This window comes from Leucopleurus acutus, assembly GCF_964270905.1.
Source record: "Leucopleurus acutus genome assembly, chromosome: 9".
NCBI lineage: Eukaryota > Metazoa > Chordata > Mammalia > Artiodactyla > Delphinidae > Leucopleurus > Leucopleurus acutus.
The window spans coordinates 67,888,354-68,731,771 of NC_139144.1; the positions used below are offsets into that span (position 1 = coordinate 67,888,354).

Genomic DNA, 843,418 nt, shown 5'->3' on the forward strand with positions numbered 1-843,418 from the left:
TTCTTTGAATTGTTAAAGTTATTGATGGCCTCATTTATAAACACTAAATTCTGTCACCTCCTGTCATTTTATTTTTTATTCATTTAAATGTTTTTTCTTACATGTATTATAAAAATATATTTTATGATCTCCTACCTAAATAAATACTTGCAAATGGCTTAAGGAGTCAGCTATTTAATAAATATTATTAAAATGTGCCGTGCAGCTGTCCTGCATCGTAGGCTGCAGGCTTCTTGAGGGGATTGTACTGACTTGGTGAGGGTATTTCATTCATCTTTTTACCTCTAGCCCAGTGCTCAGCCCATTGTGTGTTCTTAGAGTCACTGTTGAATCAGGAGGTGGATGAAGGGTCCATTTCTGAGGCATTTCAATAGAATATGGTACTCGGACACACATTCGAGGAGATGGAGGATGATTCCCAAGTGCTTAGCAGAGACTGAGTAGATAAGTAACATCACCAGCCAAAACAGGGTATAGGTTTGGTAGGATTGATGACGGGGCCCCTTTTATTTGTAGATTTGTTTTTATTTTTTTAATTTCTTTTTTAATAAATAAATTTATTTGTGGCTGCGTTGCTGTGCGTAGGTTTTCTCTAGTTGCGGTGAGTGGGGGCTACTCTTTGTTGCGGTGCATGGGCTTCTCGTTGTGGTGGCTTCTCTTGTTGCGGAGCACGGGCTCTAGGCGCATGGGCTTCAGTAGTTGTGGCACGTGGGCTTCAGTAGTTGTAGCTCACGGGCTCTAGAGTGCAGGCTCAGTAGTTGTGGCGCACGGGCTTAGTTGCCCCGCGGCTTGTGGGATCTTCCTGGACCAGGGCTCGAACCCGTGTGCCCTGAATTGGCAGGCGGATTCTTAACCACTGCATCACCAGGGAAGCCCTTGTGTTTATTTTTGAATAGGCATTATATGTCATTATACAAAATTCAAAAGACACAAAGAAGTTAAGGTGAAAAGTATGTCTTTTCCTCTTGTCACAGCCACTTTTGCCAATTTTGCCGTGTCCTGCTAGAGAGATTCTGTGCATATTACAGCAACATATTTCTATTCTTTTGTTCATTAAATATATTTCACACATACTCGTTGTTGTAAGTGAAAGAAAAAGGCATAACAGTATTCCTTAGCAAACATTATATCTTAGTATATGTATAGAGGGTATATAAAGTTCAGTTTTAGAAGAAATTTAAGGTGATTGTGGAACATACGTTAGAAATACCTCATAAAAGGGAGCCCTCTTGCACTGTTGGTGGGAATGTAAATTGATACAGCCACTATGGAGAACAGTATGGAGGTTCCTTAAAAAGTAAAACTAGAACTACCATATGACCCAGCAATCCCACTACTGGGCATATACCCTGAGAAAACCGTAATTCAAAAAGACACATGCGCCCCAATGTTCATTGCAGCACTAGTTACAATAGCCAGGTCACAGAAGCAACCTAAATGTCCATTAACAGGAATGGATAAAGAAGATGTGGTACATATATACAATGGAATATTAGCCATCAAAAGGAATGAAATTATGCCATTTGCAGAGACATGGATGGACCTAGAGATTGTCATACAGAGTGAAGTAAGTCAGAGAAAAACAAATATCATATAATGTTGCTTATATGTGGAATCTAGAAAAATGATACAGATGCACTTATTTGCAAAGCAGAAATAGAGACACAGGTGTAGAGAACAAACGTATGGATACCAAGGGGGGAAGGGGCAGTGGGATGAGTTGGGAGATTGGGATTCACATATATACACTACTATGTATAATATAGATAGCTAATGAGAATCTACTGTATATCAGGGGGAACTCTACTCAGTGCTCTGTGGTGACCTAAATGGGAAGGAAATCCAAAAAAGAGGGGATATATGTATACGTATAGCTGATTCATTTTGCTGTACAGCAGAAACTAATGCAACATTGTAAAGTAACTATACTCCAATAAAAATTAATTTAAAAAAAAAGAAAGAAATACCTCATAAACCGTGGGAAATACTGCTCTGAAAATTTCAGTGTTATGTGCCTAGGGGGATTATTGAAACCATTAGAGTCGATAAGATCATCCAGGGAGTATGATGGTGGAAAGAGAAGCAAGAGCAAAAAGAACATGATCTTTAGGGGAAAAGTGAAAAAGGAGTAGCTGATGATTATCTTCCATGAAAGAAATACAAGAGTGCTGTCTGCCGAGACCAAAAAAGGCTCTTAAGATTTGACCACAAAATCAAAAAGTGGGTTAAAGAAAACAACTGAAATTTGAAATGGTCAATTCGATAAAATGGTTCAGATGAAAAATCAGGTTACACAGAGGAAAAGAATGACAGATTTGACTGCATAAAAAATTTCCTGGGCTTACCTGGTGGTGCAGTGGTTGAGAGTCCGCCTGCCGATGCAGGGGACACGGGTTCGTGCCCCGGTCCGGGAAGATCCCACATGCCGCGGAGCGGCTGGGCCCGTGAGCCATGGCCGCTGAGCCTGCGCGTCCGGAGCCTGTGCTTCGCAACGGGAGAGGCCACGGCAGTGAGAGGCCCGCGTACCGCAAAAAAAAAAAAAAAAAAAATTTCCTTCCTGACAAATTTAAACAAAGTTTAAGCAAAGTTAAAACATAAGCCCCAGACTAGGAGAAAATATTCACAACACGTTTAATAATCAAAGAATTAATACACAAAATATATAAAGAGCTCCTTTGGCTGGCTATCATCGTTTAAGCATTTACTATGTACCAGATTATATTCTTGGTGTTTTGCATGCGTTATCTCATAATCTTCACATGACCTTATGGTATGGGCATTCAATGAGGAAACTAGAACTTAGGTTACTTTTCTAAGGCAACATGCCTGTTAGCAAGTGGCAAATCAGCATTTGAACCTAGAATCTACATACTTTATCGTTATAGTATGATGTTTCTCAAATTACTAAGAGTAAGAAAATTTAACCTAAGAAAGAGGGGCAAATAATACTAGGAGAAAATGCACACACACACACACACACACACACACACACGCAGATCTGAAGAACCAACAAATGAAAAAATGATATTAATAAACAAAAATACGAATTTAAATGGCAGTGGGTTGGAACTAGTCAGTGTTGCTGAGAAACCCATACTCTTGGTGAGAATAGAAACAGCCTTCTTGGATGGTAACTTGGTAACCTCCAGTAATCTCTGAGCTAATACACAGTATCAGACTGTCGCATCAGACTTGCATGCATCAGAGATTTTATCCATATAGAGCTTTACTCCTAATTTCAAGAACACAAGTGATCAAGGCACTGGCTAAGCAGGAAGTCTACAAAATCCTGCATACCTCCTGGGTCTTTCATTCCTACTTTGGACAAGTAACAGATAAGATCTCACATGATGTTTGTGGGACATCTCACACAGCAGGGAGCCTGGAGGTAAGGCAACGTTACCATTTTGTACCCTATATAGTTATACAGCTTGTGTGACTTTCTCAGGAGCCTTGCCTCACGAATCCATAAATTCTAACTTTATTTACCATAAACAATTCTTCACCAGCCATATCCTACTAAGAGCATTCCATAGATAAGAGATCTCCTAGCAAATATCATTAATCTATTAGCCAGGAGGTCAAGTTTTCAGCACATTTACAAGGAGTTTATGTGTCACCTGCCTTCCTTCCTCAGAACAAAAGGCCAGGTACTTTAACTCCTTCTTCCCCACTCTCCTCAGATGAACTTTGAGGTGAGCAAAGTTACATAGAAGGCTGATCATTATGATACTGTTTTTAAGGGGAAAAATAGAGATAACCTGAAAGTCCATCAACAGGAAAGAAAATTGGAAGTAATCTCAAGCCCATTAATAGGAAATCATGGCGCACCCTTTCTACAACACACCATGCAATGTTAAAGAAGAAAAGGGATCCATATATATATAACTTTTCAGAACAACTCATGGGAAAGAGGGATATGCCGTGCAACATGAAACTATATACGTAACAGACCTGTGTATAAATACCTAGATGAAAGTGTGGAAGGAGCCACACCAAATTTTATATGGGAAAGTGTAATGGAAAGGTTGGGAGTAGTACTGGGTGGAGAAATGCTTTGACTTTTGACTCTATTTCTAGAATATTTGATATGTTTACAATGAAAATATTTTCATTTTGCTTGTGTTCGTGCACTTATGAACACTTTAATGTTTAAAATCGGAATGAAACTTTGAGTGAGTGGTAGACTGAATAGAGACTACAGGTTGTTGGATTGAGACGGGAAAGGCGCAATGGGACAATAGTTTGGTGGGGAAATATTGAGGCAGGATATTTGTTACTGCTCTGATGGGGAAGAGCCAAAGGTGAGGAAGGCCCCGAGGATAGTGGTAAAAAGGAATATAAGAGATGGGGGAGGAGGAATTTGTGGAGCAGGGTGAAGGGTGAGAGGACCCAGATGATAGGTGCAGTTTAGACCCCATCCCAGCAGTCAGCACGTTCGTGGGAATTTTGTGAACAAGTATGGTAGAATTGGGGCACCCAAACTATGCAATCATGGAGGACTGGACAGCGATCTGTAGGTTTTACTCCTTATTCATGAAATATGCTGGCTACTGGGAGCCTTGTAGAGGCTGGGGCAACAGCAATGTGGAAATGCACAACGGTTTCAAATACGAAGTCAGAGCGTGACCAGCTACAGCAGAGAAGGAGACTCTGCACAGGCCTCTATGGTAGTAATCCCTAAACCCTAACAGTTTATACCCTAAAAAGAGTCTGAACCCTAAAAGACTGTATGACCCCCTCCCATTTGCAGGGACCACCAGCAGGCCCTGCCACTACTTCTAACTCCTTTGTTTTTGTTGAAAGCAGAGATATGAGAGCCACCTGACTTGCAAAAGGATTTGTTATTCTGCCTTGAGAGTCCAGGAAAACTGCTATTTGAATTGTCCGTTTTCTGTTAGTTTGGGAGGTTTTTACGTACCAGGAAAATGACATGGACCCTACTGACACAGTGTGTCTTGTTACAGCTGCTCAAGGGTTGAAGTCCGGGTCCCCAGTTGACCTTTGCATGGATGGTGGTGGGGCCATGTTTTTTTCTGTGGTGTTTGGCTGGGATAGGGTGGTTATTGTCTAAAAGTTTTCTGTCTCACTAGCCTGCCTCTTTTCTAGTACTTCAGCCAGAAGGAGCTTTTCTTGTTGCCATTGGCCTCTCTGGGTTGCCAGCTTCTCTAGCATCCAGTCCAGAATATATCACACAAAAACCAGAGAACTCACCATCGTGTTGTTCCTTGGGTCTCAAGTTCTCTAGATGGGCTACCTTTTTCTTTCCACCCTTCAGGTCTTCTGGTGTTTGTTTTATATATAATGCCCAGGGCTTTGGCTGTACTTAGAGGGAGGAATAGGGAGAAATGCATCTATTCCATCTTGGTCCCACTGATGCAGTTTCTTGTTTTTTTTTTTTTTTTTTGCAGTATGCGGGCCTCTCACTGTTGTGGCCTCTCCCGTTGCGGAGCACAGGCTCCGGACACGCAGGCCATGGCTCACGGGCCCAGCCGCTCCGCGGCATGTGGGATCGTCCCAGACTGGGGCACGAACCCATGTCCCCTGCATCAGCAGGCGGACTGTCAACCACTGCGCCACCAGGGAAGCCCCCACTGATGCAGTTTTAACAGTCTGTAATTTCCAGAGTTCTCAAGCACATCTTGTGAAATTTAATTATGTTAATTTAAACGATCCTCTCTACTATGGAATAAATTTTTTCTTTAATTATTTCTATCAAGAAGTGTCCCCAAAACTGATGAGTTTTTTAAATTGCTTAGGCAATTTTGATAGATTCAACTGACTTTGAATATCTTTCCATGTGTTTATTGGTCCCATGTATTGCTTTATTTGTGAATTCCATATTTTTGTCATTTGTCCACATTTCAATTGTCCTTATTATTTGATTTGTAAGCTTATATGTTAGGGAGATTAACGTTCATTTGTACGTGGCTGCATCTACACTCAGTTCCTTTACTAGCTGAGTATTCTTCAGCTGCAGGTTGAATATGGTACCTTCAGCCACACGGTACCTACCACATAATCTATTGGGAACATTAAATAAGACAATAAATATTAAGGCCTCAGACCAGTAAAAAGGCAAAGAGTAAATTCCTGAGAAGTGGTAGTGATTGTTTACTGTGGAATTAGATGCCCAAGAAAGTCTGGACAGAGGCAGATATAAATCTGATTGGGCCAGCTGTCTTCCCAACACCAAGATTTCTATTCTTGCCATCTGAAGTTAGAGGTTGCTGGGAATTTAAAAGTGTCTAGAAATCCCCTTGGCAATGAATAGCACTTTACGGCATTTATTGAAGTTTTGTCACAGAGAAAATAACAGTAATGATATGATTTTAGAATTGCCTCTACTCAATATAACATCTTTTTCTTGTTTTCAAGACTTCCTTGAGAAGTTAAAACAACTTTCACTTCTATAAAAGTGGAAAGTGGACTTAATCTGCTTTCTTCCAAAAGTTAGATTTTTACATGAGTGAAGTCATTTAAAAAAATATGTACTTCCCAAAATTCAGAGGTTTGGGTGTAGTATACGATGTTTAACGAAATGGGAGACTCCAGGCCAGAAAGATGAAGACTTAGAGGGTATAGAAAATTTATTCTTATGAGAATACTTCGTAGATGCTTCGTATTACCTATTATTTTGCTCAGTTCTTAGAAATGTTATGTGCCCCTTGGGACTGATAAACAAGGTCCAGTTTGTTTGACTCCACTTCCCGCAGTGCATTTGAAATAAGCATTGTAGGGAGAGCATCTTCCCATCTTTTGGTTACAGATTGTTGTGGACATTTTTTTTTTTTTTTTTTTTTTTGCGGTACGCGGGCCTCTCCCGTTGCGGAGCACAGGCTCCAGACGCACAGGCTCAGTGGCCATGGCACACGGACCCCATGCGGGATTCTTCCCGGACCGGGGCACGAACCCGTGTCCCCTGCATTGGCAGGCGGACTCTCAACCACTGCGCCACCGGGGAAGCCCTGTTGTGGAAATTTTTAATGTAATCTTAAAATAATATGAAGCCCCAAACAATGTATTCTAAATCAAAGCCAATATTAAAGTTGATGAGAAAGAATTACCATAGCTTTAATCGTCCCAGTCAAACGAAAACATTTAGAAATTCAGGAAATCTTATATAAGAAATCTCCTGAGAATAAAAACCAAAGAAAAAACACAAACTGATCAAATCATTTATCCGCTTTTCGGCTAGTATGTTGAGAAGGGAATAGCATAATGGAAGAACACACCTTGGCACAGAACTCCAGGCTAGGGAAGAAAAGAAAGACGTGGGATATACGTTCCTTTTCTACAACCTAATTCTATGCTTAATTTTTTTCAAACTACTTCATTACTCTGAGCCTCTGGCTTCCTGCTTAGTAAAATGAAAACAAAACTCTGAACGTATTGTGATATAAAAATTCTTTATGAAGCTTGGCCTGGGGTGGGTGTACAGCTGTGAGTCCCAGTGGAAAGTTATTGCTCCTTAAGTGAGATGATCACACTGAACATGGTGTGTGGTACACAGTTGGTGCTCAATAAATGTTTGCCAAATGAATGTGCATTAAACCAATTAAAATCTGTTGCTGATTTGCATATAATCTGGCATAAATAACACTCATGTATCTTGCCTATAATATTAGCAGGTAGCACTAGGAGATCTCTAAGGGTCTTTACATAGAATTCTAGTGTGCCAAGTTTAAAAAATGTATTTTAGCAGTGGCCTAGAGTTCCTCTGGGGTAGCAAAGGAACTCTTGCTACCCCAAAGGAACTCCTTGTTTTGGAAAATGCCTTGAAAGGTGTGGCGGAGACTGTAGTGACCCCCTCTTTCTGTAGTGATAGAGCTCAAAGCATGGCATGTAGCTGCTCAGAATTAAGACTACATTTCACAGCCTCCCCTGCAGGTCATAGTGACCATGTGACTGAGTTCTGGCAAATGGGATATAAGCACAAAGTTTGTAGTAGCTTTTGGGAAACTTCCTTTGGAGACACTTGGCCTGTGCCCTTTGCACTTCTCTGTTCCATCCTTCCTCCAGTTGCCAGCTGGAGGAAGAGAGCCAGGCCCTAGGGTGTAGAGCCACTTGGGAGCAGAAAGGTGCTCCATTTGTTTGTACCAGTGGCAACTATTGTTACGATCTGAACTTCGTATCTTGTTGAGGCTTGGGATACATCTTTTCTTGGGACTCCACAGCCTTCTCTTGAGGCTTCCTCTTGAAATCTGCCTTCTGTCATTCCTCCTACCCACTCACTCTTGGCAGGCAGTTTTCCATGGTTCTGTTGTGTTTCTGCACAACTTGCACTTATCTTGCAAATTTGTTCTAGACTATCTTTTCACGGATGTTGTAGAAAGGTTTTGGAAGATGAAGTCTCAGCCTCTGGAGCAAAGAACAGGTTTGCTTACAACCTTGGAAGCTAGAGATAGTGTCTTTCTAGAGAGCAAAAGGCAGACATACTGCTCATTATAAAAGATGCAGTTTTCCTAAACACAGAGTATTTCAACCCAGAGTATGTGCAGGTGTCATCTGGCCTTCGTTGCATTGTCCTATGGGAATTGAGGTTTGGCGAACCAGCACAAATGCTGATACTCTGATTACTGTTGTTGCTGTAATACAGTCCTTTGTCCCTAACCCAGGATTGTCTTCTGTCAGCACACATGAAACTGTGGCCGGCTAAATGGTTAGCCTGCAAGTAAGATAAAAATCTCAGACCCTTTGCCTACCTGAGTTTGTCTGATCTGCCTCATGTTTCTAAATCCCAACCTGGGGTAAATATGGAGATGCAAGAAAAAAAAAAATCCCAGGTTGTAAGAAGCAATGCTCGTCGAGGACTGATTGAAAGACAAGCATTTTTAATGTTACCCTTGGAACATGCACTTTCAGCTCAGGCACTTATTCTAAATTGTGTTTCCATTTTTTTGCCATCCGCCTATTTTGATGGACATGATAAGAAAGAGCAATGGGAAAATTTACTGTTGTATACATCTTTGGGATAGTTTCAGGTACACCGACTACAACATTATGCAGTGTCCTTTTTATGAGGACCTACGGGAAAAATTTGTCTCAGGTATTAGGAAAAGCTGCGTTTCTGTTGAATAGCTGTGGTGTGTTTGTCCTATGGACACTATAAATCTTGTAACTGACTGTGTATCTCAGCACCTTGGAAGAATGAAGCCAAATCTGTGGTCTAGTTCTTGGAATTAATTGAGGCCAGACAGTATGCATTTGAGATATTAAGTTTACCCCAGGTTGTTTTCTTCAATCCGTTTCCTCATTTATTTATTCTTCTGTTTTTACAATATGCCTATTTTTCCATTTTTATTTTAATCAAACTTTAAGGGTCTGATATTTCTACAAAGTTTATTATAAGACCAGCACTTCCTGCCTCCCCCGTCCCCGGCCCCGTGGCTCCTGAATCCTGTGTCTTCCTCTCCCACGGTTAAAGTCCTGGTTTTGTTGAAGCATCTGAGAATGATGCTGGGAGGTACATTCATGAGAGCTAGCTGGTCTAATGTCATTAGTCTACCAACATACTTCACTGATAATTTGGCCAGTTCTAGAATTCTAGTCTAGAAATAGTTTTTCCTTAGATTGTGAGGACTTTGGTCCATTGGTTTCTAGGTTCCAGCATTTCAGCTGTGAAGTCCAAAGCCATTCTGATTTTAATCCTTTGATGTGACTTGTTTTTTCTCTCTGGAAGCTTTGTTGGGTTTTCTTTCTGTTCTGAGTGTTCTGAAATTTCAGGAAAATAATGGGCATTTCTGGGGTCTTTTTCCATCCACTGTGTTGGGCTTTTGTAATGTGAGAACTCACGTCCTTCAAATGAAGGTCATTTTTCTTTTCCTGTCTTTTTATTTTTATTTTATATTGGAGTATGGTTGATTAACAATGTTGTGTTAGTTTCAGGTGTACAGAAAAGTGATTCAGTTCTACATATACATGCATGTATTCTTTTTCAAATTCTTTTCCCATTTATGTTATTACAGAGCATTGATCAGAGTTCCCTGTGCTATACAGTAGGTCCTTTTTGGTTACCTGTTTTAAATATAGCAGTGTGTACATGTCAATCACGGACTCCCAATCTATCCCTCCCCCCCACCCCCCCACCCCCCCACCCCCCCCACCCCCCCACTGAAGGGCATTTTTCTCTGTTTCTTCAATATCTCCTCTCTTGCATCCGCTGAGTTCTCTTTTTTTTTTTTTTTTTTTTTTTTTGCAGTACACGGGCCTCTCACTGTTGTGGCCTCTCCTGTTGCGGAGCACAGGCTCCGGACGCGCAGGCTCAGCGGCCATGGCTCACGGGCCCAGCCGCTCCGCGGCATGTTGGATCTTCCCGGACCAGGGCACAAACCCACGTCCCCTGCATCGGCAGGCAGACTCTCAACCACTGCGCCACCAGGGAAGCCCCCTTTTTAATGATTTTATTTGGGTTTTGGACCTTCTGGGTCAGTCTTCTCATAGAATCTCATGACTCTGGTTTTCCTTCTCTCTATTATTAATTTCTGTTTCTTGTAGGGTCTCAGTGTATTAGCTTCCTTGCCATAATAAATTACTATAAATTTACTATAAATTACTATAAACTTAGCAGTTTGAAACAACACCCATTCATGATCTTAGTTTCTAGGAGTCAGAAGTCTGGGCACAGCATGGCTCATTTGGGTCTTTGCTTAGTGTCTCACAAGGTGGAAATCAAGTTGTTGGCTGGTTGAGCTCTTAGCTGAAGGTTTGGGAAGAATCTGCTTCCAAGCTCATTCAGGTTGGTGGCAGAATTCCATTTCTTGTGGTTGTAGGACTGGAGTCAGTCCCCTTTTCCTTACTGGCTGTCAGCCAGGGGCTGATCTTTGCTCCTAGAGTCTGTCCACATTCCTTCTCATGCTTCCCATGAGCACCTAGAGGCCTTTCTCAGGTAGTGTCCTTACTTGAGGCCCCTACACTGCACAGCCCTTTCACATCTCAAATCTCACTTAATCATTGGGATTCATCTTCTGTAGTTAAGGGCCGTGTGATTACTTTGGGACTTACTTGGTAATCCAGGATCATTTCCCTTCTTTAAGATGGGCTGATTAGTAACCTTAATTGCACATGTAAGTCCCTTCACCGTAGTACCAAGATTAGTGTTTGCATAACTGGAGGATGGGGATCTTGTGGGGACATTTTTGGAAGTCTGTTTATGACACTCCTCAACTGTATATTGCAGCTCTCTTGTTTCCTGAATTTTTTTTTTTTTTTAAATAACATTCTGTTCTTGGGACCTGTGGAAAATATCTTCTCTTCCTTTGAAGATCTCAGTGAAATTATTTTCTTTTAAGTCTCCCCCTGCCCCTCCCCCCATATTTTCTGTTTCCTCTAAGTTTCTTTCTTCTGTTTATTAGTTTGGGGCTTTCTTTTTTCACGTTAGAAGCTTTCCCCAAGTGTTCAATTTCAGTCCGTGGCTCTCTGTCCATGTTTACGAATGAGGGACTAAATGCTGACTGCAGACTCTGTATGTGGCAGACGCCACTTAAGTATCGTGGGGTGGCACATTTCACTGTGGGTCTACAGTGTCAGTATATGTGGGATTATTTTCTATGACCAGAGAAGAATGTCCCAGTCCTTGGTGGAGGACCCGGCTGCCAGTGAGGGAGGAGCCTGGGAGCAGCTCCAGATTCAATGGACAACCTTCCCAAAGCCTCCTGTTTCCAGCCTTCCCAAAGCCTTCCCAAAACCTCACTCTGGGGCAGAGTCTCTCCGGCTCACCATTTTCACAAAATAAACGTACACCATTTTGCTGAGGTTGGGGAAGGGATCTACTGCTTCTTAACAGATTTTTCAAGCCACCGTCCTGTTTTTGACTCTGATTTTACCCTCGATTTCAGAGGGTACCCGATGCTGCTTGTTTCTGAGATTTTGTGAAATTCTGCAAGGCAGTGCTGGTGGTTTCTGGGCTTTCCCTCCTCTGGTTTGGCTCTTGGTTCTCTTGAGTTGACCAAGCCAGATGCTTTTTACCACTTTCCACATGCTGTTGCTGCTGTTTCCTCTCCACTGACTTTGTGTAAATTATGAGTCTCTTTAACAGAACTCCATTGCTGGCTTTTTGTGGGCCTCCATGAGAGAGCCAAGGTAAACACATCTGTCCAATGCACCATCATTACTCAGAAACTCCATACATTAGATGTAGGATTTTATTTTTAATGGAAAAGACTTAAATCCTTTTTGGAATGTGTTGAGGGAAAAAAATCAATTCACTAAATTAATATTGCGTCTGGGAGTCTGGGAAGTTAGCTTCTGAAATGAATTTTCTCATTTGTAAACAACCTGAAAGGTTTGCTGTAAAGATAAAATGTGATAATATTCGAGAGTACCTAGGACAGTACTTGACATGCAGTCGACATACAATATATGCTTGTTGAATAAAGGAATCAAATGCATTCACGCGAAACCAAAAGAAAATATATACCTATATTGGGGCGGGGGGGTAGATATGGTGAGCCAGGGCTGGTTATAGACATTTGGTGCCCAAAGTAGGGTAGCAATATGGAACTCCCCCAAACCAATGGACTTCCCATGTTTGTTCAACATTTATTTAGTTGGTGGTTGAAGGGAAGAAATGAATTTTCTCTTTAAAAAATTGTATATCTCTTTCGAATTAAGGGCTTGTTATTTAGAATAAATGTAACATTATATTTTAACTTTCTTAGAAATGTCTTTTTTGGGGCTTCCCTGGTGGTGCAGTGATTAAGAATCCGCCTGCCAATTCAGAGGACACAGGTTCGAGCCCCGGTCCGGGAAGATCCCACATGCCGTGGAGCAACTAAGCCCGTGTGCCAAACTACTGAAGCCCGAGCGCCTAGAGCCCATGCTCCGCAACAAAAGAAGCCACCAGGATGAAAAGCCTGTGCACCGCAACAAAGAGTAGCCCCCTCTCTCTGCAGCTAGAGAAAGCCCACGTGCAGCAATGGAGACCCAACGCAGACAAAAATAAATAAATAAAAATTAAAAAAAAAAGAGGAAATGTCTTTCTTTTCCCCACGCCACGTGGCATGTGGGATCTTAGTACCCCAATCAGGGATTGAACCTGTGCTCCCTGCAGTAGAAGCATGGAGTCTTAACCACTGGACCCCCAGGGAAGTCCCAGAAATGTCTTTTATTTCACAATTCTTCCACAGCATTATTCATGTTCACTAATGATAAGGGAGAACGAATGAATGTAGTTGTAAAGTTTTATTAAAATATGTTTAAAACCTTTTTATGACTTTCACAATGGCAAACGTTTTTCATTTTTTTGGTAGATGTTGTATTCCTTCCATTTTATTTTTTCCTGAACCGGACAATGTTTTGGGAGGCCTCTTAGAGGGCTAAGGCACATACAGTAAAGCAGAACCCTCATTCTTTGTTGACTGCACCAGGTCAAAACTCACCAGGTGCCAGAGCTTAGGTTGACTTTGTCCTCATTGTAGGACGGTCAGCCTATCCACGTTCCATCACTGATGGAGAGGCTGAAACAGCACCAAGCAGTTGGCCTATGGGAGGATGGCTTTTCAAATGCCCACTTGTACTTTGGGGAATTGGTGAAAGCAGGACCCATTAGCTTCCCAATAAAGCAAGAAATTACATGTGGAAATCTGAGCTAACTGGCACATTTCCTCCTATTCCAGTGATGTCTTGGTGCCCATTATGGGGTGGCACCATGGGTAGCCGCCAGCCTGGCTTGCCCCTTGATCTATTTCTGCCCTCAGCCTCTGCGTTTTTTACTTTTCCCCACTGGTGCCCAGCGTCCTGATAATCTCTCTCCTGCACTCCACGAAATAGCTGTCAGTGACTTCATTCACATTCAGGTATAAGCATTTCCTAACACCATAAAGACCTTTATTTCTCGTGACATTTGGAACTTTAGTAAAGTACCATACTTACAGCTATACAGTTGGCATTTGTAGGGTGGATTTTTAGTTATCAGCCCAAAGAAGAGCATTGGTCAGAGTGACTATTTCCCATTGTCATTGAAATGCACACTGTAGACCCTCTCTCCCCACTCTCTGGCCCTGCATCACTTCTCTAAGTGATGCCATTTGCTCAGGAAACACCTTGGACCACGTGAAGGTAAACTCCAGGGTATATTTTCCATTTAACACTGTGAATCACCTTTGATCACTTTCTAACTCCTTATTCTGCCCTGCAGCCAACCTTCCAAACACTGTTTTTGCTACTTTTTTTTTTTTTTTTTTTTTTTGCGGTACGCGGCCCTCTCACTGTTGCGGCCACTCCTGTTGCGGAGCAGAGACTCCGGACGCGCAGGCTCAGCGGCCATGGCTCATGGGCCAGCCGCTCCGTGGCATGTGGGATCTTCCCGGACTGGGGCACGAACCCGTGTCCCCTGCATCGGCAGGCGGACTCTCAACCACTGCGCCACCAGGGAAGCCCATGAGGAGCCACTTGGAGCAGCGGGGAGCGCTCACAGATTGTGTGGTAAGAAGGGATCCAAACAGCAGGCGCTCCAGAGGCTTCGGGTTTGTCACGTATGCCACTGTGGGGAGGTGGGTGCAGCCGTGAAGGCAAGGCCATGCGAGGTGGATGGAAGAGTTGGGGAACCAAAGAGGGCCATCTCAAGAGAAGATTCTCAAAGACTTGGTGCCCACTTAACTATGAAAAAGATTTTTGTTGGTGGCATTAAAGAAGACACTGAAGAACATCACCGAAGAGATTATTTTGAACAGTATGGGAAAAATTGAAGTGATTGAAATCATGACTGGCTGAGGCACTGGCAAAAAGAGAGGCTTTGCTTTTGTAACCTTTGATGACCATGACTCCGTAGACAAGATTGTCATTCAGAAACGCCACACTGTAAATGGCCACAACTGTGAAGTAAGGAAAGCCCTGTCTAAGCGAGAGATGGCTGGTGCTTCATCCAGCCAAAGGGGTCGAAGTGGTTCTGGAAACTTTGATGGTGGTCGTGGCGGTGGTTTTGGTGGGAATGGCAGCTTTGTTCGTGGAGGAAACGTCAGTGGTCGAGATGCCTTTGGTGGCATCCGTGGTGGCGGTGGCTATGGTGGCAGTGGGGATGGCTATAATGGATTCGGTAATGATGGAAGCACTTTTGGAGAGGGTGGAAGCTACAATGCTTTTGGCAGTTACAACAACCAATCTGCAAATTTTGGACCCGTGAAAGGAGGAAACTTTGGAGACAGAAGTTCTGGCCCCTGTGGTGGTGGAGGCCAATACTTTGCCAAACCCGAAACCAAGGTGGCTATGGTGGTTCCAGCAGCAGCAGGACCTCTGGCAGTGGCAGAAGGTTGTAATTACTGCCAGGAAACAAAGCTTAGCAGGAGAGGAGAGCCAGAGAAGTGACGGGGAAGCTATGGGCGACAACAGATTTGTGAACTCAGCCAAGCACAGTGGTGGCAGGTCCTAGCTGCTACAAAGAAGACATGTTTTAGACAATACTTGTGTGTATGGGCAAAAAATCTCAAGGACTGTATTTGTGACTAATTGTATAATAGGTTATTTTAGTTTTTGTTCCGTGGAAAGTGTAAAGCATTTCAACAAAGTGTTTTAATGTAGATTTTTGGTTTTGCACCCATGCTGTTTATTGCTAAATATAATAGTCTGATCATGATGCCGAATAAATGTGTCTTTTTAAAAAACAAAAACGAAAACAAAAACCTCTGAGGAATCCTATCACCAGCTCCCCTTCATGGAAACCAGCAGCCTTTGTTACAAAAGCTTACGTGCTGTTAGTAAACAGCTTGGGGACAAAGATATTCACTCACTGAGCCTGTTCCATGCCCTTGTTTGACTCTCACAACTATTATTATTCCCTGCAGACAAGGCACTGCTATTACTCCCATTTAACAGATGAGGAAGCTGAGCCTCAAGGAGCTTATGTGATTGGCTGAAGATCATGCAGCACGTGAATGATAGAATCTAGGTGTTTTATTTCCCAAATCAGTGGTCATTCCATCAAGTTTCTCCTATTTTACAATGGAGACATGATGACAGGTAAAGTATGGTTTTCAAGAAGGAAAAAATCATGACTCATATAAATATAAAATGAACATATGTCAAAGGTGTTCTGTAACTCACTAATTAATGAGGAACTGGTAAGACACTAAAACCAGTTTAAAGAGCACTGAAGAAGTAAGATATTTTGAGGCAGTGTTTGGTAAGATTGCTGGGTTAGATGTAAAACTGGTCAATGTCCAACAGGACAACAAACTATTGCCTTTGAGGTTATCTATTCTAGTGAACATAAATTATTTACATCTCCACTGAACGAAATTCTACAAATTAACCTCTGTCCCAAAAGATTTGTGAAATAGTTCAATGAATAGGAGGTCAAGCGCAGCACCACAGTCTAAGAACACCTTGTAATCTTTTCTGCCTATTTACAAGTTCCAGATAATTTCAGACGGTCTTTCAAACATGACTTTTGATTGAATTTGACAGATACATAAGAAAAAACTTTTTCTCCCTTTTAAGGAAGAAGGTACTTGGGCCATTCTCCTTACACACTGTAGAGTTTCCTTTCTTATGCCATTATGATTGTTGATATCTGATGCAATACTATTGTTGACAAGTAATACACACGCCAGTTCAAAACCTGCAAGAAATCTGTCATCAGCTTTCTTATGTAAAGATAAAGCTGTGAAAAGCCTTCACATTTGGTAAGAAAACTGACTTTTGAAACATTATGTGATTACTACCCGAAAAGTCTTATGTTCTTGTAGTGACTCACTGAATTTCTAATTAATTGAAATTCTAAGGACAAAAAGTAGATCTTTTCCTATATTAGACAACTAGTATTTACCTGGTTAGATTTCTCTGTTATAGTGGAAAGACAGACCAGAGTTGGACTCTCTGATTTTTGCCAGTTATGTTAACTTATTTGAACCTTAGTTTCGTTATCTCTAAACTGGTAATAATGCTACACCGCATGCATTCCTCAGTTTCAAAGTATTACTAAGTGTTCTTTATCTCTGTATCATAAGTAGCAAAATATTTAACCAAATATAACTGGACCATTTTGATTTTTAAATATCATGCTATTTTCTGGTAAGATCTTCTTGGGGGGATATAACTGCTTTGACCAACTAGCCACAGCTGATGAGGGTCCATCCATTTAACTTCCCCATAAAGTTAGAGGTTAACTTATAAAAGCTGATAGGGTGTGTGTGTGTGTTTGACCTGACAGAAGATAACCCCAAATGTTATGGTATTATTGCTCTAAAGGAAGTTAATCAGCTTTATATCTAATCTGACATTCTCATTTTTGCATTCATTTTCTTACTATTATAGCCTTATTTCTCAAATGCTCTTCTTGCCAGCTCTTTTGTCTTTCTGCTGATCCCCTCATTAAGTAGTTAAGTAAAGCTTTATGTTTTCTAATTGTATGAAAAGTTGGGTTTTTTTAGAAGTAAGTTGTTTTCTTTTATCAGTTTGAGAATTAAGCTTTTAACAAACTAAACAGAAACAAACAAAAAGCCCAACAACCCAAATTTGATTCCAGAATCTTGGAAGAACAACACAGATTTTCACCGAATAGTCCCAGAGGCAGAGTGGAGGCCATTATCATGCCCAACTGCTAAAATGTGCCCTGTAGGTTTCTCTGTCTCCCCAAAGTCCCAGACACGTAAGTAGCTGCCTACATTCTGTTTGTCCCTCTCCCAGCTCAGTCTTCCAGTCCCCACAGTCCCCAGGCTCTGCTGTTCTCACCTCTCTCCCCTCCTCTGGCAGACATACCCTAAGGTGACCCCCACTGAATGACATTGAATTTTATAATCTCCTTGGGTGAGTGTGGGAGGAACCTGTGACTTGTTTCTAAGCAATAAAATATGGCTGATGTGATGAGATGTATTCCCGTGATTTCATTTCATTATCTAAGACTGTTTTAGCAGATTGGAATGAGACTCGCCTACTGGCCTCAAAGAAGCCAGCTGCTATTATGTGAACTGGCTATGGAGAGAGCCACATGGCAGAAAATGGCAGAGTCCTCGAGGAGCTAAGGGCCTCCATCCCATCACCACAAGGAACTCAATGCTCCCGACACCCACTTGAGCTCGAAAAAGGCCCCCAAGTACCAGGAAGGAATGGAAGCTGACCGGCTCTCAATGCAGCTGGTGAGACCCTAAGCCAGCTAAGCCAGCCTGGACTTGATCCTTTGTGAGTAGATCAAGTGAGATAAATCCACAGTGAGATACTAAATGGGTGAGGTTTCAAGCTGCTTAGTTTGGGTTAATTTGTTACAGAGCAAAACCCTCTCGTTCTCTTGGCTTCTTTCATTTGCATCCCCGTAAACTTCCCCTTCTCAGGAAAACTAAAGGATCTTCCTTAGCACCACACTCCTGAGAAACCAGAGAGTTTGTGTGTGTGTGTGTGTGTGTGTGTGTGTGTGTATGCATGCATCAGAAACAGACCATAAGTTTCACTTCACCATCTCACTATATTAAGTTGCTCATTCGCCTGGTAGAATCTATTGACTAATAACCATCCAGATGCCAGTAGGCTGCTCTCCAATATGTGTGTGCATTTCTGCTTCCACAAGCAAATGGCAGAAGAGTCAATGTTGTTTGTTCCCAAATCTGATCACACCAGTTGTAAATGTTATTGTAAATGACATAGTTAAATATTACATAAACTGAAAGTGGGAAAAGGGAATTTTTTTTTCCTATGAGAACTAGGAGAGGTTCTATAAGGAAAGTGCTGTCATATTAAGTAGAAAAGAAGAAAATAATAGAAACCTAGAAGGATATTGTTCTGAGATTACTTCACAATGTCTTTAAATTCTGGTTCTTTTTAGGGACCTGAACATTGCACATTGGTTGTTTATGTAAGGAAGAAGCTGTGTAGCTCATTCTGCACTTCAGTTAAAACGAAAGGCCTTGTCCTTACAATACGTTTGATGAATAAAAATGAATATTTGAGATGTGTGTGTAATCTTTTATAATGCTTTCCCACTTTAATTGTCTTTTTCAATTATTTGATTGTGCTAGATAAAGGCTCCTTCTGAATTTTAATTTTAATACTTTTTCTGCTGTCACGATAAGATTGCATACAAGAAATTCTGTTTTTAAGAAAAGGAATGTTTTGAGCTTACTGGCTGAAAGTATTTTAGGAAAAATCTAAGGCCTCGTCATAAAGCTAACTCTTGAATTCTACTGTTTATCTTAGAGCAGCAGCAAAAAGAGCTGAAAAGTTAAATGAGAGGTTTGACAGCAAAACAGGAAAGTTATCTCCATGTGGTGGCTCTTGACATGTTTTCACATGCATAACGTAACAGGGTCGGAAGATACTGTTATCGCTGACCTTGGCAAAGAATAACTGGCTATTGCGAATTAATTTATAAGAGGTAAATAACAAAGGACTCCCAGAGAGGACTTCCTCCCTCCGTCCCTCCTCCCTCCTGCCCCCCTCCCTTCCTTCTTTCCTTCCTTCCTTCCTTCTTCTTAGATCTATGGTTTATAACCCATATTTATCTTAAGGCATAATGAGATCCCAAACTTATTCCTGATGGCCAGTACAGGCACATACAACGATCATATCCCTGGAACTAAAAATTCAGACAATTGGTTTACCAGTGGGGACAGACTAATTGAAACTGGGACATTAGCTTCGCTTCTGCTTTGGATTTATATAAAGAAGGGCTTGTGACTATTGCTAAGAGCATTAAGAATCTGAATTCAGGACACTGCCTGAAGAGTTGCCTGTAATATTTCTATTTTGTCCTTGGACAGGCCTTTGGAGAAGACAAATACCTCTCTTAGCCAAGGGAGTATTCAAAATCCCACTCCAGAATCTGTAGAAAGGAGGCTGTTAGGAAGTGGGAAAAGAGCATAGTAGATTTGCTTCTGAGATTACTTTGCTTCCTGAGATTACAAAGACTCATGAAAGTGGCTTTCCAGACTATAGACTCCTTCTTGGGCTCCAAGCTCTAGACACCTGTCCCTTCTTGCCCTGGTCCACCTCCAGCCATGCACCTCCTCTGTGAGGCCAAGGGGACATGCCCACCCACAGCCTGCACCTCCCCTTCTAGACCATGCTCCTGGCCTCCAGGTCCTCAAAATCTCCACCCAAAAGGCCAGGGTCTGCTTCTGGGGGCTGTGTGGGACTTTCTCCTGGGTCATCCTCTCAAGGATTGACCATGATGCCTGTGCTTCCTTGACCCTGAGGGGTGGCTGTTCATAGGGTGACATGAATAGAGTTTAGAGGTGTGGGTGTCTGCGTGTGTGAGTGCAAGGCCCCCTGAGTGTGGGACTGAAATAGGGATTGAGAGAGAAAGGAGCAGCTGCAGGCTGGAGGCTGCTCCCCATCTTCTGATGCAGAACGCTGAGGAACCCATGATTTCTAAATTCAGCCTGGAAGTCCAGGTCCTTGTGAAGGTATAGTTATCAGGGCAGTAGAATAGAATGTACACACTTTATTTAGCAGCTTGTTACCTTAATTGATAAGTTTTACATATACTTTTCTATATATAGCATGCAGGTCTTCACTGCACTTTGTCCCACACTCTGCATATAGTTGTACTGCTGATAACAATACAAATTAATACAACCCCTATGGAGCAAGCTGGCAACATCTATCAAAATTAGGAGATGCTCCTTTGGGAAATGTTCCCGATGTTCTCCTTACTTGCTGCAAGTAATAAATCCTTCCTTCTCCCTGCCAAAAAGTCTATCAAAATTATAAATGTGTACTCTATGGCTCAGAAATTCCACTTCTGGGAATTGCACAGATGAATTTGTACAATTGCAAAACAAACTGTATACAATGCAATTTTGAAATGACAATTGAAAACAACACATGTTCATCAATAAGAGGTAGTTAAATAAGTTAGGGTACATCCATACGATGGAATAGCATGCAGCTGTAAAAGAAGATGTGGAAGTTTTCTATGAACTGATGTGGAAAGATTTTCGACATTTATTGTTAAACATAAGAGCAAGCTACAGAGAGGGAGGGAGAAAAGACAATGGATTCATATTTGCTTGTACTTGAAAAAAAGGATTGGAAAAAATGAATAGAAATTATTACTTTTGTTTATTTGGGGATGTGAGCAAGATTATATACTTTTGTATGTTATTTTTATTTTTCAACTCCATGAATGTATTATCTATTAAAAATATAGGTATATGTTTTTCATTTTTATTTTAAAAATAAATGTTATTTTTTCTAAAAGTTAACATCATATTTTCCATTTTTATTTCTCAAAGGAAGCAATATATATATTATAAAAGAAAACTGATTTCCAAAATGTGGTTTGAGCCCGGGAGCTCTCAATAAAATGAGCACCTCTGTGAGCCAGGGCAGGCGGTTCTACCACTGGGGAGCAATCTCTGACCTCACCCAGGTTCCAGGCAGTGCGGGGCTCCTGGGCACACCACGACTGCACTGTACCCTCACTCGGCCCCTCAGTCTTGGGACCCTCCCCCCCGTGTCCTGTCTCGTTTCTCCCCTCCTCAAAGCTCCCCGCACCCTCTCTCCACCCAGGGGCTCATGCACAATCTCCTAAAGAGGCCAGAAGAGGGGGCCTCTGAGCAGCTTCTAAACCCAGGGCCTGGTTTCCTCTCCGCATGGGGTGGGGCTGGGAGCCAGGAAAAAGCTCCGAGAACACAAATAGTCTCCTTCATTCTGATTCTTCTGCAGCAGCAAACACCGAGCATGACTGAATATCGGAATAAAATTGTGTCCTTTACGTAGACGAGGAGCTGCTCTAGGGGATTCTAAAAGCCTCTTCACAGCCTTTTTGGCTGAGAACATGGACTTAAAGAACTCCCCTGTTTCCAAGAAAACCACTGTTGCAGGGGAGTCGGCTACTTCTGTTTGGCACCCAGGGCCCCAGAAGGGGCCTCTGGAGGCCTGAGGGAAGTGGGTGGAGTAGGACTGTATCCAGGAAGCCTGGGTCTCCGGCCACTGCCTTGGCGGCAGCTCCCAGCCCAGGCCTCTGGGGCGTCCACGCCCCCATCCTGGGCGGAGGCTGCTGGCAGCAGCACATAGGGAGCCACTGAGACCCAGAAACTCAGGACAATGCCCAGTTTCTCCAAGGGATGCTGCTTCCTGCTTCCCTAGGACTCAAAGCAGCATGGAGAGGAGGGGCGGCCAGTAGGAGCACGTCTGGTGTGATGAATTCCTTCCTACACAAGGACCCTGAGTCTCCCTGCTCTGAGAGGGAAGGGGGCTAGAGCCTCCTTGGTTAAGCTCCTCAGAGGAGAAGCTAGAATTTTAACAGGGCTGGTGGTGTAGAGGGTTGTTACCATTGCTCTAGGTGAGAGTAACACTGCTGGGGGGGTGGGGCTTTTTATGCTATTTTGCACATTTAAATATTGTATGTTTCATTCTACATCCTATTTGTTGTGTCTTCCTTAGTTCATCACATCCTTCTTCACTGTCTCAAAGAAGGATCCAGAGCAGGCTTTTAACAGACTCCAGTCTTGTCTGCTCAAGGGGAACCTAGTGCAGGGATGTAAACCCAGGACTGGGCATTGCTCTTCACTCATGACAGGGCCCCTGCTTCTCAAGGTCCCCCTTCCTGGCTGTTGCCTTCGGTGTGAGAGCCTGAATATACAAAACAGACAATGATCAGACTACACATAAGAATAGAGCCCTGACCCACAATCTGCAGCAACCAGCGGAGAAAACCAGCTCATTATCTACAATAAGCAGCCCAGGAAGCCAGTTTGCTATCTATGGGTCAGACTTGTAGAAAGTCAGGCCGTATCTCTAGTAATTGCTCCAGGAAACCAAACAGTAAGCCCTGTAACAATTGACCCCAGATGGCCGGGACTTGATTAATAACTGACAGCTTCCCTAATTTTTGTCCCCCCTTCCAATTTAGGACCAACCTGAGAAAGTGAAATACGTACTTCTAACCAATCGTAAGAGGCTGTGCTTCTAGGTAGCCTGCCATAGCTTCCCCATGCCAGCCGCCTCCAATCAGGGCACACTGGAAGACTTCCCCTTTTTCCAAAGCTCTCCCACTCCTCTGCCTGCTTTTGAGTCTCAGCCAACACAAGTGAGAGATGGTGGCTGACTCCCTTGCTGTAGCAATCCCTGAGTAAATTGCCTTTGCCTGTTTCACATTTGGGCAGCCTTTGTTTATTTCCATGATTGCCACAGTTTTCCAAATCTCCCTAATTCTCACATCTAACCCAAAGGCAACACTTGAAGGCTAACAATGATTACTCAAAATATTTATGTCTTTATTATTTACTTAATACATGTAAATATTTTTTTAAGTTTTCTGAGGCCGGGGAAAAGGATTAAAAGTATTTGAGTGATGGGAACCTGGAAGTATATACATGTGTGTCTGTATTTTGATTCTTATAAAATAGTTCCTCATAAAACTTTTTTCATGTATGTTTTCTTTTAACGTAAACATGACAATACCTCAGTCTACTGGTGTGAGTTTACAGAGCTGATTATAGACGTTTTGGAAAGAGGGCAGCACTGGAGGAAATAACACTGGCTTGTTGATCAGTAACCTCTTTCAGTTTAAGGATTGAGTTTGTAGCAGCTGAAAGTGGTACATGCACAGTTGCAGTTTTCAGTTTCACCAGAGGATGGCGCCCATACTTCTCTGATAGGTTTTGCCAGGATGCTTCGGCATCCTCTCAAGCGGCATCTGAGAGACATTTTAAAGACTGGTTACCTAAACTGTTAACCAAATTAAGGTTTTTATTATTAATTCAGCTTTATATACAGTTAAAAATGAGTATAAGTCTATAACATCTTCAGAACAATTTATGCCAAAGAATAAAGCAGCCTGAAATGAATGGAAAGCTACTTATTTGCTGTAACTGTACTCTCACTTTATATTTAATTTATACAACTTTCAAAAACCAGTTTTTACAAGTCAGATCTTTCAGAATTTCCATTTTCTTGCCATCTGCTGCTTTGTAGATCAGCCATTTAATATTAAAACTTGCTCAGAAACTGTGCTCTTTAACGCACGCACTAGCTCATCAGGTGATTCCTTAGTTGAGCTGTTTGCTCCTAAGCTGAGAGGGAGAGTGCAAGTCGCCGGTCTGTCTTCTCGGCTTCCCTGGCTTGAACCAAAGGTATGGTCATTTTCTGGTCTCCTCTTCCTTGACTCCCCTCATTTGTTCAATGGTGTCTTCTGAACAGGAGTGACCATAATTTTTCCTCCTTAAACTTTGTATCCTGGAGACTCAAGAGCTGTCTGGAGGTAGTAGAAGTCTTTGCTCAGAAACTGTGCTTTTCTTTGGGAAGATGACCCCAACCTCACTTATATTATATAATCGACTCAAAAGCAACCACAATCAACTCACATAAACTCTTTTAACATAAATTGAATCCATACATGGGAGGTTTTGATGTGCCATGAAGTGGGAACAGTGAATTTATAAAGTGCTAATAAAATGAGGATGTCATAGAGGTTCACAATCCTTTATCTGAAATTCTTGGGGTCAGATGTGCTTTGGAATTCAGAATGTTTTGAATTCATAAGTTTAATCCAGTGTATATACCACATATTATGTAATACTCCAGAAGGGTCTAGGGCAACCCCCCATAAACAAAACATTACTACTTCTAAAGAGAAACATGAATATTCACATTAAGTGGGATGAAGACTAAATGGCCTCATGTCATGTCATGTCAGGTTTTGCCTCCAAATGAGCTAGGAAAAACCTTCGGTTATAGGAGGTTTTTGGATTTGGGGGATGCAGATAAGGTATTATGGAGCTATATTAGGTGATTTTCACGTGCTATGTCATTGAATCCTCACAGGTGTCCTATGTTAACCATAAGGATGTAAGACTATGGGGAACCTGAGGATCAGAGTGGTTAAGTAACTTTCCCCATGTCACACAGCAGAGCCAACATTCAAACCTTGGCCTGATTCCAAAAGGCAAAATGTTGCATTATCTCCCACATTTACTAAAAATACTAAATATTCTAAAATACTCAAAAAACTTTAACTTCTTTGCCAATTTTGTTTTTTTCACCCGTATTTTGCACTCTTCTTTATTTTCTTTGGGGTCCATGACAGAGAATATGAAGGCATAGTGAATTATTCCACCATGATGGATGGAGGTAAAGCCCCTCCCTGGCATCTTCACAGAGCAGCCTTGCCTGGCTGCAATGCTGAAAAGCAAACAGTCAACACTGCAAATGGCAGATTTTCCAGTGGTTAGAGATTCCTGTTGTGCCCTTGGTCCGCACAGCTAATCAGCCTTGACGTTGTCTGCAATATAATCCAGCATCTAATTAACGTCCCCCGCCTTCTTTTGCAAATTTTGCATCACCCTGGCCTCCCATAAAGGTATTCTGTTTCTTTGAACGGAGACTTCAGAAGTCACTTGGCTAATAAAGTTGTCAGTAGGCCAGGGAGAACTGTTGGCTTTATTCTGTACATTTTCTCAGGATGGGAATGAATTAAGAGAATTGTATTTTAAAACTGCTTTCAAGGTAATTCATGAGCCATGTTCTTTTTTTGCATCCTAATTATCCTTTTTTCTCTTTTCCCTTATGTCTTTCCTTGTTCCAAGTTAGGAGCCCATTTATACTCTAAAGTTTAGGAGCTTACAGTCTTTTTTTCTCTGCTGTTTCTTTCTTGTAACTGAACCAATAGCTTAGCAATTGCATGAACACAAAACTCTTTTTATATGCCTGTAAAAATATTACAGTTCACAATAAACTGTGAAACATTTTAACGGATTCTTCCAGTGACATTTTATAGACTTTCAAGATTTGTTCGAAAAATAATTCATCTATAGGTGTACATATACCTATATGTCATCCTTAAGATATTAAAAAAATCACACTTGACTTATTTTTATAAAGGTTAATAGCAGATACAGGTATTTATGCCTTCACACCTAGCTTCCTACCTGTCCATAAAATTTACCTACAGTGAAGTGCACAAATCACATTGTACTTTAAATATATTACAATTTTATTTGTCAGTTATTCCTCAACCAAACTGAAAACCCCACACACAATAAGATACAACTTCATACACATTTGGATGGCTGTTACTTAAAACGAAGAAAAAATGGAAGTTAACAAGTGTTGGTTGAAGATGTGGAGAAATTGGAAGCTTTGTGCATTGCTGGTAGAAATGTAAAATATTGCAGCCACTGTGAAAAATAGTTTGGTGGCTCCTCAAAAAGTTAAACATAGAATTTTCATATGATCCAGAAATTCCCCACTCCAAAGTATATACTCAAAAGAATTGAAGACAGGGACTCAAACAGATACTATTAGGCCAATGTTCACAGCACCATCATTCACAATAACCAAAAGGTAGAAGCAACCCAGATGTCCGTCAACAGATGAATGAATTAGGAAAATGTGGTTACCTGCATACAAGCTGAATATTGTTCAGCTCTAAAAAGGGATAAAATTCTGATACATGTTACAACATAGATGAACCTTGAAAACGTGGTGCTAAGTGAAATAAGCCAGACAAAGCAGGACAAATATTGCATGATTCCACTGATATGAGGCACCTAGAATAGGCAAATTCATAGAGACAGAAAGCCAAGTACAGTAGAGGTCACCAGGGACTGGGGACAGGAGGAAATGGGGAGCTATTGTTCAATCAGTACAGAGTTTCAGTTTGGGATGATGAAAAAGTCCTGGAAATGGACAGTGGTGATGGTTGCACAACATTGTGAATGTACTACTTAATGCCACTGAATTGTAAATTTTAAAATGGTTAAAATGGAAATTATTATAAATATTTAAACAGAATAAAAAGTGAAAAAAGTGCAAAAGAAGGAAGTTTCCTTTTATTTCAGTTAAAAAATATACTTAGGGCTTTATTATATGTATATTTTTATTGAGATATAATTTACATATAGCATTATATTAGCTTCATGTGTACAACATAATGACTATATATATATACATATATTGTGAAATGATCACCACGATAAGTCTAGTCAACATCCATCACCACGTATAGTTGCAACTTTTTTTTTCTTGTAATGAGGACTTTTAAGATCTACTTTCTCAACAACTTTCAAATATACAATACAGTATTATTAACTATAGTCACCATGCTGCACTTAGAGCACCAGGACTTACTTATTTTATAACTGAATGTTTGCACCTTTTAACCACCATCACCCATTTTGCCCATTCCCCACCCTTTGCCTCTGGTAACCAACAATCTGTTTTCTGTATCTATAAGTTCAATTTTTTTTTTTTTTAGATTCCACATATGAGATCATATGATATTTGTTTTTCTCTGTCTGACTTATTTCACTTAGCACAATGCCCTCAAGGTCCATCCATGTGTTGCAGATGGCAGGATTTTCTTTTTCTACAGCTGAATAATGTTTCACTGTGTGTATATATAACACATTTTCTTTATTCATTCATCCGTGGATGGACACTTAGTATTTTCCCCACATCTTGGCTATTGTACATAATGCTGCAGTGAACATGGGGGTCTAGATATCTTTTCAAGTTAGTGTTTACATTTCCTTCAGATAATTACCCAGAATTCGAATTTCTGGATCATATGGTAGCTCTAGTTTTCATTTTTTTGAGGAGCCTCCATACCATTTTCCATAGTGGCTGCACTAATTTACATTCTCACCAACAGTGCACAAGGGTTCCCTTGTTTCTACATTCTCGCCAATATTTGTTATTTCTTGTCTTTTTGATGATGGCCATTCTAACAGGTGTGAGGCGATATCTCATTGTAGTTTTGATTTGCATTTCCCTGATGATTAGTGATGTTGAGCAGCTTTTCATGTACCTGTTGACCATCTGCATGCCTTGTTTGGGACGTGTTACAGAGTATTTTCATGCCCTAAATACATTGCATGGGCTCCACTTATTCATCCCGCCCTACTCCGCCACAACCCCTGGCAACTGTTGATATCCATGGTTTTGCCTGTTCCAAAATGTCATGTAGTTGGAATGATATAATATGTACCGTCTTCAGGGACTTCCCTGGTGGCGCAGTGGTTAAGAATCCACCTGCCAGTGCAGGGGACACGGGTTCAAGCCCTGGTTTGGGAAGATCCCACATGTCTCGGAGAACTAAGCCCGTGAGTCAAAACTACTGAGCCTGCGCTCTAGAGCCTACGAGCCACAACTACTGAACCCACGTGCCACAACTACTAAAGCCCATGTGCCTAGAGCCCATGCTCCACAACAAGAGAAGCCACTGCAATGAGAAGCCCGTGCACCACAATGAAGAGTATAGCCCCCGCTCGCCACAACTAGATAAAGCCCGCGTGCAGCAAAGACCCAACGCAGCCAAAAATAAATAATAAATTAATTTTTTAAAAGTACCCTTTTCAGATTGGCTTCTTCCACTTAGTAAAATGCATTTAAGTTTCCTCCATGGCTTTTTATGGCTCAATAGCTCATTTCTTTCTAGCACTGAATAATATTCCATTGTCTGGATGTACCACAGCTTATTTATCCATTCACCTACTGAAGAACATCTTGTTTGCTTCCAAGTTCTGGCAATTATGAATAAAGTTGCTATAAAAATCCATGTGCAGATTTTTGTGTGGACGTAAGTTTTCAACGCTTTTGGGCAAATACCAAGGAGTGGGATTGCTGAATTGTGTGTGGTTTTGTAAGAAACTGCCGAATTGTCTTCGAAAATAGCTGCACCATTTTATATTCCCAGCAACGGCGATGAACGAGAGCTCCTGTTATCCCACATCCTCACCAGCAGTGGGCGTTGTCAGTGTTTTGGACTTTTGTCATTCTAATAGGTTTTCAGTGGTATCACATTGTTGTGTTTTGTTGTGTTTTGTTTTGTTTTGTTTTGTTTTTTGCAGTACGTGGGCCTCTCACTGTTGAGGCCTCTCCCGCCGCGGAGCACAGGCTCCGGACACACAGGCTCAGTGGCCATGGCTCACGGGCCCAGCCGCTCCACGGCATGTGGGATCTTCCTGGACCGGGGCACGAACCCGTGTTCCCTGCATCGGCAGGCGGACTCCCAACCACTGCGCCACCAGGGAAGCCCTATCACATTGTTTTAATTTGCAATTCCCTAATGACATATGTTGTTGAGACTCTCTTCATATGCTATTTGCCATGTGTGTATCTTCTTTGCAGAGGTGTCTGTTCAGATTTTTGGGTTTTTCTTTTTCTTACTGTCAAGTTTTAAGAGTTCTTTTGGATAACAGTCCTGTATCAGATATGTATTTTGTAAATAGTTTCTGTAGCTTGTATTCTCATTCTCTTCATGGAGTCCTTCACAGAGCAGACATTTTAAATTTTAATGAAGCCCAGCTTACCAACAGTTTTTTTCATGGATTGTGCCTTTGGTGTTGCATCTAAAATGTCTTTGTCAAACCCAAAGTCATCCAGATTTTCTCCTATGTTATGTATTACAGTTTTGTGTTTTACACTTAGGTCTATGACCCATTTCAAGTTAATTTTTGTGAAGAATGTAAGGTCTGTGTCTAGATTCATTTTTTTGCATGTGGGTATCCAGTTATTCCAGCACCATGTGCTGTTGTTTCCCACTGGCTTCTTTCGGAATCTTTCTTTATCTTTTACTTTTTGCAATTTTAAAATGATATGCCTCTGTGTAGCTTTTTTTGGTGTGTGGGGGGGTGGCATTTATCCTATTTGGTGTTCAATGAGTCTCCTAGATCTGTGCTTTGATGTCCAACACTAATTTGGGAGAAATTCTTAGTCATTGTTGTTTCAAATACTTCTTCTGTTCTCTCCTTCTCTTTCTTCTCCTGGTATTCCTATTATGTGTATATTATACCTTTTGTAGTTGTCTTACAGTTCTTGGATATTCTGTTCTTTTTTTTTTTCTTTTTTCTTTAGCCTTTCCTTTAAAATTATAGTTATTTTAAATTCCCAGTTTGATAATTTCAACATCCTTGCCATATCTGAGGTTTGTCTGATGCTCACTCTGTCTCTTCAAACTGTGCAGGTTTTTTTGCCTTTTAGTATGTCTTCTAATTTTTGCTTGAAATCCAGACATGATGCACTCAGTACTAGTTTCCGTGGAGGTTTCTGCTCCGGTAAGTTGTGATTCTCTGTATCTGCCTGTCTATCTCTCCACCTCTGGGGGCAGTGGTTTGCTCTGTGACCTCAAATTTTCTGACACATATAAGAGGAGTTGTTGGTTTTCAATTTGTTCAGCTTTGTTACTTGTTATTGGATGGAGTGACAACTCACAAACTCATTATATGCCAGACCAGAAACCAGAAGTCTCTCAGTGCAGTTTTATTTTGTATTTATCTAATTATGATTGAAGTGGAGCATATTTTCCTATCTTCCTGTGTGTAAGGGGCATTTGATCCTTCTGTGAACTTTGCCCATTCATATTCTCTGCCAGTTTCAACCTTGAATTATCGGTTTTTCCTTCTTTATTTCAAGAACTCTTTATACGTTGGAGAGATGATTAGCTCTTTGTGAAATGAGTTGTATTCCCCCTCCTCCATTTTTCCATTTGCCTTTTGACTCTACTTACGGTATATTTTTGCCTTACAAAGCTTTTTATTTCAAGAAGTAAATTTATAAATATGTCAGTGGTTTCTAGAATCTGAGACAGATATGGAATCGAAAAGATTTTGAAATGCATGAAGGTAAAGAGGAATTATTTACGATTATTATTCAAAACATCGTCTTCCATAGCCACTTCTGTCTCCCAAGGGAGTGGCGTCCTTTCTCTTCAGAGAAGATTTTTTGGCAATCTCCCTAATGAATCCTGTAACGTGAAAAGACAGACCTCAGCGGAGTAAGGTAAAGAGAGGAGAAATAATTTGCACTGCATAATGAAGTAAGAATAGGTACATTTCCAGGAGTACCTCAGACAGGGGCTCAGGGGAGGAGCTGAGGAAGAGCAGAACTGACCATCACACTAGGTGGCAGTGAGCCTGGAGAAGGGCACCCAGTGGAGGATTTCCAGGTGGGGTAGCGGGGGAGTGTTGAAAGGCAGGGATGTGGGCTGCACAGTTTTATGTCGTCTTCTATACTGCACTACAGTGCAACCTCCTGCATTACTCCCAAACCATTATTAAGTAGGCACAGACACAGCCAAAATAGAGTGGGGTGAGGTATGATCAAGAGAGCAGAAGCCCCAAACAAATTTCCAGAGATGCAGATGAGGCGCTGCAGCCTGGGTGACTCAGGAGTTACTTTGAGACAAATTCTTTCCCCAAAAAAGCCTAGAGCCACAGTTTGCCAAACCTGGTTATACATTAGAATCGCCAGAGGGAGGTTTTTAGAATCACAAACGCCTGGATTTCACCAAGGCCAATTAAATTAGGTGCTCTGTAGGTAGGACCCAGGCACCAGGAGGCTTTAGAAAGTTTCCCAGGTGACGCTGATGTACAACCAGGGTTGAAAACCGTTGTTTTAGATCAGTTCCTCCCAAACTGAAGTGCTTCCCAAACGATTTGAAGTGTGCAAATAAATCACCCGAGGCTATCGTTATAATACAAATTACAAATCATTAATTAGCAGGCAGCCCAAGATTTTGCTTTTTTTTTTTGCGCTACGCAGGCCTCTCACTGTTGTGGCCTCTCCCGTTGCGGAGCACAGGCTCCGGACGTGCAGACTCAGCGGCCATGGCTCACGGGCCCAGCCGCTCCACGGCATGTGGGATCTTCCCGGACCGGGGCACGAACCCGTGTCCCCTGCATCGGCAGGCAGACTCTCAACCAGTGCGCCACCAGGGAAGCCCAGATTTTGCATTTTTAACAAGCTTCTGGGTGATGCTGATGACGCTGTCTGAGAACCACATTTTGAGTAGCAAGGGGTGGAGATGGCTGACGTGTGGATTACTGCTACTGCTCAATTGCCTTCCGGGAGGCTTCTAATTTACGCTGAGTTGAGACTGCTACTTGTCCTACTATATCCATCCTCCCTTCTCTCCTGGTAGTAGAACTTCCTATTTTCAGCTGCACACTTGTCTAGACAGAATTTTTAGCCTCCTTTACAGCTGGGTGGTCCTGTGCCTATGCTTGGCCTACTGAGGTGTGAGTAGAAGTCATTGTCTGGGAGGGGCTGTGGCCACTCCTCTCCCCGCCCTTCTTCCCCAGGCCCAGGTGCAGTCAAGGCAGTGGTTGCCCAGGAAGCCTTCTTGAGCCACAAAGTGGAAGCTACATGCTGAAAGTGGTGGCAACGAGATAGAAGGGGCCTGGGTCCCCGGCAACACGGAGTCTCCTTCTAACCCTGCACCACCTGCCACTGGAAGTCTTTTCTGTGAAAAATAACCTTCTCTCTTTTTAGAGCCTTGCTCTTTTGGATTTCACTCATAAGCAGCTGAACCTAATCCTAGAGACACTTACGCCCTCTGACAGACTGTGTGTGTCTGTGTCTTCCCATGCCTGACAACAACGGGGTGAGATGGATCTTTTTTATTTTATTTTATTTATTTTTTTAACATCTTTATTGGAGTATAATTGCTTTACAATGGTGTGTTAGTTTCTGCTTTATAACAAAGTGAATCAGCTATACATATACATATATCCCGATATCTCCTCCGTCTTGCGTCTCCCTCCCACCATCCCACCCTCCCTATCCCACCCCTCAGGTCACAAAGCACCGAGCTGATCTCCCTGTGCCATGCAGCTGCTTCCCCCTAGCTATCTATTTTACATTTGGTAGTGTATATATGTCACTGCCACTCTCTCACTTTGTTCCAGCTTACCCTTCCCCCTCCCTGTGTCCTCAAGTCCATTCTCTATGTCTGTGTCTTTATTCCTGTCCTGCCCCTAGGTTCTTCAGAACCGTTTCTTTCTTTTCTTTTAGATTCCATATATATGTGTTAGCATACAGTATTTGTTTTTCTCTTTCTGACTTACTCCACCCTGTATGACAGACTCTAGATCCATCCACCTCTCTACAAATAACTCAATTTCATTTCTTTTTATGGCTGAGTAATGTTCCATTGTATATATGTGCCACATCTTCTTTATACATTCATCTGTCAGTGGACACTTAGGTTGCTTCCATGTCCTGGCTATTGTAAATAGAGCTGCAATGAACATTGTGGTATGTGACTCTTTTTGAATTAAGGTTTTCTCAGGGTATATGCCCAGTAGTGGGATTGCCGGGTCATATGGTAGTTCTATTTGTAGTTTTTTAAGGAACCTCCATACTGTTCTCCATAGTGGCTGTATCAATTTACATTCCCACCAACAGTGCAAGAGGGTTCCCTTTTCTCCACACCCTCTCCAGCATTTATTGTTTGTACATTTTTTGATGATGGCCATGGTGAGCTGGATCTTGAAGAATGAGTAGGAGTGTTCCAGTCAGAGAAGGAAGGGAAGGCTGAGGAGACAGCAGATGGAAAGACATGGAGCTGTGAGAGGGCTTGGCCTCTGTTCAGGTCACCATTTGTGCAGAACAACAACCTGGAAAACTCAGGCTTGAAATGAGAAGAGTGTACAATATCCCATGATTCTGTGGGCTGACTGGGCTCCTTGTGGTCTTGGCGGGGAATGCCTATCCGGCTGCATCCAGCTGGTAGAGAGCTGGTCTGGAAGTTCCAGGAAAGCCTCTTTCGCACGCCTGAGGCCTTGGTGTGGGCTGGGGTGCCTCGGTTCTTCTCCGTGTGGCCTCTCTCTTCCACATGGTGTCTCACCCGCAAGGTCTCTCTCACAGCAGCATTGCCTCAACTTCCCTCCAGGATGAAAGTGGCAGCTCAGCTTCCTTGTATTAGGCCTGGATGTGGCCATCTCACCTGCACCTCCTTCTCTGGGCCAGGCTGGCTTGGAGGGCTGGGCACAGATGCTGTCTCTCCCTGGAAGACAGGGCACACGCGGCCAGGGAGGGCAGCCATTGGCGACTTACCCACTGCGTGTGCTTGTAATGACAAGTTTCCTGTGGCCAGGATGTAGGCTAAAAGAAATGGGCAGGGAAAGAGTGAGCCTGCAGAGGCGCAGGCTGTGGGTGTTGATGAGTCCCGGTTTTACTCTATAGACAAAGCAGACTCCAGCCTGAGTGGTGGCTACACTATACCCTGGGTGTAGAGACAATGAGAGCAAGCGTTGATCCCTCACTCATCATGTTGTACTAGCATCATCTTACATAATAAAGGCGGCGTCACCTCGTGGCTAACAGCACGGAGCCTGGAGCCAGACGGCCTGGCTGCAAACTCCTGATTCATCATTTATTAGCTGTGCAATCTCCAGCAAGTTACTTAACTGCTCTCTGTTTCTATTTCCCTATCTGTAAAAGCAGACGATCATGGCAGACCTGCCTAATGTAGTTGTTGTAAGTGAGATAAACCACGTCCCAAAGCCCTCTGTAAACATCAGCTCTTGTCGTTAGTGCTCCCAGTAGCGCTAGGAAACAGGTATTATTGCTCTCATTCGAGAGAGAAAGTAACTGAGGCACCAGGAGCTTAAACAAGATTCAAACCCAGACAAGTGACTCCAAAACCTGTTGCTTCCTGAATTTCCCACTGGTTGTGCTTTGATGTGTCCCCCAGCCAGGAGGCAGCAGGACAGAGTTTTGTCCTCTCCCACCTCTTATTTCTCAAAAGCTCTCTGCTCCCCTAGGAGCCTTGTACAACGTCCAGGCTCTCGCTGATATTTGCAGAGGTACAATGGGGGGAATCACTGTTAGAATACTAACACCTGGTGTTTTTCTGAGCCTGTGCAAAGTGTGCCTCTCAGAGGGGAGAGTCCTCAGGGGAGACTGGAAGTCTCTGGGGTCTGAAGCTGCCTTGAGCGTGGGCTGCCATGGAAGCCCTTGGTGTGTCCTCTTGCCCATCTTTCTGCTGCAGTTTATTGACTGCAGCTTTGTGAACCCGTGAGTTACATTTGCAGCATTCTGAGGCCCAAAGGGTTCCTGTAAATACTCCATGTAATTAATTATAAACAAAGCAGCCAGCCGGGAGCACAATGCCCAGATAAATCTTTAGCAAGCCTCATTGTGTGCTCTTTACCTCTCCTCTGCATTTCTATCCATCCAAGAGCTTCAAAAGTGTAATCCCCAGAGGAATTAGCCTCTAACACACTCACCATTTCCCAGGTATATTCAGACTAGAATCCGCACCCCTCATCTTTTGTATAAAACAGGATGTCTTTGGAATTCTTCTCACTGCAACAAGAGCTTTTCTGGTAGAACTAAAAATGACAAAGGCAGCATCTCCCAAGGTGTTTCTGTAGAGCATGAAGACCACAGAGTATTAATACCTCTCATAGGAGGAGAAGGGCCTCTAGGTCAAAAATGTTGGGTAAATAATGAGCTGAACACACTTCTCTACTGCAGAACTTTCACCCTGTGGCTTTCCAGGAAGCAGAGAAGTTATGCTGTGCTTCCAGACTATTTAGACTGTGGAGTTCTTTTTAGACTGTGGAGTTCTTTTTAGACTCTGGAGTTCTTCCTTCTCAAAGCAACACATCCCAGAACATACAACTTTGTGTGTGTCATGCACCCCCTTGGCAGGCCGGGGAAGCTGGGGATCCCTTCTCAGAATAACGTTTTTAAGTGCAAAAAATAAAACACATAGGATTACAAAGGAAACCATTTGTATCAAAACCAAATATCACACTCCTAAAAATATTTTGAAATATTTAAAAATGGGCATGCATTAACATATGTATTTCTTTTTTAATGGATCTAATAATTACAGGTGTTTCAAGTACTCATGGCCATAAATGATATTTCAAGATAAGATCATTCCTCGTTATTCACAAATTCTATATCTGTGAATTCGTGTACTTGCTAAAATTTATCTGTAACCCCCAAATCAATACTCATGGCACTTTTGTGGTCATTTGAGCAGTGAGAAATTTCAATCACCTGACCTGCACGTTCCCAGCTGAGGTTGAAAAAGGCAGCGCCCTGTAAAAAAAGGTGTCTTTTTCACGGTGTATTTACTGCCACATTTTGGGCATTTTTATGCTTTTCGTTGGGGACTTCACTGTTTAAAACGTTCTCTGAGTGCAGTGCTGAAGTGCCACCTTGTGTGCTTAAGTGCAGGAGACTGTGACGCGCCTTATGAAGAAAATAGATGGGTAGTTAAGCTTCATTTAGATGTGAGTTGTCGTGCTGTTGGCTGTGACTTCAACATTAATTAATCAACTATAAATTAAATAAGGTGTCTTTAAACAAAAACCACACATTAAAAGAAGATTGTGTATTGATTGGTTGATGATAACGTTGTGACCAGAGGCTCACAGGAATGTAAGCCCGTTTTTCCGCTAGGCGCAGTGGTTCAGCGTTTGCTAACTCAGTATTCAAGGTGACTATAGCACATAACTGCCCTGAGTAATGAGAACTGACTGTATCTGCAACAAATGTAATGTGATGTGAAAATATCTGTGACAGACAGCTATGAATACAGTTGCAAACATACAGTGTTTTGTAAAAAAAATACAGTGTTTTGTTGCCTATGTTCATAATTAAAGGCAATGGTGAATTTTACTTAGAGGGTAGTAAAGACAATTTTTCCTATTCAAGTTCATAGGCACTCTTAATTCTGGGAGAGGGTGGTTCCCACAGATTACAGTTCAGAATCCCTTCTTTAGTGGGACTAACTCAGGAGAGGGTAAAGTGGGGTAGCTGGTGAAAATTCCTGGGGGCTCCAGTCCCTGCTATGTTGTGGGTCAATACAAGTCTCAGATAAGATTTTTTAGCTGATTTGCTCTTGCTGGGGGGTCTGAAATATTTTTCCACCAGGTCCTGAACCCAAAAGGCTCTATGATAGAAGTTCTTGACAATTATTCATGTGGAAAATGAGGAGTCCCATTCCAATAGCAAAGGGTAAGAGAGGTCTTTAATCTGAAAATAGGAGAAACAAATGACAATATAGTATTGGGGCGTTTAGATGAAAATCATGTCTTCTGACCAAGGGTGCCCAGAAAGGAAAGCATCCCCTGTGTTGATTGCTTTTCTTTCTTAACCTTCACACCACAAGGAGTATGATTCAACGGAGCTAATTCAAATGTGTCAAAAAGACGCTTCTTTTTTTCCCCTAAATAGCAAGATATAAGGAAGTGTGCCCTGGAGAGCAACTCTAATAGTCATTCATTCATTCAATCAGTACTACTTACTGAGCACCTCTCATGGGCCAGGCATTGTTGTAGGGCTGTTGATACAGGAGTGAACCTGACTGGCCTGGTTCTCATCTCCTGGAGTTTCTCTTCAGGTTCTGGCTCTTCTCTCCAGGACACCAGTCCAGGAACTGGGGAAGGGGATGGAGAGGGGTGCAAGCCACCCCAAGAAAGCCCTTCAGGTGCCTGTCAAAGGACAGCACTCATACACTATGATTCTGAAAAACCAGAGGCTGAAGACAGTAGCTCAAGGGGCACCAGTGCAGAAATATGGGATAGAAACTGTCCCCCATGGCTCTACCATAAATTCTGGACACTCAGATGCTATCAGAAGTATATACAACACCTTACAGAGACAGAATATCCCCAAGCCAGAGAGAAAGACATGGTTGAATCTCAAAGAAAGAACATGTCTGGATGGGAGTATAGAAAATGGAGGCAGAAGTGGACAGGCCTCACCCATGCGCTCCCAATCCAGGGAAGTGGGCCTGGCCTGGGACTCCAGTTCTTGTGGAGACAATGGTGATACCTAGTATTTCATGCAGCATTAGTGTTTTATACAAAAATTGAGATGGGAGCACCATCTTCTCCCACCCTTTGATTTCTTGGTGCTTTGCCCCAGGAATGAGGTCAGGGCTCAGAACCCAGGCACATCCATCTTCCCATCTGAACCTGTTCAGGTGGAGAATGAGGAAGATGGAACTGGTTAAATTATCCCCAAGGTGGGGGGTTCAGTCTTAAGAGAAATTAAACAGGAAAAAGTGGCAGGGACAGAGATGACATCTAGGGTGGGAAACGGGAGGTGGTCGGGCTCGGGAGGAACCAACCTGGGAACCCCCTCCCTGTACCTTCCAAATCTCCCTAGACACTCCCTCTAGTTTCCCCCAACTTCTAAAATAACTCTATTCCTTCAGGGCCTTCTGGAAATAGATCAGGGCCTAAAATGAATTCTCCGTCCCCCCAACAACATCAAAAGCAATACAAGATTATTGACTTCACTAGTACTCGGAAATAAAAATTAGAATAGCAATAACTTGGAAGCATTTTAAACGGGGGGATTGAATAGAATTTTCTAAAGGAATACAAAAGTTTAGTGCACTGTTCTCTGGGTATATTTTGAGACTGAATGATTAAGATTTCAGATTAAAAAAACAATAACAAAACAACACTACAACAAGTATTGGTATTTTAGTCCTTAGAAATACGATGGGATGTTGGAACACCAAAACCAGCAGGAGGTGGATATACCAGGTGTCCACAGCCCCACACCTCCACACCTCACACCTTCAGTCTATACTCTGAGTTTGTATTTCCTGGTTGAAACAAGCAGCCTCCTGGGGGCTTGTTGGCCCTCTGTTGATCTGCCTCCTGGGGACATGCGCTGGTCATGCTGAGCCAAGGATTCTGCCCAGGTGACAGAAATGAATGGGTTCACCACATTTTAAGTGTGTTGGCCCCCAAACTGAAGCTCACACAAATCTGGCCAGTTCGTCTTGTGAGTAGAGGTGGATTTACCATAAGTCCAAGAAAGATTAAATTTTAGGGTTCCTTCCAAAGCCCTGGAAGGGGCCCCAACAATGAGTTCACAGGGTCCTATGCTTTGTAAAATTTGCAAAAGTAAGATATTTTAAACACTATTGCTTCCTCTCCGTCACAGTTTCCCTTATATCCAGTGGCTCTGGAAAAGCCATGGGAATTTTGGGGAAGTTGAAATGGAGATCTGTTTAGGCTGGATTTAGGTTGGACTATTTATGTGGTTAGCTGTCATTTCTGTGCACAGTTAAGGTACTGCTAGCCATCCTGGTGCAGGAAAGGGCTTCCAGGTACGCCCCTGTTGTCCACCAGCACCCTGGCAAAGGTTCAGGGCTAGTGGTCAGATCACAGTATGAGAGAGTGTCCTACAGCTCCCAGCACAGGAAGTGTGTGGATCGTGGAGGAGAAACAAGGTGTGAAATGCGCAAAGCCAGAAGCTAGTCTGTGGTAAGGTCTTCCAATCATTGATACGATGAGTGGGAGATTTGGTTCATGCTGGTGCCTAGCCAAAATATAAGTATTAATATCTCCCTATCAGGAATAAATAAATAAATTTAAAAGTAATAAAATAATAAAGCATACACAATTATACACACACTTATTATAATTTTGTCTTTACTGAGACAAAGATTTGGGTGCCAGTGGTTTATTTGGGAAGCCATCCCCAAAAGTGGGAAAGGGGAAGTGAAGAGAGTGACACTAGGCTTTTAAGGGGGAGAAAAGCACTTTGCAAAGATGCTGCTGAAGAGGGGCCTGTGAGCTTGTGACACAGCCGCTCCCATAACCGTTTCTTGAATGAGTTTACCCAAGTTTCTGCCTTCCTGAGCTCCCCAGGAGCAGGTGTCCCTGAGGACTTAGTGCCCCCCTTGGTCTCCAAACACCTGCTCAATCTGGAGGTTGAATGGATTCTCCTTTCCCAGGACCTGGGGCCACTGGAGCTGCACCTTCTTCCAGAAGCGATCTGCCAACAGCTGTAAAGCCACCTGCAAGAGAGAACCCAAAGGAGGAGTAAAAGGGAAATTAAAACAAAGTAAAGAAGTTACCAGCAAGATTTACTCTATTCCTTGTGCAGTGGACAGACTCTAGGATGGTTCCCCAGGATTCCTACCTTTGGGTCTTTGTATGATCCCCTTCCCTTGATGTGGATGGAAACTATCACTTGGTTCTAAGCAATAGAACACGGTAAAGGTGAAAGAATGTCCCTTCGGCGATTATGTTACATTATCTAAGGCTCTGCTTTGCTGGCAGACTTGCTCTGGAGACTCGCTGATGGGCTGATGATGTAAGAAGCCATGTTGGAAAGCCCACATGGCAGGGAACAGAGGGTGGCCTCCAGCTGACATCTAGTAAGGAGTTGGGTCTTCAGTCCTACAACCACAAGGAGATAAATTCTGCTAACAGCTCAAGTGAGTCTGAAATCAAATCGTCCCCAGTTGAGTCTCCTGGTGAGAATGCAGATTTTAGCCTCTGAGACTCTAAGTAGAGAACCCAACTAAACTATGCCAGCACTCCTGACCCACAGGAACTGTGAGACAACAAGTGTGTATTGTATTAAGCTGCTACATTTGTGGTAATTTGTTATTTAGTAACAGACAGCAAATATGCTTTCTCAGAAAGGCATTTATTCACTTACCTGTGGATAGCTAACACTTACTGCAGGCTTAAGGCTTGGGTTTTGGAGGTGAACAGGATGAATCCTTCCTTGAAGGAACTCCCAGTCTAGTGAGGGACCCAGACATGCAGAATGACACCACCAAACCCACAGGGAGGACTGTGAGGGATGCACACGGCTGGAAGGGGAAGAGGTGGCAACTCTGCTGGGTGTGAAGAAAGGATAGGTCCTCTCTGAAGAGTGTGGTGGCTGAGCTGAATTTTCAAGGAGGAATTCACCAGATGGATCATGAGGAAGGCAGGGTATGTGGTAGAGGACACAGCACATGCAGAAGCTTAGAGATGTGGAAGAGAAAGTCATGGAGGGGGACTATGGGTGCCTAGGAGATGAAGCTGAACCGGTCCCCTTGCAGGGCTGGGCTCCTGAAGGAGGCTGTGGGCACGGAGAGAGTGGTTGGAGTGCCAGGCTGTGGAATGTACAGGCGTAATGCACAATAGGCTTGTCCCTCTCTCTCTTGGCCTGATGCCCACTCTCCGGTTGCATTGTTGTATGTCCCCTTATTCACAATGGCAGCAGGATCCATTCTTGGTTGTTCGGTCCTCTGGCTTGTCATTAACATGCCTCTGATGAGGAGTCTTTCTCTGCAGATAATGCCCTCGTTTAGCAAATGGGCCCTGGACAGGCCTTCAGACCCCAGATGGCTACATCTCCATGGGAGGGGGGTGTGGGGGGGTTAATGCTGACTGATAGAGAAACGTGACTGCTGAAGGCCTCAGAGGGGAACACATTGTTCAGGGCAGATGCTCAGGGATGTCCCTGACTTTATACAGAAGCACATGGACATTGTCTTCAAAGGGCACATGCTGTTCATCATTCCAGCAAGCAGTGCAGCCAGCTCCCTGTGTGATGCTGGCCAGCCCTCTTCAGCCTTCTTCTCTGGGCTGAAATCCTCTCATTTGCAAAATGAATAAATGATCTAAAGACTCTTCTGGGTCTAAATTGTGTGTAAGATTTTAGCAGTTGTTAGAAAAAAATAGAACTGGTTGAGTCGATACATTAAATATCCCCAGTATTTTAATATGTTCCTGAGCCTTCTGAGGTGGACCCCAAATTCCATCCATCCAACAATGTAATCTTGATCATATCCATGTGGTGTCTAACACACATACACACCCCACTTGCCACCAACACACACAACACGTACCACATACCACACACCACACACACACACACACCTCTCAGACCTAAAGAGGCTGATTGTCAAGCCAGCACGTTTCCAGGAAGGGTCTGATCATCTCTCACACTATAAGCAGTCACGTCTTCAAAAACAGAGCACTGATTTTGGGCTGTTTTCCCTGCTACTTCTCAACAAAGTAGGCTGCTTCCAAGTCTGTGGAAAATTACTGGTTCTTCTTTTTTGTTTTTTGCCTTTCACTTCAATATACCTAAGCAGTCTTCCTAACAATTATGTGGTATCAATTCATTTGTGGTCATTTATTTCCCAATGTGAATTAATAAAGGAGGAGATGGGGGTGAGGATAAGCAGAGGAAAGTTAAAATAAAAGAGCTGAGATTTGAGCATGTGGTAACTATTTGGTTTGAAAGCAATTAGTTGGCTATCACTCTAATGGAGACTAAAATATTCATGTGTGCATTGCCAATATTTTGGATCTAAAATGAGAATGATATTGTTACTACTAAACTAGATACTTGTGATAAAATGACCTACTATAATTATTCATTCATCTAAGAAACACTTACTGAGCACCTATTGTGAGCTTCTTATAACCAACCTCCTCTTGTAACTCCCATGATGCTCTGCACAGGGCAAGGCCCAGTCATCCTCATTACTCCAAGCGAGGTGTTCCTTGAACACAAATATCTTTTGTGCTTCCCTTTTCACAATTAAAAATGTTAAAGCAATATCTATTCATTTGGGAAAAAATTAAAGGACAATTAAGCAAAAAGAAAAACAGAATAAAATTTATCTTAATTATAATAGAGATAGTCACTGTTAACATTGAGCCTTTCTGAGGCACACACACATGCACACACACATACATTTGATCCCTCTGTAAATGTTTTATAATCTGCTCTTTTGGAGGTATAATTTACACACAGTAAAATGAACTCTTTTTGGTAAACAGTTCCATGAGTGTTGACAAATGCATTCAGTTGAGTAATCATCGCAACAATCTCTAATCTGCTTTTTATTTACTTTGCTCTATATTACAAACATATTTCTTTGCCACTAAAAGTAGATCTGTATCGTTTTTATTTGCGGCATGATATTCCATCAGATACGTGCAAGCTAATTTATTTCACCAATGCATTTTTTTCGCACACATCTCCCTAACATTTGTCCTCAGGACAGGGGTGGAGACAGTTTCCTGTTGCCAGTGTGCCCAACATCTGCAGCCCAGGAGGGGTTCACAGGCTGCCTCATTTACTAACCCTACTAGACATGCGCACGGAAAGAAATCTGGTCCAGCAGGACGCTAGGGAATGTGGAGTTCTGGTTAAGTGGAATATTCTGGTTAACAGGGTTAGGCCCTTCCTTGTCTCTTCCTTTGCAGTTGATTCAGCTGCCTGAGCTCTTGCAGGGCCCCAGCTGCAGAGCCCAGATGGTTGCCACATTGGCGGTGCTGCTTTTGTCTAGGTGTCACTCAGTTCTAGCAGGTGTGGCCCATCCTCTGGGTAAGTCCACATCCGATGGGCACTGGTGCTGTTCTGCAGGCATCCCTGCAGCTCCAGTGCTTCTGTGGGGCGTTGCCACCCACTCATCTGTCTACTGCTGCTACTCAGAAGCCCTCATGGTGGCAAAACCATGTGATGGTCATTGGTCCACTGTGAAGTTTTCTCTTTGAAACTCTCATAGAAGGGGTGACAACGTAGGGCAACTTAACACCCCATTGTCTTATATAAGTTTTTGGTGAAGCAGCTTTTTCAGTTTTTACTTGCAGCCCCTGATCTCCCTAGGATTCAGGCATGAGTCCACAGAGAGGGGAGTTGGAGGGTAGGGACCTGGTGCCATTTCTTCATTCAGCCCTTGGTGACAGCCACCATATGGCTTCTAGAATTTCTCTCCCTTCTAATGACAATTTAAAATTGCGCCACGCTTCTTTGTCTAACCACATTTGTATTTATGATGAGTTCTTCACCAGGAGAGTACCGGGTCCTCCAAGAAAATATACCATGTCAGATCCAGCCCACATGCTCATGATCTGCTCGCATATCCAGACATGATAGAAGCCCAGCAGTGGTCATAGCTGGACATCATCTGTGATTCCTCCACATTCCCGCTTTGTAAGCTAACTGTATGTATTTTGCTACAAAAATGGAACTCTTTAGTAAGACAATCATAAAAACAAACCCTGAACAGTAACTACATTTTTGTAATATTTTTAAAGAATAAATGCAATTCAGAGCAAGAGTATATAGATTTCACCAACAACTTAGCATGACTGATACCTTTTAAGTTGAACTCTTGCTAAATTTAACTCTGGGCTTCTACCAGACCAAAGTAAAAAATCTACTGTGAACTTATTTTTCTTGAAGGGAGAACAATTCCAGGCTGTTTTGTAAGATTGCTTTTAAACACCTGCAGGGAAGCCCTCACCACAGGGAAGGCACAGTTTTACTTCTCTGGCCTCTTAATCTGTCCAGAAACACAGTCTATTGGACCTGGTTACTTTTGGTCCCAATTAATTTTACATTTGTAAACTTACAACATGACAGTGGTGTAAGACGTATTTAAAAACATTTAAGGAAAAATGTTACATTTCCAGCTCGAGCCTGTCTGTGCTGGTTCAGGCTGCCACCACCAAAACCACTGCTGCCAGTTGGTGTATAAAGCAAACTAAACAAACATGGTCCCTGATGCCTGGGAGGGCCAGCCTAAGTGACTGTTATTTGAGGGTTCCCTGGCCCAGGAGGCCCTCCCTCCTCTCTCTCCCCACTGCCAGCTTAACTGCCTTTTTTGAGGGGCTCCACCAGTCTGTCAACGACCTTGTGTCCCAGGGGCTTACATGTTGAGACAAATAAAGACCTAGAGACTGTTAACTTATTTAAAGCCAATCCACTGATTATATATCTGATGTCTGCCACCAGCAGTGTATAAGGGTCAGGTCTCAAGAAAGAAGAGGGGATTGATGTCATGGAAAATTCACTGCCTGTAGGAAGAGTTTTAAGAGGATTGGTTTGAGTTGCTACTTCCATGAGGAGAGGAGAGGAGGCTGTTTTGCAGAGAGCTTCGTTGCGCGAAGCTTCTAAGGCAGGAGGTGTTAGGAATGTTTAGCCAGGTGGTCTCAGCATAGCCAAGGAAAGCAGACTTGGTGTATGTTCGTGGCTCTTTCAACGTTTTCTGTTTACTATTGTCTGATTTTAGGCCCAGAGATCTTTTACGTACCTTTTCAGATACTTAACTTTGCAAAGATGTTAAAAAGTGGGTGTTTGAACAGATAGAATTGCTACAGCTTCAACAGGTCACAAATCTGGGTCTCGGGTCTTTACAATGACATTTCTTTTCTAAGAAAAACTTTCTTTGCATTTTGTCAGCAGTTTGACTGCTATTCCCAACTCTCGGATGCACCTGCTCTCTCTGGAGGCATCTAGCGATCTCCTAGGACTTCTTTCCAGCGGGTCCTGCTGAGATGGGCAATGGCTCCCACTTTGTGGTAGTCACACCTGCGTCATCCCTCTCCTTTGAGTGTGGTAGGACTTGTAACTTGCTTTTAACTTCTAAAATATGGCACAGGTGATGGAATGTTACTCTGTGATTAGGTTACGTACAGTAGTGGCTGACATAACTGGCAGACTCTCTCTGTTGCCATTTTGCACCCATTGATGAAGCAGGTTGCTCAGGTGGCCTCTGAGCAACAACCGATTAGGAACTGAGACTCTCAGTTCAACAGGTCTCAAGGAACTACGTTCTGCTAACAAATGTGAGCTTCCAAGTCAAGCCTTCCGATGAGACCCAGCCCTGGCAGACACCTTGATGGCGACTTGGGAGAGTCAGTGGAGCAGGATACCCAGCTAATCGGTGTCTGGATTCCTGGCCACAGAAACTGTGAGATAAGAAATGTGTCTCCGGGGCTTCTCTGGTGGTGCAGTGCTTGGGAGTCCACCTGCCGATGCAGGGGACACGGGTTCTTGCCCGGGTCCGGGAAGATCCCACATGCCGTGGAGTGGCTGGGCCCGTGAGTCATGGCCACTGAGCCTGCACGTCTGGAGCCTGTGCTCCGCAATGGGAGAGGCCACAACAGTGAGAGGCCCGTGTACTGCAAGGAAAAAAAAAAAAAAAAACCACAAGAAATGTGTCTCCTACACTGTTGGTCGGAATGTAAATTGGTACAGCCATTATGGAGAACAGTATGGAGGTTCCATAACAAACTAAAAATAGAGCTACCGTATGAACCTGCAATGCCACTCCTGGGCATATATCTGGAGAGAAACATGGTCTGAAGGATACATGCACCCCAATGTTCACTGCAGCACTGTTTACAATAGCCAAAACATGGAAGCAGCCTAAAAGTCCATCGACAGAGGAATGGATAAAGAAGATGTGGCACATATACAATGGAATACTACTCAGCCATTAAAAAGAATGAAATAATGCCATTTGCAGCAACATGGGTGGACCTAGAGATTGTCATACTGAGCAAAGTAAGTCAGACAAGAAAGAGAAATATCACATGATATCGCTTATATGTGGAATCTAAAAAGAAATGATACAAATGAACATATTTACAAAACAGAAACAGACTCACAGACTTAGAGAACAAAGCTATGGTTACCGGGGTGGGGGTGGTGGGAAGGGTGGGGGGAAGGGATAGCTAGGGAGTTAGGGATCGACATGTACACACTACTATATTTAAAAAGGATAACCAACAAGGACCTGCTGTATAGCACAGGGAACTCTGCTCAATGTTATGCGGCAGCCTGGATGGGAGGGGAGTCTGAGGGAGAATGGATACATGTATACGTATGGCTGAGTCCCTTTGCTGTGCATCTGAAACTATCACAACATTGTTAATTGGCTATACTCCAATATAAAATAAAAAGAAAAAGGAATGTTGTGGTTTTTAAGTCATTTGCTATGCAACAATAGATAACTAAAATACCTTCTCAGTCTTAATTCTCTTTGATCTTTATTTTTCTTCATAACTTGATCCCTTGGGCCAATCTCATCCCTGCCAGTGTCTCCTGCTCTCAGCTAGAAGCTGGTGATTCCCAAACCTGTGTCTCCTGAGATCAGAACCCATAAATACGATCTAATGGCTGGATACTGTGCAGGCACCCCAAGTTCAGAATGTTCAAATCTGCTCCTTCTTCTGAGTTCCTTGACTTTTTATTTTCACCTTCCTTCATCCAGTTGTCGAATCCTGTGAGTCGTCTCACTCCCACCCACCAAATCCAATCGATCAGCAAGTCTAGCATTATATATATTTCTTAAAATTCTGGTTCTACATTTTGGAAATGAGATGAAAAAGTAAAGTGGTTGTCAGTCTATTGATATACAGGGATTTTTATATGCTTATTTATTTTCCATTAAAATATAAGTAAAGAATTTAGATGGTAAATATAATCTGGATCAAAAATTAATATCTATCAATCATAAATTTGAACGGTTCAACATAGCCCATATTTTTCAATGGGCTGTTCAACATAGCCCATTCAACTGGAGCAGTTGAATCAATAGTGGTTACGTACTCCCCCCTGCTTCTCTAGCAGGTTTTAGGAAGGAACAGGCCAATAAAATACAGCCTGCTCACCCCTTGGTGGTGAGGGGCCAGTATCAACTATTTTTGCTCAGATGTACAGGATTGGTGAGGGGGCACTTGAAAAAGGTCCGAGTCTACTCTTTTGGTTGGTATTATGTCTGTGCCATAAGGATGAGGCCCTGAGACTCAGCCTTGCCCATCTGACTCTTTCAAGATGGAAAAGATGTGGACCCCCATAGCTGCCCCATGGTCTAGAAGGATCCTTTCACACTGCTTCTGCTGTAGGGCACACCATCGGGAGGCGAGTACACAGGGACAGCCAGCGGCCCCTCTTCAAGGCTTCAAGTCACAACCCCGTCCTGATGGTGCTCACATCTGTATCTCCAGCTCAGATCCCTTCCTGAGCTCTAAGCTCATATATTATCTGCTGCAGGGACATCCCCATTTGGACATCCTAGAGGCTCTTTAAATCCAACATGTACCAAACTCGTCCTCAAACCACCCTATCCCCCTAAAGGTGTTCTTGACCTCAGCAGGCAATGAAATCATCTATCCGGTTTCCCAAGTCACAAAAGAAGTGTAATGCTCAGCATCTCTTTCTCTTTCACCTCGACATTCAATAAATGACCATGTTCTGTTGATTCAACTATCCGAATCTCTCCAATACAGGCCTTTCTTTCTCCTCACTACCTCTGTTCAGGCCATCACCCTCTTGTGCACAGGAGTGTCCACACCCCTGCTAGACCAAACCATTCTTCATGCTGCTACCACAGGTATCCTTTTAGAGAACAAGTCTAGGTATTTTTCCCTCTTGCTGAAAAATCTTCAACGGCTCTCTGTTCTCCACAGTTGAAAAGGTCAAACCCTCTTCAGACCTTATGTGACCTGTCCCTGAATACCTCTCTTGCTCCTTCTCTCTCCACTCCACTCTCATGTTCTATGTCCCAGCCACACTGAAGCACTTTTATTACCTCCAGTGTGCCATGCTTCCTTTCGTATTCAGGTCCTTGCCCTTGCACTTTCCTCAGCTCAACACTTTCTGCAGTCCCTCCCCTCTTCCTTTCACTTGACTAGTTCATGGTCTTAGTTCTGAGTTCCCTCCTCTGAAACTCTTTTCTTGCACCCCTCTCTCCCATTCCGTCCCCCATAATGCTCCCACAGCATCTGTGCTTGCACAGTTGACTACTTTTTACATTTAATTATCTGTTTATTTATCATTCTCCCACTCTACCCTATAATCTCCTTAACCGGCAGGGGTGGTTTCCTGTTCACCCTTCTCACTGTGTTTGATACCGCGTAGGCCTCAATAGACATTCTAGGATGGGAATTTGCCATCTAGACTGCTCAGCTCAACATACATGATAACTAGGCAAGCTTTAGGCATATCTATCCATTGTCAGCCACTTTAGATGTGGCTCCACCACTGTTGCCCACTCTATCACCCACTCTCAGCATGTGAACAAATATCTCAGGAATAACATAAGATTATGACACATCGATTTTCAGCTTTTTTTTTTCCGGTACGCGGGCCTCTCACTGTTGTGGCCTCTCCTGTTGCGGAGCACAGGCTCCGGACGCGCAGGCTCAGCGGCCATGGCTCACGGGCCCAGCCGCTCCGCGGCATGTGGGATCTTCTCAGACTGGGGCACAAACCCGTGTCCCCTGCATCGGCAGGCGGACTCTCAACCACTGCGCCACCAGGGAAGCCCCTCAGCTTTTGACTCTGTTCTCAACAATCAGTTAACGGCGAAGCTGTTTGAGTGCAAGGAAGAGTCCCAATTTGACAGACCTTGAACCCTAATACTATTTTAAGAGTTAGGGACAGAACTGTCTTTTGATAGATCAGACAAATATGTCCTGAGGGATACAACAAAGCTGTCTTTGACCCTCTTCTTTTTAGTTTGTTCCTCATTGCTCCCTCTCTGACCGTCTCCTCTTGTCTCCATTCTCTGTAGAATCAGAAGGGTAAAATTCTGTAATGTCCAAAGAATGACAAGAACTACTACCTAATTATTGCCAGAAAGCGGGTCTCCACATTAACTATTCTAAAACCAAAGACATCATTTTTTTTTTGGTGGGGGGGCAAACTCTAATATTTAACCAGCTTCTAGCCAATAGTTCTCTTGGATCAACCCATCCAAGTGATACACAGGAAACAGATATTCTGAGGCCCATTACTTAGATTGCTTGGGTTGTTGTTACTTAACACAGTAAGATGCGCATTTAATACTCACTTTAAAATTTACTCAGCATCTCTGAGACTCTACTGTCCATCCATCTGATCGTGGAATGGCACTCTTCCTTTTCTTTTTAGTTAATTAATTAATTAATTTTTATTTTTGGCTGCATTGGGTCTTCGTTGCTGCATGCGGGCTTTCTCTAGTTGTGGCGAGCGGGGGCTACTCTTCATTGCGGTGGCTTCTCTTGTTGCGGAGCATGGGCTCTAGGTGCTCGGGCTTCAGTAGTTGTGGCACGTGGGCTCAGTAGTTGTGGCTCGCAGGCTCTAGAGCGCAGGCTCAGTAGTTGTGGCTCACAGGCTTAGTTGCTCTGCGACATGTGGGATCTTCCTGGACCAGGGCTCGAACCTGTGTCCCCTGCATTGGCAGGAGGATTCTTAACCTCTGCACCACCAGGGAAGTCCCTCTTCCTTTTCTTTTGAGACAGTTCTTAGCCCTGCCCATGGGTACTCATGGCACCTAGAGCTCAGGGGGAGGGAGGACTATGATTCCTTTCATGCTTCTTAGGGGATGATCAGCCCTCCCTGTGGCCTGGCTGGCCATGGAGATCAAGGCTACAAGGAGTGCTTCTCACATTTGGACCCTTGTCAATGCCACAAAGGCCGCATCAGAAAGACGAGAGCCACAGAGGATTGCCTGTGGGTAAATGGCCCATCCCTCTTGCAGGGGACTGGCTTTCAAAATGTTAGAAGCAGCAGAGCTACTCCCCCACTTCTTTTTCTATTTTTTATACAAAGAAATATCGTGAGCAAGTCCAGAATGTAGAACAGATAAAAGCGGAACGTCCCTGGCTGCAGCCAGGACAATGGACGGGGGAGGGAGGGGGACAGAATCCCACCGTCTAGCTCCCCTTGCTCTGTGAAGAGGCCAGAGTAGAACTACTTTCCAGATTTTTCCTCGGAATTCTAAATGAGAAACAGCTCTTACTGCAGGATATTGCTAGGGACACTGTTCTCCTCTCGTATGGTTCTCCTTTTTTTCTAGAAGGATCCATAGAAGAAATTTCTCACAGGGCTCACTTCCAGGAGTCTTTCTGATTTTTTTTTTTGAGTACTTAATTTATTTTTTATCTTCTTAAGGCTATGACTTATGCCCTTCTTTGCATCAGCCGTGTAGGAAGCGTGGAGCTGATTTCGTGGGCCCTTGCAGGCTGTTTCTTAGGACTTCCTGGGACACGTTGTGAATTGTAGACATTAAGTCAGGAATTCAGGTGTCATTTCTACCTTATTTTCTTTTTACTCTGATTTTCACTTTATTATTTTATTTATATTTTATCAATTTAATTTATATTTATTTATCTTCTATCTTACACATGTGTGCACATCACCTCAAATTCTTTCTGGAATAAAATAGGATAAAAACGAATGCATGTGTGCATAATTATATTACAAAGATAACGTAACAGACTGCCCTCAGTAACCATCGTGTGACCGCACTTACCTCACTAGGGTGGAATCCATCCACGGGTTCAATGAGCTGCCAGGGCTGCCCTCCGCTCTTCTGCCACTCCTCCGTGACTGCGGGGCGTGCACACACACACACACATACACACACAGAGGGTTAGAGACATGCTTTCCCGAGCAACAGTTAACACCCAAGAGCAAGGACTGTGAAGTAGGCTCCTCCTGGGCCCATGCTTACCCAGCCACGTCTGCCTCTGCCGGGGGCTTGCTGAACAGAAATAATCTTTCCATTGTGTCATTATTTTTTCTCTAACTCAGGAAGACAAATGTGTGAGAGTGTTGGATGAATGCGGTTTGTAGAGTGAGGAGGGTGGTGGGAAGGGTGGGCTCGAAAATATTCAACATCGATTTAAGTCCATCTCATTTCTCAGTGGCCAGGAGGACAGAATTTCAGGAGTAGGAGGAAAATATTAAGCATTTTGTTAACATCTCCTTTCATTGGCTGCCATTTCCAGACACTGCCTGCATATGTCAAGCAATCATCATTGAAACTCACAGTTTGTCAGAAATATAATTACCTAAGATGATCTGGACATCACATTTAGAGTGAGTATGGCTACAGAGAAAACGTTATGAGCCCCAAAATGATGAACAGCAATAAAACTGTCCTTCAACAGGGGTGAGACCAGGAATGTCAGTTGCTCCAAGGCAAAGGCATAATGAACTCTACATTATAATATCATACAGTCAGTAAGAACTCCTCAAGGAAACTTCAAGTCCCTAGACAGCCTCCAGAGAGAAAAATGTGAAACCTACCACTCCCAGTGTAGCCCATGTCCTCATTTCCCTGGTGTCCAGAGAGGGGAGCCGGCACAGCTGAGATTCCTCTAGTTCTTTCCTCTTCACTTCACAAAAACCCAAGGGCAGGGAGATGTTCCCTCTTGCCCTCTTTGTTTATCTCTCTTTTGCCCCAAGGGAAGGAAGGCTTTAACTGGATGAGAGAAGCTGGACTTTCCCAGAGCTGAATCAATACTATGCTGCTTTTGTAATTAGTCCTAATATCACGCCAGGCCGTCCACACTCGCTACCCAATTCTTGTCCCCAGAGGGGCTTTAAATACTGCTGTCCTTCTCAGAGCACAGGAAACAATTCCTGCTGGTGCTTTGGAGTCCTATACTGGATCAACAATTCCTGTTGGCTTTGTCCCTGCCAGAACGGCCACCACTGAGCCACTCTCTTATACTTTATGCCTGGGTTTTACTGGAGGTTGTTAGAAGAAGCAGCTAATGGAAAGTGGCCTCTGCATTTCTTGTGAATCTCAAATCAAGGATATTGTCCACTGTGTCCTCCACATGTGGTCACAAGGGAGAGATTGCTTCATGCTGGTAAACGGTGTATCTCTCTGAAGGAATGGTGTGTATCTGCTCTTCTGATAGGAAGCTCAGAATTACAATGCTACTGAAACCACACTAACCCTTATGAAGGCTTATTCATTCTGCTGAGCCAGCTTGCAGACCTCACAGTTTCCTGCCATTGGCCCTAGGTACCCCGTGAAAGACAGAGCCTTGGGGAAGCTTGCCTGGCTCTAGCTTCAGTTTACCTGGCTGTCCTGTTTTTTAGGCATGACCTCGGAACCGGATTTTCTGCTTCAGGTTCAATTCTGGGTGCTTCCCCTTCCCCTCTGGGTCTGACACTTTGAAGCACCTGTGGGTCCCTCCTGTCTTTCCGGGTGTACCATACTGCCCCAGCCCAGCCCTGCCCATCCTGGCTCACCTGTCATGCGTTCCCCATGCTTGGTTCAGACTCTTCTTTCTCCCCCTTGGTCGGGAGACAATGGGTCACTTTCCTACTTGTTTTTTGGGTCATGCCGTTCTACTTTCTAACTTTATGCTGATTCTCTCTCTGAGCCATTTCCAATCTGAACATGCAACCAATTACCCTTAATGGAGCACCAGGCATTGGAAGGGTTTCTTCAAATACAAAGTCAATGTCACCCCCACTGAGCCCCCTCAGCGCTTTTTGTTCTTTTGTACTATTTGTCTCATCTCTACTTTGCAGCCCCACAGGGTTTCTAATACAGAAATCAACACTGATGCAGAAAGGTCCAGCCCAGGCAAGATGTCAGCCTCCTAAGCTCCTCTGTGACTTCAGAGGTGACCTCGCTTCCTTCACGTAAATCCTCAATGAACTTTTCAATTCTTTCTCCTGCTTCTCCCTTATTTTCAGTTTGGTTTCACCTTATGCTATACAAATGTTAAAAGGAGAAAGACAAGAAAGAATGAAAGAAAATCTCAATCAGATGTTAAGTAATTCCCAGGCCTGTTGGACAATGGGAACCAAGCCCAGTCAAGACCTGAGGAAGGGTTGTATTAAAGAGAGAGACAGCAAGCCGTGGGCCTGACCTGGACCACTCACACATCCTCTGACCCAGCAGGGGTAGGAAGTTCCTCATAACACCTTTAGACTCTTCACATTTGCCGGGAAGGTTGAGTAACAAATTGAATCTAAACTTGTGCGTTCCCTGGCCAAGAGAATGTTCAGAAAGGAATTACAGTGATCCGGAGATCTGGAAAATCGACAGTGGAAAGCAAATTTGAGCTTATAAATGAAACACAGTTTAAGCCAAGCTCGTGTTCCTGGAGAGCAATGTTTGTTAAGAGCTCCATATTAAAAACACCAGACTTTCTCATACCCGTGTTTCCTCTGGTGTGATTCAATGTTAGTCTTAACGAGGCTTAAAGTTAGTCTAGACTGTTTCCATTTTGATTGGAATTTTATGTGCATTACTAACTACCAAACTAAAAATTATGGCCCTTAGAGAAAGGGAGAGGTGGTGATAGACATTATACTTCATGGAACAGATGGACATAATTTAGTCATCAGAATTAATGACTATTTTTCAAAGTGAGAAGGAATGGTGATTCCTTCTACTCCCCTTGGAGGCTTGATCCCATAACGTAGGATATTTTCTCATATGATTATTGTGTCTCTGAGGCTTACCAGTCACTGAATATCTGTAGACATAAGAATTATAACACTTACAGGAAGAGTCAGTAACTCACAGGCAAGAGTTTAAGGTCTTACCTGTAATATGACGAGTGCTAGACAGAGTGACCCTTTTTAGTTTGATTATCTCAGGGTGAAATTTTGCTTTCTTAGAATAAATGCAATACCAGACAGTGGTCTCTACTTCTTCCCTGATTTAGACTGGGTGGTCCAAGCAGGCTATTATGGTAGATTGGTCAGTTCCCTTGCTGCCTGGGGCCATAATTAAAAATAGGCAAATAAATTGCCCTTTGTTCTTTGGAACACTTGAATTAAAGCTTTTGAAAGATCATGAGTGATCTCTTTGGATTTGGTACTAATGTATTTCCTTTATTTGTAAAGTCAAAGAAGCTCAGAGATGCAATAGAAATCACAGGAGTTTCATAGAACATTTGGTAGCTCCTTGATGATTAGCAGATATTTAAAAAGAGAAATCTGAATTCTGGTCAGCACTATGAAGTCACTGGTCATTTTGACAAACGTACACTTGAGGGGAGGGGAGCTAAGAACCAAAACTCTAACTGAGTTGTCTTAGAAGCTGAGGGGAGCTGGTGGTATATGTAAAGTGTCAGTGAAAAAATGGCCTTGTCAGCCAAGTGGCATGCTCCTTCCTCTGTATGGGAGGTGTGGTGGAGATGAAGAAAAAGGATATCACCTGCTCAAGCTGGCATTTCCTGAAGGGAAAAAAAATTGCTGCCTCTGTTTAGCTCATAACCAGTTGGAGGATGAGTCAGCAAGAGAAAAAAGTCTCTGAGGTGAGCAGTCATCTCTTGGTGCTGGACTGAGGCTGTCAGAGTAGAGAACAGATAGGTCTCGCGTCTACTCTCAAGGGACAGGGACCCTCAACTGTCATTTGCTCTGTCACAGGGTATAAAATTGTAAATCTCATATGAAAAGTGATATTTGTGATGCAATAGCTCAAATACAGTACAGAAATGAGAGCAGAGATTTTCATGTGACTAGTGAGACTGCAGATTTAATCAGTGACTCTATAGGGTTTTTAATTTCTGATAAAAGGAAACTGTGATAAGGAGATGCATTTCTAGCATAGCTTCCTGTGAGGAACTCAAAGTGATGCACAGGCTCAGTTGGTGATGGGGAGGGTTAGACATTGAAAAAGAATAAACATTTATTATCCATCTATCATAAGCCCTGGAAGAATGTAGTAGGTGCTTTACATACAGTGATGGTGGTGGTGATGGGAGGGTGTCAGCTAACAGGTATCGGAGTCCTTACCACATGACAAGCACTCTCTCTACCCTTACATAGAGCCCACGGTTTAGTTACTGCTACCATGAACAAAAGGAAACTAATCTTGAAGGGTTATTTCATTTGCTCGAGGTTACACAGCTATTCTATGTCTGAGTTGAGATAGGAATACAGGTCTATCTGGTTGTAAATTCTGGGCTCTTTGTATAATAACATTTTCACCTACATGAGTTAGGCCAGATTTCCAGGGTGATGAGCTGCCCAGGTGGGGGAGCTTATCCACAGAGATGGATCTGGGAGTGGATGCACCCTCTGCCTACTCTGGAAAATGCTAAAATCTCAAGGTAGGCATGCCCTTTGCAGTAGTCTAACATTGGGTGTAAGTTAAGACCTTACCACAGTTCTTGAAAACCAGATAAAAACGCCAGCTCTCTCAGAAGCGCACGTGATAGCACGTAGCCATTAAATGCATAATGCTGTATCGGATGTTTCTGGAGGCAGATCCCAGAGTACCATTTCCTCTGCCTCCACTCTCCCTCCCACTGTATCTTCTCTAGTGGAGACTAACTTCATATGGAGAAGGCGAAGAAGGCCCTGGACCTTCGTTTTTAAGAAACGTCAGGGAATTACAAAGTGTCAGCAAATTCCTTGAACTGCTGGCGAGAAGTACCAAACAAGAAGCGATACCTAGGAGGTTTCTCAGTAAGGCGACCGACTGTCATGCTGATGTAGAGTGTTCAGGTTACCTGAACTTCTTGTTTTTTTTATTGCATTCATTGTTGCTCTGAGGATAAGAACATGCTGAGGAACCTCTGTTTCCAAGCATGTGGAATGCTGGCCAGTATGGGGGTCCAGGAGAAAGCTTTTTTCCCTGTATCTTTCATGAAGAGAGGACTGTTCTGTTTTGCACCTACACAGCACTCAGCACCTACACAGCACACAGGAGGGCTTAGTAAAACTCTGATGACTAAATGGCTAAGTTCTTAATCTTGGAGCATTACAGGAGCCCCATTTATTAAATTTTAATGTGTGTTTTAATTTTAATAGATCATCTCTGGATTATGTACAGATGCAGACTCTGATTAGGTACGTCCTAATTAGGAGTGGGGCCTGGGGCTCTGCATTTATAACCAGTCCCCAGGTGTATAGATGTTGCTCATTTTGAGCTATGTATTGAGTGGCAAGGGTGTGAGGGAACGGTGCTCTTTCCTGGGTGCTGGCTATGTACCAGGCATGGCATTTGGGAGGATTACACATTATTTTACATAATCATCACAAAGACTTCTTATGTAGATATAGTGTCTCCATTTCCAGGTCTGGAAAGGAGGGTTTAGAAATGTTCACGGAATCGCCAACAGTCCCAAAGATAATAAATGACAGAGCTAGAGATTACTGTGGAAAATGAAAAAGTCTCTAGTGAATACTAGGCAATATTATATTTTTAAAAACTTTATCTATATTCAGGGTGGGTGATGATCAAAGATCACTTGGTGGTGCATTTGTTTACACCAGGAATTCATGAATGAGGCTTTAACTCTGCATTTTAATGACAGGTTATTTATCAAAATGTCTCTCCCCATGAGAGAAATATATATCACCGAGGCAGGAAATCTAGTTAACGGACATCAGTCTTGTTGAAAAGATGTTCAGAATTGAAGTACTAGAGTCTACAATGCAAAACGTGTCAGCTAATGTAATATTTGATAATTCATGACGGCCATCTGTCTCATCCCAGATGCTTGGGCTGGGGGAGTTGGTGGTGGGGAGACAGAGATGATAAACTCCGTATGAGAAATCGTCCACTCTTTGCATACACTGCAAAGCTTTTCATTAGCATCATCTCAGCTGGCAGACGATCAACAGAGACTTTTCTCTTGCATAACAGTTGCTTAGCAATGAAAAGGGGACTGGAAGGATTAAAGTCAATAGATAATAATTTTTCAGAGTCAAGATGTAAAGGATAAATCTAGTAATCATGCCTGTTTTCTTGTGGCCACTCATCAGTGACCCCAATGTTTGGATAGAATGCTAGAAAAGCAGCAGTAATGTTCTTTCCAGAAAGCTGGGATATGGTATGTCCACTTTGTCATAGGCATCTGAAGTCCTCCCTTTGAGACTCATTAGTTTCATCATGTGTGAGGTCTGGGAATCTGCCTTGTTTTGAGTCCTTAGGTAGTCCAGTGGCTCCAAGGAGAGGCACTGCCTTACCCCTCATTCCTGTCACACTCATCTTTAGCCCAGCCGTAAGCGGGGCATTGCTAAACTGTCAAGAATAAGTTAGATGATTCCACTGACCTGTTGGCTCCCAGCCCAAAGCTGTTTCCTGCTGGTCACTGGCTCTACTGCTTCAGGGATTCTAAAATAATGGTGAAGTAAGGAGGTGATGCTAAGCTTCCCCCTTTCCAGAAAGAGTCTCACACTTTATCTTTTTTCAATACTCAGAGCTATTAATGCGTCAGAATGGGGAGAAGCGACCCTGCCCAATATACTGCCTGTTGGCTTGTAAACAAACGCCTTGCCCAGATAGGCTCTAAATGGTAGCTGCTGCTTCTGTTTTGTGTCAATACCTAAACCAAGCAAAACTTACTTTCTTGGAAGTCAAAATCCATGTAGAAAAGATTGAAGTTCGTAAATTTCTGGCTGGTTGCAATTTTTTTCAGCATATTGGAGAGTTGTTCTGCTCTCTGAATACAAAGGAAACAAGGAGAATTTCATGAAACCTAGACTTGGGCTTTAGGGAGACAATTCAGGCAGAACAAAGAAATCAATAGTCCCCACCCCACCCCGACTGCAAGTCACCAGCAGAGAGCAGCTCTGCATATTAAATTCCATCCATGCACAAATGACCAACGAGCATACAAAACTGTTAAAATTCATTAGGAACAAAATCAGTGCAAATTAAAGTATTAAGATACCACTTTCTCCCCATGGGTTTGGCAAAGAAAAGATGAACAATCATGATAATAAAGAGTATTGCCATGGGATATGTGATTGAGAATGTCAATTTGTTTAACCTTTCTAGAGAGCAATTTGGTGATAGGGATCAAATCGTTAAACATGACGTACTCTTTGACCCAATAACTTCCTAGGAATTTGTCTTAAGGAAATAGACATGGTACACAAAGACATACATCTTCATATATACAAAGGTTCATCACAACGCTATTTATCATAGTGGAAAATTAGAAACAATCCATATGTCCAACACCAAGGGATGAAATAAATCATGGTATATTCATATGCTCTATTTTCTAAAATGATTACAAAATTCTAATGTGGAGGGCTTCCCTGGTGGCGCAGTGGTTGAGAGTCCGCCTGCCGATGCAAGGGACACGGGTTTGTGCCCCAGTCAGGGAAGATCCCACATGCCGCGGAGCGGCTGGGCCCATGAGCCATGGCCGCTGAGCCTGCGCGTCCAGAGCCTGTGCTCCGCAACGGGAGAGGCCACAGCAGTGAGAGGCCCGCGTACCGCAAAAAAAAAAAAAAAATTATGATGTGGAGGAATGATTATGAACATCAGAAGGCACAAAACAATATGTGTGTTCTGATACTATGTAGGCAAAACCCCCAAAATAATTATCTATGAAAATAATATTGGAAAGACATACATATATATTAATTTTGGGTGGTGGGATTTTGAGTGATTTTTGTTATTTTTTTTGTATTTTTTACATTTTCTAAGGTTTTTTAAAAATTGAAATATATTTCCCTTGTAAAAAATGTTTACTAAATTCCTTACAAAGAAATTATTTACCATCTGTGAAAGAAATGTGGAAAACTTTCTCAGAGAAGAAAGGAAGGCTCTGGGGCAGCTGGTCCTCCCCTACCTTGGGAGAATTCCAGCCCTGTGTACACCTAACCTTCATCACTTCTCTGACTCTACAAATATGCCTAGGACCAGCTTTCAAAGGCATGTGTGTGTTTGTGCGTGTACACGCATGTGTGTGTACAAGAGAGACAGGCACACATAGAGACAGTGATCGAGAAACCCAGCAAGAACTACAGACTCAACGAGGCAGAAGGAGGGAGACAGGGCACCCCGCATTCTCCTGACTCCTCAAGCATCCGGGAGTTTGTTTCTTTTATTCACCAGTTTGGAGGCCATCACCCTGCCAAAATCCCATCCCCAGTGAAAACCCTGCAGCAAACACAGGGAGAGAATGATCAAAGACAGTATCAAAGGGCGTGCGACAGCCCTACCTCTGAAGTGAGAGTCCGGAGCGTTTTATTGGAAGACATCCAGCCGTGGCAGGGGCTGACCTGAGAGCAGGAAAACACTGATTACAGAAGAACAGTGCTGGTTGTGGGAACACAGCTTTGGAGTAAGTCAGCGTGAGCTCACCTGGAGACAGCTCAGGAAGGAGTAGAGATGTGCGTAGGTCACGTCCTTGTTCAGCTGGCCTGGAAAACAGAGAGGTCTGGCATGTTGCATTCACTCAGATAGAGCGGCCGCCTAGGGACCCTGGTGGGTGAGCCTGCCTCTCTTGCAGAAGGCTGGCGCCTCCAGGGACCTGCCCTGCCTATGCATTTAGCGTTGCTCTTGAAGATGCCTGTGCTTCCCTTCTTTCTGAGCCCCCTAGAAATTCAGACCTGGGGTTGGGGAGCGGCCCCAAGGAGTTTACTCCTCTCTCGAGCTCTTCACACGGGCTAGGGCAGGGTGTGAGGGGCCTGACCTTATCTGGACCCCAGGTAGAGGGATTCAGGGCACCGTATGGACCAGAACACCACTAACAAAGGACCTGGCAGAGCAGTGGCTTCCTCCTGGCAATGGTATGAAACGTCAAGTCCCTGTGGGGTCCAGGGAGCATGGAAGGTGGGAGTTGACCAAATCCTCCTCCTTTTGTGTTTATGAAACACTCAGGTCTGACCCGATCATCGCATGCTGAGGACCTGGCGGGACTCTGGAGGGTCTGAAGGTCTGACCACGCACTGTCCTGCAGTTTGGTGAACTGAAGTTTTCCACAAGCACTTGTGTGGCTATCGGACTGGGGAGGCTGGCACGTTCGTTCTATCCCTTCATGGCCCAGCGGTTATCTTATTTGAGCCGTCATTAATAGATAGGCTCTATTTTTTGGTGCAGGTTAAAGAAGTACACACGCATGAAGTGGTAAATGCCAAATGTGAGTTCATGCAGAGCCTTTCCAAATACCAGCTGTGGACCCAGAATCTGGGGGCGTTATTTATTCTCTCTTCTCGCCTCCCACCATCGCCCCTTCTACCACTGTGCGCCCCACCCCCGAACCCAGGCAATTCAAGTTTCATACTGTGGCTGAGACCCCAAACCCAGGTTCTCCCAAATCTCAGGGGTGAATGACCGATGTCTTATCCATTAACACTTCCCTCACGCTTGAAAAAATAAAGGAAAATAATAGGGCCTATCTCGGAGCGAAGAGAAAGATTGAAGGTGATAGAACACAGTCTTATTTTTCACTTATACCTCAGATCAGTTAGACTGAAAGATAGATTCAATTTTCTTGTCGTAGAGGAAAAATATATTATCTCTCTGTGTGGGTGAGTGAATCCCAGGACTGGAAAACCACAGGCTCATTATCGCCATTAAAGTCACAGTGACATGCTGGGTCTTCTCTGTGCTGCAAAGGTGTCTGCATTTTCACATTTTAGATGAATCCCAAGCCACTGGCTTCTGTCTTCACTTTCATTTTATGGGTTCCACATGGAGCTCTGAGCTCCATGATCCATCTTTCTCCAAGATCCTGCTTTCCATCACAGAGGCTGCTTTCCCTCTATTTTTTTTTTTTTTTTTGGTGTGTGCTTTTGTAATTTACCTCCTTTCTGTATGTGTCCCTGCCTGTCTCAGTCCAGCCCAGCTGCAGTGACTGACACCTTCAACCTGCGTACCCCACCCTCAATCCTCCACTTGCCCAGAGGACTTGGCCCTCGCCCCCTGCTGAGCGGCAGCCTTCCCTCTGCCATCTTGTTTCTTTGTTGGGACGGGGGGCCTTGTAATAAACCTTAGGGAGCTTGGCTGGGGCCCTGACACCCTGCTTGGCCCTGACTCTCACCTGGTGGCCTCTCTCTTTTCCCTGCCCAGTGGATGAAGTGTCTTCAACCTGCTGGAGGTGGTACCTCATGCCTGACTGTAAATACCACTCCTGCACCCTCTCCCTCCCCACCTGCAAGACTGGACTGCTCTGATATCCAGGGGGACTGGAGTTTATCCTGCCCCTGGATACTGGAAGCTCATCTGCTGGCTCCCCTTTGGGGGCTGAGCTGAGCCGTAGCCTCGTTGCCTCCCAGCTTACTCCCCTCTTCCTACTGTCTTACTGCTGAGGTCCCGGAACACGTTAGGATGAGACCACAAGGCATATCCTCCTTCTGGACCAATCCCTGTCCCCTCCCCTTCATGTCCTTGCTATTCTGGCACTGGCTCTAATTGGACCAGGTTGATGGAGGGGAAATTCTTAGGTGAGTAGGTGGGTCTGTGGACAGGATAAGCACACATTAGCTGTAGTTAGAAGAAAACTGGGAAAGGTATAATGGGTTGCTTTCCCTTCTCTCTGGTATTCCTGCCTATTAAAGGTCAGCGTGTCCCTGGGGCTGGTCATGTGGAAGGCTGGCTGGGAGTGCCTGTGATGGGTTTATGACGAAGAGGGAAAACGGTTCTTATGCTTTTCTCCACTGATTGGAACTGTCAGTTATTCGCTCTTTCTTTTTATGTATGACTTTTTATCCTTGTTACTTTAATGGTATTCTTCCATATCGAGAAGCCCTGGTATAAAGACTCATCCTACCTACATGTTGTACCTACGTGCAAAGAGGTGGTGTCTGTGAATCCCTGGTTAGAAAGTGAGTCCGGTGAAGAAAGGTGGTCATGAATGCCCAGGACAGGGGCAGAGGGCTGTCCCACAGTGGCCAGGAACCATCAGTGTGTGTGTGTGTAAGGGGAGGGAGCCTGTGTGTTGGCCCAGTTGATACCATATGCTCCCTCTGAAGATCAAAGGGATCTACCCCAGCTCCTGTAGTAGCAGCTCGAGCTCAGTCATGTGTATGTTCTTTAGGGCAGAGTCTTTGGCATTTATTTAACGCTGGGACCACAGTTGAAATTTTAGCTACCGTAAGAGCTTAGTGCTAACAAAGATCAGCCACACCTTCATGAAATACCATCTGAGTGTGTTAAACCTTGGTAAAACCACATTAATTTAGACAGGGAGGAAGCCAGTAATAAAACTGAAGGTACACTACAAGGTATTTTAAAATACATTAGGTTTCAAGTTTAAGAGTAATTGGGACAAAACGGAGTTTTTGCGGCTATTTTGTGGCAGAGGCCCTTCTTTGAAGAAGGCTGACTCGCAGACTTATTTGTAGCCAGCACTCCCAGATTTCCTGATCATAGTCTAACCCTTTGGATAGCTCCCTGAATGCATATGGTTTAGAGAAGTGTCGTTGGCCCTCGTTAATTTCACTGTCAGGATCTATATACTATTTGTCCTTTCCTTAGAGGACAAGGACTTCATCTTTGCATCATTTTTACCCCCAGAGCACATAATCGTTATCTCAGACATATTAATGGAAAGATTGCCTTCCTTATAGACTGTGCCTGAGAGGACTCATCCCTGATCAAACATAAACTTACTTGAAAGATCTATGAATGTATAATCCTAATGTGTGAGACTTACTTTCTGGTAAGTCCTCAAAAAGACAAGACATTCTCACCAGGAATTTTAACTGCTGGTAGAGCCTGTGGGGCTGTCACAGCCCTTGGCGGTCAGGCAGTGACTGGGTCGTGACTCACAGACAAGGCTAAGAGGAATGATGTTAGCCCCTTCCTCCCCAGCAGGAGTCAGCAAGACACCCATTCTTGTTCTGGGCCTCCACTACCTGCACACCTGATGCTGTGGCATTTAACCTTCTCTTTCCTGAATAGTCAGGCTGAATTCCCACCTGTTTACTGAGGCAGCAGAGAATGTCATCACTGACTCAGGGCTTCTCCCCTGACCCCTTTTGCTCCCTGGCCTCTTTCTTAATCCTTAAGGGGTGGCTAAAGTCAAGTCGACAGATTATCATCATCGTGTTTCTTGGCTCAAAGGCAGAATAAATGGAAACCCCCTTTTATTTGCTTGCCCCACCCTTAGCACAGCGCCCCAGGAACCAGACTCAGGTGTGTGGCTATGGATTAAGATGAGATCCACCTTAACCTGGGCAAAGCAACCAAGCCTTGAGGCTGAGCTAGCATTAACCTGCTTCACTGCCGGTTCCTGTCTGTGGGAACGAAGATTCAAAGATCGGATGTGGAGCAGGGCAGAACGGAGGCAATGAGAGGGCAGCAGCCCCCTGTTCAAGCTTCCCACCTTATGTGAGTTAGCAGCCTGCCAGAGGACGAATGAGGACGCTGGGTAAATCCCACCTACTTCCCCAGTCTGTTTAGGACGGACCCTGATGCTTCGTTGAGGAATTTATGATTTATTTCTCATGGCAACCAGGCAGCAGGGATAATTTAGGATGTGAATAATAACTGAAAAACATTCAACAAATTTTAGGTGGTTATAACTTTCTCCCTCATTGGATTCCCCTACCCCCAAACCAGAGTTGTTTATATAGCACACACTTGTCCTACCTATTGCCCTCGCGCTGTGAAGTGCTAGCCTAGATCAGCGGCTGGAGGGAGGCCATCTGAGGATAACGCAAAGCCTAGAGCAGGGTTTCTCAACCTTGGTGCTGTCGACATTCTCAGTCGTAGGGGGCTGTCCTGTGCATTGTAGGATGTTTAGGAACATTCCTGGATTCTACCCCTTGGATGCTAGTAGCACTCCATCTCCAGGGGTGATATGATAATGGGTGGGTGGGTTGCCCCTTGATGAGAACCACCGGCCAAGAGAATCCACCAAGTGATTGATGAGTCCCCTGATCGATCACCCTTTTCCTTCCCTTGCTCTCTTCCAAATTACGTGGAGTCATTTTTACATACTATGGTTGAGTCAAGGGAACGGCCTGGCATATCTGAGAAAATTTATGGAGGCAGTCTAACTGCAGTTCATGGGAAGGGAATGGGATTTAAAGTCAGAAAACCCAAAGTCAAGTCCCTATTGGTGTGACAGAGTAAATTGGGAGCACATCTCCCCTACTCCCAACTCCCCTTCCCCAAGCATTTCTTAGCATGGGAGAAATCTAGGAGTCTGAGAACATCTGTTGGGGGAACTGAACTTTTCATCCCCAAATGGCTCAAAGAGACATGATCAGCCCAAGTGGTTGTCCTTCACATGTACAAGGCAGCCCAGAATGGAGTCAAGTTCACTGTGTGATCATGTTATCATTTCTAAAGGGCGTGGTCAAGGCCGTGTGAATAGGAGGAACATGCTTTCCTCATGAGAGGCTGGACAGTGTTTCCTTGGAATAATAACATTTGTGGCACATTTCATAATTGAAGAGGAAAATGACTTCAGTCGCATCGGTGGGGAGCCTGGAATGTGGACATGTTCCATTGTTGTCCAGTGAAGGGACCGCAGTGAAGGGGTCAGAGCCCTTTGAGAGCTGGTTAAAGGGTCCCTGCTCTTATGTGGGGCGGTGTAGAACTTCCTGCGGGAGCTGGTAGGGAGGTTGGCTTAAACAGGAACTACAGGAGGAGGACAAGAGGGGATTGAAAAGACACAAGGATGTTATGTATGCAAGGGAAAGCTCTCCACCTCTACCCACTAAGGAGGGCGCAAAGGAAGGAGTTTCAGGTCTTCCCCCTCTGAACTGCTCACCTGGCTCATAAGGAACTGCTTGGACCTCCAGGACACTGTAGCACCTGGGCACTGTCGCTTGGGTTGGTCTAAGGAGGTGGCTATGGCAATACCAGGGAAAGGGCAGCCCCTTTCCATGAGAGACTGGCACAGGTGCTGTCGATATGGGGCTGAGGGGATGGTCCCCAGGCCCCTCCTTGTAGATGCCTGTCAGAGAGGCCTGAGGCCAGCACTGCCCATCCTCCCTCCCTGCTTAATTTTCTGTAGTAACACTTATCATCCTCTGACTTTTGGAGTCTTTCTCCCACTGTAACATAAGCCTATGTTGGCAGAGATTTTTGACTATTATGTTCACTGATGGTTACACAGTGCCTAGAACAGCGCCTGGCATATAATAAGTATTTTTGGAAGGACATTCTTCCCTGAAACACAGAAAGAGAGCCCTGCTACACCCAGCTTGCATATACAATAAGCTGTGCAACATTTGGCAAGCTACACCACTTCTCTGAGCCTTAGTTTTTTCATCTGTCAAATGGAATTAATAGAAACATTTATCTCACAGAATTGTTTTAAGGATCAGCATGGCAGCCCTTCCCAAGGTGAATTACTCCTACTTTCACAATGTTTGTGAAGCATCTGGCATGCTAGAGATTCTATTAGAAATTTCTTGGAACTTTAAAGCATTTCAGAGCCAAGGACTCCAAGAGAGTGTAGAAGCAGGGAGCAAGCCCTCTAGAGGACCCCGTTCTACAGAGCTCTAACTGGCTACCAGGGTGCACAGACGTCATTAGAATTCTGGCCACTAGGGGGCACTCACCACTGAGGTTTGGAGAAATCCTTCCCTTTGTCTCCTTCCTATCTCTTGTTTGGGCTTCACTGGCTCCTTCTAGATTTCACCTTCAGTGAAGGAGTTTTAAACTCTTACCTTTCAGTTTGTCCTAATTCTTTGCCAAATACATCTGCCCTTTCTGACTTTGGATCTGGTTCTGGCCACCTTTGGATACTGACCTTTTAGATCCTGCACCTGGGTGCTCTTCCCTTCATCGTTCTGGTGGCATTTTAGGTGTATTCCTATATGGTTTGAACTACATATATTTGAACTACGAATACATTGACATTGTTAAAGAGTAAAAACATCTTCAAACTGATACCGAGAGGATGATATCTGCTGTGCAAATTATCCCAGAGAAAGGTTCCATCTGGTAAGCCGTATAAAATAACATTGCTGCCATTTGGCAGGTGAGAATCTAGATACTGCAGAGTCTGCATGACCTTTGAGTACAATTTTTCAGGAGTGGTCATTCCTGGGACGGGATCACTCTTCCTGTTCACAAAAGAAACAGAAAATATCTTAGTATATTATAGGATAAATGCACGCAAATATAAGACCCCCCCCAACACACACACACACACACACACACACACACACACACACACACATACACAGTAGTTATTGGTGTTATTTGAAAAATATTTCTGGTTTCTGGACTCCCTTGTTGTTGGGTGGGCCAGGTCTGGCCTATGAGTTGTGAGCAGAAGTGACATGTGTCATGTTTGGTTGTATGAGAGCCTCCAGGATGCCATTTCTCTTTGCCATGAGTCTGAGCAATGTTCTAGAAAGCAGCTGCTTCACCAGTCTGAGTCCTGGAACAGAGCTCCATGGTGATCCCTGATGGACAATGTAGTGCAAGTGAATAAATATTTATTGCTTTATGCTACTAAGATTTTAGGGGTTGTTTGTTCCTGCAGCATAACTTCACCTATCCTGACTGTTACATACAGTTAATAGAATCAAAGGGGTGTGGTATTGCTTATTATTTGTTTGACACTTTGAGCTCTGCAACTTGGTCTTTAAAACTTTTCACATATATAACTGTCAGGGAGATGAAATTTCACTGAGAAATGAAGTGACATTATGTGTCCACATTACATCTTTCCGTTCTACAATGAATTTGAACTTGCATGAATTTCCTGATAGACTGCTATTCCAGGCTATACCCCTGCAACAATATCTGTCAACAGATAATTCCAATTTGCATCACTGCCTTTCTCTATATAGAAGTGCGTGTGCTCTATAGAGGATATATGAAATTTTTAATTATATTTTTATCTTCTTGTTCCACAAAATTAGTGAAAACAGAAAAAGGAAGTGCTGAAAGTAGTTATAAGAGCACAGTCCTAAAATCAAAGAATTTAAGACAAAGATGTAAATCATAAGTGAAAGTAGCAAATCTTTAGCTTCAATTAGACATTTACTGAATTTAAGCTGGTTGTCTTATTTTCATTTGGTTTGGAAAAGAACAAAAGTGAGGACTGTACAAAATACTAGAAATACATCATTGAAAGTTCCATTTAAATCTCCCTTCCTTCCTTCCTTCCTTCCTTTCTTCCTTCTTTCCTTCCTTCCTTCCTTCCATCCTTCCTTCCTCCTTTCCTTTCCCCTTCCTTCCTTCCTTCCCTCTTCCTTCCTTCCTTCCTTCCTCCTTTCTTTCTTGTTATCTTTAAAAGGCAAGGTATACACCTGGAGACTGTCATACAGAGTGAAGTAAGCCAGAAAGAGAAAAACAAATATCGTATATTAACACATATATGTGGAATCTAGAAAAATGGGATAGATGAACCAGTTTGCAAGGCAGAAATAGAGACACAGATGTAGAGAACAAACGTATGGACACCAAGGGGGGAAAGCGGGGGTGGTGATGGTGGTGGTGGGATGAATTGGGAGATTGGGGTTGACATATATACACTAACATGTATAAAATAGATAACTAATAAGAACCTGCTGTATAAAAAATAAATAAATAAAATAAAATTCAAAAAACAAAAAAACATGGCTTCCCTGGTGGCGCAGTAGTTGAGAGTCCGCCTGCCGATGTAGAGGACACGGGTTCGTGCCCCGGTCCGGGAAGATCCCACATGCCGTGGAGCGGCTGGGCCCGTGAGCCATGGCCGCTGAGCCTGCGCGTCCAGAGCCTGTGCTCCGCAACGGGAGAGGCCACAACAGTGAGAGGCCCGCGTACCGAAAAACAAAACAAAACAAAACAAACAAACAAAAAATGATTTAAGGGAATAAAGAAAACTAAGGAGTGGTTAATTAATTTACATAATAGCATTTCAGAGGGCAATGATAAAGACTATCACACTGAAGCCCAGAACCTAAGTGACTGACAAGTTTAACATAATACTAACATACTTTCTATTGAACTGTTTAATACAACCTTTCCTCCTTCCCTGCCATTAAAACACACTTTGATGACTCTTATCTACTACAGAATGAAATTCAAACTCTGTGGCTTAGCACTGAGACCCTCTACTGTCTGCTCTTCCCTATGTCTCATTTCTTTTGCTTCTCCCAGGACAGGATGAACTGTTAATGCCAGTGTTTGTAGGTGACCACACCTCATGTTACCCATTTTCTTTATTTTTGAAACTGCTACCTGGCCAAATGCTCAGTACTGTGAACTATACTAGTAGTTGTAGTAGGTAAACTACACTCCATGTAGGCAGGGATTTTCTTTTGCTCATTGCTGTATTTCTAGTGCTTGGAGCAGAACATTGCATGTAGTAACTATGTGTTGAATAAATGATTAAAGGATTGAATCAATAAACTTACGTTTATTGGGGAAAAAAGGCAAGGTATAAATAGGGATTCTAGAATATTTTTTGGCTTTAATATGTAAGTCTATTATTGTTCATTTTTTGCACCATTGACTTTTGTACAAGCCTTCAGGAACATATCAAATTTGAATTAAGATACTAACCTGCATTAACCTGGGAGTTGAAAATAAAATTCTCTTTAGGCTTTAAACTGCCTGTTGTTAACCTAAATGGAATCATGCTATAAGTTATTTTCTATTTTAAGTCCTTAAAATTCCAGATTTACCTAATGATCCTGGAGTGGATTGAATAGCCTCCCTCAGAATGTGACCTTATTTGGAAACAGGGTCTCTGCAGATGTAATCAGTTAAGATGCGGTCATATTGGATTAGGTTGGGCCTTAAATACAATGACTAGTGTCCCTTTAAGAAGAGGAGAGACCCACACACACAGGGAAGAAGGCCATGTGAAGCTGGAAGTGGAAATTGAAGTTATGCTGCCACAAGCAAGGAATGCCGAGGATTGCAGGGAGCCACGAGAAGGATGAAGACAGGAAGGATTTCCCCGAGACACTTCAGAGGGAGATGGCCCTGCTGACACCTTGATTTTGGACTTCTAGCCTCCAACACTGTGAAAGAATAAATTTTTGCTTTTTGAACGCACCCAGTTTGTGATATTTTGTCACTGCAGCCCTAGGGACTTTGATACAGCTTCCAAACCGGAAAAAGTAAGTTCATTACTCACGAGCTGGACCCGAGAAACAAGAGACATGGGAAGAGGAGACAGAAAGAAGCCCCTAGGGGTGTCCACTCTTGTCACTTTTAAGGGAGCGGTTCCTAAATGGAAATTGGTGTTGTCATTTTGGAAGGAATTTTTCAGAATGTGTCAAAACTTGAAGTTGGTTTAACTTTTGACCTTGACATTTCTCTTTTGGGAAGTGGTCCTATCATAACATTTCCACAAACGTGCAGAAATGTACATACAAGTATGACAACATTTCTTGGAATAGAATAAAATTGGGAAAAGCTAAAAAGCCTGGCTATATAAATTATAGTAGATCCATGCAGTAAACCTCTATACAGCCATTAAAAAGAACGAAGTTACTAGATATAGGTGATGGTTGCACGACAGTTTGAATGTACTCAATGCTACTGAATCGTTCACTTTAAAATGCTTAATTTTACATTATGTGAATTTCACCTCAATAAAACAAAATTTTTTTAAAGAATAATCTGTATGTCTTAGCATGGAAAAGACTGCTAAAAAGTATTGTTGAGCGAAGAGAACAAATTACAGAGCAGTGAGCATAATATTATTTTATTTCAATGCATATTAATCAGTCTGTACATTAGAACTTACATAGAAAAAATCTGGCTGCAAATACAGGAAACATCTCTAGTGGTTAGCTCTAAGCAGTGGTGGTGGGGCGGTAGGGAGTGATTCTGGAGAAACTTTCGCTTCCTAGACCTGTATTATTTGAACTTCTCACAACACATGTTATTTTGTAATCAGAGAAACAGTCAAAATGAAAGGGGTTCTCATATCATTTTTATTCTTTCTAAAATGAGGAAGAAAGCTAAATATTAATGGGAGGGGCAGAAAACATTGTAATTTTATGTCATTTCCCCTCCACCTATGTCACTTAGTGAAATAAAATGACTTTTCACGTTGTTGCTGTCCAGAGGGTGACAGGCTGACCATGGGTGTGAAGGTCACACGGGCCAGGTTGTGAGGGGCAATATGTCGCTGCACAGAGGAAAAGGTGGAGCAAATCTGACGTTCGGGGCGTTCGGTGTGGTTGGTGTATGCGTTTCTGCACTGGGTCATGAGTTCCTTGGACTTTCTGAGAGAGAGAAAGAGAGATCGGAGGAAAGAGAAAGAGCTGTCCCATTGTACAAAACCCCAGCATGTAGAATAAAATGCTATATTCATGTTTTTCATTACTTTGGGGAAAAGTATACGACTTTATGAATAAGAAGCTCTCCAGCCTGCATAAAAAGCACTCAGAAGGATTTGAGAACAGGTTGCCTACCTACTAGGGGCCAAAGGTTGGTTAAGGATTTGGCTTGATTTGCAGATGCACAGAAGCCCTAGAAGGACCCCAGTTTGTGAAGGGGATTCAGGCTGCCTTGTGCGTTTGTTCAGACCGGGAGAACGAGGTTCAGAGTAACCAGGTTTTGTCTTCACTGTGTTTGGAGTGTGACAGCAGGGGTGAAACAAAACAAGTTGGGTGTCTATATCCTGTCTTCTGTCATTGGTAAAGCTAGAATGCACGGCTATTAACTTTTGCCTTGGCATCTCAGGGTTTTTTTTTTTGTTTTCTTCTGCTGATACAACAATGCTTTGGCACAAAGCAATGATGCTGAGCTAAGACTCTCCAACCACCTAAAGGCAAGATGAGTTAAGATGGAGCAAACTCTCCCATACTCCCTATTTAATGATTATTTTTTAGTTAGAGACACAACCCTGATGATAAACAAAGAATCTCAGCTCATTTGCATTTATGAAAGGGCACCTCACAAATAAAGCAAGCATCACTAAAATGGCTAATTGCTAAGCGAAATCAGAATGTAAGCCTTGGTATATATCCAGAGAAAAGCATGGTCTGATAGGATACATGCACCCCAGTGTTCATTGCAGCACCGTTTACAATAGCCAAGACATGGAAGCAACATAAATGTCCATCGACAGAGGGATGGATAAAGAAGATGTGGTACATATATACAATGGAATATTACTCAACCATCAAAAAGAATGAAATAATGCCATTTGTAGCAACATGGATGGACCTAGAGATTGTCATACTGAGTAAAGTAAGTCAGACAGAGAAAGAGAAATATCCTATGATATCGCTTATATGTGGAATCTAAAAGGAAATGATACGAATGAGCATATGTACAAAACAGAAACGGACACACAGGCTTAAAGAAAGAACTTATGGTTCCCGGGTGGAGGGAAGGGATAGTTAGGGAATTTGGGGTTGACATGTACGCACTGCTATATTTAAAAAGGATAACCAACAAGGACCTACTGTGTAGGTCCTGCTGGACCTACGTATAGCACAGGGAACTCTGCTCAATGTTATGCAGCAGCCTGGATGGGAGGGGAGTTTGGGGGAGAATGGATACATGTATATGTATGGCTGAGTCCCTTTGCTGTGCACCTGAAACTATCACAACATTGTTAATCAGCTATACTCCAATATAAAATAAAAAGTTAAAAAAAAAAGAAGAATGGAAGCCTTGGTGTTTCTGCTGGAACATTCTCCAGTCATCTTGGCTCCATCACGTACAGCTAGATAATTTACATACGTGCATCGCCAGGTAAACCCTGTAGTGTGTATAGCAAAATTAACCAATTCTTAGTTCAGGCAAGGGCAAAAGGGTCTGAGTGACAGGTGGTGGGTCACCTCCTCTGGATGCCATAGATGGTCCCTCTGACCCTGTCCCTGAAAAATTCTCAACACCCTTTGACCTGTGTACTCTTTCTCCTCCGGTAATATTTGAGGGGACTTAGCACTACTATTTTGGGACCAAAGAGTCCCAGTGGTTTGGGAAACACCTCCTAGGCCTGCCCTGCTGTCAAAGGCTGCATGGGCTGAGCTGAAAGTGTCTAAACCTCTTCACGCAGGTGCTCTAGAGCCCACGTCAGGTTCACGTTGCCATCCCGTGTTTGCCTGCCGCGGCAGTGCCCTGCACCCTTCCTCACACACCGGTGAGCTCACGCTGGTCAGTCCTGGAGAGGTGAGGGGTTGAGGGTTCAGGGCTTACAGGGGAGAACTATGAAAGCCAGGTTGAGAGACGTGATGCTCATTCCAGGAAAATAATGGGAGAGAAGATGGTGCCCAGCACCACGCTCTCACACGTCAGGAACACGTGGTGGGCTTGGAACAGATAAAGAGCCTCGTGTTTCGGGTGGCTCAGAGTCTGTCCCTGTCCTAATGAATTGTGCCTGATCACGCAAGGTAAGCCTCATGACTTGGGTGCAGGGCCATTACCCTGGCGGGTGTTCCAGCCAGATTTCACTGATGGCTGATGGCAGGGGTGCCCCCCTCTCAAGGAGGAAGGTAAACAGCCTCTGCAGAAAACGTTGCCCAGAACCAGAGTGAAAGCCCAGAGACCTGCTGTGGTTTAGCGCTCAGATTTCACTCACAGCTCGCTTTCGTATTTTTGAAGCATCCAGGTAATAGAGGTAGCCCTTGGTTTCAGGCCCCCCAGTTGTAATCACATTATTGACCTCCCACCCAACCTCCATGAGGAGGCATCTTGACATGGACTGGGAATGGGGTGGGGTCTCAATGGGCCCACATTACCCGATGCATAGAGATCCTGGGTCCCCTAAAAGAGGATATGGCCTGGAACATGCTGGCTGGTAGAGAAGCTCATTATTCCCTTGGCTACCCACACCTTCACTGAGGAGGCTGGGAGAGAAGACTCCTCTGAGCAGCAGAGTTCTATCCATTCCCTTCTCTGCTGGTTTTCTACCCTTAACTGGATAGAATGGATTGTTTCCTGGCAGTTCAGCTCCTTGGAGTCTGTGATCTATCAGCATCTTGACTGCTTCCTCTTAATGCAGTGCTGACCAGCTGCCCTAGGTGACAACTGAAACATCGGCATTGCTGAAAAACACTTGGGAGCTGGCGACACAGACAACCTCTGTAGGGCGGCTCTGGCTCTCTCCATTAGGTGAAAAATGTTCAATTTATAATGTCTAGGTCCACTATAAAAAATGGAACCATGTCCATTTCTGTGGCTAGTGTTAGATGCTTCTATTTTTTTTTATACATTTCCAGTAATTACAATGTTTTTTTCAGGGATGTTGTAATCGGATATTGGGGAAGGTTTGTCATCGCCCTTTATGACTTGAGGCCATTCCCATTTCTCATTGCTGCCCTTGCTACCCCAGCCTCCGCTGCTGTAGCTCACTCATACTTGCCCTATTTCCAGGAATTTTTCTCCTTCTGTATCACTCACACTCTATAGCTTTTGAAGGCAATGATAGGAAACGCGCAAAGAAGTTGGGTTAGCTTAGGCCAAATGGAGTAGAGGTACAACAAGAAAGCTAGGTTTGTCTATTTCACCTTTCTTCTTGAATTCCTGACGCTAAAAGCTATCTTGCAATCATGACCTTCATTCATTTAACAAGTATTTATTATCTACGTTTGTTTAGAGAATTGAGAAAGAAGCACATCGCTGCATTATTTTAGTAAAAGCTAGCACCGTTGTAATAAAAAGAGAGAAAAGTCAAGCAAATACCCTAAAAGTTTTTTCAGGATGGACTTATGCAATTCGTTGCTGGCCTGGGCTTTTATGAAGTCACTTTGCTCATTTGGGGTAATCTCCTCCACCTCGACATTCTGGCAGATGGGGAGGTATACTTGCCATCTGTCTTTATTTTTCTAACCCCTCCACAGGACGTTGCAAAGTGGGCACTGCGGGGACATCCCACACTGCCAACTCCATCCTTTCACCCAAATGCTTGCTGCTTCTCTGCCCAGATCCCCGGAGGGCAGAGAGGCTGGCATGGGTCTCTGACTGATGTCTGCCTGCCCTTCGGCTCCTTGGGAAACGAAGAGCAGGACTGGGCTGGAGGGGCCTCTGCATGTACAGCTTCTGCTGAAAAAGTGCAGTTTCAGGGATTTTGGGCTCTTGGACTAAAAGACTCTTTCTGCAGGTGTTTTTTATGCAGTATAACCAGCTTGTTCTCTGTCCCCTCCAGCGGGACAGGATCCAGAGGTTGGAGGGGCACTGGCTGACCTGACCATAGGTTTGTTCTGTTTTGTGATGGGACTGGGGGTTGAAGCTCATTGCTTCTCCTTCCATAAGCTCCTTGAGGTTAGGGACGGTGGCCTCTTTGCCATCGTATCCCAGGGCCAGGCACACAGCTTGGCATTTCATAGGTGATCAATACGTACGTTTAAAAGTGAATTCATAAAAGAAAGCAAATAAGGCAAGTGTGGACTGTAGAAAGAGTACAGAATTTAGTCAGAGAACCCGGATGGGCTCTCAGCTTTACTGCTCAATAACAGCAGAAGCAAGTTCCTCACCTAACCTTGCTGAACCCCAATTTCCTCATTTGTAAAATGGGACAATCACATTTGCTTCTTAGGGTTGCTCTGGGGATGACCTGACATAGAGACTGGTGTGGCTCTTGGCTTATGGAAGGTTTTGGGGGTGTTTGCTATTTACTGCAGAGTTCCAGGTGGGTCATTACAGAGATACCTTGGGTCCTCAGCATGTAGTCTTGGCAGACTTGGGGTTCTGCGGACAGTGGTAAACCAGTCTAGGGGCTGCCAAGGCAGGGCATATCAGTATGTCTGGATTGCAGTGTGGTGTCTCCTGGCCTGAACTCGCTTCACCGTTTAGGCCTACACCTCCTTCACCGTAAGAGCTCTGGAGCTCTCATGGAGGTATCCATAAGGGCAAACACACGTTCATAATACGGAACCACGTTTTTAGCACAGGCTCAGAAACTTGGTGAGTGAAGTACGAGAAAGCAAAAGGTGGGCAGTGAACAGGGTGGCCCGCTTCTAACACCTCTTGGGTTGGAGTCCAGCTCTGATATCCGTCGATTAATTGGGCAAGTCGTGTCACCTCTCTTGGCTTTGCTTTTCTATTTTACTAACATGATGGGTGGGTGGCGACTGGGGAGTTGTTTTAGAGCTGATCTCACCTATCTTTTTTTTTTTTCTTTTTGGCCATGATCACAGGACAGATGGCATTCACATGTGCGGCATATTCTCAGGGGTATGCACAGACTTCGAGAAACCTTCCAAAATGTTGTGGGGGACTGAAGGCACTCAACATTTTGAAATCACTACTGATATTAGCAGTTTAGCAAAACTACTTTCTTACGATGGGCCATGGGCATAAATAGGATTGGTTGTGAATTATGTGCCGTTTCTCTGCAAAGTTCCAGGTCTATGCTATCTCGACCACGTGGGTAAGTGAATCAGAATATGAGTGAGGAAGCTGTTCTTATGAGATAGCTGTGACTTTGCCTTATTTTATTTAAAAAGCCATGATTCTCAATCTTGGATTTTTGATTAGCACTAACATATTTCCTGTGGTATAACTCAGAGTTGATCATGACACACTCCTTTGTTATGAATCAGAGCAAAGAATTAATGGGTCAGATATTCTTAAAGTCTTTCTGCTTTGCAGCTTGGTTTTGTTGATTTCACATGTGTCTAGGACTTGCTAAGATAGGGAAATTCAGTTCCACAGCAGGCTACTGTAATGGAGTAGATTGAGTTGAGAGGACAGGGAAACTCGGAGTCAAAGAATTTTCCAAACCTTTCTCAGTAACTCACCCGTTGCAGACATCATTTCCAATCATGGCGTATATGACAATGGCTGGTTGGTCCAACAGCTGGTTCCTAGACAAACTGAGAAACCATAGATGGAATCTGAATGTCAAACACTTGGAAGCCTAGCTGTGAATCTTTGTATGACCATCTTCTTGGTAACATTTTGCTATTTTTCTTTCATTCCCATTTCCCTCTTCTTCTCTATAAATGTTAACCCACTTATCCATTAGGAAAAGACCACATAAATGCATAGAACTAAAAGAGCAGATTGAAGTCTCCCATAGGAGGACACACTACTATCTTTACAGCATGTTTCACAGAAGTTGTCACGAATAAACACAGGTGAGTTATCTGAGTTACTTGTGTCCAGACGTGTAGGACATTATTACAGCTGTGGACCTGTGGTCAACTTTGAAAAATCAAGGGTTTATCAAGGTTTCTATTCTGGACGCCCAAGGCCTTGCTTCTGAATTTTAAGTCCAATACAAGCACAAAATTGTTTTCTTGTTCATAAAGCAGGATTAAGAAGCAATACTTTGGCCAGACCTAAGTTTTACCCACTTTGTATGCATTTTTATGGACACATGTAAATTAGTCACTTCCTATGGTCACTGGCCCAAGAAGTGACAACTTCCCAGTGTATGGAAAGTGACTAACAAGGTATGGATGCTCAGTATAAGTGGTTACTGGGTAACAACAGAGTTTTTATTCATTTTTCAAAATAGAAACCTAACTTAAAAACAACTTCTTGTATCCCTCCCTCTTCCACTTACCTTTCTATAAATCTCTCCAGGCTTTGGGAAGATGCACCTTAAAATTAAGAAAATAATTAAAGTTAGTAACTTCAATTCAGCACAATCAGTATGAGAGTTTTTTTTTTTTTTTTCTTTTTCTTTTTTTTCGCAGTACGCGGGCCTCTCACTGTTGTGGCCTCTCCCATTGCGGAGCACAGGCTCCGGACGCGCAGGCTCAGCGGCCATGGTTCACGGGCCCAGCCGCTCCGCGGCATGTGGGATCTTCCCAGACCGGGGCACAAACCCGTGTCTCCTGCATCGGCAGGCAGACTCTCAACCACTGCGCCACCAGGGAAGCCCCCAGTATGAGAGTTTGATTGATTGACTGAAATCATGGAAGAAGCATCATTGTACACTTAAAGTTCATCCAAACCATCATGCTGATGGGAATGACTTCATCCTGCAACTCTCCTTAATGGGTCTTCTGTTTGCTTGGCATTATAATTAACATAATCCTAAAATTTTTAGTTTCACAGGTTTCAAGATATTTCCTAAGCATGAATGGGTACACTTTCTAGTAGATGTGAGAAAAAGGTATAAATCTATCAGCAAAGACAGAAACTACCCAAAGATTAAGGAATGAGTTGAGGGATGAGAGGTACCATAAAAAGGATTATTTGAGAACCGCCCATCTCCCTAGAAATCCCCATTTTATTGCCTGCCAGTATTCCTGCTCACTCCTGAGTCTCCTCCTGACTGGCTGGCCTGTGCAAGGTTTAGATTGTAGGCTTGAAATATTTCAGCTCCTGTAGTGACATGCATAACCATCCTTCCCCCACCCTTGTTACCACCTGTCATGCATCTCCTATATGAAAATTATATTTATTGAATACTCATTTTATTATAGACACTCTGTTAAGCACTTATATTATTAGTTCATTTAGACCTTAACAACCACTGTACGAGGTAGGCATAGTAGTATTCCCATTTTATAGATGAGGAAACTGAAGCTCACTTAAAGTGACTTGCCCACAGCCACACAACTAATCATTCGGAGAGCTGCAATTCAAACTCAGTCCTTTCTGTGAGGCTGAGCTCTGGTTCCTTGTGTGACAGTGCTTATCTAGACTGGGTGTCTAGAAAGGGTGAACACAAATAGGTTTAGTGTTTCTTTGTCCCTTGGAAGATAGTCTGCAGCAATTAGTGAGTAATCCTCAGATGGGTGGTACAATTCAAGGGGCAATGAAGATTTTCCTGTAACTTCCAGCTTTGGAAGCTTGTGGGGAAGACCAGTGGGTGTTCCTGCAGATCCACATGGGAAAAAGGGCAGTGCACACCCATGAGGAGCGTGCTGGCCCATGGCCCCTCAAAACCGTGTGACCACGCAGGGACTGCCTCCTTTTCCACATACAGCTAGATGCAAGCTGTATGGGCAGCACTGATGTTCTCTCGGCTGATTCAGGAATGTTAGTACGATAAATGAATATCGCTTTATTTCCTCTCTTATTGTGGTAAAATATACAACACATAAACGTAACCATTTTAACCCATTTTGAGTGTGCGATTCAGTGGCGTTAAGTATCAATACATTCATATTGTTGTGCAAACATCACCACTACCCATCTCCAGAATTTTTCTGTCATCCCAAACTGAAGTCCTGTATCCATTAGAGAATACCCCTCCCACAGCCTCTGATAGCACCATTCTACTTTCTGTTGGTATAAATGTAACTATGCTGGGTACCTCATATAGGTGGAATCATACCATATTCGCCTTTTTGTGTCTGGCTTCTTTCATTTAGCATAATTTTTTTTGTTTGTTTGTTTGTTTGCGGTACGCGGGCCTCTCACTGTTGTGGCCTCTCCCGTTGCGCAGCACAGGCTCCGGATGCGCAGACTCAGCGGCCATGGCTCACGGGCCCAGCTGCTCCGCGGCATGTGGGATCCTCCCGGACCGGGGCACGAACCTGCATCGCCTGCACTGGCAGGCGGACTCTCAACCCCTGCGTCACCAGGGAAGCCCTAGCATAATGTTTTTAAAGTGCATCCATTTCCAGCATGTGTCAGAATTTCCTTCCTTTTAAAGACTGAATAATATTCCATTGTATGTACATACCACATTTTGTTTATCCATTCATCTGCTGATGGGCATTTGGGTTGTTTCTACATTTTTCTATCGTGAATATGCTGCTATGAACATTGGTGTGCAAGTATCTGTTTGAGTCCCTACTTTTTAGGTAACTGAAATTGTTGGACCCTATGGTAATGCTATGGTTAATTTTTGTTTAGGAATCATCATACTGTCTTTGTTTCCTTTTTGTAGTGAGGCGGGGTAGTATTAAACATGCATACAGACATACAAGTTAAGGGCAGTCATTTCATCTCAGCATGCATGCATTCATTCACCCTCTCCATTCATTTGTTGAGCACTTGCCATGTGCCTTGCACATAGTAGGGAATTAGCAGATGAGTTGGACACAGCCTCTATACCTGAGGATTAGCATCTGTGGGGTTAGACCTATAACCGAGCGCTGGTGAAAGGTTTAAGGCAACCAAACCCAGAAAACTCAATGTGATTTGAGCCTATTATCTCGGCTCAGAGACGGTGCCAGATTTCACAACACCGAGTCATAAACATAGAGACTCAAAGGATTTCTGGGTGTGAGATGGCTCCCTCTTGCTCCCAAGAGGGAAGAGAAGGAGGACAGCCATCGGGATCCTACGGTGGCTCACTCGTCTCATCGTCCGGGCCCTTCACCCGGTGCCGGTCCCAGGACTCTCATCTTCCCATTTTCAGTAAACTAATAAATCAGAGGGTGTTTAATTCTCACTCTTTGATTTTTCTCTTAATGAGAACTGAAAACTAATGAAAGCTCAAGCCATGAGTGGGGAAAAAAATTAAAGGACCAGGTCAGGCCAATCATTTTCCTCATTACCCAGAGTACAACTGGGAATGTGAGGTGTGGAGCACCCACAGAGCTTGAGGAAAATGGAAATGAAAACCTGTCATGGCATGCCACATGGGCAGCCCCTCTCTGGACCCACATCCCTACATCCCTCTGATGCTCAGGGCAAAGATGGCAGGCCAATGGCAACGGCTTGCAGTGGACTTGAAAGTAGCAATCACAAATGTCCACCCAAGGAGAGAGGAAGTGCCCGCTCTTCCTAACCCAAATGTCTATTTTTTTCTGGTGGGTGTTTATAACAGGAGCCCAGAATTTTCATTGCTCCAGAGTTGTGGCACCTTCCACGATTTCCATCTCCTTTTGGAAATGTCAGTTTTATGAGATTATGTAATGAGTTTATGTAATTCCCATGGCACTTTCTCTTCTTAGTCCCCCTTTCCTGTTGTTCTGCTATCCCGTTGCCAGCCCCATCATTTGCTGTCTCTCTCCCTCCCAAGCGCTCTTTTCTCTCTCCTCCTGTGCATAGACTTCCTCTCGGCTGCCGATTTTGTTGCGGCTGCTGCTACTATTACAGCAAATACTTAATAAAGTAGTTGGAACAGGAAGATGTAAGCAGGAGAGAAAGACAGCTTCTAGCCTGTGGGATGAGGCAAAACAAGGTGAGCATTTGAAGAGCTGGTGCTACCCTGAAGAGGTCCATACCTGGTCTCTACAATAATAGTTCAGAGAAATGGAAAAATTTTGACTCTGAAATAGGGACACTTAATTTATTTGTCAAGGTGGTACAATGGAGAATCTACCTGTCCCCAATTAAGAAAAGAATAGGGTCCTTATTGGCCACAAAAGTCTGAACTCTGGCTCATTCAGTCCCTTTTAAATAAGGCATAGTGCATTGCAAGTAAAGAAGCGTTTCCCATAATCTCAACACTGGTTGTCTTTCATGAGTAAATTTCAGCTTACATTCCCACTGCTGGATCAGTGTTGACCACAGCAGCAAGTGCTTCATATTCTGGACATTTGAATCAACTGGTAAGACACTCTTAACGGTCTTCTAAATAAGCCTGGAATTTTTTGGTTTTGTGCCTGGCCCAGAGTAAGAGCTCAGTCTCAACTTCTTCATGGGGTATATTTAAGTATAAGTATAATAGGTCTTCTTAACTTAATTCATTCATTCAGCAACATTTATGGAGTACTTACTATGTGTCAGGCATTGTAATAGATGCTGGGGACACATCAGTCAATAGAAAAGATATGGTCCCTGTTTTTGTGAGGCTTAGAGTTATTCATAAGTAATGAACATCAAGTGTTAGGGATTCTGAGAAGCCCTAAAGGAGTGGTATTAAGCTGAGCACTGAAAGAAAAGCAGGTGCTTCTTCTCTTAAGTCCTAAGAGAAGAACTTGGCAACTAATTCCCAATAAAATATTGGATGCTTTCTAGACACGACTCAGAAACAAATCTCTAGTTTAATGCCATCTTTGTTATAACTCTCTGAATAGGACAGGGGCAGATCCAGGTTTTGCGTTCTGAAGATTATATAATTTGGAGGACCCTCTTTTAGGAAAAGAACACAAAACACAAAAATGAGACCTGACACAAAGAGAAGCCAGAGTGCAAAGAGACACGAGTCTTAATCAATTGTGGTTAAATATCTCAAGTTGGTAAATTTTACAAATCCATATGGTTACCAGGCAAGTGAGGGGCCCTCAGGCTTCAGCATTACTGGCCTTACAACTCTGCCTCTTGGCACTCCGTAGACGTCGAGTGCAAAGCCTTGCAGCATCAGTGCTAGGTGGGACCTTTGAGAGTATGTGATCAGGTAGCCCACCTTACAGATGAGGCCCAGAGAGGGAAAGAGGCTTGCTCAAGGTCTAACAGCTAGCAATCAGCATCTCAGCTAGTAACCCATTTCAGGTACCAATTACTACACATTAGTAATGACGGAAACAGATTATTTCAGTTCTTAAATGAGAATATGTGAATTACAAGATCTAGTTCTTATATGAGAACCTGTAAAAAGGACTTCGAGGTGCATTTTGCAACCACTGCTATAAAACTTTTTGTCAGATAGTTCCAACATCTGACATCTGTTAGTTTTCTCTTCCCATGTGAGTTGAGATTTTTCTGGTTCCTTATATGCTGAGTAATTTTGGATTCTATCCTGGGCATCTTGGATATTATAAGACTCTGAGCCTTATACTTTTGTCTTATTAGGCAATCCACCCAGTTAGGTTCAGGTGGCAAGTTCTAACTAGCCTTCTGAGAGGTTATGGTTTCAATGTCAGTTCCACTCTCAAACCCTCTGTAGTGTTATTCTGATTTGTCTCATGTCTGTGCCACTGAGTGGCCATTCTGGGACCTGGGCAGTGCTCTATGTCCAAGTTGAGGTCTCAGAGTCTTTGGTATGCAATTAAGGATCAGATCTGTGCATGTGCAGCTCAAGAGGAAGCCCAGGAGTTCACACACAACTTTCTGGGGTTGCTTTCCCAAGCTCCTCCCTCTCTAGGAGCTCCTTGGTCCTTTCTAGTTCCTTGGGCTCCCCTCTTTGGTCCTTAAGCCCCAACTTTCTTTCCCCCACTCTCCTGTGCACGTCTCACAAATTAACTAGAGATGAGAGGACAGAGTGAGAAAATAAGCAATAGGGTATCTGCTCCACCCTCCTGGGAGCACAGCTCTTCTAACTGGAGGGACTGTCCCCCCACCCAGAATTCTAGACACCTCCTCACTGCTGCCCTGTCACTGCAAAGAGACCCCTTTCCCACTTCTAGAGTGAGAACTAGAGGGTTTCTTCTGATGCCATCTCTCCATGCCACTGTCCACTTCCGGGTTTGGGGCAGCATTGAGTCTAGGTTGGGAGATATCAGAGGACAACAAAATGTCAACTGCTGGTTTGGCTGTACTCCTCATTCTGGTTTGCTTCTTCAGTTGGCTACTATTTTCTTTCCAGCGTCCTCCAATACCTTTTCCATATCTTCTGTCCAGGTTTTATAGCTGCATTCAGTGGGACAGACAGGGTGGAGTCTGCTTACTCCATTATACCCGGAACCAGGAACCAAATGCGTTATAGAGAGTATAAATAGTTCATGAAAAATGTGGCGTCATACATTGACCTAAAATCAATCTAATAATGCCTCTAATAATGCCATTTAACTCTAATTAGATTTTAAATAATGCAGATTTTGCTTATAAATTTAGGAAGCATTTTGAAGAGTGCGATTTGTATAATCCAGTTAAAAAATCAGCCATGAGAAATTTAAATTCCTTGTTTTCTCTAAAAATCTTTGCTTGCAATAAGCAGAAATATTCAGACTAATACACTGACCTTCAGCTCAAAATAGTAGGTACTTAATAACTGTTTGTGGTGACAATTTCTGATGGTGTTTCTACTACCAAAAATGCTTTCAAATTCACACGCGTGGTTCTGAATTTCTGTGACAAACTAGATAAATGATTCCCCCAAACATATATTTTTAAAAGAATGTAACAGCCTTCCCAAAGCGGCTCTAATCTACCTCCTGGTCTCAAAACTTGACATAATTTCACAAGTAGCCTTCAGCCATGCTGAACTCCTCTCTCGCTCTTCCCTAAAGATATTTTGCCCTTGGAACATCAATGCACTGAGTCACCATCCCCCCATGGTTTTTGGATTGCTATTTTTTTCTGCAAGGCTCTCTGCTCAAATGTATCTTCTCTGAAGTTTTCCACTCCTTCTCCAGGCAGAGTTGTGTCTCTCATCTCCAGAGACCTCAACCTACCTCTATTTATTTTACAAGAACCATAATTTTTTCCTTCTTTGTCTCTCTTTTCTGTTTACTTATGATCTCCTTGAAGGCAGGGACTTTGTCTTGTTCACCTTTCTGTTTCTAGGAGCTATTGCAATATTGGAGAGGAAAGAGAGGGAGTGGTGGGACAAAATCAAATGGAAAATGAGAGGAAGGGAAGTAAAAGAGAAGACCAGAGGTAAAAGGCACCTCCCAAGATGCTTTGAAACTGACAAAACCCCGGCAAGTTCCTTTAAACTATCCACACAAGTAGCAGTGAGCTTTCCCTATGATGTCCTTTATCTCAAGTCCTAAACAAAAGGGATCGATTGAAAGGAGACCCCTTAGGACTTCAGGAGCCCTTGCCATTGACAATTACATACAAAAGTGTAAGATATTTGCTTCTGAATTTGCCCTCTGCAGGTGTGCTGATTCAAGAGGTACAGGATGAAAATCTTGATCTAACAGAAGAATAGAAAGCACGCACTCTTCATATTATAATCATTGTCAGATGCCTTGCTCCTACTTGGATGAGTTGCATGGAACAAGCAGAAGCCAGGAAGGGCTGCATAAATAAGTCCTAAGAAATAGTCCCATTGAATCAGAATGTCTCCATGCTTTAATGATTCTTTGGAATTCCAGAAAGTATTAAAAATTGGAATGATGTCCTCTAATAAAAGGAGGAAAATGTGTCCCTCTGTATAAAATGTGTCACACTGAAATGTTTCTCTTTCAAAAGTTTCTATTATAATTAAACATTGTACCTTGGAGATACTTCTGGTCTTTGAGAGAGATAACAAGTTTTGATGCCTGTAGCCCTGTAAGCATTTTCCTTTTAGATCAAGCATCTCAAATATCGGTATTAAAGTCTTTCCTTGTTGTTGTAACCACACTGGATCATGGCTCCCAAACAGAAATGTTCTAGTTGTTTTGTTATAAGTAATTTCTGTTATCTCTTGTCAACATCTTGGGTTGAGACCAAATATTCTACCCAGTGGTTGGGTTCATTAAATAATTACTGAGGGCATATTTCTGTTTGGCAAAGGTGACTTCTTTGCTTCTTCTAATGCTCCGTGCCTTTAGAAAATATTGTCTTAACATTTTCATTTTGAAATGATTTCCAAAAAGTTGAAATAATTTCCAAAACTCAAAATAATTTACAAAAGTTGCAAAAATAGAACAAAGGATTTGCACATACCCTTTCATCCAGATTCCTTAAATGTGAACATCTTTCATAATCATAGTGCAATGATCAAAATCAGGAAATTCACATTGGTACGATACGTTGTCTACACTAAAGACCTCATTCATATTTCACTATTGCCCCATTAATGACCAGGGCCAGGATCCAATTCAGGATCACATGTGTGTAGTTTCGTGTCTGTTTAGCCTCGTTTAATCTGGGCTGATTCCTTAGTCCTTCTTTGTCTCTTCTTTGTCTCAAAAGTGTCAACACTTTTGAAGGGTACTGGCCAATTATTATTATTATTTTTTTTGTGATACACGGGCCTCTCACTGTTGTGACCTCTCCCATTGCAGAGCACAGGCTCCGGACGTGCAGGCTCAGCAGCCATGGCTCACGGGCTCAGCCGCTCCGCGGCATGTGGGATCTTCCCGGACCGGGGCACGAACCCGTGTCCCCTGCATCGGCAGGCAGACTCTCAACCACTGCGCCACCAGGGAAGCCCATGGCCAATTATTTTATAGAATGTCTTCAATTTGGGTTTGTCTTATGTTTCTTCATGATTTAATTCAGGTTATGACTGAATAGAGGCAAGAATACAGTAGCAGTTGCTCAGTTAGTTTAAGGTACAACACATTTTTTCTTCCAATACAGAGATCTTATGGGGTGGGAGGGTGTATAAAAATAATAAGCCCTTGTATGTATAATTGAATTCAGCTAAGCCTGGATTAATACTCATTTGCAGTTTTTCTCTTCATCCTTCTTTTACTTTTTCCTTGCCTCTATCCCTTTCTGAGAGGACCACTTTTGATAAAGAAGGCTGACACAGAATGCTGGATCAAGGTATCTAATTCTGACATTCACCTGCCTCCAGGGCAGGTACTGGCTGTCCTAGACAGCAAGATAGTGGTTTTAGCAGCTAGAACCCAAAAGGGGGACAGTATGGCATGGTGGGGAGCAGGGACAGACATGCTCTGGTGTATCTGGTAGGAGACGGACACGAGTTTAAACTCTACCAAGCTAATGGACCTTGGGCAAGCTACTTAACTTTGCTGTGGGGTTTAAATGGGGATCGAGTATGTAAAGTACTTAGCATAATGTCTGGCTTAGAGAACGTACTTTCTATGGACTGAATATTTGTTTCTCTCCAAAATTCATACATTGAAACCTAATCCCCATTGTGATGGTATTTGGAGATGGGGCTTTTGAGAGGTGATTAGATCATGAATATGTGCTGTTATAAGAAAAAATGCCGTTCTAAGAAGAAGCCAGAGAGCTGGCTCACTCTCCTTCTGCCATGCCGCCAGGGGATGCAACGAGAAGTCAGCAGTTTGCAACCTGGAAGAAGGCTCTCATCAGAACCTGCCCATGCAGGTACCCTGAGCCTCCAGACCTGTGGGAAATAAATTTCCATTTATAAATTACCCACTGTGGTACTTGGTTAAAGCAATCTGAACTAATTAAGCAGTACTTAGTATTAGCTAAAGTCTATAAAAGTAATAATAACAGTAGCCACTTCAAACAACTCTCCAGCTGAATCTGCCCATCCTGCTAACAGATGCCGTAGAGGGCTGTGCCCTGACCAACGGTCCTTGGCAGCATTTCTGAGAGAAACACGATTAGCTGCCTGGAGACTGGAAGGACATCAACCTGTTCCTTCTGGCTTGGAGTAAGGCCTGAAGAGTGGTGTCTCTGTGCCCAGGACAAGCTCCTGCGACAGTTCTTGTGCTTGTTGAGGAATCAAAATCCTCTCAGTCAGGCTTAAGAGCAGGATGGATTTCTCCCCCGTGTCTACTCTTGTTAGAACACTTCCCAGCGGCAGCTTCTGTCCCTCTGCTGGACGCCCAGGGCCCGGTCAACTCTCAAGAGCTATTCCTCACTTTCGCACCCTCTGACCTGTTGTGCATCAAAGTCCTAGTTCACTTTCCCTTGAATAGCTGACCATTAGACTTGGGACGGGGTTGAACTCTCAAATGGCCACAGGGGCCAGGTAGCTAAGTCCACGTGTGAATGGAACAGAGTGGGAACCTCGGCCAAACACACAGCCCATGATCCACCTGAAGGGGAGGCCACTACTCAGTGCCAACCCATTGTTGCCAGGTAGGAGCATGGCTGTGTACCAGAACTGCTGATTTTCTAAGAGAAATAGGAAGTTGGATTTTTATGTAAAATCTCTTGATTATTAAACATCGGCAATAAACCACATTAAAAAAACCAAAAACTTAAACATGGAGTGAGTCTGAGGATTGCTAGTCTAAGACACTCTGATTTAGAATTTCAGAATCATAGAGCTTGGATGGACGTTGATTATCCTGTTTAAGCCCTTTATTTCAGGGAAACGGAGGCTCAGAATGGGGAAGGGACTCACTGAGGTTATAGAACCAGCCATTGAGGGGTCAGGACCTGAACATGGTCTAGGCTTGCATTAACGTTTGGTCTTTTTATCCTCTGTGTCTATTACAGCGACTGGTGCTCAAAAATAACTGTAGAATTAATGAAGGCATGAAGGATCATTCTCATGAATCTGGGGCTCGCCTCTCCTGACTTTTCACTGCAGAGCAACAAGAGAGAGTTGCATTATCGTGTGGGATATGAATAAGGTTGTTTCCTTTGCTCATGCGATTCACATGTGAATCTCATATGATTCATCCCAGAGCAGCGATGTGTAGGAGAAACAGTCCAAGAGTCATGAGAAGGAGCCCTGAGCTGGACTCATAGTTGTCATGGACACGATGTGATGTCCCGCATCATGTAGAAACCCCCTCTCCTCTGCCATCCCCTCCCCTCACTCTGATTCTGCTCCAAGGCCTCCTCCTCCATTTGCCTTAGAAACTCTTCCCTCACCCCTTCGCTGCCCAACTTTCCCTTCTCTTCACCCCGCCCACTTAGACTTCCTGAGACTTTATCCTGTAGATGGTCTGAGTATGAATTCCACAGGCTGCCCTGAATTTTGCCCCTTTTTTTCTAGTTTCTCCTGGTCTGTCAGATTCTCTCCCATTCTTCAGATGGCTTAACCAAAGGCTAAACAAGGGAACCAGCAAGATGAAGTTGTTTTTTTGGGGGTGTGGGGGATGGAGGGTGGGTAGAGAAGTTAAGAAGTTCAAGACTGAATTTGGTTTGTGGCAAAGGGATTGGGGTGAGGCTGGGTAGGTGAGGCTGCAAACACATGCACTTTGGCAAGTGTTAAAATTCTCCCTTTTTCATATCTATATACTTGCAGTTAGTCCCTTACTCCCCACTCTCCCACTAAGTGGGTGAGCACATGGGTGCACAGAGAGGGGCGACCTCTCACTGTATGGATGGGCCCCTCCAAGAAGACATGCTCTTCGGCACTTTTGACTTTCTGAAAACAAAACAACCCCAAACAGGCGTTGACACCAAGGTTTTGCTAAGCTTGCAAAAATAAAATGAGGAAGGCTGCAAGTGAAAAAGACATTCTGTTTCAAGCCAGTAAAGTCCTGCTTGCAAACTGTAAAGAGATCCGTGGTGCAGCCTCTAAGACCATCAGGGTGCCCTCCTCTGCAGGCTGTGTGGCCGTGGAGGCTCAGGGCTGGGATTTGCTTGTTTCATAAGCAGATGAGTTTTGTTTATTTTAGAAGTAGATGCCTTACGAATTTTTCTTTACTTTAAAATACATATTGATATTGAATATCATGTTAACATTTGCTTTTCTTCTACCCTTTATTTTAGATGAAGCATAGTCTTGTCACTCATGGTTTTTGCCCACCATGGAGGTATTCAGGTTGGCAAAAGATTACTGTGTGTGCTTTTCTTCTCTTCAAAGGTTAAATGTAACTCCTGAGAGTTATTTAGTTTAAAAAAAAGCGTGTCAGTTTGACAAGTCCCTACTACGTGCAGCAGAAGCTCAGCTCAGGGCTGGGAGTACAAATTTGTTTCCCATGCAGCTTGTCCTCACCGTCAGACTGGGAAGCCAGACTTAAAGCAAATGACTCAGCTACAGGCGAAGAAATGCAACAACAGAGGCAGGGAAAAAGGGCTTATGTGAGGGCTGAATAAAAGCTAATACTGGGTTTCCCTGGTGGCGCAGTGGTTGAGAGTCCGCCTGCCGATGCAGGGGACACGGGTTCGTGCCCCGGTCCGGGAAGATCCCACATGCCATGGAGCGGCTGGGCCCGTGCGCCATGGCCGCTGAGCCTGCGCGTCCGGAGCCTGTGCTCCGCAACGGGAGAGGCCACAACAGTGAGAGGCCCGCGTACTGCAGAAAAAAAAAAAAAAAGCTAATACTTATTGAGTCCTCTCTTAGCACGAGGCCTAAGGCCCAAGAACTTTGATGAGGTCCCAAAGATTGGAATGTGCAGCACGGGTATAGGAGGTGCTTTTGGGATCCACGTTTGCTCTGTTGGCCTCCCCAGCTGAATATTGACTGGCGTCCACGCCTGAAGCACTAGTCTCTGAGGGGTGATCATTGCTGGGGAGAAGATGACACCCCTCATCTGCTTCTGCCCCTTCCAACATGTTCTAGAGCTTCCAGCTCAAGCAGCCAAGGCTTGTTCTCCAGCCCCTTCCACCCACAGCTTCCACCTCTTGCCTCACCCATCAGCAGGAGTCTTTCACTGCCCCACCCTCAGTTCTCACACCGTCGCCTTAACCCTGCCCTTGCCCATTGTCTCCTCCAGCCTCTCTAGGGGAGACCCAAGCCTGCTCCCCAGGCTGCACTTGCCTCCCATTCCCCAGGGCTCCCTCTGCAGTCCCCTCATTTCTCCTCTAGCCTTCGCCCCAGATCCCCTCTGTCAATCTTAGATCTGCCAGCTACCAGTTTCCATCACTGCCCACTCCTATCCCTAGCCCAGCTTCTTCCTCCCAGAGGAAGCCCCTTTCTTTCTGCCAGATTCTCCCGATGGGGCTGGCAGCCCCTCCCCTATCCCCATTACCTTCCTGCTAGCTACTGTTCCCAGGGGCCAGGAAACTCACTGCTAGATGTCCCTCTTTCTGCCCTTGAACTCTGGGAGCCACAGGCCTTCCCAACATGGACATGTGTTTTTTAAATTTATTTTTGATTTTTCAAATCTACTTGCTTCTTTAAACAAAAATTTATATTGAAAAAGTGGCTGATTTTTTTTTTAAATGCTGAGTAAATAACAGGACAGGTGGTGGGTGAAGTTAGCAACAAAGATGGAAGATCAGGAAGCACTGTATTTCCCCATTCAACCTTACCACGGCCCAGTGAAGTTCAAGTATGGACTGCTATCACCGCCACTTTGCAAAGGGAGACCCATCTGGGTTCTGTGATGAATTCCTTCATGTCATGTGACATAGTTTAAGGAATTGGCTTTATTGCAGAAAGGACAAACTTACAAGGCTGGGCTTGTCCCCTGAACCCCATCATCCCGCTGAGTTTGGGTGCAGCCTTTCCCCCAGGAGGGTGGGGTGAAGAATCCCATTGGAGCTGGCTTGTTGCAATGGCAACAAAGAATGAGATCCTGGCGTCGCCTTGGGCAATTGTGCTCATCCAACCATGATCCCCATTTTATAGATGAAGAAACGGACCAGAGAAATTTAACAATTTGTCCAAGTCACAGAACAATTCCAGGGCCTAAATTCAAAACCAGTCTGCTATTTTATACACAAAGAAAAAAGACTTTATGAAGTAACGAGGGGAAGACCTCTGCTCTCTGTTCTCTGGGCTTCACCTTGTATCTCTGAGAAGTGAGGTGATATTCTGTGAGGACCCAGCCAACCCCCTGGTGTTTTGACCCTTTCCCCCTTCACCGCACTCCTTTCTGCTCCCCACCCGAGCCGTGTTGGCACGTTGGGAGCTGTAAGGGCTGCTGCAACCCATCTCCTTTGCTGATTGTAAAGAAGGCTTAGCAAGAAACTTCCTACGCTTAACCCTCTATGCCAGAGAATTAGTACCCAAATTAAAATGACTTCAACAGTTTACATTTTAAAGTACCTTATAATCACTGCCAATGGTTCATGGGAGAGCTATCTATAGAAATTTTTGAGATCTTGTACATAAACCTCAAGAGGAAAATAGGAGCTGTTTCTTTAATTCTTATTACACAATTTTTAAGAAACACTTTCATATTCCATTCAACTCTTTCTTCCCTTTTTCCTTTCTCTCTCACTGGTTCTGAAAAATAAGTGTAGACATAAAAATGCAGGCTATAGAAAGCCGACTTTTTCTATATCTAATAAAAACCTTGGGGAGTAATTGAAATAATTTGGCACTGGCAGTCAGTTTACACGCTGCATAATAATCAAAGGAAAAATCCATAGTGAGGAAAGCAGCAGAAAACAGGAAGATGTGCTGGAGAATAAAGCCAGGACATTAAATAATGAGTAACTATGAGAAACTTAAAAAAATTTTTTTTATAATTACATCCTTAGAAAAATAGTCAAGAAGCATCTTCAAAGAAGTTATACTAGACAAAGTGTACACTCTCTGTATTTCTAAGGATTTTGAATTTAAAGAAAAGAACAGAAACACTCCTCACCCCCAACTCCACCCCAGCATCTATTCATTAGATAAAAGTCTGACAGAAGCCATGGATGTCAATCAAATTTTGACATACATGTTTTTTCGTGATTAGGCTATCCTCCCATCTCCTTTCTCCTTTTTTATCTCCACGATCTGAATTTTAAAGAAATGCTGTCAAGACGGTGTACCACAAAAGGAGAGATGTCTACTATAAATTGTACTGAGTACTTTTCAGAGAATTTTACTTTGGTCTTTTAGATTTTACAGAAGATGGCTGCATTCATTGTGGGAGCAAAGTGATATTGAGATGACACGTCTGGGTCTTGTGAGAGAGAAATGCTGGTGTCACAGGCACACGGGGAGAGCGCAGCTTCCAGCCTGCATTTCTAGCCGAAGCCTATTCCTTATTCTGCACCCTAACATGGACTCTTGGCTGTGGACCTTGGGCAAGGTCTTTACTGTTCCTTCAGTTTCCATCTAGATTTTTTTGGGTTGTTATTTCTATATAAAACCAAAATCTGTGGGAAACAGAAATATTAAAAAAAATGAAAGCTATCACCCATAATTTATCAAACATAATGATTTTGGTGTATTTTCTACCAATTTTCTTATGTACAGCTAGTTTTTTCTTTTCTTTTCAAAATACAGTAGAAATTAAATTATACTATCCAATTTTATATGCTAATTTTTCTTTTGGCGGTGTTTTGTCTTTCTAAATAAAAATATATGGACATTTAGTCCTCATTTTCTAGAGCTGCATAATATTCCACATGGTGTTTTTGTGTTCTTTGTTTTTACAGTCTACACCGACAGAGAGCTTTTGCCAGCACTGGGACTGTTTGAATATCTCATTAAAGGAGAAGAGAGACAGCAACAAGGGGTCAGTATTCACTTTGTGTCTATGATGATTCTTAGCCAGGTTGCATGACAACTTTCCAATAGACTGTTGGTCATGTTCATACGCAGAGAGACAAGGTTGATTTCTTTCTGTGGGTCAATCTCGGATCATAGACCAGTGACTGTATTATCGTTGTTGGTGTCTGAGTGGAGTGAGATAAGCTGGGTACAAATTCCAGCTCTGCAACTTTCTATTCTGTGATCTGGACAGGACTCTTTGTTCTCTCTATGCCTCTGTTTTCTCAGCTGTAACAGTGTAGATATCATTAAAAATTCCCAATTCTGAGAAACGTATTTTAATACATTTGATACTGGGTTGAGCGCTGCAATCAATGTGTACATTGCCATTTTTCTTTCCTTTTTCCACCGTTAACACTCTCCAGAGCTAATACAATCAATGATATCTTAGAATTGAAGTAATATAATATGTAATATAATAAATACTTGCTTTATAGTTTGTTGAAAGGATTAGGTGAAATATTATACATAAATTGTTCTTAGCGTTTGGTAAGAGATCAACAATCAGCTATTATTTTATTAGTAAGAAAAAAACTATGTTGTCCTTAGAATAGAACATTTGTTCTGCATAGAATATATATGATAAACAATACATTATTTGTAGGTCATATATTTAGATAAAACTTGTACTGCTTGGAAAATTCCTTAATGCTCTGTTGATTAGAGATGGCATAGGGATGGCAAATAGGTTTAACTTTATGTGCCAAGTCTAATCTGTTGATGATGATTGGCAGGTGTGCTGTGTTGTGAGAATGGCTGAAGCAGAAGAGCAGACAAGAGTGCTGAGGTGGGTTAGTTAATATCTTCCCTAGACTTGGGAAGATGGAGTGGCAACACACAGACCAAGTGCCATCTCTGCATTATGTGTCACAAAACCTTACTCGGCAGCTCACTAGGTACTAGCCACGCCATGGTTAATCAATCAGGAGTTACATCAAAATCTTGTGGACTGAATCTGGGTCCAAGGTGGGAGGTGAGAACCACACAGGTAAGAAACAAGCCCAGAAGACACAGATGTCTGGGAAACATGGGAAGCTGATGGAGACAATACCCTGAAAACACGTTCCTTTTTAAAATGGCTTTGGGGGGTTTCAGCCACAAACTTTTAGCTATTTTTCATAAAACTCCAACCCCAGTAGAAATGTGGGAGACTTTGCACCATAAGGGAGGGCAGAGTCTTTGCAATGACCTTGATTTCGCTCAGCCCTTGTTCTGCAAATGCTCACTTAGGTCTTGCTTCCTGAGCCTTGATGCCCTGCACCTTGGCCTTTCTAGAGCTTTGCTCTTGGATGACTGAGGTGCCCCCATGGTCTCTACTTTAACGGCATCTTGTCTTGTTCTCTTTTGCTATGGGTAAAAGGCCCTAAAAGGGCCCCTCTCTCAGAAAAGGAAATGGTATTGAAAAGGGGGACTGTTCATTTTATTCTATGTTCATTATTATCTAATCCTCTGCTTTTGTGGTACTTATGAAATAAAACCAATCATTAAAGGCACATTGGTGAAAGTTTCAATGGAACACTACATACCATTTCTTGAAATGTTCTGGTAGTCCCTGTGATTGCAGTGGTTTCTTTTCCGTAAACGAAGGTAAATAGAGTTTTCTTTAACTCTGAAAGAAATATATATGCGTATATTTAATGACAGGACATTCACATGATGGAGTTAAAAGAAACATGGTTTTATTATGATTTTTTAAATGTGAAAATGAACTCAGAAAATCAAATCTCTGCAGGCACATTTTCTCTAAACTGTCAATACATTATTAGGAGTTGTTATAAGAAACAGTTCTACAAAATGGGTTGCACTGATGTGATAAGATCAAACTTTTTCTTCTTTTTATGAAGACTTCCAGTCATCCCTTTCTAACCTTTTAACCAAGAGCTGCTGTAAGTCTCTTGAGCAACTGGTCATTTTTACCAACTCGGTTATTTTGAATCTGATCATGTTCCCTTTCTTCTTTTGGTTGCTGTGAAGCTGCGGCAGACACTCCTGTTGTATTTCAGATCCATTTCTCCCCCTTCATCCATTTTAATAGAAGTTTCAGTAGGACATGTGTCTGCCCCGAATTATGACTGCTTTACTCAGCTTCCCTTGCAGCTAGGAGTAGCCACTTCACTAAATTCTGGACAATAAGATGGAAGAAGTATCCAGTGACAGTTTCTGGGAATGTTTCTCAGGAAACAATTGGCAGGTGACCCTTGCTTAGTCCTTTTTCTCCATTCTGCTGCCCACAATAGGAATGCTGTCATCTTGGACTATGGGGATAAGTTCTACACTGAGAAAACAGAGGCATGAGCTGGAAGGGCCCTGAGGACCAGTGGAGCTGACCTCCCATATCAGACCTGGACTGCATATATGAGAGAAATAAACTCATCTGTCATCTTATTTAAACCACCCGTACGTTGAGTTTCTCCATTACTTATAGCTGAATCTAATACTAATGGGCACAGATTTTAGAGACAAATTTTCAACCAGCATCAGGCTGTAACTGCACATATTTTAAGTCACTTTATTGGCTTCTCTTTGTCCCATCTTTGATTTTCTATCTTCTTTTGCCATACTTTAATTTAATTTAAATGGAATTTAATGTTATGTTCTCTATACTTTTATAGGCTTCCTAAAATCCATTTTGAAACAAGACCAGGTATAAACTAATGAATAATAATTAAACTCAGATATATTTGATTATTCCTCAAATGTATTTTATCTTCTCTTCATTATAATAAACTTCATATCTCACAACCTTACATAAATCATCACTTATTTTTAAGTGTTATGTAAGTCTCACTCATTGTATTATAGTGCTTGCCTACCATCTCAGTGCTTCAGGTTTGGGCGCTTAGAATGCACTGTAAGTATTGTTCTTTCTGAAGTCTGAGGAAACTAATAATAATAGAAAAAAAAACTTGTGGTTATCAAAGGGGAAAGGGGGAGGGAGGGATAAATTAGGAGTTTGCGATTAACATGTACACACTACTATATATAAAATAGATAACCAACAAGGACCTACTGTATAGCACATTCTTTTCTCTTATAAGTTATTTCATAATAACTTATAAGGGAAAAGAAGGTAATAAAGAAACTAATACAACACTGTAATCAACTATACTTCAATTAAACCCCCCCAAAAAAGAAACTACTAGTAACATTTCTTAATAGAAGACCAAGATCTCTGAACAGTATTTTAATTATGGAATTTTTGCTTTGTGGTAGAGTTTTGAGGTGAGTGATTTATTTTACTTTTTAAAATCAAAGCTACCCATGTGCATAGTTTTAAAAATCAAATTCATTTTACTTGAATAATGTTTAAGGGGCCTTACTATGTTCCAGGCACTATTTGAGGCACCTGGGTTCTACTGGTAAATGAAAAAGACGAAGATCCCTGCCCCTGTGTCATTGACATTCTGGCAGGGAAAAAACCCCACTAAACATCACGAATAGGCAAATTATGGAGCATGCTAGAAGACATAAATGCTATGGAAAAAAGGGAGGCAGGGGAGCTAGGATTAGAGTGGTCAGAACAAGGCTTATTGAAAAGGTGGATGTGAGCAAAGACTTGAAGTGGTGAGCCTTACAGAACAAAATAGCTGAACTATTTTCGTCTATAAGGCTTGTAGTGATAAACAGCAAGCTCACACTCCCCGTTCCTCCCCATTTCTCCACTCCCAGAGGCAATTAATTTCAACCTTATTTGACTGAGTCTTTTCGTATTTTCTTTCTTATCTCTAAATAACAGACTTTCAAGGCTACTTCTTGATTTTTAGTCTTTGGCATTATCTATTCACTTTTCACTATCAAGAGGAGGATTTAGCTATTCACAGCAGATCTATGATTGCTTTTTCTTCTCTTCACAACACTTTCAATTCCCTGGAGTTAATAGCTGCCTTTGTTTCTTTGTTTAATTTTCTTAACTGTTTATCATCAATTCACCCTTAAATCTTTTTACAGTTGTAATCTCTTTTCAGTATGCTCTGATGTATCAGATAGTTTTTTAATTTCATCTCCTTGTGGAAATCTCTCCTGGGTCCTCTTGCCCTGCTTAATCAGGGCTTGCTGCCCTCTCACCCTGCTGCAGAGCAGATATCCTGGGAGCCTCCTTCTTCATACCCTGGGGATCCTTTTCACCTCTTCCTGACTTGTTAGATATCCTATTTCCTGGAAGACCACATTTTTCTTATTTTTGATGGAGAGTACTTTTACGTAACGTTTGAAGGATGTGTGTGAAGTAACATTACTTTTTTTAGCATCTGAAAATGTTTTTATTTTTGACTTAGTGAGGTGTAGGGTGGTGAGGTATTGCTGGTGAGGCGTAGGGCGGGCCCAGAAACACAGCTTGCACCATAAATACAAACACAAATAAGGGTTAATAGGACTTGTTGGGGACGAACTTCAAGTAGAGAAGTAGCAGTGTTCACCTGGTCCCTGAACTCTCATTATCTCATAGAAAAGTGTCTTAGACAGGACATAGCTAGACTGGACACATATGGGACACCCTATATATTTTTAGGGAAAGCAGGTTCTGGTGTTTATAAGTTGCTATATAATAATAATAATAATAAATTTCAGGGATAGGTAACTGTTTTGTTAAAAAGGAGGCGTTCCAAACAGGATGAATCAGCTTCTTGTTAAATACCGATAGGAAAGAGGAAATGGGTCTCCAGAATTATCAGTTTGTCTCTTGTTGACTGGTGTGGTAGATTTAAGAATAGCCTCATTATCTTTGACACCCCTACCCTTAAATCTTGGCTGTGACCAAAAGGATATGGTGGAAGCGACACTATGCCAGTTTTGGCCTCTGGCTTTTAAGAATCTTGGCAACTTTGGTCTCTTGGAGCCCTGGTCCACCACCTAAGAAGTCTGACTATCTTTCTGGAGACACCATGTTAAAAAGGCCCTATAGTGGAAGCAACAAAGATGTCCTTCAATAGGTGAATAGATAAACCGTGGTACACCCATACAACAGCAATAAAAGGAAGAGAGCTATTACACCATGAAGAGACATAGAGGAAGCTTAAGTGCATATTGTTAAGTAAAAGAAGCCAATCTGAAAAGCCTGCATACTGTGTGATTCCAACTACGTGACATTCTGGAAAAGGCAAAACATGGAGACAATAAAAAAATCAGTGGTTTCCAGGGGTTAAGAGGGGGGAGGCGGGTATTAACAGGTGGAGTACAGGGGCTTTTTAGGGCAGTGAAACTAATCTGTACAATACTGTAATGGTGGATATATGTCATTATGCATTTGTCAAAACGCATAGAATGCACAACACAAAGAGTAAACCCGAATGTAAACTATAGACTTCAGTTAAGAATAACGTATCAACGTTGGCTCTTCATTTATAACAAATCTACCACACTCATGTGAGATGTTAATAATAGGGGGAATTGAGGAGATGAGGGATTATATGGGAACTCTCAGTACTTTCTGCTTATTTTTTCTGTAAAGTTAAAACTGCTCAAAAATTAAAGTTTATTAAAAAAAACAAACCCTACCTGGAAAGGAAAAGAGGTCCAGCTAAACCCAACCTTCTGGTCACCACTTGTCAGGCACCCACTTCGTGTGAGTGAAGCCATCTTGGACCCTCCAGCCCAGCGCTAGGTGAATACTGTCGTGTCCATGGTCAATATTACATGGAGAGGAAGAATTGGCCAGCCAAGCTCTGCCTGAATTCCTGACCTCCCAAACTGTGAGGTATAAAAATGCCTTGTTTTAAGCCACTAAACTTTGGAGTACTTTTTACACAACAATCGATGTGCAGAACAGATGCTTATAGAATTCTGGGTTAATATCGTTTTCCCTCAGAAGTTTGAAGGAATCAATTCATTGGATCCTGACCTACCTATGTTGTTGTCTGAAGCCATTCTGTGCCTCAATCCTTTGAGAACCTGAGTAGCATCTGTTCCAAGTGTTCTGAAGTGTCATGATGACAGGCTTGGTGTGGTTCTATTTCCATTCAGTGTTAGACACACTTTCAACCTGGAAATTCATGTCACTCAGTTCTGAGAGGTGTTCTTGAATTATTCCATTGATGATTTCTTCCTTTCTTAGAACTCCTATTATTTGGATACTGGGTCACCTAGACTGGTCCTCTAATTTTCCTAGTTTTTCTATCTTAGTTTCCATCTCTTTGTCTTTTGCTCTATTTTCTGGATGATATCCTCAACATGAGTTTTCAATACATCCATGAAATTCATCTTACGTCATTAGTATAATCTCCCAATGATCATTTTTGGTCTCTGAATATTTCTTTAATTTTAGTATAATGTTTTAATTCCATGAATGTAATATCTCCTCTTATTTTTTGAAGATACCGTTTTAATTATTTTTATAAGTAGGATATTAATTAAAGTTAAACAAGATTTCCCCTTGGAGCACTGTCTCTGTTACCTTGAAGTTGTTTTTCTCTTTGTTTTTTGTGTTGTTTCTCACATTCGAGGTTGGTCTCAGATATCTGATGATCTTGGGTTGTTGGCTTATGTGTAAAAGTGGAAACTAGCTGAAAACTCATAAGCTGATTGGAAAGTGGGCCTGCTGGGTGTGGCTTGTTGTCTGCGGCCCTTACTAGAGGGTGGACTGGCTGGGCCTTTCTCAGGGAACCCCTGCTGTCCGAGTCTTTGGGGCTTTCCTCTTAGGATGTGCAGATTCCCCAGAGAAGGGTCTTCTAGTGTCCAGCTGGGTTGCCAGCCCTCTGGGCCCAGGGGTGGGTGGACTTCAGGTTCAGCATGCTTGTGTTTTAGCACAGTGCTCCTACCTCCCCTTGTCTGCTGTCTTCCAGTCCAGAAGCTCTGGATTTTAGCATCTCCAGAGAAGAAACCCTAGTCTTATATCAGAATAAGGGAGGGGAAGAGATCCGAGGATCTAACTACTTCGACAATCTTTCAACCAAGACTTGTTTTTAGCCTCACTTTCATTTCTAGAGCTACCATATGGAGCCAGTTCCCAAGGCCTCTGGGGTTCTGTGGTGTAGACTGGGTTGCTTCTCAGCTGTCCCTCCTCCTAGTTTAGGACGCAACTTTCTTGAATCGACCAAGTCAGTTACCACTTCTCCTTCTGCTTTCTGGCTTCCAACATTTTGTGGCTGTTGGCTCTTCCTGTTCTCTTTGTCCTTGTGGACAAATTCGTTTACTGTCATTTTAGTGGGGTTTCTCAAGGAAGAGAAGTAAATGCTTTGTTCAATCTGCTGTCTTACCCAGAAGCCTGAAATGAATACTTTATACACTGCATCATCTACGCCCTCTGCCATGACTATTTTATTATATTTTGAAAAAACAGATGGGAAATGGACATTAGATCTGAGTTCAATACTAAAATAATTTCACAGTCAATAAAGAGGGGTTATTTTCCTTTGGGAAAGTAATGATTACCAATATTTAGCCAGAAAGGTATTTTTGATCATTCTAAAAATGGAATTTATGTACTGAAATATTGTTTTGTTCTTGATTTGCTCATGGAGAGTAAACAGTGTGGATATTAATATTATAGATACAGTTAGTCACACATTACAGAAAGAACATAGAAATCTTTATCAATAGGCAAATAGCTCCATTACTATTTCTGACCAGAAATAGCATCTAGAATTTTGGGATTAAGGTTTTGTAATGCTAAGTACTAGAAACTATTTCACCTAAAAAGTTACTATTTTCTTTCATCTCCATTCTCAATACATAACCTCTCTTATAAATCTTAGGAACTGAATTTCTCATGCAGTGCTCAGGAATTCTGAGAAGATAGAGGGATCAGTACAATATGTTGAGCAGCTTGTAATACAATATTTGAGATGCCTATAAATGGAGGAGATTGCTTAATAGAAAGTTATTTACATACAGGGTCAGTGAAACTTGAATTAATAGGCTAAACTGAGGATACCGTGCATAGTAAGGTTAACGGTGATCACCATTCTGGTTTCAAATTCCCCTCTTCTCACTCCCCTCTCCCTACTTGGACTCCAGTTTTCTGTATGATCTTTTTTTTTTTTTTTTTTTTTTTGCGGTACACGGGGCTCTCACTGCTGTGGCCTCTCCTGTTGCAGAGCACAGGCTCCGGATGCGCAGGCTCAGCGGCCATGGCTCATGGGCCCAGCCGCTCCGCGGCATGTGGGATGTTCCCGGACCCGGGCACGTACCCGCGTCCCCTGCATCGGCAGGCGGACTCTCAACCACTACGCCACCAGGGAAGCCCTCCTGTATGATCTTTATTTCTCTTTTTCCTCTGTTGTGCATCAAAACCCAGTCCAACGGGTTAGTAGAAGAGGTAATAGCTTCAGTCCTGTAGTTTGAGGGGTGCAGAGAAGGAGTGTTTGAAAGTTCTCTTCCTCACACATTCCCCAGTGTCTAAGGTAGGGGTGCCCTTAGCATTGAGAGTAGGCTTGGAGGTTCACCATGTTAAATTCCCAGTTTTATCAGCTCCATCTATTGTAGGGCCTGGGAAGTATAGCCCTTTCACTGAGGACACACTAGTCATATTTTGATTTCTAATACCAAAATTCAAAACAGATAAATCTCAGAATGTCTACTAGTTGCTTTCCCCAACATGGGCTCAGGTAACACAAAAATCACTTTCTCTGAGAGCCTTCTAATGACCCCCCCCCCACCTCATTTCGCTATGGCTGAAAGAAAAACAAAACAAAAGAAAGAGTAAAATTAAGAACAAGACTCAAGAATAATGCAGACAAATTAAAAGGGTTGTTTTAAAATTGAAAAAATTATCACTTCCTATGTTGATTCCAAGCAGAACCCACTTGGAGAGAGGCAACAAAACAGTTTCCCAAAGGGCTTAGCATATCAGAGGGGTTTTGGGATAAACCGAGTGAAATATTATTCAAGCAGCAGTGATGTATCAGGTCCTGTTTCTGAGTCTATTTTTGACTCTCTTTAGCAGCACAGCTAGTTTGGGTATAAATTCTGAGACTCTGTGAAGCTGAATGGGAATAAGTCACACAAAAAAGACTGGGGCTTGGAAGGTGAGTGAGAGAGAAATGGTAACATTTGATGTGAACGGTTCGGACAGGGGAGTGGATTGGGATAAAGTTGGATAATTTAGAGACTAAACAGGCTTTATTCAGGGACCTCTACTGCTAGGAAGTTTTAAGACAAGGGTGGATAATTTGCTTTCCGATGTGGATGGAGATCAGGGCAGCATGGGGCCAGGGAGATGGATTAAAGAACTTTTAAAATTCCTTCTAGCTCTTTGATACTAGCCACATCCCAGAGCCCTGTGTAACCCCTAATTCACTGCATCATAGGAGAACCAAGATTTCAGCCTCAGAGAGAGATAAACATGCAGAATATGACTCGTTGTGTATTCAAAGAGCCTGGCAATGGGCTAATTATGCAGGGGGGCTTGCAGGGTGAGGATGACTGCAGAGGAGGTCCCAGGAGTTCAGACATGAAAAGATTAGCAAGACAGCATGATAGATTTTTGAATTTGGAGCAGCAAAATAGTAGAGGGAAATAGACTTCAGGGGCATCGTGTTCAATAATTCATAAGCTGCTATACTCACACAAGGCTTCTTACCTGTTAACTTTCCACTAAGATTCCTTCCTCTGCCCTTCTCTGAGCTTGTGGCATTATAACTCTCTCCATCCTGGCTTTGGCCAGCCTCAGATTTGATTCTAGGCCACTGTATCAGGGTAAACTTTAAACTGTGATAAAACGGAGGGATTTAAGCCTGTGGATGCTTATAAATCTGAAAAGATCATTTGTGGCATAGAAGAAGATTGTTTTAGTAATCTCAGCAGTATTTCTCAAAGGATGCTCTGTGCAACACTAGTTTCTTGAGACATATTTTTCTCATAAACCACACACACATTCTACATGGTTCTGTGGTCAGATTAGTTTAAGAAATGTTTCATATTATACCTTGGAGCTATATACAAAACTTTTGGGGCTTATTGAAGGCTCTGATAAGCCTTACACTGAATAAACCTGTTTCCCTTTATTTAAACCAGCATTTCCAAAACTTATTTGACCTAGGAATCTTTTTAAAAAGTGTGCAAAATACCTTTTAACATCTTGTGGAACTAGCGTTTCACAGAAACAGTTTTTGAAGAATACTGATGAACTATCTCTGTGATCTATATTTGAGCTTTATGAGATGGCCTAAAATCTCAAGTTCAGTTGGTTACAAGAATTCTACTAGAAAAATTTGGAGGTTGTACTTTGATCAATCTAGACTGCTGTAAAATTATATGATTCTGGACAAAAAAAATCACATCAATGCTTAATTTATCTATTACTGACCAAATAGCAGATCTCTCCTTTGTTTTACTCTTTCTACCTGACTACTGAGTTGATAATTTTACTTTAAACTTATTTTCTCCAATTTGTTGACTGTGTATTTACTTTAATATTATGATGAATTTTGCTAATTTCTTGTAGAACATTTATTATCGAACCCACTTAGAAGTCCAAGGGCTTAAGTTACACTGATTTATTTTTATATGCGTCCCGTTATGCAGCTGGTGATCAAATTCATGCTGTTTATACTCCTCCTCCCATGTTCCTGGTGTTTTCCCTGAAATGTTAATTCCTGCAAATCTGATTTGATTTAGGCAATCTGAGTAAATGCAAGGGAAGGATGTTTGTAGATCATACCACACTCTGCAAATATAAAGTGATGTCATTATAAACTTAGTGATTCTTTTATTGAGCACCTACTATGGTGCCACACTCTGTGCCAGGGGCTAGGGCCCCAGAGCGAAGTCAAGCTGAATTCTGGCACTCAAGATGCTCAGAGTCTGGTATGTGGTGGGTGGAGTGGGGAGACAGTGAGTAAACAGTTATGACAAGTGAGATGACATTGGTATTGAAGGGGCAAAATAGGAGCTCAGGAGAGAATCGTATAGTCAGATGGGGGTTAGTGTGGAGAGGCCGTCAAAAGGAACTGACCCCTGACTGGTGGTTGTTGAAGCATGAACGGGGGTAACTAGATAAGACAAAGCTGAGGTTCAATACCTATGAAAAATGCTCAAACTCACTAGTAATCAAGAGGTTACATATTAGAAGAGCAATAAAATATTTTTTGTTAGATCGGAAAAAAATTAAGAAGATATTTGTCAATATCCGGTATTGACAAAGGTGTGGGGAAACAAGTATTCTTTTTTTTTTTTTTTTTTTTTTTTGCGGTACGCGGGCCTCTCACTGTTGTGGCCTCTCCCATTGCGGAGCACAGGCTCCGGACGCGCAGTCTCAGTGGCCATGGCCCACGGGCCCAGCCGCTCCGCGGCATGTGGGATCCTCCCGGACCGGGGCACCAACCCGTGTCCCCTGCACCAGCAGGCGGACTCCCAACCACTGTGCCACCAGGGAAGCCCGAAACAAGTATTCTTATACAATATTTGTGGGACTGTAAATTGGTGTAGCCATTTTGGAAGAATTATAAAAAATTAAAAATGTATACATTCTGATCCAGTAATTTTTTTCTAAAGACATCCTTACATGTAGTCATAAAGAGAACCATAGAATGTTCATTACAGCATTATTGGAATTAATGAGAACTTGGAATTAAGTTGACTGTCCATCAGTAGGAGAATAAAACAACCATACTATGAAATACCATTCTGCACAAGAATGGAAAGTGTTTCAAGAAGTATTGTTAAAGCATTAATTTATAGTATGTTATGCATAGTATGATGTCATTTACAGGAAAACCCCAACAAAGCATTTATTTCTTTATGTACAAATACATAGAAAGGGTCTGTAAGAAACCACACTAAATTGATAACAGGACTTTCTTCTGAGAAAGGGAATGAAATTGGGAGAGGGCTTTGGCTTTTTACATTATATAGCTCAGTATTTTTTGTAAAATAAAAATGTATTCATGATTTGAATAAATTAAAAAATAAAATTAAAAACTAAGTAGGGTCAAAAAAAAGAACCCCAAAAAACTAAGTAGGGTCAAAGGGGACATCACCGCAGTGGAGAGGTTATTAAGCCTATTAGTGCTTCATACTTACATGTCTTTTTTTTTTTTTTAAACAGGAAATTAGGTTGGCAAATGTTAGCTGCAAATCCCTTCTCTCCAATTTTATGTTTTTAATGCCCCAAGTGACTTGGTTTGGAGTTATACACTGCTTTTCAAAACTGTTCTCTCATATAATGTCTATTGGGTTGGAGAGAATAGATAACCTTTAACACTCAGATTCTAGGACACCTCTCATCAAAGATGTGTGTTTAAATGTCCTTGAATAGCATTACTGTGCCACTTATAACAATGGCTTTGTCTATTTCTTTCTAAGCATTTGCTCTGTTTCTGGCCCCAAATAGCAAATTTAAGTCAGAAGCAGAGGGAGCAAGTTACCCTAGAAAATTCCATCCAGTTTGCACCCACTTATGTTGACCCACTGGTCTCACTCTTAACTCTCTAGCTTGATATGGTAACTTTGGTCATTGTTTTTGGTTCTTTTGGCTTTTGTAACTTTTTAAGGCTAACTGCAGGCTTACTTTATTTTTTTTTAAGTTGTGTCTGTTGCCCTGCTCTTACTCCCAGCTTTGAAGAACTTCTCTATCATTTAGCCCCGGCAGGCAGAACTCCACTGTCTGGACCGACTCCTGGCCTCACTTTCAGAAGGGGATTTGGATAGCCATAAATTCTCAGGTTAGAGGCGTTGGGTTCAGGTGGTTATTTCTGTTAAGGATTTGGAGTCACCTGTTTCCCTCTCTGGGGGTCGCTTGGAAGAAATAGTATGCATAAAGGATTATAATGGAGAACCGCTTTAACTAATAAGCTGGTCAAACACCTAATGCAGGGCTTACTATGTAGGAACTTGACTTCTATTGCACAGTATCCCTGACCCTAGAGAAACATGGTTCCTAGAACATTTCAGGCTCTGACCCATAAACTTAGTCATATCTTTTCTCAAGGCACGGCTAGTTAAGGGTTGGAGAAAGCATATTTGTGGAGAGAAGCAGGAGCATCTCTCTCCAGCAGTTTTCCCTAATGCTTCTAAATCAAGCAGCAGCATAAAGTAGGATGTGGACCTGAACATCATGTTGCCCTACAACAACCAAACCTGAATGTCAGAGAGAACGTCAGAGATTGGCAGGTGCAACTCCACTTCATCATATAAATGAAGTCCAGGGATGCTAAATGTTCCACCTAACAGCCACACAGAACCAGAACCCTTTCACCTGTAGACACAGACTTCTTCCTACTCTACCACACGGACTCACAGTGCTCTGGAATTTTAGATGTTGCATTTTGTTCTTCCAGTTTCATTGAGATATGACTGACACACATCACCATATAAGTTTGAGGGGTACAGCATATTGATCTGACTTACATCCATCATGAAATGATTACCATAATAAGTTCAATGAACAGCCATCATCTCTTACAGATACAGCATAAAAAATTATTTTTCTTGTGATGAGAATTCTTAGGGTTTATTCTCTTAACAATTGTCATATATAATGTGTGGTAGTGTTAATTATTTTATCATTTCGTACATTACATCCCTAGTACTCATTTATCTTATAACTGTAAGTTTGTACCTTTGTACCTTTTGATTGTCTTCATCCAATTCCCCCTCCCCCTCCCCTCTGGTAACCACAAATCTGATCTTTTTCTGAGTTTGTTTGTTTGTTTTTGAAGTATAATTGACCTATAACACTCTGTTGGTTCCTGATACACAACATAGTGATTCGATATTTTTATGCATTTCAAAATGATCACCATGATAAGTCTAGTTACCATCTATCGCCATACAAAGATATTACATAGTTATTGACTATATTTCCCACACTGTACACTTCATTCCTGAGACTCATTTATTTTGCAGCTGGAAGTCTGTACCTCTTAATCTCCCTTATCTATTTATGTATTGCTTTTAAGCAAGAAGTTCTTCCTTCCTGAAATTTTGGTATTGTTTTTTATCCTTCTACATGGGTTACTGGGCCTTGGCTTCTTTAACCTAAATAGGATTTTCCTGTTACATTAATTGCTTTTGAAAGTGATCTGAACACAAATAACTATTTTGAATCTTTAAAAAATACTTTTTTCTTCTCACTTATTGTTAGAGTTCTCCCTATTGTGGTCCCAGCCCCCAAGCTGCCAACCTCACAGAGGGCTTTTTGCTTTTGCCTTTGAACTACTCAATTTCTTTCAGAAAACACATGGTTTTAAGGGATATAACTTTTTGAATTTTCTGAAGCCTGAGAGTCAAGAGAACAGATTTCATTAATGTTGACTCAACTGAAGGATGTAAAGATTTGTAAAACTAAGCGGTTATGTTTGTCTTTTAATACATGCATGTAATTTCAATTAGAGTTATATTCATCTCATACAGGAGATACTAAATTTTGAGGGGGTGGAGGGCATAATGGAAGAAGAAAGGAAAGCAACCATCTTCTCTTCCAAACTTTTGCTTTCAAAGGTACATTTCCAAAGAACATTGTTAATACACAAAGCATGAGGCTGATCACAGATAATAGGAGGCACTTTCTAGAGATCCAGTTGAATAGAGAAATCCATAAATTCTATCCCATGTTGATAAGCATTTGGACTCAAAGGGACATTTGCTCAAAATGCCTATGGCAGCTGCCACCTCTCTCACAAACACTGCCTCTAGGTCAGTGTTCTATTTATTCTCCTGATTCCACCAGAAGAGGACCCCCATCCTATGCCGATCTCTCTTTAGTAATTGTTACACACTTGATAACTCTTCGTTCTTTTAAGAAGACTGGACTAGCACAGGTTATCTGCAGGTATAATTTACATGAGAGTATATGAGAGTTTAATAGGAGCTACTGCTACAAGGGACATACCGGATGGTGACACACAGGGACTGTCATGCTGCTGTGTTTTTGCTTAATGGGGGATCCGTTGCAACTCTGATTCCAGACAGAGAATTTCCTTTTTTATCAAAAGGAGTTAAATATATTCTTCTCCATTCCAGGTAAACGGCAGAGAACACAGGCACAGTACACAGAAACAGGTGGCAAAAGAGCACTAAGAGAGAGATAACTAGAAAACTTGGGCCACAAAAGCATAGAGAAAAAAACCCTGCAGGGCAGGTGGCCAACCAGCTGAGGGGCGCATCTCCTTAGAAATACAGCTGGTAAGGATAATGCTTAGAGTCAACACTGAGCAAGTTGCATGAGCAGACTGTTTTGTAAATAGCAGTACAGGGCCCAATACAAGAAGGTGCCATGTCAGCATAGACTAGCTCACGATAGAGACGATTTTCACATAAGCTGCACCTAGACGGTTCCCTCCTTCGTGCCGTGTGGTCAGAATCTCTCTGCATAGCCCTCATAAGAATTACAAACCATTTGTGTCTGATGGCTTACAAATTTTCCTCTGCATAGCCCTCATAAGAATTATAAACCATTTGTGTCTGATGACTTACAACTTTTCCTCTGCATAGCCCTCATAAGAATTATAAACCATTTGTGTCTGATGACTTACAACTTTTCCTCTCCCTTTTCCCCCGCTGCCTCTCTCCTAAGGAAGATCTATCTGCCTGCTGGGCTCTCATAGGATGATGGCTGGAAACTGCAATAGGATTGGCGAGCTAGCAGGATTTCACATTGATAACGGAGGAACCCCCTGGTCTGAGGACAGAATAGAGGCAGAAAAGAAAGAGGGACACTGGCTCCCGCTCCCACCGCCCAACAAAAACTGAAAACAACTGAACAGAGTCTGCTTGGGAGCAGGCGCTAAGTTTGGGTAGAGATTTTAGGAAAATTAGATTTAGGACATGTGGGGCAACTATTGGTGGGTATGAGCTGTAAGTGGAAAAAGATGAGGAAACAAGTTTTCATCATTTTAGCTGCACACGGGAATGGATTCCCCTTTCATTCTTTGAGTGTCTCCAGTGAAGGTTTAAACTATTTAACAATTAATTTTAAACATCAGACTAGTATTTCTTCAATGGCAACTGCCTGAGGCTTTAGGTCAAAAGGTGGGGTTCATATGTAAATTTAAGCTTCCATTAAAAGTATGGTAAACTGTGTCCATTTCTCAGTCATAACTAATTATTTTTGTTTGTCATAAAAGCCTGGATTTAGAGAAATTTCCAAGTACTTTTATACATAGATAGCTGGATTGTGTGGAGGGTACTTAAATAATATTTTCTCAATTTTGATGTTGACAGTGGGGAGACAAACAAGACTGTTGTCCTCAATGCTGCTTTAGGCAGGCTATCTCTGGATGTGTTCCAGGTGACAAAGACCACCTTTGGTCTTTGTCAGGGGCCTCAGACCACTGGGAGTATGGGGGCCCTAGGAAGGGACAATGGGCACATGATCAACGTCTGAAACAATGCATGCCACCTCTTCACGTGGGGAGGGCATCTTTGGTTCTTGGTCATTTCCTCATCCTAGAGCTACACTCTCAAACGCAGGGACAATGGCTAAAGGGGGTCGTGTTCCCACAGGTAGAATAAAAACAGTACATAAAAGTTGGAAGTTGTGAGCTAGGAGTGCCTTGGTTCACCAAATTATTCTCTGGTTCCATTATTCACAAGGTTCCATGACGGCGGATCCTACCACTTCTTATTCATCTGTGGCCTTGGTCAAGTTTCTTAGCCTATCAACTTAGCCCTTAGATTCCTCAACTTTGAAATGCAGAAAATAATACCACCCACCTCACAAAGAGATGAAATGAGAAAACCTCTAAATAACACTCAGTACTGTGCTTGGTATATAGGGAATGCCTATGAAGGTTACTTCCTACTACTTCTATTAATCATACTGTAAGTATTGTTACACTTAATGGCAAGGACTGACCTAATTTTCTTTACATGATTAAATGTGAAAATCTACACCTAAACTTGAAGACACATTTCTTTTACTTTCCCTTATACTCACGAATATAAGGGAAATTATGATTTCTATATAAATATGAGTGCCATTTCCTGAAGTTTGGTTATCTTTTCTAGCTTTTCTCTACCTTTTTCATTGTCCCCATCTCCTAAATCCTTTCAGGTTTGAGCCCCTTGCCAAACACCTCAAAAGGAGGTGGCTGTTGACCATTTCCATGAATTCTTCTTTCATTATTGACCCCTGTTGACAGTTGTCTTTTGGCACATTTAACCCATATTAACAATGTTTGCACATTTCTCTCATCTGCCCTCCTTGATTATAGTTGACTGCAGAGGCAGGATGAGCCTTATTTATCTTTGAAATAGCTACGGCATCTGTGCCTTATTAGGTAGTAAGTATTTAATAAGTATTTTTAAAATGAGTGAGTAAAGATAAGAATAAATTATTCAGGATATGCGAGGTCATCTATTAAATTAAAAAATGGGGTGCTCAAACTCTAAATGGCTGTCCCCAGGCCCCAAGACAACACCCAATCCCACACAGCACGCTGGGTTTGTGTTCACTCAGACTCGCCATGCATCTTCTCTACTTTCGACTCCAGAGCATTAAAACCAGGATGATTCTAAGACCTTGAGACTTGCCTGTTGCCTTTTTTTTTTTTAAACAGCTCATGCAGCTCAATATCAAAAAAACAGACAACCCAATCCAAAAATGGGCAGAAGACCTAAATAGACATTTCTCCATAGAAGATTGCCAACAAACACATGAAAGAATGCTCAACATCATTAATCATTAGAGAAATGCAAATCAACACTACAATGCGATATCATCTCACACCAGAATGGCCATCATCAAAAAATCTACAAACAATAAATGGAGAGGGTGTGGAGAAAAGGGAACCCTCATGCACTGTTGGTGGGAATGTAAATTGATACAGCCACTATGGAGAACAGTATGGAGATTCCTTAAAAAACTAAAAATAGAACTGCCTGCTGCCTTTTAAAATGTTAATATATGAGAGTAAATAAGCAAGTAAACTTCTTTGTCTCTTGAGGCAGAAAAATTCAGTGTTGTGCTTGAGTATTTTTCATCGGAGGTCAACTCTAGAGCCCCTGAGCAGGAATACCCCCTCCTTGCCAGCAGGGGTAAAGTCTAATTTGCATAATGCCCCACCACATGGTAGACTCTATGTCAGTGGTGGGTTTGTTGTTTGTCACTCATGTTCCAGAAGCAATTTCTAATAATTCTCATTTCAACATCTTGGGGACAAATCTCATCTCCTGTTGTTTCCTTACATAGACATATTGAAATGTTTGAAGGTGTGCAAACATACATACCCGCTAGTGGAGTCCAGAAATCCAGTAGTGCCAGAGAGTTGGGGCCAGTCGAGCTCATTGGTAAGAGCTGTTGGTAAATTGAAGAAGGATTTCTAAAGGAAAAATAAAGTAGAAATTATCAAAATGATCACTTGTTTTCTATAAGGAGTAAGATTATCTATTGCTCAGGCATTGTGGTCTGTCTGCCTCTCTCTCACTCTCTTTCTTAATCTCTTTCTTTAAGGGCCTTTGCATTTAAAGCATATACCTCTTAAGGTTAACCATCATCAGAAAATTCACAAAGATCAGCATCATTCATGAACTGGCTTCCATTCAGCTCCTGGGAAAAATGTAGAACGCATGGCAGCTCATATTCATCCCTCTTCTGAGAGACAGGTAAACTTTCCACTCTTTAATTTCTGAGATTTTCTCCATTTCTAAGGCTAGATAATCAGAAAATTGACTGTCTGGAAAGTAATAGTACCCAAGCCTCCAGCAAATATGCCTTCCTTGAGTTCAAAGCTATGCCTTCAGTCATTAGGATGGTGCCTCCTGACCTCCTTGGGTGGGTGGAGGGTCCTCAGACACCTTTGAAAAATCTAATTATGGTTCCTTTCTTCATGAAGATGCACATATACTCAACATGGCCTGTGATTTCAAGGGGTTCACAGAACTCCTGCAACTCTTGCATAGACTCCTGTTCAAGAACTCCTGACATAGAGTGTTGACAAAATTAGAATTCCTTTGAACCACATTCTATGACTTGTGCAAAATCACAGAAGAAAAATGTTGCCAGCTGTGTCTCCTGATTGTTCCTCCTCCCCTCTGGTCTAATTCCTAGAAAAAGCTTATCTAGATTGATGTGTTCAGAATAGGGTTGCCAGATTTAGCAAGTAAAAATACAGATGCTCAGTTAAATTTGAGTTCCTATGAACAAGATGTGGTACATACTTTCAGCAGAATACTACTCAGTCTTAAAAAAGATGGAAATTCTGACACATGCTACAACATGGATGAACCTTGAGGAAATTATGCTAAGTGAAAGAAGCCAGTCACAAAAAGACAAATACTGCATGATTCTATTTGTATGAGCTATCAAGAGTAGTCAAATTCACAGAGACATTAAGTAGAATGGTAGTTGACAGGGACTAGGGGGAGACAAAACGGGGAGTTGCTATTTAATGGGTATAGAGTTTCAGATTTGCAAGATGAAAAGTTCTGATGTTGTTGTATAACAGTATGAATATACTTAACACTACTGAACAGTACGTTTAAAAATGGTAAGATGGGGCTTCCCTGGTGGCGCAGTGGTTGAGAGTCCACCTGCGGATGCAGGGGACGCGGGTTCGTGCCCCGGTCCGGGAAGATCCCACGTGCCGCAGAGCGGCTGGGCCCGTGAGCCATGGCCGCTGAGCCTGCGCGTCCGGAGCCTGTGCTCTGCAACGGGAGAGGCCACAACAGTGAGAGGCCCGCGTACCGCAAAAAAAAAAAAGGTAAGATGGCAAATTTCATGTTATGTGTATTTTACCACAATTTTAAAAAAGGAATATGCAAAAAGTTGAATTGAAATTAAACAGGGGATAATTTTTAGTATTAGTATGTCCTGGACAATATCTGGAACATACTTATACTTAAAAAATTATTTGTTGTGTATCTAAATTCAAATTTAAGTGGGTGTCCTGAATTTTACCTGGGAATCCCAGTTTGGATAAAATCTCAGAAAGCCAATGATCCCTTTTTGCCTTGGCTGACAGGAAAACTCAGTGCCTGGTTGCAGGAAGCAGTTTATTTCAGGAAATAATGTCATCTCCTCCATGTTCTCTGTGTTTCCCAACCTTGAAAACACATGCCCCCTTTGGATGAACATGAAAGCCTTGAGTCCACCTTCAGTCTTATTTTAAAATGAAAAAGAAATGACAGATAATGCCTAAGACAAATTACATCAAAGCAATTGTAGCACTGAATAGGACTTTTCAAATGGCCTATGGTCCTGCCCCCTGCTCACTTTCTCACCCATGATCATCCTTACCTTGTCTCCTAGAGAGACTCTGAATATGGAGGCTGTGAGGGAAGGAAAAGCCACATTTCTCTCTCCTTAACCATTCAAAAATGTATCTTTTTTTTGTTTTTTCTGATTGCAAAGTAGTACATGCTTCTTATAAAAATTCAAACATCATAGTAATATACAATGTGGAAATGAAAGTCCCCCATCACCTCTCCTTAAGAGATAACTATTATAGGGCTTCCCTGGTGGTGCAGTGGTTGAGAGTCCGCCTGCCGATGCAGGGGACACGGGTTCGTGCCCCGGTCCGGGAGGATCCCACATGCCGCGGAGCAGCTGGCCCCGTGAGCCATGGCCGCTGAGCCTGCGCGTCCGGAGCCTGTGCTCCGCAACGGGAGAGGCCACAGCAGTGAGAGACCCGCGTACCGCAAAAAAAAAAAAAAAAAAAAAGAGATAACTATTATGAGATAACCACTGTTAACACTTTGTATTATTTATATGTATATAATATATAATGGAATCTACTCATTCTTCCTACTTCAGAGTGTGTGATAGTTCCTACTATCATATAGAGAATGAGTACTCAAAAGAAATAAAATAAAATTTGTATTTCTCAGTTTTGGACTGCTACTAGTTGGATGTGTTCCCACAAAAGTTGGGTTAAAGGCCTAACCATCAACATCTCAGAATGTGACTTTATTTGTAATTGGGTCATTGCAGATGTAATTAGTTAAGTGAAGATGAAGTTGGAGTAGGAAGGGTTCCTAGTCCAATATGATTAAGGGTTCTTATAAGAAGAGGAGGAAGAGAAGCTAGGAAAGAGGCATGGAACAGATTCTCTCTCAGATCCCTCAGGAGGAACCATCCTGCTGACATCTTGATCTCCAACTTCCAACTTCCAAAACTATGAGAGTAAATTTCCTTGGTTTTAAGTCACCCAGTTTGTGGTACTTTGCTGTGGTAGCCCTAGAAAATAAGGACATGGCCTGAATTGGACAATTTGCTTATAGTTCTTATGATTCAGGGGTTCAAGATATAAACCCTTCTATTATGCTGACTTCTCAAAGTAGGTCATACAATAAATACATTCCACATGCACTGGTTATCCCATGGTGCCTTGCACTCTTTTCCATGGCTCTGTGAGCTTCCTTCACTCCCCTTTCCTCAATCACCTCCCCCTTGCACGTGTCAATCCCAAGGTCCCCAGCCTTATTCTTATCCCAAGTGTGATTTCCAGCACAGTAGGGGCTGGAAGTGGATGGGAGGTGGTTGGGAAGGACGGCTTCTTGGGATACATCTGTATTCGTTATGATTTATCCCCGTCAAAGGAGCAGAAACAAACTCATGGAAAGGTGGCTCCCAATAAGTCTCGGAGCACCGTGCAATTCCAGTGACTGACACTTTGTTCCCCCTTAGCAAGAAGCACCCACCACATCACCGTGGTGGAGTTTTTTTTTTTTTTTTTTGCGGCACGCGGGCCCCTCACTGTTGTGGCCTCTCCTACTGCGGAGCACAGGCTCCGGAAGCGCAGGCCCAGCGGCCATGGCTCATGGGCCCAGCCGCTCCGCGGCATGTGGGATCCTCCCAGACCGGGGCACGAACCCGTGTCCTCTGCATCGGCAGGCGGACTCCCAACCACTGCGCCACCAGGGAAGCCCACCGTGGTGGAGTTTTGAGCAGGAACTCTCTTTTAGTTTTTGTTCCTCCTGGCACTATAACTCAAATGTTTTCTCTGTTTATCTTATTTTTTTCCGTAGGCCTTTCTGCTTATAATGTGTGCTTATATATTCAATTCTGCTAGAGAAGACAAGAAAAACACATAGAATAGATGAAAATCATAAGCTGTGGTAAGTCGAGATAGTGAGCAGGCAAGTGGTTTGTGAGATGCAGGCAGAATTTATGAGCTGTGTTAAGTAAGTTAGCAACCTGTAAAAACATGTTAAAACTTAAAAGAACGATACAACACTCCCCCACACCACCCTCTCACATTTTTCTCAGTCATCCGCACAATGACAAGCCCAGATTTGGGAAACTGGGTTTGGAACTGGGCTTCTGATTCTGGGTGGGTCTGCTCTCTCTTTCAGAAGAAGTTGTTAGGCAAGAACTCTGCTCACATAGGGAGGTGTGCAGCCTGGAATAATAAGGGCGGGGATGGTAGTTCTGAAGTGTGCCAGCAGAGTGGGGAAAGGGCTCTGCTCTAGGAATTAGGAGATCTGACTTCTATGTCTGGCTCTACAAATAAAGCAAAACTTCATGGTTTGGATATGACACTCTGGAAACAGGTTCCATACTTCACACAGCCCCCATTCTCAATCAGGGGTGGGTAAACAAATTTTATCGCCCTGGTGGGGGATGAAAAGATGTTGAGAAACGGGTAGGACCAGTGAGGAAATGGCCAGCCACCCTGTCTTGAGAAGTGGGGTCTCCATGTCCCCAGCATTCTCCCAGCTCAATCTTTCTGGATCAACCTGAAGAAATGGTCTCAACTACCTGGGAGAATCCTGGACCCTTTGCTCTTCAAGAAGCCCCCACCATCTGTGGAATCATCCCGACCAGGTGCTGAATTATAGCTGGGATCAGGGTGGGTTTGCATTCCATAGTTTGAGCCCTAGAAGGCCCAGGAAGGTAAACTGCATAGGTGTATCCTGGTTATTTGATTAACCTTGAAATAAGGCAAATTTGTGTTTTCCTGGTTAAATATTTTCGACTTCACTTATGGTGTTACGGCAAGGTTTTACTACTACTAACTGTGCAAAATCAAAGGAAAATGTAGCTTTACCAGCGTTCCAGCTCTGACGTCTCTCATTATGTCCTATCCACTTCAATAAGACTGTTGGGAGGATCAAAAGACAGTGAGAGAAGCAGGTTGACAAGCAGAAGGCCTACACTATGTAAAGCATCATGTTTAGGATGGATCACCTAGTCTCTCCCTTTCCAAGTGGATCGTCCCAGGTTTTAAGAAGAATAAAGTTTATTGCCAGATAATAGAAAAGATCTGAGCAGACAAATGGAAGCCTCTACCTATTTGTTCTTCCTTAGGAAATTTGGTAGCTAAAAACGAGAGGTAACAGCCAAAGGTTTTATAGACCTTAGCAAAAAGAGAATGTTCAAGTCCTATCACATTAAACACTAAGAGCCTTATTTAAGCAACATTATACTCAAGATACTTCAGGCATTTAAGGCAGGAAATATGCAAATTAAGATCTCCCTCATGAACTCCTGCTTATTCCTCTTAAGCATTTATGTTCTCAGGAAACTCATCTTAAATGTACCTTAAATGTGCATATGTGGAAAGACTTTATATTTACCAAGAAAAATTTTCCAGACTTGTAAAGAGCATCAGAAACTCAATGAGTATTAAATCAACTACTGCATTGCTTCAAGTTTTCTTCTGATTTTATCAATGACATAAAAATGTTTTATGTCGTAATTGGCAAGTGTATACCATTTTTTGTGTAATCACTTTTTGAGCAACCACTGTGTAACAGAAGCTGGATATTACCTCTTAAAAAAGAACAAGTACACAGGTCCACGGCTTCCCTGGTGGCACAGTGGTTAAGAATCCACCTGTCCATGCAGGGGACACGGGTTCGAGCCCTGGTCTGGGAAGATCCCACATGCCACAGAGCAACTAAGCCCGTGTGCAGCAACTATTGAGCCTGTGCTCTAGAGCCCACGAGCCACAACTACTGAGCCCACGTGCCACAACTACTGAGCCCGCGTGTCTAGAGCCAGTGCTCCGCAACACGAGAAACCACCACAATGAGAAGGCCGTGCACTGCAACGAAGAGTAGACCCCACTTGCCGCAACTAGAGAAAGCCTGTGTGCAGCAACGAAGACCCAACGCAGCCAAAAATAAATGAATTAAAATAAATTAAAAAGAACAAGTATCCAGGTCTCATACAAACAGCAGTAAATTAAATGACCCTGCCTCAACCCAACTGAGATACTGAAAAAGGCCCTTTTAAGACGGCGCCTCCCATCACTCATTCTGGTCCATGGAGGATTTCTGTATTTTCTGTTGGTGGAAGAATCCCTTACATTGGGCAGCAGGGCCCAGAAAAACTACTGAGAAGGGAACTTAGAGGGAATTTGGATAACTTGCCAAAGTCACAGAGCTGGTAAACAGTGGTGCTGGGATTTGAACCCAGGTTCTGGTGGAACTAAGAAAGGAGAGGCTTGGAACAGGCAGGGGTCCTCATAAGCTCAGCTTTTGATAGCCCTGTTGTGCCTGGTCCTTGCTTTTCCCTTAAGCTGCCAGATCTCCTGGAATCACAACATTGGCTAAGCTGGGTTTGCTAGTTTTTGAAAATGAGGCTTCCTGATTGCCTGCTGAGGGGACGGTGTCTCAGACACTGCTTCGGGTAAGGAGTTCAGAAGCCTATAGATATCTCTAGAGTTGTCTCCAACGTTTCCTCCTCTGTGTTTCTCTTTTATGGAAGCCATGCATAATTTATAAAGAATGCAGAATGAGTGTTCTGGGGATAAGTACTGAAATGATACGTGGACCCTACACAGACACCTACTTACACACCCCACTCACGTTCCCAGGGCCTGTTCTGGCCTGACACGTGCTGGGGAAAGGCAGCCACAGAGAACAGTGCACTCTGCTGCTCTGGAGGTTTAGCTTCCAGCGGGGCCTGGCAGATGAAGTTCTGGGAGCACAAGGAGAGAACAAATCATTGGGTTTCTGCCTCTGTAATCTCAGGCTTAACTAGAGCAGGCAGCACTGTTCACTCAGCTAATGCTTTGATATAGACAACTTTAAGAACATAATGTAACTCTGAGTTAGATTTGTAAACTTTAGCAACTCATGTGCAGCGAGACGAGTCTGCTGTTGAGGTCCCTGTGGCCCTATGATTCATTACATTCAGAGAGAGAGAGAGAGAAGGAGATTAAGAAACACAGCAAGTGTCAGACTGGCATTCTGTTGACCACTGTGCCTTATTCGTGGAGCTCACAGTCTAGAGGGGCACAGAAAATAAACACTTCCCAGCTGAGTAACCTGGAAGACTTTATTTAACTCCTCTGTGTCTCACTCAGTTTCTTATCTATAGAATGGACAAATAACAGCACCTATATGATTGGGTGGTTGAGAGGATTAGAAAAGCTAATCTGTGCCTAAAGTTTAGAATTGTAAGTGCTCAATAAAAGTTAGCTATTAGTGGTATTCATAAGAAGTCCAGGGTAATAGAAAAGATCCCTATTCCACATGTGGAGATTTGGGGAAGGAATCTTGAAAGAAATGTTATCCAGTGTAAGTCCTGTAAGGTTAGTAAGAGGGACCCAGCAGAAGAGGGGTAGGGAAAAAGAGTTTAAGCATTGGCTATGCCATAGGTGAAACCACAAGGCTAAATCCATCATATTATATACAAGGAAGACAAACGAACTCCCCCACTCCGACCAACCCCAAACACAACATTGGCCAGTTATCTATTGCTGTGTAACAAATTACCTCTGAATTCAGCAGCCTACAACATACTACCTATAAGCAGATCAGTAACAGTAACTGCTCAGCCCCAGGGATGAGGTCTATTCAATGCACATTTAAACTTCGACTTGAGCTAAAGAAGTGATTTTCAGGGAAAAGGTATAGCATTTCATCTTTGACCCTATGCCAGTCCAAAAACTTATGGAGCAGTGAAGATAATGTCAAATAAAGAATTCTAGCAAATATGACCAGTAAATATAAAGAGGACAGAATGGCAGGCCACAGTCTTTCATCATTTTGCCTGAAAATGGGTCTTTTTATTTTTTTTATTTTTACCTTGTCAGCTCCTCTTAGTCTTTTCCTTTTTCTATTATTTACTATTTAACTTCTAACCCCATGATTTATTTATTCAATGAATGAGTGGAGGGATGCTTTTATCTAACTGCCCCATGTCCAGTGAAAATGCATCGTGTAGTTGGACTTTTTCTACAAATTCAATTCCTTCCATCATCATTTCCAGAGGGATTGGAGAACTGTATCCAAATTCATAAAAGTGAGAAAACAAGAGTTTAAAATGTGAGCCCGCCTGCCGCAACTAAGACCCGGTACAACCAAATCAATCAATCAATCAGTCAATATTTAAAAAAAATGTCATGTTCACAAATCAGTCTTTCATGGGGTCAATGAAAAAATTCTTTCACAAACAGAAAAAATAACTCCTCTAAGGGCCAGAAACAGCAACAAAGGGTGCTTATCATAAAAGTCTACTCAAGATACCATCATCGGATTTTGCTAAGGTTTAGTCATTCCTGAAGCAGTAGGCCGCTATTTGTCTGAAGCGGGGGTAGTTTTCCTTTGAGAGCTAAAATCCAGGCTTAGATTCTAGAAGAAGCCCAAAGTCCACATTCAAGCTACAGAGGTAAGGACATGGGAAGCCGTTACTGGGCCACCTCATGACCAGGCCTGAGCTGGGCTCTCCAACCCACTATCTCACTCATAAAAATGATCTCATTTTCTTTCTCTCCTCTGTTTCACCTTCTACCAAGAAGCTGTCACAAAACCTCGCTCTTTCTATCCTTCCAACTTGAGTTAGTGCCGCAGTCTTCAGCGGCGTATCCCAGAATCTCGTGGGGAGGTTCTTTAAAATATGGACCTGTTTGGGTAGGTTTGTGGTGGGGCCCTAGACTTCTTATTTTTAAGAAGTGCCCTAAATGGCTGCAGTGACTGGCCAAGTTTGGGAAAGGCTGCTCTACAGACTACAGCCGCTATTCAACATCATCCTCCAAGTGCCCCAGCCTCTTCTCCCGGCCCTGTCTCTCCCACCACTCAACCACCTGCAGCCCCTCAGACCTCCAGGCTTGTCACAAGCTCTTCCTCTTCCTTCGTTGTCTTTATTGATCACTTGCTGCTCATCCGTCAAGCATTAGCTAAATGCTGACCTTCTTTTCTGCCCTGCCCTTCCTCTGTGAGGTACCCTCCTCCGACTCTCATCACACCTTATTATATGAGAGGAAAGCACATTTCCATCTTAAGTCACTAATTTGGAGATTCTTTCTTTCACAGCAGCTGAGCCTATACCCTCCTTGATGAATAATTAGTCCTTTAAGAAGTGCTGACCTACCCTCCCTTCTTGCTGGCTAATATGTTATCAATGTGAGAGCATGACCTCTTTGGTGCTTCTGTTTTAAAAAATTGAATTATAGTTAATTTACAATGCTGTGCTAGTTTCAGGTGTGCAGCAAAGTGATTCTGTTATACATACATACATACATACATATACATATATACACATATATATTCTTTTTCAGATTCTTTTCCATTATAGGTTATTACAAGATATTGAATAAAGCTCTCTGTGCTATACAGTAGGTCCTGTTGTTTATCTATTTTACATATAGTAGTTCATATATGTTAATCCCAAACTCCTAATTTATGCCCCCCCATCTCCTTTGGTAACCATAAATTTGTTTTCTATATCTGTGAGTCTATTTCTTTTTTGTAAATAAGTTCATTTATATCATTTTTTAGATTACACATATAAGTGATATCATGTGATATTTGTGTTTCTCTGACTTACTCCACTCAGTATGATAATCTCTAGGTCCATCTATGTTGCTGCAAATGGCATGATTTCATTCTTTTTTATGGTTGAGTAATATTCCATTGTGTATATATACCCTTTGGTTCTTCTTGATCTACTTCCCTTTGGGTTCTTTATCAATCAGGTTTAAATTCTTGGTGACACTGTCCTCAATTTCTGCTTCTGGAATCTTTGGACCTTGTATTTCATAATTTCCCTCTAGGAATGATGGTTGAGCTCCTACCTCTGACCAATCCTCCAGTCATTGCTTTAAGCAGGAAATCCCCAAGATCACACAGAAGCCAGTCTTGACCCCCAGACCTTGGCAAGGGCTGGGCTGGGTAATTGCTGTCCTCATCATTCCCCCAGGAGTGGCATGGAGGGAACTAGTTGAAGGAACCAATGAGTGAGCGGTATGTAGCAATCAATTCCAACTTTCCAAAATTATTTTTAAATGCTAGGGTTGTCCTCTTCCCACATGCCAACTGATTTGAGATTCTAAATGTCCCCCTATGAAGAGTCACTTCCATGAAACCTATTTTATGGCTGAGGAACTTGAGGGAGAGTGTAGCAAAATGGTAGATATAATTAACTAGAGGGCAAGGGATTGTTCTCTGGTCTTAGCAACACACTGGATTGCACAGGTGTTTACTGACACACTATCTATGCGGAGATGTCTATCTAATGTGCTGGGGGAACAGGCATGTGGGCTGAGTAATTATAAATGCCTTTCAGAAGTATGGAGCTTAAAATAATTTCCTCTTGTAGTTTTTCATAACAACCAGTGTTTATGTCTTTTTAATTCTTGCAGAAGGCAGCGAGGGCTAAGATCACTGATGTTTTCAGAAGAATGAGCCTGCAAGAGCCCCTGACTTTGTTGGCAGGTAAGAGACCCAGATGCTCACCTTGAACAAGAAGAAAAGGGCATTGAATTGATCAGGACTCAAGACAACAGCCCGTCTGGCCTGTGCCCGTGAACAGGGAAAGGCAACACAAGAACATTCTGTCTCCTGTGGCCTGATTGCTATTGGAGAAAAGGATTCACCATGGGGCATACAACTCTCTTTTTCTGACAGAATAAATGAGAAATAACTAGGATTGGGGCTTCTCTCCTCATTGCTTAGCATCTTTAATCTGCCAGCCTGCAAGATGTCTGAGGAGCAGAAAATGTAATTTTGTCCAGTTTTACTAAACAACAGCTTTTCCTCATCAGAAAAAATAATAAAAAAGTACTCTGACTCTTAATATTTCTGGAGTTGACATGACGTTAGCAGAGATAGAATTTCCATATTTTATTATGCACCATGAAAGTCAGCCTTTATGCTTAATGGAAGCTTATGCTCACTGCTAAATCCAGAGAGCGGAGGCAGGGCGGGTTAGTGAGAGGCAGGGTGAGAGCTCAGATACTGCCTGTGTCACCTGTGGGCTAATAAAGAGTAGCCTAGGCTGATTTACAAAATCATCTCAAAGAGAGGAAAAAAATGCATAGGGGCTTGAAAGGTCGGAGCCGCTTTGCTCTCAGGTGAATATGCATTTTCTGCAGCCAGATTAAGGGTACATTTTGTCCTTGACACAGCACGAAATTCAATCTGTGCCTACTTACCCTACAGACAACAGCTTGCCAGGGGTCGTGCTAAGATTTTATAATAGTACAGGCAACAGCCTTTGCTAGCAAAATAAACATTTGGGAAATTGTATTTCAGAATCACTTCTCCTTCCTTCCTGTCCGCCTCCCCGCAACTCGACATGCAATTCTGGTTCAGTGAAATGCAGCATTTAATATCTTGGAAATAATTTTCAAGCAGATGGGGAAGAGGCAGGAGGGCAGCATCTACTGCTGGCCTTGATGATCTCTCTACCTCCCCTTCTTCTGCAACAAAACAACTCAAGCAGTGATTGTTTTTTCCTTTGAAAGAAAAAAAAATAAGACAGCATGAAAGTGTTTTCAGATTTGCTCTTTGTTTTTTTGTTGAAACCTTTCTAAGTTGAGGTCTTCTGTGTGATATGGGAAGCTCATGTTGAACCTGACTGCTAAGGACATCTTGGAGAGACACTAAGGTGTTTTTAAGGAGGAAGAGGGCAGAGTGAGGCTCAGAACCCTTAGTTTCTGTGGAACCATGAGGGTGATTCTTCACACTCTCTTTATTGAACTACAGATATCTTTCCAGATGAACACACTCCTAATCTAATTAGCTGTAAACAGGCCTCTTGGGTGCCGCAGTGCTTTAATTAGAGGATGGCATGAGCAGGAGGGGAGGGGGGCTGGTGCAGGAAAGATACCCAAGACTGTGAATTCCTTTTCGATGGGCACAGTTGGAATGGGGTGATGTATCGGCAGGAGTGTTTTCTGCCTTATAGGGAGACAAGAGCAAAGACATGTTGACTAGTCTCATAAAGGGCAGAATGGCCTATTATGAACAATGAATACTTGTTTTTCTACAGCACTTACTGCTCTTCCCAGAATATGATTTGCTACTTGGTGCAGCAAAGGAATGGCACCAAACACGCTGGGGCTTCCTGAAGGGTCTTGGTTGATAATATGCCTTCCCACGGTCAGACCCCAGCCAAATGTTCACTTTGGAAGAGGTGGTCCCATTACTATTCCTCATGGAACATGAGATCGTGGAGGGATTATAGGGTGGGGTTAGGAGTCAGCGGGTATTTTCAAGTTTCACAGTCAGTGGTACTGAATCCAAATTCAGAACCTCTTTCTGCTGAACAGGTTGGAAAAAGGTCACACAGCTTCATTTTAAAAGACAACTTCTGGCTGTTGCCCTCTTCTGTCATTTTGGGAAGGATTCCTAAAGGCAGTTGAGGAGGGGACAATCTGGCATTAACTGATTAACAACCAGTGTGCGTGCTCCCTGGGTGAGGCGGGTCCCAGGTTAATAAGGACGTAAAGAAATGAGGCTTTACTGGGTTGAGGCCATGCTGACCACCAACCAGGCCTCTGAACCCACAGGGCCCTTGGGGTTGAGTAATCAGCACTGGCCTCTGACAGCTGTTTCCCTTCAGTCACCCAGCCTCGAGCCAACACATAAGATTTCTGCTGCACTTCAATGCCCTTGGACATCTTTGCTTTCTGGTGCCCACTGCTGGCTGGAACTGATTCCAGACTTGATCTGAAAGGGTTTGAGCGGCATGTGCTGGGTAAACACCAATGGCCTCTGGGCTCCAAGCCCACCCCTCTAATCTTTGCTCTGTGCTATGGAGCTAGACTCTGAAAACTACACTTCCCAGATTCCTCTGAGTCTCCCTGCCAATGAGAGGTGCAGGTGGGGGTGGGAGATGGGCAAGTGGGGGTGAGAGAAGGAGAGGAGGAACTATTTTCTGGCGTCTAGTTGAGGTCGGCATCCCCCAGCAGCTTCCAGCCTCCAGCCTTCTGTGCTACTTCCAGCTCCTCTCCACACTCCTCAGTGGTTCAGTAGCAGCTGGTTTGTGTGCCCTTGGCAGTCAGAGTACAGGCTGTGCAGTAGTCCAAACACCAGCTGCACCCCTCCCTCTAGCTTCTGGTAACACCTCTTCCTCCTTGTTGTTCCTTAGCCCTGCAGTCAGCAGCTGCTTTTTGCAATGATTAATCTCTGATAACTTCAGCATCCCCCTTTTTGTTCTAATACCTGTGTAATCAGTTCCCTGTATTAAATCTACCAGGGTAGCCAATCCCCTATATTAAATCCCCTCTGTTGGAATGCTTTCATTTTCCTGACTGACCCCTCATAAATGGTGACTCTGACAGTGACAAGAAACCCAGTTTAAAAGAGTTCCACATGCTGAATTAGCCAAAATATTGGAGGCTTTCTCTCTTTGCGGTGACATCACTAAAAGGCTCTCAAATAGGGGAACCTGTGGGCGGAGTGAGGACTGAGGATAGTCTGATGGGCGGAGATGCTCTCTTGGGGAACCTCGCACATTCCAATGTGCTCCAGAAATACTTTGGTTGAGGGACTAGCCCACACCATGCTGATGGCTTCCCCATTTTGCCCTGCAGTGGTCTGTCTTAGAGTGCAAGCTCTTCCCTGACATGTGAAGAATTTTGAAAACTACACTGCAGTATCCCACAACCACATCTTTCTTTGGTAAATCCTCAAAGTTTGGACATTGGAGGCAGTGGGAAAACGCTATGACAGTGGTTCTCCCCAAAGTCTGGGGACCCCTGGGGATCTTTGAGACCCTCAGAGAGGGTTCATGAGATCACTATTATCATCATAATACTAAAACTTGATTTATCTTTATTTTAATTCATTCATAAGCGTACAATGGAGTTTTCAAGAGGCCACATACATGGATACAGAAATAGATTGAAGGCAGAAGCGGATAGGGGAATTTAGCTGTCTTCTATCCAGATATCAAGGAGGTTCACAAAAGTAGAAAAGAATGCTATTATTTTAGCCTTTTTGTTTGTTTGTTTCAGAAAATAAAGTTGTTATAAAAATATGTTATTTATGTTAATGTGTTTCTTATTGTTATTTTCTAATGAGTTAATAAATCCCATTGTGGAGCTGGTACATTCCCTTCACCCTCACTAGTCACTTAAGTTTCATGCTCCAGCCCCTGGTCATCTGGAGTTTAATCCCCACACTGAGGTCAAGTCCAGGCAATCCTCTCCAGGATTTCCAATGGCCCAGGCTGGCTCTCCCTTCCTGGGGTCCATATCCTTGCCCCAGGACACACACTCTTTCTGTCCTGATAACTCAGTCACCACCCTTACATTACTCACAAGAGTGTCAGACTCCAGCTTTTTTGACCCCAGTCTCCGAAGACACCTGTCCAAGTCTCTTAGTGGCCTCCTACAGTGAGGGGAAGCACCCTGCCCTTCCCCCACGGGGACAGCGGAACCCCGCTGCCATACTGACACTAGCGATTCTCAGCCTCAAGCTACAGGTTGCAGAAATGGTTTTCACTCCCTTCTTCTGCAGGTCCTGCTGAAGTCCTTCTAATATTTGACTGTGGAAGGTGGGACTAGTTGGCCCACATTGTCTAAGGCTCTCACTTGAAAGTTAGGTAGAAATAAATAGTCCAGTTTTTAACATCTGTTATAAAATCATCCTGAATTTCTAATGAAATATCTATCATTATTTATATTTTATACAGAAGGAAAGTAAAGCTCAGAGAAAATAAGTAAAGGTAAGTGGCTAAGCCAGGATTTGAACACAGGTATGTCTGATTCAAAGTCCAAGATTATTTTATACAGAGATAATTTAGGGGCTTGAAATTCCCCTCTGGGCTCATGGTGTCAGTTTCACAAATGGCTTCCGTGCCATCAGTAGGGTGGCTATATATCCCAATATGTCTGGGCTGGTCTGGGGTAATGCCTGTTGTCCTCACATAATTAACAGTAATGATCCCTCTTCTCTCAAGTTTGGGCAATAAATTATAAGACCACCACAACCTCTAGGGATAGGGGAGTTTGGTGCAGAGGAACCAGAAGCACCAGAAGTTTTGTAGGAGGGCAGACTCTTCCAGTGGAGTCTCCAAAGCCTGGCTTAGACCCTGCAGGGAAGATATGCACTGGGGAGATGAAGTCCAGGCAGCCTCCCCAGATGCAAGGATGCTGGGAACAGCCCTGGGTTAACCGCAGCCTGAGATATCTGGCTGGAGGAGGGTGGTCTATTCAGAAACTGGATGTAAAGTCCACAGAGCAGGCAGGGTGTGAGAAAACTACATATCCATTGTTGATTCTAGATAACTTCTGAGTTTGTCCATTTCTTTTCTTCCCAAGGTACTCTTCTAGCTTAGGACACTTTTACTAGAATAATAACAAACTCCTAGCTGAGTTTCTGGCCTGCTCCCCCTTCCTCCCCCACGCCCCCCACCAATGTAATCCATCCTGCGCATTGAAACCAGAGTGATTTTTCTGAAATTCAAGTCAGACTGATGCTATTTCTTAGTTTAAACCCCTTTGACGGCTTCCTATTGCCTTCAGGATAAACTCTGAGTTCCTTAATGTGGCTTTGAGGTCCTTTGAGATCAGCTCCTATGCACCTTCCTAGGCTCTTCTCTTACATTCAGACCTTGTCCTGGATCAATGTCAGTTCAGCCCCACCAAACTTCTCATAACTCTGCACCCTCTTACTTGTGAGCCTTTGCACGTGCTCTTTCAGCCCCTAAGACACTCCTTCCTAGGTCTGCTGGGACGGATGCCTCCGATGCCTCCTTCCTCCCAGTTTAGGAAGCACGCGTGCATCACAGCAGCTCACACTCTGGAATTGCCTATTTGCTTACTTGCATTTCCCCACAAGGCCTGAAACTCTCTGAGGACCTGGGGTCTTCCCATCCTCTTCACCTCTGTGTCATTAGCTCCTATCACAGTGTTTGGCACGTGGTAGGTCCTGGGTTAGGATTTAGTGATATTTTGCTTACAAACATTAAAACCCAAATAACCAAAACAGGAGACATCTGAGCTCAACACACATCATGGGTGTCCGCTAGGCATGGTACTTATACCTAACCTGATTCTCTGTGCAAATGAAGAGTCTCTACAGATAATGTTTTAAAAGCTGGAAGTCTTTTTTAAAAAGGAGCATTTAAAAAATATTCCATATATGAGTGAAATCACATGGTATTTGTTTTTTTCCATCTGACTTATTTCACTTAGCCTAATACCCTCAAGGTCCATCCATGTTGTGGCTAATGGCAAGATTTCATCTTTTTATTTTTATGGCTGGGTAGTATTCCATTGTATATATATACCTCATCTTCTTTTTTTTCCTAATCATGGTTTTGATCTTTATTATCTGATCGATCTTGGGCAGGATCCTTAAGTTCTCTATGCTTCCATTTCTTTTCTTTTTTTTAAAACATCTTTATTGGAGTATAATTGCTTTACAATGTTGTGTTAGTTTCTGTTGTATAACAAAGTGAATCAGCTATACGTATACATATATCCCTATATGCCCTCCCTCTTGCATCTCCCTCCCACCCTCCCTATCCCACCCCTCTAGGTGGTCACAAAGCACCGAGCTGATCTCCCTGTGCTATGTGGCTGCTTCCCACTAGCTATCTATTTTACATTTGGTAGTGTATATATATCAATGCTACTCTCTCACTTCATCCCAGCTTACCCTTCCCCCTCCCCATGTCCTCAAGTCCATTCTCTACGCCAGCACCTTTATTCCTGTCCTGCCCTTAGGTTCATCAGAACCTTTTTTTTTTTTTTTTTAGATTCCATATATATGTGTTAGCATATGGTATTTGTTTTTCTCTTTCTGACTTACTTCACTCTGTATGACAGACTCTAGGTCCAACCACCTCACTACAAATAACTCAATTTCGTTTCTTTTTGTGGCTGAGTAATATTTCACTGTATATATGTGCCACATCTTCTTTATCCATGCACCTGCCGATGGGCACTGGGTAAAGGGGTTCGACTGTATGATGATGGATAGAAACTAAATTTTTGGTGGTGAACATGCTGTAGTGTATACAGAAGTTGTAATATAATGTTGTACATATGAAGCATATATAATGTTACAAACTGATGTTACTTCAATAAAAAATAATAAGTAAAAAAAAAAAGGAGTATGATCTATACTGGCCAGAAAATGAAACCATGAATCAGCTTAATATCCAGTCGTGGATTATGGCTTGTACACTGAAAAGGATAGTATGAAACACTGACAGATATAATGAGTAAAAAGACTAAGTAGCAATGTGGAAAAATGATTAGGATTAGTACTAATTTTAAAAAAAAAGGAGCATTGCCAATTGCTTACTTGCTACTCTTGTGACTACATAGTGTGTATGCGTGTGTGTGTGTGCATGCGTAGTGAGGGTAGAGTACTGGGGAAGAGAAAAGTTTAAGATAGTGGGGATAATTTTTTTTTAATATTCTCATATTTGGTTCTAATGTTGACTTTATATCTTCTTTTTTCCCCAATAAGAAGAATATTAGAAGAATATTTCAAAACAAATCTGATGGGCTTCCCTGGTGGTGCAGTGGTTGAGAGTCCACCTGCTGATGCAGGGGACACGGGTTCGTGCCCCGGTCCGGGAGGATCCCACATGCTGCGGAGTGGCTAGGCCCGTGAGCCATGGCCACTGAGCCTGCGCGTCCGGAGCCTGTGCTCCGCAACGGGAGAGGCCACAACAGTGAGAGGCCCGCGTACCACAAAAAACAAAAACAAAAAAATAAATCTGATACTCCAAAATGTTAAAATGATTCTCTCTGGGTGGTAGCACAAGGGAAATTTTAATAATTTCTTCATAATTTCTGTATTTGCTTATTTTTCTCCACTGAATATTTAACATATCTGATTAGATAAAAGCAACAGAGCAAACATTCCCTCTCTTCCCTCTTTCACTTTGGGCAGATTACTTTCTTCCCTATTGGTCTTGGCCATGTGATTTGCTTTACCTATGGGTTGATGGTGCACATGATGTAGCAAATATGTTTGTGTGAGGGCCTTCCCCTCTTGCACTTCTGACATTATCATGAAAAGTGTATGCTCTGCATAGACTGCCCAACCAAGGAAAAATGAGAGACACGTGGAGCAGACCTGGACCCAAGCTTCAGCTTGGAGCGAAGACCAACAGGGCCCAGCCTAGAACAGCTGTGTGAGTGAGAAGACATGACAATTGTTTTAAGTCATTGAGACTTGGGTGATGTATACAGCATTATTTTGACAACAACTCAGTGATAAATCTTCATTTTCAACATCAACTTTCTGAGCAAAATCTCTGTCTTTTATTCTTCTTGTCCCATCTTTCATTCTTATCAAATGGTATCCCACAGAAGTGGCCCAGGCTGGGAGTGCCCAGGCTAACTTTTAGCTTGGAGAGGAATATTAACCTGAAGAGATATATATATTTTTTTTTGCGGTACGCGGGCCTCTCACTGTTGTGGCCTCTCCCGTTGCAGAGCACAGGCTCCGGACTCACAGGCTCAGCGGCCATGGCTCACGGGCCCAGCCGCTCCGCGGCATGTGGGATCCTCCCGGACCGGGGCACGAACCCGTGTCCCCTGCATCAGCAGGCGGACCCTCAACCACTGTGCCACATGGGAAGCCCCTGGAGAGATATTTTAAGAATCCTAGAACATCAAAGGCTTGAAACAGATGACAAACTAACACTAAAACTGTAGTGTTGTCTCTACCATCAATAGCATTATTGACATATTGATGATACTAATGAATCCCAATTACCATTATGACCAATATGGGTTCCTCATTGCCATTCTCATAGTCACTTTGCAGAACTACTACTTTACTGCCAAAAAGGGTGTGGGGTGGGAAATAACCCAAACCCAAACCAACAACTGCTGATCTGCAGTTATTTCAATTCATTTGTTGTTGCAAATAGCAAATAAAAAATTGCTACAATCCAAATTCCAATTGTCTGGATTCCAGGACGGGGCTGGCTACTGGGCTTGTGGGAATGATTTCTTTAAAGCATCTTCTCAATGGGTCTTTCTCTTCCCCAGAGACTTAGCACACTGTGGAGAAAGCTGCCAGCTCCAGTGAGAGGCTGCCCTCCCCAAGGGAACCCTAAAGCGAGAGGCACCCCTCACCTCAGTCTCCAGAGGCCAGGTGTGGGATAGGAAGGTCAAGCATGAGGACATTGACCAGCCTGGTTAGCTACCACCACTGCACCACATGAGCTGTGTGTCAATCTACTTTTGTCTGGTTTGAATCCAACATACAGTTTCTAAAGCTTTTTCACAGACCTTAGCTCACTGAAGCTCATGGCCTTCCTTCATCACACAGAGTTTCTGGTTAGGTGGTTTGTTCTAGATGATACTGACAGGAAGTGGTTCTGCACCTCTTAGCTGTGTGACCTTAGGCTATCTACTCAACATTTCTGAGTACTTGTCTGAAAAGTGAGGCTATGTTGTAATAACACCTACGTTAGAGGGCTTTTATGAAGATTAAAAAAGTAATGCTTTAGTATTCTTTAGCTGGTTTCCTTAGCTATTTGCTTAAAAACCAAACAAAACAATCCCTCAAGTGTTTGGTACATACATAACAAAAATTCATTGAAGAAAAATTAGAATAAAAGTTATCCAGAATTCTAGAGTCCAAAGTTAACATACTGATCTATAACCTTCAAATTATTTTGTCTGTACACATGAACACACATATATTCATATAAACTGGCCCATATATTACTATCTTGTAACCTGGTTTTGCCGCCTAACAAATTACCATAAACATATTCTCTTGCTAAGAAATGTGTCTATAATATGTGTATTAACAGTTGCATAACATTTCATTTTATGGATGCAATATATTTTAAAATATCTAATCCCCTATTTTTTTAAACATCTTTATTGGAGTATAACTGCTTTACAGTATTGTGTTAGTTTCGGCTGTATAACAAAGTGAATCAGCTATATGCATACGTATATCCCCATATTCCCTCCCTCTTGAGTCTCCCTCCCACCCTCCTTATCCCACCCCTGTAGGTGGTCGCAAAACACCGAGCTGATCTCCCTGTGCCATACAGCTGCTTCCCACTAGCTATCTATTTTACATTTGGTAGTGTATATATGTCAATGCTACTCTCTCACTTTGTCCCAGCTAACCCTTCCCCCTCCGCATGTCCTCAAGTCCATTCTCTACATCTGCATCTTTATTCCTGTCCTGCCCCTAGGTTCATCAGAACCACTTTTTATTTTTTTAGATTCCCTATATATGTGTTAGCATATGGTATTTGTTTTTCTCTTTCTGTCTTAACTTCACTCTCTATGACAGACTCTAGGTCCAACCACCTCACTAAAAATAACTCAATTTCATTTCTTTTTATGGCTAACATTCCTTTGTATATACGTGCCACATCTTCTTTATCCTTTCATCTGTCGGTGGACGCTTAGGTTGTTTCCATGTCCTGGCTATTGTAAATAGTGCTTCAGTGAACATTGTGGTACATGACTGTTTGAATTATGGTTTTCTCAGGGTATACGCCCAGTAGTGGGATTGCTGGGTCATATGGTAGTTCTATTTTTGGCTTTTAAAGGAACCTCTATACTGTTCTCCATAGTGGATGGATCAATTTACATTCCCACCAACAGTGCAAGAGGGTTCCCTTTTCTCCACACCCTCTCTAGCATTTTTTGTTTGTAGATTTTTTGATGATGGCCGTTCTGACCGGTGTGAGTTGATACCTCATTGTAGTTTCGATTTGTATTTCTCTAATGATTAGAGGTGTTGAGCATCTTTTCATGTGTTCATTGGCAATTTGTATATCTTTTTTGGAGAAATGTCTATTTAGGGTTTCTGCCCGTTTTTGGGTTGGGTTGTTTGTTTTTTTGATATTGAGCTGCATGAGCTGCTTGTATATTTTGGAGATTAATTCTTTGTCAGTTGCTTCGTTTGCATATATTTTCTCCCACTCTGAAGGTTGTCTTTTGGTCTTGTTTATGGTTTCCATTGCTGTGCAAAAACTTTTAAGTTTCATTAGGTCCCATTTGTTTATTTTTATTTCCAGTACTCTAGGAGGTGGGTCAAAAAGGATCTTGCTGTGATTTATGTCAAAGAGTGTTCTTCCTATGTTTTCCTCTAAGAGTTTTAGAGTGTCTGGCCTTACATTTAGGTCTTTAATCCACTTTGAGTTTATTTTTTTGTATGGTGTTAGGAAGTGTTCTAATTTCATTCTTTTACATGTAGCTGTCCAGTTTTCCCAGCACCACTTATTGAAGAGGCTGTCTTTTCACCATTGTATAGTCTTGCCTCCTTTATCAAAGATACGGTGACCATATGTGTGTGGGTTTATCTCTGGGCTGTCTATCCTGTTCCATTCATCTATATTTCTGTTTTTGTGACAGTACCATACTGTCTTGATTACTGTAGCTTTGTAGTATAGTCTAAAGTCCAGGAACCTGAGTCCTCCAGCTCAATTTTTCTTTCTCAAGATTGTTTTGGCTATTCGGGGTCTTTTGTGTTTCCACACAAATTGTGAAATTTTTTGTTCTAGTTCTGTGAAAAATGCCATTGTTAGTTTGATAAGGCTTGCACTGAACCTGTAGATTGCTTTGGGTAGTAGAGTCATTTTCACAATGTTGATTCTTCCAATCCAAGAACATAGTATATCTCTGCACCTGTTTGTATCATCTTTAGTTGCTTTCATCAGTATCTTATAGTTTTCTGCATACAGGTCTTTTGTCTCCTTAGGTAGGTTTATTCCCAGGTATTTTATTCTTTTTGTTGCAGTGGTAAGTGGGAGTGTTTCCTTAATTTCTCTTTCAGATTTTTCATCATTAGTGTATAGGAATGCAAGAGATTTCTGTGCAGTTTTCTGGTAGCATCTTTAGGATTCTCTATGTATAATATCATGTCATCTGCAAACAGTGACAGTTTTACTCCTTCTTTTTGGATTTAGATTCCTTTTATTTCTTTTTCTTCTCTGATCGCTGTGGCTAAAACTTCCAAAACTATGTTGAATAATAGTGGTGAGAGTGGGAAACCTTGTCTTTTTCCTGTTCTTAGAGGAAATGCTTTCAGTTTTTCACCATTGAGAATGATGTTTGCTGTGGGTTTGTCATCTATGGCCTTTATTATGTTGAGGTAGTTCCCTCTATGCCTACTTTCTGGAGAGTTTTTATCATAAATGGGTGCTGAATTTTGTCAAAAGCTTTTTGTGCATCTATTGAGATGATCATATGGTTTTTACCCTTCAATTTGTTAATATGGGTTATCACATTGATTGATTTGCATATATTGAAGAATCCATGCTCCAAGAAGCATTCCTGGGGTAAACCCCACTTGATCATAGTGTATTATCCTTTTAATGTGCTGTTGATATCTAGTCTCATAGTATTGTGGTCGGAAAAGATACTTGGTATGATTTCAATTTTCTTAAATTTACCAAGGCTTGATTTGTGATCCAGGATATGATCTATCCTGGAGAATGTTCCATGAACACTTGAGAACTGTATTCTGTTGTTTTTGGATGGAATATCCTATAAATATCAATTAAGTCCATCTTGTTTAATGTATCATTTAAAGCTTGTGTTCCTTATTTATTTTCATTTTTGATGATCTGTCCATTGGTGAAAGTGGGGTGTTAAAGTCCCCTACTATGATTGCGTTACTGTCGATTTCCCCTTTTATGGCTGTTAGCATTTGCCTTATGTATTGAGGTGCCCCTGTGTTGAGTGCATAAATATTTACAATTGTTATAACTTCTTCTTGGATTGATCCCTTGATCATTATGTAGTGTCTTCTGTCTCTTGTAATAGCCTTTATTTTAAAGTCTATTATGTCTGATATGAGAATTGCCATTCCAGCTTTCTTTTGATTTCCCTTTGCATAGAAAATGTTTTTCCATCCCTTCACTTTCAGTCTGTATGGGTCCCTAGGTCTGAAGTGGGTCTCTTGTAGACAGCATATATACGGGTCTTGTTTTGTATCCATTCAGCCAGTCTATGTCTTTTGGTTGGAGCATTTAATTCTTTTACATTTAAGGTAATTATCAATATGTATGTTCCTATTACCATTTTCTTAATTGTTTTGGGTTTGTTATTGTAGGTCTTTTCCTTCTCTTGTGTTCGCTGCCTAAAGATGTTCCTTTAGCATTTTGTCATAAAGCTGGTTTGGTGGTACTGAATTCTATTAGCTTTTGCTTGTCTGTAAAGGTTTTAATTTCTCTGCTGAATCTGAATGAGATCCTTGCTGGGTAGAATAATCTTGGCTGTAGGTTTTTCCCTTTCATCACTTTAAATATGTCCTGCCACTCCTTTCTGGCTTGCAGAGTTTCTGCTGAAAAATCAGCTGTTAGCTTTATGGGGATTCCCTTATATGTTATCTGTTGCTTTTCCCTTGCTGCTTTTAATATTTTTTCTTTGTATTTAATTTTTGATAGTTTGATTAATATGTGTCTCGGCGTGTTTCTCTGTGGGTTCATCATGTATGGTACTCTCTGTGCTTCCTGGACTTGATTGACTATTTCCTTTCCCATGTTAGGGGAGTTTTCAACTATAATCTCTTCAAATATTTTCTCAGTCCCTTTATTTTTGTCTTCTTCTTCTGGGACCCCTATAATTCAAATGTTGGTGCGCTTAATGTTGGACCAGAGGTCTCGAGACTGTCCTCAATTATTTTCATTCTTTTTTCTTTATTCGCCTCCCTGGCAGTTATTTCCACCATTTTACCTTCCAGCTCACTTATCCTTTTTTCTGCCTCAGTTATTCTGTTATTGATTCCTTCTAGAGTATTTTTATTTTCAGTAATTGTGTTGTTCATCTTTGTTTGTTTGCTCTTTAGTTCTTCTATATCCTTGTTAAATGTTTCTTGTATCTTCTCCATTATGTTTCTGAGATTTTGGATCATCTTTACTATCATTACTCTGAATTCTTTTTCAGGTAGCTTGCCTATTTCGTCTTCATTTATTTGGTTTTGTAGGTTTTTACCTTGCTCTTTCATCTGTAACTTTTTTTGTCGTTTCTTTCTTTCTTTTTTTTTTTTTTTTTGATGGGTGGTGCTGTATTCCTGTCTTACTGGTTGTTTGGCCTGAGACGTCCAGCATTGGAGTTTGCAGGCAGTTAGATAGAACAGGGTCTTGGTGCTGAGATGAGGACCTCTGGGAGGCCTCACTCCGATTGATATTTCCTGGGGTCTGAGGTTCTCTGTTAGTCCAGCGGTTTGGACTTGGAGCTCCCAACACGGGAGCTCCGGTCCAGCCTCTGGTCTCGGAACCAAGATCCTGCAAGCTTCATGGCATGGTAAAAAAAAAAAAAAAAAAGGAAGAAAGGAGCAGTACAATATCAAAGAATAAAAAAACAAAATAAAATTAGAAAGATAAAAAATATATTAGGAGAGTTTCCCTGGTGATGCAGTGGTTGAGAGTCTGCCTGCCAATGCAGGGACACAGGTTCATGTCCCGGTCCGGGAGGATCCCACATGCCGCGGAGCGGCTGGGCCCGTGAGCCATGGCTGCTGAGCCTGCGCATCTGGAGCCTGTGCTCCGCAGCAGGAGAGGCCATGACAGTGAGAGGCCTGCGTACCACAAAAAAAAAAAAAAAAAATTAGGAAAAACAAAACTATAATTGAAACAACTGCAACAAGGTAAAATAAAACCAAAGCAGAAAAAAGAAAAAAAAAAGGGGGGCGGGCAACAAGCCAAAAGGAGAGATCACCGGTTGCTGGGGGCTCCTCCCATCTCCTTAGGTGTCTGTGGTCCCCCACTGGTGCCTGATAGTTGTGAGGTGCCTAGTTGTGAGGAGACGCAAATTCCGCATCCTCCTAGTATGCCATCTTGACTCCACCCCTAATCCCCTATTTTGTTTTTTGAATTTCTTTTTTCATTTTTGCTCTTATAAATAACTCTTTGATGAATACTCATGTACATAGATTCTCGAACAAATGACTGCTTAGTTTTAAAGAGAAATTTTCAGAAGCAGAATTACTTGTTAAAATCACAAACATTATAATGTCACTTTATACATATTGTCAAGTTGCCTGTCAGAGAAGTTCTAGCAACTTAAACTCTCATTAGTGGTGAAGGAACATGTCCCTTTCACCATATTCTTGCTAAAAGTAGGTCTTTATCACTTTTTAACCTTTGCTTATTTGACAGATGATAGATGATACCTCATTGTTGTTTTAATTTGTTTTTCTTTGATTACTACTGAAGATGAAACTGTTTTTATATTTATTGGTCACGTTCTTGATCATTAAAAAATTAAATTGTTTTTTCCTTATTGATATGCAGGAACACTTTGTTATTAGAGAATTTAAATCTTGTCTTATATGTTATAAATATTGCTCTAGTTTTTCATTTGTCTTTTAATTTTATGAATTTTTGGACATCATATACATTTGAAGATTTCATGTAATTAAATCCAGTAATACTTTTTTTTGGCTTTGCTTTTATAATACCAGGCTCAGAGAGATTGGAATACTTCTTAATCTTTTTCAGGAAAGCATAAGTCTGTTATATTTTCTGAATCTTTGAATGACTGAGAATACATTTCTGTGGCCTTTATGTAGGAACCATATCTTGGCAGCTGGAGCAGTTTTGACACACTATCGTCAAAATGTTGTAGAGGCCGTTCCACTATTTTCTGAAATTTATCATTGAAAGATAAGTCTGATGTCAAAAGGATTTTTCCTCCTAGTATGTCCCCTGGTTGTTTGTTGGGCTGAATGATTGCAAGATTTTTCTTTATATTTGGAATATAATGGAAAAGCAAGACATGACAAGGAGAGTCTCTTTTATATTCTCTGGAGTTCAGTGAGGTTTTGGATTAAAGTCAAGGATTTCTTCAACTCAAGAAAATTATCTTTTGTTGTTTATTTGGTCACCACTTCCTCTCTGTCTGATGTGTTCTCCTCCCCTGGGTTTCCTATTCAATCTCCTGAACCTATCCTATATGCATCTTATGTGAGTTCCAGAATTTGGCTGACCGGTTTTCTCACTCTGTTTTTTACATTGTCCAACTTGCTAGTCGGTATGGCCATCGCAGTTTTACATCAGGCCATTATTGTTTCGCCTAAAAGTAGTCTTCCTTAACCTCAGATTGTTCCTTTTTCATGAGTATAATCTCCTCACTTTATTGTTGAGAATCTGGATTTAATATCTTATAAAATTCACTTTCCTGTAGCAAGCTTTTTTCAAGAGTTCTTTTCTTTGGAGACCATGAACATTTTTTCTATGTTCAAATGTTTCTCTGTTTGCTCATTTTACAAGGGAGGTCTGTGTTTGCCCAGTTTTAGAACTTGGGAGAGGTTCCATCAGAGAGTATTCAGGTTCATGTCTGATTTCTTCAGTGTGAGTAAAGGGATCGAAGAAGAATGTATAATTCTTGTAGTTTAACTTCCCTGGATCAGCGTTTTCATGTTACAGGAGGTTGAAGAGAGAACTACATCCCGAGGTGGCTGTACAACAAGGGCTTCCCCACTATGCCCAGGTTTCCTTTCCACCCGGCAGGGGCACCATCCTCCTTCTCTAATGAACGAGACAGCTCTTGTTATGAGCCTGTTGTTCTTATCACAGTGCTTGAACTGAACTGAACTGAAATGGCTATGCATGCGCCTTTGATGGCAGATTGTGCTGAGACGGGAAATTTGCACCTGTTTGGATCTGGCATCACATTTATAGAGAGCAAGGGGGAAACAAACACAGAGGCCAGCACATCCCACATGATTACTGCCCAAATTACTTACCAAAGACATCTGTGAAGCTGTGATCCAATCGGGAGGGATGTGAAAATGAGCCCCAGCTGAGTCTCCCAGCAAAATGATTCCCCTGGGCTGTGAACCTAGGTGGCACAATTTATTTGCATTATTTATGCACTCAAGTAGTTTGGAGCCTCCAGCTTGGGTAGTTAGGTGAGCACATACCCTGGTGTGTATTCTGTGCATAGAGCATCGTAACAGTGATGCGTTGCCACTTTTCGAGTGTTGGAGAGTGAGCGGCATAGCATTTAGGAGCTGAATGAGATTTCCAGGCCATTGAAACTTGCCAGCTAAGCTGTGCAGATGCAGGTGTGCTTCCTAGCTCAGCATAAAACAAACTCCTGTGCAACATCTTGAGTGAATGATAGATGAATAAAAGCATCAAAACTTTATCTGAACTCAGAAATATGCCCTAAGTTTTGGTTCTGAAAATTGCTTCCTTGGAAAACACACTCATTTCTGTTAATATCCCCTTTAGGAATTAGTAATCTCATGGAGCAATTTTGATTTTTTTCAAAGATGTTATGGTCTTTTAATGTCCTTAATCTATATATACAAAAGCACTGGATGGACAATTATGGCTGATTAGTGGGGAGATGGAGAGATAAAATCTCTATGCAGCCCTATATGTTCGGAGGTTAAGAATCACTTAATCTGATTCTAAGGCCCATCTACACGAACCATTCATCCACGGGTGATGCATGAACTCTTCCAAATCCCTTAAGATCCTGAAAGAATCAATCAGTGCCTCTCAGAGTCAGAGAGGAGAGCCTGCTTCCTCCACCTCCAAAGGCCCCAAATCAAGCCGAGGATGGCCCAGCCTCACTCCAGCGGCTCCCTATCTCGGGACCTGGTGACAGCTAGCACTTGGCCACACAAATGGGGACTGAGAAGGCCCAGGACATCGAGGAGGGGTTGGGATTTGGGGAATCCAAGAGGCTTCCCACAGTGAACCCAGAGCCTCACACCAGGATTTCACTTAGATCTGAGTTTACTTATTCATCTGTCTATTTGTTAATGCATTCCTTTATTCATCCAACAAGCATTTCTAAACTGCATTACTATGTGTCGGGTCCTTACATTTTCTACCTCCATCCTGTCCTTCTAATAGCTTACAGACAACGAGACTTTAAGCTGATTGAGGGCAAGGACTGTATCACGTCTGCTCATAAAAACTCAGAGCCAAGTATAGCTCTTGGTGCATAATAGGAATAGGTGTCCAGGAAATATCTGTTGAACGAATGAATGAATGAAATGCTTCTAAATGTTAGGGGAAAGCATTGTCTAAACATAAAACAGTGATGCTACCATAGGGTCTTGTTTGAGACTCTTTGGGCATCACCAGGACCATGTTTTCAGTACTATGTGGGTGGTAATAGGTTCCTCCTAAGAACACTGGTAGCCCAGGTGTATGTGGCATTGGGCATTTAGAATACAGAGCTTTTGCTCAGGTATTTTTGGGAACTCTCAATGGCTATTGCTTGGAGGTCTCCGTCAAGTCACCCAGAGTCTTATGAGTCTTTAGCCCAGTCGACACAAGGACTCTGTCAGTACAAGTCTAGACGTCTGACCTTGCAGTGTATTGAGGAGGACACAGAGAAGACTGAAAATTATCACCTCCACTTATTTTCTTATTTGGAGAAGTGCTGGATTTCAGTTACCCTGTTATCTATCTTACAGCCTTTTCTAATATTATCATTAACGTTTCCAATTCCCTAAAAAAGGAATCTATTAAACAAATTCAGTTTTGCTTTGTCTTGATTCTGCCTCATTTGTCTATAATATTTTTCATGTCATTTTCTAATTTGTCACGAAAATAAATGTAAATTGGTCAACATTATGTTGTAGCATCAGGCACTTCCTCACTTGGATGGTCTGTTTGCTTCAATCTGACTCAGACTAGAAAAGAATATTCTATTGGAATAAGTACACTGACGTTTACAATTCATACCTTCACAGAATTTCTTCTCGTATGGAATTCCATCTTTTGGATCAACACCCTTTAAGAGAAATGATGAAATTAGCAGCTTGCTTTTAAATTTATGAGACACAAACACGAAATCCTTCCCAAATGGCTTTAAAAGCACAAAAATAAATCAGTAGATAAAATCCTTTAAAGTCTCTTGAGCCCTTAATCCAACATAGCAACATCCTAGGTAAGTGAATTGGGCTTTAAGGAACTGGGGGCAGGAATAAGGAGAGATCCAGAAACTGGACCATCTTGTTCAGAAGGATGCCGGGCAGGGCTCTGGGTGCTGGTAGTATCACCCGGAGGGAGCATTGAGGGTCCATTCAGTGACTGGGACACAGGGGCAGACTGGGTTCAGCAGTCTCTGAGCTGGAGCTCTAAGTGTCCTGACACCTCTGGTGCCTAAGGGTTGATGCTTCTAGAGCAGAGATTCTCAACAGGGCTGCTTTTGAGGCACCCCTCCCCCACCTCTGCCCCACAGCCATCCAAAGGGACATTTGGCAATGCCTGGAGACATCTTTGGTTGTTACAATGGGGGGAGGGGGAGCTACCGGCATTTAGTGGGGAGAGGCAGGGATGCAACTGACCATCATACAATTTACAAGGTGGCCCAAACCGTAAAGAATGATTCCAAATGTTGATGTGATGAGACTGAGAAACCCAGAAGTGAGGTTGAGCCTGTGAGTGGGACAGAGTTACCACAGCTGAGGGCACTTCCTAACACTTAAAGCTAAGTCTGTGCATTAGTGGAGCAGCTGGTCCTTGGAAGGTTTGAGCAGAGTCTGGATAACTTTAAAAAAGTTAAAATATATATATATAATTTTTTTCTTTTGTTTGCCAAACTCTGGTCTGGAGAGCACTGGCATTCCACTAGATATTAATGGTATTACCAGTATTTTAGGAAGAAAGAAGCTGATGGTCAGAGATGTACTGGAAACAAGTGTGTTCACTGTCTTGGTCTTGGGGACTCCCAACATGCATTAAAACATTAAAGGTGCTGAGAAATTCGGAAGTAAAGAAAACTGTTCAGGCTTATTTGACCCAGTACTTTCCAAACTTTGCTATAGCGCCCCTCCTCCCTTACCTCTTAACCTCCCACTCAACACTGGAGTTCTTGGACACAGTTTGGGAAATGTTGGACTTAGTGATTGTAAAGTCCTCTCTGAGTTTATGATTTTGTGATTCTGTGAGTCGTTTTTTCTCCATGGAAAGGGATAGGTATGAAGGTCATGTGTCTTTCTCCTATTACTGATGATAAACGCTGAGTCTTGGCTCCCTGGGCTCCTGGTGGATTTCCACCGATCTAGCACTGTCTCTTATTGGCTTTCCTTATGTAGGTGGGCTCCCATGTCAGAGGCAGGGATGGGGTCATGGAACCAAGACAGCAGCTTCACACACTAATAACCCCCCATGTCCTCCAACATGACAACTAAGCTTGACTTTATCGAACAAGAGCTGCCTTGGGGGTCTTGACACCTTAACACCTTAAGATCTATGGGACATGTCTTCCCCTCCTCATGAAAAGGCAGTGTGACTGATGATAGGGTGGGTGGGTAGGGCTATACCAGGATACAATCTGTCTTGCTCTCCATATCTCAGAAGAAATGGACTGTCAGTGTCCTGGAGAGAGGAAACTATTTACAGGAACTTTCTCCTCTTCATCCAAGCAGACAAATTAGGTAACCATTCAGAGGCAATTTATCTTGAAGCTGGAGAATCTTAAACTTCAAGGCTCCTTGTTTGTACGATCCCTGCCTGTGTGAGTGCTGGGAGCAGCTGGGAGCTATAGAGTGTTTTAGGTGGCGAGGAGCCAGGCTACACGCAGAACAATATTTCTACATAAGCACTCCTGGTAAATTGGAAAAGAGATCTCAGAAGAAAGGGACCTAAATTTCCAAGACTCCAGGAATTTGTTAAGATTTCTTTTATTGTTCTAATTAATTATACTTTTATTCTTGATTTTGTATTTGGTATTCTCTTTCTTCATGAGGACTCCTCAAATCCTATAAGCTCAAGACCTCACAAAATTGGGTCTGCTGCCATTGCCGTGCTAAGATTAAGTGTTTGGCTTTTCTCTTTCCTTTCCTTTTCTCTACCTGGAAGCTGCTATTTTATTATTCATAGAGAACTGGGGCACCAGCATTAGGTGCCTCAGGATGTGGGTAGTGGGGTAACTACAGATAACTTCTGCTCTGCCTGACTAGCCTTATGAAATAGAAAAAAATAGCTGCAATGAAATGGTGACAGCATGCGGTTTGCTCCAATAGCTCTTTGGGTTGCTGTAAAACTTTGCTAACACCACTCTCCATTTAATTTCACACTGTTCCAAACAGAATAAAGGGATTAGATGTGAATTACGTTAAGCAAGACTTATAGTGGCTGTGACAGAGACAGCCTCAACTCTCATTACGTCATGGACACTCTTCACATGTGATTGGATTCTATGCCCCTCTTCCAAACAGCAGAAAAAGAGTTGCTGTAATCTACCATCTTCTTCCTTAGGTCTGACTGAAGCAAACAGGCAATGGGCTTTTGAGGAGGGCGGAAAGCAAGAGAACAGGGTTAAATTTGAATTTAGTCTCTTACCCAAATGCCATTACAGTTTGAATCCTGATGTGTATCCCAGTTGTCTGGCCTACGAAGAAAACATCAACATTGGTCTTTGGCATGTATTTATCACTCTGAACGTCAGCTTCACAAATGAAGGAATGAATGAATGAGTGCTACACCAAGTGTCTTCGATAGATGACAGTTTCTTCAGGGAAAAGTGCCGCACACCATTGTGTGTTGTGGCAACAGAAGCCTCACGTGGCCTCTTTGCCATTCTCTTGGCTTTGGATGTTTGCTGGGAACTGTGGACCAAATGCAGTCTTTTCACAATTGACTATATTCATGGGAGGTATTGTTGTGGAATGATGTCGATAGGAATAATGAACACATCTGCAGTCCATTTCATTTAGACAGGTGACACCATTAAAGTTATGCCTCGAAAGTCCCAAACATCTGGTTAACGTTTCCGCACTGTAGTCACAGCTAAGATGAAGGCTGGCATACCCAGTCTGAAGTCTGAGATGTGATCAGCCTGGGACTAAAATGTCACCTGTGCTCTGCTTTCTGCCCCTGTCGCCCTCCTCCTGGTGGAAGAGGCTACTCTTTGTGGGCCCAGGGCTGCCTGTAGAACTCGTGCAGGAGGCTGGATAAACGTCCACAATAACCTGTCTGCTCACGTGTTTCTCCCACTGGACTGTGAACTCCTCGAGAGGAGGCCTGTTTCTATTGGTTTACCACCCAGCATGATGCAGAGTGCTTGGCAACGCTCGATGAGCATTTTTTGGGCAAATGAATGAACAAACACTGTTTTTTCATTGCGCTTTACTTCAATTAGGACATGGAGGTCCCTTCTCTCTGTAAGCACGAATCCCCTAGGCTGAGGGAGATAATTATGCCTTCTGCCTCCCTTTCAGAAGGTAATTTTCAACATCAGTGACCAGCAGAGACCGTTACCTTCTGCCTGGGTATGCCATCTTGTTGCTGTCGTTACAGTCTCTCCCTCGCCAGTGAGAGCCCCGCAGCGTCTGAAATTGAAGAGCACACACAGGAAGGGTCAGTTCTGCTTTGACGTTATCCACGGTGAAGGCCAATCAGAGCTGTCTGAGGGGTGCTGACATCTGCCATTTTAAATCCAAATATAGTCTAGGAACACTAGAGATCACTAAGAAAATTAAGATGATATGCTGAGACCTCCTGTGTGAGGTGAAATGTAATATGGTACCAGGGCCAATCACAGATAAAGTGTGTGTGTATGTGAGAGTGTGTGTACGCGTGTGTATATGTATTGTTGGGTGCGTGCTGATATGTGAGTGTATGGGGGTGCATGTGCATGAATGTGCATGCATGTGGGCACGTGTGCATTCACATGGGTTGTTATGTGAATGCATGTTTTATACACGTGTCTGTGTACATGTGTGTTCATGTGTATGCGTCTATGTGCACTTCCACAAAGAGCAGGACCGTCCAACTCCCTGAACTTTCTCTATCAAAGGCTCCAAAACAATTGGTTTATTTGGTCCAGTGATTAATCATTTTGCTGGATAATTTAAAAGGCCTCTAGCCAAACTGGTTAGTTGTGTGGATTTATTTTATTTTCGACATGTCCGATTTGAAAGAATCAAGAGTCATGATAATGTCAAACAATGTTTTTATTTCTCACATTCCCAGGTAGAGTATTTGAGATCCCACCTACTTTGGAGAGTTTGTGACATCTGTTGCTTGCTTGAATTTCTGACATCCTAACTGTTCTAAATCTAACATGTGTACACAGACATAAACACACACACACACACACACACACACACACACTTTAAGTTAAAATACGTTTAAGAATTTTGAAAATAATTCCCAACACATTTCAAGATAACTTATCCCCGTGGAGAATTCCAGCTGGGAATGGCTTTAGGAAACGAAAACAGTCTAGGACTAAGATCCACTTTGATGGTCCATGTATTAGTAAGATACCAAAAAGTCTGTAAACATCATAAAATGGTGTATTATCACATTAATAATACATTCAAATGGCATTCAATCTTGTCTTATTAAAGGAAAGAAATTTATAGGAAGCGACGCAATATTTAGCAAACATCTGGTTAGTCTTAATGATACTTACTGGGAAAACACTGTATTTGTCTGAATCTGCATCTTTGAATGGTAAAGAATTTTGTATAGCCCTAAAAGAAAAGAAACACCTGGTGAGCTAAGAAAAAACAAATGGTGTTTGTGAAAACAAATAGAGACATTTTTAGATATGGCTGTGTTGAGTTTATGTGACAGAACCCCATTCTAAAAATAAAATTAAGGACCTAAATAAAAATTTAAAAAATAAAATAAAAATAAAATGAAGAGTACCAGTCAAACTTTGCTCATCCCTGCTCTCCACTCAACAGAACTATTTTCTCTCTGACTTTTTTCTTGACCTATACAGGGAGTTAAAATATAATGAACTCAAGTTTTAGAGGGCACGGGATATGGCTGTTGAGGTCCTCAGGAAAGAACCTACATTTTTGGTCCAGTCAACGAGCTCAGTACTACAGATTTTACACAGTTTACACATTCTGTGATGGAAATCTTTTCTTAAGATTCTCCTCTTTTAAACCACTTATTCTGAGAATCTGAAAATTTAGTTGTCACTCCCATTCAAGAGCCTGGGGAACCAAGGGCTCTGTTGTGATTGATGACCAAGCAATTCATGCCAAAACCATGGACACACCCCCGAGTGAGGATTTCCCCTGAGATCTCACTACCAGACTTTTCCCAGCTTCCAAAGGCAAATGCTCTTTCCCTCTAGGAAAATCACTTACGGAGTAGCAGGGAAGTGCCATCGTATGGCAGGGTGAGGTTATTCCTGGAGCCTAGAATATAGACGGAGTCACGTGACCCTTTATAGGATTTAGTAAATGGTCTTTTGAATCAAGAGCTTCTCAGCAGTTCTGAGAGTCTCAAGTCAAGTGAATTCAGCCAAAGCCAGCATGGAGCCTAACTGGTGGTATGGAGCCTGTCTTATGAGCTCTGAGATGGTGGACCCACCGCAAGTCCACATTAATAGACCTCTTGAGAGATGACATCTCCTGTAAGACTAGGTAGTTTTCTCCCATGTACATATTTGACCTCTTGGATAGCTATTTTATGTTTCTAGATGAGAAAAGGAGGGAAGACACAGAGGGAGAGGGAGATGGAGAGAGAGAAAGAGAGGACGAACAGACCCAAAGAGCTATATTTTCAGTCTGAGAAAAGGTTCTGGGTGAAAGGTCTCACTGAGGATGACAAAGCTACCCCTTTCCACCTTTGCCATCTCGGGGATGAGAGTTTGTCCTTGAAGGAAGGAACAATGAGTTGTCTCTAGAATTAGAAGGTTAGTTCATTAAATTAACCTTTACCTGCTTATTTTAAAGGCTCAGAGTGACGAACCAAAACCATACATTCTAGACACGAGAGGGTAGATTGGTCATCATAAGTCACATAAATTGCAATTTACATAAACTCCACAATCCCTTATTCATAGCCCCCAGATCCAAACAGGTCTGAACACCAAGAGTTGTTTCTTATTTTCAACTTTGCAGCTAACACATTTGGTGGCGAAACTTGACCCAAACTGGTCTAAGGCAATTCATAAGCTGTACCTTATTTAGTGTGACTATCCATATATTTCATTGCTGATATATAAATTTGTTTGATTAGGAGGTGCTGGGAGTGTTAGGTGAGTTATGGTATATAGTATGTTACTTTCTTAAAATCTGAATTCGAAATCACATCTGGCTCTGTTTTGGATAAAGCATTGTTGACTTTCACTACTATTACTTCTGCAAAATTGGATCTAAACTTGATACCTTGTGTATCCTTACAGGTATCTGGTTGTATGCTGAAATATTCATTCATTCATTCATTCATTCATTCCACAGCCATTTTTGAAGTCCTTGCATGTGCCAGGCATCATATTAGATATTAGGGCTGAATATAAGATGCATTTCCTATGCTAGAAGAGCTTAATGATGGGTGGCGGGAAACAAGGCATCAACAGATAACCACAGTGCTATGGAGAAAATTCTATAAGAGGGTTGTGCACCCAGAGGGAAAACATTCCTAACTCTACACAGGGAAGGAGGTGATCTTAAGGTGGAAGCTAAAGGATGAGAAAGCATTTTCAAAGCAAGTAATTGGGTGATGGGTGCTCTAGTAGGAAGGAAAAGTATGGGAAGCCCCCTAAACCCCTAGGTTCTGAAATTAGACTCCTTGGATTTGAATCCCAGGTCTGCCGTCTACTTGGTATGTAACTTTGGGCAACTTATTTAATCTGTTTGTACATCTGTTACCTCATTTGTAAATAGGGCCAGTGTCAGTACCTGCTTCCTAGGGCTGTTGCAAAGACTAATAGCATTGTTACGTGTGAAGCAAGAAAGACCTGTCCCAAGCATGTGATAAGTACTCACAAAATATTAGCTCTTTTCATTATTATGTGCAATGCTAACAGTTATTCCAAGGATGGTTTCTAGGGTTGGGCAAACAGGAATCAGGTGTCTGCTCTTATGACATTTTAGTTTCTGGAGACATCTCGAATCCAATCCATGGACTCTCTTCAGATTTTCAGGTTCCCAGCCACACAATGTTCCGTCCAGTTATGCGTGTCCACTATTTTTAGGTATTTTTACCGTAAGCACCTTTGCAGCAAGCATTTTTGCTGTAAACATTTTCACTGCATAACTAATTGGTCATAAGACAATTTTGCCATAAAAGGTAAAATGACTGGTTGATAGTTCGTTTTGATATATATCATACAAAAGTCATGACAGATGACGATGATTTGCCCCAGGAGCTGGTTTCTGATTTTGAAGCACACTACAATGGAGGAGAAAGAGGTTGAGGGCCTGAAAGTTGCAGATTTGAACTCGCATTTCCCATAGAACTTTGGAATGTGTATCAACAGACATGTTACAAGATGCCAAGAACATAGAGGCTTTCACAACACAATACAAAGCTTAGGTATAAACATGCATCCTAGTATCTGGAAACTGACACCTCTCCTAACGAAGGAAGAAATCTTAGCAAAAAAGAAAAAGTGTGATGCCAAATGAGGAGAAGAATCAACAGGAAAAAACAGTGTGTAAAATACTAAGAATGAAAAACCTGGAAGACAAGTGCTTATGTACAAGTCACGAAATAAGATCAGTCATTTGCGCAGTATCGCCATGAAATATACACACACTTTAAATATATTCAGATGTTCTGTATTTAGCAACAAAGTCTCTTTAATTTTGTAATTCAGTTTTCATGTTTCATGATGTCCTTCTTAATGTCTCTTTTATTTTTCATTGTTTTATCCTTTACAGCAAAATCATGGGTAATTAGTTACGTGGCAAAAATGTTTTTGGCAGCAAGGCTGTCTAAGGCAGAGAAACTTACAGTGAAAATACCTACAACCCCAGTTACCACGTTGGCTGGTACAGCTAATCACCTGCTTGCTGCTCCTGCCCTATGACTATCTGGGGTTGGGCTAGCAGCCTTGACCCAGGGAGCAATTGTGATTGCAGCTGAATGGCATTTGTTACATAATGGTGAGCTATTCAAGTTCAAAGTGCCTAAAATTATGTCATGAAACTGGGGCATTACAACAAAAGAAAACTAGGGAGAATAAAATTTCCATGTGTATCTGCCTCATATTTGAGTCCCAGGCAGTACTCCAGGGCCAGCATGACTCTGTTTCATATGCGTGTGGATGCCTTACGTGCATCCCTGTAAGATAAAATGAGAGCAGAGAAAACCATGGAAGGACACATCCTGACCTATTTACACGGCTCACCTTGTGGTGGGGACAAGGACGATGTGGGAGGAAAGAGCAGGGCAGGGGCAAGAAGGAACAAATGAAAAAAGGCAAAGAATGACAAATTAAAAGCATGGTTAGGGCTTCCCTGGTGGCGCAGTGGTTGAGAGTCCGCCTGCCGATGCAGGGGACACGGGTTCGTGCCCCGGTCCGGGAGGATCCCACATGTCGCGGAGCGGCTGGGCCCGTGAGCCATGGCCGCTGAGCCTGCGCGTCTGGAGCCTGTGCTCCGCAACGGGAGAGGCCACAACAGTGAGAGGCCCGCGTACCGCAAAAAAAACGAAAACAAACCACAGTTAAGGTAAGATAAGATAGTCCGTGTGAATTTATGTGAAATAATACATATGTGGGTTCATGCATTTGGAAATTCAATAAAAAGACTAAATTATTAAGAGGGGACCCTCCTGTCCTACCACTGCTACAATAGAAAATAGGCAGTATATAGGCACAGTGAATTCTGATCAAAAGAAAACAACCAAAAACTTGGTTGCCCCATGGTAGTAGCCTGGTATCCTAAACATTTGTTTTTCTAATAAAGTAGTGCTTTTTCTTTATTTATTCCCTTGTTTCTACAGAGTCCCTACTAAAACTAAGGACTGTGGTAGGAACCAGGGATAAAAGTTTACCAAGAAATGGTATCCCTGCTCTCCAAGAGCTGTCGGTGGGGGTGGGAGACTGATGGGGAAGCAGCCAGAGAAGAACAGGGTGCAGGAGCAGGTACCAGCGAGCATGGAGTATGGAGGAGGCTAGCCAAACGATCGGAGCTAGGCTGGGAGCTGGAAAGCTGCCCATGGGTGGAGACACCTCCATTGGCTATTTTTTTTTGCAATTGACAAGGAAATTTAGTTATTTCTGAGATATACATTTTAAAGTAATAACTAGAATTATAACTTATAACATTATACCAGAACATATAAGACTTTTAGAAATTTCATGTAATGTCTGAAACATTTATATTAACATATTTCCATATAAATAACCCAAAGAAAGTTTAGTATTAGTTGTCTTTTTGTTTGTTTGTTTGTTTATACTGCAGGTTCTTATTAGTCATCAATTTTATACACATCAGTGTATACATGTCAATCCCAATCGTCCAATTCAGCACACCATCATCCCCACCCACCGCGGTTTTCCCCCCTTGGAGTCCATATGTTTGTTCTCTACATCTGTGTCTCAACTCCTACCCTGCAAACCAGTTCATCTGTACCATTCTTCTAGGTTCCACACACATGCGTTAATATACGATATTTGTTTTCTCTTTCTGACTTACTTCACTCTGTATGACAGTCTCTAGATCCATCCATGTCTCAACAAATGACTCAATTTCGTTCCTTTTTATGGCTGAGTAATATTCCATTGTGTATATGTACCACATCTTCTTTATCCATTCGTCTGTCGATGGGCATGTAGGTTGCTTCCATGTCCTGGCTAGTGTAAATAGTGCTGCAAGGAACATTGGGGTGCATGTGTTTTTTTGAATTATGGTTTTCTCTGGGTATGTGCCCAGTAGTGGGATTGCTGGGTCATATGGTAATTCTATTTTTAGTTTTTTAAGGAGCCTCCATACTGTTCTCCATAGTGACTGTATCAATTTACATTCCCACCAACAGTGCAAGAGGGTTCCCTTTTCTCCACACCCTCTCTAGCATTTGTTGTTTGTAGATTTTCTGATGATGCCCATTCTAACTGGTGTGAGGTGATACCTCATTGTAGTTTTGATTTGCATTTCTCTAATGATTAGTGATGTTGGGCATCCTTTCATGTGCTTCTTGGCCATCTGTATGTCTTCTTTGGAGAAATGCCTATTTAGGTCTTCTGCCCATTTTTGGATTGGGTTGTTTCTTTAATATTGAGCTGCATGAGCTATTTATATATTTAGGAGATTAATCCTTTGTCCATTGATTCATTTGCAAATATTTTCTCCCATTCTGAGAGCTGTCTTTTCGTCTTGTTTATGAAGGCATTAGACCAAACAGGATGGGGACAAGAGAGGCACAGAGCCAGAAAGGCATTCTTACTGGAGGGGATTTTAGGGAAGGATTATGTAACAGAAGACACATAGGTCTTTGTCTCTACCTCCTGCTGACTGTGCTAGTGGGTCAAGCATTAAATAAACTAGAACCGACTTGCTCATCTGAAAGTGAGGCTCCGAGTCAAGGGACAGGCAATGTTGTGGCTCTGAGCCTGACCTTTATAACCAGGCTGCTGGGTTCAAACATCATATTTATCCATGACTAGTTCTGTGACCTTGGACAAACGGCTTTACATCTTTAAAAAGGGGACCAAAAAAATGTTGTCTAACAGGGTTGCATTTATAAGAGTTCCTGGTGCAGAGACAGTATCAGATAACTTTTACTTGTCATTATTATTACTGAGCCACAGGTTGTTTTAAAGAATAAACGAGGCTGCATTTAAATGTGCTTTATAACCCATGCAGCACTGAATAATTCATGACCCGGTACGAATTATACTAGAAGCACAATGATTTTTAGAAAGAAGAAAAACATACTGCTTTTGCTTTTTCATGAAAAAATTTCCCTTTGAAATTGGGCCAGGAAAATCCCTGGCCACAGATGCTCTTGAATTCAGGTTTTCAAAGGTGGTTCAATTGAAGAGTTGTCGTTTTAGGTCCTGAGGGCCCACGTTTGGTTTGACACAGAAAATGCAATGAGGCTTTCAGCAAGGAGGGGACAGGGGTCTCGATTCAACAAGAGCTAAGCATGATGAAATGGTCGGGGGCTTGGGACCTGGCTGCATCTTAGCCTCCCTCACTTTCTTTCATGTCCGATATTTCCCCTCTACTCCTCATGTCCTGATGGTCTCTGCCTCCACTTCTATTCATGAAAAGCGAGATTGATAAATGTTCCAGGATCCAAGTCCGCACTTTGCACAGTTGGCTTGCAGGAGCTTATGTGGGCAGATGAACCAGGAAAAGTTTTTAAACTCTTGGATCCCTAAGAGGCTCTGAATGTGGGTCAGATGCACAGCCGCCTCCTCTCCTGAGATACTTTCAAAGCAGACGGGGGATGTTCAATGAGTTTAGCATCCGTGAAGCTCATGAGATGAAGGATGGAGGAACATAGGAAAAGTGCCTCTATTGTGGGTTGAACTGTGTTCACCAGAAAGAAATGTTGAAGTTCTAACCCCTGCTCCCTGTGAATGCGAACTTACTTGGAAAAAGGGTCTTTTCAGATGTTACTGAATTAAGATGAGGCCATAAGTGTGGACCCTAATCCAATATGACTGGTTGCAAAAGGAAAACCAGACACACAGGGAAGACGGCTATATAAGAAGAGGGAAGCAGAGATTGGAATGACACAGCTGCAAGCCCAGGGTTGCCAAGGATGGACGGGCACCACCAGAAGCTAAGAGGCAAGGAAGGATTCGACCCAGAGTCCCTGAGGGAATCTCAGAGGGAGCAGAGTCTCAGAGGGATCTGGCCAACACCTTGTTTTCAGACTTCCAGCCTCCAGAACGGGGAGAGAATACATTTATGTTGTTTCAAGCCCCCTAGCTTGTGGTATTTTATTACAGCAGCCTTCGGAAACCAATACAGCCTCTCAGTCCAGATGTTCAGCCTGACTGTCACCTCTGGGGAGTTCTTCCCTCTAACTCCCCACCATGAGAGCCAGGCTGGACCGGAATGCACTCAAGTGATAGGAATTGCCTATGGGAGAGTGAGAATAAAAGCAGCAGGGGCCAGGGCAGACCGAGCGGTCTCTGTGAATGTCTCACAGTGAAGGAACATTATTTTGAGTCATTAAAGCGTCATCTGTACAGGTAGCATCTGCGGTCTGCCTCCTGAAATAGAATGTGAGAGCGCTAGGGAGGACACAGTCAACCAGGAACCTAGGAACATGCCACGCTGCCCCACCAGGTCTCAGGCCAAGGAGTCTGCATTTTTAAAACTTTCCAAATGGGTCTAGAGCTTGAGTTTCAACATGGGGAAACTGAAGCTCAGAGACATTAAGTGGCTCAAGTCTTCAAAGTTGGCTCAAGAGGCAGCATTGCACAAGAGTCAAGAAAGTGGATGTTTCCAAAGAACAAGTGGGGTCCAATATACCTGGGGGTGTATCTTGGGTCCTCATGGCTGGGAGGAGTTACTTCTGTAAGACTCAGTTTCCTTCTCTGCGAAATGGAAATAATGATAATCCCTACTTCATGGAATTGTGAGAACTCAGTGCAGAAGTGCATTGAAAGTTCAGCATCTGGACCCCAGAACAGTGCCATACACTGCCTGGCGGCAGCCTCTGCCACAGTGGCATGGGAAGCAGCCGAGTGGAAGGTGGACCTACGCTATTTTGCCGCTTAGTCCAACATGCCTCGCAGGACTGTTCCACCTTTTAATGTTTTGGATGGTGATTACTATAACACCCAGCATAACCTCAGACTCAGAGTGCAGCTGGAGGGAGCACGGGATTTTAAACGGAGACAGGAGGGCTTGGGAACTTTGGACCGTGTCTCTGTATTAGGAATCCTGTTCATACATAGCAGAGCTAGATTTTCTAGGTAATAGGTTGGGCTCTGTGAAAAAATGGTCCTTTTCCAGCCTTGTGAGTGCCTGGTTCTAAAGATGCTCAAAGCGTCCCTGGCCAACCTTGTCTGCATCTTACACAGCAAGGAGGAGCTGTCCTGTCCCCAGGTGCGGTGCGAGCATGCACTGAGCCACTCACAAGTCTCACTGGCAGGCAGGCTGCATTCCAGTCCGGGGCAGTAAGTCAGGCTGGAGGTTCAAAGATGCTGGTATTCAGTATATTTCCAAAATGATTTGTTCTGAGCTAATTTGTCTTCTAGTTGCTGTACAAGTCGTGAGCAAGAAACACTTTCACTTTCAGAAAGATGCCTTTTAACTTGAAGATCATTTTCGTCATTAGAAAACAGGGACGACCAAAGATGCTATCCCCTGCCAGTGCTTAGGAAGGGGAACTTGTATACGTACAATTTAATCTTCTGACAGATCTTGGCCAAAAATGGGAGTGAACAAATATCAGAACCACTTCTGGAATATGTCTGGAGAGAAAAACAAAAACAAAAAGAGTTGTTTAGTTCAAGGGATGATTTTCCAACTTCTCAAGGCCCTTCCTCTCCTCTTGGCTCCACAGTTTGGATTTCTGGACTCTTCTTTCTCCAGAATCTGGGTCATTTTAGTTAACTAAATTTACCTCTTGTTCCTGTTTCCACGCTCCATATTCATTCCACCTGTGTGCCTTTGTTCATGCCGGCTCCTCAGCCTGGAGGCTTCCCCTTCTCCCCCAGCCAGCTAGTCCCACCTTCATCTCTTTTCCACCTCTTCCCAAAAGGGTCTGGCCCACCTTGGTCCATTCTATTCAGACAACGTTCCTCTCCTCACTGCCCTCAGTGGCTTTAAAAAAGGATTTGAAAATAAAGACTGTTTTCAAATAAAATAATTCCTTCCTGTTATGAGATAAAATAAAGACTAACGGGAGAGACACTGGCTTAGGAAGAAGGAAGAAGGAAGGTCCCTTCCCTGGGGGAGGCGGGGTAGAGGAAGGAGGGGTGTGTAGATGAAGTCCCTCAAAGCTTCCTGAACAAAGGGATTTCAAACAGCAGTTTCCATAAGACTCTAGCTTGTGGGATAAATTAAAAGCCCTGGCTTTTTACCAAGTAATGATTTTAGAAAGATTGCAGTTCCCTTGATGCTTTTTCAGACAAAAGAAAAAATCAACAGGGTAGAAAATGTAAGGAACCAGCATTTATCAACAAAGGGAGAGAGAGTGCGCTTTTCAAAAGTTCGCTTCACACCACTTTGTTTCTGTGAAAGACCTAGGTTACTACCTCCTCACGAACTGAAAGAAATCCAAAGAAGTTCTTTTGCTCTCACAAAAAAAAAAAAAATGCCAAAAGCAAAAATAGGGCTCCCTGGGTGGCGCTGTGGTTGAGGGTCTGCCTGCCGATGCAGGGGACACGGGTTCGTGCCCCGGTCCAGGAGGATCCCACATGCTGCGGAGCGGCTGGGCCCGTGAGCCATGGCCGCTGAGCCTGCGCGTCCGGAGCCTGTGCTCCGCAACGGGAGAGGCCACAGCAGTGAGAGGCCCGTGTACTGCAAAAAAAAAACAAAGCAAAAATAACGTTCATCGTTTGTTTTTCAGGAGCCAGTGGAGAGGCAGCGAGCACCCTGAACAGTGAGAGGGGCACTGCCCAGCTCCTTCCCCAGAAACCACACTGAGCATCTCAGCATCAGGCCACCATAGCTTTGAACTGTGTCTGTGAGCCTCTGTGCTTGATCTCAGTTTATTTTGTGCATCTGTTAGCAAGATGTGTCCTAAGGTAATTGCTTCTTTGCCTTAGGAAAGACTTCATAGGAATGCTTTACTTTTGGATAGCGGGGAAACCTGTAGTGATTCCCTCTAGCCCAAAAAGTTCTTCAGGTGGCTGTGAGTGGTATTAACAGCATTGGTAATATTTTGACACTAGCAAAGGTGAACAGGTAACCTTTTCTGGTTATAAATGAGGTTTTTAAGGATCTTCAGGATGCCTGCCCAACTTTCTAGGATGAGGAAGAACGCTGATTAGCATGCAAGATTTGGAGACAGAAAAGACTGTCCTTGTTGTCATGCAGCTTACTGTCTAGTGGAGCGTCGGGGTGAATAGCCCAGCTCTTAGCATGCTCTGTGATGTCCGTGGTGGTCCAGGCATTAATATGGCTTTCTGGGAACTGGAGGAGGAGGCAGGCAAGGACCCAGAAATCAGATAGGAGGCAGGTGGGAAGGAAGAGACAGATGCTCTATGCTTTCCAACTCCGAGTACAGCTTGCAGACTTGTTACAAATGTAATTCATGGGCTCGCCTCAATCTAGTAAATCAGAAAGTCTGGGGTAGGTCCCAGGAATCTGTGTTTTCACAGCCTCCCCGTCATTCTGATGCTCACTAAGGTTTGAGAACCACTGCTCTAGGTTCTAGCTGATGAAAGTGTGATCACAAACCAGGAGCATTGAGGCCATCTGGGAACTTTCAGGACTAAAGTCTCTGGCCCCAGATTCAGTTGACCTGCTGAATCAGAATCTGCATTTTAACAAGGTCCCAGGTGGCTGGAGTACACACCAAAGCTGGAAAAGCACGGCCGCTGGTAGAGGGAGCTCCCTTGCAGTGCTGTGGGCACATGAGCTGGGCTGGAGTCCTGGGGGACTGCCAAACATTTCAACCTGGCTGGAGTATAAGGAACTGGGAGAACACGGTGAACCATGGAAGGAAGGAGACATTAGGACAAGCCTAGGACACTGCACTACGTGCTATCTTGAGGACAGTGGGGAACCCTGGAAGGTCTTAAGCAGAGGGATCACATTTGTATTTTGGAAAGGTATCTCTGCAGGTGACATGAAGACGTCGAGGAAGCAATACGGGACAGAGAGACCTGTTGGCAAATAAGGATCCGAGACGGGATCCCAGGGTTTCTAACCTCAGCACTACTGCCATTGGGTCCTGAATAATTCTTTGTTGTGGGCTGTCCTGTGCATTGTAGGATGTTTAGCAGAATATCTGGCATCTAGCCACTATATGCCAGAAGCCCCCAAATGTCTCCAGATGTTGCCAACGTTTCCAGGAGAGGAGGAGAGAGGACAACATTGCCCCTGGTTGGGAACCACAGATGTGAGGTGGGAGGGGGAGGATGGTGGTGCAAAGGAGGGGTGTTTAGAGACCTGGTAACTGATTGAGATGAGCAGTGTAGATACACTGTAAAATAAACACCAGCGTGCAATTATACCCAACATTGGTGGCAATTTGGAAAGAGACACATTCTAAGACCCAGAGTCAGACTGCATTTGAATGTGTGAGCTACTTCTTTTAATATTTACTTTAGTCTGAAGGCCTTGGTCTAATGAACGTAATGGCAATGTAGATTTTAACACTGATGATAACCAATACATTAAAAAATTTATACAACAGTCTGATAATTACTATACAAGGGATACAATGGAATAAAATGTTATAATTGCACAGCTGTTCACTGTCAAAATTCAGCCTGAAGGCTGCAGCTGTCTTTGACATTCACTGTGCAGAAATTAGATCTAGGATGTGGGCAATAGATGATGCAACTTGTCCAGGGACCCCCAGAATTCCCTCTGTTTGATCATGCAGCCTTTTCATCACACAGTACGGGAAGGACTAACCTCTTCTTATAAACTTGCAAAGGGAACTTAGATGGACACAGAGCAACAGCGCAGAGGTCCTCACTTGCACGTTTGACAGCCCCTTCCTTTCAATTCAAACCTTACTAGATAGAGGCAGAATGTGGGCTGTTATTAACTCAGCAATGGATTTAAAACATCACATCTGACTGCATGTAATCCCATCTAAAATGAAAGTCTCAAATCCGGGCTGTCCCAGGGCACAGGAGTCAGGCAGCATCTTTATTTTGCCATCTATTTAACCAGCTTCTGCTTGCATCTGGAGCTTTCCCACCCCAGGATGTTAAATGAATACAGAACAACAAACAGGGGTTGAATAAATGGAATGAGGTGAATGGGGTAAGTAGAGGGTCAAAGCAGGAGCATAACATCTCTTCTGTACACAGCAACTTAAGATTGAATTTCTGTGTGATGAAGTGCTTTTAAACCATTGCTGTGTATTATTTTACTTGAATTTAACTTGGATTATTTTACTTGGGGCAAGTTTGAACAGCAGCAATTTTTAAAGGCTTTCCAGATGGTTCTGTTGAGTAGGTAGGTTGGAGATCAGGGCCATCACGTACAGCAGTACAGGTTGTGCACTACAAGATTCTAATATTCACATAGCCTGTGATGTGAATGGTGCTTCCTGAAATTCAGTACTGAGGAGGTCTGGTTGAGAGCTATTGGAATAGTGGAAGGGGTAGAAACTTGGAAGAAGCTAAATCCGGATGTAAATGATGGGTTTCTCACTTATTAGCTATGTGGAGTGAGGGAATTACTTAACCTCTCATCCTTAGTCCTCTCATCTGTAAAATGGGGTTGATAACAGAAATATGCTATCTACTTTGTAGGAGTTTTTGTGATAATTAAATAAATTGATGCCATGACTCAGGTGTTCTAAACCCTCAGATGCTTAGTGTTCTGCCAAATCCACGAAGACCCCCCCGAGGAGCCTCTCGGGACCTCCTTGAGAGGCAGATCTTCTCTGGAACATTCCATTCCCTTCAGTAACACTAAACTCTTCCCCAGTCTGGATTCTCCATCTGACAGGCTGTGCTGAAATGACACGCAACCTATTCTGTTTCTCTCCACATTCTGGCTAGGTCGGCAGTTACATCAACCATCACAATGGAGTTAATTGCAGCCAATATCTTCTGAGCAGTTTTTCAAGATGCTTATTTGCATTTCCTGATTATTTTTTCCCTGATAGCTTTTATCTAGAGAGTAAATAAGTTGGAGGAGGTTTTTGAGGAGTTTTTTTTTTTTTAATTGGTGAATTGTTCAGTTGATTTTTTTTTTTTTTTTTTGGCTTCTTGCAAGTCATGATTGGAATCCTGCCCCATGAATTATGCTCGCAATTCTGGTGACAGAAATGAAAAATTATAAAATCCTAATTAGTCTTTGAGTTAATGCCAAGGCAGTTTGTACTAGTGAAGTAAACGATGTCCTGAGAATAAGTTTTTAGATGCATGTTGAGAAGAATAAGAGAAAAACGGTATTATTCTCCAGTCTGTTTAGAGTTCTGAAGGTGGTGGTCAAGGGTTTCATGTGATGTTTCAGTTTCTTATTCAATAAGTTAAGCAGATTAGCTGAACCAGCTATGGTTGGCCTTTAATTACTCACTGAATTAAATAATAATTGGAGATGCATGCATTGTGATTGATTAATCAATTGTGCAGAAATGCCCGCATACTGTCATGCAACATGTATCAGCCTTGTACATCAAAACCCATGTGCCTGCCACAAGTAGGGTTGCCAAATAAAATATTGTACTGGACATACTTACACTAAATAATTATTCATTATTTATTTGAAATTCAAATTTAATTGGGCATCCTCTGTTTTTATTTGCTAAGTCTGACAAACCAAGCCATGAGGAATTTTCCTCCCCTTTATTTCCATGTTCCTAAATCAATACTACTTTGAATGTATTGAATCAGGACCAGTAGGGAGAAGCCAAGGATGAAGGTCATGCCCTCTCATCTCTGATGAATGCTTCCTTCCTGCCAGGACTGTTAGCCTTAGGGAGACACTGTTCTTTAAAGGTTTACCTTTCTGCTTCCTCTTCAACTGGGGCTGATTGGCCACCAGGGCCCAAGTCAAATACTTGACTTAATGATAACTGATTTGAACTAGGCATTCTGTTGAATAAAACTATGATTGCAAAGAGGAAAAATTAGAGGAAAAGAATAATAATGGTGATGATTTTAGTTGGCATATATAGAGTGCTTGATAAGTCCCAGACGATACCAGACACCCCCCACACATCAACTCTCTTAGTCCTGACATCCATGCTTTGAGAAAGGAACACTGTTATTGTCCCTACCTCACTGATAGGGAAACTGAGGTTCAGCCTAGATCACATATATAGAAAGTGGAGAAGCAGGAGCATACAGCCTCCTCCAATACGGTCTACCGGAGGGCAGCAGTTCTCAACAGTGAGTACCAGAGGATATTTGGCAATGCCAGGAGACATTTTTGGCTGTCACGACTATTGTGGGGGTGGGTGCTGGCACCTAGTGGGTAGAGGACAGGGATGCTGCTAACATCCTACAATGCCCAGGACAGTGCCCACAACCAGAGTTGAGAAACGCTGCTCTAGAGAGAAGAGAGGAGCTCAAATTCCTATTCCAACCCAATTCATCTGTGGCGTGTTGTGTTGTGGGTTTGCGTCCGGGGTAGCCCCTGGCCTTTGGAGGTGAACGTGCCAAGGAAAATGCTGGCATTCTCCCCGTTGGTTGCTTACCAGAGTTGGGGATTTCTTGACAATCTGTCTTGCCTTCTCTAGTGTCAATTTCCACGTCTCCTATAAAAATTAAGTTAGACAATATTACAACTTGTGACTCATCTTTCCTTTCTCCGTGTTTTCCAAAGTTAGGTTTTTTTAAGTTCGTAACCTAGTAATAAAGGAATTATTCCATAAATTTCTGATAAAATAATTCACAAGAAAGCAATTTCATGTTAATAACTCTCTTTATTAAGGGATTTGCACTGTGCCAGATGCCACGCTAAGCACTTCACAAATATTATCTTATTTAATCTTCACAGCAACTCTGAGATATATGACCTTTTTACAGATGAGGAAATTAAGATGCAGAAAAGCTAAGAAACTGTCTGAAGATCTCAGAGCCAGTGTCCGACAGAGATGCCATCTGAACCTCCATCTTCCTGCCCACTATGCTAAACTCAGTAACTTGCTTTTGGATCTGAAAGCCTCAGGGCAGGAGGCGGTCGACAGACAATCTGAGTGCCTTGTGCTGCAGGACAGAAGCACGGATGACAGCTGCCGCTCGAGCTGACTCCACCTCTTGTTCACCTCTTCTTCTGCTTTGACATCCCCATTTCTAGGGCATCCAAGGGCATCTTCTGAGTTTATGTTGCAAGTATAAAGGGTTAGCTAATTATTACCAATAACTTTTGTTGTGGAGCTCCATATCTGTGTATTTTTGGGAGGGTTGGGAGAAAAGTAACCTGGGGCAGGGGGTGGGGGAGGGGAAGTATTCGCTCCCAGCACTGCTTCCCAGAGCTTTGGTCCCCCCTCCTCAAATGTCCTGACCCCGCCATACTCCTCCTCAGGCTGTCTCCTGTGTGGCCCTAATAGAACTTGGGTGATGGTTTACATGCCTGTGTTCAAACTCCAGCTCTGCTGCTGACTAGCTGTGAATCCTTAAGCAAGTTATATTCTGAGCCCCTCAGTATCCCCAGAATTCCTTGACATATACGAAAGCCCTATTTTCATTATCTGCAACGTGGGAATTATAGCTACTGACCTCATAGGGTGCTGTGAGGATTACAAGACATCATGTCAGGCCTCTAGTCCAAGGCCTACCCTGATAGCCCCTGCTCAGTCATTGATAGTTTGATTGGAAAACTGTCTTTCAGCCCCAGCTATCCCCTCACCCAAATCAGTAGGGAAGCTGAGGTTCAGGGAGAGTGCCATAGTTCTCAGTCCAGGTAACTGGGAACGTTGTCCCTTCACCTAAGCAGAAAATACAGGTACTGGGATAGGACTTGGAGCTGGCTGGTCAGCAGGAGAGGCCTCTTGGGAGATGCTGGCCTTTGTTCAGGAGTTGAGTCCCTACAGGACCATTTTGCGTGTTCTTCACCCTGGGAGATGCCTTCCTCCACCATGGAGCCCCGTGTGTTCTGAAGACCTCAGCCACGTTGTGTGTACGTGAGTGGAGGTGTGACTGCTCAGTGGGAGCCTGGGTTAGAGTGAATTTTCCAGGAGGTTCTTTAGGAAGGAGGGGGGCAGAGCCAGCTGCATGGACTGGCTCTGAACCCCTCTCCCTAGTGTCTGCCCCAAATCATATTCCACCTGCTCAAGTTCAAAGGACGGCAAACCACGGCTCTTGTGTCACAGGCAGCAGGCCCGCTGACAGCTAAGAGCACACGTTAGCAACTTGAGAAAAGAAGTTGCTCTCCAGGTAGGTCTTGTGGCCAGGATGCGCTTGTACAGTGTATGCTTCTTAAACCACTGAAGCACTACTGTTCCAGTTGGTGAGCAGTTGTGTCCCTGAGTGCCCCCCCCCATCACTGCCTTGGCCATCCAGCCTCTCCTTAGGACTCCCCAGACCTCCCTGTGATCAGTCAACGTAGGGGCCAATGTCACGGTACAGTCTGGTGGGCATCTTCAGACCTTGATCCAACATGGCACCCAGTGTCCATTCTGATTGGCTGACAGCAGGGCCAAGACAGTTCATCACAATCCTCATTTTTAAGACATCGACGTCTTTAACAGAAAGACTGCTTAGGAAATGGCCCCATTCAAAAACTGACCTTACTGACTGCAATTTTGTCCTTTTCTGGGATTTTGATAAATCCTGGAAAATTTCCTATTGTATCAAGTAAGTATTTCTGGTAGGGTCATTATAAGACACTAGATCTAGCTGCAGATTTCTATCATGGTGTCCTTTTTGGCTGCCCTTGTTAGCTTAAAGTTCATTGTCCACAATATTGAAGGTGGAGTCCCTCTGCCTTAATTATGGGTCCCCTGCTTCTCTGCTTTGGAAATACCCCTTTGCATTTTAAGGTCCATCTCAAGCATCTACAGGGCCTAGCACAGTTCCTGCTACACAGTAGGTGCTCAATACATACAGAAATAAAAGTAAAAGAAAACATTTATGATATTGTGCTAAGCAAGAAAAAAACAGGCTATCAGATTTTACACATACAAAAAAATTCTGCAAAGAAATATGCCATAATAACTATTGTTGATAACTTTTCCTTTTGGTTCTTTTCTGTGTTTTCTAAATATTCAGTAATGAACACACATTCAGCAGTACATGCTTTTTTAAAAAAAGAACTCAATACATGTTGCCCTGTTTCTTACTGAAGAAGAAAATGATTTGTTCCCAGCACAGGGATGTGGTGAGGACCCTGGAGATCTGGGGGTGAACAGACACGCCTGCCCTCCCATAGCTTCTGGGCTGGCAAGGAGACACCAGGAACTAGTACAGTAAATACAGTAAATAGAAGTGAGATGAAGCAGAGAGAGGGCATTGGCAATGTCTTTTTAGGAGAGGCCACCTGGATCCCCTCGAGATAACTGATTTGAATTTAATCCAGCTCAGTTCTCAGGGGAGATCAATGTTTAGTGAGGGATAAAGACAACCAAAAAAAAAAGAAGAAGAAGAAGTGACAAGGGCTTCACCAAATGCCTTCTGATCCCTTTAGTGCTGGGCACAGTTGCTGCTTTTGGGGTCCTCCCTGGAATGCTGAGGGCAGATTTATCTGGTCTTGGCTTGACCAGAGCACCACTGTCTCCCACAGCTTAAGTGCACTAATACCAACATTAAAAAAAAAAAATCGTAAGTGCTTTTAAAAAATGCTTTGGTAAAGCTAAATCCTATGTATTGAAAAATAGCCACTGTAGGATACAGTGGGAAGCAGATATAATAATAGACCAGCAAATTCCAGCCAAAGGCCCGACACTCCACCATCTGATAAAAAATTAGAAGCAGCGGAGCTTCCTACATTTGTCTTTGTACCTAACAGAAATGGCCTCAAAGCGCTTTTGTCCTTCTCTCTTAACTCTTCTGGTCTGCCTTCTGCTGGAGTTATTTATGTACTTACTGCCTTCAGGGGGCAGTCAAGTCCATGGGGATGGCTTCGTTCAAACCGTGCTCCATTTGTAAATCAACTTACACCATGAAATCTGGGGGAGAGGAACAGCCTGTCCTAATAAACTTCTAGAAAAGATCTGGAGTAGATCAGAGATCTTCTCCCCACCCTCAAACCCCCTCATAAATGCCTGCTCTTTGACAATAAGAAACTCACATCTAAAATCATTTCACGTCCCAGGGGCTTTCTCCTTTGTGGAGCCTGTCACTGCTGTCAAAGTACCATGTGAACAAAAGGCACTTTCTGTAATTTTCAAATCTACTGCTGCTATAATTGATAGCAGATAACCCCATCACTAAAAATTATTCCCTGTAGAAACTCATGCCTAAAAATACGATTTTTCTTTATTTCCTTCACTCCTGAGCGTACCAGAATTCAATTCTTTAACATCACAGAACCTGAGAAGGCCCACTTTGTGAATGTGCCCTGTCCAATTCACCAATACTCCTGAAAAGTCGAGGGACGTTGTGTTGAGTTCCGGAGCATCCCCTGCACACTACATTCTCTGCCTGTTTTCCCATCATTGTCAATACAGTGCAGTGTGCTTTGGCTGAAACAGTTGAATGTTTGGGAAATGCCTTTGTAAATAGTATTCCTTACCACAAAGTGGCTCAAATCCTTGAATATGCTAATATGTGCTGTGGCTCTCCCAGCAGGACATTTAGTTTACAGATTTCCCAAACTTTTAAAACAACAACAATTTTCTTCTCTAGCACACCTATTAGCATCTCCCAGAGTGGGAGTAAAAGCAAGGATTTTTGAGTCACACAGGTCTGAATTGAATCTGGACTGTGCCACTTATTGGCTCTGTGACTTTGGGCAAGTTATGCATCCACTCTAAGACCCAGTTACCTCATCTATAAAATAGGGATAATAGTAATTATCACTTAACACTTTCTACATTGTAGTCTTATCACAGTTTGCTGTCAATCTTCTCTCCCAAGTTATAAAACCCTTGATGAGAAGGATTATGTGTCATTCACTATTACATCCCTAATATATAATTCATGGCATGACATAGATACTTAATAAGTACTTGTGAAATGAATGAATAGAATGAATGATTACACAGAGAAATGACTGGCTGAATGAATATTTCTTTCTCCTTTCATTATCAATCATATGCTTACAACTGCACTTGTCCCTAGGTTACATGAATTTCTACACATTTGCGCAAGTGCTTGGCATACAGAGCCAGAGCTCTCCCCCAACCGTGTGATTCTCTGCATTAAGTCATCCACACTCCATAAGAGCTACACTTGCCATTCCCCTGAGCCTAAATGACCTCATGAGTCATATTATCTGGCTTGTATTAAAATTTCAGGCATACTTCCTTCTTGGAAAATAGTGTGGCAATGGTGGGAAAGGTGCTGGAGTCCAGAGACCTGAACCACCAGCTCTGCTTGCAGATGGCCATGGTTAAATTATGTAACCTCCGAGCATCTGCTTTCTATCTGTAAAATTGGATGGAAGGACTCAAAGACATTTGTTAAAGCTAATTTTGTTTGCTTGTCTCAATGACAGGCAAAGGGGGCAAATTGTAAGCAATGTGAAAATGAAGATAATCGCTCTCTCTCCTTGGTAACTTTTCACTGTCCACAATCTAGCGTTTAAGCCATTGTTTCTAAAGTATGAAGACCACGCTTCCATCTTCTGAAAATTACAACTTCAGAATGGAGGGTGCAACTGTAATCAGTAGTTGGAGAGAGAGTTGGGGAATAGATTGTGAGCTGGATAGAAAACTCTCCTAGTTCGAATCTGTAATGATGTTTCTGACTCACTGAGAGCAATCATCTGAGGCATAAGCTGATTCTCCATCAACAATGAGGGGCTTGGTTCTGGAAGTACTCATTTGATCCTGCAATCTGTTATGGTCAAATCTTTTCAGCTTCTCATTACTTTCTCCCTTTGATTGTAATGTTTCCTTATTCCAGTTTCAAATCCCCTTCAGAGTCTATTCAACACTCTCATGAGTGAATTGCAGAGGAAGCCATCACACAGGCTTACAGAGATATAAGCCCTCAGCCTAGGGTCTTACAGCCCAAAGAACCATGGATATGTATATTGCACTTCTTTATTCAAGGACTTGGAAAATTCCAAGGACAACATGGCATGGCTCCCTAGCAGTCTACAAAAGGGGAGAGGTCGACACTTTGCGTGATCATCAGAGCACACAGCAGCATATACCCATGATGGTTTTGCTCATATAAGTTTTTATCAAATAGTGGCATGTCTGGCTGGAATTTGCTGGTTTATTATTTTTTCTGCATTCCACCATAACCTACAGTGGCTATTTTCCAATGCATAGGATTTAGCTCTACCAAAGTCCAATTTGATTTTCATGTTCCCACATTTCCCAGCTTTATGACTTTAAGAAACGTGGAAAAAAATGAAATCTGTTCATGTCATTTTCTTCTTCCAGAGACCAAAAAAGGAGAGAGAAAAAGAAAGAACTGTAAAAGTAACAGAAAACACCACCACTTTTGAATGCATTCCCTTATATCACTAAATGTCTTTTCTTCATACATATTTTACCATTAGCTAAATTTCCTCCTTTTCTTCTCCTGGACCAATTCTGCACTGTGGAGCTATTAGTATCATGAGTACATGATACATGATACATGCTTTTATCCTTTTCTATAGGAAATACCTATTAAAAAAAAAAGTCTTATTTTAAATAACACTATTCCCACCCCACAACTTTTCCTGATATAATTCACTGATTTTACTCTAACCACCGCCACTGCCATCATCACTACATACTTACAGAGGTTCTTCTATGTATCAAGTTCTCTATCAGGCACTGTATATACCATATACCTACTCAGCAAGGTAGGAATGAACAGTTCTTAACCTTACTTTATAGTTGAGCAGTCCACAGCCCAGTACTATTTAAGTGAATTGTCCAAGGCCTCACGATGAATTTTGTTTCATTTTGACAGTTTCTTCCCTAGTACCTGGGCATGTGCACAAGTTCTCCATGGCTGGACTCCATGGGTTTTTCTTATTATTTGATATTGTCCTACTCTTGAAACACATGATTTCTGGCAAATAATTGAGTTCGTCAGATAGTGGGTGTGGTTCAGTCATTGGGTTGTCTTGGGTCAAGTACTTTGTAACACACTATTCTAATTTTTTACTGTTATTCTATTTGCGTTCAGGTTCCTAGATCAGTCTTGCCTTATGTTACACAATTAATCAGTTTCTTCATCTTAGTTTCCTACTGTTGCCATAACAAATTACCACAAATTTGGTAGCTTAAAAACAACACAAATTTATTCTTTTTTTTTTTTGGCCATGCCACTCAGCCTGTGGGATCTTTAGTTCTCTGAGCAGAGATCGAACCCGTGCCCTCTGCAGTGGAAGCACGGAGTCTTAACCACTGGACCACCCGGGAAGTCCCCACAAATTTATTCTTTTATAGCTCTGGAGGCCAGAAATCCTAAATGAGTCTTAGGAGGCTAAAATCATGTGTCAGCAGGGCTGGTTCCTTCTGTACTTTCCAGGGGGAGAATCTGTTTCTTGCCTCTTCGGTTTCTAGCAGCTGCACCCATTCCTTGGCTGATGGCCTCATCACTCTGACCAATAAGTCTGTTGTCACATTTTCTTCTCCCATGCTCAACCTCCTGCCTTTCTCTTATAAGGACCCTTGTGATTACACTGGGCTCGTCCAGATGATTCAGGATAATCTCTCCATCTATAGAACCTTAACTTAATCATGCTTGCAAAGTCTTTTTTGCCATGTAAGGCAAAATTCACAGATTCTGAGGACTAGAATGTGGACCTCTTTGGGGAGGCCATTATTCTGTATACAATACTGCTCACTGAACAAATATTTATTGAGCAATTAATATATGCAGTGAAATGTGCTGGGCTCTGGGGAAGTCACAGGGAACTTGAGAAATAAATCAGCCAGATTATCTGCTTTCATGGAACTTACATGTTAACAGACGGGGCAGACATTAAATAATAATTTTACAGTTATTCATCTTATTGTACAACCATTTAATTACAACTGGGATAAGTTCTGGAAGCATGGAATGCCATGACAGAAGAGGAATCCTAGAGGACCTAACTTAACTTGGGGCATCAAGGAAAACTTCTTAGAAGAAATGACTTCTGATCTGAGCTCAGATGTGGGTGATTAATTAGGTAAGATATCTTTTAGATACCTTAGGTAAGTATCTTTTAGAACTTTTCAAATTCAATAGGGTCATTAGCTTTTCTTGAGCTAAGGGAAGATAGCATATTCTCAAGAGATATATAGTTGTCATTATTTTTTAACTTCTCAAAAGCAGGCAAGAAACATTTCCAAATTTGAATACCATCTAAGTAGGTACCTTCCTTGGAGTTATCTGATTTCTTCTACTTATCAGAAGTCAAGGATAACTTAACATTTGCCTTGTTAGTACTATCCACTGAAGATTCTTGGGATTGCTAAGAGCTTAATGACCCCCAAATAAGACTTTAAATAAGTCTGAGTAGATACATTCTCCAAGATTCCAAATATAGACTTAAACCAATATACAGCTTGGAATGTCTGTCAAATCCTTTGAAATGCTGGGGCAAATTATTGAATAGCAGACTATACATCCAAGTATGGTGTTAAATGTTGTTCTAAGTTCTGTTAGAGTTTTAAACCTTCAAGTCTTCAGAGAGCAATTTAATTTAGTGGTCTCTGATATTTACAGCCTTTCTCTTTCTGTGATAATTTCTTGTCTAATGAACTTCAGAGAGTTTTGCAGAATACATAAGAGGTAGATGGAATCTCATTTAGTTTTCACTTTTTTAATTATGAGAAAAGGATCATCATATCCCCCCGTCACTTTTGGCCCCTTGATCTTCTTCTATAGACCAATTTTTTTTGCAGCCTTTGCTCTGGTTTTTCTTTTTGATTTTGTAAGAGCTCTTTGAACCACGGAGAAAATAATTTATAGTATGGCATATTACAAAAACATTTCCCAGTTTGCCATTTGTCTTTTGACTTTGTGTATGCCAGGCTTTTATAAGTTAGATGTATTCATATTTCCCTTTGTGACTCTGGGCAAATTATGAATAAAATTGCTCAGGTTTTTCTTGTTTTATGGTTCCATTCTTTATGATTCAACCTTTAATTTATTTGGGATGTATTTTGCCATAAGGAATAGATAAACACCTAGCTTAAATTTTATTCCCCAGATGGCTAGTCTTTAATCCCACCCATGTACTGAATAAACCAGTATTTTGCCACTGATCTGAAAGGCTATCTTTTTTTATCAAAAACAAGAATCTCAAATGCATTGGGGTTTATTTTTAGATACTATATTCTGTTCCAGTTTAAGCTTTTAAGCTGACTTTTTCGCATCTAGATGGCTATATTCCCCTGTAATTTATCTCACTGCTCATAATTTCCTGAGATGCTTAAAGAGGAACCTTAGAAATATTGTCAAGTAAACAACTCCACAACCAACAATTTACTTGAATTTTGATTTCTCATGTATAAAATTGGGATAATGGAATAACTTTGCAATTGTGTGGGAGGATTTTAGATGATGTATGATAAGTACTCAGTCCAGCTTCGGGTATGTTATAGCCACTCAGATTGTGGTTGTCAATTGCCTTTTGTTTTTCAGCCCCTAATGTGTACCTATCATACAATAGGGGCTTAGTAAATGCATATTATGAGACTAAGAGAATGACTGTCCGTGCCTTGAAAGCCTATCAGGTTTAGCCAAGGCTCTTCTCACCTTAGTACCATTTCTGGCCTCAGTTATCAGAGATATGGTTGTCTTCCAGACACAGCTATGAGTTTATTAAGTGAGGTAATTTGGAAAACTTTATTAAGTCTTCCAGAATATCAAGGTACACAAAAAATGTTCCAAAGCTGTAGGTTATTCTTCTTCTTTTTTTTTTTTTTTTTTGCGGTACGCAGGCCTCTCACTGCTGTGGCCTCTCCCCTTGCAGAGCACAGGCTCCGGACGCGCAGGCTCAGCGGCCATGGCTCACGGGCCCAGCCGCTCCACGGCATGTGGGATCCTCCGGGACCGGGGCACGAACCTGTGTCCCCTGCATCGGCAGGCGGACTCTCAACCACTGCGCCACCAGGGAGGCCCTGTAGGTTATTCTTTCTCAGATGTTTGTTCCCTTCAAAAATAACATTTGATTTTCTAATGATTTGCCAAGTCACAGTTGAAGAATAGCTATCACTCAAGAAGGAAATTTCCTTAACCTAAAACTCTGACGATCACACAAATGCCTTCTTTCTTATTTAATAATTTGTTTTCTCGTAGGCCTGGATTTGTGAGAAAACACTCACGTACTATACAGAATTAGGGTGGAGAACAGGAGAAGAGCAAATACAAGCTGGGTAGGTTGACCAGACAACTGAAGGAGAAGAGAAGCTTAATTTTTTCTATTTAGTTCAGGATTTGAGCTACTATTTTGCTAGAGTTGTCCATGGTAGTAACCTTGGAGGCTCCAATGTAACCATGATGACAGAGGAAGAAATTTCCTTTCCTTGTTTGTCACAGAGATTCTGTTAAACTGAGAACACTTAACCATTTTTATTTTCTATGTACCTGCCACAAAAAAAGCCAAGTCATAACACAGACAGGTTAAAGAAATTTACCCAAACACACACACACACACACACACACACACACACACACCCCATGTTAAACAAAATGGAGCTCGGGGTCAGAGATTACTTTTCTTGAACAAGAACAAAGGAATAATTGATGGTTACTAGAGAACAGTTTGGTTTTAAACAGGAGATGCTAAACTCCAATCCTCTTGCCAATTCGACCTCACTGCTCATTCATTAATTCATTTTATTTAAAAAAAATCACCATTTATTGAACATATACTTGAGTCCAAGAACTGTGGTAGCCTCTGAGAATATGCCTCCCAAACTATTCAAGTTTGAGGCTCCTATTATAATGAACTCTAGGCTGTCTCAATAGGGGAATAATGCAGAGATGCATTTCTGGGAGATAACTATGGCCTTGGTCAGAGTGGAGAACTGGAAAGGAGAGAGTGGATGTCCATGATGAGTCATCTGGAAGATTAGTGGCAGGAAAGGCCCAAGTCTAGATAGATGGATCAAGACATCTTTTTTTTTTAATTAAAAAATACTTTATTGTTAAAAAAAATGGGATCAAGACATCTTAAGGCTTAGGCTGGGTCTGTAAAAAAGATAAAGAAGAAGATGCTCTGGGAGTACAGACTCCAGCGAGTGATGGGAAGGAATGTAGAGAGAAGGGGTATTACGAAGGCATTACTGTCCTATTTTGTAGAAAGAACTGGGTTCAAATGTAAGCCCATTCATTCAATACACATTTATTGTGCACAGGTAGTGTGCCAGCCTCCTATATGCATACCAGGCAGTGGGGAGAGAGAGCTGGCTCAGGTATAGTCCCAGCTTTACAACTCGTAGTCCAGCAGTCAGTCTCATAGAGCCAGACACTTAAACTAATGACTAAAATGCAACACCGAAAGTGCAATGATAGCTGTTAGGACACGGTATCTTGGAGACAATGAGGAAGGGAGTCTAATCCTCACTGGAGTGGGAGCATAAGTGTCAGATGGTTTCTAGCAGAAGGTGACAACTGATCTGGGTCTTAAAGGATGACTCAGGGAAAGGGTATATTATAAGTACAGGGGGAAATATAGCAAGGCTGGGAGGTGAGACCCAGAAGGATGTGATGGAAATGATAAGAAGTGTTGAGCTGCTGGAGAGAAGTAGATAAGTCAGTTTCTCCAAGAACAAGGCTGGGTAGGTAGGGACAGGCTAACTAATGGAACTCAGACTTCGTCCTGACCTTGATGGATGGCTCTGAGGAATTTAAGCAGGAAAGGGAACACGATCTGATTTGCGTTTGGAAACATCACTTTGGTGCCTGGATTTGAGGATTCCAAGGCTGGAGGTAGAGATATCAGTTACAACGTTGTTGCAGTACTCCATCCTAGAAATGATAAGCCCCTGAATTAGGCAGGTGGAATTGAGGATGGAGAAGGGGAATAGACTAGAAAGAACCATTTTAGGTGGGTGAAAGGTGGTTTCAAAACTGAGATATGGAATATGGGAGGGATAGCTGATGTGTGGAAAAGACGATAGTCCGGTTTCTGACATGTTATGTTCGAGGCGTCTTTGGGACCTACAAATGAGGATATTTATCTGGAAGCTGTGTGCACTGGCAGAAGCTCTGAGGAAAGTCTTGGGCTTCATTTGTGAGGCTTACAAGAGCAAACATTCTGTATGTTTATAATGATCAGTCACTATTCTAAGAATTTCCACACATATTAATTTATGTAATCCTCACACTAGCCCTTGGAGGTAGGCTCTACTATATTCCCCATTTAACATATGAAGAAACACAAGGAAGTTAGGTGATATATCTTAAATCACTCAGCAAGTGCACAGTGGAGCCAGGGTCACTGACGCCCTCAGGCTGGCATCTGAACCTCTGTGCTTAGCCACCAGGCTGTCCTGCCTCTAATCACTCAGGGAGAAAGCCCAGAGTGAGCAGAGTCTTGGCTGGGTGGGTCCTGGTTCTTAGGAAGGGAAGGGTAACCCTCAAAGGGACAGAGTAGTGCAAAGAGAACCAGAAAAGGGCAGAGGAGTTTCTCGGGAAGGGAGTGGCAAGCAGTGTCAAATGCAGCAGATGATGGGTAAGGAAGGTTTTTGGATTTGATGTTTAGGAGGTCATTGGTGGCCTTAAGGAGAGGTGTTTCATTAGAGTGATGGGGCTAGAGGCCAGCCTGCAGTAGCTTGAGAAGCAAATGGGAGGTGAAGAAAAGCTCTCCTCCTTTAAAACGTTGCTGGATTCTGCTGCTGCTGCGGCTAACACTTATTAGTACTTATTATAAGCAAAGCACTGTCCTAAAACCCAATCCCCTCCCCCCTCAGACAATACACATACACACTTATATGTACGTATGCGTATAAATACACATAGAGATATATATTAAATTGTTAAATATTCATAACAACCGTATGAAGTCTGAGTATTATCACCATTTTATAGATGAAGAAACTGAGGCCCAGAGTGACGGAGCAACTTGCTTCAGGAGAGACAGAGTAAGAAATGCAGCCAGGCTTTGAGCCCAGGTGGTCTGGCTCTAAGACCTGTGCTCATAACCACCCTATTGAACTGCCCCTCAATTAGAGGCAGCAGAGAAATTTGATCGTAGCTGGAGAGGAATGGGGGTTCTGGGAGGTTTATTTTTTAATTTAATTTTTGGAATGGGAGAGACCTGAGCAGGTTAATAGGTATCCTCATTTTCTTCCTTGGGTGTAGATAATTTCAGTGCAACCTTGCCCAATTAGCATACTGTTATGAGAAAATCCATAAAAAAGGAGTGAACTCTAAATAGATTATTTCTAAAACCTCCAGTTCCCTCAGCCCTTCTATGAGGCCTTATTCCCAGGGGACTGGAGACTAGAAACCCACAAACAGAGTTTGTTAATGAATCCATGAGAAAAGGGGCAGAAATCAAGGAACCAAGGATAATGCTAGGGGATAAGTGGAGACACGTTACTTTGGGTGTCTGGGAAGCTACCAGATGACAAAGAAAAGGCCAGTAGCAGGAGGAGAGGCAATACTTTCAGGCTTGTTGATGGCAGCTTTCAGGCTTGAGCCAACACTTCTTACCCTTTAATGCTCATCAGAAGCTTTGTAGAAGTACATAGGCTCACCCCAGAAATACTGTACCAGATGCACTGAGGTGGGACTCCACACATATTTCTGAAAACTGCTTCACATTCTAAAATAAGCTAAACATTTTACACTCTGGTATATTCCATTGAGACCAGATAAATCCTCACAAGAGAGGAAGTAAAGCACATACATGTTCAGAACTGCCCTTCCCGTCTTAGCTTTCATTTAACAAGTCTTATGAAGCACCTACACTGTGCCAGGCATTGCACAGTCCTGGGAACATGATGGTGAGCAAGAAAGACACGGTCCCTGCCCTCAAGTGCTATGAAAGAAACAAAGTGTTATGTGAGAGCAAAGGAGACCTTCTTCAGATGGGCGGTTTGGGGAAGGCACCTGTGAGGAGGGGACATTTCAACAGAAAGCTGAAGGAGGAGAAGGTGCTGACCGTGCAGAGAACTGGAAGGGTTCTGGGCAAAGGGCCCAAGAACAAGGTGCTGAGACAGGCGAGGCCTGGAGTGCCGCGTCAACACTTACTCCACCTTGAAGGCAGTCACCTCCACTCCTTCCCAGGGCGGGCCCAGCCCTTCTCTGCTGAGCTTCCTGTTCCTCTTTGCACCTACTGTTGGGACACTTGTCTCTTCATCATAGTTTGTTTAAAAGTTGGTCTCCCTGTCTAGAATCACTCTTTGCATCGTGATTGCCCGCCTCATTTGCTGGAATACTGTCCTACATAATTCATTCTCTATAAATATTTGCTGCCGGAAAAAAGAAAACAGAATCATTCTGTAGAAGCTACAGGACTTTAGGTAAGTCTTTTAATCCTCTAGGTCTCAGTAGACTTATTTATAAATAAAATGGGGGAATCATATCTGTCCTGCAGATGTGTGAGGGTTAAAAGAGATAGCTTACTCAGGGTGCCTCGCAGCAGGGCGGGCACACAGTAAGTGCTCGAGAAATGTTTGTTGAGGCGTGACTGACTATGTGAGTGACTGACTATATGACTTAACTGGTAATGAGAAAGTTGGGATACTTGTGCAAGGTTCTTGGAAATTAAGCTCTTCATAATATTTCATTAAAGCTAAAACCAGAGCCGTGTTTACTTTCTGACACTGAGGACTGGCTACTCTGAATATGCTTCATAATTTATGCCAAACACAGGTGTGCTGATGTGAAGAGCTGCAGGTTGAGTTCAGGTTCTACTCACTAGGTATGAGACCTGGGTCAAGACCTTAAGCCTCAGATGTAAAATATGTTTGATAACTATACATACATACAAATATACTTTACTAAACTCTCCTCTAGGAGGATCTAGAAGCAATGCCATCCTAGTAACAACAGGCACACCCAGCAACCAGATCTCAGTTTCTAAACACCATTCTCCAATAAAAGGAACCAGGTCACCTTTGAAAGTGGTGGATTGTAGGGTTGGGGCAGGAAAAATACAAGATGACCCTGGATCATCTGGCATTTCCAGAAAGTAAGGAAATTCTAAAGAAAGAAAGGAAGAAAAGAAGGAATGAAGAAAGGAAGAAAGAAAGAAAGACAACAAGCAAGGAAAAAAAAAAAGGAATGGAATGGAGCTGTGTCAAAAGGACCCAGGGCAACCCGAAAGAGCTCCCAGTGGCCAAAGCTGAAAAAATCTGAGCAAGAAAATAAGTAACGTAGTACTGAATTATAACTCAGAGTATGAAATACATATACACAAGTCTATATTGACATAAATGAATAACTGGATACATAAATAGGGAAGGGGAGATATATCTTTGCAGAAGAATTCCAAATAATATACTCCCTTCTCCAGGAGGTGGGCTTAGAGCCCCCATCCTACTGAGTGTGGTTTGGACTTAGTGACCCAGTTCTAAAGAACAGAGAAAAGGAAAAGGGAAAAATAGTGACTTTCCCATGAGGAAGCCTGGCAAACACCACCTTAACAAAGTGATCAAGGTTAACGTCCCCCTGGATGTCATGTGGGTATCAGGTACCCCTGATAAAATGTGATGAGAAGGGCACTTAACCTCTGTGGTGTTCCTTCCAAAAAAAAAAAAAAAAGACTCTGTCTAATCAATATAAAAACATCAAACAAATCCCAATTTGAGGGACATTTAATGAACATACTTAACCAGTACTCCTGAAAACTGTCAAGGTCATGAAAAGCAAGGAAAGAATGAAAACCCATCATAGACTAGAGGAGACTAGGGAGACCCTAAATGCAATGTGTGTCCTGGATTAGATCCTGGAACAGAGGAAGGACATTAGAGGAAAAACTGGTGAAATCCAAATCAACTTTGAAGTTTGGTTACTAGTCACGTACAAGGGTAATGTTGGCTTCTTTAGTTTTGACCAAGTAATGTTAAAATGTTAACATTAGGGGAAACTTGGGTGAGGGTGTGCTCTCTATGGAATCTTCACAACTTTTTTGTAAACCTGAAATTATTCCAAAATAAAAATCTTATTAAAAAAAAAACGGAGTTTGGGGGCGATTAAACGGTAAAGCATGTTGCAGGCTCACAGAGCGAAGCACATCATTATGAACGGAAAGGCACTGTCCATTGTACAGAAGGAAATTCAGTGATTAGTAAATCTTAGAAAATGTTAAATTTCCTATCCCTCTATAATTTTTTCCTAAACCCTATTACCTCCCATTAAAAGAGACACCAGATATTTTATCTGACACTTAATGTTTAAAAAATATAAATTCCTGAGGTCAGATTGTTTATTCCTCAGTTGAACGAGAATTTGTCCTGTGTCACTTTCTCATAAAAAGTGCTAACTTTCTCCTTATGTTGGCTTCCTGGTAGTTTGATTCCAGGGAAACACGAATTCCGTGTACATGCACACACGCCCACACACTCAGCACTGGAGAGCTTCTGGTTCCTGCAGAAATCGGATTTACTGTGGGAAAAGCTGTCGCAAAGTCTGGATTGCTTTCCTAAGGCAGCAGGTCTCTTTTGCAGTCGTTTAAATGGGTTGGAGGCCCCAGGGAAATAGAAGAATCTATCTCCACTAGCGCACACATTCTGAACATAATTCTCTTGTAATGTAGATCAAAGTGGTGTGAAGTAAGTCTTGACTATGCCTTAGAGATGTTGCTAAATACGGCCCGTCCCTCCAGCTCAGGGCTGGTGAGGAAGGAGGTCGGTTCAAAGCCACAGAGTCTGCTTGGGGATCTCAGAGTTAAGGGACCCAGAAGGGAGCAGCATAAAACTGCGGAGGCTCCAGGCTGCACTAGGCCCAATCAGGGCTCCTACGTGGTAACCCTCTGATCTAAAAATGAGAGGTTTAAAGCAACAGGGCACACGTGAAGAAACCACATACAGTTTTCAGCTGGAGAGCTGTGGTGTCGGGATCGTGCTCATGCACATGCACACTGGCAGCAGGCAGGGCCTTGCTTTGTGTGCAAATGAGAGGAGGAATGCTATAAATAATCCCCCCAAAGTAGCACAAAACCATCTGGGTGGTCTTTACAACACAGTCTGCACTTTTCCTTCTCCTCTCCTCTTCTCTCTCCTCCCCTCCTCTCTCCTTTCTCCCTGTCTTGTCCTCTTCTTCCCTCCACTCCGCCTATTCCCACTCCATCCTCCTCGTGCCCAGTGAACACTGTAGACTGTTTCTTGCTTCAATTAATGATGGAAGGAGTTTGTCATTTTTGAACGCATGATAGAGAAGGATATGGAGATGCGACTAAAGGACTGGCGAGAAGCGGGCTAGAATTTCAGCTTTGCTGTAGATAATGAACATGGGTTCGTTGCAGTCCCTACATGCTGTCCCACCTTTTGCTTTTGGCCCCACTAAAGTCAGGCAGCTGTTGCTCTGCACTGCGGGGCTTCGCCCCTGCAGGCCCCTGGAGCAGAGAGACCCCTTTGTCCCTCTACTCCATAGCATGCATTTCGCAGGGACGATGGCTTGCATCATACTACATTTTACTGAAATCTGAAACACATGAAAAGCAGGACATTGAGGGTGCAGAGTCCTGCTTGTGAGGAACTAGCTGGCCCAGGAGCAGTGGTTTGACTCAGAATACCAATACCTCAGGGGTATCAGTGAGGCACAGAGCACAGTGGTAAGAACTTGGCTTTAAGGACAAACAGACCCAGGGCTGAATCCTCTCCTTGCCCCTTACTAGCTGTGTCACCTAGGCAAACTCCTTATCTTTTAGTCTCAGTTTCCTCATCCGCAAAATAAATACACCCCCAAGAGCACTGCTAAATGAGATCACGTATGTAAATTGCAGTGCCTGGTACATTACTCACATACCACATATGTGCCTGGCAAGATGGAGGCGACAGAGATGGGCAAGATGCAGAGCTGCTGCCTGATATATTTACATTCTAATAAGGAAATCTATGTAAACTTAATATCTCTGTGACTCCCTTTCCCCATCTATAACATGTGGGTGACAATGCTTATTTCATAAGAGTGAATGATTAATATACATGAAACGTTTAGAGAAGTACTGGCACATTGTAGTACTCGAAAAGGTATTTCATGCTGTTGGTTGAGAGAAGAGTTAACATTTTGTGGAGAGGATTAAGAGTTATTTTACAGAGAAGGTGACAATGAGATGAGCTAGAAGGATTGCTTGGTGTTGACGGGGCATTCTGGGTAGAAGGAATGATTAAGAGGTGCAAAGGTGCAGGGTTGGGAAGGTTGAGATGGGTTCAAGGGGGAACCAATCACTCCTTTTGGTCTACAGCATGAGCTACACAAGGATAATAGTAGAGGTCCAGGAAGGCTTTTTGAGAATCCTAAAATGCTAAGTGAAAATGTGTACTTAATTGTGCAGGCAATGTGGAGGTCATAGGCTGGGGGAAATAATATGATTAGAGGTATGCAACAGGAAAATTAGTGTGGCCATGAAGTAAGGACAATTAGAATTTCCATCAGCAATGCAAATGAGAAACTAGCGGCACATCATTTATTCATTCAACAAATATTTCTTTGTTATGTATAAGGCACCATCCTAGACATTGAGTATACATAGATGAACAAGGTAGAATCTGGCCTCCTGGAGGTTATAGCCTAGTGGGAGAGACTCACAGATGATCATGCAGGTATATCATTCAAGACAAGGCAAGTTCAAAGAAAGAACCTACAGGAGCTTTGACAAGAAGAGTGTGTAAAAGGAGTCAGGGATGGCTTCCTCATCCTTCAGGCAAAGATTTTGGGGTGGACAAGATCATACCTATTTTATAGAAAGACATTTCTGGCACCCGTATGGAAAATTTATTGGAAAGAGGTCAGGAGGGCATCCCTGGTGGCACAGTGGTTGAGAGTCCGCCTGCCGATGCAGGGGACACAGGTTCGTGCCCCGGTCCAGGAAGATCCCACATGCCGCGGAGCGGCTGGGCCCGTGAGCCATGGCCGCTGAGCCTGTGCCTCTGGAGCCTGTGCTCCGCAATGGGAGAGGCCACAACAGTGAGAGGGCTGCGTACCGCAAAAAAGAAAGAAAGAAATAGAAAGAGGTCAAGAGCAGATTTGGTTGAACTAGTTGGGAAGCTATAGCAGGAGTAACATCAAAAGATGATTGTGTGAAAACTTCATGCAATGATACTGTTACTTGTAATAACACAGATGACTCTCACAGACAAAAGAAACCAGACACAAAGAAGAATATACTGTATTCTTCCATTTACATGAAATTCAAGAGTAGAACTTTATATGAATGAAGTAATCTGTGGTGGTAGATTTCAGAATAGTGGCTGTATTGGTGGGGGGGTTATTGACTGGAAGGGTCATGAGGAAGGCTCTGGCAGGCTGGAAATTATATCTGTATCTTTACTTCTAATTCACACCTGCTTTGTAGGTGTAATTTGTGTGCCATGGGAATGAAAAGTAGGTCTGATATGTACCATTTAAAAAAATGCATACTCAAAATGTAATGTTAAGGGGGAAGAGTAGGATAAAAATTTGTACATATAACATTATCATAACTCTCAAAGAAATTAATATAATTTATTTAAAAATTAAAAGGAAAATATGCTATATATATATATATTTTTTTTTTTTTTTTTTTTTTTGCGGTATGCGGGTCTCTCACTGCTGTGGCCTCTCCCATTGTGGAGCACAGGCTCTGGACGCACAGGCTCAGCGGCCATGGCTCACGGGCCCAGCCGCTGCACGGCCTGTGGGATCTTCCCGGACCGGGGCACGAACCCGTGTCCCCTGCATCGGCAGGCAGACTCTCAACCACTGCGCCACCAGGGAAGCCCTCCAATATTTTAATATTGGTTATTTCTGGTGGTGGGATTTCAGTTGACTACTGTGAAGAGATATCCCGAGGGTATTTTCAAGAAACACTGACACAAAGGTTGAGAAACCAACCAACCTCTCTGAGCAAAGGACAGGGATGTGAATCCCATTTCTGGTCTTTCTCAGGGGAGTGACTTTCAGCAAGTTCTGTAACATTTTTAACCCTCAGTTTCCTCAGTCTTAGAAAAGGGGTCATATTGGTGCTTCCACGCTGGGGCTATTTGGGGGACTAGACAGGATGAAGCGTAAGTACAGTGAATGCTCAGTAAATATCAGTTATTGCTATTAAAGGAAATTGTGGAGGCAGAAGAGGATGAAGCTGTCCACATTTGCACCAACTGCCCCTCTTTTCTGTGTCCTCCGTAGAGATGGAGGCTGGCGATGGGATTTGAGGAGGAGGGTGGAGGGACCAGGGAGCACGCCCAGCTGGGGTGGAAGCTGAACATTTCTGAGATGAAATCCTCCGACTTCCTCCCAGCCAGAAATGATGGTCGAAATGTTCCCAAGTTGGGAATTGAAAAGGGGGTGGTGATGGGAGGACAAGGAAATGCTATTTCGAGTATAAATTCTACAGAGTATAAAAATAAAGAATGTCATTTTAAATGGGATAGTTTAAAGTTGAACATTTTGTGACTATGTATAGCTGTGAGTGTGAAAATATATAAAATGATGCTATTTAAGGAAATCACAAAAACCCATATCACTTGCCTTTGTACATAGAGACACGTTACTTCTGTACATTATCAAACAGTGAATATTATTATATTCGCATGCTATTTGAATACATGGAAAAAATATTTTAATTAAAATTAACTCTTCTAGAAATCAGTGGAGACCACATCTTCTTAGGTAGAATTAAGGGAAATTTAACTGGCACTTAGTCAATAATCGAGGTAGCATGAAATGCACATGTACCCTAGGTATTTGCATCTCTTTCTTCCTGCTCAAGGAGACAGCCTTATGATATTTACTATTACCAGTAACCCAAATCGTGTTCATTGGTTAGGCCAAAAAGTGTTAAAATGACTTTATTTCAATAAGAATAAAAAGGAAATTACAAATAAAACAGAAGCCTGTTGTGTTATATATAGAAAGACTATAATTCTGGGAAAGGGGGCATAGAATTTTATTTTATTTTTTTATTTTACTTATTTTGTTTTATTTTATTTTATAGGAAGTTTCTGAAAATCATTATTTTGAGGCCTAACCAGATCTAATATCATACTCTCATTCATAGCATGAGCAGGAAATTGTGTCCACGTTTGTCTGTTTCCATCTGCATTCCAATTCAGAATTGTCAGGACTTCCCTGGTGGTCCAGTGGTTAAGAATCTGTCTTGTAATGCAGGGGATGCCGGTTCAATCCCTGGTCAAGGAACTAAGGTCCCACAAGCCGCAGGGCAACTAAGCCCACACACCGCAACTACGGAGCCCACATGCCACAACTAGAGAGCCCTCGCACTGCAACTAATGAGCCTGTGTGCCACAACTAGAGAGAAGTCCATGTACTGCAACGAAGAGCCCACACGCTGCAGTGAAAATTCCCATGTGCCGCAACTATGACCCGATGCAGCCAAAAAATAAATACATAAATAAATATTTAAAAAAATAAATAAAATTAAAAATTGTCCAACATGATATAATGCACACATGGTATTCTGAAAAGCTACCTCTGAATAATAATGATATTGGTAATAATTATATTAGCTACCATTTTTATTAATATTTATTTATGCAGCAGATATTGTGCTAAGCATTTTATATATATTAGTTCACCTACTTCCCCCAACAAATCTATGAGGGAGGTTTTTTAGGTATTTTGTTAGACCAGTTTTATGGGTGAGAACAATAAAGCTTAGAGGAGGGGGAACAACTGCCCAAGTTTTCCCAGGATGTGGGACTTCCAACTGCTTATACCAGGAAAGTCCTGGGCAAACTGCATAAGTTGGTCACTCTGTAAAAGTAACTTGCTTGATTTTTAAAGGGTAGAGAGGGATTTAACCTCTTCTCACCTTGGCTGGTCAGATTTCCTATGTACTGCCGGCCCAGCTCTAGATTACAGTCTAAAATAAACAGCAAAGACGTTCTTTGATGGCATGGGAGAGGGAGCTAAGTTGAAGTTTGGGAATATTATTCCAGGCGATGTAATGGAAAATGTCATTTTTCCAGTCCCTGTCCCCAGACCACTGAGCCAGTGAAGCTGAACCTCCCTTTACCAGATTTCCAAAGGGCTTGCATATCACCATAATCTGGCATTCAGAATGAAAAAGCACTCACCTTGGGAAGGGGATAGAGGTGACACAAGGGTTGGCCAGGGTCCTGTTTACAAAACTCCAGGGTGTGACACACCACATCAGCATTTACATCCGCTCTGAGCCTGGAGGGAAATAGGGCAAAACAAAGGATATTTAAAAGCTCTCAGGCATTAGGAAACAAAAGCTATTTCAAAAGAAGGTCAACTCCCAGAATGAATTCTAGTATGGCCTTTGAGTCCAGTTCCATGCAGCTGCTGGATCATAACGATTTCCTGCCACTTGCTTTCTCCTACTTTTAGAATAAGGTCCTGGGGGTGGGGAGAGACGACTCACAGCACTGAGCTGTGAGCCAGCCTCTCACACGGGCACTGTGACACTTTTCAGGAGAAGCCGCAAATAAAATTGAGAAAGGAAAAATGGACAAAGGTGTAATTTCATGGGAACAACATTATTTTTTTTAAATTTATTTATTTAATTAATTTATTTTTGGCTGTGTTGGCTCTTTGTTGCTGCGCGCGGGCTTTCTCTAGTTGAGACGATTGGGGGCTACTCTTCATTGTGGTGCGTGGGCTTCTCATTGCTGTGGCTTCTCTTGTTGCGGAGCACGAGCTCTAGGTGCATGGGCTTCAGGAGTTGTGGCACGTGGGCTCAGCAGTTGTGGCTCATGGGCTCTAGAGCTCAGGCTCAGTAGTTGTGGCACACGGGCTCAGTTGCCCAGAGGCATGTGGGACTCTCCCAGACCAGAGCTCGAACCCGTGTCCCCCGCATTGGCAGGCAGACTCTCAACCACTGCACCACCAGGGAAGTCCCAGAACAACATTTTAATGTTTACTGAGCCTTAGAGCAAAAAACTTTGATATAGCCTTAAACACCTAAAATTATTTTCTTAGATGTAATCCAAATCACCTCTTTTCCTTTTAAAGCAAATATATTTATCTTTGACTTTTTCCCCTGAGTATGGTGTAAGGATAGTGCTCTTCAAACATTTGGTTTACGTCTGGGTTTGAAGGGGTTAAAACAAACCTTCCATATTCATTTTCTACATGCCACCCCCAACACTCTTAAACCAAGAAGAATGAGTATAATGTGCTGCCTCAAAGGAAGCAACAAGTCATGTGTGGACTTTTAGTAACTTTTCCAAGTAAACTACTGACTCAAACTCAAATCAAAACAACAAAAACAAAGACTCCAGAAACATACGTTGGTAATATCTAGAGACTAATCTTGGAAGGACAGTTATAGATTCTAGAAGCTATTTTGAGGGGTTTCTTCTCAACTCACAAGATCACTTAACTGTCCCCCTTCACTTGTAGGGGTGGGTTCCTGGCAACTGTGTATATACTTCATATCTCCTGCCAGTTGATTGGTCCTCATTAGACTGCAATTCAAGTCGGACCAATCAGATTCTCTCTCAGGGAAATTTGGAATTGGTATTAAAAAGTCTGACTTCATTCTGGGCTGTTCCAAGAATAGCAGGAGCTATAGTGACTGGGGACTGTAATGTCATTTCCTGCCATGAGGACAGAGCATTTGGAAAGCTAGTCTGTAGGATGGGGTTCAGGCGGCAGAACCCAACGTGTGCAGTGAGGAAGAGACTCTGTTCCTGGTGACTTCCCAGTCCTGTTTCCAGCTCTGTCTGAAGCCTGGATATTTTCCTGTCTTTAAGTTCCATGACATGCTTTAGGTGCCCTTGTAATAAATCTACTCTAACGCTTTAGGTGCCCTTGTAATAAATCTACTCTAATGCTTTAGGTGCCCTTGTAATAAATCTACTCTAACACGCTCCCCCTCCAACTATTACAGTGACTATCTCTACAGCTACTACAATCACTACCACCATTCTTCTCTCCCTGACCCTTCTCCTCTTCCTCTTCCTTCTACTTCACAAGCAAAGCTAAGTTGTTTCTGTCTTTTTGTTTTTTTTGACTGAATGCAGTCACAGCCCACGCATGGGCCAGCCCTTGAGAAGCATTGGTGAGCCTGGCAATGCTTGGCCCTGTGACCAGGGCCTGGATGTAAGTCATTGGATCTGCTCCCTGGCTTCACTCCTATTTCTGCTTTATTCCTCCAATAACCATTCCAGCGACCCTCCATTGGGTTGTCCACTCCTCCAAGGGAGTTTTCTACCTGGACATGCAGAATAAAAAACGAGATTTAGAGACGTAAAACAAAAGCAAGGTGCGAACAAAACAAAATAAAACAGAAACGCATCCTGGTTTCACTTAGTGTGCATAAGTAGCACTTTTAATAGTTGCTGAACATCGAAACATCTTTAAAAGCTCTACTAATCTTAACTTTGGACTGCCAAGCAAAAAGTGCGAGGAGGGGCCTTGAGTCTTAATTTATATCATGAACCTTCTTGCAGAAAGAACTGCCCCAATATTAATGAAAAGCCTATCGGAGAAAGAGAGTCCATCTCAGAGATCTTTAAATATTTTGATGTGATCCAGGAATCCCATTCCTGGGCATCTATCAGGAAAAGATGAAAACTCTAATTTGAAAAGACACATGCACTCCAATGTTCATAGCTGTACTATTTAGAATAGCCAAGACATGGAAGCAACCTAAGTGTCTATCAACAGGTGAATGGATGAAGAAGATGTGATATGTGTGTGTGTGTGTGTGTATACACACACACACACACAATGGAATAAAAAAGAATTAAACAATGCCATAAAAAAGAATGAAATAATGCCATTTGCTGCAACGTGGATGGACCCAGAGATTATCATACTAAGTGAAGTAAGTCAGAGAGAGAAAGACAAATGTTATATGATACCACTTATATGTGGAATCTAAAAAATAGTACAAATGGACTTATATACAAAACAGAAATAGACTCACAGACCTAGAAAAGAAACTTATGGTTACCAAAGGGGAAGGGGGAGGGATAAATTAGGAATATGGGATTAACAGATACACACTACCATATATAAAACAGATAAACAACAAGGTTTTACTGTGTAGCATAGGGAACTATGTTCAATATCTTGTAATAAACTATAATGGAAAATAATAAAAAAGAATATATGTATAACCAAATCACTTTGCTGTACCCCTGAAACTAAGACAATATTGTAAGTCAACTATACTTCAATTAAAAAAAGGGAAAATATTTTGATGGTCACTAGTATGTGCAAACATAGGCTGGGATCATGGCTTTCAAATTTCATTCCAGCTGAATGAGACTAACCATGTGACTGGCTAGATGGCTTTTCAGCTTCTTGTGAGCATCTGAGTTAAGACAGGAAAACGAGCTCATCATGAGAGTCATCTGCTTGGCCCCAGGGTTCCTTCATAGGAGGTGGAGGGGAAGGTAACATAAGGCGACTAAGCTGGGGAACAAGCAGTTTGTGACACACAAGGTCCATTACCAAAGTAATGCCTACCAAGGGTCAGTAAATCAGGAGAGGGTGGCTGGTTTCACACATCTGTTCTCAACTTAATGGTTCATTTATTTAATTGATGACTGCTGTCTTTGGGGAGATCTGGTATTTTGTGGACTCAGGAGGGTAATAAATAGGGCTCTGCTTAATCTTTTTTTTTTTTTCAACCTAAGACCAATATCCCATCTGTGGCAATTCAGAACCACCAGAGCTAACTCATCATATGGTGTCCAAGATCTATTCTCTTTCCCCTGCAAACAGAGCAAAATTTCAAGTAAGTGAACTTGAATATGGGAGTGGGGATGGTGGCCCTCATTCAGCGAGTGAGACTTGTGTTCTCTGAACTGAAAAATAGAAGAGGGGAAGTGGGTATGTGGTTTCCCTCCCCAGTCCTCTAAGATCAGAGCTTTATCATCAAAAGATTGGAATTGAGAAGCACCCCTTTGCACAAGAATAGAAAGTGCTGAGCCTCAGACATCCAGACAAGTGTAAGACCATGAAATGTGCAAGATGCAAAGAAGTGGCAAAGTAGCATGTGCCTCTTAACCAACCTTGGGACAGAAGGCTTAGGCTATACGTAATTTGTGAAATCCTTAGGAAATCTCCAAACCCTTAATAACTATTCCCATCCAACATTGCCTTCTTTTTCCCGGAGCTGCAAATAAGACCAAAATGGTCACATTTCAATTGACATCCTTTACTACCTTTACAGGTAACAGAGTTGTACAGGAGTGAGTCACGTGGGGAGGAAGCTTCAACACATTCGGCAGAGCTAACTAACAAGTTTAATTAGGATCATGGTAGAAGGAAGTCAATGCTGATGACTGTCATCATCATAAATCAAAAGAAGGGAGCACGGTCAGGGTTAAGTTTGAACAGACAGGTAGAGTGATAGCTTATGGCAGGGAGCAAGGACAGAGCCTTTCACACAAGGAAGCTCTCAGATTTAGACCTTTGACATCACTTTCAAAGGAGAATTTATACATTAATATATAACCACAGAGATACACTCACAGCATTGAAAGAAGATCTTCCTCATACAACTTAACACTTTTATCTCACTTCTGGACCACACACTTTGGAGTGTACTAGGAATTTAATCATTTCTATAAATCTTGTCATTACCTTGTCAATGGCTCAGTTGTATTATTGTACTTTATATTTTTGCTATTTAAATATACGTTAGTTACCTTTAAGTTGTACCAAAATTGTTTTAAACCCTGTTTTGCAGTTTTCTTCTAAACATGTTAGTAGTTTAGGCCTCTCCTGATTTCTGAAATCTTATATTCCCTAAGTTTGGAATATAAGATTTTATGATTGAGAGCATAAATAGATACCATGAAGCAAGGTGAGATGAACAGAAGACCAGCATCAGCTTTGCTATGGCAACCTCTGGCACAACAGAAGTCAAGACAAGGAAGACCAAGCACGTGGTCACTGCCTAGGTTTGGTTGCTCCCGGAAGTAGCCCCGCCCTGCCTGACCCAGGTTCTTGGGCTAATGAATGCCCGAGTACTCAGGTGTCCCACTTCCTAACAACATCCTGTGGTTCGCCTGTGGGTAGGAAATGTAACTGCTGAATAATTAGTCCATGAATCATTGAGAATTGACCTATGAAATAATGAGGAGGGATGCCCTCTGGGTTAGTATTTAGTATTGGAAGCCTGAAATTCAGGTAAAACTAAATCATAAGGTTGTCATGTTCAGGGTCTACATCAGCCCAGAACTGCATGTGATTGATTAAAATAAGCTGTAAGAAGAGGCCACCATAGGAAGAGAAATTGCTATCAGCAAACAACTAATATGGGTCCTGGAAAATTACACACAAACAAAACTAATAGTGGACGGAAACACAAAGGGGGATCATTTATTATATCTATCTTTCTTCAAAGTGGCCTCCCCCATACTAAGGAGAATTAGTCACTTATGACCCTCAAAGGAAAAACTTTCTTCCCCTCCCCACCACCTATTCAGCCTCTTTCAGTGGCTTGCCAGAACCATTTTTTTCTGTGACTGTTTTCCACTTACTTCTCTGGTTCCCTGATCTAGGCCCAGGAAAACCTCTCTGGCCAAGCTGATGTTTCCCCCAGAGCACCTGGCTCAGACTAGGTGTGTAAACAGATTCATTGAATAGGCTAAATTGTTTTCTTTTCTTTAGTTCATCTGTAGTGATAATTTTATTTTTATAAAGAATTAATCAATTTGACAAATGTTTACTAAAGGCTTTCTATGCTCAAGTATTGCACCAAGCCCTGGAGATACAAAGCCCCCTGCTTCCCCTTCCTCCCTCCCTCCCTCCCTCCCTCCCTTCCTCCCTCCCTTCCTTCCTTCCTTCCTTCCTTCCACATATTCAGTATTTTGCTTAAGATGAATAAGTGTAGTCTTAGTTCTCAGAAGTCTTTCAATCTAGTTATCAACTCAAAAAAGTAAATGGAGAATTAAAGTACAAACAGACATGATAAGTGCTGTTTGCAAGTGCTAGGGGTTTGCACAGGATAGGAAGAGTGTGTGTGTCTGTGTGTGTGTGTTGGGGGTATCTATCTTAGCCTAGGGAGGGTCAGGAAAGCTTCCAGAGGAAATGACCCTGGAGCTGAGGTCCAAAGAAGTAAGATATTTTTGGGGTACAGGTTTTGGATGTGCCAAGCTGAGTGAACAGCTCATGCAAAGGTCCTGAGGCAAAAACCTTCTGATGTGTGGGGAGAATTACAAGTGGTTTGGAGCATGGTGTGCTGTGGAGCAGCCAGGGATGAGTCTGAAAATGTCCTCAGGGGTCAGTTCATAAAGAGCTTTGTGTAGGGGGCTAAGGAATCCTGCAAAGGGTGTGAAAATTTTATGTTGGAGATTGCCATAATTAGTTTTGCATTAAAAAGCAATCTAGCCAGCTAGGATGTGGATTATGGACTTGCAAGGCAATGGGCAATCCTGCAGGCCTGGGGTCCTATTAGGAGGCAGTGGCAGTAATAGAGATATGAGCTAAGGAGAAGGGGTCCCTGCCTTCCAAAAACTCCCAGTGCAGGGCCCAGGAAAAATCACTGACCACAGTAAAGGGAGGGCAATATAAATAGAGGCAGGTGCACAGCACAATGGAACACTGATCATCCCTCGGGTCTGTATCATTTTAAGTTCCTTTTGTCTTTAGAATTCTGTAACTGCAGGCTACCCTTCTGTGGGGTTATCTTCTCTGAGCCACTCTGCTCTGAGGCTAATATGAGGCATATAAAATAGGATCCATGTAAGAATGTTCACAGTAGCACTGTTCACAAGTGCCACATGTGGACAGTGCAAAACCAGAAAACAACCCAAACACCCGTCAATGGGAGAGTGAAGAAATAGACTCTTGTAGAGACACAATGGAACATTGTGTGCAGTCAGAGGTGCATGAACTACAGCAGTGACACAAATCTATGGATGAATCTTAGACATACAAATTTAAGTGGTAAGTCCCCAAAGATTATGAACAATGTGATACCTTCTTCATAAAGTAAAGAAATAACCAGAATTTTAAAATATGCTTTAAAGGAATATATAAAATAAATATATTAAAATTATTTATTGTATTAGCATATATTATTTTTATGATTATAATTTATCATATTAATAAAAATATACATATATATAAAGACCATAGAAAAAGGAAACAAGAGAAAGATAAACATGGGATTTATTACTCAGGTGGAGAAAAGCTTGAGAATGAAGAGAAGGACAGTGTGGTCAGGGTAAGCTATTGTCAAGGACCTAGAATTTGCCTTGGGTGGTAATTTGGAAGCTAATTACAGTATTCAAAGTAACTAGGTAAATAACTAAAGAAGAAATACAAGAAAGCCATGTATGAATCCTTGATGAGAAAGCGCCATGAACAGGAATATGATTTATCTGATCCAGTGCTCTGAGCTCAAAATAGAGAAAAGAAAGAAAGGAAGCAGACAGGTAATGATAATGGCGCACATACAGGACCTTGAGGGGTGGGGCTGGAGAGAAGGCCGGGAAACCAGCAGGTGGGAGGAGAGAAGGAAAGAACCTGAGAAGCATGTGGCCCAAGAACCTAGGAGGGAGTGTAGGGCAAGCTCGGGAGAAAGGGTCGAATTCCCATGTCCCGCCACTAGGATCTTGTCACTTGTTGGCATTATTGGTGAAATTCCTTCTGAAATCCTCTTGGAGAGAAACTGAGCCAGGTTGCCACACTGTAATTCAAAGGGAGCCTTTGCCTAGGATCACAAAGGATCTGAGTCAGGTTTGAATTTTCCACTATTAACAAGAACTGGAGAGATATTACGCCCTTTTACAAAAAGTACATCCAACTGGAAATGGAGCCAGCTACCTCCCAGTTTTCCTGCTTCCCCCCCATCATGTCCCAGCAACCAAATCAGATTAATGTGCTGGCATACTCACAGTTTTATGATGTCTGGTCCAAATATGCCTACCACTAAATAGCAGGTGGTCTTCAAGAACAGTTTTTCTAAGAAAAATCAGGGGAAATAAATTACTTTTCATTATGATGAATTTAACACACGAGTTAATAATGATCTTTACTAGGAACTGAAGCTAAGTGCTTAATTTATTATTAATTCAAGTGATTAATTGTAAAGGTTTGGGAGGAATGTTACAGTTAATATACGCATGAAAATATCATTTCCATCTCAGGTTTACGTAAACGGCACTTTGTTTACTGTAGATGTTAGAGACCACTAATTTTTGATAAAAATACAGTTAAATTCTGGAGTCTCATTTTCTTTTGTACAGCAGGGAATGTCTGAATGTTGGAAAGGATCTCATTTGTTGATGATGACAGAAACAGGACTTGCTTTAAAGTAAATAATCTGAAATATTGCTTTGTTAAAAATATTCTTCTCTGATGTTCATTTGGGGAAAAAAGACTTTACTTTGGCTATTTAATTGTTGCTGTTGGTATTCCAGACATAAAAGGATACTAACTGTCACAGGTGTCTGCACTGCCATCTACACCAGAGAACACACACACACACGCACACACACACACACACACACACGCACACACACACACGCAAATCCATGGCCTACACAACCTCCTTCTCCTGCTTCCCCTGTTATGAAAATACAGGAAGGCTTTATGGATTGGTCTGTTTGGACAAGGAAACCTGTTAAATCTCTGGTCCTGTTTCTCCAGTTTGTCAGCCGACTATTGAACCCTGGTAATTCTATGGAGGGCTTTTGCATGGTTAGGACGGATGGACTGTCCTGGGGACAGATGGGAAACCCTCCCTGAGAAGAATTTTTCTTGTCATATTTACCTCAAACTGGGCTACCAGTTGCTTGGAGAATAGGCACTATTCAGGATAAATATGGGAAAACTCTCTGGTACTTCAATTTTACTCAATGGTAAATAATGTAAATATTACTTTTATATTAAAATAGATAGTTCATGGGACTTTTTTTTGCAATAAAGCATGAGACTTCAAACACATTATGCTTTTGAAGTAGGAACTTAAAACTAATCTTACATTACTATTGACCTTACAGAAATAAAAAGAACGATAAGGAAATACTATGACATCTGCATGGCAGCAAATGAAAGGCAAACTACAAAAACTGACTCAAGAATAAATATACAATCTTAATAGACATACAACAAGAGATTAAATTAGTAATCAAAAATGTCCCATAAAGAAAAGCCCAGGACCAGATAGCTTCGCTGGTGAATTGTACCAAACGTTTTCAAAAATCATCTGAATAGATATTCTCCAAAGAAGTTATACAAATAGCCAATAAGCACATGAAACACATCAGCTGTTAAAGGAAACGTAAATAAAAACCACAGTGAGATACCACTTGATACCCACGATGATATGTGAGAATACAAATGACAGATAAGGGTTTCCCTGGGGGCGCAATGGTTGAGAATCCACCTGCCAATGCAGGGGACACGGGTTCAAGCTCTGGTCTGGGAAGATCCCACATGCCGTGGAGCAACTGAGCCCGTGAGCTACAACTACTGAGCCCGTGTGCCACAACTACTGAAGCCTGCGTGCCTAGAGCCCATGCTCTGCAACAAGAGAAGCCACTGCAATGAGAAGCCCGCGCACAACAACGAAGAGTAGCCCCTGCTCACCACAACTAGAGAAAACTCGTGTGCAGCAATGAAGACCCAACGCAGCCAAAAATAAATAAATAAAATAAATAAATTTATATTAAAAAAAGAGGTGGTTACTTTCATTTTTACAAAATGAAGGATAATAACAAGTATTGTTGAGGATGTGGAGAAATCAGAATCCTCATATTCTGCTGGTGTGTGTATAAAATGGTACAGCAACTTTGGTAAACAGTCTGACAGTTCCTCACATGGTTAAATATTGAGTTGCTATGTGAGCCAATAAGCCGACTCCTAGGCCCAAAAGAATTCAAATATTTATATACCCACACAAAAACTTATACATGAATGTTCATAGAGGAATTATATAAAATAGCAAAGAAGTGGAAATACCTCAACCCAAATGGCCATTAACTATGGAGTGGATGAACAGAATGGGCTATCTACACACAACAAAATATTATTCAACTATAAAGAGTAATGACTTTCTGATACATGCTACAACATGGATGAACTTAAATACATTATGCTAAGTGAAAGAAACGCATTTCTACGATTCCATTTACATGAAATGCCTAGAACAGGCAAATTCACAGAGGCATAAAGTCGATTAGTGGTTGCTTAGCGCTGGGGAGAATGGATGTTTGGGAGGTGACGGCTAAGGGGCATGGAGGTCCTTTTTGGTTTAATGAAAATGTTCTAAAATTAATGGTGTCGATGGATGCACAACTCTGTGAATATACTAAAAGCCACTGAATTATACACCTTAAATGAGTGAATTGCATGGCATGTGAATTAAATATCAACGCAACTGTTATAAAATAAAAACAGCACCCCTTGGGTGTTCCTCCTTAGGGGTGTCAAAAAAGCTCTGATGTCCCAAGTCTCAGACACCAGGGTTTCAGCACCAGCTAACTGGCTTCTGACCTTGGTCAGGTTGCTTCCCCTTCTGGGTTTCAGTTTCCTCATCTGAAAAATGTAGGAGTAGGATTCAGTTCAGTTCCCTTCACTGTCTTGGAAGCTTGGAGGATTATGTAACTGACATTCAAAATTACGTGAACTTGCAAAGCACTTTGGAAATGAGTTTCCAGTATCGTTAATGTAAAACTAGTTTAGCCGAGAGCAGAGCAATTTAAAAATCGACACCAGGGTGTTCTTTGATATACTTGCAGTGCTGCCTGAAAGGCAGAGAACATTTTTCTTTTTTCTGGTAAAATAAGAGGTATTTGCATGTGTGTGTGTGTATTTTTTATAGAACATTATTTTGCTCAAGTTGAAGTGAGTGGCAGCAATGTTCTCCTCACCCTCTGTGCAGGGCCATCTGAACAACCAGTTTTCTCAAACAGATTCTGTGATGGTTAAGAATGAGAGGCTCCTGCAGAGATGGCTAATGTGGGACAAGAGATGGGCCTCTGAGAGCTAAACTTTAGATCAACACAGAGGGGTGCAGAGCAGAGAGAGGCAAAGTCTCTAGAAAAAGCCAGACAGGGCCCAGTCAGCCATGATCAGATGGTAACCTGTTACTGCTACAACTGAAGACAAGACTGGCACTAACATAGTGCTAGTAACCTATCTGATATAAAATGTATACAGTTAAACCTTGCCCGTGACCAAGAAGGTACAAGAGCATTTAATTTCTACAGAATCAAAAGGACTTGGAACAGCATAGGGGAAAAAAAAGTATGGCCATTCCCAAGGGCAAAGGAAGGTTAAAAAAGGAACGATAGGTGTATCCACATATGTGGGTGTAAATAAAATCTAGAACATCCCAAGTTGTAAGTCACTTTTATGTTTATCATCACTTTGTTTCTCATAAGAAACTTTTGAGGGGGTGGTTATTTTTACCCTCATTCTATGGGAAGGAACTTTGAGGTTTAGAGAGGTAAGGCTGCCCAAGAGCACAGTGGTTCAGTAAGAGATTAAAGTCTTCTACCCAAAAGCCCAAACTATTTGTAGTATGCATTTCAACGTACTTAGGACATGTTATTTGATGCCTCATCTACCTCAGGTATGGCAGGTATACACTAACTACTCATTAGAAGTTTGCAGCACAGTGAGGTGAACTGACCACTGAGAGAGTTTTGTAGCTATGTGTTCTGGGCTGCGTGTAGATTTTCAGAACCTACAGAATGTGAGGAGAGTTGCCTTCCTCATTTTAAGATGACATGAGTTTTTAGCTATCATACTCCACGGAGATAAGATTTCTGCACAGGTGACCCAGGAAACTGAAATTCTAGCAAGAATCTGAGGGCATATGAGTCTACTGACCCCTGGTGAGAATGATTCCATTAATCATTTTTCCATTAACAATTCTGAGATTCTTCCAAGGTGTTTACTAGTGAGAGCCAGAGGCAAATGCAGTGGGTGAAACTGAAGGTCAGAAATACTTTGCACAATTCGAAAAAATTGTCTTCCCAGGCATCAGAAAGGCCCGCGTGATTTACTGAGTGATTACTCTCAAGAATGTTGCTTGCATGGTTTCTCTGCTAAGGTTATGTTTTATATACTTGTTTAGCTTTGGAGATAAAAGCAGTACTACTTAAAAATAATTTTTAAAATAATAACTGTTTGTTGCTGTGCACATTTTGACTTCCCCTCTCTCCCATTCTCACCAGACAGAAGGCAATACTGGGTGCAGGCAGCCACTGTGGACCAGGCCTATTATGTTTTCTAGAAGGAGAAATATTTAGCTAAGGGTCAGACTATCTTTGTCACCCTATACAATTCACGTGACCATTCTGTGCACTCTTTCCTATCCACAAAATGGAAACAGTAACGCCAACCCTGCCCTTATGTCTGTCAGGTGAAAGAGGCTTTAATCCGAACTGAGTACTTTATTTCTATCTAGAGGTGAATATTAATTAATAAAATGAAAATAACTCCAAATAGCCTTATTAATCCTTTGAAATGCCTCCAATTAAAAGGTAACTCTCCACTGAAATACCAACTTTCCTTCCCTTGGCAAAGTGCTAGCCTCTATTTTGTCAGCATCTGACTTTTCAACCTCTCACTTTACCTCAGCAGACTAAAATTTTCTGTTATGAGTCAAAAGGAGCCAAGGCGGAACCTTGAACACCAGCAATCTTGGTTCATGTTGTTTTGTATTTTGCTGGTACTTTGGGACAGGATCATCTGAGAAATAAGATTTTTACTCAGCCTTTCATCTTTGAACAACACAACTTTGCTTAAAAAGAGAAAATCAAACTCAAGGTAAAAATGGTGATATCTGTCAGTGTGGTCTATTACACAGAAATGACAACAATCAAAACAAGTCTTAATGACGATTATGACTTTTTAATTTTTCTTCCTTTTTGTAAAATGGTAATAACATTCTTCTTTCTCTAATTCAGAGATGTGAAAATATAAAGCAAGGTTTATAATAGATTTTGAATGTCCAATAAAAATGGGGATGGATAAATAAAATATGGGACGTTTATATGGTGAAGGACTATAGAGTAATTAAGAGGCTTGACCTAAGTCTATATATGTCTTGACACATATAGATCTCAAAAACATAATGGTGAGTGAAAAGCAGAAGTTGCAGAGTCGTATATACAGTAATCATTGATATAAAACTACAGTCCCCACAAGGGTGGATTCTGGAAAGATGATGGTGGAGGCAGCAGAGTTTGGGAATTTCACTGAATCTCTACAAAAAAAAAAAAAAAAAAAAATAGAGCTTCTAGATAGGAAAACCAAAACCCCATGGACGATACTTACAACAAAACTAGATATCTTCACGAACCCCAGAATACAATTAAGGCAACGATAAAACACTCACAATCATGAGACTTAAGGGTTATCAACATCAGTGTGGGAGAAAGTAAAGGGAAGCAAAGGGATGAATAGCAGAATCTCCAAAATAGCCCACAGGTATTGACGACAAAGTATGGTGGGCCAATGAAGAACATCCCCAGATTTATATTAAAATCAGCTGCAACTGGGAGGGGGTTTGCCCACTGCAGTAGCAGATGAGTGCAAAGGACTCAAGGTTATAAAGACTAAGGGGTTTGAGTGGTCAGGCATTTACAAATTCTAGAAAATGAGCTACCAGACCTCCCTTCCAGGACAGGGTCCACACTGAGGGGAAACTAGTGGGTTTGGAATCAAAACTGAGTTGGATAGAAGCAAAGTAAAGAGAAAATCCAGGTAAAAGTGTGCAGAGGGACAGAACCAGAAAATTTCAAAATGCAAGCAGCCATGTGTTTATTTACTTACTTTTTAACACTACACAAAAACAATGGAAGAAGGAGTTCTGTGCATTTGGAGAAGCTACCCTGAGCCACTTCTCTTTCTAAGAGTTTTTGAAAACTAATTTCACATAAAAATGAGCAACAGATATGTATCTAGGTCAACTCCCATACAAAGTTATTATAAGAAAAAAAAAAAGAATAAGGAACAGAATCACATCCTTACAGATAGCAAAAGCATGCCAGAAAATCATGCCAAAAAAAGGATTAAAACATAACAGTATTTTAAAATGAGTGAGAAGCATTAATAAAATGGTATAAGACATGAAAGAACAACAGAAATCAGAATTGGCAAAACTCAGGTATGGAAATAAAAGAACTCAGGGAAGAAAACAAGATTATAAAAGTAATGAAATCTAAATTAGAATGAACACAAGAGGAAGGGAATACAATAGCTGACGTTTTAAGAGAAATAGAATATGAAAAAGGGGAAAACTTTCAAGATAAAAAATAAATGAAGTGATAAAAAGTATTCATTCAAGAGATAGGCAAAATCATGAATACAGGCAAAGAAGATTTAAAATATGGTTATTAGAAACCCAGACAAAGAAAACCAAATCAAGGAAACTGACCAAATACTAAAAACTTTCCTGAAATTATAAAAAATGTATTTGAAACCACATATTAGTTTCAAAATGAGAGAATAAGAGCACACTGCATGCCTGAGAATGTCAATATGCAACAGCCGACGCCAAGACATAGTCTAGTTAGATGACTAAATTTTATAGAAGAAAAAAAAATTCCTTTAAACTAGGCAAAGTGACTTATAAGAAAAAGAAAATTAGATTATCATTACGCTTTTAAATAACATATTTAAGACACTTAGGGAAAGAAACTGTGCCAAGGTTTTTTTGGGTTTTTTTTTTTGGCCACACTCTGTGGCATGTGGGATCCTAGTTCCCTGACCAGGGATTGAACCCAAACCTCCTGCAATGGAAGTGTGGAGCCTTAACGACTGGACTGCCAGGGAAGTCCCTGCCAAGGATTTTTATATCCGGAAAAACACTGACTTTCTAATGTAAAGGACAAGCCAGCTTGTTATCAACGTGCAAGAATTCAGGGAATATTATTCTCATGAGTCCTTCCTGAGGAATGAACTTTAGACAGCACCTCGACTAGAGAGGCATCTGCATAAGGGCTGGTGGTGAACATCAATCTTACAGTTGCTGATGGAACTAAAACTAAATGAAGATGAAAAGGAATGTATATATTGTACGTAATGGCCATATACTCAAATAATGGAGAAATGAGGCTATCATATGTGTAAAGAAGGATAGGTAAATGAGTAATTATGAGATATTTTAATTCTATCAATCCCCCGGTCCTTGAGAGTTAGGACTTTGAGTGTGGAAAGAAGATACAGATATGATACAGAAGAAACTAAGAAAAAAAAAAATCCTGCAGTCCTCAATTTGAATTTGAAGTGTCAGAATGAACTCATATATTTTATATTAAAATAATATATGTAAATGTATATATGTATATTTTCTATCATTGTCAACAGAAGAAGTCTAGAAAGAATGACCAACTGAGTAGCAATGACATTCCTATGCACCCAGATCATGGTCTTAATACTATTTCCCACTAAAAGAAACCAGAGCTTCCAAGAAATGACTGATTTCAAGCCTGGGGTTGGAAATGTACAAGACAGGCTGGGACAACTTGTCACACTAGTTAGTGACTAAGTCACTTAGACTACTTAGACTTATGTCGAAAGGACCCAGGAGCCAACTTGAAGTTCCTACTGTCAAAGATGAGAGAATTTGAGCTTTAAAGGGATAATAGTTGAAGTAGTCTGAAACTCATCAAATGTGTATAAATTCATGAGTTCATAATGATACTTTAAAGAAAACCAAGTGACTACTTTGGGATGATACTATAAAGGCAATGAGTTATTTGAAAACTGGCAAGTAAAACAAAAGAATCAAGCATTTATCCTGCCTTTCTTAGAATGAATAATAGTACCATTAGGAACTGTGGGGAAAAACATCCCTAAGCTATGATGATGATGAGGGAAACTGTCTCTAATATATTTCAACTACTAAAGGAAATATAATTGATAGATTAGAATAGCACCATTTTGCAACCTCCAATGAAATGATAGACCTAGTCATAGAGCATCAACAGCTGCTAATATCACAAAAATAGAAAAGAGAAAACCACTTATGATGGCCTCCTGTTGAAAGAAAACACCATCACTTATAGCCTTGCCAAAGAAATCAAACTGGAGTCTCATCAAGCCTCTGGATCTAGCTGCCAATTTTCAGGAAATACAGAGCACAGAGAAACACATTCGATCATACCACAGGGACGCCATCAGCAAAATGCAGAAACTCTACACGACAGATTCCACAGCTAAATTACAAGGAAAAGGAAGGGATGGAAAGGAAACTGGTAGATTAAAATCGACTTAAAAGACACATCAAAAATTTAAAAACTGGGCAAGACTATGGTGTCTGGAGATACGCAGTTGGGTGATAAAGCTATAAAGCAATACAAGGAAATGATTATAGTAATCTTCAGGATGTTGTTTTTTTAGGGGGGAGGAGGAATTTATGATGGGTTGGGGCATGTGGATGGGACTTTTGGAGCAGCTACCTATCTGTTCTTTCCTGACCTGTGTTATGTTTACAAGGGTGTTCACCTTTCAATAACTGATAAAGCTCTACATTTATTTTGTGTTTTTTTAATTTGTTTCCTTTTATCAAGAAAAGGTTAAAAAATTATCCACAGACAATACTACACATAGTCTATGGATTCATACAAGTGAATGTAAAAGTATAAAATTTGCCAAACCCAATGCCCATCAAGTTCCTATGAGTGGTTCCATCTAGGGAGGAGGTAGGAAAATGTAACTGGGAGTGGGGGAGGCCAAAGGGCATTTCAAGTTTATTCGTTACCTTCTAATTCTGTGGAAATATGTCAAAATCTTAGCAATGGTCAAACTGGGACATTGCAAACACATGTATTTGTGTATTATCCTCTCCCAGTCTTTATTTTTGAATTTTAAAAAAATGAGCTTATGAGTATACATTGAGACTGCATGCAATAAATTTTCTGAAAATGTTTTGATGCCATTGACACAACATCTGTTAAATCAAATATAAAATCGTCATGAGTCCAACTACCTTACTTAAAAATAATAATGTAGGCATCTTTGAAGAATTAGTTCCTTAACATTAAGTGAATGAAAATTTGACTCTCAAAGAAGTTTATTCATTGTGATTGTACACCTAACAGTATTCTATAAGAGAAAGAGCGTCAATATTTTCTTTCTGCTGAGAGTGTAAAAAACTATACAATTTGTTTAAACCACCAATCATTTCCTTCTTTTGCAGGATGTGTAAAGAATTTTATAGAAATTAGAAATTAAAGGATTAGAAATTAAAGGATTTTATAGAAATAGAAATTAAAGGATTTTATAGAAATCCAGTTCAAATCAATGGAATGTCCCCAGATTATTTTCCCATTTGGAGTTTTAAGATCCATTGTCTCCTCAAGTCTAAATAAAGCTCTGTGTTAGAAAGGAGGTGCTTGCATCTGAGAATGTGTGTGTGGTTAAATTAACATAAATCATTGAAAATTATTCATTATTCATAATTTTGACCTTCTCGGTACTTAAGGCCATGATCACCAGGTGGGCAAATCATTATAAATGTGACACATAAAACAACAATCGGCCATTCTACATTTTATTCCCTGAATGTCCACAACAATCTCATTCTGCCATGAGAGAAAATGAATGTCAGGGGAAAAAAATTGCCTCAAGTATTTTTTTGTGTCTTCCTTTTAATTTCTATGAGTTCCATAAGAATATCAACTCACAGAAATAACACAATCAGATTCTCCTCTGTGAGCACATGTAGGGTATCAACTCACTCGTGATGGCTCATGAATGAAAAAGAAACGCAGACCCACAGCCAAGTGAGGCTTTCTGTATTTACCAGGCAAGTAGCTGCACAGTCTCTCCATTGAGGTCTGGACCGTTGAGTTGTGAGCTTGAGCAAGCTGTTCAATCACAGACACCACCAGCACACACCCTGCAAGGGAGCAGAAATCAGCCACGTCACATGGAAAGCTGTGCCGGAGGGCTGGGGGAAGGAAAGGGGATATACGTGTGTCCTTAAAAACACAAACCTTTCTAAAACAGAGAACTTTTCTTTGCCATGCTTTTTATAATCAACCATGTATGTGAATGCACTGAGTTGTAGTGAAATATGAAGTGTGGTAAGAAGATTGTGTATTTGGGGGTCAGAAAGACTGGTTACCAGCTTACCTTTGTCACTTGTAAGCTATGTGACTTCGGGGAAGTAATTGAATCTTGCTTTATTTCCATTCCTTTCTGATCACTATCTCCTGTAAATGGGGAGATAGTGCACGGAAGACATTTACAGGAGATGGTGCATGGAAGACAGCCACCACTGAGGAGAAGCTCAGTGGACAGTGGCTCCTTTCCTGTCCCCTCTCCTTCCCTTCTGCAGGACAGCTTCACTGTGAGTAAGATCATTCTCACCCTACACATTCTCAGCCCGTGACCTACGGTCAGATTTTAAATTGTAGAAAAGCAGCGGAAATTGCCCAACATTTGGAGTCAGAAGACCTGGGATTGAGTCTTGCCCTTGAATCCTGGATTTACCACCCATCCTTTCTAAGCCTTGTTTTCCTCACTGCAAAGTAAATAAGTTTCCCAAAGGGCTGCTGTGATGATTAAATGAAATAGAAGTGCAGGTGAAGGTGCCTTTGAATCATACACTATTGTAAAATATCATTTTACCTCCCAGCTATAAAGCACTCTGCTTGAAAGCATGTACCAATATGATAAGTGTCTAGAAGGAACCTTGGATTAAATTAGGAATATATTCCTTAAGCTACCTTGATGTATGATAAGTGTGAAGGCTCAGAACTGCTAGGCTAATACCCCTAGAAGTTTCTATCACCAACCTTGATCTCCTAAACTGCTAGGGAAGCCCAAACCTCCTTTGTCCAAAGGGAGGGAACTCTTCTATACGCAAGAGGTTGGTTGGTCAAAGATAAGTAAGCCTGAGAAGAAATTGTAAGGCTTCATTTGGATAGGAGGAGTAGCACTTATTGGCAGCGGTTGGTTTCCAAGGAGGCAAAAGAAGGATTACATCCAAAGTAAAGAAGTTCCAGGGTGCCTGGCCCAGAAGTAAGCTCACTGCTATCCACCTGCTCAAGGAGCTGGGGACCCAAGTTCACATGCAGTGTCATTAAAGCCAAATTCCCACTAGGAATCCTTGAGGGAAAGTGGCTGATAACAGATGTGAATATTACAATTGGGCATTTCTTTAAACCTCCCATAAAATGAGAGATTGGCAACAAAAAGGGAGAGATTTCCACCTTTCTAGACACTGCAACACCTGAGCAGGCTCTGGCCTCATTTGTTCTGTACTCTCTGGTAAAGCTGGGCAAAGCTGGGCTCACCAAATCTGTGATAATCATAGTCTTACTGCTCTGGGAGCACCTACTTCTGGGACATTTATCAACGTCAGTTATCAAGGTTGATTGGATGTGCTTTTAGCCTAATCCATGCATTGAGGGTTTTATTACATTGCAATGAATTCAGTAGCTGATACTTATTAGCACTTTACAGCCTAAAAAGCATTTTCATATGTATTTTGTTTTATTTTAAAAATAACTTTTCAAAAAAGATAGATGCAATGCAATCTCATTGCAGAAAAATTTTAAGATACACAACAATGTAAAAAAGATAAACATCACTTAAATCACCCAGAGATAAACCAATTTCACTTTTATTTTAAATATATAAAATATGTTTAATATATGGGAATATTTTCAACATTTATAATGCACTATTACACCTTGATTTATGTCCCTGCTAATCACCTGCTAAGTTAGGTGGAGCGAAATACATTTTAATAACTGCAATTGAAAATAATTATAAGTAATTATACTGCAATGTGACAAGAGGATGCAATGTGGTATAGTTGAAAAGGGAGAAGCTTTGGAATAAAAAATAAACTTTTTTTTTTAAACAAGGTTCAAATACTGGATCAGGTACTTAAAATGGTGTAACTCTGAACAAGTTATCTACCCTTCTGGAGCCTCTTTTTAAGAATTTAGAGTTAGAGCATAAGTTCCTTGAGGGCAGGAATGGGGTCTTAGTATCTCTAACTTTGAGTGCCTGACATAAGAGCCTGGTTTGGAGGAAGGAGATAAGAGATGTTGGCTGACTTGAAGCCAACTGACTGGAGAACCAACCGAGGGACACTTCAGTTGTCACTTGCTGGGGACCTCCATAGGAAACGGTTAATGGATGCAACTGAATTTGTGTTCCGGCTCAGTCATCCCACTGACGACATTGCTTACTGTTTGTTCCATCTCATTACAGGAAAAGGCTCCACTTTTCATCCTGGTGTGAAACAACCAGCGCCCTCTCTTAAGTCAACCAGCAGATTCTATAGCAAATGGTCACGGTGTGTAGCTCAGGATCAAAGAAGAACGCGGTGGAGATTGGGTTGAGACCTTGAATCGCAATCACTTCATACGGAGTCTTATCAATGACCTGCAGCATCTGGCACCCAGAATGGACTTGAAACACAGGTATGTATTCATCTTCATCCTTGGAGTGGAAGGATGAATGCAAAGAGAATTGTGCTGCTTGAGACCAACCTGTTCCTTTGTACTTACAGACGTGGGCTTTTCTTTCACTCAGAGCAATCCCAACAAGGAGTCATGACTTTTGTGACTCCTTAGCACTGCTGGCTAAAATTGGAGATCATTAGATAAATAAAAAGGAACCAAGAAAAAGTCAGCTGTCTCTGAAGATTGGGTGGATCTTGCCACCATCGCCACTCTGCCTAGTGAGAGTTATTATGATCAAAAGGACCCTGCAGAAAAGCAGGCAATGGGGCTTGAAATATGTAAACGTCCATGTTGGGCTCAGCTTTGATTTGAGTCCTGCTCACTTGGACATCCCTGCCCATTTCCAGCGAGCTCAACTCCTATTGGATTGTTAATTTAGGGTCTGCAGTGAGGTGCGTCCTGAATCCTTTAGCAGCAAGAATGGAGACATTGACTTTGCTATAGTTTCTAATAAGAGCTTTTACTCTCTTGACAGGCTAAAAAACTGTTTTTCCTTGGAGAAATGCATGTGCAGAGTAATTCCTCCCCTTATAGACTATTCTCTGGCTGCTAATAAAAGGCCTGGGTCTGCTAAAGCAAGTTTGTCCAAGCAACTGTTCATTTAGGAAGTGATGAGAGTGGGTGAGAACTACGTATTTTGCTCAGTGGTCACTATCTGAAATTTCCCATATGGAAAATCTCTTCTCACCTGGCAAATGAAAATAATGAGTATAATAGAAACAGACACCCCTGATATTGTAGGAAAAGAAGCAAATAGGCCAGAATAAAAACACCTGCCACAGCAATCAGCTTCTAGACACACATCTCAGGTAGACTGCAGACTGTACCACGGAATCCTTTTGAAATGAAACAGAACTCTTGAAACTCTAATTATAATCATATCTGTGCTGGCTGGAAATTCAGCCAACTGCAGAGAGCAGTCTAGTAGATTTCTCATTTGTCTGAAGCCTACACTTCATTGAGAAGCCTTGAAAGCACCTGGCAGTTGTCAGAACCAGGGTCGGCGTGACTACACTCCATTTTTGACCCTGAGTCAGGGCATAAATAATTCATCACATGGCTAGAATGTTCTCTGCAGATTTCAAAGGGTTTTGCATACATTATCATCTCATTCAAACTTCTGAACAACTCACAGATGCAGGAATTACTGTTCTTATTATTGTACAGACCAGCAATCGGAGGCTCAGAGAGCTTAGATGCCTTGCCAATTATGGAGCTAGTGAGCAGGGGAGCTGGGACTGGAACACAGTGTGTGTTGAGTCCAGGCACCATGCTGAGCTATGAGTACACGCAGAGAACAAACAGATATGATTCCTGCCCTCTCAGAGATCATACTCTATTAGGGAAAAGTGATTGTAAACATGTAAGCACGCGTGCAATTATAAATAATTTTAGGTACTATGAAGAAAAGGAACAAGGTGAAGTAACAGAGGGCAACAAGGACGAGGTGGTATGAACGTTAACTAGAGCTGATAGAGAGAGAAGCCTTCTCTGAAGAACACACACAAAAACGGCTCATATAATGGAAAGGAGCAAGCAGGGTGAGCAGCCAGGCAGGCTTTGTAGGTAGGAGGAACTGGCGCCTACCTTACGGCAATGAGACTGGGAAAACCTGACATTAGGAGATGCGATGCAGGCACAGGTGGAGGTCAAGTCTGTGGGTTTTGTAGATGGCAAAAGAGGTAGGGATTCAACCTGAGAGGAATGGGAAACGATGAATGGGCTTTGTGGAGAGGGCTGCTACTATGTGATCTGTGTCTTTAAAATATCATCTGGCTGTCATGAGGAGGAAGGATCTTGGGGGCGGAGAGATAAAGAAGGAGGCTATTTTGGTCCTGGAGAGAGGTGATCGCTGATTGGATAGAGTAATGAGTGGCAGTGGGGATGGAGGAAAATGGGCAAATCTGGAATCTGTTATGGAGGCTGGCCCGATTGGATTTATTAATAAATTGAGGAGAAATGTGAGAATCAAGGATGACTCTTGTTTCTGGTTTGGGCCCTAGAGAAGCGTAGAGCACAGGTTTTAGAGTCACACCACACCTGGATTTGGGCCCCTGCACCCCTGTTGGACCAGCATGACATTATCAAGTGCATTCCTCACCTGATCCCTCTCTCCCCACCCAATGCCCCTCCACAAACACCTAAATTCTGTTCTCAGATTTCGCTAATCGGGTGGGAGCAGAGGATATAGTTTTATATGTTGTAATTCTAATCAACAACTTTTATCCCAGATCTTTCTCATGTTGGTGAAGAGAAAAGGAAATAAGAAAGAAAGGTAGGAAAACAATCACCCAAAATGATCCTACAGCCAGCTTTGTTTCCCTAAGATATTAGTTATCAAGCCAGAGATGGCAGCACACAGCCCAGGTATGAACACCGAAACTTCACTTTTTCTTCTGCATCCTACTCTCAGTCTGGACATGGATAGGGAGAGTGGGTAGGAGAAGAAAAGAGAGTGGAAGGGAGGAAAGAGAAGGGAGAAGTTATGGTACAGCAGAGACTGAAGAATTTGTGGTTCAGACAGACCTGGATTCAAATCTTGCTTCTATTACTTATGAGCTGTTGTATTTGGCAGGATGGTTAAACTCTCAGAACCCAGATTTTGGCACCCACAGAATAGAAAAATAAAGCCCTCTTGTGTGGTACATTAAAAATGGCCACAGACTTTTTATACTTCCTCCCAGGAAGAGGTGATATCTATTTTCCAGGCTTTGAATCTGGCCTTGTGACCTTGCTTTGATCAGTAGAATATAGAAGTGAGAGCATGTCAGGTCCAAACCTAGACCTCAAGAGGCCTTGCATCTTCCCTTTTGCCCTTTTAGACCTTCTCACTAAGCTGAGGGCAAGTGGAGACGGAGCAGCCTCAGGCAAAAAGGTCAGAGTCTGACTGCTCTTCCTGAAGTTCAAGCAGTTTTTCAAGAATAAACATTCCTCAATTCATTGTGTGCCATTGGTTGATTTTTAGTGTCCTGAAATGGTTGCTTGTGACGGTCTTTCCAGTTTTATGCTTGGTCTTAGATGGACTTTGTCCGGGGAAAGATTCAGGTGGCGACTCTGTCCTCTACACTAACATTGAAAAACGACTACTATATGAGAGAAAGGGTATGGTAGTGGAGTAATTTGTTTTCCTTTCCAAATTCTGAGTGTGAAGGCCAGGAGAAAAATCTTGAATATCAAGCCCCTCTCCCTCAAAAACAAAACAAAACAAAAAACGTTTCAACCCACAGCTTACTCTTCATCTATGAACTTCTACTATATAGTCGTGCCTATTTGGTGAATCACTTTGGGACCAAGTCACATCAATGCTCTTTTGCAATACTATCTGGTGTTTAGTTTGAAGACTTTTTCTTTTTGAAGCATTTCTATGAGTGGTAGGCAGAATGATAAGATTACTGTCTCCCGCTGTAGAGGCCTTACTTAATCCCCTCCACTGAGTGAGGGCAGAACCTGTGAATGTGATTGGATATCACTTCTGTGATTGTGTTATGTTCTACGATAAGAGAGATTTTGCGTATGTAATTAAGGACCCTAGTTAGTTTACTTTGAGTTACTCAAGGTTATCCTGGGTGGACCCAACATAATCAGGTGAGCCCTTTAAATGTAGAGAGCTTGCTCCAGCAGTTCTTAAACAAGAAAGAAATAGCTACGTTATTAACTTCCTTTGCAAAGGGGCAGCCTCTCAGAGCTGAGAGTGATCCTGGCTGACAGCTCGCAAGCACATGGGACCTCAGCCCTGCAAATCCAAGAACCTGAATTCTGCCAACCACTGCTGAACTTGCGAGAGAACCTGAGTCTCACATCACATGCAGCCCCATGTGACATCTCGATTACAGCCTTGTAAAACTCTGAGCAGAGAACCGGGTTATATTATGTCCAGACTTCTCATGTGCAGAAACCGTGAGATGATAAATTTATGTTGTTTTAAACTGATGAATGTGTGGCAAGTTATTACACAGCAATAGAAAGCTAATACACTATGAAATCTTTTTTCATAAGTGAATCTTCCCTTAAGATATCCAAGATTTGAGAATTTGTATTTGCATAAGATGTAGATTCCCATGTAATTATTCAGTTTACTCAGGCCTCTTTGCCTTATGATAGGTTTAAATGCAGGACTTCCATAGCTCATTTTCAATATTTTTTTCCTGATTTCCAAAAGAATACATTATCACAACCCCTTTGGGTACTTAGTATGTCCCAAGCACAGTTCTAAGTCCTTCATGTGTGTTTACTCATTAGCCCTCCACACCACCCAAGGATGCAGGCCCCATGTAATCTCATCTCACAGATAGGGGACACAAGGTACAGAGGGTGAAACTGTGCCCTTAATGTCACATATGTACAGAGTGGCAGAGCCAGGATTCCAATCCAGGCAGTCTGACCCCAGAGCTTAAGCTCTTTTGCTCTTAACCACCATGTCTTACTATTGTTTTTGCAAGCTCATCTAGAAAATGTGGCAAATTCAGAAGTGCACTGAAAAGAGATTACAAATCATTTGTAACCTCGTCACTCATAGATAACCATACACCAACTATTGGCATTTTGCTGTTCATCCTATCTGGGAAGACAGCTATATAAGTAGAGAGATAGGCACATTATATATAATTTTATGGGGATTTTACTCTGCTTAATGCTTTGTAACATTCTTTTTTTCCCCTCTTTCTCATAGTACATTTAAACTATGATCTAGTTTACTGCCCACCCCTTCCCTCCAAAAAAGAAAATTTTCACTTTCTCCTTAAGGAAAAGCATACTGCCCACTTGGATTCTTCTGGTTTTGCTCACTTTGGGACCTTTCACAGAGTTGTGGACCTCTCTCTAGAGTGCCTTTGTGGTCCTTCTCTTCAGGGTTATGCCCCAGAACAATCCAGGAAAAAAAGAAAAAAAGGCAAAGGTGAGTTTAGTGAAAATTGAGATGATCAGAAACCTACCATCTGTGCCAAGGTTGGGATTAAATTCTGTGATAATCTAAAAACAAAAGTAGGGGATTAAGGAGAGGGCAAGTGTGAAGAGTGGGGGACAAAGTGCAGAGGGCTGCAGCTGCAGCTGGGAACCAGCAGGCATCTGGCTACACCTGAAGGGTCTGCAGGGCCCACGAGGGTGGAGGTGAGCAGCTTGTCAGCAGGGAGTGACCGTGGATTCTGTTAAGAACAGCCCATGAGCTGCACCAGCCGTGACACTTCACTGTGGGAGTTCTGAGGGCCGAGAACCGTGTCAGGGTGACACAAAAGACCTCCCCAAGGACTGAGAGCAACCCTCAGACAGGGGAAAAAGAAGAGAGCCCTGAATTATCCAGAGGAGACTAAATTTAAACACATGAGTGGAAAGATGAAATGTTGTCTGCCCTCAGCAGCAATGGTGGTGGCTTATGAACAAGTGTTCAGACAGAGAGAAACAGAGAAAATGAAACTTCTGTACATGTAAATTGTGATCATAAATTTTCAATCTCTGCTGGCTCTGTCTAAATCTTTCCTATTTTTGTCAGCGACATTGTCATTTTACCATTCATGCTGGTTGAAAGCTTAGGATCACGTCTTCCCCTTTATCTTTCAAACTATAAAGTCATCTCTGACCATTGTGTGTGTGATGTGGTTCGGAGGGGAGGAGGTTTTATCAGACTCTGAAGGCATTTTATATATTTAACCAAACATGAATGAGGGAAAAAAAAATTTTTTTAAGCGCTTTAAAAAGATTCCTTGAAAGAAAAAAAAAACAAAATTCAGTGAATTAATTTAAATGTCAATGACTTAGAAACATAAGGATTACTTTGCCCCTAAATCAGCCATGTAAAGAAAATAATGTTTTGCAAAAATGAACATGGCTTATTATTGATTTCATAACATTTGAAAAGTGGCAGAAAGAGGCCCTGGCTGTTCCAGCACAGTAGAATCAGAGTTTACTTAGTGATAAAATGAACGTACAGTTCAGTGCAAAGGAATTATGATAAATTGGGAAAGAGGCCACTGGGGCTTTGCATAGCTTAGTTCTGATTTTGGAATATGTTCAAGGCCATGCCCTCCAGATCTGCTGGTTGGTTCCCCACTGCAAAGGTTCCTCTTGGTACAGGAGCTGGGGTTGTTTGTTTATGATGGGGATGTTGGCTCAATCACTCAATAACTTCTACAGTGGCTCCTTGTGGAGTATCTCTCCAGTCACAAGAGTTCCCACTTCTGTGAGAGCTGTCCCCTCCCTCCGTGACCCTGGCAGCCACATCTGCACTGGGAGCTCTCCTCACTCTCCCCTGCCTCTTGTTCAGTGAGCTAAAGACTTAGCCCAGATTCTCTGTGCCAGGATGTTAGATGACAGAAGGATGTTAGATGACAAATGACAGAAGAAGAGTCCATCTCTGTGTAGGTTGACCTCTTACGTGCAAACTCTGGACTATGGGAGCCAATGAGTTGGAAGTCATGTAGTCCTGCTTTTCGTTTGAAAGTTGTTGGGATTAACAGAAGTCCAAATGACAATTCCTCTTCTTCTCCCACCCCCTCTATGAGGCTCTTCCTTTTACCACCAGCTGCGAGTAAGCTTATTCGCTGCTTCCTAAGACACTTCCACATTTGGCCAGTGCCTAAGAGCACCCCCAGGTCCCCTTTCAGGAGACACCTCCAATCGCCACAGCTGCTGGGCGTGCTGGTGCTAAAAGTGCACACTCGACCCACAAGATCATGGTATGACAAAATGGTTATTTTAAATTTTGTTATGCAATAATAGATAGCCAGAACAACCGCATCCTAGAATCCCCTCAACACCTCCTTCTAATTCTCTATGCCTCTGTGGGAATGGGGCAGGGAAGGGAATGAGTATCTCATGTCTACTTTATAGGGGTGGCGGGCCAAGTATCTCAGATGATGCAACCATCCTAGAAATAGAACTGATTCCACTTAAGCCTTTCTCAAGTGCATTTCCACTTGACAAGCTTTAGGTGTTTGTTTTGAGAAAATAGAAGGTGGTAAATAATTATCTGGTGGAACCAAACAGTGGTGGGGATAACCTCCCAGGCATGGCTCCAACGGGGCCACAGACCTCTGCTTCCAGGCCTGTGGAGAATAGATTCGCAGGGAATCCAGGTCTTAAGGTTTTGATTTAAAAGAAGACCTTGAAACCAGAGATGTGCTCCTTAACATGTATAAAGACTGGAAATCATGGTTTTTCAGGAAATAGGACTAATTCAGATATTCTTCTGTACTCTCTCCAGAAATAATTCATATGTATCATAATCTGTATCCAAACTTTTCATTTGTAAGAGATGGCCACCATATTTACCCCTCGAGTTCTTCTTCTGGCTTCTTAAACCAGGATTTTATTTTGAGATCTGCTCATTGAATAATTACTACTCAGACTTCTGAGTATCCTTGGCTCCAAGGACTGACCCATTGAAAGCCCTTGGCCCCGTTCAGGAATCTCCAGGTATAACATGAATATCAAAGGTCTTACCCTACTTTTACTCCTCTCCAAAAAAACAAACAAAAAAACAACACCCTCCCCCCAAAAAAACGAAAAACAAAACCCCAAACACCAAACAACAACAACTACTTTGAAGTAAAATACTTCAATAAAAGATAAGTGAAAGCCATAGCTCAGTCAAAGTTCAATGTTTCCAGGTGACTGTCCTTTTATTGCCATCTCTGGACTCACTGAGAGAAGGAAGAAAACTAAGATTGTTGAATCCTTACTGTGTGCAAATACCATAAATTTACATGCATGATCTCAATTCTCACATCGCCATGAAGTGCGTATAATAAGCCTCGTTTCATCCATAACAACACAGAGGTATGGAAGTGTTAAGTTGCTCAAAGTTTCAGACTGTAAGGGACAGAACAGAGGGGGAGGAGGTGGCAGCAATTCAAAGGTCAAAGTCCATCTTCCTTCTACTGTGTAATGCTGCCTACTGTCCCGAAAGCAGGTAAGAATTTCAGGCTTTTATAGTTGCCCATCCAGGGGGAAAAAATTCCAATCACCAATGAGGTGGAAGACTTTTAATTCAAACTAGCAACTATATAGCATACTTCTATACACATATGTGCGTGTAGTGTGAACACTTACTCTAAGAAGCAAAATTTTTCTACGCTGGTAAGGTTATTGGTGTCTTACTTGGAATCTTATAGTTATGGATGCCATTAAATAGGTGATTTACTATGCAAGCCAAGGATTTGACCCCATGATATCCACATTAAAAATAGAATATTTACGTACCTATACAGACTTTGGAGCGTCTGGTGCTGGGCTGGTGGTCATAGGCTGGAGAGGCCAAGGTGTGAAGGGTCAGGAGAAAGAACAGAGGAGTGGCCATAAGGATTTTCCAGGGTGGCTTCATCTCGGAGCTACTGCACCAGAAGACACCAGCCTGGGGACAGAAGCGGACAACTAAGGCATGCTGAAGTTGAGGCCGAAGAATCGATCAGTCTCTCTCCCCTTCTCTTTCATTTTCTGACACACACACACACCACACTCACATACACACTTTTCACTATGACAGAGCCCTGAGAGAGAGCCACACTGGCCTGGGTGTGGGAAGAGCTGGAGTCGCTTGCACACCGTTCTTCTAAGCTACAAACTGCAAGACAAGGAAAAACCCAGGTGCAGCTGAAGCAGCAACAAGCGCTTCTGCACTTGCTGGCTGAAGTCCGCGGCTGTGAACCCCAGGAAACTCGAGGCTTGCTGGAATCGTCCCGCAGCCTGGTTAGGCGGCCCTTCCTCTTTTGTTCTTGCAAAACAAAACTACATTAAAAGTAAAACCAAAGAAGAAAGCCTCAACCACAAAAACAGCAGCCTTTAGCAATTTGATCAGCAGTTGTTCACAGGCTATAGAAATTATAATCCGTTGTATTCAGAAGTTTAGTTTTGCTCTAAACAGTTTTATATGGTGAGCTTGGGCTCCTTATTTTGTTCTTAAAGAATATTCTGGTCAAGTAGTTATTTTCCTCTGGAGAAGTTGGATTATTCCTTGAAGGGTCAAGTTTTCCCAAGGCCATTCATTGGTGTTCGGAAAATGAACAGTGAGACAGTAAAGGGGCAGTCAAAATGGCTGGATTTTCAACCTAATAAGAAAAAAGATGAGCTGAAATTAACCAATTCATATTTACTTGACTGCACAATGCATCTCTTTCCTCCAGAATTTCAAAGTCTGTTTACATCCCCCACCTGTGAAAGATTTGTTCATTTTTAAGACTGATTTTCTATTTTGAAGATGAGAATTGAATGCTATTTTTCCAAGAAGAAAACAAACAAACAAACAAACTGAAAACTAAACCAGATCATAGATAGAGAAAAGACATATAATCTAAATGCGTTGTCCTAAAATAGGATACAGCAAAGTCACAAGCCATTCTCCGATGAGATAAGGGGAGTGGGGCAAAGGGCCGCAATCTAGATAAGCCTGCAGGATCATGCAATTAATATTCTCCCTTTTTAGGCTCTGAGGAAAGCTTATGATAAACTTTATAGAATATTATAAAAGCTATCAAAATTGGTAGACATTTTTTCTCCTCCTGCTTTTACTTAAGGAACAGCATTTCAAGCAGCAGGTAGAATTTTAGAGTTGTATTCTTTCCAGGATGTAGGAAATACCAATTTTTATGGTTTGAAGACTTCTTGGGTGAGCATTAGTTTAACAAATGCCAATTTGTCAAATCTCTGAACCTGCAGCAGAGATATCACACACCAGAGTATTTCCCTACTTAAGGGTCCAGCACCGGTTAGGCCAGCGAATGCCATGGATGTCCTTGGTCACCATGGACCCGTGGCTTCCTTTGAGGCTGAGCTGCTGTTTCACAAGGTCTCTGACCCTGTGGCCAAGGGAAGTTCTGGAGGTCACCACGACCAACAGAGGGTTCAGGGCCTAGAGAAATTCCAGGGAATTCCTCGGCAGGCAGGATAATAGAGTTATTAATAGCACTGACTGGAAAGACAAAAAGACACATGTTCAACTATCCTATCCATTGTTCACTTCTGAGTCATGTATTAGACCAGTGATAGAACCTTTCTATACTTTCTTCTACTTCTTCATTTATACTGGAATTATAATAATATTTGTCAGGGTTGCTGGAAGGACTAAAATAGACGATGTATTCATACTATAAAGCAGTGTGTCCAGCAAGAAGATTTGGTAAATCAAAGCTTTGGTTATTATCCCAGCAGGAGTATGATGAAATCTGCACCCCAGGCCAGATTTCGAGAGAATTCTAAGACGCCCATGGTAGTTGCAGGCCAAGGTATAGGAAAATGACACTGGCTGCATTTACTGAAGGCTGCATTTATCGAACACCGTCTGTGTGCAGGGTAGCCCTCCAGGAGCAGAGTCTAGTTTGTTAACCCATAGGTGGGTGAGGAATCTTCACACAGCTTCAGCAAAAGCATTTGGCCCGGCTCTGGGCCTCCTGAGGGTCTCCTGGTCTACATCTATAGCTGCAAGCAGGACTGGGACACCTCAGGGTGAGAGGCATTTCTCACTGTTAGGCTGTGTGCAACTTTTAGGCCCTTGGTCATGTGTGTGTGACCCAGGCAGTTCCACCCACAAGCACCACATGGACGGCGGTCCTGAGGCAGCCTGAGATGCTGGGGCTTCGGGCAGGGCTGGCTGCCCTGGGAACCCCGGGCTTAGCTGTATAGCACTGAGTCAGTCCTTTACCATTTCCAGGGCTGAGATTCTTCAGCTGTGGGGGAATGTCATGGTAGTGTTTGACATATAGTAGGCTTTCCCTAAACGGAAGTGATTTTCATGCTTGAAAGGTGAGTTCTTACTTGGCAGGGTCAAAAGAGGAACACAGGGCTTCCCTGGTGGTGCAGTGGTTGAGAGTCCGCCTGCCGATGCAGGGGGACGCGGGTTCGTGCCCCGGTCCGGGAGGATCCCACATGCTGCGGAGCGGCTGGGCCCGGGAGCCGTGGCTGCTGAGCCTGTGCATCTGGAGCCTGTGCTCTGCAACGGGAGAGGCCACAACAGTGAGAGACCCGCGTACCGCAAAAAAAAAAAAAAAAGAGGAACACAGAAGTCAGGAAGTGATTTCACTAACTGATGCTGAAGGGAGTGCGTGAGCCCATGTACCACTAACAAACCCTCCCTCCGGTTGCCGAGGCGAAGGTGCAGGGCTCCTACTGTTTGCACAGGCATCGCTCAGACTGCCTGGTCTCATCTCCCCGACAGGGCTACTTGTGCTCCTGGAGCATTGAGTGCACATGACCTATTAGAATCTCTGTACAACTTGCTGAAAGGCCCTGGACCTGCCAATGGTTTCTAACGACTTATTGGACCCTGTACGATGTCCCTTGAGGACACCTGTGTCAGATGCTCCAATTCTGAGTTTCTCAAAATCTGCTTTTGGGAAATGAGATTTCTTCCTTGGAGCACTTTGTTGCTTACTTCACTCGGAGAGTTTCGATTCAAATCACAGTCTGTCCTGCTGCTACAGAAGGCTGAGGGTTTATAATTCTCAAATGTTACACCGGTGGTTCTGGCTTGTTCTGTTTGAATATGCTTCCTGACTATATTTTGAACTGCATTGGCCTCAACCATCTCATTCACAGCAAGTTCCTTAATCAGAAAAAAAACACAAAAAACAAAAAAAACTGACCTGGGTGACAGGAGATACTATAAGATCTGGTGCTCCCTCAAAAGCGCCTCTTCTCTTTGACTTCCTCCTCTTTCGGACACCAAGGATCCCTCCCCTTGCTTCTGGCTTCCCAGGATTCTCTGCGGTGACCCTTGGTTCACACCAAGCCCAGATCCTTTGCTGACGCCTCCTCCCCAATCAGGGTTTATTTATTCTACCTCACGTCTCTGCTCTCTGCTAGGGAAACGGTAAATTAATCCGTGACAAGGGTGCGTGTCGGCTAATTAAAAGGGTTCTGGGCTTAGGATCAGTGGCACTTTCATCTTCATCATGGTTTCATCACTTACTAATTGTGTGTCCTTGGGCAAGCGGATCCACCTCTCTGGGTGTCAGTTTATTTAACTACAAAATGGGGTATATGATGCCAATATTACAGGGGAATTATGAGGATTAAAGAAACAACATGAATGAAAAAAAACCTAAGAGTAAATGTCAGGTAAATTTAAAGCTAACAATGAATTAATACTATCCTTCTCAAGTATTGGAATTTTAACATGTTTTATGTATTTTCTCGGAATCTTTAAAGGAATGTCCATTTTAGTAATGCACTTTAGTAGATACAAAGTAGAAATTCAGAACACCCCAGAGGAGTGGCCACGCAAGCGTATTATCACTGGTAGGAGAGAAACTTGCAGATGTAATGTAGAAAATAACCACATGGTGAGAGAGAATGTGGAAACCCACCTCCCAAGAGGTACACTGGTAGTTTCCAGCAAGAAGAGACACGCACCAGGAAATAAACCAGTGATCCTCAATGTGTTAACAATGTAGCAATGGCAAGGGTGCAGAGTGATCCAGACACACAGGCAGATCTTTGCTCCAACACTCCTTTCCTGCTCCCCATACACCCCACCCACTCCTTCGTGCACTCTGAGGTTCTTAAGAGTTTAGAGCTACGTTCACACTCACTGGCAGAGCTATGCCATTTACAACTACAACTGCCTTCTTAGGAGAGTGAATTCTATTAAATAGAACTTCTTTTGTCTGCCTGGCACCTAAGAGTAAATTTGGGTAAAGGAGCTGTGGCACATGGGCTGCTTTTTACAAGTGAGGCAGTAGAATTTGGATGTAAAAGGAAGGAAGTAGGGGCAGAGAAGGAAGAAGCAGGATCAAATGAGACACTGGGGTCTTCCTGGCTGAAGCGCCAAAAGAGAAGTGCTGGGAAGTGGGGTGGCGAAAAGACCTGAGCTAATAGGAAGTTCAACATAGATCAGTAAGTTGTTTGCTGTGCCATGTGAGAGATGATACTTTGCCAAGATCCTGAATGGATTCTTGTGGAAATCAATGAGGAAATGAGTTTCATGTTTGGATCAGAGCAGGGCAGAGCAAAGGAGGCACAGGTAATAACAACTCCAGAAGCTGAAGGACTAGGAGCTTACATGCTCAGGGATTCACGGGTATCTTGGGGAGGGCTTTGGACTCTCATATATCAATCATAGATTGATTCTCATATGCTTTAGACTCCCATATGCTATAGACTGGGAGGAAGGTAGACTTAAACTACTTTTACTTAGATCTCCAACATGTAAACTTGAGTTTGAATGCACATATGGAACAAAATAAAATAAACATAGCTGAAATAAGCTTGAAGCTCATTCATTCATTCTTTTATTCGTTTTTAGATAAAAGAAGTCCAGGGGTAGGCAGTTCAAGGCTGTTATGGTTGTCCCATGGTGTCTTCAAGTGCCAAAGCTTTTTATTTTCTGTCCTACTATCCTATAACTAGTAGGACAGAAAATTTTAGACCTTAGATGGCTAAAATAGCTGCTAGAGCTCCAGCCATCATGTCTATGTTCCAAGCCAGCAGTAGAAGAAAGCAGAAGATGGCTAGTGAAATTCACACCTTTCCTTATAAAGAGCTTCTTCCCCCAAATCTCCCAACACTTCTGCGTACATCTCAGTGGCCACACCTGGCTACAAGGGGTGCTGGGAAATAGAGTCATATGACCACTCCTAACTAAGGGAAGCTGCCATCACTTACTCTGATGTCAACATGCTCTGCTAAAAATCAGGGTTCTAAACAGAAGGAGAAATAGAATATTGGGAGGCAACTGCCTACCATGTATATTATACATAAATACATGTGAATATTTTTCTTTCTGAATTGAATATGTAAGATTACCTTGCATTATGAGTTTTTGGAAGGTGGAATGAGGCACACTGGCCTGTCCTATTCTTCCCAGTGGGGTTTTCTTGGAATCATGGGCAGCAGATGCTCCCTAAAGGCACTTTCCTCTCCAACTCTTGTCCTGGACAGCTCATGGAAACACAAATTGGCAAAAACCAATATCACAGCTGAGACTGAAATGAGACAGGCTAACCTGTGATCAGGGGACTATCGTGAATAAGACAAGGTCCTGACTTACTGGGGAGTTTGCCACTATATTAAAAAATATGGATTAGTTAAATCTCTTCTGGGGATATTTTCATGGAGGAAGCCTAAGTAAAATGAACTAAGCTTCATGCTAACTGTGAACAAAAGGCTAAAACGCAGCTTCAAGGTGCGTGTGGAAGGTATGGGACGTTGCAGTTGCAGAGGACTAGAGCAGTCATGGTCATATGGTCTGAGAGGTGAAGTGCCTAAATATAAGATCACCTTAAGAACTTGCCTTGAGCTGAGTGTACACTATTTTACTGCACGAGCCCCAGATGCACAGGGTGAGCTCAGAGCAGTATATTACAGGCTTCTTTGGAGCTCTTCATTCGGTTCAAAGCTCTCTCCCCAATATTCCCAGTCATTGTGTTAAGAGGTAGTGGACAGACAGGAAGGGGAGAGGAGAGAAGATCATGAAATTGCTTTACACGGTGCCTGGCACAGAGCAAGTGCTTAAAATGTTGTATGCAAATCCACATCCAAACTCCTGCCAAGTGCTTCCAATGGGAGGGTGATGGAAGGGAAGACAGGGTAGGGATGAACATAATTTTATAGGTTTTGGAAAATAGATAACCAGAATAAGTATTACGGGTTTTAAAGAAAAAGAAAGATACAGGGATTACAATTAAAGGTAAAATTAGAGTTGAAGAAAATTAGCAATCTTAGTCAAGAACACAGTAGATCATATTACCCTGATGCCTACAACCCATCAAAGCTCCCTATCGCCCCCCAAATAAAGAGTGAATTCCTTGGAACGGCCCACAGGTCTTCTCATCGTCTGGAGACTCCATCCCTCCAGCCACATTTCTAATCACTTTCCCATGTGCCCTATGTTCTGGTGGCACCAAATTACCAGTGATGTCCCCAGACATGCCCAGCTGTTCATGCCTCAGTGCCTTTGCATGAGCTGTCATTCTGCCTGAAATATCCTTCTCCTGATAAGAGTATTTGTCTCCAGGACAACTTCTTTTTGTTCAAGTTCTCCTCTTCTCAAAAGCCTTCTGTGTCCCTTGCCAAGCACAAGTGTTTGCTCCATCCTCAGTGCTCCCAGGACACTTCAGGCAAGCCTCCACTGGCCCTTGCCTCTGTGGCATGGCCATTAGTGTGGGCACCTGATTCCCCCCACCCCCCATTGGATGCTAACGACATCAGCATCCAAGTTATTTAGCTCCATCACCATAGAACATGCACCTGACTCATGGCAGGTATTCAGTAAATGATCATGGGGGAAAGAAAGGAGCAAGCAAAAGGCAAAAAAATTTAAGATATTACAAAAATTTTATGAAAAATTTAAAGATATATTATGGCAGTACAGTGAAACAGAAGAAGCTATTTTAAAAAATGCTCTCAGGACTATTATGCAAAAGGAAAAGCATTGAAGGCAGTAAATTCGGGGTTTAGTACTAAATCCTAGTGCAAATGCTGTGGAATCAGATCAGCAAAGGATGCAATAAGGGCCAAGCATCCAAGTTAGAATTTGAGATGCAGTCCCATAACTGCAGAGAGAAAACAAGAAGTGAGAGTCTTATGTTGTCAGGGGGTAAAGTCTAGAGTCGTGCAATTTCCTCCAGTTTGTCATGGTTTTTGTAATAAGATGGCAAAGTTGATTTCTCTGCAGACTGCAGACCTGCCCAGTTTGCTCTGACCAAGAGTGACCCTTCTTCAGACCCTCATCCCTCTATCTTCTCCTGGGACTAGACTCTTGAAGGCCATTAATTAGACCATCTGCTACCCTGGTGTTCCCTGCTTTGCTGGAATACAATTTAGGAGTGGTTTAGCCTCTCTGGAGACACCACCTCCTCACTGCTCTGTAGCAGCAATGCATCTACCTTCCCAGCATACAAGCCAAAAAGAATGAGACCATCTAACTGGGTGTTTCCTGTAACATGGCTCCTTTGAAGGCATCTCCCTGCAAACTGACCAATGAAAGTAAAGCACCCAGCCGATGCCTCTCTTTAAAAGCTCTGGTGAGACATCTCTCCCAGGAAGTTAGCACACCCTATGGCTGCAGGCCATGAGATAAGAAATCCACTTAGTTTTTGATTCAGAAACTTCCCTTCTGCTCTTTGATGTGAGAAAGTGCTCAGACTTTAAAACAGACCTGTGGGTTTAGAAGGCCAGCCTGACTCAAGATACCCATGTGGAAATGATCTGTACCATGCTTAAACCAGCTATACCAAAGACAATCCAATTAACACACAGCACGATGAAGGACATCCCTGAATTCCTCCATGCAGGGAAATAATTCATTCTCAACCAGCAACAGCAGAAGCCTTTCATCCCGTCATTGTTAGCTCTGAAACTTAGATCTTTTATTTCCATGGAGTCAGAGGTCCTAAATTACATGATTATGAATGCAAAGAATCAGGTAGTGGCCCTTTCTCCCCATTTTATTTCATATGTAAATATTAATAAAAAATAAGGAAATACTGCATTGATGAAAGATGAAATTTTTCAATGAATAGCTTTCAGACATTCAGAATGAAAACAATTATAATAAAATATGAAAAATTTTGATTTAATGACAATATGTGGCTTTTAATAAAACCAAATAAATTTATTAGTGGTAAAAGAAATTAAAAAGTCAGCCTAGGAGACCTTCAAGATGGCGGAGGAGTAAGACTTGGAGATCGCCTTCCTTCCCACAAATACATCAGAAATACATCTACATGTGGAACAACTCCTACAGAATACCTACTGAACGCTGGCAGAAGACCTCAGACTTCCCAAAAGGCAAGAAACTCCCCACGTACCTGGGTAGGGCAAAAGAAAAAAGGAAAAACAGAGACAAAAGAATAGGGATGGGATTTGCACCTCTGGGAGGGAGCCGTGAAGGAGGAAAGGTTTCCACACACTAGGAAGCCCCTTCGCGGGCAGAGACGGGGGGTGGTGGAGGGGGAAGCCTCGGAGCCACGGAGGAGAGCACAGCAACAGGGGTGCGGAGGGCAAAGCGGAGAGATTGCCGCACAGAGGATCAGTGCCAACTGGTACTCACCACCCAGAGAGGCTTGTCTGCTCACCCGCTGGGATGGGCGGAGGCTGGGAGCTGAGGCTTAGGCTTCAGAGGTCGGATCCCAGGGAGAGGGCTGGGGTTGGCTGCGTGAACACAGAGTGAAGGGGGCTAGTGCACCACAGCTAGCCAGGAGGGAGTCCAGAAAATGTCTGGACCTGCCTAGGAGGCAAGAGACCATTGTTTCAGGGTGCGTGAGGAGAGGGGATTCAGAGCACCACCTAAACGAGCTCCAGAGACGGGTGCGAGCCTCGGCTACCAGCGCAGACCCCAGAGATGGGCATGAGACGCTAAGGCTGCTGCTGCCGCCACCAAGAAGTCTGTGTGCGAGCACAGGTCACTATCCACACCCCCCTTCCGGGGAGCCTGTGCACCCCGCCACTGCCAGGGTCCCGTGATCCAGGGACAACTTCCTCGAGAGAACGCACGGCACGCCTCAGGATGGTGCAACGTCACGCCAGCCTCTGCCGCCGCAGGCTCACCCCACATCCATACCCCTCCCTCCCCCTGGCCTGAGTGAGCCAGAGCCCCCTAATCAGGTGCTCCTTTAACCCCATCCTGTCTGAGCAAACAACAGACGCCCTCAGGTGACCTACTCGCAGAGGAGGGGCCAAATCCAAAGCTGAACCCCAGGAGCTGTGCGAACAAAGAAGGGAAAGGGAAATCTCTTCCAGCAGCCTCAGGTGCAGCGGATTAAAGCTCCACAATCAACTTGATGTACCCTGCATCTGTGGAATACCTGAATAGACAACGAATCATCTCAATATTCAGGCACTGGACTTTGGGAGCAACTGTACACTTGGGGTTTGCTTTCTGCATCTAATTTGTTTCTGGTTTTATGTTTATCTTAGTTTAGTATTTAGAGCTTATTATCATTGGTAGATTTGTTTATTGATTTGGTTGCTCTCTTCCTTTTCTTTATATATATAGATATATTTTTTTTCCTTTTTCTCTTTTTGTGAGTGTGTATGCTTCTTTGCATGATTTTGTCTGTACAGCTTTGCTTTTGCATTTGTCCTAGTTTTGTCTGTCCATTTTTTTTTTTTTAGTATACTTTTTAGAACTTGTTATCATAGGTGGATTTGTTTATTGGTTTGGTTGCTTTCTTCTTCCTTTCTTTCTTATTTTCATGACTTTAAAATATTTTATTTTTAATAATTTTTTTTAATTTTAATAACTTTATTTTATTATTATTTTTCTTCTTTTTTCCCCTCCCTTTTCTTCTGAGCCGTGTGGCTGACAGGGTCTTGGTGCTCTGGCTGGGCATCAGGTCTGTGCCTCTGAGGTGGGAGAGCCGAGATCAGGACATTGGTCCATCAGAACCTCCCAGCTCCACGTAATATGAAATGGTGAAAGCTCTCCCAGAGATCTCCATCTCAACGCTAAGATGCAGCTCCACTCAAAGACCAGCAAGCTACAGTGCTGGACACCCTATGCCAAACAACTAGCAAGACAGGAACACAACCCCACCTGTTAGCAGAGAGGCTGCCTAAAATCATAATAAATTCACAGACACCCCAAAACGCGCCACCTCCAGTGGTCCTGCCCAGCAGAAAGACAAGATCCAGCCTCATCCACCAGAACACAGGCACTAGTCCCCTCCACCAGGAAGACTACACAACCCGATGAATCAACCTTAGCCACTGGGGGCAGACACCAAAAACAACAGGAACAACGATCCTGCAGCCTGCAAAAAGAGAGACCCCAAACAGAGTAAGTTAAGCAAAATGAGAAGACAGAGAAACACATAGCAGATGAAGGAGCAAGGTAAAAACCCACCAGACCAAACAAATGAAAAGGAAATAGACAGTCTACTTGAAAAAGAATTCAGAGTAATGATAGTAAAGATGATCCAAATCTTGGAAATAGAATGGAGAAAATACAAGGAACGTTTAACAAGGACCTAGAAGACCTAAAGAGTAAACAAACAATGATGAACAACACAATAAATGAAATTAAAAATTCTGTAGAAGGATTCAATAGCAGAATAACTGAGGAAGAAGAACAGATAAGTGACCTGGAAGGTAAAAGAGTGGAAATAACTACCGCAGAGCAGAATAAAGAAAAAAGAAGGCAAAGAATTGAGGACAGTCTCAGAGACCTCTGGGACAACATCAAACACACCAACATTCAAATTATAGGCGTTCCAGAAGAAGAAGAGAAAAAGAAAGGGACTGAGAAAATATTTGAAGAGATTATAGTTGAAAGGTTCCCTAATATGGGAAGGGAAATAGTCCATCAAGTCCAGGAAGTGCAGAGAGTCTCATACAGGATAAATCCAAGGAGAAATACACCAAGACACATATTAATCAAACTATCAAAAATTAAATACAAACAAAAATATTAAAAGCAGCAAGGAGAAAGCAACAAATAACATACAAGTGAATTGCCAAAATGTTAACAGCTGATCTTTCAGCAGAAACTCTGAAAGACAGAAGGGAGTGACAGGAAGTATTTACAGTGATGAAAGGGAAAAACCTCCAACCAAGATTACTCTACCCAGCCAGGATCTCATTCAGATTTGATGGAGAAATTAAAGCCTTTATAGATAAGAAAAAGCTAAGAGAATTCAGCACCACCAAACCAGTTTTACAACAAATGCTAAAGGGACTTCTCTAGGCAGGAAACACAAGAGAAGGAAACACCTACAATAACAAACCCAAAACAATTAAGAAAATGGTGATAGGAACATATATATTGATAACTACTTTAAATTTAAATGGAATAAATGCTCCAAGCCAAAGATATAGACTGGCTGAGTGGATACCAAAAAAAAGACCCATATATATGCTGTCTAAAAGAGACCCACTTCAGACCTAGGGACACATACAGACTGAAAGTGAGGGGTTGGAAAAAGATATTCCATGCAAATGGAAAGCAAAACAAAGCTGGAGTATCAGTCTCATATCAGAGAAAATAGACCTTAAAATAAAGATGATTACAAGAGACAAAGAAGGACACTACATAATGATCAAGGTATCAATCCAAGAAGAAGATATAACAATTGTAAATATTTATGCAGCCAACATAGCAGCACCTCAATACATAAAGCAAATGCTGACAGCCATAAAAGGGAAAATCAACAGGAACACAATCATAGTAGGGGATTTTAACACCCTCCTTTCACCAATGGACAGATCATCCAAAGTGAAAATAAACAAGGAAACACAAGCTTTAAATGGTACATTAAACAAGATGGACTTAATTGATATTTATAGGACATTCCATCCAAAAACAACAGAATACACTTTCTTCTCAAGTGCTCATGGAACATTCTCCAGGACAGATCATATCTTGGGTCACAAATCAAGCCTCAGTAAATTTAAGAAAATTGAAATCATATCAAGTATATCTTCTGACCACAATGCTATGAGACTAGATATCAATTACAGGAAAAAATCTGTAATAAATACAAACACATGGAGGCTAAACAATACACTACTAAATAACCACGAGATCACTGAAGAAATCAAAGAAGAAATCAAAAAATACCTAGAAACAAATGACAAGGAAAACACGATGACCCAAACCTTTGGGATGAAGCAAAAGCAGTTCTAAGAGAGAAGTTTATAGCAATAAAATCCTACCTCAAGAAACAAGAAACATCTCAAAAATAACCTAACTTTACACCTAAAGCAATTAGAGAAAGAAGAACAAAAAAACCCAAAGTTAGCAGAAGGAAAGAAATCATTAAGATCAGATCAGAAATAAAGGAAAAAGAAATGGAGGAAACAATAACAAAGATCAATAAAACTAAAACTGGTTCTTTGAGAAGGTAAACAAAATTGATAAACCATTAGCCAGACTCATCAAGGAAAAAAGGGAGAAGACTCAAATCAATAGAATTAGAAAGGAAAAAGGAGAAGTAAAAACTGACACTGAAGAAATACAAAGAGTCATGAGAGATTACTGCAAGCAATTATATGCCAAAAAAATGGGCAACGTGGAAGAAATAGACATATTCTTAGAAAGGCACAGTCTTCTAAGACTGAATCAGGAAGAAATTGAAAATATAAACAGACCAATCACAAGCACTGATATTGAAATTGTGCTTAAAAATCTTCCAGCAAACAAAAGCCCAGGACCAGATGGCTTCACAGGTGAATCTTACCAAATATTTACAGAAGAGCTAACACCTATCCTTCTCAAACTCTTCCAAAGTATAGCAGAGGGAGGAACATTCCCCAACTCATTCTATGAGACCACCATCACCCTGATACCAAAACCAGACAAAGATGTCACAAAGAAAGAAAACTACAGGCCAATATCACTGATGAACATAGATGCAAAAATCCTCAATACTAGCAAACAGAATCCACCAGCACATTAAAAGGATCATACACCACGATCAAGTGGGGTTTATCCCAGGAATGCAAGGATTCTTCAATATATGCAACTCAATCAATGTGATAACCCATATTAACAAACTGAAGGATAAAAACCATATGATCATCTCAATAGATGCAGAGAAAGCTTTTGACAAAATTCAACACCGATTTATGATAAAAACCCTCCAGAAAGTAGGCATAGAGGAAATTTACCTCAACATAATAAAGGCCATATATGACAAACTCACATCCAACATCATTCTCAATGGTGAAAAACTGAAACCTATTCCTCTAAGATCAGGAACAAGAGAAGGGTGCCCACTCTCACCACTCTCACAGGTCTGCCTGCCGATGCATGGAACACAGGTTCGTGCCCCGGTCCGGGAAGATCCCACATGCCGCGGAGCGGCGGGACCCGTGAGCCATGGCCGCTGAGCCTGCGCGTCTGGAGCCTGTGCTCCGCAACGGGAGAGACCACAACAGTGAGAGGCCTGCGTACCGCAAAAAAAAAAAAAAAAAAATTAGCCTAATATAATTAGACTCACAATATTCATAGAGTTCTAGAAAACTCTTTATTGATTCTTTAGTTCAATGCATATTTCTTGATCACCTATTATTGACCTTCTTATGGCCGGGCAAGGTTGTAGCCACCAAGTTAAGAAAACTCACAAAGATTCCCACCCTCTCTGAGTTTACATTCTGTGGACTCCAAGAGCCACCTGGCATATCAGTTTATTTAAATATAGTTAAATCACTTTTGCTTTTTGTCATTATTCAATCACATGATAGAACAGGCAGCTGTATGGAAAGCCCCTCCTTGGGAAACTCACAAACCTACCAGTTCCCTGGGGCAGGAAGCTGGCATTCTTTGTATTACTCTGCCCTTGAGCGGGTGCTGAGGCAGAGCTCTAGAGTTTGCATAGATCGGTTCCTATGTTGACTTTTAAGTACATTTCATAGATAAAATGAAACTACTTCTTGTATGAGTAATTAATGACATGAGGCCTTTTCTCTATTCCTTATTGATCACCTGATATAAAATATCTTCTATTTTATAGACTCACAGACCCGTTGGGGAATCTGATGAAAGCTATGGATCCGCTTCCTGGGAAAAAAGCACATATACAAGCACACTAATTTGTACATGTGAATTTTAAAACATCATGGATTCTTGAAACCCATTTATTTATTTTCTGGGGGTTCATGGGTCCTAGGTGAAGAGCTCATGGTTTGTAAGCTCTTACTTTTCTCAACTTCTTATTCCGTATTCCACAGATGTGAAATACCCATGAACTGACATTTTCCTCTTTAAACTTATCCCCTTGGATTGAGAAATTGTGTAAAGTTTGGGGCGCCCCTATTTCCTTATTGGCATCATGATATAAGCTCTCACTGTTGAGCAAGAGCACCGGAGCCAACGTCAGCCCTGCGTCTGGCTGCTGCCACGAGGCAACGTGTGGGAAACCCCAGCCCAAGGGCTGATCATTCCCCACTCCAGATGCCTTATACTGGCTTTCATTTCTTCTTTCCGGTTTGTAACAGTAAAGCCAAAGTTCTTTTGTATATTTACTTTACATATTTGAGCGAGCTCTTTTATTTCAGTTTGTATTCCTCTTTTTGCCTTTCGTAAAATCTGTTGAACACCTTATCTTGGCCATTTGGAGAACAGGTACTGGGCTACCTCCCTTTTCCCTGCCATGAGGAAATACATTCAGAGGATGAAATGGTGACATTAATTTAGAATTGGTTATGAAATTCATGTTTCAGTGTGGCCCTCCAAAGATGTTCATGTCCTAATCTGGGAATATGTTACCTTACATGGCAAAAGAGATTTTGCAGATGTGATTAAGTTAGAGATCTTGAACTAGGGAGATTACTCTGGACTACCTGAATAGGGCCAACATATTACGAGAGTCCTTGTAAGAGAGAGGCCGAAGGGCAAAGTAAGAGTAGGAGATGTGACAATGGAAGCAAAGGTGGAGTGATGTGAAGAAGGGGTCACAAGCCAAGAAATACAAGCAGCCTCTGAAAGCTGGAAAGGCAAGGAAACAGATTCTCCCCAAGAACCTTCACAAGAAATGCGGCTCTGCCAACACTTTCAGTTTAAACTGCAAAACTCAGTTTGGATTTGAGCTCCAGAACTGTAAGACAATAAATTTGTGTTATTTTAAGCTACCGTTTGTTGTAATCTGTTACAGCAGCAGTAGGGAACTAATACAATCATTGACTATGTCATTCAAAAAGAACAAAGAGGTAAAGTAGAAGCAAGATCAGCCTTCCTGAGGAACCCACTTGGGCTCTGTCCCCTAGAACGTCTGGACTACAAGGTGCCTGGGGTTCGCCCAGGTGAATGCGGCTGTTTCTCCTCACTGGCTGACTCTAGATGGCTATGCCTTCATAGTTCTTGTGTGCGCGTCTCATAGTCTTTTTGTCTCCTCCCTCACTTCTTACAGACAGTGTACATGCTTCCTTGCTCTCATTTGATACCTTCATTCTTTTGTGGGCTAAAAACCAAACAAATTACGGTTCTCTTTAAAAAAAGAGAAAATAGGCTTTGAATGAGAACTCAAGGAAATCTATCAAAGGACCACATGATCTTTTTTTTTCTAATTTTATTTTATTTTTATTTTTTGCCTGGGTTGAGTCTTTGTTGCTGTGCACGGGCTTTCTCTAGTTGTGGCGAGTGGGGACTACTCTTTGCTGCAATGCATGGGCTTCTCATTGTGGTGGCTTCTCTTGTTGCAGAGCACAGGCTCTAGGCACGTGGGCTTCAGGAGCTGTGTCACGCGGGCTCAGTAGTTATGGCTCGTGGGCTCTAGAGTGCAGGCTTAGTAGTTGTGGTGCACAGGCTTAGCTGCTCCGCGACATGTGGGATCTTCCCGGACCAGGGCTCGAACCTGTGTCCCCTGCATTGACAGGCGGATTCTTAACCACTGCGCCACCAGGGAAGTCCCAGGGACCATATGATCTTTAAAGGTTTTACTGTGGCCTCTATTTTGACCCTAAAGGCTCTGTAGTTTGTCATCTATGTTCAGAATAGTTTGATATTCTGGATAAGCATTCCCCAAATAAACAAGAGTTAGCTCTGTATTATTAGATATACATCTCAGAAGTAATTTTACATCAATCAATAATTACTATGGTGCCATGTCATACGCAGGTGAAGAGAAAGTTAACTGGAAGTCTGCTTACCTTGTGTTGCTTGTGCATCTTGATGCAATCTTGAACCTCAGTTTCTCCCTCTGTAAAATGAGCTTCACGGCACTTTCTCTCTCTTCTTCTTTACTTGATTCTTACAACTACCAGATGAGATATTATACGAAAGTGCTATTATTTTTAGCTACAAAGTGTGACAGAATAATGCTTGCTATCAAAAGTCACAGTGAAAGTTTTATTTATCTCTACTAGTGTTTGGATATATCAAGATTTTCTTTAGGTTGTTTGGTAGAAATTCATTCATCCATTCTTTCATCATTCATTTATTCAGTTAGTACTAGCTGGGCATGTTTTTATTTTTATTTTTGATAATCTCTAACTCTTAATTGTCCTGCAGCTTTCATATTGATTGAAACCTAGAGAATTTAGCATGTAACTCCTTCCAGGGACCCTTTGTCTAGGGCAGCCAGGCCTCGAGATTTACTGGCCTAGGTAAGAAAATGACATAAGAGGGTTTCAGATCAGACAAAAAGGAGAAGGGGAAGCCTGTCCCTCCTGGGCCAGCAAAGTAGAGAAGGACAGCAGAGACAGATGAACAAGCAGTCAGACATATATAATACAACTTCTCTCCCTCCAGCCAAACTGAGGGTCCTAGGTGTTAGAAAGCTTGCGGGGGCAGCCGGAAGCAGAGAGGTTTTCACTCTGCTTGCTGTTGGGGACTGTGAGAGGACCCCATCACAGGAATGTCTCAGCTGCATGAGGTGACTCTGGCAGACTAAACTGTGGGATGCAGCAGGTCTGCAAGGGAGGAGGTCCGAATTAGAATTCCCCAGTTTCTTTCCCACCACCCTGAAATCTCCTCGTTTCCTCACACCCAGATGCCATCTTGAAAAGGAGAAGGTAGGGGGATCTGGAAGGTTGAGTGTTTATCCAACAGATCTGATCACCCCAGAAAGATAACTGAAACTCACAGAGACTGAGATTTACTCATTGGCACGCTTAAAGTGTGACCTCAATGCACATTATCCACAGGATGAAAGGAAGATTCCATCATTTGTAGAAAATAAGGAAGCTGTATCTTATTCACAAAAGCTGGCAGTGTGTGCAATTTTTTTTTTTTTTTTTGGTGGTAACGCGGGCCTCTCACTGTTGTGGCCTCTCCCGCCGTGGAGCACAGGCTCCGGACGCGCAGGCTCAGCGGCCATGGCTCACGGGCCCAGCCGCCCCGCGGCATGTGGGATCTTCCCGGACCGGGGCACGAACCCATGTCCCCTGCATCGGCAGGCGGACTCTTAACCACTGCGCCACCAGGGAAGCCCAGTGTGTGCAATTTTTGACCCCAGTTAACACGGCAATGATAACAAGAATGAAGGGGTTTGTAATGGGGGGACCCAGTTCTTGCCCTGGAATAAGATCAATTAGTTCAGGCTTGTGAGTGACCACAGGCTGAAGGACTAAAGGCCATGGAGGAATTATGCCAGGAGAGCCGGGGGGCACAGAGCCAAAAGGTGGCTAACTCAGCTCAGGCAGCAGGGGGGCTTTTCTGAGGGGGGCGGTGCAGTTACTGGGGGCAGGGAATGTGCTCACCTCTTACAGGGAGTGAGGCTCTCCGAGGCCACGAAACTGAGCTGCAGAAGCCTGGCACCTTCCTTAGGCTCTTCTGGTTATAAGTTACCGGAATTCGTGGGAACCAGCTTGAGCAAAACTTAAATTTCAGTGGAAGAGTATTACAGTAGCTCATGGATGCCAAGGGCAGAGAAGCCACAGGGCCTTAGGAAGACATAGGACCGGGAACTATAAAGAAATCCAGAACGGTATCCTCGCTGTTTTTCTCTGAGCCTCCCCCTCATTCTTCCCTTTGACTTTGGACTATCTTCCCTTCCCAGGTTCAGCCCTGAGAGCCACCAAGAGCGTCTGAGTTTACATGTTGCAGAGCCAAGTTTCTCTCCAACTCAGTTACAATTCTCCACAAAAGGACTCATCTGCCTTCTCTAGACCCATCAACTCTGGCTGGGAGAGAGGGCGATCAAGTGCAAAACCGCTCCCAAAGCAATGTTGTGGATGGGAGGGGAGGGGAGGGGAGGGGAGGGGCCGGGTATGAATAAGGGGGCTAGGCTCCTTTTTCCTTCCTGGTACTCTCGCCACTGAATTCAGCAGATTCTAGAGCGCAGATTGAATGGCCGGGAGGAGGGGAGTGGCAGTGGGCAGAAGAGAGCCCGGTACCCACGGACTTGGGAAAGCAAGAGTCAGCACTCTCATGGTAAGTCAGGAAACAGAGCAGTAGGGGGCGGCTAAAGGACCACGGGCACATTTTATCTCACTTGTTTATTATACCACCTTGAAGACATTAAGTGAAACTGTCAGTGAGGAAAATGAAACTAATGGTGGGGAAATAATCCAAAGACAGAAAATTGGTTAAACATTATACTGGGATTTCACAACAGGTTGGGGTACTGGTTTTCTCATGGCTCCTTAATGAGTCTTATGGAAAAACTCGTGGTATAATTTTAATGTGATTTTGATTGCTTTGTTCTCAGGTCAGCCTGAGAAGTTTCTCATGATGCAAAATGCTTCATTTTTCTAAGAAGCTTGCATAAATAAAAATATAAGTACTGAGGTGTCTGAGAATTTGGGGGAAGGGGGTGGAGAAGATAAGTGTGGGGAGAAAGTGAGAGGTGGCCAGAAAGAGGGGCTTTCTCTCTACTCCATCAGAGCCAGAAGTGGAAGTACTCCTGTGTTTGGTTTTTAATTGATTCAATATCAGAGATCCATTCAAAATTCAAGATGAAAAATGTAAAATATTTTGTGTCACTTTATGGATGTTTTCATTTTTCTTCCTTCACATTTCGAGGTATGATTGCACACAGCAAAATGTGCAGATCTTAAATGTGCAGTTCAGTGAGTTTTGACACATGTATATTTGTGTAACTGTATCATTTCATTTTTAAATGTTTTTTCTTTATATGACCTAACTTAATGAACACTAAAATAGCTTTGGCACAGTAGTCAAGATTCATAAATCAAATGAATTTTCCTGATTTGGAATTTCATGAGGTTTATTGAAGCAACTATGTGAATTACCATTTTAATGTCATGTTCCCTACACCAAGCACAAAACCATGCCTGGCTCATAGAACATGAATAAATGTCTTCTAGATTGAAGTAAATTGTTGGCTTTATTTTTAAAATTAAGTTGCCCGAGTCTTTGCCTTCAGTAATAAATAACATTAAGTTTGGCAATTTTGTTTGAGTTATTTTTTAACCGCTTTTTATTATAAAAGTAAATCATTTTTATTGTTCAAAGATGAAAAAAATGTAGAAAGGCTTCCCCACCAATTTTCTCACCAGTTCTATTCTAGATATAACCAATATTTATAGTTTGGTACATACTCTCCCTGGTATTTTATGCCTATAAATTTTTTAAATAAAAAAATACTGTCATACATTTTTATAAACTGTTTTCTCTTTACATTTACCAATAAACATTTGTCTCATATCCACAATTATGTGTCCACTCTTCCATTTTAAATAATGCATACAGCGTATTGCATGGAATTTACTTAAAAAATACCGTATTGTTGAAACTTTGGATTATTTCCATATATTTTTTATTAAAACCCACACTATGTTATACATCCCCAAAGTGAAAACATTTTCCAATCTACTAATTATTTCCTTAGGATAAAATCATACCAGAGTAATTGCTTAGTCAGTGTTATATACATTGTTTTAAAGACTTTTTCAGGTAGCAAGTTTTCCCATGAGAAATTCTTTGACAGTTGGGCTTCATCAGATGCATAGGATAGGTCTTTATTCTCTCCTCATTACACCAACAAAGGCAGAAAATATGTCATTGTTTTAATTTGTATTTTTTTTGTTTCTGTTGAGGTTGGGACTTTTCCCTTTATGTTTATTCTCTCTACATATATTTTTCTTTTGAAAAATGCTTGTTTATGTATTCTTTATCTTTTTGGACTGCTCATGTATTTTCTTACTGATCTGTAATAGCAGTTTATATATTTATATATACATATACATATATATATATATATATATACACACACATATATATTATATATATGGAAACCATTGCACTTTTATATATGTTACAGACACTGTTCCCTGTTTGTCTTTTGCCTTCGGATTGTGTTTGCTGTTGCAGTTCTCATGAAGCACCACAGGTCAGCACTGCAGAGCCCCAAGCATGGGGTGCAAAGCAGGAAGGAGGGTCTGAGAGAGCTGAGGCTGGAGAGTCAGGCACAGGCCAGCTCGCTTAAGGGCTGGCTGCTCATGCAAAGGATCTCAGAGGTTCTACTGAAGAGGGAAGGATTTAAAAATATCTCGGGAGTGAAGTCTTCGGGTTTTGCTGACTAGATGAGGGATGTGAGAGTGAGGGACGTCTGGCCCAGGCAGTGAGGTGGAGAGCGATGCCTTGAACTAGGTGAAGGCCACCAGGTGGAAGCATGCCTGGGAGGAAGATGATGAGCACTATGTAGTGTGTCATCTTTGCATTGTCTGCAACACCCAAGTATAATGGGCCTTCAGAGCCCTCAGCTGAATTCAGTCCCTGGCACATGGTGAGTTTCCCAGGGGGTTGGGTTTACTTGAAATGAACTCATCATCAGCCTGCATCTAGTAGGGTGTTCTCCTCTTTGGTGACTTTTGACCTCTGTGCTTGGTGCCAGCCCCTCACAACTAATTTTAATAATCTCAGTTCTGCTCCTTTGGAACCCACAGATCGCAAAGAGAATAAAGGTCACAAGTGACATTCCCTTTACATCTGGCTGAGGGCCAGGACCTTCCTAGGGCCTTTGTTTCTTTTCTTTTTCTACTCTGGGGTTTGTGTGGCTTTCCTGACTAAGGTCAGTGTTTCTATGGCTCTGCGTGGATTTCCTGGTAGAATCCAAAACGTGGCTTTCGCCCCTTTTTAATCTTCAGCCACTTCTTTGGCTCAGGTGGAGCAACTCATTGTGAACTCTCTTTAAGCCTCAGGGAAATTAGACGGTCCCCAGAGAAGGTATTGCTCTGATCAGCAGTGACGTGAAACGCCCCTGCCACACAGCAACTGCGGGGAGCTGCAGGTCATCCTGTGGCTGCTGATGGGTGAGAGAGACAGTGTTCTAACTCTGGGGGAAAACAAAGGCAAGGGGGTTGTTCGGTGAGCGGATGGAGCAGCGGGTGTTAGAGGGATGGCTCTGAACAGAAAAGCTTGCAGGAAATTCAGAACAAAAGCTACTTAATTCTGCAGTTTCCAATATTCACAGCTATTATAAAGCTCACATTTGGGCTAATTCTACAAGTTACTAATCACCCCCTACTAGCTGTATTGGCTCTGTGATCACACAGAACTTCACGAGCAATTAAAACTTCCCCCTTGCATGTAGAATGGCCTGACTATAAATCCCAGGAGGATTGGTCCATGTAGAAGAGGCAACTGCAATAGTTCTCCACCTGAGATCCCTGGAAAGACTGCACCCATCTGCTCTCCATTCCTCCATCCACAAACAGCTCTAAAGGTTATGCAACCTGTGGGCAAGCAAGCTTTTTCTCAGGTGCTAGAGAGGGCTTGGTCATGAGAGGAAGCAATATGGTCTACCCCATAAGTAAACTTTGCATCCCTTTGATATTTCATACTATCTCTTCTTTTTCATTCACACTGAAAATATTATTGGGTACCTACTTTGTGCTATGCCATGCCAGTCATGGACAACTGAGAGATGAATTAAAATACACCCCATGTCCTGGAGAAGCCAATGGGCAGGAGGAGGCCATAGGCACATCAGAACTTAAAATCCAGTGCCATTGTTGCTGTACAGATGCATGAACAAGTCCTGTGGGATCACAAAAAAGGATGCAAGTAACTCCATGTGTTGGGGCTTCACAGAGGTCTATGCAATGCAGACTTGTACAGGTAAGAAGGATTTCAGTAAGAGGAAAGCGTGGAGGGAGAAGCTTTGCATGCAGATGCATGGAGGATTCCTGAAGACAGTGGCTGGAACGTAGGGTGCCCAGGAAGAGAGGGCAGAGCTGAGAGTGGAATGTAGGAAGACGGCAGCATGGGAATAATCTAGAGCCGTGTGTGTGCATTTTCTGCAGAAGAAAGGAGAAACATTGCCCCTTCGGTCACCTTAGGTTGTGTGTAGGGAGCTCTGGAAGACCATGCAGAAGTGGACAAGGCATAGAGGGTTACTTTCCATCCTTTAAACAGACAGTGGCTGTAGAAACCGAAGAGTTTTCCCTATTAGTTTTTACTTCCATTTCATTATCAACAACAAATATTTATGCAGCCTCTGTAGGGAAGTGAGTCCCACAGACAGTGACGGGTAGGAGATACAGAGGCTATTCAAAAGACGCAGTCCTTGGGGCCTTATGTTTACAATTTAAAATGGAAACACATAAGAAGAATTAATAGTAGGACAGATGTACAACATTTCTGTTAATCAAATGTTAGCTATAGGGCTTTGCTGTGTTCTTTTATTTTGTTTGCACCTTAGCATAGTGGCTTTCAAACATTTTTAACGATGACCCAAAGGAAGAAATACATTTTATGCTGTGACCCAGAACAGGTATGAAAATGTCATCAAGTATTGTTGAGATGCACTCTGATATTTTATATCCTCTTTTATTTTATTATTTTTTAAAAATGCTGGTCACTGACCCTCTAAATCGATTTTATGACCCACTGCTCGGTTATAACTTGCAGCTTGAAAATTCCTGTCTTCCCATGTCTTTGAGGGGGTGATGTGTGTGTAGGGGAGGGGAATGAGATCACAGATCGGGGAGAGAAAGAGTGAGCACATCCGTGGTGAGGAAAGGGGCAGCATAAGCAATCACCACAGTGCCTTTCTGTGCCTGAAGAGGGGAGTGAATGACCAAGGGGATTCGCTAAGAAGGGGGATTTATTTGCTCCAACTTAGAAGACAATTTTTTGATATTTGGTAAAGGTATAGAGTAGCATGGATAAAATTATGTTATGTGGAACATAACATAGTTTTAAAGAATAATGGATATTCTTTAAAAAATTGTTGAGTGATGAAATAAACTTGAGTAATGTTAAGCTTGAGCAATCATCCCCAAATTGGATGGCCACAAAACATATTTCAAGAGCTGAAAACATTTGCAGTAACAAAATAATTTTATCCTTTTTAAAAAGCCCAGGATTATAAACAGAAATATAGATCAATGGAATAGGATAGAAAGCCCAGAGATAAACCCACGCACATATGGTCACCTTATCTTTGATAAAGGAGGCAGGAATATCCAATGGGGAAAAGATAGCCTCTTCAATAAGTGGTGCTGGGAAAACTGGACAACTACATGTAAAAGAATGAAATTAGAATGTTCCCTAACAACATACACAAAAATAAACTCAAAATGGATTAAAGACCTAATTGTAAGGCCAGACACTATAAAACTCTTAGAGGAAAACATAAGCAGAACACTCTGTGACATAAATCACAGCAAGATCCTTTTTGACCCACCTCCTAGAGTACTGGAAATAAAAATAAACAAATGGGACCTAATGGAACTTAAAAGCTTTTGCACAGCAAAGGAAACCATAAACAAGACGAAAAGACAACCCTCAGAATGGGAGAAAGTATTTGCAAACGAAGCAACTGACAAAGGATTAATCTCCAAAATATACAAGCAGCTCATGCAGCTCAATATCAAAAAAACAAACAACCCAATCCAAAAATGGGCAGAAGACCTAAGTAGACATTTCTCCAAAGAAGATATACAGATTGCCAACAAACACATGATAGGATGCTCAACATCACTAATCATTAGAGAAATGCAAATCAAAACTACAATGAGGTATCACCTCACACCAGTCAGAATGGCCATCATCAAAAAATCTACAAACAATGAATGCTGGAGAGGGTGTGGAGAAAAGGGAACCCTCCTGCACTGCTGGTGGGAATGTAAATTGGTACAGCCACTATGGAGAACAGTATGGAGGTTCTTTAAAAAACTAAAAATAGAATTACCATATGACCCAGCAATCCCACTACTGGACATATACCCTGAGAAAACCATAATTCAAAGAGTCATGTACCTCAATGTTCATTGCAGCATTATTTACAATAGCCAGGACACGGAAGCAACCTAAATGTCCATTAACAGATGACTAGGTAAAGAAAATGTGGCACATATATACAATGGAATACTACTCAGCCATAAAAAGAAACGAAATTGAATTATTTGTAGTGAGGTGGATGGACCTAGAGTCTGTCATATAGAGTGAAGTAAGTCAGAAAGAGAAAAAAAATACCATATGCTAACACATATATATGGAATCTAAAAAAAAAAAAAAAAAGGTTCTGAAGACCCTAGGGGTAGGACAGGAATAAAGACACAGATGTAGAGAATGGACATGAAGACACAGGAAGGGGGAAGGGTAAGGTGGGAAGAGGTTAGAGAGTAGCATGGACATATATACGCTACCAAATGTAAGATAGATAGCTAGTGGGAAGCAGCCGCATAGCACAGGGAGATCAGCTTGGTGCTTTGTGACCACCTAGAGGGGTGGGATAGGGAGGGTAGGAGGGAGATGCAAGTGGGAGGAAATATGGGGATATATGTATAGCTGATTCACTTTGTTATACAGCAGAAACTAGCACAACAATGTAAAGCAATTATACTCCAATAAAGATGTTAAAAAATTAAATAAAAAAGAGCCCAGGATTTTATTCATTAGATTAAAGAACCATTTGTGTTCTGTCCTATTACCATCTTGCAGAAGAGTTTGGGAAACGCAGGTATAGACAGGTATCATTGCAGAAGACAAAGCTGAGAGTGCAGAGTCATATGAGAGAGGGTTTGTGTCCATGGGGACCTTCCTACTTGTGATAGGTCTAAGCCAGGCAAATGTCTTCTGTAAAGAGCCAGGTAGTCAAGATTGCAGGCTTTGGGAATTCTCTGGAGGTCCAGTGGTTAAGACTTGGAAATTTCACTGCCATGGGCCCGAGTTGGATCCCTGGTTGGAGAACTAAGATCCTGCAAATAAATAAATAAATAAAAGCTCGTAGGCTTTGTTCTCCATTGCAACTACTCAACTCTGCCACTATACTGTGAAAGCAGCCATAGGCAATACACAAGGGGGTGAGTAGGCTGTGTTTCTGTTCAATTTTATTTATAGACATTGAAATTTGAATGTCACATGATTTTCCTGTGTCAAGAAATCTTATTCTTCTTTGTATGTTTTCCCAACCATTAAAACATGTAAACACCATTCTTAGCTTGTGTGTTATACAAAAACAGGCAGCAGGCTGGATCTCGTCTGTGGGTCATAGTTTGCCAGCCACTGATCTAATCTTTAGGTTTTGCCTCTTTGCAACTCGAGGGAGAGTCCAAGAGTCCAAGTGAGGACCCAGGAAGGCCAGGAGGCTGGGATTTCAGGGAGCCCATGCTAAGAAAAGCTGGCTGGAGGACATCTGAGCAGCTAATATCTGGGTTACAATTGTGTTATAACCCTCAGGAGGTGGGAGACTATTATTAGAAGTCAGTTGTATTAGTTATGGTAACACTGGCTGCTGAAACAACCCCTGAACATAATAAAAGTCTATTTCTCACTTTCCAAAATAGGTGTTTCTGATGATCAGCGGGTGTTTCTCCTCCAAGTGGAGATTAAAGGACCTAGGTTGCTTCCTTCCTGTGTCCCCATCACCTTTATCATTCAGTTCTCCAGGTACTGTGGTCCCTGGCAATAGTCTGCAGAAGGGAAAGAGCTTGGAGGATCTTGTCTGGGAGGTTCTTATAGATCAGGCCTGGAAGTGGCACACCTCACTTCTGCTCACATTCTATTGGCCAGAACCCAGTTGCATGGCTACAGCTGACCTCAAGGGTGGCTGGGAATTATAGTCTTACCTGTGTGGCCAGGAAGAAGAGGAAATGGATTTGATGAACACCAGTCAATGAAGAAGTAGAGAAGGTGTTCCAGTAGAGGGGACAGCATAAATAAAGGTATGGAGGGGGAAAACAGGTGAAACAGGGAACTACAAGCCATTTGTGGTTGTCAGAAATGTTCGCGGAAAGCAGAGGTTAGAGATGGGAAGCTTGTGGTACAGTGCTCAGCCCTAACCGCCCTCTCCCCCGAGCTCCGCCTTGCATAGGATAGAGATGGTTGGGGCATTTAATGGGAAGAGTGAAATGAGTATTTGTACAGGATGGGTGGGAGGTGTTCTCTGCTCTTCTCTTCCCTGCCTTCAAAGCAGTAAGATCAGTGACGTCAGAGTGAGTGCGGGGAAGAAGAGGCAAGAAGCAGGGTGATCAGGCTCCCGTTCACTTAGGTTCCAAACTGCTAGGCTCTGCATCTTCACGCACTTCCTGACAATCCAGTGTCTCAATGGAATGGCCAGAGACGGGGAGCCCACGCTCCAGGTGTAAAGAATCAGCATTTGGTTGGCATATTCTTTGCCTTCTTTCCCTGCAAAAGCTTCAGATGCACCAGTGGATGACTGGACGCACTAAAGGGAGACAGGCACACTCACCTTGTGCTAAAAGCTTTCTCGACTCCTGCTGTGTTGTTTTGCCTCCTCTTTCTTTCAAATGCCTAGAGAAAAAGTGCAGACCCTTCCAGGGAGACTGTGACATCCTCCCGGGAACACGTCCAAGCCCAGGATGAGGTGTATTAAAGGGTGAAGGAAACTACCATCTGCATTAACTAAGTCTAGTCAAGGAAACGGTTTCTGTCTGCCCGGGCTTGACAAATCAATCGATCTAGCTCACTGTTCCCTGGGTTTCCTGAGAGCAAGCTCTCAGCTTTTCTGTACAAATATATCCCAGTATTGGGCTCGAGTGATAGGAGGTTATCAGCGATCATATGAGAAAAGAACCTTTCTCCAACAACACTTCTTGGCCCTGAATTGCTCTTATCCACACAGCTTAAAAGGAGGAACGTACCTTTTAACATTAAGCACCCCTCCTTAAGTGATACTGTCCCTGTTGTTCCTCCCAGGCTGAGTGATTACACCACTAAAGGACACTGGTTGATGCCGTCATCTCCCTTCCAGACCCTTTTCTCTCTCCCTGCATCCCTTTCAATGACGTTCATGCACCTTCTTCTCAGCCTCCACTCCTGCCTCCATCAGGTCACAACCAAAACATCCCAAAGCCACTTGAGATGGCCCAGGCAATCATGGACAGGATAGCTGCAAATTACAGCTATGTAATTTGCAGGCTCCTGTGCAAAAAGAAAATGTGGGCCCCTTGTTCAAAAAGCAGGAAAAAAGAACCATATGTTGATTTTGTCATGCCATGAGTGATGGGAGAGTTTAGTCCTCCCGTTTTAGTTTGCTAGGGCTGCTATAACAAGATGCCACAAACTGGGTGGCTTAAACATCAGAAATGTATTTTCTCACAGTTCTGGAGGCTGGAAGTCTAATATCAAGGTGCTGAAAGGTTTGGTTTCTCCTGAGGCCTCTCTGCTTAACTTATAGATGGCTACCTTCTTGCTGTGCTCTCACATGGCCTCTTCTCTGAGTATGGGCCTCTCTGGTGTCTGTTCCTCTTCTTATAAGAACACCGGTCCTGTTGGATTAGAGCTCCACCCTATGATCCCATTTAACCTTAATTACACTTCTTTAAAGGCCCTATCTCCAAATACAATCGCATTCTGATGCACCGGAGAGTTAGGGCTTCACCATATGAATTTTGGGAGAACACCATTCAGTCCATAACACTCTCCAAAGTAAAATGTGGTGCTGGCACCAAATGAAGGGGAAAAAGCTGCCAGGTAGGCAAGAGCAACAGATGGCTCCAAACTTGCTCCTCTGGACCCTCATCATAACACAAATGATGTTTGCCCAACCCCCGCTGTTTTAAAAACTTTTTTTGATACAATTCTGTTTTTTAATGGTATAAATGTATTAGGGTTGAGGGAAGAGATTTGAGAGCCTAAAGGAGTTATAGTTCTTCTCAGTTAATCTCAAACGCATTCACCCCCTCCTCTGCTGTAATACTATAGGCTGAGAGTAGAAAAATAGATTCTGAGCAAGGTTGGGGAGACCCAGGTTTATCACCTGGACCATGTGAGCCCATTTCAAGTGTTGGTCACATTTCCTCATTAATCCTTAGGGTAAATACTACATTGATACTTCTGTGAGATTTACTAGGATAACAACCAAATTCTTCACTGGCTCTCTCTCTTTTCTTGACATAAATTAAATCTTCCTCCCTCTTTCTCTCCTCTTTCTATACCTCAGATTTGTCCCAAATCCTCTCTTTAAGACCTATGGAGGATTAGAGATTTATCACTATATATCAGCTCTTAGGTTTGCCTTCTTCTCTGTCTAGCTCTTCCCCATTATCCACAGCTCATTATTTGTATTCAGCAACATATATTTATTGAACACCTACTTTGTACCAGGCATTGTTCTGGGTAATTTGGAGGCATCAGGGAACAAACCAGATGAAGATATCTATGTTAGGAGAACTTACTTTCTACCAGAGAGATAGTGAGAGAATTTACCACAAATATCATAAATAAGTAAATCACATATGGTAGATGCTGATGATGCCATGGGAAAAGAAAAGTAGAAGAGCAAGATACAGAGGAGGGGGAATTCCAGGGCTTGGGGACATATTGATATATTAGAGTTCTCAGGGTGGGTCTCTTGCTGAAGATGATGTGCTGGATAGTCTCCGTTAGCCCTTCCAGATCTATTATTTGCCTTTCATCCTGCTCTGTGTCCTGGGAGGATGACTTATATGGGCTGCACCAATGGGCCCTCTCACTCTCTGACTTCCCATTGAGTTGGGCCAAAGGATGACACTGGCAGGGCATTGGAAGGCGGTAGTTCATTGAAGTCAAGGTATTTAGTCCTCTGGTTACCTCCTCGCTAGGTTACAGGTTGGCAGTGGCTACAGTCCTTGCTGAAGTTTACAGCTCTTTCCAGGTTCCCTCCCTTGAGTTCCAAGGGGTGCTCCCACTGTTGCTAATCCTGTTGTTCTTCTCTATCCCTTGTTGGTTTCTATTAAATCTGCCCACATCTTTGTAAAATGTCCCTTTATTACACTCTCCAATTACCCCAATTTGAATGTACTACTTGTTTCCTGCCAGAATCTTGAATTACATAGTAATTAGCACTGACAGAAGTGCCGCTGGGACACAGCCTCTTAAAATGAGGTTCTGTGATTGGGTTGCCTGTATTTGAGGAGGGTATAGATAACTTCCATGATGGGAGGAGAGGGAAAGGGATAAGACACAGATAATCCTTGGCATGCAGAAGTGTCTCCTCTTACCCAGTTCTCACTCCCTAGTTATTTTCCCACTCCTAAAAGTATAGTGAGAACTGATGTACTCAACTGGCAGAATACTCACATTAGTTCCCTATGGTGTGGAATGAAGATTATATTGATAGGAAGAGCCAAGTAGAAGCCCCAAAATAATCAGCTTAAAGTAATGTGGCATCCCTGGAGGAACTGCAAAGTTTAATGCCATCATCAGAGACTTAGGAGGTGCAGGGGTGATTATACCTACTGCATTTCCATTTAACTAGTCTGTTTGGCAGGTGCAAAAACCAGATGGTCTTAGATAATAATTGTAGATTGTCCCAGACTTAAGGAGGTGGTTATGGAAATCACAGTTGAGATTTTGGATGTGGTATCGTTACTGAAGCAAATTAATAATTACTCCTGGTGCCTGGTTTTTAGCTACTGACATGGAAATGCTCTCGATAGACAGTGGGAAAGGTGGCTGTCGGTCACTGTCCTTCCTCGGCAACACTGGTGCTTGTTCAATGAGCTAATGTAGAGAGTGGCAATAGAGACAAAAACGGAGGCTTAACATGGACTTTCATTCCCAAGGTTGATTTGACGAGAGCCGCTACCGATTGCCCAACTTTCCAACATCAGAGGCCAATTTCGAGTCCTAATAAAACACCATTCCCCAAAGTAGGCAATGATTTGTCCTCAGAGGAATAGATATATATCCCAGATACACATTTGCCCTCATTTCTCAAAGTGCTTCTGCTGGCATTCCCACTCATGGGCCTACAAATGCCCTATCCATTGACATGGTATCTCACAAAATGTTGCAGCCATCTAAGGCACTTATTTGGTGGTGAAGGAGGGGTGGCAAAGGGCTCTTGACTTTGGCATTCACTACTCTCTCCTGTCACCCAGAAACAGATGGCTTGATAGACTACTGGAATGGTCTGATGAAGGTAATTCCTTACAAGCAGTTACCTTAAACCAGTGGACAATATCTGGTACCATGTTCCCTGGAGCCTGAGTGCATGGACCTAAGAACCAAGAGAAATGAGAGTGGCTGGAGTAGTGTTTGGTATTATCCTTATCTGGAGATCTGTATTCTAGGAAGGAATGTTCTGCCTGAAATCAGAGTCATAGTTCAATTAAATTTGGAGCTAAGCCTACTCCCAGGCCATTTTAGGGCTCCTCTTAATCACTGAACTAACAAACAAAGAAGGTGTGGAGTGGTCACTGTTCTGGCCGGGGGAATTGATACAGGGATCTTGTAAAACTTATTTCTGAAAAGACTAGAATAAAGTCACAATCAGCTGAAATAAATGTTTAAGCAAACTGAAGCCATCAAAGTATCACAAAAGGAAGTGGTTAATGTAAAATATACCATTAAGGACTTCTCCTTCTTTAGAGAATTAGAAGGTAAAGTCCCTAGAATCAGTAGGTAATTATACTATTCTCTCTCTTCCAAGAGAAGGATCGGCCAGGATGTTTTCCCATCCAGGCACGTATTCCTTTGGAATCTGCAAGGCTTCCACAGCCACCTTCGTAATTTGTTCTTCATATTCAACATAATCTTTATTCGTAGCCACATTAGGGTTTGATGACTGGACCATAAAGTAAACATCACGCCAAAAACATAAAGGCTTTAGTCAAGAGAAGAAATTGCCAAAAATTCTTGTTTGGGGAAGAAGGCTTTTTTTTTTCTATTGGCATCAATGTTCCGCTGCTCTTTGCTGCAGGAGGCTTTAAGCACCATGATTCTCCAAAAACACTGCACTGACTTGACATCAGCAGGAATGATCACTAAATCCCTTGGCCTGCTGGGTATTGGTCTGCCGGACATGGTGTGACTGAGACTCAATGGTGTCAAGGTCATGGCTCAGGAGGGGTAAAGCAGTATCAGTGAGACAATAGCATTGTCTGGAAGCTGGGTTATTGTCTATCATTGGAGACAGATAGCTTGGCAAGGGAATATTTGGCTGTCCTTTGGCTCAGTGTATACAATCACATCCAGGGAATCTGCAAAGCTGCATGAGGAACCAAGGGCAAAGGAAAGCTGTGATTATACCAACTAGACCAGACCCATGGCTCTCTTGCTTTCAATAGTCACTTGAGTGCTACTGCCAGCTTTTGAGATGGAGCTACCTGCCCAGCACAGCTATGCTTGGACAGATCCTACAAATTTAAATGATCTTTGATGATTATGCCCTCACTGTCCATATCTTCTGACAAAGGCAATATTGCCAGTTGCTTGGGGCTTGAGTTAAGGGTAAAAATCCTAACTCTGACATCTACCAGTTGTGGGTCCCAAGGTGAGTTACATGATATTTCCCCAATTCTCAGATTCTCACAAGAAAAAAAATGGGAATCATTGTATCTACTTCATAAGGATGTTCGTAAGAATTAAATGGGATCATGTTTGTAAAACACCTTCAATAGCATCCAGTACATAACAAGGCTCAATAAATGGTAGTGGTGTAGGTCAGCATTGTCATCACCATGAAGGCAGTTTATCCAGAGTCCAGAGGGGCAGAAGATTCAAATAGACTTGGGACTGGACTTCTTTTTAATGCATTTTTTACAAACGAGACTGGGCAATACAAATTCCAAGATGGTGAAAATGAGAGATAACATATTTGAGTCATTGGCACTGAGTATAGTCAAGATTATGAGGACTGAAGACCACCTGCATGAGAAAAGGAAGAGATATAATAAGTGGCATGAATACTCTTAGGAAAATGCCCAAAGTTAGAGGAACCAGAGGAACCAGAAGAAGAGAGAGAGAGACTGGGAAAAGAGCCTGAATGGTATTTCCAAAACTAAAGGAGAAGTGATTTAAAGAGGTGATGGTTATATACGCTACCAAATGTAAAATAGATAACTAGTGGGAAGCAGCCACATAGCACAGGGAGATCCGCTCCGTGCTTTGTGTCCAACTAGAGGGGTGGGATAGGGAAGGTGGGAGGGAGACGCAAGAGGGAGGGGCTATTGGGATATATGTATACGTATAGCTGATTCACTTTGTTATACAGCGGCAACTAACACAACAATGTAAAGCAATTATACTCCAATAAAGATGTTAAAAAAAATTTTTTTTTAAATGAAAAAGAGGTGATGGTTAGTGGAAGGATCATGCAAAACGAGCACTGAGAAAGTTGTTGAATTTGGCAGGAAGGAGGTCTCAGTCTCATCAGATGAGCAGTTGCCAAGAAGTGACACATGTATCAGTCAGGGTTCAGTTAGAGAGGCAAACCCGGTAGGACACATATGTTGATTATAAGTATTATAAACTATGTATTATAAATTATATAATAATTATTAATTTTAATATGAATGTGTTGTTTATTGATTATATCAATAATATATTATCAAGGATAAATATTAATGTTTATATTATGATTATACTATAGTATTACAGTATTATGTTAATTCTTATTAATATATTACAGTATTTATTATAAGGAATTGGGTTACACAATTGTGAGGACTGGCTCAGCTAGCCCAAGGTCCATAGGGCAGGCAATCGGGAAGGAAAGACCTCCAGCAAGCTGGAACCCCATGGGGTCAAGCTGAAACTTGTTCACAAGCAGGCAGAAAATAGATCCAATGGGAAAAGAGAGCAATTGCAGAGCCAGCTGCTGTTTGCAGACTCCAGCTCAGGAAAGGCCTAAACCCTCTTTTAGAGGGCTTCCAATGGATTGTCAGGCCCATCCACGATAATCTCCCTTTTAATGAACTTAAAGTCAACTGATGAGGCAGTTTACATCTGTAGAATCCCTTCACACAGATTATCACACTAGATAATCTGGTAGTATCTAGATTCATGTTTGTTTGTGGAAGTAAGTGGGAGAACATGGGAAAACAGCTGCTTCCTCCCTCAGTCCTCCAGTTTACACGAAGGAATATCCCTTGCAGCCTGCCCTGATTGGAAATACTAGAAGAAGTATTCTCTGATGGTTCAGCTTAGCCTAGTTGACACATCAACGAGCGTTTCTAAGAACTTTGGGGAGAAAGTGGGAGATGTCTGCAACAAGAAAGAGAAAGAACCTGAAGAAATAATATGTGCAAGGGATGATTCTAATGAAGAGCAAAAGTATGAAATTGCGGTTGGAGAGGATACGTAAAAGCAAGACCTCAGTGTTGTCAAGGGAAGGACTTGGTGCTGGGAGGGGCAGTCCACCATGGACCCTGAGCCTCCCTAAATACTCCTGCTGGGTATGCCTAAAATGGAAGGCCCTGGCCACTCTTTACCTAGGCCAGTTCTCAGAGTTGTGTTTGTAGTGGGCAGTCTTGAGGGATGAGGTAACATCTCCCCCAGACAAAGAATAGGCTTGTTTCCACTTTCTATGAAAGCAGCAAATCCCCCAATTTTAGTGTCTCTCTCCCATAATGCAACTCATGGCATGTGTGGGTACCCACCATGGCCTCTCTTCGTCACACTTGTGGGACTTGGTGAGAGCATTGGGGTTGAGAACCAACTAACACAAACCAGTGTAAACCTCTGGCTACTGCTCCTGCCATGAGTAATAAAGTCCTTGGTCTCTGACCGGGAGTCTTGTGTCTTCTGCCAACATCCATAGAATAGCAACAGTCTAGATTATTCACTTTTAAGTAGGGTAAAGTCCCAGACCCTTCACAATTCTCGACATGCAGATGAGGAGACACAAATTCCTATTAACTACTGGAAGCACTAGACTTTAAATCTGGCAGAAAACCACTCGGAACTAACTTTTTAAAACGTAAATAAATTCTGAGAGTCATTAAAATATTGATTGATTTGTTCTTATAATTTGAAAAGAAAACTAAGCATATCTTCATCACACCCCCAAAGTCTACCTTCAAATGTATTATCAGTGTGTAGTCTAGCGATTCAGTTGTAGAATCATAAGACCTGGGCTTGAATGTAAGTTTTGAGCCTTATTTTCCTCAAATGTGAAACTCGGACAATAATACCTGACCATTGCAGTATTGCTTCATGGATCAAATGAGAGCTTGTGTGGGGCACAGGTGAGATATTGTGGACACCAAACATTGGTTCTCTCTTCTGTCTCTTCCTGCTCTTAACTCACACACAGACTTAGAATTGTTTTCTAGTTTTCATAGAGTTTGCACATGTTTCTACTTAAACCAGAGACATTCAGTATTGTCAGCTCTTTAGATACTTCATAGAAGAGTCAACTATTAACTGAGTTCAATATTCCTCTCTCAAGAGTTCAGCTACTTATGGCTTAACGTTACCCTTCTAGTCTCTATTTCAATCCACAGTCTTTTAAATGTGCTGCTTTCTGTGTAATAAATGCCATTTGCAAGCACTTAACATTTACAAGGAGTGCTCACATTTATCATCTCAGGTGAGCGTCCCGCAGCGCGTCTTGTTATATATTGCAGCGGGATCAGCCGTCCACTCCGCAGATCATTAAACAGAAATGTTAACGCTGTCACGCAAGATCACACCTTACCAGGGTCATTGGTAAATGGTAGAGCTGGAACATAAACCCTGGTGCTCTCTGAGTCTGGTTCTCTTCTCACTTTGTCTTGCTGCTTGCTGTATCCACCCTTCTCTCTTCCTTTTCCTGTTTTGCCCACCTCTGGGATGGATTTTCTGAGGTCTCTTTCTGCCAACAATGTTTTTGCAATGACCCGGTGTATTAGCCAGGGCTCTTTCAATTTCAAGTGACAGAAAACCCACTCGAAAAAGATTTATTGGTTCATGCACAGAGAAGGATGGGGAGTAAGTGGTGTCAGGCAGTGCAGGGTCTGAGGGCTCACAGATAACATTAGAGGTTTTCTCCTCTCCATTTCTCAGCCCTGCCTCTTTCTGGTTTTTGGCCTCATCCACTTTCTGCAGATGTTTCCTTTTTGTGGTAGCAAGTATGGCAGGCCATAGCTTCTAGGTATGTCTCCACTGCGTGTTATGCAAGAGGAAAGAGAGAGCTGTGTTCTTCATCTGTCTGTATGAAATTAGCTCCATCTGAGTCATGTCCCTATTCATGGGACCAGTCATTGGTCAGGGAGTGGGATACTGTGATTGGCCAGGTCGGTGTCACATGTCTATTCGATCAACCAGAAGTTGGGGTTCTATGTCTGGCTGCTCACCAGAGTCACCTGATTAGAACGGGAGAAGCATGGCTCAGAGGAAAAGAGTAGGGGGATGCCTGAGAACAGAGCAAAGCAAAACAAAACAAAAACCCACAGAGGTCAACAAACCTTACATTCTAGATTGTCATAGACAATGCAAATTTCAAATACTATAAAAACTGATATATATTTTCTTTGAATTTTCACTTGAGGTTTTATTCTTTGCAATAAAGATTATCCACTGAATTTCATGTGATTTAATTTAATACCCATGAAAACCTTTTCATAAAAATAAATTAAAACTCAGGAGAAAACACATTTGTCAGACCACACATCCCAATTTGGAGCTCAGTAAACGTGGTCTTGGTAAGTAAGGACAGCAGGGTCTATGGCAGGGGGTGTCTGTCATCCTTCCACCTGCCCACCTACAGGACTCCATTTCTTGGCAGGGAAGCTAGCTGCCTGAGCACTCATTGAATATACATTTAATGGTGTGACATTTACACGATGCCAAGGAGACTCTGAAATGACTAAATTTAAAATAGATCTTAATACCTAAAGTAAGAGAGAGAAAGCAGAAGGAAATGAAGTACATTTTGTGAGTTTAAAAGACACGTGACAACAGGGCTAAAATCAAATGTGCCTGCAGATTTCCAGAAGAGACATTTATTGTTTTACTTTGTCTTCTTTCCAGTCCAGACATACTGGGCAAATTAGTGAACAATAATAACAATGACGATATTATTAACAGTAATGAACTACTCTTTATGGAGTGCTCACTCTGTGTCAAGCGCTCTACCAAGGTCTTTAGATATAATATCTAATTCAATCCTCAGAATCGCAGAATGAGTATTATCCCTTTTTTTACAAGAGGAAACTGAAGTTTAGGGAAATTAAATATTTTGCCCAAGTTTATTCACTTGATAATACTACTTCTATTCGTTTCTGATTTCTTCTGCAGCAAAGTACCACAAATTTAGTGGCTTAAAAAAACACACATACTGTTCTGGAATTCAGAAGTCTGTAGTGGGTCTCGCTGGGTTAAAATCAAGGTGTGGGCAGGGCTACACTCACTTCTCGAGGCTTTAGGAGAGAATCCATTTTCCTGCCTTTTCCAACTACAAAATGTTGCCCACATTCCTTGGCCTCTTCCCATCATCCAAGCCAGCAACCTTGGATTCAGTTTTTCTCACATGGCCATCTCACTGTTTCTCTATTTTCTGCCTCAATCTTCCACTTATAAGGACCCTTATGATTACACTGGCCCAACTGGGATAATCCCGGATAATATCCTTATTTTAAGGTCAGCTAATTAGTAGCAACCTTAATTCCATCTGCACTATTAATTTCCCTTTGCCATGTAGCTGAACATACTCACAGTTTTAGGGGTTTAGGACATGGACGTCTGTTGGGGCTATTACCTGCCTTCCGCAGTACTGTCCTGGTTACCCTACTCCTGACCATTCTAGTTCCTCCCTTACTCCTGATCCGTGAACTTGGCATTTGAACGCCTACCTCCAGCTCCCTCCCTCAACACGCTCTGAAGATGCTGGCTACACTTCCAGCGTTTCGTTAAGATGGTTCAATCTCAGACTCACGTACGAGTATTCGCAGATACATACAATCTTTCTCTAGGGCCACTTGGAACATCATGAGATTCCCTGACTCCTCACTTAGTACACATTTGTCGAAGCCCAGCTATATGCCAGAGATAAAAGATAGACACTGCCATCAAAATGCTCAGAGTCAGGGGGAAGACACATAGGACAGCCACATAGGATGCCCATTTATATCAGATTATTTGTTATTTTATTAAATTGTAAGAGCTTTCAAAAATGTATACTGGATATAGTCACTTAATCACAGATACAGTTTACAAATATTTTCTCCCAGTCTAAGGTTTTCTTTTTAATCTTCCTAACTGTATCTTTTAAAGAGCACAAGTTTTTAATTTGGATGAGGTCATTATCAATTTTTAAATGGTTCACGCTTTTTGTGTCTTGTTCAAGAAATCTTTGCTAAACCAATATCACAAAGATTTTCTTCTATATTTTCATATAGAAGTTTTATAGCTTTAGTGCTTACATTTAGGTATTTGATACATTTTCAGTTAATTGTTGTATATCATGTGAGGTAAAGTTTGGGATTCTTTTTTTTCCGGTTGTTCCAGCACCACTTTTTAAAAAATCTATCTTTTCCCTCTTGGTAGCTTTGTCAAAAATCAATTAACTATATATGTATATATATGGATCTCTTTCTGGATTCACTACTTTGATTTATGTGTCTAAGCTTATGCTAATATCACAATATCTTAAATGCAGCACATTTATAGTAAGTCATCTTAAATCTGATAACGTAAGTTCTTTAAAGTCACTTTTTTTTTTCAAAATTATTTTGTTCATTCTAGCTCCTTTGCATTTACCTGTAACTTTTATGATCCACTGGTCGATTTTTTCAAAAATAAATTCTGCTGGGATATTTATTGGGATGCTTTTATTCTATAGTTTGAGTAGAATTATTTTCTTAACAATATTGATTCTTTCAATTTATTAACATAATATATCTCTCCATTTATTTAGGTCTTTAAAAATTTTCCTTGGTTATCTTTTGTATTTTACAGTGTACAGGTCTTGAAAATCATCTTTCGTCAGACTTACTCCTGAATACTTTTCTATGCTATTGTTAATGGATTTTTTAAAAAATCTCATTTTCCAGTTGTTTGTTGCTAGTATATCAAAATACAATTTATTTGTGTGTCTCAATCATGTATCCTGTGATCTTGCTGAATTCTTGTATCAGTCCTATTACCTTTTTCTGTCATTCCTTAGGATTATCCATGCACATGATCTTATGATCTGCAAATAAATACAGTTTTATTCCTTCATCTACAATCTGTCTGCTTTTATTTATCTTTCTTAATTTATTGCACTGAGTAGGCTCCCCAGTATGATGTGGAATAGAAATGATAAGAGTAGAATTGCCTTCATCCTGATCTTAGATAGAAAACGAGTCTTTCAGTATTGAGTACTGTGATGGTTAATTTTATGTGTCAACTGAGTTATGCTAAGTGACCTAGACATTTGATTAAAATTAAGTCCTGATATCACTGTGAAGGTTTTTTTTTAGATGTGATTAACATTTAACTCAGTAGACCTTGAATAAAGAAGATTACCCTCTGTACCATGGGTGGGCCTAACCCAATCAGTTGAAGGCTTTAGCTAACAAAGACAGGTCCTCTGAGAAAGAAAGAATTTGGCCTCCAGACTACTTGCAGACTCCAGCTGCAACAAAAACTCTTCCCTGGGTCTTCAGCCTGCTGGCCTGCCCTGTAGATTTTGGACTTGTCAGATCCCATAGTCATGTGAACCAATTGCTTTAAATAAATAAATGTATGTGTATATGGTATATGTATATGTACACATACACACATACACCCTATTCTGTTTCTCTGGAAAACCTTAGTACAAGTATGTTATTAGCTGTGGTCTTTTCACAGACGTCCTTAAGTAGAGGAAGTTTGCTTCTATTCTTAGTTTGCTGAGATTTTTTTTTTAATCATGAATGGATTTGCATTCTGCCAAATGCTTTTTCCGAATTTATTAAAATGAAGTATTTGTTCTTTAACTTAATATGATAAATTACCTTAATTGATTTTCAAATGCCAAATCAGGCTTGCATTCTCAGTAAAAACTCATTTGATCATGACTTATTATCTTTTAAATATACTGTTGGAATCATTTATCACAATTTTGTTCAGGGATTTTTATCTTTATGGTCATGAGGAATATTTTTCTGTAATATCTTTAGGGTATCTTTGTCTGTCGATATTGAGGTGATATCACATAATTAATTGGAAAGTATTCCTCCTTTATTTTTTTTAACATCTTAAAGAGATTGTGTATAATTAGCATTATTTCTTACTTATATTTTTGATAGAATTCATCAGAGTAGACATTGGGGCTTGAAGTTTTCTTTGTGGAAGGATTTTTTTAAATTACAAATTGAATTTCTGTAATTGATAGAAAGTATTCAAATTTTGTATTTGTCCTTGGGTCAGTTTTGGTAATTTGAGCCTTTCTAATACTTTTCCATTTCATCTAAATTGTCATATTTATTGACATAAGTTGTTTGTAATATTCCTTCACTATCCTTTTACATCTGTAGGTTTTGTCCCCATTTTCACTCTCAACGCTAGTAGTTTTTGTCTTTTCTCTTTTCTCTTGAAAAGAGAAAAGTCTAGTTAGAGATTTATCAATTTTATTTGTCTTTTCCAAGAACCAACTTCTGGTTTCAATGAACTTTTTTCCTCTATTTTTTGTCTATTTTCTATTTCATTGATTCCTACACTTACCTTCTTTATTTACTTCCTCATATTTAGGTTTAATTTGCCTTTTTTGTTTAATTTCTTAAGGTAGGAACTTAGGTCATTGATTCTATACCTTTCTTCTTTTCCGGGGCTCTGTGAATGTTTTCCATAAAGGTTCACATAGTAAATATGGGAGGTTTTGCAGATCACATATGATCTCTGCTACATTTTTTCCCTATTCTCCTCCTCCTCCTTCATTTTTTACAACCATTGAAAAATGCAGAAACATTCTTAGCTCACAGGCCATAAAAGACAGGCTACACACCAAATTTGTCCCAAGGGAAATGGTTTACCAAATCCTCTTCTAATATAAACATTAAAAGCCGTACCTTTTTCTCTAAACACTTCTTTAACTGCATCAAACAAATTTTGATATGTTGTATTTTTATTATCATTCAAAATATTTTTAATTTCCCTTGTGACTTCTTTGATTCGTAGAATATTTAGAAGTAGGTTTTTATTATTTTTGAAACTTAGAGGGGTTACCTAGATACTGTTTGTGGTTTCTAATTTAATTATGTTGTGGTCAGAGAATATACTTATAAATCTTTTCAAACTTACTGAGGCTTGTTTTATGCCCAGCTTTTGTTCCATCTTGGCAAATAAATCATGGCAGTTGAAAAAAATGTGTATTCTATAGTTGTTGGGTATATGTTTTTTTTTCTTTAATTAGTTAATTAATTAATTTTTTATATTTATTTTTGGCTGTGTTGGGTCTTCATTTCTGTGAGAGGGCTTTCTCTAGTTGTGGCAAGTGGGAGCCACTCTTCATCGCGGTGTGCGGGCCTCTCACTATCGCGGCCTCTCTTGTTGCGGAGCACAGGCTCCAGACGCGCAGGCTCAGTAGTTGTGGCTCACGGGCTTAGTTGCTCCACGGCACGTGGGATCTTCCCAGACCAGGGCTCGAACTTGTGTCCCCTGCATTAGCAGGCAGATTCTCAATCACTGCGCCACCAGGGAAGCCCTGGGTATATGTTTTATAAACATTGATTTCTGCACAATGGTAATAGTATTGTTCAGTTCTGTGATTTTACAATTTTTTTACTTAGTTTTTCTATCAAAGACAGAAAAGTAGTGTGTTAAAATCTACAATTTTGATTGTGGAATTGTCTGTTTTTCCCTTTGAATCTATAACTTTTTGTTTCATGTATCTTGAAGCTCTGTCATTAGACATATACATAATTATGATTGCTATGTCTTCCTAATGGATTGCACTTTGACACTTTGAAGTGTTCCTTTTTAGTTCCAGTAATCATTTTTGTTTTGCAATTTCTTTTCCCTGATATTAATATTGTTACTTTGGCTTTCTTATGTTTATTGCTGCTTGTTATATCTATCTTTATGGCTCAACTTCTACCACTTTTTACTTCTCTGTCTACTTTTCTGCTGCTTCCATCTACTTCTCTGCAGATCTGTCTGCCTCATAGTATCTTCAGCTTTATAGCTTTTGCTCACTGCCAACTCTCTGGGTTTCCTGCCTTCCTTCACTCATTTATTCCACAAATAATATTACTATTGCTGTTGCTACTACTACTACTTGCTAGCACTCTTAATACCACTTATAAAGCACCTACTATGTGCCAAACACTGTCCTAAGTGCTTGCCATGAGTTAACTCATTTAATTTGTTGAGTTTCTACTACAGCAGACAGTGTGCCTTTGGGTGTGAGTCTGTGAGGACAGGGACTTTTCACTCTTGTTTACTACTTTAACCTGAACATTCACCACAGTATTAGGCATACAAAGGGTGTTAATAAATATTTTTTTGAAATGCATGAACCTCTAAGTATTTTGCATTGAAATCTCCAAAAGAAAAGTTCTAGCTAATTTGATAATCACTCTACGAAAGACAGGCTCCCTGCCAGCAGAGATGTTAATCAAGCAGCTCTCTGAGCCTTCAGCCAGCTGTAGATGGGGACTTTGTACCAACTATAGTGAATCTATGACTCGCTAGGTTGTAACCAGGATAGTGGGGTAAGTAGTACAAAACACATGGTGGCCTATGAATTCTTTGGATAGGAACAGTAAAGACAGGATAAGCCACCCAACAGAGACATTCAGCCATATACATACGCACTCTCGTGCATATTTGTGAAATGTATTACACATAGTACATAGATGAAGGTATGGGATGCATGTCTCCTTTCATTTTACCACTTTGTATTTATTCGAAAAAAGAAATACTGAATAAAATAATAACTAGTGTCTCAAGATTACCCTGTCAATATTGCAATGTGTGGGGACAAGGCTTTGGGTAGCAGGCAGAACCTAGGTTTCAGCAATGGCACTGGATTGAACATATAGATCCTATCCCTTCAAAACTGAGCTTAATCTATGATTATCGTATTTTTCTGTAATCACAGCCATAGCTCAGAGGTAAGAAGGGTAAGCAATTGCCCTTGCACTAAAAATTTCAGATAATAACAATAACCCTGCTATTGAAGTAGCAAGCAATTATAGAGATTATCTTCTACAGCATTGTTTAAAAAGGGGAATATTGGAAAGAATCTAAAAGTCCAACAGTTGAGAACTGGGTAAGCAAACAATGGCAAATTCATACAACACAATATTTTTCAGCTATAAAAATGATGCTGTGGAAAGGTAGGCAATAACTTGGAAAGACATTAAAACATATTATTAAGTGAAAACAGCAAGTTATGAAACATCTGCATTTGATTAGATTTTTGCGAGGAAATACCTACCTATTCTTTTAACTAGCCATCAATCACCAGTAGTGAAGGATATTGTCCTTCAGTGTATAAACTGGTTATCTCAGTATGGAAAGATTATGGGTCATTTTATGTTTTATTTTCCTTTCGTTTACCTTTATTTCTATGGTGTTTTTTCTTTGCTGACTATTTGTTACTTCTTAAAATAAGAAAAATAAATGGAATGTATTATAATAAGAGAGAGTAAGAGTGAAACAGAGTGAGTGCCAGCGTGCTAGAGAGAGTGTGTCTCGGAGAGAAGAGTGCTTTAATTCAGAGATGGACTGGTGTCTCCAGGCTGCCACCTACCCTAACTCTGAACATGACACTGGCTTCACCCTGCCTCCTACACCAAAGCAATTCAAGCCATGTTCCCGATGGGTGACTAGTCCTTTTGTTCATGAAGTGTCTCCCTATTTCTCGTACCTGCAACCCAAAATCAACTCATGCCTATGTCTAGCTCCACTTGAACCCCTCCTCCTTCAATCCATGTAGTTATGATCTAAGAAGATTTTGTTCTAAGTCAGAAGTTGGACCATAAATGACGTACCAGGCTGCATCAATTTTATGATTGGTTAGGATTGCTTACAATACACATACATACACATAAACATGTAGCAAACTTCCAGTCTATAGTGGAGGTACAAGTTAATTGCCAGTTGTCATTTATTAATGTTCTTAACTTTTATTTTCTTGACACCTGGATCCATTTTCTCAATTACATTATCTGCCTTGACATATAGTATATAAACATGAATGTTAATTTTTGTATATTGAAACTTATATTTAAGTAAGATTGCAATGATTAAGATTTTCATATTTGGGGAAGGGATTTTTATATTTATAGCATTATTCCTTAATGTTAAAAAGTATACATTCAAAATAACTTTAAATCTGGTTTTCCAATTTTTTTCACTTTTTTAACTGTTTCATTTGTTAGGATAATGAAAAACAAAATTTAACTTGCCTGGTTCAACTGAAGATTTTAATGAAGAGATGGTGCTATGGGCTGAATGTTTGTGTCACCCTAAAATTTTTATGTTGAAATCTTAAACCTCATGGTATTAGGAGGAGGAGGCCTTTAGAAACGATTAGATCATGAATGGGATTAGTGTTCTTACCACTAAGAGAGATTCCCTCATCCCTTCCACCGTATAAGGTGACAGCAAAAACAAAACAAAACAAAACCGCTATCTAGGGAGTGGACTCTCACCACAGAATTGCTGATGCTCTGATCTTCAACTTCCTAGCCTCCAGAACGGTGAGAAATAAATTTCTGTGATTTAAGTCACCCAGTTTATGGTGTGTTGTTATAGCAGCCCAAATTGACTAACACAAATGGTTTACTAAGATGTGGGCAGAGTTGAAGAAACCAAAAACGATGTGGAGACAGCCGGGAACCAACAATGTGAGAAACTGTTATTAGCCTTACACCTAAAGGGGCAAGAGGAGGCAATAATGTTTCTGGAAGCCAGTGAGACCTGGTGCCATGGAAGAGGGGCCGCTCTGTGGGAGCTGTGGTTGTGGACAGTACAGCCACCCTAGAAGCAAAGTGCAGAAGGAAAGGGGAGTGGAAAGAGGTACGCAATGTCTCTTTCCATCTTCCGACCTCCCGTTGCCGGTAGCCAGCAGGCAGCCATGCAGCACAAATGCCTGGGTGAAGCAGTCTACAGGGGTCAGGACAGAGAATGGCAGAAGAGGAGGAAAAGCAGAGAATGAACGGCAAGGGGGGAAATGAAAATAGTGTATTCACTCAACAAATATTTTTTTAACTGATTGTTATATTCCAGACATTAGGCTAAGTGTACTTGACACGCTAAGTTTTGTTTGGGATTTGTAAGTAGATCTATTGGGCGCAGATCCAGAGGCAATTTCTGTTTGTTTGAGTATTATTTCTATTTATAGCATTTCAATAGGGAGGGCTCTGTGTGGATTAGACTTCCAATTGCTCCCTTTTGCTTCTTCTTGCTGCTCTACGTAATAGCACACTTTGAAAAGCCGTAGGTATAGAATAGGCACAACTTCTTATAATTAAGCCGAGGAATAAAATACACAATTGAATTTTGGAATTTTTACATAAGGGAGTTTTCCAGGCTCTTTGTTGGCTTTAAAGAAAAAGCACAAATAAGGATGCAGAACACAGGAGACAGGAGGCAGGAACAAAAGCAAATAAATTAATGAGCTATTCAAAGGGGAATTCACAAACTCTGCTTCCTGAAGCCTTAATGAGAAAGATGGAGGCATTTGGGTGAGGAGTTTATATTATTACTGGTAATGTGTTGTATGGAGAAAGGCAGTTGATTCTCAAAGGAGAAGCGTTCTGATAAAAATTCTAAATCAGAAATTAAAGAACGTGCTTCTTCATCCACAGCTACACAATCCAGTCTGTGGAATATTGCATGGACTTGCATTTCTCTCTTCTACCCTCTGGCAATTTTAGAGGCCATTCCTTTGCCTTTTAAGCACTACCCTCTCCCTTTCTTTCATAGACGCCAAGCAAAAGAATTTAGATAGTATTAGTCTATCTTATATGATACAGTCGATTAGGTCCTTTGTTACTTTATATAAATTGGTATTTCTTAATAAATGTATGAAGCTTGGGAATTAGAATGTCCATCTTCTGATTCAGGTTCTGCCACTGTGTCAACGTGGGCGGATCACTTAATTCCTCAGAATCTCAGAGTCCTCTTCTGTGCAATGGGCATTTTGGGTGGGGACCAAGTGGAAAACAGAGGGTTTCCCTGGGCTTTGGGAAGTCATTGATTGCACGAATTGTATAGAAAATTGTATCTGTACATATCTGTGTGTTCACATTCCCACTTGTGAAGAGATAATCAGTGTGTTTCACTAGATTCTCCAAGAACTTTGTGGTCCCTAAAAACTATTATGCAAATTTAAACCAAAAAACATTAGATAAGTCTGATTTTAAGCTAAAAAATTCTACAGCTTCATAAACATCTTTGGTTTCGATTGTAATTTCAGAGCTGCCTTGAGTTCTTCCCTTGAGCTTCAATTGGTAGTGGCTTTGCCAATTCTAGGTTTAAGTTTCCACTTTTTTCCCCATTTTAATGATCTATAAACACATAAATCAGATTCTTAACAAGGACATAAGCCATCAAATATATTAGAAACATTCACATTTAAAAGATTATTTTTATGATGTGAATATATATGCCCTATTTTATCTGTTATAAGAAGCACCATTTTAATATTTGGTTTCCCATAATGCGCAAGGACCTACAGCTTGAGATATTGAATAGGATTTCAGAGTAAAAGAAGATCTTGCAACAGTATTGTCCAAAAGAACTTTCTGAGATGATGGAAATGTTCTATAAATTTGTACTGTCTAATATGATGACCACTAGTCATAACTTTGAGCACTTGAAAGGTGGCTAGTGCAACTGAGGAATCAAAATTTTAATTTAATTTAAGTTTAGTTTAGTTTAGTCACACGTGGCAAGTGACTACCATATTAGACAACACAGTAGTAGAGAACGTCCCATGTAACCCATATCAGGAGTGGAAAATCTCATAACCCCTCCTAAAGCAGGGGTTCCCAGCAGCAACACTGTTGAGCGGGGCCAGTGGAGCCCCGCTCTTTGTGGAGCGTGGGGAGGAGTGCTGTCCTGTGCACTGCAGGGTGTTTAGCATCATCCCTGGCCTCTACCCACTAGATACCATTAGTACCCAATCTCTAGTTGTGACAATGACTTCAGACATTGGCAAATGTCCCCTGGAGGGTATAGTCGCACCAGGTTGAGAACCACTGCCTTTGAGTCAGTTGTCCTTGAGGTTTTTCTTGAAAACATCCAGTGACCAGGCATCTCACCAGATAGACTAATTCCATCTTGAGTTCTTGAAATTATTAGGTGGTTATTCCATATGTATGGCTGCCCACAAATTATTTTCTCTCACTTGTTGGCAACTTTGTTGAGGAGGAAAGTGGAAATGAACAGTTGAAATGCTTATTAACAGGAAACACAACACATACTTGTTAAAAAGAGTGTGAGCTCTAGAACTAGAAAGACTGGGTTCAATTTCTGGTTCGGTCAGGAATTAACTGGGTGATCATTTGCAAGTTAATTCAGTTCTCTGTTTTTTAGTTTTCCCACTTGTTAAATAAGAATAATACTAGTAACCAGAGTAGTTTTAGGATTAAATAAAATTGTGTTTATAATATGCTTGGTTATTATTACTACCAGTAATAACAATGATACCATTTTACTTTCCTGTTGTGCTAATAGTTGTTAAATATTTTATCACATGCGATCCTCCCAGTGATTTTGTTATTCCCACTTGATAAATAAAAAATATTGATGCTCACATAGTTTAACTAATGTGCCCAAGGTCATGCCTGGTAAGAAAGCTGGGATTTAAATCCAGTTCATCCACTCATATGTGGAATATCAAAAATGTTAAAACAAACGAACAAAAACAAAATAAATGAACAAACCAAACCAAACAAAAACAAACACACAGATACAGAGAACAGAGTAGTGGTTACCAAAGGGGAAGGGGTCGGTGGGGGAGTGTGAAATGGGTAAAGTGGATCAACTATATGGTGATGGATGGAAAATAAATTTTGGGTGGTGAGCAGGTTATAGGATATATAAAAGTAGAAATAGAATGTTATACACATGAAAAATATATAATGTTATAAATTAACGTTACCTCAATAAAAAGAAAAAATAAATCCAGTTCATCCAGTACCAATTTTAGTGTTCTTTCTGCCACACAGAAAGAACTCTGCCTGATTTCATATTTTTTGTCTGTGAGAGATCAGTCTATGTGCTCCAGGTATGGAGAGTTTTACATAGTAATCAGGGATTTATGTAACCCTTGGAAGAGCCAGGGTGCAAAGGTGAGAGAAGCCACCAGCCAAAGATCTCAGCCTGAAACACTAAAGCCAGAAGTTTTCAGGAGCCGGTGGGAAGCTGCTGTGAAGCTCCATCTGCCTAGGTGTCTAGATACAACCACCTCTGCAGGATAAAAGCCTCTGCCTCTCTCCTTCCCTCCAAATGTCTCTCACGGATGCTCTAACCTGGACCCTGCAGGGAATGGCATCCTGGGAACGGTAGTTCCTGCTTAGCTTCTGCAATGCAGAGGAGACCTAGATGGGGATGGTAGCGATGCTTAATTGACACCCCCAAATCCAGCACGCAGCCAAGGGGTTCATTCAGTCACCAGTAGATTATAGGAGTCAGGATGCTCTGTGGGAAAATTCCTGAGTCCAAATAACCCCTTTGGCACCATAGTTATGAGTGGGCAAGTTACTTCACTTCAGGCCCTTTGCCTATCAGGATTATGGAAAATAACACTAACTAAATGATTCTCACACAGTCTGGAACAGAGTGAATGCTCAGTATTGGTTCTTGGTCCTGCCAGCTATAAACAGACTAGTGTATTCTGAGGGCTATTTGCCCTTAGTACTCTTAAATAGTTCAAGGCAAATAACTCTTTGGGCAGAGGTGACTGGTTGCCCCGATATCCACCTCTCCTTCTTCCATAGTGATAGAGGCCCTGTGACGGTCCAGAGGAAGCTCACATTTCCGGCCTCTTTTGAAGTCAAGGCTGGCCGCACTTTCACGTATGGCTGTGGAGGTGGGGTGGGGGAGTGCTACATGCAAATTCCAGGTCTGGTCTGGAAAGGAACTGGACCTGCACCTCCCGCCTCTCTCTCTTTTTGCTACTTGGGATGAGGCCACATCGATGAGAGACAGGACAGTGTTTTAGACCGTGCGTGGGCTGGCAGCCTTGGACTGAAGGTAGCAGAGCACCAAGCAGAAGGAACAGGGCTCCTTGTCGCTCTGGGACTGCTGTGTCCAGCAAAACAGCTTGGGCTCAGACTACTAGGTGAGTGAGAAATAAACTTCTGTCTTGTTGCCACCACTGAGGTGTTTTTGCTGTAGCCTGTCTTCTAGCTGAACGCCATTGGATTCAGACGCTCCTACATAATTCCTCAATTATGATATTAAGGCAGCTTTCTATAGGGGTGTGAGTGCTCACTTGAGACAGATTCCAAGCCTGCATGGCCAATATCTCACTTAGCCAGCTAATTGTATTTGGAAAGATAGATCCTGAAAATTGTGGGTGAGCCAAAGAAGTGGAAACCCACTTCTTTTGAGCGTCAGGAACCCAGCTCCGAGGGAGCTTAGATGCCCTGCAGGGGAAGCTGCGGCCCCTTAAAGCAGCAATGTGCGCCGCCCGGGATGACAGGAGGCCTGATAAGAAATGCTTTAAATGCACAAGTCAGTGATATTTCCTGGCTCTCATGAATACTGCTGCTGTTAAAAAAAAACCCAACAAACTGATGCCTGGGTGATCATCTGTGCTTAGCAGAGCAGCACGCATGCTTCCACCAATAATCATAATTTAAAGATTGCAAATGATAAAAGCATCACACTGAAATATCTGTTGCCTTTACAGATACGAAGAACTGGAAGGTATCACCACAGTCGTTGGGATCTTGGCTGGCACGTTTATCGTGGCATTAACTATATCGTAACCTCATCAGTTGTATAGATGTCCTTTCTCTAGACTGTGAGCCCTCTGTGAATTACTTGCCTTTGTACCTTCTGCTCCTAGGATGGTCGATAAATATTTAAATGGTTGAATCTGTTCAACCTCTTCACTTTGTGGTGACTTGTTCAAAGTCAAAATTAATCATAGAAAAAAACCTGCTTGCTTTTTTTCTTCTAAGTAGAGAGTTCTATTTCTATTTTCCCCATGGCCTGGATGGTTGTATAGCAACCTTATCACTTGTATAGCACTCTTATAACTTGTATAGCACTCTTATTAGGAGTGCTATAACTCCGATCCACATGTACACACAAGCACAAAAACCACATACCCACATACACACCAACACACAGGTACAAACCCCGAACAGCTATAAACGCAGAGGCCCACATAAAACATACACAAACGCACACTTGGGCTTCACACTTGAATTTCAGGTAAACAATGAGTACTTATGTTAGTATAAATAAGTCCTAAATATTGCATACACAAATACATGTGGAACATACTTACGCTAAAAGTATTCTTTGCTGTTTATCTGAAATTCAAATTTAGCTGTGGGACCTGGATTTTCATCTGCTAAATCTGGCAACTGTAACACAAACACACACATAGATACAACTTAAAAATACATACAGACACACATAAGCAAGCACACACACATGTACACACCCAAGATTTAGCTGTTCCTAACACAGCCTGTCACTACCGAACTGGTCATTAGAACACCAGTTCTAGCTTTCCCTCGGAGAGCTGGGGAGGTGTCAAGGAGGCTTGGGAAGGAAGCAGAGGTCTTCCTGCAGGGAGGAGGTAAAGCGGGTCCTGTTCTCCAGTGATAGAAGCAGCTGCCTTAGAAAGGGCACACCTCCCCCAAAGATACACACACACACATCTCAGCGTCTGTAACAACTATCAACAATTCCTTCTACGTGATTTTGTGAAGAGATTCAAGCTCCGGAGAGGAGCTTTTTTTTCGCTAGAAATCTATGATGCTGAGTTTGGAAATATGCTTGACAATGAATGATTGGGTGGGTCTGCATGAAATTCGACCTCTGTTTAGGGTGTTACCATGTGCCCCTAACTTAGCCTATGGGTAATTTCTGGCTCTACTTTATTGCCCCCCACCCATAACCGTTTTCCATTATACACCCACTAATGTATATCGAGTTCACCTCAGAAATGTCTTGGGTAGGCTTTTGGCCCTCCATTCCCATGGCACTGGCCATCCTTAGCCCCTTACCATCTCTCACCTGAGGACAACCTCAGTCCCTACCGCCTAACCCCCCAACCTACCAACAGATTCATCATGGGAGAAATTACCAGAATGAGGCAACAATGTGCAAATGATAATGCCCCTCCCTTCCTGAACTCCTTTGATGGCACTCCATTTTCTCCATCATAAACCCAGATACCTTAGCATGGCCTCCAAGGCCCTTCTCTATCAGAAGCCATTCCGACTTCTGTTTCCACTTTTCACTTCAGACATTCAGTCTGGTCCCCACCCAAATGAATTATTTTCCCCACAAACTCTCAGTCACTTTCATTACTCAGCCTTTCTCCCATTATTCCTAACCTCCTTTCCTGCCTAGTGAATCAATTACCCTTTGGACCAGTATATGTATCCTCTCCAACCTCATCCCATGCTGCCTTCCACTCCTGTGGAATTAATCACTCCCTCTCCTGAGAAACCCCAGAATTTTGCATATATGTACTTCTTTCTCACTTACCATTATTATAGTTATTAAGTAAGATTTACTAGCCACTCTCCTCCATACACTTGTGAGCCCTTCTGGGGCAGAGGTTAACTCACCCCAGTTCCAGCATCTTCAAGAAAGGTTCCTGAGTTCCTGATGCTGAGTTCTGACTTTATTTTCTTCTTTTGATTCTGTGACCTATTCCAGTAGAAAAATAGGAGTCTCCCAACGGACGGCCCCTGGAGGACTGGGGAATCCTTTGAATGTATTCCAGAAACAGCTTTTTAGTTTTTTTGCAACTCTTAAGTTTTTTTTTTTTTCCTTAAACCTAACAGAAACACTTCATTTATTTATTGTAAATCTTTCTCCCTTAATAACAAAAGTATCAAATGCTATGAATTTCCCCTGAGTACAGTTTTCACAAGAATGTGATATAGTTATCATTAGTATGTCCTAAGTAGTTTATAATTGCATTTTGATTTATTCTTTGATCCCAGAGCTATTTAGGAGAAATATTTTTTGAGTTCCCCCAAACTCAAAAGCTTGATGATTTTTGTCTGGTTTTTTTTTTTTTTTTTAAATTTCTAAATTTTCTGGCTCCATCACCAGCACCTAGCATACTCCTTGGCAAATGGTAATGCCCATTAAATATTGGATGGATGAATGAATGAACAAATGAACACATGAGAAAATGGGGCCTGTAGAATTTCTGTTCTTGAATTTGTTGATGTATTTTTAGCCAATATTGGTAAACTTTTGTAAATGCTTTAGGGATAAAGAATCCATTCTTTTGGTAGGGTAAAAAGCTCTGTTTATTTATTAAACAACTTAAGTGTATATTTCAGAGCTTCTAAATCCTCATGTATTTTTGTCTATTCGATTTCTCAGTTTATGAGAAAAAATGTTTAAAGCAGTCCATTATGTTTTAGTACGTGTCAAAAGTACTGTAGAGATTATTATATTTCTGGGCAAGACTTAATGTGAAAATCTTTTAAAGGCAAAGGTATAGAGGTTTGATGGTCCAATCAAAGCAAGATGAGGCTAAGCATATAGTACCCAAATTGCTTCAGTCTCTCTGCTAAGAAAGAAAAAGAACTGTTTTTCCCTACTCGCATGCAATCCCAAGCTCCCATGTTAGTCTAGTTCCCTTAAATAAAAGGGGGGCACAAGGAGTTTGCCTTGACCCAGGAATTGCCACTGATGGGCTCTACCAGGTGACTAGTTCAAAGAGTTGTAATTCTGTCCCCTTTTATTATTTCTCCTGGGGTGGAATTAGAGGGCCTAAGGATGACATCGAATCATAATGCTATCAGATTTGAAATGCTAAGGGACCATCTTTGTTTGTTTTTCTTTTTCTCTAATAGGAACATTAAACAGCAAGCAAGCATCATTTCCAGACAGAGGTGAGTGCTCGGAGGAATTTTGCAAACATTACATGGTCTTTCTGGGAAAGAAAATGGAGCTTGGAAAAACTGCCACACTTTATTAATTCCATTTGTTTTCAAAGAGAAGGACAGTTTTTCACATGGCAATGCTAAAGAACCTCAGCCCATAAAAAGACTTTCCAAGAGAATGGACTTGAGGACCTGGGGAGGGGGAAGGGTAAGCTGTGACAAAGCCAGAGAGAGGCATGGACATATATACACTGCCATACGTAAGGTAGATAGCTAGTGGGAAGCAGCCGCATAGCACAGGGAGATCAGCTTGGTGCTTTGTGACCACCTAGAGGGGTGGGATGGAGGGAGATGCAAGAGGGAAGAGATATGGGAACATATGTATATGTATAACTGATTCACTTTGTTATAAAGCAGAAACTAACACACCATTGTAAAGCAATTATACTCCAATCAAGATGTAAAAAAAAAAAAAAGAAAGAAAAAAAATAATAATAAAAAAAGAGTTTTCCTATAGCACATCCCAATTGTGGCCTTTTGTTTTTCCTGTCTTTTTGTCTTTCTGTTTGTCTATTTCTGGGTTATGTTATTTGACATGGACAGGTGCACACCTGCTGTATTTCCATTGTGAATTGTAGGCTTATCCATTAAAAATAGGTTCTTTGTTTTATTTAATCCTTTTGCCTTAGATTCTACAATGTCAGATAATATCACCACTCCTACTTTTTTGTGTGTTTGTGTTCACTTGGTAGATCTCTGCCTCCCTCTTTCATTTAAAACATTCTGGTTATTTGCTATTAGATGTATCTCTTAAAAAAAAATCTGGTAATAATGTGAGGACCCTTGTCTTGTAATAGGGAAAGTAATCTTTATTGTTTATCTCATTCTTGTCATCTCTAAGAATTTAATTTTTTTCTCTTTCTACAGTAATATATGCTTTTTCACTTTTAATGCTGTATATTTCTGTTCTTTGTTTCCTTAGTCTGCTCAGAACTAAATCTCTTTCTTTATCAATTGTTCTGTTTCAAATTTATACATTTCTTAGGTTGATATTGATAAAAGCAAAGGTCATGTATTCTTAATCTTCTTGAAATGTCTTTGATCTAGCTTTGGCTATACCCGATTAAAATTTGAGATGCATTCTAGTTATTATAATCACTTTCTAAGTCATCCTTAACTGCACTTTTAATTTCTTGTTTCACTTCAGTGTTATTTAGCTGTGTTTTTTCAGTTTACAAGTAGAATTTTAAAAAGCCATTTGCTGTTAATTTGCAGTTTTATTGCACTGTCATGAAAAACTGGCTAGTATGTAGTCTCTTTTGGAATTATTGAGATTTGCTTTGTGGCCCTAGATATGAATTTTCATAAATATACTATGGATAGTAATAAGTGCAATTAATGACAGATAGAATGATAGATGGTTAGATAGATAGATAGTAGAGATCCAAGCTTATAAATTATATTAATTTTTCATATCCTTAGTAATTGTCTCTACTACTCTAGATTCTAGCACAGGCATGCTAAAATTTCCTATTAGATATATTTTTTGCCAATTTCTCCTCCTAATATAGTTTTATTATTTTAATGCTATGTGAGTCAATGAATAGGTTCAATCATTATTCATGAGTATTATATCTTTATTGTAAATATATTTCAAAAATATGAAACAAACCCCTTTTGTCCCTTTTAGCAATTGTTTCTCTTTATTTCAACTTAATTTGTTATTATTATTGCCATCCCTACATTCTTTTTTGGCCCAGTGTGTCTTTACCTAAGTCATTATTTTTAACCTTTCTTAATTAATTTTAGTTAATTTTAGTTGAGTCTCTGGAAAATCCCATATAATTGAATATTTTATTTAGCTAAATCTGAATTTTTTTGTTTTTAAGATTTCTAGTTAATATGTTTATATTCATTTTAATAATTTGTATCACCTTGATTTTGTCATCTTATTTTGTACTTTTAGGCATTTTTCCTCATCTTTCACTTTTTTCTTTTCCTACTTTTTTTCACATTGGCCAAATTTCCCTAATTTTTTTTTTCTATTTCTTTAGAAACCAAAATTTGTAATTTTGGTCTACCAGTGATAGCCTTTAAACTGAAAAAGATATATTTCCCAATTAATATCAAGGATAAGATAATATGTCTTTTGGAGACCTGTATAAACTGTGGGAGATTAGCACCCTCATACTTTCTCCTGCCTTCCCCACTTCTTGACTTCCATCTTTCTTTGGTTTTGCCAATAGACAGTGGACTTTCCACCCAGATTAATGATAATAATAATTTTTTAAATGTTATGAACATTAAATGTAAAGAACTATTCTTTTTAAAAATAGAAGTATAGTTGATTTACAATACTGTGTGAGTTTTAGATATGCAACAAAGTGATTCAGTTATATATATTTTTTCAAATTATTTTCCATTATAGGTTGTTACAAGATATTGAATATTGTTTCCTGTGTTATACAGTAAATCCTTGTTGCTTATTTATTTTATGTCTAGTAGTTTGTATCTGTTAATCCCCTAATCCTAATCTATCCCTCTCCCCTTTCCCCTTTGGTAAGTATGTTTGTTTTCTATGCCTGTGTGTCTGTTTCTGTTTTGTATATTGTTTCATTTGTATTCTTTTTTAGATTCCATATAAGTGATATCATATAATATTTGTCTTTTTCTGTCTGACTTCCTTCACTAAGTATAATATTCTCTAGGTCCATCCATGTTTTAAAGAATTACTCTTGGTGCTTGCATTAAGTTTCACTCCAAGCTAATATTAATTATTTAGACTAATTCAAAATTTTACTTATTTTAGTGCTCATCACCATTAATTTCTTATCCAACCTCCAGACTCAAATTCTTGGCTTGGAGAATTTGTGAATCAGTACTTCTTCACATAATTTTTCTTAAGGAAAATATGTGGATTCTAAGCTTCTCAGTTCTTGCATGTATGAGACTCTCTTCTGATTCTCTTGCACATGTTAAATATCATTTCATTGGATGCAAAACCCTTAGGTCACAATATTTCCCTCTCAAATGCTCTGGTTATTGTTTGTTAACTTCTGGTATTTGAGATTTTTTAAAGAAGTCTGGTGCCCACTGAACTATTTTTATATTTGAACAACCACCTGTTTTTAATTGCTGCATGCCTGTAAGACATTTTCTGTGGTCATTTAAGTTTAAAAATTCTACCATATAAATGTGCATTTCTTTTGCTTGGTATTAAAAACCCTTTTGCTCTGAGCTTCTAGTCTTTTCGCACCAAGGAATTTTTCTTCATTTATTTGTTGTTGACTTACTTTTAATAACACAAATAGCAGATTAATTCATCTCATTGATAAAAGTTAAAGCGAGTCAAATAAAATGAAAACTGCCCTTAACATTTCCCCAACTTACTTCCCTTCCCCAAATTAAAAAGACGTATATAAGTTTCTCTTTTTCTGTGAATTTACACCCATACAGAAATGTATGCTTTTTTTCCCACTATTATGTGTATGGAAAATTTCTATTCATACTGTTTCGCATTTTGCTTTTTTCACTCAACAACAGGTAGTGGAGGTCTCTCCACGCTGGCTTAGGTTAGGTTTCCTGGGAAACAGAAGCTGAGATGGAGATCTGTGTGTAGGAGGATAATTAGCTACTGCTCTTAAGAATAACACCTGTGGGATAGTAAAGGGAGCAGGAATGATGAGAAGAAGGTCAACTGCAACGCAGCCACAACAAAGCTCACAGCCATCTCGTAGGAGGCCGTGGAGTCCCAAACTGAGGTCGGGGGCCTTTATCCACACATGGACCAGAAATTGGATGCGAACTGCTCCCGAAGGGGCCATCAACTGGTACAAGTCAGCTCCCCTTTGGCCAAGAACAGCTCCTGGGGAGGGATTCAGCTTTGAGACATTAGCAGGGAACTCTCTGGGCAGATGAGGAAGTAGTCCCTCCGTCCTGAAGGAGGACACAGACAAAGCATTACAGCACCCAGCACACACGCCAGTACTTACAGATCTAACATCAGTAAATTCGTGTGGAATAACTTTGGGAGTAAGTAGATCATCCAAAAAAGAATACTCTGTTCCGGTGGCTGCTCGTTGTGATAGGAAATCAGATGGTGAACACTCTGTCCATTTTGACTGAGATGTTACTGATACAATAAAAATGTTTAACATAAACATTTTCAAACACCGAAAGATAGAGAGAAAAGAACAATAACCCTTATTTGCCAGCACTTGGATTCAACAATTTTCAAGATGTTGCAGCATTTTATCTATTCAATATTTGTTATTGTTGAAGACAAAAATAATCCCATCTAATATCCAGCACGGTGACTGTCATTAACAATACTGTGTTATATACTTGAAAGTTGTTAAGAAGAGTAGATCTTCAAAGCTATCATCACAAAAAATTGGTAACTATGTAAGGGGATGGAGATGTTAGCTAACCTTATTGTGGCAATCATTTCATAATTTGTGGTATCAAATCATCACATTGTACACCTCAGGCTTACATATACTATATTCCAATAAAATCTCAATAAAGCTGGAAAAAATAAATAAAAATGATCCCAGACAGCATCATTTTACCCCTGAATATTAAGCATGCAAGTCTAAAATAAGATGGACCTATCTTTACATATAACCACCATGCCACAATTACATCTAATAAAATTGACAAAAATTCCTTAGTATCATGCAATATCCAGTTTCCTAATCAAGATTCTCTGAATGTTTCTAAAAATGTCTTTTTGCCATTTGTTTGTTTGAATAAGGATGCCAACAGGGTCCATGTACACCATTTGTTTGTCTTTTCTCCTAAGTCTCTCCTAGCCTAGGCAGCCCTTTCTCTCCTGGCTTGTTTTATGCTGGGAAGTTGGCTTCTAAAATGTCCTGCAGCCTTATGGTGTCAACTGACTTGTCCTTTCTCCTCACACCCATGTTTTCTATAAGTGGCTAACTTTTAAAAGATTCTATAAGATTCTCTTTCACTTCTCTTTGGCCAGACTCCATTAGAGGTGGGGCTGTGTACTTCCCATGGCATCACATCTGGAGGTGCAGAATGCCCGGATGAACTGCCTTAAGTGATGCTAAGGTGATCACTAGCACCGTTAGTCCTCACTTCAGCCCCTTCTTTACAAAGTTCCAGGCAACCTTTGCTCTCATGAAGCCATATTGTCTGAGTCAGGTCATGCATTTAAAACCCACTCACCAAGTTTCTCATATCCAAGTAATATTTTCTCTCATCATCTTGATCCTCTTTCAATGGAACAACATTCTCTTGCATCCTGTCAAGATGCTGAAAATACATTTTTCAAAAATGTATTTGTATGTGGCTATTTTCAGTTTGTCATGTATTTTCCTTAATTTCTTATATAAAGCTCCTTTCATTTGAACCACTGAAACTTGTCAAACATCTGGTGATTTTTCTTTACAGAGAGATACCGTTCTTGCTGAAGTATAGATAGTTGTGATTTCAGTCCCTGCAAAAAGAGACAGGCGTTTCAAAGGTGGTGGAAGAGAGGGCTACGGTCAGGAGGTGAATGAACCGCACTCTTGGTACTTCCACGTGATTATGGGCTGAAATCTTGTGCTGCCTGTGTGCCCCAGGGAGTCCCCTTGCACGGGGTGGAGGGGGCTCCTCTCTGCTGAGATTACGGGTGCAGGGGGGCTCTGGGCTCCTCGCCCCCTTCCAGACTGTTTCTTATTTTTTATATCTTTGTCATTGAAGTTAGGGAGGAAAGGGAGTTAAATATGGGGTCTTCCATAGACCTCATCAAATTTACCAGTTTAAACAAGATACCATTATTTATTTATATAAAGGCAAGTGGATCAGTGAACTATAAATTTTGCTTGAAAGCTATACAATGCTCCAGGTAGAATATGTGTCAAAAGAGTATAAATAACTCCTGTATATTGTAAGTTTCATTGCTAACTTAGCTGTTGAAGCTTTTCTTTTAACAATTTTTTTCATCTTTCTCCCATATATGGGCTTCCCAGGGCTATTTCACAGCTCTTTGTCTTTTACAGCAAGATGAACTTTTACTGTGCAATAGAGGTATTCATTATCTCTTTTACACATTTTATTTTATTTTTTTCCTTTTTTTTAACATCTTTATTGGAGTATAATTGCTTTACAATGGTGTGTTAGTTTCTGCTTTATAACAAAGTGAATCAGTTATACATATACATATGTTCCCATATCTCTTCCCTCTTGCATCTCCCTCCATCCCACCCCTCTAGGTGGTCACAAAGCACCAAGCTGATCTCCCTGTGCTATGCGGCTGCTTCCCACTAGCTATCTATTTTACATTTGGTAGTGTATATATGTCAATGCCAATCTCTCACCTTGTCCCAGCTTACCTTTCCCCCTCCCTATATCCTCAAGTCCCTTCTCTAGTAGGTCTGTGTCTTTATTCCCATCTTGCCCCTAGATTCTTCATGACCTTTTTTTTTTTTCCCTTAGATTCCATATATATGTGTTAGCATACAATATTTGTTTTTCTCTTTCTGACTTACTTCACTCTGTTTGACAGACTCTAGGTCCATCCACCTCACTACAAATTACTCAATTTCGTTTCTTTTTATGGCTGAGTAATATTCCATTGTATATATGTGCCACATCTTCTTTATCCGTTCATCTGTTGATGGACACTTAGGTTGCTTCCATGTCCTGGCTATTGTAAACCATTACACATTTTAACTCCTCACTGAGCTCCAAAGTCATGTAACGGTTTTTCCTTTTTTTCTCTGTAAGAGTGGAGCACTACCTGAAGCTCATCTCTCTGGAGACTTTCTTGTCTTTTCCTCTGTTTCCTTTAAATAGCCTTTAATATGGTAATATACAATGTCTATCACCCACTGCTCCTAATTTGGGTTCTCACTTCATCTAAGTAATTGATATAATCTGTCAATAAGAAAGCCAGGCCTATCTCTCTATCAATCTATTTATCTATCTATCAATTTATTTATCTAAGGTCCTGGTGCCATCCATCTATTTTATTATTTTGAAAATAGAACACAGATGTCACCAGTTAAGTAGGTTTCCTAACTCACATCCATCCATTACTGTGCCATGAGCTGAGAAATACTTTGCTCTGGGTCTTGCTTTCTAGGAGATTAACCCTAAACCATTTAATTTCAACCCAGTGACATCTTTAACTACTTTTTCAGAAAAGTCCCGCCATAATATTTCTGCATGATATAAATATGGTTGGTGGACTCAAATCAGGGAATCATGTGACCTACCCACTCTGTTCTCATACAAAGGTCAGGATTACACAAACCCCTTAAGAGGTAGACATCTCCAAGGGAAACCTTTTAAAAAAATCTTCATAGAAAATGAGCATGAGAAGTAGAAATAAGTTGGATTTTGGAGTCCAATGTCTTCCTCAAATTTCAGCCTTGCTGAGTCTCAGTTTTCTATTCTATAGAGCAGGGAAAATGATATTGCTTGGGACAGGTCAGAGAAGAGCCTCAGATAAATATCTGCCCAAATCCCCATCCTTCTGTAGTTCTTAAATTTTTTTCCTATGCAAATAATTTACTTAAATCTGCCTTACCACTTTTCATTGTGAAATTAATTTAAAAAAACCCCTATCTTTGTGAGCACTTAACGTGTGTTAGGTTCTGCTTTAAGCACTTTACCTGCATTGCTTACATTTATCCTCCTGACAATCCTATGAACTTGGTGCCATTATTATCCCTGTGGAAATAAATGAAGACCAACCAAATGAAAACAGTCTGTTCAGGGCTTGCTACAGGAAGGGAGTCGGCCACCATCCCTCGCGTCTGGCAGGGACTCCAGCGCAGTCAGGGGAGTGGGAAAGCTATCAAAAGGGGCAGCCTTCATGTCTCCTCGGATTAGAGGCTGTTGGCACAGAGATGCAGGAGGTGGGCTAACTAGAAGTGGGGCATCTTATGTGATTTGTTTGGGGAGCATATTTAGCTTTCCCTGGTTGGTTGTGAGTTGAAAGGAAGGGCAAAAATCTAGGGAAGCTGGCAGTCTCGGCTACATCCTGACAGTTCTGGGTCAGTTACTGCACAGGTGATGGTTTGGCTTCCTGGGCTGGTTGCTATAGAGGTAGAGGGCCAGAGTTCTACTGTCATACATGGTTTGACCATCATTGGTTTATTGTCCCTTATTCCTACATTACGGTTGAGGAAACTGAGGCACAGAGAACTTAAATGAGTTGGCCAAGGCATTGTAGCCAGTGAGGGTAGAGCTGGGATTTGGACCAGGTGAGTCTGCTGCAGAGCCAGAGCCCAGGTCACCAGGCTCCACTCCAGCTCTGCCTGTCACCTGGGGCCTCTCCGGCTCCTCCCCTTGCCAGCATGTGATCCAGAGCAAGTTGTTTCCTTCTCTTTGCCTTCCTTTCCTCATCCAACTAGAAAAAAAAAAAGCCGTCTCCCTTGCAGGGTTTTTATGAGAATTCAAGGAGATAACAGCTGTAAAGTACCTGGCACATGATAGACACTGTGAATATGTGTCTTACTTCTGAGAGAACAAGAGCGAACTTTGTAAAAATAGGTTGGTTTGCAAGGAAGATAGATAATTATTTACATCCCCCAATCTTTTTGTTTGTTTGTTTGTTTTTGAAAAGGACATTTGGAAAGTTTATTTGAAACATATTTTGGGCAGCTTTTCTCAGAAAAGAATAAGGTTTTTGCCTATACACACCCACTACTACTTTTAATAAAATGTCTAAAAACTTACCCATCATTTCTTCAAATCCTTTTCATTGAAACTGTCACAGCTTGAAGCCATTTCTGCTATTTTCCTTACTCATGCAGCTCCCATGGAAATCTGCTTTCTATTTACAAAGCCAAACCCGCCGATCATGAGCTGGTGTGATTAGTTAGAAATTACTATAGCAGGATGCCTTCCCTAAACACAGCAGCGAATCTCTTTTATCCTCTCAATAACTAGCTTGTAGCCCTCAAGTTAAAGCATTTGGCCTTCATAGTTGGCTTATTTCAGGTCCAGTCAGAGACCAGTAATTTGCCTGGCCACATTCCTGGTTACTGGAGGGGCTGCCTGTGCTACTTTGGGCAATGAATGGCCCAAACTGAACCTCTGAGAACCTTGGAGAATCAAAATGCAGGAACCTTGATATTTACAAGGAAATAAAGCTGAGCTCATAGGGACAGAAAGTGCAGGGGAATAAAGATTGGATGAGACTTAATGAGTTATTTAGAGCAGACAACTACTTGTGGCTCTGCACACTCTCTGTGTAACCTGAGTGGATCACAACTTTCTAGAAAACAGCACTCACCTTCCCAGGTTGCTATGAGGTTTAAATGGAATAACAGATACAAAGTGCTGTAATAAACTCCACCCACACTGAGAGTGGCATGCTATTTCTCCCACAACCATCTTACTGAATAGTACAAAGATTCCACAGGGTAATTCACCAGTGTAGACAACAGCCAGAGGCATAGATTTGGCTAAAGTTATTGTCAGAAGACCCTTTGATTTTCTAGAAAAGTGAGAATCTGGTAAAAAAAGAACTAAATCCCTACTTCCATAGTAGGAAGTCAATTTATGCTGGCTAATACTGAAAAATCACAAGTAGTGCTAAAAAAGTGTGTAGTTTATTGAAATACAGGTAAAAAACAAGAGCAACAGTTTATAACGTTGCAAAATGTGGTCTCCTGGGAATAAAAACTTGAGATTGTGGGTGATGAATAGGGGTTTGTTTGGGTTTGGTTTGATTTTGGTAATAATTCTGGTAGCACTATTTGACTCCATATGTATACATGTCTAACTTTGATAAAAATAAAAACTGAATTATAAAAATTATGGTATTTGGGGCTTCTCTGGTGGCGCAGTGGTTGAGAGTCCGCCTGCCGATGCAGGGGACATGGGTTCGTGCCCTGGTCCGGGAAGATCCCACATGCCGCGGAGTGGCTGGGCCTGTGAGCCATGGCCGCTGAGCCTGCGCATCCGGAGCCTATGCTCCGCAACGGGAGAGGCCACAACAGTGAGAGGCCCGCGTACTGCAAAAAAAAAAAAAAAAAATTAACAAGACTCTTATAAAGATTTGTGCAGTAGCATGGGATTGAAGACTTCTGCATAATCCCAGAAAGAAACAACCTTTGTCAAGATAGAATTCTGGAAGGGAAAGTGTGCACATGATTTGAACCCTGGAATTTTAACTCTGTCTGCTGGGAACCATGCAGCCCTAGAACTTTATAGCTCAGGCAGGATGGAGAACACCAAAGATGAACCCAACCCATTAATGAAAACCGCATGGCTGACATACATGTACACGCATATATAAAAAAAACAACCAAAACATGGACAATGAACTGTAATGTTAATCCCTGGCTACTTCTCCCTGAGAAAGTAACACAGCCATTCTTTGCTGAATCCTTCCTGGGTTACACATTGCGCTTGAGTCATAAAAGAGATGACCAATTGCTCTCCTTTGTTTTAGGACTTTATTAGGAAGTCTTAGTATTTGGTTATGTTTCCTACAACTACCATGTTTACATTCTGAATCTTCATCACTGATTTCTAGCATGGGCATTCTTGCCTCCAATTCACTTGGCTGACGCTAGCCATGGGTGTAGATTCTTTTTTTTAACATCTTTATTGGAGTATAATTGCTTTACAATGGTGTGTTAGTTTCTCCTTTATAACAAAGTGAATCAGCTATTTATACATATATCCTCAGATCTCCTCCCTCTTGTGTCTCCCTCCCAACCTCCCTATCCCACCCCTCTAGGTGGTCACAAACCACCGAGCTGATCTCCCTGTGCTGTGCAGCTGCTTCCCACTAGCTATCTATTTTACATTTGGTAGTGTTTATATGTATATGCCAATCTCTCACTTCTTCCCAGCTTACCCTTCCCACTCCCTGTGTCCTCAAGTCCATTCTCTATGTCTGCGTCTTTATTCCTGTCCTGCCGCTAGGTTCTTCAGAACCTTTTTTTTTTTTTAGATTCCATATATTTATGTGCTAGCAAACGGTACTTGTTTTTCTCTTTCTGACATACTTCACTCTGTATGACAGTCTCTAGGTTCACCCACCTCACTACAAATAACTCAATTTCATTTCTTTTTATGGCTGAGTAATATTCCATTGTATATATGTGCCACATCTTCTTTCTCCATTCACCTCTCGATGGACACTTAGGTTGCTTCCATGTCCTGGCTATTGTAAATAGAGCTACAATGAATATTGTGGTACATGACTCTTTTTGAATTATGGTTTCCTCATGCTATATGCCCAGTAGTAGGATTGCTAGGTTGTATGGTAGTTCTATTTTTAGTTTTTTAAGGAACCTCCATACTGTTCTCCATAGTGGCTATATCAATTTACACTCCCACCAATAGTGCAAGAGGGTTCCCTTTTCTCCACACCCCTCTCCATCATTTATTGTTTGTAGATTTTTTATTATGGCCATTCTGACTGGTGTGAGGTGATACCTCATTGTAGTTTTGATTTGCATTTCTCTAATGATTAATGATGTTGAGCATCTTTGCATGTGTTTATTGGCAATCTGTTTATCTTCTTTGGAGAAATGTCTGTTTAGGTCTTCTGCCCATTTTTGGATTGGATTGTTTGTTTTTCTTGATATTGAGCTGCATGAGCTGCTTGTAAATTTTGGAGATTAATCCTTTGTCAGTTGCTTCATTGGAAAATATTTTCTCCCATTCTGAGGGTAATCTTTTCATCTTGTTTATGTTTTTGCTGTGCAAAAGCTTTTAAGTTTCATTAGGTCCCGTTTGTTTATTTTTGTTTTTATTTCCATTTCTCTAGGAGGTGGGTCAAAACGGATCTTGCTGTGATTTATGTCATAGAGTGTTCTGCGTATGTTTTCCTCTAAGAGTTTTATGGTATCTGGCCTTACATTTAGGTCTTTAATCCACTTTAAGTTCATTTTTGTGTATGGTGTTTGGGAGTGTTTAATTTCATTCTTTTACATGTAGCTGTGCAGTTTTCCCAGCACCACTTATTGAAGAGGCTGTCTTTTCTCCATTGTGTATTCTTGCCTCCTTTATCAAAAATAAGGCGACCATATGTGCATGGGTTTATCTCTGGGCTTTCTATCCTGTTCCATTGATCTATATTTCTGTTTTTGTGCCAGTACCATACTGTCTTGATTACTGTAGCTTTATATTAAAGACTGAAGTCAGTGAGCCTGATTCTTCCAGCTCCGTTTTTCTTTCCCAAGATTACTTTGGCTGTTCAGGGTCTTTTGTGTTACCATACAAATTGTGAAATTTTTTGTTCTAGTTCTGTGAAAAATGTTATTGGCAGTTTGATAGGGATTGCATTAAATCTGTAGATTGTTTTGGGTAGTATAGTCATTTTCACAGTGTTGATTCTTCCAATCCAAGTACATGGTATGTCTCTCCATCTGTTTGTATCAACTTTAATTTCTTTCATTACTGTCTTATAGTTTTCTGCATACAGGTCTTTTATCTCCTTAGGAAGGTTTATTCCTAGGTATTTTATTCTTTTTGTTGCAGTGGTAAATGGGAGTGTTTCCTTAATTTCTCTTTCAGAGTTTTCATCATAGTGTATAGGAATGCAAGAGATTTCTGTGCATTAATTCTGTATCCTGCTACTTTACCAAATTCATTGATTAGCTCTAGTAGTTCTCTGGTAGCATCTTTAGGATTCTCTATGTATAGTATCATGTCATCTGCAAACAGTGACAACTTTACTTCTTCTTTTCTGCTTTGGATTCCTTTTATTTCTTTTTCTTCTCTGATTGCTGTGGCTAGAACTTCCAAAATGATGTTGAATAATAGTGGTGAGAGTGGGCAACCTTGTCCTGTTCTTGATCTTAGAGGAAATGGTTTAAGTTTTTCACCATTGAGAGCGATGTTGGCTGTAGATTTGTCATATATGGCCTTTATTATGTTAAGGTAAGTTCCCTCTATGCTTACTTTCTGGAGGGTTTTTATCATAGATGGATGTTGAACTTTGTCAAAAGCTCGTTTTGCATCTATTGAGATGATCACATGGTTTTTCTCCTTCAATTTGTTAATATGGTGTATCACGTTGATTGATTTGCTTATATTGAAGAATCCTTGCATTCCTGGGATAAACCCGACTTGATCATGGTGTATGATCCTTTTAATGTGCTGTTGGATTCTGTTTGCTAGTATTTTGTTGAGGAGTTTTGCATCTGTGTTCATCAGTGATATTGGCCTGTAGTTTTCTTTCTTTGTGGCATCTTTGTCTCTTTTTGGTATCAGGGTGTTGATGGCCTTGTAGAATGAGTTGGGGAGTGTTCCTGCCTCTGCTATATTTTGGAAGAGTCTGAGAAGGATAGGTGTTAGCTCTTTTCTAAATGTTTGAGAGAATTCTCCTGTGAAACCACCGGGCCCTGGACTTTTGTTTGTTAGAAGATTTTTTTTTTTTTTTTTGCTGTACGCGGGCCTCTCACTGTTGTGGCCTCTCCTGTTGCAGAGCACAAGGTCCGGACGCGCAGGCTCAGCAGCCATGGCTCACAGGCCTAGCCGCTCCATGGCATGTGGGATCTTCTCGGACCGGGGCACGAACCCTTGTTCCCTGCATCAGCAGGCGGACTCTCAACCACTGCGCCACCAGAGAAGCCCATGTTGGAAGATTTTTAATCACAGTCTCAATTTCAGGGCTTGTGATTGGTCTGTTTATATTTTCTATTTCTTCCTGGTTCAGTCTCGGAAGGTTGTGCTTGTCTAAGAATTTGTCCATTTCTCCCAGGTTGTCCATTTTATTGGCATATAGTGGCTTGTAGTAGTCTCTCATGATACTTTGTATTTCTGCAGTGTCAGTTGTTACTTCTTTTTCATTTCTAATTCTATTGATTTGAGTCTTCTCACTTTCTTTCTTGATGAGTCTGGCTAATGGTTTATCAATTTTGTGTATCTTCTCAAAGCACCAGCTGTTAGTTTTATTGAACTTTGCTATTATTTTCTTCATTTGTTTTTCATTTATTTCTGATTTGATCTTTATGATTTCTTTCCTTCTGCTAACTTTGTGGGGTTTTTTGTTCTTTCTCTACTTGCTTTAGGTGTAAGGTTAGTTTGTTTATTTGAGATCTTTCTTTTTTCTTGAGGTAGGATTGTATTGTTATACACTTCCCTCTTAGAACTGCTTTTGCAGCATCCCATAGGTTTTCAGTCGTCGTGTTTTCCTTGTCATTTGTGTCTAGGTATTTTTTAATTTCCTCTTTGATTTCTTCAGTGATCTCTTGGTTATTTAGTAGCGTATTGTTTAACCTCTGTGTATCTGTAATTTTTACAAATTTTTTCCTGTAATTTGTGTCTAGTCTCACAGTGTTGTTGTCAGAAAAGATACTTGATATGATTTCAATTTTCTTAAATTTACCAAGGCTTGATTTGTGACCCAAGATACGATCTATCCTGGAGAATGTTCCATGAGCACTTGAGAAGAAAGTGTATTCTGTTGTTTTGGGATGCATTGCCCTATAAATATCAATTAAGTCCATCTTGTTTAATGTATCATTTAAAGCTTGTGTTTCCTTATTTATTTTCATTTTGGATGTTCTGTCCATTGGTGAGAGTGGGGTGTTAAAGTCCCCTACTATGATTGTGTTACTGTTGATTTCCCCTTTTATGGCTGTTAGCACTTGACTCATGTATTGAGGTGTTCCTATGTTGTGTACATATATATTGACAATTGCTATATCTTCTTCTTGGATTGATCCCTTGATCATTATGCAGTGTCCTTCTTTGTGTCTTCTAATAGTCTTTATTTTAAAGTCTATTTTGTCTGATATGAGAATTGCTACTCCAGCTTTCTTTTGATTTCCATTTGCATGGAATATCTTTTTCCCTCCTCTCACTTTCAGTCTGTATGTGTCCCTAGGTCTGAGGTGGGTCTCTTGTAGACAGCATACATACAGGTCTTGTTTTTGTATCCATTCAGCCAGTCTATGTCTTTTGGTTGGAGCATTTACATTTAAGGTAGTTATCAATATATATGTTCCTATTACCATTTTCTAAATTGCTTTGGGTTTGTTATTGTCAGTCTTTTCCTTCTCTTGTACTTCCTGCCTAGAGAAGTTCATTTAGCATTTGTTGTAAAGCTGGTTTGATTGTGCTGAATCCTCTGAGCTTTTACTTGTGTGTAAAGGTTTTGATTTCTGTGTCGAATCTGAATAAGCTCCTTGCTGGTTAGAGTAATCTTGATTGTAGGTTTTTCCTTTTCATCACTTTAAATATGTCCTGCCACTCTCTTCTGGCTTACAGAGTTTCTGCTGAAAGATCAGCTGATCTTTATGGGGACTCCCTTGTATGTTATTTGTTGCTTTTCCCTTGCTGCTTTTAATATTTTTTCTTTGTATTTAATTTTTGATAGTTTGATTAATGTGTGTCTTGGTTTGTTTCTCCTTGGATTTATCCTGTATGGGGCTCTCTGTGCTTCCTAGACTTGATTGACTATTTCCTTTCCCATATTAGGGAAGCTTTCAACTATAATCTCTTCAAATATTTTCTCAATCCCTTTGTTTTTCTCTTCTTCTTCTGGGACCCATATAATTCAAACGTTGGTGCATTTCATGTTGTCCCAGAGGTCTCTGAGACTGTCCTCGATTCTTCTCATTCTTTTTTCTTTATTCTGCTCTGTGGTAGTTATTTCCACTCTTTTGTCTTCCAGGTCACTTATCCATTCTTCTCTCTCAGCTATTCTGCTATTGATTCCTTCTAGAGAATTTTTAATTTCATTTATTTTGTTGTTCATCATTTTTTGTTTGCTCTTTAGTTCTTCTAGTTTCTTGTTAAACGTTTCTTTTATTGTCTCCATTCTGTTTCCAAGATTTTGGATCATCTCTACTATCATTATTCTGAATTCTTTTTCAGGTAGACTGCCTATTTCCATGGGTGTAGATTCTGTGATTATCTGTTCTGGCTGTTACACCCCATGCTCTCAGCTCTGATGACCATGTGCTTGGCATACTGTAACAAGTTGAAGGATGCCTTAAATTCCTTTAGGTGGGAAAAACCATTTCTGGCTTGGAGCTGGAGATGAAATCCTCCTTTGTTGTAAAGAAACACAGGCAACAAGATATTTTCTATGCAGCACAATTACATCCTCCCAGGAGCAGAGATTTCTCATGACACTGCTCAAACATTCCAAACTTGGTATCATCCAACTTACAGTAGACTAAGCTTTTCTCTTTTCCTCTTTCCATCCTGGACAGATGATTGTATAATGTTAGCAGTTGGCAATTTCTCCAAGGTGCACAATGGTTTATCCATTCTCCTTCCCCCATATTCTGGTAACAAAACTCCCTTTACAGTTGAGAACCCATTCCATGAGATTTAGAAGTCTGTTTTCCCAAACTCCCTGCCCCCACAGGGAAAGGAAAAAGATGCACTTTAGGCATTTAGTGAGTAGAAAGAGGGGGAAAGCCAGTGTGGTAGGAAATTCCATCCTCAGGACTTTAACAAGTAAGAAGTTACAGGAACAGGCAGCATCTCATTTGCTTCCAGGACCTTGGCCTTAGCACACATAAATTCTGATATGACTGTTTCAATGGCTCTTCGTTACTTCCTACTTTTATTTTAGCCTACCGCAACTGTTTCCAAACTTTTTTGATGATCAGGCTCACCTGAAGAACTTCAAAATCAAGAAGATTAACAAAATGAATCCAAATATTTTGGAATGAGATATAGGAAATGGGTATTTTTCAGAAGCTGCCCAGATGGTTCTTAACAGGAGCCAACTTTGGAATTCACTGGCCTACATAAACAATGGCATCCATTAATTAAAGCATGAATTAAGTGATCAAATTTCTGATCACTGCAGAAAGGTGGACCTCAGACAGAGTCACATGATGTTTTATGGCATCCATGTGCATGCCAACTGTAGGGCCTGCCTTCAGCTCATGTCAAAGAGAGCAGAATAAACTCCACTTCCCACTCTACAGATAAGGCTGAACCTAGGACAAACACTGACATTACAGAATAGAGATGCTCCAAGCACAGAGCAGAGAGGCTATATCTTGCAATAGAACCTAGTTTAGGATAAAAGGAATTAGTGGCTAATGTTTTTCAGGCTGTATTGGAGAGATAGTATTACTCATTTCACTAGACAATGGAACTCCCTGACTCTTCATACATGGTAGCTTTTAATAAGCATTTTTAATATTCTTAGCTCGTTATCTATCTGTTTCTCCCAAACTTTGAGAGAATTGAGAGTCTTGGAGACAAGATCAAGCCATTCTCTTACCCAGTCTCTGGGGAAGCAATCCTATGGCCCTCAGTCTCAGCCCTCCACACCTGCTGTGTGAATTAAGGAGTGCCACTGGGGCAAACACATGTCATTCTGACCTGTGCCTCTCATTCCCTTGCTGTTGCTGATTCTCCCCTTGGTCCCACTTTGTGAGTCTTTCCATGCTTCATAATGAAGTGTGCTCAGAAAGCTTCGCGTCCTCAGGAGATGCAGCTGCTGTGCTTTGTGAGGGTGTGAGACTCTCTGATGTGCTGGCTAGCTATTCCAAGCACCCAGTGAATCATTCCTTTCTTGACAATCTGGTTGTGCAACTCTGCCTGATCATATTATTTAGCAGCAGATAATTTGGAGGGAGAGTACGTTTTCCATTTGCAGTGTGACACAGTATCAGAATCAATCATCACTATTAGTTTGATGCGAATACTGTGTATATCAGGATGAGCCAGGAAGGCACCATGACCCTTGGAGAGGAGCTGGCTTTTGTACAATCTTTCTGTTTCATGTGACAGTGCAATGCCATTGAAAATCTAGCTAATTTGTCTTTCTTGCTCCCTAGGCTCCCTCTGACATAAATTATAGTGATGCTCAAAGTGTCACCAGATTGGTAATTGGAAGGACACTTGGCATGTTCGAGAAGGGTTCAGATGGAGAGATAAATCTATTGGAACGTTGTTGAGCTGCTCTTCCCAGAAATTTCCTTACTCCTGCTTGGATGGTTACAAATTGACTAATAGAGTCATAAAATATGGTTTATATTTAGACAAAAACACAGAGATTAAGAAGTCAAAACAAATTGTTTCTACAACTGAGGATGATGTATAAGCTGGAAAAGAATTAGAGATACAGCCAGAAACAATAAGTTGAGAGACAACCATGGACCAGGTTCTTTTAAAAGCTAACAGAGAGAGTTATGTGATCTCTGCTAGGTGTCGGCAGACTGTATGCTATGATTTGTTCCTTTGTTCTTATTTCCATTCAGATATCTCTAATATATTGTGTGCCTTTCCTGATGGGGCCATAACAGAGATATATTCACCATTTTTGTATAAAGTTGATAATTAATAAACATTTCAATATCAAACACATCAATATTAAGCATATTAAAACACAATCTCATGACCTTGGGGTAGGAAAAGCTTTCTCAAACATGACGTATAAAAAATTACTAATCATAAAGGAAAACATTTGTAATCTGGACTACATTAAAATTAAACATTGAACAGTCACTTCAGAAAAGAAGGCTTTAAATGGCCAATAACTATATGAAAAGGTGCTGAACTTAATTAGTGAAATAATTTAAAAATACAATGTGATACCAGTATACCTCCACCAGAATGGCTGAAATGAAAAAGATAATACTCTCTGTTGACAAGGATGTGAAGCCACCATAACACTCATACACGGAGGGTGATATTGTAACTTGATATAATCATTTTGGAAAACTATTCCATAGTATGTATTAAAAGTGAGCATATAGGCACCTATGAGCCAGCAATTCCACTCCTAGATGTATAACCAACAAAAATGTGCACATATATTCACCTAGAGACTGTGAGCAGCAGCATAAGATTGAAACCCAAATATCCATCAACAGTAGTATTTACACAATGGAAAACTATACAGCATTGAGAAAGAATCAGCTGTAGCTATATGCCACAACATGGATGAATCTCACAAATGTAGAGTTGAGTGAAAGAAACCAGACGCAAGAGACAGCATAGAGTGTAGGATTTCACTTGTGTAAATTTCAAAAACAGGCAAAACTAATCTGCAGAGTTAGGAATTAAGATAATGGTTATATTTGGAGGGTAATTAGGGACTGGAAAAGGGCCCAGTGGGGCTTTTGGGGTTCTGGTAATGTTCTGTTTCACAATCTGAGTGCTGGTTACTCACTTGGTAAGAATTCATCAAAGTGTATAATTATCATTAGTATAATCTTTTCTGGGTGTATTCCATAATAAATTAAAAGCTAACATTAAAAACCCTCCACAGATGAATGGATGACCAAAATGTGGTATATCCATGAGATGCAATATGATTCAGCCATAGAAAGAAACGAAGTACTGACACATGCTACAACATGGATGAACCTTGAAACTGTTCAGCTAAGGGAAAGAAGCCAGTCACAAAAGACCACATGCTGTATACTTCCATTTACATGAAATGCCCAGAATAAGCAAATCGATACGGACAGGAAGCAGATTAGTGGTTGCTATGGGCTGGAGGGAGGACAAACATAGAGGGACTGCTGATGGGTATGGAGTCTCTTTGTGGAGTGCTAAAAATATTCTGGGCTTAGACAGTGGCATTGCACAACCCTGTGAACATACTAAATATCACTGAATTGCATACCTAAAAAAAGACTCTTACCGTGTGTGAATTATTTCTCAATTTTGATAGATCCTCTGGAGTGCTGGCATATCATATGCATGAGCCTGCATTTCCACAGCCATCAAGACACATGGGTCCTTCAGGTTATTGATTAGCTGACACAGCCTGTCTGGATCATTCAAACTATAGATTCCACATTAATTTGACTAACCTGAGTCAGAAATCTTAAACTTTTCTTTTATAGAGAGCATGGCATTATCACTGAAGGCTTTGTGGACCACCAATCAGTAGATTGGGGTTAGTCAAGTGTTATGTGCATTGAAGAGCATTAAAGCTCTGCTATTTCTAATAATTTGTTATTCATATGCCCACAAACACATATCTGTTACAGAATGTTTGTCTATAATTGGTCATCCAGTGGGAAAAACCTAACACTTGCCTAATGAATAGACATAAATTAAGGTTCTCAAAGTAGGATTACTCTTTGACCTAGTAATCTGACTTCTTGGAATCTATCCTAAAGAGATAATTAGAGATGCTTCCTCAAATTAAATGCCCAAGCTATAAGGGAAGAGCAAAGAGGGGTGGAGGCAGGGCCTTTCAACACACAGGAGTGATTCTGGGCACAGGGTCTGAGGGAGTCAACCTGCTCACCCCATCTCCAACCCCACACACATACCCTGGAGCTTAGAGAAATGCTGATAATGGGATTTCATAAATATTGAGCCAGACATGCCACAGGCACTAATCCAGGTAGTCCACCAAGTATGTGATAGCAGATTTCCTGCCTCCTCCCTCTTTTCCTGTCCTCTCCAGTCTTCTTGCCATCCTTATCCCAGTTGCTCAGGGCCTGACCCTGGCTAAAATCCCTAAAGACTACACTGACAAGCTCTTGGCCTTGACCAATTAAAGTTAGCTGGGGAGACTTGATCCGGAAATCTGTCTAGAAGTGGCATGGGGCTGTGTAAATAAATGTTTGGAAACAGGACAATGAAAGTAGTTGGAGTGTTAAAACAAGGACAGCCTCACTCATTCGCACCAGTGAATTCTCTGCCAAATGTTTGCTCTCCATCCTGTAGACACGTGGAAGCTAAGTGAAAGGAGTGGAAGGAAGAGAAACTGGGAGACCTCATCCCTCCTTGTTTAGTTTCCAGCTCTTTGAAGAGGAGCATGGCAGGGCCAGAGCAGGTGAATTTCCTATGCTGGCACTCCACGGAATTCCAACTCCTGTCTTAATGTAGTGAGAGGCAGTGTCAGTATTTTAGAGGCTATGTACTTGTAACTTGTTCTACTTTCTATCTTAAAGTCAAAAGAGATTCCAACAGCATAAGAAAATATCCAAAGGAGTGTGTAATAACTTTAAAAATTATTTAATTAAAACTATTTCTATAAATGTAGCAAATGTTTATTATTTAAAAAGTTATATTTGCCCCACCATTCTGTCTTACTCCCCAGAAGTAACAATTATTCATAATAGCTTCAATGGTTTTGTATATACCTATATGTAGATATAGATAGATTTCAGTGCAATAAAGCAGTTGTTCTCAAACTTTAATGTAAGCGATCATCTGGGAAGCTTGTTAAAAATGGAAATGGGACCCAGGTTGTTCTACAAACAACCTGGAAGATTTTGATGCAAGTGGTCTGCAGAGCAGACCATTGAAATCCCTCTCTTCTATTGTTCTTTGAATTCTTTGGAGTCAAAGATTATAAATCTCATGGCTTCTTATAATGTGGTGAAGTGATACATCATTCCAAATCTTCAGATGTACATCTGCAGAGGCAGCTTTCTTGACTGGGAAGGGATTTCATTTTATAAGGTAAGAGGTGTGTGTGTGTGTGTGTGTGTGTGTGTGTGTGTGTGTGTGTGTGTGTGTTTGCATGTCTAATTTATTTTAGAATTGTTTTAGAATTCACTTCTAAAAACCTATGTGGAAAAATTTATCAGGGCCAGACAGAAAGGAAGGAGGTATACTGTTAGAAGGGAAAAGACATCTAATCTCTGTTTTGCATGGGAAATAGGGGAATTATTTCCAGAACCTTAATGCAACAACAAAAACAACAATAAACAGTGGGAGCAATGACAGACTTAATGTTAAGAATAAATAAAAAAGGAAATTAAAAAGAGAAAACCTAGTAAGAAAATGATTGTGAGAGATGGACTAAAAATTTAAGGGTAGAAATTTTGAAAATGAATAAAAGAAAAAATATTTTAAAAATGAATCAATAAAAGGATGAAAGTAAAAATTCAAACAGATGCAAAGGGAAGGATTTTTAGAGATAAAAATTTAAACCCTTCAGCTCAAATGCTAAAATGAAAATCAAAATGAATCCAAATTTATGTAATGTAATGTAAGGTAGAATGGTAAAAATAAAAACAAGGAAAAATAATAAAAAGGGAAACTCTGGCTCTGAGCTCAGAAGGTCAAATATTGAATGGGAAAGCAGCTAGATGAGACTAGACACTTCAAAAGGAGGAAAAACACACCAAAATGACATAACAAAAAGCCATTTTAAAGTTGAGATATTAAAAACAACAATAATATCAACAATGAAAAGCATAAGCAAACAAGTAAATTGCTGCTGGGGGAGACTGTGGACTCTTCCTGGCCCCAAGCAGGTGTCTTTTAGCTGCGAGACTGAGGTCTTCGCCACTGAGCTTGGAGATCAGAGCTGCAGCCCAGACGCTACTGCAGAATGTAAAGGCTGAGTCCCTTTCGTCAATGTCAATTTTTGGTGGGTCTGCAAAGGCAAGGAAGAAGCCAGTAGCCTCCTTCTTCTCCTATTTCCCCCACTGCCAAAAATCTTACTTTAACACCCTGGCTTGCCATTTCCTTTTAGGTCACCTTCCGTAATCCGTGTAGACAATGGAGCAGGGATCCAGCTTGTCGGAGCAATTGGGGTTGTGGCAGAGAGAGCTCGTCTTCTCTCCCAGCACAGGTCCTGGAGTGGCCCTGAGTACTCAAACCTCCATGACCTAAACTGAGTCACCCATCTTCCCCCCAGATGTGTTCCTCCCACCCCAAGTTCATTCTGCTGCTTAATGTGTAACCATTGCCCTAATCAAGCAAGTGAAGCAAGTCACCTCACAGTCACTCTGGACTGCTCCCTCGTGTTCACTCCCACACTCAGTTGGCCACCAGATGCTGCCTCTTCTACCTCCCAAATCTCTCTTCTATCTTCATCAACCCCGCACTTTTCAAGCCCTCACTGTAAGTGAGATGGGTCTGAAGCGATAAGCAAGGATTTTATGTTCCTTGTTTGGGTGCTGGGAATTAATGAAAACAATAGTTTGCAGAGATGGGTACCATCTCAAAGGGCAGGGAAAATTGAGAGTCAGAAAGAAGATTGGTTAGCACTGGACCCAGGCAGATGTGCAGACGCCAGAATGGATTCCACAGCACTGGCTCTGCCCGGTGCTGTCCCCTTTGGCACACTTCTCTGAGTGTGGTGTCATCATAAGCAGCAGAGGTGGACGGTCAGCTTCTCCACTGATTGAAGAGAGTCTGAAGAGACAGTCTTCAGAGTTCCTGTTTTGCTTAACATATGTTTTATTCAAAGGAGGACCAGAAGGACCAGAGACAATGGAAAGCTTGGGGCCAAGAGGCTTTTTAATAATCCGTGTCAATCCCCCTCGCCTTTATCCCTCCACAACGGAGCAGACATGGCATAAATCACATATTACTACTATTAATACAGAAGCTTCAAGTCAAGGGACGGCACGACATGACCCAGAGCCTTTTCTCATACTAATCTGATTAGATACTCAATCTTCCTCTGTTCTCTGATTCAGGCCAATGCTTAGACACCGCGGCATTTCTGGGCTCCTGAGAGAAGCGCTGCAGCTTACCTCGCATCAAGGCACTTTGAGTTTAAGATGCTGCGAACTGACGGTGTCTGGAGGGGGTTACAGGGGTGGGAGAGGAACATGTGGCTGCAGAGACTTCTGGCCACAAATTCCGACACTGACATCCCCGGGAAAACACTGCTGCTTGTTTGAAAAGCAGCTCCAAGTGGATGTCATGCTGACGGTAATCAGATTTAAAATTAGCCTTAAGATGCTTTCATCAAGGGAGGCTTAATTGTAGGGCCCAATCAGTAGACAAAATATTGCGACGACAATTTTGCTGAAAACGTAATTCTAAACAAACCATTTCAAAGTGGGTAAAATCTTCTCTTTGGAGTCACTCAGGTTTTGAAGTCACTCAAGCCTTCCTCCCTTCAGACCCATCTCCTCATTCTCCCGGTTTTCTGATTTTAAATGTATACATTTAGAATTTGTAAGACTTCCTTTCTCCAAACTCTAGGAACTCTTATTTTTTGGCCGCATACAGCACTGTGGAGTGGGGAGTACCCTGCTTACCTGCTCTGTGGTCCTGGGCCAGTTACTTATCCTCTCTGAGTCTTGGTTTTCTCACCTGTAAAGTGAGCGAATAAAGCTTACCTTGAAAGATTGTTCAGAGGTTTAAAATAAATGAGGTACGTGAATCCATTTTTATTTCCTTTCTCTTTCCCAAACCCAAATGGCTCTGGGTGCTCTCTGCCCTGATGTCCCTAAGGTCATTGCTGCTGGAATTTTTTCCCAATGATTTGCAAATAGGATTATTTTGCTTGATGTCAGCAAGCAGAAGGATATCCCCCCATCCCCATCCCCCATATCTAGTTCAGTGATTCTCAGTTGGGGAGGATCTCAGTTTTGCCCCCCAAGGGATATTTGGCAATATCTGGAGACATTTTGGGTTGTCACAACTTGCTGGTCGGGATGGGGTGAAGTGGAGAGAGATACTACTAGAATCTAGTGGGTAGAATCCAGGGGTGCTGCTAAATATCCTATAAAGCCCAGGAGAGCCCCGCATAACACAGGATTAACTGGCCCTAAATGTCAGTAGTGCCATGGCTGAGAAACCTGGCCCTAGAGGATGGTATATATTCTTATTCATGAGTTCCTTGAAGGTAAGGAATGTGCCTGATATATCTTCCTTTCTCATAAAGAAGGTTTGAAAGAGAGTTGGGAAAAATACCCAAATGGGATTGCTCTTACTACTGAGTGTAGGGGGAAGAGTTCTATTCAGCCTGACGTGGCCTGCATTTCTTTCCTCTTTGGTCTTCAAGTTGGGCTCTGTATTTCTCTAACATCCTGCATTATCTCATTTCCTTTTGACTTGAAGTATTTCCTTCAACTTTTCCCCATTTGATATATGGGATTTACTTAAGTTTGTTATCCTTCTCATCTGTTCATACTGGATACTGAGAAACACAGAAGCACGTATACAGGAAACAGAGAGAGATATCCTGGTATATGAAGTTGAGGGTGCCCAGACTGACCATGGGACATTTCCAGAAGTCCTGGGAATGGCCATGTGAAATAAGATGCCAAACATTAGAAAAAGCTAAGGAGGATCACTGGATGAGACCCCAAGGAACCCTGGCTACAATGAGGGCAGAGTTGTATGGATAGACTCATTTTCCCTGGTTGATTCCATTCAGTTGATGATACAAATACATATAAATATGTGATATATTCTCAATTACACAGTGTCTATCTATCATCTATCTATCTATCTATCTATCTATCTATCTATCTATCTATCTATCTATCTATCTAACAGATGGAGAAATGCCTGGAAGGGGCGTGTATTAAAATATTGATGTGGTTATCTTGATTAGAAGTCATTTTTTCCCCTGTATACTTGCTTCTGAATATTCCAAATTTTCTGTGAGTATTTTATGAGTTGAATAACAGTAGACAAAATTTCAAAAGAATTTGAAGAGCCATTTTCAACACATCTGCCTGAACCTTATACTCTGAGGATTTCTCCTCCTCTATAAATCACAAGTGAGATGTTGGCAAGCTGCTGCTAAGAGATAAATTGCTCTCCCACTGCCCCAGCTGAGAGTCATGTCTGGGTAACAGCTGCTTCGATAATTACTTTATTTGGTGATGGATGAATTCTTGGTTGCTTTACAGATGTTGAAATGACTTTGGCCAAACGAAATTGCATGTATGCCTGTTCATTCCTCCTCACCCCTCTCACAGTGGGTGTGGGAAACAGATAGCCCACTACAGGACAGAGGGATGGCGTGACCTGACCTTCCTGTCCAGAGGCAGCATCAGCCTTGGGTACTTGGTCTTTGGAGACCCGCACAAAGCTGTCAAATGCGCCAATGCAGCAATACCGCCCCACAGCAGGCTCTGCTGGGGTACGAAGATCCACTCCCAAAGTGGCTCTTACTCCCTCTTCTGCTCTGCACTCTGCAGTGATAGCAGATCGCTCTTTTCCAAATGTAAACAGGAAAATGCAAAACCCAGTCTTGTGAAGGAATGGTCTCACTTCTCAAAGGGCCACTAGTCTGTAATGGGGAAAGTGCTGGAAAGCTATTTTATAGGAAAAACCACAGATGCTCCTTGTCATAGGGAGTGATCCGATGGCATTCACTGAAAAAGCAAACAGGCAGCTCTCTTTTGTATTTGGAGGGATTCCTCATAAATTCTGGGCATGTACTTTGGAATCTAACCTTAAAGAGCTACCCTGGCAGCTTTCAAGGACCACAATGATCCCAAAGAAAATGGGGAGGTAGCTGATAAAAAAAAACTTAACTGAGAGCAACTATAAGAGAGAGAGATGGGCCAGGAAGAGAAGAGTTGGAGAGTCCAAGATAAATCAGTCAAGGCGTGTAGGGAAGTTTAAGCACAGTGTGAAAGTTCTCTTACAGCTTATGACCAGAATAAGGTATTACACACCCCTGGTGAAAAGTCTAGGAGAACTGATGCAGCTGGAGAGAACCTGCTCACATGTGAGGCTGAGCAGGTGATACACAGGCTGAGGGACCATGACAGCAACAGCAGGACCTTCAGCAAGCTGGTGTATGGCGTGCAGCTCCTAAGAGAAGCTTCTAGAGAAGCTTCATGTTTCAAAGGTAAGGGATTCCACCAGCAAAATGCAATGACCTGCTTCTCCTCATCCAGGAGAGAAACGTGAAGTCCCACATTTAGGTTCAAAAAACTGTATAGCATAAGCATCAGAAGGTGAAGGGGTCCACCACACATTGTCCTTTTGAGTCAGTAGAGGGCATTGTGTCAGAGAAAGCCCCAGATTCAACTCTTTCCTTACTATGTGACCTTGGGGAGTGATCTAAACTCTCTGAGCTTTGGATTTCTCATCTGTGAAATAGGTAACAATACCAGCCCCCTGGAGAGGAAAATGATGTACTGCAAGGAAAACGTGTCGCCCAATGCCTGCCAACCAGATGGTCAGTACATGGCAGCCAGAAGCGCACAGGCACCACGCTTCTCATGTCCAATAAAGGTAGAGACAGAGAGTTCCGCTTTATTCCTGGTGCCACATGGAACACCCCTTGGCTTCCGACCTTGCCGTTGCTAGTTCTGCCTGGCTCCTTCATGTTGACTTAGTTTCCACTTTAGCTCTATTCCTGCAGATTGGGCCACCGATCCTGGTTGTGCAGGTAACACCCAGGGTCTGGACCGCTTGTTCAACATCCACTACTACCATACAGGAGAGTGGGGGTAAGATCTGCATGGTGGAAATAAGACAGTAGCAATTCATGAGGGCAAAGTGTGAAGGGTACAACGAGATCCACATGGTCAGCAACTAGCCTGGGAAGAGGGTTGGAGTGTGGCCCAATTCTCAGACTCAAAGGGATTCAGGTGGACGTGTTTGACTTTTTGGCATCAGAAAAGTCTAGCTGTGAGTATTTACTATTTACTATTTTTTGAGTATTTACTATACTCAAGACACTGTCCCATGAAACTTATAAACATGATTTAATATAATCTTTCAATAGTTGTTATAAAAGAATTGTATAGACAAAATTTTACAAACCAGGAAATAACTAGGTCACACAGCTAGCAAGCACTGGAACTGGAATTTGGCACAGGACTTCACAGCTTATATTTTCTTAACAACTGTGCAACCATGATATTGCTCCAAAGTTAGGCTTTTCCTCAACATACATGTACATTCTCATTTTCTCTCTCTCTCTCTCTCGTATGTGTTTTTTTGCTATCATATTTTGTGCTTTTGTTTTTAAAAATTATATTTAGTAGCATGAGACCTTGCTAAATCTCTTAGAATTTTTGGTCGATAGTACTACCTGGTTCCAAAAATGAAATGAAGTGAAATGAAACGAAGTAAAATAAAATAAAAATCGATTGTGTTCTTAAGTTTTAATTATGCAAAAATTCTCTACAAATTCAGTAAGGTCTTGTTTGCTGGACTGTCACAGTTTTAGAAAACTGTGATTCGTTTCAAGTGACATTTTAAGTGGAACACCATCAAACCAGAGTTTATTTAATGAAGGTGAGCTAAAAACCATGTGTCTTAGTCTGTTCAGGTTTCTATAACAAAATACCACTGACTGGGTGGCTTATAAGAACAGAAATTTCTCATAGTTCTAGAGCCTGGAAGTCCAGGATCAGGGTGTCAGCTAGGTCAGGTACCGGTGAAAGCCCTTTACCGGTTAGCAGTGACATTAGATATTCTCATCAGTCATATCAACATGGTAAATTATATCAATGTTAAAGAGTATTACAAAGTTACTTTCTTTTCCCATAGATTTTTATCTTCATTTTACTTCCCTGATATTTATTTTCTCCCCTCCCACCATCTCTTCTCCTCATGTGAAACTGTGACTTTGTATTTGCCGGTATATCATGCTTTCCTCTGTATTTTCAATTATTCTGTGTCATTTTATTTTAGGCAGATATCTTATAACCAGCATTTGTCCAGATTTTGTTTGTTCAGGCAATCTGGGAAAGAGCTGGTCTTGTTTCTATTTTTGTATTTATACATTAGGCTTCAATTATACATCCTTTTGCCTTTAATTTTTCTGTCTTTGCAGTGATGATCGTTTCACCTCTTTTACAGCATACACATATATTCTTTTCTGAACTCAGTTTGATCCTAGTAATTTGATTGATTGATAAGCTCAACCTTCTTAAAAGCGAGGCACCTTTACTTGCTGCTGTAAAATAAATAAGTCACGGGATGTAATATACAGCATAGGGAACAGAGTCAATAATATTGTAGGGCTTCCCTGGTGGCACAGTGGTTGAGAGTCCGCCTGCCGATGCAGGGGACACAGGTTCGTGCCCCGGTCCGGGAGGATCCCACACGCCGCAGCGGCTGGGCCCGTGAGCCATGGCCGCTGAGCCTGCGCATCCGGAGCCTGTGCTCCGCAACGGGAGAGGCCACAACAGTGAGAGGCCCAATTACCGCAAAAATAAATAAATAAATAATAATAATAATAATATTGTAATAACTCTGTATGTGACAGATGGCAACTAGACTTATTGTGGTGATCATTTCTTAATGTAGAAAAAATATCAAATCACTATGTTGTACACTGAAAACATATAATATTGTATGCCAATGGCAATTCAATAATAAACAAACAAACAAATAAATAAATAAAATGGCTTGCAAAAGGAATTAAGAAGGAGAAGCTGGAACCAGAGAACCTGGATTCAAATCCTAGTTTTACCACTTATGTTTTGGCCAAGTCACTTCTTCTAGTAAGGTGTTAACTGCTGCATTTGCCGAATGTGATAGTGATATTGCACTTACATAAATAGAAGAAAAGAAATTAAAAAAAAAAAGAGTGAGGCACCTTGGAAACATGTTTAGCCTGGTCTCCCTGCCTCTGGACGCACTCTTCCTCAACTTGCCTTTTGTGCTGCTGTCAGTATGAAAGTGGTGATCTTAAAATGCAAATCAGGTTACTCCATTCACCTAAGTATCTATGGCAGTGGCCCCGGCCACATAAAAAATACAGTTCCAACTTCTTGGTCTGCCATTCAAGGTCCTCACTCTCTTTTCCAAGATTATCTCCTACTTTTCTCACTCCCACACTCATGTCTGTTCCAGCCATAACCCATTTCCTCTTTCTATTGCCTCATGCTGTTACCCCTTCCAGAAAAGCCCTTGATCAATTCTCTTAGAAAGAGTTGATGGAGTGCAGTTAGGTGCCTGGCACTGGGCTCAGGGTAGGGCATGAAAGTGGTGAGAACAGCTGGCCAGGTGCCCTCTCTCATAGGGTTCCCGGCAAGTGAGGAAGACAGTGAAAGCTCAATGACCATAAGTAAAAGTGGTTCTGGGAACACAGAGCCGGAGCCCCCAACCTTGACTTTGATGTCCAGGGAAAAAAATGATCATACTGGGACCTGAAGGGTGAGTAGAGAGTGAGCCTGGCCTTCTTTCCCTTGTCCCCTGGTGGCTTCCTGCTCACCCTTCCAACCCTCTCTCAGGCCTCACTTCCCTCCAGGCAGAAGAAGTCACTTCCTGCTCCGTGTGCTAGCTCAGTGTTCTCTACACTAAGATCCTTTTAGCTCTGGATTGCGTTTATTTGTCTGCCTTTCCTGTCCTAGGCTATGAGACTCTAGGAGGCCGAGTCACTTGTTTACTCTTGTATCCCTGTGCCCTGTGCACGGTGCATAGCGAGTGCCCGATGCAAGTGCAAGGGGATTCAGTTCCTGCATCCTGCCTGTCTGTGCCCAGCACCTCTCCTAGCCCTGGACCCACCCGGTGCGTTCCTGAACCTCTTTCTCTGGCCAAGCTTTCCTTGGTTGCTCGACTTCCAGACTCCTCTTCTGATTCTTCTATACTTTGTCCCTAAACTGACTCTAGCATTCAGAATGCCCCTTCTCTGGTACCTGTTTGCTTCCATCCCTCAAGGGGCTTCAGGGAGGGTAACTCTTTTCATTAGCAAAACAGAGTGGCAGACAAATAGCACCTACTAAGAAGTGTTTATTGAAGGTGTTATGTGCTTTTAATAGCATGTCCTCTCCGAGATTTGGTGCCTGGGAAAGGATATTTGCTTATGAGGTGATAGAAATTTAATTTAAAAAATGAGAGCTACATATCCCAACTTGCTTCCTTATCTACATTGGCTTCCGGGAAGCCCAGATTTAGATTTAATGTTCAAGTATATCAACTACACGTCATGTTTCTGGTAGAATTATTTCCTTCCTTCATTTGGGTGTGTTCTGATTAAAAACATTTAACATTCATTTTACTGTCAGAAAAAAATGTAATTCCATTAAAAGAAAAATATAGGGTATAACTATATTTTCATATAGAATTATACCATATATCCTCCACCCACCCACCCATCCCCCAAGTTTATTTTAAATTGTGGTTTTATTGCAAGTTACCTCAAATATTTATTTCAAGAGTATGTTCAAATTTAAATTTTTCTCCTTTCTTCCTTTCCTTTGCTTATTATTTTCCTTTTTCATAAAACAGGCTGAATTGGTTGAAACATGCCGTATAGTTGAACTATACTAAAGATCATTCAACCACTGTGTTACCATCAAGGAAAGGAGAGGACGTGAGGGAAGGAGAGGGCATGGATGGGGGACCAAAGGGATGGGAGGGGATTTACTTACTGAGCGATGACAATTTCCAGGCCCCTCATCCACAGGTTTCTCAAGTCATGAGATTTCCATTTTAGAATGAGGTTTGGCTTCCAGTTCTTTGATTGGAGAAGTCCAACAAGCTGTCTCATGATCTCCCCTCACTTTTATTTCTAAAACCTCCCATTTCTCCTCTCTTCCTGGTTTTAGGTAACAGCCTTGTTATCTGCTTACTCACCCATTCCAGAAACTCAGGAGTCATTGGCATTCTTCTCTCTCCTTCACTAAAAAGGCAGCTAACTCTGCTGTTTAATGGCTTTACTCTCCTCCCCTTTCCCATCGTTTATACCAAAGTCTGGCTCAAATGGTTCTTGCTTGGGACTATGTCGATCACCTTCTTGCTAATATCTCTTCTTTCCATTTCTCCCACACTGATCTTTCCCCCACATGGGTATTTTGTCTTTGTGATATTTCTGAATGGCAAATCTGGCAACATCACTCCTCTGACTACACTCTTTTGCCCTCAAGTAAAATCCCTGGCCAACCATCTCAGGATTTTCATGATTTGTGCCTCTTACATCCTCTGCAGTCTTCTCTCCCTTCCCCTCTCATATCCATCCTACATACTGGCCACACTAAATGTTTTACAGATTCTGGAATAGTCACCAGTTCTCCTGCCTCCAGGCTCTGTTTGTATGTTTTGCTCTACTTGGAATGTTTATCTCTTGCGTGGCAAACAGCTTCTCACTTTCAAGACCTAATTCAAGTTTCTACTCCTCTCTTGGTTTCCCTTACCCCACTTTCAAGCGTGTTGAGCATGACCTCCTTTCTACTACTCTATGTTGTACACAGTTATATAGTATCATTTCCACACTGTGCTGCAATTATTTGGTTTTATATTCGACTAAATTACTTGATTATAACCTTCCCGATTTTACAAATTTTATTCTTGTTGCATTCCAGTGTCTAGCTCTAAGCATGTTTTTGATTATCATAGGAATATTTTATTTCCTTTAAGCTAAAGGTTTATAGTAAGTTAAAGGTTTAAGTTAAAGATTTCATAACTAAGACAAAATTGATAAAAGGCATGTATGTCAATGGTACAACTGCTCAGTTCATTATAAAAGCAGGTAGGTAGGAAATGCTCGAGTTGCTAGTTGGAAGGTGGTTTAGAATGGATTTGCAAATAGACTCAAGAAGCATTCAGCCTTGCACTTTTTCTTCTGCAATAATCATCAGATTTTCCTGCCCTTGGTCACTTTTGTGTTTGAGAGTGCCAGTTAATTACCCTTTCCCCTATAGGTTCTGAATAAGAATAAGAGAGGGATTAAAATATCAGTGGATTAAAATTCAATGATCAGTTTTATTTCAGGTAAAGCTGAATTGGAGGATGCAGCTTAGGTTTCACGACAAAACTGGGCTCCTCCTTCAGTGCTCCCTTGGCTTTGGCTGATTTGTCCAAGCTTAGAAACCTGTGGCGACGGGAGCTGAGCTGGCTGGAAGCCCACTGGCTGGGAAAGTTGCCTTCGGCAGCCTAGGCTGAGAAGATGAGGCGGGCAAATGTGGACAGCAACCCTGCACCATATTGCCACAAAATGAAGGAATGATGTCACACTCTCAGGACCTCACCAGTCCTCAAGAGGAGGGTCTACAGGGGTGAAGCAGAATGCTTTAATAGCCCTGAAAGGGTTAGTTTCTATTTAATACACCAAAGCAGGAGCAACAGAACAGAGAAGGGTTTGCTCTTCCTAGCAAGGGTCATAGGACGATCAATCACTTAAACTCAGTGTCCCAGGACCTCAGATATCTTGGTCCAAAGAATTCCCCTGTTCATGGATGGAGTCAGGTAATTCCTAAGTAAAAAACGGTATGACTGTCTGCTTTCTTTTACCTAACATTTATCATTTTATCAGGATGACAGGTAGACGAATAAGCGCTCCTGACATGAAGGACATACATGTTAATATCACCAAAGCTTAATGTAACGGAAGTATCAACTTGACGCTCAGGTGTGAGTGCGCTGATGTAAAGCGTAATCGCTTGGGAATTACTGTGGGTTATAAAGGAGGTCTTGTTTTTTCTTTTTTTCCTGTAATGTTATCTCAACCCAGGACAATTTGTAATTGCACATCTGGGTAGCAATAAACAGCAGTGACCTGGAGGCATCTAACACTTCTATTGAGAGTCGAGAGTGGCTTGTGCTGTAGATTCTGCATCACTGGCACCTTTCTGATACCCCTTCCAGCCCTTGGAGTTCAGATCCAGAGATGCCTCCAATGGAACTAACCTCAGAAAAATCCTTTGCTGGGCTCTTACCCATATTTCATTAATTCATAGTTAGATTCATCTAGTTCTGGCTTGACTGATTTCTGGTCTCTGGGTCTGCATTCTTTTCCTTTGCTCACTGTACTCCTTCAAAGTGTGATGTGTTTCATTTGGTCAGTTCCATAAACTATATAATGGTAAGGAAGAAAAAATAAAAGAGAAAGTCACCGTCAGGAGGCAACAGTGTAAAATGAATAGATCGTATTATTACATAGTGGGTCTGATTTTTGTAGGTGACTTGAGGTGGTCTTCTTAGAAGGATCATTCTTTACTGGTATGCAGAGCCTGTGGTGACACAGCAATGGTCAGGAGTCCCCTAGGCCAGTGCTTTTCAAACTTTAATATGCACGTGCATCACCTGATTCTGCAGGGCTGGGGTGAGGTTTAAGATTCTGCATTTCTGACAAGCTCACAGATGATGCTGACGCCTGAGAAGCAAGAAACTAAATTACCAAATCAAAACACCAGCCCCACAACTCGTCACAATTAATTTTATTCCACAGCATGTTTAGGGGAATGTTATTCTCAGGAAGAGGTTTAGGATTCAAATAATTAAAAAAAAAAAAAAACCTTGGAAAGTACACACCTTTATGTATCTTTTCTTTTCATTAAATATATATCTGTTTGGCAAAAAATGTTAGACTCTTTTGTACAAAAACAAAGCAAAGAAAAAAAATAACCAAAAAAACATAACCCACTCCCCCCCCCCAAACCAACAACCCTGAACCCTTGCAAACTGTCAATACCTGTAATAATTACAATGATGTAAACTTGGATACTTGACCATCCTGTGGAAACCTGTGCTCAGCAGAACCACCAGGAGAAGGACCACCAAACCCTTCGATAAGCAACTGCCTCTCATCGGGGCTTTTAGGTTTAGTACATTAGAGATGGAGCAAGGGGACTGGTTTCACCATTTGTGCTTTCAGCTAAGGCGCTGGAAGGGTGTGTGGCAATGAAGAGGGCAGGTCTGGGCTGGGGCGGGGAGAGGAAAGCCAAGACTAGCTGGGAGGCAGGAAGGGTGGTCACAGTCACAGGGCAGACGTGAAGTGGCCATGGGACCCACGGACTGTGTCTGGAGACCCAGCCCTGGGAAGAACTAGGAAGAAGCTTCTGCTGTTGCTCTTGGGACCAGAGAGGGACAGGGCAGGCAAAGGCCGGGACACGGGAGGGAGGGGGCTTGGAAGCAGATTTCAGTTCACGTGGAACTGGTGGTGTGAGCGCACTCTAGAGAGCGGGAGAACGAGGAGGTGTTTGGTCTTCTCAAGTAGCTAGACTGTTTCTTCCAGACACAGGCCTCGGGCACACCCCTGGGTCTGGCTGTAGGTTTGGGGGCGGTCTGGTGCTGCTGGCTTTCAGCCTCCAGGAGGGGAGGGCTTGCCTGCTGGGATGAAGATGGAAGGGCCCTCTGGCTCTCTTACTGGCGGTGGGTTTTGCTTTTCTCCCACCTTAGGCTGCAGCAACGGGAGGTGACCTAAAGCATCGGAGTCTAGAAACGGAATCAGGGCGGTGAGCAGGATGCCAGGGAGGGGCAGGAAGACGCCGGGGCTAGAGGCGTTGGGGCCAAAGGAAATGTGGACCACAGCTTTCCTCTACCACAGCGGATTCCAAGGCATGGGAGCGTTTTCATTCTTCTCTCCTGTTAGCTAGCTCTTCCAGTTTTGGAGGGGGAGCTTCTGGGGCCCGGGCGCTTCAGTTACAGTCATAGACAAAGTCATAGTTGCTGGGCTCCTTGGGGATGGGTGGAGGTGCGTCGGGGATCTGAATGTTTTCCAGGTCCAGGAGGCGGAGCTTGATTTCCATGCTGAGCAGCGTGTCCAAGTCATTCCTCGTCAGGTCACTCATCATATCTTTCCCCAGCAGCGCATTCAGCCCATCTGTCCAGATACAGTACTGGTGGGAAGGGAGGTGACAATGAGAACTACTGATGACCATAACAATAGCTAACACTTACTGATCACTCAGGATGGTCTAGGCTCTGTGCTAAGTGCTTTGCCTACATTATCATTTAACATGCACAGCATCTCTATAAAGCTGACACGTCTGGTAGCATCTCTGTTTTACAGATGAGGGAACTGAGGTGGTGAGAAATTAAGTCGTTTGGTAGTACGTGGAGTGGGTGGGATTTGAACTTACACAATCTGCTTCCAGCGCCTGCACTCTTCTGTGCCCATGATGCCTCCCTGTGGCGCAGCAGGAGAGTTTGGGTTTTCGTGCCTGTGCAACATAATATCTCTAACATCCCACCAGTGAGTCAATGAGTTTAAGGTATTGGTAGAATATATCCCAACACTCCTGGACTCAACATCAGGTAAAGCTTGCTTCTTTCCTCACTCCAAGTATGGTTCCCAGTCTAATAGCTAATCTCTGCCTATCCTGTCTGATTCCCAGCACTCACGATGACAGCCCAATGGTAGTCCCACCTTTGCATTTCTTAGCAAAAGGTCTAGGAAATATCTGAGTGCTGCCCAATGTCTGGTGGGCAAAGTGGCTAAAATTATTGGGTGATCTTAACGGAAGGTGGCTTGGCTGCCGGTCTAGGGACCCCTTCTGCCTGGGTCTCCAGGTTCCAAGGTTTTTCTCCTCCAGGTCTCTGGAGCCTGGTCCCTGGGCACATCCCCTGTTTTGGAAAGCACTCCATAGTACCCAACTAAGAGTTTGGTTCTTCCCCTCTCATTAAAATTAATCGTGTCCTTTGCCTCTCCAGTAGACTAGGAACTGTGCTCCGTTTATCTGAGGACCTGCCTTGCTTTTGTCAGTTTCCCTCCAGAGGCTGAAACCCTGCCCTGCCCTGGTATTAGAGCCATGATACCTGGTGGAAGAACTAGCCCCTGCTGCCCGCATCTCAGAAACATGCCTGCATTCTGGATGCTCTGTTTGCTCACCTTTTAGGATGTCCTAGTCCTATGTAGGACCTCTTTGAGAGCAATTTCTCTGCTTTTCCTGTGGGACTGGTCTTCCTTCTAGAACATGCTCTAGATTCCCCCCCTCTCTTGCCCTCACTGGGTCAAGCTGCAATTCCAGACCCTGCTTAGCTTGTCCTTTGCACTGTGGTTACCTGGGCTATGTTCCAAAATACGATAGCAGATCTCAACGTAAAAGTACTACGAGATGGCAAGCACTACACAAATCTTAAGTCATAGTGAGATGATAGACATCTACCACGACGCACATTCGAGGCACCGCTTTTTAAGCCAAGGAGGTGGACCACGGGTGTATTACGAGGCCTGTGTCTGAGTAGCGCGGCCCTGAACTGTAGAGCTTTGGTTCTGCCTTGGCTACGGGATCTCAGCCAAAGCATTTAACCTATCTAAACATCAGTTGAGTGCTAAAGGATTTCTGGAAGTATTAGTGTCCTCATGAGATAGATTCCGAACACATCGAAACATTCGTTTCCTCATAAATAACATTAATAAAAATAGATACCCAGGTCCTACCCTGCAGATCCTGATCTTATGGATCTTGGGTCAGGAAATTTTATTTGGAAAAGCTTCTAGCTAATTCTGATGTACCTCCAGATATGGGTACCACTGAACCCCATGCTGTTTAAGGCCCCTTTCAGCTCCGGCACTGTTTCACTGTAAATCCCTACGTGGGGGGATTACTGCTTTCTGTACACAGCTTTCCCAGTCCTGGCTAGCTTCCTAGTACAGATTAATTTAACCCACAGGAACATTTCTGTGGTGCTTTTCTTTCGAGAAGCAGCAAGTACAGAAAATTTTATTAAAAAATACATCAACCAATAAATAAGAACTCTGTAGTACTGAATCTGAGTTGGAAGTATCAATACGAACTTACAGTGTATTTTATCTTTAAAAAAACACAACTCCAAGCTCTGTCTACAAAAAACCTGAAAATAAGGACCAACGCAGTAGTGACAGGCACACCTCATGTCCAGATTCTGGTCGCTAAATACCAAAAGGAGCCAAAGCTCCACAGAGAAAAGGTAGGACATGTACAAGATGAACCTGGAATATCTTGTCATGCCAGAACGCCTGAAAGCTGCCAAAGACATCTGTCCACAGAACTCAGAAGCTAACCAGAAGGTGCTCCTTCTTTCTCTAGATAATTTGGACACTGATAATGACAATAACTGCAACCTATTGATATACAAATACGTTAAATCCATAACTTCATAATGATACCCAAACACCAAAAATCCTTCACTGGCCTCCTTTGAAGATGCTCATGATTTTGAAAACTGGTCAAGAGAATCAAGCATTATCCTGCCTATCATATGTACACTGTTTAACCTCAGGGTAACCAAAGAGTTGATGAGGCCAGTTTGTCTTTATGTAACTACAATAGAATTGGAATATCAACCTTTTCCAAAGTCTAATAGATCCAAGGATCTAGGCGATAATCATCAACGGCTGCAAACATTTCCAAAAGAGAGACAACCAGACATCATGGAAGAATACAACACTACTGCTGCTTAAGGTAGAGCCTGAGTTTGATGAATCCTCTAACTATCGCTTAATAGGAAATACAGGATGCAGATAAACACGTGAAATGATAGAGCAGGTTATGGTAGGCAGAATAGTACCCTCCTTTGAAATAAGACCATGTCCTAATCCCTGGAACCCGTGAGTATGTTAGGTTACATGGTGAAGGGAATTAAGACTGCTAACCATCTGATCTTAAAACAGGGATTTTTATCTGGGATTATCTAGGTGGGCCGAATGTAATCACAAACGTCCTTAAAAGTGGAAGAGGGAAACAGAACAGGAGTGAGAGAGAGGGAGATTTGAGTATGGAAGAGGCGGTCAGAATGATGCGGTGTGAGGACTTAACCCGCCGTTACTGAGACGGATGGAGGTGAGGAAGGGGTGAGGAAATGGATTATCCCCTAGTCCAGAAAGGAGTTCAGCTCTGTCGATACCTTGAGTTTAGCCCAGAAAGACCTGCATCCGACTTCTGATCTCCAGAATTGTAAGATAATACATTTATGTTGCTTTAAGCCACTAAATTTGTGGTAATTTGTTACAGCAGCCAAGGAAACTAATACACAGAATTAAAATCAGCAAAATCTAGACTATTGACTATGCTACCAAACAGATGAGCTGGTTTTTTCAATGAATAAATTGCAAGGAAAAAAAACACATGCACATGTTCATGAGAGAAGGAGAGAGGAACCTATAGATTCAAGGAAACTGAAGAAACACGTGAACCAATTGTTACGTATGGATCTTATTTGGATTCTGATCTGAACAAAGTATAAAAGAAGAAGAGAAAACCAGAAATGAGACAGTTGGAGAAATCTGAAAACTGACTGCAAATCGTGGTATTAAAACATTATAAAATTGGGTGTGATCATGGCATGATAGTTATGTTTCCAAGTGGACTCTTTATTACTTAGAGATGCACATGGGAATATTTACAAATAAAATGATATGATATCTGGATGAGCTTCGAAAATAATCTGGGGTGTTGTGGCAGCTGGGTGTGAGTGAGGGTATAGGTGCAACCTAATTGGCCATGAGCTGATAATTGCTGAAGCTGGGGATGGGCACTGACAGGAAGTCATGGGTCCAGGTCCTGCTTTCCTCCTTCCAAGCTACACAGTGCAGGGACCAAAGAGAAAGTGTTTCTGGAACAAGACCCCCATGGTTTAAATCCAAGCTCTATCACTTACTGCTTGTTTCGTCTTGGACAAGTTTCTTAACCTCTCTGTGCCTCATTTCCCTTTTTTATAAAATGGGAATAACGTTAGTTTGTTCCTTAAGAGTTACAGAATGAGGATTAAGAGAGGTGAAGCACATAAAGCATTGAATGGTCCCTGGTGCAGAGTATTCCGGTTATAATTACTATTATCAGTACTATTGTCGAGTTATTCAATTTTGGGAGGCCTCTCTCTCCCCCTCTGATAAACAAGGATATCTGTGACAGAACTTTCCATTTTATGGAGCGATTATGCAAATAAAATGAGGTAATAGATACGGAAGTGGTCTGAAGAATACTTTTAATTTACACAAGTGTATGGCATTTTTCTCCTCACTACATCGGTAAAAAATGGCAGATATGAATAAAAATGTGGCAGTCCCAGAACATTTATCCTTATCTGGAATTAATGTATACTGGGAAAAACAGCGTTGTATAGATTTAAATAGCATCTGCAGCTCTACCATTTGAAGTAGTTTCCTATACATCCGTATATATCTTGAATACGGTGGCCTGTGTACAACCACAATTTTATTTAAAAAGAGAAATGGTAGGACACAGTGTGTATTTTCAGGAAGATGAAGACAAAGTCATCCCCTTCTGTGAACGAAATGTCAAGTAACACAGAATTATATTTAAGTGCCGCTCTAAATGCAGGATTTGCATATAATCTTTCTTCTCTCGTTGGGATGTACAATTTTATTCAAAAGCTTCAAACCAGTGAAAACCAAATACAGAATAACTTCTAAATGAGCTAAGTCTCCCAGGGGAAATGGGGAACAAAATTCAAATTCTATTAAAATGTTCCTTCCTTTCTAAAAGCTTTCTATGTAACCACATGCACAACAAAAATTTGAATGGTATCATCTAAAAATAAGAGTTTCAAGCATGATGTTGGGTTCTAGTTTACAAGAGAAAAAGTTAAATCAACCAGAGCTGCTACTTCATCTTACAAATGCATTTTCCTGGATTTATGCTAAATATTTTAAATATAGCTGACAGCATGATTCAAGAAGAGAAACAAATTATACATATAACAAGATGTCAAAAGGAATAAAAGCATCTCAAAAATAAAATTCCAACAGCAGAGACAGCCCTAAACCTCTTAAAATAACTTACAGAAACATGGTAAAAAACCTACTTCATCAAATGTTTTAAAGAATAGAAATAAGTTTATCATGGGAAAATTCTGGCCCAAAGCTAAATATTCAAGGAAAACCAAAGCTATAAGCCAGGGCTGATACTTCCTCTGGGTTAACAATTATGCCCTTACTGAGTATGAAGCATGTGTACATTCTTCTTCTTTACCATAAACTCTTTATTTTTATTTTTTAAGTTTTTGTTTATTTTTTGGCCACGCCACGTGGCATGTGGGATCTTAGTTCCCCAACCAGGGATCGAACCCACGCCCACTGCAGTGGAAGCGCGGAGTCTTCACCACTGGACTGCCAGGGAAGTCCTTACCATAAACTCCTGATCAAGCTAAGAAGAAGTTGAATCTGTTACAACTTGCAGTTTTTCGAGAGGTTTCCGTTCTATTCCAAGTCAACAAGATGTACCTTTGTTCGTGATTTTTCTCAGGTAGACATTTTTAAAAAATGAAATTTCTTTCTTCCCAATATTTTTTACCTGCTTGTTTTTCTTGAGAAAATATGACGTTCTCTCATAAATTAACCCCACTGAGACCCTTACCTCATGCTTGTCAGGAGCTATGAAGTTCAGCTGGCAGTTTGAGTCATACAAGATCGAGAAAGCAAGTTCAAGCACCTCCTAAGAGAGATCAGAGAAAACACCACATTGAGGAAAGTTGACACATTTGTTCTGTAGTCACAAATGGCTGCAGATTGAACATGGAATAGTGCCTACAGTGTGTCCAGGCAAGAGGAGCAGCTGTGAGGCTGACGGGAGGAAGGAGCATGTTTTTCAAGGTTCACAGCACATTTCCTTCTCTCTGTTCAGGGGGAGTCTGCGTGAACCATCTCATTTAATTCTCAAGACAGCGCATGGAGCAAATGTTATCATTCCCCTTTTATGCAAAGGAGCTCAGAGAGGTTAAGTGAGTTGTCCAAGGCCACATATCCCGAAAGCTGTGCTACTCTCCTATCTTCAGCATCTCCCTCCCAGGGAGACCATGAAAAACAGTAAACTCCTTCCCAGTCAGCAGCATTATGGGCTGCTCTATCTTCTATCATTTCCAAACAGACAGGTGTCCATAGGCGTATAAACTTGCTAAAACATGAAAGCTACGTAGGAGGTAATGAGGCTTCTGGATGAACCCATTATCTGTAGGTAACACGTCTGCCCTTTGACCCCTGAACTACTGTAGAGCAAAGGCTACACAAAATCTAGTTTTATCCTATAGTGGCTGCAGGGTATAAAGGAGAACATGGGCCCAAGTGGCAGAATAGCTGGGGTTCATTCATTGGTGAGTTGTTCGTTCGAATGTCTGGGTTCATTCGTAATACAGACTATGAGACAGACCCCCAGGACCAAGGACTAAGTGACATTGTCATTTCATTGTAGCTGAATGACCTTGGCTGAGACACTCAGCGTCATGCCTAATATGTATGTTAATATATGCTTCTCAAATTGTATGTACTGTGCAATATTGGATACTATGATTTTTCTATTGGACTGACAGCAGGGTACAACCTATGGAAGATGAGAGTCATTGCACATCTCAACACCCTAACAACTCCTAATTTGGAGGGAAGGGCCAAATGAGTCCACATCGGTGCTCTGCATCACTGTAACACACGTGCTAACCTTCCTTCTCTGTGTCTATTAGGCACCACTGATGACTGCCCCTTTCCCTTGTGCTATGATCTGGGAACTGCACTCTCAGTAACTACCCACAGGTGTTCTTTCTTGGGGAGGTAGATCTCTCCACATCATTCTCTACCTCAACATTTGTCAGAGGATTTGCCTTTGGCCAGTAAGTCACAGCAAGAATGCCCCCACAAAGAAGGCAGCAGGCAGAAAGATGAGGTCAATGCCTTCAGATTTCAGATGAGAAAGAATTCTTCCAAGTGAACTCCAAAGGCCCAGCATTAGCTGGATGCCTCTCCTGACACAGCAAACCATCAGGCTATTTGTGGCTGTCATGGATTTTATCTGTGTCTGGCTCACCTCTAGCTGTCCCATCATTAAGGGAAAACAGCTCTTGTTCTGAGCCCAGACCTACCAGTATCTCATACTCTTAGGGCATCCTCGCCCTACCAGAAATAGAAACAAGTGAAGGAAAGAATGCTGAGTCATAGAATGGGATCTGTTCTGCAAAACTACCCCCCTCTGCAATTTTCATTTTTTTAAAAATTTATTTTTGGTTGTGTTGGGTCTTCGTTGCTGCGCGTGGGCTTTCTCTAGTTGCGGCGAGCCGGGGCTACTCTTCGTTGCGTTGTGCGGCTTCTCATTGCAGTGGCTTCTCTTGTTGCGGAGCACAGGCTCTAGGCACGTGGGCTTCAGTAGTTGTGGCACACAGGCTCAGTAGGTGCGGCTTGTGGGCTCTAGAGCGTAGGCTCAGGAGTGTGGCGCAGGGGCTTAGTTGCTCCGCGGCATGTGGGATCTTCCCAGACCAGGGATCGAACCCGTGTCCCCTGCTTTGGCAGGCGGATTCTTAACCCCTGCACTACCAGGGAAGTTCCTGTATTTTTCATTTTTTTCTTCCTTAGGATTCCGTTCAAGCCTGCCCAGTTAAGATCAATAATATTAAAAAAGAGTTCGCCAAAACAAACAAACAAAAACAATTCTCACATAAGTTTGGCATCTCTTTTGGGTCTTTTAGTTTATAATGAAAATGGTCATGGGCCCTAGTAGTGGTACCATAATTGGTGTCATCCTTTTAAAAAAGTCAGTAAGGCAATCCATATCAAGAACGAGGGGTCCCACTCCCGGGGTTATTCCTAAAGAAAATTCAAAAGGAAGCAAAAGCTGTATATATCATTACCTGTAAGAACATAATATGAGAAACTAAATAAATGTCCTCCCTTCCTTGGGTAAACCATCAAAAAAATCACAAATTAGCAACCCAGAGAAATACATGCAGTCAGGCGTTCAGTATAATTATGAAAATCTGATCTTAAGTGAAAAAAAGCAAGCGAAATGAACACTATATACATACAAATCACAATTATGAACAACGTCTTCCTGTGGTTGGAAACTGGAAGCAAATTGTGAAATGAAAATAATTATGTTAAGGTGCTAGGATCACAGGTGATTATTTTCTTTTAAAAAACTGAAAACATTTTTTCAACAAAATGTTAAGCTCTAATCTCATAAATTCATAAAGATTGTTCTTAGATGAGAAACACTGATATAGATGATGATTTCTTTACTAATCTTAGTGTCATTCATTAGGAAAAGTCTTTGACTCATACTTGAGAGACTGGAGAGAAAGGAGAGGACAGGCTTTGCTTTTGGACACGCAGTCAGTACATTACACAGCACCACGTGACCTTCGGAGGTCAACAGGAAAACGTGAATCTGACAATGGATTTCCGGCTGACGTTGGACCATGACTGCCACTTTGCTTAGGGCAGGCGCATGGCTAACCCATCCCCTTGCTTACGACAGCAGGTGTGAGCATCACCAGAGCCCAGACGTGGCCTCTTGACTAGGTGCTGAAGTCACTTGAGACAAGAGTGTCAGTGTGGTTGTCCTTTGTGACACTTTCTCTTCTGCAGGGCAGGGAGGGAGCAGGAAGAAAAAGGAGGGGGCCTCAAACTTTGGGTTTTGCCCTTCTAAGGCATTTACCAGTGAAGATGTGAATGAGCGGAGCTGTCATGACCTAGATTTCTGATAAACACAGGGAGGAAATAGGAAATTCGTGAGAATATCATTCCCCACTTTAATTTCACTAAAGCTGCCTGGGAGGGGTTGGAGGAATTACTTCTATGACCCGCATGCCTGCGTTAAAGGCTGCTATCACTTATAGTGAGTTTTACTGACGTCCCTGGCCGGCTGTCACTGAGGCATCAGCGGAGGTCAGCTCTCCAGCACTTTGAGCAAGCAGACTGAGGAGCTGGGAGCGGTGGCCTCTCAGGCTAACACCCCGGAAGCTGCCACCTGTCCAAACTGTCTGTGAGGGAGAGAGGTGCCAGGAGATGGTGGAGTAAGCAGTCATGGATCTGGGGCAGTGTCCCCCTCAGGGGCTCCTTGTCACACACCACAACACTTTCTTAGACATCTGATGCTCTGGGGCTTTGCTACTCACTACTTAAGGTCTTTTATTCCCTCTGGATTTAAGTCAGTGGAAAATCATGTCCAGGAGCAGCTTATTTCCATCCTCTGTTCCACTAATGCACATCTCCCACCTCACCATGTGGAGGATGGCCTGGGATAAGTGAGTTCTGGGGTTAGAGGATACGGGAGGAACAGATCCTATGGTCTCTGACCCCATATTCAACCCGCTAGCCCTGGGACTAGAGACAAGGCATGTGGGGTCAGGGGATGCTCAGAGAAATTCAGGGCATGATGGTGCCTTGGTTTGGGGATTGCCATCTTCCAGGGGTCAGATGATGGGTTGACTGAATACGAGAGTAGAGTTTTAGACAACATATTTTCGGTGTATAGCGTTGGCCGCCATTCCTTACGTTGCTTTGGGTGACTTGCCTCATTTGGCCATCTCGCCTGGCATTCACTTTAATTATGTTGGCTCTCCACCATCTATCTACGTTATCTTGAGGTCAAAGAATTTTGATTAAAGGTGTAGGATATAACTTGGCATGTGTGTGTGCTAAATATAGCCAGAGAACTAGATATCATAGCTATGAAGCATTGTTGCTCACCTGTATATCTATGAGTTTGAGTTTACATTTTAGAAGGCAAACTCAGTCATTCATATAGTGAATAATAAGATAGGATCTTGCCTTCTATAAGCAGCTATAATGTTCTGGTCCCCAGCTATCTTAGCATGATCAGCCAGTAGTTCTCTAACCCATTTTCTTCTCTCTGTCCCCACCAATCCTGTACTCTGAATTGACTGTTTCTCAATCAGAGGATGCACTTTTACATGTCAAAAGGCCCCACGTGCCTTTTCACATATTGTTTCCTCCTCCTAGAAAGTCTTCCCCTCACTTCTCCTTTTCAAAAGCCAGCTCAGACATCATTTCCTCCACAAGCTTTCTCAAGTCTCCCAGGCTCTCCTGGTATTTAAATTTACTGGGGCATAGGCAACATTGGATTGTAATTTCACGTTGATACTTAAGCCTTATATCTGTTAGACACCCAAGGACAGGCGCCAGGTCGTTATTTATCTTTGGATTCCCAGCACCCAGCACAGGCCTGGTATAAAGAGGATGCTCTATACATTATGAGTATGAATGGTGAACGAAGTAAATCTGAATAAAAGGCTTTTTGGTTATGACCAGGCTTTTCAAGCTGAGGCTAGAACATCAGCTTCTAGTATAATCTGCTTCTTATTTCAGGTACATGAAATCATACTGGAAAAATAAAAGCTGGGCTCTGGACATGGTGAGATTCAAGCTTCTTTCATGTCAAATATATTCCTATCCCTTTCACTGAGATCTGGTCATATCTTCCCTCTGGGGATTACATGTTAACTGTTTAACTCTTAAGGCCCAAATCAGTGGGATAAGTACCAGGAATGCCCACTTTCAAAGATACGGCGACAAATCAACTTTATTTTACGAACCACAGAGTTTAAATTTAGAATCCTTAATCCTCGAAAGTCAAATTCTTCCAGTTGAATTTGCATTCACCCATGATAATTCTTTTCAAGTGTTAGACATTTCCTAAGTGTTAGACATTTCCTAATCTCTCTGTGAAGAAGCCAACACTTCTTGTGTCCACAGAAATTTGTCTGTTGCACCAACCTCTTTTAAATACATTGGACTCTAAGCTCCAGGAGGACAGGGCCATGTCTGCCTGTTCATCACTCTGTGCCCAGAGTCTATCCTCTCTCAGGTGCTCTAATGCGCACTGAGTGAATGACTCTACGAGCAAGCCTTAGACCATGACTGGCATGCCAGATGTTGAATGAGTGAGAAGTACTATCAGTTACCAACATCTTGCTATTAACAAGTGTCTGCCTTAAAGATGCTAATGTCCCAGTTTGCCCTGTTCAGTAATTAAGCTAATGGAAAGTCCTGTGGCACAAAATGTCAGAACCTACTCTCTAGCTGGAAAAGCTGAAGAGCCAGCAACACGCCTTGGGTGCTGCCCACTGCCGAGCGCTGACAGACCTCCTGTGGACAGGTTTTGGCCAACTCTCCTTTTAAGCTGCAGGTCTCCCCTCTCCTATCCAGAAGTCCGAGACGTAGGGAGGAGCAGGCCTCTGGAGCACTGGCGAAGAGGTGTGCGTGTGGGTGGATTGAGGAAATAAATTATTAGGACTGTGGGTTTCCTTTCTGCCTTTTGACGTTTTACCTGATGAACCAGATGTATGAATGCTATTAACATTACAAGACAAACAATTTTCATATGCATACAAATGAAAGAGCCAGGCTGGTAGAGATACCGCTGTTTCTCTCAGCCCTCAAGGCAGCCTAGAAAAGCTGGGAGTGGCCGGAATATCTCTGTCAGTGAATCCCAGGAAGTAGCCTCCATTTGAAGTCTTATTTATGTGTTTATAGCAGTGTGCCCCATTATCCATCCATCCATCCATCTGTCCACCCACCTGTCCAATTTTCTACGTGTCATTTACAAGTTTTTTTTTAAAGTTTGGAGATGTCATTTACTCAGTTTGTTTTGTTGATCTCCTCTAAGGGGAGAGGAATCTCCTACAAGAAGGCCAAAACTACCCACACATATCCTAGGCTCAAATGAGAACACCATCTCTACACCTGTTTTGATATTGGTAACTTGTATCTTCTTTCATTTTCTCTTGGTTAGTCAGGCTAGAAATTTATCAATTTTATTTATCTTTTCCAAGGACCAAGTTTTTTTTTTTTTTTTTGCGGTACGCGGGCCTCTCCCTGTTGTGGCCTCTCTCGTTGCGGAGCACAGGCTCCGGACGCGCAGGCTCAGCGGCCATGGCTCACGGGCCCAGCCGCTCCGCGGCACGTGGGATCTTCCCGGACCGGGGCACGAACCCGCGTCCCCTGCATCGGCAGGCGGGCTCTCACCCACTGCGCCACCAGGGACGCCCCAGGACCAAGTTTTGATTTTGTTGCTTTTCTCATTTTCAATTCCTTCATCTCTAACATCGACTATTTCTTTTCTTCTGCTTGCTTTAGGCTTCAATTGTTCTTTTTTCTCTAGTTTCCTAAGGTGGAAACTTTATTGATTTTAGATCCTTCCTCTTTTCTAATACATGCATTTAATGGTATAAATTTCCCTCTACGCACGGCTTTCACTAAAACCCATACATTTTGATAAGTTATATTTTCATTCCACTTAGTTTAAAACATTTTGTAATTTCCCTTTAGACTTCTTTAAACTATGGGTTATTTGATAGTGTGTTTTCAATTTCCAAACATTTGGGGGATTTTCTATCTATCGTTCTGTTCTTTATTACTAGTCTAATTCCATTGTGAAGTAAAACATACTTTGTATGATTGCTCTTCTTTTAAATTTGTTAAGATGTATTTTATGGCCCAGAATGTGGTCTATCCTGGTGAATGCTTCTTGTAAGGTTGAGAAAAATGTGTATTCTGTTGTTGGGTGGATTTGTTAATTGGACGTAGTTGACTGATGGTGCTGTTCAAGTAATCAATATCCTTATTGATTTTCTTTCCACTTGATGTATCAATTACTGACAGAAGGGTACCAAAATCTCCAGGATAATAATGGGTTTGTGAATGTCTCCTTTCAGTTCTCTCAGTTTGTCTCATGTATTTTGATATCTTTGTCCATCCCCTTACTTTCACCTATCTTAGTCTTTATATTTAAGTGGGTTTCTTGTAGAAAACCATATAGTTGGTCTTGCTTTTTATCCACTCGGACAATGTCTGTCTTTTAATCAGTGTATTTAGACCATTGACATTTAAAATGACTACTGATATAGTTAGATTATATCTGCCATGTTTGTAACTCTTTTCATGTGTTGTATTTGTTCTTTATTTTTAATTTTCTCCCTTTTTTTTTGTCTTCTGTTTTGAGTATCCCAACTTCTCCCTCCTATCCCTTATGACTTTGCTGTCATTCATTTCACTGATCCATATGCTATAATCATCTAACACATTTTACTATTATTATTTTAAGCAAAGAATTATCTTTTTGATGAATTAATAAGAAAAAATATATTTTTATTTTACCTTCATTTATTCCTTCTCTGACACTCTTCCATTCTTTATGTAGATTCAAGTTTCTAACCTATATAATTTTCCTTCTGGCTGAAGAATTTCTTGCAGAGTAGGTCTGCTGGCAATGAATTTCCTTGGTTTCGGTTATCTTAGAAAGTGTTTCTCCTTCACTTTGGAAAGATAATTTCACTGGATATGGAATTTTAAGTTGTTGTTTTTTTTTTAACACTAAATATTTCACTCTACTTTCTTCTTGCTTGCATGGTTTCTGATGAGAAATCTACTTTAATTTTAATATTTGTTCTTCTACCAGTAAGGTGTTTTTCCTCCTCTGGTTTAAGATTTTCTCTTTGTCTTTGGTTTTCTTCAGTTGGAATATGATATGCCTAGGGGTGTGTGTGTGTGTGTGTGTGTGTGCGCGCGCGCGTGTGTGTTGGTATTTATCCTGCTTGGTATCTTATAAGCTTCCTGGATCTGTGGTTGGATATCTATCTTTAATTTTGGAAAGTTCTTGGCCATTATTGATTCAATATTTCTTCAGTTCTATTCTCTTTCTTTTGGTATTTTAATTATACATATATTATACTTTTTGCAATTGTCTGTCAGTTCTCTGATGTTCTAATTTTTTTCCTTTTGGCATTTCAGTTTAGGAAGTTTCTACTGACTCATTTTCAAGCTCACTAATCCTTTCCTCAGCCATGTCAAGTCTACTGAAGAGCCCATTAAAAGCATATTTTATTTCACTTCTGTTACAGTACTTTTTATTTATACCCTTTCCTTTTGATTCAGTTCTAGAGTTTCTGCATCTCTGCTTATATTATCCATCTATTCTTTCATGTTGTTTACTTTTTCCATTAGAGCCTCTAATCCTTTTAATCACAGTTATTTTAAATTCTCTGTCTGATAATCCCAGCATTTGTGTCGTACTGCAGTCTGGTTCTGATGATTGCTTTGTTTTTCCAGGCCGTTTTTTAATTGCTTTTTGGCATGCTTGTAACTTTTTGTTGAAATCCAGACATGCTGTATCAGGTAATAGGAAGGGAGATACACAGACCTTTAGAGTGATGATTTATGTTAATCTAGCAAGGAATTGGGATATGTTAAATGTTTGCTATACTGTAAGTGCCAGAGGCTTCAAATTCCTCTAGTGTCCCTGTTTTTGTCTACCCTACTGACTTTGAGATTCCCTAAATACTCCTCCTCAGAGAGAGGTTGTATCTTGCAGAACTTTCAGGTATAATCCAGTGTTACTATTTTGGAATCTAGTGGTATAGTGGTAGGATATAGGTGAGGGATAGCACTCCATAACTTTCCAATTAAATCTCCATCTTTTGGGGGTCCTATGTCTTGTGGCTGTCACCTTCTCAAGTGTATCTCCAGTAGTATAGCTTTCCCAGTAGCATAGCTACAGAGTTTCCTACTGATTTCCTTGAGGTTCTGACTGCTGTTGATTATATCTCCCCCAACCCCAACCCTGTGGTTGAGATAAGAAGTCTAAAAAGGAATGCAATGGGAGAAATTTCTTTCCCCTAGCTGGGATAAAGGTTTGGAGAACAGGGCTTCGTTATGGAGAAGGCTCTGTCATATTCCATGATTACTCACCTCTTTCCCCTCCCAGAGCCATGATGGAGGTGGGCAGTGGGGGATGGGGGACTCTCCATAAGATCTTCACTGAGAGAATCTGCTAGGTTTACTGGAAATAAAGCCCATGAAAGTATGCCCCCACAAGACTGCAACCCCCAAGAGTTTCTCACTCTCATATTAGCAGTCATCAGAATTGCCAGCTAAATGATCTTACAGCTTACGGCTCCAGTAGATTCTGCTTCAGGTGAGCAGATCTGGCTGTGACTCTCTGGATGTACCTGACTCTCCAGATTCCATGGCTGTGGTCTCCCCTGCAACATCAGTTCTCTTGGTAGTTCCAAGAAAATTGTTGATTTTTCACTTTATTCAGTTTCTTCTTACTGTAAGGATAGGAGTGACAACTCCTAGGCTCTTTACAGGTTGGGGTGAAACCAGAAGTTCCTTCACACCTGTTTTACATAATTCGCTGTCCCAATCAGAATGCTTGAGTCCTTGCAAGCTGCTTGGCTGCCAACTATACCCCTCCTAACCTTCTTTAGGTTACAGACTCTTGTTGCTGCCAATTTCCTCACACCTTGTCCTGCTCGGCTCCAAGTGTTATATAACCATGGGGACCACGGCTGGAGCTGAGCAGAGCCGGTGCTCCATCTGTTGTCAGGTGGTCTTGAAGGAAGGCGGCCCCACAGGAGGCAAACCATGAAGGCTGGGGACTTGCGTCTCTAGTTAAGGATGCTCTTCTGGTATATGATGAGCTGTTGAACCCTACTTCCCCATATCTTGGAGAAGAAAGAAATTCTGTGTAACAGATGACCTACAGACCCCAAGGCATGCCCTTATGTCACTCAGTGTTTTATATGATAGCACTGTGACAGGCTCGACACAGAAGGATTCATATGGACTTGAGGTGAGTTATACTTATGTAACTTAAGAAACAAAGATCTTGTTATCTGTCTCCTTGGCTGTATCCTCTCCCTGTTTTCTTCCTAAACAGCACTTTTTTAGTGCTTTTGATTTTCCTTAACCATAGATAGGGTCATCTTATGCAGACCTGGGTTCACCTTCATCTTATAATGACTGAAATTACAGGGCAGGCATTATTCACTTCAACACTGATTGATAAATAGGATGTGTATAATGTTTACATTTCTCTTAGATAATGACACGGGACAATAAAGAAGCAACCTATTGATCTATGTGACATTTTTGGCTCCGAGGTGCCTGAAGCTTCCAGATGAAGCTGATTAATTTTGTTCATGGACAGATACTATGTAACACAAGATGCCAAGAAGTAAAAAATTGGCTCCCTGATGGCCCCTCCAAGGGCAAATACCTCCAAACTGGGGGCAAGGGAAATTCCTCCATCTTTTCAGAAAATGCCACCTCCCATACCCTCTGTTATGGAATGTAGGCTGTCATGGGGAACAACATGATGGGGAGGGTGAAGAATATTGCAGTGTGAAGAGTATTTAAGCAATATTCACCTCTGGGGAGATTTTCTCCCTTAAGCTGTGTTTGAACTGTTTCACAATATTTCCCATGATGCTGAAGAATATCAGGCCTTTAAACGTTTTCTAAGATTTGTTTTGCGCCGTCTAGTCTCTCCTCCCTTTCCCAGACTTCACTGAGACACCAGGCGGGTAACAAGAAGGAGGAAACGAAAGGGATTGGGGTGGAAGTGCGGAAGGGAGAATATGAACATAAATAGAAGGTTAGGAGAGGCCCAGAGGATGGACGGAGATGAGTGGAAAAGGCTTGAGAGAAGACTGGTGACAACAGAGAGAGGGCAATTCCTAGGGCTGTACGTAGAAAGGAAGTGAGAGAATGCAAGGCATGGTGGAGATTTGACAAGTGATCAGTGAGAGAAAGAATAAGACTAGGTAAGAGATGTAAAAGGAATGAGGAAAGGAAAAGGAGCTGAGTTTAAGAGATGTGCAACTGTGTGTGCGTGTGTGCACTCACACACACACACACACACACCAACCACACAAGCATAGCTACCAAAGAAGGGCTCGGCCCACTGCAGTCAGTAACTGCATTGAGCAGATAGAACAATTTGCAACTTGGAAAACATACCTTGTTTTGTTTAAGGGCACCTTTCTCTTTCATATGAGGGCAGTCCTTTCCCGTCACCACAGCTTTGATATCTGCCACCGGCACTGCAATTCATAAGAGAAAATGAAAGTAACTACATCATGTGACAGCTTAAGTGTCCAGAAAGTAGCAAGACTAAGCATCGAGTCTGCTGCTATGGCTGCCATTCCCAGACACTACCGCTAGAAGAGAAAAGAGGTGAAAAGAAAAGAGAAGTCAAGCGGTGTCCAGGGCTAGGAACTAAAATATATCCTTATATCCTGGTAAAAAGCATCCCCGGGGAGAAAAATCTATGTTCATAGTAGAATTTGGTTCAATAAAGCAAATACCTAAAAAAAAAGACCAGAAACAACAACAACAAACCCATCATAGTTGCATTAAAAGTGATGGTACTAGAAGCAGCGGTAATAATCATACTAATGGTGGTACTGATACTGATTTTATGGAAGACATCTATGTGCCAGGAGCAATGCCAAATGCTTCCTACTGATGGATATCTCCTGCTACAGTTGCTACATCTCTTTAGTTTCTGAGTTTTGGATAATGAGGGGAAGTAACCTTATCACAAAATAATTTATCTGAATCTAAACCATCCTGAACTCTCATTCTCCAAATTCTCCCTCTTACCATCTCATTACTTCTCACAAGCATTCTGTGAGGCAGGTTTTATTATTCCTATTTTATGGACAATGAAATTAAACTCAATTAAATAAAGGGAACATTCCTTTCTGATAGGGAAGTGGTAGCTGGTGTTTATCTTGGAAATCCTGAGTGTAATGCAGTTTGATAAAATGATGTTATCTCTCATCCTACTCAGAACCTGGGGGAAGATAAAAGATGTGGAAAGGTTTGGGCCTTTAAAGCTTTTGTTACGATCATCTGATGGAGAGAAGGCAGTAGGATGGTTTGGAAGCTTAATTTAAAAAACTGCAAAGTCATCTGTCCCTTTCCGATTCCTAATCTTTCACTCCTGTAAGGGACTGTGAATTTAGGAGCTCATTTAGGATCTGCAGAAGCTTTGCGTCATCAATTCCTTAGACTCCTCTAATGATGAAGATAATGAGAGATTTCATGACTAAAGTTCACCTATTTTTACTGGGGCATTGGGTTTGGGGGTGACATTTAGATGAAGAGAGAATTATAAAATATATAGAATGTCAAAACGACGTTAACAGGAAGGCTCTTTAAAAACTAACATTGTCCGGGTACCCTAAAGTTGCTAAGAACTTTGTCCAAATCTGTGACACCTCTAGAGCTCTCTCAAACCCTAGAAAAGAGTGAGGCTGTGAGGAACTCTTCCAGGATTCTCTGCAGGCACCCGCGGCTAGCTCAGTCCTGATTCTAGATCTCCTCGGTGGACCTGACTTGTACTCACTAATGACTGCCTCTCCTCTCCTTCCGGCCATATGGAAGACTACTCTTCCCAACAACTTCTGCAGTTAGGTGGGGCCATATGATTAGCTCTGGTCAGTGAAATGTGAGAGGAAATGGCCTGTCTCTCTCTTAGCTGAGGCAGTGAAAAGTCCATGCCTACCAGTCTCTCTTCTCCAGCCACAGGGACTGATCCGGTTCCATGGTCCATCCAGATGGCACAGCTCTGGGATGGCGGAGCAGCCATTGGCCTGAGTCCCTGTGATCGTGTGGACCAGTCCTTTGAAAGCCCATGTCAGTTATGTAATGTGAGGAGTGAGAAATAAACTCTTGCTGTCCTGAGCCACTGAGATTGTGGAGGCTATTTATTCTTGCAGCAAAATGTAGCGATGCAGCCTCTCCTGAATGGCATGACCCTTGACCTTGGACTGCTTTGCTTCTCTGCCTGGCTGCTCGAGATTGGCATCTTCTTTTAGATGGTCCTTGTGATTCCTGAACCTACCTTTGACCACAGCCTCTGACTTCAGTTCTCCTCAAAACCATTTTCAGAACCAACAATCAGCCCTGTTCTCAGTGGCTGACCTGGCTCCCTAATCACTACCCCAGGAGGAGATATTTGGGCACTTTGGGAAGCTGGGTTTACTTAAGATTTACTTTTCAATGAAAATCCACCACTGAAGTGAATTTGTGATATAATTAACATACCAACTCCAAAACCCTCCTCAAGCTTCAGATGGAGTTTGAGTCACAGGGTAGTCTTCTGTTGTATAATAATGTAACATGGTCAATGAAGATCTATAAATAGTAAGTTACCCCTTGTCTTTGAAGATCTATAAATAGTAATTTACCCCTTGGCTTTGAAAACTGGGCAAGATTAACTCGGAACAGGACAAGAGTAACACTAAAGTCTGTCGTGGGAGCAGTCTTTAGAATCTCTAATGAGAAGGAATCAGCGGAGAAAAAGCACTCTTCCACCGTGCTTGTGGCATTACATATTTTATGTATTTTACATGCATTGTCCCCTGTCAAGGAGACGAGCTGCTATATTACTCACAGGATTATGGCTAAAAGGAAAACACAAAATTCTAAAAATACAGCATGGCTTTTAAAGGTTGCTCTTTACATAGTTGGTCTCTAGATGCACTGGAAAATTAGGCATCAGAAGGGCTAAAATGCTGTCCTCTCTAAACCCATGAGCAGAATCAGACTCATATCCTTTGAATCTACACTCTTAAGAGGCAACAGAGGGCCCTTGATTACTTCAAAGCAGGGCTGGTGTTTCTATCAGGCCCTTTTTTGTAGGAGCAACATAACTAAGTGGGGTTCAGAGATATGAGAACCAGAAGGGTCACCACTGGTTCCCTAACGCCAACTCTAACTCCTTGCAGCCTGGCCTCATTTCTTTCAATGCTTTTTTCAGTTTGAGCTGGATTGAGACAGTCTAATTCAACGCTCCCATTTTATAGATGGGAAGACTGAGGACTAAAGAGAAGAAATAAATCACGCAACATCACACAGCTAGTGAGGGACAGAGCTGGGACTGCTGCTCTTTCTTCTATTCTATGGTCCCTTGCTAGGCCATGATTTTTCCCTACGTTTGGAAGATGTCAGCCCCCCAAATCATGCTGAACACAGCCCTGGAAGTGGTTATCACTTCAGATATGTTCAGGAAACTCTTTGATTGCTACTATCTGGGGAAGGAACTTTAATTGTGATTAAAAAAAAATGCCTTTGAAAAAGTAAATGTGGCCACCATGATAAAAATTGTTCTAGCTTTCACCCCTGGGAGCCAAGCTGAGACAGAAATCACCCCGGGAAGTAACCAGTAAGCCATGAGCACTTGCTGTATACACAGCTCCATCGTGGAAGCTCCTATGGGCAGAAATATAGAGGAGGGGCAGGCTGATCCCAGTACAGTTTAGTAAAGAATCTGGACTCTAACTTGGAAGCCTGGAGTGGTTGGAAGGGCTGTGCCTTTAGAATCACAGAGCCTGGATCTGAATTCTAGGTGCACCTACTGGCTATACCACTTTGGGCTTAAGTTCTTAGAGCATAAGGTTTCTTGTCTACAATGTAGAACTATAATATCATCCATCGCATAGGGCTGTTCTGAGAATTAACTCAATGCTGGAGCCAAGATCATTGCTGGCTTTGAATCTAGGTGGTCTGGAGAAGTGGGTAAAAATCTTGGCCGTGGAGTTGGATGGCTGCATTCAGATCTTTGCTCTATTATTTATTGGACATGCGACCTTCAACAGGTTACTTAACTTTTCTGTACCTCATTTTCCTAATCCTAATTTTCCAATGATACCTACCTCTTCAGGTTGTGGGGGGGATAATTTATTATGTAACGTAGAGCTCTTAGCACACTGCCTGGTGTTGAGTAAACACTCAAAAGATGTTATTTGCGGTTGTTCTAATTATCAACAGTCAAAGTTAATTCTCTCTGTAGATTGAGGGGCCTGAATTATTCCCCATGCTTCAATGACCCAAATTGCCCACTTTGCTTTGCTGTGGCCATTCCTCCTCTCCTCTGCTGTAACAGGCTTCATGGCCTTGTGTGAGGGAGCAAAACCCTTTGATGTGGGAGTGAAGAGCGCTGGCCTAGACTCTTTCAAAGGGAGTCTCTGAGGGGCCCAGGCACTGCTGGAAAGCAGAGGAGTCTGGTGTTCAGTGGGGGTGATGAGAGTCTCTAAACCTGGTGGGAGGAATGTGGGGCGAAGGGAGGTTAGGAGATGTGGATTTTCAAGGGCCATGTTTCTTGCCTAACAAAAGGAATACGAGAAGAGAGATTTGGTAAATCTTTAGACATGAAGACAGCTAAGGAGAGGCCCTCAATCTCCACTTGCACTCTCTGGATTAAGAGGATTCAATTATGCTATTTGATTCACCAATATCTCAGTATTCAGCACTGATTAACTCAAGGGGTGGAAGACAATTTTCCCCTTGGTCGCAAGAGAGGGCAATTGTACACAGCAAGAGCAAGGGTACTTGAAATGAATTAAAGGAATGTCTCATTTTTCTAGTGGAATGAGGTTTTTGACTAAGGGCTCCAAGAGGATGGACTATTTTGCTCCAGGCAGGATGCGATCTGTAATTAAATGCAAACCAGATGGCAGGCCTGAAGCAGCAAACTTTAGTTTCCTAGGCTGGGACCTTCTCATCTCAGGCACACAATAGTTTCATTTGACTTCATTACATGAAATATACCCCCTCCCTGGCACACATGTGCATACAGATATAATCTCCTCAACACACACACACACACACACACACACACACACACCACATCCTCTCATATGCACACACCTGCACAGGTACTCATTCTTGGTTTGCCTTGCAATGGATAACTGTTTACGGAGCAGCTCTTCTGGAACTCTGAATTACTAGACTTCAAAGGCCGCAGAGGAAAGGAGTGGATGAGTTTCACAGCCACTGTCAGAGGCCTATGCAACCCTTTCCGAGAAGCAGCCTCACTCTGTGGCCACGACCAAAAACTGTTTGGAGATCTGCAGCTCTGTCCTGGCTCTTCTGCAACCACCCTGGCAAGCTGGCTCTCCCTGGCATCGGCCCTCGGGTTTCTAGCCCAGAGACCATCCCTACTCAAGGCTCAGGTACTGTCCACGACTTGACCTTCTCTAGGGGCAGGGCTACCGACTTCCTAAGCAGCACAACCAGCGAGAATGAGCACGCTGCATTTAAACCTACAATCCACGCCAATCTAGTGCCTATCTGTGGGTGGAGGAGAGGATTAGATCCCTAGAACTATGGAGATAAATAACACAGCCAGTGAGTGGGAGAGCCGATTCTCTGGGCCATGTGGGTTAGGAATGAATCCAGCTGTGGTTTTTCTGTTTTCCTGCCCAGACCACTTTCCCTATTTCCTGGTCAGGTTAAGAACGAGACGGTGAAAGACTTCATATAGAGCTTGTGGTTGCTTTGACCTCTAACTCTTCATTTTACTGCATTAGAGCAGAGATTCCAAATAGCTGGCCTCTGGACAGTTCTGGGTTCATGAGGGACGTTTCATCAGTGAGTTTTTCACCAGTTCATAGCAAACAGAGGAAAATGAAGACACTGCTGTGAGTTTTTCACACAGCTAATTTAAGTTAGTACAAGGGACTGTCCTTTACTCCAAGATTAGGCCTTTCTGGTCTTTCGTTTTGTTTGATCAAGAGCCCTTTTTAAAATGAAAGCAATGTGATATTAAATTTTAGTTAGATTTTCTTTTATAATAGCCTTTATTTCTGCCAAAACTGAAAGTTGGCAACCCACTGTCGATTCACTTTTCTTGTTCTTTTAAAATATTTACGTATTGGTGAAAGCCCAATTTAGGGACTCACTATGAAGCGTGTCAGGCAACATCTGGCTCCACACTTCTCAATTTGAGCACTCATCAGAAACGCCTGGAGGGTCTGTTAAGACAGAGGTTGTTGGCCCCATCCCCAGAGTTTGTGATTCATCACGTCTGGGAGTGAGGATCTGAGAAGCTGCATGTCTAGTAATTTCCCAGGTGATGCTGCTGCTGGTGGTCCAAAGACCACACTCTGAGAACCACTGGTCCAGCTCTGTCCATGGTGGGATGCGGAAGGCTTTCTGAGACCTGAAGGGAGGGTCCTTATTACAGGCAGAGGCCTGGGGAGACCCCATAGCAAGAATGCATAGACACTGCCCCAGACTCTGCGGTAGTGGGTTTCAAATAACGTGGGCTGAAGAGGCAGTGCTCCCATGAGAGGAAATAAGATTGCCTTCTGAACTAAATGACACTATGAAGACCAGACTGTCCCATTTTTAAGCTGGAGGAAGCGAGAATGTTCCAGGCTGTCTGTCTGATATGTCAGCCCAGAGTCTGAGTGTGTCAGGAATTTGCCACTTGTGGTTTATTTTCCCCTGTGATGGCCATGAGCTGCAAGGAAGACAGTACAGATTTGACTTCCATAGGCCCTGGGGTGACAAGGGGGAAGGTGCTAGGACCTGGAGGTAAGGATTCTGTTTGCGACTTGTTCATATGACGCATGGCAGGCTCAAGGTGGCGTGTAAAAGTTATTTTAAAGTGTCTATACTTTTTTCTCACTCTTTGATTTCTCTACCTGAGATATCCTCTGAGGCCATGTCTAACTTTATCTCATTTCTCTTCCAAATTAATCCATCACCTTTGTGTATTTTAATATTTCTGTAATACTTGGTTTAATTAGTACACTTAATGCTGACTTAAAAAACCTGGAACCTGCTTTGGTGTTGGGCTCAAATAATCTAGCATATGACTGGCTCTTTAAGAGACATGGCACAGAAATAGCAAATCGGTATAAATAATACGTATTTGGGGGAATATTTAGGAAACCACAGAATGCTATTGAGTGTCTGAGTTACTGCTTGGAAGTAAACGAGCCATACGTGGATCTGGCATTAGCTCTGCATTATACGTGTGGGACACAGTAACCTATAGTGCATAAACGTGGTGGGATCAAGTACATGATTCATGTGAATTATTCTGGGTCATCAGAAAAAGACAACTGACCATCAGGTTTATATTGTTTCTGCTCCTTAGAATAACACTTGGACAAGTAACGTAAAAGTGGGTGTTTGAACCCCAGGTTTACGTCTTTCAGGAAAGATAGGTGAGCATTCCCTTTACCCCCTCCCCTCTTCAGTCCCAGACCACAAATCCATCAAGGTCTTATGCGTGATGAGACGGCTCGGCCAGGACTCACAGCTAGATGAGGCATGCCTAATGGGTTTACTGAGGTTGATAGTCTTTCTGCATGATATTCTGTGACCAGGAAACGAACAAGCAACCAAAACTCAGGCCTCCAACACAGGAGAGGCACTTACGTTTGTCCTGCAAGGAATCGTGGGGCACTTCTCCCTGAGGACTTTCTTCCAAGTCTCCATAATGCAGGACCTTGTGGTTTGGTGAAAGCCGACAATACCAAAACTTGTCTGGGGGAAAAAAAACACAAATTTACCAGGTAAGCGATTCCGGTTTCCAAAAAATATTGACATCCTTATTTCGTCATAGTCTTGCCTAGGAGAACACGCAGTTCCTTTGATTTTAATTCTTCAAGAAGGAATGATTCTAGAGCCCTGGAAGTTAGTCCCTTCTCGATTTTGATATTTAGTTAGCTCCTGTCCTTCTTGGTAGACATTTGGTACCACTGGGAAAGTTATCAAATCCTTTTATTTGATACAGCAACAGAGTTTCTGAGGTGGTGGCTTCCAGAGGCTTACTAGAATGACTAGGGGATTATTCTTTATTCAGTTGGGCCTGACAAAAGTGGGGAGGGAGATGAAGAGAAAACAGCTTTCTCAGAATTTTTCTGCTTCCACTTTCCTCTGTGAGATTGTAAGACTGATGAGATGGTTGTGCCATATCTCAGTTGGCATATCAAACCCCTCACTCCTGAGGCCTATGTACACAAACTAATCAATGAATAAACTGTTAGGAAGCTAGTGATACACACAAGGGATGGAATTCATGAGGAAACACACTAATAATTCAGAAATTTATCCAAGAATGAGGATATTGCAATCATCTCCTCTCTCTTTCCTAGAGTTTAGTTCTCTCAAATAAGTGTGACCAGTACCTTAGGATCATTCTCATAAATAACTCCTTTAAGTTGACTTCCCCAAATGTAATAAAAATTTTTGAATAAGCTGGTGAGGCAGCAAGAAGGAGGCAGCGAGTGCTTTTTCTAGATAAGAAACTTAGATTGTGACAGCAATCTTCGTGCAGCTCTCAGGGCTGTGCTAGATGCTGCCTCCTCCAGGAAGCCCTCTCTGATTACTGCAGCCAAAGGGACCCTTCCCATCCTCTTAGCTGCTCCAGCATCTCCTTGGATCCTTGGTGCTCCCATGTTAAGCCCCTTAGTATTCCCCATTATCTGCCATAGACCCTAGGTAAGCAACTTGTCCCAGTGGGTTCAGTGTGAAAGGTTACTGACAGAAGAGGACTCCAGGACACACATCAGCCCTGACAGTGTGGAGAAGCCAGGGCGCTCTGATGACAACCACTGTCTTCACAATTGCACTGCACTGGTCCCTTGGCACAGTGCCTGGCACGTGGAAGTTACACAGTTGCTGTTGGCTAAATTGATAAATGAAGACCCACTGGTCAAGATGCTTAAGGCACGGAGCATCCCTGACCTGTAAACCCCTTTGTGACATTATGCAATTGGCAAACACAGTGGCCTTGGTCAAGTCACCCCATTACTGTGTCTACAAACACAAATTATTTTGAAGCCACTCTGACCAAAAAGGTCTCTGTAATGTTTAAGAAAAATGTTCTTCTACCTAAAATTGCTTTCACTGCAAAACCACATTTTAACTACAATTCTTTTTGTAGGAAAGAAAGTTTTAAAACTGGAAGTAAAAGCCACACAATGAACAAAGAAAACACCCAAACTGGATCCACAAAAGCAAAATGCCTCTGTGATTCCTTTCTCATCTATAAACAGGGTTTGAGAATTCCTGAACGTAGCCAGAATATGGCAATCCATATACTTAAAAAAATCTAAACGCTGGTGGGAAAATTTGAGAGGAAAGAAACAGTGATTTGAGTGCTAGGAAAACATCTGGAATTGTTAAATTTCAGAATTCTGTTATATATATATATACCTATACACACACACACACTCAACAGCACAGGTCATTCTTCTGGGAGAGCATTTCAAAGGGAGAAAATAAAGTTATTCCCTGAATAATTCATAACCATTTCAATTAGGCAGTTTTCCATGAGGAGAACACATTTGGGAATTTGACTTGTAATCCACAATAGGAATTGCAATTCCAAAGGAGAGGGCCAAGTTTTGGCCACGAGCACCAACAGTGCCCTTGGGAACCTGGCATGAGTAACTGTAGAGATTTCTTCCCCCCGAAGGACCTTTCACCTTGTCTAAATGAACTGTGATGGCAAATCTAGCTGGAAAAATTTCCTAGAGAGCTCTCCTTCCCCTGCTACCTCTGAGATGGGACTTTGGCTAAGTGAGCAACTGAAAAACGGTGACAGAAAGCTGGGAAGGAAGTTGGTGAGCTGTAGTGCTTGGACACACTGGTCTTATTTTGAGTGAGGTCTTAGCCTGTTCTTCCTAGAAATCCCTCACTTTTCAAACCGGGGTAAACTCTAGGGACTGGCAGTGGTAACCTGAAGCCCAAGGGTCAATATGGCACAAATGGATCAATCATCCTCAATATAATTGGGGGAGCATTGAGAACTTTAAGTGGTACAAACATATACTGTGGAGTAAAATGCACAACTTACATTCATTCGCAACACTTCAAAAATTTGCTGCACATACTTTCGTAAGTTGTCTATTTAATACGTTACGTCTATTTCTCCAGTGAATATTTGCAGAGTGCCTACAGTACTCTACTGGGTGTAGCAAAAATTATTAGGATGAAAGGCAGACATGAGGGACAGAGCCAAGCAGCTCAAGGAGAAGGAGCTCCCTAGCTCTTAGTGGCAACTTAAAGAAATATGGTGGAAACACTTGTTTCCCAGGTCTGGGAAGTAGGGACTATGACTCAGCAGCTCTGCCTATACTACAGGGAAAAACAGGAATAGGGAAAATCTCTTGTGCAACACACTCCTACATTCAGAAACTATTGAAAACAGTGGCTATTTATCAGGGTTCCGGGAGGTAAAACAACCGTCTTCCCTGAAAAGCTGTAGTCACTGTTTGCTTAAAGAAACAGAAGGCTACTTGGAACCTTGCCATAACAATACAGGGTGTAGCCGACAGATTTTCCTCCTTCCAGAGGCTTAAATTCTCTTGACTCTTATGACACCACCAGCTTCTGGTTTTCCTCCTACCTCTGGCTACCTCTTCTCTTATCCTATAGAAGTTCCTCTTTCTCTGTCTACTACTAAGATGGTGGAGAACAAAAGATCTGTGCATCATTGATGTGAGTGATGTGTTCTGCTCCTCCCATCAAACAGGAAGTCTTGCATGGATGACAAAATATTGGAAAAGGGGCTGAACGGCTTGGGAAGGTTGTTGTGACTCATAAACAAATGGGTGGATACTCAGCCAGTATCTCTCTCAGGATAAAGGCTGGAGCCGTTAGCTCTGGGAAGGTTTAGAGGCATCCTAACTTGTGTGTGGCTGTCTTGAAGGCAGAGCCCCTATAAAGGAGAGCAGAGATGCCACCTCCGACCAGCAGAGCGCACCGACTTGTTGGGTGAGACAGTTTCAGTGTCAGCCATCAGTGGCAGCTTGATTCGCAGTTTCTTTTATGGTAAGAAAAATGTGTATTTTCTATTCAAAACCCAGCATGATGTTACTAGTTCCCCAATCCCTCTGGGCAATGAATGAGTGGATTGTGTCACTAAAAGCAATTAGCAGAAAGCAGTGAGAACATTAGCAAAGATTGTTTAGTAGCATTTAAAGAGAAAACAGGAGTTAGTATAGAGGTCTTTCAGTCAATTAGAAATGTTAGTACGTTAATAGCCATCTTTTCATTCCCCCAACTCAAAAACTGAAAATATGGAGATCATTTTGTGCTTCACTCTTTGTGTGTGTGTGTGTGTGTGTGTGAAGGTCAGAGGAAAAAGCTGGTTTCAAAGCTCACAGCCTGGTAAGAAGGTCTCCAGGGCTGATTAAAGTTATATGTCACATAGATCATTATGCAGCTAATCACCCTTGACAACTGTAATTCTTGCAGCAATGTTCGAAAGAACTTTCTGCAATGATGCAAATACTCTGTACCTGCTTATTCAATAGGAATAGAAGAAATTTTGAATTTTATTTAATTTTAATTAACTTAAATAGCCATAGGTAGCTATATGGAACAGTGCAGCTCATTGTCTCTCTTCATACCCAGGCTGGAGACAAGTGTTGGGTCGGCCAGCAGGTGTTTATGGGAGACGGGCAAGCTGAATAGCTACCATTGTTGAGTGTGAAATGTGGACTGTAAAGTGAGGCACAGGGCACAGCAAGAACCGAGTCCTGATCGACTCTGCCATGGACTCAGGGGGACATCTTTGTCTTGTGCGCAAAGCCCACAGTTGGCAGCTGGCTGCTGGCCCAGGGGGCCCTGAAAGTCCTGTGCTTGGGAGACAGGCGGCCTTTACTAAAGTGAAATCTTAGGGCACTTCCACTAGGACTTTGGGTCTTTCTTAGGTTAACCTAAAATGTGCGAAATCTTCAGCGTGCTCAGGGGAAGGTCTGCTTCCTGCCTAGGGTCAAACGTTTCCAAGTCACAAAACATGAGGAACCCCAGCAATGCTTTTAAAGGGAAATGTCATCTTCCAGGTGATGAGATAGAAGATATCTCTGTTGGTTCAGTAAAGGAAGACAACAACTACGGATACAGAATGAAGGTCATTCCGCCTTTCAAATCTTCCTCACTTCACTGAACATTCTTCAGAACGAGATACTCTTGTTTTGATTCAGAATTCTGTCTCCCTGGAGACTCTCCTTTCATAGCAAAAGATTAACTCCAGAGCCCCTGAGTCATTTTAAAGATGGTTTGGCCTAACTGATACTTTGGAGTCACACAGACCTGAGTTACACACCTGGTCTTGACACATCAGCTATGGAGTCTTGGCCAAATTATAAAAACCTTGGGGACCCCTATGGTTCCTTTGTTAAATAACACTAATAATTATATGAGTAAAACATATATAGAGTACCCATCATGCACCTTCCACAGAGCTGGCTCTCAAATATTACTGCCTTCCTAATCTTCTAGTCAATGGTAACCCCTCTCATTCACATTACTGGTCCCTCCACCTTTTTTTTTAATGTTTGGTTTTTTTTTTTTTTTTTTTTTTTTTTGCAGTACGCAGGCCTCTCACTATTGTGGCCTCTCCCGTGGCAGAGCACAGGCTCCGGACGCGCAGGCTCAGCGGCCATGGCTCACGGGCCTAGCCGCTCCGCGGCATGTGGGATCTTCCCCGACCGGGGCACGAACCCGTGTCCCCTGCATCGGCAGGCGGACTCTCAACCACTGCGCCACCAGGGAAGCTCTGGTCCCTCCACCTTTTGAGAACAATGATTATCTGTTATTTTGATCTATTGCAAAGTGATTTTTTTCTGAAAATAATCTGACTTCTCTTCTTTTGAAAAAACGCATTTACTTATACCTGCCTTTTTGTAAAAATGAGTTATGATAAGGTTTAATTAAATATTAAAAGAAAATTTCAATCAAAGAGGAAGAAACAACCTGCTCCCCAAAAGGGTTCACATGGTTACTGAAATGGCCTGAACGTACCATTCGGCTCTAGGTCTTCTGAGCGAGCTGAAAGAACACGGCAGGTACACCGCCCTTGGCCCCGGCGCAGGAACATGCCAACTCCTCTGGGGACACGTTTCACTCACCAGTGGGTTTCAGATTAAGTTTGTCATGTTAATGCTTAGAGAAGGGATACTGGTCAACGAAACGGACACTGTCTTCAACAAGAAGCAAAAGTTTCATACTATCATTTCTTGAAAATGATACTCCAGTGTGTAGCCCTGGGCTCTTATCAAGACTATTCAATGCAAGTGATTCTGAAAGACCCTGATCTCTGAAAAGAAAGGAAAATAGGAGGCAGTTCCTGAGCCTGTAGATTCTCATGAAGCATATAACAGCTCGAACATAGACAACTTCTGGGATTTCATCTTAACTCTCTTGAGGAGTTCAGGAAACACGGAAGCAAGGCAATCTCATTATGAAGGATTGTGAACAAGAGCCTTTCACATTCCATAGAGAATGCGGGACAGAGTGAAGCAAGTATGCGACAGCCGTTGCCACTCTATGGCCTGTGTTTAAAAACCTATATTCTAAGTAACTGTAAGCTAAACTTAATACTAAATACCATTAATGAATGTTTGACCATGTGCTGAGCACCAGGTGCTATAGATGCATGATTTTATGTAACCCTTGCAATGATTCATTGTAGGAACTGACATCATCCCCACTTGACAGATCAGGAAACAGAAGCACAGAGAGATTTATCAGGTTGTCCAAGGCTACCCAGCTAGGGGGTGGGGAGGCAGGGACTTGAATGCAGCTTGGTGTATCTCCCATGATTTACTGCCTCTCAGTTCCACTGTGGTCAGAATTCCCAGAAATCCAGATTTGTATATATCTCTATTGGACTAACCAAGTAGCAGACTTGCAAATGAGGCAGGTGGAATGATGGGCAAGTAGCAGCTCAGGGGCCTTCTGGCCAAACGTGGCACACTAAGGGCTCTACATCTGCTCCTCTTCTTTCCAGTTCTGTGAGACAGGAAGCTCTTTCCTATTTTCCCCTGGAAAGTTAATACTTAAATCCACTCATCTGTGTTTGACTCACCGTTGGACAAGTTTAGAGGGAGTGTGGTCACGCACGGGCCCTTTGCGTATGTGTTTGCTCTTTAACCAGGGATGGCTCGTAGCTGTTCCTGTCTGAGATCTCACCTTTCTCCAAGGGATTAAAATGATTTTCCATCATGTCCTCACTAATGTGGGTAAATCTAAATGGAATGTTTTGATGGGGTGATAGAAAACCAATTTCAGCACAGTCTGCTTTGAATCCCTATTTTTAAGCACACAGAGCTAGTCACCAGGTTTTAGATCAATTTACCAAACACCAAAAAGCCTTCCTTCACTTGGAAGGATGATGTTATACTAAACACAGAAGGTCGTGCTCCCTAGGGAGTTTAACTAATAAATGTATAATCTAGATGCTAATATTTTTTGTTCAGTAGGTAATTCATTTTTAGAAAACTGGAAAAAGTGGCATATTTGGGACTAACACTTCTTTAGCCAAAAAACTGTAATTATGACATCTAGAATCAGGATTATTCAGGTAGAATCTACCCATTTCAGCCTAGAAAGGGAAGTCTCGTGGTGGAGTAGACTGGAAGGTCAAATTGGGTTCCCTGAATTAGGTTCCGAAGGATTCTAGCTAGGCATGAGCGGAGGCATTTGGTGGCATGTGTCTGTTTGCCACCTCTCTCCTCCCCCCACTTCTGTGCCTTTTGCCCAATATCAGGTAAATAAAAACTTTATAAATCACCTTACGTGGGCAATATATCCTGGATATTGATTTTGCCAAAGGCAATGAGGAGATCAGAGCATACAGTAGGCAATCTGGCTGACTGAACTAATAGATCATCTAGTCCTATTCTCCCACTTAACAGATGAGAAACTGTGGCCCTGAGAGGTCACGTGTTCTGCATATAAACACCCAGGTGGTTAACTCTGTAAGTACAGAGTTGAGAAGCTTAGAACCAAGTCTACTCACCCCCAGCTCATTGTTCTTTTCTACAGGATCATCCAGAACAAAACAGTAGCTACCGCCCCCTTTGTTTAAGGCTGCTTTCTAAGAGCTGCATTCATGAGCACTTTTCTTCCTCACAATAACTTTAGGAGACGGGCATTGTTAACCCCATTTTTGATGGGGAAACTGCTCAAGGTCAGAGCTGGACAGGGACAGAGGTAGGAAGGTACCCACTTCATCTGGTTCCAGGGTTCTTGTCTTCCTCACTGTGCCACACTATCTCCTTAGAACAGCATTCACTCTGATGACGGTGCCCAAATGCAAGGAATGCAGTGAGGAAAGAGGGGGTGAACCAGTCCTCCAACGGCTGAATGGGAGAGGTGAGTTCCTTCTTCCTAACGTGAGCCTTTGTCAGTCCCAGCTGTAACTCAGCCCTTTCTTACTCTGCCCATTTGTCCTCCCCCGAGGCCCAGCCTGAAGCTCATTGTCATGGTTTATTTTCTTTTTTTTTTTTTACATCTTTATTGGGGTATGATTGCTTTACAATGGTATGTTAGTTTCTGCTTTATAACAAAGTGAATCAGTTATACATATACATAATGTTCCCATATCTCTTCCCTCTTGCGTCTCCCTCCCACCCACCCTCCCTATCCTACCCCTCCAGGCGGTCACAAAGCACAGAGCTGATCTCCCTGTGCTATGCGGCTGCTTCCCACTAGCTATCTACCTTACCTTTGGTAGTGTATATATGTTCATGCCTCTCTCTCGCTTTGTCACAGCTCACCCTTCCCCCTCCCCATATCCTCAAGTCCAATCTCTAGTAGGTCTGTGTCTTTATTCCTTCTTACCCCTAGGTTCTTCATGACATTTTTTTTTCTTAAATTCCATATATATGTGTTAGCATACGGTATTTGTCTTTCTCTTTCTGACTTACGTCACTCTGTATGACAGACTCTAGGTCCATCCACCTCACTACAAATAACTCAATTTCGTTTCTTTTTATGGCTGAGTAATATTCCATTGTATATATGTGCCACATCTTCTTTATCCATTCATCCGATGATGGGCACTTAGGTTGTTTCCATCTCCGGGCTATTGCAAATAGAGCTGCAATGAACATTTTGGTACATGACTCTTTTTGAATTATGGTTTTCTTGCACTGCTGGTGGGAATGTGAATTGGTACAGCCACTATGGAGAACAGTATGGAGGTTCCTTAAAAAACTACAAATAGAACTGCCATACGACCCAGCAATCCCACTACTGGGCATATACCCATTGTCATGGCTTCTTATCCTCTGGGAATAACCTGCATTTTCATTTGTCAAGGAAGTTCTGCCTTTGGACATTCCTTAATATGATTTTTAATGCTTACATTCGAAATATGTTGAATTTACTCAATATTCAGCGCAAAGCCATTAAAAGTAAATGGCCGGGAGGATGGGCTCAGCATAAACACGAAGTGATGTTTGTCATTAGTGGGCGAGGTCTGTGTCTGAGCAGGGCATCCATCGGGTTTCAAAAATATCTGCCAGGGTTTCTCTGGGGCCATAACTGATGCTTGTTCTTGGTACAGTTGCTAATCCTTATGCTTGTTCCTGACTGTTCCCCAATCTCGTCACCTCTCCCCAAATCTTATCTTTCAATTTTATTTTCTATTTGTTTCCAGGACAGTATGATATGAGGACTTCGCAATGAGCAGTATGTCAAGAAAGCAATCAAGGGACTTTACTTCCCTGGCTAAGAAACAGCTGGAAATTCTTTCCACCTATTGGAGCTAGTCTAATGGCATCCATTTTAACTGGATGTTTTGGGATTAAAGTTTATAGAGACAGTTCAGAAATTTGTCTTACAAGATTATGAAAACTGATTCCATCTCACCTTGGTTCACTGTTACTTATATCTACAAATAAAATAATTCTGACTTGGAAGAGAATCAGTATGGGGATTTGAAAATAAGGGCCATCCATGCTGAAAATTTCAAGATCAAATCCAACAGTGGGTGCCAGCTCTCCTGATAGCATAGTGAATCATTAAAAGTTAGCGCCATAGAGCTGCTGGAGTATAAATCCCTGCTCTTCTGTGACTCTGAGCAAGTTACTTTGCACCTCACTGCCTTACTTTCCCTATCTGTAAAGTGGGCGTAATCACAGTAGCTACTTCATAGGGTTACTGGGAAGATGAGCTTCATTAACATAGGTAAAGTGAGAGCCTGGCAAATGGTAAGCTCTCAATAACGTCAGCTGTTGTTGAACCACTACTGGCAGACTTGAGGCACGAAATGGCCCAGGTGGCTCTTCAGTTCCACAGGTCTCCTGGTGATTCTAGATTTTGATTCTCCCTGGGTATACATGGGAAATCAGAACTTACCTGGACTGCTAGTCCTGTCCTGAGTACAAGGCTGCATAGCCTACCCTTAAACCAACACCCATGCCCATGTGATTCCGCAGGGGGCAGGCCACTGTTCTTCCTTGCTGCGTCTCGAGTGGCCCCAAACAATACCTTGCCTCCGCCGGCAGTTGAGTTTCCTAAAGCAGGTCCCTTCCACGAGGCGGTTCAGGCGTTGTTGTTTGATCAACTCCAAGATTTCTGGCTGAATCTTCTCCTTTAGTTCCCTGTGAAAGGATAAACACATATTCCACAGCGCGCCTTGAGAACAGCACTTGGCTGAAAGGGCACCGTGGGCAGATGGGGCAAGCGAGTGCAAGCTGCAACTTTTCATGGACAACCCGATACTCCCAAGTGGGCGCTTTAGAGAATCATTTATTAAGCATCAGTGGAAAGAGGTTCTCTGACATTTACAGATACCCACAAGAGCACCAATCACTTCAGTGACGTTTTTCTAGACCAAGGTCTCCTGAGAAATTTCTTCTCTTGTTTTACAAAGCCACAGATATAAATTTATGTGACAATTCACTCAGCTCTGCTGAGACAATGAATCTCTGGTCATGTTCTGCCCCCTTACAGCAGATAAACTCCTAGACTGCATCTGCCACCACACGATGACTATTCCACAGCAAACACAGTATTGGGTAAAGTACAGGACCACATTTTGCTTTGGACTCTGTCACTTACAACTGGGAACAACACATTGACCCAGATTGTAGCCCACAGAGATTGGGATAATGAGAGGATAAATTAAGGCTTATTTGCATCTTGTCTCAGGGTAATACAATGTAATTTAGGTTTAGATGCACTATGCTGTAAAGATATGATAATAGAGTGCAATGGGTTTTAAATCTTTTATTTCAAGAGCAGAGATTTTTTTATCGTGTGAAATTTTATGTAGTGCCCTAGCATTTGAGTCTAGTAAAGTTAGAGTTGTTCTACTTGAGGATGTATAGAGAGACCCAGAGTCCAGCCCTCAGAGCAGTGTTGAAAGCACAGACCCAAACTCAGAAGGATAGGACTTCAGTCTAGGCTCTGCCCATGATTGGCATTTCAGGTAGCTCCTGTAAGTCTCAGTTTCCTCATCTGTAAAATGGGCATAAGAATCTTTCCTGTCCCAAAGGAGACAGTGTGAGTGTAAGTTAGCTGTAAGCATTGGGCAGGAATGCAAGGTGTTACTGAATTTGCTTTGATAATATTCTCTTCTTTCCTCAAGCCAACTATTCCTGGTGCCCATATTACACTGTAGTCAAGGCTCACATTTTTGTCAGCTTCAGCCTTGACTCTGGGCTTGCTCTGGATTGCAGGCAATCTGTCTTAACCTGGTGTTCTGTTTCCAGGTGCGGAAGGCACAGACACTCGGTACGTGTGTGCTATGAGCCAGATAGTATGTACCATGCAATTTTAGTTCATGTAACACCCCTTCCCTCCTCCCCACTACAAAAACGCCAACTTTTGGGAACAGGTATTAATATCATCATTCCCATCTCACAGACGGGAAAGAGTTTACAGAGGTGAAGCCCTGAATAGGGGTACAAACTCAAGTGTTTCTTGTGCAAACTGCGTCTATTTACCCATGAGAAAAAAAAAAAAGAATAAAAAGTGATATAAAAGGATCTGGCCATCTAACAAGGTATTCTAGAAAGCTGTTAATACATATTTTGGACTTAAATGGCCTCAAATTCCCTGTCATTTGATACTGTTCCAACTGACTATTTATAAAGCCTAATGCGAAGATTCAGCCCCAGAGGTACAGCCTGGTGCCTTTGCTTTACTTGCGTTTGCTTTTCCAGTGTGGGTCTCACAGGGTCTCATCTCAGGCTTTCAGATCACTAAAACTATCTATTATCAGTGTTCAGCTTTTATAGAATGGACTCAGCAAATTGCAGCTTTGATGAACCCTGCTCCGAACGGAGAAGAAGGTGGGGAATTGCCAGGGCAGTCGCACACAACAATACATCACCACTCCTGGCTTCCGAGTTGGGGCGACGGGGAAATCATGGGAGAGAGAATCTGAATTTCATCAAGTCTGAGGTTAGAGACGTATCTTTAAATAATAGTTTTACTAGGCTAGAGTTTAGTTATTAAAATGGAGATGAAGATGCAGAGACAAGGGCCAAAAGGAGGAAATAACTGAAAGAACTTGACGATTTATGATTTTTAGTGTAAGACCCTGATGTGCTCATCAGGACACACTCCATTATGAACCATCTTCGGAGACAGACTATCAGAATAAGTGGATCTGATGCTACAAGAGTTACCTTTTCTTGTTATGAACCCAAAGGACTCCAAAACATGATTAGGCAATGTGGGAAATGGAACAGGTTTTTTTTTTTTTTTCCCCTAAGTTACATCCTCTTCTTTCCCTGCAAATGGATTCAGTAGTTACCAAATTCACTCATATTAGGAAAACATATGTAATCCCTATATGGTGTCTCTGTGAATGAGATATGACCTCTAGGGTAATCCAGGTAGTAACCATGGGCTGGAATTGGGTGTTGAAATCCTCAGCTTGGGGCTAATGAGGTCAAGGTCATGGGTTCACTGGCTTTGCTTTGATAAATATTCCCCTAATTCTATCTAAAAGCCCTGTAAAGAAATAAAAGGAGGAAGATTAAAGGAGGGAGAATAAATGAGTGTGTGAAGAGCAACTCAAATTCTAACACTTTTTCCTGAAGAGAATCCCAAGTCCAGGCCCAATGAGGCCAGTGCCACGTGCAGAGGACAGACAGCACCACTAGACTAGTGAGACTCCTTCCCGGACCTGGGGTCTGCCCTGCCGAGCTGCCATCTGGTGTTCATCTAGAACAGAGGTTGGCAAACTTTTTCTGTAAAAGGCCAGATGGTAAATGTTCCAGACTTTGTGGGTCATACACTCCGTTGCAACTACTCAGCTCTGCCATGGTAGAGTGAAAGCAGATGACAGCATGCGGACAAAGGAGCGTGGCTGTGTTCCAATAAAGCTCTATTTACAAAAACGGATAGTGGGTCAGTTTTGGCCTAAGAGCTATAGTTTGCCAATCCCTGATCTACAAGGGCTCTGGGGAGACTCTGGGCTGAGTCACAGTGTCTATTTCATAGAAATTGATCTGTTTCTGTCTTACTACAGGGTCCCCAAGGTCATTCCTTGCACCTCTTCTGGTCTTTATATTTCAGACTCATGACTTTAAACACCGACTTTCTGCTGACTACATCCAAATTTATTATTCTGACCTAGACCTCTTGGCCAAACTCCAAACTCATCAATCCAGCTGTCTATTTGGATATCTCGCATATGCCTCAAACTTGACAGGTCCAAAACGAAACTCTTGATCCCCTTGTCCAAGCCTGCTCCACTCACTCTGTCCTTTAGTTGTTCAGGCCCCAAATCTGAGTTCATCCTTCTCTTATACCCTTCATCTAACTGATCAGTAAATACCTTTGCTTCTTATCTTCAAAATCTATATAATCTACGGTAGAGACTCTAATCACTTCTCATCACCTCTTGCTTGGATTATTGAAATAACTTCCTCCCTGACCTCTCTGCTTCCAAACTTGCCTCCTTGGAGTCTATTCCCCATACAACAGCAAGAGAGATCATTAAAAACCCAAGTCAGAGCACACCAGTCCCCTGCGCCACTGGTTCCCCAACAAGGTCCCACAAATTCAGGCTCCTGGCTACCTTTCTGGCCTCGCCTCCTATTGCTTGCTCTGCTCCAACCACACTTGCCTCCTTGTTACTAACTGAGTGCCCAGACCTACTCTGACCTCAGGGCCTTTGCACTGGTGATCCTCTCTGCTGGAAATCGTTTCTCCCACATACACACATAGCCTGCTCCCTTAGTCCTTTACACATCTTTACTCAAATGTCACCATGCCAACTAAAGAGATCTACTCTTGCCACTTTATTTAAAATCACAAACTCTCCATTTCCCTTATTCTGCTTTTTATTTCCTGTATCCTCTTCTGAAAAAAAAATTATTTTATTGATGTACAGTTGATTTACAATGTTGTGTTAATTTCTGCTGTTCATTAAAGTGATTCCATTGTATATATTCTTTTTCATATTCTTTTCCATTATGGTTTATTATGGGATATTGAATATAGTTCCCTGTGCTATACAATAGGACCTTGTTGTTCAGCCATTCTATATGTCATGGTTTGCACCTACTGAAAATATGGAACACTTCACGCATCCTTGCACAGGGGCCATTCTAATCTTCTCTGTATTATTCCTTTTTTAGTATATGTGCTGCTGAAACGAGCACGCCTGTATCCTCTTTCAACATGCTACAATCTTATTTACCATGTTTATCATCTATTTCTCCCCATTTAAATATAATCACCACAAGGGTGATAATTGTATCTGTTCTCTTCACTGCTGAATTATCAACACACAGAACAGTACCTGGCAAGTGGCAGGCACTTGATAAGTGTTTGTCAAGTGCACTGAACACTGGCTTTAGCTACGAGAGCCGTGAGCAAAGCTTGTGGCCAATCTTTAGCAAGGATGCAGGTTTGCAGGATAGGCACTAGCCTTATTTCTGGCTCTATTTGCTTCTACTGTTTCTTTCTCATCTACTTTTACTGTACATTCTGAGATAAGATGAGGTATAAACAAATATATTCACAGTGTCAGTTTTACCATTTACATATTGACACTGCGACACTTGTTAAATTCTGGTTATCAGCTCGTAATAAGGGTGACCATTTCTCTGAGTGGATGTTATGTGCGGGGCATGTGCTAAGGGCTTTTCATGCACTATTTCATTGAGTCCTCCTAACAATCCAACGATGTGGACACTTTTATCATCTTCACTTTTAGACGTTAAGAAAAACAGGTTTAGAATGGGTGACAGAACTTGACTAAGGAGCCACATTTGCAAATAATGGCCTTGGAATCTGGTCCTAGGTCTGTTGGCTCCTGGGTCTGGATTTTCCACATTTTGCTTCTCTGCTTCCCTGGTGTTTGTCCCTGCAGCTCCCCTTCCCCCAACATCATCGTAAATGACCTATTTTGGGACTGTTCAAACTTTTTATATCCATGAACTCGGATTAATTGTGTGGATGGACTTATCCTTCCCATAAAGTCACACTAAGTAGAAAATAACAAATACCTCCTTCTGAAATAATTAGTCAAGAGCTAAGAAATAAGAGTTTCTTCAACCCACGGAATACACGGTCTCCCGAAATATTTGGTCACTTGGAGTTTGCATTTTCCTTCTCAGGAAATATAAACATTTTATAAAAACAAGACACATGCCCAAGGGATCTTCATGGCGCTGAGATTTGCCTCCGTGCTGCGTGCAGCAGCCAGGTGACGGGGAAAGGGCAGCCAGCGGGGCTCCGCGCCAGCAGGCAAGCCCCAGCCGAGCCACTGCCCCGTCTGCAGAATGAAAAGCTTGAACGGGATGACCTTAAAGATGCTCTTCAGTTCTAAAATTTGAATATCCTCACCCCCAAGCTTGGGTTAGATGTGTTTCCTGTGTGCTCTAGTGACGACCCACCCGCCTGTGCTTCCTCCCACCTGGCCCTGAGCACAGTCCCTGATAATCCCTCCAGACCCCAGCTTTAAAGTCTGGCACAGGGACGGCCAAGGGTCTGGTTCTCTGCCTGTCCCAGCACCTCAGGCTGGGCCTGGCAGGTAGGAGTCACTCAATACACATTTGTTAAATGAATGACTGAAGACTATGGTACATGGTCTATGCCTTTTCTTTCTTGACTCGGGCTTATCCTATAAGCCACTGTGACAGCATTTGGACTTCATCTAACCCCACGGTGAGCTCCTGTCTAGCAGATCATTCTAACAGACAGAGCATCGCTGGAGAAGAAGCTGTAGGCTGGTACCCTCCTGCCTGTTTTAAGGTCTCTGGGATAATGACCAGGCTGGTTCATGGCCTCCCCCGTGAAATGCTGTAGCTCTGACAAGTCTTTGTGACTTTACTGCAACTATACCCAGAGCTCCGGTGGACCGTGGTGCTTTTCAGTCCCGTGGCCGAGTGATGATGCCAAAGTTACGTATAACAGGAGATTTCCTTAATATTTCCATTGCTTCTCTCTAAATAATAAGCGTAAAGTAAGAGTTTCTTATAATAAAGGGAAAAGAGACTTCAGAATGTCACAGGCAGGGCCTTGGGAAGTAAAGTTATGAAGCCAAAGCAGGAGCAAAGTTTTCATACTTGACAAGCAGTTAACAGTCTTACTTGGAACAAAGTCACGGTCAAAGATTAATTTAGAATCACTTGGCCTTAACTGAAGTGGTCCCTCAAGTCTCCCTTTAGGTTTTAAGAATTGTTGTCAAAAGCACAATAAAATCTCCTTGTGTTCACACATCTGCTGAAACAGACATTATTATATCCAACATTTTAGTACTGTAGGCCCTGGGATGGGGCAAGGCGCCACTATCCCTCCTTGCAAGACAGAAACTGCATCAGGTATCACCTCACATTGGTCAGAATGGCCATCATCAAAAAATCTACAAATAATAAGTGCTGGAAAGGGTGTGGAGAAAAGGGAACCCTCCTACACCGTGAGTGGGAATGTAAATTGGTGCAGCCACTACGGAGAACAGCATGGAGGTTCCCTAAAAAATTAAAAAATAGAGCTACCATGTAATCCTGCAATCCCACTCCTGGGCATATATCTGGAGAAAACCATAATTTGAAAAGATGCATGCACCCCAGTGTTCACTGCAGCACTGTTTACAACAGCCAGGACATGGCTAAATGCCATCAACGGAGGAGTGGATAAAGAAGATGTGGTATATACATACCATGGAATACTACTCAGCCGTAAACAAAATGAAATAATACCATTTGCAGCAACATGGATGGACCTAGAGGTTATCATGCTAAGTGAAGCTAGCCAAACAGAGAAAGACAAATATCTTATGAAATCACTTATATGTGGAATCTAAAAAAAAAAAGAATGATATAAATGAACTTATGTACAAAATAGAAATAGACCCACAGACATAGAAAACAAACTTGTGGTTACCAAGGGGGAAGGGGAGGGATAAATTAGGAGTTTGGGATTAACATATAAACACTGCTATGTATGAAACAGATAACCAGCAAGGACCTACTGTATAGCACAGGGCACTATTCTCAATATTCTGTAGTAACCTATAAGGGAAAAGAATCTGAAAAATTATCTATCTACCTATCTGAAACTGAATCACTTTGCTGTACACGTGAAACTAACACAACATTGTAAATCAACTATACTTCAGTAAAAAGATTTAAAAAAAGAAAGAAACACTATCTCGGAGGAGTCATTTATTCGAAGTTCTTTCTGCTTGGTATATGGGGCTGTTAACTTCTAGTTGAGGACCAAAGCAAAACCCCAGCTCTGCCTCTCATGAGAGCTGCCTGCTGCCCAGTGTGGGTATAGTTTAATGCAGATGCGAGTCGAAGACCCTGAGGAAGCATTCCCCCTCCCCTGCTGCCTAACTTCATCCCCACTAAAGCCTGCAGTTCTGCTCCGCAGCTTCTAATGGTGCTTTTTAAGGCTTGAAAACAAACACAAAGTAGACACTATAGCTTGGCTATGGTTTTTTCTGTGTACTTTTTAAAACTTCATCTTAGTCTTGCACTTGGCAAAGGAGCTCTGGTAGGGTAGATGAAGAATTAGCTAAGGGATCAGTGGGCTGGAGTTCAAGTCCTGGTTCGTCCACTTGTCAACAAGGTCCTCCCTTCTCTAGACTATATCCTGGTCCTCGAATGGGAATAAGGTTGGCCTACCTCACACAGGTGTGAGGAAATGAAATAGCATGAGGAGGTGCTTTGCAAATTGCCAATCATTAAACACATCAAATATATGAAAGCAAGAAACAGAAAGGGGGAAGAAAGAAAAAGAATTACAGAGAAAGGTTTAAGATGAACTTCATGACACCTATGACGTAAGACGGCTTCATCGAAAGCTCGGAAGAAGCTGTGTCCAGCCTTCCGAGGGAACAATAAGAATAAATGTCAAACACTTTCCTTACCCCCAAGCCTGTTTCCTATTCCCTTCCTTATAAACGATAAAGGTAACAGCGCTGACCTAGCTCTTAGAAAAGAACAAGGGAAGATGAAAAGGCCAATACTAAGAAAGATAAAGCAAACAAAATAGTCTAAAACAGTGTTCATGTTCAAGGTTCAGAACATCTTAAAGATGGAGATTCATGAAATTACACAACCGTTGCAAGTGCATCTGATACAAAGTCCTATAAAAAGGGGTCCCCCCCCAGGGGGCTTCCCTGGTGGCACAGTGGTTGAGAGTCCGCCTGCCGGTGCAGGGGACACGGGTTCGTGCCCCAGTCCGGGAAGATCCCACATGCCACGGAGCGGCCGGGCCCGTGAGCCATGGCCACTAAGCCTGCGTGTCCGGAGCCTGTGCTCCGCAACGGGAGAGGCCACAGCAGTGAGAGGCCCGTGTATCATAAAAAAAAAAAAAAAAGGGGTCCCCTGATTCTCCACCTTAGGCCTGTGGGTTGATAGTCACAATAGCCATATGAGACGTTCTGACTCAAAGCAGAGCCAACGGGGCAGGGAGAAAGTGGGTCTCTCTCTTCCTCTCAAGCTGGCTCTCCCTCCCTCCTACTCATGATACTTCAATGTTCATATTACTTTAATTATTGGTAGGTCTCACTCTGGCTGGGGCAGAACATCTTGCCACTCAAGGGTACCTACATAGAATATAGCTTCATGGGCAAAACAAAGTTGTCCCAAGTATTACAGAAGGTTTCAAACTTTTCAGCTGCAAATTCTTGGTGGACTCGTCAGTAACTGGGTCACTTCTTGGTTTAGATCCTTCTGCCAGCACCTGTCCCCATCTCCTCCTAGCCCACCACTGCCCAGCTTTTCTCAAGGAGTTGCTGAGACTTCAGGAACTGAGTAGAGCTCTTTTGCTGGCCTTCCATAAAGAGCTCACAATACAGCCCAGCTGCGTGATAAGCTTTCACTCTAGAAATGGTGCGTCAGAGCCTTTGAGAGGTAGGGGTCAGGGGTAACTTACAAAATCGGGCGAGACTGGAAGTCTTCCTGGTTCATCCTCTCAGACTGGCGGATTTTCAGGATCTCGGTGTAGCTCAGGTTCTGCAGTTTGCTCTTGAACTGGTCCAGGGAGCTAGGCTTGGTTGTAAGAGCTCTCATAACCTGCTCCTTCACCACCTGCATTACCTGTGAGATTAAAGGAAGACCATAATTTTCCTGGGGATTGAACTTATCCACTCAGAAAAGTCTTCCGCAGATAACGGTTCCCTACCCACTGATCCCTTTAGTTTGCACTCTCAGCCCTAACTTCAAGAGTGCTTTTCCAAAGAGTCAACTACCATGATGTGCAGCTTCTATCTTCTCCTGTACCACTGGAACCGCAAGGAAGGAGGTGGATTGACTAACTATGAAATGGGCGGGGGGGGACTGCGGGAGACTTGGGGTGGGAGGATATATGCATATTCATTTGCTTGATATATTATGTGACTGTAAACGACGCAAATTCAAGAGCGAAAGAAGTCCAAGCAACAGCTAGAAGTCTGCATAATCATTATTTTTTTCCAGGAGAAAATCGCTGAGACACAATTAACTGTGGAAGTTTGGTTGGCACCGGTTCAAGTGAATGTGAAATAATACCCACACCCACCCCCTCCTGGATTGCTTTCCCCATGTAGTTAAGGCCTGAGTGTTCATACAAACGATGTATTTGGAAATGTGCATGTGGTATTGCCTCTTTGAGCCAGGCACTAAAAAAAGAGGTCTACTGAATTAGAATAGATACATCCCATTGGAAACCTCAAGAAAGAAGAATATGGTAATTTTCTGCTTTAGAACAGGTCCAGCCCACAAGGAGGCAATTAACCATTGCCTCTATTAATGTGGATTTATCTTCATCAGAATATCTAGAGCAGGAAAAGACCAGAAAACACACAGAGGCATCCAAGAGACTGTAATCTTGCTGCTTCTTCTTTTAATCTTACATCACAGATGAGAACAACAATTGTTACCCTTGATAACGTACCTACTATGTGCCAGATACTAAGGAAGGTGCTTTATATATATTCCTCCTCTTAATCTACTCAAATCCACGAGGTAGATATTATCACCTTTTACATTTCCATATGAAGAAACTGAAGCTTCGAAACCTTAAGTTAACTAGTTCAAAATCATACAGCTGATTGGTAGGTGAGTGAGCTGAGATTGGAACTTAGGACTGTAAACACTGTATTATACTGCACCCCGTACCACCATTTTTGGGTTTTTTGCAACTTACAAATAAGAAAAAATCACAAATGCACCTCAATTATGTGCTAGGTTCTGTGCCAGGCACTTTGCTGTTCATCACCTCATTTAATCCTCTTTCCGATACAGTAGCGTAGGTGTTTTTTTTTTTTGTTTTGTTTTGTTTTGTTTTTTTTTTTTTTTTTGTGGTACGCGGGCCCCTCACTGTTGTGGCCTCTCCCGTCGCGGAGCACAGGCTCCGGATGCGCAGGCTCAGCAGCCATGGCTCACGGGCCCAGCCGCTCCGCGGCATGTGGGATCTTCCCGGACCGGGGCACGAACCCATGTCCCCTGCATCGGCAGGCGGACTCCCAACCATTGCGCCACCAGGGAAGCCCAGCGTAGGTGTTTTTAAACACTATTTTAAAGATAAGAAAAATGGACTCAGTACTCTGTGGGAAAAGGATCTGAAAAAGAATAGGTATATGACTATGCATAACTATATCACTTTGCTGTATGCCTGAAACCAACACAACACTGTAAATCAACTATACTCCAATATAAGATACAAATTTTTTTAAAAAGGTTAAGAAAATGGAGACTGAGAAGGACTGAGAACTTGTCCAAGGTCACAGATACCTAGTTGAATTCTAAGATACCCGTATGGTGTTCAGAGCATACACTGGGTGTTGAACAGCCCTGGGGTACCTCTCCTGTCACTATAAATGTGATCTCAGTATGCTCCTACGGCTTCTAATCAGTTGTTCATTCAACAATTCACGCATGGTGGATACTTCAGTAATTGTTCACTGACTAGTCCCACCAAAATGCCACTTTCATGAAATGTTATTGTAATAGCAGTAACAGTTTTACAGCACGGAAAAGACTGAGGCAATCCAGAACTTTCAAACCTGCCTGATGGCCAGGTGATGGGAAAAATCTCACTACCTTGGGACATATTAGACAGCTGAAATATCCTCCAAACATGGGACAGCTCCTTGCACTTGCTGAGCTCTGTTTAATGGTGCTGCCCCCTCTCTGATGGTGTAGGTTGCTTTCTCCAAGTGTATGTCTCTCCTATAGCTGTCCTATCGTGTGAGGACCTGTCCAGTGATCTGCTGGGGTCTAGAGACATCGGGAGGCTGAACAAGAAAGTCAGTCCTCCTTGGTAGCAAAACCCAATATGCCTTCAGAAAAACCTGAGCATCAGGGGAACCCACAAGCCCATGAGTCCCCCTCAGCTCAGGGATGCCCGATATCCTCACTCTTCAGTCATCTGTGTACACATTGCTTGCAGTGTCCTCGTGTAACCAGGAATCCCATGTCAACCGCATTTTCCTTTAGTCAACTGAACATGGCTGAACCAAGGGTAAGATAAGCCATTGGTGGCTGCGAGACAAACAGGTCTATCTATTTTCAAGTGGTATCAACCCTCATTTTTCCTTATATGCTTCTGACCTTTAGGAATCCATGTCCACAGTAAGAATACCCTCTACTAGGTAACCTATTTGCCTTTTCATAGGGGCTATCTGGGAAGCAATACTTTATCACAAGAAATAAATCTAATGGCAGGAATCTCGGGAAACTTCAGACGAAACAGTGAAGGATAACAGATCTGTATCATCCACTTATGGATCTGTTTTATCCAGTAGGCACCATTATTCTCAGAGGACCTGCGTGCCATGCTTGCCCTGCGAAGAAGAGGTTGCTGGTGATAACAGTGATATAAAAGGCATGAAGGCAGCTGTCTTCCAGACCACTGACTCATGGGAGTTTCTAGGGCCATGGCTGGGCTGCTCTCTTCAGTATAACTCAACTGGTTATTAGCTTACTATAAATCAGACTGTATTGATAGAAGCTATTAACAAAAATTTGCTCGAGAAGCATTATTTGTGACGTCAGTACGGCAAATGTTGCTGAGTGCTTACCATGTGTCTATGCTGGGTGGACAGTATAAGGGACATTAAGGCCCTTGCCTTAATGTGAACGAAGGGTCTAATAAGAGAGCCAGGATGGACAAAGATATGACAGCAGGAGTGTGAACGAGACAGAGCAGGTGGACTGATGAACACTGCTGGCAGGGGGGGGAAGGTATTTCAGAGAAGAAGACATCACATGGATTTTGCAGAAAGAATGGCTGTTCAGTGGTGTGGAAATAGGTAAAAAATATGGAAATGACCACATCTTAGCCACTTGGAACCTGGGCTGTATCTGAATTGGAACCAGTTACATAAACATTGTTTCATGCCCCCAGCATAACGGCAGAGAGGAAAATTTCCAGTTGACCTTCCACCTGATCTGCTTCTTTAGTTACTCAGGCAAAATGCTAAATTTGGAATGCTTCACAGATTTCGAGATTGTTACCATCTCATATCATGCAGTATAAATGGTGGCTAAATTTGGTCCAGGCTGAATTATAACACTTTGCAGTTTCATGTGAGGGGCACCACAGGAGCTGCCCCTTTCCTCATTTAGAGAAACTCTGAGTTGAGCCGAGGAGGCAACTGTCATCTCCTAATGTTATTTGACCTTCTGGTGGGAGGTAAGACACGTAAGAGAGACGAAGATATAGCCATTTGAATGCCAAAAATGAAGAAGCGATTTTAAAATAGAATCAGGTTAATGCTGAGAGAGTTTTAGAGCTATCTCCACTTCCCTTGTTTTATAGATAAGAAGACCCAGAGGGCCCGGTGATTCCCCTTCTTCATGTGTTTCTTAAGGGGTGTCAGAGATGACAGTCACCAGACTACATGTGACTAGACACAATGATCATGCTAGTAAGTGGGCATGTGACATGAACTGACCAATCAGCATCCTTCCTCAGACTTTCCTGACTTGACTTGAGGCATAGCTGAAGCATGTTCTTTTCCCCTCAAACTGAGACCTGTAAGACTGTCCCTTAATATTCGGGAAAGTGGAAGATAATGAGACCAATGCCAGTAGAATCAGATGGAAGAAAGTGTGTGTGTGTGTGTGTGTGTGTGTGTGTGTGTGTGTGTGTGTGTGTGAAAGAATGTGTTAACGGTGACGCCATATTCAACCACAAAGTCAGTTCGACCCTGACATTTGCTGGTTTGGTTACATAAGCCTTTTTCTTTTCTTAAAATGGTTTGAATGGGATTCTTGTCACTTTCAACCAAAGATCTCAACAAATACATGCAATGAAGTATGCAGGAGTACCAGCTTATGGGGCTGAGGTTGCCCAGATTGGAGAAAAAATAGGAGAAGGAAGCTGGATAGAAACAACAAAGCTGCTTTGATAAGAAATAACTTAAAAAATCATGTTCATTTATATGCTCATGGTTGTACCTTTGCATGGAAATGATGATAATCCCCTATGTAAGTATGGGAAACTTTGTAGCTCCTACTTATATCTTATGCTTAAAATCCAGTTGGAGTTCCATTTCTCTAGCTTAAGACTTCGATCTCTGCTAGATGTAGGCATCCACAGGTGGAACAATCCTTTAAATCCCCAGCAATCATTTACACTTCAATTTGAAGAAAATACAGCCCATTTCCTAAGAGTAGGTTGATAGGGGAGACGAGGTCTAGAGGGCCCTGGCCCTAGGGAAAGGGATGCAAGTGGTAGGTATACAGCATAATACAGAAGCCAAAGACTGGTTTTACCTACTTCACAGTTTTATTTGGCACTGGCCATTGACCATTGTTCTATGGTCACTCCATATGCCAAGCACAGTGACCCCCACGGTAGATGTCATTGTTTTTTTAAGAAGGGACAAAATAGACAGACAGGTCAACTAGTCTTCTATTCCTTTGCAAAGTAGCTTCCACCAGGATTAGAATTGATGGCGTAAAGTCTCTGTTAATGCTCTATGCGTGCGATTTAAATCAAGACTCTCACAACCACCATCCTTAAACTCTGTCCTCTTTGGAAATTATCTGACCTTTAATCACTGTTTGAAAAACCCACAGAGGGCGCTGCAGAGGTATCAGCAAATCAATGAACTTAAAACTTCTTCATTACAACATATGCTTTGCTTAATTACAACATGTGCTTTGCTACAGTGTGTTTTCAAAGAAAACATACTCTTAGAATCTGAATTTGGTATTGACATTACTTAATCAAGGCCCGAACCTTGCCTGCGGTCTGAGCCATGTGTTTCTGGCGTTTTCCCAGCACATGTTTGCTGTAATAATGTCACACGTTAAATACAAAAGAAGTGGGGGGGGGGGAGCGGTCTCACAAGACACTTGTACTTCAAATGGAGAAAACCTTTTGGCTCCTCAGAGCAGATTAAAGGGTATAAGTGCTGGGGATCCCTGAATAGAAGCGAGCATGCTGTTGGTCTAACTGTACGCCCTGGTTTCATCGTTGTTAATTGAAATGTGCTCCGGATCCTCTGAGCCCCCACATGCTTGTGGTCTCATCACCTTTGACCCTGCCTTTAGAGCCACACCTTTATCCAGCATCGTTCATCCATTTATTCAACAACTGTTTTTGAGCACCTACAATGTACAAGGCCCTGTGAGTGAGCGCTTGTGCTGAATGAACTCCCGGTCTGGGAGAGTGAAAGACATGCACATACTTGCCTCCCCCAAGAGAGTAAGTAACGTCACAGTGGAGCAGGGGCAAGGTGTTTATCCCCCAAATACTTACGGAGCCCCTCTCGAGGGCCAGCGGGCTGAGGGTACGGCACGGGGACTTTGGCTGGGGCTTAAGGAGAAGCAAGATGTGGACACAAAGAGGTGCAGGGAAGGAGCCAGTCTTGGTGGGGGAAACAGCATGAACCTTGGTTCGGAAGGAGGAGACTACAGCTCTGGGTGGGGAAGAGTGGCTGGTAGTTTCGTTTAGTTGGACGAATGAGGTGGGGCTGCAAGGTAAGGCTGGGCAGATGGTGGATGGCTTTGCTGGTTAAGATGAAAACCGTGGATTGTTTCTTCTGTTACTAATAATAAATCACCAGAGGATTTGGGGAGGTATGATGGGATTCAATAATAGAAAGTAGGCTGGGACACATGCGAAGGAATCTTTATTCCTGGTCCAGCTGGGGAAAGGAGGGATGTCAGCAAAGTCTACATGGTTGAGACAAAATTGTTGCTGGGACTTGAAGGATGAACGGGAGTTATGAGGTGAAGGAAGAGGAAAGGGGAATCCAGGCAGAGGGACCGGCAAGAACAAAGGCAGAAGGTAGGCAGCGCATGACTCAGGTATTAAAGAAAATATGCTTTTGGAGCCCACGTTGGTAGTTTTCAGCAAACAGTTGGGTACTGGGTTCAGGATAGTTTCACAGCCTTTAGAGCTCAGCGCACACAATTTTGAAGCCAGGCTGCAGACTTCCTCAAGACACTCAATCCCTCCCAGATTCATTTGCATCATCTCTAAACTGGGAGAACAAATCATTTGGGATTCATCAGGTTATTGTTAAAGAGATGAAGCCTAACACCCTTTAAGGTACATTGTAGATATTTAGCAAACGTGAGTTCCCCTTCTCAAGCCTTAGTTTGCTCATGTAAAGTGGAAGCACTGACACAGTAGCACGCATACTCCTGTGCATGCTACTATGTAAGCACAGTACAGAGTTCAGAGGGCTGTTGAAAAATCTCTTCAAGGTATTACATGCAAAGTACCTGATACATTAAATGGAACATACTAGAATCACAACAAATGTGAGTTCTCTTACCTTCTGATAATGAAATTATGTCAGAGGTTTCTCCTATAAAAATATTCCCAGACCACATCTGTATCACCTGGGAAATTGCTAGAAATTCAACTCCTCGGCCCACCCCAGACCCGCTGAATGAGAAACTCTAGGAGTGGGCCTAGGAATCAGTGTTTCAACAGCTGCTCCGGGTGATTCGGATACACCCTCAAGTGTGAGAACCTCTGATCTCAGCAGACATCCAGCACCACTTCTGAGCCTTCAGTACGGCCTCTGTAGCAATTCTTGCCATATCACTGTAGAGCAGTTAAGTTAGTGATTGGGGTACCTTTCACCCCATCTAGACTGTAAATCCCTGGAGAGGAGGCACTGTTTCTTATTTGTATTGTGGTCCACGGGACTTAGTCAGTATCTTCCAGACTGTAATGATGCATATGTTCAATATCAAAGATTCTCAGGCTCCTACCCTTCATCTGCAGATTTAAACAAATGCATCCTTAACAGAACTGTAAGACTGTTAACAGGGTTTTCAAAGAATACTTCTATACAGCCTAAAGAATAACATCTGTGGCTTTGAGATGGTGTTGTAGGGTTCCAGAGGGCATTCTGGGCTTCCTTCCAGAGCTGAGCTGGAAGGGGCTGATCTGAAGCTGAGCGGAGGGTCTCTGAAGAAGCCACAGTACACCACTGAAGGAGGGTCAGCGCTTACAAAAAAGTGCAATTTCCCCAATCCATGGTGCCCATTAAATGGATTTATCTTCATAATGGCGAGAAAAGGCTGTCTTGGAGAAGACAGATGCCAACGCAGTCCAGCTTTAAAGTGACTCATGGGGGACAGTTCTCATCGCTGGGCTTTAGGACTGGATCAGTTTTATTCCCAAGAATGTCCTTTTTTTTTTTTTTGCGGTACGCGGGCCTCTCACTGTTGTGGCCTCTCCCGCTGTGGAGCACAGGCTCCGGATGCGCAGGCTCAGCGGCCATGGCTCACGGGCCCAGCCGTTCCGCGGCATGCGGGATCTTCCCGGACCGGGGCATGAACCCGTGTCCCCTGCATCGGCAGGCGGACTCTCAACCACTGCGCCACCAGGGAAGCCCAAGAGTTGGTTTTTTAAACAGTGTTCTCAACTCTCCCCCTGAATGGTTTCAGGGACTGGAAGATGCTTTGGCCCACCTTTGCACCCTCCTGCCATACCTCCCACTGGGGTTTGACCAGTGCAGTCCCCTGCTGACGGGTCTGGCTCTCCGGGGCCCCTTGGGGTCGGCTTAATGTAACTGAACAGAAAGTGTTCTGAAATCACAGAGGGTCAGCTCAGCTGGTGTGCAACCTCCAGCCCATCCTCGATCTCATCATATGTCCTCAATTATACCAGATGAATCTGAAATAGTTTGTTCATTAATAAAGGCAAAAAAGTGCCTCTGCACTTCACAGAGGATGTGATCTAATCCTGGCATGCAGTAATCATAAGAATCAGCAAGCTATTTAACTTCTCCTTGTCTCTGTTGCTCCAGTGGGTCTTAACAGCCCTCTGAGGTCTGAGCTCCTGTGGGCATCCCTCTGAGGGGTTGATGATGACCTAATTCTGGGCCAAAGGCCAGCACTGTGTGTGACGCGGACAGTGAGGTCACCGTGACTGTTCCTCCCTAAGATGGTATTTCCGAACCCAGCAAATACTAGGCTTGTTATGCATCACGTTAAAAGCCAAGATTTGTACCCAAGAGCTGAGAACAAGAACAGTTCGCTGTAGACTGGGACTGTCCATTGGTTTCACTTCTCCCAAGTTAGAGTCTGGAATGCAAACTGCTTATAGCCAAGGCCTGTTCTCGGGACGCTTCGTATCTGTACTGTGCCCGTAATGCAACTCTAGGTTACATTATGTCTTTGGTGAGTGATGAAAAACTAGGTAGCAATGATCAAACTAATGGAACTACCTGGGCTTAGGAACCTGAATGTTCATGAAAGTTGGGAACTTTGCTCTGAGGATTATAGTTTTCAGGAGTGGTGTGATGTTCACTCACCTCTTGAATATCTGTCCCTTCCTCTACTTCACGTCATTCTCACTGACTCGTCCCTGGACCCCTGACCCATTACCTGTCCAGGTTTACCCAACAACCTCTGACTTCAACTTTACCCCTTCCAGTCCCTCCTCACAGAGGCCAGATTATTTCCCAAATGCAAATCTGATCACATCATTTGCTTGGTTCAGCACTGCCTGCAGGTGAAGACCAGCTCCTCTAGTGTGACCACACGGGCCCTCGTGGTTACCTTCCACTCCCCCCCAACCGATGCTTCCTACTTGGAACCACCCTTCAGACCCCATGACCTATAGCCGCACTGAGGTCCTCTCAGTGCCTCGAGCGTCACCCCGTGCCTTCATTTGTGCTCTCCGTTCCACCTGTGACTAATGCCCTCCTAACACTTGCTCATTCTTCAGTTCTAGAAATCCATTTCTGACCTGCAGCCCTCCCCCTAAAGGCAACGTAGGACCACATATTCTCCCATCACAGGACTGTTCCATAATGTCATGGGCTGTGTCCTTGGTTACTCTTGCATATCTAGAGTCTGCATGATCCAATCACATAGTAATTGACAAAATGTCTGTTTAATTCATGACTGATGGACTCGACAAATGATTAAAAGAAAGAAATAGCCTCAAAACCAGTAATTCCCAACCCTCAGTCTACAACAAAATGTAAAACGTACCTCTGCCTGGCCTCACCTCCAGAGATTCTGATTCATCTGGTCTGGAATGGGTTCCAGACACTATGCCACCCAGCGGGTACTAATGTGCAGCTGGGGTTGAGGGCTACTGGTCTAAATGAGGAGGCATAAGAAGGTAGGAAGGAGCTATGATGGTTGCCATTCCTAGGAAAAGAGAAAGGGACATGCGACCTTCCCTCAGAAATGTCAATGTAACTTACAGATGAGAAGCCCAGGCCTCAGCTTGTTACTGCCCTCAGCTCCCCCAAGGGGTGGCCTTCGGGTACCAGCTACAGTGGGGACAAGATGAGTGCTCTCACCTGGGAAGTCACAGAGATGGTCAGGAGAGAGTGTCTGCTCTGAGCATGCTTGGGTAGGGCTCTTAGAAGCCACCTCCACTCGGTGGGCTGCTTCTCACCGAGGCAGCCACAGCCACTGTGGTGAGAGCATCTGCCTACCTGGCTCAGGTGCCTCTTAAGGGCTTTTTTTAGCAAGGGCAGCCACCGTCTCCCCAGTAAACCCACAATCTGCTGGGCAGCAATCAGCATCAGTGTTTCCGGATACAGGGCAGTAGCCCGAGTGCCGCCCCTGAGCGGGCAAGCCTGTGGTTAGCAGCGTCCAGACGGGCCTGGGGAACCTGACGGAGGATCGTTATTAGAGAGAGTATAGAAGATGACTTTTCAGACTCACCCGGAGAGCAAAACAGATGGCACCGGAGCAGTTAGAAAGGGAGCTAGCTGCTTGGTACTGCTCTTTGCTTGCTGAGAACGTGCCCTGGTTTTAGCTACAAATAAAGTAGGAATCAGATGGCGGGGGTAGTGATGCTTAGGCAGCTCCAAGCATCCTGAGAATCTGATCATAATCCAAACTGAGCGCTCCGAGGGCTTTGCCATTAGCCCCCAAATAACTCATCATACAGTACCTGACCTGCGATTCCCCGCAGATGCTATCTGGGTGATTTCACATTCCAAAGTCTAAGACACTAAGAGCTGCCCTCCTCCTCACAAGAAGGCATTTTAATTTAAGGTTTCAGGCATGTTTATAGCCAGTAAAAGAACTAAACCTTTCAACCAGCAATTAGTCTTAAAATCAATTAGTGCTGGGTTTGTTGAAGAACAAAGGATATGGAAGAAACATCCTTCTCACTTTCTTCAGCAACCACAGGAAGCCAGCTCAAAAGAGGAAACAGAAAAGGTGAGGTTTGGGATCACTGCCTTCCCTCTGTATCCTGCCCTTGAGGGGAGAGAGATCAAGTGGCAAACAGTCGTGTGACCAAGCTTCCTTTCCCCACTGAAATGGGGAGTCAAATTAATACAGCAATCAGGCTAGATTTGCAGGTTAGCTAACTAAGGCTCTGTCGGACAGCAAGAAGCTATTTTCACCAGTGTCTGAGGATGCTGGCCTCAGGCAAGCAAAGTCCACACCAATCATATTAGTGGGTGGCATTTAATCCACAGCTTTGAATAAACAACGTGTCAAGTTAGTCAGTCAAAATATGGGACCATGAATGGTGAGAAGGGCAGAAACCAATGGGGCTGGTTTTCTGGCAAAGAAGGTTGAACTACTCTCTTCCAATAGGTTTGGGGGGAAATGGCTACAAATTTTTAATAATTCTGCTACTGTTGGTTTTCTAACGCTCGTTTACCAAACTTAGCCATACTTTGTCAAGCTCAAGTGTTGAAAGCAAAGACTTAGGCAAATCTTCTGAAAGTTACAAAGAATGACCTTCCCAACGGGCCAGTCTCCCAAACTAGAGTTGCTACCGAGGTGCTGTGCTCTACGGTACCCTGGCTGACCATGGTGGGGGGTAGGGGCTGGACTGCCTCTCCTAGGAGCTCCCCAAAAGCAGGGGAGGAATTTTATTGAAGAAGTAACTGAGCCTGCAAGGAGTTTTCTTTTTAAGTTCCACAATGATGATGCCCAAATACACGGTACTAAATGATAAGCAATTTCCTAGGTCTGTTCATGGGTAAATGGCATCCACAGATACCCCTTTAAACATTATGGGCTGTTTACCAACAAATCTGAGATCCATTCACTGCCTTCTTCACTCATTCATGGGTAAGGTGTGAAGAAAAGCAGTGAACGGTGACCGTCCGCTCATGTGTTGAGCTTCCCCATGTGTCTCAACCTCTGTGGACAGTGGGATTTTACCCAATTCACCTCTGTGTGTCCAGCATCCAGTATGAGTTTCAAAAATATTCACAGAGTGAATGAATGAGCTAAACGGAAAATGGACAGAAAAAAATACCAGATAAATCAGCCCCAAACTATTCTAAAATTAATCAACCTTAGGAAATAAATGCATTGTCTACTGTCTCACATGGAGGTAAATCCTAAAGTCTCGCACATTTGGCTCTCCCAGCATACTTTGCATAAACTGTTAGATAGCGACAAACGAAAGGGGACAATGGGCCCCTCTGGAAGGGAGAGTTAATAAACTTTTCGTAAGCAGACTGCTCAGGCAAGACCACAGGGGATATGGGGTGGGAAAGGCAAGGTCTGGCTTCCATAAGCCAGCTCTGCCACCAGGCAAGGCTCCCGAACTCGGAGGACATGGGAATCGCTGCCTTGGCAAGTCACTCTAGAAGGACAGTGCCACCAGAAGGAAAGTGTTGGTGGAAGCTCCTCAGCACACACACCAGGCAGGGGGGATGGCCACGCAGTGGGACTTAAATCAGAGCCCACTGGTCTAAACTCTGACATACAGGGAAGGAATGTTCTTGCCACACTTGTCCAAATACTTTTCCCTTTCGGTATGCGTCAAATTAAGAGTGCAATATTTTGTTCCCACCCAGTAGTCTTACTTCATAAAAAAAGTAATTATAAACTTTAAAATTATGAAATATTTCAAACAGAAAATAATATAGCAGATAATCATCCACCATGGCAATTTTATTTACGTCAACATTTTGCCGTATTTGTTTTAGATGTCTTTTTTAAAGATACAAAATGCCATAGGTGTCATCCTTTCCTCATTCTACTCTTGCCTGAGATATATTCTTTCTGTAGATATTTTTATAATTCTACATATGCCTTATCCATAAATAACGTGTAGTATTTTCTTGTGTTTTACAGTTTTAAAATGGTATATCGAATGTTTGTTTCTATAGTTTACAGTGTGATATTATAAGTGGACCATTCTTTGTTGAGAAATTTAGAACACTATGGTATGCTTTTTAATTTCCAAATAGATTCAGCTGAATCATCAACGAACACCTTAAGAGTAAATATGTTTTATTTTCTAAATTTTCTCTAATAAGTTGTCGATTCTGGGTATTGCATTAGAAGCTTTAGAAGTACAGTTGACCGTTGAACAACATGGATTTGAACCCTGCGGATCCACTTATTCGTGGATTCTTTGCAATAGTAAATACTGCAGCACTACATGATTCGGAGTTGGTCGAATCCTTAGATGTAGAACCACGGATACGAAGGAACTGCCCAAACTATATGTCATATGTGGATTTTTGACTGTGCAGAGGGTTGGCGTCCTAACCCCCATGTAGTTCAAGGGTCAGCTGTATACGTTCAGTCCTGTATTAGCTCAGCTAACATTTGTCAGGCATCTAATACATGCTAATCACTGGCTGAAGTGCTGGCAACACAAAAACCAGATCCAATGCTCACTCTTGCAGAACTCAAAGGCAGTTAGTGGGAAGTAGGTGTGTCAACAAATAATAACAGTGGCCCTCAATAAGTGCTATGATGGGTGTGAGTTACCAATATAATTTGGGGGCAGGGAAAGCAAAGCGATGATTTAGCACACTACTGGTTTTTGCGCATACAAACATGTTTCTATTCTTGCCCGATGGCTTCAAGGACTGCACTTCTCAGAGTGTACTGAAATTATGTATTCACTACCGGTTTCCCGTAGGACCCTGAGTCCCTTGAAGGAAGAGACTATACCTCATTTTTCTTTTTATCACTAGTGGATTTTAAAATTTCTCATACCTGGGAAATTTCCCCCTCAGTCTAGTAAACCGAAGGTCAATTTGACTGTATTTCTGAGTTACATGTTTAAAAAAGATGATTTCTGGCCCGTCTTTGTGAAGACTGGGGTCAAATCTGTGCGATGGTTTTAAGCCGAGGGAAAGAGGGCGTTTATAACAGTAGCAATGATAGATTACCTCTGGTTAACACACTACTGTACCAACATCCTGCCGTATTTCTCCCAGATGGTTGTAAACTGTGACATCTCATAAATCCCCAGGCCTTTTCTTTTCCATGGCTGGTTATTACACAGTCCCAGGGCAGAAGAGCACTTCCGAAACTAAAGTAATTGTGAGCCATCTTTAAAGGAGAACCTGTCAACCACCATGGCCACGAAGCTCAGACAATTAAAACAGCCCCAAATGCCCTGATTCTGCAAAATCCTTAGTCATTTGGTGGTTTGGAGCTAATGCACCCAAGGCAGATCTGAAATGGTTCTTGTGTTTTTTCCACTCAATACCTCTTCCTTTCTGCTCATTCACTATATCTCTCTCAGCTGGATGAAAGCAGCTATTGCCACAGTTTCCAGAAATCCAGTGGGTCTGCCATGCTTTCACCTGAATGTGATTCCCCCCCTTACTGATGGGTCCTTTGGAGGAAACAGCATAGATGGCAATTATATGGCATATATACCATCATTCTTCTCTCCCATGACAATGGCAGATATGACTAATCTATCATGGCACTTTTATTTCCTGCTGAACCAGGACTCTGTCTGCAGGCAGTCCCTACCAATCAATTGAATTTGGTATTCACAAGAGCACCCACCCATCATCTCTGAAGCAACTGATGTTGGTCAGCAATAGTTAACCTTATCTAACACATCTGACTGTTCAGTAACTTTGGATTAGACTTTCTTAAAAGTCCCAATGACCCAGACCAAATTTTTTCAGGGCCTGAAATTATGTTCAGTTTTATGTCCTTGTGAAAGTTGTTCAGCTCAATAGCTAAACAGTATTTCTATCTCACTTACCATCTTGGCAATTGAAGCCAATACTAACACCTTTGGAAATGGTGTACTGTCCAGGGAAAGGACTTAGTCATGGGCCTAAGAACAGTGCCAAACACTCAGGAGGGCCTGACACATTTGTTGAATGGATAAAATAGTGGGAAGACATGGGTCTCCTTGTTCAAACTGTAGGCCTTCTGATGTTGAACATAATCGCCTTTTCCCTTCTTTTCAAATTTCAATTAGCATGAACATCTGACAGGTGAAAGCTAGAGTCCAGGAATTTTCTGGGGATTAGGAGGGAGGAAGATGAGATCTGTTTTGCCCAGTGGTGTCTGCTGATGGGATAAGCAGAATCACTGTCTCCTAAAGGAATGCTTGAGGACCTGCAGGAGCTAAAGATTTTAGGATCAAAAGGGGACAAGTGTCACTGAAGATGGTAGAGAAGATGATAGTCCTTTGGAACCAAACTTGAAACCTGGTGACTTCAATTAATTGGTAGCCATCCATTTTTCTGTGCAGGTTGGAAACCATGGGCTGGTATGCACAGGTGTGCAAGGATTGATGAGATGCTGAAAGAGCCGTGACACGGAAAATGTTAAAAAGTATTTATCGGTCCAAACTTCTTTTTCTGAGATCTCATATTGTCAAAGTGACTTCTCCTTCTGTTTTATCTGCTTTGAGTATAAAAAATGAAAAGTCCTTGCCTTCAAGGCATTAAGTATTGCCCAATAACTTTTCCCAAACCAATAACTATACTGTCTAAAAGTGGAGGTGAGGCTTCTAGGACATCTCAGGAAGGATCATGGAAGTTACAGAAAAATTCAGCCCTAGCAATAAATAAATGAATGGATGACTAAGTGAATAAAAGAGACAAACAAATAAATGGGAGTGAGTTGGAATTGAAGAGTAGATGCGTCTCTCCACAATACTATCTGCTGTGCCCCTCCTTCTGCATAAGGTACTGTACTAGCCAGTGGGAAATGGGGATGAGGTAGGCAGAGAGATACAGGACTCAGCACATACAAGAAATTATATATAACTTCAGAATTCTACAACTTTTGATTGGGTAGAACTATGGAGGTCAGGTTGCAGCATATGCCAAGGTAGAATTAAGTGACTTACTCAAAATCACACACTAGACAGTGGTACAGTAGCGATTTGAGCCCAAAGCTACCGACTCCTACCTGGCAGGGGAGACCACTTCCAGCTGGGGTGGTTAGGAAGCATTGTATGAACAAGGCAGGTTCTAGGTGGGGTCCTGCAGGATGGGTATGATTTAGATCTAAAAAGAGAAGTGAGGGGATGGGCTTTCGAAGCCAATAGAAAGGCAGTTGCTCAAGATCACTTTGGCTTTAGTGAAAGGAAAACAGCAAGCCCTGGAGTCAGGCAGAACTGGGTTTGATTCTTGGCTCTCTCACTTTTACCATCTATGTGTCCTGGAGCAAATTTCTGAACCTCCCTAAGCCTCAGATCCCCAGTAAACTGGAGATTACAGTGTAGACCTTGCAGTGTGGTGTAAGGATTAAAGGAATGTTTGTTGAGCGGCTTCTATGAGACTAGACATACATGATGATTATTGTTTATTCTTATTCACTTAGGGAGAGGGGTAGGAAGTAAGCTGTGAGGGACAGGTCAGGATCAAACTATGGATGCCTGTAGCTGCCGAGCAGAAGAATCTGAACTGTATCTTGCAGGAAGTGATGAAAAATTAAGATCTTTGAGCAGAGGAACAAAGTAATAAAGTCGAACACTAATGACTAAACCAGGATACCTAGTGCCTACCTGGCTTTGCATTTTTCTTCTTATCCTGCCTCCTGTGTAACTTTGGGCTCATCCTCTCATCTCTGTATTTTCTCCCACAAAGTGGATTTGGGCATCCTTGTAACTTTTGAGTTGAGCATTTTGGATGGGCTAGTGAAAAAATGCCCTCTAAAAAGGGGTTTATTTATCTTTTGGAAATAAATATTCCTAAAGTCTCGGGCCAGGAGTTGCCAATGGAACTTCAGAGATGCTTTCTGTCAGTAATAGGGAGAGAAGGTCGTTCTGGAAAGGATAAAATAAGGTGCTGTGCCCATTTTGGGAATACCACTAAAAGGCCAGCACTCTAATTAGCACTGAGACATTTTCTCTAAAACTTCAAGATCAATGTAACTCTTCCTTATTGTCCCACCTAAAGGACAGAAAGAGGCAAAGAGGAGAAATCTTGAGTAAAGAAATGGATGTCAAACCAACATGGTACAACAGGTGAATGAAATGAGAAGGAAAAATAAGGTACAAAGGCAAGAAAAACACTACGCTTAAAACTTTGTGTGTGTGTGTAAAGTTCATTTGGTAAAGAAAATGTAAAGCTATAGATGCTTGTTCTTTGGCATAAGATCTTCAAAAGGAACATCTCAAGATACTCACTGATACAAGTGCCTTTTGTCTGAAGGTGTGGCTGGGAAGCAGGTAGGCTCCATAAGCAAGTTTATAAATGGTGAGACCCAAAGCACAGAAAAATAATGCAGTTGTACAAGTATTGTACATCAGTAACATGTCTTACACTGAATCGGGGTGCCTACCAAGAAACCACACCCCAAGGCTTTTTTTTTTTTTTTTAACCGCAGAACCTGCCTCTTCCCTAGTTAAGACAACCAAAAGTCATACGGATGTTTCTAAATGACTCCCCCTCTCTCAAGAGCACACCTCCTGTGCTCCCATAGGCCAAGTTCCAGCTATTTGTCTTTGGCTAACTGGGTTTCTAAGATGGCTCTGAGAATGGCTCACTCTGGGCACATCATTAATCAGTGCCAAACTAAACAGGCTCTAGCCCCAGCTGACAGTACGGCGGTTGGCTCATCACCCCAACACATAATGAACAAACATGAGTGATGACTACTGGGTAAACACCATGCAGAGAACGCGAGTCACCTCAATGAGTCTTGCTTTAGACGTTACACCTAGGAAGGCTGTCTGACAGATATTGATATCCCAATTGTTTCAGACATATAGTAATTTTCCAATGAGGTGAAGCTTGTTGGCTTTTATTTAAAGTGTTAAATTGTAAGAAGGTTAAAATTTGGGTCGTTTATCAAATATATCCAGCTACTCGTGTGACACTGGATAAATGGATCTGAGCTGTAATAATTCCCATCCAGTAAAGGAAACTTAAGAGTGGCTTTGTCAGTAGTTTTGTTTAAAAGGACATTAGAAGGCCTTGAATTATAAGAAAAGGTGTCTGCCACATCTACGTCTTATTAAGAAATGTTCACACTTTAGAAAAGAGATGGCATGCCCATGGAAAGTCATCCTGTAAAGGTAGCAAATTTAATTATCTCTAATGTTAATGCTACCTGGGATTGAGGAAATCACAGGAGAAAGATAGGAGCCAGTCGCTGAGCCACATCCAAAGGGATTTATTTTTGAAATTGCCATAATATTAATGATAGTTAAAGCTGGTAAGGGACAAGCCCTAAGTATGTTCTAGGGTATGTACTGACCCATAAGGGGCAGGGCAAAATACATAAATGAAGTTGGGAGAAAACTGGAACACTGAGCAGTAACTAAATGAGTATATTCTGTCTCACTTTATTATTTTGATATATTTCCTAAGGTCCTTTTAGCAATATAGAGTGGAAATATCGTGAGTTTTACAAACAAGGAGATCTTCGATAATTTGCTTGTCATCTCTGAGTCTTAATTTGTAAATTAAGTTAGAAAAGCCTAATTAAGCCTAAACACAGGTAGGAGCATTCAGTTAGAAAGTGTAAATGGAAGTATCTAAAATAATCCCTGACACATAGTATGTACTCAATAAATGCTAGTTTCCCCTTTGTTTTTCTTCATACTTACGGCATGTATCACTTCTACCTTCCATTAAAGCTTATTTTGTACATCTTTGTTAAGTTAAGCCGTCAAAGTTTCTCAAATTCAAGATTTGTCCAAGTATATATCCCCACAGCACCGTGAAGCCCAGTCAGGAGGGGTGTGACAAATGCTCACAGAAAAATGACTGAAAAGACTCAACCCCTCAGATAAGGGGTACTGTAGCATGCATATCATGAGCTCCTAGGTTCGATACCTCTATTAATGCAATGATCACACTGTATGTAATTTATAAATCTACATTTGCCTCTTTCGTTAGACTGGAAAACCTTAAGGGAGACCTAGTCCATAAGAAGTACTCAATAAATATTAGGTGACAGAATCCTTTAATGCACCGTTGTATCTGTTTGGGGGACTCTGTTGATCCGAAGGACTATTTAGTGCATTAGAGGAGAGGAATGCCAACATTCCTCAGCATGAGAACAAAATGTGTGAAAAAGTTTATTGCACATGAACATGCATGGAGCTTGTAGAAAAAGAGTTAAAATATGGAGATGAAAGCTGTGGGATGTTTACGTTCTTGTGAAACCAAAAGTGAGTTGAGCGGAAGATGAAGCGAGGTTGTCCTCACAACGGGATCCTCACCTTATGATGATAATGAATTGGGACAAGAAAGACCACATTTGCATCAATAAGTAGTAAGAGTCTGAACAACTCGTGTCCTATTAGCTCCGCCTTGGGGGAAAGTCTGGGGAGGAGTTTATGACACAGGCAAAGAATGGGGTCATGAGAAAAGATCTAAGTAGTACACAGAAGAGTTAAAATGAGCCTGTGTGCTCCAGTTTCTAGGTATTGTAATTGCTTTCTGATCTCCCACTGACTTGTGTTGATAATAAACCATGTGGTTGCAACTGGACTCCTCCAGTCATATAGCAATAGTAGAAGATCCTTCACAGTCAATCAATATGTGACTTGGCTGCTCTGAGATTTAGATGGAGTCTTAAAGCTCCAAGTCCCATTGAAAGCAAGTAGCATTAACTTGGAGCTCTTCAAACTACCTGAAATTTTATGTCATGTTTTATGAACGTGTGCATGTGTGTTTTTCCACCCCCAGGGAATCCGTTGCTGTCATCGGATTTATAAAGTTGGTCATGATGAAGCCCAAAAGAATCACTGATTTAAAGAGAGTAGCATGAGGAAAAAAAAAAAATGCAAACCAGAGCAAAAGCTGTATGTCTAGCTTTGAGATACAAACTGATTTCTTTGTCTGTAAAACACTGTCTTAGAAGTGTCCCATAAACACCTCTCACACATTTCTAAAACTCAACTTATTATCTTCCTCTTAAAACTGTCCTGCCTGGAGCCTGCCTTATACGGATTTATGGAGTCCTCCTTCAGACCAAAACTAATGAAGTCATCTTAGACACCTTTCTCTTCCTTAACCTCCGTGTCCAGTCCTCAAGTTGTGACTCCACCTTCTCCATGTTTCTCAGCTCTGCCCTTTTCCTTTCACTCCTACTTTCTCTGCCTGTGGAGGCTCCACATCCCTCATCTGGACTACTTCAGAAGCTTCCTAACTTATCTCCCTCACTCCATGCTCAACTCCTCCTATCCCATCTCTACAGTGTTATGAACTGGGTCAGAAAAGATGTCCTCCATCACAGGGCCTCTGCCTATGTCTGCCTATAACTTGCCTATTTCTCAAGTCCAGACACTGCCTTTTAGAAACACTGAGTTACTGGGTGATTTCCTCGTTCTTCTATGTTGATGTCTCTTTTTGAAATCCTCCCTCTTTAACAGGCTAACTGCTCATCCTTCACGCAAGCAGGCTTGTCACCCATCACATCCCGGATCTCATTGTACCCCTCTACTTCCCACCGTATTGTTATATTCTCTGGGCAAGGGCACTTCCTATTAACTGTGTTAGGCTCAACACCTAGAATATTGCCTAGCCCCCTGAGAATCCACGGTGTGCTCGTTTTCTTCTGGCTGGGGGATCCTGAAAGCATGACGGCTGCTCTGAAGGCTTGGCCAACAGAACCAGCTGTAGGAAACCATCACGAAGGGAAAACAGTTCACAAATAAAGGCTCTACTTCTGACGTGGAGAATACCTGCTTAATTCCATGAGTCCTGCCCCTCTGATACGGTCCTGAGTGTCAGCCAGCTAAAGGACAATTCAGTCTTACCTCAATTTTTTATATGCACCAGCTTCTCCCAAAGTATAATATTATATTATTTCTTCATCAACACAGCATTGTTTGTGGCAAAAGAAGCTGATGACTCGCACGTGCTAGGTCTGGGTGACTGCTCAATCTCCTTATGCGTACGTTTGTTTTTCAAAACGAAGGCTCTTTTATAAAGTTTAAGGCTCCTTGCATCTGAATTTACTTACATGAAATAGGGATGATAAAACCTACCCCACAGAGTAATTAAGGTAAAACAGACGATACATCTGAAAGCACTTCATAAAGTGTAAGGTGTTATGCAAACATACATTCTTGCTCTCCATCATTTTAGAATGATCAGAAACATATGAGTAAACTGCCTCCTGGTATAAAATGCAAGAACCCAGAAGCGCAAGCTGTGAATACCAGACAGCTTCCATTTAACAGAGCACAGTTTCATTGAAAGATTGGCCCTAGTGATAAAAGATTAAATAAACCTAGTTTTGGTAATTGTACTGTCTTGCTCAGAACACTAGTCATAATATATGCATATTTGAAACAAAACTACTCAACATCGTTATTCAATATATTTATTCTTTTATTTAAGAAATAGGTGGGGAAAAGGGTGATTGTGTGCTTTGAGGGATTCTGGTCAGAAGAGTGAAAACAAAGATAACCAAAGCTGATACCACATTTGGCCCCTGTTTGTGTCGCAGATGTACACCCTCTGAGAAGAGAGAAGAACGTTTCAATCATGCAAACCTCCTCAGCTTGCAGCCCAGAAAGAATTCATGAATGAAGAGAGAAAGCCAAGTCGAATCAACAACTTGGAGAACCAGAAGGCTGGACTGCTGTTTTCCAATCTTCCTATCTGAGGCAAGACCAAAAATAGCATGGGCTTGTGTTGGAAACCCAGGAAATCAAAGCAGAAAAGATGCTAACAGCTGAGTCATGGCAAGTGACCTCATCAACAAGGAGGCTGAAAGTAGCTATAAATGACAGATGATGCGGCTTGATCCAAAAGCGGGAGGTAAAGACCAGAGGGAGGGAGAGGACCAAGGCATTGATGTGATGCCCAGCATGAGACAGAATGACTCATGAAAAACTTCCTTCCAAATATAACTGCTTAAATGAAGTTCAAGGAGGCTGATTTTTAAAAGATGCAATGTTTATGTGGAGGTATCCTTATGCAGTGGGAAGAGCCCTGGTTTTGGAGCTGGAAAGCTCTGGGCTTCAGGCTTTTCCACTTAACCTGACATGGTTCACTTTCAACACCTTTAAAATGGATATAATAATACCTCCCTCCCAGAGTGGCTGTAAGATTAAATGAAATGAGGCACCTAGCACGGTGACTAGACCAGAGCGGGAGGTGTTCAAGAAATGTGTGGAGTCCTTCTTTTCCCAGCAGACAAGAAGCTTAGTGTAGCCAATTCTTGCGATGTTACTTTCTTCTCTAAGCATTCCCAGTTATAACATCTTTGCACAAACAGAGAGATTAGATATCATCTAGTTCTACCTTCGACCCAAGCCGTTGATAATCTCTACTATCTCTTGGCATATGGCCCTTCAGCCCGCCTGCTAGAACAGGTGCTGCAAGATGGTGCTTTTAATTGTGAGAAAATTGTGCTGCAGCTGTTGAAATATGCCTACCTCACACAGAAATGTCAGTGTTTTTCAGAATGTAAAGCACTATATAAATGTAACATGAGCAGAGAGATGAAAATATATCAGTTTATATTAAGTAGTCTAGTTCTCTAAGGCAGTGCTTCTCCCCCACCCTCCCTTTATCAGTAGAATCCCTTTTCAAATAGATCTGACATATCATCCAATACACACAACAAATAAAGGTAAAGCTTGACTGGGTTAAATTGGAGGAAAGGGCCCGTGTTCAGGGTCCTTCCAGACTGCAACTCTCTCCCCCATTTCTCTTACATTATGAGACACCTGAGCTGTACCCCAGGGGTCCTTGGAAAAAGGCGGCTTGAAATCCCCAGCTTTAAGGAGAGACAGAGCTCTGATATCAGCCTTGTACTTTCCTAGAAAAGGCAGAGACATCACAGAGAAAGGACTGGTTTACAGTGTTATTTGAGCGAAATGGTTCAATTTGAGTCCAAGTAGTAATTAGCTTAATGAAGGCCAAAGCTGTAATTATGACCAGCCTGGCTGTAATGCAATTTGAGACACTTTGGAAGAATTTCGGGGCAGGAAGGAAAATTTAGTGAAATCTGAGGGATACAAGCTGCGGACTGGCATTTTTGAGAGATCTCTGAGTGAAACTCACAGGATGTTTTTAGTGCAAATTAATACTTGATTGGTTTAAAAGTATTGTGAACACCATGATCTCATTTATTAACAGCTAATTATTAATAGTTTCAAATCACACTAACTGATAGTGTGAGCTTGGGTATCAAGACTGTGATCCCATTTCCTTACCTACAAAAATAGGAATCAAATCCTTATTCTGAGTGGGAAAGTACTTCATAAGATCCTAAAATCATTAACCATAAGATGAAAAATTGTTGGATTTACCTACATTAAATAGTAAGGATTTTTGAAAAAACATTGGTAAGTTATCAGACAAATAACTAACTGGGAGTTAATTATTGCAGCAGCCAGAGCTGACAAAGGATTAATACCTAGAATATAAAAAGAAATAGAAAAGTAGATAAAGGACATAAAAATGCAATTCTTAGAAGGAAAAATCCAAACAGGTAAGAAGCACATGAAAAGAAGCTCAAACTCACCAGTGACCCAAGGTATGAAAATTAACACAACAATGACATGTGCTCTCAGCCATCGGAATGACCAAATGTCCACACCAAATGTTGGAAGGGATGTAGGGAGGTGAGAACACTCATGTGCTCTTTCCATTTAGGAAACCAGTCTGAAACTAATATGCATAGATCGTATGACTGCAGGACCCAACTCGTGGGTACGCATCCCAGAAATAATTCTCACACAGGTCCCCAAGGGTTACAAATGAGGATGTTCGTTGCAGAATTTTTTGTGACAGTGGGGATCGGGAGGTAGCATGGGTGTATATCAACTGGAAGGATAGAAATAAAATGGAGTGAAATGCAGACAATGAAATACTATGAAAATGTTGGTAGTCTACACGGTAACAGGGATCTACCTGAAAATGTAATGTTAAGTAAAAGCTAAGAAACATTCTTACTTTTTATAGCCTATTTGTATTACAGATTTATCATTTATCAAAATAACAATATACACATACACAAATAATAAGATCTATTTTAAAAGGACACATGTATATTTGAGTTCCATCATATTTAGGTAGTTCTCTGTTGGGGAGGGGAATGGGTTTGGGAGCAAGGGTGAAGAGGAACAATAACAAAATAAAAGGAAAGTCTTGCATGGACTTATGGTGATAAGGTATGGACTGAGGAGTATGTATAACTCAAATCTGAGGGCCGATTCTTAAAATGCTGGTGAGTTCTTGTGAAGATTAAGTGAAATCTATAAAAGAAATTTCCTGGCAATATCGGAGGTGCTCAACGCCTCCTTTGCTTCCCCCATGACTCTTAGTAAGTATAAAGGGAATGGAGTTTTCTTTCCTTCGTTTGTCTAATAATTTAATCGATGAAAATAAATGAGTCTCAAGAAAACAAGGTACCAAGAGTAGGACTCAGACATGGGTATAGAAGATTGGTTCTCAAACCTGGGTGCATATCAGAATCACCCAGAGGATTTACAAAAAATACAGATAACCAGGCTCCGCCGCCGCATCCCCCAGAACAAAATGGACCATCATCTCTACACAGGGGAGGCAATGGGGACCAGGGCTGGGGTCTGAAGAGTAGAATTTGAAAAGCACTGCCGTCGTGCCTGTCTGTCCACTATGATCTCAGCCACTCATGTTCTTTGGATCATTGCTTTTAAAATCTTCAACAGCTTCTGCTAAATAAAGCAGCACTGAATTGCTCAAAAAGAAATATATTTCAAAATATATGACTAGTGTGTACAGTATGGTACTCCATCTGCTCTTCCAAAATACTTGAGTTTTAGAAAATAATGTGTAGATAGGTCTATAAATTGCTTCCTCCCACAAAACAAAGTAGACTCGCTTCAGGGGGTATGGGAAAATATTTTTTCTTTTGGTTTATCCATAGATAAAACCTTATCTGTAAGAGCAAGCAAACATGCCTTCATTCATTCAGTCAGTCAACACCTGAGGATGGTTCAACTAACTCAAAGTAATTAGGCATCTATAATAAAAATAACTTGCACAAATTTAGCGACTTCCCTTCTCTTAGCTCAATATTCAAGCAAGTAAATGTGCATCTTGGGCTGGAAGATCCTAGAAGGCAGAGAATGCAGCTCTCTCTGTTGGGTGTCACTGTATGTTCATGGACTCCAGCATTTGGTTAATACTGACTAGGACAGTCATTCTTTTGTATGATTCTTTTCTTTCCCACAGCATTTAGTACCATGCAGTCTCTGCCTTTTCCAGTGCTGTTCAGATGCTGGCTGGAGACCTTAAGACTATACCTGATAAATTCCTGAACCAATCTCTCTTGTCAGTGAGGCAGGCTTGGACTGGCTCAACAGAAGCAGCATTGAGTAAAATAGGAAAAATATGGGCTTTGGAGTCAGGTAACTCTGGGTTTGTTAAACTAGGCTCTGTCATCTACTGACTGAGTCTCAGTCTCTTCATCTGTGAAATGGGATAATGACATCAACTTTGTTGGGTTGCTGTGAGCATCACATAGTAAATGAACAGTGCCTGAAATAGAGTGGACCTGGAAAATATGGAAGCGAGGCTGCTGCAAGCGTACTGCTACAAACCCAGGATCCAGTCCTCTTGTGTGAGCTATGGCCGCCAGTGCTAACAGAGCTCTAGTTCACATCTCTGTGCTCTGTGATTCGTGCTGGGCTCATGTGGAAGAGTTTCTTCAATCCAAAGAAACTCATGAAATGGAGCCCTTCCTGAACCCCAATACCATCTTAGCTGCAACTGGAACAACCCATCTGGCCATTTCCAGCCCTCTTTCCCTAGAGGCCTAGCCCCTGTCATCCCCAAATCGCTAGCCAGTGGAACTGAGATCTTAGATTCTGTGGACCATTCAGAGCTATACTGTGTCACTACCGGGAACTCTCCATGGGGAGCCAAAAGCCCCCCACCCTCTTTGGACACCAGCAGTAATCTGATCAGGAGGCTTGGTTCTTCCCTCTGGGCATTCTAGCCTGGGCTAATAAATGTCTAATAGCTTTCTCCTCCACAGGCCAGCCTTAGACTTCATCCTGTTGCCTGGCCTCTAAGACCCAGATCTCGCCCCTTCTACTCTGTGTAATATGCCCATTGGCCGAGCCATTCAAGAGCCAACACAGGGCTCCAGACCTACTCAGAAAAATATCTGTTGAACGTAAGAGTCAGTGATTTCATGAAAATGAATGATGGAGCAAATGAAGTGCCTCATTCCTCATTGCCAGATGAGATTTGGATTGACTGGGTGGCTGGTCTGTTGCCCAGTGCAGGCAACCGTCACGTGGCACTGAGACGCTGACCTCATGGAGCTCCTAAGGGCTCACGTTTTCCCAGTCTGCTGATTTGTGGATATTTAAAACAACTGCCACAACGTCCAAAACTAACAACAATGTTCCTTAAAACTGAATCATAATATAGTGTTCACTTTAAATCCTAAAACATAATCTCTCACCCAATATATTAATTTATATATCTACATAATGAAATTTATGCATATATACGTGCACATATTTTAATGACTATCAATAAATCATTATGATTTTATGCATAAAAGTTTTTTTAAAATTTGGCGTAAAACATATGCATATTAGGGCTTCCCTGGTGGCACAGTGGTTAAGAATCCGCCTGCCAATGCAGGGGACACGGGTTCGATCCCTGGTCCAGGAAGATCCCACATGCCATGAGGCAACTAAGCCCCTGTGCCACAACTACTGAGCCTGTGCTCTACAGCCCATGACCCACAACTACTGAGCCCACATGCCACAACTACTGAAGCCCGCGCGCCTAGACCCTGTGCTCCACAACAAGAGAAGCCACCGCAATGAGAAGCCCACGCACCGCAATGAAGAGTAGCCCCCGCTCGCTGCAACTAGAGAAAGCCCGTGCGCAGCAACGAAGACCAAACTCAACCAAAAAACAACTAACTAACTAAACAACTAAATAAAGTTAAAAAAAATATGCATATTAAATCACTCTCCACAACGGTAATTTATGAACAGAATTTCAGGCTGTTTTCTGCCACTTAACTTTTTTGTTGTTAGATTGACTATCTTGTCTCTCTTGAACTGTCACCTCTTTTGAGAAGTCCTTTCTGACTCCGCTACAAGTCACTCTATTCTCTGTTCACCTAAAGCTCTTTTTATAGGCCTCTATGAGCACATTTAGGTGATCAATTTCCATGTCTCTGAGAAGCAGTGCTGCCTTGTGGTTAGGGGCTGGACTACTGGACCAGACCTGCCTTTAGAACTTGGCTCTGCCACTTAGTAGCTAGGTGGCTTTATCAAGTTACTTAACCTCTCTTGGTCTCAGTTACTTCAACTGTAAAGTGGGGATAATAACGGTACTCTACCTTCAAATAATAATAATAGTTGTTGTTGTTGCTGTTATTGCTATTACTATTATTATTACTACTCCCTTCCCACCTAGTCTGTGACCTCCCTGACAGCTAATGAGGGTCTGTTTCTCGCACTTGGCTCAAGTCAAGTATAATAATTGGTATACCATAAGCATTCAATAACTATCAAATGAGTTCTCTAAAATCCCTTATTTTCAACACAGAAAAGTTCCCAAAATATTCTTCAATGGAGCAAGGGTCCAGATAAGATTCTGTTTTAGTCTGTTTGAGCGATTATAACAGACTACCATGAACTGGGTAGCATATAGCCAACAATAGAAATTTATTTCTCACAGTTCTGGAGGCTAAGAGTTTAAGATCAGGGTGTCAGCATGCTGGGTGGGGACGCTTTTCCTGGTCCATAGCTGGCATCTTTTCATTGTGTCCTCATATGGTAGAAGGGGCTAGAGACCTCTGTGGGGCCTCTTTTATAAGAACGCTAATCCCATTCATGAGGGCTCTGCCCCCATGACCTGAGCACCACCTTCCAAAGGCCCCTTTCCTAATACTATCATCTATGGGAGTTTGGGTTTCAACATACTCATTTTGGGGAGATACAAGTATTTGGACCATAGCGGATTCACTGTAAAAATCCCCATATTTACGGTAGTCATTTATCTTTCAAGGTTGTATGTCTCTTGAAAAAGTCCTCTGAAGAAGGATCACATTGACTCTAGGGCATTTGCTGGGCTTTAGCTATGAGAAAGTGCACAGGTAAGGTCTCTTTAAAGAGTGGTAGGACTTCTCTGCATGGGCCAGATCTCCTTCCCTTTCTTATGGAACTTTCCTCACTCTCCATCAAACACTTGCAATTCTCTATATTTGCTCCTTGCTAATTGCTTTTTTCCTGTTTTCTTATGAGAATGAGGGAAATTTCAGGGAAACAAAGTAGGGTATCTATTTAGAGTAAAGCGCTTAAAAGTTCCAACAATAATAAGTAGGTGGTAGGTGTCCAATTGTCCAGCTGAAGCAGTTTAACATAAGACAGGAGGCTAAGTTGAATGATCTATTCTTGAAAGCAAAGCTACTGACTCATTAGTTATTTTACTATGAATACATTTTCTCTCAACCTCCAAACTCACAGACGCTCATGAACTTCTATTTATTATTTTACTTCATATCCTTAAATTTTTTTTTTTTTTACCATTTTTTCCCTTTTAAAGTCAGATATCACAGACTGAAGAAGAAACAACAGATAATTGAGTTTCTTTTATCAGCCTCCTCCACCAGGCACTTTAAGAGACATTTTATTTATTCCTGGCTTTTGGGAAAATTTCAGCCTACAGATTATTTGTCATTTTTCTCATTTTGGTCATTTTGTCATTATACTTCGTTTTATTCTTGGATTCTGGGATCTTTTCCTTCTGAAAATTAAGAAACCTTCCCAAACATGACAGAGAAGGAAAAGAAAAGGAAAACAAGGAAGACAAAGAAAAACATGAAAACCTCCATCTTACAAACGACTCTGGCTTAACGATTAACTTGCTTCTGCTGGGAAGGTATCAAGGGGCGATGGGTGTCTGAGTTCCGGGCGACAGCGCACGTTTCCGTTGTGGATGCTGCCCTTGGCTCTCAGCAGGAATCAAGGTCTAAAAGCCTCCATTGCACATTTGTCTTTCATGATAGCTTTTTTAAATGGCTGGAGGTTAGCTTAAAACTTCATCTTAACGACGTGTTGCCTATGGAAAGTGTTCACGGAGCTTCTCAATGTACCTTCCATCTTTCTTAAGGGTGATAATAAGTAAGAAGAACCCCAGTGAAAGCGGTCAGGGAAGATGAATGAGAAGAGGATGTAATCAAGAAGGGCACCCCACAGGCATCCAAGGATTTCACTTTCACAACCCCCTGTGCAGTCTGTCTGGGCTTCCCTCCACGCTCTCCCTCCTTCCATCAGGCTTTCCCTATTTCCAGCACATGATTTATGAGAGCATGTTTTTTGGGCAGTGGAAACATTAGATAATGATCTCACTAGACTGTGAATCCCTTGGTGGTGGAACTATACCTTTTTCTTTTCTACATCCCCTAGATGCCAATTAATTAATTAATGAAAATAGAGAGAGATTATTCAAACTCCCAGAATAGAACGCAACTTTGAGAACTCATGGGTTCGTTAACCTAACAATGGGTGAACTATCTTCTGAATTTGGACTCCTATCTTGCAGGAAAGTCTTCTATGTCAGTATTACATCTTCAGGTAAAATAGCAAAGGTAAAGACGAAACTTAGTTTCAGTTTAGAGAAGAGAATCCCAATGATGCCACGGCAACTGAAAATCACAGAAGAAGGGAAACCATGACAAAAACCCGGTGATGGTTGGATTTGCAGCAGCAGGGGACCTGGTCTATGGGCTTAGGCTTTCCAAAGAGGAAGAGGTTGGGTGGGGACCTTGGAATTTTCAAGGCACCTTCTGGAATTTAGAACTTTAGTGAATGCATTTTTTTTTTTTTTAAACTCTTCTCAAGAACAGCAAATTCTAAATAACTTTTTTTGGGACTGGGATCATGCATTAGTTCATTCAATTACATTCAGGCGGTGTCTACTTTGTTGTCAGTATTGGAAACTGAGAAAGGAACATAAATAATTGTAATATATCAGGAGAAGAACCATAATATACCATAGGTTATTAGGCAGAGAGGTAGCACCAAAGATAAGATCTTTTGAGTTAGGTCAAGAATGATGCGTAGGAATTTCCCAGGTAGAAGAGAAAAGAGGAGGGACATTCCTGGTAAAGGTGTGAAAAAGCCTGGCATGTTTGGAAAACTGAAAATAGTTCTGTATAGCTGGAACACAGACAATGAGGGAACTGGCCAGAGGAAAGATTGGCGATGAAGTTTCTGTAGGCAAATCACAGAAGCCTTCTGTTCCAGGCCAAGGAGGATGGATTCCTTCTGCAGGAGCCAAAGCCTCTAAACAAAGAGTGAGATGGCCTTCTGAGCTGTGTATTAGAACAATTGTTAATCTAACTTCTACCTGTTCCAGTTAGGCTTTACTTCCAATACTAAATTTACATCTTACTAAACATGTAGATCTCAGACAGTGGTCCAACAGCCCTGGTCTTGACTTCATGGTTTAGCTCATCTTTCCTAGAAGAAATGTTCTTCTTTCTTCTTTGGAGGTATGTTGGATCTGGGAACGAGAAGCTTGCGAGTCCATGGGCTAGAACCTGTGGCCACTCAGTACGAATCACCACCACCTTATATGTAGGTGCTCTGGGGTGAGAGTAAAAGAAATCTAAGCTGTACACAACAAACAAACAAACAAAAACAAAACAAACAAAACCCCAAAACCAAAACCCAGAACCACAGAGAGCTCAGGACAAATATATCCTCTTGGGGCTGCCTTAAAAAAAACACACGTAAACAAAACCAAATGGAAACACTGAGTGGAGATGTGTTTTCTCCTGCTGAAGCAGCACATTTGGCAAACTTTTCCTTAAAGAACATATATTTGGTAAATACAATGCAAATATTTCATGACAAGAACAGTGTGCATTAAACTTACTGCATATTATGGGAGATAAGAGGATGGTGGAAAGCATTTCATCTTGGAGGCGATCAGACGATGGAGGGGGAATGGTGCCCCCGCAGGGTGGAGAAGTGGATACAAAGTGGGCACAGGGGAGACCAGTGGTCTGGGGGATAGTTGATCAGTGAAGAAAAACTGAATGCAGGGGCCATTGGAAAGGTTGTGTTTTCCGGGCAGTGGTCTCAACTTGGGATAATTTCGCCCCCCATGGAACATTTGGTAACGTCTGGCCACCCCAGCTGGAGGTGGGGAGGTGCTACTGGCATCTATGGTGTCGAGCCCAGGGATGCTGCTACACATCTTACAATACCCAGGACAGCCCCCCAACAAAGACTTGTCTGGCCCCAAATGTCAATAGCACTGAGGCTGAGGGACCCCTGACACCCTACAAAGTTTCCTGCCTGCACCCATCCTTGGCTACACCTTCCATGGCTTCATTTGAAGACAACTGCCAGTAGATTTCTTTAAAAAACACTGTAATGTCTAAAAATAAAATCATTTTTATATTTCAAGGAACAAACAGAGCGATCATTTTTTTCATGACGGCTCTCTCAGTAAGAGCAACCCTGCCTTCTATACATAGCTCCCAGCCCAGCCTCTAGGATCCTCCCTGTGCAGGGGGTTGCCGGGCCTCTCTGGGCTAGCTGCTGCGGCAGCAAAAGATAAGATCTTAAATTATAAAAGGATGCTATTCCTGGCAGGTAATGGCCAGAAATGTCCGGGAAAAGCATCCTCCCTTATGCCCAGCATCCCTCCCACCCCATCATTCAATCCCTAGCATTTGGTCCCTGTATTGCCCCCTACTCATTTCAATTTTCTTGGCCCCAATTCCAGGCCTGAAAGCCCAGCAAGCTTTTTTGCCTTTTTTTTTTTCACATTTCCCCAACCCCTCTGACTCTGATTGCAAAGACAGGCCAGAAAATGAATTTTCTAACAAGCAGTATTTTAAAAGGCAAAAGGTCCACTTGCCATTAAGAATTTGGAGCCCCGCCTAGCTATTACCTCCGACAAATCACCTCCTTGTAATTTTCTTCCAACAAATGTCTGCGAGGGCTGCCAGGCTGCAGCAGAAATTGATTTAATGACAGTCTCTGGAAAATTAAACACTCTGAGCCATGGTGATGGATGCATCTCCCTCCCAGCGCTCCCCCCTCCCGCCGCGGCATCTTTTCCAGCCCAGACCCAGCAGCCACATGGAGGACCAAATACGGATGAACGCCCCGGGCCAGAGGACTCAATCTCGATTTTACGTGCGTTCTGTTCCTTCCCATTTCCCTCTGAGTCGCCTTCATCTTCGTTCCTCCATCGCCAGAACCCAGCTCAGTACTGGGTTGGCTACAACTGTGGGGTAATATTTTTACCTTCCTGCCCTCTTTTTCCTGACCAAGTTACATAAGGAAGATCGTGGCCGCCCAAGGCAAGGAGGCGGAGGGAGGGAAAAACTCTGAATTCGTGACCGACAGAGACTCTGTCCTCATTTCTACCTTGCTGTGTACGCCTCAGCACAATTCACTGCTGTCAGGACAATGGAAGACTGTCCCACGGGAGGGCAGGGCTAAGACTCACGCGTGTCCCCTTGTTTTACGAAAGAACTAGGCTTGGGCCGGGAATGACTGGCTCAAGGTCATGCATTCTGTTAGTGGCAAGATTAGGGCCCAGGTCCCACTGGACTCCTGCCTCTGAAGAGTATGGTGGGCAATTTTTCCTTTTATCTCATATGTGGCAGGGTTAGGGTGAGTTTTCTCATGAGTGCCCAGAGTCCCATGGGGGAAACAACCCATTCAAACCAGCATTGTTAACTTCAGGTCTTTGCCTTTTTAGCTTTGGGCTTCACTCAGAATTGTACTTAAATCTCACATGATTAAACCTTCCCCTCTCCTCCTTCTCGCCTTACTGTGAAGAAGGAGAGGATGGAGAGAAACCCAGTAGTCAGTGCCTTGCTCTTACTCTACCGAAGGCTGCATTCATGTGTGCTTTCAATATGGAGGGGCAAGTGGGAACCACATGACCTGCCATTGGTAATTGGTACTTTTATTTCACACACTAAGTTCTGAAGCCAGAGGCTGTCCTTCAATGTTTCTACACTATTATGTTCAAATTCCTATTTGACTCTCAGGATTTGTAGTTTTCTATATATCTAATGCAATGGAATCCCATAATTCATTGTGTTTCCTACTTTTTAAATTAATTTTGTCCTAATTCCACACATGCTGGAGAAGAAGAAATCCCTGTAACTTATTTTGAAGCAAACAACAAACAATTAGCCCTGCAGAGATTGGTCCCTATGAAGTTGTCTGTAGGTGCTTAGATGCCCAGTCTTTTAGTTTCAAAAATTATAATAACAGTAATACTGCCACTTAGAGAGCACTTACCATGTACTAGGCATAGTTCTAAATGTCTTTTATGGTTTAATTCATTTAATTGTGTCAACAACCCGAGGAGGTAGACACTCTTATGATCCCCATTTTACAGATGAGGAAACTGAGGCAACCTGCTGAGGGCCACACAGATAATAAGTGGCAGAGTAGGGATTTGAACCCAGACTATCTGGCTCCAGACTCCTTAATCATGAGGCTATCCTGCCTCAAGAGATGCTCCTTGGCAACAAGTTTAATGGCCAAGGAGAAACACAAAGGATATATTGGAAATCTATAAACAACTAGCAAATTCAAGATTCTTTGCTTAACTTAGTGTTTCCTCAAACTTGTTGGATCTCAGAACACTGCTACCTATTATACCTGCTTACAAAATCTCGAACATGTATTCCGTGGGATGTAATTTAGAATCTGCTGCTCAGCAACAATCCCACGTACAGGAAACCTTGTTTAAATTAGTGCTAGTAAAGTTCCAGAGTCTTCCTAGGCTGATTCTTACACTAACACCAAGGGGGGAGCTTAATAACCTTCCCTTGAGAGAAGTCATTATTAACTGTCCACAGTATGGCTTCATTATGCTTCTTGCCGTTGAAGAGCCATGCAGATATCCTAATTAACCTACTGATTTCCCTGGATTCACTCCACCATTTTTGGCAGAGTATCTAGAAAAGTGTAACAGGTACACTCTGTTTTCTATCAAACCAAAAAATGGGGGGACCAGGACTTGGGAAAGACCAAGGAGTGATTGAGACATTTCATGTGTCTATGTTCCCCATTTCTTCCTCAACTCCCCTTGACACAATGGAAAGTGCTGTTCTCATTTTCCCTTTGAGTGGATTTTCGCTTCCAGTTTAAAGAAGTTGAGTGATTCCTGCCAGATGAGGCTGGTGAGTAGCACGTTCAGGCCCTCACCACCTTTGGCAACCAAAACCCACGTCCCAGACAATGGGAGAGAAGAGAACTATGGGCCATGCTGATGGACATGGCATCCTTGGAATATGGCTCCAAGTTCACGTCTGGGGCAGCTGCTTCTGTTGCTTTTCTGAAAAATCAATTTCCAGTTTTCACCTGTGAGAGGGACCCACAGCTAATAAGATTCACTCAAACAGTTCAAATCACCAGTTGTAAACCTCAGCAGACAGCTGTAACTTGGGAGTTTCCAGGTGGTTTCTGAGCTCTAAGAGGGATGCAGCGTGATGTATGGGCACGTGCATGGTCACATGTCAGGCAGAGCTCGAGGCAAATTCTAAATCCACCACTCTTTAGTTGTGCAACTTTGTGTAAGCTGAGCACAGACTTTCTCATGTTTATCTTCGAAATGTAATTTTGCAAATTCCTTTTTGGTATGGTTTGAGTAAAGGCTAGAGCTGCCCTTCCTTGCTCCCAGGACCAAAACCCCTAGCACAGTACCAGACACAGAGCAGTAAATATTCAGTGAATGAATGAAGTCTACGTTTATGAGCACCCAGTCATCCCCTCAGTGTAGCTGGGTGTTCTGCTTCTCTCTTTCATCTGCAGTCTACTACATCTCATTGTTGACCGGGATTACATAAAGCTCGAAGCTGGAGTAGCAGATTTGGAAGCTTACAGTACACAGGTAGCCTAGAACTACCCACTGTGGTATCACATTCAGTCCTACTTTTGGGAGACAGTACCAGACTGCTTTATTTTTTTTTGCAAAACACATGCCCCTTCCTCCCATCCAATGAGTATAACTCTAGAAATCAAACTTGAAGGAACTAGTTCATACCAGAGTATGAATGATTGATAGAGGCCCACAGGCTATGTACATATTTAAAGGAATTGGTTACTTCTTCAGACTGTCATTTCAATTACTGTAATAGGTTCAAGGGGGAGAGATTTTGGGATTCAAATGCAGAAAATAGGTGACTGGCTCTCAACTCTTCTGGGAAGCCAGACTTAAATTCAATATGAGTAAATCATAACAATCAACTTCTGATTATTCAGAAATCCAAACTTAACCTCTTAGTGCTTTATCATTTTCCTTGGGTGTTGGTAAATCTCTGAAATCTCAAAAGGCAAATGAGGGAAAAGACGGTTCAGAAGTTTTATTTCTTGCCACTTGTTAAGCTCCTTTGGTTCAAGTGAGGCTTCAAGATTAACTCCAGGATTCATAAATGTGTCTTTCCTCTGCCCCAGAAAACAAAAGGCTGGCTGTCTCTTGCCACCTGCACTTCTTTCCAAGAACAGGGTTATTTTAAGACATTCTGACTCTCCCCCTACCTTCTATCCTGCAGACTCCAGGGCTTTGAAAGTAATGCTTACCCTTCTCCATCCAATCAATAGGACTTTAAGCAAATCATTCAGTGTAAACAGTGGAAAAGAACCATCTGTATACATCAGGTGCTGAAGGCAATTCCAACAGCATCAGTGACACATAAACAGCATTCTATATTTGAAAAGTTGAGTCTCTGATAAGAACGGTGAATTCTGCCTTTTTTTAAAACCCCGATCCAGGAAGCACTGACAACAAAAGCAGCAGGGCAGTGACACCTTGCAACCAAAAGTAATGTCGACATCTATTTCAGGCCCTGCTTGGTTCCCACTGCCTGGTTAATAACACTTGCCTCTAGAGTCGGCCAACCATCCCCCACCCCTATTCCCAGTCCTGGCTGTAAATACTAACTGTGGTCTAAAAATGCTGCAGCCAATCATCCCACCCATCGTGCTGCTTGGAGAGGCCCCAGGGAATCAGACAACCCCTGCTGAGGAACCTCTTCCTACTAGAGTGAATGTGAAAGACAGCTTTTCTGAAAGGCAAGAATGTACATTCTATACATCTGACACACACAGAGCTGTCCGGTGTGTGTGTGCACTTGTGCACGTGTGCAAATGTAGACCATGCACTAGGAGAACAGGAGTGACAGACAGCAGTGGCAGCATAGCCACTCCAGCCACTGGCGACCAGCACTCATGGGACGTTTTCTCTGGCCAGCCATTGAGCTAAGTGCTGTACCTGCTCTAGTGGTGGAGATGTTATCGTCCTCACATTACCAAGAAAGGGCAATTGAGAGAGTTAAGAGCTTTACTCAAGGTTGCACTGCTAGTAAGTAGCAGACTGGGAACCAAACAGAAGATGCACAAGACACTAAAGCCCATACTCTTTACAGCTATCTTGGAGGACTGACCTCAGTGTGGGTAGCTGCAGACTGGGGTGTGGACTCACTTCCCAGTCCAAGGCCAGCCATATTGCTGAGCTTTGCCCTCCCCTCCTGTGTGGGTGGAAGAGTAGATGCTGCCATCTCCATTTTTTTTTTTTTAATAGAAGAGGAAGACAAGAAAATTTTAATTATTGATTTAAATTCAGGATATTAGACATTACATCATATGTTGAGGAACTAAATGTTCCAATTACAGCACAAAGGTGGTCAGGCTAAGTTTTTTTTAAGTATATGCTGTTAATAAGAGATAATGTAAAACACTCAATATAATTAACCAGATAAACATAATAAAGGAGAAGATCATAAGGTTAGTTGATAAATGCAGAAAACTGCCTTCTCCTTTTAATTTGCTAGGATCACTTCTCCTGTGCAGCCTCCTGCCTCCCATATCTGAGTTTTCTGAAAGAAGGTGAACACATTTTAAGACACTAGTGAAAATTTCTCACTCCAGGTTGTAATTAAAATTGTCAGGACTTTCCTGGTGGCACAGCGGTTAAGAATCTGCCTGCCAATGCAGGGTACATGGGTTCGAGCTCTGGTCCAGGAAGATCCCACATGCTGCAGAGCAACTAAGCCCGTGCGCCACAACTACTGAGCCCGTGAGCCACAACTATTGATCCTGTGTGCCTCAACTACCGAAGCCCGTGTGCCTAGAGCCCATGCTCCGCAACAAGAGAAGCCACCACAGTGAGAAGCCCACACACCCCAACGAAGAGTAGGCCCTGCTCGCCGCAACTAGAGATAGCCTGCACGTAGCAGTGAAGACCCAACACAGTCCAAAATAAATAAATAAAATTGTTGTATAACTATTTCTTAATGGGCAAATATACCACGACCTCAGTAGCACCTTCTAAACCTTTATTAAGCACCTTAAAGTCCTCAAGCTCCAGGTTCAGTGTGGTCCAGCTCTGAATGGTGGGGACCCAGTCAATACTTGCTGAATGAATGAACAATGAATGGTTCAATCAGCTGATGAATTTATAAGAGGATATGTCTTAAAGTCACTGTAGCAGAACAATATAAAAGTAGCTGGCAAAGGCATACTGTCATATTAAGTGTTAAAGTTATGGTAGCCAAATCCATCATATTGGTTTCCAAATGCACTTGAAAAACACCACTGCCCCATCAGTCCTCTAAATACGGGCCAATGCTTATCTGGTCAATGATTGACTCCCAAAGTGCAAGGAGGTTCATCAGCTTTGCACACCCCTTTGGGAAGAATTGAGAAAATGAAGAGTCTTCTGCTCCATGAGATCCAAGCAGACTAATAAATAATGCATTTCCACAAGGGCCTAAATTATGTTTGGGGATTATGTTGCTCATTAGGTAGCATCCCTGCTGTGAGGAGAACTGGTCAACCCAAAGGAAAAAGAGGTGGGAAACACATTTAGTCACTGAGCAGCCGTGAGCTCGTTCCCTCTCTCTCTGTTTCTCTTGCAACTGAGCTGAATACCGTGGTGTGCTGGATTCCCCCACCTACAGGCCAGCTGCCATTGACCAGGGAGTATCCATGGCTCCGGATGTGTCTAGAAATTCTAGGTGGGCTATTTGGGGCCCAAGGCAGTTTTGTTAATAATATCAATAGCAGGTCAACGTTAGGAAATTCAAAAGCTATATTTTGCTTCCGAAGTACAGATTCAGTGAATTTTATTCCACATGCGTATGTTGTAATATTTTAGGATGTGCCTTTTTAAGATGAAAAGAGTTGAAAGCCTACCTCCCTGCAATTCCCTCAAGTTAAAGCTATTTTAAGTTTCCTAACCTTTGAAGGTTCGTTTCTCTGTGCTGTCATTAAAATTACTTATGCTTTTAATTTGATGAGGTGCATTTAGTGGGAAGCCTCCCAAGCCACATGCCGTGCTGCGTTACTCACTCCGTGTTCCAGGGCACCGTTCCCCGTAAGAGTAAGCCATAATTGAAATACCCACTAAAACAGGATAAAATCATCTTCTACGGAGCTTGCCCAGGTATATCACTTTTTAATGTTCTGCTTTTAGAAACATCTCACTGATTTTTAAAAATAAATTTAACTGTGTTTTCCCCTCTCACTGAGAAAGTCCAACATTCCAATCATGTCATATTTAGAATTTCAGCTGTTTTCCAACCAGGCAAGGGGAAGAAAAAACGGTCAGAGCATGTTCTCCAGGGTGGGAAGGGCATGCTCCCTCCCCTTCTGCACAAGGAGGGCACGCAGACAAATTCAGTGGGCATTTTCAGACAGGCTCACGTGTGAGATGAGAATGTGGGCACTTTTAGTTTCTTTCTCTCTTCCGGCATCTCCATCATATTATTACTCATTGGAAGGGGTCAGAATGAAAATGAGTTTCTGGCTTTCCTACTGCACTTGATCCATTAATGTCAATTTAATAGTTGATGCATTTATTCTTTATGCAGAATTTGAATAACGTGGAAACTTGGGCCACTATCACGCTATTGAGCACCATCTTACAGTGAGAAAGATAGATGCAAACTTGGAAAGAAAAATGCTTCCTTTAGAACATGTAAGGCAGCTTTTGGGGATTCATCCCAAGGGTCCACCTCCTAGGACTAGTACTAGTTGCTTGAGCTGTAAGAAGCACTACTGGAAAGGGGGCCTGTCAGTATGAACTCATGGCCTTAAATAAAACTCATTTATCTTCTTAAGGCCTCAGTTAATCACACGGTTAATACAGACTCTGAAGAGTTGTTGTAGGATTAAATTACAAACACACAGACAACACCTAATGGCACATCCAACACATAGCAGGTCCTCAACACATGTAACCTGAACACAAATCCAAAACGTGAGCTGTGACCTTGGGCACACATACAATAACCTCCATGAAAAGGAGAATGGTATTACCCATTTTACAGAATTCATTTAATGATCATCTGTATGTATCAATTAGTTACTGAACAAATTTTATGTGCCAGGAACTTTTGTGTATATGTGTCTCTCTTTAAGGATGTGAATAAAAATCAGAAAAGTCCTGTATGATATAAGGTATTGTTTCAGGTAACCAGATACTATACACAAGAAGTTATACGGGTCCGGGTGGTACACGTGTGCTGAGACGTAAAATGGCCTGCTCTTTAGAGGGTAAACCTTATTCATTCATAAAACATTTATTGTGGGTATTAAGAGGCAGGCAAGGCACTAGTAGACCAGTTTAATAAAACACAGCCCCTGTCGACACAGGGTTCCCACACAGTTCCTGGCTCAGTATCCTTCATAATCAGTGTTAGTTTCCTTCTTTTCCTTCCTCAAGGAGATCTCTGATTAACTGGGAGACAAATGAAAATCAGTTCAAGGATTGGGTGATAAGTGCTAAAAGAAAGGAATGTGCTAATACCCTTCTGTCACTTTCAGATTCATGGATGGAGGGGAAAAAATATATTAAGATTGAGGAGTCTATCTACTTCTAACTGGGTACCTTGAGATGCATGGATAAAAAATGTCATTAGTTCAGAACCTGCTAATTGAAAGTCTTTGTAATTTAGAAAAAGATTAACTGTGTTTACTCTTGTAGAGGTAAGGCGGGGGGAGAAAGAGAATGCTAAGGAAATACTAAGTGAAACAAAACTGGAAGGTTTTGCAGGGTATATGTTTCTGCTGATTGAAGAAAGTGTGCTGAGAGGATGCAGAGAGCAGAGGCGGGGAGCAAAGACAAGAGCTGATTTCATTCTTTCCTTTATGTCTTGTGCTCGCTATGCCTTAACATCCAATAGTCTCTTGGATGTTCCTAAGATGAAATGTCCCCATAATTCTTCAGTCTGCTGAGTCAACTTGACAACACTGTCCCATGAAATCCATTCATCCTTCAGTACCCAGCCCCAAGCTCAGTGGCTGCCACAAAAAAGACTGTAAATGTATGTTGACTGGACAGATGAATGGGAAATGCTTGTTTCCCACCTCAGGGTTCCTCCTGGGGCTGCAGAGACGTGGATGGAGAAAAGCCTTCTCAAGGCTGGTGCTCCAGACAAGGCTCAAGGATTTTGCTTGGATTTGCCCCCAAAAGGCAAGAACAATGAGTTCTGCCTTTTTTTTTTTTTTAACATCTTTATTGGAGTATAATTGCTTTACAATGTTGAGTTAGTTTCTGCTGTGTAACAAAGTGAATCAGCTATACATATACATATATCCCCATATCCACTCCCTCTTGTGTCTCCCTCCCACCCTCCCCATCCCACCCCTCTAGGTGGTCACAAAGCACCAAGCTGATCTCCCTGTGCTATGCGGCTGCTTCCCACTAGCTACCTATTTTACATTTGTTAGTGTATATATGTCAATGCTACTCTCTCACTTCATCCCAGCTTACCCTTCCTCTCTCTGTGTTCTCAAGTCCATTCTCTACGTCTGCATCTTTATTCCAGTCCGGCTCCTAGGTTCATCAGAACCATTTATTTGTTTTAGATTCCATGTACATGTCTTCGCATATGGTATTTGTTTTTCTCTTTCTGACTTACTTCACTCTGTATGACAGACTCTAGGTCCATCCATCTCACTACAAATAACTCAATTTTGTTTCTTTCTATGGCTGAGTAATATTCCATTGTATATGTGTGCCACATCTTCTTTCTCCATTCATCTGTGGATGGACACTTAGGTTGCTTCCATGTCTGGCTATTGTAAATAGAGCTGCAATGAACATTGTGGTACATGACTCTTTTTGAATTACAGTTTTCTCAGGGTATATGCCCAGTAGTGGGATTGCTGGGTCATATGGTAGTTCTACTTTTAGATTTTTAAGGAACCTCCATACTGTTCTTCATAGCGGCTGTATCAATTTACATTCCTACCAACAGTGCAGGAGGGTTCCCTTTTCTCCACACCCTCTCCAGCATTTAGTGTTTGTAGATTTTTTGATAATGGCCATTCTGACCGGTGTGAGGTGATACCTCATTGTAGTTTTGATTTGCATTTCTCTAATGATTAGTGATGTTGAGCATCCTTTCATGTGTTTGTTGGCAATCTGTATATCTTCTTTGGAGAAATGTCTATTTAGGTCTTCTGCCCATTTTTGGATTGGGTTGTTTGTTTATTTGATATTGAGCTGCATGAGCTGCTTGTACATTTTGGCAATTAATCCTTTGTCAGTTGCTTCATTTGGAAATATTTTCTCCCATTGTGAGGGTTGTCTTTTCATCTTGTTTATGGTTTCCATTGCTGTGCAAAAGTTTTTAAGTTTCATTAGGTACCACTTGTTTATTTTTATTTTTATTTCCATTCCTCTGGGAGGTGGGTCAAAAAGGATCTTACTATGATTTATGTCATAGAGTTTCCTGCCTATGTTTTCCTCTAAGAGTTTTATGGTGTCTGGCCTTACATTTAGGTCTTTAATCCATTTTGAGTTTATTTTTATGTATGGTGTTAGGGAGTGTCCTAATTTCATTTTTTTACTTGTAGCTGCCCAGTTTTCCCAGCAGCACTTATTGAAGAGGCTGTCTTTTCTCCACTGTATATGCTTGCCTCCTTTATCAAAGCTAAGGTGACCATATGTGCATGGGTTTATCTCTGAGCTTTCTATCCTGTTCCATTGATCTATATTTCTGTTTTTGTGCCAGTACCATACTGTCTTGATTACTGTAGCTTCACAGTAGAGTCTGAAGTCAGGGAGCCTGATTCCTCCAGCTCCATTTTTCTTTCTCAAGATTGCTTTGGCTATTAGGGGTTTCTTGTGTTTCCATACAAATTGTGAAATTTTTTGTTCTAGTTCTGTGAAAAATGCCATTGGTAGTTTGATAGGGATTGCATTGAATCTGTAGGTTGCTTTGGGTAGTAGAGTCATTTTTATAATGTTGATTCTTCCAATCCAAGTACATGGTATATCTCTCCATCTGTTTGTATCATCTTTAATTTCATCAGTGTCTTATAGTTTTCTGTATACAGGTCTTTTGTCTCCTTAGGTAGGTTTATTCCTATTCTTTTTTGTTGCAATGGCAAATGGGAGTGTTTCCTTAATTTCTCTTTCAGAGTTTTCATCATTAGTGTATAGGAATGCAAGAGATTTCTGTGCATTAATTTTATATCCTGCTACTTTACCAAATTCATTGATTAGCTCTAGTAGTTTTCTGGTAGCATCTTTAGGATACTCCATGTATAGTATCATGTCATCTGCAAACAGTGACAGCTTTACTCTTTTCTGATTTGGATTCCTTTTCTTTTCTTTTCTTCTCTGATTGCTGTGGCTAGAACTTCCAAAACTATGTTGAATAATAGTGGTGAGAGTGGTCAGCCTGGTCTTTTTCCTGATCTTAGAGGAAATGGTTTAAGTTTTTCACCATTGAGAACAATGTTGGCTGTGGGTTTGTCATATATGGCCTTTATTATGTTGAGGAAAGTTCCCTCTGTGCCTACTTTCTGGACAGTTTTTATCATAAATGGGTGTTGAATTTTGTTGACAGCTTTCTCTGCATCTATTGAAATGACCATATGGTTTTTATCCTTCAGTTTGTTAATATGGTGTATCACATTGATTAATTTGCATATATTGAAGAATCCTTGCATTCCTGGGATAAACCCCACTTGATCATGGTGTATGATCCTTTTAATGTGCTGTTGGATTCTGTTTGCTAGTATTTTGTTGAGGATTTTTACATTTATGTTCATCAGTGATATTGACCTGTAGTTTTCTTTCTTTGTGACATCTTTGTCTGGTTTTGGTATCAGGGTGATGGTGGCCTTGTAGAATGAGTTGGGGAGTGTTCTTCCCTCTGCTATATTTTGGAAGAATTTGAGAAGGATTGGTGTTAGCTCTTGTCTAAATGTTTGATAGAACTTGCCTGTGAAGCCATCTGGTTCAGGGCTTTTGTTTGTTGGAAGATTTTTAATCACAGTTTCAATTTCAGTGATTGCGATTGGTCTGTTTATATTTTCTATTTCTTCCTGGTTCAGTCTTGGAAAGTTGTGCTTTTCTAAGAATTTGTCCATTTCTTCCAGGTTGTCATTTTATTGGCATATAGTTGCTTGTAGTAGTCTCTCATGATGCTTTGTATTTCTGCAGTGTCAGTTGTTACTTCTCCTTTTTATTTTCTACTTCTGTTGACTTGAGTCTTCTCCCTTTTTTGCTTGATGAGTCTGGCTAATGGTTTATGAATTTTATTTACCTTCTCAAAGAACCAGCTTTTAGTTTTACTGATATTTGCTATTGTTTCCTTCATTTCTTTTTCATTTATTTCTGCTCTGATCTTTATGATTTCTTTCCTTCCGCTACCTTTGGGTTTTTTTTTTGGTCATTCTTTCTCTAATTGCATTAAGTGTAAGGTTAGGTTGTCTATATGAGATTTTTCTTGTTTCTTGAGGTAGGATTCCATTGCTGTAAACTTCGTTCTTAGAAGTGCTTTTGCTGCCTCCCATAGGTTTTGGGTTGTCGTGTTTTCATTGTCATTTGTTTCTAGGTATTTTTAAATTTCCTCTTTGATTTCCTCGGTGATCTCTTGGTTATTTAGCAGAGTATTGTTAGCCTCCATGTACTGTATTTTTTACAGTTTTTTTTCCTATAATTGATATCTACTTTCATAGCGTTGTGGTTGGAAAACATACTTGATGTGATTTCAATTTTCTTAAATTTACCAAGGCTTGATTTGTGACCCAAAATGTGATTTCTCCTGGAGAGTGTTCCATAAGCACGTGAGCAGAAAGTGTATTCTGTTGTTTTTGGATGCAATGTCCTATTAATATCTACTAAGTCCATCTTGTTTAATGTGTCATTTAAAGCTTTTGTTTCCTTATTTATTTTCATTTTGGATGATCTGTCCATTGGTGACAGGGGAGTGTTAATGTCCCCTACTATGATTGTGTTACTGTTGATTTCCCCTTTTATGGTTGTTAGCATTTGCCTTATGTATTGAGGTGCTCCTATGTTGGGTGCATAAATATTTACAATTGTTATATCTTCTTCTTGGATTGATCCCTTGATCATTATGTAGTGTCCTTCTTTGTCTCTTGTAATAGTCTTTATTTTAAAGTCTATTTTGTCTGATATGAGAATTGATACTCCAGCTTTCTTTTGATTTCCATTTGCATGGAATATCTTTTTCCATCCCCTCACTTTCAGTGTGTATGTGTTGCTAGGTCTGAAGTGGGTCTCTTGTAGATAGCATATATACAGGTCTTGTTCTTGGATCCATTCAGCCAGTCTATGTCTTTTGGTTGCAGCATTTAATCCATTTACATTTAAGGTAATTATAGATATGTATGTTCCTATTCCCATTTTCTTAGTTGTTTTGGGTTTGTTATTGTAGGTCTTTTCCTTCTCTGTGTTTCCTGCCTAGAGACATTACTTTAGCATTTTGTTGTAAGGCTGGTTTGGTGGTGCTGAATTCTCTTAGCTTTTGCTTGTCTGTAAAGGTTTTAATTTCTCCGTCAAAACTGAATGAGATCCTTGCTGGATAGAGTAATCTTGGTTGTAGGTTTTTCCCTTTCATCACTTTAAATATGTCCTGCCACTCCTTTCTGGCTTGCAGAGTTTCTGCTGAAAGATCAGCTGTTAACCTTATGGGGATTCCCTTGTATGTTATTTGTTGCTTTTCCCTTGCTGCTTTTAATATTTTTTCTTTGTATTTAATTTTTGATAGTTTGATTAATATGTGTCTTGGCGTGTTTCTCCTTGGATTTATCCTGTATGGGTCTCTCTGTGCTTCCTGGACTTGATTGACTATTTGTTTTCCCATGTTAGGGAAGTTTCCAACTATAATCTCTTCAAATGTTTTCTCAGTCCCTTTGTTCTTCTCTTCTTCTTCTGGGACCCCTATAATTTGAATGCTGGCGCATCTCATGTTGTCTCAGAGGTCTCTGGGACTGTCCTCAATTCTTTTCATTCTTTTTTCTTTATTCTGTTCTGTGGTAATTATTTCCACTCTTTTATCTTCCAGGTCACTTATCAGTTCTTCTCCCTCAGTTATTCTGCTATTTATTCCTTCTAGAGAATTTTTAATTTCATTTATTATGTTGTTCATCATTGTTTGCTTACTCTTTAGTTCTTCCAGGTCCTTGTTAAACGTTTCTTGTATTTTCTCCATTCTATTTCCGAGATTTTGGATCATCTTTACTATCTTTACTCTGAATTCTTTTTCAGGTAGACTGCCTATTTCCTCTTCAGTTGTTTGGTCTGTTGGGTTTTTACCTTGCTCCTTCATCAGCTGCGTATTTCTCTGTATTCTCATTGTGTTTAACTTACTGTGTTTGGGTCTCCTTTTCGCAGCCTCCAGGTTCATAGTTCCTGTTGTTTTTGGTGTCTGCCCTCAGTGGGTGAGGTTGGTTCAGTTCTTGTGTGGGTTTCCTGGTAGAGGGGACTGGGGCCTGTATTTGATGGGTGGGGCTGGATCTTGTCTTTCTGGTGGGCAGGGCTGTATCTGGTGGTGTGTTTTGGGGTGTCTGTAAAGTTCGCATGATTTTAAGCAGCCTCTCTGGTAATGGGTGGAGTTGTGTTCCTGTCTTGCTAGTTGTTTGGTGTGGGGCGTCCAGCACAGGATTTTGCTGGCCTTTGGGTGGAGCTGGGTCTTAGCGTTGAGATAGAGGTCTCTGGGAGAGCTCTCGCTGATTGATATTATGGGGGGCCGGGAGATCTCTGGTGGTCCAATGTCCTGAACTTGGCTCTCCCACCTCAGAGGCTCAGGTCTGAAAGCCGGCTGGAGCACCAATACCCTGTCAGCCACATGGCTGATTATGGAGACTGAGAAGTCCAACAATCTGTGGTCTGGGAGCTGGAGATTCAGAAAGCCAGTGGCGTAGTTTCAGTGTGAGTCCAAAGGCCTCAGGAGTGCCAATGGTATAAGTCCCAGTCTCTAATGTTTTCTACTGATTCAAGTGGGAATGCCAAGGTATTCTTGCTTCCAGTTTGATTCAACCTGCAGATACGGATCAAGTTTGGGGCAAGCTACTTAACAAGGCTATGATGAATCATTCTTGATACATGCCATGTTGGATATTGTGCATAAGTAATTTGAAGCCAAGTCATATAGAGAGTGGTTGAGGGCTCTAGGGAGTCTGGTTTGGAGAGGCATAAACGCAGAAAGGGCAAGCACCTCTGGGCCCTTTGGGGAGCTCGTCTTTGGGAAATGGCCATGCTCGATGCCTTCTATGATGCAGGTCTTAAATTCTTAAGATATATTTATTGGATTACTTTTCCTCAACTTGGTATGAGGAATGCTTGCCAGTGAATTAAGGTGCGAAAAAGACACCAGGCATAAATACTATGTTCAAAGCACTTTGCTCTGCTTTGATTTCCTTGTCCTCGAGGAGCACACAGTCCACGCTGAAATACTGTAGAAATGGTAGGCATCAGAGGCAGAGGAATGTTGGCACCTGAAGCAAGCATCCAAGAGACCCAGAAGTGGAGGTTATTCATGGACTCAAGACCTCTAGGGTCTCCATTATGATGGCAGACGTCCTGTGCAAAGGTGTTGCGTGCAGTGCCAACTCTCTGGTTCCACATAGCTGCCTTGTTTTTTACAGCAACCCAGAGAAACACTACCGTGATAGAGGCACATCAAGGTGTCCATTTGGCTTAGTTAACCCTGGCCTCAAAGAGCGTATGGGACTGGAAATTACCTTTTATGCCACTCACCATACTTGGAGAAGACTTTACAAGTCCAGGCTGCAGGCTGGGAATGACTGTATTCCAAGCTCACTTAGATATGACTATTCACAATGTCACAGGCTTTGTATAGCTAGAATTTTGTAGGAACAGAGTGCAACTATGACATTTTCAAGGACACTAATCCATTTGGTTCAAGACACCCCAGATAGGAATGACTAGTCACTTTCTTCCAGGAAGATCAGGTCATTTTCTCCTTGAAGAACAGGAAGGACCCTAAGTCTATGTGCTTCTTTTGGAACTTGGGTGTGGGAAGATGCACTGTAGCTCCCACCAACCCTCCAAGGTGAGAAGTTAGTGATGAAACCACAGTTGTATGAACAACAGTGATCCAAACTTGTCTATACACACACCTTAAAAGCTTTCTGGGAAATACTTTCTGTGCTCTGGTGAGCTACAGTGACAGGTGTATGACCAACACAAGCCCTTGGGAGGAGAGAGCTCCAGAATCAGGGCAATAGAATGGGGGTAACACTCTCATGCATGCAAGGGCTCCATCTTTGTGAGAAGAAGGGTAATTCCATGGGAATCTTCCAGACACATGAAAAACTCAGGGAGTCCTGGGGTCTCCAACTACTAGGCAGAGAAGCAAGGGGCAGGAGAGCAGAATGCAGGGCGAAGTGACAGTCCCAGCCACACCAGAGATCTCTTGGTTTCAGGTCTGTGATTTTTACACTGTGTTCAAAAGAGATGGAGGGATTCACCTCAGAGGACCAAGGGGCAGGACATCAAGTTGTCCCCTCCTATTTAAGTGAGAATAGCTCTGCTTTTAAGTTTCCCCTTAGCCTTTTCCCCCTTTCTTCCTTCCTTCCTTCCTTCCTCCCTCCCTCCCTTCCTTCCTTTCTTCCTTTGAGAAGTTTTGACTGTGGACATGTTTGGAATATGTGAATCTAGCTTTCCTGGTAGGATCCCAGGAGATGTGGGTGGGTACAGGGGCTAGAGAGAGCCCTGTTAGAGTGAGGCCAAGGGTTGAGGGCAGGTCTCACTCTTGGAAGAAATGTGTATCAACAGGGAGAGAGAGTGAGGTCTTGTAGAGATTGGGATACCAAGACAAGGAGCAGGAATGTGGAGAACTGGGGACAACTCAGATGGCAAGTCACATTCCTGGCATCCTGCAAATCAGGCTTATTATGTGCACGTTTAATTCAGTCCTTCCCCTAATGGAGACAGCGGGATCGAGGCTGCTGAAATCCTCTCCCAGTTGGCTCAGGAGCCAGAGTGGTCTGAGGAGTGGACAACATCTGCCTTTTCTTTAGAGACTCTGCAGGTAGGGAAGGGCATCAGCTTTACAGCATTCACAGTATTTTCCTCTCCCTGAACACGCATGTGAAACCAAACCTGGTGGGAGTGCCTTCCAAGGGAAAAGAGAACCTTCAGGCATGGGTAGGTAAGGTCAAGAGCTGTTTACTTTAGGGCATTATAAAAGTTAATAACATTGGGATTATTTCTGCTTTGGATGCAAGTAATTGAAATGATTGAAATGGAAATGAAAACATGTGCTTTCGATGATTAGGAGATGAAAAAAGAAACAATTAGCATGAAGGTTAATAATGGGCAAAACAATTTTTTTTCCTTGACAATACAGATGCTCACAGAGGAAACGTCCTTGAAAAACTTTTGGATTTTGCAATGCTCCACTGGTGTTGCTAGAAAAAACTTGAAATAGCCAAGGGCCAGAGAAATGCTAAAGGAAACTCGGTAGAAGTAGTTCAACTAAGGGTTAGAGACAAAGACCCAAGGTCTGAGTGTGAGAAAACTCATTCCTCATTTCTCATCACTTGAGTGAGATGCTGGGCAGGCAGGAAAGTTTCAGTTCTTCCATCTTGGACGTTAATTGTTCCTGCTCAACCATAATAGACACCACCACAGTTTCTATCACTGCAAGTTCCTCCTGAGAGGCTATAAAGGTATTATCTTGTCTCTCCCAAAAAAGAACCCAATACCCAACTGGTCTAACTGCAAAGTTGGAGGGAGTACCTTTCTCTTCTCTCTCTCTCTCTCTCTCTCTCTCAGATATTCTTACTTGGTGAGCCAGCCTCCCTGTTATCTTGCCCAGAGTGCATTAAAGCACAAAAGGGAAGCTAACAATCCAGTACTTCTATTGAGGCTGTCTATTCAGGTGCGGGATCCATCCTCCCAGCACAAGCCCTCCTAGAATTCTCTCTTGCCACTCAACGCCTCAGCAGCCTTATTCATTCACAGAAGCACATCACATGGGGCTCTTGGCAGTCTTATAAGAAGGTGCACGATCAAGGGTGTGGAGACCAGGTTTCTAAGAAGCTGAGACTAAATAACTACTCCAGAAAGCACACAAAGAGCTCAGCCACTCCAGTAAGGGAACTGGTGGTAGCCTGCTACATGAGAAAGTCAGAGACCTTCGGTGTTGAATGTTAGTCTAACACTCACAAGCTATGCGATTTTGGAAAGGAGTGATTAACTTCCCTAAATCTTAGTTATTCATCTGTGCACTGGTCCTGCTGAGGTGGGCATTACTGGTGACTTACACGGAGGTTGCCCTCCTCCTCCTTCTTCGTAAGAGAACCCTAATTTTATTTAGATATCTACCTATCCTCCAGGCAGTCGCTGAACCCGGGTTAATGCTTCCCCTGCCACCCTGACTGCAGATGCAGATCTGATTGGTCTGAGCCCACATCCCCCGCTCCCCCCGACCTTTTTTTTTTTTTTTTTTTTTTTACAGTATTTTGCTCAGAACAGGGTGTGTGTTCAAATTCAGGCCAAGGGGACAAGCAGAGGGTTGCGTGGGTGCTTCTATAAACGCTCTTGCTCCTTCTGGAATCATATCCTAAAGTGACTCCCTCTCTCTTTCATGGGATGTTGTGGTGTGCAACGTTCAGCACTAAAGCTGCCACACAGATGAGGGCAGAGTCCAGAGAATCACAAAGCTGTGGAGGCCAGGGACTCCAGAGGTACAGCCCCTGGTTTAAATTAGCCCTGAGGTCTACAATTCTAGCTTCTAGTTATATGAGCCAATACATTTTATTCTTGTTAAAGATAATTAACAATTGCAAATTTTCTGTTACTTGAAAATTAAAGTATACAAATTAAAGTATATAAATTAAAAATTAAAGTATATAAAATAATAGACATCTATAAGAATTTTGGGGAAGATAAATAAAGTATAAAAAAATGGATGTGCTGTGCTTAACATAAGACTAAATACAGGGTATGCATTCAAAACCTGATAGTTCCTTTCACCGTAGTGTCTTTTCTGGCTATACTGCCTCACCTTGATTAAGGGATTATCCCAGAGACCTATTTTGGTTTTATTCAAGCACAGGGACATCACGGGCATTATAAAGGGTGAAAGGCTTTGTTTTGTTCATTGGCAATGTCTAGGAATTGTGCGGAGGGCAGGGAGAAGAACTATATCCAGAAAATCCTTAGTGTCTCTTATGGATTGAATTGTGTGAATACATCAAAGTCCTGATGCCAGTACCTCAGAATGTGACCCTACTTGGAAATAGGGTCATTACAGATGTAATTAGATAAGATGAGGTTACACTGCAGTAGGGTGGGCCCCTGGTCCAAGGTAATTGGTTTTCTTATGAGTAGATGGCAATGTGAAGACACAGGCACACAAGGAGAATGTCATGTGATAACAAAGGCAGAGATTGGAAACATGCAGCTGCAGGCCAAGGAACTCCAAGGATTGCCAGCAAAACACCAGAGGCTAGAAAGAGGAAAAGAAGGCTTCCCTACAGGTTGCAGAAGGAGCATGGGCCTGTTGACACCTTGATTTTGGACTTCCAGGCTCCAGCACTGTGAATTACAAATTTCCACTGTTTTAAGCCACCTGGTTTGTGGTGCTTTGTTATGGCAGTTCTAGGAAATGAATACACTGCCTATTCAGAAACACTTAATGGAAAGAAATCAGGTGGAAACCAGGCATTTTAAATCATCTCTCTTTTTAAAAACTTTAAAATGTTATCAGGTGTCCTCTATCTATGGTGGTTTATGCCAAGCTGCTAAAAGTCTAAAATTTCCTCTCCAAAAGTTTCCCAATAGCCGTTACTTAAAGATACAATCATTCTCTAGATCTTTTCTTTAAAAATGAAATCAAATGCAGCAGTCAGATGTATAAAACAGATGAAAGTGCAGCTCCTACAGTTGAAGGAAGTTAGGGAGATTCAGACACGCTGCCAACTCTTTCTAATGACCCCTGAGCCCCCAGTAAAATCATCAGGGTTCCAAATGAGAAATACTGTTCTAGGGGATGCTAATAATGGGTGCTTATGGCCACATTCAGGAGTACAGTAGGAGTTCTCTTAACTGATTACTGCATAACTGACTTGCCATATTAAGAAATGCTTGCCATCCTTCCTGTTAATATACTGACTGACACCCAAGCTGATACAAGCTAATCGTCTAATTGCTGGTATGCCCCTGTGCTTCTGCTTCTACCAGGTGTGATGTGAGATTTTGGGATGTGCCAGTTATACTTGTTAGTGTAATTATGCAATTTGGTCGCATATTATATACACTGATGAAATGTGGGTGTGAAAAAGAAAATGCTCTAAGTTGCATGCTTTAGAAGACTGAGGGAAAAAGTTGCTAAAATAAAATCAAACCTGCTGTCGAGCCAGGTGTGAGTGGGTCAACCACAAAAGACTGGAATATTCTGTACTTGGATTGCTTCCTGAGGGCCTTCAAGATCTCATTCCACTTTAAGAAAACTGAAACTGGGAATTGCAGATGATGCCTTTTAGGCAGGGTTTGTCTAAGAACGGTCATTAAAAACTCCAATCAGCGAATCTAAAAAATGCTTTAGTCTCACGTTAAAAAAATGGTGAATTAATATGCATTTATATGTTTTAAGTTAAAGTAAAATATTTCAGGTACACTTATATCATGTTATGATTAGCCATAAGCATGTTCATGGTCTTTTTTGTTAACTAATTAGCTACCAGCTCCAGCGGCATGGGGTAAGAGGGTCTTTATTGCAGTTGCTTCATTTTGGATGCTATGTTCTTGGATGGGCAAATGCTGGTTTTTTACCTTAGCTGTCATCAGTGGCCACCTAGATGGAAGCTCCATGAGGGAGGGAATGCTTGCCTGCTTTGTTCAGTGATGCTCATTTAAAAAAAATTCTATTGATTCAGAACATCATAGGCATTGTTAATTTAAAAAAAGGAACATGTGTTTGCTTGCATAATTTTTAAAGCTATTAAAAATGGAAGATGACCCATAAACCACCTCCTTTTGGATATAATTATACCTTAGGCATGAGTCTCAGGAAAGACTTTGTTGATTTCCTGATCACATCATATCTGGGTCAAAGACTTTGTCACTTACCAGAGACAGAAGTCTGAGACCTCTCCCACCCCTAACCCCGTCAGGTGAGGGCCAGCACCCTTAGAACAGCTCTATATATAGGCTCTGCCTGTTTCACCTCCTGCAAGTAAAAGTCTACAGAGTGTAAATCCCACTCCAACTTGCATTTCTGTTTTTATTCCATTCACTTACCACGAACTGTGTTTTCTGAACGTTCTCAGAGATGATGGGGTAAGTAAAACATGCCAGCAGTATTGCAATGGTTCTGGATTGTTCCATATGCTACAAAAGTCCCCATCCCCGTTCAGACTGCAGATAAACTCTTTCCCTGGGGAGCTGCATCCACTATGAGAAAGTCAGATCAAGCAGGAGAGAGCAGCACGTGCCACAGCCCACCCTCCTGCTTCCAGCTGAGGAGACTGGGGGTCAGAGGGGCCAAGTGGCTGGCCTACGGCACGCATGGAGTGGTATGTGATCGAAAGTGAGAACTCAAGTCTCCTGTTCTAATCTTCACCATACTCTATGCCCCTGGCAAAAGAAAACCAGGAAAAAGAAGAATCAAAATGAGTGTGAATGAGTTCTTAGGGCCACCCTGTCCTTACATGTGGCTTGTGCCCAATAGATACTGGCTGGTTTGACTTCCTGACTCCACAGGTGGCAAAAGGCTGAAAATCATCCGGTGTGTAAATCATCAAGACTTTGTAAATGAGAAAAATCTGGAGTGGCCTATGTTGTTGGCATCCTCCTAACCCCATTAGCAGCTGGGTAAGTGGAGAGCAAAGAGACAACCATTTCCCAGTTCTGAGCTGTTCTTTCTGGAGGGACTTTCTAAAGGAGAACACTGCCTAAACTGGCAATTAACCCAAACTTAACAAGGGCTTACAGTCACAGCAGGGCGTAGCTGGTGAAAGCAACCTCAGACAGAACAGGCCAGAGAGGGTCTTCCACACTCAATCTGTAGGAGAAAAAGCAATTGGCTGGTGGCCTATAAGTCTTTCATTTATGAGGGTGATTTTCTCTACAGTGGGACTCAGGATGGAGAACTACAAAGGTACCACTGAGGCTACTCCTCCGGTTTGCGAGTATTTGTCTATTCATTAGCCCCTGAGAGGATGACACTTAGTGATCTGAAGCACAGGCTTGGGCAAGAGACACCCATAGTTTGGAATACTGGTTCTCATGCTGGGCAAGTTATTTAGCATTTCTTAAAGCCTCAGTTCCTTTATTTGTAAACTGAGGGGAAAAGGTATCTACCTCAGAGTTTTGTTGTGAATATTAAATGAAATACTCAATGCCAAGTGCTTAACACATAGTAGATGTTTAACAAATATTGGCTAATGAATAAAAGCTAAGTAATAATAACAACAATAACAGTAACTGAATAATCTCAAGGAGATATGAGAAACTCTACCAAGGCAATCATCTTAGTGTCTAGCACATGCACGCTCTCTTCCAGGCACTGTGGGGCTCTACGAAGCAGTCCGCAAAAGGAGCTTCTTGGTCAGCAGGGGAGATAAGCCATGTACACAATTAGCTCTTGAGTGAGGCGGAAAATTATAAATGCACAAGAGAGGCACAGTTAAAGTGTGATAAGAGGTTGGGAGAAGGAAAAGACAACTCCTAGCTGGGGAAGTCAGAGCAGATTTATGAACAAGGTGGCACTGGCCCTCAGTTATGTGGTTTATGAGATATCCCTAAGCAATGTAAACTAAATTCTAAATTAGTTTCCAATTATATAGTATATGTTCTTGGAATAAATTCCATTACTCTTATCTGTATTGGTTCTAGAAAAAATAAATTGAGTTCTCAATTTATTTTAAATAAATAAATTGATTTCTCAAATATTAGCTAAACAGATTTCTCAAATATCAGCTAAACAGAGACCATATAGGAAAAAAACCCTACTGCTTCAATCACCTTCATTTACTACTTTATGGTATATTCAGAAGTCATGTATCAACACTTTACACAGTATTTGGTATTTGACATTATCTATGACACCATGCCTTTCTACTAGCAAAGGTATAAAAAGCTAAGGGTAGTTTCCTTAGAATTCTTTGCATCAGCATTTTTTAGAATATGCTTTGGGTTACACTAGTTCCATGATATGCCGGGTGGGGTAGGGGAAAGGAAGTTGGATGTATAGTTGGATCACATTCTGTGATGTATAGTTTTGAGAAATTTCAGTTTTTATATCTCCCTTCTGGAGCCTCGCTATATATATTAGCGTATACGAGTTAAATCTATTCAATTTACTAAACCTAGGATATCACAAACATATTTGGTCATTAAGACTTTTTATCTCCTAGCATAATACCTACTAATTTTCTAGTTCATCTTGGAAATTGTTGCCTTGAGCAATTGGCATGCAATGCCAATGGGTCATTAGAATAGCATGTCAAACCTAAACCCATTCAGGCAGTCTGGAAAGAAAGTCTGTGGCTTCTGGCCTTGTGACCTTGTGGCCACGCCCAGGGAAGATGATCAAACATGCACTTCCAAAGGATTTAACTCATCTTCTGCATCTTCTCTACAAAACACCCTTACACGGCCTTTCACAATGCCTTGTGAGGTGGGCCTTATTTCTCTCCTTTTCACAGGTGAGCAAACTAAAGCTCAGAGAAGGTAAACCAACATGCCTAAGACTGCACAGCTGGGAGGTAGCAGGACTTGAATTCTGTTTCCTAAGCCTTCCTGGTCACTCTACCCCAGCTGTCTTGGATTCACAATAGTGCTGGAAAGCTAGTATCACCTTAGTTTAGTGCTGGGTGATTCTAGGGAATAAGGGTTTTAGGGACAGAGGTAAATAGCAATCTGTAATTTACATAAATCCAACGGACAATACAGTCATCATCTCATCAATGGATATTCAGAGACAGATGTTTTTAAGGTACAACAGTCCAAAGCACTCCCCTGTTAGGCCAGATCTCCACACACTGGTTCACAACCTGGTGGACACTGACCAAAGAAGTCACCGAGCCACACCCATCCCTGACTCACTAAGTAGTCACCTCCTCTGCCACATCTAGGGAATCTTTCCTGTTCCACCAGGAAGCACAGCTGCACGTTACTTCTAAGACCCCTTAGCTATAGCTGGAAGAAACAAAGTGATTTTTCCAAAGCATCAGCCAACAGCCCTTGAAACAGAAACATGAAGTAATTACAAGTGACAGTCCTCAAATTGTGCTAAGGCTCAAAAGCGGAGCTTTCTTGGTCTCAGGAGACAGACAATGTGGGATGGGAATTTCAGGAGAGTTATGGAGAGGACACTTTCTTTGCTGTAGACAATGAATTGTCTTAGTTACATGAAAACCATAGATTTATACCATGAACGAGAAAATCTGCATAAATGGCATGACCTCTTAAAGGAAGCGCTTCCTTCAATGGCGGGTTCACTGTGTTTTAGCTTGAAGGAGTCATAACATGAGATCATACATGGCCTTGCATGTTAATTAGTAGATTTACTGCCCCAGCCAGGATATCTTTAGGCTCTGTGAAAAAACCTACAGGTATGATGAACACACAGTACAGGAAGCCCAAGAGTTGTTATACTAACTGGTAAGATGTTCCCAGAAGGATGGAGGAAGATGCCCGAAGAGCTGGAATAAAAAAGGCGGTTGTTACAACATGCCACTGAGAGCTTCTAGAGTTCGCTTGCAGGGATAAATCACCATGACAAACCACCTTCAGATCACAGCAGCAGCAGGCTGGCCTAGCAGGACAGTGCACTGTGACAGGGATCTCAGCCACCTGGGGAACCTGGATTCCCATCTCACAGGTGCTCCCTATGAGTGGCTAATCCCTTATTCTCTTTGAGCTCCAGGTTCATCATTTGTACATCAGGGACCCCCTTGATCACATGGTTAGAGGACGATGAACATGCAAGTGAGAATGAAACAAATTCACCAAAGTCCTTCCAATGTACACATTCACGATCACTTACTTAGATTGGTTATATAGTTCTGGGATTGTCAACAATATTTTTTCTTTAACTATTAAGAAAAATTCAAAGTAGCACTGGTGTTTATATAAATTCAATCTTCCTTGCCCCATGTCTGCTGTTAAGCTCTGCCTTAGCTAAGGTACTACACCAGTCCTAACACGAGGTTAATCACCTTCCCCTAGTCTAGAGTTCCCTCTTGGTATTCTGGATCATCATTCATGAACAGACCTTCATTCAATTGCTTGTGTCATCAAATCTCATTAATTGGCATTGCCTATTTGATTGGAGTTTTGGGGGCAAAGACAGTCTTGCTCCTACTTCTATCCCCAGCACCTGGCATACGACCCAGTGTACAATCACTGCATAAGAGAGTCTGAATGAATGAATGAATGATTGGAGTATATATCATCATCTTGAATAAGTGAAGTACATTATATGCCTCTAAAAAATACACTCACCTCTTACTAGGTAAACAAGCATATTATTTTGGATTTTTGGGAATACTTTGCAATTTTTTTTTCAATTAAAGAACGTATGTTCATAACAGAAGAGAAACAAAACCTTAGCTCCAGCTCTGCATAACAACACTCACTCCCTCTCCCTCCTGGGGCCTCAAAGGCTTCCTTTTTGGCTTTGTGTGGAAATGACACAGGTGCCGTCTTGGTGAGGCCATATGTATTAGACAAGAGCTGTGCAATCCTTTATGAAGATGCCAATAGTGTGGCTGGTTCCACAATTAATAAAATGATCAGGAAATTGTTCAGAAAGGCACAGGGAGAGTAAGAGAGTGGGATGCAGGGAGCAAGCACCCCAGGCAGGGCATCTTGCCTCAGTGCCGTCTGATACTGTCATAAGCACATGTTGAACACTTGTATATCATGAACACTTGTATATATATTTACATATATTAATTACTTATTCATCATAGCAACGCTCCCCATTTTAAACATAAGGACATTTAGGCACAAAAAGTTAAGGAATTTGCTACAGATCGCTCAGCTAGTAAATGGCAGAGCAGGGAGGTGAACCTGGTAATGTGGCTCCAGAGTTTCTGCTTGCAACGGTGACATTATACTGCCTTTTGGATGTCACAATCTTGAGAATTTGATGATGACTTTCATCTATATTTTGAAAATGAAGAAGCTGAGATTCAAAGAGGATCAAAAACTTGCCCAGAGTCAGCCAATTCACATAAGGAATGCACAATTTAAAATAAAGCCTGTCTGATTACAAAGCTCCACTTTGTAATTGCACTTTCCACTGTCCTACTGGGGCCTCCTGTAAAATATATGTTCTCTCCTTCTCACAGCTTGAGTGGAAGATAACTCATTATTTTCTATGCTGAACACCTTGCTCAGCTATACTATTGAATATCAAGTTATAATTTTACCCGGGAAGAATTTTTCTGGTCTCTTCCCCAATATGGAAATGAGATTCCCTGATAACCAGAGCTCACTGAGTTGGCTTCACTCCCCAAACATTGTTGCCTGTTGCCTGCTGGCCGCCGGGCACTGTATAGACTGCTCGGGAAGCAGAAAGCACTGGACAAGCCCAGCCTAGGAGGCGTTCAAAGCCCTTCTTGGAAACATAGGCCTTTATGCATGGAGACCAGACTTGGGAGAAAAGGCCCAAAGCCCTAAATCCTAGCAAACTAGTAGTCCTTCTGAATGTGTAAGTTTAACTAGAAGGTAACCCCAGAAAAAGAAAAAGCCAAGGAAAACTCTGCTAACGGTCATAAGTTGCCTAAGAGAGGAATGAAAAGTCCTGAATTCACTCTGTGAACGCAGAGCACAGCAAATATACGTGCTATACTTTATACCGATGGCTGATTCCCGTCAGCGTTGCTCTCCTCCCTTGGGATAAGGCCAAAGGGAAAAACCACAGACAACTCTCCTTTGGATGGGACGCCAACATTGCTTCATTATTCACGTGTTATTTACTATTGCAGTTCTCCACAAAGTTTTCCTCCTCATTTTCTGTTTCGAATTGTTTAATTGCATGATATCTATTACTACCATTTGTTTTCTCCAAACTTTTGTGCAAGGGGAAAAATAATGATTTTTTGATCACTATTGCTATCTTAGGCACCTTCTAGAAACATTTGACTCACTTTATATGATTTATACCTTGTCTACTTCCAAAAGAGACTGAAGAGGCTTACAATAGAATGCACTAGATCAATGAGCCCAGAGAAATAAGAAGCAGCAGGAAAAAAACAGTAGGGAGGGAGGGAAGTACAGGCATACCCCAAACCGGAGCCCAGCCACAGTGACGGAGCGTTTAATTTAGCACAAAGCTTTCTGGGCATCCTTAGAATGGTCATTTAGAATGCCTTCACTTCAATCAGCATTATTTCAGCTACAGGCTCTTAGCCCACTGTTTAAGAAATAAGAATGCCCCCGTATTTTTCCAACAGTGGCTCATTACATTCCCGTTGGTTCTTGGATGCGGTGAGATGGCCACTGGGCAAATTTTCCCAGGAAGATGACTTGCTGATGTGAGTGATTCTCCACCCCGCCCATTCTCTTTCAGGTCAGCATCCATGGCGTGCCCACACGCAACAGCCCAACGTCTGCCCAGAACCCTTGAAAGCATTATTTTTAGCAATGCAGCCACATAGCACACAATCCAGGGTGACTATGTGTCTCACTTCACCGGATTTTCTTTTCTTTTTTTTTTTTTTTGCGGTACGCGGGCCTCTCACTGTTGTGGCCTCTCCCGATGCGGAGCACAGGCTCCGGACACGCAGGCTCAGCGGCCATGGCTCACGGGCCCAGCCGCTCCGCGGCATGTGGGATCTTCCCAGACCGGGGCACGAACCCATGTCCCCTGCATCGGCAGGCAGACTCTCAACCACTGCGCCACCAGGGAAGCCCCAGGATTTTCTTTTCAATAGGACCAACTGAAATTAGAACGGGCCAACAAATCCCTATATCAGACAAATTCTCACTCTGACTGCTAAACCTAAAAAAGTGGCATTTTAAAGAAACCCCTTTGGAATCCTGGAAGGAAAGGCACTGAAGGCAGGTTATTAAAATGATTGATTTCCACCTGTCCCCGCCTCTGCCTGCCGAAGGAGGATGGGATGGGGACAGGCTGCCGGCACAGCAGAGGCGTCCTGAGCTCACAAGGAGCACAGCAAAGCTGACAGCTGTGCTTTTCTGCACCGAACACCCTGGGAAAATCAGCGCTTGGGCAGCCGTGCTGCCATCTGTGGAGTTTCTACAGCAGACAGGTTATTTATAGAAACCTGTTTGTGCAAAGCCAATATTTACCTGTCGGGGCTGTCAAAATTTACAATTCATCTGTGCCATTAGCCTGCCGTTTTCCCACCAATGATGGAAATTTCCATCACCAGGAAGAGAGGCTTGGGGTAGCTACAAGGGCTACACTCCCTCCCAGTAGGTACGGGAATGCGTAGTGTTACTGGTTACAGGGAAAGTGCACCTGCTGTCCAAGTGGCCACTGGGCACTCCTGCTATGCTGTGAAGATAAAAGGCTGTCTGGACAGAAAAGTGGAATTGTCCCAGTCACTTCTTTGTGGTTGAAGCTTCAAAGACACCCCTGGCTAAAACCAAAACGGCATTTGCTGCCAGCAACCTCTATGTGTGTGTGTGTTGCCTATGTGTGTATGTCGTGTGTGTGCCTGTATGGGTGTGCACAGGAGTGCGCATGTCTGTGCCTTCCAAAGGAAGACTGATACCTATAGTCAGAATGGGGGTGGGGTGGCTTTCCAGAGGAACCTACAATTTCCTTCTGAAACCATCAGGACCCCCTATTTTTCACTGAAAGCAGCCTTCTCTTCTACTTCTCTAATCATCCTCTTCAGTGTCTTTTGTGAGTTTGCCTTCATCTGCACATCCCTTAGATGCAGTTACAGAGGTAGAAAATAAACTTATGGTTACCAGGGGATGAGGGGGGGAGGGATAAATTGGGAGATTGGGATTGACACATACACACTACTATATCTAAAATAGATAACTAATAAGGACCTACTGTATAGCACAGGGAACTCTACTCAATACTCTGTAATGGCCTATATGGGAAAAGAATCTAAAAAAGAGTAGAGATATATATATATATATATATATATATAACTGATTCAACTTTGCTGTACACCCGAAACTAACACAACGTTGTCAATCAACTATTCGCCAATAAAAATTAAAACAATTAAAAAATAAATGCAGGTGTGTAGTCCTGGGCCCTCTTTCTTTTCTCACTCTCCACCTTCTCCCTCGGTGGTCTCCTTTATTCAAATGACTTACAGCTCTATCTCGTGCTTGTGACACCAATTTTCTACCTCCAGCGCATCCCACTCACCTTTGCTCATTAGACTGTCTAGATTTGCATAGGACATTATTCCCATGTGGATGTACCCAAAGCACTTCCCACCTAGCTCAGAAACTGAACGCATCTCTCCCCCAAATCCTGGTTTGTTCTTACTCCCATATTCTCTATCTTGGTTGGAGGCTCCAATATCCACCAGGAAATCATGCTCAATGTCTCATTCTCCAACTCACTTTCAATTACATCCAAAGAATCACCCAAATCTGTCGATTCTACAGCCTAAACATCTATGGACTCCGTTCCCATGTTCACCACTACCTGGATTCAGGCCCGTTTCATGTCCTTGTTAGATTAGGCAACCACCTCCTACACTGGTCTCTCCTCTGGTCATCTGGGATTTTTCAATCCAGAGAGTTCTCTTTCTAAAGCACAAATCTGACCATGTCTCTCCTTGGCTTAAAATATTTCTGCAGTCTTTAATAACCCTGGGACGAAGCCCAAGCTCCCCACAGCAGGTTGTACAAAGCAGGTTGTAGAGCAGGTTGTACAAAGCCCTTCTCAAGCTGAGCTGGCTCACCCCTGCGGCTGTACTTCTTGCCTTTCACCTGCTCACACGCTGACCAGTGACCTGGAAGCATCCACAGGGGAGCATCCACATTCCTCTGCCTGGAATATCCCACAAGCACCCCAGCCCCCAGGATTCCTATCCTCCTTCAGGATGTAGCCTGAGTATATCGATTAAATAATATGACAAGATTCATGAAGGTGGGGCTCAAGTGACAGAAGATGAGCGAACACTTGTCTGTGACAGTCAAGTGGAGGATTATGTGTTCTTTGACTTAATTTTCCTAGCTTCTATGATAGTTCCCAGCATGAAGTAGATGCTCAAGAAATGCAGACTGAATAGATAAGTGGTAAAAAGTGGTGAAAAACATAACTAGAATGAATAGGATCTTGATTTTATATGAAACTTATCTTAGAGCAGCTTATAAGCACTTTAGAGGACATTTTGTCCTTACAATTGTTTGGTGAGATAGATGGGGGAGAGGGAGAGGTGCTTCCGTGCACTGATGGGGAAGGTAAGGGAAACTGAGGCAACATGTGGGATCCAAATGCACATAACTGTGCGCAGAAGAAGCTGAACTCCTTCAGTTAAACTCTGGAGCAAGGAGAAGATCTGGCATCTGGTTAGTAAGTCAGCCAGGTATAGGCACTTTGCATACATTATCATTTTATCCTTACAAAGGTTCTACAATGTAGATGAGAAATACAGAATTTTCATTATAACCAACTGGGTGCTCCATAAATGGGCTGGGCTTACTTACCTCTGACCTCTCTGTCTGCCACAGCCCCCAGCTCTCCCACACCACCTCACCTGGTGCCTTACACATAGATGGTGGGTAGGGAATATTTGCTGATTTCCCAAGAGACTCAGACAAAAGCTGGAATTACAGGTGTGATTTCTCGGAATTTTCTCATCTTGTTCCTTTGACAAGAGACCCACAGACAAGCACCGTTTCCCAGTGTGGATGTCATACCCTCTTCTGGTGGCAGGCATCGGACCACGCTTTCTTATTCTGTCCTCCTCCCGTGGTACAGCCCAGGGTTTTTCAACCTCAGCACTACTGACATTTTGGTGCAGATAATTCTATGTCATGGAGGCCGTCCTGTGAATTGCAGGATGTTTAGTAGCATGCTTTGCCTCTACCTGCTGGATGCCAATAGCAAATTCCACCCTCACCCACCCCTACCCAAATGTGACAAAAGTGTCTCCAGACATTGCCAGATGCTCCCTGGGGTAAATCTCTCCCCCTATTTGAGAACCAATGGTCTCAAATGTTTATCATGTAGAATGTAAACATCTTTCCAAAGCAAATTCCCAGAGCTCTCCTGGCTAAGCTGATGCTACTGGATCAACTTCTCACCTTCTCAGGTCATGGCTCCTTTGGTCAGAGTTCCCAAGCTCTCTTTTCCCCCCATGCTTCTTTACATTCTTTTATATACCCCCTGTCTAACTCACCAATTTTTTCAGAGTTTAATTCTAGAAGATGAAACCACCTGCATATCCCAAACAGACACAGTAAATGAGGAACAAAATACTATGCACAGCGTACAAACACTAAGGCATGTGGACAATTGGAGGTGACTGACTCCTGATTGGCTGACATGCCCATTACTCACAGATGTGACAGAGGAGGTGACATTTCCTTTAGCCTCATGAGCAAGACACAGGAATTGAGCAGCCCACAAGCAGCTTTTTATGTAACCAGCCCACCATCTCTGCAGGAGATGCGAAGAGTTTAAACATCTGTCTTCCTTGCTATTCCCTCCTGCAGTTCACTCTTCCTGGTGGGTAACTGGGCAAAGGGTCACTCACCACAGAGCCCCAGATTTCCCCAATTTCCTTCCTCGCCTCCGGCCACTCCCGTCTTCTGCTTCTTTTGGTTCAAGCCCCACTGGACTCCAGGGCCAGCCGTGCTTCCTGACCCCAGGCAATTTACCTCTCTTTTCTCTACTTCTTTTCTCCTTCCTAAGGTGAAGATAGCAAGTATGCACCTCTTAGCAAGGCTGGGGACTGACTCAATCCTTTTCCAACTGGAACACTGCTCTACATGCCGACATAGCCATTTAGGTATTCCTCAAATCTTCATGCACACAAGACACTGTGCCTTAGGGACAGAGCCCTTATGGGGACCAGTCCAGGGGCTCCTCTGTCAGGCATCTGGGTCGGACTGAGGATGTAGCCCGCGAGTCAAGCTGAGGATAGACTCTAGGAAGCTGTTACAGTGGGATGCCTGCCCAAACAGGTTAGGGGGCGGGCGTCTGAGATAAAGGCCAGAAAGGCATACTTACCCTATTACCCCTCCAGAGCAGTAGATGACACCTCCATCCACCCAGTTACTCAAGGCAGAAACGGAGGAGTCGATTGTGACCCTTCCCCACTCCATAACAACTCCCCACCCATAGCCGGACCGTCAACTTCTCTCTAAAATACATCTTGGAATTACTTTCTTACCTCTATCTCCTACTGCCTTAATCCAGGCCACCATCCCTACTGCTTAGACCAGTGCATCAGCCTCCTAACTGGTCTTCCTACCTCCACTCTTAAGCTGCTTCAATCTAGTTTGGGCTCAGTAATGGAGATCACCTCAAAAATAATTCAGATCAGTGCATGGTACTGCTTAAAATGCTTCAATCGTTTCTCACATTAGCTAAAGTCCTTACCTGGTCTACAAGAACCTGCATGATTTGATCCCTGCCCACCTCACACACATCATCTTCTGCCACTTTCCCCCTCACTCTGCTCTGGCCATAGCAGTCTTGATTTCACTTCTCTGAGCAAGTCAAGCTCTTTCCCTTCTTGGGTCTTCTGCACCCCCTGCCTGCAATGTACTTTCCTCTACACACTTTCACATAGCGCTACCTAGTTAAACACAGACTGCTGGGCCCACCCCAGAGTCTCTGAATCAGAGGTCTGGGCTACAGTCCAAGAATCTGCATTTCTAACAGGTTGTGGGTGATGCTGGTGCTACTGGTCCAGGGACCGCAGCTTTCTCTGACTACACTATTTGAAAGAAGGTTTCCCCACCCCTGGTAGATTCCGTCTCTGCCCCTTTTTTGTTTACGTCTTAGCACTTCTTACATTTGAGACCATTTTGCTTTGTTTACTCTTGTTTTGCTTTTGCTTGTCTTCCCTGCTAGACTGTAAACTCCATGAGGGCAGAACCATGTCTCTTTGGCTCAGCACTGAGTCCCCAGTGACTGGTGCAGGGCCTGGCACATGGCAGATGCTCCATAAATACTTCTTCAAAGAGTAACAACACAAAGGGGGATTTAAAGGCCAGAGCAAGAGACTCTGAACTCAAAGACGTCTACATGAAATTAGCAAGTAGATTGGAGCAGGAGCTGGCTGGGCACCAAGGAGGAGGGTCTGGGCACCAGCAGGATGTCCCCTGTGAGGCACAGTGACTGCTGAATAGGTGTGTCACTCTGGCAAAGCCCACACCATATAAATGCTCAGTGTCGGGCGAAGGCCCATCTCCACCCCGGGGGCTGCCATCTGGCTCAGTGTAGAACATGGATCCCGAGAAGAAGCTCCCAGAGGATCCAGGCAGATTTGAAAGGAAATCAGTCAAAGAGGCCATCAGAGGCTCTTTAATTAAATATTCTGCTTGGTAACCCCTTAGTGATCGTTCCCTGCCCCTGGGGGGTCACACACTGCACCTGGCCACGGGAGGTGAGAGAGAGAGATGGAGCCAGCTACGGAAGCATCGCTGGCATTTTAACGAATGCTGCAGAGAGTGAGCGGGGTAGTCAGACAAGAGCAGTGACAGTGAAAGATGACACTAATGAATCTTATCCAGCTGGGTGGGTTTGTATGATGAATGCCCAGTGCAGAGCAAACATTTGATTAATAAGACAGACCCTCCATATCGTCGCTCTCACCTTCAAGGCTCCAGGTAAAGGGACGTTTGTAAAGGGACTGGGATGCTTTTAAGCAAGGTTCAAAGAAAAAGCAATCACTCTAGACTCAGTTAGGAAACTGAATGGAGGGAAAGTGAGAATTGTAATGGTGCTTTAAAAAAAAGGAGAGGAAAAAACTTAACACATTCTTTCCCATCACACAGAGTCTCAAGAGAGGTCCCCTTACATAAAAGAAATTCTACTGGCATGTGAACAGATGGGGAGGAAAACAATACAGACATCGTGGAAGACTGGAGTTCTTTCCACTCTTGGAGGAGACAAATCTCTTTGTTACCTCCAAAGCATTGCTTAGGGGACCCACAGGAAGATGACAGGACTCTCACGCCATTTCAGCATCACGAGGTCAGGTGTCAAATGACGGAAGATAGGTACTGCCCTCTTCACATAAATATGAACATCACCTAAAAGCCCCAAATTAGCTGCACAAATATTTTTTAGGTTTGCAGTTAATGTCTGAAAGCCCTGACTGTTCCAATCTGTTAGATATATTTGTTTATCACACAAGTATGTTAAATTCAATGTAATTAAGTTAGAAAGAATAGAGAGCAATATTTAAAGAAATGATCCTTAATCCTACCATCTACAAAAAAAAAACACTTAAAATTTTTGGTGCATATCTTTCTAAAAGTTTTCATGAGAATAGTTTTAGGAAAATATTGTACATACTGTTTTTAAAAGGTTTTGTTATATAATAACATAAACACCTTTTCTATATAAATATCTATGCTAATGCATCATTATCTTTAAGGAAAACACAGTTTTCTATTTATTTAACTTTTTTCCTACCGCTGAACATGTAGGTGATTTTCAATTTTAGCCTGTTTGAAATGGACCCAGGGAGAGCCTGGCACCTCATGGGTGTTGAGTGCTACCATGTTGCTGAGTGAACGACTAGATTTAACCCTTCCTTGCTCCAGACCTTGGACAGCATGTAGTGTGTGTGTGTGTGTGTGTGTGTGTGTGTGTGTGTGTGTCACCTGTAGGGAAATTTTGCAAAAAGGGGAATTAATGTTTCAATCCAAAGTTACCATCTTTATTCAGAAGCTAACAGACCTGTACTGAAAATTTTCATGCTCTTGACTCCATGCCTAAAACTTGGACCCTTCCTCTGACTCCTAGGCAGTCTTCCCAAAGATACTGCCGTTGCTCCTAAGAGCGTAAACACACAAGTTTCTGGGAGGCAGGAGCTCATTCCCGTCTGGATGGAGAAGCCCACACAGCAGGCTTACATAGAGCATTTAGCCATCTCGCCTCATCTTCATAGCAGTGTTGCAAGCTAGGTGTGTCATCCTCATGTACAGTTGAAAAATGGAAACTAGGAAAGTAAAGGAATTGCTGGAGGTCACAGAGTCACTAAGTATCAGGATCAGAGTTCAGACTAAATGCTTAGGGTACCTCCTACTGATGGCAGATGCCGTGGGGCAGGGCTGGTGGAGAAGTAGGGGAAGGATGGACATCTCTGGAAGGCAGTTAGGCTGATTCTCACCAGGGGACGCTGCTGCCGAATAAAGGCTCCACGCGATAGGAAGGGGAGGCCTGTGCTCGGTAGCAGGTAGGGTCATTGGGTCTCCTATCCTCCTCCCCAACACAATCACGGGACTTCAAAAAGGTGGTGTCTTCTTGATTTGGCTCAAGGTAGTGAGGCAAACTTCAGCTGTGGCACCCAGTCAAAGAGCACCTCAGAGCTCAACAACGGGTATGTGCACTTTCTCTTGGAAGGTAAGAATCCAGGGTTTCATTAGCAGGCTGGAAACTTTCTGGCCTGGTTGCTAGGCACATATATCTTTTCAGATCTTTTGGAACGGTTTCTCTAAACATGGTCTCCTTGGATCACCTTCTCTGGAATCACATAGGGTATTTGTTTAAAAAGCAGATTCCTAAACCTTATCTCTATTAAATCCTACTGAATCAGAAGTTCTGAAGGTGATTCCACATATTTGGCATTTTTACAAGTATACCAGGTAAGAAATGTTTCTGGACCCGAAAATCTGAGAGTCATTCTCTAAGTTCATTGTACAATTTACGACCTTGGGGTCTTAACAAAGCTAAGTTCACAACTGAGAGATTAGTGTCACTATCAACTCTCGTATCTATACTTGCTGTCTGATATCTCAAAACAACTCATCGCTTCCCCCTACACAGAGCAAGGAACAGATGCCAGGAGGGCACGTGACTTTAGTCTCCATCACATAGCTCCTAACTGCCCACACTAGGAAGTAAACCCTCCTCTCTTGTCTCAAATCCTCTGCTGCTTTCTCTACACCATCTCATCTCTCTTAATTCTCACCTCACCACTACATCCCTTGGTCTCATTCCCAAAAGATGGAGAATCCAGTTTTAAGAACAAATTCCTGAGTAACTGTACTTGGAAAAACAAGACGCTGAGCAGGTAAAGCCTTCCTTTATGAAAACACTCACCAAATGAATTATTTGGACTCATTATAGAAAAATGGTCGAATTCCATATTATTTCAGTAAAATAATTTGATTTCTGAAAGTCTCCGAATAACAAATAAAAATGAGCATTCTTCATAATGTCTTCGAAACACGTATACATCTTTTTATTCTCCCTATGTTTGTCAAAGGTACAAAGAATCTCAGTCAGAGTTGTGACATCTTTCTGCCCTTGTTGCCTCCCCAGGGTCCCACAGGCTACCCTACTCGTGCCTCCCGTCCTCTGCTTGGGCTGTGGCTTCCTCTTTGAATTCTCTCTCAGATGACCTCTACCCGACTCCTATGGATGTGGCAAATTCTCTATCATCTTCCGAAGTCCCAGCTCCCCCCTGCCCCATCCACTACCCACTTTCTTTCTTCCTCCATGAGGATAAACTGATCTCACGGCCTCTACTTAAGTCTAATGGAATTCAACAGGGTAATTGGTTTATGTCTGTCCCCTTTGCTAGACCATCTGATGCTTGAGACAAGATCCTTTTTTCATTTTTATGTCTCTCTCTCTCTTAGTCAGTGCCTGATGCATAAATAGATGCCTGATTCAAATTTATCTCTCAATATCTGTTCGCTTTTTCAAAACCTTCTTTTGTCTAGGGTGTCCTTAAGCCTATAAACATTTTGATTCAGAAACAGGCCAGGACAAAAATCAATAATTCTCTCCAAATTCTGAATCTGCCTTCTTCTCTTTTTTCGAAAGAAAACAATTAAGCCAGAAACTTTCCAAACAAGGCCTTGGTTTCTTCTATATCCAAGAAGTAATTTTAGGCCCAAATGCCATCAGATCAATCAAGGTATTAAATGCTTGTAAAGGACAATTCTGAAATCAGCTAGATTGCATATAAGAAAAAAGGTCACTTTATCCAAGAAGTTTTATTTTACAGCTTAAAAATGCACCAAGAGGTACAAGAAAACTAATTAGACGTTAAGACTAAGAAGTGAGGCCATCTTGCGACAGCCTGTAGAGACAAAGCTTTTTAGCAGTTGTTGGAAAGACTATCATAAAAATGTGTGGTGCCTACACACAGATCATCAGTCTGCATAAAAGTCATCAGCTGGGCCATTCTTCAATGACGACTTTGAAATGGGAAAAGCAGGAAAGCTAAACTTACAGTAGGTAAATAACGAGTGGTCTGTAGGTTTGATTATAATGCAGGGAAAAAAAATTACAAGGAATGACTCGCTGAAGCGAGTCTCTACTGCCCTTACGTATTAGCTACTTCTCTGGTAGTCTGAGTTTCCCAAGTCCAAAATGTCTAGTGGTGAGCAAAGAAAAATATCATTTCCAAGTTATGTTCCAAGTAATGTTGTCAATTTCCCACCAACTGCGATCTCCCCAAGAGACAGCCAAAGCTATTTCAATGCTGTCAGCCTTGTTTTTGTGGAGAGGATGGTACCAGCTCTTTTCCAATGTAAATTTGAAGTTCTCTCCATAAAAACAGTACTTATTGAAGGATTCAACCAACCTAGTAATTCTGAAATACATTCAGGCAAAGAGCCTGAAAATCACTGGATGGTGATTTTCTAATCTAGAGAAGATAATGGACAACTAAGGAGTATGGTTTCCGGAAACCTTGAGGTTGCTCTTGACAGGATGGAGGCAAGATCCCTAGAGCTCTGCAGCCCCTGTCAGACCACTCTCCTTGGCATCCAAGGAGTCCTCCAAGCGCTTCTGGCTTCTGGTGCAATTTCTGCTCTGCCTCCTCCAGTCCTTCCCACCTCCTCATAAGAACCACCAAAGAGACCAGTCCCAACAAATAACTGCTTTCAGTGCTGAGTATCCCACTCCCTCTGAGATTCCACCAGGATCAGCCTGTCACATCTCTCATTCCTTTGTACCTCAGTCATGACTCCAGCTCATTCCTCATCTCCCAGACTCTCCCAGATCTGCATTCCCAAAGGTTCTGCTTATTCCCTAATCTGCTTGAAGCTCTGGCCACCCCTCCTGTCATCTTCAAACCTTTCCAGTGTGCCCTCTGAAACCCAAGGTCTGTCACTGGTAAATCCTCCTGTATCTTCTCTAAGCATTTGTTTCTCTTTCTTGCCCTGATGGAAATCTGGCTGACTTTCTAGGCGATTGTTTCTCTTGTAGATTTCTCAAGTTCTTCCTCCTACCTCTTGGTACTACTGAACTTACAGGTTGGACAGGTTGTCCTTCTTGCTCCTCCCTGCTCCTTCCAGACCACTGTCCTTTCTACTCCCTAACCCCCGCCCAGTTCCTTTGACATGCCTGCCATCAGACTATGATACTCACTATCCCTCATGTTATTTACTCTCCTCCTGGTCATGCCCACAATTTATTGAAGATTTTCTTACCTTTTTTCCCTTTGTCATCATTCTGTTACTCTTCTCAGTAATTTCAATACGCTCACAAACGATCCATCCAACATCTAGCTTCTTAGTTCCATGGCCTCCTCAACCAATGACTTGTCCATTATATACTCCAAAGCCACTCTGCTTTGGATACTCTTTGACTGTATCCTAAATGTTGCCATTGCTGGTACAGAACATTCGCCAAAGTCTCAAGATTACAGCTATTATCTCATCTTTCCAACTCACTCTTTCTAATGTCTCCATTCCAAACATTCTTTGAACCTACTGTGACTTTTGACATCGCCATCATTTCCTTCGCCATTCACGTCTTCGCTTTTTTACCTAATCTCTAATCCATTATAATTTTAATCACTCCCTGACATTTACTCCCAAATACCCAGCACCTTTTCCCTCCATCATATTTGCCCAGTAAAACACCGATCTTCCTTAAATTCTATCCTCTGCCTCTGCCTATCTACATAGTTGGGTGGCTGGAGGAAAGCATACAGTGGTGCTGTCTGGTGTCATTTTAAATCTATAACCTCAACTAACAAGTGAGTTCTTAGCTCTGTTGGCAATCCTACTGTACTTACCCGGTTGATTCACTCTTCATAGCTTCTCCTCTATTCGAAAACCTCCAAGGCCCCTTCCTTCCTTCTTAGTTTTCATCATATAACTGATTCTCATTTCACTAAGAAACTAAAACCAATCACAAGAGAACTCCTCTAATTAGGCAGTGAATTAGAACTGAAACTGCTTTAATCATGAGCACCAATGACCTCCACAAGGCCTGTTCTGATAGATAATTTACAATCTTCACTCCACAAAGTGTTTGAAACAGATGATCACTGCCACTTCCTAAAAAAGTCTTTCTTCTCCTGACACTCATAATGCCACATTTTGTTGTGGTCTGTGTGCTTCCTATCTCCTTCTTAGTATCCTTTGTTGAGTTTTTCTCATCTCTCTGATCTCTAACTGTTGGGAGTGCCCTGAGTTTGGTCCTTAGACTTCTGTTTTCACTCACTCCCTAGATGAGCTAGCAACTCCCAAATTATATTTCTGGTCCCAAACTCTTCCTAGGAGTCAGATGCATCTATTGCACTGCTCTCTCCACATCTGCACTTGGATGTCTTTCAGCCATCTCACATCCAACAGGTCCAAGCTCAACTCTTTCTTCCTCTTCCCTCACCCCAAATCTGTCCTTTTCCAGTGTTCCTCATGTCCATAAACAACGCCATCAAAACCCAGAGCTATCCTTGGTTTCACTCATTCTCTCCTACCCCACGCCCAACCTATCGTACCCAGCCAGCATATCCTATCCATATCCATCGCCAGTCCTTCCACTTTAGTCTAAGCCACCACCCATCCCTTGCCTGATCTGCAGCCACAGCCTCCTCATCAGCCTCACTTCACCTTTACTCCTTTGCAGTCATAGCGATCCTTTAAAACCTATCAGATCATGGCACTCACGTGCTCACAACTCTCCAAGGGTTCCATGTCTCACTCAAAACAAAAGCCAAGGTCCTTTCCATGGCCTACAAGGCCCTGCAAAATCTGGTCCCTGGCTCTCTGACCCAGTTCCCTACCACCCTCCTCCTTAGTCACTGCCTTCCAGGCACACTGACTGCCTTGCTATTTTTTATACACCAAGCTTGCTCTCATCTCAAGCCTCTTGAGCCTAATCTTCTCTCTTCCCAGAATGCTCTTTTCCCAGATATAATTACATAGCTTTCTCTCTACAGCTCCAGTGTCACCTCCTCACAGAAACCACCCAAGAGAACTCTGACCAAAAAAGCAGCCCCTACTTTTCTCTAACCCTTTAGCCTTATTTTTTTCTATGACGTTGCTACTACTTGACATGACATTATATATCCATCTATCTATATAAATATAATTAATTATATTATTTGTATTAATTATTATCACATAAGTAATTAGTGGAGAAATAACCATATAACAAACTGAAAACGATACTTTTAAAAGGAAGTTTGGAGATTCCTTGAAGTAGATAAGACATTGATGAAGATCAGTGCTGTTCAAGGTGTGGTTGTAGAGCCGTGCTAGTCTATGAACTGCTTGAGATCCAATCACAACAAGATAGAGAGCTTGCATGAGAATGCAAGTCAATGTGCTGCTTCCCGCATGAAGGAAGTCTTACCAGGGGAAAGGTATAATCTGAACTAAACTGTGTGCTTAACGACATAGTTGCTTTACATTCTGTTGCAGATCAGTTACAAAGAGCTCACTGACCGGCATTTTGAGTAACACCGATGTAGATCATCTAGCCCAGTATCTCCTGCAACTTCTTATCTATGGTTTTGAAAACTACTTTTTAACCTCTGAACATACCTGGAGATAATTGTGTTATGAGGAAGATGCCCCTTCCACATACATATGACATATACATTAGTGACAATTTTGGAATATATGTATTGATTATGTGTATCAAAAGGAGGAGAGAGGATAGATATGAAAGAAGACAAAATAGATTTTCTATTGAGAATCATGTTGCAATGTACATAGCATGATCATAATTGGATAAATCAGGTGGGCTAGAAAAAGAGGTAACTGCTACTATTATAAGCTTCCTTCAGGTAAAGGATCAAATTTCCCTCTCCTTTTATATCTCCACAGAGGAGTATATTACACAAAATCTTCACTCTTTGGCAGGCAAACATTAACTTAGCAGATATTTACTGGTGCCTACCATGAACCAGGGGCTGGGGATGCAGTGTGAACAAAACAGAGACTCTGTCTTCATGAAAATTATATTTTAGTGGAGACAGAAAGAAATGGTGGTGCAGTGGTTGAGAGTCCACCTGCTGATGCAGGGGATGCGGGTTCGTGCCCCAGTCCGGGAAGATCCCACATGCCGCGGAGCGGCTGGGCCCGTGAGCCATGGCCTCTGAGCCTGCGCGTCCGGAGCCTGTGCTCCGCAACGGGAGAGACCACAACAGTGAGAGGCCTGCATACCGCAAAAAAAAAAAAAAAAAAAAAAAAAATCCCAACTCTGTATCTTCCACGTGTAATATTAATGATATTAATGACTATGTAGGGTGTTCACGTTACCTGGCATGACAATTAGGGAGTTTTAGTCCACCAAACTCCTTGAGGATTAGCAAGAGATGAGATGAAATAAACCTCTATTATAGCAATATCTTTTTCAGTCTCACAAGTGTACTGTTTCTTTAAAAACTTCACCATTAATCCCAAGAAAACATACAACTGTTACAAAATCTTTTTCTCTTCTTTTTTTTAAGTTTGAGGATGTTTATGAATATCATTTTCTATAAGGAACGCAAATAATTCAGTGGCTTTTCAGTATTTCTCTAAGAAAGCTAGATTTTAAATGTCTTAATTAAATAAAAATGTTTCACATGGTGCTTTAACAAGAGTTAAACAAAATGCCCTCTCGCCCCTCTACCCCACAAAACAATACTTTATACTCTGGATGTTGATGCAGCCAAGCATGTAGTAGTCTCTGGAGCCAGTCTCTAATTTCTACTACCTATTTTCTATTAGCCAAGAAGCAAAAAATCCTGACTCAGCAGGGAAAAGCTTTTACAGCTTAAAAATTGTGTCACTTAATTAAATTAGGCTTCCTAAATGGAAATGATTTTCTAATCTATACTCTTTGGCGGAATGCTTTTGAAATTTTTCCTAAAATAATCACATCGTGCTGAATAATTTTAAGCCGTGGCTGAGGGAAGTTTCCAGCTGTAGCTGGCCTCCTGCTCTAGAGTGGGTTCCAAGCAGACCAGTGCTTACTATGTGCCCATCCTGTGACTCATGAAGGGCCAAACTCCTTGCACTGCAATCACAGAGAAGGTGTGACACATACAGATTCTCAGGACTCAGCTTGGGTGACTTGGTCCAGAAACAGAGGCCTGTATACCAAGCTGCAGGCTCAGAATTTTATCTAGAAAGTAATATGGCGTCATAAGAAACTTGGAGGCAGCGTGTGGTATCATCAGATTTACATTAAAATGAAATATGAAAGATGGATTAGAGGGTGAGCCAAACCCAAGAAGAGGAGAGCATTTAGGAAACTCTGCAGGAATCAGGGCCAGATAAATTAAGTGGGAGGAAGGCAGCGTACAGATTCAGGGCATTTTTTAGGAGGCAGAACTTAAATAACTTGGTGACTAATTGGATGTGGTAGGCATTGAGAGAATAGAAGGAGTTGACAGTGCTATCCATCCTCTGGCCTGGATTATTGATTTAAGGTAATTAATGGGATTGGGGTGGGAAGAAAGGAAAAGCAAATGAGAATCTAAAATTCAGGGACTCACTTGGTGCTTTGAAGCCCCCTTCCCTCTGTCTAAAAGATAGCTTAGCATTGCCTGCAGTTACAGTCAATCAGCAAAGGTCTGAAGGAAAGGCTTTGGGTATGTATGCGACTCAGTTAGAACTAGGATACTTACTGCAAATCACCGCTCTCTCTGCTTCTAGAAAAGTATTACAGAAAACTGAAAAAGCAGAAAAAGAGATATTCTAAAGATTGTTCATCCCAGCATTAATTCTAACATTGGAGCAACCTATGTGTCAACTCTAGAGTATTGGTTAAATAAATAATGATACATTTGTACACTAGAGTGCCAGGTAGCAGTTACTAATGACATCATTGAACTGTATGTCTCCATGTTTAAAGAGATGAGGAAAGGGGACCACAGAACAGTATAGATGGTATGATCCTCTCCCCATACACACACGTAGAAAAATGAGAGAACACAGATTAAAATCAACAGTGTTTTTATTTTTTGCAGTATGCAGGCCTCTCACTGTTGTGGCCTCTCCCGTTGCAGAGCACAGGCTCCAGACGCGCAGGCTCAGCGGCCATGGCTCACGGGCCCAGCTGCTCCGCGGCATGTGGGATCTTCCCGGACCGGGACACGAACCCGTGTCCCCTACATCAGCAGGCACACTCTCAACCACTGCGCCACCAGGGAAGCCCTAACAGTGTTTTTATTTAGATAGATGAATTATAGGTGTTTTTCCATTAGTGATGCCTACATTTTCTATTTTTACCTATAAACATGAATTAATTCTATATAAAAATACATTATTAAAATATATTCTTTTTCCTATTAAAGAAAAAGCACTATTCAATTTTCATAAGAATGTCAGTTTTCCACCTGCACATCTGATATCCAAAGTTCATGTGTCTCTTCAGTTAGCAATATAGAATACCTGCATCCCATGCCCTGACAAAGAGTCACCTTTGAACTGAATGAGGACCAGCTCCTCCTTGTGAGATGAATGAGGGCACAGAAAGCCAGCCTACAGAGCCTGCCCTGCTGGCCTGACCCTGGGTACTGTGATAAGTCCTTGGATTATGGAAAATCTATAAACCTGGCTGGTTATTTTAAGTCTTACCTCTAACCATGAAATTTTGCAGAGTCATGCTTTAATGCCATACCTGGGATTGACACAAAGTTCCATGAAAGTGCATTTCAAGAGACTCTGAAAACAAACTTAAATTTATTGTTACATATCTTACTTTGTAGTATAGTTATTTGTGTATGTTTGTTATGCACCTTATTAAATTGCAAGCTCATGGAAGACAGAATTTATGTCTGATTACAGTTTGTATTCCCTGGAGGGTCAATAGTTTGCATATAGTAGGTATTCAATATTCATAAAGAGAATTATTGATGTTTCTTGTATAAGACCCAATGAAATGTTATGTTTTGAATTTATTTTAGAAGTTTCTTCCAGAACAGATAGTCTTCCCTTTTAATTAATCAGAATTACATAAACCATCATTCTCTTCCTTTTTCTTTTCCCCTGGCCCTGATGAAACACAGAACTAAATTTTATTTACAAAATAGTTATTATTATAATTATTATTTTTTTTTTGCGGTACATGGGCCTCTCCCGTTGCGGAGCACAGGCTCCAGACGCGCATGCTCAGCGGCCATGGCTCACGGGCCTAGCCGCTCTGCGGCATGTGGGATCTTCCCGGACCAGGGCACGAACCCACATCCCCTGTATCGATAGGCGGACTCTCAACCACTGCGCCACCAGGGAAGCCCCCCAAAAATTATTTTAAACATATTTATTGGAGTATAATTGCTTAACAATGTTGTGTTAGTTGCTGCTGTATAACAAAGTGAATCAGTTATATGTATACATATATTCCCATATGCCTCCCTCTTGCGTCTTCCTCCCAACCTCCCTATACCCCCCTCCAGGTGGTCACAAAGCACCGAGCTGATCTCCCTGTGCTATGTGGCTGCTTCCCACCAGCTATCTGTTTTACATTTGGTAGTGTAGTCCAAGCCACTTGTAGTCCAAGCCACTCTCTCACTTCATCCCAGCTTACCCTTCCCCCTCCCCGTGTCCTCAAGTCCATTCTCTACATCTCTAAGAGTTTTATAGTGTCTGGCCTTACAATTAGGTCTTTAATCCATTTTGAGTTTATTTTTGTGTATGGTGTTAGGGAGTGTTCTAATTTCATTTTTTTACATGTAGCTTTCCAGTTTTCCCAGCACCAGTTATTGAAGAGGCTGCCTTTTCTCCATTGTATGTTCTTGCCTCCTTTATCAAAGATAAGGTGACCACAGGTGCGTGGGTTTATCTCTGGGCTTTCTATCCTGTTCCATTGATCTATATTTCTATTTTTTCTGCCAGTACCACACTGTCTGGATTACTGCAGCTTTGTAGTATAGTCTGAAGTCAGGGAGCCTGATTCTTCCATCTCCATTTTTCTTTCTCAAGATTGCTTTGGCTATTAGGGGTCTTCTGTGTTTCCATACAAATTGTGAAATTTTTTGTTCTAGTTCTGTGAGAAATGCCATTGGTAGTTTGATAGGGATTGCACTGAATCTGTAGATTGCTTTGGGTAGCAGAGTCATTTTCACAGTGTTGTTTCTTCCAGTCCAAGTACATGGTATATCTCTCCATCTGTTTGTATCATCTTTCATTTCTTTCATCAGTGTCTTATGGTTTTCTGCATACAGGTCTTTTGTCTCCTTAGGTAGGTTTATTCCTAGGTATTTTATTCTTTTTGCTGCAATGGTAAATGGGTGTGTTTCCTTAATTTCTCTTTCAGATTTTTCATCATTAGTGTATAGGAATGCAAGAGATTTCTGTGCATTAATTTTGTATCCTGCTACTTTACCAAATTCCTTGATTAGCTCTAGTAGTTTTCTGGTAGCATCTTTAGGAAGTATAGTATCAAGTCATCTGCAAACAGTGACAGCTTTACTTCTTCTTTTCCAATTTGGATTCCTTTTATTTCTTTTTCTTCTCTGATTGCTGTGGCTAAAACTTCCAAAACTATGGTGAATAATAGTAGTGAGAGTGGGCAACCTTGTCTTCTTCCTGATCTTAGAGGAAATGCTTTCAGTTTTTCACCATTGATGCTTGTTGTGGGTTTGTCATATATGGCCTTTATTATGTTGAGGTAATTCCCTCTATGCCTACTTTTTGGAGAGCTTTGATCATAAATGGGTGTTGAATTTTGTCAAAAGTTTTCCTGCATCTATTGAGATTATCATATGGTTTTTATCCTTCAATTTGCTAATATGGGTTATCACATTCATTGATTTGCAAATATTGAAGAATCCTTGCATTCCTGGGATAAACCCCACTTGATCATGGTGTATGATCATTTTAATGTGCTGTTGGATTCTGTTTGCTAGTATTTTGTTGGGGATTTTTGCATCTATGTTCATCAGTGATATTGGCCTGTTGCTTTTTGTGTGTGTGTGTGTGTGTGTGTGTGTGACATCTTGCCTGGTTTTGGTATCAGGGTGATGGTGGCTTTGTAGAATGAATTTGGGAGTGTTTCTCTCTCTGCAATTTTTGGGAAGATTTTGAGAAGGATCACTGTTAGCTCTTCTCTGAATGTTTGATACAATTCACCTGTGAAGCTATCTGGTCCTGGACTTTTGTTTCTTGGAAGATTTTTAATTACAGTTTCAATTTCAGTGCTTGTGATTGGTCTGTTTATATTTTCTATTTCCTCCTGGTTCAGTCTTGGAAGGTTGTGCTTTTCTAAGAATTTGTCCATTCCTTCCAGGTTGTCATTTTATTGGCATATAGTTGCTTGTAGTAATCTCTCATGATCCTTTGTATTTCCCCTGTGTCAGTTGTTACTTCTCCTTTTTCATTTCTAATTTTACTGATTTGAGTCTTTTCCCTTTTTTTCTTGATGAGTCTGGCTAATGGTTTATCAATTTTGTTTATCTTCTCAAAGAACCAGCTTTTAGTTTTATTGATCTTTGCTATTTTTCCCTTCATTTCTTTTTCATTTATTTCTGATCTGATCTATATGACTTCTTTCCTTCTGCTAAATTTGGGGATATTTTGTTCTTCTTTCTCTAATTGCTTAAGGTATAAGGTTAGATTGTTTATTTGAGATGTTTCTTGTTTCTTGAGGTAGATTGTATTGCTATAAATTTCCTTCTTAGAACTGCTTTTGCTGCATCCCATAGGTTTTGGGTCATCATGTTTTCCTTGTCATTTGTTTCTAGGTATTTTTTGATATCCTCTTTGATTTTTTCAGTGATCTCTTGGTTATTAAGTAGTGTGTTGTTTAGCTTCCATTTGTTTGTTTCTTACAGATTTTTTCCTGTAACTGATATCTAGTCTCATAGTGTTGTGGTTGGAAAAGGTATTTGATACGATTTCAATTTTCTTAAATTTACCAAGGCTTGATCTGTGACCCCACATATGATCTATCCTGGAGAATGTTCCATGAGCACTTGAGAAGAAAGTACATTCTGTTTTCGGATGGAATGTCCTATAACTATCTATTAAGTCCATTTTGTTTAATGTGTCACTTAAAGCTTGTGTTTCCTTATTTATTTTCATTTTGGATATCCTGTCCATTGGTGAAAGTGGGGTGTTAAAGTCCTGTACTATGATTGTGTTACTGTCCATTTCCCCTTTTATGGCTGTTAGCATTTGCCTTATGTATTGAGGTGCTCCTATGTTGGGTGCATAAATATTTACAATTGTTATATCTTCTTCTTGGATTGATCCCTTGATCATTATGTAGTGTTCCTCTTTGTCTCTTGTAATAGTCTTTATTTTAAAGTCTATTTTGTCTGATATGAGAATTGCTACTCCAGCTTTCTTTTGATTTCCATTTGCATGGAATATCTTTTTCCATCCCCTCACTTTCAGTCTGTGTCCCTAGGTCTGAAGTGGGTCTCTTGTAGACAGCATATATACAGGTCTTGTTTTTGTATCCATTCAGCCATCTATGTGTTTTGGTTGTAGCATTTAATCCATTAACATTTAAGGTAATTTTCAATATGTATGTTCCTATTATCATTTTCTAAATTGTTTTGGGTTTGTTATTTTAGGTCTTTTCCTTCTCTTGTGTTTCCTGCCTAGAGATGTTCCTTTAGCATTTGTTGTAGAGCTGGTTTGGTGGTGCTGAATTCTCTTAGCTTTTGCTTGTCTGTAAAGGTTTTAATTTCTCCGTCGAATCTGAATGAAACCCTTGCAGGGTAGATCTTGGTAATCTTGGTTGTAGGTTTTTTTTCTTTCATCACTTTAAATATGTCCTGCCACACCCTTCTGGCTTTCAGAGTTTCTGCTGAAAGATCAGCTGTTAACCTTATGGGGATTCCCTTTTACGTTATTTGTTGCTTTTCCCTTGCTGCTTTTAATATTTTTTCTTTGTATGTAATTTTTGATAGTTTGATTAATATGTGTCTTGGCGTGTTTCTCCTTGGATTTATCCTGTATGGGACTCTCTGCGCTTCCCGGACTTGATGGACTATATGCTTTCCATGTTAGGGAAGTTTTGAAGTATAATCTCTTCAAATACTTTCTCAGTCCCTTTCTTTTTCTCTTCTTCTTCCAGGACCCCTATAATTTGAATGCTGGTGCGTTTCGTGTTGTCTCAGATGTCTCTGAGACTGTCCTCAATTCTTTTCATTCTTTTTTCTTTATTCTGCTCTGCAGTAGTTATTTCCACTATTTTATCTTCCAGGTCACTTATGTGTTCTTCTGCCTCAGTTATTCTGCTATTAATTCCTTCTAGAGAATTTTTAATTTCATTTATTGTGATGTTCATCATTGTTTGTTTGCTCTTTAGTTTTTCTAGGTACTTGTTAAACGTTTCTTGTATTTTCTCCCTTCTATTTCTGAGACTTTGGATCATCTTTACTATCATTACTCTGAATTCTTTTTCAGGTAGACTGACTATTTCCTCTTCATTTGTTTGGCCTGGTGGTTTTTACCTTGCTCCTTCATCTGCTGTGTATTTCTCTGTCTTCTCATTTTGCTTAACTTACTGTGTTTGGGGCCTCCTTTTCACAAGCTGCAGGTTCATAGTTCCCATTGTTTTTGGTGTCTGCCCCAGTGGTTCAGTGGGTTGTGTAGGCTTTCTGGTGGAGGGGACTCGTGCCTGTGTTCTGCGGGATGAGGCTGGATCTTGTCTTTCTGGTGGGCAGGAACATGTCTGGTGGTGTGTTTTGGGGTGTCTGTGAACTTAGTATGATTTTAGGCAGTCTCTCTGCTAATGGGTGGGGTTGTGTTCCTGTCTTGCTAGTTGTTTGGCATGGGGTGTCCAGCACTGGAGCTTGCTGGTCGTTGAGTGGAGCTGGGTCTTAGCGTTGAGACGGAGATCTCTGGGAGAGCTCTCGCCGATTGCTATTACGAGGGGCCAGGAGGTCTCTGGTGGACCAGTGTCCTGAACTTGGCTCTCCCACCTCAGAGGCTCAGGCCTGACACCTGGCCGGAGCACCAAGACCCTGGCAGCCACACGGCTGTTGTGTAGGAGACATGGGGCAGGTCCTCCAGGCTGGCCGAATGATGTCACTGCTGGCTGGTGGGCAGGTAGCTGTCCTGTTCAGGGATGGTCTTGGTCAGGCCCACAGATACACGATAATGCTAAGCTGCAGCTCTTCCTGCTAGTGTTGGAGGGTCTCCTGCAGAGGCTGGAGGCAGCTGTGGCTCACCGCAGGGACAAGGACACCGGCAGCAGAAGTTCTGGGAAATACTCTTTGGGAAGCGCCCTCCCAGCATCCACCATTAGCCCCCGCAAAGGCCAGAACTATATTTTAAATTCTCAGTCCCACTACCTATTACTTCATTCTCCCTCTAAATGGTCTTGAGCTTTTATTTGAAAGCACCTGTATTTAGGCAGAATATATATGTTACCTCAAAGCCATTTAGGAAGTTAAGGGGATAAAAATGTAAAGAGTTTAATCATAAGTGGGTAATAATAAATAATTAAACCAAGATTAAAAGTAAATTTAAAATAAAATGAGAAATACAGAATTTCCATCATGGTATAGTAGATGCTCCATCAACAAGCTTCCTTAACTTTGACCTCTCTGTCTGCCACAGCCCCCAGCTCCCCCATAATCCTGTTGGGCTCCAGGTGCCTGCCTGTCAGACATGCCTTGAATACCCTTGCTTCAGGGCTTTCAGGAGCTTTCTTTGCCTGAAACACTTTCAAGCTCTGGATGTGGCCACTCTTTCCCAGTATTCTAGTTCCTTACCTGACTCTTCTTCCTATGTTAGCCCTCATCATAGGACCCCTCCCTTCATCCATCATTCTTTACTTTCTTCATATCACCAACCACCTCCTGGTTACCTGGCCATCTCCCTCACTATCTCCCTGAGAGCAGACACTTGGTCCTTCCTGTTCACTGTTGCATCCCCAATGCCTAGAAGAGGGCCTGGCTTATAACATCACTGAAAAAAGAATTTATCCCAGTAAAGAATGAATGAATAATTAAAGGCATTTCCCCCTCTAGGTTATAAAAAAGAAACCTTGTCTTTCTCCCAGAAGACTGCTTTCAAACTTGGCTATGGGGAGATGTGAGGGATGTGCTGGAAAAAAGGCTCAGTTGGGGAGGGGATCTCTGAGATGTCCAACCTCGTTTCCATCACAGAGCTGTACTTCCATGTGCTTTATAACTAGGGGTCCACTCTGTTTAGAATAAATGTTCTGTGGCTAACATAAAATGTGAAAAGGAATAATCAACATAAATAATAAGCCTGCAAAAGAATCCTGTCTCTAGTTAGTACCGAAAATTGGAATCGAGTTGCTATAAAAAACATAATCCTTATCACTATATGGTGCAGTGTAAAGATGGCAGTGGAAAGGTTCAAACGCTACTGAAACCCATTCAAAACATCATTTCCTCTGCATTACCTAGCAGATCATTAACATCTCTTTAAAGCATCGCATTTGCCTGTATGATATGACCTTAGTTGGAACCAAGCATATTTCCCCACATGAGGAGTGCTGGGCTATTAAATATGTACTGCTAGATAGAATGCTTACATCTTCATGTCTTGATTCTCCCATACTGCCTGTGTTAGTATTTCATTTTTTTTTTCTTACAGAATGCCTTCAAAGAAGAGCTCTGAAGAAAAATGAATACAGTTCATTTATTTTTCAACTCTGCCAAATCATCTCAGTCAGGCAATAAAAAGGACAATAGGAAAGTGCTTGGTGTAATAGAGCCATATTTTTTCTGCAGCTCCTCCATTAATTCTCAGGACCTCTGGCTGCCTTCCTTTCAGAATGTAACCCCATTCAAATCTTACATTATCTTGCCTATTTGCAGCCGTTATTTATTACAGAAGTCATGCCACAATGGCATTCTGCCAACATGAGTTTTAATATCACTTTTATATGACCTAACTGTATACCTTAGAAACCACTTGTGAAATGGGAATGAGACCTGAATCGATGGGTCAGCTCAAATGTTATTTATATTTGGAATCCTTTGTTTAGCAGTGAGTACTAGGACCACAGGTTTTTCAGGTGGGACTCCTGAAAACTCGATCCACATACGCCACTCCTCAAATAATGCCATTTCACATGATGAGAATACTCCTTCCCGAAGCAGAGGCAGCAATGGACACTGCCTGTCTGTGGTTCCTCAGCAAGAAGGCTCTTTCCTCTCTTAATCAATAATGATGACAAACCTATTCTCTAAAACTTTACATGCAGATGATAAACGATTTGGGTAATGTGTTGATATTAATATGAACAGCCTCCTCTTCCCTGCAACTACTATTAACATCAATGAATCGAATTAAAGTGCCATTTGACAATTCTGAACAAGGAAGTGGTGAAAAGGGATCACCAAAGGCTACAGAGAAATAATGAAAAGAAACTCCGACCATGAAACAGATGATTTTATGAAAGGGACCAGAGTAGAAACACCAGTTAGAATAAGGGCCAGTTTTATTTAAGAGACCCATTAAAAAATCTGGAAAACATGATAAGCAGCATGTTGATGAAATCAGCAGGCTGTTCTGAATGGGCTGGCAATCTAGAAAATGGAGAGAGAAATCTAAGGTATGGAGGATGTTTAGAAATATGAATGGAGAATAATGAAGCAACAATGCCCAAGTACAACTGGCTTGTCTGTAATTTATATTCCCATATATGCGCAGGTAGCATAAGGAAGAAAAGTAGCAGCAAGGGTTCTAGCAAGTGCTCATTGTAGAAAATTAATACAAACACCTCTGGCTCCTACGCTTTTTGGAAATTAATACTAAGTTAGTTTATAAGAATTTCTTCTCACATTGCCCATCTTTTCTAAATCATACAGAGATATATAACCTAGGTCAATAGACGCAAACTTTAATTATTTGGGCTGCTTGTTAGAAGAGTGATATATATTCTGAGCCACCTTTCTGATGTGGAGCCCAGCAATGTGTTTTCATTAACAACTGCCTCCATTAACACAGGCTGGCATGGCTTTCAGCCCTGGCTCTTGGGTAAGCCATTTTAGGAGATTTGTTAAATTGCCACTAGGGGGAGTGTTTGCCAAATTTTGTGCTTCTGGTAAAGGGAGGGTGCTGATTGCTTCCAAAAGCTCAGACTTACAGAAAGAAAGGATAAAGGGGCAAAACAAGGAAAAGGAGTCAGTGTTCCTGGGTGAGTAAGAGGTATTTTTAGTAGAGATTTAAATATCTGGCAAGGAACAGATGACTTCCTAGGGATTAATGATAAAAGGCCCATGATGGAAGCACTGGGACACCAAAGACATTTGGAGAGAGAGCATGTACTAGCTAGAACCTTCTCCCTCCATCTTTCATTTATTCCCCCTTCAAGGAAATGGAAAGTACACACACTACCCAGTGAACATTAGAGTCCGTGGCATCCTCAGTCTTTTTTTTTTTTTTTTTTGCGGTACACGGGCCTCTCACTGTTGGGGCCTCTCCCGCTGCGGAGCACAGGCTCCAGACGCGCAGGCTCAGCGGCCATGGCTCACGGGCCCAGCCGCTCCGCGGCATGTGGGATCTTCCCGGACCGGGGCACGAACCCGTGTCCCCTGCATCAGCAGGCGGACTCTCAACCACTGCGCCACCAGGGAGGCCCCATCCTCAGTCTTGATATGCCATGCATACATGCTTTTTGTGTCACCTGTGCACTAACTGAGCATTATCCAGTATAGTAGCATTTTACCACCCATCAAATTCATTAATAATGTTTTAGTCACCTAAGCCTGTTTTCACCTTATTTTCAATGATAAGTTTTTAAATTCATGTTTCCTCTATATTTTCTTTGATAAAATTGTCAATGGTTGTTTGTTACTTAATAGAAGTAGTTCTTGGATTTACTTATTGTTTCTATTATTTCTCTATTTTCTAGTTTATTATTGTTTATTATATCTTTCCTCTTGCCCCTTCTTTGCTCTTTTGTTGTTGTTTTCTAACGTAGGTCCTTAGTTCATTTATTTTCATTCTTTCTATAAAAATAATTATTTTTAGGGCTATAAATATACCATTTGAGGACAGCTTTGGCTGTATCTTGTAAGTTTTGGCATGCCATGTTCTCACTGTCACCACTTTCTAAATAGCTTTTAATAGTAGCTTTTATTTCCTCTTTGACTCAATAGTTATTTAGAAGCCTGTTACTTTCAGAATTTATTAAGAACATTTGGCCATGTGACATATTTTTTAAAAGTTGCATGGATACTTGAAAAGAAGGCATACATTCAGTGTAAGGTGCCAATTCAATATGTACCTATTGGTTGACAATTATGTTTTAAAAATCTATATATTTTAAAATCTATATATTTTATTTGAAACAATATAGTAATAATGCAATGATGTTTTATAACAGCTATATTTTTGTCCATTCTTTTTTCCTTAACTTTTCCTTTTTCTTTTGATGATACTGATACATTGTGAATAAAGATTCAGGACTTTTTATTATTTTAGTTTGAACATTTTATCTATGAAATGATTCTTTGTCCCATTTGATGATTTTAGGCTTAATTTCTTCTTTGATGTCCATATTGCTATTCCGATTTTCTTTCTCTCCAACTTGTGTGCTATATTTTTCCTTCAAAATTTTTGTCTGTCATTTATTTAGGTGATTATTTTGTGAGTAGAACATGGTTATATATTGTTTTTTAATCCAATTTAAGATTTTTATCTTTTCTCAGGAAGTTTAACTTAGTATGTATATGGCCAAGATGGATGGCATTTGTCATCCTTTCATTTCCTCTCTAGCTCTATGCTTTAACTTGGTGCACATCAGAATCACCTGAGTAAGTTGTTGTTGTTGGTGGTGGGGTGTGTGTGTTGTTTTTAAACACACTTAATTAAGCCCCACTTGCAATTCTGGTTTATAAAGTTAAGGTGATCCAGGGGCTGGGTCTCTCAATTTTTAAAAGAATCAATAGGTGATTATAATGTGCACCAAGGAATGAGAACCACTGCTTTAAATATTTCCAAAACAAACTCAAAATTACATTCCTCCCATAATTAAATTCAAGAGTAAACACACTTTCCTATATTGATAATATTGTAAAATGTTTTGATTTTTACTAATATTTTAATAAGATTTATATTTTTTAAGAATTCACTTTGATGATTAAATTAAAATAAATATAAAAGTCAGTGTATACTTACAGCAAAAATAAGTACAGAAGAACATCATATTAAAAATAAAAGTCCTCTTCTGGGTTCCCCTATCTCATCCTCCAGCATTAACCATTCTTGACATTGTCTTATTCATTGTCCAGACTTTCCTTACATATATGCACACACACACATACATTCATACACCTAACATACACACATAGACACACATACCAGGGATCATATGCTGTGTATTGTCCTCCTACCTTCTTTGTTCACTGAGAAATGTTTCTTGGTCATTTTTCCTGTCAAATATAGGTCATTCTGTGTAATTAACTCATATTATCATAATTTATTTAGACAGATGCCACTTGGGTATCACACACAATAACTTGGTTTAGGGAAGCCCACGCAAGTGTAGAGTGCAGTGCTCTTCACCATGGGACATTTTTCCAAACATACTAGTGACAGAATGGTGGCCTAGGACTGTCCTCTTGAAGCTCTCAGTTTTGTTATTAACTAGATAATACTGTTCAATATGTTTACTATCTTGTAAGCTTTTCACTCTTTACTAAGATCCCTGAGAGCAAAGTCTAGACTATGTTCTCTTTGGATTCCTCCCATTTACCAAACACAGCGCTAGGCACTTAGTATTCACTTGATAAATGTTTTGTTGAATCAATGAATATTGATGACAATGCAAAACCATCACACTACTCTTCTGAAATAAGAGCTAAACCATTTCTTATTTTCTGTTTTCTCAAATGCAAGAACAAAAACCAAAACCCAGTGACTTAGGTATGTGGTTATTCAATGTCAGAGCTGGTCACTCCGTCTAGAATCCCTTCACCAGAACTCTGCCTTGTGGAATCAGGATGAAGCAGTGGTCACTCAGAAGAGTACAGATGCACAGTGTAAGGCTGTCCATGTGATGAGTCGTTGAGGGAGAAGCCAACAGAGCTGAACACCAGGATGGCCACACCATTCCAGCTGTCACTACCAAGGGGATGGTCCCACCCCACGGAGAAGCTCCCTGCAACTACTGAGGACTTGCTGGTGAGGCTGTCTATGATTTTATAGTGTGAGAATAATTTCAACTGAAGGGAGCTTGAAAAGAATTAGCTGCAGAGGTCTTCTTTAGCAAGAATGAAAGGGCTAAAGATTTTGAGTTTCACCAAACACTATCTAAGAGGATATGATTATTATCTACAAGTACTTAGCAAGCCTTCGCACCAAGATGAGGTATGAACTGTGTAAGGTGCCTTCTAGAGGTATGAGAAAGCCTTGGCAGATAGTAGTAATTAAAATACATTGAGAAAAATTGCATTTCATCTGGGGATCTAGGAAAGTCTCTCTTATCTGTTACGCAGGAGTCCCAAAGGATATGCTTAAATCATTTAAAGTCAAACTGGGCCAGTTATTTGAGGACATAAGAGAAGAAATCATTTTAAATGGGAGGGTGTTAAGAAGGGAGGAGATAGCTAGTTTAATTAGTCACATTTTTCCTATTGCTTTGAGGGGTTATAAACACCTCACTTTCAAATCTAGCTGGGAAAGACATCATCGAGATTCTAGTGACTCAGAAAAGCAATAACATCGAGAGATCTAAGTAAGCTTGGCAGGACTTACCCACCGAATTTACTTTAAAATGTGTTTGGTCAGCTGTGCTTCGCTTTTGTGACTAGCTGTGTTTGTCCAAAGGCTAATTAGCTGGAAGGGTAAAAAGATCAGTGAGCTAATCCATAATCTTGAGTGACTCATGAAATCTACCTGCCAACTGGTACCAGAGCAGATACTTTTTCTTTAAAGGATTAATAAGGCATGCTGGCTATTCTCAAATATTAGCCTTTCCAAGAATAAGACAGGATAAAACAAGAAAAGATGATCAGAGATTTTTTTCAAAAACCCCCTTCAAACACGTATATGGTAATTTCACAAATAAAACTTCTAGAATTCCAGAGGAACATGCGGGTAGTACTTGCTAGGTGATTCATGGGTCTGGGGTGGTCTTAGGCAAAAGTTGTTCTTCTGGTTCCCAGTAATGAACACTTCACTGTTGAGTACTTACTATGTGCCAAGCACTAAGAGTTTTACCTGTTATTAACTCAGTTGGTTCTTAAAATAACCTATCAAGGCAGGTACTATTATTCTTCTATTTAACAAGTGAGGCTATTTGGGCCCCAGGTCACATGGCTGGTAGGATTTAAAACCCAAAATCGCTGGCTCCAGAGTTTTTGATCTTAAATGCTCTGCTGAACTGTTCTAAGGGAAAGGAAGGAGACTAGGGGCCAGGGATAAAGTCTTCCTGGTTCCAGTCCTCCATCCTTAGATGTATTCTGATAAGAACTTGTATCTTCTCCCTGTGTCTTTTCACATTGTCTTCCCTCAATGCATGTCTTACCTCTGTACCCACATTTCCCCTTTTTTTAGGGACACCAGTCTTCTTGAATTAGGGACCATTCTAATGACCTCATTTTAACTTGATTAGCTCTGTAAAGACCCTGTCTCCACATAAGGTCACATTCTGAGGTGCTGATGGTTAAGACCAGCATATCTTTTTTGGAGGAGGACACAATTCAACCCCTAACATGTATCAAGGTTGCTAGGCAGGTTTAAACATCCACTTGTCTGGTACACCCCACAGTCAGTGCAGCTGGAGCACAGCACAGGCTCCCATCAAGTCTACAGGTACATCCTGAAAAGCCCAGCCATCTACATTCTCAAAGGGCACTGCTGGTTGATAGAAGGGCCAATATAGGGACGCTTGAAGGATTTTCTGATCTGTAGGACTGAGCCCAGATGTTTAAGAAATCACTCTTTGGCACTGTCCTATTAGAGTCCCACATTTCCATCAGCTAGCCCTCGAGGATGTGGGAGAACAGCTTGATTGAGGGGTGAGGTACACACTTGGGGCTCAATTTGCCCCATGAGAAGGAAACAAGCTCCCATTTATCACAGGATGGCCTTGAACTATGGAAAGTCACATCCCTGATCCTGTACTCTAGGGCAGTGGTCTCCTAACTCTCTATTTTTAAAAATCTACATACCCTCTTACACATTTTTAAATTGACTTTGAAATTTTTTTATTGAAGTTAAAATAGTTGCAAAGAACATAATTTTCAGTGTATTACAATATTGATATTTAAAAAATAAAATGATTGCATCACTTTTTTTGTGTGTGTGTGGTACGCAGGCCTCTCACTGTTGTGGCCTCTCCCATTTCGGAGCACAGTCTCCGGACGCACAGGCTCAGCGGCCATGGCTCACGGGCCCAGCCGCTCCGCGGCATGTGGGATCTTCCCAGACCAGGGCACGAACCCGCATCCCCTGCATCGGCAGGCTGACTCTCAACCATTGCACCACCAGTGAAACCCCTGCATCACTTTTAAAAATGCATCCTTGGATATACATACAAGAGTGATTTGATACCCACAATTGCTCATTTAAACATACATGAACAAACTCTTCTTAATAGTTGGAAATTTTACATCCTTATTTTTCTCCTTTAATACAGGTCAGCAAACTTTTAATATAAAAGGCCAAATATTATTTTAGGCCTTCCAAGCAGTATCTGTCATCCCTAATCAACACTGCTGTTGTAGCATGAGAGCAGTCACAGACAATATATAGACAAACAGGCATTGCTGTATTCCGATCAAATTTCATTTACAAGAACAGGCCATGGGTTGGTTTGGAGTCACTTTTGCCAACCTCTGTCCTAGAACTCAAATTCCCATTCTGCTTCCCATTTCCCCCATTCTATCTTGATTCTACTCATATGGAATTTTATCATAATAGAATTTTATGCTAAAATGTCAGCTCTTAATCATGCTACCATACTTCTATGAAACATAAACATATATATATATATCACTTGGAAGTCATACGCACACGCACACACACACACACACACACACACACACACACACACACACACACACAGACACACGCCTGGGAGTCAGACAGACCTGGATTTGAACTGCACTCTGCCACTTACTAGATGGGTCATAAGCTAACTCTTCTACATCTCTGTTTCCTTATGTGTAAAAGGAGATATAAGGTCTTTTAACATTGCTCTTACCACTGTACTGAAACTATGTTAGGAAAAAGGATAGATACTGAGAATCAGCACTAAAAGTTCCCTGATTCCCTACTTCCATTCATCCTTTGAGTATATGGGGATGCACTTTTTGGTAAAAACTTGTATCCTGATAGACCATGGCATGTGGCAATTTAGAAATAATAGTTACACTAGAAATATTTTTTAAAGGTTTGGGAAATTCCATCATAAGGACCTATGCATATGCAAAGTGCCTAGCACAGAGAGGGCACAATTCATATACCCACCAGACAGTGTTTCTGACATTGCTCTGGCCTTGACGCAAGTGACTGGGAGTGAGCTTATGAAGGACAATCAACCAGGGATGGGAGAGAGAGACAGATCACCACACACAGTTAGTGTGATTATTGTATAGTTACCTACAGTGCTCAGAGTTTTGGCTAAGAGATTTTCCTGTCCACTGCTATTTATACCTCTACCCAGGTGACATGGAATTGCCACAGTTCTCAATCACCATAGTTGCATTCTTTGTCCTTTGATAATTCTGACAGTTCAGAAACCTTTGGTAAAGTGAAAAACAGTTGGTTCATCCAAATTTCACCTTGTAAGTTGCTTTGCAAAACTAAGATAGTGTACAGTTCTTGAGTTTGCTCTTATAGTTCAGATTTTCTTCTGTGTTCATTTCCAACTCTGTGCCAGCAAGGCCGAAAAGGAGGCTGGGAGGAGGCATGGCAGAAGGTAAGGGCAGTAATTGGTCAATTTGTTTTTATCAATTTCTTTCAAATTGTTTTCAAACAGCTCTTACAAAGCCCCAATTTTTGAAAGTGGATATTTATTCTTTATGGAACTGGGCATGGAAATAAATGCATAAGTGAATGCATGAATGAATTAATGAATATATAAATAAGTAGTCTGTTGGAAATGTTTCTTATCATAGCCTCTGTATTCTGGGCAGTTCAACACCAAAGACTGCCTGAAAAATAAAGCTCTGTGCAGGTTAATTCATAGATCTTCATAGATTATCTATGTTCATTGATAATACCAAGGCCTAGAACTTACACGCAGTAGGCATTCAACAAGTATTAGTTGTTGAATAAACTGAGAGAGCAAGGAAATGTGGTTGTTGGCCCTTGTTAACAGAAATATATTAGCAAGTCAATGAATTTCCCTGAACCTCCCTTTCTTTACCTGTAATAAGGTAACTGCATGCTGCTGCCCTCCTCTCCTTGCCCACAGGACCACTGAGCCCAGATGTGGAGCCCTGGGCAGCCACCACCAGTGCACCCAAGCTGTCACTAGATGAAATTTATTTGCCGCCCCAGGACTCAGGTTTCCTCAAGATCTAGGATGTTATGGGATTTCAGTAAACAGAGCACCACTGTTACAAAGGAAGACATCACTTCTCCTCTCTTGACAGAATATGCAATTCAGGGGGTGTGAAGCGCCTGGCTGGCGACAGTGGCAGTGGGGAGGGGAGGGGAAGAAAGCGATCAAGAAGTGGCTGAGAACGTGCATATAGAAGAACCCCAAATATGAATGCTTTTCAAAGCTTTTATTGTGTTTTCAAGAAGGACAGAGCTGGTGCTATATGGTTAAGGTTTGGCTATCCAGAAAGATTTACAGGCCATCTGCAGAGACCAAGAACATCTTGACTTACAAATGTAAAAGCCACCAATTATTTATGGCAGTTCACAGCCTCCCTGAATGCCACAGGCATCTGCCTAGAAGCATAATATCATTTGATCTTGACTGGCTTCCAAAGTCAGGAAAGTATACATCACCATCCTGGAGCTTCTGGTACTCTGCCTCCAGAAACATCTTCCCAATTATCCCTCCTCAAAAAACAAGGCTGAGTTGTTAGGAGATACTAGATTGAAATAATAATAGTAATACCTTATGTTACAATCCACAAAGCACATGGAATATGTTAATTCATTTGTCCTCTAGACATTTCTATATGTCAATTTAGTGTAGATAATATCTATATTTTATCCATGAAGAAAAGAAATACTAAAGACTGGAGAGGTAACATGGAAAGACCTAAACCTTGCTAGTGGCTAAGCTGGAACTTTTATCTCAGGCTTCTGGTTCTAAGTGAAGTGCTCTCTTCTCTCTGGGTGGCCTCCAGTGCTAGCAGGAGTTGGGTAGTCTCTGAGGATTTAGGAGCATGATTTGAGAGCAGACAGCATGCACCCTGGTTGTCCAATTAGAGAATCTTCCATAGCCAAAGAGCTGAGCTAGACATTCTATGAGATATGAAAAATAAATGGCTTCTACCCAAGGAACGTAATCATACTATTTTCTCATTACATAGTGCATTATGGCATACTAGTCATTCACATAGACATCACTCTAATTTTCATTCAACAGCCCTGTGAGATATGTACCTTTACCTCCATTTTTACAGATAAGGAAAACTAGGGTTCAGAGAGGTTCAGTAGTCATCTACACAGTGCTTGGGAAATTTAGGGTGGACAGGGATTGCCCATAAGGTGATCTTTGCAAATCTTGTTGGGTCTAATTTGCAAAGGCATTTGAACCTGACTCACGGAATCTAGAATGGGGGCTTTGCCCCTTGACCTCCACCCCTCTCCAAAGCTGGAAGGGGATGGCCCTGCTATCACTATTGTGGGTACCAGAACGAGTGTCAATGGACAATACTAACATAACACCTCCAGAACCCGAGTCTCAGATTAAAGCCTTAAATGTTGAGGAGTCTAGGTCTAGGTGCAGTACCAGTGTTGGTGGCTTTCAGACATTTCCTGCTTTGATATCACTCTTTGTAAATAATAAAGCTTCTGAAATGCAGATTTCACATTGCTGGCCCATTAGACATGAGTGGGTTCTACCTTACCTGCTGGGACCTATGGACTGGCTGGCTCTAGTTAGAAATGATTTGCCCCAAGAGGCCCTGACTGCATGAAAGCCATTAGCTGATGGGTGCTTCATTCCAACTAGGCAACTGGATGTTAGAATTGCCCCAGATGCTATCTCGAACGTTCAGCTAGAAGAATTCCAACCAAGTCAGAATGAAATTTTATTTCATTATGTTCCAGGTCTGGGAATGATGCCAGTGAACTGCTCTCCTTGACAGGTCTCTCATCACTTATAGCTCAAAGGAAGAGAAAAGTGAGCTCCCCAAGTGCAGGCTGCAGCTCTCCTTGTCAGATGGCAACACCTCCATGGAACAGCTGAGCAAGGGGATGAGTAAAGAACTGTCATTCCCTTATCGCTGGAACCCTGCATACTGATGATAATTCCCTGTATGTTCCTTTCCAAAGTCTTGCACAAGGCACAGAGCTGAGGAAAGGACCTAAGAGAGGGATGAAAAAATCATTTCCAGCTGTAAGCCAATTCTGATCACTTATCAGTGGCTGGCTTAGAGCAGTGTTAAGAAGGATCCCAAGGCTCTATCTGGGTATAGTGGGAAAGACTGCTATGATCAATGGAGCATGGGCCATGGAGGACAGATTGTTTCGAAGCTTGACATATACAAGACTTTGGAAGTCACCAAGTCTAAACTACTCTTTACCCATGTAAAGATGCTGAGGAGCATAAAGGGTTAAGTGACTTGTAAATTTCATTCTTAAACTAGAGACAACAATCCAAGACTACTGTTCTGTCATCTATGCAAATAATCTTCTAGTTCTGTATTTCTAGAAATATCACAGATTGCTTGAAATAAGCCAGAAAATTAGGGAACTTCAAAATCCTGTGATAATGCAAAGACAATTATTGTAATGATAATTTTACTTATGTAACATACAGCTAGTTCCCAGTGTCTCTGCAATCACTGAAATCCCACAGCACTTCTTTCTGCTCCTGATTGATTGAGTGTATTAGCCGTTGGCTTGGCCAAATATCAGCAGATTCACAGAGCAAGTCATCTGGCTCTTAAGATTCAACCCTGCCTATGGTTTAATCTACTTGGTTTGCCACTGTTGCCTCAGAAACAAAGATGAAGTCATGCCACGAAAAGAAAGAAGTTGCAAAGGATCCACACAATTTAATCCAACAGACATTTGTTGAGTGCTAAAGTGCATGAGGCATTCTCCTTGGCAACTCTGTCCAACATGCTAGAAATGGATAGAGTTGGACTAGAAGGCATCCCTGATACTAGGGATGGTATTGAACGCTATGGATATTTTTCCTTTCTCAGTGTTGTGTGTTATTTCTAAAACAGCTCTTTAGGAATGGAAAGTTCAAGAGCACCAAACTTGGAGTGAGCTTTATCCTTCCACTTGCAGATTGGGCTGAAATTGCAGGTCATCTTTAGGAGGCTGGGACTGGATGCCTCTAAGAAGGCTTTGCAGCGTGTTACTGCAGAGGTTGATTCTGTGTTCATGGTTGCTTTTATACTAAAAAAAGAAAACTTTAGATAAGGATGGTACCTGATGTTGAAGGTAAAGACTTTAAGACCAAATTAATTGGAAGAACTACTCAGTCAATAATTTCTAGTTAAACAAAATTTGTAGAATTGAATAAGATGACATCAATTAAATCGTCCCTTAGCCTCAATTTATACTTGCCTTCATAAAGAATTAACTGTTTGAAGCAGATTTACCTTCTTATTCTGGTTTGCTTAGCTTATTATTAAAATGAAACCCACGTTCCCTGAACATACTGAGTTGAAGGAGGTAGTTCCAAAGCACAGAGAGTGGCCAGGCCAAGATATCTGAGGACTGAGAAATGCCACAGATGGTGTGTTGACTTTCTGTAATGGGAAATGGCACACCTTTTAATTCCCCCATGCGAAACAGTGCAATGGAGAAACCAAGATTTAGCCACATGCTGGGTTTGACACATGCAATGGTTAAAGGCAAAGGTAAACACATCTGTGAATACTACTGTTCTATTTCTCTCTTTGTTACCAGGGCAAGTCTGCCAGGTATCTACTGGAGATAAAAGAGAGGAAGGTGCCACGGAGTGATGAGGAAGTGAGGAAAGTAACTGGCTTAGTTTAAGAGGAGAGGGTCCAGACCTGCACTGTCTGGTAGAGTAGCCACTAACCATACATGGCCATGGGAACCTTGAAACATGTGGTTAGTGTGACTGTGCAATTAAGCTTTTTTGTTTGTTCTGCTTTACTGTTTGTTTTTGAAGTTTTAAATTTTATTTAATTTTAGCTAATTTAAGTTTTAAAATGGATACTTCAGTTACTGGAAAACTTTTAAAGAACAATTTCCATTCCTGAATCTACTTTTGTAACTGTAAATCTTGTGAAATCTAAATATAGATTTCCTGTGAAAATTCAGTATCCAAATCGTGTTGTGCTGTAAGTGTAAAATATATATCAGATTTCAAAGACTTAACATGAAAAACTGAATATAAATATTTTGTTAATAATTTCATAGTTGCATGCTGAAAGGATAATATTTTGGACATACTGGGTTAAATAATATATATTATTAGAATGAATAGACCTGGGGATTTTGTTTTTGTTTTACTTTTTTAATGTGACTACTAAAAAAATTGAAATTACATACATAATTTGCATTGTATTCCCACTGGACAGTGCTGGTCTAGAAAGAGATCTACCATATTGTCCCTGTAGGACATTATTTATTGAACAGTTATTTAAATTGTCTTCTACACATATGCATAATTGGTGTAATAATAGAAACTACATAACATTAGGCATGCATAACAAATAACCCATGTTTTTAAAAGCTGTTACTAAGACCCCTACTGATTCCTTTTCCATATAGCAGTGTGGGCTGGCTTATATGCTCTGGTCTTTCATTTCTTTATATGTCAATTCGGAAATTTTGAGATCAATAGTTTTTATTTTTCCTTCTAATAGCCTAACCTTCCCTTTCATTTTTCATTAGTAAGTCTTCAGTGGGGATTGCCAGTTTATAAAACAGACAGAAATGGAGATGCTCTGGTTAAAGTGGGAGTTGAAGACCTACCACCCCCAACCACATAACCCCTGTCCCCTCAATGACCCCAACTCTGGGGTGCATATTTTGAAATCTATGTCACTTGATTTCCAGGCCTAATCTGAGTCTTCAGTTGCTCCATCTTTTTATGTCCACTATTACTATTTGGACTCTCTTTCTTAGCTGGGATCATCACTCTGTTTACAAGGTCTTCAGAAAGCACAGTAGCCCTGGTAATTCCCACAGCCATTGCGAGACATGAAACCCCCTAACTGGCTGCCCTGTTGTTCTGGTCTGTCATGACCCTCACCATTGCTATGGCAACTGCAAACCATTCCCGGCAAATGCAAGCAAAGGGCAGCCATGAAACTGGCGACCTTCCACCTCTCACAGATGGCCCAGGAGGAGCTGGTCTCATATAGAAACTGACCCAGTTCACACCAGTCAAATAAACACTCTGCAGAATAAGGTGGCACGTCACACAGGAACACAAGGGGGCGAACAAATGCAACACTTTGGTGACAGGTTTTTACTTAGTTCAAAATTTTTTTCTTAAATGGCATTATTAATAATTCAACCAACCACCCCAAAGTGCCTTTCTAATTTGACTTTAATTATTGCAATGACTGTTTCGCTCAACGCCCTGTGCCTTGACTCCACTAGTCAGACTGATAGCCTAGGAGACCTCCTTCCCTACCCACTCAGACTCCACCCATCCATGAATGCAGCAAACAAGTAGATCAACTGTGTGAGCACACCAAGCACCTGCCAGCTTCTAGCTGGATAAACGTAAACAAGTTCTTTAAAATTTTGGTGACTCCATTTCCTCATCTAGGAAATAAGGAGTACAAGTAGTGCTGTTGGGCTGTTATAAAGATTCAATGAGTTATTACACCTACATAAAATGTATTGAACAGTGCCTGGCACACAGCTAATGCTCGAGGCAGGTTAGCTATTCCTGTTGAGACTGATTTTATTTCAACTGCTGGGAGAACTGAGGAATCCTATGATTCCAGCTCTCAGTGCTGAATTTCAGGGATTAGATTCAATGTATTTATATTCACTTTGACTTATACTGGGAAACTCTGATGGTCACTTGAAAATCTAAGGGAATTCGCTTTTCTTTGTCTTTACATTTATCTTTCTAATATGTCCCACATCTTGCAAATGCCAGGAAGAGGCAGTGGGAAGAAGCCTTCTCTCCCAGGAACAAATAGAACAGTCTCAAGCATATGCAGTTAATTCTGGTCCCTGAAAGAGCATTTTCATTTCAAGTCCCATAACTCCAGCTTCACCAACCCTCCAAGCTCAGGAGTGAGAAAACCACCGTGATCTAGAATCATTTCCAAAACTTCTTAACTCAGACTTTAAGTGACAATGTCCAGGACCTCATTCAGGTACCGAAGCCACTGCTTAAGCCAGCAGCTAAATGAGATAGAGCTGTGGCCGTATTCGGTGGACCCATTTGCAAAAAGGAGATAATGAACTTGAGAGTACAATAAATTCTTGGCTAGTCACGCAGGGCAGAGATCTTACTTGACCCTGAAATGGGCTGTCACTAAAGTATTATGTGATTAGGCATAACTGTATTTTCTTAAGGCCAGGGGAGAGTTTCATAGCTTTCAAATTCTTAGACTTCCATGATCCAAAAATAGGCTAATTAACTACTCTTAATTTTTTTTTTTTTTTTTTTTACATTTTGACTACTTCCATAAAAGGCTGTTTCTTCTCTCATTCTTGCCAACAGGTGCCAGCACTTCACTCATGTCAAGTGACACTAGTGGGGGAGAGAAGAGACCAAGAGGATGGAGGGTCATTCTAATGAGATGACTGTCACTTAATGCACAGCCACTAGAAAACAGACTTCCTCCAAATTGTGCCTGTGTTGAGGTGTACTGAGGAGTGAGATGCAGCAGGGAGAGATGCTCACGCTTGCCTCCCATCAAGTGGAATTCTCAATCCAGCACACCATCTTGAGCTTCTTGGGATCACAGGACAGCCTACATTTCTAGAGACGTTTCAGCTAACAAACAGGATACTGACTTAGTCTGGCCAGGTTTCCCCTGTGTTGTGTGCAGTCACCCAGAGTTGGGAAACTCTTCCTCTCCTCCGGAGAGTCAACCCCATCTCTTTACTGGTCACAGAAGTAGAAGGTCTCTCCTAAACACCCAATCACCCTCACCCTGCTTTCGAGTCTTCCACAGGCAAAACATTCCTAGCTCTTTTGTTTCTTTACCCGTTCATCACAGAGCTCATTTAGGACACAGCAATTTCCATTGTAGAGCCATGTGAAGACCCACAACACTATTCTGTCAATAGGACATTGTTTCACAGGATGAGCCAGTAAGATTTCCCACATATGACTCTTTCACGTGCATATATTTATGAACCAGATGATAATGGTTTTTTTTCTCTATTCTCTCTGTTATTTGAACCCAAGTGGACTGTAAATAGAAGACATCAAATGTGCTGTCAGCCTCCCTGGCACATAACATAGGAAATCACAAAATCAGCAGACAGAGACGCTGGGGAGAGAGAGGTTCTTAAGCAGAGCTGGAAGCCCCAAGTTCAGCTGCCACTCTCTGCACCCAAACCAAAAGCAATGCCTCTCCTCTTCTCGTTTGGAAGGGTTATAGTTCCTCTAAAATCCTACATTTGAGTGTAGTCCTTGAGTTCTGTCTTGCCACATATATTTTTAAGTTTTCAGCTAGGAGGGTCCCTGAAGGAAAAGAGTTTCTCCTTTCACACGCTGCCCCCCCCCATTGCCTGTTTATAGCACTGCTTTCTTATTCTTCCTTCTTCTACCCAACAAAATTGAAAATTTCATCATCAGTGTCAGAAAGTTAAACCCTAGGGAGCAGAGCAATAGCCCAGAGCATCCCTTCCCTGGCAAAGAGCCAATCCTTGAATACAACTTTGCAAACATCTCTGGTTTAAAAGGATGCAAAACAGAGTCATTTAGAAGCATGGTTTTTTGACAGCTAGAATCTCTCTGACTGTACTCTAACTCTTTCTGCAAATAATTTTTTAAAAAGAGAGAGGACATATTTCAATTTGGAGACTGGTTTCACAAAAGAAGAAAGGGACACGACCTAGTTCAGTTGCACAGTTCCCGAGCAGAGCACGGCAGCACACCCAGAAGAGATGCTTCTTTCTGTGGCTGAGGGTCTGAAGAAGTGTTTGACAGACCATTGTAATAACATCTCCCTTCACAATGCAAACACCAGCAACACAGTCAAGCAGCTCACAGCTCAGCTCCGTTCCTGCACCTTTCTCCCTCTTCCCAGCAATGCACAGGGTTGACTCTTATAAATTTAGTTTTAAAAGCATCTTCTTTTGAAATGGATCAGTGCCCAGGGAGATAATGCAAAACTCCTCTCCTCACACTGATCCTAACTAGACAAACCGATGTCCCAGTATAATACACAGTCAACTACAAATCCGGTCATAACCAAGCAGTGCATGCAGCCTTTGGAAGACAGACGCTCACACATCACGGGAACCCCAGAATGCTTGTTCTTCCATGTGCTTGCTCCAATTCACAGTTTTCTCGGCAGACAATAGGACAAAGCTACATTTTAGCTCAGGCTGCTAATACCAGCAGACAGATGTGTACGACTGAGGTTTACTCACCGAGCTCCCGTAAGTCCATCTTTCCCAACCACAAATACTGCTTCTAAGCTGCTGTTGCCACCAAATGACTTAAAGTCGACCCCCAGAAGAACAATGTGCTGGAATATCAGATGGTTCCTGAGTAAGCTTATTCACGAAACAGGTTTCCAGTTGAGCCATGTGAATGGAGACCCGCCGCACACCTTTGAATGGTATACACTTCAAGTCCAGAAGAATAAGCATGTAGCTTTGCTTATGTTTATGGAGCTGGAGCCCAGGGGTGCTCTGATTGGCAGGAATCGCAGAAAGATCAGCCAATCAAAGGGAGCCTCCATTTCAGGGAAACTCCTGCTCATTTATTTAGCATCTTCAGAGATCATTGGCTTTTCTAGGAAGAGCTTTTCTCTTATAGTATCACAAGAGAAAACAATAACTTCATTTAATTTTAGTGCCCTATGCTCTTTCATCAATAAAGAGACAGCTCCTTTTCTTGGTACTACTCAATACTCTCCCCTTATAAGGAACTAAAAACAAAAGAAAAAGAGGAGGAAGAAGAAGAAGAAAGAGCTGGTGGTGGGCTGGAGATGGTTCATATTCATCAGCCTCCACCTTGTTGGGAGAAAGGAGGGGGGAGCTCCCGGGCTCAATAATTACTGATTCTGTTGCCATGGAAACAGACTGGCTGCAGCGAGTTGGATTCATGTAGAACATCTGCTGCCAGACCCATAATCAACTGCAATCTCATCTCTCCTCCCTACTTTTATTTGATTGTGAGTTTGCTTTCTCCCTCCTCTTCTTCACATACAGTTTTTGTCCAGAAATGTCATGTAACAGCTTCACTCTGTACACATAGCACACGCATGCCAGGGGTGCTCACATACCCATAAATGTCTTCATGCAAGAGTGAATCCCAGCAGGGTTCCCACGGGAGGATCCATTCTCTGATTCCTACTCAGGACGTAAACAAACACACACAGCTCCTCCTGTGCCTCCACCTCTAATTAAAATTTACTGTAAGTCACCTAAAGAATTAGTGGAGTAGCTTTTAAAATATCTGTCATCTAACAGCCCTAAAAGCCCTCAAATAGAAGTTTGCAATGGCATTTCTCGGAGGGCACTGCGGCGATTCCTAGCAGACCTTTGGAATAAAGCGACGAAACCGGGTGCTTGAGGAAGAAAGCTTGCACAAAGCATTTAGGCTCAGCTTCTTCTCTGTATTAGCACCTCACCAAAGCACCCTGAACGCTGGAGAATCCCCCTGGGGATTTCCTCAGCCCGTTTACATCCCCTCTGACTCCTCCCCTGCTTGCTCCAAATTCTTCTGGTTGCATGACCAGAGTTATGTCACACTTTGGATATGCTGCTACATTTCTCTTTAACAACAGGGGCCGCCACTGAGCAACGAATGGCTGCTTGGCCTGGTCAAACCCAGGACGGGGATCAGATGGTGGTAATCTGCCACGTGGGTCTGTGGGAAGCCCTCAATTCTACAGAAACTGACTGAAAATGGCAAGTGTCTAAGAAGGCTATGATTCTGGCTTAACTTTGAGAGAAAGGAATTATTCTCTGTCCCATCATAATGAATCTCAAGGAGAACCTTTTCTTTCTTAATGGTCTCTGCAAGTCTGGTGCCCTCAAACTATCAGTGACACAGACCAGGGCTTCCCTGGTGGTGCAGCGGTTAAGAATCCGCCTGCCAATGCAGGGGACACGGGTTCGAGCCCTGGTCCGGGGGGATCCCACATGCCGTGGAGCAACTAAACCCGTGTGCCACAACTACTGAGCCTGCACTCTAGAGCCAGTGAGCCACAACTACTGAGCTCGTGTGCCACAACTACTGAAGCCCACGCGCCTAGAGCCCGTGCTCCACAACAAGAGAAGCCACCGCAATGAGAAGCCCACGCACCGCTGAAAAGTGGCCCCCACTCGCCGCAACTAGAAAAAGCCCGCGTGTAGCAACGAAGACCCAACACAGCCAAAAAAACCCCAAAAAACCAGACACAGACCAGGCTTCTGAGTGAGCTGAGGCCAGCTCTTTGCATGTCTCTGGCCCTTGGAGGCAAGGTGAGCTCTTCATTACCACACACCCAGTGTCTAATAACCCAGTGTCTAATAAGCCCTGGACCTCCTTTATTCCTAACTGACTCTTGCTCCAAACCATGTCTCCAAGTGCTCAGTTCTGGCCCAGTGGTCTTGATGTTGTATTTGCCCTCTCCAAAATCTGAGTCCTAGCTTTCCATTTTGTCTCTTTGTGCCACTGTGAGCTTGGGAAGGAATTCTCACCCCAGCTCTGCCTCCAGGGACCCAGCAGTCTTTCTCAGCTCTGTCCAGACTACCTCCATGCTCCAGGGGCGTGGATATCTCAGGTCTCCTCTACCACCTTTCTGGAAACTTTCTAACCTCGCCTGCCTACCTTCCTCTGCCATGGGGACACCTACCCTTTGCCCCCTCACCCTCCTGAGACTGTCCAAATTGCCACTGCTTTTATGCAGAAACATCATTCCAACCAGGTCTTCCCTGGTTGGAAATTTAATCAAAATTTAATCATTTGTTTAACAAATATTTAGTGAGTGTTTATGTGCCAAAAACAAAAAACAAAAACTGTGCTAGTGACAAAACAAACTGGCATGCTTTTTGCCTTACAGCACAATGACCCTAGCAGAGGACACAAAAAGTATTAAAATGTAACTTTCATATGGGGGATGAAGGAGAGCTATGTGCTATGCGCACAAATAATAAAAGAGACTGAACTTAGTGAGGTAAAGAAGAATATCTTGGAGGAAGTGATATTTGAGCTAAGATCCAAAGAAGAGTAAAAGTTAATGAATTGAAAGTGAGGGGAACAGTGTCTCAGACATAAGGAATAATACACGCAAAGGGCCTGCCTAGACGTGCACTGCCTACAAGGGAGGGTGACATCTTTGAAAACCTGAAAGAAGCCAAGCGTGGCTCATCAGAGTGAGAATGATTCAAAGGATGGTGTGAGATAAGCTTGGACAGCAAGCAGAGGCCAGACCTGCAGGGTCCCAGAAATCATGTTCAGGAGTTTGGTTTTTATCCTGTAAGCAATGACAAGCCACTGAAGTACTTCACTAAATGACTCCCTGCCCTCACGCCCCAAACACACTTACATAACTCAATATATTCCCCAGATACTCTCGCAACAAGTTAACAGCATATCAACCTGATTGAAACGGTCAGTTTCAAGGCACCCATAACATGTCGGACTGATGTAGCTAAACATCTATGAAGCAGTTAATAGTCCAGGTAGCACGTGATCTGGATTAACCAATTTAAGCCTCACAACAGCTCTATGAGGTATTATTATTATCCCTATAATAACCATGAGGAAGTGGAAGCATAAGGAAGTTAAGTAACTTGACCACGGTCACGAAGATAAAAAGCGGCAGAGCTGGGATGTGAACAAAAAGATTCTAGCTCCAGTTTCTTTAAGTGTGATGTACAGGGACCACCCGGATCAGAATCACTTGGACTTCTCAACAAAATGCAAGTTGCCGGGATCCCATTGCATCCCTCCTAACCCACAATGTCAGGAGTGGAGCTGAGGAACATTTTCCCAAACTCTCCAGGGGATTCTTATATACACCACAGCTTGAGAATCACTGCTAAGACAGGTTTAAATAAAGGAAGAAAAGACTAACCCTAAATTAATTTTTAATGTATAAAATGGAGAAGGGCATTTTTTTTTTTTTTGAGAATGGGGGCATCTCACTACTCCAGGCCACCCCAAAGGACCCATTTACATCAGAACAAGGTAACGTTCCTTTGACTGACTACCAATTTTAGAGTTGAGGGTGGGTACGGTAGCACAGTTTGGGCTCAGTAGCTATACTGGTGAGCAGGTATGTGAAGAAAGAACACGTGAGCTCCTGAAGACCAGATTCACCAGGTAGTGAGAGATGCTATCAGACCTGCCAGCAAGAAGACAGGTAGATCACATATTAGCGTGAACAATCACATATTATCTTTGGGTAATTTTTTTCTAGAAAGTTCATTTTTAAGACAAAATTGCAAGGAAGACAGAGAATACTTTTTGGCCTTCAGTCTGATCCACTCCCCTCCTCTATTCAAAAGCTAGCGAGCAGGAACTTTGGTTCACCTAGCTAGTCATGGTTTTAGTTCTGGAAAATAAGCAGCTGCATCCACATTTCCAAAGGAGTCACTTTATACAGAATAGCTACAGAGTCTTTGGAAAATCTTCCCAAAATTTTTCCCGTGGAAACTTGTCTCGTAGTTTTGTTACTGAGATCACAGACTGAGTGAGTTAACTTGGCCATTATTGGGTATTCTTCCCTTTCTAGGCTATGTAATGAAATGAGCATATACAAGCTTAGAGGCTGTTGATGGATGCAAACTGTTATATAGAGAATGGATAAACAACAAGGTCCTACTGTATAGCACAGGGAACTATATTCAATATCCTGTTCTAAACCATAATGGAAAAGAATACATATGTATAACTGAATCACTTTGCTGCACAGCAGAAGTTAACACAACATTGTAAATCAACTCTACTTCAATTAAAAAAAAGAGAGCTGCTGCTGGACCTCAAAAAACAGGGAAACCTGGGTTTTATTAGCTTGATATTTGAATTTCTGCTTGTCAAGTCCTCAAGAACTGGTATGAAGCATACATTTAATGGACTTGCACACTGGAGGCTCAAAATGTATTGTTGGTAGTGTGTCACCAAGCTTCCGAACACATTCAGATTTATTATGTGGTGTCTACGGACAGGAGAAGGGAATCACAGCATCAAATACCTGGAAAATTCAGGGAGAAGTAATCATGCTGGGGCATCTGAAAAAAATCAGAAGAAATCTCTTTCCATTTCACCTACACATTACAGCCTGTACTCTCTGCTCCGTTCCAGGTAGGCACAGCCGGTACCATTTATCCAGTCTTTTCTTAGGGAAAGATTCAAGCTAATTAAATTCTATTCTTTTCCATAAACATGGTTTATTAAATGTAATTATTACCAAATTTGATGTAAGTCATATAACTTTGTAATGCTTTAAAAATAAATATACAACTCAAGAAAGAATTACATTAGGGGACAATACATTTTGGGATCAGAAAATAGTGACTATTGTGGGGTGATTTCTAAATTTGCTGTCTGCATTTTTCCTTAGTCTACCTACAGGTTTTAACTAAAATGAGCACCATTTATATTGGGCATTTGAAAGAGAGCTGAAGAAGATTCTACTCACTGAGTTATAAAGAGGTGGCACTAATAGCCAGTCCTCCTATTTGCCAACTCTTGGTCCCAAAGAGATTACTTCCACAAGCTGGGCATCCGTTTCATCAGGATTCGTGTTCATTGCTGGCAATGAATGTGATGGTAATGACCTCCTTAATTCATGACATGGCCACACTGAGTCCCATTTTTGTTTGGTTGATTCATTCTTAAGAGGGAGGGAGGTCGTTAGGGTCAAGTTGAGCTACAAGTAAACTTTGAACAAGTAGGGTGCCTAATGCACAAGGCTCACCTCCAACTACATCTTAGCCTTCTTAAGGCACCCCCTCTCCCTACTGTGAGAACACCCACACGCTGACTTCAATTCTACCCTGTCTAACAGAAACAGTCCCAGGACAGACTGGACCAGACCATATTCCCCAAGTGTGTGAGGTCAGAAGTAAGGACTCTGTCCTAATAGGTCAGAGGTGTAATTACTGTTGGTCCATTCTGTAGCTTTATTTCATTCAAGAGATATTGAGAGATGTTTCTCTAGTTGGTTGGGCTGGCCAGTATACAGTTAGCTCTGATTTTTTTACAGGGTGTATTTTAAAATGAAAACATATGTAAAACCTCAACTGAACATGGTCTGGATAACTTTTACATATCTTTTTATCCCCAAGGGGAGAGAATCACAACAACATCCCATAGACAAACCCCCACACACAGACAGCCACTTCTCTTTTTCTCATCTTCATGATGAGGTGATCATAAGCAGAACTGACAAAGTCTGTTATAATGTCTGTATCTTTAGGTCCCAGGACGCTAAGCTCTATGTGACGTAGCCTCAACATCCATGGAAAAATGAGAGAAATAATAGCAAATGCATATGCAGAACCTACAATTGGCCAATATCATAATAATGCCTGTTTTCCAAAAAGGGTATTAAGATCCGTGATATTTAAGTAGAATGTCTACAGTCGCCATCCAGTAAATGGTAGACTCAGGATTCAAAGTCAGGTGTCTGTCTGTGAAGCACCATTAGCAGTATACTGCACCATGCCTCAGGACTCCCATAAGTAAGGAGTCTAGAGCAGGCGAGATAGTCGCACTAGCATCCTAAGACTGCGTTATATTTTGTAACTCACATTATGAGGCATTAGTATGAAGAAGTTTATGTCCCTGAACTTTGCTATTTTTGTATTTCCCTTAAAAATGCCTAAAATATCAGCAAAACCTACAGACACTGAAATAAAACCAGATCCACGAAATGCAAACCCATCTAGAAACAAGTCTCCAACCCATGCATTTCTTCTTTCCTCTTCCAGAGTACAGACCTCTGATAGGTGGTGGCCATGATTTGCACTCATAAGGTTGGAGAGTCAAGGTCTAGAAGTCCTTGGGGTGTGAAGGACTTGACCAAATGGAATGAGCTGACCTGAGAAGACCGTGGGGGCCAGAAGTGCTAGCAAGGCCTAATATGATGCATCTCTTATAATTCTGGCTGCCTTTAAAGGAATAGTTGGTGAATTCTGAAAGCTTATGGTCTTGCCAGCTCAAATTTTTCAAGTACACTATGGAAGCGCATTCCAGAACTGCAGGGTGATGAAAACTCATGCCAAAAGGAAAAATGAAAATGCCAAAATCCTCAGCTCAGCCTTGCCAAGCATGTCCACTGGCAATATGGTGGCAAAAAGCTACTGGGCCAATGGTAGATTATTCTTTAGACGATGCAAAATGGGAAACAGCGTCTTCACCACTAGGAAAAGGGATGATTCTGGGCTGTCATCACATTCTTGATTTTCAGATCTAATGCATAAGTAAACCTTTCTCAATTCTGAAAAACATAGAATTTCACATGCAAATAATTCTACCTTTTGAGAAATAATTTAGTTTCTGATATTCTCAATAAAAGGACCAATTGCATTGCAGTTGGTAGAGATTAAATCTATTGTTTCATCAAATGGTTGACATTTGATGCCCTCACTTTCTCTGCTCTTTCTGCTTACAGATTCACAGACAAACTATGTATCCTGGTCTCCTGTTATAACAGGGGTTACACTGCAACGGAACAGGGTAAGCCAGGGATGAAGGGGAAGGACAGAGGGTTTGCTGGGCAAGAGGGAAGCCAAGAAGATCAAGAAGATAAGTAGATGTGGTTTATTCAGGCAAGGAGGGAGGAAGAGGAAGGCACTAGAGATTTAGTCTGTCAGATTTCAGGAGGTCATGATCTGATGTGGAAGGGGATGGGCAAAGCAAAAGAGTCTGAGGGCTTGGAATAAGGTCCAAGAGGTCTGTACAGAGCCAGGTATGAAACCACAAGGTGAGGACACCCACAGGACCAAGGGGGTCACCGTATGAAATTCTAGGCTGAGTTCTGTTTGAACTCAGTTATTTTACTTTGTCCCTTGATAAAGGAGCTGGCTTTGTCAGAAGCCAGTCACGTTACAACCATGTGTCCAGTGCTTCAATATCAGCAATAACCCAGAGCTTCTCTAGAAAAACCAACTCAGAGTGTGAACACTCATGGCAAACCGGCATTGCCACCACAAGGACAGGCTTATTTTTAATCTCAGTCCTTCAATATCATCAGCTTGTCAGAGCCAGATTGCTTGCAAACTGTTCTTATCCTACTTCCAATTAAAGAAAGCTTTTTAATGTGAACCATGACCCCTAGGCAAATGATATTAACAGGTTATTCCCAACTCTCACAAAGAATGAGCTCTGCAACCTAATTTGTGCAGTAATTAAATTCAGACCAAAGTATAATTTTATTTTATTGATCAGTACTGCCTGCATTTTTAAAGCCAGTAATTGCAGGAAAGAGTTAATTTGATAATATAAATAAAAATTGGACCCAGAGGGCAATAATCAATCCATTTTAAATGCAAAAATGCTCTCCCTCTAAGTCATCCCACAGCAAATATGAAACATGATTTCCAAAATGCATTGCCCATAATTCTCTTAATGCAGTGACAGCATGAGAATTGTGAAGCAAATATTTCAAAAAATGACATATGTTCAACCATGAATAAGTGCTCTTGTTTATATTTGGGGGCAATCTATTGTGTGTCAGACATCTCAGTTGTTCTGTACATACACTGAAAAAATATCTTTCACCAAAAAAGTCCAGTTTTTAAGTAAGGAATTTGGGCCTCCAGCTCATTCAACTAATGTTTAGGAAGTACTGACAATATGCTTTCACATGTTTCTTCATGTTTTTTCTTTCAAGTCTTGGGAACCCAAGAATACAACCTTAAAATCTTGAAAGCAAGAGAGCTCCATTTATTAAGTTTTCTCTTGATGTATTCATTCTATTTCATGTCTTTTCCCAGTCAGTTCTCTTCTGCTCACCTGGTAAGCTTCTATTCATACATTAAAACCCTCCTAAGTAGACTCCTTCTCCTATATAATCCCTCCTTTGAATTACTTTCATACAACGTATGGGCTTTTGCTGTTGCATGCCACATTCTTTTGTAATTATCTCTTTCCAGGGCTATGCCCAATGCTGTGAACTCCTTAGAGTCAGATTTATTCACACAACACTAGGAATACCATCTCTACATGTCTCTGATACCTTAGCCAAAAATACAAAATCCTTTTGCAAACCTTTACACTTAGGGAAGTGATAAAATCCTTCTGAGTACTTCTCTGTCACTCTACCCAACATCATGGATAAAGTTATGAGATGAGTATATCTTTGAAAACATCTCAGTGACTCATCTCATGTTTTCTCCCATTCCTCCCTCCTCCCACTTCTGCATCCCCAACGTCAGAAGGAAGAGGGTGCACTGGAAAGCAGCTGGAAACCTCCCTTTCGCAAACCCATTTTATAAGCAGCCCAGGTGCTGGGACCCGCTCTGTCTGCGATCTGGCTCACTTTTTCAAGGATGTAACATCTGCTCAGAACTTTTTTCCAGTTAATGAGTCTTCCTCAAATGGAGCCTCAGAGGGTTTTGATCTTAGTACCAATCAACTTCAGGTTGAAGATGCAGGGCACTGGCTCAGCTGGCACAGCTGGCTCAACCCCATGCTTTATTTTAAGGAAGACTAAACAAACTTAGCCTGAGTGTATAATGTGGGGTGTAGAGGTCAAAGAATTCCCTCTAGACCTGTACCACTTAACAGACTACAACTGGAGCTTAGTGACAGTTCTGTACCCCCATACTTTAAACTTGTCTTTTAAAATATGACTGTAAGAACATACATGCTCAGTAGAGAACATGCTTAACATTAAAACTTAATAAGAGAGAAAAAAATTACAATTAATCACACCGTGAAGAAGAAACCATTGTTAAAATCATTCAAATTTAATGTTAAAAGCTTTTTTGTTCATAGTTTTACTTGGTTGAGATATAATGTTGCATCCTGCTCCCTCACTACATTTGATATAATATTAAAAAATGTTTTCTTATATTTAAATACTATTCACAAATGTCATTTTAAATGACTGAAAAATCTGACATATAAATAAATGTGGCCATAAATTAATTTATCATCTTCTCATTATTAAATTGTTGGTTTAATTTTCATTTTCTTCCTTCTGTAAATAACAATGACATGAACATCTATACACAGACCTTTCGTTTTCTCACTGGAACGTCGATGATTCTAAATAGCTGGATTGTATTGCATGGCTTTATAAGTGAGGGTCATCAATTGTTGGTGAATTTCCCAACAGGAAATTTGTCCCAATTTGTTTCTTAAAATTCTCTGAAATGTCAAGGTTTCTGCCAACAAAATGGTAGCAAGGGACCCTTTAATGTCACTGGGGATGCCAATTCCTCCTTTCTTTTTTGCAGAGGGAGCTCCAGCTCTTCCACCCGATATAAAAAAGCGAGGGAAGGATGGGAGGTAATCAACCTCACAAACAACTGGAGGCTAGGTCTCCCAGGCTCAGCCACAGCCTGGTTTGGGTTGTGAATGTGTTTGTAGCATCTCAGGCCCTGGTCTCTGTGCAGGAGTGCACGCCAGCACAAACAATCAATTGGCTTTTGTCAGGCACTAAATATCACCAAAACAAAATCTAAAGGTGTTTTTAAGGCACACACACACAGTATTTCTTTTCTTTCTCTCCTGGAAGTTTTTAAATTTTTTTCCCGGTCCAGAAAGAAATTGTCACTCTGAAGCATCTGTCACTCCTTCTCCTGTCTCATTGTAGCCACACAATAATACTTTTCACTTAAGAATGAATTTGTTCTACAGTTTGCAAAGTTTGTTCTGGGATGTGCTTTTTTTCATTTTAAAACATGATTATCTTATTAAAAAAATAAACATGATCAGCTTTTTTCTTTTTTTCCATTAGTGGAAGGATAAAGATTCAATCCATGGAATGTCTGTTGAGCAACTGTATAATTTTTGGTAGGCACCTTGGGATAGAAGGACGAGGCAGAATCTGTCCTTATTCTCAGGAGCAGAGTCAAGAAGGAGAGAGTGCAGGTCGCTAACTATAATCCAAGACCATGGTTTTCAATGGGTCCTTCCAGGATTCCACAGTGTTGCCTCAAAGTAGCCATGAGGTGGAATAAGGGGTGGTAAGGGACCTGTTTGAAGCAAGCTAACTGGCTAAAAGAAGTTCTCAAACTCAAGGTACGGCCAAGCATGTTAAGTGATACAAGAAAGGGAAAAAGAAAGTGCATCTAAAAAAAAAAATTAATTATGCCTCCTTGGAAGGGCTCTGCAGAACCCATGGGCTGGGCCTTGAAAGGATGGGCAGAATTTCAACAGAAAAAGTGAAGGGTCTTCCTTGTTGAGGGAACATAGGTAAAGATAGAGACTTGGATGTGCAAGGCATGCTTGGGGAGCCAACAATATGATTAATTACAGGTTAGTAGGGGGTGTTTTGCAGGGTGCAATCAGCATTTCATTTAGAAAAGTGGTTCACAACAGAATAGTGGAGCTTTTGCTATCATGCTGTAAGAAGGGGAAGCCGAAGGTTTTTGAGTATGGATGTGTTGTTAGAAGACTTGTGTTCTAGAAAGGTGTTTCTGGCAGCTAGGGGAAAGAGAACTTATAGGTGGGCTGAGTCCAGATTCAGGGAGAACATTAAAAGACAAACACAGTCTCCACCAGAGGTAATGGTGGCAGGAGGCAGGGTAAGAGCAGTTAAAGCCAGATGACCCTTTATCATACGCTGCTGGACCCACAGGATCTGGGGACCCGTCAGGAGAAGAGGTGAGGAGAGCCAGGGATCATTCCAAGGTTCCAAGTCTAAGAGACAAGGTGCCACTCGTGGAGTCGATGGATGATTGAAGATGAGAGGCTGTGGGTAGGGAGGAGGAAGCGATAGGAGAGAAACCAGAAGAAGGCCTGGGGGAATGCCTATGCTTATGGGGTCACTGAGAGGTGGTCTCAGTGTTTTGGGAGTCAAGGAATGGAGAGGATCCCAGGAAGCACAGGTGGGGACACGAGCCAGGGCTTTAGGGCCATGGAACAGGATGAACATGGGGAACAGGCTGTCAGATTGAAACTCAGGCGGTGACTGCTGACCTAGATGCAGCAGTCTCAGTAGGTGGACTTGGGTGAATGTCAGACCACAGCGAGTGGAGGAGGTGCGCAAGGAGATTGCAATCTCTCTTGGAAAATTTGGCCGTTCAGGGAACAAAAGAGAGTGTAAAGAACTTGAAAGAGGAACAGGGGTGAAAAAAACAGGACCGGAGAGATTATTAGGTGAAGAGAAGAAAATGAAGAGGGAGGAGGGAGGGTGCCAATAAGTATAAAGGAGTAAAGGATAAAAGATTTATTTTTATAAATTTTTTGATGTCTTTTTCATCAGAACACAGATTCGTAACAATGTAACTTCTTTCCAGTCTTAAATTAGAACAACTCAATGATTCCTCTCAATCTCCACTTGCCTCTTAGAAATTATGCCTTTAAAGAGGTTTTCGAGTATTCAAAATGTGGATTAGTGCATTTTAGAGTCGTATTTCTCTTCTTGAGCAGTTATATTTTTAGTTACCTTTAAAAATTTTTTGTCTAAAAATATCTCTAGTAACTGGAACAACGATAGTTATTTTATTTCTTCCTTTAATATGTATAGCGTATCATGTATGTATCTTGTGTATGTGTTCATTTCCAAAGCCACAGTAAGATAGTTTTTAAGAATAGAGTGGCTAACAGGGTAAAGTGCTCCAAAGAAGGCAAATAAGACAGAGATTTTAAAATGTCCATCAGAGGTCATTCTTGACTTTGTCACAACTGGTGGCTTTTGTGGCTAAAGAGGTCTTCAAGTATTGACAGTATAATTTAGCGCTTTTTAGAGTCCTATGTCTCTCCTTCTACTGAGTTATATTTTTAGTGAGGGCAGAAGACAGGTTGCAGTGGATTAATAAGTTAATGGCAAGGGAAAAAAAGACATGGTACATAGAGGCAACTATTTGAGGAAACCTGGCTTGAGGTGGAGAGAGGATTGAGAAGGAGTTATTTATTTGTTTTTTTAAAATGCAAGAGATTTGAGTACATTTTTATGCTGGTGAGAAGACAGCACCCAAGAGGACGAGATTGATGATGTGAGGATTAGAAAGGAGACTAGTGCGTAGAGTCCTGGAGCAGATATGACAAGCGAGAGAATTCAAAGCACAGAGGGAGGAATCGTCTCAGGTGCCACCTCTGTCTACAAAGGAAAGAGGTGTTGAGTGCAGGTGTAGGAGAACCGCCCAGGGTCATGTACTAAACTAAAGCCAGAACTAACTAAAGCCAGAACTAACACCTCCTATGCCTCATCTGGAGCACTGTGTAATCCTCGTGGGAATGGCCCAAGTGCTTTATTAGGATAAACCATAAAGAATTTTCAATTTTGCAATTCAGAAATGGTCAAATATTTGCCCATTTCATATGATCAGGTTCATAGTGGCTCAGTTAATCCTTAAGGACAACTATATTAAGTTCCAACTATATTATTTCACAGATGAAGAGACTGAGAAACAGAGCGAGGTAATTAATCTGCCAAAGATCACTCAGCACTAGGGTTTGAATCCCACTCTGGGTTCAGGATCAATGCTCTTGACTTAAGGAACTTATTGACTGAACTTCTTGCTTCTTTGTGAATTTCCAACCCCTCCTCTTGATTCCTCAGCCATGGGAGGGGATTGGGAGTGAGGTGGTGAGGGCAGTGAGGAGGGTGAAGTGGGAAGCCAAGGCCGAGGCTAGGCCTGTGGCAGCTTCTGGGCTCTTTCCTCAGCCAAGTCTGTCCTAAAGAGCTCTATAACTTGAAAGTGTAATGAATACAAAATTTTGGTAAACTGCATCAAAAAACCATCAATATCTTTTATTCACAGTCGTATGTTTTCTGGTACGTGCACCACTGAATTTTCTCGGTCTGAAAAAATTCAAAACCAACTCTACGGTCCTGACTGATATCTGCCTAGTTGAGGCTTGGAACAGATATCCAGGGTTGCCCAGTGCCCAATAAAACAAGCCAAGCAGCTTCTTCTAACACACTTGAGGGCAACAGCATCTCCATTTTACATATACTTCTTATTGCAATAGACACATTTTAATAGGAAGAGCATCTCTGAGATGTGGTTCTTATCCTTTTCTGCTTCTGCTTTAAGAACACACAGCGGCCTGGGAGCTTTCAGACAGAATCCCATGCTCTGTGATTCAAAAAATGGAAATCTGGCATTATATGCCAGTGACATTTACTTCTGTGGCAGCTCAAGCGGCAAAAAGCCATATGCCATACACCTCGAATCAAGCCAAGCCACGCAAACGGATATGTGAAAGAGAAATAAGGAAATCGGGACCAGAAGAGTTCCAGGCACTTGACTTCCTCCAGCACTTAAAACACACAATCACTGCGGCACGAATCAAATCTTCCTGCTCTTAAGAGACTCTTGAGGAATGCAACTTTGTTTTTTCTAATTTAAGAGAAATTTGGGAGGTAAAGGTGAAATACAAAAGATAATTTTTGTGAACTGCATGGTGCGCTCACGTTTACTATCTGACATGCTATACAGGCACATGTTTCTTGGGTGTGCTCAGGGAGAGAGGAGTCACCTAAATGGGATGGACTGCTGGCAGGCACGTCTGTCCTCTGCACTGGGAAGTCTCTCGGTGGCCATCTTGTGAAAGGATACGTGCCATTATCGGCACTATTTTCCCCAGTGGCCCGGAAACAGGACTAGGGAGAAACAGAGTACTCCCCAAATGGCCAGGGCGTGTGAATTAAGCAGATCTAAGAGGGATATAAGAAATGAGTGAAGGTGAAAAAATAAAATGGAGGGATTTCTTTTTAACTAGGGGGTCCAACCACTCTCCTTGGAAAAAAGAAATTCAGTTTATTTTGCAACTGTTCAATGTGTTTGAGGCTTTCCATCCATCTTATATAAAGCTACAGATGTGGGAAAATAATTTTCATTTTTCTTAAGAAATGAATGGCCAAATCCATTTGTAACTCCCTCAAAGTTTTGACATCTGAAGAAGAGGTTCAGAAAAAAGGGTCTAGAAGTGTTTCTCAATAAGGTCTGTTGGAATTTGGGGCAAGAAAATCCTTTATTCCGCAGAACTGCAGAATACTTAGTACCTATAGTCTCTAGGAATAGAACAACAGTGACCATCTTAAGATTTAAAGCTATAGTTCTTGCTTCCGATGACATGTTTACTTAATTTAGAAAGATAGCTTTGTAAATAAACTACTAGTCTATAGTTCAAAGATATTTTCCAAAAGAAATTTTGAATTCCATGCTGTGAAGGCAGAGGGGCAGAATTTCATTCTGAATGAAAGGGAGATGGTAACCATCTTACTGGGGTGGCACTTGTGCAAAATCCTAAAGTAGAATTTCAACAGGCAGATGGAGGAAGACATTTCTGGCAGAGGGAAGGAGGATGAGCAAACACCTCAGCTAGGAAAGCATGATGGCATATGCAAGGAATGATGGGAAGTTCAGGATATGCAGAGCTTAGGACAGGTGCAGGGTGAAGATATGGGGATGAAGCAGGAAAAGTATGTTAGGCCAATTGAAGAGAAATCTGAACATCTTGCTAAGGTTACGAAACTTTATAAGGCAGGCAATGGACGGCCACAGATGTGGATTAAATCAAGTATGATATGATCAGATCTGTGTTGAGGACATTTGGAAAGTGGGACGGTTTTGAAGCTGGGAGATAAGTTACTGCAATAGTTGATTTCTTAGTCAGCTATTACCAGTGCTGTGTAACAAATAATCCCAACAGCTAAGAAGCTCTTCTTATACTCACAGGTCTATAGGTCAGCTAAGGTAGCTGTTTTAAGCTGTAATTCTATGGGCTAGGTATGGAAACTATAGTCCATATGCCTCATTCTGGGACCTACAATGAAGGGGTAGTGGCTGCTCAGGTTATATACTTCATCTCATGATGAAGGTAGAATGCAAGAACCCAACCCAACCACACGGGCCATAGTCAGGCCTCTGCTCACTTCACATCCATGAATATCTCACTGGCCCAAACAAATCACTTGACCAAGTCAAAAGTTGAAGGGCAGGAGAAATACACTTCACTCACCATGATGTCATGGCAAGGATGTGGAGATATACCACTCCCATGGAGCAGTGAAGAACTGCAACCAGCCATTCAGTCTACCAGATTTGCAGAGAAGAGGAATATCTGAATCAAGGCAATGATGAGAAGGCAGAGGACCTAACAGTGATTGTAGTGACTTTGGTCACTGACTAGTTTCACAAAGAGGGTCTAGTCCATAAACTTCCAAATAGAAACTCACCAGACTGCCAGCCCCATAAGTGCAGGAACCATCTGTCTAGTTTACCTCTGTATTCCTGGTGCTTGGGGCAGTGCCCACTGTGTTGTGAAAACACAATAATGTTTGTTGAAAGGATGGACGGCATTTAAAGTTTAGGTTGGATAGTAACACTATGAACCAAAAGTGGACCACTGATGTGGCCATGCTGTGTATATGATGGCTGTGGGACAGTAACGCTGAATACCTTCTATATCCCAGATACTGAGTAGATTCCGAGAATACAGAAAAAGCAAGGCTCTGCTCACTAGAAACCTGACAGACAATTGAAGTTCACTGTGGTAAATTCTAGGTATGGGTCACAAGGACAGAGCAAAGGGAGCACCTGAAGGGGATCTGAATGAGTTGTCGCCAAAAGAGATAGCTGTGGGCTTCAGAACTTTCCTAGGGAAGGTGTTGGTCAGGTGTGGGAATAATATCTGAACTGACTACATGCCTAAATGACTTCCTCCCACATAGCTACACTGAGCACTCACTATTTTTTTTGTGGTACGCGGGCCTCTCACTGTTGTGGCCTCTCCCGTTGCGGAGCACAGGCTCCGGACACGCAGGCTCGGCGGCCATGGCTCACGGGCCCAGCCGCTCCGTGGCATGCGGGATCCTCCCAGACCCTCCCGGACCGGGGCACGAACCCGTGTCCCCTGCATTGGCAGGCGGACTCTCAACCACTGCGCCACCAGGGAAGCCCCTCACTATTATTTTTAATTTTACCAGAACTGCATGGAAAATACACAGCAACCATGCAAGAATGGAGAGAGGAAGGACAGGAAAAGAAGAAACTAGCACTTTGGCATTCTCATCTCTCAAATTCAAGCTTCCATGTTGATTTTTCTCTCTATAACAATCAGCTGTGGAAACTGCTGTAAACTCGAGTGTGACTTTGGTACCCTCTTTTTGTCTCTCAACCTTCGCTCCTGCTTTTGACCTGTTAGACTCAGTGGCTTATATCTACGCCTGGAGACGGCGTGGGCAGACCAGCATCTGGTGTTGAACCATGCAGGTGAGTGCTTTAGCTCCTGTTTGGGAAAATGAAGGTGGATACTCTTGACCCATCATTTACCACTGTTCAGATTAAACGCATGACTTTGAAAAACCTGCACAGGCATACAATTAGTGTAAATGAGAAGTTTAATTTCTACGTTTAAATAATTAAGTATATATTTTAACTCCCGACCCCCAAGATCTGGTATTTTTGCAGGGGATATTTGGAAATTTCACTTGGGATCCTCTTACTTATCCCACCTCTTCTATTGGAGTCCTAGCAAATGGCTTCTGACGCTACCATCTCATTCTGAGTCCTCAGTTTATCTAGGGCCCCTCTTTGCCCTCCATCCCCCACCTCACCTCAACATTTGGTACCCTCGGTTGGCAAGAGGGGGACCTGTATGACACTACCTTATGTACTTCTTTTCTACCTTTGGAAACACATCCCTCTGTAGGAGTGTGTTCTCGACTCCCTTTTAACATAATTTACACTTTGCAATTACAAGATAAATATTTTCTTTTAAATCAAAAAGGACTTGGAAGTTTTTGAGAGATTCCCATCTAATGGTACTCTTCTTAGCTTTCCAACTCTGTTTCCCATCTGCCCTTTAATTTAAAATGCCTAAATCTCATTATGCCTAACTTAAAATGTAGGTAATTTCCTTCTAATTGGACATATGCTAATAAAATGGTTTCTGTGTCACTATCAAATCCCTCACATAATCCACCATGGAATATGGAATTCAGGTCATAGGAACCAGTTAGCAGTGCATACAGTGCCCCAAAGTATAGTTAATGAAAGGGAAAAAAATTTCAAAAGTCATTGAATAGAGTTATAGAGAGCAGTTAACTTAAAGAGTTGTCATTATTTTCATGTTCAGGGATGGCCTGCAGTTGAACCAAGGGACTGAAGTACCTGGGGGTGTAATGTACAGCATAGAAAATATTGTCAATAACATTGTTATAACTGTGTATGGTGACAGATGGTAACTAGACTTGTCGCGGTGGTCATTTCAGAATGTATAAAAATATCGAATCACTATGTTGTATACCTGAAACTAACATGACATTGTATGTCAATTATAATTCAATAAAATATATGTATATTAAAAGAAAGGAACTGATGTGTCTTACCGCTGTCCAGCAGAAGAACCTATCGATTCTTTGCTTCTCATAATTGAGAAGTTTCGCACATGTTACACATTCAGAGAAAGATGCATTGACTCTGGGAAGACTTTGGTAATAAGAAGAGCCCTAAGCCAGACCCTGCACACAAAGGAACCCCCAAGATGTATATTTACTATTGTCAAGCTTGTCCCAAAATTATTCATAAGACTCAATCTCGGTAAATATCATGTTTTATAAATGCTCCAGTTATAGAGAACGTCGAGAAAGCAAAACATGTTAGCAGTGTTCTCAATCAACTAAATCTACCAGTCAACTTTTAAACAGATTTTAAACAGTTTAACTGTTTCTTATGGAAATTACAAGAACAGAGTCAACAAAATCTAATTCTTTCTGGATGACTCAGGATCCCCGTATAAAACCACTTCATAAGGAGGCACACCCAGGCCCTTAGTGGCAGTCCCTGGAAATGAACCCCTTAACGGCCATCCCTGTTTTCTCATACAAGTTGCACAGATGCTATGCAGCTGGGACCACTAAGATGGCACTCTGAGATGGACATTCTGTTAAGTTAATCACTAAATCCGAGGGAAAAGCCTGAAAATGTTTTGCCGTCAGCTTTGTCATGAGCATCCTTTTCTTTTTCAGAGGGATTTAGAGTCCTGTGTCACCTGGTGCTTGCTCCAGGCCAGACGGTCCAGGGCTCACAGCCCGCCTAGCCACGGTAATGTTCCTGCCCTACCTCACAGATGAGGAATCTGAAGCTGACAGGGCTGAGTCCCTTGCACGAGGTTATCCAGCCGGCAGTGGGGGACCTGGGCTCTTGAACGATCAGCGTGCCCCGCCTCTGAGATTCAGCTAAGCTCCCGTATCACCTGCAGTACATCTTTGGACAGGCTGGGGAGAGCGTCCCTCACCACTACGAACCTGCACAAGAGGACTTCCTCCTCACATAGGAATTTGTCCCCACTGTGGTCAAAATCCCCTTTTGCAGCTAAAGTTCAATGGCTCCCCTTACAGAGGTATGGGGAAATCTATATTTATAGATATTTGGACTAACTACCTTGGGAAATCAAAGCAGCTCAATTATACTGCACAACCAAGTGCAAATTACTGTTTGTCTGTTGAGATCAGCACCTCCCATTTGTATGTGGCAATTTACAAAGCCCACCTTTGAGGGCCTAATTCTCACTGCGATTCAGGGAAATACCGTTGCTATTATTATCATTATTGTTATTATTGCTATTCAGCTTACAGATGGAAAGGGACTTGACAGCTAAAGGACATGCTCAAGGTCACACTGCTGGCGAGGGACCATGCTGGGACTGCCAGCAGACTCTCCTGCTTCTCTCAGCCTGGGTTCTTTTCTCTCCACCTTGCATTCTCAATGGGGCATGGGACAGTGCCCCCAGGGGTGAAAACTGGTTCTTGGAGGAGCAAAATTCTTAGTCTTTTAACGTATAAAGCGCAGATGTACATACATTATATAAACAGATAACGACATATCTGCATAATTAAAATTTCAGGAGGAGGGTGATTAGTGGAAAGATGTCTACAAAACCTCCTTAACGCAAGAGTTGGAGAAATACTGCTTCACACCACAGCAGCCTCCCTGTCTTGGCTGGGATTGTTACTTATAATTAATACATTTCTTCTTAGAAAGTGTAGACACTGGGGTCTGTTTAAAAAGATAACTCTTGAAAACAATAGATTAGCGAAGTCTGTCTCTTTCTTGGTCTTTCCACTGTCTCTAGACTGCATAATCGATATTGATGACGACGTGCCGTGATTTATGCCCAACAGAAACTGGCAAGTTACATGAAAAAGGGTAACACTACCTTCAGTGGATACCTTAAACACACTCAAACGTACATACACACACACACATACACACACACACACACACACACACACAAACCATTCGCTACCTCTCCCACGGGAAACATCAAAGGAAAAAAATAAATCAATTCATGTTAACACATTTGCTTCTAGAGGAGATTCCATTTCCTGCGTTCCAACCCTAAAGATCTTTGTGAAACATGAGAAGCTTTTTGAATAAATACTTGTAAATGGCCTAGACAGCTGAAAAATGGATAACCTCATACGACATGAGGGCCCTTTAAAAGACTTCTCCTCTACTTAAATATTCATGTTTCAATTAAAACGTACACCTACTTTATTAACCACACCAGGCCCGGGTTCAGATCAATAACAGCAGCACTAGATGGAATTCTAATGAAGATAAACAACGCCGAGTCCTCCCCAGCTTCCCCTGGGCACAGAGGCACAAAGCCTCCTTTCACAACTTGCTCCAAGATATTTTACAGTCACCTGCCTCATGCAAATGAAGAGCTTCATGTTTATTCATGGTGAGAGTTACAGACCACCTTTCATTCCCTAGGCCAGCTCAGCTAACAGAGCGCCCTCTGCACCACTACGCAGTTGAGCTGGCCTAGGAAGGGGACTTCTGAATATCTAATTGTCCCCTGAAAAGCACGCATAGAAAGTCAGTAAGCTGGAAGCAGTTTGGGGAGCAAACATATTTCCCTTTTTCATTCATGCGATCCCTGCCTTTGAGCTTTCAAACAATCCCTTTTCTATACCACACCATAATCCATTAGATGTGACGAGTTAGAGGTTATTTTCCATGGATAACCTTCCAGGGGACTTCTCAGGATGTTTCCTCCGTCCTGTGTCCTGCTCTCCGATTCTTGCTACTGAATTGATATTTTCACACCCATTGACTCGGAAGAAGCTGGTAAGCTTAGCCAGAGGCAGCTGCAGCTTTGTTTGATGGGCCTGGGTTCTCCCCGTGCACAGCCTCTCCTCTTTGAAGGGATGGGTTCTCATCTGCGAGCCTGAGTATAAACTCTATCACGTGTGCTTTGCTTCTTATGCTGCCGGGTAACGTTTCAAAATAGCGCTTTCACTCTAGAGTGACTACATTTTTCAAATCATTAGTTTCTTCCGTTTTGGTAATTTGAAAGCATGGCAAAGTCATTTGATCTTGGTTTTTAATGCCCATTCTGATAGTATCTGAGGTAACACTAATGCTATGAGCAAATATTTTGATGGTATCTAGAAGGCTCAGCCATCCCTGGAGAGGTCTGGGCAACTAGGTAATTGCTGGAGACGCCTTAACTCTTGCCAGCCATTAAGTACATGAAAACTGTGGGACCTGCTGATTTTTAGGCTGCTACTCATGGCTTGTCACGTGGAAAACCAGGGTACTTAATAAAGCTGTTTGGAGAAAGACACCACCAAATTTTCAGCTGAAACCTTATTTCCGCCAAAGTTAAATGAGTTGTTTAATTCAGTTCAGAACTTAACTGGGGGTACATAGACAGCTTCACTTTTCTTTCTTCCCTTTTTTTTAACATAATGGCCAAAAAATGTCTTCTTGTGAAAAGGGCAATTTACTCATATTGTATAGACAGGATCTATCTTATTACATACAAAAAGAACACTTTACAACTGCATACAATATTTTACTTCCTCAGAGTCTTTTTACATTTATTACTTCAATTTAAGATCACACCACCATAAGAGACAGCGATGGAATACTGATATCCACTTTTTTTTTTTTTAACTTTCAGGCATACAGCTCCTGAGTAGAAGAATCAGGATTAGAGCCTGGGCCTTGCAGACCAACAGACACACTACTTTACCAATGCATGCCACGAGTTGGTGACGCGTTACATGTGTCAACTGAGGGTAATTCTACAGACACAATTCACTTTTACTGATCAAATGTACCTTAGTGAAAATCTTCATCGACAGCATTGGCTCCACCCCAAGGATTTAATTGGCATGTGGTGCAGTTGGGCGCTGGGATAACAGGGCTTTCAAAAGCCCCCAAGGTGATTCTAATGTATAGGCAGGTTGAGAAACGCTGCTACACACAGGTACAGATTTTGGCGTGTATACCTTATTTGAATTTTTAAAGTGGAGCAGTCAGCCACAAAATCATTAAACGAGACTCCCATACCTGAAATAGCCAAATCACTTGCGCCCGCTTTCTTAAACCCTGTCCGCGCTCAGAAATAAAGGCTTCAAGAGACCTTCAAGATGGTGGAGGAGTAAGATGTGTAGATCACCTTCCTCCAGACAAATACATCAGAAATACATGTACATGTGGAACAACTCCTACAGAACACCCACTGAATTCTGGCAGAAGAACTCAGACTTCCCAAAAGGCAAGAAACTCCCCACGTACCTGGCTGTGTGGCTGACAGGGTCTTGGTGCTCCGGCTGGGTGTCAGGCCTGTGCCTCTGAGGTGGGAGAGCTGAGTTCAGGACACAGGTCCACCAGAGACCTCCCGGCTCTATGTAATATCAAACGGCGAGAGTTCTCCCAGAGATTTCCATCTCAACGCTAAGACCCAGCTCCACTCAACAACCAGCAAGCTACAGTGCTGGACACCATGTGCCAAACAACTAGCAAGCCAGGAACACAACCCCACCCATTAGCAGAGAGGCTGCCTAAAAACATAATAAGGTCACAGATATCCCAAAACACACCACTAGATGCGGTCCTGCCCACCAGAAAGACAAGATCCAGCCTCAACCATCAGAACACAGGCACCAAAGACACTACACAGTGATCAAGGGATCAATCCAAGAAGAAGATATAACAATTGTAAATATTTATGCACCCAACATAGGAGCACCTCAATACATAAGGCAACTGCTAACAGCTGTAAAAGAGGAAATCGACAGTAACATAATAATAGTGGGGGACTTTAACACCTCACTTACACCAATGGACAGATTATCCAAAATGAAAATAAATAAGGAAACACAAGCTTTGATTGACACAATTGACCAGATAGATTTAATTGATATTTATAGGACATTCCATCCAAAAACAGCAGATTACACTTTCTTCTCAAGAGCTCATGGAACTTTCTCCAGGATAGATCATATCTTGGGTCACAAATCAAGTCTTGGTAAATTTAAGAAAACTGAAAGCATATCAAGTATGTTTTCTGACCACAACACTATGAGACTAGATATCAATTACAGGAAAAAATCTGTAAAGAATAAAAACACATGGAGGCTAAACAATACACTACTTGATAACCAAGAGATAACTGAAGAAAACAAAGAGGAAATTAAAAACTACCTAGAAACAAATGACAATGAAAACATGACAACCCCAAACCTATGAGATGTAGCAAAAGCAGTTCTAAGATGGAAGTTTATAGCAATACAATCCTACCTCAAGAAACAAGAAACATCTCAATAAACAACTTAACTTTACACCTAAAGCAAGAAGAACAAAAAAACCCCAAAGTTATCAGAAGGAAAGAAATCATAAAGATCAGATCAGAAACAAATGAAAAACAAATGAAGGAAACAAGAGCAAAGATCAGTAAAACTAAAAGCTGGTTCCCTGAGAAGATAAACAAAATTGGTAAACCACTAGCTAGAAAAAAAAGGAGAAGATTCAAATCAATAGAATTAGAAATGAAAAAGAGGAAGTAACAACTGACACTGCAGAAATACAAAGGATCATGAGAAATTACTAGAAGAAACCATATGCCAATAAAACGGACAACCTGGAAGAAATGGACAAATTGTTAGAAAAGCACAACCTTCCGAGTTGTGAACCAGGAAGAAATAGAAAATATAAACATACCAATCGCAAGCACTGACATTGAGACTGTGATTAAAAATCTTCCAACAAACAAAAGCCCAGGACCAGATGGCTTCACAGGCAAATTCTCTCAAATATTTAGAGAAGAGCTAACACCTATCCTTCTCAAACTATTCCAAAATATAGCAGAGGGAGGAACACTCCCCCACTCATTCTACGAGGCCACCATCACCCTGACACCAAAACCAGACAAAGATGTCACAAAGAAAGAAAACTACAGGCCAATATCACTGATGAACATAGATGCAAAAATCCTCAACAAATACTAGCAAACAGAATCCAACAGCACATTAAAAGGATCATACACCCTCCACAAAGTAGGCATAGAGGGAACTTACCTCAACAATATAAAGGCCATATATGACAAACCCACAGCCAACATTGTTCTCAATGGTGAAAAACTGAAACCATTTCCTTTAAGACCAGGAATGAACAAGGCTGTCCACTCTCACCACTATTATTCAACATAGTTTTGGAAGTTTTAGCCACAGCAATCAGAGAAGAAAAAGAAATAAAAGGAATACAAATCAGAAAAGAAGTAAAGCTGTCACTGTTTGCAGGTGATGTGATATTATACATAGAGAATCCTAAAGAGGCTACCAGAAAACTACTAGAGCTAATCAATGAATTTGGTAAAGTTGCAGGATACAAAATTAATGCACAGAAATCTCTTGCATTCCTATACACTAATGATGAAAACTCTGAAAGAGAAATTAAGGAAACACTCCCATTTACCACTGCAACAAAAAGAATAAAATACCTACGAATAAACCCACCTAAGGAGACAAAAGACCTGTATGCAGAAAACTATAGGACACTGATGAAAGATATTAAAGATGATACCAACAGATGGAGAAATATACCATGTTCTTGGATTGGAAGAATCAACATTGTGAAAATGACTCTACTACCCAAAGCAATCTACAGATTCAATGCAACCCCTATCAAACTACCACTGGCATTTTTCACAGAACTAGAACAAAAAGTTTCACAATTTGTATGGAAACACAAAAGACCCCGAATAGCCAAAGCAATCTTGAGAAAGAAAAATATAGCTGGAGGAATCAGGCTCCCTGACTTCAGACTATTCTACAAAGCTACAGTAATCAAGACAGTATGGTACTGGCACAAAAACAGAAATATAGATCAGTGGAACAGGATAGAAAGTCCAGAGATAAACCCACACACATATGGTCACCTTATCTTTGATAAAGGAGGCAAGCATATACAGTGGAGAAAAGACAGCCTCTTTAATAAGTGGTGCTGGGAAAACTGGACAGCTACTTGTAAAAAAAATGAAATTAGAACACTCCCTAACACCATACACAAAAATAGGCTGAAAATGGATTAAAGACCTAAATGTAAGGCCAGAAACTATCAAACTCTTGGAGGAAAACATAGGCAGAACACTCTGTGACATAAATCACAGCAAGATCCCTTTTGACCCACCTCCTAGAGAAAAGGAAATAAAAACAAAAATAAAAAATGGGACCTAATGAAACTTAAAAGCTTTTGCACAGCAAAGGAAACCATAAATAAGGCAAAAAGACAACCCTCAGAATGGGAGAAAATATTTGCAAATGAAGCAACTGACAAAGGACTAATCTCAAAAATTTATAAGCAGCTCATGCAGCTCAATATCAAATAAACAAACAACCCAATCCAAAAATGGGCAGAAGACCTAAATAGACATTTCTCCAAAGAAGATATACAGACTGCCAACAAACACATGAAAGGATGCTCAACATCATTAATCATTAGAGAAATGCAAATCAAAACTACAATGAGGTATCACCGTGAGATCAAAAAATCTACAAACATCAAATGCTGGAGAGGGTGTGGAGAAAAGGGAACCCTCTTGCACTGAAGGTGGGAATGTAAATTGATTAGCCACTGTGGAGAACAGTATGGAGGTTCCTTAAAAATCTAAATATAGAACTACATAAGACCCAGCAAACCCACTACTGAGCATACACCCTGAGAAAACCATAATTCAAAGAGTCATGTACCACAATGTTCATTGCAGGTCTATTTACAATAGCCAGGACATGGAAGCAACCTAAGTGTCCATCAACAGATGAACGGATAAAGAAAATGGGACACATATATACAATGGAATATTATTCAGCCATAAAAAGAAACGAAATTGAGTTATTTGTAGTGGTTGCATGCACCTAGAGTCTGTTATGCAGAGTGAAGTAAGTCAGAAAGAGTAAAACAAATACCATATGCTAACACATATATATGGGATCTAAAAAAAAAAAGCGGTTCTCATGAACCTAGGGGCAGGACAGGAATAAAGACACAGACGTAGAGAATGGACTTGAGGACATGGGGAGGGGGAAGGGTAAGCTGGGATGAAGTGAGAGAGTGGCATGGACATATATACACTACCAAATGTAAAACAGATAGCTAGTGGGAAGCAGCCGCATAGCACAGGGAGATCAGCTCCGTGCTTTGTGACCACCTAGAGAGGTGGGATAGGGAGGGTGGGAGGGAGATGCAAGAGGGAGGAGATCTGGGGATATGTGTGTATGTATAGCTGATTCTTTATGTTATAAAGCCGAAACTAACACACCACTGTAAAGCAATTATACTCCAATAAAGCTGTTAAAAATAAATAAATAAAGGCTTCAATGAAATAATTATGGGGCCACTTGCGTGCCAAGGTATCCAGCTCTGGTTTAGCTCTTCCCATGTCAATGAATAAGGCGTGCTCTGAAATATTGGTAATAAAAGGCAAAAACACACAATACAAACTCAATGGTCTGAACCAATGGATTACTCTGTGGAGATACTATATTGAGAAGCTGTCAGAAAGTACGTTTCAAAGAATAAATATTTTAACCACTCTCTAATTCTACTTCTCTTATATAAATAAAAAAACATCGCATCTGCTGCTTCCCAGGCCTGGAGGAGCAGGAAGACAGCCGCTTTTCCAAACACTCACTTCCAGCAGCAGCATTAACTACCAAGCACTAGGTATCTACCAACGAGTGTCCCCACCAAGGCGGGTTGTAGAAGAGATTCCTGTGTCTGCTGGAATCTGATATTGTTTGTTGGAAAAAAATCACAATTTTAGAGTGAGGGATACTGCTTCTCCAGTAATGAGCTAAAGAAGGCAGATAGCTAAGCCCTTCTTACAGAACCCTGGGTCTCAGGTCAACAATTAAATCCACCATCTATGCTTCTATTCAAAGTGGTGAAAGCCTGGAAAGATGTCCAAGAAAGTTCAAAGAAACTGTGTCTCATGCTGGGCTCTTTTAAGATACTTCTGAATTCCCATTTGGACAATCTTAGCAAACAAGAAAAACATTAAATCTACCAGTAACACCAAACCCACATTTGTTCCTAAATTCAATCTCTTCTGCTACCAAGTTAATAACAAGAAGAAAAGTGAACTGATTAAAATTTCAGCTTCTCTCTTTTCCAATTTATTATCTGGTAAAGCAAAAGGTGGCTGATAGGCAGCAGGAAAAAATCAGAAAAGACATTCTTCACATTGAACTAGAGGCCCTCACACAGGGTCCTTTTTTTCGTTAAGGCCGAAGAGACAAAAAAGAGAAATAAAAGAAAAAGGACATAATTATATCTGAATTTGAGCAACCACTAGCAGAACTCTGCAACAGGTATTATGCTAGTCTACCAGCCAAAAGAACAACAAAAAACCTCATCTGTCCATGTTTCATTAATTTAAACTGATACCCACAGCTACAAATCTAATGTACTTAACAACTTAAATACACATTATGGTAAGCAGAATAATGGCTCCCCGTTGATGTCCGTATTTTAATCCCCATAATCTGTGAATATATTTCCTTTTATGGCAAAAGGGAATTTAGGTTGCAGGTGAAATTGAGGTTGCTAATCAACTGACCTTAAAATAGGAACGATTACCCTGGATTATCCAGGTGGTCCAATGTAATCACAGGGGTCCTTACAAGTGAAAGATGGAAGCAGAAGAGGGATCAGAGTGATAAGTAATGTGGAAACGACTGAACCTGCAGTTGCTGGTTTTGAAGATGGACAAAGAGGGCCATTGAGACAAGGAATGCAGGCAGTTTCCAGAACCTGGAACAGGCAATGAAATGAATTCTCCCCAAGAGCCTCCAGAAAGGAACATAGCTCTGCTGACACCTTGATTTTAGCCCTGGGAGACCCATTTTTGGCTTCTGAATTATGGAACTGTAAGATAATAAAGTTGTATTGTTCATGCCACTAAGTTTGTGGCAATATGTTCCAGCAGTATTAGGAAAGTAATAATACACGAGATAAAAAGTATATCACTGATAAACTCTTCTGCTTACAAAAGGAAGGCATGCATATTATTAGAAAGAGGAAAGCAGACATAGTTAATGTAGAAAATTGAAATGCCTTGTCATACCCATCCCTGATCCTCCTCTGATATCCATTCTTAACCAATGAATGGACATGTGGAGTGGGATTCTCTGCCTCTCAGGCCTCCAGATGCCTGCCCACGGCCATAAGCTACCACCCCTACTTGGCAGCAGATGTGTAACATCACAGCTAGTTTACAATTGTCCATGGCAAAAAGATGGCACTAGGGCCACAGTGAGAAACTGTACTGGAACCTGGCTCTGAGATCTTGCTGCAGGAAGTTTTTGCAGCCATATAAGTTAATTACAAAAAGGTTTCAGCATGACCCTTTGGGGGGCTTGCCATCACCTAGCAGGACCTCACCCTGAGCAATGAGAATATCACCTCCACCAACCCGAGCACACAGCCATCATGAATAACACGGACCTGAGAGCCATGCTCGTCTCCTCCCTGAAGCCCCTCTCAGCAACTCCAGACTGAGGCCTCTGGTTTCCTTTGCTAACAGTGTATGTATTCTTGGGGCTTCATGTCCTAAACTTGTAAGTTCTACAGAAATTAAGTGTCTAAGTACTCATTCCCTTGAGCCATTCCTTTGCAGGAATTTGGTAATGTTTTCTATATACCTTATCTGTGCATAGATCAACAGCAATAATATTTGATTTTATTATTTACAGAAATGCAGATTTCTGTAATTCTGGAGAAGCGGGATGAATGAAATGCCCTCAGCAGATGGATAGCTCAGTGCCAGAACACATGAGAGTCAGTGAAGTCTCCTTCTCTTGGAGGAATAAGTGTCCCAGGACACAAGAGCTGAGGACTGGATGGCTTTCAGAAACAGTGCAGTACAGGAAGAGTTGAACTGATCCAAATTGCTACGTGGCCATAGCAATTTCAGAGACTACTGATTTAACTTTCCCCTTTTTTTGTGGCCTGATTGAACAAAGGTCTCTATGCTCCTTCTTCCCTCTCTCCCAAGGATAATTGCACCTGAACTGCAAAGTCCCTCATAATCAAGTGAAGTACACTCAGGAGGCTACAGTTAACAATCATAAGGGAATTAATGGGCTTCTTTCTTCCACCTCCCCTCCTGAATCACGTCTGACCTTGGCTCTAGTTGCTCAGACACTTGCAGCTCTAGCATGCAATTTACAGATCAGTGTTTTCCACAGAGGGGAGTCCCTGGGGCCTATTTCAATGAGTTAAATAGATGGCCCAGACAAATATATAAAAGGACTGATGATCACTTAGGCCAGTATACAGAGTAAAAACACAATAAAAAAATTTTGTAAAAGTGATTATAACCACAATGAACAGCAACAGGATAAACACGAAGATGTAAAATAGGGCATCAAAATCACAAATTGTAGGGGAGGGGAGTAAAAAATGTAGATCTTTTAGAATGTGTTTGAACTTACACGACTGAACGTATCAGCCTAAAGCAAGTCAATACAGTTACAACACTCGAAAACCATGGTAACCACACATCAAAAACATGCAACAGATTCCCAAAAACGGAAAAGAAAGGAACTGAATGGGTGGCTCAGAATGACTGGGATGGAATGGCGTTCTCTGCTACAACTGCAGGTAAGATCATTATATTGATGGAGACTGTCAGGTTCTAACCTTGGGGAAGGCTTGGGGAAGAGTGTCTTCTTCCCAATTTTCTTTCTTTATAACCAATATTGGTTCAAGATGCCATGGACCAGAAATATGGTGGGAAAGAAGGACCAGATATAAGTTCAGAAAAAAGAGGACTGGGGGGCAAAGACCAACAAGGACATCAAGTGACGCTGGAATTCAGGTATTATGTTATGCCCCAAGCACAAACCCATGAAGGCCCCACGGGATGACTGTGAGACCAGACATTTAGACTCCTAGAAACAGTTATGCCCCCCGTTACCAGGTCAGCAGGCATGGGTGATGGGGCCAACCAAACCCAGAGTCACATACAGTAGCAAACCAGAATGATTAAAGACCTAAGCATACCTGTCCCAACCATCAGTTATTACTAGCCACGTCATGATTGCTAACAAGGCTTTGATCCAAGGATAAAGACTTTGTTTATCTTGAAAAGTGTCCACGATGCTTCTGCTTCCTTTAAGTTGGTCAGCACTCTTCTCTCCACCCAACATTCACTCACAAACAGAACTGTGAAATTCACACTCTTCAAAAAAACCAAATGCTTTCTGTAAACCAAGACATGTTCCATATAAACTTACTCAGCTCCCTGAAAGAGGTCTTGCATTTTAATACTCGTTGTGACAGAGCAAAGGGCAGTTATCTCAACGCAGCCATAACCCACAAAGAAACCAAGTGACCACAGCAGCCTTCCTCATCTTATTCACTCCCTGGCAGCCACCTGCACAGGTGGGGTGGAGGCATTTTCCCCACTAGGTCTGTAATAACAAGGCATCCCGGACCAAGGCTTTTAAAGGAAAAAGTTCATCTTATCAATATTTCTCAAGAAAGGGTCTCTGCTGGTGGCCCCTGCTTACTAAGCCAAAAGGAACAAAGTTGCTCCAAGCTTATCCCTAGAGAGATAAGAGCATCGCTGGCACACAGCTTCCTGTCTGTATAGGTATGCCTTTCCTTCTCCATCCTTAACGTCACCTAAAATCACAGTCGTCCTCATTCTCCTTCCACACCCAGCGAAGGGACCATGCAAAGGTGGGTGGGCCTCCACCAGGCACACAGGAAGCTTCTGTCTCTGCTTCAGATTCTCCTTACCTTGTTGAAGTCTTCAGAGGTTGCTCTCATTTCCTTCCATGTCTTGTTCAGGAGCTGGATACAGATGCAGAAAAACTCCTCGAAGGATCTGTCGTGGGTGAAGAACATCGGGTGGAAATCGTTGCAGGTCTCACTAGCTGGAGGAAAGAGGAGGGAAAGAAGGGAGGAAGTGTGAGAAGGGAGATGAAAGGATACAGACACATGCTCCAAAGGGAGATGACGAGAGGCATATTTGGCTCAAGCCACAGTGGAAAAAAAGGCATTTTGAAAAGGCAACCAAAGGGTAGTCACCGTGAAACTTCACAGTTTAAGGTCAGATGGTCAGACCTACCCTTAGGCGCATAGTTTGACTGAAGGAAGTGAGCTCCTAACTCACTCCATGATATGATCCTTATGGCTTTGGTCCAGGATCCGTGGTGTTGAGTATGGGCTCTGCATCTGCCTTCTTGACCTTATAAAGGTTATTCAAACTGCCCTGTCAGTCACAGCTCTTCCATCACCCTTAATTTCCTATTTCTCAACAGAATAACTGGCAGAAGATGAGTTTTCCCGAATACACAATTAATTGCAACTTTGAAAATAGCATCCTTTATTTCTCCAGGGGGCTCTTTTTCCTCTTATGGCATTGATTAGGGGATATTTGAGATCATTAACCTCAGACACCATTAACCATTTGTTTTACATTCTCAGACACAGATGGCTGGAGGTCAAAGCAACCCAAGTGGCTTTGAAGGCTGCAACTGGTTCGGTCCTGGACCAAACCCTGAAGTCAGTCAGACTGCCTTCAATCCACCCCATTACAAAGCTTCCTTAGTAATGGTCAGACCCAGTGCTTTGAGTTCTAGGTATGGCCACCTCTCTCCTCCTTCCCAGACCAGTACACCAGCCCCTTCATTCTCAGCTCTCTGTCAAGCTGACCTTTTTATAGCCCTTTTACGTACATTCATTTGATCTTTAGAACGCATCTTACTGTTTATGTCTTAAGGGATGAGGATACTGGAGCCCAAGTAAGTGGGCTTTGTGACCCCCCCCAAAACAAGATTCTAAATTTTATTTCTTTAAATATAAGCTGTTACTTACAGTGAAAGAATTCTGATTTTAATTGGAATTTATTTAAAGACCAATTCGTCTTCAAGACCCCAAATGATAGAATTTTAAGCTCTGGAAGCCCAGGAGAGGAGGATGGAGTGGGGCGGGAGTAGGGTTTACAGCAGAGAACTTCTGTACTTGGGGAAGACCCTGGTGCCCACCGTGTAGTTGAACATGAATTCTACTTAGAGAGGATCCTCGGGTGAAGGCCCCTGGTGAGTGAACCCTGATCAAACCTAAGAGGACATGCTCTGCTTTGGGGGACACACTTATACACAAACCTCTTCTATCTTCACACTTTATTATAGTAAATTCTGTTTTCTTCCAGAGAAGGTAAGGGCATAGGCTAGCAACAGCTTGCAGTCATGCAGAAAAGGTTTGGGTCTGAGGGCAGAAGGTTTGAGTTCAAGTCCAGCCCATGACAATGAGAAGCTAGTCACTTCACCTTTCTAAGCCTTGATTTTCTAAACTAAAAAATGGAAATGAAACCTCCTTGCTTTCTCCATAGGCTATGGAGAGGCTCAAATAACACGATTCACAGGAAAGTGCTTTGAAAGGATAAAAGTTGGAGCAAGGCGGTGGTGATAACAATGAATGTCGTGCCAGCATATTGTTTCCAGGAACATAGGCTGTTTTTTGATTCCTCCAATTCTTAAGTCAAGCCTGTTACATCTCAGAAATTAGAGGCAAGAACATATAAGTTATCCCACTCCAGCTCATTACCAGTAGAGATGGCGAAAGTGACATTCTGACCTGATAGGCAAAGCTATTTAAGGAACTTGAAAAGTAAACACAGGATTATGTGTTTGCTGCCCTGGGCAATGAGCTGTCACTTTCATAAGCACTGAAGCCTTTAAAATTTAGCAGTCTACAGGAGCACTTTAAACCACTATCGCCATACAAAACCTCATTATTAATCACATTATGAGGGTATCTTTTTGGGGGCTAGTGTGATTATATGTGTATTTTATGCCCTAGTTAAAGTTTTATGGGACTACTGGAGCTGAGCTAGCCAAACAAAACTGCGACCAACAAGCCCGACTCTTGTTTGGGTGAAGAGGGAGGGAAACAACATCGTTAATAATAGGGATCGGGGCGGGGGGGCGGGGGGACAGAAGATTGTGTATAACTCCCCAAGGGCTCTACAGGCGTTATCTTCACAGCAACCCAGGAGGTAGGCACGATGCTTATCCTCACTGTATATATAAGACAGGTGAAACCTGGAGAAATTAAGCCTTCCATCATGAGCCTTTTATAGGTGGCTCCAAACGAGCATTGGAAACCCACAGTTTAGTTGACACAGCAGCCGCTTCCTGCCTTAGTTGATATCAAGAGCTCAGGGCATTTCCTTGTGATTGCTACTTTGAAAATTAATTTCTCCACCCACACCCCTAGATCTCCTTGGATTCCTCCTTCAACAGAAACCAGCATCCTGACCTGCAGTCCAGTGGGGCTCACAGTAAGTGCCCAGCCAGCACCTGTTGATGGACAACACCTGGCCATGTGACAGTACCAACAATGGCCATGCCACTGTCACCAGCCACGTGCCAGGCACCATTACTGTTACTTATTACATCAAGCCCCTAGGAAGATAACATCAATTTCTTTTTATAAAATTAGAAATAGGAGAGTTAGAAAATTGTCCAAGGTCACGTGGCTTTCAAGTGGCAGAGCTGGGTTTCAAACTCAGGTCGACTTGGCTCCAAAGCCCATCATTGTTGCAGTGACAGGACCAGGAATCACACCCAACATTCTACACCAGAGCCAGTGTTTTCAACCTCCACACGAGGATGGCTTTGCCGTCATCCTAAGATTCTTTGAGACTCATCCCTTGGGATGAGGAATGGGCAAACAGCAAATCAAAACAATTTGTTCCTTGACATGTTACAAAAGAAACAATGAAAAGACTGATCTATTTTGGGATTTTACATCCTTAAAAGGATGTTCCTGTATTAGAGGCAAGGAAAAAGTAATAAGTATTAATACTTTTTTCCTCAAAAACATTCAAATTGCAGATATTCAGGATTGAGGATGATCGAGCAGGAAGGACTGGACCAGATTATCTGATTTGTTTCCCTCTTTTATTTTGCAGGCAAGAGTAGTGAGAAAGGCAAAATGGCTTGCCCAAGAGTTCATGATGGTGGAAAAGGGGCAAAGATGCTGGGAGCCAGGCTGCTGGGGTTCAAATACGGGTTCTTTTGCCTACTGCTGAGTCACCTGGGCAAGTCATTTCATCTGTCAGTGTCTCAGTGTTCTCATCTGTAAACTGGGGGCAACAGTAGTATAAACTTCATCAGGTGGCTGTGGGGATTAAAAGGGAACAGTGACTACATGGAGAAGCTCAGTGCAAGTGTGAGCCAACAGGATTATGATGCTCGTCATCATATAGCAAGTGGACCCCGGCCCAGGCCATCCCAGTGATAAAGGTGAGCTTGTATCAGCTCACAGGGATGCCCTGACTCTCATGAACAGGGTCCTTAACTCAGAGGTTTAAACAAACAGATAAAAAGAGAGGGGGAGGTTTACTACTGCTACTACTACTCCTACTACTACTATTTTATAGGAAAATAAAAACACTTTTTGAGGAAAAAAGTGAATTTGTAGGCAATGATTTTATACATGAAATTTAAAGAGGAGTTTTCAATGGGACAAAAATAGCAAGACTTTTCAAAAACCAATTTTTTTTTTTTTTTTTTTTGCGGTACATGGGCCTCTCACTGTTGTGGCCTCTCCCGTTGCGGAGCACAGGCTCTGGACGCGCAGGCTCAGCGGCCATGGCTCACGGGCCCAGCCGCTCCGCGGCATGTGGGATCCTCCCGGACCGGGGCACGAACCCGTGTCCCCTGCATCGGCAGGCGGACCCTCAACCACTGCGCCACCAGGGAAGCCCCCAAAACCAAATTCTTTTAAGCACACTATTTTTAACACAATGAGATTCTCTTTTATAAAAAAAGAATCAACTTACTGGTCTTTTAAGTCTGGAATATTAAGGTGTTTTCAGGGCTGAGGGTGAAGTGGGTTCTTATTAATTTACTGACATATAATTCATTTATAAATAGGCCAACTTTGAAAGCTTCTATAATCCACACACCTTTGTTTTAAAAATAAAAAATAAGAATGCTATACACTTATGTAGCATTTTGCCTTTCAAAGTAGATTTGTTCCCATTTTTCATTGGATAATGTCAAGTGAGGCAGGTATCATCACTGGAGGCTCAAAGAACAAGGGCTACTGCAGTGCAGCAAGTAAACAATGAAAGGTGCATACAAAGAAAGGGTTCTAGTGCTGCCTTGTGACCTTAGAAGGTCACCTCAGCTCCAGGGCTCCAAGTTTCTTACCTGTAAATGGGCTGGTAAGGTTCCTGCCAAGTCTCAGATTCTAAGACATTACACACACGCACATACAAACACACACACCACGTAATGTATTTTTAAGTCCCTAATATCCATCAATAATTATAGAACTTGGACGTTACACCTGCATTTAACCTATGTCCTAAAGTATTATTTCCTTGAATGACAGGATGGCTACACATTTCAGTTAGGGTGTTAGGGCATCAAAGTGGCATTTGATAGGCTTAGAAAATGTTTGATGAGATAGTATTTACTCTTCTTTTCATAAGAAACTTGTTATTTGTTTTCAGCTCCTTTCAATCTATTAATATCACCTAATGCAGACCATTACATAAGAAAATTACATGACTAAAGATAGAATGACAAGATGACACAGGCAAATGCACATAATTTCTGCACTTTCACGGGAATTTTCTTAGACAAACATAATTTTTGACATGCTGAAAAGCTCTGTCCCATGCTTTCCATGACCCTTGTTATACTGAGACTGTGAACCCATTTGCAAGTGAATACAGGGACACATGTTTTGGAGGCACTAGGCAAACTTTGAGTATTTTTACCATGAAATAATGAGCTATTTCAACTGCAACAGTGTTTGGAAATGGTGCACTTTGAAAGAGAGATAAGCACTGGCCTAACACAAAGGGCATTGTGTCTTAAAATTCTGAGCTACAGGAAGAAGGGGATAAATCATAAACACAGAAGCATTTCATACATGAAAACTGCCAGAGCGGTTGTAAAATCTTACTAGGTATCCAAAGCGTGGAAACTCAGACTAGAACTCTTTGTGGCTCTAGGGTCGGTCTGGGTAATACACCCATGAATTCTCAGATGCAATGTCTCTTTATACCTTTGCAGAAGATCTTACCCTTGTGACCTTTGAGTTTCTATTTTTAGAACGGCTATTCTTTAATAGCTTGGTTTTGGAGTTTTGGTGCTGTGTAGGAAGATGCTAAAAGTTCAAAACCTTTTGTAGGTGGGAGAGGTGAAAAGGCGAAGAGAGTGAGGACAAAGAATGTGAAGTTCCCCCACTGCTGAGCTCTGCTAGTGTAGAAGCTTCCACCCCTGCTATTTCAGGACAGGGGATCAGAGGCTTGAAAGCTGCTCAGCTCTACGCAGCCCCTGAAACCTGGTTTAATAGAACTCTGGATATTCTGTTCTATCCTCTCTCATGCCTAAAAATAGTATGAAATCGACACTAAAAAGACACACCATCTAATCCAATGCTTCATTGTTCACTTTCCTTCTGGGCCTTTTTTTATGGACATGGAGAGAGAAAAAAATACCTACTAGTGTTAGGACTGAAAATCAGACACTAGCATCAAAAGATAGCCGACTCACAAAGAATGACCTGAGGCCACATCCCAGGCACACAGTTATGTGTTAATAAAAGAGCAGGTTCTAGAGCAAGGTCGGCCTGGGTGCAAATCTTGGTGTCACTACTCAATAGCAATGTGACCTTTATCAACTTACCCTTCCTCTGGGCCTCAATTTTTTCATTATAAAAAAAGGAAATGCATCTTATCAGATTACTGCTAAGATTAAATCTAAAGTGATACATGATTCACATATTAACAGATAAAACAAGCAACAGTAAGTGCTAGTTGTTACCAGTTTTAATAGCAAAATTATTATTGTACTTAGGTAAAATGACAAATTTGGAGGAATTATATATGCGGATAGAAAGACATTATAAAATTATAATAATTAAAATAGCTTGATATTGGTCCATGAATGGAAAAACAGAATAGAATAGGATAGGGGGTTCAGATATAGTCTTTTTTTTTTCAACATCTTTATTGGAGTATAATTGCTTTGCAATGGTGTGTTAGTTTCTACTTTATAACATAGTGAATCAGCTATATATATACCTATATCCCCATATCTCCTCCCTCTTGTGTCTCCCTCCCACCCTCCCTATCCCACCTCTCTAGGTGGACACAAAGCACCGAGCTGATCTCCCTGTGCTATGCGGCTGCTTCCCACTAGCTATCTATTTCACATTTGGTAGTGTATATAAGTCCATGCCACTCTCTCACTTCATCCCAGCTTACCCTTCCCCCTCCCCATGTCCTCAAGTCCATTCTCTACATCTGTGTCTTTATTCCTGTCCTGCCCCTAGGTTCATCAGCACCATTTTTTTTTTTTTAGATTCCATATATATGTGTTAGCATAGGGTATTTGTTTTTCTCTTTCTGACTTACTTCACTCTGTATGACAGACTCTAGGTCCATACACCTCACTACAAATAACTCAATTTCGTTTCTTTTTATGGTTGAGTAATATTCCATTGTATATATGTGCCACATCTTCTTTATCCATTCATCTGTTGATGGACACTTAGGTTGCTTCCATGTCCTGGCTATTGTAAATAGACCTGCAATGAACATTGTGGTACATGACTCTTTTTGAATTATGGTTTTCTCAGGGTATATGCCCAGTAGTGGGATTGCTGGGTTGTATGGTAGTTCTATTTTTAGTTTTTTAAGGAACCTCCATACTGTTCTCCATAGTGGCTGTATCAATTTACATTCCTACCAACAGTGCAGGAGGGTTCCCTTTTCTCCACACCCTCTCCAGCACTTATTGTTTGTAGATTTTTTGATGATGGCCATTCTGACTGGTGTGAGGTGATACCTCATTGTACTTTTGATTTGCTTTTCTCTAATGATTAGTGATGTTGAGCATCCTTTCACGTGTTTGTTGGCAGTCTGTATATCTTCTTTGGAGAAATGTCTATTTAGGTCTTCTGCCCATTTTTGGATTGGGTTGTTTGCTTTTTTGATATTGAGCTGCATGAGCTGCTTGTAAATTTTGGAGATTAATCCTCTGTCAGTTGCTTCATTTGCAAACATTTTTTCCCATTCTGAGGGTTGTCTTTTCACCTTGTTTATGGTTTCCTTTGCTGTGCAAAAGCTTTTAAGTTTCTCAGATATAGTCTTGTATATACAATCACTAGATTTATGAAAAAGGTGACACCACAGTGAAAAGAATTTTCAGTAATTTGTGCTGAGCCAATTATATATGCATCTAAAAAATGAATTATGACTCCCTACCTCACACCATCTACAAAACTCAACTCTAAGTCGATTATAGGTCTCAATGTGAAAGAAAAAACAATGAAGCTTCTATAAAATACAGCAGAATACATTCATAACCTAGAGGTGAGCAAAGATTTCTTAAACAGGACCAAAAAGATTATTAACCCTAAGGAAAATGTTCATTGGCTTATATTAAGATCAAGAACCTCTGTTCATCAAAAGATACAAAAAAGATGGCAACTTCAGGGTAGGAGAAAAACGTGCAACATTACCTGGCAAAAAAACCTGGTATCCATAATATATAAATAACCCTATAAATCAATAATAAAAAGTGAGACAATCTAGTAGAAAAATAGGCAAAGTGTAAATAGGTACTTCACAAAATAAGATATCTAAGTGTCCAATAAACATGAAAAGATGCTTGGCTTTTTTAATCACCAGGGAAATGCAAATTTAAACTACAATGAGATATTTTCAAACATCACCAGAATGGCTACAATGAAGAGATTAAAAAAAAAAAAAACTAAGTGTGGATAAGAATGTGGAAAAAATGGAATTCTCATAAACTGTTGTTAGGAGTTTAAATTGGTTCAACTACTTTGAAAAGCAGTTTGACAGTATTTAGTCAAGCTAAAATATTCATAGCCAATGACACAGCAATTCTACCCAAAGATATAAACCCAAAAGAAATGCATACACAGGTGCTACATAAGAAAGGTACCTGAATGTTAATAATCGCACTACTTGTTACAGCCAGAATCTTGAAGTAACCAAAATGTCCATCCAATACATTGGATAAATTATAGCTTACTCATATAGCAACATAATTACTACAAAGAAATAATTTTTAAAAACCATGCTGCACACAGTAACATGAATGAATAGAAAACACAATGTTGAACAAACAGAGCCCTCTACAAAGGACGACATACTATGTGGTCCTATTTATGTAAAGCTCAAAATGGAAAATTTATTGATGGTGGTGGAAACGGTATTGTTCTCTTGGAGACAAGAAGAAATTGGGGAGAGGGCAGCTCACAATTGTCTCTGGTGGTTGCATAATACCCTCTATCTTGAGCTAAGGAGTAGCAAAATGGATAGCTGGTGACTGGAAAATTCACTGAGCTGTGCTGTGCTTTCAGGATTTGAACACTTCTATTTATTTAAGTTACACTGGCATAAAAATGTTAAGTTAAAAAGGTAGAATATGAGCTTTCTAAGCAAATAAAAAGGAACAACAACATTTCAGACAGTGTAAAACTACAAACTACTGCAGATGATTTTGATGGGCTTTCAGAAGTAGTGCTATATTTGCCCTGCCTATCATCTCTGGAGCCAGGGATTGGCATTTCATGCAGCCAGGTTTACTGGCTGGATCGAAAACATATAGCCTGTCTATGCAGGCATCCTAGTCCAATCACCTAAGTGGTATCAGCCTCTAATGTTGTTCAGGGGTACCTCTCCACACCTGGACTTTAGTTCAATTTCATTTGTTAGATGGATAAAAGAGTATATGTGTGCATTTACTTTTGTGAATGGGGATCCTGATCTCACTGAAGAGTGTTGCAGATGCTGATGGAAAAGCTATAATAGATTTGAATAGTTGTATATAAACTCTGAGTCACAAGTCTGTTTGAAATTAGTTTCCTCCCTGCCTCATTTACTTCCTTCATTCATTTATAGATCCTTCCTTCCTTCCTTCCATCCACGCATGTACATGTCCACCTAACTGTCCATCCATCAGTCCATCGATGCATTGATCCACTCATCCATCCATCCACCCACCCATTCCTTCATCTACCCATTCATCCATCCATACATCGAACTAGCAAGGTAGTTAAGAGCATGGCCCTGGAGCCATTCTGCCTGAGTTTGGATCCTAGCTCTGCCACTCATTATCTATATGACCTTGAGTTCAAGGACAAAGAGAGATGAGTAAAAGATGAGGTGGAAGACGTAGGCAGGCGTCAGATCATCTAATTCTTTGTAGAACATATTAGGGAGTGTGGGCTTTATGCTACCTACAATGGGAAGCCATTAACAGGGTTTAAATAGGAGTGGAATAAAGTAACAACTTCCTATCGCCTTTCTTCCCCTACCCTTTCTCTCTTTTTAATAGAATTAAAATTCAGGTAATTTGAGGATTCCTGTTATTCTGGACTCCACTTACTAGATACTTCAGTGTATTAAGGACGAGTGATGAATCACATGAAAACTTGAGTACTAAGTGGTTAGGAGTCAGGACTGCGGCTAGAATTCTTCCTCTATACCTTCTCAACTAAGTCCTTTAATGTCACCAAGTCTCTGTTATTATGATGATAATAACAGTAATTTATATCTGTAGAAGTGAGTAAAGATATAGTGAGAGGATTCCCATAAAACACTTAGCATAGTGCCTGGCATATAATAAGCACTCAATAAATGGTAGCTATAAAATGTTGTGCAGAATACAAATAAGATGTGTAACTTTCCCCCAAATCTTGAATTTAGTACAAGGTTTAGCTTGTGTGAAATCTTATTCACTTTAACCGCTTTCATGAAGGTATCAGTTCACCTGGAAGATTACAGAGCAGCATCTCATCATCTTACGTTTAACCAAATGACAAAATGTGCAGAAATTCCAGGAAATTAAGATTTATGATAAGAGTGAGCTAGGTAGGGCTTCCCTGGTGGCGCAGTGGTTGAGAGTCCGCCTGCCAATGCAGGGGACACGGGTTCGTGCCCCGGTCCGGGAAGATCCCACATGCCGCAGAGCGGCTGGGCCCGTGAGCCATGGCTGCTGAGCCTGCGCATCCGGAGCCTGTGCTCCGCAACGGGAGAGGCCACAACAGTGAGAGGCCCGCGTATCACAAAAAAAAAAAAGAGTGAGCTAAGTGACTCCTAGAAGTTAGCTTATAATTGAAAAATGGTCTTACTGACATGCTCTGTATTTGTGCTTTTTCTTGGTCCTCTGGCCGAAACAACTAAGAGTTGCAGGAAAACAGAACCTGGATCCTTGACACCTTACCTCTTGGCAAAATAATTGTTTCTGCATCCACTTACAGGTCTATGAAAGGTCTCTTTCTTAGCCCAAAGAGAAGAAAAGAATAGGAAAAAAAATGAATTCTTTGGAAAGAAGTATACAGTTTGTGGTATATATTAGTAATGTAAAACCAAATGTGAAATATTTTTAGCTACCTTTTGGGGGTGGTGTGGCTGCAGCATTGGGAGGTACAGTGGAAGATAAAGAAAGAGGAAAATTCTAGTTGGGTGGTAAATAGTCCAAGGCAGGGCAAAGGACAGCACATCCAAGAAGCAATTTCTGCATGCCCTTATTGAAATTTCCTTTATAAGGAAAATTATTCTAAGAAGCGACACATTAAGAGACTGTCATACAGCAAATTTAGCATGGATATAAATAATTGCCCATGTGAGATGGGCACTGGAGGGTTATGCTGGGATAGAGGCTGATTAATGAGCAGCTGGGATGTGCCTCACTGAAGACCCAGTAAGTACTGCGTGCCATCACATGACCCTGGATGACATCTTGACCTGAGGCTCAGAGCCTTAACCAGAGCTGGGGAGCTGGCAAAAGGGGCTAAAAATAAGTAACCCTAAGTCCGATAAATACGAAATTAAGGAACGAGGACAGGCCAAGACGTTCTTTCTTGTCTTTCGTACTCAGTATATGACTCCCCTTAAAAACTCAGTGATTACCTGTCGGTGTTAGGATAAAATGCAAATACTTTAGCAAAACATTCAACACGTCCCAGTCTGCCCCTACTCCATTCTCCTAACTTTCCTCTGACCTATGACTGAATGCTAAAGGCAGCCACAGTTTCTACCTCTTCATCAAATAAAACACCCCTGCTTGTATCTGCACATGTTAAGCTCTTGGGTTTCCCTCTTCGCGGAGTCCATTGAGTCATCCTCCAAAGCCCATCCCTTTGTTAAAGGCATTTCCCTCTAGCCCTGCCCAACGTCCACTTCCTTTGTGTTTCCATAGACCTTTTATTTCCTCTACCTGCTCGGAATCCCCACACTTGATTATGAACCTACAAAAAACAGGAATCCTGATTTAGTAATTTCTGCATTCTTCATGGTTCTCACATGGCCCGTCTTCCACGGACACATGCCCACATTCCCTTCCTTGGTTTCCTTCCCCCTCGTGCCTCCCTTAACATGCTTTTCTTCTACATGGTTTCTATTATGCCCCACTTCATGCACTTTTAATAAAACGGGATGAGGGATGTCCGCCAGCTTTTGCACAGCACATGTCTCAGCACTCTTGCTGTGACAGGGGCACTTTGGAAGGCTCCACACATGCTTCACCCACTGCTTTAAAATAAATATTGCAACCTGAAAAATAACCCAGTCCTCTGCCTTGTCTCTCCCAGTTTTCTGAAATCCAAATATAGGTGTTCTCTTAATAAAAAAATGAGGAACTTTATAAAGGAAGTAGATTACACAAATGCACAGAAAAGAAAACCCAAATCTGATATGTACCCAAAATACAGTAGGTAATCCTCCTCTGTAGATCAACTGCCAACCAACAACTAGTCCTGCCGGGGGGGTGGGGGTCACTTACCCACCCCTGACATGCCTCGTTTACCACACATGGCCTTCAGCAGGAGCACTAGGACTTAGTGCCCATCTCAGGTCCGTGTCACACTCTGTCACACGGCACATACGGCCTCAAGGATTGCAGAACAGTATTAACAATGTGTACCCCCCCCGGATGGTGGAATTAAGGGAGATACAGGGGGATATCGAAGGAATAATCTATTGACAATCATGCTTTTGCCAACATGGGCTTTGAGAGGATGAAGATTTATATTAGTGAACAAAATAGAGTTAAATTCCTAATATTTTTGTCTATATATAGCTCCATTCAATCCTCTTACAGAGGAGTGCATGATAAGGAGCATGGCTCTCTCCCACCCAGGATCACGTGGGCAGGTTTGTGCAGAGGGCCCTCTCAGCGCACAAACAGAACACCAGGCCCCAAGAAGCATATCCTCAAGCATCGTGTAAATAATTTAGGAAAAGGTCAAGCTTCACACAGGTACTGGACTGAGATTTACCAAACAGACAGGAAACTAAAGGATAAGGCATTACATATCAGACGAGTAACAGCTGGCTGGAAAACTTGAAAAGGACATAACCTGAATTATAAGACACTTGGGGAGTTTATTTCAGCAAAGTAGAAGGTGAGCAGCCTAGAAAGGTAAGCTATTTACTTCAGAATATTGCAGTGACCATGTACAAGAACTGTTCTAAGCTTCTTACAAGTACCTCCTCATTTAATCTTCATAACAATTCCACAAGGTAGGTAGAGTTATTATCATCCCCACTGTACAGATGAGAAAACTGAGGCACAGAGGAGTGATGCAGCTTGGTTCACAGAGCTAAGGAGAGGCAGAGCCAGGGTTTAACAACAGTTTGGGTCCAGAGTCCCTGTTATCAAGCCACTCAACAGACATCAATTTCCCTCTATGGAAGATTTTTAAAGCATAAAGTTAATACTTTCTAGAACGCCTGTTTACTGTGATTTAAAAATAAATTTAATTCCATTTCTTTCTTCTCTGATCCATTATTTTAATGAAGACTTGATCTTGGTAACTAAGGTAATTTTTGGATATGCAGTTCTTAGAGTTGGTAAGAACACTGCTTTTTCCAATTTATCTATGGTAGACATGTATTCACATGAAAATGTTACTGTTTTCATGCCAGAGGAAAAAATCAACAATTCATAGACTCTTAGGGACATGTTATTTGTTCACTGGCTTAACAGATCCTTGTTTTAATAAAGAAGATACAAGATTTGTCTCTTTTAATGCAAGACTAATATCCTGGAAGATTAAGAAAATCAAGCTAATCAGACCAATCTATTTTTTGTCAAGCAATTATATAACGCTTAATATATACCAGCCAATGTTCTCCGTGCTTTACAATTATTAAATCATTTAATTCTCATATGAGACAGGTTCGATTCTCATCTCTATTTCACAGGCGAGGAAAGTCAAGGCACAGAGAGGCTAAGTGATTTGTCTGCAGTCACACAGCCAGAGAGAGGCAGAGGCAGAATGTAAGCGTAGGAGGCATTCAGCCTGCAGAGGCTATTCTCTGAAGAAAATATGTGTGTAATCAGTGTACTTGGAGGTCTCCTTGCCCCAGTGGCTTTTTAACTGCACAGTTGCTGCTGCTGCTGTCCTAACCATTACGCAGCTAGAACTTTCCCAGTGTTCACATAATAAAGCCATTGAGCCCCTCTGACCCTGACGGATCACACACATACCCATGACTATCCCAGATGTCTCAGATTTAGAATAAGTAGCCAAATTATACTACTTCTGTTCATTAAAAATAGCCCTTATGCACTCTGATTTCTTTAAAATATTATGTTAGGACTGGATTTCTATTTCACAGAAATAGCCTCAAAAACAAACAAACAACCAACCAGGTATTTGGTGGTATTTTGGGAAATATATTTGAGTAAAATGTGGCACATTGACCAGGGTGTGTTCCCAGAGTGCATCTCACTGTCTTGAACACACAGACATCCTAGAAGTGAATCTGGTTTTGCAGTTGATAAAAGTATTTTCACTATTAAAGAGCACTAATAAAATTAGGTTTAAGCTCTTGTTACTGCTTTAATGAGACTAGTTTTTCATCTTATAGATTGCGGGCTAATTAGTATTCCAAGGAATGAAACATTGGTTTCTTGTTCCTGGGCCTCTGGGATGGCCACACATATAGATTCTGCCTCAGAAATGTGTGTCTGTGAAGAAGTCAGACAAATTGATGGGTAAAGATATATTTTAACCCTTCGTTATCCACACTCTTCTTATACTGAATGTCTACTACTTTCCGCCCCTGGTCTTGCTGACATACAATGATAATTAACTCCTGAAGTGTCTATAATATCCTTGTATTTTCAGGTGGTTGTTATCCAATCACAGACTGCCTCCAGTTGAATTTGTCCTAAACCAAATTCAACAAAGGTTATTTTGGCCTTCAGCTTCTTGACCATCATCGTTCTCTTTCTTTTTTTTCTCTTTTTTTTTTTTTTTGCGTTACGCGGGCCTTTCACTGTTGTGGCCTGTCCCGTTGCGGAGCACAGGCTCCGGATGCGCAGGCTCAGTGGCCATGGCACACAGGCCCAGCCACTCTGCGGCATGTGGGATCTTCCCGGACCAGGGCACGAACCCGTGTCCCCTGCATCGGCAGGTGGACCCTCAACCACTGCGCCACCAGGGAAGCCCTCTCTTTCTTTTTAAACCCTCACCAAGAAGAGGTCATTTTAGATAAGAACACATCTTAATGAAGAAACGAACTAAGGATGAGACTAAAAATAAGATGTCCATAACTTCAGGAGAAAGATTCTGATGAAAATTCTCAACACTTCCTTCCATATGAAATAAAAGTTAATGCTCTCAGACACTTTCATTCCCCTTCTTCGCAGACAGGTATTTTATTTTACTTTTTGGTCTTTTGATCTTATTCTTGATATTTTGAAACAGTTTTCTCCCTCTCTCATGACAAATGCATTCAGGAACTTTCATTTTATAAAAATTCCCCAATTCTCTAAAAACAGAGAGTGTTTCTGATATCACTACCATTCACTTACACATACACGTGATCAGGACATCTCATACGGTCACTGGAATGTACCTGAGATACCCAACATGGCACTATGTTTCCTGGTAAAAAAGACATTATATCTAGCATGTATATATGCATATGGATTCCTTGCGAATGCTTTCAAGATTATTTGACAGCCATTAAGGCCTCAGAGGGGAAAAAAATAATGACAACAGCCCACTAGCACTGGATAATTGTTTTTCTTCTCAATCTCACTGCTCTTTCTTGTCTCCTTCATAGACTTGTTTCCTTTTGTTTTTGTTTGTTGGGGCGGGGAGGGGGGACTTTTTTCTGCCCAAGGCTCTGTTCCCATCTTTCTTTTCTTCTCTCTCTTCGCTCTTACCCTAAAAGAACTCATCTAGTCCTAAGGCTTCCATGCTCACAGTTGCCAAAACTCTCTTTTTGAGCCCAGAACTTTTCCCTGAGCTTCAGACAACCAGCTCCTTACTGGACATGTCCGCCTGGATTTCCCTTAGTCACCTCACACTCAAAATAACCCAAACTGAATTCACTCTCTCTGTCTGGGCTGGGTTCCCCGTCTCAGCTGTCTCCTTCGCTCAGTCGTCCAGGGTAGCCTGGACTCCTCTCTCAGTCACCTTAATATCCTGAATATATTCCCGCCTTTCCCTTCCCACTGCCACTGGGCTGGGTTCAAGTGTTCATCACTGCTGTGCCAGATGGTGATAAAAGGCCTGAAAATGGTCCCCCACCCTTAAGACAGATTCATTTTCCTCACTGCCACGCATGAGGAGTTCATGAATATCTAACTATAGCCACGGCAAGATACAGATAGAGCAGTAACAAGCATTTAAACCTAGTTTTATTAGTGCTTTATCATGGTGAAAATAATTGAGCCACTCTGCTTAAAATCCCTCAAAGTCCCAACTCCTCCCAAAGTCTTTACCATGTGTACCCTGCCTAGCCCTGAAGACACCAATTCCACATTTTTAAAAATAAAATTTCCAGAATGTATTTATCAAGTGAGAGGGAGAAAACAGTTTCAAATTTTGAGAACAAAATAGAATGACCAAAGTCAAATAAACTGTTTGCAAGACTTCTAGACTTGAACACACACTTTTCCTCTACTTGAAACACCCAGCCTCATCTCATTCCCCTACTTGGTGGTAACTCCAAAGGTCTTTCAAGACCCAGCGCAGTTGTTACCACCTCTATGGGATGTCTTGCCCCCATTATCTTTAGGCCGACACGTCTAAGTGTCTCCATCTCACCCTCTGTCAATTCCCCAATCCTATGTCTGCTTTTGTGTCTCTCCATAGAAATTCAAAGACCCTGGAGACCCAGGACTACTTCTCTGTCTCTGTACTTAGAGTTTCCAAACATATTTGTTGAATGCATGGTTAGATGTGAAGTGGTACCTGTCCCATGAGGCAACATTACTGAAGTTGCAATATTCAAAAAGTCTTCATCTCCTTACACTGAAATATTGCCCTGAAATCTTGTATTCTCACCAGTGCCAGTTAATCACTAAACATTTCTCCCCACTGACAAAACAAAACATGATCACAGGAGAAGGCTCCACAAAGACCACGCCCACATATTTCAATGCCTGGGCTAAAATAAGCATGTAAGTGTGTAGGACTCATCATCATACTGTCCCAGGAAACCTGCCCTCCCGTATTTAAAAATACTCTTGTTTGGCTTGATTCAGGCTGCTCCTCATTCCAGGCCTACGTGAGTCACTGGAGAAACATCCTATTAGAGTGCCCCCCACAGACTGGCTTCCTTTGCATGTTTGCAATGAGTCAGGAGGTATGAGTCACAGTTCACTCTTACGACAAAAAGAACCTGCTCTCCCTTCCTATCCATTACCAATATTTCTTGGGCTTCACTGGCATGTTTTAGAAACATCTAAGGGAGCCAGGGGCAGCTTGAGAATGAGTATTATTTATTTTTTACAAGCTACGCTACTTAAAGCACCTTTCATCAGAGCAGCAGGACACTTTGGAGGTCTGACACATCCAAAGCTCACCTAGGAGGCCGGTATCTGGCCATGTTGCCCTGCCCTGTCATCAATGGGGTGGAGGAAGGCACGAAGGAGGTAGAGGCACTGCACGAGGTCCCTCTGCACGGCTGACACTTCAAACTGGTCTCCCAGAGCCACTGTTGATAAATGGCTGGCTGGCTACTCTTTCTTCGTTATGATATGCAAATGCTTGGCTAAGGAGAGACACATTCTCCAGAATAATCAATGGCCAAGTAGTGAACATGAAGCAAAGTGGAAGGACAGCCAAAGGACTGCAATCTTCTAGATGTCATCCAGGGCACTCAGACCCTGCCAAGGGAAGAAGTTTTAAGCTCCATGATAGTTATAAACAATAGAGGTTAATTCCTTTCATTCCATTCCAGGAAACATTTTAAGTGGCTAGCCACAGAGGGCAATCAATCATGGAATCAGCTGCAGAATAGGGTGCAGTGAGTTACATACCACAAAGGAAGAACATGTAAAGGGCAGGAGAGTCCCGGGAAGTGCAGGTTTATTTTCTTAGAGGAACTGGCATTTGAATTGGACCAAAGGATGGGTAGAATCTAATTCATAGTTCTGACTGTGTTTTTCATTCAGAACAATTTCCCAGCCAGGCGCATTTCAAATTCACTTACATTCAGACGCCAAATTCCATAATCAACGTCTCTTGGAAGCCATTGAAATGCATGAATGTAAGTCTGCCTGCAAGGGAGATGCTTCTATGCAGTTCTATCACGAATAGTTTTACCGTGGCCCAAGAATTAAAGAGAGCAGAGACTCACTAAGTCCAGATTGCTCTGCTTTCCAGGGGATCATGGTGCAGTGAATTCTGCCTCTGCTTTAATAGAAGGTGATAAAAATACTTGCCACCCACTTACCTCAGAGGAACACTGCCAGGATGGATAATGTTCAGAGCACTTTGAATTTTTAGGCAAAAAGTGCTCTTTGAAAACAAAGCTGTGTTATCATGAATGTTGGGTAAAAAGGAAGCAAAAACAATGTCTAGATCATGTGTTTAGGGGGGAAAAACCAGACACTAGATTATAACTTTCAAGAAAGTCAGCATTACACAGTCAAGGCCTGAAAGTCCTTTCCCAGGAGGTAGGACCATAACTATTCAGGGTACACTGAATATATGAAGAAATGAGGCAAATTTGGTATCTTTGATAATAGAGGTTTCTAAGAATAAAGAATCAGGAAAAGGAATTGTAAGGCAGTTTGTCCCACAATGAGGTATTGGGGACATAAATTTTGGAGGCCAAGAGAATCAGAATTGATTCTTAAAAAGTCAAGAAAAGAACACACAGAGGACACCGAGAGAAAAACCTTTCAATGCCCAAGGCCAAAAGGGGTGAGTGGTATTCAGTGACGCAGAATAAAGACAACAGAGGATAAAGGAAAGGTGTAAACAGTTAGTGAGTAACGCTCTGAATTAGATTACAGCGCTATGTAGAAGGAAGAAATTAGACTCTTAGAAGCCTTAGGTAATAGTCCACTCTCTGGTACCAAATAGACATATGTTTTCTGGGGGAATTACTTAATTTCTCACAACTTCACACAGCTGAGAGAGTCAAAGGAGAAAATATATAAAAAGTATCCTCAAAGATGTTCTGGTATCATACAAATGTCAGGGATGGTGATAACTGAGCTGAGTTGGTGGGAATGAGGAAAAATCAGGAGAAAGTCCACAAAGGAGAGCCATACTTTCTGGTGGTGGAATTTTTTCTTCTTTTTAAAATACATGCATGATACTGAAGTTGGAGGGAAGCTTCTGGAAAAGATCTAGTAACCCAGAAGTGATATAACCAGGGTTTGGACTTCCATAATAGGGAACTATTCATGACAGGTTTTCAACAAATTGAATATAGAAGATAAAAGAAACAAAGATCACGTTGAGAACCTGAGTTGGCAGAAATCACAGGAGAATAAAGTGGCCAATGAAAATGGAAAGGTGGGGAAAGAAGGTGGTAAAACGGTGAGGAGTAAGTACTTTGCTGGTGAGAAATACCAGTGGGGTTATTATGGAATAAAAGGTAAGCGTCTAATAAAATTATAAAATGAAGGGTTAAAATTTATTTGTGGAATTCTCTGCATCCACTAGTCTCACAGCAAAGAAAATGGAAACTCTCCTATGGAGAAAGAGTAGCATATGCCCTTTAATGTTTTAACAAAAGAAAATCTGCAACAAAGAAGTGTCTCCTGGGATTAGGTTTGACACCAGCAGTTCCTGTGCCTGATGTGGGAGAGTCACACATGTTTTTCTGTTGTTTTCAGTAATTTCAAAAACTTTTTGTTTTTACTCCAGGGTGATATATATGTTTGAATTTCCTTCTCCAATTTAGCTAAAATCATCCTCAGAGTGCAAAACTAAAGTCAAGTAGAAATAATTTGAGATCATTTTACTCATCAGAGGCCCCTGTGGCACAGGTTGAACAGGTGACATTGTTAAAAGTAGCTGTGATACTGTACAAAGAGTTCTTGCATAAGTCTTCCAATCCACGACCAACAGAAGTGAATCCACATGGAAAGGAGTTAGCATCATTATGACAAAAACATTAACTGTGGGCTTCCCTGGTGGCACAGTGGTTGAGAGTCCGCCTGCTGATGCAGGGGACACAGGTTCGTGCCCCAGTCCGGGAAGATCCCACATGCCGTGGAGTGGCTGGGCCCGTGAGCCATGGCCGCTAAGCCTGCGCATCCGGAGCCTGTGCTCCACAACGGGAGAGGCCACAACGGTTAGAGGCCCGCGTACCGCAAAACAAAACAAAACAAAAAACAAACAAAAAAAAAACAAAAACATTAACTGCTACAGAAATAACAAAAATATAAACACTAGAGCACCTGGCTGTGATGAGTATTTGCCTGATGTGACAGGCAACACTGTAAGAGTGGCAAATCCACCCCCCCCCCCACCAAGATATGACTTCATTGATAATGGGCCCTAGAACAAAAACAACCAGTCCCAACCTTGAAGGAGTGTATGTTTCTCACACCATGTTGCCACCACTTGGTGTATTTCTCTGCCAGAGAAGGAGGAATAGGACATTCTGCTGCCCACCTCATCAGTCAAAAACGGTGGGTATAAGAAATAAATGCTGTGTCTTCCTTCTACTTGTACATTATGATTCTATATAAGTCTAAAAGCTATTTGGGAAGAGGAAGTTGGGGAGATCAGAGAAGAGAGTAGCATATATAATAGGTAATGTCAACCTTCTGTATAGGAGAGGAAATAAGGAGAAACAATACTAAGGTTACATGGTTGCATGACCTTGGCTGTCCCTCTAATGTCCTTAGGGGAAAGGAACAATGTGAAGATTAATGTTGCCATTTGTCATTTTACAGCCATAAGCCTGAATACATGAAGGCCTTATTCATCATGCACAGACAGCAGGCCCCTGAAATATATAAGGTATATTTCAAACAGCAAGGTCTTTGCCTACTTTGCTTAACTACTGTGGGCTCCTGAGTTATCTTCGGAACAGTACAGGTCTGTGTTTGGCAAAGGAAAGCAGAGGGGGGCCAAAAGAAGGCTGCTCTTTCAGGCCTAGAGAGGACACACACATTTATAATGTTTGAGTGTGTGTGTGTATAAATATATATACATATATTTCCCCCTCTGTCCAATTTCTCCTAGAAATGATCAGCTATAGTAAGGGAGTGGGGAGTAGAATATAGGCATTGTTTGAAAAGCACTACCAAAGAGACACAAAAGATTGAGTTTTTGACAGAAGTTTTAAAAATGCAGCTAACAAGATGAAGTCACAACCGCTGAAATACTGGCCAAGGAAAGGAGAGTAAAAATATGAGTATCGAGCCATGCGCAGTGGTGACCTTGCCCACAAGAACACAGTGAGACAGAGCAGCCGCCCACCCAGTTGCACGTCCTGAGAACTGCTGTCTGTCGAGTTACCCCAGAGTGGTCTTAGATGTCCCTGATTTTCTTTTCTATCCTGATGAAACGCTTGTAGCTAATTACACTTTCCAAAATAAAGAGGTTTGTGATTTACGCTTCACAACATACATAACAGCTTTCATGTATTCTTGACAGTTCTATTTTGTTCAAGAGTTACATGCTCTCTGGGACTTTTTAGTTTTCTATTTTATCTTACATTTCATTGTAAAGGCATATTCCGAGGCAGCTGTTTTTGTAAAACCGAGTTTATTTGGGGCAGTTTTGTAGTAATTAATCAGAAGTTTCCATATTAACCCTACTCCTGCTGCTAGGCACTGATTTCTCTTAGTTGCAGCCTGATTTCTTTCTTCCCTGGGTTAATCTGCAGCCCAAGCAGAGCTGCTCAGTTGCCATGTTGGGGATATCGGGGTTATGGCTTAATGTTTTGGGGCCCAGAAACTTGTAATTCCAGGCAGTGATTGGTGATATAAACAAAAAAAGATGCAGGTTATATGGGGAGAGGCAAGGAGAAATCTATCACAAGTGATCAGAAATTCAATTCCAAAATCTGAGACCGCCTTGCTCTTTCTCTCAAATCCCACACCAAATCCACTGCCAGTGCAGAGAAGCCCCCTCTCAAAGGCCTGTCTTTAAAAGTCGATCTGAATCGGTCCACTGCTCTCCAGCCCCAGTGTTAGGAGCCACTGTCCTCTCACCTCACCAGCTTCTTAGCCAGTCCTCCTCACTCCATCTGTACCCACTCCACCTGCTACAGCCCATTCTCCACACAGCACCCCAAGTGGTATTTTAAAATACATTAGAGCATGCTCTTTCCTGCATCAAACCACATGCCTATCACACTTGGAATGAAATCTATTTGGATGTCATTCTGCAAAGCCCCAGGAGCTCTGACCCCTGCCCACCTCCCCAACTTCATCTCTACCACTCTCCCCTTGCCCCTCCCACCAGATGCACTAGTCTTCCTTCTGTCCCAACACCCACAAATCTCAGTTCCAACTGTAAGGCCTTTGCACTGGCTGTTTCCTCGGCCCGCGATTTTCTCTAATTTTGCTTGGCTACTTTTCTCCAGACATTCAGGTCTCAGCTTAAATGTGACCTCTTCAGAGAGGCCCTCCTGGACCACCCAATCTAAAGTAGCCTCCATGCTGCTCTACCCTATCACCCTGATTCTGTTCTGTGCATGGTGTTTTCTACTACGTGATATTTTCTTCTTGTATAGGTTTTAATTTGTTCATTGCTATCTCCACCCACTTGAAGTAAGCCCCAGTTGAGCAGGGGCATTGTATATTTAGTTTACCATTGTGTTCATGACGCTAAGAACAGTGTGGACACCTAGAAAAGGCTGCATACATATTCGGTGACCTCACACTGCCTACCACGGGAGGTACGGGAGGTCTGCTCTCCCAAGGCAATGCCTCTGAGCCTCTCAAACACTCCATTCCCTTCTTCTGCTACTAAAACAAAGAAACAACCACAGCAAATAGTAAGCAATAGACTGGTCTTCTCTCAGCTAGTAAAGAGAGCATAAGTATGAGATAAACTGATGGATTTCCTGCATATATTAACAGAACGCCTCAGATTTCCTCTCCTGTGTCCCTGAATTTTATTAAAGACTGGTAGACAGTCTACTGACCATGGCTCTCAACCCTGGCTGCACACTAGAATCATCTACCTTTAAAGAATGTCAGTGCTACAGAAAACAAATGAGTAGCCTCCAGGGTCGGGGGTTCGGGGGAGAGGTTTTCTGAAAGCGGCACAGTGAGGTTTGGGGGTGATACAAATACTCAGTGCTTTGACCGTGGTGTTGGCTGCATGACTGTATGTGTGTATGTCAAAACTCAGAGAACTGTACACAGAAAAGTAAACTCTACCATATGTAAATTACATCTCAATAAACCTAGTTGCAAAAAACTACTGATGTCTGGGCCTAACCTAGATGAATTAAATCAGACTATCAGAGTGCGAGCCAGGACATTACTGAAAAGCTCCCTAGTGATTCTAACATGCAGCCAGGACTGAGACCGATGCGAGTCTAGAACTTGTGGCTATAGGACAGTCACATGAAGAAGGGGAGGCTGGCTAGAAGCGGCAGGGCCGAAGGCCAGCTGTGCTGCCAGCTCTAGAGAAAGAATTCAGGGTTCTCCGTTCTGAGGTCTGTGAACCATGTTCTTCTGTCTCTTCGTTACAGGGCTGCCGTCCCCATCACACAGTGAGGGACTAGAAACAACGAGTCTTTTTTATACGAATTAGACAGGCTCAGTGGGTGTGTTGTGAAGCATGGGATGTTTGTAAGAGAAGAGTGCTACAATCCACTCAGTTTGGTTTCTTTTTTTTCAAACAAAGACTTAAAATAAACAGGTGCTTATTTGTTTGTTTGGTTTTGTTTTTTTGGGTTTTTTTTGGTAATACAGCAAATAGGCTATTTTGGGGCTAATGTGAAAATCCTCCGTGAGGTGCAGATTGTGAAGAGCTCTGTCCCAGAAACGTTACTACTGATACTTCCCTCTAATCTCTCTGAGGGCAAGTGTCCTTACTATTAAACAAGGACAAAGGTTGTAATGGCCATTCCTTTCCCTCAGATCACTCGGGAGGCTCAGAACAGCCAACCTACATGAAAGTGATCTGTCAACTGTACCCTATTAAACTAGCTAACGTGAATTGCACATTTACTGTGCTAAGCACGTTCACATCATATATTAATCCTGACAACATTACAGGTAAGACTATTACTGTCTTCAGTTAAGAACAAGGACATTATGGCTTTGTCTCCATCTCCACGCTACCAAATCCAATGGCATATGCCAAGTTATCCTTCCTGAACGTCACTCAAGTTTGACGTGGTGCTCACTTTTCCCCTTGCGGGCGAGACCTCACTTCCTCTTGGCTCTTCGGACAATTGATCTCCTGCTTCACTGGTCCTTCCTCCTATTCTTAACCTCCAAACCTGGGGCTCAGTCCCGCACGTCTTGGCTTCTCTACCTGTACTCACTCCCTGGGTGATGACGTCTCATCTAGTCTCCCGGCTCTGAGTCCTCTCCCTGCAGCCAATGCGTATTTTCCACTGTCATCACCATTCAGATGTCTCACAGACACCTCAGACAAACAGCGAAGACTGGATTCTTGATTTCCCTCCTCAAGCCCTCCCCTCCCCGAGCCTTCCCTTCTGTAGTAAATGGCCAAAGGCCTTGAGGCATCTTTGACCCCTTTTTCTCTCAAACCCATATCCAATACAACAGCAAATCTGGCTGGCTCTCGAAAATAAATTCAGAACCTGACACCTGGTCACCAACTCCACCACTACCTGGTTTAGTCACATCACCTCCTGCTTCAAGTGGTCTCCTAACTAGACATCCTGTTCCACCCTTGCTATAGTCTCTTTTCCACGAAGAATCCAGAAGGATCCTTTTATAATGTAAATAAGATTATCGGTACAGGAGAGAACAGAATGTAAGCTCCCCAAGATGGGCCTCTGTCTCATCTGTTGATTTTGTACCCTAAGTGTCATCACAGGCTGGCTGGCGCTTAGTTGAATATTAGTCGAGAGGATGGATGAGTTCATGACGGCCACACGTCCTGCACCAGGTCACAGTCCTGACCCAGGATCTGCCAGACTCTGTGCCTTTCTTCCCCAGGTGGTACGGCCCCTCAGGTGGAAGAGTAAGTCACAACTATTGAGTTGTTTGAGTACTTCTAGCTTTAAAAAGATGATTTACCACTCATCTACATACTCCAAAGAAATGTTCTAGAAAAGTTCCTGTGAGATAAGCAGAGCCTAGAGTTAGACACTGAGCTTTACTACTATGCCCTTGAACACGTGTACATTGTTATTATCCTCATCATAGGCCTCTTTACTCATATCATTATACTGAATTCAAAAGCTACTAAAACCATTAAAAGAATAATACTTTTATCCTCACTATCTTCTGGGTCTTCGGTCTGAGATTTATTCTAGAGTTTCAAGTAGCCCTCAGCTATTTATAGGTATAGACTCATTCTGAGTCTGAGTTTGAAGCTGAGCGTTCAAAATATTCGATGGTGCCACAGTGGTTAAAAATGTGGGTAAAAAAAAAAAAGTGGGTAAAATCAAAATAAATAAGTATGAATTAGAGAAGTAATGCTAGAAGTGATGTGCATGAATACGGTTGGCACTCTGTCATTTACTGCAACTGTTCCAGGCTATTTTTTAAATTTCCATGCTAAGTTTTTGCCTGTGCTTTGCTCAGATAAAGTGGCTACACAGTTGAGCTCTGGGATGGAGGTAACATTAGTCTCCCAGTATGAGGCTATGAATGCTGTACTAGGATGATCAACAGAGACCCTTAGAAAGAGTAACTAGTTTAACACAGAGACACACATATAGACACACTACAAGCTAGGAACTGGACTCTGGGCCACCTAGAGTATACATCAATGACTAAATATAAAGTGTGTTCTGGGTAGGCTCGTGGAACAGAAAAAGAACATTTGGTAAAAACCAAGGAAATCTGAATACAGTATGGACTTTAGTTAATATTACTATTAATAATGGAAACAAATGTAACATCCTAATGTGAGATGCTAATGATGGTAAAAACTGGGTACTGGGCATATGGGAACTTTTTGTACTATCTTTGTATTTTTCTGTAAATCTAAACTATACTAAAAAATCAAGTTCATTAAAAAAATTTAGTGGCACAAGAAGCTAAGATTTTGCATTGTCTACTTACTGCCCCAAACTTATAACATATCATTATTATAAAAAACTTATTTATTTTGATAAGACAGTACAGATATGTTTTTCAAATGACAATAGTTCAAAAGCTTTTTTAAAAAGGTTTCCCCCAGTTGCTGACTGCTTTTGCTCTGCAGCAAGTTCTTGTCCTTTATTCTCTATTTAATCTTAAAAATACCACTTATTTGGGAGGAGAAAGAATTATTTATATATTTATGAAGTGCCTCATTCTACAAAGGAATTAAGAGAAAGGGAAAATGGTTAAATAAAGTCTTCCTTTTCCTAGTTTCCCTAAAATAGCCCAGGATGACAAAACAGCCTATATTTCCATGATAAAAAGTATACTTTATGCGATATTTCAGAGTTAACAAAGCATTTCCCAACACATTGCCATACATTACGTAACTACTGTGAGGTTTAGAATTACATCTATTTTAGGGACAAGAAAACTGAGGCTCTCAGCGGCAAAGTAAAACCTTCCAAGCCATCCAGGACTGTCTGCTTCCTGCAGACCTTATGGCTTCTCTTGCACACTGCTGGTCCTGGAGCCACTGCTGCCATACCAGACGCAGCCTTCAATGGATTAAACCCACAGAAGCACCTTGCCAAATTCTAAATCAATCCTCGGTATATAATCACGATGTCCACCTTTGCATATACACCACTTCCCTGCTTCCTGAATATAAATAAGCCAAGAGCCAGCTGATCTCTCCTTATCACCTAAAACATATATTTTACCTGTCTCCTTTTAAAATTATACAGTATGTATAACTGTCCAGCAGTTATACACAATTTCAACAGACTACCTCAAGGTCAGCTTTGGAAAGAGAAAAAAATGTTTTCTATCCATGTATAGTCATATTTGTTAGAAATCAGAACCATCTCAGATGACTCTGCCAGAAACTTCAAGCATTCTTCATATTTTTCCCACAAGAAATCCCAAGACATTAGTACTTACTAAGGTGAGAAAAACGGGGCCCAGGCCTCTGCCCAGCCACCTTCTTGCTGGCGAATGCAGCGCTGTGAGCATCCCACTTGGAGCTGCCTTCTGGGCTTCAGCCAGCTGAGAAAAGAACCCTGGCGTGTCTGCTCTCATTAGAGCAGCAGTTTAGGTTTGATGTTTTTGATATTTTATAATCATCGAGGAATCAGATGGGGGAATGAGAATGATGAAAACAAGACAAAACAAAAAAATCAAAGCCTGAGACAAATCAAAGACCGAGGCAAACGTCTGCAGTTAACCCTGATGCTCTGAAACTCATGAAGAGATCAAGGGGAAGGCAACAATACATACCTTGCATGAGATTTTGACAGACCGGGAAGGGAGATCTTTGAGAGATCAAGGGAGTTTCTGGAGCAAAATAACAGCTAATGTAAATTCACTTTCTGATTTTTTAAAGGGAATCCCGGAACTCTCTAAGCAATTCCAGCACAAAGGGGTTTTCAAGATCCTTTAAGCTTGTAGAAGGGGCTGTGAAATGCTGGGAACAACTCACTATGTGCTCACTAATGAAACAAATTCTCCTTCCATGTTTACAAGTCACAGATTGCCATATTAAAAAATTATCACTTAGGATCAATCAAATGTTACACTTAAAAAAAATAGTCTGCACAGTTTGTCATTGGTAGTTGTTGTTGCTGCTTCTTTAACTTGCAAAGGAGAAAGAGGAAGCACTGAGCCATAGAAATGAATGTCTAGAGGAGCAGGGCTCCGCTGGCTCACCTTCCTGTCCCCAGCCTCTAACACTTTGTCTGCAGAACATGTTTGTTGAATACAAATGACCTGGCCTTCCATTTTAGAGGCCAATTGAACAAAATAGCTTGTTAAATACAGAAATAGCTTATTAATCAATGTACCTGCCTGTCAGATTTCCTCTCTACATTTTTCTGATTTTTGTTGTCTTGTATAAGCTTTGAAACACACAGCTGAGAGAGCTGGACTGACCACAAAAGCAGGTTCGGTTTCAATAATGAACAAGAATGCCAGCTTGGCCCCAGTTTTAGCTTATGAGAACTTGAGGTATTTAAGGTGTACAGAGGAGAACAAATACCCAGTGAGTGGATGCAGCTACCCACTCTCACTTGCTCCCCATGGGATTAATACATCACCACTCAAGGATCTTCCCCAATAAGAAAATTCTGGCTGCATCACAGCGGCAAACTCTTCCTAGCTGGGTCATGTGGCCTATTCCAGTTAAGTACCATAAGCATAACCATGCCTGCCACCACAAACAAGTTCTGAATTGTATTTAAATTAAAAATAAACATACCCTGTGCATGAGTCTGAGAGACTTTTCTAAATAAAGTATATGAACTTTAATGCTTAAACTTGATGTTATCTATTTATCACCAAGAGATCTTTTTTTTTTTTTGTGGTACGCGGGCCTCTCACTGTTGTGGCCTCTCCCGTTGCGGAGCACAGGCTCCAGACGCACAGCCTCAGCGGCCATGGCTCACCGGCCCAGCCACTCCGCGGCATGCGGGATCTTCCCGGACCGGGGCACGAACCCGTGTCCCCTGCATCGGCAGGTGGACTGTCAACCACTGCGCCACCAGGGAAGCCCTCACCAAGAGATCTTTATGCACTCAGTTGAGGCTATCAGATAAGTGTTCCCTGGTATGGAATTCCTATCACAGTTTTCTCTTTCCCTATCCTCTTACTAAGAGAAATAGCGATTTCTTTTTTTAAAGGTATCTTAAAAAAAAAGAACCTTGCTCTCTTTGATCAGAATATATCACTACCTTAAATATCTACTCTGGCAGTTTAGCTGAAAAATCATCCTACTTTATCATAAATCATAGGTTTTGCCTTTATTGTGCTAAAATTTCACATCTTGACAAAAAATTGTACTGATTTAGGCTGGGGTTTTTCAACCTCAGTACTACTGACATTTGGGGCTGCGTAATTCTTGTTGAGAAGGGGCTATCCTGTGTATTGAAGGATGTTTAGCACATCCCTAGCCTCTACTCACTGGATACCAAGTAGCAGCCCTCTCACCAGTTGTGACAACCAAAAATGTCTCCAGACATTACCCTGGGTGTAAAACCGACCCTGGTTGAGAGCCATTGATTTGGCTATGAAAACCTAGTGGAAAACCTACTTTATTAAATGTATTATACACTTACAAAAATAGCTTTTCTTAAATTATAAAAGTGAAATGATTTCTCTGCACTGTAGCAACTGATTTTAATTCTTTTATCAGAAAGCAAAAACTTCTCCTGCGCATTTGCACAATAATTAGATTATTCTGTTATATGAAATATTGAAAAGACCTTTGGCATGAAAGAGTGGAAGCTTTTGTCTTGGGATCATCTACCCACCCAGCTCACAAAATAAATAAGTACCTATATTTCAAAGCTGCTATGCAAAGACTTAGTCTGAACACATGTTTAAAAATATTTCATCAGGGCATCATCACAGCGATTCCTATATAGGTCCTTTAACATTTTCCAGGTGCTTCCCATGCACTGTCTCTCTTTAGACTCATGTAGCCACTGTCTTCTGCAAGATTTTTTTAAACAGAACCTAGGTAGTAACCTATTTGGAAAACTAACAGTTCAGTTGACCTGGAACATCCTGCATTCACTGAAAGTGCTTGGATTATGTGGGCAGCTTTCTTTTTCTTTCACAGATGTGAAGATGGGGTGGAAAGGGTTATTCTCAATGAGCCTAATGGAGACAGGCCCACCAGGAAAGCAATCACTTGCTTGTTATTCTAAGTTTTTAGTCCTCTGATCTATTTGTAACTTTGCTTTATTCATAGCAATTTGCAATTATTTAACTTCTCTTTAACTCGTTTTCTCTGTCTTCCAGTTGGCATGTCAGCCTTGACAGAGACCACCACATTTACCTTGTTAATGGATAAATACAAAAGCACATACTGTACCACCTCCGACACAGCTGGCGCTTAACACATATTACTGAATGAACTGGTTAAATCAATGCAGGATCTGAGCTGGGGGAGAGGCACTTCCTGCAGCCTGACCACTGCCAATGTCGCGCTGGGACTCCCAGGATCCTCTCCCCAAAAGGTCCTCAGTTCAGCTTTCTGGCAAGGATTCTCCTCTGACTGTATCTCCTCTCCATAGAAAGAGCATTCTGCCACAGAAAGGATTCAGCTGGTGGTCTTTTTATACTAATTAAGATATGGGGCATTTTCAACATCCTTCTTCTTTGTGCAATTCAGCTTTCCTATTCTAAAGGAAACCAGGTGGTGAAGGCGGGGGGGGGGGGGGGGGGGGCGGGGGGGTGGGGGTCGGGGGGTGGGGGGGTGCGGGGGGTGGGAGAGTTAAAGGTGTAGAACTCTCCTACTTTCCTTGAAGAGCTTACAGACTTTGTCTGATTTCCAACCACACACTTGTGTAAATGAATTAGCTGATTTTGGTCTCCAGATCAGCCCAGGGAAAGAGTGAAGAAAGGCAGGCTTATTGAGAGAAAACAATGAAATAAACTTCCTTTAATACAGTTTTGGAGGAAGAGATATATCCTGAAATGGAATGGTCAAGTTTTCTCTCACAAGGGTTTCTTACAGGCTCTGAACTTTCATACTGAAGACTTACTTCTACTAATACTGTCAGCACCATCAAATCCCCCATTTCCAATGACTAGCATTGCTGAGGGCTTTCTCTAAGTTAAGCATTCTGGTAGATATTTTACATACATTATTCCAATTATCCTCACAAAACTAGGAGAAGGTATTTTTTATCTCCATTTTAGAGATGAGAAAACTGATGTGTAGAGGTATTAGTTAGATAGCTTGCCCAGGGCCACCCAACTATTAACTGTAGAGTTATGGGGATCTGACAAGTCTTTTCATCCTCAATACCTATGCTGTCGGAAAATACCACCTTTTCATCTGTTAAAAAATTAATAGCTTTATAGAGATACAGTTTACATAACATAAAATTCACCCACCTAAGTGTGAAATTCAATGTTTTTTAGTGTACTTAGAGAACTGTGCAGCTATCATCATTATATAATGTTAGAAGATTTTCAGCACAACCAAATGAAACTTCACACCTATTTGCAGTCACTCTCCATTCTCTTTTTGTTTTTAAATCTTATTTTTCCATCTTCTATCATTCTGGCCACTGAAAAGCATTTTGTTTCCTTTAATAAATTTTAAATTTAGAACCATAGCATCAATAGACACTTGCCTCTCCAAGTGTGGCTTTCTCTTGGGAATATTTTATCTTATCATTTTCTTTAGAACAACTGGAGAAACCAAGAGCTTAGGTCAGCAGCCCTATTTGCCACATCCAATCACGGGATTCAAAGAAAGCTGCCCTCTGGACTTCCCCTCAGGAGGAGATGGATCCATCATAGACTTTACTTAGATATGAGGCCTTCAGGGACAGATGATACCTCGGTGTTTGGCAAGAATAATACTTACTTCCCAATTCTCTCTTTTAGTAGTGTTTAACATAGCCTTGAAAGAGAAGGTGGAAAGAGAACCAACAGTTATTTTGTCCCTACAATGACCCAAATGCCTTAGAGCTACTCTACAAGGTAGTTAACGCAACCTATATTTGATAGATGTAGAAGCCAAGTTCAGAGGCTGACTAGCTTGAAGTGTTTTTATGAGTCTCATCTGTGCTTCAGTGGAAGAAAGTCAAACAGTGGTTGCTGATATTTAGCCTGTTTTAACTGAGGTTAACTACCATCCAGGGAGACAATTTAACCACAGAAGATAGCACAAATGGAGGGCCTGGTTTACTCTAAGGGCTTTGGGCAGGATGCCCTGCCATAAATGTGGAATTTCACATAAGAATTCTTCCTTTTGACATGATCAGCTTCTTTCCTCCTCTGGCTATTACAGACTGCTTGATCAAATATTGTTTTCTTTCAGAAGAACTGCAATGCTAAAAAAAGCGGGGGGAGATGAGAAACAGGCCTTGTGTACTTGGCCTCTTAATCACATTGGGTAAGATGTGATATTAAGAGCTTTGCAAATGGACACTGGGACACCTTTGCTCTGGAGAATATTTTACTCAGAAAAAAAAAAAACTTTCAAAGAGAATTATTAAATAAATAGACCAGCTCTTTAGTAATCTGTATAATTTTTCTAAGTCTAATAAATCTGACCTTGAATTTGACCAGATGTTAAAAAACTGGTCTAAATTTTGAATGAGCATAATTTCTTTCACCTCAAAGTTCTTTATGTGAATTGTTATTTAATCACAAAACCTTACAGGATGAATCTTGAGAATAAACTATATCATTTGTTATATTTCCTGAAACCATGTTTCTATTTTTCCCCTTAATTTTAAGGGGATTTTTCTCTTTCTACCAAACCTACATGTATCATAGAAAGCATTTACTAAGTGCATAACTGGGTACAGCGATGTTCTATAAGTTGTAACTAGTGAACTTTCAATGAATCCTTTTCTCAATGAATTCTACATTTAAAATCTAGCTATATAATGTATGAATCTTAAATGGTTTGGTTTCTATGCAGGTTTTTATATAAGTTATTTATCATTAAATATCTGAGATTTTCAGACTTTTCTCTCCATTATGCTTTATAGTCCTTTTCTCCATTAGTAGTTCCTTTACTTCCTTTTAATTTTAGGTTTCCAAAATTTTCTCATTTGAGCTCAATCCTAGATCTCTGGGTCTACAGAGAACAATACTCCCATCAGTCAATTTCTCTGTGTCTGGTGAGACCCCACAGGAGGACAGAAGTACCTTTCCCTGGTTGGTCCAGTTGTATCATCCTCTCATCTGCAGAACGTGACTGTCTACTCTGCACAGACTGAGTTTATCAGATCTCTGTTTCTTTTGTCAAGATGTTCTGTCATTGTGGTTCCTCAAGTTGTCATGTAATGACCTTTACTCAAGGCATTTCATTCGATGCAAGACCACGTTAGTGTAAAGAATTGATATTTCCAGCAACCAAGAACAGGGCTTTGTATATATGAGAGAAACAAAAAGTGTAAAGAAAAAATTCCAGTCTTAAAATCTAGTTTATCAGGAATGTAATCAAACCCTTAAGACCCTCTTTCTCAGCCAGATACCCATCTTATCCAATATTTGCCTTCATGTCTAAGTCTACCAAGAATCAATGAATATATGCCATGAGATGATTTTGCATGTTATTAGAAATGTAATTGTTTAATAGGTCAAGAGAGATATATGAATGTCATGTTTCACCTACTGCAGCTCTCTCAAAATCTCAAATCTCTTCCATAACTCACCTCTCTTGAGAGGTCAGTGGATTGAGATCAAGGCAGGCTGGGTGCCAGTCAGATTTAAGAAAGGCAGGCAAAATTATCAGAAAGCTTGATGTAAGGGTGTGATCTATATGGTACGGAGCCATAATACTGAGGGATAACAACAGGCAATAGATGCAGCCTGAAAGGCCCTGCCTTGATTCAGCACCACGGAGAGCACCAACCACATGCCGGGCTTCTGGAAGTTCCCTAATGATGACAATCTAGTCTCCTCCACAGAGAAAGCCTGGAACCAGCATCTGTGGTTTATGGGATGTTCAACAAATGTCTTGGGGTGGGTTGGGTATCAGGTAAAAATAATCCAGCTATCAGTTTTTCTATCCTTGGAAGTAGTTTTGTTAGAATATCCCTCTAAGAATCTACATTTCCAGACATGGGGAAAACCCATTTTAAAAAATTTCATAATTAGCAACATCCATGAAAGACCATCATGTAATTTTTGGTTAAAAGCAGTGCCTCACAACTTCGAAATACACTTTCATTTGTTTAAACAAAATCAAACAAAAAGGGCTTCCCTGGTGGCGCAGTGGTTGAGAGTCCGCCTGCTGATCCAGGGGACACGGGTTCGTGCCCCGGTCCAGGAAAATCCCACATGCCGCGGAGCAGCTGGGCCCGTGAGCCATGGCTGCTGAGCCTGCGCGTCCGGAGCCTGTTGCTCCGCAACAGGAGAGGCCACAACAGTGAGAGGCCCGCATACCGCAAAAACAAACAAACAAACAAAAATCAAACAAAAACAAAATTCATTGCCTAATTTCCTAAAACTCCACACACATTGGTCCTAGTTTACCTCTAGAGTTATATGCAGTAGATCAGATAATTTTTCACTTGACAGTCCTTGAAATATTTGAAGAAAGTTCTTATTTCTCCTCTTAGCCTTCTCTACAAAAGGCTAATCATACCTCATTTCTTCAACTGTTACTTACAGATATTATTTTCTTCTATATATGCTCTTATTTGCCAAGGACCTTCTTAAAATAGGTGCCCCAGAATAATCCCTAGTATTGCAGGAACTGTCTAAGGCAAGTATATTTACCATGAGACTATTAACTCTCCTTGTATTTGGGAACTCTATTTTGGTGAGTGCAGCCTGAGATGGCACTGGTTTTACTTAACAACAATTTACCTTGGGCTTAACTGGCAATGTCATCAACTAAAATGCTCATGTTCTTTACCCAGAAAGATTGATCGAAGTCATCTCCTTGGTTTTAAACTTGTGCAATGGATTTTTAAAAACTGAAGTGCAGAATTTTGTCAAAGTTAAATTAATCTTGATATTTGTGCCACTGTTTCAGTCTACTAGGACACTTAAAAATCTTTAATTATGAAATGCTCCTCTTGATTTGGGTATTCTGAAAAGTCTGATAAGTATAGTTTGCATGCCTTTATTCAGATTATGGATTCAAATCCTTAAAAAGATACAGCGCCCTCCAAGAAAATGATTCTAAGAAATTCCTAAAATGTGCCCTCTCTTAGAAACTAGATACACTATATTTAGGGCACCTATCTAATTTATCATGTTAATATTTATGACAGAAAAGAAAGTAATTTTGGGTAAAAATTAAATTTAGGAACCCAAATGACTCCAAGTATCTGTTACTTTCTCTTGTAAAAACCAAAAACTAGTCTTTTTCAACAATCCATTTAAAATGTTTTCAGTGATAATAGTTTTCAGAATCCACTTTTAAAGATAATGAAAATAATAACATTCACCCCCAGTCCCTTAGCATACACTGATTAACTGCCTGCATAATATGCATAAAGATGCATAATAAATGGATTCTATTTTCAAAGATGTGGAAAGAATGGGGAATTGGTTACGGGCACAATTACATTGGGGTTAGTAACAAAAGGCAAAATATGTTAATATTTTATTAAATACTTTAGGAAATCACAAAGGATGTGAAAAGAAATTTTTTAGCATTTTGCATAATCTCAATTCAAGTTAAATTTAAGAATCTGTGTTTATTCAAATTATGCTTAACATATCTGGGGGATTTGTATAAGATATATTACGTAATATTTTACAGAATCATCGGATTTCAAGATTGGCAATAATGTTACTCTCCCCTTGCAAATAGTACGCAAGCCTATAGTAATTTGGAAGAAGGCACCACTACGTAGCAATCCCCAGTTTCTGGCACCTCTCCCATCTTCATTGAAAATCTGCTAAAAAACTTCAACTTTCATTGCCTCTAAATGTGAAACAGACAAGCTTCTTTGGTTCAACCATCTTTCCAATTATTCATGCACATATTACTAATCGTATTGCATTTCTTGTCCTAGCAATAATGCTACTGCTTATAAACAATAGAGCGAGGCATATTCCATCACCCAGGGAACAGATTTCTAAGGAGCTTACCATTTAGCTTCCCCAAGATACCCATGTCTCCCTGTTATATATGTCAAAAGCAGTTGTGACTTATCCTGAAATGTAAACACTGAACATTAAAATGAATAGGAGAAAATGGCTTCTGCAGCCAGTGGACAAATACATAGAGACAATAACAAGAAACCAAGAGCTGGAATGTCTATAGAAAAAACTTACCCAAACTAGAAGCAGCAGAGTAACTGCAAAAAACACAAGCTTTAAAGATTTGGGGGAACTCTATCTCAACCACTTACTAGATACGGGAATTTGGGCAAGCTGAGTCTCTCTCTGAGCCTCACTTTCTTCATGTTTTGACAATTGATACTATAGCAGAAGCCAAAGACCCCTGGGTCCATTCAGGTATGTGTGTAAGCCTAGAATCAAAGCATTAGCAGTCAAGATACCAACCCACCCCCTATAGACTCATAGCCCAGCTCTTCTCCCCAGAACCAACAAAGCATGGTCTCCACCACCCATTCACAGGATCTGCTCCAAACAGCCTGTGAGTCAATGTTCAACAGGGTGTTAGCTCCAGCCCTCCAGCAGGTGGAATCTCTCATTAGTTCTGTCTCCTGAGATTTTGAGGGCGAGAAACTGTCTGGGGAATGCATCTGCTCACCGCATCTGTATTAAGTCCTATTAGTCACAGGTCCTGCTGTGCCCATAGCTGCATTACTGTGTATGGTTGAGCTAAGCCCAATTCTAGAGGGCCCCATAATCATCACAGGCCATGTGAATGGTGCACCCTTGCAGCTGGGCAGTACCCAAGCATGCACAGTGGGCTGCCACCATCTTCCTAAGCGGGATGCTTGCTCACATTCTGGGCTGAAAGAGCAGCCCTAGATTTTCATGGTTCCTTCTGTACAATCCATTAAGTCTTAGCGTTGATCTTAACATTCATCAGCAACCAATTAATCACAAAATATTCAGTAAACATTAGTGCTTTTGGGGGGGGGACAAAAGAAATGTAAAAGCCCAATCCTACCCTGAAAGAAGTTACAATTTACGATAGTCTTGTCTCTCTCAATAATATTTCAAGACGATCTTAGTTTGAGTAAAATTTGTGGAGTAGTTTTTATACTTTGGAGGAAAGGTGATTTATAAACACAAGCTATTTTTATTGACTATAGATCCCGAGCCAGTTCCTTATGAGGTCAGTGTACCCACGAGGAAAGAAATGCAGTGATTAAAAAGCAACAACAGTTGCAGTTTCTTCTAAGTGACTTTCTTGACAGGAGCACCAGGCAGGGTCTGCTTTTCACTCATCAGTTCACAACGAGATAACTAATTCTGGGAGCACCATCCTTCAGAATTCCTACTGTGCCCACTGTAATCAGACCACGCACAGCTCCCATGGAAAAGCTGAAATCGAACTGTGGTCCATTAGATGGAGGGTCATTGCCTGTTAGAAAACAAAATAGGATACCCCTACCACGACTTAGGTCTACTTAATCTGTCAATTTTTTTTTAAATACAAAAAGGATGGTATGGTAAAAGAAAGAAATATGCCCTCACCTCTGGTTCCTTCTAAGCAAGCAGATTTGACTATGTGGTTTACTCTGAGTTGTAAGGCACCAGAATGGGACCCCTTTGGACACAGAGGAAAGTTGTTCTTGGACTAGCGGATGGAATTGCTCACCAACAAAACAGCTTCTTCTGACCTTGTGTGGGTGTGTATGTGGTGGTGGGAAGGTAGGAGGAGAAATGCAATGATACACTCGGGACCAGAACAGTGGAGCCCAGTGTGAAGGATGGAGGCTTGGAGACAGAGACCTGAGTTCCACTTGTTATCTGGACCCCTTTTTGTGCTGTGCAATCTTGTGCCAGTCACTGGACCTCTGAATAACTTCTCTCATCTGTAAAATGGAGTTTAAGATTGTACCTGTTTTTTAGGACAGTTTAAGTATTAAATGAGATAATAGATGAAAAAATTCTTAGCAAAGTGTCTAGTACATACCAAGTAATAAAAAATATTGGTATTGTATCTTTAGTATGTGAGGTATAATAAGAAAAGAGGAGGAAAAGGGTGAATAAACGGTTGTTAAATAGATTGAAACAAATGTAACAAGACAGATGTGAATTATGATCATTTTGAGGGAAATTATATTACCAATGGCACATTATACATTTTTTTATTCCTTTTATACATTCTTTGGTGGGGTCTGTATCCTGGCTCTGATTTAAAGTTAAAAATCGATGATAGCATGGGGCAAATTTGTCAAGTTTTTGAGGAAAAAATAAGTTTAACAATGATTTATGCAAATACCTAACTTTACAGGAGTAAAGAAAATGAAGTGTTAGAGACTCTGACTCTTTTAGTGACCTCTGTCAGGCACAGCTTGCTTTTCACAGGCTAGGTGTCCTGCTGCGTTACTCCAGGTAGAAAATGGTAAAACCATTTGGGAGTAGAAATCAAATTCTCCCAAAGTTGTGAGGCTCTCATGATATAGTCTACAAGAGATTCTTTCCTGACCTTTATTCTTACAAGACTTTCATCATTCCTCCTTTCAGATGTCTCTAATATACAGAGGCGCTTATCCAGCTTTGTAACACACCCCGAGCCTATCAAATTTAGAGCATCAGAGGAGGAGGAGAGGCTAGTCTAAGCTTCTGATGTACAGGTGTGTACACACATGCACGTGTGCACCATGAGTTGACCTCTGTGTCTATTAGTGAGGACACTTCTCACATTTCTGAGCTTCTTCTGAAAACCTGGGTTTGGTGGGGAGTGGTTGCTGGCAGTTCTGCTAGATAATGTTCTCTATTTTGAGCTTTCTCAGACTAGCAAACATTTTCTTTTAAATTTGGGAACTGACATAATGTTGTCAACTCCCCTTTGTGTCAAGTAGAACCATTTACAGAGTCCTCTACCATTACCACCAACATTTAATAAATAACAAGTCATTTTTAACCCTAAAAAAGTTGGCAGGACACAGATGGGGAAAAAAGTTAGTCCCTCTGTGCTACAAAAGACAGATGGCAACTTTATACTAACATACACAAACACATATAATACATTACATTACATACCACTGGTTGCTGAACAGTGACAATTCTATCCCAGGCTAGTAAGGTCCTCAGTCCAGAGTCCCTTAGACTCCCTTATGCTAAAATTCCTACTGATTCTCTTTCTTTGATTCTGTGGGGCTGGTTTCACATACATGTTAAATTCTCCAAGGTATATCACTCAACTCAAATGAGCAGAGTTGCAAAATTTTTAAATAATCTCCTGCTGCTCTTGTGGGGGACTTTTTAGCTGGTTCATCACATTTTCTTTGCAGATTTACAAATCCACTTTAAAACCTGAGAGGCAAGCAGCCATGTGGCATCTGTTCTCTCTCCTACCCTTGAGGGTACCTCTGTACTGCTCCTTCACTTTCCTGCCAATTGGGGAGGGTGGGCAGGCCAACCAGAGGGGAGCAGGAAAGAAAGTGAGGAAAAGGAATCCTGCCAACCTTTCATCAGACTATCTAGAGGCACTGATGGGAAATGACTTCATATAGCCATGAGGGTAAATAAATAACTTCTGCAGATTCAGCAAGGGTCAAACACCTTTTACCAGAGCATGATGTGACCTCGCCTTCAGAGAATCTCAATACAGGAAACCCTGGGGTGGTTCCCCAGGACCAGGACCGCCTCTGGGTATTGAGTGCGGTATAGAGATAACCCCTAGAAACCAAGAGGCCCTGATTCCACATGGGCAATATCCCTATCCAAGAATACTTGGTGGAGGGATTCCTCAAAGACTGTGAACCATTGGAAAGTCTAGAGCTGGTAGTCTAATTTCATCCTTACCCTAAAAGGATTTTTCAGAGACTTCTGAAACCCATGGTAGGTTCCTTCCTTTCTAGGGGGACTTCCAAGAAAGGACAAAGGGGAACTGTGGGGAGGGACCTATGTCATCAGGCATTGTGCTGATATCCACCAGGCATCCTATCAGCTTGAGATTTCCTACCAGGGCCCCTAGGGCACCTCGGGTCTCCCTGTGATGAGAGTCTCTAATAAGAGCTGGATGCTGGAATCTTGTCCACTGCTCAGTGAGCCACACTGAGACAGCTCCCTTACCTTTGCTCTTTTGTATTTTCTGTATTGATGAATTATCTTAATGAACCGAAGTTGTGTGTTGGGGGGCGGGTGGAATTCTGATCTGCTCAGGGAAACTACCACATCAGTTAGAGGGCTTTTACAGGCAGATGTTCTGTAAGACAGGGAGCCTGACGGGCCACAATCTTCTGTAGTGCCTGTTGTCGTGAGTACCTTAAAATGATCTCAGGGCAGGAATGTGAGCCTAGAGCCAATGTATCAGCTCTTTGCATACGGAACAACATGAAAATTGGATAACTTACCTTTATTCAAAACTAACAGTGTGCGTGTCAAACTTTTAGTACACAGTAGTAGAAAGTATTTTATGGCCTGTTAATTAGCTGCTATATTTTTCTGTTTCATTGTATGGTAGAAGCCATTTCTGTGTTTCATTGCTTTTCAGTACTGCCATCAATAGTATCTCACAGAGCCAAAAAATGATTCATTATTATGTTAATAATTAAGAATTATTCTAACTGGCAAGGAGATTAAACCTTTAACTCCCACTTAAGGAAATGTGGCTTTGAAGTCACGTGAAGGAGACCCTAGATAGCACAGCTTAATTCTAGGCAGGTTTCTTTTTTTCCTTTTCCTCCCTCAAATTTTCCCACATGAAACCTCATGACATCAGAGCAATAATGATAGCAATGCCTTCCATTTTCCATTGGTTTCCAATGGCTCCAAATTACCCATCTGAGCTGGAAATGGAAAAAAGGCAAATTAATGAATAAATGACTTGCCCAAGGGCAGGCGTAGACTTCTACCTTGGCTACCTGTTGGCATGTAAGTTTTGACAACTGTCCCTTTTAGAGGTTTCTGTGATACCACTGCAGGAAGAGAATGGCAACGAGGAGAGTTACGGACAAGAGAAGACATGTACTGAGCACCTTCTATGGATTAAGCCCTCTGTTAGGGGCTCTCATATGTTTCATAGTTTCACATATGAAACTGTGAGATAAGAATCTCAGAAGGGCTTATGAAAGTACTCATCCGAGGTCACAGAATCGGCAAGAGGCAAAGCAGGGATTTAACCATCTAACTCGAACCCTGGTGCTAAGAAAGCAATAGGAATGTCTTTAATGAGGCATAGTTCCTTTCTCTTTGTCTGGTTAGAAAGGGGCCTGCAAAATTCTACAACAATCAACCAAAACAAAAAACTTCAGTCAACAATTCTTTTGTGCTTTATAGCCCATATAATGTTAGGTCACTGGCTTTATTTTATTTACAGTATAAGTAAACCAAGTAAATTTATTTGTCAAAAATGTGGGTTAGGGGCTTCCCTGGTGGCGCAGTGGTTGGGAGTCCGCCTGCCGATGCAGGGGACACGGGTTCGTGCCCCGGTCCGGGAGGATCCCACATGCCGCGGAGCGGCTGGGCCCGTGAGCCATGGCCGCTGAGCCTGCGCATCCGGAGCCTGTGCTCCGCAACGGGAGAGGCCACAACAGTGACAGGCCCGCGTACAGCAAAAAGAAAAAAAAAATGTGGGTTAACATCCCAAGTCACCAGTTCCAGCCCAATCTGGTGATGGGCTGAGGTTGGAGGCACAGAAGAGGAGGAGCAGAGAAATCAGACACAGAAGGTTTCTGGCCTCAGAGGCTCCTCGGGCTGAGATTCAGATTTCCTAGTACACATCTGAATGATCATTCTGAAGAATGACTGGTTTTGACCTCCAAAATTTGCTTATTGTTTATATGTTGGTTTTGGAAAGTGGATACCTGCCATAATATCAGGTTTGTTTTAGGATAAAATGTTTCACCCTTAATTTTCACTGGCTAACATAATAGAGAACTCAGAGAACCAGAAATCGTTAGAATAATGGTGGTAGGAGGATCATTTTGCATGGAAATCCAGTAGGACAGGGGTTTTGAGGAAGAAGGGGTTAGAAAGGAATAGATGTAAATGGTGATAAAGACCTTGGTTTTTATTACCACCTAGTTTTTATTACCAGGAGATATTTACAGAAATAGCCTCCCTTCAAAGCACTAGATACAGTCAATATTTATAGATGGAAAAATAGATGTTCTAAAGAGAAGCTTTATTTCTTTCCTCACGCAGCAAGCCTAACAAATGGTCAAAGAAAGTGACTAGGGCTGCCCACAATTCAGCCTCATGGTGGTAGCACTTACTGACCCATCCCCTTCCTCCCTGCGTCCCTCCCTCTCGCCTTTCCTCCCTGCCTCCCTCTCAACTCCTGTCCTCCCTCCCTATCTGCCTTCCTTCCTTCCTTCCACATTGCTTTCTTGCCACCGTATATAGGACAGACACTGAGTTGGACTCGTGGAGAACAGAGTGATAAAGCAGAGAGTGGTCTTCAAGGATGCACGTCAGTAAATGAATGAAGTCTTTTGGCAGCGGAGTGACTGAAGAAGGCTGTACTGTCTGCTGCATTTTAGTAGGAGCATGGATTATTATTATTATTTTTTTTTCAGTACACGGGCCTCTCACTGCTGTGGCCTCTCCCGTTGTGGAGCACAGGCTCCGGACGCGCAGGCTCAGCGGCCATGGCTCACGGGCCCAGCCGCTCCGCGGCACGTGGGATCCTCCCGGACTGGGGCATGAACCCGCGTCCCCTGCATCGGCAGGCGGACTCTCAACCACTGTGCCACCAGGGAAGCCCCAAGCATGGATTATTTTAAAATTAAAAAAAAGAAAAAGAAAGTATGTTTGAATAAGTACAATGAGAGAGAGAAATACTCATGGGACTTTGTGACTCAAACATTTAGATTAATTACCAACATTAAGAGTTTCCTCATTCTAATATTTTTTAAATCAGGGTTTTATTCTTTTAATCCCTAATATTCTGCAACTAATATCATCCCAAGTGTTAGATTCTTCATCTAATAAAATGAAAATCACACTGAAAGACGACACGTGACTTTGGACGGAAATAAACCCTGGCTGTGTTATATTTCATTCTATGGAAAGTGTTCAGCATTCAACCCACAGCGTCCTAGTTGACATAGCAGCATCCTGTAATTACCCCTAAAGGCCATTTGATTTGATAACATATTCACCACCATGTATAATTTACATAATGTTTTACAATTATCCATTAATATGCAAATGTTAGGCTAAAGATTATGTGGCCTAGAAATGCAATGCAAGTACTTCTCTGATAGTCACACTCTGTGTGCATATAGATATCTAACCCAAGAGGCCTTTCAATTTTAGCAAAGACATGATTCATGGTGGTGAAGACGAAAGGTGAGTGAGCACAACTTATCATCGTACACAAAGCCATGTGATGTTCAATCATCAATTATTCAGTTTGGGGCACCAAGTTGGACACCCAGAGTATGATGGTGAACAATATTTTTCTCTCTTTCTGCAAGGGCCTCCATGACGCTAGAAAGCCTGTCAAAAGTAGCACCAACCAAAGGCGGGAGGTAAAGTTTAGACACAGGCATCCTTTGGATGTGTAGCTACCATGAAAATAACCTGCCGGGTGAACATTGTGACACACTAATCAGATAAACCAGTTTATGAAATTCAATCCTCCTCTCCTTTCCCCAACAGTAATCCATCTAAAAAGGGAAAAGGAAATGAAAGTGGGAAAAGGAAGACATACCTATGTCACTATAGCATCACTGTTGATGTGTTAAATGTACTAATGCCAGGAAATTCAGTTACTGTTCCTATAGCAACTGCAGCTTGCCTCCTGGACCTGGTAAATTAAGTTATGAAAATTAATCCTACTTAGAGCATGAGGAAACACTGTCCCTAAGCAAGTGAAACCACAGTTAGGTTGATCTTCACATTAAGGGAGTAACCAACTCACCTCAAGAGGAGGACCAGGGGGAAAAACACTCACATTAGTAAACTCACTATGGGCTGCTGCTCAGGGGAAACAGCACTTGTATTAGTAACTCACTAGAGGCTATTGTTCAGGAAGAGAAATGTTTCCTTCTACCGACACCACTTGACCAGGTGAGGGTACGGTGCACATGGGCCCAGGAATTCCAGAGAGATGAAAGAATAAACAGACATCTTTGCCCTGCACACTAAGGCATGGGATGCAATTTTATGTCATCCAGCCAGTAAGAAAAGGATCCACAAAATATGCACTGTAACATACCATTACTTGCGAATGCCAATTCCCTTTAGGTTTGATGAGAGTCCAAGAGAGAAAAGGAGGCATGGATCTGAAACTTAGGTGAAGGGCAAAGTTTTAGTCTTATGTGATTGTCAATGCAATTGATGATGCTCACAGCTGAACAGAGTCTGATTGTATGACCTGAGAGGAGCTGAAGATTGCATTTTAAATCAATAAGTAGCTTCTAGGGAATAACTAAACCTTGACTAATACTAATCCAATTAGGATTTCTTTATTATGCCAGCACTCATTTTCAGGTTCAATAAGGAAGCTAAATCTTTAAAAATGATACTAATAAAAGGTCCCAAACTTAGCACTGAACAAAGTTTAAAAATTTATGACATGCTTATGCTTTCCCTCTCTGATGAATACAACAGACCTGTACAGTTAGTGAACTGTAAAATTGTCAACTAATGTCAGCCATATCCAAAGGTCACTTATACAAAGATGTTAAATGATATGTTATTTAATAATAAATACTCTGGTAATAATACCAGGACCACAGTCTTCCTCTTCACCACCACTTCCGCCTTCATCCTTCATCCTTAGATCCACATGTATGACCCGTGACCTCTGTGTCTTCTGGTTCTGCCCCTCCCCCTCCTGCCTCTCCTTTGTGTATCCTCCTCTTCCTCTATGTGGTCCACACAGAGGAAGGTTTCCCATGGGTCTGCCTCCGGACCTCCATGCGTCTCACTCCAAATTCCCTGCAGACAACATTACCAATGCCATGATTTTACCGCCAATTCACATGGCAATGACTCCCAGTGGATTATCTCGAGCACAGCCTTTCCTCCTGTGTTCTCTGATCTGAATGTGTACCTATTTTGACAGTAAAAACACGACAATCCTAGCAGACCTGGAGGAACAAACAAGAATAGGAACGCTGCCTGCCTTGAACAGCAGTCAGGCTATCTGGGAAGAAGGGAGAGTCAACTACGCAAGTCCCTGAAGGAAGATCTGGAGCCAAAGCTGCAGGGCACTGAGTTTTGCAGTTACCATTCAGAGGGGCATGTCCGTTAATGGAAATATATAGGCATTTATGCCTGATGCTTTTGAATCTAGTATTTAGCACTTTGAGGGCAATGGCAAGAACTAGGCAAAATGCAATCTCTCTTGGCACAAAGTGACTCTCGAGGAACAGGGACCCTGGACGCAGACACAGGGGTGTCTGTCAGCACCCAGCACCCAGGCCTTCCGGAGTCGTCCTCTGAGAAGGCATTGTGACTGCAGATCAGTGGGCCTTAGTGCCTCAAAGAGCTACTGACACTGAGAAAACTGGACTCAAGGGCTCATATCAATTTTAGGGTAGAGCAAAACTAATTATAAAAATAAGAAACTGGAGGGCAATGTATTCGTGATTTGCTCCTGATACTTGAAAATCCACTTGCATTACCCAGTTAGGAAAATCTAGTAGGGTACAATCACCTGCAAGAAGATTTATGACTGATTGGACAGAGATGCCGATACAAAGGACTTGGGAATAAATTTTCCATTTGAGCAATGCTAGGGGCAGAAAAACTCTGCACAAGCTGTATTTATGAGGCAAACTTTGTCAGAATTTAAAGAGGATCCCATAAAAATTGCGATCCATGTATTCTACAGAAACTCATCCATTCACTTTTAGATGAAGCTCTTAAATTTGCAGATGTCACCCATTAGTTGCCAGTATATCTGCAATGCCCTCTCCACTAAGGCATACAAATTTTAACATTTGTTTGAGTAAAACATAAATAAGAAAATTAACTTTACAAAAGAACAAAACAGTTACAACACAGCTAGCTCAGAAATCAACATGATACACGATATTTAAACTTGCAGAACTGACGGAGTAGGGCACTGACAGAGTGAAACTCCGGAACGTTCAGGCTGGTTTACAAAGGAGGAGATGGAGCTGCTGACAAAAGAATGGATATCTGGAGGGGTCCTAGAGAAATCCCCTTTACAAGGTCTGGGCCCCTCAAGTAAATATTGCTCAGTAATGATTCTGCCCCCTAGGTCATCATATGGTCCCCCAAATTATTTGAAGGCTGAAGATCTTAAATATAAAGGTGGCTGATAGAAATTAATTATAAAATACCGGTTTGAATTTAAGTAACAATTCTGCCTCTGAAATATGAAAGTGTTAAGGACCTCACGTTAAAATGATTGATGGGTCACTTGTTTCCAAATGCCTGATCCCTCCAATTGAAAGTCAGAACTGTACCGTGACAGTCCGGCAGTGACCTCTCTCCCAGGACACGCCACCCATCACATGTCTACTGTTGCAGCTGCTGCTGCCTGGGGAGCCTCCAAGTGTGGAAATGACTCCACTCCAGTTATGCACTGCTTGAAGTGATGAGAATTACTACGTTTACTTTTTACTCCACCATTTGGACAGCATCTCTACCTTTCTTCCCCACTGGGTCTAGCTAGGGAAGACGGGGATTCATATGAAAGCTTGCTTTATCCATACCTTGCAATTTTGTTCCTAAGACTGATCTATTTAGAAGGAAAAGTATCTGTTTCTAGATCCAAATCACTGGAATCAGAAAGTTAATCTTCAATCAGACTGACAAAGAAAAACCAAATTCTACTCCATCACTTCCCAACCCCTTCACCTATGAGACAGGATAAAAATCCAGAACCAGAGTAACTAAAAGCAGAAAGGTTTGTGGGCTGCAAGTATGAAATGAAGAAATCCCAATTCTCAAATTGTGCCTTAGTGCAGCAAAGAAATGTGAACTACTAATAGGTGCTGAAATTGCTAATGTCTCACATCTCAACATTTCCCAAATTTTTAATTTATTTCATAACAAGCATTTTTAGGTCAATCTTCGGGAAAATTATTCCAAATGGAATTTATCTCCAATTTCATACCAAAAGTTAATGAGAAAATTGATCTCAGACTTCGTAATCAACTTTGCTAGAATGTTCCTACTCACTCTGTCAAAAAGTATGACTTGGAAGAATTTTGGAATCTGATTATGGGTTATATTCTATTTTGCTCCATCTCACCAGCATTGTCGAAATTTTTCTTATGTGAAATTGGTCTGATTTCACCCTTTTTAACTTTTAGAACATGAGTTAATTTGCGTGCTCACTCTGCATATTTATATCTAAATCCTAGATTTGCTTGGAAATGTGAATTTTATCAGTTGTCAGAGGCAACTCAACATGGGATGGTGAGATGGGGAAAAAAATCAAATTATATTCACACGAAACTTAAGCTGGCTCCCATCTGGCTAAACTTTAAGCTTAAAATAAATGCAATTTTCTCTTCTTCACCTCGTCCGATTAGACATGGAAGACATTCCTCTGTGGTGGGGTGAGAAGATAGTAATCAAGGGGGGTAAAAGAGAGGATGCCTAAACTGCATCATTTTAAATCCTCATTACCCTAACTTCGTGGCACCATTTGACGGCAGAAGAGGCTGTACTGCTTAACTCCCTTCACTCTGTAGTGCTTCCAGAGCCTTCCACATCTTGCGGGAGTGTGATAAACAGACTTAAAGAGGATATGGTACGCTGAGAAAAACTCATAGGAAGATACAATCTTCTTTTATTCTTTATTTCTTTATCATCGGTAGGAGAGGGCTTAGACCTATAAAAGGGCTTATTTATCAACTTGGTCAGTTCACTAAAAATCACACCCTTTCTTGACTTCCATGGACATCTGTGAACTTTGTGGGCCTGTGTGTGTTTGTGTGTTTTATACATAATCTGTGTTTAAGCATCAAATTTGGATAATATCTGTAAATTAGGAACAGTGGTTAGCGAATGAGGTGGGTTTACCCCCACGTTGTCATCTATAAACCCTTGTTTTCTTGAGCAAGGCTTTCCTATTTGGTTCTGGACATTATTGACTTCTAGTTAAAGATGATGTGATGAATCTCAGAATGATGGGCATGAGTTTTGCTTTGTTGTCAGGGAAAGGTTCTGGTCCATCCCAAGGAACTACCATACTAAGATTAAGCAAAGTGTGGTAACCCAGTGGAGAGGAACACATGCCATCTCTCGACTTTACTGTGACGTTCCTTTCTATATGATTCACAAAGGGTGGGGGGGGGGGACACTCTCATCAAGGAGTAGTCATGTGATTCTGAAAGTTGAGTAGGTAAGATTACTGAAGGGCTATCAGGTTAGATATAACTTCAGGTTAGATATAACTTCAGGTTATAGGTTAGATATAATCAGGTTAGATATAACTTCACCAGCTCCCCTGGTGACCCCTCCACTGTCTATTAGTTAAGGACTATTGGTCAAAGGCAAAATAAATTGTCAAGAGAACACTTTTGGGGGAGATGAAAACAGTCTCTATCCTGATTGTGGTGGGACATGATTGTACACATTTATCAAAACTAAAGAACTGAATACCTAAAAAGGGTGAATTTTACTGTGCTAATTATACCTCAATATGCCTGACTTAAAAGGAGAAGGGAAACAAAACAAAACAAAGCTCACACTTAGCATTAAAACAGTAAGTGGCAACCTGGATGACTCTCAAGAACATTATATTGAGTGAAAGAAGCCAGACACAAAAGGCTACGTACTGTACGATTCCATTTGTACGGATTGTAGGTAGGAGAGGGTGAATCATTCATCCCTTCCACCCACATACACACACGTACGCACCTCACACTCTTCACCACACTCTCAATCCTAGAAAAAAAATTCTAATTTTCCCAAAGCTGGCTTCATGCTTTCAAGAAGAAAGTAACAAGGATTTCATAACTGTATTTCAGAGTCTTGAGTGGGACTATTGTTCAAGAATAGAATCAATTTTGGACATTCTGATTAACTCTCCTAGACAGAATTCTAGAGAGAGCTCCTTGATGATGTACTTTCTGTTTAGTACTCTCCTCCCCAAATTTAACTGGGCTCCAAAAAAAGAGGAAAATTTAAGTTTGGTATCATGTTCCTTTACTTGGCATAACTTTAATAAAATACTCATGCTATACCTTCTCTACTAACATTAGTCAAGAAAGGTCATCTCCTGGGCCCCTCAATTTCTCCAACCAATTAAAATAAACAAAATTCCCTGCAGGTAAACTTAACACTGTTTGTGTTCATATTTCAAGCATTATATTATGTCAGATGTTACTCTGGAATATTACCCAGCCATTTAAAATAATCAGTTCTAGGGGCTTCCCTGGTAGCGCAGTGGTTGAGAGTCTGCCTGCTAATGCAGGGGACACGAGTTCGAGCCCTGGTCTGGGAGGATCCTACATGCTGCGGAGCAACTAGGCCCGTGAGCCACAACTACTGAGCCTGCGTGTCTGGAGCCTGTGCTCCGCAACAAGAGAGGCCGCCACAGTGAGAGGCCCACGCACCGCAATGAAGAGTGGCCCCCTCTCGCCACAGCTAGAGAAAGCCCTCGCACAGAAATGAAGACCCAACACAGCCAAAAATAAATAAATTAATTAATAAACTCCTACCCCCAACATCTTCTTAAAAAATTAAATAAATAAAATAAAATAATGAGTTCTATAATATCACACACACACACACACACACACACACACACACACACACACACACACACACACACACACACACATACCCCACACACGATACATTAGTATATGCAATCAGAAAGGACTAGAAGAGCCCATCAAACCAAGGTTACTGCTGGGAGCTGGGACCCAAGGAGAAACAAGATGAGGATGGAGAGGGACATTATTTCTCTCTATTTTAAATCTCCTATATAATTTAACGTACTTTATAGTATCATGTGCTACTCTTTTAACAAAAGTATTAAATGAAAAAGAATCGAAAACCTTAACAAATTAAATACTACCCTATAGGCTTTTGGCAACTCAATAAAGAGAAGACTGTCCCCCAAAGTGGTTGAAGCGCCTACAAAAGGGACTTTTTTTAAAGGTCCCTCTGACAATAAGAGTTTGGGTCTCCACAACTTAACTTATCATTTCAGAAGGCAAGTTGATGCATAGCTCCTCTGAATATTTTAAAAACAGTCTGAAATATCTAAAGTAAAATGATCAACCTATATATGTTCCAAACTAGAATCGCCCATTCTCATTTATTTCAAAGAATCGATCTTCCTAGTCCCTAAACTCAAAAACGTGTCATCTCATAATGTCATTGGTTTCTCTGATTCATATAACATAAGGCATGCATGGTTCTCATGCAATTAAGATAGAACCAATTTAGATAGAACCACTCATTTTGATACACAAAATGTATATGGCCAATACATACATCAAAAAATGCTTAACATTTCTCATAAAATAGCCAAGACTGAGACAACATTTTGAACTCTCAAGTGAATGATGAGATTGCTTGGTTTTGTTGTTCTTTTTACGACAGTAATCAGTGTGGTGAGCAGACACTCTCTCACATTCTGTTGAGGGGGATGCAAACATTGAGATAACCTTTTCAGAGGGGAGTCTGGCAACAAGTAACCAGAACTTAAGGGTGTACATGACTAGCAATTTCACTTCTAGGAATTTATTCTGAGTAAAAGACTAAAGATGAATGTAAGATTTATCTGCAAGCATGATCATCTCAGCAGTGTTTATGATAGTAAAAATTAGGAAAAACCTCAACATATAAAAATAGAGATCTGTTATATAAATTATGATGTAGCTACACAGTGGAATGGTATCTAGTCATTAAAGAACATATCCCTGAAGGATATTTCAAGATAAAGAAAGTTGTTATAGATATTATAATTCTGAGTGAAGAGAAAAACAGGATTCTGAGGCAGTATACTCTCACATTTTTAATATATGCATGTATATGCAAATATATGTATATTTACAGATAATATACAAATATTATACAGTGAGGATACAGACACAGTACAGGGTAGGCACACACCACTTTGCTTGTAGCTGTTATCAGGGGGGGCAGAATAGTGAGTGTCTTTAATTTTCTTCTTTAAAAATCTTTCCCATTTTCTGGCCATAGTACCTAAAGCAATCTATAGATTTAATGCGATCCCTATCAAATTACCCATGATATTTTTCACAGAACTAGAACAAATAATCCTAAAATTTATATGGAACCATAAAAGTCCCAGAATTGCCAAAGCAACCCCGAGGAAAAAGAACAAAGCAGGAGACATAACCCTCCCAGACTTCAGACAATACTACAAAGCTACAGTAATCAAAACAGCATGGTACTGGCACAGAAGCAGACATATAGATCAGTGGAATAGAATAGAGAGCCCAGAAATAAACCCACACACCTACGTTCAATTAATCTTTGACAAAGGAGGTAAGAATATACAATGGAGAAAAGACAGTCTCTTCAGCAAGTGGTGCTGGGAAAGCTGGACAGTCACATGTAAATCAATGAAGTTAGAAAACACCCTCACAACATATACAAAAATAAACTCAAAATGGCTTAATGACTTACATATAAGACATGACCCCATAAAACTCTTAGAAGAGAACGCAGGCAAAACATTCTCTGACATAAATCATACCAATGTTTTCTTGGGTCAGTCTCCCAAGGCAATAGAAATAAATACAAAAAGAAACAAATGGGACCTAATCAAACTACATGCATCTGTACAGCAAAGAAAACAATAAACAAAACAAAAAGACAACCTATGGACCAGGAGAAAATATCTGCAAATGATGCAACCGACAAGGGCTTAATTTCCAAAATATACAAACAGCTCGTACAGCTCAATAACAGAAAAACAAACAACCCATTCGAAAAATGAGTAGAAGACCTAAATAGATATTTCTCCAGAGAAGACAGGCAGATGGCCAACAGGCACATGAAAAGATGCTCAACATCACTAATTATTAGAGAAATGCAAATCAAAACTACAGTGAGGTTCCACCTCACACCAGTCAGAATGGCCATCATTAAAACGTCTACAAATAACAAACACTGGAGAGAGTGTGGAGAAAAGGGAACTCTCCTACACTGTCGGTGGGAATGTAAATTGGAGCAGCCAATATGGAAAACAGTATGGAGCTTCCTCAAAAAACTAAAAATAGAGTTGCCATATGATCCTGCAATCCCACTCCTGGGCATATATCCAGACAAAATTATAATTAAAAAAACTACAGGGCTTCCCTGGTGGTGCAGTGGTTGAGAGTCCACCTGCCGATGCAGGGGACGCGGGTTCATGCCCCAGTCCAGGAAGATCCCACATGCCACAGAGCGGCTGGGCCCGTGAGCCATGGCCGCTGAGCCTGCGTGTCCGGAGCCTGTGCTCCGCAACGGGAGAGGCCACAACAGTGAGAGGCCCGCGTACCGCAAAAAAAAAAAACATGCACCCCAATGTTCATTGCAACACTACTTACAATAGCCAAGACAAGGAAACAACCTAAATGTCCACAGATGAATGGATAAAGATGTATTATGTATACACAATGGAATATTACCCAGCCTTAAAAAAGAATGAAATAATGCCATGTGCAGCAACGTAGATGGACCTAGAGATTATCATACTAAGTGAAGTAAGTCAGAAACAGAAAGACAAATACCATATGATATCACTTACATGTGGAATCTAAAATGTGACACAAATGGACTTATCTCCAAAACAGAAACAGACTCATAGACGTAAAGAACAGACTTGTGGTTGCCAAGGGGTGTGGCGTGGGGGAGGGAGGGATTGAGAATTTGGGATTAGCAGATGCAAATCATTATATAGAGAATGGATAAACAACAAGGTCCTACTATATAGCACAGGGAATTATATTCAATATCCTGTGATAAACCATAATGGAAAGAATATGAAAAAGAATCTATATGTATGTATCACTGAATCACTTTGCTGTACAGTAGAAATTAACACAACATTGTAAATCAACTATACTTCAATAAAATAAATTTTAAAAAACTTTCCCATTTTCTAAAATTTCAACAGTGGACACGCACTGTTTTTAAAAATTTATTTTTAACGTGTTGATTTTATAATCTTTATATACATACATATAAATGTGATATGATGCTGGTTTATTTAATTTTCTGATAGAGAAATGGCAGAGAAAAATCAAGGGCAATTACTATGTAACCATTTATTTAAAAAAATAAAAATCTGATCCTCTATAAAATGTATAATATCATAAAGGATATTTAGAAATAAAGTACATGCTATAAAATACATGCTACAAAATATTGCTTGTCTAAACAATGATAGAAACGAAAGGATACCTTTGGGGGAAATAACCTTACTAGTCTTTTATTTTGTTTCTATAGAACACTTTGCTGAACATCTTAAAACGATGCATGGAGATTTTGTTATAGCTCTAATAAATAGTTTTATTCACATGGCTGCACTGATGTTAGGATATAAGTTAATGAAGAGCACAAAGATAATTCCACAACTGACTTTTAGATTATCTTCGCAACAGATCAGCAAAGTTCCAATGCCTAGAACGAGGTGTGGGGCATAGTAGCTGCTCAAGACATATTTGTCTAATGATTCTGAACATTGGCTTCTCTGGAGGGAGAGATGATGAAGAAGCATGTATTTTTTGAGCACAGTTCTCGAATTGTGGTAAGTGCTCTACAGAAGCACACTGAATTCAAATTAATCAGGAGGATCCCTAAAGGTTTTGTGCCAATAACCTGGACCACACAGGCTGTGTTGATACTAGACCAAAAGCAGCTGTGACGGAAAATGCCAAAGAGCCAAGGCACAAATGAGGTAGTTTGACTTGTTTAAGGAACTGCAAATGGGCTCTATCAAAATAAAATGCAAGCTGGTTGTGGCAGTTTATGGTTTAGGGGTTTTTTTTTCTTTATTTTTAATTTAAATTTTATGTTTTGAATTGTACAGTCAGGTTAGAAAAGCAGACAGAGGCCAGATTATGAAGTCTGTAAAGGCCCAAAGCAATAGTGGATTGTCCACAGTCCTAGGCTTGAGTGGGAGTGAATGACTGTTCAATGATTTTATTAGTCAGAACCTCCAAATTGCTTTCTCATGCCCCACTTATTCTTATTCATGTTCCTTCGATGGCATGAAGGGAGCTCGGGAGGAAAGAAGGGCATTTATCATTTAGCAAGACATTTCTGCTCGAGTTTTAGATACAGGTTTTTACATAATGGTGGTTGAGGGCTTTCCATTTAGAATTGTTTAAAACAGATACAACAAGAATTGTCTTTCAGATACAACACTGGCAAAACACTGAAATAAATCAGAAACACAAAAGCTGTTTGAAGGCTCTAGTCATTTTTGGCACAAAAGACCGGACACTGCCCTTTCATTTAAAGACGTGTCTTGTAGCACCCTCTCATGTACACGTAGGAAATATCACGTATACAATTCTCATTTTCTAATCTGTAGAGAAGCCCTTCTAAGAGGCAAGAACCTAGAAATCTGGGGACATCACTGAGCGCCAGAAGCGGTACCAAGAGAAAAGACGTGAGCAGGAATCATGCAGGAGATGCTTATGGGAGATGATCAGCCTCACTTGTATCATTGTGAGGTAGGCACCTCATCCATTAAGATAAACTCTGATAGAATAACACATTGGAATAAAAAAAACTCTGTAATGCATATACTAGTGTGAAAGCACACAAGGCTCTAGAGTAATTTCAAGGTGAACTGCCTTATGACGGGGCAGGGGAGGGGGGCTTTTAAACTTTTTCAACCATGACCTACAGCCCAAAACACATCTTGCATTGCATCCCAGTATACGTGCAAGTCAAACTGATATAACGGAACACTTGTCTTTGCTACCTGTGAAGCGCTCTAAAAATTATTTTATCCCGTTTTTTAAAAACACTATTCAAAACACACTAAAGTGATTTCGTTACCATGATGAGTCACTCTTCGCAATTACTTCAAGATTGTAATCCATTTGACTGCCTCCTTCCAGATATTTTCTTCCTATTTCTTCAGATAAAATGCTTATAACCACATCTCATGAACAATTAAAGTTAGAAATCAAATGACTCATGACCCAGAGGAATTTTCAAAACAACAGAAATTATGGTATTATCTTAAGCATAAATGCAGGCAGCCACTTGGTATAAGAAGTGGTAAAAAAAAGGTCCAAGCGTCCCCTTCTTACCATCTTACCAGCTGCAGTGACCGATGTTCTGAGAGAGAAGCAAAATGGGTCAACAGCTAGAGGGTTAGATTTATTTTGGTTTTGTTTGGTTTTTGTTTTACTTTATTTCCTCATCACCTGAAAACCCAACCCTCTAGGCAGACAAAATAGCCGTAAGTGTCACTGCCTATACTTCTGACTTCTCAAGGCCAAGAGCAGCAAAGAAACTTGGGCTCCACTCTCACATAAAGAGAACACAGATCTTGCTTCTACTGGTGATGATCTAGACACAACAGGACTCACCTGCTGGTTTCTGACCTCCATCTGACTGACAGTGTCCTATCAATCTGGGGCTGCTCCACCATCCAGCAGGCAGGACCCAGCAGAGCAGAGGGCAAACCCTGGGGGGCAGATTCCCAACTGGGATGAAGGTGACGGGCAGTATCTGCTGAGCTCTTCCTGCCTGTCATACACTATGGCTAAGACCCAACCCACTGTCTTCTTCATCCCACATGACATTGCTTGTCCTGGTTGGGGGGCTTTATTGACTATTATCTGTCCAAATTATGGTCCCAGAGCTAAAGGATTCAGCTTTATAACAAAATTTGTCTTCCTTCCAGTTCTCTATGACACCCACCAGCTGCCCCCCATGTAGCTTCTCCACACTTCTCATCTGTGCTGGATTAATGGACAACCTTATACAAGAATCTGGATGGAACTGTACTAATTATGAAGCAGATGAAGCTGAAGGGAGAAAATGTGCAAAGACAGACAAGTAAATGTCATTTCCATGTAGTGTGAGATGTGCCTCAATGGGGAAAGATCAGGGGTCAAACCCAGCCCTGTGGAAGGTCGCTGTCAGGGAGTGGGGGCTGAAGAGTGAGTCTGAGGTAGGGAGGCAGAGGAACAAAGGATGGATGTTCTAGGAAGGAGCCAGCGTGTGCCAAGGTCCAGAGTGAAGAGGAAGAACGTCATGCTGGGATTTCTGGAGGGTGAGGGTGGTAAACAGAAGTTTGGATTTTACTCTGAGAGGAAACAGGAGCCAACAGGAGCTTCTCATTTTAATAAACTGGATTAAACAGATCGGATTTATGCCCTAGATAAAGCCCAGGTTGCAGGATGGGGCAGGGGTGGATTAGAGAGGGCAAGTGTCGAGGCAGTACCATGGTGATCTGAATCAGGATGATGGCAGTGGAAACACAGAGAAATAGGGAGACGGAAGAAATGTTTAGTGGTCAAAAGGTGCAAACGTCTGGTTATAAGACAACCAAGTTTAGGGAATATAACATACAGCATGGTAACTATAGTTAACAATATTAGAGTTAACAGTATTGTATATTTGAAGAATGCTAAGAGAATAGCCCTTAGAAGTTCTCATCACAGACACAAATTTGTAATTACGTGAGGTGCTGGATGTTAACTAATTCTGATCATCATTTTGCAACATACACGTACATCCGCTTCCCTTCCCAAATCATTATGTTGTACACCTAAAATTAATACGTGTTACAGTCACTTATATCTCAATTTCTTTAAAAAGAAAGAAACCTTTAAGTGCTGACTTGACAAGACTTGGTCATTGATTGGCCGTGGACATGAGGCTGTGACTAAGGATGACCTCAAGTTTTAGGGCGGACAACCAGGTGAATGCTGGCACCAGAGATCAGGAGTAGTGGCAGGTTTGGGAGGAAAGCTAGTGAGTTTTTACTTTTACTTTTCTTTACAGCAGGAACCAAGTCTTCCGTTACAGCCCACTGATAAGGAGGAAATGGGATGGAACATAAGAGAGGAGAGGAATGTATCTCCTCCTTTTGTGGGTAAAGTGAAGCAAAACTACTTAGGGACCATGAATATTTATAAATTTAGTCTGACATTTTTCTCTTGTATGTTTTGGTCATATCTATTCATTATTAAAAATATTAAAAGGACAGAGACGCATCATCAGGGCCAATCTATCCATGGGGCTTGGCAGGCACAGTTCTGAGGGCGCATGGTACTTTCGAGCCCATGAAACTGTTTTCATCTTAATTGCTTTTAAAGTCAGAAGAAAAACATAAATAGGATAATAATGAACATATAATAATGAATCCAGCCTGGATTACAGTCGTCTTTATAACAATGCAGGCTTAAAATATAAAATTTAATATGTTCTACAGCGGAAGCTGCCCACAAAGGTTAAAGCACCTGGGGCTCATGAAAGTCATAACATGGCTGTGGTAGAGATAACTATATGTCATGTCTTGACCTACAAGCCTCTATCATCTACAATACATTTATGAGATATATGTCCATCTATCTGAACATCTCCCTACATATCATCACCCCAGATCCCACCACCTCAGTTAGGTTTCTTCCACCACCCCCAATTCTTTCAGTAGTTTAAAAAACTGTGTTAAACCTTGTATCTAAATCTACATGACTGCTCAGTGGAGTGCAAACGCTTCATCCTTTCTATGGGTAAATTGTAAAGGAATAAAAAGTTATAAATTTTCAGATCATTTGACATGGAGCTTCTACTAAGAATGAATTCTCAGGAAATAATCAGATGGAATTACAAGGATGCTCATCACAGCGCTATTTCCACTAAAAAAAATGGAAACATCCCTAAATATTCTGTAATAAGAGTCTGGTCAAATTAATTATAGTTGATCCACACAATGAAATATTAAGCAGCCATAAATAATGATACATGTAATTATATATTTGTTGTTGTAGGAAGATAGTCACAATATAGGAAATGGAAAGGATAGGAGATGTTAAATATTATGGTTTAAGCTCATTGTAATGGAAAAGATATATACCAGTCTATCTTGGTGGTAGGATAATGGATAATTATCAATTTTGCTTCTCTGCATTAAAATTTTTTTCAACAATGAGCATATATTACATTGAATTAAAAAATGCTAAAAGTATGTACCCTTTGATTCAGGATCTTTTGGTAGACATTTAACTAAGAAAATTACTAAAGATGTGTACAAAGATGAAGCAACCAAGATACAGTTTCCTATCATCAAGTCCCGCACGCTGAGTGGGACTTGTCTGTATTCACTGTCCCAATCCCTCTGCCCTCTCTTGCTGTTAACCCATCCAATCAGGCTCTCTTCCCCACCCCTGCACTGAAACCACCCTTGCTCAGGTCACCTCGGACGTCCACGTTGCTAGAATCAATGTTCAATTCTCAATCCTTGTTTAACTCCACGGTCTGCAGCATTTCATACAGGCAATCTCTCCTTTACCTTTAATTGAACTTTCTCTTGGTTCTCTTCCTACATCCCCATGATTCTGCTTAGTTCTTCCTCTTCTCCTCAACCTTCAACTTTGGGGTGCTCAGGGCTCAGTCCTGGAGCCTCTTCACTGTCCTCATCCAATCTCATAACTTTAAATAGTATCTATATGCTGATGATGCCCAAAGTTAAATCTCCAGCTCAGAACCGTTCCCTGAACTCTAGACACACATTCAACTACAAAGTCAACATCCAAAGTCAACACTTGGATGTCTAAAAGGCATCTCAACCTTAACATGACCAAAACAGAACTGCTGATCTTCTATGCCCTACATCAATCTCAATGACAATTTCCATATTCTAGTTGTCCATCCTTGACTCCTCTTTCTATTTCCTGGAACCCAACTGCTTTTCAGTATCTCCACGGCTAACTCTCTGGTTCAAGACACCATTATCTCTCAGTTTGCTCATTGTAGTAGGGTGCATTAACTTGCCCTCCCCTATAGTCTAACCTCAATAAATAAACCAAACCATTCTTTCAAATTATAAGTCCTATAATGTCACATGCATACTCAGTCCATCCCATGGCTTCTCTCTTCACTCAGAGTAAAAGCCAAATTTGTTACAGTGGCCTACAAGGGCCTGCAGAATCTCTCCTTCCTCCAACCCCTTTTATCTCCTGCTACTTTCCCCCAGATTCTCTCTGCTCCTGCTACACTGGTCTCCTTACACTTCTTTTTCAATGCTGTATACTCCTGCCTCAGGGCCTTTGCACTGCTGTTCCCTCTTTCAAGAAAGCTCTTGACCAGATACTATGTTGGTCCACTCCCTCACTTCCTTCATATTTTTGATCAATGTCATCATCTCATTGAGGCAATGTCATGCATCCTCCCTTTTCTGTTTGATCTGTCTCTGTTGCACTTTTTACCATGTGACATACTTCTCCATTTGCTTATTGTTTGTTTTTCTCCAAGTAAAATATATGCTACTTAAGAGAAGGGATAGTATTCTGTTTTATTTTACTGCCACAGCCCCAGTGCTAAGACTCTAAGTGTATTTACTGAGCAAATGTTCATCCTGATGCCCTTTATAAAAACAAAAATTTGTAAACAATGTAAATATCTGCCAATAAGAGACCCACACTTTCAGAAAATAGGATACTATTTATATCTATGTCTACAAGATGCCCATACATACGAAATGGAATACTATTCAACTGTTAAAAGTCTGCATAAACTGCAAATGAATACATTTACTAAAAGGAAAGAGGTCTGTCGCCGCCTTAAGAGAAAAGTATCAGATTACAAAGTAATATGCATAACATTAGCTCATTTTTATAAGGAAAATTTGTTAAAGTATATGCATTAAGGTAAACTCCTAATCCAAAACAAAAATTTTTTAAATGATCAAAACAGTCAACTCCACGAGGCCTTAACTTTGAGGTTTCCTCTGATGACATTAATGACACAGAAGAACAGCAGGATGAGCAGGCCATCCTAACCAGGCCACGTTGGGATGGTGTGTGCACTTTGGTAGGATTCTACGGGCTCCAGTGCTAAGCAATTCCTCAAAGCACTAAACAGCTAATAAAAGCCATAGAACCATTAGAGCTGTGCTTCTCGGAGTGGGGATAGATATGACTTGCAGAAATGTTAGGTAGCATTTGGATTTAGGCTTGTGTCTTCTTCCAAGTTTCAAGATTATTTAAACACTCCTGTTTCCAAATAAAGACGGGTGAGGCAGCTGCTCCAGCCCCATGACAGCCCCACCGCACCATGGCGTGAGGCAAAAGCCATCAAACCCAGCTGAGAGGATGACAAGGTGGGAAGAGACACGGTGAAATCAGCTAGGCAGGGAAGAATGAAGTGAGAGGAATGTTTTCTTGCCATTTCCTTTATCTTTTCTGGCAAAATTAAGGCTTAGTTCTTCTCAAAGGACACTGCTGGCAATAAAGTTGATACTTCAAAGGAGGAAAACATTCAGAGAGGGAAAATCATATTTAAACAAAAGTTTCTGTTCAAAAGCAGAGAGCAGTCGTATCTGCAAGTCTTCCGGTCCATGCTGGGAGGTTGCCTTATCACTAGCAGCCCCTCCTCACAAGGTCTTTGGGCATCTCTTTAATTCTCTGGCACAGAATCCACTAACCAATCTAGGTTATATACGTGGCACTCGAGAACTGATGATGGCAAAGTTCTAATTAACTAATGCAGTGATTAGGGTCACCTTATTGGGTTGATAAAAAGGGCTCTGCTTATTAACACAGCAGTTTTGGACCTGGCAGCCACCTGGGCAATAGCAGTGTTTTCACCAGAGGAAACTGAGGACATAGGAGACGAGATTTATCTAGAGCTGGTCAGTAGTGGATCTAGAACTAGATTCCAGGTCTTTTAGTGCCCAATCTAGAGCTCTTACCACACCATAAAGATAACCGTTTAACCATGACCCAACTTAGCATGGGGGAGGGAGAGGGGGTTCAAAAGAGATTCCCAAACCTAGGAGAGGCCAGTCTGGCTGCCTCGGAATGCACTGGAGAGTTTATAAAACATGCTGATTTCAGGATTCCATTGCAGGAATTTACATTTCACAGAAGTTCCCCCAAGTGAATCTGATGCATGGCCAGGTTCAGGAATCACTGGCCTGGATTATGCAAGACAGAAGAGCAAAGAAACCAGCAGATTTCTATTAAAAAATGCAAGTCACTCTCCTTACTCACTCTGTGAAAAAACAACATGGAAATATGCAATTATAAAGCTCAAAATAGCTTCTTTAGGAGAAAAAAAAAATGATTCACGTTTCTAAAGACGCTCAGGCCACAGCTGCAATCTGTTCTTGTGGCCAAAACCCTTGGAAAGCCCAATTAAGGGAAGCCACATTGGGCTTGATTGCTGGGACCCAAAGCTCTGTCCCGCTCTCAGGAGACAGGGAACGGCCACACTCCAGACAGACACACAGGCAGCTGGCACTGACCTTCAAGGAGCTAGCAGCCTGGCTCCCTAACCTACAGCTGCCATTCCATGCAGCCTGGCTCCCTTAGGGTCCTAATGGCTGGACGCACCTGCTTGGGCAGGAGGCGTCTTGGGAGGAGCCGTTTACTGGCCTCTCACTAGAGTCCAAGCTCTGGACTGGTTAAAGTCTGCCCCGTTTCCCATAGCAAGGGGGTGGGTAGAAAAGAAGAAGCAAGCTGAGAACTGGAGGCAGATGGGGAATATAATAAATTAGGAAGTCACACAGCTGTGTGTTCTGAAACATAGGATTGAAAATAGATAATTTTTTCCTCTCTGGGGAACATACTGTAGTGTTGATATTCTCTAATTCAAATTTGGACCCAGGAGGCCCTCTCATCAAATTAGCCCAGAAGGAGGAGGGGGAGGAGGGATGAAGAGGACCCCTTTTGCATAATTCGTTCTCACTTACTTTAGAAGAAAAAGGGATGATGGTTTGAGAGGTTTTGGGGGTAAAACACATACTGTTTGTTCATAAAAAAATTTAGTGATGTCTGCAAAATATTTTTGGAACGGACCCTGAAGCAAATAGAAAGCTACTCTTTTCATGTAGTAAATACTTATTAAATGCAGATTTGCCTAAAGCACCAGACCAGACGCTAGGATGGAACATGAATTCACTCTGAGTCTAGTCCTCGAAGTGCTTACAGCCTGTAAGGAAGAGAGGATATTCTTTTAAAAATGAAAGCAGTGGTTGATAGTTTTGCACGGTAGTTATAAGTAAACAGCACAGCAGTATCCCATAATAGTTAACTGCATCTAATGTTTTGTGACCTCAGTCTACTTAACCTCTCCCGGAGTCCCAGGTCCTTCATTTGTAAATGGAGATGCTTAAGGGTTAACAGAGTATTGACCTTATAGAATTGCCTGCCAAAGAGAAAGCATCTAATACATGGTAGTGGTCTTGTTTTTTTAAATAAATTCTTTCCATTTATCTTTAAATCAACAGCGGTTTTTGATTGAAGTTCAGGTGCCCAGGGTTGGGAGATTCCACTGGCATCTATCTCCTAATCTACTGCAGCAACCAGGAAAATCTCTCCATTCAAAGGCCTCAGGTTAAGGATGAGATGTTTTAAAAGGCATCCTAGAGCTTTCTGTCCTTTGCTGCTCTCCCAACCAATGTGGACTCCCTGGGGGGTCAATCCAACACTGTAGGAATAATGTTAAAGACTGAAGATGTGTGTATGCTCCTGGGTTTTTGTTTGTTTGCTTTCGTTTTGCTCATGTACATTTTGGTTTTAAAAACCTTATTATTTAGCATTTCATCACCATTTCAGTGCAGTATGGCATCCTGATTCCGTTGTTTTAATCCCTTTCTTCTTCTGATCTATTTTGTTCCGCTTACCATCTATTCGAATCTTCCAGAATTCTGCTTATACTTTTCCTCTAATTTCATGCCTCTAATTTCACCCCTCCCAAATTAATATTCTACTTTTACAACATCCTAGGGCCTTTTAGCTCAAAACCTGCTCCGACACAATCCTACAATACGTGCTAGGAAGTGTGATTAATGCTCAGGAGAAAAATAGCCTGTGGGTCCAAGCCCGGGGTATGGAAGAGAAAGACATCTGCAGAACTAGGGGAAGATGGTTTTCACCCTTCACATTTTTGGAATGAGACTAGTAACTTTAATACTAGACTGACTTCTCAGATGAGGAGTGAAGACAGCCTGCTTCATCTACTGGTATCACTTTACTTTTATGGGCTTTTTTTTTTTTTTAATGATGTTTCTGCTTATATAAGAAGCTGCATGTCCTGAAATCCATGGTTTTTCATATCTATAACCACTGGATTTTAGGTAAGCCACATCCCCAGTGTTGTAGAAGAACAGAGGGGAGGTGATGAAACTTTCACCATATATACCCCTGACCTGCACCGAGGAGGTGACGAGTAGCAGTGAGCCTCTCTCAGACCTCCAGCGGCGAGGTGAGCAAATGTTCTGAGCTAGGCTCCCACCACTGCTTCCACAATGATGGCTTGTCCAGTGACACCCTAACCTTCCTCCCACAGCTATCCTAGGAACCCTCTTGCTAGGCAGGGCTCCTAGCACATTTTGCTCTCTCCAAGAGTCAACATGCCAGAGCTGGATCCAAATTAAAATCATTTTTTATTTAGTTATTTTGAGTTTTTTCTTCAAATTATATTAAAATCTTTTTCTGCCATAAAACATATTTTCTTCATATTTTTCACATACCCCCTATTGTGAATGTGTGTATGTGTGTATGTGTAGAGAGAGAGAATGGTAAAGCAATTATGGCAAAATGTTAACACAACAGTAGGTGAACCAGAGTGAGAGATATATGAATGAATTCTTTGGACTTTTTCACAAAAAAATGCCTTTAAAAAAGAAATATATTTTTATTTCCAGTCATTTTTCATTGCTCTTCTTTATCAGTTCTCCTTCCCAATTTTCACGTCCTTATTCTTCCAAATGAACTCTACCATCATTCTGTGAAGTTTCCATCCTAGATCCCATTGGTATTTTGGAACGAGATATGAGCCTGCACATTGATTGGGGAATTTAGATCTTGATCAAAATATTAATGTTTTCCTCCCAGGAATAAAACATTTGCTTATTTATTTATTTGAAACTTGTGCTGCATGTCTCAGTAAAGTCTTACAGTTTTCTTCACATTAGTCCAGGATGTTTTCCATTAGGATTATTCCAAAAGCAGTTTACATTTTTCTTGCCACTGCTAGAAGAACTCTTTTTATCCATTTTATAATTAATTACTGCTGACATATGGAAATGCTACTAAGTTTTGTTTACCCACTATATAGCTACTCTTCTAAATTACATTCATCCTAACAGCTTTTCCTTTGTTTCTTCAGGGATTTCTAGAAAGTTTTATTGTCTCTAATTTAAAATACTTTGTTTCTATCAACGTGCTGCCTAGTGAATATCAGCGTCCTTTGCATCCTACTCTAGTTCCAGTTTTTAATGGCAAAACTGTTTTGTTTTTACCATTTTAAGTATCATATTGGCTTGTTGCTTTATAGTAGTTTAAAAAATGATGTTAAGAATATATCCTATTCCATCTTTAAAAAACGGTAATAAATGTTATCAAATACTATTTTGGATTAATTGAAATTAGCATTTCAGTTTTCATGTAGAGTTTATTCAAGTGAGATGGGCAGTGATCTGTTTCCTGTTACTGAACTTCTTTTGCTTCCTTGGCACAAACAAACCTTTGGGCCAAATTCAAGGTCCATTGCTAGTTAATACAAAGGTCTTTACAACATACTTGCAAACCTTCATAATCCATTTTTTCAGTTTTATTTTTTTAATTGCCTTTGTTTTCACCATTTATTTATTTTTAAATTATCTTTATGCTTTGCTATAAACCACCTCAACTTGTAGGGGAAACAGGGCCACAAATTAAAGGAAAAAAAAAAAAAAACCTCTTTATGCAGTAGAAAGTACAACAGAAGAGACACAGATAAAGTGCTACAGGGGTTTAGAGGAGGATGCTGTCGGGGTCAGGGGAGGAATCAGACCTGTCACCCAAATGGGATGTTTAAGATGAAACTGGAGGAAAAGTATTTCTACAAAAGGTAGAAGAAGACAACAGGCAACTGTGTTCTTTCAACATGTCTGCATCTCTCTTCATCATGACACTGGGGCAAATGTACCAGTCTCCCCGCTCAATCTACAACCTAAGAAATAACAGGAATGGATACTGATTGTTTCCAGCTATATATCTTTCCAGAAATAATGTAAAAAGGAGCAAGTCCTAAAAAAGGCTATGGTAAATATACATTATTTGCATCCATTAATAACTGAGATATGCTTGATACATCCTTTCAAACTGCCAAGTTTGTGTAATTTCTCTCAGCGGTCATTTCCGATGGAGACAAGCGTCACACTGATTCAGAAGGCTCTACAAGGACTGCTTCGGAATCACCAACAAACCACCCTAGAACCTGAGATTCACAACGGCCCCTAAATGCACAGAAAGCGTTGGCTCTGCTATATTGGTTGGGATACATGTCAGGGTCCCTGAATCTGTGCATATTTGAGATAATACTGCTTCCTTCAAGTAGAGAGCGTTTGACAGTTAACAAAACAACTTAACAACAAAACAATTCTCAGCTGAGGAGGAGGAGGATAATGATAATTTTCCCATGTTATAAAGGGGAGACTAGGGAGCCAGACAGCTAGCCATCTGGACAAAAGACAAAACAGTTATGCCTATTACCCAGGGCTTCTGATTCTGAATCCAAGAATCAGTCCCTCTGTTTTATGGTACTACTATTATAAATCCTGATAACAGTTGTATAACTATTCTAAGCAACCACTCTGGAGTGACTTTTAAACTCTCTCCTATGACATTTTAAACTGGGGCCAAAAGTGCCCAGATTAAGTGGCACCTTCTAAATCCGGGCTCAGGCCTTGAATATTCTTTGCTTGCTTCTTGCTCTTACATTAAACTTAAGGTTGAAGTAGAGTAAGAAAGCAGAAGTGGAATATAAACATTTATGAAACAGAAGTGAAGAAAATGACAGCAAAGATCAACAAAACTAAAAGCTGCTTCTCTGAGAAGACAAACAAAATTCATAAACCCTTAGCCAGACTCATCAAGAAAAAAAGGGGGAGGACGCAAATCAATAGAATTAGAAATGAAAAAGGAGAAGGCACAACTGACACCACAGAAATACAAAGGATTATAAGAGACGACTACAAACAGCTATATGCCAATAAAGTGGACAACCACGAAGAAATGGACAAATTCTTGGAAAGGTACAATTTTCCAAGACTGAAGGAGGAAGAATTAGAAAATATAAACAGACCTATCACAAGTAATGAAATTGAAACTGTAATTAAAAATCTTCCAACAAAGTCCAGGACCAGATGGCTTCACAGGTGAATTCTATCAAACATTTAGAGAAGAGCTAACACTAATCCTTCTCGACCTCTTCCAAAAAATTGCAGAGGGAGGAACACTCCCAAATTCATTCCATGAAGCCACCATCACCCTGATACCAAAACCAGACAAAGATATCACACACACAAATTATAGACCAATATCACTGATGAACATAGATGCAAATATCCTGAACAAAATACTAGCAAACAGAATTCAACAACATACTAAAAGGATCATACACCATGATCAAGTGGAATTTATCCCAGTGATGCAAGAATTCTTCAGTATACTCAAACCAATCAATGTGATACACCATATTAACAAATTAAGGAATAAAACCCATATGATCATCTCAATGGATGCAGAAAAAGCTTTTGACAAAATTCAACACCATTTAGGATAAAAACTCTCCAGAAAATGGGCATAGAAGGAAATGACTGCAACAGAATAAAGGCCATATATGACAAACCCACAGCAAACAACATACTCAATGGTGAAAAACTGAAAGGATTTCCACTAAGATCAGGAGCAAGACAAGGATGTCCACTCTCACTACTCTTATCCAACATAGTTTTGGAAGTCCTAGCGATAGCAATCAGAGAATAAAAAGAAATAAAAGGAATACAAATTGGAAAAGAAGAAGTAAAACTGTCACTGTTTGCAGATGACATGATACTATACATAGAAAATCCTAAAGATGCCAGCAGAAAACTACTAGAACTAATCAGTGAATTTGGTAAGGTTGCAAGATACAAAATTAATGCAGAAAAATCTCTTGCATTCCTATACACTAACAATGAAAAATCAGAAAGAGAAATTAAGGAAACAATCCCATTTACCATCGCAAGAAAAATAATAAAATACCTAGGAATAAACCTACCTAAGGAGGCAAAATAATTGTACTCAGAAAACTATAAAACACTGATGAAAGAAATCAAAGATGACACAAACAGATGGAGAGATATACCATGTTCTTGGATTGGAAGAATCAATATAGTGAAAATGACTATACTACCCAAAGCAATCTACAGATTCAATGCAATTCCTATCAAACTACCAATGGCATTCTTCACTTAATTAGAACAAAAAATTTTACTATTTGTATGGAAACACAAAAGACCCCAAATAGCCAAAGCAGTCTTGAGAAAGAAAAATGGAGCTGGAGGAATCAGGCTCCCTGACTTCAAACTATACTACAAAGCTACAGTAATCAAGACAGTATGGTACTGGCACGAAAACAGAAATATAGATCAATGGTACAGGATAGAAAGGCCAGAGATAAACCCACACACATATGGTCACCTAATTTATGACAAAGGAGGCAAGAACATACAATGGAGAAAAGACAGTCTCTTCAATAAGTGGTGCTGGGAAAACTGGACAGCTACATGTAAAAGAATGAAATTAGAACACTCCCTAACACCATACACAAAATTAAACTCAAAATGGATTAAAGACCTAAATGTAAGGCCAGACACTATAAAACTCTTATAGGAAAACATAGGCAGAACACTCTATGACATAAATCACAGCAAGATCCTTTTTGACCCACCTCCTAGGGAAATGGTAATAAAAACAAAAGTAAAGAAATGGGACCTAATGAAACTTAAAGCTTTTGCACAGCAAAGGAAACCATAAACAAGACGAAATGACAACTCTCAGAATGGGTGGAAATATTTGCAAATGAATCAATGGACAAAGGATTAACCTCCAAAATATACAAACAGCTCATGGAGCTCAATATCAAAAAAACAAACAATTCAGTTAAAAAATGGGTGGAAGACCTAAATAGACATTTCACAAGAGAAGACATACAGATGGCCAAGAGGCACATGAAAAGATGCTCAACATCACTAATTATTAGAGAAATGCAAATCAAAACTACAATGAGGTATCACTTCACACCGGTCAGAATGGCCATTATCAAAAAATCTGGGGGGCTTCCCTGGTGGCGCAGTGGTTGAAGGTCTGCCTGCCGATGCAGGGGACACGGGTTCGTGCCCCTGTCTGGGAGGATCCCACATGCCATGGAGTGGCTGGGCCCGTGAGCCATGGCCACTGGGCCTGCGCATCTGGAGTCTGTGCTCCACAGTGGGAGAGGCCACAGCAGTGAGAGGCCCGAGTACCACAAAAAAAAAAAAAAAAAAAAAAAAAAATCTGGAAACAATAAATGTTGGTAAGGGTGTGGTGAAAAAGGAACCCTCCTGCACTGTTGGTGGGAATGTAAACTGATGCAACCACTATGGAGAACAGTGTGGAGGTTCCTTAAAAAACTAAAAATAGAACTACCATATGACCCAGCAATCCCACTACTGGACATATACTGTGAGAAAGCCATAATTCAAAAAGAGACATGTACCACAGTGTTCACTGCAGCACTATTTACAATAGCCAGGACATGGATATCTAAATGTGTGTGTGTGGGGGGGGTATATGGCCTAAATGTCCTAGCCTAAATGTCCATCAACAGATAAATGGATAAAGCAGATGTGGCACATATATAAAATGGAATATTATTCAGAAAGAAACAAAATTGAGTTATTTGTAGTGAGGTGGATGGACCTAGAGTCTGTCATACAGAGTGACGTAAGTCAGAAAAGAAAAACAAATACTGTATGGTAGCACATATATATGGATTCTAAAAAAAAAAGGTACTGATGAACCTAGTGGCAGGGCAGGAATAAAGATGTAGACATAGAGAATGGACTTGAGGACACGGGGGGTTGTGGGGGAGGAGTGGGAAGCCGGGGCGAAGTGAGAGTAGCATGGACATATATACACTACTGAATGTAAAATAGTTAGCTAGTGGGAAGCAGCAGCATAGCACAGGGATATTTGCTTTGCTATGACCTAGAGAGGCGGGATAGGGAGGGTGGGAGGGAGACGCAAGAGGGAGGGGATATGGGGATATATGTATGCATATGGCTGATTCACTTTGTTGTACAACAGAAGCTGACACAGTATTGTGAAGCAATTATACTCCAATAAAGATCTATTAAAAAAAAAAAGTCAAGATCTGAGAGGCTTCAACTTTCCATGGAGCATAGGTACAAGCTAGTATTATAAGGAAAAAATGTCCTTAAGAGGTTTAATTGTTAAAAGCTAATTTTCTTGAGTTTTCTTTAGCCAGGATGTTCTAAGAATGAAAGTGATGGATGGTACTTCTCAAAGTATGAAAACATCAATGTCCCAGAGTTAAGTGTCTATTCTAATTGCTGTGCACTCCAAAGAGTCCTTCAGATTGATCATCTGTGTTATTTTTACTTGCTAAAGCAGAGATGTCTGGGTGATGAATTATACAAGGTGCTTTCACTCAGCACCACTGGTGTGTTATAATAAATATTTCCACTGAAAGACAAAATAAGGAAATGCCGAACATTTTCATAGTGTGTGATATAGATTTCATTCTTGTTTTTTTAAAGACAAGTAGTTATTAAATTTTAATCTAATTATGTATGGTCATACAGGTGAAGTTGGCAAAACTGTTTCAGAGAAATAAGAAGGCTTCAATCACAAATGTATGTCCATTCTGCCCTTCAGAACACACCTGAGAATAACCCACACACAAAAGCATAATTGAGGACGTGGAAGTATCCATTTGCTAAAAGGAAAGTAAGGTAGTGGAGCCCTAGTAGCGTAGTGATGAAAAATGAAATACGTTAAAATCAAACTTCACTTTCCATTTTTCTGCAACCTTTGATACTGCTGCTTAAAAAAATACAGTGCATTTCCCCAACTCCCAATAAAAGCAAAATGACAGAGGGCTATAATCTGGCTTCAATTTCTTATGGTTTTTTGCAGCAGTAAGGAAACTGCAGAAAATACTCTTCTGGGTAAAGGGACAGAATTAAGGGTTTCAAGTAGTTTTTCCTTATCTTAACAGAACCCCAATTTTCTTCAGCTACCTACCATCCTATGGCCACTCAAGGAAGGCTGGTTTCAATCTTGGGAGAAGCTAATGAGTGGTCTGACCCTCAGAAGGTTCCAGTCCCCTCTCAATGACTGAGTTAGGCACAGGCACAGGCCATAGTGTTAGTCAGTGATAACGAGAGAAAGTTTGCTGAAGGGCTTTTGGGTCTATGGCCATACCACCCTAATGCGTCCTACTTCGTCTGAGGGCTTTTGGAAACATTTTCACACACCTAAAAGAGACTCACTGGAAGAGAAAGCCTCTTGTTCACCTGGACCTTGTGATGGTAGCCACCATTTTGTTACCAGCAATGAGGACAAATTTGGTACACTAAGAATGGCAGAACCAAAAGATGGAAAGAACTTGGGTCCTTGGTGACACCACTGAACAGATAACCCCAGGACCTACTCAACTGTGAAACTGTGACACTCAATAAATGTTCTTCTTACATTGGCCATTTTGAGTTGGGATTTTGATTACTTGAAGCCGAAAGCCTCCTAACGGACTCCCAGCTGATTATTATTAGGTCAGGGCTAGAGTAAGGTAAGCTTGTCCCTGGTCCTGGTACTGCATATTATCATACTTGCAAGTTCTTGTCACACCCAGAAAATGTAATCCAATTTTAGAATTTTATGCCCAGGACTGGAACATTCCTTCTTGTCATTAAAATTCTTCTATTGGTTCCCACCGCCTGGTGAAATCCAAACTCCTCTGCACCGAAAATCCTTCTATCTTGACTCTTGCCTCTTCTTCCAGCATCTCCTCCATTTTCCTGTTCCCTCAAGCCTTCTGCTTTAGCCACACTAAAGTACCATCCCTCAGTATCTGCAGGGGATTGGTTCCAGGACTGGCTGAATCCGAAGACGCAGAACACGGAGATACGAAGGGTGGACTGTAGAATTCTCTGAACCTCTGGGTTACTTTCACCTACAGTTCTCCCTGCCCAGAATTTTCAACAGCTGCTGCCCACCATACACACACAAGGGCCTGCCTGGTCACACACGAGGGCCTGCCTGGTTATTCTTCTCTTCATCTTTGTGACTCCACACACTCAAATATCTCTTCTTGGAACATGTCACATTGCTTGCTTCCTCAGCCCGCCTGGCTCCCCATGAACAAAAAAACCTGAACACTGCCTCCTAGTGACATTAATATAATTTAAATGTAACTTACAAATAGTAAGATGTTTTATAATTATTTGTTTATGTGAAAGACTCTCCAGTCAGCATGTGAACTGCCTGAGGATGGAGTGTGTACTAAGTCCTTGTCATCAGGGATTAGATCCTGACTCATAGAGGAGGAGTCCTAGTTATTGAATGAATGAGTGAGAGACAAAAAGAAATATCCTAGTTCTGACTATAACTGGAATGTAACTGAATGAGGTGTTACTTACTCAAAAGATAAGTAATTAACTTATTTATATCAGAAATCAAGTCTTCATTACCTCCCTCAATGATTTGTTATTGCTTTGGAGACAGTACTACAATAACAAAAACAGTAACATTTTTAGCTCCTATTAGGAGCAGGGTTTCTTCATGAGGACTTCATAGCTGTAACGAGTCTTATCGATTTATCTGTATTACGCCTCCCTTCTTCGGTAAGGAAACCGCTTCCTGCTTCCCCCGACCCTCACCCACCCCACACTCACAAGCATACCTCTTCTTTTGAAAACTTACTTGCTCCTCTACTGAATCTTGGTCTCCTAAGTGGGGCTGACAATTCTACAACCCAGGCCATGGGGATATGCGACTACATCCAGGTCAACAGAATTCTTCTTTGTGATTTTTAAAATTGAAACTAAGAACACAAGTGCCTTGCTCTCAAACGAGCCTCATGAAGAAAGCAGGTTAAAAGAAAAAATTTGGTCATAATATAGAGAGTGAAGAAACAAGGGACGCTGTTCCAGGTCCTGGTTCCAGCTGTCACTTAAACCAGGGCACTCTCCCTCCCTCGCTTAACCTGCAGTTTCTTTCTAGAAAGTAAGATCCTACCACTTGCCAAAAACTATCCCTCTTCCAACTAAAGCAACATCCATTATCTCATTTAACCTTCTCAGCAAATATGTGCGGCAGATATTATCTTTATTTTATGGATAAGGAACTAGAAGCTCAGAACAGAGAAGAAGCATGCCCAAGGCGTCTGATTAACAGCTGAGCTGTGATTCAAATGGGTCATTCAGATGCCAAAATGCAAGCACTCGACTTTCCTATCTCTTTCTGCACCCTTCTTTGGGCAACCTGAACGCCGATTTGAGCTCAATGACCCTAGACAATATGCAGTAAGTACATGTCTTCTCTTCATTAATAAACATAGATGCTATTGATCTTGATTAACTCCTGGGGTTGTTATAGACTTCAATTAAATAACCTTGATAAAGTGCTCTGAGTACATAAGTAGGCATTGTTTTTCAGACCACACTATTAAACATCTGCACCTTACAATGCCAATAATTGCGATGCAGAAACATCGCAATCTAAAAAGATTGCGATGTTTTTTAAAGTAAAAAGTAATCTAAAAAGAAAAAATCTGTGCATAAATATTTGGTGTTAGTAATTTAACTGAACATTATATGTTTGCTTTAGACACCAAAATATAATAGGTATTTCAGAAGTGGGTTTCCTCAAAAGACCTTAAGTTAAATCAAAAGACAAAACATTTTTGGAAAATTGAATCTTTCCACTTTTGTAGAAAAATCAGTTCGAATTTTAGTTGGGTACTTCTTTGGTCTCAGTACTTCCTTACAGATGTAATGTGACCATGATGTTCCAGGTCAATTATTAACATGAACCTGAGAAAACCCATGAATTTAGGAATTGAGAAAAGCAAACACACACAAACCAAAGGAAGATGGATCTGTGTGTGAATCTAATTTTCCTCAGAAGAAAAACAGATATCTCCTCCAACATAAGGGTTCGTTCAGATTTACTTTTCCTATTAGTAACTTATTTAATATGGCAATGAACAAAAGGCAATCCATTAAAAAGCCATTTTCCTCTTACTACAGGGTGTTTTGTAATTTGATGTCTAGCACTCAATCAGAATGTAGCAATCCTGGGCTTCCCTGGTGGCACAGTGGTTCAGAGTCTGCCTGCCGATGCAGGGGACACGGGTTCGCGCCCCAGTCCGGGAAGATCCCGCATGCCGCGGAGCAGTTGGGCCCGTGAGCCATGGCCGCTGTGCCTGCACGTCCGGAGCCTGTGCTCCGCAACGGGAGAGGCCACAACAGTGAGAGGCCCGTGTACCGAAAGAAAAAAAAAGAATGTAGCAATCCTTTAATATTTTATAAGCAGAAAGCAACTAATTTGGGCATTTCTGAATCTGTAGATTTCAGAAATGTGGGAGTCTTTGGTAGGCCTTGCAAAATGTCAAGAATGGCCTTTGCAGTCAGTAGAGGGCGAACACAGGTCAACCTGAAATCTCAAACTATCAAAATATTGGAAAAAATATGCTTTACAACAGATAATGGGTAGATAGATAATATATAAATATATATATAATATTTATACACACATTTATAACCAATAGGAAAAAATATCAGTCCCACCTCATTCTTACACTTTCCCAAATGCAAAACTGACTCTTGGGGCCAGAGACTGTATCTGGTTCACCTTTGCACTTGCAGTGTCCAGTATAGTCCCTGGTACATTGTAAGTAATCTGTAAATTTTTATTAAACAAATGAATAAATGCATTTGTCATCTTAGATGAAGGAAGCCTGCCATGAGTATGTCAGGTCCCAGCTGTCCAAGCCCAACCTCACTGCAGAGACCAGACCTGACCAGATGCTAAGCAAACTGTGGCAGAATGTTGAAATCCTTCTCTGCAACAGAAGGTTCTCACCTTTTGGAATAATATATAGTGCAAGAACAGCATCTGGGGCACCTCCAGAGATCCCAAAGGTATTTGCTTTCATCCCCACTCTGTTACCTCAGCCCATGCGAATGGGATTCTATCCTGGCTCCTGGCTTGACTACCAGGTCTTGAAAAGTCTGGGAAGGCTGCTCTACACCAGCTAGAGGTCAGCCCCTACTCTGTACCAGTTCCCTCCCCCAAAGCACAGAGTGACGTCCACCTGAGCAGCACTGTCTGCTCAGACTCCTGCCACCAAGGTTCCCATCTGCCCACCAGATGGGGCCCCACTGACAAGGAGGAGAGTCCAGATCAGATCCACATTTACCTTGCCCACACACAGCCTGAAATTTGGCTATCTTGTCCAAGTTAGTTTCCCTAGGTTGAATACTATCTGTTCCCAGGATACTCCTCTCACGCCTCCCACTGCAATTTCAGCCACCAACGTTACTTGTGATACAGACAAAATGAATGCAACTACTCAAATCATCACCTCAAATCCTACCAATCTATTTCTGGGGAAATGTAGGAATATAAGTGCACGGTGAGATTTATGAGTACATTACCCAAGGACACAAAAGTCATAAGTGGCAGAGATGGAACCAAGCTGCCCCTTGTCCCCAGTATTCTCCTTCTAGTTCACCATATCTCTGTTCTGTGCTAACTTTTAACATGTCCATTAGGCAAAGGAGAAGAGGAGAAAGCTGGGTATGGCAGTCAAAGCACAGAAGAGTATACCTTCTACTGCCATCAGGATGAGAGCTAATAGCCAAAGCAGGCCATTGGGGAAGATGAAAATGAAAGCAGGGTAAGAAAAGGACATTGCAGGGCAATAACCTGGACACAAGAAGTACCAGCCAAGCAGAGCATGATTCTGCTTCTTCTCCAGTTTCTCAAAATCTTGGATGGTCTTGCAGTGCTTTTAAGCAAGTGACTTTCTACAGTTTCCCCCATCAAATTGAAATGAATGCAAAATACGCATGGTTATCTGACTGAGGAATTCAGGAGAATTTGTTTGATTCAGGACTTGAATCCTTCAGCGGAATACACAGTAAGCTACAGAGCGGACATAAATCTCCACAAGTTAGTCGAATGAGGAGTAGGAAGAATAACTCACTTCAAGCACCCAGATAAACTGAAATGTTAACATTGGTGATGAGTGAACCCGAGAACAGAAATCTCTCAGGTCAGGCTGCTACTCTTAATGCAAAAATGCCCTAATTTGGGCTCACTAGTAACAAACTTCCATGGCAGTTCAACGTCCACTTCAACTTCTTTCCCCCACACCCCTACATGGGAGGATGATAACATCTTGGTCAAACACCTCAAACTCTTAGCTTCGTCCTTATTAAGTTTTAAATTTTTAAATTTACCTCAGCAGTGTGTGTAGTCAGTTCTACACTGTAAATAAAACATAACCCCCTTCTCAATTTAATCTTTAGATTCTTTCCCATTAATCATTTCAGACCACTATTTTAAGCTCTCAAGCAGGTGACTAAATATTTACGCTTTCACAATAATAGCAAACACTTGACATTTCTCTGGTATAAACAGCCTTCTCTGGTGCCCATGTTATTAAGCCTACAAGGAAAGATTTATCTGTGTGTCAGCTCTATAGCTGGTGGAGGGAATGGAATTTACCTACTATAGGAAGACTCAGTGCTGACAATGATTGCAGACCAGGTTAAATCATATTTGCCTTAACAAGTGAAAGCCAAATTATGCCAGTGAGCAAAAGGCAAGAAAATTATCATGCTCTCTATTTCTAGGTGTCCTCTCCTAAATTTTATAATATAAGGAAGAAAAAGAGCAATGAGCATATTTCTGACCACATTTTTCATTATCATCTACCCATTTCCTTCAATAATTCCTTCCTTCACAGAGAAAGCATTCTAAACAAGTAAAATACTGGAAGCAAGAGGATTTCATTAAGGTATGCAGTTGTTCTTTACATAAAAAAGATGTTTCAAAAAAAAGAAAAAGGATTCAGCTTTATCGGAACCAAGATGGTGGAGTAGAAAGATGTGCTCTCACTCCCTCTTGCGAGAACACCAGAATCACAACTAGCCGCTGGACAATCATCGAAAGGAAGACACTGGAACACCAAAAAAGATACCCACATCCAAAGACAAAGGAGAAGCCACAATGAAATGGTAGGAGGGGTGCAATCACAATAAAATCAAATCCCATAACCACTGGGTGGGTGACTCACAGACTGGAGAACACTTATACCACAGAAGGCCACCCACTGGAGTGAAGGTTCTGAGCCCCATGTCAGGCATCCCAACCTGGGGGTCTGGCAATGGGAGGAGGAATTCCTAGAGAATCAGACTTTGAAGGCTAGTGGGAATTGATGGCAGGACTTCGACAGGACTGAGGGAAACAGAGACTCCACTCTTGGAGGGCACACACAAAGTAGTGTGTGCATTGGGACCCAGGGGAAGGAGCAGTGACCCCAGGGGAGACTGAACCAGACCTACCTGCTAGTGTTTGAAGGCCTCCGGCAGAGGTGGGGGGTGGCTGTGGCTCACCGTGAGGACAAGGATACGGGCAGCAGAAGTTCTGGGAAGTACTCCTTGGCGTGAGGCTTCCAGATTGGCCATTAGACCCACCAAAGAGCCCAAGTAGGCTCCAGTGTTGGGTTGCCTCAGGCCAAACAACCAACAGGGAGGGAACCCAGCCCCAACTATCAGCAGACAAGCGGATTAAAGTTTTACTGAGCTCTGCCCAAAAGAGCAACAGTCAGCTGTACCCACCACCAGTCCCTCCCATCAGGAAACTTGCTCAAGCCTCTTAGAGAGCCTCATCCACCAGAGGGCAGACAGCAGAAGCAAGAAGAACTACAGTCCTGCAGCCTGTGGAACAAAAACCACATTCACAGAAAGACAGACAAGATGAAAAGGCAGAGGGCTATGTACCAGATGAAGGAACAAGATAAAACCCCAGAAAAACAACTAAATGAAGTGGAGATAGGCAACCTTCCAGAAAAAGAATTCGGAATAATGATAGTGAAGATGATCCAGGACCTCGGAAAAAGAATGGAGGCAGAGATCGAGAAGATGCAAGAAATGTTTACCAAAGACTTAGAAGATTTAAAGAACAAACAAACAGAGATGAACAATACAAATGACAATGAAAGCATGACGATCCAAAACCTATGGAATGCAGCAAAAGCAGTTCTAAGAGGGAAGTTTATAGCTATACAAGCCTACATCAAGAAACAAGAAAAATCTCAAATAAACAATCTAACTTTACACCTAAAGGAACTAGAGAAAGAAGAACAAACAAAACCCAAAGTTAGCAGAAGGAAAGAAATCATAAAGATCAGAGCAGAAATAAATGAAATAGAAACAAAGAAAACAATAGCAAAGATCAATAAAACTAAAATCTGGTTCTTTGAGAAGATAAACAAAATTGATAAACCATTAGCCAGACTCATCAAGAAAAAGAGGGAGAGGACTGAAATCAATAAAATTAGAAATGAAAAAGGAGAAGTTACAACAGACACCGCAGAAATACAAAGCATCCTAAGACACTACTACAAGCAACTCTGTGCCAATAAAATGGACAACCTGGAAGAAATGGAAAAATTCTTAGAAAGGTATAACTTTCCAAGACTGAACCAGGAAGAAACAAAAAATGAACAGACCAATCACAAGTAATGAAATTGAAACTGTGATTAAAAATCTTCCAACAAACAAAAGTCCAGGACCAGATGGCTTCACAGGTGAATTCTATCAAACATTTAGAGAAGAGCTAACACCCATCCTTCTCAAACTCTTCCAAAAAACTGTGGAGGAAGGAATACTCCCAAACTCATTCTATGAGGCAACCATCACCCTGATACCAAAACCAGACAAAGATACTACAAAAAAAGAAAATTACAGACCAATATCACTGATGAATATAGATGTGAAAATCCTCAACAAAATACTAGTAAACAGAATCCAACAACACATTAAAAGGATTATACACAATGAACAAGTGGAATTTATCCCAGGGATGAAAGGATTCTTCAATATACGCAAGTGAATCAATGTGATACACCATATTAACGAATTGAAGAATAAAAACTATATGATCATCTCAATAGCTGCAAAAAAAGCTTTTGACAAAATTCAACACCGTTTATGACATAAACTCTCCAGAAAGTGGGCATACAGGGAACCTACCTCAACATAATAAAGGCCATATATGACAAACCCACAGCAAACATCATTCTCAATGGTGAAAAACTGAAAGCATTTCCTCTAAGATCAGGAAAGGGACAAGGATACCCACTCTCACCACTATTGTTCAACATAGTTTTGGAAGTCCTAGCCACGGCAATCAGAAAAGAAAAAGAAATAAAAGGAATACAAATTGAAAAAGAACAGTAAAATTGTCACTGTTTGCAGATGACATGATACTATACATAGAGAATCCTAAAGATGCCACCAGAAAACTACTAGAGCTAATCAATGAATTTGGTAAACTTGCAGGATACAAAATTAAGGCACAGAAATCTCCTGTATTCCTATACACTAATGATGAAAAATCTGAAAGAGGAATTAAGGAAACACTCTCATTTACCATTGCAACAAAAAGAATAAAATACCTAGGAATCAACCTACCTAGGGAGACAAAAGACCTGTTTCCGAAAACTATAAGACACTGATGAAAGAAATTAAAGATGATACCAACAGATGGAGAGATATACCATGTTCTTGGATTGGAAGAATCAATATTGTGAAAATGACTATACTACCCAAAGCAATCTACAGATTCAATGCAATCCCTATCAAATTACCAATGACATTTTTTACGGAACTAGAACAAAAAATCTTAAAATTTGTATAGAGACACAAAAGACCCTGAAGAGCCAAAGAAATCTTGAGGGAATAAACGAGGCTGGAGGAATCAGGCTCCCTGACTTCAGACTACACTACAAAGCTACAGTAATCAAGACAATACGGTACTGGCACAAAAACAGAAACACAGATCAATGGAACAAGATAGAAAGCCCAGAGATAAACCCATGCACCTACGGTCAACTAATCTATGACAAAGGAGGCAAGGATATACAATGGAGAAAAGACAGTCTCTTCAATAAGTGGTGCTGGGAAAACTGGACAGCTACATGTAAAAGAATGAAATTAGAACACTCCCTAACAGCAAACACAAAAATAAACTCAAAATGGATTCAAGACCTAAATGGAAGACCGGACACTATAAAACTCTTAGAGGAAAATATAGGAAGAACACTCTTTGACATAAATCACAGCAAGATCTTTTTTGATCCACCTCCTAGAGTAATGGAAATAAAAACAAAAATAAACAAATGGGACCTAATGAAACTGCAAAGCTTTTGCACAGCAAAGGAATCCATAAACAAGATGAAAAGACAAGCTTCAGAAAGGGAGAAAATATTTGCAAATGAATCAACGGACAAAGGATTAATCTCCAAAATATATAAACAGCTCATGCAGCTCCATATAAAAAAAACAAACCCAATCCAAAAATGGGCAGAAGATCTAAATAGACATTTCTCCAAAGAAGACACACAGATGGCCAAGAAGCACATGAAAAGATGCTCAACATCACTAATTATTAGAGAAATGCAAATCAAAATTACAACGAGGCATCACCTCACACCAGTTAGAATGGGCATCATCAGAAAATCTACAAACAAAAAATGCTGGAGAGGGTGTGGAGAAAAGGGAACCCTCCTGCACTGTTGGTGGGAATGTAAATTGATTCAGCCACTATGGAGAACAATTTGGAGGTTCCTTAAACAACTAAAAATAGAATTACCATATGATCCGCCACTGGGCATATACCCAGAGAAAACCATAATTCAAGAAGTCACATGCACCCCAATGTTCATTGCAGCACTGTTTACAATTGCCAGGTCATGGAAGCAACCTAAATGCCCATCGACAGACAAATGGATAAAGAAGATGTGGTACATATATATAATGGAATATTACTCAGCCATAAAAAGGAAAGATATTGGGTCATTTGTTGAGACGTGGATGGATCCAGAGACTGTCATACAGAGTGAAGTAAGTCAGAAAGAGAAAAAATATATCGTATATTAACGCATATATGTGGAACCTAGAAAAATGGTACAGATTAACCGGTTTGCAGCGCAGAAATTGAGACACAGATGTAGAGAACAGACGTATGGACACCAAGGGGGGAAAGTGGTGGGGCAGTGGGGGTAGTGGTGTGAAGAATTGTGAGATTGGGATTGATACGTATACACTGATGTGTATAAAACTGATGACTGCGGCTTCTCTGGTGGCACAGTGGTTGAGAGTCCGCTTGCCGATGCAGGGGACATGGGTTCACGCCCCGGTCTGGGAAGATCCCACATGCCGTGGAGAGGCTAGGCCTGTGAGCCATGGCTGCTGAGCCTGCGTGTCTGGAGCCTGTGCTCCGCAACGGGAGAGGCCACAACAGCGAGAGGCCCACATATCGCAAAAAAAAAAAAAAAAAAAAAAAAAAAATTGATGACTAATAAGAATCTGCTGTATAAAAAAAAAATAAAATAAAATTCAATAAAAAAAGAAAGAAAAGAAAGTGATCTACTGGTAGCATAAAAACTGGAATTTTTAAAAAGGAATCCATAGATCTATTTCCTAAACAGAGAAATATACACTCATTTCTTAATATACATTCTTTTTTATAATATTTGAAATTCAGTCACAATACCTGCACATTTTTCCATCCCTGTAGATTTTAATAAGATTTATTCCCAGGGCAGACATGAAGAAATACATACACTGGAAACCTGAGCCAAAGAATGTTCGGTCCACGGGGATGCTCCTGCTTAGCTGTCAGCACCTTGGGAACCCTGCATGTAGGTCAGGGCACTACCCTGGAAGCTGGGTCTCTGCCAAGCCTCACACCCGGTGGGAAATATGTGTACTTACGCAGCTCGCCCACTTTCAAGATCTCACACAGCATCTTGGTCAGCTCTATACTACTGCGGCCAAAGGGACATTCATGCTTATCTTCTCGGCTACTGTTCTCAAGCACAATCTGCAAGCAGGAAAGGGAACAGGTCAGAAAGGAAAGTCAGTTTGTAGAATACATCAAAAATGTTGGCTCTACTATAAAGAGAAACAGATCCACTCCAGACCACCAAACTAGGGCTCTTGGGGGCAGAACAAAGCTGTACTTTAAGTATATTCTCTGTAAAAGGACTGAAAACTCTCATGTTTTCCAAATCTCCTAAAACCATTTTCAACTCTGTAAGAGGATATTTTGCTCATTGGTTTCCACTTACACAGAGGTGCCCATGGAGAGTTTTTTAAAATAGCACAGTAAAGACTTTTTACTTAAGTGACAAAACCACTCTCTTTTTCTCCCGGTCGTATCTTCTCTTTCCTAGGAATAGCAACTCTCTTTCTATGACTTCAGCTCCTACATTTTTTTCCTTTTCTTAAATATTTTTTTCTATTTATGATAGGATATTGAATATAGTTCTCTGTGCTGTACAGTAGGACCTTGTTGTTTATCCATTCTATATATAGAAGCTTACATCTGCTAACCCCAACCTCCCACTCCATCCCTCCCCCAAACCCCTCCCACTTGGCAAACACCAGTCTGTTCTCTATGTCTGTGATTCTGTTTCTGTTCCATAGATAAGTTCATTTGTGTCATATTTTAGATTCCACGTGTAAGTGATATAATATGGTATTTGCCTTTGTCTTTCTGGCTTACTTCACTTAGTTTGATAATCTCTAGTTGCATCCATGTTGCTGCAAATGGCATTATTTTGTCCTTTTTTAATGGTTCAGCTCCTACGTTTAATCACATATTTCCCACAGGAGTTTCCATGTTCTTACAAGATCTCTCCCTTGGCACTAGTTGACCGGACCACACCTAAGGGACACGTGACACAAACTGGACCAATCAGAGTCCTTCCCTGAGACTTATCACACAAAAAGGGAAAAACTGGCCCAACTACGCTGACAGTACCCACAAGGTATGAGTGTAGGAACTACCTGAAAGTGAATCTGCAAGAAAAAAAACAAAAAAAGGAAAAAGGAAAGCAAGCCAAAATGCAAGGGAAAACAGAGAGGAGAGGCACTGGTAGCCCTGACAGCGTTTGAGCGGCTGGTCCCACGTGTTCCTGGAGCAAAGCTACTTCCCTAACCTTACGGTTTATTTGCTAAACCCTTCCACTGAAAATCCTTTGGGCCATCCAATAAATTCTCCTCTTTCCTTAAGCTAGTTTGAGATATTCCTACCATAACTAAGGGAGTCATTCTGCACATGTATTAAACAAAAGGAAAACAAAAGAGGAAAACTCTATTTTAAAGTCACTAAACTTCAAAAATAAAGGGGAATTAGCCAATTGTTCTAAAATGCACAAAATTAAAAAAAAAAGTTGCCAATCTTCAAATTCATACATTGACAAAAGGAATAATCAGCATATCCATCTCTGACACCACCTCCAACTTCCTCAATGGAGTTGTCTGGAATGTCCTCAAAAGCTACACCGCCTTGAGTAGGTGCATCCCAGTAGCGTTTACAACAATGTTGTACATCAACTTATGTTGTTTTTCCCCCAGACTATGACCTCTTCGGTGGCAGAAATGATGTTTTATTCATTCAATCTACAGTAGTAAATGAGTACCTGTTGTCTACCAGGAAGATGTCTAGGCCTATAAAGTGGAGAACAAGACCAGGGCTCTGACTTATCAAAGCACCCACTCTAATTGAGGGAAACAGATAAAACAAAAGAGGTAATGACAGTTTATAACAAGTGCCATGAAAAAAAGTAGTTGAGGTGGCAAAGAATAACAGGGAAGACTTGGGGAGGAGAGTGTAGACAACTAGGTGACTATTGGGAATCAAAGGGTGAGAAAGAGCTTGCCATGTCAAGGTCTGGGAGAAAGACTATTTCAGGCAGAGATCAAGGACAGAGCCCCTGAGTTGAGTAAGATGTGTTTTGGACACAACCTCTGTACACTGCCTGGTCTACCATGTGGAGAGGTTTGGAATTGTACAGGGCAGTGTTCAGGTTCCAGGAGCTCAACAACAAAAAAACAAACAACCCAATCCAAAAATGGGCAGAAGACCTAAATAGACATTTCTCCACAGAAGACATACTGATGGAAAAGAGACACATAAAAGCCTGCTCAACATCACTAATTATTAGAGAAATGCAAATCAAAAGTACAGTGAGGTATCACCTCACACCAGTTAGAATGGGCAGCATCAGAAAATCTACAAACAACAAATGCTGGGAAGGTTTGGTGAAAAGGAAACCCTTTGCACTGTTGGTGGGAATGTAAATTGATACAAGCACTATGGAGAACAGTATGGAGTTTCCTTAAAAAACTAAAGATGGAATTACCATATGACCCAGCAATTGCACTAATGCGCATACACCCAGAGAAAACCATAATTCAAAAAGACACACGCGCCTCAATGTTCATTGCAGCACTGTTTACAATAGCCAGGTCATGGAAGCAACCTAAATGCCCATCAACAGACGAATGGATAAAGATGTGGTACATATATACAATGGAGTATTACTCAGCCATAAAAAGGAACGAAATTGGGTCATCTGTAGAGACGTGGATGGACCTAGATAGAGACTGTCATACAGAGTGAAGTAAGTCAGATAGAGAAAAACAAATATCGTATATTAACGCATATATGTGGAATCTAGAAAAATGGTACAGATGAACTGGTTTGCAAGGCAGAAATAGAGATACTGCTGTAGAGAACAAACGTATGGACAGCAAGGGGGGAAGTGGGGGTGGGGTGGTGGTGGTGGGATGAATTAGGAGATTGGGATTGACATACATACACTAATATGTATAAAAAAGTTATCTAATAAGAACCTGCTGTATTAAATAAATAAATTAATTAATTAATAATAATAACTAACCTCCCCATACCCTGGGGCCTCTTGCCTTCTGAGATGGCCCACACTCTGTCTGTGGAGTGTGTTTCTCTCTAAATAAATCCACTCCTTACCTATCAATCAATCAATCAATCAATAAATCAATAAAATAAAATAAAGCCAAAGGAGTAGGTTTTCAGTACAAATGTGCTCCCATTGTTATCTGCACAAACACTGTAACAATAACACACACATACACACACACATAATTATTGTATGCACTGACAGTACCACACTAACAAATCAACCATTTCCATTTGGGGATGTTCCTCCAGCATTGCACGTATACCTAACCCTAATCACAACCTAAACAGTTCCACTTGCTGAATCACGGCAATTTTCGAAGTTCATCATTGTTGCTTTATCACCCTTATGATTGTCCAAGAAGTCGATGAACCATCCCATTTTGTGGGACCTGTCAACTGTCAAGTGTTTGCAGCACATGCTCACATAAATAATTATGCATTGCATATCAGCATGAACCTAGCCTTTGCTGTCCTTGGGATTTATGATAAAATTCTTCCTTACAGTCTCTTTAGCCAACACGTGTTCTGAGTTGGTTGTTTTTCCTCTGAGAAAGCTGGTCATAAAATCCAACTAAATCCTTTCTCCTGCCAAGCAGGAAGGACCAGCGCTGGAGTCCTTGAAAGCCTCTGCCCCTCTTCATGGTCTCTTTTGGAAATTTGCCTGAACGTGAACAGTCTCATTCGACTGAGCCTGAATCACCCTCTTCCTTTTAAGAGAATCCTTTCTGGCTCTAATCAGGAATTCCAGTTCAGGAAAGCAGGAGGGAAGAACAACTAAGTTCCCATCAATCAGTGAATCTTTCTCTTTGAAAATGTCTGTATCTGAGATTGCCCCATCAAGGAGCAAATCTGAATCTCTTGATGATGGGAAATGAGTGGGGAAAACAGAGCAAGGAGAACATAAAGAAAAGACAGGAGACAGGTAGTCTTCAGCCAGCCCCGAGCTCCCAGCGAGGACATTCCCTGGCATTTCACATTAACAATTCACATTTCAAGAGAGCATCAATATTTAATGAGGATGTGATCTGAATACACTGTAGGTGGAATTACTGCAGCCAATAAATGTTCCGAAAACATTTCCAAGGCACTGTTTATTAGCAGGTACTAAATTAAGGAGTAATTTAAGTAACCAATACGCAAATCAGCTTGGAAAAGCCCTTCTCTTTACTCTTTAATGTACCATCCATCTCTAGGGACTACCCTGGTGGCACAGTGGTTAAGAATCCGCCTGCCAATGCAGGGAACACGGGTTCAGGCTCTGGTCCAGGAAGATCCACATGCTGCGGAGCAACTAAGCCCGTGTGCCTCAACTACTGAGCCTGCACTCTAGAGCCCTCAAGCCACAACTACTGAGCTCGTGTGCCACAACTACTGAAGCCCGTGTGCCTAGAGCCCGTGCTCTGCACCAAGAGAAGCCACCGCAATGGGAATCCCTCGCACCACAACGAACAGTAGCCCCCACTCACCGCAACTAGAGAAAGCCTGTGCGTAGCAACAAAGACCCCACGCAGCCAAAAATAAGTAAATAAATAAATAAATAATTTAAAAAAGAGTCCTATGAACAAAGATCTGTTTAAAAAAAAAGTGCCATCCATCTTATTATATTTACCCACCTAAAGAAAAACAGACTCTCCTTCTTGATTGGTTTCTTTAGACAAAGCCGACACAAACCTTTCAAGCTGCCTGTGTGGGCTTTAAGGTCAACACTGTCACAGAAATATTCAGAAAAGACTATGGTTATGAATGTTACTAGTAAGATATTACTATAGTGGGAGATCATTCTTAGACTAGACAGTAGTTTTTTTTTTACTTAATACATACACTAATATATCTATTTTCAATTTCAACATTCTGGTATTAATCATGTTTACGTGAGATATTTTGAGCTCTATCTGGAAATATCAAAGCATATTTTTCATCTGTATTTTTTTCCCTCACTCTTTGGTTTTAAAAGCAAACATGCTGGAACAGAAACCTCGATGGATGGAGTACATATTAAAAACTGCTATTATCACTCATTTTAGAATACTTCATATACCGAAAGTAGTTGAAACTGTCTGCATATTTTATAGAACACTTGATATTTATGCAATATTAACTATAAAAAACATTTTATTAAATACTTCAACTTTACGGAGTATATTTACGTATTTTCTATCCACTGATTCCCCAACAAGTCCATAAAATGGATAAGGCAGGTATTATTATTATTCTCTTAAGAAAGTTAAAACAAGAGGAAGAGGTGATCTGCTTAGATCATAGCCTAAGTCACTCCTGGAATTCAATTTTTAAGGTCTTCAATTTCCAAATCTCCTCCTTCCCCATTATATTTCACACACTGCGTTCACATATACATTGCCGTGAAACTCAAAGGATTTCATGTCTCAAGAGGCTAAGGGAACTTTGATCAATTTCCTCTATCTCACTGAAGTGGGTTTATAAATCCCAGACCCTTCTAGACAAAGGTATAAGGTTCTCTCTTATCTCATTTATCCCCTAAGGGTCAGTAACTGTTGCTCAGGGTTAATGACTCTGTGTGGAGGGTTCCCACAGGCTTTACTTCCATGCATTTTGAGTTCTTCCTCTCCATTGGTGACAAACTTATCTGGCTTGGGAGTTACCTTTAAGTGCCAAGTACATGGCCAACCACACTCTAGTACTTGCCTCTTAGCTTCAGCATCATGTTGCTGACTTATGTTCAGCTGATTGTCCCTGTCACACTTTCCTCCTCTTTCTCTTAAGCTCTCCCCATCTGGGGTGAGTGCAGTCCATTCTGCTTTCCCTGTAGCCAGCCCTGGACCAAGCCTCAAGGGCTTCTTCCATCTCCTCTCATCTGTGGAGGTTTTTGTTCAGGCTGCTTTGACTCTGACGGTCACATGAAGCTTAATGGTCTCCTCACAGGCCAGCAAGGACAGTATGTGAACCTGGACCGTGTTCTCTCCAAGAGAAGGGATTGTCCGTCTCGCCCCAATTCTGACCCAAAGCTGCTGCGGGAAGCATGTATAACATAGAGAGCCTGGGCCAAACTAGTGTAAGCTTGCATGAGGCATTGCGTCTTTTTGTGAATTGTACACAAATTCCAGAAAGCCCACTTCACAGGACTGTTGTGCATCCTAAATCACAAAACAAAGGCAAAATGCCTAAAGCAGACTTGACAGAGTTGGTGTTTATAATCGCTTTATTGCCCTCCCTCTTCGTATTTCCTTGAGGCCCTTGGCCAACATTTACCAGCAACTAAACAAAAATTATGACTGCAGTGAGACTGGCTCTTTGATGACTGGCCTCTGGGGACAGATGAAAGCAATGCAGAGGCTCTCCCATCATTCTAGCATGAGAAGCATAAAAATGGTGTCACCACCTACTTACACCAGAAATGCAAGATAGGAAGTCCCATGTGCTCATATTCAAGCAGGAATCTTCCACAGGAATACGGGGTTGTGCAAGAGCAGAGGATGAGCAAGGACACCAAAGAATAAGTTACAGCCTGATAGTTTTGGCAATAAAGTCCCAATACTAAACAGTTACAGCCACCATAGGACACCCGTCCTCGGAGTCTTGTCAACCCCACAAGCTCTATTAAAACTTGTCTGTTGGGCTTCCCTGGTGGCATAGTGGTTGAGAATCTGCCTGCCAATGCAGGGGACAGGGGTTCGAACCCTCGTCTGGGAAGATCCCACATGCCGCGGAGCAACCAGGCCCGTGAGCCACAACTACTGAGCCTGCGCGTCTGGAGCCTGTGCTCCACAACAAGAGAGGCCGCGATAGTGAGAGGCCTGCGCACCGCGATGAAGAGTGGCCCCCATTTGCCGCAACTAGAGAAAGCCCTCGCACAGAAACGAAGACCCAACACAGCCATAAATAAATAAATAAATAATTTTAAAAAAACAAAAAAAAAACTTGTCTGTTGACCCACCAGAGGAGATGCCAGTCATCTCCCAGGTTAAACCAATAAATAAGAAATAAAAACCTTTGGGCTTCCCTGGTGGCGCAGTGGTTGAGAGTCCTCCTGCCGATGCAGGAGACACAGGTTCATGCCCCGGTTCGGGAAGATCCCACATGCCGCGGAGCGGCTGGGCCCGTGAGCCATGGCCGCTGAGCCTGCGCATCCGGAGCCTGTGCTCCGCGACGGGAGAGGCCACAACAGTGAGAGGCCCGCGTACCGCCAAAAAAAAAAAAAAGAAAGAAAGAAAAACCTTTTATCCATGAGCCCCCTCCCTACCCCCAACACAGGGGTACTTTAACATTAGTAACAGAATCAGGGAACACCCCAGAGTGAAGTGTTAGCCCTTAGATCTCATCATCAAGACACAGACATCTTCTAAAGTCAACGGGTAAGGCCACAGTGGGGTCCTCTCACAGAGACTTGCAGGCCAAGAGGGAGCCACCTTCTATGTTCCCTTTGGTATTAATGCTAATGGTGATTGGTCTCAGAAAGCCAGAGGGAAGCTTTAGAAAGAGCACTGAACTGCCTCAAGGGGGTTGCACAAGCGCTTAACCGTGATCATGAATTTTGAGCAAGTCCCTAAAATCAAATAAACACGCCAAAGCCTTAATATGATTTTACGTGGGCAGAGAGCAAAGAACATTAAAATTATAGAAACTATGCCAAGCAGGAAGACAAACCAGAAAAAAATCAGAATTCCAGGCTGTTAGTCCACCTGATCCACCACTCCTTCTTCACAGACCAGGATAGTGAGCCCCAAAGTAGAGCTTTAACGGCACAGACAAGAGGGCAGAGAAAGAGGAATCACAGCTAATATTCATCAAGAGCATTTATTTCCCAGGTCTCATTCGAAGTGTTTTCACTCATTATCTCATGTAAGGTACATGCACTACCACATGACAGAAATACTGCACTATCCCACTTTACAGATGGAGAACCTGAAGCAAAAAGATGTTGTATAATTTGCCCAAGGTTCACATAGCTCAAAAATAAACAGAGCCAGCTCAGGAACTTAGGTGGCCTAACCCTAGAGCACACATTGCTGGTTACTGATTCCTCCTGAAACACAGGATACCTACACTTACTGAAAAAGGAGAGGATGAAATAATAATGATAAAGCTTTGATCAGGAAAGTCCTTAACATGGTAGCAGATGACTGGATAATGTGGCTCTGGACAGAGACGATTTTCCTAGATCTACATCTAACAGACTTGGTGACTTAACACATATTCCTTGACGTGAGTTTCCACCTATAAAAATGGGAACAGGAATACCAACCTACAAAGGGCTGTAAAGATTAAATGAAAATAAAAAATGGAGGTAAAGATCTCTTAGTGCCTGAGACATCTCAAATACTCATGGGGGAGACGATTGATCTCCTATTGCTATAATAATTACATGAGCTCTTGATTTACAGAAATATTCTTATAACTCTAGGGCAAAGATGTTGATAAAAACCACACACAACAAAAACCCACACACAACTGCTATCGAAATTATTAATCTTGCTCTTTGGCAAAGTAAGGACTCAGGTGGAATAAATACTGTTTCTGACTTAGGTGGGTTTCCTGAACTTCTTTCAGCATCTTTTGAGAACAGTGGCTCTCAAACTTGAGTGGGCATCAGAATCATCTGGGGGCTTATAAAACCCAGACTGCTGGCTTGCTCCCCAGAGTTTGATTCAGCAGGTCTGGGATGGAACGTAAGAAAATATAAAAGCAAGCAAACCAAACTCTAAATTCTTCTGAGGCACTGGGGGGACTGAGACAGGGAGTGTTAGTAAGGCATTTTAGAGGTCTTTTAAAAATTATTTTTAGCAGCATAGTCTTTAAAAAATAAAAAAGCTTCTTCCCTGATCCTCAATTGGCCCTTTAGAGAGAAACCACTGTCCATGGTATGTCCAGGGCTGAAGAGCTGGGCCTCCAGGCCTTTGGAAGGGCCAATGACACCAAGCAATCCAGACGGAAAAACCAGTTCAGAGTGAGTGTAACAGATCACCAGGGAGAAGACCACCCAGAGAAGAGTGTGCAAAAACTTGAAGAGCTGCTTCCAAGGGCAAAAGAACAATGCATCCCAGGAAAAGGAGAAGAAGTATGTACAAAGGGTCAGATTGGTGAAAAAATAAGGTGGAAAGCACACACAAGGAACCGAGATAAATAACAATATGGACAAATGAGAAGAATGGTACAAAACCCAGCTAATGAGGTGAAATTCTTCCAGAATAAAGAAAAAGGCAATTGCACATGCAGAGGCATAATAAAGGCCATAAATATAAAATGGCAAGGAATTGACTGGGTAATGGTGTAGTAATTAAAGCCTGGAGGTTCATAACAGACCTCGAATTGAACATTAATCAACCAAAAAGAAATGCTGCCTGCACTTTGATATTGTGCAACAAAAGCAGGATGTGTGAAATACAGCAAGCAATCACATCCTCACGCTGCTGAGAAGTCCTCCCTTTGAGTATGAAGTAGCACCGAGAGGGGAAACGATTAAATAACAGCGTATTTGTGCCTGTGCCTGCACAGTAACCCTGATGTCACTGGAGGAAGCCTAGGCAACAGCTCTGTTGACTGTTCCAAAGGCCAGAGGATAGCAGGAAAGATTCCCTAGCTGATGCCTGCATCAAAGAAATACGGCTGGAAGACCTTCTCTCCTGTGCCAGTACATGTCTTCCTGGGCCCAAGGATGGTACAGGTGTGCGTGAAGGCACCTGTAGGCATCCCTAGAGGCTTGGAGAGGTAATATCTGGTTTATTTAAAGCAATGGTTCCCTAATGGAAGCATGCATTAGAATCATCTGGAAGCTTATTAAAACACAGATTGCTGAGCCCCACCCCCAGAGTTATGATTCAGCTGTTCTGGGGCAAACCCAAGAATCTGCATTTCTAACAAGTTCCCCTGTAATGTGGATGCTGCTAATTTGGGGCCACACTTTATGGACCACTGCTTTAAAGTTATATCACATCTCTACTTCCAGTTTCCATCATTAGCAAACCTCCTGTTTTTCAGGACGTGGAAAGCAATGAAAGTAGAAAGAAGAAGAAATAAATCTGAGTTTTTTGGGTTTGTTTGTTTTTTCTGTGACTAATAAAAATATCGTTAGTAAGAGTTAAAATCCATAGAAAGAGAATGCAGATTGGTAGTGGCCAGGGGTTGGGGGGATGGAGAATGGGAAACAACTGCTTAATGGGTACATGGTTTCCTTTCAGAGTGATGATAATTTGTCTGGAACTAGGTAGAGGTGACGTTTGCACAACATATCATGAATGTACCAAATGTCACTGAACAGTTCACTTTGAAATGGTTAACTTTATGTTGTGTGAATTTTGCCTCAATTAAGAAAAGAGTGAATACCTATGGACTGATTACCCTGTGCAAACTCTCAAGTGTTTACCTCCTTTAGTCCTCATAAGTCATCAAAGCAGGACATGTTGCAGATGAGCAAACCATACCTTGGGCATTGAATAACATGCCTGCTGTCCAGCAGTTTAAATGTGATGTACCAGCATCCTGAGTCAACAAGCAAGGCTTCTATGTGATTTCTCTACTGTGGTTTGAACTGTTTCTTGGGTGAAGTGAAATGTGTCCATTTCAAACTGGGGTTTAGGACTGACCAGATGTGGGCCCTAGAGGTGATGGTCTGGAAACGGCCCAGGATGACAGTCCTACAGGACACCCAAGGACAGCCACACCCAAGGACAGCTTCACACCCAGGGAGTGAAGCATGAAGGCCTTACAAATTCCTTCGGTATACACTGATGGATAAGGCCTCCACTGCATACTGCTTAAATGCAAATCACATGCCTTTCCTTGCATTTATTTGTGAAAGCTCACTTTTTTTTTTTAACATCTTTATTGGGGTATAATTGTTTTACAATGGTGTGTTAGTTTCTGCTTTATAACAAAGTGAATCCGTTATACATATACATATGTTCCCATATCTCTTCCCTCTTGCATCTCCCTCCCTCCCACCCTCCCTATCCCACACTTCCAGGCGGTCACAAAGCACTGAGCTGATCTCCCTGTGCCATGCGGCTGCTTCCCACTAGCTATCTACCTTACGTTTGGTAGTGTATATATGTCCATGCCTCTCTCTCGCTTTGTCACAGCTCACCCTTCCCCCTCCCCATATCCTCAAGTCCGTTCTCTAGTAGGTCTGTGTCTTTATTCCTGTCTTACCCCTAGGTTATGATATTGCAGATATACAAAGGACAACCGTAAGTTGGCTCAAGCTTTAAAGCACTCACTGATCACCTGAAGATCTTGTTAAAATGCAGATTCTGATCCAGTAGCCTGGGGTAAGCCTGAGGTCCTGCATTTCTAACCAGATCCCAGAAGATGCTGATGCTGCTGGTCCGAGCACCACATTTTGAAAATCAAAATACTATCCTCCCCCAAATCTACCACGGAAGTTCTAGCCCCACTCTCCTCCACACCCTTTGATTGATTCATTTATCCAACAAAGCTTTTCTTTAAGCCTTGATTATTGCTAAGTAACTTGCTGGATGCTAAAAATACACATATGAGTAAAATACCATCTTCAGGGGCTTGCAATCTACTTGGAAGACATATGGGGATGGGATTTGTAGGGCGGACAGACTTTCATTTGCTATGTAACTCTTCTGTGTCCTTCTAAATTGTTTGCATTTTTTTTACAAGGAAGTACGACTCTCTGGGATGAAGGTTCATGTGAAATGCAGTGGGCAGGCAGGCTAAGCTTCATCAAGAGGATAAAACTTGAAGGAGCAGAAACTAATTCCAGACTCTCTTCCGAGGCATCTTGTTAACATTCCAAACCAGAGGTGAGCTATGGACTGTAATAAAGATTAATTGCAACTGGGAAATGGATACCGAATGAAGGCAGAGAAGCCCCTCTGTATCTTGGGCAATATTAGCAATAAATCACACGATCACAAGTCAGAATTTTGACTCACTCAACGTTGCATTATTGAATACAAATGCCTCCTGTCTCCTTCAGTGGAATACAAAGACACCAAGATGTTTGGCATTGTCTGACAGTCACCATTGGATGAAAAATTAGCCTTGACATTTCTCAAGCCTGATTTCTTACTGAGAAATTGTCACCACTTGTCTTAACAGTTATTGCAGCCTTAAAGCTATGTTACACTCACATATATTTGTCTGAAACATATTTGGATGTAACTCACTTTACTAAACAAACACATTCTCGGAGAGCTAGTGATAAAATGGATTCCTGTAAGTCAGATCACACCTGACTTTTTTTTTCCGTTTTCTCACTTGGCTCACAGATTTATAAATTCACTCTGGTTTGGGAGAATGGACATGAGGGGATGAAAAGGTGAGGAAGACAGAAATATTTTCCATCACCCTCTTCTGGACAATAATAATCTGCCTTTGCAGAAATATTTTCAAACAAAAAAATGTCAATTTTCCAATTATACACATATTAAATTAGCTACAATGGAAAAATTATTTATTGGAACCTAATTAAGAAATTAAGCCATACATTGTTTTACTTCAAGTTAAAGGCATGTGAAAAGGAAATCTTTCTTCTATTAAATCTCGCTTTTTAAAAGGAATTTATCTCATTATATCTAATTCTATATAAGCATCCCAAATTTTGGCTAATTCTGCCAAACGAGAGATCTCTGCTGTGAGACAGCCCTCCTACAGGGGTAGGTCCATATGTGATTCCTTCTGTGGGAATTGCTTCCCCTGACACCCGTCCACCCCTACCTCCCCTCCCGTGCCTGTCTAAATTGTCCTTCTCCTTTGGCCCCAAGCCAGTGTCACTTTCTTCATAAAACCTAATGTAATTCCTTTGTCTAAAAACCCATAGTCCTTTATCTATATCTTTCTCACAGCAATTCTCACTTTCTGCTCCAAATTGTGGTGAAATACATGTCTTACTTCCCCTGGTGGGGTTGAGCCCTTGAGGTCAGGAACCATATCTCAGTCACCTGTGAATTCCCCACACCACAGCATACAATAGGCACTTATTAATGAACAATGAACACCAGCTTGCCTGGTTTTTTTTTTGGCTGCATTGGGTCTTCGCTGCTGCGCGTGGGGTCTCTCTAGTTGCGGCGAGCGGGGGCTACTCTTCGTTGCGGTGTGAGGGCTTCTCATTGCTGTGGCTTCTCTTGTTGTGGAGCACGGGCTCTAGGCACATGGGTTCAGTAGTTGTGGCTCTAGAGCGCAGGCTCAGTAGTTGTGGCACACGGGCTTAGTTGCTCTGTGGTATATGGGATCTTCCCAGACCAGGGCTCGAACCCGTGCCCCCTGCATTGGCAGGTGGATTCTTAACCACTGTGCCACCAGGGAAGTCCCTTGCCTGGTTTTAATATGAGAATTTTCATAATCTATTATTTAACATTCACGTGCATCCTGAGTTCCAATTACCTCCTTATCCCCCGTCATCCACATTCCCCATTGTATTTCCCTGTGGATTTTATCAGAAGCAATGACTTCTGTGATGCTCCCAGCAACCTCTGACCTCACCCTGTCCTTTGCTGAGGGCGTGCTCAGGACCCAGAAGTTACCTGGAGTCTAGCCGTGTGGCTAGGAATCCAAGCTGTGGAGGAAAACTCATTTAGAAAGTCTCTGAGTCTACTGCTTGTGCAGGGACAACATGGCCAGATGAAGGACAAACTCAGAAGGGAATTCTCTCTGGGCCAAAGCCCACATACCAAAGGCCTGCTTAAGGAAACTGCATACTCACCTTCTTTGGGCATGGGGAAAACAAACATTTACAGAGAGTTGGAATGTGGGAAAAATGTCCTTAGTTGTATGTTTATGGAAAACACTTGGCAATTATTTGCTATAAACACTTCCTGTGATGCTGAGAATGAAAACCAGCAGGAAAAATTGTCTGAGATGATAGGAGGCCAACTTCCATAGCAAAGGAACATGCCCCCCACATACCCCTCACGCTCCACTCCTCAGCCTCCTGTTGCCATGAAGGGGGACCCAGAATCTGGATTTGCGTGAATGGGGGCAGGTTCTCTTAGTCATTTTCTTATACAGAACCCATGTCTACTCATGTAACATACACTTATTCTCACGGCTTTCATAACTAAGATTTTAGGTGAGGCTTGATACCATGTAGCTCATCAGTTCTAACAAACTGTGGCCATTTCAATGACCCCACCCACTGAAAGGCAGATTTCTTCCAAGTCTGATTTCAGTTTTGATTCTCTGACAAATATCACATATGGCCATGAAGGACTTCCGAGGGGAAAAGAGAGATGTAACACTGGTCAGGGATTCGACATATCAACTCTTTAATCTTTTGTTTAGTGAATAATTTAAATGTCCCGGTGCTAGACAGTGAGGACAAAAGACCAAAAAAAAAAAAAAAAAAGAGGAAAAACGTCTCTGCTCAAAAATGTCATGCTTGAGAGAAATAATGATCAAATAATAAAACACGTAATTATATAATTCCAAGTTAAGTCAGTGCTATAAAGGAAATAACAAGGAAAGAAAAGCAATAAAAGAGGAGCCTTCAGGATGAAGTCCTAAAGAATGAATGAGAGTTACGTGGGCAAGTAAGTATGGGCAGAGAAAAGGGGGGCTGAGATAACAGGAACAGCATGTGCAAGAGCCCTGTGGCACAAAAGCATCACCATTCAAGAAATGAAACTGACTTCCCTGATCTTGGTAATCACAAGTTTGTAGACAGGTATGAATGACATATATCAGGGTCTTCTAAAAGCCACCAAGTTCAAGGACGCTTGTACTTATGTACAGAATAGCATTTGATAAACCAGCCAGAGAGAAATTAGTTGTTAGGGCTGCTATATCTGTTACTAACAGTGTTTCAGTTGCTCTATCAAATGTAAGAAAAATATTGTCTATGATTTATGATTTATACTAAATTTTGGAATCTTGGGTTTTACCAAGGCAGAGGAAAAGTCGATAAAATTAAGGTCAATGTAAAAATAAAGTTACCTGACAGTGTCAAACACTCCTGGGTGTACCAGGTGTATTGCCTAGTTCTGAAGGGGAAAGCTATTTTTACAGAATACAATGAAACATTCAGGAACACTACCACCTAAATTCTATTATACCAATACAAATTGCCTTCTGATTTGGTAAGCAGATTGCTAATACTGGCTGGACTCTGGTCACATGAATACAATTTTAAAATGAAAGTCAGCAGTGATTCACCCAAGTATTAGCATCAGCGTATCTGGGGCAAGCCCATTTTGGGCCACACCAATATAACTGCTAATTTGGTTTCCATTCCAGAATGCACAAAGGCCAGAAGGACAGCTGCAGTCAGGGAGATGACAGCATAGTCCAGATAAAAACCTGTTCTGTGGTATCTTACCTTGGGGTGACTGGCGATCCGGCCAGACGGCAGAACACCAGAACGCACTCAATTCAGGTACCGATTTAACAGATATGTGCTGAGTGCCTTCTGTGTGTCTGCCACTGCGCTGGCACTGGGGCACAGGGGAGACGCAGTACACAGTCCCTGCCCTCATGGAGCTTACACACTTGTACAGGTAAACAGGAAATAGACACAAAGGTAAATTTAGAGTATGTAAACAAGCATTACATTTGGAGCAAAACAAAAGAGGTAAGATGGACAGGGAGGTAAGGGATGAAATTATGGCTTTATATTTGCTGGTGAAGAAAGGCCACCCTGAGCCTAGAGCAAGCCAGGGAAGAAGGTCCCTGGCTAACTGGGGAGCAGCTTCCCTGGAAACGAAGAGGCAAGTACAGACATACCTTGGAGATATTATAGGTTTGGTTCCAAACCACTGCACTAAAGTGAATATCAAAATAAAGTGAGTCACAAATTTTTTGGTTTCTCAGTGCATATAAAAGTTATGTTTACACTATACTGCGTCTATTAAGTGTGCAAAACAATGTCATCTTTAATTAAAAAACACTCTACTGCTAAAAAATGCTCACCAGCATCTGAGGCTTCACCAGCATCTAGGCCTCATCTTTTTGTTGGTGGAGGGTCTTGCCTCGATGTTGATGGCTTCTGACTGATCAGGGTAGTGCTGCTGAAGGTTGGGGTGACTGTGATAATTTCTTAAAATGAGACAACAATGAAATTGGCCCCATTGATTGATTCTTCCTTTCATGAATGATTTCTCTGTACCATGCAATGCTGTCTGATAGCATTTCACTCACAGCAGAACTTCTTTCAAAATTGGAGTCAGTTCTATCAAACCCTGCCACTGCTTTATCAATTAAGTTTATGTAATATTCTAAATCCTATATTGCCTTTTCAATAATCTTCACAGCATTTTCATCAGGGAATAGATTCCACCTCAAGAAACTACTTTCTTTGCTCATCCATAAGAAGTAACTCCTCATCTGCTAAAGTTTTATCATGAGATTGTAGCAATTCAGTCACATCTTCAGGCTCCATGTCTAATTCTAGTTCTCCTGTTGATTCCACCACATCTGCAGTTACTTCCTCCACTGAAGTCTTGAACCCCTCAAAGTCATGCATGAAGGCTGGAATCAGCTTCTTCCAAACTCCTGTTAATGTTGACATTTTGACCTCTTCCCATGAATCACAATGTTCTTAATGGTATCTAGCATGGCAAATCCTTTCCAGAAACTTTGCCGTTTACTTTGCCCAGATCCATCAGAGGAATCACTATCTATGGCAGCTATAGCCTCACAAAAATGTATTTCTTGAAGAACAGGACCTGAAAATGGAAATTACTCCTTAATCCATGGGCTGCAGAATGGATGTTGTGTTAGCACGCATGAAAAAAACATTAATCTCCATCAGAATTCTTGGGTGACCAGGTGCAGTGTCGATAAGCAGAACTATTTCGAAATGAACTTTTTTTCTGAGCAGTAGGTGCCAACAGTGAGCTTAAAATATTCAGGAGACCATGTTGTAAACAGATATGCTGCCATCCAGGTTTTTTTGTTCCATTTATAGAACACAGGCAGAGTCAACTTAGCATAATTCTGAAGGGCCCTAGGATTTTCATAATGGTAAATAAGCATTGGCTTCAACTTAAAATCACCAGCTGCATTAGCCCCTAACAAGAGAGTCAGCCTGTCCTTTGAAGTTTGAAGCCAGGCATTGACTTCTCCTCTCTAACTATGAAAGTCCTAGATGACATCTTCCAATAGAAGGCTATTTTGTCTACGCTGAAAATCTGTTGTTTGGTAGAGTCACCTTCATTCATGATCTGAGCTAGATCTTCTGGATAACCTGCTGCAGCTTCTACATCAGCACTTGCTGCTTCACCTTGCACGCTGATGTTACAGAGACGGCTTCTTGCCTTAAACCTCATGAAGCAAACTCTGCTAGCTTCAAACTTTTCTTCTGCAGCTTCCTCACCCTTGCAGCCTTCACAGAACTGAAGAAAGTTAGGGCCTTACTATGGATTAGGCTTTGGCTTAATAGAATGTTGTCGCTGGTTTAATCTTCTATCCAGACCACTAAAACTTTATTCATATCAGCAGTAAGGCTGTTTCACTTTCTTATCATATGTGTGTCCACTGGAGTTGTAGTTTTATTTCCTTCAAGAAGTTTTCCTTTGCATTTACAACTTGCTGTTTGGTGCAAGAGGCCTAGCTTTCAGCCTATCTTGACTTTCCACATGGCTTTCTCACCAAGCTTAGTCAACTCTAGCTTTTGATTTAACGTGAGAGACATGAGACTCTTCCTTTCACTTAAACACTTAGAGGGCATTGTAGGGTTATTAACTGGCCTAATTTCAATATTGTTGTGTCTCAGGGAATAGGGAGGCCCAAGGAGAGGAAAAGAGATGGGGGAATGGTCAGTCGGTGGAGCAGTCAGAACACACGTGTTTATCAAGTTCACCATCTTATACCGGTGCAGTTCGTGGTGCCCCCGAACAATTATAATAGTAACATCAAAGATCACTGGTCAGGGCTTCCCTGGTGGCACAGTGGTTGAGAATCTGCCTGCCAACGCAGGGGACGCGGGTTCAAGCCCTGGTCTGGGAGGATCCCACATGCCACGGAGCAACTGGGCCCGTGAGCCACAATTACTGAGCCTGTGCATCTGGAGCCTGTGCTCTGCAACAAGAGAGGCCGCAATAGTGAGAAGCCTGCGCACCGCGATGAAGAGTGGCCCCCGCTTGCCGCAACTGGAGAAGGCCCTCGCACAGAAACGAAGACCCAACACAGCCAAAAATAAATAAATAAATTTTAAAAAGATCACTGATCACAGATGATCATGACAAATGTAATAATAATTAAAAAGCTTGAAATATTGCAAGAATTACCAAAATGTGACAAAGAAACACAGAGCGAACGGATGCTGTTCAATAGACTTGCTCAAATACAGGTTGCCACAAACCTTCAACTGGTAATAAAACACAATATCTGTGAAGAGCAATAAAATGAGGTATGCCTGTACCAGGACCAGAGGTTGGAATCACCTGGGATGTTCAAGGTAGATAGAATGTTATGAACTGATCCGTGTCCCCCAAAAATCTGTATGTTGAAGGTCTGACCCTCAGTCTCCCACAATGTGACTGTATTGGGAGACAGAGCTTTTAAAGAGGCAAGTAATTTAAAATGAGGCCATCAGCATGAATCCCTAATTCAATATGACTGATGCCCCTATAAGAAGAGAAAGAGACACCAGGGATGTGAGTGCACAGCAAGATGATTACGTGAGGACACAGCAAGTAGGCAGCTGTCTGCAAACCAAGGAGAGAGGCCTCAGGAGGAGCCAACCCTGCAGGCACCTTATCTCAAACTTCTAGTCTCCAGAACTGTTAAAGGATATATTTCTATTCTCTGAGCCACCCAGTCTATAGTGCTTTGTTATGGTAGTCCTAGCAAACTAATACTGAGGTTCATCAACTTGATAAAGAACACCTATAAAAATTCTACAGCTAACATCATACTTAATGGTGAAAAACTTGACTCTTTCCCCCTAATATCTGGATATTCCTTCTTACTATTACTATTCAACTGCTTATTGGAAGTCCTAGCTAATGCAATAAGATAAGAAAAGGATATAAAAAGTATAGAGATTGGGAAGGAAGAAATAAAATTATTGGTGCACAGATGACATGATTGTTTATCTAGAAAATTTCAAAAGAACAACAACAAAAAAACCTCCTGTAACTAACAGGCAATTATAGCAAGAGTGTAAGTTATTGGTTTCATTAAATCAAACAAAGTACTACATTAATGCAAGATGTTAATAATGTGGGAAACTGTGTGTGGGAGAGGGACAAAAGGGGATATGTGGGAACCCTCTGTACTTTCTGCTGAATTTTTCTGTAAACCTAAAACTGCTCTAAAAAATGATGTCCATTATTTAGAAATAATTTAAAAACCAGTGAGGTCTATAACACCTTCCAGTTCGAGACACACAGAAGAGAGGGGATTCCCAGAAATCTTTCCCGTCTTAAAGGGACAGGCAGATGTGAAGGACAGCTCTCTCGGAACTTCTGCTCTACAACATGGCACTGCAGTTACAGCAGAAAGGGGAGAAGCCACAGCAAACCTGCAGCACAGCAGCTACTGAGCCCTCCACAATGAAGGTAGAAAATGCACAATTAAAGGGGGAAGCTTGGTCAATGACAGCAGAAAGGAGGCAGCTTGTCACAGAGAAGGTACTCAATAAATATTTGTTTAACTAATTTAGTGAGACCAAAAAATTGGACAATGTGGACTGAGAAAGAATCAGTTTGGAGAAACAATGGGAAGATATTACTGGGTCTAAGATAGAGACCCCAGGATAGCCGCTGTTGACTAAGGGTTTTGCTGGTGCCCTAACGAGGGACAGTGTCATCCACACATAAGGCTGTCTGTAGTTTCTAACCTTGTAATTCACACTGGGCCTAGGTTTGCACTGTGTCAACTGCATATAGTTCATTCTATTGGTTGGTTACATTTTTTTCTCAAGCAATCCATCAATGTGTTTTAAAGTCCCACTGTGCTTTAAAGCCCCACTGTGTTTTAAAGTTTAAAAAAACAGAAACAAAAAACCCTTCAGATAGCTAAGTAAAAAATTCTAAACCTAATACCCAGCTTGGGCTGCTGGCAAAGGAGAATGCAATAAGTAACTACCATGTTTTAGACCTGCTTCAGACTCCAGGTACTGAAGCCAGTACCAAACGAACTCAGATGGCGAGAACTCAGAGTACAAGCACTGTCATATCCAGCAATCATTAATGGATGTGGAACCTGCCTTCCCTCCCTCCGATGATGGATCTTCTGAGATAAAACCAAGCCCATGCTGAAAAATGATCTCATCCTGAGGCCTGAAGCGTTCCATTCAAATCACTGGTTTTCGAAGTCAGAAATTCTGCTTGCCAGCGCAATTAGTAAAAATCTAATCACATACATTCAGACTCTCAGGGGGTCCTGATTGTTTGGCAATAACACTTGGTTATTCACAATCAACAAAATTAATGCCACTATTTTTAAAACATGAAAGAAAACTACATAAAAACAAGCCTCCAGGGGCTTCCCTGGTGGCGCAGTGGTTGAGAGTCCGCCTGCCGATGCAGGGGACACGGGTTCGTGCCCCGGTCCGGGAAGATCCCACATGCCGCGGAACAGCTGGGCCCGTGAGCCGTGGCCACTGGGCCTGCGTGTCCGGAGCCTGTGCTCCGCAACGGGAGAGGCCACAACAGTGAGAGGCCCGCGTACCGCAGAAAAAAAAAAAAAACAAGCCTCCAAGCCGTGGACCTTGGTCAAAGAAAGAAAAAAAAATTAGAAGTAAAGAATAAAGTATTTAAATGAATTATTAGACAAAGATTCATTTTAAAGTCCCAGCAAGGCTTTGCCTTGAGGTCCTTGTTATTCTATGGATTCTGTGCTCCAGATCACCTAGAAGGAAAATGTCACTCAAACAAAAAAAACAAGGTTCCTTTACATGAAACTGTGTGTTTAACTGGCAACATATAATTTCATTTAAAAAAAATTAGGAGCAATTGCTGCTGAAGCCATTTCAGGGACAAGGGGAGGGAAGGATCTGTCAGCACTATGGGAACAAAAAAAATGATGTGCCACCAAGCTTTATTCCAATCATTTGCTTCATAGTTGAGTTTAATTACACATTACACACTGTCTCGTAATTATGTCGCTTGGGAAACTGCCAATTTCCCCCTTGAAATGTTAAAAGTTCCTTAATTTATTTTAAAGGCTCAGCATTGCCTTCACCAGCACTCCCCTTGGTACATGAGGGATACTTGGTTTCTGTCCCCCTTAAAGGGCAGCAAGAACTCCATTGTGTGGTCTGACACACAGCGCAGAGGGCTGGCTGTGCTGAGAGCGCCAAGCACACTAGGCCTCTGTATTTATAATAATATCTGATGACTTTTTTTCTTTAATATTTACAACCAGAGATTTTGAGAAGCATGCCTAATCTTTTCCTCTACATTTGGGAGGTTGAAATTAAAGTCCTTTCGTCTCAGCAAGGGAACAAATACACAACACAAGATGAAGAACCTGCTCTCCGGGAGTTGACAACAAGGATGGAAGGACAGCAAACATTAAGTGCAGAAATATGAAACCCCCAGGAGAAGGGACAGTAATCAAGTCCAACTTTATGTGGAAAAGGAAAAGGCAAGTAAAAGAAGTTAAGCACCTACTGTGTGTTGACAATGCATTCAGAACTTCACAAAGGTCATCAATATCATGGCCACCAAGTCAAGCCCCTCAAGTACCAGGCAGACAACTAGAATACATAAAGCAGCCAGACAGAATATAATAGGGAGTCCTGGGGTTCATGGTTATTTGGAAAGGGAGTTCAGGTAATTCAAATTCTCTTCCCTTTAAAAATACTGTGCCAGTTGAGCAAAATACATCCTTAGAACTTACTTGAACTGTGGCTGCAACCCCTATATGAATCTATGAACTCCTAAAATGCAGAGTGTGGACACTGGAAGCAGACTTTTGTCTTAAATTCAGCTCTAGCACTTCCTTCGCTGTGGGTAATCCCTCCTGTGTGTCAGTTTCCTCATCCACAAAATGGAAATAATAACAGTGTCAACCTCACAGTGGTGCTGTGAGATATTAATGAAAGTGTTTAGCATACTTGTTATCTCACAGCAAGCTCTACGTTTGCTATTATAACTATGTTTATGCCCTCTGACACAGGAAAAGTTGAAGAGTTTCCCTAGAATAACTTTGAACTTGAGGTGGGTCTCAGTGGACAGAGAGATCTACATACCGGAAGAAGGGGGATACCAAAGCTACCTTATCTTCCCACCTCTGGGAGCACTGAAGAGAAGATTACAAATAATGTATGTGAAATATTCAAAATACAGTAAAGACTTAAAATATGGAAGCTTTTCTCATGCTAAATCATCTCATAGCATTTTCTTGTCAGTGCTACCTCAAGAACAAGGCCTCTCATGTCCAGCAGTGAGTTAGGGTCTAAACCATTATTTCTCCCAACTATTTGTAAAAAGTATTGTTTATTATGTACGCATCACGAGGAGGAAGAAAGGTTTTAAAATAGTGTAAACATACTTAAATTTTTTCATCTGTTTAAAAATGGCTACCATAAAAGAACCTTGAGAAAACAACTCTTAGGTACAAATAGCCGTCTTTTCCCATAATCTTATTTAGTTGACATATTATCAATATTTCTGTTCTGATTTAGTATGATACTAAAAACACATGTGCCCTGGCTCACAACTGCATAAAACCATTGAAATAAATCCTGCTTTTGAAGGCATTTCTATTTTCCCTTCTCAGGAAATTCATTCTCTTCTATCACAGTCACCCAGTCTGCAAATATATTCCAACTGGATGAGATGTTGACCGTAAATTTTGAGGGATGTTGAGGCAAAGAACTTCAGGGCACATAAAGAACAAGCCGTTTCCAGAATTTACTTTTAATTTTGTTACTAGAAGACTTGAGATCTTATAAATTGTGTAATTAGTTCGGAGACAACCTCATTAAGGAAACACTGGGAGTTCCCTGGTCCCTAGTGGTTAGGATGCCAGGCTTTCACTGCCGTGGTCTGGGTTCAATCCCTGGTTGGGGAACTGATGTAGCAAAAAACAAACAAACAAACAAAAAAAAGTTTTACTTATAACATAGCACCACACCAAATAAAATATACAAAAAGGGTCAAGTTTGTTCTTTTCCATATTGACTCAACATCAGAATATTTCTCTAAGAAGTAGTGCCACTGTTTAAAATTAGGTCCCTGGGGAAGGAAGCAAGTCCTAAGTGATTGTGATATGGTTAAACAGTATGATAATTTATAAAACAGTGAAATGTTTATCTGCTCAATATAGTGTAGAAAACTGCAAATAAATATCAAGTAAAACAGTTTTATGACTTGATAGATGTGCCAAGGACAGGTCACATTTAAAAATTCAGAAGGAAATTTTTAAAAACCCAAGGGGGAAAAAAGAAAACAGGATAAAACAAAACAACAACAAAAATTATACTCTCTTCCTTTGCTTGCTGTTCTATATTCTGTTACCTAAGAACTAGACCCTGCCGTTCTTATTGACCACCACTGCCCATATCTCACTGCCTACTAGAAACACCCACCTGGACAGTTGTCCCATATGCATATAGTATCTGGATGTCTCCAAATGACCAACCCCTCAGACCCACAGATCTAGTTCATCAATGACACCACCATCCATCCACTCAAGCCAGTATCTCCCTTTTCCTTGGAGAGAGTCTAGTTTACCTTAGCTCCAAAATAATTCATTCAAACTGCTTCTCCCCAATGTCACAGCCACTAGCCTTATCAAGTTACCATCATTTCTCTATAATTTCCCCAATTTTATTTTTGCTGCTAGTCTTGATTTCTCACATTTGTTTTCTGGCAGGAGAGTGATTTTTCTAAAATTAACTCTCATCATCTTTACTTAAAATAGTTCAGAAATTCTTCACTGCCTTTGGGCTAAGGCACAAGCGAGCACCTTAATACGGTGTGGAGGGTCCCTAATGAACTAGCCCACATTTGCCTCCCAAGCCATGATCATATTTGCCACTCCCTATCTTAACCATGCTGTACTATTATTTGTGGTCCCTTGAACAAAGCACACACCTTTATGCCTGTGTTCACATGTTTCCCTCTGCTTGGAGTACTCTCTCACATCCCCCTTCCCCTCACCTGCTAACTAGTACTATCCAACAGGCCTTAGTGTAGATGCCACTTTTTTTTTTTTTTTTTAAGGTATGCGGGCCTCTCACTGTTGTGGCCTCTCCCGCTGCGGAGCACAGGCTCCAGACACGCAGGCTCAGCGGCCATGGCTCACGGGCCCAGCCGCTCTGCGGCATGTGGGATCCTCCCAGACCAGGGCACGAACCCGTGTCCCCTGCATTGGCAGGCGGACTCTCAACCACTGCACCACCAGGGAAGCCCTAGATGCCACTTCTTGAAAGAAGTTTTACTGACCTGACTCCCACATCTGTGTTTATGACTCTCCTCTGTGCCCCCAGTATCACTCCTGCCCAATCAAAATCCATTCTAAGTGGCTTGGAAAGTGCTGGCATTTAACTCTTCCTCCAACTACCCCTCCTTCCATCGCTAGACAGTAAAATCCTCAGTGACAGGACAATGAGTGACTTGCTCCTTGGGGAATCTCTATCCCCTCCCTCACTGCAGGCCATTTGATAGTTACTCAGTCAGTGAACATGTGCAGCTTGAGTGCCTGAAAAAGAAAAAAGATCCACAGACAGAGTCGTGAGGATTATGTGCACTTGATGGGCAGGCAGAGGGAGAGAAACCCGTCAGAGAGACTAAGAGAAGCAGCCAAGGAGAGAACCAAGACAGACGGCAAGGGCTGCAGGCAAAAAGGGAGAACCAGCCAATGGGAAGTGTCCAGTGTCAATGGGAGGACAAAGAAGACGACGGAAGAGGAGAGGGCTCCCCATGTAGCAGAACAGCTTCTAGAAAGTGATGGGTGCAAAGTGTTGAAAAGTGAGCAGCAGGTGAGTTAGAACACGGGGTAAGAAGACAACTTGGAAAAATATACATTGTCTGAGGCAACAGGATAGCTGGAGGGCATGGGTGTGTCAAGGGCAAAGAGGGAATGTGTGTGTGTGTGTGTGTGTGTGTGTGTGTGTGTTACAATTCCTTTTGAAAATCTCAACCATAAATCTGACTGGCAAAGTGAAAAGTGAGACTATAGATTTAGGTACAGAATACGTGTTTATTGAATGAAAGATATAAATAATAAATGAATAACTGCATTCAGACAGGAAATTTACCCCATCAAAAAAAGGAAATTTTATCAAAATGTAAGCTTATTAAAAAACCAAGAGCCCATCTTTATGTTTCAGAAAAGACAACTCAGCTCATAGATCAAAATTTAATTAGCTGTCTGGGATGACCACTTTCATTGTCTCCATCACTATGTCACTACCACTGGGACATCTGTTTTCATAGTCACCACAAAGCTTCCTTGCAGAATGCCTCAGCTTTATATATGATCCCCTAACCCCATTCATTCCTGTAAATAGCTTTAGCTTTCCATGCAGCATTTAATGGTCCCAAAGTCAGATGGGACACAGAACACATTAGAAAAGGAACACTTTCGAGAAAACATTCCTTTCTCAGTCTAACCAGAAAGAAAGTGCATGTGGACAAAAAAGTCCACACCTTTCTTTTCAAATAGGAGTTTCTTTTTAAGTTCCCATCAGATATAAAGTTCTGTCAGGTTGCCATGGTATTAATTTCACTTACGACAGTTTAGAGAACACAGTGAAGAAAATGGGATTAAAATATTAAATTACTCTTCTTGAGACGTATGCTTCTTATGCAATTAACAATACATTCAGAATCAATACTCTCTAAGTTTAGAAACATTCATCCACAAACATTAATCAGGTAATGCTAAATTCAATTTCTGCTAGGCTTCTTCTTTTCACACTCAACTCTCTGAGGCTATACCACAAGGTACCTCAAAAATATTAATTTACTTACTGTGAGAGCAGATTACATTCCTAGCAAAAAAATCTTTGCAATAAATATATACACATATAAACCAAATTAAACTTTTATGAAAAAACAATTTTCTTATGGAAAATTGCATTTCTAATCAAATACCTGAGAAGCACATAACACCATTCAGAGAAACGCATAAAATCCTTCATATAATTAAAGTACAAATAATGTTTCAATATAAGTCAAAGCTTGTCAAATTGCATATATAGAAAAACAGATAAAGTTAAAATATAGTGCTTACAGGGAATTCAGACCTGGCATGACTTTTTTTTCAAAGGGGTCATTACTGGGTAGGACAATTTTTCATGGTGCAGACTGTCCCATGTTTTAGAGGGCTGTGGCCAGTAGCACCCCAATGGGTATGATGACTACCGAAAAAACATGCCCACACATTTCCAAATGCTCCTTCAGGGACTAATGCTCCCTAGTTTGGAGAAGAAACTATAGCCCAGTCAAAAGGAATGGCCCCATTTGCATTACCAGGTAACAACAGTGCCAGGTTTTGAACCCTGGTCTCCAGAAAGCCAGTGTCAAGAGGGAGCCAACAGAGAATATCAGAGGCACAGGCTCATACCTCACTCTGATTTCAGCTTTACTCTTCCTACATTAGGATATTCATTCATCGAATATTTCCTAAGCTTATAACTAGTCATCATTTTAACCACTTGCCAATGCCCTTGTCCCATTTATTCATATCCTCCTTCATCTCAATCGTGGATCTGTATCCCTCGCCCGACTGAACCTGGGCTCCTCTCCCTGGGGACAGGGGACAGGGGTCAGCACAAATCCAGGGCCTCCAGTGGAGCAGCCTTGACTCGCAGGCCTTCTCTGTCACTGTCCCTATGCTCCAATTCATTCACACTTTGTCCTTCCCGCCCCTGCTCTGCATAGGCAGGTGGCTCCTTCTGCTTTCCTCAGCCCCACCCACAAAGGCATTGCCTTAGTAGCTGGAGTTTCACTAATCTGTTACGAAATGAGAGAAGGCATTTCTCGTCCCTCCCCGTCCCTCCCACACTTCTCTTTCTGTTTATCTGATTGTATCTCCAGTATTAGATTGAACAGAGTAGTACTAGACAGAATCCTGGGCCTCTTTTCAAGAAGCCAAATAAGCCTAAGTGGTTTTCAGTAACGTTGGGATCATGCAGGTTTTGGTAGATAGTTTGTCTCTCTTCTTTGTTATTTAAGGCTAAGAGTTTTTGTCATAATCAAATAAACTATATAAAATATTTTTCCAATATCTAATATATTTTTAAATGTCATATGAAAAAATTAAAAGTTAAAAATCCCTATTTTGGCACTCTTTAATTTCATTTAATTTTCACTTTTACTTTACTAAGTGACAAAAGCCAATCTCTGGGGCCACTCATCTAAAAGTAATCCCTCCATATCCTTAAGTGTGAAATTCGAATTCAGTAGGAACCCTACAATAGCTGAAAGGGGCTGTGCGCTTACCCGAATGTAGGCATCCTGGTGGTGCTTGGCAAAGTAGAGCATATTGTCCAGAGCTAACATCCCAGGAGGTGTCTGGGTAAAGTCCATGGCAGGGTTGACATGATTCTGTGATTAAAACAAAATGTTTGATCAGGTTAATTCTTCAGCAGATTTCACCAACCGCCAGAGGTCTGATTTCCCCCCAGAAGACCAAAGTACCACAAGGCAAGCTCCGAATAATCAAGTAGGATGACATTTGCTATCTCCATGTGAACCGATCAGGGTGGCAAAGAGGGCTTCCTTCTACAAGTAGAGCAAAACCAGCTTCTAGACCCAGGGTTGGGAAACTCAGCTGAAGATCGAAATATGGGATTATTCTTAGACATGTGACACTGCAGGAAAAGAAAATAATGTAAAAACTGTATTTTTACATTATTGGCTGTGCTTTAGCAGAACCAACAGCATTTGGGGAGAAAAACCTGGGATGAAGCCACATCTCTGCCATTTACCTTTTTTCACCTTAACTTCCTCATCCTCGTGTGTGAGGGTTAGGTATGGACACACCTGTCCATGGTGTTTGTGAACTTGCCAGACTTACACAGTCTGTAGGTCTCTGAGCACAGGCACTCTATAAAATTCAGAGGTCCACAGGGTCCTAACATCTGCCTACTTGCAGGGAGTGTTCTGGCCTTGTGGTCACCCACACTGTTCCAAGAACCACAAAGACAAACAATAGTTATAAATATGCCCAACAAATTCTCCATATGCTGGAGATTACTAAGTGAACACCAAGAGACCCCTATTCAGGGCAGTAAACCACTCTCCACTGCTAATTGTCTAAAATGATGACCAAGATCTGTCCTGAAAATTCAGATCTAAATGGCTAATGATTTAAGGGAAGTCATTCTTATGTTCAAGAAATGGAAAAGTTAAAGAGATATTAAAGAAAACTGCTCTTATCTCATAATCTAGGTAATTTTTATGAAAGGACATATTTTTGTTTTCTTCCTGAATATTTCTTTTTTTTTTTTTTTTTTTTTTTACCAGTACGCGGGCCTCTCACTGTTGTGGCCTCTCCCGTTGTGGCGCACAGGCTCCGGACGCACAGGCTCAGCGGCCATGGCTCATGGGCCCAGCCGCTCCGCGGCACGTGGGATCTTCCCAGACCGGGGCACGAACCCGTGTCCCCTGCATCGGCAGGCGGACTCTCAACCACTGCACCACCAGGGAAGCCCCTGAATATTTCTTAATAAACAGCTTGGCTCTCTGATTTGCCAGGGAAATTTTGGTCAGCTGTAATTTTTTCTAATTTAAGTACAGGAAGGACATTTTGTTCACTTGTTCAAGGTTCAAACAACCCACACTTTTCTACATTATTCAAGAGTACACAGAACCTGTCTTTTGCATGCTGATTTGAAATTTTTTTATGAGCTAATAAACAACACCTAAAATCATAGGACAGTGGTGCTGCCTACTGACCACAGTTCCACAATTTTCAGAGCCCTCCTGTCCATATCTGTAGAGCAAGTTGGGTCAGTGTAGTGACTCTGATACTTTATTTTAGCATTTTACCCTGATCTGCTTGTTAAGATGTTGGAACATTTTTAAAATACAAAAGTATACTACTTATGATAAGAAAGATATATTTCATAAAATAAATATAATTGTAACAAAAGTGAAAATCACCGGGCACATCAAATGCAGTGGGTTTCAGCTTTAATCTGATACTCATGGGTGTAAGAGGCTCAGGCCCATATTCAATAGTGAGGGGAAAATCAAAATGCTGGAAATAAACGATCAGAGACTTAGTCTCAGAAGTAACTTGCAATGAAAGATTTTATGATATTTTCTGTTCTTAAGAAAAGAATAGTGGAACTTCCCTCATTATGCATACATTTATTATTTTGACTTCGATACGTTCGATTTCCATGAACACAAGAAACATAAAAATGTTAGAATTTGCTGAGTACTTTCTTGGGGTTAGCACTAGTTTGGGTTTCACATGTGTTACCTCATCCAATAGGTGGTGGGCACTATTGTTACCGCCATTTTATTATTTATTATTTTTTTTTAATAATATGACCCTGTTTTATTTTTTTTTTGTAATTCTGGAGTACAGTATTCCAACATGTTAAATTGTTATCTCTAGGTAGTGGAACTATGGGAGATTTTTATCTCATATTTTTTTCTTACCTGTAATTTTTATTGAAGTATATAGTTGATTTACAATATTACATTAATTTCAGGTATACAACATAGTGATTCAATATTTTTATAGCTTATATTCCATTTAAAGTTTTTATAAAATATTGGCTATATTGCCTGTGCTGTACAATATATCCTTGTAGCTCATTTATTTTATACATAGTAGTTTGCACCCCTATGCTGCCCCTCCCTGCTTCCCTCTCCCCACTGGTAACTACCAGTGTGTTCTCTATATATCTGTGAGTCTGCATCTGTTTTGTTATACTCATTCATTTGTTTTATTTTTCAGATTACACACATAAGTGATAGCATACAGTATTTGTCTTTCTCCATCTGACTTATTTCACTGAGCATAATACCTTCCAGGTCCATCCATGTTGTTGAAAATGGCAACATTTTATTCTTTTTAATGGCTGCGTAGTATTCCACTGTGTGTGTGTGTGTGTGTGTGTGTGTGTGTGTGTATACACACACACACACACACCACATCTTCATCCATTTATCTGTTGACGGCACTTTGGTCATTTCCATATCTTGGCTATGCTGCTATGAACACTGGGGTGCATGTATCTTTTTGATTAGTGTTTTTGTTTTCTTCGGATATATACCCAGGAATGGAACTGCTGGATCATACAGTAGTTCTATTTTTAGTTTTTGAAGGAAGCACCATACTGTTTTCCACAGCGGCTGCATCCATTTTATTGGTGAGGAAACTGCAGTGCAGATGAGATAAGAAGCTTGCCCAGGACCTGGCAACTTGAATTTGGCAGAGCAGGCAATGTCTTGCTTGGACGATATGTTTCAGCGTGCTTTTGTCCATACCTTTTTCCTTACCACCAGTTTATAAGTTGAATGCATCTGTTTTAGTACTGCCAGCATTTGGACTTTATATAGCCTGAGAAAAATTGATTTGAGAAAAACGTAGGCTAATCAGTATTAGCTGCTACACAGCATGGTCCAGCCAACAAAGGAGAGTGTGCCAAATACAAGAGAGAAAAACATGACATTTATTTCAGAGCTATTTCTAGTGTTGGTCTATGAATCTATTCCAAAAATAAATACACAAAAAGGAAATCAAATGAGAAAAATTAGTTTCTCTGAATCTTGTTTGAACAACCCCCCAAAGCTATGTGCTAGTGAAGTTGACCAGGGAGAAGCCCCCCATGGGTTAAGAATCATCAGGCTTGTTTGAATTGTGCTCCCAGGATGCCCTGGAGGCCTCTTTGCATCAATCACACACCTCCTTAGGCACACAGTGGGGGTATCAAATAGGGCACTGCTGCTTTCTCAGGTCTTACAGTTATGAAACGGTATAACACATTTTTAGAGTTCTTTTAAAGATCCATATGGCTATTTAGCAAATAGTCCTAATAAAGTAATGCCTGCTATGTGGCAGGTGTTATATAAAGCACCTTGCATATGCTAACTTTTAATCCTCATAAAATTCCCACAAGACAGGTCCTATTATTTTCCTCTTTTGACAGAAGGAAACTGAGGCACTGAACATCTGGGTAGCTTGCCCAGAGTTTCAGAGCCAGTATGTGGCAGAGCCAGAATTTGAACTCAGAGGACAGGCTCTTAACCAGGGTTTTAGGGTCAAGTTTTTGCTCAACCAGACGCCACTGGGAATTTCACAAAGATGTCCAGTGCAGGTTCCCCATCGTTGTGGTTCTCCTCAATCAACATGCTTTGCTCAGGCAAAGTGGGTCTGCGATCCATCCTTTTCAATAAAAGCTATAATCTCTCCATCCCTCCCAGACATAACAAAGTCTCTCTTAAGTCCAACAAACCAGGTCCTATTGTCTCCAACAAATAGGCTTTTAATTAAACAAAAGCCAATTCGAAAATTGCCTTCGATTTTCTATGACTCGCTCTAAATTATGAAGTGTCATTGCGTTTTAGATGAAACATAATTTTTGCAGTTGTGGGTGAACTATATTCTTTTTTTCTGTCTCTCTCTTTTTTAACTCTGAGTATCATCTTCCCAGCCTCTCTCTCCTTGAAATGATTGTTTCCTTTTTCTCTTTTGGTTTTAACAGCCAGCGAAATAATTTTACAAGCATAGATTTTGATAACGGAAACAGTATAAGAATTACTTGCCAAAACATTTGAGAGCTTTCTGTACTGTTACAAAAATATTCTGAGAACCCAGCAAGGCCAACAGACCCCCGCTCCTTCCTTATTTATGAGATGCTCTGGATACAGATTTATTTTCTTTTCTTGTTCCATGTGATTTTTTTCCACCTGTCTTGAAATGGAAGCTGCAAGAGCTTTCATAAATGACTTGAAAATATCCCTTGTTTTACTGCAAAGCCTGTGTACCTCTGTACATCCTTCTGAAATGCCATTTGTTAGAGCCTGTAGAAGTGCTGCTCTGTGAATCACATCAGACAGCTCTCAGCCCCTGGAGAAAGGAGGAGCGGCCACCTCCCTTTCCAAAGCACCAAGGTTTTTTCACTTTCAGAAAATGGTACCAACCAACTGAAGATAGCACTATTTATTTAAAGTGAGCATCCCATGGTGCTTTGTGAACACCTAGAGGGGTGGGATAGGGAGGGTGGGAGGGAGGGAGACGCAAGAGGGAAGAGATACGGGAATACATGTATATGTATAACGGATTCACCTGGTTATAAAGCAGAAACTAACACACCCTTGTAAAGCCATTATACTCCAATAAAGGTGTAAATAAATAAATAAATAAATAAAATAAAGTGAGCATCCTATATGGGGTTTGTGTATAGAGTTCCTAGAGATCTGTTTCTCTTCTGTTACACACATGCCAGTTTTTTACTTGAATTATTTCAATCGCACATTCAAGGTCTACGACAGAGACTCTTTCAACCTTCCAGAACCATACACTAAGGCCACTGGAGAGCTGAAGTGGACCTCAAATATAAACTAGGCTTGTCACCTTATTGTGAAGTTGAGAAAACTGAGTGCCTGCAGAACAGCGGTGCTCAAACTTGAGCAGGCATCCGGACTGAATCTCTGGGAGGGTTTGTTGAAGCACCAATTGCCAGCCCCACCCTCAGAGTCTCTAATTCAGGTGGGCTGGGGAGAGGCCTGAGAACCTGCATCTCTAGCAAGTTCCCAAGTGATGCAGATGCCGCTGTCTGAGGACCACACTTTGAGACCCGCTGACGGCTGGAATGGCACATCTCACACAGCACGGGTAATATCAAAAGTAAGATCTAGAATCCAGATCCACTGATCTCTTGAATCCCGTGAGCTGCTACTCTAACATGCTTTGAACTGACTGGTTCCAAAGGTCAATGCATTTTAAATACACTTGCTGTTCATCTGCTTTGTGCTTTGGCCTCTTATTGAGAAAACTGAAACGTCCTCATTCAGAAAAAGGAATTATAATTTAGAAGCCTCTCACTTCTCCTACTGCTCAAATTTCTGACTAAAATAATATTACTAGTACCTCCACAGAGAAGGTAGGAAACTGTAATCAGTCAATATTTTCTACTCTTGAATGACTCCTGGTTGGGGAAGCAGTGCTGGCACTAGCCTGAATGATTTGTAAATGATCTGTGTTTCTCAATTACCAATGCCACGCTAGTCCTTCATTAGTGTGGATAATAAAGAGATGATTACAATAATGCCTGCCAGATGGCATATCACAGGGAAAGCCTTGGAGGATTTAGGAGTTAATATTTGTGCTATACAAGTGCCTACATTTGCTGAACAAATACAGCATTAAAAGCAACCTTTAAAATAAATCACATTAAGTGAATATTCATTCAGTCTAGGAAAGGCCCTATCAAAGCTCTTTCTTTTTTTTTGCGATACGCGGGCCTCTCACTGCCATGGCCTCTCCCGTTGCAGAGCACAGGCTCTGGACGCGCAGGCTCAGTGGCCATGGCTCACGGGCCCAGCCACTCCGCGGCAAGTGGGATCTTCCCGGACCGGGGCACGAACCTGTGTCCCCTGAATCGGCAGGCGGACTCTCAACCACTGCGCCACCAGGGAAGCCCTCAAAGCTCTTTCTTGAGGCTGGTAGTTTAAGGTCATGTTCTCCAAGGGGAAGCAGGGTTTGATGGTTGCAGCAGATCCCTTGGGAGCTGTGCCACATTACACGTGCCTCCCACTCTTCCCCTCCCCACTCAGGAGCAAGGGTATGTGGGTGTTTCAACAGGCTCCTAGAAGAGCTCTTATCCACCTTGGATGCCCCTGAAAATCCCCTTGGGAGCTCTGAAAAATTCTGATGTCCAGGCTGATACCCAAAATCAGCTTTACTTTTAAAGCTCCCCAGGTGATTCCAAAGTCCAGCCAGGATTGAGAACACTTTCCCCAATCAGTGGGTCTCAAATTTGAACGTGATCAGAATCTCTTAGAGGGTCTGTTCAAACAGATTGCTGGCGCTGCGCTCCCCCCCCCCATCCAGTTTCTGGTTGAGTAGGTCTGGGTAAGCCCTGAGAATCTGCATTCATACACATTCCCAGGTGCTACTGATGGTCTCTGGATCATACTTTGAGAACCTCTGTTCTAAAGCCACAGTAACCCAATGCAAGAGCATTCTAGGGACCTATACCCAACAACTGATGGAGTTAGAACCTTGATTCCCTGTATCGAAGTGTTTGGTTTGCAGCGGCTTTTATTGGGATGCCTGCTTTAGGGAGGTCTCCGAGCTGACACAGGCCCAGCACTCTCTCACCTGGCTGATTCACACATTTATATAAGGAGGTTCTTGACAGCATCCGACTTTGTGACCCCCAACATGGATCAATGTTCCAAAGAGTCCTAGATGTAGCCTTTAGACATCTTCAGGTTCTGTTCTTGGTCCCTCTCCAGTAAATTCAATAAAAATGAATAGTTTGCATGAATACAGAGAAGGCAGCCTACTAAATCTGACCTAAGAGTGGGCAAGGTGGTATGCTGAGGGGCAGAAAAATAACTGTGACCAGGGACAGGTAGGCGTCATGCCAGGCACTCCAAAGGCGTGATTTCATTTAATCTTCCCAGTGAGGCGAGTTATGAATGAGGTAAATGTTATTATTCTCTTCCTACAGATGGGGGTGAGAACTTGTGACTTGTGCAAGAGCATGGTTAGAAGTGGCAGAGTCACCACTTCAGCTCTGCAGCTTTTGTTTTTCCTATTTAGGTTCAAACGGCCTTTGGAGAATAGGAAGATAGGCCCCATTATCAAGAAGAAGTTTAATCAGAGAAATGTAACGTCCCATAAAAAATTTTTTTAAAAAATTCAAAAACACATCTACTACAGAACAAGGGAAATCTGGCTTACAAATAATTCATGAGATCCCAGTTCCACATCATTAAAATTTGATTCTTTTAGGTAAAGTACAAAGGATCTGCATGAAAGAAACACCCAGGAAGATGTTAAGGGTTCAGGCCAACAGATTCTAAACTACCTGGCTTCCGTGCCGTACCTCCCTCTCAGCTGTACATTCTCTTCTCCTTGCCTGGCCTCTGGAACACCTCTGCTAATCTCTCTAATGTCATTCATCCACCTGCTACCCTTTCGTTCTCCTGACCTTCAACCTGGCTCCATCTTCCCTCCTTTGGCAGGTCCACAACTAATCTTTTGGGGAATACCTCTGGTTCTAGAGCTCTGGGACCATCCACAACTACCCACTATCACCAGGACCCCCTCCCTGGGCTTGCTCTGCAACCTAGGAGCGTCCATGACCAATCCTATTATTAAGAACTAAGAGTTAGAGTTGGCAGTGTAAGTCCAAGATGAGTCAATTCTGAGTGGCAGTCAGGAGGCTCTGACAGGCTGGGATTTATTAACAGGAGAACAGCAAGAAGAACAGAGGAGAGTTCCACCGACGGGGCCCAGCTGAGGCCACATTTGGACACAACACACAGTTCTGGGGGCTACCCTGGGAGCCAGCTCCTGACACACAGGAAATCATGTACCAAAGCGTGGCCAGGAAGAAGCAGAAATATCTAAACAGTAGGGTATATCAGAAAAGTTCGAAAAAAACCTTTAGATATTTAGCCCGGGGGAAAAAAGTATATGTGGTGGAGGTAGGATGGGGGTTGTGAGTTGGACCACTACTGTCCTTAGGCATCTGAAGGACTGATATTATTGTGTGGGCAGCTACAGGAAACAGGATTAGCAGAGAAGTGAGTTTTTAGAAATATTGAAGCAGGATGTCCAGCAGGAATAATGTCCAGAGAACTAAAGGGTAGAGAATTGGAGCAAATGACCTTGAGATACTTTGCAGCCCCTGATTCATTCCTTCTCTCATCAAATCATTTTGGATTTCTACTACTGTGCAAGGCACCATGGGAGACAGACATGATAAATTTCATCCAGAGATTAATTCAAAACAAAATAGTACTTGTCTTCACAGAACTTCTGTCTCAGAAGTGAATTATTAAAAGCCTTAACAAGGACTTCCCTGGTGGCGCAGTGGTTTAAGAATCCGCCTGCCAATGCAGGGGACACAGGTTCGAGCCCTGGTCCGGGAAGATCCCACATGCCACAGAGTAACTATGCCCGTGCGCCACAACTACTGAGCCTGTGCTCTAGAGCCCGCGAGCCACAACTACTGAAGCCTGCAGGCCTAGAGCCTGTGCTCCTCAACAAGAGAAGCCACCACAATAAGAAGCCCGTGCACCGCAACGAAGAGCAGCCCCCGCTCGCCACAACTAGAGAAAGCCCGCGCGCAGCAACAAGACCCAACGCAGCCAAAAATAAATAAATAAATTCATAAAATTTTAAAAAAAATCCTTAATAATATAGCTTTGAAATATGCATGCTTGCACACACACACACACACACCCCCCCCCACAGGCATAAGTAACTTCACACATGCACACTGTGGAAGCTCTCACATAGAAAATTCTGGATTTAAGGCAAATTTCCTTAGTTAAAAAACAATGTCCTTTTTAAAATTACTCTCAAAAGGTCAGGAAAGGCCGTGCAGTGCCGTGTATTCAATTCAGGAAAATCTGGACTCACTCTCACTTCATTATCTTGAAGAAGCAGAGTTGAGACTTACCGAAGAAAAGAGTAAACTCCAATATTGTTTATTTGGTATGTTGATTTAACAGTCAATACAAAGAATTACCATGAAGACGCAATTAAAATGCCTTGGGAATAAATCTTTAAAATGAAGCTGGTTATGGTTAAAAAAACAAAAGTCTTCATGAATAATGAAATAATGCTGTCAAGGTTTATAAAGATGTCTGCAATTTTTCTACTGAGCTGAGTTCATGCCAGATTATGAACGACCCGAGCACTGTGGCTTGCGCTAGCAACACCCTACTCTTTCTTCCCTTAACTCCCAGCTCCTTTTTCACCGATCTTTTTAGAACTCCCTTTTCGCTCACCTTTTGTAGTTTTAAAACAGGAAGTGGACTAGCACCAGTTATGCACAGTGGGTTTCTCTGTCTCCCTTTTCCACTCATCCCCAGGAAGAGCACAGGTTAAAAGTTCCATCAAAGGACACAGAATGGGGCTTCCCTGGTGGCGCAGTTGGTTGAGAGTCCGCCTGCCGATGCAGGGGACGCGGGTACGTGCCCCGGTCCAGGAAGATCCCACATGCCGCGGAGCGGCTGGGCCCGTGAGCCGTGGCCGCTGAGCCTGCGCGTCCGGAGCCTGTGCGCCGCAACGGGAGAGGCCACAACAGTGAGAGGCCCGCGTACGGCAAAAAAAAAAAAAAAAAGGACACAGAATGTGTGCTACCATCACTCCAGGGCTGGTCTAGCTAGTCAAGCTGGAAACCTGTTCCCTCCAGCCCAGCAAAGCTCTCCAGGCAGCCTCTGGTAAGGGAACCACCATGTACATGGGAGATGAAACCTCTCTGCCACAATGGAGCCAGGAGCTGATCAAGCTACTGCTGCTACTAATGGACTCTCAGGAGGTCAAAGGGATGCGCGGGCTTGTGTACTGCAGCCCTGCCCTCCTCCAGGGCCTAGCACTGCATGGCGCTAGGGTAGAGACAGTGATGATGGTGATGACAACTTTAATCATGGAAATAGCAGCTAACACACACACAGCACTTAATGAGTGCCAAGGACTGTTCTAAGGCATGGGTTACTTTGGCCCACGGGCTAAATTGGGTTTACCACTCAACTTTGTAGAGTTTTGAGTTTAAAAGTTTCCTGTCTTTTTCTTACCTTTTTAAAATCTTTTTTTTTAATCAAAAGGAAAATACTTATCTCTGACACGTGAAAATTACATGAAATTAAAATGAAATTAAAATTTCAATGTCCATAAAGAAAGCTTTGTTGGAACACAGCCATGCTCATTTATTTACATATTGTCTATGCCTGGTTTGGCATTTGGCCTACAAAGCCTAAAATATTTACTTCCTGACCCTTTACAAGAAAAGTTTGCCAAACCTTTTTCTAAGTGTTTGTTCTCAAGGCAATTCAATGAGTTAAGAAAATCAGTCCCTCTTTAACCAAAGTTAAAAATCTCAATTAACAAAGAAATGCTAATGTTTTGCTTCCTGGACAACATAAGCCCTTTGTAAATGTTCATTGTTTTGCTCCCCTGGATAATATCGTAATGATTTTAAAGATGCCCAAGTTTTAGCTGGACAAAATTCTGTGTCTTGCAATGTTATGTTGAGATGAACCTTTTCAGTAGCCTTAACTTGTGACTCAAGGCCTCATCTTGGTGTCTTTGGGCCCCTTCCCCTTGCTGACCAAAGGCAAACCTCGGAGGGGTTCTGTTATACACTTTTATATAAGACCTTTATACTTTTATATACATTTTTATTATTTTATATACCTTTATATAAGACTACCTGTAAGTTTGATGAGTTAGGGACCTGGATTGTGTCTGGTAAGCACTCTCCTGCTTCCCCCCTTCAGTGCAGCTCTTGTAAATGGCAAAGTCTTGGCTTTTAAATTTGGACACTGTGGTCCCTTCTTCCATACCAGAATAAGTAGAATTCTTATGCTTATTTTAAAAATGAAGAAACTGAGGTGTAGAGAGGTTAAGGATATCGCCCACATTCACACAACCCATTATGCTTAAATTTGAACCCAGATGTACTAGAGTCCATTTCTTAACTACTATTCTAAAAGGAGAATTGGCCACCTATGCAGTGGGGGGAAAAAAAAAATCACTTGATGGAATACTACACAGCCTTTAAAAATTCTCTTCATAGAGTACTTAGTTATCATAAATGAAAAAAATAGGAATAGAAAATATAGGTTGTAGTTTATATAGAATTTCAATAGTAGTATATATTCCTTGGCATTGTGTATTTTATAGAGTACTCTCTATATAATACATTCTTATTATATTATATATATATATTACATATATATGTATGCAATATCAAGATATATATTTAGCATGTAATTGTGAGTTTTCTAAAAAATGCTTTTAAAAACTGGAAGGAAATTTACCAAAGTGTTAATAGTAATTATTTGTGGTGGTGGGAAGATGGAAAATTTTTTTCCCTACCTGTCCATATTTTTCTAATTTTCTCTAATGAGGATGCATTGATTTTTACTTATATTTGATCAGAGCTGTGCCCACTGTTCTCTGAAAGGAAACAGAGACCATCCTGCAGGAGAACATGAGATACAGTTTGGATTCTTACCCTGGAGCCTCCCAAGCCTTTGCTGAAGCCCTCCCTGCAGCTCACGTCCAGCTGTGCCCAAGGGATGTGCTCGAGCAGAAAGGCTCATCTCCACCTGCCCAAGTAAGTCCTATGCAGGCAGATGGACAGCTTGGATTAACAGCATTTCAGAAAGTATGTAAATTCAGACATTTCCTTCAGATGAAGGAGGCCAGGAAGAGGTACTTGTCTGATCTGATCTGAGCTGCAGGGTGTTTGCTCAATTTGCCTGCCCTACCAGGGTACAGCCCTCTAGGCTTAAAGCCCCCCCCCCCCCCCGCTCCTTTAACACAACCCCTTTAAGCCAGCATCTTCTGAAGCCTGACAGTTCACAGCACACTTCACTTCATTTGTCAGGAAACTGTATGATCACAGCTTCGGCCTGGATGAGTCACTTGACCACTGAATGGGCAATCCTGGGCCAGCCCAAGGGCGATCACCTGTAAATGCTGAGAGCTGGACAATCTTGATGGGACCTTCCAGCTCCAAAGCTGAATTGTAAATGTTCAGAGTTCCCCAAATATGTAGGGTAGAACCACTGAAACTGCCAATATCTGACCATTTATGACCTACTAAAATGGAATTTCACGTGGTTCAACCAAAAAATGGTCAAGCTAAACAGATGCAATCACCTCCGGTCGTCTCAAAAATTCTTGAAAGGAGACGGCCTTCTGGAGGATGCAATGGAAGCAGTTCCAAAGGGACTCAGCGGGGGGCTGAGGATAAAAAGACCTGAGGGAGTGCCATAGTTTTAGTCTGAAAATAAATATTAAAATTGATTTTTTAAATGAACTTTTTAAAGTGCATCTTGTAACACACCTCCCGCCTCTGTGAAATCAGCAAAAACCAACGGGAAATATCTCCCCTCCTGGCTGTGACTCCTAGGAGGCCAACAAAAAGCGGGCAACCTCTCTTTGGTTTGGTTTTGCTCATGTAAATCTACCCATCTGCAGACACAGTGACTGTGACTTTCTCAGTCCTAAGAATAAGGATCTGAAAAATAAGAATCTGAGACCATTACTCATCAGAGAGCAATAAATCCTGAAAGAGGATGAGAATTCTTGGAAATGTTAGATAAATAGCATGTGAATGCCAAGTTGCCCATAACCTTAGCAAACAGATTAAACAGAATTAAAAACTTTCATGGCAAAAAAAAAAACAAAACTTCTCAGTTGTCTTGCAAACCTCAGGTGCTCTGGGAACTTTGTCCCAAAGGCCCCACACACGTGGAAGGATCCGTCAGGTTACTCAGGGGCTGAGGGCAGTAAGATGGGCAGGAGAAACCAGAACTAACCTCTTAAAATCTAATTTAGCTTTTGGTAGTTACTTTACTAACTTCAACCTCCTCTAACAAGTGGGTCTTTGATAATTATACACCACAGAAAAAATAACTTTAAAAATATACATTATGGCTTTAAAGTGATGCTATCGCAAAATATATTTGTGAAGAAAATTTGACTCGAAATTTCCACAACCATTTTTTCAAAGTACAAAAACATGCAAGGAAGTAATATGTATCTGCATCACGATAAGACAGAGGAGGGATGAAAAGGGGACAGGCAGGGAGAGAGACTGAATATGTAATGTCCTGTTTCATGCCCCCTCCCCAAATAAAGATGTTTGAAGAAAATACAGCAAAATGTTACCATCTATTAAATCTGAGTGGTGGGTACATACATGAATGCCTTTTATATGCTGTTATGTTTCTCCGATCGAAATAGTTCAAAATGACGATTTAAATTTAGAGAGTCTACATTTTATTAATTTTATTTGACCACAGCAAACTAATGTAGGTTTAATAGCTTTAGGACTTTGCACCTTAAAAAGTACAGAATAATAAAGCGTAAGATGAAAAGAGGTTGCTGCCAGGATCACAAATGGGCACTAACATTTATTACTTTCATACTGATTATGCTTTTGCCTCTGCTGTACGCCGGCATGTAAAGGAGAACTGAAACGTACTTTCAACAACAAAAGAGGAAGCCAAATATTAAAGAAGATCCTTGGAGATCAGTTTTCATATTACCTTTTGTGAAATTCAGTAGATGCCTCTGTTTCTCTTAGATAAGGAATATTAATAGGAATATTTCAATCCTCCGCAAATGAATCTTTCTTGAACAGACTCAGTGCATACATGGGCAGTCTGTAAAACCATTCGGAGCATATTTATATAAATTCCTCCCTCGTCTACAGAAGAGCATGATTTCCTCTCCCAGTCCGCATTTTCCAGTCAAGGATCGATTTTTTAATTCAGCGCCCTGATGGGAAGGAGCTTTGTCGAGTTCTCACGCATCAGACAACAGGCAGAGGCGGCAGGATGAGTCTACTCGTTCACAAAGTACTCTCTTCACCAGTAAAGCTGGCGTAGGCGGTACCTCCCTCAGTGGTCCCAGGTGCAGGGGGTGGGATGGGAAAAATCAAGGAACAGCTCAAAGGGAGCACAGCTGGCCCCCCAAAAGACCCTAGAGAGGCCCCCTCCTGGGAGTACAGTGTCCTGCAGGAAGAAAGCCTTCCTGGGTCTTGTGCCCACCATGTTCACGGGGCTTATCCTCCAAATGTTCCACCCCAAGTGTCTTTGTACAGACAGGGACGTCTCTGGTCCTTCAAGCCTGACAAGAACTTCATCAGTAAAGAGCCTGGCTAACCTCAAAGGGCCAAACAAGCACAGGCAGGGGGCAGCATGGCGTGGTGGTAAGCGGCCCAGATCTGGAGAGACACCAACGCAGGTTCCAATGCAATCTTCAAAATTAGTTGATGCTCTTAGAAAAGAAACTTCACTTTCTAAAACCCACTTCTCACCCATAACACTGTGTAGACATTGCCTCTCTCATTGGCCTGGTTAAGATCAAACAGGATGACGTAAAGAAAACACCCTGAACAGAGAGCCAGGTAAGCCCCAGGTAAATGGTAGCTGTGGGTTACTCACTTTCCATCTAGAGCTGCATCAGTGTCCTCCCCTACCTTCTGCCAAAGATCCTTAGTTCGGAAACCCTGGTCATTTTTCTAGGTCTGGTTCCCCTCAAGATATCAAGGGACCTTGAACTCATAGGCTTCCGATGCCATTAATTCGAAGTTCGGCTTTCTCACTGGCCCCACGGATCCGATTCCCTAGACTACGCTCAGCCCACACTTACTCAAGGATCTCACCAATACCATGCTAAGGGGGCCTCCTTCCCGACACTGTTGAACAGATCCCTACCCCAGGAATCTGCCCACAGGATCAGACAACAACTAATTAAAGAATCAAAAGCTCCCCAAAGATCCTGGGGGATATTGTACCTTCCCCAACTCCCTGCAGTCAAGAGTGGAAAATTTCAGTCTCCCGCAGGCATAGTAACTTGTTCTATTTATAGGGACTTCTGGCAAAGAAGATTCAATAGCATTTCTCCTCTTCCACTCATTTATACATTCAGCAACATTTTACCTGACTTCCAGGTGCCGAGTTACATAAGGTCATGCAGCATTGTACTTTGAGTATTCTGTCACTTCAAAACTAGTGTCCCTAAACCACTTCAAATATGAGACAGTTTAATTATCATCTTAGGAAAATGGCTTAGGCACACCGGAGAAGGTGATCAATGCAGTGTTCAAATACATAGGAAATTTCACTCTACTGATTTGTGTGTTTCATTGATTGGTAGTTACTGTGAAAGCTGCTTCTAAGACATTATAGAAAGCCTTGAAGTAAGCAAATAAATGTATATCTCAGTTAAACATAATGCCATCTGCCATACCTTTCCAAGTCAGGGAGCATACCTTAATGGATAGAGAGGCAGAGAGAAGAAAGGAAGAAGGAGAAAAATAGGACTGATTGCAGGAGAGGTATAATGAGAGAATAATCAGGGTGTGAGAGGGTGACTTGAACTGAATAAATTTAATGTATGATAGTCCCTGAAGGACAAGGGTGATAACTCCAGGGAACCACTACGTACATGGTTGAGGGCTTAGAAAACTCCACTCCTGGCGCTAAAGGAGTAAACACAAAACAGGGCACCCCTGCACCCTAGGGCTGTTTCCTGAGATGGCTCTCAGACTTCTGTATACAATTCCAGCTCTGGCTAGAATCCCACAGGTCCTTAAACAAGCCCAGCTCCATCTCCTGAAACTTTCCCGTCCGCACAAGTAGAATCATCTTCTAATCACATTGGCATCACTGGATAAATGTCTAACTCATACAGCCTCAGCAATCTACTTTTGGTAGATTGCTGGTAAACAATCTGGTAAACATGCATTACCATGCTTTCAGGTTACTATGAACTACTACCACACACACTTGTCAATCTACAAATATATATCATAGCGCCTGGTAATAACTCTGTTTCACGAGACAGATTAAAATCTTGACAAAGGAAAATGGTCAAAAATTTAATAACAGGACTCTTATAAAAATACAGAATAAACACGTATCAAGATTTACTCAGCTCAATAATGAAGAAACCAGCAGGATGATAAAGCTGGTTCAAACAGCATGTGAGGGGGAAGGTGTTTGTAGCATTTGCAAAAAGAATTTGAGTAAAAGACTAGTAGGTTACTTACAAAGCTGGTTAATGTCCTACAGAGCATTACAACACTTGGGGTAAGCTTTCCTACTGGGCGGCTCTACCAGCTAAAAACTACACATTAACGTATCATTTCCCAGTATCTAGGCCCTAGTAACAGTAAACAACCAAGTCAAACACAAGGATGCTCTCCTGGAGAATTAAATTATCCTTGGACAGACTTTTTTTTTAATGCTCCAGCACAACATTGAAAGGATATGCCACTCTACTTTTTACCTACTTTCCAAGTTTTGAATTTTTTTCGTAGTAACTTATTGACAATAATACTACACATTTCAAAGAAGGAAAAAAAATAGCTACGACTTGAGCCAAGTTGGGTTGCAAATGTAGACTGTTTTCTCATTGTCTTTCCCTTTTTCAATTAGAAGATCTTCCTTATATCTGATATCTGAATTTCTTAGAGTAAAACAAACAGCTAACTCAGTAGAGGAGAAAAGAGTTTTTAACCTGCCACGTAAGTATTCAAACTGACACACTTCAGATGTTCTGAAAAAGAAATGTATCGTCAATATTTGTGAACATACAAAGGAAGGGAAGGTTCACACTTACGAAACTAAGATATTTCAAAATCTCAAAGCTTAATCTTTTCCGACCATGACACTATGAGACTGGATATCAATTACAAGAAAAAAACTGTAAAAAATACAAACACATGGAGGCTAAAATATACACTACTAAATAACCAAGAGATCACTGAAGAAATCAAAGAGGAAATAAAACAATACCTAGAAACAAATGACAAGGAAAACACAACAACCCAAAACATATGGGATGCAGCAAAAGCAGTTCTAAGAGGGAGGTTTATAGCAATACAATCCTATCTCAAGAAACGCCTCAAATAAACAACCTAACCTTACACCTAAAGCAATTAGAGAAAGAAGAACAAAAAATCCACAAAGTTAGCAGAAGGAAAGAAATCATAATTTTCAGATCAGAAATAAATGAAAAAGAAATGAAGGAAACAATAGCAAAGATCAATAAAACTAAAGCTGGTTCTTTGAGAAGGTAAACTAAATTGATAAACCATTAGCCACACTCATCAAGAAAACAAGGGAGAAGACTCAAATCAATAGAATTAGAAATGAAAAAGGAGAAGTAACAACAGACACTGCAGAAATACAAAGGATCATGAGAGATTACTACAAGCAACTCTATGCCAATAAAATGGACAACCTGGAAGAAATGGACAAATTCTTAGAAATGCACAACCTGCCAAGATGAGTCAGTAAGAAATAGAAAATATGAACAGACTAATCACAAGCACTGAAATTGAAACTGTGATTAAAAATCTTCCAACAAACAAAAGCCCAGGACCAGATGGCTTCACAGGCGAATTCTATCAAACATTTAGAGAAGAGCTAACACCTATCCTTCTCAAACTCTTCCAAAATATAGCAGAGGAAGGAACACTCCCAAACTCATTCTACGAGGTCACCATCACCCTGATCCAAAACCAGACAAAGATGTTACAAAGAAAGAAAACTACAGGCCAATATCACTGATGAACATAGATGCAAAAATCCTCAACAAAATACTAGCAAACAGAATCCAACAGCACATTAAAAGGATCATACGACAAGATCAAGTGGGGTTTATTTCAGGAATGCAAGGATTCTTCAATATACGCAAATCAATCAACGTGATACGCCATATTAACAAATTGAAGGAGAAAAACCATATGATCATCTCAATAGATGCAGAGAAAGCTTTCGAAAAAACTCAACACACATTTATGATAAAAACCCTGCAGAAAGTAGGCATACAGACACTTTCCTCAACATAATAAAGGCCATAGAGGACAAACCCACAGCTAACATCGTCCTCAACGGTGAAAAACTGAAACCATCTCCACTAAGATCAGGAACAAGACAAGGTTGCCCGCTCTCACCACTATTATTTAACATAGTTTTGGAAGTTTTAGCCACAGCAATCAGAGAAGAAAAAGAAATCCAAATCAGAAAAGAAGAAGTAAAGCTGTCACTGTTTGCAGATGACATGATACTACACATAGAGAATCCTAAAGATGCTACCAGAAAACTACTAGAGCTAATCAATTAATTTGGTAAAGTAGCAGGATACAAAATTAATGCACAGAAATCTCTGGCATTCCTATACACTAACAAAGAAAAATCTGAAAGAGAAATTAAGGAAACACTCCCCTTTACCATTGCAACAAAAAGAATAAAATACCTAGGAATAAACCTACCTAAGGAGACGAAAGACCTGTACTCAGAAAATTATAAGACAGTGATGAAAGAAATTAAAAATGATACCAACAGATGGAGAGATATACAATGTTCTTGGATTGGAAGAATCAACATTGTGAAAATTACTATACTACCCAAAGGAATCTACAGATTCAATGTAATCCCTATCAAACTACCACTGGCATTTTTCACAGAACTAGAACAAAAAATTTCACAATTTGTATGGAAACACAAAAGACCCTGAATAGCCAAAGCAATCTTGAGAAAGAAAAACGGAGCTTCAGGAATCAGTCTCCCTGACTTCAGACGATACTACAAAGCTACAGTAATCAAGACAGTATGGTACTGGCACAAAAACAGAAAGCTACTTCAATGGAACAGGATAGAAAGCCCAGAGATAAACCCACGCACATATGGTCACTTTATCTTTGATAAAGGAGGCAGGAATGTACAGTGAAGAAAGGACAGCCTCTTCAATAAGTGGTGCTGGGAAAACTGGACAGGTACATGTAAAAGTATGAGATTAGATCACTCCCTAACACCATACACAAAAATAGGCTCAAAATGGATTAAAGACCTAAATATAACGCCAGAAACTATCGAACTCTTGGAGGAAAACAGAGGCAGAACACTCTGTGACATAAATCACAGCAAGATCCTTTTTGACCCACCTCCTAGAGAAATGGAAATAAAAACAAAAATAAACAAATGGGACCTAATGAAACTTCAGAGCTTTTGCACAGAAAAGGAAACCATAAATAAGACGAAAAGACAACCCTCAGAATGGGAGAAAATATTTGCAAATGAAGCAACTGACAAGGGATTAATCTCCAAAATTTATAAGCAGCTCATGCAGCTCAATAACAAGAAAAACAAACAACCCAATCCAAAATGGGAAGAAGACCTAAATAGACATTTCTCCAAAGAAGATATACAGACTGCCAACAAACACATGAAAGAATGCTCAACATCACTAATCATTAGAGAAATGCAAATCAAAACTACAATGAGATATCATCTCACACCAGTCAGAATGGCCATCATCAAAAATCTAGAAACAATAAATACTGGAGAGGGTGTGGAGAAAAGGGAACACTCTTGCACTGCTGGTGGGAATGTGAATTGGTACAGCCACTATGGAGAACAGTATGGAGGTTCCTTAAAAAACTAAAAATAGAACTACCATATGACCCAGCAATCCCACTACTGGGCATATACCCTGAGAAAACCATAATTCAAAAAGAGTCATGTACCAAAATGTTCATTGCAGCTCTATTTACAATAGCCAGGACATGGAAGCAACCTAAGTGTCCATCGACAGATGAATGGATAAAGAAAATGTGGCACATATATACAATGGAATATTACTCAGCCATAAAAAGAAATGAAATTGAGCTATTTTTAATGAGGTGGATAGACCTAGAGTCTGTCATACAGAGTGAAGTAAGTCAGAAAGAGAAAGACAAATACCGTATGCTAACACATATATATGGAGTTTAAGAAAAAAAAAATTCATGAAGAACCTAGGGGTAAGACAGGAATAAAGACACAGACCTACTAGAGAATGGACTTGAGGATATGGTGGGGGGAAGGGTAAGCTGTGACAAAGCGATAGAGTGGCATGGACATATATACAGTACCAATCGTAAAATAGATAGCTAGTGGGAAGTAGCCGCATGGCACAGGGAGATCGGCTCCGTGCTTTGTGACCACCTGGAGGGGTGGGATAGGGAGGGTGGGAGGGAGGGAGGCGCAAGAGGGAGGAAATATGGGAACATATGTATATGTATAACTGATTCACTTTGTTATAAAGCAGAACTAACACACCATTATAAAGCAATTATACTCCAATAAAGATGTAAAAAAAAAAAAAAAAAGACAATATGGTGCTGGCACAAAAACAGACATATAGATCAATGGAACAGGATAGAAAGCCCAGAAATAAACCCATGCACATAAGGTCACCTTATCTTTGATAAAGGAGGCAAGAATATACAATGGAGAAAAGACAGCCTCTTCAATAAGTGGTGCTGGAAAATCTGGACAGCTACATGTAAAAGAATGAAATTAGAACACTCCCTAACACCATACACACAAAAAAACTCAAAATTGATTAAATACCTAAATGTAAGACCAGACACTATAAAACTCTTACAGGACAACATAGGCAGAACACTCTATGACATAAATCACAGCAAGATCCTTTTTGACCCATCTCCTAGAGAAAGGGAAATAAAAACAAAATAAACAAATGGGACCTAATGAAACTTCAAAGCTTTTGCACAGCAAAGGAAACCATAAACAAGATGAAAAGACAACCCTCAGAAAGGGAGAAAATATTTGCATACGAAGCAACTGACAAAGGATTAATCTCCAAAATATACAAGCAGCTCATGCAGCTCAGTATCAAAAAAACAAACAATCCAATCTGAAAATGGGCAGAAAACCTAAATAGACATTTCTCCAAAGAAATATACAGAGTGGCAACAAACACACGAAAGAATGCTCAACATCACCAGTCAGTAGAGAAATGCAAATCAAAACTACAGTGAGGTATCACCTCACACCGGTCAGAATGGCCATCATCAAAAAATCTAGAAACAATAAATGCTGGGGAGGGTATGGAGAAAAGGGAACCCTCTTGCACTGTTGGTGGGAATGTAAACTGATACAGTCACTATGGAGAACAGTACGGAGGTTCCTTAAGAAATTAAAAATAGTACTACCATAGAACCCAGCAATCCCACTACTGGGCATATACCCTGAGAAAACCATAATTCAAAAAGAGTCATGTAGCACAATGTTCATTGCAGCTCTATTTACAATAGCCAGGACATGGAAGCAACCTAAGTGTCCATCGACAGATGAATGGATAAAGAAGATGTGGCACATATAAACAATGGAATATTACTCAGCCATAAAAAGAAATGAAACTGAGTTATTTGTAGTGAGGTGGATGGACCTAGAGTCTGTCATACAGAGTGAAGTACGTCAGAAGGAGAAAAACAAATTACCATACGCTAACACATATATATGGAATCTAAAAAAAAATGGTTCTGAAGAACCTAGGGACAGGACACAATAAAGATGCAGACATAGAGAATGGACTTGAGGACATGGGGAGGGGGAAGGGTAAGCTGGGACGAAGTGAGAGAGTGGCATGGACATATGTACACTACCAAATGTAAAACAGAAAGCTAGTTGGAAGCAGCCACATAGCACAGGGAGATCAGCTCCGTGCTTTGTGACCATCTAGAGGGGTGGGATAGAGAGGGTGGGAGGGAGATGCAAGAGGGAGGGGATATAAGGATATATGTATACACATAGCTGATTCACTTTGTTATACAGCAGAAACTAACACACCATTGTAAAGCAATTATACTCCAATAAAGATGTTAAAAAAAAAATCTCAAAGCCTAGTGTTTTTGACTTATGGCTTTGAGTTATGAGCACTGCCAAAGTCTACAATCTAGAGATAATTCTCATCTGAAAGATTAAATATTTTAGAAATTCTATTTTTTATTACTACGATTCATAATTAAGGTTATCAATTCTAAGATGCACTTGCTTTTCATATTTTAACAGTTCTAAATTTGGGGAGAATTTCATAATCAATGGCATGTTTCAAGTGCTCTCTACCAGACATCAGTTACAAAGTAATTTTCTTTGCATGAGCATGTGTGAATATTAAAAACATCAGCATCATGATAACAGAATGGGTATCAGGGTCTGCAGTAAAAACGTTGAGAAAATACTGGAGCTTTTTTAACTCTAAGCACCCAATGGTTGTGGGAAGCGGTAGGAGTTGAGGGAAACCAAGCATGCTTTGATACATTTCCAGCCCAGTGATAGCCAAAAATGTGTTAATTCTGCAAAACTGCAGAAGTAAGATAGCTTAAGAGCTCAGCACCAATGACTTTTAATTCGTTTTCAGATACTTTGTAAAACTGTATCACCAGTGCTCTTGACGGCACACAGGGCAAACTGTGTGAAAAATACAGTTAATAAAAGTTGAGGTGAATGATTCATAAGAGTTGGGTCCATGGGTAGTACTTTCAGGAATGAAACTTATCTAATTTATTTTCCTGCTATTTCTTTCCATGTGTTTAAAAGAGTGTTGAATGATAAGCATCTAGGTATCAGCAAGTCTAAAAGAGCTCTTTAAATAAATATAATATTTTAAAAAATATTAAGTAGTATTATAAATATTTACAATTAATACTATAACTTAATTAAATAATTAAATAACAGGAAGTACTGGTTAATAGTTCACTGGCTAGGTTTTATTTTCATTCGTAGTTGTACATAAAATGTATAGCTACCACTCAATGGCATCTTGGACAACGAAATATGGGCATATAAGTGTAGAAACAGTAGCAAGAAGATTTACCCAGGAGATTTCTAGGTAAACTTATGTGATTAGCTAAATATTACTCCATTAGTTTATTACTATAGCCAGGCCTTGCTTTCTCATCTAACACATTTTAAACTGATGGGAACCAATAAAGCACATCTAGCATAAAGAGCTACTTACACTCCATCAGCTCCTAAACCCAATCAGATTCAAACTAAAAGATAAAAATAAACTAAGAAATGGGCAGCAGTGTTTGCCTCTGAAGAAAGGAAAAGGGAGGCTGGAGAAAACAGGTGGAAGGAACAATTTTCACCATTTTTTACCTTCTGTACCTTTTGAATTTTGTACTATTATCTACTCAATATATAAGAAGGTTAGTAAGGATTTCTTTCAATAAAAACATCATTTGGAAGAACACATTTTCACCATTTAGAAGATATAAATCATTGAACAACGATAGAAGTTAGGAGTTAAAAGAGCCTCCAATGACCATTCTGTAAGAAAATTCTCAAAGATGGAGCTGAGTTTCTAGGACTTAAAGTACAATATCTAGAGCAAAAGAAAAAGGAATTCCATATGGAGAGTTTTAATTTTAGATGGCTTCTCTTGTCAGCTTCATTTCTATTTCTCCTCTCCTTTGAAAATCTGTAAAGGGTTGAGGGTAGAAAGAGAATTGTCTGTGCTTTCATTTTTTAAAAAGTCATTTCATACTGAAATCCTCTTCTGAGCCACTTAAGATATTTCAGAAAAGAAATTTACTCTCAATATCTAGAACATAAGAAAGGCTAAGTGAGACATTCCAATGCATCCCTCATTTTGTTTCCTCCTCACACCCCTATCCAAAATATCACTCACCAAAACCAGCTTATTATTCTCCCTATCTTCCAATAGATTCCATCAGCTAAGCTAAGAAAAGGTAAGATTTGATGTGACATTTATGTAAATTTAGGATCTAGTCTGCTATCAAGAGGTACTAATGGACTTAACGATATTACGATTATAATATTAGAGTCTACAGCAATTAGCCACACCTTATCTTATGTGGAGGGCACATGACCAACAATACCAGAAACAGAGCTCAAGTTAACTACTCAATTACTGTCAAGTTAGTGCACACATATGCTATGCCTAGAAGGAAAATGGCCATCTTAGTTACAACACTGGAGCTAAATAAATAGGTCCCATGTATGCATGTAAGTACCACATACTTGATACAGCAAACAGGGGTTTCCATGGACTACTTTCATTGAGCCCAAATTTCCCACAACTGGAATAAGGCCCTTAGTCATCTCAACAAGCTCCTAGCAGACTAGATTTTCTACTGTGCAAGGAGTAGAGGGCAGCAGAGAACACAGATCCTGAAACAATGAGAAAATTAAGTCAAAACAGACACACAACAACCTTCTGTTAGAGTAAACAACTTTCACAAGACTTGACTTTCCTCTCTGATGAAATGTGAAATAGCGTTTCTTGTATCTTAATTTAATCTGCCTAATAAAATGTCTCGAAGGATTACATCATCTGCAGCTGTTCAGAATTTAAGGCAAACTCATTTAACTCTAGAGATACACTCTTTGAAATTAGATCTACTGGCCTCAGTAATATCCCCCTATTCTCAGACCTGGCCAGCATGGGCATAGGAAGGCATACACGTCTTCTTATATCCCACCTGGAAGCCCCATGTCACCATCCGAGGGTCCAAGGAAAGGGACCACCGAGGTGGTAGGAGCCAAGTCACAACGTTCCCCATTGATGGAAAAAAGCAACGAAAAGGATGACTGAAAATCCTTCTGATTTACCTCTGAATGTGTTATTTCAAATCTGTTGATTTTTACATGGAGCCAATTATCAGAGAATCCATTTCAAAGTAAATAGTGAAACTAAACTGCAAAAGCTTGAAGAGCTCCTAGCCCATGCTGACCTCCTTTCATCCCCGCGGTGGCATCTTTCCACAGGCAGCCTCAACGCATAAACGCAAGGTGAACTCCTTCTGTGATGCCATCTCATGTTAAGCTCAAAACTCATTCAGAGAAGAGATAAGAAAATGTTTTCCTTTTAAAGAACCTCTCTCTCTCCTTCGGGCTCCTCTCAGGACCACCCCCACCCCCAAACTCAAATGCACAGCACAGCACCTGCTCTGTTGGCTTTCGTGAGGCTGGACAAAGAAAAACCACAATAGTGGTGCCCCACCCCAGACTCCTGGAATTCCAAGAGTTACTAATTGACTACGCGGACATCTCTGCCCATCTTGTTGTGAAACCAAAGTCATCTGGTTTGTGTCCTGAATAACATCTTAGTGATTATTGGAAGACTGCTTACACTCAGCCCCTGAATCTGTCTGAACAACCTTGCTGAACCCCTTAATTAGTAAATGAAACCATGATTGGGGGTTGTAAATCTTCTGTCTTGTACCCCTCCCCATTCTACCTCAACTTATTTTATGCATCTCAAGCAAATGAGCGTTATCCATTCCATGCTTAATACCCTCCCCACGTCTTATTTTCTGTGCACGTGCCGGGCAGTCAACTCATTCTCTGTTAATCAATACACAACACAAAAGCCATGAAAAGGGCTGAATTCAATGCAATACTCGTCAAGGGAGGCAAAGCTACTTCACTATATGAATCTCTATGCAAGGTGTTTGGGGTTTGGGGAAATCTATTCAGAAGTCTAGTTTAATCACCAAAAATTAAGCCTCCCAAGCTTCATCTGGAAAATAAATTAAAATGTATTCTGATTATCTCTAACAGCCAACACAGACGCTGAGCCTGAAGAGAAAAGGGTCAGTTTGCCTCTGGGCTCCTGGACACGTCAGCCTGAAGCTTCAGAGCTCATCCGCCATCTGGACTGAGCAGCTGTCCGGGGATACATGTCAGAGCTCTCATAACCCAGCATCAGGCAATTGAGTTTAAATGTCACTCTTGGCTAGACATCCAGGCATACCCCATGCCCACTAGGTCCTACGGATAAGACAAACTTCAGGCATCAGTATGTAATACTATTCCTTGAACCGCATTCACTTTATGATCTGTGGCTGGCACACTGTTAATTACATGGCAAAGAGAGGCCAAAACAGAATCCAGAGACGAAAATGGAACCCAGCTGTCCCACACATAATCAGGTCCATCTGAGACACGGAGCCATCACCCTTCAATCACTGCCATAAGCACGAGCTCCTGCAGCCTCTCTTTATCAATAAGCCACAAAATGCAGTCCCTGAATCCTGCAGTTTTTCATTGTGAAATGACACTCCCTTAGCACACTCAAAACGTAAAGCCCATTTTCCCAAAGGAAAAAGAAAGGAAATGACATTCCCTTAGCACACTCAAAATGTAAAGCCCATTTTCCCAAGGGAAAAAGAAAGGAAATGACATTCCCTTGGCACACTCAAAATGTAAAGCCCATTTTCCCAAAGGAAAAAGAAAGGAAATGACATTCCCTTAGCACACTCAAAATTTAAAGCCTATTTTCCCAAAGGAAAAAGAAAGGAAATGACATTCCCTTAGCACACTCAAAATGTAAAGCCCATTTTCCCAAAGGAAAAAGAAAGGAAATGACATTCCCTTAGCACACTCAAAATTTAAAGGCTATTTTCTCAAGGGAAAAAGAAAGGAATTAAGAATGGCAGAGACTAAGATGGAAGGAGGTTCTCAAAACGAAGTGAGGGAAGGGGGGAGAGAGGAATGATATAGAAAACGAAGAGCAGGGAAGAGGAGTCGGGGGGAGAAGGGAGGAAGGAGGAGAAAAACAGCACTGGAAACATCAGAAAAGAGACAACAATAGAGCGCGGAATAGGGATAAAAGGACAGAGAGAGTAAAAGAAAACAAAATTTGGGGTAGTTTTTGAGAAGAGCATATAAATAAAATGTTTATCACTTCCAAATGTTGAATATGGGCTTCAAATCAAGTTGTCATGTACTATCATCACCTCACCCATTACAAATTAGTAAGTACCCACAGCTTTTTTTTTCTTCTTTTTTTTTTTCGGTATGTGGGCCTCTCACTGTTGTGGCCTCTCCCATCGTGGAGCACAGGCTCCGGACGCGCAGGCTCAGCAGCCATGGCTCACGGGCCTAGCCGCTCCGCAGCATGTGGGATCTTCCCGGACTGGGGCACGAACCCGCGTCCCAACCTGCGTCCCCTGCATCGGCAGGCGGACTCTCAACCACTGCGCCACCAGGGAAGCCCCCCACAGCTCTTTAAATTCGTTCAGCAAATTTTCAGTGTCTGATTGGAAGGGGATCACAATGGTAACCCATCACAGAAGGCACTATTGGGCTAGAGTGAATCTTCCCCTTAGGACAGCTGAAACCAAACAGATTTTAAGAAAGAGGACCCTATCCTGGAGTTATATCAAGGCTCATCTTCAATCACCTCTCAACCCTACAGGGACACTGCTTTCCCTCTGCTCCATGCCCATCTCAAAACCCCAAAAATGCCCATGGTCATAGTAGAAGACAGTGTCTCTACCCTCTATGAAGAAGAATGTAGCTATGCTTAATTGCAAGTTGGACTGTAATACCTGAAAATGATTTTCCACAGCAGATTGAAATTCCGGTTAGACATAAAACTTTCAAATGATATTTGGAATGATATATAGGACACCAAGCCAGCTTTTAAAATAGTCTTTGATATTGTTGAGAATATATTGTTACTAGAAATAATTTCAGTATAGATTACAGTGGGCTGGCAAATGAATTTCCAATTGGCCTTTTAAATCACAACAATTTGATAAGCTCCCCGAAGACTCAATGGCTGCTTCGCTTTCACTATCGTTTCCTAAAAGCACATCTTCAGAACCCCAACAATAATCTCACATAAAAAGACTGCTTCCGAAATGGACTTCCTTATCATCATCTGATCCCAAGACACTGGCAAAGTGCCTTCGTTTTTAATTATTTTATTTTTTTTTGGCAGCGCTGCGAGGCATGTAGGATCTTAGTTCCCCCACCAGGGATAGAACCCATGCCCTGTGCATTGGTAGAGCAGAGTCTTAACCACTGGACCACCAGGGAAGTCCCAAAAGTGCCTTCTTATAAATGACATTGTGCTAAAAACAAGCACAAAAGAAACACAATGTAGAGCCTGAGAACAATGAAAATCTTCAAGCACTTTGGTTAGTGACCTATCCCAGTGAAATAATTCAAAAGAAAAGAGAAAGTCATGAGAACAAAGGTGCACAATAGAATATTATTTATAAATAGAAAAATACTGCAATATTAAATGTCCAGCAATTAAAAATATCTAAATACATGACAGTGTATCAAACTCAACGACATAAAGTCATTAGGATGATGGTGATACAGCAATATGAAAAAAATCCTTATGATACAATGCTTCAAGTAAAATATGAAATAATCTGTCCTTTAGTGTTACAGTTATGTAAATATTTACATGTATGATCAAAAACCGGAAACAGAACAAAAATTGCTGGTCCATTGTAATGTGAACATAGAACTGATGTTTCTTCTGTTTCCTTATTACTGTTATGCTGATGTTTGTGCAATAAACAAAAATTGAAAAAAAATTAAAGAAGGAAGAAGGGGAAAACAGATCACAGCTTTTAGAAGCATATACTATCGATATCAGACAATACAGACATAAACCAAGATGGTATACAGCTCAGTGAGAAAGCATGGAGATGGCATAGCAATTAAAAATGCTGAAGGAAAAAAATGCAGATGTACATTCCAGTGGAGAAAGAGACCAACTCAGAAAGAGATATCTCATGTTAAAAAAACATGCGATAGAAAGGGAAGGAAGAGTTCTCAGTGGAATTGAAAATTAAGAGCTTCAAGGAATTAGAAAAGATCCTTTCCAATGAGAAAGCTCACTCATCAGTACTCTAGACATAGCGTGTTCAAGTAGAAGATTGTGAGTGCAGCAGACCTGAGATTTTCTTCTCTCTGCCCTGTCAGAAAACCTTCTGAGCATATGTGGCTTAGGAACGCTCATGATACTCAACTCGATGGCGATGGCTGCCAAACACATTCACACATCAAGCAAGAGATACTAGCAATTAAATACATCATCTGCACGAGAAAGCACAGAGAAGTGGCATGGAAATAGTGCTTGTTTCAATAGTCCTCGAACTTCAGAGCTAATTAAATTTCTTTTTTTTTCCCTCCCAATTGGAAGCGTAGGTAATTAGCAATATTCAAGCTACAACACAATAATTTAGAATGTGTTCTGGGAGCCATAATTAGAATTAAATCATAAGACGTAAACAAGGGTGATCTTCCTTCTGACGATTAGCTTTATAAAAAGAAAATTACGTATTTGTTATGTGTTTTATTTTGTTTGTCACTCTATGTTCAGGAGGCCATTACTATAAAGATTTTATGCATGATATACAAGACATTATGTTGTACACCTGAAACTAATATAATGTTTTACGTCACTTATACCTCAATAAAAAAGGGGGGTTTCTAATTAGAGGAGGCTCAAGAGCAACAATTTCAGCTACTGGTGGTCACACATTAATTATGGTTTGTGGATCACTTAGGCCCTTCCTCATTTTGACTCTGGTGTTTTTTTTGGAATTTTATTTTATTTCATTTTTTTATAAAGCAGGTTCTTATTAGCTATTTTATACGTATTAGTGTATATATGTCAATCCCAATCTCCCAATTCATCCCACCACCACCACCACCCCGCTTCCCCCCTTGGTGTCCATACATTTGTTCTTTACATCTGTGTCTCTATTTCAGACGTGGATGGACCTAGAGACTGTCATACAGAGTGAAGTCAGTCAGAAAGAAAAAAACAAATATCGTATATTAACGCATATATGTGGATTCTAGAAAAATGGTACAGATGAACTGATTTGCAATGCATGACTCACTGTTTAAATTGAATATTTCTAGGACCCAGAAAGTTCATGAATGAAGGGGAAATGAGAGAAAATCCACACCCATGTTATTCCCTGTATTGGAAGGGGAAGTTTTATATTAAGATTAAAATCAGCTTTCTGAAATATCCACAGATGCTTTGGGCCAAACAAAGCCCCCCTCTCTGAAACTCAGAGAGTCAAATTTTGGCTTCGGTAGGGAGTCCGGCACGGCGGAACGCACTCAAGAACGCACTACGTCTCTGGCATGATTTGTTCCAGTGCACAAGTCTGGTTCACTAAGAATAACCTTAAAAGAAATCTCAAGATGTGCCATGTTTTGTCCAAGATTCTCTAAACACTTTATAAAGGGGCAATACCCATGCTCTTCAGGTGGAGTTGAAAAGGCTGAAAGTATCTGAGAAAGAGGAAGCAATGCTCTCATTTGATTTTTTTTTTCATGGAGATATCCTATGTTTACAGAAAACTTAAGGAGTTCTGAGGATTTTTTGTGAACAACCAAGTAACTGACCACAGTATTCAATTTTTTAAAAACAGCTGTAGTAGCATAAAGAGGTATTATAAACTACAAAACAGAGGAAGAATATAAGAAAATTATAGACATCAACACAGATATCACATATCCCAGATATGAGGTGATGAGATTCTGTGATGAGAATGGGACTTCATCTCCATCATATTCTTTCCTAAAAACCATAACCCCAGTCTAATCATGGGAAAATATCAGACAAACCCAAACTGAGGAACTTTCTACAAAACACCTGACTAGATCTCCTTTAAAAGTGTCAAGGTTGTTATAAACAAGGAAAGACTGAGAAGCTATCACAGGTTGGAGGAGACTAAGAAGACATGACAACTAAACGCAACCCAGGATCCTGGAAAAGAAAGAGGATATTAGTGGAAAAACTGGGAAATCCTAATAAACTCTGTAGTTTAGTCAACAGTATCATACCAATGTTAATTTTTAGTTTTAAAAATATATACTATGATTGTGTAAATGTTAACATTACCGGCAGCTACATGAAGGGTTACAGTAACTCCCTGTGCTATACTTGCAACACTTCTGTTAATCTAAAATTATTTCAAAATAAAAAATTTAAAAAAGAAAGAGAAAAACAGAGGAATGTTTCTTAGTGGGAACAGACTGGTAAGGGGAATTTTGTCCATGTGGCTTAAAATAATCCAAATTTAATCTGCATATATTTGCATATAGCTTTTTCATTTCAACTTTTACAACAAAAGCGAAAATTCTTTTCGGAAAAGCTGAGTTATCAAATACAGCAGGATGGGGAAAGGAAAAGCAAAGATTTGGGGGAGGCTGGATAAAGGGAGGAGAAATGAGTAGAAAGGCAGAGTCACTTCCCTGGGTCTGCTTCTAATAGTTGCTATACCACTGCTAATAAAATAGTCTTAAGAAATTAGCCATATATCAAAACTGACATTGTTGATTTTCTTTTTACTTTCAGGGTAGTAACGTGTTTTTTCTTGGAGAGGGAAATGCCACTGCCAAGGAAATGAAGCACTCCATCCTCTCTGGGAAGGGGTACAAGAGTCAAACAGGCAGCCTTCGCCATGCCCTAGAAGACTCGCTTAGTGACTCCAACAATTTACATTGCAAATTGTCATTTTCTCACTCAACATTTGACATCTGATGTTGAGTGTCATTTTCTCACTCAACATCTAACTGTTCAACATACAGTTAAACTCTGTTTGGCTCCATGATAACAAAGAACAATGATTTTAACACAGAGGGATACACAACATGATTCTCAGTCACTGCCTTCCAGTCTTGAAGCCATAAACCTCCCGTTAAACAATTCCTGAATCCCCACGCTGCAGATGTCTGGTGGTCTTAGGGAAATTAAATCCCATATCACTGGAGCCCGCAGGGTTAGGGTATCTTTACAATGCAGAGCTAAAAAATGCCGTCTACACATAATTTCTGGCTTTTGAAGAGACAGTATGAGATAAACAATGTTCCTACGTCTAGCGTTTGGAAATCAGGACTCATTTTTCCATAGTATGGTATGAAATATAATGAGAACTTCAATCTAATCATGAAAAATATTAGCCAAACTCAAATGGAGAGACAATGTACAAAATAACTGGCCCGAAATGGTATTGGGAAAGCTGGATATCCACATGCAGAAAAATGAAGGTGAACACTTACCTTACACCACACACAAAAGTTAACTAAAAAAGAAAATAAAAATAAAAAAATAACTGGCCCATATTCTTCAAAAACCATCAAGGAACGGAGAGAAAAGCAAAAGAGCTGCTCCAGATTAAGAGAAAGCAAAGAGGACAAGTAAGTGCAACACATAACTGTGGATCTGGACAGAATAAAATGGTTTAAAGGACATTTCATGAAATTCAAGTAAGGACTGGATTACAAAATAGTATTTATCAATGTTAAATTCTGAGATTTTGGTAATTGTGCTAGGTACCCTTTTAGGAAATATATACACACTAAAGTTTTAGGGGGAAATAAAGTTTAACTTGCAGTTGAGACATTTGTTCAGCACTGCAGTCCTGGCAAAGGGAATGGGTGCTCTCAGTAGAGGAAAGAACTCTATAATACACAGAACACGTCCGTTCATATAAAGAACCAAACATTTTAATGTGTATGCTAACATACAAGGGGTATTTCCTCCCTCTCACTGACCTCCCCTGAAAATTGATTTGCACTCACTTTGCCCTATTAAGATTGGATCATCTGGCTTGGAAAATAAAGGGTGAAGAGTGACCAGGTTTGGGGTGAACTTGATCACAGCATGCCATGGCCCACTCCCCCAAACGCCCACTAAATTGGAAACTATGTGAAGATGCTGCCGCCTGGTGGCAGCACGAGGCAATTAGCAGAGCACAGTAAAGACAGGAGTTTCTCATCTTCTAGGCAGTTTTATAACGTTGGCCGTGCATCTTACACACCACTGAGTTTTACACACTTGCAAATACTGGAGGGTAGATTCATATAACAAGCCCATAGCTATTCACTTGCACTTCAATGTGCTCTTGAGAGTGAGGCAGCATAACAGCTCTCAGGAGAAGGAAGAGAGGTGTGTGCGTGTGCGTGTGTATGTGCGTGTGTGTGTGTGTGAATTCCATCATGGGCTTTCCTAGCGGGAAAAGCTTAAAAATTATTACACAAAACCAACACAAAACTCATGCTCTACAACCACCTTCCATTTGCATTCCTGAGTTCTCTTAACCTTTTATTTCAGAGAGATGCAGTACGGTTCGGTGCCAAACAACAGTGGCCTGGGGATGAGACAAAATTATCGCTGAATTTCTGGTGTCATTTCTTACTACCTGTGAGACCCTGGGCAGGTTATTTAACCTCAGTATTTTCAAATATAAAATAAGAGCAAAACCTCTGTTTCACAAACTGGTTGTGAAGATTAAATGAGGAACGCGTGTCAAACACCCAGGAGAGGCCCTGGCACAGGAATAATAAGTAGACAAAAGATGTCTAGTTCTTCTTTCCCCACTGGGGTTGGTGATCCATAAAGAGAATTCGTATCTCTGCTACTTGCTCTTGTTTTTTTCTTCAAAGCCCTACCCAAAAAGTGTCAAAAAACAGCTCACACACTGAAGCTAGACTCAAAATGCAACGACTAAGACACATTTGGTAAAAGTGATTGGTGTGTAGACATACTGTCACGGCACCATTTTAAAGGGGACTATTTTAGAGATGGACATCATAACACCTGCCCGGAAGGACTAACAAAGGAATAGAAGGACTAACAAAGGAATAGAAGATGGAACACAGGTGTGGAGGGGTAGGAGGAGGAAGGACAGGTCTATTTATAGTGAGTGACACTTTCATTTTTACCGTGATTAAATACACTGTGCAAAAAATAAAACCTGATGATAAAGAAAAATGGCAAACATTCTGCCAGTGTACTCAGTAAGTAATATTGCTTCAGTAATTATGTAATTTCTTGTAAATCACCCAAAAGCATTTGCAATAAAGACACGACAATTCCAAGAAAAAGGCAAGGAGATGACAGCAGAAACTGAGGGACCCAAAAGCTTTATTCATTCACTCAGTGCCCATTCATTCCACTCCTATCAGGGAAAGAGAGAAGAAAGACCTAGAAGCTGACCTCCTATTATTCAGGGCCCATCAGGGGAGAGAGATAAATCAGGAGATGAAGTGGAATTTGCTCTATGAAAATCGACAAATCTGTGCCCAAAGTATAGAAAGTAGCGCAGAAGAGATAGGAGTCAAGGGTCTACACGATATACTCCCCAACTCCCTCAACTTTCTCACTTCACTACTCACATTCCAGAACTTTCTCTTTTCCTCAAGGTTAAAGAGAATAAGGTTTAGAAGAGGAAAAGACGGCTAGAATTGCTCTATCTGCTTCTATTTCATTAGTAAAAATGTAATAAAATAAAAGCAAAATGCTTTACCTTTGTTCTTACAAATAATATTAGCTTACATTTGCAGAAGATTTATTATGTACTGGGAATTTCAGAGATTGTGTTTTTTATTCTAGAATGTCCATTTCATTCTTTCCTATTGGTTTTATTTCTCTACTGAGATTTCTAATCTTTCTGCTAAGATTTTTATTCACTGAAAACATGGTTTGCTTTTTTTCACTGTGGACCAAGTTTTCATTTAAAACTCATTGTCTGTTAGTGTCAACATTTGGTTCATCTTAGAGTTGGATTTGATAGATTTTTGTCTTCGTTCTTCATACATCAGGGAATTTGGGATTGTATTCCAGGCATTATGAACGTTATGTTGTGCAGACTCTGGATTCTGTCATTTTTCTCTAATGAGTGTTGTTTCCTTTGTTTTAGCAGCTGATTTTCTTGTTTGTGCTTGAACTGCAGATTGTCTGGGGGGCTGCCGCTCTGGCCTCAGTTCAGACTCTTTGTCTGTAGCTAGGCTGCTTTGAGTCTGCTCCATGCACATGTCGTTCTGAGGTCAAAGATGAGGGCAGACAGAGCTTAGGATACATTCTCTGGCTGCCGAGGTGGTCTGACTTCAAGCACTAGAGCTACAACTGCAGACACCTGTTGATATGGGTCCCTCTAAATTGTTTTATATAGTGAGGGCAAAAAACCTAAAATGTAGCCTGGGAAACCATACTCCCTACAGGATAAAAATATAGCAAACCTAGACCAAAACATTCACCCAAACCAACCTGCATTTGTTGGAACTTCTACGTACGCTTAAGTCCATCACAAATCACTAAATCACCCTTTTTCTCCTGATCTACATATTTGACCAATCTTCATGTCTATTACATTAAAATCCTCTCACCTTTAGAAGTCACAACATATGAAGATCGAAACTTATAATTTCTCCATTATAAGTAGGTGGATAAGAGAGAATGGGCTACTGTGAGGCATTTCCCATTTCCTCTCCCATCACATCATTAAAGACTTTCTAAGGAACTGAGTTATTCTGAATGGACTCTAATAGCCTAAAGGCAAACAAACTGCATCTTATGTTGAGTTTCTTGTCCATCTCTATTTTTAGCACAGCAGCAGTCAAATAGAGTTTTAAAATAGAAATCATTTCTATACTTTCTAAAGAGATTACAATGGAATTTGATACACGACCAGCATATTTAATAGGGAGGTCTAACTAGTATCATTTATACAACAGAAGTCTTTGATAATACTTAATTGTTTCCATTTACTGCTTGTTAAAGTAACACTGTGTTTTAATAATTACAAAGTAAATGAATATTCCTGAAAAAATAATAAGTATTTGTTTTTCTCTTTCTGACTTACTTCACTCTGTATGATAGACTCTAGGCCCATCCACCTCACTACAAATAGCTGATTCACTTTGTTACACAGCAGAAACTAACACAACATTGTAAAGCAATTATACTCCAATAAACATGATAAAAATAATAATAATAAGTATTTATGTGACCTCCAAGTTCCAAACAAAGGTCCACTTGCTGGGCAGGGAGCTACAGTGGACACTCTAATCATCTACACCCTATATACATCCTCTTGTTGGAGAAACAGTTCTGGATATAATCTGGAGGGACCCACTACCTTGGGCAGGTCTGATTGGGCGAAGGTGGTCATTTGACTCAAATTGGACAAGACTTCCATCCAGAAAATTAGAAGTACTTCTCTTAGAAGCCATGAATCATCAATGGGCACAGGATTGGGTACGTTATATAAAGCTAGAGATGGGACAGCCATTGTCTTCCCTATTCATGCTGAAAAAAGAAAAAGCGGTCTACGGAGACTTCCCTGGTGGTCCAGTGGTTAAGACTCCGCGCTTCCAGTGCAGGGGGCGTGGGTTTGATCCTGGTCAGGGAACTAGGATTCCACATGCCGTACAGCGTGGCCAAAAAGTAAAATAAAATGAGCCTTTAAAAAAAAAAAGAAAGAAAGAAAAAGCAGTCTGCAGAAGTGACCAAAGAAGCAGATAAGCAGAGAGATGCAAAACTGCTGGCCGGCAGTCAGAGGAAGATGGAGCAAGGTGGTACCCTGAGGGCTAATTGGATGGCAAGAACTGGATTACTGCACTATCCTAAGTTAAATGAGTTATAATGCTTTATTCAAAGGGGGAAAAGTGCTTAGTTCTGGACTGTGCTTCTTGTTAGAAAGACAAAATCACAGGCCAGTGGAAGAAGATTAAAAAAAAAATAATGATAAATAAGAGCAAAAGAAGACTCTAATAGGCAGATAGGAAATGTGGCTGTGGGGATATAGAGAAAAGGCATCTTAGGAGAGTTTTTAAAGCTTGTGAAATTAGTAAAGACAAAAGTCTTCAGAGTTATTGAGGATTCAGTCAAATGGGCACTTTCTAAGGCTCATGGTGGAAATGTAAATTGTTACAGTGTTTCTTCTAACAAATTTTGCAATATGCATCAAAATCCCTAAAAACACTGCATGGCTAAACCTTGTTGGGGACAAAGGCACGGAATTCTTGGCTGTGGGCACAGGAGCCACCCATGACTGGTCCTTCTGCGAGAAGCTTCTATGAGTATGTACAGAAAAGGCAGGCTTTGTCAATAGTGTAGCTTAGCTCCTGTATTTTTAAGATTTTCACTAATAAGTTTCTGTCAGATAAAGCTAAGCATATACTAAAATGACATAATAAATTCTACTACCTTTTCACTAGAAACCTTAAAATAAAAATTCACTTTGAAAATTTAAAAAGCCATAGGATCCCATTTTAGAGAAAGCATACTTATTTACGTAAGCATAGAAAATATCTGGAAAAGATGTGCACCAAAATTGTAACTATTTTATTTATATATGAAGGAATGTGGCTTTTTTTTCTAAATCATTTTGATTATCTATATTTCTGAATTCTCTGCAGTTTGTCTTGCTTTCAGAATTAGAATAGTTAAAAAGAGTATTCAAATAATGTAGTTAGAAACAATGTGAATAAAAACCATTTCAAGGAAAGCAAGAAGAATTTAAAAATAGGAAGTACAAATAAACAAAATTATAAATGAGAGCTTTTATTCTTAAAGTTTGACCCAAGTGTCTAAAAATGTCTCCTAAGGAAATAATTCTAAATGTGGACAAATAGTTATGCACCATATGTTTGTTGAATCATTTTTGTGATTTATTTTAAAATATCCTTAATTATATGGGAGAACACCTAAGTAAATTACGGTTCAATCACTTATTGCAGTGCTATCCAGCCACTACACATGATTTTTATCAAGGTTTACTTGTGACAAACGGAAATGATAGGAAATTGAACATAAAATTTAATCTCAACTATGTAAAGATCAGAATCCAGAGAAAAAGCAATAAAGGAAATATACTAAACAGTAGCAGTGTTTGCTAGTGGAGGGTGGGGTCACAGGTATATTTTTTTGCTAGTGGAGGGTGGGGTCACAGGTATTTTTTTTGTGGTTTCCTGTATGTTTTCTTTGCTTCTTCACAATTTCCTCTCCTCTCCAAAGTTTCCACAACAGGGAAGTATTAAGTTGACTAGCAGAAAGAAAGACTGTTAAAAAGTGTAAATAGAAAGTCCACGAGGTAAAAGTACAAAAACCAAAACCAAACATTGCAGATACGTGTTTAGATCTGGAGAGAGAATTGTTGTTTTTTTTTTTTTTTTTTTTTGTGGTACACAGGCCTCTCACTGCTGTGGCCTTTCCCGTTGCAGAGCACAGGCTCCGGACGCGCAGGCTCAGCGGCTCAGCGGCCCAGCTGCTCCGTGGCATGTGGGATCCTCCCGGACCGGGGCACGAACCTGCGTCCCCTGCATCTGCAGGCGGACTCTCAACCACTGCGCCACCAGGGAAGACCAGGAGAATTTTTTTGAGGGCTTTGAAGGATTCAACGTGACAAGTAATTATCCGTTTACCATGTTTCTTCTTGTAGAAACTGCCAAGGACTCCATGAGTTCTTTGACCACCTTCCCCTTGGTTTCTCCAGGAGGAAGGAGAAGAACACACGTGAGAACTAAGGCTGGGGGCAGTGAAGCAAACGCGAAGCCCCCATACCCGACAGGGATTACAGTGCAAAACCCACAAAAAGATGCTCATCCAACCAGGGCCCCTGGCTCCCCGTACTTCTGCCAGGCTGATGTTTTCACAGAAATCTCTTTTAAGACGGAGGTAATTTTTTCTGACATGTAAACTGAATGAACATGACAAGCTGTTACATAAGGAGCAGTGGAGGACAGAAAGGACGGACCCTTTGCCCACTGGGGTAGGGACATGCTCTGCCGGGCTCAGGGTGTAACAGAGAAGGACACAGAGACACGAGCCACTACTCTGGGAGGGTCCCTAGGCGGGGCACCCTTGCTAATCAGCAGCCTTAGGCAGTAGACTCACACCCAGCACTAAAAGCAGGGCAGTACTATATATACAGTGTTGAGTCACTAGGAAACACTAAAAATAGGACAATGCAAAAGGCTTTTTATAGGAAGAGTATCAATTTTGTTTCCTAGCTATAATGGCCTATAACACAGAGAGTTCCTGTGTTATAGGCCATCCAATTTCCAATTTTCTCTTCTCATCACTTTCTCTCCTGCTGGCAGATGGGCACGCACATCTGTGCACACACAGATATACGCATACACATGCACACACATCAACTTGTAAATCTATCACGCATCCTCTGCTCAGAAGAAACCACCCTGGGTATTCGAATCCTGCTGTAGCAGTACTCCTGCCACTGGAAAGCCTACAACATCCCCGTGTGTATGCAGAGAAAAGAGGCTGAAAGAATCTACTCCAAAACGGCATCTTCTCTATACTGCCACCAAGGTGAAATCCTCATGTTTAACCACATCATCTCCTAATTTAAAATGATCAAATATCATCCAAATACCCAGGCACAAATCTTTCACGGCCTGTCGTCAAAGGAGCATTTTCTTCACAATCTCCAGTTGTCCACCCCCCTCTCCTCCTCCAGGGCTAATCCGTGCCTGTCCCTTTGTTTGCCCTCCAATTCCCGCACATCCAAACACTTCCCATTCTATAAGGCCCATCTCAAATGTCCCCACCACATGACTTCATCTCTAAAATAGGAAAAATAATGGCTGTGCCTTGTGCCTTGTAGAGATGAAATGAGACCCTGCACGGGAACCATTTGGCCCAGGTCCCAAGAAGGACTCAAAATGCTGCTGCTGGTGGGGTGCCACTGTGGCTGTTTTGTTACTGATATAAAACCAACGGAAACCCCAGTGGGCCAACCTGAAAATGATAATAGACTCAGCAGGCCAATCAGTTTGATGAACTTTCCAAGAGAAAGGGCAGGAATACTAAGAAAGCAAAGGGGTCACAAATACCCATTACCCTTTTTTAACTACGTTGTCTCCTATCTCAGGAGCTTGTGTCATTTCTCACTGGGAGGTCTGTGGGTTTGCAAGAGTTCACGGAGGGTTCCTCCCGTTTCCCTTTCTCTCCTCTTCGGAATGAACAAGTACAGAAAGTGTGCCGAGATGCCTGTGCCGGGACGGTTCTTATATAACCACGTTATTCTCAAATTGGTTCTGGTCCCTTCCATTGGAAAGGTTTTGACAGCCTTCCTACACTTACAAAATGCCATGCCCAGATTTAGAATCCCACGCCATGGAGCCAGCTCCTGGTGTATAAATTACTTCCTCCCAGACATAAAACAGGTCTGCATGGCGTGTTCACACCTCCTCTCCCGAGGTCACATCCCACCGAATTCAGAGCTATGAGACACATCAACAAATGGTGACCATTTGCAAAAAAGGAAAAAAAAAAAAGTCTCAGGAAAAAGTATGAGAGTAGAAGGCTCGCTAACTTGATGTGGAGCTGTTCAGTGACTGTCCAAGGCAGGGTGGACAGCAAGCAGGCGACGGCATCAGGGGTCTCTGAACTGGCATTTCTTCACCCTCTGGCCTGCACCCCAGTAGAGCCAGCACTGCTCTCAGAGGTGCTTTGATACGATCCTACCAGGGGCAGAAACCATGAGGCCAGGCCAGGACAGCAGAGCACAACAGGAGGAGGTGCTGGATGTTTACAACAATCCATCATAGGTACCAGAATCCCATAACTGCTTGTCCTATTTTAGACTCTGATCTGGTTCTGGCTCTAGCACTGTCTAGCCTAAGTCCAAGGTACTCTAAAGGGTTATCCTGGATAGAGTCAGCCAACTGAAAGGTGCTTCCTGCTGTGAACAGCAAAATTAATTTGATTTATATAGTGATTTTGAGCCCTCCCCTCTTTTGAAAATTCACACAGGAGCAGGTGCCTATGAGAACCAGATCCCTAAGGACATGCTTAGGGATGGGCCTGCATGCTAGCTCCTGAGCTGCTAGGCAGAGGAAAAGGAACCACCTCTTCATTAAAGAGGCTTTTTGAGGATTATAAAATTCCTGCCCTGCCAAGCACTTTTATAAAAATTCTCTGGAATTCATGGACTTTGGGAGGTATCACCCTTCAGAGTAATCTAGCTCCACTTTGAAGCTACATATTTCTAATCTGTGATCCAGGTGGCTATGGTCAAATGAAGAACTATCCCAGTCAAAATGCAGACCCCATACTCACTGCGGCCACCAGACCCAAATGGTAACATCAATAATTAGAATTTATTAAAATTCTCTCAGTGCCAGGCAGGTTTCTAAGAACTCGACTTCTATTAACTTATTAATCCCCACAACAAAGCTTAGGTAGGAACTATTACTAAACCATTCTTACTAATGCAGATACTGGGATATAGAAAGGTTAGGTAAATTGTCCAAGGTCACACAGCTGAGGAGCAATGGAGCTGGGATGGAAAATCAGGCAGTCTGGTCCCAGAGGCTGTGTTCATAAAAGCTGTGCTATATTAGTCTCAGATGAACTGACCTGTTTATATGTCATAAGCCCACATTCCCTCTGTAACACCCTTGCACCTGCCGGATGGTGCTCCTTTGCTCCAAAGTTCTATGTACAAAGAAAGGATGCCAGGAAAGGGGTACTCTAAGGGGTTAATGACTAACACTGTTTAATAAGTTACCACCCTCTGCCACAGTCTTGTTTTAAAGGGGACAACATTCTTGTGGGTTTTAAGCAGAAGGTTTCGTCTGGGGAATGGTTCTTCTGAACCTTTTAAAAATTACCCCTTTAGGGCTTCCCTGGTGGCGCAGTGGTTAAGAGTCCGCCTGCCGATGCAGGGGACGCGGGTTTGTGACCCAGTCTGGGAAGATCCCACATGCCATGCCGCGGAGTGGCTGGGCCCGTGAGCCATGGCCGCTGAGCCTGCGCGTCCGGAGCCTGTGCTCCGCAACGGGAGAGGCCACAGCAGTGAGAGGCCCGCGTATCGCAAAAAAATAAAAAATAAAAATTACCCCTTTAAGTACTCCACCTTCTCAGAGCTGCTCTTTACGAAAACATCTTCAGCCTGGAGAGTAATGAATACACATGCCTTTGTTAGGAACGCCCCCTAGTGACTAGAGAACAGATTCAGCACTAACAGGAGATAAACGGACATCAGGCTGGACAACGGGTGCTGAACAGGAAAGGAGGGGGAAAACACAGAGCAGGAGAAACCCATCTCCTCACTAAGTTTTCAATAGTCACCTCTGAGAAATTCTGCCTAGAATTAAAATTAATTACATTAAAATACAAGAAGAGAATGAAGCTCAAATATCATCATAGCAATGAATCACAGTTCATTTGTTTTTCCAAGTTTTCCTTTAGAATATTTCCTTTAAAAATATCAAAGCATTTCAAGAGCACAATTATTCATGTGTCCCCTGTAGGACTGATGTACTTTTCACCATCTTCACATGGCATCTACAGCAGGTAACTGCTGGCTCTTTGGAGGCTGATTCTGAGATGAGATTATCCCCAGTTCTCACTGCTCCTCCAAGCTCCCTCCCCTGCCAGGGAAGGGAGAAGGGAAGTAACCTGTCACATATGTAAAGCCACCTACTTGATGGAAATGGCAGCGACATCACAAGCCCTGACGTAATAGGCAGGCAGTGGAAACGGGCCTACTTGTCACTTCTGTCAGCGACGGAGCACACGTGAGGGCTGCCCCCTGCAAGCAAGCCGGACACACTGTGCCCGTTTGGACGGTCCTTTCCCACTCCAGCCGAACAGCAAAGGAGGGACAGGGAAGAAAAGTCCTGCAAGTGATCTACATGGGACTTCTTGGTATCTCTCTGCATCACTAGCAAGTGAGATGACGCTACCCTGAGATGGAGGCGGCCCTACGAGGCTGCGGATACCAACATGAAGAGCCCACCGTGCAGGTGCTCTGTCTGGTGACCTGCTCCCCTCGGTTCAATGATGGGGAGATAAAGCCCGATATCCAATCTTCCTGGGTTCTGCCAGGGACTTTCCAAAGCTATCTTTTCCTTTTCTTTATGTGCAGCTACAACTTCAACAAAGCTACGGTCCCTGCGCTTAAAACCAAATGTGAAGACAGCACGTGCTATGCTACGTATCATTTACCGAAAACATCCAAGAAAGACACCGCAGAGCCCTCCCTGGCCATGGTGGTCTTCTCTTCACCTGTAATGAGGAGTCACTGGAAAGACAGGACTCTCACCTGCCAATCAAGGAAGTGACCAACAGAACTGCCTGCAAGTTTTGGCTTAAACTATGGGAATCCTCAAAGAATGCTCTCCTTGGGTTGCTTTTCCTTTCAGCACCCCCCTTGCTCTTTGCTGACGTGAGGAAGGAAAGGCAGAGATAAAAGGAAAAAAATGTCTAAGAGGCTCAAGTACCCCCTACCATCAAGACGGAAGTTTCAGTGATATCTCTGAACACTGAACTCCGGAAGTGGCTACTTAAAAGAAAAAGTTGAAAAGTGAATCTCTAAGTTTCTACTCACCCGAGAAATACATATGAAGAATCAGCTCAAACTTCCCCAGACAGCTTTGTACCACATCCCAGTGATGCTGGTTCATTTTGACTCAATTTACCACTCCTACCCACTCCAAGTTACTGCTGTCACACATTTTAATTATGTATATTTTTAAATCCCCAAATACATTATTGTTTCTACAGTGAATATTTATTTGGATATTCTATTTCCGGTGCATTCTTTCCTGCATTTCCATGTTAAGAGATAAGAAAGTATTAGACTGTATAGATTGTTATGCCCCATATAAAAGACTTTCACTACAGCATAAGGAAAAATAATTGGGAATGAGAGTCAGGAGATGTGGGTACTACATAAATGCTCACGTGCCATGAACCGCAGGCCAATCTCGCTTAACAAGGAGGCCAGCTGGGCATCTTAGAATGGTCCTAGCTTCTGCAGGGCCTTGAGGCTAAACAGATCTCTCGAGGAGATCCTAAGGCCCCTGTCTTGGTCCCACAACTTCACACTCTGCAGGTTGATAAGCAGAGCTGTAATGCAATTGGGTGTCCCAGTGGCTGGTCCTCCGAGTCTGGGGGGAGGGGGGCGGTCTGGCTGGGAGTCGTCAATGGCTATGGTTTTGCACCGTCTAGTGGCTGATTCTGCTCAGGCCTCACTAATAACTGGAATCTCCTGGCTAGTTTACAGCCAGATGGAGCAAGACTAGAAATGATTAGGACTGGGGTTTTGCTGCATTTTAAGTAGGGAAAGGGGGTTTCTGATCAGAATGGGCCAGAGCACACTGTCAATGAGGCAGAAAACAGATCTAGTTCTGCGGAATAGGTGCATGCAGTATGTGCCTGCAAGTCCATCCAGACCGAACCTAAACATTCAGGGGTCTCAGTAATCCCTCCACCAACGTCCGCAGAAGGTCCCTCGTGGAAGGGATAGCCTAGACCTGGGCGGACTGGCTACTACTTGCCAGAGCTTCCTCACAGAGGGCTCCAGCCCCCCTGGGGACCTCCTGAATCCCGTGTGGCTGAAACTCACAGAATTTCAATAAATGAAGAAAATATAAGTTTTTGTCCTTTTGCTTGTATGCCTAAGGTTTATGGGTCACATCTTAAACTATTTGAAAGCAGGGTGCTTGGTTAGGAATACTATCCCAATTATTAAATCATTCCTATGGGAAAATGTGATTTTCTTTATTAAAATCTGCTTTAACTTGTGGTTTCCAGGTATGCCTTGTTGCAAAAGGGGGTTGAGGACCACAAAAACTAGGTAAATGTTCAAATTTACTTTCCGTATGTTCTAGATTCTTCCTAATGCTGTCCTTGTACTCCAAGGAACTGAATCACATTCTCAGTGACAAAACCTTTAAGAAAGTCCTGTTAGGAGTGATGCTGAGATATAAGCCAGGTCCACCATAGGCTGAGTTCTCATCTATGTAGAATGAGTTTAGAATGAAAACTGATGGGAGAACGAAAATTCACCTGATTTCAGGGACGTGGTATTTTGGTACAGCAGCAGTTTCAAGGCAGCTTCTTGAAATAAATGACTCAAGTCACAGTAGGTTATAGTACTCTGCCCCTCCCAGCCCCACTGTCCTGAGCACTGCCCTGCTCTGCAAATGTCTGTTAACCTCTCACACGCCTGTGAGCTAGCGAAGGACAGGCTTTCTCTTCCCCACTTAACACGTACGGGACACGTGGCTAGGAGAGAACTGAGCCTAGGACCGCCTGGGATTCTCTTCTCCATGGCTCACCCCTGCCTGAAAGCTCCTCAGGGACTTAAAGTACATTGATTCTCCTTATTTCCTGTAGTTATGTTCTATGAAGTCACCACAAACCCTGAATTAACGAACACTGAGCCATCGGTCTTGGGGCAACACAGGGTTAGATTCCTTCGAGGCCCTGGTCACAAGATTTTTGTCAACCGATCAATATATAACTTTGTTTTACATGCGCTTCTATTTAAGGACACACTATTTAACACATACTGCTGATTCATTAACACTGAACTCACAGCAACAGCACTATCACTCATGCGTGAACGAAATTTATCTAATGCATATATTTTCTCTTTAAGGCCCACTGCAGTCTCCTACATGTACTTAGGAACCCTGGACAGCACTTGAGCACAATGCTTGGGGGCCGTTTTAAACAGCAAAATCACCAACAGAAAGCACAAGGTTTCAGAAAACGCGGCCCCAGCTAGACCGCAAAAAGGACGCTCGTTTACACTATGAGCTGAAACAAGAAGGCAGAGAGCCACCTTGTCTGACCTCATGGGCCTGCCCAGCAACTCAAATTTTTTGCCACTCTGTGCTTGTCTGCAAACGCCTATGAAAGCACCACAATGGCTGATGTGGGGGCTGCAAATAAATGTTAGTGAATAGGTGAGTTTGCGGATATGGAATCCGTGAAGACTGACTGCATATTTCAACCCCTCTGAATTTAAAATTCTCTGTGATCTGTCTCTCGCTTGCAATTAAACTCTACTTCTCTGTCCCCAGGCAACATAAACACTGGCCACAACAAATTACTTGCAGTTTCCCAAGCACACATTATTCCTTCATCTTTCACTGCTACTTTGAACCATGCAGTTTCTCCCTATCTTCCTGGGACAACTTACAACTCTCACATTCTCCCATCACTGTGTGTCACAGTGTCATGGGACACTGGGCAACATTCCAATAATAATATTAATAGTGGTTGTAACATCATCATAACAGCCTCCAAATTCGTAGTCTTCTTGCTATGACCAGGCACCGTTCTGTATGATTTATAAATATCTACTCACTTAATCCACACAACAAACCTATTGATAGAATCAACTAACACGCCCCATTTTAAAGACAAGAAAACTGATTCATGACCATGTCAAGTACCTTGTCGGAATCACTCAGCCTGTGAGTGACAGAGTCAGGAGCAGCCCTGGACAAGCTTAATCCCAATGTCACACTCTCCCAGTAGCTGTTGAATTCTAGTAGCATTTAGACTAAGATGCTTTCCTCTGTGATATGGGAACAGGGATGGAGATGGAGATGGAGGAAGAGATATATAAATATGCATCTCATTTCACTCCCTGCCATCTGTATTTAAAAAATATATTAAAATGACACCAAGCACTGCATATGTAATTATGTAGAATTATACTTGTGCAACTATGCATAATTGTCTTCTATCACCTAAGAAGGTAAAAAATCCTTTAAAAATTTGAACATAAATCTGTATTAATCATGTTTTTTTTTCATTTTTTGTACTTTCTGATGCTTTGGTATCTTGGGTCCTTGCTGACATTAGAGGGACTGCCCCTTCGCAGGGTGACCTACTTCCTAGAGATAAGAAGCCTGCCTTTCATATGCAAACCAACCAACCCAGGTCCTATTCCCCAACAACCTCCTTTAGCTGGCTTTTGTACTCTGGGCCACCATCCCCCTGCCCTAATGACCACAGGGCCAGGTACCAGACAACTAGGGGTAGCAGGGAGGTTCCAGAACCCAAGGAGATTATTCAAAGTAGCCAATTCTGAGCCTACTCACCTTCTGTGCCTCGGTTTTCCCGTGGAAATCACAACAAAGGCTGTTGCCTGTGTTTTCCCCTGGCTCCCTCTGCCTCCTGACCAACCCTGGTGCTTCCCTTGTGTCCCTGTGTGATGTGACATGCTCCCTCCTCTTGGGAACTATGAATAACAAACTGTCTTTTCAACAGCAACCATCTCCAGGGACACTGCTGGCCTTACCACACCTGAATACAATAAAACCTACATTTTAAAAGAGTCTTAATTCTGAAACAAAATTTTTCCCGTTACTTTTTTCCACCTTTACATTTTAGCCATCTTTTTCTTTTAAGACAATCTGAAAATGTTAAGGGAAATGTTTATCAAAACGTTTCATATTAAAGTACATTATATTGTTCAGAAGCAGTTTCTTTTTTAAACTGAGCTTATTTTAGCCCCAGTCAAGCTAAAGAAAAAGAAAAGAAAGGAACTCGGAAAAAACCCAGCTTTGTCCAATTTTAACGTCAGCCTTGGTCCAAGAGGGCTCAGAAAAATGAACTACAGACATCTCTTTTTTAATGTTTGTCCAATAGACTGGACAAAGGTAAAATCCACAAATAGAGAAGCTGTCAATTCGACATCAAGACAGCTACATTCTGAAGGGTCTCTGGCCAGGAATTCAACTCCTCAGAGTATGAAAACCGTGTTGCACAGCTTCTGGTCATTATAATCAACAGGGCATATAGTTTGTATACAGGCATTTCCCCCATTTTCAAAATAAAATCATTCTAAAAATAAGAATCTGCCTTCTGTCACCTTGAGAAGTACACATGCCCCTCCTTAGATGTTCCCATGAGACTAGTATTAACTCAGACAACGCTGACCCCGTCTTCCTACCGGGAAACCTACAAAGGCATGTCCATTTTGCAACTAAGAAACCATTAACTAAGAGATCTCAGAAGAATAAGCAGCTTTGCTTTAAAAGCAAATACTTTTCTGTGTTAGGACTAAACATAGAAGCCATATAGCCACTTCAGACTGAGATTTTAGAATGATTTCACCAGAAAAATCTGCTCCGTTGGGATGCTGTGCTGAGAAGAAATGTGAGGCCCATGTGCCTTCTCAAAGGTGTTGTGCTTTATTATCCTGTAACAAACTGTTCTTCTTGCCTTGTTGGAGCAATGGCCCCTCTACTTTGGAAAACTTGAAAAGCTGACTATGATTTCCTTGCTCTCCAAAAAGCAAGGAAGGGAAATGCCGTCTGCTGGGTGCATCCGCCGTGCCCGGCACAGTGCCAGCTGCTCACAGATGGTCTCACAGGGCCCTGAAACAGCCGCAAAGTAGAAGAGCGCCTGCCCAGTTTCACACTGAGGAAGCTGACACCCAAATAGGTTAAATAACTGCCCCACTGGCCAGTTATTAATAAATGGCTTATTTTTAGTAAATGGCTTGGAAGTAGGCTGGAGGGCATTAAAATCTAGGCCCACTCAACTCCAAAAAGTTGTCACTTAACACTTCCTGGGCACTGCCTACTCTGGAGACATGAAATGAGAAACAGCAATCTCATATGAATTGAACTTTCCTTCAAGGAGATCCAGAAGGTTATCCAAATCTCAAACTGCTTCTGAAGGAGGTAACAGGACGGAGGTCAGTAAGGAGTTAACGGGCAAGATTATTCCTCCTTTGGAAGCACAGAGAGAATCTTGCACCAGGGCAGCTTCCAGCATCCGGAGCTTTCGTGGCCAGACACTTGAGGGTCCTCAAGCAGCTTTCAGCGCTTTGCACAATGGCCTCTAGGTGGCACAATGAACATGTGTTTCCATCACTGCAGCTTGTCTCTTTCTGGTGACTGAGGGTTAGTCAAAAGTGAAAATCACTGCTTGCGAAAGCAGCTGCATCATTTCTAGCATTAGAAATCATTACTGACTAGTCTTTCCAATTTCTCCATCCTCTGATACAAGATCGTGGCCTGGAAGAAGTTTCAGAGAAAGGACTAAATTGAAAACTCAAAAAAGAACTGGGGAAAAATTAAGGACATCGACACTCTCCTTTGGTTATTTTCTGTTGAAGGCCTTTGCTTTTTCTAAAACGACTTTTCAAGTCCTTGGAGTGGAGGCCACATAAGTACTAAAGGCCTTAAAACCACATCAAATTAACTTTCAGCTTAAAAATGCATTGTTTTTAATGAAGTACTCATGAAGCAGAACACTCATCTGACACTGAAAACTAAGACAGTAGGATATTCCCGAATAGCAAACTGTGGAAGGAATTAACAATCATGTTAAGACAGATGGAGCTCCATTGAGAGAAATCACTCAATTTGGCTCATGGGATATCCCAGCGATTTCACACAGGAGCAGAGCATGAAAATAAAAGGAGGTAATTCATAGCTCCCACCCCCATTGTGTATATCCTTCCTAGGGACCTGTAATAACCCGAGAACCTGGGATAATCCGAGTCCCACCAAGTGGTCTTTCCCCAACTTCCCTCTCTCCTCCATCCCTCATACACATGCCCAGGAAAAGAAGTAATACTGTCCATTCTGAGATCCAACTGCCCCCAACAAAAACCACTAGGACCTGGGGTAAAGACACTTCAAGTCCAGGGATCAGTACTCATAAAGAGATCATTTTGCATTTTCTACATAGTTCAAATGCACTAGAACTCCAAGTAAAATGGATCCAAGTAAAATCCAAGTAAAACTGAAGTGGCAGTAACTCAGGTACCCTACAACCAGGCTCTCCACCAGGACAGAATATCAGGATCAAGGGGAAGCATTTTGAAATGTACACACCTTGGTCTCTTCCCTGGCCATTTTGATATGACTTGAGGGTAAGAGAGATTTTTGCTAAAAACTTTTTGCTAAAATTTAGAAAAATAGGTTCAGCTAAAAGGTCAAATGGAATGTCCAAGTCAAAATTTGGGATATGACAGTACAAAAATGATGTCATAATACCTCTGTCAAGCAAGTTGCAAAGCTAAATACAATGCTTCACGAGTATTCTTATTAGAAAAGACATGTTAAGACTACCAGTATAAAAGGAATAACATCAAATTACTAGGTTGTTTTTTTTTTAGTTTAAGAAACATAGGAGAGGTTTATAAAACAGTTACTCTGATCCGCCACTGGTTAAAGTGGAAATTACTCAATGTTTGTAGAAAGCAAATTGATGATGTTAAAAGCTTTAAAAATATATACCATAGAAATGCCAGTTCCACAGATTTACCCTAATAACATGATCATGGATGTACATAAATACTGGGTGGCAAAGATGTTAATTATGGACTTCTTGGTAATTTCAAAACACTGAAACACTCAGTAAAAGAGCTTGGTTAAATAAACTGTAGTACATCCAAATAATAAAAACTCTTCAGTAATGAAAAACAACCCACGTACCTGATGTGGAAACATTTTCAAAGACAATTCCCATGAAAGACAAGGTTTCCCAAATAACAATAAGGCATGGATACCAATGTATATAAATAAATATTAATATGTGTGTGTGTGTGTGTGTGAATTCAAGAAAAGAGTATTTGCAGTTATAAAATAATGCCTGGGTTGGAGGAACCAAGATGGCAGAGTAGAAGGAACTGCTCTCACTCCCTCTTACGAGAACACCAGACTCACAACTAGCTGCTGGACAATCATTGACAGGAAGACACTGGAGCTCACCAAAAAAGATACCCCACATCCAAAGACAAAAAAAAGCCACAATGAGATGGTAGGAGGGGTGCAATCACAGTAAAATCAAATCCCATAACTGCTGGGTGGGTGACGCACAGACTGGAGAACACTTATACCACAGAAGTCCACCCACTGGAGTGAAGGTTCTGAGCCCCATGTCAGGCTTCCCAACCAGGGGGTCTGGCAACGGGAGGAGGAATTCCTAGAGAATCAGACTTTGAAGGCTAGTGGGAATTGATTGCAGGACTTCGACAGGACTGGGGGAAACAGAGACTCCACTCTTGGAGGGCACACACAAAGCAGTGTGTGCATCGGGACCCAGGGGAAGGAGCAGTGACCCCAGGGGAGACTGAACCAGACCTACCTGCTAGTGTTGGAGGGTCTCCTGCAGAGGCAGGGGGTGGCTGTGGCTCACCCTGGGGACAAGGACATGGGCAGCAGAAGTTCTGGGAAGTACTCCTTGGAATGAGCCCTCCCAGAGTCTGCCATTAGCCCCACCAAAGAGCCCAGGTAGGCTCCAGTGTTGGGTTGCCTCAGGCCAAACAACCAACAGGGAGGGAACCCAGCCCCAACCATCAACAGTCAAGTGGATTAAAGTTTTACTGAGCTCTGCCCACCAGAGCAACAGTCAGCTCCACCAGTCCCTCCCATCAAGTCTCTTAGATAGCATCATCCACCAGAGGGCAAACAGAAGCAAGAAGAACTACAATCCTGCAGCCTGTGGAAGAAAAACCACAGTCACAGAAAGATGGACAAGATGAAAAGGCAGAGGGCTATGTACCAGATGAAGAAACAAGATAAAACCCCAGAAAAACAACTAAATGAAGTGGAGATAGGGAACCTTCCAGAAAAAGAATTCAGAATAATGATAGTGAAGATGATCCTCGGAAAAAAAATGGAGGCAAAGATCAAGAAGATGCAAGAAATGTTTAACAAAGACCTAGAAGAATTAAAGAACAAACAGAGATGAACAATACAATAACTGAAATGAAAACTACACTAGAAGGAATCAATAGCAAAATAACTGAGGCAGAAGAACGGATAAGTGACCTGGAAGACCGAATGGTGGAATTCACTGCTGTGGAACAGACTAAAGAAAAAAGAATGAAAAGAAATGAAGACAGCCTAAGAGACCTCTGAGACAACATTAAACACAACAATATTCGCATTATAGGGGTACCAGAAGGAGAAGAGAGAAAGGACCCGAGAAAATATTTGAAGAGATTATAGTTAAAAACTTCCGTAACATGGGAAAGGAAACAGCCACCCAAGTCCAGGAAGCGCAGAGAGTCCCATACAGGATAAACCCAAGGAGAAACATGCCGAGACACATAGTAATCAAATTGGCAAAAATTAAAAACAAAGAAAAATTATTGAAAGTAGCAAGGGAACCGTATGCTAACACATATATATGGAATTTAAGAAAAAAAAATGTCATGAAGAACCTAGGGGTAAGACAGGAATAAAAGCACAGACCTACTAGAGAATGGACTTGAGGATATGGGGAGGGGGAAGGGTAAGCTGTGACAAAGCAAGAGAGAGGCATGGACATATATACATATATACACTATCTACTACTAAGGTAGATAGCTAGTGGGAAGCAGCCACATAGCACAGGGAGATCAGCTCCGTGCTTTGTGACCACCTAGAGGGGTGGGATAGGGAGGGTGGGAGGGAGGGAGATGCAAGAGGAAAGAGATATGGGAACATATGTATATGTATAACTGATTCATTTTGTTGTAAAGCAGAAACTAACACACCATTGTAAAGCAATTATACTCCAATAAAGAAGTTAAAAAAAAAAAAAAGTAGCCAGGGAAAAACGACAAATAACATACAAGGGAACTCCCATAAGGTTAACAGCTGATTTCTCAGCAGAAACTCTACAAGCCAGAAGGGAGTGGCATGATATACTTAAAGTGATGAAAGGGAAGAACGTACAACCAAGATTACTCTACCTGGCAAGGATCTCATTCAGATTCGATGGAGAAATCAAAAGCCTTACAGGCAAGCAAAAGCTAAGAGAATTCAGCACCACCAAATCAGCTCTACAACAAATGCTAAAGGAACTTCTCTAAGTGGGAAACACAAGAGAAGAACAGGACCTACAGAAACAAACCCACAACAATTAAGAAAATGGTCATAGGAACATACATATCAATAATTACCTTAAACATAAATGGACTAAATGCTCCAACCAAAAGACACAGGCTTGCTGAATGGATACAAAAACAAGACTCATATATATGCTGTCTACAAGAGACCCACTTCAGACCTAGGGACACATACAGACTGAAAGTGAGGGGATGGAAAAAGATTCTATGCAAATGGAAATCAAAAGAAAGCTGGTGTAGCTATACTCATATCAGATAAAATAGACTTTAAAATAAAGAATGTTACAAGAGACAAGGAAGGACACTACACAATGATCAAGGAATCAATCCAAGAAGAAGATATAACGATTATAAATATATATGCACCCAACATAGGAGTACCTCAATACATAGGCAACTGCTAACAGCTATAAAAGAGGAAATCGACAGTAACACAGTAATAGTGGGGGACTTTACACCACTTTACATCACTTACACCAATGGACAGATCATCCAAAATGAAAATAAATAAGGAAACACAAGCTTTAAATGACACAATAGACCAGATAGATTTAATTGATATTTATGGGGCATTCCATCCAAAAGCAGCAGATTACACTTTCTTCTCAAGTGCACAGGGAACATTCTCCAGGATAGATCATATCTTGGATCACAAATCAAGCCTCAGTAAATTTAAGAAAATTGAAATCAAATCCAGCGTCTCTTCTGACCACAATGCTCTGAGATTAGAAATGAATTACAGGGGAAAAAATGTAAAAAACACAAACATACGGAGGCTAAACAATATGTTACTAAATAACCAAGAGATCACTGAAGAAATCAAAGAGGAAATCAAAAAATACCTAGAGAGAAATGACAATGAAAACACGACAATCCAAAACCTACGGGACGCAGCAAAAGCAGTTCTAAGAGGGAAGTTTATAGCTATAAAAGCCTACCTCAGGAAACAAAAAAAATCTCAAGTAAACAATCTAACCTTACACCTAAAGGAACTAGAGAACGAAGAACAAACAAAACCCAAAGTTAGCAGAAGGAAAGAAATCATAAAGATCAGAGCAGAAATAAATGAAATAGAAACAAAGAAAACAACAGCAAAGATCAATAAAACTAAAAGCAGGTTCTTTGAGAAGATAAACAAAATTGATAAACCTTTAGCCAGACTCATCAAGAAAAAGAGGGAGAGGACTCAAATCAATAAAATGAGAAATGAAAAAGGAGAAGTTACAACAGACACCACAGAGATACAAAGCATCCTAAGAGACTACTACAAGCAACTCTATGCCAATAAAATGGCCAACCTGGAAGAAATGGACAAATTCTTAGAAAGATATAACCTTCCAAGACTGAACCAGGAAGAAACAGAAAAAATGAACAGACCAATCACAAGTAATGAAACTGAAACTGCGATTTAAAATCTTCCAACAAACAAAAGCCCAGGACCAGATGGCTTCTCAGGCAAATTCTATCAAATATTTAGAGAAGAGCTAACACCCATCCTTCTCAAACTCTTCCAAAAAATAACAGAGGAAGGAACACTCCCAAACTCATTCTATGAGGCCACCATCACCCTGATACCAAAACCAGACAAAGATACTACGAAAAAAGAAAATTACAGACCAATATCACTGATGAATATAGATGTAAAAGTCCTCAACAAAATACTAGCAAACAGAATCCAACAACACATTAAAAGGATCATACACCATGATCAAGTGGGATTTATCCCAGGGATGCAAGGATTCTTCAATATATGCAAATCAATCAATGTGATACACCATATTAACAAACAGAAGAATAAAAACCATATGATCATCTCAGCAGATGCAGAAAAAGCTTTTGACAAAATTCAACACCCGTTTATGATAAAAACTCTCCAGAAAGTGGGCATACAGGGAACCTACCTCAACATAATAAAGGCCATATACGACAAACCCACAGCAAACAGCATTCTCAATGGTGAAAAACTGAAAGCATTTCCTCTAAGATCAGGAACAAGACAAGGATGTCCACTCTCACCACTATTATTCAACATAGTTTTGGAAGTCCTAGCCACGGGAATCAGAGAAGAGAAAGAAAAAAAGGAATACAAATTGGAAAAGAAAAAGTAAAATTGTCACTGTTTGCAGATGACAGGATACTATACATAGAGAATCCTAAAAATGCCACCAGAAAACTGCTAGTGCTAATCAATGAATTTGGTAAAGTTGCAGGATACAAAATTAATGCACAGAAATCTCTTGCATTCCTGTACACTAATGATGAAAAATCTGAAAGAGAAATTATTGAAACACTCCCATTTACCATTGCAACAAAAAGAATAAAATACCGAGGAATAAACGTACCTAGGGAGACAGAAGACCTGTATGCAGAAAACTATTAAGACACTGATGAAAGATATTAAAGATGATACCAACAGATGGAGAAATATACCATGTTCTTGGACTGGAAGAATCAATATTGTGAAAATGACTATACTACCCAAAGCAATGTACAGATTCAATGCAATTCCTATCAAATTACCAATGGCATTTTTTACGGAACTAGATCAAATCATCTTCAAATTTGTATGGAGACACAAAAGACCCCGAATAGCCAAAGCAGTCTTGAGGGAAAAAAACGGAGCTGGACGAATCAGACTCCCTGACTTCAGACTATACTACAAAGTTACAGTAATCAAGACAATATGGTACTGGCACAAAAACAGAAATATAGATCAATGGAACATGATAGAAAGCCCAGAGATAAACCCACGCACCTATGGTCAACTAATCTATGACAAAGGAGGCAAGGATATACAATGGAGAAAAGACAGTCTCTTCAATAAATGGTGCTAGGAAAACTGGACAGCTACATGTAAAAGAATGAAATTAGAACACTCCCTAACACCATACACAAAAATAAACTCAAAATGGATTTGAGACCTAAATGTAAGACCAGACACTATAAAACCCTTAGAGGAAAACATAGGAAGAACACTCTTTGACATAAATCACAGCAAGATCTTTTTTGATCCATCTCCTAGAGTAATGGAAATAAAAACAAAAATAAACAAATGGGACCTAATGAAACTTCAAAGCTTTTGCACAGCAAAGGAAACCATAAACAAGATGAAAAAACAACCCTCAGAATGGGAGAAAATATTTGCCAACAAATCAACGGACAAAGGATTAATCTCTAAAATATATAAACAGCTCATGCAGCTCAATATTAAAGAAAGAAACAACCCAATCCAAAAATAGGCAGAAGACCTAAATAGACATTTCTCTAAAGAAAACATACAGATGGCCAAAAAGCACATGAAAAGCTGCTCAACGTCACTAATTATTAGAGAAACTGAAATCAAAACTACAATGATGTATCACCTCACACCAGTTACAATGGGCATCATCAGAAAATCTACAAACAACAAATGCTGGAGAGGGTGTTGAGAAACCGGAACTGTCTTGCACTGTTGGTGGGAATGTAAATTGGTACAGCCACTATGGAGAACAGTATGGAGGTTCCTTAAAAAATTAAAAATGGAATTACCATATGTCCCAGCAACCCCACTACTGGGCATATACCCAGAGAAAACCATAATTCAAAAAGACACATGCACCCCAATGTTTACTACAGCACTATTTACAATAGCCAGGTCATGGAAGCAACCTAAATGCCCATCGACAGACGAATGGATAAAGAAGATGTGGCACATATATACAATGGAATATTACTCAGCCATAAAAAGGAATGAAATTGGGTCATTTGTAGAGACGTGGATGGATCTAGAGATTGTCATACAGAGTGAAGTAAGTCAGAAAAAGAAAAACAAATATCATATATTAACGCATGCATGTGGAACCTAGAAAAATGGTACAGATGAACCGGTTTGCAGGGTAGAAGTTGAGACACAGATGTAGAGAACAGATGTATGGACACCGAGGGGGGAAAACAGCAGTGGGATGGGGATGGTGGTGTGCTGAATTGGGCGATTGGGATTGACATGTGTACACTGATATGTATAAAATTGATGACTAGTAAGAACCTGCAGTATAAAAAGACAAACAAAGAAACAAACAAAAACAACTAATACTAAACTTTCTTTGGGTTATTTGTATGGAAATATGTTAATATAAATGTTTCAGACATTACATGAAATTTCTAAAAATCTTATATGTTCTGGTATAATGTTATAAGTCATAATTCTAGTCATTACTTTAAAATGTATATCTCAGAAATAACTAAATTTCCTTGTCAATTGCATTATTATGAACCTTCATGAAATCTTTAACCGTGGTCATTTTTAAGTCTTCTGTCATTTACAGACAGTTCTGGGTGTGCTCTGATCCTTTTGCAAAAATGTTGCTATAAAAGGTTTTCATCTTCAAGGAATTCATGGAAAAGACTCTGACAAGTACAGGTTTCTGGTCACGGACTGTGCTGTTGAGCTGAATGAACAAGCATTTTCAGAACTCTAATGGAAAACTGATGAATTCATAAAAGTGCTAACAAAAGATCAAGATAAAAAAATTAATCACATGGGACTGAGTGAACTGATGAGAATGATTATAATTTTTGTGACTTTCTGTTTGAATAAAAAAAAATCCCACAAGGACTCAGAGGCAAAAAATATACAAATCAATTTTCACTGCAAAGGAGCTGTTACAGTGGAGGATTAGTGGACTTAATGTCAATATTATGACAATAGTATGAGTGTGTTTCGTGTTTGGTAATTGCAATCATTCTTGCTTTTGTTGTGGTCATCCACTTACAATGCTTGGTGTCAGTTTATTTATCTCTTGTAAAAATAAAATACAATGTGTGTGTGTGAAAAACTAAAAAAATAATGCCTGGTGATTTCTAATCACTGAAACCAGAAATCTCATTTATGATGCTTATGAAGGAGGTAAACAAGAAACCCAAATTTACACCTTCAGAATTTGAGATTAATTAGCCAAAGGTCATATAGAAATATGATGGTGATAAAAGCAAGAATAGACCAGAAGTAGAAACAAAAACAACAGTTTATATTCAGGACAAGCTGTGTTCTGATTTGCAAACTGAAAGAAAGAAAATCTAGGAGATATCATCATCCGTAGCAAGACAAAACTTTTAGGAAAATATAAATTGCATAAATCAGATCGTGATTAAATTTCAGGAGACTCAATTTGATTTTGATACGAAATCGATGTATGTGAAAAATCCAATCACTAGCCCAGTAATAAGATATATCCCACAGCTGCCATCACCCATTTAATTCAAATAGAACCTTAAGCCTCTTGTGAAGTAGATTTAATGAAGTCTAGATGCTTTCCGAGCTAACTACTCTTGGTTACACTTAATCAGAACTGAATAAACAAACTCAGTATTAGTCACACTTGTGCAAGTTATTCCATTTCACTGCAGCCAGAAGAGATTTTCATGTGATCTTGTTTACCAGCTAAACATCTGGAAAATGTGGAAACTATTCTGTAAGGCACAAGAGGACCACACGCTTGGAGGAGACATCAGTTATGTGGCTGAGGTCAGGCCCCGGGATGCTGGAAGGAGAGCTTACTGGAGATGTCTTACTTACAATGAAGCCAAGTTTTTTATAATCCCGGGTGTACATGGACTTGCGCTTCTCCATGCTGCCGCTGCTGTTGTTTGGTTCAGACTCTGCATCAAAAGCAATTCTTCGAAGTTCAAATATGATGTCCCGCTGAGCCTGAAGGGGTTAGGGAGAAAAAATGGGAGGGGGAGAGAGAGCTGCCTTCACTGTGTGACGTTACATCTACTCCCTCGTTCCCCAGGGTCTAAATGAATCACTGCATACAGGCAAAAGAAAAACAGATAAAAGGCAACCAATGTCCTAAGTTACAGCTCTGTATACTTCTTTTCCTCCTGCCACTCTCCCTGCTGGTCAGCCCTGGCTTTACTCCACAATTACCCTCACAGCCAAAGCACTTGGAGCACTGATATCAATTGCCTCGTGAAGTTCTAAATGAGAGCCCCAAATATGATGGAAGGCTTGTGATTGGAAAAAAAAATAATAAATTAGAGGACCTGGGAGTCCTGTACTGTCAGAAATAAAGCAAGAGTCCCGTAAGGTTTATGAACAATATGTAAGTGACAAGGGATCCCTAACTCCACTGAGAAGTGACTTCATAGAAACAAACCTTAAAAATGGTTAAAATGGTAAATTTTCTGTGAGGCGTATTTAACCACAATAAGAAAAAATGTATCTTTTAGATAAAAGGAGGCAATTTCCAAGCAGGGAGGGCTGTTTCACCCTAAGACACATTGCCTTTCGTACTAGAAGTAGTAAGACAGTCGCATCTCTCTGGGGTGATCGCACTTGGTCTTGCCAAAAGCGTGGGGCATGTTAGACAGCTGCTCGAAGCCTCTCCATCATTCCTAATCTCATGGCCTCACGCCATGAATGAAGTGCTGCGGTGGTTACACAGTTTGCATGTGCATCCACATCTGCTAGAGATCAGACCCTCACGTGCCAGTAATGAGTGTTTTCCTTTCCAAAGCTGCAGCGCTATTTAAGTTGAAAATGTGCTACAGCAGGGCTCCCAGCTGTTTCCTCTCACTCCGTCCTCACACAGTAAAGTTCCCCCAAAGCGTTTTGGATCGAGACTTAACTTTTCATGCACAACAACCAGAGACCTAGAGAGAATTATAGCAAAGAGACAACTGACAAAGATGTAAGCCCAGAAATCAGATGTAACCTGGGACCTCCACCCGTGGCACTGATCACTGGAGAATGGAAATTACTCCTTCAGCCTGCAGAATCAATCTCACACAGAGCTACCAAGTGGCTAGGTGTTCTGGGAACCTGACTCCAAAGCTATCACCGTTGAAGGTATTGGGGCCAAGGGCCAATGTTTGCAGCCATGTGACGTCAAGCTTTCTTATCCAATAAAGAAAGAATATGCATGTGTTTGATGCATAATGAAATAATTCATTTATTTTATTCTCTGATCCTAGATTCACCTAAATTTTAAATCCATTCCCCTAAGCCCTGAGATGATAATAAAATAATATTATTATCATCTAAAACCTCCTGGTTTCCAAGTAGCCCAAGGAAAGATTTTTAATGACGCTCTTTCCCTCATGTGCTTTTACCATTGTCTAACGAGCACTCACCTGGTCCTGGGGATCCATCTTAGTCATCATCCTGTCTTCCAAGAGGTTAAAGGTTAGCACCTGCAGCACGTACAGCTGGTGTGCCATTTCATTGTTGATGGCCCGCTGAGCTCGGATGACATGCTAGGGAGATGGTTTACAAGTGAAATTTTTTTAAACAAAGGAAGAAAGAAAAAGCAAATAACCTAAGTTACCCCCCTGGTCATGATGCCAAGCAGAACCTCAGAAGTCCTTATCTGGAAGCATGGGGGATGTAAATGGGTGGAACCACCCTTCAGGAGAAAGATGAGCACACAGGTGACCCTGGAGCATTCCTTTACATCTCAGGGCCCAGTAAGGTTCCTGCTCTTTAGGCCAGAAGTGGAGAAAAGACCTACTGTGTGCAGTGAAGAGTGGAGGTGGGGAAGGAAGTGGAAATTCGGTGGTGATTACATCCATATAAACCAAGAGAAGGTGTGCCTGAAATGAAAGCACCTTGAGAAGGACCAAGAGAAGGTGTGCCTGAAATGAAAGCACCTTGAGAAGGACTGTGGATTTCTACAACAGAAGCATCCCTTGCCTGCAGTAGAGAAATGAACAGTGCATATGTATTGTAAGCAATTTTGCCATCATCTTAACCCTGCCACTGTCTCTGACAAGTGATCCCACTTCTCAACGGGGAAAAGTTTTAGAAGCATCACACAAAAGCCAAGTAACTATCAGGTTTGTAGTTAATTCACCGTGGAAACTGTACAGTAACTACTGTCACCACAATGCAGTGAGTCAATTCATATATATTACTTTTTACTCACCTGTTAACAATGAATTCTTTTTTTTTTTTTTTTGCGGTACGCGGGCCCCTCACTGTTGTGGCCTCTCCCGTTGCGGAGCACAGGCTCCGGACGCGCAGGCTCAGCGGCCATGGCTCACGGGCCCAGACGCTCCGCAGCATGTGGGATTTTCCCAGACCGGGGCACGAACCCGTGTCCCCTGCATCGGGAGGCGGACTCCCAACCACTGTGCCACCAGGGAAGCCCAACAATGAATTCTTTTTAAAAAAATGACCCTTCCCCTTTGAAACAGAACCAACATGGAACAAATATAAAAGGAGTGGCAGGAGACAGATATGGGGGCCTTCGCCCACATCAGGGTTGGGTTTGAAACGGGAGGCAGCATTTGGGTCTAATATACATCCAATTTGTCAGAGACCACTGTTGTGCCTTAAAACTGCCAACCAACCAGTCAAAGTGGTGAAACACCCGTTCAAATGAGTTATTTTGAACGTGCCAGACCCAACCACATCTTGCTGTCTCAAAGAACTTTCTCTGGGTGCCCCCCAACCTGACGTGCACCTGGACTCCTCAGCCAGCTCTGAGCACCATAGCGAAATAAGCAATTGAAGAAGGAGGGGTGGGGTGAAGAATGAGGAATAGAAGGAAGTGGCTGAACCAAAATTATGGAGCTTGGGGGGTGGGACGCCAGGCAATGGGATGGGGGGAGAATCAAACCTCATATCTTCCAATCTTCCCAATAGAATGTTAATTCATAGTATATGTTGAGTATCCAAAGTGTATGGGTACTAGAGCATATGGGTATCTATTTTATTAGCAACTCAAAAGTATCTGCACTCCAAGTTACTGCCAGAGAATACCAACCTTGAACTTCTAAGCCATCAAAATCTCATATAAAAAGTCCCATTGAAACAAACTGATCTTTGAGACATGATGGCCACAGTCATTCCACCCACCCCATCTCTGGGTAATCTAACTCCAACTGCCTTACCAAGGTGATACCAACAACAGGCTAAGACCTTAATTCCAAGTTTCTACTCCTTTATTTCCCCATTCTCCTCCCCTGCACAAATACCTTCACTGAACTATGCTTTAAAATCACTGCTTCAGGGGGCTTCCCTGGTGGTGTAGTGGTTAAGAATCTGCCTACCAATGCAGGGGACATGGGTTCGAGCCCTCGTCTGGGAAGATCCCACATGCCGCCGAACAGCTAAGCCCATGCACCACAACTACTGAGCCTGCGCTCTAGAGCCCGCGAGCCACAACTACTGAGCCCACGTGCTGCAACTACTGAAGCCCACATGCCTAGAGCCTGTGCTCCACAACAAGAGAAGCCACGGCAATGAGAAGCCCACGCACCGCAACAAAGACCCAATGCAGCCAAAAATAAATAAATAAAATCACTGCTTCCACCTTTATTGAGAGCCAGTATAAAAAATAACCGTATTATGAATCCCTCTGTGATTTCTAAAAAGCCACTCTTGGACCAAGAATCTACTAGAATGTTCTAACAATACCCATTTCAGATTCCAGTTCCAGGGGGCAAAATATGTCATCCCCCGAAGAACTGGGGTACCTCTTTTGTCAAACAGTGAAAATTACACTCATATGGTTTCTCTTTATCCTTAACAGCCAGGAAGTTTAACATGAAACTTGATGACAAATTGTGGTCATTATTATTGGCTTTGGGTTCTAGAATATTTATTTTCTTTGCCCTCATAAGGTTTTTAATTTTTAAAGGCCTCATTGTATTGGAATGTGTGTATGTGTGTGTGTGTTTGTGTGTGTGTGTGTGTGTGTGTAACTATAAGCTTGCAGAACTTCTTTCCAGAATTACAAGAGCACTTTTTTTTTTTTTTTTTTTTTTGGTAAGCAGAAGAATCAATCACACATGCTTCTTTCAGCCTTTGGTTAGAAGTCAAGTAGCAGATAAGGCCTCAGGAGATCTTGCTATTTGATTTATTTCTAAACATTCACAACATAACATGTAGAGCTTCTCTTCCACTGAGGTTTCAGGGCTTTTTCGCATCACAGTTAATGAGTGGGTTTCATGTCTGTCTTTCTTGCCTTTCTCTAGGAAAGGGGCCCAGGAAAATGATGGTCGAAATTTTAGGACTTCTCTCAGAGTCTGATATGTTTCCAGCTAGTTTCCTCACTAAAAACAGTATAAGCTCATACTGGTGGAATTTTTAAAGTCAGGGAGCCCCTGATTTCCTTAAACGCAAAGCTAAAGCTTCAGTGAGTATAATAAACCTGCCCCACCGAGAAAGATTTCCAACCCTTCCTGCCGGAATGCGTTTCTCTCTAGAGCAGTTCCAGAGACGCTCTCCCTCCAATCATGAGGCCATTCCTGTGGGACAGCTTTGTTTATTCCATTTCCAAAAGCACACTTTTTCCTCCTTTCTAGTGACTACTGCTTCACCACAGAAGCAAGTCACAGAACAAATCACAAAACCAAGCCAAAAGAGGAGATGAATAAATACACCAGACCATTCCTTCCCAACAAGGTGGTCACAGCACATAGGTACTCACTGTTAAGATGATGGAACGCAGTTGCTTCTGAGCCAAAATATTCGCCATCTCCTGTGGAAGAAAAACACACGGCCAGGAAAGCTTTGGTTAGAAAGATACATTTCCACATAGCCCCAGATGACTCTATCCTGGGGCGTGCTTCAAAACTGGATATCAGCAGTATTTCTTAACAAACAAAGGACTCAAGTGGATAGTAGTATTCGAATTACTTTTTGAATGTTGTTTAGATAACAAAGCAGTAGCCAACAGCAAAGGAAGGAAATCTGGCACCTGCAAATTTCTTTTCTTTGTTTTCTTGGGAATTTCCTCCTTCCAGGAAAAGGTAAGTGCTGAATAAAAATCAAACACTCCAAATGAAAGCAATGGCTCCCCACTGGAATGGCTCATCAGATTTTATTAGACTGTATATGTGCAGAGTTTTTACTACAAGGCAACATAACACCTGCACAGAGGAGATTTCAATACTAGAGAGCCATCACTTTAAAGGTCTAAGACTTCTAAAAGCCATTTCATCTTAATCTGTGCAAAACCAAAGAGTGAGTAGTACATACCCCAGGCCTTAATAGTCTATGCAAATGAACTGAGTGAAGTTTTAGCAAAGGACAAACATCTGGGCAGATGCAAAGCCCTAGGGGCCGCACTCAGCATTCCTGGGTCTCAACTCTGCAGGCTGTGCTTTGTGCTTTGGCCTGCCTGACTGGCATAGAGGATTTGCAGGTGATTTTATTAAATGAAATGATTCACAGATGCCCTTTCTGAATATTGTCAAACAGGTACTAAGGGGAAATGAAACAGTGGAACACAATCTTGGTACAAACATCCCAAAGGAAAAATACTGCTCATATTCAGGAAGTCACTTGAATGTTGTTTTCTGGTGGGGGGGGTGGTATTTTTAGTATCACTACTCTTAATGAGTAGAGAAGAAACTAAGCTGTGATTTAAAAACACAACCATGAATTCGATCAAGGTCAAAATAAACTTGGAGATAGCAAGGAGAACTCAGAACCCAGGGAGGAAGTACGAGGGGGCGCACAGGCAGGGCTGGACGGAGGCAGAATGGGAGTGCAAGGCCCACTTTGTGCTGACAAAGGGAACGTGGGGACTTACAGTCAGAGGACAATCAAGGATGTCAACACTGCTCTCTACACCAACCTAACGGCCATCGCCACCACAGAAAGGAAAGCCAGCAGGAGAGAAGAAGGAATGGAAATTCAGAGCACTCTGTTAGACGTTACAGCTTAATTTTAACGCCCCTGCTGACCCGCTGCGTTGAAGAGAAAAGCACACAAAAACGCTAAGGTGATCTAAAAGGGCTAGATGGCATCAAAGTCAATCCAATACTACACTACTATATATAAAATAGATAACTGATAAGGACCTACTGTATAGCACAGGAAACTCTACGCAATACTCTGGAATGACCTATATGGGAACGGAATCTATAAAAAGAGTGGATACAGGTATACGTATAATTGATTCACTTTGCTGTGTAGCAGAAAGTAACACAACATTGTAAATTAACTATACTCCAATAAAAATTTTTAAAAAACAACAACAACAAAAACAAAACCCAATACTAAGTCCTCTTCCAGCCTCTTGAAAACAAGAAGGCAAGGATGAGGACACCATCGGAAACAAGTTAAATGGCAATCCAGAAGGAACTGCCCTTCCATGGGTCGCAGAAAGCCATGCTTTCTTCCTGATCAAAACAGGAAGGTCCATCTTTTTTCCTCTTGGATCAGATGAAAACAAAAGGCCCAACGTTCTTTTATAATTCCTTTTCTTTAATAAAAATGAAATTATTGCTTTATTGACACACAAACAAAAAAAAAGAAAAAAATTCTCTGTGCCTATGTCAGCCTATCGACTTAACAATTTTTAAAATAAGTTAGAAGGAACAGTATATTTCCAACATCTACTACAGCAATTATTACAATGATCTGCTTAAAATATTTATCTTCTGCATAAGAGTGTGGTCTTCTCAAGGGCACAAAGACTGTCCTTTTCATCTTTGCATTCTCAGCCACAGCACAATTGTTGGCACAGAGTAGGCAATGAATGTTTCATAAAACATCCCGCTACCCTCCTAAAGGAACAGGAACTTGATCAGAGAGAAAACAGAAAAATCCTTGTCCACACAATGGACTTTTTTTTTTTTTTTGCCCAATATTAAGGAATGGTTTGAGTGAACGTGAGAATCTATGGAGAATATTTTATACCATTAGGATGATATAAAAGTATATAGATAGATATGAATATGGATACAGGCATACCTCAGAGATAGTGCAAGTTTGGTTACAGACCACCAAAATACAGCAAATGCCACAATCAAGTGAGTCACACTAATATTTTGGTTTCCCAGCGCACATAAAAGTTATGTTTACACTATGCTATAGTCTATTATGTATGCAATATATTTTGTCTAAGAAAACAATGTACATACCTTAATGTTAAAATACTTTATTGCTAAAAAATGATAACATCATCTAAACCTTCACAGACTCATAATCTTTTCGCTGATGGAGGGCTTGAAATTTTGCAAGAATTACCAGAGACACCATGTGAGCAAATGCTGTCGGAAAATGGTGCCAGTAGACTTGGTCGATGCAGGGTTGCCACAAACTTTCAACATGTAAAATAACACAGTATTTGCAAAGCACAATAAAGCGAAATGCAGTAAAACGAGGTCTGCCTGTATGACATGGAAAGATGCCCACAAAATCTTCTTTAGTTCTAAAAGCAGTTAAAGAGAAACAAAAAAACAGTGCATGCCGTATGATCACATCTAGTGAAAAAATGAGGTCTGCAGGAGAGTCTTTGCACAAAAAGCAAGAAGTAGGACCATGACAGTCCCACAGATGTGTGTAGTTGCAGTGGTTCCCTCTCTGGGAATGCAGTTATAGGTTTCTTTAAAATTTCTTCCTTTGCAATCTGTATTTTCGGATTTTTCTATCAAATATTTTAACTATAAAGGGGTTTTTAAAAATAATCCTTATCAAAGCCATAAATATTTGTAGAGAAATTTGGAAGGGATCTGACCAACTTCTTTGCCATGAAAATAATAAAATAAATAATGGCAACTAGTTGTAAGAAAAAGGATCCACTTGCCCACCTAATAGCTATCCCCTCTCCCACAAAACAAGCACCCCTTCCCTTTATTTGGGCAGGAAAAGGGAGAGTCTACAATACCTGGGAGGCAGGGGAAAGCATGAACCAACCCCCCCACCTCCCAGGGAGGCTGACAGGGGACCATCCACAGAGGATGCAGTTATACCCCAGGCCCAAGTTCACTGCTCTCTCAGGCAGGCCAACTCAATGAATGCAAAACAAAAATATCGCCCAGGTCTGCCTGCCAAGTAAAAAGATCTGACTTCAGTCGTATTTTTCTTCAGTAAAAGCAGAAATAAGGTATAGGTATTTAAAATCCTTCTAAATTCATTAACATTTTCAAAAATAAAGAAAATCCAGATAATAGAGTCCTACCAATGTGTTTGAGCCCAAGTTGGAAAGAAATGTTGAAATAAATAAAATGTTTTGACTGAAGTGGAATTTTATCCAATGTCCAAAAGCTTTAAAAAGACAAACAAACAAGAAAAGGGACATTCCTGTAAATCCAGTAAATAAGTGTTTAGAATTATGTTTTAATCTGATTGGAGTAAGAAAATGGGCTTGATGTCTTTCAGGTGTCAGTAAGTTCTTTACCAGGCAAATACAAGGCCATTCTGCAGGTGATGTCTCCTTGACCGGCGTTCAGTGGGCTGCTTTGCAGATAAGAGCAAGCATGAAGTTGGGATTCTTGCTTTGACTCTTATCAGCTCAGCAATCGGTCAAGTTCTCTACTTCCTTTGACTCTCAATTTCCTCATTTATAAAATGGAAATAATAAGACTTTCTATAGATACGAAAATTAAATGAAATGACATAAGACACTGAACATGGCACGGTGCATGGCAAACCCTCAAATATTATCACTGGTGACAGGCTTTGGGAAATTTTCCTGTTTGCCAAAAAAATTCAGATCTTTCAATCTTTCAAAACACAAGCCAATAACAATATACAATATACAGCAAGATGTCACCAACTAGCTTGATCTTCTGCTTTAAAGGCCTCCACTGATGTTCAGAAAATAACAACAAATAAACTTTTCTTCATTATGAACTCAAAATAATTTTGAGCCAACGCTCTCTGAACTCGCTAAAATGTACTTTAAAAATTAAAAATCGAAATATTCATTTTCTTGACCAACAATAATCACTGATTCATCTTAAATTCAACATAGTTTATAAAGTCCAAGTTAATTTTCTATCGACAAGTATCGTCATTTTTATTTCAAAGACTAAATTAGTCATATAATACTTTGGCTTTTCTGCTGGTTGATATACACCCTATCTTTCTTAGTTGAATTGTTTTCTTAAATGGTTTAATGTTATTAGACTACCCTTTGTGATTTATTATTAATATAGCAATATACAGCCAAACTGTACCATGTCGGTCTCATGGAGCCTAATTTTTCAAAAATAAAAAATGATTTGATTAGCGGAATCCAAACCTAATGTTAATGGTATTCCTAACATAATGGTATCCCCCATTATGTTTTCATTGTTATCATTGTCCTGGAGTCAGCATAGACTGGCATCTAATTCCCTATTTTTCCATGGTCGTTCAATTCCAATTCAACAGATTAACAGTAGTTTCAGTGTAACAGAAAGATGCAAGGTGTACGCATCTTACTCGTGTCTAGATGCAGAGATCCAAGTGAAATCGTAGCACTTGGGGTGAGCATGAGCTTTCATTTCCTCTAATCCAGCCACAGGAAAAAAGACAGTCTCAAGAGGTCCGATCAGCATTCTGACCTGGCTCTTGACCCCACTCTACAAGCAGCCATCAGTGGCCTGGCCAGGAGAAAGATCAAGCTTCTCAATGCTCATGTCAGGTTTATGTATGTGCTGCCCATGTCAGGCTTGTGAACATGCCCAGGCAATTTGCTGGGATGATGGGAATTATCATGAGCCCAGTATTTAGATATAAATATAAAAGGAGCGGCCCTACCCATGATCCCACTTAAGATCTGCAAAGCCACCCTTAAAAATCCAGCCTGGAGCATAGGCTTGGGGAGGACAGGCACCTTCTGGCTCCAGCCAACACCAAACCAAAAGCACAGGAAACTATAAAGCCACTCTACTTACTGTGCAAACATAGCCCCTAGGAATGAGCGAACAATCCTAAATGGAAAACACACCAGAAACCTTCACATTTAGCCACTGAGATTTAAAATCCTTGGCAACGAAAAAATAAAGTAAAGAAATAAAATTCTTGACACAGTGTTCAGTAGCATGCTAGCTTTCTAAATTCTCCTAAAACAATTTATTGGTAACTGTCATCAAGCTCTAAAGGTTGAAAAATCTCATATTTCCATCCAGTTTGTAAATGAAGTAAATTGTGACCAAGGTAACAAGTATGTTATGTTGATGGAAAAAAAAACAAGAATGGATTCTGAGGTGTGAACCAAATTCTAAGACATGCAAAAACCCACTTCTTCTACAACCACTTGATAATAGTCCTTTCCCTAGTTGAAGAAGAACCTATCTTCTCACCTTCCCATCTCACACCTCCCTGGGGAAAGCATGACAACTCTCAGGGTCTACGTTTTTTCATCAGGCAAATGGGGACAATCCCTCTCTGGACCCAGTGAGTATCCAATGAAATGACAGAAGATCACAGGGGCTTCTAACTCTGCATCCATCACAGAGGCAGAGTTTCATCTTTATTTCATCTCTTTGTTCTGGGCTTCTATGTTGGGTTTCATGTGATGAAAGGGCTCTACCACTGGAACACTCCTAACTTTCCTCATCAGACAGGGGCTTGCCCATCTCCACCTAGTTCCCACTGGATCTGTGAATGATCCCAGGCTGTCCAGGCAAACCACTGGGCAGCAAGGAGCCCCACAGGAGTTCCTGGGATGGGAAGGGGAAGGCTCTCTCTGTACCAAAAGTTGCCAGCACAACTGGGCATAGTCTTTAAGACAAAAGAAGTGCAACTTACCTGCCTCTTCTCATCAGGAGCCTTCAGGAAAAGTGCATTAATCACCGCAATGGTATAGGTTTGGATTTCTTGATCTGTCCTGTAAAGACACACAGTAATACAGAAAGTCAGAAGAGGCTACCCCTGAGTTAGACCATGAAAAAGCTCATGATTATGTCCCCCCAAAATAATGAGAGAGAAAGCCAGGACCTAGAAAACGCATTCAGCACTGAAAAAATATTTCGACCATCACGAGGTTCGAAACACAGTGAGGGGACAATTACTATTGCTAGCCAGGCAAAGCACGCTCAGTGGAGATCACCCAGACATACAGGTGGCCAGCTGGCTCTCTCCACTTCTCCTCTATTAGAGTCAAAAACATGGACCAGGGGATGTATGTGTGTATGTGTGTGTGTGTATGTGATTTTCTGTCTGATGCATGAAGTATACCTGGGAGTAGTCCTGGGTATTCCCTACATTCCTGGGCTTATGATAAAGGAAACTGTTTTGTCACCATGGCAATAATATTACATATTCTAAAAATCTATTTCTCAAATAGAAACTTTTTTTTTAATTTAAAATCTTTATTGGAGGGCTTCCCTGGTGGCGCAGTGGTTGAGAGTCCGCCTGCCGATGCAGGGGACACGGGTTCGTGCCCTGGTCTGGGAGGATCCTGCATGCCGCGGAGCGGCTGGGCCCGTGAGCCATGGCCGCTGAGCCTGCACGTCCGGAGCCTGTGCTCCGCAACGGGAGAGGCCACAGCAGTGAGAGGTCCGCATACCGTAAAAAAAAAAAAAAAAAAAATCTTTATTGGAGTATAATTGCTTTACAATGTTGTGCTAGTTTCTGCTGTACAACAAAATGAATCAGCTCTATGTACAATATATCCCCATATCCCCTCCCTCTTGTGTCTCCCTCCCACCCTCCCTATCCCACCCCTAGGTAGTCACAAAGCACGGAGCTGATCTCCCTGTGCTATGCAGCTGCTTCCCACTAGCTATCTACCAAATAGAAACTTTTAAATAACAAAAGAATAGGTTTTTATGTTTACAAATTTGCTTTTCATAGGAATGAAATCGGAAATTTCAAATAAAGCCAAGATCTAATGTTAGCTGCATGGTAAATAGTAAATAGGAAGGACCCGAGGCTAAGGACCAGAGGCCTATAGGCTATATTTAGAGATAATTTAGGAAGAGTCAGAGCTTAGAACACAGCCTTTGGCAGGATGAAATTCTAAGCCCAGTGCCCCACAGCCCGGCTGTGTGGCCTTGGACAAGTTCACAGGGTGTCCCTACACAGTTTCCTCATCTGTAACACTGGGTAAAAACACTCCTATTTCAAGGAGCTGCCTTTAGGATAAAATGAGGTAATGCATATAAAATCTTTAGTACAGCACTTGGCAAATGAGAAACTCTCCACTTGGCAAAGCACTCTATAAACGCACAGTGATGCCCTCGAGATTCAGAGAAAAGATACAGACTTTTAAGTTGATACAGTTCACATTCAGGGACATGTGAAACTGGTATTATTTCCAGAGAGATTTCACACAAAATCATCATTTTAGAGCATATGTTAATTTCCCCTGAGGCCACAATCCATAAACTGTGTTACTTAACATTTTACATTCTAGTCACCATACCCCCTCCATATGAAGGAAACGTCTAATGCACTTTGGTAGTTTATGTTATAAACACAGTCAACATTTTTGGTAGATTGAGAACTACTGAATACTCCCTCGCATCCCCATCCTACACCCCCAACCCAAACAGGCCAATCAGGTTTCTTCTTGAAAATTTGCCAATGTGACCTGAGAGACCAGGGGCAGCAGTTACTGGGAGCCAAGTCACATGACTGCCAGCCAGTACGCTAGAGAAAAGGCCTGTTGTGAGGACTCCAAGGAGGCCATAGTTTCTGTCCTTCCCAAGGCTTAGCTACTTAAGTCATTCCTCGGTTCTATAAAGTGCGCCAGTATCCTTTCAATAAACTCCCTGTCCTAGCTCAGGATGCTTCTTGCCACCTGCAATCCAAATACTTTAATTGATAAAGTGGCATCGTACAAGGGATTCCTTCTCAGGCTTGTATCATCAGAGGCAACCTTACTAGTTACCTAAGCATAGAGAGAAGGAGAGATCCCCAAAGACCGAAGTCTGCTAGGGCAGCTGTCTCATAGCTCAAGCCTCTTAAAAAATTCGTATATTATAGAATACAGCAATCAAAGGTCATTGTAATCACCTGGAGCCTAAGAAAGAAGCCTGGCTTTAAAAATTCCTAATTGAGTATGAAAATTCTCATTATATCACAGAAAGCACTATTTTATATGATTAAGGATAAAGACTGTCGAGAACTTAAGAGAACAAATTGTCCTATTGTGTCTTATTAAAAGTAAAACTCTACCGATATCTACCAACATTGATCAGAAGTGAGTGCCTACCAAGGCACTGGGGGCAGACCAGTGACAAAAGCAAACAAGGGGAGCACCCAGGGGCAAGTAACTGTGCCATGTCAGTGTGATGGGGGACAAGCATGGGACATGGTTTGATTATATACCAAATCAAGATTCTTTTTCTGTGTATTAGTCAAACCAATATGAAACCTTTCCCAGGGGGTTATGGTGGCTGTCCACCTGAAGCATTTTCCCTTCCCACTGTGGTGGAGTCAATCTTGCTTACCCTTGAAGATGGGGAATGAGTTGGCCGATAGTGATCTCTTGCGCCACCTTCTGGTAGAGGTCATGGCTGTTGAGCACCATGGACTCCAGAATGGCCAAGGACCGCTGCAGGATGGAGACATCTATGGCCGACTTGTTGACAAAACTTGCTATCTGAAAACCCAAGCGGGACACAACTCATGCTAAGCAGAGCAAAGAAGTAGAGAAGGGAGCAAATCAAGTAAATCGGGAGCTCATTTAAGAAACACCAGACACCGAGGACGAAAAGTACTTGGAATAGTACTATTACAGAAGAATAGTCAGAAACGCATGGAGTCAACAATGATTGTTCACCAGATTATTACAGACCACTATTTATATCCTATTTCTCTAGCTCAGTAATAAGCAATCTTAAAAAGGAAACAGCTTCAAAGAATTATTCTGTCTGGTGTTTCTGGAATGATTCTTCTGAGTTTCAGCTTTCAGGGGCAGACAATTTCAACACATATATTGTAAGAACTCTTGTGTTTCTTTGAGACAGTAATTTCAACATATACTAATAGCCATTCCCTTCCATTTCCAGGCTACTCCTTCACCCACACGATCTGTGGCTTTTATGTTCTTATTATCCTCCTGTTACATTCTTGAGGGACTCACACAAATCACACTTGTCAACACAATGCAACTGGCAACTTTTCACTCACTGGCTATTCTCCTTTTTATTCAACGGAACACTCAGTGAAACACTCTTTCCCCCATTCTTCCAATTCCTTATGGTTAAAATAAATTCTTCTCATCTCTCTCAAATTTAGCAAACAGGAAAACATTTAAATTAGAAGTGTTAAAAGTTAAAATAGTCGTTGAAGCTCTAAAATACATTCCCTAAGGAATTAATCACTAAAGCCTCAAGCATAATAAATCACAATGTAAGAGGGAAGTAAAATAAGCATTAGAATAATGGATCACAGTAACCCAAACACATGGGTACCATGAAGGTTTTATTTTAGAGGCCTCATTAAAAGTTCTTACTGTCTGTTGACACTCACACTAAAACGCTGTTATTATATCATCATAATGACTGCTTTCTTAAAAGCTAAATAATTTGGTTCCATGACAAATTGACACTTACTGCTCCCCCCCTTCAAAACTAATTTCTCCCTTTCTGCTGTCTCACTGTCCCCTTCTCATCCTCTCTCCATCATTGTACAAGATAAAATGCAAAAGGACCATGACAACTGACAGTTACCAGCTCAACTGTTTTTAGCCCAATGACTCCCCAGTGAAAGTAGGGGTGAGGGGTACAGATATCAACACCCTCTGTGCCTCCAGATACACCTGGATCTCATGGGGTGAAAAATAAATGACATGAAGAAATAAAGTAACATTATGATTTATATTCCAAAAAGCTATTATTTTATAATACAGACTACAGGAAGAGTATGAGAACTTTAAGATTCTCAAAAGACTGCTTTAGCTCCTTTCACAGCTAGTAAACTTCTCTAATGTGTTTACTGTCCCTGCCAAGCCCTCGCCTTAATCCTCATAGATGGGTCAGCTCCCCTATGATATCTATCATGCCACCTTTCCTTCTCTAAGGCCAACTTTCTCTCCCCCAAATCCAATGGCCCTCATACCGTGCTCATGGTTTAACACCTAACTTAGATCTCTTCTAAATAGAATATAAATTCTTTGACTTCCCCACCAGCACCACCCCAACCATTTTTCATTGTCCCAGTATAATTCTTGGCACTTAGTAGAAAACTGAAGAACTCACAAAGAAGTGCATTGACAGTAACTCTTATTTCTCTGCACTAATTCTATTCTCCTTCCATGCTCCTTTTCTTGTCTCCATTTAGTAAATTTGGATGTACCTTTAAGACTCCATGGAGAATCCTCCAGCTGAAAGCTGATGGTCAACCTCCCTCCCCCACCCTCTAGCCTTCATCCCTTCTTTGCATTCATTCAAGTAATATGTATTGACCATATGCTATGAAACAGGCTTGCACTGACCTAGGATCTGGAAATCAAGAGATGAGCAAACACACATGATTTTTAAATTCAAGGACTTTATAATCTAGCACAGACAGATTAAAAAGTCATTTACGGGCTTCCCTGGTGGCGCAGTGGTTGAGAGTCCGCCTGCCGATGCAGGGGACGTGGGATCGTGCCCCGGTCCGGGAGGATCCCGCATGCCGCGGAGCGGCTGGGCCCGTGGGCCATGGCCGCTGGGCCTGCGCGTCCGGAGCCTGTGCTCCGCAGCGGGAGAGGCCACAGCGGTGAGAGGCCCGTATACCACAAAAAAAAAAAAAAAAAAAAAAAAAAAAAGTCATTTACTATGAAGTATGTTACGTGCTTATTCTTGGCATCCAAAAGTATACCTCCACTTAGACATTCCAACAAAGCCTAAAATTAAATGGGCTAAAAATCAATCTCATTGACTTCTTATTCCTGCCTTCTCAAGTATCACCTTTCTTGAAGTCTGCCATAATCATTAGTGATTAATAGTCTTAGTTCCCTACTTTCTATTTCCGTGGACACATTTGCAATGTCTCCCCTATGATACATGTTCAGCTGTATATACATAACACTGGCCCACGGTCCAACTCGTTCCTGGGTTACTAAGACAGCATCTTCTTCAGTTTCCTCTATATTCAAGATTTCCCTCTAATACAAATTTACCCTTTACTTCCATAAATATCCTGTGACAGTATTTCCTTTCTTGAAATACTCAATCAAAACTCTCAATGTTTTCCTGGTATGAAGCACACACTTTCTTATAATGGGTTTTAAAGTTCTCTGCAAATTATTAACTCTCACCTGCTCCCAACAGGCTTATACAATGATGGTAAAGCAGGCTATGGTCTTTGCTTTCATTCAGACATTGTACCCCACATATATATTCCATTTCCATTTGCCATTTTTATATATTTCTCTCTCATGAAACTAATCTATTACCTTCCTCAAGGTATTGTTTAAAGTTAATCTTTTCCGTCACTTCAGCTCTTCCTTGACACATAGATCCCATCTCTTCAGCAAGCCTGAAGCAGGATACAAAATTTTGTGTAACACACTAAGCTGGCAGAGAGCAGGCACACAACTCACTAGAGTCCTATGCACAATTCTGTAGGAGATACTAGTCATTTTTTGAAACTAACTTCTATCTTTTGCCTTATTTTGTCAATAGTTTTAACTAGACATCTAAATGACCCAATACTGTCAACTAATGAGTACTAATAACCAAGGCATCAGGGCTGATTGAGCAAACATGATGACTGTAGACAGGCTCCTTATTGGTGCATGGACGAATCTGTGACTGTATAAATGTTATTTTCTATGTCTAGTTTAAAAACTATAGATCGTAGTATAGCTTATAGAAGGTTAAAGATAGTCTGGTTAAATTTTAATTTCCCTTGTCTTCCCAAAAGTCAATAATGACTTCCTTCGCCTTTAAATTTTTCCCAGCTCCATTTCTGTACTTTTGGTCAATACAGGTGAGCCGGCCTAAATCAATCAAAGGACAGCTTCTTCAAAGTAGGTCTGTATCAAAGGGAAAAAGAGGTAGGAGGAACTACAAGTAATTATATATATTACCTCCACGTGCTTCCACTCATTTAAAAGTGCTACCGAAATAAAACATAGGAATATTTGGGTGACATTTTAGAAGCTAAGGGTCATCACATGAATCAATGATACAAATTATTAAAATTACATAAACACTTCTTTGAATCACTTAGATTGAGATCTTAAAATTATCCTAAATTATCAAAACTGAAAAGATCCATGGAGAACATGGAGCTCCACTCCCATATTTTAAATTATCTGGGCAGAGGCCCATAAATCTCTCAAGTTTTTAAGAGGCAAAAATTATTGGGTCTCTAAGCTGAAACTGGCTGGATGTTTATCCAGGCGCTGAAAATACTGCAGGGTGAACCAGGCCCTCCTGCAGAGCTAAGGTTTCAAGAGCATTTGTATAAAACTTTCCTTCCAAGAAAAATCACTGATATTATACTTGGCTAGGGGAAAACCAACTGGTAGCACAGAAAGTTCTAGGTTTTTTTTTTTTTTCATTTCTTTCCTCTCCATGCCTTCTGACCCTCTCCCTAAGAAGCCAAGTCTTTAAAAAGCAACAACGTTATATATTGGCATCAAGAGATTCCAAGTTTCAAAGTGTTTATGAAATGATGTTATTTATTACAGAAAAAGTTTGTAAACTAGAATCTAGATTCACACATAACGAAATAGATAGTGGAGAAGGAGACCAAGGCTGGCAGGGGAAAAATATTGCTCCGAAGTCGTATGAATTTGGCATTAATAGGAAGCCAAGTCTGGACCACAGAGATAAGCATCTTTTGTCGGCGCATTTCCTAGTTGATTTTTGTCTAGATAAAGCTCCATTTAAAAGACAGTTGCCTGTATACAATTCCTGGGTTGTCAAAGTGCTGAATTTGATCCAGCTAATGAATAAAAAAGTTAACCTTACAAAAACTATCAATTATAAAGTCATTTTCTGATGACCACTTTTTTTTAATTCACATAAGGAGTTGAGATTTAAGTAGCAATGCAAAGGAAACAGAATGACTAGGAATGAGGATAGCATATATTAAACGTGCTGCCTTTTGAAAAATATTTAAGTTTTAACTTAAACTGCCAAGACTGCTAGTCTGCTTCCTTAGATCTAATATGATTTTTATTTAATTTCAGTGAATGAAAACTGTTTTCATAAGCAGTTAGGAAATTAGATTATTGTCATTCTCTCTAACCACAACTCACATCATTTAAAGAAAGACAGCTTTGTAATTCCTTTATATTCATAACTGAAGTTTTAATTGAAATATATTTAAATACAGTGGCACAGTATTTTTTTTTTTCTTCAAGTTTCAGGGTTTAAAAAAATGCTTCCAAAGCAAATTTCACTCATTCATTTCACAGAAACGTATTAAGGTCTTACTCTATGCCGGGTTCTAAGGATAGAGAGAGGAAGAAAGCCACGGTTCCACCCTCCAAGGACTCATGGTCTCTTGGGAGAGCCAGTCAAAAGAACAAGAAGTCCTCAGAAATGTGGTTAAGTGCTGGGATAGTGGCATATACAAGATCCAAGGAGAATGGAGAGCAGAAGAAATCAGTTAACTCTGCACCAGTGAGGTCAGGGAGGGCTGAACAACAGGTAACGCTGCTTCAACAGGACTATTCTTCAGGAGCTGTTCTTTCCATCGCTTAAAACACAGGTGCATGATGATGGGGGAGGGAGCCCTGACCCGGGGGACCAATGACACCCCGCTCTCTATAACCTCACTCAATCTCCCCAAGCCATTGTGTCCTCATCTCCTGACCAGGAATAGCAAGACTAACTGCTCTGTTCCGCAAAGGATTTGCTGTGGGCATCAAAAGAGATAATGTGGGTGAAAGCATAACATAACTTCAAGGAATTCACGTTCAGAACGGCACTGTTTTTATAGCAAAAGAGGCTCTAATATCAGAAAAGCTAAGCAATTTGGATGTAGGAAAGAAAGGCCTGCCATAAACTCAGAATGAATTGAAAAATTCTGTTAAGTATAAAAAATGTGCAAAACCCAGCATTTTTAGATTTGAACTTACTTCCCCTAGAACTTTTATTTTAAATTGAAGTCCAGTTGATTTACAATATTCTGTTAGTGTCAGTACAGCAAGTGATTCAGTTTTATATATGTATGTGTACATATATACATGTGTGTGTGTATATATATATATATATATATATATATACACACACATATATATATTCTTTTTCAGCTTCTTTTCCATTATAGGTTATTACAAGATATTGAATATAGTTCCCTGTGCTCTACAGTAGGTCCTTGTTGTTTATCTATTTTATATATAGTAGTGTGTATCTGTTAATTCCATACTCCTAATTTATCCCTCTCCCTTTTGCCCTTTGGTAACCATAAGTTTGTTTTCCATGTCTGTAAGTCTGTTTTGTAAATAAGTGCATTTGTACTATTTTTAGATCCCACATATAAGTGATATCATATAATATTTGTCTTTGTCTGATTTACTTCACTTAGTATGATAATCTCTAGGTCCATCCATGTTGCTACAAATGGCAATATTTCATTCTTTTTACGGCTGAATAATATTCCATTTCTCTAGAACTTTTATCTTGGAAAGAAAAATTACAGCAATTTTTTCTCTGCATTCATAATCTAATGCTTGCATTTCCTGTCACCACCAAAGGAAAGTACTTCCTAACACATCAGGATTTCCTTGGCTTTCTCTTCTACAGTCATTTCTCCTTTTTTTAGCAATTCATACCACTGACAAATATAGGCAAAAAGAGGCTTCATCCTTCTTTGTATGTTTTCTAGGTGGTTCCCATTACTTGTTTCCCTCGTAGGAAAAAGGGATTCAGAGGTGCGTCAAGAAGGCCCTGGGTTCCCAATCGGCCCTCCTCTGAAAAAAATAGGTAACATCATGAAGGCGTTCAATCTGTGGGGCTTCTGCTCCCAACACCCTCAATGAACAGACTAGGGGCTCTTCTATGCTCTTCAATTCAAGGCATACCCTCCAGGTACTGACTAACTTCAAAAAGAAAAGAGATAACTTCACAGTGGGGAGACCCAGAAGATACCACCTTATCCACATAATCAAGGTCAACATCACCATTAATAAGCATATTAACATCTCAAACCCCAATGTGATGCTCTGAAAAGGGCACAACATTACTTCTCTAATATTCTTGCCGAAAATGCATAACCTTAATTTAATCATGAGGGAAATATCAAAAAACCCAGACTGAGGGACATTCTACAAAATAACTGACCAGTATTCTTCAAAATTGTCAAAGTCATGAAAGACAGGGAAAAACTGAGGAAATGTCACATTGGGAGACACGCCAACTAAATGCAGTCTTGGATCCTGGATCTGGTCCTTAACCAGAGAAAGGAAATTGGTAGAAATACTGCTGAAATTAAATAATGTATTACACCACTGTTAATTTCCTAGTTTTTATAATGATACTATTATTATGCAAAATGTTTAGGGAAACTGGTTGAAGCTTATATGGAACATTCTGTACTGTTTTTTTTGCAAATTTTCTCTAACTCTACCATGATTTCAAAATAAAAGTCTTTAAAGACTCAAGTGACTCATACTGGATTTTGCTTTGATTTTCCAGCTTTTGCACAGACTCTCTGAAATTCTTTATTTTAGACAACCCTTCCCAGGAATCTAGATAAGATAAATGTATGAATTCCAAACAACTCTTCATTCCCAAAAACAGCAGGAAGAAAGATGCCTATACATTTATAAACCATTTCACAAATACAAAGAGAGGAAAAATAAGTTAACAAATTAATAAATAATAATGATTCTTGATTTAATACTACACTTAATAGTTATAAAGTCAGGGCTATTCATTTTTAGTTAGAACACTGGAAACAGAATTGTAAATTTGCAGACACGTCTTTATTACTATTCAACGCTGGGAATGGTAGGGCCTCTTCTGCCCTCTCTCCCCAAACCAGGTCCATCTTTGCCTGTACCTTCATTAGTTTCCTCCTAAGGAAAGTAGGAACCAATCGAATTAGTTGATCTCAGAGACATTTATTGCACCAAGATTACCAGTAAGCAGGCTTACTCGGCCTAAGAGGCATGGATCCAAGCACACCTTCTTCTCTTACATTCCTGCTTCAGACCCAGTCATATAAGAATCCGTATATTTTGCCTCTTTCCCGTTTCCTGAACACCTGGTTAAGGGGAGAAGGATTGGGAAGGACAGCAGGAACTCTGCTTAGATCTTGAGAACAGCAGAGTCCAGAACAGGGGCTCAGCAGATGCTTCTCTGATTTTAACATGTCACCTTGATTTTCCTTGACTATGGGTTCTCATGTATTATACAATCCCTTATGATCCCAGTGGGAAGAAAACGTCATTTTTCATACAGAATTTAGGTGCCCTGACCCCCACATACATAATACTATCAAAAACCACACTCACACTTTAACACAAAGAACTAAAAGAAACCATTCTAAAATATGCTCAAACCAGAGAAAAACATCTGGAAAAGAAGGAAGTGATTTGACCTTGGGAAGCACAATCTGAATTACCTTCTTAATGAATGCCACCGAAAACGTATCCCAGGACACTATTCCGTGGTCCATCAGCTCCACAAAGGCCGTCAGGGTGAAGGACAGCATGTCTCCAAAGCTGGAAAACACAAGCTGGTATAAGGGTGATGGGCCCAAGAGCTACACACAAGGGAAGACAGAAGTGAGAAAGCTTTAGAAAGCTGAATACAAGCAGAACTGTAAGAGATCGCTGGGATAAGCAGCTGGGCCACAGGCAATGTCCTTGCAAACATGAGTCAATAGGCAGGAGGCAGGTGGCTTCACAGAGGGGAGCCAGGGCCTCCGTGGGACACACCTGGGCTCACACTCTCACTCAGGTGAGCTGTGTTGTACTGGGCAGGTCCCTAATCTCCCTGAGCCTCGGTCTTCTCTGCTGAAAAACTGTATAGTGAAATCTATTTCATCACAGGGCTGCTTGTAGAGCACTTAATAAAGTGTGTAACATACAAGAATTCAGTAAATGATAGCTTAAAAAACCTTCCCAGCAAACAAAAATTAGGAAGAGGGCAATATGCTTCTTTTATTATCTCTGGGTATCCAACAGGGAAGATTATAAATAATTCTATTAACAGTATTAGCATTTTGCAAAGGATTCTTGTGGTCTATATTTGTGTGTGTGTGTGTGTGTGTGTGTGTGTGTGTGTGTGTTTGGGTGAGTGCATTTACACACACACACATAGATACCAATATATATGTAAGTAAACATATTCATTTCTATATTACACTGGCCAGCATTTTATCTTTAGTTAATAGGCTTTATATAATATCTTTCTAGAATATTATAGATAATAACTGTTTGCTGGCTATAGACTTGCTGTGATTCAAAAGGCTGTAGGAAGGGTCTCATGAGTGGGTTAGAAGTCTAAGCAGAGATCAGGCAAGCTCAAGTAAAAGAACGGCCTTCTAAACAAGCTCCACCTGTGACCCTTATCAGACAATACCCTGATTTCTAGGGCTTTCAAAACAACACTGAGAATCTTTTACAGAAACTCACCTCTACTGTAAATTATCACCATAATAAATAGTAACTCAAAACTCTCAAGAGAAGTACTTTCTCTTCAAGTACATTGAATTACGCCCACCAGGATCTCCACACTATATACAACCACACTGATTCACATGCTTGATTTTTTAAAAATAAAATTAGTTGTTCAGATTTTTAATCTGTAGACTCTTATATATCACAGTTGCTACACTACAAAGTCTCATAAAGTGTCTAGATTGAATCTTCCCATCCATTTTCAATTAATAGAATAGGAAACAAGCTCATATTTCTTTTTTTTTTTTTTTTTTTTTGCGGTACGCGGGCCTCTCACTGCTGTGGCCTCTCCCGTTGCGGAGCACAGGCTCCGAACGCGCAGGCTCAGCGGCCATGGCTCACAGGCCCAGCCGCTCCGCGGCATGCGGGATCCTCCCAGACCGGGGCACGAACCCGTGTCCCCTGCATCGCTAGGCGGACTCTCAACCACTGCGCCACCAGGGAAGCCCTCATATTTCTTTTAAAACAGCTTCACAATTTCCCTTCTTCCTAGTGTTCTCAGCCCAGCCTCAATAACAGACCTGGAAAATTCTGCATCATCTCCGAAGCTGTGGTGCTGAAAAGAGACCTACCAAAGAGGAAGTGGCTCTCAGGAAAGGACCGTGATCCCAAGCTGCCGGAGATCAGAGGGGATGAGGTGCGCCTGATAGAAATGGCTAAGCGGTTGGTTTCTGGAGTCAGACAGCAGAGGCTACCCTCCAGCTCTCAGTGGACAAGGACACATTGTATGCCTCGGTTTCCTCATTTTATAAAAATGAGGACGACAGTGATGCTGGTGGTGGTGGTGATACCTAACTCAGAGGATTGCTGGGGAAATGAAAGGAGCTACCATACTTAGAGCCCTCTAAGCATTGTATAGCACATGGAAGGCAGTATGCGAATGTCAGTTATTATCATTATGCAAAGTGGTATTTTAAAAAGGTACATAAAGCTCATGATTTTCAAATGTCTGTCTTCATTGTGTCAAGAATTCTCTGTCCTTGGAGAGAGAAAAAGAAAATTGCAAGAAAAGCCAAACGTTTCAAGCCAGAGAGAAAAGCAGCAAATATTTTTTTAAGGCTTTTCTGAGTCACAGGCGGGCAATCCCAATCATACAGGGTGGCATCAGAGAATCATGCCCCAAAAAGGAAATTCCAAACCAGAAAACTCAAGCTTATTTTAAGAAAACAAAAAAAAGCAGAAAGATAGGCGGAAAATGGTATTAAAAATACTAGCAAGAAAGGTTATATAAAAATTCCAGAATGGCTCTTTCTACAGACAATGAGTCCTAAGAAAATCCAAACATTAGCTTGCAAAAAAAAAAAAAAAAAGCAGGAAATTGCCTCAGGAAAATAAGAGAGCCAGGAAATAAAAGCAATTAGTAAGATTTATTAACAGATTATGTAGGCATTAGAATTACTGTGAAAATATTATTACATAATAATGTATAGAATTATTAGTAACCAATATTAGCTAATTTATTATTTTATTATATTATTAGTGATAAACCATATTAGCAATTTTTTTACTTATAAAAAGGAAAAAACAACCACCAAGTGATAACGAATGGCTGACATCTGTTTACACCTGGCACGCTAAAAGACCTCAACTGCTATAAGATGCCCATCTATAAGACATTGGAGGATGGCATTTGTGACCTCCACACAGTGCAAAAATACTACCTCAGTATTGTCACTAAAAGAACAAGCAATGGAACGGGCAGTGAAAAAGGAGTAACATGCTGCTGAAATCAAACTCTTCTTTGTATTCCCTGTAGCTGGGACTAGAGATGATATTAGTCTTCATTAACTGCTTTAAAAGCAAAAGATAAATTGTATTTATGCTGTCTAATTATCTGAAGGCAAAATGACTCTGCTCCTTGCTCAATGGACTCATAATCCAAATGGCCTTAGTAACATCTGGGGATTGTCCCTCAAGTGTTCCAGAGCTCTGCCTACAGGCTCCTCAGACAGGCTGCAAGGACCTGGGAAAAAGATGGAGAAAAAGGGAAAGAGTATTGTTTGGTTTCCAAACCTCCAAGCTGCTCTTGGGACCAGGATTTAACTCCCCAAGGTTGTTAAGGAGTTGGAGCACCATTTCTGAGAGCGCAGTTAGGGCTTTCTGGGCTTTGTGATAACCCATTAATGTGAACGACTGACAAATGAGAGAAGCTTCTTCACATCACACCAAGGTGCCCAAGAGAAGGAGAGCTCTCTTGGTCCATCTAATGTTTTATATAAATGTTATATAATTTATATTTATATAAATATTATCTAATTACATTTAATATATTTAAATATATAACTATATACTCTATGGATATAATGTTATTAGACATCTATTATATATAATCATATATATGTATCTTATAAATATATAGATATAAATGTTATTAGATATACTATGTTTATATGTTATATATTATAAAATATATAATATGCATATATACTATATTATACATATAGTATATATATGACATATATAATTCATTATAACTGGTTGCTGGATGGCATACTAGGTTTACATGAGGGAGAATTTTTTCAAAATTCAACTTCAAATCCTTAGTTGCAAGAAAAGGAGAGCCATGCTAAAACTGTATCACCTTCCAAATCAACGGACTCAATCATCTCATTTCAAATGAGGCAGCTATAAAAGCTCTTCTTGAACCCTGACACAGATGCTTATTTCACTGCTAGAGGAGTGACTCAGGCTCCAAGAGGGAAGGCAGGAGCCAGGGTCCTGTCTCTGAAGTCAGTGCTGGGTGCAGAAGATCAAGGCTAAAAGGACTACAAATATAAAGCAACCACATGGCACCTGCGGGGAGCATTTTTATTTGTTTGGTTTATTTTTTTTTAGAAAGTGCCAAGCTAAAGATTTTGCAGCACTGACTGACACAAATTAAGCCGACTGCAAACTTTACATGCTGGTTGACAGCCATGTCACAGCCAACACACCATGTGTGCTGGAATGATTCAAATAAATATTTCTCATCAATTCAGTAGAGACCCTCTTCTTTCCAACAAAATTCAGCCAATCTCAAAGCATTTAAATTTTATGCTGCTAATTTTATAAAAGAATAGTGCTTCCAAATGTCTCCACTGGGTGTCATGCCCAAAAGAGAAGCAGAGAAAAGATGAAAATAAAGACCAGTTTCAAAGATATTAATAAATCATACTGAATATATCCCTAATTGCCAGAATTAATGAATATAGTTCTACCCTGCCCTTTGAGTTTTCCCTAGTATTTTATTTTGTTTCTGGTAAAACTTATATACACTGAAATGTATGGATTTCTGTTGCCCTTCAGACATTCCCTTACCCTTTAGAATCATAGCATTTCTTACGTCAGCATATATTCTCTTGGCTCCTTTATTGAAAATTTAACTGTGGATCAATTTTGGACTCTATTCTATTCCATGGATCTGTCTATCCTCTTACACCAATATCATATTGTGTTAATAACTAACTTTACAGGAAGCCTTGAAGTCAGTTAATGAAATCTTCCAACTTTACTGATTTTTATGAGTTTTTCAAGACTGTTTTGGCTCTTCTAGGTCCAGTACATTTCCTTTAAGTTTTTAGGATTGGCTCGTAATTACTTTTTAAAAGATTGTATTTCACTGAACCTAATTTGGAGAGAATTGCTATCTTAAGTATATTGTGTCTTCCAATCCAAGAAATAGTATATTCTCCACTTATTTAGGTCTTCTTTAATTTCTTTCAGCAATATATTTTTTTTTCAGTGAACAGATACTGATGTCTCTTGTTAAATTTATTCCTAAGAATTTTATGATTTTTGACACTTTGTAAATGGAAATTATAAAATTTCATTTTCCAGTTGTTTGCTATTAAGGTATAAAAATATGTCCCTTTTATATACTCATGTTATATCCTGAAACTTTGCTAAATTCAGCTATGAGATCTAGCAGTTTCTTTATAGATGCCCTAGGATTTTCTACATAGTCAATCATGTCCTCTGCGAATAGAGTTGGTTTTACTTCTTCCTCTCTGATCACTATGTCTTTTAACTCTCTCTTGACTTATTGCTATGGCTAAAAACTACAGTACAAGGTTGAATAGAAGTGCTACATATTTGCCTTATTCCCAATCTTTATTGGGAGGGGTGGGGATTCAGTCTTCCAACATTAAGTATAACGCTTTTTTTTTTTGCAGATAGTCTTTATCAGGTTGAGGAAGTTCCCTCTATTCCTCGATTGCTGAGAATTTTTATGAATGACTGTTGGACGCTATGAAATGCTTTTTCTGTATCTATTATCTACTTTCTGTATCTGTAAAGATGCTTTTTCTCTTTAAGTTTTCTCCTTTATTTTGCTAAATACTAAGTCACAGTGACTGATTTTTCAGATGTTAAACTATTTTTGAGATAAATCTTTACAGGCCACAAATCTTTTTTTTTTTTTTTGCAGTACGCGGGCCTCTCACTGTTGTGGCCTCTCTCGTTGCGGAGCACAGGCTCCGGACGCGCAGGCTCAGCGGCCATGGCTCACGGGCCCAGCTGCTCCGCGGCATGTGGGATCCTCCCGGACCAGGGCACGAACCCGTGTCCCCTGCATCGGCAGGCGGACTCTCAACCACTGCGCCACCAGGGAAGCCCCACAAATATTTTTTATACATCGCTTGATTATATTTGTTCATACGTTTCTGGGGAGTTTTGCACCTCTGTTGATTAATTTTTATTTCCTGCATTGGCTTTGTCAGGTTTTGGTATCAGAGTGATACTGGCCTCATAGGCCTCATAACATGACTGAGGACTTTTCCCCTCTACCTCTATTTTCTGAAACCATATGTGCAGATTTGGTATTTCTTCTGCATATGTATAATTAAATTCACCATTGTAACCTATTTTCATTGTGTAAAGGCTTTTGAAAATGAATTCAACTTCTTTAACAGATGTGGGTATTCAGATTTTCTATGTCCTCACAGGTCAGTTTTGTGTCAGTTTAGTCCTCAGTTAACGCTGAGATGGAGTAAGGAGAGCAAGAGGTTTATTGGAAGATAGGTGGTGCTTGTGAAAGATAAAGAGGCACAAAGCAAGACTGGGTAAGAATACCCTTCAGACCGCGAGGTAGATATGATGCCTGTGAAAGGGAAGAGGACGCAGATGTAGCTCTGACAGTCCCAGCCAACCCAAGAGGAAGCTCAGTATAAATACGGATTGTTAGAGGGGTCCCGCAATGGGCAGAAATGGCCAGGCCCTGGTATGTGCACCGTGCTCATCAGGCTCACTGACTAGGGGCTGCCTAGAAAGAGCGTGTATGGTCTTGGTTAGAAAGCTGTTATGGATCTTGAACGTGCTATAGCCGGAAGCTATCAGCTGACTGTACTCCTCAGGGTTGATTAGCAAATTCTTTCTTGAAGGGAGATTAGAAATTAAAAAAGAAATTAGAAAAGAGTGTTAAAATCTCCAACCATGATTACAGATTTGTCTATACTTCTCTTTAGTTGTCAGATTTTGCTTCATGTACTTTGAAGCCTTATATATTAGGTACAGACACATTTAACACTTTATGTCTTCCTAATGAGCCAACCATTTTTTATTGTGAGTTATCTCTCTTAATCTTTGATAATATGTTGCCTTGAAGTCTTATTGTACCTGATATTAATAAAACAAATGTTTTATTATCATTTCCAGTTACATGGTATATGTTTTTCCACTTTCAAACTACATGTTCTTTTGTATTTATAGTATATCTCTTGTAAACAGCATATAGCTGGGTCCTGCTTTTTCAAATCTGATCTGAAGCCTCTTAATTGAAGAATTCCTTCATATTTCCTGTAGTGTGTATCCGCTGACAATGAACCATCTTAGTTTTCCTTTATTTGAAAGTACTTTTATTTCACCTTCATTTCCAAGATAGTGTTATTAGAAAAGGATTCTGGGTTGACAAGTTTTTTTTTTTTTCTTTCAGCACTTTTAAGAGGTTGCCTTCTGGCCTCCATATTTCTAATGAGAAGTCAGCTCTCATTCTTATTTTCATTTTCTTAATGTAATAAGTTGATTTTCTCTGGCTGCCTTCAAGGTATCCTTTTTATCCTTCAATTTCAGAAGTTTGACTATGATGTTTCTAGGCATAGTTTTCTATCTATCCCACTTGGGTTCAACAAGCTTCTTAGATCTAAAAATTTATGTTTTTCAACAAATTTCAGAAATTTTCTATCATTATTTCCTCAAACATTTTTCTGCCCCATTATCTTTTTCCTCTCTCTCTGGTACCCCAATTAAATGTATTTAAAATCAACTGTTACTATCTCACAGGTCAATTATTCACTATTCACCTCATCTAGTCTTCAGATTGGGTAACCTATACTGATATATCTTCAAGGTTACTGTCTCTTCTGCCATCTTCAACTCCTACAGTGAATTTTTCATTTTAAATATTACACTTTTCAGTTTCATAATTTCCAATTGGTTATTTCTTATTTCCATTTCTCTGCTGAGACTCCCCATCTGCGAATTTAATATGCTAATGCTTTTCTTTAGTCTTTTAATATATTTATAAACATTGCTTTAAAATTTTCAGCTGCTATTTCCAACATCTGGGTCATCTCAAGGCAGGCTTCTACTACTTGCTTTATTTCTTTTCTTAAGTATAGGTCATCTTTTCCTATTCCTTATATACCTAGTAATTTTTTACTGTATTCTGAACATTGGGAATGAAACATTGCCAAGGCCATAGTTCAGCTTTGTTCTTCTGAAGAATTGGTTTTTGTTCTAGTAGGAAGTTAACTTGGCTAGAATCAGACTCCAAACTCCTCAGTGAGTGACAGTTTAAATCTCTTCCCAATTCTTCCCATTTCCAGTTGCTAATTTTACCAGGTCCCTTTGGGGTTCCCATACACACGTATATTCACACTTCAGTGATCAGTGATAGATTTGGCAGAGTTTATATAGAGATATGGGGTCGTCTCATACCCTCTGAGCCTCCTTCCTTTCATGGATTCCCCTTAATAATCTAGCCACTCTGCCAGCCCCAAACTATATCCTCTTAGTAACTTACTAAGACTGAGGGTTCTTGTCACCCCGTGATACCTGGATAAGCAGGACTCCTCAGGCAAAAAGCTGCAAACACACAAATCTCATCTAGGGCTTATTTGTTCTCTCAAAGATTGACTTACTTCTTTCTGTCTGTTTTCAGTTGCTATACAGTTTCTTCAGACACTTGTTTTTCGATGTTTCTGTTTGCAATATTTTGTCTAGAGTTTATAATTATTATCTATGGTACTTAGTCTGATTAAGCTACTTTGCAATTACCAGGGCCCTGAGCATTGATTTTGTCTGCGATTGATAAATGGAAATCATGATTCACGCTTAGTCACACTTCCAACACCTCTATATACCAAAAGATTAAAACTACTGGCAGATAAATTTTAAGAAATTATTTTGGCTTCAGAGCCCAAAATTCTTCTGCATTAGCAAATTGTATGAGGTTGTTAGAGAAAAAATCAGTTCGAATCCCAACACCACCTCATTTTAACTTCTTCATAAAGGAAACAATTCTAATTTTACTCATCTTGAATGGTGGATAAAAGTGTGAATTAGAAGTAACGAGTGTAAACATTGAGACAATGCCCAGGACAGAGTAAATTCCCATAAAAGATGGCTTCTACCGCTATTACCATTAAGTGCTTCTACTATATTAAAAATATATATCAAAGTTAGGTTTAAGAAGCTTTACCCTAAAAACTCAATATTTCTACTTTATTAGAATTTAATAACTGAAGAGTTCCTGCAATTAATACTTCTTCTAGTGGGAGGGGTAGGGGAAGATGAATGATTTGAGACCACTATCATACACTGATCAGAATTTTCTCTGAAGGCTTAAAAAATAAGGTGCACATTTTCAGATACTGTTCAGTCTTCCTTCTCAAACCGAAACTGTACACTTAACAACTTAGCAAAATGGGACTTTGTTCAACCTATTATAGAGAGTTTGTTAGATCCTCTTTGGACTCACCTTGTTTAGTGGATAATAAAGGCACTGAGGAGGGAATACTCTAAGAAAGAAGTTTTGAGATTTCCAGACATAATTATCAGGCAATTCACAAATATATAGGTGGTTGAACACATTCTCAGACTGAAAGTAAATAATTTTCATTCCATACTTCAGCCCTAAATATTTTTTTTAATGCGGATCTTTTTCTTACCAAACCACTGAAGAAAATCAAAGACTTTTGACTTTGAACATCACATAGGCCACAAAAAAGAAAGTTTTTTTTTTAAGTAATACATAAAATTATGCCTAGCCTTGCTCCAGGAGAAGGGTAGCAATCCTGATGTGATCATTTTATGGTTACAAACATAAAATACTCTTTCTACCACAAAGCAAAGAGAAAAGGAAAATAAAATTTTAAAGAACCTGTTCATAAGAACATCAAAAAGGGGCTTCCCTGGTGGCACAGTGGTTGAGAATCTGCCTGCCAATGCAGGGGACACAGGTTCAAGCCCTGGTCTGGGAAGATCCCACATGCCGCGGAGCAACTAGGCCTGTGAGCCACAACTACTGAGCCTGCGCGTCTGGAGGCTATGCTCCGCAACAAGAGAGGCCGCGACAGTGAGAGGCCCGCGCACCGCGATGAACAGTGGCCCCCGCTTGCCACAACTAGAGAAAGCCCTCGCACAGAAACGAAGACCCAACACAGCCAAAAAAAAAAAAAAATTTTTTTTAAATTAATTTAAAAAAAAAAAACAAAAATAAATCACTTACTCAAAACATCGATACACATAGTTACACAATCAGTCAGAAGACAGGGTTTCATTAGGCAGAGAAGAAGGAAGTGTTATATCATCTGAATCAACCCATCAGAAATTCTTACCAAGGCTTCATGATCTTCTGCAATTTCTGGTATCGTCTGCAAAATTCAAAAACAGTCACGTAAGGAGCATGTGTGAAAGCAATGAGTTTTACACAAATTACAGATCACGAAGAAAGCCCAGGATGAGATATAGGGCAGATTTAACAGTCATTAAGAGAACTTAATTCATTTCAAAACATTTCTCCAAGCAATAAACTGGTGTTTTTTTAATGATACAAAACAATCAAAAGATGGGGATTAAACCACTGTAACCAACCTATTGCATTTACTTAAGAGTAAAGGCAACAAGAACACTCCATTTGGCTCAGAATGGGTATATATTCAACAGGGGGAAATCCCTAGAAATAAGAGGGGCATATTTTCAATGAAAAAGCAGAGCCAAAAAACACTAGTCCAGTTGTTCTTAAGTACATGCTCAACAATGGAGAAATAGTTGATTATCTTTCTTTGGTAAAATGCCCACTAATTCTACTTTCTCTTTTCTTAAGAGAAAAAAAAAAAAGCTTCTTCTGAAGGAAGACACCGTGAGACATTGCAATAATTCCAGGACCACAGATGGAACCCTGGGATAGTAGTCTGCAAAATAAGTGCACAATCAACAAAATATGTCTGTAAAAAAGGACAATTATGTTTCTTTAAAAACTAAAGATTAGGTCAAAAAGATTCGGAAACAAGTGTTTCTAACCTTATCAAACCACTTCCCATTCCTAAAGTTTGCCACATTTCTCTGGCATTAAGTGTGTTCTTCCCTCTGCTGGGGGAATACCCTTCCCCTCCCTGTCGGACTAGCTAAGTCTTACCCCAAATTCATCTGATTCAAGGCTCCTCTGTGTAGCCTCCCTGACTTCTGATTTCCCTTCCTTGACCAGACTGAGGGTGGCGCCCATGTCCACAGTGCTGAGAATACATCAGCTGCATGACTTAGGACATCTCACTGTCCTTCTAGCTACCTGAAGGCAAAGGCTCGCTCTGTAACTCAACTACTATAATGTCAGGCACATGCAGAGTAGGTACTCAATTCGGAAGAAGTTAAGTTTCACATTTTCAACCACATAAAATGTAACCACTTCAGAAACCTAACTGACCACGAGAAGATCAGATCTAGTATTTGATAAAACTGGCGAGTTAGGGCTTCCCTTGGCGAGTTAGGGCTTCCCTGGTGGCGCAGTGGTTGAGAGTCCGCCTGCCGATGCAGGGGACACGGGTTCGTGCCCCGGTCCGGGAGGATCCCACATGCCGCGGAGCGGCTGGGGCCGTGAGCCATGTCCGCTGAGCCTGCGCGTCCGGAGCTCGTGCTCCGCAACGGGAGAGGCCACGGCGGTAAGAGGCCCGCGTACCACAAAAAAAAAAAAAAAAAAAAAAAAACTGGGGAGTTAAAAATGTATATAAGGTGATCTTCCTCTTCCTGCGCCCTTCCCCCTCCTTAACCTGCCTTTATTTAAAAAAATACATATATATATTTGATATATATAGAAAAAATGCACTACCTAAAAGTTGAGAATTATATTTTATTCGGTGGACTTTCTGAGGACTCAGTCCCAGAGGCAGCCTATCAGACAGTGCTGAGGGATGGCTCCAAAGAGGAAAGGGAGGAGCCGGGACACACAGGAGTTTTGCAATAAACCAGGGAGTCAGAACATCAAAAGATTATGGTTAACTAAAGAAAAACCAGACATCTTAAGTTAATGGATTTAGTGCTTTTCCATATATGAGAAGATGCAACAGTCTGGGCTCATTGAAATCATTCCTTTGACATGCACCTTAGCGATTTAGGGCCAGTATCCTGCTTTTCTCCATCCTGAACCCCCTCAGGGTAGTGGGAGGCAGCTGCAGTGGCTGATGACGTGATGGCCACAATGTCCTTTGTTTACTGATATGGCAGGCAGACATTTTTCATCCACATATATGTTAGCTTCCTTTCCTTCTCCTTCAAATAGCCACTGGGCAGAGTGGAAGAAGTAGGTGGCCATGGGGAAGGAGGCCTGAGCAGAGTTTGGGCCCTTTTGCAAGAGCCAAACACTACCCTCCACTAAAAGGAACTGGGGTTCCTTGGAGAAATGACTTGGTCCAGGGCTGGAAAGATCCAGATAAGCCTGGAAAATTTCGCTGAGCCAAAAAGTACAGAAATGCTCAAAGAATAATGGGAGACAAGGCAGGACACAGAATACAGCTTGATGAAGTTTCCAAAGCCATATCTGGGACAAACTGGACATCAAAATAAATAATAATAGTGATAAATTATAGCCCAATGAATAAAACAGGGAACAAATGGCCTACATTGCTTTAAAGAGTGGTGTGTTAGTATTGTTGAAGAACCAAATCTCTGGGAGAAAATATACAAACCTGATTTGTACCACTTTCCATTTCCCATGGTGTAACTACTCCAAAATTATTTCTTAATTATTTACAAAGGGGCGAAATTGCATTACAGGGAGATACCAGGAAGGCGCTATCTTAACAAGTGGTCAAAGTGAACATCAGTAATAAGACAAAGAGACATCATGTGCCATTAAGAGGATGCAATGAAATAAACACAAGCATCTGTGATATTCTAGCCAAAGACATGTGTTTTCTAAAAGAAGAAAACACTGGAGAAACCTGTAGAAAAAGGACTTCGTGTTTCAGTAGGAAACTATGCAGTGTCTCTGGCTTACTCTTCTGGGTTATCCAGCCCTGATTCCAGCCCTGCTGTCTTTAAGCTGTAGGTAACTGATGCATATGTATATTTTGTCCTGCCTAGTGGTGATTTAATTAACTTCCTCCCTGCAGGTGAAAAACCAGTTTTGTCTCCATTTGCAATTCACTTCGACATTGCTCTGTTTCATATAAATTTGTGCCCTTTTGACTCTCCCTTTGAACCAGTGAAAACATCTCCCTGGTTCCCTCATATCAGATGAGTAAAATACATTCTTTTAACACATATTCAATTTTATAATCTCTATGAAAGCCATGCTTTTATCTTTCCCTGATAATTACCTTTTAATTAATTACCTTTTAATAAACCCCAACTGGGGAATATTCTAAAAATGGCTCACCTCTAATCTCAAAAAATGTCAAAGCCATGAGAGAAAAGGAAAGACTAAGGAATAGCTCCAGATTGCAAGAGATTATGTTAGGGAACCGTCGACTGAAACCACACGCCTTGGCCAGGCACTTGGATGAGCTGTCTGGCAACAAGAGGTCCTGATAAGGTGCTGCCACCAAAAACTAACCGGGAGAATTCGGGAGGGGCCGAAAGGAGGGAGGAGAGGCCAGTCCATATGCCCTAGCAACCTCCCAGAATCTTTCTCACTGGAATCCATCTTGGCTGAGAGATGCACGTGCCACCAGGAAGGACCCCGAGTCAGTCCAAATATGAGCACAAGCAAGATGACTGGCCAGAGACCACTTGGAAACTAACCCCATTGCCATAAAACCTGAGATTGTGAGCCACGTGGAGGAACAGCTCTCCCAGCTTCCCTGACGCTGCTGCTCTCTGCCCGGACTCCCCTTTCCAATAAAGTCTTTTGCTTTGTCAGTACATGTGTCTCCTAGGACAATTTATTTCTGAGTGTTAGATAAGAGCCCACTCTCGGGCCCTGGAAGGAGTCCCCCCTTCCTGCAACAATTAGGAGAAGACTGGACAACTGGGTGCAAGGGGCTCTCTGGAGTTAGGTCTTTGTAAAGGACACAAACAGGACAACTGGTGAAACTTGATCTTGCAACTTCTCCATTAAGTCTGGAACTGTTAAATTAATTGAACAAGGAGGCCTTTAGACCGAAGGGGCTCTAGTGCTCTGGAGGCCTGTAAAAGCAATCTAAAACCCTAAACCTGCAAATGCCTCCAGGTTAGGAAATGGAAACCTAAGGACAAGCAATCACAAACAGCCAACTAGACTTTAAACTACAGCTAATCCAAAAACTCCCTTGCTTTGCTTCCACTTCTTCTCTACAAGAGTCTCCCCTCTCCCCCACCAGCCCCGGTGGGTAGAGTGTTCCTAACCACTTCCAGTTTGGCACTGACCAATTCTAACTGATTTTTGCTCAAATACACTCTAAAAATTTTTAATATGCCTCAGTTAATCTTTTAACAGAACTGCTACAAAATTAATGCTTGTGGGGTGTGTGTGTGACATATAAAGCAGTCACTGCAATTTTCCAAAATAACTTTCTCGCTTAGGGCCTGAGCATCCTTAGGTTTATATATGTGTTCTACCCCCTGTAGCAGACCCTGGCCTTAGAAAGTTCTCCCTGACCAGAGTGCAGAGAGAAATTCATTGCCTAAACAGTGTTTCTTACTTCTCCACTTCCTCACTTTGGCTTCAGAGTAAACGTAAGCAGAAGACGAACTTTTTGTTGCGATGTCTGTTTTCCTGAGTTTCTCTCTCTCTCTCTCTCAATATATACCCACTTTAAAAGAAACATATCTGGAGAACAAATGATTCTCGAAAGACTGATATTTCACAGTGATCAGAAGCCCCTCACCTCAGCCCAAGCTATGGCATCTCTTCCCTAGCAGAAGATAATCTCTTCTTTAAACAGGCTGTGGACCCCTTCTCATTTCCATTACCGGAGTGATAGACAAAGACACAGAAACAAAGCAAAAAGGGATGGCGAGGCGGAGTTCCAGCATAAGGGATTTTCTGCCACACAACCCCCGACAAAGCCCTAGACGGTTGGCCCCTTTAGCGTTTGTGATGCAAATTTCTGGCAGGGCCCCAGAAGGGCTGCTGCAGTTGGAACTCCCTGAGCTCTGCTAACTGCAGCTCCAGGAGAGCAGACAGAGGGAGCTGGGAAGACGCAGCAGGCTTCTCAGCTGGGGCCCACAGACCACACAGAGCAGGTTCTTTCCGACTCTGTCTGGGCAGCTACTTGTTCCTCCCCATGGCCTCTGTCCGAGGTGAAGTGCAAGACACACATGGTGTGACCTGTGCTTGGCGGCTGGCAAAGAGTGGCTGATGAATTGGGCCTGGCCTGGACCTTCCAGAACAACCAAGGATTATAAGAGACACTGAATTCTCAGAAGCGACAGCATGAGTTAGAGCCAACAATCCATGTCCGTGGAGGTTAACAAAGTTACTTTCAAAAAAGAAATTCATCTTTTGTGTGAAGACAAAATTTCAAAAAATGTCACACGTAGTCGCAAACTGTCATATGCATGTTTGTATTTTCTACGCACACACATACACCCATGTACCTAACCCAGGGTCAGGAATATTCAGCACTTAAATAATATATACTTTGCTAAATGAATAAAACCTACAAATCCATTCTCAAGTGTGGGTGCCAGGCAACATCAAAGCCAAGACATCATTTCAGGGTGCTTAATTCAGGTCACAACTCAATTTTCACATCTCCTGAGAAACAGTCACAGCTCTGATTCCAGCCAAGAGGAAACGATCTGAATAATCGAAGTTTAATATGAAACTGTTCGTGTGCTAACAATGACAATTGTTATAAACACAAACACACATAGCTATACATACACCCAAACATCCTCATCTGTGCCATCTATATGACAGAATGCGGAGGGGATTGATAGTTTATACAGCAAATGTGGTTTGTTTTTAAGACAATTACTTAAGGGCTTTACATATCTCTAAAACAACTACGGGACTCTTTGACCTGTTCCTAATACAGCCAATTTTGGAGAAATGACCAACCAAGCAAATACAAAGTACTTATAAATTCCCCAGATCAGTGAAAGCTCCTCAAATACCTCACTGCTATTTTTCTTAGGAAAGCTAGAATCCCTAAGGAAACGCCAGCCCAGTGTTGCCCAGGGTGTTAGGAATGGACATACCCCCGATATGAATGGTAAAGTACAAATTAGGACACGTCAACAAGCTATGGGGCTGTTCTTAATTTAACACAGCTTCAACATGTGTATATCCTCTGAATCAGGAATTTTATTCCAACAGAATAAATATTCACAGAGATTCTGCTGAAAGAAAAACTGATGAGAGAATGTTCATAATCCTGAAAAAACCTGAAAGCAGTGTAAATATCCAACAACAGGGGAATGGTTAACTCTACTCTGCATATCCTTGAAATTCTCCTATTACACTGCATATCAATTGTACCTCAACAGAGCTTTAAAAATGAATTAATAGGCAGATAACAAAAATGATGAGGGGAATAATATTTAATCACATGGGAATATTGTTAGGTACAAAAAGCAGGCTACAGAGAGCATGAATAATATAATTCTACTTTTGTAAAGCCAGTGCATATGTGTGTGTATCTAAAAGAATATACAAAAACAATATACACCAAGATGTTAAAAATATTTGTCTCTGGAAAGGGAGATTACAAATGACTCTTATTCTCCTCCTTCTGCTTATTTACACTTATTTTTTAAACAATAAATATATTTTTTTTATTAAGGAGAAAAAGCTAATTCAAAAAAAATGAGTTTTTCGTAAACATGTGAATTTAACTTCTTTCACTCTTAACTTTTCTGCCAGAGTGTTGCTACTGCTTACTCATATTCCAAGGGCATAATCTTCCTGTCATGTTGCCAAGTGGGAAACTATAAGGATCCTTTCATTCTTGGAAATGTTCCCCCTGTTCTTCTGATGGGTGAACAGTAGAAGGGCACAGGGTAAACCGTCCAACTGTCTATGTGCATAGCAGCATAGAAAAAGAACACAGTGTTTTGTTAAAACCCAAAGAAAAGCAGTGTTATTCACTACAATGGATTTAGAGTTGCAGGTACAATATTTTTTCTTTCAAATAAAATAAAATATATAATTTCTGAGAAATCTTTACAAAAAACCACTGCCCATTCCTTAATGGGCACCATTTCCTGGCTCAGGTTGGGGAAACAAGTTTCCCCACAAATTTATTTGCTTCTACATCGATGTTTCAAGCTGAAACTAGACATGGAATTTCAAAATTCCACAAGAATGGAAAAATTAAAATTCAAGTTTTAGACACTGTGTTCTGCCAAAGTGACACTTCCTCTCCTTGCTCCTTTGTGGCTAATTTTCCCCCCATCGTCGCTCCTGGTACCAGCTGGAGAGAGACTTTTAAAAGCTCAGCCTTGGGCAATGGCAAACAGGCAAGTCTATCTTTGAACCTCATTACAGCTCAAAGTAAGCAGAAAAATTCCAGCTACATTTCTTCAATGTTTCCTAAAAATTTCCACAGGTCCGGCTCAGGAAACCTCTGCCCTTCCCAGCTGGAAGTCTGCCCAGGAGTCATAAGTAAATGCCTTCCAAATTGTAGGGTCTATTTAATTTGTGCAGTTTATATTCCAGAGGTTTCCTGTTAATTAATTAAAGTCTTGTTTAAGTTTAATTGAGAAGCCGGGTTTCCTTTTAAGAAAAGTGTCTTTCTCTTTTCTTTTTCATCTGAGCAAAAGATCTGAAAATAGCTGTGCATTAAATGAGCAGCTTCTTAGCATGAGTTGCAGGACCTTGCAGAAGGAAGGGAGGAGGTTGTACAGCTCCAGTGCCCTCTTTCCTCCATCCCTAAGTGTAGCATGACCTATAACTTATATAAAATGGTGATGAGGGCACACACTAAGGTGATTCAGAGAGACATCATCCCTTCCCAGTAACATAGTGTGTTGGGAAAGTGTAAGAGACAATGCAAACCGGAACTCACCCAAGATCTGGTCTTGAGTTTTGCTCATCTGTCTGAAATCTGGCTGCATGTAACAAATTGGGATGGCTTACAGATTATAAATAATTAAAATATTAATGAGGATGATACAGTATAGAAAAAAAGAATTCAGTTACTGTGGTTCACATAAAGTAAATTCAGTATTAACATGTGAAACATAGATATAATTCAGACCTCCTGTCCCCAGTGATCAGTCTTTGGGTCACTCAGTAAGTCAAGATGAATTATAGAGTAAGGCAACAGCACAGATGAAAAGTCCTAAGGTTGACAAGACAATACATAGTATCAGTTTTTACTCTTTCTCTTCTGGAGCACAAGGTGGGAGTGTCCCTTTGATGAGTCTTATCAGCTGAATTGTGTCCCCCCCCCCCAAATTCATAAGTCGAATCCCTGCCCCCAGTGCCTCAGAATGGGACAGTATTTGGAGATAGAGCCTTTAAAGAGGTGATTAAGTTAAAATGAGGTCATTAGGGTGTGTCCTAATCCAATCTGACTGGTGTCCTTATAAGAGGAGGAAATTTAGACACACACAGAGACACCAGGGATGCTTGTGCTCAGAGGAAAGATGATGTGAGGACTTAGGAAGAAGGTGGCCATTAGCAAATCAAGGAGAAAGCTGCAGAAGAAACCAAGCCTGCCAACACCTTGATTTTGGGCTTCCAGCCACCAGCACTGTGCGAATGTAAATTTCTGTTCTTTAAGCCACCTGGTCTGTGATATTTTGTTATGGAAGCACTAGCAAACAAATATAATGAGAAACTAAAAAAGTAAAGCCCCTAACATGCATTTTCCCTCATTGTCAAATATATAACTGCCAACCTCCAGAGGTACTGGAGCTCAGCTCCAGTCCTCTATTCAGGGCGCATATCACATGGACTCTGGCTTTCAGCGTATGTACCACTGTAATTGTAATTATAATTGCAATTCTGATAAATTTGGAAGTATTAACACAATGTCATTCTGAATATTCCAGAGCTTAAGCCCCTGGATACTTAGGTATCTGTGGCAGAACCACCTAATATTAGCAGGTTCCATTATGACTGGCTCCGATGCAGTGTTTTTGATACATCAATGGCTGGGACTTAGATAAATCAATAAACATGAGGACAGTTTTACATTTTTATCTAACACCTTGTAAATGTGATGGAGGCAGAAGCTCCCAGGGCTCACTGTCCCACCAGAAGCAGTGGCGGGCGTGAAGAGGGGCCTACCGCATGTGGCAGTCCCATGAAGTTGTCCACAGTTACCAGGGAAGGTGGTTGCAATCACAACTCTGATTACAATCCACTGCTCACTAGTAACAAGGAACGAGGGATCTGACACGCGCTACCCTAGATTTCAGCTGGAGCTTCCAACAAAGACAGAACCCTCTTTCTCCTTTTCCTTGGGCCAGTCTCCTGGATCCTTAAACTGATTTAACTTTCCTCAAGCTGTTTCAAGCTCCAACCCCAATTTTTCAGTAACCACTCTGGATTCTGGTAACACCCAGGATTTGAGATTCTCTGCCCTACTCTAAGCTGATGTTTGCCAAAAATGTAATGAGCAGAGTTTTAGTCATCATCAAAAAACTAAATGATACCTGTCTACAACTGAGCCTTTCCAGATCACCCAGTCCTGCCTGCCAGTCCTCTTGGATTTGACTCCCCTGCCCCCATTCACCCCTAGATATTTCCTCTACTTCTTTATGAAGGCCTCCAACTCCAAACTCTAGAGAACATTCTTATACAGGAGATAGTCTTGCTGTTATAAAACATGCTCTCTTTGAATGAGGGGAAAAAAAAGAATCTTCATTAGTGCCAACTACAGAGGCTAAATAATGCCAAGTGTAGGAGGAGACAGGAAGGAAGAAAGGAAGGAAGGAAGGGAGTGGGTCAAGATAGGTCTCTACCATGTACAGTCAGCAGGTCATTCTTTAAATCACCACGTACTGAAGAGAGATTTAACTGGCCCAGGTTTACACCCCAATTCTAAATGCTATTTATTCTTTCCTAACAAATGCCTATCTCAACTCTGCACATTATTTATTTAGCAAATGACTATGTAGTTAGCTGGCTCAGCATTCGCACATGCTCTAACTGGCATGCTCTAACAGTCTTCACCAGTTGCACCTGACTATACGGAAATGAGCAGTGTCCTGTGGACCCTACCCTGGTATTCTGTGGTCAAGGGAATTATCTGTCCGCACATGTAAAAGCTAGACCCATCTGGCTCTGTAGCCAGAGAATCACACCAGAGATCAAACCCTAACCTGAGAAGGTGAGCTCCCCAATGACCATTCCTTCCTTGCTCATGGTAGAACTCAAACTCCTTCAAGGCGCATTCACTGATACCTCCCCCCGCATCCCCCTATAAGGTTCCATGAGATGTAACTGGTCCAACCTCTAGACTCCCAGCCCTCAGGAGGAATTGTACCTCAACTGAATTCTGCCTCCATAAATATTTAGATGGCAAGGTTCACATCATTTAAAATTTTCCCAACTTCCACTTTTTTGCACACAATGGGTACCTAATAAATGTTTATTGTACTTAATGATAAATAATTAAGGATATGTATTTCATCAGTCAAGTGTTAATTTTTTAAAAAATTACTTCAGGGATGTTATTTCGACCTGGTTTAAGACTTTGAAACATAAGGAGGTATTCTAACTTTTTAAAAAAATGGAGTCAGGGAAGGAAATTTTTTTTTAGGGATAAGCAAAGGATGTGAGGGATTTATATTTTGAAGAATTATAATTTGTGTTGGAAAGGCCCTTAGAGATAATGACTAATATTTTTGCTTATAAATCTAAAATTTCAGAGATTGTCTTAGATAATGGCTAGTTGGTGGGTGGAGAACATAGTGATATATTACGAAACCACAGACCACACATTATCTTAAACGCCATTTTTTTTTCCCTGAGCCTAGACAATTGCTGGCATTTAAAACTAGAAATTGCAAGTACAAGAAAAGTAACAAATACCCAAAACGTTACAAAGTACAGGACGGATTGGAAGTCTAGGTAAAAGATGCTTACTCAGTGCCGCTTTCAACCATCTGCGTGAGGAGAGAGATGCCATCCAGATTGATAAACTCCTGGGCAAACGTGACATCCCGGGAGAGGCTGGCCAAGTCCTTCAGGGCCTCCAGCTTGGCGTCCATACTCGACGACTGGATTCGTTCATGGAGCTGGTGGGCGTTTTGAGCCTCACCGGGGACAAAAACAAAGCACAGTATTCACGGAGGAAACCACAACAGACAAAATATTAACATCTCATTGAGAAATGAAGACTCAAAGGCCAAAAGCACAAGACCAGATGAGTATTACAAACCAAGGGCAGGTTTCCAATCATAATGACTCCACCTTCAGGCAATGCCTGTCAATTTCACAGCGGGAATCAGTTGCCCTCTTTCGACAGGACCCATATTCCCATCTCAAGGAAAAGCAAGAACCCAAGAACAGTAAAACCCCAGAAATGGAGCGGGTATGGCAGTGCGGAGGGGAGAATGTTTACTTTTTAAGTAAAATTATTATCTATAAATGACAGAAAGCTATTTGCTTAATTAAGCAATTACACAAATTTATACAGCATGTTCACCCGTTCAGTCAATACTCTGAGTAATAACTGCCTACACACAATGTTCAAAAGCTTCATTAGACACCCAAATCATCTTTCTGGGTTTCGGAAAGTCTTCCAGCACAGCACAATGGGGTTTGTAAATTCCACTTTTTAACAACTGGTGTTTCACTGTGCATTAGCTATTGCCTAAATAATTAGGCAACCAAATTAGCAGCTTTGTCTCCAATTAAAGTTCCCCTTTTTAAGGCATTTGCATGTTGCTTCTACATGCAGGACAGAAGTATACTGGAGGAGCTGAACTTCTAGATAATAATGTGTCTTCTGTATTTCTCATTCACCCAGTCAAGGTTTCCATATCTACCTTTCAGTTGGGACAGAAGGTAGGAAAAATAAGATAATAAATTTTTCTGCCTGTGTTTTTGCTTAATAGAAATAACTGAATATCTTTGTAGTTATTAACTCAAAACTGCAATGGTTGAAGCACTCTGCCATTCTCATATTCTCCTTTGAAACTTGTCATATTTCAGAGGAAGGGGAAGAAGGTATATTTGACCCCAACAATGAGGCATCTTCTCCCAAACAGAAACTGATTAGAAATATCAGAGGAGCCCCATGTGAACTATAACAGAGCTAAGATTGCAGAGCAGAAAAAACAGAACCCACACAGGAACTGAGAGCAAAGGGACTCCACCCCAAGTGCCCCCATCCTCCCCATCCAGCTCCCCTTCACTGTCACCTGGAAGCAGCCCCGCAGAAAGAAGGGGATTCAGCAGGGAAACCAATGCAATCCTTCAGTGACCAAGACAGATGAAACCCATACTGCTATCACTTGGTCAGAGACATATACTATGGTTTCCCATGTAATTATAACCAAAACTTGACATTTTGCATCAGAAACTAGAATAGAAGAAGGAAGCAAAGGAAGGTGCAGGAGAATAAGAACCTTTCCTACTCATTCACTGATACCCATATAGATGACAAACGGCTCAAACCCTAAATTCCATTTTTTATTTTTTTATTTTTTTTCTAAATTCCATTTTTTAGAAAGGGAGAATCACTTTATTTATCTTCCTACATTGTTCAAAGATGTACCATTCTCCAAAATTTTCAAATGGCGATACAGCATTAACAGTAACATACAATATTTAAACCAAGTGAGTCACTTTGAATTCCTTGAAAAACACATTTTTCTCCCAGCAGGAAGTCTGCATTTACTATAGAGATTATGATAATAATGAGGACTCAAAAATGATTTCATTGTCATAATTAATAGTGTTTGGTGCTGTTAATACCACTAATAAAAACAGCTGACAGTTACTTAGAGATTTTCAGTTTTTGGCTGCGCTGCGTGGCTTGCAGGATCTTAGTTCCCCGACCAGGGATCGAATCCAGGCCCTCGGCAGTGAAAGTGCGGAGTCCTAACCACTGGACTGCCAGGGAATTCCCACCTAGTGTTTTTTATGAGCCACTATTCAAAATATCTTCCTGAAGGACTTCATTCAATCTATCAGGCAGGAGCTTTCATTATCTTCATTTTACAAAGGAAATGGAAGTGTAGAGAAGTTAAGTAACTTGCCCAGGGTCACACAGCTTGTCCATGCGGGAGCTAAGATAGAGCCTGGGCAGCTATGCCCCTTCAAAATCAAAGACAGAATCCTCACTCACTGATTCAACAAATACTCCTGGAAGCTTACTCTGAGCCAGGCGCTGCTCTATATATTTAGGATTCTGCAACAAACAGGAGGCAAGCTTCTTGCCCTCCTGGAGCTTACGTCCTCGAGGTGGGGGGCAGACAATAAAACAAATTAACAGTAAGAAATTAAATATCGATGAGTTCATAGCAAAACCTAAAAGAGGAATGAGATAGTGACGGGTGGCTTTTTAAGATGGAGTGGTTTTCAGGGACAAGCAGCCTAAAAAGCAACATTGATGCAGAGATCTGATTGATAAGGAGTCAGGCACATCAGGCAAGGGCCGAGGAAGATATTCTGGGCAGCAGGAATGGTTAGTACAAAGGAGGTACAGGAGGAACAAGTCCGTCATGTCTGGAGGGACAGAAGGAGGACCAGTGTATCTGGGGTTGGAGAGCAAAGGAGAAAGTGGCAGGAGGCGAGGACAGGCAAGCCGACTGGGCCAGGCGGCCTAAGGAGTTCATGAGCAGCGGAGCTGGAGGAATCCTGAGTGGTGATGAGCATCCCTGACTGAAAGGATGCATTTAGATATCTAGACAGATGTGTGGTACCTTTGGAGCTCTCAAAATAGCATTAGATTCAAACCCTGGAAGCCACCAAAATGTTCAACAATAGGACAATGGTTAAAAAACTCATGATATAGTCATAGGATGAAATATCCTATGGAATTAAAAATGAAACTTTCAGAGAAATAGGATAGCATGGGCACATCTTCATGATGGAATATTAGGAGAAAGGGGAGGATGCAAATATATTTTCTTGTTTGAGGGGCAGAGGTATATGTGTATGGGTGTGGGCATGTATCCAGTGGAACGTAAAGGAGAAAAAGTATGTCAGATTTGCTCACCACTTTATTTCCGGTACCTAGAACAGAGCCTGGCATTTACCAGGAGTTCAAAAAAATTCCACTAAGTGCATGAAGAAATAAATGAATATATATGCACACATATTTGCATAAATACAACCCAAGGAAACAAATCAAGATATGACCCATTGTTATTTATGAACTGTAATATTCTACATAATGTTTTGTAGCAGGCTTCACTTTTCAAATATTCCATGAGTCTGCAATATTTTTATGTTTGGGGGGAAATCTACATTATTAAAAACTAAAATAACCTTAGTTCTGATTTTTCAAGCAGTTAGCACAACTGAAAAGAGTCTAGCAGCTATATGGGTGATTGTATCAGATAGTAAGTTTTATTTTCTGGAATTGTGCTAAGGATAGAAAACAAGTTTCGCCTTGAGCCCCTCAAACAGCTCAGTGTGACTGCCTAATGTCCTGGACTGAGAAAGTTCTGGGCCCGGGCTCAGAGGGCAACAGCCTCCGAGCGATCACAGGTGAACACAAACGGGTATGTATGGTACAGGTGTGCCAGGTATTTACCATCTCTATTCTTTAAGGTCCTACTTAAAATTATTCCCAAGAAACTTCCAGAATGGTTCCGGGTCCGTGATACCAATTAAGAAGTAATCTAAAATGTCCTTAGGATCACAGGTTTCACAGATATTTTCAAATGTACACTCAATATTGCCCAGCAACCAGACTACGCTTTCCTAGAATGTCTGCTATGTCCCTCCAAAATGACTCCTTCACACCTTTTCTTCTCTCCTTAAACTCCCCCATCCCCTGCTTCCCTCACACCAGTGATCTTGCCTCACATTTTATTGAGGAAATCAAAGCGGTCAGCCAGGAGTTCCTGCACCTTCCTACTTCAAAAAGCACAGCCAGAGTTCCTTCATCTTCTCATTTCCAAGGACACGGCCCAGGGTCTCTACTCTCACGCTTTGCTTCTTCCTGATTCTATGCACCTGGCCCCTATTTCCTATCCAAGGTCAATCTTTCCCTGCAGCTCTAGAGCCCTTACCCTCTCACCTTCTCAGGTATTCTGCTTCTGTTTTGTCCCCCTTTCACCTGTACATCAGTTTCTCTCCCTGCAGTGGATCATTTCCAGCTGCAAACATATCTAATAGGCTTGTCCTGTCTTAAAAAAACAAACAGAAATGTACAAACCTTTGTACATTGAGCCAATCAATTTACTTCCAGCCAGGCCCTCATTTCACTGCTTCCACTCTCTGCAAAAGTTCTGGAATAAAGAGTGGGTCGAAAGCTGCAACTCACCTCACCTCATACTCTCTCTTCTCCTCACCTCCACGAGGCTTCCACCCTCACCCCTACCTCCGCGGACAGCAGCTCCATAATGCTACCAACACCTCTGTGCAGCACACCCTCCTCGCTCATCTGATCTTCCTACTGTCTCAGCAGCCTTCAGCACACCTAAGTGTTCCTTTCTTTCTCCTTGAGGCACTTGCTTCTGTTGGCTTCTTGGCCAGCTCCTCCTCCAAACCTGAGAGTGTGCCCAGGGCCCTGCCTTCCCTGTGGCGGACAACCTCACCCAGCGCATGGCCTTCCATGCCACGTACCTGTGATGGCTGGCACACCTGTATTCTCCAGGCTGCCCGACACACATTCCTAACTGCCTGGTTGACACGTTGTGCTCATGGGCACATAACAGGCATCTCGAACTCTTCATTTTCCCCTTCCCAAACTTTCTGTTCCAGTAAACAGCACTACTGTTTATTGTGCCCAAATACCGGGCCATCCTCGCAGCCTCTCTCAAGGGGCACCACATCCAAAGTATCAGGAAGTGCTAGTGCTTGCCCTCTAACACTCCTTCAGACCCTCCGCATCCTTACAACGCAGGCAGCCCGCACCATCTTCATCTCCTGCCGGGACTGCTGCACTGAACTCCTAACCTGTCCCCCTGCCACCTACAGTCTGTTCTTGGGCAGCAGCCAGAGTGATCTTGTCACTCCTCTGCCTAAAAGCCTCCACTGGCTTCTCTCTGAGTTAGGCTCATAGGGCAATGGAGAGAACTAGAACTTACGACAGCTTACAATTCTTTTCAAGTTTCTCAGCTCCGTGGAGAGAAATTGGTTCCAAAAATTTTAATGGCCTCCCCGTTAAGAATCTCTGCTAACCTGAATCCACAGAGAGAGTGAGATAACACTGCTTTTCTTTTAGCTAGGGTAACTGCCCCCAAAATCAGTGTGACAAGCCCTCTGACCCAGATGCCTCTAATATCATTTCTCCAAACGAGAGAGAACAGAAAGGCAGGGTTATGCTTAGAGCTGACAAAGCAACAGTAGGTACTTGATCAGCAGTTTTATTTAATATGTCCACACGGGCCAAATGAGGGATAAAAGGCAAGAAGAGCTCGGGTCATATATAAAACGGCTCTTAAAAATCTAATAGTTTGGAATACTGGAATGGTTTTAGCATGGAATGTTATGATTCACCTCTTGTATACTGTAGTGACATTATGATATGTATTTGTATGTGTATTTATTTAATTAAAAATAACACCAGCACATGGTATAGAAATATGTAAGTACTACCAGAAGTTATAAAATGATAAAGTTAGCCTAATGTTAACAGTTTCTTGTGCCCCTTGAGAATCCTTTTTATCCTTTTATCAACATACATATATACATCCTTTCCCTGTGCATAACGCTGTCACTCCATACACAATGTTCTGTAACCTGCTTTTGCACTTAATAAAATTTTTAGATGCCTCTGAGGCAGCATAACACATTCTTTCTTACAGCTACACAGTATTCTATCACATGGTTATTACCTAATGCATTTAACTAGTCCCAACTGATAGACAGTTAACAGGTTTCAGTTTTTGATTACTGAAAGCAATGACGCATACAGCCCTGTATGGGTGTGTATGGTGTGTGTGTGTGTGTGTGTGTGTGTGTGTGTGTGTGTGTGTGTGTGTGTGTGTGTGTGTGTGCCCTGCAGTGCTTTTATGAGTCTATCTATTGGATAAATTCCCAGCAGTAAAATTGTTAGGACAAAGACATATGTATTTTAAGCTTGGGTGGATACAGCTAAATTGCCCTCCAAAGAGGCTGTACCAATTTATACTCTTGACACCACAGCGTCTTTGCCTCACACCTTGATTATCTAGGAGTGTAGATTTTCATCTCTTTTGAGAGAAAGATTGAGTTTTTTCTTTCATATGTATCCATATCTATATAGATCTATACAGCTATAGCTAAATAGCCATATATAGATCTATATAGATCCATCTATCTATATATATCTACAGATAGACTATATATAGAGATTTATAGATCAAGAGAGAGAAATAAATCATCTTTGTTTATAGCTTTTGGCCATCTGTTTTGGGGGCAGCTAATTTATTCATAAGAGATCCTGCAGATTGAGGAATCAGCCCTCTATTTATCATGCATGCTGCCAATTGTTTTCCTTAATTTGCTGTTTTTGACTTTGTTTCTGGAATTCTTTCCAAACATGAAGGTTTTGTAGGGTTGTTTTTATTTTTTGGTAGTCAAATTTGTCAATCTTTTTCTTTATGACTTCTGGGTTTTGTGCCCTACTTAGAGTGGCTTTCCACACTCCAAGACTACAAATATATTTACTGTGAAAACTTTTAAAAACAAAAATTTCGGGAAAGTGAAAACAATGGTCTGGGAACGCACGCTTCTTCTAATAGGAACACTAGCCAAAATTTATGTAAAATATGCTTTATGCAACATGTGACCTCAGGTTAGATATCCACAGGTATTATTATCATGGCAGGTACAAGGGAACACTACTTAGCTGCACAATCTGAAGGTCTCCAAACCCTGAAATGCTCAGAAATTCACACACATTTGCACACATTCCCTGAGTATGTTCATGGCTAGATTTTCATGATACTGGAGAAGATGGATAAGGATAGGACACCTACAAAAGATACATGTTTAAGATGGTCACTAGAGAGACTGTCTAAAGATGTGCAATGCAGAGGAAGACCATCAGTCAAGTGTCGGACTTTTAAAAGAATAAAAATGCAGGTTGTTTTCTTCGATCTTCTCTTATTAATGCCCTATTTTGTTAGGAACAATCCAGAAAGGATAGTTCTATATAGAGGAGGACTGAAAATAAATCCATCAACACAAATATCATCACTGATGGAGTGGAGGTGAGACTCAGCCCAGCTGCACATGGCCTAAAACAAGAGTGTATGTATGCATGTGTGTATCGAGTGTGGGCATGTGTGCGTCTTTTCTGGCTACAGGGAGAGTTCAGCTGAGGTAGATGAAAGGACTTGTAAAAGCTAGCGCAACACTGCTTGCCAGTTTCTTTATGGTACTCTAATATCTCCTAGCAAATTTAATAGAGACAGCTATTTTTTAAAATATATTTTTATTGTGTATGTAAAAAGTGAAAGAGTTAGCATATGCTGACCCATATTTTTCAGTCAAACACAAAGTAATTTTTAAAAAAATCTACCAGCAACAAGTGAAGTTTACAGATCCAAACTACCTTGATTATAGTATAATTCCCAATTCTATACCCTGTGGCTACAGTCAAATCATAAATGCTTACTTAAACTGCAGGTGCCTGGACCCTATTCCTAGATACCATTATTCAGCTTCTCTTTAAAGGCTCAGACATCAGCATTTTAAAAATTCTACCAACGATTCAGGTTTGGGGACCACTGTCCTCTGGAAAATGTAAACCAATCTCTTGTAGTGAATTCCATCGTATAGTATTGCCTTGTGCACTGGCTTTCACATCTCTCCATTCACCGTGCTGGGTATATGAAGGGCACAAGCTCCATTGTCCCCAGTGATGCCAAGTCATGCCATGGTGTTAGTACTTGACTTTCCAGATGCTGACAAACTCCACCCTGCCCAACACCTAACATTCTTTCAAGGTGTAGCTTAGCGCTGCAGAAATTTTGTTCATGAACCCATGGCAAATAAAAAAGAGAATTGACTTCATTTAGTGAAGACCTAGATTTTTAACAAAAAGCAGTGCCTTTCTAATTCTGAGACGAAACAAAAGGCAAGGTGTACTCTTTCTGCCCATCAAGCAGGTGAATAATTTCAGCAGGATAAATAGGAACTACAAAACCCAAATGAAACCATGGTCTCTAAAGGTCAAATTAACATGAATTCATGCTGACTAAAGTAAGAAGATCAATGCTAAGGCAGACAAAAATGTCTCAGCTCATCATGTAGCCACTGAAAAGTGAGTATGAATCATAATTCCCATTAAGTGGAAAAGAAGGTACCAAAAGACAGTTCAGCCAATGCCAGCGGCATATTCTTATGGAGTCCATCACTGTGTTCAGGCTCGAAATGTTACTGGGTAAAACGTTCAGGAGTTTGTAAGCCTCTCTTAATGTAATTTTCGACAAGAAGAATTTGTGGTGGTTACAGTACCCACAATTTAATTTTAGCCAGATGCTTTTCCCAATTTTTAAATTTATTTTTAGCCTACCACATGGCTTCAGTGGAAACTGAAAATGAGAGCTAGACACAGTTTTCATCACATATGCAAGTGAAAATAGTAACACTTGGTGTATTTTGTGCAGATTATTCTTTAGGAGAGCGGTAAAAGGCACTGTGAACACTACGTAGTTTAAATATGCTAATGTTACTACCCAAAGTATCTATAAGCCAGCCAGAAAGATCAAGATCAGCAACACAGTCAGCTATAGTAATCTAAATATACTGCAGCATTTTGTTTAGCAGCTTTTATCTGGAAGACTTTAAAGTGTTTTGGTTTTTTTTCCCTAGAATCAGCTGTCAGTGAAACAGCGTTAAGTGGCAAACATTTCTTAAACTATATTTTCATGAATTGTCATAATAACTGACCAAAACTAGAAAATGCTTAAACACTCTCTCTCTTTCACACACAGACATACCCTCTGACTTCAAAGGGAAGTAACGGGCTGTCTCTAGTTTTATTTCCTTTGTTTGTTGTCTGAATTTGTTCAGATGGCCTTAGGTGGATCTGTGGACAGGTAGGTAAAAACCGATCAGTACAGCTGAGTTACCCCATCTGTAATATGAGAATTGCTGAGATGACCCCCAAACTCAAACTTTAAGATCAATTTACTTGCACATAACCTGGAACAAAAATTGCCCTTTCTGTAATGGGAAATAGAAGGAGGGGCATTCCTGCCAGTCCAGAATATGAGGACCGTCCAAAGATCTTTTGTTTCACACAAAAGTCACCGTGAAAAATTAACATCCCATAATCCCTTTAACAAACTGCAGATCAAAGACTTTACTAGAAAGCTACAAACAAAGATCAACTTACTGGAGATGTGGTTAATCGAAGGATAGTGCCATTTTTTATTTCATTGCGATTCTGGAAAAGAAAAAAAAAATCTTTGTAACTCTTCAAGTGGACGCTTGGGAAGGAAGAGAACATAGGTAAATATAATCTAGCAGAGACTCTATATAATAAGCATTCATATGATTCAGTTTATTCTCACTTGAGTAAATTTAGTTATTTCACAAAGAACTTTAAACTGGGTCCCAGATGTATTAACTTTATATTTTTCCCTTCAATTCTTTTTGTTTAATTTAATTTTTATTTTATTTTGGAGTATAGCTGATTTACAATGTTGTGTTAGTTTCGGGTGCACAGCAAAGTGATTCAGTTATACATATACATATAACCATTCTTTTTCAGATTCTTTTCCCATATAGGTTATTACAGAATAGTGAGTAGAGTTCCCTGTGCTATACAGTAGGTCCTTGTTGATTATCTATTTTATATATAGTAGCGTGTATATGTTAATCCCATACTGTTAACTCATCCCTCCCCCCCTCCCTGACCTTTCCCCTTTGGGAACCATAAGTTTGTTTTCAAAGTCCGTGAGTCTATTTCTGTTCTGTTTCTTTATACCAAGTCATGGACAGCATTCAGTACAGAGGAAGTGAATATCAACCCAGAAAACAGGAATACGGGGCCCAAGGACAGCAATCAAAAAAAGGAATTTAAAAAGGTTATTAAGGGACTATGACCCAGCAATACCATTCCTACATATATACCCAAGAGAACCGAAACTGTATGTCCACACAAAAACTTGTACATGAATGTTCATAGAAATGTTATTCATAATAGCCAAAAGTGTAAACAACCTGAATGTCCATCAGCTGATGACCAGATAAACAAAAGGTGGTAAATCCATATAATGGAATATTATTAGGCCATCCAGAGAAATGAAGTATTGATACACACTACCACACGGATGAATCTTGAAAACATCAAGTGAAAGAATCTAGAGGCAGAGGCCACATATTTTATGATTCCATTTATCAGAAGAGGCAAATCCATAGAAACAGGAAGCAGATTAACGGTTTCCAAGGGCTGGCGGAGGAGGATCTGGGAGTGAGTGCTAATGGGTTCAGGGGTTTTGGGGGGTGATTAAATGTTCTAAAATTGATTATGGTGATGATTTCAAAAATCTGTGAATAGAGTAAAATCCAATGAATTGAACACTTTATAAGGTGAGTTTTTTGGTACGTGAATTATATCTCAATAAAGCTGTTCTTTTTTAAAGGAAAGGTTAGAAAGGAACCTGGTTTCTTAACATTTGCTGGTCCCTACTGCATTTTGCGTTGAAGTTAAGAACAAACAGCATAAATGAGCGAGCAGATCCCAAATCAGTCCACCTCCACGTGGCAAGTGTATTTGAGGTGAGTGTCTTGAAACTTTCACTTAGCATCTTTGGCATTGAAGGGAGAATTTCACTGGTAGTTTTCTTTTCGGCCACCAGAGTACGCACCATGCTCAGCTTTCAGAAGTGGGCCTTCTGGGAGTCACAACACCGCATCCCTCACCCTGGAGCACTGAGGCCAGGAGGTTAATAAAGGGCCTTGTGGGCCCTTCTCCTGTACCGTTTCAGACAAGTCCCAAGCTAGAATTTGCTCAGGATGCAGCAGGCACGCTGAATTGTTGGGAAATTTCTCAGGATGAGCTGCCAAAAACACATAGAACACTCACTCTCTCCCTCAGCCAATTCTGACTACTTATTGGAAAATGAATTTTGTAAAAGAATTATCTGAAAGCGAACAGGCTTCAGGGCAATACTCTCTCCCAAAGAAAACCTAATCTGAACGTTTTATACTGAGTTCAGGCCTGAAAACTCCATACTGCCGGATCCAAACCTTCCTCGGGCAATTTCAGCGCAATCTAGAGCATCCCCAGCCAGACACCCTGGGCCACCTCTCGAGAGAGCAAGGTCCTCATTACCCGAAGTGTGCAGGCAAGGGCTGAATAGCCACCTGGCAGCCAGGCTCAGGTATGAGATGGTGAAATGAATTTCAGTCTTTTAAAAAAAAGCTCCTTTCAACTCTAAAATTCTATGCCTCTGTGAGAATTGGAGAGGAAGACCACAAATAGTAATTATAGAATTAAGGAAGCCGGACACATAGCATACCTCTTTCCTGTCAGGTTCTAAATGAAAGAGAGTCAGAAGATGAAAGGCTAAAATACCTCCTTTATTAGTGATTATGGAATACAAGGCTGAGAGTGAGAACCAGCAGACAGATAACTAAACCCTCAGGTTAACATACCCTTTGAGGTAAGACCAAAGGCAAGTTCCTTCCCAAGAGGAAAAGGGGGCCCAGTTTATTCTTCCCAAATAACGAATCAAGTAGGGAAAGAGGGTATGAAGAAACCAGGAGGGTTTAGCAATAATCTCTCCTCATGAAAATTAGGAGTGACGATGAAGCATTCCTAATAAAAGCAATAAACTAACATTTATTGAAAGGCACTGGGGTGAGGGTTTTTGGGTTTTGTTGGAATGCCTATTTAACCATCATAATAACTTGATGCTCATTTTAAAGATAAGAAACCAAAGCTACCAAGAGGATAAATTATTTGCCCAACATCATGGAGGGGGAAGGGCGGACTCACACTCATCAGGGTGGGGAGCATATCTGACACCAGATGCTGTGCTCTCTCTGGAAAAGGGAAGAAGATCTAGATCTTGCATTTATCTTCAAGGGGGGGAGCTCATCACCTGGTCAACATATATGAGAGCAAAGAAGTAAGAACGGTATTAACAAATGCTCTGCAGATTTCCAGGTGTTCCCTGGGATGCCCTGGGCACGGGGCACCGGGTGGGAGTATGGCCGGGGTGACCTCAAGCAGTTGACTTCCAGGCCCCCATGTTGGCTCCTGCAACGTTGACTCCTGACTTTCTGGGACCCAAGTAGGAGTTCTTTGAAGAAAGGGTCTTGAGGATTGTTTAAAACAAAAGCAGTGTTAAAACCACTGACAGGCAGGGCTGGGTTCAACCGACCTCCGTCTCGCACCAGCTTGTGTGCTCAGTGCGAGCTACTTAACCACTCTGATCTAAGTTTTCTCTTCCCTAATATGGGAAGAACAAGTCATCGCTTAGAGGATGTAGTAAGAACCAGACGTGACAGATGATCTGTGCCTGGCCTAGAACTGGTTCAAAAATGAGAGCGATCTGGACTATTACACCGAGAGCAGCACGCCTCCCTTCCCAGTTGGCAGTCCATTTGCCCTCTGTCTCTTCCTTTTCCCTAAAAAGATGTTTCTTAATCAGCATTTTGTATTTTGGAATAAAAAAGATAAGTAGAAGGGCCACTATTATATGCATTAAAAACGTTAAGGTCCCGACAGAAAGGTAGATAAACTGAAAGAAATAGGCAATGGTAGACATCTGCTTCAGAGACTATTCTATCAGGAAAATCACCTGGACTGCACCTCATCTGCCACAGACTGATGACACCCTTTGCTCTCCAAGGCTGTCTAACTTGTGATGTAGACAAAGGAAAAGGCTTGGACTTACTCTTAATTTCATAAGTTCCATCCAGACGCTGCAGCATCATTTAAGAGTTGGATTTCCAGATAGGACAGTCTCAGTTGGACCCACATTTCGCTTCTCACCTGGGGAATCTGCTACAAGTGACACAGCTGCCCTTTGTGTCAGTTTGTTCAGGTGTAAAATCAGGAGAGCACCTGTCTCCTAAGGCTGTTCTGAGGATTAACTGAAACGATCCATTTAAAGTGCTTAGAGCAGAGAATGGCAAACACCTTGCAAACACTCACGAAAAAAAGTTAGCTGTTTATCATTAGTGCAAAAATAACATCTAAAAAGTACAGTGCTGCATAGGCTTATTTGTTTTTAGCTAGTCTCTCTCTCTATGTAATCCAATCAGTAAAAAGAATAGTGCCATCTATGTTATCCTGAGTCTAAGACTTTAGGAAGTCAGCAGCACATATCCAGCAGAATAACAGTTAGCAACTGTACACCTCTTCTATCAGCAGACCAGCATGGCTGAGGAGGGAGGTCTAGCACACAGCGGGCTCCGCATCAAAGGCTGGGGAGCTGCCACTCACTCTTTTATCATAGTCTCAGGCCTCTAAGTCTGTTTCAGAGGGGCCTTCTTTGATGCAGTCCTCCAAGCATTCAATAAGGGCTGTGTGTGTGTGTATGGGTGTGTGTGTGATCGTACTTCCTTATCCTGTCCATTGGCTGCCGCCCTCTACCCGCTGACCATCACCTCTCGTTGAACCCTGACCGATACACCTCTACCTGCCGAGGCGCTGCCACAGCTTGGCCTGGTACTGTTCTCCCTCAGTGAGGTGACTAATACACTGGCCAGCTTTGCCTCATCAACAGGTTATGCCACTGACCTTTGGGAAGCAGCTTTCAACAAGACCTATCCATCAGCATTCAACAGAGTCAAGGTCACCTCTCTCGGGCCAGACAAAGAACACCACTAAATGACATATAAAAGCACATGGGGAAGGAACAAAAACTAAAAGTGAACTCCCTCCTTTCAAATGGAGAAGGGGATTCTGCAATAGTGAAGAATGTATCCATCAACTCACAGAGCCAAGAAACTGTCCCATGCCCCTCTCTAGGAAATCAGCCTTTAATCTCCGATTCTCATGGGATCTTCACACCATTGGCTCTAGAATCACCATGAGTATTAAAATGCAGATTTCTGGGACTCCCCAGCTCGCCAAGCCCACACTCAGGGACCTGGGACTCTATATTTTCACTCTGCTCCCAGGTAATTCTGATGAACAATAAAGTTTAGAATCATCCCAGTCTAATTCATAAGACTACGCAGCACATTTAGAGTAAGTATTCTGAAATGCGAGGTAATGAAGTGAGGCAAACAAGGCTAACGCCAGCTCCTCAAAACTGAGAAGAAAGCAGCAGAAAGAACATTTCTGCGGGGTAAGGTCCTAACGGCACGCAATGCGCGGGAAGAATGACAAGGGCCCAGTGAAAGCCCGCGAAAGCCCCACTGTCCCAGTTACTCCTAAGCCAGCAGTGGCAGACTGTGCTAGCCCCTGACATTCACAGGCGTCTCGAGAGGATGGCTTTGTGTTTCTTCACAGAATCAGCTCAGTGACTCGGCCTCTGTGTGGACTGGATAATAAGATCCTGCAGAAAAACGTCACTGTTGTCATACTTTTCCCTCTGAAATTTATCTCAGTATGCCAACTTTCTATGTAGCCAGACAAATTAGGAATCATTCCCTGGTCAAAAATTCCAAATTCTACCCCTCTTCCTGCTATTGAGCAAGGAAAGCAGGAGGTCGGAGGGGGAGGCGGCGGGGGAGGGGGCACTTACAACCCCACAAGCCCAGGAAGCTCCAGGATCTTTTCTTGGGCTCCTTCTTCTCCTCCTTGCTCTGTCTTTGTCTATCACTGTCTCTCTCTCCTGATGTGATGAGGCCCTTACTTTGGATGTATTACTAGGAAATAAGGCTGTTCTTCGCATCCATTGCTCAATCATCACAAAGACTGATTTTGCATGTAGACCTGATCCTTTCCATCCTTTATGTGTCTATTTGCATGATCTTCAGATCTCTGGGCTGAAGGAAATAAGTGAGGACCGCACATGACATGCCGGTTGCTAGGTTACAGAGCAATGCCTCTAGACGGAGGACTACAGGTCTAACATTTGAGGAGGAGGATAGAAATACCCTAAAATAAATCTGAACCCGCAAAAGCCAGGAAAAAAAAGGCTGAGAGGTGAGGTGGGGAAAAAGGATAAGGAAGAAAGGGTGGCAAACTATTCTGAATGTACATTTTCCGTAACTAATATTTCAGCCTTCCCCCAGGGGTCCTTCCCATCAGGGACCACGTTCCTCCCCGCCCCCACTCCTCAGCCCCATATGGCTTTAGTAGCTCATCATCACCCGTGGATTTGAAGGATCTTGCTTTGACTTCTGTTCCACTCTTTCTTCAAGCCTCTAGCTAGGTTCTATTCTCAGTTATTGTGTTTCTTTAATCATTTTACTTTTCACAGCACCCATGTACCATTTACACAATTCCCCAAACCAAGAGCAGACAGACAAGACAGGTGTTAAGTAAGATTCTGTTAACTACTTATTTGTGCTGTGTAAACACAGACCGGACCACTTTGCTCTCTTTCTACCTGTAATAAGACCTGGGTGGAAGAAGTGGTGCGAAGAGGTCAGACAGCCTGCAGGAGCCCAGGGAGTCTAAGGGGTGTGGTGAGCCCAAGGGGAGGAACAGCAGGAGAATGCCTGCCTCCCTTGGCATTTTAATCAACTACTTGTAGGAGACAGAGAAAAAGAACAGTGTTTTTCTGGAGAAGAACATGCTTATCTTAAAGCAACAGGCACTATTAGATGTTCACTGCTGCTTAAAAAGAGGCACCCTTTTAGAAAGTCAGGGAAGATGCTTGTTTCCTCAGCCACTTTCATATGGCAGGAGTGAGCACACACCTGCCTCTACCTGGTGTCCAGGCCCCAGGACCAAAAGCTCAGGGTAGAACCCAATCCACGTCTGTGTCCCTCTAACACCCTAGGATAAGAATTGACTGAGTCCAATCTGGTAAAAAGTAATAGGACTTCCCTGGCAGTCCAGTGGTTAAGACTCCATGCTTCCACTGCCGGGGGTGTGGGTTCAATCCCTGGTTGGGGAACTAAGATCCCACATGCCATGTGGTGTGGCACAAAAAAAAAAAAAAAAAGTAATGGCAGGTCACTATTTAGATGGAATCCACCTTGCAGTCAGAGTAGCCAGTCCCTTGAGCACAGAAGGTGATGGGGATCTTTCTGGCAATACAGACGGTGGGATAAGCACCAGCAGAGACATAGTATGAGTGTCAAAGGAGGCGGACGTGTATTCATAGACTCTCTTTCACTACAGGTGCTGCGCTGGGAGAACAACAAGGTGGTGAGGACAATTGACCAGCAGGGGTCTGGAAGCCTGGAAAGCGCAGTGAACTGGAAGGAAGGAAGCTCCAGGTTGAGCCTGGACCAACTGACTTCCAATGTGACCTTGGGCAAGTCCATTGGCTTTAGTTTCCTCATCAAAAGAATGGAAGCAAGGGGCCCAGCACCCAAGGTCAATTCTCTTCACTTCTCTTTTATTCTCAATACAATGAACAAAGAGGAAACATTTAAGGCTTTTGAGCATTATGACCAAGGGGATGTTTCAGAGAAATAAATCTGTCAGCAGCAGCGAATTAGAATGGAAAGGGAGTAAGTTAAGGAGATTGGGCAAGGTGGTGGAGGGTTCCAACAACACACAGCTGCCTCCATCACTGCAGGGCTTGGCACTTGCTAAGTTAGACCCCAGGCTCCAACCATAGGACTCCTGGCTCGGAGCACCTCCAGTCTCCAAGTTCACAATCCAATAGATAAACCCAAGAACCGAAAAGCTAGTGAGTAATAAGTTCTATGACAAAAATATGTGCCTTTCCTCCCACACATAACTTGAAGGACAGTAAATAGAGACACATTTTTCATGGGTTATTTTGTAATGTTTAATAAAAGCCTTAAAAATCAAATTTTATGAATTTTTCCTTTGGAAACATCAGAGAGGCGGACATTTTACAAAAGATGTCCACTGAAACATTGTTTATAACAGAGAAGTACAACTAAAAGCAAGCCCAAGTGTTTCAGTTATTCATTTATTGTCTCTCAACCCTAAATCCAACATTCTTGGCCTCACTTTGTATATTGGAGATGGACCCTGCAAGCATTTCCCGTTTGCCATCTTAGGAGAATGTTAAGCTTCACCAAAAGAGAGCATTGGAATAATCCTGCCTGGTCACAGAAAGGCAGTTCTCTTTTGAGCCACCATTTTAGTAGCAGTAGTAGTAGTAAGTGTAGAAGTCCACAGGTCTGATCCACCCTCAGGCCCTACTCCTACCAGAAGCCACTTCCAAGCAGCTCTGCTTACTCAACCTTCCAGCAAGACACACTCCCATAGTTCAGCACAGGCCTGCATCCTTCATCACCGTGGTGATACCTCTGTGGTAGCCATGCTCTCTTTGAAGAGCCCTGGGGAAGGGGGCCATGCCCCCTGGGGGGTCTTTAGTTCTTAAATTGTCCTCTCCTCCTCAGACTAGAGGTCACAGCTACTTTGCTACAACTGCTCCTTCTGGGGACCCACCAGAGTCCTTTGCTACCCCTTTGCTCGCAGTTAACAGATTCCACTAGTTACTGATTTTTAAATTAAATTTCCCCGGTTCAAATAATGATATTTGAACTGTACCCTGACTGAACCCTGACTGACATACCAGATCTTCCAAATGTCACTTAATATGAAGGAAAATTTAAATAAAAATGGTAAAGCAGGCCAATGATACATGATATAGCCATTAAAGTGTTGGTATGAAAGAGTGTTTAATAATATGAGAACATGTCACACTGTATTGTGAAGTATGTGAAAGGAAAATAAAAATGGAGTCCGTATTGTGAAGAGAGCTCTCTAAAATGAAGCTGGGGACCTTTAAGGAAGTGTGACCTATGCACATGTCAGACTGGATGGAATCTGACCTTTTGACCTGATGAAGGGATCCAGAACACCTGCCAGAAATTCAAGATACTTATCGGACCCTTATCCTAAAATAACTTGTGATGGTCTATCGACTTATTGGACCCCTATCCTAAAACAGCTTGTGGTTCCTTAAGGACAAATATTTTCTGATTCACGTCAGAGTCAACCACAGTTCTCACCCCAGGCAACCTTTAACAACCCTGTGCCTTTTTGCCTTTATAAGCCCCTGACTCTTTCTCTTCCAGAACACTCTTCCAGAGTTACCCCAACCTGTGTCTTCCGAATTGCAATTCTTAAGACCCCCAATAAACTCTTTTCTTATTTGCAGCCTCCTGCATTATTTTTTTAGTTAGCAAGTGAAAAATGTAGGCTGCAAAACAGTATTGCAGTATGAGTTCAAATTGATGGAGCATGTGTGTAGATACTGATAAAATCCTGGTGCCCAGGTAGATAATCAGGTGAACAATGCTCTCCACTTGCAACATGTGAAAAAACAAAAGAAATTAAGAAAAATGCCTGATACTGTATTTGCCCAACCCAGCTAACGAACATTGGCTATGTTTCTAGGGAAGAAAGCAACCTCCCTGGTTTTGGACAGAAGGACTTGCACAAGCTGGGGTGAACCACGTCGACCAGGCCTTGCCCTACAGTCCCATTTTTCTATTCATTTGAGATAGAGACTTGATTGCCAGGCCCTCCTGCTATCAATTTTAACCTACCCCTCAATCAAATGACATGTGCAAATGTTTAAACCTGGGTTGTGATGGGTAAATTAGAGCCTGTGGTCTTAGAAATCCACAAAGTTCTGGAGAAGAGAGATGCACTTACAGGAAAGAAGCTCATGCTTGCAAAAAAGAAAGATTTTAAAGGGCCATTCCAGTGGCATTGGCAGGGATCACTAAGGTTGCTGCTACAGCTGGGAAAATACCAACTCCATGGTCTATTCTAGGCAAAGCCGATGCAAACAACAGACTAAGGAGTGAGAACGAGACATAAACCTTTAGAGTGGAGGAGAGCTATGGAGCAAAGTGGGATGGAAACACAGGAGAAGGAAGAGTGACCGAGTTTGCTGGCTGCTTGCTGGTTGGCTTCAAAGAGACAGTGTGGTGTCACCTGTCATCCTGAACATCACCTGCTGTGATGTGAGCCTCCCCCACACTGGCATCAGATGGGCCTGAGTCAAACCTTGGCATCATCACAGACAGCTTTGTCACCTGGGCATTTGGCACAGAGCCTGGCATATAGCAGGTGCTCAGTGAACATTCGGTAAATTAATACATGGGCTTGACGACACCTCCGAGCCTCCCTCACTGCTGCATGAAGACCGTCACACCTAGGCCATATGGTGTTGTCATGGGCATTAAATTAGACAGTCCTAATAAAGACCCTGCCTGGCACACGGGAAGGACTCAAAACATCATCCATAAAGAAGAGGCAGCTGGGCTCCCCTGGTGGCGCAGTGGTTGAGAGTCTGCCTGCCGATGCAGGGGACATGGGTTCGTGCCCTGGTCTGGGAATATCCCACGTGCCGCGGAGCGGCTAGACCCGTGAGCCATGGCCGCTGAGCCTGCGCGTCCGGAGCCTGTGCTCCGCAAAAAAAAAAAAAAAAAAAAAGAAGAAGAGGCAGCTTAGGTACTGGGTAATGAAAACATGAAAAATCTGCCAGATCAAGAAGGGGGAAGGCAGAGGAAATACAGGTCAAGCCATTCTGCTCCCTGCCCGGAACACTGCAGGGCAGGGGTTCTTTTTCCTTTCTTTTTGCCCCCTGGTCATGGATGTTTTGGCCGTCTGGTGAAGCCTATGGGTCACTTCTATAAATAACGTTTTCAAATGCATAAAATAAAACACATGAGCTTGCAAAGAAACCAACAGTTACCCAATTTTTAAAATTGTACCATAGTAATATATATGCTTCTTTATCAGTACAGGTATCAGCAAACTTTTTCCAGAAAGAGTCAGATACTAAGTAGTTTAGGCGTTGCAGGGAAAGAAATTTTCTGTTGCAACTATGATACATAAATGAATGGGCATGGCTGTATTCCAATAAACTTTATTTACAAAACCAGGTGGCAGCCTGGATTTGGTCCACAGGCTATAGTTCACTGGCGCCTTTATTAATGCATGAAATAACAAGATACGTTATAAGCGCTAATAACTACCGTAATTTCTAATTAATGTAATGATCATAAATGACATTTTGAGATCACTGCAATAACAGTAATAAGTGGAAATATCTATGATTTCTACCGGTAACATCAATACAGATACTGTTTATACTATCATGGCTGGTTGTCTACATTCATCATTGAAATAATGCAAAATTTTTATTTTCACACAGTTATAACTTTCTTCCTATACAAGTTCATAGAGCCTGGGTTAAAACAGTGGCTTTCCACTGTACTTAGAAGAAAATCCCTATTCCTACAATGGTTTAAAAAACTCCCGATGTGGCCCTGGCCAAACTCTAACAATCATATCTGATACTCCCCCACTCCCCAGCTCACCATCCTGCTCCCCTTTGCTCCTTATCACACCAAGCCCTTCGTGCTTCAAGGCTTCTGTACTGGCTGTGCCTTTTCCTGCAATGCTATGATCTGCCTCCTTGTGACTCTCAAGTCTTGGCACAAATGTCACCTCTTTAGAAGGACACTCCCTGATGCTTTACAGCAATCTTGGCTTTAAACCAAGTCAAGTCGTATTTCTAATCCATTCTTGAACCTAAATTACATGGCTAGCCTGGCAGACTGAGCTCAACAGCAATGCCTGCCTACCACACTCTGCCCCCAAATCTTTATCATGTTACCCCATTTATTTCCTTCAGAGCACTTACTCCAATCTGAAAATACCTTGTTCATTTTTTTAAAATCTCCTGTCTGTCTCTACCCACACCCATGAGAACATATACACGAGAGGAGTGGGCATCTTCAGGTTTTGATCATCACCAGTGTCAAAAACAGTGCCTTGTATGTAAAACATGCTCAATACATACTTTTTGAATGAACGGAATGGATATTTTCATCGTAATAGGACCTAAAGCAATAGCCAGAATATATCTGTAAACTAAAACTAACTGGCCACTTATGTCTTCAAAGACAGAAATACTGTCCCTTTCTTCCTCCCACAATTCAGATAAATCTCAGACCATCTTTCCTTTCCTTCCCTATTCTACAATCTTCAGTCAACCAGCAGCTATTTATTTCATGCCTACTAGGAGGCACGTGTATCATTAAGCATTTTTGAAAAAGGGATAACTGAGATATAATTGCTCATGTCCCACTATCAATCCTTGTGTCCTCAATAATGTCCTGAATGGAAGTGAACCATATTCCACCATATTGTTCACCTAAGCCACAGCATCAGGCTGCTCTAGCACAGAAGCAGAGTTACAAACAGCCCCAGACATCTACAGCTGAGCTCTGACGCTCACAAAACCGTCCAGAACCACTCCCAGAAACTCACCTGTTTCAGCCCTAAGAGGAAGGGCCCAGTGATGAGAAGAGGCCAGACAGGGGCCTTAGAAAAGCAGGATTGGCCTCAGTGTTGGAAGTGAAAGTATCCAACAGGACACACTAGAGAACAAATGGGCTTTAGCTTGAATCCCACTAGAGGTTCCTCCCTTCTATCCTATCTCTTCTTCCTTCTTGCACTAGGAGAAAAATTAGAGTTTAAGTAGACTTCTCCAGAGAAGTCAGGATGGATGATAAATGAAAGAGGAGGTAATTAAACAGTCAAAACTTTGAAAGTATTACCATAAAAATTCTAGAAGAAAACACAGGCGGTAAGCTTCTTGACATGGGCCTTGGACTTTTTAGATTTGACACTAAAAGCAAAGGCAAAAAAAGTAAAAAAATAAACAAGTGGGACTACATCAAATTAAAAAGCTTCTTCACATTAAAGGAAACCATCAACAAAATGAAAAAGCAACATACTGAATGGCAAAAAATAATTTACAAATGATTTACAAATCATGTATCTGAGAAGGGGTTAATATCCAAAATATATGAAGAACTCTTACAAGTCAATAGCAAAAAAACAATCTGATGAAAAAAAATGGGCAGAGGAACTGAGTAGACATTTTCTTCCAAAGGAAAATGGCCAAGAGGTACATGAAAAGATGCTCAACAACCCTAATCATGAGGGAAATGCAAATTAAAACCACAATGAGATATTGCCTCACACCTGTTTTCATTGGCTATCATCAAAAAGATAAAATAATAACAACTGTGTGCAAAGATGTGGAGAAAAGGGAACCCTTGTGCACTGCTGGTGGGAATGTAAATTGGTGCAGCCACTATGGAAAATAGTATGAAGGGTTCTCAAAAAGTTAAAAATAGAACTACAATATGATCCCACAATCCCACTTCTGGGTATTTATCCAAAGAAAATGAAACCACTGACTTGAAAAGATATATGCACCTCCATGTTTACTGCATCATTATTCATAATAGCCCAGATATGGAAACAACCTAAATGCCCACTGATGAATGAATGCATCAAGAAAATGTGGTATACATATATACAATGAAATATCATTCAGCCATGAGAAACAGGAAATCCTGTCGTTAGCTACAATATGGATGGACCCTAAGGATATTATGCTAAGTGAAATAAGTCAGACAAAGATAAATACTGTATATCTCACTCATATGTGGAATCTTCACACACACACACACACAAAAGCAAACAAACCTCTAGTTCATAGATACAGAGAACAGATTACATTGGTGGTTGCCAGAGGCGGGGAGTATGGGGTGGGCAAAATGGGTGAACGGAGTCAAAGGTACAAATTTCCAGTTATAAAGTACATAAGTGATGGGCATGTCATGTACAGCACAGTGACTACAGTTAATAATACTGTATTGCATATTTGAAAGTTGCTAAGAAAAAAACTGTTAACTACATATGGTAAGGGGTGTTAACCAGACTTACTGTGGTGATCATTTCACAATATACATAATGTTGAATCATTATGCTGTACACCTGAAATTAACATAATGTTGTGTCAATTATACCTCAATTTTAAAAAACTTTAAATGTATTAGAAAGCTCATCTACATCTTAGCTTTTCTTCTTTTTTTCCACTGGAGCATCCACCCTGCACTTGGACATCCAGGCCTTGCCTCTAGAAGCTGTCTGTCTTGTCGGGAGGACTCACCCTAAATTCCTCTAAGCACAAGTGAAGTAGTGAGCAAGAAAAATAACACATTAAGTCAATTAGGACAGGTGTTTTCCTTAAGAGTTGATCCAAAAATAACAGCCAGAGAAACATTTCTTTTATAGACTTATTCTCTGCCATAAACGTGCTATCCAGATGAATTAACTAACTGGTATGAAGGGACTTCTACTTGGTAAAATAAATGCCTTTTTCACATAGAGACTCTGTAATGAAATTCTGGGTTTTTACTATAAAAAGATACTTTGAGGGCTTCCCTGGTGGCGCAGTGGTTGGGAGTCCGCCTGCCGATGCAGGGGACGCGGGTTCGTGCCCCGGTCTGGGAAGATCCCACATGCCGGGGAGTGGCTGGGCCCGTGAGCCATGGCCGCTGAGCCTGCGCGTCCGGAGCCTGTGCTCCGCAACGGGAGGGGGCCACAGCAGTGAGAGGCCCGCGTATCGCAAGAAAAAAAAAAAAAAAAAAAGATACTGTGAAACAAGATGACATACATCAGAGAAACATTAGCTGATTTAAAAGAAAAGGCTTTTAGCAAAAGGTAAAGATTTAGATAAAAGATTTAGATAAAACTGAGTTAAAATCTAGGCTGCACAGTTAATCATATATAATCATCAGGTTACTTAATCTCTCTGATACTTAATGTTGTTAATAATAAAAAACAGGAAATACACTGATAAATACACCTCGGTGTATTTGCAGAAATTAAGCTCAACAGAAAGCCTTGTACACAGCAAACACTCAATAAATCGTACATAAATAGTCATAAAGAGTGGAAGTGCTTAAAAACAGATACGATTTATGATAGATACAAAATTATGAGGTACCTAGGCACATATATTACTAAATATATACAAGAACTTTCAGGTAAAAATTATGACTTTGTTGAAAAAGTTTAAGGAACATTCTAATAAATGGAAAAATATATTGTTTTCGTGGATGAGATAAACAATATGCTAGTGAAAGCAATTTCCCTCCAAAATTAATCCATAAGTTAATTCCATTTTAATCAAAATTTTTACAGGATTTGACAAACTGATGCTAAAATTCATTTGGAAAAGTAAAAGACTTACACTACGCAGGGTGATTTTGATAAAGGAAAAGAAGACAGATTCATCCCACTAAACATCAAGTCTTGTCACTGAGTTGTAAGTGCTCAAAGCTGTACGGTAAGGAACAAAACAGAAAGCCACTGAGATGCCTATAATCACGGAAACTTGACTCACTACAGAGGTGAGATGTAAATCATGGGGGTGGGAAGGTGAGTAATGAATTACTCAATAAAAGGTGCTAGGAGGAAAAAGATAAAATTAGATCCCTACCTAATAGAAACATGCGCGCACGCGCGCGCACGCGCACACACACACACACACACACACACTCTCTCTCTCTCTCTCTCTCTCTCTCTTTCAAAATGGATTAATGATCTATACAAAAATCAAGACTCTTTAACTTCTGAAAGAAAATAAAAGAGAATACCTTTATAATACATGACTAGTGGAAGTGCTTTTAAACAAAACATAAGTAGCCCAAGCGATAAAGGGAAAAGTGATCAATCTGATCATATTAAAATGGTCTTATTAACTTCTGTTTGATGAGAGACACCATAGAAAATTAAAAAGTTATGGACTAGGGGTAGCTAGATAAAAAAGAATTGTCCATATCCTATAAAGAACTCCTATAAATCAACGAGAATAAAACACTCCCCTCCCGCTATTCGACAAAGACTGTACAGGCAGTTTGTAGAAGGGAAATCTGAAGCATAACAAACATAGGAAATAGGCTCAGCCTCAGCAATTAGGGAAATACACATTAAAGCCACAAGAAGTCGCATGCCCCCCACGCCCCATCCAGTTGGCTAGCATTAGCAGGACTATGACAACAAACACAGGGTGAAAAGAAGGGAAGAGGAACTCTACTTTGTGGGTGGGACCAGGCTAGCAGAACCGCTTTGGAAAGCAGTTTGGCAACTCCTAGCAAAGTTAAAGATTCAACCCAACAGCTTCCTACTTTCTATTCTAGAGAAATGTTCAAATGGAATCACATGAATACATGAACAAGAATATTCATGACAGCACTATTTGTGATACCAAAATTGGGGAAACAGCTGCTTATCTGCAGAAAAAAGGATAAATCAACTGTGCTTTATTCATGCCATGGGACATTATTCATTATTTATCTCAAAAATATAACTTTGAGTGAAAAAATGAAATTGCACAATGTTACCTTCCATATGATACCAATCATTTAAATTTTAAAGTATAAAACAATTCTCTATATTATTCATGAATACATACATATGTAGAAAATCTATAAAACATTCATGAGAATAATATACATCCATTTCAGGCTAGTATTTACCTCTGGGGAGGGAGGAATAGGAGGAGAGGCAGGAGAAATGATAGAAGAGCGTTGCAGCTGGATTTGTACTTTTCTAAAAAAGAAAACCTGAAGCAACAGGCAAAATGTTAGGCTCTATTAACATCTAGATGATTGGGTGTATGGGTATCAGTTATATCATTTTCTGTACTTTTTTTTTTTTTTTTTTTTTTTTTTAGCGGTACGCGTGCCTCTCACTGTTGTGGCTTCCCCCGTTGCGCAGCACAGGCTCCAGACCCGCAGGCGCTCAGCGGCCATGGCTCACGGGTCCAGCCGCTCTGCAGCATGTGGGATCTTCCCGGACCAGGGCACGAACCCGTGTCCCCTGCATCGGCAGGCGGACTCTCAACCACTGCGCCACCAGGGAAGCCCCCATTTTCTGTACTTTTTGAGAGGTTTGAAATATTGCATGCTTTAGAAGTTTTAAATTACTATTTAAATGACTTCTGATTTCAAAACAATCACTAGTGCAAAACTCATCTGCCTAAATCAAAAGTAGTGGCTGGATTTCTTACATCTATGCATTACTTGGTAATGAAGGAACAATTAAAGATAAACATATATTTCAAACCAATGTGCTGACTATAAATTAGCCTTGTACAATCCCGCTCTTTTCCCTGCCAACAGCTACATTCTTAAAACAACCAAAATGCAGTCTTTTTAAAAAGTGCCTATTAGTCAAGCCAGTGGTTTTCAAATAATGGAATCTTTTTGTTCTAGAAAGGGAAAAAAATCCCTCAGAACCTAAAATAGACAAAGAGGTATTGTATTAATATTAACATGTTTTATGAGCTTAGGTTTGTAAATGTATACTTTTTAAGGTAATCAGCAAGAATAATGAGGTTTTTTTATGAACATAAAAATTTAATATCTGGCATTATGGATGATCATTACAATAATATAACAAGCTTCCACATTCAATTTGCTTTTGTGTTCTGTTACCTTATTCAATATAGAGAAAATCTGGATACATTCACACAATGTGCTCATTTTCTGTTGTTACAAAACAAATTACCAAAACCTTAGAAGCTGAAACAAATGTATGATGTCACAGTTTCTATGGGGTCAGGAGGGTAGCACATTTCAACTGGGTCCTCTGGTCGGGGTGACACAGGGCTGAAATCAAGGTGTCAGATGGCTGCATCCTTATTTGGAACTCAGAGGCCACTTCCAAGTTCATTCCAGTTGCTACTTAATTTGTTTCCTGTGGTTGTTTGACTAAGATCCCACTTCCTCCCACTTCCTCCCATTTCCTCACCAGCTGTTGACCAGGGATCATGCTCAACTCCCAGAGGCGGCTCTCAGGTATGGGTAGCCTTCTCCACAACCTGGCAATCTGCACCTTCTCAGGCCAACAGGAGAGCATCGCTTTAATGCTTCACCTTCTTTAAAGGGCCCATCTGATTAAGTCAGGTGCACAAGGCTAATCTCCCTTTTGATGAACCCAAAGCCAACCCAAAGTCAAGTGATCATGGACCTTAACTGTATCTGCAAATCCCTTTGACAAACTGTGATGTAATCACCTGAGTGACATCCCTTCAGATTCACAGGTCCAGACCACACTCAAGAGGAGGGATTTGTATGGGGAATGCAACAGTAGGGGATGGGAATCTTGGGCGCCACCTTAGAATTCTGCCTACCATACCCAGATATGTAGTTGTCAATTGTGACCTTTAAATCTCAGGAGTTTCTCCGGATGCTTGGAAAGGGAACAATAGGGCATTTTTTCTTTCAGATCTGTATAACTAACATCTAACCTCAACTCTCATTCCTCATAATAAATACTGGAAGTCAGGCAGAAAAGCACCCCAAGCTTACATAAAGGAATAAAATTGGGTCTTCCCCTGTTACTGGACACCTGACATGCAGCCCAGCCGAGAAGCCTGAACTAGCCCTGACTGTACACGAACCAGGCACTCAGGTGCGGCACAGGTAAACTTACTTAGGTGATTTTACTCGAGTGGGTAGATTCATGCCTGATTTAAAATAAAACACTCCAATCTTCCCAGTCAATGACACGTTTATAAGAAGTGTAAATGTATGCACAAGGATGAAGGAAATAAAATGCTTCATGTTGAGGTCAACCTAAAGTCAACTTAACCCAACAGCTTAAGTTAATAATAATAAGGTTATTACTACAGTTTATGTTGATTTTTTATTCATGTTGAAACAGTTCAAAATAACCATTTAAAAGGCCAGATAAATCAACTACTTCTGCAATTCATGACCCATCCCTAAAATCCCCTGAAATGGAACATTCTTCACAATAATATAGACAATCTCAGTGTCAGTTCCAAAGATGACACTCATAGTTGTGTGACCTAAACTCCAAAACCTCCCAAGACCTCTGTGAGCCCTAAATGCTTAAATGAAATCACTCATGAAAGTGCCCGGCACCCAAGGGGTCATCAGTAAGCAGTGGCTGAGTTAAGTCAGGACGACCCAGTTTGACTCTTCGTTCAACTTCTATTGATATTTTGTAAGGAAATGGTTAAGGAATTACACAAAGGCTCAGTTTAAGGAATGGACACTTTAGTGTTGTTTAAAGAAAAGGGAGAGAGAGAAAGAGGAAGAAAGGAAAAAAGCAAACAATCTAAAAATCAAAACAAAAAGAACTGACTTAAAAACTGAGTTCAATACTTCTCAGCCATTAATTTTGACGAATAAATAGGAAATATGACTCACTGAGGGATGACCGTGGGCTAAGCGCCTGGCAAAGTGTTTTGCCAGCATTATCCAATTTAATCTTCATTACATAGTGAAGTAGGCAGAGTACACTAACATGTTAAGATGCCCGCTATATATTAAGTTAAAATGCAAGTTATGAAAGAATGTGTATGCTATGATCACATTTTACAAAACAAATGCACACTCAAACTCAAATTTTGAAGTGTATATACTAAAATGTCAGTGGTTTTCTCTGAGCACTACGATTCTGATAATTAAAACAATTTGTACTCTTTTTTTTTACTTCTAATATGTCTCCAATGTGCTTATCTGTTTATGTAAATTTTTTAATGAAACTTGAGATTTCATATCTGTTTGCTTAGGAGTAGCAGATACTGAAAAAAGGGAAGTTTTATGTAAGTTGCATTATATTAGTCAAGTGGCACCTCACTATTTTTTTATACCTAAAAATCTAAACCTAACTACAGTGCTTGCAAGTCTAAAGTTTCAAGAGAGAGGGCATCTGAACATAGAGGAGAGAAAGAAAAGGAGATGAACAGAGACTAGGAAGAGAAATTTTTAAAAAGATGGCTAATAACCTAAAAAAGGAGATGGTAGTGAGGAAAGATGGAGTGAAAGAAAAATAAAGTTACAGACTAACAGAAAGGAAAGAAGGAAGGAAGGAAGGGGTCAGCAGGAAGAAAAAGGGTCAGAGGAGAACTAAAAATAAACAATAGGGAGCAGACTAACAATGAGAAAAGAGAAGAAATACATTTAAAAAATAAGAATAGAGGAGGAACCATCCCTTCCTATTCATCTCTAAATGAAATGGAAAAGCTTAGATAAGATCACAATGAATCACTTTTAAAGTTATTTTTTATTTTTTTGTATTTTTCCCCTGTAAGAGTGAGAAGTGATTGAAGAAGGTACTTGATAACCAAGGTTAACCTGCCCTGCACCAGCCCTAGAGACTTGATAGGACTGCAATTAACAAACCAGGTATCTTTCAGCTTTCTCTTTAGTCACAGTACCAAGCACAAGACTGTCTTTGATAAATGAAGAGCAGTTACTGGTTTACAAGTGGAGTTGATGGTAACAAAGCACTTATTTTTTAACTTTAATCTTCAGACACGGCAAAGGAAGTAAACCCATTTCCCCAAGAATTATACTCAAAAGAAGGTGTAAATATCAAGGTGCCTAATTCCCCCTAAATTCCTCTGAACATTTGTTCAATTTACCCAGCTTCCCCTCTCCACCCTTAAAAAGAAGCAATAATTTGTTCCTCCTCCTGTATCTTTTATCAATGTGGAAAATCACCTCATTGCTGCTCTATGTTTTAATGCTGTAAACTTCCTTCTATATTTCTTATTTTAACTACCTTTTCTTCTTCCTCTTAGCTTAAAAAGTTGAAATCTAGCAAAAGTAAAAGATAAATTTAATCCTTGGATAACTTCTGGAAAATAGTAACTCTATCTAACAGCTTTTTCCTGAAAAAGAAAGGTAATGGGATATGGCATATGGTGGTTTAATTAAAAAGCCCCAAAGTTGTTTGCCATCCTTTCCATAGAGAGGAGGAGCCCATGTCTTCTCCCCTTGAATCTGGGGAGGGTTATGACTAATTTCAGCAATAGAGTACAGCAGAAGATTCTACAGAACTTCCAAGGCTAGGTCATAAAGAGCCATACAGCTTCTTCTTGGTTCTCCTGGAATATTGGCTCTCAGGAAATGCCCTCTCAGGGGGGCTTCTAGGAACATTGCCACCATGCTGTGAGGAAGCCCAAGCCACATGGAAAGACCACAGGTAGGCAGTCCAGTGTACAGTCCCAACTGAGCTCTGCCTTTGCGTCATCCCAGCCCAGGAGCCAGACATGTAAGTGAAGAAGCTTCCAAATGATTCCAGCCCCCAGGTATTTGTGCCTTCCCAGATGAGACTCCAGACATCATCAGAGACAAGCCATCATCCTTGCTTTGCCATGTCCAAATGCCTCACCCAGAGAATCAGTAAGTATCATCTCCACTAACAATGGGTTTTGCTTCAGGTTACCAAATATGGGGTATTTTTAATGCAAAAATGAATGCAACTATGGAGATAAAAAGAAATGATCACGCAATAGTTATTACTGTAATGTAACTCTGATCACAGTGGAAAGTGTGTGGGCATCCTAGAGCCCCAAATGTCACAGAGTGGCATATCCAGAAACCAGCTGCAGGCTTACTACCTTTCTTGGGTTGAGGCAAGATCTCCTTCCTCTGCCCTCTCCCCAGTCTTTCTACCAAATTTTGTATCTTTCTTTTATTTTTCTTCTTCCTTTTGTTCATGCCTATCCCTCAAGTCTGCCCTTGAGTCACTGATTTACTGATGTAGTGGGTATTCATTTGTTCATTAAATAAATATTTTTTTGCGCATTGTTCTAGATACCGGGATAGTAAAGTGAGGATATCTAACTTTGCGACACTGTACAGCAAAGAACGTAATGAAATGTTTTTCACACTATGGATCACAATCAGTGATAGTCATGAAGTCATCCTGATGGATCCTAGCAAACATTTAAAAAACATAAAACAAAACAGAAAATAATAGACTAAAAATAAAAACAACAATGAAAACGCATTTCGGTGACTATTGTTTCATGACTATTTTGTTACCTTTGGCACAAGGTATATATTCTGTCTTCAACTTAAAACTTTGAGAAACATAGTGCAATAGCTATTCAAAAATAAACCTCATTCCTAGAGTATAAAAAACATGAATGGGATTGTACTTAGGAAATTTGCAATTAGGTTTCTGGCTTTGGGACACAATGTAAGAGTCGCAGGGCCATTCTCAGAACTAATCTCCTCTACTGATAATGGGTTTTTTCCTTTTTACTGTTGTTTGTTTTCTTTACAAGGGGTGTTCTGGTGTTTCTAGGATCATTTCTGGTAAACAAGTGCCTGCCTTTGCAGGAAACCCATGTGTCATTCATCCTGTAACTGAGCATTACACAGTTAAATGTTTCAGTACTTGAGTCAATCTATTCATTTGTTTAATAGCTGAACTGGAGAACATGGAATTATCATGACCTCTGGCATTTATCTTTGCCTGCAATTCTAGAAGCAGTAGTATCTTACCAAACACAAGCTAGGGAGCCTAAGCAAAAAAAGTTAGCCGCCTGTGCAATCATCTTGTTATAGCCTCTATCCAACAGTCGGTGGTAAACATTAAATAACAAGACATAAAACCCACTGACATCTGAGTAATGCTGGTGGCAGTCAGTACCCTCCTCTCCCCTGCTCCCTCTCATTTATATTACTCAACTTGGACTGTCTTTTTTTTTTTTACTTCATCCTGAAATAAGTATATACTCTTCCAAGTCCTCTCTAGAGGAAAAGCACTAAATGATTTTAAATGATAGCTCCCATCCAATTCCCAAACTCTTAATTAGAAAACTCTAAAAACACCCCAAAAATGTTTTTAGAGACTTCAGTAAGTTAAATGCCAATTTAGTTTGAGTCACTAAGAGCAAAGGTACCAGGAGAGAGGTGGGGCGACATTCCCAGAAAAGAAAACAGCTGGCTGAAGCCTAATGGCAGGGCTGGATAGCTCCTGGGGAAAGTTAGGACACTCTGATGCATGTATGCATGTGTACCAGTGTGTGAGTATACTTCAATTTTCACAGGTTGGGCTTGATGAATTGAGAAAGGGCTGAGGGAACCCAAGAGTAGTTCGTATCATTCTATCCCAAACAACATCCCAGGAACCAAAAACCCAAGTATGTTCATGTGGCTATCATCCTGCCCTTAGCTCAACTGCAGCCTTTTGTCTTTGGTGACTGAATTGGGAAAAATCCAATATGTTCTTAAAGTAAATATGAATAATATTAATAATCTTTTGGTTCCTGGCTTGGAGAAACTCAAAATGTAAGGTCTGGGGGATGATAATAAAACTTTCTTGGTTCACATGTGGCATGTTGCTATAGACTAAATGTTTGTGTCCACCCAAAAGCCATTTGTTAAATCCTAATGCCCAGTGTGATGGTATTATGAGGTGTGGCCTTTGGGAGGTGATTAGATGATGAGAGGGGAGCCCTCATGAATGGGATTAGTGCCCTTACGAAAGCTGCCTCTCCCTTTCTGCCTTATGAGGTTACAGCGACAGAGGGCCATCTATGAACCAGGAAGCAGCCCCTCACCAAGCACTGAATCTGCCAGCGCCTTCATCTTGAACTACCGGCCTCCAAAACTGTTGTTTGTAAGACACTCCGTCTATGGTATTTTTGACAGCCAAGCTGAAAGGACTAAGACACAACAAACACGATATGACAAATTCCAAAGTGCTTTTCCTGTTGCTCAAGATTCTTGCTACAACCTCTGTTCTTAGTGACTGGCTTTCACCGTATGTACATATAATTCCAACTGCAAACACTTGCATTCAATTGTTCCTTGGTTATTGGAAAATGTGTCACCACAGTGGAGTGTGACTATCCTAAGTTTCTCCTTCATTTAATGAAAAAGAGTATGTGGAGTGGGGAGAAAAATGCTGACAAGGTTTCAAAGTCACTGCCCATGTTTTCCTTCATGGAAACTCTAAAGCATGTATTTAAGCCTAGGAATCTCTCGACTCATCCGTGATCACTGCTTCCACAGAGCCAACTGCCGGAAATAAAGAACCGAAGATGGGTGAACTACAAGAATATCAACGGATCCCCCTGGGTGAAGTAAAGTAAAACTCACTTTCTCAGAATTGAACAACAAAAATCATAAAATTGGGGGTAAATTATCTGTCAAAACTACGGTGTGGTTCTTAGAAGTTGTTGTTTGCTATAATGAAAATAAACATGATAATACTGACTTTGAAATATTACTCTTTGATCATCTGCCTGATGAAGAATTATTTGTATGAGGTACCAGAGGGTCTCTTATTTTTCCCTCCCCATAGCTATTGCTGTGGACTAGAGATAAATTCATACAGCTGGCCAATTCTCAGAAACAGGTCATTTATTCTAAAGAAGGAGTACTTAAATCCATGGGACTGGGTTTAAGTATCATCTTATGAAATCTGATGAATCTTTAAAAATTTTAGTCGACACCCAGCACAGTATAAATATTATGTGTGTGTGTGTACGTACTTACTTTGGAAACGATAATTAATCAGTCCTGCGATACTAAAAGCCAACTTTTTAACACTGATTTAAGACTCTAAGAGGAGTATTAAGATTCATTTACTCACTCTATGATCCCTCCACTGTGAATAATCTGAAAGTTTATGTGCATATTCTGGTAATTGAATTAGCCAACATCATACATAATTTATTAAGCAACTAATTGTATCTTTTCTCTTACAGAGAAAACTGCATCACATAAAATCCACAAACAATCTTCGAACACCTGAAGAATATGTTCAAGGAACTACGAGACACTGCAGGGGCCCCAGAGGGAGAACACGAAGTTTTTGCTTGTAAGTCACTTGCAACTCCAGGGAGGGGAAAATACAAATTAGCACACAAATGGTTAAGTACCACTTCAAGGCAACAATAAAGACATGCAGATCCTGCTTAGCTATCAAATGGACCTAAGAGACAATAAAAAGACAATAATTCCTGTAGCAGCAGAGAAGAAGGGAAGAGATTTAGAGCTGAAGGACTGAATGAAGGCACTAATCTCCAACATCAGTATTAAGATTATTTCAGGCAAGCAGCTATGGTTTCTTCCAGCTCAGACAATTTAGGATTGGGAGGGAGAGGAGGGTCGGCTGTCCCGAAATGGCAGTCGTTTTAATGGCATTACTTCCTGGGTGTGTTTGTTGGTAAGACTCATCTCCCCCAGAAGCAAGGAGTCTGTCATTTCATCTCTTTATTCCCAGCATCTAATCTAGTGCCTGAAACAGAATGGGATGGAGGGAGGGAGGGTAGGCAGGACTGAATTCCAGGTGAGTAAAGCTACATGGGGGAGACACAGCAAGGTTTATTTGGAGAACGTTAAGGCAATTTGGCTAAAGCGGAGAGAACAAGAAAAAGATGGCAAAAAGAACATGTCGACTGGGGCTAGATTGTGACGCACACCCTGACGGCCAGGTTAGGAAGAAAGTTGGACCTCGTTCTCTCTCAGCAACAGTGAAAACCAAGCAGAATGATGTCCCCACTTCAGGCAGCGCACAGGACTTCTAGCCGATAAGAATTCACAACATGGGTTTTCTTCTGCAGACAAAAAATATTGCCTGCCATTTCAGTAAACAAAGAATGTTGTCTGCCATTCTGGTAAACAACAAATGTTGCTGCCATCAAGCCATCAGCCACAGCAGCGGTCCCCAACCTGTGCCCTGAGGGGAATTCAGGATGTAGAAAAACAGGATACCAACCCTAGATGGTTAAGATGCGTACCTAAGGAATAATTTCAGTGAGCCCATACTCTTGAATCCTCCCAAATGTAGAAAGCACTAAAATCATTAACTTGAGATGCCTGGTTTTTTGTGATTAGCGGTAATCTTTTGATGTTTGACTAAATGTTTTGGTGTTTTTTGATTTTTGTTTTGCAAAAATTCCTCTGTATCCTGGCTCGTCCCTTCCCTCTTTGGAACAGTTCCTCACAGCTACCTGAGAGGCTGTCTCCTGGGCTATAGTCCTCAGTAAAGTCCCTGAATAAAACATAACTGGCCACTTTTAGATCATGCATTTTTCTTCAGCCGACACATCGCATGCAGGAATACAGAGAAAGATCCAGAGGCTGCCCACATTTCTAACGGGTAATGTTCAAATGGGGCACTAGTACCACCTGGACTTGTTAAAAATGTTTGAAGTGCAGCCTTGATCTAGTGGATCTGCATGTCTAGATTTGAGGCTGTGATCTCCATTTGCATCTGAGAGCTTCTGGTTTGGAACTTGAAAATACCCTGAATAGAAATGACACAGCTTTACTATCTAAAAAATAAAGTACTGGGGCTTCCCTGGGGGCGCAGTGGTTGAGAGTCCGCCTGCCGATGCAGGGGACACGGGTTCGATCCGGATTTGAGATCCCACGTGCCGCGGAGCAGCTGGGCCCGTGAGCCATGGCCGCTGAGCCTGCGTGTCCAGAGCCTGTGCTCCGCAAGGGGAGAGGCCACAACAGTGAGAGGCCCGCATACCGGAAAAAAAAAAAAATAATAATAATAAATTAAAAAAATTAAGTACTGTACAACTTTGTAAATATGCTAGAAGCCATTGCATTGTACACTTGAAATGGTAGTTTTTATGGTGTAGGAATTATATCTCAATTAAGATGTTAAAAGCTTAGCACAGCGCTTGGCACATATGGGAAGTGAGTACAAGTTTCTTTCCTTGAATACATGCATGCATGGCTCTTTTCCTCCTGGCATGTTTTGACAGCCCTGGATTACGAGCTGGCAGATCCAAGACAAGCAGCCTGTCTAGAAGAGTTCAGTGCTTTCTAAAGGCTGGTGACGGGCATAAAGCAGCCAGCAGGGCAAGGAGCATCCACACCAGAAGTCAGGTTCAGTTATAAATCAAAAGAGAAAGAATTCAGCAGCGAGGCACATGTGAATGCGGAGTCTTTAACAAAGGGAGAGCAGGCAGCAGGGTATGAGAAAGGCAAGAGATGGGGCAACAGGGCAGCAAGAGAGAAATGCTGGGAGCCAGGAGCCCCAGGAGAGCTGAAGAGTCAGCGCAAGGTGAAAAGCGGGACCGTCTTTCTTTGCCCATTTCTGCCTGCTGAGAGCCAGTCCTGGAGGCACTGGCCCAGATCAGCAGGTGGCAACCCATGCTCATCACACCTGGCTGAGGGATAACTTGCTGAGGCAGCCACAGTGGCTTCTGTTGAACAAATCCGGAATCTTTTACCACAAGCAGCAGCAGAAAAAGGAATGTCGCATAGGATGTGTGGCTAGGTTAGGAAATTTACAATGCTCCTGGGCTCTGGTTTGCTCAAATTAAAATGCCTGTCCCAGTGAAAGTTCTTTGATCAAGAGTCACGGAGGGCTTCCTGGTGGCGCAGTGGTTGAGAATCTGCCTGCCAATGCAGGGGACACGGGTTCGAGCCCTGGTCTGGGAAGATCCCACATGCCCGCGGAGCAACTAGGCCCGTGAGCCACAACTACTGAGCCTCTGCGTCTGGAGCTTGTGCTCTGCAACAAGAGAGGGCGCGACAGTGAGAGGCCCGCGCACCGCAATGAAGAGTGGCCCCCGCTCGCCGCAACTAGAAGAAAGCCCTCGCACAGAAACGAAGAGCCAACACAGCAAAAATAAATAATTAATTAATTAAAAAAAAAAAAAAAAGAGTAACAGAGACCCAAGTACAGTGGTTTCAGGGGAAGGACTGTAAAGCCACAGGACATCCTCTCACAGGGATGCAAAGACAGGAAACAGAAAGCAGAGAGGAAATCAGGATTGGAAGCCGCTCCCTCTGCCCATCCTCTGACTCCCTCACAGGCCTTCATCCCCACTTATCTCAATCCTTTCTGCAGACTGGTGTTACTCTGTGTACCTATGGCCGGGGCTGCAAAGCCCCACATTCAGTTTGTAGGAAGATGCATCTGCCCTGACACCACAGCAGCTTTGACTCCATCTCGCCTTCCCGTCCTAGCAAACATCATCACCCAACTCACCTCTCAATTTCAGATTCCCAGAAGAGAAGCACGGTGCGGGGGGCCAGGGGGGCTCAGCTAGGGTAAGGTGTCAACTTCTGGTCCCCTTAGCTATTGGGGGCAATAGAGAAGGGACACATGGCACCAGGCCATAGGCTGCCCCTCCTAGGAGCCAGTGGACCGGCAGCTCCCCAGGAAAAGACATGCCTCAGTTTGCTTTGTATTTTGTTTGGTGCTGGTGCTGGTGGTGCTGGTGTGTGTATTACCTTCTTCAGGGAAGAACACATTCCAAACATGAGGTTTCCTTAAACTACTTAACATACAGCACTTGCATTTATTCTCCCTAGTTAATCCCCCACCTCGTAAATATTTTCAGTGACTTTCAAACATTTTTGACCCCAGGGTAAAAAATAAGACTAAACGTGTATTACATATGAATGCACATGAAACAAATATTTCACAAAGCAACACATGTAACACACTCTGTCTTCTATCCTGTTATAGTCCATTTTTTAATGCTCCTTCAACCTACTGAACTGATGTACCACCCACTAACAAGCGATAACCAACGGTTTGAAAAGCCCTACTATTACCTCTATTGTCCTGTAATTTTATCATTCAAAGACAATTTTACACTTTTCGCATTATACTCATATAGAAGAAAATTCCCCAATCCTTTTCCCAATAATACCCCAAACCCCACAATATCTTAGCCACTTTTTAAAAGATGAAGCAAGTGCACCAGAGATGTCTCGTGCACTGAACTGTTTTCATTACAGTGTCCTTGAGGCAGTCACATGACACCCCTGTGCTCAATTTGTTTAGTGACCAATAAGGACTCACGCCCTTGGGTTAACCAACCCAGCTGAGAAGCACCAACCATTGTCTCTGTGCAAAGCCAACCTTCCCACACAGGGATGGAACCAGCTCCCTTGGGCTCACCAGCCTCGTTCCAAATGGAAAAGAAACTCTGCTGGTAATGTGTGTATCTCTGGGGAACTTTTAAGGCAAATTACTTTGCTCGGCAATGCTGATGCAACTGGGTTATTGGGTCACGGGTATAAATAGGATCAAATGCTTTTTGGAGAACCAAGAGGTAGTAGAATGAGGACTGTCAGTAGAGGAAACCAGGGAGGTAAAAGAGAGGATGGAAAGATGGATTCCCACCTCCCGCGCCAAGAACTGGTGTGCCTTCCATCTGTGGCACAGCACGATGAGAACTGCCGAGATTCCTGCCTGTCCCACGGCACGGCCCAAGAGCACAGGACACTGGCTCTGGAGCCAGACTTCCTGTGTCCATCCCTGCTCTGTTGCTTACACCCCTGAGCCCCAGTTGTGCCCTCCAGAGAATGGAGCAGGTAACAATAAAGCCTGGTTCACAGGCTTCCTGTGAAGACTCAAGTACAACAAAGAGCCCACGTGAAGCGAAGCGTTTAGCTCAGCGCCTGCCACAGAGCAAGCATCCAACAAATGTTCAGGACCGTTGTTGCCGTCCCCCCGACTAACGCCCCAGCTGACCTGTGAAGGTGCCTAAAACTCAGAAACAGAGTTCTGCCTCTGAATGAATACTTTTCCCGTTAGTTTCTCAAAGCTCCGTTCAGACATGGCTAGCCCACTCCAGGACCCTTCTGGAGCCCTCTTCTCTTCTATAATCGTTTGGTTCCTGCCTCTTCGTCCTCAAAACCTGTGCCCACGTCAAGGTATTCTTCCCCCACTCGACCCTGAGATCCATGGATGCAGAGAATGAAAGGGATTCATCTCACTGAGCTCTTTGTAGAGCCCAGTGCTTGAAGTGAGACAGGTGAACTGAATTCCACACTATGATTGAGTAGTCTCCTGACCCGGGTCGGACATACAAGTCCCAGGGATACACAAGCCCTGTCTGCCCAGGGATTCGGGGAAGCTCAAGGCCTGTCTGAGAACACAGAGCACCTAGGAAGTGGGAATGGCATTAAAAAGGGGTGCCCTTCAAATGACCCCACTTCTTTCCCCGAAAGTTCCTGGGGCCAGCTTTGCAGAGAGGGCCTGGATGAGAAATGGATATCTCTATTCTTACAAAATAAAAACTTATAGAAATAAGATACTGCCATGGTATATCACTGTACTTCACACATTCTGAAGTAGGTCTTAGCACAGGGGACCAAAATACCGTCCTGAAATCATGAGAAAACTTCAATTGTCCACAAGTACACGACCTCCTAAAGATGCCCTCTACCATGCCCCATGCTTTCTGGGGACCTACCTGTCTGCATGCTTAGGGTTAAGGATGACAAGGCAATTTTCCTGTTTGCCTAAAAAATATGGTATTAATGCAATAATACTACCTTAGACAATTATACAGTCCAGACCAAAGGCAAATGAAAATGTGTTTTGCTAATCCCCAGTGAGTGGAAGATTATCTGTTACAACTTCCTCCAAGCCATCCTCTTAAGGAATAAAAAGGTCACAGACTAAAGCTGGTAAGCAATGCTCACAGGCTGTAACTTCCTGTATTTATTGTCCTGAGGCAATTACCATCAGGACCACTGGCCTGGTGTCAGCAAAAAAAAAAAGGAGCATCATAAACAAACCAGGGCCCAGGTAGTGGGGGCAGAGGGTTTCCAGGAGGTGGCACAGACAGCTTTGGAGGCAGACCCACCTGGGTCCAAGCCTCAGCTCAACCACTGCCCATCTGTATGACCTAAACGGGTTGTTGCATAATCTCTCTCTGTCTCACTTTCCTCATTGTAAAATGGAGATAATAATAACCTGCCTCATCAGACTGGAATGAAGATAATGGACTAAAATGCTTAGCCCTCTCTCTATATAAAATTCTTTTTTGGAAGACAAATTCCACTGGAATACTTAAAGTAAACAAATGGACTACATCAAATTAAAAAGCTTCTGCAGGGAGGGAGACGCAAGAGGGAAGAGATATGGGAACATATGTATATGTATAGCTGATTCACTTTGTTATAAAGCAAAAACTAACACACCATTGTAAAGCAATTATACCCCAATAAAGATGTTAAAAAAATAAATAAATAAAAAGCTTCTGCACAGCAAAGGAAACCATCAACAAAATGAAAAGGCAATATGTGGAAAAGAGAGAAATATCTGCAAATCATATGTCTGATAAGGGGTCAATATCCAAAATACGTTAACAAACTCACACAATTCAATAGAAAGAAAAGAAAAAAAAGCCCAATTTAAAAAATGGGCAGAGAAAGTGCATAGACATTTTTCCAAAGAAGACATACAAACAGTCAACACGTATATGACTAATCAACATCACTAATCATCAGGGACATGCAAATTAAAACCATAATGAGAAATCGCCTCACACCTGTTAGAATGGTTATTATCAAAAACAGAAAAAGAGAGAGATAAGTGCTGGTAAGGATGTGAAGAAAAGAGAGCCCTCATACACTGTCGGTGGGAATATAAATTGGTATAGGCACTATGGAGAACAGCATGAAGGTTCCTCAAAAAATCAAAAATGGAACTACACTAAGGATCCAACCGTCCCACTTCTGGGTATATATCCAAAGGAAATGAAAACAGGATATCGAAGAGGTATCTGTATTCCCATATCCGCTGCAGCATTATTCACAACTGCCAAGATATGGAAACAACCGAAGTGATGTCAACGTATGAAGGGATAAAGAAGATGTGGTAGATATATACAATAGAATACTATTCAGCCATGAGAAGGAAGGAAATCCTGCCATTTGCAACAACATGGATGAACCGTGAGGGCACCATGATAAGGGAAACAAGTCGGACAGAGAAAGACAAATACTGCATGGAATCACTTATCCGTGGAATCTTAAAAGAAAGTCAAACTCATTGAAACAGAGAGTAGAAAAAATGGTTGCCAGGGGCTGTAGGGTTGGGGGAAATAGAAAGAAGTAAGTAAAAGGGTACAACATTTCAGGTTATAAAATGACTACGTCTCAGGATCTAATGTAAAATATGGTGACTTAGTTGATAGCACTGTATAGTATAATTGAAATTTGCTATGAAAGTAGAATTTAAATGTTTTCACCAAATAAATAAATAGCGATGATGGATATGTTAATTAACAGGATGGGAATCCTTTCACAATGTATATGTATGTCAAATGACCATGACATATGCTTAAATATCTTACAATTTTGTTTGTCAATTACACCTCCGTAAAGCTGAAAAATACACAATTCACTTTTTATTTTGTATTTTCTCTCTCTGTGTCTGAGACATCACCCTGAAATATGAAAGTTTGTGGGGCAGAATTTGAACTTGTAAATAGCTGAATCTTAACTTTCTCTAAGGCATTTGCATGCCATGCTTCTGCTGAACACTGCTCAACAATGTGACATTTTTACCCCCTGCGATGAAAAACAGACGTTAATGGCCCAATAAGCAAATGAAGACAATTTCAGAAAATGGGCTTGGATAACATGAGAAAAGCAGGGGAGGTGCCTTCCTGAGGATCTTAGTAGAGAATCACAAGCATCTATCAGTTACAGAATATGTTAGCTTGTCCAGCCAGGGCTGGAGAATTTTTCTTCTTTAAAATTACAGGTGATATTTTACCTGTGTCAGAAGAAGGGAGACCACCTCACATACAAGGGAAAGTCATTAACTAAGAACATGCACAAGTTTCGAAAATTAGTCACCGGTTACCACGGTAACACAAATATCACCTAACAACTCACTGGGCTATAAGTAACCAAGATGATGCTAAATACATTACTTTAAAAAAAGGGGGGGAAATGGGCTCTATTTTTAAGAATACTTGCAAAGAACTAGATGGACCTAACCGCAGACTGAAGGCGGCCCAGGTTTGCCCCTGTGGACCCAGAACTCAAGATCCATCTCCTGCCCTTTGTGTGTCACGTTCTGTGTCACATGCATACACTGTGCTCTGTGACAGCTGTAGGAGGAAGAGTGATGACATTTTACTTACAAACAAAGAGCTGCAATTGGGAAAATGAGCCTCCTCATTCCCTAAACTTTTAGTAAAGGAAGAATCCTCACTACTGGCCAATGAAGAGAGACAGACAGATTGATGACAGATTTAGGTGGCAGTTCCTTTAAATTCAACATTCAGGATTTCCTCAGGCCAAACAAGATCTCTCAGAAAATAACTAGGATGCCCAATAAAATAATAATTTTCCCATTGTTCTGAGTAGTTTGAATTTTCTGATATTAATGTTAATATCAGAAAATTAGATATTAATGTTAATTAGAGTAAAAGCATAAATAGTATATGAATTTTTAAATTATTCTACGAATTGGCCGCACACAAACACCCTCCTAAATGAAACTTAGCACTTGACCTCTGTTCATAGTGCACAGTGCCTGGGACACTCAGGTCCCATCTCTTCAGAAAAGTGGCCCCAGAGCAGTGTTCCTCCAAGTAGTCCCTGGGTACCTGCATCAGAATTCCACAGAGGGCCCTTAAACTGCAAAATCCTAGGCCATATCCAAGGCTTGCTCATTCTGAGTCTCTGGGGTTGCGATCTGAAAAACCTACATTTTTAAATGATTCTCCCTGTGATGCTTATGTTCTCTAGTCTGAGAATTCCATCCTTAGTAAAATCACCAATACACTGAGGTCTCCTGAGAATGATGACAGAAGACAGGACAGCCACCAGGGGACACAAGCCAATGCAGTTAATCAAAGGCAGAGTTAACTGTGACTCAATGGCTTTTGGGGCACAGCCTAGGGTAAAAAACTAGCACAATATACTAGTATTATATACAGGTGTGTGTGTGACCTAAGTTTCTCAGAAACAACACAGGTGACGTACTGTGACCTATTTTACTCTATTATATTCCAATTTTTAATGCTATGAACACCCACTAAATTGATTTCACTACCCATTAAATGGTGATGTTTGAAAAACACTATTATAACTTCTGTTGTCCTATAATTTTATCACTTAATAATTTTTAAACTTTTTCATATTATATCCTAAATAGTAGACAGCCATCCAATCTTTTCCAATAATACCCCCAAAGTCACAATATTTTAGTTACCTTTAAAAGGTGAACCAAGGTAAATGAGACAGTCTTCTGTTTAAGGGTATCAACAATACATTCAACTGCTAACATTTAACTTTTATTTATTTATATCCGCTTTATCTCACCGAGAATAGCATGCAGATTATATAAATATAAAAGGAATAAAAATTCTGAAGAAAACGAAGCAAGGGGGAAGTAAAGACAGAAAACTGTTTGCGGGATGAATCAAAGCAACAAGTAAAAGGAATAAATACAACACAGGCCAGGAAATCTAGTCCACTTGTTAACTCTCAGCTCTCTGGCAATCAGTGTGCAGAAGAAAACATGATCAGTTATGAAAATTCCAGGGACCATCTGAGAAGAATAAAGCACTTTTTTCTGTGGTTTATTACCCCTGAGATATTGGCCAAGCCATCTGACTTCTATGATTCGGTTTCTTATCTGTTAACCAAAGCCACTGTGGTTTCCATCACAGATTAGTCTTGAGGACAAAATCAACAAACAGAGGTGATGTGCTTGGCCCAGTTCCTGGCACATAGTAGGTGCTGAATAAATGTTGGTTTTCCTTTCTCTCATTAGGGATCTAAGACATTCATTGTACTTGCTGCCAGAGCCACTGTAGTCTTCACAATTCCCTCCTTCTCCTCCAAGCTTCCTAAAGAGATAAAATCACCCAAGAAGAAAGCAGGTTCCCAAGAACCACAGAACACTCAGTGCCTATACAATGCCACCTTCGAAATGGTTTCTTGTCATTCTTTCAATAACTTTAAGCAGGGCTTAGAGGTTATTCTGAAAAAAAAATTCTGAGAAAGAAAAGCTAGACTAAGTCCTTAAGTATCAAATAAATGCTTTAACCAAGCAATAAGAAAGAGAGATAATTAGTAAATTCACAGTCAGAAGGCAAATGCTGTTGCTAAAACAGGACGCAGAAACATATTTGGTCTTCACTCTTGAATGGGCTAAATATCCCCTTGTTAATACTAAAGTAGCAGTTGTTTGCTTTGCAGACTCTATTTTTGTGGATGGTAGAGATGCAAAATTTAGACCAGCATGTTTAGTCCTGAGTAGAGGAAACATCATTTATGTTTTAATTTCCTTTAACTATAAGTGTCCCAGATTAAATAACGCGGTTGACCTACCTTTTCTGTGATATAGAAGTTTGAACTATCAGCATGCTGCAGTGCAAAGTATTCATGGTTGGCAAGGGACCACCTGAAAAATACAAGCATAAACTGATCAGAAAAAAACAAAAAAGGGGCATTTTCTTGTTTATAGTTTGATAGAGTTAGATGAAATAAACACCCTATGATTGGAATTGAGCCAGTACCCAAGTTACCCACAGTGCAGTTCCTAAAACAAAATGGCATTAGCCCCCCTTTCATGACCCTGAGACCAACCATTTCAGATGTGGGTCATCTAGGTGTTATTCCAAGCCTATTGCTCACCTTTAGGCATTTTATCTTTTTTGTTTGTTTGTTTTTTTGTGGTACACGGGCCTCTCACTGCTGTGGCCTCTCCCGTTGCGGAGCACAGGCTCCGGACGCCCAGGCCCAGCGGCCATGGCTCACGGGCCCAGCCGCTCCGCGGCACGTGGGATCCTCCCAGACCGGGGCACGAACCTGTGTCCCCTGCATCGGCAGGCGGACTCTCAACCACTGCGCCACCAGGGAAGCCCTAGGCATTTTATCTTCATGGCTTTGAGGGAAGGGTATTTAAATGTAAAGTTCCATTCCTCCCTATTATGAAGGAGTGAGTGGAGCAGAGAGAGGGAAATAAGTGCAATTTAAATTTTTGATAATGGTTACATTTCAATTGTCTCTGTAGTCTACAGTCCCCAATCGGTATGCTTGCTGTAGCTTGGAACGTTCCAATTAAGGATCTTAGGTCTTAAATAAATTCCAGGTAATACTCTATTCACACTTCTGCTTTAAAAATAAAAAACCTCACGCAACTTCCATATCAATGTGCTTTTCCTTTGGATTGTTAGAGCAACCCCAGAGAAGTAGGAAAGTTCACTATCATTGTGGAACTCCACATGGCAGCACAACCACCCATTGACCTGTCTTTTAAATTATTTTATCTTCTATAGGGACCTGAGTGGCCCTCTCATTTTATACCAGATGAAGTGTGTACTTAACCTCAGGAACTTACACTGCTCCCGGGTGAGCAGGATGAATGAACCACAACTTTTCAAAATAAATAATATCAATTCCAGTGTCCACATATCAGCCATTCTACACTTTCTATTCCTTGAGAAACAGTGATAATTTTTTTGGCTGAAAAGGCATGGAAATCTTACATAGCAATTCTTGGTGTCTTTTGGCAGGTCAAATAGTGACTTAGTGAATAATATTTAATGATTGCTCAAGAATATTTTATTTGCCTTTCAATTTGTGGACTGGAGCTCCCCGGATAAATCCTGAGTAACACTTACCCATCACAGACTTCCTTTATTATTGCAGACAGTGGTTTTTTCTGTAAAATAGAAAAAAAGGAAATACCTTGTGTCAGTTTCATTTCATCATTTTACATTAAAAAAGAAGAAGAAGAAGAAGAGGCCTAATAAAGAGATATCTAAGTAAGAAGAATTTACATATGCTATTCTTGGTTGTGTCAGTGAGTGTGTTGTTTTTCTCAAGGGAATAATCGACCAGCCATCATCACAACTGTATTAATGGTTTATCACCCTTGTGGTCACTCTTTCTATACTTTAACATTGCTAATTGAAAAAAACATAGATCATATTTAACTTAGCCACATTAAAATCAGGATGAAACATAGCTTTGGTCAAAGATCTCACAGGCAATGACAATCCATAAGGTCAAATGATAACCAGAATTCCTCAAGAGTAGTACATGAATCGGGCAACCAGCAGTTTCATTTTATGCAAACAAGCTTGGATGGGGCATATTTTTATGAGAACATGAGGCAAATGGAATATGAAGCATGGTGACATTGTTCCTACAAAGTGCAGAGAATTCTTCCCCCAACTGTGGCCCATGCAAATGCCAATCACGCAGCGGCTTGAGCAGGGCACACTCAAGTAATGGGACCATGACACCATGTGCCATGGTGTCAACTGGCGGCTGACTACAGCTGTGCTCTTGGCCTAACAGCCACAGCTGTGCTCCGCCTGCCTCCAGATCGAAAGAATGTAGTGAAGAGACACACACAGCTCGCCCAGAGATGTCGAAACTCTTTCTGCTTTGGATGCAAACAGACCCTGGCTATCTCCTGGGACGGGCAGTAGTGTGTCAACCAAAGGAACACATTACAGACAAGAAACAAATGGGGAAGAGAAATCAAAGAAATACAACACATGGCCCTGGGTTTTCAGACACAACCACAGAAAAGCATCTAAACATGTTTTCCTCCTGTCCCTCTGAGGGGCACTGTCCTATGGGGGAAGGAATTCTGAATCAAGCAGACTCAGTTCAAAACCTAGCTGTGTCAACCTCTCTGCAGTAAGACCTACAATTTCCTTAATTTGCTGAACCTCAACTAACTTACCTGTAAAATGGGCAGAGGACCTATCCAGTCCTCAGGGCGGTTGTAAGAATTTTAAATTAAATTAAATTAAATTAAATTAAATTAAATGAGAATTAAAACAAAGGGCAAAATATTTAAAAAAAAGGGTTAGGGCTCCACTTCCTTACCCTCTCACATCACTAGAAGACCTTGATTTCCTCTTTACATCCTTGCCCTTGGACCCGATGCTGCTATGTCTGCCCTCTTCGTTAGTTCTGAGCACTCTTCATAGTCCTTTCGAAGGGCCTCTAGGCCCTGATAAAAGCTCCAACGCAGTCCTCAGTGTTCCTTCAATGCTCTCCCTCCCTCTGGAGCTCTAGGGTCTATGACTAAACCTACAACTATAAATGCAGTGGGCAGAAAAGGGACCTAGAATTGTTGAGGGGTGGAAAGATGGTAAGTATTCCTGACATTCTGAGTTGGTCTCCTTTAGAATAAGATTGGAAATGGAGATTGGGTTCTACAGTGAGGTTACAGGTTACACAACTCCTAGACCTTTGCAAGAACATGTCCATTGTTTATGGCTCTGGCTGTGAGTCAAGGGGCAAATGTGCTCTCACAACCAAAGGACAAAGGAGCTTTAGAAACAAAACTTTTCCCATAAGATGAGGATTTTGCACTTCCAGTTGCCAGTGGCTTCTCCAGGCTATCGGTATTTCATGAGGACCTAGTGGTCTCCTACCCTCCTAATTTTACTTCTTGTACCCTCAAAACTGAAATATAAATAACAGGGCTGGATTTCAGACTTAAATTACATTGAAAGGACAGATCAGCCCAGGAAAGTATTGCTATTGATGTAGGAGAAAGCATTTAAATTACAGCTTTCAGAATTAGAATTCTTAGTCTAGGTAACTTAGAGGAATTTCTTGGATTTTAATTCAGGTCTGACTCATAGATTCAGAATCAAATTTGAAAAGACAGAAGTCTATGGGCTTCTAGAACTGTCATATCTAGAACATTCTGAAGTTGGATATATGAAAGGAGTAAAGACTCTGGAAGAACAAATCTTAGAGATTTAATAGAGAAAGATTAAAGAAAAACTTTAAACCACAGAGGAAAAGGAACCATAGTTAACTGAACATAATGCACTCATAATGCAGCCTCACCAGTTAAAACGAATGTTATGTACGGACAGGACTGGTCCCATGGCCCACTTCCTACACCTGTCTCCTCCATTCTTTATCTGTTCCAATGAAACACTGGCTCCACCGCCCAAACCTAATTCCATTGACTTTTCACAATTCTCATCTCCCTTAATCCACCCACCTTATTTGACAATATCATTACTACCTTCTTTTTGAAACACTCTTTCCAGAGCTGCTATATTTCCTTCAGTCTCCTACAGTTATAATCAATAATCCTTCGATAAAATTCAAGAGATCTTTCATTATTTCTCTTTTATCTCTAGCTTCCTAACTCCAAATTTCTGTTCCTATCTCTTCTGTTTTTACTTAATTGGTCAGTTCCTCATTCATTTCAACTGCCCCAAGTCTATAGCCTGATCCCAAACACCCTTGCAAATCTCTGACAGTTTGTTAGAAATAGCATGTTAACTCTCCTTCAAGCATTTTATTAAATATACAAACAAAAAATCATCACTCTCACCATTCCCTACCCATCAATCTACCCCAATAATAGCATGCCCCTGCCCCCACACTCCCTCCATCCCAGCCATGATTTCTGTGTCTTATTATGACACCACTACAGCCCGGAGCATCATGAACCTTGATTTCTTCACTCTCCAGTTCTGATTTGTTACAGGTGATGTAGCATTTTCCTCTGTGACATTCACATAATTATTTCTCACCTCCTCCTAACCACTCTTTTAAAATCCTGACACTCCTCCTTCCAACTCCTACCAGATAAGTCATACCCCAATTCCATCACCCTTAATTCTGTTTCCTCAGCCCCAGTGCCTTTCCTGAGTACCAGCCCATCATTACTAGCACTAACTACTTGCCGTAAGTTTCCAATCAAATGCTCCACTGGTCTATCAAACTCAGATTCCTGTCTTCCATTAGTTCCTGCACTTGCCTTGCCTATTTCTGGCAGTTCTTGCATGTACACTTCTAGGGAACTTATCTTTGCCTTCTCTATTCCGTGACGTACGGATATTTACAAGACACTGAGTCCCATCATTCCTTCCTCCACAACCTCTCTCCCCTTAATCCTTTCCAGATCTTGCTACCACCTTTGGTTAAGAGTTCTCAGGATCTTGGTGCCAGGTCCTTGCAAAAAAGTCTTTGCATCTCCAGTTTCTTTGTCTCCAATCCCCACGTTAACTATAATTAGGCAAAATCACGCTTTCCCCACAAACTTAACTCATGTCATTCTTTGGCTCCAGTAGCCTTCATAGGTCCTCCATGACCATCACCTATACAGTATAAATCCCTTAGCTTGTCATGCAAGGCCTTCCACAATCTGGTCTCAAGCAGTCAAGCTTTACTAATGTTGTACACGTTCCCCATGCTTCTGGATTAGCGGATGATTCATCCAAAAAAATCCCACCCCCATACTTTCACTTAATGCCATTTGTTAAAATGTCCATCTCCTCCTTTCTGTTCCAACTCTAACAATGACACCTCCTCTGAGGAGATGTCCCTGATTTCCCCAGATAGAGATCAGTCCCTCTGTGCTTAGCACATTAAATATATCACTCCTAAGGACTTAGTATATCTGCCTTATCTTCTTGTCCCTTGAGAACAAGACACCTTAATTCATCTTTGTAACCTTCTCCACCCCTCAGTACTAGTTGCACAGTACACAGAGGAGACTCAGTGCACTTCTGTTAAACGGAAAATCCACACATTCACTAACTTTCCTTTCCAAAACAAACAAACAAAAAAGGCTTGACTGTAAACGTAAGCCATTTCGAAGGATAGCCTGGATTAATCAGCACACATCCCACTTCCTACCAGGTAAACCACTGCGGGGTGGCTCTAAGCAGCTGCTCAGACATGTGAAGGTTGTCACTACTCCCCTCACAGACCACTCTGTGATTCACAGTTTGGAAGAGCATTGAGTCAGCCAGGGGATGAAGAGTATAATTCAACAGGTATAATTGTCTCCATCCATTAGCAAGGCCACACAGGTAAGCACGAACTGCTCCTGTAAACAGGGACTGAATGAGATACCCCAAATACACTCTTCTGGTAGCAGTGCTTTTCTCACTTCCTATACAAAGCCCTCAATTTGACGTGAGCCCCTTGCCTGACTTAAATTCTAAGCCAAAGGTCGGCTCTATGTTTTAGTTAACATTTGTTCAGGTTACATAAGATGTTTCTATCTATCTGCCCAGTTCTCTATGACTTGGAAGTAGGGTGACAAGTGCAATGCCTTGGTAGCTTTTTGTAGACCCACGGAATAATTTGCCTTTTACCTCATTGAGATGAAAGCCCAGGAGAAAAGAAAATTTGATCTAAAAGGATGAAAACTGGTTCCTCTCCCTTTGATTCCATAAACTCTAAAGGAATGAAAACTAAATTCTACACTCGACATGAATATATCTGGATGTAGAATATTGAGGCACAATTATTTTAATTGCCTGAGCATGTTTTCATAACTTAAAAAAATCGTAACTAAATCCCTTAAGCATTTTGTTCTGAAGGTCAAAACTGCCTTCTCAGACTCAGCAGTGAGAAGGGAAGAGCAGGAATGTGTTTCAGGATAACCCAGAGGGTTAGACAGTTACCAGATTTCCTTGTGCAGGGGACTGGGGATTATGTGCACTCTCTACGCCGTTCCCTTTAGCAACGGTGAGGTCATCTTGCAGCATGAGAAAGTAATTCTTCTCTTTATATTAATCTGGGAAAATCTTAATGATGGCGCAAAAATTTTTATTTTTCAAAGTATGCATTTCCATCCGAATTTGATTGGAAAGGTACCATGTGCCAACAGTTCTATTCAAGGGGTAAGCTTTTTTTGTTTTTCGGGGGGGGGGGGAATTTATTCCTCCCTTTTTATTTTTACTCTTATTCTCCAAAAGAATTCCTTTATTCAACTTAATTTATCAAAGAGTAAGTCCAGAAAGCAAATTTCCTGTACAAAAAGATTGATCTACTTTACATGAAATCACCTAGATTCCTGAGAATGGCCAAATTCCCCAGCAATTCATTTGTGATCTACATCTCTGCCTCTGTCCTCATATGGTCTTCTCTCCTGTTCTTATAAGGAGGATTTAGGGCCCACCCTAAATCCAGGGTGATCTCATCTCAAAATCCACAATTAAATATGCAAAAACCCTTTTTCCAAATAAGATCACCTTTGCATATTCTGGGGGTTACGACTTGGACATCCTTTTGGGGTCCACTATTAAACCTACTGCAATTGGGTAAGAAAAAAAAAAAGGATTTTTTTAAGGATTAGAGAGAGAAAAGAATATTTACTCTTTCTACCTAATCCTTAAAGTAGATGTTGATCCTTCACTTTCCTTTCTAAACTCTCTCCTGCCTTTAATGAAATGCCAGTGTCATAAATTCCTGAATCCATGTCACCCACTGTGACCCTTCTTCTAAGGTCTGGTCCTCCATTCCCAACAACCCCTGGTGGATGTCCTGCCACCCCTTCAAGATTAACACTTCATCTTCTTCCTCAGTAAACCAGATCCTCCCCCTGCCTCCCTTTCATCTCTTAAAAAAAAAAAAAAAAAAGATCACTCTCCCACCCAAAGCTCATGGCTGCTTTCAGGCATGAGAGAACCCCAAGAAGAAACATCCTTGGGAGTCCCCAGTTGTTTATTTCGGAGGTTGTGGAGTCCCACCTGCCTTGAGGCACGTTCTCCGGACACGACCCAGCTGCTGTCCCTCATCAGTGTCCCCTCCCTGATGAGCTGAGCAGTTCCTGTTCAACCATCTGTTTCTGCCCATTGGCAGGGCACCCGGCCTGCGGATATTACCCAGGCCAAATGCTCACCTCGGAGCTCTCAAGTCTGCTGCTGCCCACACTGATGCCTTGACACCAGCCCATGGAGGCTGGTAGCTTCCCCATCCGATGTGATACACGCCTGTCAGCAACTACGGATGGTGGGCTGCAGTTCCCACCTCTGACATCTACTTCTCAGGCCCAGGTCTGTCCTAAAATGAGCATCATCCCCAAAACAAAGCTTGGCTTCATTGAAATCTTCTGTATTTCAAACGTTTTTAAAGACATGAGGGGAAAAATGCTTATGAGATGACAGTAAGTGAAGGGACACCAGCAAAGCATTTTGAATGCTGCATTTTTACCAACTAGCTTTTCTATACCTTCCCCCAACTATGAGCACTTGAATGACTTTAGAAAATGACTTCCTGGGGTTGAACCCCAACTTCTGCAGTCCCTACTTTTGTAGCTTTAGGCTTCTTACTTCTCCTCTCAATGTTTCCATTTTCTTTTCTGTATCTTGCACATTGCAGGGTAGTGAAGATTAACTGAGAGGATGTACGTAAAAGCCTTGACATTGCACCTGGTTCACAGCAAGGCACTGGATAAATGTTACCTATGAATAGGTTCTTTCATCTCCTAAATCCTGCTTGCATGCTTTGCAGGTACTTTGTTTTACAAGTTGGTTAAAGAAATTAAATACATGAATGAATGAGTATCCAATTCTTCCAACTTCTTCCAAAGTGACTCCAACTCCCAGTGCTGCCTTTGGCACTCATCTCATCCTGTTCTTTATTCTTCAACTCATTTTCCTTTCTTCTGCTAACTAGCTTATACTCGTTAGGAGGCAGAGACTGCCTCTGAGACACCTCTGTCACCTCCCAAGCGAGTGGCTGCTAGGCCACAAGGGTGCAATTAATGAACATGTTTTGATTAAGAACAATTCTTTTTTCAAACTTTTAGCTTCTTTCCCTTTCTTCTGGTCTCTTCCGACTGCCTCTGAAGCTCAGGCAGGAGCTAAAGATGGAAGACCGACAGCAAGAGGAAGACAGGAGCAATCCCCCATCACCACCACGCAGCTGCCCTCGCGTCGTGCCATTGTCATACAGCCCTGTAATTGCAAAACCATTTTCCACAAAGACTTAAAGTTTTTGGTCCCAGACTATTAAAAAGCCTTTCTCTAGTGCTTTAAAAGAATGTGACAGCTGCTTTATTTTGACAGTTAGACAGCACTTGGGATTTTACTTTGCTTTTATAGATGGAAATTCATTGAACATATTCTGCACAGCAGTTATGAGTAATGTTGGCCCAGAAAGAAAAGAAACCCAGCTTCCAAATGTCAGGACACCTCTGAGAAGGGATATGCATGTTTACTACGACTTAGCCTAGAATGTGACTTGGAGAAAATTTCATGTGCAGTAACCCTTCTAGTTCCCAGAGGTGCCTCCTGACACTGTGTCAATGACACCAGTCATTTTACAACAGCGTTATTTCTCCTCCATTCAGCCCGATGACTACTCTCCATGCTTCTGAGCCATATATCTTTAATATGGAGGAATCCAATGTGTCCCGAGAGGTGTGTATGCATATTCTGTTTTCCTAACAGCTGCCTAAATAATCTGAAAGTTAACGACAAAAGCCACACTTTCCTGAGACAAATTTAGCTGGTTCTTGGAAAGCAAGTATTTTGACGACAGTTCCAACGTGAATCACTGACACAAGACTTCAGTGACTGTCAGAAATGACAAAGGGGGGAGCTCACAACTACATCTCCAAAGTAGTAAAACTATGTATCACATTAATTTTAAAAATTGAAAGATGACAGGCTATGCCACCTTTTTCTTGACAAGTGATTTGTGTCTAAATGGTTTACTAAAAATGATTTGCTTCAAGCTTCATGAAAATAATTAAATATTAGATTCAACAAGACAAAGTACAATCTTGGCATCATAAACATCACTCGACTATGTAAGTGAGCAAAGACAAAAAATAATTAGTGCTCTCACGTATTAGTGGGTTAAAGAGGAATAGAAACACCTCTTTCTCTTTTAGGAATTGTGATATACTTCTACTCAGTAGAAACTGTGTTCCCCTTCAGTTGGAAGGGAAACTGCAATTTTAGAAAAGGACAGAAATGTAGAGATGAACAATGCAAAAATAAAGGCCTACTCACATCAGTTATCTCTTCTGAGTCTCCTTTCTTGTCCTTGACTATTTTACATTGTCCTAATATCAATGTTGCTATGGATATAAAATCTTTTTCCAAATTTCAATATCTCAGGCAGCAAAAACAACAAATTTCCCAATTCCTATATCCCTCTCTACCTTCCTTAATATCCGTCTTTTCCAAGAAGTACTCCCAGATGACTCGGGCCTGGCTGGCAGGCCATTTCATTCCACCACACCTTGAGTCAAGTGTCCTGTTTTATGTGGAAATGAGTGATTCACACTGTGACTCAGTTCAGGTCTTAAGGTTTGCCTGTCTTCACTCCTGTGAAATAGTCTCCTTATTTGTGTCAAGTTCATATGTGGAAGGTCAATCGTATTTATGTGCATGGTATGAAAGTAAAAAAGTCAGACAGGTTCGGTAGGATAGACAGAAATGACTGCTGACTCTGATGGACAGGGTGATATCAGACCAGGTGGGTAGATATGAAAAAGCCAGATAAGCTCTGAAGGCAAAGTAGAGTTCAAGTTCAATTTAAACACGGGATTATGAAGGTTTATCAGCTGCGAAGAAACTGAGATTGGGTATAAGGCAACTGTCGAAGAATACTAAGAGGAACTAGTGGCAAAGGGAGTATTAAGAAGTGAGTTTACTTTTTTCATGTAGGGCTTTTTGCCCCCTTTTACTACTTGTCTCACTTTGCCATGTAGTTGCTTTACTTTGTGAGTGGATGCACTAACGCCTATTCGTCCTTCTTTCTAGAGTGCTTATGGATGTGCTGAGATATCTGCCAGCAAGTAGTGGAGGAAGTGAGCTTCCAAGTCTCAAATATATGTCCCATGAATGCGACCACAGCAACCTGAGGCTAAACCACAGCCTTAAAGAACAATAAAACAGGCTCTTCTGGAAGGGTCTGGAATATCCACAGAATGGCCACAACCTCATGCACTTTCTAAAACTCCCCTACCTTTGACATATCGTCAACCCAGACTTTCATCATCTATCATCACTTGGCTAGCCCTTCTGATAATAATGATAATAGTAGTAGCTACTATTTATTGAGTGACTACCATATATCCCCTACAAGATGATGTTACTAAGTCTACATTACAAATGAGAAAACTGTATGAGTATCTGGAGATGTTAAGTAGCTTGCTCAAAGCCTCACAGCATAAGGGGCAAAGCCAGAATTTGAACCCAGATCTATATAATTCCAGAACCCTTGCTCTTTAACTCTGTCCCAAATCTGGAGTACTAGCAACCATCAACAACAAGCCCAAGGGCCCAGAGCTAACACCTGAGGGGAAGGCAATGAAATTCTGGGCCTCTTAATTCCTGGCACAGAGTGAGCTTTTGAAAAATGTTATTTAAGGCTCAATGAGAATAGTAGATGATCCTGCTTCATGGACTACCCACACAAATTATGATGAACTCCCAAGTCAACACTGAATCTTTTGATATCCAGGGGAAGAACTCTCTGCTCCAACTTTCTTCTCACTTTTGATGCTCAAATCAACACCTCCAGCCCTGACTTCTCCATAGTCCCCTTCTGTCTCAGGCCATTTTAACTGTAGTGTGTATCCTTCCATAACCTCAAATTCAAATCTTACTCCAAAATTCTTTTTCACTTTTCAACTTTTAGTCATCTTTTTCTGGTCTGCCAGAAAATAATCTTGCAATCAACGTTACGTCTTCCCTCTCCTTCATGTTGTTTGTTCTTCTTCAGTCCTGCCAAGTCAACCTCAGAGGTTACTCTCTAAACTTCTTTATTCTGCCCATGGGTACAGAGAAGCAATTAAAAATAGTTGCTATTTGGATTACTTAGGGCACCCATAAAGTCACGGTAAGTGGATGTTCATGTTGCATATGGAGGAGTTGACAATGTCATATGCGTGAATGAGAGAAAGTGGCTAGAAAGGCAAGCTGGAGGCCAAAGATGTCTAACTCTTGACAGTTTGGACTCATCATAGGTTTTTAAGCAGGAAAGTGACACAATCAAATGTGCATTTTCTAATGATAGGTGATTACACTGGAGGCCAAGAGACAAGTTGGCCAGTGTATCAAAACACAAAGGAAATGTGAAAGGAAGTCCAACCATATGGATAAGCTTTCGTATTTTCCTGTACCCATTTGTAAGTGTTCCATGAAGAATGCGACTCCACCTGAATATTCCTCCACTAGTGTTTTCTATCTTGGTAGCTGTCACCAACACTTGCCCAGTTGTTCACAAGAAATCTCGTTATCATCCTTAACATTTTGCTCTCTCTTACCTCCCACGTATAATCAATCACCAATTTCCTGTCAATTTAATCTTCTCATATGTCTTGATGAGACATATGTCTGACTTCTTTTTGTCTCCTCTGTCACTATCCTAGGCCATGACATAATAATCATTTCTCACCTGGGCTATTGCAAGAGCTGTCTAACTAGTCTCTCTTATTTCATTTTACCTTCACAAAACAATTCTCAAATTTTGACCTTCCAAAAGTACAAATCATACCATGTCACTCCCCTGCTTAGAAACCTTCCCATTTTTCATGACTCTTAGACAGAGTATTAAGTCCATACAACTCCTAATGGCAGAGCCTCTATCCATCCAACCAGCCAAATCCAGAGCCCCTATGGAACTTCTTTCAATTCCAGAAAGGTAAGATATTAGCCAGGATCTCCTCAAATATCACCTCTCCATCATTCCTTCCGTTCTTGTTCTTCATTAATAGGATTGTCAATTAAACATAGGATGGAACTTCTTCACGTGTCCTTTCAACACAACTTCACATTCATATATATTTTTCATTCCTTATCTTTTGGAATATATTCTGGATGTATTTCTTATTTTCATCTTCCAAGTTACTGGTTCTCTCTATAGCCAAATCCACTGTAGAGTAACTCTATATGTTTTATTGTTTTTTTCCTGTTGTAGGTTTTTTTTTTTACATTTTACTTACTATATGTATATTTTTTATTTCTGAGATTTTTAATTGTTTCTTTCTCATATTCCTCTATTCTCAATTTATGTCTACCTACTTTGTGTGCATAATTTCCTGTTTGTGTAGATACTAGTCTCTCTCTTCTAAAGTTCTTCCTTTGAGGATCTATGACACACTTATTTTTAAGTCCTCCCTTGATCTCTATGTTCCTCCACACTGACCAGAGGGAATAGGGCCACCAACAGCAGCAGCAGCAGCAGGTGTGACAAAGAGGGACCAGATGCAGGTAAGTTTTCTGAGGTAACTGACTGGACAGAAAAGCTGAGGGAAAGAGAAGAGTCTAGGAAGACATGTAATTTCAGCTTCAGTAAACTGGGTGTATGTTCCTATGTCACTGAGAAAAGGAAAATATGAAGAAAAGCAAAACTGCACAGGCTTGGGGTTGGAAGGAACAATGAGGACTGTTTTGAATATGTTGAGTTTGAGGTGCAAGGGACATCTAGATGGGCATGACAAGTAAGCAGATAGGTCGTTGTTTACATGGGTCAGGAGGTCAAGAATGAAGCGACAGTGGAAATTATGAGCATCTTATGGTGACGAGGCTGATGAATGCAAATAGATCACCACAAACTTGTCCCAGGGTAATGATCCGTCTATAATCATTTTGAAAATTGATACAGCTTATCTCAAAGTCATTTGGTTGTCTTTTGATTATGGATGACTTTGATGGAAGGACAAAAATAGATCTTCATAAAGTCAATTCATAAGATATAATAATATATTTAGAATGCATGGTGGGAACAAGGGAAGGGATGTTCTTCTCACCAGGGCCACTCCTTTCATAATTATATTTAATTGCATCATAGGACAGAAAAAGTACGAACCTCACCTATTTCCTTTGCTCACATTATTATGATTTTACCACATATCAGGCCCTGTCCTAGGCACTGGGAACACACTTGGCCCGTGCAGAACATCACACAATGAATAAGTGGGGCCATATAGGATGTTACAAGTGCATACAACAAGGGCCTTCGTCTGATCTGAGAAATCTGAAGACTTTTAAGCAGCTTACTCTTCATCTGGGGTGAAGAGTGAACAAGAGTTAGATAAGCAGAGAAATGAAGGGGCGGTAATTTCCAGTTAAGAGAAAAATCACATTTGTAAAGGCTCTGAGAACTATGCATTCATGAAAGGAAAAAAGTCAATTGTAATGAGAACCAAGACAGAGGAATTTGGGGGAAGCCACATTGACTCTAAGCAAAGCTGGTGATGTAGGCAAGAGCTGAGGATAGCAGGGTCCTAATAACCACAGCAAGGACGTCTGGAATTTATTCTAAGTGCGGCGGGAAAGTCACTGCAGAATGCCTGGGAGAATGCATCGGAGGGGAAGTGAGAGAGGTGACCGGGAGGCCAGCTGAGGAGGTAAGTGGAGACAAGCGAGAGCAGTGGCAGCGAGGATGGAGAAAAGGTGGACAGAATCAAGAACCATTTAGGAGGCAACCTTCACAGGACTTGCTATTTGAGAGACGTTGGGAGCTGCAGGGGAGGCTGTCCAGTGCCACGCTGGTACCGCTGACTTAGTTAGAGGACCCGCAAGTACATCTGATGGAAATTCTAGAAAAAACAACCTAGAAGAGCACATATTTTCTTTCCCTGAGGCTGCTCTCATTCCCTCGCAGTTCTGGGCACACTGCACAGGTCTATATACCCCTAGAGACAAAGTACAAGCTGCCTTTCTGCAGAACAAAACACCTTTTTCTGGGAACCCAGAGTCCTGCTTAATGCTGAAATCTACACATTTATATACCTCTCCGCAAACTGCCAGTTGACCTAACAGGAAAATGAAGTACAAAGTGTGACACACGCAAAAGGTTCTAGAAATGCGAGATGTCTTAGTCACCAAACTCTCAAGAAAGCACGGTTGATAAAAGGCTCTGTCCTGAGTTACCCAATGTGCTCTTAGTGACAGAGTTGGGGAAGGGAAATAGAATGGAGGAGACTATCACCCCTTCCTACCCAGAAAGCAAACTGAAATCTGTAGTTCATTTTCAGAAGAAAAAGCAGAACACTAGAGTTCATTCCTGTGCAATTAAACTGGGTTCTCAGCTGAAGGGAGACATATGTTTTCTGTCTTTCTCTTCCAAAGCATGGCAAACTCTAAGATTTTATGAAGTTACATACAATCTCACATACAAAGGGACAGAGCTAAAACCAGAAAGGGAAGTACTTCGGTCACTTTATAGTAAAGGAAGTTTAAGAAATAGTTGTTACAGGGGCTTCCCTGGTGGCGCAGTGGTTAAGAATCCGCCTGCCAATGCAGGGGGCACAGGTTTGAGCCCTGGTCCGGGAAGATCCCACATGCTGTGGAGCAACTAATCCCATGTGCCACAACTACTGAGCCCGCGAGCCACAGCTACTGAAGCCCGTGAGCCTACAGCCCGTGCTCCGTAACAAGAGAAGCCACCGTAATGAGAAGCCCACAATACCGCAACGAAGAGTAGCCCCCCACTCGCCACAACTAGAGAAAGCCTGCTTGCAGCAGGAAAGACCCAAAGCAGCCAAAACTAAAATAAATAAATTTAAAAAAAAAGAAATAGCTGTTACAATACCAAATCCAAGAGTTGCAAAAATCAGATGAGCAATGACTATTCCTGTCCCAATATCATTCTACCTGATTATGACAGCACAGAAAGTTGTGGTGCAACAACACCCAGGCTTTCTTAAGTGGAACAGAAGAAGCTCTTGAGGGTGTTATGTTCATACTCTCTGTAGAGTAATTAAAGGTGAAGAACCATTAGGACCATTTTACTGATGGAAGCACTGAAGCACTCCATAAACGTTACTGAGGGAGCCAGAGATATCACAAGCAGATAGAGCTAGAAATGTAGTGGGGTGTAGAGACAGTCATTTCTAAATCTGGGTCCAAGAGCATCAGTATCGCCATGGAGCTTGAAAAAAACAGGAATTCCCAGGCCTCAAACCACACCTACAAATAATCCTCTCTGTGTGTTCAATACGTTTCATAAGCAATTCAGACGCAGAACCAAGCTTGGGAGCCACTGATTTAGTCCATCCTTAACAAGGGGAAATTTGTCTCCCACCCTGGGGACACTGGCGATGTTTGGAGACATTTTTGGTTGTCACAACTGGGGGAGGGAATGCTACTGGCAACTAGTGGGTAAAGGCCAGGATACTGCTCAAATCCTACAATGCACAGGACAGCCCTCAAAACTCAGAATTATGCAGTCAAAAATGTCAATAGTGCTGAAGTTGAGAAATCCTGATGTAATCCAACCACTCAGGAAAGAACAGTCCAGAAAAATTACATGACTTTTCATTTCTGCAGGGCAAGGTTGGAGCTTCACTTTCCAGAAATTCAGTCTCATTTTCTTGATTCTATGGGATTTTTTATTACTATTATTGTGGTAAAATACACATAACATTAAAATTACAATCTTAACTATTTTTAAACATAGTGTTCAGTGGTATTAAATACACTCAAATTGTATATTCTGTGTGATTGCGTCTGAATTCAAGACTCTTTATTTGGAGCTCAACTGTCATTTTAGTTCACCAGGCTCTCAATACTCAAATGTCTTGGGAATTATGGGTTTTCAGGCTGAAAAGCTAACTTTAATGCATTTAAGGAAAAGTTTGTATTATTGGTTCCAGCCTTGCTTGAAACATAAGAAACTTGTTCTATTCTATGTATGACTGAAAAAAATCGTAATTGGCTCCTAATGGTTTCTATTATTAAGCAGGGCGCTGAGTGATTACCTCACCGAATCCCCACAATGCCAGGAAGGATGTATAAATATTGACAATTCTTCCTTACAAAGCAGGAGGCTTGTCCCCAGTCACACAGCACTTAGTGGCAGCCCAGATTTTGAGTCCAAATAAGTCCACCCAAAGTCCATGCCCATAAGCACCAGGCCAGCCTGCCTCTCCCAGTGTCCAGCCCCAAAGAAACCCGGCTTTCAAGGCTCTGTCTCACTTCAGGTGGGCTCCTTCTGTAATAACCCAGACCACTCGCCATATTTTCCCTAACTTATAAGGTAATACAATCTTGGCTTTCATAATACAGCATGTCCCTGGAAGTCACATTGTCAGTGGATGCAGCAGGCAAGCTGGCAGTGGCATAGGCATCTCTTCAAACCACCATTAAACTGAGCCCTAAGAGATGGAGAGACTCAAAGAGAACTACCAAACACATGAAATAAGCCAGACAGAGAAAGACAAATACCATCTAGTATCACTTATATGTAGAATCTACAAAAAAAAAAAAAAATCAAACTCATAGAAACAGAAAGTAGAAAAGTAGTTGCCAGAGGCTGGAAGGTAGGGGAAATATGGAAAGGTTGGTCAAAGGATACAAACTTTCAGCTATAAGATGAACAAGGCCTGAGGATCTAATGTAAAACATGGTGACTGTAGTTGAGATACTATACTGTATGATTTTAAATTTGCTAAGAGGGTAAAACTCAATTGTTCTCACCATATGTCAATTATACCTCAATAAAGCTGAAATGAAATAAAAAAAGAACTACTGAACAGATTTATGATTTAGTAGAAACTGTCTGGGTTTTAGTGTCACCCAGTGCTAGATTCACATCAGTAGCTTCCTAACTGTGATCTCAGGCAACTCACTGAGCCTCTGAACAATTATGAACTGGGAAGTATAAAGCCTGCCTTGCTGGACTGTAGGAAGGAGGTGAAATACTCTGTGCAGGGCACTTACCACAGTGCCTAGCACACAATATGTGCTGATTAGATGGTACATGCTATTATTACTACTACTACTACTAGTGCTATGTACAGAACAAGTTAAACTCCTATGTCAAGCACAAAAACTTCAATGTACTTTATGTATTGAGCTTTAAAAATGAGTGAGCTTTATGGGTAAATTGAATTTATATGTATTGAATTATATCTTAAATATATTACAGAAATAGGACAGCTGAGGGAAAACCGTGGGCAATCATTTTGTACATGCTTGCCTAAAAACACATGCATCTATGTTTCTTTGAGAAAAATAAAATCTGCAACCATGTACGAGAAGGAGTGCTATTGTAATTTTTTCTGTTTGGAGAATGGAGAATAACCAGTGTTTTATTCTTATCTTTACTACTCACAATTCAAGCCAAAAGTAGACCACATAAATAGAGATCATTGTGATGGACCACAGGATACAAATGTAGTATGTAAATCAGGCTAACCACCAAGAGCTTATAATAACATCTTATAATCTATTTATAATCTACATCTTACAATATACGTCAAAAGACATGGGCACATGTAAATAATATCAGGCACAGGTTATATTAACTGTAAATAAAATCTACAGGCAAAGAAAGTGGTATAAGAAGGATGGAGAAACAACTACATTACATGATCAAAAAGGACTTGAGCAGAAAGAAGGCTCTCCGCAGTGCCAGCAAAGCCAGGATTTAGAGGAGCGGAGAGCGGAAGAGAGTGCAGGAGGAATCCAAGCAGGCTGGCTGTTAGAAAGAAACTACAAGACATGAAAAAAAAAAAAGGGCAAAAATGTGCAGGGACACACTCCTAAAGGGGCAGCTTCTACAAAGCAAGAGGGTACTTGAGAATTGCATGCAGCACCCGCAAATACCCTGAACCTGGGATACTGTAAAGGGAAATCGTGGCAGGACATGAAGGCAAGCTAAGGAATCTGACTCAAGTCTCAGGGATACTAGAAAGCTCAAGAACCATCCGCCACTTTTTCTTTTAATTGTGGTATACTTTCTTCGAACAAACTCTTTCCCCAAAGCATCTAAAAATGAAAAGAGGTCAATAGCAGCTGCTGTGGCAGGAGTGAGCGTGGAGAGCCTGGAAGCAAATGGCACACACCCCTCGCCCCTGAACCATTTGAGAAGGATCTGCAGAACTAAGATTGAAAAATGCGCATCTCCTCCCATCATCCTCTCTGGGCCTGAACTTGCAGCATAGCAGTCTGCCCAAGTGTTTGATGCACAAGTAAGAGAGATGATCAGGGCTCCTTGCCTGCCAAGATGGCCCATGCTGGCTTTTCTTGATTAGAGATGAGATCTATCTTGTTGTATGGAGAGGATGGAGTTTGTACACTTGGGGCCATAAATAACACATCTAATGAACCCCATTCTACATGAAATAACTTCCAAAAGTTGGTAACACCTATCAGCCTCCCTTCCTTCAGGTTAACATATGAGCAGTTTTACCAAACATTTGCTTGTATTCTGTAGGCAACTGAAGGTTTATAGAGGGAAATAATGCATCCATTAAACAGAGAGATGAACTGATGACCAGTTAGTACGACAAGCCGGTGACCAGAGCTGGTATTATTCAGAGAGAAGTTACACTTAAATCCATGAAAGAACACAGAATCTGAGCCAACGAGTGACACTGGTGAACACGCAGACCAGAGGGCTAAGCACTGAGGTTGTGACTGATTTAGAAAGAAGGAGAAAGACACGGAACCATGCAGGAAACTCACAAAGACTAATCAGACAAGGAGGGAGAATCTCAGAACTGAAGCTTAATGAAGGGAGGGGGGTAGTTTCAAGAAGATACGAACGAGCAGCTTTGCCGAGTGACACCAAGACAGAGTGAGGACCACTCGATTTAGCAAACGGGAGGGCATAGGTACCATCAAAGACAGCAACACCAGAGGGAGGGAAATTGTTATTCATACTAAGATCAAGTAGATTCCATATACTGACAGCACTTAGATCGGCTTGGAATGGAAAGACAGAAAATAAACTACACTCCAGCAAGAGAGTTACTAGGTCAAGAGGAAGATTTTCCAAGGTAGGTATAGAAGAGCTTCCTGTTGAAAGCAGAGGAGAAAAGAACAAATGAAGGGGATTTTGATGGGCAAAGCCTCAGGTAAGGGGAGAGGACAAGTCAAAACACAGGTGGAGCAAAAGAGATGGGGGTTGGGACAGGCTGAATGCCTTAGGAAGAGAGTAGGGACACATCTTCCCTCCTCTGCTGGCAGTGGAAAAGCAAGACAGCATGACAGGAGACAAAAGCATCGAGTGGTCTTTGGAGGTGTGCAAACACATAGCAGAGAACTTCTGAGGCACGGATGGGAGCAGTGGCTTTCTGGCTTCAGTGTACTCGTAAAGAAAGGCATGTGGGGGAAGGACAGAGGCAGGAGAGACTGGAGGACCAAAGAGCATGTGCAAGGAACAGAGGGGCTGCTTCCCAGAATATTGGTGGGTGGCCAAGAGATGGGAGAAAATATTGTGGAGGAGTACTAGGGAGCCAGTGAATATTCCATAGCATGAACTGGCTGCATATCCAGTTAGCATGTTCCTTTATTACTAGCTGATGCCTCCCTCCCACTTGCCCTTTAATTTTTTCTCCTTCTAGACATTTACAAAGCTAGGCAGATAAAGAAGGAGAAAGGTGGGAAACTGTGCATGATGGAAGGGCAAGTAAAAACAAAAATCAGAGCATCTAATTTTCTAATTTCATGAGGACTTGCTTAAACTAGCAGCAATAATGCCTTTACTGAGTAATTACTCTGAGCTGGCAGTGTCCTATAGTCTTTTCATATATTTTCTTTAATCTTCACAACCATTAAAGAAGTGGGAAATTATTATCTCGACTTGACCAGGCCAAGATACCAAGGCTCATAGAGGCTAACTGGGTTCTTACAGAATGGGGGGCTCCAGGGCCCACACCCAGATTTAAATGTCCCAGAGCCCGTACTGTGTCTGTTAGGACACACTGCCTCTCAGCATTATGCCTCGGGTCAAAAGCGCTAGGGGGGGCTTCCCTGGTGGCGCAGTGGTTGAGAGTCCGCCTGCTGATACAGGGGACACGGGTTCGTGCCCCGGTCTGGGAAGATCCCACATGCCGCGGAGCAGCTGGGCCCATGGGCCATGGCCGCTGAGCCTGCGCGTCCGGAGCCTGTGCTCCACAACAAGAGAGGCCGCAACAGTGAGAAGCCCATGTACCGCCAAAAAAAAAAAAAAAGCGCTAGGGTTTTGACACTCTTGACTAAGAAATATGCTGTTCAAAAAATATTAGGTTAACAGGAAGAGTGGATGGGGAGCCTTTCTGGCTCTGTGTATCCAGACAATCATCACCTACAGCCTCAAGTGGCTCCTGAGGTTCAAAGCCAACAACAGACAGTGAAGGCAGGTGCAGGGGCTGCCGCCGTGAACAAAAGAGCTAGCTGACAGCTCTTCCGAGAGCCTCATATGACAGCAAACTCCAGTTGTGAGAAGCTCCTCGGGGCTTCTCCTGTGGAGTGGAAACACAGAATTGTCTCCTCAAAATTCAGAAGGAAGGTAAACCAATCCACTCCAAGCTGACATCCCCTTGAACCTCATGGGCCCTGGCTGAGCAGAACTGATCCCCACTCAGGCAGCTCCCTCTCCTGGTTATTCATTAATTAAATATTCACTTCTTAAGGAAGGTTGTTCACCAGGCACTAGAGAAACAGTATTCAAAAATGGAGTAACTCGGGCTCATGGCTGTTTCTCACGAGCCCCTGCATGATGCAGTGTGGGAGGCCCTGCTTCGGACTCACCTAATGCTCGTCACAAACCAGATTAAGGACCCATCCCTGGTCGGCAGAATCCCAGTCTCTGCAGCTGGGCTGGGGATGTGCATTTCTCACCAGCTCCCTGGGTGACTCTTGGGCACACACAAGGTTGAGGACCACTGGTTTAAGCTGATTGACAAGGACAACACAGTGTGACAAGTGGAGGGGTACTGGAGGTTTGGGGAGAAGATGGGGCAGCAATGCCTGAAACTCCTTTTAGTGAAATGGTAGCTAAGAGCAAAGGAGCAAAGGTAATGTGCAATGGGAGAGAAACAGGTGGTATGACCTTTATTGAACAAGGTAGAAGATTAGGAGAAAACCCCAGTAATAATCACTGCTCAAGTCTTCCTTGTTTGTGCAAATACATTTCCAATTCTTGTGCCAGCTTCCAACTGGATCAAGAAACAGCACCTGGGGACCTCCCTGGTGGCCCAGTGGTAAAGAATCTGCCTTCCAATGCAAGGGACGCAGGTTTGATCCCTGGTCAGGGAACTAAGATCCCACGTGCTGCAAGGCAACTAAACCTGCGCGCCAGAACTACTGAGCTCACGTGCCTCAACTAGAGAGCGTGTGCGCCACAAACTACAGAGCCCATGTGCCCTGGAGTCTGTGCGCCACAACTACAGAGCCCACGCACTCTGGAACCCGTGTGCCACAACTAGAGGGAGAAAACCCACACGCCACAACTGAAGGGAAGCCCGCGCGCCACAATGAAAGATCCCACATGCCTCAACGAAGATCCTGCGTGCTGCAACTAAGACCCAAAGCAGCCAAAAATAAATTAAATAAATAAATAAATAATAAATAAATCTTAAAAAGAAAAAAGAAACAGCACCTGATACCAAAACTGCCACTCTCCAACTTCAGCGGCTGCAGGGCAAAAAGGGACTGGGTCTCTAACTCTTTGTGGAGGTCTCCCTATGGCATTAGCAGGAGCCCTACAATTTAGCCAACGGTTTAAAAGTTCAGTCTTCAAAGTACAGGAGGCCTGGGTTTCTGTCCTGGTCTCACTAACTAGGAAATCATCTAACTTCTATGAACCTCAGTATTATCATGTATAAATGTAGAACCATCACCAAGAAGGAGACAAGGAAACTTCAGGTGCCTCTTGATATGATGCCCTGAAGAGGACACAACTTCATCTCTCTTGCCTGTCTGCCAAAAATGCAAAACCTGAATCTAATTGGAAGGAAACATCGGAGAAACCCAAACGGAAGGACATTCCACAAAACAGCTGTCCTGTACTCTACAATACTATCAAGGTCACAAAAGATGAAGAAAGACTAAGGAACCATTCTAGATCCACGAAGACCAGAGAGACATGGCAATAAATGTAATACATGGTCCTGGAGGGATGTCAGACTGTGAGGAAAATACCTATCAAGGACCTTATTGGGATACTTGATGAAATTTGAATATGGGCTTTGGGCTTTGAATTAGATGATAATGTTGAACTAATGTTCAATTTTCTGGTTTCTTTAAAGAGACTGTGGTTATGTAAGAGAATGATTTTGTTCTTAAGAAGGACACATTGAGTATTTAGGGGTAAACAGAGGTGATGCTCCTAAGTCACCCTCAAATGGTTCAAAAGGGGATAGGTATACTAGAGAGAGAAAAAACAATAGAGCAAATGAAGCAAAATATTAATAATTAGTGAATCTAGATAAAAGGTAGACAGGAATTCCTTTGTACTATTCTTGTCATTTCTGCGTGTGAAATTGTACTGAAGTAAAGTTACTCTTCAAAACTATCAGGCCATGAAAAACAAGGGAAAGACTTAGAAATTGTCAAAGACTGAAGAAGACAAAGGGAACATGAAACATCACAATGCAGTTGGTATTCCTGCACTGGATCCTGTAACAGAAGGACATTAGTGGAAAAACTGATGAAATCCTAATAAATTTTGTAGTTCAGTTACTAGTAATCTACCATAGTTTTGGCAAATGTACCGCAGTTATATTAAGATGTTAACATCAGGAGAAACTGAGTGAAAGGTATAAAAAAACTCTCTATACAATCTTCGTAATTCGTCTATAAATTTAAACTTGTTCCAAAATAAAAAGAATATTTAAAAAAAAATTATTAAGACACACATACAGCAAAGGCTATCCCCAAAGGCAGGAACAAGATACTGACTCCACAGGCCCCTAAGAGTATGTATCAAGATCTACTGTCTTAAAGAAGAGGTTTCCAAACACCCTGGGCCATGGCAGAAGCAAAAAGAAATAGTCTACCTAAACCACTGACTTAGAATCTCTGGGGCTGGGGCCCCAGAGAACATTTGAACAAGTGCCCCAGGTGGTTCTGATGTGGCCTTGGGCTTGGGTACCTGGTATCCAGCTCAGCATTTCTCAGACTTAACTACACAAGGAATCCCCTGGGGATCTTGTTAAAATGCACATCTGGGTCAGGAGGTCTAGGTAGGGTCTGAGACTCTGCATATCTACTGAGCTCTCAGGTGATGCTCAAGCAACTGGTCCTCAGCCCCACCTATGGAGAAGGCAAAGCAACAAGACAGAAGGGGCCTGGGTCCACTGGAGCATCATGCCAGCCCAGGACTGCCATGTGGACTTGAGAGGCCAACTTCTATCTCTTTGAACCATTGTTCTCTTGGGTTGTAGACAAACCTAATTTTAACAACATTTAGACTTCACCAAGTAGTCCAGCCATATTTTAAAGTAACATTCAACACATATCCTCTCTCAAACAGCATGTGAAAAAAAGGTAAACAACTGTTGTCTGACACAAATGTATATAAAATTACTGGGCGGGCTTCTCTACTTTCATGGGTTGCTTCTGAAGTCAACAAAATCTGCCTCAGAGAACAGTTAAAATGACTATGACATGCTGGTCTGATGACACCTTTTTTGAAAACAAACCTAAAAATGTACCCTTTCTTACATTCATGCTCAAACTCAACTAATTCTTATTTGACCTTTATAATTTATTCTAATGAATCCTTTGGGTCCACACAATGCCATGTAAATTTTGCAGTGGTCTTCAATCAGATAATAAAATCTGACCAGAAAAAATGTATAGATCATAAAATAGTATCAGAAAAGTATAGATCATAAAATAATATCAAGAACATAAAAAGTGGAGTTGCCATGGTACCCTAATTTTGAAAATGTAGAAAGCCATCTAGAATCCTATACTATATGCTTCATGAAACCCTTAAGCATACACTAGGTCTCAATTTTTTTTTCCTTTAAATCATTTACAATGACAAAAACCACCTTCCTGAGATAGCCTGTAATCAATAGTAAATGAGAGTTACATCATAAGACTGTCAGTACACAAACTAAACGATGCCTCCACAGGTAAAACCATTTTAAAAATCTTCTTGACATTTTTTCATTCACTAAAAATGTACTGAGTATTTATTACATACCAGACAATATACCAGACCCAGAGTGCATTTTACTCTAATAATAAAATTACAACTGGCTAGGATCCAAGACTCATTCCTCTACACTAATTTCATGATCAAACTATTTTTTTTTTTATACAGCAGGTTCTTACTAGTCATCCATTTCATACACATCAGTGTATACATGTCAATCCCAATCGCCCAATTCATCACACCACCACCACCACCACCCCCCGCCACTTCCCCCCCTTGGTGTCCATATGTTTGTTCTCTACATCGGTGTCTCAATTTCTGCCCTGAAAACCAGTTCATCTGTACCATTTTTCTAGGTTCCACATATACGCGTTAATATACGATATTTGTTTTCCTCTTTCTGACTTACTTCACTCTGTATGACAGTCTCTAGATCCATCCACGCATGACCAAACTATTAATATGACAAAGTAGCAACATACTTGTTGGCTGCTTATGCAAAAACCAAAGAGAAGAGTGATTTCAAAAATTAAGATTTGTGTTGTCTATGATAAAACAATCAGCACATAGTCATGAGTCTCTGCAAGGCAGGGCTGGGACGGCCTCCACTGTGTCAACTGCCCAGAGTCTAGTCCTCTTGTCCCTCCTGCCTCCCTCACAGCTTCAGACACAAACCCTGTATTGACACACTCCAAATAGATGTTGGATGAGTATAAAAACCCCATCCATCGCCACTGCACATGGTACAGAAATCAAACTACACTGCAACTATTATCGCACCAATTTTTCAACACAGCCAGAGAGAGAACGGGAGAAAAAAGAGCTATCTAAAGTCTGTGTAAATTCAGAATAGAAGGGAAACTAAAATAACCCCTAAACGACTGCCAGTATTACTAACCTGGTCGATTTCCATAAGCTTGGGGTAGGCACCCGGCCATTCTATGGCCACCTTGACGATGTCCGCAGGTGGTGGCATTGCAAATCCCCGCAACGTCCAAAGCCGGTGGAAGCGGGATCCTACAGTGTAGATGGCCGCACGTGTCTATACCTAATGAGGAATGACAAAAAGAGAAAGAGAAGTCGCTCAGTGCAGATGCAGGGCGAATTTTGTTTTATCACTTCCTGTTTTCACTGGTGGTTTTGGTACAAGAAACGGCTCTGGGTGCAGAAGACACAGGGTGCCAACTGCACCATTCACGGGTGGCTCCAGAGGAGAGAAGGCAAAGGAGGGGAAGGTGCCAATGCCCTGGAGTTGGAGATGAGGCCCCGGAGAGGCAACAGCCTCCCAAGGCCTCAGTGGGAAGCAAGGCGTCCCTTACTGCCTGCTTCTACTCTGAATGGTGCCCAGGGTCTGAATGAGCCTGGCTCACTCTGCCCAGAAGTACATGCAGACTCCTCGTGCTCAGCAGCCTTCGGAAGGACAGACTGTCCAGGAAGTCATGGCCAGGAAGCAGCATATCTTTAAAATGTTTTCTGTGTGTCACAAATAGAGCTCCTCTGCACTATAGCAACCAAGATATCATAAGGAAGGCGCAATGCCCCAAGGTTCACACACATGCACACACACTCGCTCCCCAAGGCCAGTTCACAAGATGAGAAGAAAATTAATTGTAGCGCCTAGTACAGCATTCAGAACAGACCTTGAATTCTCACTGGAATGAATAGTGTTGCTTACACAAAGGAAGTAAGATTATCCTCTGCTGCCTCTCTCTCCCAGACTCACTCGTTTCTTTTAGGATAACTTTTTTAACTTAATATTTTGGGGGGCTTCCCTGGTGGCTCAGTGGTTAAGAATCCGCCTGCCAATGCAGGGGACACGGGTTCGAGCCCTAGTCCGGGAAGATTCCACATGCCGCAGAGCAACTAAGCCCGTGCTCCACAACTACTGAGACTGCGCTCTAGAGCCCGAGCTCACTGCAACTAGAGAAAGCCTGCGTGCAGCAACAAAGACCCAACGCAGGCAAAAGTAAATAAATAAAATAAATAAATTAAAACAAAATAATAAATAAATAAATAAAAACAATATTTTTGAACAGGTAAAACACTCATGTGATTCAAAACTTGAACGTGTGTGCATGTGTGTATGTGCATGTAAAGACAGTGTAGAAACTCCCTCCTCCTGAAATGATACATCCACCCAATATTCACTTCTATCCCCACCCCTCCAGCTAGCCACTGTTACTAGTTTCTTATGTATCGTTCCAGAACTTCTTCAGGTATATAAGTCAAATGCAAAAGCATATTATATTTCCCACTTACTTTACATAAAAGGCAGCATTCTATACCCTGGTTTTTTTTCATTTCATGTATCTTCTAAATCCTTCTATATTAATACAAATTTTGTGTCCTGGTTCCTTCTACAGCTGCATAGTTGTTCTTTGTATCTTTTTTCTTTAATATTTTATTTGATTTCTTTTTTTATGCTTATCAGCCTTTTATTTTTTTTTTTTTACATCTTTACTAGAGTATAATTGCTTTACAATGTTATGTTAGTTTCTGCTTTACAACAAAGTGAATCAGTTATATGTATATGTATATCCCCACATCCCCTCCCTCTTAAGCCTCCCTCCCACCCTCCCTATCCCACTCCTCTAGGTCATCACAAAGCATCAAGCTGATCTCCCTGTGCTATGAAGCAACTTCCCAGTATCTCATCTGAAGAACCAGTCCCCTGCCGTGGGCCACTGGGTAATCTCTCACCTTTGGCTGTTATAAACAAGCCTCTGGTGAAAAATCTTATGCATACATCATTTTGCTCATGTGCAAGTATATTTTTACAGTAGATTCATAGAAGCAAAATTGTGGGTCAAAGAGCATAGGCAGTTTTAGATTTTGATAGCCATCTCCAAGTATATCTCCATAGTGAGAGTTGTACCAATCTATATTCCCTTTAGCAATGGATGAGGCTTGCCTCTTTACACACAGACTCACCAACAGATTGAACTTTTGCACACCTGATGCATTGAAAAAAAAATGTATCTCAATGAACTTTCCTTTTATTTTAATTTATTTATTTATTTTTGCCTGCGTTGGGTCTACATTGCTGCGTGCGGGCTTTCTCTAGTTGCAGCGAGCCGGGGCTACTCTTCGTTACGGTGCGCGGGTTTCTCATTGTGGTGGCTTCTCTTGCTGCGGAGCATGGGCTCTAGGCGCACAGGCTTCAGAAGCCGCGGCACGCAGGCTCAGTAGTTGTGGCGCACGGGCTTAGTTGCTCCACAGCATGTGGAGGGCCCAGACCAGGGCTCAAACCTGTGTCCCCTGCATTGGCAGGCAGATTCTTAACCACTGCACCACCAGGGAAGTCCTCAATGTACTTTCAATGTCTATTTCTCTTATTGTGAGAGAGGTTGAATATAAAGATGCAAAGTTCCATGTCTACTTTTCTGTGAACTGTCCAAATACTTTGCCTTTTTTCTACTGGGTTCTTAGCCTTTTTGCAGAAATTGATCTCTGTATGAAGATGCTAATCAAACAGGTGCCTTTGGTTCTTTATCAAACCAGAGTGGGCTTTGTCAGTTACTATCCCTCGAGCTCAGTGGCCATTGGGCGTGACTAAGATGATAGAGATAGCAGAGTTAATAATGGCAGCCTAATGGCAGTTAATCATAACAACACCAGCAGTTATATGAATAACTAACTTCACCAGAGCTGACAAGTAAAGGAAATGACGCAAAACAGAACCGCTGTCCCTTTGACCAAGGATGATGACGACAGCCTGGTGTGACGATAATGAGTGCTAACCAGCAGAGGCAAATCTTCAAAGCAGTGGTTCAATAGCTCGTTCAACAAATAATTACTGAGCCCTACTCTGTACCAGCCCTGTTCTCAGTGCTGGGGATACAGCAGCAAATCTACACGTTAGGTGGCGTCAAGGGACATGGACAGAAATGAATCAGGGAAGGAGAATCTGAAGCATGTGAGTATATCTCTGTGGGAGGGGCAGGACTGCAGTCTTAAATAGGGAAACCAGGGAAAGCATCAGTGAAACACAGCATCTGAGTAAAGACCTATGAGAAGTGAGGCAGTGAGCCATGCGGACATCTGGAGGAATCATGTCACAGGCCAAGGGAACACGTCGACTGAAAAAAAAATGCACAACCTAAAAGTTGAGAGTTATGTTTTATTGATTGGACATTCTTAGGACTTCAAGCCCTGAGGCAGCATCTTAAATAACCCTGAGCAAACTGCTCTGAAGAGGAAGGGGGGAGCCAGGATGTATAGGAGTTTTTGCAACAACACCAGGAAGTCAGAACAAAGATTACTGTTAATAAAAGAAAACTAGATACCTCAAGTTAAAGAATTTAATGCTTTTCTATGCATGGGAAGATGCAAGAGTCTGGGCTCACTGAAATCATTCCTTTGATATGCACCTCAGCTATCTGGGGCCAGTAGTGTTTCCTCATCCAGAGTTTCCTCAAGCCGCACCATAGGGGTTGGCTGCAGTCTGATGACTGCTAGATGGCAAGCGTTCTTTGTTTCCTTCCTGAGTGCCCTCAGGGCTCACAATCAGGGTGGCTGTCATGTGGTAGCTAGATTCTTTGTTTACCAATATGGTAGGCAATATTCTATTTCTCAAACAGCAAGTGCAAAGGCCCTGAGGCAGAAGCATGCCTTGTATGTTCCAGAAACAGGTGAGTGGCCAAAGCCAAGCAAGTAAGAGCTAGAGTAATAAGAGAATGAGTTCCAGCAGCTGTTGGATCATAACTTGGTAGGTTCATTGACCGTACTCTTGTCCCCCCTAGACACTCCTACCCTAACTCTTGGTCGTGACTTCTAAAGAAGGAAGTCCATGTCCATGCACACCTATTCAGAATATAAATCGGTACAACTTTCCAGAGGTACTTTTGGCAGACTGTACCAAAAGCCTTAAAATTCTGTGTTCCCTTTGAGTGATTTTACTTTTCTAGGATGCTTCCTCAAGAAATAATTATTAACTTAACCATAACAATGCCAATTGCTGTTTTGGTTGTAATTCCCCAAACTTGACAACAATTTAATATTCAACAACAGGGACTTGCTCCATAAATTATGGATCTCCTAGGTACAAATACAAGCAGACAATCTGCACTGGGACAGACTTCTTCATAGTCTCTACACTCTTTTAATTCACTTGAGAATTCCAAGGACAGTGTATTTTATCTGTACCAAGTCACTGCAATTCAAGATCTAGATTCAATTACACTTCCTAGAGTAAGAGTTAAGAAAACAGGTTCTAAAGTGAAAACAGACTCAGTATAAATATCAGGTAACACTATTCAAAACAAAGAACACATAATCTTGGTGGTTAAGAGAGTAGATAATAGAAATAAAAATGCATTTTGAGCGCCTTCCTCCCAACTCTACACAAAATAGTCTAGAATTACACTGAAAGAGGTCATCTGGCCTTCCAGGAATCAAAGGCCGAGCGTGCTTTTTTTCCTTTTTAACTGATATTTATTTCTCAAAGACTCTTCAGACAAAACCTGTTGAACAGGTGAGAACAGAATAATGCAGTTCTCCCTGTGTCTCTGTGGAGAACAACATTAGAGCAGTGTATAAAGCAGCCATTGAGAGCAAAGAGGCGAGGGTTCATCCCTTGGGAACTCACTTAACCAGTCAAATTAGACCTCATCAGTTTTCCCCACGTTAACAAATGGCACAGACAGGGTGCAGCCAGGCTCCCATGGGTAGAGTCAGGTGCACAAGTGCAGAATGAATAATCTGAGCCACATCGTTATCCTCAGAAGTCCACATTTTATCCTCTTGAATTTATATTTCCAGGAGGGAACAGTTAGCTCTGAGGCTTCTATATATCGTCACTGTTGCTACTGATGTAATTCAGAAGAGAAAGTTTGTAGCTCAGGTTTTCTTGCCCTTGGCACTGTTAGCGTTTGGGGCCACAGTCCTTTGCTGTAAGATGGTTCGCAGCATCCCTGGCCTCTACCTACTAGAGGTCAATACTCCTCTTTAGCTGTGACAGTCAGAAATGTCTCCAGACATTGCCGAAAGTCCTCTGCGAGGCAAAATCACCCTCCAGTTAAGTTGTGAGCTACCAAGTTTTCTGGGCAGATTACTAATGATCAGGGAAACCCATGCCTGAACTTCACATAAGACAAACAGTCTCATCAGATTCTCCAAGAAACATCAACACGCAGGCCCAGGGCTTGGTCAGGCGTAACTGAGATGGAAATGCATTTCTAAATTTCAGTCAACAAACGCAATCTCCTAGAGTCTTTGCTTCCCCAGGCACAGCACTCAGGGCACTTGAGTCTTCTGTTCAACCTCCCCCTACCACACCTGGAGCACTCTCATGGCAGGGTGCACATCCTGAACACAGTTACATCACCAGGGCACACAAGCATCTCATTCATGGTGTCGGCTGAATGCATACTTTCCATGACGGACATCTCATCAGAGCTACTGGCGATAAAACCAAGTCTAGTCCAATTTGCCCAGTAAATATAAGCTGCATGAATTTGTGTAATAAACTCCTTGATATAATAATTCTTATGCAAGCTAAAATTTAAGAATCACTAAAGGGAAGTGTAGGCTAGACCTTCCAACCACTCTGCCTTGTGGTTCTCCCTACCTAGGGAATGAGTGGAGAATTCTACAATGTTCCTGCTTCACTGCTGATCGGTTTACTTTATTCCAGTACCAAGATTCTACAACCTTAATATGCATGTCAAAGAGATTGTTTATAGTTGAGTGAATTAAATGAAAAAAAGGAGTCACTTCTCACTTGGGAGTTAGTTACCAAAATCTGCATGTCAGATGTGACTCTATAACCCCTGAGCAAGCTGAAATTGTCTTTATCATTCTGCTGAATGTCTCCTTCTTATCTTTGGGTCATGTCTCCAAGACAACGGAAAAAAACCACTCTTGATTCCCATCTAGAAATCTGTCTGTTGCTACACATTGTTCTAAGCCCAAAGTGCTACGTGTCTGTGTTGGAAACTCATCTCACTAAAGTCTCTTAAAGATCTGTTACATCTCTCCCTGTTTTTCCAGGCAGCTTGATTAGGTCTTGGAGTTCATAAAATTCCCAAATACCTCACACATTTTTTTCTGCTGAATTTTCCATATAGTTTTAGCTTTGGGTCCCTGAATGGCTTTAAACCCTTTTATCTTATTTCTAGACTTTCTGTTACACCAGCAAACCCTATTAAGAGAATAAAAAGTTAAGCCTATGAGGATGTTCTATAGGATCTGTGTAGTGGGAAAACTAGCACGATTGCCCTGGTGAACCGTGTGCCGCCACAAACTGAAAGAGCCTGACAGATGGATCAGTAGAGGCCAAAAGGCAGATCAATGGGAAAGAAACACCAAACAGCTGGAGGAACGATTTGCTTCAACTCCTCTGTCCCTTTTCTCCATAGGCAAGCTGTCCTCTGCCCCACTGGCCATCATTATCCACTTATGACAGATAATAGGTTTATAATGATTATGGGAATGAATAGTGGGGAGGGAGAACTAGTCCCATATTTTAAATGTTAAGTGGTCCTTGATAGAAAAAGAAATAGACAATGTTTTCCCTTGGCATTCGAGTTACATACAAAGGAAAAGGACCTCTGAAAGTGGAACTGAAAGCAGCCTTTCTCTCTGTACTATGTAGAGGAGGGGGGGGGAAAAGAAATCAAACAAACAAAAAAAAACCTTTCCTCAATCCTCTTAGGTTCAGTAGCTGAGGCATGGAAATTAAACTAACAAAACAAAGATTAACAGGAGAAAAAAAGTTTATTTATTCATGCAATGCCTATACGTGCAGAAGAACTCAGAGGTGAGTAACTCAAAGAGATGGTTAAAAGTTGGAGCTCACAAACCGTCTTAACAAGGGGTGATAAAGTGTGGAGAAAAGGCTAGACGAAGGACGAGGGGGTTAGGGCTTCTTGGGTGGGGGTGGGGTGGAAATGTATGTTGTGGAAAGGTAACTTGGAAATATATGGTAAGAAAGGGTTGTTTAGTAAGGTTTGTTATGCCATCTCAAGTCCTCTCAGGTGACAAGAGTTGTCTCTGGAATAGTCCTCTTTCTAGTTTGGGAGAGAAGGACATTTTTACAAATGGAAATTTATGCCCTGCTTTTAAGTAGAAAGAAGAAGGGCAGAGAGCTCCTTCTGAATATACTGTTTCTTAATTGCTTTCAGCTCAAAAATAATCCTTAATGCAAAGTGGAATACTTTGAGGTGGCATCTTCCAATCTCCTTTGACGACCCTGTCTGCCTTGAGCTCTCTAGTTTTCTCTTTTGAGGACACTGCCCTGCACCATACACTGTGCCTCAGGAAGGCTCACTGGAAACACATCTGCATAAAAGTTTTGTTCCCCTCTTCTTTGTACAACATTCTTTTTATTCCAAATAGACTTATAGTATCTCAACACCCTAACTGTCTACATAGAAGATACAGGAAATAGGAGCTGTCAGCCGGACATTACTTGGGATGTTGTGATCATTCAGGCTTGCTGAACTCTGCCTTTGTTTCCCTTCCCAAACATATATCAGGGAGGGACAGACACTCCTCTTCACCAGTCACATAGGTAAGCAATGACTGCCATAGGTAGTGGGCGTGTGCCCCCTGCACTGGAGGGTCCGTATGGAGCGATAAATGGTGGGGCTGCCATCTCAGATTCTCCATCTGAGTTAGGGAAATGATGGCCGACGAAAGTAAAGAGAATTGAATCAAATGCAGAAACCCAATATTTCATTTTATGGATATGCTGTGCACAAAAGCCTCATGTGGTAATCTCACTATTAACGCGGCCCATTTACTTGCCAGGTGGGGAAATGTGAAATTAGACACTCTTGGCTTACTATATGCTGCAAACTTGCAGAGAACAGTGCTTTCACAGCATCTTGAATTCTCATCATGGAGGCCATGGGAGAGTTGGCAGAAAGGGGCAGGCACGAGCTGAGAGCAGGCACTGAATTGGGCACTTGAAATACACACTTTCTCACTTATTCTTCACCTCAGCCCCCAGCGACAGCTGGCACTACCTGAAGTAAATGAATGAAGATGCTAAATCTCAGCAGTTTGAATAACTTCCTCCAAATATTTACATATTCTCAAGACGATGGGGCCTCTCTATCGTGATACCCATTGTGGGTTATTGTATGTCCCCCTCCAAGTTCACATGCTGAAGGCTCAACTCCTAGTACCTAAGAATGTGACTGTATTTGGAGACTGGGCCTTTAAAGAGGTAATTAAATTAAGATGAGGTCATTAGGGCAGCCCTAATTTCATCTGACTGGTGTCCTTATACGGAGAAGAAATTTGGACCCAGGTACAAAGGGATGACCATTTGAGGACACAGGGAGAAGAGAGCCATCTACATGCCAAGAAGGGAGACCTCACTTTGCTGACCCTGCCAACACCGGGATCTCAGACTTTCCGCCCCCAGAACTGTGAGGCAATACATCTGTGTTGCTTAAGCCACTCGGTCTGCAGTACTTTGTCATGGCAGCCCTAGCAAACTCACAACACCAAAAACACAAAACATAAGAGGCTCATAGTTTAACACAAAGATGCTTAGAATCTTCTGCATTCCAAAAAGCACCATAAAAATTTAAAGACAAATAACAATCTGAGAAAATACTTGCAACGACTATGACCCAACCTGGCATAAATATCACTAATAATATAAATTTACAAGAAAAAAATACTTGTACAACCTAAAGGAAAAAAAAACCAGACAAAGCAATTCACACAAGAGGAAATATATGATCAATAAATACCTAAAAACTTCATACTTAATAGTAATAAGAGAAAGTCAAATTAAAATACAAAAATACCTTTGTTGAATATCATATCGGTAAAAAAGAAACAAACACTTATTGATTGGTGACACAGCAGGCAAAATAATATTCTCATATATCGTTACCATCAAGGAAAAAAAGATAAAAGCAAAAGCCCTTTGAAAATAAGAAATTAATTTATTTTTAATCCATAAAATTGAGTAATAAATTTGGCTGTTATAATTTCAGTTCTGATGAAACCACTAAAGCAGCATTTCTTAAGCACTGCACTAATGAAATTTTGGACCAGATCCATCCTGGAGACTGCAGGGTGTTTAGCAGCGTCCCTGGACTCTATCCATCAGAGGCCAGTAGTACCTCCCAGTCGTGACGATCAGAATGTCTCCAGACATCGCCCAATGTCCCCTGGGGGACAAAATCACCCATGGTTGAGAACCAGGTCACTCAGGTGACTGATTCTAATCTTGCTTTTTAAAAAAAACTTTTTATAGAGACCAACTTTGCAAAGTGGATATTAATAGTCATACATATAACATTTTAACTGCAAAAAAGGGAGCTGAGATATAGAGCAAGGATCAACTGAAGAAAGCCAACAGGAAAGGGAATCTGACATAAAAACATGAATACCTTGATACCACTTGAGGATAATTTGGAACATGTTACTCCAGCGTTATTTCCTTCACACACAGCTCTAGCAAGCTCTTGTAGCTTCAGTTTTTGTCCGTCTAGTGGTCTAGTGAGCTTTTCCATCTCTTTTCTTCAGGTAGCAGGCCCTGTCCCACCGGCTACTAACCAAGAACAGGCATGTGGCAGGCCTGGCCAATGACAGCACCCATCTCCCTGGCAACAGTGATTGGTCCATGGGACAGACATGGTCCAAGCAAATCGATTTCTGGGGATTGATTTATGAGGCCTTGGAAGGAGAGAGTTCTCTCTTTCTGCAGGGCTTGTTAAGCTGAAGCTGTCCGCAGCCATATTCCCTCCAGATAGGGAAGGGCCATCTGCTATAGGAAGGACTGAGGCAAAGAGAAGCAAAGACAAATAGAGAGGAGAGACAGGAGGGAAGAAAAGCGGCCTCGTTGAGTTTCTGTCTCCTACACGTTTCCTTCCAATCTCTGATCTATCCTAATATCCTTCCTAGATTTATGAACTCTTAAATTCCCTGTTATGCTAAGTGAGTTTGAGTTAGGTTTCCACCACCTGTAATTGAAAACCTCCTAACTAACAAATCAACGCTACCATAACATTTTACTACCCTGAGTTAGAATCCTGCCATTCCCTTAGAGATGACTGGCACACAAAACACACTGAAGTGACACAATCTAACCTCGCAGCCTAGAGGGAATGATACTGTGCTCCCCAATTCTAGAGCTCTGATACCTGTACATGCATATTCCTGATGGAGCCCTCGGTGCCTAGGAGCTGCCTTTGCTCTGTTGGACTGCTAACAGCAGTCATGCCTGCAATTCAGGAATTAGTCTTAGTCTAGCATTTCCCACACAGCACTATTTCTTTGAGATATTAATTAATTTAATGCAAAAAAAAAGTCAAAGCTCTTGTAAAACATTGAATGGATAATAGCGAATAATAATAACTACTTCACGGACTACATACTTTTCATAACAACCTTATGAAATAGGTACCATTTACTAAACCATTTTACAGACGAGGAAACTGAGATGCAGAGACATTTGAGTAAGTTGCCCAAAGTCTCATAGCCACCTATGGAGCCCAGCCAGAACTCAATCCACATCGGTCTGATTCCATAGCCCATGGTTTTAATCACTATACCATATTTTGAAAAGGGTTTATTTACTACAGGACTTATCGGGCCTTTAATGTAATGTAGGTGTACTCTGAAATCTTCATATGCAATATACAATGTTTCCCAAATGTATCTGTCCAGAAAACCCTTTTATCTTTTTCCTAGAGCATCCAGTGACACCGGTTTCTCATGGGACACACTTTGAGAAGTGATGCTTTCAGTCCATTTGCCTCCTTTGTCTCTCAGGAAAAATGAATTGTTGAATAGTCTTGGCCAGAAATATAGTGGAAAGTGGCAGAGAAAACTCTCTCCTTTAGTCCCGTATTGAATTATCATCACCTGCGTCTACGGGATTGTCTCCAGGAAAGCAGCCCAGTTCTTTGAGTAACTCTTTCCAATTCACACAGGAATTCAACTAACCACAGCTTCTACTGTGCAAACCGTCAGAAGATAAATAACAAAAGAAAGAGAAGATTTGTAATTGTGATAGCTAGAATCTGAACATCTCACTTATTGCTTTAAATCTCTGGAAGGTGATTCAGGGCACATAAACCCTTCTGGCTCCAGCCTGCCTCTGAGTGCCACAACTCCAGTACACCCTTCCCCACCAAACTGTATCCCTGCGTCCTACCCCCACAGACACAGGCAAAGACTGTAAGTCAGACATGATGACAAATAGGTTTTCCCTTAAGATCATCGACACAGTGCTTTTGCAGTGGCTGATAGGAGCACTACTTAAAGAAGGCAAGCCCCAGACTGGCCAGGTCAGGATCGCTCTCCGAGTGTACCATGATCTACTGAACGCAGAGGGACAGCACCGAGTAAAATGTTGGCTATCTCTCTCCTCATCAAACTGCTGGCCATTTCCTGGGCTTGCCAAATTCTTGTGGCTCCTGCCTCTGTTCATAATGTTCCCTCTGCGTTCCAGAACGTCTCTTCCTCTCCCTTTGTGTTGGCTTCAAAAATTCCCAACTAGACTTCAAAGCCAATTTCATGTGCCCGCTCCTCTGAGAGATCTCCCTGACCCCAGAGCCTCCAAGGCTAGAAGTAACTGCCGCAACATCTGTCTTCTTAGGTGCTTACAATGCACCAACCAGAGCACCTTTCTACACCTTATGCTATTAGTTTATGAGTTCCCCGAGGGCAGGGGTCATATATCTTACTCATCTCTGTACCTCTGCTCCTGACCAGATGGCATGGCAAACAGCTGCTCAATAAATATTTTTCAGACAAGTGAATAAATAGACGAATGAATCACTCTTTCCTTAAAAGCAAATTCAGAGATTTTTTTTTTTTTGATATGAGAGATTACTCAAGCCAATGATGCATTTTTAAAATCCAGAATTCCTTGCACAGAAGACCTTTAGGAGCTTCTTCAAGCAGCACCTAGTCATTTGTCCACTGGACAGAAACAGAAATGGAGATGCTCACAGGTGAGAGCAGGGCTGATTCCAGATTCATCTTCCTCCCAGAGAAATTCTGTCAAAAACAAGATGAGATCAGAGCCGCTGATTCTCATCCCTTCAACTCTGAGCTCTCTCTCTCTCACTTAGGGAATCAGCATCTCAAATGGAAAGTTCATTATTTTCAAACTAATGTACACACTTCTTCCCTTGTTCTGGTTTTTGGATATTTGCTTTTCAAATTCCTTTTCGGCTGTTGTAATGCCAGTGACTGCTCCCCTCCCCCCGCCCCCAGCATCTCTCCCAGCTACCCTCCTCCGGCAATCCCTGTCACTTGGTGATGTGTGCTGACATTCCCCAGTGGGGCAGGCAAAGCTCAGCCTTAGTTCCCTATCTCAGAACCCAGACTCGAGGCCACAGGAAACGCTGGAGCACTTCCACCATCCTGTGAGCCAAACACTCAAAGTTTCCAAACCTGCTGATCAAAAAACAATACGCAAAACCTCTCTCCTTCCCTCTCCAGCAACAGCAGAGCCCTAAAGGCCACCCTAGGAAATTCGATTGCATCAGATTAGCAGTGAGGGCCTTCTGCAGAAGGCGGGTGCTGGGCTGTGCTTCCACAGGCTTCCACCTGACAACTCAGCACAGAATTAGTCATACTGAACGGCAGTGCCTGACGCAATGCCGCACGCCCCACGCACACAGGATGGCAAGAGCCTCTGCCTTTTTCTCCCTCCTCTGGCGTTTTAGGTTTTATTCTTCAGATGAGCACAGGCATGTGAGTGAGTGTTGTCAGACGTCTGCCTGGGTTAATCCTGGCTCTCCATGTCCACAGCTCTGTGGCTCTCGACGAGTTACATAACATGGCTCGCCCTCAATGTCCCCATCTGTAAAACTGGAGCAACAGTAGGACCTTTCTCATAGGATTGCAGTGAAGACTAAACACATAAAGCAACGAGAACAGGGTCTGCTGTGGCATTATGATGACTATTAATTTACCAGGCATGCGGTACCTGGATGAATAAACTGAGTGATGCTGTCTGTTGTCTCCTATAGTGAAACACACGCAGGTCCCACTGCACGGCAATTTTTTTTCCCTTAAGCCCCATAATAGAGGTGGACAAACTGTTATGAGGGTCGAGAGGGAATGGTAACTCAGCCTGAACCTCCATGGAGGTTTTAGAGGTTTGAACTTTTTTTTTTATGGGTTTTAAAGGATGAGCAAAAGTTTCTAGGTAAGTGACCAGGTTGGGAGGAGTTGGAAGAGGAAGGTTAGGGTTAAGATTCTGGAAGGATTAACCTGCACTGCAAAGGCAGGAAGTCACAGAGAACTGCCTGAGCAGATAACCTGCTGAAACAGAAGAGACCCATTTTCTCTCCTGACCAAAGGCCTAGGTCTCCCAGGAAGGTTCTCTGAGTATAGGGAGGTGACCGGGACTCGGCTTCTTCTAGACCTTTTCTCCACAAGGAGAAGTGGATGAGGTCTTCAGTCATGAGGCAGTTAATAGTCCCCAAACAAGGACCAAAGGGGTGCTCTCTGCACAGCAGGGGGGTTTGCCCCAGTTACTGCACAGCCTCCCCAGCTGTGTGTCCTAGCAGCTATGCAGAAGCTGAGGTTTCAGAGGGGATAAAGGCACAGTGGCCAATGATTACACAGCTCCTCTTGTGGCTCTAAACAGAAGAACCTCAAAACATTTCTTAGGAAAGATTTTGTTAGAAAACATGAATTTCCACCATTTTCAGGGTTTTAGGTAGTTTATTCCTCTGGTTACCAGGCACAAACCCACACACCCCAGCAACACAAACAGAAACAAAAGCCTGTAGGTTTTTCGCTATCTCTTTCACCTTAGGAGGTGCTATCAAAACTCCCTGGATTGTAGAAGAGAAGTCTCTTCCTTCTGGTTTTTATCTGGGTTCCCTCACAAGTTTGCTGCAGTTTATCTTAAGATAAAATACTATCAGAGGACATGCTAGCAGCAAGGACAGGTGGCCACACTTTGAAGAGTGCTTCACACAAACACCAAGATAACAGTGGATCCAGGGGGTCAGTGTTCCTTGTGGATGGGGGAACAAAAGGATTGCTCTTCCACACATATATATATATGAATCCAGAAACTCCTCACCATGTTTATTTAAAAATCAAACTCATGGGGGCTTCCCTGGTGGCGCAGTGGTTAAGAATCCACCTGTCAATGCAGGGGACTCGGGTTCGAGCCCTGGTCCAGGAAGATCCCACATGCCGAGAAGCAACTAAACCCGTGCGCCGCAACTACTGAGGGTGCGCTCAAGAGCCCACGAGCCACAACTGCTGAAACCCACGCGCCTGGAACCCATGCTCCGCAACAAGAGAAGCCACCACAATGGGAAGCCCGCGCACCGCAACAAAGAATGGCCTCTGCTCGCAGCAACTGGAGAAAAGCCCGCACGCAGCAACGAAGACCCAACGCAGACAAAAATAAAAATAAATAAATTTAAAAAAATAAAATAAAACCAGGGTACACACTGGGGGAAAGGTGGCCTGCAGTTCTATTCTGAAAGCCAGTATTACTGATTACACCTTGAGGTTATTGATATCCAGAAGATCACATTCTAGATGGATTTTTTAAAAAATGCTTTTCCCCTTCACTTTTCACTGGGCAGAGCTTCCCTACAATCTGTCTGCACACCCTGGGAAGCGGTGAGATTAAAAACTGATAAGAGGAAGATAGAAGGATTCCAACTCAGTGCGGCAGTTTGCGAACTGAGTACCTTTTAACATTTATGTTGGTTAATTAACAGCATGCTGATGATTTAAGATTCTTTTCAGTTAGCAGATGCAAATTATTATATATAGAATGGGTAAACAACAAGGTCCTACTGCATAGCACAGAGAACTATACCTAATATCTTGTGATAAACCATAATGGAAAAGAATATAAAAAAGGAATGTATACATATGTATAACTGAATCACTCTGCTGTACAACAGAACTAACACAACATTGTAAATCAACTATATGTCAATTAAAAGAATTTTAAAGATTCTTTTTATCTGTACTCAGTTCTAGCAAACTTCAGACTCAACCTGCTAATATCTGTTTTGATAAGGACTCAGTCATACAAAAAGCAAACCAACAAACAGATAATAATAAAAACAACCCTGCACACACACACAAAACCTAGCTAGATTAGTGAAGGAGATTGTGAAGAAAATTAGAAAGAACTGCCCTGCATCTTATGTTCCTACTGTAATATACTTTGCCTTGCCTAGAAAAAAGGTCAGATATTATAAATCTTTGTGGAACACTTGAGTTCTGCTGACAGGTCTGGTAGTGGGGTCAGATTCTAGGGCCTAATTACCTGAAGCATGAATTTAATAAATGAGGTCAAGGAAAATCAGATTCCACTTGACACCTAAGAATCTTACTTTCTTCAGCTTTGCAAATCACAGCCAACGGCTCCAAACTTTATAGAGGCAAGATGGTATAAGACAGAGGACGGGTTCTAGAGTCAGACATATCTGGATTTGAATGCAAAAGTGGGTGACGTTTTAAGTCAGGGCACAAGATAAGCAGATTTGCGTTCTGCCTCAGCCTATCGGAGAGCAGACTGGAATGGGGCAAGGATGGACTGGTAAGGCTTGGTAAGACTGATGGCAATGGCTTGGGCTGGGGTGGTGGTCTTATAGATGGAGAAGGTGAAGGATTTATGAGCTGTTTTTAGAAATAAAAATCAACAGAAATTGATGATAAACTGAATCTAGGGGAAGAGGGAGAAGCTGGAGTCCAGGGTGAGCCAGGATTCTGACTTACACAACAGAATAGATGGTGATGCCATTATTGAGATAGGAATACTCCAAAAGGAAGACGCATCCCAGCCAATTTGTTGACCACTACCGAGTAGACTCACCTGGATGACCCAGTAGTAAAGTCCAAGCCTCTAGTACAAGAGACACCCCTCCTCCTCTTCTCTGTAAACCTAATCTGCTTTACGGCAGATTACCTCTAAAACTCATGTCCACTTCCTTCTTACTAAGTTGAGAGGCAGCAGAGTATAGCAGTTATGGCCACAGATTGGATTCAGATTGCTTGTATTCTAATCCTAGTTTCACTGCCTCCTAGCCTGAGGCCTTGGGAAAATTGCTCTCTGTGCCTCAGTTTACTCAACTCTAAAATGGAGAAAAACACAGTAACTATCTCACAGCTTTCTTGAGATGAGTAATAAGATGATGATGGTAATAGCTAATGTTTACATAACTTATTATGTGCCAGGTACCCTACTGAACAGTTCACGTATTTTAACTCATTCAGTCTACCCATCAGCCCTGTGACATAGGTGCCATTATAATCCCCATTCTAAAAATGAAGAAATGGAGTTACTGAGGAAACCAGCCACTTACTTGGCTCGTTAGCAATCTATTCAGTCCACAGTCTGTGCTCAGACCATTATATTCAACTTCCTCTGACTTTTAACACACACAAAGTGCTTAGAACAGGGCCTGGCACAAACTGAGAACCGGCCGCCATTAGCCCTATGAATCAGCAAATTTGGCTTTTACAACCAATATGGTTCACAAGGAAGAAGGCATTAAATGCTTTTTCCATCGTGGATCCCTACGGCACCTTCCCATCTCATACTTACATAATATTGACGGTGACTTCCTGAACTTGCTCCGACTTTGACCCCGTGGACAGGAATCATACAGCCTGAGTTTTTCAGGCTTATCACAGACATACCTCTTGATGCTGTGACAGAACCTGCAACTTGAAAGGCACTTTGAGACACAGCTCTGCAGGAAAAGTACCCCCTGACTGCGATCATAACTTCCGGTGAGTTTAGACAGGGATCTTTTCACGACCTCTATCTTTCTACCTTTTCTCCTAACGGATAAACTTTGTGTGAGTTTATCCCTCTCTCCCCCAGAGAAAGAACAGAGGGGTTCTTTTATAAACAGGTAAAATGATTTTATTTCCACTAACAAGGAATAATCTTAATTGACACCTAGCTCTGTCAGAGTACAGCCTCAGAACAAGTACTCAGAACTGAAATAATGAGTTTTTGGTAGCAGGCCTCAGCATTTAATGAGCTTATTATGGCAAAGAACCTAAATAGCAAATCAATTTACTCAGGCACAAGAGAGTTCACTGGGGAGTTACACAGCTTAAAATGAAAGTTTATGAAATTCCGCTGAGATTTTTTTTAAAAAATAAGGTAGACATTTCAAACATCTACTTTAAAAACTTCCAGGCAAAAGTTAATTCAGGGACTTCCCTGGTGGCTCTGTGGTTAAAACCCTGTACTCCCAATGCAGGGGGCCTGGGTTCAATCCCTGGTCAGGGAACTAGATCCCACATGCATGCCTCAACTAAGAGTTCACATGCCACAACTAAGGAACCGGCAAGCCGCAACTAAGGAGCCCTCCTGCTGCAACTAAGACCCAGCACAACCAAATAAATAAATATTTTTTTAAAAAATTAATTCAGCCATGCATTAAAACATAAAACAAGCTTAGGGGCCAAGAGACACAAATTACTTATTTTGAGAAAAATCCAGGGTTTGCTTGAGGGTACTCCTTGGCATACCCACCAGGAGGTAGGTGACTGTCTATTCAAAAGTGGGATCAGGGCTTCCCTGGTGGCGCAGTGGTTGAGAGTCCGCCTGCCGATGCAGGGGACACGGGTTCGTGCCCCGGTCCGGGAAGATCCCACATGCTGCGGAGAGGCTGGGCCCATGAGCCATGGCCGCTGAGCCTGCGCGTCCGGAGCCTGTGCTCCACAACGAGAGAGGCCACAACAGTGAGAGGCCCGCGTACCGCAAAAAAAAAAAAAGGGGGGGGGGGATCAAATTAAGCTCCTCAAATTTCAAAAGGATTTCAACCCAATCCCCAGATCAACTGACTCGTTAAGCAACTGCCAGGAATAAAGAGTAATTGCACTCTGCACCCTAATCAGTAGGAATAATATTGAACTCACTGCCATCTACACAGTTGGTGACTGCATTGTTTTCAATGGGAGAATGTTATAAACAGACATAAGGTTTACTAATAGGAAATTGATTTAATCACTTATGGTATTCATAAAACTTTAAGATGGAATAAGCAGTGGTGAAGGATAATATCCTCCCAGCATGCCAAACTGGAACCCTCAATACATTTTTCCCTTAGAATCAAATTCTCCAATCAGTTTTTATCTCTTTCTTTATTTTTTATTTTTTCCGGTATGCGGGCCTCTCACTGTTGTGGCCTCTCCCGCTGCAGAGCACAGGCTCCGGACACACAGGCTCAGCGGCCATGGCTCATGGGCCCAGCCGCTCCGCAGCATGTGGGATCCTCCCGGACCGGGGCACGAACCCACGTCCCCTGCATCGGCAGGCGGACTCTCAACCACTGCGCCACCAGGGAGGCCCTATCTCTTTCTTTATTAATACAAAATGAGACTTCAGAGATACTCAGGGGGCCCTCATATGGCTGTGTGTCTAACATCAATTCTGCCAAATATAGTATTGACTCTATGACTAAAAGTGTTCCAAGTTTCAGACAAAGATCTAGAGTGTTAAAACAGACTTATGCTTAAATTAAGGATCTTCTGAAGAGTTTTACTCAAACTTGACCATTTTTGCTTTCACCTAAATGTTAATCCAATTGGGAAAAGAGATTTCTTTCCATATTTATTTGTTCATTTCAAAAACCTTTAATGTATAGGAAAAATAATGGATGAATTCTATAAGACATGCTTTAGTACTTTAATTCTGGTCTTTATTTCTGCTCTCAAAATTTTTTTCCAGAATCCTTACTTTTAATAATTAAAATAAAAGTTCAAGTCAAACCAAATTTCTTCTTCCTTTCATTTCACCATCTTAAAATTTGGCAAGTTTTGCTTGAGAAAATGGAGCACACTAGAGTGCTTTTGTGGACACATCCTGTTTTTCAGGTGCAAGACAGCTCAGGATATTTCCTGTTCCACCACCACTGATGGAAAAATAACTCAAAAAGTGAATCCTATTGAAAGTGGGTCGAAGCATCTTCTTAACAAAGCTCAGAATGTTTTTATAAACTCTTATACGTCTCACACTTGGAACTTGCTAAAGATAAGCTCTGAATGGTGTCCAAAACATCTTTATATTTGGCAGTTGTGAATGACTATCATAACTTGAAAGGTGAGAAATGCAGGTAAGTTTTTAGCTTTTATCAAATAAAAAGTTCTTCACTCCCACAGGTTTACATCTGAGCCTGCATGAAATGGGAAAGCAATCGTAGTTTTCCTGTCTATTCCCATCGATTGGGAAACACATCCACTTTTATTGAAATGACTTATAATATCAGGGCACATTTCCACTTTGTGTTTTAAATTCTAAGTTGTGGTCCTAAATTCCTGGAGTAATCAAAGGCTGTGAAACTTCACAGAATAAAGAGTCTTTTAAAAGGGCACCTGAAAATAAAAGAAGTTGTTTTGGTGAACACTGATCAACTCCCAAGCTTGCCGCTGCAGGGGATCGTGTTTGAAGTGTGAGGAGACAGGAATGAAGCCAGAAGTTCAGCTCTCAACAGGGAAGAGACACATCCAAGCTCCCTCTGGTTAGTGTTGGCCAGCACCAAAGCAGCCGCAGGATACAAAGGCAGCAGGCGATCTGCTCAACACCGGTACCTGGAGAAGCACTCCTCATTAGAAAAAGCAGAAGAGAAGACCGTCTTCTACTGCAGAACTGACTATTCTCAAATACCAACGACTCATCTCAGTCATTAATTCTTCAGACCAAAACTTTGATCTCAGTGATGGTAAAAGTTCAAACCCAGTGTGAAGATACAGAAAAAAATGTGGCTTCTGAGGTAAAGCGAAGAGCTGAAGAACTAACCAACCAGTTAATCAATGTGGCGCATCTGAACATTCTTCTTTTCCTCAATAGTGGACTCTTTTCTCTCCATTACTTGTAATTATTCCAACTCATCACTTAGCTTTTGCTAGGCAGATAGAGACATAGTAAAGTATCGCCATGAGCACCATTATCCTTCCTGTGTTGTCGTAATATCAACTACGTGCAATGATTTTAAGCTTCACAAGTATAAAAATGTAAAATAGTTAATATTCACTGTATAACCTACTAAAGATTACAACAACTACATTGATAAGAAAACATCAGATGGATGAGTCACCAAACTAGATTTCACTTCTGTCCACCACTTACAGGGACCTCTCCACCAATGAGGTTCCTATTGTTATTAAAATGACCTAGAAGTTGTTTCTAAATTCTAAGCAGAAAACCCCGTCAAACTCAAAGAGGCTAAAGGATGAGAAGGAAAATTCAGAAAAAGTATCCTTACTTTTGCCCCTCAATTTTCATAATTGTGCCATTCTTCTAAAAGATGAAGGAAGAAACCACAGTCATATTTAGGTGGTCTCAATGGAATGTCCAGTATATTTTTTCTTCAAAGTTAGATTATGTTGCATACAACAAAAAGAAACATTATTAGCAATAACTATTTTATATCAGACTTCAGTATTAGCTATTTCTCACATATTAAAACAGACAAACCAAACCTTCCAACATCCATCTCATTTCATCACACATAGAATCTCTGTGAGACAGGGAGGCAAATACTGTTCACAGGTAGCAGACTGAGGCATAGAAGTTAAGACCCAGCTCAAAATAAGATTAGTTCCAATCTCCTAACACCTAGTGCTCAGAACAGTAGCTGAAGTAAGACAAAGTTAGGAATCATGAACGAATCATTTACACTTGACTAAGTTATATGTTACCACTTGAAGAGAGGAAGTCAGACTCTGAGAAGTTCTAGCCCTCACACTAACGAGCCTCATCCATGGAGCATTTCAAGGCTGGGAAGACAACTAGCTTACACCTGCCCTGTTCCAAGTTTCATTCCTCTAGAGTCCTTGCAGAACAGCAGCATCTCCCAGCATGATGCCAAGAACGTGACCCAGTTCAGTGACAGTGTTCCCCCTACACCTCTAAGGGAGAAAGAGAGATTCTCTATTTGTTTCATAAATATTAACACAGGTTTTTCCTTCCATCAATCATGGAGCCTGGAGACTCTGACACAAGAGTGAAAGAAACTTAGGCTGCTGCTCTCAAGGAGTTTACATTCTTATTCTCAACAACTGGATAATGGACTGAAACAGTAAAAGAACAAAAAGATACCAGATGCTACTGAATTACTTTATACCTACCTAATTCCATTATGGCAATCAGAATAGGAAAGCAAAGGGCTTCCCTGGTGGCGCAGTGGTTGAGAGTCCTCCTGCCGATGCAGGGGATACGGGTTCGTGCCCCAGTCCGGAAAGATCCCACATGCCGCGGAGCGGCTGGGCCCGTGAGCCATGGCTGCTGAGCCTGCGTGTCCGGAGCCTGTGCTCCGCAACGGGAGAGGCCATAAGAGTGAGAGGCCCGTGTACCGCAAACAAAATAAATAAATTAAAATTAAAATTAAAAAGAAAAAAGAATAGGAAAGCAAAATCTATCTGATGAATTTTTACAAGCCCAACATTTTCTGGCCTCTGCCTCTTTCTCTGTCCCCACCTCCTACTCTGCTCCTTTTTGTTCAATCTCCTCTGACCACCCAGGAAGTTTTGAAGTTCTTCAGATTTATCACACTTTCCACCCACTGTTCCCACAACTTCCCATAGCTGGCATGTTCACCGAATTCAGGACTCAGTCCAAATGTCATCTCCTCAGAGAAGCCTTCTCTACGTGACCTAATGCCAGTAAAATTGGCACACACACCCCAGCACACACAATCCCAGTCATCCTCTCCCTCTCTCTCTCACTCACCCCCCTTCACTCATCACTTATCACTACCTTGCAACATATTATATATTCATCTGTTTGTTTATTGTGATTCCACGCCAGAGTATAAGCTCTATGAGGGCAGGGATGCTGTATTCTTCACTATTATGTCTATAGTCACATAGTATATTCTCAATGAATATTTGGTGAATGAGGAAGTGAATAAATGAATAAATTGATCAGATTCTGAGGAAGTCATTTATTTCTTAGATGCTTTAAGGCATTTCCTCAGAAATACAGTGAAAAATAACAGGTTGCAGATTAAATTCAATAAGTGTGTGAACTGGAGAGACTGGGGAAGGCAATAGAAGAAAGAATTGGTTACTTAAGAATGGTGCAAATTAAGTATTACCAGAGTGTAGTTGGAAAAATTGGTGGGCATCAGACTTGGGTTCCAGTCACAGTCATGGAATCAGAATGCTCTAAACAAGAAAAAAAAGCTTGGAATAATAACCCAAATGATGTGATGTATGTGAAATTGTTTTATAGCAATATAAACAAGTAGAAATAAGCATACAGCAATCACATGTTACTTCCCCCTAACTTCCCCTCTCCACTAACAACCACTGCAGGCATCTTCATCAATCACGAATAATAAACTTAACTCCTCTCTGCCATAACTAAACAGGGCATCAGAATCGCCAACACATTAGTAAATCATAATTTTTTAAAGCCTTTTAGCAAAGTAGACAAATTAGGAGTAGAGCAGAATTTTCTTCCTAAAGGATGTCTACAAAAAACAATAATCATTCTTAATTATAAACCATCAAGCTTTCCCTTTAAAATCAAAACCAAGGCAAGGAAGTCAAATAGCACAACCTCTATTAAATATTGTATGGGAGGTCTCAGCCTACACAGTAAGACAAGAAAAACAAACAAGCACTATAAGGATTGGAAGGGAGAGAAAGCAGATTTGTCATTATTTGGATGATATGATTGTCTACTAGAAACCTTATTAGTATTAATAAGACATTTGTCAAGGTTTCTGCATATAAGATCAAAATACAGAAGTGATTTGCATTTCTATACGCCAGCAAGAAAGCATTAGAAATAGCAGTCTTTTAAATATACAATAACAACAAAAGAGGTTTTTACAAGATCTTTCTGTATAAGATAATAAAATTTACTGAAAAATATTAAACACCAAAATAAATGGAGAGATATCTAAAGTTTATGAATAAGAGGAATCAACACTGTAAAGACATCAACAAGGACATATAACACACATAAAGGCTGGAGAAAGGTCTACAGACAGACAGAAACTTGCTATATGCTAAGGCTGACACTGCAGACCAGTGTGGGGAAAAATGAACTATTTAATAAATGGCTCTGGAACAATGAAGGAAAAAATGAAATTCAACCCCTGCCACACAATTTACATTAAATGGAACCATTCCTGAGATTAAGTATTAAAATGAACAGAAAGAAAATCTTTAAAAATATATACAAGAACATCTTAATTATCATAGGATAAGAAGGATACCTTACACAAGATATAAATAGTCCAAAACATAAAGAAAATGATCAATTCACCTACAATATAATTAAAAACTATTTATCAAAAGGTACCATAAGAAAAATATAATATAAAAATATGTCACATATTGAGAAGATATATGTAACATAATGAACAAAGACTTAATACATATAATATATAAAGAATTCCAATGAATCAATATGAAAAGAATATGCAAGCCAAAAGGTATACCCAGGCATTTCATCCAAGAGAAAATATGAAGGTCAATAAACCTATGAAAAGATGGTCAACTTCATAAGTAATTGAAGAAATGCAAAGAAACCTCAATATAACACCGTTTTATACCCATGAGACTAGAAAATTTATACAACCTGACAATCTCAAGTACTGACAAATAGGTGAAGAAACAGGAAGTTTCATATAGCCATGGGAAGAATTTAAATTAGCACAACCACTTTAGGAATACACTATCATTGCCTAGTAAAGCCATAGGTTGTACACACTAAAACATGGCTCCTCCTCCTGGGTATACATCCTGGAGAAACTCTTCATCATCTAGGAGAAGTGTACAAAAATATTCACAGCACCACCCTAACAGCAAGAAACTGGAAACAACTCAAATAAATGTCTAACCCAAGATAAATAAACTGCAGCATATCCATAAAGAAGAATATACTATAAAGAGTGAAAATGAACTACAGATACCAATACATACATCAACATGAGTGAATCGCAAAAACATAATTTTAATGTTGAGCAAGTCACAGAAAAGGTCATAAAGAATAATTCAATTTTTTATAAAGTTGCAAAATATAGTTTATATTTGTGTAACTCTAAAAATTAAACAAAAAATCATTAATAAAATATTCAAGACAAAGGTTACAAGGTTGAGGGAATGAAATGGGATCAGGGCTTCAAAGGCACTGGTGATGTTCTATTTCTTAGGCTGGGTGGTAGGTACCTGGGTATTAATTTTATTATTCTTCATTAAACAATATATATCTTTTATAAATCATCATTTGTCTATATAGTGCACTTAATAAAATTATAGAATTCCATCATAATTTATTAAAATAAAAATGATAGATCTAGAGGAACCAAGATGGCAGAGTAGAAGGACGTGCTCTCACTCCCTCTTGCGAGAACACCAGAATCACAACTAGCTGCTTGACAATCATTGACAGGAAGACACTGGAACTCACGAAAAAAGATACCCCACATCCAAAGACAAAGGAGAAGCCACAATGAAACAGTAGGAGGGGTGCAATCACAGTAAAATCAAATCCCATAACTGGTGGGTGGGTGACTCACAGACTGGAGAACACTTATACCACAGAAGTCCACCCACGGGAGCGAAGGTTCTGAGCCCCATGCCAGGCTTCCCAACCTGGGGGTCCGGCAACAGGAGGAGGAATTCCTAGAGAATCAGACTTTGAAGGCTAGTGGGAATTGATTGCAGGACTTCGATAGGACTGGGGGAAACAGACTCCGCTCTTGGAGGGCACACACAAAGTAGTGTGCACATCGGGACCCAGGGGAAGGAGCAGTGACCCCAGGGGAGACTGAACCAGACCTACCTGCTAGTGCTGGAGGGTCTACTGTAGAGGCGGGGGGGGGGTGGTGGCTGTGGCTTACAGAACACTGGCAGCAGGAGTTCTGGGAAGTACTCCTTGGCGTGAGCCCTCCCAGAGTCTGTCATTAGACCCACCAAAAAGCCCAGGTAGGCTCCAGTATTGAGTTGCCTCAGGCCAAACAACCAACAGGGAGGGAACCCAGCCCCAACCATCAACAGTCAAGTGGATTAAAGTTTTACTGAGCTCTGCTCACCAGAGCAACAGTCAGTTCTACCCACCACCAGTCCCTCCTATCAGGAAACTTACACAAGCCTCTTAGATAGCCTCATCCACCAGAGGGCAGACAGCAGAAGCAAGAAGAACTACAATACTGCAACCTGTGGAACAAAAACCACATTCACAGAAAGATGGACAAGATGAAAAGGCAGAGGGCTATGTACAAGATGAAGAAGATAAAACTACAGAAAAACAACTAAATGAACTGGAGATAGGCAACCTTCCAGAAAAAGAATTCAGAATAATGATAGTGAAGATGATCCAGGACCTCGGAAAAACAATGGAGGCAAAGATCAAGAAGATGCAAGAAATGTTTAACAAAGACCTAGAAGAATTAAAGAACAAACAAACAGAGATGAACAATACAATAACTGAAATGAAAAGTACACTAGAAGGAATCAATAATAGAATAACTGAGGCAGAAGAACGGATAAGTGACCTGGAAGACCGAATGGTGGAATTCACTGCTGTGGAACAAACTAAGAAAAAAGAATGAAAAGAAATTAAGACAGCCTAAGAGACCTCTGGGACAACATTAAACACAACAACGTTTGCATTACAGAGGTTCCAGAAGAAGAGAGAGAGAAAGGACCAGAGGAAATATTTGAAGAGATTATAGTTGAAAAATTCCTTAACATGGGAAAGGAAATAACCACCCAAGTCCAGGAAGCACAGCGAGTCCCATACAGGATAAACACAAGGAGAAACACGCTGAGACACAGTGTAATCAAATTGGCAAAAATGAAAGACAAAGAAAAATTATTGAAAGCAGCAAGAGAAAAATGACAAATAACATACAAGGGAACTCCCATAGGTTAAGAGCTGATTTCTCAGCAGAAACTCTACAAGCCAGAAGGGAGTGGCATGATATTCTTAAAATGATGAAATGGAAGAACCTACAAACAGCATTACTCTACCCGGCAAGGATCTCATTCAGATTCGACAGAGAAATCAAAAGCTTTACAGACAAGCAAAAGCTAAGAGAATTCAGCACCACCAAACCAGCTCTACAACAAATGCTAAAGGAACTTCTCTAGGCAGGAAACACAAGAGAAGAAAAGGACCTACAAAAACAAACACACAACAATTAAGAAAATGGTCATAGGAACACACATATCAATAATTACCTTAAACGTGAATGGATTAAATGCTCCAAATAAAAGACACAGGCTTGCTGAATGGATACAAAAACAAGACCCATGTATATGCTGTCTACAAGAGACCCATTTCAGACCTAGAGACACATTCAGACTGAAAGTGAGGGGATGGAAAGAGATATTCCATGCAAATGGAAATCAAAAGAAACCTGGAGTAGCTATACTCATATCAGATAAAATAGACTTTAAAATAAAGAATGTTACAAGAGACAAGGAAGGACACCACATAATGATCAAGGGATCAACCCAAGAAGAAGATATAACAATTATAACTATATATGCACCCAACATAGGAGCACCTCAATACATAAGGCAACTGCTAACAGCTATAAAAGAGGAAATCGACAGTAACACAATAATAGTGGGGGACTCTTAACACCTCACTTACACCAATGGACAGATCATCCAAAATGAAAATAAATAAGGAAACAGAAGCTTTAAATGACAAAATAGACCAGATAGATTTAATTGATATTTATAGGACATTCCATCCAAAAGCAGCAGATTACACTTTCTTCTCAAGTGCACACGGAACATTCTCCAGGGTAGATCACATCTTGGGTCACAAATCAAGCCTCAGTACATTTAAGAAAATTGAAATCATATCAAGCATCTTTTCTGATCACAATGCTCTGAGATTAGAAATGAATTACAGAGAAAAAAACGTAAAAAAAAAGACACATGGAGGCTAAACAATACGTTACTAAATAACCAAGAGATCACTGAAGAAATCAAAGATGAAATCAAAAAATACCTAGAGACAAATGACAATGAAAACACGACAATCCAAAACCTAACTGACGCAGCAAAAGCAGTTCTAAGAGGGTTGTTTACAGCTATACAAGCATAACTCAAGAAAAAAGAATAATCTCAAATAAACAATTTAACCTTACACCTAAAGGAACTAGAGAAAGAAGAACAAACAAAACCCAAAGTTAGCAGAAGGAAAGAAATCATAAAGATCAGAGCAAAAATAAATGAAATAGAAACAAAGAAAACAATAGCAAAGATCAATAAAAGTAAAAGCTGGTTCTTTGAGAAGATAGACAAAATTTATAAACCATTAGTCAGACTCATCAAGAAAAAGAGAGAGAGGACTCAAAGCAATAAAATTAGAAATGAAAAAGGAGAAGTTACAACAGACACCATAGATATACAAAGCATCCTAAGAGACTACTACAAGCAACTCTATGCCAATAAAATGGACAACCTGGAAGAAATGGACAAATTCTTAGAAAGGTTTAACCTTCCAACACTGAACCAGGAAGAAACAGAAAATATGAACAGACCAATCACAAGCAATGAAATTGAAACTGTGATTAAAAATCTTCCAACAAACAAAAGTCCAGGACCAGATGGCTTCACAGGTGAATTCTATCAAACATTTAGAGAAGAGCTAACACCCATCCTTCTCAAACTCTTCCAAAAAATTTCAGAGGAAGGAACACTGCCAAACTCATTCTATGAGGCCACCATCACCCTGATACCAAAACCAGACAAAGATACTACAAAAAGAGAAAATTACAGACCAATATCACTAATGAATATAGATGTAAAAATCCTCAACAAAATACTAGCAAACAGAATCCAACAACACATTAAAAGGATCAAACACCATGATCAAGTGGGATATATCCCAGGGATGCAAGGATTCTTCATTACACGCAAATCAATCCATGTGATACACCATATTAACAAATGGAAGAATAAAAACCATATGATCATCTCAGCAGATGCAGAAAAAGCTTTTGACAAAATTCAACACCCGTTTATGATAAAAACTCTCCAGAAAGTGGGCATACAGGGAACCTACCTCAACATAATAAAGGCCATATACGACAAACCCACAGCAAACAGCATTCTCAATGGTGAAAAACTGAAAGCATTTCCTCTAAAATCAGGAACGAGACAAGGATGTCCACTCTCACCACTATTATTCAACATAGTTTTGGAAGTCCTAGCCACGGCAATCAGAGAAGAAAAAGAAATCAAAGGAATACAAATTGGAAAAGAAAAAGTAAAATTGTCACTGTTTGCAGATGACAGGATACTATACATAGAGAATCCTAAAAATGCAACCAGAAAACTACTAGAGCTAATCAATGAATTTGGTAAAGTTGCAGGATACAAAATTAATGCACAGATATCTCTTGTATTGCTATACACTAATGATGAAATATATGATAGAGAAATTAAGAAAACACTCCCATTTACCACTGCAACAAAAAGAATAAAATACCTAGGAATAAACCTACCTAGGGAGACAAAAGCCATGTATGCAGAAAACTATAAGACACTGATGAAAGAAATTAAAGATAATACCAACAGATGGAGAGATATACCATATTCTTGGGCTGGAAGAATCAACATTGTGAAAATGACTCTACTACTCAAAGCAATCTACAGATTCAATGCAATCCCTATCAATTTACCAATGGCATTTTTTACGGAACTAGAACAAAAAGTCTTAAAATTTCTATGGAGACAAAAACGACCCTGAATAGCCAAAGGAGTCTTGAGGGAAAAAAACGGAGCTGGAGGAATCAGACTCCCTGACTTCAGACTATACTACAAAGCTACAGTAATCAAGACAATATGGTACTGGCACAAAAACAGAAATATAGATCAATGGAACAGGATAGAAAGCTCAGAGATAAACCCACGCACCTATGGTCAACTAATCTATGACAAAGGAGGCAAGGATATACAATGGAGAAAAGACAGTCTCTTCAATAAGTGGTGCTGGGAAAACTGGACAGCTACATGTAAAAGACGGAAATTAGAACACTCCTTAACACCATACACAAAAATAAACTCAAAATGAATTCGAGACCTAAATGTAAGACCGGACACTATCAAACTCCTAGAGGAAAACATAGGAAGAACACTCGTTGACATAAATCACAGCAAGATCTTTTTTGATCCATCTCCTAGAGTAATGGAAATAAAAACAAAAATAAACAAATGGGACCTAATGAAACTTCAAAGCTTTTGCGCAGTAAAGGAAACCATAAACAAGACGAAAAGACAACCCTCAGAATGGGAGAAAATATTTGCAAACAAATCAACGGACAAAGGATTAATCTCCAAAATATATAAACAGCTCATTCAGCTCAATATTAAAAAAAAAGAAACAACCCAATCCAAAAATGGGCAGATGACCTAAATAGACATTTGTCCCAAGAAGAGATACAGATGGCTAAGAAGCACATGAAAAGCTGCTCAACATCACTAATTATTAGAGAAATTGAAATCAAAACTACAATGATGTATCACCTCACACCAGTTAGAATGGGCATCATCAGAAAATCTACAAACAACAAATGCTGGAGAGGGTGTTGAGAAAAGGGAACCCTCTTGCACTGTTGGCGGGAATGTAAATTGATACAGCCACTATGGAGAACAGTACGGAGGGTCTTTAAAAAACTAAAAATAGAGTTACCATATGTTCCAGCAATCCAACTACTCGGCATATACCCAGACAAAACCATAATTCAAAAAGACACATGAACCCCAGTGTTCACTGCAGCACTATTACAATAGCCAGGTCATGGAAGCAACCTAAATGCCCATCGATAGACGAATGGTAAAGAAGATGTGGTATATATATACAATGGAGTATTACTCAGCCATGAAAAGGAACGAAATTGAGTCATTTGTTGAGACGTGGATGGATCCAGAGACTGTCATACAGAGTCAAGTAAGTCAGAAAGAGAAAAACAAATATCGTATATTAACACATGCATGTGAAACCTAGAAAAATGGTACAGATGAACCGGTTTGCAGGGCAGAAGTTGAGACATAGATGTAAATAACAAACGTATGGACACCAAGGGGGGAAAACCGTGGTGGGAGGGGATGGTGGTGTGCTGAATTGGGTGATTGGGATTGACATGTATACACTGATGTGTATAAAATTGATGACTAATAAGAACCTGCTGTATAAAAAAATTAATTAAATTAAATTAGAAAATTAAAAAAAAAACTAATACTAAACTTTCTTTGAGTTATTTGTATGGAAATATGTTAATATAAATGTTTCAGACATTACATGAGATTCCTAAAAATCTTATATGTTCTGGCATAATGTTATGTCATAATTCTAGTTATTACTTTAAAATGTATATTTCAGAAATAACTAAATTTCCTTGTCAATTGTATTATTATGAACTTTCATCAAGACTTTAACCGTGGTCATTTTTAAGTCTTTTGTCATTTACAGACAGTTCTGGGTGTACTCTGATGCTTTTGCAAAAATGTTCCTATAAAAGGGTTTCATTTCAAGGAATTCATGGAAAAGACTCTGACAAGTACAGGTATCTTGTAACTGACTATACTGCTGAACTGAATGAATAAGCATTTTCAGAACTCTGATGGAAAACTGATGAATTCATAAAAGTGCTAACAAAAGATCAAGATGAAAAAAATTAATTACATGGGACTGTGTGAACCGATGAGGATGATTATATTTTTTGTGACTTTCTGTATGAATAAAAAAAAAAAATGTTAAATTTTGGTATTTACTTACCTAGCAACTTCACTTATGTGAAAGGCCAAAGTTTAGCATAATAACAAAAGAATGATGCATTCCTTTACTAATTAATAAACATTGGAAGTACCTTTAAACTTTCCTGTATATATTTAACTTAGCTATGTGTTAAGAAACTATGCATAACACAGAGGAATCTATAATCTGGTAAAGAATAAATAGTTTCTTTCCTAAAGAAGTAAGGAGCATATTTTCTACTGCTGTAGACTTTAAAAACCTTCAGATTTGAACAGGACAGAATGACTGCTGTTTCTTCCTGATTCTCTTAATCAGTGGCATGTTCCTTATTCCTTGCCTGAAATTTCCTCCTCTCATGCACCTCCTGCATCACTCCCTTGATGAGTTGATGGCTTGTCGTGTGATTATTTAGCTAGTCCGGGGGATGATGGGCTGGGGGTGGGGTTCATACAGAGAGAAATGAGAAAGCAGTTGAGATGTAGGCTCAGAAATACCTTTTTTCCATGTCCCTGTTACTAAAACTAATAAAAAGTAACTGTCAAAAGTAAAATCCTGAAATGACTTAAGTCGCTACAAATACTTGCTAGTAATTGCCCTTTAGTCATTCTCTTGACCTTTTGTATTGAGTATAGGATGAACATTGGCTCTTCTCAGTTTCAGTTAAAAAAAAACAAAAAAACAAAGCAATGAGCTTCTAGTTTCAAAAATCTCTGATTAATCACAAATAATCTAGTCCTGATCCCTAATTTTTTTTTTTTTTTTTTTTTTTTTTTTTTGCGGTACGCGTGCCTCTCACTGCTGTGGCCTCTCCCGTTGCGGAGCACAGGCTCCAGACACGCAGGCTCAGCGGCCATGGCTCACGGGCCCAGCCGCTCCGGGGCATGTGGGACCTTCCCGGACCGGGGCACGAACCCGCGTCCCCTGCATCGGCAAGCGGACTCTCAACCACTGAGCCACCAGGGAAGCCCCCTAATTTTAAAAATAAGAAAACTACCCAGAGAAGTTAAATGACAGAGGCAAGAAACATATCTTCATATGTTTAAGACCATAACTTCTGAGGTCAGAGGGCCTAGGTTGGAATCCTGACTGTGTCACTAACTAGCCAGGTGACTCTGGCCAAATACCTTCCCTTAAGCTCTCCAGGCCTCAGTTACTCGTCTGTAAAACGGGAATAATACTGCTACCTCATAAGGTTACTATGATGATTAAATGATGCCAAGTGCTCCCATGAGAACCTGGCACACAATAAATGTTCAATAAATGTTTATTATCTTTATTTCCTAAGGTCATAAAGCCTGGTAGTTCCAAAATAGAACTTTCTATAGATTTCTCTTTCTATCCATCCAACCCTAACCTACACATCTCATTTTTAAAGTGATAGCAGCTTAATAATTAACATTTTTTATAACTTTGAATTGTACTAATATACTTTTCTCTCCTCCCCAGGGCTAACTGGAACATATGCAAGTGCATTTCAAACTAATAAAAATGCAGTAATTCAATAAATAATTGTCCGTCTACTTTCTGTCAATCCCTTCAGTCTAGTTTACACATTTAATGGGTATTTTCAGCTGTGTTTCTAGATAAATCCTTCACTCATTAAGGGATCTGGCAGTTGGCGCTTCTCTCCATCACTCTTTTTTTCATAATTATCTTTCTTTTCAACCTGGCATAGAGCAGAAGGGAGCTTGAGATTATCATGAGACATCTCCCCAGTCAGACAGGCTTTTATGATGGCAAATGAAGCTAGAAGCCCATCCTGAGGTTTGTAAAGATCTGCTAGTCTTCCACCCAGACTCTCGGTGCTGAGAAACAGTCACAGCACGCTGTAACATCTCTAGGAAAAGATCACCCCAAATATCATCACCTCAAATCCCGCCTCATCACCAGCTTTGCAAGTCAGCATTTCATATGACAGCAGGAGAGTCGGGTGTAAAACAGAAGATGGCGCTAGGGGAGGTCTGTTCTGCCAAAAGCACGCTTATTTACCCTAAAGCCAAAAGCAAATAATGTAACTAAGCCAATATGCAAAGTGGTCGTTTAATAAATATACATTTTGTGGCAAATGCCTCTGTTGAGTATTTTGCTTCATTTATTTTATTACAAGAAGTCTAAGGCTTATTTGCTCATGGTGCTATTTTAATTTAAGCAATGCTTTTTTTAAAAAAAACAACTTTACACAGTATCATAAATGCTTAATGGCTATGCAAACAATTTTTACTCACTTTAAGCCGAGGCAACTACCAATAGAAGCTCAAAATGTAAGTAGAATCAATGCATAATCCCCAGTTCTCTCCTTTCCCTGCTGCCTTAGGAGGCCCACTCCGAGCTCAGCAAAGGTTCATGTTTAAGGCACTAACAAAGCAGGAGCATCCAATCAATGAGAAAATAAAACATAATTTGTTACTTAATAGTTCTAAACAGAAAGCTGAAGTCTACATCATGGGAAAATATGCACTGTGTTGGATTTCCTGACACTATGATTTATTTTTCGTTTCAATTATAGCTGGGGTATGGGTACCACGTATGACGTTCCCAAAGAGCTCATATGGCCCTGGCCCAGCTTCAGCCTGCTTTTCCCAAGAGCTGTAGGTTATACCCTAAGATCACATTTAAAATATTTAACACAGACACAGGGTGCACGGTGACCAATCAGAATGGACTCTGGCCATGAGGGACCAGTATACCAGTGAGTCCTGGCTGAAGGCCAGTGCCTTGAACACCCAAGCAGTCCAGGAAGGAAGAAGGAGGAGGTGGCTGCTGAAGCTTTGCTGTTGTTATACAACCATTTGTATCTAACTGTATAGGCATCTAGCTCCCATTTCTCCACATTGCCCAAAAACTTAATAATAAATTTCTGAAAGTCTTACAAAAGCCCAATATACTATATATCCAGGGCATCATTATCACTTGCCAGATAAAAAGAACATTACTTAATTGTTTAAAAAAAAATCTAGAAGCTTTACATAGTAATTTTTGGTTCTTTGTTCCTATCTCCCGGATGCCTCTAACAGTTTCTCTCCTTGGAAGCAAAGCAGTACTCAAAAGCACACATAATCACACCTTAACAGGTTACCATTTCCCTGCTAAAAACTTGGTAACTGAAAAAGAAGGAAAATCTTTCTGTTTTTATGAACCAGTAACCAGATATCAAATTTTTCCTAATCAGAAAGGACCAGTTCATGCAGCCCAAGAGGGAAAGGCTGAATCAGCTCAGCAAGGTTTAGGATTACACCTTTGAACAGAGACCTGGCCTTATAACCACTGTTTTTTAAACATTTTTGTTTATCCAAGATAAAAAAGTTGCAAGAAATCCGTGAGCCTTTAATTCACAGCATCCCTTAATTATCCATTAGCTAAAAATCTCCATATCCATAGGATGTGGCAGGTCTTAAAGTTTCAAGAAAGGGAAGCTGCCAGGCCATGTGTCTGTCTTTGGGTCAGCAAACTTAGGTCACTAGAAACAGATCTTAGTTCAGGGATGAGTCACCTCTGTGGCCTCACACAGTTATGCAAATGAGGGATGAAACACTAGTACCTCCCCAGGAAAGGGAGGGCCATGACCTTCTGTGACCTGAAAGGGTTACCCCTCCCAACAATCCTCGGTAGGCAGAGCCATTCAAAGGGGAGAAGATGGGTAAATTTGCATAAGGATAGAGGAGTTGCCAGTAAAAAAGGGACCCAGAACCCTTCCTTTTGACATTCAACTTATTAGACTCTCAGATGGGTAGGGATTGTCCTGAGCAAAAGGAAACCTAGAGTTTGAAGGGATTAATTAATAGCCCAACAAAGTGGTATTAAAATTACTTTAAACTGAAAACATCAAAACAATCAACAGCTACAGAAAAAAAATTATCTAAACTCAGAGCAGAGCCTCCTCATAATACAGTTGACCCTGACCTCCCCTTCAGAGGGAAGAGTGACCCTTACCACCAGAAAGTATGAATTCTGCTTCCATTAACATCAAGGAGTCCAACAGAACTTTCCATACTTTCCCACTGAAGCTCTAAGCCCCCTACCCTTTTTTCTTAAATTGGTGTATAGATCTTTACCTCTGAATATTTGACAAATTACTCCTTACTGAGTACTACTGCCAAGCACGGGTAAATAAGGTTTCTCTTTTCTCCTTTTAATCTGGCTATTGTCAGTTAATGGGCAAGCCCCAGACCAACCTAAGTGGGTAGAGGAAAAGTTTTCCACCCAGCAGGTCCCAAAGACAGAAGGAAAAGTCAGAAGTAAAACCCAAGTTCAAAAACAGGATCTGGAGAGTTTGTCCACAATCCAGTCATGCTGGCTGAGGGAGCCTGTACCCGGGCAGCAGCTGAGCTCAGATGTGTACATATAAGAACTGCGACATTAGAAGTCTACACTTGGGGGGCTTCCCTGGTGGCGCGGGGTTGAGAGTCTGCCTGCCGATGCAGGGGACTCGGGTTCGTGCCCCGGTCCGGGAAGATCCCACATGCCGCTGAGCGGCTGGGCCCGTGAGCCATGGCCGCTGAGCCTGCGCGTCTGGAGCCTGTGCTCTGCAACGGGAGAGGCCACAACAGTGAGAGGCCCGCGTACCGCAAAAAAAAAAAAAAAAAGAATGTTGCAGCCATCAAGTCATCAGCCACTACAGCGGACCCCAACAGTGCACCCTGAGGGGGCTCAGGACAGGAAAGAACAGGATGCTGGCTCCAGATATCTAAGGTGCATATCAAAGGAATGATTTCAGTGAGCCCAGACTCTTCCATCTTCCCATATACAGAAGAGTGCTGAATTCATTAACTTGAGATGTCTGGTTTTCTTTAATTAACAGTAATCTTTTGATGTTCTGACTCCCTGCTTTTTGTTGCAAAAACTCTTATATATCCTGGCTCCTCTCTTTCCTTTTCAGACCAGTCCCTCAGCGCTATCTGAGAGGCTGCCTCTTGGGCTTGAGTCCTCAGAAAGTCCACCGAGTAAAACATAATTCTCAATTTTAGGTTGTGCATTTTTTTTCAGTCAACACACCCAACTTCAAAATTAGATATTCTCTACAATTAAAACCTATAGAACTGGTTGTAATTTTCTTTCATAGAATCAGTCAAAACATGTGACGATATACTTATTTGTGTGCTTATTCATTCATGTCCCTTCTTCCAACAGACAGTAAACTCTATGCAGGCAGGGGACATGGTGGTTTTGTTTACCACTGATAGCTATCCCCCAATATAACACCCAGCCCCATAGGAGAGGATCAAGAAATATTTGCTGAATGCTACTGCAGTTAGGTATTTTAATCTCCACATTACCTGTGATAGGATGACTATATGACCCAGTCTGCTGGGTCATATAGTCTGTGTGCAAACTGTGCACACAGGTCATATAGTCTGTGTGCATATAGACTGTGTGCAAACACAGTCTTTGTTTGCACCTGTTGAACTAGGATAACGATTGATAAATTCTAACCTTCGTTCTGGGCTTTATGATGAGTAATATAGTCACTCTACCTATAAGGAAGCTGAGATTTGGAGAGATCAAATAAGGAGTCAATTCTCCTTATTCATGGTAGTAATGCTCTATAGAGTCTTCATGAACACTAAATTAGCAAATGCTGAACCACTGCTCCAAGGGGAAATGCAGAATTACGTTTCCTCGAGCTAGTGACTGGCCACAACACTTCCTTCAGCCAATCAATAAATAACTTGGTTTCATGTGTGTTTCTGTTTAAAGACACCTCATTTAATATATATTGTTGATTCATTAACATTGAACTCATGGCAACAACACAGTCACTCATGCATGTACAAAGATAATTAGCATACATATTTTCTCTTTAAGGCATAGCATAGGCTTCCTGCACTTGGGAACACAGAGAACTCTCTATCACTGTGCTTTGGGCTAATTTTAAACAGTGAAATTACAAACAAAAAGCATAAAAATGTGGAAAACATGGCATTAAATAGACTATGAAAAAAGGACATCTGTTTACAGTACAAGAGCTGAAAAAAGAAGGCAGAGTGCCTTATTTGACTTCAACTGGGGACTTGTTCACTGGGTAACTCCAAATGTTCACTGCTCTGTTCATGTCTGTGAATGACTACAAAAGCACTGATTTGAGGTTACTACTCTCAAGCAGGCAAATTCACAACTATGGAAGCCCCCAAAAATGAGGATGGACTGTAGCTTGTATAAGGTTATACAGATACGTTAGAGTGAGGACAGACCCCAGAAAAAATGTCCAACTTCACAGCTTACATCCATTCATTAGATCAGTATCACCAAGAAAAGAACTGTTCTTTCTAAAGCAGGGTACCATTACTCTAGCTAGATTAGTTATAATTATTAAGACTCCTAGATTGTCAGTTTATCAAAGTTCCACTGGAAAGTACAGAGAGAGGCAAAACTCTTCTTCACAGAATGGATACAAATCTGTAAAAAAGTAGTTAGCAATCTATGACTCTACACTACTGCAGAGTTAAACTGCAGGAACTAGCTACTAATAAGTGACAATTCACAAGGGAGTCCCAAGTTACTTGTAATAACAATGGGTGATTTCACAATGGGATGTAGGTCCTAAGATCAATAAAAACTGTAAATTTGTGGGGCTATAAATATTTTTAAGAGTCAAAACTTGAATCATCCACAGACTAATGTCCAGGTATATTGACATGTAGACCATGAGAAATCAAGTATCTGTGCCTCTTCCTAGTCCACAGGGGAGGAAAAACTCTTCAACAAGCTTCCAGTACATGATCACTCTCACTTTTCAGGAAATCCCCTCTACGGTTTCTCACTTCTTAGTACATTTTTATTTACTCTTTTAAAACACATTCAATGACAAGGGTTGAGATCAGCCTGTAAGTTTATGAACAGTATGAGTAAAAATATCTTCAATTACAGACTAGTGTTCTATTTAAGAATTTAAAAGACTATTTAAGACTATTTACAAATTCAGCATTAGAAAAATACTTCCTACTGGTCCACTTTATGCTAAGTGGCTCTGTTAGCATGTCAAGACTCACACTACTCTGTGGATAGAAGGTATAATGTCTGAAATATTTTTAGCTAATTGATATGAATTTAAGGCAATCTCAAAATCACTTGCCTTATACTTAAAAAAGAAGAGCCGGGCTTCCCTGGTGGCGCAGTGGTTGAGAGTCCGCCTGCCAATGCAGGGGACACGGGTTCGTGCCCCGGTTCGGGAAGATCCCACATGCCACGGAGCGGCTGGGCCCGTGAGCCATGGCCGCTGAGCCTGCGTGTCCGGAGCCTGTGCTCCACAACGGGAGAACGGGAAAGGCCACAACAGTGAGAGGCCCGCGTACCGCAAAAAAAAAAAAAAAAAAAGAAGAGCCTTCTTCCTACTATTTAGAGACTACTAGCTTAGAAATGGTTTTGAAGTTTGGGAGAAAATTAAATGTTCTCTCCTAAACTCAATTTAGAGTTCACAATTTGAAATAATTTCAGACTTACATAAAAGTTCCAAAATGATCAAAAAAATAAACAACCCAATTAAACATGGGCAGAAGACTTGATTAGATACTTTTCCAGACAGGGCAGGCAGATGGCCAACAGGCACATGAAAAGATGCTCAACACTGCTAATCATCAGGGAAATGTCTAACTCAAAACCACAATGAGATATCATTTCACACCTATCAGATTGCCTATTAGCAAAAAAAAAAAAGAAAGAAAAAACCACAAATAACAAGTGTTGGTGAGGGTGTGGAGAAAAGGGAACCCTCACACACTGTTCGTGGGAATGTAAACTGCTGCAGCCACTGTGGAGAACAGTATGGAGGTTTCTCAAAAACTAAAACTGCAACTACCATATGACCCAGCAATTCCACTCCTTGGTATATATTCAAAAAATAAATAAAAACACTAATTTGAAAAGATGCATGTACCCCAACTTTCAAAGCAGCAGCATTATTTACAGTAGCCAAGATATGGAAGCAACCTAAGTTTCCATCAACAGATGAATGGATCAAGAAAATGTATTATATATATATGTGTGTGTGTATATATATATATATATGTATATATATACATATATAAAACATATATATACATATATTACTCAGCTATAAAAAAATGAAATTTTGCCATTTGCAACAACCTGGATGGACTTGGAGGGCATTATACTAAGTGAAATAAGTCAGACAAAGACAAACACTACATGATATCACTTATATATGGAATCTAAAATATACAACAAACTAGTGAATATAACAAAAAAGAAGTAGACTCACAGATATAGAGAACAAACTAGTGGTTACCAGTGGGGGTGGGGGGGAGCCATATAAGGGTTGGGGAGTAGAAGGTACAAACCACTGGGTATAAGTTTGGCTACAAGGATGTATTGTGCAACCTGGGGAATATAGCCAATATTTTGTAATAACTATAAATGGAGTATAATCTTAAAAAATTGTGAATCACTGTATTGTACACCTGTAACATATAAAATTGTACATCAAGTATATTTCAATTAAAAAAAGTTCCAAGATGAATATGAAGTATATCCTTCACCCAGATTCCCCAAATACTAACGTTTTATCTCTTTTTTGTATTATTACTTTTTTCTGAATTGTGAGGTAGTTCAGAGTACACCACCCCGAAGTGCGCCACTCTATCACAAGGACTGTTTTGACTGAAGGCAATTTCTTAAAAAGCAGACACAGGATGAGCTTTCTGCCCTCTGCTGATCTGCCTGAAAACAGAATAACAACCTTAACACCCAAGTTGAGGTGGCACCAGGTAGACCTGCACAAACGAACCTTATTAAATTGACCCTTACCTTCCATTAGTTTCCACATACATATACCTTCCCACAGTCTGCCACCCTTGGAAACCTACAGCCCCTTTCCTTTGTCCCATCACTTTTCTAAAATGTATTGTTCTTTATTAAAATGCTATACAAACCCAAGTCCTAGCCATCCCTTTGAGTCACTCATCACTGAGTTTCTCCCTTGTGTATGCATGCTTATGTCAATAAACTTACTTGTTTTTCTCTCATTATTCTGTCTTTTTCAGTCTAATTTGCAGGGCCCCAAGTGGAGAAACTAGGAACATAATGGAAAAAGAATAGTTTTTCCTCCCCTATAACTGTATATGAATAAGTTGTAGACGTGATGCCCTTTTACCCTAAATACTTCAACATGTATTTCTGAAGATCAAGAACATTCACTTACAGGGAATTCCCTGGTGGTCCAGTGGTTAGGGCTCCGAGCTTTTACTGCCAAGATTATGTGTTCAATCCTTGGTCAGGAAACTAAGATCCTGCAAGTTGTGCAGCGCAGCAAAAAAAAAAAAAAAAAGTTCACTTACATAAACAAAGCACAATTATCAAAGTCAGGAAATTAAAACTGATACAACACTAGTATATGATTTCCTATTCAAATTTCACTAATTGGCCCAATTATTTCCTTTATTGTACAAAAACAAAGAATTTGCTTCCCTGGTCTGGGAGCCAACCCAGTATTGCGTACAGAATTGAGTTATCTGGGACTTCCCTGGTGGCGCAGTGGTTAAGAATCCGCCTGCCAGCCAACACAGGGGACATGGGTTCGATCCCTGGTCTGGGAAGATCTCACATGCAGTAGAGCAATTAAGTCCTTGCGCCACAACTACTGATCCTGCACTCTAGAGCCCGTGAGCCACAACTACTGAGCCCACGTGCCACAACTACTGAAAGCCCACGTGCCTAGAGCCCAGGCTCCGGAACAAGAGAAGCCACCACAATGAGAAGCCCGCACAGTGCAACGAAGAGCAGCCCCTGCTCACCGCAACTAGAGAAAGCCTGCATGCAGCAATGAAGACCCAACGCAGCCAAAAAAATAGATTAATTTAAAAAAGAAAAACAATTTAAAAAACAAAGAATGCAGGTTTCCTTTTCCTTGGAAGCCTATTGAATGTTGGGCTTGTTATGAGCAGACTGTTGGGGAGGAAGAGAGGAATAAGGAAAGAGGAATCAAGGTTTGGATAACAGGCATAAGGTAGCAGGGCAGATTATTCCTGTCTAGGGAGCCCCACTGAGGAGGAAGGGGTTGCAGAAGAGAATGGCAGGTTTCCTGATATGTCTCCCAATAGTCTAACGCTGGTCTCCCAGGCCCTGAAGTCAATGCCTTCATACACAGCCTCTCACTGAACCATCATGTTACAGACTGAATGTCTGCATCTCCAAATTCCCTCTGTTGAAACCTAATCCCAGTGTGATGGTATTGAAGGTAGGGTTTGGGGAGGTGATTAGCTCCTGAAGGTGAATCCCTCAAGAATGAGATTGGTGCCCTTTCAAAAGAGACCACAGGTGAGGACACAGCAAGAAGATGAACTTACTGTCCTGACAATTCACATGCACGTTTGTCTGTTAAAGGCCCTGGAAAAGTCCTTCAGTAAAGCAGTCTTTTAACTTTGTTTTTCCCAGTGTCTCTCAAATTTGACTGTGGAACCCTTTAAACAAAACATCTGTTAATGATCTGTGGAACACACTTTAGGAAACATCTTAGATGTTTGTGTGGAATGAGTCATGACGAATTAAAGCCTCAAAGGAGGGTGAAAGTGTCAGCACCCAGGAATGGACGGTCTGATGTGGAGTCATGGGTCTCTCCTTGAGCAAATACCCACAGAAACTGAAAACAAAAGACAAATGATCATAAATTGCAAATTTTTTAAAGTGTTGTGATAAACAATCCTGACTTTTGTTCTGCAATCTGTGCAGCTGATTTTCTGTAATATAATAAAATAGTTCATGTGCCACCACATTTTGCAAAATGACATTTCAGCCTTCTGGGAAGTTGACTTTGGGGAAAAGAATATCATAATTTGGGGCAAGACATGTTGTGACTGGGGAAACCAAATGTCATCCTGGCTCCCCACCAGTATCGAGTTATTGCGTAGAACTGAACAGAAGTTGGAGAAGGGAGCCTTGGACTTCTCCCCCCCACTCCGGCCCCACCCTCCAGCCATCAGAAATCTATTCTGTACATGACGTGGTACCGTATTTACACAAGAGACCACACAAAATACAGCTGCCACCTGCTCAACGCAAAATACATTCTGAATTACAACAAAAACTTTGGAAAAGGATAACTTTAAGTAGCACACAAAACAATGCAACACATAGTATGGCTTCTAAAAATAAAACCATGTAATTTACATATTTTTGAAGCAGGATTTGCTCAAATAGTTCCCTGCACACAGGGAACCACAGGCCATTTAAATACTGAAAGGCTTGAGTTTTTCAGGTTTCCTCTTTTGAGCAAAGTAGACTTTCTTTTTTTAAAACTTTTAATTCAAGAAAGAAATTACAATGCGACACCAAAGCAGTACTTTCCACAGCAGTAAATTAGAGAGGGCTAATTTGTGGACACAGCCGTGCCCTGTTATCTATACCTTGTCACTTTAATTTAGCACAACCAAAACCTCACCATTTCTTTCATTTTTACTTCTCTACATAGCAGAATTTTAGCCTTCATGCTGGGTTTCAAAGAGTCCAAAATAAAACCAGCCCACATTAAGCAAAACAGCCATGTAAGACCTTTCCTTCATGTTCGGAGAGAAAGACTTTCAAAGTTCAGGAGGAGGATTTTTTTTTTAAAGGCACTGAGTAGTCTTGGTAATGCTTTTAAAAGTCTATTTTAAAACACTGAGATTTATTTTCCACCACTGCGTTGACATGAATGTGGACAGTCAAGTGTATTGCCTCAAACAGAAGCAAAGAAGTTGTTACTTGAAATCTGTATACTTTAATCCATCGTTAAAACATCTCGGCTATGCAAGAATCTCTGAGTCACAAATTATCAAAGTTAAAAGATAACACCGTCCATCCTGCATTAACGGCAAGAATGACAGCTTGGGCGAAGGGCTAGTCTCCAGAACCTGCTCTTACATTAGCGAATCCAGCCATCCCTCAACCATAGGAAATAGACTGTCAAGTTGTACTAGATCCAAATGCTTCCACCTCCACCTACGGGCATGCATAAAGCATGAAGCACGGGTGTCCCCAGGATCCTTTATTAACTCTCTGGCACATGCAACCCTCAGTAGGGAGAGCTGCTCTCTGAAACAAAAATTAATCATTGCAAACAGAAATACATGTTTTCCACAGCCTCACAGGCGTCACCCAGCTTCCAAAATCTCATCGCCTTCCTTCCCCATACCACCCACCTTTCTCATCTCTTGAAATTCAGAGCACATTCCGCACCACTTTCATCCCCCAAGGAGCAAAGCCTTAAGTATCTATCACCTGTGCTCTCATTCCGCCAATCATTTGGCTAGAATTCTTAGTAAAAGCGGATGGCCGTGCATCGGCTATCACAGTGCCAAGTGGTAAAAGAGCACCACAGACATGGAAACGTAGACGCTTTTGAAACTCAAATGGTATTTGGAATTCAGAGCTAGCGCCCCACCAGAAATCTGTACTTTGCAGCTGTCACTGGGAGTAAAAAGTCTGCCTTTTGACTGAGCAGGGACCCAAAGCCCATGACAGGGAGCGTTTCCTTACACAGCTGTCAGCCTCCAGCCACTTGGCCACTTGGAGGAATGGGATCAGTTTCACATCAGTTTCACATCCAGTTCCCACCCCTCTCTCCAAGGGGGATGCCTGGCAGAGCTGGAGAGGGCAGAACTATTTCCATCAAATAGGAAATCTGACTGACAGAGGCACAGCTTAGTAGGAGACCCCAAGGGACACATTTCTTGTTATTGCCTGCCTTTCCCCGCCACCCCAGCCCCTACTCCCAGATGCAAGGAGGACTAGAGACAGAACGCAAGTGAAGTTATACGTCCCTAAGCAGACCACAGGCCCTACCTGCTCTGAATGCCATCTTTCAGGTGATTCTACTTCTAATCCTTTTCACTGGTCCGCAGAGGTTGGTACTCATCACAGCGCCTGACCCAGTAAAAAAATCAAACAGATGGCAAAGACTGGTGCCAAAATTCACATGGGGCTTTTGGTTTTGTTTTGTTTACAAATGGAAACCAAGTCTCTGTTCCTTGAGCCTTGCAGGTGCTCACCACTCCACCCTCTAAGCTAGTGTTTCTGTCCGCCAGGTGCTAAGGGCCACGAGCTCTTCATGAGGCAGCACTTTTAGATGAGAGGATGGTCCGACATCTGCCACAGAGCACAGATGGCCAAGCCAGGACTCAACAGCTGACCCAGTGAGCGTGTAGCAACTACATGGGGTTGCTAGACACCCCAACTGAACACGTGGTTCAACGTCCACAGTGTAGAAATGCAAATCAGGCATGTTCTGGAAAAGGAGTAGTTATTTATAAAGGCATCTGTATGAAAGACTTTATCGTGGTATGGGCAAAGGGGTAAACAAAATATAAAATTACACTAAATTGAGGACTCTGAAGTTAGACCAGTGTGGGCCAGTCCATATATGTACGTGTGTTTCCTTTGTAAAAATCAAAACAACCTTCTAACCTTCCTTTGAAGAATACAGGGTTCATGTCTGAGGGCTCCCATGGTCTTCATCACTCACAGAAGGACCCAGACCCTCTTGGCTGGTCTCTAACCAATGAGCCATACAGAACCATTGCTTCTGGGCCGCAGGCAGACTTAACCTGCATGCCAGGTTTCGGGTTTCCAGCACCTCTTCAAAAACAGATTCTAGCACTCAACAGCCTCAAGGTTGAGGCAACTGGCGTTAACACTCACCAGGAAACAAACGGCTTTTACATAAGGAGCCATTTGGGACCACAGGTCCCAGGGCTAAGTAGCCCGGGGCCTTCAAGTACCTGGAGGAGATATGGCTACCTATGGGAAAAAGAACAGCAAACCCTCCAGCGGAGGGGGGATTGAAGGGGCAGGGGTGGGAGGGGTGGGGTCTCACCCCTGAGACAGCACTACTCAGTTGTAGAAAGTGAACTGTAATCTCCACCCACATCCAACAGCCGTGCATGGACTTTGCACCAAGGAACCGAATTCCTTTGGTTCATAGCAGGGGAGGGCACACTGGCCTCAACAGGGAATAGATATCCATTTGGGCTAAATCTTTAAAAGAAAGCCTGCAACCCAGGGAAGTCAGAGGATAATACGATATTCCAAGCAGGTAAGCCTCTTTACCAAAAAAAAAAAAAAAAAAAAAAGTCTTTCCTTCCTTTCACATGGCTGCAGACTTAAAAAAATAAATAAAAACAGGAAGAGGGAAGTTGCTACTCTAGAGTGCAGTCTCTCGCTAACACAGTTCTCATGTGGCCAGTAGCAGCAAGAAGGATCTCTAAGGAACCTGAATGAAGAGAGTATATGTCCCTGAGAGTGAACGTGGGAAATCAACCCAGAAGGAGTCAACACAGAATCACACACAAGCAAAGACATTCAGGGGTCCACAGCCTGGCTGAGGCTATTACCGTATCTAGAGAAAGAACACACGCGGAGAGGTGGCCAACCATGAAAGCAGACAAAAACTGAAGCTTGGGAGGCCACCCCAGCTCTGCCCAAGGGAGGGCGAGCCCCATCCCAGACTCACGCCTCCACGTAGCATTGCCAAGTGCGAGGCTCACGTGCAGAATGCAGAAATCAGGCTGCCCTGGCCGGTTGCCTCTGGACGCTCTGATCACACTGGTCAGCTCCTCTCACTGTGATTCCTTATTTACCAAGCAGTCTCCTGATTGCCACCTGGCTTCCCCCTTGAAGTCTGCAACAGGGAGGAAATCCGCTAGTCAAAGAGTGCCAATGGCCCTGAGTATGTTTTCTCACACTAAATCATCAAATTGGCATCTTGCTCCCCAGTCCCCAGAAACCTGCTAATTGCACTTGCTCCTGGGAGGTCGCTCTGCTCTCCCAGAGCTGACAGTCTTTGTCTTCAGAGTCTGTTTTCACTTGCTGAGAGCTGCTGAGATGCAGGCTTGCTCTTGGCTATGACCCTGGGCTTCACCACGTCTCCACCCCTAAATCTTCTCAAGGAACACCAAGGCCCCTCTTCTGCACATTTCCCTCAGCATATAATGCAGATCGAATCTCATCAAGGCAACTTGTCCATGAGAAAAAGTCCAAGTTGGTTTCTTAACTTTTTTCTTTAAAAAAAATTTTTTTTAATTTTCAAGCAATCTCAAATTCACCAAAAAATATTGTAAGTCATGTACAAAAACCTTTCTCTCTTTCTGAAACACTTGAAAGTAACTTGCCAAACAGAAGCCCCATCACTCAGTGATACTTTAGTGAGCATTTCCTACAACAATGACATTCTCCCCCATAGCCACAACACAAGCATCAAAATCAGGAAATTAACATTGAATACATGTTGCATTTGCTCCTGGACCCCATTCAAATTATACCAAATGTCCCACGAATGTACTTTATAGCAAAAGGATCAGAATCACACAGTGCTTTCAGTTGTTAGGTCTCCTTAGCCTCCTTTATTCTAAAACACTTTCCTCAGTCTTTCCCTGATTTTTCTGACCTTAACAGTTTTTAAGGCTGTTTATTTTGGATAAAGTCTCTCAATTTGGCTTTGTCTGATGCTTCCTCTGATTAAATTCAGGTTATGAATTTTTGGCAGAACATCATGGAAAAGTGATGCTACATCCTTTCCCTTGAATGTCATTGAGTGGTACCTGATTTTGGTTTCTCCCTTTGCTGGTAATGTTCAATACCCCCCCCCCTCCACGTGTGTGTGTGTGTGTGTGTGTGTGTGTGTGTGTGTGTGTGTGTGTGTGTCTGTGTCTGTGTCTGTGTCTGTGTGTGGTGTTCAAATCCCCACAAGTCCATGAAGATTGGCCTGCTTAACCCAAGGACTGGCTGAGCTAGGGAGGATCTGGGCATATCTTGGTTTGTACCTTCTCTGCCCTCTATCACAAACAGTGCCCCCCTGCTCTGCCTCCCCCTTGGGGGGGGGAACTGTAATGATGGCAAGGACAGCAGATTCACAGAGATGCATTTACAGAGATGAGATATAGAGAAAGGAAAAGAAGACAGATGAAATGCTTTTGCGGATAAATAATACAATTCCTTAGGTCCTACTCACACAAGTTTTCCATAGAGGTAAATTGCATTCATTTCTTCATGCAGAAAAGGTCCCACTTCACTCATTCATTCATTCAACCTACAAACATTTATGCAGAGCCTCTCCCTGTTAGGCACAGGGACACCAACATACAGTGGATACTGCCCTGCCCTGAAGGACAGCATGGTCCCTCACAGAAATGTTATTCAATATAAATAAAGAGCTACAGTGCAGTATTGAGAAGGAGAATCTAGTCCAGTTTGAGAGGGAAGCAATCCAGCACAGGGATTGGCTGGCTCAACACAGTCTGGCACGTTCTGCTGAAAGCAGATGTAAATAGATCCCAGATCAGCCTGAGAGCAAAGGTGAGCTGCAGGAGAGGGGAGATTGGAGAATGAGGTGTACAAGGACTGGGTCAGAAAGGCCTTCATAGGTTTAGCAAGACTCTGCATACCTTGTCCCTTAAGCCATGAGGAACCACTAAAGGGTTTGAAGCCCGGTGGCAAGATCATGCAGATATTTTTACAACAATTCGAGGAACCATCTACAGAGAGGAAGAAGGGGGAACAGAAGGGAAGCTAAGTACAACAGAATATAGTGAGGAGAAAATTGCAGTTATCGGTCAGACCAAAAGCTGATGAAGGTTAGTCCAGGACAGGAACAATGAGGAGGAAACAGCGGCCAGATTCCATAGAAACACAGGATGCGGCATCCAAGGAGTGTGAGAAGTAGAGGATCAAGACATACAGAAAAGCCCGGGGGCTTCTGGATTAAGTGGATGTAAGTGGGATGCCTTTAATCAGGATCCAGAATATAACAACAGTAGGTGTTGCTAATGACACTTCCAGACATAAAACCAATTTCCCAACCTCTTAAATCTGGAATTCTAGTGAATTTATACAAATCCGGGTTAGTAGAAGATTTCAAGGACTGTTTGCTGTTATAGATAGATACCACAGCATACTGAGTTTCAGCCCTAGTATTTTAAATACATTTGAGTTCCTAACATTACCTACTGCAGTGATTATTGTGGGCATAGCTGGGGGTAATTTTACAGTAAGAGAAAGAGAGAGAGAGATGTTTAAGACTTGTTCATCCTTGCCTCTCTCACTGCCACCTACCACTTATGTTTCCCTAATCATTTCCAGAAATTTTGGACTTGAGGCAGCATACTGTTGACTTAATGTCATAGCACACCTCTCATATATTTATTTTTAAGTAATGTGACTTATAACCAATTTTGTTTTGAGAACTTTATGAGATCCTTGAGAAAAACTGAAAACACCCTACAGTGTTCAAAAGCTAAGCTTAGGAACTATACCTTTACACAGTAAAAGATGAAAACTCGATGTCTGGCCAAAGTCTGGAAGCAGTTATGGCTCTTCTCCCCTCCCAATGTTTTGTTTGTTCTGCTAATGTAAAGCAAGCACCTCTGCTACTTCTTATTTTTTACCTACTTCTCTCCATACACCCAATAAGCAAATATTCAGGTCTGAAGTAAGAGATGCGGATTTTCCAAGTAAAATCCATCCAATGACTCAAAATAATTGCACACACATTTTACACACTTTCTTTTTGATTTATGGGGAGAAAAAACCCCAACAGTATCATAGTTCTTTTGTAGACCATCTCAGCCTTTTCTCCTTCACTTATTTCTGTCTTTTATTTATCTATGTTCTTTCGTGCACAGTATTGGGTCACCCTCAGCCACACTTTGTCATCACTCTCCTTGGTGGGAAGCATGTGAGTTTTCCGGGCAACATGGCGAAGTATAGTCAGCAGTGGACCTTGATTCATATAAACCTCGGCTAATTTGGTGCCTCCACATTATACCCTGTCCATCCTGAACTAAGTCACCTGAACACTCCTTTTTTTTTTTTTTTTTTTTTTTGCTGTACACAGGCCTCTCACTGTTGTGGCCTCTCCCATTGTGGAGCACAGGCTCCGGACGCACAGGCTCAGCAGCCATGGCTCACGGGCCCAGCCGCTCCGCGGCATGTGGGATCTTCCCGGATCGGAGCACGAACCCTTGTCCCCTGCATCGGCAGGCGGACTCTCAACCACTGCGCCACCAGGGAAGCCCCACCTGAACACTCTTGAGCCTCTGTTTCTTCCTAAGCACAGTGGAGACAATGATAAGCTCACCTAAGAAGATGTAAGTGAATATTAAATTGCATAATACACATAACAAAGATCCTCTCCTTGCCAAACTTTCGTCAGGCTCCTCTGAGCCCTCTGCTTCCGTCTCTGTCCTTGTAGAGTCCAATTTTAACAAGAATCCTGTTAAATTGTCTTAGAAAGAATCCTCACCCTCAATATCTGATCAAATTCCTCATCCTCCAGGTGAACTGTGATCACGCTGGCCTGCCTTCAGCAAGAATCCTGTCGAGCCTGTTTAGCAAGGATCCCCCTATTTTTAATGTCTCCCCTTAGTGAGTTTCCTTCCACTGACCACTCCCCAACTCTGTTCCTTGGCTATAAATCCCCACTTTCCCTTGTTGCATTTGGAATTGAGCTGTACTAAGGCCTTTTTCCCCCCTATTGCAATAGTTCCTGAGTAAAATTGGTTTTATGACTTTACTGTCCAGCTCTGGTTTTTCTTTTGACACAGGTGAAAGATTCTAACATTGTTCCTAGTGTAAAGCAACTTCCAAAATGTTAAAAAATGACCCTCATAAAATAATTACATATTAAAGATGTATTTAATTCAATGAGAAAACCAACAGAACAGAAATATTGTTTCAAAGGATTATGGAAGAGAAATATTTATATATAGTCGCTGAAAGAAAGAATGCTGAAATCAGATTGCTAAAGTAGATACAAACTTTGTTTAATGCCTTGCAGAGCATCAAAATTATACTTTGGGGATTATCTTTTCTAATGGAAAAGAATCATTTGCATTGCACAAGTTTCTATAGGTATTCATCCACCCTTATAGATGTGTAAACTATTTTACAACAGTAAATAGTAAATCAAAGAAAAGCAAAGAAAGGCACACAAGCCTAGAGAATTAGATAATCCTTGGGTAGAGACTATAATCCAGTAATGACTTTGAAGGGACACACAGTTATCCTTTTGCCTATTTGCCTGTTTCCAAGTTTCAGGTATTTTCCCTCTTCACTAGAACGTCACAGGTGTTCAATGTGTTATCCAGAAACTAATTATTTTGAGAAAGCTATATACGAAATCCTACAGGACGACTCAGGCAAAGAAGTAATAAGAGGAAAATTCACAGCATCAAACGATTTCACTGAACAAGAAAAAAGGGAAAATAAAAAATGCCTGCATCATGTTATGAAGGATTATTTGTCTAAATCTGATAGCATAACCCTAAGAAAGACAGAATGGTATAGACTGAAGATAGGAATTTTCATCAGAAAGAAACAAACTGGCTGGAAATATAAAATTAGTCATACTCTTAAACTCTAATGAACAGTAGAATGTCTGCAAAATGTATAGCCAATTGAATTTTATTTAACTTATATATTAAAACAAGAAATAATATAAGACCCAAGAGAAGCTCAAAATACTTTGTAAATTTTACAGCCTCTCATAGTATAAAATTTAATTTCATTTCTTCTTTCTCTTTCTATCCCTTTGAATAGCAATGCTTAAAACACTTCATGCTCAAAATAGGAAGATTCAGTTATCAAAGATTAAGAAAGTTGAAGGTAGGTTCAAGCTCATCTTTGAATCAATATATGAGGAATATATAGGGTAAAAGTAATGACTATAAAGGATTATCTGTAAGACAGTCCCATTTGGTAGCACAGGTGCACCAGTAGGGTTAAGAACAGCATGTTTGTGAAGACAGAATTGGAATCCTACAGGTCCATTTACCAGTGATTTTCCTGTAGACAGCCCACATAATGTCTCTGAACCTCAATTTTCTCATCGACATGGCCAATAATACACATTTCATTAGGACTGTTGTGAGCATTAAATGAGCTCACGTCCATACAAACTCCAGCACAGTCCCTGACATATACTAGACACTAGTAAATAAGTACTACCTTTTTCTGCTCCCAGGGTCATTTTTGGGGGGTGATGTATAAATACATGAAAAACAGCAAAGGGCTTTTGAACTGTATTCTCAGTCACCTAGAAAGTAAGGAGGTTACTATTTTTTTGTTTATTTTTATTTTCACTTCCTACCTCCAGGACTTTCAAGTTTCTTTCACATGAAAATTCAATCTATATATTTATTTAAAAGTAAGGGTTCAATTAATCATGACATGCTCTTTCTTCTGAAGCTCTCTTCACTGCTTAATTCAAGTAACAGGATAAGGAAATTCAGATGGGAACCAAAAAGGGGCTGATTTCACCAACCTTGTTTATGTTCCTGCTTTGTTTCCATTATTTTATTTACCTCCTGACATGATTCCTGGACACTTGAAACAAAAGAAAACTTTTCTAAGTAAGGAAACCAAAGGGCAGAAGTTTCCTCCCCCAGGGAAATGACAAAGAAGGGCAAGAGATCAGAAGATAGCACAGGCTCTTGTGTACTGCTGCTATTGTCACATCACGGTTTTCCAGCCTCACCTTCACCCATAAATCCCTTCTGGAAAATGGAAAAAACGATGATCCTAACTGAGGCACATTAATACTTCTTGGACTCAGCCCCATGATAGACCTGTTAAACAGGTCTGTGTCCCGTGTGGGAGGCCCTCCCTCATCACCCTCAACCCCAACCCAGAGGCACAGTAGGGCTTCCTTCAAGGGGCCCTATTCTATTCCTGGCTCCTCTCTGGGAAACACCATGCTCAGCTTAAGACTCTGACCTCCTAAGAGAATCAGCCCCACCTTCCTAGCATATTCTAACCCAGTACCAACTTTTGAGATACACTGGAACACTAGAGGGAGCTGGTCCAAACACAGCTTCATTAATGCTAATACTTAGTGTGACAAGGAGCAGCCACCTCACATATACCCTCACCAGCCCAACAACTGCTGGCCAGACATCTGCCCCTGAGACCCTCCACTCTGGACACCACATTCTGCCATTTGGCTGGACCAAGGTCCTCAGTCCCCAGCTGGTTGACGCCCTCCCATCTGCAACCCACCTCCATGCAAGAGGCACATCCATTCCAGGTTCTGGCTTCTCCTTGATGTCATTACCCACCCAGGCTCTGCCAGGACAGGACAGTGAGGGCTGGGATCATGTCCTTGATTCAACTCACTCAACAAACTCTTAGGGGAGAGGAGAGCGGGAGGCAAATGAGTCTCTTCCTAGACTTGGGGAAATGGAGTGTCAGGCAATTTTGATCTAAATTCTATGCAGAGATTTTCAGTCAGTGAGTCCTTGCTGGAGGGACCACCGATTCTGTATTTCACCAGGGCCCTAATTCACTCTCAGGAAGCCCTGTGGACAGTTACAATGTGCCAACACATCCTACCCTCTACGTTAGCCCCAATGTCAGCCCGATGCAGGCAGAGAGGGGGAACCCAAGTACTCTGACTATGAGCCACTGTGAAAGTGTGTGGGAGAGGAGGAAAGGCTGGACTTTTTATCTTTTTCTTCCAGTAGACAAACATTCACCATCCTTTTGGACAAGGCATGGCATTGTGCTTTCTGTAAAAGGAATAAACTGAGTGACTCTGTTTGGGGGGAACCTTTATAAATCCACAGAGGCCAGAAACCGTATTATCTGGAGTTTCCTGTAGTACCATTATTCCAACATCTTGAGCAGATTTTCACATGTCCTTTAAAGGACCCATTTCCTCTAAAATTCTCAATTTGCTGTGACATAAAATGAGGATAATACTGTAACAACCACTCCAAGTACTGGCATAAACTCTCTTCCCCCTAGGGTTGATGTGAAGATTAAATATCTTAAAATATGCAAATTATCTGACCCAAAAACGTATTCCAAAATTCGATAATTCTCTCCCCGCATTTGTGTGAGAAATCCCAATTAATTGTAGAAGGGCAGAGGAACTGATTTAGTGGCAAATGTTCAGGCTTCTGGGGAGACTACAGCTCCAGCTCTGCCATTTCCCCTGTGAAATGTAATAAGTTCTACTTTGGAGGGAGTTATGCATCGTAATGAGATGACACATGACTATGTAGAACATCAGAGGGCATATGCTCCCTTAGAACTGAAGCCCTTTGTCTTGCACACAGCAGGGTTCCTCTATCTAAACACTGTACCAATAAGACCTGAAAAGCAGCATGCAGCCCAGGATCTGGGGGGCATTCCTGGATGGAATCTGCATCAGCATGTTGTCCATATATCACAAAGTGCTGTGCCAACTATGAAGCCACTGGAATTATTTCCAAAAAAAACCCCAGAAAAGTCAGCTTCACGCAGCAGTAGATTCACCAATTCGTCCTTAGGGAGCACAGATCTAGTTTGTTTGTTCACTTTTCTTTTTTTTTTCTTCCAGTCTCATTGAGAAATACTTGACATGCAGCTGTATGAATTTAAGGTGTACAGCATAATGATCTGACTTACATACATCATGAAATGACGACCACGATAAGTTTAGTGAACATCCATCATCTCATGTAAGACACAAAATTAAAGATATAGAAAAACATTTTTTTCCTTGCGATGAGAACTCTTAGGCTTTGCTCTCTTAACTTTACTCTCTTAATTTTCACATGTAATATACAGCAGTGTTCATTATATTTACCATGTTGCACAATGCATCGCTAGTACTTATTTATCGTATAACTGGAAGTTTGTATCTCTGATTGCCTTTATCCAGTTCCCACTTCTCCCACATCTCACCTTTGGTAACCACAAGGTTGATCTCTTTTTTCGTGAGTTTGTTTGTTTGTTTTTGAAGTATAATTGATCTACAACACTATGTTAGTTCCTGCCACACAACACAGTGATTTGATATTTCTATACATTTCAAAATTATCACCACAATAAATCTACTTATGATCTGCCACCGTACAAAGATATTACATAATTATTGACTCTATTCCCCCACACTATATATTTCATACCCCTGACTCATTTATTTTGCAACTGGGAGTTTGTACCTCTTAATCTCCCTTACCTATTTCTCTCCTCCGCCACCCCTCTTCCCTCTCTGCTTTGGCAACCACCTGTTGGTTCTCTGTATCTCTGACTCTGTTCCTATTTTGTTATAATTGTTCATTTGTTTTGTTTTTTAGATTCCACATATAAGTGAAATTATACAGTATTTGTCTTTCTCTGACTTATTTCAGTTAGCATAATACCCTCTGGGTCCATCCATGTTGGAGCAAATGGCAAGATTTTATACTTTTTTTAATGGCTGAGTAATATTCCATATATATATATATATATATATATATATATTCCACATCTTCTTTATACATTCATCTGTTGATGGGCACTTACATTGCTTCCATATCTTGATTATTTTAAATAATGCTGCAATGAACATAAGGGTGCATATCTTTTTGAATTAGTGTTTTAATTTTCTTTGGATAAATACCCAGAGTAGACTTGCTGGGTTGTATGGTAGTTCTGTTTTTAATTTTTTGAGGAATCTCCATACTGTTTTCCATAGTGGCTGCACCAATTTACATTCGAACCAACAGTACATGAGGGGTTCCTTTTCTCCACATCCTTGCCAACACTCTCCATTTGTTGTCTTTTTGATGATAGCCATTCCACCAGGTGTGAGGTGACATCTCAGTGTGGTTTTGATTTGCATCTCCCTAATAATTAATAATGTTGAGCATCTTTTCATGTGCCTGCATGTCCTCTTTGGAAAAATGTCTATTAAGACCCTCTGTCCATCTTTTAAACACATACCTATTTGTGTTTTTTTTAAATTATGCTTTATTATTTGACCTACATGCTATTTATGATTGTATTGATTAATTTTAAATTCTTTTCCTTTTTTTTTTAAACCCCACATTTGTTTATTTTTTGGCTGTGTTGGGTCTTCATTTCTGTGCGAGGGCTTTCTCTAGTTGTGGCAAGCGGGGGCCACTCTTCATCGCGGTGCGCAGGCCTCTCACTACCGCGGCCTCTCTTGTTGCGGAGCACAGGCTCCAGACTCACAGGCTCAGGAGTTGTGGCTCACGGGCCTAGTTGCTCCGCAGCATGTGGGATCTTCCCAGACCAGGACTCGAACCCGTGTCCCCTGCATTAGCAGGCAGACTCTCAACCACTGCGCCACCAGGGAAGACCTATTTGTGGTTTATTTTAATGTACTTTCTCTTCCTAAAATTTCACAAAATCACTTCAGGGGACAAATATAAATTACAAAGCATTTTAACTGAAATAATTTTAAAAGCCCATAACATTTTTCACTATAGATGAAATAGTTACATCAAAGATAAAATGTCCACCTGAGAAGTCAACATATTTCACATAAACATGGAAAAGAGTTCAAAGAGCATAGAAGAGAACACAAATCATCCTCTTCAGTTACTCAGGGACATTTGATTAACTGTGTTTGAAAAGATGAAGGAAGATCAAATTTTTCACTTTTGGGGGATAACACTCAGGCTGTTGACCATCTTTTTATCTTCCACCTCCAGACCATCTCCTCGTCAAAGAAGAGGTAAGATTTAAACCACTTTACAAATGGCAAAGTCCTCCTCCTTTAGGACAGAGGACAACATCTCTGTACAGCATGTGCATCTGGTAAAATTTTCAAGGCAAAAATGCTAAGAATTTTGTGAAGCACTTAGGAAGAGACTAATAACCTTGTCTCACTTTCGTCCAAAAGTCTGACTCTTCGAATTGAAACATTCACCATCATCTAACCCAGGGTGCTTTCACCCTTAATTTTAGCTGTAGAGGACTTATCCAAAGGAAACCCTCCAGGAGCCCTAACATGTGAGGAAGCTGGAAGTGTGCTTATCCAGGAAGAAGTGGGAGGCCAGAACCTGGCTCACTGTCCCCCGCTCCCACTCACTCCCCCTGCAGTGACCTCTAAGCTCATCTTCAGAAAGTTTGGTCTCATGGAAGCACAATTTGAAAGTGACTGATATCACATATCATACCACAGGTGAGTGAGGATGCTGAGGCCAAAGAAAGTGACAAGTAGCTCGTACAATAGTCCCCGAGATAGATGAATGAGGCCTGGTCAAACATTCAAGGGGCTCAGATAAGTCACTTCCTGGCCTCTGTGCAGCTAGAGTGATCAAATGAACCATCTGAAGCCAAAAAGACATCAGAGGATATCTGCTAAAGGTCACTTTTCTAATATAAGAAACAAAGGAACAGGAGAGCTGCTGGTGTTTCCCCTTCCTCTTTCTTCCTGTTAAGGGTGTGAGGACATAGTGCCTGGCGCTACAGCAGCCATCTTGAGACTATAAGTGTGAACAAAAGACAAAAGGCCAACATACTTAGTATGGGAGAGCAGAAGAAAAGATCTTGGGTCCTTGATGATTTCCTTGAGCTACTTAATGAATCTGAAGCCTTAATGAATCTGGCCCTGACTTCTGGTTAGGTAAACAATAAATGTCTTTACAGTAAGAGACTGTTGGTCAGGTCTCCACCTACCATATTCTACCTAATACAAAACACTTCTCTAGGTATTTCAGAATCCGTGTACTACAATTTAAGTAGCACCTGCATTTTCCCACAAATTATTTCTAAGTTCTGCTCCCAAACGAAAGTCATGTGGAAAGTTCAAAAGCAAGGAGGAAAGATACAGCCAACTTGGAAGACAGTTGCCTCTTACAAAGCCAAACATTTAGTCCATAACATACAACCCAGCAGCCGTGCTGGAGCTAGCAAGTCATAAAATAATATGGTGAATCTTAAATGTATATTTCCAAGTGAAGGAAGCCAGTGTGAAAAGGCTACAGGCAGTTTGATGCCAACTACATGACATTCTGGAAAAGGCAAAACTATAGACACAGTAAAAAGATCAGAAGATGTGTGTGTGCCAGGAGTTTGAAGGCTGCGAGTGCAGGTGGAAGGGACAGAGAAGGGAAAGAGTGATGAACAGGTAGAGCACAGGGGATTCTTAAGGCATTGAAACTACTTTGTATGATACTATAATGGTGGCTATGTGACACATGCACTTGTCAAAACCCACAGAATGTACAACACAAGGAGTGAACCTTAATGTAAACTGTGGATGTTAATGGATATTAATGTATCAATATTGGTTCATTAATTTTAAAAAATGTACCACACTCATGCAAGATGTTTCTAGTAGGGAAAACTGTGCAGAAAGGGGATTGTATATTGGAACTCTCTGTACTATCTGCTCAATTTTTCTGTAAAATCTAAAACCGTTCCAAAAAAGTAAAGTCTATTCATAAAAAAAAAGAAAAAGGAAAGAGGGGACTGGGGGAGGGGAAGAATCCCTAAAATTATCATAGTTTTCTTCTCAAATCAGTTCAGAAACTTACCCAATTTAAGGAGTGCGTGGGAAGGTTTGAATGAGCATCTTCCATCCTCACCTTTCAACAAACGACCTCTCCCCTTCTCACCAAGACCCAACCCTGAATTTGACCTTGGGCGGTTCCTCCCCTTCACCTTCACTTCACTCCAAGGAATGCACTTTATTGCAGCTCCCTCAGCTTTCCAGGGCATCCCTAGGCTTCCCACTTATTTTTACTCTGATAATGACATCTCCAGAAAAAAAGGCATCGTTCAGACGCTTCCCTGCATTAATGGAAGTAACAACCTAGTAAGCGATAAGTAAATTCCCTGGGTCCTTCAGGTTGTTTCCATAAGGGCTCTCTTATACCCTAACATTGTCCAACGACTCCTCATCTGCAGGACCCAGAATTCCAATCAGTGTTGAGATCTAGCTTCTCTGCAGAAATGTAGCAAAGACTCTGAATTCAGCATGAAAAGAAGGAGGTCTCACACTCCAGTCCCAAAAGTTTCCTGGATCTTTTTTTCATAGTTTTCTATGGACTCTGAAAGGCTAACTTAAAAGTTTAGTACTAAATGGACTGAGGTTGTAGCTAGATAACTGTTACTATCAATTACTATTTTCATCAGAAAAAACAAAATATCTAGTAAAAAAAAAAAAAAAGTCAGCCATTACTTGGTTCAGATTTCTTCCCCTCTTTTTTTCCCCCTTTTCATCTTTACTGAATAAAATGCAAATGGGTGCACGATCAAGAGTCCTCACTAAAAGTGTGGACGCTATGAAATTGGCCCCGGAGAAGGCATTTGCTGAGCAAATACTCCCTGGGGAGAAGTCACTGTGGCCAGATCACTGAAGCCTTGGTAATGGGGACCACCAGCTGAGGGGCTGAAATGCTTGTGTTACACAGCATAACTTGGGGTGGTAATAGGATTTTATTCAAATGAATCATTCCCATAAGCAGGGCATGGGTGTTTTTAATACATCCAGACCAAACAACAAGAATGAATAGTCACTAACAGTTCTTCCCAAAAGGTCAGGCTTTCTCACAATTCCCAGCCTTTGCACATACTGTTCCCTCTGCCTGAATGCCCTCCCCTCCCAGTCCAACCCAAGTCTCAGCCCCGCCCACACCCCCATCCTTGTCACCGTCACACATTATTCAGGATACAGCAGGAATTCTCCTCCTTTGAGGAAACTTGCAAGTTCCCCAAAGTGGTTATTCAGTTCTTCCTCTCTGTCCCCTATTGCCTGTACCTGGCTCCTTTCTCAGTGACTATCTGTTTGCACGTCTTTGTCTCCACTTGACAGAGGGCTCCAAATACAGGGTCTTCCTCTTAGTCCTCTTTCTAGCTCCAGCAACGTGACTGTATGCTGCCCATAATAGGTCATCAACAGATGCCTACTCAAAACACAAATCACAGAAGAACTGAATACACAAATGGGCTTTAGCGCATCCTGCATGCAGTGGCTTGAAAAAGCCTCTAAACAGAGTCTCTTTCAGCAAGAAATATTTTTCAGCTTGACAAAATATTAACATGCATTACGTGCATCATTTAGCATAAAAATAAGCTCACAGAGTTTAACTCTGGGGAAAGCTGGCTTATCTGCAGTTATCCTCCCAAATCACAAAATAAAACAAATATATTTCCATGTTGTTTTGACTGACACAAATACCTGTGATGAAATGGATTACATAGAACCGCAATGCTAGCCTTGTAGGTCACATGTGCCTTCATTTCCCATCTGAGGCAAGCACATAGCAATTAAACTTGCCCGTGCGTGGGGCACTGAAATCATGTTGGACATGCTTACTGGTACTCGGGATGCTGCGTTCATTACTGGGAATGAGGTTTTCAGGAAGACAGGCTTATTAGAGTCGGACCAGTTATAACACAGACAGGCAGGACCTCTTCCAGTCTGGAGGCCTTACAGAGGAGACCACGTGTCCCTCAGGGGACAGTGCCCAGGCTGCTCTGCCACGGACGGTCAACTCTGCTGGTCTCAACAGCTGGCATCTAGGAGGCTGGACTCAAGAGGGCTGACCCCAGAAGCGTGGATCAAAATTCACTGGGGAATCCGTCCAAATAAGGAAAATAGCGACACTTCCTTCCATTCTTAGTAATTCCCAGGTCCGCTGAGGCTGCAGGCACAGTCAGGAAATTAAACTCAAGATGCAGAGGAAATGAGAAAAAAAAGCCCTAGATGCTTCTAGGATCTTATCTTTTGCTCATTACATCTTAGGGTTCATTCCATCATTCATGTATACACCTGTGTGTCCTCCTTGGTTTAGGTCCTGTGCCTAACATAATAAGTTCAGTAAAGAGCCATCCTCTTGGGGTGGCTAGTGAAAAACAATATTGCAAGGAGGAAATCTGTACTATCAAAATCTTTCATTTTTTTTCTCTATACATTTCCTGCCTTCCTTGCAAATGTGAAAGGTTTCATTTGATTTGCTACTGAATTCAATATGACAAAACAATGAGGGACATAAAACAATGAGGCAGAAAAATATGCCTAGTGAAGAAAAGTAAAGGTAAGAAAGAATTAAGAAAATATTCTTAGTCTCGTTTTTTTCATCTTTAAAATGTAAGTGTTGACTAGAAGACTCCAAAGTTCCTTCCAGGTTTAAAACTTGATGACTCACTAGTAATCAGGAAAGTGTGAATTAAAACAGCAATAAGATACCATGTTCACCTTTCAGATGAACAAAGATTAAACAATTCTACAACATCAAGTGTCAGAATGTGGTGTAAATGGGATCGCATATACTGCCAACTGGGGGTATAAATTAATATAACTTGTTTGGAGAACAATTTGGTCATTTACAGTAAAGTTGAATAAATTCTAGTGGGCTTTTATTCAATATCTAGATGATCACATACTTGCTCAGGGTGACACGGATAAAAATAATCACTGAGGAATAATTTTTTTATGGCAAAATTGGAAACAACTTACATACCCATCAATAGATAAATAAAATGTGATACGGTCTAAAGGTGACCCAATATACAGCAATTAAATAAAAATAAACTGTATTTATATACACGGCTGAATCTCAAAAACATTAACAAATGGACAAAAGCCAAGATGCAGAACAATATACACACACTACACCATTATGTCAACTGGGAAATAATACTATATATTTTTCAAGAATATATGTGTTTGTTTATACACATATATATATAATATAAAACCAGTGGTTCTCAAACAGGAGTAGCTCCTCCTCCGCTGGGGACATTTGGCAATGTCTGGAAACATTTTTCTTTGACATAACTTGGGCAGGGAGTGCTACTGTGGTGGGTATTGGCCAAATATTCTGGTAATTTCCTACAATGCAACGAACAGCCCCCCAACAGAAAAACTTATCTGGCCTAAAATGTCCGTAGCACTGAGGTTGGGAAACTCTGCTCTAGAACGATGGAATGCAGTTGTTTTTACAAATTAATTTTTTAACTAATAATCCCCCAGCACAAATTTAACTTTCCCACTATATGTAGACCTCTTAAGTGGCCACTGGCTGGAGTCTGAGGGCTGTGCTTCCTTTTCCTTAAAAGAAAAAAAAAAATTTTTAATAAAAATCACCAGTGACTTCTGAAGTACACTTTTCTCTCCTTTGAAATAAGAGATTACAATGTTCCCAGCACCCTCAATAAATATCTTTCATGGGCTCCAGCACTATTGTTGAACACCATTCACCAGGCCTGAAACAGGCTCACATTCACAAGGACTCCTTCCTTCCTTCTCCCACCTTGTGTTGTCTCTCTCATGACTTTTCCACTTCCTCACAGTGCTATCATTTGCTGGTTAGGAAATACCCATTGGTATTTCATCTGAAAAATTATTTGTAAATTATGTTTCAGGAAATTGAATCATGTTTTCAGTGAACTAAAGTAGGTCATTACTTAAAGGAACTTGCTAATAAAACTTTTGCAACATTATAATAATATACATATATATATAACATATAATAAAAATAATAATGCAAGCCTACTTTTATCTGCTGCATAAGGACTCGTGACTATAGTTCAGGATCTGCAGCAACAAGCCTGTCCCAAGTTCCTGAAGTGTTCCCATTTTATTCAAATTCACTAAACTGCAACTGTTTGTGTTACCCATTCAAAACCTTGCAGTGCACTGTGCAAAATTTCTTTGTACCCAACTTCTAAGAAGTAAAGATTCCTGTTCCAAACAATACATGAAGATACATGTGCTCATTCTAACTAACCTGGGACTAGAGCCATAAGTATCAAAGTCAAAAGGAAGATCAATCAATCAATAACCTTCAAACTATACTGATGCAGAGACAAAACTGCATCAATAACTCCAGGGCTAATTTTTAAAAACATATGTCTGACCAGTGGTCAATAGAGATTGGGGCATGGCAGGGTTTGGGGGAGCATGCAACCACAAAGGCAGAGCTGTAGGTAGTGTCTGTGGTGATGGAGCAGTTCTCTATCTTGATTGTGGCCGTGGTTACATGAATCTACACATGCAATAAAATTTCATAAAACTGGATACGCACACAAAAATAGAATGAGTGCATGCAGAAACTGGTGAAATTCTAGTAACGTCTATAGTCTAGTCATTGTATTGTGACGTCTCAATTTCCTGGTTTTGATAATGTTCTAGTTAAGTAAGATGTTACCATTGGGGGAAGCTGAATTAAGGAACCCCACCATACTATTTTTCTGCAATTTCTTGTGAGTCTATACTTAGTTCAAAATAAAACTTTTAAAAATAAAAATAAAAACATGTCGCATATGAAAAAATTATCAACATTGTGTTTCATTAGGAAATTCAAACAACAAGATAGCACAACATACCTATAAGAATGGCTAAAATCCAAAACACTGACAACTCTACATGCTGGTGAGGATGTGCACCCCCAGGAAGTCTCTCACTCATTGCTGGTCAGAATGCAAAATGGGAGAGCCACTGTGGAAGACGGTTGGGCAGTTTCTTACAAAACTAAACATATTCCCACCATAGGATCTAACAATCACACTCCATGGTATTTACCCAAATAAGTTGAAAACATGTCCACACAAAAACTTGCACACAAATGTTTATAGCAGCTTTATTAATTGCCAAAACCCCAAAACAACTATGACAGAGAGTGGATAAACTGCTGTCCCTTCACACAATGGAATAGTATTCAGCCTTAAAGAGAAATGAGCTAGCAAGCCACAAACAAACAAACAAAAAACATGGATTAATTTTATAGGCATATTTCTAAGTAAAGAAAGCCAGTCTGAAAAGGCTATATACTGCTATCCCAACTGTATGATGGCCTGGAAAAGGCAAAACTATAGAGACAATAAAAAGATCAATAGTTGTCAGTCGGGGGCGGGGAGGAAAGAAGGGAGGAATGAATAGGTGAATCACAGGGGATTTTCAGGACAATAAAACCTATCCTGTATGATACTAGAATAATGGATACCTACATTATACATTTGTCAAAATGCATACAGCTATACAAAACAAAGAGTGACTCCTAACGTAAACTCTGCACTCTGGTTAGTAATAATATATTGTTATTGGTCCATCAGTTGTGACAAATGTACCATAATAATGCAAGATGTTAATAATAGTGGACACGGTACAGGGAGAGAGGGGATGAGAACTTTCTCTACTTTATGCCCAATTTTTCTCTAAAACAAAACTGCTCTAAAATATAACATCTATTAATTTAAAAGATAGGTAAAAAACTATCTCGTCTATTCATAAGAAAAGGCCACTTTGGCGAAGAATAGTGAATACTACGTTGAATACCTATAGCTTCATAGAGTTTATATCTGTACCATAATTGTATCCTCATATTTTTCATATGAAAGAAACAGCCACCATGTAGCAAGGGTTAAATAAAATAATGCTTTTAAAACTGCTCTGAAAGCAATAGAGCCTACAAATAGAGGTATAACTCTAATACTATTCAGGTTACACAACAGATATGCCTACTGAGGTTGAAACCCCCTGTTAGAATCCAGGCAGCCTCACTACCTGATTACTTGTAACTCTCTTAAGATATGTTGGGAAAAAAAGATTGCAATGAACACAGATAAGCCCCTACCTCTCTCAAATGCACTTCAAAGAGATTCTGCTATTGGTGGGAGGGGAAAATAATAACAGCAGAGCCATATTTGTGCACCCATGTTCACTGCACCATTACTCACAACAGTCAAGAGGTGGAAGCAAACTAAATGTCCACTGATGGATAAGGGGGTAAACAAAATGTGGTATATATGTACAATGGAATATTACTCAGCCTTTAAAAAAGAAGGAAATCCTGTCACATACTACAACATGAATGAATCTTGGGGACATGACATTAAGTGAAATAAACCAGTCACAAAAGGACAAATACTGCATGATTCTACTTACAGGAAGGAGTCAAACTTTTAGAAATAGAAAGTAGAAAGTAGAATGGTGGTTGCCTAGGGCTGGGGGGGGGATGCAGAACAGACGACGGGGAGTTGTTGTTCAATAGGTATGAAGTTTTAGCTTTGAAATATGAAAAATTACTAGATATCTGTTGCACAACAATATTATAGAGTGAACAGCACTGAACTGTACACTTTAAAATGATTAAAATGATACATTTTATGTTACTTTTTTTACTACAATAAAAAAAGAACATTATGAAAGTTTAAACATTGATTACAAGTCTGGTTATGACACTGAAAGCCTGAGTGAAACTCTGACTCAGCAGAGGACAGAGTCCAGCACAAAGCCAGCATCATAAACCCAGGAGAAAAGGACTCTAGGAAGCTGACACAAAACAGATTTTGCAAATGACAAAAAAGTGAATAAAACAAGTTCCCTAAAACCTACTAGATACCAGAAGTTCTTGGGGGGAACTTTAGGTTGTGACCTCACTTTGAATTAATGCTGATTTTCATTAAATATCTTCTCAACTACCAACAATAATGAAGAGAGCAATCATCAGTGAAGCATTAGTTTTGTGCTGGTTTACACACGTCATTTCATTGACTCTTCTAACAGCCTTATATGGCATATGTCCTGGTTATTTATTACTGTGTAACAAACCATCCTAAGACTTAGGGCCTTCAAACAACAACAGTCATTTACGTTGCTCATGAAACTACAATTTGGCAGGACTGGGCAGGCATGGCCGGTCTAGGCTCCACGTAGAGGCAGCCAGGGCAGCTCACGTGCGGCATGCTGCAGGATCCACTTTCATGAGGGCTCACTCATACGCTGGAGAGTTGAGCCGGCAGTCGGCTTGGAGCTCAGCCAGGCCTGTGGGCCAGGGGCCTCAATTCCTCCTACTTGGGCCTCTCCATGGGCAGCCTGGGCTTCCTCACAGCATGGTGGCTGGCTTCCAATAAGGAACACCACACAGCAAGATGGAGATGCATAGCACTTTTATCATCCAGCCTTGTGAGTCATATAGCAACACTTTTGCTATACTTCGTTGGTCAAGGTGGTCACAACATTCCACTCAAGATCAAAGAGAAGGGACATAAACTCTATCACTAGATGCAAGGACTGTCAAAGTGATATTGTAAAAAGAACATGAGGGATGAGAGATACTGGTTTGAACATCTTCAGAAAATACCATCTGCCACAGTAAATATTACCAATATCATCCCCATTTTGTAGATGGGGAAACTGAGTCTTAAAGAGGAAATTAATTCCACCCCCACACACACCGAAAATCACACAGCTATTAAGTAATGGAGCCAAGAGCCAACCCAGATATATATAACTCCCAGAGTCTGAGCCCTTAATTACTCTTAACTATTCTGCTTCCCACTTCCTCCACAATTCCCACTCTAATTACTTCCCTTCCAAAGGTCTTTACTTTCTTTGCATATGAAGGGCTTAGTTCATGTAATTAACATGAAAATAAACTTGAACTTCCCAACTAGAGCAGTTTACTGACAGACACAGCTCTCTAAATGTTTGCTAAGTTAGATATGTCTTCTTTCCTGTACTAAACTATGAACTCCTTGAAAGAAAGGAAGTTTAGTAAAACCTGACATCTACATGATATTTGGTTCACTTCACTGCATACCACAGGAGGTCCATAAGTGCTTATTTGAAATGTACCTACTTGTTTAAATGTCTATCTCTCCAACCCTCCACCAGACTGTGAGATACCAAAAGGCAGAGACAAAGGCCTGGATACCTAGATCACAGTAACCTCCATGCCCCACACCTCACCCCAATACACACATAGCCCTACACAGTGGACCCACAATAAATGTTATCCTGAACAAATGAATGAATGAATGAATGGCATATAAAGATGAAAACAGAATGAACAATAATCCAGGTTTATAATCACTTTCCTCATTCAAACAAGAGAAAACTAACAGAGAAATGAGATCCCATCATTGGTCCTGCTGGCCTAGGCCTAAATGATGGCAACCTGACTTATATTTTGGTGGAGAAAGAAACAGTGGGTTGCGTGTTGAGAGAGAAACAGATAAACCTGCAAAGTGAAGAAGACGTAAGTGGAAAAATTTTCAGCTGCATGAAGAAAAGATGCAATTTATAGGCATCTTCTCTGACACCCTCCCAACTTGGATGCTGAGGTCAGTGCAAATACGCATGAGGAGAAGAGGAGGAAGGGAATTCATGGTTACAGATGCTACTCCATGCCAGGCCCTCTGCTAAGAGCTCAGGCTTACACTCCCACAAATACATTTTCACATAAAACCTAGAACAGCAGGAACAGGAAGTAGGGACAAAAAGTAGCATGGCATTTTACTGGCTCATAGAAAATCATTTTAAGAAATAATTGTGGAGATACAGCAACTAATTCTACCTTAGCAATATTCTAAACGGGAAATCCCACTGGTATTAATACTGATGGTCAATGGATGAATTCACTGAGCAATCATCACTTTCCACACACACAACTTTGTAAAAAAATAAATAGTCTCCCTTCTGTCATTTAGCACCCAGCTTCTGGTCTCTTCTAGGCTTTCTACATCTGCTACAATACTTCTTTATTTTAAAAAGAAATCACTGCAGCAAGCTTTACGTTCTTTCTTTTCCAGGAATGAATGGGTAAAGTAGATCGTAGCAGCAATGAAAGTGGAAAGTGGTAGTGGAGAAAAATTAATATCTTCATGCTTTTCATCCTCAAAATTCTTTAAATAAAATTTAATTTTGCTGGCTATTGCCCTTTAAATGTGCTAAATTAGAGAGAGGTATTGCACTCTGCTTTTCCAATTTCTCTATTGTATTAAAGAGTCTCTTTTCCTGCAGTCTACAGAAAGGGCTTTTTTTTGGGGGGGGGGTGGACTTTAGCAGTATATTATTGTGTTGAGAAAACTACTATTCATATGACTAATAAGCATATTTTTCCTTACCTGGTTCATGAAAATTTCCCCTGTTACTTCTGGTAATTATCAAAACACTCACGCCAAAGCACAAACATTCTCCATTTCTCGGAAGTTTGCCTCCCACTCCAGCAGCAACATCGTGATGGCTTGAGGTCACATGCTCATGGATAGCTTTTAGTTTTGATATCACACGAGAATGGTGGGCCCTGTCTTTCGTTGCTGTAACCATCGCTTTATGTTTGAGTCCCAAGTGTGTATTTAACTAATGTGTGCTCCACAGAGGGGAAAAGTCTGTTCCAACTAAAGTCCCCTCCTCTCTCTCAACCACCTCCCACCATCACCCACAAAACACACATTTTGAATAAAACAATACTAACCATCATTCAGTGCCATGGCTCAAGCACGTTATTTAAATTACAGAAAATAATTCTTACGATTAGAATACACTTTACAAAGCAATTCTGAATCCCTGAATGGGGAAGAGTTCTTCAAAAGAACAAACTGAATTCTCAAAGAAAATCGAAAAAGAATTGGATGGATCCATGGCATGGCTTCCAAACCGAGTGCCATTCTCAGGGTCCAGGGTGTCTGTGGGGCCTTCCCGGGTGCTGATGGGAGGCTGCACCCCTCCCCCACAACCTCAGCCTGAGTCACTTCTGCTTTATCTCTCTTATGTAGTAAGTTTCTGCTACAGGAGAAACTTTTGAATAAATTACCAATTTTTATTTTAAATAACTAGCTTAGAGGAAGAAAATATGCTTTCGACATTATTTACACCATAGTTTACCAATCAAAACAGTCCAGCATGCCAAATATAAGATGAGTAACACTGTAGCAGAAACAACTAAAGGAAAACCACTGCAATGCAACTATTGCTTCTGCTTCTGTCATTTATTTTTTCAAGAACAGTAGTGGTTTTAAAATTATGTGTGCACATTCTTAGACACTCCTCCCTTTAAAAAATGACTCCTACTCACTCCCCTTAGACTGGCCTTTTCTAAAACATAGAATGCTTAGGAAATGATGCTTTGTGATTTCCAAGACTAGATCATAAAAAGGATACAGCTGCCACTTGACTATCTCGATCTCAAAAGTTCACTCTGGGAGAGGCCAGCGGTCATGTCAGGAGCACAAGCACCAGCTTACCAGCTATGTGAACGAGCCACCCTGGAGCAAATCTTCTAGCCTTAGTTGAGCCTTCAGATGACTTGCAGCCCCAGCCGACATGTGTCTATGACCTCAGGCCAGACTCTCAACCAGAACCCCTCAGCCAAGATGCTCCTGGATTCCTGACCCACGGAAACCATAGAAGATAATAAAGACTGTTGGTTTCGCCACTAAGTTTTGGGCTAATTTGTTATACAACAATAAATCACTAGTACGAGAATTCTTTTTTTTTTTAACTGCTTCACAACATTTAGACTCTAACCAAACTAGATTATTTATCCTTTTCCTAACTCTTCCTCTGTCTGAAGTCCCCATTCTTCTCCCTTCCTCCACAAACACAGGACTCCTCATCTTCCCAGGGATCTTTCCCTCCTCTCAGCCCCTTAGACTTTTCTCTGTGCCTCCCTCGACATTTGATCCTTTGTACTAGTTATTTGTATGCTTGTCTCATCTCCCTGACCAGGCTGAAAGACCAGGAAGCCTGTACTTCTAAGGAAAGTCTCCCAATCAACTTAGACTCCACACAAAATACCTTGCACAGAGCAGACACTCGGTCCATTTACTGAACATAAGGAAATACCAGTTGTTACAACGTGGCAAAAAGGTCAACCACCAAATGAACCAAGTCATCTGAAGGCATTTCTCACTTCTCAGAAGAAATCCCCAGGGCCAAAACTGACTGTCCCTGTGACATGCAAACTTACAGCCCTTAGTTCTCTTTTTCTTGCTGTCTAAAACCCCAGCCTGTCATTGAGTGAAACATCCTTCAGCACTTTTCTGAGAACTGAGGGAAAACCTGCAAGCAGTAATGTGAAAGGGTAAATTAAGAGAACTCAATTTACATCCACCGGGATATTTTAATATCAAAATAATATTAAGTGTAAATAAGAATCATACAGCAGGGAATGGGTAACATGTCATACTGGCATTCAATTTGCTAAGAAAAAATTTTTTTTTAATTTCCTTGGAAAAAAATTTTCTTAGATGTTAACAGCCAATACTAATATCTTATCAGGTCTACAGGATTGCTATATGGGAAACTGAAATATGCAGAATGCTACCTCTAAGAATGCTGCTGGAAATTTTTTCTGTGTTTAGAGGTAACTATAGAAATATTCACTGAAAATACTTGAGGCAGGGAAAAAGCCTACACAATACGTGTAGAATATCAATACATACAAGGTGAAGAAGAGAGGAGATTAATATCTTCATTAATCTAAGTTAGGGGTACCAGGTCACTGGCCACAGTGGACATTGGTTGGCTGCCTCTCAAACATCCATGCTCCCATTCACTCTTCCTAAAAAGTATCAGATTTTTGTCCTGCCATTCTTTGGTGATCACCCTGCTCATTAGCTAGGGGAATTTGCCCCTTGCCCAGCTCCAAAGTTCAACTCTGGCAGACAGAGAAAAACAAAAAGAAACCAAACCCTAAATGACCTAGGGAGTGGCTGAATCGAGCTGTTAATTAATTCTATCTTTCCCTATACCTCTAACCTTTTCACTTACATAAAGTTTTATTGTTTAAATCACTAGGCGCGGGGTCTCCTGTTACTTACAATCAAAGTCATCCTAACTGCTAGACTGGAAAAATCTAAAACAATGCATCATGGATGCATTACGACAAATCTTATCTGCCAGAACAAATGAACAATCAAATAATTGTCAGGTACATTCCAAAAACACTTAATACTCCTTTTTTTTTCTTCTTGGAAATGGCAGTGCACATAGCATACATATATTAAAGGCCTGGAAAATTTTCTGAAATAAAAAGAAGAAACTTATTTAACTTTATAGACCAGTTATCTAAGTTGATTTAATAACTTAAGCTAGTTATTTAAGTTGACTTCGCTATTATTTATTACGGAAAACCAAGTAACATCCTATGTTCTGAAACACATACTTTGGGCCATAGTTTTCATCTTGATAACAAGTGAGTCAGTCTCAAGGTTATATATGAAGCCTGTGAACTTCTTAATTCCATGTTAACATATCTTGCGACCCAGAGCCCTATTGGGGTACCTCCCACTGCTTTCAGCTACTGCCTGTGCAAATTAGCAGGATGCCAACTTGAACAAAACAAATTAAGCAAAGTGAATCAATCCACTGTCCCGAAATTCATATTACATGGAAACGCAGAGCCCTTCTGAATCACTGGAAAGTGCTAGATTGCATCTGTAGTTCTCTCCTCAAATGCAAAGATCTGCCTGTATCTGCAATATCAAGAGTGTAGGGTTAAGGAGCAGGGGATCCCAAGCCAGAATACCTGTGTTCAAACCCTGGCTCCGCCACTCACAGACATGAAACCTCGGCAGGTCCGCTTCCCCAGGTCTCAGATCCTCATTATAAAATGCAAATTCTAATAGACATTACTCAAAAGTCTAGTATGGATAGCAAAATTAAATAATAAAAATCTATCTAAAGCAGTTAGCACAGTGCCGGGCACATAATAAGTGTGCAATAATGTTCACTGCTGTGTTGTAATAATTAATACTGAAAAGTAATTAATACACAAAAAGGTTTATCTTCCCAAAGATACATCAGAGCTTCAAGGGAAAAGAAACATGAATTAGAGTAATAATAACTCTCAGTATGAAGTAAATGGATCCCACTTAAACATTAATCCTTGATTATTCGCTTTGGGAAGAAAAAAGAAGGGAGTAGATTAAAAATAAATAGCACCTCAACAACTCGTCAACAACTCATACACCTCATAGCTACAGCACACCTTCAACACATCTTAGAGCAAAATTCCCAGAACACCAATAGACCCACATACAAATTAAGTTCAAAGTATACTCCATAATGAAACTATAACCTTTCTAATGACCAGCATTTCAGATGATCAGCACAACTAAATGAACATGCAGATTTAAGCCTGGATTTTCAGATTTGCAACTGACTGGTACTAGAAATAAGTGAACTAACTATAGATAATTCCTTTATTGGACTTCAATCTTTAGATTTATTTAGCTTTATTTAGGCCTTCAACTTGTAGCATCTATTTCCTAAATCAGATGCGCTGCCAACTATAAAACTGATGACACCAACCTCACAAAGATGAATCAGGGAGAAAAATAACAATTTGACTTGCATTCAACTCTCAGGTTTTATCCTGGTGGATAAGGTAATAGACATATGTATTCTCCAAAGGGACGGACTACTGTTTAGAATCTTGGGAACCCCGTTTCTATTGAATAATTAAGCCAGCGGAATGTGGTTCAAGTTTCACACCATGACTATGCTACTTGAAAACCCCACACAAGCCCAGGAAGGACCTGGGGCCACCACACACAGGGTCCAGGCATGCGGCAGCATTCACACAGACCACGATATGAACTGCACCCTGGAGCTGAGTGGTGCACAAGCCAGGTGTCTTACAGGACCACCCTGAAAGGAGAGACACATTTGCTCAGTCCAGCTAGGGGCCAAGATTTTCTAGAACTTGCCCAACAGGGTTACTTCGCATTCACTTTAAAGAGCAGCAAAGGAGATTTCCATCAAGCAAATACTTGAGCAAAATTAGTGGTGACAACCACCTTGGAAGCAAAATTTGTATGCAGATGAGCCCTGTGCACCACAGCATCGAAAGAGTTAACCTCTGCTTTACCATAATGTTACTCTGTGTGTGGCTCATTCACTTCCTCAATTTCTCCATGAACTAGCTTGTGAAATCCTAGGACTGGAAGTGACTGGCCTTAAAAGCTCACCCCTACTGAGCACTTTCTATAAGCCAGATAATATCCCAAGCCTTTTCCCATTTAATTCTCACAGCAATCCTACAAGAAAGGCACTATTATTATCTCCACTTTACAGCCAAGAAAACTGAGACCCAAAGCAGCCTTGCTGGTGGCCACACCCATGAAGTGGGCACCCAGAACTGGATCATAGGCAGCAGTTATGGGTTGAATTGTGTCTCCCAAAAGCTATATTGAAGTCCTAACCCTCAGTATCCATGAATGTGACCTGCCTTGGAAACAGGGTCTTTGCAGGTATAATCAAGTTAAGATGAGGTCATTAGGGTGAACTCTAATCCAATATGACTGGCATCCTTTCAAGACGAGGAAAACATCATGAAAGACAGACACACATGAAAAGAAGATGGCCATGGGGAGATAGAGGTAGAGATGGGAGCTATGCTGCACAAGCCAAGGAATGCCTGGAGCTACTAGAAGCTGGAAAAGCCAAGGAAGGATCCTCCCCTAGAGACTTCCCAGGGAGCAAGACCCCGCTGACACCTTGATTTTGCGCTCTTAGCATCCAGAACTGTGAGAGAACAAATTTCTGCTGTTTTAAGTCACCCAGTTGCAATTTGTTCGGGCAGCCCTAGGAATCGAACCCAGCAGTCCAGGCTCTCACCGACTACTCTTTTCCCTGCCCACACTTCCACTTAACCTGACCTGTCTGTTAAAGAAGAGAAATGAACACTGCCATTCCACGATACTTTCCCAGACTTGAGACTGTTACAAGTAGAAAGTGCAACGTATTTTGAACTGTCTTGAAGAGTATTTTTAAGCAAAATTGAAATGAGTATCCTACCCTGCTCCCTAACTTCCAGCCCCTCCAGCAGTCTGCAGTTCTGCTGTCCTCTAAGCGGTTAGCAACTTAAAAACAGATTGTCTTTTCAAAGCACAGTATCTGGTGACCTGGCCCAGATCACCGCAATGAGGTAAGACCCATGGGAGATTCCAGAACCTGGAACTGGATCTGCCCAGGCCCCAGGAGTGAGCAAGGCCGACAGCAAGGAGAAAGGCAGCTGAGGTAGCTGGAAGGGAGTGAACTGCCCCAGTGGAACTCTGTACCTGCTGAATATCAAGGCAAGGATGCCTTAGAGTCAGCTCAAGTAACTGGGTCAGCATCTGCAGGTCAGATTGGAAATAAGAAGCATCAGGCAAGGCCAATCAGAGAACACAGTATTCCCAGGTACAGGCAGGTAGCCAGAATCAGACTCATAAGGTGGTGTCAGTCACCTGGCTAGGGCAGGAGGCAAACTCCAGCTTCTGCAGAGGAGTACCAGGCAGGAAGGAAGGAGGGACTGGTATGAGCCCAGGGCCCAGCTCTCAGTGGGTTCTTCTAGCAAGGATGCTGGCACTTGGAACAAAGCAGAAGCCAGGTACAGAACACAAGTCAGCCAGGGGAGAAGAGCAGCCAGGGTGACCTGATCAGGAGGTGTTGGCTCCCTGGTCCTAGAGACTCCTTCAGCAATCCCACTCCCCCATCTTCAAGGGCTGGGCCTGCAGGGGAGGGGAGGGTGGGGAGCACAGAGCAGAAAGCAGGCAGGCTCTGACCTAAAGTGGACTTTTCACCTCCATGAAATGCAGAAAGCGTTTTTCTGGTAGAACAAGGCTAAGGTTCCAAGCTCCATTCTAAAACTTCTCTGAAGAAACAATCCAAACCAATACTGTTAAAATACTCGTAATTACAAATCTAAATAGAAAACTATATTAATCTAGAAGGGAGTAGTCTTTTCTCCTTTGTTACAGTGCTTGGCGAACAGCAGAATTAATTAGGGGAACATGAGGCAGGAGATGGAGACTTCTGTGACGATGATGTCTGGAAATTTCAACCAATTCAAACTTTTTAGTGGTTGGGTGGGTTTGTTTTGTTTGATCTGTTTTCCATTAAAAGCATGTTTTTCCTTTGTTGTTCTGTCAGAATTGTTGTGAAGATTAAATGTGATGTGATTGCACTTTGGAAACAATAAAATATAATATTAGGCAAATTTAAGGCTGCAACATTGGATTTATAAGGCAGGATCAGCAGTATCATTATTTAAATAAATAAATACTATTTGCCAGATGCAGAAACTATAAAGATGAGAATAAAGTTTGGTCATTTGTCTATCACCCAGAGATGAGCAATGCTAAGGTTTTCCTAATTTCAGTGTTTTTTTAATTTACTCATGATTTACATAATTCAGATCATACTGTTTCATATCATTCTGCTTTCACTTATTATATGATACGCATTTTTCCTTGAACAAAACATTGTATCATCATTTCTAGTTACTGTAATAGTCCTTTGCATGGAGACATAATTCAAGCATTTACCTGTCGTTGGCCAGTTAGAAAGCTTTCATTTTCTTACATATGGCTAATGCAGATTGAGCATCTTCAAACATAAATCTTTGCCTAGTGTGATGATAGTAAAAAACAGACAACATGGATGAAGTTCTTGTTAACTTCTAGGCACTAAGTTAAGCACTTTCAATGCATTATCCCAGCTAATCTTGATACCAGCACCGAGTTACGTGCTTTGCTATGCCAACTGTATAAATTTGGCAGGGGGTTGGGGGGGAGGGCAGAATTTTTAGTTTGGAAAAGCTAAAGAACGTGGAGTAAATGGTGGCTGGGTTCTGAACAGCCTGAATCTGTATCTACACCCATGCCCTCAGCCTCTCACAGGCATGCAAAGGCAAGACCACTGACTTAGAGCTGAAGACGCGTCACAGGCTCTCAGCACGGATAGCCAGCCTACTGGCTTCCCAGAAAGACTGGAGCAGTTTTCACTCTGAAGGGCAATGTGAAGTAGCTGGCCTGGGACACCCTCACTAGCACTAAGTGCTCCACGGGGGCACCGAGCAAGTTGGGGAAAAACACATTTTATATGCAGACATCTAAGAACAGAGAGACATTTACCGTGGCGCTAAGCAACCTTAATCTTCAGGGCCTCTCACTTGATTGAATCCTTCCCATCCTCCTTCTAAATAAATATTTACTTGTGTATCTAATTCTGTGTAATTTTCTAACGTAAGTCCCAGACTTGCATAAGCTTCAGACCCCACAAAACCCGAATCCACAACTGTCTAGGAAGAACATTTAGGGCTGTGGCAGAGATGATACTAAAAGTTCCGTACACCAATTGCATTTTCCACAAGCACATGGCATAAGTACATTTCCCGGTTTCCTCTGCATTTCGCCACGCCTGTGATTGAGTTCTGGCTAAAGGAAGACAGACTATGGGTAGTGTATTGGGTAGATATTGATGCCTAGGGTGACCCCGTTGGACTTTAAAGTGATCAAAAATTACATTCTTATTGTGCTGCCATTGATATTTGGGGGTCATTGTAACGGCATTCAGCATTAGCTACGAGGACTAAAGCAAAGGCTTCACACCTTTGATGGCTCTCCTTGCATACCTGTGTCACAATGAGCTTGCTAACTTGGCATCTTCCCTTCTTATTTCTAACAAAGCAAGTAAAACTGATTTGCCTCAAGTATGCACACTTACATCTGACAGCCTTAGATTTCATCTCTGGGAACTCCTCTGCCACGTGGTATGCAAAAGTAAAGCCGAAAGCCATAAGCCACGTCTTCCTTTTAAAAACACACTCTGAGCGGTAGAGACTCAGCTCTTAAGGAGGAGACAGAGTAAGTGGCAGTTACTTAGTTTCCCCCAAACACTTTAGAATCCTGAGTTTTCTGTGAAGGAGCACAGATGTTCATATCTCTGACAACAGCTAGAAGCTTCTTGCCAACACATGAGCCCATTTCAAGAGAAAAACAGACATAAATACCACATATATGCCAAATTCTCTCTAAATAGCTTTCTCTCCCTATTTCTTTATTTTAGCCAACTTGACTCTTTCTACCATACCCACCACATATTTTCTGATTTCTTAGGGCACGTACATTTTGCAGTTATCAGCCAAGAGGGCTCAAGATTGCTTGTACTCTTCAGAGACCTACTCTCTTCTACATCCAGCAACCTCCTCAAGCACCTTATCAAGATAAATATCACAGTTCATTTGGGCCACAGTGCTGCTTCCCCAGAAGCCAGGAATCTTTCCCTGTGAGGATAGTCCTCCAGATTTCAAAGCTAAGCAAACTCAAGGCTGGAAACCCTCTACTATAATCTCACCCTCTAAACTGCAGGCCGTTCTGAATCTATCATCTCATTTCAACCCCAGCTTCTTTGGGGTTGAATATTCAGCAAGTGGATGAAGTTGCAAAAGGAAAGAATAGAAAATGAAAGGCTTTTTCAAAATTGGGAGCTGCAATTGATTTTTCTGAATGCTCTTCCAACAGGCAAAGATGAAAGAGCCACGCCTCATAAACAGCAGCAGGAGAGGGCCTGCCAGAAAGGTTAACCACTTTCATCGGCCAAAATTGGCCCCTGCACTTGGGGCTTACAAATGCACTGGGATTTAACCGCAAGGAGCTGGAGCCAGTAAGGATGGGCAGAGGTGTTGCTGACCTGAGTGAGACCAGGGAGCCAACCTACGCTCCCAAAACGCAGATAAGAGGTGCCTCTGTCCCCATACAAATGATGATGCTTAAAGGCTGCAGCTCGCAGGGGCTTCCCTGGTGGCGCAGTGGTTAAGAATCCGCCTGCCAATGCAGGGGACATGGGTTCGAGCCCTGGTCTGGGAAGATCCCACATGCCGCGGAGCAACTAAGCCCATGCGCCACAACTACTGCGCCTGCGCTCTAGAGCCTGAGAGCCACAACTACTGAGCCCACGTGCCACAACTACTGAAGCCCGCACTCCTAGAGCCCGTGCTCCACAACAAGAGAAGCCACCGCAATGAGAAGCCCGTGCTCCGCAACCAAGAGTATCCCCCGCTCGCCACAACTGGAGAAAGCCCGCACGCAACAATGAAGACACAACACAGCCACAAATAAAAATAAATTTAATAAATTTAAAAACTAAAAAAATAAAGAATAAAATAAAAATGTCCAAAAAAAAAAGATTGCAGCTCACAAATCCAATTGCATTGTGCAACTGAGATATTTGTGGCCTAGTCTGGCTGGTTAGCTCTAATGGTTAGACCATCTGGCTAATAAGATTACAGCCAGTCCCAGCATAAGAAAATTAGCTTTCCTCTATTTCAACACAACAGATTCATCCTTATCCCAACTTGAAACAATTTCACAAGGCAAGCAAATAATATTTATTGATTACCAATTACATATATAGCATCCAGAGAAATAAATTCAATAACAAGAGGAGTTTGCATTACTTATCAAAGTCTTTTCCAACCCTGAAAGTCTTATTTCTGTGAGTTTAGACAAAGAATTTACATCTCTCTGGCCAAGAGGTTGGATGTTATTGGCTTAACTCATCAGACTTTTCCCCCCCAAATCTGTGCTTCCTTTTGGCCTAAGGGACCTGGTACAAGTCCCAACACATCAACAGCATTAGTAGAGAGAAGCTCATGTGGTTTTCCTGCCTCTTTTAGAGGATTCAACTGTTGGCAGGAATATACACTTTTAGGGAATTTTGTTTAGTCATGAAGCAATTAGCTTTCATGACTTTAAATGTTTTGGTGGATTTTTAAATGCTTAAACAGGTGTACGAACAGACAGATGAAGCAGACAACACCTGCCTTCCTATTTAGGTAAAGGGTTTTAGAATTAGTTAACTGATTGTAAAAACTCTAAGATGTGTTCCAGTAATGATGCACTATATGATTTCTTTAGAAACAAACAAAATTGGACAAGCATGATGCCACACTAAGTTAAGTCACAGGGTCTACGGCACCTCCAGAGAGCATTTCACAGCTCCTTTCCAGGTGTGGTGGGCAGCACTTAGATACTTTCCTATTTCCTATTTCCTAATAAAAGCTACCATTTATTGGGCACTCCTCATGTGTCAGGCCTGTTAAGCACTGCATAGCATCCTCTAGAGGTCTGTATTATTATCTACATTTTACAGCTGAAGAAACTGAGATTCAAAAATATCACATAACTTGCTTAAATTCCCATATCTAGTAAATGGAGAAGGTGGGATTCAGGCCTGGCTCTTTCAAGCTCCAGGTATCATGCTCTTCGACCTGTACCAATGTCTTCCACATTACAGCTTATTTCCTAAAAATATGGAAGGGAAAAAAGTCCACCATTTCCCTTCAAGTCATTTTTCTATGTAGTCAGGCGTTCCTCTCATAGCCTACAGTAAACTCCTACAGATACGATTAAGCTTGTGTCTCTTTACCTAACCTCTTACAGCTTTGCTTTCACTTCTGAGGCTAAATAAAACTTGCAGCTTCCCATTTTATATTACTTCTAAAACATCTATCTCAATTCTTAACCTTTTTATATAAGTATTTTTTGGTCTTTTTTGCCCAGAAACAAATGTCTGATTATGCTATGATCCATAAAGCCACGTAGAATGAAATAAACAATTCCTTCTCAGGGAAATACCCGCTTGGGGAAACCTAGATTTCCCATGAGAAACCTAGACATGAGCTTGACAGACAGTGTCAGGTTCATTTCCGTTTCTCTTCTTTTAAATCATAAGTGTCCTCTACCAGAGAGGTTGCATTTCTAACCATTAAAATACCCCTATCTGAAATTCAGGATACCCTTCTCCTAAATTAAACGCTCTGCTTGAGATGGAGTATTGCTTCCTGAGGGCTATGTGGGTGGAGCTGATGCGTGAGGGCCCCTCAGAAGCAGGGAGCCCCCTGTGGGATGCAGAGCAAGGCCCAGCATGGCACCTCCCCCTTTCCCAGGACAACAAAGCAAACTGTAAAGAGCCATGAGCACCAGATCATCATTTCCTCCACAGCAAAATGATCTTCCTCAGTCTCAAATCCCTTAGAGAAGGAGATATGCAAGTGGAAAAGCCATTTGTTTGTTGACCTTATTTATCTTCCACCTGGGCAGCTCAGAACCTCTAGCCCAGTGGACTCCCCAGTGGGCAGCCATTTTTTGTATGCTTGAAAGGTATGACGCAACAGAAGCTATGCATCCCTCCACGAGTCCTCTTCAGTATTCATGAGCAGAGATTTACAAGGCCACAGTGTGCTATATAGTTCAGAAAATCACCAGATGGACACACTGCCCAGTACCCACAGGTAGTTCTTCCAAACAGAAGCTATGAAAGGCTAGCCATCTGATAAGATTCTGTGTCCCATCTCTATTGTAACTAAACAAACTATATCCTACTCAGGAATCTGTCCATATTAGCAATTTGGGTAGAGCCTTAGAGATGCTGGCACTCTAGCAACATGGCCAAAAGCCCAGGAATCAACAAACAGATGTGATATGATCATTCTAGCCAATGAAACAATTTAGCAATGCTGAGAAACCTATAGAGATGATTTTCCAACATGACTACTTTCGTAAATAATCTGTCTTCTAAGGACTGTCTAAGGTCAATGGTTTCAGAATTGGCTTTTTTGCAAGGATGACCAGTAGACTCACTTCAATCTAGGGACCTCTGCAACATTTTGTTTTTAACGTACCAAAGAGTAATACACACCAAAATTGATAGCAATTATAGTTACATACAGTAGATGTATATTCATTGAATGAATAAACTAATGACACAAACTCTGCCAACAACTAGTTTTGACTTTGGCCAAGTCATGGGCCTCCGATTTCTCACGTGTACAATGAGTTAAAAGGATGAGGTGAGATCACAAATGGGTGCTCCACAGAATAATGGTTCTACAAAATGTGATAGGTTTTATTTGGAGAAAGAGGGAAACTGTGGTTAACTGAGTTTGAAAACCAACATGTTACAGAAGAAAACAGATCTCTGACTGGAGGCTTCTCAGCATGTAACATGCTAATTCATAGAGAATCTCCCCAAGAAAGTCTTATGAAAGTCACCCACTCCAACAAGGCTACAAAACCCTTTAATTCACAAGGGTTTCCGCAAGTCTCAGTTGGTGCCTGGTGCCCAGCAGTTGAGCACACTTTTAAGCTCTCAACAAATATTTGCTCCGCAGGTCTTCAAATCTCCTAACAAAAGGATCCCTTCTTCGAGGTCTTCTTTGATGTTAACTATTCTCATTGACCTATGATCAGAGCTGACATGCAGTCCATCTTTCTCTTCGGTTCTGCCTCTTTCTGGTTCTATGACCTTGGGCAAGCTATTCACCCTCTCTAAACTTTTAGTTTTCTTATCTATAAAATAAGAATATCAATAGTAGTTAACTCAAAGGACTGTAGTGAGAATTAAGTGAGATAATGTGTATAAATCACTTTGCATCACACACAGTAAACACTCAATAAAGGTTAGCTGTTCTTGTTATTATTCACTAGTGTAACACACTGTTTGGATTTCTGTCCCAAAGTCACCACTAAGCAGACTTTGGCATGTTGGTCCCTATCTAGCCTTATCACTGGCAAAAGGCAGACTTTGGATTATATCGGCATTTCCCAAACTCTAGCTCTTCAAAGACTATTTTCCAGCCCTATTTTACTTAATACTCTCTTAAAATTATTTCACCTTAGTCTCACCCTATGCATGAAAATCTGTGAAATCATATATTTGATGTGCTTGTTACCTTTTTCCAATATGCATTAAAATGAATGAACAATTATTTAAATACCTTTCAAAAGCCAGCATTAATACCTAAATCATCTTCAACACCACACACTGGGAAGTAGTAACTCAGGATCTCCAAGATCCTTTCAGTAAAAGATGAGATATCGTCTCTCCTGAAAAATCACAAACAAAGCTTGGCAAATGCCAACAACCACCCAGCCCAGCAAGGAAGCATCATGGTTCAGACCATCGAAGGGAGCCTTTTTAGAAACTCGATTCGAATCATTTAACAGCAGGAAATCAGAGATGACAAAGGGCATGGAGTTGCCTGGGACTTTCCAAAACAAGAATGACCTTCAGAATTCTCTCCCAAGTTCAGATACATGTACTCTTTTCCTCTGTCAAGCAAATTAACGTGTGTACTTATTTGGAACAAAATGGCTTGTCAAAATGGACAACGATCCTCTAGTTCAATTCACAAGAAAAAAAATGGCATCTCTAGGATGTGCTACATTAGCTGAGAGGTGGGGAGACATTTTTAAGATATGTTTCGGGCTAAGACTTTTTCGAATTCCACAACTGAAACTCACAAAAAGCATATAACAGGCATAACGACACCCAGCCAAGAACAAGAACACCTGCTCTACCCCCATCCCACCCCCAGAAAAAGCACATGTTGAAGAACTCTAACACTCAGATGAAATAACCCCCAGTCACCTCACCCCAGGTTGGCAGCAACCAATGCTGAAAATGTGTCACAGCTCCCTCCAATGTAATGTCGCCCTCCTTCAGACATCAGCAAAACCAAAGCCACTATGAAATGGAAAAAGACATAAAGAGTATTGTGGACTGGTCATAAATAGAAAAGGCCAAGGATACTATTTTGTAAACATTTTATGGGCCCCAATAGCCAGTCCTTCCATGAGTAGAAACAAGTATAAGTGGTAGTCTATAATATCTTTACTTTTAACTGCAATCATTCTAAAGCCCTTTTAATAGCTGTCGCTTATTCATTTCCAGGCTGTAGCAAATTATAGTTAGAGGAAATGGCTGCTGACAGCTTCCCCACTTCTGTGAATGGCACGCTCACTCATTCCTGCAAGGCCTGTGGTCCTCCTTCCTGGCACATCATCCACGAGCACGAAAGTCCTGCTTAAAAGGAACAGTAAAGACAACAGTGCCCAGGTTTGCCAATTCAGAGACCTTGGTTACTCCAGCTCTGTCTCACAAGGCCTCTGTATATTCTTTCTCGTTCTGAAAAGAGGAGAAAAATCAGTTTTCCCCATACATGCTCCAAAGGCAGTTTAGCAACATGAAAGATGCATGTTTGGGAAGGGAGGGTGTGTGTGTGTATGTCTGTGTGTGCGTTGGAGGAGGGTGGGGCAGTGATTTCACTTGAAAGGGATTAATATTTCAGGTATTACTAATATCATAAACCTCATCCTCTCAGGACACACATCCCAGGGAAAAGAGAACTGGGTCAAAGGCACAAAGCAGTCCACAAAAAACATAATAATAATTTTGAATCTAAAATAGTATTTAATAAGAAAACTGAATGATCACTTTTGGCACCTGGAAAGTGGTTCAGCCTGTCCCCAAATATTAAAATTGGATGAATACAAAAATAACTCTTCAGAGGAGCTTTCAGAACTCAGGCTAATGAATCCAGTTATGTTGCTTCTTAACAGCCTTGATTAAATGGGAGCATTCGACTCCAGACGGGGGTGGGGCAGAACCAGTGAACAGCAGAGTATACGCTTAGAGCCCTGTCACATCTGTGTCACACGGACGGCAAATCAGGAACCAGAACTTTACGATGACATTTCTTTCTTTAACACTGGTTCTTTCTCACGTCAACATGTAGCCTAAAGATCAAAACAATTAAGTGAGAAGGCACACTGGAGAGACCCCTAGGAAATAATTTTCAGTCTTTATGTTTTCAAAAATTCAAAGACTCAACAGATGAAAGTACAGCAATACACACATTAATTGCTGCTCAGAAGATGAGCTTTTTCCTTTTTAATTAATGTTCTGTCCTTAACCCAAAAGCAGAAGTAAAACATACAATGTACAGTGCTTACGCACCTCTATGGCGAAGTGCTACCTTTTTCCTTCAGGCTTTCTTTATCCTCCTGAGAATGTGTTTAAATTTAAGACACAGTCTTGGCAGTGTGTGTAGCTCAGTGATGCAAACAGTGTGGGATGGCGCCACCCAGAACTCTGTGAGTGGGAGGGCAACCAGGAAAGCAACTTTCCTTTTCTCAGTGTGACTCTGTTCCGTCCAGAGGATGATTTGGGCACACATACTGTCGGTTGTCTTTTTCAATTGGGGAAGGGAGCAGGCATACAGAGGGAATGCCAAGTCATATATTGGAAGTACTTGCATTTGCAAAACCCCTGAGTTTAAACTGTTAATTTCCAACTTGTCTTCCTCCTCCCACTTCTCTCAGTGATTCCACATCCATCCTGGGGGTCTCAAGGCTACAGGATGGAATACAGTTACCTCTGTAACAGTCAGATATTTGAAAGGAAGGGGCCAGCATAGATTAACCAACTCAATGGGCAATGGCAAACCTGTTGGAGCGATTTGTTCGAAACGTCTCTTAAACCTTTCCCAGAAGTGCTAACAGGCAGAGAGAAGGGCTGATCTTCAGTTTCATACTCTCCCATCTTGCTGTCTTTAAAATGTCCCTTTGGGCACATTCCACATGCCAGGCAATGGGCAGGGCACAGAGGATGTAAAGACAAATATGGTACCCTCATTATACTCAGGAGCCCCCAGGCCAACAGAAGAGACAGAAAAGTAAACAAGCACAAATTGATGAGGTCTGTCTTCCTTTTTTTTGCACAGATGCATGAATTAATTCTCTATGGAGACCAATCAGTCAGAGGTCAGAAGGCTTTCTGCAGGAGACATTTAAGAGGGCAACAGGTTGTAAAGGATGAAGAGCAGAACTACAGGGAAGAGGCACCTAGAAGTCATCCAGGGATTCCCCAAAGGGGCTTCATAGCACAACTGGCTAGGGCAGGAAGTCTTTGTATAAATACGGATTCCAGAACTCACCCAGAATCAGAATTTCTGGTGTTGAGGGCCCAGATTCTAATTCTCTGTAACTACTGAGATGATTCTGAAGCAGTTGACTGATCCAGAGATTTCTGATTGGGACCCATTGATTACATCTAGCCCCCTTCCTCCATATTATACAGCTAAGAAAACTGAGGCCATCAAGGTAGGCACAGATTATAGTCAGTTCGTCCCCGGGACCAAGACTCTGGCCACTTGACCCTGAATTCCATGCCTGGACCACCAGAGCCTGCAGAGCTCATGAGGTACATCTTCCATGAAGCAGGACGTTGACCAATAGTGACAGTGGTTGGTGCCTGCATGAGAGTACCAGCCACACTGCGTTACTGGTGTGTCCATGACTGCCTCCTGCCCCCCAAAGGGAAGAAAGTCAGTCCCTGTGTATCACCACTTCCCTGGCATCGAGTGTCTAAAGAATGAGTCAATGAATGTAGTCCACAAATGGGGTCCACAAACAGGACTCTGCATAGCAGCAGGGAAGTACTGAGAAGGTCACCTGTCCTAGGGACCTTATTTTCTCTAAAGAGAGAAAAATAAGACGCAGGAATCAATTCCGGTAGTGGAAAACACAGTGAACTTTAAAAAGTCATAATGCAAAGAACAGAAAACATCATGAAATTTTCTTGTAGACATAACCTATTCTAATGAAATGGCATTTTTTTTTTCTACAAAAGTTAAACTCGAGCACGTGTTTCAGAGTCAGCGAACCTGAAGGGTGTGGAAAGATACAGGAATGGTGTATCTTGTGAGTTCATTTGTGATTCCTAATTCCATCCCTTCTAACCAACTGTTGGTCTTGAACACACAATCTTGGAGGAGAGGTTCAAAACGTATACATCCTTTCACATCTGTTGCACACCCGCTGGAGCCAAGGAACTCTGTTCCTTGGCAACATGTTTCATTTTATCATGGCATTACATGGACACCATTCCCATTTATACAAGAGGAAATGGAAGCTATGAGAGCTTAATGAATTTGCCCACAGCAAGTGGAGAATGAGTCATTTCAAACTCCATCTGTTTAGCTGTGGAGATCCTGCCTCTGTCACTCCCCCAAGGCAGCTCAGCAAAGTGTCTAAGGGAGCGAGGGCGTCAGGCCTCCAGCCAGTCAAGGGTTCTATTTAAGTACCTTCTAGTGTGGCGTGGTTCCCATACAGACAGCAGAGTCAAAGCGGCAATCAGAACAGCCAGGTTCGCACAGGCCTATGGTGTTAGCTAGTTAATCATGGTGTTTCTACAAGTGACATATACAGGAAGCCTACTACATTCTTACTGGATCTGTAGAAGCAGAAGAGCTCTAGGTCAAGTGAATGAAAGTCTGACATGAACCATAAAAACAGAGTCGTGGCCCCTCCATCAATTCCCCAACTTGAACCACTTTATAGACCCAAAATCCCTTAACCGAAGGGGAGGCTGGGCCCCCTTGAGGAAGGACCCTGGTACACTGCCGAAAATATATACTGTTAATCTTTCTCCCAGTCTTCCCCCAAAGGGACTGGCAGCCTTTTACTAAGGAGACTGTGCAGTGGGGAATAGGAAATCATCAAACCTTTGGGGGATCACTGGTCACAGCCTCTGAACTGACACTAGTTCCAGGAGACCCCAAATGTCCCTGGTGGCCCACCAGTCAGAGAAAGTGCTTATGGAATTCAAGTGATCCATGGGGTTTCAGCTCAGATCCATCTTGCAGTGGGTCCCCAAACCCATCCTGTGGTTATTTCCCCAGCTCCAGAATACGTACTTGAAATAGACATACTCAGCAACTGGCATGATCCCCACGCTGGGGAAGCAAGGAGTCGTTTGGTTATTTAATTGAAGGAGGAAAGGGCTGCGGAAGGTCTGAGAATGTGGCTCCAAAGGCCCAAATATGCTCCACTTCCAGCGTGAACTCAGAACACTAAGTTTGGGGTTTACAGTGTGTGTGCTGTTTGGCTTAAAAGTAATGGGCTCAGCTCAGCACTTGAACATCAGGATAAATGGTTCCAGCAATGAAGAGCCACGACACCTATCAAGTTTCAATTGCTAGCTGAAACCTTTGATAGCTGCTAGAAAAATAATGTGCAATTTTAGCCTAGAAACATAAATTATAAAGGTCCCAGTGCTCTCAGAATATAATAAATAAAATGTAGGTAACCACGTATGTGGTAAGGATCCCAGCCTCAGTTTGTGTCATGAATGCCTGGTCGCCCACAGGCCCTGGGAGGAAGGAAGAGAGAAACATATTCTCCAGATGCAACATTGGCTGAACTGTGGATAAAGGCACAGAGGGGGTAGAAGTTTCAGGGTTTAAGCCAAGAAATGTTTTCTACATTCTTCCAGCTTATGCTCTTCTAATATCTCTGCCCCATAGGATTTTTTGGTGACTCGGAGAGAATTACAAGCAGACACATGAGGTATAAATACTTCTGCAGACAGTAATGTGATGACAACGTTGGTGTCCTCCTCTGGAGTGTTCATTACACGCAGGGTCCAGGGGAATGACAGTAAAGCAGTAACCACTGCCACCACAGGATTAGGGCACTGCAAGGCCAGCGGCCGTTTGTCCTCCACATCTGACATATGGTCTGGGCCCCGCCTCCATCACAGTGACCTCAGGCAGGACTGGTCTTCAGCAAAACTGAGTGCAATGAGAGTTACATGCCAGCCATCCCCGAGCCACATGGCCCTGCGGCCCGGACTCGGGGCAAAGAAGCCATTTTAAAGGGCTCTTCCAAAAGGACGCAGTGCGCACATACACGTACCCTAGTGCACATACACGTACCCTAGTGCTTCTCCCTGCAAGCACTGACTGAGCACCTGTTGTGGCCTCAGCACTGGGAATATCTGCCCTCAGGACCTCCAGTCTACTCAGGAACAAAGACAGGAAGCAGAGCGTAAAGAGGCACAAGAGGCACGATAAATGCCAGCACAGGGAAGCACTCCGGGTGTCCCAGGAGGGGATACCAGGAAATCAAGGAAGGCTCCCTGAGGAGGTGACTACTGAGATGTGTCACGTTGACCAGGGGGAGATGTGGGTTCAGGGCACTTCATTCTCTCTTCTCGCCACCAATTGCCTGATGCCTTTTCTGTGACTTTTCTGTCCTAAGTTTACTCTTAATGTTCATTTCAACCTGATTTCACTTGCGAAGGAATTCTGGGCTCTTACACTCCCTGGGGAACAGCCATGAGCCCACTCTCTTCCTCATGATCGGTTTCTGAGCAGAATTTTAAGAGGGCACTAGAGAATAGCTTTAAAGGAGACGCCCTCCCCACCAAAGTAATCCTCCTGTATCCCTGGCCCTTTACGTCCCTGGAAACAATTCCACATTGTGGCAACTATGGTCTGGTCTCTCCCTCGTACAATGTGCTCAGTCTCCTGCTTCAGATGGCGAAGTAAGCGAAATCCACAGAGGGGCTTCTCACCACCCTCCTCGTCGGGTCAGGCTTCCCCACTACCTCCCTGCCTCGTAGCTTCCTTCGGCACTTACATAAGAAGATTCTTATGAAATGGCTACAAAATGAAAACTAAAATATCAGAGACGTAGAAGTAGTAAGCCACGGGTCTGACAAAACAGCTGCATATGAAAGGATTAGGAAATAAATTAGAAGAAACTCAAAGGATTTAGAATCCATTTCAGGTGCACTGCAAGAATATCCTGCCAGTGTGGGGAGAACAGGTCCAAGTTAAAACCCAGGCAGTAGAGAGGATCCATCCACTGGCTGCCTGATAATGTTCTACCTTGAGGTTTATAATTCTTCTTTCACTCCTTAGCACTTTGTAGGGCCAGGCTCCTCAAAGTGGAATCAGGACCACTTGCATTAGAATTACCTGACGGACTTGTTAAAATGCAATTTCTGGATCCCCAGCGATTCTTAGGCATTTTGAAGTCTGTGAACCACAGATCGCGGTACCATATCATCCTTACGTGGTTGCAACACCCATGCTAAATCACTCAGTTAAATTGCTCTTTAAAATCTGAAGGAGACACCAGTGGCTAAATTGATTCTTTTAGAAATTGTTAAGATTCTAAAAGTAGTAATGGTGCAGTCACATTGTGACCGGTTTTAAATGATGTAAAAGTTACACACTGAAGTCAGAAAGATCTCTGCAAAACGTAAATGTGGTCACATCACTCCCCTGGATAAACACTTCAGTGATTTCTCATTGATCTTTTGGTAAAGGCCCAGAGCCGTGGTCCCAACAAGCCCACCTCCTCAGCCTAATCCAGGCCTGGAGTGTCCCCTGCCCAACGTTCTGGTCTTCAGTTCCTTCAACATCCAAGTCCGCCCTTCACATGACCTTCACACACACTAGCCACCCACAGGGACTCTTCTTTCCCCAGTAAAATCCGTTCTTCCTCTTCCCAGATCTCCCTGACTAAATAAATCCCCCTGCTGTAGGCTCTCCCAGCATCAGCCCTTTCCCCCACAGCCCCTGGCACAGTTTAAATGTCACATTTATTTGTGCAATCCTTTGAGTAATGTACATTTCCTCCACCGGTGTCTAAGTAGCCCATGACATCAGCTAAAGGACTATTTTGTTTTCTTCCCTAGGAAGGAAACCCACCATTGTTTATGTATCACCTAGCACACCCATGGAACATAGCTGGTGCTCATTAAATATTTGTGAATGAACAAAGGAATTAAAGAGTATCTAAAAAGCAAACACTGGAGGCAAACGCAGACCCACAATAGCCACCAGGAATTTAAAATACACTCGTATCCCTCTCCTAAAAGTTAAAAGCTCCAGGGTCTCGCCAGCACCCTGAAGACTAAGTCCTATGGCAGCTTCCCTTTCCCTGCATATGATACTAGATACCTTCTTTTGCACTTACCACTTCAAAAGGATGAGCCCAACTCTTCCTAATGCAATTCCTGGATTTTGAAAGGAGAGTGAAGTTCAACATTAAAACTGCTATTATGCCATTTCTCTGGGCCTTGCCTTGATCTAGTTATGAAAGATTACCCTAAAGCCTATTCATTGTCTGAAAGACGTATGTTGAAATGAAAAGAGCCCTGGGGGTTTCCATGATGACTTACTTCTTATATTTGTGTACACCTTCGTGCGTCTTATCATTCTCAGCTCCAGGTGCCAATTCTCAGACTGTTTCACTGCATTTTCAAATGCTAGAATTGTTAGCAGCATATCTGAATGATTTCGAATGGCCCTCAATAAGTTGGCCATAATTACAACACAATCTCTACTACAGTGGAATGATGTTTCATGGGGATATAAATGAATCAACCATTACTGCCCTCTTTTCTCTGCCATCTTGCTGGCAGTAGGCCCTGGCTCAGGTAATGAATGGTTTGCTGCCCTGACTGTGCTCTTTTACATGTTCCTGAAGCAAAGCTCTCACAGCAAATTGTTCCCAGCTGAACACAATATTCCAATGTAATGGGTTCAACTGAGGCAAAAATGAATTGGACAAATGGACGGAGACTTGGAAGAAAAAGAGAGTAGCATTCGGTACGCTGCAGAAAATTCCTCGATTTTGAAAGAAGAGTGAAATTCAACATAACAACTGCTATTATACCATTTCCCTGGGCCTTGCATTGATCTGGGCAGCCAGCCTCCCTGACAAGTAAATTTCCTCATCTGTAAAATGGGTCCAAGGTGAATTAATATGTTTGACTCACTCTTAATCTGATATATATTTTGGTATGGATAGAATTCCCCAGTGATTTACTGTAAATCTATATTTCACCATAAAAATCTTTTTATGGGTCTTTAAACATTTATTTAACACTGGATCCTATTTAAAGCTCCGCACTAATCCTGATATATAGTAAAGAGGCATTGTCACACAACTGACAATCTAGCAGCTGAAAAATCCATACTTATCACCCTGTCTGGGAGAAGAGAAAGTGACGGAGATTTTTATTGTACACTGAAGAGAGTATATAATTTGTCAGGTACCAAACAAGATTTGATTATAGTGATTGATAAGTGACTTTTCATGACTATAGTAACAGGAGGTGCGGGGACTATATTTTCAAAGCACAAGCTTGGAGAAGTAGTTTTCATTCGGCACATTTCTCTCCTACACCCATACTTCATGGCAGTTTAGTGTCTACACTGAGGTTTATTTTTTTTTTCGACCCACTCCATAAAAGCCATTACCAAGTGGCGGGTACATGAGCCACTGCTTAATGAGCTGGTGAGCCTGTCAGCTAGTTGTTCCCTTCCTGAAGGAACAGAAAGTAGAAAAGGCATTCAAACAAACTGGCAACAGCCAGACAGAATGAGTAGAAATGGAAACAGGTGGCTTCTACTTAGGTGGCCATAAAACGAATGGTCCAACCTGGGGCACTTTTGAAAGAGAAAGTTGGTACAGTTAATCATGCTGAGATGACAGAGCTATAGTGGGTCTGTGCACTCAGGATTATAGACGTCCTACTTTTATTTTTCTATTTTTCATCTCCAGAATATTTTCTAATCTGATTTCTAGGCTCAGGTTAAAGAAGAAAAAATAATACTTTCCTACCACCCACCTGCCAATGAACATTTGAACTGTCCCCTACTCACAGGAAGTTCCAAATGATTCAGAAAGGGACATTTACAAAGCGTTATTGGAACCATTGAGCTAACTCCTTAACAAACAACATAATCATATGAAACCCAGTTCAACCGAATTAAAGTCCTGCCAAATGCTCCTCCACTACTGTTTCACAAACTGGGAGTTTCTCACTGGGCTCCAATCCACGCTGGACAAGTACAAACAGCCCCCAGAAGGCTGGATTCAAGGAAAGGGAAAGACCCCCAATTAGCAACCTCCATTCTCTCTACCCAAAGTAATATAATAATAAAACAGTAAAATCCCAGGTTAGTTGTCAATGAATGGGGGATAGAGATCCATTTACAAGAGGTTTTATTGGAGGATCCCACATTGCTAACATGATCTGTTATGTCAGTTCTTTTAATTCACAGTCGATGGTAATTTTACCTGACCTGTTTTTCAGCAGTTTACTTCTGCTGTATTCTTGAAGAAAAGATATGTAAATCAACCTAATAGTCTAGTCAAGATTTTAGGAGGAATTCCCCAAGCCACTTAAAGAAGATAAAGTAATAAATGTACGTCTTTAAATGATTTTAGCAACATATTTGAATTAAAAACTTGAATAAAAACTACTGAATTAGTACTAATAAGATCAACAATAATAGCAAGTCCAAACCAATGCTTTCGGGGTATCCTACTTTACAATTATTATAATATTTAATTACCTCAGCAACTCCAAGAGGTAGGGACTTACAGTACGTCCATTTGAAAGGTGTAAAAACTGAGGCTGAGGGCTTCCCTGGTGGTGCAGTTGTTGAGAATCTGCCTGTTAATGCAGGGGACGTGGGTTCGAGCCCTGGTCTGGGAGGATCCCACATGCCACGGAGCAACTAGGCCCATGAGCCACAACTACTGAGCCTGCGCGTCTGGAGCCCATGCTCCGCAACAAGAGAGGCCGCGATAGTGAGAGGCCCGCGCACCACGATGAAGAGTGGCCCCCGCTTGCCACAACTAGAGAAAGCCCTCACACAGAAACGAAGACCCAACACAGCAAAAATAAATATAAATAAATTAATAAACTCCTACCCCCAACATCTTCTTAAAAAAAAAAACAACTGAGGCTGAGAAAGGTAATTAACATACACCAAGTCAACCAGCCAAGAGAGTCCAAAAGATAATTTGAATCCTCAACCAACAAGTATGTATTTACTTAGCTTTACACCTCAAAGACTTTTCTCTTTTTCCCCCAAATCCATTCAGTCAGCAAATCTTTTTTTCATCAACATCAATATCCTTTCCTTTTGGCTTGAATCCAACCTGGGGTGTGGGGGGGGCGTTGGACCTCTGGAAGTTGTCTCTTTAAAGGAAGAGTTTTGGTCCACTACTCAGACTTGAAGATGGAGTTGCATTTACACAGCAAACACACTGCTTTATTTATTCATTTGACCAAGATTGTGTGTTTATTCGGGTAGGCCTAGAAGGAAAGGGCTTACAGCTTCCATCTTTCCTTGGCACCTCCCTCCTGCTGTACCATCTAATCTATCTTCCGTGTGGCCTTGGGACTTAGATTTCTTATTGAATTCCAACTGTGTCTTTTCCTTGCCTAAAATCCTTTAGCACTCCTTTCCGCTCAATCCAAATGCCCAGCTCCCAGAAGAGTTGACACAAGGCCTCTCTCAAACGTTCTCCCACTACCCTGATGGCTGTACTCCCTGGTCTTACCAGGTTCTTTCTTTTAACACTCAGCTTTCCAGATCCTTCTCAAAGTCACTTCATTGTGAGCTCCTTCCTCTGTGATCTGCACACATTGTAAACACGTATTTATCACACTCTATAATGGCTATCTATTAATGGATCTGTTTCCCCTCCAGCCCCTCTCACCACACTGCTCATATGAAGCAGGTCTTATAATGACCAGCAAGAGACTTGACTACAGGACATAAAATGCGATCAAAATGGCTGCAGAATGAATGAATGAATGAATGAATGAGTGAAGTATTATGATGGGTACTGTAAGCCCTACAGTATTTCAATTTAATAATATTTATATGCATATTTAAGTATATGGCACACATTTTAAAAATATACTACAATTAATAAATAAATCTTTATTGTGCTTCTCTCATATTAATCCAGGCAAATGTTTCTCAAAACTCTCAAAGAATGGACAGTAATTGAGAAAGTGGTTCTAACGAGTTGAACTCACTTCTTGGCAGTAAAGTAAGTCTAAGGATGATGGAAATATATTCATTCCTTGAGAAAAGTTTTGATTTAATGTGATTTGTACTGACTTGCTATAAAAGTGATAAGCACTGGAGAAAATAGGATTTAGCAGGTGATATAACAGTTTCTTTGCTCCTAAAGACCTTTCAATATTGGGAGAGCTACATGGATATATGTGTGTGTGGGGGGGTGTCTTTCTCACACGTACACATACATACACAGTACACACTTACTATTTAGTGTATGAAAGGATCAGTCCTATTCCCCCAAATCGAAATTTTTGAATACTTGGTCACTTCCTATGAATGGCCCACAGTTGGAATAACTAGGTCACATGGTCCACTATAAAAATGCTGTGAAAATGATGGGGTGGGGCAGTGGTGAGGGTGGGCAGGAGTCAAGTAAAAATCAGCCTTACTGAGTGTTATTGGAATTCACTCTTCACTCAGCCCAAAATACGCAATCTAACCAAAGTCCCTCCACTGGTTCTACCTCCCAAGCCACATGCCTTCTGGTGGGCAAGGGCAAAGCCAGCTGTGGCTCTGCATCTGGATTAAAGAGCCTGAAAACAGAAAAAAAAATTATTTTGAAATGCACTATGCTTCGAAATTAAGGGTAATTGTGTGTAGCAGCCTGGAAAATATAGCTCATCCAGGACTGCTCAGCCACAGAACCCCACAGCACAAAACGCTGGCTTTCTAAATGCAATCTCAAGCTAAAAAAAAAAAAAAAAAAAAAGGCACAAAGGGCGGAAGGAAGGGTGGAGGTTTACTGTAGGGCTGTGACTTATAAGAAGGCGACTGCCTCGGGGAGACAAGCTAGTACACAAGCTGGACAATCTCTCTCCATCCCTTAAGCCCCTAGATGCTACTCTGCTACAGCAGCCCGACAGCGAAGGTAAGTAACAGGTTGACAGATAATTACATAAGAAAACAAATGTGGCAAGATTAGGACAGAAATCTAATGGACAGAGTGGAAAAGGACTCCACATATAGCAATACCTTAAAGCAATGTCCTGGTCATGCTAATGGAACATCAATATTTATTACTACCCAACTAGCCAAGGCGTATTTTACCAGCAGAGGAGGCATTTCACCCTGTTAACTCATTCCCAAGCAGACATTTCCTTAATCTTGTGACAGAGACCTCTGAACGAGCCCAGCTGAGCTTTGCGACCACCTCCCTCATTTCATTTATCTTATTCGCATTACGTGGACGTTATAGCTAACACAGTAACCAGGGGCCAGAATTCAAGACCCTGTGAGGAAACTGAGGCATAAAGTCACCAGTTACAGTTTTTTTCAACCAGAGGGTGCCAGGAAGAAATACACATGAAATTCAGAATTGAAAGCAATTTGGGTTAGGGAGACAATTGCAATTTTAGGAGGAGAGGAAGCTAGAGAGGAAATTTGGAGAAGTAGAGGAAATATATGAACATAAAGGACGAGACCACCCATCTGTGAATAAACCACCTTAGGGCAAAGGGATAACCAGTACATAGAAAACTGGGGCACTTATAACTGCTGTCAAAAGCCTAGCATGTCTGATAGCCCACAGTTGAACTAATTTACGCAAGAAAACAAAACTGTGGGGCTTCCCTGGTGGCGCAGTGGTTGAGAGTCCGCCTGCCGATGCAGGGGACACGGGTTCGTGCCCCGGTCCGGGAGGATCCCACATGCCGCAGAGCGGCTGGGCCCGTGAGCCACGGCCACTGGCCCTGCACGTCTGGAGCCTGTGCTCCGCAACGGGAGAGGCCACAACAGTGGGAGGCCCGCGTACCACAAAAAAAACCACAAAAAACTGTGGTTCTTACTAGGAGAAGGAGGTTAGCAATTGGCAACGTCTGGAGACATATTTGGTTATCGCAACTGGGTGCTGTTACTGGCATCTGGTGGGTAGAGGCCAGAGAAGTTAGTAAACTTCCTACAATGCACAGGGCACCCCCCCGCCCCCCGCGACAAAGGATTATCCAGCCTCTGGATAATCAATGTCAACAGTGCCAAGGTTGAGACTGCCTGATATAAATGGTCAACGTAGAATGGGCAACAGCCTGCAGGAAGCAAAAGAAGAGAATCAGTAGCCTCAGCATCACCCAAGGGAGAAACCACCCTGGTTAAGAACTCCAGTCTCTGGTTCACTTAGTTGGTATTAATACATGGGGCAGGAGAAACAGCAAAAAATATGACTAGCTGGAAATTACTCTGTTAAATGTATTCCCTCCCCCAAATTGGTCCCCCCCACCCCCCCCAAGTGGTTCCATGCTTTTGCTTTCACCATGACTCATCCACAGAGGAAAAAAAATGCTGGCTAAAGAATATGTGTCTATTCCCCTCGGCAAACATCATTCTCAGTTTTGATTAATGAATTGCATTCTGGCTTATACGCGTCAATACCATGAGCATGCTGATGGGCATGCTGTCCCTGAGAGAAGGATCTCTGACTCCCAGGACTAAAGAGGTCAGCTTTAGAATGGGATAGCCAAAGGGAGGCACTGAAAAACTTGGCCTCGGTGGTGGCAGACACATCCCTAGGTGCCACGGTAACCCAGGGCACAACCATCAGATCCCAGGGAATTTCTACCAGCATACAGGAGTGAAGGGCCCCCTGGGAGGGCCGCAGCATAGCTCAATGTGGGGATCCTGGCCTCAGACCAGGCTAGTCCAGGAGAACCAACAAGAAGAATAAGTATTCAACACAGGCGTCACGGGGCACGGGCAAGAAACAACAGGGTAAAAAGAGTCAGAAAAGGTGGGTGTAGGCTCAGATCTACTCTCCAAATATACTAGCGACATTTCACTTCTCCAAGCCACTTCTATAAGACGGGATATGAATACTATACCAGTTCATCCCCACCATTTCGAAAACAGCATTCCAGGAGGAAGCATGTCAGCTGTCGGCACAAGGAGGAAAATGTTGCATGGATCCTGTGACTTCAAGCCCCCTGGGGCAATGCTCAGTCAGGGCTTACTCAGTCCTGCCGCCCTCAAACCACTGCTCCTTATCCGGCAAGTACACCCCACCCAACCCATAGCAGTCCTGCAGCCCAGCAATTAGTACGGACGTTTTCCGGTGTTTTCTACTGAGGGAAGTTTTGCTCCCCGTATTAACTGTTAGAACGAAAATAGTCAAAACTGTAGCCTCAGTTCCTAAAATGGAGGTTCCAATAATAATCCTGCTCAGATTCTGGAAATCAGTGTTTGCGGGGGCCTAGAACACTGACTGAGACTCATCATCTCATTCTATTTATACATGTGACTAATTTCTCCACTCAGCACTAGGCCAGGTTGTTGCTGTGGTTAATTCTGTTTGATGAGCTAGCATCCCTTCTCCTGCATGGATTCCTACACAATACTTGGCTGTTCACCCCACCTTAGGCCAGTGACCAAAATCTGCTCAGACAGACCTGTACTTATCCTGTGAAAGCTTAGAAAGCATAGTACTAAGTCACAAGTTAAATTAATCATGGATCAAAAGCGTGATTTGAGAGCTTCAGTTCTGGCTACGATCTATAAGTTCCAATTGTTGACACTCAGACAACCTAAATTATCCAGGGAACCGAAAACTGCAACCAGTGTTGCATTGTGCTTGCAGGCTGGCTTTGTTGTACCTAAAAATGCTGTGCTTGGCGTATTCAAAGGCTTTCACGGGCCACACGCATTTCATGGGAGCCACACTCTGTACCCTGGATGGCTGGTCTTCAAAATCCTGATATTTTGGACAGTGCTGAAGTTCTCAGCCTTTTTCTTCTTTGGTTAGCCAGTCCCAAGCCCTGGTCAACTAAGAAGCTTAATCTGATTGTGTATCACAGCAGTGTGGCTGCCACCAGAAGAGATTACTTCTGTCTTTGCAAACCTCTGAAAGTAATTAAAAGCATGCATATGGGGACCGTGAGGCATAAAGTATGAAAGGAAAAGTTCAGTGAAGTAAGGTTCCAAAGACCTCAAAAGCTTAAAGATCTCAAAAGCTTAAACTAAAACTTGTCCAGAAAAGAGTATTTTCACTCGTTTTATTCTAACTTAAAGAGTTATTACAGATAATCTACTGTCTCTCCATATCACTAAAGTGAAAAACATATACTTGGCTCTCCAGCTTTGCCAAGACGTCAGCCTCGGGGCCTAGCAGACCATCAAGTTCTATAAACAGTAGTATTTTAAAAGTTAAGTCAATGACTGATGCTTTTACTGCATCTGATTCAACATTTGGAAACAGCATCTCTTGCGGGAGATTAAACCAATAGCATTTTGGGGGGCGGGGAGCTAAGTGTTTTTTAAAGTATGGCCCTATGAACCACTTTCATCAGAATCCCTGGTAAATGGTTTAAAATGTACATTCCTAGGGCCTCCAGAATTATTAAAGCAGACTTTTTTCATCATGACCCACATTAAGTGATACATTTGACATTAAGATTTGGTGTCCGTTTTGTAAAACACTCAATTTTCTATTGTACTCTCTTCTATTTCATGTTTTCAACTGCTGGTCCAGACCTAATAAATTGATATTATGATCCATTCCTAGTTGTAACGCTAAGCTTCAAAAACACGAGACTAGTTAATTAGAAGAAGCAGAACTGGAGTTGCACAATTAGCAGCAAACACTTGAGGCTTTGTGATGGAGAGAGGGTTTAGTAATTCCCCACATTTTCTAAGTTCAACAAAATGAATGTCTTATAAATCAAACTACCCACTTGGATAGTTTCAGGCATTGAAAAGTGGTTGCAGGCTTCAGTTACAAACCTTAAGGGTACCCACTGTCTTAGATCCGGACAGGAAACGTCCTCCGTAGGAATGATTACCTCTAAACCTTCAGTGTTAAGAAAGATAATAATGTCAGCAAAGTGTGTGCTCAGAGCCCCTTGGCACACCCCTAGCCACATCCTCTCTGCAAGGCTTCAAAGCACTCCCTTCCTCCACCTTTCCCTACCCGTTCACACCCAACATCCAAAGGGGTATATTACTTTAAAACACTCAAATATTGCCCTATCTCAATTTAATAAAGGCTTACGATTTAGCAGCACTGTAGAAACCCCTCATCCATTTTCTCTCTTTCATTTTGCTTCTCCTGGGCATTTCTCATCTCTCTTCTCCCCAGCACCTGCCACCCAGCCCCTTTCTGTCTCCCTCTCCTTCTTCCCTTACTCCTCTCCTCTCCTTGTCTCCCATCTGCTGGGGGAGTGGAGTGGGATACAGTGGATGTCTCTGACTTCACTCCACTCACAGTAATTCCCTTCTTCCCAGGGGAGTCTTTCTTTGGCTAAAGTACCACACACTTTTAAAAGACATTCTCCAAGGAGAGTGATGACACAGACAGCAGATCTGAAGCAGTTATGTGTTATTAATAAACTGTTCTGGTTTTCCACTCCCCCAAGGAATCACCTCTCTGTTCCTTTCTTCAGGCTGAAATTCTAAGGGGAGGAGTTTACTCAAGGTAGAAAGGGATCTGCAAGAAGTGTGGCTGGGCATGGGGAGAGGACAGAGGAGAAAAAGCAAAAGCCCGTTACCTGGGCTTCTTACTCGCCGCTGATGCTGCAGTATTTTGTTTTTGTGGTATATTTCCCTGGTGAGCCTCTCCCATAAAGGCGTATCTTAGTCAACAAGTATTTCTTGAGCACCTACTACGTGGGAACCAGTCTAAGTTCTGGACCTGTAAACAAGACAAGGCTCCTGCCCTCGTGGATCTTCCATTCTAAGGGGAGAGACAAACAATAATCAAACAAACAAGTGAATATATAATGCCAGAGGGTAATAAGTGCTAAGAGGGAAAATTAAGTGACTTAAAAGGACCAGGGAGTGGCTGGTTGCTATTTTATATGAGGCAGTCAGGGAAGTCCTCCTGCAAACTGACAACTGGGCAGAGACCTGAAGGAAGCAACGGAGTGAGCCAACTGGACACTGTGGGGAGAGGCTCCTTGCGCAAAAGGAATAACACGTGCCAAGGCCCTCATGAGAGAACTTGGTGAAAAAGAAGAATGTAAGGCAGTCAGAGTAGCTGTCTGTAGTCAAGAAAGGCAGAGAGATGAGACACGGGAAAGGGGGGGAAAAGGGGGATAAGGCCATCAATAGGACCACCCATCCTGTAACCCAGTAACTGCTCCAGGTCCTGAATTCCACCAGACCCAGGTCTGGGCCAGCCTCCCAGCAACCCCCTCCCTGACACCTACCAAGATTCTTCCCTAGTTCCCTTCCCTCCTCACACCATCCACCCTGCAGAGTCCCAACACTCTAGGTCATTCCCTCACAATTTCCCCAGAGGAGGTACAATCCATCTAATTAAAAACAAACAAAAGTGAGTAATAAGTGTGGTAAGAAATTAACATGAACCTTTAACCACAGCCCTTAAGAGATAGGAAATGTACCATAGTAAAGAGCGGGTTCAGAAGGTCAGCTGTAAGGAAGAAAAGTCTGCTACTTGACAGCAGGGGATCTGACCTTCTAACTCACAGTGCCCAGTTCTGTAAAGCTGATATATAAATACGGGTCATTAATTACTTTTATTTACTAGTTCGGTTAGGGTTAGGGTTAGACAGTAACTTTTATGTACTTTTATTTTTTTTATAGACAAAAAAACCCAAGAACAACAACTCAGAAATTCTTCCACTGCCCCACACACCATCCCCCAAGTCACTGGCAGCCGTAAATGAGGAGCCTGTGGCCTCTGCCTCCAGAGGCAGAAACCCTTGCCATAGGTTCTCTGAAATCTTAAATATAACGAACCAGATCCGCATCATTTATGGCCAGTGGTGTTAGCAGGCCCTACGTCTGAGGCACTGGACATCACGAAATATGCCCCGCTAGTCCCCGGAGCTGTCCAGAGGCCCGCAGAGCTGGGTCACTACCGGGGGCCAAGCGCTAGGCTTTAGGTCAACGCAGGTCCCGCCGCCAGCAACCCCTGCCCTGAGCAGCCAATTTCAAACAGCCCCTAGGTGGCAGAGGGTCACTCGGCTCCGGAGCCCCTCGCGGTCACACACAGACACACACACAGACACACAGACACACACACACACACACACACGCACACGCACACGCACGCTCGCCGCCCTCGCGCGCGCCCGCGGCACCACACGAACTTCCCAATCCCAAACGCACGCGCGCACCCCCGGGCCGGCTGAGTTCTGTATTTCCTCTTCCTCAAAGCTACTCTTGCGATCTCGGCCGCCCCTCTCTGCTCGGATTCCAGGGCCCCCGAAGCTCGGCTGCCTTCCTTCTCTTCAGGCGCACCCGGTGCGCCCCCTCTCTGAGGCAGGGATCACCCATCGAAGCCCCCCACCTCCTTTCCCGGTCCCAGGGGGGACTTCGGCGTGTCCCCGGGAGGCGCGACTAACAGTCGCCCGGGGCTCCCAGCTGCCCCAACCGCCCCCTCGCGTCCCTCCCGGCCCTCCACGCCTCTAGACCATCACCGCCCCCTCCCAGGAGCGCGCTCGCCGGGGGATTCCCTTCCATCTGCGAGTGCCTGAGAAAAGCCGGGAGTCCTAGCTGCCAGTCCCTTCTCCCGCGCAGCCTCTCGGGTCTCCAAGCCCACAATTCCACACTCTCCCTGTCCCCAGCCCCCCGGCGCCAGCAGCCCAGCCCTCAGTCAGCCCCCTCCAGCCCGCCCTGACCGAAACATCTCTGCGGGTTCCCTGGCCACCGGCCCTGCGCTCCCTCCTCTGCGCCCCTTCCTCCGCTCCCACTCGCCCTCCCGCCGCCCCCTCCGCCCTGACTTTCCCAACTGGGGCAGAGTGCCCCACGCGCCCACAGCCTTCATCCCGGCGGCCACCCCCCGCCTGCGCCGCGACGCCCCCAGGGAGAAAACAAAAGTGTCTCCGCGGCGCCCAGAGTCCCCCCGCGCAAGACGCCTCCCCCTTGCCCCAGCTCCCTCCCCGGCTGCGCTGAGGTCAGCGAGTCAGGGCGCCGCGCCAGCCCAGGAAACTTTACGAACCTGCCCGGGGTCGCAGGACGGCGGCGACGGCGGCGGCGAGGGTTCCCAGCAATCAGAGCTCTGGCGACCCCGCGACCACTGAAGGGGGACCGGAGGGTCTGTCGCCCAACTCGGGGCCCCGGCGGTGTGAGTGGCTCTGCCTCTATCCCTTGCCCATCCTCGCCGGTTCGCGCTCGCCAGAGCACACGCACTTACACTCCGGGTCGGCCGGCTGCTGCGCAGCCGGCGGCCGCTGCTCTCACTTCCTCTTCCTTCCTCCTGCTGGCCAGAGACACATTTTGCATCTGCAAGGGATCCCGAGATTAGCCGCGAAATCTCCTCCCGAGCGGACGCTGTGGAGTGGCCGCCGTCGCCCCCCGCACCTGCGCCCGGACACGCGTGGTTGGCGCGTTCGCCTCCAGCCGGCGCCCTGACGCCGGCCCACTGCACTTTGCCTGGGGGATGGGGATGCCCACGACTTTTTGAAGTCCCCCTACTTAAAAAGAAGAAAATGTCAAACACCGTGTACGCCTCAGTTCTGCTATAAATAATATGTGTGCAGAGCATGACTTCTCGAATGAGCTCACACGCGGCGTTTTGCAGGCACTAACTCCGTCACCCTCATAGCGCCCCCTCCGGGAGGCCGAGAGTGCGCGGTATCTTTTTATAAGCCTTCAATTTGAGCAACTGGTTTGGAATTTTGAGGAGAAACTTCGGTGGGCTGTTTTAAAGCTACCTTAAGAGGCTGATGTGTTTGTTTTGACGTTCTGCCTCGACCCTTGGACGGCGCGACAAAAGTAACAAGAGAACGTTTCCTCCTCCTCAGTCACCTGTGCATTTACCGACCAAAGGATTTATTTCTCATCAATTAAGCCAGGGACTCCCTAATTTTGCATAACTTTGCATAAAGCAAAACGTTCTACCCCCAATTTGGTATTTAGGGTACATTATTTGCTTCATACAACCTACTTCAGTCCTTTTCAAAGCAGAAATCAAACACGTTGACTCCGAGTAGCTGCCAGGAGGGAAATGACAGTTGTTGGAAGGTTGCAGGAGAAACACCTGTCCTCTCC

At 41.6% G+C, this 843,418-nt stretch overlaps 2 protein-coding genes across 2 annotated transcripts; both read right to left on the reverse strand.

Annotated features, from left to right (window-relative positions):
- Positions 1–39,199: 39,199 nt before the first annotated feature.
- On the reverse strand, positions 39,200–210,618 carry AOAH (acyloxyacyl hydrolase). The gene is made up of 22 exons (XM_082847010.1): positions 210,531–210,618; positions 207,157–207,307; positions 196,284–196,379; positions 186,415–186,481; positions 178,663–178,762; positions 157,123–157,182; positions 151,188–151,258; positions 142,544–142,604; positions 141,385–141,455; positions 140,467–140,515; positions 137,863–137,911; positions 135,900–135,994; positions 109,311–109,402; positions 92,735–92,817; positions 76,044–76,080; positions 75,274–75,348; positions 65,516–65,688; positions 59,024–59,082; positions 58,882–58,941; positions 57,269–57,365; positions 50,465–50,541; positions 39,200–39,436 (listed from the first exon to the last, which is right to left on the reverse strand). Exons 2-22 carry the CDS (start codon positions 207,275–207,277, stop codon positions 39,308–39,310), a joined length of 1,722 nt encoding a protein of 573 aa, XP_082703136.1. The 5' UTR covers positions 207,278–207,307; positions 210,531–210,618; the 3' UTR covers positions 39,200–39,307.
- An 82,385-nt stretch (positions 210,619–293,003) lies between these two features.
- On the reverse strand, positions 293,004–788,325 carry ELMO1 (engulfment and cell motility 1). Its single transcript, XM_082847008.1, has 22 exons — positions 788,228–788,325; positions 742,992–743,141; positions 719,149–719,189; positions 717,854–717,926; positions 683,454–683,504; positions 674,090–674,259; positions 663,468–663,503; positions 653,595–653,694; positions 645,533–645,684; positions 642,885–642,963; positions 636,844–636,894; positions 633,542–633,664; positions 631,983–632,114; positions 574,197–574,301; positions 546,897–547,005; positions 466,671–466,807; positions 337,070–337,233; positions 328,208–328,320; positions 318,353–318,460; positions 311,132–311,214; positions 299,964–300,041; positions 293,004–294,503 (listed from the first exon to the last, which is right to left on the reverse strand). The coding sequence occupies exons 2-22, from the start codon at positions 743,067–743,069 to the stop codon at positions 294,303–294,305; spliced, it is 2,184 nt and encodes a 727-aa protein (XP_082703134.1). The 5' UTR covers positions 743,070–743,141; positions 788,228–788,325; the 3' UTR covers positions 293,004–294,302.
- Between the last annotated feature and the right edge of the window lie 55,093 nt (positions 788,326–843,418).

Bases quoted from the DNA above. Each gene is read 5' to 3' on its own strand.
- AOAH (XM_082847010.1), bottom strand. From the start codon at position 207,277: ATGAAGCCACCCTGGAAAATCCTTATGGCCACTCCTCTGTTCTTTCTC. The intron at 157,183-178,662 runs GTGAGTGCTTTT...TAATTTTTATAG, and splicing joins ACCTCTATCCCCTTCCCAAG to GAGACGTGGAAATTGACACT. The intron at 57,366-58,881 runs GTAGGGCTGTCG...CTTTGTATTCAG, and splicing joins TCCGGACTCTCACTTCAGAG to AGAGCAGAACAACTCTCCAA.
- ELMO1 (XM_082847008.1), bottom strand. From the start codon at position 743,069: ATGCCACCACCTGCGGACATCGTCAAGGTGGCCATAGAATGGCCGGGT. The intron at 719,190-742,991 runs GTTAGTAATACT...TCTATTTTACAG, and splicing joins AGCTTATGGAAATCGACCAG to AAAAAACCACTGTCTGCAAT. The intron at 337,234-466,670 runs GTAAGGAGAATC...TTAATCTCACAG, and splicing joins CCTCTGAAGACTTCAACAAG to GTAATGCAGGTGGTGAAGGA.